The sequence below is a fragment of the Geotrypetes seraphini genome, chromosome 17, assembly GCF_902459505.1.
Source record: "Geotrypetes seraphini chromosome 17, aGeoSer1.1, whole genome shotgun sequence".
Classification (NCBI taxonomy): Eukaryota; Metazoa; Chordata; class Amphibia; order Gymnophiona; family Dermophiidae; genus Geotrypetes; species Geotrypetes seraphini.
Window position 1 is genome coordinate 26,163,931 of NC_047100.1, and position 1,153,433 is coordinate 27,317,363.

At 42.4% G+C, this 1,153,433-nt stretch overlaps 5 protein-coding genes and 1 non-coding gene across 20 annotated transcripts; 1 reads left to right on the forward strand and 5 right to left on the reverse strand.

Annotated features, from left to right (window-relative positions):
• Window positions 1-3,980: 3,980 nt before the first annotated feature.
• On the reverse strand, window positions 3,981-4,724 carry LOC117351059 (60S ribosomal protein L15). The gene has a single exon (XM_033925758.1). It carries the CDS (start codon window positions 4,693-4,695, stop codon window positions 4,081-4,083), a length of 615 nt encoding a protein of 204 aa, XP_033781649.1. The 5' UTR covers window positions 4,696-4,724; the 3' UTR covers window positions 3,981-4,080.
• A 103,042-nt stretch (window positions 4,725-107,766) lies between these two features.
• Window positions 107,767-933,649, reverse strand: FOXP1 (forkhead box P1). 13 transcript variants are annotated; one of them, XM_033926373.1, is made up of 20 exons: window positions 933,367-933,649; window positions 923,616-923,881; window positions 816,136-816,262; window positions 728,527-728,643; window positions 463,631-463,812; window positions 359,016-359,108; window positions 294,697-294,834; window positions 292,311-292,397; window positions 276,923-277,070; window positions 268,015-268,219; window positions 245,507-245,611; window positions 217,730-217,817; window positions 206,883-206,966; window positions 157,827-158,028; window positions 153,271-153,347; window positions 149,710-149,811; window positions 135,507-135,628; window positions 133,247-133,316; window positions 118,704-118,870; window positions 107,767-112,681 (listed from the first exon to the last, which is right to left on the reverse strand). In XM_033926373.1, exons 5-20 carry the CDS (start codon window positions 463,799-463,801, stop codon window positions 112,537-112,539), a joined length of 2,004 nt encoding a protein of 667 aa, XP_033782264.1. In that variant the 5' UTR covers window positions 463,802-463,812; window positions 728,527-728,643; window positions 816,136-816,262; window positions 923,616-923,881; window positions 933,367-933,649; the 3' UTR covers window positions 107,767-112,536. The 13 variants fall into 13 exon arrangements, with proteins under 13 accessions (XP_033782264.1, XP_033782263.1, XP_033782257.1 ...); XM_033926372.1 differs by having other exon boundaries at window positions 292,311-292,400; XM_033926366.1 differs by having other exon boundaries at window positions 276,923-277,073; window positions 292,311-292,400; window positions 923,688-923,881; window positions 933,367-933,648.
• Window positions 933,650-959,591: 25,942 nt separating this feature from the next.
• TRNAF-GAA lies at window positions 959,592-959,664 on the forward strand. The gene has a single exon. It is a non-coding gene; the product is annotated as a tRNA-Phe (tRNA).
• Window positions 959,665-978,463: 18,799 nt separating this feature from the next.
• On the reverse strand, window positions 978,464-1,002,002 carry EIF4E3 (eukaryotic translation initiation factor 4E family member 3). Its single transcript, XM_033926659.1, has 7 exons — window positions 1,001,716-1,002,002; window positions 995,672-995,744; window positions 990,487-990,581; window positions 989,090-989,150; window positions 986,059-986,125; window positions 984,214-984,369; window positions 978,464-980,274 (listed from the first exon to the last, which is right to left on the reverse strand). The coding sequence occupies exons 1-7, from the start codon at window positions 1,001,913-1,001,915 to the stop codon at window positions 980,228-980,230; spliced, it is 699 nt and encodes a 232-aa protein (XP_033782550.1). The 5' UTR covers window positions 1,001,916-1,002,002; the 3' UTR covers window positions 978,464-980,227.
• A 12,270-nt stretch (window positions 1,002,003-1,014,272) lies between these two features.
• PROK2 (prokineticin 2) lies at window positions 1,014,273-1,093,577 on the reverse strand. Of its 2 annotated transcripts, none has more exons than XR_004537321.1 (3): window positions 1,071,332-1,071,438; window positions 1,020,691-1,020,816; window positions 1,014,273-1,016,620 (listed from the first exon to the last, which is right to left on the reverse strand). XR_004537321.1 is itself a non-coding variant. In XM_033925799.1 (3 exons), the coding sequence occupies exons 1-3, from the start codon at window positions 1,093,544-1,093,546 to the stop codon at window positions 1,016,519-1,016,521; spliced, it is 246 nt and encodes an 81-aa protein (XP_033781690.1). In that variant the 5' UTR covers window positions 1,093,547-1,093,577; the 3' UTR covers window positions 1,014,273-1,016,518. The 2 variants fall into 2 exon arrangements, 1 of the variants encoding a protein (XP_033781690.1); XM_033925799.1 differs by lacking the exon at window positions 1,071,332-1,071,438 and adding an exon at window positions 1,093,529-1,093,577.
• Window positions 1,093,578-1,096,287: 2,710 nt separating this feature from the next.
• On the reverse strand, window positions 1,096,288-1,134,129 carry RYBP (RING1 and YY1 binding protein). 2 transcript variants are annotated; one of them, XM_033926145.1, is made up of 6 exons: window positions 1,133,514-1,134,129; window positions 1,132,683-1,132,808; window positions 1,110,164-1,110,208; window positions 1,109,135-1,109,545; window positions 1,107,871-1,107,969; window positions 1,096,288-1,106,758 (listed from the first exon to the last, which is right to left on the reverse strand). In XM_033926145.1, the coding sequence occupies exons 1-6, from the start codon at window positions 1,133,537-1,133,539 to the stop codon at window positions 1,106,506-1,106,508; spliced, it is 960 nt and encodes a 319-aa protein (XP_033782036.1). In that variant the 5' UTR covers window positions 1,133,540-1,134,129; the 3' UTR covers window positions 1,096,288-1,106,505. The 2 variants fall into 2 exon arrangements, with proteins under 2 accessions (XP_033782036.1, XP_033782037.1); XM_033926146.1 differs by lacking the exon at window positions 1,110,164-1,110,208 and having other exon boundaries at window positions 1,133,514-1,134,122.
• Window positions 1,134,130-1,153,433: the final 19,304 nt, after the last annotated feature.

A 1,153,433-nucleotide genomic window follows, 5' to 3' on the forward strand; every position in this document is an offset into this window, starting at 1 on the left:
ATTTCAAAGGTGACATCCAAAGTGGTGGGCACCGGAGGATTGAGTGACTTGCCCAAGGTCAGAAGGAGCAGCACTGGGATTTCATCTCACAACCTCTGGAAGCCACGCCTTCCCAGTTGTAACGAACCACTTTTCTTCAAGTGGTCTGCTTCTTGTCTTCTGTACTGAGGCTTCATCCAGTTGACGACTCCTGCTGTAAAAGCCTGATTTTTGCTACACCTTAATAAGTACGTTGTTCAGTTGGCAGAATGAACTGTTCCTTGTTGCATTTACTGTGATAAGTGTTATCCTGTTCATTGAATTTCCTGGGGAGTGGGTGACTGATTAGCAGAAGGGACAAGTTGTGTGCCAACTCTTCAGTCTGTGTCTCTGTGAAAGAAAGATCATTACTCTACTTGCTAAACTAGACAGCAAAATTGATAAGCCATTCTTTCTGGTCTTCTAATGCTAACACTAGTGTGCAGTTCAGCTCGATGAACCTACCGCTGTTGTTTCTCAAGCACTGACATTAATAAAAACAACATTTTGTTTCTAGGTCAAGAAATTCCTTACTGAATGGGGCTTGGAAATGTTTACACATTTTTCTTATAGCCAGAGTAGACACTTAAGAATGTTTCATTCTCAGGATTTTTTATTTTTTTTCAGATTATATAATAAAACTCTTTCTTTGTATTGATCATAGAGATGGCTGTAATATATGTGACACAAGGTATCTTCTTTATACAATGATGAATCCTGGTGCAGGAAGCTTTAGCTCTTCCAAATTCCTGAGCTGCCATAATATGAAGCCTGTGGTATTTTTTTGTTTGCTTGTAGAACAGGGAGAATATTTGTCTTTCTTCTGTGGACAATTGCTCCCGTGTATAACGTTTAGGGATGGGCCGTCATTTAAAACAAATATTGTTCACGGTTAAGAGTGTAAACCACATGTACAGGTCTTCCCAGATGTGGCACGTTTCACCCAGCTAAGGAGGAAACAGTTTCTGGCCTTAAAATCTAGGGCTCTTGAAAAGGGGGTGACCTTCTTTTTAAAATTCCCATGCAAATGCTTAATTGGCTTGCAAGGAAAGAATCATATTTTTCTGACCCAATGCGTTTGGAAAAGTTTCTTCAAGCTTCATGCTTTATAGGGTGTAGGAGAGAATTTAGGGCTCCTATGAACTATTGGATCCTGTATTTCTTATTTTTCTTGTTCAGATTTATTGCCTTCATATTTTCTAAGTAGTTTTTTCCTTTGATGTGGGCTATACACCTTTGATTTCTATTCTGTTATTGTCAGAATTGTTTAGATTGTGAATCTTCCTTTTTTGTCTTTTAAAAATATAAGGTTTATTGCTTTATCTATTATATGTAAAATATTTTGGGAGGAAAAAAAAGCATACTATGTGCACATAGGGGTAGAATCAAGAAAGAGCACTAAACGTTAGTTGACAGGATGAGGCGTGTTACATGTGAATTCTATAATGGCAGTTCCATATGGAACAGCAGTTATGGAGCATTAACACAAGTCTGCAATTTCAAGCCTATTTTCAGCCACAAGCATGCCATGTCAAGAGCTGGAAAAAGAGCTCATGTCTAATTGTTGGCAATTAGGTGTGTAACTAAGGGCGATATTGGACAAACCTGCACGGTCTGTGTTCCATATATGGTGATTCGGTGTAGGATGGGCTGGGGAGGGCATCAATGGGAACTCCACTGATATGGAACATGAGGATGTTACTGGCCAGACTTTATGGTAGATGTCCTGCAAACAATGGGATGGCTGGAAAGGCTGAAGTGAGCTTGGACGGCGACTTCAGCATTTGGAACCTAGGACAATGCCAGGAGGACTTTACAGTCTACGGTCCAGAAATATCAAAAAAGAGACAAGTTAATTTAATCATGTATTTTTTAATGGGTATAACTAATGGGTAGACTGGATGGACCATTCAGGTCTTTAATTGCCGTCATTTACTATGTTACCTGGTTGAAACCCAACGAGTAGTAGCAACATTCCAGAGCTGAGATTGTGATGTCATAATGCCTCATTCCACCAATGCCTAAGAGCCAACCTCAGCAGTGATGTCACAATGGCTTGATTAGATGGCAACTTCAGCATTTGGAACCTAGGACAATGCCAGGAGGACTTTACAGTCTACGGTCCAGAAATATCAAAAAAGAGACAAGTTAATTTAATCATGTATTTTTAAATGGGTATAACTTATGGGCAGACTGGATAAGAACATAAGAACATAAGAACATAAGCAATGCCTCTGCTGGGTCAGACCTGAGGTCCATCATGCCCAGCAGTCCGCTCACGCGGCGGCCCAACAGGTCCAGGACCTGTGCAGTAATCCTCTATTTATACCCCTCTATCCCCTTTTCCAGCAGGAAATTGTCCAATCCTTTCTTAAACCCCTGTACTGTACTCTGCCCTATTACTCCCTCTGGAAGCGCATTCCAGGTGTCCACCACTCGTTGGGTAAAGAAGAACTTCCTAGCATTCGTTTTAAATCTGTCCCCTTTCAACTTTTCCAAGTGTCCTCTTGTTCTTTTATTTTTCGAAAGTTTGAAGAATCTGTCCTTCTCTACTCTCTCTATGCCCTTCATGATCTTATAAGTCTCTATCATATCCCCTCTAAGTCTCCTCTTCTCCAGGGAAAAGAGACCCAGTTTCTCCAATCTCTCAGCGTATGAGAGGTTTTCCATCCCTTTTATCAAGCGTGTCGCTCTCCTCTGAACCCTCTCGAGTAACGCCATATCCTTCCTAAGGTACGGAGACCAATATTGGACGCAGTATTCCAGATGCGGGCGCACCATCGCCCGATACAATGGCAGGATAACTTCTTTTGTCCTTGTTGTAATACCCTTCTTGATTATGCCTAGCATTCTATTTGCTTTCTTAGCGGCTGTTGCGCACTGTGCCGTCGGCTTCATTGTCATGTCCACCATTACCCCCAAGTCCCTTTCTTGGTTGCTCTCATTCAATAATATCCCTCCCATCGTATAGTTGTACCTTGGGTTTCTGTTTCCAACATGCAATACTTTACATTTCTCAACGTTGAACTTCATCTGCCATCTCGCCGCCCATTCCCCCAATTTGTTCAAGTCCCTTTGCAATTCTTCGCATTCCTCTTTAGTCCCAGCTCCACTAAATAGTTTTGTATCGTCCGCAAATTTTATTATCTCACACTTCGTGCCTGTTTCTAGATCATTTATGAATATATTAAATAGCAGCGGCCCGAGCACTGAGCCCTGCGGAACACCACTCGTGACCCCCATCCAGTCCGAGTAGTGGCCCTTCACCCCTACCCTCTGTTTCCTACCCGCCAACCAGTTTCTGATCCATCTATGTACGTCTCCGTCCACTCCATGGTTCTTCAGTTTCCGGAGTAGACGTTCGTGAGGCAGGTCTTTATCTGCCATCATTTACTATGTTACTATGCCTAACTCGGTGACCCATCAAAAGTGCACCGGACTTTGGCGTGCCGACAATCCTACGGTGACATTTGAACGCAGGAGATATGCACGCCAGCGCTTCCGCAGCTTTTAAGCCTTTCCATTAGCGCTGTGAGGAGTGTTGGGGGGGGGGGAATCCCCCATTACATTTACAAGTTTTCACGCTCCCGTTTGGGGGAGGGGGGGACCCCTCCACTACATTGAAAACTCCCAAACAGCAAAAAAAACGTCAGTTTTCAGTCTATTTGGGGGGGTTTCCCCCAACCTCCCAACAGGAGCGCGAGGACTTGTAAATGTAGTTCACCCACCCACACCCCTCACAGCGCTAATGGAAAGGCTTAAAAGCTGCGGAAGCGGTGGCATGCATATGTCCTGCACACAAATGTTTAGCTGAAGAAGCCTATATTGAAAAGTTTTTGTGATCTTCTTTTTTTTTTTTTTTTTTTTTAGGTTCAAGACCAAGGGTCTTTTATTACTTGTGATTACACATTGACTCTCTCTCTTTGTTTGGGAGACATTACATATTTGTGAGTTTTTTTTTCTCTTTTTTTGATATGTTTAATAAATGCAACTAAAAATATTTAAATAACCTGACAATCCCCAGACTTTATTAGTAAATGAAATTTACAAACAACATAAGATTTAGCGATAACGGTGGAGTTGCAGGGTATTGCGTCTTCTCCAGGCTGCACGCCGTGAACCACCAATGGTGAGATGGAACTTGTGGCCCTTGCCAAGGCCACGGCTCTTCTTGCCAGCTGATGTTAGCCCACGCATCTCTCTGTGTTTGTGGACTGGCTTTGTGATCCACTGGGTGTCAGGGTTGCGCCTGATGGCTTTGTGGAATGGGTCAATAAGGATAACCTCAAAGAACTTGTATGTGGAATCTTCACCAACCCAGTATGAATTCAGTACTCTCAAACCCCCACAGTGCCGACCAGCACGCTCCTCAGCAACTGACTGCAGGCTGCGTGCAAATTTGATCTGGTTGACACCATGATGGACGGGTTTACCATAGGTAGCTCCCTTGGGGACAGGGCGTTTGCGGCCACCTCGGCGAACACGAATACGGTAGATAACATAACCTTGTTTAGCCTTGTACCCCAGCCTTCGAGCCTTGTCTGGCCTAGTGGGACGAGGTGCCCGGTGGAGGGAAGACAGCTGGCGATACTGCCAGCATCGGACACGCAACAAGAAACGCATCACATCCGACTGCTTCTTCCTCCATAGCTCTTGCATATATTTGTATGCACCCATCTTGACCTATCTGATGGCGCCCTCTCCGAAAAGGATTCTTTATTTGTGGTTTGCTGTATGTTTTACCGCAGGATTGTCGGCACACCAAAGTTTGGCGCGCTTTTGATGGTGTACCAGCTAACTCCTAGGCATGCTCCTGACCCACCCATGCCTCTCCCATATTTGCACGCCCCTAGAAGTTGTGCATGATAGAATTTACATTCACAGCTCCTAGAATAGCAGCTAAGGGCTTTTACATGCACAACTACTAATTAATGCTAATTAGCACAAATTAAAGTCAATAATTGTCTCTCAACTCTAATTAATAGCCAGTTATTAAATTATGTTCTGTACACAACTGACTTTGGGCTAGATTCACAAAGCAAACCGATCGTGTACCGATCAGTTTGCGACCAGATTTCCCTCCTGCACTATTCACTAACCTCTCCTGCAAATCCACTTCGAATCCATGCATGCAAATGAGGAAAAACGCATGCAAAGTGGACAGGGACGCGATTCATCAACCCATATTTTAAAACCGACTGGGCTGGCCGATCAACCCAAGAAGCGACTCCTGGGGACCAGTCGAAAACGTCTTTCCAACTCTCCAGCTCCAAAGAAGCCCTGCTCTCTGCCCCGATCTGTCTCCTGTCTGTTCGCCCTGAATGCCGCCCTGCTCTGCCTTGACCTGCATAAACTGCTGCTGCTGCTTTTGGCTCTCCAACAGGGCTGGAGTAGTTTCTCCATGTTTCACTGGCAGCCTCTAAGCATTCTGAGTACCAGAAAAAAAAATTTCTGCCTATTTGGCACTGCCCCGATCTGTCTCCTGCCTGCTCGCCCCGAATGCCGCCCTACTCTGCCCTGCATTGCGAGCCCGTGGTTTTAAAGCAGGCTAAAAGCATGGGCTCGCTGGGCTACAAAAGTTTTTTAAAAAATTTAAAACAAAAAAAATGTAAAAAAACTTGCGGCTCACAGTGGTCTTGACGCATGCGCAGGATCACACAGTAGTGATCCGTGTGGGCCAGATGAGGGCGTTCCTCTGAACGCCCTCATTTGAATGTTTTCAAGTTGTGAATCCGTTGAGCAAGATAGGATCAGCCACGGATCGCCCAGGAAAAACAGGTTAGTGAATCTAGCCATTTATTCTACAAATTGTGCATATAAATTTGCGTGCTACGCCTAAACTGACTTAGCCAATTAGCGCTAAGTGAGCGCTAATAATCAATTACTGTCAATACTTGGTGACGGTTTGGATTTGTACCCACATCTTGCTATGCACTGCTCTATAAAGATCTGCACGCAAACCTTATAGCGTAGAATTCTAAAGGGGGGGGGGGGGTGACACAGCATTCCTGAATACCGGGGATCCGCTCCTAACTAATGCTCCAGGATTTACACCAGGTTTCAGATGGCGGAAATCTCCATGAACAAAGTTGAACATGGAGCCTGACATTTTTATGCTAATCTACAAAAGCATGCCAATCTTGGAATGCCCAACTTTTTTCAGTGCCAAACTTCCAGTCCCAATTACTGAATCCAGTCTTTAATGCAAGGACAGTTTCTGCATGAAACTGCTCAACCACGGTAGATGCCACAACAGAGTTAATGCCATCTGAGGAGTAATCTGTGGACTTTCAACTAAAGGACCCCGGTTCAAATCACACTTTAACTCTTTGCTTCCCAGTGCAGGTGGAGAAAACAAGAGCTGTGTCTGAATTGAAGAAAACATGGGACAGGCAAGCAGGATCTCTTAGGGAGAGCAGGTGATTGTGGATGCTGTGGATGGACCATTTGGCCTTTATCTGCCATCATGTTTGTATAACCATAAAGCTCTATGACCTCACAATGCAAATGTTAAGAGCCTTAGCTTATAGGAAGAGGAGATGCAAATGTTAAGAGCCTTAGCCAATAGGGAGAGGAGGAGATAGTGAATGCTGTGGATGGGCAGACTGGATGGGCCATTGTGGCCTTTATCTGCTCTCATGTTTCTATCTGAATAGGTGCAATTATCTGCATCACAGTATCCCTGTATTCATTGAATGGCAAACTGCTAAAAATGACCTAACAGTTAACGCAGTGTTTTTTAACGTTACCATATGTTAATATGGGCAATTAACTTTACTCCAACTTAGCAAATTGGGCCCTCTAAGTTTGTGAAAAACAACCAGGCCAGTAACCCATCCTTGGCACAGCTGGAATTAATGTGGAAACAAAGTTCAAAAAGCCAAAGAATACAAGGTGACACCCTTTCACTGGAGTAACTTAATACATTTCCTGACTAAACTTTCTGGAGTGACTCTCCCTCTGTAGAACCAAACAGACTGAGCAGGTATAAACAGAGGGTTTCAGATGTCTGGGATTTATTGAAAGGAGAGGGACTCCTATAAGCTAATCAAGAACCCATGTTTTAAGCAGGTCTGATCCTTCATTTCCACTGTCATGGGAGCTAACACAAAAGTCACACAACTTTCTCGCTGATGAAGAAAGAAGTGACAGTCAAATGAATGGAGCATTTGGGAAATTGCAATGAGTTTATTTCTTCATAGTATTGGCAGGTGCAAAAAAAATTGCCTGTTTTTTTTAAACTTGCGGCTACAGCTTCATTATTTGTAGCGGTTCCACCACTAACAGAAGAACATACCAGGGAATCATGACACGTCTGACATCGCATTATCAATATGTAGAAATAATTGTCATCTCCAAGATTGAATTACATTCTTGTGTATCTTTTTCATGCTTAATAAATAATGATGGATGGTTTTTATTTTCATCACCACCTGCAACCATTTAGTCAACCCCTTAATTGCTGAAGATGAAAAAAATAAGAGACAAGTGTAACGTCGCAGGCTGAAGTGTGTAGCCAAAACTGTTTTACGTTTCTCAGTTCTGTCTGCATTGTTTTAATCCCTGCAGAGTTCTTTGTGGTGGTCCTACTCCAAGGTGAAGGCAGTGGCCTGTGAAATGAAAAGCAATCAGAAAAAAAAGGGAACAACAGGGGGAAAAAAAAAAAGAAAATATTCTATTTCCAACAGCAGATCCCAATTCATAATTTGGTCTCTCTACATTTTTTCTTTTCTTTTTTTTGTTCTCCTTTGCATGTCATTTAAGGAACTTACAGAAATGTGTTTTACTATTCAGCCTTTTAAAACAGAATTGAGAACTGTTTGTAGCTTGTATGAAAGATTAAAGTGTATGCGTGGTGGCTATTTGCAATTCAAAGTCATGTATTATACAATAACTGTACCAGACCTTGGTATTTTGGGGATTAGAATTTATGAGCTTTGATTTCAAAATCAGAAACTTCATGCTTTGAATTTACCACATGTATTATAAGTGAGTTTTCTTTTTAAACAAGGTTTATCTTTTCAAAGAACATGCATACCACTGAAAGTGCTCACCAAAACTCTATTCTTTTCTGATCAAAATACTAATAATGTTGAAATGAAGTACTGGCATTAGGATGCAGCCTATTTTACTGACAAAATGCTGAAATTTCCATACCTTCGCCATGTTCCATCAAAATATCAGTGTGAACTTCCATTCAAATGAATTAGTTCCATTGCTGCTAAGAAAATCCGTAATTTAATTCACCAAACAGGACTAAATCAATTATTTGGGTGGTCTCAGGATCTGCCAGTAAGCATAAGCCATATTCATGGCCACATGGTAACCAATCCAAATGCTCAAATCTGTCCTTGGATGTCAGCTTAGAACAGAAGGATAGCCTTACTGGGTCAGACCAATGGTCCATTTAGCCCAATAGCACGTCTTCATAGTGGCCAATCCAGGTCACTAGTACCTGGCCAAAACCCAAACAGTAGCAATATTCCATGCTACTGATCACAAGACAAACAGTGGCTTCCCCCATGTCTGTCTCAATAGCAGATCATGGGACTTTTCTTCCAGGAACTTGTCCAATTTTTTTTTTAAACCAGCTACATTAACCGCTCTTACACAACTTCTGGCACCATGTTCCAGAACTTAACTATTCTCTGAATTAAAAAAAATATTTCCTCCTATTGGTTTTAAAAGTACTGTATTTCCCTGTAACTTCATTGAGTGTCCCCTAGTGTTTGTAATTTTTGACAGAGTAAAAAATCAGTCCAGTTGTACCCATTCTACTCCACTCAGGATTTTGTAGACTTCAATCATATCTCCCCTCAGCCTTCTCTTTTCCAAGCTGAAGAGCCCTAACCTTTTTAGTCTTTCCTCATCCTAGAGGAATTCCATCTCCTTCATCATCTTGGTCGCTCTTCTTTGAACCTTTTCTAGCGCTGCTTTATCTTTCATGAGATAAGGAGACCAGAATTGAACGCAATACTCCAGGTGAGATTGCACCATGGAACGATACATAGATTTCTTTTGTTTAGTTTTATGCTTTATATTAAGAACATCAAATGTTAAAAATCTAAAATAATCTAATCTCAGATTTATAAACACTTGTCTTAGACCAATTGGACTGTACTGAGCAAGTATTTAATGGATGAGATGTTTTGGGGGGTTTGGGGTTGTTGGTTTTTTTTTTATGTTGCAGCATATAACACTTAATACATACAGGGTAATACAGTACCTAACGTATAAACATACATCGATTCATAATGTAAAATAAAAATAATAAAACAATATTAACAAAAACATTGACTCCCAACTAATTTACATGCCCTACTTTCTCTAGGAACTGGACCAATCTAGAACCCTCTTTTACAATGCCGCAGTCGAGGTTTCTACCGTGGGCTGGCGAGGTAAATGCTTTGACAACGATAGGAATTCTACGAGCATAGGAACATTTACCTCACTGGCCCACAATAAAAACCTCTACTATGGCCTTCTTACAGCCAGCATGAACACTCAGGGGCAAAATCTATAGAGTCCACCTAAAGTTATTTATTAAAAAAATGTATATACCACATATAACCTACACATGGTGCAGTGGTTAAAGCTATAGCCTCAGCATCCCGAGGGTGTGGGTTCAAACCCAGGTTGCTCCTTGTGATCCTGGACAAGTTACTTAATCCTCCCATTGTCCCAGGTACATTAGATAGAGTGTGAGTCCACTGGGACAGACAGGGAAAAATGCTTGAGTAGCTGAATAAATTCATGTACACTTCCCCCTTGGTATTCGTGGTTTTGATTATTCACGGTTTTACATTCTCTGGCTCCGCCCCCATATTTACATCACAGGAAATCGCTGCTCCCGGCGTTGTACGGAGGCAATTGCTGCTCCTGGAGCAAATCAGGTTAGGTTATTCGCGTTTTAAGATCTTTTTTAGGGGTTTGTTACCGAAAAACCGCGAATAACATGGAAAAAGTTATTTGTAGTTTTTCGGTATTTGCTGCCATGCTTTTCCCCTATCACCGCGAATGTGGAGGGGGAAGTATAAACCATTTTGAGAGCCCCTGGGAGAAAGGTATAGAAAGTTGAATAAATAAATAAAATGTGCCTATATCAGCGCACCTAGCCAATGTAGGCTGCTAACTTAATTGATTAATAGACTTAATCAATGCAGATAATTGGCCCAGTGGTTAGGCAGCTGCCTCGTTGCTGTGAGGTTGAGTTCAATTCCCACTGCAGCTCCTGACTGGGCAAGTCACGTAAAACTTCATCACCCTACGTACAAAATAAGTACCTGTCTAAAAAAAATATGTAAACCACACAGAAAAAGCTGTAAATATGTACCATCCCCATCCCATATTTGATGTTAAATAGAATTAATTGGCACGTGCTTAATTTGGTAAGTGTGATTCCCTAAAAGTTAGGCACCTTGTCCAAAGTGCCTACCCAAAAAATGGTTATGAGCAGATCTTGGATGTGTTTTGGAATTAGGATGCCTGGCAGCACTAACGGTCGGATTCTGTAACCAGCACCCAAGTCGGTGGCCGCCTTAAAAGTGACTGCTGATCACCTGTCAAACATTCAAGGGCACTGGTTACAGAATCGCACCTGGTTACAGAATCGCTCCTGTCAAGATAGGCAGCTGAAATGTAGGCCAAGGCCTACATTTCAGCTGCTTATCTTTACCACTAGACCACAGCAGCCGAATGTGGCAGGGGAATCCTCCCCCCCCCATCAGCTGAGCTGCAGGGACTCCCCAAAGCTGCAATTCTGTAACCGGCACCCATGTCGGATTGCCTGTCAATAATTCAAGGGCGCCCGGTTACAGATTTGTGGCTTTGGGGAGTTCCTGCCATTCAGCTGATGAGGGAGGGGGAAATTCCCCTGCCGTGAGCTAGCTGACGTAGACAGAGACTTCCCCCCAACTGGCAGGAAGGTTGCCCACTCCCTCCTGCCAGAACCCCTGAAACAGCCCCTGGCAAGAAGGATGCCCAATTAATTCTGCTGAAAGAAAACAATGAAGGTGACTGATTGATGTTCAGTCTCGTTTATTGAATATAAAGGCTCGACACAATCGTGTTTCGACTCTAAGCGGGGCTGCCTCAGGAGTCTGAATGTATGGCGAGATGATATTTGTGTGGGTACTCAGACTTCAATTGTTAATTCTGTGTTTCCATATGTATACAAATGAACGGCAACCAATAATGCTGCTCTGTCGCTGCCTTCGATATGCGCCGCTCTTAGTGTAACAAACCCACCCTGCTCCTTGTGACCCTGGGCAAGTCACTTAATCCCCCCACTGCCCCAGGTACATTAGATAGCTTATAAGCCCACCCAGACAGACAGGGAAAAATGCTCGAGTACCTAAATAAATTCATGTAAACAGTTCTGAGCTCCCCTGGGAGAACAGTATAGAAAATTAAATAAATATACAAGGGAATCAAGGCCTCATTGCATAATTAATCATGACAACACACTGTATATATAGGGCAATTTTCAAATGATCATCCTATGCATTTATTTTCTTTTTGAAAATTTCAAAGGAAAACAATGTCTAAACAATGCAATCTATCTGAATTATTTTTCTCCCATGACCTAAAGATGTCTGACTAAGATATAATCACTCTTCAGAAGATCAACCATGTATTTTTAGCCTCATTAAACAGGGACAGTTTTAAGATAGCCAATATACTGAGGTGAAAGATTTTGACATAAGAGAATTGGAAAAAATACATATTGTTTATTGATTTAAAAAAAACACATTATATTCTGCATTATCTCAAAAAGTGTGCAAATTTACTATAAATAGAGCATTGTCCCGGGTCACTTCAATTTTATGGGTCTGATTCTATAAATGGTGACTACGTTAGATGCCGCAAGGCGTCCTAATCACATAACTAACCCCCACTTTTACAAAACTGTAGCGCAGTTTTTAGTGACGACCGCAGTGGTAACAGCTTCGACACTCATAGAAATTCTTTGCCTACATTTCGGCACACTGATGTCGGGTTTATACTCATGTTCCATAAGGATACTTGAGCATTCAGTATAGAATAAGACCACTACTCACATTATTAGACTGCCTAAAAGACTGAATTACTCTTCTCCAGAAAGAATAAAACCCAGGCCACTTGGGATAATAATTTGGGGGGGGGGATACAGTGTTCCCCCGCGAATGTGTGGCTCGCAAATTGCGGACTCAGTAATTCACGGTATGCTCCAACCACCTCTTCCTGTACTAAAGTCAGGCTACGCCAATCAGGAGCTGCTCCTGATTGGCGTAGCCTGACTTTAATAAGAGGAAGAGGCGGTCGGAGCATACCGAGAATGATTTTCTTCACCCGCCGGCACCCCAACTGCCCTCTCCTGCCGTTTGACAGATGCAAAACCGCATTCACATTTTTTCAAAATTTGTGGGTGTTCCTGGAACGGAACCCCCATGAATTTCGGGGGAGTACTGTAATAGAAAAGCTGGAAATTGGGGGTTTTCTGACTAAAAGCATCTTGGATAATGAGAGTCTTTCTAGATTATGGATCTAGGCTAGGGTTACCAGTTGCCCGGGAAAAATCAGACATGTCCTCTTTTTAGATGGACTTTCCAAAACCCGACATTTGTCCGTATCTGGAAGGCCTATGGACATTTGCAGATGATGTCACACATATCCGTGCATGCTTCAAGCCCTCCAAACTTGGCCGGAGCTCATCGCAAAGAAAGGAGGCTTTTGGGGGGTTGGGGCTGGAGAGAATGGGGCGTGACTAGAGGTAGAACTAGGTGGGGCTGGGGCAGAACAGAGCGGGGCTGGTAGTGAAACAGGATGGGGTCATGTGTCCGGAGTTTTCTTTTCTTAAAAATGGTAACCTTAATCTAGGCAGTAGGGCAGGGGTCTCAAAGTCCCTCCTCGAGGGCCGCAATCCAGTCGGGTTTTCAGGATTTCCCCAATGAATATGCATGAGATCTATGTGCATGCACTGCTTTCAATGCATATTCATTGGGGAAATCCTGAAAACCCGACTGGATTGCGGCCCTCGAGGACCGGAGTTGCCCACCCCTGCCCTAAACTGTAGCATAAAGTAGGGGTCTCAAAGTTCCTCCTTGAGGGCTGCAATCCAGTCGGGTTTTCAGGATTTCCCCAATGAATATGCATGAGATCTATGTGCATGCACTGCTTTCAATGCATATTCATTGGGGAAATCCTGAAAACCCGACTGGATTGCGGCCCTCGAGGACCGGAGTTGCCCACCCCTGCCCTAAACTGTAGCATATATAGCTTAAAGTAGGGGTCTCAAAGTCCATCCTTGAGGGCTGCAATCCAGTCGGGTTTATAGGATTTCCCCAATGAATATGCATGAGATCTATGTGCATGCACTGCTTTCAATGCACATTCATTGGGGAAATTCTGAAAACCCGACTGGATTGCGGCCTTCAAGGAGGGACTTTGAGATCCCTGCAGTAGGGCATGACTTGAGTTGATTATCCTGGGCCCAATGATGTCGCAATAACCCACTGCTCAATATTCAGCATTTGTAGCAGTTCAGAAACAGCAGAAGCCCATTCAGTAGAAATATTAAAATGGAAGTTATAATTATTGGGACCTTTTTAGCTAACGTATTGGTGGATATTAACACAAGGCCAAGAGAAATAATTCCCCCCCCCCTTCAAAAATATTTTGAGGATTAGGAGTCTAGGTTCTTCCCTTCATTCCCCACTCTGTGGATCACTCCTGAATGAATCCCAACCAATTTTCAGATTTCAGAAATAAGGGGGGATAATGGATCAGGGTCCGGTTAATGGATCTTTGCATAAACAATGCTTAATGTATTTGCATTTAGTTGTATTATCTTGACATCAGAAGGTGGCAGCTTTCACAGAAATACTAAAAAGTATAATAAAATCCAAAGCAGACCTTGGGGAGAGAAAACCCTTCATATAAGTTGTGTTGTTTTGGCTGTTGGTTTCAGGTCAGGTCAGGAAAGAGGAGACTTCACTGTTTCATAGCGTTACTTCTTTCTGTTGGGTATTACTATGCAACTCTGGGATGAAAAATGAAATTTAACATGGGATTTTGAGCCATTTCTTCGATTTTTGTTATTTTAAGGACCCCTGTAAGGGTCTAATCAGATGCTAACACAAGAGATGTTATTTCTAATCAGACTTTCTGTATAGAAATGGCAAAGGTCAGACCACCCAGGGGCGAGAGAAAAAAAAATTGCTTGGACAAGAGAGGGGACAACTGAGAGGGGATATGATAGAGGTTTATAAGATCATGAGTAGCGTGAATCAGTCTCATGCAGAATGGTTATTTGCCCTCTCAAATAATTCAAGGATAACAGGACACTCCATGAAGCTAAGTGGTATCACATTTAAATCAAATATAAGAAAGCATTTCTTCAGTCAATGCACAATTAAGATGTGAAATTTATTGCCAGACCGTATGGTGGAGGCAAGCATCATAGTTTAACAAAGGTTTGGACAAGTTCCTGGAGGACAAGTCCATTAACAAGTATTAGCTGTGGAGAAATCTGTTAGGTAGTTTCATATGACCCCGAATGTCCACTCTCAGAGACAGGATGATGGGCTCAGTGGACCTTTGGCACGACCCAGTATGGCACTTCTTATGTTCTCATGTTCTTAGATCATTGATGACAGATAAAATATTTGTAACTTCCACTCTTCCTAAGTGGTGAGCACGACCTAAACATGATATACCCAAAACAGCCAAAGTTCTGCTCAATCAAAAAAACATTCTCTGCAGCTTTATAAAGAACTGCTGATATAAGGCTGGAAAAACATTTCAGTAATAATTAATTAGTAAGCTTAAAATCAATACGTAATATTTCTTACCATAAAAATGGATAAAATGTGTTTCAAGGAAAATCAGGGACGCTTTTAAACAGCTTTAGTAAGCAATAGCATGAGCTTACTGCAGCAAAAAATGGCAAAAGCCATTGGATTGTACTGAGGCATCCCATGGTAATTTTGGGATATATGCATGCATACCCCACACACAAAACCATTAATTTGGGGGGGGGGGGGGGGAGATCGTGTGATGGTGTAGCGTGGATATGCTACATTGATGTGCCCTAACCAATTATCGCATGCTTAGCAATTGAGCCCTTAGGGGCAAATTCTATAAACGGGTGTCTTGATTGTAGGCAGCGGTAGGCATCTTACCGCTGTCTAGCAGCCAATCAGGACATACATTTTGTAAAAAATAACAACCCGAGGCAGATGCATCGGGACACTTAGGATGGCATGGGCATGGTTTTTGCCATAGGAGGGGCTTGCTTCCTGGGATGCAAAGGGAGTGGCCTAAGACTCCGATTGGCCAGATACCTAAGGCCTGTCCATGACTGCCTACATAATGGGTGCAGGTAATGGGTGCTCATGCACGAATATTTTTTAATGGCCAAATTAGTGCATATAAAAAAAGAAACCCCCCCAAAAGCAGGGGTGGTGGAAGCACAATAATCTCCTCCCCCACATTGTTCGTCATTCTTGCAGAGCCTATCAGCAGGCAGAACTGTAAGCATCGATCCTAGTGGTAAGTCAGTCAGAGAGTCCACACAGCAGTTGGATTTGTGCATTCCACTGTGAAACACAGTGGTAAAAAAAAAAAAAAAAGGCTACCTTTGGGTTCCTTTTATTAAGGTGCACTAACCGAATGAGCACGCACTAAATGCTAAGACATCCATTATATTCCTAGCATTTAACGCACCTTACTAAAAGGATCCCTTTATTTCCCAAGAGAGCATAGATGTACCTAACTGCATTTTGAAAGGGGTGTATAATTCCACTTCTACGGCTTTTATAAAGCATCTTAAGTGCAGCTATCTCGGATGTCTGAACTGCTGCTTTAAAAACAACACTCAACCGTATCCAGGGCCTTGTCCAGAAATGATTTAGTTAACACCATTTTTGGTTTCCACTAACTTGATTTAATGAAATTATTCATAGGGAACACTGTTATTCCAAGTCAGTTTAATTATCTGATGGATACAAAAAGACTTCACTACAGAGCTTGATTAAATTGCCCAAGTTGCCATCCGGAAGATATGGCAAAATGAGTTTCAAAACTCATTCTTTACCACGAACAAGGGATGGGGAGTGTTAAGTATTACATTTCATTATTTTGCTTCCTTTTGTTTTTATGTTAAATGAAGGAATCAGTTACATGAAGCCTGGGGATCCTAAGATTAAAGCGTTTAGAATATGAATTCTGAACTGAATGTTTACATTGTATTGTGTTACCGAGGCTCTGAAAACTGGGATGATGTGACACTTTGCCAGGGCTTCTGTGATCCTTTGGCAGCTATTTCACATGCTTGGGTGTTTTCTTTCCTTTCTCTGATCATACTATTTCAATATCCTTCTCACACATTCTTGAAATGTCACTGGAAAGTCACGGAGACTACAAATATGCTTTACTTCATCCAGATGTAGAGGGAGGCCCCAGAACCAAGAGATGAAGTAACATGTTTAAATGTTTTCTGTGGTCTTTTGATGGGAGACTAAGGGAGCCTGATCTCCAAACCAATGGTTACCAGAGTTTCCATGCAAAGCAACAGAAACTCTCCTTAATCCTGCCCAGAGGAATGGCAAAAGAATGCTGTTATCTTGCCTTTAGTCAAATAATTCCCAAACATGCAGAGGACCGCTTCTGGTGCCTGAACTTTGGGATAACTTGAAAAGGTGAGAAAGGCACTAGAAATGTGTTAGTATTATCACTCAATTACAGAAGGATAAACTGAGGCCCTGGGAAGTGAGGTCACTCGTTCAAAGTCACACAGAGAGTCAGCGGAATAATAAAATGTGTGTCCCCAAATCTCAGGAGTTGTCTTGTGTTGGTCACTACTGTATAGATCAGGGACCCAATTTTTTAAAGTCTGACTGAGATAAAGTACGTTGGGACCTAATAGTCAAAACAAGCTGAGCTCCTAAATTTGTGGTCTATTTCCAGCCAAACAAGAGAATAAGGGGGAAATTATCAATGTGGGCTACGTTGAATTATTTCACACAAGTCATGCTATTTTTGTACAGCGTCTCAAAGAAACAAAAGAGGAAATAATGTTCCCTAATCCGTGGGAAATAGGAGATGCTGAACCCTATGTCCTGACCTTTTCTTTGCATCCAGTGGCATAGCGAGGGTGAGAGGCATCCCTCCCCTGCCCTCTTCTCCATCCCCACCCCCTCCTGCCTCCTGCCCTTCCCTTCCTTGAATCTCTTTAACGTTCGTGGCGTGAGCAGCAACCCCAGCCTGCTGATCACACCAGAGTTGGCTCTTCCTCTGACATCACTTCTTAGAATCCAGGAAGTGATATCAGAGGAAGAGCTGACGCTGGTGCGAGCAGCAGCCGGCACCCCCATCAAGTCGGTGCCCAGGGCAGACCGTCCTCCCGCATTACTAGGCCATTGTTTGCTTCTAGTTATTGCAGCTGAAGCTCTGGTTTAAGCTTCAAGGATATCTTTTTAAAAACAAGTCCCCCCCCAAAAAAAAAGAAAAGCATGAACTGGAAAAGAGTTTTCTATTCCCCATTCTCCCAGTCTGTTATGTTATGCAAAATTAGGAAGCTTCTGTGTTATCTAGTTGTGCTCAGGGCAAGCAAGCGGGCGTGATTAAACAGAAGATTTCACACACATTGAGACTGATCTATAGTATTCTGATAAAATAGAAGACATTTAATTTAAATCCATAAATGCATTATCAACCAAAGGGTTAACTCTTTCAGTCAGGTTTGTTTAGAGATGGCCCTGTGCAATATTTCTTTTCGCCTTCCGAGCCCTGGTGGTTACAGAGCTCACGGGTAGGATTTTCTCTGTCAGAAAGACGGCACAGTTTTTAATGAAACAAATCAGACTACCTTTATTATATTAATTATAAATAAAAACTATGTATTACCTCTGGCGTTTCCGAGCAAAGGTCCCATGTGGTCGGTGCCCAGCTTGTCCAAGGCCAGGTATTAATAGCATTTTTTTTTTAATTTTCCTGACATTTTTTATTCTCTGAATTGATAGTTTGACATTCTAGGCATGTGCAGATGCAACCATTTAAAACCTCAATTAATCGAGGCCACCAGATTTCAGACCAGTGTGAATCTGCAAGTGATTACATGTTTATAGTGGGCCATTAATACAGCCGTTTGGCAATTAGTCAACAATTGGACTTCGAAGGCATCGTCTTCTCTTAACTTTGTCATATGATTTTATAACATATGTGCCTGTTTAGCAGAGTCTTGTGTCTCATTGAACAGTGACCTGTGGCAAAAAAATAATGCCCCTGATGCTTCACCAGCCATGCACTTGGTCATTTATGGCTTTATTTTCAAAACTATGCAGGTAGGTAGGTACAAACTCCGTGGACTTTGCACCAACTCTTAAGAAGAAAATACACCAATGCATTCCCCTTTGAAACTTGCCCGAGGATCCACGTACATGCTGAGATTTATTGATTCATTTTTATAGCAAATCCTCCCCAGGAGCCCAGAACGGGTAACATCTAGGTGCTTAAAACTTCAAAAAGGCTCACAATCTAACTAAAGCACTATATTAAAAGAGAAATACAAATACAAAATCAAAACCTCTGTGCCTTTATATAATAGGCTAGAAATAAGAGCCTGCTAGACTTTCAAACCAGTGTAACCTGTTATAAACCAACCCTCTATCTGAGCATTCAAAACCAACCCTAGAAACTTCTTTCAAATTGCAGAAAATTCACATGTGCAAAGGCCATTCAATCTATCCATATAACTCCGGGTTGTTGTTTTTTTCTACTGTATAGATTCCAACTCAGCCTTGGAAAATTTACCCATGATGCATAAAGATGGATATGAAATAGATTCTTTGATTCTCCATGGCAGGTATTTCCCACTTACTTTTAATTTATTCATTACAATAAATGCTATATACATCTTATTCATCTTGACTGGAACTTAATTAGGCAATGACAAAGAGAAAACAATGTATGTGCTCATGGGATTGTAGATTATCGACATTCCCTACTGCTCTTTGTAATACTAAGCTCAGTGCCATTAGGCTGCTAAACACATCTGTTTTCTCCCCAACGTACATGTGTGGTAGAGACATAAACAGTTCAGTCAAAATTAGAAAATAGTGAAGAGCCAAACTTCAGCTGCAGGATTTGGAGGCATCAGGAAGGGATAATCACATCTGTTGACATCAAGCTATGTGAGAGCATAGTAGGGGGAGTCCACAGACTTCAGATCCTCAAGAAGAGGTTTAACTAGCAATAAAAAATGGTGATACAATTATACTAATTACTAATGAAAATCAGAGAAGGGGGAGCAATGTAAACATATGCTTTTTTTTTTTTTTAACACGAATACTTTGAAGCTAATTTTCAATGAGAAAGTACCTGCATGCTTCTCTTTGAAAACTAGCTGAGGATGGCAGGTAATCAAATAAAGCTTTTACATATGGAGAAAATGACCATATGCAAACATAAAAGTATGTGTGGTGAAAAAAAAGCATATATGTTTACACAATAAAAGGATAAATGTGAGAGTCACGCGATGCAGCCTACCTGAGTAGACGTGGGAGAAAGGAGCTCCGCACTCACCCCGGAAAAATTAGCAAAATTTACTTTATTCCCTCTGTATTCCATCCAGCATTTCTACCTGTGCAAAGTGGAAGGAACCCCAGACTTGATAAGTGTAGTTTCAGGGGCGGAGAAACTACTAGCATGCCCATAAAAGCCGCAAAAACTTCCAGAGACAAACACCCAACGACACCAGAGAATGGATCCAAGAAATCACAAGATCAGTGTCTGCAGTACTGGCGGACCGCGTAAACAAGCTTCAGTCAGCTGTTAATGAAATGCATGTAAAATTTGACTGTCACACTCAGCGGCTTACGAATGTGGAGCACAGAGTGTCAACACAGGAAGACACATGCAACAGCCTGGAGACAGAACTTACAGCGCTGCGGAAAAACAATGAGGAGTTGCAGATCAGGTTGGAGGAATATGAAAACAGAAGCCAGCGCAACAATCTTCGGCTCATAGGGCTGCCAGAGTCGGTTAAGGACAGCGACTTGGCCCATATAGTGTTGATATCTAAGCCAGGAAAGGATCCTGAGTTAGTAAGCTCTTTTAGACCTATTTCCCTACTGGATTAGGATATTAAATTGTTGGTGGATGGGATGTGGGCCAACCTAGACTTAGTCATCTGGCAGCCATAATCAAAAAGTTTAACAGGTTGCCTGGACGGAACTTATACATTTTGACTTAGACCAAGTCAAAACAGGTATAAGTTTTGAATCGGGCCGCTGAGCTGATCGCGATGGCCATGATCAGTTCAGCAGCCCAGGAAACCCATCCTCCCCACAGCAATCACCGGCAGGAGGGATACCCAGTCCCTCCTTCTTGAACCTGCCACAATCCCCCGCAATGTTTCCCTGCAGGAGGGATGCCAAGTCCCACTTGCCAGACACCCCGAACCCCCCGCCAAGGAAGGCTGCCTGACTCCACTCCTAGTCCAGCTGGACCCCTCCCTATATAGCCCACCCAAATCTTCCCTCCCTTATGTAGTTGGCCAGAGCCATCTCTGGCCACAAAGGTCTGTTTGTTCTCCCTAACCCCACCCCCCCCCGCGCATTGTTCTTCCATCAGCAAGCAGCGCATACCTGCGCCTCCTTCCTCTGCTGCTTTCCCTCTGTAGTCTGAACCATACATGATTCTGTTTGAGAACGTTTTGAAATATATTATGATGGGAGACCTAATGAGTTTGATTGCCCAGAGCCCTCCTAAGAGTTAATCCTGCCCTGCTTAGAGATATATACGGCATACAACTGGCACCCATAAGAAGGGGTCACAATGTATGGATAGAAGGCTATGAGCTCTAGAAGATTATAAGGAAACAGACCTTCAGAACAACACCTTAATCAGCTGGAAGCGGAGATTAGATTATGCCGCATTGAAAAAAAAAAAGGATGGCACTAATGCAAAGAATGTGAAGCAGTAAGGGTAAAGCTGAATATTATTAAAATCTGGAGTAGTTAGAGACATGGGCCATCACATTCCAGGATACTGGGGTCAGAGGACTGGATTTCAAAGTATTTCTTCCATGTGGATTCAAATCACAGGTCTGCCAGTAATTCTGTGAACCTTTAGGCGCTGCTCTTATCTGCATATTAAAAAAAAACAAAAAAAACCCATAAACACTTTTGGCAAATAGATAAATGAACCACTTGGCAAGGAAATTATCTCAGTAGTTTAGGGGCTTTCAATCCAGTCCTGGAGAAACACCCGGCCAGTCAGGTTTTCAGGATATCCATAATGAATATGCATGAAATAGTTTTGCAAACAGTGGAGGTAATGCATGCAAATATATCTCCTGAAAACCTGTTTGGCTGGGTCTGCTCTGAGGATTATAATCATTTACACGGCCATATTGTATAAGTGTATATGTGCCAGCTACACTGGTTAATATATAAATCTGAGATTCAAATGATTTTCCTATCTCCTCAGCTATGTTTTTTTTTTCAACTTAGGCATCTAGGTAACCTAGACGTCACTTGATAATACCCCACCCCTGCTCTGGATTAAAGAGTTGCACAAAGGGCCAGTTTCTATAAACGGCGCCGTAAGTCAGGCAGCACTAGGTATCGTACTGCCACCAAACTTAATTTGTTTTAACCAGCACGGTAATTGAGCACGCCGTTAAAAACTGATTAAAAAACATTTAAGGTGTGCTTTTGAAAAAAAAAAACCAACAACAAAAAACTTATTTAAAAAAGGTAGGTGCCATAATCGCGTCTAATTTATTTATTTATTTAAATAGCTTTCTATCCCGTTTTCCCCACAGAGCTCAGAACGAGGTTAACATACATAATATAAAGTTAACAGGTTACAATTTGCCATGGTTACAGTTCAGGATTTTCCAATTCAAGTTTTTTCCTATTGTGACACATAGTGAGGATCTTGTACCAATATACATTTCTTTGTAATCCCTCGGTTGTGATGGGGGAGTTAAGTGAAGAGGTATGTTTTTATTGCTTTCCTAAAGTTGAGAAGTCCTTCAATGGATCTGTGGCTCGGTATGAAGTGGGAGGAGGAACGACATTTGATGGATTGTAATTGAACGGCATGACTATGGGATGCTTTGAGGCGCATTTCATCCCTGGAGCGGAGGGACCTATTCTGCATGTACTGAGGAATCTTGGCTGCTTGGCATCGTGTCATGCAAGGACGTCACGCTAGCATCAGGCCCTTGACATTGCAACATTTGGCTATGGCCAGTCAGTGAACCGATGATAGAGCCTGGGAGACAGGGTTGCAGGCATAGAGGTATTTTTTAGAAGACCGATTGCCGCCTTTTGTACACATTGGAGACGTCATATGGAGGTGTCTAACGGTGCCTAAGGTCAAAAAAGGCGTGGTTAATAAAGGAGATGACCTACGGCACCGTTAGACAATATTCTCAAAAGAACTTAGGCATCTGCAATGTAGGCCAGTAAAACCACCTAACTTTTGTGGTAGGCACCGTTAACTGCAGTTCTTTAGTGGGTGTAAGCGTGATTGACGGGTAAGCGACCCAATTTTTGTAGGCAGCTGGCAATTTAGGTGTCGTTTCTAAAATCTGGCCCCTAATGTCTTTATTCTTCATTCTGTATGAGTGCTTATTCTTTTCTACACTGTTTCCAATGGAGTTTTATTCTTATGTGTGAATATATTTATTCTGAAGTACACCGACCCACCCAAGTGGTATATCTTATTAGAGAATGATACTGGGACAAATTTGTCCACGTCCTGCAGGAACTCAATTTCCCTGTCCCATCCCCCATGAGTTTTGTCACTGTCCCATTCCTGTAAGTCTTGAACACTTATGATTTTAAAGTGTTTGAGGCTTGTGCAGATGAGGACAGAGCTTGCAGGAATGGGGCAGGGACAGGAATAGAACTCACGGGGACAGGACGGGAAAATGTGTTTCCGCGGGGACGGGGAAAAATTTGTCCTTGTGTCATTCTCTATTTGGGAGATCAGTATAGAAAACTGAATTAAATAAATAGTGTGAAGAGTTTCCTGATAACCAGAGCTGGTACTGTGACATCATAATGCCTCATTCCACCAATAAGAGCCAACCTCATCAGTGATGTCACAATGGCTTCATTGTCCTTTACTTGGCTCACTTTTACTACATTTTGATTTCTAGAGTGGTGCAGTTTAGAGAATGATAAAATATGGGGATAAATTTGTCCCCATCCCCACAGGAACTCAATTTCCCTGTCCCATTCCCGCAAGTTTTGTCACTGTCCCTGTCCTATTCCTATAAGCTCTGCCTTAACCACACAAGCCTCGAACACATGATTTTAAAGTATTTGAGGTTTGTGCAGATGAGGACAGAGCTTGCAGGATTGGGGCTGAGACAGGATCATGGCTTTACTCTTTCTACCGTGCCACGGTATACAGTATCTCATCCTATTTCTTGAATGGATATTCAATTGATCATGGTACGACTTCACTAAATACCTGAAGCAATCTTTAAATATAAATTAATTGTTTTGTGGAACCATCAAAGGTGAGCTTCTCAATTATTTCAATGAGAATGCTTTCCATTTTTAACATCTCTACAGGACAAATAGTCCCCATTCCCTTCCCAGATAAGTTCTGGTAAATATTCAGCTGAAGTTATCTTTCTGGTTTTATCTGGACAATCTTCCCACTCTATGCCTGACTGAATACTAACTTCTGTGTTACAATGAGGTATGTACAAAGCAACCAACACATCAAATTTTGTTTCTGCAAATTGGCACTTAATGAAATAAGATCACATACTTTTCAGCTACGGTGGCAAAATAAGGCTCAGAATTTAGGAAGTTGGTTGGTTGGACTGACAACTTTTCAGCACCCCCTTGTATGTAATAAAAGTGAGCCAAGTATAGGACAGTCAAACCCATTGTGACATCACTGATGAGGTTGGTTTTTATTGGTGGAATCGGGAGTCCGAGAGCCCGTATCAAGGGTGAGGGTAACGTGGGGATGGGAAGTGAGCACGCATGGCTAGCAGGGTGCAGGTTTAAAGGCAATGGGTTGGGGATTGGCTGGTGGCATCTTCCCGCCAAAGATTTGGAAGGCCATTGGAGGGCCGCAGCCACAGGAGACATTGGGAGGGAGGGATTAAAAAGCCAGGACATCAGAGGACTAGGGGCATTCCTGTTTCTCTAAAGCAGCTTTTCCACCCACTGTCCCTTGTGGGTGTTTTGAGGTTTGTTCACAGGTTGTACTCGGGTATGGTATCATCAGGAGGATGAGCTGTGCGTCAGTGGGGGAGCTGTGCCCAAGGGTCGGTGACCCTGGTGAATAGGGCATGTGGGGGACATGCCACCCCACCCCTCAGATCCTTGCTGATATGGCAGGGTGGGGGGGCTATAGTTTGATATTTTGTAGCTCGGGACAATTGTTCTGTTGGTTGGTTTTTAAAATGTTAATTACCAATAAACAGGGCTGCGGCTATGTTACCACCAATATGCATCTGTGTAGTGATATTTTATGAGTTGGGAGGCATTTGTGCTTTAGGGGGTGGAAGGGGATAAGTGAGCCTATCCAGATCCCGCAGTTATGAGGGATTGTCAGGGCAGGATTAATTCATCGAGGGCCCCTAGGCACACAAGTACACTGGGCCCCTTGCCCCACCCCACCCCACCATGCGCCCAGGCGGAAACAGGAAGCTGCGTCAGAGAGAAGCTTTGGGCAAGCAGCACTACTTGCACAATTACAGTTCCTGTTGCCTTTCTTACCCACTTTGCTTGCTTGTCTTACTTTCCATTGATGGGGGGGAGGCCGTGTTGCCGATCGGGGGGAGGGGCCCGCGTTGCCAATCGATGCTGGAGGGGCCCATCGCCGTTTAGAAAAAAAAATGTTGATGCCCTCCTTCATCGGGCCTCCCTGACCATGTCAGGCCCTAGGCACGTGCCTACTTGGCCTATCGGTTAATCCTGCTCTGGGGATTATGACAACACAATCTCAGCTCTGGTACTAGAGACTGAAACTCTTCACACTATGAGGGGGTGCTGATAAGTTCTCAGCCCAACCAAGAAGAGAATGACGTGGATATGGTTCAATCAATGACCTGAAACAATGTCAAAAAATATAGATTTTCGTTTCGGCAAAATGGCACTTAATGAAATAAGATAACACTCTTTTCAGCTAGGGTGGCAAAATAAGGCTCAGGATTTAGGCAGTTGGTTGGATGGGTGGATAACTTTTCAGCACCCCCTGTACTGGTAAAAGATCATATTCCATCCACGTTTTTACCTACCTATAAGTGTCACTTCTCTGCATCAAGCTAAATAACCAGTGTACAGCTGTGTATTAAACCTGTCCTCCTAATTATGTAACTTTTATTGCTTTTGTTTTCTTTTAGGGGCCTATCTGGAGGACTGAAAAACAACATTTTGCATATAACTTGGTCTGTCTTTCGGTAATTATTTCAATGATATGTGCTAATTTAAAGATTTGTCTAACTTTGTGTACTCATTACAATTAAAATAATTACGCACTACAGCATCGCAGATATGATAAGCAATATTTATGTGTCAGCATAAAACATTTTATAACTTTTTTTTAATTGCCTTTGCTGTCTTTAAAACCGTAGCTGAGCTCTAGGATAATAAGAGTATTAATTTGTTTAACGTTTAAGTTCTTACAAAGAAAGAGACAAGCATTAATTTTGTTTAGTTAAAACAAGCTTTGCTTTTGAACAGCAGGTGGTAATTGAAAGAAAACAAAAGACTCATTAGAGAAGCGTCTGGCGGCTCACGATACAAACAGAGCACACTAGAAACCCCAAACACAAGAGCCTTGAAATAAAGTGGTCATCATCTAATTAACAGAACATGTTTTAATTACCGAGTAAACCATGCAGCGCCGCGTGTCAATTTAACTGATGTGCTAAGTGCCAGTTTACAATATCAGAAAGAGACAAATAATTGGAATCTAATTATACCCAGGTCTATTGCACACCAGTGCCTCAAGCCCATCTTAATAAACAAGTTTTTACATCAAACCATGAATAGCGAATACAGCCGTGCTGTTAATTGCTACATTGTGATATTGGGACTTTGCCAGCTTTGACTATTAAGATCAGCTCTTATGTGGATTGCAGTTGCTCTGATACGCTTTAATTAGAATCAAATGAGAGGCAGAGATCGGGCTGTATTACTGCAATTCAATATATGTAAATAAGATAACTGGGTAATCTTTTTATTCTATTTCACAGCTTCCATGCAATGGGCGGTTTAGTTATGGAAATAGGTTCTCTTTCTGCAAATGGAGTCGACCCGTGCAGTGAGTTGAATCATGACGCATGTAATGTTTAGGAAGCTTTGACGCTTGTAGGTTGTCAAAAACTTTTGCAGGAATGATCGGTAAGTGGGCGTTCAGGGCTAATGTCTTAGGCCTAAACTCACCGATCTGGATCGTTGTTGGGCAATTCTTGGCCGAGTTTTCCGAGCGACTGATTCACAACAGATTCTGCATGCAAATGATCTGATTGGATGCACGCCCTACAGCGATCCCACGGATTGCTGGAGAGCAATCGAGACGCATGCGCAGATTATCTTTGTTGGTTGTAGATGTAATTTGCGCATGCGCTTGCTCTTCACACATGCGAGCTCAAAATAAATGGGGAGGGGTGTCTGCAGTTTACTTGCTGGCCATACGAGTGGACATTTTAAAAGGAATGATTTCAATTTTTGTGCAGCCAGATTATGGAACAGAACACGCTTTAAACCCTTGGGTTAAAACCAGGCTTGCACTGCACTTTTTGAAGAATATATAAAAAGGGAATTCTTATGTATATGTATAGATATTTTACAGTTTTACAGTTTTATTTTGATGGTTGTTTTATATGGGGTTGTAACCTTGAAACTGAGATTTCAGGACAGAAGAGGGCCGCAGAGTCAGCAAGGACAGTAAGCGACTGGTCCTCAGCAGTTGCTTCATTTCGGATCGGCAAACCCAATCGGTTCTTCTTCTGCTTAGTGAATCAATGGCTTCCTACTTATGCATGCCATTTCCCCTCATTTGCATGGAGGGTGTTTTCCCCTATAACAGCCTCTGGAAGAGCGTTCCAGTTTTCTACCACTCTCTGGGTGAAAAACTTCTTTATGTTTGTACGGAATCTATCCCCTTTTAACTTTAGAGTGCCCTCTCGTTCTCTCTACCTTGGAGAGGGTGAACAACCTGTCTTTATCTACTGTCTATTCCCTTCAGTATCTTGAATGTATTGATCCTGTCCCCTCTCAATCTCCTCTTTTCAAGGGAGAAGAGGCCCAGTTTCTCTAATCTCTCACTGTACGGCAACTCCTCCACCCCTTAACCATTTTAGTCGCTTTTCTCTGGACCCTTTTGAGTAGTACTGTGTTCTTCTTCATGTACGGCGACCAGTGCTGGACGCAGTATTCCAGGTGAGGGCGTACCATGGCCCGGTACAGTGGCATGATAACCTTCTTCAGTCTGTTTGTGATCCCCTTCTTAATAATTCCTAGCATTCTGTAGGCCCTTTTTGCCGCCACCGTACATTGTGCGAATGGCTTCAATGACTTGTCGACCAGTACTCCAAGTCTCTTTCCTGGGGGGGCTGCATGTTTGGGGGGGTGCTTATGGGTTCTGCTGCACAAGGGATGGGAGAGAAGGATAGAAGCTGGGCACGGGTTCTGCTGCACGAGGAATGGGAGGGAGGGAAGCATAGAAGCTGGGCAAGGGTTCTGCTGCACAGGGGGATGGGAGGGAGGGAAGGTTAGAAAGATGCTGCAGAGTGAAGACACAAGGGGATGGGTGAGAGGGGAAGAAAGATGCTGCACATGTGCAGAAGAGAAAAGAAAGAGGAAGAATTGGGGTAAAGGAAAGGAAGGGAGAGATGATCCTATACATGAAAAAAATAAGCCATACCCTGAAAATAAGATCTAGTGCATTTTTTGGGCCCAAAATTAATATAACACTCGCAAACCGCATTACTCGCAAATCGTGGTTTGACTGTATATTGACCTGAAGAAGGAGGCTATGGCCTCTGAAAGTTAATTGAAAAATGTATTAGTCCAATAAAATGACATCAATTTTTGTTTTATTTCTATTTGTTAATTTGTTAATTGGTGATTTGTTAATTTGTAAAGTGGTGATTGTCAGTATTTTCTAATTTACATTTGCTATATTTATATTTTGCAGAGTTTTAGGGGGGTTATGTGTCATTGTTTCTGTGGTGTGTTTCACTATATGTAGTTTTTGGCTTCTTGATGGTTCAATTTAACCTTTATCTACATATTTCTATTTTAGTTTGTGATTACTTATTCCGTACTGGGTGAGGGTGTATCTGTGTTCTGTGTGTATGAAATACATGGTTTTCTGTTAGCAGTGACTAGTCTTGTTTGGCGAAATGAAATGTTCATGGTTCTCCTTATTTTCTGCCGATCTTCTTTTGTTTCATGTTGGATTCTTTGGTGGACTGCTTGCCTTGTTGTTTCATTACACGTTAACTTACATGGAGTGGAACGTACTAGTGGAGTTACAGATTTGGTTGTTTATACATATATATGGGTTACAGTTGGTTGACGTAGAGTGAAGCAGTTGAGAGGCGTTGTAAACTTGGTTATTCATATAGACTTATATTTCAGGTAGTATTACTGCTTTACAATATATTTGAACACGTTTATATATGTACTAGTCTTTAAGCCCGTTACATTAACGGGTGCTAGAATAGATGTGTGTGTGTGTCTTTCTTTCTTTCTCTCTCTCTCCTTGGCCGCTTTCTGTCTGTCTTTCTTTCCTCAGCTGTCCACCACCACCCCTTGCCTGCTCCCCCTGTCCAGCAGCAGCCCTTCTCCCTTTGTTTTACCTCTCCCGTGTACAGCAGCACCCCTTCCCTGCTCCCCCTGTCCAGCAGCAGCCCTTTGTTTTACCTCCCCCCTGTTCAGCAGCACCCCTTTCCTGCTTCCTCTGTCCAGCAGCAGCCCTTCTCTTTCATTTTACCTCCCCCTGTCGAGCAGTAGGCCTTCTCCCTTCCTTTACCTCCCCCTGTCCAGCAGCACCCCTTCCCCTTCATTTTACCTCCCCCCTGTCCAGCAGCACCCCTTCCCTGCTTCCCCTGTCCAGCAGCAGCCCCTCTCCCTTCGTTTTATCTCCTCCCTGTCCAGCAGCACCTCTTCACTGATCCCCTTGTCCAGCAGTAGACCTTCTCCCTTCCTTTTACCTCCCCCCCCCCGTCCAGCAGCACCCCTTACCTGATCCTCCTGTCCCTTCTCCTTTCCCTGCTCCCCCTGTCCAGCATCCTTGGGGCTTTTGCTAGGCTGGCCCACCTCGCATTATCAAAGTGGGCCGGCCTAGCAAATGCCCCGTGGCTGCTGCGTTTGCTGGTCCGGGGGTGAGAAGAAGCATCCCGGCAGCAGCAGTGCAGGAGTCAAACTGCCACTGCCGCTTAAATCTCTGCATGCGCTGCAAGCTGTCGCGAGCCACCCCACGCGCCGCAAATCGAATTTGGCACGGAGGCACACATCATGGCGGCAGGGATCACGACCTCCTAAGTGCGCATGTGCGCTTAGGGTTTTATTATAGAGGGTGGAAAGAGTTCAGAGTTAAAGTCCTGGGGAAGCAGGTGGGAAGGGAAGGAAGGGGGATGTGTTCAGAGATGTTTTGGGATTGCATAGAAGAAAAACTATGCACTGGTATGCTAATCTTTGGTTTTGAATTTTCAAAAAGAAATAGAAGTGAATAAGCAAACAGATAAATAGGGGTGGGGTATGGGCAGGGCCAGAGGGCCCCCAGTATACTTGTGTGCCTAGGGGCCCTCGAAGAATTAATCCTGCCCTGCCTATATACCTGGAGAATTAAAAGCTTGCTTGTTTATTTATTTATTTGAATTTAGATCACACCTTTTCCAGTGCTAGCTCAAAGTGAGTTATTTCCCCGAGCCTAAAGGGCTCACCAAAGGTGTGTGTAAGGGGAGGGGCCGCAGGGGTCGTGGCCTCCCCAAAAGTTCGCACTGCCTCTGTAGGAGCTTGCTCACCCCCCCCCCCTCTCCGCATGGCTAGGTGGTAGGTTCCTTTCGGGACAGCCTTGGCATAGGAGCTCCGCCCCTTTTCTGCAGGCTTGTCGCTGAAGAGTTTGTTGCGGGCACGTGGAGGTGTGTTAGGGATGCTGCGTTCTGCGCCGCGGAACCTTTCGTGCGGGGACAGCGGGCGCCTCGTCTCTGCCCAGCGAGCTCATGTGCACATCTTCTCCTTCTCCCAGACCGGCTGCGGGCCTCAGCCACCTGCGAGCGCCGGCGCGAGCTCCTGTTCTACCCGGCGCGAGCGCCTTTTCTATTTGGCGCGAGCGCCTCTTCCACTTGGCGTTCTGGCGCTAGCTGGGGCTCGAAGTGCGCGTGCCGTTCCCGCCTCGATTTCCTCACGCGATAGGGCGAGCCTGCGGGTCGAGTTCGTCGCCGAGAACTACCTAAGCGCGAAGAGGCGGCGACCGCGGGGACAGGAGGCGACGCGGGGCCCCAGGCGGGTGACCTACGCGCTTCCCCGGAGCCGGTGTGCTGAGCAGCCTCAAGAATAAAAGGTAAATAGGGCGCCAAATTAATTGCCCCGAGGTGGGGTTCGTTGTCTAATGGGCTTTTCAGTTACACAAAAGAGTGTACTATTTTACTGTATTATATTATGTATTTATTGCATTTGTTCAATAAAATGTTATAAATAAAAAAAAAATAAGTTGCTTATGCTGAGCAGCCTCGAGAATAACAGGTGTGGAGGGCGCCAAATTAATTGCCCCGGGTGGGGTTAGAGGAAGTGTTACGTGTGCTGATCAGCCTCATCAATAACGGGTGTGGAGGGCGCCAAATTAATTGCCCCGGGTGGGGTTAGAGGAAGTGTTACGTGTGCTGATCAGCCTCATCAATAACGGGTGTGGAGGGCGCCAAATTAACTGCCCCAGGTGGGGTTAGAGGAAGTGCTATGTGTGCTGATCAGCCTTATGAATAACAGGTGTGGAGGGCGCCAAATTAATTGCCCTGGGTGGGGTTCGTTGCACAAAAGAGTGCAGTAAAAAGTGTGCATGCACTTAAATAGTATTAAACCAATTACAATATTCTTCTCACAAACAAATGCAAACTGTTAATATGATACCTGCCTGCCAGCCATATTGAAAGTTTGCATTTGTTTGTGAGAAGAATATTGTAATTGGTTTAATACTATTTAAGTGCATGCACATTTTTTTTACTGCAAAAACAGACTGTGTTGAAGCTGTGTAACAGCCCTATCTTGTACAGCCATCCTAATGATATCAACTTGCAGGTAAAAATGCAAAACAAAAAACATTTTTTTTTTTTTTTTAAAATTTTTATTAAATCCGTACATGGTGTCAGCCCTGCTAAAGAATTTATGAGCACATTTTTTAAATATTGAACGTGTAACTTATATGGTTAATAAATGTTTTCTGAAAACAAGCCTGGGAGTGCAACAGGGATTGTTGTTTTTTTTTTTTAATTGTTCTTTATTGAAGTTTTGCCCAATTTAAATATTGAATGTGTAACTTATATGGTTGATAAGCGTTTTCTGAAAAAAAGCCTGGGTTTTTTTCTATGGTTCTTTATTGAAGTTTTGCCTTGCCTTTAAAACTGGATTGCAATTAAAATTCCCTGATCTTTTTGGATAAAGATGGATGTATAGTAGAAATTGAAGGAGAGAAAAACAACAAATGGATAAGGTGGCCCTGGATACACAGTTAACACAGTAACATAGTAGATGACGGCAGATAAAGACCTGAATGGTCCATCCAGTCTGCCCAACCTGATTCAATTTAAATTTTTTCTTCTTAGCTATTTCTGGGCTAGAATCCAAAGGTCTACCCGGTACTGTGCTTGGGTTCCAACTGCTGAAATCTCCATCAAACCCTACTCCAGCCCATCTATACCCTCCCAGCCACTGAAGCCCTCTCCAGCCCACCAGACAGAAGGAAGTGCAGCCAAAGACTGGGCAAAGACAACCAAGGTCACAAAATCACCAGACAAGAAAGGTAGGGGGAATGATTTTATTTTTATTTTCAATTTAGTGATTGAATTGTGTCAATTTTGAGAATTTACATTTGCTGTCTATATTTTGCACTGTTCAGGAAGAAATGCATTTGTTTCCAGACATACAAGAGGCTACTGAAAACTTCTTAGCCCAACCAGCAAAGTTGGGACAGTCTCCATCAAGGGCTATACAGTAGAGAATGACATTGGGACAAATTTTTCCCCGTCCCCATGGGAACTCATTTTCCCATCTCATCCCTGCGAGCTCTGTCTCTGTCCCTGTCCCTGCCCCATCCCTGCAAGCTGTATCCTCATCTGCACAAGCCTCAAACACTTTAAAATTATAAGTGTTTGAGGCTTATGCAATTAAGGCAGAGCTTACAGGAATGGGACAGGGACCGGGACAGCAAGAAAACTCACGAGGATGGGACGGGGAAATTGAGTTCCTGCAGGGACAGAGACAAATTTGTCCTCGTGTTATTCTCTACACCAGTGTTCTTCAACCTTTTTACACCCGTGGACCGGCAGAAAAAAAAGAATTATTTTGCGGACCGGCAAACTACTAGGACTAAAATTTAAAAACCCCGTTTCCGCCCCATCTCTGCGAGCTCGGTCCCACACAAATCATCTGATCCCATCCACACAAGCCTCAGTTATGATTTTATATTGAATGTATTTTATTAAAGTATAAAAAGAAACAATATTCTGTAGAATTGTCATTTTATAAATACAAATAATTCAGAGCAAGGATCAACAAAACCCCTGTCTCCCCTCCCCTTCACATATATCCCCTCTACTATCAAGAAAACTGAACAAGCCAAATTATTACAGAATGCTACACAGAAATATCATGCTAACAGAATACTGAAGTCACACATGACAGGAATAGTTTTAGGGGAGTGCAACTAGGGCAACTGCCCTCTGGTCAGAGAGCGCCCTAAGCCAGCTGGAAGTTAAAGAAGCACTGCCTGGGTTTTGCAGTCCCCAGTTATGTCTAACACCAGCTCTAGCAGAATATATATTTCAAATCTGATATATTCTAAATACAAAATAGAAATAAAATTATTTTTTTCTACCTTTTGTCGTCTCTGGTTTCTGCTTTCAATCTTCTTTTCACTCTCTTCCTTCCAGCGTCTGCCCTCTCTGTCTCTTCAATCCAGCATCTGCCCCTTCCATCCACTCTCTGTCCTCTCCCCCTTCCATATGGTATCTGTCTTCTTTCTATGCCCCTCTCCCCTTTCCATCCAACTTGTGCCCTCTCTCTCCTTTTTACATGATTCATTACAGCTTCACTGCTCTCTTCATTTTTATCTCTCCTACACCAGATCTATCATCGTCGTCCCTCTCTGCTATTTTTCTGCTGACCCCTTCCTATCATCAATCTCTATACTTTCTCATGCCTGTGTCTCCCCATCCCCTCCTCTAATCTCTCTGCCATCTGTTTCCTTCCTTTTTTCATTCTCCCTTCCCTCCTCCTCCTGTCCAGCAGTAACTCTCTTCCCTTCCTCCCCTCCCAGCAGCATCTCTCCTTCTCCCTCTCCAGTAGCAGCTGTCTCTTTTTTTTCCTTGCACCACCAGCAGCTTCCCAGATTCCTCTCCCTCCTCCCCTCCCAGATGCATCTCTCCTTCTCCTTCTCCCTCTCCAGTAGCAGCTGTCCCTTTTTTTCCTTGCCCAGCAGCTTCCCAGATTCCTTTCTCTCCTCCCCTCCTAGAAGCATCTCTCCTTCTCCTTCTCCCTCTCCAGTAGCAGCTGTCCCTTTTTTTCCGTGCCCAGCAGCTTCCCTGATTCCTTTCCCTCCTCCCCTCCCAGATGCATCTCTCCTTCTCCCTCTCCAGTAGCAGCTGTCTCTTTTTTTCCTTGCCCAGCAGTTTCCCAGATTCCTTTCCCTCCTCCCCTCCCAGAAGCATCTCTCCTTCTCCCTCTCCAGTAGCAGCTGTCCCTTTTTTTTCCTTGCCCAGCAGCTTCCCAGATTCCTTTCCCTCCTCCCCTCCCAGAAGCATCTCTCCTTCTCCTTCTCCCTCTCCAGTAGCAGCTGTCCCTTTTTTTCCTTGCCCAGCAGCTTCCCAGATTCCTTTCCCTCCTCCCCTCCCAGAAGCATCTCTCCTTCTCCTTCTCCCTCTCCAGTAGCAGCTGTCCCTTTTTTCCTTGCCCAGCAGCTTCCCAGATTCCTTTCCCTCCTCCCCTCCCAGAAGCATCTCTCCTTATCCTTTTCCCTCTCCAGTAGCAGCTGTCCCTTTTTTTCCTTGCCCAGCAGCTTCCCAAATTCTTTTCCCTCCTCCCCTCCCAGAAGCATCTCTCCTTCTCCTTCTCCCTCTCCAGTAGCAGCTGTCCCTTTTTTTTCCTTGCCCAGCAGTTTCCCAGATTCCTTTCCCTCCTCCCCTCCCAGAAGCATCTCTCCTTCTCCCTCTCCAGTAGCAGCTGTCCATTTTTTTCCTTGCCCAGCAGCTTCCCAGATTCCTTTCCCTCCTCCCCTCCCAGAAGCATCTCTCCTTCTCCTTCTCCCTCTCCAGTAGCAGCTGTCCCTTTTTTTCCTTGCCCAGCAGCTTCCCAGATTCCTTTCCCTCCTCCCCTCCCAGAAACATCTCTCCTTCTCCAGTAGCAGCTGTCCCTTTTTTTCCTTGCCCAGCAGCTTCCCAGATTCCTTTCCCTCCTCCCCTCCCAGAAGCATCTCTCCTTCTCCTCCCTCTCCAGTAGCAGCTGTCCCTTTTTTCCTTGCCCAGCAGCTTCCCAGATTCCTTTCCCTCCTCCCCTCCCAGAAGCATCTCTCCTTCTCCTCCCTCTCCAGTAGCAGCTGTCCCTTTTTTTCCTTGCCCAGCAGCTTCCCAGATTCCTTTCCCTCCTCCCCTCCCAGAAGCACCTTCCTTCTCCCTCTCCCTGTCCAGTAGCAGCTGTCCCTTTTTTTCCCTTGCCCAGCAGCTTCTGATTGTGGCTTTCTCCCCTGCCAGCAGCTCTTCTTACTTCTCAGCACAGCGATTCACGAAGGCAGCCTCGAGTCCTTTGTTGGGTCGCGCCGCCTCTGAGGAAAGAGGAAGTTGCATCATCAGAGGCAGTCGCGACTCAGCAAAAGCCCCGAGGCTGCCTTCGTGAATCGCTGCGCTGGGAAGTAAAGGAGAGCTGCAGAGAGGGGAGAATGTCACTGTCGGAGGCTCCCCAAGATCTCTCCGGCCCAGCGCACGCTTCAGATGTTGATCTTGCCGGCCCTGCGCGGACCGGCAGGAAGTTGAAGTGAGTCAATCTTGCCGACCCTGTGCGGACCGGCAAAAATTTCCTGCAGACCGACACCGGTCCGCTGACCAGCAGTTGAAGAACTGTGCTCTACACTGCATCACTCTAGAAATCAAAATGTAGTAAAAGTGAGCCAAGTCTAGGAATGAGGTTGGTGGAATGAGGTTGGTGGAATGAGGCATTATGATGTCACAGTACCAGCTCTGGTTATCAGAGACTGAAACTTTTCACACTATTTATTTATTCAATTTTCTATACTGTTCTCCCAAGTAGAGAATGATACTCCTCAGGAACTCATCTTCCCATCCAATCCCCGCAAGCTCTGTCCTCATAAGTGTTTGAGGCTTGTGCGGTTAAGGCAGAGCTTACAGGAATGGAGCAGGGGCAGCGACAAAACTTGGGATGGGACAGGGATAATGAGTTCCTGCAGGGATGGGGACAAATGTATCCCTGTGTCATGCTCTACTGTACACTCAGTCCAGCGATTTTCCACTTTTTTCATTTTGTCAGAAAAATATGGAAAGGAAAAAAATGGGAAATCGCTGGACTGAGGCCCTCTTTTACAAAGGTGTGCTAAGCATTTTACCGCTTGTTTAGCGCCCGCTAAATCAACGCCGTGCACTAACCGCTAACGCGTCCATAGGATAACATGCACACGTTAGCATTTAGCGCGTGCTGATATTTGGCGTGCGCTAAAAAGCATAGCGCACCTTTGCAAAAGAGGGGGTAAATGTAAATGTAAATGTCTCCCTCGATGGAGACTATCCCAGCGTCGTTGGTTGGGCTGAGAACTTTTCAGCGGCAGAGAATGAACACCTCACTGTGCTGGGTTCAATCACAGGATGGCAGAAGCCTTCAATGTCAAAATATATGTATATCCACTTTTGGCTCTCTTCATAGCCTCCTGATGCTATATTGCGTATTTAATTACTGTTACTTAGCTTTCTAGCATTCTTATAAAATATAAGTAAAGAATATACAACAAAAGTGAGCCAAAAGTGGATGTACACCTATTTTGACATTGAAGGCTTCTGCCATCCTGTGATTGAACCCAGAATAGTGAGGTGTTCATTCTCTGTGATTGTTTCCAATTTGCCTCACTACTTCATCTTCAACATCTTTTTAGTATTAACTTTTCAGCGGCCCCTCGTACTTATCAGGATTTAGTTGCTGCTTTTTTGAAGAAACTTACCCAGCGGTAAACATAGAAACATAGAAATAGACGGCAGATAAGGGCCAAGGCCCATCTAGTCTGCCCACCCTAATGTCCCTCCCCTCTGCCCACCCTAATGTCCCTCCCCTATGCAGCCAAAAACAATTGCAATTTCAGCAGAAAACAATATTCAAATAACAGTACTTGTTATGGTACAGTATGACATTAAACTGAGCATTGATCTTTAAAATTTTAAGAAAAGGTAACAACACAAAAAAGAAGCATCCAGACGTCTTTGCCTGTTATTGAACACATAAGGACCCCATAATACAATAGGACATTTTATAATATGTTGTTTTTTTCATTTTGTCTCGTTAGCACCTTTTTTAAAATTGTGCTTGAGTATGAAAACAAACTCCCACATTACTGATGTCAATAGACCTCTTTCAGTATGTTCTAGAATATGCTAAAAACCCATAGTTCTGTTGTTGACGATTATTAAGTAAAAAATCTCCAGGGATGCAGTCCTTCTGTCTCATCTGATTAGCAGCACCTTCTTTGAGAAGTATGAATTGCATTTTTTTTCATTATACAATCTCTTCTTGATGCTTACTGCATTAAAACAACAAAATGTAACAGAAATCAGTATAAATATATTAATAATGTATATGATTGGTGAGAAAAAAAATGTAAACGTGGAAGTCCAACAATGATTGTTGTCATTGCAGTTGTACCTGCTGCATATGAATACAAATTTACAGAGTTTGGAAAGTTTACCACCATAAAACTGAATTTGTTCTATTACTGGTATTGTTATTGCAATGTATGTGGGATAATAGAACATTAACATAAATTGTTTCCTTTGAATCCTTTAAAATGCCAGTTTTTCTTGCATTAATGAGCTTGTTGGAAATTTCTCACCCTCTGCGTAGCTAAAATGCTGAGTGTTGTCCATAACACACTGATCTTTAGAGAATTTGAAAAAGCAAAATTCTTGTGTATATGTTTAGGTCATGGGATAAAGAGTACGAGGGGGTGCTGAAAACCTAACCAGCCAACTTCTAAATTCTGAGCGTTATTTTGCCACTGTAGCTGAAAAGAGTGTTATCTTATTTCATTATGTGCCAATTTGCAGAAACAAAGGGCAGGATTCACTAAACCTCCAAACCGTGCACGATCCGTTTCCTTTTGCAAGCCGGCCGACTGATTCAGTAAAGGCCTGCATGCAAATGGAGACGATCGTTAACATGCACCCCTACCCATGGCCAGAGCAATCCCCACTCATGCGCATACCCTGACAGTAGTGACAGGAGAAGCAGCATCCTGTCACTGCTGTCAGGGCTCAGCCCAGCCCAGCCCAGATCTCTCTTGCCTGCTCCCGGACTCTCCTGCTCTCTGCAGTGCAAGCCCGTGGTTTTAAAGTGGGCCTGCACTGCGGAGAACGGCGGCAGAGAGCAGGAGAGTCCGGGAGCAGGCAAGAGAGATCTGCCCGACACCCCCCCAGGCCCCGATCTCTCCTGCCTGCCCTGCTCTGCCACGCTGTGCCACCCCCCCCCCTCCTCCGGAGAAAAAAGCAGCAGGGATGCCAATTCCCTCCTGCCATCAGTGTTTAAAAAAAAAAAAATGCTGCATGTGCCCCCCCCCCCCGACCGGCACGGCCCACCCCCGGCAGTAAAAAGTTGTGAGCAGGAGGGGTGCTCAGTTCCTCCTGCTCTTAGGCCTCACTCCCCCATGGTCGGCCCAGGCGGTTGGGCCTGGCCCACCCACCCTGGTACCTTTACAATTGTTGGGAGCAGGAGGGGTACCCAGTCCCTCCTACTCCTTGGAGGCTCCAAACATCATCTTCGGAGCATGAGAGGTGCCTGGACCCTCCTCCTGCTCCTATGCCACTCAAAATCTTCAGGAGCAGGAGGAAAGTCCAGGCACCCCTCCTGCTCCCGAAGTTTGGAGCCTCCAAGGAGCAGGAGGGACCGGGCACCCCTCCTGTTCCCAAGAATTGTAAAGGTACCGGGGTGGGTGGTCCGGGCCCGACCGCCTGGGCTGACCAGAGGTGGGTGGCCTAGGAGCAGGAGGGACTGAGCACCCCTCCTGCTCCCAACTTTTTACTGCCCGGGGTGGGCCGTGCCGGTCGGCAGGAGGGAGGGCGAGGGCTGTGCCGGTTGGGGGAGGGGCCATGCTGCATGCATGCAGCATTTTTTTTTTTTAAACACTGATGGCAGGAGGGAATTGGCATCCCTCCTGCTTTTTTTCCAGTCGGGGGTGTGGGGTGGCCATGCTTTGGGGACGGGTTTTAGTGAGGGGGTATATATTTTTTCACAGGCCTGCCTATCTTTTTATTCATTTTTTTTTAATGGGGCAGATAACAAAATATCTGTGCCATGGAAAAAATGAATAAAAAAGACAGGCAGGCCTGTCAAAAAGCTTGCAGACCTGACGGTAACTCAGTTACGACAGGTCTGCAGCAGTCGGGTTTGGCAATATTAAAACCCGACTCAAAATAGCCAAGCAATTGTTAGTGAATCAATCGCTTGGCTATTTTGCATGGGGTTTTACTAATTTGCATGGGACGATCGGGATCGGATCGCTATAGGCGTTAGTGAATAGTGCAGGAGGGAAATCTGGTTGTAAAGGGCTCGCAAACCGATAGGTACATGATCGGTTCGCTTAGTGAATCTAGCCCATGGGACTTTCCCACAGCTCAGCCCAGATTTACCATTACATAAAAGTCAGGCATTTCTTTAATTTAAATTTTTTTCAGATTATGGGCTAAAGTTTGCATTTGTGTATGGTACTTATATAAATTTAATGCAGGAGCTTAGGGGGAGGGCTTCCCTTTAATCCCCAACTTCTTTAGGTTGCTCTCTGAGAACACTGAGTCATGTGTTAATGGAAATTATTTTATTGATTTTGTATAATAATGAGCTGCTTTATATGCACTCACAACTCATTATTGTTTTAGCATGTGTTGTGATTGAAAATCCAACATTAAGCTGCATTATAGCCTTAAGGCAGCTTAGTACATTTGGGTCTAAAGTTTAGTATGCAACCCATAAATGATGTTTAAGTATGCACATTACAATTTTTGGTAAGAAAAAAATTGCTTAAAGCAGGTTTTAGTGCATGGAGTGACTGCAGAAATCCACAATATCCATTTCTGATAGCAATGCAAAATCATGACAAAGCCTTCACTAGTTTCAAAATTTACTACAACGTTCCAAATTCTTTAAACCTGTGAACAGTTGATGCAGATACGTTTCTGGGCTACATGGAAAATATTTTTATTGCAAATGAAAAAATATTGCATTATGATCTGCCAACAGTTATTATTCACAAAGACAACATCTATTTCAAAGCTCTATTTAATGAATCCCAATGATGTGTTCATTTGCCACACTAACCCTTGTGGATTCTATCGGATTACATTTTGAAGGTAACCAGTGTAAAAAAAAAAATCTGCAGCCTCTTTAAGGGGCTCGTTTTATAAACTACGCTGCCGATTAACAGTATGCTGATACACGAGATGAGTATTAACTTAATTTAAACATAATTTATTGAAGATGGTAATTTATTAAAGTATAACTAAGATAATATGAAAAAATAAGACCAGTGACGATTTGGGTACCAAAGTCTGTGCATACAAAACTTGCATTTTGCACATTGATACCGCCGAGGTCTTGAAGGATATACAGGGTAACTGTTTGTAAAGTTATATGAATACATAGAAAACCATGAATGGGCTTCTTTGCATTAATCACACCGCTAATCAGTAGTGCAGCTTTGTAATAGAAGTCCTTTTTATGGCTTAACTTTGCACTACCACTGTATCCCTGAAAATAAGACCTACCCTGAAAATAAGCCCTAGCATGATTTTCAGGGTAGGTCTTAATATAATCCCTACCCCAAAAATAAGCCCTAAGCGCTTCCCCCCACATCCCCCCTCCCGCCGCGCCCCCCCTCCCGCTGACCCTTCCATCCGAACCCCGCCGACAGTGAGACCGATGTACCTTCTTCCAAATGGCAGCGTCGGCAGCAATCTAATCAGGCTGCTTCGCGGCCTTCTCCCACCGGGGCGTTCCATGTGCAGCGTTGCTGATGATGACATCAGTAATGCGGCAGAGGAATGGCCCTGGTGGGAGAAGACCACGAAGCACCCTGATTAGATTGCTGCTGACGCTGCTGTTTGGAAGAAGGCATATCGGTCTCGCGGGGGGATGGGAGGGAGGAATAGAAAGATGCTGCACAGGGGGGATTGGAGGAAGGGAGGGATAGAAGCTGTGCAAGGGTTCTGCTGCACAAGGGATGGGAGGGATAGAAAGATGCTGTGCAAAGGTTCTGCTGCACGGGAGGGAGGGAGGGAAGGACAGAAAGATGCAGTAGAGGGAAGGCACAAAGGGATGGTTGAGAGGGGAGGAAAGATGTTGCACATGTGAGGGAAAGGAAAGAGGAAGAATTGGGGTGGAGGAGAAAAAGGGAGAGATGATCATGTACATGAAAAAAATAAGCCCTACCCGAAAATAAGACCTACGGCCTCTTTTACAAACCCACGCTAATGGCCCCAAAGCCCAAAGAGATTTAAAGGGCTTCAGGGCTGTTGCCGCGCTGCAGCCGCTAGTGCGTTTTTTGGGCCCAAAATTAATATGAGACAGTGTCTTATTTTCGGGGAAACATGGTAGTTTGTTTTCCCCCCAACCAGTTTTTGGTTCTCCTTTCTTGGTTACTCATGTAATGAATGTATAGGTAATACGGTTTCTCATTTGTTGCTTCTTGAAGCCCTATGCAATATTCTCAAAATAACATGAATGTAAAAATTCTAAATTGCTATGGAAACAAGGACCTACCCTTATGCTTTTCTCTGTAGCCTTTATCAAATAAAATTTTCTGTAAAACAAAGAGAAACCTGTGAAATGTTTATGCCCAGGAATGATTTTGAACCTGTAGCGAAGTGGAAATAAATCTACAAAGCTTTACTGAATTAATGACTGAAGCAGTGGCGTAGTAAGGGGGAGCGGTCCTTCCCCTCCCCCCGTAGCTCTGTATCATTCCTGGCGCGAGCAGCAACCCCCCACCTACTGGTCATGCCAGTGTCGGCTCTTCCTCTAATGTCACATCCTTGACCTGCGCCTAGGAAGTGATATCGGAGGAAGAGCCGATGGCGTGACCAGCAAGTTGAGGGTTGCTGCTCGCGCCAGGAATGTTACAGAGCGACGGGGGGGGGAAGGGAAGCGGCACAGGCGGGCCGGATTCAGAGAGACACATGTGCCTTAGGGCTAGATTCACTAAGGACTTGAATCCGATCCGTGTCCGAGGGGCTGATTCACGAATTGCCCTCATGCAAATGAGGGCAATCGTAGTCACTCCCCCAACCGCCTGTCCGGATCGCTCAATAGCAGGGATCTCAAAGTCCCTCCTTGAGGGCCGCAATCCTGTCGGAAGGGCCGCAATCCTGTCGGAATTTCCCCAATGAATATGCATGAGATCTATGTGCATGCACTGCTTTCATTGTATGCTAATAGATTTCATGCATATTCATTGGGGAAATTCTGAAAACCTGACTGGATTGCGGCCCTCAAGGAGGAACTTTGAGACCCCTGCTCTTTAGCGATCCCAACACATGCGCAGACCATCTGTAGAGGGAGGAGTCTGAGGCGCCTCAGACAATCAGTGCCTTAGGCCTCTCCCCGTGCATTGGAGCGGCGGCTGGCCAGAGAACAGGAGGAAGAGGACTTTTCTCCTCCTCCCGAAGATTTTGCCAGTGCGTAGGAGCAGGAGGAGGGTCCGGGCACCCCTCCTGCTCCCGAAGATGTTGGGGAGCCTTGCCCAAGGAGCAGGTACCGGGCCGGGCCAGACAGCTTGGCCTGACCTGGGGTGGGCCGGGCTGGTTGGGAGGCCTAGGAGCAGGAGGGACCGAGCACCCCTCCTGCTCCCAACCTGGGGTTGGGTTGGGCATTCCGTGTCGGGGGGGGGGGGGGGGCCGTGCTAGGTTTTTTTTTTCTGTTTTAACATTTTTGATGGCAGGAGGGAGTTTGTATCCCTCCTGTTTTTTTCTCTGGGCGTGGGGGGGGGGCACGGGAGAGCAGAGCAGGCAAGAGAGATCGCGGCCTGGGGGGGTGTTGGGCAGATCTCTCTTGCCTGTTCCCGGACTTTCCTGCTCTCTGCTGCCTTTTCCGCAGTGCAGGCCCGCTTTTAAACCACGGGCTTGCACTGCAGGGAACAGCGGCAGAGAGCAGGAGAGTCCAGGAGCAGGCAAAAGAGAGCTGTGATGTGCTGAGCCCTGACAGCAGTGATAGGAGGCTGCTTTTCCTGTCACTACTGTCAGAGTGTGCGCATGAGAGGGGATCACTCTGGCCGTGGGTAGGGGGCGTATAGGGGGCATGCTAACGATCGTCTCCATTTGCATGCAGGCCTTTACTGAATCAGTCCGCCGGCATGCAATAGGAAACGGATCGTGCACGATTTGGAGGTTTAGTGAACCTGGCCTAAGTTGTGCCCACGCATCAGCTACATGCACAGATGTATTTGCACAACTGTAATCACCACATACAGAATTTGGGAGTAAATGCTAAGAAGCCCATAGGCATAAGACAGGCTTCGTAGCATAGCATGTGCTAATTCTGTTAACATATGCCTAAGCTTTAGTAAAGAGGCCCTGAAATAAATTACATGTGTGTATACAGCCATGCGATTTAAAGAAAAAAAACCAAAACAACTTTTCCCACATGTTTAAAAAAAAAAAAAAAAGACTATACCTGGAACAAAACTTTCTAAAACAACTTCCCATAGATTGGCATTATCTGCATATTTCGCACCTGGTCTTATAACTGCATTGGCAGTCATATATATCTTTTATTACTATGCTTAAGGAAGTGAATTGTTTCCCATGCTTAAAAAGTCCTCGAGGGCAATAGGTAGGTACAAATAGATTTCATTAAAAAATACAAGGCCTTGGCATCCTGCTTTCAAGAACTATCCAAAAGATGCACCAAAAATATTCATTAAAAGTGAATTAATTGACTCAAACATGGAAATGAATTGTTGTTCTCCCTGTACCATCAACAGGAGTATTTGGAAAGCAATCAAGCTTAGGGAAATAACAAAAACTTGTTCTTGAATCAGAGTATAAAAGGCATTGTTGCCAATTCAAGTCAGCACACCTGTCTTAACCCCCCCCCGCCCCTCTTTTACAAAGTCATGCTAGCGTTTTTAGTGTAGGCCGCGGCGGTAGCGGCTCCGACGCGCATAGAATGCCTAGCGCAGCTTTGTAAAGGAGGGGGGATAAATCAAGTGAAGACGCAAGCATCTTAAATTGAATAGAAAATTCTGATGGCAAATTCAAGATCAAATGAGTGAACCTAAAACAAACAATAGACTGTTGGCTGCTCAGTAGTTCATAGCAAAAGCCATGGTTACGGGATGGGAAGACCAGTTCCTGCGGGGATGGGGAACTATTTGTCCCTATGTCATTCTCTAATTTGATCCACCCTCTCAAAAAAGTGTTTGAGGAGCCGCCATGTTTAAAGTCGGAGCTCTGGTCATCGTCGATGTGTGGTGTGCTTTTGTTTTTCATCTCAGATGAGTATTGTTCCACTGTGATCAATAGAGCACTAGTTGCTAATTGATATTTATTTTCCTGGTAAATTGATGGTTTGCATTGCACAAGGCTTTTTCGTAGTGAAATATTAAATGAGGAGGGGTTTTTTTTATGCCAGTGATTTAATCCTAACCCCGCTTAGCCTCCACTTTTTCACGACTTCCATCTGTCGGTTTGGTGAAGGAGGGGATCTGAGGCTTTTTCCTACCTCGTGGTAATTTTTACAGTAAAAGCCTTTGAGGTGTTTAACCGGAGGTCTCTATTTATATTCCCAGTGAAAATATAAGTATTTTCTAAACAGCTCCGTTTATTTTGCATGATTTATATGTTTACTGTGCTGTGAACTTTTTTGAGAGTGTGGTTTGATATTATTTTTTTCTCAAGTAGGCTTGTGTAAGTTGGGCTAGTAGTAGTGTTCTCTAATTTGAACCACCCATGGCTCTAACCACTGGGCTAGCTGACTTTGAAGAGCACTCCTTGTCCATGCTTGGAGCATTCATTTTGTAACAGCTACGGGGGGGGGGGGGGGGGGGAGGGGGGGAGGGATGCGCAGTTTGACCCATGATGGGATGGGGTTTGCTAACATAGTTCTGCAACTCTGGTGTAAATAACACTCTCCCAAGGTAGCAGAGAATAATAATAATAATAATAATAATAATTTATTTCTTATATACCGCCAAAGCCATAAACCTTTTCAAAGAAAGCCAGGTCATGACATGCTAGGGTTACAGTATCATAAAATTCTGGGATAATTCAAGCTGGTCGTTTTCCTTTGGGTGGACAAATGTACGAGGGGGCTGCTGAAAAGTTCTCAGCCCAACCAGCAAAGTTGGGACCGTTTCCATCGAGGGCTATACACTAGAGAATGACACGGGAACAAATTTTTCTCATTTTCCCATCAAGCATCAAATTTCCTTATCAAGAATTTTATACAGTGCTAGTCATTAAGCCCGTTACATTAACGGGTGCTAGAATACTGTTCACCCTCTATGTTGGCCCTTCCATTCACTGCCCTCTCTTCTCTTTCCATCCAGTGTCCGCCCTCTCTCTCTCTGTCCCATATGGCCTCTCTCCATCTCCTCTTTCCTTTTCCCTTGGTCTGGCATACCTTCTTCCTTCCCTCCATGCCCTGCCATGTGTTCTTCCCTCCAAGCCATTCTCTCCCCCTCTGCTCACTTTCCTCCTTCAACTACTTAATCGGGCAACAGCAGCATTCACAATTCATTGCTGTTGCTGGCTTCAGGTATTCCTCTCTGGCGGGTCCTGTGTTCATGAAAACAGGAAGTAGGCAGGACCCGCCAGAGAGGAAGGCCTGAAGCCGCAACAGCAGCGAATTGTAAACGCTGCTGCTGCCTGAAGCACCCGAGGCAGACGCTTCTCTCCCCTCCCAGCCCAACCCCCGCTGACTCTGCGACCCTCCCCTCCCAGCCCAACCCCCGCTGACTCTGCGACCCTGCCGGCGAGATGACTTTAATAACAAACCTCCCTCCAGCGTTGGCAGCCGCAGCACGCTAAACAGGCTGGTTCACGGCTTTCTTCTGCCGTTGAGTCTCTCTGTTGCGTCATTGATGACATCATTAGTGATGCGGCAGAGGGACTCAACTGCAGGAGAAAGTCGCGAAGCAGCCTGTTTAACGTGCTGCGGCTGCCAACACTGGAGGGAGGTTTGTACCGGTATGTGCAGAAGCGATATGTCTCTCCCCCTCCAGTACCTGTGCAGCACTTTGCTGCGGCGCATCCTCCCATCCTGAGTCGGCCACAGCGCTCGAGTCTGTTTCTCCCGCTTTGTCTAGCCGCCGCATACGCACTCTGGCCACGGACCTACAGATCACGGATCAGGGATTACAGATCATGCAGGTCTGAGTGTGCATGCGCGGCTAGCGTTTTATTATATAGGATGGTGATATAAATACAGGCTACCAATTCGTCCCAATAGTAAAAAAAAAAAAAATTAAATTTCTATACCTTTCTCCCAGGAGAGCTCAGAATGGTTTACATTAATTTGTTAAGATGCTGAAGTATTTTCCCCTGTCTATCCCAGCGGGCTCACAGTCTATTTAATGTACTTGGGGCAAAAAGAAATCACCCCACTTCAGAGTGTCCAATATAGGAAAGGAGGGTAAAGGGTCTCAAAAAACCCGCTTGATTAAACACATTAATGTATAATATCAAGACTTCATGGGTTAGAATATGAATCATTGGCCCTTGTTACCACCTCCTCCTAAATGTGCGCATAACATTTATAGAATTGTACTTAGCGCCACACTGACCAGTGACAATGTTTTAGGTTACAGATATAAAGTGTGGCCTAGGCTCTTCCCTTGGCCCATAAATGTAGGCAAATTAATATCAGTCCTAAATTTATAAGCGTGATAACTTTTAAGCTTCTAGGTTAAAATGAAGTTTCAGCTGAAAGCGTATGCTGCTAAGTGTAGCTGAAATTAGGGTATACGTTTATGAGCCTAACTTAGGAACCTAAATTTATGAGCTTGACTTTTTTTTTTTTTGAACATTAGGCCCCAGTTGACTAAAATCATTCTTATAAATGGCCAGAACAGGAAGTAATACTGCAGAGAGGAAGTAAAGACACCTGCTAAGATTGATGGATCTATTTGATTCAGTTTATTAATTTGATATACAGCTAACAATCCAAAGACATATTGCACTTCATATCATTGCACAATAAAATCCATAACAAGGTCACTGAGCAGGGACATCAAAGGACATTTCTAAACAATGTAGGTTATAGCTTGAGCTATACTGCAGCATTGGTCTGGATGACCCTCTGATGTTGAATGCAAAAGTCCTTGACCAGTCTAAAAACCATTTAGGAGAACCCAAAATCCCTGTAAAAGATTGAAACTAGGTGGGCAAAGAGCAGGATCTAAGATTAAGGGTTAGCAGTTTCCACATGATGGTTATATTTACCAAGCCCCTCAAACACAGTTATTACATCATGGCATGATGGAGGTAGACACATGGGGCCAGATTCTGTAAACGGTGACCAAACCAGCAGCCACCTACATAACCACATGTCAATTACACTTTGGCACTGTTTAAAGCTAACAGCGCCTACCAGAAAATGTAGGTGTCTGCAATGTAGGCCAGGGTTTTACTGGCCTACATTGCAGACGCCTAAGTTTTTTAGTAACTTGCGCCTAAGTCCCACACGTCCCCATACCATGCCCACTTAGGTGTTCTGCTGTAGATATGGTTCCAGTACCAGAGTTTTTAATTAATTTTAAGCGATGGGGTCAATTACCGACTAAAGCCAATTAAAACAATTAAGTTAGGCAGCAGTAGGCTCTAATGGCGCCGTTTATAGAATATAGCCCACGGAATGTCGCAGTGGAAGATGTACCATTGAGGAATTAAACGGAATCAGAAGAATGAAGGAAGACTTGCACATGAGTAGGCCTACGCCAACAGATTCCCCGTTTCAGTCGCCCTTCGGATGCACGGGGACAGCGTTACTCAGTACTGGGTGCTAAGAGAGATTTGTTGATTGGAAAGTGTCAGTTATAATGTACATTGGGAAATTAAGTTGACAATTTCAGTGTTGACTGACTGATACCATTCAAGCATCCAGGGGCATAGATAATTTCACTTGTCTTTTTCAGCAAGTTGGCATTGATTCCGTCGATTCTTGTATTCATTGCAGCAGCGTAAGTAGAGAAGTCCTAACGCATAAGAAAATAATGAAGAATAAAGTGCTGTCATTTCATTTCATAGTCCTTTTCACTTGCTAACAAATGTGTTTCCTTTGACAAATAAGCCTACTCAAATGTTTATATCAGCATTCATTTAACAGAAATAACAAGTGGTTGAAGATAATATGTTATTGCCGTCAGGTCTTAAGATGTTTTGATTATGCAGTAATAACATTCTACTGACTATAATGCATACCAATCACACTACTTCCACCAAAATTTAAAGAGAAATGTCTTTAGATTGTGGGCCGCTTATGTCAAAACTGCAGTCATTCAGCGAGGAAAAAAAAAGGCTTGTATTTTTGAGAGGGAGGGAGCAGAGGTTGGGCTTCTTCCTGGATTGGCAAAATAGTTGACTCTCTATATTGTATCACGCTCGTATAATAGCTCAATCTGTTGAAGGGTCGAATCTATAATGTGAAAACATGGACATACTTGGAATTAGGTAAAGGGAGTCAGGGTGGGACAAGAAAATTCATGATTCATTCATTTTTGCCTGGTTATATAATGTAGCTCAGTGGTTCTTAATCCTGTCCTGGGATACCCCCCAGCCAGTTGGGTTTTCAAGATATCCCTAATGAATATGCATGAGCAAGATTTGCCTATAAAGTAGGTAGGAGGCATGCAAATTTCTCTCATGCATATTCATTAGGGATATCTTGAAAACCCAACTGGCTGGTGGTCTCCCAGGACAGGTTTAAGAACCACTGATGTAAATCACCTACTAAATTCAGGGTTTCAAGAAGGCAACAGGTTGAAGACTCGGTGAGAGACAACCAAGACAGCTAGCTCTGTGGTCAAAATTAGCATACAGGGCCAAATTCAGTACATGGTGTCCAAAGTTAGGCACCGTTAATATTCACGCTAAGCTAGTATTCCTTAAAAAGCGCTCTGCACAGACTGCCCTTTACACAATATTAGCTTAACAGGCTTCTCACGCCTAATTTTGGGCACATGGACTTATGTCTGCTAAAAGCTGGTGTAAATGCTGGCCCCCATTTGATGCTTAAAAAAGTCACTGCAGCACCATCAAACGATGTAAATTCAGAAATAACTTGTTTACAATTCTCTTCTTAGAACTCTGCTCAGAGACATGAAGGCTGATTACTCCGCCTCACCACCCAATCATTGCAGTGTTCAAAAATTGAATTGACTCTGAGGATATAAACTTTCAATAAATCAAGTGCTAGCCCAAACAGCTATGCTAATACTGTCATTGTTTCAATGATTTTAGTATCTTTAAGAAATAACTTAACTTTGAAAGTAGTGACTGGTTCCGACGTGCCATGTTTCGTTGCTGCGTCAGGGAACCGACAAAACAGCTAGACTTAAAGCTGGAGGTGAAGTCACATTAGATTGAAACGCTGGTTCACTTAGCTGGTTCACATTTAAGAAGAAGTACATGCTAAGTGAACCAGCGTTTCAATCTAATGTGACTTCACCTCCAGCTTTAAGTCTAGCTGTTTTGTCGGTTCCCTGACGCAGCAACGAAACGTGGCACGTCGGAACCAGTCACTACTTTCAAAGTTAAGTTATTTCTTAAAGATACTAAAATCATTGAAACAATGACAGTGTTAGCATAGCTGTTTGGGCTAGCACTTGATTTATTGAAAGTTTATATCCTCCGAGTCAATTCAATTTTTGAACACTGCAATGATTGGGTGGTGAGGCGGAGTAATCAGCCTTCATGTCTCTGAGCAGAGTTCTAAGAAGAGAATTGTAAACAAGTTATTTCTGAATTTACATCGTTTGATGGTGCTGCAGTGACTTTTTTAAGTATCACTGATATCTCTTGAGTCACTCTACAATACCAACATAGTATCTGAATTGTTTACCCCTGTTATATATTTTTTGTGACTTGGCCCCCATTTGATGGCAGTTAGGTACAGAAACAGGGGTGTCAAATGTCGGTCCTCGAGGGCCGCAATCCAGTCAGGTTTTCAGGATTTCCCCAAAGATCTATTTGCATGCACAGCTTTCATTGTATGCTAATAGATCTCATGCATATTCATTGGGGAATTTCTGAAACCCAACTGGATAGCGGCCCACGAGGACCGACATTTGACACCCCTGGAATAGGGCATAGGGTAGATTTGTACATAGCTCCTAATTACTGCCAATTGATTGTTAGTAGATGACGGCAGATAAAGACCTGAATGGTCCATCCAGCCTGCCCAACCTGATTCAATTTAAGTTTTTAAAATTTTTTATCTTAGCTCTACCCGGTACCCCTAATTGATTTTTAGCACTTGCGTGACTAATTAGTCTTCGTGCAGATCTGAGATCCATGCCCAGAGTTGGGTGACCTATACAGAATGCTGGGTTCTGCGATAGGAGTCACTGCCCAGGAAAAGGATCTAGGCATCATTGTTGAGGATATGTTGAAACCCTCAGCTCGATGTGCGGTGTCAATGGCTAAGAAAGCAAATAGAATGTTAGGAATTATCAGGAATGGAATGGAAAACAAAGATGAAAATGTTATAATTCTCTTGTATTGCTCTATGGTTCGGCTGCGTCTTGAGTACTGTGTGCAGTTCTGGTTGCTGTATCTCAAAAAAGATACAGTGGAATTAGAAAAGATACAGAGGAGGGTGACGAAAATGATAAAGGGGTAGATGTGAATTGCTTGTTCACTCTTTCCAAAAATACTTGGACTAGGGGGCATGTCATGAAGCTACTAAGTAGTAGATTTAAAACAAACTGGAGAAAATATTTCTCCACACAGCGGGCAATTAAACTCTAGAATAAGTTGCCGGAGAATGTAATAAAATCAGTTAGCTTAGCGGAGTTTAAAAGGGGCTTGGATAATTTCCTAAAAGAGAAGTCCATAGGCCATTATTGAGATGGCTCGAGGAAATCCACTGCTTATTCTTAAAATAAGCAGCATAAAATCTGTTTTACTACTTGGGATAAAGCTGGGTACTTAGGACCTGGGCTGGCTACTTTTGGAAAGAGGATACTGGGCTTAATGGACTTTCGGTCTGTCCCAGTATGGCAGTTCTTAATGTGGATCATAGTGTATTAATTTCTAACTTGAGTACTAAATCTACTTTCACTGCTACTACTAACTGAGGTGCTATGAATGCTTATGGATGTTATTTTCTTTAAAAATAATTTATAATAATGCAAAATAGATTATCAAGTGACTTCATACAACTTCAGATCATAAAACTATCAGACACCAGTTTGAAGACTTCTTTCTTCCGGCTTCATTCACTAGTGGTTGGCATAATGTTTCTCAGATGAGACATTGGTAAAGGCAATTCATTGTGGTGGAGGATTTTTCTAAATAACAAACTAGAGCCAAGTTTGGAATTTGCAGAAAGTGATACAGGGGCATGAGGGAGAAGACAGAATGCAAGCCCTTTTAATGAATTTGGCTCCCTTTCACCATAAACCTGAAAACGGGATCCCTTCTAAATCTTTCCTAACTCTCACAATGCATAAGTCATACATTACAGTTACTTTATGGAGTCTCTCCAAAATCCATTTGAAGCTGACAACATTTTTATTTAGATTTGGCTCACACCCTTTCTTTTAGTTGAAGTGTAAGGTGAGTTACATTCAGGCAGTTTGTCCCTGAGGGTTAAGTGACTTACCCAAGGTCGCAAGGATCAATAGTGACATTTGAACTGAGCTTCCTTGATTTTCAGACCACTGCACAAACTATTAAGTTTCTCCTCCACTCCATTGGTTTAAGGATGGGAATTCATTCTTTGCTTGTGAATGTGAGGTTTAGAAATAGTCGTGGCATAAACTCTGTGAATAACTTGGAAATGTTTCAAGTTGTTGAAGCTACTAAGTGCCAGAGAGTCCAATTGTGAAGGAAGTATATGTATTATAAATGCCTGGCCTATTATTAGAAACATCGGGTTTTCTGAAGTCTAGGGTCGGAGATTAATAAAGGCATTATTTATCTCCTCCAGCCTTCCCATTCTGCCCTCCCTCTCCCTTTGATAATCACCATTTCTGTCTTCCATTCTACCTCCTGCAGTAATTGGCATTGCTTTCTTCCTCCACCACCTTCTTTTTAAAAAAAAAAATTCTTTATTAATTTTTCATAAACAAAACAGCCAATACAAACTGAATACCTTTCCCCAATACTCCACCACCTTCTTAACCCCCCCTCCACCAACAACTGGATCTCTCTTGTCACATCTGGAAGCTATGGTTCTGGGCTGGTGTAGGGCCTTGAGCATCTGCACATGAAGAGGTCCATAAGGTCCTGTACCAGTCCAGAACCATAACCTTGAGATAACATAAGAAGAGAGATCTGGTCATCTTGGAGGTGGGGAAGATGAAGGGTGGAGGAAAGCAAATCAAGGGGGGATAGGTGGTTATTGGGGGAAACTTGATTTAGTTTTAAAACCAAATTTTCCTGTGGGATTTGGGTTCTGAAGCAAGGGGTGGGGGTGGGGGGGGCGATTATTGGAAGTGGGCAATTATTACAGAGAATATGGTACCTGTATGCTAGGGATACAGTGGCAAAAAAAATGTGTTTTGGTTTTCATCTTATTTTAAACACTTTGCAGCATGTGCTAACATCACTTAGGGGTCCTTTTATTAAGCTGTATTAGATGTCAATGCATGCCTAACATGGGATGTATTCATATGTTCTGCATTACTTTTGCCATGTGCACACACTATTCGTGCACTAAATATTTATTTGTATTTTTTTAGGAGGGGTGGGGCATGTCAGAGGCAGAGAGTGGAAATTCCTGCACTAACCAGGTAGTGCATCAACTTTACCCCTGGCTAACTGGTTACCATATGGATAATACACGACCCCTTATACCCTACAAAATAAGCGTTCCTGCGGTAATTTTTTTTTTTTTAATGGTCTCATGCTTAATGTTAGCACATGAGAAAAATATAAAATCAGGGTTTTTATGGCCCCTGATGAAAATGGCCTTGGTGCACAAGAATAGAAACAGAGAAATATGACGGCAGATAAAGGCTAAATGGTCCATCCAGCCTGCCCATCCAAAGTATCCACTATCTCCTCCTCTAAGAGATTTCACGTGCCTGTCCCACGCTTTCTTGAATTCAGACAGTCTTTGTCTCTACCACCTCTACCGGGAGACTATTCCACACATCTAGTACCCTTTCTGTAAAAAGTATTTCCTTAGATTACACCTCTTAACTTCATCCTATGCCCTCTCATTCTGGAGCTATCCTTTCATGATTATACACCCAATATCTTCTCTGAATATCTTTAGTGTATCTGCAATTGTTTTAGCTGATCATTGGTCATTTTTATTATGTGTGTTGGAATTGTTACCTGCATAGAATTGTTGGATATGCATTTATGCTACATCGGTATTTAAACGTCTCTATCATATCTCCCCTCTCCCGTCCTTCCTCCAAAGTATACGTATTAAGATCTGAGTCTGTCCCCGTACGCCTTATGACGTAGATCAGTGGTTCTTAAACCATGACCCACATGAGAGCTCACTAAGGCCACTCTTTACCACAGCTTAGTAAAAGGACCCTTAAGTGTGAGCCATTTTGCATACCTTGTGTCATTCTTAAACAATTAATGTCATTGTTTTTGTGTTATCTTTAAATGACAATGCATCCACATTGCAAACATAACAGGATCCTAAATACAGCCAGATGCTCCTCCTACGTATGGAGGCATAGTTTCAAAGCACTTAAACATACAAAGTTCCATAAGTTACTATGGTACTTTCTGCATCTAAGTGCTTTGGAAATGAGTCCCAAGGCCAGACACTCTGTGATGATATATGACAAAACAAATGAAACAATGCCAGAGAAGTGTTAGGAGCCCCAAAACAGAACCTTCATCAAGGCGTGAACATTTTATTTGTGGGAGTGGGACTGATGCTTTTGCAGGGGAGGCCCAGTTGCTGTAGTCCGTGTGCAGAATGCAAGATCATTTGGGTTACCAGAGCCCCTCATCTCGTTCCACATTTATAAAAAAAAGACTGGTTCATAACATCTTGGATTCCTGAGGAAGGCATGTTTGGCTGTGTTGTGTCCATTCATGATAAATGTGGATAGTATCTATATTGTATTTTTATTGTTCTTATCAATAATAATTTGAATAAACTACAACTGAAGGTCCGAGGACAATGAGTTTCCACAGTCTTGTTTGTTTGGAACTGTCTTTCTTGTCTTGTGGAAATTTGGGTCATCTTGTTTTTGCCGTGCCTTTGTAGGGGAGGCCTCAGAACTCTGTCCACAAAGAGAAACCTTCTGGAATCCCGGCTCCTAAGTTCAACCCTTGTTGCAATATGATGTAATGGCAGCTGGACTTTTCTGTCACTCACAGGGCAAAAGTCCTCCCTCCAAATAAAAGGGGCAGGCGAGCCAGAGCCTGTGTCGTTCTTCCATAAGGAGATAGGGAAGTAAGGAGGAACTGTCTGAGCCTAGGAAGATAGCCAACAAGGCATGCCCAGCAGCACTCTGCAACAACAGAGAAAGAAAATCCCTAGACAGAGGAAGTCTGCGCAGCTGAGAAAGATCAAGAGATATTCCTAATCTCCCAGTCAAAGTCATTTAATATATTTGCTGTATTGTTTTTCACTTTCACTCTTACAAAAGAGAATTAGCGATCTCCTAAAAATAATCTCCTTGCTAGGTACCAGACGCCACACCAGGCCTACCAGCATCCCAGGAGGTGGGGCTGGCAGCAAGGGAACATCGATTAATGCATTGATTAATGAAAGCAGCAGACCTCTCAACTTCTCCCGCTGTTACAGCACGACCTAGACAGTTACCATTCTTACTCAGCACTTCTGACAGCCCTGCTGTCTACCAAGATCATTTTGCTATCCTTCCAAATACCGCCTTTTCTTTTCTTTATTTTTTAGACTCTGCCAATTCTTTCTGTTCCTCTGGGACTCTGGTGCAGTTGGAACCAAGACAAGGATTTAGTATCGCGAGCCTTCGTTCACAACTACTGGGTGTGCTGAAAAGTTCTTGGCCCAGCCGAGAAGGGAATGACGTGAAATCATGAAACTTACGAGTTATTCCATACAGTCTCCCCCTAAGTTCAACACACTTGGCACATTGTGTCTGAAGTTTCTGTTACCCTTCTGATACCTGGTCACTGAAATACTGTAGTCACCTCCAAATCACTCGAAAATTGTCACCTTTTCATACTGTTTTAACGGTTTGGAAACAGAAAATAGTCAGAGCCCGATCTGGTGAATAGGGTGGATGGTCTATGCACTAAAACTCCAACTGTGTCAAAACATCCATTGCTTTGCCAGCCTTGTGAGCAGCTGAATTGTCTTGAAAAAGAGAACTCCTTTCCATTTCCTTTTTATCTTTCAATGCCTCCTTTAATTGGCACAGCAAGTTATAGTAGTATTCTGCATTAACTGTTTGGCCCTTTGAAAGATAGTCATTACAACACATTTCTGATCCCAAAACACTGTGGCTATGACCTTTCCTGTTGACTTTTGGGTCTTGAATTTCCTTGGCCTTGGAGAACCTGATTGCCGCCATTATATAGACTTTTTTTTTTGTCTCAGGATCATAGTGATGTAACCATGTTTCATCAACAGTAACTAGTTGTTCCAAAAAGTTGGCACCAGCTCACTGAAATGCTGCAAAATCAATGTGGAAGTGTCCACTCGAAGCCGTTTCTCATCAGCATTCAAACATTTGGGCACCCATCTGGCTGATCTCTTCTACATACCCAGCTGCTCATGATCATACACCCAATATCTTCTCTGGATATCTGTAGTGTATCTGCAATTGTTTTAGCTGATCATTGGCCATTTTTATTATGTGTGTTGAATTGTTACCTGCATAGAATTGTTGGCTATGCGGGATATACATTTTTAAAATAAATAAATAAATCTACCAAAATCAGGTCATGGACATGGTTAACAATTTCAGGAGTTGACACCGTTTGAGGCCTCCCAGACCTTGCTGCCTCTTCGGTCTCGTAATCTCCGTGCTGAAAGTTTGCACACCGTGTCTTCACTGTGGAGTATGAAGGGCATTTATCACTCAAAATTTGCATCATATATTCATGGATTTCCTGTGGAGTTTTCATATATTCATGGATTTCCTTTGGAGTTTTCTTCTGCAGTAATAGAAACTTCATGATGGCTTGGCGTTCCACACTTGAAAATCCCACACTTTTCATTGACATGGTCCAATCGATGATCTGAAACAATGTCAAAATACAGCATTACGATTCTGCAAATTTGTACTTTGAAAAACAAAATAACACTCTTTTCAACTACAGTGGCAAAATAACACTCAGAATTTAAGAAGTTGGGTAGGCTGAGAACTTTACATATATTCTCATCCACAGTTTCCTCATGCAAGGATCTTTGGGTAGAGTACAGGTCCTGGACCTGTTGGGCCGCCGCGTGAGCGGACTGCTAGGCACGATGGACCTCGGGTCTGACCCAGCAGAGGCATTTCTTATGTTCTTATGTTCTTATGTAAGGTTCCTCTTGGAACCTCACCATCTTAGTTCTAAATCCAGCCATTAGGTGTCACCTTGTAGTGACCATAACTTTCCTTCCCCCAAAGCTGTGAGCTGAGCACCATCTCCAGCATTATCCCCTGATGGGCCACAGAGAAGACAAACCATTCAGGAATCAAACGAGGGACTTTGTGTGTGGGGGTATGGGACAGCTCTTATCACCTGATCCACCAAGCCCACATAACCACTGTCTTTCTTAGGAAATGGGATGAATTCACAACAAAATTCTAATGCCACAATATAATGGCACATTGGATTCACAATACAGTATAATCTCGTTATAATGGACTCGCTTATAACGGAACCTTGTCTATAGTGGACGAGTTCTGCTGATCCCAGCCATGCGCCTTTATAAACTTGCAGAAAATCATCGCATATAGCGGACTCGCATTTAACGGACTTTCAGATATAACGGACAACCAATTTGGTCCCCAGAGCCGCTTTTAGCTGTAGTTTCGTTCGGCTATAACGGACATGCATGCTCCGCCTACAAGACACATGGCGTGCTGGTGATATAGTATCATAAGGCAGCCCATAAGAAAATGACAGAGTATTTTTCTTTCCAGTACAGTACGTCATAATGCTTTAGAACAACTTTTAGTGTTCTGGTTTTGCAATCATTTCGTGCCATACCAATGTTTTACTGAGTTTTGTTATTGATGTTGCTGATATGCTTGTGCAGTGACTGTTGTTCATTGATTGTACGTTGTTTCACGTTGACCTAAATAAAGTTTAAAAAAAAAAATGCAACTCTGGATATAATGGAGTGTTTTTCCAGGTCCCTTGAAGTCCATTATAATGAGATTATACTGTATACTGCAACAGGACATGGGTTTTTCCACTGCACATACCCTATTATGAAACCAGTTTCCAAGTATATTCAGCAATTGGGGGCGTATTTTCATAACAGGGTACCTAAAATAGCTTTAAAAAGTGCATTTATTATGTCTAAAGATATAGCAACATAGAAATATGATGGCAGATAAAAGCAATGGCTCATCCAGTTTGCCTATCTGCAACATCCACTACCTTCTCTCCCTATTTTCTCCCTCCCCACCCAGAACCCTTTGCAGCTGCTCCCCCTCTGCCACTCACTTTGAATTCCCTTGGCAAGAATTGCCGCCATCCAATCACCTCTCCTAGACCTTCCCAGTAAGGTCTCGACAGGCGACAATGCGGGCCTACTAGCCCCTTGTTATGGTCGCTCGTTGAGACCAGCTCTCGGGCTCTTATTACTACTATTTATTATTTCTATAGTGCTGAAAGGCATACGAAATGCTGTACATTTTAACATACAATAGACAATACATACAATAGTCCCTGCTCAGAAGAGCGTATAATCTAAATTTAGACAGGACATTTTAGGGTTGGGGAGATTATAGTGGGTATAGGTAACTGACAGCAGTGAGGGGGAGTTGAAGAGTTGAAAACAGTTTCAAAAAAGTGGGCCTTTAGCCAGTGGTGTACCTAGGGTATGTGGCACCCGGGGCCCATCATTTTTTGACACCCCCCCCCCCTCATGGAAAAATTTTTTTTTTTTTTTTTTTTGCAATAACCATGAAATGGAATAAATGGTCAGAATAGAAACAGGCAGTGAAAATTTTCTTTTATTGAACCTCATTTATGTAACCATTATTCCAAACATAACATAACATAAATTATGTCGGAATTGTCATGACATCAGAAGTACATATGGAGTAGTTGCAGGTGATGCTTGGGACAGTTCTGATTATGTTAGTTTGGTTTTATGTGTTTTTTGAATAGAAGGGTTTTTATTTCTTTTTTTAAGGTTTTGTAGTTTGTGGTCGAGGTCAATAGGTTGTAGAGTTGGGGGTCAAGTGTTGCAGCTCGAATGGCTAGGAGGTTGTCGAACAGTTTTTTTCTTTTGACGTTTTTGGTTGGAGGGTGTGTGAATGGTGCGTGAGTTCTCCTATGTCTGTTTGAAGTGGATTGAATTATTTAGCTGAAGAAATTAGTTACCCCCCCATTCCACACACATTAATTCTCTTCCATTTTTGTTCCCATTATAAAAAAACACTGATAAGTTCCCAGGAAAAAAATACATTAAAATAAGAAGTGAAAACAAAGGCCCCTACAGATGAGAACATAACATAAGAATAGCCTAACTGGGTCACACCAATGGTCCATCATGCCCAGTAGCCCATTCTCATGGTAGCCAATAGTGCTGCCCGATTCAGAGAAAAATATTTCATTCGATTCGATTCACCCTGTTGAATCGATTTTTCGATTAGATTCACTGTTAATGACACCGCTTTTTAAGTTTAAACAAAGTATAACAATAAATTTCACAACAACAATAAATTTCACAAAGTACTTAAAAAAAAAATATCACATTTTTCCATTAAAGCAGTTCTGGAGACATTTGCTTGAACAGTCTTTTTTCCCAGTCCATAAGCAAGCAATATGAAAAAGATTTCCTTAATTATCTACTCAAACATTTTTGCTATTTACTTTCATTGTACCTAGACTATTATTCAGTAGAAAAAATTTAGTTTGTTCAATCAAGCAGAACATTCACTCATAGAAGTCCAATGTCCACACAGGATTTGATTGAACAAACCATATTTTTTCTACTGAATAATAGTTTAGGTATACTGAATAGCAAAAATGTTAAAGCCACACAGAAAAGCAGTAAAAGTCAATAGGTTCTCCAAGTGGGAACAACCTGATGTCTCAGCACTTGAGGAAAAGACCACGTAATAATGTTTATAAGATAAATCATATAAATGATTATACTGAAGCAGGGTGTCCTCAGCGTGAGAGGTAAGCGAGAGGAGAGAATTCTCCAGTGCTTTACACAATAAGGCTCCTCTGCCTGCAGTGCACACCATCATAGGACACCTCAGGTGTGCTCAAATTAATCAATGTGATAAATTAAACAGTGATAAACAATTGGTCAATCACAAGAGTGCAAGATCAAACAGGTTGTTCCCACTCAGAGAACCTATTGACTTTACTGCTTTTCTGTGTGAGTAGATAATTAAGCAAATTTCTGATAGCCTACAGAACTGATTCTCACCTTCCATCCCCAGCCCCCAAGACTTACCAGACCCCCCCTGCCGATGCATTTACTTACTGCCTGAACTGGATATTAAATCGTGGGGAAGAGAGGAGAAATGCGGGGAAAGAGCCAGCCAAAACTAGTATTTGTTGCTGCTGAGTGCACCAATCCAGGGCAAGCAGACGCTTCCCCCATGTCTTAATAACAGACAATGGACTTTTCCTCCAGGAATTTGTCCAAACCTTTCTTAAAACCAGCTACGCTATCTACTTTTAACATAACTTCTGGCCACTTCATTTTTAAGCTTAGATCTTTCCTTCCAAACAGAGACCTTGCTAGATGTCAAATACAGCACAAGGTAACTTCACATGGACTTAACTGTGCAGGAAATGAATCTCCTCATACACCCACCATATAGTGCAAAAATGTGCAAAGGTCTGTTTTTTTTCTTTCGATCACTACATAGCCTAATGCCACACAAGCAGCGCTGTTACAAACATATTCTGAAGGTCAATGCTAAGGTTGACAAAGTTTCCTTCCTTGGACCAGAAGGAGATACTGACAAACCACTGGAAGAGATTCTAAAACAACTACCCAGAAATAACACCCAAAGACCCACTCAGTGTGTGAACCAGTTGAGTGGAGTGGACTAACTGGGGGTGGAAATGGGCCCAGAGTTTGCTCAGCAGAATTTCCCAGACTACCTCTTCCTCTCAACACACTGACATGCTACCACCACCACCAACACTAGGAACACCTCACCGAGTATGCCAGCAATGCTTATAAACTTTATAAAACACATTATTATATTTTCTTATAAAGCATATATTTTAACTGAACTCAGCCTTGCCATTCACAAAAATAGAAAAGTTCCCATTTCAAGCTGTCTCATGTACACTTTTCAAATCTAACATATTGTAATCACAAAACAGAAAATAAAATTATTTTTTCTACCTTTTGTTCTCTGATCAATATTCAAATCTTGTTGGTCCCAGGCTCTTGTTGTCTTGCTTGCCAGGGTCTCCTTTCTCCGTGCTAACCATCCGTCTGCCATCTCTGTTCTCCCCTTCCGTTTCCCTTCCCTCTCCCGGAGATCTGGCATCTTTCCTTTTTTTTTTCTCCATCCACACATTCACCTTTTCTCAACTCCCCACCACCCCAGGATCCACCATCTCTCCCTTTCTGTTCCCAACTATCCTCCTATCCAGTATCTCTATCCCCCCTCCACACCATCCCCTGTTTCCAAGTTCTCTCCCTTTCTGTTCCTTCCCTCCCTAAATCCCATTATGCACCATCTCTCTCCCACTCCTCTGTTTTTAGACCCATTATTTCTAACCCCCAAAGTCTGGCATATGCATGTATCTTTGAACCCCCCCTTCCCTCTCTCCCTCTGTGTACTTTTACACCAGGACCCCCCTCCCCCGAAGGCCTGACCCCCCCTTGAAGGCCTGCCTGCTTGTCCCCCCTTGAAGGCCTATCCCCCCTTAAAGGTCTGCCTGTCCCACCCCCTTGTAGGCCTGTCCCCCCTTAAAGGTCTGCCTGTCCCACCCCCTTGTAGGCCTGTCCCCCCCTTGAAGGCCTGACCCCCCTTGAAGGCCTGCCTGCTTGTCCCCCCTTGAAGGCCTGTCCCCCCCTTGAAGGTTGGCACCCCCCCAAAGGCCTGCACCCCCTTGAAGGCTTGTCCCACCCCCTTGTAGGCCTGTCCCCCCCTTGAAGGCCTGCCTGCTTGTCCCCCCTTGAAGGCCTGTCCCCCCCCTTGAAGGCCTGCACCCCCCCTTGAAGGTTGGCACCCCCCCAAAGGCCTGCACCCCCTTGAAGGCCTGTCCCACCCCCTTGTAGGCCTGTCCCCCCCTTGAAGGCCTGCCTGCCTGTCCCCCCCTTGAAGGCCTGCACCCCCTTGAAGGTCTGCACCCCCCCCCCCCGAAGACCTGCACCCCCCCTTGAAGGCCTGCCTGCCTGCCTGTCACCCCCCTCCCCCTTGAAAGTCTGCCTGCCCGCCCGCCCGCCCGCCCCACCCTGAAGGCCTGATGCCCCGACCCACCCCGAAGGACCATTCGCCCCCCTGGCCTCCCCGCACTACCTATGAAGCAGCCGCAGCAGGATCGCGACGTCAGCTATCTTTGCGCTGCTTAGGAGCTGCTTCCTGCGCCGGGCTACCTTAAGCTACTGCCCCCCCCCACGCCCGAAGGACCGCTCGCCCCACTGACCTTCCAGCACACCTATGAAGCAGCCCCAGCAGGATCGCGACGTCAGCAATCCCTCAGCTGCTTGGGCGCTGCTTCCTGCGCCGCAGTCCCGCCCCCTCCTCTGACGTCAGAGGAGGGACGGGACCGCGGCGCAGGAAGCAGCGCCCAAGCAGCTGAGGGATTGCTGACGTCGCGATCCTGCTGCGGGCTGCTTCATAGGTGTGCTGGAAGGTCAGTGGGGCAAGCGGTCCTTCGGGCGTGGGGGGGGACTGAGCGGCAAGGCCGGGAACACCCCCTCAGGGCTGGTACCCGGGGCGGCCCGCCCCCCCCCCCCCCGCCCCCCCCCCCTAGGTACGCCACTGCCTTTAGCTTGGATTTGAACACTGCCAGGGATGGAGCACAACGTACTGATTCAGGCAACCTGTTCCAGGCATACGGTGCCGCAAGAAAGAAGGGACGGAGTCTGGGGTTGGCAGTGGAAGAGAAGGGCTTGCCTGACGAGCGGAGATCACGGGGGAACATAGGGGGAGATGAGCAAGGAGAGATATCGGGGGGCTTCAGAGCGAACGCACTTGTAGGTCAGTGAGAGGAGTTTAAATTGTATTCGGAAATGGACGGGGGAGCCAATGAAGTGACTTGAGGAGAGGGGATAATGTGAGAATAACGGCTCAAGGAATATGAGTCGCGCAGCAGCATTTTGAACGGATTGAAGAGGCGAGAGATGGGCGTGCGGGAGGCCCGAGAGAAGTACGTTGCAGTAGTCTAAGCGTGAGGTGACGAGAGCGTGGACAAGGGTTTTGGTCGTGTGTTCAGAGAGAAGAGGACGGATTTTGGTAATGTGTGCTAATTTGCTCACTGAGGTTAAATCTGGGTGCCTGTGAAAATGCCGTGATGGTTCTAGCAACTTATTCGTATAAGTGGCGAATAAACACAGGTGCCACCAATAGACTTAGGCCCTCTTTTACAAAGGTGCACTGAGCATTTTAGCTAAATCAACGACCGCTAATGCGTCCATAGGATAACGCTAATGCATCCGTAGGATAACATGCGTGCACTAATATTTAGTGCACGCTAAAAAGCTTAGTGCACCTTTATAAAAGAGGGTGTTACCCTTTATACGTGCAACTCTCCTTCTTTATAGAACTCAAAATTCCTGGACCCATGTCAAATGCTCATCAACGGCACGTCTACCATACAAGACACAAGCAAGATGTCCTGTGCACCGTGATATATTTTTGTAATGTAAACCTTTGATTAAATAAAATAATAGCTCAATTTACATTAACTCACAATCATAGTCTAAACAATGAAAGTTAAACCTTTCTAATGGCTGAGGTCTTTAAAATAGGAATGTACAAATCTCTGTAGGGAATCTCACAGTAACCAGATGACAGATTTATGATATCTGAAGGTGGATTATAAAAGAAGATATTTTTAATTACTGGATGAGGTTCAAACTTGCAGTGGGTTTTCTTCTCCTTTTATATTTATTTTATTTTTCTGAAAAAAAAAATATATATAAGTCTTCCAACAAAATGTAAACTCTTCATTTGATCTATGCACATACCAGAGGACTCTCAAACAGCCCATAAATAATAAAACAGCACGCTCAAAGTCAAATGTGACCCTAATCTATTACTGGTGGAGCTGACACCTTATACCACCATATTTGATTATAGTGACTAGCCTTCAAATTGTCTTTTATCTTGACCTATTATTACAGGCTTTAAAACTGCATTTCAACATAGTAGACCTAGGAGAGAATAAACTGTTTTAAGACATGATTTAATGTATGGAATTGATTCTTCACCTCCAAGTGCAGCAGAACAAGAGTTCAGTGTAAGTGGAAACTAACTATGTGTTGCCTATTGGCTGACTTCTATCTCATTTTGAAAATTTAAGAGACAGTTTAAAGCTACAAGTTGGAACATTTGGAACAAGAAGGTCAGCCAGGTACATTGGCAACAATCCGTTCAAACAGCGTTTGCCAAGACGATCTTGGAGCATGCTTGGCCAGTGTTGTTTGCAGGATTTCCACTATCAATATACATGAGGAATTTACATGCCCAGCCTCCATTGCAGACTAGGTCAAAAATAATAGGAAGTGAGGAAAATGCTCTCAAAAATATACAGAGGTGAGAGGTCAAAATCAGTGACAAAAATATAACTGGGAACAAGACTTCTCAATATGTAAATCAAATAGTAAGGCTTGAATATAGATGTTGAGAATATAAAGTAATACAATTTTTCACATACACTCAGATTTGTGTAATCCGACCAAGAGCCATAGCTCCTATAGTCGAACCCACCATCCCATCACTGTGTATGACTTTGATGTGAGAAATAATAAGTGAGGCTACGTGCTCTATTGATTAATAACTTTGTTCTCAATGGCAATGAGAGGAAAAACCACTCCACTTAGCTTTAAGATGTGTTAGCAGGTCCCATGTTTCGAGGGTCTGTTTCAAGGAACCCAAAAGAGAAATACAAAACTTTGAATGCCAGAGAAATAGTTGCTATGTGAATCGGACAACAACTTGTATAGAAGAGACCGTTTCAACTTATGAACACAAGTTGTTGTCCGATTCACATAGCAACTATTTCTCTGGCATTCAAAGTTTTGTATTTCTCTTTTGGGTTCCTTGAAACAGACCCTCGAAACAAGGGACCTGCTAACACATCTTAAAGCTAAGTGGAGTGGTTTTTCCTCTCATTGCCGTTGAGAACAAAGTTATTAATCAATAGAGCACGTAGCCTCACTTACTATTTCTCACATCAAAGTCATACACAGTGATGGGACGGTGGGTTCGACTATAGGAGCTATGGCTCTTGGTCAGATTACACAAATCTGAGTGTATGTGAAAAATTGTATTACTTTATATTCTCAACATCTATATTCAAGCCTTACTATTTGATTTTCATAATGAGAAGTCTTGTTCCCAGTTATATTTTCAGCCTCCATTGCAGACACATTTATCTCATGCATATTCATTTTAGGTACCCTGAAAACGAGACTGTCAAAGGATACTTTAGGGTTGGCTTGGAACACAGTGCTAAGGCTTAATACTACACAGCACTGGACATTGAAGGCCAGATTCTATATAGGACGCTCAGACTCAGCCGCTGCCTAAGCGACTTTTGAGAATCGCACATGGGCGTCTTATATAGAATCGCATCTGTCCTGATGGACAGATGTCTAACCACCCTGATTCTCTAACTGGCGTCCATGTCACAGGTGCTGGTTGGAGAATTGCATTGCCGCTGAGCTGATCGCGGCAAGAGAATCTCCCTGCCATGATCAGTTTAGTGGCTACAGCAGGGAACTTGTCCGTCCCCCCTGCGAAGATGACCAGCAAGAGGGATACCCACTCCCAACCCCCGAAGGCTCCCCACACTCAAATGTCTGCAGCAGAAGGCATGCTGAATTCCTCCTGCTGCCACCACCCTGATATATCCCTCCTGCCATCACCTCCCAGAGACATCCCCTGGCAGGAGGGATGCCCACTTCCTCTTGCTGGAAACCCCCTACTCCCCAAGACATCCCTGAAAGGAGGGATGCCTAATCCTTCCTGCTGAAACCCCCCTACCCCCCTAAGATCATCGGCATGAGAGATGCCCAGTCCCTCCTGCTAGAACCCCCCCCCCCCGAAGGCATGCCCCAACCCCGACACCCCCCAAGCCCACTCAGACCCCACCAGTATCTATTTTTTATTGGCCGACTGGAGGGATGCTTACTTCATGTGGCCGGCAGGCCAGCTTCCACAGAATGGCAGGCCTTTCCCTTCCCAGTGCATGTGGGATGCACTGGGGAGGAGTCTTTTGGGAGGGGCCTTAGGCGCCTGGACCAGCCAGAATCTTAGACCTCTCTTCCAATGCATTCTGGGATGCACTGAGAGTGGCCTTCTGATTGGCCAGATCCATTAGGCCACTCTCATGGGGAGTGACCTAAGGGATCTGACCAATCGGAATCTTAGACCACTCCCAGTACATCCCAGAATACATTGGGAGAGAGGCCTAGGCTTTTGCTTGGCCCAGGCCACAATACACCAGCAAGGGAAAGGCCCACCATTCTGTGGAGGCGGGCCTGCCAGCTGGAGGGAGTAAGCATCCATCTGGCTGGCCAGTGAAAAATAGGTACTGGTGGGGTTTGGGTGGGCCTGGGAGGGGTCGGGGTGGGGGCATGTCTTCAAGGGGGGGTTCTGATAGGAGAGACTGGGCATCCCTTTTGCTGGAGGATGTCTCGAGGTAGAGGTGGGGTTTCTGGCAGGAGGTAGTGGGCATCCTCCTGCCAAGGGATGTATCGGGGTGGTGGTGGCAGGAAGAATTCGGCACTCTTCCTGCCGCAGACATTCAGGGGTGGTGGTGGAGGCTTTGGGGGTTCTAGCAGGAGGGAGTAAGCATCCGTCCTCCTGGTCGTCTTCGTGGGGAGGATGGATGGGTTCCCTGCCACGGCTGCAAAACTGATCCCTTGCCGCTAAACTGATTCCTTGTCGTTAAACTGATCCCTTGTCATGATTGGCTCAGCTTCCACATCTATTGAAATGTAGAAACATAGAAACATAGAATATGACGGCAGAAAAGGGCCGATGGCCCAACAAGTCTGCCCACTCGAGAACCCTCCCTCCAATTAGTCTGCCGGATCAAGGTCCCTTCTCCCATGGAGTATCTATCAATTTAGCATAACTCCGCAGTACTCCCACCTGTTTGTCCAGCACTTTGCTGGCTTACATTTCAGGTGCCTATTGCAGCCCTAGGGAGACACCTGGGGCTGCCTAAGCTCGGTTAAGGTCACTTCCTGGGCAGCCCTATGCATCTCCCTAGGCTCGCAAAAAACACCTACAATGTAGGCTGCCTCCCTTGGGGTGGTGTTTTTTTTTTTTTTTTTTTTTTTTTTTAAACGTGCATCCCAATTGACTGGTTAGACAGCGGTAGGATGCCTACCGCTGCCTACAATCGGGATACCATTTTTAGAATTTCCCCCTAAGAATCTGGAAACCAGTCAACATGATTAACTGAAGATTTTGGTAGTGGAAAGAGCCTAGCTTTCTAGTGGTCTACTCCAAGGAAGTACATTGAACAAGTGTGACATGACACCAAAGGGGTAGTTATCAAGCTGCATTAGGGCACTTACCCACTTTATTTGCCCCTTAACATGTATTAAAGGGTTCTAACGCTGGTTGCAGTGCACTAACTGATTATTTAGGTCACTCTGCATTACATAGTAATGAGATGCAAACAGGGAATTCATATAAAGTAGTTTATTGCTATGTAGATACTATGCTGGGAGCTCCCCATGAGCCCCAAAATAGCCAGTAAAATAGCCACAACTAAAAGAAGGGGTTATTTCACTGGCTGGAAGCATTGGGCCACCAAGCCATGGCCCGATGCCTCTGGGCTTCATGTTAAAGGGGCAGGCATCCATGAGTAAGAAAGGTGGCCAAAGCATGCAGAAAGCCCCTCTTGGGCACCCCATATCAAGCCTCTCCCCTAGTCGCAACCCAGTTTGATTCCTCAACCTGAAATCTCCCCCCCTCTTAGTGGTCACCTCCCTGGAAGTTGTCCCTCCTCAACTGAGGGCCTTCTACTCCAGGCCTAGTCAAAATCCCCGGTGTTTGATTTTGGAAGCAGAAGTGATCCCCAGTTGCTTCCACCCTCACTGATGCCTTCATCTGAAATACCACCCATGAAACATTAGCAATGGTCTTGCAGTACGACTGCCAGGGTTCTCGTTTCTGCATAAAGGTAATAGATGCCCCTGTATTGGCACATGACCTCTAGGGGTAGAAACAGCAGGCTTTTGAGAAAGTGGGACGGGCAGGGGAGATTGCTGACTTTTAATTATCTCATTATTTGTCCCTTCACATAATCCCCCAGTGCCTGATGTAAGAAATGTTTGCAGATCTAATCATAAATCCTCTCTTCAGAGTTCAAAATATTCGGCAATAAAAAATAATTAGTTCGGTTTAAAACATAGCCACGGACCCCCAACCCTAGTGTTTTGGCAGTCCTGTGAGGATGCAGGGCTGGTGCTAGACTTATAGGGACCCAGGACAGAAACTGGGGAGGGAACCCCAAAGCCTCCTTAGCCTGAGGCTCCCTGTGGCATGCTTGCCCAGAACAGTTACCCTTGTTGCCACTTGCTAATGATGACCCTGTGCAATTGGGTTCTTTTTTGGGGGGCACACATAATTGTATGCTTATACAGTATATTCCTGTACAATTTTAAAAGAACCATTTCCACTTGTAAAACTTGCTGTAGAAACTTACCTCCATAAAGATGATTCTAGAAAGATCTTTTACCTAGCAACAATAGTATTCCTGTTCCACCCATTTTTCTAATATAAAATTAGAACGGTTTGAAGTTATTATTAAAATTCAGTGCATCATTCCTCTGTAATTTCTGTCTTCTCTGGAAGCAGCAACAGTGAAAAACTGTCATACGTGATACCACAATGCACCACGGCCAAGTAATCCCAGAATAATCTATGTAAGCACGCGCAACACTGCCAAAAGGCTTCTATTGCCAGCATGCTCGCTCTGAAGACAGAATGGAACACACTAACACTTTCAAGGCTAAAATAGAGCAAATGCACAATTTCCATATTTCTGGCTTCTGATCCGATGACATATTTCCGTTGCCTCCTCAGTTCTTGTTCTCTATCTTCACAGACTCTGCTTTTCATATCCCACTGTGTCTAGAACAGTGTATCGCAAACTGTGCTGTGGTGAGATTCCCAGTGTGCTGCAAGACGCTGGCGAGGAGGAGAGGTGCTGGCGCCAGCAGAATGCTTAATGGACATGCCTCTCGCAGCGCTGGCAGCTCTCCTCCTTGCCGGCACCTCTGCTCCTATATGCACCTCCCCCCTGGCGGCTCAGGCCATGCAAGTGATATCATTGTGTTGATATCTGCACATTTCCAGATGCCCTCCAGGCGCGGCACAGGGTTTAGTGTGCCGCATTGTCCAGAAGTTTGCGAGACACTGGTCTAGAACCACAATCAAATTTCTTCTTGCTAAAAGTTATGGGAATAGATATCGCTCCTGGGAGAGCTTCCTCCAGATAGTTGCTTCTTTGTAGAATTACCTGCTACATCAGTGGTCTCAGACTCGTGGCCTGCCAGGTACTATTTTGAGGCCCTCAGCACGTTACCATTGTTCTGGAACGTTGCCCGCCTCACTTCTGTAACCTCACGCAAGTGCTTTCCTGCGTCTGTATGCAATTGTGAGGTGGAGAGGACAATCGCGTACAGACGCAGGAAAGTGCTTGTGTGAGGTTACGGCAGTGAGGCGGGCAACGTTCCTGAATGTAAGGTAACCATTGGAGGCAGTGCCGCTTGTGCGTGTGTATGTAATCTGGTGAACTCTCGTGAAATTCAGTTGCTCTCCTGGCATTGACTGCTTAATGCAAGATGGCGGCTGTGTCCGGTGCTATTCTGCAGTTGATACTTTAGAATCTAAATTACAATTTTGCATGAGGTAAAACTCGTTATAGTTTATAAATCTTTCCTTAATTGCTTCTGATCATTTCAGCTATACACAGCTGAAAGCAATGTAAGTAACATGCAGAAAGTGAAGTTTATATAGTTTTTCACTTTCTGTATGTTGCACTGCTTTCAGCTGTGTATAGCTGAAATGATCAGAAGCAATTAAGGAACGATTTATAAACTATAACGAGTTTTACCTCATGCAAAGTTGTCATTTCTTTAATAAGACATGAACTATTTTTTTATGTGGCCCTCCAAGTACTTACAAATCCAAAATGTGGTGTTGCAAAGGGTTTGAGTTTGAGACCACCGATCTACATGCTTTTCTGTGCACACAGGCAGGACAGTAACAACAAAAGGGTAATAACTTCCCTACTGGCGCTTTATTGACCACTTGCACAGCATTTTGCTTATGTACGTGGGTTCTTCAAAAAGTTTTTCTACTTTCATATACAGTACTCCCCCGATATTTGCGGGTGTTCCGTTCCAGGAACCCCCGCGAATGCTGAAAAACCGCGAATATGGTTTTAAGCGCGGGAGATGGGAGAGGGCACCCGGAGAGGCAGGAGAGGGCAGCTGGAGCACCAGCGAGTGAAGGAAATCACTTTCGGTATGCTCTGCCTGCCTCTTCCTGCACTAAAGTTGGGCCTCACCAACTTTGACACGCAGCTCCTGATTGTGAGGCCCAACTTACAGCGGATGGCCACCAGGATGGTCTCGGGGCTTAAAGATCTATCATACGAAGAAAGACTGAACGAATTGCAGCTATACTTTCTCGAAGAACGCAGGGAGAGAGGAGACATGATTGAGATGTTTAAGTATGTCACTGGTCGTATCGAGGGAGAAGATGATATTTTCCTTCTTAAAGGACCCTCCGCCACAAGAGGACACCCGCTGAAAATAAAGGGCGGGAAGTTTCATGGCGACACCAGGAAATACTTCTTCACCGAAAGAGTGGTTGACAGCTGGAATAAGCTCCCAGTGCAGGTGATCGAGGCCAGCAGTGTGCCGGATTTTAAGAACAGATGGGATGCTCATGTTGGATCTCTACGAGGGAAAGGTCATCAGAGAGTGATTAAATAGGGGGGGTGGGTCAGCGGTGTGGGCAGACTCGATGGGCCTCGGCCTTTTTCTGCCATCACTTTCTATGTTTCTATGTTTCTATGGAAGAGGCGGTTGGAGCAGGCTGGAAATGAGCGAAACCGCAAACTCGTGGGGGAATACTGTAATTTACTTTTGAGATATTTCATAAATGATGTTAAAAAAACCCCAAAATAAAAGTGCGGGAACTTTTTGAATATCCCTCATACAACTGGGGCCACCAGCTGTAACTTTTGTGAGCCTGACTGATGGTTTTCTTGCCCTTCCAACTCTTGCTTCCCATTTGAATTAGCTCACTGTATTTTTACTCTTTCCAATTTGCTCCACAGTATCACTCCTCATCTGGGTACTCTGTTGTACAGTACCTTTAATTATGACTAAACCATTTGGGATATATTTATCTACAATACATTAGGTTATTATAAACTTGACTGAATCATGAACAAAGCAGCAAAAAGTTTTGATTGACTGTTGTACAAGACATAAATTCCATAGAAATGTCCATCAGAACTTTTATTAAATTCTTCCCTTCCATTCAACCAGATTCTTTAATTTTCTGACAAGTGAACCACTCTTATCGTTTTGCAACTGTCAAGCAAGCAAAGAAAGCAAGCAGATGTGTTCTTAATAAGCTTTCCCCCCCCCCCCACTTCAAAATGAAAATAATAAAGTGGGATACAAATAACACCATTGAAATGTGTTATTTATCATAGCAATAAGAACCTTGTTCAGGATTAGCTGGGAAATTAATGACCAGACGAAGCCAATAGCCTTTTTGGTATCTTGGGTCATCAAATCTTCTGATTATTAATCCCCAGTAAGGTCTCCTTTCACGAAGGCGCGTTAGGGCCTTAACGTGTGGAATAGCGTGCGCTAAAATGCCGCGTGCGCTAGCCGTTACTGCCTCCTCTCGAGCAGGCGGTAGTTTTTCGGGCTAGTGCGCGCTAAAACCGCTGGCGCACCTTCATAAAAGGCGCCCTAAATGTCCTGGACCTCGACTGTTAAGTGCCTCACTATTTGTGGTCTTCACGTGTGAATGTTAATTTGATGAGGAATTGTTAAGAACAAAAAGACTTGTGGAGAGTTCATGTCCAAGATGAAGGACCATATGTTTCCAGGGGTTCAGGCCCTAGACTTTTTTTTTAATGCGGATTATTTATTTGTTTTAATAAAGCCTTCATCTTGGACATCAATTCTCCACTAGACAGTTGCACGGGGATAGAAATCCCGCCCGTCCCCGCCAGGATCCTCTCCGTCCCCGCAAGGAATTACTTCCATCCCAGCCCATCCTCATAAAAAGCAGCAATTACTTCTGATATGATCATCAATTACAGTTTCTTTTGTGTTTGTGTGCTGTTTTCCTTGTGGAATCTCTTTGGTGGAACCCTTTTTTTGTTTTCTGTTCAGGTAATTAACTTATAAACTCCCTCTTTTACTAAGGCTTACTTGTCCATTATATTATATGGATGAACCCAGCTTCCAAAACCTTCCATCCCCATGGGAGTCCCATTGACTAGAGGGAGGTCCCTGTGGGAGTCCCGTGGGTTAGGGGGGGATTCCCGCGATTTCTGTGCAGACCTCTACTCTCCACAAGCCTTTTTGTTTTTAGTTGCACCCTTTTTTGTGAAGGGATCAGGGTAAACTTTCTTGTTGTATTGAGGAATTGTTGGAAAAACATCTCGGTGGCATGTTACCACCCATCACAGAAGCATGATCAAGCAGACACTGTTTACATCTCATGCAAGAAGGGCCTCCCATTTGTAAAAGACTGCCAGATAATGTATTTGGAATATTGAAATCTTGGTTTTGGGTTGGTGTTATAATTACCTTTATATCATTTAACCCCCCACCACCCTTTTTTACAAAACCGTAGCATGATTTTTAGTGCTGGTCACGACAGCAACAGCTTCAAAGCTCATAAGAATTCTAGGAGCGTTGGAGCTGTTACCACTGTGATCGGTGCTAAAAACTGCATATAGTTTGTAAAGGGTGGGGGGGTTAATTAAGAAGAATAACATAATTCTGGTTGCCCCAGGTGCCTAAGGCCCCTCCTGTGGGCGGGGCTTGAGGTGCCTGGGCCAATCAGGCCCTAAAGCCCACCATTTTGCAGATGGCGGGCCTTCCGGATAGATGGGCTTGGGACCTGTTCGTCCATCCAACTTTTTTAAGGTACGGGGAGGGGATGGTGTCACAGGGTCTGTGGGGCGGAGGGGGGGGTTTCTTGCGGGTGGGGGGGAGTGTTTGGCGGGCCGATCTGGGGTTTGGGGGGCGATCGTGGAGGGCTGTGATCGAGTTAGGCGGGGGGTTGGGGGGTCATTGGGGCAGGAGGGGTTGGGCTCCCTCCTGCCTGGATCAAGTTGGGAGGGATGGGGGTCGTCGGGGCAGGAAGGTTTGGGCTCCCTCCTGCCCGGATCGAGTGGGGAGGGTCGCCGGGGCAGGAATGGTTGGGCTCCCTCCTGCCCATGTCGAGTTGAGGGGTAGGGTAGTTGCTGGGGCAGGAGATGTTGGGCTCCCTCCTGCCTGGATCGAGTCGGGGGGGGGGGGGGTAGGGCAGACACTGGGGCATGAGGGGTTAGGCTCCCTTCTGTCCAATCGATGGTGGGAGTTGAGGATCGCGGCAGGAGAGATTGGCTATCTCTCTTGCTGCGATAGCAATCCCAAGTGCCGCGGTTGGCGGCACTTCAGGATTGTTATTGTGGCAGGTTACCGGGGCCGCTGAGCTGATTGCAGCATCCGCGATGAGCTCAGCGGCCCCTTTTTCAGAACTTATACCTGTTTTGACTTGGTCTAAGTCAAAATGTATAAGTACCGACTAGGCAACCTGTCACAAGTTTTGGTTATACCTGCTGTACGACTAAGTGTAGGTCGGCCTACCTCCTGCCTTTCCCCTCCTCTAAAAACACCTCTTTTCGCTCTTTGCGTTTAGAGGCAGGGGAAAGGTATAAGCTGTTTTTAGATACATCTAAAACCAGCTTTGGTTATGGGTACTTGGACGATCAGGCTTTTTGATCATCTAAATACCCATTTAGGCCACTTTGTAGACTTTTTAAAAAAAAATTATTATGAGCCCTTTAGCCAATAAGGAGCGGAGGAGATAGTGGATGCTGCAGATGGGCAGATTGAATGGGCCATTTGGCCTTTATCTGCCATCATGTTTCTATGTTTTTAATACCCCCAACAGTTATCATGGAGGTTTTGCATGTGTATTTTTGCAATTAATGCAAAACCTATGTGTGGTTTAGTGAATAGGCCCTTATGACAGGCAACATTTTCCATCTATTAGAAGACCATGGCTCAATAGGGTTGATAAAATGCAGGTTGGCTGGATCCTTTTCAAATACAAGAAATTGCACTGTGAAGCTGAGGGGAGGAGTGAAGCATCCCATGAAAGTTCTGCACCAGGAGCAAATAAGAGCCCTAAATTGACTCTGCGCTGGTTAAACTGCCCAGAGATGCACAGCGAAGCGATGGAGATTTGCAAAACGAGTGCCGTTTTTCCTAATAATAAAACCCAAATCGGCTGTAATCGCCCTGCAACTGTCGTAAAAGTTAGGAACCAGTAAAAATGTCTTAAGAAAGTATGTTTCAGTATTTTATGCACTTTGTGCAGACAATTTAGTTTCAAGCATAGCACTGGTTTTATGGCAAAAACTATGCTCAGAGCTTGTGATTGAATTCTGAAGCCATATCTTAGTCTGAGGCAGTGAATACAGGAGTTGTGCTTACTGATGCCAGGTTGATTATTCTGTACTGAAAAGCAATTGCAATCCGTCAAGCTGCTACTATTGGTATATCATTTTGCCTTGATAGGTACAACGGAGTATATGTACATCCCAGAGGGAAGACAGGTCAGTTGGGCAGAGATCCTTGTCAATAGGGATAAAGATTATGTTCCCAGGAAGATAGGGTATGTGCAGAAAAAAAACCTAATCAGGAGAGAGAGTGTGTGTGAGATAGAGAGAGAGAGAGAGAGTGTGTGTGTGTTTGAGAGAGAGAGAGAGAGAGAGTGTGTGTGTTTGAGAGAGAGAGTGTGTGTTTTTGAGAGAGAGAGAGAGAGAGAGAGAGAGAGAGTGTGTGTGTTTGAGAGAGAGAGAGAGAGAGAGAGTGTGTGATTGAGAGAGAGAGAGTGTGTGATTGAGAGAGAGAGAGAGAGAGAGTGTATGTTTGTGGTTGAGAGAGAGAGAGTGTGGAGAGAGTGTATGTTTGTGGTTGAGAGAGAGAGAGAGTATGTGTGTTTGAGAGAGAAAGAGAGAGTGAGTGAGAGTGTGATTGAGAGAGAGAGAGGGTGTGTGTGGTTGAGAGAGAAAGAGAGAGTGTGTGGGTGTGGTTGAGAGAGAGAGTGTATGTGTTTGAGAGAGAAAGAGAGAGTGAGTGAGAGTGTGTGTGTTTAAGTGAGAGTGTGTGGTTGAGTGTGTGTGTGTGTGTGTGTGCGAGAGAGAGGAGAAGGGTGACTCTGGGGGTGGAACATTGGAAGGAGGAGGGAGGAAGCTACACCCAAACCAGCCGAGCCCTGCAACGACAAGAAAAATACAGGAAAAGCTGGAGAAAAGGACAGCAAGAAAGAAGAAGGGGACTGGTTGATAGAGATATTCACTGGCAGCAAATTTGCACTTATTTTCAGATTTGTGGGTTTTTCTTCTGTGTTTCTATATTTATAAAGCTCTATGATATCACAATGCAGGTGTAGAAAGCCTTAGACAAAATGAAGAGGAGGAGACAGTTGATGCTGCAGATGGGCCATTTGGCCATTATCTGCCATCATGTTTCTTCTATAGAATAAACAAAATCCCATACAAATTTTTATAAGAACAATTTTCTAAAATTTTTGTGTGACGTGCTCAGACCCACAACCCTGTGATTTAGTATAAAACTGAACCATGCTGTGTTGCATTTGCCATGTGGGAATTAACATAAGAACATAAGAATTGCTATACTGGGACCGACTGAAGGTCCATCAAGTCCAGGATCCTGTTTCTAATAGTGGCCAACCTAGGTTCCAAGTACCTGGCAGAAAACCAAAGAGTAGCAACATTCCAGAGCTGAGATTGTGTTGTCATAATGCCTCATTCCACCAATGCCTAAGAGCCAAACTCATCAGTGATTGTCCTATACTTGGCTCATATAAGAACATAAGAATTGCCATACTGGGACAGACTGAATGTCCATCAAGCCCAGTATCCTGTTTTCAACAGTAGCCAACCCAAATTCTAAGTACCTAGCTAGATCCCAAGTAGTAAAACAGATTTTATTGTAGGACTAAGCAGTGGATTTCCTTAAGCCATCTCAATAATGGCCTATAGACTTCTCTTTCAGGAAGTTATCCAAGCCATTTTTAAACCCCGCTAAGCTATCTGATTTCACCACATTCTCCGGCAATGAATTCCAGAGTGTGTTAAGAAATATTTTTCCTGTTTATTTTAAATCTACTACTTAGTACACAGGTGTCAAAATCGGTCCTCGAGGGCCAGAATCCAGTCGGGTTTTCAGGATTTCCCCAATGAATCTGCATGAGATCTATTTGCATGCACTGCTTTCAATGCATATTCATTGGGGAAATCCAGAAAACCCGACTGGATTCCGGCCCTCAAGGAGGGACTTTGACACCCCTGACTTAGTAGTTTCTACACATGCTCCCTAGTCCTAGTATTTTTTGGAAAGAGTGAACAAGCGATTCACATCTACCCTTTCCACTCCACTCAGTGTTTTATAGACCTATACCCTGGCTTTGTGAAAGGGGCCCTAAGTATATAGACAGTGCAACAGTGAATTCAAAATAGAGATGCAAATGTGGATCCCAGCCTTGATTCCAATTGTCCTGGAAGTACAAAGCAGGAGGTAATTTCCATGTTAAAAAAAAGTGATAAGCAGATGTATAAATAATAGTAACACAAATGCCTTTAGGCTCAGATAATAATTATAGAATTGTTATAACAATTCAGGGTTGATTTACATAATTTTCTATCTCCTAAATGAGCAGCATTTCAATGCAGTAAGAGAACAAACTGATTACAGTTAGCATGTACCACATACCTACAATCCAAATTACCGTATTTTTTGCTCCATAAGACGCACCTGACCATAAGACGCACTCTAGATTTAGAGGAGGACACAAGAAAAAAACATTCTGAACCAAATTCTCCCTGCCAGGCTCTGCACCCAACCCCACACTCCTTGCCAAGCTTTGCACCCTGTCCCCCTTCTCTGCCAGGCTCTGTACCCTGTTCCCCCTCTGGTGGTCTAGTGATAGGCCAGGACATAGGGCAGGCAGGGACAAGGCACAGATGTCAAGGCAGATGACTTTTTAAAATATGCAATGTCACCTCAGTAACAACTATAGAAAAATAGACAAATATAGACAGCAGATATAAATTCTTAAAACTGACACATTTTGATCACTAAATTGAAAATGAAATAATTTTTCTTTATTCCGCTTATTGGTTCAATCTTCCATCTTAAGCATGCTCGATTATTGCAACTTCATTTACTTGGGATCCTTCAAAAAAACCATTCTAAGACTCAGTTATTCAAAATTCGGCAGTTCGACTGATTTTTGGGCTGAAGAAATGGGAACATATTAGCCCCTACTACCAAAAACTTCACTGGCTGCCCCTGGAAGCACGAGTTTTGTTCAAATTTTTTTGCCTTTGTTATAAATCAATTTTTGGCCTGGCCCCTACGTACCTGGTTTCTCAATTTAATCTGGACAGTCCTATTAGGCCCACACGCAGAATTCACATGTTCACCTTTCCATCCTTAAAGGACTGCTGCTACAAAAGATTCCTGGACAGAACTCTTGCCTCCCAGGCAGGTAAATGGAACGACTGGCTGGGTAACATTATCATGCATTCCTCATCCTACTTCAATTTTAGAAAAGCAATAAAAACAAATTTGTTCAATCAATTGTAAAATCTTATAATGTATCACTACTCCCAACCTGTACCTTATATACGATGACTTTGTATTGTACCACTTCACTGATTGTCCAGCACCTCTTATTGTAAACAGCCTCGAACTATCATGGCTTCGGCGGTATATAAAAAAAATAAATTATTATTATTATCTGGTGGGTTTCCACTCTACATTATTATTATTACGCACTCAGGAAGATCCTGTGATGGTGTGTTGCACTGAGCCTTGTGCTCTTGCATGAGATAAGTATTGAACGCTGCGCGTTTTTCTGACTTATGCAACTCACACTGAGGACTTCCAAATCACTAAATTATAATTTATAGTGATATAATTCTGTGAGTGGATTCTGTATCTCCTTCAGTGCTCACTTGAACTATTGTTAAAGTCAGCATTAAATATTTAATAAGCCCAATTGGCACTTAGTGAGAGTGAGAGATTAGAGAAACTGGGCCTCTTCTCCCTTGAAAAGAGGAGACTGAGAGGGGACATGATCGAAACATTCAAGATAATGAAGGGAATAGACTTAATAGATAGAGACAGGTTGTTCACCCTCTCCAAGGTAGAGAAAACGAGAGGGTACTCTCTAAAGTTAAAAGGAGACAGATTCCGTACAAACGTACGGAAGTTCTTCACTCAGAGAGTGGTAGAAAACTGGAACGCTCTTCCGGAGGCTGTTAGAGGGGAAAACACCCTCCAGGGATTCAAGACAAAGTTAAACAAGTTCCTGCTAAACCTGAACATACACAGGTGAGGCTAGACTCAAATAGGACACTGGTCTTTGACCTAAGGGCCGCCGCGAGAATGGATTGGTGGGCACGATGGACCACTGGTTTGACCCAACAGCGGCAATTCTTATGTTCTTATAATTGGCAAAACTTAAAATGAATTGGGTGGTAGGTGGCTACCAGAAAGTAGGTGTAGTTAAGAGAGGACATTGGTCATGTTTTGCATCTAAGCGCCTAAATTGGACTTAGGTGCCAGTATTTAAGCCATAAAAATCCTGGTATAAATAAGGGGGCACCTAAGTCCAATTTATATTCTGTAAACGAGGCCCTAACTTAAGATTGACAAGCGGTATGTGCTGTGTTCCTTGGTTCACATGTTTTAGGCACTGTTCATAGAATTGGGGCCTTAATGTTTAACGCATGCTAATTCCCCCCTTAGGCTTCCATTATGTACTTTGCAGCCACATCATTTCCAGCTATTGGAGCAACTGGGTTGCTTTCCTTTTACCTCAGTGCTCAGCTATAATACGCTAATTGGCACTGGAAAAAAGTGAACTCTCTTGGTAGGTTATGACATATTCTATTGGATCAAAATAAGAAGCATTCAAACTTGATTTGGCACGTGAGCTCTCATGACCAACACCAAAGTTACCTTCTTAAGTTACCATTTAATGGAAGGATGTTAGGCTCTCTCTTTGCTTTAAAGATTCTTTTCCCTCTGCCCCCAGTAATCACAAATAAATTATTTTGCTTTTGTTAATGGGTAATAACACAGGGGGTGTATAATGCCAATTATTGAATTTGCCTTGCACTAATAACATAAAAGCTCTAATGTATTAAAGATTATCACTTAGCTAAATGGTTGATTCAGCTAACTAAAACCAAAGGAGTTTTGTAGAATCTTTACCCTGTCATTAATGAGTTTTTAACCCTGACCTTCTTGGATCAATGCACCCTCTCTTTGGATTTTACCTTTCAGAAATGAGTTCCCATTCCAAGCAGTAAGGCGTATTTTCCACTTCTTATAATCTAATGATTCGTTTCATCAATACTGGAAACACGAGTCCCGACAAAGCATTAGAAATAAAATTTATTATTGTAAAGTATTCATGGCAACTTTTTCTTTCAAGTCAATAAAAAAAAGAAAGAAACAATACGTAAATGGAGTTTGGCTCATTATAGGATATCACTAGATTGCTGAATTTTCCTTCACTTTCTGAAGTATTAAGAAGTTAGCATTAGAACAGTTACCGAATGATTAAACTATATTTATATAGTGTATAAAAATTAATCAAGTACTACAATGACTTGCTTTATTCATAATACTTAATGGTCATGTAATAGGAGTTTTTTATTCCGCAGTTAAAGTTCATAAGTGCAGGTTTTACGTGTAGATAGGTATTATGCTGATAGTTTAATTACACACCTTTGTGCACACAAAAGGAAATGGGTTATATGGTTTTCAGATTAATTAAAGGAGGACTTTTGAGGGAAAATTAACTTTGCAGTCAGCAATACAGTGCCTGATTTTTATTTTTTTTTCAAAAATATTTTCATTTTAACTCTATTCTTTGGTGTAAAAGCGATAAAACTGAACAGTTATGTGGAATCTAGTTAAGACTTTATCGTGGAGTTCAAGTTTTCTCCAACATAAAACTATTAAATGGATGGTAAATAAGTTGTCCGGGATTGATATTTCAAGATCCTGTTCCATACAGGAGTTCAAACGTTGCCGGGACTGTATGTGATCTGAGCAGTAACCCCCAACGCGTGCACTAACTTCTGTCGCGTCCATAGGATAACATGCACGCGCTAACACATGTTTAGCAAAAAGAGGGGATAAATGAGGGAAGTCAGTGATATTTCCTGCTTTGAAAATTCTAGAGAAGGCATTAAACAGGTACCCTTTTATGGGGACAATTTTCAATCTGTCTCCATTAAGGCAAAGCCCATGGGGGAACTTTTCCTGCAGATTTGCACCAGTTTTTGAATAGAACATGTGCAAGTACCTTCACTTTGAAACCTTTAGGAGACAGAAATTACACCCTAGACTTTTGCATTTTTCATTCGTATGGATATATTTGCTATGGAAAATAATATAGGCATACCTGAAAATATAATCTATGTACATTATTTTCTTTTTTTTTTCATGTAAAAACTTTTTTTGCTTGCAGTTTCTACAGTGCATTTTAATAAAATATTGATCCCCAAGACAGGAACATAAAAACATTTGGGGTCAAATAAATAGAATACTGGAAGTTCCTTTGGCATTGATGTATGACGTAGTGCTGTTTGGTATGTTATTGATGGCTTAGAGTCCAATAACTTCATATAACAATAGATTACTTTTCATCATGACGGGAGTTGCCATACAGCTTATTTTGAAAAATTGGGACAGGTTAAACTATAGTTTTGGGGGGAATCCTTGTGCCAAACTTATAAATTTGAACGTATGAGTGCAATACAATGCGGCATTATAAGAAATTCAAGGAGGTTTGGGACCCATTGACAAAATTTTGTAAAGATTGATTACTAGTTTTACCCATTGATTATACATATCCAGGAAGGGTGGGAGGGAGGGTGGATATGTATTTAATTAATTATTTGTTGTAATTTTGTTTACCTTGATCATTTGTATTGTTCTTGATTGTTTTTATACTGTATGAAAGGGTGGGGGGTGAGGGATATGTACTTATTATATCATTTGATGGAATTAAGTGCTGTCTATATTGTTAACTGTTGATGATATGATGCACTTTGTGTTGGTTTATAAAATGAATAAAGATTTAAAAAAAAAAAAAAAAAAATTGCCATACTGGGACAGACCAAAGGTCCACAAGCCCAGTATCCTGTTTCCAACAGTGGCCAACCCAGGTCCCAAGTACTTGGCAGAAACTAGAGAATGACAAGGAAAAAATTTGTCTCCGTCACCGCCCTTAGCTGTAGCGTCCACCCACTGGTCTCTGGATTCATCTGCTGCTACTAAAGGAAAGAAAATTAACAGGTAAGAACATAATTTTTCCATTTAGCTTATTCCTTCCTTATGAATCAAAGTTCTGGCTGCTGAACTAGAGAAAGAGATGTTCAGCTGGCAGGGCTTTGTTTATAAATTTTTATCAACACAACTAATATACTATTTTATCCTAAAGCAAAAATATAAAATAAATAGAAATTTTTTTTCTACCTTTGTTGTCTAGTTTCTGCTTTCCTCATCTTCTCATTCAATGCCTTCCATCCACTGTATGCCTTCTCTCTGCGTCTTCCATTTTCTCTGTTACTGTGCCTCTCCCTTCACCCCCCTCAATTGCTCTGGCACCCATCTTCTTCTCTCCATTCCCCCCATAGTCTGACATCTCTGTCTTCTTCCCTTCCAGCGTCTTCTCCCCACTCTCTGTTCGTGGATGAGTGTGGAGGCCAGAGGAGGAAGAGGAATGGTGGGCCCACCGGAGGAGGAGTGGTAGGCCCACTGGAGGAGTGGATGAGCAGTGTGGAGACCAGAGGAGGAAGAGTAGTGGTTATGAAAAAATCAGGGGGGTTATGCTTTTCTAACCCATCTCATCTCAGAGCTCAAATCCAAGTTGTTGACACAAAATGACTGAGGAGGTTGGAAAAGCATAACCCCATGGTTTTTCCTTAACCGCAGCCTCCACACTACTCCTCGGGCCTCCACACTGCTCATCCACTCCTCCAGTGGACCCACCTCTCCACTCTGCCTCTGGCCTCCACACTGCTCATCCATTCCTCCTCATCTGACTTCTACCCCACCCCTTACTTGGGAGCAGTACCCTTATGGGGTCTTCTTACTCCTCCTCTGGCCTCTCCCTCCACTACTCTGGCCTCACCTCCACTCTCTCTGATGTCCTCCTGCTCTGGCTCCACCCACTATCTGCACCCCCCTCTCCTTACTTGGGAGCAGTAACAACCCTTAGGGGGTCTTGTTACTAACCTGCCCCTAGCTGAGGCTTGAATCCTTAGGGGTTCTTGTTATTAACCTGGCACTCAACCCTTGAGCCATTAACAGCCCCTAGCTGAGGCTTAAAACCCTTAGGGGGTCTTGCTGCTAACCCAGCACTCAACCGTTGAACCAGATGGCTTTCACAGCGCAAGAGCTTTTCTGAACTTCTATTTCTCCATCTCTGAGCGCAAATCCTAGTCATTGACACAAAATGCATCACTTAAGACCTACTTCTTAGCTGATACTTGAACCCTCAGCCTCCTGTTACTAAGCCAGCACTCATCCCTTGAGCCAGCCAAGCTTTCACATCAAGAGTTTTTCGGAACTTCTATTTCTCCATCTGTGAACTTAAATCCTAGTTGTTGACTCAAAAAGCATCAGAAAAGAGGCTACTCTTCTCTCTTAGGTCCTTCTTCTTAGCTGAGGCTTGAACCTTCAACCTCATGTTACTAACCAAGCACTCATCCCTTGAGCCAGCCAGTCTTTCACAGTAAGAGTTTTTCGTAACTTCTCTTTTTCCTTCTCTGAGCTCAAATCCTAGTCGTTGACACAAAATGCATCACTAAAGACCTACTCCTTAGCTGAGATTTGAACCCTTAGCCTCCTGTTACTAACCCAGCACTCATCCCTTGAATCAGCCAGGCTTTCACATCAAGAGTCTTTCGGAACTCTACCCTCCTTTCCTCACTTAGCCCGTACTCCTTAGCTGAGACTTGAATCCTCAACCTCTTGTTACTACCCCAGCACTCAACCCCCTGAGCCAGCCAGTTTTTCACAGTAAGAACTTTTCGGAACTTCTATTTCACTGTGTCTAGGTGCAAATTCCTTTTGCAGGAAGAAATGTGGTTGAGAAACTATCACCCTCAAGGCCTTTATCTGCCATCATGTTTCCATATTTGTTTACTCTTTCCAAAAATACTAGGACTAGGGGAGCATGCAATGAAGCTACTACATAGTAGATTTAAAATAAAGAGGAGAAAATATTTCTTCACACAAAGTGTAATTAATCTTTGGAATTCATTGCTGGAGAATGTGATGAAATCTGTTCGCTTAGCAGAGTTTAAAAAAGGTTTGGATTATTTCCTAAAAGAGAAGTCTATAGGCTTGGGAAATCCTAGGAAAAGCAGCATAAAATCAGTTTTTCTCCTTGGGATCTAGCTAGGTACTTGGGACCTGGGTAGGCCACTGGTGGAAACAGGAGTCTGTTCTTATATTAAGCAACACTGCAAAGAAACCCAAATAACTAAACTATGCCATAACCTGCAACTCTGCAAACTAAAAATAATCATAAATGTAATCAAAAGCATAATTACACAAAACAATCTGTTCTACATCAGACTTAGAGTACAAGTTTACAACCAAGCACTGAACTTATGATGGGAGCAGGGCTGGATTAAAGGCACGTGCCTAGGGCCCAAAATTGTTAGGGGCAAAGGGAGAGCCTTTTTTTTTTTTCTTCAAACGGCAATGGGCGGTATCGGCATCGCTCTCCCTCCGCAATGCAACTCAAGATCGGCAACGGACCCCGGCATTCAAGATCGACAATGGGCCTCCTCCTCCCCGGGCATCAACAGCACTTCAGATCGTCAACGCATTACTCAGCCCAAAGCTTCTCCTCTGACGCAGAGCTTCCTGTTTCCGCCCAGGCAGTTTTAAAAATGAATAAAGAAGTTAAAAAAAAAAATTTAATTTTTTTTTTCTTAGCTATTTCTTTTTTTTTAATCTTTATTAATTTCAAAACTAATACAAAGTGCCAGGAATTATACAGACATTAATAATCAACATAAGCACTTAAATTCCATCAATAACCATGCAGAAGAAAAATATTCCTCTCCTACCCTCCAACAATTTAATCAAGAAATAAACCAAAAAGATTCCCCCCCCACCAACCCCGTCCTGGATATGTATATAAATAAACAAAATAAAATAAAAGACAACTATATTGAAGTAACAAAGGATGTCAACGGGCCCCAAACCAAATTTAAAAAGTTGCTATGCCTCAACATATCAGCATTCATCTTTTCATATTTGTAACCTAAACATAAACTGGCCCACCAAAAAGGAAAGTTGAGGCGGTTGTAATTTTTCCAATTGCGGGTTATCATTTGCATAGCTATCCCTGTCATAATTAGGAAAAGCCTGCATTTGTAGCGATCCATGGTAGGCTTGATATGCAGCAATGTTCCACATATAATTGCCTCATACGTCAAAGGGATTGTTGATTTAGCAAAGGCACTTGGCAGATTTTCAGCCCAGGTCTTCGCCTCCGCTCGAGCCTCTGCCTCATCCTTTTCTCATTTCTCCTTCTCACGGACGTGCAGCTGATGAAGGGCCTCTTCTATTTCCTTTATTATTGACTTGTGATCATTTTGCAAGCAAACGATGCTATGCCTGGCAGTAGGAACTCGATATAGAACAATATCTGCACGTGGATATCCTTCAATATCAACCAATGGCCCATCCTTTCCAACTCCTTTTTGATCCTCCAGCACATCATAGTAAGCTTTAATTTGCGCCTTCAGCTCGTCCTTCTGCACCTCGCTCAAGGTCACAGCCGCCCTCGGACATCTTCCTCCGGCCACCAGTTTCTTGACATTGAAGTCCATAATGTTCATAGCTGGCGGAAAGCGCTTTCTGAAGTCAGCAAGACGGCGCTGTCTGGCTTCCAGTCCCAGCCAACTGCCCATCTCCCACAGCATCCTAGTGCCGCTCTCAAGACTCCCCCTTGCATGCAACGTTTGTTGAAGTTTTCGTTGTTGTTAGCGGACGAAGAGAAGGCAGCGGCTTATTTCCAACTTGAGCCAAATGGGTTCATCAATCCCAGCCTTTCATTACTACAGCATTTTGTCCCACCTGGTTATTATTGCTGAAAGAAGGCTGCTGCATAATATGCTGCATGGATAAGAGTTCACCCAGGCTTGCACATGCTCTGTCCCTGGCAGTGTTCAAATTCAAACTAAAAGCCCACTTTTTTGAAACTGCTTTCAACTCTTAATTTCCCCTCACTGCTGTCAGATACCTTTACCCGCTGTATCATTCCTTCTACTTGAAACTCCCCAACCCTGAGATATCCCATCTCTCTAATTAGATTTATTAGCTCTTCTGAGCAGGGACTGGCTATTGTATGTTAAAATGCTCAGCACCGAGTATGCCTTTCAGTGCAACAGAAATGATAAATATTAGCAGTAGACTTTAGGAGAGGGGTAACATGAGTATAGCGGTTCTCATGCAATGTGAGACATGTATTCCATTTGTATTTCTTTGAAATGTATTTTGCTGTTTTTATGACATGACCTTTTTGAGATGCATTTGAGATGATTTTTATTTGCTCACATACAGTTTGAGCATTATGATAGAAAAGTGTGAAATACTTCCAATACTAAACTAAGATTACCAGACTGAAAATCTATTGCGGTCTCATTGGTTCCTTCCAGTGCATTTCAGCAAAGTAAATATCTCCTGCGCTCGGTTGGGCATTCTGCCTTGCAGCCAACTACATTGGCCATTTTCCTTCGCGGCTGTATTCCGGTTCCTGTTTTCCTGCTGTAGCCGTTGCCTGCTGATCGTTCTGTGGAAAGCCCGTCCTTACAGCAGCGGAGGAGAGCGGCACATTTCAATCAGAGGCAGAGGCCTGCGCTAGCCTGTATTTCAGAGCAGTGGTAGAAGAGGCACCTGTGGCGTTACTCATTTCACGAGACAAGGCCATAATGACAAGGGGCCGACATAAATGTGTGTCTTTCTGTTCATTTTCTCTCATTGTTACTTGCTCTGTAGTAATTGCAGTTCATACTGGCTAGGTAATGACATGGTATGTGATGATATTTGCTCTCTTTCCCCCCCTAATTGTGTATTCTTTACTTTCAATTGAATTCCACTACAATTGAGATTTCCTTTTTCATGTATATAATATATATATTGTCAAATCAGTAATTTAATTCACCTTGCACTAACTTGCCTACTTCTCCTGCAATGGATGAGTAACTGATGTGTATAAATGTGCACCCAACATTTCAAAGCAGAATATACGAAGTAGACATATTGGGCCTGATTCTCCAAAGTGCGTCCCGATTTTAGGCAGCTGTAGGCGTCCTACAGCTGTCTAATCAGCCAATCGGGATGCACGTTTTTTAAAAAAATGCTCCCCAGGCAGGCCGCCTATATTGAAGGCGCCTCCGGGAGCCTAGGGAGACCCGCAAGATGCCTAAGCTCGCCTAAGGGCCTTAGGTGAACCTAGGCGGCCCTACGCGTCTCCCTAGTAGAGGAAGAAATGCTTAAAATGTAGGCCAGCAAAATGCTGGTCTACATTGTAAGTAGACGCGGCTGCTATACTTATTGCGGTAAGGGATCTCTGGCCTGTCCGATCGCTGGCAGGAGGGTGCCCATACCCTCCTGCCAGAAGATGCCCCCCCGACACTACCAACCGCCCCCCCGACACTACCAACCGCCCCCCCCCCCCCGACATTACCGATCTCCCTCCCACCCCGACACTACCGATCGCTGGCAGGTGGGTGCCCAATCCCTCCTGCCCAAAGACGCAACCTCTCCCCCCTGACAATATCGATCGCTGGCAGGAGGGTGCCCAATCCCTCCTGTCCGAAGATGCACCCTCCCCCCCCGACAATATCGATCTCTGGCAGGAGTTTGCCCAATCCCTCCTGCCCGAAGACGCACCCTCCCCCCCCCGGCGCTAACAACCCCCAAACCTCCACCCCACCAAACTAACCTTTTCTTAAGGCCAGATGGTTCTTGCCTGTCCAGCCGGCAGGCCCGCCTCGTCGAAATGAGGCGGGCCCGCCCCTTCCCGGCCCATCCCGCCGAAGCCTAAGGCCTGATTGGCCCAGGCTCTAGAAGCCTGGACCAATCAGGCCTTAGGCATAGCGGGTCCGCTCATCCCCATTAAGTCTAAGGCCTGATTGTTGCGATTGAATTAAGCAGAAAACAGTTACACTTATCTTTGGAGTTTTTTGACCGAGGATGTGTCTTCCAGTCTGAATGAGTATATATTGAGGCTGGTTTGTCTATGTGGAAGCTGCATGTTTTTGAGAACAACCCTATTAGACACTGAGGTCTTGTCTCCAATTTTGAGTATAATTGGGGTTTGTAGTCATTGTTGTTTGTAGTGCTGGGTTATAATGGATGGATATTTTTTGAAATGATACCATTGCATGATTGACACATGAGCGGCAGCCATTTTTTAGGCATCCGCCGACAACAGAACTATTTATAGAATCCAGCCAACCATGTTTATGCCAAGTTTTCTTGTCCTAAATGAGTGCACCTAAGTTGGGCACTTATTGGCATCTAAATCCAAAATGGTGCCTTCATGATAAACATGCCCATGATCCACCCCTAATCACACCTACTTTCTGGCAGGCGCCAGATCAATTATAAGGTGCTAATTTTTAATTATTGATGCCAATTAAGCCTATTAAATTAAGTTAGGTACCTAGATCTGCTAGGCACACTAATTGAGATCAGTGTTTCTCAAGTCGGTCCTGGAGTACCCTCTTGCCAGTCAGGTTTTTCTGGATATCCAGAATGAATATGCATGCAAAAGATTTGCATACAATGGAGGCAATCTATGCAAACAAATCTCATGCCTATTCATTGTGGGTAGCCTGAAAACCTGACTGGCAAGAGGGTACTCCAGGACCGACTTGAGAAACATTGATCTCGATGTCCTCTTTTTGTCCTTGCAGATTGTCCCCATCACACTTCCCTCTGCTTCCTTTAAGCATATAACTCGGAGAAATTCCAGAGACTTCCAGGATAGGAAACAACAAAAAAGCAACAGCTTGTCACAGTTCCTGTTTTTATTATTAACAATGTTCAATTAAAGCATTCTAGAAGACCATCTGTTTCTGGGTGGTAGATTAAGGTTCATGCTGATTTTATTTTCAAAAAGAAATAAACTTTTTTCTTTAAACAAAATATTAAATGTATGGTGTTGTTTTTTTTTTTTTGTTTTTTTTACAAAACCTCTATCATTACTTTGGTCCTTGAAAACTCTTTTATTCGGTCAGTAGCAATTGTAGTGGTCGATGTATTCTTTAAAGGAACTGCTTCAGGGTACCTCTAGCATAAGCTCAAATAGCTAAGATACAGTTATTCCTTAAGATTGTGTTAAGAAGTCAATCCCAGTTCTCTCAAATGGAGTTCTTTTATTTAAAAAAAACCCCAAAAAAGGTGTAATGGAGCTTACAATGGCTTTCAAGAAATGTTACCCCATGTATGAATTTCAGTAATCTATATTTTCCTTGCCTGTCCTTGATCAGTAAAAATATTCAACTAGGATATGGGTTTTCCTGCCCCGATAAGTTGAACCAGGATAATCACACCGGGCAGCATTTCAGAAATTACATCTAAATCTGAATTTAGATGTCCAAGACAGGATAGCTGAAGATCTACTGTTATCTGAGGACAGGATGTTCTGATTTAGAGCCTGTTCATGGTGAAATGGATGCTCAACGCTCTTGTGTTGGTGGCGTGTAGCGTGAACATCCATTTAAGAAAAATACTAGTAGATATCTAAAATATCATTAAGGCAACACATGAACATTACATTACATTAGTGACTTTTATTCTGCCATTGCCTTGCGGTTCAAGGCGGATTACATTAGAGGTTATCTGGACAATTCCAGAAGAGATTACATAATAATTATAATTTAATAATTATAATTTATTTTTATATATTGCCAAAGCCATAAAAGTTCGAGGCGGTTTACAACAAAAAGTGCTGTACAGTCAGGGAATAAAACACAATATAAAATCATCAGTACATATATACAGTGTAAAAGTAAACAGTAACTTACAAATCAATTAAATAATTTTGTTTTTACTAATTTTCTAAAACTAAAGTAACATGAGTAATGCATAATGATGTTACCCAACCATTCATTTAATTTACCTGCCTGGAAAGCAATAAATGTCTCTAGGGCAGTATATGAATGTCTATTTTCTAAAATGGCAACTTTAGTCATGTGGTTGAAGATTAAGGTCACGTCAGTCATTTTAGAAACCTGAACATCTATTTCTCCTGAAGCTGTCACAGAGTCCAGGATCCCTTGCCAGTTTTGCTTTCCACCAACCCCTGGCAGATGACAAATGTGACCTCCCCTAATCCATCCACTGGAGTGCTGCTCAGTGGCAAGATTTTGCTGAAACCTTGACATCTTGGCTACTAGGTCTGTCTCCTGACACAGACACAGAGATTGTTGCAGTTGTCCGGGTCTTGCCGCATCTGGGTAGGTAGAACTGTATGCTGTGAGGTCTGCAATATGTCTTTATATATTGGCTGGGGCTTGAGGTGATTGAGGCAGAAAAGCCCGTTGATTCTGAATTTGAATTTTGGTGGGAAAGTTTGTTGGTCACCAGTTTGAATTCAAATTGGTGACCAACAAACTTTCCCGCCAAAATTCAAATTCGGGACAAATGGACTTTCCTGCCTCAGTCACCTCAAGACCCAGCCGATATACAAAGACAAACTACAGACTTCACTGCACACCCTGAAGAAATCCACAGTAAGATGGCCTACCCAGACGCGGCAAGACCCGGATAACTGCAACAATCATGATACCAGCCGCGGAAGCCTAAGAGAGCATAAACATAGATAGCTATTCTATCCCCTTTGTCATTTTGATGCTCTTATTGGTACCTTTTCTATTCTGCTCTTTTGTGAGATGGGGGTATGAAAGCTCATAGCCCTTAGAATTCAAATCACAAAAGCTACTCAGTTTTTGGTTGCTGCAGGTCTTAACTTGAATGGAGAAAGAGCGGAGAGTTTGCGATTGCTTACATCAGCACAAGATACTTCTCTTATCTTTCCCAGTCTCTCCTTAGTTTCTCCTATAGTCAGTGGCGGGGTTGAGAGACACCTGGGGTAGTGGTGCCCCACCCCACTTCCCTGCCCCTTCCTGATGCACGCATGCTGCTTCCCTTCCCCCGAACCTCTGTAACATTTCCTGGCGCGAGCAGCAACCCCCAAGCTGCTGTTGCGTCAGCATCAGCTCTTCCTCTGACATGACTTCCTAAGCGCGGGTCCAGGAAATGACATCAGAGGAAGAGCCGACGCTGCTTGGGGATTGCCGCTCACGCCAGGAATATTAGAAGTACAGGGGAAGGGAAGCGGCGTGGTAGCAGAGAGGCGGATAGGTGCCTGCACCCTCACCAAGAAAGCATCTGGTGCGGACCGCCCCCGACACCCCCTGTTACTACACCACAGCCTGTAGTTTCTGTTGTGAGTGGTAACAGTAATATATATTTCAGGAGACCCTGAGCCAAAAACATGCGCTGTGCAGCTTACCTCCAAGCACTCCAGTCCTGTCCACTGTGTCACAGCCAAACGTGCATTATATTTTAGTAAAAGGACCTCAATGTTTCCTATCCCCACTTCCCTTGCACCCTCTGCACCTTGCTGCAGCCCTGGAACACTTACAGATTCAAAAGCGTGTTCCTCATGGTATGGTCACACTGCAACAAACAAAGAGTAGTATCACGATAGCCACAATTTGGGGTTTTAGTCTTTTCTAAATCATGCCTAACATTTTGGGGGGCAATTTGCAGACTCGCTGTTTGCAGGTTCACGTGCATTTCGCATCTGTGGACGTGGAAGCGTGTTTAGGACGGGAACTCCCCGATGCATTTCCCTTTGAAAAAATGTGCAGGTATGTCATTTTGGATGGGAAGCAACATCAAACAATGCACCTAGTCTCTTTTATGCTTGCAAGTCATTTTAAAATGACAGCACACCGCCTCTATTCATTACCACAATTGCGGATCATAACGAGTTCACTCATCTCCATTTTCAGACAAGTGTTTTATATCCCTCTGTTAGCTTGCCAAACAGCTGAAATACCTCAGTTAGCAATGAAACCTTCATGTTAAAAACCAAACATTTTTATTTATGCAGTGTAGCATAGCAGCAACAAGACAAAAGGATTTAAAATATAAATCTTTTCATCTGATTCCTTCCCCCTGCAGTAATGTCTTCTGCCTCACTGTACCATCAACTTCACATTTGTCATTAACAGTGTGAAACGCTTTTCCAGTGGTGATTTTTAAGAATTTCATGCCAGACCTTTTTTTTTTTTTAATTGCGCTCTTTCCAGTCTTTTCTAACTAGACAGAAACCCCCTGAATGCAAACTTTTTTTGCAAGAATGTAAAGTCATTAAAGTTATATAAAGTTATATATATATATTTGTAATGTTGATGAAGGCCAGCATTTTTTTTTTTTAATACCAGCGACTGTGGGGTTGTCATGTGCAGATCTTCAGTGCTGATTATTTAAAGCAGCCGCTGACACTTCTTCGGGTTCTGCCGATATTCTAACTGGTACCTGAATAACGCTACGACAATCTTTTGCTGTTCTACCTTTATCATTGTCACCCCTATCCTAAAAGACTCTAAAGGAGTAACGGATCAACCTTCCAACTACAGACCCATAGCATCAATACCACTTTACGTCAAAATAATGGAAGGCCTAGTAGCCAAATTCCTCACTGACTATCTAGAAGATCACAACATACTCCACCATACACAATCTGGCTTCAGAACCAATTATAGCACTGAAACACTATTAGGATCTATCCTGGACACAGCTAGACAACATCTCCACGCAGGAAAAAAAATATTCCTCATACAACTAGATCTATCCGCGGCGTTTGATCTGGTTGACCATAACATTCTTCTACAAATTCTGGATGCAATTGGTATCACAGATAAAGTGCACACATGGTTCCAAGGATTCTTAAAGACCAGATCCTACAGAGTAAAATCAAGTAACGAAAAGTCTGAACCCTGGTCCAATCCCTGTGGTGTACCTCAGGGATCCCCTTTATCCCCCACACTCTTCAGTCTCTACATCGCGTCCATCGGCACCTGTCTAGATAAATCAAACATAATCTCCTACAGCTATGCAGACGACATCACCATTCTTCTCCCTTTTGATCAAAACCCTCAATGACAGACACTGTACATAAAACATTAGAAACAATAACATCTTGGATGAAAGACCACAAACTGAAACTAAACTCAGAAAAAAACAAAATTCATTCTCCTAGAAAATGATAGGACACCATTCATTACAAACCTAGTAATCAACTCAACCACATTCCCCATGCAAACCACTCTAAAACTACTGGGAGTGACAATTGACAGGTGCTGCACCATGCAACCACAAATCAACAAAATAATACAGAAATCCTTTGCAATCATGAGAAACCTAAGACAAGTGTGAAAATTCTTCGACAAAACTCAATTCTGGATCCTAGTTCAAGCCCTAATGCTGGATCTATTAGACTATTGTAACATTCTCTATCTACCCTGCCCTGCGACCATGATTAAACAACTGCAAACAATCCAGAACACAGCCCTGAGACTCATCTACCCTCTGAGAAAACATGACCACATCACCGAGGCGTACCTCCACTCACACTGGCTACCAATCCAAGCAAGAATACAATTCAAGTTCCACTGTCTTCTATTTAAAACCATGAACGGAAACAGCCCAATATACCTAAACAATCGTCTAATCCGAACCACCTCAACCAGACAAAGGAGAACCCACGCTCCATTCATATACCCCCCCAATCAGAGAAGTCAAATGGAAAAAACGATATAATGGCCTCCTGGCCACATAAACAGCGAGATTAAACCGCCAACTCTCTACTTTGCTGATAACGACCCTTGACTACAGAACATTTAGAAAAGAAATAAAAACCATACTATTAAAAAAATCCCTGATACCCAACAATCGAAACCAACCTAACGCCACAAGAACCACCTTATCTCTATGAACCAAGTTGACTACTCTCTAACTATTCTATAATTCCTCTGGAAATGGCCAGATAGATCCTTTTTGTAATTCGCCTTGAACCGCAAGGTAACGGCGGAATAGAAATCACTAATGTAATGTAATCTAGGCAGTTACCTGGTTAGTAGACTGAATATTACATAGTTATATAGTAGATGAGAGTTGATAAAGATCTGAATGGACCATTCAGTCTGCTATACTGTTTTCCCAAGGGAGCTTAGAACAGTTTACATGAATTTATTCAGGTACTCAAGTATTTTTCCCTGTCTGTCCTGGCAGGCTCACAATCTTTCTAATGTTCCTGGGGCAATTGGGGTATTAAGTGACTTGCCAAGGGTCACAAGGAGCAGCATGGGTTTAAACCCACAACCTTAGGGAGCTGAGGCTGTAGCTTTAACCACTGCGTCACTCTAGAAATCAAAATGTAGCAGAAGTGTGCTAAATATAGGACAATGAAGCTATTGTGATATCACTGATGAGTTTGGCTCTTAGGAATTGGTGGAATGAGGCCTTATGACATCATAATCTCAGCTTTGAAATGTTGCTATTTGGATTTCTGCCAGGTACTTGGAACCTAGGTTGGCCACTGTTGGAAACAGGATACTGGGCTTTTAATGGACCTTCGTCTGTCCCAGTATGGCAATTCTTATGTTCTTAGATCATGGACATTTCTAAAATTTATGCACACAGGTTTTTAGGCCTGGTTTTCCTTGGCCTAAAATGGATATGCCTAAAAGTTATTACGCACGTTGGTGTTCAGCATGATTCTATAAGGTATGTGTACCTTTTATAAAATCGCACTAAGCTCCGTTTTAGTCAGCCCTGATTTTTGGGGCACCATTTATACAATGTGGCCCCATGTGAACAATATAAACTATCGGCCAGCATAAAGGTAATTAAATCATTTGCATGTACTGTTAGCCTCTACGACTAGGTGCCCCCTTACAGAATTACCCCTTCTATGTATTTTATTGAAAGCTCAGCCTTTACCAAGCCTTTTATAAAATATTGTCCTAGCTTTTGCTACCTAGATGCCTTATTCAAAATTATCTTCCCTATTGTTTTACAGTTAAAATATGTAGGTTTCTATATTTTGTCTGTCATTTAACTATATCTAAGTCAACGGTCAATTGAAAAACAACATACTGGGTCTGATACCTTGGGTATATATTTTAAAAATGACTTTTGCTGCACTCTATAGCTGCATTTTAAAGTCTTGTGTAGAGACCTAGGTTAAAAAAAGACTCTTTGTTCTCTGTCAATATAAGAATTATAAACATTTTATTGCTGAGGGAAGCAACATTGATGCTGAAATTTAAAATGTAGACCTAACAATGATATACAAGTAGAAAGTACTGGACGAATAATTTATTAAAAATCATGAGATTATATTAGTATTGTTAAAGCAGCAACTGCACATTTTACAATGCTATTTCAGCTTTCGTCTTTGGTCATTGTGAAAAAAATTACAACTGCAGAGATTTAGAACATGGAGCCCTGATAAAGCTTTTGTTCCTCCTCCATAGTGCTTATGAGAGGAGCGACATCTCCTTGATTGTAAGCTCTACTGGGTGACCCTTGTTGTTCCATGACCTTAATTAATATTAGACTTGGTGACATTTATGTATCAGAGCAAAAGAGCTAAACAGGAAACAATTTATGTCACCTAAAGCTTTTTAACAAATCGATGCGACTATTTGTAATTGCTTGTTTCACAAGATTAAAAGTGCTCAGGCTTGAACTACACCCACGGCTTGTGGCCAACACGACCTCTGCTTCCTTAGTAAAAAAAAAAAAATGCGTTGGTGATCAGCCCCTATTTCCATCAAGTAATCCATATTGCTAATATTTCTGGAATTTTAATGTAGTTACAATTTATAGCTGATCAAATGTGGCTACCGAAATTGCTGTTGCTGGTAGACAGCTTAACTGTCCTTATTAATTATGGTATAATTTAATGTTTGAGTACAGACACTTGTGTTGGTCATTTTTACTGCAAAAGCAGTCATCTGCCTTATGACAAACCATTTCAGCATTTTCAGTGGAAATTTGTTAATATGATGAGTGATAAAAATGTCAAACTCCGGTAAATAATGGTTATTGGTTTGGCTGAAATTAATCCTTGAAAGACCAGTTACCATCAAATTAGCAATGGAACTCGCAGAGAACAAAATGGTTTGTCCTGTTCCCTGCTTGCTGCACGTATATATTCAATTTTTTTACATATACAAGTTTAATTGAGACAATGCAAGAAAAGCATTTTCCCCCTTACTTGTCTAATCAGAGATAAGTGATGATTCATTATTGACATCACTGAAATAAATTTACTTACATGTTCCCATCCTTATTTGATATAAGCCGTGATATAAAGATTAGCACTGCAAGTCACCATTTTACTAATCTAATTTTTTGACTCTGAAAAGTTTACAAAATAGAATGATGTATATATTTATAAATATCCCAGGGGTATTACTGCACTTAAACCAGCTTTCCCTGATAATTGTCATTACAGCCTCTGAAATACATCTCCCCTTTAGCCTACTATTGATTTTGAATTATATTTTCATGAAATAAAAGAGCGAGGAGAGCCTTCCCAGCCCCTCAAAGGAGAAAACCGAACTAAAGAAACAAACAATGAACTCCTGCAGTCTGGTCAAGCCTTACTAGACTAGAGGATAGGTTTACTAAAGTGTGATACTGCACTAATGAGCTCTGCCACATTTAAACCTGCATTATTTACTGCAAGCGGTCAGAGCAAACAGCGAGTGATTTCCTTCACTCGCCAGCGCTCTGGCTGCCCTCTCCAGCTTCCCTGTCATTCGTGGTCGGAAAACACCGTGAATGACTGGGACCGCGAACCGCCAACCGCGAATTTGCGGGGGAGCACTGTAATCTATTTAAGAAAAGTAGATGCCTATATCGCTGTCTTAGGATAGGCCCCTACCAGGTGTATGGATTTGCTCTCCCTTTACTACAAGTTTCCCTCTTTTTATCATTATATAATTGCATTGTTAATGGGTGCCTTAACTTTGGGGTGTTAGCAGCTGATTTCACTATACTGGCAGAAAACATTTTAAACCAGGCTTGTCCAGCCCTTTTCTATCAGGGGCCACATTTTATATTTTGTAACATTCAGAGGGCCAAAACAGACATCATTGTATTTTGGCATATGCTCTGTCAAATAGTGGCAAAATACAAGTGTGTTGGTCCCTCCCAGCCAGTCTCTCTCTCTTTTTCTGTGCCTCATCTACCCGCAGCCTTCATCCAGCCTACTTGCTCTCTCTCTTGCAGTGGCGTATCTAGCATGTATCCATAATTTTTGACACCCCCATGACTTTTAGTAACAATCCACACCATCGCACAAGAGTGTACCTAGGAAAACACAGCATCTTACATACTGCAGTGAGCAGTAGAACATCAGTACACCCATTGTAAAACTAAACAAGCCAGACTAATACGATCCTGCACAGTCAATGCTAACAGAGAACCATGTATTTTGTACACACAGAATACACCTTTGCCCATTATGGAATATGTAATCACAAACTAACCCCCTCCCCCCCTTTTTTTACAAAACCATAACGCGGTTTTAGCACTTGCCACAGTGGTAACAGCTCTGACGCTCATAGAATTCCTATGAGCATCGGAGCTGTTATTGCCGTGGCTGGCGCTAAAATCCATGCTACGGTTTTGTAAAAGGGAGGGGGGAATAAAATAGAAATATGTAGACAAAAATTAAACTGAACCACCATGAAGCTGGACTCTGCATACAATGCAACACCACAGAAATAGTGATGCATGTCTCCTAATGTGCACATCCTCATCATTTCCCAAGTATAACCCGTTCTCAAACACAACTTTGTCAGAGCTTTTTTTCGGGCCTCAGTACCACCACTCCACCGCTGTCAAAATTTCTTTAGCGGGAAGAATTACGTGAGAGATCCTCACTGGCCCATATTATTCATTTAAATATTTTCACTATTTGTAATACTTGAACTTTCTTTCTTAAATATAAAGTGCAAAGTGCTTTATTATTTCATAACTTATCTTTTTAGTTGCTTTTTATATTCAGACCTGAGAGAGACAGACACAACGTGTTTTACATCAGAATCCTGTTTCAAGGGTCTCTCGTGGCCGATTTTGTCATCTGACTCCTACTGATCAGTAATCCTACTAAAGGTGCAATAAGATGCAATTGTTGAAGCTGCATTAGGGTTTTTTAAAAAAATTGTAGCTCATGGAGGTAAAAGCTCCAACACTCATGAATTCTCTGAGCATCGGAGCTTTTACAAGTTTCAAATTTAATAAAATTTGTTAACCCGCTTATCAAATTTCTAAGTGGCATACATAGAATGAAATTAAAATAATGGGAGTACAAATTTTTAGATGAGGACAGATGTACGTTAAGATACAAAGGGTAAGGGATGGAACTATAAAACATTCATAGGATAGAGACATTGACACCATGTTTGTGACAGCTCTTATGCACATTTTAAAAAATTGGAAATCATCTACATTACTAGACTACACCTTTTGGTGGAACTCTTTGAGCATGTACCATAAATTCGAATCATATGCATATGAAAAAAACATGATATCTTGTTTCTCTACAAAATTGATGCGAAATAAATCACCTTGGTCGTTCTTGGATTCATATGTTCATTCTGCCTCGTAGACACTTCTACCCCTCTCTTTTTCTCCCTCTTTCTCTTTCTCCTTCTTTACCTTTCTTTTTTCTTTTACTTCATCCTCACTTTCTTTTTTCTTTTACTTCATCCTCTCTGCTTATCTACCCTTTCTATTTCTTTTCTTAGCAGTTTCAAATACTCTGAATGCTTCTTAATAATTTGTTATATGCAAATGAATGCAATTACGGTTTCTTTTGTTTCTACATCAATATTTCTTATTCAATTTTCATGTACTTGAACTGCTTTCTGTATATTATTTATAATATTCAATAAAATTATTGAACTCAAAAAAAAAAAAAAAAAAAAAAAAAAGGATAGAGACATATCGGGGGAAAAACAGTGGGGTGGGAACCTGTTTGCGAAAAAGAGAAGAAAAGATTGAAAAAGGTTATAGGTCATAAGCATCTTTGAACACTAACGTTTTGAGTCTCGACTTAAATCGGTCTAGTGACATTTCTTCCCGTAGGTGTGTTGGCATAGAGTTCCATAGCTGAGGGGCTGTTACTGAGTATATTCATGTACGGATGATATTTATTTGACGTATGGAGGGTATCAGAAGCAAATGCTGGTTGTTTGATTGAAGGGATCTCGATGGGGCATATGGAATTAAAAGCCTGTCTATTAATTCTGGGGAATAGGATAATTGAGTTTTAAATGTTAATAGCAATATTTTATGTGTGATCCTATGAGAGACCAGAAGCCAATGATCATTGATCAGTAATGGTGTCACATGATCATACTTTTTTGTGTTGTTTATGAATTTATTCACTTTATTTTGAATGAGTTGCAGACATCTGAGTTCATTTTGTGTTATTCCTTTGTATAATGCATTGCAGTAATCGATCCTTGAGATAACCAATGAGTATATTAGAATATTTAGAGATGCTGGTTCAAGAAGGTTGGAAAGTGAGCGGATCATCCGTAGTCGATGAGAGCACTTCTGTACTATGGACCTGATGTGCTGGCGATAAGTTAGTTTGTAATCACTATGATACCAAGAAGCTTTATAGAAGTTACAATCTGTAATATAATAATAACTTTATTTTTGTATACCGCCATACCCCGAAGAGTTACAAATGGTTCACATCGATTAAACAGAATAACAGTGGTTCAAGACCAACTTGATCAGAGTTGCAAGGGGGGAGGGGGAGGAGGTGAGGGGGGAGGTTTATTTAGTTAGCAAGGGGTATTAAGGATCCTGGTCTTGGAAGAGGTGGGTTTTGAGCATTTTTCTGAAGCCGTGGTAGTTGGGGGCCTTGAGGGCCATTTGGGTTAGCCATGGGTTTAGCTTGTCAGCTTGGAAGGCGAAGGTTTTGTCAAGGAATTTTTTAGAGTGGCATAGTTTTAGGGAGGGGTAGGCGAAGAGTTGAATTCTGCGGGTAATGGAGTTGATTCGAGACAAACGGGTGGTGTTAATGATAGATCTTCCTTATGGGGAAAAAACATTGTTTTAGTTTTAGCAACATTGAGTGCAAGTATATTATCCGTAAGCTATGTACAGATCTTTTCTATTTTTTGATTAACCACTGCGATGGTGATAAAAAAAAAAAAAAAAACCCATAAAAGGGGGGGGGGGGGGTGAATATAACAAAATTGGAAAATAAAATAGTACCATTTTATTGGACTAATACATTTTTCAATTAGCTTTCAGAGGCCAAAACTTCTTTTCTCAGGTCAGTAAAGTATACTGCTGTTATGATATCCTGTCTTGACCTGAGGAAGGGGGTTTTGGTCTCTGAATTTATCAAAAATGTATTACAATTAGTCCAATAAAAAGATTACCTTATTTCCATTTTCTGTTTATAAATATTTATCAACACAGCTACAATTCTACTTTATCTTAAAGCAAAAAAATAAAAATATTTTTTTTCTACCTTTGTCTTCTCTGGTTTCTGCTTTCCTCATCTTCTCATCACTCTCTTCCTTCCAACCACTGTCTGCCCTCTCTCTGCCCCTTCTAAATGGCATATTCTCTCCTTCTATGCCCCTTCCAGAAACTGTCTGCCTCCCACTTCCATCTCTCCCTCCTTCCCCATTGGTCTCACATCCATCTTCTTCCTTTCAATCCCCCAATAGTCTGGCATCTCTCTCCTCTCCTCTCCTTCCCTCTCTCACATCCCCATGGTCTGACATTTCCTTCTCTCTGTATAAATTCTTACTATCCAGTCCTCAATTTCCCTTTTCACTGTGTCTACCTTCAGCTTGCCACCTTTTTTCCTCACCCCCCTCCAGTATTACACTAACTCTATCCTCTTCCCCCATCCAGCATCTTCTCTTTTCTGTCGACTTTCTTCCAGCATCTGCCCCTTCTCCACTTCCATTCAGTGTCTGCTCTCCTCTTTCTCTCCTCCCCACTTCTTTCCTGCATCTGCTCCCTTCTTTCTCTCTCCTCCCCACTTCCATCCATCATCTGTTCCCTTCTCTATCCCATCCAGCATAGGCTTCTCCCTATCCCCTCCCCATTAACATCCAATGTCTGTCCTTTCTCTCTCTCCATCCTCCCCTTTTCCATCAGCATTGTCCCCTTCTCTTTCACCCCACTTCCATCAGCATCATCCCCTTTTCTGTCCCTCCAACCCAATTCCATCCAGTATCCTTCCTCTTTCAGTCTCTCCCTGCACATCAATTCCACCAGCATCTGCTCCCTTTCTCTCCCTCCACCACCCTTGCATACCAGTATCCTGCTTCTTTCTCTCTCACTCCACCCTAATTCCATCCAATATCTTGCCCCCTCAACTCCCCACTATTGCTGCATGCTTCTCCAAACAGCAGCAGCAGCTGTAAACTTAAATGCAGTCATCATGGGACCTTGCTGCAGCTCCCTGCAGCTTCTGGCTCTGCTCCGGATCAATGAAGTGACGTTGGAAGGGGTGGACTAGCAGCCACGGGGAGGTGCAGGAAGGTCCTGCGATGACTGAATTTAAAGTTTACTTCCACTGGTGCTGGTTCAGGAAAGCAGCAGCAGCAGAGTAGGGCGGGAGGTTCCAGACCCGGTGTGCCAGCTGTGCACCCCCTTAGAGCATGCACCCAGGGTGATCCGCCCCTCCCTTGGTATGCTATTGCTCTGTGTAAGCCCCCCCATGTTATCTAGTCTATTTCCCCTCACCTGGCTTCAGCTACAGAATGGGTTTCCTGCTTGCCCCAAAATGACTTGGCTCTGCAAGTCTGATCTGTATGGTTCAAGAAGTTCAGGTTAGTCTTCCTGTTTTAGGTCCTTAAAGAGGAGAAGAACTGAGGGAGGCTCTGGGAAAGGAATGAGGAAGCAAAGGGTAGCACAGGCATTGAGAGCTAGAAGAGATGGGTTGTGAGGGGAAGAGAGGCTGAGGGAAGACACATGGACTATGAAAGGGAGAACAGAGCTGAAGTGAAAGCAAGCTGGGGGGGGGGCATGGGCTATGATGCAATGATAAGTGGGAGAGAGATGGGCTAAAGAAAGTAAAAAAGATAAGAACAAAGAGAGGAATTGTGTGGGGTTCAAAGGGCAGGGGCTGAGAAAAGGGTTCTGAGAAGATCAGGTTGGAAGGATGGAAGTGGCAGAAGAGGTGAAACTAGGGGGGGAAAAAAATAAAGAACAAGGAAAGATTTTTGCAAGCATGGTTCGAATGTATCAGCTGCTCCCCCGCAACTGAATAAGCCCAAGAATCACTGGGTAGGAATGTATTTTATTGCTAATTGAGTTGGAGCAGTTTTGGATATATGCTCTTTTCTTCCAACCTTGCAGTTACAGGGATAAATAAGGTATTTCATTAGAAGGATGGGGAAAGGAAGCATGGAATTCTATGAACTGGAAATCTCCCTTTTAAAACTTTACTTTCTCTTGGCAGCTCAGGTATTGAGAGGGGCTATAGTCAGGAATTGAACTGAAGGAGAATGGAGTACTGTTCCAATTTCTCACAAAATATTATTTTCCCCATTATATCACACGGGACGTGTGAGTCTAAAAAAGTAGCACAGCAACAGCAGTAGGAAAAGGTGGTAGGAGATCACTGGCAAAGTTGGAGGGAGGGGGGAGAAAGGACATATTGTCTCACAAACTCTGTATGTTTCTTGGTTTGGCTCCCTGGCGTTCTTTATGTTTTAATTGCTAAATCCTTGTTCTTGGCTCTTAGTGAAACTCTGCAGCCATCTCCCAGATCTCAGCTCGGCTCCCTGAGCTGGATGATTGTTCCTTGGCCATGTATACAGCTGAAACATAGTGGCTTAGTATGAGTGCATACTTGTATGCCCTGAACTGCTGGAATATGCTTTCCCACTCAACATGTAATTGCTAAGGTTTCAAACTGTGATCCTTGCTGGGCTTCTAGAGTTCAGGATGAGTATGTGGTATAGAATCTCAAGTAGACTCTACAGGCAGAGAGAGGGTGGTCATTGGCCTGGAATCTGTGAGTAATAGGGAAGTGATACAGTGCAAAAGAGACTGGAGAAGCAATCCCATAAATGTGTAGAAAACATAAGAAAAGCCTTACTGGGTCAGACCAATGGTCCATCTAGCCCAGTATCCCATCTTCACAGAGGCCAATCCAAGTCACAAGTACCTGGCAAAAGCCCAAATAGTAGCAGGATTCCATGCTACTGTCCTATGTCTGTCTCAACAGCAAACTATGGACTTTTCCTTCAGGAATTTGTCCAAACCTTTTTAAAAAACCAGCTAATTTAACTGCTCTTACCACATCCTCTGGCAAGGTGTTCCAGAGCTTAACTATTCTCTTAGTGACACTTAACTATTCTCTGAGTGAAAAAAATATTTCCTCCTATTGATTTTAAAAGTATTACTCTGTAACTAGCATTGAGTGTCCTTTAGCCTTTGTAAATCTTGACGTAGTAAAAAAATCGATCCACTTGTGCCCATTCTATACCACTGAGGATTTTGTAGACTTCAATCATATCTCCCCTTAGCCGTCTCTTTTCCAAGCTGAAGAGCCCTAACCTTTTTAGTCTTTCCTCATTTCGAGAGGAGTTCCATCCCCTTTATCATCCTGGTTATTCTTCTTTGAACTTTTTCTAGGATTGAGAAGTGGGAAGCAGTGAAGGGATGAATGAGCTAAACCTACATCGAACAGCAACTGGTTAAAGAAAAGTGCATTGGAGCTTGCTGGGGAGTGTAGAGAAATAGAAGTCTAGGTCAAGAAGAAATGAGAAGCAGAACAGGCTAAAAAAGATTTAGAGAGTAGAGCAGGAATGGGCCTGCCCCTTCCCGGTGCATTGTGAGATGCACAGGGAGGGGCCTAAGGCCTGATTGGCCCAGGCGCCTAAGGCCCATCCATAGGAGGAATTGGGCCAGTTGCCTAAGGCCCCTCCTATGGGCGGGGCCATAGGCACATGGGCCAACCAAGGATTTGGTTGGCCCATGTGCCTAAGGCCCTGCCCAATTCCGGTTGGCCCAGGTGCCTAAGGTCTCTCCTATGGGCGGACCTTAGGCACCTGGGCCAATCAGGTCCTAAGCCCCCTCCCCGGTGCATCCCACAGTGCACCAGGAAGGGGCAGACCATCCTGAGGATGGCGGGCTTGCCGGCTGGATGGATGGGAGATCCATCCGTCCATCCAACTTACAGGTTAGTGGGGGTGTGTGTCCGTGGTAGGGGTGTGTGTGTGGGGGGGGTGTTTGCAGGGGGGTGCGCCTTTGGCAGGAGGGCTTGGGATTCTTCCTGCTGGTATTTGGGGGTGGGGGGTAGGGGTGTGTCTTTGGCAGGAGGACTTGGGGTCCCTCCTGCCGGTGTTTGGGGTGGGGGTAGGGCTTGGGATCCCTCCTAACGGTATTCAGGGTAGGGGATGATTTCCTTCCGGCAGGAGGGCTTGGGATCCCTCCTATCGGTTCACACCAGTTCGGCGGGGGAGATCACGGCAGGCGACATTAAGCATCTCTTTTGCTGTGATTGTTGGGGGGAGGACAATTACAAGATGTTTAACTGGCTTTGTTTTTTGACAGGCGCCAGTTACAGAATCCTGCTTTTAGGCGAAGGACTAACCCCTCCTTCGCCTAAAAGGTCTGGTTTGGGACTTGGGCAATTTATTTTGGTCAGGAATGTGTTGTAGGGATAGATGTAGTGGCTGTCTGGGCGAATAGATTGTGGAGGTAGGCCATTCTCAAAACCCCCCCTCATTTTGGACTTTTGTTTTGAGAATGGACATTTCCCTGCTGCCAACTTCAGCATCTAGTGATTTAGGCCAAAAGGGGACTTTAGACGGTTTCTTTGTTTATGCCCCTCTGTATGTTTTTGTGTCATTGTATATTTTATCTTATTTTCTACCCTTGTTCAAATAAAAGTTTTTATCAAGATCATCGGTTCCACAGTTTTTTGCTTTTTGCTGTGCATGCATTGGTGCATATGCAATCTGGTCTCATGCATTCATGAAGACTATTCTGAGAACAATCAGACCATATTTTAATTTCTCAGCTGTCAGACTTCTTGTACAATCATTGATTCTCACGTCTTTTAGATTACTGTAATATTATCTACTTAGCTTCTTATAAAAATAATATTAACAGACTGCAGCTCATTCAGAATACAGCAGTTCAATGAATTTTCAATCTGAAAAAAATCCAATCATGTGATGAAATATTATCGGATGTTACACTGGCTTCCAGTTGAAGTAAGAATACTTTTTTAAATGGGCTGTATTTGTTATAAGACCTTGTTATATGGTCTTATATCAATTTATCTTGTTGAACATTTTAAATTTGCAGATAGAAAGCTGATATCACGCAAACATACCCCCCCCCACTGTGCTATCCTTGTCTCTTTCTCTCCTATAAATGATTGTAGTCATACCTCTTTCCCCTTATGTTTCAGTTTGTAACGTTTCATCTAAAGAATCCGCTATAATAAAACCCTTAGCGCGCATGCACAGTTGAAACTTCTTGCAGCCGTGATCACTGATCCGTGCTTCCATGTCGCCGCATGCGCAGTAGGAGCCTTCGGCGGTTTCCGATACCTGTGGCAGTTCCCCCAGCAACATTCCTGCCCCAATCTCCGACGCCGGATGACTTCTGACGACGCCTCTCCTTCTCACCCTTAGACCAGTAGCGGCTGCAGCCGTGGGGCATTTGCTAGGCTGGCACACTTCGATAATACTGCCCGGCCTAGCGGATGCTGGATAGTGAGCAGTTAAGGGAGAAGGGGTACTACTGGACAGGGGGGAGGTAAAAGGAATGGAGAAGGGCTACTGCTGGACAGGGGGGCAGGGAAGGGGTAGAAGGAATGGAGAAAGGCTACTGCTGGACATGGGGAGCAGGCAAGGGGTGCTTCTGGACAGGGGGGAGGTAAAAGTAAGGGAGAAGGGAAAACAGACGGGGCAGAGAGAAAGAAAAAAAGACAGACAGGGGGCAGAGAGAAAGAAAAAGAAAGAAACGCCTAAGTCTACACATCTATTCTAGCACCCATTATTGTAACGGGCTGAAAAACTAGTTAGTTATATTTCCCAATTTTATATTTTTTAATGTAATGTACACTGCTTTGACCATTTTTTAAAATCGGCATTATCAAATTTTAATAAACTTATTTATGTTTCCTACAGTAAAGGGCTGAATTTACAAGTGATTTTTCCATAGAACATTAGAGGTTGGTTCTTGGGACAAGAGTTTCAGTAATTTGATATTAAGCTCCAGTTCTTATCGAGCTTTTAGAAAGACGTTGAAGACGTACTTATTTGACAGATTTTATAAATGAGTTTATAATTCACTGTGTATGTACAGTATTTTCATTTGTTAACCACATAGAACTGAAAGGTATTACGGTTTATAAATTGATTTTTATGTTGTTGTTTTTTAAAGTGTAATACTCTTATGTTAAAATTTGTGTTAAAATTTTCTAGGATGGCCAGCTGCTAAAAACGCTCTCAGCCAAAAGCATGTCTTGGTTAGCTTGGCACTACCCTGAGGATATCTCACAGATTGCTTTTACTCCTGTTTCCAAATCTGCAGTTCTAGATCTTACAAAAGTTGATAGTCAAAAGCCTATAGCCAGTATTCCTTCATTTGCTAAGCTATTGGAGTTGATGTTTGTGAACAACTAAGTATGTAATGAATTATAATGTCCTGCAACCTAGCCAGCATGGCTTTCATGCTCTCCATAGTACAGAAACACTATTTGTTAACTTTGGTTGCAGCGATTAGAAAAAAAAACAGGATTTGGTTCTTTTAGTTTGGCATTTCTGCTGCTTTTGATCACCATGTCATGATTTTCAGGCTGAATGAGTTAAGTATTACAGGAACTGTCTTGGTTGGCATGGTTGACTGAATTTCTAAGCAAATGATCATACAGAGTATGGAAGGTAAATTTTCTGATCTTTGGCAACCAGAATGTGGAGTTCTACAGGGCTCGCCTCTCTCCTTTACTATTCAATATTTACCTAAGATCATTAATAGCTTTTAATAATAATAATAATAATAATAATAATAATAGCTTTATTTATATCCCATCATACCTTTTCAGTTCAAGACGGTATACAACAAGAGATGTTGTAAGAATAGTGAGGTTACATCAGATCAGAAAGGATTGGGAAGGAGTGGGAGACAATTGAGAGAAAAGGGTGGTAGGGTGGGAACAGGTAGAGTAAGAAGAGGTGAGAGAAGAGTGGAATTGAAGGATCAGATAAATTTGTCGAATAAGTGAGTTTTTGGTGTTTTTCTGACAGAGTGGTATGTGGGCGCCTTCAGGATTAGGTCGCTTAAGATGTTGTTCCAGATCCCTGCTTGGAAGGAAAGTGACCTGTTGAGGAATCTTTTCAATTTGTTTGTTTTTTATAATTATAAATCTTTATTGATTTTCCATAACTTAACAAAAAGTGCAATACAATATTCATCAGTAATATAATCTTTTGAGAGAAGGAAATGTGAACAGTAAAGTACTGAAAGAGAGGCAGAGTTTGTCCTGTAGGGTGAGGTGTTTCAGGAGGTAGGTGAGTGCGGTGCCGAGGAGGGTCTTGAAGCAAAGGCAGCCAAATTTGAAGATTATTCTGGCCTCGAAAGGTAGCAAGTGGAGTTCCTTGTAGTATGGGGTGATGTGGTCGGATTAGGAGACTTCCTAACTTCATAAGGCCTATATAAATTGTCATATGCTGACGACATCTTCCTTCTATGCCCAGCATTGGACTCATATACCATGACATTGGAATCTCTATCTAAGGCTACTGGAGTGGTAGACACCTGGGCACGTTTTCAAATAAGAAAAAAACTAAAAGCATCTGGTTTGGCGATTACGAGGTCCTCCCTAATAAATGTTTTTAAGCTGTCTACAGGTGAATCTCTCCAAATTGAAAATAAATCCAAAGAATTAGGCTTTATACTGACTCAGGACTAACTATGAAGAATCAGGCACATTTCCTTGACAGGGAGGTTTCCCATAAGTCATGCTTGTTAAGAAGTTATTAAAACATCTTTAGATCACTTTAGCTTTCACACAATAACTCAAGCTATATTGTTGCCTCTGATTCACTACTGCTGGGTTTTACAAAATGGTGGTAGAGGTTTCTACTGCAGGCCAGCGAGGTAAATGCTCCGACGCTCAAAGAATTGCTATGAACATCGGGGCATTTACTTCACCAGCCTGCGGTAGAAACGTCTACCATTTAGTAAAAGGAGCCCTATATGAGGGCATCACAAAAAAAGCTTCAATATAGAATTCAGCTCTTGCAAAATTTGGCAGCCAGACTACGGTAAATAGTTGGCTAAAGTGATTTCATAGAATAACTCCTGCATTACATGAACTGCACTGGTTAGCAGTACCATATAGGATCAAATTCAGATTTGCTTGCATTATTTTTAAGGCACTGGCTAGCCAAAGTTCATCATCGTTAAGTGTCTTTTGCTTCATAATGTAGGCACCATGAGACTTCACAAGAGCAGAGTCTTACTATATCCATCATTAAAATCTGTCAAATATAAAAGACATCATGAACGCACCTTTCAATACCTGGGTGCCAAAATCTGGAATGATCTTCCAATGGTAATTAGAATATAGTTAACCTACTGCATATTTCGTAAATTACTGAAAACCTCTCTCTTTGAACATCGGGCTTCACTCAAACTATGATGTTTAACAATATTATTTATAATTTTCATTGTTTTTGTAAAATTTTGTAATCTTTTGTAAACCGCTTTGAATCCAGTAGGAGTTATAAGACACCATTAGCATTAGCTGTCTCTTGTAATCTGCACAGAACTCTTTGGCTTGTAGTGCAATATAAGCCTCTGATATTGTATGATAGTATAGTATTAAACGTGACCTACTCTTGCTCAAACACCCAACATTTTGCTCACAGTGCTGCGATGCAAGCTATATGAAGGCAGCTTTATAAGTGTGCCTGATCAGAGCATAGTCTATAAAGAAAAGTGGGTGCCTACTTTCCTTTATATAATACAAGAATAACAGGTTAGATATGTGTATATACTTGAGACACGAGCACTCACGCCAGCCATAGATCAGAGGTACGTGCTCACACCTAAATAGATATGCACATAATTTATAGCATTATATAAAAGTCAATTATTTTTGCCAAGGCTCTCTACCTGTGTGCACACCCACCTGTGAAAAACAAACTATGAAATACATACATGTGTTTACAGAATAGGGTAGAATTTTGGCTTTTGTGCGCTTAATATGGAGCCTGATGTGCATAACCAGCATGTAAATATTAGTACCCATTTATAAAATTAAGAAATAACTTCCATATGACAATGCAGAAGAAGCAACCAGTGCAAGAAAAATTTAGGCCATGGCAACTTGAACTACCAGTGTGAACAACCAGCATTTTTATTGCATTTGAGAATGCTATAATGTCAGTAATTAGTACTGACTACACAACATTTTTATTGTCTGTATCAACAGACATGGAATGATGGAATTACAATTGATGTAAGGAATGAGTTTCTTGTATGCCTTATTAAAAAATATCTCATTACTGGCAGCACACACACACACATGAAGCACCATGCTAACAGTCTGGACTGTACCATTTTCATCAAGGCTTACGAGTAGCAAAGATTTTAAACTCCACTGGGCCCCGTTAGTCAAGCAGGCAGGCATGATGGTAACATTTGACTTTAGAGTTGGATGCCCGAGTTTTAAAATATCCTGAAGTGAATATGGCATTTGAGAGACCTGAACACGTCCTTCATACTACCTGGACAGCATATACCTGCAATGGCTAGAAGATAACTCAATTGAAATACAGAAAATGATGTAAAATGGAATAAGGATGAATGTTGTCACCCTGTCTCTGGCTTATGATATGCAGGTCCAGTCTTTTTTTTAAATTTCCCTTTCTAATGGACTTCTTTTGGTTGATGTTGTAATAAATGCCTAGATTCTGAAACCTATTTAAGGGCCCTGATCCTGCATGCATGACTTTCTGATGCACATCTGCTTTCCTGAAATGGTTTCTTCCCATCCTTGTCTTCTTCTCGAGCTACAAACCATTAAATACAAAATCTGAACTAAGTATGATTCATAGGGCATCGCATTAGTGCAGACTTGCAACGACGCTAGGGTGGTTTTCCTAGGCGGGTCTTTAAGAAGGTAAACCCGAGCCCACGGTTAGGTGAATTCTCAGGACATCTGTAATGAATATGCTGGATTCGCCAGTGCCAGCGAATGTATATCATGTGTATTCAAGATGGATAACCAAAAAGCCTGGTTCTAGAAGCCCTGTTTTGCAGACAGTGTGGGGGAACCAGGGCTCTAGCTTTAGCTACAGCTGGAAAGAGGGACACTGTTATCAAAACAGGGGCTCGGCGTAAGCCTTGATAGTTTCATGCCACTGCTGGTTGAATGCAGAAACCTGGTAGGATTTACATTTACAAATTCTTTCCGCGAACATGGAAGGCTGGGACTCTCATTCCTGACAGCGGTTTTGCTTTCAGAATGTACACTTTTCTTTGAGAGGAAAAAAAAACCAAAACATGTAACAAATTATCTTTATATCTTGGCACCTTGTAAAGTTTTTTTGGGGGTTTTTTTTTGTTTGTTTATACAAAACTTGATAGTTTGACACTCCTCCATTTTTCATCACTACTTCACTGATAAATTTTGAATGTGTGACCTTGGAATTTATCATGCAAAATATTTACTGCAGTAGAACACATTTTAAACATACTTTTTCTATTTTTTTAAATGCATGAACCTTTTTTTTCTCAAGACAACTGGAAAAGGCAGTGGTAGGATAACATAAGGGGTGGGAAAGTATAAAAAGAAAAAAAAAATAAACAAAAACTGTACAAAATGCATTGACAGACAAAAAATATCTGCCTACTATTTTACAATTTAAAGGCAAAAAAAAGTATAAAATCAAAATGAAAAGAGTCGGGGATATTCTCCCACATGTCAGCAAATACCACCCATTATTCTTAACGCAAGGATAACTTAATAATATAGGTGGGCAGTTTAGTCTGCAATTCCATTACATTTAAAAGTGGGTTTTTTTTTTCTAAGCAATTTTTTTGTAAGTAAAGCTAATAAAAAGCAATTGCACAGAAAACATAGGGTGTTCAAGACAAACAAGTCTGCATTTATTCCTATTTTCAGGAATATATTTTTTAAAAAAAAGAAAGAAAAAGAACCCATCCTTTCCCAAAAGGCAAAGATTCGCACAGACACCTGGGATACATATTTACAAATGTGGGAAAGGCCACCCCTACACCCAAAGGCATAGAGATCACAATCAAAAAAATAAAACACCAAAAATAAACCTAATGGTGTTTGCTTGATGAAAGGCCTGAGATTTTCTGCTGATTCTTCTGCAAGGCTGGAACACTTGCAAGATAACATGAAATCTAAATCTTAATTTGAGTTGGTTTCGTTTATGCTACAGCCTTTAGACTACGCATGCAAGACATATAGCTAAGTGCAACTGAGTGAAATGTACTTTTTATCTATTCATCCACTAAAGGTTTGAACTGAGGTATGTGTACGAATAGTTTCTCATGCTGTCATCTTTACTCGTGTCTAACTGCACATGCTGACAATCAACTAATCTACCAGCTTTTTTTTTTTTTTTTTAAATTTTAAGTTTTGATATCCCCTTTTGAATACCAGCAAACCACTCAGTAAAGAAGCGCTGGGATCATTTTGCATGACCCCATTTGGCTACTGCGTGCACATCATGAATCTGTCTGGGTGGAATTAAAACAAAAAGGCTCAACCACAGGCTGCCCCTTGCCCCCCCCCCCAAAGAGAATCAAAATCAAGCTGAAAAGTTTACAAGAGAAATAGGAGTGTTATTTTTTTTTTTTAATGAAAGACATTGCTGACAATTGAACATCAGTGAGGGAATTGTGTCATCTAAAAAACTAAAAAGAATAGGTGATCCTAGAACAAATTCTCAAACAAAAGTGGCATTTAATCCTTAAAAACAAAGTACAGCATTATGTCCTTCAGTACAGCATTATGTTCTCTGTATCTGGACCGCTGCCTTTAATCAAAATATTAATTTTCAACGATGCACATTCATGTCCCCATGATGGAATGCTTGCTGTATGTGGCTCCCTTTAAGACTAGTCCCGAAATTTTAACCCAGATAGGTCCCATATTTTTCCTGTGCTATACCTAGTTTGGTCAATGTAGAGAAGTCAAACTGAAAAGCAACAGCTTTGGTTAAGACATCTACTGTCCTTCTAATGTGTTTGTAATAAAAGGAGCAGTGTCTCCCACCCCCCCTCCTGTCCTTCCACTTTGCAGGGTAATGATAAAACCACTTTTTTGTCACAACCCTCTAAAGTCTTTCACCTCCTTTGATCAACAATAAGAGGATATTTGGCTTTGTGTGATAAAGCATCTAACAGAGAACATAATTTACCTTTGTGTAATATCTTTGGTAATTTTAAGACACAAAAAAAAGTGTGAACGCAAATATAAATTAAACTGTAATAGGCTTTTGAACCAAAACAAGTTTTAAAAAAGCTACAGGTCCTACATAAATAAACAAGTGACTGAAGAGAGTGGTTGCCGTACAGTTTTATAGGTGTGGTGTGACTTGACGTGTAGAGACTGAAAATTAACAGCTGACGTGAAATTTGCCTCCATGAACACCGTGGACTCACAAAACAAGCTTCAGTTTCACACTTTCTTCTGTATTTTGCTCCCTTCTGCTCTTAGTTACAAACTGAATTGCAGTACAGCTGAATACTAGGCCCAATTCTGACCTAGCGTCCCCAAAACGAGTCCGTCCCGAAATCTAAATTGGCATCAATCTCTTCCAAGTAGTTTGAATATGCACATGATACATACCAAGACCATATACAGGAAGAGTACATTTATGAATAGCGGCTTTTTTTTTCCCTTTAAATCACCACTATCGCTTACAGACTTTCCGCTGATACCTGTGCCGGTAAGCTTACTGCAGAAACTAAGCTGCCAACCCATCAAAATTCTTGTCAACCTAGAGAGAGGCAGCTGCCGTAGCACTCAATATCTGTTGCATTATGGGTTCTTTGGAGGGAGGGGGTTTGTGTTGTAGATTTTGCTTTTCCTAGTTCAGTGTTCACCATTCCTGCCAAAGCCCCCCCAAAATACTGTTTAGTGAAATGAATCTGTGTTGTTCTATACAGTGATCCTATGTCCATTATTCACGCTCATCATGCTTGTGGATATTCCGCTGTTGTACACAGAGGATCGTCTTCATGCGTACTGCAGCTCTCGGGACTATTTAATAAAAATTAAAGAATTTTTTTTTAAAAAAATGGAAAGATTTCTATGCTTTGAAAGAAAACAAGGTGACTCCAGGTGACATCTGAAGGAAATCTGGAATGACTGACATATTACGAACAGGTAAATGACATTCAGTTTCATATAATAAAAACACCTATTAACATTCATCACAAAAGTACAGAAAACATATAGCCTCAAAGAGGCCTTGGGCCTGAGTGAAGGCCTGAGGTCAGAACTTAAAATGGTGTAGTAAAAGCAAAAAGCAATACATTAAAAATTTTGGGATAATTATTCTGCCTCCCTACCCTCCCAGCACACATACAAAGGCCTTTCCCCCATGCCCAATGGAAGCAAAATAATTCACTTAAAGGCAGTGATAACCAGGTTAACATGCAGTATTCTGCAAATACATTGTCCACTGGGATCCTTAAAGTCTGGGCGTAGGTCTGACCTGCAGCGTAGGTGGTACGAGCTCAGTCTGAGGTCCTCGGTTTTCACGCTGGCAGGACTACTGCTCAAAGTCTGCAGTGAAGTGTAGGAACAAGTGTATCAGTTCAGCAAATTTACAACACTGATGTTGACTGCAAGAGAGGAAAGTCTCCAAGTACCAAACAAGTCCATCCAATGCACATAAAGTACAAATTCCTTTTTTCAACAAAAAGTAGAAAAATCAAAAGTACTCCCAAACGGGATACTTGATGGCACAAAAAAGTTAACACGTTTCAGAGTCGTCAAAATGGACTGAGAATCCTCCAGACTGTACAACGGAGAGATTTCACAGCTACATTTCATTCTCTTTGTTGGGTTTTTTTTTTTTTTTTAAATCTTCATTTTCAGGATGATTACAAGGCATATTCATTCCATGTCCTCGTTTACAGGTTCGTCTTCATAATCTCTGTCGGGGTCAAAATCTGGACTGTGGTTGGCTGTTGTTACTAAGGAGAGAGGCCCTTCGTTCTCATCCGGATCTAACGGTTCCTCTTTAACATGCACATGGTGCCTGAAACAATATTTTTGGGGAAAAGAAAAAAAAAATACATAAGACTTTCCTGATCAATAAATGATTCTGTTTAAGACAAATGTCACATGTTTGGAGTACATGATAAAGTATTATATGCAAGAAAACCACCTTCACTGTTCTCTTTTTGCAGATGTTTACGTCAAAGCAATTGTTAGGTTTCAAAGAATGAAATGACTAGTAGAGATCACAAGTCAGTAAGTGAGATGGGAATCAGTAAAGTAAAACTGTGACTTGTCAGGCCACTATGCTTGAGGAGGCTGGACTAATAGTCATTGTTTGCTGTGTGCTGTTTCTCTCGTTAATATGCACAATCTGTGAGTTAACTCTCCAGAGGATGACCCCAAGTGAGGTTCTATCATTAATCAACTTCAAGCCAACACAGCAAAGAGGCACCATGATACATGCTTTAAACTCTAAATTAATGCATATTTTCACAAACTGTCAATAAGGGAAGAAAAGCCATGCCAGGAAACACAAACGGAGAGGAAAAAGCCTCGCTCAACGTAACAATATGATAAGAAAGCACAGCCCTAACTAGAATAATAACACTGTCAGCTGTAAACAAGGCATAACATGATCCTTAACTCACGGTGGGCAAAAGGACACACTAAAGAGATGAGATCTGCCAAATTTCTCATTACAGAATAGCGCGTGGATAACCTGCAGGGACGTGTGGGTCTGTCTTTAGAAGCTGCTATGACAACAATTGAAAAATGTTGTTCATAAATCATATTTATGGCAAACCCTTCACAGACATGAACAATTGTTTTGTTTTGGGGTTTGTTTTTTTTTTAGTGGCTTTAGACATGTAGAATACCCAAGTGAGTTTATATTATCTGCTTCTAGGCCTGGACAGAGAAAAGTATGGTTTCTGTGGACATTATCTGATATCGTTAATAGGAAACAACAATTCACGCCCTGTATGCCTCTGATACAGCTGAATTTCTATGCACTTCTTGTTCTCCAGTCCTAATAAATTAAAACTCCCACTCTCTCTCTTACTGAGTGGCATCTACCACCCACAGACTTGGTTATTTCTTCTGTCCCTCTCAGTTTTAACTCTTTCAAGTAATGATCTGTGAGAATGAATTCATTACCAATGGAATTTTAAAAAGGTGCAACATGCATGTTAATTACATCCAGGTCTGCATGACCTGGCAGATGGGAAGACTATTTAAAAGTGTCTTAAGGTTTTATTTTTGCATTGGATTAAAATATTTAATTAAAGCAGACCTTAAACTTATACATCTAGCACAGCATTCAGTGATTGTCAACAACAGCTAAATACAATTCTAAGTGATATCTTCACGTGTACTGCAGCTCTTGGAACCATTTAATAAAAATCAAAGAATTAAAAAAAAATAAAAAAAATGGAAATTATGGAAAGATTTTTGTATCAATGTATCAAGTTATCTTCTCTATAACAGATGAATAAACTGAAGTTTCTACCGAAGGCAAAAGAGTGTGAAAACCGTTTCTACTCACGTGTATTATAGGAAGAAGCAATATTCCATGTTTGTTAATTATTTATCTAGTATAAGTCAACAGAACGGCTGGCTAGGTAACATCAAGCACTCCTCATCCTACCTCAACTTCAGAAAACTAGTTAAAACCAACCTGTGTAACTGATTTGTAACCAAAAACTCATAATACCTTTTACCTGTACTCTACTCACATATATTCTAAGACTTCATTTTTTTTTTTTTCCTTCTCGCTGAAAGTCCAGTTCTTTTCATTGTAAACTTCCTCTGATCCCCCCTTCCTCCCTACAAATATTCATGTATTCTATGACTTCATTGTTTATTTTTTCGCTGAATGTCCAGCTCTTCTTATTGTAAACTGCCTCGAACTACTTTGGCTTTGGCGGTATATAAAAATAAAATTATTATTTACCTGTTTAACAACTGTTAGGACTCCTATTTATTTATTTTTAGCATGTAGCTCATGCCTTTCCAGTGGTAATTCAAAAGGAGTGACTGTACAAATCAAGATATGATTGATACTGTAGTACACTAGGTATTTCCCTGTTCCTAGAATTCTTACAATCTAAAAGGCCTTTTCATTAAAAGTGCACTCAAATTTGGGCTTAATAACGCAGGATTTTACTACATGCTAAGCCCAGATTTAACCTTTTGGGGACGTTCCCTCTTTTTTTTTTAAATTTTTATTGCAGGTCATGGGTTAACATAAATCATTAGCATGCAAAACCTGCAGGACGTTAATACAGGATCACTTACTGCCTTCTGTTTAAGAGGTGCTAAGTGCTCCCACATTAATTCTGTTCTATCCAGAGAGGGCCAGATTCAACAAATGGCGCCTAAGCATGCCTATATTGTAAGCGCTGCTTCATGTGGTTGTCAATCAACTGCTAGGCACCGCTTATAGCATCTAACAGCACGTAAGCAGACTTAGGCATCATTAGATGCCTTAGACGTAGGCACCAGTACATTAGGCCAGGTTTTACAGGGCTTAATGCACTGGTGCCGAACTCGGACTTGATGGACCGAAGGTCTGATCCGAAGATGGCAGTTCTTATGTTCTTATGCCTATTCTCCATTCCTAACCAAATCAGCTTTTTGGGTAGGTGTCTTGAGGCATCGGATGGCATCTTGACTTAGGTGTTGCTAGGTGCCGCTCTGAATTCCACAGGGAACTCTTAATTATTTTATTTTTAAACTTATTGATTAACTACTTATCAATTATCTTCAATGGTGTGGTCAATTTGGGATGTGTGCGGGTTATAGTTGGGCGTCGCTAGGCATCCGCAATTAAGAATGCCTAACTAGAGTGTTATTTATAGAATCTGGCCCTTAGCGTGCGCTAAATATAATGTGCTAGCTGGCTAACGCTTCAATACCAACTCTGCCCATGCTATGCCCTCTCAGAGGAAAATTCAGATTTAACACGCAAACCCTTTAATGCGTTACCGTACTTTATATTGCTCCTTTGACAAAGTCAAGTTTGGTTTACAATGTTTCAAGCATTTAGCCATGTGGTTGTAGGAAATTAGAAGTGAAAAGGTGGAGTTCAATGGTAGTTCCCATTGAAATCCCGAGGGCACACGAAGAGAAACTTGGAGGTTGAAAAGTGAGAATGGAAAAGAGGTAAGGAGGGGAAACATACCCACTTCTTTCCTCTCATGAAACAAAATTACATGTGCAAACTGATTTGGAAACTTCTGCAGCTTCTAATGTTATCAGCTATTTTGGAAATTGTCATCCCCACCCCAAGATTAAACATTTTACCTTTTTTGATGGGGATACCCAAGTCCTGCCAGTAATGCTATTCTTATGTTCTTACAATCTCTTATTGAGAAAGACATGGGGGAAGCCACTGCTTGCCCTGGATCGATAGCATGGAATATTGCTACTCCTTGGGTTTTGGCCAGGTACTAGTGACCTGGATTGGCCACCGTGAGAACGGGCTACTGGGCTTGATGGACCATTGGTCTGACCCAGTAAGGCTATTCTTATATTCTTATCTGCTGTCCAAACCATTCCCCCACTGCCCGGTACTGCTTTGAACTAAGCATGTGTGATGAGTGCTGGCATCAGAGGCTGAAAGCATGCCACCGATTTCCTCACTGCTGAGGCGGTACTGGGGGTTTCGGGCAGTGGATCTCTTCAGATGGTAGACTTGGACAATCCTGCTGCAGTTTTGGAGGGAGCCCCCGAGCTAAAAGTGGGGGAAGCCCAGGCCACCAAGTCCTCCCCCATGTGGCTAAGTCACTGACTTTAACAGATAGATAGATAAATACATAATGACTACCTTTTCATGATGAGATTCACCCAAAGTGGTTTACAACAGTGTTCTTCAACTGCCGGTCCATGGACTGGTGCTGGTCCACAAACAGTGCTCTTCAGCCGCCAGTCCACGGTGTGATTGATGTGGCGTTGTCTTTGGGCCGGCTCCCTCTTCCTCAGTGCTGCAGTGCACAAGCTGTGGGGAGAGGCTCCTATGTGCGTCCTGCGCCTGAACCGGAAGCCTTCTGACATCGCAACGTCAGAGGGAAGGCTTCCAGATGAGGCGCGGGACGCTGCCCACGGCTCTGTGCAATGCAACACTTAGGAAGAGGGAGCAAGCCCGAAGATAATACCAAGGGGGCAGGCCACAAGTCAAGGCACAGCACGGAGGGAGGGAGACAACAGTAGGGGGAATGATTTTATTTTTTAATTTAGTGATTGATTTACATCTGCTGTCTGTTCAGGAAGAAATGCATTTGTTTTGGTTACGTATTTGCATGGGGTTATCTGTGTTCTGGTAGGAATGAATGTTGAGAAGCATACAGTCTGCTTTGTGTAGTTTTATTTTGTGATTAACCATTATGTGTTGTTAATATGATTATATTGTGTGTGTATATATGAAAAATGAATGAAAAAAATGGTGTTACAATTAGTACTATTATGGGGGTGGGGTCTGGGGTGGAGATGGGCAGGGTCTGGCCCACGACTTAGCCCAGTATTCTTCAACTGCCAGTCCGCAGATCAGTGCCAGTTCACAAAATAATTATTTTATTTCCACCGGTCCATAGGTATCAAAAGGTTGAAGAACACTGGTTTACAATATACAGAATAGTAATCAGGTGCCCTTAAGTATTTTTTTGCTATAAATACATGGAAGGGAATATTTTTGTTATAAATACATGTTCTCAGTGCTAATAATTACATTATAATTAAAAAGAGTTCAAGTTAATTTATAAGGTTTTGTAAGTGAAAACCCCCCAAAACCTAAATGTAACCTAAAAATCGTTTGAAACTGGTTTATTATTGGAACCTTTTTTAAGATACCAATCTAAGTCAAATATAGACTAAAATAATCTATATTACCAATTCCCACACCTGCCCCTAGGCACCTTTAGCTAGTTGGGTTTGTAACAATGAACGTGCATGACAGATCTATATATGAGGAAGGCATTGTGCATAGATCTCTCTCATGTACATTCACTGAAGATATTTTGAAAACTCAATTTTTAGGATATCCTTCCAGAAAGGTTTGTCAGTTATTGTTCTATATAATAAAACCTGGCTTTATGAACCTAGGGCCATATGCACTAAAAGTTCTAATTATCTAAGGCCTCCTTTGCTAAAGCCTCTCTCTTAGCCTTTATCTATGGGGACAAAATAATTTAGCAAATCATTTCTTTGTGACTATGCAGAAAGTGTTCTGCATATTTCATAAATAGTTACCCAGGTGCTAACTTTACCTACAGTATAGATTCAACAGTTCCAGGGTAGTTTTCAAAAGCTTGAAAATGACAGACCCTGATACAATGTTGTATATTGGAGCTGATATGTTTTGGGCATTAGGACTTAAATAAAATTGCTCTGTAACTACCAAACACACCTACAGGGGGCAACCTACCTTTGCTGCCATACACTTTGTCTGCCTTCATGCCTTTTACATTTGGGCATGGACAGTGAATTCCTATTGCTTCACTCTGTTATGCATGCATTCATTATATTACCGTCTGCTTGCCGCTATAATGCTCCTATTAATTTCCCTTTTGATATTTTAAGAGCGACATATAAATCATGCAGCCTTTCAATGTGCCATCGTTAATGCCTACCACTAATGCAGTGTGCTGAATTTAATTTTAAGCCTCCTACCCAACAAAACAGATTCTTTTTTTTTTTTTTTGGTCTTTGCAGCTCTGTTTACTGCACAATTCAAAGTTGGTATAAAAAAAACCCACATGTTAAGAAACAGGTCTTTTCTACCGAGGCCCTGAACTGAACAGAGGGAAACAGACTCCAAAGAATTTCTAGCTTTTGTGTACTTGTTGGTCTGAATTGAATTGGTGCTTTTTTTATGTGGAAGCCAGATTAATGGCCTTTTTAATGTTGTTGTTTTTTTTTTTTTTTAATCTCTGCAAACACTTTTCAGAAGCACAGAAAGGATTTTTACATTTGCTATTTGGAAGAAAGAACATGATTAGTTAGCAACTGAAAAGAATTTCACAGGCGCTGAAATATGGCCAGCTGTTTCTGAAGAGCATACTCACAAAGCTTGCATAGGGGACCGTCCAGGACTGCTGTCACTCCCATTACTGTTTGCGTGCTCCATCACACCATTGAGTTCTTCCCTCATAGCGATGGCTAGGTTGCTTAGAGTGGGGTTTCCCATGGAAGCTGTAGTGTATAGAGGTATACTATTCTCAGCCATTGAAGCCTGTCAAACACACAGAATGAATGAGGTAAACGTCAGCTGTTCCAACTTAACATATCCAGCAACTCTCCTTCTGATACCCTTATGCAACTTAACTATGCTGTTACGAAACCCCCTTCGTTAAAAGGAACCTCCAAGGTTTTCCCAGTTTGAACCATTCGGGAGCTATAGTTTTGTACTGTTCCTATGCTTTGTCCTATTCTTTTCTTTCATTTTTTTTTAACCGCTATTGTACAGTCTGTTCTTAATGCATCTTTAGCATAAACAGCTATAAATTTAGAATTATCCAACAGTTCTGTCACCAGCGCTAAGGCTTCTCAGCACAAGTAACTCTCCAATCAACTATGTACCAGTAATCACAACTAAGTACCGCTTTAAAACTCACAGAAAATTGAGACAGTTTGCGATTTGCTAGAGCAATTTATCCAGTTGTTAGGGCTGAGCAATTTTCTCCACTGCAAATGTGGGTGTTCAGAATTAACTGAGATGTTTTGACCTTTGCCAAGCTATAGTTTCCAGAAATAAAACTGTCAACTTCTCTCCTGCTCGTGCCCTTCCTTGAAACCCTTCCAACGGAGTGTCCGAGAGCCATCCAATTGATATCATATGAGAGTTGGTAATGCATCGTGTGATAACATTTGTCACTGTGTGTATTTTATGCTGTGCATAGATATAGTCAACCTATTCCAGTGAAGTGCAAAGAGTTGCGTCAACGTAGGTTCTCGACAGGGTCAATTTGTAGTTCATATTATCAAGACAGAAAATATATACTAATGTTATTCAGGACAGTATATTCAATTTATTTGAAATACAAAATAAATGTGTCAGCAGATAAAGACCATAAAGACGCACATAGTTAATCCACTTTCCCATCCCTCTAAAAAAAAAAAAAAAATTACTACAATTTCTAAGCAGGTAAGCTAAACGTGCTTTCCTTCCAAATACAGTTGAGGAAAAAAAAAATCATCTCCCCAAGGAACGCATTATATACTCTTAAGAGGTCTTCCAAGGCTACAGTGGTGACCTGCTGCGAGACCTTGAAATGCCTGAAACCTGATTTATCTACTGCAATTAAAACATTCCCCAAGTTTTAATTAGTAATGTGCCAGCCAATACTGAAAGGCAGGTGATAACCCATTTGCCTTAGCACCAAAAGCACTCTCAAAGGAGAGATAGCTTTATGTGAAAAACATTTTTCAAGTGCCATATTATTTGATTTTTTTTTTTAATTGTTTATATGATCTATCTTTGGCTGTTTATTATTCTTGATGATCTGTTAGTATTTCGTATGCTGAACTCTGCCGATGTCCCAATTCATAGATGTTTTTCTGAAACCGGCAGTCAGGGAAGTCAAGTCATTTTTGCAAGATACAACCCACTTATTACAAATGATTGAAAACATGGATGCTTTTTTGGTATCATTTGCCATTGTCTCCTTATATACTATGATACCTAAGATATAGCATTAAATGTTATCCATAAAGTTTTGAGGGAAAGAGAAATGCCGCAACGTATCTCTACAGATTTTTTTGATGGATTTGGCATCATTAGTGATCAATAGGAACTATTTCTTTTTTCAGAAAAGAAATTCTTTCAGCAGACACAAGGAGTAGCGATGGGGGCTACCTTGGCTCCATCTGTAGCTACCCTGGTGGTGGCGGAATTTGAAGAGCAATTTTTGTATGCATTCACTCATTTTCAAAACATTGCGTTTTGGAAATGCTGTTTAGATGATATCATTTGTATTTGGGTAGGGACTCGAGAGGGTCTACAACAGTTTTTTTTTCATGGATGAACTCACTGACTGCCTATTTGAAATTTACTATCACATTTCATAATAACTGGTTAGATTCATCAGGGCACTAAACTGTGTATAACTTTATATGAAAAACCTACCACACAAAATTCGTACTTACACTATGAGAGTTTCCACCCTGAACATCTAAAACACAGCCTACCTATATGCCAGTTTTTAAGGCTTCATAGAATCTGTGCCTCTATGGACGATTTCAAACTTCAATCCTTCCAGATGATGCAACGTTTTAGAAATCGGGGTTATCTTGAACCGGTTATCAGACAAGCCTATTTGAGAGCCAAATTTGCCAATAGGGAGCTTTTGCTTCAATATAGTTCAACATCTCAGGAAGATAGAATGGTGGCTGTGTTCCCATTTTCCAATTACACCATAGAATGGAGGAATATCATCTATAAACACTGGTCTATTTTAGAAATTTATGATAAACTTACTGCTCCCCCTATGTTTGCTTACCGTAGAGGTAAAACCATTGGAGAAATGTTCTCTTAGAAAAGACTTAATTATGAAACCTCTGCTTTAAGCTTGGTGGGTCACACCAAATGCAGCAATTGCGAATGGTGCAAGTCCACAATAGAGGGATTATGTTGGACAGTTCCATCTCAACAACGATCTATTTCCTCTAGAACTAATGCGACCTGTTCTTCTAAAGCAGTAATTTATGTAATAATCATTTGTCCTTGTGACAAATTATATAGCGGTAAATCTATGAGAATGATAGAAACCAGACTGACAGAACACAAGTCTAGGTTAAAAAATAAAACTCCTTTAGCTCCATTAGTATCCTATTGGGAAGCAGCTCAACATCATCCTATGGAATTTAAATGGCAAATTCTTGAAGAGATTGTAGTAGGGTGGGAGGGTGGCGATACTAAGTCCTTGATCAACTACAGTATAAAGAGCAGAGGTGGATTTTTGAACTCCACACTCTGGAACCAAATGGGCTCAATGCAGAACTAGACTGGATGTCTTTAACTTGACTAGTCTAATTCTCCTGGTTTTTTTGGGCCTATCGCAATCGCTCCTTGTCTTTATGATGTGGGATGGGTGGAGCATCTCTTTAGACTTGTTCGCTGGATCAGGGTTGACGCCTGCCATGTTTAAAATTTTCTCTAACTGAAAGAAGTAAGTTTTCTATAAATCTATGCACTGTAAATGATTTTTGATTCATAGATTGAGTCTATAACATTGCTTTGTTTGTAATTTTGATTGTAGTATTGCCATGTCCTGAAGCAGTATTGTTGCACAAAACATGCATGTCGGCGTTGATGTTCTTCTCCTGGGTCAGCTAATGCCTGAACCAGGACTTCAAAGGTAAGTCTTGATTAAATTATCTATTCAAGTTTGAGCTGATTAGAGAAGTTGATAACATATACTGTATTTTTCGCTCTATAAGACACTTTTTCCACCCCCAAATAGGGGGTGGAAATGTAAGTACGTCTTATGAAGCGAAGATAAAATTTGTTAAGCCGCCTGCCGCCGCCGCATATTTTAACACCCCCTCAGCCGCCGCCACATATTTTTAAACCCGCTGCTGCCGCATATTTTTAAACCCCCGCTGCCGCATATTTAAAATCAAAACACACCACCGCTGCATCTTTAAAACCCACCCGCCCACCCACCATTCGCTGCCGTCGTACCTGGTGGTCGAGCGTATTTCTCGGCCAGCGGCACCACAGGCCAGAAGCGCAGAGATCAGGAGCAAGCCCTCTGCGCTCCCACCTAGGCCCGCGCCGATCTCCGAATGGCTGCAGTCAGCTCTTGCGGGACTTGTGAGAGCTGACTGCAGCCATTCAGAGATCGGCGCGGGCCCAGGCAGGAGTGCGGAGGGCTTGCTTCTGATCTCTGTGCTTCTGGCCTGTGGCGCTGCTGGCTGGGAAAGATGAGAGCTGTCTAAGGAGGGAGGAATTTAAAAAGGTACCGAGGAGTATGATTAAAAAAGGTATTGGGGGTACGTGGGGGTATGATTTAAGGTACTGGGGGGAGGTACATGGGGGGTATGGGGCCTGCCTGCCACTAGGCCTGCCTGCCTGCCTGTCAGTTGCTAGGCCACTAGGTATGCCTGTGCCTGCCTATTACTTAGCCACTAGGCCTGTGCCCTGTCCCGGTCTATCACTAGACCACCAGAGGGAGGGACAAGGTACAGAGCCTGGCAGGGAGAATTTGGTTCAGAATGGTTTTTTTCTTGTTTTCCTCCTCTAAATCTAGGGTGCGTCTTATGGAGCGAAAAATACGGTAAGTTACTCGTCTTATGGAGCGAAAAATACGGTAAGTTACTAATATGATTGTTACTTATGATTCAGTAGTGTATGAGTTTATGAGGAAGCGATAGCGGCAAAGAGCTCCATGAATTTGATATTATATATATCTGGAATGCCGCTTCTGAGGGCTCATTAAACACTTCTGATAAATCCTCAATGTCACTGAGAGCATTTCATTGCAAAGTTGTGGATATGAGAACATCTATTTAGTAACTGGAGTGATTTGCATATTATTGTGAAAATTGAAATTATAAATGGGCAGGCTTATTGTAAATAAATAAATCCCAGCTTCCAAGAATTGGGTTTTCAAAGTTTGATAGACACATGTAAATGCCAGGATTACCATTTGCCCCTCTCCCTTTTATAAAACGTGGCATGGTTTTTAGCGCTAGGCATGATGGCAACAGCTCTAACACTCATAGAATTCCTATGAGCATGGGAGCTGTTACCGCTGTGGCTGGCGCTAAAAACTGCGCTATAGTTTTGTAAAAGGGGAGGGGTTAAATCATAATAGGGGCTTCTGTAATCAGAGCCAGTGCCTAAGCCATGTGGCTAGTTAACTCACCCCACATCATTTTGACTTCTATAAGCCATGTTCTGTCTACATAGCAATGGTTATCCAAACATAGTCACTAGATATTTGTCCCACAATAACAAATATTTGGATTGACCTGAAAACAGTTTCCGGACAAGCAGGAAGAGTCACCGATGCCACACATAGATACCCACTCATCCCAAAAACACAAAATCAAGTGCCTCGAGAACTGGGACCCAAATATTTTCACTCCTGCTCCAGATGGGTGTATGTCCTCTCTAAGCATTGCTAAAGAACATCAATCAATTCCTACAGTTTCCTAGGCAGGCAATTTTGAAACGTCAGCATTTGTGGAAAAATATAAAATCTACCTGCAGCAATACTACTTTCCCCTCTGGTACTTGACACTACTCAGAAAGTATTATCACTTTTTCCCAATGATTGGCCGAAGCTCCATATGCTAAAGTTGCTTTCTAAGAGCTGGTGCCTCTTTTCTGCTGGATATTAGCAGATTTTGCCTTCCATAAAACAATAACAGTCTTATTTTTTTCATATACCGTATTTTCTCGCATATAACGCGGGTGTTATACGTGGTTTTTACGAACCGCGCATACCCTTGCGTGTTATACGCGTGAGCGCGTTGTACAAAATTTTTTTTACATAGTTTCCCCCCCCCCGACGCCCGATTCATCAACCGGAAGGAGCGCTCGCACTCCCACCCCAAAGGACCGCTCGCACCCCCACCCGAAGGACCTCTCGCACCTCCACAGCCTCCACCCCTCCCCCATGGAGAAGCTGTCTACCTTGTTTCCGGATGCCAGTCCAGCTGCTTCCTCTGCCGGCGGTCCTGCTCCTTCTCAGAGCCCTGTGCTGCGCTGCTTTCTCTTCCGGCGGTCCCGCCCTTTCTCTGACATCAGAGAAAGGGCGGGACCGCCGGAAGAGGAAGAGCGCAGCAGGGCTCAGAGAAGGGGCGGGACCGCCAGCAGAGGAAACAGCTGGGCTTGCTGGCATCCGAAAACAAGGTAGACAGCTTCTCCATGGGGGAGGGGGGAGGCTGTGGGGGTGCGAGCGGTCCTTCGGGTGGGGGTGCGAGCGGTCCTTCGGGTGGGGGTGCGAGCGTTCCTTCCGGGTGATGAATCGGGCTTCGGGGGGAGGCATCAGGCTTTCAGGATGGGGACAGGACTTAAAGGGGGGACAGGACTTCAAAGGGGATAGGCAGACCTTCAAGGGGGGACAGGACTTCAAGGGGGGACAGGACTTAAAGGGGGACAGGCAGACCTTCAAAGGGGGACAGGACTTCAAGGGGGGACAGGACTTCAAAGGGGGACAGGCAGACCTTCGTGGGGGGACAGGACTTCAAGGGGGCACAGGACTTAAAGGGGGACAGGCAGACCTTCAAGGGGGGACAGGCAGACCTTCAAGGGGGACAGGCAGACCGAAGGGGGTGAAAAAGCTATAAAATAAACCCACTAGCGTGTCAATGTGTTGAGAGGAAGAGGTGGTCTGGGAAATTCTGCTGAGAAAACTCCGGGTCCATTTCCACCCCCCAGTTACCCTAGTCCACTCCACTCAACTGGTTCACACACTGAGTGGGTCTTTGGGTGTTGTTCCTGGGATCTCTTTCAGTGGTTTGTCAGTATCTCCTTGTGGTCCAAGGAAGGAAACTTTGTTAACCTTAGCATTGACCTTCAGAATATATTTGTAACAGCGCTGCTTGTGTGGCATTACCGTAGGCTATGTAGTGATGGAAAGAAAAAAACAGACCTTTGCACATTTTTGCACTAGGTGTATGGTATAGGTATATAGGTATAGGTATTCCTGCACAGCTAAGTCCTTGTGAAGTTACGGTACCTTGTTCTTTCTGTATTTGACATCTAGTAAGGTCTCTGTTTGGAATGAAAGATTTATGTTATGGTAAAAGCAGATAGCGTTGCTGGTTTTAAAAAGGTTTGGACAAATTCCTGGAGGAAAAGTCCATAGTCTGTTATTAAGACATGGGGGAAGCGTCTGCTTGCCCTGGATCGGTAGCATGGAATGTTGTTATTCTTTGGGTTTTGACCAGGTATTTAGTGACCTGGATTGGCTACCATGAGAATGGGCTACTGGGCATGATGGACCATTGGACTGACCCAGTTAGGCTATTCTTATGTTCTCATCTTGTTTTCACTTCTTATTTTAATATATCTTTTTCTGGGAACTTATCAGTGTTTTTTAGAATGGGAACAAAAATGGACATAGGAGAACTCACGCACCATTCACACACCCTCCAACCAAAAACGTCAAAAGAAAAAAACTGTTCATTCTTATAAACAACCATATAACTTTTAATCTAGAGTTATTGAGTATGAATTCAGCAACAAGAACAGAAATCACATGTTCATTCTTATAAACTATAACATTAACCGGTAGATCAAACGAAGTATCGAGGACAAAATAATCTAAATACAGTTACCGTAGTTACGGTAAAGTTGTACGGTAAATAAACAAAGTTTACAGGTTTATTCAGTCATCATCATCACAGTCATCTGAATCCTTGAATCCATCAAAATCTGAATTGTCATCATCATCATTAAATAAGGTGAGCACAGCCTGCAGACGATCCTTGTTTATTTCTGAAGTGATATCGTCATCGTCGTCGTCGTCATCGCTGATATCCGTGTTGTTGCCTCCTTCCGCTGCACTGGTAGTAGCCGTAGTGTCATTGGTTTCATAAACAATGCCCGCTTTTCTAAATCCGTTTCGAATGGTATCTGGTGTTATTTTGTCCCATGCTGAAGCCACCCACTTGCAGACTTCTGTGAAAGTTGCCCGCTTCAGCCGCCCCGCAGGTGTGTACTCGTGCGTGCCGCTCTGCATCCACTGCTCCCACTCTTTTCTAACAAAAGTCTTGAATGGATGATTCACTGTGATGTCAAGTGGCTGCAGCTTACACGTCAGGCCTCCAGGTATCACAGCGATGTGGGCACGAGTAGAATTAATGTAGGCCTGAACATTTTTTTCTTTGTGGGCAGCCATGGCATCAAAAATTAACAAGGATTTTTTTGCAAAGAATCCACCCTGTCTTGCCCTAAAGCATTTATCTACCCACAATCTCATTACGTCGCAGTCCATCCATCCCTTTTTGTTGCAGTGCACAACCACACTGGTGGGCAGCTTTTCACGGGGCATAGTGACCCTTTTGAAAATGAGCATGGGCTTTAACTTAACCCTGCTAGCTGAGCAACCAAGAACTACTGTAAAACACGTTCTTTCATGCCCAGTTGTGGTGATGGCAACAGATTTAGTACCTGTGGGGGCTACGGTTCTTGTCGCTGGAATGTCGAATGCCATTGGAATTTCATCCATGTTGATGACGTCCTTTGCAGTGATGCCAAGTTCAGATATTTCTTTGGCGACAAAGTCACGGAAATCAATCAATTTTTGCTGCCAGTCATCCGGAAGTCGCTGGCCAACAGTTGTTCTCATTCGAACTGATAGTCCGTTCCTTTTCATAAATTTTGAGATCCATGTGAAGCCAGCTTTGAAGTCGGGTATTCCTCTTCTATTTGCAAGTAGTTTTGCCTTCATCTGAATCTCAACAGTAGAGACTGATTGATTTTGCTCCCTTCTCTCCAGAATCCACTGCTTCAAGTCATCCTCCAGCTGAGGCCATTTTGGTTTGGCCCCACGACGTGCCCGTTTTCGCGGATTGCATTTCTCCAGTTCCTTCTTATCTTTTCTCCATTCACGCACCGATGTTTCTCCAACATTTAACTCTCTCGCTGTGGCCCGGTTGCCTATTTCCTCAGCTTTCGCAACGACTTTAAGCTTAAAGTCCGCTGTATATGACTTTCGTCTCATTCCTTCCATTATGGCGGTAAATTTAAATTTAATTGATAAACTCTACTACCGGGTAGATAAATGCAGAATATCAATCTGAAGAGATCAAATTACTGAAATGTGGGCTCTACATGCAGCATTAATCTTTTATAGGCTTACCCAAAGGCTGAGATGCTGTTGTAAAGGCAAAATGGTATTTACTGGGCAAATTACAAGGCCAGATAGAGGGGGGAACAAAGCCACATTGTCAAAAGCACACCGTGACAAAGGCCCGCCTTGGTGACAGATCAAAAGCGCGCCCCGACAACCCGGCGCAGAAAACTGAGCGGCAAGCATGCTCAGACCATCTTCTTTGTCTGTAGATGGTTTGCGCATGCTTACAGAGCGGCAAGCAGGACAGGGCGGCGAAACGAGCAGGCGGGACCAGAGGAGACTCGGGGCAGGGCTGGAAACGAGCAGGCGGGACCAGAGGAGACTCGGGGCAGGGCTGGAAACGAGCAGGCGGGACCAGAGGAGACTCGGGGCAGGGCTGGAAACGAGCAGGCGGGACCAGAGGAGACTGGGGCAGGGCTGGAAACAAGCATTCGGGACCAGAGGAGACTCGGGGCGGGCTGGAAACGAGCAGGCGGGACCAGAGGACACTCGGGGCAGGGCTGGAAATGAGCAGGCGGGACCAGAGGAGACTCAGAGCAGGGCTGGAAACGAGCAGGCGGGACCAGAGGAGACTGGGGAAGGGCTGGAAACGAGCATTCGGGACCAGAGGAGACTCGGGGCAGGGCTGGAAACGAGCAGGCGGGACCAGAGGAGACTGGGGCAGGGCTGGAAACGAGCATTTGGGACCAGAGGAGACTCGGGGCAGGGCTGGAAACGAGCAGGCGGGACCAGAGGAGACTGGGGTAGGGCAGGAAACGAGCAGTTGGGACCAGAGGAGACTGGGGCAGGGCAGGAAATGAGTAGTCGGGACCAGAGGAGACTCGGGGCGGGCGAAAGGAGAGTCGGGCGGCGACGGGAGAGTCGGGGCGGCATGCGCGGTATACGGGTGTGCGCGGTATATAAAAATTTCTGTACATAATTTTGTGTTTTTCGCACGCTATACCCGTGTGCGCGTTTTACACGGTGCGCGTTATCTACGTGAAAATACGGTAAACTAAACTTAAACATTGGCAAATTAGGGAGGGAGGGAGGGAGGGATAGAAAGATGCTGTGCACAGTGCAAGTGTTCTGCTGCACAGGGGGTGGGAGGGAGGGATAGAAAGATGCTACAGAAGGAAGGCACAAGGGGATGGGTGAGAGGGGAGGAAAGATGCTGCACATGTGGGGAGAGAGAAAGGAAAGAGGAAGAATTGGGGTGGAGGAGAGGAAGGGAGAGATGATCATTGTACATGAAAAAAATAAGACCTAGTCTGTTTTTTGGGCCCAAAATTAATAAGACACTGTCTTATTTAGGGGGAAACACAGTACTTGAAAAGTCAATAACCATCAATGTGCTTTGATGACAACTCATGCCTTCAGTATGATACAAATTTGAAAACAGTTGAGATGTTCTAACCAGATGGTGACGCTTAACCACAAACACCTAATCCATCTGTTTGCAAAAGTTGTTCAGTACTAGATATCCCATGTGTTTGCACAGTATTTGCAAGAGGGAAGAATGGAGACTGAAGATTCCTAGTTCAGAAAACTCTGTTGGGTCTTCGGGAAGGGATTGCTCATCCTTGATAAACAATATTGATCATCACAAAGTGAAGACAATTCTTAGATTGCAATGGAGGTAACACCATTTGATTTTAGGACGGTGGTACAGGGTCTAATTATGCCTAAATTGGATAACTGTGATTCATTTTATCTTGGTTTGATACAAGTAAAGAACAAGGTTTTTGCAGTTGGTAATGAACTCAGTTGCTAGGCTGATTACTGACACACCTAGAATGAAGCATTTCTCGTCTGTTTTAAAACAACTTCATTGGCTACCAATAAAATGGAAGGTACAGGACAATGTTTTGTCCCTGGTCCACCGGGTATTATTTAGATCAGCCCCAGCATGTTTTGGGTTGTTGTGGGAGATCTATAGACCTGGAAGGACATTGAGATTTGAGGGAGGAATGAGATTAACAGCTCTTAAGGAAACAGGGGGGGTGCTATGTAATTTCAAAAACTAAAATGTTTTGTATTGCTGACATACACTTGTGGAATAATTTGCCAGGACACCTGAGATTATGCACGGACTGCGCTCAATTTAAGAAGTTTTTAAAAACACAACTGTTTGTAAATGCCTAAATGTAATGTGGAAAATTCCCATGCTGCCTTTGGTATATAGCCATTATATATGAATGAGAAGAGAGTGGTTGTTGATGTATGTTTTTGTGTTTTATGTCAGATTTTATGAATGTTTTATATTGGAAACCGCTTAGATATTAGGTGGTAATATAAATTTATTAAATAAATAAATAATATACCTTCTAGACCAGTGGTCTCAAACTCACGGCCCGGGGGCCACATGCAGCCCGCCAGGTACTATTTTGAGGCACTCGGTATGTTTATCATAATCACAAAAGTAAAATAAAACAGTTTCTTGATCATATGTCTCTAGCTATAAATTACAATATTATTATTAAGGCTTAGCCAAAAGGAAAGATTTAGAAACTGTATAGAGTTTTACATCATGCAAAATTGTCATTTCTTTAATAAGACATTAACTATTTTTTCTGAGGCCCTCCAAGTACCTACAAATCCCAAATGCGGCCCTGCAAAGGGTTTGAGTTTCAGACCACTGTTAGATCTGTCATATCATAAAAATGTTTTCCTAATCAATGTATGAAGATCTCAATCTTCATCATTTATTTTTCTCCCCTGAATCTCATAGGTTTAATGAATCAAAGCGATTGCTGAATGAGTTAGAAAAGTACGGCAGTCTGCCCCTTAGTATACTCCTAACAGTCAGTTCCAGAGATGGTGATACTGGGAAGACACACCATCCCCCCCCCCACCCTCCCCTTTTACAAAACCACGCAATATGCTTTTAGTGCCAGCCGGCATGCTGAATGCTCTGTGCTGAATAGTTATTTAAATTTGAATACGAATAATCTGAGGCTCTATTGTGCTAAATTCTACCGAAATAAACACTTGGGCAAATATTCTATAAATGGCGCCCTAAGTCAGGGGTGTCAAAGTCCCTCCTCGAGGGCTGCAATCCAATCGGATTTTAAGGATTTCTCAATGAATAGGCATGAGATCTATTAGCATACAATGAAAGCAGCGCATGCAAATAGATCTCATGCATATTCATTGGGGAAATACTGAAAACTCGACTGGATTGCGGCCCTCAGAGGGACTTTGACACCCATGGCCTAAGTGATTTAAATGATGTTTTAAACTGATTTTCAAGGCACCTAAAAAAAAAACGGCACCAGAATCGCGCCTCTGTAGGCACCTTATGGTACTTAATGTCATTGTGAGCGTGGCTAACTCCGGAAGTGGCATTAGGCGCCATAAAGCGCCTATGTAGGCATGATTCACGTCAAAGGTAAGCACCAGAAATGTAGGCCTTGAAAATCCTGGCCTGTATTTCTCGTGGCATGATTCTCTAAACAGAGCTATCGCCTAACTGACACCCGATCAGCAGCCATTTTTAAGGCGGCCACCGACAACACACCATTTAGAGAATCTGGACCTTAATGTCTGATTTCATGTGGTTTCTTTTATAATTTGTTACCTTAAAGCTCAATGCTCATTTATGTTTGGCCAAATAATATTTTATATTAATTGCATTCGGCCAAATAGTAAATCATGTTATTAGATACAGCTCTAACGTTAAGTCAGGTTGTTGAAAATGCCCAGTTGTAGTCGATGTCATTGTCTAGTTCTCCTTAGAATAGGTATTTTTTTCAAGCAAATGCAACAGACTAAAGAGAACTAAACATTGGTGCCATATGGTTATCTTTTTTTTTTTTATGTTTCAATATTTTTATTAAACTTTCTAACAACAAACATACAAAGTGGAATACACGTTTGATACAATAACCCTCATGGTGTACAATCCAGCTTTGATCACACAAATCAAGTGTACAAGCAACGCCTAGTTGGACTTCCCTAGATGCCACCATTGATAAGACAATGAGATTATCTGGGAGCCTAGCAGCAAGTTTCCAGTCCTTAGTGGCCATTCGCTGAGTCGGTCCAGTGAATGGCCACTAGGAAGGTCTCTGGACTCAAGGGTCTCTCATACGAGGAAAGACTGGGCAAATTGCAGCTGTACTCTCTAGAGGAGCGCAGGGAAAGGGGTGACATGATTGAGACTTTTAAGTACGTCACAGGTCGTGTCGAGGTGGAAAACGACATATTCCTTCCCAAGGGACCCTCAGTCACAAGGGGGCACCCGCTCAAACTCAGAGGAGGGAAATTTAGTGGTGACATCAGGAAGTATTTCTTCACAGAAAGTGTGGTAGATCACTGGAACAAACTTCCGACACAGGTAATCAAGGCCACCAGCGTGCTCGACTTTAAGAATAAATGGGACATCCACGTGGGATCCCTACGTGGGTCGAGCAGCACTCAGACTTAATGGGGTGGGTCAGTAGAGTGGGCAGACTTGATGGGCTGTAGCCCTTTTCTGCCGTCACCTTTCTATGTTTCTATGTTAGTCCATCAAGTGATGAGTTTCATTCTCAGGAAACCTTACACACAGGGATTCAGGACTGGATTCAGCAAATGGTGCCAAAATTTGGGTATCGAAGTCACTACTCTATAAAAGGTTATTGCGAGTTGGGTGCCTTGTACTCGTACAATAGTGTGCAGTGCCGGGATCCACACCTAAGGATTTAGACCAAATAAAATCTGATGTAAATCCTCGTGCATAAAATGGGTGCAGATCTCCCAAATTCAGTTAATACTGTGTGCATCTTTTCAGTTACGTGTTAAAAATTTGTGCACATGTCTTTATAGAACAGCGCAATGAATGCTGATAAATTGATTGAGAAACGAGTCAAATTTGGCGCACGCAATTTTGAAAGTCAGTTATAGATTCCAAGGGGTCAGAGTGCTACCTCTCCCCCAGAAATAATCACATTTAGTGCTTATTCTAAATAACGCTAATTGCAGAGGCATTATCTAGTTATACCAAGATTACTAGGCACACTATAACAGCATTAGTACAGTAGACGCTCAGATAACCAGCACCCATTGGGATTGATAGATGCCGGATAAATGTAGTTTCTGGTTGCTTGAGAGTTACTATTAAAAATAGGCCTAATACTATATATATCCCATGCCATAAACTATTCCAGACAAACTACTGGACATGTGGTAGGCAAAGCGTGGGCGTACTCAGGTGTGGCGTGCCAAGTTTACACTTAAATTTGCACCAGAAATTGATTTTATTTTTATTTAAAGTATTAGAGTATTTCTTAGATTTTTTTTTTGCTGGTTGCTTGCATTCCGGTTAACAGAGCGTCTCCTGTAGTTTGTGTCTACCCTGCTTAGAACGTACACAGAGGCATAAACACTGTATACGTGCATTTGCAGTTTTAAATGCGATTCTATCTGCAGAACAGGAATGTTACTTTCCCTTTAAACCATGAACAATAGAAGGTCATGTGACACAGCACCCTCTCATTCAGCACATTAATAGCTGTGCAGGAGTAATTACACTTGTGGTATTTTTGCCTCCAGTGAAATTCTGAAATAAGAGGATGGAAATTATGATACTGCTGATAAATATTAATAAGTGAACTTTTAATTTTTTTGCCACAATATTCAAAATGCTAAGCATCCTGCAAACGCTGAAGCAGCCTGATATGTGTTTGCCCCCGGGGAATATGATGCTTTATGCACTTAAGAAAAAAAGTTTAACAGAATTAAAATTTAATATCTAATTAGAGCCAGGCTAATATATTTTGCAGTGACTGGAGAAGAGACATACGCTGTTGCATGCTCTGTGTACTCATTAGTCTTACCTGTAAAGCAGCATTGAGAGGTGTGCAGTAGGCATGGCTGGTCTGAATGTTTTTAATAAGAGAAGGGTTACTGAATAAGAAAAACATAAAAAGAAATCCTGTGTTAAATCAACTCATTTGCAGACTGCTACAGCCAACTACGTTGCTAAGCTAGACACTAATGTATTTGATAGTTTTCCAACAAAAAATAGTTGTAACATCTCTATTTTTGCATTCGATGGCAACTTTACTGGAGTCAGATGCTAGCTCACATTATACTACTCTTATATAGCATCAGAGCTTAGACAGCATCTTTTCCTGGTTCCCAAAATGGCTTTATAGGGAGAGAGCAGTATATTTACATACAGCTCACTGGAACTCGTAATCAGAGGGTATGGTAACAGCAATTAGCATATCTGAGTTTAAAAATGGCTTGGACAAGTTCCTGGAGGAAAAGTCCATAGTCTGGTATTGAGACAGAAATGGGAGATATGTCACCACAGATGTCCCTGGGATTGGTATCATGGAATCTTGATTCTATTTGGGATTTTTCCAGGTACTTGTGACCTGGACTTTGCCACAGCTGAAAGCACGACACTGGGCTCGATGGACTATTGGTCTGACCCAGTATGGCTAATCTTTCGTTCTTAACTACTTAATTCTAAATGTAAGAAACCAAAATTATAACTCTTCACTTTCACAATTGTACTAGGTTTGATATAAATGCTATGTTTAAATTACGTACCAGTATCTGTCCTCTCTGTAGGCATTAAGCAGAATTTGACTACAGTTATTACTAAATTAAGACAACTTAAGTACATAATTCACAGTATCATAACGAGCCTCATTTATCATTTCTGGGAACAGTAAAAGCACTATTATGTGAAAGGACCGCCAAGACTATATCCAAGAAGCTGGACATAGAGTGAACAATTTGCCAAAGATACTGAATTCTCACTTTATCTCTCTTGACCAAATGAAGACGAGATGCTATGTATTAGAGAATGACACGGGGACAGATTTTTCCCCGTCCCTGTGAGTTCTTTTCCTGTCCCTGCCCCATTCCTGCAAGCTCTGTCTTCATCTGCACAAGCCTCAAACACTTTAAAATCAAAAGTGTTTGAGGCTTCTGTGGTTAAGGCAGAGCTTACAGGAATGGGGCAGGCACAGCAACAAAACTTGCGGGGACAGGGAAATTGGAATTTCTGCGGGGATGGGGAAAAATTTGTCCCCTTGTCATTCTCTACTATTCATTCTACCTCCCCAACTAGCAGCAAGGTGCATGCAGGTTGGAAGGCAGATGAAGGCAGGCCCTTGAATAAAGAGAGGAGACTTGGCAAACCAGATCCAGGCCAGAGCTCTGGTAAGGATCAGGAATTGCAAAGGAAAACCTACATTCAGCTTTGGCACGCAAGAGTCAAATATTTCTAATTTGAACATCTACTTTAATCTGTCTAGCAAATGGGAGAAATACATTGGTCATTTAAATACACAAATGTGAGCTACCGTACATTCTGCCAATTTGGCCAAAGAATCATGATTATGTTTGGGATACATTTTCTGCTTTGAAGCAGAAACAAGAGACATGCTTATGTAGTCACCACCTGTAGGTTCACAGCTGATTGGCGATCCCATAGTTTGGTGAAATGCAAGTCCATGAGGTGAGCAAACCATGCAAAGCAAAGCAAAGCAACACAACAGCAGGAAAAATTAAAAGCAAGTAAAGGCTCTTACTGTGCAACGAGCTCATCAAAGTGTTCATCAGGGCAGTATTTTCGAGGACGGCCTCGTTGAATATGGCGGCCACGTTTAAACTCTTCATCATCAACAGTCCAATAGGACCCAAACTCATCCTCTACTCTGATAAAGCACTTATGCAGGGAAAGGTTGGTGCGAATGGCACCCTGGGCACAACGAGGAGCAGCGGCAAAGGAGATGGAGGTGAAAACAAAAGGGTGGTGGGAATGGGAACGGAACAGACATCAAATACAGGGAAAGGGAAAAGAAAATAAAAGGCAATAAGCATAAGCAAATGGTTTGTGAGGGTTAATTGCCACCTACAAGCTAAAAAGCATGTGATGCAACACCAAGCAAGCAGGGGTAGGGGTGGGACAGGTGGGCATACAAACACTAGTGATGAAATGCTTCTGCGTTTTTCCTTTTGTTGAAGGAACGTGAAACCACTTGTATATCTTAACGCCAGCCAGCAGCCAAAAGCCTCTAGGTTAAACTGCAAGCAAGATCCAAGCTAGGCTAAGAAATTCAAACATGGCGGACATACCCACTGATCTTTTGTGGCCTTCGTTTTTGGAACTCTTGTTCATCTACTGTCCATACAGCCCCTTTAACGTTTTCTACTCGCACAAAACACTTGTGAAGACTAAGATTATGGCGCACTGCATTCTGCAGCAAGTATAAAAAAAAGAAAACATTCAAAATACGCTATAAGAAAGATGCTAGTCATTGGTCAACAACAAGTGCAAAGTCATCCCAACAGTTTCTTCTATAATACGCCCCCCCAACCCATTACGAATGAGCGTTCATAGAGCGCTAATTTTTAGGAAGATCATTGTATAGACATCAAACAATGCGCACACATTTGCAAATGGGATCTTTCTGTTCCACCTGAAAAAGAAACATTTTCGAAGGTGGCGGTAGAAAATAACCAAGGGCTGAACTGAGAAAAAGGGTCACTATCAACAGAACTGGTGACCCAGTGCAAAGGGGATGGAGGAAGATAACAGAAGCAAAAATCTTGAGGGCCTGCCCTGTGATGCAGAAACTCAGTTTGGGCAAATGGCTTCGTAATAATTGGCTGGCAGCGATCTGCATTTTGCTGACTGCCACTGGTGTTGCGTCCAGAAATTCAACGCCAGGCTAGGTCCTAGGCTCAAGCATTGAATTTCTGGGTTTACGGGGCCAGCAAAAACAGCCAGTTAAGTATGATATTCAATCAGCACTCAACCAGCTATATCACTGATTCTTATGTGGCCCTATTTAATGCAGTGATCTTGTACGGTTAAGAAGTGACTATGGCGCTTAACTGGCCAAGTGCCGACTCTACGCCGGAAGGTCCCCAATATAGCTGGCTTTGAGTTGGGCACTAAGTGGACATTTTCAACAACCCTATCTGGTTATTAGCTGTGGACAAGTGATTTAGCTGGCCAGGAGCCATTTCTTCAATTCTTTTTATTCCCTATATCCTTGTAGACCGCTTAGAACTGTAAGGCTTATGTAGTATAGAAATAAATAATTATGTTATGTTATGTACTGACCCCCAAGAGAACAATTCTAAACTTACCTACTGACATTTTCATCTGCGCAAAGTGGATTTCAGTGGCAGAAAATGTCAGACTGGCCAATCGGACTTACAAGGTCGGCCTTTTCTGCCATGTAAAGCCCCACTCCGTAGATATGCACCTGTTGAAATGGTTTCAGTTGCACCCAGGATTTTGTTTTGCAGTCTTATATCTTCAACAAGGACCTATTTCCATCAGAACTGGAAATCTAAGTGTAACTGATGAACCTCTTGTGACATGAGCATAAAAAGCTACAATCCTTTTGTGCCATAAGTACAAGGATTGACAGCGTAATTCATAAGTTTAGTCTGTAGGTTCACATTGCTGATCCTTTGGCCACTGTACTGGAAAGATCTGCTTTACAAGGTATGTAGGTCCAGTGGTGTAGCAAGGGTGAATGGCGCCTGGGGCGGTGATGCCCATTCCCCACCCATTCTTTCCCCGCCCCCTCCTGCCCATGCGTGTGCCTCTTCCCCCGTACCTCTAACATTACCTGCACGAAGAGCAACTCCAAACCTGCTGCTCGCCCCAGCGTCAGCTCTTCCTCTGATGTCACTTCCTAGGTGCAGGTCCAGAAAGTGAAGTCAGAGGAAGAACCGATGTTGGCGCAAGGAGCAGTTTAGGGTTGTTGCTTGCGCTGGGAATGTTAAAGAGGTATGTGGAAAGGTAAGGTTTGTGTGCACAAGGTAGTGGGGTGGGGTGGGGGGTGTCTGGGGGTGGACAGCCTCCCCCATTACTATGCCACTGTGTACAGTGAATATTGATGAGGCTCCAGGACCGGGTTGGTAAACACCAGCTTAGATCCTGTACCATGCCTGCAGACTTCCGCAACATCTCTGCTGCTTATGAAGACATCTCAACTACTTCAAAAACAAATATTGCATAAGGTTATACTGGAAAAGGAGAGAAAGTTAATATATTGTTGGTGTTATACAATTAAAGAACAAGGAACAAAGGACCTCAAACACCCAACCCTTACTCTCCAATGAGAGGCTTACTGGGGATACGATTTTTATCATCGGTCTAAAAAATCTTGTTAATTTTATTATTTTTACTATTTTATCAATTTAATTTATTAATTGCAAAAAAATCAAGTGAGTTTATCACCAAAATTTAAAACTGTATCCACATATTCATAGGCATCCAAAAGAGGCACTTAGCTTATGATGGTATGGGAAAAAAAAGCCCAAAGAGATCCTTGTTGGAATCAGCTGTGTAGTCCTTTTAGAAGTCCAGACTTAAAGGGAGGGACTTGGACTTAAAAATCAACAAGGTTTTTTTGGACCGATGATAAAAATCATACCCCCAGTAAGCCCCTCATTGGGATGGGTGTTTGATAATAATAATAACAACTTTATTCTTCTATACCACCATAGTCAGATGACTTCTAGGCAGTTCACATCAAAGAGGGCTGGACAATCAGTGAATTGCAGAATGCAAAAAGTGAGGGTACAACATATATCACAAGAAATACAGACGGAAAATATAAATTTAGTTTGGCTTCTGTTTAGGAGATGAATCTGTCAAACAGTACGGTTTTGATTACTCTCCGAAATGCGCTGTAGGTCAGCCTGGCTCCATTGATGTAGTTACCCAGCCAGGGCTGCTGTTTGCTTGCTTGAAACATGAAAGATCTGTCCAAAAAGAATTTGTATTTGCAGCCGGTGATCCTTGGGTATGCAAATATGTTACAGTTTCTGGTTGACCGTGTGGTGTTGTGTAGTACGAAATGTGGTAGAAGATAGGAAGGCGCTGATCCCCTATCTTCTACCACATTTCGTACTACACAACACCACACGGTCAACCAGAAACTGTCCATTGAGGTCCATTGTTCCTTGTTTTTGTAATTGTATAACACCAACAATATATTAACTTTCTCTCCTTTTCTGGGTGACATTTTTGTATATTTGAGAGTTTTTTCTCTTCTCTTAGTGTTGTCTTTAGGGTTAAACTAGTTCAGCCACCTTCCTCAGGATGGGCCAACATTTAATGCATTTTTTTTTCTTTTCACACGGCCACATAAAAAAAAAAAAATATCAGATTAGTGGGTTCCAACCCAATGGTGGAGACAGTCTGGTTTTCAGGCTACCCTTAATGAATAAGCATGAGATATTTATATACCTGGAAGACTAGTTTATGCAAATATCTCTCATTGCATATTCACCGGTTATGTGTGCTTCTAGCACTAGTTTGGAAAATACTGTGTTACATGGCAAAAACCTTAGAGTGTGAAAATCCAATGCCTGAATTATCATTGATCTTTCTGGGTGAATTTAGTTAACTGGACACAGTGCCAGACGGGATGTATCAGAAACAGGACAGGAGCAGCAAAAACAGCTGCAGTGTAAACTAACGCATATCCCCAGGCCCAGGTACCTCAGGGCCTGATGCAGTAAGCCACCGCGAGTCCAGCAGTATGGTTACCGCATGGTATAAGTGCAAGTTATTGGCTGAACAGTGCAGAAGGGGATTGAATGTCAGTTTAACAAGCGTGGGTTTAACTTGCATGGTATGCATGCTCCCAAATTACATCCAAAAGTATGGTAAAGAGGTCAGTATGCATTCTGAGGCCATGCAAGACAGGAAACAATGGCTTTTGATGAGTGTACAACGCTACAAATTTCTCGCCACATCCAGGATAGCATAGGAAATTGCAAGACATTTTATTTTGTGGGGATATATTTAGGCTCTGTTAATTATCAGCTGATTAACAGGGGCATCTGGTACAAAACATTTTTGTTAATGAACGGATCCGTCAAATCTTTTTATTGGCAAACATTTCACAACAAAAATAGATGAAAATAGCATGGAATGGCATCACTCCCCCCCCCCTTGAAATCCACAAATACAAGGCTGTGAAACCACAATTATATAGGGATTGATAAGAGTGCTTTTGTTACACACTGATTAATAAGCTACAATATATATTTTTTTTAATAAACACACCAGTCCACACATACAGTGACACAACAAATTTTTTTCATTGCCTACACAAATGGCTATCATTATCATGTAAACAAACGAACATGCATACAGTCTCCTCTTCCCTAGAACAGCATGATCTAATCAGACTTGGGGGAAGCCATTGCTTGCCCTGGATCGGTAGCATGTATTATTGCTACTATTTAGGATTTTGGAATTTTGCTAATTTTAGGGATTCCGCATGGAATTTTGCTACTATTTGGGGTTTCCAGGACTTTCTCCAATTAGGGATTCCGCATGGAATGTTGCTTCTATTTGGGTTTCTGCCAGGTACTAGTGACTTGGATTGGCCACTGTGAAGGATGGGATACTGGTCTGATCCAGTAAGGCTATTCTTATGTTCTTATGTGAACCTAGTATAGGACAATCAAGCCATTGTGACATCACTGATGAGGTTGGCTCTTAGGCATTGGTGGAATGAGGCATTATGACATCACAATCTTAGCTCTGGAATCTTGCTACTATTTGGGTTTCTGCTAGGTACTTGTGACCTGGATTGGCCACTGTTAGGAGAATACTGGGCTAGATGGACCATTGGTTTGACCCAGTATGACTATTCTTATACTTAAAATTTACATCTTATTAGTTTCCTGTAGGCCACAAAATGTTGCCTTAATCATACAATATAGTTGTAACCGCAAAGCTTTCTACATCAGGTCCTCACTGATAGTTTGGTGTCATCATTTGTACTTGATGGGGGCTTCAGGGGTTCTTTGCTCATTCATCCTTTGAATGCTCTATGAGAAATAATCATTGATACGCCAGACAATGACAATTTTGATGGTGGTTTTGGTGACGTATCTGCTGGATGCTAGACTCAGAACAAGTTGTTCATTTTGCATAGACTACTAGGACCATTGAGAATTTACTATTCCACCCATCGAACAAAGAACTAAACACAGAGAAAAAGAAGTGGTCAGGACAAGACATTATTAATAAAGTGGCCTGAACTAATAGCAGGGAATGATACAATGCCACAAAGCAGAAATAAGCTGAGCCTCTACCAATTTAACTCAAATTTTCACCACCACATAACATCTAGACATTAAATTATAGTCTTCAGCCTTGTCATGCTAATACCAGGATGCCAAACTATCCCTTATCACCCCTAAATGCTCACTCCTTGCTCATCACCATGCACAGTACATAATTGATCCTGCTGGCTGCATTTATTATCACTCACAAATATCATTGAATATTTTTGTTTAGTCAAATTTGATGAAAAATAGGGTGAGCAGCCTGAAAATTCTCATTTTGGTGGCGTTTCCGATAATTTTCAGTTTCTATTCAATTTGTCTAGTCATTTTAGCGGTTTGGCGTAAGCCATAAATGGTGTGCATGACTTCTGAAAAAAAAAAAAAAAAGCAAAGGGCAGATCACACAAAAAGTTTGGCTATGGAAAGCTGCATAAAGATAGGACTGACTTTTAAGTGGTTCTATTTATTTGGTGACCGTGGTCAATTAAGTACTGAATATTGAACTTAACTGGCTAAGTGCAGGCTCTGCCCCCTGGAATGCCTTCCCCTTGATTTGGGCATCATGTTTCACCACACAGGTGCTACATTAGGGGCATACAAGGACCAAATGGTGTGTTCAGGTAGCTTCACCTACTTGGTTAAAGCAACTCTTTCCAGAGTAATAGCTTACAATGGCAGTTTGTTGCAATGAATCCCAACGTTGGCCTACTTCAGAAAGAGAGCACCCTTTATTCCTGATAAGGCACACATACATTTGCAGGTGAGCACGAGTTTGTGCATGCATCATGGTTCCACTATTGGGAAGAGTGTGCCCTCTTTGCACACAGTGTACACCATTTCCAATGAGAGAACACTAAAATTGATGAACGCCAAAACACATAAAACATCAGTTTTTCTGCTTAAGAATTGCCATACTGGTCCATCAAGCCAAGTATCCTGTTTCCAATAGTGGTTAACCCAGGCCTAAGTACCTGGTAGAAACCCAAAAAGTAGCAACATTCCAGAGCAAACTGCAACACATCCAAAACACTGCCGTAAGACTTATCTTCAACCTGAGAAAATACGACTCAGTCAGAACCTTCATCAAACAAATGCACTGGCTACTCATCCCATCACGAATAACATTCAAAATATCTTGCATCATTCACCGCATACTTTATGGAAACTCTGCGGCCCCACTCATCCAACTCTTCTCAATAGCATGGTCTACTTCCCTCAACCAGATGCTACTCAATCTCCCATCCACTAAAGATCTTCACTATAAATGAGTTTTCCACTCCATTCTTACCTTCCTAGGAGTCAAAACTTGGAATGGCCTTACAGAAAAGACTAGAACTGAACCTTGCCACATCATCTTCCAAAGAAAACTCATCATGCCCAAACTACATGATAAAACAATTACAGACAGTTCAGAACACAGCCCTCAGAATCATCTACTCACTAGGCAAATATGACCACATCACCAAAGCATACCTAGACTCACACTGGCTACCAATAAAAGCAAGATCCCAGTTCAAATTCTACTGTCTACTATACAAAGTAATACATGGAACAGCACCCAGCTACCTAAACAACAGACTACACCGTAACCTCTCACACAGATTAAGGAGAACTCAGAGCCTATTCACTCACCCCCCTCTCAAAGGAACACGACAAAAGAAACTATATGACAGCCTTTTAGCGACACAGGCAGCAAAGATCGATACTACCATCACCAATCTACTGACCAAATCAATAGACACTAAAGTATTCCGAAAAGAAATCAAAACTCATCTCTTCAAAAAACACTTCCCATCATCATAACCTCACAAAAGTATTAGAAAATGCTCTCATGACCACCCTACCACCACCACCAGCAACACCTTGAATCCGGACAGTATTATCTCTATTCGTCTAAACAACAGAATCCGGACAATATTATCTCTATTCGTCTAAACAACCTATCACTATCTACTATCTGCTATCAATTTCTCCTGGAAAAGTCCAGAATAACAATTGTAACTTGACGCATTCTTGATTACATGTACTGCAATGCTACTGGAAATGTCCAGTCTTCTAACTTGTAATCCGCTTAGAACCGCAAGGCACAAGCGGAATAGAAATCACTAATGTAATGTAATGTAATGTAAAACTGAAAACCCATCTGTTCAATACTTAATCTCCTTTACCCTCTCTTCTCTCCCTTTCCCTTCCTCCTCTCTCCCCTCTTTTTCTCTTCCCTTCCTCTTCCCTATCCACCTCCTCTCTCTCCCTCTTCTTTCTCTCACCTCTCTTTACAATCGCCTTGAGCTTGTATAGGTATGAGCAATGCACAAATAGAAGATTAGATTAGATAAATCTTTCATTTTGGCTGAGTCTTAATAATATTGTCATTTATAACTAAAGAGACATATGATCAAGAAACTGTTTTATTTTACTTTTGTGATTATGATAAACATACCGAGAGCCTCAAAATAGTACCTAGCGGGCCGCATGTGGCTCTTGGGCCGCGAGTTTGAGATCACTGGACTATATTGAACCATTTATTAGACATTCAGTAAGACAGAATGCTGTAATGGAATAGTCACTTGTAGGTAACTTGGTGGATGGAGAGACAGAAGATTGAAGATTTAACTACAACACCTAATACCACATTATGAATCTATCAAGTGGATTTTTCGCTGACTGAAAGCACAACTTGTTATTATCAGCAGGTAAGGCTAGTCTTAGGGCACTGGTCTTTGACCTAAGGGCCGCCGCGTGAGCAGACTGCTGGGCATGATGGACCACTGGTCTGACCCAGTAGCGGCAATTCTTATGTTCTTAGATGTTTCTTGGGGATGGGAACTTGGCCAGGGGTAAAAACTGCACAAGTACACATAAGTTGCAAATATGTGGTCAGTTGTTGCACACTTTGTTTCCAGAGTGCACAACTCAGAAAGCAAATCTGAGATTGTATATAAGGACTGCAGATTGTTTATTGAAGGTTTCTATATCGCTGCTAATGACTGGGGAGTCATTGCAGAGTGGTTTACTAGAGCTTCTGCGAGGTGTTACAATACATGGGCTCTATAGTGAAATACATGGAGCCTTGTGGTGGTGTTATGTCATAATCAATCATTCTACTGAGACATCACTAATGAGTTTGGTTCTTAGGCATTGGTGGAATGAGGCATTATGACATCACAATCTCAGCTCTGCAATGTTGCTACTCTTTGGGTTTCTGCCAGGTTCTTGTGACCTGGGTTGGCCACTGTTGGAAACAGGATGCTGGTCTTGATGGACCTTTGGACTGTCCTAGTATGGCAGTTCTTATGTGAGCCAATTATAGGATAATGTTTATGTTTATTGAGAGTTTCTACCCAGCTACTAATGACTGGAAAGTCAATTCAGAGCGGTTTACATGAGCTTCTGTAAAGGTGTTACAATACATGAGCTCCATACTGAAATACACAGAGCTCTGTGGTGGTGTTACAATATAGAGATATTAATATTGGCATGATTATGCCATAATCAGTCATACTACTTATGTTATTGGCACATTGATCATCTTACTTATAAGCACACATTTACCAAATCAATCGTCCTACGTATATACACATATAAATCTAGGTTTACTATTGCAGCTAAATACACTATATTTATACACCTCCTAAGGAGGTTGACCATTTCAACTAAATATAATCTATTTACACGCATCCCTGAAAGTTCTCGTTTCCTCTCTTGTCAACTTCATAATTTCAGAAGTCTGAGAAAAGGACAGTCTATCCCTTTCTTGAATTTTCCCGTGTCCTTTTCTAGCTTTAATTTCTTCGGTAGGGCATTCCATCACGTTGGCGCCATTACTGAGAACATCGTTACTGGCCTGAAAATCCATTTTCAAACACAACCTCATGCAGGCTTTCCTTCTGGAAACGTGAATTCCTTCGGTAGGGCATTCCACCACGTTGGCGCCATTACCGAGAACATCGTTACTGGCCTGAAAATCCATTTTCAAACACAACCTCATGCAGGTTTTCCCTCTGGAAATGTGAATTCCTTCGGTCGGGCATTCCACCATGTTGGTGCTATTACCGAGAACATTGTTACTGGCCTGAAAATCCTTTTTCAAACAATCTCATGCAGGCTTTCCCTCTAGAAATGTGAATTCCTTCAGTAGGGCATTCCACCACGTTGGCGCCATTACCGAGAACATTGTTACTGGCCTGAAAATCCATTTTTCAAACACAACCTCATGCAGGCTTTCCCTCTGGAAATGTGACCACCAACAGATACATTCAAGGCTTTCTATCTGCACAATCACCCACTCGTCCAGCATAAACTGTATGGGTAATTAGTGTGTAGAAACTGGGTAGATTTCTGCAAGCTGAAAGCTAATGGCAGTTTTGTCAGTTTAGCAATTTAGTGAAAATTTGCATGGGCATGTTGCATTTGAGATCCATTCTGTACAGGGCATGTTATTGTGTTCTAAAAATTCAATTAGTAAGAAAAAAAAAAATACAGGAAAGAAGCTAATTTTCTTCGGAACAGTAAGCATGTTTTGGCCCATTCTCATGTTTTAGAGGCTGCAGTTAGAAGCGGGCCCAGAAGGCAGGAAGAAGCAGCGGCTTCCTGCCTCGCTCTCTGCTGAAGAGAAACGCCCTTATTTAACTAAGATCTTGTAAGTCACATTAAAGCCACACCCTGCAGCCATCACCAACACCCATCTGGGTGCATTCCAAGTCCCATTCATATCCCCAAAATATAAACAGACACTGCCTCTGACCTGTCAGAACCAGTTCAGAATTTTTTTTACTGCAATGCCTTCAAAGACATTACCAAAAGAATTTGTACTGTGGAGGAACAGTTTTGTGCAAATACATTAATCAAGATTGCACAGGTTAAAGGAAACATTTGCCTATTTTCTCAGGGTTCCAGGGCTGCCAGGCTGTACTGAACAAAGACATATATTTTGATTTTGATTTTTATGTTTCTAATTTCCTTTCTTTTTGTTCTCCAGTGGCACATTTCCAGTGCTACTTAGCAAAAAATGCCCTTTGCCAGCTTCTTCTGGCCCTCAATTATATACCCTAGGGATCCTACCAGCACCGATACCTGCATAAAATCATCAAACAGGAATACTGGGCAGTTCAGCTATATATTAGGGAAATTCTATGAAACACATTAACATGGACATGCTTATTAAGGCACAGAAATGTTTAGAATACTGGCTTATATGTGTGAATGTGCATACACATATGCAAATATTTTGCATGTGCTATTTCATAAATACCTGCCTCTCTTGCATAGTGTGCATTTCCAAGGGGGGAGTGTGCATAGGGACGGATCATGGACGGCACACAGTCGGGGGCTACCATATGTGCAACCCTGTTGTGTTTAAGCCCCCTTGATATCCAGTTACACCAGTATTCTATAATGGAATCTTAGTGTATAGGTTCCATTACAGAGTAGGTTTTTAGGCCATGATTCTGTAAAGTCTGTCTCAAGTTAAGTGTTGATATCGGCACCGATTCTATAAAACTTAGGTGCTCATTATAATAGTAATAATAATAGCTTTATTTATATCCCGTCATACCTTTCAGTTCAAGAGAGGCTGCAGGAATGCAGCGAAGTTACATCATGAGCATGCAGCATCCTAACATTTAAGTGTACCACAACCTAAAACTAGGCACTGATATCGGAGCCTAATGGAACCTAATTCACAAAGCAGTGCCTAACTCAAAACCTCACCCATGATCCCCCCCCCCAAACCATACCTATTTTTAATGTAGGCGCTTTGGGCTAGGTGCCTACTTTTAATAGAATTGAGCTTTTCAAAATAGGCACCCAACTTTCAATTGTCCAACTGAAGCTGATTGTGAGCTGTTGAGTGCTGATATCAGCACTGATTAAGCCTATTGATCAATTAAGATAGGCACCGATAACGGCACCTAACTTTAGGTGGATTTATAGAACAAGGGCCTTACCACACAACCTCCAGCTGCCTATCTGGAGACACTTGTAGAATCGTCCCTATAGCCATGAGGCTTCCTGTCTATACTTGTTCCAAAGCATCGCTTCCTTATCAGATTGTGGGACCAACAGAATGCTAGAAATTCTGCCCAATATTCAAAATGATTTAACTGGTCAGCATTAAAAACAAAACAACAAAAAAACACACCGACAACCATGGGCTGAATATTAAACAGAAAAAGTATCTTAAATGGGTTAAAACGTATACATTTGTTTTCACTTTTGAAAGAAGTTCAGTATGAAAAGCCTAGATATCTATCCATACACACACACATACACACATACATACATATACACTACAGTAGAGGAACTCTTCTGGGATCAATTTCATTTTTAAATGCCCCTCATAAGAGCAACTTTCAAACCAAGAAAATGTGTGTACAGTGTCACCGTGTATCACCTAGGCCGGGCCGCGCCCAAGCGGGAGTGACCGAAAGAGCCCAGGGCACACGGTGCTGACCAAGCGGATTATCAGTGCTGATTGGAGTTGGTGGATCAAATGGAAAACACCTAGTTCTGCTTCCAAAAACAAAATTCTTTATTCCATTAGGAACTTCAGCTTTCCAAAATCTACAATTTGCTTTCACAGTTCCAAAAGAAAAATAAACTTGTGTTTCTCAATAATAGTCCAAATTGACTCTTCATTACATCAAGGCAATAATAGTCCATGGATTCCAACTACTTTCAAAATACTCTCTCCTAGTTGGATACAGTCTCTGCTGGCAATCACTTCTGGCGGATTTAGACTGGACCCGCCTCTGAGCTCTCTGGATGCAGAGCTCAGGGCAGAAGGAACCTCCTCCCACAATGACCGTTGACTGTGGTCTCTCCCAACTAGGGCCCACAATCTAGTCTAAACCAAAACTTCAAAAAGGAAAAAGATCTCCCACTATTGCCAAGGCTGAGCAGTGCTAATTGCCTCAGCCTATAAACCCTGGGGTTCTTACTCAAAAGAATGCAAGGAACCCTCTCAAACTACTAAGGCTTTCAGTAACCTCTCTTAAAATGGTTAAAATGTAAAAAATGGTGGTACAGTATAATCTCGTTATAACGGACTCGCTTATAATGGAATATCGTCTATAGCGGACGAGATCCGCTGGTCCCGGCCGTGTGCCTTTATGAACATGCAGAAAAGTACCGCGTATAGCGGACTCGCATAACATGAAATTTGATCCTCAGAGCCGCTTTTAGCTGTAGCTTTGTTCGGCTATAACAGACATGCAGGCTCCGCCTATAAGGCATGTGGCGTGCCAGTGATACAGTATCAAAATGCGTACATCACTAAAACATATGAAAGAAATGTAGCCCAGAAGAAAATGAGAGATTATTTCTATTTCCAGTACAGTGCGACATAATGCTTTAGAACATCTTTTCGTGTTCTGGTTTTGCAATCATTTCGTGCCATACCAGTGTTTTGCTGAGTTTTGTTATTGATGTTGCTGATATGCTTGTGCAGTGACTGTTGTTCATTGATTGAATGTTGTTTCAAGTTGACCTAAATAAAGTTTTTAAAAAAAATGCAACTCTGGATATAACGGATTCTGGATATAATGGACCGTTTTTCCAGGGCCCTTGAAGTCCGTTATAACGAGATTATACTGTATACCAATTTAAATAACTGTAACTGTATCCTGCCCTCAGTTAAAGCCGGCGAAAAAAAAATCCCTTGCCGAAATGAATTTTCAACATAAAACGAGTCACATATCATCCCTTTGAAATTCACCACAACAATGCAGAGGTACAAAAGTATCTTCTCTGCGACAAGGAACCCCAGTGTATCTTTGGGGAAGACTGCAGCTCTGTGCAGGCAGCCCATATACTCAGCCTATTAATCTACTCTACACCTTCACTGATTTAAAAGTTCATTTTGGTTTATTATTTTGTCTGCCTAACTATAGAGACCATCATAATGCATCCATTGAAAAACTTTCCAAAATATTGCCTTTTCATTTAGGGCCCCTTTTACGAAGCCATGTTAGGCTTTTTTTTATCGCCGGCCACGACAGTATAAGCTTCGTCGCTTATAGGAATTCTATGATCATTGGAGCGAAGACCGCTGCAGCCGGCAATAAAAAAGCCCTTAAGCAGCTTCGTAAGAAAAGGGGTGCAATCAGCTGAAATCTAGGGACGTGCACAGTCAAAACCAAGTTTGGCTAATCTGTTTTAAACAAAGATTTTTGCAATAATTCATGTTTCTCCACACACTGTTGATGTTTGCATCCCTTGTACGCATGCACACGCAAATTGACCGCAGGCGCACGACTGGGTTTTGTATAAATGGTGCCGTTAGGTGCCCTAATTGCCACTGCTTAGCAACACCCATGTTCAGGATAGGTGCATAACTTTTTTTTATTTTTAATTGCCTTGATCAACGTGGTAATTGACCGTGCAGGTTTTCAGCCAATTTAAAAAAAAAAAAGAATTTTAAGAGTTTGGCGCCGAACTGTTAGGTAGCGACACCTAAGTGGAGGCGCCTTCTTACGTTTAATGATGCCTATGTTAAAAAGTAGGTGTGGTCATGGGCAGAGAATAAGGCGTGATTGAACTAGGCATCCGACATAGGTGCTGTCAAATTAGACGCGTGAAAAGCTGGCCTAATGAAGTGGTATCTATGCCTAGGATGCCTAGCAAACCTAAGTCCGCTAGGCACCACTAGGCGTGATTTTATAAATGGCACCGTTTTTTTTTATTGACAACTGCACCGAGCTGCGCCTACAATATAGGCACCATTTATTGAATCTGGCATGTTAATGCTGTCATGTAAGAGCGCATGAGGGATATCAAGTGTACTTTAACTTTTCTAAGCACCCAAATGTGTGGTCATGAATCTACACTCCTATCAACTTGCTCAGGAACAGGTCAACCAGGAATCTCTGGACATGGCAGCTATGGTCGAAGATCTATTCTAAAAGAACAAAGTCTGTGCGTGACAAATTAGAAAAGCTATACATCCTGTAGGGATGTATCTGTCCTCCTTACTATGTATCTTCCAGCTGTGATCTAAGGATTTAGTTCTAGGAGGAGCTGCAAATGAATGGGGGAGGGGAGGGGGGACATCAGCAGGGAGCCGCAAGTCGGGATCAAGGCCTCAGACTGTTATTTAAAAGTCAAAACATTTTCTTCCTGCCAAATATTAAACTATTTTGATCAATAAAGACACTTTGTAAAGAAACTACCGGTGCAGTTTTATGAATGCATACTGTTACAAGCCTGTATAGTTGACATAAAAACCTACCTTCCATGTTGCCGCATTGCGTCTGAAGTAGGCAAACATCCGTGTGAACCAATTATAAATTTCATTTAGTGTTAGCTGCTTTTCTGGCGATTCAAGAATAGCCTATAAAAGAGCAATGCAAAAATTATTTGAAGCTAGAACTCGTACTCCTAGTAGACTTTTAAGTTGGGTTTCCAAAAACCTCTAAACAATATTGAACAATTCCAATGTCTATTTGTGCTTGCAATAGCTGAAGCATTTTAACAAGGATTTGGAAGAGAGAAGAACATGAGGTGGAGAACATGACAAATGTCAGTATTTGTGGTCCAAATGAGCTAGAGGAAGCCAGATAATCGGTCCGTAGACAGTGGCAAACAAAATAATAAAGCAAACGCGGACAGATCAAAATAGCAGTTTAATCAAGACTAAGGGCTCCTTTTACTAAGCTGCGATAGAGATTTTAGCACGTGCTGAATTGCCACACGCGCTAGACACTAATGCCAGCATTGAGTTCTAGCTGCATAGCGCGGGTTTAGCGCGTGCTAAAATTCTGCATGCTAAATTATACCGTCATCGCAGTATGTCATACTCAGTAAGGAACGTACCTCAAACACCCGTACTACGGGTCACACCCCGAGTTTTTCTGGGCTCATGAGTAATATCATTGATACTTGATCCTTAAAAAATTTTAATAATAAATTTTAATAATCAACTCAACCACATTCCCCATGCACACCACTCTAAAATACTGGGAATGACGATTGACAGGTGCTGTACCATGCAACCACAAATCAACAAAATAATACAGAAATCCTTTGCAATCATGAGAAACCTAAGACAAGTGCCAAAATTCTTTGACAAAACTCAATTCCGGATCCTAGTTCAAGCCCTAATGCTGGATCTACTAGACTATTGTAACATTCTCTATCTACCCTGCCCTGCGACCATGATTAAACAACTGCAAACAATCCAGAACACAGCCCTGAGACTCATCTACCCTCTGAGAAAACATGACCACATCACCGAGGCGTACCTCCACTCACACTGGCTACCAATCCAAGCAAGAATACAATTCAAGTTCTACTGTCTTCTATTTAAAACCATGAACGGAAACAGCCCAATATACCTAAACAACCGTCTAATTCGAACCACCTCAACCAGATAAAGGAGAACCCACGCTCCATTCACATACCCCCCAATCAGAGAAGACAAACGGAAAAAAACGGTATAATGGCCTCCTGGCCACACAGGCAGCGAGATTAAACCGCCAATTCTCTACTTTGCTGACTACAGAACATTTAGAAAAGAAATAAAACCATACTATTAAAAAAATCCCTGATACCCAACAATCGAAACCAACCTAATGCCTCCCCACTCTCTAAAACAAGCTAACGCCACAAGAACCACCTCATCTCTATGAACCAAGTTGACTACTCCCTAACTATTCTATAATTCCTCTGGAAATGGCCAGATAGATCCTTTTTGTAATCCGCCTTGAACCGCAAAGTTACGGTGGAATAGAAAATCACTAATGTAATGTAATGTAATATTTTTAACTTTTCAATTTAAGCGTATTAAGAACTATAATGAAGCGTTTCAAAAAAAGAAACACTTAGCTTAAGAGGACCTGATGGAGAGTCTGCCATTTTCACCAAGGCGGCCTCATACATCGTTATAGAATAGTGACTAAAGATACTTGTGTGAATTCCAATTATTGCCAGTTACTACTACTAGTACTACACTTCTCCCTCCGAATCTGCAGTTTCAGTATCTGCGGATTTGGTTATTCACAATTTTTTATTAAAAAAAAAAAGCTAATTCCGGACCTTTCCCATCTGCCTCCCTCCTGGCATCCCAGACCTTACCTAGTGGTCTAGTGGGCTTTTGGGGCAGGAGCGATCTTCCTACGCTCCCGCCCCATGCAGATCACTCATAGGAAATGGCTGTAGTGAGTTCCCGTTGAGGTCTCGAGAGATTATGGGAACTCACAGCAGCCATTTGCTATGAATAATCCGCATAGGGCAGGAGCGTAGGAAGATCGCTCCTGCCCCGAAAGCCCGCTAGACCACCAGGTAAGGTCTGGGATACCGGGAGGGAGGTGCGAAGTCTGGAATGAGGCGGGGGTGGGTCAGAACTGGCCGAAAACCTATTTGCGATTTTTCACACTTCGCGGTCCAGCTCTGCACCCAACCCCCGTGAATTTCGAGGGAGAAGTGTATTAATTATTTCTTTACTGCTACCAGACATATGCAGCGCTGTACAGAGTCACAAAGAAGAAAACAGTCCCTGCTCGAAAGAGCTTACAATCTAAACAGCCAAGACAGACAAACAGGATGTCATGGATACAGTTAAGGGGAGCGGTTAATCAGCTGGCTGGGTTGATGGGCAGAGAAGTAGGGTTAAGTGTTTAAGGCTATATTGAAAAGGTGGGTTTTCAGTCTGCTTTTAAACAAGGGAAGGGAAGGGGCTTGGCTGGCAAACTCGGGTAATTTATTCCAGGCATAGGGGGCAGCTAGATGAAAGGAACAAAGCCTGGAATTGGCAGTGGAGGAGATGGGTAACGCTAAGAGTGACTTATCTGAGGAATGGAGTTCTCTGGGAGGTGTATAAGGAGAGAGAAGAGAGGAGAGAGATCAGATTCATTAAGTAATTAACTTCTGCACACAAATTAGGTACGCACCCAAATTTTTGTGCAAGCAGTTTTCAACACTACGGAATTAGGGGGATGGTGTATATAATACCATAAACGACATGTCACTTAGCGTTCTTATTAACTTTGACGTCATGTCACTAAGAGGCGTGAGAGCATGCTTACCCATAGGCAGGCACACTAATGCCGGCCTTATGCTAGCATTCTATAAGAGAACCATGGCGCCAAGATGCCGTTATTGAACTAGAGCTAAGTGCCTGGCATTGGGGCACCTAGTCTGAGGCACTGATTTATAAAATTGGCCTTCATGGCTTTTACCAGCCTGACAATATTTACAAGAGCAAGGATTTCTAGGACAATCCAAGAGGAGGACTTCAGAACAACAAGAGCCGGTCTTCAAGCTTCTTGTTACACAGTTCAGTGGCTAAAATTCAAACTGGAATTAGCTGTTTTGAGGTTTTATTTCTGTTTCCTCACAGAAGTATTAATTTATCAGCCATTCATAAAAGAGAATCAAAGAGAAATGCAAAACACTCCACCAGCTGATTAAAGCTCAGTAATTATTTAGTGCTCAGATTAATTCCAGGGATCAGAGATTACTGTAGCTTGTGATAATTGACTTGCCATCTTTAAACAGGCCCGTTTTCACTGTTGTGTGAAATGAATTTCCCAATAATCGCACTGCATTGTAATGCGTAATCAAAAGCAATTATATACTGCTGCTTTAAAAATTCTTACGGCAAAAGGTTTGCGTTTGCTTAAGAACTGATTGTAAGCATCAATTATAAACACACAACAGATTTCTATAGCTCAAATTTATGAGCATCAATGCTTCTAGCAACCAAGTTTCAGTTTAATAGACAGAGAAGAACATGCTAAACATTTTAATAGCAGCTAACAAGCTACGGACTGATTTTAGGGGTTTTACTCACCTGCCTAATTAAGGATGCATATGTAAATGGTGGTCTGACTTCAGCATTCTTGTAAAACTCTTGATTTTGGGCAATATCTGTTAAACAAGGTTTTTAAAGAATTACTTCCATTGCCTTTGAAAATAAGCATCGCCCCCCCCCCCTACTCCCAACCTTTCCTCCACACAAAACTGAATATAGGCACAATAGAAAATGTAGCATTTGACTGGCACGGCCCATGATACGATTATCTAGAATATGTATTTTACAGGAATCTTTTTTGGTATGCTGTCATAGGGTAAGAAATGCACAAGGAACTGAGGGCCCCTTTTGCAAAACCGTGGTAGCGATGTTCCTGCGGCAAATGTACTGAAGCCCATTCCGTTCCTATGGGCTTCAGTGCCGCAGGAGAAATGCTATAGCGGCTTTGTCAAAGAGGCCCTAAACTTCAAAACATACAGTATATAGCAGTGGGGAGCCACCAGCCAGTTGGAGGTTTTCGGGATAGCCCTAATGCATGTGCATGAGAGAGATTTGCATATAATGGAGGTGACAGACATGCAAATCTGTCCCATTCATATCCTCAAAACCCGACTGGCTGGTGGTTCCCCCCAGGACAGGGTTACGAACCACCGCTATATGAGAACTAGGGTGTCCAAATTCAGACCTTGATGGCTGCTAACAGGTTGGGTTTTGGGGCTAATAATAACACTAATAATAAATTTATTTATATACCTCAATACCTTACTTTGCAATAAAAGGTAAGAACTGTAAAAACTCAGCGAAATTTACACCACAAAACACAGTACATCCGGCAGCTTTTTTTTTTTTTTACGACACAACACGTAAAACCATCTACTCAGTAGTTACATAGAAACATAGAAATAGATGGCAGATAAGGGCCACGGCCCATCTAGTCTGCCCACCCCAATGACCCTCCCTATCTATCTCTGCGAATAGATCCCACATGTCTATCCCATTTGGCCTTAAAATCAGGCACGCTGCTGGCCTCAATGACCTGAAGTAGAAGACTATTCCAGCGATCACCCTTTCAGTGAAGAAGAACTTCCTAGTGTCACCGTGCAGTTTCCCGCCCCTGATTTTCCACGGATGCCCCCTTGTTGCCGAGGGACCCTTGAAAAAGAAGATATCTTCTTCCACCTCGATGCGGCCCGTGAGATACTTGAATGTCTCGATCATGTCTCCCCTCTCTCTGCGTTCCTCAAGTGAGTAGAGCTGTAACTTCCCTAGCCGCTCCTCGTATGGGAGATCCTTGAGTCCCGAGACCATCCGGGTGGCTGCCTTAGTTGCGCCAACTCTTTGGAACGCACTTCCCCTTACCATACGGCGAGAAACTAATTAAAATAACTTTAAAATGAATCTTAAAACTTTTCTCTTTAAAGATGCTTATGAGATCTACGATTGATAATATGGGGGGGGGGATCACTATTAAATCAGTAAAGCTGCTTGCTCCAGTCAACCCCTTCCCCTCTTCCTTTTATTTTTTATATTGTATCCTTACCCTTTCTCCCCTCGTTTTATTTTTGTCTCAATAGTTACTTTTAGTTTTGTTTGTCATTCCCCTGATTTTTCACTATTTTTTTTTTTTACATTGTAAAAATGTTAACCGCTTTGGTTTGTAAAAGCAGTACCAATATCAATTCTTAGGCCCTGTTTTACTAAGGTGCTTTAACCTATTAGCGCGCGCTAATCAATTTAGTGCACGCTAAACACTAACGCGTATATGTTAGTCTATGGATGCTTTAGCATTTAGCGTGCACTAAATCAATTAGCGCACCTTAGTAAAAGAGGGTGTTAATAAACTTGAAACTACATTACCGTATATATAAAATATAACATTAAGAAATATACAGGAAATAAATCTGCATAAAGTGTTGACACGCATGCAAATTTCCCAGGCATTTTCATTAAGAACTTCCTAAACATCCAGCCTGTTTGCTGCCCTCAAGGAGTAGCTTCAGCAACCCTATACCATAGGAAACCTAGATATATGTAACATTCCCCCCAATACACACACTTTTACAAAACCGTAGCGCGATTTATAGCGCCATCTGTGACGGTAACAGCTAGGATGCTCATAGAATTCCTTTGAGCTTTGGAGCCACAGCCGACGTTAAAAACTGCGCTATGGTTTTGTAAAAAGGGGGGGGGGGAGGAGAGTTTTTTAAATTTACATTTATAACCTGCTTTAACAAACAGATGATTGAAGCAGTATCAACAAAAGAAATAAAAATCTACAAAATTCTGAGTGGAGTAGAACGGGTACCAGTAAATCGATTTTTTGCTCCCTCAAAAATTACAAAGACTAGGGGACACTCAATGAAGTTACAGGGAAATACTTTTAAAACCAATAGGAGGAAATATTTTTTCACTCAGAGAATAGTTAAGCTCTGGAATGCGTTGCCAGAGAATGTGGTAAGAGTGGATAGCTTAGCTGGTTTTAAAAAAGGTTTGGACACCGAAAATCTCCACGACTGAGTAGGGAAATACGTAGCTTTATTTGGCACCGAAAATCTCCACGACTCTCCCAAACTTTATTGTGGGCAGCCAGGGAGGTAGGGGGGAGAGGGTTACCTAATTTGGTGTGGTATTATCAAGCGGCACAAATAAAATTAGTGCTAGACTGGGAAATAGGGGAATATAAAAGTGGGATACGCCTGGAACAACTAAATAGTAAAGAGGAACCCTTGAAAGATAAGTTATGGTCCTCTGGATCGCTGAGCGGATGGGTTCAGAGCATATCAAATCCTTATGTGCAACACTTGGCACGACTATGGAATCAAATGCGAAAACAGATGGGAAGTGGGGCAATGGTCTCATCATTGGCCTGTATAACTGCTGAATCTTTATTTCCAGCGGGCCGAGATAATCGAATTTTTCAAAGCTGGTTTCGAAAAGGGATCAGAGTATTTCGAGATCTGTTGGGGGTTGATGGCATTATGTCCTTTCCTACAATTCAGCAGAAATATAAATTAAAAGATGATGACTATTTTGCATACTTACAAATTAGACATTTTATGATGGCCCAGGGTTGGGGGTCAGGGCGGCACACTGAAAAGGAACCACTGGAAAATCTTTGGCTGGTGTTGCAGAGAGTTCCGAAACCTTTATCAGTGATATACCAATATAGGCGGGGATATCTACCTAATGCTTACTCTTTTCGGAAACGATGGGAGAAGGACTTAGAGATTAGGATGTCGACTAAAGATTGGGAGACGGTCTGTAGGGAGACCTATAAAGCCTCTTCCTGTGCATTGATACAGGAGAATGCTTATAAGGTATTAACAAGATGGTACTATACACCAGACCGTTTACACAAAATGTATCCAGGTACATCTGAACTGTGTTGGAGATGTGGGTTGCAAGAGGGAACCTTTATGCATATTTGGTGGGAATGTGGGATCATTCAAGCCTTTTGGAAATATGTGTCTGGTCGTCTATCTGAATGTCTGGGTGAACGGGTGGAGGTGTCTCCTCAGACCTGCCTCTTGGGCTTATATAATGATAGGGGAACATTTTGGCAAACAAAAATTTTGAGATGGGGTTTGGCAGCAGCGAAATGTCTTATTGCCAATCATTGGAAGAATGCTGAAGCTCCTTCTCATACTGTATGGGTAAATAGATTGGTTTCGATAGGCAAGATGGAAATAGCCCTGGCCAAGAGGCGACATGTATATATTCCTTACTTGTCTACTTGGAATAAACTGGAGAACATCCTGGAGACCTTATAAGGGTTCTCCTAATGTTATTTGCATTACTGCCTGCCAGAAGAGTGTGGGGATCAAGAAGGGGGGGAATGGGGGACAATGATGATGAGACATTCGATTTTGTGGGAACAGTGGGGGTTCTTTACTGGGGTTGCTATGTGATAATACACAATGTTGTGTGTAGTAGGATTGACTGGTTATTTCACAGACATAGTTCAAATATTGAGTATACTTGATTTTCATAGCTTACGCTGTATAGTTGTTATTGTATCATTTCTACTACGTGTAAAACACAAAAGTTTTTTCAATAAAAATTTAAATATCAAAAAAAAAAAAAAAAAAAAAAAAAAAAAAAAGGTTTGGACAAGTTCCTGGAGGAAAAGTCCATAGTCTGTTATTGAGAAAGACATGGGGGAGGCCACTGCGTGCCCTGTATCGGTAGCATGGAATGTTGCTACTCCTTGGGTTTTGACCTGGATTGGCCACCCTGAGAATGGGCTACTGGGCTTGATGGTCCATTGGTCTGACCCAGTAAGGCTATTCTTATGTTCTTATTCTGGTACTTCTTCCGCCTTTCTTTGCCCATCTCTGCCCCCCCCTTAACAAAAGCATGTAGAAGTGTTTCAAAAAAGGTCTATAGTCTCTGATCTCGATCCCTGCTTACAGCCTAGGTAGATCCTCACGGGCTGAGTTACACCGTTCCTATTAAATAAGGAACTAGGAAGACTAGGGAACGTCCAATGAAGTCACCAGCCTAACACTGCCCTTAATTTTAGTCCAGATCCAATAAAAATGACCGCACTGTATGGGAGGGTGCTTGCAACTCTCGCTCTACTAATGGCTGCCTACCTGAGGAGATAGGCACGTTGTATTTGTCCGAGTACCGCCTCCTGATGGGCCCCACATTGTGGATGCTGGTAGTAGTGATGACAGAGGGTCCGTGCGTGACAGGAGTGATGGGTGTCGTCGGCGTAGTTGGCGTATGAGGTAAACTCTGTGGAGAAGCCTCGGATGCGGTCTTTGAAAGTGTGACATTCGATACCAGGTTCAGCTATTTAAAGGCAAAAAAAAATGAGGACAGATTACTTCAAATTGTTTAGAAAAATGACATTATTGTAGATAATTTTATGAAGGTTTTCCACGCATATAAACCACACATGCACATTAAAAACACACATGGAAATTGTACATTACTTTTCTGTAATCAGCCAATAATCATTCCCAAGGGGTCAATTTAGGCAGTCCAGAGGCGGAGTTTCAGTGTACATTTCTATTTCGTAAAATGAATGGGTACAAACCATAGAGCGACCAAAACGGAGTTTTTCAGTCTCGGTTAAAACCAAATCTGCTGAAACTGAAGCCAAAATTGGCCATTAGCATCGGGTTGGGCCTGGCCTGACCCCCGAATAGGACAGCCCTCGCTTCCTGGGTCTACTGTACAGCTGGTGCTCATGTGCCTAGTTGAGATGGGGAGAGGAGGAGTGGGTGCTCTTTCTGTTCAGGGTGGGAGAGAAGGAAGAAGTAGAAGCTTCTGTAAAGTTTCAATTTCAGCTGAAAATGCACAGGTAAGAGTAAATTTGTGCAAGGGGAACTTGTGTACCATTGGGCCTGTTCAGAAGACACACAGGCACCTCTGTTGCTTTTATACAGTGGTTACATTTTTTTTCTCTTCTCACGTAAGTGGCTTGTTATAAAATCAGGTTCAGAGATGATGCACCTAGTGTACTGCATGTGAGTCTGTGAAGCTCTGGGGCACCCACATTTTATCATCAGCTGTACTCGGTGCATAGAAAGATCTATGTGGACAGGTACTTAGAGAGAAATGACAAAGAAATGACTAGTAAAGGCCAGAAAAAAGGAGAAAGATGAATATCATGGGGGGGGGGAGGGGTGAAATGATAAGATGGCTGATCCATTGTCATGAATGCTGGTAATGTTGACTGTTTTCCAATCCCAGCAACTCACCACTGCGGTAACGAGCGCTCGAGACCCACGATTGACAAAATTTTGTTGTGTGGTCTTATATCCTGCCAAATTTTCAGTAAATGCAATTCAAGGCGGGTTACAATCTGAACGAATTACTAACCTGGAAGGTCCAGAATTGGTGAGCATGAGTGTCAGCTGTCTGACTTAGGAGACACGGTGCATGCAATCTCACCAAACATTTGGAGCATCAAAGCACAACTTCATTATGCTGCCCAGCTCAAAGACTTAAAAGAACAGACCTCGTCTATGTAATCTGTGGCTAGTGGGCTTGCTGGAAAGCACCCTTGAACAGAAATTGCCTTCATTGCTGGGGCATTGATTATAGCAGCAGAATTTCAGCTCACTACAAACGCAAGGCAGCTTTGTCTTAAGCACACGCACCACGTGGGATGGCAGCAGGGTGGCCGAGTAAAGCCGTGGTCATTTGTAATCAAGATCCATAACTAAATACATAAAGTGGAAATTTTGAAGGGCTTCAGATTAAAACGTGATTCTCTTCACTACGGCAGTCATCCAGTAAAAATCTTCCAGGATTTCTTGGCTGCTTTGCAATAGTGAAGTCAACACTTTCATCCTACTTGTATGTCTCAAGCAGATAGTAAGACTCACTTTATGCAATTGTACCCTACTATTTTGAAAGCTTATATAAACGGCACATGGTCTACATTTGAACTGGCAGATGAAGCCCAAAGATTTCTTAATACAATTAGTACAATGACTCAGGATTCTACCTGATTTTAATGATTTCAGAATAGTAACTGCTATTATGCCTTTTTCTCTCACATTGATATACATTTAAAAATGTTGAAATGTTCTTGGCTCTGTGACCCTGCCTCATTATGTAAGGTAACAGTTAAGACTCAAATTTCTTCTCATAATGTTATTTTTTTGCATACATTATTACATTTTGGATGCTTTCCTTGTGCTTGTTGTTGTATGGGACCGATGGGAAGTGGGGCCTTTTGCATCTTATCCTGATTTTTATCTTCCTGGTGATATGCTCAAGAAAGATATGAGGGTTCTGTTTCTTGGAATCAGTGGGTGGGAAGATGGTTTAGGTTGGAGGGGAAGGGCAGGAGAGGTCCTAGGATTTTGTGGGTTACCGTATTTTTCGGACCATAAGACGTACTTTTTCCAACCTCAGGCTGCCAGGTGATGATGGTCTGGAGGCTGAATTTTAAAGGTGTGATTATGATTTTTATGGGGTTGGGGGGGGGGCGGGCGGTGATCACTGGGGTAGTGTGTAGGGGTCTGTATTATGTGTTTGCAGTGCTTATCTGGTCACTTTAGGTGGGTTTTTGTGACTTAGAGAAACCAAAAAAGCACTGTAGAGAGATGATGATCCTGAAATAGACTTTAATTGAAGTTCCAAATGTACATAAAAAAAGCCAAGTTCCAAATAAACAATCCACATAAAAGGTATAAGCTCACATAAAAATCAAAAGGACCTAATAGGCTAGTGGCGCAGGATTCAACACGGTTCGCGTTTCGACAAGGTGTCTTCCTCAGGGGTCCTATGGATAATAAATTGTAATGGAGTGATATGTAAACAATGCAAGAAATACTGTGATGGTGAATGTGAAGATGTGTGACATGCACAGAAGATCTAATGTGAAAAAAAACTAGTGAACAGAAAAAAAGTTAGCGGCAGCTGGAAAAAATACTGTGAGAGAGTAGGTTTAATCAAAACAAACCATAGAATAAAGATTAAGAACGTCAGATAATATAAAGCAAGTGACCATATTGTGGAGCATGTGCAAAAATTATTAAGTGTATACAAAATCTATGTGGTGAACTAGATATGCAGTACATAAAAATGAAAAGGACAGGATAAAAGAATAGAAAAGAAAAGAAATAATATACGTGGAGAAACTAATTAATCCAAGGGAAACAAATTCAAAACATAAGCTACGCAAACTTATATATAAAGATTAGTGCTATAAAAGAGCCCTATATGATCTAAAAAACATTGTTATAATTAAAAACGTATTTATTTAATAAAATGTTTAAAATTAAACATATCGTTTCTAAAAAACAAAAAAAAAAGACATATGCTAAACACATCAATAAGATCAGAAATATACTGAACATTAAAAGTAAAGTTAAATCCTAAAATTATATAGATAAACTTGATGCATGTAAAACAAAAAAAACGTTCTAAATCCATACCATTTAAAAGAGATTGTTTTAAAAAACGGGAGATAAAGAAGCGCTAAACGGAGACATGGAAAGTGATAAGTGGAAGAGGTTCAGTATAAAAAAACCTACTCTCTCACAGTATTTTTTCCAGCTGTCGCTAACTTTTTTTCTGTTCACTAGTTTTTTTCACATTAGATCTTCTGTGCATGTCACACATCTTCACATTCACCATCACAGTATTTCTTGCATTGTTTACATATCACTCCATTACAATTTATTATCCATAGGACCCCTGAGGAAGACACCTTGTCGAAACACGGACCGTGTTGGGTCCTGCGCCATTAGCCTATTAGGTCCTATTTTTTCTTTTATGTGGACATACCTTTTATGTGGATTGTTTATTTGGAACTTGGCTTTTTTATGTACATTTGGAACTTCAATTAAAGTCCATTTCAGGATCATCGTCTCTCCACAGTGCTTTTTTGGTTTCTCTTGGACTTTTCTCTCTGTGGATTCCTTGGGGGTCAATTTTCTTTGGTTTGTGCTTTTTGTGACTTAGACCATGTTTTAAATGGTCTAAGTCTCAACGTCCAAGTTCCGTCTAGGCTCTGTTGTAAAACTTTCGGTTATACATGCTGTACAACTAAGTCTAAGCCTGCCCACATCCCCCCCAAATCCCGCCCTCGACACTCCTTCTGAAATGCTCCATTTAGTTATGGTCGTTCAGCGGCACTATGAAGACCTAGGTCGTTTAGAAATACATCCAAAACCCAGTTTGATTATCAGCACTTGGGAGTATTTCGTTTATGATTGTCCAAGTGCTGACTTAGGCCGGTTTTTGGACGTTTTTCTCTTTCGATTATGAGCCCCATAGTCCAATTAGAAAAAAGCTTACATAAATGCCCAGTGCCACAGACCAAAAAGACCTTTTGGGCCACTCAAACAGCTTTGATACATTATTGCATGAAAACACATCTAGGCAATTATATCAGAAATATAAATTTCACTGATATGGGAATAAACCTGGGAAGTTACATTTTTTCCCCAAAATATTGGCTGATCATTTGGGAGATTATCTGCCTGCGCTGGTGGAAGAAAATTAAACTGGATTTCTTAAGGAGTGACAATCTGTCAAATATTTGTAAATTTCTTTTGGCAATGTGTTATTGTTCCTCATTGGCAGAACCAACCTTAGTGGTCAGTTCAGATGTTAAAAAAGCCTTTGAAAGTGAATGGGGCCTTTTTATTTAGGATTCTCTGTGGTAGACTAGCCTGGCTTGCTAGAAGCAATTGGCACACAAACACCTTTCATAGACACAAAAAACACTTTTCCTTATTGTTTGCCTCACACCAACCACATAGCCGTGGCTTACCTCAGCCAGCTGCTAAAGACCTGCCTCTGTCCATGTCTAGGGAAAACTTGAGAGTTCCTTTCTCTCTTGGGGACCTCTCCTTTCTCTCTCGGGGACCTCTCTAGGATGAACCCAGTCTGGGTAGAAATACCTCTCTCCTGTGACTCCCGCCCCTGTGACTCAGCACTGAGCCCCAAAGTTCAGGGTATTCTGGGACATGTAGTCCATTCTCTTTCTGATTAGCATCCTCTGCTGCCCGGGGGTAAAATATTTGCATGGGGGAGGGAAATCCTCTTAATCTGTCACACTCTCTCTTATCATGGGCTTTGGAGGATAGTTTTTTTAAATGCCATAATGTTATATGCTAATCCTGCAACTTAGGTACTGGTAAATGGAGTATGGACAATGGAGTTTGGGGTGAGTATTTGTATGAGACAGGGCTGCCCTCTCTCACCTCTGTTGTTCATTTTATCCTTGGAGCCATTAATCTGGTTGATCCAGAGGAGCGATGAGATAGGGAGCTTGGCCCTTCACGAGAAGCTTATTAAGATCTTAGCACATGATGAAAACAGGTCCTTTTACGAGATCCAGTTTTGTCCCTGGGTGGCTTGTTAATAATGATCGCAGATTTTGCCTTAATCTCACAAAAATCTAAAGCACTTTCAATACCATCAGTACAGGAGAATTGGGTGGGTAATTTTCCTTTAACCTGGGAAGAAAAAGTCTTTGGTGTATTCCTGCAGATTTATCTACCCTCTCTAAAGTGCAACTTTTCTTGAAAGACGATGTTTTGAAGCTCAACCTTTGGAAGGCCTACCCATCATCACTCTGGGGTAGACAACATTTAACATGATACAATACCTCGGCGTGGGTCAACGATTGGCTGAGTGGAAGACTTCAGAAAGTGGTGGTCAATGGCACCCTCTCTGAGACATCGGAGGTGACTAGCGGTGTGCCGCAGGGCTCAGTCCTGGGACCATCCCTTTTTAACATATTCATAAGGGACTTGACCCGAGGGCTTCAGGGTAAAGTAGTGCTGTTCGCCGCCGCCGCCAAACTGTGTAATATAGTGGGTGGAAGCAATCCCACGGATGGTATGACGCAGGATCTGATCAAGTTGGAAAAATGGTCCACGACATGGCAGCTGAGCTTCAACGCTAAAAAGTGTAAGGTCATGCATCTCGGCAGCAGAAATCCATGCAGAACATACACCTTGAATGGAGAAACACTAGCTAAGACTTCAGAGGAACGGGACTTGGGAGTGATCATCAGTGCAGACATGAAGGCTGCCAAACAGGTGGAGAAGGCCTCATCCAAGGCGAGGCAAATGATGGGATGTATCAATAGAAGCTTCGTCAGCCGCAAACCTGAAGTCATAATGCCACTGTATAGAACCATGGTGAGACCTCATCTGGAGTACTGTGTGCAATTCTGGAGGCCACATTACCGTAAAGATGTGCTTCGAGCTGAGTCGGTCCAGCGAATGGCCACTAGGAAGGTCTCTGGACTCAAGGGTCTCTCATACGAGGAAAGACTGGGCAAATTGCAGCTGTACTCTCTAGAAGAGCTCAGGGAAAGGGGTGACATGATTGAGACTTTTAAGTACGTCACAGGTCGTGTCGAGGTAGAAAACGATATATTCCTTCCCAAGGGACCCTCGGTCACAAGGGGGCACCCGCTCAAACTCAGGGGAGGGAAATTTAGAGGTGACATCAGGAAGTATTTCTTCACAGAAAGAGTGGTGGATCACTGGAACAAACTTCCGACGCAGGTAATCAAGGCCACAAGCGTGCTCGACTTTAAGAATAAATGGGACATCCACGTGGGATCCCTACATGGGTCGAGCAGCACTCAGACTTAATGGGGTGGGTCAGTAGAGTGGGCAGACTTGATGGGCTGTAGCCCTTTTCTGCCGTCACCTTTCTATGTTTCTATGTTTCTATTTTATTTTTATTTCTTCCATTTGTGCGTCACACATACCTCTACAAGCTCTAGGCGACATACAGAGGAAGGGGTTAGAAGAGGGTAGGGAGGACTTTAGATGGCAGGAAGGAGAGGAGAGAAGTATGTAGAATATTTCAAAGAAATTCCTAACTTTACAGTTAGGAGCATCATCGATGTAAATGATATCTAAATGAATTAAAGTAATAAATATGTAAAAAGGAATAGAAGGGAGGAACCGTTAAATAATAGAATTCAGTTAATAAAATAAGAATAGGGGTAAAAACAATGGAATAAAATTTAAAATAATTCATAAACTAAAAGAAAAAATTGAAAACCAAAATCAAATAAGTCTGGCAGAAGTCCAATTTCCTGAAGCAGCTCAGTTGCCTCAGCATATTTTAAATAATCCCAACGGCAAAAGTCCAGACGGGACAGATATCAGCTCGGTTTTCCAAATGCTCTGTCAACTCGAGATGAAAAAAACTTCATAAGATTTTATTTATTTTGTTTCATATCTCGTCCTCCCCAAAGAGCTCAAAATGGGTTACCAAGGTAACAAAAATATCCAAAAATCAAGAAAAGGATGCCCAAAATAAATCACAAAAAATTGCACCCTCCAAAATACAGGACAAAAAAGTCACCTTTCTTTACAAAAAGGGAGAAAAGACAGTGTCTAATAGGGGCTCTTTAAGCTTCCCATGTAGACAGGCTAGTTTTAAACAGAATTTAATCCTAGCAGACACATCCTTGGTCAGAAAAACTCCCAATTAGTAAGTGAACCTCTATTCTAATTTTCTAATAGTTTTATATATTTGGTTTGGATATTTTGGAAGAATGTTTTGACTGATAGCTTTTTTCCATAGAGCAGTTTTTCCTGCTTGCTTTACTCCAGGACTACACCTGAATATCGAAGTGCTTAGATAAGTGACTTCTATTTTTGACAATTGTTGTTTGAAGAAAAGTTTAAAAAAACTATAAGAAAATATATAAAACTATATATTCTCCCTTTTTGTAAAGAAAGGTGACTTTTTTGTCCTGTATTTTGGAGGGTGCAATTTTTTGTGATTTACCAAGGTAACAAACATACATAATAATTAAACAAACGAGATACAGACAATTAAGGCAATATGGGCTACAAAGTCTACTATTGTCTGCCTAACTTTAGTTGTGAACACTTACACCTTCGGAATGGCTGCTATAAACTCTTAAGCCTAATGTAGGGAATTAAGGACATAACTGTTAGTATTGTATAACCCATGTGTGTAAGTGCTGGACCTACCCATAACCTCCTAGGTCCATGCCCCTTACAGTTGGGTGCTTTGGATTTTGCGATCAATTTGCAGATTCCCAACTAAGAGCCACTATACATGTACTTAATTAGTGCCAATGGCCAGTTGCCAGGTTTTGTGGAATGGCTTGCCTGGGATTTTACGTTTCTGTGAAAATATGTTGGGGCTCAGGAAGCTGTTAAAAACCCACTTTTATTGTACAGGCATTCCACCGAAAGCATGTTTGGATTCAGGACTTGTAACACGACTTGTGGGGTGGAAAGAAAGCTAGGCTATCTATTAAAGTTTTGCAGACACAGAGGTCACATGGTGGCATGGGTTTATTAAACATAAGATATTTAACAATAGCATGTGGCCCAAAACATATTAACGACTGGTACCATTTTTCAGAGGCCAATGTGAAGACTCACTTAGCTCCTGTAATTCATTTCAGCATTATGTTGCATTTGTCAGGTGGATTTCCTTCATCAATCTTTGAAACTTATCCAAGTTGGCATGGAAATGGCTGTGTAAAAGATACCAATTTTCTGCAAAAAAACTCTCCGTGTCTATCTATACAAGGGAACCCTGCATTTCCTCCTGGCAAACTTCAGGAACTTTTCTGAAATGGAGCCAACTTGGAATTAAGTAACTGTTCATGTAATGATAAACGAAGGACACATTAAACCCTTTACAGATCTGAAACAGGAATATGCACTCTCTGATACCGATATCTTTGCTTATATGCAATTATGATATCATCTGTCTAGTTTGCAGTGGAGATCTTACTGAAGATGTGCAAGACATTTTAACTGCAGTTTATACCATGGGCTCCTAATTAAAAGTTCCTTTATATTTTCATCATAGATTATTTACAGGAGATGGCAGAAGAGGTAAATTATGCAGCATTCACTTCCTCCTGGAATACAGATCTGCCTATGACTTTGTTGGATTCTCAACTTCAGAACTTTGTGAAATCCATAGCTATGATAACAGACTTTATACCACATTGGGTAACATTGTTTAAATTTGTGTTTCACTTGCATATTTTGTCCAAGCAAGCGTACCAGGCACAACTGTCAGACACCGGATATTATTCTAAATGTCATTCGCCCACTGCCACGTTCAAAAATGTTTTGGTTATGTCCTACAAGTCAACAATTTTGGCCTAAAGTTTTAAATACCATATCTTTTCTGTGGAACTGCAGTGTCTTTCAAAGTTCCACAATTACCTTTTGGGGTTTTCACATTAGAATCACCAGTGCCGAAAGGAATGGTGTGGTTTCTGAAACGAGTGCTGCTATTGGCTCTTAAATCAATCTCGACAATCTGGCTTTCTCGATGCCTTCTGAACAAAACTAGAGAACGTCCATAATGCAAATGAGAAATGGAATGACTTACAAAACTAGAGAACGTCCATAATAGCGCAAATGAGAAATGGAATGGTTTACAATTCAGGATATGAGGTCAAGCCTTGGACAAATTTTTCAAAACACCAGGTCAAATTTTGGGGATACATTGACTTCCAAAGCAAGGAGTCATATCTTGAACATTTAATTCTTTAAAGGTTTTTTCCTAATTGAAAAGGGTAGCGTGGAGGAAAGGAATTCAGATGAGGAGGATATTAAGTTACTCAAATCTTTTCATTATACTATGATGTTCATGTACAATCTTGAATTGTATTTAGTTTAATTCTTTGTATAGGCTTTGACTAAAAAAGATTGCACTATAAAATCTGATTCTATAGGAGCCAGTTCTGGTATGTTAGACAACATTCTGGTATTTAAATATAGAATAATTTTCACAGAAATATTAAATTCTACTATTATAACTATGATTACTACTTTTTTCCTATGGTGCTACCAGGCAGTACTGTACCAGGCAGTACTGTATAGACACAAATAAGAAAATATTCTCTGCCAGTGGCATAGCGAGGGTGAGAGGCTCCTCCCCTGCTCTAATCTCTCCTAGTTGCTCCTTCCCCATTCCCCCATGCCATGCGTGTCTCCTTTCCCCATACCTCAAGTTGTTCACTGCCATGAGCAACAAGAACTTAAAAAAGCTCCTTGCAACCGTGTTGGCTCTCCCTTCGACATCACTTCCTATGCGCAGCATCTGGAAGTGTTGTTAGCGGGAGAAACGATGCGGTCGCAAGGCGCATAGAAGTTGTTGCTCGCAGCGGTGAACAACTAGAAGTATAGGAGAAGGGAAGGGGGCGCATGCATGGCGAGGGGAAGAGGCGGGGGTGCGGAGAGGAGAAGGGCTGCCGGCGCCCCCACCAATATGGCGCCCAGGGCAGATTGCCCCCCCTCGTCTCCCCTTACTACGCCACTGGTCTCTGCAATGCAGAGCTCACAGTCTAGTTAAGAGAAACATACATAACAATTAAGGACGTCCAGAAGAATAAAAAAGGTCCATTTTTCTTTGTTTAATAATGGCTAAGTAAACACTTGCTGACCATTGTTGATTTTATAATAGAAAAGAAGCAAAATTATCCCTACCACATTTACATGGACAAAAAAAAGAAGAAAAAAAACCTTTTGATAGTCTTCAATTTAAATACAGTGTTTGCAATTTTCATGTGTGTCATTCATACTTTTCCCCCCACAAACATCAAATGTACACTAGAAATTTCTAGCATATTCAATTATACTTGTTAATTCATAGTATTCGTGCACACATACCCGTATGAACTAAATGCACACTCATGAAGCCACATCCCTAATTTACAATACACAACTTCCTTTTGTATTGCAAATACATTTTAAAAAGGTTTTTCAAATTAAGGCCCCGTTTTATCAAGCTGCGTTAGGGCTTTTAATCACAGATTGCTGTGGTAAAAACTCCAAAACCCATAGGAATTCTATGAGTATTGAAGCTTTTTACCGTAGTGGCCTGCAATAAAAAAACCTTACTAAAGAAAAGGAGGCCTAACGTTTTTTGTTTTTTTTTTTCAATTATTCATTATCACAGCTGTTACTCAAAAATCTCTCATCTGTGAGCTGTATTGGGGAAACAGAAGGGTAATTATTTTGTGAATTTAGCACTTGTTTATTTGGATTTATTTACCATCTTTTTGAAGAAATTCACTCAAGGTAATATACAGCACAAATAACTTGAACATAAGCAACAATTACACCAGTACATAATATGGTATTCTGTGCTACTTACAATGTCAACCATCTATCTATCTATCTATCTATCAAATCGGATGAATCTGTGTGTGTGTGTATGTATGTATGTGTGTTCCAGCATAACTCTGAAATGCATGGAGAGATTTCAACCAAACTTAGTATACATATGACTTACTATCTGAGAAAAAATACTGTGGGGTGAGAAGAGGGTGATGTGTTTTATATAGAATGGAGCTGCTTTGACCAATTTTGTGAAGCTTGGGGAATGATGTCACATAGTCATTTAACAGTATATAAGGAAGTGCAGCTGTGGTGTGGTGTGAAGTAGTGCTGCCCGATTCACAATTCGAATCGGTTCACTGATTCACTTCAGGTGAATCGTTCAAATTGATTTAAAACAACAACAACAAAAAAAAAATCGGCCTCCCGATTCGGTAACTGACTCTCCCCCCTCGCCCCCTTATGCAGGAGCGGCAGCGCTGCCTCTTGCTGGCTGGCTGCTGCCGCATATGCTTTAGAGGGGAAGGGTCAGTTGGGAAGTGGTGGTGTCCGGCTTTTCCCCTGGCCTCCCGCTGGTGTCTGGCTTCCCCCCCCCTGCCCTCCCGCACATCCATTTACCTAATAGCAGCAGCCTTCAGAGAAGATCACCGGTGCTAGCAATCTTTGTAAGCTGCCATAGGCCTTCGGAGCTGTTTCCTCTGCCGCGATCCTGCCTCTGACTTCACTAGCGATCTTCTCTGCAGGCTGCTGATATTAAGTAAATGGATGTGTGGGAGGCCAGGGGGATGCAGTCCTTCAGGGGGGACAGGCCTTTAGGGGTGGTGGTACAGTCCTTCGGGGGGACAGGTAGGCCTTCAGGGGTGAAATGCAGGCCTTCAGGAGGGACAGGCCTTTAAAGGGGGGGCACAGATCTTCAGGAATGGTGGCACAGGCCTTCAGGGGGGACAGGCAAGCGTTCAGGGGGGGACAGACCTTCAGGAGAGGGGGTCCCTGGTGTAGAAGTACATGGAGGGAGGGAGGGAAGGGGGGGTTCAAAGAGACGTGCATATGCCGGACTTTGGGGAGGAAGAAATAATGGGTCTAAAAATAGAGGAGAGGGAATGAGATGGTGGACAATGGGATTTAGGGAGGGAAGGAACAGAAAGGGAGAGAAGTTGGACATAAGGGATGGTGTGGAGGGGGGATAGAGATACTGGATAGGAAGGTAGTTGGGAAAAGAAAGGGGGAGATGGTGAACCCTGGGTGGTGGGGAAGAAGGGAGAGATGCTGGATGAAAGGGTAGTTGAGAAAAAATGGATCTGTGGATGGAGACAAAAAAAGGAAAGATGCCAGACCTCAGGGGGAGGGAAGGGAAATGGAAGGGGAGGACAGAGATAGAATATGGATGGTTAGCACAGAGAAAGAAGAAAGAAGGAGATCCTGGTAAGCAAGTTATCAGAAGACAACCAGAGCCTGGGACCAACAAGATTTGAATAATGACCAGACAACAAAAGGTAGAAAAATAATTTTATTTTCTGTTTTGTGATTACAATGTCAGATTTGAAATGTGTATCCTGCTAGAGCTGGTGTTAAGACCGCAAACGTGAGCTAGGATTTAACAGAGAGAGGAAAAGTCTTTTTGTTTGTTTTGTTTACACCACAGTGCCAGTGTGGTTAGAAGAAAGCAATTATTTTTTTAATATCTTTTTTATATTAAATTACATATCATTTAATTATTCAAAAGGTGTTCAATTTTTAAGAAATCATTGTAAAGTGAACTTAGCTTTGATTTGTGGTCATTGTAGGGACTTCTTTTGCTGACATGTTTCGCGATGAAACGCTTTCTCAAGGCTGGGTCCCTAACAAGAAACACAGCCTAATATTAGGGCACACATCCTAAAATCCTTAAAACACTCCTTAAATATCATAAATATGTGCAATTTATAACTTACCTAATTTTATCAACACCATCCGTATTGACCACTAGTTTTTTTACCAAATGAAGATGGCGGCAGTTTGTTCCACTCCCTATTTAACTATCTCTAGCGAGCCAGCTGAGAGGGACGTGATGACATCATCCCTCACGTGCTAACGCCAGCTCGAAAGAAATATAATTTACATAAGGCTAACCCCTACTAACTGAGACAAAATGTCCTGTCTAAATAAATAGTATTATATTCAACTGTGAGTCATTTCTATATGTAATGACTATATTTAAGAACCCCATTCCAACTCCACATTCAGACCATACGGAGCCACTGTATTTAGGTTATATATCCACCGTTGTTCTCTGAAATTTAGTATCTGTTCATAATTTCCACCCTCCCTCCTCTCTAGGCTATTATTTGTCATTGAATGCCAGAGATCTTATGTTTCTTTACGAGCCAATGTTGTACAATTGGAGCCTGTACATTTTCGGTGGTAATTCTAGACTTATGCTCGTTAAGCCTAACATGTATTTGGTGCTTTGTATGTCCAACATAAACTAACCCACAGGGGCAAATCAAAAGGTGCGCCCTCACCTGGAGTACCGCGTCCAGCAATGGTCGCCATACATGAAGGAGGACACGGTACTACTCGAAAGGTTCCAGAGAAGAGCGACTAAAATGATTAAGGGGCTGGAGGAGTTGCCGTGCAGTGAAAAATTAGAGAAACTGGGCCTTTTCTCCCTCGAACAGAGGAGATTGAGAGGGGACATGATCAAAACATTCAAGGTACTGAAGGGAATAGACTCAATTGATAAGGATAGGTTGTTCACCCTCTCCAAGGTAGGGAGAACAAGAGGGCACTCTCTAAATTTGAAAGGGGGATAGATTCCGTACGAAGGTAAGGAAGTTCTTCTTCACTCAGAGAGTGGTAGAAAACTGGAATGCTCTTCCGGAGTCTGTCATAGGGGAAAACACCCTCCAGGGATTCAAGACAAAGTTAGACAATTTCCTGCGGAACCAGAACGTGCTCAGGTAGGGCTAGTCTCAGGGCACTGATCTTTGATCAGAGGGCCGCAGCATGAGCGGACTCCTGGGCACGATGGACCACTGGTCTAACCCAGAGGCGGCAGTTCTTATGTTCTTATGTATACAACCCCTGCCACTTCTGCTATCTACTGAGATCTATTTTGGAGGGCCATAGCTCCTCCTTTATCAGCTTTCGATATGGACAGATCTTTTTATTTTTCAGTTGCTGTATTGTTTGAAATTGAGACCGAGTTTCATCTTTTATATTTATTCAATTGCTTTTCAACATTGGTCAATTTCGCCATAACTAAATTTTTAAATGTCATCAGAACAGGATCCATGGGACTTGGTGGACTCCATTTCGAGGGCTTTTTATAGATGGAGTCATCTTTGGGGTAATGGTCCTTCAATGAAGGTTCTGCCTCTATTTCTTTATCAAAGAAGATTCAGGAGTTTATGAAACACTATTTTTAATCTAAAGAAGTCAGGTTTTTGTTTTAAAACAAAGCCTAGTCCTAACTGTAACACCTCTTCTTGATCTTTGGTGAGGTTGACATTTGATATATTATGACTAGGGAATTTGTTTGTCCCTGTTGATTGATCGAGGTTTTGCTCGGCCTTTGGATGTCATTCGGCCGCGTCCTCTGGGGCGTCCTCTCTGTATACTTTGTTCGTCCCCTGACGATTTAATAGAAATGGTCTTTTCTGATTTATCACTTGTAACATCTGATTCATCTGAGAGCACCCCAAAAGCTACTTTCTTCTTTGTTGGGGCCACCATCGATTTCCTATTATTCTGTGAATTTACTTTATCCATTTGGTAATTTCGTTCGTCACGCTTTAGTTTTCGAATTTTAGTCTGCTTTATAGATTCACAAAATTGAAGAAGCGTATCTTCCAATTCATCTCGCTTTTTATCAAATTCGTCTTTATTAATCTTTTCTTGCATTTCCACTTCCATAATTGAATTCTTAATTTTCAATTATTTCTCAATTTCTGACGTTGTTTCCACCAGTAAGATCATTAGATCTCTTGAGCATCTATTTAATATCGCTGTCCATTTGTCTTGGAAGGTTTTATACATTGTGGTCAATCTAGGCTCTTTTAATATTCTCAAGCCCCATGGATCCTGTTCTGATGACGTTTAAAAATTTAGTTATGGTGAAATTAACCAATGTTGAAAAGCAATTTAATAAATATAAAAGACGATATAATTTAACTCAGACTCAATTTCAAGTGATACAGCAACTGAAAAATAACAAAGATCTGTCCATATCGAAAGCTGATAAAGGAGGAACTACGGTCCTCCAAAACAGATCTCAGTATGTAGCAGAAGCGGCAAGGGTTTATACATAAGAACATAAGAATTGCCGCCGCTGGGTCAGACCAGTGGTCCATTATGCCCAGCAGTCCGCTCACGCGGCTGCCCTCTGATCAAAGATCAGTGCCCTGAAACTAGCCCTACCTGAGCACGTTCTGGTTCCGCAGGAACTTGTCTAACTTTGTCTTGAATCCCTGGAGGGTGTTTTCCCCTATGACAGACTCCGGAAGAGCATTCCAGTTTTCTACCACTCTCTGGGTGAAGAAGAACTTCCTTACGTTCATACGGAATCTATCCCCCTTTCAATTGTAGAGAGTGCCTTCTCGTTCTCTCTACCTTGGAGAGGGTGAACAACCTATCCTTATCAATTGAGTCTATTCCCTTCAGTACCTTGAATGTTTTGATCATGTCCCCTCTCAATCTCCTCTGTTCGAGGGAGAAAAGGCCCAGTTTCTCTAATCTTTCACTGCACGGCAACTCCTCCAGCCCCTTAATCATCTTAGTCGCTCTTCTCTGGAACCTTTCGAGTAGTACCGTGTCCTCCTTCATGTATGGTGACCAGTGCTGGACGCGGTACTCCAGGTGAGGGCGCACCTTTTGATTTGCCCCTGTGGGTTAGTTTATGTTGGACGTACAAAGCACCAAATACATGTTAGGCTTAACGAGCATAAGTCTAGAATTACCACCGAAAATGTACAGGCTCCAATTGTACAACATTGGCTCGTAAAGAAACATAAGATCTCTGGCATTCAATGGCAAATAATAGCCTAGAGAGGAGGGAGGGTGGAAATTATGAACAGATAACTAAATTTCAGAGAACAACGGTGGATATATAACCTAAATACAGTGGCTCCATATGGTCTGAATGTGGAGTTGGAATGGGGTTCTTAAATATAGTCATTACATTTAGAAATGACTCACAGTTGAATATAATACTATTTATTTAGACAGGAGAGGATACTTTATGTTCATTTTGTCTCAGTTAGTAGGGGTTAGCCTTATGTAAATTATATTTCTTTCGAGCTGGCGTTAGCACGTGAGGGATGATGTCATCACGTCCCTCTCAGCTGGCTCGCTAGAGATAGTTAAATAGGGAGTGGAACAAACTGCCGCCATCTTCATTTGGTAAAAAAACTAGTGGTCAATACGGATGGCGTTGATGAAATTAGGTAAGTAATAAATTGCACATATTTATGATATTTAAGGAGTGTTTTAAGGATTTTAGGATGTGTGCCCTAATATTAGGCTGTGTTTCTTGTTAGGGACCCAGCCTTGAGAAAGCGTTTCATCGCGAAACATGTCAGCAAAAGAAGTCCCTACAATGACCACAAATCAAAGCTAAGTTCACTTTACAATGATTTCTTAAAAATTGAACACTTTTTGAATAATTAAATGATATGTAATTTAATATAAAAAAAGATATTTTTAAAAATAACTGCTGTCTCCTAACCACACTGGCACTGTGGTGTAAACAAAACAAACAAAAAGACTTTTCCTCTCTCTGTTAAATCCTAGCTCACGTTTGCGGTCTTAACACCAGCTCTAGCAGGATACACATTTCAAATCTGACATTGTAATCACAAAACAGAAAATAAAATTATTTTTTCTACCTTTTGTTGTCTGGTCATTATTCAAATCTTGTTGGTCCCAGGCTCTGGTTGTCTTCTGATAACTTGCTTACCAGGGTCTCCTTCTTTCTCTGTGCTAACCATCCATATTCTATCTCTGTCCTCCCCTTCCATTTCCCTTCCTTCCCCCAGAGGTCTGGCATCTTTCCTTTTTTTGTTTCCATCCACAGATCCACTTTTTCTCAACTACCCTTTCATCCAGCATCTCTCCCTCCTTCCCCACCACCCCAGGGTCCACCATCTCCCTCTTTCTTTTCCCAACTACCCTCCTATCCATTATCTATATCCCCCCTCTATACCATCCCTTATGTCCAACTTCTCTCCCTTTCTGTTCCTTCCCTCCCTAAATCCCATTGTCCACCATTTTACTCCCTCTCCTCTGTTTTTAGACCCATTATTTCTTCCTCCCCAAAGTCTGGCATATGCATGTCTCTTTGAACCCCCCTTCCCTCCCTCCCTCTGTGTACTTCTACACCAGGGCCCCATTCTCCTGATGATCTGTCCTCCACTGAATGCTTGCCTGTCCCCCCTGAAGGCCTGTGCCACCATCCCTGAAGGCCTGTGTCCCCCCTTTGAAGGCCTACACCCCCCTCCCGAAGCCCTGCCCCCCTGAAGGCCTGCACTCCACCCCTAAAGGCCTGCCTGTCCCCACTGAAGGCCTGTACCACCACCCCTAAAGGCCTGTCCTCTCTGAAGGATTGCACCCCCCCCCCCCCGGAAGACCTGCATATTCCCCCTTGCCTCCTGCGCATCTATTTACTTAATAGCAGCCTGCAGAGAAGATCACTGGTGCTAGCAATCATTGCAAGCTGCAATAGGTCTTCGGAGCTGTTTCCTATGCAGCTAATACGGCAGCCTGCAGGATCACTGGTGCTATAGCGATCCCTGCAGTTGCCCGTCGTCCTCAGCGGCATGTTCTTTCTGCCGTGATCCTGCCCCTGACGTCAGAGCTAAGAATCTAAACCAGAAATTTAACTAGCTAAACACGAGTCATTTTAACCACAAGGTTTGTTCTGGTGTATATCTTCCATGTTCTAGATTGGAAGAAGTTCTCTGGATTTAAATATTCACCTTTCTGAATTCAAAAACAAGTTGATTTACATCCAGGTTTTTTAATGCCCCAAAGGTCTTACAGTTTAAATTTCTAGCTGATACAGTGGAGGATGAAGTGTGACTGGGGGAAGTGCAATCTGAACCCTGGATTTTCCTGTTTTCAGCCTACTGCTCTGATCAGTAAAATGTTCTTCTGCTCATTAATCACACTCATTTGGCTTTGAGCTTTCAATGCCTTTGATGCTCTTCAAGCTCTCACAATAGACGAAGAAAAATATTGAGCTATATGGCTTAAAATAAAGCTGATTTTGGCACTGTTAGAAATAACACAATGGTTGACATTTACTTTACCATAAGTGCAACTGACAGTAACAAGGACACTTGTTTTGTGTGCACACCCACATAGAAAACAGATCTGTGCATTCATAAGAATTCTAAAAAATTGCACTGTGAGAAAGTGTGCAATCATTATCTCTTGCAGCCGTATCAGGATGTATAACAATTTCTAATGTATTAGTGGTGGCTAATTAAGCTCTTATGTATGCACCAAGAGAACTGCCGTAAACTGCAAGAGAGAAAATCTGCTCTGAGGGGTCACGGGAGGAAAGGGAATCTCTTGGGTTTTCCCATGTGAGTAGGGATGGGAGAAGCCAATGCTTTATTTTGGCCAAAGTATGGAACCTATCTATTATAACCTTTGGGAGCTTGAGACTTGCCAAAGCTATTTATTTTGTTATTTTTGTTTTGCATATCTTTTCCTTTTGTTGTAATTAATGCTGACAAGAGAGGATAAGCAACCAACAGAAAATTTCTTGGGTTTCTGTTCTGCCTTCCACAGTCACACACTGGACAAAAGTTTTCCTTGTACCTCCTGCAACAACCCCAGAACCAAGCATGTGCAGGGAGTTAGCATCCAGAGTCCATATCTCTCCCACCCCAAAGAACACCCCTCGGCAGCAGGAAACATGCCCAATCTCTCCTGCTGCCATGCAACACCCCCCCTCCCCCCGGTGCCTCCGACAACCCGCACCCTCTCCTCCTTACCTTGATTTTAAATTGCTGACTGGAGGGATGCCTACTCCCTCTGGTCAGCTGCCCGCCTCTTCAAAATGGGCCTTCCATATACCGGGGAATGGCCTGAGGCTCTGATTGGCCGAAGTTATTTAAGGCCCCACTCATAGGAAGGGCCTTAAACAACCTGGCCCAATCAGAGCCATGATGCACTGGGGAGGGAAAGTCCAATTTTTAAGAGGCGGGCCCTATCTTTTAGGTCGTCCAAGTGCCGATTTGGGTGGGTTTTTAGACGTATTTCTGTTTTGATTGAGTCCCTATATGTCTAATATCTGATGGATATTATCTTCTAGAGAACTTATCTGCATGTGCAAGTCTTCAGGCTCTTTGCAACCATGTGCAATATTTCATAAGGGAAAGTCAATGCTGAAGCCGTCTTTTCACGCTGCTACACTCAAAACACCGTCTCTGATTGGTGCAGTCTCCAGTCAATTAAACATGTGGATAAAGGCTAGCTGGTTGATGTAGTGTATCTAGATTTTCAGAAAGCTTTTGACAAAGATCTTCATGAGATACTCCTGAAGAAATTAGAGCGCCATGGGGAATGGAGGAATGTTCTGTTGTGGATTAGGAATTGGTTACTGAGCAGAAAATAGAGGGTAGGGTTAAATGGCTATTTTTCTCAATGGAGGAGAGTAAACAGTGGAGTGCTGCAGGGATCTATACTGGGACTGGTACTATTTAACATATTTATAAAATATCTGGGAATTGGAACAAGTGAGGTGATTAAATTTGCAGATGCCACAAAGCTATTCAAAGATGTCAAAACACATGAGGGCTGTGAAAAATAGCAGGAAGACCTTAATTAGAAGACTGGGCATCCAAATGGCAGATGAAATTTAAATGTGGTCAAATGCAAAGTGACACACATTGAGAAGAAGAATAATCCAAATCACAGTTACCTTATATGTTAAGGTTCACCTTGGGAGTTGGCACCCAAGAAAAAGATCTGGCTTTCTCTTACACTGAAATCTTCTGCCCAGTGTGCAGCGGTGGCAATAAAAAGCAAACAGGAGGCTAGGAATTATTAGAAAAGGGATGGGCAAGTCACTTAATCCTTCACTGTGAGCCCACCGGGACTGATAGAGAAAATGCTTGAGTACTTGTATGTAAGCCGCTTTGAATGTGGTTGTAAAACTACAAGAAGATAGTATACAAATCTCTACCCCTTATATAAGACCAAATATATTTTAATGCCTCTGTATAACTGCATGGTGGGTCCTCACCTTGAATACTGCGCATAGTTCTGTCAGAAAACAAAGGAACAAATCCAAGAGAAACTGCAGTGGAAATGAGTCAACAAACAAACAAACAAAAAAAAAAAGACTGCAGACAGAATGTACAAGATGCAGGCTATGTTTATTATATCAAATATAAATGTGGTTAATGTTACCACCCTTCAGACAAACCTAAGGAACTGACACGGTCTGTGTTTCAGTAAACATGCCTTCTTCAGGGGTCCAGGGTGGATAAGGTTTGAATTAAACTGCAATATGAAATGACAGTAAACATAGGCCTGTGAAAATTCTGGAATAATTGCGCACCGACACACTCGGCAGAAAACTTCCACCGAGTGTGTCAGTGTGCAATTATGCGGGGAACAAGTTCAAGACTTTATTATGTGAGTGATTGAAGAGACTATGGCAAATCCAAATATCACTCCTATATATTCAATAATCTCTCTGAAAACATATATCAACTTATACTGAAACCAGTGCTCAGAGACATGGAGGTGAAAATAGGGGCGAGCCCCAAGGCTATCACCTCATCACCCAATCATCGCAAATTCAATATATATTTAGTTGATATTTGAAAGTTATCATGCAGCTGTGTACCCACAGGTCATTATTTATCATATATTTAATAATTCAAAAAGTTGTTCAAAACAACAAACTTATCTTGAATGAAGGTTCCGACATGGCACGTTTCGATCTGCTGTTAGGGAACCAAAAGCTTAATTCAAAGCAATACTTTAAAAGGGTGGCCTGTTTCAGAATACTTAAATGCATTTGAAGCTATAGTTAGCTGAATGTCTCTCCCACCTCCGATTTTACTGGATTGGCCACTGTTGGGAACAAGAAACTGGGCTAAATGGACCATTGGTCTGACCCAGGATTCAAGTGCAAATTGGATGTACACTTTCTTGCAAATCACATCGAGGGATACGGGAAATCAGGGTCTCCAAAAGGGAGCACCTAGCTTGGCCTCCGCATGTGCGGGTCACCGGACTAGATGGACCAAGGGTCTGATCCGGTGAAGGCGTTTCTTATGTTCTTATATCCCAGTATGTTCTTAACCTTCTCAGGGAAAGTCATGTAGTCTCCCTTTGAAAAATTCACTACAAGGTTTGCAGGTCCCTCTTAGCATTATATCTGGAAGAATTGATAAAAAGCCGAATGTTATGTCAATCAAGGACACACTTTCTTATGACTTTGGCATGTCACAAACAAAATACTGCCCTGCGGCTTCTGATTGCCCCAGACACACATGCTTTGCCGGGATCTGCTAAAAATGCTCACAGCAATTTTGATGCTAGACAGAATTTAGCAGACATCACTAAATCTACCCAGAAGTGAAATCTTCTCAGTTTTAAATTAGTTTCTGAGTAGCAAGAGCCATTGTCAAATTAATAATTTTAAGACCTGATTTAACATTAGCAGCATGTGTGAGCTGCAATTAGGTATTATGAAAAAGGTTTGCTTTGCCACTTTTCCTGTTGCGCATTTAATCTTTTTCCCGTCGTAAATCTGTGAAAACAATTCATAAAGGTCAGGGATTTACACTAGAAGAATTTGAATGAAAATAGGTAGCAATGAGCACAAGACACAAGAGGCAGGATGACGTACGGGGAGATAGGGAGAAATGCTGCAGGCATTAAAAAAAACAAAACAAAACCGGGAGAAAAGGAGGGGAGAGACCCTAACAGGCTTGAAAAATGACACACTGACTCATACCCACTGCTGGGTAGCCACTAATAAGCTACAAAGGAAGTAGCCAATCTCCGCTAATGACAAGATAAAATTGTATTGTAAGGACTCTAATTAGGAAATACTTATGGAGGTGATCTAATGATAAAACGCTGTATTCAAATGACCCCACTAGCTCTGAGAGGTGGTGCAAGATGCTACTGGAATATTTTGTAGAAAGTCATTTTATTTCAAGGGGGGAGGTAAGCATATTCATAATAATGGCTCTGAGGTAAACTAATTAAAAGTCAGTTCCTGGAGGATGGCCGTGGCTTTGAGCAGCTGTGGTCGTTCCAAAACAAAGTGCCAAATCTCAACAGAGGAGCTGCAGTCGAGTGGAAAATTCCCGCCTGACCTCTGCTCCCGCTATTAATTTGCAGGAAAACTAATGACACATATACATATTCCCACAAAATTGCTCTAATTGCTAATTTGCCAAAGGAGTCCAGTTTCCAAATGAAACATGACTGCAGACTCTGAGGGAAGAAAGAATAAAAAGCTGGAACGGCAGAGCATGGGGTGTTTTCATCTTGAACAACCCTTTGCAGTTTCAACTAGCAAGTTAATGAAATGTCAGCCCTGCCCACTGCTATAGAAATCTCTTCTTAACTTTTTGTCTTATGGCAGTATTCATCATTCATTCAGAGGCTCCGTCTTGGCTGGTGAGAATACTGCATAAAGCCTGGGATGCTCGTATGACCATAACATCTGTTTTAAGGCTCAACACACTGCCGTCATTAACAGTCTGATTTTGTCTGCCACTTCAGGGTGGCAGGATAGACCGTGATCATGATAAAAGCCACTCGAGAGCGGAGTATTTCTTGCATTCTTAAAGAGGATCATTTTCAGTGGGGGCCTGTGAGCAAACCTCAAAGGGAAACTCCCTCCCGCAGAGTTCCATCTTTGAAAATTCAGCAGCCCGCAGCGCTACCAGGTTTTTTTTTTCTTTTTCCTAACCTGCACGTTTTATGAGTGCAAAGCATATGGCTTACATTTGAGGAAAAATAAAACGTGAGGTTTTCAAAACGAGAGCCTGCGCTTGCTTTTCTAGGCCAACTCTTTTAGTTTTGCAGGGGCCCAGGGCAACTTATAAAGACACTCTCCTGCAGATAAAACCCGTAAGACCAAAGCTCTTTCAAGCCCAGCATCCTGTTTCCAGCAGTGCCCAATCCAGGTCACAAGTACCTGGAAAGATCCCAAAAGAGTAATACATGTTTTATGATGCTTATCCCAGAAATAAGTAATGGATTTTCCCAAGTCCATTTTAATAATCGCTTATGGACTTTTCTTTCAGGAACTTAGCCAAACCTTTTATAAATCCTGCTGCTAAATTAACTGCTTTTACTTCCAGAGTTTAATTATACATTGAGTGAAGATATATTTTCTCTGACTTGTTTTAAATTTACTACTGATTAGCTTCATTGTATGGCCCCGAGTCCATGCTTGTTTGGAAAGTGTAAGCAAGCAATTCACATCAGTAGTGGAAGTGAACGCTGATTGGTCGAGCCTTATCTAGACAGCTGTCAATCATTTTGATATGAGGTGTCCCCATTATACTACTCACGTCTACCTGCTCTTCTGTAGAACTCCCTTTGTAAACTGCCCTCAGAATGAGTGAGTGCTCACTCGATTCTCACTCTTAACCTTTTCCTATCGTGTGTCCCGGGTGACGGGACATTCCAAAAATGACATAGACAGTGGATAAACAGTCTGTATGGACTAATAAAGAGCCAGGAACACAAAATATTTGAATTTACAGACTTATGACTTATTTACATTATGTTTACAATAGCCGTAAATGATAACGGTGATTAATACAAAATTTGGCTAAAATAATTACGATTGGAACCAGCGTAACGTAAAATTTATTACGATAGGAAAAGGTTAATAAGTTTCTCTCACTCCTGGTGTTCAGTGGCCAGCATAAAACTGAGATCATATCAAGGTATTGTCAATTAAGTTGATTAAGGGATCCCATATTATTTGTCACAGGCTATGGCACTTTATAGGCCACTCAGAGCATTACGATCTGAGGTGGCAGTACGATTGTTGCTGACAGGTTTCTCAGCAGCGCACCATGAGAGAACTAGGCCCTCCGCTATCTCTTTCATAGGAGTAACACTGTGGAATAAGTTGACTGGACCACTAAGAGCTCTTGTAGTTTTTCAGAAGTTTAAGAAACTTCTGAAAACTACGTTATTTGTAGAAGCATTTCAATAAATGCTTTTTTCCAGGACTACGAATTTCTCTGTATTGATACGCTGTCGAGTGCTGTAAAATAAGGCTGATACGTCACTGAATGTACAGTCTTCTTCATGGAAACCACTCAGAACTTATGGCAGGGCGGTATATAAGAATAAAGTTTATTCTTATTATATGAAGGACCTGTTATTTGTATAATACAGTACTCCCCTGAAATTCGTGGGCGCAAATTTTGAAAAACCACAAATACGGTTTTTTGCCTGTCAAAAGGCAGGGGAGGCAGGAGAGGGCAGCTGGAGCGCCGGCGGGTGAAAAAAATCACTTGCGGTCTGCTCCAACCGCCTCTTCCTGTAGTAAAGTCGGGCTACACCAATCAGGAGCTGCTTTGACACCTTTTCTTTTGGCCAGACGGGTCTTGCCCGTCCAGCCGGCAGGCCCGCCTCGTCGAAATGAGGCGAGCCCGCCCCTTCCCGGCCCATCCTGCCGTAGCCTAAGGCCTGATTGTCCCAGGCTCTAGAAGCCTGGACCAATCAGGTCTAAGGCATAGCGGGTCCGCCCATCCCCACTAAGTCTAAGGTCTGATTGGCCCAGGCTTCTAGAGGAAATAACGGTCCTGGGGGGTGAATATTTATTTTAATTTTTTAAATCTGTACTCTTCTTAAAACTAAGGGACTGATTCTGGAAGTGCACCATTCCTGGAAATACTGCAAAACCAGGTTGATGCATGGAGTGGATAAACATAACTATACCGCATACTATACTATACTATACTTCTATACCGCATAACCATGAGTTTAATGCGGTTTACAAAAGTTACATAATTAACAAGGAAAAGATCGAGAACAACTAGTCAACCAGATATTTAGAGAAAAGAAAGGACTTAAGTTGCTTTCTGAAATGAACCAACTGTTTTCAAGTCCCAGCAATGACTGTAAAATAAATCCAATCCGCTACTTCAGTTATGGTTTTAAAAGCTTATTCAGACCACAGGAACCTTACAGTCAAGGAGACATTTTCTGTGCTGCAAAAATACTTTCAACAAACTTAAATTACAACCTTGGCAGCATCATTTCCGGGTAGAGCTGAACCAATGTATAATTCAAACACCTCTGTGTTGCATTTTTGCTTTTCGTGAGCTGACGGGCCATCTTTTAAATTAGGAAATCCCAGAAAAGAACAGGCAGTTCAGCTATAGGGTCCAGATTCCTTTTCAGAACCTAATCTAATCTAAATCTTGGATTTATATACCGTGTCATCTCCCCACAAGGAGCTTGACTTGGTTCACATAAAAATCGATAATCGATGTGAAAGTAGTTAGATCAGAGAGAAAATAACATATTAATGAAGACCCTCATTTAACATCTGAGGGAGAAGATAAATTTTCCTTAAAACAATTTTCTAAGAACTGTTGGAATAACAGTGTTTTCATAGATTCACGGAAAATCTGGAAGGAGAGAAGAGTTCTAACACAAGAACCTACCTGGTAAAAGAATCTCTTACTGGTACTTTGGAGGTGGAATTACAATCTAAACGTGTGTTGGCGTTTACAAGCTCTTGGGAAAGATTTTGGTGCCTATGCTGCCTTTAGAAAACAGGTGCGGTAGATCAAATCAGTGGTACATCCAGCCTAGCACTGTGCCACCAACTGTGGCCTGAGCTAACTGCACATCCTAATGGGGAGGGACCCATTCCCCGCTGCTTACCCCAAGAAGTGGCCAAACCCTGGGCCTACCTAATAACGAATGCATCTGTCCAGTAACCTCTCCAAACCTTTATCAAGCTCACAACTGATACTAGTGTCAGGTACTGCAAAAACAGATCGAATATGTATGTGCACAGAAAAGATCTTTTTATGTGGATCTCTCCATGTGTTCAATGAAGAACTTGGAATGCAGTTGACAGTCAGAGACTCAATGTCACAGACCTAAGTTCATTATAACCAGACTCAATTGTTGTTCTACCACTGTAGGGTGGGGGGCACTCTCAGATCTTTTAGCAGAATAATGACTGCCAAATATCCCGCTCCAATGAGTCAGTTCAGGAGAAAATGTGCTTGCTTGCTTTCTCTCTGTGACTCAAGCAGAATTGTACAAGAGAGGAGTGTTCTTGGGAGCATAAGAGAATAAATTCCCTTTTTTTTTTTTTAAGATAAAGAGTGTGCTATCATGGGCTGTTATCAACAAGCAGTGATGTAAACCGCTAGTCAAAATGGGTCACGATTAAGTGTTCCCTTTTTGAACCTTATTTCATCTCATCGTACTTACAAATATATCACATGAAAACCACTACATGCAGCTGAAAATACTGCCTTCTTTGCAAATGCCGCTGACATCCTGATCCTTCGTCTTGTGCTTTAGGGCACTGATTTCTCTCATTAATGCCGACAGCCCGATCAGGCCTCGTCCCATGATGTAATTGTACAGTATTTCTGAACTTTAATCAGACATTGGCTCAGAAAGAATCACTCTAGAAAAGTGAAGTTATTTCAGTGTTACTAATTACATCCCATGTCACCAGGCAATTACGATTCAGGCTGGGTATTCTTGCAAACTTAAATTTTATTTGTGTTTCCCACTGCCGACAGAGCAACTGCAAATACACTGACAATGATGGTGAGAACTAGCTTCCCATGCGGTGGTGCATCTCAGTATAATCATCAATTACAATAAAGATCAAAAGCCACCAACAAATGGGAATCCAGACCACAGAGAAATATGGAGCTGTGATTGGCAGTGCATGGCATCTTTAAAGTAGACAAAAAGCAAAACTCTTATCTAGCTAAGAGAAAGCCAAGTGTATATGGCAGAGCAGCCTGTAAACTGCAATCTTTTTTGTGGTTCCGCATTTAAAGCGGTGTATGTATATATATATATATATATATATATATATATATATATATATATATATATATATATTTATGCTTTTTATACCCAGGGCAATGGAAGATTAACAGCGCTGATTGAACCAATTAAAAAAATTAATTTAGGCCCGTAGACCAGCTAGGCACATCAATCTAGGAAGCTAACTGAAAGCATCTTTTATAGAATCAGGCCCTAAGGCCTGGATTTTCAGCAGGACGCCGAAAGTTAGGTGGTGGTAGGTTGTAATTGGTGCTAAACGATGCTGTAGTTGACTCTATCGTTAAAACCAATATAAAAGGCGATGATACGTGGCCTCCGGGACCAGCGCCTAGTGACGTCGAAGTCCTGAAGTGGGTATGGTTAGGGGGTGGTGCTGGACTTCGGCATCACTATGCGCTGTTAGCCACGATTCTGATGGGATCCTAGGTGCCAGAAATGTCGGCCTCTGAAACCTAGCCTACATTTCTGGTGCCTAGGGTCCTGTCAAGTCACAAATTCTGGAAGCTGTGTCTGTCTGTGATTGACTAGTCGCTCCTCTGCAAAGGATTCAAAAAAATATATTTTACATAGGCTTAATACTTTTTTTTTTTTTTTGTATAAGGTATGTTTCAGAGACTTGAAGGGAAAAACAAGGGGCGAATCCCAAGAATATTGCCTCACTACTCAGTCATCGCATATGTTTGAATAGCATAAAAAACTTTTCTTTGCTGTGTCCCACAGTTGACATATTTTATACTGTTCATATGCTTGAGTGGGAAAACACTTATCTTTGATAAGAGAAGATCTTGATGGACCGAAGGTCTGATCCGGAGATGGCGCTTCTTATGTTCTTATGTTCTTATGACTGGGTAGTGAGGCGATATTCTTGGGGTTTGCCCCTTGTATTTGCCTTCAAGTCTCTAAGCATACAGTGTTCCTCTGCGAATTCGCAGACTCAATCATTCAAATTTTCTCACTGCCTTTTCCTGTCAGAAAATACAGGGAATGAGTCCACGAATCAGCCTTCTGCACAGCCGATCCAACTCCTCCCCCCCCCCAGTCAGCCAGTCAGCCTTCTGTATAGCCGATTGCTTCTCCTCTCTCCCTCCCCCTCGGTCAGCCAATCAGCCTTCTGCACAGCCGATTCCTCCTCCTCCCTGGAATGGAACCCCCGAATTTCGGGGGAGTACTGTATATATTTTGAAACATACCTTATACAAAAAAAAAGTATTAAGCCTATGTAAAATATGTTTTTGAATATTTTTTTGAATCCTTTGCAGAGAAGCGACTTTATTGACATATTAGTGTTTTTGTTCACCCTCAATCATATATATTTTATCATTGATTTGGTTTCCCCCATAATGGATTGTGATTGACTAGTGGCAGGTGCCCGTGTATCGAATCAGCCCCCAAGTGATTATACTTGCTCAGATTTGTTTTAAAAGTGCTTCTTATTACTTTCATAGCCTCCTCCTTGGTTTTGGTCCTATTTAAAAATGTAAACAAGCATTCCCTCTTTGCCCATGGTTTTACAGACTTTTAGCATATTTCCTCTTAACTATCTCTTCTCCAAGCTGAAGAACCCTAATCTCTTTAGACTTTCTTCATAGGGAAGCTGTGCCATTTCCTTTCATTTTGGTTGTCTCTCTTTGTACCTTTCCTAGTTTTATCTTTTCTTGTGATGCAACAATGAGAAATACACATTCCCCCCAATATTCAGCAGGAGTAAGTCAGCTGGGAATGGCATTGAATATCAGGTATCATTGCCATTTATGTGATAAATATCAGGTCTATTGCACTTGTGATAGGGTGAAGTTCCTCTCCCAGGCCAGTTGAGAGAGTCTGAATAGTTGAAAGAAAAAGCTAATCTACATATCATCCTGCAAAGGGTTGCTGGTAGCTGCCTGTTCACCCTGAGGAACAGTGGTTCTGAAAAGGACAGGTCCCATGCAGAGAGCAGAGAAAACCGAGAGCTCTTTCAGGTGACCCTTGGGAGGAGGAATGCTGATTTCAGCCTAACTCCCAGTAAGCCCAGTACTGGCTGGTGCTGACAGGGGGCACAGTAGAGCAGAAAGAGAGACCCTGCCCTGTATCGCCTACCGAGTAGAGCTTGGAGGGACTAGAACTGAGCGCTCAAGCTTGACAACCAGTAGAGGGCCCAGTGAGAGATCATCTGAGAGACCTGGAGAGTCCTCAGAGAGAGGGCACTGAGAGTCTGGCAACCAGAGAGACCAGTAGTATCAGGTTTATTTTATTTAAAATTCGATTAATCGCTTAATCATACTTCTAAACCCAAAGCAAGAGTCTACCTGGTAGAGCTTGGAGGGACTGGAGAGCCCTCCAGCTTGACGACCAGGGGAGGGCCAGTGAAGGGCATCTGAGTGACCTGGAGGGTACCAGAGAGTGCCTGAGGGACCAGGGAGAGTCCTCATTGGAGTGCCTGAAGGACCGGGGAAGTCCACAGGGTCAGTGACCAGTGTACAGGGGAAATCAGGTTGACAGTAGCTGGTGGAGAGACCGGTGTGAGAGACTGGTGGTGACCAGTGGAGGAATTTGAGGGACCGGCTGGAGTCTAGAGGCTGGCAACCAGGGGGGACCCGAAAGGTAGGGCCCAGAGTGAGTGACCGGTGGTGACCAGAGGGACTGGCTACCAGAATGTCCAGAGGTGAATGGAGTGACTGGAGTGAATAACCAGTAACAACCAGAGGGACCGGCAATGGCTGGAACGATTTTCGGTGGTCCAAGATACCAGGAAGGTCATGTGATGAAAATCAGAGGTGTAACAGTGCCTGGAAGACCAGAAGAGCCTGGGAGTAGAGAGGTGAAGGGCAGTGACTGCTCGGCCTGTTTGCAGTACTCCACGATTCAATAAAGAGGTGTTTTAATATTGCACATTTTATTCTTCATTCCTTTGCAAAACCATTCCCAACATTCTATTTGTTCTTGTTATTGGGATTGGGTATTTCAATTTACTTTCCACAATAAATCTTAAGACTGTATCTATTTAATCAAAAAGAAAAAAATTAGTTTGGGGGCTTTTTAGGAAGAGTAGAGAGAACACAGTAGGTCAAAGCCCAACATGAGGAAAATGATGACATTAGGGTGCGGTACATTACCAGACAACAAAAGGCCTGCACTTTGACCAAATGTCTGAAAGAACTCCTCCACAGATAAGAACAAGGACATCTGAACGTGATTCCTTGCAATTTGGCATGATTAGTAAACAGAGAGGGAATAGGATTTGATATACTGCCCTCTGTGGTTACAATCAAAACAGTTTACATATTATATACGGGTGCTTATTTTGAAAACGGATTATAAAGACTCTTATACTGCCTCAAATGGACCATTAGCAATAAACAAATGTCTAGTAGTTTCCTCATGTGTTTGAGGTATAGACTAGGAGCATGATCTCAGAAATTCAACATTCCCTTTTGTTTTTCCCATCCCACAGATTTATTGTTTTATTGAACATTGTAATCCTACCTGCTTCCTTTTGTATCATGTAAAGTTTCCCCTGTTGTCATTTTATATTTTGATTGTATTGTCAGATCCCTCCCCTCCCTTTTTTAATCTATAATAATAAAATGCTAAGCGCGCATGCGCTTTCTTATCGCCGTGTTCCCTGATCCCTGATCTGTAGGGCTATGGTTGGCGGGAGTGTGCAAGCGCGACACCAGGACTCCTCCTCCCGAGCCCCAGACATGCTGACCGGTGGGCCTCTCAAGCAGCGGCAGTGGCAGGGATGGTGGAATTGCTACCGAGGCAGCTGTCGGCGGCTTGAGGCGCCAGCAGGCTGTGTCGGCTTCAGGTGGCTGTCGGCGGAGGGCAGACGCGAACGGAGGTAAGGGGTGCTGCTGGACAGGGGAAGAGGTGCTGATGGACAAGGGGGGCAGAAAAAGGAAGGGAGGCGTACTGCTGGACAGAGGGAGCAGGGAAGAGGTGCTGATGGACAGGGGGGGCAGAAAAAGGAAGGGAGGTGTACTGCTGGACAGGGGGAGCAGAAAGAGGTGCTGATGGACAGGGGGGCAGAAAAAGGAAGGGAGGCGTACTGGACAGGGGGAGCAGGAAATAGGTGCTGATGGACAGGGGGGGGAGATAAAGGAAGGGTGGCCTACTGCTGGACAGAGGGAGCAGGAAAGAGGTGCTGATGGACGGGGGGAAAAAAAGGAAGGGAGGCCTACAGCTGGTCAGGGGGAGCAGGAAAGAGGTGCTGATGGACAGGGGAAGAGGTGCTGATGAACAGGGGGGAAGAAAAAGAAGAGAGGCCTACTGATGGACGGGGGGAGGTAAAACAAAGGGAGAAGGGCTGCTGCTGGATAAGGGGAGCAGTGAAGGGTTGGTGGTGGACACAAGGGAGGTAAAAGGAAGGGAGAATGGACAGTGGGAGCAGGTAAGGGGTGGTGGTAGACAGCCAAGGAAAAACAAAGAAAGAAAGAAAGACAGAAATACAGAAAGCGGCTAAGGAGAGAGAGAGAGAAAGAAATAAAGACAGACACACACACATATATTCTAGCACCCGTTAATGTAAAGGGCTATAAGACTAGTTTTGATATAAACCGCTTAGGATGGTTAAGCGGTATATCAAGCTTGAATAAAACTTGACCTTGAAACTTGATTTAGGTCAGGGGCAGATCAAATGTATATTCTCAGCAAAAGCTATGTCGAAACTTGAAAATATAAATAGGAGCCTTTGAGGCAAATAATCTGAACAGCCAGGAGCCACTTTGGGCCAAATTCTACTAACAGAATTTACTGGCAGAATGCCGCCATTAAAATAATTCACAATGCAAAAAAATTTGACCACGTCACACCCTTACTTAAAGAATCTCATTGGCTTCCTGTAGCACACCGTATTTTATTTAAGATATGCTTACTCACGTTTAAAACTCTTATTTCTCAAACTCCTGCTTTTATCCATAGAGTCTTAATTCCTTATACCACTTCTAGAACATTGAGATCACAGGATCAACATCTATTAACCATTCCCTCGTTAAAAATCATTAATACAAGACGTCTCACTATTTTTTCGGTGACAGCCCCTCAGTCCTGGAATGATCTCCCAATATATAAAAGAGAAGAAAAGAACCTCGAAAAATTTAAGATTAAGCTCAAAAGTTTCCTTTTTAACGATGCTTTTAGTGAATAATAATCTTTTATTATTTTTATCTATCTTTTTTTATTGTCTTTTTCCCCCCCCTATGTTTTTACCTTTGTTTTTTGAATTTAACATAGAATGTAACCATTAATTAATTTTCCCATTGTTTCGATATAATAAGTAACAACTTAATTTTTTTTCTTTTTAAATTGTGTTTGTTTTTTGTAATTTTGTCCATTTATATAATATTTTACCTATGTTTATAATTATTAGTATTATCTTGTACATCGCCTTGAATGTAGAGTAGGCGATTAATCAAATTATTTAATAAACTTGGAAACTTGGAACAGTGCCGTTATCGGCCAGTGCCTCCAACAGTGGCGCTGGTCGCACGTCAATCACTCAACAAAACCGTTCGTAGAAATCGTGGCCACCCTTCAAACACAGGCATGGAAATGTAGGCTAGAGTTTTTCAAGGCCTTCATTTCCAGCACATGTGTTTGCCCTGAATCGTGTCTACGGAAATGTTCTAAGTTTCCAAGTTTATTAAAAATTTCTTATACCGCCTATTCAGACTTAGGCGGAATACACCAAATAAAATGGGTATTATATAAAATTCAAATATTAGTACAAGACTTCTTGAGACAATCAGCCCTACAAATAATTAGAGACAGAAACAATCGAAATGAAACGTAGGTAAAGGGCAGGAACTACATTATAAATAGGAAAGAGCCATGGAAGGAAAGCATGAGAGGGTCATTTCTGGCATTAATCACACTTTCTTTGTCCTTAGGCACCTCCGTACATGCAATCATGACGCCGTTTTTGGAAGCGCCGGTGGGCACCTACATTTTTTTTTTTTGATAATTACTTTTTTATTGTTTTTAAATAGAAACATAGAAAATGACGGCAGAAAAGGGCCATAGCCCATCAAGTCTGCCCACTTTAATGACCCACCCCCTCGACTTTACCCCCCTAGAGATCCCACATGCTTATCCCATTTACTTTTAAAATCTTGCACGTTGCTGGCCACAATCACCTGCAGTGGAAGTTCGTTCCAATGATCAACCACCCTTTCGGTGAAGAAATACTTCCTGGTGTCGCCATGAAATTTCCGTCCTATGATTTTTAGCGGATGACCTCTTGTGGCCGAGGGCCCCTTAAGAAAGAAGATATCATTTTCCACCTCGATACGGCCTGTGATATATTTAAAAGTCTCAATCATGTCTCCTGACCAGGGCAGGATTAATTTGTCAAGGGCCTGTAGGCACATAAGTACACTGGGCCCCCTGCCCCGCCCCACCCCACTATTTGCCCAGGCGGAAACAGGAAGCTGCGTCAGAGGGAAACTTTGGACAAGCAGCACCGCTTGCACAATTCCAGTTCCCATTGCCTTTCTTACCCGTGTTGCTTGCTTGTCTTACTTTCCGTTGATGGGGGGGTGGGGGGAGGGCCGCATTGCCGAACGATGCTGGAGGGACTCATCGCCGTTGGGAAAAAACAATGTTGATGCCTTCCTTCATTGGGCCCCCCTGACCATTTCGGGCCCTAGGCACATGCCTACTTGGCCTATTGGTTAATCCTGCCCTGGTTCTGACTAAAAACAATTAAACCAATTAAGTTAGACGGTGATAGGGCTCCAACCACCACCTCTGACTTACAGCATACTAAAGAGAATTTGGGCCTTTGGGAGTAATTTTAAAAAGGCATTTTCTTCCATATGCGATTTATATGCATGTAAAATGGTGCTTATGGAAGTATATGTAGAGGAACTGTAATTCTATAAAGGACACTAAAATTAGATGATAAAGACTGTGCGCCAAGCATGCAGCAATTGTATGTTCAAGTGAGAGGGTTCTGTGATGTCCACGCCAACATCATAAGAATGCCCATGATCCGCCTACATCGACACCCCCGTTTCAGATGTGCGCTACAGAAATTATGTGCTAAGTTTCTGGAACAGGAGCCTAATCCACTTAGGCGCACAACTAATAAGTGATGGCTAGTGGCGTTAATGCCACTCATTTGTCCTCAACACTAGCTAAGTATCATAAAAGTGCTGATCTGGTCCAGCTCCTCATCCATCGACCTGCTGGTTCTTATCGCCTTGAAGAGTTTGAAGAGGGTGACGGCATAAAGGCAGAACTTGATCTCGCTTTTACTGGTAAAGCTGGTCAGGCCACTTTGACCCAAAAATTCTTCCCATGAGCACAGCGCTGAGACTAAGTATTGGAAGTCTGAGAAATCAACGTACTATTGCGTTATATTATGAAGAGAACTGCATACAAATGGAATACTCATCTAAGTGATGCCTAAGTCTTTCAGCAGGGGTGAAGGAAGGTACACCAAAGTTAAAGGAGCTCTCTCCGAGCGAGTACTGCCTTGTAAGGCTACATCTTAGTAACTGAGTAGCGTTGGGCCTGTTCCAGAGCTGCACACGGTGTTTTGCTATTTCAGCCGGAACACATTAGCAGGGATAAGGTACAAGTTCCAGCAGGTAGCAAAGCTGGAGCCAGCACTGCTGCTGGCAGAGGTGCCCTGTAAGTTAAAAACTGGGATATCACGAAACAAAAACAGCTAGACACAGAAAAACAGCTTTGTGTGTGCGATTTGACTTTTATTAGATTATTATTTCCACGTTTGCCTCAAAGCAAGCACTGCCCAGGTGGCTAAAATATTCAGTCACTTGTCAGACAGTTAAAAAAGGCTTATCCTTGGGATACTTTTGTTTTAATAGTTGCCAAAATGCATTTTAAGACAACTCTTAACAACCGCAGTTTGGAGTTCAGAAAAGCCACAGAAACTGAATCTTGATTTCACCGTCAGTGAAACTTTAAGCTTCATGACAGCAATTTCCGAAAGTCATTTACCGGTGTAGATGGACTATTTGTGAAATGACTCCCCCTGGATTGGGGGTCAAGCTGTGTACCTTTGCCTGCATTTCTGTGCAGGTATACCTGGGCAGATTTAGGTGGAGTGCATTTTCACCGGGAGTTTAAAGCTTTCACCAATTGTTTTTTGGTGGATATTTTGGTTTTTTGAAGCCAGACATAAGTCAGGCACACAGCATTGCATTTTAGGCGTTATTTGGCATATTTATTCATTTTTTAAAATATCTTTGCTTTTATTTCTTAAGTGTTGTTATGGGTTGATTTTTATGTATATTTTTCTGTACTCTGCTTAGATATTTGGAATGTGTTTTAAATCAATACATTTTCAAAACTACATGTGCTGAAGAATGTGCTAGGGCAGACTTGTAAAGATTTTTTTTCTGTGCATGAGGCTCATTTTACTTGCAGAAAAGGGCTTTTACACAACTACACCACTGCATTCTGTATAAGCGTAAAAAGCTGCACACTGCAAGAATGCCCCTATTTTCACATGATCTGCGCATATGCATTTTTAGACACGCATAGTGCAGAAGCAGTGCTGCATTAAATGCACACGGGTAGGCTATATGAGAAGGGTAACAAAAGTGATAAAGGGGATAGGATGACTTTCCTATAAGGAATGGCTAGAGAGACTAGGAATTGTCAGCCTGGAGAAGAGACAGCTGATGAGAGATCATTGCACAGATCGCTATCGTTTTACGCCGATTGTCTTCTTTATAATTTATAATTGAGACCGTTAAGTGAGCGGGATGTACCCACCATTTAAACGACTCTTTTCTCAATCATTGCACAGATCGCTATCGTTTACGCCGATTGTCTTCTTTATAATTTATAATTGAGACCGTTAAGTGAGCGGGATGTACCCACCATTTAAACGACTCTTTTCTCAATCATTGCACAGATCGCTTTTGTTTTACGCCGACTGTCTTCTTTATAATTTATAATTGAGACCGTTAAGTGAGCGGGATGTACCCACCATTTAAACGACTCTTTTCTCAATCATTGCACAGATCGCTATCGTTTTACGCCGATTGTCTTCTTTATAATTTATAATTGAGACCGTTAAGTGAGCGGGATGTACCCACCATTTAAACGACTCTTTTCTCAATCATTGCACAGATCGCTTTTGTTTTACGCCGATTGTCTTCTTTATAATTTATAATTGAGACCGTTAAGTGAGCAGGACGTAGCCACCATTTAAACAACTCTTTTCTCAATCATTGCACAGATCGCTTCGTTTTACGTTGATTGTCTTATAAATTATAATCATTGTTTTCTGCTAATTATAAGAAGACAACGTAAAACGAAATGATCTGTGCAATGAATGAGAAAAGAGTCGTTTAAATGGTAGGTACGTCCCGCTCACTTAACGGTCTCAATTACAATAGTTCTCTGAGCACAGAAAGTGACTTAATTTTTTTAATTTAATTTATTCAATTTTCTATATCGTTCTCCCAGGGGCGCTCAGAACGGTTTACATGAATTTATTCAGGTACTCAAGCATTTTTCTCTATCTGTCCTGGCAGGCTCACAATCTATCTAATGTACCTGGGGCAATGGGGGATTAAGTGACTTGCCCAGAGTCACAAGGAGCAGCGTGGGTTTGAACCCACAACCTCAGGGGGCTGAGGCTGCAGCTTTAACCACTGCACCACACTCTCCCCTCACTCTCTGACCTCTGTTTTAAGTGTCAACGCAAATTAACGGTGCCTGCTGTATTCAGTGTGGTGTTTATTCAAGTTAAAGTGGGTATTCTAAGGTAGACACCTGGCAGAGTCTTACTCTATCCATGCCCAAACTGCGCCCATAACCATGCTTACTTTTTGGGTAGGCGCCTTCCTGAAAAAAATTTTTTTTTCCAAAAGTAATTTTTAATTGGTTTTTAATGATGCTGTTCAATGAACAGTGCCGACTAAACCAATTAAAACAAATTAAGTTAGGCACCTGCTTTGGTTGGCGCCTACCAGTAGGCGCCTTTTGTAGAACATGGGCCTTTCACTCTTGAGAAACTGCAGCAAAGGCTGAGGTTATTTAAGTCTGCGCATTTTGCGACAACGTGGGTGGTTTTGAAAAATCACCTTCTGCAAACTGGACTTCATCGAGATAGATATCAGCTGAATATAATTAAGGCAGAGCCACTGTAAAAGAATGAGTGGCAGCTCTTTGACATTTACCTATCTATGAAAGGTAATTATATTGTGGGTGCTTCCTTAATTATATAAATATTGCTTTATAGACATCTAATATGAAAAGTCTGAGGCAGAAGGAAAAAGCATTTAACATGAATTAAAGATCATTGCAGATCACATTTATCATTCATTTAAAATATCACAATGGAAGCTAAAAGCAGCCCTGTACCATCTGATGGGAAAACCACAGGAAGAACCTAAGGAGATATAAATTTCCAATAATGTACCTTGAAGCTAATTTTATAAAGTGCTTAGAAGATACCTTAACTCAGTGTATCACAAACTGTGTGCCTCCTGAAATTTCAGGTGTGCCGCGAGACGCTGGGGAAGAAGGGGAGGTGCCGGCGCCAGATGACTGCCTACAGGACATGCCTGTTGCGGCAAAAGGCACATCCTGTAGGCCAGACATGTCAAACTCTGGCCTGCCATGTAGTAAAATTTGGCTCGCCACACAATTAAAAAGTTTAACTTAAGTTGGCCCACCAGCAGACAGAATGCGATTCGGGAAGTGCTGCAGTGCCTCCAGCTCTTACCTTCTGCTAATTTCGTCAGACTGCAGAGAGGATCGCCGATCCTTGCAAGCTGCCGTTGTCCTGAGCACCATGTTCCCTCTGCTGCAATCCTGCCCCTGACGTCAGAGGAGGGGTGGGATTGCTGCAGAGGGAGCGTGGTGCACAGGACGATGGCAGCCTGCAAGGATTGCTACAGCTATGGTGATCCTCACTGCAGGCTGCTGAATTTAGCGGAAGGTAAGAACTTGCCTTAAGCCGGAATCAATGGTGGTATCTTTTCCCTGCAATTTAGTTGTACAGGAAAAATTTTCATAAACTTGACTGTCCACCAGACAGGTTTCCTTTCCCTTTTCTACCTCTTGAACTATGTTTCTTTCCTCTAATTTTAAATTAAAGACCTAGGTTTTCCATTTCCAGGGAAGCCTGCATGGAGGCCACCAGTTTGTTTGTTTTTTAAACTCCTGCAGATGAAGGGCATGAGGAAATTCTCTAGCTGAAAATCCTCTCTCCACTGCTTCTGCCTCAGGTAACTGTTTTCCACCAACTTCTTTCCCCAGTGGCTCAGGGAGATGATCTGAAATTTAGAGGGTTGGAGCAGTTGCAACCCTATACTTCAAAGACTAAAGGGTCCTTTTTATTAAGGTGCACATTTAGCGCGTTCTAAATCGGTTAGCGTACCTTAATGAAAGGACCCCTAAGTATCTTAATAAAAAATTCAGCCTGCGACTTACCCTATGTTTTAGATTTCGGCCCCTTATGTGACACCCCTGCTGTAGGCAATCAGCCGGCACCAGTGGCTCTCCTTCTCTCTTCCCTGCCAGCACCCACCGCTGGCGGCTCAGGGCCCGTCTGGAGAGCCTTCGCACATGTGCAGACATGATGATGTCACGCATTCGCATGATGTCACTGACGTCTGCACACTTCTGGATGCCTCGAGCCGTGGCCACTACGTTTAGTGTACCGCAGGACACTGCCTTAACTGGATTCTATTCTATGGAGGAAAGCCGATACTTACATTCCTTATGGAATGCTAGCATATATCTAGGTATACAGTATATGCACTTTGGTGAAGTTAGAGTGGGAGGCTTGGAGCAGGAATTAAAGACATGAAGAAAGTCCAAGCTAATTTAAAGCCCCTCCCCCTGCAGTAGAGGTATCTACCGCGGTCCGGAGCGCTAAATGCTCCGACGCTCATAGACTTCCTATGAGCATCAGAGCAGCGTAGGAGCAATTAGTGCTCTGGGCCACAGGAGAAACCTCTACTGCACCTTAGTAGGGGCTAGTCTGGTGATATGTTCAATAAATGGCACCTGAAGACAGGCACCAAGATACAAGGGATTAAATGCAAATTTTGTAACGACGGCTCTGCCTGGAACTGACATTATAGAACGCTTGCGTAAGTCTGCATTCTTGCACCTAAATTCAGTTGGAGCAATTAATGTCAGCCAAACACTTATTAGATCTAAGACTTCTGCATCGGTTCCATCTGCATAAATTGCAATGGCCGAGATGCAGGATATAGACTTGATATTATCCCAGGAGAACATTAAGATCAACGCAAGATGGCAGACTAGTACTCCCGTCAGCAAAGAGTGGCAAATGGGAATTTACTAGAAAGAAAGCTTTTTATTTCATTGGGCCCCCAATTATGGAATCATCTACCACTGGACATTAGATTTGAAGTAACCGCAAAATCATTCAAGACTAGACTGAAGACCTTCTATTTTGAGGGATCATTTGGGAAGGGCAGTTTGTCTTCTGAAACCCCTCATATCTATTGAAGAAAATTGGTTCAGCGCAATTATTTTTATTTATCGATTCTCTATCTAGTACTTTCTATCTAGTGCTTTCCTATCTTTAATGGAGTTCCTTTTATATATTATATATTAGGTCTGTAATATGCTGATGCGGTATAACAAATGCTAATTAAACAAACATATTGTCTGTTCTCACTCTCAAATTACTGTTTTTTGATTTCCTCTCTGGAGATTTTTTTGGGTTTTTCCACAATTATGGTGTAAGTTTTCCTTTTCTTTGTTACATTTTTATATTTCTTACTTAGGGGTCCTTTCATTAAGGCGTGCTAACCGATTTATCACGCACTAAATGCTAATGCATCCATTATATTCTATGGGCGCCTTAGCATTTAGCGTGCGCTAAATCGGTTAGCGCACCTTAATATAAGTCTTGTTAATTTTGAAAAACTTTTCTGGGGAAGATGATTGTTTTATTTAAAGCATGTACAAATTCCAATACATAAAAAGTTAGAAATAAAAATGATCCCAGGAGAAGCACCCGTACATTTCCACTTGCCAATTTGTGTGCCGATACCATTTTTCCAAATAAAAATATGCAGCCCTTTTTCAAATTCCTCCTGGTGCTTGTAAAAGTGTGCATGAAATGGCACACCCTGCCTTTACTTTAGATCTGCAGAAGTGTTTGGCAATTTCCATGGGTAAAGCACATGGTTCTGAAAATTATCAAATCATTCCATTTTGTTCCATTTTCAAATCAATGGAACAAAAATACTGAAAAGCAGGAGAAGAAAGCAGAAATTTGCCTCAAAGTACACAAATGCAAACAGACAAAACGAGGCAAATGAGATGTCGTAAATCAACCCAACAGCTACTTTATTAATACAAATCTTAAAAAGACATAAAAAGTCTATGGTTGACCAGTCTTTCTGTGAAAGTTACAAGTCTGTAATTGAGGACCTGTCTTTATAAGACCTTTCTTACAAAGACAGGTCCTCAATTACAGACTTGTCAACCATAGACTTTTATGTCTTTTTAAGATTTGTATTAATAAGGTAACTGTTGGGTTGATTTACGGCATCTCATTTGCCTCGTTTTATTTACAAAAATGCTTAAAGAATGTTTACTGAGATAGCTATCCTCCCCCTCCTCCCACAGAAATGCTTTTCCCCTCTTTTCAGTTTCTAGTGCAGGGAGCCACGCTACTCCCGATGCTCATAAGAACTCAATGAGCTTCGGGAGCAGTGTGGGCCATTCAGCGTGGCTCCCCCGCGCTAGAAACTGCTATTGCAGTTTCGTAAAAGGAGGCCTTGATCTTCAGGCAAGGGAGAAGGATGAAAGGAGGAATCATATATTCGGTGAGTGTATAATTTTCTCCAGGAAACACTATGGCATCTAAAATAGTGCTTCTCAAACCTGTCTTGCAGGCCCCCCAACCAGTAAGGTTTTCAGGATAACCTTAATAATCTAATATAATAAAACCCTTACCCCGCATGCACAGTGCAAACGGTGTGATCCCTGCCGCCGTGATTTGTGCTTCCGTGCCATGTTCCATTTGCGGCGCATGCGCGGTGGTGGAGCATGTGGCGGTTTGATTTGCGGCAGTAAGAAGAGCATTGCCATTGCCGATGTCACTTCCAGCCTAGGGCAGGGAGGGAGGTTTCAACTCACTGCTCCTGCTTGCTTCGGGCCTTCCTCGCTGCGGGTCCTGCTCCTGCCTTCTCGCAAAAAGAAAGTAGGTGGGAACCGACAGCGACGAATGACTGAAGCAAGCAGGAGAAGCGAGTTGTGAATGCTGCACTGATGACGGCTGTGTGAAACCCAGGAAGAGAAGGGAGTGGGGGGGGATGAGAAACGCTACTGATGGCTGGCCTACTACAGGATAGGGAAGGGGTGCTGCTGGACAGAGGGGAGGTAAAACAAGGGAAAAGGGCCCCTGCAGAACGGGGAGAACAGAATGGGTACTGCTGGACAGGGGGGAGGTAAAAGGAAGGGAGAACGGCTACTGCAGGACAGGGGGAGCAGGCAAGGGGTGCTGCTGCACAGGCCCCTGCACAGGGAATGATGGGAGTGAAATGCTGCTGCTGCTGCACAGGGAAGTGGGGTGTGTGTGCTGGGAGGAAGGCAGCAATCTTGGTTTGCTCTGGGGGGAGACAGAAGGGGGCCACGGAGAGAGACAGAAAGACAGGCAGGCAGCGCACAAGAACGAAAGACAAACGCATACAGAAAGACAGTGGACAGGGGGCCAGGGAGAGAGACAAACAGAAAGAATGACAGACAGACAAGGGGGCCAGACAGACAGACAGACAGACAGCTTGCGGCCAAGGAGAAAGAGACAAAGAAAAAAAATAGACAGACAGCAGCTAAGGAGAGAGAGAGAAAGAAAAAAAGCCAGACAGACAGTGACCAAGGAGAAAGAGAGAGAGAAAGAAAAAAAGACAGACAACTCACACGGTAAGTTTTCATTAAATTTTGTGATAAGTCTACACATCTATTCTAGCACTCGTTAATCTAACGGGCTTAAACACTAGTAATAATAATAATAATAACTTTATTCTTTTATACTGCCATAACCAAAAGTTCTAGGCAGTTTATACTAAAAAGAGCTGGACAATCAGCGAAATACAGTCATGTAATAAAAATACAAGCATTCAATAAAAATACAATTTCAAACAATAAAAAGCTCTATTGGGTAATGAATTTATCGAACAAAGTGGTCTTGATTAATTTCCAAAAAGAGCAATAAGACATAGCTTGATGAATACATTTACCTTGCCAGGATTGTAGTTTACCTGCTTGAAATGCTAGGGTCTTATATCTACAACCATTAATTTTTGGATAAGCAAATAAGTGAGAACTTCTAGTTTCCATTAATGGTCTGTACAACACAAAGTGGGGAAAAAGATGTAAGAAAGCAAATTCTAAGAAGTCAAAATCCAGACTGCAAGGACCAGAGACTCTTCATGGTTCTTCGAATGAACATTCTAGAAGAGGGAACCAGATAGATGTTTTGCGGTATATCAAATGTAGAATAAACTTGGATGTGCCTGGGCCAATACGACACAATGAAAATCATGGTTTCCCAGTCTTGCTTAATGAATATGCATCTCAACTACCACTCTCTTAGGATTTAACAACACAATTTCAGCTTCCAATACCAATACACCTTCTATAAAGAAGCTGTTATAAACAATCCCTGAAACAACGACGATCACATGGAATATCAAGATATAAAAATTCTATATATTATTATTGCACTGCTTATCTTTTAGTAAATGCATCCATTTTTTAACATATATTTGATATATTACATAGTTCTTGAAACAACTCCCGTAGTTCTAAAACATTCTTCATATCATTGTTCAAATATATTTTTTGTTCTTAAGAACATAAGAACATAAGCAGTGCCTCTGCCGGGTCAGACCACAGGTCCATCCTGCCCAGCAGTCCGCTCTCGCGGTGGCCCAAAAACAGGTCAAGACTTGTCTGAATCATCAGAAGGGGCTCCCTTGCCACCTTGGTTTCTCATTTAAGTCCTGCCTTCCTATCAAAGTCCTAGCCCTCCGGTCTTGCACATGCACGACCAGGTTGGTTTATACTCATTACCTGGTTAACTTCCTATACTTGTGTTACATCCCAGCTCCTCCCTCAGTATCCCACGATCCCTTTATCCCTCAGGAATCCATCCAATCCCTGTTTGAATCCTTGTACCGTACTCTGCCTGATCACTTCCTCCGGTAGCGCATTCCAAGTGTCCACGACCCTTTGGGTGAAAAAAAACTTCCTTGCATTTGTTTTGAACCTGTCTCCCTTCAGTTTCTCAGAATGCCCCCTCGTATTTGCTGTCCCCTTCAGTCTGAAGAATCTGTCCCTATCCACCCTCTCTATGCCCCTCATGATCTTGAAGGTCTCTATCATATCTCCCCTAAGCCTCCTTTTCTCCAGAGAGAAGAGCCCCAGCCTATCCAGCCTCTCAGCGTATGAGCAGTGTTCCAGCCCTCTTACCATTTTCGTTGCTCTCCTTTGGACTCTCTCAAGTACCGCCATGTCCTTCTTGAGGTGCGGCGACCAATACTGAACGCAGTATTCCAGATGTGGACGCACCATCGCTCGATACAATGGCATGATGACTTCCCGTGTTCTGTTTGCTATGCCCTTCTTTATGATGCCCAGCATCCTGTTGGCTTTTTTCGAGGCTGCTGCGCACTGTGCAGATGGCTTCAGTGATGCATCCACCAGCACACCCAAGTCTCTCTCGAGTCTGCTGTCTCCCAACAATACCCCCCCTAATTTGTAACTGAACAACGGGTTCTTTTTCCCTATATGCATGACCTTACATTTGTCCACGTTGAAGCGCATTTGCCATTTGTTTGCCCAGTCTTCCAGCTTGTCCAGGTCCCTTTGTAGGTCCTCACACTCCTCCCTGGTCCTAACTCTGCCGCACAGTTTGGTATCGTCTGCGAATTTTATAACCTCACACTTTGCCTCCTTTTCCAGGTCATTGATGAATATGTTAAAGAGTAAAGGCCCCAGCACCGATCCCTGTGGCACACCGCTCGTGACTCCCCGCCAGTCAGAATACTGACCCTTTACTCCAACCCTCTGCTGTCTACCCGTCTTAAAGTGAAGAAATCCAAAGTCCAAAAACGATGTTATTTCCAACCTTCACACCAAAAATAATTTAGTTGACGTCATATCCAATTTCATGCGGCACATGTGTGAATACGTCTTGCTCAACACCAGACGGTTTCGCTGAAAGGCGTCATCAGGAGCTAAGACCATCACGGGAGGTCCTCAAATTAAACATTACTACTCATTCCATTAAATTTTCACCAATATGTTTTCTATAGCAGCCGTCAAAATTGGGTTACATTCCCGGGCTATAATCATGTATCCTTTCACAATCTTATCGTTAGGTTAAATATGCAACATACTAATGATTCACTGTCCCATACTGCTTACTGATTGGTCAGTTAATTAAATCTGAATTGTATTCCATACCATTTCCTTATTCAAACCCTTTGGTTCAACTGTGTCCCATTGATGAATATGCATGAGATAGATTTGCATGCCAGTCACCTCCAGTATATTAAGAATAACCTGACACGTCACCCAACGGGCTGGTGATCCCCAATGTAGGTTCAAGAACCACTGTTCCAGAAGACTGTCACGCTATAGTTAATACTCAAGTGCCTGTATCTATGCTTTTTTTTTTTTTTTTTTTTAATAATATATGATTTATTAAATTGTATCTGTAATAATAAAAACATTCCTTTTCTTAAGCTGCACTTTCAGTCCAACAACCGAGCCTTGCCACATAATGGAAGTCTGTCAGACACTATGTTTCTTTACACTTTCAACTCCTAAGTTAAAGGATAAGGAATTTATAATGTTCTCTGCAAATGAAACCACTTTTCATACACAAATGTGATCTTTATTTCCAAAGGGTAATACAACAGTACATTTACATAAACTAATCCAAACAATCTCTGTATTTGACAATGGAAAACCTCACAGACTGCCTATTGTTGGTTTATATCGCGGCGCTCTTCATGATGACTTGTAGAGAACTGCTCTGACTGTCCAAGGCTTGCCTTGACTCTAAACAAATGGTTATAGAAGAGCCATGTTACAATATTGAGCTTCTCTGCAGAAGAAAACCTGCTGTGTATAAATTCAAAAGCTATTAAATTTTCAGTCAAAAATATTCATGCCTATTTCATTTAATAAAGAAACACTCTGCAGAGCACTGGAGAGAGATAGTTATTGACCAGTGGTACAGGATTTCCAATAGAACCGTTAAAATTAAATGTCGCGGAAGGTCTCCATCCAAGCTAAGATTTTCCAGGATGTAAAGCTTGTTTTTTCCCTAATGCATGAAGAAGACAAAGACTTTTCTTCCCTCATTCTTCGCTGCTGCCCAATTCACTTGCCAGCATGGGGCAAGCTCTGACTGGTATTTTCTTTGCCTACCTCTCAAGTAAGGTCTTCTTAATTGGGTAGCCCTTGCAAATATGCTCAACCCAATAATCACAGTGCTGACCTTCTTACCGCGACTACCACTCTCAATTTACTAATCTTTTCTCCAGAGGGAGATGGCTCTTGTGAAAAGCCCCTAAAATATAGAGCTTAGATGTGAAACAACTAATTGTTAGCTTTAAGATAGCAAGAGGAGCCGGAAAGCATTCATTTTCCCAGTGCTACTGCGTCTACCCACTGCCAGCCCTCCTCCTCTCACACACACTGCCTTTAAGCTAAGGGAGTCCTAACGTGGGTTTCACCTTTGTCATGTTTTATATCCGGGACTAAAGGTCAACTAAGGAATTCCAAATAGTGGGTTATTTTTCACCGTGGCCCATCAATTCACTTCCACAGTCACTTAATTTAAATTGCATTGAAACTAGGAAATTCCTTTCTAGCAAAAACGGATATGCAAAGTGTTTAATGATTTTATGTTCTTTATCTCCATAATGTGCTTGGTTTCAAACATTAATTTTGTCTACCAACTGCATCTTGGCAGACTACCATATTTGCTGGGTTAATAGTCTGACTCCTTTTCTCATCATTATTTCTATCAGTATAAATCACATAGAATATCGGTGCACATTTTGCTTTATTTATATGAAGTGGAATCTGCATAAACAGATAAACCAAAACTTTGTCATTAAGCTTCACCACTGCATATTGATTAAAATTGCTGATACAAGCTATAGATCGTCAACGCTCAATTAATTTGCACAGCGTATCTGAAAGAGGAGATGAAATAAAAGCAGTGTACCTTTAAATTTGACAAATCTTAAAACCAGGAAGCAGAGCCCTATTTCCCTCTTTCTTCTGAATAATCAGCTGAAGCAAACCAGGAAAATTTCAAGCTTTATAATGAAATTATAAGGCAAGAGGAATAATTAAGCGATATACCCTCCACTCCTGGATAATTTTGCTATCGGAATTATCCATCCCCGAGCAGGATGCAGGTCATGGGCAATTTCTGCTTATCAGACCGCTGCGGAAGAGGAGAGCTGCTTTTAGTTGAGAGAGGAGACAAAACCAGATAAAGAAAAAAAAAAGAAAAGTAGTATCTGGTGGCCATGTCAACGGGATTTGCCCAGCCTATGAAAACTGCAGCTCTCTTTCTCACAGAGGTACTTCCTTTATTTCCAAGCACCTTTATGATTCCTTACTTCTGCTTAATATAGGGAAATTCATATATTCATATATATATATATATATATATATATATATATATATAAGGTAATCCTATAACAAGGTGCTCAATTTAGAAGTTACAATGGGGCATGCTTAGTGAATTAAGGAGAAGCAACTTCAAGCCAAGCCATGCTGGACTTATGCCAAAGATAAAAACAAAAGGACTCAGCAGTCCTTCAGATAAGTACATCGAATATGATCTTTAGCTACGCTTTGGACACTAGTTTTCATTTTGCTTCGATCGACACCCTTGCAAGCACGTCTACCAGAGTGCACCTATGCACAGAGCCATCTTCAAGCCAGACTCTTGATAAAGGCACAAACGCCGAAACACTGCCAATGTCGAGTCTATTGAGCCATTCGGCATATTCATGAATAAAGTGGTTACTTTGAACAATACTCCCTTGGCTGATATATTGACATTCTGCCCTCACGACTCCCTCGGTGTGTACTTTTGTTCCGTCGTCGAGGCCTGTCCTTGGCTTCCGATCCAGTATATTCTTTCCAATACCAGCATAAATTGCAGCTTCTGCAGCAAAGTTTTGCCATTTATGATTATATCCACACTTGCTTTCTCTGATCTTACACGTGTGTCGAAACACGGGCAGTACTGGGTCCTCATTTTATGCATATGTGGATTTTTATTGGATTTGGACTTTTATTGCATCTCTTAATTGATTGACTAAAGGACCTGCATCAGGAACATCTTGTCCACAGTTTTCTTTGGTTTCTCCATTTACTGTGGAACTGTTGGGGTTTTTTTCCCCCCTTCTGTAGGTGTTAGTACTAATTCTATAACAGCACTTAGGTACACCTAATTTGTTATATTATGTCAGCTTAAACCAGCATTTTAACACTGTTCCTTCTAAGCTAAGTGGTAGTCTTCCACCTACAGTCCTGCCAGTGGGGGATGCTGTTTAATTGTCACATTTTTAATAGCAAGAGATAAGCAAGCTCTGCAGGAATCCAGAGGTCTTGCCTGCTCCTAGTGATTGAAAACACAATATTGAAACACTACCTCCTACTGAAAACAATGCAATTGGTCAGCTTAGAGCAGGGGTGTCAAATGTCGGTCCTCGAGGGCCCCAATCCAGTCGGGTTTTCAGGATTTCCCCAATGAATATGCATGAAATCTATTTGAATGCACTGCTTTTATTGTATGCTAATAGATCTCATGCATATTCATTTGGGAAATCCTGAAAACCCGACTGGATTGCGGCCCTTGAGGACCAACATTTGACACCCTTGGCTTTACACTATTGTCAATGGCAGGTATAAATGGTCACACCTAAGTGTGCTAAGGGATGTATGCAATTGACTGTATTCTATAAGTAATGGACATTACTTGATGCCACATCCATGGACCACCCATGTTCTCCTCTTATGTTTAAACCACCCCCCACCTTGAGGTTGGGTGCTACTTTATAGAATAAAGTCTAGTGTTACTTATGCATGAAAATGCCAACTAAAGGTGCCTTTGACGTAACAAGTGGTGAGTGGCTCTAGGTGTCAGCTTATACAATTTCCACCAAATGCTCCTGTTTGTGTGAAAAACCATTCCAAAACTGAGCAAACCAATTATCTGGCTTTTCCATAATAACACGGAAGATGCAAACCCTAGCAGACAGGCTATGAGAAGCCTGTTCATCACGCTGCCTCTGCTAAGTCCGGTCACCGCCACTGTTACTTTAGGAAGGGGAGGGAGGGTTGATCAGGAGGTGCTGCACAGGGAAATGGGAGGGAGGGATGAAAAGCTGCTGCACAGGGGGATTAGAGGGATGGGAAGTTGTTGCACATGGAGAGAGAGAGAGAGAGGAAGAATTGGAGGAGAGGAAGGGAGAGATGCAACAAAGTTAGAAAGGGGTAAGAGGGAGGTATCCTGCATATTGTGGAGGGGAGGGAGACATGCATGGACATGCAAGGACCTGTTGTGAAGGCAAACATGCAATCAGGTAAAAAACTTAACAGAAATACTAAGTGGCCACAAATTTCAAAGCCTGTCTCTATAAACCTGAGCTGCTAAAAGGGCAATGTTTTGAAGCCATTCAAAGGGAGAGCCCATATTATGTTATTCCTATTACTATAAATCAGTCTACCCTCTCTGCTTTTCCTTCATTGACTGTATTTATGTTTATATTTGGTCATTTTGCTATTGTCATGCTGTTAACAAAATTATGTTTTATGCAAAGCTATATCTGATGCACGTTGCCCTGGAAGATCTCTTCATAAAGCCAGTTCATAAATTCCAATAACTAAATGAACAATTAAAGAGGACTTAATACATCCCCCAAAAGCAAAACCAGTGTTTGTATTGAAGCAATGTTTGAATTTGACATTAGTACTCATGCACAAAAGGAAGGGGAACCGGCGTGGAGGATTCTGCGCACCTATGTGCTCTCTCCATGGACTGGTACTTACGGGCTGTGGGGTGGCTTTGGGTTCGGTTGATTTCACATGCAGGTGCGTCATCATAGCTTGCAGGCGTTCTTTGTCTTTTGAAAGCTGGAGAAAAATGTACAATTTGTTACAGGATTCGTTAAGGAAGAAACTCTCCACGGCATTCACAGATTTATACCCATTCCAAAATTGCCAAGGACAATGCACAACAAATAATTAAGTTTTACCACATAGAGACACTTAGCCCTTCCCGAGGCCTTTATCAGAGTGATTATGCTGAGGACCTTTCCCCATGAAAGACAATGCCACACAAAGAACTTTCATTATCTTTGAACTTTTTTTAGGTTACAGGTCCTAAGAAATCTCTGAACAAGGGAGGTGGACATTTCAACGTTTGCTTCCTAGGTAGGCTACTACTGCAAGGCTACCCAAACCGAGCCATGACCCCGAATGAGACTGCGCGTGATACGTTTGGAGTTCGTTAATTTGGCCCATCATGATGTACCTTTAGAAAAGGGATGCTGGATGCCTAGAAAGCCTTTCCAGAAAAAGTGGAAATGAAGCACATGGGAAGAAATGTGATTGGAATGGTAGTTACAACCCAAATTGGCAGTGGCATGATAGTGTCAGGAAAGCACAGGGTAATTTGGATGGAGTAGAAGTTACAACCCAAATTAGCAGTGGAATAAATATGGTTTGATTATTGACTTCATATACTACTTAACAAAGCAATGTTCTAAAGCCATTTACAAAATAAGGTATCATAATACAATCGAAATAACAAATTATAAAAATCAATACAAAAATATATTAAAAAATGTAGATGATCCAGTTCATAGCTCTACGACACAGAGATCTTAGTATTCAATACATATTGTCCATAACTCTTAAATAACCAGGTTTTCAAAGCTTTCCAAAATAACAAATATCAAGGAATAATACTTAAATCAGATGGTAATGAGTTCCATACTAATGCTCCAGCAACATAAAATAGTTTGCTTCTTGTAGATGTCAGCTTGATTGTACTCAAGGAAGCCAACTAAATCAAATGTCTTTGGGAAGACAATTAACCCCAAACAGCAGCTACATCAGGGTGGTGGGACAGATAGATAGGAAAGACGTTTGAGAGATCAGGTGGAAGAGCGGAGTTGGTATTGGATTACATTTGAAAATGTACTATGCACATGTATTGAAAGGATGAATCTCATTGGAATCACTGGATAGACCATTTTGGTCTTTACTTGACATTATTTGTAAACTGTATTACTATGTATGTAATCTAGAAGGGTTAATTTTCTCCTTCCAGAATAATTTATACAACAGACTTTTTCCACTCAAGCTTTACCATCCTTGAAGGTCAAATTTCAAGTCTACCAAGTTGACTACATGATTTAAGGGAAGAGCTGCGAGTCTTCTTCTGTTGCAATCACCTGTTGAAATCCTCACCATTCTATGTGTAGTAGATCCAGAAATATTCTCAGAAGACTGTGTTTGTGAAGAGCTAGCTAAATTAAAAATATACAAAGCGATGGGGCCAGATGGGATACTTCCCAGGGTACTCAAGGAACTCATAAAAAGTTCTGGGGACTCTTGTTTCATCTTTTCAATGCTTTCTTATAATCTGGCGTGATCCTGGAGGACTGGCTCTGTACAAGAACGGAAGTAAGGAGGAGGCTGGGAATTACAGGCCAGTTAGTTTGACCACAGTAGTGAGTAAACTAATGGAAATACTTCTTAAGCAGAGGATAGTGAGACGTCTAGAATTGAATAGTCTGCAGGACCTGAGGTTGCATGGTTTTACAAGAGGCAGATCTTGTCAGACAAATTTGATTGATTTCTTTGATTGAGTGACTAAACAGTTGGATATGGGAAGGGCACTAGATGTACTTTGACTTTAGCAATGCTTTCAACATGGTGCCGCACAGGAGACTGATAAACTGAGTGCATGCGGTATGGATCTTAAAGTGACAACTGGATTAAAAGCTGGTAAAATGCAAGGAGACAAAGGGTAGTGATAAATGAAGTTTGCTCGTAGGAAAAGGATGTTGTTAGTGGAGTGCTGCAGGGATCTGTCCTTGGGCCGGCTTTATTTAACATCTTTATGAGTGATATTGCAGAAGGACTGCCAGGTCAAGTTTATCTTTTTGTGGATGATACCAAGCTCTGTAATAGGCTAGACATTCCAGAGAGTGTGGATAACATGAGGTGGGATCTGGCGAAGCTTGAAGAACGAGCAGGCAATTGGCAATTAAGATTTAATGTTAAAAAATGCAGGGTCATGCATTTGGGACTGCAAAAATTCAGGATAATGGTATAGTATAGGAGGCAAGGAACTTCTGCGAGTGTGTCTGAAGATCTCAAGGTGGCAAAACAGGTAGAAAAGGTGACAGTCAAAGCCAGGAAGATGCTTGGGTGCATAAGAGGAGGAATAGCCAGTAGGAAAAGGGAGGTGATAATGCCGTTATATAAGTCTCTGGTGAGGCCCCATTTGGAATATTGTGTGCATTTTTAGAGATCACACCTTCAAAAAGATATAAATAGGATGGAGTTGGTCCAGAGGGCTGCTACAAAATTGGTTACTGGTCTTTGTCATAAATCTTATGGAGACAGACTTAGAGACCTTAATATGTACAGTATACGCTGGAAGAAAGACAGGAAAGAGGGGCTATGATAGACGTTTAAATATCTCCAAGGCGTTACTGTACAGGAGGAGAGTGTTTTTCAAATGAAGCAAAACTCTGGAAGGAGAGGACATAGCATGAAGTTAAGAGGCGATAGGCTCAGGAGTAATGTAGGAACATACTTCTTTACAGAAAGGGTGGTAGTCTCCCAGTGGAGGTGGTAAAGATGAAGACTGTTCTGACATGTGGGAACTCTTAAGGAGAGGAGGAGATAGTGGATGGTGTGAAAGGGCAGATTGGCTGGGCCATTTGCCATCATGTTTCTATGTTTCTAAGCCACCCTTTTGATTCTGCTCAACTATCTTTGAAAGGAATAATGAAAGTTGGAAAAAGCTGAAAGTCCCATAAGTCTGTAATCATCTGTGGTATTACTTCTGTCCTGATTCATTCAGTGGGCAGGTGTTAGCAGCCTGCCTGCTTGCTTGAAGTTGGAAAATTGAGAGTTCATTTTCCAAATCCCCTGAATATCCAAGGAAAGGCCACCCTACCAGTTAATTACATCCTCCCTGCACAGTGGTGAAACTGGGCTGTGTGCTCATAGAATATGCTGTATAAACTGTTAACTGTCCCTTCTTTTGCTCTAGAGCCTGTGGTTTGCATCTGTCCCATGTGATTTCCAAATGCATATACCTCATACCGTAACCAAGTTCTTAGTAGCAAAAATTCTGAGTTTAAGAACTTAGGTCCTATCATTTTAACAGTAGTTTAGGATTTTAAGATCTACCACAGTGATTTGGTGCAGGAGGTAATGATGCTGGACCACTTGATAACAGTGATCATAACATGATCCACTTTGATATAATCTCTGGAGTACACACAGGAAATCCAATACATTAGCATTTAACTTTCAAAAAGGACACTATGATAAAATGAAGAGAATGGTTAAAAAACCAAAACAAAACCCTAAGAGGAGCAGTTGCAAAGGTCAAAAGTTTACATGAGGCATGACTATTATTCAAGAATACCATCCTGGAAGCCCACACTAGATATATTCCATGTATTAAAATAGGAGGAAGGAAGATCAAACAGCCGGCATGGTTAAAAAGTGAGGTGAAGGAACCTATTAGAGCTAAAAGAAGATCCTTCAGAAAGCAGAAGGATCTGAATAAAAATAATAGGAAACAGCATAAGGAATGGCAAGTCAAATGCAAGGAGCTGATTAGGAAAGCAAAGAGACCTTGAAATGAAGATTGCATTGGAGGCAAAAAAAACACATCGTAAAATTTTTTTCATCTTGGTCGCTTTTCTTTGAACCTTTTCTAGCGCCACTATATCTTTCTTGAGATAAGGAGACCAGAATTGAACGCAATACTCCAGATAAGGTGGCACCATGGAGTTGATACAGTGGTATTATAACATTTTTAGTCTTGTTAACCATTCCTTTTTTAATAATTCCTAGCATCCTGTTTGCTTTTTTGGCTGCCGCAGCACATTGGGCAGAAGGCATTGTCTATGATGACACCCAGATCCTTTTCTTGGGCGCTAACCCCCAAGGTGGATCCTAGCATCCAGTAACTGATTTGGATGCTCAGTCTTCCAATTTCCTACGGTCATAAGAACAAGAATATCCATACTGGAACAGACCGAAAATCCATCAAGACCAGAATCCTGTTTCCAACAGTGGCCAATCCATATTACAAGTACCTGGCAGAAACCAAAATAGTAGCAATATTCCATATGAGTAGTAAGATTCTGGAATCCCAAAGAGTAGCAAGATTCTGGAATCCCAAAGAATACCAAGATCTGGAATTCCAAAGAGTAGCAAGATTCTGGAATCCCCAATTAGTAGCAGCATTCCATGCTACCAATCCCAGGGCAAGCAGTGACTTCCCCTATGGGAACTGGTTCCTGCAGTTTTCACAGTTTGTACATGCTGAACAAACTGGGGTCACAGACTGAAAACAAGAAATGGAAACAGACTAGAGATAGTGCAGCAGTACCTCCCCCCTCCCCGCCCACACACTATAATGTACTTGTCTATATGCTTCTAAACAATCTATTTTATGAATGAAGATGCTTACCAAAAAAGGCAATGAGTCATAAAATTTCTATTGCTATTACACTTTCAAGGAATCTTTTCAGCATAACCATGCAACTGCAAACATGGTAGTAAATGTATGTGACCCTTTATCATTATCTGAATTGCTCTTTTAAAAATTTACTTTATTATAATGCTCTCATACTTTGTCAGATCAGGGCTGGCACTGCCCAACACAGATGCCATTCCTACTAAATACCTACAATCTTTAAGACGGTGGTTCTCAATCCAATCCTCAGGACATAACTAGCCAGTCTGATTTTCAAGATACCCACAATGAATATGCATGACAGATTTGCATATAGTAGAAGTAATACGTGCAAATCTATCTCACTGTGGATATCCTAAAAACTTGACTGGGTGTTCCAAGAACTGGAGTGAGAAGTCCTGCTTTAGAAGAACTGAAATTTGGCTACACTGAAAAACAATGTTTTAAAAAGAATTAACGAGTAGCTCTTATGGTTCCTGCTTGTGTGTATGTAGGTTGATAGTAGCAATGGTGTGTCATTTGCAATGACACTGGAAATGTTAATGACATATTTTATGTTGCTAAATGAAAAAAACCCAACCCAAAACCTGACCCCTCCCCCAACATTTTGTGTTTTGAGAATACGCAGAACATTCTAAGACTGCATGGCTCCTTTAAGGGGCACATCACACAGAATTACTTTGTATATACTGGTCAATAGACACAACCCACTTGGTTCTGGACTGGTCTGGTAGGGAAACCTAAGGAAACACATTTTTTTTTTTGTTTGCTGACACGACACATTCTTTGCAGAGGTGCCATTTCTAGAACATATAGAAGTATACACAAGAAAGTAATTCTGTAACTGTGCATGTAGGACAGGGGTAGGCAATTCCAGTCCTTGAGAGCCACAAGGCAGGTCAGGTTTTCAGGATATCCACAATAAATACGCATGAGATAGATTTGCATCTCAAGGAGGCAGTGCATGCAAATCCATCTCATACAAATTCATTGTGGATATCCTGAAAAACTGACCTGCCTTGTGGCTCTCGAGGACCGGAATTGCCTACTGCTGATCTAGGGTAAAGGAGTAAGCAGGTGCCTACTCTTCCTCATAGAATATTACTGCAAATGGCAGAAAACAGACCTTCATTTAGTTCTAGCAGTTGTATGATCTTGCACTAAATGCTAGCCAGAATGTGCATAAGTTACAGACTCCTATAATTTGCATGTGCATTTTTGGACTCAGCCCAAACTTCACCAATGTGCATGCCCATCATGGTATTCTAAATGATGTGATTTATGCATCTAAGTAGCAGAATGTCGATATTTATGCTCATTCCTGCCACCTGAAATTAGCCAGCTCTTTACAGAATTACCTCCAAAGCCCCTCTACTATCCTGTATGCCCAACTGTCCCATGATCTCCAAAGCCAAGCTATGTTCTTCAGACAATAGGCCTGCAACAGATCTGTAAACTACTGAAGCTGAAATTGGCACTCTTAGTCCATCATTACTTAACCCTGAGATTCAAGCGACACGCACTTAACATTTGTGTCATTCAAGCTCTCATATCTTCTTTTATTTTGAAGAAAGGAACTGCTTCTACAGACCTATTTCAGTAGTATTATGTCTGGGAAAATGACATTGTCTTAATTAGCACAGCTGATTTAAAACCTAAGGAAAAAAAAAATTATTCATGTAATTTATTTACAAACCTCATAGCCCACAAATTCAAAAATGTATTGGTTTCGTGTGGATTTCACTAAACATTAACAATAATATCATACAAACACTCAAATAAAGAGCATATCCACATATCATTCAGGGCAGGCTAATTGAAAAACAAAGTTCTTTACCCTGTTGCCAAAAAAAAGAGAATCCACTTCCAACTTTTTCTCTGCAAGGCAACGTATTCCAAAGGCAAGACCTCACAATTGACAAAGCACAATCATGTGTAATAGTTAGGGTAAACTTGGCAAATCTAAACCAGTATTTAGTGCCTAATATCACTGGAATGCAAAAAGCTGCCCTTGAGATTTGAAACGAAACCAAAGGTTTCATACAATCCATTGCCTGGAGACAAAGTACCGAACAAAAGGATCAATACTTTAAAACTACACTAGATCCAGAAAAACAGCAAGTAAGACAATACGAGGCTTCCACTGAATTTCTACAAAACCTTTTGTTATTTGCAAGGTTTAGCACTTCGATACCACAAAAGCAAGTCTTCAGTTCTCCACTTTATAGCCAATGAGAAACGGGGCCATGAAAATCCATATTACCAGAAGGCTAATTTCTAGCTAATAAAAAGTTATCTAATTAAAACTACTCTTTTATCTAAAAAAAAAAAAAAAAAAAAATCACAACAAAAAAAGTTTAAGTGTGTTTTTGCAGATTTTCTCTGTGACCATTTGAAGCTGCAGATGACTTAACTCAGTAAAATTCCAAATGTAATTATCTTCTCTCCTTAGCCCAGGGCATTCCATATATCTCTATGCTGCTGTCTTGCATACAAAATAGCCCATTTCAGGACTGTTAAGTATATAATGTTCAACAATGGTTTTCATATCCCCTCCACTACTAACCTTTGGCTGCTTACATGCGCTCACTTGTACAAGACACCGATGGGCACTTTGGAACCCAGTTCCATGAGCGTGCTGAGTGGAACCAAGTCTAATTTGCATGCCAAACAATGGACTATCAGATTTTACACATAGATACAAAAGCCCAAATTCTATAAATGCCGCTGCTAGTTAGGCGCTGGTTTTAAGTGGTTTAATTGTCGCTATAATTGATTGGGTCATTTAAAAACAAAATGATACCTCTACAAATGGCGCCAGAACTGAGACTATGGAGGTGCTTACTGGCACTAAAGGGTAAAATAGGCGAGGTTAACTCGGGAAGTACCCTTAGGCATCAGTAAGCGCCTCTATAGTTGCGATTCTCGTCACAAATAGGCGCTGGAAATAGGCCTTGAAAACTCTGGCTTACATTTCCGCCACCTGTGATGTAGCTGCGATTCTATAAATGGCGCCGTCACATGATTGACATGCAATCGGCACTGCTTTTGTGGGTGGCTGCCAATCACGGCGCTCTTTATAGAATCCAGACTAAAACGCATGGAATAAATTATCAAATGTCAGGATTCTGAGTCCGCAACAAACTGATACGCAAAAATACGAGTGTCCAAAATTTAGGTGCCAAAATTAATTTAGACTGGGGGCTCATTTTCATCCAAACTTAAATTTTTATGTTTTTGAGCTGAAAAATAAGTGCCTAACTTAATTGAAGTGGCCTTAATTTGAAGCCTCTATCATTGTAGGCCCAATATTCACGAACCTAATTTTAGGCACCTAGTGCTGGAAATAGGCATTGACTAGGCAGTTCTATGATTTAGAGCAGCATTTCCCAAGTCAGTCCTGGAGAACCCCCTTTTTAAGTCAGGTTTTCAGGATATCCACAATGAATATCCATAAGATTGATTTGCATACACTGCCCCAACTCAATGGCGTACCTAGTATATTTGACACCCAGGGCTAAAGAACATCAATACATTGAAAAACTAAAGCCAGATTAATACTGACCCTGCATAATCAATGCTAACAGAAAAAAACATGTCCTTTTCCTACACTTAGAACCCAGCTACACCCTTGCCCAGTATAGATTAAGTAATCACAAACTGAAAACAGAAATATGTAGACAAAAGTTAAACTGAACCACCAAGAAGTCAATTCTGCATACAATGCAACATCATAGAAACAGTGACACGTCCCCTAATACTGTGCAACATATGAGAATAGCAGATGTAAATTTGATAAAACTGAAAAACAGCAATCACCACTTTACAAATTATCAAATAGAAATAAAACAAAGAATGGAAAATAAGAAAATACCCTTTTATTGAACAAATCCATATTTCAGTTAGCTTTCAGAGGCCAAAACCTCCTTCCTCAGGTCAGTACAGTATACTGCTGTTACGATATCCTGTCCTGTCATGAGGAAAGAGGTTTTGGTCTCTGAAAGTTAGTAGTCCAATAAAAAGATTGCCTTATTTCAATTTTCTATTTATAAAAGATTTATCAAAACAGCTACAACACTACTTCATGCTAAAGGAAAAAAAAAAACCCCCAAACATTTTTTTCTACCTTTTGTCATCTCTAGTTTCTGCTTTCTTCATCTTCTCTTCACTCTCTTCTTTTCAACTAGCATCTGTCCTCTCTGTCCCTTCTATGCAGCATCTGCCCTCTTTCTCTGCCCCTTTTTCTATTACCCACTCTCTCCCCCTCCCCCTTCTATCTGGTGTCTGCCCTCTCTTCCTTCCATATGGTATCTTCCCTCTTTCTATGCCCCTTCCATAATCTGTCTATCCTGTGCTCCTTCTCTCCTTTATACATGATTCATTTCAGCTTCACCCCTCTCCATTTTTCTGTCTCCACCCCTTTCCCCACGCTCTGGCATCTCTCTCTTGTCTTTTCCTTCGTTCCTTCCTTAACACCCCACAGTCTGGCGTTTTTGTCTCCTTCCCTTCCCTCCCCCCATTCCCTTCTCCTTCCCTTACATCTCTCCCTCCCCCTTTATGCTCTGGTATCTTCTCACCTTCCTGCCCCCTCCCTTCCTCATGGGCTGACATTCTCTTCCCTGGTCTTCCTTCTCCCTCTCTCCCAAATGGATGGCTTTCTTCATTTCCCCTCCTTCCCTTCCCCAGTAAGGTGCAGCATTTCTTCCCCTCTCCCCCAGATGGGTACCTCTCTTTCTCTTATTGTCGACAGCAACAGTCTTCACAAGTCACTGCTCTTGCCAGCTTCAGGCCTTCCTTTCTGCTGGTCCTTTCTACTTCCGTGAAGGCAGGACTTAGCAGAGAGGAAGGCTTGACGCTGCCAGAAGGGGAAGAAGTTTCCAGACCAAGAAGCCACCCCCTGGGAGCACCCTTTTATGGGCTGCACCTGAGACAGACTGCCCCCCACCCCCTTGGTACATCATTGCCTCCACTGTATGCAAAATTCTTTCATGTATATTCTTTGTGGATTATCCTGAAAACCTGACTGGCAAGGAGGGTAACTCCAGGACTGACTTGGGAAACACTGATCTAGAATATATGTAAGACAGATTTGCATACCAAGGAGGCAGTGTATAAAAATCTCTCTCATGAATATTCATTGTGGATATCCTGAAAACCTGACTGGATGGGCTTCCTCCAGGACTGGTTTCGAAACCACTGATGTAGGCCTTAACATTTATATGTTGTGTGTGTGTGTTAATGTTTTAAAATACTAGGATTTATACACGCAAGTGCATACCTTAAATAAACGTGTAATCAATGGCATGCCACCTAAATGCTATGCTACAAGTATCTGGTTAACTTACACAGTGCATCTTTGCAAGTGGGGGGAGGTGGAACATAGACAGGATATAGGTGGGGCTTCCACTTACATGTGTAGGCTACAGATCACTCCAAGTTATGCGGGTTGCTGCTGGTGCATAAATACTTGACTACACTAGTATGTTATAAAAGAACATAGGTACCTATGATCCTGGGTACTATAGGTTCCTAATGCAAATCCTATTACAGAATTACCTCCTGCATCAAATTTCATTCTCTTGACTAGACCCAGGGCAGGATCCAGGGTGAAACCATTAGGGTATTGCCCTATGCGCCATATATCCATATGTCCTGGCACCAACTTGACCCCTTCCTCTACTCTTGTCCAACTTTCTGGTACACGAAATGTGAGATTTCAGTCAGGGAGAAATTTTTATCTAGGTAGGTACCTCTTGAAAAATGGCCTCTAGAGAATGCCCCATAACAAAGCGATACTCTCAGATACAGAAAGATCATATCTGTTCCTCAAACATGCTTACGTGGTTACAGTAAATTAAACCAGTGGGAAAATGTCATGCTTACAAGACAGCTTGCAGGACTGAAGGAGAAAAAAAAAATATGGCCTTTACATCCAGTATAACTTTAGATCTGGGTTAAACAGCAATTTGAACTTGTACTCTAAGGATACTATGAAGCTGCAAGAGTGAATATTCTGAAAATATTTGCAAAATACAGTATTTAAAATTGCCCCAAACTCTGGCAAACTCTGGATAAAATGCATTGGTGGGCTGGATTCAGCCTGCTGGCCCACAGGTTGCCCACTCTACAAAAAGTCTTTAGAAAAACCCTTGCATCTTACCTGTAGCTCTAACTGTTGTACAACTTGCATCTGTACTCTGCACTGGGCTGTACTTCGGTCATCCAGTGCGTGCTCATTATTGAGATGTCTGGAATAATATACAGATTATTACTACGGGAACCATAGAAACAAATGTCATGGTTAAAACAGGGCAAGTAAATGTTCATGTGGTAGATCTATATCTGAGCAGCCCATCTTCTACTGGGCGAAACCCAGTGTTTAGTCTACTTTGTTCTAGGTATAACTCAGACCCCCTCATCCCCCTTGCCTGCCCTTTTCATTGTTCTACCTCCTTCATGTTTGTGATTTGTGAAGGCGGAAAGGAAAGGGAAGTAATGTAGGCATATCTCCTTCTATCTTTGCAAGTTTGTTTTTATATGAACACAAGGACAATTAGATAGATATGAAAACATTAACTATCAGATTTAGAGGCTGATTCTATAAAGGGCCTCAATAATTGGAAAAAATAATTAAAAATTAGGCAATAGGCACCTATTGCATGGTGCTCAGCAGCGCCTAATGCCTAAGTGGGCGTTTCTATGGATGGAGCATGACTTAGGCGCCGCCAAGTGCGATTCTTCAAAAACTTAGGGCCTGTTATACAGAGCCGCGCTAGCCCTTAGAGATTTAAAGGGCTTCGGGGCTGTTGCTGCATGGCAGCAAGCTAGCGCGGCTTTGTAAAACAGGCTTAGTTGCCTGAAATGTAGGCCTTTAAAACCCTGGCCTATATTTCAGGTGCCTAAGCTCTTGAAGAATCATACACTGCAACTTTCAGTGTGTCAAATTAGGCTAAAACTTCTACTGAAAGCCTTGCACCGTGGGGATAACTGTGGCAAGTTGTGACCAATAGACTGTTATATTGTGTATATTGATATTGGACCCTAGTATGTATCAAGCTGGGATGGAAACTCGTAAACTCGTATGGAAATTATGTATGTTTAAACCTGTAACCTGACGTGAAATCTTTGGGATAGAAAACAAATTAATTCAATAAATACATAAATCAATAAACAAAAAACTGGCTTCTATGTTTTTTAATGAGTGTTCTTCCACCAATCATTCAACACAATAATGCCCTGTGGAGAAAAAAATACCTCAGTCTTACAATATACCTCTCCTATTTGTCAGGGGTTAGAACTCCTCCATTACTGGTCAAAAAAATAATCTCCACTTATTTAAATTACTAATATGTGCAAAACACTCGAAAACCAAGCAGAGTACTAAAAAAACAAAAATGAAAGAGCAGGGGCAATGCCCTCAAAAGTTATAGCGAAAACGGCATGCTTCTATAAAACTGTAAACAGTCAAACAGTCTTGCTCTTGAAACTGTCTTCATCCCAAAACCACCCTGTATTTCCAAACCAGACCCACTGTTTTGCCCTACCAATGTCAACACCCCCCTTGAATTTATGTGCTAAGGTAGTTGTGTGCATACAGTTCACAGTTCCATACATATGTATACATATGTGGACTGGAGGGAGTAGCTTAGTGGTCAGAGCACTGGGCTCAACATCCAGGAGGTGCCTGGTTTAAATCCCACTGTGCTTCTTGTGATCTTAGGCAAATACTTAACCTGCAGGTACAAAATTTGATTTTGAGGCCTCCAGGGAAATACCTAGTGTACCCAATTGTCATTCACTATGAGCCACAATAAAAATATGTGATGGTATTCTGTAATTCACACCAAAATGGTTCCTAATTGCAGATGCCATGTTACAGAATGAGTGGGGAAAATTGGAAAAAAGCTTTTAATATCCAGACACCTAATTATGTACAAGGGTAAATCAAAAAGTAATGGCAAAATACATTTACCAGCTTTAATAGAAGTAACTGTGAGCAACTGAACAGATAACTTTTCCATATAGTCCCCATGCAAGATGATGCATTTGTTCTATCGTTCAACTAGCTTCTGCATTTATGGAGAGAAGTTTTTCAGCTGCTCCCGAAGCCAGGGGAGCACCACTTCCTTTACTTCATCATGCTTTGTCTTTTGTGCTCCAGGTCTCAGTGGTGCACCCATGTCTCGTCGCCGATGATAATTCTATTCAGATCTTCTTCATATTTTCTCAGAAACTGGGATGCAACCTTCTTATGTTGTTGCTTGTGCAGATCAGTAAGCTGTTTGGGAACCCATCGTGTGCAGACTTTCCTGTATTCCAAGTCATCATGCATTATGGCAAATGCAGATCCATAACCGATATCCAAATTTGCAGCCAATTGAAACACTGTCACCTGTTGGTCTTCTCTAATCAATGCATCCACCCTGTCAATGTGCTCTTGTGTACACAATGTTGATGGGTGACCAGAACAATCTTGGTTGGTTATACCTGTTCTTCCTGCTTTAAATCTTTTTACACACTCATAAACCTTTTGTTGATTCATGGTGCTATGTCCATACTGAGTCAATATCTGACGGTGAATTTCCACAGGTTTCACGCCCTCTGCCCAAAGAAATTGCACTACTGCACTTTGTTTTTAGATGGTGCAATCTTGCAATGGAGCATCCATGTTTCTGACTTCGTGGCTGCCACACGACTAAAGGCCAAATGTGCGTGGACGAACCATCCAACAGGCAATTTACAAATACATATGTCGCATTTCACTTACTCTATTCTGGTTATCGTGTAATTTAACAATTGCCTTTAATTTTTGATTCGCCCTCGTATTAAATCTAATGAACACCTGCTTAAACAGAACAGACATATATAGCATGACAACGGTAATGGTTGAGCAGTACTGAACACATCACATGTAAAGGAATACACAGAATGACAAACCTCCTTTCCCCCATTGATGCAGTCTCCTTCCCCTCCCAAATAATTTCAGCACTGTCAAACGGCCATGTTGTAGCGTTATACAGCATTGTTCACCCTCTCCATGAAGACAATACAGAGCTAATCACGGGTAACTAAATGGCCATGACCCTTGGCAACTCTTAGATGATGCAGACCAGCTGGAACCAATGAGAGAGCAACTCACTAAGTGCTTACTCATTTACTGGACCATACTGAGCATCAGAGAAGCCCCAGAGACTTCACAACGGTGGGCCACGGAGAGCTGGAAGGTTCTGTAAGCACATGATTATTTAGAGGGAGGAGCCATTTGATTTATTGCGCATGTTCCGGTGTTGTATGAGCTCAGTGCTACTTGACCATGAAGGGGAGAACCCCCTGCACTGCAGCCAGCGGACATTAAATTAAATATGAATACAGCCCGATCTCTTGAAGCAGCTGCAAGCAAAACAGAGGATCATGTCGAGACTGGACTGTTGATTATTGGACTATTTTGGGAACATCATACCGAGAAAACTTGAAGGAAACACTTGGACATTTTGGGCTCACCGTAGGACAATCGAGGAGAAGCTTCATGGAATACACCTCGCCACTCCACTTCCAGTCAGCTAAGAGGCATTTTGATTGCTACTGAATTTTAAAAAATGGTCTTTATAAATGGCCATGGAACGATAGAAACTTTGGTCTCGGTGTGGTTTGTCCAGTGGTTGAAGTCTATTTTGAATGTGAACCCCATCACTATAACCATTCAGATATTTAGTGCTCCTTTTACTAAGGTGTGCTAGCATTTTTAGCACACACAACAGATTAGTGCATGCTAAACCCGCGCTACACGGCTAGAACTAATGCCAGCTCAATGCTGGCATTAGCATCTAGCGCGCGCATTGTAGCGTGTGCTATTCTGCGCTTTAATGCCTTAACGCAGCTTAGTAAAAGGAGCCCTTAATGTGGAATCATCTTCATAATTTGATCACTTCTTTCCTGCCAAAAGGCATGTTGTGCTGCCCCAAAAAAACTGAGCTGACAGCAAACTGCCATATGAGATAGATGAGAGCCAACTCTTTCCGTCTCTGCACAGGACAAGAACAGCCTGAACACACCTGCAAATACCTTGCTTCAAAAAAATAAACACAAGGATATTATTAGTAAGTATATGAACACTTCGACGCACACAGTTAAGGGAGGGGCAAATATCGGAGAAAGTAGCAGAAACACGACGTTCTTTCATGTTTATTTTAAGATGAGCGTGTTACTTGTGGATGGGTGTAGGATTTCAGTGCACATCTAGAGTGCAAATTCCCTGTTTGGTTCCTTAAGTCTCTCTTTTTCTTCCCCCCCCCCCTAAAGCTTCACCAGTTAATTATATCATCAAGATAAGAGAAATCAAATGAAGCCAGAAGGAAGGCAAAGGACAACAAGAAAGAGAAAGATGGAATCTGTCACAAGCTTGAATTATGAATATAATTATGCGTGATTATTTTATACTGCAAAGATGTTCCTTTTTTCTGCACATTTATAACTAATCTAAATAAGTAGCTTGCCGGCAGACAGCGAATTTCATGATTTATATAAAATGGTCGAGATAAGGTTCACGACTGAAGGGAATATGATTGGAGGATTTTTATCAGCTCCTGCATGAATTACTGTTTGAAAATGCTTATGCAGGAGCATTTCATTAATCATTTAATCATAATCCTAGCAGGATGTTTGAACTGATTTCACAAATACCCTTTCATTTCACTACTTCATTATGCTCGCTAATGGATCCAATACATTATATATATCATAAATTATATCACATCTTCAGTGACCATGTAGGTCACTGTCACTAAGCGTGCTTCATACTTCCCTCGCTGCACTAGTTTAGCAGATGCTGTTTGTGGTGGCATTCGCCATTGCCCATTTTCTAAATTTAAAGAGGGATTTTAAAAAAGGGAATTTCCCCCCCCCCCAACCATTTCTGCTTTGAATCTTCCCACCAAGGGCAATTGGTGGGTTGGCTCGTTTAAAAATATTTCCCATCTTGAGAGATATCGAAAGCTGATAATTCCAGTCTCGATATTCCATACCTGAGTTTTCTGATCATGGTGGTGGCTGGAGTATGATCTCAAGAGGCTAGTAAGATCGGATAACAACTTATTAAAGAGTTTTCCTTCTTCCTAATGTCTGCTGGAGATACAAGGTTAAATCTCTTAGCACCCTGCACCAGGCCAAGATTTACTTATAAGTTAGCCAAGCTACAGTTTAGACCTCATACTGTAAAAGACCTCATACTTTACAAAAAAATATATTAAATGTACTTCTAAATTGTGAAAATTACAAAATAGAAGAATTATAATCATCATTAACTACTAATGATTGTTTTAAAGATTTTTATTTGTCTATTAAACCTAAAATGTACTTCCTACTTAATTGAAGCGGGGGTCTCAAATTTTACAGCTTAGGGACCCCAATACACATAAATCCAGCCCTGATTAATGCCTAAATTATTCTTCCATCACAGCAATGAAAGGGGGAGGGGGTATGAGAGTTAATAGCTAAGGCTCCTTGGCTAACAATTAATAGCTATTAACCTTATATCTGAAGTGGATAGCTCGTTAACAGCAATACTTTTTAACTGGATTTAAGGCAAAATGCAAGCAAAAAAAATAAATAAATAGAGATAACTGGATCAAAGGTATACATATAAGGAGAAAATTTTCTTCACCAAGATTTAATTTTGACTAGATCATCCAGTCTCCTAAAATATGCAAAGGAAAAAAAAAAGGTAAAGGTAGAGAATTCCTAAGCTTTAATATAAGATGAATGCAATGAGTTCCAAATTAGAGCTGTTAAGCCAGTCATACGTGACAAGCTTCCGAATATTTTCTTTGGCCACACTGCTTGATGGTTCTTTTCATCCTTTGTTACATTCGAGCTCCTTTTTTTTTTTTTTATAATGACACTCAGAGTCACAGTGCATAATTAATAGGAAATGAAATATTCAAATGGCCTCTAATGCAGCCCACTGAAATAAAAAGAGTAGGAGAAAAAATGTGGCATCAGAATAGCTTTGAACATTGGCATGTGTCATTTCGTGCATGGGAAGGATTACTGCTTGACTGGCAGGGCACTTGGTTAGACTTGAGATTTGAGTACATAGGCTTGTTTGTTTTGCAGTATTTTTAAAATGAATCCACCCGCACACACAATTTCTGAATTCAGGAGTCATGTTGAGCTCCTCTTAGCTTTGTGACCATTATGAGCTGAGATATAACCCTCTTTCTCCTTTTCTACTTCCTCAGTACCAAGTGGCAGCATCTTCTCAATGTCTAAACCTGTCTAGAAGAGCAATTCTGGGGTGAATGGCATTTTATTATGGAAGACATATGGAATCATAGCTAGGAAGGAAGGACTGTCCTTTTCCATAAGAAACTGTTTCCACTTTTTATTTCAACCTTGACTTAACTTGCTTGCTTCATCTACAATTTGTAAGCATGGAAAAAGACAGATTTTGCAGAAATCTGTACTATTAAAAATAATTTTAAAAAGGAAACTCATTTAATTCAGGCCACAGTTAAGACTGGGACACCTTTTCAGCTATCCAACGCATCGCATGCAACTCAAAGGATTCTGCTGTGTCTGTATTGTGTTCAGGCTTACAATACACATTGGCACACAATACCGCTGCACTAGTCTTGTTGATCAGCATATGGAACTTAACACACAGGAGCCTCTGAAAGTTCTAAAGCACAGACAAAAGGCGAGCCAAGAGCCTTCCTCTTTAAGACAAGGAGTCTATTATAATCCTGGTCTCCACTGTACAAAGTCAACAGCCATCTCAGAAATTAACAAATCACATCTGTCTGATGGTTCCTGGGCTGAGGATGGAAAAACAAGATCATTCTGGATTGATGTCTGCAAGTATGGGATTTCCTGGACAGTTAATATCCACAAACAAACACAGAAAGATCATGAGAAGAGGAAAAAGAAAAACGCATTCTTTAAAACTTGAGCTAACAGTTAAGATGTTGGAAGAGCTGAGCAGGAACTGGAACTGAAATCCGAGGCAAGTAAATTCCTTTCCTAGGCACCAATGGACGCTTGCTGTGTTTATTTTGGCTTGGGGAGAGTTTTTAGGTCATTGAGTTTTGGATGGTACAGCATATGAAAATCTGAAACCTGAAAAAATGCCATGTGAATTCAAAATATTTATAACGAATGAAATCCAAACAACAGCCTATTCCTCCCAAACCAAACTTAACGATAGATCCCAAACTTATGTGATTTAATCTTTTGCCTCGGCTAAATTCCAATACATCATGTCATTAAACCAGGTACTGAAGGTAATAAGGCATTTTTCCCCTTAAACATACCAGTTATACATTTATGAAATTTGATAATCAAAATTAAGGATTCTGTAAAAGATTTTAGCCGAGCTGAGAAGGGAATGCAAGAACCCAAACACCATAGTTATGGGAGATTTCAACTATCCTGGGATAGACTGGTGTCTCGGAAACTCAAAATGTGCAAGGGAAACGGAGTTCCTGGAAGTAGTATAGGACTGCTTCATGGAACAACTAGTCGAGGCACCAACGAGAGGATCAGCGACTCTGGATCTGATCCTCAATGGGCTGAAAGGCCCCGCGAAGGATGTGGAGATCATAGGACCACTAGGAACCAGTGACCACAACATGATTCAGTTCAAAGTGCAAGTAGGACTACCTATGGGAAAGAGAACCAAGGCAACAACATTTAACTTCAAGAAAGGGAACTATGATGCCATGAGACAAATGGTGAGAAAAAAGCTCAGAAACAGCTCCAAGGAAACGCGGACTGTGGAGCAAGCCTGGTCCCTATTCAAGGACACAGTAAACAAGGCACAAAACCTATATATATCAAGATTTAGGAAAGGTTCCAAGAATAATCAGACAAAGGACCCTGCATGGATAACCAGTGAAGTAAAGAAAGTGATAGGAGACAAGAAAAAATCATTTCGGAAGTGGAAAAAGGACAAAACTGAAGGAAACTGGAGAGAGCACAGGAAGCAACAAAAAGAATGTCACCGAGTAGTCAGGAAAGCCAAGAAAGAGTATGAGGAGAGACTAGCCAAGGAAGCAAAAAATTTCAAACCATTTTTCCGATATGTGAAAGGGAAACAGCCAGCGAGGGAGGAGGTGGGGCCCCTGGACGAGGGTGACCGGAAGGGAGTGGTGAAAGAGGAAAAAGAGGTGGCTGGTAGGCTAAACAAGTTCTTCTCGTCGGTCTTTACAATAGAGGACACATCTAGTGTGCCAGAACCGGAAAAAATCTTCAGGGGAGATCAAGAAGGGAAACTATCATGCATGGAGGTAAGCCTCGAAGACGTTCTCAGGCAGATAGATAGATTAAGAACGGACAAAGCTCCGGGCCCAGACGGGATCCACCCGAGAATACTGAAAGAGCTTAGAGACGAAACAGCAGAATTACTGCAGCATATTTGCAACCTGTCCTTGAGAACAGGGGTAATCCCGGAGGACTGGAGGATAGCGAATGTTACACCGATCTTCAAAAAAGGATCGAGAGGCGACCCGGGAAACTACAGACCGGTGAGTTTAACCTCTGTTCCGGGGAAGATGGTCGAATCAATGATCAGGGAAGGTATCAACGAACATATAGAAAAAAATAATCTGATGAGATCGAGCCAGCATGGTTTCTGTAAAGGCCGATCATGCCAGACAAATCTACTGCATTTCTTTGAGGGGATAAGTAAGAAATTGGACCAAGGTGACCCAGTAGACATTATATATCTGGATTTCCAAAAAGCCTTTGACAAGGTGCCCCATAAACGCTTACTGAAGAAGCTGTGGAGTCACGGGGTGGAAGGGAACGTGTACAGATGGATCAAAAATTGGCTGGCGGACAGGAAACAGAGGGTAGGAGTAAAGGGGCACTACTCTGACTGGATAGGGGTCACAAGTGGTGTTCCGCAAGGGTCAGTGCTGGGACCATTGCTGTTCAATATATTTATTAATGATCTAGAAACGGGGACAAAGTGCGAAGTTATCAAATTCGCGGATGACACAAAACTCTCCAGCAGGGCCGGAACTGTTGAAGAATGCAAAGAACTGCAGAGCGACCTGAACAAACTGAGTGAGTGGGCAAAAAAATGGCAGATGAGCTTCAATGTGGAGAAATGTAAGGTCTTGCACATAGGGAAGGGGAACTACATGTACAGCTATACGATGGGAGGGAGGGTACTCGGGGAAGGAAGCCAAGAAAAAGATCTGGGGGTATTGGTGGATAACACAATGAAGCAGGCGGCACAATGTGCAGCGGCCTCTAAAAAAGCGAACAGAATGCTGGGCATTATCAAAAAAGGTATCACTACCAGAACAAAAGAAGTTATCCTGCCACTGTATCGAGCAATGGTGCGCCCATATCTGGAATACTGCGTCCAATACTGGTCACCATACCTCAAGAAGGACATGGCAATACTCGAGAGGGTCCAGAGGAGGGCAACGAGGATGATAAAGGGTATGGAGAACCTTTCATATGCCGAACGGTTGGACAGGCTGGGGCTCTTTACCCTGGAGAAGCGGAGACTGAGAGGGGACATGATAGAAACCTATAAAATCATGAAAGGCATAGAGAAGGTGGAGAGGGACAGATTTTTTAGACTAGCAGGGACAACTAAAACAAGAGGTCATTCAGAAAAACTGAGAGGAGACAGATTCATAACAAATGCAAGGAGGTTCTTCTTCACTCAGAGGGTGGTGGACACCTGGAACACGCTTCCCGGAGAGGTGATAGGACAGAGTACAATTCTGGGGTTCAAAAAGGGACTGGATGACTTCCTGGAAGCGAAAGGGATAACAGGGTACAGATAGAGATTTACCTTACAGGACATTGAGTGAACAGGGTATGGGTATTTTAAGTTAGGTAGGGAACACTTTCAGGTCATGGACCTGGGGGGCCGCCGCGGGAGCGGACTGCCGGGCACGATGGACCCCTGGTCTGACCCGGCAGAGGCAACGCTTATGTTCTTATGTTCTTATGATGAAAGCAAACTTGCTGCCTTAAAGTTTTGCGATGTTATAATACATAACAAATTTCATTGGTTTAAGTGGCCATATGGCCAGTGTTGGAACCAAGATTATCACACACATACACTACGAAATGCTTTGGCGCTTTAACTTGGGCGCCTAATTTGAAGTTGAAACACCATTAAAAACAACTTAAAACAAAAAATATAGGCGTCTACCGGGGTCTTAAAAAACAGCATCTGCATTGCACCTATGGAGGTGCTTTACAACATCTACCACCACTGTAGATGTGGCTGAAGCCGGAAGTGGCGTTAGGCATCACAGAGAGCTTCCGTAGGTGTGATTCAAGTGAAAGACAGGCGCCAGAAATGTAGGCCTTAAAAACCCTGGCTTTCATTTCTGGTGCCTACCTTTCCCAAAACCAAGAATCTATAAACGGCACTGTCATGTGACTGATATGCGATCGGCGGCTGTTTTTAAGGTGGCAGCAGCCGGCGCCATTTATAGAATCTGGGCCTTTGTGAATACAATTCCTTTATTTTGTTGGAGTAGACTAGGGGTTTCCAACCAGGGAAGCCTTGTTCAAATCCCAGCTCTACTTCTCGTGATCTTAGGTAAATCTGTTATTAATTTCTATAGCATTACTAGATGTATACAATGCTATACACATCATATGCAGGTACTTTTTGCTGACCGTAATAGGCTCACTTAATTTTAATTGCCTCAGGTTCTTTACATTACGAGCCCTCCAAAGATGGGGAAATACCTGGTGTACCCGAATATAACGCACTTTGGGCTACTACTGAGATATATTCAAACAAATAATTAAATACAAGTACAGAAAGAGAGGTCATATTCCCAAATCTTAAGTATCTTGTACGGCCACTTTGGCCTGTCCAAGAACCAAGACCTACTCAAGTGGGGCAATTCTATAACTTGGCGTCAAGATGTAAATCAGGGGTGTCCAATCTTTTGGCTTCCCTGGGCCGCATTGGCCGAAAAAAATATTTCTGGGGCCGCACAAACGCGCAAACTGTGCAGCAAGACAGAGGAGGGAGCTGGCAAGACGGTAAACACCCAGGGGCAGCAGAGGAGAACACTGCATTGCCTTCGACCGGGGCCGCAGAAAATACTTCACGGGGCCACAGGTTGGACACCCCTGCTCTAGGATATACATATTCAGGGCTTCCAGTCTCTCTTCATACATCTTCTGGCACAAACCTCCTACCATTTTCGTCACCCTCCTCTGGACCGCTTCAAGTCTTTTTATGTCCTTTGCCAGATACGGTCTCCAAAACTGAACACAATTCTCCAAATGGGGCCTCACCAATGACCTATACAGGGGCATCAACACCTTCCTTCTACTGGCTACGCCTCTCTTTATACAGCCCAGTATCCTTCTGGCAGCAGCCACTGCCTTGTCACACTGTTTTTTCGCCTTTAGATCTTTGGACACTATCACCCCATATGTCTAGTAGCACTATAAAAATGATTAGTAGTAGTGGATTTCTTAAAAAGCCATGCTTTCAGGATTTTTTTTGAAACAGCGTATGTAGTAGCAGTACAAATCTCTGCAGGTAGAAGATTCCAGACTTTTGTAGTTTGATAGTTAAATGAATTACAATGAATCGTCTTATATTTTACACTTTTCAGAGACGGAAGAGATCATATCAAGTAATCAGTGTTACCATGTTCAACAGATCTGCCTAGTAATTCAGTGAATCTAGGGAAACTATCAGGAGTCTCTCCATACAAGATCTTAAATGCTAAACAGAATAACTTAAATTCAACTCCCCCCCCCCCCCCCCCCCCGCTTTTATTTTTTCCGGGAACTAATGTAACTCAATCAGTGGAGTAATGTGATCAAATCTTGATTTGTAGACTATGAGTCTCACTGCAGTGGTTTCAAACTTAAATTAATAACACCATAACAACAACAAAACCCATGACCAAAAAAAAAAATAATAATTCCATTTTATTTAGAAGAGTCAACATGTTTAAACAATGCACTGATTTCATTGTGCAACAAGCCGTCGGCTTCCATTATAGTTGCAGTAATGGATTAACAGCATGGATCACCTTCCCAGTGCTTTTATATCCCCCTTCCAAAATGCCTAGTTTGTCAACTAGATCTCAAACAGAAAAAAAAAAAAATCAACGGCCTTCGGTCTGTTTATGCCAGCTATTATTTTCCAGGGCACTGCTAACAGTGGGTAATTTTGCTCCTGAAAACACTTGAAATTTAAATGATAGCAATTAATGTGTTTGAAACAATTTATGATTTCCGGCCTCCTTCAACATGTATTAACATATACCTGATCTCTTTAGCATATACTTTGTTTTTCCACAACCACAAACACAGTTGCAGGAATTCCATGTGGAAGTGCTTAAGGGGTTGAAAGTTAACACCTTTATGAGCTGTGCAGCCTTCACAGTTGCTGCTAAACAAAAGCCTCTTTGTAGACGCTTTCATGAAATGTTTTCTTAACAAGTTTAAAGTAGTTTTAGGCAGTCAACTAAAGTAAACAAGATGTTACCATGATAAAAACACTTGTGAAAACATTGCAGAGAGCACTTTGGAAGTTCTTCTTGTAGCAGAAAAAGCACTACTTTGTTTCTTGGGGGGGGGGGGAGAGAATTCATAAGCAGTTTATTTTTCAGTGTTTTCACAGGTTTGCTGTTCATCTACTGCTGTCTTGAAAATGTGAGAATCTGGCTCCTTTTATTTCAGATGATGTCGGCGCTTTACAAACATCTTTCTTTCTACATATCCCAGACTCCTTTGCTTTATTCCTGGGGTCCTCACATTCTTAATGCTGGCAACAGCAAGCAGTTGTTTGTGTGTACCTTCACCCAGTTCACCCAGTATGCTGGAGAATTTCTATGTTTTGTTACTGCTGAGATTTGGGGGTGGGGGGTGGGGAGAGAAACTCTCATTCAGCATTTTCTGGTATCATATGATGGTACCAAAGGCGGGTGTGGTAGGCATCAGTGGTCTCTAACAGCTGGCAGATGCCAAGAGGATGAAGGGGACAATTTTATACTTCTACATACAGAACAACAGTGTTTTCCTGTTCAAACAGGCGTTTATAAAACTGCCTAAGGGACCTCAACTTTGCAATTCAATTCCTGCCCAGATATCATTTTGATTCTTTCTATTCTAGATTTAAAGAAAGCAATTAAGGGCTAGATTCACTTACCTTCCAGATCGTGTCCGATCCGTGGCAGGCCGACGAATTCTCAACGCATTCTCTTTCAAATGGGGGCGATCATAGGCCCGCCCCCCCCCCCCCCCCGATCGCACGTTAGCCAAAGTTCCACTCCCTTCCACCATGACTTGCACCATGACTATCATGAAAACTAAAGTGTAGGCCAAGAGGTAGCACTCCTACTTCCTGCCTTGCCATGCTGAAACAGAACATGGCATCATGTACATGTATGCCCCACATGTTTTAATGCTCTTTAGAAAATTGCTACCAATGTTGGCAGCAGTCTTCAGCTTTTCTTTCTCACAGCACCCTAGCTGCCAATAAGAGGCCTCGATGTGACATCATATCTTCTAGCGTAATCAAGTGGACCATATGATTCTGAATTACTTTTACCTCCTCATTCCCCTGCCTGTGTAAGGTTGCCAACTGGATCTAGATTCACCCCAGATTAGAGTTGATCCAGTTCTGGATTCCCCACACACCATGCAGGAACTTAAAAGAGTTCTGATTTTCCCACTGCATTTCCTACATGCAATGAGGGTTGATCAAATTCTGGGTTTATGCATCCGGCAGATCTGGATCCACTTGGTCATCTTAAGTCTGGTGATTCCTCCCTCTATCTTCTCCCATTTCTTCTGTAAATGGATTTGCACATTTTCAGCAAAGAACCCTTATACATTCCACAAAGAACTCCAAGAGCTTCTGGCACCCAACTTTAGAAATCTCTAAAATAGCTTCCTTTGATGTGACAATTATTTCTAGGGAAATTTTGCGCAAAATAAAAACATAAGAAATGCTTCACACAGTATTTTAAAATTCTTCAGGCTATATCAATCAAAATACAAAATAACCATTGTCTTTGAGTAGTAATACAATTCTGTAGAGAAAGATGCAAAATTTCAGAGATTTTGGTGCAAATTCCCTCAGGAAAACATAACTAGTTAATCATCACAAAGGCTTCTAATGTTGCTGGTTTTACTTTAGCAGTTGATGGAGTTCCATGGGAGTTCCAAGAATAGACCCTATATGGGTCTATTCCTTTGTGTTTTCAAACTCTTTTAAAAAATCTATCATCCAAGTAGAAAGTTGAGATCTGAGGGAGTGATGAAGCTGATTTCTGAGAAGGATGATATAATTCACTATGCAAGATCGAGAGCACCTTTTCTTTCTACAGCTGGAGTTTGGAATTCCCTCCCTGCAGTCTTTAGGCTTTGTATAGGGGAAAACACCCTCCAGGGATTCAAGACAAAGTTAGACAAGTTCCTGCTGAACCAGAACGTACGCAGGTAAGGCTAGTCTCAGTTAGGGCACTGGTCTTTGACCTAAGGGCTGCCGCATGAGCGGATTGCTGAGCATGATGGACCACTGGTCTGACCCAGCAGTGGCAATTCTTATATTCTTATGTATGGATCGTTTGAACTTTAAGAAAATGTTGAAAACACAGTTATTTGTGGGTGCTTTCATGTGATATATGAAGGGAGGAAACTGATGTCATTTCATCAAGTTGGGAAGAATATCATGTGAAATGGGAAAGAAAGTAAGAATCATATTTTTAAAATATTATGTTCTTATGACATGCATTGTTCCATTGGTATGGTTATAGCAAGAGCCATGTGATTGTGTGAAAGATAAGGCGTGCGGGGCTGACTTTATGATGGTGATATATTACTAGTTTAGAATAGTAAAAGGTTAATTTTTGGTGTAATCGTCATAATCTATGATATGTGCTTTTTGTTTGAATACTATGTATGTTTTTATGGAAACCGCTTAGATGCAAGTGGTCTATAAATTTTAAAAATAAATAAATAGTTGTGTGTGGCAAGTGGTGCTAACTTCTTGTAGCTGTCAATCGTGGGTGTTATTACAAATTTCAGAACTTGAAAACAGTGCTCCCTGGAACTACTCTGATTTCATAGACTGACAAATGGAAATCTCTGAAATCAAAGGCCCTAATCATTCATTCTCTACACCCCTCCCTCACCATAACCGCCACATAAATACAGCAGCTCCATCTCCCAGTTCACCATCCTATCAACAATCTCCCAACTTCTCCACCACCAAACTTACATCCCTTTACCATCTGCACCCCCCAACACCACCTCTCTTTATCTCATTTCCTCCCTAAGTCATTCTCCCCAAACATATCCTCTTACTTCCTGTCTCATTCCCCCAAATGCCATCATATTCTGTGTCTCCACGCCACATATAGTCCCTTAATTCATAATTTCTCCCAGTTCATCTCCCCCTCACCCTTGCTCATTTGTCCTCACCCCACTCATCTCCTTCCTTCTGTGTACCCCAGCTCTTTCTCCCCTAAACATCCTCTTGTCTCCTCTCTCCCTTAGCTCATTCCCCCAGGAGTAGAAACTATAACAAAGCCATTATGTACCACAGTTGGGAACTCTGTCAACCTCCAAAGGCAAAAAAAACCCCAAACAGTGTTCCCAATTCTGGTTGGTCTTGCCTAGGTTTTGAGAAGGTTCCTAAAGAAAAGTCCATAAGCAACTATTAAGATGGATTTGGGAAAATCCACTGCATTTTTACTCTTTTAGAGATCTTAGGAGGTTGTCGTGACCTGGATTGGTGACTGTTGGAAACAGGATACTGGGCTTGATGGCCTCTTGCTTTGTTCCAGTATAGCCATGCATATGTATTTTATGTAACTGCAAATGTTCGTTCTGCAGCCAGCAGCAGAGTGTGAAGCCTTGCAAAATATATTCTCGTTACAATGTTGAAAGACAGCAAATAGAAGAAAAACAAAAGTGTAGATGCAACACTCTTGACTAGCTCTGACCATGTAACACGTCAATCCCTCCTACACACAACTGGAAGATGAACTCATATCTTTCATTCTTTTCCAAGTAGAAAAAAAATGCAGCTATAAAGCTACAAAAAAAACAAACAAAACGGGCTTCTCTGGATTTTTTTTTTTGTTTATTATACTACTTTAAAACTAGCAGTTATTTCTTTATTTTTCTCCCCAAAAGTTGCTGTTTTTAGAATCTCTTTGCAAAATCTATTATTAATCCCCCCTCCCCTTTTACTAAACTGCGGCAGATGTTTCTAAATGCTCCAGCATTATTACTCTGATACTCATAGAATTCCTACGAGCATCGGAGCATTTAGCATTCCAGGCCGTGGTAGAAACTTCTACCCTGCCGTAGTAAAAGAGGGCCTATAGGCGCTCTCATGGACCGTTGCACTAGAAGCCAATGAATGCAAGCAGGTGTTTCTGCTAAGTTTCATGAAACAGTGACCACCCCATCCTCACCACCACCACCTTTTCACCATTCAAATTTCTCACACAACATCAAAACTACCCGACCTGAATTGCACGGTGGTGGTGCCGTGCTCTGATGCTCATCCTAAGAAAACAGAAAATCCCGTTTTGTTACTTCTCTTTAAAAAAACAAAATATATACTCTCCACCTGTAACCAGGAGGAGTGTGAAAGCACTGAACCGTCACCATTTATGAGGTTTTACCGTCTTTTTGAAGAAATTCCAAGTTTCCGAGTTTATTAAAAATTTGTCATACCGCCTTCTCAGAAATTCAAGGTGTTTTTACATTAAAAATACTGGAATACAGATTATTAAACAAAAACAAAGAAGTAATATGACATTAAACCGGTCGACAAGACTTACGAAACAGACCTAAACAAACTGGCACAGGAGGAAAGGGGAGAGCTACAATATAATAAAGGAAAGTGATGTACAGTAAACCCTCCCCCCCCCCGGTCGAGGTTCGCAAATCGCGGACTCAGTAATTCACGGTATTTTCCAACCGCCTCTTCCTGGTACTAAAATCATGGTACACTAAAACAGGGGAAACAAATCCACAAAAATCAAACAAGCAAGAGCAAACGTGGAAATGTCCAATCAAAATGGTGCACAAAAAGTGTCTTTCAACTCATCTGATGAATCCAAATGTCTTTATTCATCCAAAATAACTCATTCATCCAAAGTAACTCAATGACTCGACATGATCATGTTTCGGCCAACCAGCCTGCATCAGGAGTCTATAAATTATATACATAAATAATAATTATTAAATAAACATAATCATGTATAAAAACAAAAACAACAAATGTTAAAAATATGAATGATATTATATAGAAAATGTTATGTGTAAAATATATTGTAAAAGAACAGCAAAGAATACCAAACAACGAACATGTATAAAGACCAGCATGGTTAAAAATAAAGACCTATCTTTCCAAATCTGCACAGATTATAAAAAAACATAAAAGGCTTTATACAAAATATAAATTAACCAAATATATAATAACTCTATATAAATAATACGCTAAAAAGATATAACTAATCATGCTTAAATAAAAATTGCATTGAAACTATTGATTATCAACCAATAAAAGGTAACAATGAAAATATAATAAATAACCTATGGATTCAATAAGATAGAGAGTATGTGCCACAAAACAACTGAGAATATGTTAAAAATATGAGCCAAAATATAAAACAACAATGAATAAACGAACATATAAAAAAGAATAAAACTATTTACAATATTATGAGATAAATGAACACCAGTGTTGATACACATAATGGATGGAAAGAATAATATATGTATGAAAAGGCCTGTTGGCCGAAACATGATCATGTCGAGTCATTGAGTTACTTTGGATGAATGAGTTATTTTGGATGAATAAAGACATTTGGATTCATCAGATGAGTTGAAAGACACTTTTTGTGCACCATTTTGATTGGACATTTCCACTTTTGCTCTTTACTAAAAAGCACAGTTACTTACCGTAACAGGTGTTATCCAGGGACAGCAGGCAGATATTCTTGACTGATGGGTGACGGCACCGACGGAGCCCCGGTACGGACAATTTTAGAGTGATCTCACTCTAAGAACTTTTAGAAAGTTCTAGCTCGGCCGCACCGCGCACGCGCGAGTGCCTTCCCGCCCGACAGAGGCGCGCGGTCCCTCAGTTAGTATAAGCCAGCTAAGAAGCCAACCCGGGGAGGTGGGTGGGACGCAAGAATATCTGCCTGCTGTCCCTGGATAACACCTGTTACGGTAAGTAACTGTGCTTTATCCCAGGACAAGCAGGCAGCTATTCTTGACTGATGGGTGACCTCCAAGCTAACAAAAAGAGGGATGGAGGGAAGGTTGGCCATTAGGAAAACAAATTTTGCAAAACAGATTGGCCGAAGTGACCATCCCTTCTGGAGAATGTATCCAGACAATAATGAGATGTAAAAGTGTGAACTGAGGACCAAGTAGCAGCCTTGCAGATTTCCTCAATAGGAGTGGAACGGAGGAAAGCTACAGATGCTGCCATTGCTCTGACTTTATGGGCTGTGACAGAACCTTCCAGTGTCAGTCCGGTCTGAGCATAACAGAATGAAATGCACGCTGCAAGCCAATTAGACAACGTACGTTTAGAAACAGGACGTCCCAATTTATTCGGATCAAAGGACAGAAAGAGTTGGGGAACTGATCTGTGGGGTTTCGTACGCTCCAGATAGTAAGCAAGAGCCCTTTTACAATCCAAAGTATGCAGAGCTTGTTCCCCAGAATGAGAATGAGGTTTTGGAAAGAAAACAGGTAAAACAATGGATTGGTTGAGATGAAATTCAGAAACAACCTTGGGGAGAAACTTTGGATGTGTACGCAGAACCACCTTGTCATGGTGAAAAACCGTAAAAGGTGGATCTGCAACCAGTGCATGAAGCTCACTGACCCTCCTGGCAGAGGTAATGGCAATAAGAAAAAGCACCTTCCAAGTGAGAAATTTGAAAGGAGAGGTAGCTAAAGGTTCAAATGGAGGTTTCATTAAAGCGGAAAGAACCACATTGAGATCCCAGATAACCGGAGGGGCTTTAAGAGGTGGTTTCACATTGAAAAGCCCACGTATGAACCTGGATACCAGGGGATGAGCTGAAAGAAGTTTTCCATGGACTGGCTCATGAAAAGCTGCAATGGCACTGAGGTGGACCCTGATGGAAGAGGACTTCAGGCCAGAATCAGACAAAGAAAGAAGATAATCCAACAACGTCTCCACCGCTAGGGAAGTGGGATCAAGATGATGAAGAAGACACCAGGAAGAAAACCTCGTCCACTTTTGATGGTAACATTGTAGAGTGGCTGGTTTCCTGGAGGCATCCAGAATGGAACGAACGGGCTGAGACAAAAGAGTATCAGTCGAGTTCAGCCCGAGAGATACCAAGCCATCAGGTGTAGAGACTGGAGGTTGGGATGCAGAAGGGTTCCCTGCTGTTGCGTAAGCAGAGAAGGAAACAGAGGAAGAAGAAAAGGTTCCCTGGAACTGAGTTGAAGTAGAAGGGAGAACCAATGTTGCCTGGGCCACCTCGGAGCAATCAGAATCATGGTGGCTCGTTCCCTCTTGAGCTTGAACAAGGTTCTCAACATGAGAGGTAGAGGAGGGAAGGCGTACAGGAACAGATTCGACCAGTCGAGGAGAAAAGCATCTGCTGTGAGACGGTGTGGAGAGTAAAGTCTTGAGCAGAAACGGGGCAGCTGGTGATTGTGAGGAGCTGCAAAGAGGTCTATCTGAGGAGTGCCCCATTGAGTGAAGATAGACTGTAGAGTTACAGGGTCGAGTGTCCACTCGTGAGGCTGGAGAATTCTGCTGAGTTTGTCCGCTAATGAATTCTGTTTCCCCTGAATGTAAATAGCTTTCAGGAAGAGATGATGATCTATGGCCCAATTCCAGATCTTCTGGGCTTCCTGGCATAACAGGCGAGAGCCTGTCCCACCCTGTTTGTTGATGTAGTACATCGCAACCTGATTGTCTGTGCACAACAGAAGGACCTGAGGAAAGAGAAGGTGTTGAAAGGCCTTGAGGGCGTAAAACATCGCTCTGAGTTCCAGGAAATTGATTTGATGCTTCTTTTCCTGGGCTGACCAAAGACCCTGAGTCTGGAACTCGTTCAAGTGAGCTCCCCATGCGTACAGAGAGGCGTCGGTGGTGATGACTAGTTGATGAGGAGGCTGATGGAACAGAAGACCTCTGGATAGATTTGAGGATACCAACCACCATTGCAGAGACTGACGAAGAGATGATGTCACAGATATGTGTCGTGAGCAAGAGTCCGACGCTTGGGACCACTGGGTCGCAAGGGTCCATTGAGGAGTGCGCAGGTGAAGACGGGCATGAGGTGTGACATGAACTGTGGATGCCATGTGTCCCAAGAGCACCATCATTTGTCTTGCTGAGATGGACGGCAGAGGAAGTACCTGGTGACATAGAGACTGAAGGGTCTGAAGCCGATTGGATGGCAGGAAAGCTCTCATGAGGAGTGTGTCCAGGATCGCTCCAATGAATTGAAGTCTCTGAGTGGGAATGATATGAGATTTGGGTAGATTGATCTCGAATCCCAGAAGTTGCAGAAACTGGATGGTTTGGTTGGTGGCCAGAAGGACCGCTTGGGCAGAAGTGTCTTTGATCAACCAATCGTCCAGGTAAGGAAATACCTGCAGGTGGTGAGAGCGCAGAAAAGCCGCCACCACAATGAGACATTTGGTGAATACCCTTGGAGATGAGGCAAGACCGAAGGGCAGCACCTTGTACTGGTAATGACAATGATTGATCATGAATCGGAGATATGGTCTTGAGGTTACATTGATCGGTATGTGAGTGTAAGCCTCTTTGAGATCGAGGGAGCATAGCCAGTCGTTTTGATTTAGAAGGGGATAAAGTATGGCTAAAGAAAGCATCTTGAATTTTTCTTTTACTAGATGAATGTTGAGATCGCGAAGGTCCAGGATGGGTCTGAGATCTCCTGTCTTTTTGGGAACTAGAAAGTAACGGGAGTAGAATCCCTGCCCCTTTTGATCTAGAGGAACTTCCTCTATAGCGTTCAGAAGGAGGAGGGATTGGACCTCCTGAATAAGGAGGGCTGATTGAGGACTGTTCAAAGCAGACTCTTTTGGCAGGCTTTGAGGTGGGAGAGTCTGAAAGTTGAGAGAGTAGCCGTGGCGGATGATGTTGAGGACCCATTGGTCCGAAGTGATTACTTCCCACCGGCTGAAGAACAGAGAAAGTCGACCTCCTATTGGTTGAGGCAGGAGAACAGGAACAGGGATACTGGCTATACTGCGGAGAAAGAAGTCAAAAGGGCTGTGACTTCTGCTGAGGAGGTTGTTTCGCAGGTTGCTGCTGTTGCTGCTGTCGGGGAGGCTGACGTTGCTGTTGCCTCTGACGTCGAGGTTGTTGAGCAGTGGTAGGCAATGGACGGGCTGTGAAACGGCGTTGATAAGCCGATTGCTGCCTGTATGGTCTCGGTGGAGGAGGCTTCTTTTTATTCTTGAGCAGGGTATCCCAGCGCGTCTCATGAGCCGAGAGCTTTTGGGTGGTAGAGTCCATGGAATCCCCAAAGAGCTCATCCCCTAGGCATGGGGCGTTGGCTAACCGATCTTGATGGTTAACATCAAGCTCGGATACCCGAAGCCAGGCCAAACGGCGCATAGCCACCGACATAGCTGTCGCTCTGGATGTAAGTTCAAAGGTGTCATATATGGACCTAACCATAAACTTACGAAGTTGGAATAGAGACGACAAGCAGGAGTGAAAAGATGGATGTTTTCTTGAAGGAAGATACTTCTCGAAGGAAGCCATGGTGGTAAGGAGATGCTTTAAATAAAAAGAAAAATGAAAAGCATAATTACTAGCTCTATTTGCTAACATAGCGTTTTGGTAGAGCCTCTTACCGAATTTATCCATGGCCCTTCCTTCTCTGCCAGGAGGGACAGATGCATATACACTGGCTCCTGAAGTCTTTTTAAGGGTGGATTCGACAAATAAGGATTCGTGTGGAAGTTGAGGCTTGTCGAACCCAGGAATGGGAATTACCTTGTATAGAGAATCCAGTTTACGTGGGGCCCCTGGAACAGTTAAAGGAGTCTCTAAATTTTTATAGAAAGTTTCCCTCAAGATGTCATGAAGGGGAAGCTTCAAAAATTCCTTTGGAGGCTGATCAAAATCAAGGGCATCCAAAAAAGCTTTAGACTTTTTGGATTCAGCCTCCAAAGGAATGGACAAAGACTCACACATCTCTTTCAAGAAATTGGAGAAAGAGGAAGTGGTCTGCTTGGAGGATGGGTCAGGGAGAGCCGAATCCTCCTCCTCTGAGGAACATTCTCCTTCAGAAAGAAAGGGTTCCTCTGAGTCCCCCCACAGATCAGGGTCTCTGACATGGGAAGAATGGTCCCGAGACTCAGGTGTCGATGTTTGCATGTGTCGGGTTTTGCGTACCGACTTACCCGACCTCATCGATACCGAGTCAGGCGATGTTATCGGTCGCACCGGTGCCGAAGTCTGTACCGATTGATGGTGAGCTGTCGGCTCCGGTGCAAGGACTGGCATCGATACCGATGAAGTTAGGTGAAGCGGTACCGAGACAGTAGAAGCAGGTAAAACAGGTTCGACAACCGGTACCGACACGGGTTGATGTACAACCGGTACCGATGGCTCGGTGCGGACTGGCACCGGAAGGTTCGGTGTCATTATAGCAGGAAGGAGTCGTTCTAATTGCTCCTTAAGCTGCACATGAAGGATGGCCGTAATGCGGTCATCGAGGGATGGCACCGGTACCGCTTTTTTCTTCTGCGGTACCTGCGGTGCCGCTCTACGCCCCGGAGATGAGGAGCCCGATGTCGAGGGACTCACCTCAATAGGGGCGGAGCGCTTCCGCTGGCGTCTAACCGGCGGCAGGACTGGGCTCACTGCACTCGAGGCCGGAAGACGTTCCAGCGGGGAAGGCTTCTTAGCCGGCTTACCTGACTGTTGGGATGCCGGTGTGGAATCACGCGGCGTCGAAGACGAGGGTGCCGACTGAAGCGGTGCCGAAGCCGGAGTCGAAGGAACGGGGTCGGACATCTCGGCACCGAATAACAAACGCTGTTGAATTAAGCGATTTTTTAATGTTCTTTTCTTTAAAGTAGCACAGCGGGTGCAAGAAGAGGCCTGATGCTCAGGACCCAAACACTGCAAGCACCAGTTGTGTGGGTCCGTGAGAGATATAGGCCTAGCACACCGCTGGCACTTTTTAAAACCCGGTTGAGGGGGCATGAAAGGGAAAACGGCTTCCGCCAAATCGAAGGCCGAGGCTTCGATGGTGGCAGAAGGCCCCGCCGGGGAAAAACCGAAATTGAAGAAAAAAGAAGTTTTTTTTTTTTTTTTTTTTTACCAAAATAAAAGTAAAGTAATAAAAGAAAGTAATAAAGTCAAAAGTTTACGCGAGCGGGAAGGCAAGTTATAAAAAAATTTCAACAGCCGTTGAAAACGCGTCTTCTTAGCTCCGCGGAAACTAAGAAACTGAGGGACCGCGCGCCTCTGTCGGGCGGGAAGGCACTCGCGCGTGCGCGGTGCGGCCGAGCTAGAACTTTCTAAAAGTTCTTAGAGTGAGATCACTCTAAAATTGTCCGTACCGGGGCTCCGTCGGTGCCGTCACCCATCAGTCAAGAATAGCTGCCTGCTTGTCCTGGGATAATCATGGTTACATCAATCGGGAGCTGCTTTGATATGCCAGTTGCGTGTCAAAGAAGCTCCTGATTGGTGTAACCATGACTTTAGTACCATGAAGAGGCGGTCGGAAAATGTGCCCGCCTTCGTAAATACAATTTAAGCACCCGCCAGCCCCCTAGCTGCCCTCTCCTGCCTTCGATCAGCTGAAAAACCGTATTTGCGGTTTTTCGAAATTCACAGGTGTTTCTGGAACGGAACCTCTGTGAATTTCAGGGGAGTACTGTTCAACAATTTCAATCTGAACAGAAGCAGTAGACAATATCAACAGGAAAAACGTTCATACAATAAAACATCTTATGGCATAGAATGCAAATTACAATGCCAAAACAATACACAATACATCTTAACAGACAGCATAGGGTGTATGTGAAGGTGGAGCATATAAATAGATAAGATAGAGTGACAGGAGTTAGAGTATAAAGGGTCAACTTTAATGAAAATTGCAACAATATTCATGTCATCTAGTTTTGATGATATGCAAGCCGTCTCAGCTATAAAGTTGTGGTGGTCACTGTGAAATACCTGCTGCCATCGGTTTGCCTCTAACTGATACAAATATCCGTGACAGCACCTGGTTGATAATTTAGGGACACCTACGGTTACCAGCTTTTTTCTTTTTAAAAAAAAAAAAAAGATATCTGGCCCGCCCCATTCTAGCCACAGCCCTGTACCCACACAAACCTCATCTCTTCGGGGCCACATCTGGAGGGCATCTAGGCATACGACACGATGTCATCGCGTCACATCCGAGCGTACACAGATGTCCTCCAGACGTGGCCCTGAGCTTAATGGTTTTCAAAATCCGGATGAACTGCTGGATTTTCAAAACCCATCTGGATGCCTGGACAGTCCTCTAAAAAGAGCACATGTCTGGGTGAATCTAGACATCTGGTAACCCTAACCTAAAAATAGAGGAGTATAGGGCGAAGTTGCGGGGTGGGGGAAAAAGCTGTGCGCTAAGCACTTTCAGCACTATGCACTAAACTCAGATTCCTAAGTCTCGGTAAATTTATTTATTTACTTGCAGCGCTTGCATCCCGCACCATCCAAAGATCTGGCTGCCAAAAAAGCAAATAGGATGCTAGGAATTATTAAAAAGGGATAGTTAACAAGACTAAGAACATTATAATGCCCCTGTATCGCTCCAAGATGCGACCTCATCTGGAGCATTGCGTTCAATTCTGGTCTCCTTATCTCAAGAAAGATATAGTAGCGTTAGAAAAGGTTTAAAGAAGAGAGACCAAGATGATAAACTCCTTTCGTATGAGGAAAGACTAAAATGGTTAGGGCTCTTCAGCTTGGAAAAGAGACGGCTGAGGGGAGATAGGATTAAAGTCTACAGAATCCTGAGTGGATAGAACGGGTACAAGTAGATCGACTTTTTACTCCAAAAATTACAAAGACTAGGGGACACCCGATGAAGTTACAGGGAAATACTTTTAAAACCAACAGGAGGAAACTTTTCTCACTCAGAGAATAGTTAATCTCTGGAATGAATTGCCAGAGGTTGTGGTAAGAGCGGATAGCGTAGCTGGTCTTAAGAAAGGTTTGGATAAGTTCCTGGAATAAAAGTCCATAGTCTGTTATTGAGAAAGACATGGGTGAAATCACTACTTAGCCACCGTGAAAACGGGCTACTGGGCTTGATGGACCCAGTAAGGCTATTCTTATGTTCTTATGTAATCTGATTAAAAAACAGAACAAATCATAAAAGATGTTAAAAATTACAAAAATATTAGCTATAAAACAGATCCATACTGGATAAAAAACTTGAACAAAACTCCTCAAGAAGTACAAAAGCAATGCATAAATAAGAGAATTTTGATTTCCCTTTTGAATGGCTGAAAACTGGTCGAAGCACAAGGTTCATGAGACAAAGTAATCCAAAATTCAGGGCCTCTAACCCTGAAAAGGGATTTTCTATAACAGTCTAACCTGATGACAAGAAAAGAAAGGATTCTCCAGCGAATGAGCATCAGAAGGAAGAAGAGACCCAACTGGTAAAGCTTCAACGCAGAAGTTAAAATCGGAGATGCCAATCCTTTCAGAGATTTCAAAACCCAGACAAGAGCAATTTAAAAATGATCCTAAACTGAATAAGAAGCCAGTGTAACAGAGTCAAAATTGGTGTAATGTGCTCAAACTTCATCGTCTTATATTTGCATATTCCGTGCCACCATTCAAATATACAAGCTAACACTATCTATTTAGTTCAGGCCTGGTAGTTGGGAGGCAAAAACTAAAAGGGAAAGGTACTAAGTTGTGGGTAAATAAATTTATTTATTTAATATGATTTATATCTAATCCTCCCCAGAACAGGTTATAAGGTAACATACATAATAATTAAAGAAACGATATACAGACAAATAGCCTGGGAATAGTGAGCTTGTGATATAAGCAGAGTCCGTAGGTTAAGGGAAATTATGACACCGTCTTTTTGGCAAGCCCCAACAACAAAATAATGAAAACATCCTTGCTTAATCAGATGACCTCGCTCAGGTATTCTTTCCCCTTTCTACCCCAATGTATTATGTAACATCTTTCTTCTCTCATATATTCATGCTTTTCCAATTTACTATGTAACATCCTTCTTGCATTTTGCAATTCGCTGATTGTCCAGCCTTCTTTCTACGTGAACCGCCTAGAAGTCAGTTTGACTATGGCGGTATAGAAAAATAAAGTTATTATTATTATTATTATCATATATGGCCTCTTTTACAGAGCAGCGCTAGCGGCTGCTGCGCGGCAACAGCCCCGAAGCCCTTTAAATCTCTGTGGGCTTCGGGACCGTTAGCGTAGCACAGCCACTAGCGCGGCTTTGTAAAAGAGGCCGATAGTATTTTAATCAAAACTTAGTTCACTGCAGAAGTTGCTTATCTGCAGAATTCAGTAAAGCAGGTTAGTGGCTCCCCTGGCAAATGAGTAACACAACTTGTGATCAATCCTGCAGACTGTGTTATGTGGTTTTCTAGGAGCATGGAACCACTAGTGATAGAGCTACACCAATAATAAAAAAAAGAGCCCTCTGATGTCTTCCTTCCTCATCCCCCTGTATAAAGTTTCCCCTAAATATCCCCTGATGACACAGAGCATATCTACACTGTCCCCCCCCCACCCACCCGTAAGCCTCCCTGGACCCCTTCCCCCACCAAGACTTCCACCACCCGCTTTGAAAATGCTATAGCTGTGAGAAAAGATGGCACAATGAATGGCCGTTAAAAAAAAAAAATCTTTAATACATTATAAAACGAATTACTGCGCGAAAAACTCCTGTTACAGAATGTTATTCAAATGCTGGGAAGGGAGTGGAAAAGGAACAGAAAAGGCAGCGCAGAGGTTAATGCGCAGACTTTGTCTCTGGGGAAACCTGAGATGCTTCCCATGCTGGCCGTCTTCGCTTAAAATATGCACTAGGGTGCATTAAGATGGACGTTATTTCTCCACACGTTCTGGACACACCTCCCTTTTACCCCAAACCATTACCACAGAGTTCTCGCCTCTTACCTGCATTAATATGAAAACCTTTCCTTTGATGGTAAGGGACACCCATAAAATAGCTGCCTGTCAGCCTTTGTCTTATCCAAGCAGTTATTTTGGGATGACCCATAACTCTGGCAAGTAACGATAGCTATCGGACCCTATCCTGGCCCTCCTGCTGCCTGAAAAGATGATGAAAACGGACAATTTTGCCAACTAATGAACAGTTCTACTCAAACTTACTAAATTGATCAAATCATGTGTCTTTCGCAATTCCTCTCCCTTATAAGAAAATACTTCTTGCAGAGATTGTAGAAAGTTTCGTATTTGTCACCTACTCTGTGCCCTGCACTCACTTAGGAAGAATGCATTCAGCAACTAAAATATCAATATCTTATCAGCTATTATCAAGGGAGGGGACTCTGCTAAGCTGAGATGCAAAGAGACTGTTGCCAAAAAAAAATACAAGATATACATTAACAGAATCCTCCAGGGAGATCCCTGCAACATGCAAAACATGGTATCAAGCAAGGATCAGACGTCTAAACATTTGGTAGGGCAGCAATGAAAAGAAAAAAAAACCCAAAAACAAAATCCCCTTCTTATTGTTGCCCATGCAGAAAACATACATCAAAGAGTTTGGTTTTGTATATTAATAGAAACAAATGTTTCCAGAGCAGCCCCCCCCTCTTTATCATGGTAAAGTCAACAACTGTACCGACTGCTGTGGACATTAGTGTGCGTAGGGCACTCGGACTGCAAAGCAGGTATAGTACTCACTTTAGAAACGAATGGAAGTCTTCACAGATGGCTTCACAGCCTGGCCATTTGCACACACCGTGACCGTAGAGCGGATGGCTATGCGTCTGCTCTTCATGGGACAAACTGAACAAGGAAAGAAAATATAGATGAGTGGATAAGGCCCAAAATATTTAGTTGAGTTACTAAGACATGCAGTTGTCAAAAGATGCATGCAGGATCAAATCTATGGGGTTGACATTCAGCCGGCAGTGCCTGGAAATTCAACGCAAGGCCATTGCCCAGTTTGGCACTGAATTTCTGGGCTTGTGGAGCTTAGGCAGTTAAGTGCAATATTCAGCCCTTAAATTGCTATGGGGTGCTGTATAAAGACAGAACCACTTAAAAATCAGTCCTATTTATGTGGTTTCCTTGGCCAGTTAAGGCCTAAACATTGGCATTTCTCCCCAGTTGCATTAATTATAACTCAATACCTTTTAAATTAATTTAAAACAATTTATACATTGACTTTTTTAATTAATGAAAATGACTCAGAAAGTCCTAAAATAGTGTCTCGCAAACTTCTGGAGGTCATCTGGAAATGCGTGGACGTTGACGCCATGTGTGATGTCGTCATGTTGACAGCTGCGCATGCACAGCAGCCCCCCAGTGGGGGGGGGGGGATGCTGCAAGAGGAGAGGCGTCAGCACCAGCTGACTGCCTACAGAACGTGCCTGTCGCTGCGAGAGGCACGTCCTGTAAGCAGTCAGCCAGTGCCTCTCCTCACCTTCTCACAGCACACCCAGAATCTCGCCGCCGCACACAGTTTTCGATACACCGCCCTAAAATAATCCACAACACACTTAGAACTCAACTAGATTGACAACAAATTAAGCTTGAGATTGTAAACTGCAGAGCTTCAAGCATTGTTTTTTAAATTCCAACACACAACTTACCAGAGTGATATTACCAAATCTTATCAAGCACAAGAATGTCAAAAAAATATTCTGGAAAAAAAAAGGTCTAAGCTAAGTTGCAAGTGATCCCTTTTTATTGGGCTAACTTAAGACATCCGTGACTACGTCTAAAGAGCTGTGCTCGAGTCAGTGCAAAATCTTTTAGACATGCAGAAGCTTAGCAGATGAGAACATGTTAAAATGCTGCGGCATGCAGTCTGCGATAGCAGCGATGACATTTTAATTCCACATCAGTCTGTGCTCTCACTTCTTCTACGGGTCCAGATTTCAGTGTGACATTATCAAGTTGCCAGTGTTTTCCAATGGGGGGGAATCTCCTCTCCCCACAAAGTGCCAAAGTGTCAGAATAAGAGGAACATCCTCTGCAGACCTGTCCTGAACCAGAATTGTGCCCTGTGCACAGTACCCCCGGGTCCATGCACTGTGGCCACTGTAAGGGAAGCAATGGATGGAGAGCAATTTCTGCACCCGTCTCTGGTGCCATATATGGCCACACCACCCACACAGCCCTCAGGATGTGCCTGCTTCCCAGCCACAACTATCTGGTTGCAGTGGAAGACACCATCAATCTTTCAAAGTTCTGCCATTAAGTCACTGTACAAAAATTACACACCTCGACTAAGAATGGGCTTCAGGGACGTTGGGACACTAACAATTTACCATTGTGGGAACAAACCTTCCTTTCCCCTAAGAAGGGAGAAGCTGAATTTTGTTCCTTTATAAAACAGGGGCAGAGCCAGACACCCAATTTAGAATGGGACTGGACTCCAGTTGGGTGGGCAGATCATTCCCTCTCCCGCCTGGGCAATCCGGTCTCCCTCTCCCCCTCCCCCCACCCCAAACTCTAGTGTTTGGTGTCTCAAGCCCCCTACCACCGCTGCATACCTTTTAGAGAGCGGATCTTTGTCGGCAGCGGTGCTCACGCCAACCCCCACAGCTTTCCTTCTGTCACAATGTCCTGTTTCCGCTTAGGCGGAGGATGTCAGAAGGGAAGGCTGTGAAGATGGTGCGAGCAGGGTGAATCAGTCATGCTGCTCACACCAGCACGAGAGGCTTCGGAACATTTTAGCTAAGTGAACCCGAAGCCAACAAATCAAAACTACAAGACCAACGTACAATATTGCGCTTAAAGTCACAAATGTAAGAAAGCACAATAAAAAGATGTCTGTCACAGTATGCCTACGTATACAAGGGATCTTCAAAAAGTGTCTGCACTTTTATTATTTTTTTAAACACTATTTATTAAATATCTCAAAAGCAAATTACATCACTTTTCCATATAATCACCCTGTTTTGCGATACATTTTTCATAAGAACATAAGAACATAAGCAATGCCTCTGCTGGGTCAGACCAGAGGTCCATCGTGCCCAGCAGTCCGCACACGCGGTGGCCCAACAGGTCCAGGACCTGTGCAGTAATCCTCTATCTATACCCTTCTATCCCCTTTTCCAGCAGGAAATTGTCCAATCCTTTCTTAAACCCCTGTACTGTACTCTGCCCTATTACGCCCTCTGGAAGCGCATTCCAGGTGTCCACCACTCGTTGGGTAAAGAAGAACTTCCTAGCATTCGTTTTAAATCTGTCCCCTTTCAACTTTTCCAAGTGTCCTCTTGTTCTTTTATTTTTCGAAAGTTTGAAGAATCTGTCCTTCTCTACTCTCTCTATGCCCTTCATGATCTTATAAGTCTCTATCATATCCCCTCTAAGCCTCCTCTTCTCCAGGGAAAAGAGACCCAGTTTCTCCAATCTCTCAGCGTATGAGAGGTTTTCCATCCCTTTTATCAAGCGTGTCGCTCTCCTCTGAACATAAGAACATAAGAACATAAGCAGTGCCTCCGCCGGGTCAGACCACAGGTCCATCCTGCCCAGCAGTCCGCTCCCGCGGCGGCCCAAACAGGTCACGACCTGTCAGAATCATCAGAAGGGGCTCCCTTGCCACCTTGGCTTCCCATTTAAGTCCTGCCTTCCTATCGAAGCCCTAGCCCTCCGGTCTTTCACATGCACGACCTGGTTGGTTTTTACTCATTACCTGGTTAACTTTCTATACTTGTGTTACATCCCAGCTCCTCCTTCAGTATCCCATGATCCCTTTATCCCTCAGGAATCCGTCCAATCCCTGTTTGAATCCCTGGACCGTACTCTGCCTGATCACTTCCTCCGGTAATGCATTCCAAGTGTCCACGACCCTCTGGGTGAAAAAAAACTTCCTTGCGTTTGTTTTGAACCTATCTCCCTTCAGTTTCTCAGAATGCCCCCTCGTATTAGCTGTCCCCTTCAGTCTGAAGAATCTGTCCCTATCCACCCTCTCTATGCCCCTCATGATCTTGAAGGTTTCTATCATATCTCCCCTGAGCCTCCTTTTCTCCAGAGAGAAGAGCCCCAGCCTATCCAGCCTCTCGGCGTTTGGGCAGTGTTCCAGCCCTCTTACCATTCTCGTTGCTCTCCTTTGGACTCTTTCAAGTACCGCCATGTCCTTCTTGAGGTGCGGCGACCAATACTGAACGCAGTATTCCAGATGTGGGCGCACCATCGCTCGATACAGTGGCATGATGACTTCCTGTGTTCTGGTTGTTATGCCCTTCTTTATGATGCCCAGCATCCTGTTGGCTTTTTTCGAGGCTGCCGCGCACTGTGCAGATGGCTTCAGTGATGCATCCACCAGCACACCCAAGTCTCTCTCGAGTAACGCCATATCCTTCCTAAGGTACGGAGACCAATATTGGACGCAGTATTCCAGATGCGGGCGCACCATCGCCCGATACAATGGCAGGATAACTTCTTTTGTCCTTGTTGTAATACCCTTCTTGATTATGCCTAGCATTCTATTTGCTTTCTTAGCGGCTGTTGCGCACTGTGCCGTCGGCTTCATTGTCATGTCCACCATTACCCCCAAGTCCCTTTCTTGGTTACTCTCATTCAATAATATCCCTCCCATCGTATAGTTGTACCTCGGGTTTCTGTTTCCAACATGCAATGCTTTACATTTCTCAACGTTGAACTTCATCTGCCATCTCGCCGCCCATTCCCCCAATTTGTTCAAGTCCCTTTGCAATTCTTCACATTCCTCTTTAGTCCCAGCTCCACTAAATAGTTTTGTATCGTCCTCAAATTTTATTATCTCACACTTCGTGCCTGTTTCTAGATCATTTATGAATATATTAAATAGCAGCGGCCCGAGCACTGAGCCCTGCGGAACACCACTCGTGACCTTCATCCAGTCCGAGTAGTGGCCTTTCACCCCTACCCTCTGTTTCCTACCCGCCAACCAGTTTTTGATCCATCTATGTACGTCTCCGTCCACTCCATGGTTCTTCAGTTTCCGGAGTAGACGTTTGTGAGGCACCTTGTCAAAGGCTTTTTGGAAATCAAGGTATATGATGTCGTGCAAAATAACTTATATCTACTACAAAATCTGATCTTTGATTTCAGTTCCTCTTCTGAAAATCCTTTAATTCTGGGCGATTTCAATTTTCATTTTGATGAACTCACTAATCCTTTCATCAAGGAACTCCTAACCTACACTGACGCTCTTAACTTCTTACCTCTTATCCATGAGGCTTCACACTTGGCAGGTCATATCTTGGATATGATTTTTATTGCAAAAACGGAATTTCTTTCTTACTCTAATATTCTTAATACTTCAGTCCCCTGGACCGACCATCATCTTATCTCATTTAATCTATTGTTAAAAAAGAGAATACCTCCGATCTTTTTACCCAAACAAATAACATATCGCGATTACACACATTTAGAACTATCGTCAGTTGCTTCTTTCCTTCTCTCAAGGCCTTCAATCCTTGAGACAGATCCTCTTGAAGATCAACTTAACTCATGGAATGACACAATTCACACCCTTCTTGACAAAGAAGTCCCCCTCATCACTAAAACACTATCTAATAAAAAAGTCCAAAACCCTTGGCATACACCAGAACTTACATTTATTAAAAGGCAACTTAGATCCCTAGAAAGAAAATGGCGTAAAAATAAAACCGTTAACAATATGAAAACTTTCAAAGAATTTTCTCAATTTTACAAAATCAAAATAAATGAAGCTAAATGCAACTATTATACCAATAAAATTAAGACAGCTAAAAACTCATCCATTCTATTTTCTATTATAAAATCCTTTAACCCAACCTCAAAACAAGAAAATAAAAATTCAATCCTTTCAGCTCAACTTCTTGCAGATACTTTCTGCAATAAAATTACTAAAATACGTACCAAATTTGCAACCACTTCAACTATTGCCCCTACTGAAACAAACAATAACTATATCCTTCCCTGCTCCAAATGTTCCAATTTTAAAATTCCTACTCTAACAGAAATCAAATCAATCATTCTAAAAACAAATCTAAAGAGCTCCCCTTCAGAGATTATCCCTCCAGTTATCTTAAAGAAATATTTTTCCTGCTTTGGACCACTCATACAAACTCTTATCAAAACAAGTCTCTCTACCGGGACTATACCTAAGACCTGGAAAACATCTATAATTTCTCCTATATTAAAGGATCATAAAATCAGCCCTGATGACCCAACCAATTACCGTCCCATTGCCAACATACCGTTCTTAGCAAAAATCACTGAGAAGGTGATATTCAACCAGTTAGTAGATTTTGTCCAATCCACTAACATACTTCACCCTAACCAAACGGGTTTTAGGAAACACCACAGTACCGAATATTCCTTAATCGGACTAACAACAAATATCATCTATAATCTAGACCACCATAACTCAGTTATCCTTTTTTCCCTTGACCTCTCAGCGGCATTCGACACCATAGATCACTTCCTCCTCTTAGATAGGCTGCAATCAATAGGTGTTAGTGACTCAGCACTACACTGGTTCTCTTCCTTTCTAACTGACTGGACCTCGACGGTACGTTTTAATAATTCATCCTCTACACCATTCTCACATAACTATGGAATCCCTCAGGGTTCAATCTTGTCTCCATTGCTGTTTAATATTTTCTTATCTCCACTACTCAGCCTTAGTCAATCTATAGGCTTCACGACGTACGCCTATGCGGATGATATTCAATTGATTCATCCAGTCAATCCGGAAAACTCCAATGAAATAATACAAATCAATCAAAAATTAGAAAAAATCAAAAATTGGCTTACTCAGAATAAGCTTGCGTTAAACATATCAAAAACAAAGGCGTTGTTCTTTCCGTTTAAACAAGGCTTAAATCTTTCTATGCCTTTTTCAATTGACAATACAGCAATTGAACTCGTCAAATCCCTCAAGATATTAGGAGAAATAATCGACGACAAATTCTCTTATCATGAGCATATCAATAACACAGTTAAAAGCTGTTTTTACCGTTTACGTTTAATCCGCTCAATGTCGAAATATCTGGAACCAAAATCCCTAAATATCTTAATACACTCCCTTATAATATCCAGACTCGATTATTGTAATTCACTTTTCATGAACATCACCCAGAAGGATCAAAGACGATTACAAATAATACAAAATATCGCCATCAAAATAATCCATCATGGGAAAAAATATGATCACGTAACTCCCTATCTCATAGAATCTCATTGGTTGCCCATCAACCAACGTACAACATATAAAATAGCATTACTGGTATTTAAAACACTAGATACTAATGAGCCACAGTTTATAGATCGGCTCCTAATTCCTCATACTTCAAAACGTTCACTTCGGTCCAATACTCAAGGTCTATTAATGGTCCCCTCATTGAAAATAATAGGAACTAGACGCCATGATATCTTCTCAGTTATGGCTCCTCTCACCTGGAATACCCTCCCCCTTTATATCAGAAACATCAAAGATCTTAATTTATTTAAAACTAATCTAAAAACATATCTCTTCAAATCTTCATTTAACCTTTAGAACAACTTTTCCGCGTACAGCTAAACAATTAATACTTCTTCACACACTTTCCCCAACCTAATCGTTTGGTCCTACCCATATTATACCCCTTTCTTCCCTTGAGGAAACAACAATTTGTAACTTTTATTCCCTAATGTCCTTTCCTAATGTTTCTTAGTTCGTCTGTATTGTCAATCTGTCATAGCCCTTTGAAAATTGTTAATGTAAAATAACTTGTTTTACTGTTTTATACTATTATCCTTTTTATTATGTAATTCGCTTAGATTTAATAGGCGAACCATCAAATTTTATTAAACTCGAAACTTGAAACTCTATGGGGTCTCCTCTGTCCATCCGTTTGTTAATTCCTTCGAAGAAGTGCAATAAGTTCGTTAGGCACGATCTCCCCCTGCAGAAACCATGTTGGGTTGATTTCAAAAGTTCGTTTCTTTCCAGATGTTCATCACAGCTAACACACCTGTCTTACTACTTCTCCCGCTCCAACCATTTCCCACAAAAATATGAAAAGTGCAGAGACTTTTTGAAGAACCCTCGTAGCTGTACAGAGGGCTATAAAGGAAAGGGTAGCTGCCTAGCGCACCTGGGTAGATGTGCACGTATGCACTTAAGTACCCCCTAATTCTATAGCAAAGTTGCATGCATAAGTTAAAGAACACTGCCAGTTATGCATATAATTGGTAAATTAATTGCAAATTGGCATTAACCACCAATTAACTGCCTTTAATTGGTATTATACAAACTGAGCGCACAAAATCCATAGCACACGATTAGAAAGGGGCATGCTGCGCATGTATGCGCTACAGTTATAGAATATTGTCAGTTACGCGCCTGAATATTGTCAGAACGTTTACACCAGCCATTCAGCTAGCATTAAGGGTCAGATTCTAGAAACGGTGCCTAACTGCACTTAAATTTTAGGCGTTGGTCCATGCGGTTGTCAATCAACCACTAGGTGTCATTTATAGAATCATGCCTAGCGGTGCCTATCTCGGACGCCTAAGGACACCCAAGACCAACCACTTCTATTCTCTGCTCCCTAGCCATGCCTACTTAGCACACACATTTTAGCCACCTGACGTTTCGACACCTTTTGAGAATTACCCTAATAATCTAATCTAAATCTAATCTAATCTAAATCTAATCTAAATCATCTCCCCAAAAGGAACTCGACTCAGTTCACATAAAAATTGATAATCTTTCGATTAACTTATTAATAAAGACCCTCATCCAACACCCTAGAGAGAAGACAACTAACTTTCCTTAGAACAATTTTCTAAGAACTGTTGAAATAACAACGTTTTCATAGATTTATGGAAAATCTGGAAAGAGAGAAGAGTTCTAACACAAGAGGGAATCCCATTCCAATCGCTGTAAAAGTAGATGAGAAGGATCGAGTAATAATGCCAATAGATTTTATTCCTTTTTTAAAAAATTTCTTTATTCATTTTAAAGCCATATGTAAGTGCAAAATAAAATACAATCATATAATTCTATAAAAGCACTTAAATACAATTACAATTATAATCTATGACAAAAAGATCATCACCCCCTCCCCCCATAATTATATCTAAGAACTACACTCAAATTGAGAATTGAAAAATACATTCCAACCCACCGAGGACGTGTATTCCTTTTAAAGATGGAAAGGACATTTTTCATTAGGACATCTGGCAATGTACATAAGGACCATGTTTGTACACATGGACCACAGCTCTGTGCCTGCTTTGCATCCATTATGGGAGTGTGTGGCACAGTGGTTAGAGCTACAGCCTCAGCACCCTGAGGTTGTGGGTTCAAATCCCATGCTGCTCCTTGTGACCCTAGGAAAGTCACTTAATCCCCCCATTGCCCCAGGTACATTAGTTAGAGTGTGAGCCTGCTTGAGTACCTGAATGTAAACCACTTAGGCTATAAGTGATATATAAATACTAAAAAAAAAAAAAATTAAATAAATGGGGCAATTCCATAAAATACAAGCTACCATTATCAGCCAATTGCATGCATAAATCTTTACAATAATGCAAGGTTATGGAGTCAGAAGCAATTTTGAGGTTACTGAAGTTGGAGTCGGTGAAAATGTGCCGACTTCAACTCCTAATAGAGTTAAATTGTTATGTTATGCCAGTATTACAATGCTTAAATTTCTTATTTTACAGATAAATTTGATTAACCCATTTTTTAAGGATATGTTTTACTTTTAGAATATATTTTGATATCAAATTCTTTGATGATTACAACATTTTATGATATTTATATTAGTGAAAGTGGCAGCTAGAGAATAATATGGGGACTAAGTTTGTCCCTTGTCCCATCCCCAGGAACACTTTCTGGTCCCATCCGCACAAGCCTCAAAGAGTTATGATTTTATATTGAAATCATTTTATTCAAGAATAGAAAGAAACAATATTCTGTAGAACCATCATTTTGTAAATCATAAATACAGAACAAGGATCAGCAAAGCCCGTCTCCCCTCTACTCCCCCTCACAAATATCCCCTTCATTACTGAGACAATTGAATAAGCCAAATTACTACACAATGCTGCATAAAAAAATCATTCTAACAGAATACCTCGGTCATACAAACAGAACATAAATGCCAAATCCATAACAGCTGACCAAAAATGATAAACATAAATTAACCCCAAATCACTTGATTTGCCTAGATAACTTCATGCTCCCACAATGCCCAGTTGCAAGAGCGTCAATTTAAGATGCTTCACAGGGCTTACTTTATTAAACGTAGGGGGTGGCCAGGCAGGACTAGTCCGGGGAGGAGTGTGAAAAATGCAAAGCTGTACTAGGTACTTCCAATTCACATGCTGGATGAATGTTTGTCTTTGGGTCCTTAACTGGAATAGGGTTCTAGATATTATAGTTGCTACTTTAGGACGACCGATACAATGGTCTTATGAGATTCTGATTAGGGGTAACCCCACTACAATGGAACATCAAGGGCTGTCTGTAATGCAGTGTAAATTATTTCAGTTGCATTAATGCTAGTGAAGAGAAGAGTTGTATGCCAGTGGATGAATGAATCACCTCCTCCTTTGGTGGCCTGGAAGTCCAGTATGAAAGAAATGGCTCATTGGGAATTAGATGATTACATTAAAGCTTATAAGTGGAACAAGAGTGTATACAGTAAACCCCCGCAAATTTGCGGTTCACAAATTCACGGTATTTTCCGACCGCCTCTTCCTGGTACTAAAGTCATGGTTACACCAATCAGGAGCTACTTTGACACGCTGTCCTGCCCATTTGTTTTCTTGTATCTTATAGTACTCTATACCACCAGCATTTAGGTGAGAGCAATTATGCCAGCTCTAAGGCTGATAAAAGTGCTTGTGTCTAAATTATAGGCACATCATTTTTGCTGTCACACTAGTATTCTACAAAGGAAAGTAGGCGCTTACAGTCCTTTATAGTATAGGCTCATAACAAACACCCCCCCACTAGGAGCCTATTTATAGACTCAGAGTTATCAAATTATCTCTTATTTGTGCAGGCAGCAGAAAGCGTACAACACAGCCAAAATAAAACGTGTGCATCCTGTTTTCTTCTCCTGAACTAACACCCCTAAGGGAGCACCTCTTTTTTTTTTCCTCCGCACTGTGGAAGGTGGTGTATACTTCTACTTGATCAGGGGCAATTTTTAGCTTCATCATTTTACCTGGCCAAGTTGCTGGTCACCCGCGTGAATGGCCTTGAACAATTCAACCCCTGAAAACGTACCTCACTATATTTTCCCGAGCGCTAGCATAATTGGTCAAAATATTAGCAGTGTGCTGGCAAGTGAAGGAGTTTTATCGTTACGCTCTTTCTGGTTCAGTTTTTGAAGATTTATTGAATACAGCTGCAAAGTCCCTGTCTCGCCAGATTCTTCAGCAGCTGTGCATCCCTGTGGAGCGGGGAAGGTAGGTAAGTTACTGCAAAATGTTTGGCTACCCACAAAAGAGAAGAGAATTGATTAGAAAGTCTGCTATAAAAAAAAAAGAGGTTTTAGATCTTTGCTTTTTGCACACGGCAAATCTAAGAGCCTAATTTACTAAGCTGTCTGCATGCACACAGCATGGGGAAAAAGTCTTGGTGATATCAAGTACTGGAACAGTGCTTCTCCAGTGGCTTGACTAAGTAGGAGGAGATGATCTTGGATCCTTTCTAACTAATCGGAGATAAGACTAATAATTAACTAAAGGGCATTTTATACAAGAAACTGATAGCGTTTTGCTTTTAATGCAATGTAAACAGACAGGACATATTTTTGCCTGGCAAGACGTGTTGCAAGCAAAATCGAACTGCACCTACTAGGTTAAGCTCGTGCTGCTTCAGGGGGAATAATTATAAACCAGCAAGACTTGTGGTTTGCGCTCAAAGCCCAATTCTTTCAACATTCTGATTTGTCTTCCGGAATGAAATAACCTGTGTTAAGTAGGCTATTGAGAAATAAATAAATAGACTTTTTTCCCCCCCAGTATCCTCAACAGCACCCACCGGCACACTGACAATGTCTTTCTATGAATGGGACAGATGGCCATATGGATGCAGACACTGAACAAGCTGTACAACTCTTGGCGACATGAGCCTAGGGGACTGTCCTATATTAGCACCAGCTGTGCTTCAGATATTATACTCCTTATTTGAAATGGCATTTAAGGACCCGTCAAGATGTGATTTAAAAAACAAAAACACACACACACACAAACAAGTGAAATTACAGTTGGGGGAATTATCTGGTTAATATTTCTGGTTCTCTGTTCCTGAAATAGTTTCCCAAAGGAATATTTATCTTCTTCAGTCATACAGCCTCCAATGACAAGCCGGAGAGTACCTATTAACCATTCCCTTTGTAGGTCTATTTTTAGTTCAAATCTATTTTATTAAGCAACAGTAAATACAACGGCAATAACAACCATGGGATACATTTTCATCAAACACCCGTGGAGGACTGGACTCTTATGTCCTCCCCGGACCCACCATACCCCCACCCCCAACAAAGAAGCCCCTACCCCCCACCCACCCCTCCCCATCCCCCCACAGATACAGATAAACTCGTAAGCAGGGAACAGCATAGACACCGCGAAACACAGGTTCAGAGGTGGAGTCTATTCAAGACCCGACTACGACTCTCAGGAGTCAAAATGTTCAAATATGGAGTCCAAGTGTGAACAAAATCTCTGCTCCGGCGTCGAGAAGGACGAGCCAAACGGGCCTCCCAAACCTAAAGTTCATGAAGGCGATTCCTCCAGTACCAGAATGAAGGTGGTTCAGATGACAGCCAGCAACACAAAATACATTTCTTCCCCAAAATAAAACATTTACTAAGAAATAATTTTTCATAAGAATTGTACATATACAAGAATGAGAAATGGGCAAACAGCATAGACTGCACGGATACTGGCACAGGGGTCTGCAACAAGCCCTGTAAAAAGGAGGCCATTTCCATCCAGAAGGTCTGAATCCCCTCACAACTCCAAATACCATGAAAATAAGAATTTACCTCCACCGTACAGCGGATGCATAACTGAGTATCAACGCAACCCATATGGTAAGCCTGACTCTGGGAAGCATAGGCCCTCAGGACAGTTCGAAAGTGACATTCACGTAACTCAGCACTATGTACCAAACCCGCAGTTCGGTTCAGGGTTTTTAACAAGAAATTGTCCCCCAATTCCCTACCCAAGTCCCGCTGCCATGCCTCCAAAATACCAGGGAAAACCCTAGGCGGGCAAAGGGCCAGAATCCGGCCATGCAAAGCAGATATAGAGACCCTAGTATCAGGATCTGCAGCCAAAAAAGTACAGAGCTGGGTCCCAAAATCCCCCTGCAAGGAAGTCCCCTGAAGGGAAGCCACATAGTGACTAAGTTGACAATAGGCAAATGGAAGGCCTATCTCAGGGACCCCCCTCCCCGCCAACTCAGCAGAAGGTAAGAGAGACCCATCATCCCGCAGAACATGCCGCAACTGTTCCACCCCCCGCGCCCTCCAACGACCGAACACGGAGGGTCCAACCCCCGGAGGGAAAGCTAAATTCCCCGCCAACGGTAGAAATACACTAGAATGAGCGTCCTGATTCCACAACCGAAGGATTTGATGCCACACTGTCCACAAGGACTGAAACAAAATACTACGCTTACAGGGTCGCGGTAGTTTAGACAACGGGGCATGGAGGAGATACAAGAGATGAAGAGGATAGAAATGATCCCGCTCCAGAGAGAGATCCGTATAAAAAGAGGTACCTAACACCCAATCACTAAGATGACGAAGCAAACAAGCCTGGTTATAAACCCTGATATCAGGCACCCCCAAACCACCCCCGTGGGCAGGCCCCACCAACAGGGACCATTTCAGTTTAGGTCTACGTCCACCCCAACAAAACCGGATCAATAGGGAGGTAAGGGAATGAATATCCCTCTGCAACAAAGAAAGGGGAAGAGTCTAAAGAACGTAAAGCCACCTCGGGAAAACAACCATACGAAATAAATGAATTCTCCCCAACAGAGACAACGGCAACGCCTGCCATTTGGCTAGCAACAGTTTAGTATCCGCCTGTTAATGAAGAGAAATCACTTTACAACATACATGTGCCTCTATTGATTACACAGAAGGAAAATGTACAAAAAAACCCAACAACCCCACACAAGCTACCCAGACCTTTTAAATTCCATGCACAAGAAGGAAGAAGTGTTGATGTTTGTTCATTAATATTAAACAGTGCGTTGCAAACTTTTTGAAGCTGCAGCACACTGAACTCGGGGTCGCGGCTGGAGGGCCTCAGGACATGTGCGGACCTCAATGTGATGACATCGCATGATGAGCGGAGGCCCTCCAGAAAGGGCCCTGAGCTTGCTAACCCTGCGAGGAGAGGTGTGGAGAGGCGCCGGCTGACTACCCTTAGGACTACCTAGAGCAGGGGTCCCCAAAGTCCCTCCTTGAAGGCCGAATCCAGTCGGATTTTCAGGATTTCCCCAATGAATATGCATGAGATCTATGTGCATGCACTGCTTTCAATGCATATTCATTGGGGAAATCCTGAAAATCCGACTGGATTCGGCCTTCAAGGAGGCCTGCTCTAGGTCGGCCAGTGCCTCCCCTCCTCGCCGGCACAAACTGAATCTCAGCACACAGTTTGCCATATACTGGTATAAAAGCACACTGGAAGGCATTTAGGGCCAGATTCTGTTAATAGCACCTACAAAGTCGGCATCTAGATGTGTCAATCATGCATTAGGCGTCTCTAACAGAATCACGCCTACATTCTAGGCGTCTCTAATGTAGGCTAGGATTTACCTAGCCTGACATGGTGGCTGAACACTGACCCCTGATAACAATACAATAAGTCATACATCATAAAAATACAATATTACAGGCAAACTGAAAAATACAAATTCATAAAAAATATACACCACCATTACTATTACAAATAAAATATGTAAAAAATAAAACAACAACCCTGACTCTCATATATATCATCATAAATAAAACTACTATATTTCATGACACTCAAGAAGTGTGCATTTACCACTCCCCCCTAAAAAAAAAGACTATAATTTACATGAATCATATAATTTTAATTTTGTTTCATTAGCCACAGTCAAAATACAAGCTACGCGATGCACTTTTAACAATGCTGGCACTGTTACGGCACCCTCGGACAAGTTGCTTACTTTTGTCTCCAAAAGCCAATGCCGCTCTTGGAGAATGACTTGGTGATGTTTAGGAATCCACTAGAGTGCTCGTTTCAATATTCAAGAGCCCATTTGCATGGCAGTATCGGAGACTGCTAGAAAGCTCGCTAAAGACCGCGATAAGCCGCATTGATAAAATTAAACCTTAAGTTTATATACTGCATCCTCTCCCTAATTTTCCTGCACAGATGATGCCTTTTAACAAGGGGAAAGATAATTTAAGTTTTTGGGTGGATCTGGTAGTGTCAGGTCTCGAAGAATTCCAAGATACTGGAATTAGGGGAGGAAGAATACCATGCAGAATCTTGAATGTTAGGCAGGCACATTTAAAGAGAACCCTAGAAATTACTGGAAGACAGTGAAGTTTTGACAAAAGCGGGGAGACATGATCAAATTTACTTTTTGCGAAGATCAACCTAGCCGCAGTATTCTGGATCTGCTGAAGTCTTTGAAGATTTTTCTTGGTTAGACTTAGATAGACGGAGTTACAATAGTCCAGTCTGGAAAGAATGATTGATTGTACAAGGACAGCAAAATGTTGTTGGTGGAAGCAGGATCTCACTTTTCTCAACATGTGAAGACTAAAAAAAACATTTTTTTTACCAGAGAGTTGAGATGGTCATTTAATGAAAATGTTGTTTTGGACTTATTCAGCTTCATTTGTACAGTGAGGGCCCAGGATTGGAGTTTCGTTATGCATGCTATTATATTCTCAGTGAGGTTAGTAAGGTTCGAATCTATTTCAAGAAGGACAAGGATGTCATCTGCATATGTATATAATGTTTCAAAGGGAGATAGATGGAAGAGTTTCAAAGTAGACATATAGATGTTGAAAAGGAGAAGACATGGTGCCATTCATGTTAACAGTGTAAGAGCGGGATCGTAAGAATTTCGAGAACCAGTCTTAAGACTGGAATCAATGCCTGTCTTGGAAAGTTGGTAAATTAGAATATCGTGGTGGACAACATCAAAGGCCGCAGATAGATCGAATTGTAATAGGACTGCAAACTTATTACAAGAGTGTAGTTGTTGAACCTTTGAAATTAATGAGGCTAGTAGGGATTCGGTAATCAAATTTGGTCTGTAGCCATATTGGCAAGGTAAGAGAATGGAGAATCTCTAAATAAAATGAGAGCTGAGTGGATATTATAGCCTCTAAAATTTTGATCAGGAGAGGAATATTCACTATAGGATGATAGCTAGATGATGAGGATGGGTCTAGATCTGCTTTTTTCAGTAATGGGCTCAGGCCGATGTGTCCCATTTCCACGGAAAATAGGCCTGATAGTAAGGCACAGTTTATAAGTCTGGTGAGAGATGAAATAGCCTGCCCGGGAATTTTCTCTTATAGGTAAGAAGGAAACGGGTCCAGGGCACATTTACAGGATCTTAATTTGTGGCACAATTTAGAAACCTGGCTTCGGATACATGTTCAAAGACTGTCCAGGATCTGTCTACTGGGATAGGGTTGGTGTCACTGGGCACCAGAGAGTTGTAAGTGACTGCTGATGGAAAAGAGCTTCTTATAGTAGCAACCTTTTCATTGAAAAATTTTGCTAGGTCGTCCGCATGCAGGCTAAACTGGCTGGAACCAGCTTAGCGACCGTGTTAAAGACAACCTTAAGTTTTGAGAATCTGGCCCTTAGTGTCCCTCCAGCCCAGCCCAAAGAAACTGTTGGGAAGTAACAAAGTAGTACTGTTTAGGGAAAATAACACACTGCTCAAAAACTACATCCTGTTTAGCTTGAACATCTACCCTGTAATGACAAACAAAAGAATGCAAAGAAGACCAAACTGGCGCTTAACAAATGTCTAATGGAGATATGAGTGAACACTCATTCCAGGAAGAAGCCTGACCCTCGTGGAATGTGTTCGAATTCCCTCCAAAACCGAACAACCACCGAGAATGTAAGCAGAAGAAATTGCTTCTTTTATCCAGCTTTAGATGCCACCAGACCTTTACAACCACCTCCTAAAAAGAACAAAAAGGCAGTCTGAATACTGAAACTCTTCTGTCCGATGAATATACTCCTTTGGGATCCTCCTAACATCCAACTTACACAAGCTACATTGATCCTCTGAACTCCTGGAGGAGCCTAAGGTGGGTAAGACCACTGGCTTGTTTAAATGAAATGACGTCAACACTTTAGGCACAAAGGAAGGAACTGTACCCAAGACCACCTTTTCTTTAGAAAACTATAGAAAAGGCTCTCTACATGAAAGAGCCTGCAATTCTGCAAAATGTCTAATTGAGGAAACTGTGATCAAGAACACTGACTTCAGCGTAAGATCTTTAAGTGAACAGGAGGAAAGAGGCTCAAAGAGCAGACACACCAATGATGAAAGAACCAGATTAAGATTCCAAGCGGGAAAAAGTGTATGCCTTAATGAACAAAGGTGGTTAACCCCCCTGAGAAAACAGACAACATCTGAATGGGCAGCTAAAGACTTACCCTTAATTCTGCCTCTGAAACAAGCCAGGGCTGCCATCTGAACCTTAAGAGATGACAAAGTCAATCCCTTTGCAAAACCATCCTAAAGGAAGTCCAAGATCTGGTTTACTGAAGCATGCAAGGCTAAAATTCCAAGTGTCTCACAACAGTCCTCAAAAATTTCCATGTCTGCACATAGGCCAGAGAGGTAGAATGATGCCGAGAATGAAGCATAGTATAGTAATAACGACCTTTCTTACTTAACCTGGCCCTTTCAAGAGCCAAGCCATAAGACAAAATTGATCCAGATCTGGCATGGATCAACAGTTCCTGGGTCAACAGTTCCTCCGAGATAGGAAACTTCAGTGGTGGACCAAGTACGAGGTGCAGCAGATTCGCATATCAAGGTCTCCTCGGCCAATCTGGAATCACCAAGATCACCAGACCATTGTGTGCCTCTCTTCTTTGGATAATGTGTCCTAACAGAGACCATGGGGGGAAAACGTACAACAGGTCTGTTGACCAAGGTTGAAAGAGAACATCGAGTCCCTCGGAGCTCTTTTCTGTGACTGAAGAAACAAGGGACTTTGGCGTTTTTGGGAGTTGCCATGAGATTTATCACTGGAACTCCCTCACCAGTGGAATATGATATCAAATGCAGTGCAACTGAGGGCCCACTCTCTCTTGGCTCTAAAATGTGTTAGCTGAGAAAATCTGCCTGTGCATTTTGCTTTCCTGCCACATGAGCAGCTGACAGAACTGACAGATGTCTCTCTGCCCACTGCATGAGCCGAGTTGTCTTATCTGCCAACACATGATTCTTCGTCCTCCCTTGGCAACTGACATAGGCCATCGCTGTGGACTTGTCCAACACCACACTGTAGTTTTGCTCTAGAACAGGGGCGTCAAAGTCCCTCCTCAAGGGCCACAATTCAGTCGGATTTTCAGGATTAGCATACAATGAACGCAGTACATGCAAATAGATCTCATGTATATTCATTGGGGAAAATCCTGAAAACTGAACTGCATTGCGGCTCTTGAGGAGGGACTTTGACACCCCTGCTGTAGAAGGTCCTGAAACTCCAGAAGAGTCACATGTATTGCTCTAGTTTCCAATAGATTGATGGAGTAATGCCTCTCCTCCTGGGTCCAGAGACCCTTAGCTAGATGTATAACACAAGGAGCTCCCCAGCCTATTAGGCTGGCATTGGTAGCCACCACAGCCCACGTTGGGGAGTTCAACAGACCCCTCTTCGAAAGGTTTGGAGAGTGAAGCCACCACTGCAGACTCTGATGCTCCATTGCCTGAAATCTCATCTCCAGTAAATTATTTAGGCAAAAGCATTTACACCAACCTTTGACAAGACATAAAAACTTGCACATAAAGTCAGGTGCTAGAATACCGATTTAGCTTTGGCGTCCAACTTTCCCGTTATTAAATACTTAATGTTTAATGTTTCTGTACCTAACTTTTGATGCTTTTTCTTGAATCTATCACTTAATGACTAAAAATCAAGACTGGTTGAACTCTTTGAGAATGGGATGGTGAAGGCTGCTTTCCTTCCAGAAATACATCTCAAGAGTTAAGGACTGTAAATGCCTTGTCTTTTCCCTAGCACCCAGACTCCACTAATTGCAGACATGCACTCCCCTTGTGTAATGATAATGAAGGCAATACATCTGAATAGGATGTGTTTGTGAGTGTCATCTGAAATTCAGGAAGGCTCCATTGTGCCTGCCAAGACTGCAACTAAGACCTTAAGTGCATCAGCATGCATTCCTCCTCTTCCAGCACCCTCCCCCTCCCCCCCCGGCAAATCCTCCTTATGCCTAAAGATGTAATTCAATCACTGTGTAGCAAATGGATGACATACACCTATAGGATGCGGAGGAAAGGCAAACACATCGACTGCAACCCTTTCACTTGAACTTCTAGTCTTTGCTGTGTGCCTTTTTTCTACTGTTATAGTACAATAGAACGACAGAGCTAATTAAATTGTATGCAGAATTACAGGCAAGACAGACATCCACTTTCAAATACTATGGCCATAGCCCAATTTTAATATACTAGTGGTAAAATCTTTCTGAATAAGTTAAAAAAAAAAAAAAATCAGCAGAGAGGTTGCACGAGATCTGAAATATTAAAATACATTAATAATCTTAGAGAGAATCCACACTGCTTGAAAACTGATACATTCCCATGAGGAAAGTTAACATAAGGATCCAGTTTCCAACTGTGGCCAACCCAGGTCCCAAGTACCTAAGCTAGATCCTAAGTAGTAAAACAGATTTTATCTTGCTTATCCTAGGAATAAGCAGTGGATTTTCCCAAGCCATCTCAATAATGGTCTATGGACCTTTCTTTTAGGAAGTTCTCCAATCCTTTTTTAAACCCTGCTAAGCTTATCGATTTCATCACATTCTCCAGCAATGAAGTACAGAGTTTTATTACATGTTGAGTGAAGAAATATTTTCTCCGATCTGCTTAAAGACCTACTATTTAATAGTCCTAGTATTTTTGGAAAGAGTGAACAAGCGATTCACATATAATAATAATAATTTATTTATATGCCGCCATACCGGGAAGGTTCTAAGTGGCTCACAACATGAGAAAAACAATTCCCTTTCCACTTCATTCAGTATTTTATAGAATTCTATCATATCACCCCTGAGCCATCTCTTCTCCAAACTGAAGAGCTCTAGCCGCTTTAGCATTTACTCATAGGAAGTCATCTCATCCCTTGTATCAATTTGGTCACCCTTCTCTGTACATAAGAAGAAACATAAGAAGTTGCCTCCACTGGGTCAGACCAGAGGTCTATCTCACCCAGCGGTCCACTCCCGTGGTGGCCCATCAGGTCCGCGACCTGTGAAGTGGTTTCTGACCACTTCTATAACCTACCTCAAGTTCTATCTGTACCCCTCTATCCCCTTATCCTCCAGGAACCTATCCAAACCTTCCTTGAACCCCTGTACAGAGTTCTGGCCTATCACATCCTCCGGAAGCATGTTCCATGTGTCCACCACCCTCTGGGTAAAAAAGAACTTCCTAGCATTTGTACCTTTTCTAATTCCTTTTTATCTTTTTTGAGATAATGCCACCAGAATAGCACAGAGTATTTGAGGTGCAGTCATACCACAGAGTGATACAAGGACATTATAATATTTTCATCTTTGTTTTCCATTCCTTTCCTGATAATTCTTAAGATTCTTATTGCTTTCTTAGGCACCGACAAATCCTCAATGATGACATCTAGATCCTTTTCCTAGACAGCGACTCCTAACGTGAAACCCTACATCAAATAACTAGAGTTCAGGTTCCTCTTTCCCACGTGCATCACTTTGCACTTGCTCACATTAAACATCATCTGCCATTTTGACGCCCAGTCTTCCAGTCTCACAAGGTCCTCTTGCAATTTCTCACAATCCTCTTGTGCTTTAACAACTTTGTATCATCAGCAAATTTAATTATTTCACTAGTTATTCCCATCTCTAGATCATTGATAAATATGTTAAAAAGCAGCTTTCATAGCACAGATTCCCTGGGGAACCCCACTATTTACCCTTCTCCAATGAAAATATGGACTATTTAAACCTACTCTCAGTTTTCGGTCTTTCAACCAGTTCTTAATCCATAATAGGACATTACCGAGAAGTCTTTCATGAGGTACCTTGAAAATCCAAATACACAATATCAACCGGCTCACTTTTATCCACGTGTTCATTCACCCCTTCAAAGAAATACAGTAGATTGATGAGGCAAAATTTCCCTTGACCATATCCATGGTATAAACATATTTATATCTAGTCAGTTGCAGATAAATTTGTGAAGAATTATTTTCATCTGAAGAATTATTTTGCATCTCATAATTAACTGTGCAGAAGATATAATTGTGTTTACAAAACTGTATTTCAAATGCATTCTAAGGAATATGATAAAAATGCAAAAAAACATCCTAGATATCAATTTTCCAAAACATCCATATGAGTAAAAAGTTAGGGTCCAAAATGATGTTCACTTAATCGGGGATTGCCACAGCACTATCCAGGTTAGTGCTGAATAGACCGTGGGCAGAGCTGATCCTTAACGCGATAGCGATGGATGAAGTTAGGACAGAAAAGAGGCTGCCCTAACTTTATTCACCAGGCTAACCAGTCTGAATGTTGGAGGTACATGGTTAGGGTTCGGGTGGGCGCTGTAACTCAGATATTAAATGACTGCACAGTCTGGAATGAGATGCAATTGAGCAAAAAGTAAAGGAATTAAAATTTTAAGTATTTGCATTTTATTTTTAAAGCTGCGTCAGTCCACTGATAGTCAAAGGCACATGGGGGATGGGGGAGAGAGACAACATTATCAATGTGACCTACCATTAAGACTTGTTATTTTCCTGCTAACCCCAGTTATTGGATCTCGTTGCATAAAACAGAACCTATGCTAAAATAGCCAAGTCAGTGATAAAATAATACATCTTAATCATGGTCCACGTTTATAACTTCCCTCCAAGATGGTTAGGGTGACACTGCCAACTAGAAAAGTGCCGGTGAGAGACATATTTAGCAGCCATAGCCAGACAGTGCCTCTGAATGTGTCTTTTCGGACTACTTTGGCGATATCCAGACAGTGCCGGACAGTCCAATTCGGTCAGAGCAATTTGTAAAAAACAGCCTAAACCCCATCCTTTCATCTTAAAAATAGAAATGTTACAGAAGATCCAACATGTAACTTTTTCAGACTGTTTATTGACCCATAAACAGGCTTTCTGAACATTTTGGACCTGCTACTTTAGCCACCTTTTTCCCAGAGATGATCACATATCTGGAGTTAATGGGAAGCTATTTAAATAATTTCATCAAGACACATTTTTGCATTTATACTAAACAAAAAACCTGTTTTCAGATTAATAAGATCATACAGTGCAACAAAATGAATATGAATTCACCTATTGACTACCAAGGATTATTATACGAGAGATACTCTACATCAGTGTTTCTCAACTCGGTCTTGGATTATCCCCTTACCAGTCAGGTTTTCAGGATATCCACAATGAATATGCATGAAATAAATGTGCATATAACGGAGGCAGGGTATGCAAATCGAGTTCATGCATATTCATTGTGGATGTCTGGAAAACCTGACTGACAAGGGGGTACTCCAGGACCGAGTTGAGAAACACTGCTCTACATCACCCTGTAGTTCATGCAAACACATATATGTAACTGTATAGACAAAAGCACATAAGACCTCTCAGTTCTGGAACGCTAAGTTGGTACAACAATGAATGGCAAAAAGAAGAAAAATAAAAAAAAATTCAACCAACATCATCTGCAGAAGAAACTAGGTGATGGCAACGAGGTGAACCTTAACATTATGCCTCGATTATTTAAGTATTGGGTTTTCAAAACATACATGAAAGGAGCACGCACCATACTCAAACGTGCCCGTATAGCAGTGACACAAATGCAATCACTAAGCGTTCAAACACCACACAGAGCAGGCATCTCTTCTTTTCCAAATGTTACGTGCAACATCACAACCTCCCTCCCCCTCCCCACGACACAGTGAATTTGCCTAGCTCTTCAGTCCCACTCACCTCTCCCGTTTCAGAGTGCCGATCGACAGCTGCCCATTGGTTGAAGCGTGTGCATTTATTAACAGAGAGGTTTTGGAAGGGGCTGAAGAGGTGACACAAGTGGTGGACAGGTCCAAAGTGCTGTGGTTATTGTTCGCCGTCTCCTCCGCGGTGTGGGCGCCCGTTACTTCTTTCCAGAGCTGTTGCAGTTCCGCTGGAATCATGCCTGAAACAAACAAATTGGATAATTAAATCAATTAACAGCTAATTCGTCCCTCTTCAAACAGTAATTAAATCAAAGAGTCAGTAAACAAAGCCTAGTGTTAGACGGTTGCTTTTTTTTTTTCTTCTTCTTTATATCAAGGGTTCAGGCAGTGTAACACTTGATTATTTCTGTGAAATGAGTCTGCAACAGAAGAGTTTTTTAACAGCAATTTTCCAGCAAAACACATGGAACAAAACAAAAAAATAAATTCAAGAATTAATATTTTCTATTATACACTATAAATTGATACTTATCCATCTATAATGCATCTTTTTAAAACCAAAATTCTAAAAAAAAAAAAAAAAAAAAAAAAAAGACTCTTCTGTTCACAGCGTCTTCCTATAGCTATTCAACTGGGTCATTATGACAGCATATTCCATGCAGAATGACTAATTTTTATGCTTAAGTTTTTAAATGATGACAAATAGCTATGTTATTAAATACGGTTTTTATTAATCACTTTTAGACATAAATTATGAATTCATATTGTCTCCTTGAAATGCTTTTCAAAATTTTAACAGTCAAATTGATTATACTATGATTATTTCATTAACACACCTATCTTTCTCATTAATTTTGGTTTCTAGTACTACTCCCTTAATTGATGGATGTGTCTGCTGAACAAAAAAGTATAAGTTTCTATAAAAGTTGCACCATTATCCCTGTCATTCCTTAGATCAATGGTAACGAGCTATTCCAAAGTGAAATGAAATATAAAATAAGGTCTGAGCTCTGGAGAGATGACGTTTCTTGTTGACATCTGGACACCAGACCTTAGGGCACGTTTAAATTTGAAAGAAATTTCCAAGCAGTGATATTATGTACATTGGCCATAGTGGTCACATTCTTCCCATTTGTCAATATTTCCATGGAGAATCCCATTTTTAAAAATTATACATGAGCATTCAAAACCAAGAATACTCTTTAACCTCACCGTCACACAACCCAGGGGCAAAAGGAGGCGAAAATTAAAGGAGGGCCTTCAGTGGGGAACGACGACTAGTGGAATAGTCTGCCATGTGGCTACAAAATCCAGAATGTTTTCGGTGGCTGGTGTTGTTTATGTGGAATGCCTTGTTGGGACAATTAAGATTATGTACCGACAGCTTTAATTTTAAGAAATTATTAAAACCCCAGTTGTATGTTGATGCCTATATGTAGAGGTTGCAGAGAATATTTTAAGCTTTAATTTTAAGAAATTATTACTAACCCTGTTGTCTATAACGGCCTTCATGGAGGTCATAGAGAAAGACCTATGTTACTTTTACGAATGCGCAGCACAGGTTTTAGTGCCAGGAGCGGCGGTAACCGCTCCGACGCTCATAGGAATTCTATGAGCGCCGGAGTGGTTACTGCCGCTGCCAGCGCAAAAAACCACGCTATGTGTTCGTAAAAGAAGGGGGTTTGTTTAGTATGATTGAAACAGTGGTTAGGATTTTATGTTGATAATGTAATTTTATGAATGTTTCATATTTGGAAACTACTTGGAGTTTAGGTGGCATATAAAATTTTTAATAAGTAAAATAAATAGTGCTTACACTTTTTTGCAATGATAAAAATCTGACTCTGGACTTTAAAAGCCACAATCTAGATTCTAGACCAGGGGTGGGCCACTCCAGTCCTCAAGGGCCGGAATCCAGTCGGGTTTTCAGTATTTCCCCAATGAATATGCATTGAAAGCAGTGCATGCAAATAGATCTCATGCATATTCATTGGGGAAAACCTGAAAACCCGGCCCTCGAGGACCGGAGTTGCCCACTCCTGGTCTAGACAGTGCCTTGGTTTACGCACGTAATACCATCACCACTGCTGATACACTGTTTTCTTGGGTACATAGACGAAACCGCGCGAGACAATCCCTGCCCAGACTATCGCGTGCAGGACGTCAACCCGCTGGATTTAAACACTATTTTAAAGCGCTCCAAGGGGGAGTGGGGGGGGGGATCCCCATTACAGAGGAAACAGCCTTTCTCCCTGTTTTTTTTTAGGGAAAAATGACTTTCTTCTGTAATGGTGGGGTTCTACTCCCCCCAACAGGAGCGTCAACATTTCTAGGTAAAGTGTGGGGGGTCCCCCCCTCTACACTCTCCCTCGGAGCACTTTAAGACAGTGTTTAACTCCAGCGCACTGACGTCCTGTGCATGATTGGGCGGGTTTATCCGCGTACTTTTAACTGGATATGGTTTTCCTGACCACAGAATAGGACTGCCACTAAACTCCTGGTATGGAATCTGAAACCAGCAGACTCTGGATGCTGTCGTCTGAAGCTCTTGTAGAGAAGCTTGAAAATAAATCTCCCGGAAACGTTGAGCTTTTTTTGTGTGCAAGTATTCGCAGTGACCTCAGAAGAACTGCATGTGCATGTACATTTGATGAGCTTTCATCGTTTCAATTTATCCCAGCCAATTTACCATTTTCAGACTACATAACAGGAGGTATAATGGACTAATACGTAAGCTGAAACCTCGAGTATTGAATTAAAAAAAAAAAAAGGCAGTGTACACTTATATTCATTGGAAATACATAATAAAAAAAAAACCCACCCCGCCAAGGTCTAAATTTAATTTATTTTTGTCATTTAGACTACAATAGACAGATAATCATCTCAATGTGATCAGCCAAACATCTTTACTTTGCTAACTGTTAAAGATTTTAATTATGCTAGCTTTGGAGAGCAGTACTCCTAATGAGGAAATGGACTCCAGAGAATCTAAGTGGCTAAGAACTGTGAAATGAGCTTGATAGGGCTTTTTTTTATATTCACCTGCGGATCGTTTGCATATGAAAGAGGAGTAAATTATTGCAGGGCAGACCAAATAACCTTCCCTGCCTCGCCGAGGGTTGTGGTAACAAAACAGTTGTTCCCTACCAACACTTCTCTCTCAAAAAAAATATATCTATATCTATTTCTTTTCTTTTTTTTTTTTTTTTTTTTTTTTTTGAAAGGCACTGAAAAATTTAAGTATTTGCAATTAACAGATATTATGGTGTGGAATTCAATTTACATCTCAAGCAATCAGACGTGCAGATCTGCTCTAAAGCCAACTCGTGTTTTTCTTTTAAAAATTAAATAATAATAATAAAAAAAAATAATCTCATGCCGTTTTATTATTTCATTGGATTTTGTCCCAAATGAATATTTAATTCTTAGGGATATTCAATTCCTGCTTGCCTCCTGAAATTAAACCTTTGAGGCAAATTAAAGAGAAAAGGTCATTCCCCAAGCCCAGAGCCGGCTATTTCGTTGCATCTGGATTCCTCTTTCTGAACACCTTGCAAAGTGACAGTGTGGTATGTATTTTCAGCCGCCGGGCCTGACAGCACAGCCTGTATGTTAACAATTACCTGTGAATAGGGCTGACCCCCCCCCCCCCCCCATACCACTGTTTACCCAGTTAAAACAATAGTGAATAGACATATCTGTTGACGATAACAGATTGGCATGAGGCCATAAAAGTCAACACCTATTTTTATTTGCACTGGATAAACAAGAAAAAGAAAACCAATATCTTTAGCATCCATCATCCATCTCTTCCCCCTCTCTAGGTTGTACTTAAATTAAACCAGTGAACACATTTACAGTTAGAAAGGTGTTAGTCATCTCCTTCTGAAATTTCACATGCAATGCCAGTTTTTCTGGGGACACAGTCCTTAAAAACTCATCAGAGAAATACCAAAGGCATGATACCTCACTTGCAATGCATGTAATTTCCAAGCAGTCTGTTGGAATGCTGGGACTCAATTTTTTTTTTTTTTTCCCAATCCAATGGGCAACATCTGTAAAGCTTCCAGTTCAAAAAAAAGCTCAGATTCACAAACCTCATCCGGAACATTCATAGGAAAGAAAATGTTTGTTGCATTTTTCGACACTGTGTTTGCAAGTTTACTTTGCTTATTAAAAATTAAGGCCCTTATTTACAAAAGTGTGTTAGGTTTTGCAATTACCATGAGGCAATAGCTACAATAAACACACAGCAACTGCAAAACATCTGTGGCAACTCCTGGCGGTGTTCGCAGCATTGTAGGGGAGAGTTGCTATGGCAGTTAACATAGGGGCTGTTCTACTGATTATCTGTTAAGTTTGGGGCTTACCAGTTATAAAAGCAAAATTTTAGCATGCAGCAAGCATAAAAACATTGTTTTTTCATTGCAAGGCATGTGTTATCATTCAGATGAACCTATTGAAGAGGTGATAAGTGGTTCCATATTAACTCTGTGTTAGCCAATTAACATGCAGTAAGTGTTTTAGGCTAGCTCAGTGGTTCTTAAACCTGTCCTGGGGGACCGCCAGCCAGTTGGGTTTTCAAGATATCCCTAATGAATATGCATGAGGCAGATTTGCATACAATAGAGATGGGCTAACTATTGCTTTTGCATCCACTCTCCATCCATTGCCCCCCCCCCGAGAAAAACATTATGAAAAAATTCAGTAACAAGCAGTTTAACATATGGAAACAGGCAAACTATGGCAAAACCCCATAACATGGTCATGCAATAGCCTGTTTCTGCATGTTGCCTTTGGATTCTATAAATGGCACCTGAATCTGGGCACCTAGAATTGTATACAGTCTTGAGATCCATGTTTGCATAATCAGTTATTTAATGAGCAATGATCAATAATTGGCTGTTAATTATTGAGGTCAATTGGCTCTAATTTGGATTTGCATACGGCTCTGGCTGTGCAAGATTCTATAAAGATCCATGTCCAAATTCTCTAAGTGCAACCTAAAAGAGGACATAGATGGGTCAAGTATGTTTGAAAGAATTATGCACAGTGGTACAGAATTTGGGGGAGCTGCATGTCCAAGTTGAATGCCAGGATTTACACTAGATTTTAGTTGGTGTAAGTGGTCACACTCAAAGTTGGGCTTCAGAATATGCGCTATGATGCACTATTCCATACAGAGCACTCAGCCTGATGCACCCTTTAAAGAATAACGCTGAGGTTGAATTTTTCCTAGCACCTACTTTTCAGCACCATTTAGGCCCATGTTCTATAAATCAGTGGTTCCCAACCCTATCCTGGAGGACCACCAGCCAGTCAGGTTTTCAGGACAGTCCTAATGAATATGCATGGAGCAAATTTGCATGCCTGTCTCCTCCATTATATGCAAATCTCTCTCATGCATATTCATTAGGGTTGTCCCAAAAACCTGACTGACTGGTGGTCCTCTAGGACAGGGTTGGGAACCAGCGCTATAAATGGTGCCTTATTTAATTGATAAAAGCTATTTTAGAACATTTTTAACATTGCTTAAAAAAAATTGAAGGCGCCCAGAAAAATAGAACTTTCATCCCATCTACAGAGGTGCCTCAGAATGCCTACGGACAAAGTAAGCGTGGTTAATGCCAGAAATAACCTTAGGTGTCCTACGACGCTTCCATGGATGCGATTCTCATCAAAAGGTAGATGCTGGAAATGTATGCCTTTAAAACCCTACATTACCAGCGCTTACCTTTGACAAAAGATGTGATTCTGTAAACAGCGCCGTTGTGTGATTGACATGATTGGCGGCCATTTAAAAAAAAAAAAAAAATGGCCGCCATTAACGCCGCCATTCACAGAATCCATCCCTTACTGAATCTAGCAAGTGCTTAATGCTCTTTAGTAAAGCCGATAACCCACAATGCAGTTTGAGGTATCTCCTGAGGTGCTATTAAGGGCTCTGTTTTCTGTCAAATTAACAGTTAACAAGTGAGCACGGCCACAGCAATAACGGTAAAATTCAGTCCCTACCCATTCCGCATGCCAGAATACCATGTTCCATGTTAGCTGCTTAATGCAGCAAACAAACCTAAAAGGGGATGGGATTTCTATGGTTACAGTCAAAGCCGTTTATACAGGTACTGATTTTGTACCTAGAGCAACAAATGGTTAAGTGACTTGCCCAGAGTCACCAGAAGCTACAGTGGGAATCAAACCCAATTCCCCAGGTTCTCAGGTCACTGTCCTAAATCATCATGGTACACTGTTAGCATGAAAGCTAACGTGGCTTAGTAAATAGACGCCTAAAAGATCAAATAGTTACACCATCAAGTAGGTGGAGGCGGTTAAAAGGAAATTGCTGCTCTGTTATCTTAGGACATGACAATCAAATTATGGATGTGCCAACTTGACAAATAGAAAAGATTATGAAATTACGACATTAGAGGATGTGCTAGTAATTATGCATGTTAAAATATACACCTTAGCTCACTTCTTAAACTGAAAAAGACTTAAAACCAAACAAATGCACACACATGCTCCGATTTCTTTGTACAATCGCAACAGTAATTCATCAGAGCTCCCCTCTAAATTTTTCGCAGGTTCTCCCACACTTGCTGCAGAAAAGCATATTAGTCCGATGCAAGTACAATGTTAACAGCGCCAAAGATCGTTAAGATACTGGGCTAGTGCCTTCTTGCATTTTTCATAACAGGTCCCTTTCACGACGAGCAAATGCGCAAGCTTAGAAAATGTATGCTGTGCGGACAGTTGACAGATGGCTCTCTGTGGAACTCAATTTCAGAGTCCCAGGTATCGCTGACTCAATGACAAGGCTTCTCAACCTCTCTTTGCCCTTGTGAGTCCATACGCAGATGACCCAACTTCAACTGGGCAGAAAGCTGATTTGAAGCACATAATGACATCTGTTTTAAAGCTTCTCCGTTGTACCAAATAAATAAATATAAAACCAGCTCTTATATTCTAAGCAGCTGAAATTCAAAAGTGGCACGGAGTGGTTAGTACAGCAGCCTAAGAACCAGGGATCTGGGTTCAATTTCCACTGCAGCTCCTTGTGACTCCAGGCAGGTCACTAAACCTTCCACTGCCCCAAGTCAAAATAAGTACCTGTATATAATATGTAACCTAGTCTGTTATTGAGAAAGACATGGGGGAAGCCACTGCATGCCCTGGATCGGCGCATGGAATGTTGTTACTCTTTGGGGATTCCACATGGAATGTTGCTACTATTTGTGGTTCTGGAATGTTGCTACTCTTTGGGTTTTTACCAGGTACTGGTGACCTGGATTGGCTACTGTGAGGAAGGGCTACCGGGCTTGATGGACCATTGGTATGACCCAGTAAGGTTATTCTTATGTTCTAATATTTGTCAACATTTGGTCACTTCTGATCTGAAGAACAAGGGTTACCCTCGAAAGCTCATCAAAAAATGTATTAAGTTAGTTCAATAAAAAAAGGTATCATCTTATTTTATTTTGTTGTGTTTCGTTTTATTTCTGTGTATTACCTTTAAAAATGGATTAACATGGCTACCACCCCACTGCAACCTCAAAAAGGCAGTATATCAAATCCCATCCCTTTTCTTTTTATGACACATGGTCACTTGGTTTCAGAATGAATGACCACGTTCCTACCCACTAGGCCAGAACTTAGAAATATCTTGGTCTACTGGCCTCTCAACAATGGCGTTAGAATTCAAGAGTAACCAGTAGTAGAATTCAAAAGAACAATTGGGAAAAGCGTAGAGGTTCACTAGAAGCAAAAAGGTTAACTGGCGTCTACGGTACCTCAACACGCTTGAAATTGAGCAGATGAGATTACATTACATTGGGGATTTCTAGTCCGTCATTACCTTGCGTTTCAAGGCGGATTACAAATGGATTGTCTGGAGATTAGAAGTATTTAGGGAGTAGTTTGTACATTTCTTCGAGTTGTTAAGGATTACATCTGAGTTGTCATGATATTGGAAGTTCATATGTAGTAGTTGCAGGTGATGCAGGTGATGCTTGGGACATTTCTGATTGTGTTAGTTCGGTTTTATGTGTTTTATGAAGGTTTTTTTGAGATAAGCCTCATGATACTTAGTCATCGACAAAGTCCATGCATAGGAAATCTTGACCGCAAAGATTGACTCCCTTGAAACTGAGCAGATGAGATAAGCCTCATGGTACTTAGCTGTCGACAAAGTCCATGCATAGGAAACCTTAGCCACAAAGATAAGACTCCCTTTTAGTTTTGCACATGCTCCCTCCTAATGTTGAGGCTCAGTCACGCTGCACAGCTGAGCCTATCAGTCAATGCCATGACGGCTGAATTACCTACTGGTGCCTCCGACGTGCACAGATTACACTTCACGCATCACCACGTTTATTTCTTTCACATTACACACGAGTGTGTCCTGTCACTGCCCGATTGCCCTCTTTTTGGACAGCTTAACCGATACACTCTGACAAGGAATCTCAGTGAGCAAACCAAATCGGAAAGGACTGTGGGAGAACTCCCCCCCCCCCCCCCGGAAAAGTTGAAGCTTGAGTCCAGTGGGTAGGACTGGAAAGCAGCCTGTGACATTTCTAGCAATGCACTAATTTATGCATTTTACAATTTAAAAAGGAAAAAAAAACACAAATCAAGAGTTGCCCCCAAGTTCATGTTGTTTTCTAAATTACTTTCTGGTGTTTATTTTGACAATAAAACATCTGGAAGTGATTAAATATGAGAGTTCAGCTCAACAGTGTGCCCTACTGTTATTTTCCCATTATTTTCTATGGAAAACAGCCATGTATAAAGTCAGTAAAACATGATGAAACGGAGCAAAGTGAGGTTTCTACCATCGACTTTAAAAAACAAATTGGGTTGATTCGTTCTGTAGTCGTGAAGCTAAAGATACGATTGAGTGTGAAAGCCCAGGCTTAAGGGTTCACCGCAGAGATTCCACGTACCTTGGGGGAGAGGCTGCAGGGGGAGGGTGGGCTGTCCTGGCTGGATGCTCAGCAGGCCCTGGCGTTGAAGGTTCAGGAGGTGCTGCTGCTGGAGCTGCTGCATCTGAAGGAGCTGCTGCTGGAAGGCCAGCTGCTGCGTCACCACCTGCTGCTGTAAGAAAACCCCCCCAAACAAAGCAAAAGAGAATAAACCACTACCAAAGAGACACCTTTGTGAACACTACTCATTTCATCCACAGTTTTTTTTTTGTTTTAAAGACTCGTTTCCCAAACCAGATTTCATTTCCCAGTATGCAGTCATAGTGGGAGAAAGGGGAATTGGGGTAGTTAAGAACAGCAGAATACGCAGCTCTAAAGCAGTGGTTCCCAACCCTGTCCCGGGGGACCCCCAGCCTGTCGGGTTATCAAGATATGCATGAGAGAGATTTCAAGTTTATTAAAATTTTGATAAAACACTAATAAACTCCACGCGTTTAACAATACCTGCCACTTCCATTATATGTAAATCTCTCTCGTGCATATTCATTAGGGATATCTTGAAAAGCCGACTGGCTGGGGGGTTCCCTAGGACAGGGTTGGGAACCACTGGTCTAAAGCAATGTCTCAAATCTTTTAAGTGTGGCACACTAAATGGAGCAAATGTTTCTCGCGGCACATTATGAGTGAAATTATATAAATTGCAAAACCAACAAAAAATTTAATTTGAGAGTTATATTTTTAAAGTTCTTTAAGCTATGTATGGGTAATTGTAACAATAGTGAAACTAAAGTAGATAGAATAGAATTGCTAATCAATGCGATGGATGTGCTTGTTTTTGAGGGCAAATTAACTCAAAATGTGGCTCAGTAGTCAACAAGCAAACACGCATTTCATCATCCACTATCTTCAGCTGTTCTCTTCTCTTTGATTTAATTTCTGTCAAAGCTGAAAATCAGTGTTCGCAAAGATAAGAAGATCCAAACGGTAGCAAAGTCTTGATTGCTTTGCTGCTCAGATTAGGATAACTACTGCATAAAGAATAAAAATAAAACCACTTGCCATTAGTTTTTTCAAGGACAATCACGTCAAAGAATGATGCTTGTCTGGGCGGTTGTATCCTTACGCACAGACGCACATAACATTGATAAGACTCTTGTGTACTTGTTGTACATGCCATCTATTTTAGTTTATACTTAGGAAGTTAATTTTTAAAAATAAAGTTCTGGAATCTCTCAGGACACACCCAGAATCTCTTCGGGGCACACCACTATGCCATGGCACACAGTTTGAGAGACACTGGTCTAAAGCTTTGCAGGAACAATCGGGACCAAAGGCCTTAAATGCAGCTCCCTCACCTCTTTTCGGACTTGAATCAGCAGGTGTGTCTTGTTTTAATTCCTCCCCTCCTGGCAGTCTGCAGGAAGAGGAAGGGAAGAGCAAGCCTGGAGCAGAGTGCAGTGTCTCTACTCACTAATCCAGCCACTTTCTTCTGTTCCCTTATTCCTGGCTCATCCATTCGCCATCCCCTTCTCACTCCTAATACCACAGTTCCACCTCGTTTTGTTAGAAATTTAACTTTATCACTTTGCCTTTCTTTCAGACGTCAATATAAGGTAAACAATAAATTTAAAAAAAAAAAAAAACAAAGTATAGAATTAATGTCAATAAATACACACAGCAAATCCCTATTTTAATAAGGGTAGGCAAACTTGTAACAGCATCTGTATTCATAATTGTATTGTATTTTATTAACTGTTTTGAGGTCAATCATGTGGTCCATGGTTTCATGTGTGTACCATTCTCTTGAGCTGATTACTAATATGATTAGCTAGTTTTTAGAAGTCTTACTATGGGTTCTAATATTTCTATCATTATTCATACCTTATTATCGTATACTGATACAGTTTTATTAAACCTTCCTTATACCACTGCAGATTTTTGGCACAATGGTGATTTGCACTTATTAACACCTGTTTGGTAGGTTATAGTGTTACATTATCTGCCCTTTATTTAATCCTGACATACGTTATCTCAAGCTTTTGTCTTTTGTTTAGAATGATAAAGCATTATGAAAATTACAACTCATAAAACAACAATTAAAAGATTAAAAAAACATTACAACAGACAGAAAAATGGCTAGAGCAAGAGGAAGACAAAACTTGTATAAGATGTGTGTGATATATCTGAAAGATTTAAATATATGATATTCCAGGATTATGGCCATCTCTACCAGTACATCACAATCAGCCTTTGTGTGGTTGTTTCATTGTGGGAAGAAACATCAGGATTTCAGCACTCACAAAATGCTTCTCCAAGTTCTCACACCATCTACATGGATGAATATATGGACATATTAGAGTAAATTCTATAAATGGCGCCAAAATTTAGGCACTGGGATGATGTGCATCCAGAGAATGAGATGGTGACAAAATTCATCACCGTCCCCGCGGATAACCGCAGGAAACCATCCCGTGTCATTCTTTAGTGTCTATCTCAACCTCAGTCCTTCTACACCAGCGTTCTTCAATGCAGGGCTTGAGGGTCAGTGGCTGGGCCCATTCGTACTCTGATTCTTATGTGAGCCAGATATAGGATAATGAAGCCACTGTGACATCACTGATGAGTTTGGCTCTTAGGCATTAGTGGAATGAGGCATTATGACATCACAGTATCTGCTCTGGATACCAGAGACCGTCATTCTTTAGTGTCTTTCTCAAGCTCAGTCCTTCTACACTAGCATTCTTCAATGGAAGGCTTGAGGGTCAGTGGCTGTGAGCATTCATTCTCCGATTCTTCCCTCTCTCTTTAAAGAATGACATGGAGATGGTTTCCCATGGTTATCCGCAGGGATGGCAATGGTCATGAATTTTCTCACCGTGCCATTCTCTATGTGCACCGAGCATGAATTCCATCAGAACAGCCTTTATGGAATACTAGTATACATTTGCATCTAAAGTGGTGTAAGAGGGCTAAAAGCAGTGTTCCCGCTAAGCTGCGCTGGGGTGCGCTGGCGCACAAAATATTACCTCGCAGCGCACAAGTTTCTCGTCACAGCGCACACAGTGTAGAGCACAGTTCTTCAACCGCCGGTCCGCAAACAAAATCTTGCCGGTCCGCGAAGGATTCGGTCCCCGCCGCAACGAAAGGCCGGCGTCAGCTGACTTGCAACTTCCTGTTGTAGTCGCTGTGCCGGGACTCCTGCCTTCGCCGGGACTCCTGCCTTCCACCGCGTTTGCCTCCTGCCTTGTCTCCGCACCTCCAGACCAGCAGCGGCAGCTGTGTATGCTTTTAACTTCGGCACAGAGCTGCCCCTAATCAATAGTTTAGCGCGGTTTCATAAGGCAGCCTCGGGGCCTTTGCTAGGCCGGCCCACATCGCATCATCGAAGCGGGCCGGCTATCAAAGGCCCCGAGGCTGCCTCATGAAACCGCGCTAAACTATTGATTAGGGGCAGCTCTGTGCCGAAGTTAAAAGCATACAGAGCTGCCGCTGCTGGTCTGAACTCTTGGGCCGCTGAAGGAGGGCAAAAAGCAGCTGTCCTGGAGGTTTCCCTTCCTCTCGCCTTTACAGGTTCCTTTTTTCCACCTTTTTTTTTTTCCTTCAAACGGCAACGGGCCCCAGCATCGACATCAATCAAGTAAGTTCCACTGTCAATCAAGCGGTTCTGCTCGGCCAAAGCTTCCCCTGTGACATGAGCCACCTCAGGGGAAGAAAGTGACCCACAAAGGTGAGGGGAAGGGGGGCAGATGATGGAAGTTGGGGGGGGGGGAGAGAGAGAGAGAGAGAGAAGGGGCAGATGATGGAAATGGAGGAGATGAGAGAGAGAGAGAAGGGGACAGATGATGGAAGTGAGAAGAAGGGAGAGAGAGCAGAAGGCAGATGGATGTCAGTTGAGAAGGGAGAGCAGATGCTGAATGGAAGTGGGGAAAGAACACATACTGGATGGAAGGAGGGAGATAAATAAAGGGGGAAGAAAATAGTAAGATAATGGAGGGGTGAGGGAAAGGGGTTGACTGACAAGCTGTGTGTAGACACAGTGAAAAGAGGGAAACGGGAACTAAATAGTAAGAAAGAATTTAATTTAGATGGAGGCAGAAAATAGAGAAGGAAGACCAGAGAAGAAAAGGGAAGAGAGAGCAGAGAATGATCAGATCTGAGTGGAGGAAATGAGAAGAGAGATATGCTAAAAACCACAGGGGGGAGGGAAGGATAGAGATGCAGTTATTTTGAAGCTACACTGTTAAGTTAATATGCTGTTGGTAGAGTTGCAGTGGCATCCTAAACATAATTTCTGGCAAGCCAACTGTATATGGTGACATTATTAGAAGATGACTGTGTGTAAACTTTAGGGAACTTGGATGCCAATCAGTTTTTGGAAGCCAAAGGAAAACATACATTTTTTGTATGCTATACTGTATGTTTGGCTCGTTTCTACTTCAGTTTTGTTCTTGCCTTTTCGTTTTGTCTTCCTTCCACCCATCTCTTATCTGCCTTCCTTATCATCCTTTTCAATGTGATTTGGCAGCTCCTGTCAATCATAGGCTGGCTGTGCAAGATTGCTAATTCTAGATGCCTGGGTGACCTAATGCCTGTGCATGTGATTTTCTGTTTTTGTGTTTAAAACATTTTGCTGAAAGCACAACAGTGCAAAAGAGTAAAACAGATTTATGCTGTTTATTCTAGGAATAAGCAGTGGGCTTTCCTAAGGCCATCTTAATAATGTCATGCAGATTTTTTAAGGAAAATTATCCAAATCTTTTTTTAATTACATGTTGAATGAAAAATATTTTCCAGGTTTGTTTTAAATCTACTACTTAAAAGCTTTATTGCATGCCCCTTTACTCCTAGTATATATTTATTTTTATTTTTTTATTTTTTAGTATATATATATTTATCTTTTGGCATGGCCCATCAGTTATAGCATTTGCTACATGATGGGCCATGCCAAAAGATAAATGTAGCATTTGCTACATGAATTGATTTTTTGTCACGTATGGTTAAGGGGCTGGAGGAGTTGCCGTACAGCGAAAGATTAGAGAAACTGGGCCTCTTCTCCCTTGAGCAGAGGAGATTGAGAGGGGACATGATAGAAACATTCAAGGTACTGAAGGGAATAGACTTAGTAGCTAAGGCAGGGAGAACGAGAGGGCACTCTCTAAAGTTGAAAGGGGATAGATTCCATACAAACGTAAGGAAGTTCTGTGGTAGAAAGCAACATATTTATTTGGCTCATAACTTGCTGGCGCCCGATATTTTTAGCTCACAGTGAAAAAAGTTTGCTCACAACACCCGCCCGCTTAGAGGGAACACTGGGTGTTTTTTTCTTCATTACAAAACAAATCCTTAGTGAATCTGATGATAGCGGACAAAACAGATAGTGAGTACCATGTGTAGTAAGCGTATCTCTTACAGCAAGATATCCCCAGCACCAGGGTCTGACCAGACAAGCCACCAAAGAAAAAGTCCAACCAAGGAAAACCCATGAAAAAGAAAGCAAGTTCAGCTGTGGAGGGTATTTTTAAATTTTATTTCTTACTCAAACTTTCTTTTTCAAATATTTATTTTTAGAAGCATTCAATTAACAGGTAACAGGATTGGATCAGGGTCTCTGTACCCATCAATACTTAACGACTAATGCACTTTTCTTAAAGCTTCACTATTTCCCTTCCCCCCTTTTATAAAGCCACGTTAAGGGGTCTTTTTTCCCCGACACTTTTACCGCTGCGGCCGGCAATAAAAAATCCTAAGGTGTTCGCATAAAAAGTGTGTGTGTGTCTGGGGTGGGGTGGTTATTTATCTAGAACTTTGTCTCAGAGGCCTTTGAAATATTTTAATTATTCCCACCTTACATATGAGAAAATTAATTGCTGTCCAGAGGAATTTGAACCCTGAACCTTGGATGTATTAAAAGAACTTCAACACTGAAGCTTCTGAATGTTCTGTCTATTACTTCTGACATAAATAAATGAGGGGGGAAAAAAAAATCAGACCTTTGAAGAAGAAAAACTTCATCTAATATTGTTAATTAGCCATGACAAACGATGAAATAACACTGTAAATCTTTCACAGAAACAGCCACTGGATTTTAATTACACACATTCATAATTTAGCAAACAACATCTTAGTTGAATGCTGGGGTTTAATATGAACAGCACTTCAGGCTTCTGACTAGTCACTTGGCTCAAGTCAAGGAAAAGCCTCCCGGTTTTTTGCTGCTTCTTGTTCTGTATTTTATTACCTTTGTTCTATTAAAACCCCATGGCTGGTTTGATTCATCTACCTCTCTACAGCAAGAGAAAAGCTTTTGTTGTGTAAAACGTCAACACATCGTGTCAGCAACTTTGGCACGTTAGCCAAAAAACTACTCATGTAGATTTCCTCAGTAATTATCTGGGCGATAGAAAGATAATAACCGCACAGCAGTAACCATAAATAGAAGGAAATTATCTAATATCCCTAATCTGCCAGGAACCCTATCAAGTTGGAGATCTTATCTCACCCTATTCCACATTATGTCTACCAATGGTGCAAAGGAAATTAACCTCTTGAAAACCACTGGAATATATCAACGAGGAAGCAGGAAGGAAAGGAGAATCCAGATTATCAGAACATGAACATCACAGACCACAGTATTGTCTTCCTCAGAGGTGACCTAAATGATCTGTATTGTACAGGAAGCTTGTGTCTATTAATCTTTGGCTAATCCTCACATTGGTCCATTGGAAGGCATTCCAAACTGCAAAGAATTCTACTTTTCTCAAGACTTATAGGACATTAGAATGCTTTTTGTCATACAAAAAAATATGCCACCAACAACTACATCTATATATTACTATATCTTCAAGGGCCTGAATGCTAGAGTTTAAAACCTTACATAACATAGTGCTGGGCTACCTGACAACTCAGCTTCCTCTGTATGTGTCAAACAGGTCCCTTCGCTCCCAGGATGAAATACGCCTCAAAAAGCCCCCTGTTTGTGCCCTTTCAACTGCAAACCGCCAAACGATGTTCCTACTCCCAGTTCATACCAAGCCACAGATCCCTTAAAGGTCTCCTGTTTAGGAAAGCAATAATAACATACCTCTTGACCTAACTTTGCTGCCTAAGGCCGATAGATTTCAAAGAAATATTAAGGTACTGTATATTGGTACTAGATCCTTGGTATGTGACACATTAGGATAAAAATTTATATTGATAGATCTTACAGTATAACTGTCAAATTTATCCTGTAAACTGTGTATATTGGTATTAGATCCCTAGTATGTCGAATTAAGATAAAACTTGTAATCAAAAAAGTCTACTGTAACTTTGGCAAATTGTAACCTGTTAACTGCAATATTATATACGTTAACCCCGTTCTTAGCTCTTTGGGGAGAAGGGGATAGAAAACGAAATGAATAAATACTGCTAAATTAACCATAACTATTTGGAATTCTATTACACTGAGTAACAAAAGCAACGACAAAACAGAGAAAATGGAGGCAGTGCATTCAAATCTATGCACTCACAGTAGCTCTCATACGCGTTCATTCTGGAGATCCACACCAGGCTGGACTGCAGCCCTCGAAGATCCCACAACTAAAGTGCAAGAGTAGCCCAATGGCTAAAGAAGCAGGCTTAGAACCAGGGAAAGCCCAGTTCAAATTCCACTGCTGCTCCCTTGTGGTCCTGGGAAGGTCCCTTAACCCTTTTCTTTACCTCAAGTACAAACTTAGGTTGGGAGCTCACTGGGGACAGTGTGCCTGAATGAACTCCAGTCATGGTGCATGGGCTTGTCGTGCCACTGGAGCTTGTGTGCATCTGAGAAGCTGAAAGCTATACCGTCGGGAGTTTTGCCACCAGCAGGGCCTCCCAAGGTGGACAGGTTTCAGCGGAGATGTCAGAGTTATGATGTACCACACATCTGGGCAGCTGAAGATGGGTGGTGTTGGAGGCGGAAGATTGCATTTGATGCGACAACGGCGGCGACATCGAATTTATAATGTGCAGAAGAAAGGCCCAGCAATCTACTTGAAAACCTGATGATGTGCGTCAAGTTGCTAGGACTTTAACACAAGTCAACGGCATCTAACAACCTGAATGAAACTCGCCTTGAGCAACAACTGAAAAAAAACCCCCAAATCCAAAATCCCTTCCCCTGGCTTCTAAAATCATTTGGAAATCTTGTACATTTACTGACTCCTCCGATTCTTTCCCAGTTTTTATCCTAAATGCCTCTCTATCCAGCTGACTCCATTCTTCTCTCTTCTTGCCTTACTTAGGTCGACTCGGTACCTTTGCGCCTCGAATTTCTCTTGTTCAGTTGGCCTGAGGTTTCATTCAGCAACAGCCCATATATGAAGTGCCCATAGCTCACAGCAAAGGGCCTACTAGCACTGGGAGACCATACAGTACCAGCCCTGCGGGACATAAACCAGTACAGTTTTTAAGGTGTCCACCACAAATACTCATGGGATCTATTTTCATATATTTGGGTGTAGCAACTTAACTAATTTGCACATTGTGGTTATCAGAAAACCTGGACTGGAGTTGTGCATGTACTGCTCTTTTGGTTTAAACTAGTGTCTCTCAAAATGTGTGCCATGGCACAGCGGTGTGCCCTGAAGAGATTCTGGGTGTACCACGAGAGATTCCAGAAATACTAAGGCGCCCATAGAATATAATGGATGCCTTAGCATTTAGCGCGCCTTAATAAAAGAACCTCTGTATTATTAAAACTTCCCTTCATAAGGTTACACTTGACTATATGACATAGCGTATGCACGAGTCTTGTCAAAATTATAAGCATTTGTGTGCCCAAGGATACAACCGCCCTGAGAAGCATCATTCTTTGACGTGATTGGTCCTTGAAAACTAACGGCAAGAAATTTTATTTTTATTTTTTAAGCAGCAGTTATTCTAACTTGAGCAACAGAACAATCAAGGCTTTGCTACCTTTTGGATCTTTTTATCTTTGTGAACTTGGATTTTCAGCTCTGATAGAAATTAAATTGAAAAAAAAAAAGAAGCTCTGTTCTCATCTGCACAAGTGGTCCACCCAGGCACCTTCAACATTCCTCCTCCTCCCTTCCCCTCTACCTCGTTGAAGATGTTTTTCGCAGTGGTGAACAACGTGCGCTTCGCGACCCTGTCGGCTCTCCCGCTGTCACTTCAGGTGCCACGCTTAGGAAGTGACGTCAAAGAGAAAGCTGACGTTGTTGACAGCCGCGGGCGGCAACTTCAACTAGAGGTTTGGAGGAAGGGAGGAGGGCGCGTGGGGCAGGCAGGATTGTGCTAGCACACTTAAAGATCACCTACCTAACTATCCTTAAGGATTTTTTTAAATTGCATTATGGTGGGTGAGAGGGGATATGAGTGGTATTGCTTCTACGGTAGCATTTCCAATAGGAGTTTATTTTAAATGCTTTGCCTTCAAAGAACAAAATTCTGTACAATGATCTCACTTGAAAGCCAACTTGCGTAACTTGTGGTGGTGGTGGTGGGGGGGGGGGGAGGGAGGAGGAAGAGACGAGACATTTGAAAAGCTGGTGAATAAAATTTAAACCAACCAAACATATCATTGTTTTCCAGATCACCACACAAATTGTCGTCTCTAGTTTGAAATATCTTGTTTGCATCATACACATGCTCACTTCCGTTATATATTTAAAATAAAAAAAAATCTTAAATCAATGCTGACAGTTTCAGATCAAACTTTCCCACCTTCCTTCTGTGTTGGACAAATTTATTTTATGTTGAATATTAACGGCCAAAACACAGCTGCATTAGGATAAAATGGCTCGATACATTCCAGTTGTGCCTAGAAAAGTTTGTTATTAGCATTCTGCATTTAGAAAGTCAGGATATATAAGTATACAGGGGCCCATTGTCCAAGAAAGAATTTAAAAGCAAAGCAAGTTGCCAAAGTGTGCTCTCCACCCAGTTACCAAACACAGGATACAAATCGGCTTGTTTACTTCTCACAATTGAATGCACACAAAAAAGGTCTCAGCGCAGTGCTGTTGTCAGGTCAGTAGTCAGCCTTAAAATGCTGAAATATCCTGATAAAACTTGCATTTCTGATCCCCTCCCTAAAGCCTCTGTCAAAGGTCTGTTTTCCTTTCTGGGGCTACTCCCTACCGCCTAGAATAAACTGTCAGAATAGCTGGAGGACAAACGGCCTTTTGAAGCAGCGCAACTCGCATTTAAGAACATGGGAACGTTCAGCTGCCATTTTTTTTCTCTCCCTTTAATTTCAACAGCCTTCAGATTTTAACATCTGCTTAGTCGGGGTGGGGGGGGGGGGTGGGGAGGACACTTTGCATGTGCTGCGTCATACCGGGAGGGGGGATTTAAGTCTGTATTAGAGAGAAAAAGGGAGATGGTTCTCATGATCAAGGCAGAAACTGTGGAATAGTTTGTGAGTTGTGACACTGGGCTTCTGGTCTTGACCTATGAAATGCAAGATATACGTTTGGTACTGGCTGCTTTCTGCTGGTCAACTCTGAAAGGCTGGCACCATAACGACACACAAATTATGGAGCAGCTGTTGACAAAGTACACTTCTCCTTCCGTATTCACTGTGATAGGGAATTAACAGACCCACAAATACAGAAAAAACATGAAATAATTTTTTTCATATGTTATTCGCTGTTTTGTATTAAAAAACCATCGTAAATATGGTGAAACCGCGAGTAACATGGTGGCAGACCGGGCCTGTTCCTGAGAGGCAAAACACGGTGAAGAAAATGCCGAGAATCAGCAATTTTCTCTGTAAACGCTTGGAATCAGCAATTTCTTTATGCATGCTGATGTAATTTGGGGGGGAGGAGCCAGCCAGCTAAAAACTGCAAATAATTGAAACCGCGATTGCTGAAACCATGAATACGGAGGGAGAAGTATAGATGAAATAAGAGGCTCTACCCATCATTGATTTAAACTTTCTCTTCCTTCTAGGAAAGGAATTCAAGGAGTTAAGAATTTGGCGTTTAAATTTCCCCAACTATGGAATGAACTTCCCCTAATTTTGAGGTGTCCCAGTTCCTTCCAACTCTTCCGTAAACTTCTAAAAACTTTTTTATTCGCTAAACATTTTGAAAACTAACCCTCTTGTATTTCAATTCCCTTTATTTTATTAAATTTATTGTTAACCGCGTCGAGCTTCCTTTGGTTGAAGACCCGGTATATAAGGTTAAGTTTTAGTTTAGTTGAGTTCTTCCTAGCTCAAAACTACTACCCTTACAAGTTTTGCACATGAGACCACTGAATTACTATGCCACTGTTGGCAGACAACTGTAGTGCCAGACTCTCAAACAGTAAAGGGAGGTAGACTAAGTCAGGGGTCCCCATAGATGCACATAGATCTCATGCATATTCATTGGGGAAATCCTGAAAACCCGACTGGATTCGGCCCTCGAGGAGGGACTTTGGGGACCTCTGGCCTAAGTAAAGGAGCTTAGAAATAATGGAACTATGTGGTCTTCAACGCAAGGCCCAGCGGTGGCCCTCATTATCACTGTAGCTTTTTTTTCTGCCACTCTTTAGCCTCTCTCATGGAGAAAAAGTGGCCTGCTTGAAGGACAAGGCATTTCTCAATAGATCAGGGGTGTCAAAGTCCCTTCTTGAGGGCCGCAGTCCAGTCGGGTTTTCAGGATTTCCCCAATGAATATGCATGAGATGTATTTGCATGCACTACATTCATTGTATGCTAATAGATCTCATGCATAGTCATTGGGGAAATCCTGAAAACCTGACTGGATTGCGGCCCTCCAGGAGGGACTTTGACACCCCTGCAATAGATGAAGAGAATGCATTTTAAAATGCCTACTTTCTTGAGGATACCCTCGATACAAAGTTTGAAGGCAGGCTAGGGGGAAAATGTTATTGACACACACTGGTCAGCAATGTCACAGCCTTGAATGGGAAGATATCTGGCAGTTGTCCTTCAGTTCATTTGGGTCCAAAGTGTCCCTGACTTAAAAATTAGTGGAGACCACTGGATTAGTCAATATGTCAGGACACTCCAACAGGCATCTCCTTAATCTGCATTAGTGCTGCCCAATTCAGGGAAAATATTTTTGATTCGATTCAGCCTATTGATTCGATTTTCCTGCCCAATTGGCAGGTTCATTTTGTAGCCTCTTCACCCAACCTTTGCCTTTCTCCTCTGTTAGGTCCTAGCTCACGCTCACTGTCTAACACCAACTCTGGCAGGATACACATTTAAAATCTGACATATTGTAATCACAAAATAGAAAATAAAATTATTATTTTTTTCTACCTGTTGTCTAATCATTTTTAGAGAATGACACGGGGACACATTTTCCTCTCCTGTTCCATTTCTTCTCCTGTCTTTGCCCCATTCCTGCAAGCTCTGTCCTCATCTGCACAAGCTTCAAACACTTTAAAATCATAAGTAGCAACATTCTAGAGCTCAGATTGTGATGCCATAATGCCTCATTCCACCAGTGCCTAAGCTCCGTCCTCATCTGCACAAGCCTCAAACATGTTCAAATCATAAGTGTTCGAGACTTGTGTGGTTAAGGCAGAGCGTACAGCAGTGTATCTCGAACTGTGTGCCTCCTGAGATTTCAGGTATGCTGTGACACACTGGGGAGGAGAGGCACCGGTTGACTGAATACAGGACATGCCTTTTGCGGTGAGATAGGCAATCAGCCAGCGCCTCTCCAGCCCTCTTCCCTGCTGGCACCCCCCACTGGCTTCTCGGGGCCTGTCTGAAGAGCCTTCACGCATGCTCAGACGTCGACATGATGATGTCATGTATGTGTGTGACATCAACACGGTGATGCCCGTGCACTTCCGTGTGCCTCGAGCTGCTGTCACTACCTTTAGTGTGCCGCAGCTCGAGAAAGTTTGCAGAACACTGGCATACAGGAATGGGGTAGGGACAGCGACAAAAGTGGTGGGGACAGGATGGGGAAATTGACTTCCTGCAGGGATGGGGAAAAATTTGTACCTTTGTCATTCTCTAGTCATTTTATTATTCAAATCATGTTGGTCCCAGACTCTGATTTCTGTTCATTTTCTGTTAACTCGTTCACCAAGGTCTCCTACCCAGGGGTTGAAGGCAGGAGTGGAGGGTGTTGTGATGGGTATCTCTCCTTCTGCTGGGATGGGGGGGGTGTTCACTTGGCACCAGGAGAGAGTGGGCATCTCTCCCATTGTGTTTTGGGTTTCTGTTTGCATTTTTTTCTGCGCATGTGCCCATCGCTATCACTGATGGGCACATTCAAATTTAGTGAGTGTTCGTTACTCTCCGCCAACCTCATTTACATGAGCGTTTTTGGGAGAATGACTCATTTTAAATTCACACCCTGTGATCACAGCCTGTTGGTTTTTTTAACGCATTTTTTTTTTTAGAATCTAGGCCTGAGTGGAGAAAGGATAAAATAAAATATAATTTTGACTTGGGTAAACACAGTTTATTGTTGAAAATAGGCTGTCAGTGCTGAGTTGGAATATAATGCTCATAAACTTTCAATAAAAATGAGTTTAAAAAAAAAGTGAAAGTGCAAAAATGTAATTTTTAGATTGAATCAGGTTGGGCAGACTTGATGGACCATTTGGGTCTTTATCTGCCGTCATCTAGTATGTTATGTTACTATGTAGCACCACAACAACTTAGGCCCTGTTTTAGTAAAATGCACTAACCGATTAGCGCGTGCATGTTAGTCTATGGACGCATTAGCGTTTAGCATGCTCTAATTTGATTAGCGCAAATCAGTTGGCGCACCTTAGTGAAAAAGGGGATAAGTGCATCTAATTGTCACTACCCTGTATTCATTTGCTTGCTGCTTTTTCAAGGTCTTCCATAACTGGAAGTTAGACGAGGAAAAATATTTAGAATTCATTCAGCCACTTAACTATCCGCCAATCCTTAACACCTTCTGTGAAATATTTCCTCTGTGCCTCCCTCACCTGGATGAGCTTATCTAAAATGTCTTGCTCTCTCAGCATGGAGAGTCACAGTCAAAACTGTCTAGCAGATTAAAAAAAAAAAAAAAAAAAAAAAAGAGAGAGGTTAATAAGATGTGGCAAAGGAAAGAAGACTAGTGATTCCCAGTAATGGGTAAAAGTGACAATGGTGGACCCTTTAATGTCTTGTCTTCAACCACAGAGTTCAAGATCCTTTAAAAAAAAACAAAAAAACCCACACACAACCTAAATTTTGATGGCTTTGAAAAGAATGAGATACAAAACAACAACAGGGGGTTATTGCCCACCAGCCACAGGGGAGAAACTCCACCGATTCTTGTTCTCTCTTTTGAAGGTTGTTCGAAATCCCGCTCAGAAAAGCAAGAGCAACAGCGGAGAGCCTCTGGAGGCTGGAGCCACTTCCTCTGATCATGTGTAATACACTTCAAGAGTTGTCTTTTACCAATTCTGTGGATCAGGTGAACCATCCTTTCTTATCTATGCCCCCCCCCCACCACTGCATCTTTTTTTTTTTTTTTTAGTGCTGTGTTTACATCTGACGTGACTCCATGACAAGCACTGTCTGAGGCTAGGAAGCAGACCTGTCATGTTGATTTATGGGCCCATCAAACCACAACTTGTCCAAACTGAAGCTCGCAGTTCATTAATTAGAGCTGTGACTTTGAAGTCAGCTCTCAGACTGGTTTTTAACATTTGGCTTAATTTATATGCTCTTGAATGTAGATCTCTGAGGGGGGGGGAAAAAAGCCCCGAAATTCCCTTCTTGTCTTTGAACTTCTTTTGACCGCACAATAATAATTTCTTTGTCCAGAGTGATGCCTGCATCCCAGAGTCATTAACGCTCATTGAACTGCCACTGATGAGTAAGCCCTACTGAATTAGAAAAAAACAGCCAGCAAAACAAAGCTGAGAGCATTCGGTACAGTGATATCTCACAATTACATGCCTTCCCTCCTCCCCGCTATTTCCATTTTAATTACAGCTAGCCCTTTAGATTTACATTTTGGACACTTTTTAATCTGTTCTCTTTTTATAGGGCTACTTCTAATAAAGAAACGGGGATGCAAAATAATAATGCACAATGCGTTGCTTCCGTCTCGACGTGGCCTTCGAACGGGGGGCTTCCCAGTTATTGTCTGTAGCCTTCCATGTAGCTTCTCTCTCTCCTCTCCCCTCCGCCCCTGCGTGTAAGGTGCTGACGTTTCAAAAACAAACAAAAAAATTAATAAAAGGTTTCTTGCAACTGCTATTTGCAACCGCTGTGTTTGGTACCAGTGCGGGGACCCAGCAAGCAAATGTGACAAGGTATGTTAGAAACCACCAAGGACCCTCTGAACACAAGAGACTTCCCTGCAGATTAGATAGATGAATGGTTACTTAAAAGCAACCAACTAGCCCTCCCCCTGGGAGCAGTGGCTCTAAAACTTGAAATAATAAACAAATAAATGAATTGAAAATACAATTCCGCCTGTACCTCTTTAGGCTGTTTCCCAGCATGCTGCTGTTGGAGAAGCTGAAGTTGCAACTGTTCCTGCTGTTTCTTGTAAAACTCTTGAAGCTGCTGCTGCAAAGAAGAAAAAAAATGGTGAGGGGCAAAGTGCTGATTAAAAAAGGAAAAAAAATCTGTGATGATCTAACATTCAGTTTGGAACATTTTGAGCGCACCGCCGATTCTTGGTGATCGTCATTTGCAAGATAATCCCTCCCCCAAATAAGCTCAGAGTGGTACTATTTTCTACATAAACTAATGTGAGGCGAGGAGTGACCCCTTTGATCGCAACCACAAAGCCAAAATGTTGGCGCTCTCTCTCTCTTGTTCTGTACTAGGAGCGGAGGAGTCGTTTAATGGTTAAGTGTAGCGGCCCGAGAACCAGAACTGGGTTCGAATCCAATGGCAGCTTCTTAGAAATGTGAGCAAGTCACTTAACCCTCTGTTGCCCCTGGTATATAATAAGAAGTACCTGTACATTGTATGCAAAACCACTTTGATTGTATATCAAACCCCCCCATCCTCTTTCCCTTCTGAGTGATGGAGTATGGGGCTCTGTTTAGCATACATTATGGGGCTCATAATTTAAGTCGGTACTTGGACGATCAAAAAGACAGGTCGTCCAAGTACCGATAATCAAAACTGGTTTTAGATGTATCTAAAACCAGCTTAGGCCTTTTCAGTGCTGCTGTACGCCCAGAGTGAAAGGGGGCGTTTTTGGAGGAGTGGATAGGGCGGCATGTGGGCCGACCTAGACTTAGTCGCCCGGCAGCCATAACCAAAAAAACTTTGACAGGTTACCAGATGAAACTTATATGTTTTGACTTAGACGAAGTCAAAACAGGTATAAGTTCCAAATCGTGCCGCTGAGCTGATCGTGCCGCCCCCCCACCCCCGCGCAATCACGCTCTTCACCGGCAGGAGAGATGCCCAATCCTTCCTTTCCGGCAACCCTCCCGAACTCCCTCTGTGATCGCAACTTCACCGGCAGGAGGGAAGCCCTGCCAGCCAACTCCCCCCCCTCCCCCCCGGAACCCATGCCGGACTGCCCAGCCCATCCACCGGATCCCTCCGCCATCTCCACCAGGATTCCTTCCCCCCCAAAACCCCTAATCCCCCCGGACCTTCCTTTAACCTTTTTTGATGACTGGCCTTCGTCTGAATGGCAGGCCTGCCCCTACCTGGTGCATTGTGGGCTGCACTGGGGAGGGGCCACCTCAACACTCTGTAAGCCCAGATTCTAGTGAACTTTAGTAGAAGGACCCCTTGGATTACAAACCCTGTGGGAACAAGGAAGGTAATTTGCCTGGAAAGGAATGAGCTAAATACTTAAATAAACTTTATGCGTGCAACTGGCTTGTCAATGTAGAATTACCTCCATAATGTAGAAGAGCACTGCCTCTTCATGCATGGTATCCCTTTCCAGCTGCACAGATGGCAACTCCCCTCCCCCCCAAAAAATTAGACTCAATTAAGTTACATGCTGAAGATAATACAGTGAGCAGTTGATAAGGACATTTAACAGGGATCCCCAATACTTAAAGAGTCATGATTGCGATTCGAACCCTTTAGCTCCTGAACCTCTGAAGATTTCAAACTAATACATGCTAATTGATTTAGCGCGTGTTAAACGCTAACGCGTCCACAGACTAACATGCACGTGTTAGCGTTTAGCGCGCTCTAAATCGATTAACGCATCTTAGTAAAAGAGGGTCTAAGTCAGGGGTAGGAAACTCCGTTCCTTGAGGGCCGGAATCCAATGGGGTTTTCAGGATTTCCCCAATGAATATGCATGAGATCTATTTGCATGCACTGCTTTCAATGCATATTCATTGAGGAAGTCCTGAAAACCCGACTGGAATACAGCTCTTGAGGACCGGAGTTCCCTACCCCTGGTCTAAGTATTTTACAGTGTCCCAGCACATGACTAAGCAGCAAACTGATGAAAGCATGTTCCATACTCCAAGGGGCCCCTATCCAATTTTCGGATTTTAACACGTCTGGTGCTTGCAGTGACCATAATTTCACTGGAAATATTCAAACCTCACATCCACTCCATCAGGATGACTGTGATTGCTACATCAATTTTTGCTGCAGTGGCAGTCTGGACATCTGCTCAACTCTCGCCTCATGCATCTGACAGGTCAAGTGAGCACTTAGTAATCTGGGAAACACAGATAGGTTTTTTTTTTTTTTTTTTATTACCGGCACTTATGGCCCTGGTAATGGTCTCTGATGGAAAAGATCAGCCTGGAAGGGATGGCATGGGATCCTGCCAACACATCCACATCGCTTCTGTAGCGGAGACATTTAAGGTGCGCTGCTTCCGCTCTGTGCGGGCTGCATTCTGCGCCGCAGAAGAATCAATTACCTGTTGAAGCATGAGTGCCTGCTGCTGCTGAAGCAGGACCTGGAGCTGCTGAGGTGTCAGCACCTGTTGCTGCAAAATTTGTTGCATTTGCTGGGGAGTGATAACTTGAGGTGACATCATAGCCACTGACACCGGAGCCTGTAAAAGGAAGCAAGCAGATGGTAAACCAGGCTGGCAGAAAACACTTCGGGTGCCAGATAAGGCCTTTCACAAACAAAACGCGCCAATTTTTTTCATGCCTCCTATTAAGTAGATTGCATGCACTAAGGCCAATGTTCAAATGCACTGATGTGGTCGCCACTAGCTGCTGGCTTTGCTTTAACATTTTGCTACCGGCAAAAAAAAAATTAATGTTGTCCATTTCAGTTAATAATACAGTCAGAATTTGTTTGTATAAACTGAGGAGGGACCAGCTTAAATAAAAGCAGGGGGAAGTGGAGAGGGTAACCTGCATGGAGCAGCAGTTAGAACCCTAATGGCCCTATAGGCAGATCAGATGGTCTTTATTTGTTGTTTTGGGTTAGACCCCAGGGACTGAGTCAAAGGTTATGCAGATAGTGACAATATTCAGCTGCCATCCCTATAAAGTGGACCATATAAACAGCAACCCTAACTTAGCGGTATAAGTTCTGAGCCCATATTTAGGGTCACAGTTATCAACGCTGGCTAACAATTAAGAGGTGTTATTTAATAATAATAAACTTTATTCTTATATACCACCCTACCACAGTAAAGAGAACTGAATAATCAGTAAAAATACATACAATTTGTAGAAAGATGCTGAAGGAACTATATCAGGCAATAAATTTATCAAACAAGTAAGTTTTTGTTAATTTTCTAAAAGAACAGTAGGCCAATTCTGGATTTCTCACAACCTTGTCCTGGTGCATTTAACCACTAACCCATGCTTTTTTTTAGCACAGGTTTTGTTTTAATGCAAAGAGACCTAGTTAACTAATAACTGGGATTAACAGTAAAATAACGCTTCTTAATGTCAGACCATGTTGATTCCCCCTTTAATGAAAGAAAAAAAAAGAAATCTCTCTAGAAATTGAAATCACTGCCGTGTGTAATAGAATTCAGCCAGGTATAAGGCAATCAAGCTACTGTGACATCATTGCAGCATTGGTGGAATGAGACTATGACATCACAATACCAGTTCTGGTTTCCAGAGACTAACTCTTCATGCTAAATGGGGGGGGGGGGGGAGAAGTTATCAATGTGCACAATTGTTAAAGACATTATTTTACCACTAACTCATGTTGTTTTAGCAAAGGTCTTATTTTATGCAATGAGACGTAGTTACTAATAACTGGGGTTAGCAGTAAAGTAGCATGTCTTAACAGTAGATAGCTTGGTCCTAGGATAAGCAGCATAAAATCTGTTTTACTATTTGGGACCTTGGCTGGCTACTATTGGAAACAGGATACTGGGCTTTATGGACCTTTGGTCTGTCCCAGTATGGCAGCTCTTATGTGATCCAAGTACAGAACAATCAAGCCATTGTGACATCACTGATGAGGTTGGCTCTTAGGCATTGGTGGAATGAGGCATTATGACGTCACAATAGGAGCTCCGGAATGTTGCTACTATTTGGGCTTTTGCCAGGTTCTTGGGACCTGGGTTGGCCACTTTTGGAAACAGGATGCTGGGCTTGATGGACCTTCAGTTTGTCCCAGTATGGCAGCTCTTATGTTCTTCTGATAATTTCTACCATAAGACATCTTAATTTATATAGATATTTTAACTGGGAATCAGCAGAAAGATATCTGGTTATCTTTATGCAGTGGGCGCCTTGCTGAATATCGACTTTATTGTTCTTAATAGACTGTTATGCAAGCTGGCACACCAAGGATAACTGAAGGCCACCACAGTGAAAACCAAGGTGTACTGCCCTAGTGATGCTCCTTTTGACCCTGGGCAAGTCACTTAACCACTCCATGGCCCCCGGGTATGTTAGCCACCGGGACAGATAGGGAGAAATACCGGAGTACCTGAATATATACCACTCAGGCTATAGCGGTGTATAAATACTAAAATAAATAAAAAAAAACAGAGCTGAGAGAAAACATAAATGAACAAACACTTGTTTTAAAATTTAAAAAGCCAAAACAACCCTCAATAATAAAACAGTACAAGCCTTCTAAAGTCAGCTGATCTACAATCTAAAAAACCATTTCTTTTAAGAAAACTAAATGAAAGGAAAAGAAAAAAAAAAAAAAGCTCTATCGTGACAATAACTTCCCCCTTCCTCCCCCTTCCTCCTACAGTTTTCAAGAGAAAGCCACTGATACAGCGTATTTATCCTTTCACATCCACCCGGCATAACAACGTCTTCAGTTCTTTCACATCGTGTGAGATACCATTAAAAAAGACGCCGCCTGTGACATTTCAGTGACAAACAGCTGCAGTGATGAACTTGATAGCATTTCATATTTTGCAACTGTTAACACGTTTCCACGCGGGCATCTCTGTAAGGAACCTGTACCACTGTATCTGCAAGAATGATGTCTTGTTCAGATAAAACACTGACATTAAAATGACAGCCTGTCGTGGCCAAGGTTACACAAATTGTATTCAGCCGGGTACCTAATGACAATCCTATGAGTTTCTCAGGCTTTCTACAATGCAATTTAGCTATTCAAAACAATCAGGGTGCTTCTGTTTAATTTGCAGGTTCTGTAAGAGCCATTTTGCCAGCCATAGCTTTGAGGAGAAAACGGAGGAGGAAAGAAAGGAGACCAGCACATGTAGGCCTTAAAGCAGCTTTTAATTACCTTTTTATTTATTTCTAATTATTTTTTGGCCTTTATTCAGCTATAGATGGCCACATGTGACAGCCAGCAACGGGCATACTGTATTTTAAAAAGACCTGCTGTCATCTTCTCCATCAGAAGCAAAGGAAATAACAGGTTTAATGTGGTTTCTTTTGGTTCGCCCCTTTCTAAGTGTCCAGGCATCAGCTGATCAGAAGATCAAGAAATTAAGAATCTTGTAGAGTAGCGGTAAGCAAGAGGCAGAAATGCGCTATTAATTTTAGGTAACATAATGTCTTAATATGCAGTTTATCTTGACTTTTTTTTCTCTCACATGATTTGCCCTGTCATTTGCATAGTGAGCTCTCATTCCTAATTTCACAGTCATTATGCACTGATGTCCTGATTTCTCAGCATCACTAATTTTGATGAACTAAAAATGATTCTTGAAGGTCAGACTCGTCTGCAGGGAACAGCCCCCCCTCTTCCGTTGTTGTATATATGTTGTTTCAGAAAGAGATTAACGCAAGAAATGTTTTAATTTGAAAAGTCCAAAGAAACTGTTTACTGCTAATTTTTTTTTATTTGCATGAATTCGGGAAGGTCATTGGTGAGGTCCTGATTCCTTGGCATGCTTTGGAACTGCAGCTGTGTATACGCCCTTGTCATTCACAGCTAACAACCTAAACCCTGTTCACTTTGTCAAGGAATTGGTACAAATCAGCTAATATATCCTATGGTGCACAAGACTTCTCTCTCTGACCATGACAACTAATTGACTACGTCATCAATCAGAATCCCGAAACTCCAATCTTGGTGTTATTTCCGACTATTAAAAAGAAGGGCTTTATTTAATTAATTAAATGCTAAAGGTCTGTCAAAAATTTCAAAATACAGTTCTATGATTAAAATTAGCACTCAGAAAGAGGCCTTTCTGATTTAAAGTTTATAAGAACATTTTTACTGTGTGTGGCAGAAAGGAAACGTATCTTGAAGATCTTTTTTTTTCTGTGCAGCTCAGAAATATTCATGTGTTGGTTTAAATATGGTGTGGCTCAAATTTCATAAGATTTACCTGGCTAATTTAGAAATTAATTGGTTTAAAGTACCTCTTCCCCAACTGATTAATTCATCCACCTAAAACAGCAAGGTGCAAATGTACCAAAGAAACACAAGGGTGGCTTTGGAGGCGTTCCAAGGGCAAATTTTAATCTACCCAGTCAGTGTGAATTTTCAGTGCTACCAAACACTTTTAACTGGACGATTCCACTCACGAAAACAGTTGGTCTGAATCTAGACAGATAAAATTTTGCAGGCTCAATTTAGGGAAATTTTAGTCGCAAGCCTATTTGGTTCAGTGCGGCTGAGAAATGGGCAGAAGTTAACAGGGGGAAATTACATTCCATTCCATTAGGGATTTCTATTCCACCATTACCTTGCAGTTCAAGGCAGATAAAAATATCTTACCAAAAAGAAATTTGGTCATTTTCAAAGAGAGTAAGAAATGAGTATGGCTATTTGTTTAGGGTAGTTGGCTTTAGTGAAAGGTGGTGTTTGATACTTGCGGTGTTATTTCTTTTTCAGGGATTTCTTGAAGAGTATGGTCTTTATTTCTTTTCTAAAAGTTTTGTAGTCTAGGGATGCCATCAGTAGATTGGCGATTTGGTTGTCTAGTTTGGCCGCTCGAGTGACTAATAGGCCATCAGTGACAATAGCGACTCCAACTGAACTGATGTTGTACGTTCACAGCAACGATAATGCTGAGTTGATGGATTCCATGTTTAATGCATGTCAACGTATAAAACAAAGACTCTTTGGATCTAACCATGAGGCTGTGGCCTCAGGACTTTACAATTAATGAAAGGAGTTGGCTTAAGCAGGGAATTTCTACCTTCTTTAACCTGCCTGTTTTGTCCCTTTTATCCTCTCTAGCTTGTTAACCCCCTCCCCGAAAATGTTTGTGCATAAACGTAAAACAGCACGGTCAAGTTCAGCCTAAGACAAAAACGTTTAACTCTCTCCTTATCTTCAGATTTGATACTTTTGGACATAAACTGCAACTGAAAAACAAGTCACATTCTAGGGGATTCCATAAAGGGTGCCCAAATTTGAGTATGATCCTGAGATGCACACCCAACTAAACAGGGTAACGAGCCAATTAACACCAATATTTGGGCGCCTGCAATTATGACGTTAACTGGCACCAATTCGGATTCATGCACCGCTCTATTTAACTGTGCATCCAGAACCCATGGTACTCGATCCAAAATGAGGCGGGTCTATGGGCGTTCTAGATATTTGCATACAGTTATAAAATACCATGAATGCATGCCCAAATTTGGGCACAGGAATCAGCAGGGTATTTACATTTTAAAAAATACTTTAATAAATAAATATTCTATGAAGGGTGCTCAAACCCGAGGGCCCTTTATGGAATAGCACTGGGCTCCATTGACCTGGTCCATTAACAGCAATTCTGTAAACTGGGTGTCTATATTTACGTGTGCATTATGCTGCATTTATGCATGTCACACATTTACTACCACCATCTGTCATGGCTGTCACAAATCTGGACAACAGTGGAGCCCTCGGAGAGTGTGGGATGATAAACAGTTTTACGGTATTATTCAGTTGAACTCATGATTCAGCACCAAAGTGGATGAGTGGCCTAGTGGTTAGAACTGCTGCCTCAGCACAACTGAGGTTATGGGTTTGATCCCAGCTCCATTCCTTGTGATGCTGGGAAAGTCACTTAACCCTCCATTACCCCAGGTACCATAGTTAGATTGTGAGCTCGCCAGGAAAGATATGGAAAATATTTAGGCCCTCTTTTAAACTGAAGGATATTGTTTTCATCTAATCCAAGCTAAGTTTGAGTTCATTTTGGAAATTGGCTGGGGGGTTCTCAGAGTGGTTTTCTGGTTTGATTACACATGTGTGAACATTATAATTATTTATAACACTATTTATCACAATTTCTGTTCAGGCACACGTGAGATATCCGATGATGGTGTGCTGGTAGGGGTTTGTTTAGCCTTTGCCTTGCTGTGTAAAGCGCTGGAGGTTCTCCTCCCTTCGCTGATCTTTTACACTGAGGATATGCCGTTTCACAAAATTTTATATATATAAAAAATATTTTATTTATTGTCTTATGTTCACACTTTTTTATAATCTTCAGAAAACCACTCTCAGAACCTATTGACTATCACTGCCTTTACATCTGTGTCTTTTGCAAGTTGCTCTGGCAGCTTTTTTTGGAGTCTTATTTGTGTTGCCTCTTTTACTAAGCCATGGTAGAGGGTTCTACCGCAGCCCGGAGCGCTTAAAGCTCTGACGTCCAAAGGAATTCTACTATGGTTCCTCAGGGGAGGAGGACGGGTCAGAGTACCTGATTGGATCAATAGATTGTGAACCATGTCAAAATGAACATGCACTCACTTGTCTACACACTATGGCTGTATTAAAAATCAACACAGCGAACTACCTATGGGCACGAACCCTACTGAGTGAGCCACTTGCTTACAGCATTAGATGTGGCACCAAACCATCATAACGAAGGACGAAAGTTGGTGAACCATATGCCTAATGGCTGCCAGCAAAATAAATCCACCAGAGTGTACGTGCATGTATGTGTGTATATATGAGGCCAATTTTCAAATTTATTTACTTATTTATTCAATTTTCTATGCCATTCTCCCAGGGGTGCTCAGAACAGTTTACATGAATTTATTCAGATACTTGAGCATTTTTCCCTGTCTGTCCCAGTGGGCTCACAATCTTATCTAATGTACCTGGGGAAATGGGGGGGGGACTGAGTGACTTGCACAGGGTCACAAGGAGTAGAATGGAGTTGAACCCACAACCTCAGGGTGCTGAGGCTGTAGCTTTAACCACTGAGACACACACTTCCCTTCACTTACTCGGGAAAAATAGCTATCTACTCGAGCAATGCTGCTATCCTGAAAACTGGCCTTCTGGACTCTGCTAAAGAAACGTGTGGGCATTGAAAGAGCAGGAGAGCAAAATAGTAATGGTATTTTCAATTTTCTTATGGAGACGCAGTATTTGACACCCACTCGGTCATTCTCGTAATCTGGAGGTGCAAATGTGCATGCGGTCTTCACATGGAAACAAAATGCAAGATTTTCTTTTTTTTTAAAACTGAATGCAATGCCAATAGATTAAAACTGCCCCTGCGCATCGCAAGTAATGGGCAGTATTCAACAGAAGCACATTTCATTGACACCCCCTAAAAAGTTCAGTACACAGTAATCGGGGTAGTTGGGGGAGGGGGGGAGTTATCAGCGTGGGATACCATTAAGATGGTGTATTTAACCATAAGTTGTACTATTTTAGCACAGGGTCTTATTGCATAAAATGTGACCTGTGGTAAAATAATTTCTTAATGGTAGCCCCCCTCCCCCTTTGTGCCTTTTAAATCAATTTTTGTATGCACTAAAAATTCCTGTTAAAATAAAGGTGGGAAACAGAAAAAGACACTATGGGGGGGTCTTTTGCTAAGGCGTGCTAGCTGATTTAATGCGTGTGAAATGCGCGTTAGCATTTAGACAGGCTAAGTGCACCTCAGTAAAAGACCCCCTATGAAATCAAGAGGGGGGAATAAAAATCACATTTTTTTCCCCTCCTCTGCTATCCCTTGTCCCCTATACTGATAAATGGTCCTTCTATTGTCTTATAAATGTAATTGACTTTCACCAAGATTTTACTATATCTATATTTTACACACACAGATATCTACATCTATATATGAATCAGAACCTGTTTATAAAACAATTTAGTGAGAAAATCCTCAAGCATAACTTAATGCTTGAAATAGTAATGTGCTCTCGCCTCGTCCTCTCCTCTCCGTGTCTAACTTTTTCATGTACTTAGTCCCCGGTAATAGTGAGAATCAAAGGGCATGCAGCTCCAGCAATAGGCTATTATAGCCACACGTTATTACCCATTACTAGAGAGGTCATTAGCGGTAAGAGTGATGGTACTGGTCTTAACCTATTGATCAAAGTAACTACTATCATTTACTCCTGTGTTGAATGTCTGGAAAGCTGCTGAAGGCATACCAGAGAAGTGCTTTAGAGCCGAGAAATACAGCCAGGGTTCAGAAATTACACGTTAATTCATAAAACCTAGCCGGTGGTTTAAATCAATAGTATTTAAAACAGTCATGTTAAGACCGTAACTATAGTCTCTAATATTTATAGGTCTCTCTTTTTGAGTGTGCTCCGTCAAAACTCAAGTTTAGGTACTGTCATACGATTGGGAGACAAAACGCATTTCTCGCTGATATTTCTGCATTGGAAATCTAAGACCGCTACGACTAAAGGCAGCTGAGACATTCTCCACCGAAGACAATTAAAAGAGAGAGAGAGGCAATGGGAACTAATATACGATTCCTACCCTTGCGCACAGCTCCCTGGTTTCAGCATATAAAAACGAGTTATGTTTTATGAGTTAAGAATGAATCATATCAGGCACCGGTTTATGAAGAACTCGGATAATTCTTTTTGCTTAGCTGCCTACAGGGATCTGCAATTCAAATTAAACTGTTGGCAGACAAATTAAGGGGAATGATAAAATAGAAAACAGCACAACCCTAAACACCGCCATTTATTTCAATTTTCATAACAACACACGACTTCCCATTATTTTTTTTTTCTCTCTCCTATCCAGTGTTACGTGCATAATGGATTGCAACATTTTAGAGTGCACGGATAGGGGTGTGGTAAGACACCGAAGTGTATTCAACTCCATCACTCCAGCTAAAAATACAGCTGTGATTTGGTTAGGGGAACTCTGCTAGTTTCAACCTGCCACCATCCTAATACCAGCTACTCAAAACAAACAATTCTTAATGCCAGCATTACTTTCCATAATGGCAGAGTCTTCAGGCTTGGAGCCTTTTGTTAGTTACCTGTTGGCACAAATAAATTAAAAAAAAAAAAACAAACCCACCAAAAAAGGCTTTTGAAAAATCTGTCTGACGTATTAGGACACAAGGACAGCTTATCTGTAGCATGGACTGGAAACTCACTACCATGGCTCTATCCAATATTAAGTACGGTAATTATTTCAAATTAATGACTCAATCCTCCCATTTAATTATCTCCCATTTTGCATTCGTCTAGCCTGCTGTACTAAATATTTATTGAAACGCGCATATACTTGTGGGTGTGTTACAAGCATATTTCCTTAAAAAATACACACACACCAAAAAAACTGTTCAGCTAAAATGTCTGGCTTTTTCCATGCATAAACATTTGCAATGGGTCTGTTTTTGTGCATTTTTATACTCTGAATTGCCGTCTTCCCTACTGATTATTATGTTTATAAAACATGATATAACTAGCACCCCCCCAAAAAAAAAAATATTATTATTCTGGCATAATGTAAACATTTGTTCCAGAGGTGGTAAATCTGTTACTGTTATTAAAAATGCATGGGGACAAAAAGCTATTTATTAGAGTTGGGTGTATGGTACAAATTAGCCTGTACAAGCGGAAACAACTGGAGTCCAAATTAAAAAAAAAATAATAATGCAAATGAAAGTGTTTAAAAATGCCTTAATTTATTATTAAAAGAGTGACATCCTAGAAGAGATATTTTAGGAGCAGACACTCTGTCTCAACGGGACACGCCAAGTAATAGATAAAATGGACATATTGAACAGAATGGCAGATCTCAACCCACTGAAAAATAAAGAAAATTTAGGAACACTGGTACCAGAAGAGCCACAGCTGACAGCCAGACCCATTCAGGCGGCAGCCAGTCATCTACCTCAGCAGGAGACGAGCAATTCGCTTTAACTGCACCGCCCCTCTGGAGACACAGCTCGTTCGCCAAACCATATCCAGTTAAGACAGATAACGGTTACCAGGTCACCGGAGATCCTCTCAAGATCAAGGCATCAACTCAGAAGCCTAATGGGTTAGAGCAGCGAGCTAAGAACCAGGGAAGCCAGGACTCGGTTCTCACTTGTGACCTTGGCAAGTCACTTAACTCTCCGTTGCTTCAGGTATAGCCGGAGCTGCTAACATGTACTACTGCCAATTAAATCCTGCTGTAATACACCCGGTAGCACAAATTATTAACTTTAGCTGACACTTGGTAAGCTCTCTTGGGATAGGGAAACGCCTACTGTTCCTGTATTTAGCTCACCTTGTGCCACCATTGGGAAGGCCTCAGCTAACACTTAACTATGAATATAAAAAGTGAATTAGGATCTGATATAAAACACAGCAGATCTAGATATGCTCCTTAAGTTGAATAACTCCTGATGACTACACAGTGAGGGTTCCTGTCTCCCTCGTCGTTTCCCAGGCATTGATACAGCAGTGTGAATAGCCATGATGTCACTGCCGCCCCACTCTAGGAGGGCCTGACCTGGACAGGCATTGCTGCTGGTATCTTCTCCAGCCCCAAACCCAAGGCAACAAGGAGCTGCGGTGAGATTCTACCCTTCAGTTCCCAGCCTCTGCTCCAACCGCTGAGCTATAAACACACGCAAACATTTCTCCTGGCGTATGTAGAAATAAGGGTCAATAAACAAGCTGAGACCTTTTTATTGGATCACTGGAAAGCATGCCATAAAAAAAGGTCTCGCTGACAGCTTGTTTGTTAACCTTTATTTCCCACAGAGGACTAACAAAGGCAACAAAGGGTTCTTGGTATATGGATATCTATCTATCTATTGTTCACATTATTCATTCCTTTTTTAGGCAACTAACTGGCATGGACATTGTAATGAACCATATAGATCATTATGGTATTATTTCTATTTGGTTATCTAATTTCTTCTCTTAGTTGTAATTTTAGACCGCATAGAACTTTACGGCCCTGCGGTATATAAATTGATTATTGTTATTATTATTATTTGTGTTGGGCACTTCACTAATCCTAACACTGTAACTCTTTAACATCTAAAACTTTATTTGTATTCTTTTATTAAGCTAAATACCCCTTGTTTGCTTACAAAATGTGATATCTAGCTAGCAGAAGTTGACCGCCTCCTCTCCGGAGGGCTGCTTGAGATTTCTAATCACTCACAAGGTTAACTGGCTCGATTGCAATAGAACAGCCATATAAATTTCATCCCAACCCCCCCTCCCCCCGAATTTTGCACTAATTAAATCTTTAGCATGAAAGTAAAGCTAAATACATGACTTTTCAGCCATGCAATTTTTTAATTTATTTTTTGTCAAGTCCAGGGACTTATTTTCCTAGATGTATTTGGAAAAGGAAAACAATGCGATTTTATATTAAGTGCATGATTAAAACTATGATGTTCTTTTGCAAGAACCACCAGAAAATCAGAGAGGAGAAAGTTCCCTCTATGGATCGAGAAAGTAAAGAAGATACACAAGAAAAGAAAAACAAATTTCTGTTTACATTTAGCTGAAGAGGTAAAAGGTCCTACAGACAGGAACTCCTTTTATTAGAGGGTGTACTAAGGGATTTAGCACATGCTAATAATTAGTGCATGCTAAATGCTAAGATGCTCATAGGAATAAAATGGACTTCTTAGCGCTTAGCACGCTCTAATTCCTAATGCGTGCTAAATCCATTAACACACTTTAGTAAAAAGATTCCATTGTTAATTATCTTTCGACAGCCCCCCTCCCCCAAAGAGCTAAACAAAAACAAACTAAAATGAACTAAAAAAAAAAACACCCAAAACAAACAGAACCTTTTCCCCTCATTCTTAAGATTTACATCTGTGGCAATTCATTACCAGAGTTTGGTTTAATTAAGTCATAAAATGTGGCAACTGCCTTAGCATCATTTAATACTTGCTTTTATCTGTGAAACGACAGACTATTAAAGTCGGGAGTATTTTAAAAGGTGGCAAGATCTAAGGAGCCAGCAATATTAATAGAAATGACAATTACCGTGCTTCCAGGTTAAATTTCTTGCTGCCTTTTTTTTTTTTTTTTTGCAGGTGCAATTTGGTGGCTGACTGCTTTAAATACTTAAGACGTGAAGCAGTAAGTTGCAAGCACTGACCACCTTAGCTCATAGTATCTCAGCTGTAGATCAACTTCTTGTTCGGTTGTCTTCTTAAATGTTAATTTTGGCTTTCGCACTTTATTTCGGAATTACAATCTTAAAAAATACTTGCAAACTTTATTTGCTTAAAATGTGCAGCTTTTTGCACCTATGCCAGACACCTTCATCTGTACATCACAGCTAAGCACGGGGGTGCAAATTAGATTCTAATGAGAAACCATCAGGTTCTTCTTTGACAATCTCTCTATTCACTGGTTTATTCCTAATGAAGAAACACTCCAACCAGTGAGCTCTCAGTGTGTTAAAGGTCAAAACACGTTCAGAAATGCCTAGCAAAATCAAGGCAAATGGGAAGCCCATAAAGAAACCTTCTCGTAAAGTGGCGTGGCAATTAAAGTAATTGTACAAAGAGCCATCCTCAGTAGAAAAAGAGAAGAAATTAAGCTGCCACCAGTGTAACAGGTTAGATGAAAATCAAAATTTAATGTATTCTCCCTCGTGTCATCTTGTTTTGTCAAGACATCAAATAGAATTGGGAAGTACAAAATAACAAGCCCTTGAGAAATCACAGAGTCGACCTTTTTGATGTTCTTGCTTTACCTTGTTCTCGGTTATCTGGAGAATGATGGTTCAAATTTAAAGGCAAGATAGATTTGGAGAATAATGTTCGTATCAGGGCTTGTAAAAGATGCTGCCCTAAGCGCCTTGCCTAATCAATGAGAATGCCCATTGCCAATTTCAACCCACGGTACAAAAAAAAAAAAAAAGCACATTTGCAGTTATGCTGGAAGCTCGCTGTTCTTTTTTTGCGAGAGCAGTCACTGTCCGTGAGAAACAATGGCTGGAAAGGTATACTTGTTGGAGGGAAGACCAGGCACCCCATAAAAGATGCAGCCTGGCAGATGTCTGAATGAGATCTACCCTCCTCTGTTACATGCCTTGAGTGTGGTCCAAAGTCTCAGCTAACCCGTTAGACCAGATTTATGTGCTAGCCCCATCCTTTTCCCATGCACAGTGATAATAAATAAGTTTGCGTGCAGACACAATGAAAAAGTGTATTTCAATTTAACTAAACTCTAAAACTACAGTAACACTGTTTTCCAGTAACTCACGTCTGCTTTCGACAAAATGTAACAGCACAGAAACTAGCTGGGCTTTGCCCAAACAATAACAACTTTAGCTGATGGTGTCAGGACTTTCCCACAATCGGCGATTTGCAGGTGCTGAGAATTTCTGCCCCCCCCCCCCCGCCTTCTTCTCAGCCATTTTATTTTCCAAAACAAACTAGCCGAAAGTCAACAGCCTTCTCTCGCACACCAGAATGTCTAAATGCAACTGTCACAGCGCCTCAAAATAAACACATTTCAAGAACAAGTAAAAAAATAAAAAAAGACTATTATAAACATACTTTTTACTAGCCTACCACAGCCAAAAATCTTTTTTTTGTGTGTTTGCTAGCTCTGAAAACTTTGGAATGCAAGTTTCCCTGTTTTGACACTGGTGTATACAGTAAAAACAGAACAGTGCGTATCAAAATGAATCGAGACATGCATTTGACTATCCCGCAATCTCCAATACAGGATGTCTCTTTCCCCAGCAATAAATTCTAGAATTGCAGATGCCTTAGAGATACTGGACAATAGGACTTTAAAAAAAAAAAACCCAACCCACAACTTTTTCTATCTTGTCTTTGTTGCTACCAATTAACTATGACATAGTCAGATAAACACTGAATTGAATATGGCCCATCCCAAAAAACAGTGTTTCAGAGGTACAAAGCATTGAGGGGCCACAGGCTTATTTAATAGTAACTTTAGTGCAATATCAATGACTTGAATTGAATTGAATTAATACAGATAGAGTGGGGATTATTTTATCTACATATTTTAAAATAAATTAAACTTGTATCAAAAGCTCCACTCTTAACAGGGTTTCTTTTCAGGTAAACTGGAGTTTCTCTCTTTCAATGGAATATTAATGTTTGTTTTGTAAATGAAAGCCGCATCTCAATTATTAGAGCAGATTGCTGAAAGGTGGATAAATAAAAACAACTATAAGCCAAAAATTCAGCCTAACCCCTTCTTGCGATAAGCTTTTCATGATTTATGGTTTACAGCTCAGTGAGGTTACGCAACACTGCATACCTTCAGATGTGTTATTTGAGCCGCAGGAGATTTAATTAAAGATCACTACCTCTGAAATCCCTGTCAAATAAAAATCCGCGGAAGACAATGCACAATGCACCCTCGTGCAGCCTGTTTTCATTCTCTGATTTGGGATAACACATGTTAATAATCTGGCTTTTCCATGATGGCAGATGCCAGGTTCACAAACTGTGGTGTTTTCTCTGTATGAGGGTATGAACTCCCCATGGCCTAGAAAGCAGGGGAAGGGGGAGGGAGAAGGGGAGGAGTTTCAGGGTGCAAAGCAGCAAGGGGGGGTGGGGGTGGAGGTAAGGGTCCTGGTCTCCAATTTCAAACCTGATGTCACATTCTTGAATAAACTACCAGCCTGTACTGGGAGAGAGATTTCTGCCACTCCTGTAGCCCCCTTCCCCAGACACACAACTCCAATTAAGAGAAATGGAAATAAATTTCTAAGTGCGCATATAATAACCAAAACCTGAGTTTATAGAATTGTAGCGAATCAAGATATAAAGGCATGGCTTACAAAGATCCAGGACTGACAAACTGTCCTGAACTGAGGCAGCGGCTTTGGCTTCTGAAACCTAGTTAAAAAAAAAAAAAAAAAGTATGACCTTATTCTCTTTTCTTGTTTTTTATTTTTATTGGCTAATAAAAAATTAGGAGGCATCTTAAAAGTTGCCTTTTATATAAAGTAAACATGCTCTTTCTAGTTTGGTGTATGCTTTATCTGTCCTGAGAGGGTTAAATCGCAACCACTGAAGAAAAGTTGCAAACCCTTTTTTCAGCCCGGGACGTTCCATTTCTTTACACCACCGTGATGTCTGGACGATCACCTTGGTGGTTTGGGAAGGACCGTGCGAGTAGTCTGGGGCCTTACAGGCCACTTCCACAAATAACTAACTGCCTTGGCCTTAAAAGGCCTAATGCACTTCCTAATGAGGAGCACATTAACTGGAATCGAAGTGCCACAGCAGTTTTCAGTTGGCCGCTAACACTTTGAGGCCACCCCAGCAGCAATGTGTTGGGGCTTTGTAAAAAAGAAATTAAAATCACAGTGGAGGTTATGTTTTTTCACTTTCCCCCCCTGAAATTAAAAATAAACTACTTTTCATACAAGTCCAAAACATTAGCCAGGGAGGAAATTTTGCAGTCACTACAGAAATGTAAGAGTCACTGTATGCCAGCTAGGTTTATACCATGGAACAGAAAAGTTCACATGAATCACGAGTTCTTTGGAAAAAAAATAAAATTTCTTCTGCATACCAAAACCTATATCGGTAGGAAATTCAATGGTGATTTTTATACACAAAACTCCTGTCACGGTTTTCATTTCCAATAAGACACTGTAACAAGTTTATTAATATAAGTATCATATTGTTTTCCGAATGTCAATGGCCAATATAAAAAAATAAAAAAATTATACTGAAAAATAAATTTCAATATTTCTACTAATCTGTTTCAGAAAAAAAGTCAATCGTACAAGAGAGTTAATTTTAAAAGAGGAGAAAAAAAATAGTTTCTAATGTCGGTTTACCTCCTACTTCCTAGAGGTTTCTTGCCCTTCCAAAAAGAGTAAAAAAAAACCCCCTTTCATTAGGAAAACAATAAAAAGGCTAGTTCTCTCACTTGCACTGAACAGTGCGAGGTTGGCAGTCAAATTAGTTACATTCAGATCCTGTTACACCTACCATAACACAATTCAATGTCAAAGGCAAAATCCGTTGGCTGAATGTCACATGGCAGGCAAATAAATTTAACAACTGCACCGCCCTGACATTTTAACCTAGCAGAAAAGTATACCTGCCTGTGTTTCTTCAGAACACACAAAACCCAGAAGGTTAAAAGCTGCAAATGAGTCCCAGCACGAGTGAAATGCAAAGAAGCACAAGCCAGATCAGGGGTAGAGTCATTGAACATTTTGCCAGCTGGTTGCAAGGGATCCCACAAGCATCTCTCACTCCTCTAAAATATGTGGGGAGAAAGTATTAAAGTGCACTAACAACAAAAGCCACAATAACAATAATACACCTTTGGAATTTCCCTTTACAGCTGAGGGAGGACAGTAGGCCCCTAAAATGCCTTTCCCCTTTAACCCTCCTGGTGCCGTTACCGTTCAAATAGTTTGGTAAACAAAGATGATTTAATATTACATTTTACACAACTAGCCCCCGTTTTCTCTCACTTGCACAAAATTAAGCTGTCAAAGTCGCACAGAAGGACGATAGCAAAAAAAAAAAAAGATCACAAAATCAATCTTATTGACAAACCTGACAAACTCCATTTAGCTGCCACCGCAAACCGAGCGCTGGGCCATGAAGCTCTCTTAAGCTCTTGTACAGTCTTTAGGGTTCTCAGGTTACAGACAGATTGCACATGGAAGGGTGTTCCTGGACTGACAAGAAGCAAAACTACCCAGTCAGCCACGCCCTTCTCCACCAATCACAACCCGCCTCTAAACATAATCATTCCAAACACCCCTACACAATGGGCCCCCTCCTCCTCCTCCTCCCCGTCCTCCTACTGTCAGCAGGTGAAATAAAGCATTTGTGAAATAATGCATGTGTCTCTAAAGCAACTACAGTTAATTGCTGTTAACCCTTTGACCTGCCTCTGCTTAGGACTGCTCTTTGCAAAGAATGGTGAATGACACTCTTCTTACCTTTAATCAAACAGCTGTTAAGCGCTAGCCCCCTTATCCCAGTAACAAACAAATAGCTTAGCACTCTGCGACCTTTGGAATACAAGGGAAGAGAGGGTTTTTTTAATTGTATTTAAGAAAAAAATATGTATAGACTGTGCTATTCTGTAGTTCAATCAATATAGTATTTCAAAATAATCCTTACAAATTACATCTTCCAGATAAAGCACGCAGATACATAAAAAGAAGTGAGACAGCATAACCTAAGCAATGGAGACTCCTCATTCTTGAGACCTGACCTTTGCGATTAGCCGACTAGGATCTAGACAGCCAGCTTAAAAACATTGCCCCAGTCAACACATTAGTAATCCTATATACTGTAAACGATTTCAAAAAGCCTCATACACAGTAAACAATAACAGAACAGTATTGACAGTAAACACTTTCCGTAAGCTCATACACAGTAAACAATATCAGAAAAAGTATATACTGCAAACAATTTCTGCGCAGTCCTCACCTTCTCCAGCAAAAGCAACAGCAGCCCATAAACGAATCGTACACATCCAGGCAGGATTGCTAACAAACACACTTAATACTTCATAAAACACATTAATTTGCAACCCGTCATGCTGCTGTTTTCAACACAAAATTTGCTATGTAGTATTTTTTTTTGGGGGGGAGGGGAGGCAAAGTACTGCATTATGTGCAATTCCCAATATTTTGAGGGTGAGGGGAAACAAAAAAAGGTTATTCGGCAGAAAAGTGCACCAGCAAATCCCAGAATCTTTCAAGTGGGTTATCTGTCAACACTAGCGCTGACAGATTGTTCAGAAAGCACTTTTATGCCCTTGAAGATTTTTTTTTTTAAATCTGTTTTTAAAATCTCTTTAATCTTAGATTAATCTTTGATGCTTCATCTCAATCAATAATGGACATCAAAATACCAGAGATATATTTATTCTCATCTCTCTCTCTCTAATATGTATATAAAGAAGTTGAGTTGGTACCGCTCCTAAGACAACACTATTTTATCTTGTACCCGGTCAATAAACATCACTGTCCAGTTTGTGATCTAGCTTCCAGTTCTCCAGTGAAGTGTTTCTCTCCAGGTAAATATTAATTAATTGTGGCCTCATTTAACAAAGCAGTAAATGCACCAAAGCCCACAGGAATTGAATAGGCTTTGGTGCATTTCCTGCGGCAGCATTGCTACCTCAGCTTTGCAAAAGAGGCCCTGTATTTCTCAAGACTGCAGAAGAGGCTTTTTCCTCCCCCCCTCCCCCCCAATATATTAGTCCTGGCCTATGTATAAGCACTGGTTTTTACCTTGCACTATCCTTCTGAAAGAGTAATTAACTGTATCCTTAACATATAGCGTAAAATCCTTCCAAACTTCCAGAACTATATAAGCAAACCTTCCCATCAGGCCTGTGCAATAGGGGACTAGGAGCATCTTTTCACAAGATGCTGGGGCTGAACGTCAACCAGGCAGATTCCCTCCCTACTTAAAGCGACCAAAGCCCCTGTAAAATTCACAGCATACAAAAGCAGATCAGTGTTTCCCCAACTTTTGCAAGTCCAATGCACAGAGCGGGCAGTGTGGACATGGGAGAAAAATAATATGACTTGAGAGAGACGTAGCTAAAGCTGTGTGTAATGTGTGCTCTATACAAAGCAGGGCTGGCTCTCCAGCTAATCATGCCCTATATCAGTGGTGTCAAACTCACGGCCCGCCAGGTACTCTTTTGAGGCCCTCAGTATTATAAAGAATGATTCTTTAGGGAAAACTTGTGCCTTAAGTGTCCGGCGGTCGCATTCTGGAACGTTGCCCGCCTCACTGCTGTAACCTCACGCAAGCGCTTTCCTGCATCTGTACGCGATTGTCCTTTCTGGCGGAAATGTATGTGTAAATTTGGCATGCCACACCTGAGTATGCCCATTCTTTGCCTACCACTTGTCCAGTAGTTTGTCTAGAACAGTTTGATATGGCATAATAGTATTAGTTGGGCCTGCTTTTAATAGTAACTCTCAAGCAACCGCTTCATTTATCTGGCATCTATCAAACCCCATGGGTGCTGGTTAACTGAGAGTCTACTGTACTCTCTGTAGAATTTCCACTGGTATCTTTTCTTCCTTTGAGGTGTTGAGCAGAGTCTGTGCGTTGGCCTTCAGAATGTGACCTTTTCATAAGAACATAAGAATAGCCTTACTGGGTCAGACCAATGGTCCATCATGCCCAGTAGCCCATTCTCATGCTGGCCAATCCAGTTCCCTAGTACCTGGCCAAAACCCAAAGAGTAGCAACATTCCAGAATCCCAAAGAGTAACAAAAGATTCTAGAATCCGAAAGAGTATCAAGATTCCAGGCAGAATCTCAGAGAATGGGCAAGATTTCGGAACCCCAAAAACTAGCAACATTCCAGAATCCCAAAGAGTAACAAAAGATTCTAGAACCCCAAAGAGTATCAAGATTCCATGCAGAATCTCAAAGAGTAGCAAGATTCCGGAATGCCACATAGTAGCAGCATTTCATGCCACCGATATAGGGCAAGCAGTGGTTTCTCCCATGCCTGGGATGCCAGACATGCAAATGTATGTGAATACTACAACAACAGCTTTTGGTGTGTGCACTCTTATATGGAAACATGGCTGCCAGCAGTAGTACCACAAGACTACTGGTAGGGTTGTATTATGGAGTCTGCAAGGGCAGGAGCGACTGGAGATCGCTCCTATCTTAACCACTAGACATCAAGGATTTTTAGAGCAAGGTAGGTGTGTGTGGAGGGAACTGTAGGTGTGTGTGGAGGGAACTTGGAGGATAGCTATCGCCACTGGATGCTCCCCCCCCACCCCTCCCCCCGGTTCCTTTTTCTGCTGGAAGCAGGATGGAAGCATGGTCCCTCCACCTTCAAAGCCTGCTGATTCAAAATGGCATGCCTTCCCTCCTCGTTGCATCATGTGATGAATGGGGAGAGGTCCAAGGCCCTGATTGGCTCTGACACAAGGCCCTTCCCCTTGCTTCCCTTCTGCTTCCCATGGAAAAAGATACTGGGGGAGGAAGGTTTGGGGGTACCTCTGTTGGCAGGTGGGAGTGGGCTTCCTTCCTGCCAATTATCTCTTGGGAGGGAGTCACCATGGCAGGAGGGAGTGGGCGTCTCTTCTGCCATTTTTACTCGCATAGGAGTGGGGGTCAGCATGGGAGGAAGGAGTGGCCATTCTTCCTGCCGTTTTTGCTGCTGCGGGGGTCAGATGCTAGTGCATCAGGGAGAGCAGGGGGAGGGGATGCTTTTTTCTTTTTAATGGGGTTTTCATGCTAGCCCTAATGAATATGCATGAGAGAGTTTTGCATATAATAGAAGTGACAGGCATGCACTGAAAACCCGATTGGCCTGGTGGTCCTCCAGGACAGGGTTGGGAACCACTGCATTAGAGCATTAAAGTTTGTCTGTATTAACAAAAATAACATGTAAACTTAAAACTTAGTTCTTTAAAACATTAGTAAAGGGTTTTGGGTCTTTTTACATACTTCCTTACTCTACTCTAAAGGTTTCCATGGTTGTTTGCTCACTGCTATTTATTTGGTAATCTGTACACTGCCCAGGGTAAGTTAATTATTGACATATTGTTTGCTGTTTTTGCCTTGTTGTTCAGTAACTGATGATCCTCGGCACTCCCATGTTTTTCATCATTTTTTTCCCCCCAACCGGAAATTTCTTTGATAGAATATGCCACATTTTGAGGCCTTTCTAACGACAGAAGTAGGTTCCCGACACCCGCTCTCACGCTTCAGCGCTTTTGGCGTGTTCGGATCTGTCGATGCTGTTAAATAGGCCTATTCCTCCTTCAGCCCCAAGACTAATGTTGAGTGCTGCTGTGTACGACAACACTAGGAGTTATATTTAAGGTCATTGTTAAACTTGTATAATGTTTCAGTGTTTTTAAATTTATGGCATTGTTGTAACTTGGGGGGGGGGCGGGGAATTCAACAGAGAGCACTAACTGATTCGCATGTGCCAAATGGGTGACGGGACTAAATTGCGCGAGACAACGGCGTGCCGACAACTGAGCGCAAGGTTGATGGCGCGCCGAAGAAAAGCACTATTTTAAAGGGCTCCGATGGGGGGTGTGGGGGGGAACCCCCCCACTTTACTTAACAGACATTGCGCTGCCGTTGTGGGGGGTTTGGAGGGTTGTAACCCCCCACATTATACTTAAAACTGAACTTTTTCCCTAAAAAACAGGAAAAAAGTTCGATTTCAAGTATAATGAGGGGGGTTACAACCCCCAAACCCCCCACAACGCCAGCGCGATGTCTGTTAAGTAAAATAGGGGGGTTCCCCACCAACACCCCCCCGTCGGAACCCTTTAAAATAGTGCTTTTCTTCGGCGCGCCGTCAACCTTGCGCTCAGTTGTTGGCGCACCGTTGTCTCGCGCGATTTTGTCTATGAACCGCCAACTGTTAACACTCTCTCTATATTCTTATGGGTGTCTTAGCATTTAGTGCCCCAACCTAGGGGTACCAGATTTTTCGTCTGGAAAATCCGGACCCCCCTAGACCCGCCCAGTCCCACCCATTACTGCCACACCCGCCCCAGTTCTCATCGGGCAGCACATCTCATTGCATCGTATCCTCGCATGTGCGGATGCCCTCCTGCGTGAAGGAAAGCTTTTCAAAACCCATAGTGCCGGGTTTTGAAAAGCCGTCTGGACCACCGGATATGTCTTCAAAAGGGAAATCCGGAGGTCTGGTAACTAGCCCCAACCATTAGCTCCCCTTCATGAACTCTCCCCTTAAAGGTCCTTTTATAATACTAAAATCTGTAGTTACTGCAGCTAAACATGGGAATATACTACACAGTAGCTGCAAATTTTATGTGGCAACCAGTTGGGGTGGAACTAGTCATTTCTAATGCTGGCCCTGTGTTACAGTGGCAATTAGCATGTGGTATCTGGTCACAGGAGCACTCAGGTCCTGATTCTATAAATGGCGTCTAACTCCTAGGCACTGTTTGGCGCGGTTGACAATCAACCGCTAGGCGCCATTTATAGAATTACACCTAGCGGCACCTAAGCATTCTTAGATACCAGTGGATTGATTTAGGAGCACTGCTATTTAGGCCAGGGTTTTCTTGGTCTAAATGAGTGCGCCTAAGTAAATCTACACCCAAATTCCATCCTGAATCTGCCCCATAGTATGCCTACCAGCAACATAGTTTTTAAATCATTTTTACTTGGTTTTCAATGGCACTTCAATTATCAGTGCCAATTTAAAAATATGAATTAGCCGCTTGTATACATAGAATTTATCTAGTCTGGGCTTCCAGGATGGTATTTTTGAATAGCGTTCACACCTTATCTAAATTTTTGACCTTTGAAGCTGTTCCTCTAAGTTTCTTTTTTACCGTTCTCCTTATGTTATCATAGTCTTCTTTTTTGTAAATTAAATGCTATTGTATTGGATTTCCTCTGTGAATTTACTCCAGGGATTATCTAAAGAGCAAAGCTATTATACAGAGAAATACCTTATCAATCCGTTTTCTGTGGCACTATCCGGGCAGTGCCAGGAAGGAGCGTGCACACCTAAGAGTACAAATTGACAGCGATATTCAGCTATTAAAACTATATCTATGGGGATAATTTTGGGCTGCCCTAACTTAAATCGTACAACTATACAGGTAGTAATTGAGTGCCATTGCTACCCATATAGCCAACAGCAATCGGCATTGCATGTATGCTATTGGAAGAGCGTCACTGAACATAGGAAATAGATTTAAATGCTACTGTCAAAGCTTAAAAAGAATGTCGATTGCGGCATTTGGGTCCTGACCTGATGATTTTTAAAAGTTCTTATAATGTATGAACAGATACCATATCTGTCAAACCCTGAAGAGAATGGTCTGAGAAAGAATGCCGTGTGACCCAGAATAGAGGGGCAAAGAGCCAGACAGTAGATTTATCTATACCGCCATTTCATCAGAAGTTTTATTTTTTTTTTTTTTTCGGGCAATGCTTTTATCCTCACTGAGTTTTAAAAGAACATAAGAGAAATCAAAAGAGCGTTAAAAAAAAAAAGAAAGGTTAAACATGAAAATGGAACAGACCCCCCAACAAGCACGATGCACCATCATTTGCAGAAATGGCGACATGATTAGAAGGACTGCATAGGAAAGGAAGGACCCCACAGCTAACACAGCAGATCCCCGGTAGGACAGTGCCAGCATGAATGAATGTGAAGAACTAATGAAGATTTGGAAGCTGAAGCAGGCAAAATTCAGTCAGATTTGTGTGTGCAAGATTTGAGAGGAAAATCATGGCATCAATTTAGCCACAGGTCTAAGAGCTTTTCTGGAATCTGCAGCTCCACGGTGGATTTGGGGAGAATCCAATAGCAGACATCAAAAGATTCAGTTAGCAGCTCCTGAATTTTTGAAAGAGGCCAAAAAATTTTTTCTTTTTTTTTTTTCACCTGGTATAACCTTAACATAAAGAAAAAATAACACAGATATAGTTAAAATCCAATAGTATCAGTTAATCACTCTTTCACAAGGACAGTGCAAGGTAAAAAAAACAATGCTTATACACAGGCCAGGACTAATATATATCAGGGGAGGAAAAGCCTCAGACAACAGGACCTTCCCACCATCCACAGATAGGATTTAAGGTGTTCAGGCTATACCTCATAGGCATAAAAAAACCCACCCCTGAAATTTCAAAACTGTGCGGTGCAAAATAGAGTTAAAGCATTAAAGATAGATGAAAAAAAATCAACTTATCTTACAAAACCGACCGGTACACCAACGATGGCCAGCGTTTCACATTACTGCTGCCTCAGGGTGTAACAATTCCGATCGATTACTTTAGAACGGGACTCTTCAAAGTGTCTCCATGCATTAAAAAAACCACTATGAAGAGTCCCGTTCTAAAATAATCGATCGGAACTTAAATTCTATCTGTGGATGGTGGGAGAGTCTGTCGTCTGAGGCTTTTTCCTCCCCCCGATATATTAGTCCTGGCCTATGTATAAGCACTGGTTTTTACCTTGCACTATCCTTCTGAAAGAGTAATTAACTGTATCCTTAACTTATAGCATAAAATCCTTCCAAACTTCCAGAACTATATAAGCAAACCTTCCCATCAGGCCTGTGCAAGGGTTCAGGAGCCCTAGGGGAACTTCCATCCTTAGCCTACCTTCCCCCCTGCCCCTAATCAGACTCCCAAGGCATCGTGCTTTTAAATAGTAAACACAAATACTGAGGGCAATTTCCCAAAACTCATTTACCCAGATAAATGTGAATTTGAAAATTAATCATCTTTCCTGAAGGCAAAGGGATGTGATGTTGGTTCTTAGAATTTGTGTGACTGTCAACCTATTGTTTTACTGTGACTGCAACTGTTCTTTGCCTCTGCCCACCCCCCAAAGCTTGATGACCTAAGCAAGTGCCTAGTCTAGCCTGATGGTAGGGCCAACCCCAACTTCCATCAAAGTTGGGTAACAACTAGTATGACTGCAGCACTATTTTGGGTTTTGACGACAAAAGCTGCAGAGTAACAGGCAGAGCCAGTGGAGTAGAGAATGGACTGACACAACTCACAAACGCAAGGCCCGTCTCTTCCTGGGGCCTCCCTTAAGGGTGTAACATCCTCCCTCTTCCCCTCCACCCACAAACAAAACATCTGCTTAGATTTATTTTAACATACAAATGAACAGAGATTGAGCAGGGGCGAAGTGCCAGGCTACAGAGCACTGCCCACAGATAAAAACTACAGCAGAGATTATTATAGCTCAGCAAATTTGAGAATCTGGCAACCAATCTGAGATTTTTGGATCCTGTCGCAGCTGCGTCCCTTTCACCAAATACAACATGCAGCCGTTATGTAATCACTGCAAACAAATCCCACAACCCAGTCAAAGGACAGTAGCCTCACTTCTTACTAAAAACATTAAAATGCTGGTAATTCATCATTTGAGGGTTCCTCTTTTTCTTTTTTTGTTGAAAAGTGATGCATTTTTCCTTAGGTGTCTGCTTCAGATTAATTATTAAAATTTGGTAGGAATCATGATAATTTGTGATAATTACAAACTAGAAAGGTGCTGATCATGATTCAGATAATTAATCAGAGGCAACCCTTGCAGAAAGTGGCATTAAGAGAGTAAGTTATATGAAGTAGCATACGAAAGGCCTAACAAGTGCAGAGGTAATGAATAATAAGCCTAATTATTCATTTCTGCTGCTTAATACCTAAAAAGCATACTGACATTATTAAAAAATATATGCAAATATTGATATTAAGTTGATGTCAATATTTTCTCTGGTGCTACTGTATATCTTATTTAACCAAAACCAGAATAAATGAGGACCAAAAAAAATAATTTTCTTCAAACAAATAGATTCCCATTGTTATGATGGGTTTCAGTACTGATATTCATGCTACAGAATGATATGGGGACAAATTTTTCCTGTCCCGTCCCTGCAAGTTCTTTTCCTGTCCCTGCCCCATTCCTGCAAGCTCCATCCTCATCTGCCTAAGCCTCAAACACTTTCAAATCATAAGTAGCAACATTGTAGAGCTCAGATTATGATGTCATAAGGCTTCATTCCACCAATGCCTAAGCTCTGTCCTCATCTGCACAAGCCTCAAATGCTTTAAAACCATAAGTAGTAACATTGTAGAAAGATTGTGATGTCATCATGTCTCATTCCACCAATGCCTAAGCTCTGTCCTCATGTGCCCAAGCCTCAAACACTTTAAAATTATAAGTGTTCAAGGCTTATGCAGTTAAGGCAGAGCTTACAGGAATGGGGCAGAGACAGTGACAAAACTCACGGGAATGGGGGGGGGGGGGGGGGGGAAATTGAGTTCCTGCAGGGACGGGGAAACATTTGTCCCTGTGTCATTCTCTAATTCACACCCTCATGTGCCATACTCTAATTTTAAACAAAGTTCATGCTACTGCTTCTTCTGTGCACCTAAGGCTGGACAAACCAGTATGCAAAAGAGATACAACTGTGTTATCAGTTACAGCAAACAGTAAAATCACAATGCCTTGTTGATCTATGAAAATATAATTCAAACTCTGAGGGAACCTGGGTCTTCTTTACCACAGCAGCAATCAAATATATTTTGATATATTTTTTTTTTTCCATTTGTATATTGGGGACCTCTTGTGTTGATAAACCTAGGGTTACCACATGGTTCCAGAAAAAGGAGGACGAATTGAGATGTCTGGGTTTTACTTCCATTGAAAGCAATGGAAGCAAGGAGGAGAGATTGAAACATCTGGGTTTTACTACGATTGAAAGCAATAGAAGCAAAACCCAGACAAAAAACGAAAACAAACTTCCACAGGCCATTCAGAAGTTTCCATTTCTAAACCGCTCAGAATTTTTAGATAATACGAGATACATTTTTTAAGTAAATCAAATCAGCCTTGAAGTATATGCGATACTTGGAAGTTTTTTCACAAAGCTGCTGCTAGAGGTTGTGGCAGCCATTTTGAAGAGGCTTCCAATGTAGGCAGGAGCAAGTAGGCATTGCTCCTGCTCATTTACCACTTAATTGCCAGGAATTCATAAAGGTAGGCCCAAGGGAGAAGGGGGGTGGCATGGACCCAGGCCTACCTTTTGGTGTCTTTGAGGGATAGGGATTATGTTTTCTGTTGTGGGGGTGGGCAATAATTTTTTATGTAGGCCTTGGCCAATACTCAATCAGAACATGTATAAGTTTTCCACGGAAGAAGCTGAAAACTCTTCTCTTCGACAATTGATGCTATTAACTTCTTTCCATCTCTCCTCCCACTATTTGAGGTCTCTCCCTTCCTTTCCTTCCCCTGTCCCTTCCTTTCCTTCCCCGACCCCTCCTCCCTCTCTCTTTTCTTTCCACTGTAAGTTGCCTAGAGCCTGCATAGGTTTGTGTAACACACAAATGGAAGATTACATTAGAAGTCCTCCTTTTGAGGACATATCCGGAGGTCCGGATGGCTTTTCAAAACCCGGCACTTTGGGTTTGGAAAAGCTTCTAACAAATCACCACGGCTGAATTCTGCTGACTTGTACATTTTTGTACTGGTCCCTGATCTGCTTGTAAACCTGTCTCTTGACACACCCACGTTTTATTCATATAGCCCAGTGGTCTCAAACTCGCGGCCCGGGGGTCACATGTGGCCCGCCAGGTACTATTTTGAGGCCCTTGGTATGTTTATCCTAATCAAAAAATAAAATTAAAACAGTTTCTTGATCGTATGTCTCTTTAGCTATAAATAACAATATTATTATTAAGACTTAGCCAAAAGGAAAGATTTACAAACTATAAAGAGTTTTACCTCATGCAAAATTGTCATTTCTTTAATAAGACATTAACTCTTTTTTCTGAGGCCCTCCAAGTACCTACAAATCCCAAATGTGGCCCTGCAAAGGGTTTGAGTTTGAGACCACTGATATAGCCTGCAATGGGCAGTCGGCAGTCACGTCAACCATATTTCTATTTAAATATCAAGCAAAAGTTTGGAGTCAAAGAGGTCCTATAACTAAGCTGCAGCAAAAATACGCCTTAGCAAGCCCTTAAGCGGGTCTTCCCCATGTACTAAACCCACTGATATCACAGCTATAAAAACAGAATTTTCTGTTTATTTTAGATTAATGGCCATGAGCTAATGTTCACTTAGCATAACACTAAAAAAAACCTTTCAAAATGCAAGAGGGAGCAGCCTAATTTTCAAACATTCCAAAATATGGTGCAGAAAATGACCTCAGAAAAAACTTTCTCCACCATATTTTGGAATTTTTGAAAATTAGGCTGCTCCTTCTTGTGTTTTGAAGGTTTTTATTTTTTGAGTGCTATGCTAAGTGAACTTGATTGAATCACTCAAAATTATCCTGTGCAATAATAGCTGGTATCACATCACGAGTTAATGTTGCAATTAGTGTGTGGCAAATTTTTTTAAATTACTGTAGTAGCACTTTTATAAATGGTAAGGGCTTCTGAATACCTGATTGTAAAACCGCTTAGATAACCTTGATAGGCGGTATATAAAAACCTAAGAAACTTGAAACATTATCCATGTGCTAACCAGTTAGAATGCAATAATATAGATGCGCTAAGTGGTTAGTGTAGGAAAGACCACTCTCAACCCAATATGCCCCCTAAAAACAAACAAAAAATCCCCCTAAAAACATTTCACAAGGGCATTTGAAAATGCATGATGCTGTAGAAGGTCCCTTGGCATTCCGTATATTGCTACATTAGGGGCTTCTTTTACAAAGGTGCGTTCTGATGGGAGACTTTAACATGCCTGATGTAGACTGGAACACACTCTCAACGAAAACTTGTGATAGCATGAGGATATTAACATCCATGAAGGGAGCACGGCTCAAACAAATGGTACTAGAGCCCACTAGGGCCCAGGCCATCCTGGACCTGGTACTTACGAACGGGGAAAGCGTCTCGGAGGTCTCGGTGGGAGAAACGCTAGCCACCAGTGACCATAACATGGTATGGTTTAACCTTAAGAAAGGCTTTCCCAGGTCACAAACAAAAACAAGGGTACTCAATTTCCGAGGCACCGACTTCGCACGCATGGGTGATTTCGTCCATTAGACGTTGCAGGTTCAAGAAGTAACTGATAATGTGGAAGCTATGTGGTCAACCTTGAAGTTGACCCTTCATGAGGCAACTGAACGCTACATAAAATCGGTAACCAAACAGCAAAGAAAAAAGAAACCCCAATGGTTCACTAAAGAGGTCTCTTACCTCGTCAAAGAAAAGAAAAAAGCATTTCTCTCATACAAACGCACGGGGAAAAAAGAAGCAAACATTGAATACAGGACAAGGTCTGCAGCGGTCAAAACAGCAGTCAGAGAGGCCAAACTTCGAATGGAAGAAACTCTAGCGAAGAACATTAAAAAAGGGGACAAATCCTTCTTCAGGTACATTAGCGACAGGAAAAAGAACACAAACGGGATAGTACGCCTTAGAACGCCAGAAGGTAACTATGTGGATACAGATTCTGATAAGGCCAAACTACTGAATGATTACTTCTGTTCAGTCTTCACCTGCGAGGCATCAGGGCACGGGCCACGGCTGGAAGCAAAGCAAAGCATGGAAGACCCATTTCAGAATTTTGAGTTCACACCAACTGATGTTTACAGAGAACTGTCAAGACTTAAGGTGAACAAAGCTATGGGACCGGATAATTTGCACCAAGAGTGCTCAGAGAGCTATGCGATGTTCTGGCGAAACCGTTAGCCACGCTCTTCAATCTCTCCCTAGGTACGGGAAGAGTCCCCCTAGACTGGAAAACAGCCAACGTTGTTCCTCTGCACAAAAAGGGCTGCAAAGCAGAGGCTGCGAATTACAGGCCAGTGAGTCTCACATCAATAGTGTGTAAACTCATGGAAACCCTGCTTAAAGGTAAATTAGACACAATATTGGATGAGGGAAATCTGAGGGATCCCTGTCAACATGGATTCACTAGGGGCAGGTCATGCCAATCCAATCTTATCAGCTTCTTTAACTGGGTGACAGGAAAGCTGGACTCGGGAGAGTCTCTAGACATAGTGTACTTGGATTTCAGTAAAGCTTTTGACAGTGTCCCGCACCGCAGATTATTAAACAAGATGAAATCGATGGGGTTGGGTGAGAAACTAACTGCATGGGTCACTGATTGGCTGAGTGGAAGACTTCAGAGAGTGGTGGTCAACGGCACCCTCTCTGAGACATCGGAGGTGACTAGCGGAGTGCCGCAGGGATCAGTCCTGGGACCATCCCTTTTCAACATATTCATAGGGGACTTGACCCGGGGGCTTCAGGGTAAAGTAACACTGTTCGCTGACGACGCCAAACTGTGTAATATAGTAAGTGAAAGCAATCTCGTGGATAGTATGACGCAAGATCTGATCACATTAGAAAACTGGTCCTCGACATGGCAGCTGGGCTTCAACGCTAAGAAGTGTAAGGTCATGCATCTTGGCAGTAGAAATCCATGCAGAACATACACCTTGAATGGAGAAGCACTAGCTAGGACTTCAGAAGAACGGGACTTGGGAGTTATCATCAGTGCAGACATGAAGGCTGCCAAACAAGTAGAGAAGGCCTCATCCAGGGCAAGGCAAATGATGGGATGTATCAAGAGAAGCTTCGTCAGCCGCAAACCTGAAGTCATCATGCCACTTTACAGATCATTGGTGAGACCTCATCTGGAATACTGTGTGCAATTCTGGAGGCCGCATTACCGTAAAGATGTGCTTCGAGCCGAGTCGGTCCAGCGTATGGCCACTAGAATGGTCTCCGGACTCAAGGGTCTCTCATACGAAGAAAGACTGGGCAAATTGCAGCTCTATACTCTAGAGGAGCGCAGGGAAAGGGGTGACATGATTGAGACATTTAAATACGTCACAGGTCGTGTCGAGATGGAAAATGACATATTCTTTCCCATGGGACCCTCGGTCACAAGGGGGCACCCGCTTAAACTCAGAGGAGGGAAATTTAGTGGTGACGCCAGGAAGTACTTCTTCACGGAAAGGGTGGTGGATCATTGGAACAAACTTCCGATGCAGGTGGTCAAGGCCGCCAACGTGCTCGACTTTAAGAATAGATGGGATATCCACGTGGGATCCCTACGAGGGTCGAGCTAAGGAACTAAGTCATCAGCACTCAGACTTAATGGGGTGGGTCAGTAGAGTGGGCAGACTTGATGGGCTGAGGCCCTTTTCTGCCGTCACCTTTCTATGTTTCTATGTTTCTATGTTCTATACAGCTGCGCGCACTAGCCACTACTGCCTTCTTTTAAGCATGCGGTAGTTTTTTGACTAGCGCTTGCTATAGCACGCACTAATCTTGTGCGCGTGCTAAAAACGCTAGCGCACCTTCGTAAAAGGAGCCCTAGGTGTGCATTACTGCCTTACACACTTTAGTAAAAGGTTCCATAAATTAGGAAGACCGTCATTCTAATTTATTTTTATTACTAGGCTTATTGTAATGATTCTGTTCTCTCTCAAGTAGTAACCTGTTTTTCCTGTAATAAAATTTTCTTGTAATTTATACTAAAATTTTCTTGTAATTTATACTAAAATTAAAAAATTATTTTTTCCCAGAGATCTGCTATTTATTGCCTGAATCTGCCCCACTTTTTTTTCTGTTCCTGTCTAGGTATCTACAGTATCCTTAAATGTTCTTTACTCTTCTTTACATTTGGAGAGCCTCAAAAATGATTGCTTAAAGTATTTAAAAATTTTTCTTAAAACTGAGAAAATGCAGTGATAAAACTGGTTGGCTAATTAGCCCCAGGGCAGAAGATCAATCCATGCCTTGCTTAGAGCTGATGCTTGAAGTGAAAAGATTATTTTTATATTGGGTACAGAAAACCATGAAATACAGATCTTTTATGAAATACAGATCCTTTAAAAAATAACAACAATAATAATATTAATAATACAAGCAAGAAAGATCTTCTTGTTGGTGAGAGATGGACAGTTACCTCCTGCTGCCTTTCGGCTTCCCATTCAATCAAAACTGGAGCAGGATCCGGTGCCAAAAGTTTTCATTAACAGCTACCTGGGAATTTTTCTCCTATATCTTTTTTTTAATTATCTTTTTATTATAGAATTTTAATTTAACAAACCAAGCAATTAACACTTCTACAGAAGATAAAAAATAATATCAGGTCCACAATATTGGTAGAACAAAAGGAAAATTCAAAATTCTTAAACAGCCATAAATAAAATGAAATAAGACTTGTGAATTAGATCCCACAATATCAGTCACAATTCAGAAATCAATCTCTTGCTTTTGAAGAATGTGGTCAGCTGAGACAGCTTTAAAAAACCCAACACAAAACCATGTATTTCATAGTAGTATATTAAAGACCATATTTACAGGAATATTTTAAAAAGAAAATAATTCTAGGTTGGAGCACACCTGATCTCAGAAGCACAAAACGCAGGGGTAGACCAATAGACACAACATGGGGGAAACCTAATTTAAAAAATAACAGAGATCAATTTCTCCTCTAAAGAGTTTATCATCACAGATAAAAATGGAACCTTAGGGACCTATGCTACAAGCTTCCACTGAACAAAATACTCAAAAACAGGACTCGATATGGTGCAGAATTTGGCATCGACGCTTGCATCAGGAAAGTAGAGAATGACACGGCGACAAATTTGTCCCCGTGAGATCTCAATAGCCCCATCCCATTCCTCAAGCAGATGCCTCGAACACATTATTTTAAAGTGTTCGAGGCTTTTGCAGATGACGGAACTTGCAGGAATGGGACAGGGACATAGAAAAACATTTGCTCTTAGAGTGCCAGAGCAAAAAAAAGTTTGCAGGACACTGCGCTACACCTTAGCTGGTCAGCCGAAGAAACCCTGGGTTGGCTGCCAAACACGGGAGATAGCTATGCTGCCTCCTATGGTATGAATATTGGCCCCATTATATCTTTGTGGCATAAAAAGTCACAAACTGAGAAGTCAAAACCTTACCAAGTTCTAAAATTGCTTGTCGGATTGATTCGAGGATGAAAATAGCAGGGTGGACCGAAGAAAATTCAGTCGCTGAAGAAGAGAAATAAGGGAAACCTTCACCAGCTTTTACTGTTACTGCCTCCACTGCAACAAGACATTCTGCCATTCCAGATTTTTGAATTTTAACTCCTTCATGGTCGTTCATACTCTCGGTATGACCTGCAGCCAAGATACCAGCTTTGCATTTCAAACCGGAAACCTCCCTTCTATCTTCGCCTGTCTGAAGCTGTCCACGCTGCGCTGATGTCATAAGGAGCTCACTGCAGATGGTTGGCAAGGAGGACATCACATATTGGAGCTTAAAGATAATTCAGTCCCAAAGTCCAACACTGAACCACCTGGGGTCAACACAACTGTAGTTACCCCAAATTCAGCTAAGGACCCTGTGTGCAGGAAAAATTAGTCCACTAGACTGGTTACAGGATGTTGTTGGGGTTTCTGAAGGGTAAATCATCAACTTCCTCTTCTTTTTGGCCATTTACAAGAGGAAAAAAATGAAATAGAGTGCAAAGAAATGCTGCAGCTATTTGACAGTCCTTGACTGGGAGTCATGCATCAGAGCTATTTCCTCAAACCTGTAGTCTCCAGCCTCTAGGTGTCACCATAACTAAGATGCGCTCCCTTAACAAGTGTTCACAATACCTTTTGCCCTAGCCTTGCCAGTCAGTGTAAGATGTGAGCCCCTGGAATAGTCCCATCTAGACCCCCTTCAACTGTAATTTGGACATAATATCAAAGATGGATCAATGCCATGTCTCAAGCAGAGAATGCAACTGGCCAAGATGCAAGACTGGTTGCGACTAGAACTGCAAAGGACATGGAAAAGACAACCTAAGGCAGCCCACTTAAATAAATAGGTGCTCTTTTTCCATTTGTTTAGCCAGAAACCATGAAATAGTATCACTCTTCTTCCTCACTTTCCAGGCCTCCAATCAGATGTGTTTCACTGGTGTCATGATGCGACAGGAATAAAGGCACAGGGTCATCCTCCCCTCTCCCCATGTATCATGTTCTCATTCCCAAGACTGCTAAATGGAAACCGCACTTCAAAATGTTCTTTTAAAAACAGGGACTATTTTACAAACATGTGCTGTTTCTCTTCTAAATCAGAAGTCTGCAAATTATGCCCTGTGGGCCACATGTAGCTCTTGGAGCAAGTTTTCCAGCTCTCTGTGACTTTCTTGTCTCACATGTGAAACAATTATTTGCCTTTTCTTTTTGACTATGTGCTCCATCCTGCCTCTCTCCCTCTCCCTTCCTCCCTCCTGCAGCTTGTAGATTTCATTCAGCAGATTTTGAGCAGCCCGTCTGAACTCTCTACAGTCCTCCTCTAACCCCTCTCTGCCAAAATTTTCTGCTGTTCACAAATCCTGCTCTTCCTTCCCTCTGCCAGGAAAGTGGCTATGGTTCCAGGAATACTGTGAGAGAGCAACAGGGTGGGAGTGCCCACTGCCTTTGCATCCCAGACTGCTGGCTCTGCCAAAAACTAAGTCCATCCCGGTGCTTTCAATCTTGGGTCTGCACCAGGCTCAGACTGGGTACCACTGCTACTGGAGGATGCTGGGAGTGTATGTACATATGCATCAACATTTCCTAACGACTGGAAGAGTCAAACACAAAATAAATGGATACAAGGAAAAACCTTGCTCAATACTGACAGGCGGTGTGTGTGTAGAAGAGCAACCACTGCACTCACAAGGGGGCTCCTATGTATGTGTCTCCCTGCAACTGAGCTTCTGGACTTCAGGGGCTGTGAGAGTCGGAGATAGTCTGGAACACACACACACATCACCCGATTAGCCACCCAGCCCGCACTGGAGAAGGGAAAGAAGGTTAGGGTTATCTGCCACATGCACCCTACTCCGCCCTTCCTTCCCCAGCATTTGAAGTCACAGAAATGGTTAGAAATTGCCCTTTTTCTCACCCTCCCCTCTGCCTGCTTAGCAAATTCTTCTTTGAGAGGGATCTGTCCCCATCTGAGCTGCTCGGTGATTTGAAATGTCATATGTGAACCTTCAGGTCTGAGAAACCCTCTTCTAAACATTACTTAAGGCTAATTAGTTGAAAGCAAGATGCTGTAACCACTTCAAGGAAATAATACATTCACCCACCAGTTACCTGAAAAGCAAAAACTACAATACTTTTAAATCAAAAAGATAACAAGCTAAAGCTTAGTAAAATACGGTGCCTTTAATTTTACATATATCTATAAATACATTTATCCTTTATATAACTTGCTTGCACTGTGTGCAATTGATAAAATGTGTCCAGTATTTCAGCTCTCCTACATAAATAACCTCTGTTACCACTGGGCAACTTGCCTTCTCCCGGCAGAGGATATCGGCACATTTTCAATAAAGCACCTCCTTAGCAGAAATAATGAGCAACTGTTTTTTATTTGAATGGTCCCTCAGCTCTATGATCTATTTAGCTAGCTCACAGTTCAGGATTTCCTGAAGCACTAAGCAAAAAGAAAAACCGTAACAATTCAGGATGAGGGCAAGAAAAAACACCCTGCCCCTCTCCCTTTCACAGGTGGTTCTTTACAGGAAGTGCTATTCAACCTTTTGACACCTATGGACTGGCGGAAATAAAATAATTATTTTGTGGACCGGCACCGGTCCGCAGACCGGCAGTTGAAGAACACTGGGCTAAGGCGTGGGCCAGACCACGCCCATCTCCACCCAATCTCCGCCCCCATAATAGTACTAATTGTAACACCATTTTTTCCATTCATTTTTCATATAGACACACACACAATATAATCGTATTAACACATAGGGCTCCTTTTACTAAGCTGCGATAGCATTGAGCTGGCGTTAGTTCTAGCTGCGTAGCACGGGTTTAGCGCGTGGGGCAATTCTGCGCACGCTAAAAACGCTATCACAGCTTAGTAAAATGAGCCCATAATGGTTAACCACAAAATTAAACTAGACAAAGCAGACTGTATGCTTCTCAATATTCATTCCTACCAGAACACAGATAACCACTATGCAAATATGGGACCAAAAACAAAAACTACTAATATTCTTGACAAAGTTGATGAACTATCTGTGATCTTTTTAGCCACATTATTGTATCTTTTTGAAGATTGTTTTTATGTTTATTTTACTATATGTTTTTTAACTTTGCATTTGTTTTTATTATGTGTTCATTTTAAATACTGTGTATGTAAATTTTGTAATCCGTTTAGTTTTAAACGGTATATAAATTTTTAAAATAAATATACAAACAGATCCTAAGATGCAAGACTCTGCATGCAGTACAATCCCAGAGGAAAAGAAACAAATGCATTTCTTCCTGAACAGACAACAGATGTAAATCAATTACTAAATTAAAAAATAAAATCATTCCCCCTACCGTTGTCTCCCTCCCTCCGTGCTGTGCCTTGACTTCTGGTCTTCCCCCCCCCCACCAGTGTTATCTTCAGGCTGGCTCCCTCTTCCTCAGTGCTACAGTGCACAAAGCCATGGGCAGCGGCTCCTCGCACGTCTCTTCTGGAAGCCTTCCCTCTGACATTGCAACGTCAGAGAGAAGGCCGGTTCAAGCGCAGGACGCTTGGAATCGGCGATTTCTCTATGCAAGCTGATATAATTTAGGGGGGAGGAGCCAGCAAGCTAAAAACTGTGAATAATCGAAACCGCGATTGCTGAAACCATGAAAACAAAGGGAGAAGTGTATTCTTTATGTACCTAAGTTCTGTGGTACTGGAAAATAGGACCATATGAATGTTTATATTCTTTTGTTTTATATTTTGTATGTAATGCAGTTTTTTTCTTGTGTGTGTGCTTTTTAACCATATTTTGTATGCTTAGATTTGTGGATAGGTGGGTTATACACAATTTTAAATAAATAAATATGAACTTTAAGATCAGAGGACAAAATTTTCTTTCTATTCCATCTTTGAGAATCGTTTATACACAACGGGATACTATTTTTTCGGTCACAGCACCACAAATATGGAATTCATTACCAGGTAATATTAGAGAAGAAAGGATCCTTAAATTCAAGGGAGCACAAAAATGTTGGCTCTATAATAGATGCATTCAAAACTTCAATTTTTTATGAGGCTAGCTTAATTTTAATAGATAAAGTTACCCCTTCCCTTCTTATTTTAACTTTTTTTTCTCTCTTTCTTTTCTTTAAATTAGTTTGTAATTCCACCCTTTTTCCCTTTTGTACTTGTCTGGTCCACGTCTTATAATAAATACAGTCCGTTTCCCCTATTTTTTATACTGTATGTACATTGCTTTGAGATATGAAACTGCGATTTAATCAAACTTTTAGTTGAACTTGAAACTTCTCATCCTCCATCCAAGTCCACCTAAACAGCAGGTTTTTCCTACTCCATACGACTTACACATAGAGGGGCAATTTCGACAGTGGGTCTAAGTCCGACTTTGGATATTTCCTGCTAGTTGTCCAAAGGTTAGGGGTGGGGAAACACCCATTTTCAAAAAACATCCAAATGTTTTTGGGGGGGGGGGGAAAATGACCTATTTGGTCCTTAGGATGTCCAACTTTTTTTAGCCATTTTCAAATTCAAACACATTCATGTTCAAAACGTCCAAATCAAGCCCATTTGGACATGAGAAGGACCAGCACCATATAGGGCATTGGTGTGACCTTCACTTAAAGTGTGTCAGGTATATATTTCACCAGAACCCCCTTTTAGTGAATGGTGAGCCCTCCTAAACTCCCTCAAAACCTATAGCATCCAGCTGTCCACCACCCCAATAGCCCTTATGACTGCAGGCATCATCTATATGGCAGTACAGTAGGTTTTGAGTGTGTTTTGGTGGGATCACACTTTCCACCATAAATGTAGTGGTTAGAGTGGCTTACAAGACTTGCTACTCCTCTCTATGGTCCACTAGCCCACTTAAGACACCTGTGTGTAGGTCTACTAGGCTTTGCTATACTAGGTACTGCTGTTCTGGATAAAGGTATGTACGTTTGCATTCAGATCTTTGTGGAGCATGATGGGGGGTGGTCAGTGAGCTTTAGGGGAGTGAGTTGGGGTCTTTACTTTATCTCTGCAGTGGTTATGTGGCCATTTTTAAACACTTTATACCCTTTTAAAACAGGTCTAATTCAACATTCGATTATATCCCTGTGGGACATCCAAGTCTAAGCCTGCCCAGAGCCCGCCCAAACGCTGTCCATAACATTCCTCCCCAAACACCCCATTGAGCTCTGGACGCACAGCGGCTTAGAAGTCCCTACTGGACGTCCAGAAAGTTGGTTTCAAAAATTGGTACTTGTCCGTCCAGTCGATTAGGATGTCCAACTGCCGACTTAGGTGGATTTTTAGACATCTGGATGTTTTGATTATGAGCCCCATAGGGAGGGTAATTTTATAAAAGGATGACCAGGCAGGGTTGGTATGTAGATGTATATAGCTGTCCCAACTTTTTTGTGCTCAGTTGGTCTGAAAACTGGCCAGTACATGGTTAACTTCCACGTCGGCAGACATACCCGGATTGTCAACGTGATCAGCCTGCAGTTAGAAGTTTCCTACCAGCTACTTACCACCATTAGCCCTTTATGTCTTCTAATCAAATGTCACGCACTTTGGGCTCATCCCGTAAAACGACATGTCTTTTGGAGAGTTAAGCTGTTTTCCTTATTGTTCTTCCAACATTTGCTGTGGTACGTAAACAGATTTACAGAGCATCACTTTTGATTCAAATGAGAGTACAAATAATATTATTATTACGATAATTCTGATTCACTTCCTCAGGGAACTTGTTCTGCTAGTGTTCCAATCAAGCCATCTGTGATTCACCGCTAAACCATTTCTATAACCGCTGTCTTTTTGTATCTCTTTCTACACATCCAGCACGGTGTGCTCTCCAAGTCACAGACCCCCTCTTTCCCTTTCCCCATTCCTGTACTGCTCATCACACGCACTCGGGCTATCCCTATAGTTGCACATTAATTCATACCTTGTAGAACACCGCATGCACCATCAGCGCTTCAGAAAATTAATCGTAATGTTAACAACAAAGGAGCCCGGCCTTCATTTAGCCAAGGATACAGTTATTACTTTCTAAGCTGTAATTTCTCTTCCCCTTCAACTTCCCAGTAGAGTTATTGCTCAATTCATTTTACAGGTAGTTGTTCACAGTGCAAATAACTTTCCAAAGCCTGCAGCTCTGTTTCAATTACAGTTTACATAGATTCCGTCGGGGGCTTGCTGCTTTAAGGCGACATATAGCCTCCCGAGTGTAAAAGTGTGCGCTTACAAAGGCCTGGGGGAACCAAAATAATAAATGCAATGAAAGAAACAATGCCTCTTCTGTCTAGAAGACTTTGCAGTCCAACGTATTCATGTAAACACACATTCCTCATAGGCGTCCCTCACTATTTTGATCACTGCCCGGACCTTACGAATAAGGTCACAAATTCCTCGTCACCGAATCTGTCAAGAGGACACCGTGCGTCACCTAGGGTGCCCAAACCTTCCTGCCTGCAGCTATTAATGTGGGGGATTTTGTACTTTTCGTTCAAAACTATGGTTAAGGAGTTAGTCAAAACAGAAACACAACTTGAATTTAACATATGCGACCAGAGCATATAAAAACCATACTGACTTCCTATGGGTGGGTGGGGAAACTTAGGAATCTGTTTTTTTGGCGCTGTTCACAGGTCTGGGCAGGAGCTAAATTTAGATCTGTCACAGAACCACTGTCTAAAGCAAGATGACTATCACTTTCTATGAATTAGTCTACCAGCAGATTTTACTAACTCAACTTAAATTTCAACTCGCAAACATAAACCATTTGCTGCAAACACAAACGTTTCTTCATCCTTAAGATTACGCAGCCAGCCAAGCAAAAGAAGCAGTTCTGCAAGGATGCACAACCAGAGCCCGCATTTGCAACAACTGTGCAAAACAATGCATATCTGTTATTTACAACGCAACAGGCCACGTCTGCACGTTGCATCTGAAGGTATTGAACCAAACAGGTCAGAGGTGTAATTTACAGGTGTTTGTGTAACGCAAGATCAATTTCTTTGATTTAAACTACAGAATTGTATTTGTACTTCCATTCATTTTCTAAAGACCTGAGGAGAGACCGATCAATACTTGCTATGTTGCAAAATAGAACACTGACAGGGCCTTCTATGACATAACAGAAATACCGGAGTGCTGGAATGTATGAAATAAGAATGTTGTGATAATGCACAACCCTGTGTGTTATTAAACATTACTCCAGTTCCAACCTCTGAAGTCTACAAATATGGGTAAAAGATAGAGATCTTCTTTAGGCAACTAAGAGGCCCAATGGAAGTTACAAATGGCCCTGTAATGCAGCTGAGGAGGAAGGACCTGGTTAAGGGAAGCTGCTGCATTTGTTCACTAGCCTAGAGACCAGGAAAGCAAGAGTGCCAGAAATGAAGGGACCCACAAAAAGCACATTTCATTCAAGCACCAGGCCCTACTCTCTCCTATAAGTAATCCTGGTACTAGGGCTTATGGCCTGACCAACCATTTGGTTGGACAGTGAGCTTTTGGATTTAAGAGATTCTTAGGATAAATTTAAGAGCAAACTTTAAACATTTTTATTCTGAGATGCATATCAAATATGAGATAGGATGATATTTCCTGCCAACTCCACCTAAGATCAATGATGAAAGAGAACTGCTTTTAAGAAGTGACTCCCCCCTCCCTTGTTTTTTCTCCCTTCTCCCTCTTAAAAATTTTTTTACTTCAATGTATTTTTCATTCCCCCAACCCCAGTACCTCATGTACCAAATTTGTCTATGTCTCATCAGTCACTTATATTTATAAAATGACCCTTTTCTTTTAAAATTGTACCTTAATTTTAGTACTGTAAACCGACCAGATACTTGTTGATGGTCGATATATCAAATCTAGTATAAACTTGGCCACTTAGTCACTAGTTGCATCATAAGACTGAAGAGTACTGAGTGGGGTTAAAGTGTCTCTTTCCTTTCACCAGGGATAAGATGAACTAAATCCATAAGTCTGTTGCCACTTAAGGTACATGGATACTCCTAGCAGCAACAGAACCCTTTTCATCAAAATGAGTTGGTTGAACAATGACTAGAATCGAAACATCAGTGTCCCATCCATGCAGGCACTTTCCACTGTTGACCAAAAAGAACTGGAAGAGGTATTTTTAAGGGGAACTCAAAGAAGAAAACAACAATTTTATGAGAATAAACTTTGTGTGACTCATCAGCTGGATGACTCTGAAAACAGATGGAAGAGCTGGGTGTGCTCAGTGGAGGCAGACTGTCTCTCATAACAGTTGATGACATCATCTGATTCTGTACTCACAATATCAAAGATAACCTACGATAAACTTCAACTGGCAGTCTATAGCTCAAACTGACCATGAACTTATGATAGAACTGTATTCGCCTTTGTGGCTCTGCCAGCTGTTTGGGGAGGCTAAAGCAGGTGAGGCAGGGATGAGTTAAAACCCTTGGCTTGATGGAGGTTTACTTCTTGTTCTGAGCTCATAGCTGTCTGATACTGAGAAGAAAGCAATGCCTGCAGCCTTGTATTATATTTCAATTATTACATATCTACTAAATATCAACACGGCAACAAAATTAAAATCACAGTAGATCTATATACGTAGGTAGGGCCGCCAACTTTTTGGAAGAGAAAAACCTACCACTTGCTGCTTCCCATGCTCCACCTTGCCCCCAACAAATAACTGCACTGAAGGCAGTCATAAAGGCTTTCGCACCTGCAGGCAAGCAGTGTAGCCAGCCAATTTTGGGCGGCCTGATCCCAGAGTGAGCGAGCGGGCATCTCTTTCCCTCCCTACCCACCCCCAGCCCATGCAGCATTTCTATTTCTTTTTCAGGTCACTAGCAGCAGTTCCTGCATGCTTCCGGTGGCTGACCCGGAACCCTTCCCTTTGATGCATCAGAGGGAAGGCTTCCAGGTTAGTCACCGACAGTGTGTAGAAACCGATTCTGTTGGGGGTGGGCTGAACCCAAACTGAGAGGGCATTACCATGTGCCATGGTTATGCTCCTGCTGCAAGTTACATCAGACTGGAGGAAGAATATACCAGGTTAGAACCCACTGAGCTATAGTCTTTTCCTCTGTTCCCAAACATCATATGCTCCTCCCAATTAAAACCAGACATATAATCTGCATCCAGAGAACCTCACCCTGGCTCCTCCCCACCCAAAAAGAATGCAGAGCAAAGCTGAGACATTTTTCTACAGAACGTACCATGCGGAAAAAAGAAAAGGTTCTAGTGAAACACAATATAAAACCTCTCAGTTTCAGAAATACAAAAACTCAACAAAAAAAAGTCACTCAGTATCTAGAGCAAATTGCCATGCTGGCACTAACTCCCCCAAATCACAAAAGTACCAAGTAAAAGGTACTACCACAGATATTCACTACACCTATAAGAAAAACTGATTACTATAGATCACTATGTACAAAACTCATTTTAACAGAATACCAGGCCTTGGTCATACACATGGAATATAGATCCTCATCATAGTGATTTGAAGGCATGCAACCAGAGCAATTGCTCTGGGCCAGAGAGGGCACTAAGCCTGTCTGAAGCTAAAAGTGGCACTGGCACAGCCTAATGGGCTTTGGTGCCTCCTTCCATCTGTCCTGGACTGGGGGGCCCCAATACAGGGAGAGTGTAAAAGGGCAATAAAGCAGAAGACACTTGGCTAGGGAGACACTCGGATATTGGAAGACCTGATTCGGCAAATGCCTGCATCAGGGGGTCGTAAACTTACAAATCCTCTTAACAGAGAATATCAAATTCATACAGTCACAACCATGAGTTTTGCCACCAAACAAAAAAACCTAGCTCCTCATGACCTCAAATCAATTACACGCCTGTCAATTCATTGGTATACACGCATGTCTATTAATTTATAGGTATTCACGTGTACAGTTGATTAAACCACACTAAAACTCTAGGTGCCCACAGAAACCCCTACTGAATGCTCATCCATAGGGTGTACCCTTTCGAGGCACTCTCCCGCTACCACGACTGTCATAAGGGAAATATGAAATGCCCTTCATTAGGGAAACCTTACATTTTTTATTTCTACGTGTCGAGAACCTCCTGGAACTTGTTCATCTCCAATATGTTTCTACAACTGGTCACAATATATTACTTCTATCTTTTTTTTTTGGCTTATAATTTTGACTTTCTCACTAGACAGTTTAAATCCAGGATGTAGATTTTTCAATTACTCTCTATATAAACATCTGCTGGTAGACTGCATTTAACATTAGTTATATGAGAAAAGAACAGTTTGATTAGGGCTGTCTGAAACACAGCCAAAGTCTGCAAAATAAAAGAACCATTACATTTTGTTTTGCTTTCATTTGTCTTAAGACTTTCCCGTGTGCGATACAGTTCCTTATACCCAAGTAAACTAACGCCCATAAATTTCAGAGACACAGGTATACTTTCCAGACTTCTTGAAATGTATTTAATAATCTGTTCCATCTCCGATGTTATGCCAGCCCTAGAAGCTGAAATTAAATACAGAGTTTTATTTTACCTTCAGGCCACTTTAATTTTTTTTACACTTTCACTGAACAAAGAATGTGCCCCATTAGTGCCACATCTTAAACTCATTAGCCACGTAAACATGGCAGCCAACATATATTCTCAGAATAGGAAACACTGCAACAGTGCATCTGCTTTTCTATACAGTTTCTTAAACATTTTACTGGACTTGTTACGGTTGTTTGCCAAGAGTTTAATCCACGTAGGGCGATGGATAAAGTGAAGTTTGTCTGTTATGCTAACATCTGCATTCTGTCTGACATCTGAAGAGAGAACCTATGAGGTTCCAAAACCTCGTTAGGTTTTACGGGCCTGATGTTCAGCCGGTGATCAGCATTTTGCTGACCGCCGTCGGCATTATCCCCAGAAATTCGATGCCGGGCCATGTCCAGGCTCCAGCATGAAAATTCCAGGTTTATGGAGCTGGCAAAAACATAGCTGTTAAGTGTGGTGTTCAGCACTTAACCAGCTATGGGAAACTGCATAAAGTTAAGATTGACTTTTGGGTATTCCTAATTAAGTGGTTACCATGGCCAGTTAAACGTTGAATATTGGCACTTAACCAACCAAGCGCTGACTCTGCCCCCGGTTAGTTAGGTGCCATCGATTTGTGCTCGAGTCCTAGCAACTTGATGAATTACAGATTTAAAACGAAATCGGCTTTGTGCAAGTCCGGTAAGGTCCAGAATCATCCCCATGGCTGTCTTCAACATGTGCAGCCATCTGATTGCAAGTCACCCTCTTTGCCTGGTTCCTTTGATTCTTCCCAAACATGATATCCTCCTCCAATGATCTCTCTTCTGATGGTATGACCAAAATAAGACAGTCGTAACTTCATCATTTGGGCTTCGAATGACATAGCTGGTTTGATCTCTTCCAGAATCAATTTGTTAGTCCTTCTGGGGGTCCACAGCCGCATAAAAAATCCTTCTCCAACACCAAAGCTCAGATGAGCTAATCTTCTTTCTGTCTTGTTTCCGTAGCGTCCAGCTTTCGCATGTATAATTGACCTCTGAGAAAATGAGTGCTTGGACAAGTCTGATCTTCGTTTGGAATGTTATTTCTTTGCTTTTGAATACTTTGTCGAGCCTTCATTGAAGAGTGACCGAGTGCTAATCTGCGTAGTATTTTTTCCCTGCTAGTTGCTTTGTTTACAAAGCAGACCAGGAGATTGAAATCCTTTACAACTTCTATCACCTTCAAGTTCAAAATCGTCACCATTTTCCGTTTTCATGATCTTCTTCTTGTTTATGTTCAGTTCTAATCTCACGTTATGACTTTTGGCTTTGACTTTTCTCAGTAGATAGAGCATCTCTTCTTTGCTGTTGGAGATGAGCGTTATCATCTGCATAGCGCAGGCTGTTTATAATTCGGCCATCAACTTTGAAGCAAAACGCTCTCTTCTTGCTTGTATTGTACCTAAACAAACTGGAGGAGTGGGCGAATAAATGGCAGATGGACTTCAATGTAGGGAAATGCAAGGTCATGCATATAGGGAAAAAGAACCCGATGTTCAGCTACCAAATGGGGGGATTAGTATTAGAGGGAAGTAACCTTGAAAGAGACTTGGGTGTACTGGTGGACACAACAATGAAGTAAACGGCACAATGCGCAGCAGCCTCGAAGAAGGCAAACAGAATGTTGGGTATTATTAAGAAGGGTATTATGACCAGAACGAAGGAAGTGATCATGCCGCTGTACTGCGCCATGGTACGACCACAACTGGAGTACTGTGTTCAATATTGGTCAGAGAAGAGCGACAAAAAATGATAAAAGGTATGGAAACCTTTCATACGCAGAGAGGCTAGAAAGGCTGGAGCTCTTCACCCTGAGCGAAGACTCAGAGGAGACATGATAGAGACATACAAGATCATGAAAGGCATAGAGAAGGAGGAAAGGGACAGATTCTTCATCCTATTGGGAACTAAAAGAACGAGGGGGCACTCGGAGAAACTGAAAGGGGACAGGTTTAGAACCAATGCTAGGAAATTTTTCTTCACTCAGAGGGTGGTGGACACCTGGAATGCACTTCTGGAGGATGTGATAGGACAGAGTACATTAAGGGGATTCAAAGAGGGATTGGACAAGTTCCTGAAGGATACGGGGATCGAGGGATATAGATAGAGGTAGAGATAGGATCATGAAGGGTATAGACAGAAGAAACATGGGGATTAAAGGGTCTTAGACAAAGGATCACTTACAGGTCATGGACCTGATGGGCTGCCGTGGGAGCGGACTGCTGGGCGTGATAGACCCCTGGTCTGACCCAGCGGAGGCAACTTCTTATGTTCTTATGTACTCACTGCCATACTGGGAGATCGCAGGTCCATCAAGCCCAGTATCCTGTTTCCAACACTGGCCAACCTAGGTCACGAGTACCTGGCAATATCCCAGAGTAAAATATATTTTATGATGCATATGCTAGGAATAAGCCACGGATTTCCTCACATCCATCTTAATAATGACTTATGGATTTTTCTTTTAGGACGTTATTGAAACCTTTTTAAATTCTGCTAAGCTAACTGCTTTCACCACATTCTCCAGCAACGAATTCCAGATGTCACCCCTGCCACTGATATCAAAACCTGGAAGCTGTTCTGAGTTTCTGTTTTCTGTGGATTATTTTTAAAATCCTCCAAACTATCTCTAGGAAACAAAACTAGTGAGCAAACGAATGTTCAAAATAAGATATGCCATCTTAAAAAAAAAGAAAAAAGAAGAAGAAACTGATAAATACATCTATCCGGTATATAAAAATTATTCAAAAGCAAAGAGAGGCAGTTTGCAAATAGCAGGGCTGGCTTCGTTTACATATTATCCAAATCTGTTTCTAATATCCACTGTACACATAATAAATTTTTACAATATGACAAGAAAAATAAACTCAATGAAAATTCCCAATCTTCTGTTACACGAGCACACTATTGGCATGAAGTGTTTATCATTTTTGAGCTGTGACATCACAGCTAAGTAACAAATGCCCAGCAACACAAATACAGTTACTAAGAACTACATCACCTCAAAGGGTCATGATTACAATTATACAGTTCTAAACAGCACATTTTCCAAACATCTCAGTTTCAACCAGTGTGTTTAAAAGTTTATTTAACATGATCAGGACCAATAGCTGGGTGATGCCTTGCTTCTCCAGTTATCTTTTCAGTATGTACTATTAAAGTTTCAAAAGCACAACTTTAAAAACAGAACTTACTCTGCCTAATTTCATTCCTGGCTCAATTACATAGACCCCGGCTGATCTTAAAGGTGCTTACAAATTGCCTCGTTTCGATTCCTAACTCAGCTTCTGCTCTTCAAGTTGCTAGGGACAGGTGGCGCTGTGGAGTTCCAGAGCAAGACATTCTCTGGGGGCGCATGGCTACTCCAGTCTAGCCTAGGCCATTTGGAAGGGGAGACAGTTAAAAATGGGGACCTCTCTCCTCACAGCAGCTGAGAACAAAGACACACAGTCACAACTTCCTTACCGCCTAGTTCCATTTTTAGCCAGAAACCAGAAAGGGGAGCAGAAAACGGCTGGTCCAAATAGAAAAAAATTTTTTCACATCTTCTCAAGTTTATTTTTCATAAAAAAAAAAGTACACCTAGTTCAATACAACCATGAAGGTATTCAACATAGCTGACTTTCTGGTTGATTATTTTGATCTGTTGCTGTAAATTATTGCTCAAATGTTCACATTTAGTGCTCAAACTGTCCAAATCCCCGTAAACATACAAGGGTAATGCTGTGATTATAAAACTGACCTCTCTTCCCCCCCCCACCCCACCCACCGTATCTCTTTCATTCTCAGTTACACAGCAAGCACTTGAAAATCTGCCTAAATAATACTAGAGGGGAAAACAGAGCTTATGATCACAGAAGGCAATTTCTTCAAGGAATAGAGTCACTAGGTATTATCCCCATATGTCCAGCTGCAATTGTTCTAGTTTTAACTCAGCTGGCTCTCCTGTCTGGGCGTCGTGCCAAGTGGACTGGTCTGTCTCATCACTGTCACTTCTGTGGTATGGCGCTTACACCCAACTGCCATTATTCTGGGCTTCGGGACATTTTCTAAGCAAAGAACCAGCCTGTTGTTGTGTGCTACAAATTTGCAGAGCACACTGTGTGGTGTGGAGATGTCACAAGAGCGTGTGGCTAGCAGCAGTGAAGGAGGGGAGGGGGGGGGGAGAAAAGAAAGGGAATAAAAGAACCCAGTAGTTCAAAAAATGCTTCATCTACTCGAATTGACAGAAAAGCGACCTCTGCACTTCATCAGAAATTCCTGCAGACTTACAAAATAACGGCGTTGCTTTTATCACCCACACTGAGCCTCATATGGAAAAATGGAAAACACTACATCACTTGACCTTTGCATGCCCTCTTCTCAACCACAGATGAATATTATGTATAAAAATTGTAAATCAACTGAAAATGTAAAAAAAAAGACAACCCATTGTAAACATTACACATGATATACATTTTCTTATATGAAAATGGGTCTATAGAATTCTTTCACAATGCGATCACATAGAAAAATATTAATTTCTGCAGGCAGGGCTGTATGATTCCTAAGGCTGGTCGCACATCGGCTTCCTTGCTACGGGGTTCACACTGCCTACATTTTACACTTAGCAATCAGGAAATGAGCAAGCAACTGCAGGTCAAACTGCAAAAAAATATTTGTTTATCTTACGAGAATAGTGAGCTTCAGGTCCCAACAGTTCACTGGAATGGTAACTCTGGAAGCTGAGAGTTTCCATTTCTCTCAAGTCAAAAAAGGTATGCCTTGGATACATCAGAACACAGCAAAAAGCATATGGCTCCGTATTAAACAGTTTACACATCATATTATTGTGTGTGTAATAACATGCTAATTGAACTTCTTTTTAATCAGAAAGCTAAAAAAGTTTTACATGTGCATAAACTGATCCACTTTTTCTTTAACTGTTGATAAAATTGATTACTTGTACTATTTAATCGAGATGGTGGATTGTTAAGAAAGAAACTTCTTAACAATCTTATATCCTTAAGCAGTGTGGACAGAAACTCCTCCCCCCCAAAAAAAACCCAAAAAACTAGGCAGACTGGATGGATTGGTTGGTCTCGGGCCGCTGCTATTTAATATATTCATAAATGATCTAGAAACAGGGACGAAGTGTGAGATAATAAAATTTGCAGACGACACCAAACTATTTAGTGGAGCTTGGACTAAAGAGGACTGCGAAGAACTGCAAAGGGACTTGAACAAACTAGGGGAATGGGCGACGAGATGGCAGATGAAGTTCAGCGTTGAGAAATGTAAAGTATTGCATGTGGGAAGCAGAAACCCGAGGTACAACTATACGATGGGAGGGATGTTATTGAATGAGAGTACCCAAGAAAGGGACTTGGGAGTAATGGTGGACATGACAATGAAGCCGACGGCACAGTGCGCAGCGACCACTAAAAGAGCGAATAGAATGCTAGGTATAATCAAGAAGGGTATTACAACCAGAACGAAAGAAGTTATCCTGCCGTTGTATCAGGCGATGGTGCGCCCGCATCTGGAATACTGCGTCCAATATTGGTCACCGTACCTTAAGAAGGACATGGCTTTACTTGAGAGGGTTCAGAGGAGAGCGACACGTCTGATAAAGGGATGGAAAACCTTTCATATGCTGAGAGATTAGAGAAACTGGGTCTCTTTTCCCTGGAGAAGAGGAGGCTCAGAGGGGATATGATAGAGACTTACAAGATCATGAGGGGCATATTGAGAGTAGAGATGGACAGATTCTTCTAACTTTCAAAAAAATAAGAGAACAAGAGGGCATTCGGAAAAGTTGAAAGGGGACAGATTCAAAATAAATGCTAGGAAGTTCTTCTTTACCCAGCGTGTGGTGGACACCTGAAATGTGCTTCCAGAGGACGTAATAGGGCAGAGTACGGTAGTCGGGTTTAAGAAAGGATTGGACAATTTCCTGCTGGAAAAGGGGATAGAAGGGTATAAATAGAGGATTACTGCACAGGTCCTGGACCTGTTGGGCCGCCGCGTGAGCGGACTGCTGGGCACGATGGACCTCAGGTCTGACCCAGCGGAGGCATTTCTTATGTTCTTATGTCTTGAGGAAGAGTGTGGTGTACACTGCTCCTTGTGAGTGACCCTGGGCAAGCCACTCAATTCTCCATCGCCACAGGTACATTAAATAGATTGTGATCCCACCGGGATAGATAGGGAACTTGTATGTAAACCGCTTTGAGTGTGATTGCAAAACTACGAAAAGGCAGTATACAAGTCCCAATCCCTGGCAGAAACCCAAATAGTAGCAACATTCCAGAGCTCCTATTGTGATGTCATAATGCCTCATTCCACCAATGTCTTAGGGCCAGCCTCATCAGTGATGTCACAATGACTTTGTTGTTCTATACTTGGCTCACTTCTGATATTGTATTGGAGGAGAACGTGGTGCAGTGGTCAGAGCTCCAGCCTTCAGGTTGTGGGTTCAGACCCTGCTCTTTTCCTTGTGATCCTGAGCAAGTCACTTAATAGGGAAAACGCTTGAAGTACCTGTATGTAAACTTTGAATGTGGTTGTAAAACTACAAAAAGGTGCTACATACATCCCAATCCCTTTCCCTTTCCTCCCCATACGCTATAAATGTTATAACTTTGTACCATCTGAGAAATCTGTTTTCCAAAATCACAACAAAATTCCAACATTCTTCAAAATATTTGGAAGCAACTCATACACTGAACACACCAACTTACGCAACTTCCAAGTTGGAGATTAATGTTTTTGGAACATTTAATATCTCCGGTAAATTCTAAGTCATTATATTTGAGGCATAGCTCCCTCAATTCAAAATCTTCCTGATAATTCCGATGCAATCATGTAGATGAAGAATCTTCACAGAAGCACTTGTTGAAGTGCTGCAAACCGTCATCCCATCTGTTACTTTCTTGAGTTTAATCTTAAGTATTAATGAGTCACTTGTGGTCTCATGTTGATACAACATCTTCAACACAGCTGCATGCCACATGAACCCTATAGGTACTGGCAGTTTCCAACAATGCCTTGCAAAACTGCATACCTTTAACTACTTAATCTAGAATACTACAAAATACTTTGTGGGGTTTTTTTTTCTCTCTCTCTCAAAGCACAAATGCCCTATCAGTGAGAGTCCGACAGTATTATTCCTAATTACCTTATTTTTTCACTTTTGATCCTGTGGCTCTCATAATTAGTTACCTGGGGCTGCATTCCAATTTGAAGCGATGACAAGAAAGTGATCCATGAAAAAGTAATAAGTTAAATCCAATTTCAGCCTTCCTCTAATTAAATGCACATGGAACTAATGACTCAAACCCAACCATTTCAGTGATAATGGTAATTAGCGAGGTGGGAGTCGCTCTCTCTCTCTCTCAACACTGTAGGTGTAAACCACAAGGTAAAATGGTAAGAACGCTCTTAATTACATGTGTCATTTTGTCAGCAATTGCACATTTTTGACCAGTGAAGTCTGTTTCATTAGTGTTATAATTGTCATAAGAAATTTTTAAAAAAGCCAATCTCCAAACCTTACTAAACCCATATTAAGCCTTATGACCTCTCCTGAAACTCAAAACAAGGATGTGTCATTGGAAGAAGATCATTTTGCATAACTGATATCACACTTCAGTTACATAATTAGCTTTGATTACTGAAGTGCTACATTAATACATTTTAATTAAGTCTTATGGGGAATGGATAGGTAACAGAAACCAGATTTCTGCCAAATTTTATAACCAATTGGCTGATAACCACCACAGGATGAAATTCTCTAGAAGCTGCTCAGTTGCCCAGGAAACTTGTCACTTGTGTAATTCGCGCCTAGTTTCAGATCTTAGGGTCTTTTCAACATTTTTGTACCACGTCTATGAAAAATACCAAGGCCAACAGTGATTGGAAGTAGAGAAAGACACGGCGACAGAATTCATCACTATTCCCATCCCCGCGGATAACTGGGAAACCATCCCCATGTCATTCTTTAAGGAGAGAAGGAAGAATCAGAGTATGAATGGGCTGATGTAGAAGGACTGAGGTTGAGATAGACATTTAAGAATGACACAGGATGGATTCCCGCTGTTATCCATGGGGATGGGAACAGTAATGCATTCTGTTGCTGTGTCATTCTCTAGTTGGAAGTCAAGAACAGAAACCAAATCTTTTACCACAACTTAAAATTAAGGCATCAGGTTTAAAAAGAAAAAGTGCCTAAATTTCAATATTTTTCACCCAATTAAAACTTTATTTCGCCATACTCAATTCAAAAGCACATGAAAGGGGAGGACTTAACTTTTAAGCAAAGTCAGTTCTGGTCTAAAAACTCATCTATTCTAGGATGCATTTGGTTAGCAAGCCTTGGGACTGGGCTCATGACCTTCACTTGGGATCTGATATTCAGCTGGCAAGGATCAGTGTTTTTCCTGAACGCTGCTGGCATGATCCCCAGAAATTCAATGCCGGGCTATGTCCAGGCTCCAGCATCAAATTCCCGGGTATATAGAGATAGTAAGAACATAGCTTTGGTGAACTGCATAAAGAAACAGGAATGACTTTCCCCCCTGTTTTACTAAGGTGTGCTAGCCGATTTAGCGCACGTGCTAAAACGCCAACGCGTTCATAGAATATAATGGACGCATTAGCATTTAGCGTGCGCTAAATCTTGCCTTAGTAAAAGGACCCCTTTATATGGCCCTATTTCTACAATTAATGTGGCCTATTAATTGTTGACCCTGCCCCCGAAACACCTCCAAAATAGCCAGACACTTTCAGTGGCACTAGCTCATTAAGCCCCGAACAAGTGATTTAACCTGCCTGGAGCCATTTCTGGCCACTTAAATCACTTTGAATATCAACCTCTTGATAACCCTGGTCTTCTGTTTCTCTAAACCAGTCCATTCTCCTGTCCTGTCTATTGATACATTCATTTCTCCATAAACTGGTTCTTTTTCTTAGGAGTATGGGCATATAGGTGCCATTTATAGAATCAGGCGCTGTTGAGCGCAACTGGCAATCATCCACTAGGCGCCATTTATAGAATTACGCCTATTGGTGCCTAAGCAGTAGGTGCGGAATCCTTAAAAAACACTGCCAGGTTATCTTGGCCTAAATGAGTGCACCAAGTAAAACCATGGCCAAAATCTGCACAAATCCGCCCCTAACCATACCTACTTGCTGGAAGGAACCTCAGAGTAGATACCTACTTTGAAGTGGTAGGTGCCTACCGAGTTAGGTGTCCACTGGCTAATTAATTTTTTTAATGGATTTTATTAATTTTTTAATTATGCCTTCAATTAATGGTGATGATTAAGCCAATTAAAAAAATTACCACCCCCCCTATGAGCGTCAGGGCAGCGTCGGAGCATTTAGCGCCCCAAGCCGCAGTAGAAACCTCTACCATGGCTTAGTAAATTAGGTGCCTGAATTGGCTAGGATGCTTAACTTCAGGTGCCGTTTATAGACTCTGCAAATAATGAATAGTACTTGTGAAAGGATAAGAGTCACTAGAGACAACACTCCTATATCCAATGAATAAATACTTGTCTATTCTTAATATTAATAATGAGTGTATGTGTAGACTCAGTGTGATTGTTAAGCTATAGGGATTCTGCCACTGCGAAATCTCAGTTTAAATAAATCGGCAGGCTCTATTGCAAGCCGCACCCACACCATCATTGGCATACACGTGTGATATAACACAAAAGTGCTTCGAGTGATAAGTCATTAAAAAGTCTCTCTAATGAATCTAATCCAAAGTTAATAAATTACTAAATGTCTCCTCGACGTTCATATTCAATAGTACTTAGCTCAACAATGGCGTTCAAATTTCATCTAAAATTCATTCAGTCAATATGTCAATGTATCCAATCCTTGACTTTTCTTCTTCAATTGAACAATCCTCACTGGTAAAGTTTATAGAATCTGGGCAATAGCACCTGCTTGCCCTCTAGTTCCACCCTAAATCTATCGGAAATATGTCAGGCCCACACAACTATCTTCTAGCCTCATAACAAAAGTACGGGTGATCATCTCATAATATGTCTTGTACTGCACTCAATGAGAAAAATAGCTTCTTTTTAAATTAAAAATCTGTGTTCCTTGTTGGAGGCATATAAGTGCTGTGCTTTAGCAGAGGACACCTCTGGGAGGCCATTTCAATGTAAACTAAATTGCCTCTCACCAATCAGGAACATTAATTGAAATTACAGATGGTTCTTGTCAGAACCAATTTTCTAGGAAAGGACTAAAAAGGATCTGAAGTGGCATCAGCATTGGTGCTGCCTGATTCATCAATTTAAATCGATTCACTGATTCACATCGGCGAATCGATTCAAATCGATTCACTTTCTTAAAAAAATCGGACTCACTGATTCATTGAGTCCTGAGCATGTCTCCGATAGCAAAGCAGCAGTGGCGGTGGCTGGCGGGAGGAGGCAGCAATCGGAATAGGCTGCTCCTGTGCCAATCTGCCGGGGCCTTCCTTCACTGATGACATGGCAGAGGGAAGCCCTGGTGGGGCAGGCCAGAAACAACCTGTTCCAAGCACTGTCTCTTCTTGCCAGCCACTGCTGCTTTGGGAGGCCTGTATGTCAGATTACATGGCAGGGGGCAGTCGGGAGGTGCTGCTCAGGGAGATGGGAGGAATGGAAAGCCACTGAACAGATGGATGGGAGAGAAGGATGGAAAGCTACTGCATGGGGAGGAGAGAGAAACAATTGTTGGACATGGGGTGGGGGAGAGGAAGGGAGAGATGTAACAAAGAGGTAGAAAGGGGTGAAAAGTAGAAATCCTGTATATGGTGGCAGGGAGGGAGACATGTTGGACACAGGGTGGAGGGCAGGGAGAGATAGTCCATGTGGACAGAGAAAGAAATGGTGCACATGATGATGCAGGGAAGGAAGGGAGAGATGCTGCATGAAGGAGAATAGAGAGGTTTGGCCCAGGGCACAAGGCAGGGGGAGAGAGAGAAAGAAGAGAGATGGTAGACAGTGGGAAAGAGATGTTGACTATGGCAGTGAAAGGGAAGACACAGAGATAGAAGATGGATGGCAAGGAAAAAGAAGAAAATGTCAAATGAGCAGGAGACCCTGGTGAATGAGTTAACTCAAGCCAAACAAACCAGAGCCTGGGACCAACATGATTTGAATAATAAAATGAACAGACAACAAAAAGGTAGAAAAAATAATTTTATTTTCTATTTTGTGATTACAATATGTCAGATTTGTAATGTGTATCCTGCCAGAGCTGGTGTTAGGTCCTAGCTCATGCTCTCTGTCTAACAGAGAGAGGAAAAGTATTTTTTTGTTTATTTTGTTTATACCACAGCGCTGGCATGGGTTTTGGAGAGGGTAAAGGAGGGTGGGTGAAAAGGCTACAAAATAAACCCGTCAGGACTTTTGAAAAAAACAACACCCAATTGGGCGAGAAAAATGAATTGAATCGAAAAATCAATTCAATGGGCCAAATCGAATCGAATAATTTTTCCTTGAGTCAGGCAGCACTGATCAGCATAGGACTGTGACAATGCAACACCTTCTTTTGCTGCTAAACTGTGTCCAATATATGAGCATGTGGAACAGATAGATGTATGAATGACGAATGCTATAAAATTTGATTTATTTACCATGCAAAGCATCCTAGCATACTCTGTCAGTATCAGTGACTTTGGTGATCAGGGTTCTACTATTTGACTCTGTGGTCAGCCAGGTATTCTGTTCAGGTACCCACTGTATGCAAAAATTAACTCTTTTTCACTTTATTACCACTGGAATAGAGCTGCACGGTACTTTCTCTTATGAGAAAATGTGTCACCTCATTTGTTTCTAATTAATGTATTCATGCTGGCGACAAAAATGCCCAAAGATCTAAAATGAATTACCACCGAGAAACAATGGTCAAAGCTGCAAAATAATGATCAATAAAACTCTTAATGTACAAATAAATGAATCGGAACTTGTAAAGAAAGGACATTCAGGGCTGTAAACACACCTACACTGCTACAAACTCCTTTCACATTAATTTAAGGCAACTTTTAAAGCTATACATACATATGGTAAATATTTGTTAAACCAGTCATCATCTAAACTCATGACTTTGATTGCACTTTTATGGTTTCTTTCTAGAAGCTATTAATCCACTGTCATGTTAAATTATGTCTCTTGGCAAGTTTGCGTCATCAGGCTGTGAAGTGGTCAAGCAAGATTTAAAATGAGATAACGTGTGCAGTTAAGTACAGTTGAAATACAGAAAGACACTTTCTGCCACCGCACTGCAGTCTTCTGAGCTAAGATCTCACATTTCACTACTTAAAAAAATATAGGACTTGCCACTCTAAACAGTCATGTATTATTTTACTACTTATAGCCTAAGTGGTTTATATTCAGGTACTCAAGCATTTTTCCCTATCTGTCCCGGTGGGCTCACACTTCATCTAATGTACCTGGGGGAATGGGGGATTAACCCCCTCTTCTATTAAACTGTGCTAGCAGTTTTTAGCGCAGTGAGCTGCGCTGAATGGCTCGTGCTGCTCTCGACGCTCATAGAGTTCCTCTGAGCGTTGGGAGCAGCGCGGGCCATTCAGCTTGGCACTCTGCGCTAAAAACTGCTAGCGCAGTTTAATAGAAGAGGGGCTAAGTGACTTGCTAAGGGTCACAAGGAGCAGCATGGGATTTGAACCCACAACCTCAGGGTACTGAGGCTGTAGCTCTAACCACTGTGCCCCACACTCCCCTAACAGATAGCACATACTGGGCCCATAGAAATGAAAAGTTCTGGGAGAGGAGGCATGCTCTTAGTATATGATCTCCCCGCTCCTTTTTTTATATATTTCAAACTAAAACAGCATAGGAGTGGCCTAGTGGTTGGAACTGCTGCCTCTGCACCCTGAGGTTGTAGGTTTTATCCCAGAACTACTCTTTGTGTCACCTAATCCTCCAATATCCCAGGTACCACAGTTAGATTGTGAGCTCACCGGGACAGATAAGGAAAATACCTAGAGTATCTGATTAGATTGCTTGTGAACTACTCAGATGGCTACCACTAATGGCGAAATTCTGCACAAAAAAAAAAATTCAATATGCTGTGCAAAAACATTCATGCACAAAATTAGCAAATTTTGCAAGTTTGTCAAAATTTCAACAATATTTTGCTAATTACTATCCATATTCCATTTAAAATGTTTTTCTTCTACCTTTATTGTCTGAATGTTTTATTTTTCCATCGTGTTGGTTTCAGTTTCTTTTTTCTGCTTTCCTGTTGCCTACTAATTCTCCTTCAAGTGGTTGCTATCCATTTGTCTTCTCTCTCCTATCTATTCCCTCACACCTGCTTCTGACATAGTGATCATTAATTTTTATCTCTTTTCTGCCTCTCTTACCATTCTCCTCTTTTTCACTTTTCAGTTACCTATCAAATTTTCATCTTTTCTCCTATTCCTCATCTCATTCCTTCCTCAGCCCCTCTATTCCTTTTCATCTTCATTGTACCCCCATTACCTTATTTTTACCCTCTGTTATATCTATCCTCTGTTTCCTTGCTACCCTCTCCAGGTTCTACCCTTATAAGCATCTTCCCTCCTCCACCCTTATAGCCCAGCATCTGCTCTCTCTTCCTTACCTCCCTACGCTCATAGCCTGACATCTCCCTATCTCTTCTCTGCTTCACTCTCCCCCATGGTCCAGCATTTCTCCCACTCTTCCCTCACTCCCATTTCCAACACCTCCCTCCTTCTCCCCCTCCACTTCCTGTGTATCTCTTCTACCCTCTCATCTACCTCTATTTACAACACCTCTCTCACTCCCTTCCTTGTGCCATGTCAAATCTCTCTATCCCCCTTCATGCACCATTCTCTCCCTTCCATTATGTGCAATTTCTTCCTCTCTCCTCACCATGCATGTCTCCCTCTCTTCCCCCTGTGCCAATATCTTTCCTTCCTCTCACCCCTTCCCTCCCCCTGTGCCACCAACTTTCCTTCCTCTTAACCCCTGTACTCTAAGGCTTGCTTCTTCGGGTCACGATATTGGCGACTCTCACATGGTGCCTGCTGATAACCCAGAAGTCTCCCCTCTGCTTAATCCCATTGGGTTAAGAATGGAAGGCATTTGCCACTTCCAAGACTTTCTTTAAGGCAAGATTCAGTTGTTGAGATACCCACTGTTGTGCCTTAAAGAAAGTCTTGGAAGTGGCCGATGCCTTCCATTCTTAACCCAGTGGGTACCAGGAAACAAGAGGGATGGGACCCAGACACTGATCCAAGCAGCTTGCTCAGACCTTTGAGAAAGGATGGTTTATGCCTCTCCATCAGCTGCAGAATTTGGAAGCCTTGGTATGCTTCGACTGTGGAGAAGTAGGCCAATTTGCCAAGGAGTGCAGAGAATCAGAAGAAGATATCCTGGAAAACAACTAGGTGGCACCCCATACTTATAATTTTGTGGTTACTCCCTGCTCAGAAGACTGCAATTTTGGCGATACCCGAAGGAACTGAAAAAATTCTGGCAGCTCCGCTGTCTGACCCTTTCAATGTGCATTTGGAATCAGAAGTGGTCCCGGAGGTCTTGCAAACAATGAAGTGGAAATAGGGAGGAGGCTGGGAGCTACAGGCCCGTTAGTCTGTCCTCTGAGGTAGCTAAATTAATGAAAATACTCTTAAAAACAGAGGACAGTGTGGTTTCTGAAACCCAATAGATTGCAGGACCCGAGGCAGCATGATTTTACTAGAGATAGATATTATCAGAGAAATTGGATTAATTTCTTTGAGTGGGTGACCAGCAGGGGTGGGCTGCAAACAGTGGGGTGCAAACAGGGGAGTTGCCCTGGACCCCAAGGCTCTAGGGGGCCTCCGGTCCACAGAACAAACAATTCACTCTTCTTTAGCACATTCCATGTATGCTCAGCAATCTGGTAAAATAAAATTCACCACAGAGTTAACCAACAATTGCTCCGACAGATAAAACTTTCCTTCTCAAACCTATTTAGATAGTGATGTTCTACAGAGGAGGACATGAGATAACAGGATACATTTAAAGCCTATGGTTATTGCACCAGTGAGTCATAAAGAGAGCTAATGGAGAAAGGTGGCGAGAGAATATTCTTCATGGGACTTCACCAGGCTAGTTCTGTATGTGTTTGTGCCAATACCGTGTAATCTGAAACAAGCTTGCCAGCTAATATTTTCAGTGACTCTATGCAGGAACCACAAATTGTACATAAAAGGCATCATTTTGGTGGTTGTTTCACAAGTCAATTTGGTAAATCCAAAGTCCCCTATAGCAGTGTTCTTCAACCTTTTGACACCTATGGACTGGCGTAAATAAAATTATTATTTTGTGGACCAGCACCGGGATAAGTCGTGCCCATCTCCACCCAATCTCCACCCCAGAACCCACCCCCATAATAGTACTAATTATAACACCATTTTTTCCATTCATTTTTCATATATACACACACAACATTCATTCCTACCAGAAAACAGATAACCCCATGCAAATATGGGACCAAAAACTAAAAGTACTAATATTTACAAACAAACCCTAAGATGCAAGACTCTGCAAGCAGTACAACCCCAGAGGAAAAGAAACAAATGCTTTCATTCCCCATACCGTTGTTGTCTCTCTCCCTCCATGCTTTGACTTGCCTTCTGGCCTACCCCCAGTGTTATCTTTGGGCCGGTCCACGGTGCGATCAATGCGGCGTCTTTGGGCCAGCTCCCTGAGTGCTGCAGTGCACAAAACTGTGGACAGTGGCTCCTCGCGCGCATCCCGTGCCTCATCTGGAAGCCTTCCCTCTTGACGTTGCGACATCAGAGAGAAGGCTTCCGGTTCAGGTGTAGTATGCGCGTAGGAGCCTTTTCCCATGGCTTTGTGCACTGAAGCCAGCCCAAAGATGCCACATTGATCGCACCATGGACCAGCGGCTGAAGAACACTGTCTTGGGCCCTCTGGACGTACCAGCCCTGCGGACTGGCAGAAAATTTCTGTGGACCGGCACCGGTCCACGGACCTGCAGTTGAAGAACACTACCCTAGAGTAACATGTCTGTTCTCAGCTGTGGAGCTCTTTAGTGGGATAAGCGTCAAAGGGCCCCTTTTTAAAGCTGCAGTAGCATGCCCCGGTGCAACAAATGTGATGCAGCCCATAGGAATTAAATGGGCTCTGTTGCATTTGCCACACAGAAATTGCTACCACAGCTTTGTAAAAGAGGCCCAAAGTGTCTTAACGGTAGAACCAACAGCCTGGGCCAGTTTCCATGCAAAATTTCAGGCAATTCACCACCCTAAACCATTCTTCAATAAATCCAATAAAAAAATGGAAACGTCACAAATTTCACCTATAAAGAACACCATCACTGCTAAAGTCACAAAGTAAATGCACCCAGCAAAGAGCTGTTAACTTTTGAAAATGGCTAAATGACCTCACTGCTAGGTATGAATCCTGGAATGACTTTTCTGTGGTAGAATACGTATTACTATCAAACAGGCATAACCTCAAAGGGTGAGGTCGCATTATGCAAGATTAATGCCAGACTCTACAGCAAACAGTGTCAAGAAAAAAATATAGTGTTACTATGACTCGTAATAACCTGAAAATGAAAACTAGCCTCTTACCTGAATGGCATTTAGGGCCCGATTCTAGAAACAATGCCATACAACTAACTTAATTGCTTTAATTAGTTTTGATCACTGCTGTAATTGATCGCGCTGTTAAAAACCGATTAAAAACTCGTAAAAAAACAAAGTATGCGCCAGTAGAGAGCTACGAAGGTGGGCATCATAATCGCATCTAAGAAATGTCCAATGGCGCCTAAGGTCAAAGTGGACATGGTTAGGGGGCGGAGTTGACCTTAGGCACTGTTAGGTTCGTTTCTCCAAAGAAAGAACTTACGTGTCTGCAACATAGGCCAGTAAAACCCCAGCCTACACTGTAGACACCTAAGTTCTGTGGTAGGCGCCGTTAGCCACGATTCTTTGAACATCGCCTAAGCGTAATTGACACGCAGCCGGCGCCATTTTTTTTTTTGTAGGCGGCTGCCAATTTAGGTCCCTTAGAATTTAAGCGAAGCAGTCACACTTTGTTCTTTGTTTTCTTTAACCAAGACACTAAATCCTCCTGTTTTTAAAAAAAAAAAAAACTAAAACATTGCCATTTTGCCAATGCACTTGGGGGTCTGTTATTTCTAAGAGGACCTGCATCGTTTTCAAAGCTGTAAGAGCACCAGGAGTGAAGGGGTTGAGGGGGTGGGGGTGGGGGGGAAGGAAAAGAATGGGCAACCATTTGAATCACTGAGTGACAGACTGGGCTAGCTCTCTGTATACATTAATAAATTAGAATTTTAATTGTGTCTCTGACTGCAGGAGATGCTCCCAGCACTTTAATACCTACCAACAATTGGCAATGTTAGAGAATCGGCAATGTGGCCTCCTTTGTTGACCTCTGCAACACAATTCCCAGTCTGACTTCAGAAACTGTTTAGTTTGATCCTTTCAACTTATTTGAATCGTGACAAATAAGCTCACAGCTGAAAGGTCAACACAGTCATATTTCATCCTCTAGAGCTATTCTTAAGACACCAGCACAACAAAGCACTCCTTTTAGTACCTGACACTGGACCTGGCTAGCAGAACACCTCATTAAAAATGTCCCCAGTGGTACAGTCTATTATAAGACATATGGATCACTCATGGATTTACCAAATAAGATATTTTTCAGAACTATTAATATACACGTAAGGACACCACTCACTGCCTTTCATAAAACAAACTATTTACACAACGGCCGGGATGGCTCTTGGTTTCCCCCAAGTTAAAAGTTTGAATGTACACTTTAATTTTCTTAATGATATTTGCATTTTCTTCCTTGCAATATTACAGTGCCTTCTCGTATGAATAGATTTTAAAATGTCTTATCCATCCTGAACTGTGGGAGGGAAGGAGAGCGGGGTACAGAAGACTGAACCACAAGCACAGAATTACAGACCACCTTTGTCGCTCCACGCTCAGTCCCTATAACCACCATTGGATGCATAATGAGAACAAGAGAAATTGGCAGACTGATTTTGATTTTCTTTATTTAGGAGAGAGGGAAGGGAAGTTATCAAGCTGAGTTAGGACGCTAACTCTTTGTTATTTGCTCCTTAACAAAGTCGTACCGTGCTAAATAGTAGCGAGATCCAAAGCTTACAAATGACTTCTGTGCTAAACCAAGCCCACATTTTACTCTCCCTTAATAACTTTCCCCCTTAGTTTAAACACCAGATCAAGAGGGTTTATATAAAATCTTTCAGCTTGAAAGTACTCTGCAGTTACACTAGTCTCAAGCCACTTTAATACTTGAGATATGGTTGAGCTTAACATGGTAGTTCCTGAATTCAGCCCGTCATAAATGTTAAAGAAATCTCCATGAATATTTGTAGCGCACACATAACCCATTTAATGCATTGCACAGAGAACTCAAGTTTTAGCAACAGTGCCACTCATTTCACTTTTCCCACATATGCATTTTGAAACCAGTTTCCGAAGAATTCTAAGGTAGCTGAATTACCTTGCATAGCTCAGTTTTACAATGACTGCACAAACTTAAATGAGTAATATCATGCAAAACTAATTCTGGTTTTCAAAACAAGACACACACAAGTATGTTATTACAGAGATTGCTTACAGAACTTTATAAATACGTATGTGGCCAAACATGTCCAGGTTAAAAGTACAGAGAGAGCAAGAGTCCTATTCAAGGAGCCCTCGATGGTGAGGAACACAGAATGGCAGTACAAGCATCCATGTTCCCAAGAGTTTGCGTTAATGGTTGAAAAAGAACAGTTGTAGGCATTTATAATCAAGGGGAAACCAGTCTCTGGACAGTCAGGCCCTGATTCTCAAAAAGTGCGTCCCGATTTTAGGCAGCTGTAGGCGTCTTACAGCTGTCTAATCAGCCAATCGGGATGCACGTTTTAAAAAAAAAAATGCTCCCCAGGCAGGCCTGAAGGCACCTCCGGGAGCCTAGGGAGACCCGCAAGACGCCTAAGCTCGCCTAAGGGCCTTAGGCGAACCTAGGTGGCCCTACGCGTCTCCCTAGTAGAGGAAGAAACCTTAAAAATGTAGGCCAGCAAAATGCTGGTCTACATTGTAAGTAGACGCAGCTGCTATACTTATCGCGGCAAGGGATCTCTCTGCCGCTATAAGTATAGCGGGCCACGGCCTGTCCGATCGGATGCCCCCCCCCCCCGACATTACCGATCTCCCTCCCACCCCGACACTACCGATGCTGGCAGGAGAGTGCCCAATCCCTCCTGCCCGAAGACAGCGCACCCCCCTCCTGCCCGAAGACGGCGCACCCCTCCTGCCCGAAGACGGCGCACCCCTCCTGCCCGAAGACTGCACACCACCCCCCCGGCGCTAACAACCCCCAAACTAACCTGTTCTTCAGGCCAGACGGTTCTTTCCCGTCTAGCCGGTAAGCCCGCCTCGTCGAAATGAGGCGGGCTCGCCCCTTCCCGGCCCATCCCGCCGAAGCCTAAGGCCTGATTGGCCCAGGTTCTAGAAGCCTGGACCAATCAGGCCTTAGGCATAGCGGGTCCGCCCATCCCCACTTGGCCAATCAGACCTTAGACTTAGTGGGGATGGGCGGACCCGCTATGCCTAAGGCCTGATTGGTCCAGGCTTCTAGAGCCTGGGCCAATCAGGCCTTAGGCTTCGGTGGGATGGGCCGGGAAGGGGCGAGCCCGCCTCATTTCGACGAGGCGGGCTTACCGGCTAGACGGGAAAGAACCGTCTGGCCTGAAGAACAGGTTAGTTTGGGGGTTGTTAGCGCCGGGGGGGTGGTGTGCAGTCTTCGGGCAGGAGGGGTGCGCCGTCTTCGGGCAGGAGGGGGGTGCGCTGTCTTCGGGCAGGAGGGATTGGGCACTCTCCTGCCAGCATCGGTAGTGTCGGGGTGGGAGGGAGATCGGTAATGTCGGGGGGGGGGGCGGTTGGTAGTGTCGGGGGGGGCGGTCGGTATTGTCGGGGGGGGGGGCATCCGATCGTACAGGCCGCGGCCCGCTATACTTATAGCGGCAGAGAGATCCCTTGCCGCGATAAGTGTAGCGGGCCGTGTCTAATCTAACCCGATTCTCTAACCCGCGTCTGTAACATGGACGCCGGTTACAGAATCGGGGTTTAGTTTAGGCCGATTCTGAATAGGACGCCTCTCCCGGGCGTCCTATACAGAATCAGGGCCCCGATCGGACAGGCCGCGGCCCGCTATACTTATAGCGGCAGAGAGATCCCTTGCCGCGATAAGTGTAGTGGGCCGTGTCTAATCTAACCCGATTCTCTAACCCGCGTCTGTAACATGGACGCCGGTTACAGAATCGGGGTTTAGTTTAGGCCGATTCTGAATAGGACGCCTCTCCCGGGCGTCCTATACAGAATCAGGGCCTATCGCCTTCAATATAGGCGGCCTGCCTGGGGAGCATTTTTTTTTTTTAAAAACGTGCATCCCGATTGGCTGATTAGACAGCTGTAGGACGCCTACAGCTGCCTAAAATCGGGACGCACTTTTAGAGAATCTGGGCCTCACTGTCTATCCCAGCTGATTAGATATCTCGTCTCTCCCAAAGTGGCTTCTTGCCAAGCGCTCTAAACTGAGCCTTCAAAGCCGCAAAGGAAGTGCTTTGGTTTAGGACCCTAAAGATTCCATTTCTGCCCTGCCCGTGCCAAAAATCCAAATGTGTCCTATTGTCTGGGCACTTTGTCAAAACTCTAGGGCTGCTTTCCTTGCCCTACAAGAGAAGGTGCACTGGAACTCACTTCTGCCAGTTCTCAAGATGCCTTTTTATCTTAGAATCCTGGTGGAACGATGGCATAACAGCGGTGTTGGTTTCACGCTCTCTAAATAACCAACTCATTCCTCAGACATCATCACTCCTGGTCGCTAAAGTCTTAGAAAATGTCCTCTCTTGGATCTTATCAGATAAGCCAGTGTCTGCACAAGCGCAGGGGCCCATCTGGCCGCAACCCTGAACCTGTCACTTCGGTGGGGGATCTTGAAGGAGGGGAGGTGCAGGGAGAGGAGGAGAGATGCTGGCAAGGGAAGAGTCGTCGTCGTCGGCTGACTGCCTTGTAGGACGTGCCTCTTACTGCGAGAAGCATGTCCTATAAGCAGTCAGCCCGTGCCTGCGCCTCTCCTCCCTTCTGGCGTCTCGTTGGGGCACACAATTTGCGATACACAGCTTAGGGTAATGATTAATTACATTAAGGCCTTACAAATCTGTAGGTGATGAGATTCATCAGTGCATGTGCCTAGTAGGTATCTCTTTACATTCAGAGGTACATATAAGTCATTCATACATTGGGTTTTGGCCAGGTACTAGTGACCTGGATTGGCCACCGTGAGAATGGGCTACTGGGCTTGATGGACCTTTGGTCTGACCCCCAGTAAGGCTATTCTTATGTTCTTATGGCGTTAAGAAAACTCATACACGACCCATCAAAGTGGCATCTAACTCTTATTTCACACAGATGAAAGATGAAGACCTAATGAGAAAGCAAATACATATTTGCATCCTTTAATAAATATGCATATCCTTCAAAAATATTATGGGCACATATGGAAGCTTTTTGATTTTGTTTTTTTCACTGCTATTTAATTAATTTTGTTTATTTCCTTAGATAGATATTTGGAATCAAGGCATATAATTTTTCCGTACCTGGAGAGCTGCTGGTTTGTCATTCCTCTTGGGTGACTTTAATCCACTAGCCTGTTGCTGTTGATATAGAAGCTGTCGTGCAACCTGGAAAGCCTGGGAAGACAATGAGAAAGAATCATTTGCTTTTGACTTGCATATCAAAATATTTTTTGAAGCACAATACATGGCAAATTAGCAATGAGAACGTGACTCCCAGCACTTCATTTTACAGTACAAATAATAACATATTCACCAAGCAAACCTCCAATAAGGCTGGTTCTTGTTGTGATTTTCTCTATAAGCCTATCCTGTTTTGTACCAAATAAAACAAGGTTTGAACGTTGCTAGCACGTTGGTTTGACCATTGCAAGACCTACAAGATTTGAAGGCAGACTCAAGTTTCCTAGCCTACATTCTGTGGACTCTATATAGTAACATAGTACATTAATGATGATCCATCAGGTCTGTTCAACAAGGCAACTGAAATCGTTATCTGGCCCTTCATGAAGATTACAGTTCTTCGTTATTAAACGCTGGCATCATAAAGACGACAGTCAGCAATTCTCCACCAAGCAAAAAGCATACAGTTTCCAAGTTTATTCATTATTTGATTGATATACCGACCATCAACAAATATCTGGTCAGTTTACAATATTATAAATAACATTAAGGGACAGTTCTAAAAGAATGGGGACATTACTTAATTAAGACATGAGTGGAAGATGAGGCACAGACACTTGATACAGGAGGAACTAAGGTTAGGGAAGTCAAAACATCGAAGTAAAGAAAAAAATTGAAAGGAGGGAAGAGTGGGGAAGGAGGAGACAAGAAGGGAGGGGGGCTTTCTTCTTAAGAGCTTGTCTCTTTCATCTTTGATCTTATTTGGTATTGGGGGGAGGAAAGAACTTCTCATATTTGATAAGCATCCTTGAACAGGAATGTTTTGAGATTGTCCTTGAATTTGTCAAGGCGGTTACTTAAGATGTCCTCTTTGAACATAATACCGCAATACTAAACTAATAATCCATAAAGTGGTTTTATTATTATGAACGGTACAATAGCTGAATCATGCCTCTTGCATGTTTACATAGCGCAGTTCCCGTCTGGCAGTGCTATAGAGACGATACGTGGTACTAGAAGCTGAAAGGAAGGGTCATGTGGCTCTGTATAAAGCCCCATCCTACAACTGGTCACACACACGCTATCAACACATGATTAATGCAACATTTTACCCACTAAATTCTGTCTTAAAACTTTTCCACTCTTCCCTTGAGATGCACAGGATTTACAAACACCACAACTAGCCTCGCATGTCAAACACACTCAGACAGATATTCAGCAGGATTTGATAGGAATCGCTCCTACCAGGATTAAGTCCCAAGTCACTGAAGCAAGCTCTCAGTGATATACTTTGACTACTGTAACATTTTATAAATCGGTTGCTTAATTAATTAGAAAGAAAAGCTACCAACTTCACAGAATTCAGCTGCATGTTTGATCTGTAAGAGCACAGAAATGATACAGTATCCCCATTTTTTTTATTTGTTTGCACTGACTACCTGTGGGAGGGCCCATTACATTTCAAGCTATATATTTTGTTTTTAAAAATTCTTCCTGGTTTGGCTCCTGTATATATGCAGGATTTACAAGATGATAAAGGAGATAGAACTCTTCTTGCATGAGGAAAGACTGAAAAGGTTAGGGCTCTTCAGCTTGGAAAAGAGGCGGATGAAGAGAGATATGATTGAAGTCTATGAAATCCTGAGTGGAGTAGATCGGGTACAAGTGGATTGATTTTTCACTCTGTCAAAAATTACAAAGACTGGGGGACACTCGATGAAGTTACAGGGAAATACATTTAAAACTAATAGTAGGAAATAGTTTTTCATTCAGAGAATAGTTAAGCTCTGGAACGCCCTGCCAGAGGTTGTGGTAAAAGCAGATAGCGTAGCTGGTTTTAAGAAAGGTTTGGATAAATTCCTGGAGGAAAAGTCCATAGATGTTATTAAGACATGGGGGAAGCTACTGCTTGCCTTGGATCAGTAGCATGGAATGTTGCTACTCCTTGGGTGACCTGGATTGGCCACCGTGAGAACGGGCTACTGGGCTTCATGAACCATTGGTCTGACCTAGAATGGCTTTTCTTATGTTCTTATTCATCCACGATGGACCTCAGGACTTGTTTTCGCTATTGTTTTGAGCGTGCTTATTCATTATTAATTATTATGTATCTATTACGTGAATTGCTATGGAATAAAGCAGGTTACAATATTTTTAAATAAATGAAAACGTCTGGAAACCAGAAAACAATTGCTCTCTCTCACGTTGTCAGGCTGGCAGAAGTGGGGTTTGATGCCTTCAGTTTCTGTATCCAGGTCATGGAATAATTTGCCTATAGACTTGAGAAAAGAAGAATCGTATATAAACTTTAAAAGACATCTAAACGCACATGTTTTTTCAATTGGCTTTTTCAAATTGAAGAAACGAATTTGGGATTGCAATCTGTTCTTGTAGTTATTGATTTTTTAAAGAATATTTTTCAGTTTGTATTAATTAGTTTTTATTAATGATATTTGATTGTTATAGAATTTTATATATTTAAAAAAAAAAATAGTTCTTTTTTTCTCTTTTCTTTTCTATTCTTGGACTTCTTTTCTAAATTGTTTTGAAATATAAATTGTAAACCGCTTGGCTATTATTACATTACATTAGTGATTTCTATTCCGCCGTTACCTTATGGTTGAAGGCGGATCACACAAGAATTGTCATGATGTTACGAAATATTCGGTGGATTACAAGAGAATTGTCAAGATACTAGCAAATGTCTAAGGAGTGCTTTGAATAAATTGGTTGCGGTATATAAAGTTTTTAATAAGCATAATCATGATGCAGGAGCTGTAAAGAAGGGTCACGTGGCTCTGTATAAAGCTGCATCCTTTGGTCACAGAAGCAACTTGGCAATACATGAAAGGGGGAGCAGAAAACGTAGGCAATTTTTCTTTGAAACATATCTGGTTGAAAGAAAAACCCCAACCCCAAAAAGCATGTGCTGAAAGTGACCACAGGTTACACCTGCGCGAGCAGTGGGGGTGATGGAGAAACCAGTGCGCACACTTATGAAAACGAGACTGCCTGGGCTTTTCCCTCCCCTTACCTAAGAAAGCCCTGGCAGTGCCTCTTTGTACCTGGCCACAGTCCGCACGCTGTGGACAATTATGCCTAGTTTTCACTGGGAAGAGCAAAGCAATTTTCAGATGGGCCGCTTTGCTTAGGTAAATGGCTACTTACCCTGGTAAATGGCTTTGAAAATCGCCCCCAAATAGGACCAGGCGTACCTGACAACACATCAGTTATTTCAAACTGCTATTAATGACCTTTCATAAGCCACTAGAGGCTTCCGTTCACTCTTCCTCTGTGATTTAACACATCATCAGTATCTCATGGTGGAGATTGCATCTTCAGTCAGGCTATTTGATATCCAACATTTGTAAACTGGATTACAAACACAGAGCCAAGCAATGAAACATTATTTTAAATGCAGGTGGTGCTGCTTTTGTATACTCGTATATGGGAAAAAAAAATACAGGGGCTCATTTTCAAAGCACTTAGACATACAAAGTATCATAGGTTACTATGGTACTTTACGTGTCTAAGAACTTTAAAAATGAGCTCCATATTCATTTCTCTAAATGCTTAGATTTTGAAAAGGTGTTTGAAACTGACAGATTGTTTACTCTGGCAAAAGATCTCAATTAGAAAATGACACGGGGACAAATTTTTCCCTGTCTCTGCAGGAACTCATTTTCCTGTCCCGCTGAGTTCTTTTTTTGTTCCTTACCCATCTGCACAAGCCTCAAACACTTTAAAATCCTAAGTACCAACATTCTAGAGCTCAGATTGTGATGTCATAATGCCTCATTCCACCAATGCCTAAGCTCCGTCCTCATCTGCACTAGTGTTATCATAAGTGTTCGAGGATTAAAGCAATAGTTTCTGTGCGAGACCAACTCCCTCAAAATGAAATAAAATTGCACTCCAAGGTCAACAGGCGCAATTTTCTGTCTGTCTGAGCACGTCGGTCTCGTGCAGAAACTGTTGTTTTAATCTACAAGTTCATTTTTAGGACCAGTAGGGGGACCCCCTGAAGAAGACAATTTTGTCGAAACAGGGACTGTGCTGGGTCCAAATGTTTCTAGAGGTTCTGGCCCTAGATGCATTTATGTGGATTAATTATTTGTTTTTAATACAGCCATCAACTTGGACATCAATTCTCCAAAAGTGTTTTTGTTTGTGGTTTTTTTGTGGAGTAAATAGTGTCAATTCCTTTTGCTGTTTTGTGGATTTTCTCAAGCCATCTCAATAATGAGCTATGGACTTCTCTTTTAGAAAATTATCCAAGCCTTTTCTAAACCCTACCAAGCTAACTGATTTCACCACATTCTCTGGCAACGAATTTTGGAAAGAGTGAACAAGCATCTACCCTTTCCACTCCACTCTGTATTTTTTAGACCTCTATCATATCCCCCACTGAGCCGTCTCTTCTCCAAGCTGAAGAGCCCTAGCTGCTTTAGCCTCTCCTAATAGGAAAGGCGTCCCAAACCTTTTATCATTTTCATCACCCTTCTCCATACCTTTTCTAATTCCGCTATATCTGTTTTGAGAGATGGCGACCAGAATTGCACACACAATATCTGAGGTACAGCTGTACCATAGAGCAATACGAGGGCATTATGACATTTTCATGCACAGTGCCATATAAGGGCAGTTAAGCATGTTAATTGCCAAGTAATGCCAATTAACACCAATTATAGCCAATTAACTGATTAAAGCCCAATTAGCAGCTAATTCCAAGCTATGTGCACAAGTGATCTTATTCTAGAAGTTGTGTGCACAAATTTGCATGGTAGCTGAAAATTTGGGCACACAACATTCTAGAATTAGGGGCGGTAGTGAGGGGGGGGATGGGATTTGGTGGTTACAAAGTGTTTTACATATTTTAGACAGGTTCTTATTTCAATGGAGTGTTAAGTGATTTGCCCAGTCACCAGAAGCAGCTGGGGCTTGAACCTGCAACCTCAGGCTCTAACCACTGTCTAACAGACCCTTATTTATTTTTGCTTCACGTTTCACAACTTTCTGTACGTCCATCATATCTCAGCTATCATCCTTTTCTAAGATGAAGAGTCTATTTGGAGATTCTACTTAAACTGTAAATTCTCCTTGAATGCGCCTTTCCTAGACGTCATATGTCCTTTTTCAAATGGGATAACCAGACCCACGAGAAGGGCTCAAGTGGGCACAGCATGCCTTTAAATAGTAGCATGATCACAATTTCTGTTTAGTTTCCAAATCCTCTTTTAATAATCCCCAACACTCTGTATTAGCCTATTTGGTGAATCATTGTGCTACGGGGCTTTTGCTTTGCAGAGAACACAGCAAGTCAAAGATCTTTTACTTGAGTTATTTCTGCGCGTTCTTCACAGTCCTTACAAAAAACAAATACTTAAAACTAATTTAAAACTTCCCCTGACTTCTGAACCAATAGAGTGGTGTTAAGATGTAGATCTGGAGTGCATACCTCCGGCCCTTGAGGGCCGAATCCAGTCAGGTTTTCAGGATTTCCCCAGTGAATTTGCATGAGATCTATTTGCCTGCACTGCTTCCATTGTATGCATATTGATTCTCATGCATATTCATTTGGGAAATCCTGCAAACCTGGCCTGGCAAGGGCCGAAGTTGTGCACCCCTAATGTAGGTGGTACTGGAAAGTGTTAATGGTTTATTTATTTATATCCCATCTTTTCCCAAAGTGGTTACAAAATTACATCCGTATACACATCATTACTCCAAATCTAACAATGCATCACAAATGACAAACAGTAAAATGAAATGGGCTACCAGCACCCCTCAATCTTCTGTCAAGCTCCATATTTCATCTGAGAAAAGAGGTGCCTTTTTAATAGTCGTTTAAAATTCCACAAATTTTGCTGCTGGCATATGAATTCCACTCTCTAGGGCCCGTATAAAAGAAACGACCTGTCCCTGGGCCCTTTCAATCTAAGATCCTTAACCGACAGAATTTGTAGTTCTGCAAGCTCTGAAGAACTAGAAATTATTAATAAACTTAATGGTCTTTGTTAGCTGCTCTACGTTCAACCACCTTGACTTCAGGGTCTCTCTTAGGCCAGGACCACCTCATACACACCCCTCACCTGCCCACGGGATAAAGAATCACTCATAGATAGATACCCAATAGATATCCGGCTGTAGTAAAGAAGCCATCTCCATCCTGTCTTGCAAGGTTTGTGGAATTTTTGGTTTTGGTTGTTGAAGATACTATTAAACATCCCTCCCCCCGAAAAAAAAATCAAATGACTTAGAAGCATGAGATTTAGTGCCGCCTTCTTCTAATTTGAATAATCTGTGCATTCTGAAAGAATTTGGAGATTTGAAAGCTCCTAAATAGACCCCGTACTACTCAAGTTTTAAGCTGATTCTCACCGGTATTGAGTCAGTGGCTTAAAATCATGTATCTACGATGCACAACTCGCACACAAATTACCGCCAAACTTAGCATCTTCCTAAGAGATGCATTCGCAATCTCTGTTTGGCCAACATATCCACAATTTAAGAGAGCTAGGCCGAGTATCAGTTTATGCCGAAGCAATATTATTGTCATTAAAAACAGGGTTGTTGGGTTTGTTTTTTTTCTTTGCTAATGCGGGTATTGAAGGCATTCAGTGTTATGACTGCAGCAATCCCAAAGAAAAACAACCCCATTAGTACCTGAAGGCATTTCCCCTCCACCTCCTCGTCCCATCTTCTTCCATAAGTTGACTACAGTGATGTATTGTAAAAAAAAAAAATACCACCAACAGGACATTGGCTGTACCTGAAAATTACTACCACTCCACAGTGGTATGATGACTTGATAAAGGGCACTTAGCTCTCAAAAGCTAGCCAAAAATGCATCTGGTAAGTCCAATAAAAAGGCATGACCAATAATCTACTTATCCAAGTTTACTAATACAGCAGCCACACTACTTGATACCCTGAAAGGATCACGTCAAGTGTATTATATAATAACTGTGTTGGTGAAACTAACAGAGTAAAGCCATAGAGATCTATATAAAGCCACAAGGAAGAACTGTGTCAGAAAGAGTAACTAGTTGAACATATTGCTTCATATTTATGGGAAGAAGTTGAACCGCTTGGTGTAAACCCACAGAGGTGTGATTTCTATTTTTCCTTGGGGAACAGAATAGGGGAATATGAACTGCATCTCCCTGCATGCAATGGACTAAATCCACCATTGGTTTGGCATTTACATTTGCCTTAGTAAGAGGAACCCCCCTACAGCAAACGAGAACAAAGATAATACAAGTGAAATGGAGGCAAATTGTTATTATGCTGCTTATATTACACTGCACAACAATTTTTTGGTTAAGTCTTGATTCCTGAAAAGTTTTTGGTGATTATGACAGGTACCAACTTGGTATGCTCAAATATGGTTTTGGTTTTACTGCATCACGTAAGAACTATGAGAAATAGACATTTTTATGTTTACTGACAATAAAATATATAGTCAAGTTTACGTTTCGCACAAGCGACTAAATGAAACAGAATTAAAAGTGTTTTGCTCCCGAGTTTCTTTTATATTCAGTGTCTGGTGCATCACGTTGTAGCATCCAACAATAGTCGGCAAGCATTGACGGATTCCAATTGCCCTGGTATCGTTTCTCCATCGTAGCTATGTCTTGATGAAACCTTTCACCGTGCTCGTCACTCACAGCACCGAGATTTGCGGGGAAGAAGTCCAAGTGTGAATGGAGGAAATGAATCTTGAGTGACATATTGCACTTCATTCTCTTGTATGCTTTGAGAAGTTTGTCTACCAGCTGAATGTAGTTTGGGGCTCTGTAATTGCCCAGAAAATTGTCAACAACGTCTTTCAAGGCTTTCCAGCCAATTTTTTCCGGCCCAACTAACAGATCTTCAAATCGCTTGTCACTCATAACATGTCTGATCTGGGGGCCAACAAAAATACCCTCTTTGATCTTGGCATCAGTTATTCTTGGGAACATCTGTCTTAAATAACGAAAACCTTCCCCTTCCTTGTTCATTGCTTTCACAAAATTCTTCATGAGTCCCAGTTTAATGTGAAGAGGAGGCAAAAATATCTTTGTCGGGTCAACAAGCGATTCATGTGCTACATTTTTCTGTCCTGGAACTAACTTTTTACGGAGTGGCCAGTTCTTTCTAGAATAGTGCGACTCTCTGTCTCGGCTGTCCCATTCGCAGATGAAACAGCAGTACTTTGTATAGCCAAGCTGCAGTCCTAGTAACAGAGCAACGACTTTGAGGTCTCCACAGATATTCCAGTTATACCTGGTATACTGGACATACTTTAGTAACATTTCCATATTCTCATATGTTTCTTTCATATGTGCTGCATAGCCAACAGGTACTGAAGGATAAACGTTGCCATTGTGCAACAGAACAGCTTTCAGGCTTAACATTGACGAATCAATGAAAAGACGCCACTCTTCCGGGTTGTGATCACAACCAAAGACCGAGAACAATCCTTCAATGTCACAACAGAAACAGAGACTGTCGACTTGTGCAAAAAATTTGGTTATATCATGATGCCGGTCTCGAAACACAGAAATTTTCGTACCTGGTGATAGCAAACACCATTCCTGCAGTCTCGAACCTAGCAGCTCAGCTTTTGCTTTTGACAGACCCAAATCTCTGACCAAATCGTTCAATTCGGACTGTGTTATCAGATGTGGATCGCCTGATGAGGATGGTTCAAAATCCGGGTCAATGTCACTGTTAGAACCCTGCACTGCAGTTTCTTCATCTGGTTCGTCTAAGGTCCAATCCTCTGGTGGTTTCGGAACTGGAAGACTGTCATCATGTGGCATGGGTCTCATTGCTGAAGGCAGATTAGGATATTCAATTGACTTCTTGTTTTTGGCAGAGAAACCAGACACATTAGTCAAACAGAAATAACAGTCCGTCACATGGTCTTTCTGTTCTCGCCATATCATCGGAACAGCAAATGGCATCGTCTTTCGAGTACCTCTGAGCCAGGCTCTCAGACTAACAGCACATGTCGCACAGCAAATGTGAGGCGCCCATTGCTTGTCTTGATCACCTATTTTGCAGCCAAAATACAGATGATAGGCTTTCTTTACAAGGGCAGTCATCGAACGTCTCTGAGGCGTAAGTGTATATTCCCCACAGATATAGCAGAATGTGTCGCGGCTGTTACGACACCGACGAGACATATTGCCCGACACCAAAACGTCTATAGCATCAAGCTTACTTACTGTTATATTGCTACAGCTACTATACTACTATACTTTACTATACTGATACTATATACACACACGGACTATCTATATTAACCAAATGAGCAGGATCGGTGTATGGAAGCCACCATTATAGCATGGTGAGACAGCGCAAGCTCGTTCAGACCTGCCCAGACATGCCCAGGATGTCATCTTCCATAAAACAGCTTCCAACCTGGCTAGATTTTATGCATGGACATACCCAGGCGGCACAAACCGTTGTTGATAAGACACTTATGGGAGAAAAAATTGTTTGCATCCAAATATAAGAAAAAATCACGACAAAATTGAAGATTTCTCTGAAATGGTACGTGATGGGTAATTTTTGATGTAATATTCATGATCAGCACCCAAAATTCTATAAGAAACACCCAGCAGTGTTCAGGAAGCAAAAACTTTGTTGTGCAGTGTTATCAGTTAAAGAAATCAATGCCAACCTGTGTTGGGCTTATTCCATGACCTCTTAAACCCAAGGCAAGTGTCTTTCAGAAGGAACCCAACACAGACATTCAGTAACTGTGGAAGCCCCTTTCTCTGGGAGAATAAATATATAACACATCAGATTAATCCCCACCAGCTTTCAAAGGATTTCACATGAAGCAAAGAACTGCAGACTTAAGAGTTAATGTACTGGTATCGCACTAAAGAAAACAACCTCACATTTAATTTCCTTTCATCATAAAACAATGCATTTATTATTTCTGTGTGTATCTGTTAAAAGGGCACGGCCTACGAAGTGGAAAACAAAACAGAGCCAGTTCACGTGTTTATGTCTTTCAGCTACTCCCTTCCCCTTCAGATAAATAATCAAAGACAACATCCAGAAAAAACAAAACCCAGTGAGCTGGGAAATCCGATGGCCATCAACGGCACCAAGAAAAGCAGCCCACTGTTCCCACACTGAGTTTTCGGCCCCACACCTACACCAACATCTGAGTAAATAGCTTCAGTCATTCTTTCCAGCTTGCCTGTGCAATTACTCCTACTGTTAAACAAATTGTCGTGAAGGCAGTCAAACACTGTTTCTTGTTTCCCCCCTCTCCCCCTCCCCTCTGCAGCAGAACAATTTCAGAGCCTCTTGCCAGAGCTGCCTCTCTTTCCATCGTGGGTGGACACATGTGTGTACGACACTGTGTCAGGGTATATGCAAGACTACATGTGAATGCACAAACACTTTATCATAATCCCCCCAACCCTGTAATGTGCTGCCTAAATTAGATTGTAAGCTCTTCTGAGCAGGGACTGTCTATTGTATGTTAAAATGTACAGCGCTGCGTATTCCTTTTCAGCGCTATAGAAATAATAAATAGTAGTAGCAACTAAGGGAATTCACTCTCTGACCCCGCTCCTAAGATGAAGGTCTGAATTCTATATGCAATGGAACATCAGATAAATAAGATTAAACCTCCCCCAAATCTTCAACCTCTCTCTCTCTATTTCTCTTGGTAAGCAACTTTTGAGAATTTTATTTTCCCTAGCACACACAGATATGCATAACTCCTCCTCTGCGGCCTTAAAAAAAAAAGTAACGAAATGTTGTTTCTATTTTGTTATGATTTTGTGGGTTTTCATATAATTTCCAAACTACTTATTAAATGTAGCCTTTAAATGATAAAAGCGCATTTATCACCACATCAGACAGACAAATGCAGATTATTGTTTTGAATAAAGCAATCTACCTCAAGCACACCGACACCACTTATTAAGCAATGATTTTTGCATGGCAGAAATTTCTCTTTAACATGAAGCCAGCATTCAAAAGAAATGAAAAGGCGCAGGAAAATCCAAAACTCTCTCCGCCTGGGATTTCCCGACAGCATGAAACTCTTACTGATCAAAAAGCTCAATGATAGAGGCAAGAATTGGTCCTCTTTAAGTTGTGAAACTTCAGATTGCAAATGCCAAGGAGGCTTACAAAAAAACAACACAGAAAGTCAAAGAACTCTGGCTCGACTCCACTTTACCTACAGACTAAAGCAGTCAGAGATGCCTCCAGATTAACGCCAGGCAAGTTCCCCAAAGAAACTTTCGCAGCTAAAGAATCTGAGGAGCCGCAGATCGGAACGTCTCAGGGCAGAAACCATAAGTGAGTGAAGCTGGTTTCGGTGCTTCTCTGCCGAAATTCTAGTGTCACGCTGAAAGTTCGGTTCCCTTGAACACACTTACTGACAAAAGCTCGCCGGCTTCTCTCTCTCTTTACATTTCCGTCTCTCTGCTGCTCTTCTGCTCTGGCTGTTTCTGCGAAGCGGGGGTTGGAGAATGGCAAGGAAAAAAAGAAAGATGTTGCAATCAACAGGAAGTGCTGTGCGGCAGTGAACACACACTGGCAAAAAGCAGGAGACCTGCTGCACGGTAGCAGCAAGGTCTGCGATCACTGAACAAGGAATCGCCCAAGAAAGCACTGGCAGGTCGTGATCGGTGCTGTGCACCCCCCAAAATAGCAGGCTCAACTAATGACAGCTCCTAAACGTGCAGGAGCAACCACTCAATGCTGTGTTCCAGCAAACCTTTGCTTTTCCATAGCATAGAAAGAAAAACAAAACTTCTCTTCTTTTGGAAGTCGATATGGGGGCCAAATTAATGTTGTACTTGGGTCATCGATACCATTGACTTATGAAGACATAATTTGTGGTACTTTACTACATGTTAAACCTTCTTTGGATCGTTATAAAAGCCGGCTTTTCTTAATAATGATGGGAATAGCAATGCAGATGATTACATGCAATTGGAAGAGTTATGATAGATTTAATTATACTTTTTGGTGGGCAAACTTTTGTTGCAGTTACAAATATGAAAGAATGAACGCTGAATTTTTGGGATATAGCCCGTTGACATCATTTGTTGAATCACATTAGTTGTCATGTACCTTTTTTTTAGTTAATTTCCTTACACATCCAGGGTGGGAGAGAGGGAGGCGGGAAGGCATCATTATTTCTTGTATTTAGTTTATTGAAATTCTATATGTGGTTATACTTTTATGGATGAATAGGAGGAAAGGGGGGAAAAATGATTGTTTTCAGAATGTTTGTATATTTGAAATTTTTGCAATGCACTGTTAATATTTGAAAATTAATAATTAATTATTAAAGATTTTTTAAAAATAAATAAATAAAAACTTCTCTTCCACACATTAAAGGAAACAAAGGAAGTGCCTTGGATTTTCACTATTTTACATATTTCTGTTATGTCCTTCTCTATCATTTACACTTCTTTTTTTTTTTTTTTTTTGGGGGGGGGAGTTGCTGTTAAGGGAGACAAAGGAGGATGGTGTACTTTTTTCCCTCCTCCTCCCTCAAAAAAAATTGTATCTGCAATCTTGAAAAAAGAACAACTCCCTGAACTGGAGAGGATGTGCCCCTCTTGCCCCACTCATCAGGGTCCTGTCTGGTTCAGGCACCATTCTATGTGACGGGCCTTAGGCGCCTGGGCCAATCAGAGTCTTAGGTTCCATTCCAGTGCATCACAGGATGCACCAGGAAGGGGAAGGCCCACCAGTTTGAAATGGACATCCCTCCTGACGGATTTTCATTAAAAAAATAACAGGGTTGTAGGAGTGTTGTCAGGGGTTTGCGGGGGGCGGGGGGGCCGGCAGCAGAGAGAGTGGGCATCATTCTTGCGCTTCCATTTAAAGTGGGGGGCTTTGGGGGAGGGGCCCTAACAGCAAGAGGCAGTAGGCTTCCCTCCTGCCAGATTTTCATCAAAAAGGTATGGAGTTGGGGGGCAATAGCAGGAGAGAGTGAGCATCCCTCCTGACAATCTTCCATTTAAAGGTGGGGGTGGGGGCATGGGGGTAGGGGGCCTGCAACGGCAGTAGGAGGGCATGGGTATTCCTCCTACCTATCTTCAGTTCAAAGGTGGGGGGGTCAGAAGTGTGGGGAGTCCGTGAGGCCGAGGCAGGAGGGAGTGGCCTTCCCTCCTGCCGATAGATACATATATTTTTTAAAGTTCAAGGATGTGGGTCATTTTTTTTTTTTTAATAAACGGGCACAGATGTGCGTGTGTAACATGCATATCTGTGACCATTAAACAAAAACCCTACTCTTCCTGCCTCGAACAGTTGAGTGGCAGGTGCTTCTTCAGGGCTTCCCCCACCGGCTCTGCGCACGTGTTAGTTGCTTTCTCCGGCTGATCAGATGGGATCATGGCAAACCGCTGGGAAACACTGATTGCCGTTTTCAAATCGGACCATTTACCGGCACCACAGCGGCCTACAGGATTTTAACAACGATTTTAGAGCTTCCAGCCCACGATCTGTCTCCACCACTTCTACTGGAAGACTATTCCACACATCTACGACCCTTTATTTAATATTGAAATTTAGACTAGGAGTTTCTGGCCGCCTGTCATCCTGGGTGCTAATACTCTGTTAGAATATCTCATTGGGAGCTGTCAGTGGGAAGTTTGCATAGGCCCCAATCTTTTTCTTCATACAAGGGTTTGTGGGGTTTTTTTTTTTTTTTTCTAACTGGAATTCATCTCCTTTTCATCTGGCATTCAAAGCAACAGCAGCTTGATAGACGTGCAAGACTTAAAGCGAAATCCAGACGCTGACGATAACCCGCCACAGTGTGACAGGCAGAACCATCTAAAGCTTATAAGAGCGAATTGAACAGCATGTCGTCTGAGTATTACAATAGCTGAAATCAAGAGACATATTAGGTGGAACTGATCAGTCACCAAAAAAAAAAAAAAAAAAAGGGCAGATCATAGAAACAGATGACTGGGCTGGAAAAATATTCTTTGCTTTAGAGAGAATTGGCTGCTGTCTGAGACCACAGTGCTTAGGCTCTGGGATGCCTAAATAAAGCACCAAGACGCTCTTTGGTAACCGTCCTGTTCACTAAGGGGAAAGGACTTGTTTTATTGCCTGTGGCAAAAGCCCTTGGCAAATAGGGCTCCTAATGATGAAACGGTAGGCCAGACTTTCCGATTAATTCCTGCTCCTGTTACGTCCAAACTCCTGTGTTTGCAAGCTGTTATAAGAGACCCAGCTTGCTATGAAGGCACCCCCTGGTGGTAGAAACTGCTTTCTTTGGGGGTACACTTATGTGATAAACACATCATTAGTTAGGCTACTTTACAGCTTACTTTGTCTTCTAGTCCATATTTCGTATAGAGAGAAGCATCTTTATTCTAAGCAGTAATAAAAGATTTATACAGTATTGTAAGCAGGCTACTGACAGCCACAGTTCTTGTGAAGGGGAGCGTGCGTTGCAGTGGTTAAAGTTACAGCACCCTAAGGTTGTGGGTTCAAACCCACGCTGCTCCTTGTGACCCTGGGCAAGTCACTTAATCCCCCCTATGGTTCCAGGTACAGTAGATAGATTGTGAGCCCATAGGGACAGACAGGGAAGAATGCTTGAGTACTTGAATAAATTCATGTAAAACCGCTCTGAGCTCTCTGGAGAGAACGGTACTGAAAACTGCAGAAAAACAGTACCAACCTGCGTTTCTACTTCCTCATCACCGGCATTCAGAGGCTTGGCACGGGCTTCAATCCTTTTTGAAATAAAATCAGAACCACCAGATTTTAAAAGGAAAATTGTGAGAAATCCTCTTTGAACCCCCTCAACGCAACCTTGGAGTTGGTTGTGGTTTCCGGCATTAGGGCGTGGGGTTCTTGTGTGGTTTCTCCGAACATTTGGAGGGAACAGCTAACGACCTCATCTACATCCGTTTGCCTACATCTAAATGCCATTTGCGCTCATCCTGTTTCCTGTACTAGAGCCTTCTGCATGCATTAATGCCAATGCTAGTCCGACGCGAATCGCCTCTCGCACCTATGATAAGTTTTGAGCTTCAGCCCATAAAAGGTTCTAGTTGGTTCGTAAAACGTTTATCTGCATCTATATGCCACAGTTTGAACATTTTTCTTTTTGGAAAATGAGCCCAAAAGTGATCTTATTTTTTCCACCTTCTAACATTAACGGGTCCTTTTAGTGCGTCTTAGCGCATGGTAAAAATTATCGCGTACTAAGACGCACTAGTGCACCTTAGAAGGATCTATAAATGATAATAACATATTCTGCTACTAACTTATATAGCATCTTTCTTTTTCATTTCAACATTTTATTTGAAGGCAGGGATAAATAAACATATTCATTTTTATACATCATTTTGTTGTACAATTATATTATAATTTTATAAAATTCAAGAAAAAGATTTGAACTGTAACTAATTTAAGCATGCATATCGCTTGGCGTAAGCAACGCAATGGGTGTTCATGGGGAGAGGCATGGATGAGCCATATAATTTATAGAAAATGTTAAGCTGTGCATATAAGGTGCTCATTTTCAAAACAGACAGACATCTGTCAGTGCCTAAAAAACCCCATCCAAATCGCGTTTTTGGAAAGACTGAATTTGGACATTTCATACTGCAGTTTGCCAAATAGCAAAGGGGAATGTCTGGCCATGTTTTGGGCAGAACTAGGGACGACCTAAAACTAGGACGTCCACAGCGATTTTTGAACGGAAAGACATGTCCGTGCTTAAAAAACAAGGACTTTTTACCTAGACCTGTTTCAATTACATACAAGTCACAAAAAGGTGCTCTGATTTAGCAGCTGTCCACTGGAAGGATTAAGGCATGACCCCTCCTTAATTCCTCAGGGTTTCTCTTCCCCTCCCTTGAAAAAGTGAAACCAGAAAGGAAAACTGGGCTGTATTATGGCCATTCTGAACAAAGGTCAGAGAAGTAGCCTAGTGGTTAATGCAATGGACTATAAACCAAGGGATACAGGTTCAAATTCCACCTTATCTCTCTTATGGTTTTTGGGTTTTCCCCCCTCCCTGGGGCTCCCTCCGGGAACACAAAATACTTTCTGTACCTAAAGATATAAACACCTGCAAGCCTGAAGTGTTGTACATCCAGGTACAGTATTTTTTGTTCCTAGAGGGATCACTTGTGCAAAAAAAAGATTTGAACCTATGTCCTTTGGTTTGCAATCCAGTGCATTAACTACTAGGCTGGTCCCCTGTTCAGCAAGGACATCTATGGTTGTTTTCATAAGAATGCTGCCAAACAAGACATCCCCAAGCCTTGTTGTCAAGTGTAATTTTTGATCTATGAGCACAGCATCTTGGCATTCTGGCAACCTATTAATGGTAATATTCAGTCTGCTAACTGGAGAACCACCTGGGTAAAGTTAGGATAGCAAAAATATTCCCAGTACTCAGACAAGTGCCGGCAGCTGTGAATAAGTATTTACAGTTAAGAAGATTTTGAAAAGAATTCCTTCTTCCATACATCATAATCATAATAGGAGGGTTATTGGTCTTTGACTTATTATTTTGAGGACTAGCTATGAACATCTGGACATCCAATGCCAGTATCTACTACATCTACTACTATCAATTATTTCTGAAGCACTGCCAAACATATGCAGTGCTGTACAGAGTTATGACGGACACAGTCCCTGCTCAAGTGAGCTTACAATCTAAAAAATCAAGACAGAGAAACAGGATGCCAGGGTAAGGGTTACAGTTAGCTAGGGGCAGGGGTTAAACTGCTGGCTAGGGTGGTGAACAGAGCACAGAGGGGAGTAGGGTTAAGAGTTGAAGGCTGTCTCAAAAAGGTGAGTTTTCTGTCTACTTTTGAATAAGGGAAGGGGTGGATAGATTTAGGTACTGTATTCCAGGCATATGGTGCAGTAAGCAGTAAGTCTGGAATTGGAAGTAGAGGAGACGGGTACAGATAAAAGCAACTGATCTGAGAAACGGAGTTCTCTAGGAGGCGTATAAGGAGAGACAAGAGAGGAAAGATATTGAGGGGCAGCAGAATAAGCACACTTGTAGGTTAGTAGAAGGAGTTTGAACTGTTTGCATAGGCGAATAGGAAGCCAGTGAAGTGATTTGAGGAGATAAGTTGTGCAGCAGAGTTTTGTACAGATTGCAGGAGGGGGGAGAGGCAGTTTGGCGGAAGACCTGTTAGAAGTACATTGCAGTAGCCTCAGCGAGAGGTTACGAGAGTGTGGACAAGGGTCCAGGTAGTGTGCTCAGAGAGGAAGGGGTGAATTTTGATGATGTTGTAGAGATAGAAATGACAGGTCGAAGTTGAAGATGACACCAAGGTTACGAGCAGAGGAAATGGGAGCAGTAACAGTATTATGTACAGAGATGAAAACTGGAGGAGATAAGCAGCTCAGTCTTGGACATGTTTAGTTTCAGGTGGTGGCAGGGTGTCCAGGCAGCAATGCCAGCCAAGCGAGTTGAGACTTTTTCTTGGATTTTAGGTGAAGTTTCAGGTGCAGAGTGGTAGATCGGAGAATCATCAGCATATAGGTGATATAGGAAGCTGTGGGAGGAGATCAGGGCACCAAGGGAAGAGATATAGAAAAAGAAAAGAAGAGGTCCTAAGACAGAGCCCTGGGGTCCGCCAACCACTAGTAGGATAGCAGCAGAGAAGGATCCACCAGCGCATACACTAAAGGTGCGATGGGGAGAGATAGGAGGCAAACCAGGAGACGACAGATTTGTGAAATCAAAGCAAGGACAGCGTGTTAAGGAGCAAGCAGTGATTAACAGTATCAAAGGCAGCAGGCAGGCCAAGAAGGATGAGGATCGAGTAAAGGCCCTTAAATCTGGCCAGGAACAGGTCACGGCTGACATTGGCAAGAGCATTCTCTGTGAAATGCAGAGGGCAAAAGCCAGATTGCAGAGGATCAAGAGCCTGTTGAGATGAAAGGAAGTCAAGACAGTGACAGGGGACAATATGCTCGAGTAGCTTGGATAGGAACAGAAGGGAGACAGGGCGATACTTGGGGAGGGGGTGCATATGGAGTCCAGCGAGGGATTTTGAGAAGCAATTTCACCACCACATGTTTGAAGGCATTGGGAACAGTTACAGTGGAAATGGATATGTTGAGGATATGACAGATACCAGGGATAACAGTATTGAGATGGGGTTAAGTAGAGGGGCAGGACTAGGGTCAGAGGGGCATGCAGTAGGCTTGGCAGAGGACAGAAGTTGTGCATGATTTCAGAGAAGGCAGAAGAGTCGGCGGAAGTTGAAGAAGGGGTGAGAAAGGGTGGAACTGGGCAAGAGGAGGTGGTCAGGAGGGGGATAATGTGTGGGTCCCTCCTAAGTTGATTGGGCAAAGGAAGAAGGGATGGTGGGGGGCAGGAAGGTCAGGAGAATGGATAGGGGAAAGGGGAGAAGGACGTTGACTTTGCAGTGAATTTGAGGGTAATCTCGTGAATCTTGTCATAGAAGTATGAAGTATTCAGCCATTTGTCTGGGAAGAGAGAGAAGGGGGGGTTCGGAGGAGGGGCTGGGGTTGGCAGAAATGGAGTTCGTTAACTGGATGCAGTAGTCTTGCTTGACCAACGTAAGAGCAAAATTAAAGGAGGTCAGCATAAATTTAAAGTGAAATAAGTCAGCATGTGTGTGAGATTTAAGCCAAAGGTCGTCGGCAGAGTGGGTACAGGAATGTAAGTAGGAATGAGTAATGGGAGTGAGCCAAAGTTGAGGTTTGGTATACCTGGCAAAAAGTGGAGAACAGGGGGAGCAAAGGTGTCCAGTGCAGAGGAGAGAATAGAGTTGTACAGTGAGGAAGGGCTGTGGCTCGCTAGTTGAGCTGCTGCCTCTGTACGCAGAGGATGTGATATCAAATTCCAATGCTGCTCCTTGTGACCCTGGGCAAGTCACTTAATGCTCCAGTGCCCACCACTTTGAATTGCCAAAGCCACAAAAAGGCGGTATACAAGTCCTCATTCCCTTCCCCCTCATGGACAGACTTTGATAACTTGTGGTGGAGGCGAGACAGCAGTGGAAAGTGTGGAAGGATCAAGGGTTTGAAGATTTTGAAACCTGTTGGTGACGACTGGGCGTGGCCAAGGGGAAGTGAATAATTGTGAAGAGTATCAGATGGCGATCAGAGATGGGGGGGAGCAGTGAGGTGGAGAAGTTGGAGAGGGAGCAGTTAGACGACAAGATCAAGGGAGTGGCCGGGCTGGTGAGTAGGGAGCAAAATTGAAGCTCAAATGAGGTTAAGGCAAGAAACTTAGAGGCATAAATGTTAAAAGGGATCATCAGCATGAATATTAAAATCCACGAGAAGGAGGGAGGGAAAAAATGAATTAAGGAAGACAGGAGGAAGGGGTACGATAAATGACTGCTATCTGGAGAGGTAGAGGAGTGAATAGGAGGACAGAATGGACTTCAAATGAAGAAAAGCGGTGCAATTGGGGAGGGGGAAGAGGTTGAAATCTGCAAGAAAGAGAAAGAAGAAGCCAGACACCTTCACCTCAACCAGTGGGGCAAGGTGTACAGGAAAAGTGGTAGCCACCAAAATTTATAGCAGAGAATATGATAAATCATTGAATAATTAATCACTATAACTGCACACACTCGTATATTCACTGGAACCCCACTCTCCCAAGCACATCCTGCAGGGACAGAAAGACAAAACCCAAGCAAAAATACCAAAGTGGAGCTAAAAAACCTCAGTTAATCTTCATGGGTTAAAAAAAACCCTCCACTTTTGTCGCATATCAAATAATTCAAAAGAAACTTAGAAGTCCCAGGATCTCAGCCTTCAAGGAGAGAATAGGTCCCACTTTGATATTCCTGCACAGTTCTATTCAACAACACATGGAGGGGCATAATCAAAACAAACGTCTAAGTCCGTTTTGGGCCTAGGATGCTAGTCGTCCAAAGTCCATGCTCGAAAAATACATCCAAATTTCTTTTTTCCCGAAAATCGTCTACTTCTACGTCCAGCAATTTGATCGTCCAGAGCACTAATGTCTATATTTATATTACATTGTCATTCGAAAAAATCGTCCCAAGTCCCATATGCCTAGAACAAGACCTTTTGGACATGGGAGGGGCCAGCAAAGTGATGGGCTGGCCGCCCAGACATGGCAACAGAGTAATGGGGCACCTTACAGGGCACTGCTGTGAACTTCACAAAAAGGGTACCACATAAACTTCTCACAACTGCCTTGCAGGTCATGGTGAGCCCCCCCAAACACCCCCCAAACCCACTATACCCACTTGTCTACAACCCCAATAGCACTTATGGCTGCAGGTACCACCTATATAGCAGTAGAGTAGGGTTTTGGAGCTTTTTGGTGGACTCACATTTTTTACCATGAATGTACTGGTTAGAGTAATGGGCTGGGTCCTCCTCTCTATGGTTCACTAGCCCACCCCCCAGACTACTTAAGCCACCACTGTGCAGCTCTACTAGGCTTTCCTAAGCCAGGTGCTGATGTTCTGGAGGCAGGTATGTACGTTTTTATTCTGATTTTTATGGTGAGGGGCAGTGGTCACTAGGGGAGGCAGCAAGAGGTAGGCATTGGAGAGGATCATTTGCAGCTATATCTAAGTATAAAAAGCCAAAAATAGCCAGTGTATAAATAAATAAATAACACTGACCACCATGGGCTGAATATCACCATCTAATATTTTAACCGCTACAGAGCTATGCATTTTGAAAATGCATGAACTGTTGGCACAACCCACAATTTCATTGGCGATGATCAATACCTAATCTTGCCTCGGCTTAGAGCGGATGGCAATGAACGCCTGTTTGCTTCCAGTTCCCTAACTGTATTCACAATTATGCAGTCGAACTGTGGCATAATTAGAAAACAGAACGCTGAAAAACAGGTCACAAAAATAGACTCCATAATGACCTGTAATTGAAATTACTCATAATTCCTGTTTAAGCATATGAAGTGTTGAGGTGTGGACCGTACTTGTTGGCCATGTTATGTTTAAAGGGTGGTAAATAAATCCTAATAAATAAACTAAAATAATGTTATTGTCTATTTTTCAAAGTTTTTTTTTAAATAGAAACACAGAAACATGATGATAGATAAAGGCCAAATGGCCCATCCAGTCTGCAACATCCACTATCTCCTCCTCTCCCTATTGGCTAAAGCTCTTTAACATTTGCATCTCCTCTTCCTGTAAGCTAAGGCTCTTTACACCTGCATTGTGATGTCATAGAACTTTATAGTTATAGAAACATTGTAATGTGATGGCAGATAAAGGCCAAATGGCCCATCCAGTCTACCCATCCGCAGTATCCATTGTCTCCACCTCTCCCTATTGGCTAAGGCTCTTTACATCTGCATTGTGATGTCATAGAATTTTATGGTTATTGAAACATAGTAACATGATGGCAGATAAAGGCCAAATGGCTCATCCAGTTTGCCCATCTGCACTAACTATTATCTCTTCCTCTCTCTAAGAGATCCCACGTGCCTGTCCCAGGCTTTCTTGAAATCAGACAGTCTCTGTCTCCACCACTTCTTCTGGGAGACTGTTCCACGCATCTACCACCCTTTCTGTAAAAAAGTATTTCCTTAGATTACTCCAGAGCTTCCTTTCAAATGAAAGACTCAACTCATGAGCATTTACATCATGTAGATATTTAAATGTCTCTATCATATCTCTTGCCTTTCCTCCAATGTATACAGCTTGAGATCTTTAAGTCTGTCCCCATACGCCTTATGACGAAGATCACGCACCATTTTAGTAGCCTTTTTGTCTTCACTTTTATAGCACTGTCGAATAACTTGACTGTTCATTCGATGATACGTTTGCTCTCTTGTTCCCGTTTTCTCAGTTAAGGACATACTATAAAGTGAGTGAAAATGATATCCCATGAAAAGGTATCTCTGTTTGCTGCTTCTCCCACGGACTACCACCACGTGCTTCAAAACATTACCACCACAGTAATGTTGCTTAAGCATAAATAGATGTTATGGACATGCACACCAAGAATTGTCAGTAACTTTTTTTATTTTTATTCATTAGTACAAGTAAAATTTGATGATCATGTGTAAAATTAAAGGTACATGCGTTCATCAACTTTACTTTACTAATTCACAGATTTTACATAAAGTCAATTTAATGCACCTCAAGAATGTAGAATTAACTAATCAAATTTATCCTAACAAATGCACACGTCTAATAGCCATAGAGCTGCTTGATGCTTCCAGTTTGGTTGCAAGTACATTGTCTTGTGTTTCACTCCTAGTTTAATCTCCTTTCTAGCCTACATTGCACAGGAAGAAGAAAATTCCCTAATAACTTTTGTGTTAGAGACAAGTAATACCAGATCTCAGTACATGTCGGGAGGTTCAAGGGGATCCAGACACAGGGGTATATTAATTTTTTTGAACCATCTATTAGTTCAATGTGTTCAAGTTGTTCAGTTTCTTGAAGGACTTGCCAAATCTTTCCTTAGAAAGCCCGCCATATCTCAAAAAAGATATAGCGGAATTAGAACATAAGAATAGCCTTACTGGGATAGACCAATGGTCCATCAAGCCCAGTAGCCTATTCTCACAGTGGCCAATCCAGGTCACTAGTACTTGGCCAAAACCCAAGGAGTAGCAATATTCCATGCTACCGATCCAAGGAAAGCAGTGGCTCCCCCCCATCCTTGTCAATAACAGACTATGGCCTTTTCCTCCAGGAACTTGTCCAAACCTTTCTTAAAACCAGCTACGCTATCCTCTCTTACCACGACCTCTGGCAATGCGTAGCAAAGCTGAACTATGAGTGAAAAAAGATTTCCACCTATTGGTTTTAAAAGTATTTCCCTGTAACTTCATCAAGTGTTCCCTAGTCTTTGTATTTTTTGACAGAGTGAAAAATCGATCCACTTGTATCTGTTCTACTTCACTCAGGATTTTGTAAACTTCAATGCTATCTCCCCTTAACCGTCTCTTTTATTATCAAGTCATCCTGCATCTAGGAATGCTTTTACGTTTCCATGTTTCTTGGTTAATCTCATTGTAAAGTTGAACTGCACGTTTTGCAGAAACTGCAGGGTTGGAAATACCACCTGTACAAGGAGTTGAAAGAAACCCCCAGAAGTTGTTGTACAATACCTTGTTTTTAAGATTAAGGTCCTTATTTCATCTGACGTAAGGCAGGTAATTTGCTTAAACAATTTTCTACTTACAGCTGTTTGTTAACAAACACAAAATGAACCAACAGCGCTAGGTTAAAGTGTAGCAGAATTCCACATTATAATTTAGCCTGTGGTTATTTTTGATTAAGGACACCCTCTGGGACACAAAAAAGCAAGATCTTCTTTAGCGGCAGGCTTGGCTTTTAAAATTAGCCTTTTCTGCATAATAAATCAACAGGAAAATGTGGATTTAGAAATAATTTTAATCAATTTATCCTAGCATGATTGTGCTTTCTGTAAGACAATAAAATGCAAAATAGAAGCTAAGATGGCTGGTGTGTAAAAATGTTTTAGACAGTCACTTTTTAAAAAAAATAATTTTACACCTATTTAATGCTATTAAAACTGTAGGAAAAAAAAACCCAAACCTGTGCTAGTTTATTCTGTTAAGATCACAACTAAAACACCTCAACTTTTTAAATACACAATAGTTTTTTGAAACTACTGGCAAGATCGTATAAACCAGTGGTCTCAAACTCCAACCCTTTGCAGGGCCACATTTTGGATTTGTCAATACTTGAAGGGCCTCAGAAAAAAGAGTTAATGTCTTAAAATAATGACAATTTTGCATGAGGTAAAACTCTATAATTTGTAAATTTTTCCTTTTGGCTAAGTGTTAATAATAATAATATTGTCATTTATAGCTAAAGAGACATATGATCGTGAAACTTTTTTATTTTACTTTTGTGATTATGATAAACATACTGAGGGCCTCAAAATAGTACCTGGCGGGCCGCGAGTTTGAAACAATTGATATAAACCATAGATGAAAGCCTCTTTAACCACTACACTTACCCAACGTTAAAACCGAATATAAAACTCACAAGCATTAAGGGCTCCTTTTACTAAGGTGTGCTAGGGATTTAACGCGCGGAATAACGCACGCTACTTTGCCGCGCGTGCTAGACCTTAACGCCAGCATTGAGCCGGCGTTAGTTCTAGAAGCGTAGCGCGCGGTAATTTCCTGCGTGCGCTAAAAACGCTGGCGCTCCTTAGTAAAAGGAGCCCTAAGGATGGGCAGCCAAAACATTTTTTTGTTTGTTCGCTTTCTTTCTAGGGTATTTTGTTTTGTATTTTTGTTCTGGAATGAGAGTCGGCAAAAGAGTGCACTCTCTAAGAATCTCCACTATTATTGGCAAGACGTTTCAGCATGAATGCCAGCCCATCCCTAACAAATACTGCATTAAGACAAATAAAACTCAATCCCATTTAAGAAGAAACAAAACTCCATGGGCACCGTGTCACAGACATGGGGGCAACATGGATATTTAAGCTCAGGAGAACATAAGAACATAAGAAGTTGCCTCCGCTGAGGCAGACCAGAGGTCCATCTCGCCCAGCGGTCCACTCCCGCGGTGGCCCATCAGGCCCACTGCCTGAATAGTGGTCAAAACCTATCTATACCCCTCAATCCCTTTGTCTTCTAGGAATCTATCCAAACCTTCTTTGAAGCCAGTTAACGTCATGGGCCTCGTGGGAACCAGGAAATTAGCGAACTTAAAATCTTGCTTCTCCCGCGTTGACCTTGGCCAAGTCACTTCGAGGCAGGGTTTCTTGCATCTCTTCGTGATTTGATAGACAGAGCTACATAAAATGCCAAAACGCAAACAAGCAATAACAGTGACTAAAGGCAGATAAAGACCAACCGGCCCGTCCGGACTGCTCAGTTAAAGGACTCCTCTTTCAATCAGAAATAGAGGTTCCTTATTTACACCAAAATGATACTCTTATCCATATCCCGGTCTATTTGCTCTCTTGCAGTTTCTGACACTGGCTGTTCCATATTCTTCTTTGCAGGCTTGATGTAGACTTGAATGTCACACTAGACCTTGAATGTGAAATGTCTTCCAGCTAACGGCCTTAATTGCTTGAAGATGTGAAGGCAGGTGAAACCTGATCCCCTTGGCCATTGTAGAGACCAGGAACAACACAGGAATGTTTACACAGTGCCTCCACTTTAATAGAGAGTAGAGCTGAGTTTCAGACAGCTAGCAAAAACATCTCCTAATAGGTGACCTCTTAATGTAGTCCTCCTTTTTAAAACAAAATGCAATTTTGAGAACTGAAAGGCAGGACCTTGAATGACAAGGTTATCAGGCTGACTTTGGGAGCGAGTACACAATGCACCTGACATTTGCACCAGAAATTCTATATCCACTGCATTTTTTTTTTTTAAACTCTAAAACAAAAAAGCATTTCAAGTGTCAAGGCACCTTATAAACAGATCACTCACGCACAGCATTTTCTAACAAGAACCGCTGTTTTCCATCTTAAACAGATTATTATGCCGTTTAGCCGTTTAACCCTATACAGCAGAATTGCCCCAAGTATCAGAAGGCAAACGATAGCTTTTTCACATACTTTACACTCTACATCCCATGGAGTACATTTACTAAAGTGTGCTTAACGCTTTTTAGTAAACAGTCCCATTGCATAAATAAAAAAACATTAGCATGACCTTTTAGTAAATCTAGCTCTAAGTTGGAAAATCATGCCATATACACACACACAAAAAATGAAGTTTACACTGTTTAAGGTTAAAAATCAGATAGATTACCTAGTTCCATGCAATGCATTTATATTCAAACTTAATCCTGGAGTAGGCCTTCCAAATTACATTGACACACATTAATTTGCCACTATTTATTTATTGAATTTTCTATAGTGTTGTCCCACGGGAGCTCAGAACAGTTTTACATTAATTTATTCAGGTAATGAAACATTTTCCCCTGTCTATCCCAATGGACTCACAATCTATCTAGTGTACCTGGGGCAATTTGGGGGATTAAGTGACTTGCCCAGGGCCACAAGGAGCAGTGTGGGGTTTGAACCCACAACCTCAGGGTGCTGAAGCAGTAGATTTAACCACTGCACCACACTCATTCAGTGGTAAAATGATCTCTCTGGTTAAGACTAGCTAGTTCAGAATATTTGTGGCTGGCTTTGCACACATGCTATTGCGTGCTGAACACTTTAGTTTCAGTGTGGGCGTTGAAATCATTAGCATGCACCACATTTAAATGCAGACAATTACCCCGCACCAATGTGCATTTAAAAAAAAAAAAAAAAAGGTTTCTCTGGTGTGTTTTACGACAAACTTTCCTCCAATGCAGTGTTAGAAGAGTGGTTTGAGAGAATAGGTGTCTAGTGGTACCCCTTCTCTCTCCCTCCAATCTGACTACCCAGTTCCTCACAGGCTTTCCCTAAAAAATGCCTAGTGGTATAATAAGCCCACCTCCCAAGCAGAAACGTTGCTCCTACAATCCTTAAATAAACACCCCAGTGGTCAAGAGGCCCCCTCCCCCTTCCAAAATAGTCTAATGGTCCAGTGCCCCCCTCTCCTCCATGCCACTCCTTGGTGTTCTAGTGGAGACCCACCCCAATCCTATGTAACTCTTATAGGTGCCCTGCTCCACAAAGTGCATCCTGGGATGCATTAATAATAATAACAGTTTATATACCGCAGGACCGTGAAGTTCTATGCGGTTTACAATGATTAAAAAGTTAGAGATTTAGTAGTACTAACAGAGTTAAGATTTAGCGGTCAGTTATTGGAAAAGATTGTTCAGTGTAGCTGCCTAAGTACTTTAGGAACAAATATGTTTTTAGGTGTTTCCTAAATTCCCCATATGTATTCGCAAGCATGAGTAATTGTTTCAGGTCTTTACCCCATAAAGCTGCCTGATAAGAGAAGAGATGTTGATGATGTCTTTTAAATTTACATCCTTTAACCGGTGGAGAAACAAAATTCAAGTTTGAGCTTCTCTTAAGTCGATTGGTTGAGAAAGAGAAAAGGTCAGTTATATATCTGGGGACTAGGCCGAAAAGTACCTTAAAGCAGAAACATTCAAATTTAAACTTCACACATGCCTCCATCGGCAGCCAATGCAGGAGTCAATAGGAAGGAGTTACATGGTCGAACTTCTTCAGACCCAAAATCATCCTGATCGTCGCATTCTGCACAGTTGTAATCGTTGCAAGTTCTTCTGGGAAATTGCCAGTTAGGCTATATTATAATAGTCAAGTTGGCTCAGTATAAGGGATTGTACCAGAATTCTGAATGATGAAGCATCAAAATATGCTCTAATGGACCAAAGCTTCCAGAGAGTAAAAAAACCCTTTCTGACCAAAGAGTCCACCTGGTCTTTCATGGTTAGACCCTGGTCTAGTATTACACCCAGTACTTTAATAGTAGATTGGATAGGGTAACTGAAGTTGTTGATACGCAGCGATGTTTTAGTGTCAACTGGGTGTGGTGAGGCTACGAAGAATTTTTTTTTTTCTGAGTTTAGTTTCAATGTAAATTCAGTCATCCATTGTTCCATCACATTTAGTACTTCTGTTGCCATAGGAGTGACTTCCGAGAGAGAGGTCGTGAATGGGATAATGATCGTAAGTCATCTGCGTAACTAAATAATTTTATCCCCAGTTGGGGCAATTGCGCACCTAGTGAAGACATGTAAACATTGAAAAGCAGTGTGGATGTTTACATGTCATCGCTAGGTGCACAATTGTCCCAACTGGGGATAAAATTATTTAGTTACGCATTAGGCAGGGCCTAGCTAACATATAAGGGAGCCGAGGTCATTTGGGGTAATGGGGGCTGGTTTGCCATGCCATGCTTTCCATTACAAATGGGGATGTTATGATATACAACACCTTGACTGAAACAAGGCTCCAGGATGAAGATTTAAAGCTAAGTGTCGAGTCGCTTCTGTTTTGGGTACGGTTGGGGGGTTCTCTTAGCAGGTTTCTCTGCTTTCTTTAATGCACTACAGTGTTTTGGGTTTTTTTCAAGATTAAAAACTATTGAATATCACGCTTGAGTTTAACACTGCTCACTAATTATTTTGATGCACACTTGGGGTGCCCGGTTACAGTGTGAAGGTGCAGTGAGTCATTTGTGCTCACTTCCCAGTTCAGTTAAGCGCTGGGGAATTTTCTCCATATTGCTAACTCCTCACACTGAGGGCACTGCGCTCACATTATAAATTTAATTAAAGGTTAAATTTTGGTAATGTTTATTGCCCTGAGTGCAAGCAGAGTGCCTACCAGGAGAACCTATTGACCATCCCTGCTTATTTAGTGCCGTTTGAAGTTCCTATAGCAGTTTATTTTGGGAGATTTTCTAGTGTCTATGCTTTCCTTTTATGGCAACTTTCCTCTCAGTGCCATAATATAAACCATTTTGATGGCTCTGCCCTAGGCAGTCAGTCAATTCAATAAACCTTGAACTTTGCCTGAGCCAATCACCGCTCAGACACCGACAGAAAAGTTGACATATTTTGCACTGCCGCAATTTTAATATGGCATGAATTTGCATGCTTAATATTTTGAGTACTGTGAACTCTTGAACATTAGCCTCCTAAAGGTCTCCTAGCAGAATGGAGTCTGTACAGAGGCCTACAGTATTTACTATCAGGGGCATGCTGTATATACTCGAATATAAACAGATTTTTAGGCCAAAAAAATTTTTAGGCTCGGTTTAGATTTGAGCCTCCTTTCAGTGACTGTTTTTTTTCCTCCCCCCCCCACCCGATGACCAATGCTGCTATTTTCCATCCCTCCCAATGTCCAGCACTGCTATCCTCCACCCCCTCCGATGACCAATAGAATTTAAATCTTTTAATCCCTTATTTGTCCCATTTAACTGTCTTGAATAGATTGTAAGCTCTGTAGAGCAGGGACTCTTAAATGTTTGTGTACAGCACTGTGTACATCTAGCCCTGCTACAGAAATAGCTAGTATTATAAGTCAAGAAGTCAATATGAAGGAAGAAGCACATTTCAATATATCTTAACATTTGTTCATTCATTATCAAAGTGTTTTATTTATTTTTTACATACAAACCTTTTAAAGTTGGGCTTAATTTCCAAAAGCAGCACTTTTTTTTTTTTTTTTTTTTAATAAAGTCGTGTCAATTTGAAGATTTAGTGTAAACTAGTTCAAGCCAGCGGGAGGAACAGCCAGGGGAAAAGTAAACACTGTCCACCAAGTTGTTCCCTTATTATGCTTTCTACACAGTCTGTGCCTGGCACCACACGCTGCCCCACAAGTTGGGGAGGTCAGCGAAGCTATGCTAAATTGACAGGTTGGGTTTACAGCAGGCCAGCACTTTGTTTGGATTTTCTGGCCTTGCCCACCACTGGCTTAACAACAGATGGCACGAAAACTTCCAATATGTTGCACAGAGTGAACTGCAAACAATCTCAAGCAACCATGAGAACTTAACCCCCTCATGGCCAGAGAGAGAGAGAAAAAGTGGTGTTCAACAAAGAGCGAGCGCTGGGGATGTGGAACAGAGCTCGTCAGTGACCGGCAACCTAGCTGTGATGATCAATCAGATTTAGGAGCCTATGATGTGTGAAAAGGGGGAAGCAAATGCCTGGGAAAGTCAGGTCAATAAAGGTATCATTTCGGAAACAAAACAGATGAATGCGATTCCGATTCCATTTTAATAGATTTTCTTACCCTGGGAGTTTCATCCGCTCCAAGGCTCGAGCTCTCAGGAACGGCCAAACATTAAACAAAACGAGACAGTTGCTAAGGGCAGAAGATCTCCGGGGGGGGGGGGGTAGAGGGCAGGGGACAGAGAAGAGCAGATGAAGCCAAAATAAAAGCTTGAAGAAGCTTCGATAGATATTTTTGCCTGCAGCAAGTGTGAGCAATTTTCTAAAAAAAAAAAAGCTCATTTACCTGCATACGTACTTGGAACGTGCCCTCATTATGGGGGGGGGGGGGGGGAAGGGTGTTGTGTTTATATTGAGTGCCTAAAATTATCCTTGAGCCTTATGCCCCTTTTAAATTTTCCTTCTGGACCCTAATGTGCTCCTCCCCCCAATCATATGCATTTGTGTGTACCCGCACGAGGGTAAATCAAAAAGTAAAGGCAAAATACATTTATCGGCTTTAATAGAAGTAACTGAGTAATTGAATATAGTCCTCATGCAAGATGACATATTTGTTGTATCATTCAACTAGTTTCTGCATTCCTGTAGAGAAGTTTTTCAGCTATTCCCGAAGCCAGCTTTGTCTTTTGCTCTCTGGGTGGCAGTGATGCAGCCACGTCTCGTCACCGGTGACGATTCTCTCCAAAATACTCGGATCTCCTTCATACCTTCTCAGGAACTGGGTGGCAACTTCCACATGCTGCTGTTTGTGCAGATCAGTAAGCTGTTTGGGAGCCCATCGTGCATCCCAAGTCATCATGCATTATGGCAAATGCAGATCCATAGCTGATATCCAAATCTGCAGCCAATTGAGACGCTGTTATCCATCGGTCTTCTCTAATCAAGGCATACGCCCTGTCAGTGTGCTCTTGTGTGTGCGATGTTGATGGGTGATCAGAACGACCGTCTGTCATTCCCGCTTTAAACCTTTTTAACTACTCAAACTTTTCATTGATTTGTGGTGCTATGGATATTGGATATACTGAGTCAGTATCCAATGGTGAATTTCCACAGGTTTCATTTCTCTGCCCAAAGAAATTGCACTACTGCATGTTCTTTGATTGTGCAATGGGCATCCATGTTTCTGACCTCTTGGCTGCCACAAGACTATAGGCTGAACACTGCACTGTGTATGGATGAACCATCCAACAAGCAATGTATGAGTACATATGCTGCATTTTGTTCCAGTTGACGCATTAACACTTGCCTTTAATTTTTGATTCGGATGGATAGATAGTTAAGATAGACAGGATATGATTATAGTAGATTGATATACATTGGGGGGAACAGATTAGAATCTGGAAGGAAAATTGAGAAAGGGCGTAAGACTCAAAGTTCATGTTCGACGCTTAATGGCCCTGCACTGACCTTGTGGGCTTTATTCACTCTTAGCCAGTCCAAAAATATTGTAGCACCTAAATATTCCAGGACTGGGGTAAACATAACTCATGTAAATTACATAATCATTCAACTAATTAGGACCCTTTAGAACCTCTCTCTCCAACCCTTTGCTCTGTTCTACGGTGGGTGAGAAATGAACTAGGATGCCCTTTGAATCCAGCTGGAAAAGCCACATATATCCCATCACCGGCAGCACATTATTTCAAATTACCGAAAAAAAGATGATCTGTTTTTTTTTTCACAATTGTGTTGCAGAAGCTGCACTTCCCTGTTATTGAAAGAAAATTGTGTTTATTACTCCTTTAGCATAGTGTAAACTCATAAACGTCAACAGAGAGTACAAGGAAAACTGTCAACTGTGTATTGTTTCTTTCATGTGCTTCTCTTCCAAGTCAATTACACCTTTCAAGTTCTGGGGCATTGTATGATAAACTGGCAGTAAAAATCATTCACATTAATATACCATGGAGCCCAGCCTGCAAAAGGTAATTAAAGAAGTAAATGACTCATAAGAATAGACATATTAGCTGCAAAATCAAAGGCAACTGAGCTGCCACATGAAAATATGTACCATTAAGATACTGCATTTTCATATTCCTGTAATCAGCTTCAGTAGACTAATGCTTATTTAATCCAGTTCTGTGCTAAGTCCATCACAACTGTTTTTTGCTGTTTTCTCCTTCACTGAACATTATGTGCGCAGGTTTGGAATAAATACCGCAATAAGATTTTTTGCATATACAACTGAGAAATGTCTTCTTACATTTTACAAACAACTCATCCTTCCTTGAGAACAAGGAAGGGGCCAGATGATTCAGGCTATATTTCCCGGCAAGATTAGGATTTTCAAAACACAATGGAGCTGATAACCTAGCAGAACAGCCAGGGAATCATTTAAAATGTCTCAAATTATTCATATACGCAGCGGCACTATACATGTTAGTAAAGTGCCACTGAATACAGCAGCCTACGCAGTTACAATCCTAACCCTCCTTACCGGGCGGACTAGATGAGCCATGCTGGCTTTCTCTGGCGTCATTTACCACATTCCAATGTATTATGTGGATGTACCAAGCTATGGAGCCCCAGTTTTACTCTGCCTTTTCAGCAGCTTAGCTAAATGCATGAACTGTACAGATAATGGCCAAATATCATTTATACAGATAAATTATTGGGTCAATATTAAAAGTGATTTAAACAGGCCTGAAAGGCTCTTGGTCAGATAAATTAGCTACGCAGGATCATCTGCGTATAGTCAGTGGCTCTTAACTGGTTAATGCTGCTGAATATCAGCAGGAACACCTAAAGAAAGCCTGCAATTTTGTAAGCAGGTCAGGGGGCATAAGAACATAAGAGTTGCCATACTGGATCAGATTGAAGGTCCATCAAGTCCAGCATCCTGTTTCCAACATTGGCCAACCCAGGTCACAAGTACCTAGCAATAACCCAAAGAGCAGCAACTTTCCAGAGCTGATATTGTGATGTCATAATGCCTCATTGATTCCACCAATGCCTAGAGCCACACTGTCAGTGATGTCACAATGGCTTAATTATCCTAAACTTGGGCTCACATAAAAGAGTTGCCATACTGGAACAGATTGAAGGTCCATCAAGTCCAGCATCCTGTTTCCAACAGTGACCAACCCAGGTCATAAGTACCTGGCAAGATCCCAAAGAGGAAAACATTTTATACTGCTTATCCTAGGAATAAGATGTGGATTTTCCCAATAGCTTATGGATTTTTCTTTTAGGAAACTATCCAAACCTTTCTGAAACCCTGCTAAGCTAAGTGCTACATTCTCTGGCAACAAATTTCAGAATTTAATTACATCTCATCCCTTTTAATCACTTTCGCCCTTCTCTGTACATCTTCTAATCCCGCTATATCTTTTTTGAGATGTGATGACCAGAGTTGCTCACAGTACTTGAGGTTTAGCCATACCATGGAGCGATACAAGGGAACTTATGCAGTTAAGAGCCAAAATTCAGCACCTACCTAAGTTAAGAAGACAAACCAGATCACAGAAAACTCAATCCTGTCTTTATCCAGTTTTGCTTAGGCAGTTAAGTGCTGAATATCGCACTTAACTGCAGAAGAGAAAGCCGGCTGCACAAACCTAGATATTCAATGGCCTGGAATTGAATATCAGGGCAAAAAGCCGCTGGCAGCTAAAAAACGATCACCATCGTCAGCTGAATATTGACTCCTAAGCTCAAGTTTTATCTTTATTTGATATACTGCTGAAGGAACATACCATCTCGGTGGTGTGCAATAATTCAATAACCAAAGCGAGAAAAGAATTACAAATCTGATAGTATAGCAGAAAAGTGAACAAACAGTACAGTTCTAATGTAGGGGGAACAGGGGCAAAAGAGAGATTACAACAGGGAACACAGAGGGTAGGCTCAGTGCCCTAACATGGACCCCAGTAGCAGAAACTGGAGTAGTGTCAACTAGACTGCGCATATGTCTACCTCAACAGGTGAGTCTTGAGTGCTGCCTTAAATTCTTGATGCCATGATCACATAAGCAGACTAACTGGGAGGGCATTCCCTAAGGTATTGAATGCAGACGACCTTAAAACATTCAAAGAAGTCTGGCGAAATGAAGGAATTGTCAACCCGTTTTGTTAAGAATGAAAAGCACGTCTACTGACGGACAGAATCAGGAAAGAATCTTGGTTTGGCCCGACGTACAGATCTTATGAGCTAAGGTTAAAACTTTATAAACTATACGTACCCTCCAAGGGGAGCTGGTGCTCAGATATAATCAGTGGCACCCCTGGAATGCTGTTTGCATACTCTTTTGACTCTGTATAGTGCCGCTAATAAGTGGATTTAAACATCGAGCCCGTCATTTTCAGAAGTAGAATGTACAATCACCATATTCCGCTGCACAACTTATATTCTGCGAGAGCCACCATACTCACATGACCCCTCTCCTCAAATCACTTCTTTGGCTACCCATCCCATTTCTGAATGCAGTTCAAACTTCTCTTACTGACCTAACAAGTGCATTCACTCGGTAGCCCCTCAAGATCTCTCACCCAAGCAAGCTCCATTCCTTGGGTAAGTCTCTCCTATCCATACCCTTCTCCCCCACTGCCAACTCCAGACTCCGTCCCTTCTATCTTGCTGTAGTGTATGCCTGGAACAGACTGCCTGAGTCATTACGTCAAGCTCCATCTCTAGCAGTATTCAAATCCAAGCTAAAAGCTCACTTTCATGAGGTTGCTTTTAACTCCTAACTCCCACCCACTGTAAAATTACTTATGTCCATCTTACCATTCTCTGTGTGAGAAACTCTCCAACTCCTAAATGTCCTATTTGTCTTTCTAAATTAGATTGTAAGCTCTTCTAAGCAAGGACCATCTATTACTTGTTAAATGCACATGTACAGCGCTGCGTACGCCTTGCAGTGCTTTAGAAATTATGAACAGTAGCAGTAGTAGGTATAAGGCAGGGGTACCCAAAAGGTCAATCATGATCGACCAGTAGATTGTGAAGGCAACACGAGTCAATCGCAGAACTCATCCCGGGCTCTGTGATAGACTCGTGTTGCCCTCATGTTTTACCTGCTTCCCGACGCGGTAAAGAGGATGCAGAAGCGCCGAGCCGAGTAGCCTTCCTCACCCGACGTCAATTCTGACATCGGAGAGGAAGTTCCGGGCCAACCAATCGCTGCTGGCTGGCCTGAAACTTCCTCTCTGATGTTAGAATAATTCACATGTTTTGGCATTTTGACGTTCACAGGCCATCATTTTGAAATACTTTTCCCCACAAGCAGCCAAACAGAGAAGCTCAACTTGAAGACTTCACTGGATGCTAAATTACTGCTGTGTGTGGCTGTACCTTTTTAAAAAACCAACAATTTAACACCTGATCCCAAAGCTTTACCATGTCTTCTCTGAGTATAGTAATGCTTTTATTGCTTTTCTCTTCCGTCTGAAATATCCCAGCAAAACAGGGTACTTTACAATTTTTTATTTTTTTACATGCAGTTCAAAAATTCCATTTGTAATCAGAACAAATTCACATCTCATAAACACATCAGTATATCAGGTTGTTATATTTGATTAGATCCCTTGGAGACGACAAGGAGCTCAATTCATACAGGAAAAATGTTCAACCAATCTGATCATTCCATTTATTGAATAAGCTTGATTATTTTTATAGGAGGCTTAATTCTCTCCAGTTTGGCCAGGTTCCAGAATGTTTTTTTTTTGTTCTCAGTGGCATGGTGTAAACCACCTTCCATGTTATGTGAACTCTCATTCTTAGCCAAAGAATCGAGAAGAGTGTCCTCACCTCAGACATTTCATCTTAGCCCAAAAGGCCAAGAACAGCCTATGCTAATGTCAGCGACAGGAGAAGCAGAATGTTTTACGTATGAACGTAAGTACATAAGCAGTGCCATTTTGGGAAACACCAAAGGCCCATCAAGCCCAGTATCCTGTTTCCAACAGTGGACAATCCAGGGCATAAGCACCTGGCAACATTCCAAAAGAGTAAAACAAATTTTATGGTGTTTATCCCATGAATAAACAGGGGATTTCCCCAAATCCATCTTAATGGCTTGTGGACTTTTCTTTTAGGAAATTATCCAAACCTTTTTTAAACCCTGCTATGCTACCCTTTTTTTCTGTTGTTTTTTTTACCGCATTCTCTGGCAACAAATTCCAGAGTTTAATCATAGATTTGTCAGTTCCTATTCCTCAAGAGCAATCCTGATAAATCAGTCTCATCCATGTTGGATTCTATCATACATTGTAATGGAGACATTTTCATTTTGAATTTCATAGAAGTCTTCGTAGGTTTTCTGTTGCATTTTAAAGGACCAAACAAATAAATATTGCACTGTCTAAGCTTTCAAGACTTTACTGGTCTTTTCTTTATGCAATTACAGTTTTTTGATATATCACGATTATTAACAAAAAAAAAAAAAGTCAAATCAAAGAGGTTAACAATAGATAAAAAAATCAAAGGGAAATAATTTTTAAACAATAAAATGATAGGCACAAAGTGACAATCAAGGGCAGGAAAAGTTTACAATATCAAGAGGTAAGTACAAATAGGGTGAGAACAGGAGGATAGGGGGAAAAAAAAGAATGCAAGAAGAAATGAAGGGTTATCATGTCCTACAAAGAGTCTTGTTTTCTCCAGAGCCTATTCATTTTCCTTTTTTTTTTTTTTTAATAGATGTTTATTCAGTTCCTTCAAAACAAGTACAACCAGAGAAAAGTACTCTGTAAAGAAGAGCCATTCCAAGATCACATAACAGCCAGAAAAAAAAAAAAATTGAGAACAATGTCAACAGGAGGAACTTTTCACATAATACCCTCCATTTTTAATATTCCACACTGTGTCAAACCACAGGGGCTAGTTTAGCACGCACACACGAGTCAAGGGCCACCTAACACCGTGGCAGTTCCCAAAGGTAAGCAACCCACACTGGCTCAACTTGAACCGTATCCCGTGTATCCAAGAAACGTAACAAGTTGTGTTGTTAAAAAGGTGATGTGAAAAAGGCGACTAGAGCCAAAAACATGTTTTCAAAACAAGGAAGGAGGATGTGAATGATGAAAACAGGAAATGGCATAAGCACTGGCAGGTTACGTGGTTCCCGGGACCATTTTCGTTCCACGTTTCCACGTCAGAATCCAGAATGACACGGATCTAAGCAGTTTCTCTCTTCTAGCCAATCACTGTGCTGACTGCAGAGTGTTCTATGAGTTTACCTAAGACATGGGGTGTTCAATGCTGGCTGGTAACTTCTTGTAGCCTTCCCCACTTTCTATTTTTCAATAGCTTCACAATGGAGTTCTCTGGGCAGCTCCGTTTTCAGCATGTTTAGAAATTTGTTTCAAATTCACTTCATACAACAAAAACAGCTTAATATTGACTTGCGGAGGTAATATTTTTTAGAAACAGCTAATTTTGATTCACTGTGACAAAAGGACTTGTGCAATCAGGACTTTGAGGTTTCTTATTCTCCATCATATTTTGAAGTCTCTATAATTGTTCTTTAACACTGAAAGTATACAGTGTATTGGGTATGCAGTACTCTCCTGAAATTCGGGGGGGGGGGGAACGTTCATGGAGTGACCGCGAATGTTGAAAAACCGTGAATATCGGAAGAGTACTGTAATCTTCCCTCCTCTCTTGCTTCGTCCCCAATTTAAAAAAAATAAAAAAAATTGCCTTCTACCTCCCTTCTCATGCGCCTTATCAGGCCACAGAAGACACCACAGTTTGCGCTTGAGCATGGTGCTGAGGGCTGACCCTCGAGGTTTCCCCGCAACCAGCCCCAGCCAAGATACCCCAGTTGCCTTAATCGGCGGCGCCTTCCGGAGATTGGCGGTGGTGCTTTTTCTGCTCTACGTGTTGTGCCAACTACTTCCACACAGCTCTGCAGCTGCTTTTATAAGATGCATTTTTTTCCATCAAAACAATGCATAATCTTTCTAAAATGCAAAACTCGGCACCTGGTCCCCAGAGTGCTTTTGCGGAATGTCGGTTACAGTATGTGTGCTGTGATAAATCACACAAGAGAAAAAAAGAAGACCCCAAAATCCACAGAAGAATCAATCCAACAACAAAAAAACAGAAAAAGTCCAACTGGAGCCAACACAGTCCGTGTTTCGGTGAACATGCCTTCCTCAGGGGTCCAATTGATTTCAAATGCACAAATAGATTTGCATATCAAGAAGGCAGTGCAGGCAAATCTCTCTCATGCATATTCATTGTGGATATCCTGAAAACCTGGGCTGCCAGTAGATCTCAAGGACTGGACTTGGGCAGCCCTGAATTCATCAATGTATTGTAAAATGTATTCTCTTTTTTTTTTAAGATAGCAACAATACTTACAAATTGCCATGCCTAGTAACTACTCATGTTGAAAAAAAAATTTTGTTGTAAAGCCTCTACACAACCCTCTTCAGCAGAAAAACCCCTTAAAGGTACAATGTGGGTGCAAAGTTATGATACTGGAGGTATCCGTTGGCTACTGCCTTTATGTTTCACACAAAAAAGTGGCATCTTTTCTATAAGGAGGAAAATTAGATGGCATCTACTGTATTATATGTTACTAAATAGACTTATGGTTAAATCCAGCATGAAATATTTTAGAAAATGGAAGATTAGGATTCCAACATGCAATTAAGCAGATCAGTATGATAACTTCACTCTATACAGTAATTAGTGCTTTTAGAAATAAGATACTTTCACTCAGAAGTGCCACAAATACACCACACTGCACTAAGAAGCTGCTCTGCTGGGAAAGACGATTTGCTATCAAGGGCAAAGCTGCTATACAGTGAGGTAGCAGTGAATGACAGCCTGCTGCTGTTCGAGTCCATTAGCTGCAACGTGACAGAGAAGCACATTCACTACGGCACACGACCTGTGAAAAATCCAAGATCTTCTTAAATCTCTGAATTGGATTGCTGCATTAATTCTTAAGAACTGCAATCCTTCGAGCAAGTCAAATTACCCCCATTAACAGGGGAAAAAACAGCCTCTGCGATAATCAAAAAAAAAAAAAAAGTTATTTATTACTTAGGGAGGTGGATTTTAGAAAGCACGTACAAATCAGAACTGCGACGTCCATGTCGGAATGACTCAAACTCTGCTAATATTTTAGAACACGGATCTGTTGAACTAGACCTTGTTCCAAAACACATTGGGGAACGGACATTTATGTGCCAGTTACATGCATGAATGCACCAGTAACACGCAGTGAGCGCACATACACATGAATGTTCTGAAACAGCAGCACACACATGCAATTGCTGAAATCTACAAATTTATGTCTGCCAATTTGGAAACATATCTACGTATTTTTTCCCATGCCTGCTATCCCATTGTGCGTAAACTGGGCTATTTTTCCACACACATGGTTCTTTTTTAATTTGATCTATTAGCATAACACAAATTAATTATGACACAGGAAAATGTAAGTCAGAAACTCTCTAACTTTCTTTCAAAGATTTTTCCCCCCACTCAAAAATATTCAGGATAAACAGAGAACCTGACAATATTTTTGCACTAATCAATTACAAGTAAGAAGGGTACCAGAAAAACTGCAGGATGAATCAGGATATAAAAAGAATAAACTGAGCAGACAAGCAAAGTACAGACTATAAAAATAAAGTACATAGATCAGTGGTCTCAAACTTGCGGCCCGCATGTGGCTCTCAATATGTTACCATTGTTCTGGAACATTGCCCGCCTCACTGCTGTAACCTCACGCAAGCACTTTCCTGCATCTGTACGCAATTGTGAGGTGGAGTAGAGAGGACAATCGAGTACAGACGCAGGAAAGTGCTTGCGGGAGGTACAGTGAAGTGGGCAACGTTCCAGAACATTACATTACATTACATTACATTACAGATTTCTATTCCGCTTGTGCCTTGCGGTTCTAAGCGGATTACAAATTAAGAGACTGTATAATTTCTGGAATAATACAGTATATAGAATCAGGAAAGTATCAAGTTACAATTGATTAGTCTGGACGTTTCCAGGAAGCATTTAGAGCATATAGTAGATAGATAGTAGGTTGTTGAAGTGAGTTGTACAATGTTTAGGTATAGTTATGGTGGTGGTGTTCGTGTGTGTATTTTCTAGTGCTATGTAGAGGTTAAGATGAAGGAAAGTATTTTTTGAAGAGATGAGTTTTGATTTCTTTTCGGAATTCCTTTATGTCTATTGAATTGATCAGTAGATTGGAGATGGTTGTGTCAATTTTTGCTGCCTGTGTAGCTAAAAGGCTGTCATATATTTTCTTGCGTCTTATACCTTTGAGAGGAGGGTAAGCGAATAGTTTTTGAGTTCTCCTTATTCTGTGTGAGAGATTACGGTGTAGACTTTTGTTTAGGTAGCTGGGTGCTGTTCCGTGTGTTACTTTGTATAGTAGACAGTAGAATTTGAACTGGGATCTTGCTTTTATTGGTAGCCAGTGTGATTCAAGGTAAGCGTTGGTGATGTGGTCAAATTTGCTGAGGGAGTAGATGAGTCTGAGGGCCGTGTTCTGAACAGTTTGTAATTGTTTTATCATGTAGTTTGGGCATGATAGGTATAGGCTGTTGCAGTAGTCTACTATGCTTAGTACTAGGGATTGTACTACTATCTTGTATTGATCTTTGATGAAGAATTTTCTTATTTTTCTTAGGTTACGCATTGTGAAAAATGCTCTTTGGATGATTTTGTGGATTTGGGACTGCATTGTGCAATTTCTGTCTAGTTGAATTCCTAGGATCTTGAGTGTGCTTTGCATTGGGTACTTGATTGTGTTTAATTCCAGTTCTGTGCATGATGGTTTTTTTTCCTTCTCTAATAGTAGGAATTTAGTTTTTTCCGAGTTCAGTTTCAGTTTATGACTTGACATCCATTTTTCTACCGTTTCCATTATTATATTCAGGTGGTTTGTGGATAGGGGGTCTTGTATGTTGAAGGGGATGAGGATTGTTATATCATCCGCATAGCTAAATGATATTGTGTTTAGGGCATCTAGGGTGTTGCCGAGGGATGCTATGAAGAGGTTGAATAATATAGGAGATAATGGTGATCCTTGTGGTACTCCGCATGGGTTTGACCATGGGTCGGATAGATGCTCTTTTGACTTGACTCTGTATGTTCGTGTTTTGAGGAAGCCTTGGAACCAGTTGTAAACATTACCCGAGATTCCAATTGCATCTAGTGTCTGGAGTAGTGTGGGGTGGTCAACTAGGTCAAATGCAGCAGAGAGATCGAGTTGAATGAGAAGTAGTTTGTTTCCTTTGCTAAGGTGTTGTCGGGCTGTGTCTAGTAGTGATATCAGTAGGGTTTCTGTGCTATGGTTAGATCTGAATCCAGATTGGGATGGATGTAGTATATGATGGTTTTCAAGGAAATTGGAGAGATATTGTGCGACTAGGCCTTCTGTTAGTTTGATATATAGAGGGATTGAGGCGATTGGTCTGTAGTTTGTGGGATTGTCTATAGGACCTTTGGGATCTTTTAGGATAGGAGTAATTATGATTTCTCCTAGTTCCGGTGGGTAATGACCTTCCCTTAGTGTAGTTTGAAGCCATAGTGTGAGGATGGCTTTAAATTTGGTGGAGGCTGTAGTTAGTAAGTATGGGGGACAATTGTTCAGGTCACATGATGATTTGCTGTATTTTTTGTAAAGTCTGTCTACGTCTGACCATTGTATCTTTGGGAAGGTTGTCCAGATCCTGTCTGCTGGGATTGCTTCATCTATTGTGGGGTTGAATTGTATTTCTTCTAAGTTGATTCGTGAATTGTTGAATGTGGATCTTGTTGTGATGATTTTGTGTTTGAAATGGTCCGCTAATTGGGTGGCTGTGGGAGTTTGGTTTCCTTGGGTGGCGAGACATGGTTTGGTGTCGGTGAGGTTTCTTACGATGTCGAAAAGTTTTTTAGTGTCTGGTTTTTCGGTGCCGATGAGTTATAAGGTAACCATTGGAGGCAGGGCAGCTTGTGCGTGTGTACGGAATCTTGTGAACTCTCGTGAAATTTAGCACCTCTCCTGGCGGTGACTGCTTGATGCAAGATGGCAGCTGTGTCCGGTGGTGAAGGCGGTTGCGGACGCGACCACCAGACACTTAAGGCACAAGTTTTCCAGGCACAAGTCAGATATTGATTCTCCCTTAGAGGACTACACCCAAATCTAGTCTCTTGCAGTTGATACTTTGCATGAGGTAAAACTCGTTATAATTTATAAATCTTTCCTTAATTGCTTCTGATCATTTCTGCTTTACACAGCTGAAAGCAGTACAACATGCAGAAAGTGAAAAACTATCTAAACTTCACTTTCTGCATGTTACATTGTATAGTAATCCTCTATCTATACCCTTCTATCCCCTTTTCCTTCAGGAAATTATCCAATCCCTTCTTGAACCCCAATACCGTACTCTGTCCTATCACGCCCTCTCGAAGCGTATTCCAGGTCTCCACCACCCTTTGGGTGAAGAAGAACTTCCTAGCATTGGTTCTGAATCTGTCCCCTTTTAATTTTGCCGAATGCCTTCTCATTATTGTAGTTTTCGAAACTTTGAAGAATCTGTCCCTCTCCACTTAATCTATGCCCTTCATGATTTTGTAAGTCTCTATTATATCCCCTCTAAGTCTCCGCTTCTCCATGGAAAAGAGCCCCAGTTTCTCTAATCTTTCAGCATATGAAAGGTTTTCCATATCTTTTATCAATCGTGTCACTCTTTTCTGAACCCTCTCAAGTATCGCCATATCCTTCTTAAGGTACAGCGACCAATATTGGACACAGTACTCCAGATGCGGGCGCACCATCGTCCGATACAACGGCAGGATAACTTCTTTCGTTCTGGTTGTAATACCTTTCTTGATAATACCTAGTATTCTGACTCAATCATTCTTGCACAGAAAAACTCCCAAGAATTTTCTTCTTTGTAGTCTATTTTTAAGAATGAAACCCATTTGATCAATAATTGTTTTCCTCTGGAATTTTAGAGCCAAATATTTAATTCCCCCCAAAAGTTGCACGATATAATTAACTTCAAATGGAATGGCTGAGTAGTACAGATAAAGAAACCCAGAGATCAAGGCCACAGCTAAAAAAAAAAAAAAAAAGATAGTCTCTAGAATATTCCATCCTCACTGGCAACTGCACCATTAATGGTGACTTGACAAGAAAGAGACAGCAGGTCCATACTAGCAGGGTGAGTGAACAGCATGGTCGATTTGCTACAGCTTTCCTCCGTGGGAGGCTGCCATTAATCCATGCTCCTGAATCAGATTCAATACGGTTCTAGAGAGCTGAAGATGCCTATTTAGACTTCTTGGATGAGTAATCTTGAATAACTCTTTCCTGCAGAGCTTCTTAGCTGGTTAGGGTGAAAGACGACCAAAGGTCTATGGAGTGCAACCTTCTTCTGACTAACTCACAGACCTGGAAGTATTAATAGAAATGCTAAGATAATACATCACTGAGCTCTGTAAGCTGCAAAGATCACCAAGAAAGCCCAATTCAGTGGATGCAAGGTTTACGAAACAATAAAAAAAATAAATCCTCTGCATGGGCAAAGGTACTGTCTGGAATTCAAAATCTGCATTACATTTTTATATGGTAATAAAACAAGCACCATTTTAACCTAAGCTACTATATTTTTATCTCTGACCTTGGAAATTAATCTAGTGATACATTCGCTTGCTGAAAATACCCGAGTTTTTCAGGGACCCAGATGTAAAATGGAATGCTATTAGAACTAGTGACTTAGTTTCTACTATTTGGGTTTCTGCCAGGTGCTTGTGGAATCAGGATACTGGGCAAGATGGACCATTGGTCTGACCCAGTATGGCTATTCTTATGTGAGAGCCAAGTCTAGGACAATCAAGTCATTGCGACTTCACAGCTGAGTTTGGCTCTTAGGCATTGGTGGAATGAGGCATTATGACATCACAATAGGAGCTCTGGAATGTTGCTACTTTTTGGGTTTCTGCCAGGTACTTGGGACCTGGGTTGGTCACTGTTGGAAACTGAGCTAGATGGACCATTAGTCTGACCCACTTATATTCTTATTTACTTGGCTTTCTGAGGAGGTTAAGCATTTGGGTGTGCTGGTGGACTCGAGATTGACACTTAAAGGCCATGTTCAGGAGCAGATACTAACAACTTTTTTCAGGTTGCGCCTCTTGAATAAACTTAGACCATATTTGCGAGATGGTACATTCTACAGTCTACGGTGTTAGCATGCCTTGACTACTGCAATCTTGTTCTCTTGGCCTTGCCAGCAGCCACGTTGAGTGCGTTGCAGGTTACGCAAAATTCGGTTGTCAGGACGCTATTTCAGTTAGGGAGGACTGAACATGTGACAGTAAAGTTATGCTGCTTAAAATTGAAAGATCGTTTACACTATAGATTGTTGGTGGTGGTTTATTTGTGTGTGCTTGGTCTGGCACTGGAAGGTCTGATGGGTACTATTTTGCCTTATGTCCCATTACCGAAGCTGTGTTCTGTCCATTGAGCAGATTTGTTTGTTCTTATATGGGGGAAGAGGAGTTATTTTCCTCTACAGAGGGTCACAGACCACAACTGGACTTTACCCTTCAGAAATTCTGAGTAAAACCCATATTTTATATCCAATTTTAATGATCAATTTAACTCACTATGCTGTACATATGTAGCAGAAAGAACGCTAAGAAACGGTTATTTTAAAAAAAATCTGTATTCAACTACAAGTGTTGATACAAGGTATGTACAATTACCGGAATTCATTTTAGGTTTCCTGCTCAATTTTCTCTTGTTACAGCAAACACAGTGACAGAAAACAATTAACACAGGTTTTGTTTCTCAGGGAGGAGAGAATCGTATCACAGACAGCCTCTAGCTAAAATGTCTTCTGCTGAATAACATAATCACTTGAGTAATCAGCCACAAACTTCAGATGAAAACTGGCATTCTCTTAATTTCTTTCTAAAAGGGCTGTCCATAGACGCGGAATGGAATAGATGCAAAAAAATAAATAAATAAAATAAGTGGCAGAGAACATTTTAGGAAAACATCAGCTGCAACTGTGAAAGTGTATGGATGTGAATCATTTCTTGTGGAGAGTTATTCTATGCTTATATAATAATGTATGGGCCTGATTCTATAAATGGTGCCTAACATTTTATGTTGGTAAGTTCATTTTGTGTTGTAATTGTCAGCTGATTGTGTGTGATATGTTACAGGATTGAACTGGAACAAGGTTTACATAATGAGACAAGGGCATGAATGCCGTCTCCCATGTACTCTTTTGCTTTCTGATCTCCTGAAGAAGCCTGGGGTGAAAAGGGTCCCGTTGGGATCAGAATTTCATTGATTAAGCTAAGTTTCTGTTATTTTATTTTTGTTTTGATTTTTAAAAGCACTTTCATAATATTTACAGGGGCAATTCAGACCGATGATTGAAGGGACAGCCCACTCAGTTGATCAGCCCATGCTGTTGAAATGGGTTGAGGGGAGTCGGATGCCTTCTCTCCTTTTTTTAATGTTTCACCATCAGCTCATGCTGTATGCATTTTCATGAAATATTTATAAAATGTTTAAAAAATATAATTTGGGGATCGAGAAAATTTTGAAGAATAATTGTGTATTCGCTTCACTTTTTGGATGTTCACCCTTTGGATCACAGTTAGTGGAGTTTGTCATTTTTGGTTACGAACATAAGAATTACCGCTGATGGGTCAGACCAGTGGTCCATTGTGCCCAGTAGTCCGCTCCCGCGGCAGCCCTTAGGTCAAAGACCAGTGCCCTGAGTCTAGCATTACCTGCGTACATTCTGGTTCAGCAGAAACTTGCCTAACTTGTAGGCTCCATTCCATGCAGGTGTCAATCAACCGCTAGGTGTCCTTTACAGAATTATGCTTGTACGTTGCTAGACATCCATGTGGTAAGTTCCAGGCCTAACTACAATGCCTAGCGATGCCTAAGTCACCCACGTCTATTCTCCACCCCTAACCAAGCCTAATTTTCAGGTAGGCATTATTAGGTGTCAGAGGGCACCTTGACTTAGACGTCGCTAGGTGCTGCACCGATATCCGTGCACAACCTACATTGACAATTAAAATAATTTTTTTTTTTAAATCGGCTTTTAACGTCATGGTCAATTACCTTGCCATTTAAACCAATTAAAAACAATTAAGTGGCACGCAGAACTACCCCCCCCCCCTTTACAAAACCATAGCATGGTTTTTAGTGCCGGCCTTGGTGGTAACAGCTCCAACGCTCATAGCAATTCTATGGACGGGAGTAAGTAAGGCATTGCTAGGCATCCGTGATTAAGGCACCTAGTATCACCTATCCTAGGTACCATTTATAGAAACAGCACCGTTATCAGCGGCTGCCTAATAAATGGCTGCCGATCACGTATCACCCAACGACGCCATTTACAGAATCACAGCTTTAGTGAAAAGTAGGCACCAGAAACGTAGGCCAGGGTTTTAAAGGCCTACATTTCCGGTGCCTACCTTTGATGAGAATCACGTCTATGGAGGCGGCCTTGGAATGTCTTAAGGTTATAATTTTAAATCATCTTTAAATGGCTTTATAGATGTCATTTGTAGAGTATGGGCCAATGTGTCTCTGACTTTATATAATACTTGTTTATGTGCAGAAGAGCTAATGCAAATGCTAGCATGTATTTCCTACAAGTTCATGTGCAAATTAAGAAATATTGGGGCTCTTATTAAACCGCGCTAGATTCAGCACGCCATAATTGCAGCCATTTTAATATTTTCTTTTCCGGTCTTGTGCCAATGGTCGCATTAATGCACAGTACTGGCAAACAGTTAACACGGGAGACCTTAGGCCCCGATTCTATAAATGGTGCATAAAACATAAGCGCTGAGGAACCCTTGGGACACCCTCAGATTTTCGGGCTACTCACAAAGAGCATGCAAAATCCACCTCATAGCAACTCATTTCATTGTGGATAGCCTGAAAACCTGACTGGCCGGATGTGTCCTGAGGATTGGGTTGAGAACCCTTGCTCTATTCTGATCGGTAGACATGAATAGTGCATCAATCAGGCTATCATACAGTTTAAAATATCATATGAAATCTATATCTTGTACCAAGAGATATGAGTAAATGAGCTCAATAAAACAGAACAAGAAAATTTTTTGTGTCTCATGTTGCAAATAACAGCTCTACAGTGGTGCCTCACACAACGAACTTAATCCGTTCCAGGAGCAAGTTTGTTATGTGAAACGTTCGTTGTGTGAAACGCGTTTTCCCATAAGAATACATGTAAAACAAAATAATTCGTTCTGTAGCATAAAATATGCTAAGGTGACATAAAAAAAGATAAATTTTTGGTTACTATTTTTATTTAGATACATCTAAAAACATAATTGTTTTTTAAAACAACACACATTTTTTAAATTTAAAGACAGACTAAGTAGAGTCTAATTTTACAGTGAGAGAGGGCAGAGTCTCAGCGGCAAAAACTGGGACTTAACTGTTCATTTTTTTTTTTTTCTACCGTGTTTCCCCGATGATAAGGCAGGGCCATCAAATAAGACAGCCCCCCCTTTTTAGAAAAAAATGTAAAATAAGGCACCCCCCCCCGTAAATAAGCCACCCACCGATACCTGCGCTTACCCGAATCGGGTGGTACGGTGGGTGACTCCGTGTGGTCCCTGGCACCCCCGACACGATCGGGGCAAGAGGGAGCTCAAGCCCTCTTGCCCCCCCGACTCCCCGACACGATCGGGGCAAGAGGGAGCTCAAGCCCTCTTGCCCCCCTGACTCCCCGACACGATCGGGGCAAAAGGGAGCTCAAGCCCTCTTGCCCCCCCGACTCCCCGACACGATCGGGGCAAAAGGGAGCCCAAGCCCTCTTGCCCCGCCGATTCCCCAACTCCCCGACAATATCGGGCCAGGAGGGAGCCCAAGTCCTCCTGGCCACGGCGACCCCCTAACCCCACCCTGCACTACATTACGGGCAGGAGGGATCCCAGGCCCTCCTGCCCTCGACGCAAACCCCCCCTCCCCCCAACGACAGCCCCCCCCCCAAGAACCTCCGACCGCCCCCCCAGCCGACCCGCGACCCCCCTGGCCGACCCCCACGACACCCCCAACCCCCTTCCCCGTACCTTTCTGTAGTTGGCCGGACAGACGGGAGCCAAACCCGCCTGTCCGGCAGGCAGCCAACGACGGAATGAGGCCGGATTGGCCCATCCGTCCCAAAGCTCCGCCTACTGGTGGGGCCTAAGGCGCCTGGGCCAATCAGAATAGGCCCGGGAGCCTTAGGTCCCTCCTGGGGGCAGGGCCTGAGGCACATGGTCGGGTTGGGCCCATGTGCCTCAGGCCCTGCCCCCAGGAGGGACCTAAGGCTCCCGGGCCTATTCTGATTGGCCCAGGCGCCTTAGGCCCCACCAGTAGGCGGAGCTTTGGGACGGATGGGCCAATCCGGCCTCATTCCGTCGTTGGCTGCCTGCCGGACAGGCGGGTTTGGCTCCCGTCTGTCCGGCCAACTACAGAAAGGTACGGGGAAGGGGGTTGGGGGTGTCGTGGGGGTCGGCCAGGGGGGTCGCGGGTCGGCTGGGGGGGCGGTCGGAGGTTCTTGGGGGGGGGGCGGTCGTTGGGGGGAGGGGGGGTTTGCGTCGAGGGCAGGAGGGCCTGGGATCCCTCCTGCCCGTAATGTAGTGCAGGGTGGGGTTAGGGGGTCGCCGTGGCCAGGAGGACTTGGGCTCCCTCCTGGCCCGATATTGTCGGGGAGTTGGGGAATCGGCGGGGCAAGAGGGCTTGGGCTCCTTTTTGCCCCGATCGTGTCGGGGAGTCGGGGGGGCAAGAGGGAGCCAGGCGGAGAGAGGGCAGTTAAGCGCAGTGCCTGCGCGGAAGGATGCAGCTCGGGCGACTTCGTTGTGTGAAACGAAGTTTGTTGTAGGGAGCAAGACATAAAGTTCGTTGTGCGCAGCGTTCGCTGTGCGAGGCGTTCGTTATGCGAGGCACCACTGTAATTAGGAAAGCAATAGACCACTAAAATTTCCAATTGCTTAAATTTTTTTCAAGTATAATAACCACCCCCTCTTTTACTAAGGCACGCTAACTAGCGGGCGCTCAAAGGACACTTTAGCATTTAGCACATGCTAAATCGTCTAGCGCGCCTTAGTAAAAGGACCCCCATGTGCAGCAAGTCAACAACATCAATAACAAAGGTACCCCATGCGTTGGCCATGGAAACTGTGGCCAAAGGATATCCCTTTGGAAAGGGGACCAGTTGTACAAAACATCTGTTCAAGACACTCATAAGCTGCGCAGAGAAAAGCCTCGCACTGCCATTATGGCCATTGCCATAAGACGAGAAGCTTTGAATAACGCTCCCCACTGCAAAATCCAACCATCAAAAATGTCCAGGAAATTAAGAGAGCTGAACTGAAGATGTTATGGCTGTCAAAAGGACAGGGACAGAACATGAAGCAAGCTGGGAACGTCGGGAAGGATGAAACATTAATAAAAAAAAAGAAAAACAGTCAACATCTCTGATAATTACTATAAGCACAAACATGAAAAACCTGCTTTGTTGGGTGGACACCTTATATTGTAAACATATGCTTGTGTACAAGAATAGGCGTGAGCCTTTCCAAGGGAATGGCTGCTGAATGAGTCGCCTTGCTAAAGCAATCAAGTTATTTATGTTTTGTTTCTTAATATATATATACATTTTTTTTATTTTAAAAATTTCTATTCCACTTTAAATCAAAATGGATTACAATAAAACATATAAATTCAAGTGTAACACACATCACAGAAAGCACCTGAGCATCTAGTAAACAGACTTTACATTATCAATATCCTTTTCTACAAAACTTCATCAAACGTCTAAAAATATAATCTAATTAATAAAGGCCTGAATAACAAGGTGTGTCTTTAACATCTTCTTAAAATTCATCTTAAACTATGGAACACTCTACCGGCGGACTTCTTCCTTTGAGAGGGTTTGTGTAGCACAAGTCCACAATAACTTGAGGCACAAGTACTTACGTTAGCGCAACGTCTGGCATAAATGCTCACGTCTAAGTAGGCAGCTGGGCATGTAACTGCCCGTATTCTATAAGATACGCTCGTTAAGTGCTAGGTACACTTTGACCCAGTTCCACCCCCTCTTGCAATTGTGCGCTATGGATTTTGCACGTGCAATATGCAGAATACCGACTAAGTGCAGTCATGCATATAACTGCTAATTAGTGCCAAATAGCTCCGTCCCCAATCATAGCCAATTGGTCAGTATTACCATTACACATGTAACCGGCACTGTTCTATAATTTGCGCTTGCAACATTGAAAAATAAGACCCAGATTCTCTACACAGCGCCTAGATTAACGCACCTAGCCAATGTAGGTGCCTAATTCCTCAATGGCAATGTAGGTGCCATTAAAAACCAATTTTTAAAAATTTGCTGGTAGGCCTCTAACTCAGTAGACACCTACCGCTTTGTGGTAGGCGTCCACTCTGAGGCTCCTAGTAGAAAGTAGGCGTGTCTAGGGGCAGATTTTTGAGGTATGGCGCACTCATTTAGGCCAAGAAAACCCTAGCCTAAACGGCAGTGCACCTAAGGTTTCAGCGCCTACCGATGTCTTAGCTTGCTTAGACGCCACTAAGTTTGACTCCATAAATAATAATAATAACAACTTTGTTTTGTATATCGCCATACCCAGAGAGTTCTAGGTGGTTCACAGCAATTAATTAAGATTAGAAACGAAGATAACATTGGAATTAACAATTTTTGGAGTGTACAAGTCATTGAAGTTGACAGGAATATACAAGAGTGTGCAATAGGAAGGTAAAATTTTATTTACAGGGGAAAATACCGGTCATTGAAGTTGATTGGTTTGGTGGGTACAATAAGAGGGGAAGGTGGCCGCCTAGTGGGGGAAATTGCGCTCCTTGGCTCCTAGAAGTTAGGCCTAAATTGGGGCCTAAGTGTAAAAATGGGCACATAAGTTTATAGAATAAAAGGTCGAGTGTTTCAAAGTCTACAGAAAGGGAAGTTATATTTTTACCAGCAGCCAGTAATCGCATAACTTCGAGCACTGGTCCCTGCTACATGCACTGATCAAGGAAAAAAAATTGACGGATAATGATTTCATCACCTAAATTAGTGTTAAATACTTCATTCGAAAGCACTGAATAGGTGAATAGCAACATTTTTACTGGCTTTGCTTCAATGTCTTATTACTCCAAACTCTACTCGCCGATGTTACCCCTCATGTATGAAATATGCAGTAGACAATTGCTTTCTTGGCTCTGATTCTGGTGTTTGAAATATAGGACAAATACCCCACTGTATATAAAACTTCAGAAAAAAACAACGTTGTATTAACTCTGTTCAGTCGTCTCTGTTGCCCGGCTTCTAATTCCCATAGAACCATTAGAGAAACTAGGATATTTATGAATTCAAGTGGCCAAGCTGAGACTTGTCTGCAATATGTAACCTCACATTTCAAAGAGCTATCGAGGGCAGGAAAACATAAAACAAGCTCTGTTTAACTCATTACTTGTATGTGTAAAAGTCTGAGCTAAATACCAGCTTTATACAAAAACATGTCAGTCTTGATGAAAGGATTCTGCAAGGAAAACATTTCTCTCCCATCACGCTCCACCCAGTGAGGGGCACACAACTATTAATAAGCAAAAACTTCTTATTTCTTTAACTCATAAGAACATAAGACTAGTTTTACTGGGTCAGACCAAAGGTCCATCAAGCCCGGTAGCCCGTTCTCACAGTGGCCAATCCAGGTCACTAGTACCAAGCAAAAACACAAAGAGTAGCAACAATCCATGCTACCGATCTAGGGCAATAACAGACTATGGACTTTTCCTCCAGGAACTTGTCCAAAACCTTCTTAAAACCAGCTACGCTATCCAATCTTACCACAACCTCTGGCAATGCGTTCCAGAGCTTGACTGTTCTCAGAGTGAAAAAATATTTCCAGCAAATTGGTTTTAAAAGTATTTCCCTGTAACTTCATTGAGTGTCCCGTAGTCTTTGTAATTTCTGACAGAGTGAAAAATCGATCCACTTGTACCTATTCTACTCCACTCAGGATTTTGTAGACTTTAATCATATCTCCCCTCAGCCGTCTCTTTTCCAAGCTGAAGAGCCCTAACCTTTTTAGTCTATCATCATATGAGAGGAGTTCCATCCCCATTATCATCTTGGTTGCTCTTCTTTGAACCTTTCCTGGTGCTGCTATATCTTTCTTGAGATAAGGAGACCAGAATTGATTGCAATACTCCAGGTGAGGTTACACCATGGAGCAATACAGAGGCATTATAACATCCTTAGTCTTGTTAACCATCCCCTTTTAAAAATAATTCCTAGCATCTTGCTTGCTTGTTTGGCTGCCGCTGCACATTGGACAGAAGGTTTCATCGTATTGTCTACAATGACACCCGGGTCTATTTTTTTTTTTTTTGAGGGGGGGGGGCGCTAACCCCCAAGGGCAAACCAGAAAGTCATCACTGGAGAGAGCAGTGTGTCACTGTGAAGGGGATCTTTCCTGCTCCCAAGACTCTATCCTTGCTAGCAAATGGGGTAGATGGTATGGGATAGACCTGGAAATGCAGTCCTCAAGGATGACAAAGAAATAGGGGGAGAGACATTAAGGCTTGGAGGACATCAGGCTATGGAGAGTTCATCTGCTGAAGTTAAGGGGAATCAGGCTGGCATTACTGTGATGCAAAATACACATATGTTACTGCTGTTGGCAACATGTGTGTTATCTTCAGCCTTCTTCAGGAATTCCAGACTTGTGGAGTCTGTGGACTCTGCACACCCGCCCCCTTTCTTAAGCAGGCACATAGTAATAGTACTCTTGTGCAGACCAGACCTGTGCCCTTATGCTTACTTACCTGGAGTACTCTACTCTTACATGACCTTCCGAGCTTCTTGCAGCTTCTGCCTTCCAGGGTATATCTTGAATTGGTTTGACAAGATGATTCAGTCTCTGGAAAAGGAATTCAAGAAGGACCACACTGCTGCTCTACATACATTAATGGCAGTCCACAAAGCTGCCTGTACTCTAACTGAATGTGCCCAAATCCTTCCAGCTCCTGTTACCCATTTCCAAGATAAGCTGTGGCAATAGCCTGTCTACCCATCTAGAAATAATTGGTTTGGAGGATGCCCCTCATGAGAGCCAGTGAACAAGACAAAAACTATCTGACTTCCAGAATAGATACCTTCAGGTACCATCCCACCCCTCTGTGGACATTGGGTTCTTGCCAGGACCACTAAGCACTTCTTCATCAACCATTCCTCCATGGCCCTTAAATCCTCACTCAACCTAGTCAGGTTGAGGGGAGAAGTGGCCTAGTGGATAAAGCTGCTGCCTCAGCACCCTGAGGTTGTGAATTTGATCCCAGCCTGCTCCTTGTGACTCTGGGCAAGTCACTTAACACTTCATTGCCCCAGGTACCAAGGCCAGGACAGATAGAGAAAATACTTAAGAGTACCTGATTACTATACAATGCTTTGGGTGAATCTCTTCATGAAAAAGTAGAGACATCCTCATCCCAACCCGTAGGAACGAGCAATTGAACACCATCTGCATAGAGAAATCCCTGCATGCGCAAACTCATGCTGAACTCCCACAAAGGTCACAAGAAATTGTTATATAGCAGGGGAGATAAATCAGACTGCTGAAGAATCCCACAGAATGTCAGAAAACACAAAAACAGGGCACTCTACCACAAAACAAAATGATACGATACAACAATGCACCTCTCTCAAAGTACCGATTCATTTTTTTTTAGATTTCAAGTGTTTTAATCTGACTGTATACACACACACACACACACAATATCTCTACAAATGTACCGAATCCTCTTTTGGCACCAGTTCCAAAAAGGAATCTAAAGCCAAGACAGCTCTAGAGAAGAGAAAACGTGCAGCTTAAAAGAGTAGCAGCCAAATAATTAGTTACCAAAGAATTGTTGGTTGGGTCTTCCAAGACATAAAACCATAGACAAAAGAATTTATAGGCTTTGAAAGGGTTTTCGATTTTTTGCATTCTAGGCTAACACTCTGACAAACGTGCCGTCCCCATCATTCCTCACCGCTTCCCGGCTATACAATGCCCTCACTTTTGATTCTGTAGGTGACGTTGAAGTGCAAGGAGTATTTACTGATCCAGTTATCTTGTTCGGTGACAGGCAGAATCAATCAAGGAGGCCAGTCACACACTTCTGTATTCTAGGCATGGTTCTGCACTTCAGGATACGAGATCACAGTGTTATCCAGCCAAATTTGATCAACAAATGCAGTTCCCCTGTGCCACTGCAATCTCGGATGAAGATGTTATTATGTGGAACTGAGCAAAGTGATAAAGACAGTACAGAAAAGGATAAGTCCACCTGAACACTTCTGACAGCTTGAATAGACTAGCGATGCAATACTGCTTTTTAAAAGGTTGGTAAAATGCTAGGTGTAGTTTATAAAAAGAAGAGAGAGAGAAATATATCAGAATTAATTACAAATATATACACATGCACATACAAATACATATGTGTATGAAACACACACATGCACAATTATATATTATTAACTTATGCACTAAACAATGTAGATCTATAGTTCTCTTAGGCTTCCGTGGCTGGTGGAATATATACAGTAACTCAGCTTTACGGGAGAACATCCTTAAATTCAGCAGAGAATTCTCCACCCTATGGGAAAAGAAACCAACCGATTTTCTCACCAAAATTTCAAATTTGTTGACCAATGAGCTTTCCTGCCTCGCTCACCTCAAGTCCCAGCCAATCAGATTTGAGGACCCACTATATATAAGGACAAACTGTAGACCCTCACAGCATAGCGCATGAAGGCTGAAACGTCGGTTCTACCTACCCCATGTGTCTTGATTATTTGCTGGCTAAGACTTCCCTTCCTTCAACACCTTCAGAAGTAGAGGCATAGACTAGTGTGCAGCAGCTCAAGAACCTGGGAAACAGGGGTTGATTTCCTTGTGACCCTGGGCAAGTCATTTTACCCTCCATTGCTCCAACTACAAACAAAAATAAAATATTAGATTGTGAGCCCATTAGGGCCTAACCTCCAGCGCCATTTAAGAATCTGGACTAGAGAATGACACAGGGAAAAATTTTCTCCCATCCCCGCAGAAACTCATTTTCCCGTCCCATCCCGAGTTCTTTTCCTGTCACTGCCACGTTCCTGCAAGCTCCTGCACAAGCCTCAAACACTTTCAAATCCTAAATAGCAACATTCTAGAGCTCAGATTGTGATGTCATAATGCCTAAGCTCCGTCCTCATCTGCACAAGCCTCAGACACTTTAAAATCCTAAGTAGCAACATTCTAGAGCTCAGATTGTGATGTCATAATGCTTCATTCCACCAATGCCTAAGCTCCGTCCTCATCTGCACAAACCTCAAAGTGTTCGAGGCTTGTGCGGTTAAGGCAGAGCTTACAGGAATGGGTCAGGGACAGTGACGAAACTCTCAAGGACGGGACGGGGAAATTAAGTTCCTGTGGGGATGGGGAGAAATTTGTTCCCGTGTCATTCTCTAATCTGGACCTTAGGATCTGATAAGACAATTTAATTGGGCAGGAAAGACTCAAACCCTGTTCAATTGCAAAGTGCCACCGACTGCCGTGGCACAGTCTGGCAGTACCAGGTCAATTTCAGAACCTATGCCAGCAAAATTCAATGCCAGTGACTGCTTATAATAGAGGTAACGTTGCCGAAAACCCGAGTGGTGCAGGGGCCGCCTGGGGACGGAACCAGATTTGATCCAATATTGTTCGTATCCAGCCGGAAGTCTCTATATCTGGATTTTCAGTTCAGATAATGGCCGGCACTATCAATCTAGCTCTCTCTTTAAATGCCAGGGCTGCTGTTTAAGAGACACAACGGTCGTGGGATTTAAATATCAAGGGAGCAATTTTTAGCCATAAGGAAGCAGAACAAAAATAAATCCCTTTGGGCTTCCTTTTGCAAAGCCGCAGCAGTGAGTCCCGATGCGGCAAATGCGACCCAGTCCAAATGAACTGAATGGGCTGTGCCATATTTGCCGCAGAAGAATTGCTACTGTGGCTTTGTAAAAGTGGCTCTTTATTTCTACACTGCCCAAAAGGGAGGCAGCTTTGAATTCTGTGCAACTTCAATGTGGTTGCCTAACATGGTGACGCTTAAGCATGAATTATGGCACACCATGCATTTAAATTTGCCAAGTAGAACTCTGAATGCCGTATTCTATTTTCAAGACCAAAAAAATGTATTTTAAATCATTTTTTTAATTAAGAGACATTTAATGGTTGGGCTTGTGCGCTGCACTGCTTTGAACGCCAGGGTTTAAGCACTATAAACCATGCATTTCAGTGATATTAAAATTGTTTATTACCATTCTATGAATTTTACTTCTTAAATTACAGGTTTTCACAACTGTATGGAAAATGTGTAAGTTAATGCTTGTTTAGTTTATTACAGAAAGCGATCTAAGCATTAATCTGACTTTTGTAACAGTTCTATGCCCACTAGGGGGAAAAAAAACCCCTACAATCACCCGTCAAAATGCCTACTTTCAACCCAGTTTGTTTTCTTTTTCATTATTATTGAATTGGAATGCACAGTAAAGAAAAGTCAGCTGGAAAAAACTGGGTCGTTTTGGTTTCCCCGTCGTCATGCAAAAAGAATTGAGGAAAAAAAAATATACATATATCTGCAATAACCAAATGGCCAGTAGACAAAACACCCACCCCATGTGACATATTGTTTTCCATACCATCTAGACAAAATCAAAACAAGAGAAATGTTGCAAACAAAATAACATTTTATCATAGGAATTCCAGAGAAACCTTTTTATTTCCCGTCTCAGGGAAAACTAGTCAGTCAATAAGCATGACGGCAGATAAAGGCCAAATGGCCCATCTAGTCTGCCCATCCGCAGTAACCATTATCGCTTTATCTCCGAGCAGTATTCTCTTCCTTCTACCACTATTAAAATGTTGGACGTCATATAGCAAAATACATCCGACATGAACTTGCTCTGTATTTTCTGCCTGTCTTAGAGGTCACATGTTTTTGCTTTATGGCAGATGAAGAATACAGTCCTTTGTAACTTAGCAAGGAGCGGGCAAGGAAACACTGTTATCTCAAAGAGAAGCTTGGATAGAGGTTGACAAAAAGACCCTTTCCATCAGATATCGCAACTATAACAACGGGAGAAAAGAATTTATGCCAAACTTGTACCCTGCCATGAGTCTGCATCATTCATTTGGAGTGTTCTCAAGAGGGTAAAATTATAACAGGGTGTCCAGGCTGTCACGGAACACACCTAGAACCTATTTTCTTAGAACTTGGTGTAATGTCTTGTCCTGAACTCTTCCACTAATAGAGGGATGAGACCTCTCGCAGTCCCAGTGGTCTCAGATACTATGGCAGGCCCCGTATTAGGGCCAGCTAGAGGTATGAGCACAACAAAAGTGAGGATCGGATCTGGTAGGCCTACACCAAGGGTGGGGAGGAATTCTGGAAAAGGAATAGCAATATCACTTTTAGCAGGATGATGGCATGCCAATGGATGTTACTAAAGACAATTCCCACTGGATATTTATTTTCAAATTGCTGAATAGTAGGAATTTTGGCCGTTTCTGAGTGGTCAAATTTTATCAGGGGTAGGGTTACCATTTGGCTCCAGAAAAAGGAGGACGGATTGAGACATCCGGGGCCTCAATCTGTCCCACTTACTTCCCGAAGAGCAAAAAAATGAGAAGGAGAACGGCAGTTTTCAGTGTACTGGGGGGGGGGTTCACCCACACACCCTCAGAGCGTAAAACAGAAGCCCTCAAAGCGGCAGCACACATTTATCCTGCGCTCAAATGTTGGCATGGGATTGTCAGCGTCCCGGTGTCCCTCCGCGCTTTTGATGGTGTACCGATGAGCACAGAACACATCCACTTTCCATCCCCAGATCTGCCTCTAGTGCTGGTAGCGCACACACATCCCACAGTTATCGCGGGATGCCACAGTACGCACCTTGGTAAGCAATTTTTGGCTGCAATAAGCAAGCTTCTGTAAAGGAGTCCCTGTTCCTAGTGCTTTTAAATTGTTCATGTTCTACACTGTATGTCATAATAAAGCGATGAGTCCAAATGTCATGCTTCTTCCTTTTCGCCTACCAGAGACCGCTGCACTCATCTCATCGGGTTGCAACTTTAAGAAGAACAGTCACACACTTTCAAACGTATATATTAGATTTCCAGTGTTGACGCATTTTCAAGAGAAAAAAAATGAGTTGCAATGACTTATGCATCAGCCCTTGGTATGTCTCATAACCTGCCTAAAATGACAGAATAATGTAGACTATAATTTTTAAAAAACCCATATTTTGTCCACTCTCCTCCACACATGGAAATGCCTTACATATATGACATTAAATGTATTATATGTTTCTATGCACCAAGGGCCTGATTCTAAAAATGTTGTCCCGACTGTAGGTGGCGATAGGCAACCTACCGCTGTCTAATGGACCAATCAATGGGGCGAAGGACGCCTACAATGTAGATGTTGTTTGCGTGCATACAGAGATGTCTAGGTACACCTATGGATGCCTAAGGCCGGCGCAGTTTACACCGCCTTGGGCGTCAGATGCCTTAAATGTAGGCCTGTAAAAAGCTAGCCTATATTTAAGGCATTTGTAGATGAGCATAGGCATGATTCTGGACACGGTGCTCCCAGTGTGACACGCAGTAGGTGTCCGTTTTTCAGACATCTGCCTTGGCAGGCACCGTTTTCAGAATCAGGCCCCAACTTTGCATACATATATATCCTGGAGCAATTGTAACAGTTATATGTGCTCAAATTCCTTATCGAGACCTGCAGTGATGGTGTACAGGATGCCAAGTCTTTAATAAACAAGCATAAAAATAAAATCACAAAAAAAGGACAGATAAGGCCGGACCCAAATTCCTTATAAAATCTCCCCAAAAATAATTGATTTTTGCATTGCTTTACTTCCCTCTCCCCTCCTTGTTTTGTGATGGGGTGTGTGGGTTGTTTTTTTTTTTTCGGGGGGGTTAACAGGTTGAAATTGTTCTTGCTCAGACAGCTCTTTACCTGGGGTTTACTCTTCTCCTTCCTCTATCCTGGAATGTTTATAGATTTTCTTTTGCAAGAGCTGATCAACAATTCAAATTATCTCTTCCTTCCAAAAAAGGGATTAAGGGAGTTAAATTTTTCAGTCACTCTGATTTTTAAGCTATCTCAACTGTGAAATGACCTTCCACTTCTTTTAAGGAGTTCCGGCTCACTTCAACCTTTTCGCAAATCCTTAAAAACTTACTTTACTTGCTAAACACTTTGAAAATTAACTTTACCAAACTTAGTCTTATTCTTTTCTGGTTTTTTATTCAATAACTTAACTATTGTAAACCGAGTTGAGCTTTCCTTGAATGATGACTCGGTATATAAAGTCAAGCATTAGATTAGATTGTTTTGTATTTTCTGTTTGACTAACAAAAGAGATTTGAAATAAAATCTCCCAAACAAGTATCAGGAGGGGTTGTCACTGGATACAGCCCAAGAATAGTTTTTCTTAAAGCTGAACCTCTGTCATTGTAATGGATCTGGAAGATCAGATATCAGACCGTAAAGCAGTTCTTTTTCTCTCCGCTGTCTTCATGCCTTCCCATAGACAAGGATGTTAACAACCTCGGCCCTCTCATTTTGGGTGGGCAAGTGGTATTGGGGGGGGGGGGGGGTCTGCGTATAATTTCCAACCACAGCAGAAAGCTAAGAAAGCTGAAATGGATTTCCAACCAAGTTTTACCAAACCAATAAAATTAGAAGAAAGATTTCTTTCTTCTATAGTTTCTGACGACAAGCAACACTGAAAATACGTCCAAGCTCATTTCACGCTGACATGCAACCATAAACCAACTGAAGCTGTCCCCCTCCCCTTTTTATAACAGAACTATATTGCATTTTAATTTAATGCCCTTTTTCCTTGAATGTTAACAGTATCTGAGTTTATCCTCAATACCTGATCATAAATTGACGCCGTACGCCCAACAAGTAACAGCTGCATTTCACTATCTAGACCAGCCACTTTACACAGACTCCATCACAGCGAATTCTTGTCAGCTGCGCTTTCACTAACACAATTCCGATGTTTTCGCCCGGCAGTAAGTGGACACTCCTGCCCCAGCCCCATCTAAGCAATTCTGTTAACATTTGCCACCGAGCGTCTCTTTTCCTGTCCAGTCCCTGGTCCTCTAACAGATGTCGTCCACGTCTAATCAAGCATAAAATGATCATAAATATTTTTTTCTGGTAGATTTCACATTCACATTTCATGTGGGGACGTGATTTTTTTCTCTGATACCTCCAGGGAGTACCTAATGCAAGAAACGGTTTCTCAGACTCAAGGCTCAGGTTGCTTTGGTAAAAAAAATGCAGCCCGTGTTCTCGAGTTCAGAATGCCGGAAAGACAGCAGAGTTTCTTGTTCTTAACCTGGCCTTCTCCTGCCCCTTTTATGTCAAACTTCTACCTCAGCTTATATACCCTAGTACTGAATTCAGCATTCTCCATCACTTTCCCCACACTATTGTCTACTTATCCTCATGCGGTAGCCAGCATTTTCTGTTCTTGTTTCTAGAAAAAGAGAGTTAAAGGGATTCATAATTCTGTCTTGTGTTCTGAAAGACTTTTTTTCTCTGTCACCAAATGAAAGGAATTGAAATACCACAACCCTCCCTCTTGTTGGGATTACTACATTTTATTAATATTTTCAACCTATTTGCTTTTTGACCCATTCATAACATAAATTCTTATATACTGCAGCTACCAGTGCAGTCAACAGCTAAGAGATACTAACCATAAGTAGTATGATCATAATAAATTCATCAAAATATTTACCAAACAAGTGGGTTTTCAACGATGTTCTAAAGCAGGGGTGTCCAACCTGCGGCCCTGTGAAGTATTTTGTGCGGCCTTGGTTGAGGGCGATGCATTGTTTTCCTCTGTTCCCCCGGGTGTTTACTGTCTTGCTGGCTCCCTCCTCTGTCTTGCTGCAGTGTTTGTGCATTTGTGTGGCCCCAGAAACATTTTTTTCTGCCAATGTGGCCCAGGGAAGCCAAAAGGTTGGACACTCCTGTTCTAAAGATTAGGTAAGAGGTTGAGATTGATATACACTTCCTCCTCCCCATTTGCGGTTTCGGCAATCACGATTTCACATATTCGCAATTTTTTGGAGAGGAGGAAAAAAAAAGAAAAAAACCATAGTTTAGCCATCCCCCCGGCGTCCTGGCCTTACTTGGTGGTCTAGCGGGCAGGAGTGATCTTACTACGCTCCTGCCCCGTGTAGATCACCAATAGGAAATGGCTGTGGGGAGTTCCCATCGTAGTCTCGAGAGCCATTTCCTATTGGCGATCTGCACGGGGCTGGAGCATAGGAAGTTCGCTCCTGCTCCGAAAGCCCACTAGATCACCAGGTAAGGCTGGGATGCCGGGGGGAAGGCAGGAGGGAGGCACGGGTGGGTCAGAGCCGGATCAGAAGATATTCGCGGTATTTCACCATTCGTGGTCCGGCTCTGCCCCTATCCCCCGCAAATCCGGAGGGAGAATTGTATAAGTAGTAACTTGTTAGTCCCACATAGCTGCCCAATATGCCAAGACATCGTTTGAAAGCACATCTCTTTACAGAAGGAAAATCAAAAAGTTGTAAAATTGAGGCAATCTAAAAGATAGCTGGGTAAAAGTCCATTCAAGGCCTTAAAACATACACAACCAAATTTGAAAACTATTCTAGCTTCTATTGTCAACCAATGAAGTCTATATTAATACTGTGACACGTGATCTGATCTTTTCAATCCGAAAATCAGTTGTACTGCAGCATTTTGAATGATCTGTAGCCTTTTAAAATTTTTCTTAGAAAATTGACAGATAGAGAATATTACAATAATCCAATGAACTGAGAATGAGGGAATATACCAGCAATCTGAATGAGAGAAAATCAAAGTATGTCTTAATTGTTCTTAATTTGCATAATACGGAAGTGAGATTTTTTTAAACAGAGAAGTAATATGGAAATCGAAAGACAATTTACGATCAAGGTAGACTCCCATGATTTTTATAGTCAGCAAGATGGAATAAATAGTGTCGTTTAAATTTATTGAGTCCTCCTTGATCATATCAGATGGGGATGCAAGAAAAAATTTTGTATTATCTGGGTTAAATTTCAACCTAAAGTCATTCACCCATTCTTCTACAACTGCAAGGATCGAAAATCAAAATGTCATTAGTAAAATCTGTCAAAGTTTTCAGAAGATGTTTCTCGGCTTCAAAGAGGTCAGACAGAAAACAAATTGTCATCGATTGTGCCATTCGATAAATGCAGAATTAAGATTAAGAAGCATGGATAAAGAAGCACTTCCCCCGAGGAAACCGAAACGGTTCAGTCACCGTCGGGCAAAGAAGTTAAGTGCTTCGCTCTCTTTTCATTTAATTTATAACATTTTATCGAAGGAGATAATTAAATATAATATACTTTAGATTCACAACTATTATATTTTCATACATCTTTTTATCATTCCTTCAAAATATATTTTCAAATGACCCATTGCAAAACCTATTATACTCCCCCACTTCCCTCCCCTTCCCCCCTCTGAATGGAAGATGACACATATTACTAGGTATTGTGATGCAATGAATGTATACAAAAGCTTCAATGTAGAATAGTAATAATCATATTTCATGCTCTGAATGAAAGATTTTGAATATAGGGATCCCAAATTTTCAAAAAGAATTGTGTTCCTCTAGGAAACTTACACACCTTCCTAACCTTAAACAAAATTAAACTATGGAGTTGATTCCTCCAATGCCAAAAACTAGGAGGAACCAATATTGCAAAATACATTTGTGACCAATCATGCATGCCTTTTGAAATAAAAGGCAGCTTCCTTGTCCATATACCCCACAAGCAGCAGCTTTACCAAATAACCACCCCCCTTGGGGATTCCACTAATGGACTATTCCATAATGAACCCAAATATAATAGGATGGCAGACCAGAATGACTTAATAAGAGCACATTGCCACAAAGCATGAGAAAGTGTATTTATTGGTTATATTGATAATAGCAATTAAAAGTGATTTAATTAAAATAAAAAGTACAGATAAGCTTTTGAAGGTTCAATGATTGAAAGCACAACCCCAGTAAGGACATGAAAAAAATTTTTGTCTGGGTGTATGAGTCCTTTTATCTGTACATAATTCAGTCAAAACATGTTGTATTGAATTTACTCTTCTCGTATGTGCCTTTTGATTATTTAGAGTAAAATTTAGTTTCCCCCCCTTTTTAAAATTTTTCAACGATCTTTTATGCCATATTTTATGATCCAATCTAATTTACCAGTCAAGTTGAGGCAGCAAGTCTCCTCGGCAGCAGACCATGCACATGGTGTCTTTCTGGAATGATGCAATCTTATGTACTAACAATAGGCGGTGCTGTTGGCATGACATGACTCCTCCCCCTCAAGGACCAGAATGGAGTCTCTGCAGCGCTCTCATTCCTGGCCAACCTAGCAAACAGAAATCAGATTCAGGTCCCTGAACATGAAAATCTGTAGCACTGCCACTAAACCAAATAGGCTGGACCCTGCCACCTCAACCTATTGCATCAGTTGGAATAAGAAGAATAATTTAGGAGGCTGATTTCTCATTTGTACCCAGAGGCAAAAATTTAAACCCTGATAAAATGCTAGACTCAGGCTGCGCACACCAAGTTCAGGTCTGTAAGCCTCTAACCCATTTGTTCATTGTTACTGGGGCATTTTCCCCCTCTTTTTTTTTTTTTTTTAACCTATCACCAACTTTGTCATTGTGGTGATAAGTCTTCAGTTAGATCAGGGGTGGGCAACTCTGGTCCTTGAGGGCCGGAATCCAGTCGGGTTTTCAGGATTTCCACCATGAATATGCATGAGATCTATTTGCATGCACTGCTTTCAATGCATATTCATGGGGGAAACCCCCCCCCCGACCATGGTAAAAAGAATTTCTATGAATGTCAGAACTTTTACAGCCATGATCAGCAATAAAAAACGCTAACACAGCTTCATAAAAGGGGGGGGGGTATTAGAGAATAAGAACCTAAGAATAGCCTTACTGGGTCAGACCAATGGTCCATTTAGCCCAGTATTCCGTCTTCACGGTGGCCAATCTAGGTCACAAGTACCTGGCAAAACCCCAAATAGTAGCATTATTCCATGCTGCTGATCCAGGGCAAGCAGTGGCTTTCCCCCTTTTTCCTCCAGGTATTTGTCCAAACCTTACTACGCTAACTGCTCTTACCACAACCTCTGGCAAGTGCGTTCCAGAGCTGAACTATTCTACGAGTGGAAAAAATATTTCCTCCTACTTGTTTTAAAAGCATCTCCCTGTTAACTGCAAATTTGAGAAGAAAGAAATTCAAGGAGGACACCTTAATGTCACTATAATGCATTGAAAAGGGCCAATTTTTGAAAGTGAAATAAAAACCATACATCCCCTCCACTCTGACACAGAATGTAACAGTGAAAGGTAATAACTACTTTATGATCTAAACCAGTGTTCTTCAACCACCGGTCCATGGACCAGTGCTGGTCCACAGAAATTTCCTGCCGGTCCACAGGGCCAGCACGTGCATCAGGCCCAAAACAGTGTTCTTCAACCGCCAGTCCACGGTGCGATCGATGCAGCGTTATCTTTGCGCCAGCTCCCTCTTCCTCACTGAGTCAGTGCACAAAGCCATGGGCAGTGGCTCCTATGGGCATCCTGCGCCTGAACCGGAAGCCTTCTCTCTGACGTTGCAGCGTCAGAGGGAAGGCTTCCAGATGAGGCACGGGACATGCAAGGTGCAATTAGTACTATTATGGGGGCGGTGTCTGGGGTGGAGATTGGGTAGAGATGGGCGGGGTCTGGCTCACGACTTAGCCCCGTGTTCTTCAACCGCCGGTACACGGGCCGATGCCGGTCCACAGAATAATTCTTTTATTTCTGCCGGTCCATAGGTGTAAAAAGGTTGAAAAACACTGATCTAAACAAACATGTCATTTTCTTTTCCGAAGTTCAAACATCTTCCTTTATATATATATATATATATATACAACAAATTCTAAGATATGCCTTCCTATAAGAAAAAAAAAAAGCCTTCATGGAGGATAAAAAAAGAAGAAGTGACAACTAGAGCCTAGTTAAGGGGTTAAACATGCAATTACAGCTGGCCAAACCAGAGAGACCACGAGATAAAGAGAAAAAATGAAGTCCCTAGATTCCGTTCAGAGCCTTTCATCATATCGCTACCAGACGGCAAAGTCTTTAAGTACCATTTTCAGATGTTAAATCATTGTTCGCGTAGCACATATTCCCACTGCTCCTGGGGGAACAATATCAGAAGACAGCGAGTTAACAAATGCAAGCCGGTAAACACGCATTTCTTCCTCTTGTTGTGAGTGCTTTTGTGTCCCAGCTCCCAGCTCTGTCATCCATGCCTGAGCTCGGCTTTGAAGTCAAAGCACTGAATGAGCATTGTCATCTCTTACCTAGAGTCTGCACGTCGATTATAAATAAGAAATTAAAAAAAAGTGGCTGCCAGTAAACTGCTTTTGCTTTAGCAAAACTTGCCTTCTGCTACTGCCGCGGTCCGTGGTACTTCGATACATACGTCATATTAAAAAGCGAAGTTCATGGGATCCACAGGAGGTAAGTGGCGTTGAACAAACATTTTACTGGAGCAAATGAGTCAGATATTTCTCAATTTATAAATGCATTTTCTCTGCCATCCAAAAGCTGTGCTAGTTGATTAATATAAATTAGCCCATTAGAAAAAAAGTGGTGCTTGAGATTTTAGAAAATCAATTTCATCGCTAGTAGCACCCCCTCCCCCACCACCTTTTTTTTTTTTTTTTTTTAAGAAAACCGTAGTGCGGCCACGGTGGTAACAGCTCCGACGCTCACAACTGTACTGCAGTTATGTAAAAGGTTAAGGGCCCACATTTCCAAATTTTGTTATCAAAACAAGAAAGTCTGTATACTATTGCTGAAAGTGCCATTTTGATTAGGGTTAGCATATGGCTCCAGAAAAAAGACAGATTGAGACATCCGGGTTTAACTTCTACTGAAAGCGATGGAAGTAAAACCCGGATGTCTCAAATCTGTCCTCCTTTTTCTGGAGCCTTATGCTAACCCTAACTTTGAGGTCATGATTTCTCGTCTTTTTGAATAATTCACTTAATTCAGTAAGTACAATCCAAACATGGATAATAAACAACTTACAATGGCAAAATAATCAGATACATATAAACATGTATTCCGAATGAGAGAAAGTGTTATTTATATTTTGAGTTTATTGCAGTTTATTTTTATCCCACCAAATCGGTCAAACCATCTAAGAGGTTCACATTCTAAAATGGGGAATGAGGAAGTGCAATAAGATAATGCATGACAGTGAGAAATTGGGATAGAACTACATTTGCCATAGAAAAGCAGATAATGAGGAAACCACATGTGGTTTTCGTTTGCCTGTCCAGCACTCACTTTCAGCCGTGCAAAAAAACAAGAGGCATAATTAGTTAAAGACTATTCAACATGTATAGAAAGTGTCTGTAAAGAGAAATGTTTTTAATTCAGAGAATAGTTAAGTTCTGGAATGCGTTGCCAGAGGATGTGCAAGGTTAGGACTGTAAACCAGGCATGGATGTTATTTAAAAATACCGTCATGAAAGCCCAGACCAGATGTATTCCACGTATCAGCAAAAGTGGAAAGAAGAGGAAATGAGAGCCGGTGTGGTTAAAAGGTGAAGTGAAAGGCTATTAGAGCCCAAAAAACATCCTTTAAAGAATGGAAAAAGGATCCAAATGAAGAAAATAAGATTGGCCCCCGTGAGAATGGGCTACTGGGCTTGATGGACCATTGGTCTGACCCAGTAAGGCTATTCTTATGTTCTTATGTGGCAAGAGCGATTAACGTAGCTGGTTTTAAGAAAGGGTTGGACAAGTTCAAGTTTCAGGTTTATTAAAAAAATTTTTTAGACCGCTTATTCAGATTTCTAAGCGGTTTACAATATAAAAGCACATAAAAACAAGGGATACTAGATAAGTGGTTTACAATATAAAATTACATAAAAGCACATAAAAACAAGAGATACTAGATAACGTCCAAACATAACAGAAGGTTTTGTTGTAACGTATGGAACAACTTCAAACATTAGGGTAGTGGGGAAGAACTACAATTATTTATAGAAAAGGAGCAACATAAAAGGGAAAGACAATAGGTTAGGGTAAAAAAGCAGTTATTTTAAATTTTGCCCTTAAGAGGACAGTTGTTATCTAAAAGCGTCTTGGAACAAGAATGCTTTTAGTTTTGCTTTAAATTGTTTTGAATCAGATTCACAGCCTAAGTGGTTAGGCAGCGAATTCCATAGGGTAGGGGCGATAACCTCGAGGAAAAGTCCATAGTCTGCTGTTGAGACAGACATGGGAGAAGCCACGGTTTGCCCTGGATCGGTAGCATGGAATGCTACTACTATTTGGGTTTTCCCCAGGTACTTGTGACTTGGATTGTCCGTGAAGAAAGGATACTGGGCTAGATGGACCATTGGTCTGATCCAGTAAAACTATTCTTACACTGGGTTCTTAAGCAGACGAGCAATGAATTCCAAAATTCTGGTTCTTGCACCAAGAAGATGGCATGTCTGGTATTGCTGCCACCATTACAAAATTGGAATCATTCAAATTATAATATGGAGTAGATGCAACAGCATTCGTGACATGACATGATTGGAAGTGAGGGAGGATGGCGAAGCAGAAGGTACTATTCAAAACCGGCTAGTGGGGGAGTCCAGGGATGGAGTCAGTGCTTGGCCGATTAAGTGCCGATATCCAGGTTAACCGCACAAATAGGACTGCATGAAAATCAGTCCTATCTTTATGCAATAACACATAGCCAGTTAAATGCTAGATATTGACTTAAATGGCCCTGTGTTAGCTATCGCTCAGAAAACCAGATAACCACTGCCAAAGCTTGGACATCGGCCAATATTGAATATCTAGGAATAATGCCGGCAGCGGTCATTAAAAAAACACCTGCTGAATATTTACCCAGATGTCGGTGTGTCTTCACTAGTTCTTCTCCTATGACAAATTTAGGCCTTGTTCATTAAACATTCAGTTATTAAGCTCACAGATGGGAAGATAAGACACATTCTTGCACCCTGATGGATAATTTATTTCCAACATTCATAGGGCAGGAAAGAATAAACTACCTGGATGGTTTTTCATTTTTAAAAAATTAGCTATAAGTTATGCATCTAATAAAAGTTGTCCTTGTAATTTGCAGCAAATACTTCTGTGACTTCTGTGACTGACAGGAACAGAAAGCAGGAAATCTTATCAGCTATACCTCTTTTTCCTTAAAATTCTTAGGTGTTGTGTTTGTTTGGGGTTGGTTTTTTGTTTTGTTTTTTTTTGGGGGGAAGGACTAGCTCCTTTAAGTCCCTTCTATTGTCTTAACATATTGCTTTCTTAGTTTTGAACTCAGACATACATGGAGGATGTATAATTTCTTATAATGATGATTTCCTGTTGAGATTGATTAATGTAATTGTCTTCAAGCAGGTATGTACCTGAGTATTTTCTTTTGGAAATTTGCAAAAAAAGAAAACAGGAAATCAGATTTGAACATCAACTCTCCAAACATATTTTTCCTCCTCCATCCTAATCCTTCCTCTCAAATGCCCTTTTATGGGCAACTAAGGCCTAGAAGGTGTTGATGCTCCTGTACAGGTCATTGGTTAGGCCCCACTTGGAACATTGTGTTCAGTTTTGGAGACCGTATATGGCGAAGGACGTAAGAAAACTTGAAGCTGTCGAGAGGAGGGCGACGAAAATGATAGGAGGGTTGCGCCAGAAGACGTATGAGGAGAAACTGGAAGCCCTGAATATGTATACCCTAGAGGAAAGGAGGGACAGGGGAGATATGATTCAGACGTTCAAATACTTGAAGGGTATTAACGTAGAACAAAATCTTTTTTACAGAAAGGAAAATGGTAAAACCAAAGGACATAATTTGAGGTTGAGGGGTGGTAGATTCAAAAGCCATGTTAGGAAATTCTACTTTACGGAGAGGGTGGTGGATGCCTGGAATGCGCTCCCGAGAGAGATGGTGGAGAGGAAAACAGTGACTGAGTTCAAAGAAGCGTGGGATGAACACAGAGGATCTAGAATCAGAAAATAATATTAAATATTGAACTAAGGCCAATACTGGGCAGACTTGCACGGTCTGTGTCTGTATATGGCCGTTTGGGGGAGGATGGGCTGGATAGGGCTTCAATGGCTGGGAGGGTGTAGATGGGCTGGAGTAGGTTTTGATGGAGATTTCGGCAGTTGGAACCCAAGCACAGTACTAGATAGATAGCTAAGAAGAAAAAAAATTTTAAAAATTTAAATTGAATCAGGTTGGGCAGACAGGATGGACCATTCGGGTCTTTATGTGCTGTCATCTACTATGTTACTATGCACTAATGTCGCAATTGTCGCTAAACCAGTTTTGACTGCATTTGCTGACTTGATGCACTAAATAGCTCACTGCGTGTTTTTCCCCTCAATCACCCATTTTCCGATCTGGCTGTACAAATTAGCTATTTAATATTAAAACACCATGCAAACTACTTGAGCGATTGATGCACTAGCATTGTTAGCGATGCATAAAAATAGCGATCAAAAAAAGACTGGCCAAGACCAGTTGCTTACCTGTCTTACCGGCATATTTTTTAATGGGCATAGATGGTGTGCATGTGTTACACATGCACAATACCTGCCCCCTATAAAAAAAAGCACCCCCCCTGCCAATGACAGCCCTCCCTGACATCTCCCAGACAAACCAGCACCGGGGACCGACCCACCCCCTCCCAAACATCAGTGAAAATCAACGGGAGAGATGCCCATTCCTTCTTGCCTTGCCGACCCCCCCCAACCATCCACTACCTTCCCCCCCAAAAAAGCAGGAGGGATGCATACTCCTTCCACCGGATGCTTCCCCAAACCTCCTCCCAGTACCTTAGTGTGAAGAGAGCGGGAGGAAGGCCCGGTTCCTCCAGCTCTGAGGCCCACCGATCCAAAATGGTGGGCCTTCCCCTCCTCGGTGCATCATGTGATGTACAGGAAGGGACCTAATGCCCTGATTGGCTCAAACACCTAAGGGGCGTGGACTTAGGCATCTGAGCTAATCAGGACCTTAGGCTCCTCTCTCTGTGTTTTGTGTGGGGCTGTCAGCAAGGCAGGAGGGGTGGGTATCCCTCCTGCCGATTTTCGCTGGTGCAAGGGGTAGGGGTGGGGTTGGTCCCTGGTGCCGGTTCATCAGGGAGACATCGGGAAGAGCCATCATCGGGGGTGGGAGAGGAGCTTTTCTTCAATGAGGCAGATATTGTGCACGTGTAACACATGACAGCATTAAAAAAAGTGCCTTTAAGACAGGTAAGCAACTGGTCTTTACCAGTCTCTTTTTTTTTATTTCTGTTTTTGTGTATCGCCAAGCGATGCTAGTGCATCAATCACTCAGGTAGTTTGCATGGTGTTTTAATATTAAATAGCTAATTTGTACAGCCATATCGGAAAATGGGCGATCGAGGGGAAAAACACGCGGTGAGCCATAGTAACATAGTAGATGACAGCAGATAAAGACCCAAATGGTCCATCCAGTCTGCCCAACCTGATTCAATTTAAATTTTTTTTTTTTTTTAATTTTTTCTTCTTAGCTATTTCTGGGCAAGAATCCAAAGCTTTACCCGGTGCTGTGCTTGGGTTCCAACTGCCGAAATCTCTGTTAAAACTTACTCCAGCCCATCTACACCCTCCCAGCCATTGAAGCCCTCCCCTGCCCATCCTCCACTAAATGGCCATACACAGACACAGACCGTGCAAGTCTGCCCAGTAACTGGCCTAGCAGATATGTACATGTATGTATGTAAAAATATACAGCAGTTATCACAAGTCATTAAATCAGAGTCCAACCAAGTGACACTAAAGGTGTTAAAAGATGAGTGTCATGCAGAAAATTCTGTGGTAACCATGTGATGGAAGACTGTGAGCAAAGTGCTGAAAGAAAAACATGCAAATATACAAATATATGCAAGCCATAATGAAAGAGATATATAAGCTGAAGATATGTGTAATGCCAACCTACCCAGGTGGATAAGGTATCAGATAAAACTGCAGACAAAAACTGTAAAATTGAAGCTTAATTAATAATAACTCAAAAAACAGAAAAACAAAAATGAACATAAAGACATATTTGTCGGTCCTAGAACTAAAACCATCAGATAAAATCTAAAATGTAAAAGCAACACGAAAACTAACAGAAGTGTAAAATAAACAGGACATAAATAGATTTAATACTTCTAAGAAACCAAAAACATAAATGATAAAAACATAAAACATCAAGTAGATCTAAAATGAAAGAGCAACACGGAGGCACGACGCTATAAAAGGGGGGGTGAGTGAGAGGGGGAAGACCTAAACAGGTACAGACCAGCTGTGGGGACAGGCAAAACAAAAAACAGGGAATTTTCATAAGCGCTTAAATAACTTTATGGAATTTAAAACACATGAATCTTACACAAGGGAAAAAGAAAAGTACATGTAATTAGCTAAAAAGTACATTTGCTATGCGTTATGAAGTGCATGTTCTGTTATATATCTCTTTCATTATGGCTTGCATATATTTGTATATTTGCATGTTTTTCTTTCAGCACTTTGCTCACAGTCTTCCATCACATGGTTACCACAGAATTTTCTGCATGACACTCGTCTTTTAATACCTTTAGTGTCACTTGGTTGGACTCTGATTTAATGACTTGTGATAGCTGCTGTATATTTTTACATACATACATGTACATATCTGCTATATATTTTATCTTTTATGTACAATTTAAGTTGTTTTATTCTGGTTCATTAGGACCCCTGATGAAGGGTGTTTACCGAAACACGGACTGTGTCGGGTCCTCTGGTTTGGTTCATGATTTTGGTTTAATAAATTTAGCCCGCTTCTTTGTACAGCTGTCTGCAGTTTTCTTGGGTTTTGGTATATACTGAAAGCTTACAGCTGTGGATTACCTGTCGCATCTCCAGTTATGTTTAGGGAATTCGTTTTAATTAGTTTAAGGAGAATATAGTAAATGGCAGAAGATAAAGACCTGAATGGTCCATTCAGTCCGGCCAATAGTCACACTCATTATACAATATATTCATGGTTAAATTCTTTTCTTTAATATTTCTGGGCACTAGACGATAGAAGTCCGCCCAGTACTCTCCCACTTCTGGATTTGCCACTGAAGTCCACTCCAGCCTATCCTAACCAACCTGTCACTGGAACTTCTATCAAAGCCCTCCCCAGATCATCCTAAACCAAATCGCCATATATGGGACACAGACCGTGCAGGATTGTCCAATACCGACCTTAGTTTGTTTTATACAATTTATTTTGTAACTAGAGATCCTCTGTGTTCGTCCCGCACTTTTTTTTTTTTTTTTTTTTTGGAAAGGGTAGATGTGAATCTTTCCAAAAATACTAGGACTAGGGGGCATGCGATGAAGCTACTAAGTAGTAGATTTAAAACAAACCAGAGAAAATATTGCTTCACACAGCGTGTAATTGAACTCTGGAATTCGTTACCAGAGAATGTGGTGACATCAGTAGACGTGGCCTACTTGGAGTAGGAGTTGAGACGACTTACACAGCTTGCCTAGATGACTACTTTGGACGCTGCTAACAAAATTTCAACACCGACTTCCCTTTCTTGGTTTATTCACTACGTTGTTTCACAAAGTGACTATATTTAGAGCTAGATGCACTAAACAGGATTGGTAAGAGTGCGTGGGTCTGCTCCGATCCAAATTTTTTACTGATTCTAAAAGAGCTATTGATGCACTAAAAATTTTGCATACAAATGATTCGTGGAGAGGTTCGTCGTAATCCCCGTCTCTCCCATCCGATTGGCTGGCAGGGGAAGCCCCAAAGCAGCCTTCCTGCCACTCAGCTTTTTGAAGCAGGAAACTTAATTTTTTCTTAATGGGTATTAGATTTGCTGACTCAATGCACAAAATGGCTCACCGGGTGTTTTTCCCCTCGATCGCCCATTTTTCGATCTGGCCGTGCAAATTAGCTATTTAATATTAAAACACCATGCAAACTACCTGAGCGATTGATGCACTAGCATCGCTTGGCGATACAAAAATAGAAATCAAAAAAAGAGATTGGCCAAGACCAGTTGCTTACCTGTCTTAAAGGCACTTTTTTTAATGGGAACAGATGCTGTCATGTGTTACACATGCACAATATCTGCCTCATTAAAGAAAAGCTCCTCTCCCACCCCCAATGATAGCCCTTCCCGATGTCTCCCCGATGAACCGGCACCAGGGACCAACCCCACCCCCACCCCTTGCACCAGCGAAAATCGGCAGAAGGGATACCCACCCCTCCTGCCTTGCTGACAGCCCCACACACACCACAGAGAGAGGAGCCTAAGGTCCTGATTAGCTCAGATGCCTAAGTCCACGCCCCTTAGGTGTCTGAGCCAATCAGGGTCTTAGGTCCCTTCCTGTACATCACATGATGCACCGAGGAGGGGAAGGCCCATCATTTTGGATCGGTGGGCCTCAGAGCTGGAGGAACCGAGCCTTCCTCCCGCTCTCTTCACACTAAGGTACTGGGAGGAGGTTTGGGGAAGCATCCGGTGGAAGGAGTATGCATCCCTCCTGCTTTTTTTGGGGGGAAGGTAGTGGATGGTTGGGGGGGTCGGCAAGGCAAGAGGGAATGGGCATCCCTCCTGTTGATTTTCACTGACATGGGGAGGGGGTGGGTCGGTCCCCGGTGCTGGTATGTCTGGGAGATGTCGGGGAGGGCTGTCATTGGCAGGGGGGGTGCTTTTTTTTATAGGGGGCAGGTATTGTGCATGTGTAACACATGCACAGCATCTATGCCCATTAAAAAATTTGCCGGTAAGACAGGTAAGCAACTAGTCTTGGCCAGTCTTTTTTTTGATCGCTATTTTTATACATCGCTAACGATGCTAGTGCATCAATCGCTCAGGTAGTTTGCATGGTGTTTTAATATTAAATAGCTAATTTGTACAGCCAGATCGGAAAATGGGTGATTGAGGGGGAAAAAACGCAGTGAGCCATTTTGTGCATCGAGTCAGCAAATGCAGTCAAAACTGGTTTAGTGACAATTGCGACATTAGTGCCTAATAACATAATAGATGACAGCAGATAAAGACCCGAATGGTCCATTCAGTCTGCCCAACCTGATTCAATTTAAATTTTTTCTTCTTAGCTATTTCTGGGTAAGAATCCAAAGCTCTACCCGGTACTGTGCTTGGGTTCCAACTGCCGAAATCTCTGTTAAGACTTACTCCAGCCCATCTACACCCTCCCAGCCATTGAAGCCCTCCCCAGCCCATCTTCCACCAAACGGCCATACACAGACACAGACCGTGCAAGTCTGCCCAGTACTGGCCTAGTTCAATATTTAATATTATTTTCTGATTCTAAATCCTTTGTGTTCATCCCACGCTTTTTTGAAGTCAGTCACAGTTTTACTCTCCACCACCTCTCTCAGTAGCGCATTCCAGGCACCTAACTTAATTAGTAAATTGGCTTCAATTATGATCTTTTATGAGAATAAAATAAAAATTAATTAGGTGATAGGCACCTGTTTTCTTAGGCATGATTCTATAACAGATAAGCGTCTATCGTTTGGCACCTATCAGCTCCTAACTCTAAAGTAGACATGTTTAGGGGCAGAGAAGGACTTAGGCCCCTATGAAGTAGACCTATAAAACCCTGGTCTATATTACATGCACCTAAGTTTTAAGTTATTTAAATAACACCAAAAATGAAAGAGTTATAGAGAAGAACCGTAAAAAGCAATTTATTAAACATCATTTTTTCATTAATTTAATATAAAAAATCCTTTTACGCAAACTACATTTTATATTCATCAATAATTTAACATTCAAAATCATATCTCATTCACACACCATACACCCTCTCAAGTTTCAAGTTAGGCGTGATTCTGTAATAGGCGCCAAACTGTGATTGGTAAGAAATAGGCACCTTTGTTAATGGCTTTTTCAGATGCCTTTTACTGAATTTCCCCCTCGTAGCGCAAGTTTCTTGATACAGCTTGAATGCCATGGTAGCCTTTATTTATTGCACCCTGTGATTGCTCCTTGTTGCAAGAACTCTCTCATAATATATATATATTAAAAAAGGCCAGCCTTCATGCCCATCAAAAGAAATAACTCTTATACCTTTGGAAAATATGGCAAACAGCAACAATTATTGCTGAGTATCCATAACAGAAGAGTGGCTTAGATGTCTGTGATGATCTTGTGGTATAAGATGATGATTGATGATGGAGAAACAAGTATGAAAGGACAGTTCAAAAATGTCCTGCTCAGTGGAGCTAAGTAAACACATTCCCTAGGAAAAATTATTAAGCCGAAGTATTTTACCCAACATAAGTCTCGCTAGGAACAACACTGAAAGATGCCACTGAGAAACCAACCAAGGCATTCTCGGAGCCCGTCTGTGATGGCTTTTCAGGACACCTGGAAAAAGTGTAGGGTTTAAGTCTTCACGCTCTGTGTGCCTGAAAGACAAATCTGTCGAACAGAAAATAGCCGGTCTTTAACTTGCCTTGGCTACCAGCATTTCTCATAGTTAAATAACAGTGTTCGTCATATTAACAAAGTCAGCCCCTGTTTGCCGAACGTTGAAAGCTAACAGCTCACTGCCAGCACTAATTACAGTGAAAAGATGCTGCAAAGAAGCCACACTTTAGATTTTGTAAATATGGAAGCATACCTAGATTTAGGGGGTCTTTTACTAAGGCGTGCTAGGCGATTTATGCTAATGCATCCACAGAATATATTAGCGCACACTAAATCGGCCAGCACGCCTTAGTAAAAGACCCTTAGTTTGGAAATGAAAAATCTTCAAGGTAAACTTCGGTATAGAAAACCCCAATGCAAAACATCAAGATGACAGAGACCACAAAGGATTCCAGTGACAAAGCGTCATTCTGTGACATGTTGAGCAATACCCTTGATGATGTTTCTGATAGGAGGTTTGTGAATACACTGAGTGGGCTAGGGATGGATTTCAAGGTGGTGAACTGGATCAGAAATTGGATGGCACACAGCATGGACTTCACTCTCAGAAGAAAGGTAGGCGAGTAGTAGGATGAGTTCAGGGGCCGATTTGTTCACAGTTACAAAATCGTTAATACCATTAACAGTCCTACATTAAAATAGATAAAAATAACTTCAGTTTAAACCACACGTAACCTCAACCACCCCACTTCAACTCTCTCTAAAACAGAAAGAATTCCCATCTCTGCCAATCCTATCCCAGAAAGCAAAAGGCATAAGCAAAGGCCTTCATTCTCTTCCTCCGTCCTGGATCTAGACTGTTGCAATGATCGGGTACATTAGATAGGTTGTGAGCCCACCAGTACAGATAGGGAAAATGCTTGAAGTACCCGATTGTAAACCACTTAGATAACCTTGATAGGCGGTATATAAATACCCAAAATAAGAATCAGACTATGCTGTGCTGAAGAGAAAATACGTGAAAAAAAAAATCTCCAGATAGTTCTGTATGAATGCTCAGAAGAACACAGATCTAGCAAAGAAGCCTAAAACCAGGGAGGAATGGTTACCACTTAAGTATCAACGTGGAAGAGAGAACCATCTGATTATATTGCAGTCTAACCTGGTATTACCCTTACTATGTGGCAAGAGCATATATGTCTGCCAATGGCTGGCATAAATGCTCGCATTTAACTGATGGTAGGCACACAGATATGCACACTGATGCCCCTCCCATATACCACACCTCTTTTGGCTTCGCATACTATGAAATTTAAGTGCATATTATAGAACAGGGCATAGAGCAAATCTAATTAGAGTAGAACGCTGATTATCCTAACCTCGGCAGAGAGCAGTCCAAATAATTGAACATTAATTATTTGATTGTTTTTAATAATAATTGTTAAAAAAAATACCATCAGCGCTTCCCCCCTCCCCTCCCGACAAGAAAAGGCAGCATTCCCCTTTCCCTCCTGGACCCAGAGGGAAAGGCCCCAGGCCGACCTTGTTTCCCTGGTGGTCTAGCGGCGTGCTAGGGAAGACCGATTCCCACTCGCTCCTGCCCATGCTCTTTCAGTGATGAAAACAGCTACCAAGACTTCCAGAAGCAGTCTTGTGAGGATATGAGAAAAAAGGATGGAGTTGGTCCAGAGAAAGGCTACTAGAATGGTGCGTGGTCTTCATCATAAGGCGTATGGGGACAGACTTAAAGATCTCAATATGTATACTTTAGAGGAAAGGCAGGAGGGGAGATATGATAGAGATGTTTAAATACCTATGTGGCGTAAATGCACATGAGGCGAGTCTCTTTCATTTGAAAGGAAGCTTTGGAATGAGAAGGCATAGGATGAAGTTAAGAGGTGATAGGCTCCGGAGTAATCTAAGGAAATACTTTACAGAAAGGGTAGTAGATGTGTGGAACAGTCTCCCAGAAGAGGTTGTGGAGACAGAGATTGTGTCTGAATTCAAGAAGGTGTGGGATAGGCACGTGAGAAGAGATAATGGTTACTGTGGATGGGTAGACTAGATGGACCATTTGGCCTTTATCTTCCATCATGTTTCTTTGTTTAAAGTAGACCTGGTGTTCTCCTGGGTCCTGGAGGAAGTTGATGGTGTCTCTTCAGGAATGGAGGCGAAATGCTTTCTTTTCTTGTAGGGGGTGCGCTGACGGTGGGGGAAAGTCTCCTGGTTCAGGGAAGGGGGGGCTGGGCTGATGGCAGCAGTGGCAGAAGCAGAGAAGGAGCAGGGTTATAGGAATGGTACTTCGGGGGGAACTCATATATAAACTGAGACCCCCGATGCAATCTGGATAATCATCATTCGGATAATTGGCGTTCTACTGTACTCCCAATTAAAGGCTTGTTACCATCAATAATTGGCTAATTAGTTTGCATGCGCTCAACACCCAAAATTACGTACCCAACTCTTGGCAACATATACTAAATTGGGTGGGATGTATATTACCGGTACTTGTCACACTTTGGTGCACCAACTTAAACCTGTTATTGACATGGCATAAAAGGATGCGCCGAAATATGGGCACATCAATTCCAACTTGTGATAGTATTCCATAATTGAACCCAGCGCTGGGTGTACGGCATCATGGAACGTAAATTGAGCTGCCAATTTATGGACTTGTCAACTACCTATATTAAAGATCTAGCTAGCAATAAATTCATTAGGTATTACAACTCCTAAGACTCCCATGCTAAAGTGTATTTGTGTTAAAAAAAAAAAGAAAAGTTTTGGCGTGTAATAAGAGTTCTTTGTTTGCAGATATTGGATACTCTTTCATGACTTGCCCTTGAACACAGAACCTGTGATAGATTTTCTATTTAAATATTTGATTTCTGCTTTAGTATTTGCACATTCCACTATGGATACTTAATGCTGGTCTTTGAACTCGATGATTTAGTTGTCTCCTAATAGTTTTCAGCTTGCTCTTCGGTGTGATTTGATTAGATCATTGCTTCACACAGCTACAGCAGCAGCACTTTGTGAAGACAAATTAGGAAACATATGACAGGTTATCACCTGTAACACAGATTTTTTTTCTCGTTTTTCTTTCCACATATACAGTGGTATTGTGAATTTTTGCAATTGTATAAATGGTAATTTATTTTGTTTTGAACTTTTCTATGTGATCTCTGCATGCTTCTTGGGAGAGATGAAACAAATACACTTCCCCCTACGTATTCGCGGGGGTTAGGGGCAAAGCCGGCCCGCGAATATGGAAAAACCACGAATAATATTTGGGCTGGTTCTGCCTTTATCCCCCGCTTCCCTCAGCTATTTTTAGCCCTGTAAGCCCCCCCCCCCTTAAGCCTTACCTGGTGGTCTAGTGGGTTTTCGGGGCAGGAGTGATCTTCCTACGCTCCTGCCCCGTGCATATCGCTCACAGGAAATGGCTCGAGAGACTACGGGAGCTCAGGGCAACCATTTCTTGTGAGTGACCTGCACAGGGCAGGAGCGTGGGAAGATCGCTCCTGCTTGAAAACCCGCTAGACCACCAGGTAAGGCTTAAGAGGGGGGGGGGGGGAGCTTACAGGGCTAAAAATAGCCCGAAAAATGGAAAAAATATTTTCTGGTCAAAAATTGCAAATAACCGAATGCGTAGATACGGAATTCGTGAATACGGAGGGGGAAGTATATAGTACATGCAAAGATATCCAGTATAAAGGAAAACCAGTTACATCTGGCAAAACACAGGGGTAACAACAAATAAAACTGTGTTTAAAAAAAAAATAAAAAATGGCTTTTAACATTTGTCACAATTATGTGCTTTCTGCTTGATGAACTGTGGTGGCCCTCGGTACAAACATTTGAATCAGTAATTGCTATTTGTTTCACACTGTATCTGGCATGCAGTACACATTTGCTGATCTATAACACATATTCAAGGAATAGCTTCTTTTGAACGATTACTCTGCTCTAAACATTGCCTCAGGCAATCATTTTACCCCCAAGATGCTTATTTTCAGTTGTTAAAACTGTGATAACATTTTAAAAAGAAAAAGAAAACATTAAAAATGAATTCTAACACGTTCGCAGAACCTGATCTTGAAGAAATAAAGTATGGTGGCAGGTAAGTAGGTGGATAGAAAGATGTACTTAAGTTGGCCAAGTCAGAAGCTGGCATCGGAAATGCTAAAAATTGCTACTAGTACACCTTCAATAGCAGAAAAGAACTTTTCATGTTTAAAATATCCCACTTTCTGCCATTTTAGGCTTTATTTTAGTTACAGGGGCTCATGGTTATCCCCTAATACTTTCCAGGCTCAACCAAACCTTTCCGAGAAGAAGCAGGAATGCCTGGCAGACACCAATCACCAAATCATGACGGTAATCACTCTTTATGAAAATATACTCTCCCTTTCATGGGTAACTGCACCATATCAGAGCATTACCACTTAAAGGAAGAAGCATTTCAATTCAGTGACGTTTCTGAACCGGACGGATTAACAAGAATTGTCGCAGAAGAGACACACCGCAAAAGCACCACACATATTTTTTTAAATGGAAATGATTTGATGGCTTTTAAAACATTTTAGAGAAGGGGATAAAGAGGCTAGCAGAGCAGAGTTCCTCATCCTCTTTCAAATTAAACCCCTGGATAAAAAAACTCAAGAGTGTCTCAAACTGAGTTTACTGTTTCACTGCTTCTAGTTCCTTAGTGGCTGCTTCAAGTTGTACGAGAAGGCAGCTTTAGGGCTGACAAATTGTAATTCAAGTTACAGCCCGTGCAACATGGAAAGAGTTCAGCTATGAAACTGAGAAAGTGACACCTTGGGTGGTAAATGCTTTTCAAACTATTATTAATGTGCTGTAGCACAGAACTGAACTGAGAGATGATCAGAAAGGCCCATTCAACAAGCACTCACACACAAAACGACATCCCTACCACATACTTCATGTCGCATCCATGTGTGCATGCGATGCTGAAGGGCAAAAGGTGAACACATCAGTTCAGTAAAAAGAAAATACAAATTAAAAGGCAGTTCATGATAGGGATTAAATAAACTAGTATATTGAGGGGTTTATGTACTAAAGGTTTTCCAATTAGCGTGTGGTAAATTGCCACTTTAATGTGTGGTATCTGCAAAACCTTTTTCATAAAATATTGCGGGTATTCCCAGTATGTCCCTAACACAGAGGACGTTTTTCACTAGGTGTTAACTGTAGGGCAGAAACATGATGCAGCCAGTTACATAAAAACATAAGAATTTGCCATACTGGGGCTGACCAAAGGTCCATCAAGCCCATTATCCTGTTTCCAACAGTGGCCAACCCAGGTCCCAAATACCCAGCTAGATCCCAAGTAGCAAAACAGATTCTATGCTGCTTATCCTAGGAATAAGCAGAGGATTTCCCCAAGCCATCTCAAAAATGGCCTATGGACTTCTCGTTTAGGAAAGTATCCATACCTTTTTTAAACCCCGCTAAGCTAATTGATGTCACCACATTCTCCGGCAATGAATTCCAGAGTTTAATGACATGTTGTGTGAAGAAATATTTTCTCTGGTTTGTTTTAAATCTACTACTTAGCTTCATCGCATGCCCCCTAGTCCTAGTATTTTTGGAAAGAGTGAACAAGCGATTCACATCTACCCTTTCTATACTCAGTATTTTATAGAGCTCTATCATATCACACCTGAGCCATGTCTTTGCCAAGCTGAAGAGCCCTAGCCACTTTAGCTTCTCCTCATAGGTAAGTAGACCCATCCCTTTTAGCATTTTTGTTGCCTTGTTACACCTTTGCCAAGTGATGTTAACTGCTCCACATTATCTGCAAAATTATACATCTGTATCAACTACTTGGCAGAGAGCATAGTCTCAGCCCACTCCTCATCCCCTCCTGCATTAGCATGTAATAATTCCCACAAAATACAGCCAAGGGTCATTAAGGCTGCTACCTTGGACACCACGCTCTTAGTGCATGGTAATTCTCATTTTAAACAGCTTTGTAAACAGGCCCCTTCATGCTTTCTGATTCTAGTTAATATTAAATCTGTTTTCTCTCAACAGTACACAAAAACAGACAAACTCATTTGAGGCACTCAAAGATTAGACATGATTCCTCATTTGATTTTGATTTATTAATTTTTTAATTCTGCTAATTGCAAAGCATCCAAGTGTGTCACAATTCCCCACAATAATGTTCTCAACCAGAATTTAAAAAAAAAAAAAAAAAAGCTTCACGTTAACTTGTTTTGTTTCCTCCAAATACAATCATTAAATATTATTTTCATTTCTTTCAACTGACTAATTTAACCATTAATTTTTGCAAGAAAGGATATGAATAAAAATACAGAAATTATCAGTATGACCAAAAGAATCCTGTAATAGTTTGCCTAATATCTGAGTCAGTGGCTTAACTTTCTGTAGTATGCCACCATTTTCATTTCTTCCACAGGTCGCTTCTTGTTTAATTCTTAAACATGTGGGAAATACACAGACTTGCACGGTCTGTGTCTGTGTATGGCCGTTTGGTGGAGGATGGGCAGGGGAGGGCTTCAATGGCTGGGAGGGTGTAAGTGGGCTGGAGTAAGTCTTAACAGAGATTTCGGCAGTTGGAACCCAAGCACAGTACCGGGTAAAGCTTTGGATTCTTGCCCAGAAATAGCTAAGAAGAAAAAATAAAAAATAAATTTAAATTGAATCAGGTTGGGCAGACTGGATGGACCATTCGGGTCTTTATTTGCCGTCATCTACTATGTTATTATGTAAATCTGGGCACCCAGCTTGCAAGAAATTTGGCACACAGTGCTTTGGGCACCCCTGCAGTCGCCATCATACCTGTCTAATATGCAGGTCAGAGAAAATAGCCCCCACATCTAGAACTTGCATAGTTTTAGAAAGACATGGTTTTCCCACTTTTTGAAACACATTCAGAATTGGAGGCACGAGGTTAACGAGGATCGAAGCACATTGAGGATTCATCCCTGCAGTTAACAGACATGAAAGCCTCCTGTAATGCAGATCTGCTAACTTACTGCTCAGTGATCAGCAAAGCAGCTCTGTGAGAAAGTGAACAGATTAGCGGCTCAGAAAATGAGAGGCATTCTTGGCGCACAAAGGTTTAAGGGCAGCATTCCGTGAAGTCACCGCCGTTTTATTTAGACACCAGAGTACAAAGCAACAGGCAACAAGCTCCAAAAGGCTCTCCCATAGTGGGGGTCCAGTTTTCACTACAATGCGTTGAATTCTCCAAGAATGTAAGCCTAAGAACATCAACTGGTCTTTCATCGAACAGATTTACATTAGCACTATAATACACTGTACCAAAAAGATTTTCTTACAGGGAGCTCAGGATATGACAATACCTGATGCGGTGCTCAAGATTGGTTCCATTCCCAGGCTCAGGAAGCATTACCAAAACTGTTCAGAGTTTCTGGAAGGAAGACTCCTAGCCACCTTATGGTACTGAGATAAGGGTCAATGTTATCAGGTATGCAAGAGCCCAGGGCAGATGAGGAGGAGTGGGGTGCATTCATATACCAAAGTGACACGGGACAGTGTTTTGTGATGTCTTCTTCAGCGAAGCTTCTCACTCAGTGACTCCTGACGCAGGCGAATTGGTTCGCTGAAACACAGCAACTGTGTCGGGTTTTCGCAATATCACATCTTGGGTTGAAATAAACAATCGCCGCTTTTATCCTGCTGGCTCTGGTGGATTGCTTATTGTCCGTTCCCCACTGCTTTCTCCATATCTATCTGTGCACATTTCATAACCGTCTGTGTAGGAATTGCGTAATAGGAAACTCAGCGCTATGAAAGAATAGGCAGGAGTGGTTCGCACTTTTAAACAATGTTACAGAATCAGGCCGTTAGTGTTTAATGAGCGCTGTTTCCCTTAACACACATTATAGAAACACGATGGCAGATAAAGGCCTAATGGCTCATCCACAGCATCCACTATCTCCTCCTCTTCCTATTGGCTAAGGTTCTTAACACTTGCATTGTGATGTCATAGAGTTTTATGGTTATAGATACATAGTCACAATGACAAAAATAAATCTAGACAAGCTAAATATCCAAAAAAATGTATATATCCACCAAAAGATATTCTTATAGTAGACCCAAACCCCAGAGACTTCTGTAAGGTAAGTTTCCAAATTACTACGGACCTCATTGTTTCCCAGGGGTACACCCGGGAAACTTCTATGACAAGTATACAGTTGGTCATAACAGTCATAACAGTCGACATTTTTTGGAAGAGGATCTTGGAAGCGGTAGCTCTCTCTTTAATAAATTCCCCTGATGCAGCGTTATTGCGAAACAAGGCCTATCGGGAATTCTAAGCTTGTCTCCCGTGAGCTATGAAATAAACCAGTCCCGAGAGCATACTTTCAACCGCAAAGATTTTTCCAACAGTAGAGGACATATAGCTATCAATAAGATAAGTGTTGGTTTCCTATCTATGTAAGAAAATTTGATATAAAAATTTTTTCTGAACTGTTATTTATTTAACTTATGTAACTTTAAAACAGAAGTGTCTAGGGTTTGGGTCTACTATAAGAATATCTTTTAGTGGATATATAGATACATAGTAAGATGATGGCAGATAAAGGTCAATTGACCTATCTGAAGTAACCATTATATCCTCCTCTCTCTAAGAGATCCCACATACCTATCCTAGGCTTTCTTGAATTCAGACACAGTCTCTGTCTCCACCACCTCTTCCGGGAGACTGTTATATGCATCTACCACCCTTTCTGTAAAAAAAAATATTTCCTTAGATTACTCCTGAGCATGAAACTAATGTGCTTGATGAGTTTCCCCCTCAGTGTGCTAAGGGCTAGATTCACTAAGGACCCCGATCGTGTCCCGACCACTTTGCGATCACTTGGCGACCCCAACCCCATTCACTAACCTTACTCCCAATCCGATCTGCGTCCGATCCAATCCACGCATGCAAATGAGAGGGAACGACATGCAAATACAGGCAGGAAGCGATTCACCAAAAAAAAAGAGAGTCACCGACTGGGCTGGCCAATCAAAAAATAAGTGACTGCTGAGGACCAGTCGCTCAGGTCCTTTCTGACTGCTCTGCTCTCTACCCTGACTCTCCACCCTGCTCTCTGCCCGAACTCTCCTGCCCTATCCCGCAGTGCAAGCCCACAGGCTCATGAAGTAAAAAAAAAAAGTTTCCAGCTCTGCTGGGCATGGAGAGCCATTACATGCACAGACCATCTACAGGCAAAGAAGATGGTCTATGCATGCATTGGGATCGCTAGAGAGTGATCCGTACAGTCGGTTGGGGGCGTGATTCTGATCACCCTCATTTGCATGAGGACGTTTTGTGAATCAGCCACCACGGATCGGATCGCTCACGGATCGAATCCGATCCGTGGCCTTAGTGAATCTAGCCCTTAGGGCAAGAACAAACAAAGCTTACCATATTTTAGTAAATGAGCCCTAATTAATTGTGGCGAGAGACTGGGCACATTTTTTGCTGCTTTTTTTTTTCTATTGGTTTTCTGATTGTATTGTCCCGTTTTATTTATTGTGGACTTCTGGATGTAGAACCAGTAATAAATTTGTCTGCTTATTACTTCTTTCTGATCATCTATTTACTTTTCTTAATTCTGCAAAAATTATAACTAAAGAAATTCTTTAAAAAAATCTTAATCTGTGCCTGCTCTTGAATGCTTACACCATTCTTGAGTTAACTTGAAAATGAAGTAAAGTCCATGGCTTAGTGATTTGACATCATTTAAAATAATGAGGCTGTATTGATTACTGTAGGTTACCTGCTTTGGTTTAGCCTGGGTTCTTGTAGTTTTGTAAATAGGTTAATTAGATTTAGTGCGCACCTTTTTCAATGGAAATTTTAAAAGTGAATTACACTAATTTAATGGCTGATGTAAATGCTCACGCCTTACTTCCTACAGTTAAATGCATAAAGGTTAATATTCTATAGCCTGTGAACAGAACGGCCTTGAAGCAACCCCGGCTGGTCCATGCCCTCCTCCTTGCAGTTGTACAATCCAGAATTTAAGCGCACAATTTACAGAATTCTGACCGAATGCAGTTATACATATAACTTGCCAATTAGTGTTAATTAACATCAATTATAACCAATAATTGACTGTTAAGGCCAATTATCAGCTAATTAAGCTATGCATGTGACTGGTCTTATTTTATAATCTGCCTGCGCAAATTCGCATTAAGTGACTTTCAAGAATTAGGGGAAAAGGTGTGTTATCCACGTCACTGTTACTGAAAAGGCTGGATGTACCCTATGGTCCTTATCTGCTACCATATTTAGTGGTTGTAAGACACTTCAGGATCACTGATAAGTATTAAAAGGACTGTCATTGTTAATAAGGGGTCAAGTCAAGAGCCTCTGCCCAGTAAAACACCTCACTACAATCCTCCCTCAGGTTAATAAAAACACAAGAGATGAAAGTCAGGCAAACAGCTCTGCCACATTAAATCACCTTAAAATCCTACTGGGTTTTTTTTTTTTTTTTTTAATTTGGTCTGCCTTGCCACCGCTTCTCTGTAGAAAAGTCAAACGACATTTTACGCACAATTTTCTTCCTGCTGGATAGAGTTCTGCGCCCTTCGGTGAACATAAAATTGATACTATTATCTTTTAGTTTATGCCGTCCTACTTAACCTTCAGATTAAAAGTTATTTGAAAAGAAAGACTGAAAAAGACAATCCTGTCACTTTCCGCAGAAGATTTGCAGAGGGAGCCTTCTCAAGCTTGCAGCACTTCGGACTCTACCTTGACACAGCGACAAGGCCAGTCTACTGAGCTGTGCTGAAAATCATGAAGATGAGTTTGCGTGTTAAAGCCGTTGTCAGCGCACACTATGGGGAATACTTTAATGGCTGCATGCATCTTTCACAAATTATCAAAGTGAAAGAACGCACATAGTTCCAGTCTGAAAATTACTCCAAGGAAACCGTGCACTCATGTTCATGCATTTTATCCAGACAGCTACCCTTGGGAATAATTCTTTGAACAGCAGATAGATCTATGCATGCAAACTGGGCAGCAATTTATTAATTTTATTTATCTACCACTGATATTCTAAGTGGTTTTACATTCAGGTACTTTATCATTTTTCCCTATCTGTCCCAGCGGGCTCAAGCTAGTGTAGCTGGGGCAATGGGGGGATTAAGTGACTTGCCCAGGGCCACAAGGAGAAGCGAGGGATTTGAACCCACAACCTCAGGGTGCCGAGGCTGTAGCTCTAACCACTGTGCCACACACTCCCCATAATACTTAGAATGCTAGCACTGATGCCCCTATGTTGCCAACATAGTCAAATACCCAACCATCTTCTATCCATTCCTTCTGTGTGTCTCATTAGCACGATCCGTTCTACCATCTTTTCAATTACCACTATGGAATTCAATGCCCATAGAATTACATGAACAAATGATATTGGACTGCTTTAAAATAAAACTAAAAACATTCCTATTCAAAGACGCATTTGATGTTTAATTAAATCTTTCTCTAAACCTTGATCTATGGACGGGTCCCCTCCTACTGTACTACCCTTAATGGCTTTCTGTCCTATTTTGACATGTAGTTCTCCCCCTTTCTCCTTCCTGTACCAGTACGTCTGTATGTCATAATCTGTCACCCCAATTTTATATTTTAACTGTATACCGCTTAGAAGCTTGATAAGTGGAATATCAATTTTAATAAAACTTGGTTTCTAGAACTGCAGCTTCACTAAAGGTAGGCGCTGGACATGTAGGCCAGGGTTTTCAAGGCCTACATTTCTGGTGCTTTCCTTTCATGTGAATCGCGCCTATGGAGGCGCTTTACAACGCCTAATGCCACTTCTGGCGTTAGCCACCCCTTACAGCGGCGTTAGGCATCTTAGAGTGCCTCTGTGGATGTGATGCAGTTGCCGTTTTTAAGGCACTGGTCGGCGCCTACATAGTTTGATTTAAAATGCTTTTTACTTTTTATAAATGGTGTTTTCAACTTAAGTTAGGCGTCTTCAGTTAGGGTCTAAATGCCAACGCCCACTTAACTTACACAGCACGTACTTGCAAGGTGGTGGAGGGAGGCACACAAAAATGGCAGGACATGGGTGGCACAAAGCCAGGGCTCCCACTTGTGCACATTACTTCCAGAATACTGAAAGTTATATGGTCCTGTTCTGCATTTAGGAGTCTACGCTTACGCCAGCTCTAGGGATGGCGTATAGTAGTTACCATAGTATTCTATAAAAGAACCTAATCTCCTTTCTGCCATTTTAAATGGGATCATACTACGTAGCCTCGAAGCACCTAAATGAACATATCCAGTTATAGAATAGATTTCAAATAAGCTACATATGCCTAGATTGAGGTGCCTACTTTCATTTATAGAACACTACCATAATCAGATATGTACGTATGTACATGTTTACTTGTGAGCACTTATGCCAGCAGTGGGACTGGGGTAAACGCTTGTGCCTGGGGTCAGACCAATGGTCCATCTAGCCCAGTATCCTGTTTCCACAGAGGCCAAACCAGGTCACAAGTACCTGGCAGAAGCCCAGAGTAGCAACAGTCCAGAGCTGAGATTGTGATGTCATAATGCCTCATTCTACCAATGCCTAAGAGTCAACATCATCAGTGATGTCACAATGGCTTCATTATCCTATACTTGGCTCACATAAGAACGTAAGAGTTGCTATACTGTTTCCACAGATACTGTTGTCACAAGTACGTGGCAAAAATCCAATAGCAACATTTCATGCTACTGATCCCAGGGCAAGCATGGCTTCCCCCAAGTCTGTCTCAATAGCAGACTATGGACTTTTCCTCCTATTGGTTTTAAAAATATCTCCTTGTAACTTTGATTCCCTCTTAGCCTTTGTAAGTTTTGATGTAGAAAAAAATAAATAAAAATCAAGCCACTTGTACCCGTTCTACTCCACTCAGGATTTTGTAGACTTCAATCTTATCTCCCCTCAGCCGTCTCTTTTCCAAGCTGAAGAGCCCTAACCTCTTTAGTGTTTCCTCATACGAGAGGAGCTCCATCCCCTTCATCATCTTGGTCGCTCTTCGTTGAACCTTTTCTTGTTTAGCTATCCTCTTCATAACCTCTAATTTCTTATTATGTCCTTCCCTCATTTATTGAATTACCTGTAAGCCGTGTCGAGCTCTATGTTTATGGAGATGATTCAGTATACAAACTTAAGGTTTAGTTTAGTTCCGCTATATCTTTTTTGACATTAGGTTACCAGAATTGAATGAGGTGAGGTCGCACCATGGAACGATACAAAAGCATTATAATATTCTCCGTCTTATGTTCGCAAGTGTGAGTCCTTCACATTCTCTGTCCCCATAGAGGTACAGCCTATTGGGACCTCTTTTATAAAGAGGCTTGCATTCCTTTATAGACTCATAGTGCAAATATACACAAATACATCATTTATATCAGCTGTAGAGCTAGTATAAGTGGCTCATACCTAGATTGTTAAATCCTGTGTAGCATCCCATCCGGATTCTACTTGCATGCTGAACCACACATCATGTTGCTGAATAGACGGAATACTGGCATTTAGGTGCACATGTGCACACGTATATGTGCATGCACCAGCACTTTGGTCATTTACGAGTGTTCTTGACACCTACACATTGGCGCTCCTCCTTACAGAATTACTCTCATAATAGACAGACAATACTAGGCGTTGCTCTGCTTTCAGAAATGGCTTTGGAAATTACCCTAGCTACGAGTTCATGTATTGTACTTTTCCTTCTGCCATCAAGATTTTATATTACTTTTCCTTTTTTCAAGTTTTCACACACAAAAAAAATCAATGCTAATGAGTGACTGTGATGCAAAACGATACAAAGCAATTCATTAACTATGAGCAATATGAAATGCTCTGAGCTAAAAGCCTCACAAAAAGCAATGCCATAAAAAAAAAAAGTAAGTGTACTTCAGATCTATCTACTGGGCTCATTTACATATAATTCCAGGGCACATATTAGCATACATTAAAAAAACTAAATAACGTGTACACCTTTGCAGACTGGGCAAATGGGCCCGAAAGCATGGAAAGTCTTGTGCAAGGAGAAAAGCAGGGGCCATAAATTATAACGCATTCAGAGATTAAATCTTGATCATTCTAATTCAAGAATTACTAATGGGGTGAAAACCCCCAGTCGACAGAAAACCGAAGCAAACACAAACATAATATAGACCTTCAAGGTTTAAAATCTCTCGCTAAACAGTAAACTGGTTCAATAATTGCAGATTTTATAGTGACAACAAAAGAGCTCGGCATGCATTCTCCTTAACAACTGAAGTTCAACCCAGTTGTGTCAACATGGAACAAAGACTTTATCAAGGATCTAATGCTGTAGCTTTCTTCTGCAAAAGAGATAAGAGCATTTCATGACCAACAGAATTATAAAGTGCAGTCATATATGGTTTATAACCCCATTCTCCATATGTTTTCCTAAGGCTTGTAAGTAAATAGGTGTGGCTCTCCCAACACATAGAATTTACCCCACCCCCTCTTTAACTTTATAGCACCAACACTTCAGAGGAGTTGGAAAGGTTTTCTCGGCTAAGAGAAACTCGGCCAACAGCAGGGTTACACAAATACAAATACAAAAATATGCTTTTGTGAAAGAAAACAAATTGCCCCAACAACCCCTTGTGGATTATCTAGTGTTTCTTTGCGTCCATCCATTTTGTCACTTGTCCCACACAGAATGCAAGAGGAAGATAACGAAAGGGTTTATTGGGCACTGGCTTCTCAGTTTAGCAGCAAAAAGCTCCTGATTACCTCTTCACAACCACCGCCAGAGTTTCCCTTGGGTGAGCTACAGTTTACTCAGGCATACCTGCTGCTTTTCCATCCGTGAGGAACATCACACGTACTCTCTACCCTGCAAGGTTCTCCTTCCCACAGGGAAAAGGATTAGGGCCAAAGCTGGAGCAGGCCAGGGAAAAGAAGTCAAGGTGAAGACTCACCATAGCACCAGCCTGCCAATGAATTTTCACAGGAAAGAACCCATCAGGAATTTCACTTTGGAAGCTGGCATGTAGTCAATTGGGAACTTTGTCAGCAAGCATCATGGAGAGGCCAGAAATTGGCCTCCCCAACCAATGTTCAATTGGCATCACATTCAAAGTTGAAATCTGTTCATATACTTCTAAGCTGCTTCTCATGGTCTTTCCTAGGATTCCTCCTGCATTCCCCAGTCTGTACAGAAAACTAAATTAAACAATGATTTCTTCAATCTAGTTTTCTGCACAGAGTGGGAAATGCAGGATGGTTCCAGTATTTTAGCCATGTTAAGAATATGAAGGATCAGGTGTAATTTCACATATATAACCTCACCCTCGACCTTCTTTAGATGACCATTTGTGATGATCGTTGAATTTAATACACACACACAATGAGCATTTTAGGACAACGTATTTGTGGATCTGGTCCTGGCCAAGTTCCTTTTTTGTTTTGGCAAAAGAATTTTCATTTCATGCACTCGATTGTCCCAAAACACACAAAAAAAACAAGACGATGAAGGCTTTAACACAGCTTCCTTTGATACGGATTCTGTTGCCACATAAGTTTTAACAGACTGGTTCGATACGTATATTGTTGGCATATTTAAGGCAAAATATACAGCAAGCGGTGTTGTAAAAATCTTCATTCCACTCGCCTCAAGAATGACCTAAAGAAGACGAAAAACAATTCAAGCTGGATCTGTTCAGGAATTGGCAATCCTAAGACACAACCCAGGGTTTGGTGTAGTCTTTATAGAAACATGATGGCAGATAAAGGCCAAATGGCCTATATAGGCTGCCAATCTACAGCATCCACTATCACCTTCTCTCTATAACAGATCCCACATGCCTGTCCAACACTTTCTTAAATTCAGAATGTCTCCACAACCTCTTCCAGAAGATTATTCCACACATCTATCACCCTTTCTGTAAAAAAGTATTTCCTTAGATTACTCAAAAGCCTATCACCTCTCAACTTGATCAAAACGTTTGATAATGTACCACATAAAAGGCAACAATTGTGCTGCAAAGGGTTTCAGCCATAGAGAACAGGACTTTCAGCTATCCAGATGACTGATCCTATTGGCTGAGAGAGAGGTTTAAAGCGGTGCTTAGCTTGGGGAAAGCATTTAGGGAACGTACTACAGGGAAGGTAGCATTTCTCAAGGTAATAAATAGAAATAAAACAAAGAAAAGGAAAATAAGGTGGTATTTTCTGTCAAACTTTTGAAAGCACAGTCTTCTTCAGGTCTGAAGGCAGTGACTGCACTTTCAAAGGTTTGCCAAAAATGTATTGTTAGTCCAATAAAAAAGGTATCAGCTTATTTTTCTTTATTTCTATTTTATGAAGGCAATTGTTAATCATTCGATAACCAGAACAGAGCTAGCGAAATACAACATATGTACTTGTAAATTGCCTGTTTGGATAGTTCATCCATGCACAGTGCAGCGCTCGGCCTTTAGTCATGCGACAGCGGCAAGGTCAGAAACATGGACGCTCCATTGCAAGATTGCACCATTGAAGAACATGCAGTAGTGTGCTTTCATTGGGCAAAGGGAATGAAACCTGTGGAAATTCACTGTCGGATATTGACTCAATATGGACATAGCACCATGAATCAATGAGTGGGTAAAAAAGGATTAAAGTAGGAAGAATAGGTGTAACCAAAGAAGATCGTTCTGGTCACCCATCAACATCGCACACACAAGAGTTCATTGACAGGATGGATACTTTGATTAGAGAAGACCGATGGATGACGGCGTCTCAATTGGCTGCAAATTTGGATATCGGTAATGGATCTGCATGGATCATACAGGAAGCTCTGCGCATGATGGCTCCCAAATAGCTTACTGATCTGCACAAGCAACAGAGTGTGGAGGCTGCGACCCAGTTCCTGAGATGGTATGAAGAAGATCCGAGTATCCTGGAGAGAACTGTCACTGGTGATGAGACATGGGTGCCTCACTGTGACCAGGAGAGCAAAGGACAAAACACGATGAAATAAAGGAAGCGGTGCTCACCTGGCATCGGGAACAGCTGAAAAACTCCTTCTCTGCAGGAATGCAGAAGCTAGTTGAACGATACAGCAAATACGTCGTCTTGCATGGGGAGGGACTATGTGGAAAAGTGATATGTTCAATTGCTCACAGTTGCTTCTATTAAAACCATTAAATGTATTTTGCCTTTACTTTTTGATTTACCCTCATATTTACTACCTTTACTTTAAAGTAGATGAACATGGAGGTCACACTATGTTATCCAAGTATTTGTCAAGCATGGTTTGCTAAAATTGTAATCAATGATTTGCTGATTCATTGGCCACTTATGTACAGTGTTCTACGTTGTATGAAAGTCCCTGTGCTTCACCAATGAAAATTGGCTGAAAGGAAGCACGCATACATTGTAAACAATAAAATCCATGCTTTCTGCAAGGTGTGCCTGAATGTACAACTGCTCATAGTTTCATTAAACAGTTCCTTTCTCTCCAAGCATCGCATTCCAGTTTAAAGTCCATCCTAAGACTCATTTATCCCTGATGCTACTCTTAATCCATTACTCCTCAAGATACCCTGGAGACCTGTTAGTTCAATTTCTTATTGATAAAGGCCGGCAATAGCCCATAGATTTCCTGTCTCAGTGCACAAGAGGTCCTATTGGACAGATTTCATATACAGAAGTGACATGCTTTTAAACACAATATGCTCCATGGGGCCCATTCAGCTGCTGCGTTGAAGTGAGTTAAATGGCAGTCACTGTTTCCATGGGGAACGACAATGTTTGGTCATTGTAAACTCTATTTCCCCTGCACTAACATTTATTTATAAATGTCATGACTAGGAAATCCAGATGAAGATTTTAAAAAAAACCTTGCTTTTGACTGGGACATAGGGAACGCAAAATGAGGAGTGGGGGTAGATTTATAAAAGATGTTTGTGTGTGTAAATCCTAATTTTACATGTAGAAAATGCCTTATATACAAAACTGCAACTGGTAAGAACATAAGAATAGCCTTACTGGGTCAGACCAATGGTCCATCACACCCAGCAGCCCATCCTCACGATGGGCAATCCAGGTCACTAGTAACTGCCCAAAACCCAAAGAGCAGCAACATTCCAGAATCCCAAGAGTAACAAAAGATTCTAGAACCCCAACGAGTATCAAGATTCCAGGCAGAATCTCAAAGAACAGCAAGATTCCGTAACCCCAACAGTAGCAACATTCCATGCCACCGATCCAGGGCAAGCAGTGGCTTCTGCCATGCACACAAATACGTGTGGTCACAAGAAAGCACCTACTTACATGTGTACTACATGTAGGTGTTTCCAGGGGCATAGTTTACAGAAGTGGAGTTTGCCCACTCCTCACCAAACTAAGCAAAAAAGCTACACCTAAAGGGTGGTCACATTCCAACTACAACAAAAAGGAGGAAGAGAGACAAGCAATCCAGATATACTGGGAGATAGAGGTGGCCAATTAAAGTTGGTCAAAAGATCATCGTAAAAATCAAAGACAGCCCACAGTATAATAAGGAGTCCTTGGGTTGAGTCCAGAAAGAGGGAAGGAATAAGTTTCACCCCTAAAAATCATGCTAATGGGATTAAAAAAAACTAGGAGCTTATAAACTGGAAGAAGACTGGAAGAAAAACTGGAAGTGGAAAGAAAATGAGTCAAATTACAGCAAAATGTAAAGTTAAAGTTCTGTCCTCAACTGCCTAAGCCTCAAATGCTTTAAAATCCTAAGTAGCAACATTCTAGAGCTCAGATTGTGATGTCATAATGCCTCATTCCACCAATGCCTAAGCTCCGTCCTCATCTGCACAAGCCTCAAACACTTTCAAATCATAAGTCGCAACGTTCTAGAGCTCAGATTGTGATGTCATAATGCCTCATTCCACCAATGCCTAAGCTCCGTCCTCCTCTGCGCAAGCCTCAAACGCTTTAAAATCATAAGTAGCAACATTCTAGAGCTCAGATTGTGATATCATAATGCCTCATTCTGCCAATGCCTAAGCTCCGTCCTCATCTGCAGAGGTCTCAAACACTTTAAAATCATAAGCATTTGAGGCTTGTGCAAATAAGAACAGAGCCTGCAGGGATGGAGCAGGGACAGGGACGGAACTTGTGGATACAGGACAGGGATGGAGATAGATCTCACAGGGACAAGTTTGACGCTGTGTCATTCTCTAGTTGAAGGACCAAGGTAGCCTCAAACAGAGAAGGAAGAGGAGACCTCAGGGAGAAAGCCCACCTGAGCTGAATAGAACCCACAGAACCAAAGGGCAACAAGTCAGTTTTGGCCTTAAAATGCTACTACAAAAATGATTGGCCAAGGACAACAATGAGCCACTAGGAATGCAATGAGTGACAATGTTATCACTTATTAATGGATTCCCTATGGTTCATCATTGTCCATGGCCAACTCCTTGTTCTTTCTGAGTGTTCATCTCTCTCTATTGTGCCTAAAAATGTTACTGACTGAGAGAGGCTGAAGCAGTAAGTTTAGAAGGACTCTTGAGGTGGTCAAAAGAGGTACCTTGTCTTGGGGTGATTTTCCAAATACTTTCTATTTCCTTTCATATCCATGCACTTGGACAGTTGTAAAATTTGTAATTCAAACTTTAAGAAAAATGTGACTTGGCTATAATATGGAATTTTGTGGAACCCATGTGATCGAAGAGAGAGACCAATACAACGGCAGGCAATGGCATGCCCAGCAAGGACAATCAGGAACCAAAGCACTGAATCAATAGACAATCTCCGCTCAACTTTCCTCAGGTTCGCCCCCATAGAAAAAGGCTTCAGTTGTCTTGTTTGGCTTCAAGTCAAAGACATTATTTGGCAAAAGTCTTGAAGGGACTTGCAAATGACAACGCATGATTACCAAACAGCCCAGATCAAAGCCATTCTGAGCAATGAAAAGAAACTTTCTTATATTAAGTACAATTCACTATATAAACTTCCTCTCCTAGTGTTCATGTCGCTATTCAACTTTACCATAAAAGCAATCACATTATAAACCTTTATTTTTTTTTTTAAATCAAATAATCTGCACACAACCTACAAGAACCAAAAAGTACACTTGGCTCCATCAAACAAAATTTAAGTTTACATTATACAAACATTCCAATGCTACTTCCTCAGAACAGTATATCAATAAATGCTAGCCACTGCAAACTGACAATGACTTTTTTCTTCCCTGTAAGAAAAAACACTCTCAGTGGCCTGCTAGGTTTTTTTTTTTTTTCCAATCCATGTGGTGAATCTGTCAACAATTTATTAACCTGAAAAGTCAGAAGCAGGAAGAAGTTTGGTCAAGACCAAGGAATGGTGTTTGTCTTGGAAGGAAGTGCACGAAAGTACAGTCTCCCGAGTGCAGCCCCCTTAGTGAGGCTGCACAGTTTGTATTCCCAGTATCATGTAATCAAGTCCATCAACTTTGATTCTGGAAAGACCTTCTGGTATTTTTCATGTTTGGCACTTTTGTTTTCATAGTTTCTATTTAAATAAAACATATTGAGGGGTCAATACACAGACAGCAGTTCCACTCTCTGAGCCGCCATGACAAATGATTTTTTTTGTCCAATTAAGGGGCTCTCTCTCTCTCTCTCTCTCTCTCTCTATATATATATATATATGTGTGTGTGTGTGTGTGTATGACAGTTCTATAAGTGGGTGCCAACTATGAATGTCTAAATGTGTCTTGTGTGAAAGTAATGTACAGTATTCTATAACATACATGTTATCTAGCCAGTAAGGGGAGGATTCAACAAATGACGCTAAGCGCATTAGGACATGCTAACTGCTCAAGACACCCATGGGAATATAATGGGCATCTTTAGTGCTCTTTAATCCAACTCCCCCCCACCCCCCCCACTCACACACTAAATTCCTTATGTTGGGACTGTTTGAAATCTACCAGATTCTGAGAAGATAACTATACTTTACCTAAAATGGTACTTAAGAAAAAAAGTTATTATTCTTATTGATTGATAGCTCTGAAAGACAGAGAAGAGGTAGATTTGATTTATCTGTGCAAAGAGGTTAGTTAGACTGACAATACACAAATTTACTCCATCTTCAACCATCTCGTGGATTTTCATGACTAGATATACTCATGGTCCTAATTTATTCGAGTTGGACTTTATCTTTATATTGAAAGGGTTTCTTTATTTGGGGGAGGGGAGGGGTCAAATCACATGCCTTTATAGGCCATTAGTTTGCTACAGCCCTGTGTACAGTTCGGAGAGTACATTTATAGAAGCCATAGAGCTGTTGTAAACGTTTACACCTATATTTTATTTATTTGGTTTTATGTCCCGTCCTCCGGCACTCTAAAGCCGTGCTTACACTACTAGTATTCTATAAGGACACTTGTGTGCACAAACCTTATAGAATAAGCTCACTACTAGTAATATTAGGCTGTCTAAATGGAGGCGCACTACTATAAGATTGTCCCAGTAACCCTTTATGACGACACCCTTGATGTTTTAAGTTCATCTTTATTTGATATACCGTCAAGGGATGTGCCATCTCGGTTGTTTACAATAATTAAATATTCATAGAAGCATTGCAAGAAAAGGTCTACAAATTTCAATAGTAAAGAAGGAAAAGAAAATGGTCAACACAATAATCACACTGGAGAGGAAAAGCAAGATAAAACTACAACAGATGGTGCAGACTTGGTGCTCAAACATAGGCCCCTCAAACCGGGCAAAGAAACAAAGGAGAAATGTCAATTGGACGACTCATACTCTTGTCGTAAACTCTTGGTTCTTTGTTTGTATCATAAATAAGATATAAACAAAGAACCAGCAATAGCTTTTTATATACTGCACTTATAATGTTCAAAAATGCTCGGAGACGTAGACTGGAGACCAAAAATGGAGTCTCGACTTCTTCAATCATAGCACTTGTGAAGACGCCCAAGTCAAAAGGTCCTGGGTATATCTTTTTTTGCCCTGGTAATATCTTTTGGATATCATAAATAAGCCAGCAGGGAGGGCATGCCACAAAGATGGACCCAAAATATTAAAACAGAGACAACTGAAAAATATTCAAACAAATTTGGCGGAATGAGGGAATCCGCAACGATTTTTGTTGTTAATATTTTATTCTGAGGCAGATTGTCTTAGATACAATACTTTCTTCTGCCTCTTTCAAGACCCGCTACACTCCCTCAGCTCCCACTACTTGAGAGAATTGTGGTATCTTTTTACTACTAAAACACACAAAAAAGATATATATATTACTCACCAGAGTTGGGCTAAACACCCCCGATAAACATTTCATCAAAAAGTGGAGAAAAAGCCTAAAAATTCATGTGTGTCAGCAGCCAACAATAAAAAATGATATACTATCATAGGTAAAAAAAACTCCACCACCACTGAAATGTAATTATCAAAAGGGTAAAAAACCCATCACTGTGCACAGGAAAAGAAAACCCAAAAAGTTTTACTTAGCTTAGGATCCATGGTCCAAACAACGCCGTGGATGAAGAAGTCTGGCCAGACAAGATGACAACAACGGCGCTCGCATGATGAACAATCCAAAGACCATGTCCATCCAATTCGAATTCCAACAAGTGCCTTGATTCGCCTTCCAAGGGGCATCTTCAAGGAATGTAATTCAGCTGAAAACTCTGCTCCCGTTCCGTGCACGTCAGGACAAGAAATAGCCGTTGATTAAAAAGAACACGAAAATTCCACTTCCGGAGGCACTCCGGGTCATGGCAACCGCATCTGATCCAGATGAAACGGAACCGCTGATGACGTAAACATACTCCATACTGTCAATCATCCAAAGAACGCGACCCATTCTACCTGCTGGTTAAGTCCGTTGGGCCATAAAGTGTCCAGATAAAAAATCCAGCGCTGTTCATGCTGATATAAAAGACGCTTCACAATGCCCCTGCGCAATGTAACAGGGACATGCTCCAAAACAAAACAGTTAAACTCTTCAAAACTGTGCCGTTCTTTGACACAATGTCGGGTAAGGATGTCAATTTCTTTTTTGTGTACTATATTAGACTGGTGTTCAAACAACCGTGTCTTAAAACTTCTAGCAGTATGGCCAATGTAAGAAAGCCCACAAGGGCACGTCATCCCATAGACCCTTCCTATCTTTTCACACGTGGTCCAAGAACGTAACTTCACTGCACTTCTGCCAGGAATCAGTGCCATGTTGCCCTCCTGCATGACATTACAAGCCGCACAAGTGCCATATTGCAAATGTGCGGCTTGTAATGTCACAATAGCTTGATTGTCCTATACTTAAGAAGATAAGAATAGTCTTTCTGGGTCAGACCAATGATTCATCTAGCCCAGTAGCCCATCTTCACGGTGGCCAATCCAGGTCACAAGAAACCGGCAATAATCCAAATAGTAGCAACATTCCAGAATCTCAAAGAGTAAATAAGATTCTGGAACCCCAAAGAATATCAACATTCCATGCTACCAATCCAGAGCTAGCAATGCCTTCCCCCATGTCTGTCTCAATAGCAGACTATGGACCTTTCCTCCAGGAACTTGTCCAAATCTTTTTTTTTTAAATTGGCTACTTTAACCACTGTTACCATATTATCTGGCAACGAATTCCAGAGCTTAACTATTCTTTGAGTGAAAAAAATATTTTCTTCTATTTGTTTTAAAGGTATTTCCATATAATTTCATTGAGTGTCCCCTGGTCTTTCTACCCAAGGACCAGATTGAGAACCACTGCTGTAGAGACAGCACTCACAGCCCCCGGGGAAGATGACAGGGATGCAGACAGGCCTCAAGTGTTGCAATTGTTTTCAGGCTATCCCTACTATACAGTATGTGCATACAATGGAGATAGTATGTACGCAGATCTCACGCATGCATTTTCTCTAGGGATATCTTGAAAACATGGCATTTGCAGCACTCAGGGCCTGAACTTTTACCTCCCTGCAACAGGAAGTCCTCACTGGCCAGATAGGTACAAGAATACTTGGTTCTGAAGATCACTTGATCTGCAGCCCCCCCCCCTGCTGAAGACTGTCACTGACATAACTGAGCTAAAGCAGTAATGGGTGCTGAAAATAAATTGGGTAGTTGTGAAGACTGGTGGTTCCAGAGGCCCAGTGAAAGTCAGTCTCAACCGAGTTTGAAATGTAAAAGTGGAACCTGCTAAGTTAAAAAAAAAAAAATTCAAATTTGGTTAAAAGTGTGCTGTGTTTCTAAAAGTGCAATGCTCTTGAGGCAATTATCTGATGAACTAGAATTAAAGTAAAAAAAATGTCTTTACTAAGTTCGTAGCAAAATTTGCTGACACAAAAACCATTTTCCCACCTCCTCCATCCAAAACAAATTTGCTAAACATTAGAAGGGCAATTAAAGCCTTTCTCGCAGTAGTCAGAGAAATAAGCAAAGCTGAAAGAAAGCCAGAATAATCTGGTTCTAAAACACAGCTAAATTCAGTAATATTTACTTTTCTCAGTTTTTGAACTGCAACTTTTAATTCTATGTTGGGAATATTCCTCTGGAGGAATGTCACCAGCCTCGCATCAAAACACAGCGTAAATTAACTCATTTTGATGTGCATCCTTTTCAAAAGCAAAAGTTCTTCTCGAGACCCACATACCCCTGACAGATCTTATGGCGGATCTTATTGTCTTGCACTCCCCTACATTAATCAAAGCTGCAACCCCCTGTTGTCTCTGCACTGTGAATCAGTATGTGCCCCCTGGCAAAGAATGAGCAAAAAAGTCAACAGGAATTAAGTTTCAGTGCAACTGTTTACTCAACTGTGGCCTGCAGTTATTGAAATGTTATCCGTGGTTTTGTGTGACTACTGCAGTAATGAATTCAGCGTGGCTCTGATCCTTTCGCCAGCGATGTTCCCACTTCAAGTAAAGACCTGTAGGAAGAAGGAAAACCAGGCAACCTGAAGCCAGTTGCACTTAGTAACTCAGGCATTTCCTTTCAGCTGTTTAACTGTGTCAGTTAAGCATTACTGGGGGAGGAGAAAAGAAAATACCGATCCACGCTGCATCTTGCTTCTTTTTTTTCTCAATGCCACCGCTGGCTGGGCCTGTCTGAAAAGGATTTGCATTCAGCCCACTGGCCTGTCCCAATAAAGAGGCAAGAAATCTTTGAAACTGAGAGCAGGCTCGGATCTTTCTCGCAAACATTTAGGGTTCTAGGCCCTCACCTCGCAAGCAGATTGTCTGAAAGAAAACATTCAGGCTTCTCCTGAATTCCACTCTCCTTTCTTTCAAAAACACAGCTGCGCTAAAAACCAGCCGTGCTATCAGCAAGAGCCCTATTCCATGACTACAGAATCTCTGGAATTCTAATCTAACACAGACCCGCGGTTTTAGCGTACACCCCTCTCCACAGGTGAAAGCTCCAAAGCTTGCTGCCAAACGACATGCACCATGAGAATTGAGGTCGATTTGCCAATGCCGATAAAGTGATGCGATCTAGGGATACAGTGATTTTCTTCCTAGTGCTGGAAAGATCACAGGCTCTGTGCAACGAGGAGAAAACTCACAAATGAAACACTGCAAAGAAACCTTCTATTATCCTGCCCATTCCTGTGCCTTCGTTTGGACACGGAGCGGCTATTATTTATTTATTGGGGAGTGTGTGGTGCAGCAGTTGGAGCTACAGCCCTAGCACCCTGAGGTTGTGGGTTCAAATCCCGCACTGCTCCTTGTGACCCTGGGCAAGTCACTTAATCCCCCAGTGCCCCAGGTACATTAGAAAGAGTGTGAGACCGCTGGGACAGATAGGGAAAAATGCTTGAGTACCTGAATAATTTGTAATCTGCATAGAATTGTAGGATATGCAGAATATAAATAAATAAATATTGAGATTTATTAACCGCATTTATGAAGAGATTCACCTAAGCAGGTATAATTCAACATAAAGCTTACAATTTTGTTAACAGCAAATCAGTAGTAAAACGACCAAATATAAACATAAATAGAGCGAACGAGAGACAGAGTTAAATTCAGTAAATTGAAACTTAATAATAGGACTTAATAGGGCACAGGCTGTTTCTAAATTTAAAATTGGGAGCGCTGCATAGAAGTAAACAAAGCTACGAGCAAGAAACAGCGTTATATATAGCCTTGATTGGAGTCTCAATCCATTTCCTGTTGCAAAAATTCCCAAATTAGCCATCTCCCATGCCCCTGAAAGTCCTGTACAAATTTGCAAAGTTCCACAGCACGTTTAGATGATGTTCAGCTACAGGGCGACACAACACACAAAAACAACAATCCAAACAGATATCGCAACCATCTAACAGGCCTTTCCTCCTCCTACTGAGCCACAGTTAAAAATTGCAAAAATTAAACGCTTGCCTCATACGGGTTTCTTTTGTGTCAGACCAATGGTCCATCTAGCCAAATGGTCTCTAATTCGCGGCCCGCCAGGTACTATTATGAGCCCCTCAGAATTATAAAGAACAATTCTTTACGGAAAATTTGTGCCTTAAGTATCTGGCGGTTGCGTCTGCAACTGCCTTCAGCTCTCACCTCCTCCAGCACTGGACACACGCACAAGCTGCACGGCCTCCAGTGGTTACCTTACGTTCTGGAACGTTGCCCGCCTCACTGCTGTGACCTCACGCAAGTGCTTTCCTGCGTCTGTACGCGATTGTGAGGTGGAGCGACGACTCTGCCCAGGAGGACAAAACACCTCTGGTTGAATGAGCCCGCACCGCACGGCGGGCACCATTTCAGGCAGGGTTCAAGGCCAGTTTAAAAGCCCACCTCTTTGAGAGTGCTTTCGACTCCTAACTCCTCTCACCTTGGGTTCTGCATCCCCAATCCTATATGTCATATCTGCCTGTCCAAGTTAGATTGTAAGCTCTTCTGAGCAGAGACTTTCAGCGCTCTATAAGTGATAAGTAGTAGCAGTCAAGAAGCCTCTGAAGACTTCTTTCTTTCTGATGGCACATTCGCTGGTGTAATGGTAGTAAAGGCAAAGTGCAGATAGGTTTTCACCGAAATAGTTGACAGTTGAGATGAGCTTCCGGTACAGGTGATCGAGGCCAGCAGCGTGCCAGATTTTAAGAACAGATGGGATGCTCATGTCGGATCTCTAAGAGGGGATGGGTCATCAGAGTGCGATCTCTCAAAGGGTAGCTAGGAGGGTGGGTCAATAGAGTGGGCAGACTTGATGGGCCTTGGCCCTTTTCTGCCGTCACTTTCTATGTTTCTATGTTTTCCTGCTTATTTTTATGGCAGATGTTGATGTCACATTTGTATAAATTTTTACGGATGTTTTATTGCAATCCTAGTGTTTAGGCAGAGTGTAAATTAAATAAAATAAATGCATAAAAATGAAACATTATGACCTGGATTCTATAAGCGGAGCTGTCGTCGTTGTCCAGCTAAAAACGGCCTGCAGTCACGTGTCAATCACGCATCGGCACCGTTTATAGAACCGTGGCTTTATTTAATGTAGGCCAGGGTTTTCAAGGCCTGAACTTCTGGCACCTGCATTTCATGTGCATCGCGGCTACGGAGGTGCTTTAAGATGCTTAACGCCACTTTCAGTGTTAGGCATCGTAAAGCGCCTTCATAACCGCGATGCAGGTGGTTGGGTTTTTTAGGTGCCAGTAGGCACTACATTTAAAAAAAAACCCCACAACAATGCTATTACTCATTTTTAAATGGCATTTTCCGCCAAGATGACTACTGGTACCTAACTCACGGTGCCGTTTGTAGAATATGGGCCTCTGTGCTCCCCAGCATCCACTGCAAGCCATAGAAATGATATTGAACTTGGACCACAGTATTAAAAAAACCAAAACCCAACCAAACGCTCCCAAAATTAGGTTTAGTGAAGTATGTTAACTATGCACTAACACCGTTAACGCACTATTACTAAATGGGACGTTGCTAAATAACACACAATTAACATGGCAGTTGATTTTGCCAATCTAACCCCGAATGCAATGTCTTTAAAACACAACCAGGGGATTGAGGGATACGGATAGAAGTAAGAATAGGTTTTTTTAGGGCAGGGAACACTTGACAGGTCATGGACCTGATGGGCCGCCGCAGGTGCGGACCGCTGGGCGTGATGGACCTCTGGTCTGATCCCGGTGGAGGCAACTTCTTATGTTCTTATGTATAATTTTCTGAGTTAACATGGGTTCAATGGGTTTCAGTAGTGTGCATCTCAAAAATGCTATCGTCACCTCGTTTCCTGCATCATTTACAGGGATACTTGTTTTGTCTGGGGTTGTTTTTTTTTTTATATATATATATTTCTCATACAAGGGTAATGCCACTAAGTTTCAAGTTTATTTTGAATTGATATACTGCCTAATGTACAATCTAAGCCATTCACATAAAATTACACTAAAATGTAGATATAAAGGGGTATTAACACAAACAATCAAAAAAAATGCATGCCTTTTCAATGCATGCCTAAGAATGCATAAACACATGCCTAGGAATGCATGCCTTTTGGAAAGAGTGTGTGCTCCTTGAAAAGTGACTCTGCTTTGCAAATGGTGCTTACTTTTAATAGCATACAAAATAAGATGTTAACAAATTATACGAGGACGCACAACATATAATATGTTCATATAATGATTCAAAATGTTGTGTGATCGTGGCATCGAGGTACCCCCCTCTTCAAACCCAGCATGCACCCAAAAAGAGGAAGAAAAGGCTTCAAACTAATGTAGCAGTATATAACCAAAAGGTGCAAATCAAAACGGCTTTTGATACTTTCACTGGCAAAAAAACTCCCTCACAGGACAGCTGGTCTCAGCGTGGCTGTATTGTTTGTTCCCCTGATGAGCCAAACATTGGTGAAACAAGGCCACTTGTTGGGAAGATTGGAGAAGACGTGACAGCGTTGGAGCTCAAGTCGTCTTTTGTTAGCTAAGTCCTTGAACGTGCCTCCGGGTGGCTTTGCCCTTTTCTAAACCTGAGCCGTTCTGTGAGGGAGTTTTTTTGCCAATGAAAGTATCAAAAGCAGTTTTAATTTGCATCTTTTGGTTCTATACTGCTACATTAGTCTCGGGCTTTTTCTCCCTCTTTTTGGGTGCATGCTGGGTTTGAAGAGGGGGGTACCTCAATACCACGATCACACAACATTTTGTGGCAAATCTCATGTTTTGTTTAGTTTCTCCTTTTTCATTTGAAAATGCCATGCAATGCCACTAACATTTCCAGGTTTTTTTTTTTCCAAATGAATGCACAGAGCGCACAGAGTCGACGAGTGAACTTCTGCCTTGTCTCTTCTGATGAACCGCTGAGGAAAAGAAACCTAATCTCCACACTCCACCGCGGCTACTTAAAACCATTTCAGTTTCTTTTGTCTGATTTTACTGCATGTTTGCAGGGTTCGGGTCACAGTACCTGCTGTTGCTGGAGATGCGTTAAATCAGCAGCACTGACTTCGACTGAAGGTGTTTCGCCGTTAGATCTCACTTCCCGCAAGCTGCACTCTAGCAAATGATTGGCGCTACTCGCTCCATTCTGAATGGCTGAACCGTTGCTTTTTGTCTCAGTTCCAGATTCTTGCATCATGACTCAAAACCCTAAAATGCAAAATGAGAGAAAGCAGCTGTTAAAACAGTTGTTCTTTGCGAATATACATGCCCCGCTTTAAATTCTGCACAAAATGTAAACATTCAGAATTCACTCTCATACAATTTAGCTAATTTATATACATTTGCTTAATTTGCTATGAAGTCAGTATTCAACAGGAGAGGCATTATATAATTTTAAACAGGTAAATTATCCATTTGAAGTTATGTGGATTTTCAACAGTTCCAAATGCGCAATATAAACAGTGTCACTGAAAATCCACTTATATCTAACGAATCCATTTACCGTATTTTCGCGGATATAACGCGCACCATTGTAAAACGCGCACAGGGGTATAGCGCGCAGAAATCACGATGATATGTACAAAAACTTTTCTATACCGCGCTCAGGCATATAACGCGCATGCTGCCCGACTCTCCTCTGGCCACCCCGACTCTCCTTTCGCTCTCCCCGACTCTCCTCTGGCCACCCCGACTCTCCTTTCGCCCTCCCCGACTCTCCTCTGGTTGCCCCGACTCACCCTGACTTTCGGTGCACTGCCCCGACTCTCCTCTGGTTGCCCCGACTCACCGTTCACCCGCCCTGACTTTCGGTGCACTGCCCCGCCTCTCCGTGCCTGTCCCCCTTGAAGTCCTGTCCCCCCTTGAAGGTCTGCCTGTCCCCCCTTGAAGGTCTGCCTGTCCCCCCTTGAAGTCCTGTCCCCCTTGAAGGTCTGCCTGTCCCCCCTTGAAGTCCTGTCCCCATCCTGAAAGCCTGATGCCCCCCCTCGACGTCCGATTCTTCTCCCCCCTCGGCAGGACCACTCGCACCCCCACCCCGAAGGACCGCCGACTCCCCGACAATATTGGGCCAGGAGGGAGCCCAAATCCTCCTGGCCACGGCGACCCCCTAACCCCACCCCGCACTACATTACGGGCAGGAGGGATCCCAGGCCCTCCTGCCCTCGACGCAAACCCCCCTCCCCCCCAGCCGACCCGCGACCCCCCTGGCCGACCCCCACGACCCCCCCACCCCCCTTCCCCGTACCTTTGGAAGTTGGCCGGACAGACGGGAGCCAAACCCGCCTGTCCGGCAGGCAGCCAACGAAGGAATGAGGCCGGATTGGCCCATCCGTCCTAAAGCTCCGCCTACTGGTGGGGCCTAAGGCGCGTGGGCCAATCAGAATAGGCCCTGGAGCCTTAGGTCCCACCTGGGGGCGCGGCCTGAGACACATGGTCGGGTTTGGCCCATGTGCCTCAGGCCGCGCCCCCAGGTGGGACCTAAGGCTCCAGGGCCTATTCTGATTGGCCCACGCGCCTTAGGCCCCACCAGTAGGCGGAGCTTTAGGACGGATGGGCCAATCCGGCCTCATTCCTTCGTTGGCTGCCTGCCGGACAGGCGGGTTTGGCTCCCGTCTGTCCGGCCAACTTCCAAAGGTACGGGGAAGGGGGGTGGGGGGGTCGTGGGGGTCGGCCAGGGGGGTCGCGGGTCGGCTGGGGGGGCGGTCGGAGGTTCTTGGGGGGGGCGGTCGTTGGAGGGAGGGGGGTTTGCGTCGAGGGCAGGAGGGCCTGGGATCCCTCCTGCCCATAATGTAGTGCGGGGTGGGGTTAGGGGGTCGCCGTGGCCAGGAGGGTTTGGGCTCCCTTCTGGCCCAACTACACAAAGTACGGGGAAGGCGGGTGGGGGTGTCGTGGGGGTCGGCCAGGGGGGTCGCGGGTCGGCTGGGGGACGGGCGGAGGTTCTTGGGGGGGGGGCGGTCGTTGGGGGGAGGGGGTTTGCGTCGAGGGCAGGAGGGCCTGGGATCCCTCCTGCCCGTAATGTAGTGCGGGGTGGGGTTAGGGGGTCGCCGTGGCCAGGAGGGTTTGGGCTCCCTCCTGGCCCGATATTGTTGGGGAGTCGGCGGTCCTTCGGGGTGAGGGTGCGAGTGGTCCTGCCGGGGGGGGGATGTATCGGACGTCGGGGAGTCGGCCGGGCAAGAGGGCTTGGGCTCCCTCTTGCTCCGATCGTGGATGCGGGTGCGGGTGGGAGCGCGTGCGAGCGGTCGTTCGGGGTGGGGGTGCGAGCGGTCCTGCTGGGGGGGTGAATCGGGCGTCGGGCGGGGTGGGAACTATGTTTAAAAACTTTTCTATACCGCGCTCAGGCATATAACGCGCGAGGGGTATGCGCGGTACGTAAAATCACGTATAACGCACGCGTTATATCCGCGAAAATACGGTAAATGGTTAGATCTGCTATTAGGTATTTTATTAAAGTGCATTAAACACTTAAGGCCTGATTCTATAAACAAAGCCTAAACGCGTCTACATTTTAGGCGTCGCTTTGTGCGATTCTCAATCAACTGCTAGACGCCACTTGTAGAGGTTGCGTTAGGCGTCGATCCATTAGACCAGGCCTAATTTACTATCTTGCATGCCTAGCGAAGCCTAAGTTTACCACGCCTATTTTCAGATAAGCATCGTTAGGTGTCGGAAGGTGCCTTACCTTAGGAGTTGCAGAACTCTTAATTCATTTTTTTTAAAGCTATGCCAGTTAACTTCAATGGAACGGTCAACTACCAAGCCATTTAAGCTAATTCACATAATTTGGGTTGTGTGCGGATTTTAGTTAGGTTTCGCTAGGTGTCCGCGATCAGGGCACCTATCGACGGCTAACAAAGGCTGAGTTTATAGAATCTGGCCCTTAGAAGGGGGAAATTCTATAACTGGCGCTAAAAAAATGGGCACAAAAAATATCAAATCTGCAACCACAGGGTGCAGAGGTTGCAGCCCTAACTACTAGGCCACTCCTCTTGTCCTTATTGATTGGTTTTCTAAATCTTGGTCATATTTAAAACCAGTAACTGTGGCTGTTTAGAAACTTGATTAGCCAGATTTGTGTTTATATTCTAAAAATTTTTTTTTTTAACCCAAATTAGTCATCTGCATCACTGCCAACAGCGTGAGTGCTTTTAAGCAACGACCTTCACAGTTCTGCAAACAACTTTCAGTTCCATACATCGCTCATTATTTCCTCGTTTCCTCCGTCCTGAAGCAAATACCTTTCAAGGATCACAGAAACCATGATTATATATTGCTTTAATTGTGCCTGATTGCGTCTATATGCTTTGAGATGCAGGAAATCCCCAACATGCAGTAAAGGAGTGGTGTGCGATTTTCCCCAATTTATGTGCATTAAATGACAGCATTCTGCATTGTTCCGCATGCAGAGCGTGCAAAATCCATACAAATGATCTCTATTATGCAAACTGAACACAACCTCCACTACTCGTGGAAATATAATGCTAGTTTAACATTGGTGCTATTTTTCTTGCCTGTGAGATTCAAGCCACTTAGACACAGCCCAGAGCGCATGGGCGCAATCTTACAGGAGCCAGAGCTTTTCAAAATGAATGTGTCCCTCCTCAGAAATCCTCTATAGGCCCCCCCAGGGCAACCCTTATCAATCCCGAGCGGTCTAGGAGATGTGGAGCAGGAGTGGTTCTGCGTCACCAGGTTCATAATGTTACAGCAACCACTAGTCCTTTTACTAGGGCATGCTAGCTGTTTTAGCGTATGCTAAACACTACCACGTCTATAGAATATATAACTTTTCTAAAGCCTTAGTAAAAAGACGCCAAAGTTCTGATTTTGAGTCACAGAATACCAAATGATTGTGACATCACTAATGAGGTTGGCTCTTAGGCATTGGTGGAATGAGCCATTGTGACATCACTGATGAGGTTGGCTCTTATTGGTGGAATGAGGCATTATGACATCACAATACCAGCTCTGGTTATCAGAGGTTGAAACTTTTCACACTATTTATTTAATCAATTTTCTATACTGCTCTCCCAAGGGAGCTAGTAATGGTTTGCATGAATTTATTCAGGTACTCAAGCATTTTTCCCTATCTGTCCCGGTGGGCTCACAATCTGTCTAATGTTCCTGAGGCAACAGGGGGATTAAGTGACTTGCCCAGGGTCTTAATGTATATTTTCTGTAAACCGCTTAGAACCTAACGGATGTAGCGGTATATAAGAAATAAATTACATTACATTACATTACATTACAAGAAGCAGCATGGGTTTGAACCCACAACCTCACTAGATTGCAACATGCTGCTGATCATTTGCAAACTGCTGTAGGCCAATGGCAAACTGCCCAAAGTTATGTGCCAGGATGATGCATACAACTTCTGTTAAAGAATACTAGATTTAGGCCAGCGTACATGTTTACGCCTAAATGTATGAAGTTAGATACATAAAGGCAACCCGCACATGCCCCTACCAGGGGCACTTCCCTTGGAGCTGCACACACTGGAATTTGAACACACAACATAGAATATAGTCTAAGAGCAGTTATGTATGAAACTGCCAATTAGCATCAATTAACGCCAATTAAGGCCAATTACATCTAATTAATCTATTAAGTTACACACACAATTGACCAAGTATTCTGTATGCTATGTGTGCAACTTTTCACATTAGTCAGTAATTTGAGCACACAATATTTTAGAATTAGGGGGATGGCTTTTAACTACCCAAATCTGATTTCAGTAAATTATTTGGGAATTAGTTTTATGCTTTGTCCAGGCTGACTGTTTAACGAATGCAATCGCTTTCTACGCACTTATGACTGCTGGGTGTCAGGCCAATGGGAATAAAAACTGAAAGCAAAATGTACAGTATATTTTTCTCTCTCACGCTCGGTGATGGTGAAAACATTGCATGAAATAAAACAGTGTGTCTGCCTTCATACTTCCAGGATTTTTTTAAGATAACAGAAAGTTCACTCCTAACTCCAAGGCACTTAATGAAGGTTTACCAAGCCAGGCAGAAGTAAATTAACTTGGCTGATCAATTATTTACATGAAGCAGAAGAAATGCCCTTAAAGAACTTGGTCCCATCATGAAAGGATGTGTAAATTAAAGTAAACGCAGATTGAGAAAATGTATTTCTACTTCTGTGGGGGGGGGGAGAGGGAGGGAAGAGGAAAGACAACGAGAGAGAAGAAGGAGTAAATGGTAAAATCAATTGTCGTAAGTGAACTGCTTATATGTTTATTACCCTCCCAGTCCCGAGATGATTTGTGCGCATCAACACTGCCATTTCTTTGGCACAAGTTTTTTTAATCTGAAATTCAGAATGCAGCTGAAAGCGTGTCCACCGCAGAGATTTGACAAGAGGGTCTCTGATAATTTTCACCAGTTGGATTTTTGTCTATCGGTTTCCAATATATGTATACTTTTTGGGGGGGGGGGTTCTTTTGTTTTTAAACACATCAGTTTGTGCATAAAATCCCAACCTGGTCTGCCTGGAATATATAGTTCTAATTAAATGAACTAGAAAAAGAAGCAAATCAACACAATTATCAATATTAGTGTTTGCAGGAATTCAGAGGCATTTGTTAGAGCACCTTAAAAAAGTTAGGGGCCCTAAAAAGGCTTATGTGCATACTAATTGAGCATTCCTCTTTTTTTTTTTGCGCTGTTCATTGGGGAGGGGGCATGGAAGCATTATCCAGCTAGTGCATTTGGAATAGCATGCAATACGGGTTACATTCTATAAACATTAGATGACACTAGGTGCTGTCACCTAGCAACACCTAAGTTTGGGATCCGCACCTAACTTTTATTTTTTAATTGGCTTAATTAGTGTAATTGATTACACCGGTTTTCAGCCAATCAAAAAATACCCATTAAACAATTTAAGAATCTGGCGTCAAAGTTAGGATGCCTAGCGACGCCTAAGTGGAGGTGCCCTCCTACGCCTAAGGATGCCTATCTGAAAAAGTAGGCGTGGTTACAGGCGGAGACTAGGCGTGGTTGAGTTAGGCATCCGACAAAGGTGCCAACAAATTTAGGCGAGTGAAAAGTTGGCCTAATGGAGCAGCGCCCAAGTCAAGGATGCCTAGCGATGCCTAAGTCCGCTTAGGTACCACTAGGCTTGATTCTATAAATGGCACTGTTTTTTTTTTTTATTGAGAACTGAACCAAGTGGCGCCTTCAGTGTAGACACCATTTACAGAATCCGACCATAAGGGCCTGAATCTTTAGGGTGTAACCAAAGTTGTGTGAACAAATCTTAATTGTTTAACAAGCCAACCAGCACCAATAATTGGCAATTAACAAGTACTAATTGGTGCCAATTATAGAATATGCTTAGAAAGCTGTGTATGTAGACTTCTCCCTCCAAATTCGTGGGTTTAGAACTTGCAACTTTGGTTATTCATGAGTTTCTAAACCCTGACCCACCCCCACCTCTCGGACCTCTTCACACTGTACTTGGTGGCCTAATGGTGATGCGGGGCAGGAGCGATTTTCCTATACTCTTGCCCCATGCAGAGCCGTCAACAAAAATGGCTGCCATGAGTTCCCACTGTAGTCTCATGAGACCATGAGAACTCATAGCAGCCATTTTTGCTGACGGCGCTACACAGGGCAGGAGCATAGGAAGATTGCTCCTGCCCCGCTTCACTGCTAGACCACCAAATAAGGTGTGGAAAGGTCCGGGAGGCAGGAGGGTGGCAGGGGTGGATCAGAGTCGGCCTTCAAAGTTATTCATGATTTTTCCATATACACGGGCTGGCTCTGCCCCTAACCCCCGCGAATATGGAGGGAGAAGTGCAAATTGTAGTGTGTGGATCTCAAAAGGGGGGCAAGCAGTCACTTCCTTCCCCTGGGAACACTTACCTTTGACATGGCTAAAAGAGCATGTGGTAATGATTCTTGCACATGCTTTGGGCCAGACAGTTTTCACATAAACAGGTTTCTCTGCCAAACTGGTATTCACTATTTACCCAGGTAAACGGCTTTGAAGAAGTTCCACAAATAAATCAAAACAAATATTTACTAGGGAGATCATGGAAATCGCCAACTGTCGAGTAGCCTCCTCCCTACACATCCAGGACTGGAGCTGAAAGTCCCTGCCCTAGTGCCCTAATCCCACCTTCCCTTTTCAAATGTGAACAAAAGAGTTTGTTCCGACATTCAAAGGATGTTTTGGTTGTTGCAAGGTCCGGCACCATCTTACACAGTACAATGTGAACCTATCAGTCACATGCACAAAAGCTTTTATTTATCCCAGATATGTTATTTTGACAAATATTTGTTGGCAAATATATTTTAAAGTGAGTTAATGCAAGCAACTGACTATATAAATATCTGCCTCTATACATATTTACCTATATCTGTTTACACATGCAGACAGATTATAAATGCACAGCAAGACCGAGCTGTTCCTGTCGTAATACAAATGTGTCTGCATTAGATCCTGTTACAGATATAACAGGGCAAGTGTAGAAGTGTTGATTCTAACTGGATGTGTATTACACTTCAGTTAAAATGTAGGTGCTTATCAGGTCCTAACTTAAGCCACCTAGCTATATGGATACCAGCTACATATCGCCGCCCTATGTATAGCAAAGTGGAATGCCCTCACTTTTTACATGACCATTCAATTATAATATATTTTTGAATCCATGGGCTATTCTAAGTGATAAGTGTTGTTTACTTGCAGGTAAACAACAAAAGTTTTCCTTGATTTACTCTTGAAGCAAAAGATATCCACAAAAATGTGTCCTAATTTTTTCACATGACTGTACCTCCACCACAATCACTGAAGCACTGCTCCATGAATCCACCACCCCTGCTGGGAAAGTTGCTGCCCATTCTAATCATGTGAAGAACTTCATGAGATCTTCTAGAAACTCCTTCCACTAAAACAAGGTTTCCTTCAGTGCAAGATACATCTGTCTTTATGGTATATGATTTTTCCCTTTAGGGGACCACAAAAAGTCTAAGGGCTCCTTTTACAAAGGTGCGTTAGGGCCTTAACGCACGGAATAGCGCGTGTTTCTCAAGTAGCGCGCGCTAATCTAGTGCGTGCACTAAAAACGCTAGCGCACCTTTGTGTGTTCATGGATGTCAGTTCATGGACTACAATTAAATGTTAACAAGACAAAGATTATGATTGTGGGACAAAGCGCTGAGAAAAATCTAGTAAGGAAGCCGCTCACAATCTATGTAATGTACCTGGGGCAATGGGGGGTTTAAGTGACTTGCCCAGGGTCACAAGGAGCAGTGTGGGTTTAAACCCATAACCTCAGGGTGCTGAGGCTGTGGCTCTAACCACTGCACCATACTCTCCCCTCTAGCGACTAGCAACTTAGAGCCAAAACGGGTTTAGACGTATTTGTTTATTATGCCCCTCCACGTCTTGTATAAGAAGAGAATATTTGTCAAGACTTATATGTTATGGTTTTGTTTTATGAATGTTTTGATATTTGGAAACCGCTTAGAGCTTATTAAGAGCACAGAAATATTCTAGTGTCTCAAAATCCTCCAACACATCCCCCTTTCTCCACTTCTCTAAGGTAGTGGTTTTCAATCCAGTCAAGCCAACTAGATTTTCAGGATATCCACAATGAATATGTATAAGATAGGATTTGCATGCACTGCCTTTTTCATATGCAAATCCTCTCTCATACATCAATGTGTCTACCCTGAAAACCAGAGGACTGGGTTGACAATCACTGTTCTAGGGCTACATAAATCCTCAACGCTTGTCATCATAGGGCTTCTGCTGCCCTCAGTTTTTGCAGCTGTTGCTAGACTGTCTTTACAGGCACATTCTGAGGCAAGATTTAAGAAATGCAGTAGCGTCTATGTAATTCTGGGACGATTGGGTGACATTTTCATATATTTGCAAAAATTAAGTTGTTCTCAGATATTTGTTGTATGATGTTGGCTATCAAGATGGAGAGAGGATCTCGGGGTGGGGGCAGGGGGAGAGGATGAAGGCAAGTTTTGGGGGTTGGGATTAAAGACTGGGGGCTCAGCTAGCAGAAGGCAGAATGGCATGCAGAGGGATAGAGAAAGACAGTGAATTCTGGACCAGAAGAGGTACGTTTCACAATAGGTATGAATCAGGGAGGAAGTGCCCGTTCTCTTTGCCTCTTTTCAAAACACCAAACCCTTCTCTCACTAACTCATACTCAATAGCCACTCCAATATATGCACACACACACACACAAAACCCTCTTCCCTCTCCCTCCCCATTATTTCAATCCTCTCCGATAACACAGGATTGGTAATAGTAGAACCGTAGCAACGTGGTGCCTTGGGCTACAACTTTCTCCTCTGCTATTTCGAGTGAAGGAATAGCCTACAGGTTAGAGCAAGTGCCTCAGCACCCTGAGGTTGTGAGTTCAATTCCCACTGAAGCTCCTTTGTGATTCTGGGCAAGTCACTTAACGCTTTCATTGCCCCAGGTACAAAATAAGTTTCTGCCTAAATATGTAAACTGCTTTGATTGTAACCACACAGAAAAGCAGTATCTCAAGGTCCTTTACCCTTTACAATCAAGCTATTGTGACCTCATTGATGAGGTTGACTCTTATTGGTGGAATGAGGCGTTATGACATCACAATCTCAGCTCTGGTTACCAGAGACTGAAACTCTTCACACTAAGGGGGGAACTTAACAACTTAAGACCACTGGAAATGGAGGAGTGGCCCAGTGGTCAGAGCAGCTCCTTGTGACTCTGGGCAAGTCACCTAACACTTCACTCTTCACTGCCCCAGGTACAAAATAAGTATTTGTCTAAATATGTAAACTGCTTTGATTGTAACCACACAAATAAAAGCGGTATATCAAGTCCCATCCCCTTTACTTGGGGATAATGTCAGTTTGACCTTCAAAGGCAACTCTGCAATTTGGTGCCCACATTTATGTGCCCTGTCTGCATGCAAAATTACAGATTACAAGCACTTATGCATGTACACATATACTTATTGCAAAACAAAGAGATTCACCCAAAGCGCTTTACAATACATTGAATCAGGCTCCAGTATTTACCCTAAGTGTCCCGGCAGGCTCACAACCTAACTGCGATACCCGAGGCAATGGAAAGTTAAGTGACTTGCCCAGAGTCACAGGGAGCAGGCTGGGATTGAAGCCACAACCTCAGGGTGCGGAGCCAGCAGCTCTAACCACGAGGCCAACCTTACAGAATATTGTAAGTTATCTGCTGCATTTTGGAGGCTGCGGTTACACCAGGTCTATGGCTGACACAACACCTGCAGCACGAGGTTTCCAAGTTTATTTAAATATCCCACACCAAGAGCAAAGCCTTCTGGGTGGCTTACAATCTAAAAAGGGTTATTGGGGTGGTAGAGAGGTGGGTATAGAAGGTTTTGGGGATGTTTTGGAGGGCTCACCATACAATATAAGGTTATGGAGAAGTGCACAGTTCACAATGCCCCCTAAAGCGTCCCACTGGTCAGTCCATTGAAATGCTGGCCCCTTCCACATCCAAATGGAATTGTTTTGGACATTTTGATTTTCGAAAATAGCCAGAAAAGATAGTTGTCCTCAGGGCCAGGATGTCTAGATAGATCGTTTTTGAGGGGAAAACAAAAAAGTTGGATGTTTTGCAGTTTTGAAAATGGTTCCTTTTGCCACCCCCAATTTTTGGACGTCTTGCAAGAGATCTCCAAAGTCAGACTTAGACGTCCTATTGAAAATGGCCCCCCCTGAGCCACTAAGCTGGCCCAGGAATACATTTTTGAATCCTGTAATTACACCAAATGGGTGCCCTGGGCTTAAGACTCAGTAATTGCTGAAGTCTCTCTTCAAATTTTATTTTGAATTGCAAAAGGATCTCGCAAAGTAAGACAATGCTAATAAATGTTTATGTTTAAGTTTATTAAAAACTTTATCTACCGCATAATAGCCAAAAGAAAGATCCAAGGGGTTTACAATATATATTACAAAACAATTTAGAAAAGAACTCCATTCAAGAACAGAAAAGGAAGGAAATACATAAAATTCTATGACAATCAAATATCAAATAATAAAAATTAACTAATTAATACAAATCATAAATTGGTAGAGCATCACTGGTTAGTTTTACACGCTTCTCTCTGAAAGGCAACCACAATGTAGAGTGAAGGGGAGTGTGTGGTGCAGTGGTTAAAGCCACAGCCTTGGCACCCTGAGGTTAAGAACATAAGCAGTGCCTCCGCCGGGTCAGACCATAGGTCCATCCCGCCCAGCAGTCCGCTCCCTCGGCAGCCCGAACAGGTCACGGCCTGTCTGAGTCACCAGAAGGGGCCCCCTTGCCACCTTGGTTTCCCATTGAGTCCTATCTTCCCATCGAAGTCCTAACCCTCCGGTCTTGCACATGCACGACCTGGTTGGATTTCTATACTTATTACCTGGTTAGCTTTCTATACCTGTGTTACATCCCAGCACCTCTCTCAGTATCCCACGATCCCCCTATCCCTCAGGAATCCGTCCAATCCCTGTTTGAATCCTTGTACCGTACTCTGCCTGATCACTTCCTCCGGTAGCGCATTACAAGTGTCCACGACCCTTTGGGTGAAAAAAAACTTCCTTGCATTTGTTCTGAACCTATCTCCCTTCAGTTTCTCCGAATACCCCTCGTGCCTGTTGACCCCTTCAGCCTGAAGAATCTGTCCCTATCCACCCTCTCTATGCCCCTCATGATCTTGAAGGTCTCTATCATATCTCCCCTGAGCCTCCTTTTTTCCAGAGAGAAGAGCCCCAGCCTATCCAACCTCTCGGCGTATGGGCAGTGTTCCAGCCCTCTTACCAGTTTCGTTGCTCTCCTTTGGACTCTCTCAAGTACCGCCATGTCCTTCTTGAGGTACGGCGACCAATATTGAACGCAGTATTCCAGATGTGGACGCACCATCGCTCGATACAATGGCATGATGACTTCCCGCGTCCTGGTTGTTATGCCCCTCTTTATGATGCCCAGCATCCTGTTGCCTTTTTTCGAGGCTGCTGCGCACTGTGCAGATGGCTTCAGTGATGCATCCACCAGCACACCCAAGTCTCTCTCAAGACTGCTGTCTCCCAACAATGCCCCCCCCAATTTGTAGTTGAACAACGGGTTCTTTTTCCCTATATGCATGATCTTGCATTTTTCCACATTAAAGCGCATTTGCCATTTGTTTGCCCAGTCTTCCAGCTTGTCCAGGTCCCTTTGCAGGTCCTCACACTCCTCCCTGGACCTAACTCTGCCGCACAGTTTGGTATCGTCTGCAAATTTTATAACCTCACACTTTGCCTCCTTTTCCAGGTCATTGATAAATATGTTGAAGAGTAACGGCCCCAGCACCGATCCCTGTGGCACACCGCTCGTGACTCCCCGCCAGTCAGAGTATTGTCCCTTTTACTCCGACCCTCTGCAGTCTACCCGACAACCAGTGCTCGATCCATCTGTGCACATCCCCTCCCACCCCGTGGTTCCACAGCTTCCTAAGCAGCCTTTCATGTGGCACCTTGTCGAAAGCCTTTTGAAAATCAAGGTAAATGATGTCTATAGGTTCCCCATTGTCCACCCGACTGCTTATTCCCTCAAAGAAGTACAGAAGGTTCGTTAAGCATGACCTTCCCTTACAGAATCCATGCTGGCTTGTTCTCAGTAGGCCATATCTCTCGATGTGCTCGCAAATACCATCCTTGATCATAGCTTCCACCATCTTCCCTATAATTGAAGTCAGGCTCACCGGCCTGTAGTTCCCGGGGTCACCCCTTGATCCCTTCTTGAAGATAGGTGTGACATTCGCCGATTTCCAGTCCTTTGGTTCCTCTCCAGTTTTCAAGGATAGGTTGCAAACATGCTGGATTGTGCCCGCTATTTCTTGTCTTAGTTCTTAGGTTGTGGGTTCAAATCCCACACTGCTCCTACTGGGCCCCATTGCCCCAGGCACATTAGATAAGAGTGTGAGCCTGCCAGGACAGATAGGGAAAAATGCCTGAGTACCTGAATGTAAACCACTTTAGGTACAAGTGGTATATAAGGGTAATTTCAGAAAACTATTAAAACACACAGTTATTTGTTAATGCATTTTTCTAGGAACTGAGCTCTGCGGTGGTTCTTTTGATGGGCACTTCACGTGATTTTCTGATGATTATATGTTAATGTTTGATTTTATTTGTTTTATTGAATTATGTATATAACGATATGTAAACCGTTTAGGTTTAAACGGTATATAAATTGTTAAAATAAAAAAAGCTGATGTCCTTGTGTAAGCGTGCAACGGATTCCAAGTATTTTATTGCTTCTGCATGGAAGTGGAATTCAAAGGATGCACACACAATACTGATGGACCTAGCAAGACGCTCATTTTTCTCCTTAATATGCAATCTGAATTGCAACTGAGCATGTGCGGAACCAGATTTATGAGTTACCCACTGAAGAATAATTGACACTGAAGGTAAATATATAACGCTGGTAGAATATTACAGATCTATAGATGTACAAACAATAAAACACAAAGCACGCTCACCACATCGACAAACACACAGGGCTGGTTACGGACAAGTCCTTGCATCAGCCTAAAGGCAGCTTTTTTGCATTCCTGGCCCAAGTGCAGACAAAGCCATATTCACTGCTGAACTCTCCAAGGAATGGTAGGTATGGAAAGAGAAGATAATTGCAGACTTTACAGAAGCAACCTAACAAACCTCCTGGATCCTGGGCACCGAGGAGGTAGCAGGGACCTAACACAGAAGTTAAGAGGAACTGGGTGAGATACAAGGACAAATCAACCGTCCAGAAATTTCCTAAGAGACTAACCAGAGGCCAAGACAATCTTCTTATTAAATCAGAGATATGAAATACCACTTACTTATAAGAATACGTGCCATGACCCAAATTTTATTCTTCCCAACTTCTTCCCTCCAGTTCTCCATTAATAATTAGCACTTCAAGATGCCTTTCTTTAAAACATTTCTTCATGGAGCACTTCTTGGCCTTATTTTGACTGAGTCAATGCAAGAACAAAGAGCAGGATCTTTTTCGACTCTTCACTTAGCAATATGGTACACAAGGAGACCTTCTCTTGCTATCCAACCCCACTGGGGCACCTGTTTGAACTCTGACAAAACCAAGACTAAACCGCCTGAAAATATTCACAGTCAAATCAAATGTACATACATGAAGGAGGACCACAGCTAAGCTGCCAAGTTACTCTGTTCCAGGAGGGAGAATTTAGGCCCGTGCCAGATTTCTGACAACTCTCTCTTGGTGCCTTCTGGGATCTACAGCATTGACTTCAGTAGGTGGAATCAGAGACTATAGATACCATAATGCTTTAGGATGCACATTCAAAAAGTCAAAAGACAGGCCAAAAGTCTCTCTCTGGGAACTTAGACTACTTTGCCACAATGATGGCTCCTAGAGGAACCAGCATGCTCATTCCCAAGCAGGACTACACTCCAAGAGGCCAGCAAAGCGCAAATAGCTTTCACCTACCTCCCTGAGTTCAGATGGATGACACAGGGATAAATTTTTCTCCATCCCCACATGAACTCAATTTCCCTGTCCCGTCCCCACGGGTTTTGTCGCTGTTCCTGCCCCATTCCTGTAAGCTCTGCCTTAACTACAAAAGCTTTTAACACTTTGATTTTAAAATGTTTGAAGCTTGTACATACGAGGACAGAGCTTGCAGGAATGGGGCAGGGACGAGATGGGAAAATGAGTTCCCGCAGGGATGGGGAAAAATTTGTTTCTTTATCATTCTCTAGTAGGAACCTCATACATCAGTGGTTCTTAAACCTGCATGCCTGTCACCTCTATTGTATGCAAATCTGCCTCATACATATTCATTAGGGATATCTTGAAAACTCAACTGGCTGGGAGTCTCCCAGGACGAGTTTACATAATCAGCAAGCCTCAGTTAGCTTTAAATATAGAATTTTTTCCAAATACAAACATTAAAAAATCTACTAATAATTTTGCTAGCCATTCCCACAGAGTTTAAAAGGGATGGATACAAAGATGCAGCAAGCTCTTACTTTTAAATTAATAATTAATATTTCAAGGGGCAGGATGGAACACAAAGAATGCTGATGGTGTTATTTGGTGTAATAAAGGTGGAAACATTTATTGAGAACACATCTTACAAGCAGTGACAAAAATATGCACCTGGTGCTTTGCACCATCTTCTAGTACCAAATTTTCATAATTATAACAGAAAGGCGTAAATTTTCTAATACATGGCAGTTCAAAAAGTAATCAACAGAACGAGCCTGAGGGCTATTTTAATGTATGCAAAGCTAGTGACCCACAGCAAATGGGAGCTAGGCTTCAATGAATGCAAAGTACTGCATGCACGCTAAAGACCTGGTCTGATGAGGGACAGCTAAAATTAACACCCAATTAATTTCCGAATTGACAAACAAATGAAACCCATAAATCTACTTTCTCATTAATTTTCTTGTGGTATAATTTAAAGCAGTAATATGAGGGCAAAAACTGAGCATTATCCATCATAAATATCTGAAAAGATAGCACTGTAACACCATAAATTATGCATATTACCTGTTGTTAAGAATGATTAATGTATTATCAACTTTATTGCGCAAAGTATATGTCTTGCCACATCTAAAATCTGAAATTTTATTCAGTGCTTCAGAATAAAAGCTCGAGAGGGATCAGCAGTCCAGTTTTCAAGCTGGCCTGCTGTCCAAAGCCCATCCCGTATTCTGCCGAACCAGACTTGGACTTGCTCTAAAGTTGTGGGCAAGCAGAAGTTAAGCATCTCGTGGAAGCAGCATGCACCGACGTCCCTGGGGAATCAGAAAATAGCTCAGTCTCTTCTATTGAACATACTAGTTAGCTGATCCATGCGATGGCATTTGGATCTGCTAGGAAAATTACTCACCCCTATAGCCATCTCCCCCTTCCCCCGCCCTCTTTCTCCTACACCCCCCTCATCCATCCTAGCTATAGAATAAAAGAGCACATACGCATCTGAAACAGTGGGAAAGTGAGACCACACGCAAGGTGACAGAGCACAGAGACAAGTTTTATTAAAATTTCATTTGATCGCTTATCTAGTGTTACTAAGTGAAATACAATTAAAAAAGAGCATAAAGTCATACAAATTATGATCTATTAACAGTAAATAACATACACCATCACATATAGTCTGTTTTTAGAAGAATGATAGGTAACATATATAGCAAGCATAATTAGGAAGGGGGAAAAACAAAGAAAGCAGCTGGAAGGAGTTATAGGTTATAGGCATCTTTAAATAAAAAAACTTTTCAAGTCACTTTTGAAATGTGCCAAATTTTCCTCCTCTCTTAAGTACGTTGGCATGACGTTCCAGAGCCGAGGTGGTTCTTTTGAGGATCGGGTTTTAAATAATAGAAGTAAAATTTTCAACATGATTCTATGAGTGACAGGGAGCCAGTGAGATTTCTCTAATAAAGGTGTTACGTGATCGTGAGTTTTTTTGTTGGGTTTTTTTTTGTTTGGTTTTTTTTTTGCATTATAGATAAGTTTCACGGCTGTATTTTGTATAATTTGTAGGCGCTTTTTTTCTTTTTTCGTTAATTCCCATGAACAAGAAGGCATTACAATAATCAAGTTTTGCAATAATTAGTGAATGGATTAATATGTTTAATGATTTGGGATTGAGGAATTTTAATATCAAATGAATCATTCGTAATCTATAGAAGCAACATCTTATGACACTACTTATGGGGACAGTTCCAAAAAGGGAACATGATGGGTGATATAAGGGCATAAGACTTTCATGTGTTAGCATTTTAAATAAAATCTGACCAATTATATGCACAAAGGACCTGATTCTATAAAGGGAGCAACTGTTGAAAACGGCTCTTACCTAGAGTTATCGGAAGTCTGGATTTCCCCGGTCATGTCCTCCTTTTGAGGACATCGGAGGTCCGTATGGGTTTTGAAAAGCTTGGGACAAATCACAGTCGGGCAGGAGGGCATCCGCACATGTGTGGATGCTGTGCGCGTGATGTCATCGCTTTGCATCTGCGTGCACACACAATTGCTCTCCTGCCCAATGAGAGCAGACAGCGGGGGACGGGACTGGGGTGTAATGAGGGTGGGGATAGGTGGAACTGGGCTGGTCTGGGCGGCGGGTCTAGGGGTCCGGATTTTCCAAACAAAAAATCTGGTAACCCTACACCTACCGCATGTCATTCAAAGTTAGGCCAACCACAACAAAATAGGGAGAGATATATACTAATAACATAGGGATACACAATCTATCACAATATAAGAGAATCCCAACCAATTAATATAATCACAAAATTGAATATTAAATGTTTGCATTAAAAATGAAGGTATTATCATGAAATTCATAATATCAGCAATATATCAAATAAATAACATACAATTCATGTATTTATAACAAAATAGTGAACAATAAAGCAGGACAAGTGTTCTCAATCCCATGTCGTGAACAACTAGTCCATGAAGTGCAGGTGCAAGTATTTCATAAGTGCTTCACAAGGTGACTGATTAAAAATCCACATAGAAAATCCAGCTCCGAATATGAGCAAATACTCCGATACAAATACAGCTCCCTCAACACGAGCCGTGTTTCGATAATATATTTTTCAAGAGGAAGAGCAGCACTGAGAGGGAGAGAAGCATAAGGACAAAACGACACAATAAAATGCATGTCACAAACCAACTTAACTAAAGAACATGAAAAGCAAAATCATCAATTAATTAAAGGCACGCTTACCAGGGAAGGAGAAAAACTGGGTTAACCATGAGCAGAGTTGCAGACCAACCAAACAGAATGAACAAATCACTGAGATGCACGTTAAAAAGCATACAGCGAAATGACGTAACAAAACGTAACTAAGCAAGCTAAACAAGAAGTAAAGATAACACAGCTGAAATAGAAGAAAAATAAATGAATAAAACCGGAAGCCCTCATTAATTCAAAAGCCAAATATTCAAAAGGCCCACAGGAGCCTCAACGTACAACCAACCATTCAGTCTTTCTGTTAAGGCCCATGCAAAAATGAAACACTGCTCATGGTAAGTTAAAAGTTGAGAAACATCCCCACCATTCTGACATATCAGACGTTTCAAAACACAAAACTTCAGATCAGTCAAAGAGTGATGGGTTTGAGCCCAGTTTTCAACGAGTGGGGAGTCCATTTTACTCATCCTGATACAGCTAAGGTGTTCAGCTATCCGTAATTTAATGGCTCTCTTTGACCAACATATAATTTCTGACAAGGACAGAATATATTACATGAGTAGTTACAATTCGTGCTACCATGGAGTTTGAAATCAATATTGACATTAGAGATCATCACATGATTCGTGTTGAGAGAGCATTGAGAGTGTCCTAACTGTAAGTCAGTAGGAATGTGGCCGGAACGATTTTTAAGACGTTCCCCTAGTTCCTGCCTCGTTTAAAGGCAAATCTGGGTATATTTTTGAATTCTGAATGAAAGCTTAGTAGATGTCAGTGATGCCTGATGATATTTTGTAATTGAACAGAAAGAGGGGCGAAAGGCAATATACAAGTGACCCTTTGGTAGGAAGATAAAGCCATTCACGATTAGCAGATGTAGCACTTTTAGCAGCGTGTTTAATAATGCTGTTCAGATAACCACGTTCTTTAAATCGAAGGATCATGTTCTGAGCCTGGATTTTAAAATCTGTCTTAGAAGAATACAAAAGTTTCAGCCGGAGCATCTGGCCTGTGGGAATACTATTCCGCAGACTTCAAGGATGGTAACTGTTATCGTGTATTCGTGGGTTTACGAAAAATAGATGTTTCTGATAACAGTTACCACCTCCTGCCCGACTGTGATTTGTCCCAAGCTTTTCAAAACCCATACGGACCTCCGATGTCCTCAACAGGAGGACATGACCAGGGAAATCCAGACTTCCGGTAACCCTAGGTAAGAGCCGTTTTCAACAGTTGCTCCCAATTCAGGTGCCCTTTATAAAATCAGGCCCTTTGTGCGTATAATTGGTCAGATTTTATTTAAAATTCTAACACATGAAAGTCTTATGCCCTTATATCACCCATCATGTTCCCTTTTTGAAACTGTCCCTATAAGTAGCGTAGTAAGATGTTGCTTCTATAGATTACGAATGATTCGTTTGATATCAAAATTCCTCGACCCCAAATCATTAAACATATTAATCCATTCACTAATTATTGCAAAACTTGATTATTGTAATGCCTTGTTCATGGGAATTAACGAAAAAAAGAAAAAAAAAGTGCCTACAAATTATACAAAATACAGCCGTGAAACCTCCCCAAATGACAAGCTTTAAACTGTGTTTCGGTGGACATCTCTCATTAGGCTAACAAATGATAAAACAATCACAGCAATAAAGTCCTTTCTTCTGGTACATCTTACATTTTCTTTGCCTAATAAGTGATGGGCAAAAGGTTGATTCCTTTAAGTTGAAATACCAAGCTCTAAGGAAAAATTTTGGAGAGGGTCCTCTTCAAATTGCTCTTTCTCAGAAATGGATCGGTCCTTTCCAATAGTTCCAGTTCCTACTTTCAATGTGAGATACCTGCTCGTGAACACCAGGTCTCTAAAGTCAGAGGGAGACATCCAAATACTTTTAACATTGGCCCAACCAGAAAGATGTTGTAGCATGTGACCTTTCATGAACACACAGGTCCTGTCTTCATTTTGCAATCTTGAAGGTTTGTTCTCTCTAGTTCTTCAATTTAAGGCCCGGGGGCAAATGGTGGTCCCTGGAGATCTCCTGGGCAGCCCTCATTGTCATTTTGGCTTTTTTCTGCCATGTTCTGTCTCTTTACCCAAGCTCACGACAGAAAGGGGGAAGTGGATAGGAGGAAGAGCCACATGGTTGAAGGACAAGGCTCCCTCAATATCTTGGGATGGACAGAGCCCGTCTGGTCCCATGGCTTTGTCTACTTTCAATTTTTGAAGTGGTTCATAAACACTTTCTTCTGTGAATGGTGCAGTGTCCGCTCCCTTCTCATGTGTAATTTTGCCAGCCAATCGTAGTCCTTCTCTAGGATTTTCTTTCGTGAATGCAGAAGTATTTGTTTTAGCACATTTGCTTTTTCCTCATCACTCTCCACATAGCTTTTTTCAGTCTCACAATTCCATTTTTCATCTTCCTTCTTTCAGTAATATACCAGAAAAAATTTTGTCTCGCTTTTTTAATATTTCTAGTCTTTCTGCCAGATGTATCTCTTTTTCATTTGCATCCACTATTCCTTTCTGTGCTCCTCTTCTTAAGTATTTTTATATTTCATGAATGTCATCTCTTTCAACTATTTTCTCCGCCACTAGTTTGGAGAACCACATCCGTTTCCTTTTTCTCTTGTTTTTATTTATTTTCCTCACATAAAGGTCGGTAGTCATTTTTATTGCTCCTTTCAGCTTAGACCACTGTTTTCCCATTTCTCTTTTGTCTTCCCATCCTTTTATCGCCTTCTTCAGATACGCCTCCATTTTACTAAAGTCCACACGCTTGAAATCCACGACTTTCGAGTTTTTTTGTGGCTGCCTTCCACTTTAGTTGTTATATCAAACCAAACAGTTTGATTATCACTACAGCCCAGGTGGGCATCTACTTGGACGTTAGAGACACTTTCCCAATTTGTGAGTGCCAGATTCAGTATCGCTTTTTCCCTCGTTGGCTCCGTCACCATTTGTCTGAGCAGAGCCCCAGACATCCACTATTTCTCTACTTCTTTCCGATTCCGCAGACGGATCTTTCCAATCCACACCCAGCAGGTTGAAATCACCCAGCAACAGCACTTCTTTCTTTCCAAACTTTTGCATTAACCCCCCTTAATTTGAAAAAAAAAAGGTATGGGAAGCACAATTAGGCCAGAATTTTAAATGCAAAGAAGGGTTCATTTATTCATTTGCAAGATTTCTAAAAACAAGATCTCTCTACAGATATACATATACACAGAGACCTGCTCCCAGTATGCCAAAAAATGATCCACATCTGGGTATGGAATAAGAACCAATACCATACAAGAAGGCTGCATAAGAGCCTTGAAGAAGAGATGAATACCTCACAATAAATAGAAAGTGTGGTGTCATATGAGTTAGTACACACTGTGGCGTGGCGTGTTGCACCTATATAGTAGAAGAAAAATTTTAAAAACATAAGTACAAAGCATATTTTAATGCTTAAACATCATGCTACTAATTATTCTACTGAAAGGTCAAAAGCAATCGATCAATAAGAACATAAGAATAGCCTTACTGGGTCAGACCAATTGTCCATCAAGTGGTAGCCCATTCTCATGGTGGCCAATCCAGGTCACTAGTACCTAGCCATAACCCAAGGAATAGCAACATTCCAGAATCCCAAAGAATAACAAACTATTCTAAAAATCCCGAGAGTATCAAGAGTCCAAGCAGAATCTCAAAGAATAGCAAGATTCCGGAACCCCAAATATAGTAGCAACATTCCATGCTACTGATCCAGGGCAAGCAATGGTGCATTTTTTTTTGGGGGGGGGGGACAGGAGGGAAGTAGGAAAATAGAGGGTCCACTTCTTGTGATTAAACCTAATAAATGCTCATGTAGTTTAAAAGTAATAATTTGCATTTTAAACTGTAGAGCTGAACCAGAAAACGAGGTCTGTAAGCTTTATTCACAGCAGGCAGGCAGCTCTGTGACCTCCAGGAAATGAAGGTCCAGAGAGGAAAGAAATACTCCTAGCACGTGTGGTTTGTTCCACTATCTACACTGCCTACTCCCATCACAATCCTTAACAGGATCATTTCTCTGGGTTCGTTTGACACAAACTTCTATGGTTGGAAGTCTGTGAAGATCAGCTTTCTTATTACAACTGTTTGCACGACCAGCGGTTCTTGTGGTAGCATCAATTACAGATGTCTTAGCATAGTAGAAAAGAATCTTAAACTGAACGTTCATAGTAGAGGAGACTCAGCTGCTTCAAACAACCCCCAGATGCCTTCCCAAAAGGAAAATTTAAAATAGATCTAAGAAAAATGTAAATCAATGGAAAAAAAGTATTTCCCTTCACCCCCCCCCCCAACCCGGATCACTGGTTTTCCAAGATGGCTGCTGAAAATTCTGCTAAGGGGCACTGTCCATATTGATTGACAAGTGCTTAGACCAATAAGGTTATCATTTTTACTGGATACAAAACTTTATAGGGCAGTAACAACATAAAATAAGACGCAAACAGAGTAGCATAGTATAAAGCAGGGGTCTCAAAGTCCCTCCTTGAGGGCCGCAATCCAGTCGAATTTTCAGGATTTCCGCAATGAATATGCATGAGATCTATGTGTATGCACTGCTTTCAATGCATATTCATTGGGGAAATCCTGAAAACCCGACTGGATTGCGGCCCTCAAGGAGGGACTTTGAGATCCCTGGTATAAAGTATATAGTATAATGGTTTTATGATCTTGGGTGACCAATTAGGATGCTCTGTTCACTGTACAATGGGTTACCATATGGCTCCAGAAAAAGGAGGACGGATTGAGACATTGGGTTTTACTTCCATTCAATGGAAGCCATATGGTAACTCTAAGTGTACACATACATAGGATGATTGATTATGGTATAAATGTGTGTACTGGAAACCATCTCAAAAAACGCTAACTCTGTATTGTAACGCCTTTGCAGAAGCTCATGTAAATTGCTCTAAATTGACATCCCAGTCATCAGTAGCACTATGAAGCTTTCAATAAATACAAAATATAAATCTAATTCTCTCTGTATTAACTGAAGTCTAAAGGTGCAGTGATTTAATAAACTTTGTGGAAAGTACAAACTTTCTATAATTGCTGTATTTATTAAACTACTTACCCACGTCTCTCAAAACAGCATAGAACTGCAACCCTGTTTGTTCAATCATTTAATACACCCCACTAGTTCCTGCTTTTACTTCTTCTAATCTAATCTTCCATTTGTGTGTCGCTCATACCTATTCAGGCTCTAGGCGACTTACAGAGTGGGGTTTGAATGGGGAACTTAAAAGGAGGGCCTTAATTGAGAGGGAGGAGAAGAAGGGAGCGAGAAAACTCAGTTCTCGGGGAGAAGTTATCAGCTTCGTTCAGAATAAGATGTGGATAGGTTCTTTTCCGAGAGAGGCGTGTTGGTTCAGCTGTCAAAGAGGAAGGTTATCAACTTCTTCCAGAATGACGTGTGGTTAGTTTCTGGTAGGTCATTCCAAGCTTTTACGCCCTTGAAGGTAAACATGGAGTAGAACATTCGCCTGCAGTGGAGATTTTTTTGTAGAAAGCAGATTTAGTTGTATTCTGTTTATGATTTTCCTAGAGGTGGACCAGGCCGTTGAGAATAGTTGAGTGAGGGGGGGGCGTGACTGAGTTTCCATGGATTATGTAGTGTACCTCATTCTATAAATGCACTGGTGGTCACAATGACTGACATCTTCACCACAGTCAGCAGAACGGGATGGGCCACTGAGATCATGATGGCCTAGTCAACTTTTTTGCTTCACATAACACGTTATTACAGAGCTTTGTAGGCAGACTGGAGTTTGGTTAGTCAGACCCTCCCAACTGAAAAGATATTCTACTCTTTATGATGCTCTCTACCATTATTCCAGGTGGGTGAACACTTTCAGCGAGTATATTTCCATTTTCTAGCCTTTTTCCCTCAAAAGCGGTAAAAGGAACAATTAATTTATTCAGTCTTTCCGAAAAAAAAAACCCCCAATATCTGGGTTGCTTCCACTCTAGAAATAGCCAGGTTTCGTTGTAAGACTACAAGATTACACGTCATAAAAGATTTTAAAGTGGCTTCTCAAGGTCACGATTGCTGAATTTAAACACTCTTGCCTGGCTGTGTCCTGGCAGTATTCTGCAGGTCCTGCCTGATGCTCAAACATGAGATTGGTTCAGAAACCACAACAAAGATGGTGTGGGCCTAATTATGTTCTTGCTTGTTTGCTAAACAACCCAAAGGATGAACTGTAGGTTCTACACGTCTGTAAGCAAGCACAAGAGGGTGAAAAGAGAACAGGCACCACAGTACCTGTGCTGTCCTCTCTGCAGCCTTCAATGTTCTGTATGCAGATCTCACTGTTTTATGATCTGCTTCCATGAGAAGCAAATTGTGTTTTGTGGACAATAGGAGGAATCGAACACCAAACACAGTGTGGTCAATTTTCAAATGGCACTCTGCTGGACAGGTTATGTGTCGATGGCGTTTCGTACTCAGAAAGGATATAAAATGTGCAGAAAATGAGAGAATCCACTATCCCCCCCCCCCAATTCTATGAAGGGCGCTTTGAGTTGCATGCGCAAATTTGGGCATACGCCCAATCTGTGCATTCAGCTGTGGGGGGATGCAGTTTGAGGATTTAATATTTATATAACGCACGCTACAGGGAGACGACAATTACCAACGTAAGCATCCTTCATATCAGGAGAAGAAAGCCTTTAAGATAAGTTCACATCATTTGAAAGTGAAAACCGTTTTGCTAAATATGCAGGAAATATCTTGGTGGACATAAGTGTTTGCAATACTAGCCCTAAGCCCACACGCCACAGAGCCCCAGCTTGCCGAAAAATGAAGGTGGCCCAGCCTACACACTTGTTTTGGAGCCCCCTTCTAGAACATCTAACAGCCCTGGGTGCTAGAACCTCTCTGCTGTTAAGCCTTTTTAGCAAGAAATTGTCCCCTGAACGCATTTCTTTCCAAACTCTTAGCTCTCTAGGCACTGGCTACCCTTGTGCTACTCCAAGGGCCTTGAACAAGTTTGAAATAAAAGAAACAGTCTGGCCGTGGCAAAGTTAAGGAAGTGTTCTGGAAAAACCCAACCACTCGTTAATCTTTGAAGCCCCTTCGTCCAAGCTCGAAGATAAGAAAAGCAAATCGCAGTCTCTTTCAACACAAGTTTGCCCTGCTCTCCTCTTTCAGCAAACCGCTGGCATTGTAGTTTCTCGCAGACCAGACTGCAGCTCCCCCCTGGCAAACAAAGGAATATTTGTATAATAAGTGATTGCTGCCATGGGCACGGTAAACAAGGGGCCCGGCATTTGTGTTTATGAGCAAACACATCATCTCGCAAGTGCAATTTAACATTAACCAGGTGGAATAATCAACAGATTTCGTAGGTGACACTCGGGGCAGGACTAAAGTCAACAGAAACAGGGAGGAGAAAGGGGCCGCTCGGGGGAGAATCAAGGTCAAAGAAAATGTTTTGCAGAGTAAACAGCGAGACAAACAAACAGTCATTCTTCGGAGGAGGTTGGAGGTTACACGTATCAGCTGCTGACCACCGTGAAATCAAACCAGCACACATCTTGTTTACCCGATGCCATGTTTGCTTATAAACAACAATTTGCTTTACCAACTCTGCATTACTCATCTTCATAGAAACCAGTAGATCAAGTGAAATCCTGTTAACTCTTTCCTGGGCTGGGCTCGCACTACACAGCAACGCGTGGGAACCTGGAGCTGGGACAGAGTCGTCAGAAAGGCAAGCCAACTGCATGGGAATGGCAGGCTGGCGAATAAATCCCAACGCATGTGCCTGCCTGAAGGGAATGTTACTCTTACGGCCCACAGCAACTGTCTTCCCTCGTCATGATGAGATTTTTTTTTAAAAATACCTCTCTTTTCTGCCTAAATATACAAACCGGTGTCACGTTGCTTCTGTATTGCCCCAAACCTGTCCTTAGGGGGGGGGATGGGGGACATCCTGCTAGTTCAGTTTTCAGAATATCCACGATAAAGATGCATGATATAAATCCAGATGCAACGAAAGGCAGAGCAGGCAAAGCTCTCTTGTGCACGTTCGCTGTGGATATCCTGAAAATCTAAGCAGTTGGGGATCCTCCAGGATTGGTTTAGAAGCCACTAGGCTACGAACATCCATCTCCAGGGCCAGACCAGCTACTAGACGGACTAGATGTCTGCTTCGGGTTGCTAGTAGTGGCAAGGCAGCTATGGTGTATGTGGTCTCCCCCCCCACACACACACACCTGCTCCTTAGAGGGTGAAGAGGAGATGTTCAACTATTGGGAGGGGTGAAGGTGGCACAGCTGAAGATTTGCCTAGGGCAGTAGTCTCCAGCCTTTTTTTGTGTAAAGGGCTACAGTGCAATTATGAGAAAGCTCCGAGGGCCACCAAAAGATTTCAGACTTCATGAGGTCAGGAGTGGCCCAGGGGTTGGGATGAATCCCAGCACAGCTCAAGTCACTTAATCCTCCATTAAAGGTGGTATACAAATCCCACCCTCTTTCCTCCACTACTAATTTTGTAAACTGACTTGACCTGCTCGTTGAGACTGGGTATTAAACATTAAAAATTAATACCAATATTGATTCTACAAAATCTTCAAGTATATATTTCAAAAACTCATTTTATTTTGGATTGTCAACAGTAGCAAATTCTATAAATGAGACGCCCGAGTAAGACACTTAAGAAAGATTGTTTGCAGTTACTATATCAAGCGAGCAAAATTGAAATGAACACATTTACAGGATTTGAAGAGCCTTTCAGACGACACTTTGAGGGTTACAATGGGGGACTGAGGGTTGCACCTTGGAGACCACTGGCCTAGAGCAGTGTTGGAGTACCCCCTTGCCAGTCAGGTTTCCAAGATATCCACAATGAATATGCATGAAAGAAATTTGCATAGAATGGAGGCAGCGTATGCAAATCAAGTTTCTGCAACTTCATTGTAGATATCTTGAAAACCTGACTGGCAAGGGGTTACTCCAGGACCGAGTTGAGAAACACTGGCCTGGAGTGTCCAATACCCTTGGGTTGGCCCTGTCTACCTCTGTTGTGCCAAGTTACCAGCCAGCTTCACATTTTTACAGGACAAGTCAATACAGTCCTGGTTTGCCCTCACTTTGTGTGGGCACTTGTACTTCTGCTTTTCTTACAAGTTGCTGGTGCAAATATGCAAAAGCTAGGACAGGATCGAGCCGTCCAGAAAGCAGGGCGCTCTTCCATCTGCTTTTGAGAGGTCAAAGGCTCTGGTTCTGTTTCAGCAATTGCTGTGATTTAAGAATGCAAAAGCAAACCTGCCCAGAATTACTTTACCCAGGTTCTCATGAAGCAGAACCATTTTTCTTTTCCGCCTGAATAAATTTGGTTTGGTTTTTGTTTATTTCATCAAACTGCTCCATGCAAAGCAGGGCTCCAGCGTGAACAGTTAAAGAAAGCGCTCGGGGAAATAGATTTGTAAGGGGGGGTATTGCCATTAAAAAAGTATGTCTTACATATCTAAAAAAATAAAAAAGCTGGTGTGGACGATGATGTGTCCGTTGTTTTGTTTTGGGGAGGGTGGGGGGGAGAGGGTTTGTTTTGTTTGGGGTTTGCATTACTGATGTGGGGGGTGCGGAAATAGTCCTTGTTAAGTGCTAGTTGGAAAGTATAAGAAAACAGCTTTCTAACATCTGCTTCGTCTTTGTATTCTGCTGGGAGGGGTGTAGGGGTACGTTGGTTGGGGGGGAGAAAATTGAAAATGTTGCACTTGCTGATCCTTCAAGTCTGATTTCGATATTTGTTCCTTGTTGTTCAACAATAAAAAAACAACATATGCAGGGTCAAAGAAAAATACATGAAAAGGTAGGATTAGATCAAATGATGTAAGAGATACTGACAAATCAATATTTTGAAGAGCCTAATTCCCACTGCTGCTTCCAGAACACAGGCTGTAAGGAAGGCACCTAGATGTGGAGGTTTATAAGACAGAACCTAAATTAGATGTGGAGCAGAGCTGGAAGGCAGTGAAGAACAATGGTCAGAACCACAAACCCGAGGGGTGTCAATGTCGGTCCTCGAGGGCCACAATCCAGTCGGGTTTCCAGTATTTCCCCAATGAATATGCATGAGATATATTTGCATGCACTGCTTTCATTGTATGCTAATAAATCTCATGCATATTCATTGGGGAAATCCCAAAAACCCGAAAGGAATGCAGCCCTCGAGGACCGACATTTGACATCCCTTACCTAGTGGTTGGAGTTGCTGCCTGATCACCCTGAGGTTGCAAGTTCGATCCCAGCTTTCTCCCTGCAACTCTAGGAATTAGATTGTGAGTCTGAGGGACAAATGGGAAAATACTTAGAGTACCTGATTACTATTCAATGTTTGGGTGAATAAACCTGTTTGGGTGAATCTCTTCTTGGAAAGGTAGTGAATAAACCTCAATAAATAAATGAGCCATTGGGGGCGAGAGGCTGGCTGGTACCTAGGTGTTCACCCCTTATCACAGAGAGGAAGAGGGCTGCCAAGTGACCTCATGAAGGAGTGATCACCAAAGGTCCCATCCCATCCACAGTCTTTATTGCTCATTTCTAGACTCCGGTGTTTGCCATCTGCTCTCTGGAGCTGGAGATAGATCCAAATAGTGTGAGGCCATTTTACAGCTACTTTAAAAGTGACCTCGGAGCAGGGAAAAGCCCCGCGCTGGGGGAAAGCACTGGCCAATTTTTGTGCAGATTAGTAAAAGGGTCCCGACGCGAGCTGCCCAGGCGTTGTACTTGGGCTTTGAATCCTGGTTTCCCTAAAACTCTGAAGGAGAAGAAGAGGTGGCCTAATATTTAGGGCAATAGGGCAGACATTTTATTTTGGTCAGGCTTTCAGCCACTGATTAATGTCATGTTCCTGGAGAATGAAACATTTTAAATTTGTTTTGTTCTCATTTTAGTATTTCAGAATTTTTTTTTTTTTGTGGAAACCAGCGGAGATAAGTGGTTTATAAATATTTCACGTAAATAAATCAAATTTACAAATTATTTGCAGAAAATCACTGCTCACGGTGGATATCTTTAGAAACTGGAATGTTTAGAGCTCATAAGGACCCAACACAGAGTCGGTGTCCTAAATTCTCTGTAAGAAAGGCATGCTACAGATCCCAGAATGAAAAAAACCCCCGTGAAAATTCCACACTTATAGTGCGAGAAAATGGAGCATTTCCCCTTCCTGTCCGTCTACAAACTCATTTGGTTAAAACACGATCATAAAACAGGTCTAAGCACTCATGAGAGATGACTGGCAGCTCTCAAAGATTAAAAAAAAAGGTCTCCCTAATGTCAACAGCTACGTCAGCTACGTTTACATTAGGATAATATTGAATATTCTTAATATATTTTCCTGCAAACTTCCTGTTTCCCATCTCCTTCCCTTTTTACAGTGATCTAACCACAAAAAAAGAATCAAGAAAACTGTTTCAGTCATATAAGCAATTTCATATTACCTCATCCTCCTTTTCTCTCTCCCTTTCTCTGCTTTTGTCCATTCGGATGTTTCTAGAGCAGAACTAAAAACCAAAGCATGGACTGTGTGTGACTCCACTCCTTCAGAGAACACTTCCCAACAACAACCCCGCCCGTCTCTCCCACAAACAAACAAGACCTTTGCTGGTTTCTCTTGCAGTTAAAATCTGGCAGCCTTGAAGCTGCACATCTGAGAAAAAAAAAACAAAGAACCTCCTGGAGAGATTATCTGCCAGTCTTTTCCAGATCTTTTATTATTATTTTTGGTAGCAGTTTCTTTCATCTTTCCTGTAAACATTTTTCCATGGTGAAGCAGAACTCTCAAAGCTTTGTGGACACACCTAGTTTTTGAACTTCCAGGCCTAGATACACTAAGGCAGGGGTGTCAAAAGCAGTCACATTAAGGGACTTAAATCCAAAACACAGGCTAAGTCGTGAGCCAGACCCCACCCCCATAATAGTACTAATTGTAACACTATTTTTTCCATTCATTTTTCATATGTATATAATCTTATTAACAACACATAATGGCTAACCACAAAATTAAACTAACCAAAGCACACTGTATGCTTCTCAACATTCATTCCTACCAGAACACAGCTAACTCCTATGCAAATACGGGACCAAAAACTAAAAGTACTAATATATATATGAACAAAATCCTAAGATTCAAGACTCTGCATGCAGTACAACCCCCAGAGAAATAGAAACAAATGCATTTCTTCCTGAACTGTGTAAAATATACTCAGCAGATATCATTTCTCAAAACTGACACAATTCAATCACTAAATTCAAAATAAAATCATTCCCCCTATCTCCCTCCTGTGCCTCAACTAGGTGCCTCCTTCCGGCGGGTGTCTTACTTTCTGGCCAGCTCCCGCCTGGCCATTTTATGCGGCCTGCGGTGCGATGCCAAAGGTGTTATCGTCTGGCTGGCTCCCTCATCCTCACTGCTGCGAGCAGCGGCTCCTCACACATCCTGCGTTTGAACCAGAAGCCTTCTCTCTGACGTCGCAATGTCAGAGGGAATGCTTCCGGACGAGGCGCAGGACGCACGAGGAGCCACTGCCCGTGGCTTTGTGCACATTGCAGCAAAGAGGAGGAGGGAACCAGCCAGAAGATAACACCGAGGGCATAGCACCATGGGCCGCATAAAACAGCCAGGCGGGCCGTATTCGACCCACGGGTCTTGAGTTTGACACCTAAGACTAAGAGGATTGGTAAGACTATGTGGGGGTCTGCGCTGATCCGATTTTTCTGCCGATTGAGAAAGAGCTGTTGATACACTAAAAAGTTTGCATGCAAATGATTCCCGCGGATGTTTGTTGTAATCCTAGACTGCCATTTGATGATCACAGTGAGAGCGACTCACACATGCGCAGAGCAGGCAGGGAAAGCCTAGAAAGTAGTCTCCGGCCACTCAACTGTTTGGGGCAGGAAACCTTTTATTTTTTTTAATGGGCAAAGATGCTATGCATGTTATATACGCACAATATCTGCCCCATTAAAGAAAAGAAAGCACCCTCCACTGATGATCAATGAACTGGCAAAACAAACCACTCCCCCAGGTGCCAGTGAAAACAGCAGGAGGAATCCCCACTTATTCCTACCATACTGAAACCTCCCCCTACAACTCCCCCCCCCTCCCCCTGTGGCAGCAAAACAGCAGGAGTGATGCCTACTCCCTCCTACCAACAAAGGCCCACTTTTTTGAAAGAGAAAGCCCATGAAATGATGTGGCAAACAGAGTAGGCAGAAGTAGTCGTAGGGCTAACAGAGGAATAGCAATGTGATACAATAAAACACAATATTATGTTGTTTACATATAAAATGGCCCTAACATTCCAATTCTAATGCACAACATAAATCGGAATTAAAGTACACGTTGACCAACTAATCCAACACATTATGGCTGGGACTACTTACATTTATTTTCCGTTCTGTTTCCATAAACTAAATGTAATCTAGCTCCAACATCTAAGACACAATAAATATTCACCAACAATGAAGAAAGTTGGCCTAGACCAGAGAACATCAATCAAATCTTCAAATTCAATTCAATGCCTTGAAGACATATCTTAAAGAAATTCAGCCCTAGTGTCCCTCCAGGACCATAAATAGGTCTGTTTTCCAGGATATCCACACTGAATATATTTGGTCTTGGAACAAAGCAGATTAGCATAGCTTGGTTAAATTCCAAACTAAATGGGCTGAACCTCTTGATGAGCAGAGTTGACAGTCTATGATCTTCTCTAATGGTCCATGACTAAGGGCTCCTTTTACTAAGCTGCGATAGCGTTTTTAGCGCGCGCTAACCCCGCGCTACGTGGCTAGAACTAACACCAGCTCAATGCCGGCATTAGCGTCTAGCGTGCATTAATGCCCTAATGCAGCTTAGTAAAAGCAGCCCTAAGATTTTGGAACTTCTTGTACCTATCTTGTGTACTAGACTTTCAGTCCTATAAACAGTACCTACAAAACAGACAAACAGAAAATTAATCCTTTTCACTCTAGCTCCATCTTCAACCTTCTCAGGCACAACAAAGAGCTCTGCAGTGTTTGTTTTCGGCACACCTTAGCTTTAGGTTTCACAATATAGCAGTGTTGTGGTACAATCCCACAACACCTAACTTCTTGCATCTTATTACTGAATGCTTCCTTGTATAGATGTCCAAAAGGAAGTAACAGTATCCTTGTTTAATATTTTCATTTCTTATATCTTTGCATTAAGTAACACTTTAAAAAATGTTTTTAATGCACTCTGACAACTTAAGAGGTTAATTTTCAAAAAGCTCTGCTCCTAAATTTAGGTAAATTTTCAGTTGAACTTAAGATCATATATAAACCTTGCCATATTCTCTATTATTTTATTAGCTCCATTAAAATCAGAAAATTATTATGCATAAAATCTGCAGAAAGACGTATAAAAGCTCTTTCACCTTCTCTTCAATTAGAGTTTCAATGACAAACAATTTGACAAGGGTTACCTAAAATTTGCAAACAACTGTATTTGATGACCCTATTAAGAACAAATTTGTCCATTTAGATAAATATGGGGTAAATATAAAGAAAAACAAAGAAAAATCCAAGGTGTCTGCAGTGAAAGGCAAAGACCAAAAAGACTGTAGATTGGAATGTACAAGGTGCAGGAATCTTTATTAAAAATCTATACAAAATTGTAATCGATAAAGATGGCTCTCAAATACATGGAGTATGGACCCAACATGGTCGGTGTTTCGGAGAAACACTCCTTCCTCAGGGGTCTGGGATATCCGATGCATCACATATAGAGAGTCATGCGGAAAACAACGTTGTGACATAAAACCATCAAAATTTTTTTATCGGAGTCAACACACAGGGTGAGTGCTCCTACCGAAAGTAAAGTGGGTCCGTATTCCAAGTATTTGAGAGCCATCTTTATGGATTACAATTTTGTATAGATTTTTAATAAAGATTCCTGCACCTTGTACATTCCAATCTGCAGTCTTTTTCCTGAAAATACAAATAAAACACTACAAATATGATTATTTCTGTACTTCTAGCATATGGTAAAGGAGACCACTGTTTCAGCATTATGTTTGAATTAAATATATACATATATCTATAGCACTGTAAAAGAAATGTGTCCAAAATATAAGGTTCATTATTATTATTTACAAATTTGTACTGATAACAAAAAGGTCAAAATACAAATTTTATGATACACTCCTTTGTTTCCTGGACCCATATTCATACCTATATCAGTCAGTACACCAACCTGTAAAGCAATGGCAGAAAGAGCCTAGTTTGCCCAGTGAAGTTCTGGCTATCGGGAGGAGGGAGGGGCAAATTATTGACTTCTAGATACATATTCAAAAGATAAGCATCAAAGGTGGTGGAAAGTCAGATAAAATAGAAGCCATATTTGTGATGTCACACAAAGAAGGGCATAATCAAAACACCTGGACATACTGCAGAGATAATCAAAGCTTTCCTAAAGGGAACTTAGATGCTGGCAGTTAGACCTGTTTTGAGCCAATCAGGGCCTTAGGCTCCTCCCACTGCATCCCAAGATGAAGTGAAAGAAGGAAGGCCCGTCATTCTTATCACGAGGAAGTGGAAGTGGAAGGTACAGGGGTGTTGGGTTATATGGGTGGGGGTTCCATGATGTTAGGTGGGGGGGGGGCAGAAATGCTGCGGGATGTCAGGGGGAGTGTAGGGCTCCGTGGCTCAGCTGACCCTGGCAGGGGAATCCCCTATCAGATGAGCTGCCACAATCAGACACGGTAGTTGGGTACATCTACAAAACTTGCTTTAATGCGTTTTTCATGGGGACGTTTTTATTTTTGAAAATGGCCAAAAAGATAGACGATCTAAGGACCAAAACTTATACCTAGGTCATTTTCAAAAATAAAAGATAGTAACACAGTAAATGACACCAGATAAAAGATCTGAACGGTCCATCCAGTCTGTCCATTACTTATTCTCATTAAAAATACATGATTAAATAATCTCTTCTTTGATATTTCTGGGCCACCTGACATTGTCCTAAGTTCTAACTGCTGAAGTTGCCATCTAAGCTCATAGACGTCTGGCAGCTTTGAAAATAATTCTTCACATTCAGTCACTGTTTAATATTTATGATAGTATTACCAAGGGATATCAGAATTTGGGAGTGAAAGAGTGCACAGTGCACCTTCCAAAGACGTCGGCAACAAACACCTCAAATCAATAGTGACTGATACATTGAGATATGTAACTTGGAGTTTCTGGAAAATGACTGTTCATGCATTTGATTAAATAAATAGTAACTATTGTAAATCCTGTAAAAAAAAAAAAATCATGCCAGAGTAAGGCCTTTGGACTATGTGAAGAAAGTCCGTTTATTGCTATGTACCTAAATAACATTGCAGTACAGAAAAGGTAGATGTGTTTGACAATGGGAGGGTAACTCGAAAATATAACAACAATGTTTGATTGTTCTGTTCATGAAGGCTGGAGCTCTCTGTGAATAAAGAGACTGAAAACAGGAGGTTCCTGAAAAATTACAAGGTTATATTGATTCTCTTTTAGAAAAAGGTGCTTCATACATGCAGAAGAAAGAGGTAGAGAATATCAAGGTGAGCGACTGTACTGTAATTCTTGTGAATGGGCTACATGGTGATTTTTTATTAGCTCTATAATCACAAACATGAGCGCATATGAGTTTGTGTTATTAAAGTATGATTTTTCTGTAACTGGACTACTTGTGTAAAATCTGTAAGTACTTGAGAAACTTGGGGCAAATAACCGAGTTTATTACAAAGTCTATCGTTTCAGAATTGTAATTTCTAATTTGTCCTAAACAGACTGTAAATTCTGACGAGCAGGGATTGTCTCGTACATGTTTGAATAGCGTTACAAAAATGGTTATGGATGACTTGAGCCTGACTGTTCAAAAAAAAAAATATATATATATATTTATACACGCACAAAGACCAAGGACCACATTCAGTAAATGATGCTCAAATTAGAGAATGAAACGGGATCAAATTTTACCCCATCCCCGCAGGAACTCAATTTCCCCATCCTGTCCCTGCCCCATTCCTGTAAGCTCTGCCTTAACTGCAGAAGCCTCAAACACTTATGATTTTAAAGTGTTTGAGGCTTGTGCAGATGAGGACGGAGCTTGCAGGAATGGGGCAGGGACAGGAAAAGAACTTGCGGGGACGGGACGGAAAATGAGTTCCGTGTGGACGGGGGAAAATTTATCCCCATGTCATTCTCTACTTGGGAGAACAGTATAGGAAATTGAATAAATAAATAGTGTGAAAAGTTTCAGCCTCTGATAACCACAGCTGGTATTGTGACATCATAATGCCTCATTCCACCAATAAGAGCCAACCTCATCAGTGATGTCACAATGGCTTCATTGTCCTTTACTTGGCTCACTTTTACTATGTAGAGAATGACATGAGGACAAATTTTTCCCCAACACTGCAAGGAACTAAATTTTCCCTTCCCGTCCCCTTGAGTTTTGTCGCTGCCCCTGCCCCATTCCTGTAAACTCTGCCTTAACCACCGCACAAACCTCAAACTCTTATAATTTTAAAGTGTTTGCGGCTTGTGCAGATGAGGATAGAGCTTGCAGGAATGGGACAGGAAAAGAATTTGTGGGGTAGGACGGGAAAGTGACATCGGAGGAAGAGCTGACGGTGTGACAGGAGGTCGCCGCTTACACTGGGAACATTACAGAGATGCGGGGGGAACGGAAGGGGGGATGGGGAAGGAGCTGGGACCGGAAAGGAGGACAGGTTCCTGCGCCCTCACCAAGATGACACCCGGGGCAGACTGTCCTCCCCTTACTGGCTACAAAGCTACTGCCTTCCCCACTGGCTACAAGGCACCCTCTGGAATTGCCTCCAAATCGTGTACAGGTCATTTGCACACCTGCTTTTAGTACAGGTAGATTTGTGCTGGAAAAGAACATGCAAGTATCTGAAAAGGCCACTTACCTACATACTTTCCTACCCCCCTTCCCCCCCCCCCAATGCACCAGGCACTTTAAAGACACCGTACAGCACATTAAGGGAGGGCAATTTTTAGAGAGCTAATTTGCACTGATAAAATGTTTTCCCTTTGCAAAAGTCACTTAGAAAATTGTCCACTTAAAAAAAAATCATTTCCACTTTGCTGAATGTGTTGAAAAACTTTTGTAATGGGACAAGAATTAGAACCAAGAGACTGAAAAATATGGTTATCACAAGTAGTGCATTTCCCTAAATAGTGACGTGATGATAGTACATGATGGACCAGGTAAATGAGGACTTGAAGAGGAGCTTCCTTGTTCTTTCGGGCAGGCTGTTTAACGCATCAGACAGCCACAAAAGAGAAGGTTTCCAGAGTTGGTTTTATGTCCCCCCCCCCCCCCCCCCCCCGGTTAAAGAAGGTGATTTCAGGTCAGACACAAGAGAGAGGGTACCCTTTAGTGAAACCTACCGAAATTCAGGGTGTTTGAGATCCCTTGCAATTCCTTGATGTGTGGCAAATGCTCCACTGCAAAATCTATCTAGGGTAAATAGCTTTTCTTTAAGAGTGTGGTAGCAGAGATTGGACCCTCCCATATGGACTGAGAGTGGCCTGCTTCTGTTTGACACTACCAGAGCTCTGATTACCTTGAACCCAAAACCGGGCAAAGATCCTTTTAGGCCTGATTCTGGCTCCTGCTGCTTAAAAATAATGGTGGCTAGATTGGCCCATTCATAACTGCCAGGTTAGCTTGGCATGAGGTAGGCACTCCATTACAAATGTTTGGAGGATCCTCTTTCATGGAGCCACATCCCTTCTTTAGTCAATTTCAACATGGATAAAGCCTTTGATTGATAGGCTGGTCCTATCTGTTCAACATGCTGAAGGGGTTTGTGCCACTCTATGGTACGGCCGCACCTCGAATACTGTGTGCAATTCTGGTCACCATATCTCAAAAAAAGCAGATAGCAGAATTAGAAAAGGGTGACAAAAATGATAAAAGGGATGGGACAACTTCCTTATGAGGAAAGGCTAAAGCGGCTAATGCTCTTCAGCTTGGAGAAGAGATGACTCAGGGGTGATAGATATTGGTCTATAAACTACTGAGTGGAGTGAAAAGGGTAGATGTGAATCGCTTGTTCATTTTTTCTAAAAATAGTAGGACTGGGGAGGGGGGGGCATGCGATGAAGCTACTAAGTAATAGATTTAAAACAGACCAGAGAAAATATTTCTTCACACGTGTAATTAAACTCTGGAATTTATTGCCGGAGAATGTGGTGAAATCAGTTAGCTTAGCGGGGTTTAAAAAAGGTTTGGATAAATTCCCAAAGGAGAAGTCCAAGAGGGCTTGGGGAAATCCACTACTTATTCCTTATTCCTGTTTTACTGCTTGGGATCTAGATAGGTGCTTGGAACCTAGGTTGGCCACTGTTGGAAGCAGGATCCTGGGCTTGATAGATCGTCGGTCTGACCCAGTATGGAATTCTTATGTTCTTATTTTTGTGGTTACCATAGGTGTTGCATTCCTCTCCTAGAGTCACAGGATGGGTGAATGGGTGCAAGGCATTGTTTTTTCACTAATTCAGGGTACCCATCAAAGACGTTTTCTGTCATCGACATTCTTCCTTCTCTCACTCCTGAGTTTTGCTTATGCTTCATGGATTTCTAGGTATATCTGCAGGTACATCACTGTTTTCAATACTGGGGAACAGGCAGGTAACCATCTTCATCTTTCAGAAATCATTTGTGCAAGCTAAATCAAGGTCCAGAATGAGCGGATCACACTCAGGCACGGAGCAGAGAGTTAAGTCTGAAGCTGTCTGCAAAACCTACTCATGTCTCAAGTCTTAGCCCTAATTCTCAGTTCTGAGAAATAGAGCTCAAAACTGTTGTAAAAGGCCTATTTTTTTGTCAGAAAGAACAGCTTGCAGCTGGCTCAGACTTATATTGGAAATGTTACCAGCAACTGGAACTTTAGGGCATATGTTTTGTAATTGTCTTGTGAATCAATTTGGGGGGAGGGGTAAACTAGTGCTGTTACTGGAGCAATCAGTGGTGTTGGAACCAAAGATAGTGACTTATCTACCTATCGGTGAATATCAGGGGACGACAACTGTAGGTTCAGAAAATCTGGCATAGGGGGAAAGAAATGTAATTTTACGCAGCTGGAGGGATCAGGACTCACCTTCTTATTAGCACTGGAGGATTCTGTTATACACGAGTGGAGCATATGGTGGTCATAATTGCCTTCAAGTGTAACCTGGAATTTATGCAGATTTGACTCCCCTCGAGCCTGAAGATGTTAAGCATATGTGAGGGATTTTGGGCACGGAGGGTGTGGTAGTTTCTTCAGAGATATGGGATGGGAACGAGGTAGGGTTCTAAGCAAAGAGAAAGTATGGTGAGAACGGTGTGGAGTCTCTGCCCCGATGTGAGATGGTGTGTAACCTGAATATGGCTGGAGGTCAGGATGTTCAAACTGAGGGAGAAAGAATAAAAAACAAGCGTGTCATGAGTGTGATGGTGGAGCAATGAGTCAGATGGCTTGTGGATGAGAAGTATATCATTTTCTAGTGGAGTACATAAGAACATAAGAATTGCCATCTCCGGATCAGACCCTGGGTCCATCAAGTCCGGTGATCCTCACACACGGAGGCCCCGCCAGGTGTATCCTGGCCTAGTTTTAGTCCCCATATCACTGTATGCTTCTCAAGGGAGATGTGCATCTAATTTACCCTTCCCCGTATCACTCTATGCCACTCTTAACACATCGTTCTTTCATCATGCTTGGCGTACCTTCACCTTGTCTCGTTGTTCTTTGTTGGATTATTTCAATAAATTTAAACTTTAAAAATGAAAACTTCACTTTGTACACTGCTTTGAGTGGGCCGCGTTAATTCAGTCATTTTTGAAATGCTTAAATTAAAATTAATATGGATTATCGGTAAAAATCAGGTGAAATAGCTGCCCAGTACCCAAATCTATAGCCAAAACGGTGCCGACACGATCTCTTTCGTCCATTAGTGATCTGTTTCCACTTATCTGCCAAGGTCGATGAAGTCCATTTCATACATGCATTTACTGGTGTCCCAGTCCAGAATTCAATCTGGAGACTAGGTAAAGTCCCACCGTTTCTTGCTTTTTTATTTTTACGTTGCCTCTCTGGGCAACAGGAGAAACCGTATGGCATGGCAGTCTCTTCAATCTCAAGTACACCCATTATGGGTGTACTTGTCATCTACAGCAATTATGGGTCTTGTCATCATTATGGGTCTTGTCATCTACAGCAATTTTAGCATACAAGAATGCTTCTAATATACCAGAGCTCCCAGCAAAACTGGGCAGTTTTCTAGCAAGGTGTGGTTCACTCCTGCCTCTGCCCAGAGGTTGTGAGATCAAATCCCGGTGCTGCTCCTTGTGACCCTGGGCAAGTCACTCAATCCTCCAGTGCCCACAGCTTTGAATGTCAGCTTTGAATGCCAAAGGCATGAAAAGGCAGTATACAAGTCCCCATTTCCTCCCCTTTCCCTTGAAATGTACAAAGAATGATTAGCCTACCTCTAAAGAAGTCAACTAAAAGAGATGACAGAGAAATGCAACAATAATGCAAGATTTGGGGCACTTGGTGTGCTATATGAATAGGCAGCCCGAGAGCACGTCTCGACGGGCAAACCTAACGCGGAGCTGGGAGGCCCGTGTGGTAGCCCCTGACGGTGGGGGGAGCAGGAGACAGGAGATTGGCTGGCAGGTCTTTAGAGGAAGACCTGCCATTGGGTAGTCGCAGCCGCGAAGGGCGTTGGGAGGGGGGAGGGTTTATAAGCCGGGCTTGGGAGGACTAAGGGCATTCCTGGTCCTCTGAAGCGGCTTTCCCGCCCACCCACTCTTTGGCTTCATGGTAGGGGGAGTAGAGTTGGGATGATTTGGCGGTATCCCGAGCTACTGGCTGGGCTCATCAGGGGATGAGCGGTGGGCCGGCTGGGAGCCATGCCTGGTGGGTCAGGTGACCCGGGTTAATGGGGCATGTGGGGGACATGCCACCCCTCAGATCCTTGCTTTCATGGCGGGGTCGGGGGCCATAACTTGGTTTACAGTAGCTCGTGAATTTTGTGTTATAATGTATACGCTGTTTATACGTTTATATGTTATTCAATAATCTGTTATTACCAATAAACAGGGCTGCGGCTATTTTTTCACCATAATTGGTGTTGTGTTTTTGTGGGAAAGTTTAGGGGAGGGTTTGGGTTAGAAGGTATATAGGGAGCGGGCCTATCCGGATTCCGCTGTTATAGATGAACAGCTCTCAAGTATGTAATTTTGGGCCTGATGTTGCAACAAGGTGCCGACATGAGAAGCCCCCCCAAAATGACTATTTTAAGCCTCTTTTATAAAGGAAATAGGCATATATGAGCATTTATAAAACTCTTAGGACAAGCTCCAGAAAGATGCAAATGTCAATATGTACATTTACACCTGCTCTGAAGCTGTTATAAGTGAATATATGTACATATACCTGTGAAATACACAAGTCCATCGCTCCTCACTTCATTCAAATCACCCCCCCCCCCCAGAATGCCCACACATAGATTACATACAGATTACATGCACTTTAAATGTGTACTTTTTATGCACGTATGTGGTAGTGCAAAACAATCCCTTTTCTGCATGTAAAACAGATTCTGCATGTAAAACAGATTTTTTTAATTACCCTTTTCATGTAGTGGGAACGTAAGACTATTATTCCTGTTTTCCTTGTTCCTATTCTTTCTTGAGCATATGCAAAGTGGACAATGCAAGAAGATCAAACCAGCTAATATTCAGTACAGTATTCCAACACCAGTTAACTCGCTTAACGGCGGCTATTGCTGCTGAAAATGCCCGTTCAGTGCTGAAAAATAAGTAGGCGTAGTTGGGCATTCCAGCAGGCAACTTCGCCCGTTAAGCTGAAGAACCTAAATATTCAATGCAAGTCACCAGAAACAGCCTGCCATTGAATATTTGGGTTTAATGCCAGAGGCGGACAGTCAAAGCACTGCCCACTGCCAGGTGAATGTTGGGGGAGGGGGATTGTGTCCATTTAAGAGTATCCTCTGTGCGTATCTTATATTTTGAGGCAGAGAAGCTTATAATTAGTTAAGCTGTGCCTGCAATTTTGGTCACGTACCCAACTCGTCTGCGCATTTTAATTGAACAAGCTGATTAGTGCCAATAATCGCTATTTTAACATATCCACGCCTAAATTTTACGTGAGTCAACAAAGAGGGCATGGAAATGGGTGGATTGGGGCATTCCCTTAAAATATGTGCATAATCACAGAATTAGGGCCTCCTCACCTACATTTAGGCGTGGGTATTCACGTCACGTTTTCATTGGTGCAAGTGGCCTCCCCTAAATTTAGTTAACTTTCCTAGGCAAAAGCACTGTTCTATAAACTGCGCCTAACTCTTAAGCTTGGCTTATAGAATAGTGCAGTGTTCAGCACCGAATTTTTGGACACCATACATAGAAGTGTACGGTGGTACTACATAAGAGTATGGCTCGTTTTGAAACCTTTAAAAGCAGGGATTAGTTTTTCTGACACTTGGCTTGCCATAGAGCTGACATTTTGGAAGCTCAAGCCACGGTTTTACTATCCTATCAGCTTAGCTCTTGAGCTAATTAGTGATGTGGCATTCATATGGCCAGCAGTTCTTTTGCACGACTACTACTAATACACTGCCTTCAGATTTACAAATTCAATAGAGCTACCAAAAAGCATTATTCAAACTAGGCCTCTGCATTTCTTCGAGTGTTCTTACTGCATTGAACATTTCATTTTTACTCCTGGAAGTCTAAGAGATAGCTAGCTTTATGAACTATACGATCGTGCAGAAAAACTGACCATTTCTCCCTTAAAGTGGAGGTTAACTGAAAATTATTATAAGGTTCGACTTGTGCTGGAAATTATCTAATTGTCTATTGAGTTCTCAGCAAGTCTTGTGAAAGGAAGTCCACCGATAACAATTTCTGCGTCTTCTGGATGCCTGATTAAAAAGCTATAAATCTTAAGTCTAAGTTGCCACAAGGAGTGCGAGATTACACCCAACGCTGTCAAGATTAAGTAAACATGTCTTGTTCTGTTACAGGCCTTCCTGAGCCTTGCACCACAGATTAAAGATTTTCTTTAAAGATAAAAAGAAATTGTTACCATCACATTCTGTGAAAAAAATGAAAAAAAAAAAAAAAAATTGAACCAAAGACATTTTTATCTTCTCGTCTTGAAGTGTTTACCATCTTCTGATCAAAAACTACAAACAAAACCAACATATGACTTGGCCTGGTTAAAAAAAGAAAGAATGTTTTTCTCACTCTGATGGAAATACCAGTCTGTAATGAGTGTTTGATCAGCACCGACCAAATGAATAATCCATTTAAAATCAAGGACAGCATTTTTTTTTGCAGCTGTGAAATGGTTTAATGAATCAACACTTCTTTACATATCTTTTTAAAGCAATTGTGATTTAAAAAATTGCCAGTTATTCCATTGCTTTCTCCCCCCCCCCCAATATTTACACGATATGATGTTTCACTACCAGTATAAGAAAAGACTTGGGGGGCGGGGAGTACACTTGTAAAAGCAACGCCACTCTCGGCCTTCTATGCAAACAGACTAGACCAGTGGTCTCAAACACGCGGCCCGGGGGCCACATGCGGCCCGCCAGGTACTATTTTGAGGCCCTCGGAATGTTTATCATAATCACAAAAGTAAAATAAAACAGTTTCTTGATCATAAATCTCTTTAGCTATAAATGACAATATTATTATTAAGACTTAGCCAAAAGGAAAGATTTATAAACTAAAAAGAGTTTTACCTCATGCAAAATTGTCATTTTTTAAATAAGACATTAACTATTTTTTCTGCGGCCTTCCAAGTACCTACAAATCCAAAATGTGGCCCTGCAAAGGGTTTGAGTTTGAGACCACTGGACTAGATTATTCCACTGCTTCGCAGGAGATTTGCAGTCTACATGGACAACTTGCTGTTGACTTCACCATGATCGCTGAAATTATTGGGTTAAATAAGGACAAGACAGGCTATAAATCAAGCTAGATTTTCTGGCGAGGTTGCTTTCCCTTTTTTTTTTTTTTTTTTCCATAAAAACTCAGGTGTATTCTAAACGAGTAAAACTGCGGCTCCATTAAGCAGTTACAGAGGAGGTAAAGCAGGGCGAGGGCTAAAACACTGCAGGACCTTGTGTGGATGGCGTAGCTTTTAATGGAATCGGGGGTTTTTAACAACTCTTTTTCGTTAAATACAGTCGGTGTCAGGGGGATGCGTCCCACTCATAAACCAGCGCAGTGACAATGTACAGTGGCAGCAATACAAGGACATAGCTCATGGTGACATTTCCAGCAATCCCCAGCTGATTAGGGTCATTATGTTGGAGGTCTGATTTATGTTGTCATTTCCTCTCACCCATCCTGCATCAATGAATCTTAATGAATTGGTAAATAAGGGTGAAGATTACAGTCTATGACACTGAAACATTCCTCATTCTCAACACCCGAGATTTATGTGCCCAATTAGTGACTAAGAGAGAAAATTGGCTGGCAGAAAAATAATATTCTTTATGGTACAAAATGGAAAAAAAAAAAGAAAGAAGAAGCTTTCCCTGGTTGAAGGGCACTGCTGAGACACGCATCCATAAAAGAGTTTGATATGTGGATTCACAAAGAGATGTTAAAAATGTGATTTAAGAAGATATTCCTGTAAAACGGTTTTTAGTGTCCAATTTTTTTTTTTTTTTTGATGTTTCCAATCATAAAAGTTATTGGTCTAATAAGCATGGCAGTATGTGGAAAAGGGGGCAAAGTTTGACTTTATTTGGGAGAGGAGAGAGCTAAAAATCTCTTAAGTGCATCGCTAAGTCTCTACCACGGCGGGATCCCGAACCCGATACAAGACGCTCGTTTCCAACAGTCCAACAATTTTTATTTGCATTTTTGCATTCTAGAGAGACTTATCTGCAGGTAAAGCAATGATCGTACACCTTTTTTTTTTTTTTTTTAAACGAATTGGCAGCTCTCTCATGAAGTTTCAATACGAGAACTTTTTTTACTCTTCAGAAATAGTCTAACCTTGGACACTGGAAGCAACCTGCTTAATAAGATTATTCACCTGCTCAGAGGTCTCCTTGGAAATGTAGCTAAAAGCTTGCTCAGAGACACCGGGGAGGGGGGGGGGAGAGAGGCAAAAATTCCCCAACGCATAAAATCTTGGCTTCACCTTGTAATGAAGTGGTAACCACTGTCGGGACTGTAAACGCAGCATCCAGAGCCAGCGCTGTATTCAAGATAAGAAATTCAACCTCATCCCCCCCTAGTTTTCAGATTCTATGGTACAGTTTTCCTTCCCCCACCCCTCATTAACACAAGCAGTCTGTGCTACAACATCAGCTTCGATATCCAAATTTATGATTATCCTAATAAAAAGTCTGGGTCTTCTAAGTTTCATTCCAGACCCCTATAGCAGGATAACAGAACTGTGGATGCAGCGGAATAGAAATATTTTCATAAACCAACAATATTGCATGCAGTCACTATTGGCAGTGTTGTTCCGTCGGATCGAGGATGGCGCACTGAAACTGCTCAAGCTTTACACTCAAGGCTAATTGCGTCGTCAGGGTCCCCTGATTAATAACACCCTCCCTGTCAACTCCAGATCACCATCTAGTCTCTGTACAGTGTATAAGAAGGACGAAATAGCTGCTCTTATGCCCCACTTTGCAGGATTGAGTTTTCAACTAGTGCCTTATTCATGATGGACTTGTTCCTATTCTGTGACTAACGAAACCACTTGTGCATAAATTTTAAAAAAGCACCTTTCCTCTTCCTCCCCTACCCCCCACCCCCAGACATGGTGATATCAGAAGCTCTTTTTCCTTCCAAACGTAGACCAAAACGTCTTTATGAAATAAGACCCAACATCTCTGTCCATTTAAGTGGACCGAAGGCCACCAGCAACAGCAAACGGCAGCCCTGGTCAAATCGAGCTGCCGGAAACACAAAATGTGCTTTGTGGTAGTAGGTTAGCAGGATGCTGTGTGGCCCCAAGGGGCAAGAAAAGCAGCCAGTGGCTAAAATGGGTTGTGTTTCTGTGCTCTCAAAAGAAAGGGCATCAAACCACCTGCTGTAATCCTGAGAAACAGGACCCGTGTTCGAACAGTTCAGGTGCCATCTGTGTGCCGGAATGTCACAGACTGCATGTACTAATTCTTTACAGTCCCACACAAATATGCTTCTACCACAGGGCAAATATACGCATTTTACACTTGTGCTTTCAGGGAATAAATTTTAGGTGCCCACATTCGTAAAAAGCAGACGCACACTTTTCTCTAAGTGAACTTTGTTAGATTGGATCTGATCGTGACACATACACAGTGTCTTTCTATGGAAAAGTAGTGTAGGAGGGAGGCGTGGCCTAGTGATTAGAGCACTGTCCCGCAAACTTTCTCAAGCCGCGGCACATTAGAGGTAGTGGCCTTGGCTCGAGGCACTTGGAAGTGCGTGGATATCGCAATGATGCCATCACAAGCATGCGTGATATCATCATGTTGATGTCCGCGGGTGTATGTGAAGGCCCTGCGACGCCAGTGAGGGATGCCAGAAAGGAAGAGGGCCAGAGAGATTGATAGGTGCTGGCGCCCACTGATTGCCTACATGATGTGCCTCTCGCCACGAGAGGCACATCCTGTAGGCAGTCAACTGGCTCCAGCGCCTCTCCTCCTCCCCAGTGAAACCGCGGCACACCTGAAATCTCAGGAGGCACACCAGGGTGGCCTTGGCACAAAGGGTGCTGAGGCTGTAGCTCTAACCCAGTGTATCTCAAACTGAGGTTGTGGCTTCAAATCCAGAGCTGCTCCTTGTGACCTGGGCAAGTCACTCAATCTTCCATTGCCCCATATATATTAAGATAGATTGTGAGCCCACCAGGGCAGATAGGTACTCAAGCATTTTTCCCCCCGACTGTAAACCACTTAGATAACTTTGATAGGCGTTAAATAAATACCTACAATAAATAAATAAATGAAAAGTGGGCTGAAAACCAGGGAAGACAGGGTTCAAATCCCACCGCTGCCCCTTGTGATCTTGGGCAAGTCATCTAGGACCAGATTCAGTGCACGGTGCCCATAAATAAGTACCAAAAAATAGGCAGTAAAGCAGGATTCTGTATAGGACGCTTACATTTGGCGTCGCTAAATCAAGAACACCTCGAGACACCTAACTTTGGAATCCACGTGTAACTTTTTTTTTTTTTAATAGCATGGTAACTGGCCATGCCAGTTTTCAGCCAATCCCCCCCCCAAAAAAAAACAAGAAATTAACCCCTTCCCCCCTTTACAAACCCATAAAGCGGTTTTTAGCGCAGGCCACGGCGGTAACAGCTCCAAACTCATAGAATTCTTATGAGCGTTGGAGCTGTAACCGCTGTGGCCAGTGCTAAAAAATACGCTACAGTTTTGTAAAAAAGAGAGTGGGGGGGTAAATTGCCAATTAAGAGTTCTGTGCAGAACTCTTAGGATGCCCGAGGCGCCCTCTGACATCTACCTGACACATAGGCATGGTTAAGGGCGGAGAATAGGCACGTTGACTTAGGTGTCCGAGTTGGGAGCCGGCAAATCAGGCCAAGTAAAATCTGGTCTAATGTGCTGAAGCTGACCTCTAGGACACCTAGCAATGCTGCTATAAAGGATGCCTAGTGGTTGATTGACAACCACGCAGACCACTATTCATAGAATCAGGCCCTAAGCGCTATTCTATAAAGAATGCACTAGGCACCAATTGCTGCACCTAACACCTGTTAAAACAGTGCAAATGCCTGCAGAACTCCCCAGCCCCCTACTTGCCATGTTTGCTTGTTAAGTAGATTATAAGCTCTTCTGAGCAGGGACCGTGTCTTCAATGTTCTAATGTAGCAGCACTGTAGAAATGAGAAGCAGTAGACGTAGTAAACCAGGGTTCTCAAAGTCCCTCCTTGAGGGCCGCAATCCAGTCGGGTTTTCAGGATTTCCCCAATGAATCTGCACGAGATCTATGTGCATGCACTGCTTTCAATGCACATTCATTGGGGAAATCCTGAAAACCCGACTGGATTGCGGCCCTCAAGGAGGGACTTTGAGATCCCTGCAGTAAATGCTGGCGACTACCTGTGCAATTTTTTGGAATGTCCCTGGCCACACCCCCTAGTCATTCGTTATTAGAATGAGGCGCTAAGCCATACAGAATAGCAGGCAGCAAATTTTAACGAGTAGCAATTAACATCATTAATTGGTTGTTAAGCCAATTGCTGGTTAAAAACTCATGAACCAATCAATTTGTGTGCACATCTCGGCAGCACGCCCAACTTGGATGCCCTATAGAGAATACGGGGGTTAACCCTTCACCACTTCAATGACAATGTTAGACGGTGAGACCTCTGGGGACAGGAAAAAAAACCTACTTTTCCGGAATGTAATTTTCCTTGAGCTACTACTGGGAAAGGCAAGATCTCGTTCCACAAGATTCTCTCTTCCCTTCCAAAATTATTTCAGGAAGAACTACTGTATGTATTTATTATATCTACTTGAATAAACCTAGAATTTTTGAGCCATAAAAACGGGGGCCTTGGTTTATATTTGAGTCTACCCCCTCCCAGACCCATTGCAGGCCTACCTTAAGCCCTGCTGGTCCAGTGGTGAGCCAGGGCAAGAGCGACCGTCCTATGCTCCCGCCCCATACGTTCTCACTATTCAAAATGGCTGCTGTGAGCTCCCATAGCGGTTGCTATGTGTATTTACCGCCTTTTCATGAAGAGATTCATCCAAAGCGGTTATAATACACTGAATAGTAATCAGGTACTCTTAAGTATTTTATCTATCTGTCCCTGCAAGCTCTCAATCTAAGTGTAGTATCTAGTGCAATGGAGAGATTATCCCCCTGTTTTACTAAGGTGCGCTAGCCGATTCTATGGATGCATTAGCATTTAGCGCGTGCTAATTGCTAGCGCAAGCTAAATCATTTAGCGCGCCTTATTAAAAGTACCCTTAAGCGACTTGCCCAGAATCACAAGGTGCAGGCTGGAGTTGAACCACTAGGCCTTGCAAGACTGACGGTGAGTTGGGCTTATATTCGAGTACATATGGTAGATTCACATCAACTTGAGACACACAAATATTATGGATTAAATATGTGCATATGCTCAAATTTTGGAAAAAAAAGTATGCACACAAGTGAAATCCCCTCCCCCACCCCTGCCCTTGGGAATATTTTCTCAAACAGCAAGTAAACTCGGGAATCTGCGAGCTGCGCATCGGACACTCACTTTTGTAACAGGCTCTTTCTATGCATAAAGACCTGCTTTATCCTAGTTTTGAGAATCATCCTACTTAGGGGTTTTCAAATGTTATTTTTGCTATATTTAGATCAGTTCTTCATAGCTCCAAGTACTTTTTTTAATGTTTTCTACTGAAGAATGAGTAAAGAAACCCAAATATATTTTATGTAAAGAAAATGAAAAATTGCAACAACAATTAAAAATTTTGCCTCCATTGGTGACAGTACATTACTAAAAATATATGCATATATCATCAGTATATCTTCTGTGGACAGAAGTCTAGCAATACCTCGTCTATAGGTGTATCATTTCAGCTCCATTCTTGAAATTATGCACTCAGTTCGTTTGACTCATGCCGTGCGATTCTATTTCTCCTTCCCTCTTCTGTCCTACTGGGGTGTTTTTCAGCAATTTTCTCTTGTCCCCTTGAGCTAGAATTTCAGTAACTTTAACAGTGGCCTGAGATTCCACCCCCCCCCCCCCTTCCCCTTAGTGAGGAACTGCGCAGACTTTGGCTCCAGAACACAGCATTCTGGAATCTGAGTCAAGTCAATAGATGTCACTGTTCATTAGTGGCTGAGACTCTCCAACTCTCCCGCTTACCCTTCTCCCTCCAAAACTTTGAGCACTTCCTCTCTACCGTTGCAGCATCTCTAACCCTGGCCAACCGAAGATGCAGAAGCCAGGCCTGGGAACCGAATCCTATTCTCTGCATGGCGACACAGAGAGCGCTGTCAGAGCTAACCTTTGACCTATATCTTTTATGCCTTCCGTGAAACACTTCCTGAAATGCAACATATTTACTGTTTGGTTGTTTTTTTCAATTAAGGTGGTATCTACAGGAAATAAAAACCCTTCCCTGTATATCAGTCCAAATCACATCATCATCGCAGGCCTCTCCCCAGGCCTACCTTAAGCGTTTCTGGTCCAGGGGTGAGGCAGGGCATAAGAAGTCTCCTATGCAGTCTTACTACTCAACATGGCGGACATGGGTTCCCACAGCAATCTTGCAAAACTGCCATGAGTTCATTTTATACTCAAATCAACACTGGTCAGAAGCAAACAAATGATTTTCTTTTTGAGTCATCCATCCATCCGAACCCTGAATGATAAGTGTCACACTTATATTTAAAAAAAAAACAACCAAACACGCACAACCATGTTGATGTACCTATAAATATGGAACTCTTCTCAACTGAAATCTACCACGTGAAACATAAGAAACAGCTGCTATCATATTTATGGTGTCCTTTTTACATATTAATAACTAGTTTAATGATTCATTTAATACTTGGCTACTTAATCACCTTTTGGGGGGGAGGGGACGGCTATCACGGTTTATATTTGGATATTCAAGTATATTTGGTATGTATAAATTAAAAGAAAAGGGGGTATTTAGGACGTTCTTTACTTTGCAATGCAATTGATTGGTCTAAACATAGCTAGCTGGCAGTTTTCCTGTTGGTAAATGAATTTATTACAGACAAAATGTCTGGCCCTGTGATTCTCCTCAGTTATCTAGCTCTAATATGAGTGAAAGCTCTCACACTTGCCACCTACTGCGGTGTTGAACCCCCCAAAAGAAAGCATTTGCTGGTTTTTATTCAGATTGGCAGAAGTTAAAGATACGACCTCCAAGATATTAAAGGACCAATATGGCTTCTAGGATGCTAAAACACTTAAAAATGGAGGGAGGGTGTAAAAAATGCACAGCTTTCCCTTTTTTGCTAATTTATCCGAGTCATTGAAATCATTTTAAACTCTGCTTCCTGCAAGTTTGACCTTATATTAGGTCTGCCAAAATAGGCAGCTTCTCAAAATATAACATAACTCTTAAGATTAGTCTGAATCCACTCCACACACCCACCACCCCCATTCACGTATGCTAGTTGTCTAAGCCAGCTTTTGGTCAGTAGCTGTTTTGGGGAGCAAGACATTGTTTCAGTTGACAGTGGAAGGGGGGACCCCCGCCCCCCCCCACAAAATAAAAAGAAAACAAACCTTTTCTGCACAATAACAATGCACTTTCTGCGTTTCTGCAGAGAGGCATAAATCAATTTCCACACATCCAGACGATAAGTCTGGATGAAGACATCAGCTTAGAAATACGGATTACTAAACTGAAGTATCATTACGATTAGAGATTATAGACCTGGATGCTCACCGTTCTTAACTTCTATAGCCTGAATCAAATTCAGTGGGAATAAAGGGATAGTGGTCCAAGGTCAGTGGTTTGTTTTCAGACAAAAAAACCAACCCAAAACAAAACAAAAAAGCCCTAAAGTCTCTTGTACAATATAGAGAAACATAGACAATATTCCAGTGCTTATCTTTTTCATTAGCATGGAGCTTCCAGGTGTAATACATTTTTTTAACACTGGTCAACGGCAATCAAATGGTTTTCTTTTTAAGTGAGGCATCTCTCTGGACCCTGAACAACAAGCGTCACTTTTATATAAAAAAAAATAAAAACACACAACATGTTGATCTACCTATAAATATAGAACTCTTCTCAACTGAAACAGAAAGTTAAACAGCTGGACTCATCTAGTTTAACGATACATGTACTAGTTCACCACTTAATCGCCTTAGAGGCGGGAAGAACACGCAGTAGTTAATTTAAGACGGACCTTATCAAAACACGCAGCTCAAAAAACGTTCCTGCTCAATTTCTATAACCTCCGACGAGGACTGAAAAAGTAACCTTGCTTAGCATTAAGTGATAACTCATAAATTAGGAAGCTATTTATCTTTCACCTCCCCGTTATGTTTTTAAGGTCAACTGTTAAGACGCTCAAGCACATAGGTTATAGGTGAGTTTAGAAACAGGAAACTATATCTGTGTCATTCCCTCTATCCGCCTCATCAATCCCCCTTGTAAATCCCTACCTGAGCATTATGTAAATTCACCTTTTTGTCCTGGGTACCTGTCAAAGATATTGTTAGTTCTTTTAAGCAGGGACTGTATTTAATGTACAGTGCTGTGTACTATAATTATCTTTTATTATGCTGGCATCTAACTGTTGCTTTGCTGTACCACGTAAGGTGTCAGAGCTCAGCTCTGTATTAATTATAACCAGCACTCTTGTGTATTTTTTTTTTTTAAATAATTCTCAAGAATATTTACACACATCCACCGACCCCTTGGCAAAAAAAAAAAAAAAAAAACCATCCAGTTTAGTTCTCCAAGAGGCATATTGTCTAGAACAGTTGGGGGGGGGGGGGTAATCTTCTTCCAACCTCCCTGGAATTAAGAGAAATATAATAGATCCTTTAAAGGCCTGATGAAGGAACTGAAAAGGGGTTGCGCTCATTCTGTAGCCTTCCTTTTAAATGTGATTTCTTGTACCTTGAATCACTTGGGGTGGGGGGGGGGGGGCAACCTCATCTAGATCAGCCATCAGAACCTCTATAAAGAGGGCTTATATGAGAGAGAGTGGCCGAACAGGCACAGTGTGAAAAGAAGTGGAAAATTAAAACTGAAGCAGTTGACGAAAGGGCTTAATTTACTGGCATGTACAGTATGCAAATGAGATTACTCTCAGCTTAACTGCATCATTTATGTCCATAATAACGGCATCATCATTACAGGGCTCAAATTAAATTACACCATAATTAGCATATCAAAGTGATTGGTTAAAGTTTAAAACAAATACCCAATTTTGTTAATGAACAGCTGTAATTGTCACGCACACTTCGATGAAAACTCTCTAAACAAATATATGTTTTAGAAGAGAGAAAAGATTTGGAAGGCACGGGTCTAGGCAAGGGAAGTGAATGACCTTGAAGAATGGCACGGGCTGCTCGACGAATGTTAAATCTGGGCCGCTTATAATCGGGGGACTAAAATGCTCTGTCCATTTTTAATTTTCAAGCAAGAGTGTCGAAAAATACAAAAGGAAGCGTGTGAAACCGCTGTGAGCTCTCCTCAGCAACACCAGGGTGAACCACGCCCTCACCCCCGTGCCCCCCAGCTTCACGCCCCTTTCTGTATGACCTAGAAGACACGTTCCATCCTATACCACCGCATAAAACTCCCTTCACATTATGGTGAAGCCTTCAGCAATGGGAGCCTGCCAGGTGCGAACTCCCAGACTGCCTTTTCTCCTGTAAAACAGAAGAAGGGAAAAAAAAAAAAAAAAAAGGGCCATTTCTAAGTTCACAATGTTACACCAGTTTTCCAGCAAAGTTGATGACATGATAACATATTAGACAGCCTGCAATTCAATTTACTTTAACCTAATCATAGCTATAAAGCAGATCTCAAGGTGGAACTGGACTGTTTCTTTTTTTTTTTTTTTTTCTTCCAAGACTCTGCCTAAGAAAATAAAGTTAGGAAAAAATTTTAAATCAATTACTGCAGCTATGTACTCTAAACGCGAAGTGAAACAAGTTCCGCTGAAACTGAATCCTAATTGACAAAATAATAATAATTAGGGTTACTAGAGGTGTTTGAGGTGCTCAAAGAGGAATAGGGCGAGCTCTAAAGGTAGTGATATCACGATGGCATCTAAAGCAAAATCCATCTACAGCATTTCTGCTTTTCTTCCCCTCACAGATTCCCATGTTTATAGTTTACTCCCTGTTACTTCTCAACATTTATCAAATCAGAGTGTTTTAAATTTTTCAGAAAAATAAGATTTTTTGTTGTATTCAAGGAATCCATTAAAGCCCCGGCTCTGAAGCACTATGCGAATGTCAATGCATTTCAAGGTACAGCCAGGGCAAATTCACTCCATCAAGCAATGATAAACCCTCATTATCTTGCAGGGAGGATTCGTGATCGGCAACCCGCCATGCCAGGTTCTAATAAATCCCTGCAAAATGAAAATACTTCCACGTCTAATTAGAGGCTATCAACTCTCAGCACCCCCTACTTCAATGGTAAAGAGTTGAAAGAAGATCTCTAAAATTTAAATACATTTTTCTGCGTGCATTTTTTTTTTTTTTTAAATCAGACACTTATTTTGAATTAACTAGCAGCTCTCACCAATTGCTCAAAAGGTTTTTGAGACATTTGCAAACTAAATTTGATATCAACATACTATTAAACATGCATAAATCATATGCTAAACATATATTCATGTATACATGCAAATGCTTCTAGTTGTCATCATGTAAGTTACTTATTACAGCTCTGTTAAAATGAGTTGAATAGGAAGTCTCTGAATCTGTGCAATAAATGAAGGACAAAAATAACCCAGGACTATCCCAGAGCTCCCAGGGTCTTTCAAACTGAAATAAAATTCAGAAGCAAGAATTTTCAGCTTTCGCTCAGTCCTACTGCAGGTAAGGAAAGTCTGGAAGTGAAACTCCAGAAGCTGTCCCCCCACCCCCACACAGTACACAACCATCTGTATTTCTGTTTGCAAATACAGTTTCTGTTTCAGCTTGAAAAAAAAATGTCTTTCTGGTACCTAAACTTTTAGCCTCTTATACAAATTATCTACTACAGTCAGGTCTAAAACCAAACGGGAAATATACACATAGACAAAACGCAGCCCAATGTTCTGTCCAAGATTTCTAAGGTGCAAGAAATTGCCACTACGGTACAAAGCAAATCCTACTTCAAACAAATCTCAGAACTAACAGGTCCCAGGACTAAACAAAAGCCCCCAAAGCCAGCTTAGGACAGAGACGGGCGCTTTGCAAAGCCCAGCCACGGCACTAACAGCTGAACGGAGAGGCGGCCGCTTCTGGAAGTTGAACCACAGGACGGAGAGGGGACACTAGGAAGACGTCCCTCCCCCGGAGCACACACAGTGTTTTTTTTCCAACAACCTACCTTTGTTCTGGTGCGGCAGATAATAACTGCAAGCTCGGAGACCATGAGGATTTTTTTTTTTTTTTTTTTGGGGGGGGGGGGAGAAATCAACCAAGAAAACCCACAAGTATACAAGAAGGGGGGGGGGGGCGTTCTGGCTGAGAACTGAGTTGAACGCAAGTCCCGGCTGCCACTAGCCAGAGCGCGCGCACCTCTGCTCGATCAACATCTGCAACTGCACATCTGGCCCCGGGCAAAGAAAGCGAGAGAGCGCGCGCGAGCCAAAGGGGGCCGAAGCGCGTCTTTCTGTGCGGCGCTGCGCGTTCAGTTTTGAAAGTGGCGAAGGGCCCGGGCCAAGGCGACGCTCTTACCTTAATGCTCCTAATACAGGGCTCCTCGGCAAACATAACGCGCGCAAGCCGAAGGCTCTGAAGTCAGGAACGGCGGGGAGGGTGCAGCAGACACAACCCCACACCCATGCACATGCAGACAGAACCGTGCCTTGCCATTTGCAAACAGATGCAGCTTTGTCTGGGCTGCCTGGCATCAAAGCGGGTTTACATCTAGGGACTGATCTGACACTTTTTTTCCCTCCCCGAGCCAGCCTTTTGTGGAGTTGGGCCGCTGCTTCCTTATTGTCTGAGCAGCAGCTCCGGAGCTTCTCCCCGAGGGGGCCTCCCAGCCCCTGGCTCGGCTTCTTTGCACTGGGAGGTAACCATATTAGGATGTGGATGGCAAAGTCAACAATAACACTTGCTCAGATATGGAATTTTCTTCCCTCTCTCTCTCCTCGGCTAATGCTCTTGGTGTCAGCCTCTTTCCAGCCTTTCCCACTACTTTTGTTTTCTCACTAAAGCCAGCCTTGTTTAGACAAGGGGGGAGGGGAGGGGCAGGGATTCAGATCATCCTGTCCATGGTTCCAAATTTCTCACTTCCAACCTTTCAAAGAAGATTCCCAGAGTTAAAGGGCCTGCAGACCATAGGAGAAATAAGCTAGTGCCTGAAGAGTGTTTTAACATTTGAAAAATCCGGACTGGATTTGAAGTAGAAACGATTAGATACTTTTGCAAAGGTGCATGAAATGGCCCTGAAACAGAATTTCACGGAGGACCCTCTGGGATGTGTCCACCCTTTGGAGATTCCCGCATCCAGTTTGGGGGCAAATCCTGACACGCAAGCTGGATGTGGATTCCTGGAATTCTGCAACACTGCGCACATCCGAGAATGCCCCCGACCCGCTCAGGCTCCCTTTTTGGGTTGCCTGCTATGAAATTTACATGCACAAGCTTAGCACAAGCTTACGGAATAACATGAAACCAAGTGCGCATGTGCCTAGTTGGGCCAATTCATCTCTGGATTGTGCCCAAATTGGACGCCCTTTATAGAATCCGGGGATTAACATGCAAATTAGCACACATTAACCACTACCATTTTGCATGTGCAACTTAATTGAAAAAGTTAATTGCTGCTAATTGGCAATTAACAACGCACTAATTTGCATGGATTTGAATGTCCATGCACAAATTTCTAAGCGCATTCTATAAAGTGGCGCACAGAGATTCTAGTGTGTGAATCTCAAATGGGGCATGGGCGTTCCTAAAGGTTAGGCGCACTGTTGCAGAGCGCCCCCGGTCTGCGCACACATCAGGGGCAGGTATTTAAGGCCTGGTTTTCATTGGCTTAAATGGGCACTAAGCGTGATTCTATAAACTGCGCATAATTTCAGAGGGGCTGTCCTTTTTGACACCGATCCTTTATGTCTCATAGAAACAGTAGATTACGGCTCCCAAGTGCTTTTGGGGTTTGAGGAAGACCTAGGCAGGGCGTATCATAACATCATAGTACATTTCTCCCTCATCATTCGCGGGGGATACGGGCAGAGCCGGAATGCCGAAAAACCGCGATTATCCGGCTCTGACCCACCCCCACCTCCCTGCTGCTTTCCCGGCTTTACCTGGTGGTCTAGAGGGCTTTCGGGGCAGGAGCGATCTTCCTACGCTCCTGCCCCGTGCAGATCACCATCAGGAAATGGCTGTAGGGAGTTCCCGACGTAATCTCGAGAGACTACGGGAACTCCCAGCAGCCATGGAAAAAAAGATGGATTTTTTTTACATTAAGACTGTTTTTTTAATTTTCCCCCTCCCCAGAAAAAAAATTGCGATTATATGAAACCGCGAGTGCAGGAACAGCGAATGGGGAGGGTGAAGTGTAAAAGCCCTTAAATCATAGCTCATGTATTAACATAACTCATGTATAGCAACGCTATTAAAAAGGGTTGTTTTTTTTTTACCGTACTTCATTTTAGCATCAGCATGGTTTACAAATATTAAAAGGAAAAGAACGCGACCACATGATATTGTATTGTGACTTTGTCAAACATTATTGGATGCAAATGTGGGACATCAAATGCGCTGTTACGGATATTAAGGAAGATTTAACATTGGCTATTATTATATATGGGAGATATGGCATGAAAAGCTATATCACTCACTGATGCTACCGCCAAATTACTCAAAAGTCTGACACTTATAGCCATTAAAACTACTCTTACCAACTGGAAAAACACTTTGGTTCTATCTTATAATGTATGCATGATTGCAAAATAAGAAAAAACTTTTGCTGAAAGACACGGCCATATCTATACCCACAATAAGCTCTGGCTACCTATACTTAAACGCTGTGAATACAGATATAATTCATGTACTTGTCGAGTTTCTGTGATATTATACTGTTTTATTTTTAGTGGACTGTCATCTGTTTTGCTCTACTTTAACTATTAATAGTTTCACTTTGATTGTAAATTTTCTATTACTTTGTAATTTTTCTTTTCTATGCATTGAATAAAAATATTCAAATCAAAAAAAGAAAAAGAATGCCATTAAAAACAAAGAAAACCAAAAGAGAATTAAATAAAATTAAAGTTTAACAGTTGCCTAAGAAAGGACTCCACGCTAAACCGAAAAGATACGTCTTCACAAGTGACCTAAATTTTGGATAGGAAAGTTCAGAACGAATCTCAGAAGAGAATGCAAAAAAAAGCAAAATTACAAGCCAAACTAAGGCCCTCTTTTACAAATGTGCACCAAGCGTTTTAGCGTGCGCTAAATCAATGCACGCGCTAATGCGTCCATAGGCTAACATACACGCATTATCGTTTAGTGCATGCTAAAAAGCATAGCGCACCTTTGTAAAATAGAGGGTAAATGAACCGAAGGTAAACTTAATTGGTGAGCAGATACAGAACACAAGTTACTGAATCTCGTATATTGTATCACCATTACTGAAGCTCAGGTATTGTAACATCATTATAGAAACTCAAACTATACCCCAGGTACAGTAACACCATTACTGAAGCTCATATTATCACAACACCGTAACTGAAGTTAACATAAACCGCTCTGAATTGACTGCAGAGTCATTATTAGCAGTATTGAAGCTTTCAATAAACAATAATCACAAAATGGGCCCAGAGACCACATTGAAGTTGGCACGGAAAATATAGTTCAAGAGCATATTAGGGCAGCTACTTTTCCTGTAATGGTTCCACAACTTTGGAATTCTATACCATTAACACTCCGATTAATAGGAATGCTTCCTAAGTTTAAAACCAAATTTAAAAAACATTTCTTTTTTTCTGACACCTATGAAAATAAATAGTTAATAGTTCAGCATTGAAAGAATCCTGTAAAGGCACAAGAAGATTTGCTTTTATAAGGTTGGGGGGGGGAACTGAACTGTATTTTAATTTATATATTTATTTTTTATTAGTGATTTTTACCTAACTAAATTTTGGATATTTGGATTTTAGATTGTAAGCCACCCAGAAGGTTTTTGACCCAAGCTTGGACTGGGATAGTAAGATCTGAATAAACTTGGAAACTTAGGCCTAGAGCCTGAGCCAATCGGGGCCTTAGGCCCCTCCCCATGCATCACATGATGCACTGGGGTGGGGCCTAAGGCTCGCAGTGCACTGGAAGAGCCGGAGGAGCAGGAGGCCCCCCTCCTGCTCCTAACGTAAAGGTATGGGAGGGGGAGGCTGATGGCAGGAGGGAGTGGGCCTGCTGTTTTGTTTTAGGTTTTTCCTGCTTTGGGGGCAGTGACTGAATCTTTAGTGAATCTGGGCCTTAGTATACGTTGTCAATTGTGCACTTAGCATCTCTTCAATAGGTGGCAGAAGGTACCTGTGCTTATTACAACCAGTGTTAATGGTACGATAAAGCTCTTTTTACAAAGCAGTGGTAAATGCTAACGCATACTTACCACAACTTAAAATGGCATAGCAGAGTGCGCCAAGGCTAGTTTTTCAACATGCAAACCGTGCACTAAAATATTTTTTAAATATTTTGTGGAGGGAGCAAGTTTGGGGGTTAGAGAGTGGGTGTGTCTATACAAATCGATTGGCACGTCAGCATTGTCAAGCGGTAACAGATCAGTGCAGGTTTAGCGCTCAAGTCCCTACCACCTACAAAATAGATGACTTTATGGGCTTATGCAGTAATGGGAAAATTAGCCTCTGGCCATTAATGGGAAACAGGAAATGTGGCCATTTTCCTCCATGGTAATGACTTTCAGTCACATAAGGGGGCGCTAAGGTCACTTTTTCTCCCACAGTTCGGTAAAAGGGCCTCATGATGTCGAGGTGCATTTAAGTGCAAAATCTTAGTGCATGTGTAAAAAAGAGCCCCTTAATTGGGACTTCAGCAACTGGAAACTGGAGATTTTTGTTCAAAAATAATTTAAGCCGTTTCAGAGCCTTTAAAGTGAAGGTGGTTTTGTTGTCTGAGTGCATGGCACAGCTTATGGCTTTCCATGCATTTTAATCAATCACAAGAGAGTTACCACAAAAAGAAAAAAAAAGCATTTTCAGTACTGTGACCGGCGCCCCCAAGAAGCGAGGGGGAGGGGATGGGGGAAAAGTCTGCATGAAGACTCAAGGCAGCGTCTGATCACACTCAAGGGATTAGCGCATGGAGCCAGCTGTTAATGCACTCTGGCCATTCATTTCTAACAGTGAAAGGTCAGCGTGGGAATCGAGCTGTAACATGGCCCTGAACACCAGGTAAGAAACTGCCTGCTTGCTGAGACACCTGTCCTTTTGGTCCCCCTTCACTCCCTATCAAGCCAAAGGCAATCTGATAAGCAACAGCCCATATGTACTAAGCATGTGCCCCACAGATATGAGATAGGGCAAAATCCTTTGTACATCTGGTTTAGTGGAAAGAAATGCAGTGGAATCTCTTAGAGAGAGGAAGAGATAATGGTTACTGCGGACGGGCAGACTGGATGGGCCATTTGGCCTTTATCTGCCATCATGTTACAATGTTTCTATAAGACACACACCAAAAAGTATTCCAATAAATGCTCACTACTATGGAGAAGAATAGTCTAGAGATAAGACAAAGTAGTTATTTGGAGAAAAGACCTCAGTTTCCTCATCAAGAGGTCTCTATGTCTGCCGTATACAACTTAAAGCAGCATAGGAGAAAACATCCCAGGTCAGAAAAACTCCACTACATGCTACTAGTTTAATAACTATTAATCGAAATCAAAAAAGAACTAGTAGTAAGAAAAAACTTATCTCTCAACGTCTCAATTCTCCAGGTGAGACAAGAATCCAGTTGGATTATATAGAAATGTCACAGTAATCTTCGTCCATTAAGACCCCCGACAGGCCCTGTTTCGCTGTCGCTGCATCAGGGGAAGTCTCTAGAACTGAAGATCAAATGAACATGTAGGTATAATACCATTCATCTCTATATTATTATAAGAAGGAATAACATCTCGTTACTTACATGTGACACAAAACGTTGCTCTATAGATTCTATGAAAAAGAATGGCGGCTCGGCGTTGTGGGCAGGGTTTAAAAAGAAGGTATAAACTCAGAGTTAACCAATCAAGTTAAAGGGGGCGGAGCAAGTTCAAAAAAAGGCGCGCCATTCAATTTTGGCATTTAACCCTGTGGGGATAGTAGATTTTAATCTGAACACCCATTTTTGTTCCCGCTGTCGTAACAGTGTCTTAAAATCACCCCCTTTGCTGGATGGGACCAGTTGTTCAATAACCCAGCATCGCATATCCATAAAGGAATGATTGGTATCTAGGCAATGTTGCACCATCGGAGCTTCTAGTTTCTTATTATTTAGGCAAGATCTATGCTCAATTATTCTTGTTTTGAACAATCGGGACGTTTGTCCTATATAGAGTTTTTGGCAAGGACACTGGATTGCATAGATAACCCCCTTAGATTCGCAAGAAGTAGAAGTCTTTAGTTGATACATTCTCTGATCCACCGGATTAATGAAATTATCACAGTTTAACGATATAGGGCATATAGTACAATGCCCACATTGTGAGTGTCCGGGTCTACCCCCACCAAGTGAAGTGATGGTAGGATAGACTGCACAAGTACTGGTAGGACAGATGGTTTCTAGTAAATTTCTATTCCTGGAATAAGCAGTCAAAACCTTCCTCTCTTTAAAACATGAATGTATAGATAAACAATTCCAGTGTTTTTTAATGACATTTGCAAAGCGTCCCGCCTGTTGTGAGTAACGTAATACACAAACTAGTTGATCCTGCTCTGATGTAGATGAAGCATACTGTAATAGATGTTCTCTATGATTGTGTAGAGCCCTTTTATAGGACGTAGTAATACATTTCTCAGGATAGCCTCGGTCCGTTAGTCTCCTACTTAAAATTTGCGCTTGAATTTTAAATTCATGTTTGTTTGAACATAATCTCCTGTAGCGCAAAAATTGCGAGGTAGGTAGACTTTCCTTCAAGTGACGGGGATGCGAGCTGGAAAAATCTAGGAAGGTGTTACGATCAGTTGTTTTCCGATACACTGAAGTGTGGAAAATGTTGTCCTTAATATTTATACTAACATCTAAAAAAGAGATGGTTTGATTTTCACAAGTTGACGTGAACTTAATAGTGGGAAGGCAGGTGTTCAAGAAAGTAACAAACTTCTGCAATTCCAACACAGAGTCCTCCCAGATGATAAAGATGTCGTCTATGTACCGGCACCACAAAGCTACTTTGGAAAAAAAGAAAGAATTGTATACATATTTTTCTTCAAAATCAGACATAAAAAGATTAGCCAGGGAGGGAGCACATGTAGCACCCATGGCAGTGCCATGCAATTGTTGATAAAAAATGTCTTGGAACATGAAGTAATTCTTCTCAAGAGAAATCGACAGTAGCTTGATTAGAAATTCAGTAGGTACTTGATGGGGGCGTTCACGATAGTTCAGACAACCCTCTATAATTTGCAATACTCGTTTCTGCGGGATATTCGTATACAAAGATTGGATATCTAAAGTTACCAGAACAGTAGTTGCAGTGGGTTGATGCTGAGCAAGAATATTCAAAAAATGCGTTGTATCTTGAATGAAAGATGTAATACGTGGAACCAATGGTTGCAGAAAAAAATCAATGTACTGGTTTACCCTCTCTAATAAAGAACCACAAGCTGAAACTATTGGACGTCCCGGCGGAGATGACAAGCTCTTGTGAATCTTCGGTAGAGCGTAAAAGAAAGGTACATTAGGGTGTAATGGAGTCAGAAAATTAAATTCATTTTGAGTTATAAACCCCTGTTTCAGACCTTGAGATGCAATATCCAATATTTCTTTCCTCAAAGCTACTGTAGGATCATCTTGTAAAGGGAAATAAATTAGTTTATCAGACAGTTGACTCAATATTTCAGCTATATAAGCTTCACGATCCAAAATAACTACCGCTCCTCCCTTGTCTGCACGCCTGATGATGATCTGCTTATTCATTTGTAATGAAGTGATAGCCCCTCGCTCTCCTTTGGTGGTATTCCACATATATATAAATCTTTCCGATTCTATACTTTCTATATCATGCATCACCAATTCTTTATATAGTTGTATAGCTGGGTCAAAAAAACCGGTAGGGACCCACGTAGACTTTTGCCGTACTATAGAACGATCATAATGTTCATTCTGTTCCTGGGCAAAATACAGACACAAATGTAATTTACGGAAAAATTTTTCTAAGTCTACCCTTAATTGGAAAGGGTCAGATTTTGATTCTGGGACAAAGGTTAAACCTTTCGATAGAATATTATATTCATCAGGAGAAAGAGTATAACTGGACAGATTCACCACTACAGATTGTTCTATTGTTGGGATCTCGTGTTGGGACGAGTACCGCTTAAGTATCGACCTCTTGTTCTTCTTTGACCTCTGCGCTTGCCCTGTTGTCCTCTCCCTAAAAAATGACCACCATCACTAGATGAAGAGGAATTAGAAGAAAGATGAAAGCGTACTTGGGTTTTAGTGGAATCTTCTAGTCCTTCTGCAGTAGTTCTCATCCATCCATAAACGTAACCCTCTGAGTAATCCCTTTCGTCTCGCTTAAATTTTTTAATTTTCTGTAATTTTAGATCCGCTTTTACTTTATCTAATTTAGAGTCAATTAAAGATTTTTGTACCTCAAAGTCTACTTCAGATTGCATGTTAGTTATTAATGAATCGATCTTATTTTTCTCTTCACTTATCTTAACTTGAGCAGTGCGAATGATCAGAACCATTAAATCCAAGGAACAACGGTTTAAAATCCTGTTCCATTGTGATACGAAATTTTCATCTTCATTATATAATCGGGGAGCTTTCTGCATTCTTAATCCTCTAGGTATTATTTCCCTCTTGCAATAATCAACTAAGGAGGCACTATGCAGTTCTTGTTTAATAAGTCCTTTCTGGAGATTAAATAAATTGTCCCATAAGGAGATATTAGGTGTAACAGAGTCTCCTGAAAAAAGACTAGGTGCTTGTAAAGTAGTTTGCCATTCATTTTCAGTAAATCCTAGACCAGTTTGCCAGCCAGTAGCCATTGAATTAATACTTGCCAAAGTTTTGACAAAAAAATATATAATAGCAAATGGAATATAAATAAGACACACACCAAAAAGTATTCCAATAAATGCTCACTACTATGGAGAAGAATAGTCTAGAGATAAGACAAAGTAGTTATTTGGAGAAAAGACCTCAGTTTCCTCATCAAGAGGTCTCTATGTCTGCCGTATACAACTTAAAGCAGCATAGGAGAAAACTGAGGTCTTTTCTCCAAATAACTACTTTGTCTTATCTCTAGACTATTCTTCTCCATAGTAGTGAGCATTTATTGGAATACTTTTTGGTGTGTGTCTTATTTATATTCCATTTGCTATTATATATTTTTTTGTCAAAACTTTGGCAAGTATTAATTCAATGGCTACTGGCTGGCAAACTGGTCTAGGATTTACTGAAAATGAATGGCAAACTACTTTACAAGCACCTAGTCTTTTTTCAGGAGACTCTGTTACACCTAATATCTCCTTATGGGACAATTTATTTAATCTCCAGAAAGGACTTATTAAACAAGAACTGCATAGTGCCTCCTTAGTTGATTATTGCAAGAGGGAAATAATACCTAGAGGATTAAGAATGCAGAAAGCTCCCCGATTATATAATGAAGATGAAAATTTCGTATCACAATGGAACAGGATTTTAAACCGTTGTTCCTTGGATTTAATGGTTCTGATCATTCGCACTGCTCAAGTTAAGATAAGTGAAGAGAAAAATAAGATCGATTCATTAATAACTAACATGCAATCTGAAGTAGACTTTGAGGTACAAAAATCTTTAATTGACTCTAAATTAGATAAAGTAAAAGCGGATCTAAAATTACAGAAAATTAAAAAATTTAAGCGAGACGAAAGGGATTACTCAGAGGGTTACGTTTATGGATGGATGAGAACTACTGCAGAAGGACTAGAAGATTCCACTAAAACCCAAGTACGCTTTCATCTTTCTTCTAATTCCTCTTCATCTAGTGATGGTGGTCATTTTTTAGGGAGAGGACAACAGGGCAAGCGCAGAGGTCAAAGAAGAACAAGAGGTCGATACTTAAGCGGTACTCGTCCCAACACGAGATCCCAACAATAGAACAATCTGTAGTGGTGAATCTGTCCAGTTATACTCTTTCTCCTGATGAATATAATATTCTATCGAAAGGTTTAACCTTTGTCCCAGAATCAAAATCTGACCCTTTCCAATTAAGGGTAGACTTAGAAAAATTTTTCCGTAAATTACATTTGTGTCTGTATTTTGCCCAGGAACAGAATGAACATTATGATCGTTCTATAGTACGGCAAAAGTCTACGTGGGTCCCTACCGGTTTTTTTGACCCAGCTATACAACTATATAAAGAATTGGTGATGCATGATATAGAAAGTATAGAATCGGAAAGATTTATATATATGTGGAATACCACCAAAGGAGAGCGAGGGGCTATCACTTCATTACAAATGAATAAGCAGATCATCATCAGGCGTGCAGACAAGGGAGGAGCGGTAGTTATTTTGGATCGTGAAGCTTATATAGCTGAAATATTGAGTCAACTGTCTGATAAACTAATTTATTTCCCTTTACAAGATGATCCTACAGTAGCTTTGAGGAAAGAAATATTGGATATTGCATCTCAAGGTCTGAAACAGGGGTTTATAACTCAAAATGAATTTAATTTTCTGACTCCATTACACCCTAATGTACCTTTCTTTTACGCTCTACCGAAGATTCACAAGAGCTTGTCATCTCCGCCGGGACGTCCAATAGTTTCAGCTTGTGGTTCTTTATTAGAGAGGGTAAACCAGTACATTGATTTTTTTCTGCAACCATTGGTTCCACGTATTACATCTTTCATTCAAGATACAACGCATTTTTTGAATATTCTTGCTCAGCATCAACCCACTGCAACTACTGTTCTGGTAACTTTAGATATCCAATCTTTGTATACGAATATCCCGCAGAAACGAGTATTGCAAATTATAGAGGGTTGTCTGAACTATCGTGAACGCCCCCATCAAGTACCTACTGAATTTCTAATCAAGCTACTGTCGATTTCTCTTGAGAAGAATTACTTCATGTTCCAAGACATTTTTTATCAACAATTGCATGGCACTGCCATGGGTGCTACATGTGCTCCCTCCCTGGCTAATCTTTTTATGTCTGATTTTGAAGAAAAATATGTATACAATTCTTTCTTTTTTTCCAAAGTAGCTTTGTGGTGCCGGTACATAGACGACATCTTTATCATCTGGGAGGACTCTGTGTTGGAATTGCAGAAGTTTGTTACTTTCTTGAACACCTGCCTTCCCACTATTAAGTTCACGTCAACTTGTGAAAATCAAACCATCTCTTTTTTAGATGTTAGTATAAATATTAAGGACAACATTTTCCACACTTCAGTGTATCGGAAAACAACTGATCGTAACACCTTCCTAGATTTTTCCAGCTCGCATCCCCGTCACTTGAAGGAAAGTCTACCTACCTCGCAATTTTTGCGCTACAGGAGATTATGTTCAAACAAACATGAATTTAAAGTTCAAGCGCAAATTTTAAGTAGGAGACTAACGGACCGAGGCTATCCTGAGAAATGTATTACTACGTCCTATAAAAGGGCTCTACACAATCATAGAGAACATCTATTACAGTATGCTTCATCTACATCAGAGCAGGATCAACTAGTTTGTGTATTACGTTACTCACAACAGGCGGGACGCTTTGCAAATGTCATTAAAAAACACTGGAATTGTTTATCTATACATTCATGTTTTAAAGAGAGGAAGGTTTTGACTGCTTATTCCAGGAATAGAAATTTACTAGAAACCATCTGTCCTACCAGTACTTGTGCAGTCTATCCTACCATCACTTCACTTGGTGGGGGTAGACCCGGACACTCACAATGTGGGCATTGTACTATATGCCCTATATCGTTAAACTGTGATAATTTCATTAATCCGGTGGATCAGAGAATGTATCAACTAAAGACTTCTACTTCTTGCGAATCTAAGGGGGTTATCTATGCAATCCAGTGTCCTTGCCAAAAACTCTATATAGGACAAACGTCCCGATTGTTCAAAACAAGAATAATTGAGCATAGATCTTGCCTAAATAATAAGAAACTAGAAGCTCCGATGGTGCAACATTGCCTAGATACCAATCATTCCTTTATGGATATGCGATGCTGGGTTATTGAACAACTGGTCCCATCCAGCAAAGGGGGTGATTTTAAGACACTGTTACGACAGCGGGAACAAAAATGGGTGTTCAGATTAAAATCTACTATCCCCACAGGGTTAAATGCCAAAATTGAATGGCGCGCCTTTTTTTGAACTTGCTCCGCCCCCTTTAACTTGATTGGTTAACTCTGAGTTTATACCTTCTTTTTAAACCCTGCCCACAACGCCGAGCCGCCATTCTTTTTCATAGAATCTATAGAGCAACGTTTTGTGTCACATGTAAGTAACGAGATGTTATTCCTTCTTATAATAATATAGAGATGAATGGTATTATACCTACATGTTCATTTGATCTTCAGTTCTAGAGACTTCCCCTGATGCAGCGACAGCGAAACAGGGCCTGTCGGGGGTCTTAATGGACGAAGATTACTGTGACATTTCTATATAATCCAACTGGATTCTTGTCTCACCTGGAGAATTGAGACGTTGAGAGATAAGTTTTTTCTTACTACTAGTTCTTTTTTGATTTCGATTAATAGTTATTAAACTAGTAGCATGTAGTGGAGTTTTTCTGACCTGGGATGTTTTCTCCTATGCTGCTTTAAGTTGTATACGGCAGACATAGAGACCTCTTGATGAGGAAACTGAGGTCTTTTCTCCAAATAACTACTTTGTCTTATCTCTAGACTATTCTTCTCCATAGTAGTGAGCATTTATTGGAATACTTTTTGGTGTGTGTCTTATTTATATTCCATTTGCTATTATATATTTTTTTGACAATGTTTCTATAACCATAAAGTTCTATGACATCACAATGCAGCTGTAAAGAGCCTTAGCCAATAGGGAGAGGAGATGCAAATGTTAAGAGCCTTAGCCAATAGGGAGAGGAGGAGATAGTGGATGCTGCAGATGGGCCATTTGGCCTTTATCTGCCATCATGTTTCTAAGTTCCTATGTTTGGGTGCAAGCAGTCAATAACACTTAAGCCAGCTGTCCTGGACCCAGGGTTACACGTATTGACTGGAACAGAAGATGGTTGGTACTGAAATGCTATCAACAAAGTAATTTCATAACAGAGTACCAACAAAAAAATTTTAAGCACTGATTTTATGCACACTTTATAAAGGCTGTTTCTTTCCTTTGGATAAAGGAGTGCAGAGGATTTAAAGCAATGTCTCACAAACTCTTTTTTTTTAGCTCTGGCACACTAAGGGTTCCTTTTATTAAGGCCCACTAACAGATTTAGCGTGCACTAAAGATTAGTGCGCTCTAAATGCTAAGCTAAGGCATCCATTATATTTTGTGGGCACTTTAGCATTTAGCACACCCTAATTAAAGGACCCCTAAGCAAAGCAATTTCTTTTTTTGTGTTTTTGCAGCACACTTTAATTCAAATTATATCTCTGTAAATGTTTGCCGGCGGGAGCAGCATCTTCCACCTGCTGCTCGCGCCGCTCTCGGCTCCTTTCCGATATCACGTCCTGGTCCCGTGACAGGAAGTGACATCAGAAGTGAACCCCGGGTGGTGTGAGCAGCAGGTGAAAGATACTGCTCGCGCTGGCGAATATTTACAGAAGTACGCCAGGCGGCGGGGAGGAGCAGAGGCACCGGCGGCGACAGACGCTTGCATACACGTCATCTATTCTTGTGTATATTTATTTCATGATCTATTTCTTATGAAGGGAATTTTAAAAACTAAATTCTGGAATCTCTCGAGGTCCACCCGGAATCTCTTCATGGCACACAGTTTGTGAGACACCGATTGAAAGGGTGTTTTTTTCTATGATACTTTTATAAAGATTGCCTATATGTATGTCTTTATTAAACAGGCTTCCAAATTGTGTGTTCACGAGCTCCCTGCACGTATGCGTATATTTTACATAGCATAGCCATACATCACAACTATGCCCAAATTTCACCCCCTAAATACGGTTCATAGTCTAAAGCGCACGAGGACAAAGGCGCGCCGACAACCGAGCGCAGACAACTGAGCGCAGGGCTTAATCGCGCCAAAGAAAAACCATAAAGGGCTCCAACGGGGGGGGGGGTGTTGTTGGGGAACCCCCCCACTTTACTTAATAGAGATCGCACTGGCGTTGTGTGGGGTTTGGGGGGTTGTAACCCCCCTCATTAAACTGGAAACTTAACTTTTTCCCTGTTTTTTAGGGAGAAAGTTAAGTTTTCAGTATAATATGGGGGTTACACCCCCCCCAACATGGCAGCGTGAGGCAGCGCGATCCCTATTAAGTAGAGTGGGGGGTTCCTCACCCCCATCAGAGCCCTTTAAAATACGGTTTTTCTTCGGCGCTGCGCTCAGTTGCCTGCGCTGTGTTGTCGGCGCGCCTTTGTCCTCGCACGCTTTTGATCCGTCACCCATAATACACCTAACAGGTTAAGGAGTCCTTTTACTAGCTCTAATGGATTTTGGCGCATGCCAATGATTAACATGCACTGAATGCCATGCAGACCATAGATATACAGTGGGGCTGCCTGGCACAAAATTATGCGCTAAAGTCGGGCTAAGCAGCGCACGAAGCCTAACGCACTTTGAAGTACGTCTCCTCTCTCTCTTTTAGGTTGCGTGCTAATGTTCGCATTAGTGTACGTAACTTGAGAAAAGTTGACGGGGGGGTGGGGGAGTACTTTCCTCCTGTTTAGAAAGCACTAAGGATTCCTGTGCCATGGATGTGTTAACCAGTTAGCACCATATTCGTTGATAGCACGTCTACGCCTGTTCTCTGCCCTTGACACAATCCATCCAGAAAATTTTTTAAAAATGTGCGCTTAGAATTATTCTTTGTCCGTAAGTGATCATCTGTTGAATCACATTAGTTGTCATGTACCTTTTCTTTTTAGTTAATTTCCTTACACATCCAGGGTGGGAGGGAGGGAGGGAGGCGGGAAGGCATCATTATTTCTTGTATTCCTGATTTGTTTATGTTAAAATTTTTTGCAATTCACTATTAATATTTGAAAATTAATAAAGATTTTTTTTTTTTAAAGTGCGCTTAGCGCGCAAACAGCTTACTTACCACAAAATGCTTTAACGATTTTTGCAGTATGTTTGTGTACGTCAGTGGTCTCCAACTCAAACCCTTTGCAGGACCACATTTTGGACTTGTAGGTACTTGGAGGGCTTCAGAAAAAATAGTTAATTTCTTATTAAAGAAATGACAATTTTGCATGAGGTAAAACTCTTTATAGTTCATAAATCTTTCCTTTTGGCTAAGTCTTAATAATAATATTGTAATTTATAGCTAAAGAGACTGTTTTAATTTACTTTTGTGATTATGATAAACATACCGAGGGCCTCAAAATAGTACCTGGCGGGCCGCATGTGGCCGTTACGTTAACATGGTGTACGTTAACATAGTGTTGCAAACATACCTCTTTAGTTACAAGCTCATTCATTTACAAAAGGCAGAATTGTACTCGAGTGCACCAAAGAACATATTTACGATTGCATCAGAGCGTCTGTGTTATTCCTCTGCACCGCTGTGTTAGAAATGCGGTTGAACTTGGCAGACAGATATCAAAATCAATACATCACACCAACAAGTCAAAAGTTCAAAAGTTCAAAGGCACGATGGCCACTTCACGACGACTTAGCACTCAACCAATAATAACGTGACTCCATCACTCCTCATCCCGTAGACAATTTCATGGTATCATTTTCATTAGACTGACTCAGGGAAAATTGCTAGTTATTTATGTATACGCTACAATAAATTAGGCGTTTTATCGAGCAGTGCGATTCTTACAAAACACATTAACACAATACTCGATTTTCTAGTAGAGGTAAATACAATAAATTCAATAGAGGGGGGGATTGCGGGACTGTGGAGCGAGAGCTCTCAGCCTAAGTGTGTTTTATTGAGTTTTATCTTTCTCAATAAAAACTGCAGTGTGCCAGTGATTTTAATGCTAGGAACTGCAAAAAAAAAATCCCAACGATCTGTTTAATATTTGGCTCTTTAAACCCAACTTATCATAAAATGTTGCTTACAATAAACATGCTATCTCCAGCCTTGCACAAATGATAACCCTTTTTCATAAATATTAATCGAAAGTCATAAATCCAATCAGAAAATGAGGCATTCTGGGCTGGCCAGGTTGCTCAGTGGCAATGCATGTAGTCGGTCTCTGGTCCGACCTGCACATTGGGGCTTTTACTCCCCAGGACAGCTGGGGATCCCGGCTAGGAAGACAAAGTCTCGGCCATTGCTCCAGGGCGATATCTAGTGGCCGGATTCAGGGCTCACGATTGCAAAGTTCTGAGAGCATCCCTGGTGCATGCTGCAATTACCAAAACGGGTACATTAGAGGGGTGGAGGGGGGCTGGGGATATAAGAGAGAGCAGTGGCTCCCAACCCTGGTCCTGGAGGCACCCCATCCAGTCAGGTTTTCAGGATACCTACAATGAATAGTCATGACAGATATTTGCATGCACTGCCTCCAGGAGGGCATTCCAAATGCAGCCTGGGCTTGGTTCTAATTGAGCTGAAAGCACAAAAGAGGAAACTTACACCCGACAGTCTACAAGGGACTTTCCCAGGCAGTTGACTACATTCACATAACCATCTGTGGCATGTACAGCTGTAAAGTATACCACCCAATAGATAAAAGTGTAGTTGGTTATGAAACACCCACAGACAAGCTCCAGATTTGCTAATAAAACCATTTTGAAATTTTTTTCATCTTTTTGAGAATGTATTTTAGTATCTTTCAACCTTAGGTAACCAATTAGCCTCGGTTGTCTATTTTTTAAAAAATTTTTTTAACACTGCAGTGACAATAGTTCCATGAACTTTGACTTGCAGCAGTAGGGGGATCTTACCATATTTGTAACTGCTCTGACCTACCCAAGACATTTCAATGACAGTTTTCTGACCAAACATATAAAATGCAGTTCCCTCTGAAATCAGCACAAGTGCACCATCAGCCAGTAGGTGTCACTATTGCTTGATGGTTCAAACTTTCTTCAAGGGCGGTGAACTTCTGTGTCCTGTTTAGTAACTGAGAGGCCAACATAATAGCATGAAGGAGGCTCAGGGCAAAAACGTAGCAAGTGTTCAGCGCTATTATGAATGCCCTACGCAGAAAGGAGTTCAAGGCACAAGAAAACTGTGTGCAAAGTCTTGCATAGATGCCAGTGTAGTGCACATTTAAATCCAATGCTAATTAATAGTTATTAAACTCGCATGCAAAGAAGCATGCAGAATACCTAAAGGCCAAGCACATGGTCTTCTAAAGCAGGGGGGGCTTTAATGCATGATCTGAGGAGTAAAGAGTCAGCCCATTTGTCTGTAGCTAGCATTAGTGAGAATTAAATGTTCTCTTTTGTATGAGCATGAAGAACATAGAAACATAGAAATAGACGGCAGATAAGGGCCACAGCCCATCTAGTCTGCCCACCTGCAACTTTTTTGTTGTTGTTGTTGATGGAGATGGGATAATGAAAAAAACAGCATTGGATGAGAAGCTAAGGTGATCATTTGCTGAACGAAGGGTAAAGCACACAACTGCAGAAATGGAAATGAAACATAGATATAGATAGCAAACAATGTTTATGCAAAGAATAGTATTAGTCATGCAGGTGCCAATACAGTTTTTTCTGGGCTGAAAATACTGGTTTTGCTACTAAAGCGCAAACACTTGGACAGTGAACACTCAAAAAGCAAAAATTGCAAAAACAATCTTGTTTATTCCAAAACAAAAGGACGCACATCAACTCTTGGAGTGTTCACTGTCCGATCCCACTTTGCTTTGCTTGTTCTTGAACCCGTGGGTTCTGCTCCTGTTGGACTTCTGGTGTTTGTCCACTCTATAGAGGAGCCAGATCATGCATACTCTTTTGATATGTAACATGAGTTCCCATACAGCGTCAGACCAAGGGTCCACATAACCCAGTATCCTGCTTCTAACAATGGTAGAATCTAAAGAAGAGCGAGAATCTAAGTCCAGGATGAGCAGTGGCTTTTCCCAGGTCTACCTTAATAATGGTTTATTGACTTTACCTCCAAGAATTTATTCAAATCTTTTTAAACCCAGCTATGCTAACTGCTTTTACCACACCCTTTGGAAATGAGTTCCAGAGCTTAACTATAGGAAGGGATAGAATTTGATATACTGCCTTTCTGTGGTTACAATGAAAACGGTTTAGATATTATTACATTAGTGATTTCTATTCCGCTTGTACCTTGCGATTCTAAGCGGATTACAAAATAGTAGTCTGGACATTTCCAGGAGCGTTACAATACTAAGAGTCATGTATATAGCAAGTTACAATTGATAGTCTGCACATTTCCAGGAGAAGTACAAAGCAGTAAGTATACAAATTAGAAGTCTGGACTTTTCTAGGAGGGTTATCAATACAATACTAAGAGTCATGTGTATAGCAAGTTACATTGAAAGTCTGGACATTTCCTGGAGAATTACAAAGCAAAGAGTAGGTATATAATAGGTTACTGTGATGATGAATAATAATAATAATACATTCGGGATACAGTAGTGAGTTATACTATGTTGAAGAAGTTGCTGTGGTGGTGGAGGTGGTATTCATGAGAGTATATTCTAGTGCTATAGTGAGGTTAGGATGATGGGAAGTGTTTTTTGAAAAGATGAGTTTTGATTTCTTTTCAGAATACTTTAATGTCTGTTGATTTGATCAGTAGATTGGAGATGGTAGGGTCAATCTTCGCTGCCTGTGTCGCCAAAAGGTTGTCGTATATTTTCTTGCGTCTGGTACCATTGAGAGGGGGATAGGTGAATAGGCTCTGAGTTCTCCTTATTCTGGGTGAGAGGTTACGGTATAGTCGGTTGTTTAGGTAGCTGGGTGCAATAACATGGGTTACTTTATATAGTAGACAGTAGAATTTGAATTGGGTTATTGCTTTTATCGGTAGCCAGTGTGAGTCTAGGTATGCATTGATGATGTGGTCGTATTTGCCGAGGGAGTAGATGAGTCTGAGGGCTGTATTCTGAACGGTCTGTAGTTGTTTTATCATGTAGTTTGGGCATGGTAGGTAGAGGCTGTTGCAGTAATCAACAATGCTTAGTACAAGGGATAGTACTAAGATCTTGTATTGATCTTTGTTGAAGAATTTTCTTATTTTTCTTAGGTTTCGAATGGTGAAGAATGCTTTTTGGATGACTTTGTGGATTTGAGTCTGCATTGTACAGTTTCTGTCTAGTTGTATTCCCAGAATCTTGAGTGTGCTCTGCATTGGGTACTTGATTGTGTTTAATTCTAGTTCTATTAAAGATGGTTTTTTTTCCTTCTCTAGTAGTAGGAATTTGGTTTTATCTGAGTTCAGTTTCAACTTATGGTTTGACATCCATTTTTCTACCGTTTCCATTGTTAATTTCAGGCGTTCTGTGGATAATGGGTCTTGAATGTCAAAGGGGAGGAGGATAGTTATATCATCCGCGTAGCTGAATGATACTGTGTTTAGAGCGTCTAGGGTTGTGCCAAGGGATGCTATGAAGAGGTTGAATAGTATGGGCGATAGTGGTGATCCTTGTGGTACTCCACATGGGTTTGACCAAGGGTCGGATAGATGATCTTTTGACTTGACTCTGTATGTTCGTGTTTTAAGGAATCCTTGGAACCAGTTGTGTACGTTACCTGAGATTCCTATTGCGTCTAGTATCTGGAGTAGTGTAGGATGGTCTACTAGGTCGAATGCAGCAGAAAGATCGAGTTGGATGAGAAGCAGCTTGTTTCCTTTGCTGAGGTGTTGTCGGACTATGTCTAATAGTGAAACCAGTAGAGTTTCTGTGCTATGGTTAGTTCTGAATCCAGATTGTGATGGATGCAGTATGTGGTGGTATTCAAGGTAGTTGGAGAGATGTTGTGCGACAAGACCTTCTGTTAGTTTGATGTATAGTGGGATAGAGGCGATTGGTTTGTAGGATTGTCTATAGGGCCTTTAGGATCTTTCAGTATGGGAGTAATTATGATTTCGCCTAGTTCCGGTGGGAAATGTCCTTCTCTTAGTGTAGTTTGTAGCCGTAGTGTGAGGCTAGCTTTAAATTTAGTATATACAGGTACAGTAGAATCCCAGTTAACCAGCACTCAACTAACCAGCAAAAAGTAAATTTAAAAAAATTGGCTCCCGCACTCCTGACCCGACAGCCTCCAAAACCGTCTCCATGCTCCTGACCCGACAATCCCCCTCCCTCCCTCTAGCCCCAGCAAAGCTTTTCCTCTGCCGTGTCACTTCTGGTGTGGCAGAGGAAAGGCCCTACCAGGGTTGGATGCAAGCAGTCTGTTTATAGTGCTGGCTCTGCTGCTTTGGGAGAGCCACAGGTAAGAGATATGGGCTCTACAAATTAAGGAGTGTCTATTGGATTCCAGACCCACATGGAGGGAGGGAGGGCAGACTGGGGGGGGGGGGAGGTGGACCAAAAATTTGTGTGGGAGGGGGGAAGGGAAGGAACATGGATGCTGGACTTGAGGGTGAAGGACAGGAAAGGGGAGATGGATGGATGGGGGCAGGGCGGGGTGAGAGAAAATAACCAGACCAGAAAGGAGGGTGGGAAGGGAGGAAGAGATGCTGGACCTAGAAGTGGAGGTAGGGAGATGATGCAGAGAGGAAGAGAGTGTGACTCAGACCAGTATGTATTAGTGTGGTTTTTTTCTAAGTTACTTAAAATTTTTTTTTATAAAAGTTCACTATGGCCCTCGTTTACTAAGGTGCGCTAATCAATTTAGTGCACGCTAATCAGTTAGCGCACCTTAGTAAAAGAGGGGGTAAGTTGAAAAGTTTGATTGCCATTTAACTAAAATTGGACACTCCATTCACAAAGCTGTTTTTTGTCTTTGTCTTAATTTGCTTTTATTTACTATATTTCAATACTAATATCAAGTATCATAGTACATAAAATACGTGAGTAAATTAACTTGTCTCTGTTTTGATATTTCTGGGTCATAGGCTGTAAAGTCCACCTGAGATTGTCCTAGGTCAATACAGAGTTTATGGTATGTTATGGGGTGCCATCGACTTGTGCTCACGTCCTAGCGACTTGATGAATTGCGGATCTAAAAAGAAATCGGTTTTCTGCTGATCCAGATTTTAATAGCATAAGAACATAAGCAATGCCTCTGCTGGGTCAGACCTGAGGTCCATCTTGCCCAGCAGTCCGCTCACGCGGCGGCCCAACAGGTCCAGGACCTGAGTAGTAATCCTCTATTTATACCCTTCTATTCCCTTTTCCAGCAGGAAAATGTCCAATCCTCTCTTAAATCCCAGAACTGTATTCTGCCCTATAACGTCCTCCGGAAGCGCATTCCAAGTGTCCACCACACGTTGGGTAAAGAAGAACTTCCTGGCATTTGTATTGAATCTGTCCCCTTTCAACTTTTCCGAATGGCCTCTTGTTCTTTTATTTTTTGAAAGTTTGAAGAATCTGTCCCTCTCTACTCTCTCTATGCCCCTCATGATCTTATAAGTCTCTATCATATCCCCTCTAAGTCTCCTCTTCTCCAGGGAAAAGAGACCCAGTTTCTCCAATCTCTCAGCGTATGAAAGGTTTTCCATCCCTTTTATCAGACGTGTCGCTCTTCTCTGAACTCTCTCGAGTAACGCCATATCCTTCTTAAGGTATGGCGACCAAAACTGGACACAGTATTCCAGGTGTGGGCGCACCATCGCCCGATACAGCGGCAGGATAACTTCTTTTGTCCTGGTTGTAATACCCTTCTTGATTATACCTAGCATTCTATTCGCTCTCTTAGCAGCTGCTGCGCACTGTGCCGTCGGCTTCATTGACCTGTCCACCATTATCCCCAAGTCCCTCTCTTGGGTACTCTCATTCAATAACATCCCTCCCATCGTATAGTTGTACCTCGGGTTTCTGCTTCCCACATGCAATACTTTACATTTCTCAACATTGAACTTCATTTGCCATTTTGTCGCCCATTCCCCTAGTTTGTTCAAGTCTCTTTGCAATTCCTCACAGTCCTCTTTAGTCCGAGCTCCCCTAAATAGTTTGATGTCATCTGCAAATTTTATTATCTCACACTTTGTCCCTGTTTCTAGATCATTTATGAATATATTAAATAACAGCGGCCCGAGCACCGAGCCCTGCGGAACACCACTCGTGACCCTCCTCCAGTCAGAGTAGAATAGCAACTCTCAAGCAACCAGAAACTGCATTTATCCGCCATCTAGCAATCCCTATGGGTGCTGGATAACTGAGAGTCTACTTGTACTTATTTTGTATCTGGGGCAGTGGGGCTTGAACTCGGTCCCCGCCTACTTCTCAGGCCACTGCGCTGACCATTAGGCTAGTTCTCCATACTTACTTACCTACAGTGGTTAGACACTTCCAAAACAGATCTAGCCAAAAACGTCCACGTTCCATAGCCTTGCAAAAGGTTTGATTATCGCCACAAGATGTCCAACTTTAAGCACGCCTAAAACCCACTTATAACACGCCCCCTGAGAGCTCTGGATACACAGCAGGAAAACCGTCCCACTAGATGTCCAGAAAAACGGTTTTATTAGCACATGGACATCCCGGCGATTAAGACATCTAATTGCCAGCTTTGGCATTTTCTTGGATGTTTAGGTGGGGTGTTTTTTTTTTTTAATTATTATTATGCCCCAGATAGAATCCTAGTTTCTACAGTGCAGTCAAGATTTGCCAAATGCCAAAATTATTAAGCAGTAACTGCAAAACCACAGCCTCGGCTGTTGGAGGCATTCCCAGAATCGTCTCATGCAGTTAATAAAATCCTTATCACCTGTTTATTGCATTTCAAAGCCCTTACAGTGTAGTTCCACCTAGTTAGGTGATGTCAACAGTAAACAAGGCAGATAACGCAGTGCAGATACCTCTCTGTTACCTGTAAGGTGCATTTCCTACCCAGTCTCCACCTATTCTCTCCCATGTCAGCAGTTCCCACGAAACGATGGATTGGGTCCTCCTTAACTGCAAAGGCCGCGAGTTAACTGCCACATTAGCAGCTAACACAGTTTATTAAATAGTGTAGTGTGGAATAGTTCCTAATGCCACAGTCTGAAGGCTTATGCCACCCCAAGCACACGGTTCATAGACAACCCCGCGAAAGACAAAGGCGCGCGCTGACAACTGAGCGCAAGACGGAGGTGCGCGCTGAAGAAAATTACAGTTTTTAGGGGCTCCGACGGGGGGGGGTTTGTTGGGGAGCCCCCCCAGTTTACTTAATAGAGATCGCATCGGCGTTGGGGGGGGGCTTGGGGGGGTTGTAACCCTTCACATTTTACTGTAAACTTAACTTTTTCCCTAAAAACAGGGAAAAAGTGAAGTTTTCAGTAAAATGTGGGGGGTTAAAACCCCCCCCAACGCGGCGCGATCTCTATTAAGTAAAGTGGGGGGTTTCCCCCCCACGCCCCCCCCCCCCCGTCGGAGCCCTACAAACAGTAATTTTCTGCGGTGCGCACCTCCACACTGCGCTCAATTGTCTGCGCGCGCCTTTGTCCCGGCGCACTTTTGACCTGACACCCAAGCTCACATGCAAGACCATCTCTGAATAGCCCTTAGGCCAGTCGAATGCAAGTTAACACACAGCTTTTGCAGAGAATCCAGGAACTCCTTGAGAAAATACCGTTCTCAGCATCAAATTCTCATTTCTCTAGACTTAGACTGCTTTCTCTCAAAGCACAAATCTATCAAAGAAGGGTGAAAGTTTATCCAGCACAATATCTGTCTTTCAAGGCAGGAGCTTTCCTCCTTATCTAGCGCACGAACACAGCAGCAGCGGCATCGCCACAGCAAAACGGTTTCCCAGGATAGAGATACAGGAGATGCCTGGCAAGAACTTTCCGACTCATGGTGCCAGGATCTAAGTCCTGGTTCTGAATGAGCTGGAGATTCAAAGGAAGAGGAGAAAGACTGCTGCTAGGTCAAATTCTCTCCTCCCCTTTGCAATATCTTTGTGCTATAGATTATTTAAAACATCCTCAGAAATCAGCACTACCAGAATTATACTATTAAGTCATTATTTTTGAAAGCAGGAAGGGGAAAATTACGCTAGCCTAGGGGGAAAAAGCATTTAACAAGCAAGTAAAGAAGTATATTTTGAGAAATTATACCTTTATTTAGCTACAAACATTTTGATTAAGTTCAAAGATATTACAAGAATAAAAACTTTAGTAGCAGGCTCAAAAATTTGCATCTGCTCATTAAAATAGAGGTCTGATTTTTGCTTGTTGGATAAATACCTTTCATTTTGCTGACCAAAAATAATGTTGTCCAAGAGTGTAAGAATTGACATAGTGCAGCGGTTCCCAAACCTGTTCCTAGAGGCACCTCACCCAGTCAGATTGTCAGGATATCCACAATGAATATTCACAAGAGATTTGCTCGCAGTAGAGGCAGTGCATGCAAATTACTTTCATGAATATTCATTCTGGATATCATGAAACCTGACTGGCTGGGGTTGCCTCCGGGACCAGGTTTGGTGGTTCCTGCCATAGCGAGTCAAACCATCCCAGTAGTGGCTAATACAGGCAGGATCTCCAAGACTAGATAAATTATTTATTTAAAAATATTTATAACCTGCACATCCACAGATCTAGGCAAGGTACAGGAGCAACATACATGACTGGACCGCAAAGTAGCTGCGATATATAAGAATTTATGTAATGTAATACATAATATCAACAAATACTGTGACATAGTCACTGTGTAAGTCAATTGCAGTGAAGGGAATCAAGTGTACATCAACTGCTGATAGAACTATGCTCAGAGACATGAAGGCAGATACCACTGTCTCACCACCCAATCATCGCATTGTTCAATACCGTTTCAGATGGGTAGCGATAGTAAATATTGAACTTTCTAAAGCCACACAGGCTATAAGCTCTACATCTTGTGTTAATGACTTGAAAATTGCAAAAACACATCAATTTTTAGATACTACAAAATAATCATAGCTAAAAAAGGGCCTCACTCACTTTTTTATAGCCATTCATTAATGTATCAGTGTTTTCTATTTGGAGTTCTTTTTAGTTTGATGCAGTAATTCTGGTTTGAAAAGGCTTCTTTATGGGTCTGTAAATTTTCCTCTGGAAGTATTCGTGATTCCCTTTGTTCAGCGTAGTGGCGCCGATGACGCACCCACGTGACTGTTTACGTGGAGGCGTTAAAGTTTTTAAAACAGCTTATCGGCGTTCTATCAGCCGTTGTAATGCTAGGAAGAAGTGAATTTAATGGCGAGAATGGTAGATTTTTGACATTTTGTGGCAAGTCTGGCCCTTTTTAGCTATGATTATTTTGTAGTATATAAACATTGATGTGTTTTTATACTTTTCATAAATAAAGTATTCATCTTTTTAAATGTTTATTTCAGAGACTACATTACCCAAATTCTGAAACTTTGTTGAAGTGCATTGTCGGTTCCCTGAAGCAGCACCGAAACGTGTCATGTCGGAACCAGCGAGCTTTAAGTTAAGTTTTGCAATTTTCAATGCATTAACACAAGATGTAGAGCTTATAGCCTGTGTGGCTTTAGAAAGTTCAATATTTACTATCGCTACCCATCTGAAACGGTATTGAACAATGCGATGATTGGGTGGTGAGGCGGTGGTATCTGCCTTCATGTCTCTGAGCATAGTTCTATCAGCAGTTGATGTACACTTGATTTCCTTCACTGCAATTGACTTACATCCATTTTTAGTCACTCAACACTTATACATTGGTTGAGTTTCTTGCCCTTCTTTTGATTTTTTCATAGAGAAACAGTGGCTTTCCCCAAGTCTTAGGGGTCCTTTTACAAAAGCGCACTAGCAGTTTTAGCGCATACAAAATATTAGCGTGCGCTAAACGCCATCACGTCCATAGGATATAATGGACACGTTAACGTGCGCTATTTTGCTAGTGCGGCTTCTTAAAAGGACCCCTTACACCCCCTTTTTACCAAACCGCGATCGCGTTTTTTAGCGCAGGGAGCCGCGCTGAATGCTGTGCGCGGCTCCTGACGATCATAGGAACTCACGGAGCATTCAGCGCGGCTCCCTGGGCTAAAAACCGCAATCGCGGTTTAGTAAAAGGGGGATTAGAAAGGTGCCATCGACTCCAGAACTGAATTGATCACTGAGTGGCAATTTATTCTGTTTTGCTTTGGATGGACTTTTTAGTAACTTCACAGAGTGTCCCCTAGTCTTTACACAATTTGCATTTATCCATTTCATTTAAAATGTTTATATCTGAAATTTATGTAGGTTACAATAACGCATACATAATAGCCCCTCCCCCAATATAACACGCACCCACAGACAAAAACAACATATATTTTTTAAAACTCCACTCCTGCACCCCACCCACCCCCAGTTTAAGGAAAGGCCCTTTGAAGCAAATATACAAGAATCTTTAAAGATCTTCAAACTGCACAATGGCAATGGGATTTATATAGGGATGTCTGCAATAAAAATGAAAACCATACAGGTTGCGCACATTTATTGGTGGGAAATCACAGTTTTGAACACGTAACACCAATACTTAAGAACCTCCATTGGTTATCAATACACAGTTGTGTAGAGTATAAAATTTTAAAATTAGTTCACCAAGCAGTTTACGGTCAGTTACCTAGTTATTTGCTCAGATGCCTGGGATGGTATAAAGCTAAAAAGGGCATCAAGATCTGAAAACCTTGCATTGTTAGAAATGAGGAAGGGTCAGGAAGTGAGATACGGGCATATTGCAGAAGCTGCGTTTTCTGCTATTGGACCTGTATTACGGAATACCATCCCAGAATCAAAATGTTTATGCAAAAATACGTTGCAATTTAGAAAGCTGTTGAGTTGTACTTAATATTATATCCGAATGTGTTTTCTAAAGAAGTACGACATAATATGTTGTTAGAACTGGGATTATAGACAGCGAAAGGAGGGTCAAAACTGAGAGGCAATTTTGAGGTTTGTCAATTTCATGTATGTTTTATTGTAATCCGCTTAGGCTTTTTTTTTATGCGGATAATAAATAGAACAAATAAATTCCATATCTGTGGTCCTGTGACCAGAACAACCACATTCTCGAGCATAAAATTAATCCAAGTCCCAAATGTCCAGTACAAGACCTTTTGGATGTGGGGCCAGCATTGTGATGGACTGGCCACCCAAACATGGCAACAGAGAAGAGGGGCACCTTATAGGGCCCTGCTGTGAACTTCACAAACATCTCACCAGAACTCCCTTATAGGTTATGGTGAGCCCCCAAAACCCAATATACCTACCTGTCTAGAACCCCAATAGCCCTTATGGCTGCAAGTGGCACCTATATGGCAGTACAGTAGGGTTTTGGTTTTCTTTTGGTGAGCTCACATTTTTCCGCCAATAGTGTAGTGGTTAGAATGGCCTATGGGCCTGGGTCCTCCTCTCTAGGGTTCAGTAGCCCACCCACCAGGCAACTTAAGCCACCTCTGTGCAGCTCTACTAGGCTTTTCCTATACCAGGTGCTGATGTTCTGGAGACAGGTATGTACATATTTATTCTGAACTTTGTGGGAGTGCAATGGGGGGTCAGTGAACACGAGGGGAGTGTGTAGGGGGTCTTTACTTTGTCCCCGCTGTAGTTATCTAGTCACTTTGGATATCTTTTTGGCACTTATACCTGCTTTTACATAATCTAACTCACAATGTATAAGTTTCACCTAGGAAGTCTCGTCAAACATTCAGTTATCCCTGCAGGACGACTAAGTTTAGGTCGGCCCACATCCCGCCCTAACCACTCCTCCAGAAATGCCCCTTTCAGCTCAGGGCACAGAGCGGGATTCAGAGGCCTAAAAATTCCCTGAATATGTCCAAAAAGCTGTTTCGATTATCGGCACTTGGACGAACTGTCTTTTAGAATGACCAAGTGCCGACTTGGGCAGGTTTTTAGACATGTTTAAGTTTTGATTATGAACCCCTTCATGCAGAATGTTCTACAAGATTTATTTTAAGTGTATCTGGACTCAGACACATTATCCCAAGTTTAATGAGGTTCCATTGGATGCCATTCGGATTCTGTATTATATTCTGTACAAGATCTTGATGATTTTTAAGTTCTCTCCACAACTATACCCTATTATTTCTCCTCCCTCTCGACTGTGCATGTTTCTCATGCACAAAATACTTTGTACTGCCATCCTTTATAACAGGGGTCTCAAAGTCCCTCCTTGAGGGCCGCAATCCAGTCGGGTTTTCAGGATTTCCCCAATGAATATGCATGAGATCTATGTGCATGCACTGCTTTCAATGCATATTCACTGGGGAAATCCTGAAAACCCGACTGGATTGCGGCCCTCGAGGAGGGACTTTGAGACCCCTGCTTTATAAGTATTAGAACCCAGGTAATGAGGGGAAAGACATTTTCCTGCTCCACAGCTGTGGGATGCCCTGTCTGATCAGTTTTTAACATGTTGACCTTGTCAAAAATCAGGCAACATTCTCTATCACTTAATTTACTAATTTTACCAGAGTACGGCATGGGAGGGGACAGGGATGGGGTGCCATCAATGAAGAAGCTGGGGGAAGCAAGTATACACATCCCCCACCCCACCCAAAAAAAAAGACGCCCCACTGTTCCTGCCAAAATGGATACCCGTGCTATTTGACTTCTTGTGGAACCTATACTCTCTATTCAGGGGATATGCACAGAGCCCAAGGTCCACATCCAGCCTCACCAATTACCAGCTCAATACGTTTCTTCCTTAACAATTTCACTTGGTGTGCAGAGAAAGAATTCTGATGTCAAAGTGTCTCGTACACTCAGATTCTGTCTTACAATAGATGTTATTTCTAGTCAGTAAATCCAGATTCTGTCTCTTGCACAGGTGACTGCACAGTAGAATTTTTAAAAAAAAAACCCTTGTGGCTCTTCTGAGATACTGAAAGTCATATTAATTTTCATTTCTAGTGCCTGCTTCCATTTTGACATGCGAAGCGCTAATATGTGACTTTTGTGAACAGGTGTCCATGATGCCAGCGTTTTTCATCCTCCTCGTTCTCTTCCAAATACAGACTGGTTACAGTTATGTCCATCAAGAAGCTAAGCAGACAAAAGCGTTAATCTGGTCATGTGAAATGTGGCTGCGAGGCATAAAACCAGTGGAAGCAGTAGCTGTTTTTTCACGTTTATGATGTGCTTTGAAAATTCAGGTCAAATAAGAAGTTACTTTGCAGCTTTGGACATGTCACTATCATCCATTTGGAAGCTGGAATGCAGCGGTAGAACTATACAGGGCTGCTGAAAAGTTCTCAGCCCAACCAAGAAGGGAATGACGTGGATATGGTTCAATCAATGATCTGAAAACTTCGTCAAAACATACAGTTTTGTTTCTGCAAAGTGGCACTTAACAAAATAAGATAGCACTCTTTTCAGCTACATTTAATAACTCTCAGAATTTAGGGAGTTGGTTGGTTGGCCCGAGATTTTTTTCAGCAGCCCCTCGTAACTAGGACTATTTTACTGAGGGTTTCAAACAGGGCTGTGGAGTCAGAGTCGAGGAGTCGGAGACAATTTTGGGTACCTGGAGTCAGAGTCAAAGTTATGGGTACCAGAAACTGAGGAGTGGGAGTCGAAGGCTTTATCTACCGACTCCACAGCCCTGGTTTCAGAGCACATTGCTAACTCAAGCTGATATTGTTTATAAAACTAAGGGACCGGTATTCAAAGCAATTTAACTGGATAGAAATGGCTCCTGGCTTGTTCAGGGCTCTCCGCTGATGTTTAAGCTGCACAACTGGTTACTGTCACTGAATATCACTACACCGCTAAACTCTGGCTATTTTATGAGCAGTCCAGGGGCAGAGTTAGCACTCGTGTGATTAAGTGACAACATTCAGCACTTTAACTGCCTAAGTTTGGCAGTCAAATCGAACCGGTGCAGTAAGGGGGGAGGGGGCGGGGGGAGAGCAGACCACCCTGAGTGTCATCTTGGTGGGGGTGCTAGCATCCCTAAGCGCTCTTCCTAGCTCCCCTCTGAAATCACTTCCTGGTTGAAGGACCAGGAAGTGACATCAGAGGGAAAGCCACTGCCAAGCGCGAGCAACAGTTTGGAGAAGCTGCTAGTGGTAGTGAAAATTTAAAGAGGGATGGGAGGGTACGGGGGGGGGGGTGCCACCATCCTCAGCACCTCCTACCCTCATTATGACGCTGGTCAGTCCTACTGTTATATGATGTCATTTATGTGGTTAAATGCAAAATATTACACTTAAATGCTTAAGACATTGCTGGCTGCGTAAACCCAGATATTAAATGCTGGACCTTTTAAGTGTATATTTTTCTACATTTGGACAAGTAGTAATTTTATTTGGCCCTTAACATGTTCATTACAGCTTTTAAAAGAAGAAACAAACAACAGTTTTGGAGACGGCAGATAGAGTATCTGAAAAGTCTCACGGAAAGGCACAAGCTTAAAGACGCTTTAAGAATGGAAGCTGGTTTTATCAATTGAAAAGGATTGCTGCCTCAGACAGTGGGACAAGTCACCACAGTATTTCATTAAGCATATTTTTTCTACAGAATAAAACAGGTAGATGGTAGGCAAGTGTGACATATATAACAGTTAGTTAGGACATTGTTCCCCTGTTCTTGAAAACCGGGATACATGCACCAGAAACATCCAAATAATTTCTTGTGCACTTCTATGTGAACATGCAAATCACTCCCTTCCTTCTCTGCTAACTACTTAGAGAAGTAATGCAGAAAACCTGAGCCCAAGACAGGGGCTTCTTATCTGCATTTTCCACACTGGATAATTTACAGGACGACTGTGTATCTCAAACTGAACACCCGAGAGCCAATGGACATTTTAAATGGAGAGCTGGCAGGCGTCAGACAAAATGCAAGGTTGACAATCCAGGGGTAAAGTGAACCTTTAGCATTCTTCCTGCAGCGTTCTGCTAGAGAAAACAGGCGGCAGCAAGAAATCCTGCAATGTAACTTATCCACTCTTCTAAATAGGTGTGGGGTAGAGAATGACACCGGGACTTAAGTGTTCGAGGCTTGTGCAGATGAGGACAGAGCTTGCAGGGACTGGGACTAGAGAATGACATAGGGACAAAATTTGTCCCTGTCCCTGCCGGAACTCAATTTCCCCATCCCGTCCCTGTGAGTTTTGTCGCTGGCCCTGGCCCATTCCTGCAAGCTCTGCCTTAACCGCACAAGCCTCGAACATTTATGTGTTTGAGGCTTCTGCAGATGAGGACAGATCTTTCAGGAATGGGGCAGGGACAGGAAAAGAATTCGCGGGGATGGGACGGGAAAATGCATTTCCGCGGGAACGAGCAAAATTTGTCCCCCTGTCATTCTCTACCAGGGACAGGGGCAGAACTCGTGAAGATGGATAGAGATCCCCCAGAGGCACAGGTCTGCTATTTTTTGCCATTTAAAACTTGTAGAAGTCAAGTGGGACAGCCAGGTAAATTATCCCAGTATCTTTATCTTTTCATCCAACCTATCTGTATACATTTGACCACTGAATTTGCAGTCTCAGCGAACTCATAAATTTACGTGACTCATTATCTGTATAACTTAGGCTTGCTAGCGATATGGTCCACTTATTCAAATAAAGTTATCTAAATAGTGGCTAATATTACTGCTGCCGGCATAACTATAAAGCCCCATCCCTCGGATACAGACTAAATGCATCAGTTCCCTGGCAGCTAATTTTTAAAGCAAAGAACTTATATATTCTGCACCCAAAGCTGACTGCATGGTGGTATTTGAATATTAATTTGCTAAGGCCTGTCACTTCTCTCTCTACAACGAAATTCACCCCTTCTTCTCTGAGCATACTACCCCGCACCCTTGTCCACACTCTCCCAACCTCACGCTTAGATTACTGCAATCTACTTCCACTCTGGGGAGTGAGCTGAGAGCTGAGCCACTACCCTGTTGTGTTTCTCGAAAAAAAAAAAAAAAAAATCAAGGCTGTCAATGCCACTTATGTCTTCACCCTCGGACTTCTACTGTGCACACTGATTCTAAACCTTTTTTCAGGATGCACCTGAAGGATTGTGCTTGCATATGTGACATACTACACACATGATCTCATGAACCTTTTAGTCTGAAACAGTACAGCAAATCCTTAAAAAAATATCCACACTTAATATATCTGTAGCAAACTTGCCGTTCTCTAGAGGCCCAAATTCCAATAATAGAAACAGCAGGAACCCTACCTCTGAATAGGCAGCACTACAAATGCTTTAGAATTAACACATGAACTGGTTCAGCTTGTCCCCAATGACATAGAGGTTTATGGTCTACCTAAGAATCTGGTCTGGGAAAGATTCAAAGCCTTGTTTGATCTGGGGAGGCATATTTAGAAAGAGGTATTTATGTCAGAGTGCCCAAATAAAAGAAACCAGACAAGTGTCAGAAGCACATAATGAATTCTTTGCCTATTTCCATTCAATGTTATAATCAAAATAGCAGTCGTATGCAGAATAAAACTTGACATTTGCACAACACAAATTGTTTATTAGGTTGTTTTATTGTTGGTTTTTTTATTTACCACACAAATAGGACAGCAAATTTCAAAAACAGTATGTAGGCCTTCCCCTGGACTTTGAATTTCAGTATCTGGAACTTGTTTCTGTGTGTGAAGGCCTGACAAATAACTTGGACAGAAAGGAGAAGCCATTCAGAGCATGAAAGGGTTATTTCCTTGCTCACAAATAATTTTCAATTGACAGATTAATTTCTTTCATGTACTGAAGACTTTGGGATATGCATGCATGCTTCAATGATGGGATATTTTATTGTAGCCAAGTAAATAAAATTGGATGTATCTGTGTGTGTGTGTGTGTGTATTTATGTTCCAGCATAACTCTGACACGTATGGCGAGATTTCAACCAAACTTGGTATACATATCACTTACTATCTGGGGAAAAAATACTGTGGGGGTGGGAAGGGGGTGACATGTGTGTTATATAGATGGAGCTGCTTTGACCAATTGTGTGAAGCTTGGGGAATGATGTCACACAGTCATTCAACAGTATATAAGGAAGTGCAGCTGTGCTTTGGTGAAGCCTGAACAGAAAGTGAAAACTGAAAATTTGTGTGATAATCCTCAAGTGAATGTAAACCAAAACCCAAGGGAATTTGAAAGTAAACGTAATTGTCAAATACTTCCCATTTTACCAAGCGTAATCACTGAATACAAGTCTATCGATACCAGAAGATTGGGATAAATAAATATTCAGGCAACGTCAGGTGATCAGCTAGTATAAAATATAAAATAAGAAGTTCTTTCCTGGCGTAGCTTGGATTGGATGGATCCCAACAACACCCTACTGCCCAAAGTACTGAAGCTCCTCCTCTGAGTTCTAGTCAGGAAGTTAAAAGTGGGTATGGAGCTGTACGTGTATATTGAGGAGTATCCAGAACAGTGTGTGTTGGGATAGATAGCAAGAGTAGGAGTATAGGTGGGGGTAGGACTATGGTATGTTGGGCAGGAGGGTACTGAGGATCACTCCTGCCCATGCCATTTGCAATCTCAAAATGGCTGCCACGACCTCCAGTGGCACAGGAGTTTGTGGCAGCCATTTTGAATGTGGAGCCAACGTCGGCAGTTTCTGGCTTTGATTTTGGCTGCTGATGTGTTTGTTCTTTTCTGTACACAGCAGGAACACTACCTTCCTGGCTCTCTGAAAGTTGCCTGAAATGCTGAGGAAACCACTGCATGCAGGAAGGGCTGCTAATGCTCAGAACTTTCCACTATGTTCTGAGCTCTAGAGCAATTTCGTCCAGGCACTGTCAGAGGACTTTGTGCTTGATCAATTCATGGTTACAGGCTAGCAACACTGCTTTATAACTAACCCCTCCAGCCAATTCTCTAGATTTATTTTGAGGCATAATAGCAGGAGTGGTAAATGCAAGGAGCCTTCAAAGACCTCAGACATGAAGAATAAAATGTTGACAATGCCCAAATGAGACTGTGACAGTCTACGAGGATTTTCTTTCACAGGGAAAAAGGTGAATTTTGCTAGTCTTGCACATTTCACCTGGTTTCCAAATGAACAGATAGTAACCAAAAATGTACATAAAGAACTATTTCAAAATATGAGTTGAACCAAAATGAAAGTGACCAGGAGCTGCAGAATTATCCCAGCTCCTTGACTACTGTTTTCCTGCTGCGCATGCAATTTCCAGGTCCCAAACTCTCCATGAACTAATACTGTATATCTAGCAAGAAAGAAGTGGAACAATGTCCCAGGTAAGTCCAAGATTTGCCAAATTGTTTAAGCATTTATGTTTTCATATCTTGATAGCTGGCTTCCATACTTTGCTTTGATTTCCATGAGTTCAATAAGCCATCTGGAGTTCCGAGAGGCATGCAATTGCATGATCAGTGAGCGTTTGGCTGCAGCTGTTCACGTCAATGCACTTTACTGTACATTTTTCTACAAATTCTCTGGCAATTACATTTAGTATTTGGGAACAAGGGATTTGGCCAGGGTACATTTACTCTGGGCTCTCTTTATACAGGTGGACCACATTAAGTTCTGTGACTGGAGCAGCTCTTCAAAAGTTACAACCACAGAAACCTGAACCTTGCAGAATGGACCAATGCAAGGAGGAGGGGAGCAAGGTCAGCAGGTAGAATCTACCACTTCCACACACTAGCTCTTTCCCATAGTATGAGAAGCCACCGAGACAATTCAATGGCTCAATTACTGGGGAAAGCAAAATGAGTATAGTTAATGAGTGTAGGGTCTATGTAGAGTTATGCTTTTCATTATTGTCTAGGGCTCAGACTAAAGATGGACCTGGATGGTCATTCCACTGGATGGGAAGCACGATGCTGAAGTCTGTAATGACTGCAATATATCATCATGATCAGTAACCCCCTCAAAAAAATGATTTCTTGGGCCAGTCCAGTGGCTCAGATGTGTCCCCGATTCAATTCTCAAACCAGGACTTTCAACTTCCTGGGCTGGGCTGCAGCCGGGGATATGGCAAAGGCGATTTTCACAGCTCTGGTGCAAGCTGTGGTCATGGTATAGGTGGGGACAGTTCTGTAGAAAGGGGGGGGGGTCCACCCTGGGCCTGGTTTTGGTAGGGGTGTTGGCATCCCCCCATGTGTGCATCCCCTTCCCTCATAGTTCTTTAATTTTCCCTGTGTGAGCAGCATTACGAACTTGCTGCCCGCATTGGCGTCACCTCTCTCTGACATCACTTCCAGGCCCCGCTTACGTCAAGTACTTTTATGTTATTTTAACTTGTTTAATATTAAGTTCTTTTAGTTTGTATGTTTACCCTAATTAGATGTACATCGCTTAGAACATGGAATAGGCGATTTATCAAATCTTATAATAAACTTGGAAGTGATGTCGGACGTGAGCAGCAGGTTTGTGAGTTTGCTCATGCCTGGAAAAAGGTACCGGGGAAGGGAAGGGGGGCATGTGGCAGGGAGGGACGGGAAAGAGCAGGGGGGGAGAACGCCACTCACCCTCGCTAGGCCACTGGGTGGGGATGCCTAGATGATCAAAATCGGAGCCTATGACTGCAAGGGTCCAAAAGAAGCCAGGCTCCAGAGCAGGGGGTTGTTAACCAAGTCCTTGGGACACACCTAGCCAAGTAAGGTTTTCAGGATACCCAAAATAAATTTGCATGAGATAAATTTTCATGCACTACCCCCCACTAAATGAAAATCTATGTCATGCATATTCTTTGTGGGCATTCTGAATGCCTGACTGGGTAGGCCTGTCCTGAGGCCTGGGTTGAGAAACAAGTGCTATAAAGGCAGGGGGGTTAACCTACAGACAACCGTTACAGTGATAAACAAATATATGGAGGTATGTCGCAGGTAAAAGCGGTTGCAACAGTGGTTATGTTGATGGTGGAGGAGGGGTGGAAATAAGGGGAAAATCTCCATTTGAATGAATACTCATGGTGCTGGACCCCAGCCTGCATCCTTGCCCTAAAAAAGGAACAGGAGAAAACTACTAGGTCAGAAAAACAATTAAGATTTAGGGGTATAGTTAATGCTTAAGATGTGTTATTTTACCACTGAACTCATTATATTTTAGCACAGATCCATTTTTATGGGGTTAAACAGTAAAACAAGTCTTAACAGTAGCCAGGTTGATCATTTCACCTATTTTTTTAAATTTATTTATTTATAAGATTTTAAATTTTACTTACAAGCATTTCACTACTTGATACAGATGAAAGAAATATATACTGTAACAAAGAAAAAATATTTAACTCTTATTTAGCCCATAACATAATTATTAAAGATGAAGAATTAAGCATCCAATCTTGGAGGAAAATTAAATTTACAAATAGAGTAACGGTAATAATGGACAACCTAACCCTACAGCTGTATCATTTGGATGGTTACCAACTTTTCCTTTGATTCAATAAGTTCTACCAGTTGCTTAGGCTCAAAAAAACAGAAAATTCTTATTAAAGTAAGATACATAACATTTTGCAGGACATTTAACAAGAAATGTCTCAAGGCCAAGAATTTCTTCCTACGTCTCTTGAGTTTTCTGAGCTAAGTCTGGAAACATCCGTACATTAGAGCCTAAAAACTGATCATTAAGATGCCGAAAATACAAAACGAAGACTAAATTCCCTATCACTTTCTAAGGCAAGAGTAAGCAACATGGTTGTTCTATCCAGGGAGCATTCCATTTCACCTCTTAATGTTGTAACTTGGGTTGTCAGTATGACATTATCCACGCTGGTTAAAATACGTGTGGGTGTACCATCTGATCAATTGGACCAATGGCTATCTCCTCAGACAGGACTGATGCGCCCTGAGGAGGCAATTCTATCACTCTTTTTTTCTTTCCGTAAAGCCTATTTGATAGACTGGATAAAGATTTCATAAAATTGCATGGCCACATTTGCATGTACAATGTGGGGGCAACTGGAAAGAGTATGTCTATTTATTTCATTGCTTTATTAACACCCTCCCCCCAACATAGGCATTCCCAGGGGTGTAGCTTGGGCGCAGTAGACATAATGTACAAGCATATTTTATAAAATAGACAGGAACTGTACATGCACACATTCACACCCTTTTCAAACTGGATGTAAACTTGTGCGTGGGTATTTGCAAGCTACTGGAGCTGATTCCGGAGGCCTATTTTATATACACACAGGTGCCTATGTTGCATTTATAAAAACAGGCGCATTTTGGACTTCTCATACAAGCATTCTAGCTTAAAATTACCCCTGAAAGACCAAGATCAGGGCCTTACACTCACTATTCCATCTAAACTGAGTGGCAGTCCTCCAACTACTTTGCTGCCAGAGTGTGTGTGTGGAGGGGGGGGGAATGCTTCAATTTTCTGCTTTTAATCACTAGGGAGAGGCAGATTCTCTGGAGTCTTGCAGAGCTCATCTATCCCTTACTACTGAAAAAAAAGATGGGGAAACAGCACCTCACACTGGCAAGGCTGTAGGTGGAGGACTCCCCGCTCAGCTTAGAGCAGGGGTCTCAAAGTCCCTCCTCGAGGGCCGCAATCCAGTCGGGGTTTCAGGATTTCCCCAATGAATATGCATGAGATCTATTTGCATGCACTGCTTTTATTGTATGCTAATAGATATCATGCACATTCATTGGGGAAATCCTGAAAACCAAACTGGATTGCGGCCCTCGAGGAGGGACTTTGAGACCCCTGGCTTAGAGGGAACAGCGCTTACAGAGACAATGATCTAATGCAGACTAGCTGTAGTGCAAGTTAGTTAATAAAACCCTGGGTCAACATCTTATCTAGATGAGCATGCAACTGGAAAATTAATATGATTAATTAATATATCAACATGAAAAATTATCTACAATAGAGCTGAAACCTTATTCTACCTGCCTGAAGCCATTAGAGTAATGAGACTTCCATCAAACCACCTGTCAATAAAGAACACCTGGCCTCAAAGACTACACATTGAACATGCCAACCCATGCCAAATTTTGTATCAGCTGACATAATGTGGATTTGTAGAACAAAGATATAAAAGATGAAGGCCATATATATACATAGACTAAATTAAATTCCAGACTGTCTTCATACTTACAAATCTCTTTACTAGACTGCAGACATTCATACAAACACAATACATAATCACATTAATTACATCAAAACTTGTTGAGCTTGTTACAAAATAAAAATAGCAACTACAGATGCTTCAGGATTTTATAAGAACATAAGAATTGCCGCTGCTGGGTCAGACCAGTGGTCCATCGTGCCCAGCAGTCCGCTCACAAGGCAGCCCTCCTGTCAAAGACCGGCACCCTAACTAAGACTAGCCCTACCTGCGTATGCTCTTGTTCACCAGGAACTTGTCTAACTTTGTCTTGAATCCCTGGAGGGTGTTTTCCCCTATGACAGACTCCGGAAGAGCGTTCCAGTTTTCTACCACTCTCTGGGTGAAGAAGAACTTCCTTATGTTTGTACGGAATCTATCCCCTTTTAATTTTAGAGAGTGCCCTCTCGTTCTCTCTACCTTGGAGAGGGTAAACAACCTATCTCTATCTACTAAGTCTATTCCCTTCATTATTAACTTCTCTTTTGCTCCACTTCCCCCAGCCAACATATCATACACCCCAGATAACCAGTGAACCTTGACATCTAAAGCCCATTCAGCCTCAGAATCTTAGGCTTCTTACTGACCCTCTACCTTAAGAACATAAGAATTGCCATAGCTCCATCAAGCCCAGTAGCCTGTTTCCAACAGTGGCCAACCCAGGCCCCAAGTACCTAACAAGATCCCAAGTAGTAAAACTGATTTTATGCTGCTTATCCTAAGAATAAGCAGTGGATTTCCTCAAGCCATCTCAATAATGGCCTATGGGCTTCTCTTTTAGGAAATTATCCAAGTCTATTTTTAAACCCCGCCAAGCTAACTGATTCACCATATTCGCCGGCAACGAATTCCAGAGTTTAATTACACGTTATGTGAAAAAATATTTTCTCCAGTTTGTTTTAAATTTACTACTTAGTAGCTTCATCGCATTACCCCCCTAGTCCTAGTATTTTTGGAAAGCATGAACAAGCATTTCACATCTATCCTTTCCACTCCACTCCTTCACGTTTAGCACTTGCATTATTAAATGGCCGCCTGCCATCTATGCTCAGAACTGCACACCATAAAAAAAAGTTTAAGAATTTTGCAGACCAGTTGCCTTCACCACCATTAATACAAAATGCACATCCATACTCAGGCATTCCCACCTCTTTCCCATCACACTTATTTCTTACATCCCTCTCCCTAGAACAACCATCATCAAAACACTCAGGAGCGAGAAAACCTAATCACAAAAAGTTCAGAATATAATTCCAAACGCTCAGCAAGTGAAAAATTATATACTTCCCTTCTACCCACAGAGAGATCCCTGAGGCTATTCTCTCTATCTTCATGAAGTTGTGAAATGTATTTCTCCACTGCCAATATTTATTTAAAACATTTATGCCCCACTTATACCAAAGCATATACAGATAAAACATACATAATCAATGACAAACACCCTATCTGAAAGCTTTGCAAGAAGATTCTAATCTTACTACATACTGTAATTTATGGTGACCCATCAAATGTGTGCTCCTGTGCAGTTTTTAAGTCGTATATATGGGGACTCTGGGGTGGATGTGTACAATAGGATAGTGTAGGAGTTGTGCATTCAATATGGGTGATGAGGGTAAAGGTTGTGTATGGGGGGAAACTTTGGGAAATATGTGAAATAGAAAATTCTGGGGAATAATTGTGTGTTTTGGGCTGGGGTGGGCGTGTCGTACACAGATGCAGGGGTACTAGGGTGTGTGTTGGGAAGGATTTTCGTAGATGTGTCCATGCATGTTTGGGGAAAGAATGAAGGGGCATCTCTTTCCCCCTTCCACTCTCCACGTTCAATTGGCCCCTTTTCCCTGCTTTCCCTTATTTTATTCCTCCTACTTACCACCTTTTCTTCCTCTCCTCCACTCTGAGTAACACATACCATCCAAAACACAGACAAATGTATGAGGAAAGACTGAAAAGATTAGGGCTCTTCAGCTTGGAAAAAAGCCGGCTGAGGGGAGATACGATTGAAGTCTACAAAATCCTGAGTGGAGTAGAATGAGGACAAGTGGATCGATTTTTCGCTCCGTCAAAAATGACAAAGACTAGAGGACACTTGATGAAGTTACAGGGAAATACTTTTAAAACTAATAAGAGGAAATCTTTTTTGAATAGTTAACATAAGCCGTACCTCTGCTGGGTCAGACCAGAGGTCCATCTTGCCCAGCAGTCTGCTCACGCAGTGGCCCATCAGGTCCAGGACCTGTCTAGTAACCCTCTATCTATACCCTTCAGAAAATTGTCCAATCCCTTCTTGAACTCCAATACCGTACCCTGTCCTATCATGCCCTCTGGAACGCGTTGCCAGAGGAAGTGGTAAGAGCGGATAGCGTAGCTGGTTTTAAGAAAGGTTTGGACAAGTTCCTGGAGGAAAAGTCCATAGTCTGTTATTCAGAAAGACATGGAGGAAGCCACTGCTTGCCCTGGATCGGTAGCATGGAATATTGCTATTCCTTGGGTTTTGGCCAGGTACTAGTGACCTGGATTGGCCACCACGAGAATGGGCTAGTGGGCTTGATGGACCCAGTAAGGCTATTCTTATGTTCTTATGATACATCCTTTCTAGGAAAACGTGTCTTCAAATGGACCCCTATGTCTATCCAAAGGCAGGAGGAAAACAGCAGCTCCTAGAATTCCAGAACATTAGTGAGCTTTAACGAACCAGGGAAAAGACATTGAAACAGTGGCACTCCCAAAGCCCCAACCGAACCTGGGAAAACCTCAGCCAACAAGCTGAAATAAAAGGAGCTGTCGGAGAAGTTTTAAATCTCACAAAATGGGTTTTTTTTTTCTCCTGTTTTTAATACACCGCTCTCTAGTTATAAATTGGACCTTTTTTTAACATATTGGCTGTTGCTTAAGAGTCTGAAGAAAAGTGTCATTTTGTTTACATTTCTGGCACTCTGTTTACATTTTCTACTCCTGGTCTCATCAAAATGGAGCCTTGTGTTTTTGTTTCTTGCTCGGTAATCTTTTATTGTAACTGAAATTGTAGAGAGCAAAACGAGAGGGGGGGGGGAACCCCTGGGAACAACGGGAACAATTGACATTAAAAAAAAGTTGCAATATATGGAAAGAAAACTGGGTCAACAGGAACCACTGAACAAATATTTTAAAACATTTCCACATATGCTTAATTTGTTATCAGAAAGAGTAACCCAATGCTAAAAAAAAGGCTGAGCTCTAGAGAACCTTAAGGGAATGGTGACACCGCCAAGCGTCGGAAGCAGCACGGGTCATTCAGCGCGGCTCCCCGCGCTAGAAACTATCACAGTTTCATAAAAGGAGACCTAACAGTCTTACAAAATCAAACCAGGCTTATTTGATAAAACAATAAGATGAATTGCCACGGAGCCGTGTTTCAGCACCTGCCTCAGAAGTCAAAGTATCCCAATGAGTAAAATACGACAGTAATCAAGAATGACGCTAAAAACAGCGGTGCTTGGGACTGTATCGTAGCCACCACTATATATATTAGGAGATCCAAGAATCTACCTGCGTCAGCCATCATTCACCGGGGTTCAAAATCCCACTCTCTGTGACCTTGGCCAAGTTACTTCAACGTCCCCTTCCTAAATACTAACCTCTGTTAGGGCAATAATATAATTTGTCAATAACTGAAGTTTAGCAGAAAATAATCTCAGCTTATTGCTCATTTAATAAGGAGAGGCAAAGCGGATAATTCAGCTAAATCTACGAATTTTAGAGATAGGGCAACTGCTAGCTCAAACAGAAGAGTCCAAGGAAACATTCTTCAAGACTGGATGAATAATAGATTGCTTCCAAAGGTGAGGAATGTGACCCAAAGATTCATTGATGATAGAATATTTTGATGTAACTGCAACTTAGTAGAAGGAGGAGGAATAATAGCAGAAGATAGAGAAGGTAAGCACTTACAAAATGGGAAAGAGTAAAATGTCACTGAATGACGAACTGTTAAAAGCAAGTGTGGATACTTGTCCATTATCAATACTGAATGGACCAAATGGAATAGGAGGAATCAAAGTTATTCAACAGCCTAATTGATGAAAACTAGAGAAACAAGGATAGTTCTTGGCAACCATAATAGAGCAAAACGTGGGTCCCTGGACAGTGTTATATAAAGTAACAGCAGATTGGACAATACTCAAGCAAAATAGAAATTTTTTCTATAAAGCATTTTGCTATGATTTAAGATAAGGGATGTACAGCAGAAGGTGAGCATACCAAAGCGCCAAATCAGAGACTATAGAAAATAATTTCTTGCAAGACTTAGCAAGAAAAGCCAGTATTACTATAATTTGGTTAGCTAAAACTAGTGTCTCGCAAACTTCTGGAAGCCATGGCACACTAAACTCTGTGCCTTGGCTGGAGGGCATCTGGAAATGCATGAACGTCAATGCGATGGCATCACGCACGTGCTTCAAGAGGTGCATAGAGGAGAAGTGCCAGCTGACTGCCTACAGAATGTGTTTCTCGTCACGAGAGGCACATGCTGTAGGCAGTCAGCTGGCACCAGTGTCTCTCCTCCTCGCTGGCTTAAACGCTCTGGGTCAGATTCTACAAAACGGTGCCGTAATCAGTGACCGCCTAAAAAAAAAACCCACCCCACTGCCGATTGTGCGTCAATCACACTATGGTGCCGTTTGCAGAATCGTGGCTAACGTCAAAGGAAGGCACCAGAAATGTAGCCTATGTTTCCAAGACCTACCTTTGACGAGAATCGTGTCTACAGAGATGCCTAATGGAGCCTAAGATTATTTCCAGTGTAAACCATGCCTACTTTTAGCCTCATCCGCCCTTTGGTGTCTCTGTGGATGCAATTGCAGTGTCCTCTTTTGTAGGCGCCTACGTTTTTTTAAATCACTTTTTAATTGGTTTTAAACAATGCAGTCAATGAACATTTTTAGCATGCTCAAAAGGTCAACCTAGGACATGTATTCCTGGCCAGACGCCCAAGAGGTTCCTTTACTTCCCAAAAAATACATTTTCCCCATTTTCCAAAGCTCTCCATCTACTCCTATCGCATTTTTTTTATTTGATCAAGAAAACATTTTAGCTTCAATAAACATTTTTTTTTTTCAAATAGATTTTGGTAGCTGAAAGTATCCATCATTTTGAAAATCCAAGTAATGTAAGACCCTAAATTATATGGTGTCAGTTTTGTTTTTAATGTTTCGTGTAATGTGTTTAAGACATCTTGAGGTATTTTTCTTTTTCAATGACAAAAATTTAGAACGTAACAGAAATATTTGTGCTAAAAAAAGAATGGATCAGTGGCTATTCAAATTCATAAAAGCCACTGCTTGTCTTTCCATTTCATTCAAAATATGACAACAGATCGTGTAATGGAAGAAAGAAACTTAATATTTGCAGAAAGAAATCTTGTCTGTGCTAATGACAGACCTTAAGAACATGTTATCAACAGCATCACATCAAACCACCTCAAAAGAAAAGCTATGTAGAAACATGCTCTACAGCAGGGGTGCCCACACTTTTTGGGCTTGCGAGCTACTTTTTAAATGACCAAGTCAAAATGATCTACCAACAATAAAATTAAAAAAAAAAACACAAAGCACACTGTATGCATAGAAAATGTTAATCATCATTCCTATTCCAGGGTTTTTCAAAGAGGTCAAAGCAGATGACTCTAAGCACTATCACCTCAGTAACAACCATACAAAAATAGACAAATATACCCCCTCCCTTTTTACTAAACCACGATAGCAGTTTTTAGCGCAGGGAGCTGCGCTGAATACCCAGCGCTGCTCTCGACACTCATAGGCTCCCTGCACTAAAAACCTCTATTGCGGTTTAGTAAAAGGGGACCTTAGTGTAAAATATAGACAGCAGATATAAATTCAGACACATTCTGATCACTAAATTTAAAATAAAATCATTTTCCCTACCTTGTCTGGTGATTTCATGAGTCTCTGGTTGCACTTTCTTCTTCTGACTGTGCATACAATCTTTCTTCCCTTCTTTTAGCCTGTATGCTTCTTCTCCTCCAGACCTCATTCCTTCCCCCCAACTTTTCCTTCCTCTTCCCTGCCCTTTCTTTCTCTCTGCCTCCTTTTCATTTTTTTCTGTTTCTCTTCTTTCCTTCTGTCTCCCTGCCTGCCCTTTTTCTTTCTTTCTCCCTGCCCTCCCCCAAGCCACTGCCACTGCCATTACCATCGGGGACCAGGACCCAAACGCCACCAATAACAGGCCCCAAGCTCTCCCTGCTTCGGCCAACCAGCATTCCTCTCCCCGACGTCAATTCTGCCGTCGGGAAGAGGAAGGCTGATCAGCCCAAGATCGTGATCAACCTATTGGGGGAAATGCTGCCGGGTCCTGCCTTCGCGGAAACAGAAAGTAGGCAGGACCCGGCAGGAACAAGAACAAATGCTTCACTAACCTGTCTCCCACATTAGCCCGTAGCGAACGCTTGCTTCAGGGCTCTCAACATGTGCGTGCCGGCTTCTCTTCTCCCCTCCCCTCCTCCCCGGACATAACTTCCGGTTTCGGAGGGAAGAGAAGAGAAGCCTGCACGCACACGTTAGAGCCCGGAGCATAAGTTTGCTACGGGCTGAAATCTCCAAGCCGGTTTTTTGGGTATTTTTTTTAAATGTTCAGCAGCGGCAGATGACAGCTGGGTGGACCACCCAGCTAAAAGGCCCTAGGGAGAATACTGGAGAGGAAGGCTGATCGGCCCGTAGATCAGGACGGCAACACGAGTGCGATCGACTCGAGTTGCCTTCCTGAGCTACTGGTCGATCGCGATCGACGCGTTGGGCACCCCTGCTCTACAGGAACCAAACCAAAGCAAAATGCTAACAACTTTTATGCCGATCCTTTACCATCACTGATTGATCATTTTGGCCTGTCCAGGTTTCTAAGCCTTGTAATTATTAGTGGTACCTGTATTATGGTTCAGAGGCCCATAGACGCGGCCCCGATTTATAATTCACAGAAAAGGTTGCTATAGGCCAGGATTGGGAAACAAGTAGCCCACAACACCATATACGAGGGCTGTTCAAAAAGTATCAGACCTTTATTCATAAAAAATCATCGTATTCACATGCAACAATCTTAGACCGATCTCCTTCACATTAGTCCCCTTGGGCTGCCACACACTTCTTCCAACGGTTCTGCCACTGTCGGAAGCAGCGCTGGAATGCCTCTTTTGAGATTGCTCGCAACTGGTCTGTCGCATTCTGCATGATCTCTTGACTGAAATCTGGTCCCTTTCAGGGGCATTTTCAGCTTGGGGAAAAGCCAGAAGTCACACAGAGCCAAGTTGGAAGAGTAGGGAGCCTGAGGAATCACAGGTGTGTTGTGTTTGGCCAGGAAACTCCGTATCAAATGTGAAGAATGGACAGGTGCGTTATCGTGATGGAGCTGCCAATTGCCCGCTGCCCACAAGTCTGGCCGTTTGCGTCTCACAGACTACGAAGGCGACGCAGAACCTCTTGGTGTTTCGACGATCCTGCATCACCAGGGCCCTCACTTGGTCAATGATGATCTCATTTCTGGATGCTGTGTTTCATTCTCCACTGAAGTGTGGCCATCTCTGAAGCGGTTGTACCACTCTATCTGTGTGGTGCCCATTGCTTTGTCCCCGAAGGCCTGTTGAATCTTGCGGATCGTTTCCATTTGGGAGTCACCATGCTTTACACAAAATTTAATGCAGTAGCTTTGTTCAACTTTTTCTATCATTTTGTCAAAAATGAAAATTGGACGGCGCTCACTTACACTTCCTCACTCATCGGCGGTCTGCCAGCAACTGACAGCTTCTGTAGACAGGAAAAAATTCAAGCATGCGCATTAGGGTCGCTTACATACGTGCACCAAACCACGCCTCCCTAGCTATTTGTTTACGCAAGAAAAATTAAGGTCTGATACTTTTTGAATAGCCCTCGTATATATAAGGTGAAGTTTTACTGTTTTGAAGCAATACTTAAATTAACCTTAATGTGCATATATGTGTGTGTGGTTAATTCAGTGTGAGAGGGAGGTTTTTCTGGCTCAATTGCGCAGGGATTTAACCTTATGGATAAAAGTTCCGTGCATTTACCAATCTGGAAGCCTCCAAGGTCACTTTTAGCCGGCTCAGTTCTGTTTAAGGAGGTCCCAGCCTACCTGCTTTATCACACATTAATAAGAGGCAGTTCAATATCCAATCCCTTAGTACATGTTTAGGACTAGATTGAGTAAATGACTCCCAAATTAAGCACTTTTAATTTCTATGCTAACCCAGTATTTCTGTAAAGGGCAGAGCACCCGTTACAGAATACTAGAAATGCATGCTTCTATGGCCTAATTTTGGGCACGGGGACTTATGCCTGCCAAAAGCTGTAAATTGCAGTGCCCAACTGATGACAGCTGGACATGTAAGCCAAGTATTCACGAAGAGGCCTGCGGGATTAAGAGTAGGCTGACACACAAACAGGGTGACAGCGCCAAGCATAAAAAGTGAATAATTAGGTAAGAAACAAACAGGGATGAGGGAGGAAAGGAAAAAAGGGGCTGGGGGGGAGAATAGACCCATATAGGTAAAACAAAAAAGTCGGAAAGGTCAGTGTTACCCAGTTGAAGGGAAGGAGGAGAGGCAGAGTAGCAGCAATAAACCACAAAAACATGGCAGGATTACCCCCCACCCCTCCCTTTGGTTCTGCTTTGTTTCTGTCAATTGTCACCCGGGGCTCTGCGTGCACCCCAAGAAATTACAATGACAACAAATAAAGAATAGTCAACCTAGTGGATAATGGGCAGGAATGCTGCGCTAAGATGAGTTTATTTTAGCTGTGGCTCTGTATGAAAAAGAGCACCCGAGGGCTGTTCAGGACTCACTCTCTTTAACCACTACTCTAAAGCTAGCGAAGTACATTACTGTTAGAAACAGCTCATGAAAAATACAGCAAAGAAACTGCTCGTGGCAGAAGCATTTAAACTTTCTCGTTTGCAGCCTCCCCCGTGTGGCACTTTAGCAAACGAAAGTTGTTTATTATGTCCTCTGCCAGGCAAAACTGATTAAACGAGGCTCTTAAGAGGCAAAGCGTTATCAATTAATGGAAATACAGCGAGCAATAAATTCTGTGGAATTAAAAGCTTACTAGTGCTATTAGCGTTTCGGGGCGTTTGCATGCCTAATACCGATGCACAACCTAGAGTTCACCGTGGAAGGGGAGGCAAAGCCTTGTGACACAGTCGCTAACTAGAATTCTTAAAAAAAAAAAAAAAAGGCTGCGTTAGGAGGAGGTAGAAAAGAAACTTAGTTTTTCAGCGCATGAAAATGTGACCTGCTGTAAGATCTTATTGCTAAAAGTCATTTAATAAACAACATTATACAATTATTTCTAGCTCTTGATTATGTTTGAGCATGCACATCTTGATATGAAAAGATTTGAATCATAAATTTTAGAAATAAAAAAAAAACCACCTGTTTGCCAGATCCCTCCCTCTGCATAAAATGCTACTGCAGATATTCACAGCAGTTGGTTTTGACTCTTTTGGTACCTCCTACGACGAGGGACAGATGACAAAAACTGGGTCACTGACCACTGGCAGCATGACCATAACTGCCCAAGTTATGCTATTTTAGGACTTTCACTGGAGATTACCCTGGACCAACTGTTCATTGCTAACCTGAATACTAATTTTGCAATGTCTTTCCTCTTCCCAACACAACCATCAGGTAAATTATTGTTGCTTTTTTGGCATCTACACACACGTATGAACATTACGAGTTGCCTTACTGGGACAGGCTGAAGGTCCATCAAGCCCAGTACCCTGTTTCCAAAAGTGGCCAACCCAGGTCACAAGTGCCTGGCAGAAACCCAAAGAGCAGCAACATTCCAGAGATGAGCTTGTGATGTCATAATGCCTCATTCCACCAATGCCTAAGAGTCAAACTCCTCAGTGATGTCCTATTATTTGGCTCATTATAAGAACATAAGAATTGGCATACTGGGACAGACCAAAGGTTCACGAAGCCCAATATCTTGTTCCCAACAGTGGCTAACTCTGGTCACAAGTACTTGGTTTATGTTTATTAAAATCTTTAAATACTGCCTATATAGCCAAAGAGGATCAAAGCGGTTTACAGCACAACTCAATAAAATTTGTGAAATCTGGGGAACAGCTACTCTATTATCATTCGAAGAGCTCAATAAACACCTAGGTGCATAAAACAACACCATGTTAGAAAGATATGATGGTTATAACTCAAGCAATGCCCTATGTGTTAACATCAAAATCTTAAATTTCATTCTAAATTCCATTGGTAACGAATGGAATTTCAAATATAAAGGAGTTACATGATCATAGATATGTGCACGGCCTAACCGAATCGCGGCATTTTGTACTGTTAGTAAGCACTTTAAATACCCTGCTCTTAATCCTGCATATACCAAATTACCATAATCCAATTTAGATAGAACAAAGCATGAATTAAAGCATGTAACGATTTCTCATCCCAAAAATTTCAAATAGCTCTAAGTTGTCTTAATGCCCCAAATCCTTTCGCAACTATAGATGGCAATCAATTTTAACTCCCAAATACATAAAACTATCTTACCATCTTTATCTGATGGTGATGTAATGAGATCGAATTGGCAAGATCCCAAAGAATAAAACAGATGCTGCTTATCCTAGGAATAAGCAATGGATTTCCCAATGACTTGTGGACTTTTGTTTTGGGAAATTATCCAGATCTTTTTTCAAACGCTCATGGCAGCTGATGTGTTATGATGGGCAGATGTGGTTATCAGAAGGCAAGAGGAGTGGTAAGACAGCAACTTCAGTAGCTGAGAAGGTCAGTATCAGGTAGACTTCTTTGGTCTGTGCCCCCAAAATGTCAAAGACAGATCAAGATGGGCTGAGGGTAGGCCTTGATGGTAACCCCAGAAGTTGACCAGTAAGGCTAAGGGCTTAATTTCTGTCAAGTAGGGGTATTTTATTCCACATTGTTGCGCAGAACTGGACGGACCAACCAGGTCTTCAACTGCCATATTTATTATGTTACTATCAACTCTATTAGAAATTTATAATATTAAGTAAAGTGCTCAGACCCTTCAACCAAAATTTGTTTAGTGGTGTCACCAAACTATGGCTGCCATTGGGACCATCATCGCCTTTACTGTCCCATTGCCTTCCTTCATGACCAGAAAATCTTATATCATGATCGTAAAAATCTAATAAAATGAAAAACAGACTTATCTGTTGGATGTTGTCAGGGGGGCCTTTTGATTTAAGTGGAATATGCTGCATTTTACTTTATTTTGAGCACCGGCATGAATATTGAAGTCAATCTATGGCCTCCAAGACATTTCCTGACAACATCCAACAGATAAGTCTGTTTTCCCTTTATTAGATTTTTACAATCATTATATAAGATTTTCTGGTCATGAAGGAAGGCAATGGGACAGTAAAGGCGATGATGGTCCCAACGGCAGCCATAGTTTGGTGACACCACTAAACAAATTTTGGTTGAAGGGTCTGAGCACTTTACTTAATATTATACATTTCTAATAGAGCTGTGATATCAGTGTGACACAATATAAACATCACAGAACTTATGTAATATATCCCTAGGAGAGTGAGTGACTATCATTTTATCACCAGCCATGACTTGGGGTATACAATTTCTATTTCGTTTACATTATCTACAGCTGGCAGCAGAAGTTCATTTAACTTGGAAAAAGAAAACCAGCAAGTATATTGCTGCTTTAAGCTGTTACACTATCCCTTGATTCAACTGAATGCAGAGCTACTATCTGTGTTTCTTTAACGCTAGGGTGCCTACTAGAATCCAGTGTCACGTATGAGCAGCCCATGCCATAAACACATGTGTAGCACCTGACTCACGGATGCTGACAGACTTGAACAAAGCTACTACGTATCTCTAGTTTTGGAATCATGAAATCTTGCTACTCTTTGGGATTCTGCCAGGTACTTGATCCTGGATTGGCTACTGTTAGAGGAAGGATACTGGGCAAGATGGACCATTGGCCTGACCCAATATGGCTGTTATGTTATATAAAATATTCATCAAAGGGAACACAAAATAATAATTATTAGTCCTGTGACTACAATATTTACTATAATTGTAAGACTTTACCAATTGAATAAAACAATAAATATGTTTGTAAATATAAGTACTTAAGTGCCAAGACACTAACAAGTGTTTAGTGAAAGAAGTGCTCAGTGCCATAAAATTCTCCAATATGGGAGTGGTCTAAGAGATCTGGCCAATCAGAAACTTAGACCACTCCCAATTCATCCCAGAATGCACTGTACGAGGGGCCTAAGATTCCGGTTGGCCAAGGTGCCTAAGGCCCTGCCTATGGGAGGGGCCTTAAGCGCCTGGGACAATCAGGGCCTAAAGCCCCTACCCAGTGCATCCCATGATGCACCAGGAAGTGGCAGGCCCGCCATTCGAGTGAAGACGGGTCAGCTGGCTGAAGGCAGGAAGGATGCCTCTGGCCAGCCATCAACATAAGTTGTTTTTTTTTGGGGGGGAGGTCCTGGGTGGGCTGCCTCAGGCTGCTTTTTTTTTTTAACGTACTTCCCGATTGGAAGGTTAGGCAGCTGTAGGCTGCCTACAATCGTTATGCCATTTATAGAATTTGCCCCAAAAGGACTACTATTAAAAGTGTAACATCCAGCAAGATTTCTGCTTATTCGCTGTCCCAAAGCTCCTGTCACACAGCGTCCAACAATAAAACCATGATATAAAAACTTATTTAGAAATGCTTTATACTCTCCAAAATGAAACTTGCAGCTTCATTACATAAGTGGCAGCAGTTGCACATTTAGGCTTACATAAAAAGACAAGGGGGGAGATGGGGATAGGACTTGATACACCACCTTTCAGTGCAGTTACATATTTTAGACAGGTACTTAATAATAATAATAATAATTTTATTTTTTATATATCGCCAAAGCTAAAGTAGTTCAAGGCGGTTTATTTTGCACCTGGGGAACAAAGTGTTAAATGACTTGCCAGAGTCACAAGGAGCTGCAGTGGGAATTGAACTCACAACCTCAGGGTGTTGAGTTGCTCTAACCACAGGGCCACTCCTCCAGTCCAAATGACCTAAGTTGCTGACTTCCCCCCTTAATGTGAAGAGTTTCAGTCTCTGGTAACCAGAGCTGAGATTGTGATGTCATAATGTTTCATTCCACCAATAAGAGTCAACCTCATCATTGATGTCACAATGGCTTGATTGTAAAGGGTAAAGAACTTGATATACTGCTTTTCTGTATGGTTACAATCAAAGCGGTTTACGTATTTAGGCAGATACTTATTTTGTACCTGGGGCAGTGAAGTGTTAAGTGACTTGTCCCAGATTGGGAATTGAGCTCACAACCTCAGGGTACTGAGGTCACTGCTCTAACCACTAGGCCACTCCTCCACTCCTGTGCAAACGTCATCATTTGTATGTGGAAGCTGCCAGGTTCAGTCATTTTTTTTTTTTAATCTTTATTCATATTTTTAAAACTCACAATAAGTATAACACAAAGACAATCATTAAGTTAAGATGATGATTCTGCCTGTAGTCTGTTACCAAATGGGTATGTTGCCAGTGTTTTTCCAGGGGTCTTTTTACAAGAAATTAAATTGTATTCTGACTTATTTGGCTGGGGAAAGCAGCAAGAATTGCCATGGTATCTTTACAAAAACCAATTGCGGAGGGTGGGGTAAATTTTCCCAACTTTTATAGGTACCATCAAGCCTATATTATGCATCAGAGTATGTACTGGATCCTCCCTGAGCTCATGGAAGAATTCCCAGATTGGTTGACATTGGAATGGCAACTCATGTTCTCAGTATCAAAATGCCTAGGTTATATAAAGAAAATAGAATATTAGTAGATACATGGAAAACCTTAAAATATGTTAATAACTTAACACCTATTTCAATACTTAAATCAACGTATCAGACCCTATGGCTAAACTCCAAGATTCAAATTGGCGGATTTAAGGTCATCTGGAAATTTTGGATGAAGACAGGTATGCATACGTTAGATGATGTTATTTCTAATGGTAAGCTGCTTGACTTTTCACAATTGCAACACAAATATGGTCTTAATAAATCACAAAGTTATAAATGGTTGCAATTGAAGCAGGCCATTCAGGTAGGGTTCCCTGAATGGAAAAATCTTAGCGATAAGTATAGTTTGCCTTTCTTGTGTTTTCGGGTGGACTTTCTGGGACACCAGGCCGCTCAGTGGTACAAATTGATATCTGGATTTATGAATAAAAAACCAAGGAGTGGTCTTAGGGACATTTGGAGCATTGAGATTAAGCACCAAATTACTACGTCTCAATGGCCACGAATTTGGGCTTAGAGGATGAGATGTACAGTGTCTGCATCTATGAGACAAACCTGTTTTTCTCTGTTACATAGAGCATTTTGGACCCCGGTTCGTTTACAGAAGTTAGATAGCTCTAAATCGAATAGATGCTGGCACTGTCATCTCGAAGCTGAGACATTAGATTATTTGTTATTCTATTGTCCATTCATTCTTGCTTTTTGGAAATCAATATGGGGTCAAATTAATAATTTGTTAGAAAATCCAGTGGCATTATCCTATGACACCATATTCTTTGGCATGTCAATGAGGGCTAAAAGCCAAATATCCTCTAATAATAATAGGCTTCTACTCATTATGACAGGGGTTGCCATACAACAGATTACGAATAACCGGAAAAATTGGAAGAGGCTGAATTACAGCTTTTGGTGGAACTCTTTATGCCACATATTCAAAATGGAAAGGATAATTGCTATAAAGCAGGGAAAGTTTTAAAAATTTCAGGTTATTTGGGAGCCATTAACAAGATACTGTAAAGATAGAAATTATTGCATAGAATAAATATTAATTCTCTTTTGTTCATACATGTCCAGGGTGGGGTGGGGGGTAGAAATATTTTATGACTTCTTTTGTTTATGATTAATTGTTGGATATAAGGGAGCGGGGATATTTGATGAAAGCTATAATTTGATTACATAATAAGTAATGTTTAATTTTCAATAAATATCTTTGTAAAATGGTTGCCCCTGCATTGTGTATTTTAAAAAGAGCTCTAGCGGGTAGAGAGCTCCTGAAATACAACCAGAGCTGGGCATATCCCAGCCTGGATACGTGACAGTTTCTGGGGAAAATGTGGCTGAAGTAGCAGATCCAAAATGTTAAGAATGGCCAAAAGCAGGTCCAAAAGCAGTCTTTAAAGTTATGGATTTAAACTTCTGTAATTCTTTTATTTGCTCACATAAAAGGATGGGGTTTGAACTGTTGTACTTGTATTTTTGGTTTCCAGAGACTCTAAGTCACATATCTCAGTTCCAATTTCTATATTCTATATACAACATGGCTTTTTATTATCACTTAGAACTCAGTAGATACATATAAAATAGTATAAATTTACTCATTTGAAAGTCAGCATTTTGGAGAGAGTGTTCTGTAATTTCTTGTTGCTTTGAGCTTTAGCAGAACTGAAGCTGGAATCTAGTGCTTTGAGTGTTCATTTAGTAGCACTTATAGGGAAGAAGGGTTCCACTAATTTTATAAGCCCCTCTCAACTTACTTAGCCCACTCATTACTTTGCTCACTCCAAAATCCTGAATGGTGTAGAACGGGTACAAGTTCCTGGGGGAAGCCACTTCTTGCCCTGTATTGGTAGCATGGAATGTTGCTACACCTTGGGTTTTGGCCAGATACTAGTGACCTGGATTGGCCACCGCGAGAATGGGCTACTAGGGTTCATGGAGCATTGGTCTGACCCAGTAAAGCTATTCTTATGTTCTTACTGCAACAAGATTTTCAAAGACTAGGGGACACTCAAAGAAGTTACAGAGTAATACTTTTAAAACCGATAGGAGGAAATATTTTTTCACTCAGAGAATAGTTAAGCTCTGGAACGCATTGCCAGAGGATGTGGTAAGAATGGTTAAGGTAGCTGGTTTTTTTAAAGAAAGGTTTGGACGAGTTCCTGGAGGAAAAGTCCAAGTCTGCTGCTGAGACAGACATGGGACGGCAGCATGGAATGCTGCTATTTGGGTTTTTGCCAGGTATTTGTGACTTGGATTGGCCTCCGTAAAGACGGGATACTGGGCTAGATGGACCATTAGTCTGACCCAGTAAGGCAATTCTTATGTTCTTTTGTCTTTATGGGCTTTAAATTGTCTGTGACTACCTCCTTCAGGGACTAATACAGTGCTTCTGCCACAGACCCCATATCCCAACTGGCCGAGAAAGGAAATCCTTGGCCTAGGAACTAAAACCCAGGTCCACCATAGGCCAGTTCATTGCATGACCACAAAGCCAGCTTGATGCATACTGGTTTGATATAAGCTAAGACACACAGAGAAATATATATTGCATAAAGCCTCAATCTCTCCAATATGAACCAGTATTTCAGACATCAGCAAAACCTGGAATGTAAAAATTCCAGATATTGTTCCTTTCACGATAAGCACATTGTGCACCCCAACAGCTATCGTATAAACTTGGCCTTTAACAAATATTTTCAATTAATTTGATTGTGCCTGAATACTCAATGTCACAGCTTTTTGGGTGTTTTTTTTTTAAACTATGAGTTTTGTTTCTGTGACACCCTTGTAGCCCAAACACTACGAATGTACGTATATTTCTCCAAGGTCAAGAAAAGAAGTTTCAAGAGCGCCGACGCCACAGAGCTCAACAGTAACTGCCTGACGCTCCTATCACTGTTGCCATGGCGCTGAGCTGACTATTAATTTCTGAAAAAAAGGTGATTACAAAGCACCAAGATGAACATCAATCGGATGACACCGCTTCACTATAGAACATTGACATGTGTTCCTCTTGTTTTCAGCAAGGTCTTTTTTTTTTATTATTATTAAATCACCACTTTTGTGATGTTAATAGTCACTGCTAACTTTAAACTTGGAGAAGTTAACAAAAGAAAAATTCAAGAGTAGGAAAACTGTAAAGCAGCCAAACAGTTTTAAGAAAGGTGGCTGGTTACAAAGCTACATCGTAGACCAGTGGCCCCCAACCCAGTCCTGGAGGACCACCAGGCCAGTCGGGTTTTCGGGCTAGCCCTAATGAATATGCATGGAGCAGATTTGCATGCTTGTCACTTCCATTCTATGCAAATCGAGCTCATGCATATTCATTAGGGTTAGCTTAAAAACCCGATCGGCCTGGTGGTCCTCCAGGACAGGGTTGGGAAGCACTGTCGTAGACTCATACATTTACCTACACCCAACAGAGAGAGAAGGGGAAAAATAAAGATTTCAATTAATAATTTGGCGTGGCATCTGTTTCAAGTACAGAAACAAATCAGAACAAAGCTTTAGTAAATTCAGCCATTTGATTGTGCGAAACAAACCCATACCGTTCGAGCTTTGGTTTAAGAATATTAATAAAATTACATAAGTTTGTAAGCAAGCCAGTCAGATTCTACCAAATGAAATGCAATATCTTTTTTCTTTATTTAGGTACAGTAAAACCTTGGTTTGCGAGCATAATTTATCCCGGAAACATGCTTGTAATTCAAAGCACTCATATATCAAAGCGAATTTCCCCATAAGAAATAATGGAAACTCAGACGATTCGTTCCACAACCCAAAAACTTTAATACAAAATACTATACGTACTTGTATTGCAAGACCTGGCTCATTTAGAACAGTCACTACACTCCCGCAGCGTCAGAGAGAAGAACCATCGGCTCAGTTAAAATGTGTGTATACTGTATGTACTCGTATTGCAAGACAATGCTTGTATATTAAATTAAAATTTAATAAAATGTTTTGCTTGTCCTGCAAAACACTTGCAAACCAAGTTACTTGCAATCCAAGGTTTTACTGTATTTGATTCTGTAAAGAAACCTTCAGCTACAGTCACCCGAAAAGGTCACTGTTCTTACCCTGAAGACACAAAGAATAACCGAACCGTGATTGGCCGTTCAGTCTTCGCAAACTGGGATGTCTGGAGCTCTCTCCCTGGCACCACACGGGCAAATATAAATACACAAACATATGAGGCCAAGTTTTTTTAATGGTGAATGACTTTCAGAGACTCCATCAAACCAATCAAAGTCACAGCACTGCAGCTTATCAGTACCAGCCAGTGTAAGGCTCCGCGGCTCAAGAACAGCTTCAGCTCTGGAAAGGAGTAAGATCAGACCTCTTTGTCCTCCTGCAAACACTTTTATAATCCTGATGTTTATATAGTCTTTCAGTATCAACAATATGATGCAAAACTTCTCTTTTAATTTTTGGTTCATGTCCAGTTTTCTTTTAATCTACATATTAGTCAAACCACGACTGTGTGATTTGTTGTTTTTTTTGAGGTTCTATTAAAGTTTGTTTCTTGCTGGGAAAAAAAAAAAAACAGCCATTTTTCATTCTTGGCAGTTAAGAGCTATCCTGCCACGTAAACACACCAGGAAATTCTTTCCATTGTTTTGACATTTCCAAACTTGGGACTATTAGAGTTGGAGATAACAGCGCCACGATTTGAAACCAAGACAGGGGCAAGACATAGGAGGGGACTTGGACACTTTATTACATTTGGGACTGGAAGAACCAAAGATTATAATGCAGAGGTAGTGAAGGTCAGCATTGAACATATACATTATAAAGAGGAGAGGTTAGAACAGGTAGAGACTGGGTAAAAGACTATCAGGGCACAGGGGGATGCTGGTGTTGGCTTAAATATGGCAATTTTCATGCTTATCCACTCAAAGCAGTAGAGAAGCAGGGTGGCAATAACTGGAGAAACAGGATTCACCAGTTGATCCTTAACTGCCATCATTAATTGGTTTTAGTTCACATCTTTTTCAGTAGTTACTTCGAAGATACATTCATGTAAAGCGGTGGTCCCCAACCCTGTCCTGGAGGACCACCAGGCCAATCGGGTTTTCAGGCTAGTCCTAATGAATATGCATGAGAGACATTTGCATATAATGAAAGTGACAGGCATGCAAATCTACTCCATGCATATTCATTAGGGCTAGCCTGAAAACCCAATTGGCCTGGAGGTTTATCTAGGACAGGGTTGCGGACCACTGATGTAAAGGGTCATGGATCTGATGTATCGCATTTGTGTGGGCACACAAAAAGCAGTTTACATATATTATATGCAGGTACTTAGCTTAGCCGGGTTTAAAAAAGACTTGGATAATTTCCTAAAACAGGAGTCCATAGGCCATTATTGAGATGGCTTGGGGAAACCCACTGCTTAATCCATCTGTTTTACTACATGGGATCTTGTTAGGTACTTAGCCACTGTTGGAAACAGGATATTGGGCTTGATGGATCTTCGGTCTGTCCCAGTATGGCAATTCTTATGTTCTTACTTTCTCTGTCCCTAGTGGGCTCAGTTTTGTACCTCAGGCAACGAAGGGTTAAGTGACTTGCCCAGGGTCACAAAGAACTGCAGTGGGCATCGAACCCAGCTCACTGCACGAACCATTCAGCTACTCTTGCATTATCTTCTGTGTTCCTCTGACAATGAATAATAATAATAATAACTTTATTCTTCTATACCGCCATAGTTGGATGACTTCTAGGCGGTTCACACTGAAGAGAGCTGGACAATCAGCGAGTTACAAAATGCAAATGGAGAAAGTGAAAAACTATCAAAGTATCAAGTGCAAGAGACAAGACCAAACATTTTTGAGGCTCTCAGTGTTATAAAGAATGATTCTTTATGGAAAACTTGTGCCTTAAGTGTCCGCAACCGCCTTCAGCTCTCACCTCCTCCAGCACCGGAATCACGCACAAGCTGCACTGCCGCCAATGGTTACCTTACGTTCTGGAACGCTGCCCACCTCGCGGCTGTAACCTCACCCAAGCGCTTTCTTGCATCCGCATGCGATTGGACTTGTTTCACAATCGCGGGCAGACGCAGGAAAGCGCTTGCATGAGGTTACAGCAACCGCCGGGCGTGACCACCGGACACTTAAGGCACAAGTTTTCCATAAAGAATCATTCTTTATAAGACCGAGGGCCTCAAAATAGTACCTGGCGGCCCATGGGCCGCAAGTTTAAGACCATTGCTGTAGAGTGTAGAGGACCAGTTTTGGGGATGGAACCATCTGCAGGGAGTAATTTGTAGGGATTAGTTTTTTTGGGGGGTATGAGAGCAATTTGCAGTGGTTTTTATTGGAGAGGGGCAGTTCACTTCAAGTTTCTATTACAAAAGTTGAAACTACTTATAATATTTTTTTTTGTGTGTGTGTGTGTGTGGTGGGGTGGGGGTTAGTTAATTTCACTGTAACCTCTAGTCTGATTTTGCGCATTTTAAAATTTAGGGCTCCTTTTACGAAGGCGTGTTAGGACCTTAACGAGCGGAATAGCGCACGCTAAAATGCCGCGCGCTAGCTGCTACCACCTCCTCTTGAGCAGGTGGTAGTCTTTGGGCTAGCGCGCACTATAGTACGCGCTAATCCAGTGCGTGCGTTAAAAACCCTAGCGCACCTTCGTAAAAGGAGCCCTTAATATCATACCATACATTTTTCTTCTATAGCACAAATTTTTCAGCTATGATTCAACGCGGTTTACAAAAAAGATTTAAGAACAGGACATGCACATTGAATGAAGAGTAGGGGGTAGGCTCCTGGGATTTTGTTATAGGCCCAAGGAGAAAAGGTGGGTCTCAAGATTATTTCTGAAGATATAATACGGGCATAGTTGTCGCAGGTGGAGGGAGACCAGTCCATATCTTGGGTCCCTGGTATGCGAACGTTGATTCATGCAGCTTCTTCTATGTACGTCTGAAGGGAGGGGGGGGAGGGGGAGACTAGTTTGTACCATTGGTGCGTTCTTGCATTGAGGAAGGAGTGTTTAACTGTGATGCCCGCGCTAAATCCTGTAGAGTTCTCCCCGTAGGTGGCTTTGTGGACCATGCAGGCTGTCTTGGACTGGTTTTGTCTTTTTACTGCTTCCCCACCCCCCAACATGTTAATTTTTGGGAGAATTATTTTGCTCCCAGACACCTATTCATCATCTTTTGCATAATTCTTTCCAACTTTCATTGGGTTGAAAAGAATAAATATAAGAACAGGGTGAAAAAGAAAAAAATATTCTTTCAAACCCCTTCCCAGTCTACAGTCTAGAATAGCCAGTCAGCTAGCCCTAAAAAAGTAAAAACCAACAAAAACCTCGTCACTGAGCATTACATTTACCCAGGAGGAAATGGCAGTCCCATACGAACAGGGTGTTTCATACACACTACTGCACCTTGTGTGTATGCAAAGTAAAGGATTATTCTTTCAGAAACCTAACAATTTGTCACTTTCTGTTCACGTAACTGCGATCAGCATATGATCTAAGTATAAGGACAAGGGGAAAACCACCGCATAGTTATTCATTTAAAGAGAACTGCAATTTACAAATAAGACAGAAGTTTCACGGTTTGATAATCGGTTATCTTTGGTCCCTACATTGATTACATTGGAATCTGCAGCTTCTATTAAATTTGAAAAAATAACCAAAGTATTAGGGGTTATTTTGGACCCAAACAAATCTAGAGAAAGGACATATATAATCCACTTTAAATTCAAATGTAGGTCCTATTGGAAACACCCGGGGAACACACCGAGACACTACAAGGTACACTCACAGCACTCATACACAGACCCACTCGCTCAAACACCAACCAAAAAACCCCCAAAAAATTTGTGGAGAAAAAGCCTCAGTTCGACTTCATCTGGCAAAAAACTCCACTTAAAGACCATAAGCAAGTAAGGTCCAAATTGTATCAGTCAAAACAGCAGTGAGAGACATGTTAGTAGCTCTCGTAGGAACCACCACAAAACTTCAGCACGCCAAAAATACAAAACATTCAAAGGTGTGAGCACAGTATATACCACACATCAAAGTCTCGAACACAGTCAATGGCAAGCAGGATAGACAAAGTCACTTAGCTGCAGACGCCAAGCTGTCATCCAAGCACCTAGATGGTACCAGCCCGCTCGGCCTCGCAGCCACTCCTGCCCGACGGGGAAATGTCCGTTCCGCTGAGCTGCGTCAGGGGACAATTTCAGCCTACTACACCAGCGACCGATGAGGCTTTCCAGGTGCTCAAATTGCACACGTCCAAAACACATGAAGACTCAGGCGTGGGATTGCACTACAACGGACATCTTCAAAAAGGAATCCAGACTCCGCACCAGAGTCAGCTTCAACCAAAGAACGCCGCACACTCAATCCGGCCATTCAGCCCAGCTGGGTGAACGGTGCGAAGATTGTAGACCCACCTCTGTTCCTTCTGACGTAACTGACGTCTCCACTTGCCACGCCTCACTGAACAGGGGAGGTGTTCAATCACCACACAGCACAGCATATGAAAGTATGTAGGGCTTCAAGGCAGTACACCACAAGGGGTTCCTCCACTCTCCCAGTGTGTATGCATGACTTGGGCTCCAGAAATCTGATCTTTAATTTCCTTGAGGTCTGTCCCACATATAACATAGAGCAAGGGCAAATGATGATATACATACCCCCCTCTGTAATACAGGATGTCTTACTCCTCAGATTGTATTTTTGCCCAGAGGTTGGATGCACAAACTCCATGGTGTTTAACATTAGGGAGCACACAGAATAACCTCCACAACATTGGTGACCCCTCTCCTCATTCTGAACACCCTCCGCACACGCTGGGACTCAAAATGTCACACAAATTTCTATTCCTCCCATACGCGAAAAGAATCCTCATCTCCTGGAAACAGGGGAGAACCCTTAGGAGCCCAGCAAGTGTCTGTATGACCCGTTTCACTCGAGGGGACATTTGATTATATTTCTAAACAAAAGAGATCACCCTCCCATGAGACTGTTCCCTCCGGTATTCCAGCAAGGACTCCCTATGGTTGTAAAAAGCCTTTCTGGCTGATCTCGACACAATAGTTTCTGGGTATCCTCTCTGACGAAACTTCTCCATCAAGGTACTTGACTGGGGCTGATATTCAGCATTGGAGCTGCAAATCCGATGGTATCTTAAGAAACTGGGCTAATGGAATGCTTGTCTTAGAAGGGAAAGAGTGCAAGCTGCTGAATTCAAGAAGAGAATTACGGTCAGTCTCTTTCACAAAAATCGTGGTGTTGAAATGACCATCCTGGATTTCCAATCTAACATCCAGGAATGAAATCTGTGTCTGATGATATGACATCTCAAAGTGCAAAGCGGTGTGACAGGAGTTAATAAAATCTCTGAAACGGAACAACTCCTCCAGGGACCCAGTCCGAAGACAAAAAATGTCGTCAATGAAGCGGGTCCACCCCAGAATCTCTCTATAGAACATAGAGGGATAGATAAACTGCTCCTCAGACTGTCCCATGAATAAATTAGCAACTGTCGGGGCGAAGGTCGCACCCATAGCCACCCCCAGATAGTTGCATAAAGAATTGATTCTCAAACAAAAAATAATTCTTCTTCATGGCTAGAGCACACAAGTCAATCAGGAAATCAGGTGGAATCAGCCAAGGGCGTGGAAGTTGACATAATGCTTGAAATAAACCCTCAAGCGCCACTTCCTGAGGAATTGAGGTACACAGGGCAGCGATATCAAAGGTCACTAAAAAAGTAATCCCTGATACCCTACAGTCCCACTCCTCCAACAGTTTCAAAAAAATGGTGGTGTCCTTTAACAAAGAAACTGTTGGAAGAGTGGGACTGTAGGGTATCAGGGATTACTTTTTTAGTGTCCTTTGATATCGCTGCCCTGTATACCTCAATTCCTCAGAATGTGGCGCTTGAGCATTATGTCAACTTCCACGCACTTGGCTTCCACCTGATTGACTTGTGTGCTCTAGCCATGAAGAAATTTGAGTCGCAGCTCTGTTTATTATAGCAACAAATAACAAATTATACAACCATCAAGCTACCACACAGTAACAAAAAACAGCTTTTTTGACCTCGTGACCCCACCCCCATCAGCAAGGGTCTGGGGGGTGGCAGGTGCCACCCTACCCCTTCGGCCGGGATACCAGCCCACCTGGGACCCGCTTCCGAACCAGCTGCCTTTCAGCCGCTCGTCTCCAGATGAGCCCCGGCTTTTGGTAGCTCTAACCTCGCCTGCAACTCGAGCTCCCAACCCAGGAACCAACCTCAGCTCAAAAGAGGGAGGGGAAAAACCGCCGCTGAAGACCAGCCGAGATCCGACCTCTGCAGCTGTCCACTCTCCAACAAAAGAAAAACCCCGCCCGCATGCTGCCCCAACCAATCCCCGACTCACAAACACGGAAGGCAGCACTTACCCCAATCCCGAGCCTGCCCTATTTGCCTCGCCCCTCCTTCCTGCCCATCAAGAGCCAATCCCGATGGGTCGACACAAGGGCCATCCAGCCCCGTGTTACATACGCCCATCGAGACTCGCTCGCGGGCTAACTTATATTATCACAACTTGATTATTGTAATTCTTTGTATTTTAAACTTAAACTCAAAAATGTTTTAAAAAAATAAATAATATTTGCAGCTGATTGAAAATACTGCCTGTGAGACTGATATATGGTCTTAAGTGATACGATAGTGTTTCTATATTTTATAAGAAACCTCGTTGGCTGCCTATAGAGAAACATAGATTTTAAAACCGTATCTGATTCATCATATTATACAGGCTCTTTTCACATTTGCATTATTTATCTAATAGACTGAGTAATATATTTTTATTGCAGTTCCCCCTTGGCATACGTTTTAAATGTCAATTAAATTCTTCTTTTACATATGCTACTATTGTTATTTGCAATGATTTACCTATACGAATAAGGACAGAAATTAGTTATTGGAAATTCTGTAGAATGTTGAAAACATTTTTAAATGATAGATTATATTAGGCTGCATAAAGGGGTAAACAAGTTAGTTTGTATCTTTCTCTCTCTACTTCTTATCTGACATGTATGTATACCCTAGAGGAAAGGAGAGACAGGGGAGATATGATTCAGACGTTCAAATACTTGAAGAGTATTAACGTAGAACAAAATCTTTTCCAGAGAAAGGAAAATGGTAAAACCAGAGGACATAATTTGAGGTTGAGGGGTGGTAGATTCAGGGGCAATGTTAGGAAATTCTACTTTACGGAGAGGGTGGTGGATGCCTGGAATGCGCCCCGAGAAAGGTGGTGGAGAGTAAAACTGTGACTGAGTTCAGAGAAGCGTGGGATGAACACAGAGGATTTAGAATCAGAAAATAATATTAAAGATTGAACTAGGCCAGTTACTGGGCAGACTTGTACGGTCTGTGTCTGTGCATGGCCATTTGGAGGAGGATGGGCAGGGGAGGGCTTCAATGGCTGGGAGGGTGTAGATGGGCTGGAGTAAGTCTTAACAGAGATTTTGGCAGTTGGAACTCAAGCACAGTACCGGGTAAAGCTTTGGATTCTCGCCCAGAAATAGCTAAATAGAAAAAATTAAAAAAAATAAAATAAAATTTTAAATTGAATCAGGTTGGGCAGACTGGATGGACCATTCGGGTCTTTATCTGCCGTCATCTACTATGTTACTATGACATTTAGAAAATCTATGAAGATTGATCTATTTGGCAAATATTTTGATTAATTAACTGCGCTTATACTGTGTACACTTGTATCTTAATTTTTGTTAAGCGCACAGAACCGCGAGATAGCTGCTTAAAAGTGATAGGGGCCCTTTTACGAAAATGCGCTAAAAAAAATGGCCAGCGCCAAGGCTTCTTTTTAGCCTAGCTCCAAATTGGCCGACATTGCTGTTTTCCTACTGATTGCCATGCGCTAATTGTGAAATTAGCGCCTGACCACTAGCATGTGAGCCCTGAGTGTCACCTGTGCTAATTATCTTCTCATCAGGCTGTTCAGATGTAGAAAAGTCTTCCATCAGAAATAAGAATCTTAGGGCCTCTTTTACAAAGGCGCGCTAAGCGTTTTAGCGCGAATTTAGCACACACTGAATCAACGTGTGCGCTAACCGCTAATGCATCCATAGGATAACATGCACGCATTAGCGTTTAGCGTTGATATTTAACGCGTGCTAAAAAGCATAGCGTAACTTTGTGAAAGAGGGGGTTAGATTCATATATTATTTTTGTAAAGTTTTAAAGACCTACTTTTTGAAAAATGTTACTCTTGATTTTAACTGTTTTGTGTAATACTTTTTCTTTTTTTCTTAGGTATATGTTCTCCCTTAATGTAGGGTGTCTCTTGTTGTAATCCACTCTGAATCTGAATCTGAATTGAAAAGCAGCGGAATATAACTGATTAGATCATGTAAACCACTTAGAATATAATGAATGAATAAAAATACTTTGAATATGATATTACTAGCTGTTTTTATTAAAGATATTTCACTTTATTGAGTTTAGTATTATTTGCACTTTGAAGATTGGCAAAATTGTTTGGTAAAGTGTCACTGTTATTTTTATTTTGTATATGTTACAGTATAATCTCGTTATAACGGAACCTCGCCTAAAAGAGAGCTTGGGACCGAGTGGGATCTTTTGGACAAAGGGACCGAGAGAAAATTCTTGGGCAAAGGGACTATGAGAGGCTTCTTGGATAAAGGGACTGAGGGGACACTTTTGGGCAAAGGGACCGAGTGGGAACTCTTGGACAAAGGGGCTGAGAGGGACTTTTTGGACAAAGGGACTGAGGAGACACTTTTGGACAAAGGGACCGAGTGGGAACTCTTGGACAAAGGGGCTGAGAGGGACTTTTTGGACAAAGGGACTGGGAGGGAACTTTTAAACAAAAGGGTTGAGTGGAAATCTTCAGAAAAAAGGCCCACAGATGCAATGCAGGGGCCCAGTGCACAAACGAGCCTAACAGGCATGGTTGAAAGAGAACAATGGGAGCAAGAGGACCATCCAAAAAAGGAGATACTGGATGGGGGCAAAACGGACACGCCACGGGAGGTGGATGACCGAGTAAAGGCAAGCCAGGTGGGAGCGCCGAGCCATGGAAAGAAAACAGCAGGGCGGGCGACAAATCAGGACCTATATTGCCTCTACACAAATGCGAGGAGCCTCAGGGCCAAAATGGGAGAGCTGGAAATTATAGCCAGTCAAAAAGCCCTGGACATAATTGGAATCACAGAAACGTGGTGGGCTGATGATAATAAATGGGATGTGGTCATACCAGGGTACAAACTTTACAGGAGAGACAGGACACACAAGAAGGGTGGAGGAATAGCGCTATACATAAAAGACTCCATACCCTCAACCAAAATGGAAACAGCAGTAAGGTCGGAAGGCTTGGAATCAATATGGGTTAAGCTACCAGGAGGATCTGGAGCAGACATCAAATTGGGTCTATACTATCGTCCGCCTGGCCAATCGGAAGAAATCGACCGGGACCTGGAGACGGAACTGCGGCAGGTATGCAAGAATGGAAGTGTGGTGGTGATGGGAGACTTCAACTACCCTGGGATAGACTGGAGTATCGGGCACTCAAGTTGCGAGAGAGAGACCAAATTCCTGGAAGCCACGAGGGACTGCTTCCTGGAACAGCTGGTCATGGAACCTACACGAGGAGAAGCTACTCTTGATCTAATCTTCAGTGGACTGGGGGGACCTGCAAAGGATGTAGCGGTATTAGACCCACTGGGAAACAGCGATCACAACATGATCCAGTGCAGACTAGAACTAGGATCATCCAGGGTGAAAAAAACCACAACAACAGCGCTCAACTTCAGAAAAGGGAATTATGATGCAATGAGGAAAATGGTGGGGAAGAAACTCAACGGCAGCACAAGGAAGGTAGAGTCCGTAGAAAGCGCCTGGACCCTGCTCAAGCGTACGGTGCACGAAGCACAGAACCTGTACGTCCCCAGGTTCAGAAAAGAGTGCAAGAAAAATCGAATAAAGAACCCAGCATGGATAACGGCAGCTGTAAAAAAGGCGATCAGTAACAAGAAAGCATCGTTCAAAAAATGGAAACAGGATCAAACGCAGGCCAACCAAAAGGAACACAAGGAAAGCCAGAAGGAGTGCCACCGAGTGGTTAGGAGAGCAAAGAAGGAATATGAAGAGAGACTAGCGGGAGAGGCAAAAAATTTCAAATCATTCTTCAGGTACGTAAAGGGGAAGCAACCAGCGAGGGAGGAAGTGGGGCCCTTGGATGATGGGGATAGAAAGGGAGTAGTGAGGGAGGAAAAAGAAATAGCTGACAAGTTAAATGACTTCTTTACGTCGGTCTTCACGAGGGAGGACACATCCAACATTCCGGAACCAGAGGAAATAGAAAATGGAGATCAAGATAACAAGCTGGTCAAATTAGAGGTGAGCCAGGAGGATGTCCTCAGGCAGATAGACAAGCTAAAGAGCGACAAGTCGCCAGGTCCGGATAGCATTCACCCAAGGGTGCTCAAGGAATTAAGGAATGAAATAGCAGAGACACTTCAGCAAATATGCAACCTATCCCTAAAAACTGGAGAGATCCCGGAGGACTGGAAAATAGCTAATGTCACGCCCATCTTCAAGAAGGGTTCGAGGGGCGACCCGGGAAACTATAGGCCGGTAAGCCTCACATCGGTCCCGGGAAAGATGATGGAGGCACTGATTAAGGACAGCATCTGTGACCATATCGAAAAAAATGGACAGCTAAGGTCGAGCCAGCAAGGGTAGGTCGTGCCTCACAAACTTGTTGTACTTCTTTGAGGGGGTAAACAACCAGGTGGACAAAGGAGAACCCATAGACATAATTTACCTAGACTTCCAGAAAGCCTTCGATAAGGTACCACATGAGCGGTTGCTCAGGAAGCTATGGAACCATGGGGTGCACGGGGAGGTCCACCGATGGATCAAAAACTGGCTGGCAGACAGGAAGCAGAGGGTTGGTGTAAAGGGCCATTACTCGGACTGGCAAGGGGTCACGAGCGGGGTTCCTCAAGGATCGGTGCTGGGACCGCTCCTGTTTAACATATTCATTGACGACCTGGAGGCGGGAACAAAATGCGAAGTCATCAAATTTGCAGATGACACCAAACTATTCAACAAGGTTGAAACCACGGTTGACTGCGAGAATCTCCAAAGGGATCTTACGACATTGGAAGAATGGGCGAAAAAGTGGCAAATGAGCTTCAATGTAGGGAAATGCAAGGTCATGCATATAGGGAGAAGGAACCCGATGTTCACTTACAAAATGGGGGGATCAATGCTAGGGGTCAGTAATCTGGAAAGAGACTTGGGAGTGATGGTAGACACGACATTGAAGGCGTCGGCACAATGCGCCACAGCCTCGAGGAAAGCAAACCAAATGTTAGGTATCATTAAGAAGGGTATCTCGACCAGAACGAAGGAAGTCATCCTGCCACTGTACCGGGCTATGGTGCGCCCGCATCTGGAATACTGTGTACAGTACTGGTCACCGTACCTCAAAAAGGACATGGCAATGCTTGAGGGAGTCCAGAGAAGAGCAACTAAACTGATTAAGGGTATGGAAAACCTTACATACACTGACAGACTGAAGAAGCTGGGGCTGTTCTCCCTGGAAAAGCGGAGACTCAGAGGAGATATGATAGAGACCTTCAAGATCCTGAGGGGCATCGAAAAGGTTGACAAAGACAGATTTTTCAATTTGAAAGAAACCACAAGAACAAGGGGTCACTCGATGAAATTGAAGGGGGACAGGTTTAAAACAAACGCAAGGAAGTACTTTTTCACACAGAGGGTGGTGGACACATGGAACACCCTTCCGGAGGCCGTGATAAGAAATAGCACAGTACAGGGTTTCAAGGATGACCTGGATAGGTTCCTGGAAGACAAAGGGATTGAGGGGTACAGATAAGAGCAGTGGAAGGTTTAGAGATAACTGTAGAGGTAGGCAATAAAATTAGTCAGGGACCGCTGACCAGGCAATATGCCTGATGGGCCGCCGCGTGAGCGGACCGCTGGGCTGGATGGACCTCTGGTCTGCCCCGGCGGAGGCGACTACTTATGTGGCTGCTTTACAAATGTCCTCGATTGGAGTGAAATGTAGATGAGCTACTGAAGTCACCATTGCTTGAACTTTATGTTCAGTGACATGGCCTTCAAGCATCAGCCCATCCAAAGCATATCAAAAGGAGATACAGTCCGTCAGCCATGTGGAAATGGTTCTCTTGGTGACAGAAACTCCAAGTCTGTTTGGATCAAAAAGCGGATGAGGTCCGCTGGTCCCGGCCGTGCGCCATTATAAACATACATAAAATCATCGCATATAGTGAACTCTCAGATATAACGGACAACCAATTTGGTCCCCAAATCCGCTTTTAGCTGTGGTTTTCTTCGGCTATAACAGACATGCAGGCTCCGCCTACAAGGCGCATGGCGTGCCGGTGATATAGTATCAAAATGCAGCCCAGAAGACAATGATAGATTATTTTTCCTTCCAGTACAGTACGACATAAGGCTTTAGAACATCTTTTAGTGTTCTGGTTTTGCAATCATTTCGTGCCATACCAATGTTTTGCTGAGTTTTGTTCTTCATGTTGCTGATATGCTGTTGTTCATTGATTGTACGTTGTTTCAAGTTGACCTAAATAAAGTTTTAAAAAATGCAACTCTGGATATAACGGTCTCTGGATATAACGGACCGTTTTTCCAGGTCCCTTGAAGTCCATTATAAAGAGATTATACTGTTTTATTATGTGCATTTTAAATTTGTGACCCACCTAGGTTACAGGTGGGATAGAAACTTTTCAAATAAATAAAAGCCAGTTGTTCAAATTATTAGCCTAACAATATACAGTATTTGTAAAAAAAGTAGAGGTGTTTTTTTTTTAATTGCCTGTAATGTTTTTTCTCTCCTGTAAATGTTGACCAATCATTACAATTGTTTGGAGTTTTGGGTTGGTTTTTTTTTTTAAACCCTGGTGGTTGCTATGCAGAGGTGGTAGAGCACAGAGGTCCTTTTGTCTTGTGATATTTTTATTTTTTGTTTGAACGATACCAGTTATTTGTTTGCTTGGCTGATAAATCCTCTGTATTTATCCAATGGCTTAAGCAATATACTTTCAACACTCCTTGTAAATGTACAACAGGTAGGTCCTGAAAACAAGACTGTCTTTGTTTTAAATTTATGAATCATTAAGAAGAAAAGTTAAAAAAAAAAGAGTTAAAAACAAAGAAATCCCATGCTCCTTCACTTATCTACAAAATGACAGTCGGCTGTTGTTTGTGGCTGTTTGCTGTATGACTATCACAGCACTCAATCCTCAAGTCATCTCGATAAGGAACAACTACAGAAAGCAGCTGACCCCCCCCCCCCCCTCCTAGTCATTGCAAAATGAGGTCACTTACAAAATAAACATCAAAACTAAGCAATTCAAAATCCCCTCCCTCAGCATGTACACACATTGTGCCTGGTGGGGCTGCTTACTGAGAGTCCTCAAAATCTATTCTAGAAGCTGTTAATTGAAGCCCCCACCCCACGTTTTATGTCATAATGCAAATCTTGCTACTTAAGACTTCATACAACACGCTTCTGCCCTCCTAAATAAAGTTTTAATCTGAGTGGGGAGGGAGTAGGGTCTGGGGGGCACATTTACTTAAGCTTTATTTCTCCTGATTTTGCCTAGGTTCCAAAATGGCTTCCTGTTCCCAACTGGGCTGGAAGGCAAGACATTGGGGTGTTATCTCTCCCATTGCTAAAATGCAAGATGGAGTCATCCTCAGGGTGCGGCTCAAAAATGATCGTGTTTGATCTTTTGCGGTTTCAAGTTGTATTAAGATATCCATCAAGAACCAAGGCGTCAAGTTTTGCTTCGATCCCTGCACTGGCATCTCACTGTTGACTGGGCTGGGTCTAAGCTTTTCACTTCAGTGTTTCACGCTTTTGAGAGATTGGCCCATCTTGCTTTTCTAACTGTGATTTTAGCCGGAGCTTTTGCATATTCATTCATGAAGGAGACGGAGACATGCTTTATGGTGCAATGTTCAAGAACCGTCTGAGAAGGTACGCCGACAAATGTGCCCCGTCAATCGCACCCCGTCAAATGCGCGCAGACAACTGCGTGGACAATGGCGCCCCGTCAATCACACTAGTGTTAGGGTACGGTTTAGATGAGGACTATGTAACACTAGATACATGTACTAGCCTTGGTGTAGTGAGGGGGGTTCCCCCCACCCCTCAAAAAAGAGGGTTATTTCATAGCCCTCAAAAAAGACAAAATAGTGAGCACGATTGATGGGGTACCACTGTCTTGTGCGCACTTGTCAGTGCGCACATTTGACGTCGCGCAATTGACGTGCATGCATTTGATGGGTCACGGTCTGAGAAAAGAAGCTCCATGGCCCTCAACATCAAGATCTGTGTCAGTGGCTTGTGGTAAAGGCTACCAAAGGATTATACTTGAACATAACTATTGTGTTTCCCTGAAAATAAGATCTAACCCCAAAATAAGCCCTAGTTGAGATCAACCCCTGACACTCCCAGACTCCATTCCTAGTTCAAAAAATATATATATCCAGGCTTCCAATATTTCTGGGCTCCCATCCCTCTGTGCAGTAGAATCCCACCGCCCCCCCTTCCCCCCACCGTGAAACTGACCTACTTTTGAGGCATCCAAAAATGGCAGCAGCGCTCTGAACGGGCAGCTTTGCGACCTTCCCAGCCCCAACATCAGTGACGCGACAGAGAGAAGGCCCCCAGCGGGGAAGGCCGCAAAGTGGCCCACTCAGAGCGCTGCTGCCGCCACTGCTGTTTTTGGATGCCTCTGAGGTATGTCAGTCTCATGGCAGGAGGGTCGGTGGGGTTCTGCTGCACAGGGGGATGGGAGGGAGGGATAGAAAGATGCTGCACAAGGAGGATGTGGAGAAAGAGGAAGAATTGGGCTGGAGGAGAGAAAGGGAGAGATGATTGTTGTACATGAAAAAAAATAAATAAGACATCCCCGAAAATAAGCCCTAGTATGTTTTTTGGACCCAAAATATGGCACTGTCTTATTTTTGGGTTAACACGGTATCTTGCCTTTCAAAGAAAGTAAATATGTGTTTTTTGCAGGTAACTGATATCTCTCTTATGTTTGAAAGCAGAACACTTCAGTTTCCGAGTGTTTTCTTTCTGTTCTCAGTGTTGGTTTATGGAGGGGCTTTGTTTGAATTATCTCTGACTTCAAAGGTATTGGTTGAAATGGGCCTTAACCGAGTTCTCTTATGTTTTCTGGTTTATCGCACTGATATGTTGATGCATTGAGGAATTTGGGGACCCTTTTCTTAAATGGACTAAGCATCCAAAAGGCCTACCACAAAGCATGCCACAGTGTTTCATGGTAATTTGTCTCTCAAGACGTTTGTTTTATTTTTTTATAATATTTCGGGAGGGGGGGGGAGAATCATTCAGGGAATGGGGGTGTGGAAATATTATCCAGCTAATGCATTCGCGTCAATGCGTACTAACTGGGATAGCACAGAATTGACATGGGAGACACTTAGGACTCCTTTTACAAAGCTGCGCAAGCATTTTTAGTGTGCGGTTGCCGAAAAACTACCGCCTGCTCAAGAGGAGGCGGCAGCGGCTAGCAAGCGTGGCATTTTAGCAGGCGCTATAAGGAACCCTAGATTTACTTTTGCCTGTCATTTCAGATGTTTAGATTTTCTTAAAAATTTTCTTTAGCCCTTTAAGTAACAAGACGCCCTCAATAAGAGAGAGATCAATGGAGAAGGACGTCATGTTTGGGAAGATCGAAGGAACCGAGGAACCGATCAGATGGCTGGACATGTTGAAAAACCACTGTGGGGGATGACGCTGGAGCACCTTTCCAGACTAGCATAGAACTGATTTCTTTTTAGATCCGCAATTCATCACGTCTCTAGGACTCGAACACAAGTCGATCACACCGAACAACATACTACTATTCTATAAGGGAAAATAGGTTCCTACTTTTTTTTGTTTGTTTGTTTATAGAAAAAGCATCACATAGGCACTAGAACCTAAATATAAGTACACTATTATGGGAGTGGCTCAGGCGTTCTTACAGATAATATTTGGGCTTTTGCAGCATACCCACGGAGGATTTGGGAAATGGCATTTCAGTGTCCAGAATTATAACCATTACCCCAGAGTGGCTACCAGAGCGCATAGAAACCATACGGCGCAGTAAAAACACGCAATAGTCAGAAATAGTCATGCTGAATAGGCTGATCTAAAAGATTTTATAGCAAAAAGGAAAGAAATGACCGCTAAAAATCACTCATCTGAGAAAATGGATGTCACGTCAAAGTGACTAAATTATACTCATATATGCTTTCCTGGCACGGGTTGTTTTCTGCGAGCTGATCACTGTATCCTGGGAATGGCCAAACAGAGCATGCTGGGAATCTTACATTCTGAACGGCTAGGTCCGAAAATGTTGTCCATTATATAACCAATACAGACCACTGAGGTTAACAGATTGTTCGCTCAGGTCGTCTGAAAGCAGATTGATATTTTGTGTGTTATTTTAGATCCCAAAGGGAGGTTTATAACAGACACGCTGACATCTGGGGTCAGACATTTGCCATTAAGGTTCTGCTGCGTCAACAGGCCTGAGGCAAAGAATATGGCAACAGAGTCAGCGGGGAGCCTTGCTTGTCCTTCCAACCCTACTTCAATTTATTTGATGATAATGTCTCATAAAAAAAGTTCAAGGTGAGTTACAACAAACCTATCCATACATAAAAATGCATTGCATATAGCATTCAAAAATAAAATGTAAAAAAATCAAGACATTTCATCAATACTCAATAGAACAAAATTCATATAATTGTTAACATTAGGAGTCAGTAAAAACCTGAAGACCCACCTCTTTGACAATTAACACTCTTAGTTTCTGTATAACTCCCCCCCTACTTCTGGGTCCCCTATCTTATCTTCTTCACACCCCCTCCCCTACTACTGTCCCGCTTCCTCCTTGATCTGTCGCCTTGAGCCTGTATAGGTATGTGCGACACACAAATGGAAGATTAGATTAGATAACATTTCTGGAAGCACCAGGCTTTCAGCAGTTTCTTAAAAGAAATAAAAAAGATACTTTCTTTAATTCCACAAGAATCTCATTCCATAATTTAGGGTCCATATAACATATGTGACGATGTGCCTGAAGCATAGCATTCAAGCATAGTCTCAGGAAGAAACCTAAATGGCCCTCAAAACTTTGGGCAGAACCTTTAAAGCCAACGCACCCAGTGCTTACAAATTATTTTTTTACTTAGCCACAAAGAAAAAAAATAGCAAGTGAATCAGTTACTAAACCCTCCCTGTTCCCTTTTTTTAGCGCTGGCCATGGCAGGAACAGGTATGGCGCTCATAGAATTCCTATGAACGGTAAAGTAAGGAATGACAAGGAAACAAATTTGTCCCTGTCCCCGCAGGAACTCAATTTCCCCATTCCATCCCTGTGAGTTTTGTCGCTGTCGCTGCCCCATTCCTGTAAGCTCTGCCTTTTAACCACACAAGCCTCAAACACATGATTTTAAAGTGTTTGAGGCTTCCGTAGACGAGGACGGAGCTTAGGCATTGGTGGAATGAGGCATTATGACATCACAATCTGAGCTCTAGAATGATGCTACTTAGGATTTTAAAGTCAGATGAGGACGGAGCTTAGCCATTGGTGGAATGAGGCATTATGACATCACAATCTGAGCTCTAGAAGATGCTACTTATGATTTTAAAGTGTTTGAGGCTTGTGCAGTTGAAGACGGAGTTTGCAGGAATGGGGCAGGGACAGGAAAATTAGTTCCTTCAGGGCCAGGGAAAAAAATCTGTCCCCGTGTCATTCTCTACGTCAGAGCTGTTACCGCTGCGGCCAGTGCTAGAAACCGCACTATGGTTTTGCAAAGGAGGGAGGGGGAGGGTAAACACTCTGCTTATCCATCTCATCTTCAACACAGTGCAACTCTGTTTTCAAATCGAGTGCTCTCCAAGCATCTGCTCAGCGTGCAACTGTCAACTCTCCAACCAGAACCTGGGCTAGTTTCGCAGGGAAAGCACCCGTTTCTTACCTGAACCAAACCACCAGGAGCCTTGGTCACTGTCACATGGAAATATCCTCTCACTGCTTTTCTATGTTTAAACCCGAAACCAATATTTGGTGTTTTATCTTTGAAGGTTTGACAAAAGCTTTGTTTTACTCATTTGCCAGGAGTGTGCTATAAGAGTTAAGAGTTAATGATCAAATCCATCCCAACCCCCACAAATGTTAAACAAAAAGATAAAAGAAATGCAAATAGCTATTGTCATGGAAAGTTAAAGTGCCTGTCTGTATTTTTAAGTGAAAACTGTTATCTCTATCAATCAAAATTTACCAGTACAATAGCACAAATCAGCCATGGGGCTCTTGAGTGAGTTGCTTCAAATAGAAAGAATATTTAAAAAATCAGTACAAAATTTGTATGCTTATAATTAAGTAAAGTAGACAATTTCATTATTTAAAAAACTTGAGCCACCTCCTTGCTGAACGTTTTCTCCGTTCCTTTAGAAAGACCAACAACATCACTGCATATTTTAACAAGATTTTTTGGCAGTTCTGCTCCAACGCTGAGAAGCTTTTCTATGGGCAATAAAGGGTTAAGCCAGTAACAGGATCAGCTCTGCAAGGCCCGTCTTGGAATATTTTTATATTCAGTATGCAGGTACGGTCATATGCTGCAGGCCAGATTTATTCAAGGTACACACTTCAGACTCCAATTATGTCTTATTTCACACAAAAAAAAACCAACAACCCCCCCCCCCTAAAATCTAGCATACTTGATAAGAATTATCATACAGAGCACAGGGCTTTTCAAGAAAGTCACACTGTCAGGCATTTCGCTTGGATGGAAATGAAAAAGGTTGGAGTTAGGGGGGCAGCAGGAAGAGGGAAGAGTTTGGTGGGAGGGCTGAGATAGAGTCAAGATTAAACACAAACAGTTAGCCCAGTTTATCGATTAATACCTAGTCGGATCTCATGGCTAAATGGCTTGCACACAGAGCCAGTAGAAGACCGTCATTTCTTTCAGCGCAGTATCACGTTTCCCATTCAATAGTCCTGGTACCTTCTGCCGGGGCTCAATATCCCTAGTGTGCTATTAATATCAATGAACAGACGATTCAATTCCCACATAAGAAAAATCTCCCTATTACAGCACAGACATTCTGTGGATGACCCTGGCTAAAGAAGAGAAAGCCCAGGATAGCTTGCCTCTGTACAGTGCTTGAAAGCTCTTTGCCAAACAATGGGCATATTATCCACCAGTCAAGTTACACAACAGGATTTGCTAAGACAAAGAACAACAAAGCTGTGATCATTTATTTCCAAAAAAGCAAATCTTTTCACAGCATCCTTCTCGGTTAAGTTGCAATGCACACCTGTGTGCATGAATGTGCACAGGGGGGTTTTACACAACCCCAATACAGCAACAAAACATCTTGTGGGTCAGGAAATTGTACTACAGTGGCAATGTAGGGAGGGAGCCAAACCTTTGGAGGGGGCCAGCAAATTCCCAACGGGGCTGTAGAAAGTTACAAACTTGAAGGGCACCAGGAAAGACGCTGTCCCACTTCTCTGCAGCAGCGTCGAGGAAGGATTGACGGTAAGGAATCTTAAAACAGAACTAAGGCCGCGCTGTCATAGCCTAGATCAAGGGTGGGCAATTCCGTTCCTTGAGAGCCGGAGCCAGGTCAGGTTTTCAGGATCTCCACCATGAATATGTATGAGATGGATTTGCGTGCACTGCCTCCTTGAGATGCAAATCTATCTCATGCGTATTTATTGTGGATATCCTGAAAACCTGGCCTGGCTCCGGCTCTCGAGGAACGGAATTGCCTACCCCTGGCCTAGATTAAAGATGCAGGAAAAGGGCCTTTCTTTGCATTAACACAAGCACTTCACCCAATGAGCGACTGGCTCAAATCTGACTCCCTCGCCTTGCATCTTACCTGGTCTAGAGGTCTCCAACTACCATCTAAGGCAGGGGTGTCCAATGTCGGTCCTTGAGGGCCGCAATCCAGTCGGGTTTTTAGGATTTCCCCAATGAATATGCATGAGATCTTTTAGCATACAATGAAACCAGTGCATGTATATAGATCTCATGCATATTTATTAGGGAAATCCTGAAAACCCGACTGGATTGCGGCCCTCGAGGACCGACATTGGACACCCCTGATCTAAGGAGATACTGTACAGACCAGATTGAAACAGCAATAAAAAGGCAGCAGACAATCCACACCATGAGATCATAATTACAGAATGTGGTAGGCACAATAGATTCCGTTATCTGCGTGACTCATCTTCTGCTCTTAACTACCCCCAACCACAAGAAATGCATAAATGAAAAAGAGAAAAATAAGTAAACTTCTATTTTTGGGGGCTTTGTTCAGGGGCAATTTCTCCAATTTTGCACATTCTTTCTAAACTTGCAGATGCAAAATAAATGGATTAAAATTTGCATCTGCGGGTGGTGAGAGATGCAATGTATTTCACATCAGTTTGAAAATCTAATCTACGCTCGCCATTTTCCCCCCCTAACATGAACACACGCGCAAAAGACCGTCTCCTTCTAATACTGATAAAAGCAAGTCTATTACGGAAACCCGTATGTACGCATCGAACTTGGGAGGGAAATTTTCAGCCAGGCCAATCTACCCAAGAAAAAAAGAATTGATCTGGATAAAATGAGTTGAAAGTTATCCTTAAGGCCGACATTGACTGGAAGTGGCACACTGTTTCAAAGGGGAAAAAAAACAATATTTTATAAAACATTAGTTTAAGGCAGGGGTTCTTAATCTAGTCCTCGGGACACACTCCGCCAACCAGGTTTTCTGAATCTGGACACCCGTGCCATAAATGCAGTTTGGTCTGTAAGCAGTTTTTTCCAAGACAAACCTCCCTCGTGGAATCCCCATTAAAATTTGGGAGCTGGCAGGCACAGAGGGCAGACTATGAACCCACAGACTAAGCCACCTGAAACAAAGACGATGTCAATAGTCAGCTGATATTTATATTACCTCAGACTGTATGTATAATTTGATAACAATTTGTTAACTGTATGTAACATATTTAACTTTATACGAAATGCTATGTAATAGTACGCTGCCTGTAATCCACCTAGAATTCTAATTAGGATTCAGTGAAACATAAGATTGCACACACCATAACACTTTGCATCAAGCACACCATTACCACCAAAGATGACCTAGGGGAATCCCTGCATTTTGCTAGCCAGCCCTTTTCCTCCGCAGCAGAAATAAAAGCACATTAAAACTGGATATAGCACAGTTAAGTGCCATGCATACATTATCAGTGGTGATAACACATCTATTTCTTTCTACCTATATAACGCATAAATGTTAGCAGATGTAATAAACCTAACACCAGTACAGATATCAATATTCACCCCTTCCCCACCCCCATCTTCAGCAGACGTGCAGGCCCTTAGCATGTACTCAGCTCAGTCGGTGGTCTTCATCGCAAGGTATACAGGGACAGACTCGGAGCTCAATATGTATACTTTGGAGGAATGTTGGGAGAAGGGAGGCCTGCTAGAGAGGTTTAAATACCTATTTAGCATAAATGTGCATGAGTTAAGTATCTTTCATTTGAAAGGAAGCTCCAGAATGATAGGGCATAGGATGAAGTTAAGAGGTGAGTAATCAAAGGAAATACACTTCTCCCTCCGAATCCGCGGTTTCAGCATCCGAGGATTCAGTTATTCGCGATTTTAGGGGGGGGTGATTTTAATTTTTTCGTCTATTTTTAAGCCTTACCTGATGGTCTAGCGGGTTTTCGGGGCAGGAGCGATCTTCTCACGCTCCTGCCCCGTGCAGGTCACTTATAGGAAATGGTTGCTATGAGCTCTCGTAGTCTCTCGAGAGGAGCGTAGGAAGACTGCTCCTGCCCCGAAAGCCCGCTAGACCACGAGGTAAGGTCCGGGATGCTGGTGGGAAGGCGGGGGTGGGTCAAAGCCGGCCGAGAAGTTATTCGCAGTTTTTCACACTTCGCGGTCCGACTCTGCGCCTAACTCCCGTGGATACGGAGGGAGAAGTGTACTATTTTTTATTTTACAGAAAAAGTGGTAGATGCATGGAAGAGTCTCCAGATAGAGGTGGTGGAGACAAAGATGGGCAATCTGGAAGGGCCATTTGGCCTCATCTAAGATCATTTTTCTATGCTCCTCATCCCTTCTTTGGTACTTTCATGCTTAGATTACTGTAACGCACTAATTCAGGATCCAAAACTCTCCCCTTTCAAAAAGCTCCAACTAATTCAGAAAAAGAAATCAAACTGCCTTTTGAAGCCACAAAACATGGTCCTATCCAGTCTTGTTGACCAGCATTGGCTCCCGATTTCTTTACAAAATCCTTATCATTACCCATCAGGTTTTCTACTTTTTGTTCAGTCTTGCTTATCCCATATTCATCCAGTCACTCTGTCCTTCACCGTATAATCTTCTGGTTATTCTATCTCACTCAGACACATTTAGACAGCACAAAGAGCACTTGCTTTATAAGAACATAAACCTTGCCATACTGGGAAAGACCTAAAGTTCATTAAGCCTAATATTCTGCCAATCCAGGTCACAAGTACCTGGCAAAATAAAAGTAAAACAGATTTTATGCTGCTTATTAGAGAATTGTATAGTTGGCTTAGCTGGTAAATAGTAGAAGGCTAGAATGTAGACTATAAGTGGGGGTGGTATTCTAGACCTCCCTTGAGTGCCTTCTATTAATTATTTGCTTTTTTCTTTTTCTTCACGGCCCTCAGAGATGCCACCAAGGGTTCAATACATGATCATGACCCCTGGATTTATGCACCCAATCGTCACCGGGTCGATATTGGTGTAAAACTAGTTAAGTCTTGTGTGGTTTTTTTATGTTTTCTTATATTATTTTCTTCAAAAATTTGCAACTTAAGTTTAATATAATAAATATTTTATAAGAAGTATTTGAATCAATACTTAGCTTAACCGGGATGGTGGTTGACAAGGGATAAATAAGCAAACATGTTTCACCCGTAGAGGGGGTTTCCTCAGGGCTACAATCCCTACAACATAAGACTAACTTTAGTGTCAGGAACGTTAAGCATAATATTGAGAAACATATACTAATAAGTACCCACTAGTGATGCAAGTCCAAACTCTTACCTTACTAATACTGGCTTCTCACGACGTGACCACCCGATCTGAGTTCTCAAGATGGCCGCGGCGTGGTATAGTGATCTTTAAATATCCCCGACCCGGAAGTGGGAGGTGATTGGGGAGGGGATATTTAAAGAAGCCAGTATTTTGCGATTTAATATCCCTGTCCACTTGTCCATAAAAGATTTATTCGAGGACATAACTTTGGGTTCCTTAACAACCCGTTAGGCCCCGGGGAATCATAGATTTCTTTAAATACTGTACAAGTGTACTGCTGTGTAACTCAGCTCTGAGATGTCATGGACGGAATGGGAAGCCACAACCAAACGCCTGATCAGAGCTGAGTTACACAGTAGTACACTTGTACAGTATTTAAAGAAATCTATGATTCCCCGGGGCCTACGGGTTGTTAAGGAACCCAAAGTTATGTCCTCGAATAAATCTTTTATGTACAAGTGGACAGGGATATTAAATCGCTGCTCATGGGACCTCATGATCCTGTTAGTTGAAAGCACGACTGAGATTGAACAAGATTTCAAGGTCAAAATAGTTGAGATTCAGCAAGAACTACAGATCAAATATTCCACTGAAGAATATGATAAGAAGAAGAAAGAACTAGAAGAATCAATGGACAAGGTCAGGGAATCTATAAAACAGACAAAAATTAAAAAAACTTAGAAGGGATGAGAGGGACTATCAGATGGATAGGGTCTACTCTTGGAACAAGAAGAATACTGTGCCAGCCACGACGTGACCACCCGATCTGAGTTCTCAAGATGGCCGCGGCGTGGTATAGTGATCTTTAAATATCCCCGACCCGGAAGTGGGAGGTGATTGGGGAGGGGCAAATGCCGCTACCTACTACGTTGGTGTGAGGTCACAAATCACCCCTGACAACAAAATTTAATTTTTAATTTTTATCCTCCCAACCTATTCTTAGAAAAGGGAATACTGTCCCAGAGAGATATCATAAAAGGGATGACCATTCTAATTCGAGATTTAGACCATAGGGGATGACCGTATTTAAGCGTTAAATCCACCTTTGCTCTAAATAATTCAACTTAGCTTCCAGGTCTCCTTCTACCCCTTATGTGATCAAAGTATCAATAATCCTCCACCTAATCTGGTCCACCGAATGGTGCTTGGAAAGCCAATGTTGTACTAGGGGGGCTGACTGGTTCCCCATGACTATTCTGGACTTATGTTCATTAAGTCTCAACTGAACGGCACGTTTAGTACAGCCAACGTAAACCCAGGGACAAGGACAAATGATGGCATAAATCACCCATCCCGATTTAAATGTGGTATTTTGCTTGGCCTGAATAGTTTGCCCTGTACATGAGTCACTCCAAACACTGCCCACAATGGTTTTATCACACCATTGGCACTGAGAACAAGGAGAATGGGACCCAACTTCCATATGGGGAGATGCACGTCGTTTTAGCATCTGGCCAATCGTAATCCCCTTGGTATAAGCTATCAGAGGGTACTCATCCAAACCCCTCAGAGTCTTCAAAATAGGCCAGTGTTGTCTAATGTATCCAACCATGGACCTCACCACATCCGAGTAGGGAAGCACACACACCAAGCTCGCTTCCTCCATGGCTAAACGGGCATCCCTACCAGAGTCCTGTAAAAGTAGATCACGGTGGGCATAGCGAGCCCTCACATAGGCTTGATGTATACATTTATCTGGATACCCACGGACGCAAAATCTATGGCTGATGTCTTTTGCCACCCTCTGAAATTCACTCAGCTCCGAGCATGCCCTTCTGGCTCTCAGAAATTGACTGATGGGGAGGTTACTTTTAAATCTATAAGGGTGGAAACTTGAAAAATGCAATAAGGTGTTCCTCGCCACTGGTTTCCTGTATAAGGTTGTCTCAAGTAGGTCACCTACCCTATAGATTGTAATGTCTAAAAATTCAATATTAGAAGTACTGAAAGTGGCTGTAAACTGTAAATTATGATCCATAGTGTTAATCCACTGAATGAATTCTTGCAATTCAGCCTGGGTTCCAGTCCAAAGGAAAAATATATCATCCAAGAACCTAAGCCACAACTTAATGCTAGTGCTGTAGAATGTCGATGGATACACTATCTGCTCCTCAAAGCGACCCACATATAGGGTAGCCACCGAAGGGGCAAAAGTAGCCCCCATAGCGACTCCCTGCACTTGTTTGTAGTGTGTATCCTCATGTTGGAAATAGTTCTCCTCGATCACCCATTTAGCCAGGGGCATAAGAAACCCCGTAGTAATCCTCTGTGGACCTTGTCTAGCTTCCAAGGTTTCCCTTATAATGTCCATGGCCCCGCTTTGGGGGAATCTTCGTATATAAGGACACTATGTCTAAGGTGACCATCCAACATTGGGTGGGGAGATTGGTAACTTCCCCAAGCTTCCTGAGGAAATGTGAAGAGTCTTTTAAATAGGAGCGTACCTGCAGAGCAGCTTGTTTCAAGAAAATGTCCAAAAATTTTGAAAGGGGTTCTAAAATACTATCCCTTGTGTTTACTATGGGTCTACCCGATGGATGTTCAAAATTTTTGTGAATTTTAGGCACAAATTGTATCCTAGGTGTCCTCGGAAATTTCTCTAGCAAAAACTTGTATTCATTCTTGGTGATTTGTCCCCCCTCATAAGCTGTAGTAATGTAGTCAAATATTTCTTTGGCTAACTTATCCCCTGGGTCACTAGACATGGGGATGTATGCTGTCGTATCTCCCAGTTGCCTCATTGCTTCTGCATTATAGCTACGACGGTCCTGAATAACAATAGCACCTCCCTTATCAGCTTGTTTAATGGTAATATCATCCCTCATCGCCAACTCCTTAATTGCTAAATATTGAGGGTGCGTTAGATTATATCTGAGGAATTTGAACTTATAACTTCTCTCATATCTAGTGCTGTCATTTAAAACTAAGTCCCGAAACGTAGCTATTGCCGGATCGACTGGGGGGGAGGACACCAAGTAGATTTTACTCTGCATATAGACTCATCATTTGGAGCATAAACCTCCGTATCTTCTGGATCCCGTTGAAAAAATATTTTTATCTGAATTTTACGAATAAACCTGTGGAATGCGATCTTTAATTTGAAAAAATCAGGCTTTTCTTTCACCACAAACCCCAATCTGAGTTGCAACACTTGTTCTTGAATGGGTGTCAATGGGAAGGGTGAGATGTTAACTATCAGAGATGTCATTTGGGTCTGGACGTCCCTCCTGTCTTGTTGGACCCCTGACCGCGGGTCCTGGATCGCAAGTTTTGTGGACCTGGGTTGGCGTCCACATTAGTTCTGACACGGGAACTGTCCGTGGACTCCCCACTAGTTCCCTCCGATTCATCAGATGTGGCCTCAAACGCTACCCTCCTTTTTGTGGCTGGCACAGTATTCTTCTTGTTCCAAGAGTAGACCCTACCCATCTGATAGTCCCTCTCATCCCTTCTAAGTTTTTTTAATTTTTGTCTGTTTTATAGATTCCCTGACCTTGTCCATTGATTCTTCTAGTTCTTTCTTCTTCTTATCATATTCTTCAGTGGAATATTTGATCTGTAGTTCTTGCTGAATCTCAACTATTTTGACCTTGAGATCTTGTTCAATCTCAGTCGTGCTTTCAACTAACAGGATCATGAGGTCCCATGAGCAGCGATTTAATATCCCTGTCCACTTGTCCATAAAAGATTTATTCGAGGACAAAACTTTGGGTTCCTTAACAACCCGTAGGCCCCGGGGAATCATAGATTTCTTTAAATACTGTACAAGTGTACTGCTGTGTAACTCAGCTCTGATCAGGCGTTTGGTTGTGGCTTCCCATTCCGTCCATGACATCTCAGAGCTGAGTTACACAGCAGTACACTTGTACAGTATTTAAAGAAATCTATGATTCCCCGGGGCCTAACGGGTTGTTAAGGAACCCAAAGTTATGTCCTCGAATAAATCTTTTATGGACAAGTGGACAGGGATATTAAATCGCAAAATACTGGCTTCTTTAAATATCCCCTCCCCAATCACCTCCCACTTCCGGGTCGGGGATATTTAAAGATCACTATACCACGCCGCGGCCATCTTGAGAACTCAGATCGGGTGGTCACGTCGTGAGAAGCCAGTATTAGTAAGGTAAGAGTTTGGACTTGCATCACTAGTGGGTACTTATTAGTATATGTTTCTCAATATTATGCTTAACGTTCCTGACACTAAAGTTAGTCTTATGTTGTAGGGATTGTAGCCCTGAGGAAACCCCCTCTACGGGTGAAACATGTTTGCTTATTTATCCCTTGTCAACCACCATCCCGGTTAAGCTAAGTATTGATTCAAATACTTCTTATAAAATATTTATTATATTAAACTTAAGTTGCAAATTTTTGAAGAAAATAATATAAGAAAACATAAAAAAACCACACAAGACTTAACTAGTTTTACACCAATATCGACCCGGTGACGATTGGGTGCATAAATCCAGGGGTCATGATCATGTATTGAACCCTTGGTGGCATCTCTGAGGGCCGTGAAGAAAAATAAAAATGCAAATAATTAATAGAAGGCACTCAAGGGAGGTCTAGAATACCACCCCCACTTATAGTCTACATTCTAGCCTTCTACTATTTACCAGCTAAGCCAACTATACAATTCTCTAATAAGCAGCATAAAATCTGTTTTACTTTTATTTTGCCAGGTACTTGTGACCTGGATTGGCAGAATATTAGGCTTAATGAACTTTAGGTCTTTCCCAGTATGGCAAGGTTTATGTTCTTATAAAGCAAGTGCTCTTTGTGCTGTCTAAATGTGTCTGAGTGAGATAGAATAACCAGAAGATTATACGGTGAAGGACAGAGTGACTGGATGAATATGGGATAAGCAAGACTGAACAAAAAGTAGAAAACCTGATGGGTAATGATAAGGATTTTGTAAAGAAATCGGGAGCCAATGCTGGTCAACAAGACTGGATAGGACCATGTTTTGTGGCTTCAAAAGGCAGTTTGATTTCTTTTTCTGAATTAGTTGGAGCTTTTTGAAAGGGGAGAGTTTTGGATCCTGAATTAGTGCGTTACAGTAATCTAAGCATGAAAGTACCAAAGAAGGGATGAGGAGCATAGAAAAATGATCTTAGATGAGGCCAAATGGCCCTTCCAGATTGCCCATCTTTGTCTCCACCACCTCTATCTGGAGACTCTTCCATGCATCTACCACTTTTTCTGTAAAATAAAAAATAGTACACTTCTCCCTCCGTATCCACGGGAGTTAGGCGCAGAGTCGGACCGCGAAGTGTGAAAAACTGCGAATAACTTCTCGGCCGGCTTTGACCCACCCCCGCCTTCCCACCAGCATCCCGGACCTTACCTCGTGGTCTAGCGGGCTTTCGGGGCAGGAGCAGTCTTCCTACGCTCCTCTCGAGAGACTACGAGAGCTCATAGCAACCATTTTCTATGAGTGACCTGCACGGGGCAGGAGCGTGGGAAGATCGCTCCTGCCCCGAAAACCCGCTAGACCATCAGGTAAGGCTTAAAAATAGACGAAAAAATTAAAATCACCCCCCCCTAAAATCGTGAATAACTGAATCCTCGGATGCTGAAACCGCAGATTCGGAGGGAGAAGTGTATTTCCTTTGATTACTCACCTCTTAACTTCATCCTATGCCCTATCATTCTGGAGCTTCCTTTCAAATGAAAGATACTTAACTCATGCACATTTATGCTAAATAGGTATTTAAACCTCTCTAGCAGGCCTCCCTTCTCCCAACATTCCTCCAAAGTATACATATTGAGCTCCGAGTCTGTCCCCGTATACCTTGCGATGAAAGCCACCGACTGAGCTGAGTACATGCTAAGGGCCTGCACGTCTGCTGAAGATGGGGGTGGGGAAGGCTACTGTATCACAATGGCTTATACCGTATATATACCATCATTAAAATGAGGATGAGGTGAAAAAAGCCAGAGTTAAAATCCAGGAAAAGAGAGAGCAGATTTCCCAGGCAACCCAAGAGGCAGGGCCAGGAAATGTAGAGCTTGCCACAATATAAAAGACCAAAAGCAGGAGAAGAGAACAGTCTCATGAAGAGACTGAAGGACCTGCTGGATTGCTAGCTTGTCTTAAGCTTTCCTAAAAAGGTAAAACCTTGATTCGCTTGTAAAAGAAGTTTTGGGTTTTTTTTTTAAATTCTTTTATTTATTTTTTGCTGATCCTGACAGTGGGCGGGGCTGGCATGTTTCAGAAGCAAAATAAAAAACAGGTCTGAATCTGAAACCCACAGGGGCGGTGTCAGGAGGGATAAATTTGCAGCCAAACTGAGACTGTGATTTAAACTTTGTTTAAAGGAGCAGAACAAGTTTTTCTTCCATTGAGGCAGGAATCCTAATCCTCTGTAGGGGACTCCATCAAGATGACAAAAAAATTGCCCTTAGGGTAGATAATGAGGCTAGCTGAGAAAAATTATTAGCTGAAATTCTGAACCAATAGGCTACTCTAGTTGGGATCTGTTGGAAACAAGATCCTGGGCTTGATGGACCTGTCTGTCCTAGTATGGCAACTCTTACATTCTTATGTTCACTTGTACCCGCTCTACACCTAAGTGGAGGAGAACAGGTACAAGTGGATTGAGTTTTCATGCTGTCAAAAACTGCAATGACTTGGGGACACGTGAACTTACAGGGAAATACTTTTAAAACCAATAGGAGAAAAAAAAATTCACTCAGAGAATAGTTAAGCTCTGGAATACATTGCCAGAGGTTGTGGTAAGAGCAGCTAGTGTAGCTGGTTTTAAGAAAGGTTTGGACAAGTTCCTGGAGGAAAAGTCCATAGTCTGTTATTGAAAAAGACATGGGGGAAGCCACTGCTTGCCCTGGATCGGTAGCATGGAATATTGCTACTCCTTGGGTTTTGGCCAGGTACTAGGGACCTGTATTGGCCTCTATGAGGACAGGCTACTGGTCTTGATGGACCATTGGACTGACCCAGTAAGGCTATTCTTATGTTCTGAATCTGTTCCAGGAATGTAGACTGTCTTTTCTCCCAGTAACTGTTTTAAGGTGGATGGACAACAAGCCAAGCTACAGCTAGAAGAGACAGAAAGAAAAATTGAGGGGATTGTGCTCAATGATACACCGCCCAAGGACTTGAGATGAGACAGCCATATAAAATTTTCCTTTAGGTTCTAAGCCATAGTCTACTGAATGTATCGTCAGCATTACAAACCACATTTCTCAATATCCCTCTACTGTTCGACATGCCAGGTGATAAAACAAAAATATTAATATTATCCTAAAAATATTAGGATCAATTATGAATGCAGTTGTGTGATGAGCTCTTGACCCACACAGCTTTCGGAAGATCCTTATGAATAACTACATAAGATAAGATATAGACCTTCATGTCCTTCACTGAATGTGATTTTGATATTTGATATGTGTGATCATCTGCTTTGATCTGCCTTAAAATTTATAGTGAGGTGATAAAACAAACCACCAGATTATGTGCATCAGTGGGTCTTAACCATGTTTACTTCCCATATACCTTTACTTGATTAATAAGTCATCTATCAGACCCATATAATATTACAAATACTGTACTATTGGTAGATTTTACAATAGATGCAATTGGAAACAATAAGAGGTGAAATGGGGAGAAGTTTTGGTATAATATATTATTGTAAAATATTAACATTTTAGATGCTTATTGGATGGTATTCCTTTATTTGGTTAATATATGGTATAAGTTATTGCTTTGCGGTAGGAGAAAAGGAATATGTAAAATATAAAAATATGGCTGTCTATATACTTTGATTGTTCAATAAAAGGGGAAAGGAAATGGTACTTGTAAACAGTCTTTTTATTCAAATTGGTTTACAAATATACATACAAATCATGGGGCGTGTGTGGCGCAGTGGTTAGAGCTACAGCCTCAGCACCCTGAGGTTGTGGGTTCAAATCCCTGGGCAAGTCACTTAATCCCCCATTGCTCCAGGTATATTAGGTAGAGTGTAAGCCCACCAGGACAGAGAGGGAACATGCTTGAAGTACCTGTATGGAAACCACTTAGGCTATAAGTGGTAGATAAATACTAAAAAAAAATTGGTTTACAAATATACAGGTACTTATTTACCCAGGGCAGTAGAGGATTAAGTGACTTGCCCACATCGTAACACAACAAACAATGGCAGAACAAGACCCTCCTGGGTCCATCCAACCTGCCCAGAAGGGTGGCCAGAGACATACCCTCAATCTGCGCAAGCCCCTGTCACCTGTGCTCAAACAGGGTTGTCAAGTCTCCACCATGCCAACTATTTATGCAGCCAAACACGACGGAGTCCTGGTCATAACCACATATCACTCCCAAGTAGTCAACTTACTCGTCTTCCCCTCCCACCCTGAACTGCAAGCACCCTCATGAAGTGGTCTAGGACACTGGACTTGCTGAAGCTTCACCTGTCTTTTGCCATTTGCAGGACACAGACTCTAGAACAGGGGTGGGCAAACTTTTTGACTCGGGGGGCCACAATGGGTTCTTAAATTTGGACAGAGGGGCGGCCCAAGAGCATCTTTCTATCCCTCCATCCCTCGTGCAGCAGAACCCTTGAGCATCCGCCCCCACCACCAGCCGAACCCCTGCTAACCCTCCATCCTTCCCTCCCATCCAAACCCTGCCGTAAGCCCTACATACATCCCTCCAGAGCAGCGTCAGGCCGGCAGCACTCTAAACAGGCTGCTTCGCGGCCTTCTCTCATCGGGGAATGCCCTCTACCGCCCATGTCTGCTCTAGAACGTGGCCTCAATTCCCCAATACTGGAGTTTAATCTTCTTTCAGTCATTTGCCAATTGCAGGACACAGACCACAGAAGTCTGTCTGGCACCGGCCACAGTTTCCACTACTCTTGCCCAAAATAACACTTCAATATCCATGTTGTATTTCTCGTTCTCTTTAGGCACCCCCTGTGTCCATCTCATGCATTTTTTTTAATTCATTCGCCATTTTTTTACTACTTTCTCTTCTGGAAGGGCATTCCAGGTATCCACTAACCTCTCTGTCAAAAAGTATTTCCTGACATTACTCCTAAGTCTACCTCCCTGCAACCTCCACTCATGTCCTCTAGTTCTGCCACCTCACATCTCTGGAAAAGGCTTGTCGGTAAATTAATGCATTTCAAGTACTTAAATATCTGTATCATATTGTTTCTCTTGCGTATATATATTCAAGTCCTCCAGTCTCTTCTCATTGTTTGACCATATAGCTACTGCTAATACGTCACTAAAATTACAGAACAGAACAAGTTATACATAGAAACATAGAAAAAGACGGCAGATAAGGGCCGCGGCCCATCTAGTCTGCCCACCCCAATGACCCTCCCCTATTTATCTCTGTGCAGAGATCCCACGTGACGATCCCATCTCTTCTTAAAATCAGGCATGCTGCTTGCCTCGATCACCTGAAGTGGAAGTCTAACTGTCCTAAAACTGTCCAGTAACTGTCCTAATAACTTCCTTCACTCTGTCTAGAAAGTTTCAATATATTGCCTCAGTTTTGAAAACCCTTCTCTACACCCCATTTGTAATAGTTTCTTACTTATATAAAACCTTAAGATTTCTTCAGACAAATCTCCCCGTTATGAATGTGAAGCCCTACAGCTGAGAACAAGTTGCAGCTCCTTTCAGGGATACATTTGCTGCTATTCTTTCACTGGACTGCAGGTGTCACCCTAAGCACAATATGCAGCTTCACGTTTCCTACGGCAACCCTCATATCTCCGGTCCAAGCTGTGAGTGCCTGAGCCAGGAATAAGAATTGGGTCTCCTCTTTGGCAATGCTGTGCACTCATCCCCGGTGCTGTCAAGAGTCCTGAATAACTTAAAGAGGCACCATATGTTAGTTGGAATTGTGTATCACTAACCAAGATATTGCTGAATTTGTGAAGTAGTAACTAGAAAAATATTCTTAACATAAGAACATAATTGCCATACTGAGAGACTAAAGGTCCATCAAGCCCAGTATCCTGTTTCCAACAGTGGCCAACCCAGGTTCCAACCCAAATAGCAGCAACATTCCAGACCTGAGTTTGGCCTAAGAGCCAAACTCATCAGTGATGTCACAATGGCTTGATTGTTCTATACTTGGCTAACATAAAAGTTGCCATACTGGGACAGACCGAAGGTCCATCAAGCCCAGTATCCTGTTTCCAATGGCCAACCCAGGTCCCAAGTACCTGGCAGAAACTCAAATAATAACATTCCAGAGCTGAGATTGTGATGTCATAATGCCTCATTCCACCAATGCCTAAGAGCGAAACTCATTAATGATGTCACAATGGCTTGATTGTTCTATACTTGGCTAACATAAAAGTTGCCATACTGGGACAGACCGAAGGTCCATCAAGCCCAGTATCCTGTTTCCAATGGCCAACCCAGGTCCCAAGTACCTGGCAGAAACTCAAATAATAACATTCCAGAGCTGAGATTGTGATGTCATAATGCCTCATTCCACCAATGCCTAAGAGCCAAACTCATTAATGATGTCACAATGGCTTGATTGTTCTATACTTGGCTAACATAAAAGTTGCCATACTGGGACAGACCGAAGGTCCATCAAGCCCAATATCCTGTTTCCAACAGTGGCCAACCCAGGTCCCAAGTACCTGGCAGAAACTCAAATAATAACATTCCAGAGCTGAGATTGTGATGTCATAATGCCTCATTCCACCAATGCCTAAGAGCCAAACTCATTAATGATGTCACAATGGCTTGATTGTTCTATACTTGGCTAACATAAAAGTTGCCATACTGGGACAGACCGAAGGTCCATCAAGCCCAATATCCTGTTTCCAACAGTGGCCAACTCAGGTCCCAAGTACCTGGCAGAAACTCAAATAATAACATTCCAGAGCTGAGATTTGATGTCATAATGCCTCATTCCACCAATGCCTAAGAGCCAAACTCATTAATGATGTCACAATGGCTTGATTGTTCTATACTTGGCTAACATAAAAGTTGCCATACTGGGACAGACCGAAGGTCCATCAAGCCCAATATCCTGTTTCCAACAGTGGCCAACCCAGGTCCCAAGTACCTGGCAGAAACTCAAATAATAACATTCCAGAGCTGAGATTGTGATGTCATAATGCCTCATTCCACCAATGCCTAAGAGCCAAACTCATTAATGATGTCACAATGGCTTGATTGTTCTATACTTGGCTAACATAAAAGTTGCCATACTGGGACAGACCGAAGGTCCATCAAGCCCAATATCCTGTTTCCAACAGTGGCCAACCCAGGTCCCAAGTACCTGGCAGAAACTCAAATAATAACATTCCAGAGCTGAGATTGTGATGTCATAATGCCTCATTCCACCAATGCCTAAGAGCCAAACTCATTAATGATGTCACAATGGCTTGATTGTTCTATACTTGGCTAACATAAAAGTTGCCATACTGGGACAGACCGAAGGTCCATCAAGCCCAATATCCTGTTTCCAACAGAGGCCAACCCAGGTCCCAAGTACCTGGCAGAAACTCAAATAATAACATTCCAGAGCTGAGATTGTGATGTCATAATGCCTCATTCCACCAATGCCTAAGAGCCAAACTCATTAGTGATGTCACAATGGCTTGATTGTTCTATACTTGGCTAACATAAAAGTTGCCATACTGGGACAGTCCGAAGGTCCATCAAGCCCAATATCCTGTTTCCAACAGTGGCCAACCAAGGTCACAAGTACCAGCTAATGTGTGTATGTATACATACTAGGGTTACCAGAGGTCTGGATTTCCCTGGACATGTCCTCTTTTTCAAGGACATGTCTGTGGGTCCAGACGGCTTTTCAAAACCCGGCACTTTGTGTTTTGAAAAGCTTCCTGACAAAATCGTGTCAGGATGGGGCATCCGCGCACGCACTGACACAACACGGTAGCACATCCACACATGCGCGGATGCCATCTGGGAGCAGTGTTGAGGGCAGGCCTGTGGGAGTCCAGATTTTCCTTCGGGAAAATCTCATAACCCTGTACATAGCAAACTAAATTAAAACTTAGCTTTGTATATCAGGTCATCAACCAAATAAGGAGCTCGACTGTTAACAATAATATTTCAAAAGATTAAAAAAAAAAAAACTGCTTAGATTTTAGGCGGTATATAAATGTGTTAAACAGTTTACCCTTATCTGATCATTTTATTTCCTTAAGTTCTGCTAGACCAGTCCAGACTAACAGGTTATGTTCCATCTATCAATAGATCCCAGCAAAGATAAAGATTGTGCGACACCATCAGTCTAACAGGTGGTGCAACCAGCAATATTTCCAGTAAGCACTATCAGGACTACATCTTCTCCCTGGACAGGTCCTCGACTGCTCTAGCAGGACTCAAGGAAAGGAAGCTATCAGGTAAGGGTAAATTTCTCCTTGGTCCTCATGACATTCTTTTGTGAAAACTTTATAAGGCTGATGTTCAGATCAGAGCTGTATTGCAGAGTGTCTTAATCCAGTGGGATAAAACTTTGGCGCATCTCAGTTTTAACTGGTCTAGCGGGATGATAAGGAAGGAGAAATTTACCCTTACCAGATAACTTCTTTTCCTTGACTTTCTAGAGCAGATGAGAATGATTATTACAGATTAAATGAAGATTCGCCTCCTAAATTAATGAAAAAGATAGAAGAATTAACGAAGGAAGGATTGAAGAATGGGTATTTAACGGAAGCGGAGTTTAAATATTTAAATCTGAAAACACCAAAATGTCCAATACTTTATATCCTTCCAAAAATACATAAGTGCCTTGATCAGCCACCAGGTCGACCGATTGTATCAAGCCGAAGTTCATTATTAGAACCTTTATCGAACTTTATTGATTATTTCTTGCAACCACATGTGAAAAAGTTTTCTCATATATTCAAGACTCTGTAGATTTTCTCAAAAAGATATCCAACCTAGTTTACAGAAACAGATGAGTCGTGGTTAGTAATCCTTGACGTACAGTTATTGTACACTGTGATCCCTCAACAAGAAGCACTGCAAGTTTTACGGAAATATCTATACCAGCGCACTGACAATCATAAAGTTCCTACTGATTTTCTAATAGAAATAGCTAAGATTGCGATGTGTGAGAATTTTTTAATGTTTGATGGAGACTACTATCAACAACAGATGAGAGTTGCGATGGGAACCACAATGGCACCTTCAATCGCCAATCTGTTCATGTCAGATTTTGAAATGAAGTGGATTCTAGCAAACCCTTAAACAGATAGGTTCTCACATTGGTCTAGGTACGTAGACGCTGTGTTTTTCGTATGGAAAGGAGATCAAGTGCACCTTGAAGAGTTTGTAGATTGGCTTAATAATTGCCATCCGAATATTAAGTTTGTCATGCAGAGCGATAAGAATAACGTCTTTAGGCATCAAGATCACACAACGGGACATGGAATTATTCACCACAATACATAGCAAAGAAACAGACAGAAATACTTTTCTACATTACGATAGTTTTCACCCACATTTAAAAAATAATTTACCCATTTCACAATTTTTAAGATACCGACGAATATGCAGTACGGTACTAGAGTTTAAATTACAGTCCAAAACATTAAAGAAAAAACTACAACGAGGTTATCCTGCTCATGTTATACATAACACAACAAGTGTGCTCCAAAAACTGCCAATAATCTAAACCAGAAATAACAAAAAGACAGATATAGTCTAATCAAGGTTCATTGAGGGGGCGCTCAGGGTCACAAATAGTACACCACACAAAGCGCGTACAGCCTATCATGAATAATAATATCAGGATCAAGGGTGCTCTCAGTGTGGACAGGCAGCGATAGGAGTCCAGCTCCAACACTTCACAAGTTAGATAGAGGTAATATACCCCCACCCGCACACCATCATTGAGCATCCTAAATGTGCTGAAAATCAAAGTGAAAATATCCACCAATCAAAAACCCACTAATCAAAACAGGTGAGTTAACAAATGAAACCTGAGCGACCCCTAAATGAACCCTGCCAGCCAAAACCCCAAAACAATAATCAACCAAATATTCAAAAAGCAATGTACTTATCTGAAAAATCACGAAGAAACACGCCAGGCAAACAGGTTCAACCATGCTGGTTTCGGGGAGGAGCCCTTCTTCAGGAACCCATACACCAGACTGAAAAAACTAGGGTCGGCTGGAGGGCGGGGTGCCCGAGAGGACTCACACTCGCGCTAAAAAGCAGACAGACAAGCAACGTCATGCACACAACAACCAATCACACGAGACCACAAACATCATCCACACTAGGGCCCAGAGAACCCACAAGAACTATACAGGGAATCCAGAACAGAATAGAACAGCAGGAAAAAAGGCTAAATAATGGTGTGCCATTCTACACTCTCATTAAGCCTGTTAGGACAAACGGACTGTAATTGGAAAATCCAAAACTGCTCACGTAGATTCAGATGAGTCTGTCACCCCTGAAGTCCCGAGGGACTTGCTCGAGAACAAACCAAGAAAGATCAGTGAACTGGTGGCCAAGTTCCACACAATGAGGCACAAGGGGGGCAGAATGAGTGACAGTACGAATACGGTTCTTGTGTTCCTGGAGTCTAGTTCTGATCCTTCTGCTGGTACGGCCAACGTAAAATAATGCACAAGGGCAGATGATAACATAAATAACCCATTCAGAGTCACATGAGGTATGATCCCTTAGTTGGTATATACATTAGGTGCGAGGATGTTGCCAGCAGGAAATAGACAACGATAAAGCACACATTTCACAGTGACCATACGGCTTGTGATTAACCCCAGAATGTTCCCGACTTCTGGTAGACAGTAAGTCCTTTAAATTTTTGGGCCAGGAGAAAGCTATGCAGGGAGCTTCCTTGAACACATCATGATGGTCCAACATGTGCCAGTGTTTTCTGACAATACCGGCTATCTGATGACCTTGACTAGAGAACGAAATCACACACACTTGTTGATCCATTGGAGCCCTAGTTACCGGGGACCGCAAGAGCTCAGGGTTGGCATAACGTGCTCTGCGGTATGCCCGTTTGATAGTCCACTCAGGATAGCCGCGAGCCTTGAAACATTGGAACAATAACTTGGCTTGGATCTTAAACTCAGACAGCGTAGAGCAGATGCGGCGAATCCTGAGTAATTGCCCCACAGGAAGAGATTGTCTCAACCTGGCCTGGTGACAGCTGGTATAATGTAAATAAGAAGTCCGGTCGGTAGATTTCCTGAAAACCGTGGTGACCAGTTGATCATCAGATTTGGTAACCATAGTATCCAAATAGGTAACGCTAGCAGAGCTGACAGTCGCTGTAAACTTCAAATGCCGGTCAAGGGCATTAAGCCAAATCAAAAATTCATCAAAACTGGCAACAGTGTCGGTCCATATTAAGAAAACGTCATCAATGTAACGTAGCCAAATGGCAATATGTGACATCCAAGATGACAAATACAGTATTTTAATGGCTATTTTAATGGTTATTATTTTACCAGGATCAAATATCAGTATGTCATATAGTAGTAAAAGAAACCGGTATATGTGAAATCAGTTGTTTTAGTAAGTATGAGTATGCCTCAGCCCCACCACTCCACCGCTGTGCTATCTCTTGACTGTAGAGAGAATTATGTGGCACCTCATCATTGGCTGCTCATAACCATATTTTATATGCTACTATTCATTTCAAATATTTTTAGATATTTTTAATTTTAATATAGTGAGTGTACTTAGCTTATATGTTTAGCTGTTGTCAGCCAACGCCTGGGAGTTTAACCCAACATGTTTCGCACCAACAGGCGCTGTATCAAGGGTCTCCCTATGAAAAATCAATAAAAAAGAGAACCGTTAGTGTTATTCTATCCCTAACCGTCCCTCCTATTAAAATATTCAATCTTATTAGTCTAGAAATATAAACGCTTACCGAGGTCTTGTGTGTCATCCGACTCAAATAGTATCCAGAGTAAGATGGCGATGGCGTTCGACCTCAGCATTTAAATATTATTACTACATCATACAAAACCCGCCCCCCGGAGGATCATTGGTCTAACCTCTAGCCAATCACCGACATCCACTCTATCTCTCCATTCAATCCATACGATTCCACAGTGTTCAGTGAAAAGATCTGTCTCTGCTCATTTAGGTTAAGTTTCTTATGGTCTTTCCCACCATCCCTCCCTGTCACTTTACAAATGACCCGCCATCTCATATCCTCAACCTTGTGGCCACACGCCTTCCAATGGGCCACTAAGGGGGCCTGAATTACATTGTGCAGAATCCGTGATTTATGTTCTGTAAGTCTCACACGGATCATCCTTGACGTGCGCCCCACATATAACAAGTCGCAGGGGCAAACAATCACGTATACCACATCTTGGGAGGTGCAGTCCGTGTCAGAGTACAAAATCACGTCCCTCCCTGGAACCTTCCAAGATTCTCCCTCAATGGTAGATGAACACCATTGGTATTTCTTACATGCTTTATGCTGTCCTTCCTCCCTCCTAGATATCGTCCCATATTTTTGGAAATTACATTTCTGTGCTAATGTGGTGCCCCTAGTATATGCTATCCTAGGGAAATGTTGTAAAACTTGGTGGGTCTGGACAATGTACCAGTGTCTTCTCATCATTGCCACCACCTTCTTAACCGCCCTAGAGTACGGGAGCACACAAGTGAGGACCTCACTTTCAGTATCTTGAGGTGTATTAGATTCCTGAAGGAGGAGTTCACGTTGGGCAAATCTAGCCCTCAAATAGGCCTGCCTAATTGCTTTTTCTGGGTACCCCCTCTGCCTAAATCTTTCAGACAGAAATTTGGCTTGATTCTTAAATTCTCCTAGGGAGGAACATATACGGAGAATCCGTAAAAATTGAGCTATAGGCAGGTTAAAGCGCAATTTGAACGGGTGCAAGCTATCGAAGTGGAGGACAGTGTTTTTCATAATGGAATTCCTATACAGGGAAGTGTATATATGCCCCTCCTTGACCAAAATCGTGATATCTAAAAACTCTATATATGTGTTGTGGCATGTCATTGTAAACTAAATGTTAACATCTACTGAATTCAGGTGGGTCAAAAAACTGGTCCAAGCTTGCTCTAGTGTCTTGCCATATACAAAATATATTGTCTAAAAAATGTCCCCAAAACAAAATCTGGAAGTACCATGGAGATGCATAGACAAACTTCTCTTCAAATCTAGACATATAAAGGGAGGCAACTGAGGGGGCCAAAGTGGCCCCCATGGCCACCCCCTGAATTTGCTGGTAAAACGGGTCATGATGTTGAAAATAGTTATCCCGAATTACCCAGCAGGCCAGTTGGTTTAAAAATTCCGTTGATATACGTTGGGTCCCTTGCCTTAGTTGGAGAGTCTTACTAATTACTGCCAGAGCTTCATCCTGGGGAATCTGGGTATATAAAGATGTGACATCTAAGGTCACCATCCATTTGTCTTGCATGTTGATAGCCAGCCCCTCCACCTGCCTCACTGGGAGGAATCCTTAATATACGATTTATTCTTAGGAACCTCATCTCTCAAAAAGTAATCTACAAATTTGAAAGGGGTTAAAGGATGGATTGACGAGTGTTGACTATGGGCCGATCGGGCGGATTATTCAAAGTTTTGTGCACCTTGGGAAAAAAAGATATTTTTGGGATTCTAGGATCTTTTTCAAATAAAAAAAGTGTATTCTTTTTTAGTTAACATCCCATTTTCAGAGTGTATATTAAGGTAATTTAATATCTCTGTACCCAACCGCCCCGTAGGATCTAAATCCAAGCTGAAATAAGCCTGGGTGTCATTCAGTTGTCGTCTAGCTTCAGTATATATGCCCGTCTGTTCATCACCACTGTAGCCCCACCTTTGTCCGCCTTAATAATAATAATATCATCCCTCTTACAAGAACTACTTAAGAGGGATGATATTATTATTATTAAGGCGGACAAAGGTGGGGCTACAGTGGTGATGAACAGACGGGCATATGATACTGAAGCTAGATGACAACTGAATGATACCCAGGCTTATTTCAGCTTGGATTTAGATCCTACGGGACGGTTGGGTACAGAGATATTGAATTACCTTAATATACACCGTGAAAATGGGATGTTAACTAAAAAAGAATACACTTTTTTATTTGAAAAAGATCCTAGAATCCCAAAAATATCTTTTGTTCCCAAGGTGCACAAAACTTTGAATAACCCGTCCGGTCGGCCCATAGTCAACACTCATCAATCCATCCTTGAACTCCTTTCAAAATTTGTAGATTACTTTTTGAGAGATGAGGTTCCTAAAATTAAATCTTATATTAAGGATTCCTCCCAGTTTCTAAGGCAGGTGAAGGGGCTGGCTATCAACATGCAAGACAAATGGATGGTGACCTTAGATGTCACATCTTTATATACCCAGATTCCCCAGGATGAAGCTCTGGCAGTAATTAGTGAGACTCTTCAACTAAGGCAAGTGCCCCAACGTATATCAACGGAATTTTTAAATCAACTGGCCTGCTGGGTAATTCGGGATAACTATTTTCAACATCATGACCCATTTTACCAGCAAATTCATGGGGTGGCCATGGGGGCCACTTTGGCCCCCTCAGTTGCCTCCCTTTATATGTCTAGATTTGAAGAGAAGTTTGTCTATGCATTTCAATGGTACTCCCAGATTTTGTTTTGGGGACATTTTTTAGACAATATATTTTGTATATGGCAAGACACTAGAGCAAGCTTGGACCAATTTTTGACCCACCTGAATTCAGTAGATGTTAACATTTAGTTTACAATGACATGCCACAACACATATATAGAGTTTTTAGATATTGCGATTTTGGTCAAGGAGGGGCATATATACACTTCCCTGTATAGGAAATCCATTATGAAAAACACTGTCCTCCACTTCGATAGCTTGCACCCGTTCAAATTGCGCTTTAACCTGCCTATAGCTCAATTTTTACGGATTCTCCATATATGTTCCTCCCTAGGAGAATTTAAGAATCAAGCCAAATTTCTGTCTGAAAGATTTAGGCAGAGGGGGTACCCAGAAAAAGCAATTAGGCAGGCCTATTTGAGGGCTAGATTTGCCCAACGTGAACTCCTCCTTCAGGAATCTAATACACCTCAAGATACTGAAAGTGAGGTCCTCACTTGTGTGCTCCCGTACTCTAGGGCGGTTAAGAAGGTGGTGGCAATGATGAGAAGACACTGGTACATTGTCCAGACCCACCAAGTTTTACAACATTTCCCTAGGATAGCATATACTAGGGGCACCACATTAGCACAGAAATGTAATTTCCAAAAATATGGGACGATATCTAGGAGGGTGGAAGGACAGCATAAAGCATGTAAGAAATGCCAATGGTGTTCATCTACCATTGAGGGAGAATCTTGGAAGGTTCCAGGGAGGGACGTGATTTTGTACTCTAAGACTGACACGGACTGCACCTCCCAAGATGTGGTATACGTGATTGTTTGCCTCTGCGACTTGTTATATGTGGGGCGCACGTCAAGGATGATCCGTGTGAGACTTACAGAACATAAATCACGGATTCTGCACGATGTAATTCAGGCCCCCTTAGTGGCCCATTGGAAGGCGCGTGGCCACAAGGTTGAGGATATGAGATGGAGGGTCATTTGTAAAATGACAGGGAGGGATGGTGGGAAAGACCATAAGAAACTTAACCTAAATGAGCAGAGACAGATCTTTTCACTGAAGACTGTGGAACCGTATGGACTGAATGGAGAGATAGAGTGGATGTCGGTGATTGGCTAGAGGTTAGACCAATGATCCTCTGGGGGGCAGGTTTTGTATGATGTAGTAATAATATTTAAATGCTGAGGTCGAACGCCATCGCCATCTTACTCTGGATACTATTTGAGTCGGATAACACGCACGACCTTGGTAAGCATTTAAATTTCTAGACTAATAAGATTGAATATTTTAATAGGAGGGACGGTTAGGGATAGAATAACACTAACGGTTCTCTTTTTTATTGATTTTTCATAGGGAGACCCTTGATACAGCGCCTGTTGGTGCGAAACATGTTGGGTTAAACTCCCAGGCGTTGGCTGACAACAGCTAAACATATAAGCTAAGTACACTCACTATATTAAAATTAAAAATATCTAAAAATATTTGAAATGAATAGTAGCATATAAAATATGGTTATGAGCAGCCAATGATGAGGTGCCACATAATTCTCTCTACAGTCAAGAGATAGCACAGCGGTGGAGTGGTGGGGCTGAGGCATACTCATACTTACTAAAACAACTGATTTCACATATACCGGTTTCTTTTGATAGTGTTGCAACAATCTCCCTGGATTTTCAGTGGGGTTTCTAGTTATGTGTCCCTGAAAATCTGGGAATCACCAAATCAGCATGATTTATTATTTATTCATTTTATTTATTCATTTTTCTATACTATTCTCCTCCAGGGGATCTCGGAATGCTTTACATGAATTTATGCATATGGAAAGGGAGAGCAAAGAATAAAAAACACAGAGGACTTTAATATCAAAGCCTGGTGTCATCAAGAAGACTTTAGGTACATAGGAGGATGGGGAAATACATGGAAGGACAAGAAGCTATATTGCACTGATGGGCTACATATTACTTCAGCAGGAAAAAGAAACCTTGCGGAGAATGTAGACAGTCACGTTTCTAGGCATTTAAACTAGAAGGTGGGGGTGGTGTATGTATGAAGGACAATTATAGAGACACTCCCAACCAAGAAAGGATGTCCAAAAAATTGTTATATATCCCCAAGCAAATCCAATGTTATCCAGCACTACAAACATCCATACATCAATAATACATCAAAAATGGAGAAAAGACCTCAGTGTCTAATAGGGGTAAAAAAAACTTCCCATATACACAAGCAGGGTCTCAAAATACCAACTTTGAGACCAGCAGACACATCCTTGGTCAAAACCTCCAAGAGAAGTGGAAATACACTATAGATTATCACAGTCCTTAATAATAAATCCAAATATCATCACATCTGAAAATTGTTGTATTCAAAATGATCTTTGTAGTAGTGTTAAGATGTGGAAGCAGTAAAAACCCGCAAAGTGGACCATGAGAATTAAGCACAGCGGCTAAACATTCCTCACCGCTTGCACTATATCTCCACAGTATCCAACAGGGCTCCTTATTTCGCAACCAAGCTTCTTCAGGGAACTACTGCAAAAAAAAAAAAAAAAACGGTTTGTATTAGAAAACAGTAATATCAAACAAAAAACAAAATACCAGACCGCAGCCCAGCTCACGGCGTCAGTTAACCCTCTTCATCTCCTGTTATAAAATGGCCTCCCGGCATTCTCCTTGACTTAAAACTCCTGGCGTCAACACATTCCAAACGCGATGACATCATTACATTTCAAGAACGCCAAAGGATTATGCTGTCAAAAAAAAAAAACCACTTGCAAAAATTCAAAAACGAAAATCAAAAACACGCTCTCCATTCCACACAGCTATTTAATCCAATGGGCACACAAGTTTGTAGAAAAAAGATCCAGCGCTGTTCTCTACGCAGCAACATTTGTTTAAAATCACCACCTCGGGCTGAAGGAAGCACCCTCTCCAGAACCCAGCAACGCAAATCTTCAAAGCTATGATGCTGATCCATACAGTGCTGCACCATTGGGACTTCCACTCGCTCTCTTGCAATACATGATCGGTGTTCTATAAGTCTAGTCTTGAAAGCCCGAGATGTTTGTCCCACATAAAGTTTTTGACAGAGGCATTTAATGATGTATACTACCCCACAACTTTCACAGTCTGTAGCATTTCTGATCTGCTGGATTCACAAAAGATGAACAGTCTTCCATCACATTACACACAGAACAGTGCTTGCATTTAGTATGACCCATCCTCCCACTACCATCATCCCGCACTGCTGAAGGTTCAATCGCTACTCTACTAATTGGACACAGCAGATCTTGAATAGTTTTATTGCGAGAAAATGCAAATATCACAGTACATTTTCTAAAACAGGAATGCACTGACAGGCAGTTCCAAATTCTATGATCATCAGATTCAGGTTTAGAATAATCCAAAAGTCGATCTCTATGGTTATAAAGCGCTCTAGTATAAGCTCGCTTCACACATTGTTCTGGATAACCTCTATTACATAGTTTATGTTTCAATGATGTTGCTTGAGATTTAAACTTGTCTTTAGTTGAACAAATTCTTCAATATCTCAAAAATTGAGAAGTAGGTAAACTTTCTTTTAAATGTATTGGATGAGAACTTTGAAAGTGCAAGAATGTATTTCGATCTGTTCTTACAATATACGGTAGTAAAAAAAGTTAAATTTCTAATCTCAGTAGAGACATCCAAAAACACAATCTTCTTCAAATCAAACGTGCAAGTAAATTTGATGGTCTAGGTACATAAATTCAGCTCATCTACAAAAGATAAAATCTTCAGATGTTCCTTCCCATAACACATAAATGTCGTCTATATAACGGCACCATAACTTAATTGTGGGAACCATCTAGATGGATAAACATATGCATCTTCAAAACGTGCCATAAACAGGTTAGCTAAAGAAGGAGCACACGATGCCCCCATTGCCTTACCACTACATTGCTGGTAAAACACCAAAAAATTCTGTTTCAATGAAATGGATAAAAGTTCAATGATAAAATATGAAGGTACCAAATGTGGACGAGGACGGGATTCTAACATCAAACTGAGAACTATGAGAGCTTCTTCCTGAGGTATATTCGTATACAGCGACTGCACGTCTAAGGAAACAAGAACTGTATTATTAGTTGGATGATGTTGTAAAATTTTCAAAAAATGGGTGGTGTCTTGTACAAAAGATTTACCGTATTTTCACGTAGATAACGCGCACCCGTGTAAAACGCGCACCCGGGTATAGCGCGCAAAAAACACAAATTTATGTACAGAAATTTTTATATACCGCACACACCCATATACCGCGCTTGCTGCCCGACTCTCCCGTCGCTGCCCGACTCTCCTTTCGCCCGCCCCGACTCTCCTCTGGCCACCCCGACTCTCCTCTCCCCCTTGAAGTCCTGTCCCCACCCTGAAAACCTGATGCCCCCCCCCGACATCCGATTCACCCCAACGCAGGACCGCTCGCACCCCCACCCCGAAGGACCGCTCGCACGCACTTCCACCCGCACCCGCACCCCCACCCTGAAGGACCGCTCACACCCCCACAGCCTCCCGACCCCCCCCCCCCATCATGTAGAAGCTCCTACCGGTGTCCTGCTGCTTTCTCTTGGCGGTCCCGGCCCTTCCGTGAGCCCTGCGCCTGCGCTGCTTCCTCTTCTAGCGGTCGCCCTTTTTCTAACGTCAAGCACTCTTGCCCCGCCGACTCCCCGACACGATTGGGGCAAGAGGGAGCTCAAGCCCTCTTGCCCCAGCCAACCGCGGCACACCCGACACGATCGGGGCAAGAGGGAGCTCAAGCCCTCTTGCCCCCCCCCGACACGATCGGGCAAAAGGGAGCCCAAGCCCTCTTACCCCACCGACTCCCCAACTCCCCGACAATATTGGGCCAGGAGGGAGCCCAAACCCTCCTGGCCACGGCGACCCCCTACCCCCACCCCGCACTACATTACGGGCAGGAGGGATCCCAGGCCCTCCAGCCCTCGACGCAAACCCCCCTCCCCCCAACGATTGCCCCCCTCAAGAACCTCCGACCACCCCCCAGCCGACCCGTGACCCCCCTGGCTGACCCCCACGACACCCCCACCCCCCTTCCCCGTACCTTTGTGTAGTTGGCCGGACAGACGGGAGCCAAACCCGCCTGTCCGGCAGGCAGCCGACGACGGAAGGAGGCCGGATGGGCCCATCCGTCCCAAAGCTCCGCCTACTGGTGGGGCCTAAGGCACCTGGGCCAATCAGAATAGGCCCGGAGCCTTAGGTCCCTCCTGGGGGCGGGGCCTGAGGCACATGGGCCCAACCCGACCATGTGCCCAAGGTTCCGCCCCCAGGAGGGACCTAAGGCTCCCGGGCCTATTCTGATTGGCCCAGGCGCCTTAGACCCCACCAGTAGGCGGAGCTTTGGGACTGATGGGCCAATCCGGCCTCATTCCGTCGTTGGCTGCCTGCCGGACAAGCAAGTTTGGCTCCCGTCTGTCCGGCCAACTACACAAAGGTACGGGGAAGGGGGGTGGGGGGCGGCCAGGGGGGGTCGCGGGTTGGCTGGGGGGGGCGGTCGGAGGGTCTTGGGGGGGGCGGTCGTTGGGGGGAGGGGGTTTGCGTCGAGGGCAGGAGGGCCTGGGATCCCTCCTGCCCGTAATGTAGTGCGGGGTGGGGGTAGGGGATCGCAGTGGCCAGGAGGGTTTGGGCTCCCTCCTGGCCCGATATTGTCGGGGAGTTGGGGAGTCGGCGGGGCAAGAGGGCTTGGGCTCCCTTTTGCCCCGATCGTGTCGGGGGAGGGCAAGAGGGCTTGAGCTCCCTCTTGCCCCGATCGTGTCGGGGGTGCCGCGGTTGGCTGGGGCAAGAGGGCGGGAGTGCGTGTGAGCGGTCCTTCAGGGTGGGGGTACGGGTGCGGGTGGGAGTGGGAGTGCGTGCAAGCGGCCCTTCAGGGTGGGGATGCGGGTACGGGTGGGAGCGCGTGCGAGCGGTCCTTCGGGGTGGGGGTGCGGGTGCGTGCGAGCAGTCCTTCGGGGTGGGGGTGCGAGCGGTCCTGCGGGGGGAAGGTGAATCGGACGTCGGGGGGGACTATGTAAAAAAATTTTGTACAACGCGCTCACGCGTATACCGCGCAAGGTTATGCACGGTTTGTAAAAACACGTATAACGCGCGCGTTATATGCGTGAAAATACGGTAATCAAAGGAACTAAAGGATTAAAAAATAAGTCCACATATTGATTAATTCGTTCTAATGGACCCTTTAGCTGATACAATAGGTCTCCCAGGCGGACAAGAGAGATTTTTATGAATCTTCAGAAGGGTATATAGAAAAGGAATCCGAGAACATTTAGGTATCAAAAACATAAACTCATGTTGTGTGAGGAAACCTTGTTGTAACCCTCTCCCTACAACTTCTAAAATCTGTTCTCGAATACAGACAGTAGGATCCTCTTGCAAAGGACTATACACAGTTGTATCTTGAAGCTGGCGTACATTCTCACCTATGTATTGTACTTTATCCTGCACAACTGCTCCACCTTTAACCGCCCTAGGATCACCAATTCTTCATTATTCTGCAGTCTCTGTAAGGCTTCTTTTTCTAATTTGGACAAATTCCAAACAGGAAAAAAGTTTGTTTATATTTACGTTCAATATCTTGCAAGACCAAGTTCTTATAAGACTGCAAAACTGGATCTAAGGGTCCTGGCGGAATCCATGTGGATTTATTCCTAACCACTGACCTGTCTTGTCCTATACCTACTTCCTTATCAGAAAAAAATAATCTTAATTGTAATTTTCTGAAAAATCTGTCTAAATCCACTTTAAACTCAAACGGGTCTATCTTCTTTTCAGGCACAAACGTCAGACCCTTAGCTAATACATCCATCTCTATTTCAGACAATAGCACCTTGGAAATATTCACTACTACATTGTGGTCTGCTGCTGAGATCTTGTCATGGGTCAATTGTTGTTCAAAAATCTCCCTCTGTTTCTTTTGCCTCTTCGTTGGCCTCCTCTCCCTAGAAGAAACAGAGAGAGATTTTTGAACAACAATTGACCCATGACAAGATCTCAGCAGCAGACCACAATGTAGTAGTGAATATTTCCAAGGTGCAATTGTCTGAAATAGAGATGGATGTATTAGCTAAGGGTCTGACGTTTGTGCCTGAAAAGAAGATAGACCCGTTTGAGTTTAGAGTGGATTTAGAAAGATTTTTCAGAAAACTACAATTAAGATTATTTTTTTCTGATAAGGAAGTAGGTATAGGACAAGACAGGTCAATGGTTAGGAATAAATCCACATGGATTCCGCCAGGACCCTTAGATCCAGTTTTGCAGTCTTATAAGAACTTGGTCTTGCAAGATATTGAACGTAAATATAAACAAACTTTTTTCCTGTTTGGAATTTGTCCAAATTAGAAAAAGAAGCCTTACAGAGACTGCAGAATAATGAAGAATTGGTGATCCTAGGGCGGTTAAAGGTGGAGCAGTTGTGCAGGATAAAGTACAATACATAGGTGAGAATGTACGCCAGCTTCAAGATACAACTGTGTATAGTCCTTTGCAAGAGGATCCTACTGTCTGTATTCGAGAACAGATTTTAGAAGTTGTAGGGAGAGGGTTACAACAAGGTTTCCTCACACAACATGAGTTTATGTTTTTGATACCTAAATGTTCTCGGATTCCTTTTCTATATACCCTTCTGAAGATTCATAAAAATCTCTCTTGTCCGCCTGGGAGACCTATTGTATCAGCTAAAGGGTCCATTAGAACGAATTAATCAATATGTGGACTTATTTTTGAATCCTTTAGTTCCTTTGATTAAATCTTTTGTACAAGACACCACCCATTTTTTGAAAATTTTACAACATCATCAGTTCTTGTTTCCTTAGACGTGCAGTCGCTGTATACGAATATACCTCAGGAAATAGCTCTCGTAGTTCTCAGTTTGATGTTAGAATCCCGTCCTCATCCACATTTGGTACCTTCATATTTTATCATTGAACTTTTATCCATTTCATTGAAACAGAATTTTTTGGTGTTTTACCAGCAATGTAGTGGTAAGGCAATGGGGGCATCGTGTGCTCCTTCTTTAGCTAACCTGTTTATGGCACATTTTGAAGATGCATATGTTTATCCATCTAGATGGTTCCCACAAATTAAGTTATGGTGCCGTTATATAGACGACATTTTTGTGTTATGGGAAGGAACATCTGAAGATCTTTTATCTTTTGTAGATGAGCTGAATTTATGTACCCAGACCATCAAATTTACTTGCACATTTGATTTGAAGAAGATTGTGTTTTTGGATGTCTCTACTGAGATTAGAAATTTAACTTTTTTTTACTACTGTATATTGTAAGAACAGATCGAAATACATTCTTGCACTTTCAAAGTTCTCATCCAATACATTTAAAAGAAAATTTACCTACTTCTCAATTTTTGAGATATTGAAGAATTTGTTCAACTAAAGACAAGTTTAAATCTCAAGCAACATCATTGAAACATAAACTATGTAATAGAGGTTATCCAGAACAATGTGTGAAGCGAGCTTATACTAGAGCGCTTTATAACCATAGAGATCGACTATTGGATTATTCTAAACCTGAATCTGATGATCATAGAATTACATGAATACTCTCATACTCTCAGCAGGCGAGTATGTATGGTTATAGTTTAAAGAAGTTTTGGAACTGCCTGTCAGTGCATTCCTGTTTTAGAGAATGTACTGTGATATTTGCATTTTCTCGCAATAAAACTATTCAAGATCTGCTGTGTCCAATTAGTAGAGTAGCGATTGAACCTTCAGCAGTGCGGGATGATGGTAGTGGGAGGATGGGTCATACTAAATGCAAGCACTGTTCTGTGTGTAATGTGATGGAAGACTGTTCATCTTTTGTGAATCCAGCAGATCAGAAATGCTGTAGTTTATATGACGCTACAGACTGTGAAAGTTGTGGGGTAGTATACATCATTAAATGCCTCTGTCAAAAACTTTATGTGGGACAAACATCTCGGGCTTTCAAGACTAGACTTATAGAACACCGATCATGTATTGCAAGAGAGCGAGTGGAAGTCCCAATGGTGCAGCACTGTATGGATCAGCATCATAGCTTTGAAGATTTGCGTTGCTGGGTTCTGGAGAGGGTGCTTCCTTCAGCCCGAGGTGGTGATTTTAAACAACTGTTGCTGCGTAGAGAACAGTGCTGGATCTTTTTTCTACAAACTTGTGTGCCCATTAGATTAAATAGCTGTGTGGAATGGAGAGCGTGTTTTTGATTTTCATTTTTGCAAGTGATTTTTTTTGACAGCATAATCCATTGGCGTACTTGAAATGTAATGACGTCATCGCGTTTGGAATGTGTTGACGCCAGGAGTTTTAAGTCAAGGAGAACGCCGGGAGGCCATTTTATAACAGGAGATGAAGCAGGTTAATTGAAGCCGTGAGCTGGGCTGCGGTCTGGTATTTTGTTTTTTGTTTGATATTACTGTTTTCTAATACAAACCGTTTTTTGTTGGTTTTTTTTGCAGTAGTTCCCTGAAGAAGCTTGGTTGCGAAACAAGGAGCCCTGTTGGATACTGTGGAGATATAGTGCAAGCGGTGAGGAATGTTTAGCCGCTGTGCTTAATTCTCATGCTCCACTGTGCGGGTTTTTACTGCTTCCACATCTCAGCACTACTACAAAGATAATTTTGAATACTATGTTTTTCAGATGTGATGATATTTGGATTTATTATTAAGGACTGTGATAATCTATAGTGTATTTCCACTTCTCTTGGAGGTTTTGACCAAGGATGTGTCTGCTGGTCTCAAAGTTGGTATTTTGAGACCCTGCTTGTGTATATGGGAAGTTTTTTTTACCCCTATTAGACACTGAGGTCTTTTCTCCATTTTTGATGTATTATTGATGTATGGATGTTTGTAGTGCTGGATAATATTGGATGTTGCTTGGGGATATATAACAATTTTTTGGACATCCTTTCTTGGTTGGGAGTGTCTCTATAATTGTCCTTCATACATACACCCCCCCCCCCTTCTAGTTTAAATGCCTAGAAACGTGACTGTCTACATTCTCCGCAAGGTTTCTTTTTCCTGCTGAAGTAATATGTAGCCCATCAGTGCAATATAGCTTCTTGTCCTTCCATGTATTTCCCCATCCTCCTATGTACCTAAAGCCTTCTTGATGACACTAGGCTTTGAGCCACCTATTAAAGTCCTCTGTGTTTTTTATTCTTTGCTCTCCCTTTCCATATGCATAAATTCATGTAAAGCATTCCGAGATCCCCTGGGGGAGAATAGTATAGAAAAATGAATAAATAAAATGAATAAATATTAAATCATGCTGATTGGGTGATTCCCAGATTTTCAGGGACACATAACTAGAAACCCCACTGAAAATCCAGGGAGACTGTTGCAACACTATCAAAGGCAGAGTCACGATTTATCTGGATTTTCAGTCCAGTAACTGGGCAAGTCCTGTCCTGCCTTTATCCAGGTACTGGTCTGAACATTGGCCAGACAAAAGCCAGATTATTTAGTGCCAGTGACTGGAATCTGCCCACAGAGGTCAGCAATTAAATGCAATTGAACATGAAACTTGTGCTCCCTTGCACATCGCTACACTGTAGGGTGCCATGTTCAGTGGAACACCATTGTTGGAGACGGGGCTGGAATCTGGTATTGTGAGCCCACATTCACGCTACTGAGATACTCTCGCCACTTATTTTATGTACTCTTCCAAGTCGCCCAATCCATTGATTGCAATGACACACAACAGAGCTCCCTCTAGAACCCTGCAAACATGCCCAAATCACTAGGTGTCACTGTTGTAGAATGAGTGAGACTCCTTTCACCCAAGGGCTATGAACCGAGACTCCTCCACCGCAGTACCTCCAGTCCTGGCTCGCCTGAGCAACAGAAAACTGAGCCAGGCGTCAAACTCAACTCCTTTGCTTGACGATGAGCTGTATTTGGCACTGAGCCACCGCAACACTTCTGACATGTAATTTATAGCTCAACCCATTCCTCTCTCATAACATAAGAATTGCCGCTGCTGGGTCAGACCAGTGGTCCATCGTGCCCAGCAGTCCGCTCCCGCGGCGGCCCTTAGGTCAAAGACCAGTGCCCTAACTGAGACTAGCCTTACCTGCGTACGTTCTGGTTCAGAAGGAACTTAGCTGGCCCAAGCCGTTGTATCCACCAATACCCCCAAGTCTTTTTCAAGTTTGCCTTCCCCCAATACCCTCCCTCCCATCGTATAGCTGTACATTGGGTTCCCTTTCCCTATGTGCAAGACTTTACATTTTTCTACATTGTAGCTCATCTGTCATCTTTTTGCCCACTCACCCAGCTTGTTCAGGTCACTTTGTAGATCTTTGCATTCCTCAACAGTTCTGACCCTACTGGAGAGTTTTGTGTCGTCCGCAAATTTTATAACTTCACACTTCGTCCCTGTTTCCAGGTCATTAATGAATATATTGAACAGCAACGGTCCCAGCACTGTGACACCACTTGTGACTTTTTTAAAGTCAGAGTAGTGTCCCTTTACTCCTACCCTCTGCTTCCTGTCCGCCAGCCAATTTTTGATCCATCTGTGCACGTCCCCTTCCACCCCGTGGCTCCACAGCTTCTTTAGTAGGCGCTCGTGGGGTACCTTGTCAAAAGCTTTTTGGAAATCCAGATATACGATGTCTATAGGGTCATCTTTGTCCAGTTGTTTGCTTATCCCCTCAAAGAAATGCAGTAGGTTCGTCTGGCATGATCTTCCTTTACAGAAACCATGCTGGCTTGTTCTCAACAGATTATTTTTTTCTATGTGCTCATTGATACTTTCCTTGATCAATGATTCGGCCATCTTCCCTGGAACTGAGGTTAAGCTCACCGGTCTGTAGTTACCCGGGTCGCCTCTCCATCCTTTTTTGAAGATAGGCGTAACATTTGCTATCTTCCAGTCCTCCGGGATTACCCCTATTCTCAAGGATAGATTACAGATCTGTTGCAGTAACTCTGTTGTTTCGTCTCTGAGCTCTTTCAGTATTCTTGGGTGGATTCCGTCTGGGCCTGGAGATTTGTCAGTTTTTAATCTATCTATTTGCTTGAGCACGTCTTCGAGGCTTACCTCCAAGTATGATAGTTTTCCCTCTTGATCCCCCTTGAAGATTTTTTCCGGTTCAAGTTGTTTCTCTTTAAAAAACAAATGTCAGTAAATAAGATAATTTATTTAAAAAAATTTTTAAAAATTAAAAATATAAACACAAGATAATTGAAAATAAGTAATTTAAAAAGATTTTTTGAGTAGTAATTACTAAATTTTGAAGAAAAGTGTTACACACAGTTACTTTCAATATATGAAGGTTTTGGATTGAAGAAAGATACCCATGCAACAATTCCTTTTATGGATAATAATATTATGATCCTTGGAGTGGCAATTCTAAGATTCTTTCCTTCATTTAATTAATTCAATCTCCTGGTTGATTAACCTTTTGTGTATCTGATTGTTTTTGGTTAATCTTTTTCATTTTTGTATTATTTGGATTAAGTGCCCAGGGTCACAAGGAGCAATGTGGGATTTGAACCCACAACCCCAGGGTGCTGAGGCTGTGGCTCTAACCACTGCGCCACGCACTCCCTCTACACTCTAGGGAGGGGTGGCTGGGGGAGTCTGCCCCAGGTGCCATCTTAGTGAAGGTGCCAGCATCCCTCTCCCCCTACCCCCCACTCTTCCCCTCGCTGTGAGTGCGCCTCCAACCTTCTTGCTCATGCCAGTGGGGCTCTCCCTCTGACATCACTTCCGGGTCCTACACCTAGGAAGTGACGTCGGAGGGAGAGCTGCCGTGGACAGCGAGTTGGGTGATGCTGCTCGCAACGGGGAAGTTAAAAGAGGTACGGAAGGGGTGCATGCTGGCGGCGGGGGGTGGGTGGGCGAGCAAGGAAGGAGTGGGGGGTGGATAAGAGGGCAGGGGAGGGGACGCCACAGCCCCGGCCGCCTTTCACCCTCATTATGCCACTGCTTAAGAGTGGCTTGTCCAAGATGACAAGGAGAAACAGGATTTGCACTGTGCTTCCCTGGTTATTGCTCTAACCGCTAAGCTACTCCTCCACTCTACTTTAATATCTAATAGAAAACTTTGGTAACCTTTTCTGTTCATTTAAAAAAAAAAAGAAAAATCTATCTTTGTTCCAACCTTTGCTGATAATTTATTTAATCTTCTGTCTTACCCTTCAACTGCTTAAAACTTAGAACCCTTAATTTTTCCTTTAATATGCCCTACTTATACCATACTGGCATGGACTTCCTTAAAACATTTGGGAGGGTCATAGCAATGGAGTGGCCACAGCCCTCTATTGCCTCAGTGTAAGGAGTACCCAGTTACAAACAGATATTTCACAAAAGCCGAGCTCTGCCAGTTCTCCTGTTAAAGGGCTACCAAAGCAACCACAGGACTTCACAGACAAATGTTGAGCTGCTGAGTGACACCGAATCAGATGTCATCCTCTGAGCAAACCTCACCCAAAGCTAAAAGTTGCAGAGCAAAGGATGCAAGGCAGTGTTGGTGTTGGTGGGGGAGGGAGAAGGAGAGAGTGGAATGAGACCTCCGGAAAATAAACAGGGTGTACGGTTTCAAAGGCTACAGACACAGACATTTCATTGTTCAAGCCAATTATCAGTGGAAAATAATAACAACAGATGGATACAGAGTCACTGACTTTTCATATGCACTTCATCACTGCACAACAGATGATGAAATGCGAGAACTCTCTCAAAATGGCAAAACATCTCTTAGCAAGAGAGCTCCATGCTCCAGATGGGGACCTTCTAAGGCAGCTGATTAGCTTCTCAGAACGTTGCATGAAAGACTTACTAAACACTGCTAAAAGTGATCAAATGTGACGAGCACAATAGCATAATTATTAAAGTAGCTGCTGTTTGGAACTAAATCAGCCAGAGATTTCACAAAGTTTAGCCAGCCATAACCGAATTATTTTCCTTTAGTAAGAGAAAATGCGCTTCCATGCCTTCTTACCGAGGTAGACACTGAAGAGAAAGCCCCAAAAGGCCTCAATGACGACCGAAGCATGGCACAACGGAGGAGTCGTGAGGATAAGATGTCAATAATTCAGCCACAGGTATACAGTTCAAAGTAGACTTTATTGGTAGTAGCACTATGAAGACTCGAAGCTGACAGTGTTTCGGAATTACTACCTCTGTCAAGAGTCTCGAAAGATGATTTCTCGATCACATGAATAGTGCACTAAGCACAGGCAAATGTTTGAAACGAGCAGAGCCCTGAGTCCACTTGACTAAGGTTAACAATGTACTTTTAAGCTCTTTATTTATCAGTTGGAGCTCTCGTAGGCTTCTCAGTTTACTCCAAGTTGTAACAGCAGGAGTAGCTACGGGAGATAACATTTTATGACAACATCTCCTCAGAAACACAGAAATTTTAAAAAAAGGGAATCTAAATTTCATTTAACTGCCAAAGTGAAATGATCAACATTTTTCCAAGCACCAATTTTGTTTTTCCTCTCAAGCACTGTTGTTCTGCACTAGAAAATACGACCCAAGAAAAACAGTAACTGAGCAGGTGTATTTTGGCAAACATGAAGGTTGAAACTTTGGTGCTTACTCCATTCCTATTTGGGTAAACTTATAATTTTCAGAGAGTCAGAAAAACAATAGGTTACAGCATTCGTACATGTCAAAAGAGTTTAAATTTGGATCTAAAAGAGAGAGAGTGTGAGAGAGAAAAAGAGAGTGTGTGAGAAAGAGAGTAAGTGAAAGTGTGAGAGAGAAAAAGGAAAAATTATGTTCTTACCTGTTAATTTTCTTTCCCTTAGACGCAGCAGATGAATCCAGAGACCAATGGGATAGCCCACATCTACCAGCAGGCGGAGATAGAGAAACTGATTAACAGGTGGTCCTATTGGCTGGCACTCCTCCTGTTTATCCAGTATAGCTCCTTGCCCAAGCATCCGTAAACATCAATAGGCATAGCATGTAAAAAACGTCTTTCCCATAACAAATCTCAAAATGCAATAATACAGAAAACAACCTGCCATAATAACAAACTGCGAAAGTTGCAAAAGAAAAAACCGAGAGACAATATCCAGAAAGGGTGGGGCTCTGGATTCATCTGCTGCGTCTAAGGGAAATAAAATTAACAGGTAAGAACATAATTTTTCCTTCCCTAGCAACAGCAGCAGATGAATCCAGAGACCAATGGGATGTAGTAAAGCAATCCTCAATCTGGGTGGGAAGCAAACGCCGCCTCCGCAACAACCGAAGCACAAAACGCCCCTACCGCATGCGCCCCCACATCCAAGCAGAAATGCAGAGAGAAAGCACTCTTGGAAGACCAATTAGCCGTGAGACAAATCTCCTCCAAGGAAAAAACCTCTGGGCTGAGCCCAAGAAGTAGCCATCGCTCCGGCGGAATGGTCATGAAGTTCTTTCGCCAACTGCTTCCCTGCCAGCAAGCAAGCATTATCCATGCCTTAAATGTACGTTGACCGAACCCACATTACTAAGACTCCCAAACAGAACCTGAAGTTCAAACAGACATACTCACAAGCTTGTTGTTAGGGCCGGTTGAAGCCAGTTAAAGCTGGTTGATCAGCAGTAACCGAGCAGAATAGAGGAACTGTGGTCTCTGTTTTTGTTTTTTTTTTTACAGAGAAGGGAAAGAAGAAAAAAACTGAGACCCAGTCAGATCCTCTATCACTGGAGGGAGGGTGAGGCAGGGACCTGGGGGGGCCCAGGTGTAACCCCTAAAGCTGGCACCGTTCAGCTGGACACCCATGTATCACTGAAGAGAAAATCTCAACAGGAGAAATAGCATTGCCAGCTCACTGAAGAGAAACCTCAACAGGAGAAACAGAATGGCAGTCTCACTGAAGAGAAACCTCAACAGGAGAAAATAAAGTTCCAGTCACAGCCAGAATTCAGGAGCTAGTTGAATAGCAACCTTTTCCTGCTGGGAGATAGAGAATACTGGATAAACAGGAGGAGTGCCAACCAATAGGACCACCTGTTAATCAGTTTCTCTATCTCCGCCTGCTGGTAGATGTGGGCTATCCCATTGGTCTCTGGATTCATCTGCTGCTGTTGCTAAGGAAGAATGAGTGAGAAAGTGAGAGAGAAAAAGAGAGTGGGTGAGAATGAGAGAGTAAGTGAAAGTGTGAGAGAAAAAGAGACAGAGTGAGAAAAAGTGAGAGAGAAAAAGAGAGAGTAAGTGAAAGTGAGAGAAAAAGAGAGTGAGAGTGAGTGAAAGTGTGAGAGAAAAAGAGAGTGAGTGAGTGAAAGTGTGAGAGAGAAAAAGAGAGAGGGAGAGAGAGTGAGTGAAAATGTGAGAGAGAATTGTTTTCTACGGGAAGCAGACAACCCATGTAAATTTGGGTGATATTGCAGATAAGCAGCTACAGCAAAATGTCACATAAACATCCAGTCTTGAACCACCAACCTGGTAAAGGCTTCTCCCACTCAGGCTACACATGTTGCAACAAGTGAACTAGAATTTCAAAAGCACATATAAGTCATGGAAAAAACTGGCCTATGAATCAGACAGAAAAAAAAATAATAATAAAGAAAACCTCTTATTTCTGGAATTCCATTGTTTCACATTTTGGTTGCCTTTTCTCCCTGGCTTTTGTGTTCATCCGACATGTAGGAAAACAAAATGTAGTATTTTTTTTACTGGTTTTGTTTTTTTGCTTTCAGGAGTCTGTGAAACAGAGCAACAGCCTTGAGCTGCCAATACTCAGCAAAGAGAGAACAGCGAGATATTTTTTCAAGCAAGCACTAGCTGTGTGGCTTCATGACTTTATCAACATGCTCTTCAGGCGTCTTATACACTAAAGTGGTGCTAAAAAGACCAGGAAAAAAAAATTTACATCCCCAACTGTTAACTTTCGTTACCAGACTAGAGGACCAGATGATGCTACAATCTCAGGCTTAGGCCGTCTGTTGTGCCTGGACATTTCTGGCTGACTTAGGTCACATCCGCATATAAAACACCCTGTCTGGTAAACCTGTATTCAGCAGATTCTAACACATCGCCCAGATTTAATTTTAAAGCCACCGCATTTTATAAGAGATGTATAAAGAAAAGACATTTTTAGAATCGCACGAGATTTTTCAAAATACAATCATCTAAATTGCCCTGTTTCTCGCCTCAGTCACATCAGCTTTAATGATATTCATAATCTTTCCTTTTTGTCCTAATATATTTTATTTATCTATTCTCCTGGAAAGAGTTGTATGGTTGTTGTGGTAATCCACTTGAATCTAGTAGGGCAACTCTTATGTTCTTATATATAAGGTAATATGATTTGTGATATGACCTTTTCACTGGAGTAACATTTCTTCATTAGCCTTTGGAAGTGGGCATGCCCTTCCTCAGGTCACAATAGAAGGAGCAAAGCTTAGCATTCATATAGACACAAGAAATACCACACCAAAGAGAAGACCGAGGTAACACCTACATAAAGGAGCACATTTTGGGATCAAGTCACTTTACGATCAGGGTACTTCAAGGGAAATTCAAAAATAGTCCAGGAACATAAGACTTGGAATTCAGAAATCTGGGTTTCTTAATACAATAAATTTGCTTTGATCAATCTAATGCATCAGCTCGCTTTTCTCCTTTCCCACTATCATTATAATGCTTTTTAATTCACAATAGTTTTGGGCAATGGCACTTTTTCTCATCTTGTATTCACCTGAGAAAGGGAGCCATAGCTCACCAAAGTTAGCCATCAAATTTAGGCTGCTATAATGGCTTATAGTTCTCCACACTGGGTTCCTGACAGCCACAATGCCATACAGTTTCTTATATACCACAGTTCTCTACAAGGAATCTATGCGGTTTACAAAAAGAGTTATAGTTCTTGAAGTTACGAAAGTACATAAGCTGAAGATACATAAGTGGTTGTTCGAGGGAAAGAGGTGAGGGTAGGAGTATAGATATGTTTTAAATTTTTCCCAGAAGTCAAGATGCATGGTGGGTTGTCTTATCTACACAATAAAACAGGGGAAACAATTCCACAGAAATTGAGCAAGCAAGAGCAAAGTGGAAATGTCCAATCAGAATGGTGCACATTAAAGTGTCTTTCAACTCATCTGATAAATCCAATGGTCTTTATTCATCCAAAACAATTCATACATCCAAAGCAACTCAATGACTCGACATGATCATGTTTCGGCCATCCGGCCTGCAACAGGAGTCTACAAATTATATATATAAACAATAATAAGTAAATAGACATAATTATACATAAAAACATAAACAGCAAATATTAAAAATATAAAAATATGTTAAAAAACAGCAAAGAATAAAACCAATAACATATCAAAAGTACAGCATTGTTTTGTTTTGTTTTGTTTTTTTTTTAATTTCAAATTTTCTTTTTATTAAGAAAAGAAGTATACAAAGAAGTAAACCACAATCCGAATACAAAGAACCAGGAACAAAGTGAAACACCAGACTAGAGGGTCTACCGCGTGGTTTCTGCGCGGAGACAAAAGATACTCAGCAAAAGCCAAGAAGAACCCACCCCCCAAACCTCCCCCCCAACCCCACCCCACACCCCCCAAGCACTCCAGTGTCAGAAATTCAGAAGGGCACTTCGGGCACCCGGAGACAAATTGTCCCAAACCGGAGCCCAAACCGCTCGGAATTCAGCATTGTTTAAAACAAAGACCTTTTATGTCTGCACTAAATTATAAACAACCATAAAAAAGCTTTATATCAAAACGAAAATTAAAATTAACCAAACATAGGTTTTTTATACTATTGTTTTAAGTTTTGTTTATCTGTTTATATATATTTATATCTGTTTATATTTCTTTCATATACATACCATTTTTTCCATCCATAATGACCACTTGTGCTATAAACCGTTTGTCATTTATTTCATTACATTGAAACTAGCTCTATTCAATTTCATATAATTGTGTATTCATTGAGTTTTATATTTTGGCTCATATTTTTAACATTTTTAATAGTTTCTTTATGACCTGTACTTTTTATTCTATTGGACTCATAGGTCATTTATAATGTTTTCATTATACATTTTTGTATTGGTTGATTATCATTGAATAATTTATGGTTATTAGTTTTACTGTATTTTTTCTTGCCATACGTGTATTTATGATTAGCCATTTTTTAATGCATTATTTATGTAGAGCTTTTTTGATTTTTGGTTAATTTTAATTTTCGTTTTGATATAAAGCTTTTTTATGGTTGTTTATATTTATATTTTAGTGCAGACATATGTTATTTGGTTTTATTCTTTGCTGTTTAACATATTTTTATATTTTTAATATTTGCTGTTTATGTTTTTATGTATAATTATGTCTATTTACTTATTATTGTTTATATATATAATTTGTAGACTCCTGATGCAGGCCGGATGGCCGAAACATGATCATGTCGAGTCATTGAGTTGCCTTGGATGTATGAATTGTTTTGGATGAATAAAGACCATTGGATTTATCAGATGAGTTGAAAGACACTTTTTTGTGCACCATTCTGATTGGACATTTCCACTTTGCTCTTGCTTGGGTTGTCTTATCTGGCAGTTTTTTGTTTTTTTTTCCAGATAAGAGGTCCTAGGTCCTTGGTATTCAAAGGTAGCCTCAAACATCTTCTTTCACTGAACTTATTGAGGTGATGGGAAGGATAGCTTGGAGTGGTGTGATACTCGTGAATTGAAGGAGTATGGGACTTTCATGTCTTCTGCAGGACCTAGAAAGCCTCATGCTTATGACGCTCAGATCAAACAATCAAATGAAGACAGTAGCAAAGAAAGGCAACTGAAGCTGGATTTATCACATGTAAGGAACCCCCGACCCTGAAGAAAGGAAATGAAACATGGTCATGTCGGAAGGGGAAATCCTTGCAAAGCCTTGACACTACAGATAAGTGTCCTTCACTATTTATAAGTTGTGTATCAATTTAAAAAATATATGAACACTATTAAATATAAAATTTGCATAAAATGAAGGGACCTATGAAGAACTGAGCTGTTGAAATGGGCTATCAAGCACTTTTTTGGCTTATCGCCGGTAGCAGCCGTCTGAGGATCCCAAAAAATTAATTTTTGCATGTTCTGATATAAGGACAGATCGTTCATTGACAAGAACTGTTGCAGTTTCAGATCTCCCTAATATATAGTAGCCACCTTTGAGTAGGATTGTCGTGCTTATGAATAACATTTCCATCTTGTGAGTTAGTAAATTGTATTCTTTGGAGTTGCCATCAAGTCCCGCTTACCTTTTGCTGTTAAGATTCTTTGTACTTTGCCGCATAGGTTCCTAAATTTTGCTCACACTTCTAGGGACCTTTTACTAACCCCCTCTTTTACTAAGGCGTGCTAACCGATTGGCTAATGCGTCCATAGACTAACCTGCACGCGTTAGCGTTTAGCGTGCGCTAATCGGTTAGCGCACCTTAGTAAAAGAGGGCCTAAGATGTGCTAAGAAATGGGCTTCCCATGCGCTTAAACCATTTATAGCATCTCTTTAAAATAGGGCTCTTTTTTTTTTTTTATGCAGCTCCCATGCTAAATTTTCCATTGGCATACAGAATCTGGGGAAAAAAAAATAATAATGCAGAAGTACTTATTACCTCCGATTTAGGATGCACTAAGGAGAGAATTCATCAAAGGACGCTAACCAATTTAGGCCGCTAAATGCTAAGGCACATATAGGAATATAATGAGCATCTTAGCATTTACCACATACTAAATTAGTTGGTGCCCCTTAATGAATTCCATCCACCCTAAGGCCTTCTTTTACAAAGGGGCGCTAAAGTGTTATAGCGTGGATTTAGCGTGTACTGACGCGTCCATAGGATAACATGCATGCGTTAGCGTTTAGTGTGCACTAAAATACTTAGCGCACCTTTGTAAAAGAGGGGAAAATTGATCTCATGTTAACTCTGTGTTAGCCAGTTAGTGAACAACAATGTGAACACTCTAGCTCGGGGGTAGGGAACTCCGGTCCTCGAGAGCCGTATTCCAGTCGGGTTTTCAGGATTTCCCCAATGAATATGCATTGAAAGCAGTGCATGCAAATAGATCTCATGCATATTCATTGGGGAAATCCTGAAAACCCGACTGGAATACGGTCCTCGAGGACCGGAGTTCCCTACCCCTGCTCTAGCTGGTTAATGTTTCCCACGCCCATTTTCAACCCATAGCACTTTCCCTCCAGATATAAATACAAAAAAAAACCCTCCCACAAATGTGTTTACCGCATACAAACGGACAAATTACTGCAAAACACTAAGCATTTTGTGATAAGTCCTTTTGAGCATGACAACTGTGCATTTGGCCTTTCAGTAAAATGGCCCGTTGGTGGCTCATGTTTTGTCCATTTTGCATGTCTATTCATGTGATTCATGTATAGAATTAGGATGAGGATCCGCTCAGGACCCTCCATCATCTATAGATTTGTACCGAAGAAGGGAAGAGTTAAGTAAAAGAAATTTGCAAAAACAGGAAGCATCTCTCTCAACTGGGGAAGAAATTAATCAGTGAAAGCCTTTTTTGATATTTTCCCCAAAATAACAACTCCGTCATTAAGGATGTGCGTTCATTTCTGCTCACTCATTTCATTAGTCTCCCTTAAAAATTCTAGTCTGTACTAACCAGTGCGAGTTAAAAAGCTATAGTGTGCGTTTAAAAATGCCCATTAAGTGAATGTGCAAAACAAACCAACTACCACCCATCACCCCCAATACTGACATTAGAAATAAAAGCACCAATGAATTGAAAATGAACCTTTTTTGGCCTTTTCACATTCCTAATAGCCCTTTGAAAATTTTCATTGGAGGCAGCAGAAATCTGGGGTATCCTGATTCCGTTAAACTCTACAGCAGGGCTGTGGAGTCGGAGTCAATTTTGGGTACCTGGAGTTGGAGCCGTGGGTACCAGAAACTGAGGAGTCTGAGTCGAAGGATTTATCTACCGACTCCACAGCCCTGCTCTACAGAGTTAACACTGAATCTTGTGGGGCTTTACTGATGATGTGAGAAACCTGCAAAAAAATAACAGGAATGCAACAATCCAGCACCATCCAAAACTTCAGAAAGGTTTCAGAGACTCCATATGTACCTGTCTAAAAAAACAAAAAAATATGTAAACCGCTTTGATTGTAACCAGGGCTGTGGAGTTGGTACACAAAACCTTCTGACTCGGACTCCTTTTTTGAAAATTTATCTATATAGAAGTTTGGGGGGGGGGGGGGCAGGGACAGCGCTCGCGGGGACAGAGTGGCGATGGGGACAAACTTTGTTCCTTTGTGATTCTCCAGGTGCCACTTTCACTCCTATAAATATAATAAAATGTGTTACATTTTGTGTAATCAAAGAACTTGACATCAAATATATTCTAAAAGTAAAACGTATCCTGAAATAAATGGGTTAATCAATCAAATTATAAGCTGTGAAATAAGAAAGTTAAGCATTATAATATTTGCATGACATATAATTTAGCCCTATTAGGAGTCAGAGTTGGTACATTTTCACTGACTCCACAACCCAAAAATTGCTTCCAACTCCGACTCCACATAACCACATAGAAAAAGCAGTGTATCACGTCACATCCCTTTTACCTTTAAAGGCTGAGGCAAAAAACAAAGAAAAAGTAAAACATCAGAAATAAATGAGGTGTTGGGGTTTTTTTTTGCTCTGGGTGAAAGAAACAAACAGCAGCACAAAGATATGCAAGAAAACCATCTGTCTCGCCTCACCCCCCACCCCCTTACCCAACCCACACCTATGTCACAAAATTTAACAGAAGCGTGTGTGCTTCGTGCCCATTTCTGAATAACGATTTCATTTACTTGTAAAATAGAAACTTGGTTTGCAAGTGTTTTGCAAGACAAGCAAAACATTTGATTAAATTTTAACTTGATATACAAGCAAGGTCTTGCAATACGAGTACATACAGTATACACGCGTCACATCATCACAACTGAGCCGATGGTTCTTCTCTCTCTGACGCTGCGGGAGTGTAGTGACTGTTCTAAACGAACAAAGTCTTGCAATACGAGTACGTACAGTATACACGCATCACATCATCACTGAGCCGATAGTTCTTCTCTCTCTGATGCTTCAGGAATGTTGTGACTGTTCTAAATGATCGTGGTCTTGCAATAGTATTTTGTATTAAAGTTTTTGGGTTGTGGAACGAATCATCTGGGTTTTCATTATTTCTTTTTTTTTTTTTAATAAATCTTTATTCATATTTTTAAAACTCACAATAAGTATAACACAAATACAATCATTTTAAACTTTAACATTACTTATTATATCATCAAATTATAGCTTTCATCAAATATCCCCACTCCCTTATATCCAACAGTTAATCATAAACAAAAGAAATCATAAAATATTTCTACCCCCCACCCCACCCTGGACATGTATGAACAAAAGAGAATTAATATTTATTCTATGCAATAATTTCTATCTTTACAGTATCTTGTTAATGACTCCCAAATAACCTGAAATTTTTAAAACTTTCCCTGCTTTATAGCAATTATCCTTTCCATTTTGAATATGTGGCATAAAGAGTTCCACCAAAAGCTGTAATTCAGCCTCTTCCAATTTTTCCGGTTATTCGTAATCTGTTGTATGGCAACCCCTGTCATAATGAGTAGAAGCCTGTTATTATTAGAGGATATTTGGCTTTTAGCCCTCATTGACATGCCAAAGAATATGGTGTCATAGGATAATGCCACTGGATTTTCTAACAAATTATTAATTTGACCCCATATTGATTTCCAAAAAGCAAGAATGAATGGACAATAGAATAACAAATAATCTAATGTCTCAGCTTCGAGATGGCAGTGCCAGCATCTATTCGATTTAGAGCTATCTAACTTCTGTAAACGAACCGGGGTCCAAAATGCTCTATGTAACAGAGAAAAACAGGTTTGTCTCATAGATGCAGACGTTGTACATCTCATCCTCCAAGCCCAAATTTGTGGCCATTGAGACGTAGTAATCTCAATGCTCCAAATGTTTTTTATTCATAAATCCAGATATCAATTTGTACCACTGAGCGGCCTGGTGTCCCAGAAAGTCCACCTGAAAACACAAGAAAGGCAAACTATACTTATCGCTAAGATTTTTCCATTCAGGGAACCCTACCTGAATGGCCTGCTTCAATTGCAACCACTTATTTCTTATGGGGAAATTTGCTTCTGGAACAAATTATGCTCGCAAACCAAGGTTTTACTGTATTGTGAAAACATTTAAGTACCCTAGTAATATAATTTCTTAATGGTAGTGTCTTACAGCATGTATTGTATTTAGGTTAACTCATTGTATTAGTTTGATTAACTATGAATATAATTGTTTGTGTTTATATACATAAAATTAATAAAGAAAATTGAAGAAAAAAAAAAAAAAAGAACACACATTGAGGGCAAATCTATAACGAGGTATCTAAAAGCATGCTTTTGTAGAGAGTATTTTACACAGGAAAGTGGACACCTAACATCCTTTATAGAATATTATCATACCTGCAACAGAACTTATATAAAGCCTCACACTTATGTTACATAGTACACGATAGCAGATAAAGATCTGAACGGTCCACTCTGGTCTGCCCAAACAGTCACACTCATTAATTCATAATTAAACCAAAACTTAATGTGGTCTAAAATACTTGATCCTGCTCTTTCTTTGCCGTTTCTAGGACACATAGACAGTAGAAGTCTGCGCAGCACTGGGAATAGACTACTGTAATTATGCACATTTGCAACACGTTGGGACCTGTGAGATCCTATAAGCTAAGTTACAAGCATTTTTCAACTTTTTGCAACTGTTTATTTATTTATAGACTGAGATATTTTCAAACAATGCAAAGAATTTACAAAAACTTCCATACACAGGGACTGGGTGGTGGGTTCGGCTGTTGGGACTTCGGTCCTAGGCTGAATTACACAATTCTGAGTGTATGAGAATTCGAGATGAAATTTAATTTTTAGTTCATCATATATTTATTTGGAGACCATCTGGTATGGAATTAGTAATTCTTTGATCTCCACATTCTCATACGTTACCTTACTTAAAATATTTCCCTACTTTTTTCATTTTTTTTTAAAAAATCTTTATTCATTTTTAAACTTATAATAAGTGTGATAACATATCCATACAAATAACCATAAATATATCACTTAATAATCAACAATGATACATATAATATTCTCTTATCTCCCCTCCTCCCCACCCTTATCTATCATATAATCAATACTTATACAACATGTAACAATAAATATACCCTCCCTCCCACCCCATAATTGAACTTGTAAATTTAAGGGAAACAAGATTTTTCTAATCGTTACAATACTTTGTTAATGGCTCCCAAATATCTTGAAAGTTCCTGAAACAACCCTGTTGTATTGCAATAAGTCTCTCCATTTTATAAATATGACATAAGGAGTTCCACCAAAAATTATAATTTAATCTATTCCAATTTTTCCAATTATATGTAATTTGTTGAATGGCAACCCCAGTCATTATAAGTAATAATTTGTTATTATTTGTAGATATCTGACTTTTTGCTCTCATTGCCATAACAAACAGCACAGTATCATATGATAATGCCACAGGGCAACAATAGCCATCTATAATTTACTGTCACAGACAACCTAGTGTGGCAGGCTTTCTTGGCTTTCCAGGAGAGACCAGCAGTCAGAGAACTAATACACAATTGCATATTATTCAGGGCCGTTTGCCTCACACAATACAAATAAGGTTTGGCTTACCTCAGCCAAATGCTGTGTCTTAACTCTCAATCCCTGCCGCAAGACATCTCCTTTCCTCTGGAACCTCTCCCTAAGTGAATCCAGCCTGGGCAAAAATACTCTTCTCTACTTAACACTGAGCGCAGGGCAATATGGGACACTTAGTTTTGTTTGTTTCCCCTAATGGCTCCATGCCCTCTGAAGCCCAGTGCTATAGTAACATCTCTGCGAAGGGGAAACCCCTCACTCGGTCACATTTACGTAAATTAATTGTGTGCCCCACCCTTGTCCAGACTCCACCCATGTGCACACCTATCACATTTTAGTAACAGAATGATGTATAGCCAAAATATTAACACCCAGTTTATATAAACTTATCAACCCAGCGATTGTGTCTCTGCTTTTTTATAACCACAAAAAATAGATAACCATATGGTTCAAAGTATCATGTACTACACCAAAAAACCCACTGGTAAAGAAATAAAAATGTAAGGATTTTATGTTTTCTATATAGGGGATAAACAGCCTCAGAATATGGAGCTTATGTATCCAATTCGGGTTACATCATGAACAGATTCACTGGCTTCTGCTCACTTCCCAGGCTGAAACCCCTTTATTTCCTATAATTTTTTTTCTTTTACTTTTTATTTAATTATTAATTCCTTAAAATTTGTCTTTTCTTTATAAAAACCTATTATATGGTCATATTCTATCATTTACATCTACCCACGAACTGATTCTTCTAGTGGTATATTGTAATGATCTGTCTTACAAGTTATTTCAGTCCAGAAACAGCAAATGAATTTTCAAAACTTATAACATACACTCCATTCTTTCTAAATAAATGAACATAAGAATTACCGCTGCTGGGTCAGACCCAGTGGTCCATCGTGCCCAGCAGTCCGCTCCTGCGGTGGCTCCCAGGTCAAAGACCAGTGCCCTAACCGAGACCAGCCCTACCTGCATACGGTCCAGTTCAGCAGGAACTTGTCTAACTTTGGCTTGAATCCCTGGAGGGTGTTTTCCCCTATAACAGACTCCGGAAGAGCGTTCCAGTTTTCTACCACTCTCTGGGTGAAGAAGAACTTCCTTATGTTCGCACGGAATCTATTCCCTTTCAACTTTAGAGAGTGCTCTCTCGTTCTCTCTACCTTGGAGAGGGTGAACAACCTGTCCTTATCTACTAAGTCTATTCCCTTCAGTACCTTGAATGTTTCAATCATGTCCTCTCTCAGTCTCCTCTTTTCAAGGGAGAAGAGGCCCAGCTAATCTCTCACTCTACGACAACTCCTCCAGCCCCTTAACCATTTTAGTTACTCTTCTTTGGACCCTTTCGAGTAGTACTGTGTCTTTCTTCATGTACGGCAACCAGTGCTGGATGCAGTATTCCAGGTGAGGGCGCACCATGGCCCGGTTCAGCGGCATGATAACCTTCTCCAATCTGTTTGTGATCCCCTTCTTAATCATTCCTAGCATTCTGTTCGCCCTTTTCGCCGCACATTACGCAGACAGCTTCATTGATTTGACATCCAGTACTCCCAAGTCTCTTTCCTGAATCAGTACTTATCTTGAGAAAACTCTCATTCTTTGGCATATTGATTTCATGAAGTGAATCCCATGCTTCTTAAACTAAAGCCATTGCTTATATTACTTATTCCAGCCGTTGCTCCTTTTTTTAACTTGTTCCGACGCAGCCTGCGTTTTGCGGGGCCTTTTCTGCTCCCGCTGCGTCAGGGAACTTCCAGGAATGGTATCTCACACTGGCTATGCTAGTTTTACATGCCGATTCTAGAATGTAAAACCAATATACCATTAGAAGAATCAGCTCGTGGATAGATATAAATGATAGAATATGACCATATAATAGGTTTTTATACAGAAAAGACAAATTTTAAGGAATTAATAATTTAATAAAAAGAAAAGAAAAGAAAAAATTATAGGAAATAAAGGGGTTTCAGCCTGTGAAGTGAGCAGGAGCCGGTGAATCTGTTCACGCTATAACCCGAATTGGGCACATAAGCTCCATACTCTGAGGCTCCTTATCCCCTATAGAGAAAACAAAATCCTTACATTTTTATTTCTTTATCAGTGGGTTTTTCGTCTTTTTCATATGGATAAACTTTGCATAGGGCTTGGTATGTCTTAATATTTTATGTTAAAAAAAATAATACATACGTTCCAACAGATTTTGGCTGTTCATACAAACAATTTGATTTTTAAATAAGTGTGCCAAAAGTTTTCTTGAAAAGGCGAATAGCGGTGCTTTCTCGTGAGGTTATTTGCAAAACAAATTCAGCCCTTCATGAATACAAATCAGAATGACTTATCCGAGTCTGTTTTCCCTGAATGCTGTTATTTTAATCTGATGAAACCTGCATGGAATGTATTGTTTTTAAAAAAGTGTCTATTTAGTTAACAGCGGTATTGTTTCCCAAATTGTTTGCAGATCATGATACCGTGGTGTGTAGACCATCAAATTAAATTATCTGAAGAGAGTGGCCTACTGGTAGTTAATGACAGGAATTGTTAAAATTATGAAATGTTTTATTTAGCATGGAATCTGCTCTGAAACTTCTATCACACTCATCACGTAATGTGAACCATGAATCAACAAAAGACCTCTGGTCCAGTGAGAAAGGAAGACAACTATGAAAAATGAGAATGAGTCAAACCAGTTATCTTGCGCTGAGGTCACCCCTACTGGTGGCTTAATATTTCCCTATTATCACCACAAAACCTTATGAAATCCACTACAAATCTTTTTTGATAAGGGTGACATCCTGACCAATTGGAGATGCTAAGCTCTTTTCAATGATTGCACATCACTGAAGCAAAGAGGTTTCTGCACACAAGACCATTCTGAAGACTGACATGAGGTGACACTACGCACCTGATCAACATCATCTTATTTTGGGGAACGTAAAAAAAGATTTGGTGCTCCTTGAGGTACAGCATTTCAGTTTGGTTTGTTCCTCTTTTCTAATCACCCCTGCTAGTAAAACTGTATAATGCACAATAGCAGTTTAATAGATAATTTTATTTTGTTGTATCTTAGGCTGCTACATAATTCATGAAAGAGTGAGGTATAAGTCAAAGCCATACTTTATGCAATGTGAGTATAATATTCTAAAAGCAATAGAATAAGGTCACACTTAAAGAACTGAGGTTCAATATTTCTCAACCAGATTGCTATAAGAAATATGCATGAGGTAGATTTGCATAGATGCAAACACTTATCTAGTGGTTAGAGCAGCAAGCTCAAAACAAGAAATTAGGATTATCACGCTTCTCCAACTGGGCACACTGCACTGCCTCAGGTGCAAACATGAGAATACAAGAGTTGCCGTACTGGGAGAGACCAAAAGGTTTATCAATCCCGGTACCTATTTCCAACAGAAGCCAATCCAGGTCACAAGTACCTGGCAAAATCCCAAAAGAGTAAAACTTAGGGCTAGATTTATTAAGATGCAGGTCATTGTGCATTAATAGAAATCGCACACATTATTACAAATTAGGTAACATTTAAATAGTTGGCCCTATATTTACACACGCTAAATCACAATAAGGTTTATTGATGTGCAACAATATGTGAACAGCCTGGTTAAATCTACACCAAAGCAGTAAGCCCTCTTGAACAGGGACCAGCCAACTCTATTTGAATTTGTATCTTCCCTTAAACACACATTTGGAAGTCAGGTCCTATCCAAATACAAACAGAGAACATTTCCAACATCCCCACCCCCCACCTCACATTTTAGGGAAAAAATGTTAACTCGAATATAAACCAATGGTTTATATTCTCAAGTACCGGGGCAGAAGTGCCCCCTCCTCCCTTCCCTGCAGCCAAACAGTCAGTTCGCCCGCCCCCCCCCTTTTCCCCCCTAAACTGCCAATCAAAATTTTTCTCAGCAGTGTACAATTTTGACTACATTCATTAAGATTCAGAGGAAATAAATTATTTTATTTTATCAAGAGAGAAAGAAAAGCAATTTCATTAATGATAGGCTTAACAAAATTAAAAAATCATCCTACTGATGGGGTTTCCAGGCTTGTCTCTGGTCCCTGGCCCTGTTACTCTTTCAGAAAAGGATTACTGTCGAACTAACTCGAATAGTCATCTCTACATAAGAATATTTTTAGACCAGTTTGGAAGCTTTTTAAGCTAATTTCAGATCTTAACTCAATAGGGAAGAGCGTTATATATCCTGAGGGCAACTACATGAAAACCTAATGCAAATATAGTCATATCTGCCTGGGGACGGTTCATAGTCATTCGCACGTGAGACTTCAGCGCACCGACATTACAGCGCAGACAATTCGGCGCACGACCCCAGCGCACCACCTAAAAAGTTACTTTTAAAGAGCTCCAATGCGGGGTGTGAGTGGGGAACACCCCCCCCCCAGTTTACTTCATATTCTTCGCGCTGCCGTTGGGGGGGGTTGGAACCCTCCATTATAGAGTAAACTTAACTTTTTCCTGATTTTTTAGGGAAAAGTTAAGTTTTCTCTATAATGTGGGGGGTTGCACCCCCCACACACACCCCCAACGGCAGCATGAAGAGTATGAAGTAAAGTGGGGGGGTTCCTCCCCACCCCCCCGTCAGAGCTCTTTAAAAGTAACATTTTCGGCGGCACGCTGGGGCCTTGTGTCAAACTGTCGGTGCAGCAATGTTGGCACGCTGAAGTCTCGTGCACTTTTGTCACATCACCCTGGGGACTAGGGTAACAGAAGGTGTGATAGAGTGGATATCCAGGTGTGCTGTATATAAATAATATATAGGTACATGAATTGTTAGCAATCTGGAGATCCCAAGTTTATAATTGTGCTAGAAATATTAGTACTACAAGAGAATGACATAACAGAATTTGTCACCATTCCTGTCCCCGCGGATAACCACAGGAAACCATCCAGTGTCATTCTTTAGCGTCTATCTCAACCTCAGTCCTTCTACACCAGCATTCTTCAATGCAAGGCTTGAGGGTCAGTGGCTGGGCCCATTCATACTCTGATTCTTATGTGAGCCAGAAAAAGGATAATGAAGCCATTGTGACATCACTGCCGAGGTTGGCTCTTAGGCATTGGTGGAATGAGCCTTTATGACCTCACAATCTCAGCTCTGGAATGTTGCTACTCTTCGGGTTTCTGGCAGGTACTTGTGACTTGAATTGGCCTCTGTTGGGAACTGGGCTTGATGGACCTTGGGTCTGTCCCAGTATGGCAATACTTATGGTCTTAGTTCTAACTATCCCGTGTCATTCTTCAGCGTCTATCTCAACCTCGGTCCTTCTACACCAGCATTCTTCAATGGAAGGCTTGAGGGTCAGTGGCTGGGCCCATTCATACTCTGATTCTTCCCTCTCTCCTTAAAGAAAGACATGGGAATTTTTTTCCACAGCAAGATTTTATATGTAGCATGATGGTAGCCAATGCTCATGTCTGAGCAAGCACGTTACATGGTCATATTTTCTAGCCCCCTAGATAAGCTTGACTGTGGAATTCTAGTCTTTCTGGCTATGCTGACTATCTGAGAGTGTGGGTCCTTGTTAAAAGGTATTACAACAATTTGTGGTGCTGATGAGCACAGGATGCACTAGAATTCAAAGAGCATTTGGAAAGAGTAATGGAAAAATAGAGCAAATTATTTTTTGTCTGCAGAAACAAAGTTGTACTACCCAAGATATGTGCAAAGAAATCCAGTTTCTTCCAGAACTCTTTCAACGATCAGGACTTTGCAGACAGCCCCAACTCTGGTGCTCAGACATCCCCGACGCTACAAAGATGAGAGATCATACTCCACGTGCCCTGGCTTAAGAGTGAAGTTCATTAACACCCCCTCTTTTTACTAAAGCCGGCCATGCAGGCCAGTGCGGTAAATGCTTCGATGCCCTATAGGAATCGAATGGGCATAGAGCATTTTCCACGCAGCTCTCGGCTGCACGGCTTTGTAAAAAGGGACCTAACTACTATGCGCAAAAATAACCCATCGGGGAGACACTGCCCACAAGATTATGAAACAGAATAGAACTGAATAACCAATACAGCATACCATCAGCCATTTCTAGATTGTAATGTCCCGTATTTAGAGCTCTTTATTTTCTGCTTTTTTATCTTATTTCTCCCTCAGACCTTATGAGAATTTTTATTACGTCAAAGAGAGGAGAAATCGGTGGATAAAAATGTTACAGATTTTTCTGGGTAAATATTTGGAGCTTATTCTAGTGGACAGATTGCAGTAGTATAAGATGTGAAAACAGACAGACAGGATCCTAGATCAAGGATTCCCAAAATTTACGTTAGATAATTAGGAATCCTAGATCAAGGGTTATCAAAATTTACATAAAGGGTCACATAACTTTGAGCACCAAGAAGGATTTGCAGCTGTGTGTTTGGTGAAAATATCTGTTAACTGATTTGTCATGCTGATATATATATATAATTTATTATTATTATTATTTTTTTTGCAAAGATGAATGTTTAAACTGATGAACAGCCATGCCCACGTTCTTTATCGCTTGATTAAAAGGAACAGAATCTCTGTGCTTATTCATAAGCCAAGAAGTTAAGAGTATATAAATTATTCTGCACAGGGAAACGTTAACACCACGACAGATATTTTCAGGGGACAGCGAAAGGCAGATGGAGAGAGACTGGGAGAAAGAGGATAAAGTGCTGAAATCTTTGAAGTTCAAGGCAAGTTACTTGAATGTAGCTACCTTGAACGTCTGAGAACGACATGAGCTAAATGCAATTCCCTTTCTTTTAATATTTAATCAGATGCTAAGGACATCTTACTAAGGTCTCTGAAGCATCTCTGTGTTTAATATTGTGCTGGCAGAGAAAATGGCTCATATCATGTACAAAAAAGCAATCAATTAATGTATCACATTACTGAACACTGAACAAAAGTCTTATTTAATTATAAAAATATTTGCACACTGCAACCATTAAGGTTGCCTTTGAGGTTTCATATGCACACTTAGAGGGGCATAATCAAAAGAAATATCTAAGTCCCCTTTTGGTCTAAGTCTCTAGACGCAGAAAGCAGGCAAATGTCCATTCTCAAAAAAAAGTCTTCCTCTATGTTGAGCAGTTTAATTGCCCAGACCACTACTACGTCTATCCTTAGCACACATTCCTGACCCCAAAAAATCGCCCAAGTCCCAAACGCCCAAAACAAGGCCTTTTAGGCGAAGGATAGGCTTGTTTATGCAGTGGTATAGCACGGGGCAGTTGTGCCCAGGGCAGAAGTGCTCAGCATCAACTGCTGTGAGAGGTTTCAATAAAATGTATTCTACTCCTTCCCCCAGTATCTCTTCTAGTTCTTATTAGCGGTGATCAAGGTCTCCTACTCCTTGCTCATACCAGCTGAGCCTGCACTCTGACATCAGTTCCTGGTCCTGTCAACAGGAAGTGATGTCAGAGGTTGGGCTGAGGCTGGCACGAGCAGAGGGGGAAGACCCTGCTCACTGCCAAGTAACAACTACAAGAGGCATGCTCTCAGAATGCATTTTTAAGAGACACCACCCCCTCCTGCCCCCCGCTTAGAAGGGGGAGGAGAGATGCCGGCCAAGTCAGTGCCTGGTGCACTGCATCGCCACCCCCACCCCTTACTATGCCAGTGGGTTTATGCATAAACATTTCCTCTGCTTCTGAGCAGGTATAAATATCTGTCGTTTTACATTAGGCACAATTTCCAAAGGTTCTGTACTGTTAGTTTATAAAGGCACACAAGTACATCTGTTTCTTACAAACTATGTGCCCTTCTGACCTCTCAGTCTAGGGAACCTAGTACAAAATTACCCTCCATATGGTCTTTAACATTGCTCACGTTATTTTATTGCATTTTGGAATAAAATGGCTAGGCTATTCCCACAACGAAGGTATGCATGGTGGCTACAAATCTGCTATAATCCCCAAATGCATAAATGGACAAAAATCTAGAGTGATGTAGCTTGGCAGCACTTTTTTCCCATGCTGCATCAAATACTATTAAGACTGGCTGAGGGGGGGGGAAGGAATTTCCAGGACAGTAGTTCTGAGGACTTAATCCTTGGGCGTAACTTTTTGCACACCTCTAAAGCATGCAGAAAAGGCAGTTAGGAATATGCAACCAAGTCTTTAGATTAGCAAGACTAGAAGACGTCAGTCAGGATGAACTATATTTTTCATACTATCGAGACCTTCCAAGAGCACAAAGTATATGTTGTGATATCTCTTCTTTGTTTATCTCCTGCATTCTTACATTAGTTTAGAACCTCCTGAGAATATCCTCATATGGGACAAGGGGGTGGGGGATAGAAGGATAAAAGAGAAGGGATCTGCAAAAAAAAAATCCAAATATGCACGCAGAAAGGGAAAGAAGGGGAGGCAAGACAAAATTCAAGTTGATGCAACAAACTTTGCTTCCTGCATTTTCAGTCCAAATGTTCTCGCTTACCAATCGTGTCACACAGAACATCACTTTCAATACATTTGCTAACCACCTGGAAGAGAAAGATTGTTTTTATCAAGCTAGTTTTTGTTTAAGTACAAAGCTAACAACAGTGGTCTCATAGGGTAGGTTTTGACATAAGACATAAGAATAGCCTTACTGGGTCATACCAGTGGTCCATCTAACCCAGCGTCCTGTCTTCACGATGGCCAATCCAGGTCACTAGTACCTGGCCAAAACCCAAATAGTAACAAAATTCCATGCTAATGATCCAGGGCAAGCAATGGCTTCCCCCCGCCCCCATGTCAGCCTCAATAGCAGACTATGGACTTTTCTTCCAGAAACTTGTCCAAACCTTTTTTAAAACCAACTACATTAACCATTTTGTTGTATATCCCTTAAAACTTCAGTTTTAAAGCTTAGACAAATATTTTTATGACCTTTGTCAACCAACCTCCTCTTCTCATAAGAGCACAAGAATAATTATACCTATGGGTCTATCTAGCTTATTATCCTGTTTGTAGCAATGACCAATCCAATTCTCCACTTCGACTTCCATCTCCTACCCAAAACTCAAGCTTTATATTAAACCAATTAAAACGACAGCAAAACAATTGTCTCCTCAAGGTTGGGTATCTTCATTAGTAATTTATTAGTCCTCAAGACTAGATTAATTCTAGGTCCTTGCAGTTCATCTTGCAGTATACTTAAATTTAAGCTACTTTATATTGCTTAAGTATTCTTACTCTTAGCCAAAATATAAACCTGCGCTATTCAATTGATACAATGCTCACCACCAGCAGCAAAGAAGACACTATACTGAGAAATGTCAAAGCTGAAAATCATAACATGGGATTAGAACTGACATAAACAAGACGAAGATCATGAACACAAAAAATAACTATAAATAGCATAAAATTAGTACAGTAAATCATTATGGAAATTCATGAAAAAAAATGTAGAAAATTATTATTTTTTCTTAAAAATGTGTTTAAAAAGAGGGTGCATCTTATACGCCAGCAAATAAGGTATCTATAACAAAAGCCTTTCGGTTCAAGGCGGTTTACCAAAAAGGCAGGCTGAGTAGTGTCGGCGATTACATGAGTATGCAGACAGATGAAAGTTTCACAATGAGGTAAGAAAAACAATCTTTTCAAGAGGGAGATAGACAAAGAGGAAGGACAGTCATGGTTTGAGAGCTTACAACATGGGACTGAATGAATGGAGGTGGCAGAAGACTTATCCTGAGCGAGTTTGGAGAAGAGGTGCGTTTTTTTAGCAGCTTTCTGAGGTGCATGTAGGAGACTACAGCGGGAACTCACGGCGGTCATTTTTGTTGAAGGCTCTGCACGGGGCAGGAGCATAGAAAGGTCTCTCCTGCTCCGCTTCACCACTAGACCACCAGGTAAGGTCTGGGGAGGTCCAGGACGCGGGAGGGAGGCGGGGATGGAACAGAGGCTGCCTTTAAAAATTACTATCGTTTGGGAGGCAAAAACTCACGACTAACCTAAGTCGCGAGTGCTAAACCCGCGAATACAGAGGGAGAAGGGTAGATGCTCTGACCAGTGGGTTCCATTCAGGGCCTTTGGTGGCAGCTCGGTAGGGCAGGAGTCTGTTGATGACTCTTTTTTGAGTGCATCCTATGAATGAAGGGAAGGCGTAGGATGACTGATGTCGTGTAATCACTACCTAAAACAGACTCGGGAAAAGCACTACTTATTCCTGGGAGTAAGAAATATGGAATCTTGATACTTTCTGGGATTCTGCCAGGTACAGCGTCAAAATGAGGAAAGGCTTTTCTTATTTTGAATCTCCAACGCTGCAAGAAAGACATCTCTAGTCAATTCCTAGTGGTTGTTTTACAATGGATAGTGCTACAATTGCACTGCTCACACTCATTTATACAGTATATCTAACAGAATATTGTTCGACCCCTGAGGCAGGCAGTAACCCCGCCGAAACACAGCCCTTGTAGGATCTTTGTAGAATTGGTGCTTTGTTATTAAAAATCAGGGTTTTTTTATCCCACGGTCTCTGGAATTTCTCTGGTCTGCCCTTACTTTTTAGGGGATGCAGTCTCTGCAAAAAGATAGGTTGTAGGCCAGGGGTGGGCAACTCTGGTCCTCGAGGGCCGAAATCCAGTCGGGTTTTCAGGATTTCCCCAATGAATATTCATTGAAAGCAGTGCATGCAAATAGATCTCATGAATATTCATTGGGGAAAACCTGAAAAGATTCTGGCCCTTGAGGACCGGAGTTGCCCACCCCTGTTTTAGGCTGTGATGCATGTCGGTATCAAAAATCTCAAGCACGAGTACAGGATGTCTGGGGCGATACTTGGAGAGACCTCCCAGGAAAGGAAATTGGGAGTTCTGATAGATAAATCGATGAAGCCGTCTGCACAATGTGCAGCGGCGGCGAAAAGGGCGAACAGAATGCTAGGAATGGATAGGAAGGGGATCACGAACAGATCGGAGAAGGTTATCATGCCGCTGTACCGGGCCATGGTGCGTCCTCACCTGGAGTACTGTGTACAGCACTGGTCGCCGTACATGAAGAAAGACACAGTACTACTCGAGAGGGTCCAGAGAAGAGCGACTAAGATGGTTATGGGATTGGAGGAGTTGACGTACAGCAAAAGATTAGAGAAACTGGGCCTCTTCTCCCTCGAACAGAGAAAATTGAGAGGGGACATGATCGAAACATTCAAGGTACTGAAGGGGATAGACTTAGTAGATAAGGACAGGTTGTTCACCCTCTCCAATGTAGGGAGAATGAGAGGGCACTCTTTAAAGTTGAAAGGGGATAGATTCCGTACAAACGTAAGGAAGTTCTTCTTCACCCAGAGAGTAGTGGAAAACTGGAATGCTCTCCCGGAGGCTCTTATAAGGGAAAATACCCTCCAGGGATTCAAGACTAAGTTAGACAAGTTCCTACTGAACAAGGAAGTACACTGGTAGGGCTAGTCTCAGTTAAGGCCCTGGTCTTTGACCAAAAGGGCCGCCACGTGAGCAGACTTCTGGGCATGATTGACCACTGGTCTGACCCAGCAGCGGCAACTCTTATGTTCTAAAAGAGAAGGAGCGATTTCCAGAAACTTCAGGATCCATTTCTCAATTTTATTTCCCCTTTTTGAGGGGGAGGGAAGGGGGAGAGGAGATGTTTTTGTTTTAAAACAAATGTGCACTTGTGTTCCACTTATTTGACATTTGAAAACTCAGTGTGGTTTTCACAACAAAAACAGGAAACAGAATGTTTACGGCTGCTGTTCAAAAGAAGCGTTCTTTTCCTTGTATCACCGATTGCTTTGGTGGGGTTTTTTGTTTTATTTAAGATTCAAGCTCCGCTTCATACCTGTTTAGAAGTGCATCACTGTTTGATACTAAACATTTTAACATTATAAATGGATCTACCAGAACTATATGGGTGGTGGGGGAGAAAATAACTATGCTTCATGCTTCCTTAGAGAGAGCTCTGATGAAATGCCAGAACTGTGAACTATAACTTAATTCAGTGCTGCAGTGCTTCACAGAACTCACAGTAGTGCATGTCTTGAAGTCCTGTGAAATGCCTTTTTTTTTTTTCTTACCGTAGAAAGTCGTTTTCTGAAGAATTTTTGCATCACCACTCAAAATTGGTATCGCTTGCAGACCTAAATTCAAATGAAGCTATTTTAATCTTAAACATTTTATCCCTAAATATATTCTGTCCTAATGAAACGATTCCTTCTCATTATCTTTAGAACTCTCTTCTGAAACAAAAGTAGTTATCAGTTTTGTACTGGTAATTCTATTTAACTTTTGTGTGTGTGTTTTTTTTTTTCAGACTCAAAATATAATTTAAGCAGGGGAAGCATTACTGCTCATGTGCATGGAAGATACAGGAATTTCTCTTGGGGAAAAAAACCAAAAGGAATTGACCCCAAAATATCCACAAAGAAGAAAATCCAGAGAAAACCAAAAAAACTCTGTGGAGTGAAGATGTTCCTAAATGGACTTTATTTGAAAGTGTCAAAGTTCCAAAGGTACACTGAAATCATCCACATAAAATAATTCCATAAAATAAATCATCCACATAAGAGCCTTAAAGGACCTAGTCCGCTAGGGATACAGGACCCAACACGGTCCGTGTTTCGACAAAAAGTCTTCTTCAGGGGTCCCTGGGGGTCCTATAAAGGTGAGTACGTGGGAAACAATTGTGTGGTGAGCTGAAAGTGAGACATCGCTTGCATTTGAAATGGAAAGGGGAAAAACCCAAGGACTACCCTCATACATTTTCAAAAATGTGTTGGCTTAAAGCTGCCCACCTCTCAGTTTTTGCTTCTCATATAAAAATCTACACTGTGTTTCAAAAAATAAAATAAAAATTATACAAAACTTATTTTCTGCATAAGTCTGTCAAAACTTGACCAGTTTCAGTAAAATTTGGGATACATCATCCTGAATAAGATTGCAATAAACCTACATTCATGCCGGCCAGCTCATCTAAATGACGTCACTACCAGCTAAGGATTATCGTCAAGATCCATGCAGGCACCATTTTGCCACAGGGAACGCCTACATGCAGATCACAAAAAAATACCTAGCACCAATTCTATAGGGGTGTACCTCTACTCTATGCATGTACACCCCTGTAGAATTGTGTGTGTGTAATCATAGCCATAACATGTAGAAAATTCTTCACAAAATTATTCCCACAATGAAAATTTGCATTTTGACCTAATAGCAGACCTTTGCCTTGAATCAAAAAGTTACTTTTTTCACGCCACGTTCTGCTTTTTTGGAGCTCAAGCTCATTCTTACCGTCATTGGTTACTGCTCCATGTTTGGTTGCCCCACATTCATCCCAAGCAGATCTGTTGATTTTGGTCTTCCCAGAATACATTGCAAAGCGTTAGAAAACCAGGACTTGATTGTCTTACTCTCCTGGTGATAGAGTTTAACTGGAAAAGATGCAAATTTCTTGGCCTAAATATTAGAACCTCAAAGTGGACTTGATTACTGACAATGCTCTATGGGTTAAAGGGAGATCGACCTAATATCCAGCAAACCATGGTAATTGGAGTTAGCCAAAAAGAAAAAAAATGTTGGTGCCTTCGAAATTTTTTTTTTTTTTTTTAAACTAAGTATAACCAATGCCGTTTAGTAGTGGCAGTAAAGCATGTCAGACTGCTTTTAATTCTAAAAGAAAAACATTAATAAAGTGTGCTTTTACACTGTGCTCATGATTGAATTGCATGAATTTGTATGTTTATGGTCTGAAAGACTTAAACATGATTGGGAACCATGAGTCACACCAATCACTGCACAGTTTGTGTGAAATTACAGTAAATTACCTACAATGGATATATTAATAAAACAGGCCAAAATGCTAGCAAACTGAGATTAAAATTGCAAGCTGAAAGACAAGAACAGTAGCAAGAATGACTGCCATTATTACTGACATCGGCATTACTCCTCTCATTAATTTTCCACTGTAATGCTCCAGACTGTTGACTTTCTCAGCTCTAAACACCATCTCACCATGGCACAGGAAATAAAAAGCCAACACGTATTATGGAAATGAATATTAAAGATAACAATCTGAAAAGCACTAGAAGATAACTGTTGTATCTGGCCTCAAGACATCTTTGTTCACCGTCATCTGTGGAAAGTTTCGCCATAATGCGCCATGGCTTCCCACGCCTACAGAATTCTGCTGCCACTGTGGTGTAATTTAATGCAATTATAAAAACTTCAGAAAGGGCAGCCTGCGGTGATTGGATAAAAATATTGTGTTCATACTGATTTAAGCCCACCACCTCTTTAAGTAAACAAAATGCTTATCGTGACAGTTTTTAAACAGCTTTTAAACTGAAATAATGGCTTGTTCAGCTTTATATTTTAACCTTACAAATTATGGTAGGTCAGTTGCAATAGATATCAGTCAGCCCCAGAGCTGAATGCTTCTCTTTCTCGGTGCTCAAATGGACAAAGGAATCCTGTTTACCATCTTGTACCCTTTCCAAATCCATGGTCTTGCACAGACACTAAAGGCCTCGATTCTATAAATGATGCCTAAGTCAGGTGCTGCTACTTATAATTGAAAATGCTATTAAAAGCCAATTTCAGTTCTGTGTGGAAATCAGCACGGCGCCTGCTTGAAAAGTGGGCATAGTTAGGAGCAAAGTTTGGGTGCTGAATGACTAAGGTGTCGTTAGGCGTCTGTGTTAGGCACCAGTAAATTAGGACAGGAAAAACCTAGCCTAACTCAGTAACATGCAGGGCCTAGGCAGTACCGATGCGGTGGTCTTGGTGAGAGCACAGCACGCATTGCTCGATTTCAAGTCATACGCACATTCGACAACGGAATACGTGAAGAAAACATTCACGAAAAAATAAAACGTTTTTCCAAAGTCAACTTACATCTTCACTGCACACATGTCCAACCGCCCTGCATCTAATTTCCATGCAGTGAGCGAGACAAGAGAACATTTTTAAATTTAGAATAGAATCTATTAATTTATTGTTGACAAACCAAGGAAAGATTAGGTTCTTACCTTTGCTAACCTTCTTTCTTGTAAATCCACACTCTATTCCTGGTCAAGTAGGTCATGCATCCCATCTCACAAGATCTCTTGTAGGAAGTCTCATTTACATATTTCGATCCTCCCCTCTTACATCAGGACTGCTCTCTGACTTTCAATTGGTATAAAAGCAGACAGCCATACCTGTATAGGACACAGAAAGGGGAGGAGTACAGGGATACTCCCCAAGAAACAAGTCTAATCATCTCATAATAACATCAATAAACATCAGAAATTTTAAAACATTGTAAACAAGAAAGATTAGCAAAGGCAAGAATCTAATCTTTCATTCTTGTACAATCCCACTCCATTCCAGAACTAGTGGGATGTAAGAGAGCAGTCCTGAAAATTCAGAGTGGGACTGATGAGCCTGTTGCCAGAACAGAGAACCCAAATGCAGAATCCTTCCTGGCTGCCACATCAATTCTATAAAACTTCGTACAGGTATGCAAAGAACAAGCAGCCACTCCACAAATATCTGCCGGGGAGACCGCTGAAGATTCTGCCATTGAAGATGCCACTTCTCACGTGGAGAGCACCTTCACTGACACAGGAGAACACTTACCAGCGCCAATATAGGCCGATGAAATCACCATCCGAATCCATCTAGAAATGGTAACCTTCAAAGCTGGCTTGCCCTTACGAGCTGCTCCAACCAGCATAAACGGGCAATCTGACAAACAAAATTTGTTTGCACTTCCAAGTACTGCAATAAGATTCTATGCACGTCCAACAATTTCAATACCCTGTCATGTGCTTTCCAACCTGAGGGCAAAAACACTGGCAACCACACTTCTTGGTTGATGTGAAAGCTAGATACTACTTTCAGTTAAGAGGAAGGAACATACTTCCTCTTTCTCTCGTAATCTAAATAACATAACTCTCTCCGCCATACAACCCTCTTTTACTCTAAATCTCACAGATTTCTCTTCCCTTCCAATCACAGAACAATTTTCTAATTGGGAAACAGCTACAAAAACCCTATTAGACTCATTAGCTCCCTCATCTGTCAAACAAAATAAACCCACTCTCAACACTTCCTCAAGAAAACAACAACCCTGGTTTAACGAAAACTTGATCCTTCTACGTCGACAGGTCCGAACGGCAGAAAATAAATGGCGTAAATCTCGTTATAACAGTCATCTTCTTTCTTATAAAGAAAAAGCTTCTCATTATAAAAAGACCATTCAACAGACTAAAAAGGACTACTATTCAAAACTTATCTCTACCTCTAGTAATTCATCCACTCTTTTCAGTATTGCCCAATCTCTCTCAAAGTATTCTAAAAAAAACCTCCCTCCTCCTGCTTCAAACATACCATCTGCTAATGAACTTTCCCTATTCTTTGACAACAAAGTCACTACTATTCGTACCCATCTTGGACCTTCTCTTCCTGCTTTTACAGTTCCTACTAATAATGATATAACTTTCCTACCTCTTAGTTCTTTCTCTAATTTCAAAGTACCTTCACTAACACAACTATCCACTGTTTTACAATCCATAAATTTACCAAATAACATTACTGAAAGTTTCCCTCCTCACCTTATCAAAAGATTCTTTTTTTTCTTTGGACCTTATATAAGGGAAATGATCTCTAAATCCTTTTCTGACTGTTGTGTCCCTACCGCATGGAAATCAGCTCTAGTTTTTCCAAAACTGAAACAATACAACACTGATCCTTCTTTACCTAACAACTATCGTCCCATTGCCAATCTGCCTTTAATTTCTAAACTTATCGAAAAAGTGATTCATTCTCAATTATCAGATTTCTTTGATCAAACACATGCCTTACATCCTTATCAGACTGGCTTTCGAACTTCTCATTCTACTGAATTATCATTACTAGGTCTCATCTCTACTATACAATACTCACGATCATCTAAAATCGGTTATACTAATCTCCCTTGACTTATCTGCAGCTTTTGACACCATTGACCATTCTTTACTCCTATCTAGATTAGCAGACTGTAACATCACAGGTCCCGCTCTCAACTGGTTTATATCTTACTTTCATCAACGCAACTTTAAAGTTCATATAAATAACCAAACTTCTCCTCCAGTAACTCAAACTTTTGGAGTTCCTCAGGGCTCTATCTTATCTCCACTTCTATTTAACATTTTTCTATCCCCTCTTCTTTCTTTGGCACAATCGCTAGGATTCTCAATATTTCGCCTACGCCGACGATATTCAGCTACTCTACCCCATCAATACTTCAAATTCTTCTGATATTAATGATCTTAACACTAAACTAGATATCATAAGTGATTGGTTGTTCTCTAATAAGCTTTCACTCAATGTTGCCAAATCTTGTGGCTTACTCCTTCCCATTAAAAAAATCCAGAATCCTTACCAGGAACAATCTACATTAAATCCACACCCCTACTTATGGATACTAAAATAAAATTACTGGGCGTTACTCTAGATAGAGATCTCACTTTCCATGATCACATAAGTACAGTTGTTAAAACTTGCTTCTTTAAACTTCGTATCATTCGCTCACTCATTTCCACCCTAAATACCGACTCGATCAATATCCTTATTCATTCTTTAGTTATCTCTCACCTAGACTACTGCAATTCATTATTAAATGGACTACCCCAAAAAGAACTCCGCCGTTTGCAGATTATACAAAATACCGCAATCAAACTCATTTACAAAACAGGTAAATTCGAACACGTTACCCCGCTTCTTAAGGAGGCTCATTGGCTCCCTATTACACACCGTATAACTTATAAAATTTTACTGCTCTCTTTTAAAATCAAACTATCCCATCTGCCCTTATTTCTGGACAAATTACTAATACCTCAAAGTTCTCCCCGTACCTTACGATCTACTGACCAAAAACTCCTTTTCATTCCCTCCCTAAAAGAATCTTACTATACAAGGAAATTTAATTTTGCTATAACAGCCCCTACATTATGGAATTCTCTCCCTCAATTTCTTCGGGATGAAATTCATTTATCTAAATTTAAAACTAATCTTAAAACTTTCCTATTCAAGGATGCCTTTAACAAATCCTAATCTTTTATATCTATTTACTTACTCATCCTTGTCCCAAAAGATCTCCTTCATTTCTGCGCATATCTTTCATACCATGCACCCTTGTCCTTCATGTCCTATTCCTTCCCTCTATCTCATTTCCACTAATATTATATAACTTTTTCCTTCCTTCCCTTTTCTCCTCACGGTCATGTTTGTCAGTATATGTCTAATATGTTTTCATTAATTTTTCTAACACACCAATAACTAGTTCTTACTCTCCTATTTTAAATTTTTTAATTGTAAACCGGTCAGATATTTGTTTTATGGTCGGGATATCAAAAATCAATAAACTTGAAACTTGAACTGTGTTGTGTGTAGGATAACACTAGAGTCCATTAACTGAAGAAAGCCCCAGTTATCTGAACTCTTAGAGAGCCAACTGCAAGACCTATCACCAAACCTTACCATCTTGCTGGTAGGAAGACAACTGGAAGCCAGAGAGCAGTCCTGAGGTAAGAGAGGAGGATCACTTCCTACAAGAGATCTCACAAGATGGGATACATGAACCACTTGTCCAGAAATAGAGTAGAATTGTACAAGAAACATTTTTATTTAGGCATGAAGAGGTTGGGTTGCTTTCTCAGTCAGCCTTCTAGACACACCATTTTTTCATTCCTCTCCGTTTGGTTTCTCAGAGATATGATTATGCCTCTCTCAGCACTACCATAAGTATGCTATCAGAGAAACATACAAAGATGAAGGCAGATAAAGACCATATGGCCTATCTAATCTGCCTATCCATGTCATCCACTCCCAATTACTATGTCCAATCTCATAAAACAGAAGTTCTCTTAAAATGCAAAAATCAGCCACATTTCCCTACTGAAATATTTTTACAATTTAGATTAATTTATGAAAGATCAAAGTGCTCTAAGTTGCTGTGGCCTAGTTCCGCACCATTGACATCAAACTCTGTGGAGTGACACAGTTTACCTACCATTCAGCAACAAACACATTTTTCACATCCTATTGCAATGTTTCTCAACTCAGTCCTGGAGTCTCTCCTTGCCAGTCAGGTTTTCAGGATATCCACATTGAATCTGCATAAACTTGATTTGCATACGTGCCTCCATTCTATGCAAATGTCTTTCCTGCATATTCATTGTGGATATCTTAAAAACCTTACTGGAAAGGAGCTAATCTAGGAACGAGTTGAGAAACACTGTCCCTGTCGGACCCAGGATGGCAGAGGACAACAATGCAGCCTTCGATGAACCAACTCAGTTCCTGCTTTTGCTCTGATTAGAGTGCAAAGGAGATCCAAGAAAGAGGCTGCCACTACTATTTCCACAGGAAGGGGACGAACGAGCATCCATCCATCTATTCAGAGAACAAGAAGCAAGTTCCAGGTACATGGGGCAATTTTAAAACCAGCCGGGCACTGGCTGTCTGTATATAAAAGCTTATTTTCAAGTAAAACTCTCATGCAGGATTTCCATTTCAGGGACTGGCAAAAAGCATGTACACTTTCCTTTCAAGAAGGTGCGAACATAACACCCAAGATCCCCTAATTCTATTTATTTATTGAGATTTATAATCCTGCAAGCCCAATTTTACACTTAGCTCATTCAACTGTACACGCCTGTTATGGAATACTGCCAGTCACATGTACCTTAATTGTTCAATTAGGCAATAATTGGCAATTGGCTATAATTAGAATTAATTGGCATTAATCAGCCCTAATTTGCAGTTACGCTTGTTCTATAATCTTAGGGTCAGGTTCTATAAACAGTGCTGTACGTTAGGCAGTGGAAGGCACCATACCACTGCCTAAATTAACTGCTTTGATAGGTTTTAATCGTCATGGTAATTGATCTCACCATTAAAAAAAAAAAAGACACTGGTAGGCGGACGCCTATGAAGGTAGGTGTCTTAATAAAGTCTAAGGAGGCATGTAATGGTGCCTAGGGTCAAGGTAGACATGGTAAGGGGCAGATATGACCTTAGCTGCTGTCAGCAAAACAAAAGAAAGGCAAAGCCAATGTCTCAATACAACACGAGGGATTTTATTGAAAGTTCTTATGAGACGTCCCAACTCGGATCCTGGTTTCGGCAGAACACTGCCTTCCTCAGGGGACATAACAAACTGATAACAGGATATTACAGCGGTATCTCTAGTTCAGGTAGTCATAAGAACATAAGAATAGCCTTACTGGGTCAGACCAATGGTCCATCAAGCCCAGTAGCCCGTTCTCAGCGTGGCCAATCTAGGTCCCTAGTACCTAGCCAAAACTCAAGGTGTAGCAACATTCCAGAATCCCAAAGAGTAAAAAAAGATTCTAGAACCCCAAAGAGTTCCATTCCATACAGAATCTCAAATAGCAAGAATCTGGAATCCCAAAGAGCAACAAGATTCTAGAACTCCAAATAGTAGCTATATTCCATGCTACCGATCCAGGGCAAGTAGTCGCTTGCCCCATGGCTTTCTCAAAAAAAAAAGACTATGGACTTTTCCTCCAGGAACTTGTCCAAACCCTTCTTAAAACCAGCTATGCTATCCGCTCTTACCACAACCTCTGGCAATGCGTTCTTTCAGTGAAAATTTTTTTCCTCCTATTGATTTTAAAACTATTTCCCTGTAACTTCATCAAGTGTCCCTTAGTCTTTGTAATTTTTGACCTTTAGGAACGTACTGACAGCCAAACTGAGTTCTTCGACAAGTTTCTTTAGAAGTTTGGCTGTCAGTACTTCTTTCAGTACGTTCCTAAAGGTCTTTTCCAAGACTACCTGAAATAGAGATGCCACTGTAATATTCTGTTATCAGTTTGTTATGTCCCCTGAGGAAGGCAGTGTTCTGCCGAAACCAGGATCCTAGTTGGGACTTCCCATACAAACTTTCAATAAAATCCCTCGTGTTGTATTGTGACATCGGTTTTGTCTTTCTTTTGTTTTGCTTCTCGCTGTGCTGGGCAAAGGAAGACTTCTCTTTTTCCGTCTTAGCTGCCGTTAGTCAGATTCTCGAAAGAACTTAGGCATAACATAACATAAAATTTTATTTATATACCGCAATACACCGTGAAGTTTGATGGGGTTAACAGGGGTAAGATAGAGGATCATACATTTATAGGGGAGGGCACAACGACAAGTAACACAGGAACGTAAATAACAAAGGATCGTGGCATGTCAGAGTCAAATACAATACAGGTGAGGCAATAAATGAAGAACTCAAGAAATAAACAGATTAGATCTCGGGACAAATTCAGGGAGGAATGAGTCTGTACTTAGAGCCTACTTCGTTTTGAGGAGCATGAGAAATGTATAAAGAGGGCACAGGGTTTAGTGCTCTACAAGGAATTTATTGAACAGATCTCTTTTTAAATTTTCGCCTGAAAAGCATGTATGACGAGGACGACCCAATAATGGGGAAGTAGTCCTGGCTGTAGTGAACTGCTTGATATGATAGTAGTTTGATCACATAGGCATATGCCGTGTGGGCCAGTAAAACCCGGGCCTATATTGCAGAAGCCTAAGTTTTCTGGTAAGCGTCAATGGGCTAAGCATGACTGACACACAGCTGGCGCCATGTTTGTAAGTGGCTGTTGATTTCAGCGCCGTTTAAAGAATCTGGCCCTAAGTGCATAATTTCTTTAGTGTACAGCTGCCCGGAAGTGTGAACATGGGAGGGGCCTGGGCGTGCCTAGCCCCTTATGCACTAAGGACCAGATTCTGTATACTGCAACCAAAGTTGTGTGCATAAATCTGTGCACATTGACAATTTGCACATGGAACTTAAATAATGGCGGTCATTATTTGTCAGCAGTCATGCAAAAGATGGCATTTTTTAAAATCCTCTAAGAGTATTTTAAAGTTCATAAAAAAGTTCTTAAATATACATAAGTGGACTCTCTCCTCTGCAATTGACTGCAATGATAAAGGCAGACTGAGATAGTTCCGGTTTTTGCCTTTTGGATTGATTCTCTGAAGCTTGGCGAAACGGGCCCGTAAGAATCACCAGTATAAGATAAGTGGCCTTGGCAGCTGACAAGGATTATAATTTTTTTATAATATATATTTTTTTTAAAGTATTCAAAAAGCATATAGAAAAATAAAAAAAATTATTCAACAGATTACTTAATTAATTTTGCACATTTAAAGATTTGCGATTTTGCACACTCAAAGATTTACGGAGGTGGTGGAAGATCAATGATTAGAACATGGTTGCTCTGGCTGAACAGCTATTCCAGCTGACTTGTATGTACTAGCAACCTATTTGAGATCCCTTCTCCAAAATCCTTGGGGCTGATTAATATATATATTTTTTATCATTATTATTTTTATTGATATTCCTTCTGAAAGTCAATAACATCCACTTTTGGTTCTATATTTATATCTTGGATTGTGGTATCTAAAATCTTTTTGTTTTTTTTGTTGTGATGCCTAATCTTGACATCATTGTGATATCATCAATATGCACCTAGATGGTAGATTATCACTAAAAAAAATAGGAATAACTGCTGGAGTTCCTGACCATACTAGGTATTTGAACCTACCACCTTGGAAAGACGGAAAAAGTGCCTTTAACCATTGAGCCACGAGAGGTTTCTTTTAGGCAGGGGTTCCTGACATGTGAGATGATACCTTAGGAAATCATAACCATCTCAGGGTAAAAATGTTTCCCTCTGGACCCTGGAAATGCAGAGTGCAAATGTAAATGTCAAAGTCCACAATCCATACTCTCTTATGAGACCAAAAAGAAGCTGTTAAGGTAACAGGGGGAAAAGGGGGTTGTGGGGATTTGAACCTATGACCTGTGGAAGATGGAAGAAGTGACTTTAACCACTGAGCCACAGGAGCTTTCATTTAAGCAGGGGTTATTATTTTTAGTGACATTCTGCCATCTAGGTGCATATTGATGATGTCAAAATGATGTCAAGATTGTGCATTCAACATGTTCACTTGCTTTGAACCACAGCCGTTGTGAGTAGGAATTCTCTTCTTATTTCCTTAGCCTTTTGGGAATGAGGTTTAGAATGCAATATTTTTTTTTTCATGTGCTTTGCTTAAGTAATGCATTATTAAACATCTTTTTCTATTATCGTCAAAAAGGAGTCCTCTTTACTCCCAAAAACAAAAGGTTTAGAATGCAATATATTTTTTTTCATGTGCTTTGCTTAAGTAAAACAACAATAAACTATAAAAACCCAGGTGGTTACCTAATAATTAGATTCAAAAATGTATAAACCACCAGTAATGAATTAAATGAATGAATTAAAGTTTTGTAGTTTAAAAGGTAGGGAGGATGGGCTCAAGCCGGTGATGTAAGCAGTAGCAAGAGAACAGTGTGGCTTGTCTCTCTGAGAAAAAACGAAATGGGTGTAGCTCCGTAATCTGAGGCTTGTTCCCTTATTTACAAAATCCTTTCAGTATCATTTTGGCAACTGGTGGTTTATACATTTTTAAATCTTTGCTTAAGTAATGCATTATTAAACATCTTTTCACCATAATATCAAACTGGAGTCCTCTTTATCCCAAAAAATAAAGCCCCATTCATCTATATGCAGACGCCTCTGGCATGCCTAAGTGACGCCTAAGTTGTATCCACATAGCTCGCACCTGCCTAGCGCCCAACTCACGCTCAAAAGTAGACCTGCTTTTGCAACGCCTATATTTTAGGCTTTAGGTAGACACGTTAGGATGCTGAACGGCATGCAAACCTGTACATGGATGTCAATCTCAAAGCCACGCCCACATCTACCCCTTTAGGCGCAGCTTTTACCGATGGGCGTCCACGAAATTGTGGATGCCTATTTTGTGAGTCGCGCACAGCCTTTGGATGTCTAACTTCCAATTATTGCTTGTTAAAGTCGTTATTTGGATGCCTAAGTCGGTGGACGTTCACACTGTGGGCGCCTAAAGTTAGATGTCCTTTACAGAATCTGGCCCAAAGTGTACACACGGTGTTCTTTTGAGAACTACCCAAGAAAGTCTGCAAGGACCATCCATCCTCTGAATGCTCTCTGACCAAACTCTGCCTTTGTTTTGACACAGGTAAAAGCATCCATACTAGTTCGTGCACAGTGACGGAGGACCCAAGGAAGAAGCTTTGAAAATGACAGTAAAATGGTCATTTACATTATTTGCTAAGTTAGTTACTTAAAACATTCCAACATTGTACCATCACTAAGATAGATGGCCTCATGGCATATTTTCAGATCCATAGGGTGAATGAGATTCTCCAAAAGAGAAATGAGAAAATCAAACAATCAAATCGCCTGGTCTGGTCTTCTACCCAGGTCATGTGGGGCTTGAGATACTACAGGGAACTATAATCATTGCTTATGGGTCCTGGTGGCCTAATTCAGATTGCAGCGTTCTAGAAAAATGTTCTGGTGCATAACCCCTATTTCCTGGCCCAAAACCAGGGTGGCCATATCCAGGCAAAGAAGATGAGGAGCAGGAGAACACAACATGGGACAAAATATGAAAGCTCATTGAGCCTGATGCCGGCCCTGATTCCAAAGGAGTAGGAGGAAAAAAAAACCCCAAAACCTGCCAGATCAAAAAAAGGAGCAATATATTTATTCAGCTTCAGTTCACTCAAGTGAGTCACAGGGAGCTAAAATGATTGCTGCAAGGTCACATAGGGAGATAGTGGAAGCAAAATAGAGAACAGAATAGGCTACATGTCATGAATTCTCTGCAATTCACCTCCTCATCACAGCTGTTAGGACAGCGCTCATGTTAAGATTTTAATTTATAGCTACTGATCCAGGGATTTACTCTGATCATCTGTTGTGGCAAGGAAGACTTTCCTTTACCTGGCTAACATACTTGGCTTAATTTCCACAAGGTGTCTGCCTTTCTCTAGTCTAGATGAACACAAATTGGCCAAATGTTGAACTAAGGATAGTTGAACTAAGGCTGGTGTCTTGTTTTAAGCAAAATAAAATACTCATGTAAGCCTTTAAAGAACACTCTCTGCTAAAATATTTTTCTAAATATATAATATATATACTTCTTGACGTTCTTAAACGCAAATACTCATTAATATGTGTTTTAGAAGTCTACACATCTTATTAAAGGATTTAATATGTAGTCTTATACCTCTTTAACAAAAAAGGCTTACACTATAAAAGAATGTCTCGGAAAAAGCGTAACGCTTTTAACAGATAAATCCTCTTGGCAAAGGCTGTAATCTTTCAAACTTAATTGGTGAACTCTTCAATGAACTAGTGCCACTAGAGAAGAAAGTCTATTGTCAGCAACTTAATAGGCATCGTGATAACAAAGTTAATTATATTGTTTGTCCTGGATTTGCATTCACTTCTTTTAGGGTTTCCAGATTTTCTAAAGCATCTGATCCAAGGCTTCAGAGTCCCTTTAATCTACAGTAAACCAAATATGAACTGAAAAGAGAGTCTGCATAAGCATGAACCAAACTCTGGCCTGGCACGCCACAAACGCTTCAAAAATGTGCCCTCTCACGACAGCTCACGCAATATTATGTGTCGGCTAAGTATTTATCTTAGCTCTCCGTTCACATTTGATCGGATCTTCTAATTTGCAAGTGCAGCTTGGGTGTTTACACGGATGCCAACTAATTTAGCAAGGATGGGAGTTTCAAGCTAGTGGGGATGCTGCAAGGAGCATCTTGTATGATTCAGCTGCTTTAGTAAGAAACAAGTTTGTTTTAAAATTTTATTGCCAAAGAGTATGAGGTAGGTCAACTACTCATGCACAGGAGGGGACGACCTCACAGCAAATAAGGAAGACAAGGCAGGAAGGGACAACTCAGACACAGGAGGGGATGATCGTACAGCAAACAAGGGAGACAACACTGGAGCGGTTAAGGATACCGTGAAAGAAACAGTAGAGACAGTAAAAAGTAGAAAGTCCAAAAAGGTAACACGAAGAGAACTCAAATGTATGTATACGAATGCTAGAAGTCTAGGAAACAAAATGGGGGAACTAGAGACAATAGCAAGACATGATAAGTTGGAAATCATTTGCATAACAGAAACATGGTGGAATGAAGAAAACAAATGGGACACAGTACTACAGGGATACAAACTATATAGAAGAGATCGAGTAGGGCAGAAAGGTGGAGGTATTGCCCTATATGTTCAGGAAGGAGTAGAATCTGTTGAAGTGGCTACGACGGAAACGAAAGAAAAGCTAGAGTCCCTCTGGATCAAGATTCCTGGCCAAAACAGCGCAGACACGAAAATTGGCCTTTACTGTCGTCCCCCAGGACAGGCGGAGGAAACTGACTCGGAAATGATAGAAGAAATCAAACAAGAATGCAAGATGGGCAATGTAATAATATTGGGAGACTTCAATTTCCCGAGGATAGACTGGAAGCTAGGAACCTCCAACTGCAGCAAGGAGGCCAAGTTCCTGGAGGCGCTAGGGGATTGCTTCCTGGAACAAATGGTAAAAGAGCCGACAAGAGGCAACGCCACCCTGGACTTGGTACTAAATGGCCTCACGGGTCCGACAAAAGAAGTAGAAGTTACGGTACCGCTGGGGACGAGCGATCACAATGTGATAAACTTTAAGCTTGACATCGGGAATAGAAAACGTGCCAGAACCTTAACCAAAACCTTAAACTTTTAAAAGGGCAAATACGATCGCATGAGAGCCATGGTGAAACAACGACTCAAGAAAAAGGTAGACAAACTTGAAACGGTAGACCAGGCATGGTCCCTACTGAAAAATACTATCACAGAAGCACAAAATCTCCACATTCCGAGGATCTCCAAAGAGGGGAGAACAAAAGATAAGGGAGAACCGGCATGGCTTACCAGACAGGTGAGGGAAGCCATAAAAGAAAAGAAGGACTCTTTCAAAAAATGGAAACACATGAAAACAACCGAAGCATGGAAAAAACATAAAGATGATCAGAAGAAATGTCACAAGGCGGTGAGGGATGCCAAAAAGGACTATGAGGAAAAAATAGCGCAAGAGGCCAAAAACTTCAAACCCTTCTTTAGATACGTGAAAGGGAAAAAACCCGCAAAAGAGGCGGTGGGACCCCTGGACGACCAGGGAAGAAAAGGGTACATCAAGGAAGATAAACAAATTGCAGACAAACTAAATTCCTTCTTTGCGTCCGTCTTTACGGAGGAGGATACCACTAAAATACCAGAAGCAGTGAAAGTGTTTAGTGGAGTAATAGAAGACAGCCTCACCACAGTTGAAGTGGAGTTGGACCAGATATACTACCAGATCGACAAACTTAAAAGTGACAAATCCCCTGGACTGGATGGAATTCACCCGAGAGTTTTAAAGGAATTGAAGGTTGAAATCGGAGAGCTATTGCAAAAACTTGCCAATCTGACAATCAGAACTGGACAGATACCAGAGGACTGGAAGATAGCAAATGTCACGCCAATTTTCAAAAAAGGATCGAGAGGGGAACTGGGCAACTACAGACCTGTGAGCCTTACGTCTGTCCCTGGAAAGATGGTTGAAGCACTGATCAAGGATAGCATAGTCCGGCACCTAGATACACACGACTTGATGAAACCCAGTCAACATGGGTTCAGGAAAGGGAAATCATGTTTAACGAATTTACTTCAATTTTTTGAGACCGTGAACAAGCAAATTGATAGTGGAATGCCGGTGGACATAATATATTTGGACTTCCAGAAAGCATTCGACAAAGTTCCACATGAGAGACTTCTCAGGAAACTACAAAGCCATGGAATAGAGGGAGATATACAAAGGTGGATAGGCAAATGGCTGGAAAACAGAAAGCAGAGAGTGGGCATAAACTGGGAGAAAGTGACTAGTGGTGTGCCCCAGGGCTCGGTACTTGGGCCGATCCTATTTAATATTTATATCAATGATCTTGAAGACGGAATATCCAGTGAGATCATTAAGTTTGCAGACGACACAAAGCTATGCCGGGCAATCAGATCGCAGGAGGATAGCGAGGAACTCCAGAGCGACTTGTATCAGTTAGAGAAATGGGCAGAGCAATGGCAGATGAAGTTCAACGTGGAGAAATGCAAAGTAATGCATTTAGGTAGTAAGAATAAGGAACACGAGTATAGAATGTCAGGCGCAACTCTGGGTAAGAGCGAACAAGAAAAGGACCTGGGTGTACTGATAGATAGGACCCTGAAGCCGTCGGCACAATGCGCGGCAGCGGCAAAGAAAGCAAACAGAATGTTAGGCATGATAAAGAAAGGAATCACGAGTAGATCGGAGAAAGTCATAATGCTGCTTTATAGAGCAATGGTCAGACCACACTTGGAATACTGTGTCCAACATTGGTCTCCCAACCTAAAGAAGGATATAAAACTGCTGGAGAGGGTGCAGAGACGAGCAACGAAGCTAATAAGAGGTATGGAGAACTTGGAATATGAGGAACGACTCAAGAAACTGGGACTGTTCTCCCTTGAGAAGAGGAGGCTGAGAGGGGTCATGATCGAGACGTTCAAAATGCTGAAAGGCATCGATAAAATAGAGCAGGAAAATAAATTATTTACATTGTCCAACGCGACACGGACAAGAGGACATGGTTTGAAGCTAAGGGGGGACAAGTCCAGGACAAATGTCAGGAAGTTCTGCTTTACGCAGCGAGTGGTAGACGCCTGGAATGCTCTCCCAAAGGAGGTTATTGAGGAATCCACTGTGCTAGGATTCAAAGGCAAATTAGATGCACATCTCCTTACGAGAGGCATAGAGGGATATGGGTGACTAAAACTACATCAGGTGTATACCTGACTGGGCCTCCGCGTGTGCGGATCGCCGGACTCGATGGACCATGGGTCTGATCCGGAGATGGCAGTTCTTATGTTCTTAACTAATTATTTAGACAGCAAATATAATTATAACCAGGGTGCTTACGTCCGTCATGCTAGGCACCGGATAAGTTCCTATTTATTTGCATTGATGCTGATTAAAATGTACTTCCTAAAGAGTAGCTCACAGCTGAAAGGTAAGAAGAAAGAAACAACCTTCGCTCCAATAGAGAAAAACCCCTAAAGAGATTATTTAATTCCAGCTGGGTTTAATATTTGATTTTTTTTTTTATCAGTCCACCACTAAAATAGCCCAGTGAATCTGTTACTCATCATTTTCTACCCAAGATATCTGCCTCCGAGTAGCTGGGTTGTTGGGTTTTTTTTTTAACCCTCAAAATAAAATATTTTCGAGTTGCAAATTCCATATAGCCGTGCAATAGCAGGAATATTTATTACTCTGGAAAAAAAAAAATATCAGAGATTTCCTGAAAAAGTCACTAAATAAACATGAAGTGCTTTACCAGGTAGTGTTTAGAAGTTTAAGGAAGAAACAAAGTTGATGTTAATACTAACATTGGTTTACTTTAGACTAGATGTGAATTCTGAGACAAATCACAGACCCACAGAGTTCCTGTAGGGGACAAACACAGATCAACCAGGGAGAAGGAAGAACCAAAGGAATGCAATGGAACAAAAGGAATACTAATATTCTCCAGAACACCCATTTGATACTCAAGACAGAGCCCCAGCTTTCAGAAGCCTGAATGTTCAGTTTATACTCGAACAGATTCTATCAATGGAGCCGAGCGGTGGTATAGCGTGGTTGTCAATTTAAAAAAAAAAACTGTGCCAAAACTATATAATACGAAAAAGGATAAAATGAAAAATAAGATCATAAACTAATAATTCCTTATCTGAAGTTACTGAAATCTCGACATACTCGTGATAAACTTCTATTGTCTGTTTATAACATATGCCTGTCTGGGAATACGTGAAAAAAAATTTTTTATGTTTTTTTTTCCTTTTTTTCCACAGTGAATTTGTCTTTCAATTGTGAAATTAATTTAAAAAAAAAAACAAAAACCTGCGCCATTTGTAGAATCACACCTAGCGCTGACTAAGCAGACTTCGGCGTCTCTAGGTGTCTTAGACACAGGCGCCATTCCATTAGACCAGCTTTTTACTCGTCTAATTTGGAGGTGCCTATTTCGGACGCATAACGATATCTAAGTCAACCGCACCTATTCTCTGCACACAACACTTACTTTTTAACACAGGCATCCCACGTGTTTGGCGCCACATTCTTAACATTGTTTAATTTATGTTTTGGGCTTTTTGATTGGTTGAAAACCGGCATGGTCAATTACCCTGCCAATTAAAAATAAAAATTAGGCAAGGATTCCAAACTTAGGTGTCACCAGGCGGCTGCAATTAAGGCGCCATTTATATAGTAAAATCTGGCTGAAACAGATTAGAACGCTGAGCCTTTGTGGTGCATGTTAATTTATTAGATTCCGATGGAAGTGGCCTATTCCAAGACTGGACAAAGATTCTGCACATACTCAATAACAGAGTTCCAGCTCCAATGTCTCATCGCTTCAAACTTAATGGAGAAAAAAAATCTATGTTTTTTCTATTGTTACCAGAAATATAGATAACACACTATTAGTCCAGAGAGGTATTTATGTTAATATTGAGAACTGTGCTCCCTTCATCATACTTGATAGTCCTTCTTTTCACCAATATTAGAGTGTCAGAATATCGTTCTGAGGGGGTAAAACAATGGGATTCCCTTCAGTTTGCAAAGCATTACTTCATTTCTTGAATTCCGTAAGCACTTCAAAGCTTATTTTTCTAAATCAAGCTTTTACTGTTACATGGAATCATCTCTATAATCATGCTGGAGTTGGCTGTTTGATCACTGTACTTTGATGGACCCAAGTTCAAGACTCCAGTTTGTCTGTCCCATTTTTGTTCTTATGGTATGCGACGCTGTGACCTGTCTAGTTTTAAACAAATATTGCACTGCATCCCCCCCCCCCCCCAATGAAAGACGCAGAGCTCATGAAAGCTAGCCCTACATCAAATTATTACGGGCTATGTTTTGAGGGAATATATCTATAAAATGTTACATAGGGCGTACTTTTCACAGGTCTAAGCTTTTCATGCGGGCTTAGTAAATTCTCCCAATTGTATTAAATGTGATAAATCTCTTAATACGTTATCTCATGCATTATGGCAATGTCCTCTTATTAAATCATTCTGCTCTGCCATATTTGGGTTCATTATGGGATAGTTCATTAGTGGAATCCCCAAAGGGGGTGTTATTTGGTAAAGCTGTTGATTGTGGGGTATATGAACAAGGGAGATATATTTTATTTCAAAAAGCATGTATGATTGGTCATAAATGTATGTTGCAATATTGGTTACAGAAAGATCTTCCTAGTTTTTGGCATTGGAGGAATCAATTCCATTGTTTACTGTTGTTTGAGGTTTGGGAGGTTTGTAGATTTCCTAGACGAACTCGTCTCTTTTTGAAAATTTGGGACCCCTATATTCAAAATCTTTCACCTAGAGCACGAAGTATGATTATTAATATTTTACACTGAAGCTATGGAAACATTCATTGCATCCCACTACCTGGTATTTTGTGTCATCTTCCATTCAGGGGAGAGAATTGGGGGGTGTAGGAGTAGGATGGAATAGGTCATATGGAAATGTATTTTGGAGGAATGATAGAAATATGTATGCAACTATCATAATTTATTATAATTTACTTAATTCTTTTAATACAATGTTATAAATTGAAAATAAAAGAAGGGGAAAGTGAATAGGGGGGTGTATGGGGGGTTGAAATAGGTCATATGGAAACTTATTGTGGAGGGATGATAGAAACATGTATGGAAATATTATAATTGTAAATTTAATTGTATTATATTATTGTATATTTACTTGTTTCCTTCAATAAAATGTTAAAAAGTAAACAACTGCTTCTACATATCCAGGTGGATTAACTAAACAATCACAATATTATAAATTACTGGTAATTAAAAAGAAATATCAGAAAGGGTGAGCCAATGCTGCCTACTGTGTAACAGTGATACCAACCAAATGCATGCTCCAGAACCACTCATACTACGTACATTAACAGGGTCCTTGTGCCCAGCCTGCACTTTCACATTGCCAACCTTATTAACCAATACAGTGGAGCACTCAATAGTTACATATAATGTAAATTAAAACAGAGGAAAAAGGACCTCAAAAAAACCCTGGACTAAAATCAAAAAGATCTTAACCAATTGGGGTTGGTTTTCATCACCGGTCCAAAACCCCTGTAAATGTAATAAATTTTTTGTGTGGATTTAATTTTCCAAAATTCAGTATGTGTTGATACTAGTGAATAAATATTCATAAATACAAATCTCTCTGAATTCTTTGAGCATGATATGATCAACAGCTAAAGTTTGAAAATCTCCTTGAACAATGGATATAGCCTTATATTATCAAGCACTTATCTCAGTGACCCAACGGAGGCCCAATCGTTTTGCTCCAAACGGGCTTCTTCAGGGGTATTGACAAGGCTTATAGTTATACGATTGAAAATATTGCTCAAAATTTCTTAAACTGCAAAGAGATAAAATAAAATGAAACATTATATCAATGTTTTAAAGAAACAAATCAAGACCTGATAATTTTAAATAAATGACATGTAAACACTATGACTGTTTGGTTCCAACTTTAAATTATGAAACATGGTATAGTATATGTAAGATGAAGGTCATTAGATATATTGATAATAAAGTATTCATTCTTATCTGTGTTACCTCAGAGTCAACGTTAATCAAAAAATGTATTGCACAATGTAAACATACTCTATGACTGACTATTCATACATTGATTTAGAGCAAAAATTCTAAAAACAACATGTCTATGAAAAAAAGGGGTTCAAGACCCAGAGAAACATAACTAAACAGTTATGGACATTTTAATCTCACTTACCTGTGATATAGCTCAGAATGTTGAACCTATCAAATCTCTGTCAATGTCGATGAAAGATGACGTGATTTGAACATGTGATCCCCAGCTACCTACTACCTGGCCCCCAGCTACCTACTACCTCACTTTGAATTCCACTCCTCTATTAGGCCTACCAGAAACCGTAACCTCTTTACCTACCCAAACATCATAGGCTGTAGATATCGCACCTTCTTTGATATTATTATCATATCAAAAATATTTCAAAATCTTTAAGGTTCCAAATAGAGCCAAAATTGAACACAACGCTGCGATCCCTTCGATCCTCACTCATAGCCATGTTATGAAAAGTGCCCACAATGGTTGTTTAACTACGTTAGTGTGCTAGAAGAGGATCCCTGTTCAAACGGGGAACAAAGTCCCATCGTATCTAAAGGATTCTTCCCATTTTCTTAGGGACATGTTGTATCTGCCCTAACTCTCTAAGAAAATGGGAAGAATCCTTTAGATATGATGGGACTTTGAACGCTGCCTCCCATCGTATCTAAAGGATTCTTCCCATTTTCTTAGGGACATGTTGTATCTGCCCTAACTCCCTAAGAAAATGGGAAGAATCCTTTAGATACGATGGGACTTTGAATGCTGCCTCCCATCGTATCTAAAGGATTCTTCCCATTTTCTTAGGGACATGTTGTATCTGCCCTAACTCCCTAAGAAAATGGGCAGATTTCGGTGCTCTTAGTTTCCCGTTTGAACAGGGATCCTCTTCTAGCACACTAACGTAGTTAAACAACCATTGTGGGCACTTTTCATAACATGGCTATGAGTGAGGATCGAGGGATCGCAGCGTTGTGTTCAATTTTGGCTCTATTTGGAACCTTAAAGATTTTGAAACATTTTTGATATGATCACATGTTCAAATCACGTCATCTTTCATCGACAGTGATTTGATAGGTTCAACATTCTGAGCGTCCTGTTTAAATACGGGCGTCATTTTGTTTTCAAATTTATGAGAGCATCAAACACGCAGCTATATCACAGGCAAATGAGATTAAAATGTCCATAACTGTTTAGTTATGTTTCTCTGGGTCTTGAACCCCTTTTTTCCATAGACATGTTGTTTTTAGAATTTTTGCTTTAAATCAATGTATGAATAGTCAGTCATAGAGTATGTTTACATTGTGCAATACATTTTTTGATTAACGTTGACTCTGAGGTAACACAGATAAGAATGAATACTTTATTATCAATATATCTAATGACCTTCATCTTATAAATACTATACCATGTTTCATAATTTAAAGTTGGAACCAAACAGTCATAGTGTTTACATGTCATTTATTTAAAACTATCAGGTCTTGATTTGTTTCTTTAAAACATTGATATAATGTTTCATTTTATTTTATCTCTTTGCAGTTTAAGAAATTTTGAGCAATATTTTCAATCGTATAACTATAAGCCTTGTCATTACCCCTGAAGAAGCCCGTTTGGAGCGAAACGATTGGGCCTCCGTTGGGTCACTGAGATAAGTGCTTGATAATATAAGGCTATATCCATTGTTCAAGGAGATTGTCAAACTTTAGCTGTTGATCATATCATGCTCAAAGAATTCAGAGAGATTTGTATTTATGAATATTTATTCACTAGTATCAACACATATTGAATTTTGGAAAATTAAATCCACACTAAAAATTTAAAAATTTATTACATTTACAGGGGTTTTGGACCGGTGATGAAAACCAACCCCAATTGGTTAAGATCTTTTTGATTTTAGCCCAGGGGTTTTTTGAGGTCCTTTTTTCTCTGTTTTAATTTACATTATATGTAACTATTGAGTGCTCCACTGTATTTGCTAATCTTAGGATTTTTCCATTTTGGACACTCAACAGTTTCCAACCTTATTAACCAACATTATTAATGGAAGGGTTGATTCAGCTTTCTCCCCCTAGCCCAGGGGTGGGCAACTCCGGTCCTTGAGGGCCGGAATCCAGTACGGTTTTCAGGATTTCCCCAATGAATATGCATTGAAAGCAGTGCGTGCAAATAGATCTCATGCATATTCATTGGGAAAATCCTGAAAACCCGACTGGATTCCGGCCCTCGGGGACCGGAGTTGCCCACCCCTGCCCTAGCCTATGTGTGCTTTAGAAGGAGATTATCTTGGAATACAATGTGTGCCCCAGAACTCTTTCATTTTGCATTAACTTGTTTGGCAATGATAAAGTTACTACATTTGCAGTAATTTTTCTCAATATGCCGCCATTTTTAACAAAAAAAAAGAGTCAAATCAAAGCAGTGTACAATAAATAAAAACAGTGGGCAATATTTAAAATAAAAACATAACAAGGGGATACCACAGGAAAGCAGAGCCTCCAGTGCAGTGATTCCCAAATATGTCTTGGAATCCTAGCCAGTCAGATTTTCAGGAAATCCACAAAGAATGTGCATGAAGATAAATTTACTCATTATGACAGGAGTTGCCATACCGTAACACCGTTGGGGGGTAGGATATAGTATAAAACCTCCCCTCAATACCTTCTATACCACAAGTGCTTGTGCAATAAAGTCTTCAGGCCCTCAGAGGTGCCACCAGAAGCTCAATATATCTTCATAGCAACTGGCTTTATGCCCCCTATCGTCATCAGGTCTATTTGATATGTTATGTGTTATGCTTAATGAACTTTTTTTGTTTTCAATAAATAATTATAAATAGTTATAAATAAAGTATTTAACTTAATTTGGGTGGTTTAGCCAAGAGGGACAGAGTACGCCAACATGTTTCACCCTGTTCAGGTTTCCTCAGGGCACAATCCCTACAACAAAAAATTAACTTAGATATTTAATATTCTATAAAATCGCATGGCATCAACTATAGTAGCAAATATTAATAGCTTACCTCAGAACTATGTTGCTCTTCACGACGTGGCCACCCGGGAATTGTGATCTAAGATGGTCGCGGCGTGTACTATGGCTCATTAAATATTCTACAACCCAGCTGGGACTGACGTCATCGAGCCAACCCGGAAATGCGGGAATAACCGCAGAACCGATGGAACCCTGAGCTGGGAACACTTTAGATAGAAATAAACACTCCTGTAAATTTTGATACTTTAAAGAATACAGAGATGGTGATACAGTGAGACCTCACCAGAGGGATTGCCATTCAAGCTCCAAATTGAGCCCATGAGGTACTACTGTGTCCAGTTGATAAATCCACCTCTGTTCTAAAAATTTAAGCTTCGCTTCCAAATTACCCTCGGCTTCCTGGCTATCAATAGTATCGATGATACGCCATCTGATTTGATCAGTGGTATGTTTTTTGGCCAGCCAGTGTGGAACTAACGGAGCTGTAAGAGTCCCAGTAGATATCCGGGACTTATGTTCATTTAGTCTTAAATGAACCGGCCGTTTAGTACGTCCCACATAAACCTGGGGGCACGGGCACATGATTATATATACCACCCAACTAGATTTGCAAGTGGTATGCATTCTGGCACGGATGGTGCGTCCAGTGTGAGGATCTTGCCAGGTGCTACCTTCCAAGGTTTTATCACACCACTGGCAATGGGAACATTCAGAGTGAGCTGCCTGATCTACAATTGGATGTGCTTTACGATTTAACAACTGTCCTATCATGGTACTCTTGGTGTACGATATCAAGGGGAATTCATCCAAACCCTTAAGGGCCCTAAGGATAGGCCAGTGGGCTCTAATGGATCCTACTACACTCCTAAGAGCATCGGAAAAAGGGAGCACACACACTAGTCTAGTGGTTTCTATACCCTGAGCCCTATTTTTAGGGGTGTCCTGAAACAACAGTTCCCGATGGGCGTAACGTGCCCGTAAATATGCCTTGTGAATAGCCTTGTCTGGATACCCCCGTGCCCGAAATCTATGAGTGATATCCATAGCCACCCTTTGAAAGTGGGTCAAATCTGAGCATACCCTCCTAGCCCTAAGAAATTGACTAACCAGGAGGCTATACTTGAGCTTATAGGGGTGGAAGCTTGAAAAGTGAAATAGGGTGTTCCTGGCTACTAATTTCCTATACAGGGTGGTAGAAAACGTATCACCCTCCTTATAAATGAGGATGTCCAAAAATTCAATTTTTGTCAAGCTGTATGTTACAGTAAATTGGATGTTCAGATCAATGGTGTTAATCCAATGAACAAATTGTTGGAGTTCAGTTTCCGTTCCTGTCCATAATAAAAATACATCATCTAAAAAGCGTTTCCATAAAATGACATTATTTTGATATTGCATAGATGGATATATGGCCTACTCTTCAAATTTGCCTACATAAAGGGTGGCCACAGAGGGAATAAAAGTCGCCCCCATGGCCACCCCCTGTATTTGTTTGTAATAAGTGTCCTCGTATTTAAAGTGACTGTCCTGGATCACCCATTTAGCTAATGTCATAAGAAAATCCGTGGATATTCTTTGGGGACCCTGCCTGGCCTCCAAAGTATCTCTAATGACCTCCAATGCCCCTGATTGGGGAATTTTTGTGTATAAGGATAATATGTCTAAGGTGACCATATAGCTTTGGATAGGGACATGTTGTATCTGCCCTAACTCCCTAAGAAAATGGGAAGAATCTTTTAGATACGATGGGACTTTGAACGCTGCCTCCCATCGTATTTAAAGGATTCTTCCCATACTATGTCTATGGTGACCATATAGCTTTGGATAGGGACATGTTGTATCTGCCCTAACTCCCTAAGAAAATGGGAAGAATCCTTTAGATACGATGGGAGGCAGCGTTCAAAGTCCCATCGTATCTAAAGGATTCTTCCCATTTTCTTAGGGAGTTAGGGCAGATACAACATGTCCCTATCCAAAGCTATATGGTCACCTTAGACATAGTATGGGAAGAATCCTTTAGATACGATGGGACTTTGAACGCTGCCTCCCATCGTATCTAAAGGATTCTTCCCATACTATGTCTATGGTGACCATATAGCTTTGGATAGGGACATGTTGTATCTGCCCTAACTCCTTAAGAAAATGGGAAGAATCCTTTAGATACGATGGGAGGCAGCGTTCAAAGTCCCATCGTATCTAAAGGATTCTTCCCATTTTCTTAGGGAGTTAGGGCAGATACAACATGTCCCTATCCAAAGCTATAAGGTCACCTTAGACATAGTATCCTTATACACAAAAATTCCCCAATCAGGGGCATTGGAGGTCATTAGAGATACTTTGGAGGCCAGGCAGGGTCCCCAAAGAATATCCATGGATTTTCTTATGACATTAGCTAAATGGGTGATCCAAGACAGTCACTTTAAATACGAGGACACTTATTACAAACAAATACAGGGGGTGGCCATGGGGGCGACTTTTGCTCCCTCTGTGGCCACCCTTTATGTAGGCAAATTTGAAGAGCAGGCCATATATCCATCTATGCAATATCAAAATAATGTCATTTTATGGAAACGCTTTTTAGATGATGTATTTTTATTATGGACAGGAACGGAAACTGAACTCCAACAATTTGTTCATTGGATTAACACCATTGATCTGAACATCCAATTTACTGTAACATACAGCTTGACAAAAATTGAATTTTTGGACATCCTCATTTATAAGGAGGGTGATATGTTTTCTACCACCTTGTATAGGAAATTAGTAGCCAGGAACACCCTATTACACTTTTCAAGCTTCCACCCCTATAAGCTCAAGTATAGCCTCCCGGTTAGTCAATTTCTTAGGGCTAGGAGGGTATGCTCAGATTTGACCCACTTTCAAAGGGTGGCTATGGATACGGGGGTATCCAGACAAGGCTATTCACAAGGCATATTTACGGGCACGTTACGCCCATCGGGAACTGTTGTTGCAGAACACCCCTAAAAATAGGGCTCAATGTATAGAAACCACTAGACTAGTGTGTGTGCTCCCTTTTTCCGATGCTCTTAGGAGTGTAGTAGGATCCATTAGAGCCCACTGGCCTATCCTTAGAGCCCTTAGGGGTTTGGATGAATTCCCCTTGATAGCGTACACCAAGGGCACCATGATAGGACAGCTGTTAAATCGTAAAGCACATCCAATTGTAGATCAGGCAGCTCACTCCGAACGTTCCCATTGCCAGTGGTGTGATAAAACCTTGGAAGGTAGCACCTGGCAAGATCCTCACACTGGACGCACCATCCGTGCCAGAATGCATACCACTTGCAAATCTAGTTGGGTGGTATATATAATCGTTTGCCCGTGCCCCCAGGTTTATGTGGGATGTACTAAACGGCCGGTTCATTTAAGACTAAATGAACATAAGTCCCGGATATCTACTGGGACTCTTACAGCTCCGTTAGTTCCACACTGGCTGGCCAAAAAACATACCACCGATCAAATCAGATGGCGTATCATCAAATCAGATGGCGTATTGATAGCCAGGAAGCCGAGGGTAATTTGGAAGCAAAGCTTAATTTCCTAGAACAGAGGTGGATTTATCAACTGGACACAGTAGTACCTCATGGGCTCAATTTGGAGCTTGAATGGCAATCCCTCTGGTGAGGTCTCACTGTATCACCATCTCTGTATTCTTTAAAGTATCAAAATTTACAGGAGTGTTTATTTCTATCTAAAGTGTTCCCAGCTCAGGGTTCCATCGGTTCTGCGGTTATTCCCGCATTTCCGGGTTGGCTCGATGACGTCAGTCCCAGCTGGGTTGTAGAATATTTAATGAGCCATAGTACACGCCGCGGCCATCTTAGATCACAATTCGGGTGGCCACGTCGTGAAGAGCAACATAGTTTTGAGGTAAGCTATTAATATTTGCTACTATAATTGATGCCATGCGATTTTATAGAATATTAAATATCTAAGTTAATTTTTTGTTGTAGGGATTGTGCCCTGAGGAAACCTGAACAGGGTGAAACATGTTGGCGTACTCTGTCCCTCTTGGCTAAACCACCCAAGTTAAGTTAAATACTTTATTTATAACTATTTATAATTATTTATTGAAAACAAAAAAAGTTCATTAAGCATAGCACATAACATATCAAATAGACCTGATGACGATAGGGGGCATAAAGCCAGTTGCTATGAAGATATATTGAGCTTCTGGTGGCACCTCTGAGGGCCTGAAGACTTTATTGCACAAGCACTTGTGGTATAGAAGGTATTGAGGGGAGGTTTTATACTATATCCTACCCCCAACGGTGTTGCAGCATATATTCTTCTATTAAATATTTTTGACTTATAAGCCTTACATACATATTCATTAGGAGTTGCCATACAGCATATTACGAAAAATCGGGACCGGCTGAGTTATAATTTTTGGTGGAATTCTTTATGTCATATCTTTAAAATGGAGCGTGTAATAGCTATACAGAAGGGGCATTTTAAGAAATTTAGGGATGTTTGGGAGCCATTAACAAAGTATTGTAAAAAATGAATATTATTTTTTCCCTTTGAATATGCACGTCCAAGGTGGGGGGGGGGGATACTTTTTTGTTTTTTTTTTTATGATTACAGATAATTGTTGGGTAGGGAGGGGGAGGGGTATTTGATTTGATTGTGTCTTGCGAGAATATTAAGTGATGTTTAAAGTGTAAAATGATTTTATCCTGTATTGCACTTATTGAAAGTTTTAAAAATGAATAAAGAATTATAAAAAAAAGAGATAGATTTGCATACCAAGGAGGCATTCATTTGTGCTAATATTCTATAGGGAAAAGTACGGGCCTACTTTACTCTATAGACTAGGCTTTAAATAGATGCTATGTCCAGCACCTATAGTATGCACTCTGTTATACATTACAACTGCCCTCATAGTATATAAGATCTTTATCAACATGAAGAAGAATTCAAAAGGAGAGTCCACCAGCACACAATTTGCAAAACAAGAAAAAAAAGTCAATTAGAAAGTAAATGAGGAAGACATCTTAAAGTTACGTTAAAAAAAAATTAAATAAAATTACAAGGATATCAACACTGGAATGGTTCAAGATGGGAAACTGATCATTGCAGCACAGGATAAAGGAATACAGATAAGATGGTTCACAGCCAGCACAGAAAAATAACTGGCAAAGTAGACAAATGAAGATTTCAAAGCACTGAACTGGAAATGATCACACATCTGGTCACCAAAAGCGGAGGAACAGCAGTCTGAAACCCAGGAAAGCCGGAAATTAAATCTTGCTTCTGATCTTGGGTAAATCATTTAACTCTCCACTGCCTTAGGTATAAGGTAGAACTGAAAAGAAAGAAGTGGTGATGGACCTCTGCCTCGGCCATTACAGATGCTACTCAAGCTCCGGGGAAAGGTTTGTCAATTTCTTTTTCTCTGATGGGGAAATTCAACCACCAACCACCTCAAAATGTGCCCTAAATGGAACGACCGAGGGTCTTTGGGACACTGCAAGGCCACTCATATACCACTCACTCAAACACAAACTGAAAAGGAAAGAGAGACAGAAAAAAAGTGGAGAAAAAGCCTCAGTTAATCTTCATATGGCAAAAAACTGAGGCTTTTTCTCCACTTTTTTTCTGTTTCTTTCCTTTTCAGACTGTAGTTGAGTGAGTGGTGTATGAGTGGCCTTGCAGTGTTCCAAAGACCCCCGGTCGTTCCATTTAGGGCACATTTTGAGGTGGTTGTTGATTGTTTCTGTCCTTTTCCTGAGGTAGTTTGAAATTCAACCAGGAAGGGAATGTGACTGAAGGAGTTTTGATATATTAGCAGCTGAAAACGCTGTGGTCATCTTGAAGATGCCGATGACTATGGTGTGCATATAGATTTGAAGTAAGAGGATATGAAGATGTGCATTGTGTTGTGAGACTTTCTTTTTTGATTTGGTCGTGCACTGCATAATTTTAATATGTTTCATTTTTTTAATCGGACTGCTTCCCTGAAGCATCAAAATACTGGCCATGTTGGCAATGGGACTGTGCCTCCATTGGTAGCCAGTGAAGCAGTCTGTAGTCGGGACTAACATGGTCGCTCTTTTTTAATCCAAATATCAAGCAGACCGCTGTTTTGGACAATCCTAAGTTTCCTTACAGTTTTTTTGGGCATACCCATATAAACAATATTGCAGTAGTCCAGTGTTGAAAGTACTAGTGATTGCACTAGTAGTCTAAATGATAGAGGGTCGAAATATTTTTTGATGGACCTTAATTTCCACAGTGTCAGGAAACATTTTTTTACTACTGTGTTCGTGTGTTCCACCATTGTCAAGTGTGTGTCTAGTGTGACTCCCAATATTTTTATTGTTTTAGTAATCGGGTATGCATGATCTTTTATATGCAACGTTGTATTGGTAATTTTGTCTGTTGGGCTTGCAAGGAAGACTTTTGTTTTTTCTGTGTTTAGTTTCAGTTTGAAGTTTATTGTCCAGTGTTCTATTTTGGTCATAATTTGAGAAATGTATTCTGAGGTCTCGTTCGTTATGCTATTTACTGGGATTAAAATGGAAATGTCATCTGCATATATGTAGTGGATTAGGTTTAGCTTTTTTAGGAAGTGTCCTAGGGATGATATGTAGATGTTGAATAGCGTAGGTGACAGCGGTGAACCTTGTGGTACTCCTGAGTGGTTTTTCCAGGTGTTTGAGTACGTCCCTCCACTAATCACCCGGTAAGATCTCTTTGTTAGGAAACCCTGTAGCCAGTTTCTTACTCTTCCCGTAATTTCTATTCCGGGAAGACTCATTGGAGACTAAACGACCAGAAAGACATCTAGAAAGTCAGTTTCAAAAATGGCCACTTGGATGTTTTGACCAACAAGATGTCCAAGTGTTAGTTTATATCGTCTTTTGGACGTCTATCTATCTGTTTTGAAAATAAGCCCCATAATCACATAAGAGACAACTACTACTACTGCTATTAACACTTATATAGCGCTGAAAGGTGTACAAAGCGCTATACATTTTGACATTTATAGACAGTCCCTGCTCAGAAAAGCTTACAATCTAACTTGGATAGACAGATATGACATTTAGGATTGGGGATGCAGAGCCCAAGGTGAGATGAGTTAGAAGTCGAAAACACTCTCAAAGAAGCGGGCTTTTAACTGGGCCTTGAACACTGCCAGAGATGGAGCCCACCTTAGGGATTCGGGCAGCTTGTTCCAAGCATACGGCGCAGCAAGGCAGAAGGGACGGAGTCTGGAGTTGGCAGCTGAAGAGAAGGGCGCAGAAAGGAGGGACTTTCCAGCTGAGCGGAGCTCAAGGGGAGGGGGGATCATAGGGGGAGATAAGCCGAGAGAGATAGTGAGGGGCAGCTGAGTGAGGGCATTTGTAGGTCCGTAAGAGGAGTTTGAATTGTGTTCGGAAACGGATGGGAAGCCAATGAATTGACTTTAGGAGAAGGGGAACACGAGTAAAGCGGCTCTCCCGGAATACGAGTCGTACAGACGAATTCTGGACGGATTGGAAGAGAGTGAGATGGCTAAGGGGAAGGCCTGAGAGTCTAATCAATGCTGAACATGGCCTGGCACTGAATATCTGGAAATAATATCAGCTGCAGTCTCACTATCACAGCGTACACCAGGTCCATCAATAATGTGTGAGAATTCAACATACCCAATGATATGGGAAAACAACTGTATAATTACGCATTACAGTACTAAAACTAGCAGGAAGAAACTCTGGAACTAATCATTGGGATTCCAGTATAAGTCCAGGCCAGCTACATCCAGTTGCATTTATGATAGAAAATTTTCCAAATCCAAGGAAGAGTTAATTATGAAGAAGGAATGAAGAGGTTAGGGCTCTTCATCTTGAAGAAGAGACAACTGAGGGAACGTTTGACAAACTTTTATGAAATTCTGACTATAGCAGAACAGAAAAATGGAAATTGTTTACTGTTTCAAAAACTAGGGACCAGACCATGACGTTACATATAAAATAAACCAGAATAAATATTTTTCACTCAACACATTAACCCCCCACCCCCCTTTTTAAAAATCACACTAGTGTTTTTAATGCTGGCCACAGTGGTAACAGCTCCGACGCTCTTAGAATTTCTAGGAGCGTCGGAGCCGTTACCGACACGACCAGCACTAAAAACACTAGTGGGGTTTTTAAAAGGGGGGGGATAGTTACGTTCTGGAGGTCACTGCCAAAGGATGTGGTAAAAGCAGCTAATGTAGCAAAGTTTTAGAATGGTTTGGTCAAATTCCTGGAAGTAAAATCCATAAATTATTATTGAAAGCCACTTCTTAGAGTTTAGTAGTATGGAATCTTGCTACTTTTTAGGATTCTGCCAGGTGACCTGGATTGGCCATGGTGGGAAACAGCATATAATGGCCTAGATCAGGGATCTCAAAGTCCCTCCTTGAGGGCCGCAATCCAGTCGGGTTTTCAGGATTTCTCCAATGAATATGCATTGAAAGCAGTGCATGCACACAGATCTCATGCCTATTCATTGGGGAAATCCTGAAAACCCGACTGGATTGCGGCCCTCGAGGAGAGACTTTGAGACCCCCTGACCTAGATGGACCTTTGGTGTGACCCAGTATGCCAATTCTTATGAACCTCAGAGTTCTCAATTCATTAACCAAGCAACGCAGAAGAAACCAAAGATCAACTAGAAAGGCCACGTCTTACGACAACAGTAAAAATAAAACTCATTTTCTGTGCAAATCCGCCTTAAGAAAATAAAGCGGAAAAATGTTCCTATCTCAAGTACTGAAGAAATGAAATGCTTCTCCTCTTGTTGCTTACAAAAAAAAAAAAAAATCTATATTTTATAAAGAGGGAATTGGAGAAAACGGGTCAATATCCTTTGTGGTAAACACATGTCAATGCAATAGAGGGAATTCCAATCAGTTCAAGACAACATCTTTTCCTCTGAACAGAATACGACGTTACAAATTTCATCAAGTTTGCTCATGTCATGAGCCTTCTAAATACCAACTTAAGAATCAACAAACCTTACCACTCAACCAGCTCTGGACATTATCCAAAATGTCACTATAGAAAAGAAAAAAAAAAAAAACACGCCATGCAGGAAGGAAGTATGAAATAAACGAAAAAGACACACCCAATCACTAAACACTTGTACGCCATGAAGAGGTCTGACACAACACCATGGTCACTCTTCAGGCAGGAGCTCCAATTGAATTATAATGTTGTTACCAAAATTATAAGTTTTTTTTTGTCAAACTGTATCTGGAGTGAAATGTCTTCATAGAGGCAGTTGCCGAATCCTAATGAATGAAAACAATATCGCATCTCACTTCCTTGTTTCAAGAAAACATCATAATCCTAGTGAAGAGCTGTAAGTTGGTTTTTTTTTTTAAGAGTCTTCAATGAGGAAAATCCTACAGTAAATTAAACAAAATTACATGTCGACAATCACTGCTAGGAAATGGGATTCTTTGCAAGCTGTAAAGCCTTTTATTGCATCAACTAAAGAATTACCCAAAGATGTGGAGAGTGATGTAGGTACCATCCCTTTAATGTTAATTCCAATTCTGTTTTAATTTTTTTTGTGTGTGTGTGTGTGTTTATTTATATGCTACAATAAATCCACACACCACTGCTCTTCTTCCCCATGAACATAACTGCTTTTAAAACCTGTATCACAAAAACACATCTGATAAACAAGTTTGCTCATTCAGGGGTGTAATTCCAGCACCAGCTGCAAAATACAATGACCTTCCATTTTAACACATGAAAAGACACCACGAGTCTACCAGTAGCTTGTTTAATAGTCTAGAATACCGATGTGGTCATTCCTACCTAGTTTGCAGAAAACAAAGTCTTCTAATTTTGCTCTTTCCTTTTCCAGTTAATTTCTAGGAGCGATTCCAATAATAGCATTTTAGAACTGTTGTTTGAATCAATTGGACACCGTGTTATATTTTATCAACTCTTTTTTCCCCCCCTGAGGCAGTAGGTTTTAAGAAAACAAATTCCCCGTGGAATTTAAGCCTTACCAAATAGAGGTCTGCCTTTCAAATGGTTTGCTACACGATAAATTGCTGTTCTCTGTAATGGACTTCTCCTGTATTTTCCCCTTAGCTTATCTGCAGTTAATCCAGGCAGCAGAGGAGTGATAACTGTGAAAGCTACAAAGATTAGTTGTCCTTTACAAGTTCCTAGGGTACCGGCATCTCAGAATTGCTCTGACACGGCACTACTTCATAAGTTGTTAACAACACAGGGACCGGGAAATAAAGGTACAAACGTCCTCCGTGGAGCCAATCACAAAGGCTGCTGTCGCAAAAACGTGGTAGTGATGTCCTAAAAGCTTAGAATCAAGATCACTGTTGATTTAAGTTTGCCGAGCCACATTCTTTCATTTCAAGAGTTATTTGGCAAGAATGTGGCAGCAGTTCCAACACATTAACAACAGATAATAAATGTGACAAAACACACAGCTAACACATGAACTAATCGGGCCTACGGGTCTCCTGGCTTAAAGAATAATCTTCCAAAGAATTCACAATTAAGAGCAAAGGATTTTCATACAAAGGAGTGAAGTGTTGTTTCACATCCGTGACAGGTATTTTTCATAGACAACAAATGGCATAGCTACAGTAGTTTTGGGGCCTGAAGACACCTGAATGTGGTTGTTTCTTGCTGTGGCAGAGGACCTTACAGGCCACCCTCAGGATGGAAAGATTGTTTAATAAATTTTTATAAAATCAGTCCTGGAACTTTTGAACAGACCTCGTATATTTTTTTCGAAAAACGTATACTTAGACATCTTGGCCACCGGGATGTCTAACTTTATACCCAATTTTTGATCTGAAAAACATCCCGGTTGAAAACGTCCTAATCCTGACATTTGGATGTGGGTGGGGCCGGCATAGGAATGGACTGGTCAGAGACATCACGAAAGAACACCTTAGAGGGCACTGCTGTGAACTTCACAAAAAGGATACCAGCTGTATATCTCCCCATAACCCCCTTATAATTTAGGATGAGCCCCCTGGGGCAGGCTAGTGATTCTGCACATTAAAAGATAAGTGAAAATACTTTCTGTTGTAATGTTTTATTTGAAATGGTTTATTTAACTATTAAACAGTATGTGATAAGCAATACATCAAGGAGAAGGTGATAATAAGAGCCAAGGATTGATATCATTACCCATTAAGCGTTGGAACTACACAATCTGTGTTTAATTAAGTGGGTGTTGGAGATCTGTCCCAGCACCACTGGATGCTGCCACCCAACTGTATGTTTTTGGCAAAATGTTTAACCCCTTGAGGAAATAACCATGGGTCATAGTCCAAGCACATGTTTTATGGACCGATATTTTTACATTTTAGTAAATGCGATTAAAACAATGCTTACCTTGCTCTTTATAACCAATGTCTACAAAATTCAAATGAATTATTCCACAACAATTCAAACGTTTTCCAAAATGAAGAAGACTGGAGAAGACATGGCTCAAGGGAGATATGATAAAGAACTGTTACTGGTAGATATGAATCACTTGTTTACTCTTTCCAAAAATACTAGGACTAAGGACATGCGATGAAGCTACTAAGTAGTAGATTTAAAACAAACCAGAGAAAACATTTCTTCATTTAATATGTAATTACACTCAAATTCGTTGTTGGAGAATATGGTGAAAGAAGTTAGCTTAGCAAGGTTTAAAAAATGTTTGAATAATTTCCTAAAATAAAAGTCCATAAGCCATTACAGTAAACTTGGGGAAAACCACTGCTTATTCCTAAAATAAGCAGCATAAAATCTATTTTACTCCTTGGTATTTTCCCCTTTGGGATTTTGCCAAGGACTTGGCCACTGTTGGGGATACTGGGCTTGATTGATCTTTGATTTGTCCCTGTATGGCAACTCTTACGTTCTCAATGGACACCATGACATATCCTCAGGTCTGGGTTAAGGCAGGCATAGATGCCTTTAAAGCCTGTGTAAACTACATCTGCTCTTGTTTCAGCATAGCTTGGATCTCCTCCTGGAATGTTGGCATCTGCACCAAAAGAGACATCAGCTTGGAAGCAATCTGTGGTGCATGTTGTCTAGGTGTGGGAGACCTCAATGTCAAGGCACACCTAGGTGAAGACATGATCTTCAGAAACAGAGAGTGGTCTATGGTGCACCGACACTTACTAAGTATTGAGGAGGTGGACATCTGTGACAATGCCATACCATACCTAAAAGGGGGGGAATGTTTGTGCTTCTTAGCTTTCATATGTGATGCGTCCTCTGATGAATGAGACATGGAGGAAGATGATGTTGGGTCCTGTCTGTGAAGAGAGTATGATGGTCGATCTCTACTCAAGTGTCAGTTCATGTGGTATCGATAGCAATGCCAATATCAATGCAGGCTGTGAACTGGGTTCCGAATCTCCTGCCATGCTCAATATCAACGCTGAACCTAAACATATTTCATACTTAAGTTGTTGGGCTTTCAGTGTACTCCTTTGCTTACAGAGACAGAGGGTACAGCAAATGGCCAGATGGTCAGGAGCTAGACAATGAACACACCAATTATGAGGATCAGTCCCTGAAATGGTCTGATTGCATCAAGTGCATTTAAGTCGCTTGGCACATTTCTTTGACATGCAAGAAAAAATGACCAATGTGAAGTCAAAGAGCTTGATGGACCAGGGAGCTCAAGTAAAAAGTATACCAAGAAATGTCAACTCTTCCTGGGGTGAAAAAGGCCTTGAAGTGGCCCAAAGGCCAAAAACTGACTGAATTGAACCAAACTCAAGGGAAATGCAAAGAAAAACAACAAAGGTGAAGAATTATGAGGAAAAATACAAATCTAATATTGGGAAGACATAATAAATTACTTTGAAGTTTGATACACTGAGGAGGAACCAAAAAGACACAGCTTCACAGAAAACTAAGAACAGATGGTCTTGCAAGTTGATGTCAGGCGGGAGGGCATCGACACACATACAGTATGGGCACTGCCTAGGGATTTAAACTGACTGCATATTACATTGTCCATACCGGGTCCCGTGAATGGTGTCGCTCTCATGTGAGAATATTATATCTTCTTGTCCTCAGAGAAATCACCTTTACACTGACATGTCACAAGTGAAATTCTTCTGAACTTAAGGGTTTCTTAGTGAATCAGCCAACTGCATTAATTTTCCATTACGTTCCCTGGATCTAGTGCTTTTAGAGGTTCCCCCCAATCTGCCATGTGCATATTTCCAATTTTTCCCTTTCACCCACAAAAGGGAATTGCAGAACAAAGGACTCAAAATCCAGTTTCAAATTCATTTTAAACTACTTTCCCATCTGACAGTCATCCGACACAACCTGGTTGGGAAGACCAGATGGACCGTGCAGGTTTTTATCTACCATCATTTACTATATTACTATGTAATTGGTTCTCAACCCAGATAAGACAGTTGCCTGTTGGATAACCGTCTCAGCTATATCTCATTCCTCTCCTTTGTGATCTCCTAATTCCTACTGTTTCATCTTTCTATTATCTAGGAGTCACCACTGACAGTAAGCTTTGTTTCCAGAATCAAGCCTCAAGAGGTAGTTAAATCCAGTTTCCTCATTAGGCTGAGATTATGTCACCCACCAGTTACCTTGTCTTTTTCATTACTGGTTTCATGCCTAGATTATATTTATACAGGTATTTCTAGTCAAACGTTTTGACATCTTCCAACCCTACAGAATACAGCTGCTCTCTCAAGTTTGTAAATAAGGCCATCGTACATTTCTGTTTCTTCGTCTACACTGATTACCAATCTGTGTTCTTGTTTGTTTGTTTTTTTATTCTTTGCTTGAGTCGCAAAGCATACTATTTGGGCTCGCCCTCCTACTTAGCTTCTCTGACACTTCCTTGAACCCTTTCCGTACCCTAAGGTCTCTGGATTCACACTGTCTAGTTCTGCCGAGTGCCAAACCCGACTAGACATTTAGCTTCCTATTTTTATCCTCTAATCTTTGGAACAACTTCAACTGTTATATTTGCTTGGAGTAATGTTTTTAGAAATGTAAATCAACTCTTAAAGACGTATTTTTTTCTATGAAGTTTTAGAAACCATATTGGAAAGCATGGCATCTGATCGACTCAGTTGCCACAAAGCATCTAAGATTATGTTTGTTAGCGTCTTAAATGTATGATTGTCTTTTCTTTTTATTACCAGCATTATTTTCTATTGCGATTTAACAGCTTTCATATTTCTACACGGCCTTGACCTGTTCATCAGATTAGGCAGTATAATAAAGCCAAAAATAAGCCGAAAGCCATAATTTTCTGCTTACACGTATCTTGAAATGCTAAACGTCCTATGGAGGGGCCACATTAAAAATACCGCACAAGGTTGTTTGGCTTTGCATCACCCAATTGGAAGAAAAGACAGGACAATGCACGTTCCACATCAACAGTGCCGATCCTGTAACCTAAAAACTGAACATTATGTTGGCATTTAAGACAGATGCATTTTATGATATGAATGTAATTTGCATATGGCACAATTATTTCTCATCAATTACAAAATTAGTAATTACTATGAATTTATTTATTTTTTTTTTTCTAAGAGGTTAAGAGGACCATTTTTGATATGTCGTCAAAATCCGAGTTGTGGAAGACACAAAAGTCCAGTAGCGTAACATGTTAATTTTCAAAAATGGACATTTTTCAGATGCACATTTATCTTTTTGAACCATTAAAAAACAAAACAAAACACGTCCATAAGAAAAACACACAAAACAAAGCCTTTGGGATGTAGGAGGGAGCAGGCATTTGTAGCAGAGTGGCCACACAGACATCCCAGCAGAGAAGTGGGGCACCTTAGGGGCCCCGCAGAGAACTTCACATAAAAAGGCCCAGGTACACATCTCACCATAATCCCGTGAGCCTTCCGAAACCTACCAAATACCTACTGTGCTCAACTGTACACCACACCAGTAGCCCATATGGTTACAGATGTCACTTATATGTAGGTACAGTAGGTGTTTGGTAAGCTTTGGTGGGCTCACACCTTCTACCACAAGTGTAGTAGTTCGAGTGGGATACAGGCCTAGGTCCCTTTCTCTGCAGTCTACTGTACTGACCACCAGCCTACTCTAGACACCTGCTTGTTGCTTTCCTAGGACTGACCCCAACATCTGCAGCTGGCATACAGGTAGGAATGTACCGTTTCTTTCACATCTTTGGTGGGGGGAGGGGGACAGTGACCACTGGAGGGTATATGAGGGGGTCATCTAGTCACCTTTTTGGCACTTTTTGGTTATTAAAACAAGTCTAGCCCCAAATGTACAAATTGTGCCCTGGATGTATTGCTAAAATGTTCGATGATAACAAAAAAAAGTCTAAGTCATAAGCCCGTCCTAGTCCCACCCCCCACCCAGACCCCACCCACCCCAAACCAGGTCTCTAACATGCCCACTTTAGATTTAGACAAACAGCATAGATCTCCGTCTCAGGTTTCAAAAATAGTGAACTGGAAAAGTTTGGCAAGAAATCGTCCAATCTGCCCTTTCAGGCCACTTTTTGGATATCTTTCTTTTTGGAAAATGAGCTTCTAAATACTATACAGCCAACGACATAATTGTCTCAGATTAGACATGGAAAGTGTATGAGGACCTGCACAATATTGTATACTTGGTTTAAATGCTGTTGGGAAACCAGTATCTGAGATAATGCACATATAAGTTCCCTAGAATGTGAATTTCATAAGCTCTCTTAACCAAAAGAAAAAAAAAACCTAAGATTATCCTCCTACCTAATACACAAAAGGGGAAAAAAAAACCAACAAAGGGTTTATAACATCTCCCATATGAATACAAGTAACAATTAAAATCCATTAAAGGTAGAATAATTGACAATGAATATTTATATAACAATGGGTTGTTTGAAACTCTCAAAACAGAAGCTCTATTTTTTAATCACTCTCTTTGCATTAACTTGCATCTTTTAAGAATAATTGCCGAATTTTAATTTTTTTTACCTCCGAAAGAGCATAAAAGTGAAAACCGTAAATTATATGCTAACTCCAGCTGTTAAATGTTGGCATTCTGTCTTTCAAAAAATAAAAAAAAAGTTCAAAATCTGTTTCCTTAAAGCAAGGAAATGTGGAAAAAAAACTATCCTGCCAGTGGAAACATTCAGCACCAGAAAAGCTCAAACTGTGGTTTCTTGCCGAGGCAGCAAAGTTCTCTAAAAGGGAAGTCACTGCCAATTCAAACACTGTTTGCTTTCACACCCAAGAACAAACTGTGTGCGTGGTAAAGTCTTCCTGAGGGCTCACTGCAGCTGGAGCATGCCGAAAAAAAGGTAAACTGCAATGTCAAAGCTACTGTGAGACCGCTCGTGTCCCCTCAACAAGCAATCCTTAGAGAGACAATAAAGACATTTCTTTCTAATCCCAAGATCCTACCTATTAAAAGCTAAACCTTACAAAGGAAGCTGGCGCAGGAGACTTATGCTGACGGCATGTCTGGGCGAGGGTCATGCTCAGCTCTGTCTCATTACAGCTGAAATTTCATACAACTCTACATGAAAACTGGGATTGTCACCTAGCAGTAGCTTGCTTCAGCCTTGCAATATCAAGCTATCAGGAGGTGCCTAGAGCAAGTTCATTACAGACAGCTCTAAAAGGAAGCCTGCCAGTTCCTCGGTATTCCCTTCTTACAGGTGGGTATTCCAACGAGCCTAGCAGAAACCGCACAATCTCTCACCACCACCAGTAACAGTTACAACAGCCACTGGAGACGCATTTTTTATCTCACCAGCGTCCTATTGCCGTCAACCTGGACCACAGCTGCACAGGAGAAAGTTATTCAATACGAAGGCATTTTCCAAAAATGTTGATCAACATGAGAAAAAGATGGGCGTCTTCCACCACCGTCACAAATGAAACTTCCGATGAGTAGCAAAGCTACAATATCATCATTCTGAAAGTAATCGTTTACTACCACCTGGGTTTCGTGATGAGCCTTAAAGGAAGCCCCACTGGTTTATTCATGTCCCATTACCACAAATGGCTAAAGCACCCCCCATCATTAACAAAAGAGTAATACTATGGATACTAGAAAACACATTTATGAGGAAGAGAAAACATATGCAAGACAATATCAAAATAGCACAGCCAGCATTTTTAAAAAAATCCCATTACACATATTTAATGTGTACAGAGACTGATACTGGATATATGTGAAGATAAGTGACCGGCACTAGCTCTATGAATAGCTGTGATTCTCAGTTGCTATCTAGGGTCTCAACGGGAACATCATCGCTGGCTTTTTCACAAAGCTGTGGTAGACGTTTCTACCAAGGGTCAGAGAGGTAAATGCTTTGGCACTCGTTTAATTCCTTTAAGCACTGGGGCATTTACCTCACCGGCCCGCGGAAGACACGTTTACCCCAGTTTTGTAAAAAGGAGCCCCCAAGTTACGATTCTGAAAAACACCACATTGGTTGCCAATAGAACAACGAATTCAATTTAATCTACCTTTGGTTTGGTTTTTAAAGTACTGAACAGCATGATTTCTTCTGTCATTGCTGCTAATTTGAAGATCTATCAACCTGTTAAAGTGCTGCATTCTTCCGATTACAAAATATTTTTATTATTACTCCCTTCATGTAGAATGATTAGATTGGAGATTTACAGCGGTTCAACATCAACAAGTTTTTATGCCTTGAAAATGAACTAAAAGCAATATTTTTTTCTCCAAATTTATGGATCAGGGGTAGAGATATGTGTCCTCTAGAAGTACTTGCCAAATTATGACTGTTCTCTCGCTCAACAAGAAATGATGATTGACTGTATTTATTCTCGGATGTAATTTAACATTTTATTAGTATGTTTTCTGCTATTGTATTTTTTTTTTTCCACTTAGAATTTGCAGATTTGTGTACTATAAATTCTGATATAAATAAATCTATATAAGTTAGGTGGTTTAGGGACCCTTTTACTAGGCACTAACATACATTTAACTCGGGACACACTAAAGCGTTCTGCACTAGCTTTTTGTCATCTGTGTGCGCGGTACTTTATGGGGGGAGGGGGCATGTCAGTGGCAGAGACTGGGCATGGAAGTGCTATACAACCAGCATGCTGACATCTAATCTAATCTTTGATTTTTTTTATACCGATTCATCCCAACAGGGGAGCTCGACTCGGTTAACAAAATATTAATAAAATTATACGGAAGATTAGAACAGAAACTTCGGTATATCTTTTAGGCCAGAATTTTATCTTTTATATGTCTTCAGTACTTTACGAAAAATGGGTAGATGAGAAAGAAGGTCATTCCAAACTTTTACGAATAAAAAAGAAAATGATTGACAAAAATTGGCCATAGTTTCTATTCTTTTAACAGTACACAAACTGGTTAGCTTATTCATAACCTGGAAGCCCTTAGTGCACTATCTCTCAAACTGTGTGCCAAGGCACAGTGGTGTGCCCCAAAGAGATTCTGGGTGTGCCATGAGAGATTCCAGAATTTTATTTTATTTTTTAAAATTCCATTCATAAGTATACACTAGAATAGACGACATGTACATTGCGTATGCAAGATTCATCGATGCAATAAGCGTCTGTGTGCATGAGGATACCACCACCCAGGCAAGCATCATTATTTGGCATGACTTGGTCTTGAAAACTAATGGCAACTAATTTTTTATTTAATGCTGTAGTTATCTTATCTTGAGCAAGAAAGCAATCAAGGCTTTGTTACTGTTTGGATCTTCTTATCTTTGTGAACTTGGATTTTCAGCTCTGACAAATTAAAAAAGAGAACGACTGCAGATGGTGGATGATTGATGTCCTCGAAAAGGAGGCCAATGTCCGGGGAAATCGGTAACCCTACTCTGAGTTTGCTAACCTAAACGAAGCCATGTAGATTTAAATGGATAGTGACTGCCTGCTCTCTGTAGAGTTAGGCAGATTGCTTGTGTGATATCCCTCGCTCCATTCCAGCATTAGTCAGGTACTTCACATATACAGTCTGCAATGAAACAGTTCACACAGCAAATGACGGCAGAGAAAGACCCTCACAGTCCATTCAGTCTGTCAAACAAGGTGGTCAGAGCCGCTCCCACCACACTGTGCCGGCCCCAGTCACCCATGTTCAAATGCCAGCCATGCCAACCATATAGGCATCCAAACCTGATGGGGGATGATACGTGGTTATAACCAAGTATTGCTGATAGCATTCACTTTACCAGTCAAGATGCCTCTTCCCCTCCCCCTAAATTGCACAGCACCCCCACTCAATAGTATGCGACAATAAAACGACCTCATACACTGGAACTGTTGAAACTTCACCCATCTTGCCATTTGTGGGCCAATGCCTAGCATTGGCCTTGGTTCTCACCACTTTTGCCCAAGATAGCACCTCAACAGCAATGCTGGGTTTCCATCCTCTTTCTATTCAGGCATCCCCTGTGTCTATTCCATGCATGTTTGATTTCACTCAACATTTTTGGCTACTGCCTCTCTCAGAAGGGCGTTCCAGGCATCTACCACCCTTTCCGTGAAAAAGTATTTGCTAACATTACTCCCAAGTCTACCTCCCTGCAACCTCAATTCGTGCCCGTTAGTTCTACCACCTCTTAAGTCCCTGGAAGAGGTTTGTTTGAATATTAACACCTTTCAGGTATTTAAAGGTCTGTATAGAGTTGGGTTGCCAGATTTCCTCTTTGAAAAAAAAAAGAGGACGCCTGGCCCTGCTCCATTCCGCACAAATTCAGGCCTCCGGCTCTTCTCCCACTCAAACCTCCCTGAGCTCGAAGGCCACATTTGGAAGCCTTCGCGCAGGCGTTGATGTAATGACGTCACACACATGGGCACGTAGGACGTCATCGAGGTTGCCGGCTGCGTATGCGCAAAGGCTTCCAGACATGGCCTCCAAGCTCGGGACTTCCAAAACATGGACAAACTGCCGGGTTTTGGAAACCCCTCCGAGCGCCCGGACAGCCCTCTAAAAAGAGGACATGTCCAAGTTTTCACAGATGTCTGGTAACCCTATTTGTACATCTCCTCTCTCCCTTTTCTCCTGCATTCATGTCCTCCAGTCTCTTCTTACACACAAACCCTATACCATTTCTGTGGCATTTGGCTGAACCACCAAGTTTTTTTTTCCTTGTAGAGAGATAAGAACATAAGAAGTTGCCTCCACTGGGTCAGACCAGAGGTCCATCGCGCCCAGCGGTCCGCTCCCGTGGCGGCCCATCAGATCCATGACATGTGAAGTAGTTCCTGACCATTTTTATAACCTACCTCTACTTCTATCTGTACCCCTCAATCCCCTTAACCTTTCGGAACCTATCCAAACCTTCCTTGAACCCCTGTAGTGTGTTCTGGCCTATCACAACCTCCGGAAGCGCATTCCATGTGTCCGCCACCCTCTGGGTAAAAAAGAACTTCCTAGCATTTGTTTTAAACTTGTCCCCTTTCAGTTTCTCTGAGTAACCCTAGTACCTGTGGTTCCCCACAGTCTGAAGAATCTGTCCCTGTCCACCTTCTCTATGCCCTTCAGGATCTTGAAGGTTTCTATCATGTCTCCTCTAAGTCTCCGCTTTTCCAGGGAGATGGTCTCTGAAACTGGACACAGTACTCCAGTACTCTGTAAACACTTCTTTTTTTTTTTAAATATCAGGGAAATAGATTTTCAAAACTGTATCTTTCGCAAATAAATCGTTCTATTTCAATATGAAATGTAAAACCGACAAAGAAACTCAACAAAAATTAATTGTTTCATTGCTGAGTACACACGAAATCTAGACAAATGATACGTGGACTAACAAGCACCAGAAGTTTCAATTCCCTTTTTAACTTTCAGATCAACAGTTATTTCTTAGTTAATTATTGTGCAATAAAATGGAAAGCATATATACATTACAGAACAAAAGGTCGCCAGTGAAGCAGTCTATGAAAATAAATAAATAAAATCTGCCTTCACATTTTCCTACCAGCTGGCAGACCCCCCCCCAAAAAAAAAAATCTGCTTCCCTTTTGTTTCATCCTGTTGAAAATAGAAAATCACACTGCTTATTCAAAACCTCTTATTTAAATCGCATTTCTCCCTCTGCATCAGTGCTGAAACCAGCACATTAGCACACTGCAGCCACGAAAGAAAAATTCATTTAAAAAAAAATTTTCCTGAGAACTCAGAGACCCCACTGTTTCAGTCACAGCTACTACTGAACACCCCCCCCACCCCCCCCCCCCCCCGTCCTCAGATTGCCAGCACATGTAGCACACCATATACACTTCCCCCTCCCCATTCGTGGTTTCGGTAATCATGATTTCACATATTCGTGATTTTTTGGGGAGGGGGAAAAAAGAAAAAAAAAACATTGTTAAGTCTTCCCCCCGGCATCCCGGCCTTACCTGGTGGTCTAGCGGGCTTTCGGGACAGGAGCGATCTTCCTACGCTCCTGCCCCGTGCAGATCACCGTTAGGAAATAGCTGTGGGGAGTTCCTGTCATAGTCTCGAGAGACTATGGGAACTCACAGCAGCCATTTCCTAATGGCAATCTGCACGGGGCAGGAGCGTAGGAAGATTGCTCCTGCCCCGAAAGCCCGCTAGACCACCAGGTAAGGCCGGGAAGGCGGGGGTGGGTCAGAGCCGGATATTCGCAGTTTTTCACCATTCGCGGTCCAGCTCTGCCCCTATCCCCCACGAATCCGGAGGGAGAAGTGTAAGCCGGTAGCAACATCAAGAGTACAGCATACTTGCAAAGGTGGACCAAAAACCAATGGCACCTCCTTCTCCCCAAGCAGTGGTACAGTCCAGCACATACGAGACGGATGCACTTGAACTGGCTAGGATGTTTCTACTCCTTGCATACCCTCCTAGCTAGATATAGGGCTCCTTTTACAAAGCCGCGCGGAATAGCGCATGCTAAATTGTCGCTACCGCCTCCTTTTGAGCAGGCAGTAGATTTTTAGCTAGCGCGCGCTCATCCAGAGTGGCACCTTCATAAAAGGAGCACATAGGGTATGAGTCGGTCAACCTGGGTTGTGCGGCTCAGCCTCCAGCCCGGCGTCAATGACTCTCTACGTCAACTCTGCTGTCTGAGTTCCGAATCGTGCCATTTAGGTCCGCACTTTCCTCTCTCTGAAGTTTCAATCTCTTTTTTTACCTCTCCTCCAGGCCCCATCAACAGTCAGCCTCTTATTTCATTTCAGTTATTTATTAGAATTTATCAAACTACCTTAATGAACGGATTCACACAAGGCGGTGCACGGCAGGTACAATTTAACATAGCACTTACAATTTTGTTAGCAGTAAAATGGCCAAAACATAAACACAAGGAAAGAAAATTATCAATAAATAACCTCGAAATAATGGCCATGTATCTCTCCTTTTCTTAGATTTCCTTACACATCCAGGGTGGGTGGGTGGGGGGAGGGATTTAAATTACTTAATTATAATATTGTAATCACATCATATGTCTTATTGTATTAATAATTGGGAGGAGGGTGGGAGAAAATGATTGTTTTATGTATTACGTGTGTAATTAATAGTGCGTTTTATGCAGTGTTTTATGTTCAATTAATTGTATTGCACTGTCAAAGTTTGAAAATCAATAAAGATTAAAAACAAAACAAAACCAAATACAATAAATGAGGTGAACTTAGGAACAGCAAATTGAAAACTAATAATACGTAACAGGACTACTTTCATATATTGTAGCTGTGCAGAAAACAGAACAATGGGGGGGAAAGGATAAGTTTAGCAAACGTGTTATCGTGCGTCATGTTTCCACTCTACTTACCCCCTCGTCTACGAAACCGCGCTAGCGGTTTTTAGCGCAGAGAGCTGCACTGAATGGCCTATGAGCGTCGGGAGCATTCAGCGTGGCTCCCCACGCTAGAAACTGCTAGCGCAGTTTCGTAGACGACGGGGTTAGCATTCCACAGCCAAAAAAAGAATGCAGAAAGCACAACCGCACGTATAGCGATGCAAGACAACACCACACGTGAGCCTCGAGGACAATCAATTTATTGAAAACATATAAATTTATTTTTTTTTTAAATATATAAATAACAAAAACATAAGGAAAGTTTTACAAACAGTCTTTAGTACTTTTTGTACTGGATCCCAAGGAATAAAGATTCTCTGTACAGCTTCCTTATCTTTTAGCTATTTATATATTTACATGGGTTTTTTAAAAAATAATTTATATGTTTTCAATAAATTGATTGTCCTTGAGGCTCATCTGTGGTGTCCTTTTCATCCTCTTTTTGTCTTCCAGCTAGCATTCTGCACGTTAAGTACCAGTTTTAGCGAGAGCTTTAGTGCAAAGATGGTTTAGTGCAAAGATGGTTTACAATCATTGTATCATATTGTAGCCTCGATCTTTTCACGTAGGTACACACGCATACAGAAACCAAAAAAAAAAAACAACCTTTGGTTACTTAGCTAAGACCTTTGCAGTAATATCTCTATTTATCTTTTCCTCTTTTTTAAAACCAGACAGAAATAGATTTACTCAAAGTATTCAGGACTAAAACACGTTAAACCAAACATTTTTTAAAAAATAAGTCCCGATGTTCCCCCAAGATTCAAGGCGTCATGTGTGATCGATGCTGTGTTCGGTTCTTTCAACACTCCCTACCTTGTCTGGTTGCTGGAGCAAACCAGGAAGCCACAGAGGTGCGGCTCCAGCCCTTCGCTCTTCAGGCCACAAACTCTCTGCTGCCAGGTGGCTGCCAGTGCCCTCGCAGCCAATGCTAAAGAGGCCACAAAGTTCAAATGAAGTGCTTCGCCTTACTATCCTGAACATCTGGTCATGAACGAACGGAATTGCCCACCAACTCTCAGAGCTGGGCAGCTGATGAAAAATTCAACATTCTCCTTGTTGGCACGGCGGTTTTGAGGAATTCTCCAGAGCTCCCTGAATTATATTAAGAAATTTTCACTGCAGTAATCTATATCTGTGAGAACAGCTGGTGCTGAAAGGGATCTGTCGCTCTCTGCGCTGGGGGACCTCGTGTTGGAATCACAGTGCCTCTCCTGCATTTGTCCTTGAAAAACTTTGAACCATCTCCGAGGAACTCATAAAACAAATGGCAGGCATGTTATTTTATAGTTATTCAATTCCACAGAGCAGATGACACAGCTGAATTAGCAATAAAGCTATTATCCCAGCTGACGGACAGTAAAGAGCCGTAAGAACCACCCCTGTACCTGTTCGCGATTCCTTCCTCCTCCCCTCCCCACCCCAATATCTAATTTAAAAAGCTTTGGTGAACGGCTGCATCGGGATTCTGCTCTTGTAAAGCAATCTTATGGTTTTCCTTCAAAAAATAAAAGATCCTTCTAAATATATTTCAGTGAATCATTATGAACGGCCATGGACTGCCATTTCGGCAGGTCTCTTGTAGGCTCTGCCGCATCGGTAACCGCCAGACCACTACGAAGGCATGCCAACGGGATAGGCTGCAATTGTCCAATGGCTGCAGCAGGTCAGGTTTATCATACAGTATGGGGCAAGAGAGAAATAAAAAGCCAATATGCTTTCAGATTTCCTAAAACTATTTTAACACAGAGAGATGCTTCAGGTAGACACTGGCACAGTGTTATTACTCACTCTCTCTAGCTTTCTTTTTATTATTATTATTATTAGAGGAAGTGGTAATCTTAAGTCATGTGCTAAATTTAGGAGATTATCTGTGCGGCATAAATTTCACTTCTGTGTATGAATGCCAACGTGCACATTTCTCCATGGTAACTGAACTATGATTAAAGCAACAGCAAAAGCCAGCCTTTAAAGCCACCTGTTTCACTACGAGCGGGCTACGTTTCCAGAAATACAGCACCTAGGCAAGAAAAAAAAAAATTGGGAAGACAATTTTTTTTCCCAGCACGAGGCTGGCATTTCCGTTTGTTTACAGTCCCCACGCTGACCACTGACTAAAAACCAGTTTAATTTTCACCTTGCACCATCCAGTCTGCCACAACTTGTTAACGCAAAATCTTGAAAAGTGACTCTCTCTTAATAACCTGCTCCCCAAAATTATCCTATTTCGCACCCGCCACAAACACTGGGGTCCTTTTAAGGTGCACCGATGGATTTAGCAAGCGCCCACTGCTAAAGCGATCATTTTACAACTATGGGCTTCTTGGCATGTTGCCCACACTAATCGTTAGCGGTGGCTCTAGCAAAGGTAGGAGACGCCCAGGGAAGTGGCGCCCCCATGCCCTCCTCTCCACCCCTATGCCACACTTGCACCCTCCCTCCCCCCCTGTACCTCTTTAAATTTTCGCCAGCGCGAGCAGCTTCTCCTGCCTGCTGCTTGCACCTGCGTTGGCTTTCCCTCTGACATCACTTCCTGGCCCTGCGACCAGGAAGTGATTTCAGAGGGGAGCCAGGCTGGCGCGAGCAGCAGACCTGAGAAGCTGCTCGCGCTGGAGAAGATTTAAAGTAGTACCGGGGGAGCGTGAACATGGCGTGCTGGGCAGAGAGGTATCGGCGCCCCTACCAATATGGCACCCAGGGTGGTCCGCCTCCCCACCCCCCTTTACCACACCACTGATCGTTAGCATACACTGAATCTGTTTGTATACAGCACAATGGCTTACGTACTGTAGGAGCTATAAGGTCAACTTTTCACCTATCCTCAGCTTGTCTTAATCTTTTGTTCCCTATCACCCTGCAAGGCAAAGCACTTGGAAATAGACCTTATGGGATTACAGCATTATATATTTTGCCTATTAATCTATCTATCCTCACTCTCTCTCTCTCTACTACCACTATTTATTATTTTTATAATGCAGTGCTGCACATTAAACACGCATTAAACGGTCCCTGCTCAAAAGAGCTTACAATCTAATTATGACAAACACAGTGGTCAAAATGGTGAATCAATATAAGCTGCTCAGGTAGGGAAATACAAAGGGATGAAGGGGTAGAGAGGGTCGATGACTACAGAGGAAATAATAAAGAAATATGGTGCTTTACTAGTTGGTAGGGTTAGGGATTAAACGCTTCGAAAAAGTAGGTTTTCAGCCTGGATTTTAATACTGCCAGATGGAACTCGATGCGCCAATTCAGGCAGGTTGCTCCAGGCATGCGGTGCGGCAAGGCAGAAGGGCCGCAGAGGAGAGGGGTATAGACAAGAGAGTCTTGCCCAACGAACATGTTGCACAAAAAGATAAATAAAAGGATCAAGACAATCCGAAACAGAAATTTCTGCTACCTATTTTAATCACCACACACACACAAAAAAGCAGCAATTCTAATCAGGACCAGAACAGTGAAATATTTTGCCTACATGCATTTTAAGTATAATGTAAACGTAGATTTGAATATGAATCATTCCGATGCATAGATTATGTGTTTAATGTTTAAATTCTGAAAACCCCTCTAAGTAGACAGATATTCATAAGAGATTGGGCTTGGTGTGAAAACATATGACTCATACATAGAATAAGACATTCCAAAATGTCTCATATTAAGGTTTTATAATCAGCAGAAGTTTATCACAATATTTGTTGACCGGTTTCCATGTGATGTGATGTCTCAGATAAGGTCTCTGGAGGTCACCGTGCTTACAACTTAGCAAAACAGTGTCTAGAATTCTCAATTTCACCTCCACGTGCTCATCTCAGGATCATAATGACACCAATGTGTAAAAACAGATTCAGATTTATACTTTTAGGTTTACTCCTCTGGCTCAAAATCACTTAACTCGCTTTGGAGAAGGCTGGAAAGCAGATTGCTGTGTGCCTGGTATTTCCCAGGGATGATGGTAACAATCTGGAAGGAATATATCTAATATATTATATGATGACCCTCAGCTAAATACGAGTGTGTCAGTCATAACCCATAGCAAGCTACATCAGAGGTTCCCAGCTATTGGCCACAAGATGACCTCACGTGTGCATGAAAATTTGCACTGCTTGAAGAGACAAAGCAGCTGTAAAGTCTTAAGCTCTCTTTTCTGCCACCTCAATGTTAACGGCCTCCAGCAGAGGGAGACAGTGAGCAACACTATCCAATAACCTCCCCCTCTCTGAAGTTGGAATCATGCAGATTTGGGGGAGTGGCTAACAAAACATAGGCCTTGCATGATTGGAACTTCAAAGAGAAACCAACAGAAGCAGCCGCAGAAGTACTAAAAAGCATTGCTTTCCAATTCCTCTCACCAGTAGGAAGCAATCCAGTAGGAAGAAAGCAAGTGGTATGATGATTCTAGTAGGATGGGGAGAGAATGGTGATAATGTTGGGGGGATGGAGAGAGAGAGAAGGGAAGTAATGACATGGGGGGGAGAAGAGGATAGTAATGATGCCATGAGTAGGAGAGAGAGAAAATAACTAAAAATATTAAGGACCCTGTGGTGGGAATACTTGTGCTAGATCTCTATTGGGAAGTCAGATTGAACATATGACAGCTTGGTAGCCATTTAAAAGGGTCCACCATGTCTGTTTGGGTTCGTTTTGGAGACTGAAACACCTTCTCCCTTTTTTTAAGAATCATTAACCTTTTGAAGAGATGTAGAACCAGAGAGGGAAGCATTCGACATTCAGTGTGCAGATATATCCCCTGGCGTATAGATAGCAGGTTTATTTTCAAGACTGATCCTGGTACAGAGCGGGACTTTCAGCTGGTGATAGAAGCTTTCAATAGGCCTCAGTTACTTAGTTCACAGGGATTATGAATGAGATGAGCAAGATTCCAAGCTTATAGTAAGATTGGTAGAGATGAAAGCAACAAAGCCATCTCTATGCTGTAGTAGAGCTTCATTTCCTCACTGCACCCATCTCTCTTCCTGTGCTCATTTCCTTCCCCCCCCATTTCCTTCCCCCCTCTGTCTCCCCTGCCCCATTTGCTTTCTCCTCAGAACCAGCAGTTTTCAACCTCGTAGCGGTGATAGAAGTGGTGATGTGCTTCCGACCAAACTGATGTTTTCCCCCATCTCCCAGAGCAACTAAGCACAATCGACTACAGCGAACAGGACAGCAGTACAATGCCTAGAAATGCTCTCTACTAGCCCTTCGCTATCACGTAGGCTGCGCTGGGGCAGAGAAGCAGCCAGCTTGCGGGTGAGGGGATCAGAAAACCAAACTGTTTTCTACTGCCACTGGCAGCCCTATGGAACCGGGCCTGTCTTTTCTCTTCCCCGATGCTGGCAGCCCTGTGCTAGCTGAGCCACCTATTTGCACAGAGCCCTCTGCGGTTCTGGCATTCTCACCAGTCTAGATAAATCCCCTGGCGTATAGACAAATATGTGTAGTTTACTGTTTGCATGTAAACACAGACTAATTTTATGTATGTATTTTGTTGCTTGCCTAGTTAATTAGGCGGGATATAAATTTTAGAAATAAATAAATAAGTGGCCCCAGAAAATACGGCCTATTTTATGAATAATTGATGGGGACGCCCTACCATGAGACCCAGAGTATGGAAAAGGGGAACCAAATCCACAAACTCAAACTAAAGAGTGGAATTGTCCAAAACAAGACTGGTGGACACAATTTTATTACATAAATGTCCTTTTATTCATCCAATGACTCAATGGTTTTTACTATTCATCCAATAACTCAATGACTCGACATGTACATGTTTTGGCCAAAACATCAGGAGTCGTGAGAATCTTCAAGGCAATGTCAAATGTTGGAGGTAATGTACGCATGTCACTAATGTGATATGGAGTCTTCTGAGAGAGTAATGGGAGCCAAAAGGTATCCTGGCATTCATTAAGAAATAAATAAGTGGCCCCAGAAAATACGGCCTATTTTATGAATAATTGATGGGGACGCCCTACCATGAGACCCTGAGTATGGAACAGGGGAACCAAATCCACAAACTCAAACACAAAATAAAGAGTGGAATTGTCCAAAACAAGACTGGTGGACACAATTTTATTGCATAAATGTCCTTTTATTCATCCAATGACTCAATGGTTTTTATTATTCATCCAATAACTCAATGACTCGACATGTACATGTTTTGGCCAAAACATCAGGAGTCGTGAGAATCTTCAAGGCAATGTCAAATGTTGGAGGTAATGTACGCATGTCACTAATGTGATATGAAGTCTTCTGAGAGAGTAATGGGAGCCAAAAAATAAGTGGCCCCAGAAAAGACAGCCTATTTTATGAATAATTGATGGAGACGCCCTACTACGAGACCCACCACCCAGTGCCACTAGCGATGCTTTTCCGTGTTAAGGTGCTGTAGAGCATTGTGGGGTATAGGACTATGACAGCAATGAAGGAGTATGTAGTGAATATTGTATGAAAGTGCAAGTTATACATGGGTAGGGTTACCAGATTTCCCCGGACATCTGGGCAGCTTTTCGAACCCCGGCACTTTGTCTGGGTTTTGAAAAGCTTCTGGCAACGAGTGACATCGGGATGGCATTCGCACATGCGTGTGACATCATCGCATCAAGCCAGCGAATGCGCGATCGCCGTCTGATGTCGCTAGTGCAGGTTGAGAGTGGCAGAACGGGGCGTAGCCGGCCGGAATGGGGTGGGCCTGGGATTTTCCATTTGGGAAAGCTATACTTGGGAAGGATGCTACCAGCAGAAGAAAGGTGGTGTAGATGCCCTTCTACAGATCGTTGGCGAGGCCCCACTTGGGAATATCGTGTTCAGTTTTGGAGGCCGAATCTGGCCAAGGATATAAAGACGACTTGAAGCAGTCCAGAGGACAATGACAAAAATGATAGGGGGGGGTCTGAGCCAAAAGAAGCATGAGAAGAGACTAGAGGACCTCAACATGTATACTCTGGAGGAGAAGAAGGACAGGGGTGACATGATACAGACATTTAATAATAATAATAATAACAACTTTATTTTTGTATACCACAAAACAGTTCAGAGCGGTTTACAGGAGAAGAGACTGTACATTTAAAGCGAAGATGCAGAGTCTGATTAACCACGGTAAAGTAACCAGTAACAGTAACAGTTAAAATTAAAAAGTAAGATAGGTACTTAGAAATTCCCTTACTGTCCCGAAGGCTCACAATTTAACCAAAGTACCTGGAGAATAACAAAGAAGTGAAAAATAGAGATAGAGGAAAAATAAGAAATAAACATTCTAACAAGACTACATTGATCTAAAATACTTTGGAAGGATGAAGAGAGGAGAGAAAGGAATATATACAGTTACAAGGGAGTGCAGGATGAGGATAGTAAGATCTGGGGAAGAAGAGGTATAAAGGTGAGGAAGGAGAGGAAAGGAAGGAAGGATGGGGTTAGAGAAATTTATCAGAGGTAAGCTTTGAGAGATTTTCTGAAGGATAGGTAGGATGGGGCAAGAGAGATGAGGGTGGTAAGGCAATCATTCCATTTGCCAGCTTGAAAAGAGAGGGTTTAAGTATTTGAAAGATATGATCATAGGACCAAATCTTTTCTGGAGAAGGGATATTGGTAAAACTAGATGACATGAATTGAGGTTGTGGGTTGGCAGACTTAGGAGTAATGTTAGGAAATTATTTTTAACAGAAAGGGTGGTGGATGTCTGGAATGCCCTCCCCAGGGAGGTGGTGGAGAGGAAAATGGTGACAGAATTAAAAAAAACCAAAAAGCACGGGATGAACGCAGAGGGTCTCCAACTAGAATATAAACGGGCAAACTTTCACGGTCCGAATCCAGCAAAGGAGACGGTTTGGATAGGCTGGAGTGAGCTTCAACCTAAGGACAGTACCAGGTGGCCTTCTAAGGTCTGTGGCCCAGAAGAAACAAAGAAAAGAAAAAAAGACAATTTAATCATGACATTGTAATGCATGTAATTGCAGTGCAGACTGGATGGACCGTTCAGGTCTTTATCTACTGTCATTTACTATGTTACTATGTGACCACTGCTGTATTACTGAGAAAAGGGGCTTGCTATTTCTTTTTCACACTGTGATTCTGCATTTCAGCTGATGCTTTATGGATGGCTATGGCAAACTTAGTTGTCTTTTGCCATTAGAAAAGAGCTTTTTAGATACATGTCAAAGGTTATAACAGCAGGGAAAGCTGCAATCAGGCTGAATAATGTTCAACAGGCTTGCAACCGAAGTGTGGGCAGGCATTTCATACTGACATTTTGTTCTCTTCCTGTGCCACTTTTATAGGTGACCGTCATCAGTAAAGAAACTTTAAAGAGGCCAAAAAGGCACAATGAGGCCTGCGTATAAATGAAGCTAAGAACTCAATGCACAGATCTAACAGGTATCACCCCCCAAACCTCCTCATTATAAATTTAATCATGGCCCATTTGACACTCTTCATCTTCTTAGATGATGAAAGAATATGTTACACGCCAGTCTAAACACTCTTGAATAGCCGAGTGGCCTAGTGGTTAGAGCTCTTGTCTCAGCACCCCGAGGTTGCGAGTTCGTTCCCAGCCTGCTCCTTGTGACTTTGAGCAAGTCATTTAACCCTCTATTGCTTCCCAGCCCTCCAGCAAACAGCCTCCGCCGGGAGACAGTCCGAAAGAGATCCATATTCCTGTAGCATACCTAAATTATGGAATTAACTCCCTCCTGCCATTAGGGCAATTAATAACCTACTGATCTTCCGGAAAGCAGTAAAGACGCTTCTTTTCATGGACTGGATCAATTCTGGCCTCAAACTTTGACAGACCTCGCTTCAACGTACCTTCCCTCGGAACAACTGAGCCCGCCAACCAGTTCTTCTGCCGTTCGCTGCAGTTATGCTAATACCCATTCGTGACTATGATTTATTTTCTTACATTCTGCAAAGCGTGTGTTCTTAGTCACCTTCACTATAAGTTGTAAGTTATTGATCCTATAGTTTTATGTTTTGATCCTGTAGCATGTTATTGACTCTGTAATGTGCATATCTCTATTCCTGAAAACTTTGTGTATGTATCCTTGTAACCTGTTCTGGGCTCCTAGGGAAGGTTGGGGTATAAAAATGAATATATAAAATCGCCCCAGGTACCGCAGATTATAAGTCTGCCAGGACAGGTAGGGAAAATAGTCAAGTACATTATTATTGTTCAATGTATTGCAAGTACACTTCTCCCTCCGTAATTGCGGTTTCAAGTATTCACGGTTTTTAGCTTGCTGGATCCTCCCCCAAAATGACATCAGCTTGCATAGAGAAATCGCTGATTCCAAGTGTTTACAGAGAAAAATCGCCGATTCCCAGCACTTTCTTCACCGTGTTTTGCCTCTTCTTCAGGAACAGACCAGGTCTCCCACCATGTTATTCGCGGTTTCACTATATTCATGATGGTTTATAATAGAAAACAGCAAATAACACATGAAGAAGTTATTCATGGTTTTTCTGTGAATTCAGCGAATACGGAGGGAGAAGTATAGCTCAGAATGCTGCGGCAAGGGTGACTGGAAGTACCTCAATTAGGGAACATGTTTCCCCTTTATTGGCTGAACAACACTGGCTGCCAGTGTCTTGAAGGGTCCAGTTTAAAATTTTGGTGTTCATGTACAAGGCCCCGCACCATGCTTTACCGAACGTAGTGGCTACTTGCTTTATATGTGCCATCTCAATCCTTGTGTTCGCAATCTCAGCAACTGTTGATGGAACATCTATATCAGGGGTCTCAAAGTCCCTCCCTTGAGGGCCGCAATCCAGTTGGGTTTTCAGGATTTCCCCAATGAATATGCATGAGATCTATTTGCATGCACTGCTTTCAATGCATATTCATTGGGAAAAATCCTGAAAACCCAACTGGATTGCGGCCCTCAAGGAGAGACTTTGAGATCCCTGATCTATATGGACCATAGTTAAGGCAACTATTCATTCCAGGGTTTTTGCTGCGGTGGGTCTCCGGCTATGGAAAGCCCTTCCAGAAACTGCCAAATCCCTTCTTTTTTACTTTTCCGTAAATGTTTGAAGGCTTACTTCTTTCAGAAGGCCTTTTTAAATCTGTGAGGGGTTTTAATATTTATTATTCTTGTTTTATCTATATGTTTTGAAGAATTTGATTATTATTTAGGTTTATTTTAGCATGTAAGATTGTATATTTTGAGAAAGCTTAAGTGTGGTGTGTTTAGTATTTTAATGTTAGGGTGTGTTTGTTTATTTTATGTGTGTGTGGGGGGGGGGGGGTCCCTCCATAAGCCACACAGATTTTTGGATATGCAGGATATAAACATTTTAAATAAATGAATTGTAAACCACTCTGGATGAATCTGTTCATGAAAAGGCAGTTAATACATCCAAATAAATAAATATTTCTTTTATTAGTCTCCAAGTAGATGAATCCAGTGGCGTAGTAAGGGGTTGGGTGAGGGGGGTGGTCCTCTTCAGGCGCCATGTTGGTGAGGACGCTAGCACCCCTCATTCTCTCCGCCTCCTCCTCTCTGACCCTGCCTCTTCACTCCTACCCTCGCCAAGTATGTGCCCCCTTCCCTCTAGTTGAAATTGTTGCTTGCGGCGGTCAACAATGTGCTCATGGCCTCATCGACTAAACTAAACCTTAAGCTTGTATACCGCATCTTCTCTATAAATATAGAGCTCGACACGGTTTACAAAAATTAAAAGGGAAGTACAGTGGGAGTTGGTGGTGGGGGGAAGCAGAAATTTATGTTTTTGAAAATAGCCAAGTTTTCTCACGGTCATCACTTCTGGGTGCCGCGCATAAGAGGTGAAGTCAGGAGGGAGAGCTGACGGGGTCGCGAGGAGCACATTGTTGACTGCCACGAGAAACAACTTCAACTAGAAGTACGGGGAAGGGAAGGGGGCGCTTACAGCAGGGGGGATCGGGGAAGGAACAGGGGGCGAAGATGAGGGCGGTGGAGTGGCAACACCCGATCCAGGTGCTTCTCACCCTCACTACGCCACTGGATCATATCCTAAAACACGCTTCCTAAGCATCTAGTTCTAAGCACTTGCACCTCCCTCTGCTTCAGTTTGCGTAAAATTTCAAGTCTACATTATGTCTTGCATTTAAGTCTACATTATGCCTTATTCGTTTTATCGTTGCCAGTCTCCCCTTTTTTACGTTGATGCTGTTTTTTTAACTGATGTTATATTTAATGCTCTGTGTGTTTTGGAAATTGTATTTTTTAACTGAAATGTTCCAGTTTTCTGTTGTGAGCCACCCAGAACTGTTGGTAGGGCGGTATATAAGAAAATAAATTATTATTATTATTATTATTATTGCAAAACATTTTGAATATATGATAAGCGTTTTATCAAATTTTAATAACTATGATATTATGTTAAGCAGGCGACTGAATTCATGTCCATTTTGCTTCTTATTAATTTGAGCTAGTATGTTAACTTTTCCTCTCTACCATGCTGGCATTTCCCGCCACTTGGAACTATATATATTCCCCCGAGTTATTTTTATTTGCACTGAAATCCAGCGTTACAGGGATTGCTATGCAAGCCATTATTTTATTCAGAACATCTACCAAGCTGGTAAAAAGGTCATTTGAACTCTTTTTTTTTTTTTTTTTTAATCCCCTCTGCTGCTTAAATTCAAACAAATTTGTACACAACAATAAGGCATGCAGTTAATTTGCCATGCTCTTATGAGCAACTGTGTCACTCACACCAAGACCCGCCGACCGTGGTGTACGAGGCATTTCGGTCCCATTTCACATCACTCAATTGAGCCTTCTGCAGAAAAGCTTTTAACAACCACATCTGGTCTTTAATAAATCACTGCACTTTGTCTTCCTGCCAAAACTCCTCCTTTATCTAAGTTACATCTTCATGATGAGATAGGAAATCACACATTACGATGGTGACAAACAATTGTAATTATGTCATTAGTAGCCATTTAGTCTCGAAAGGTTCTCAAAAAGGAAATATAATGCGAAGAGAAATATAGGATAATGCATTGATCGTACTTCTAATCCGCTTTTCTTTCACAAGTGTAAAGAGCTGGCATAATTCACAAGCTCAGCAGGCAGTAATAGCAAACCACTCTTGAACTATGTACCCATTCTGTTCCCCTATCTACTAGAAAAAATAAAAAAGCATTTAATAGACTGATTTAGTTATGTGGCTTGCCTTTCTAATTAAAATATTAGCTTTGGACTTCTGTTCAAAGTGATATATCATGTAGAAACAAGCTTCACTTCTATGCTACAAGAGCCACAAGCTCTCCCGTTCTAGACTACCCTGAACCACCAGATCCCACTACAGAGCCCGATTCGTTCTTGCTTTTGCACAAATTTGCATTTTTGATTTTCATACCAAGTTCCTCTAAGAATCCTAGAACTTCAAAATTCACGGCCGGCTCACTAGCTCATACTGCCGTTTGGAGGCGGAAATATTTTAATTCCGCATGATGGTCCAATGCCAAGGATTTTGGAGAGACGGTATTCACAGTCCCAGGGGGTAGAGCTCTCAGTCACTGTGCAACGGCGATATCTAGTGGCCAGATTAAATCTCTGTAATCGCAAGATTTGGGGAGAAGCCCTGGTGAACTGAGGACCGACATTGTTAATTAATGGACTAGGTGAGCTGGGTAAAAAAGTAACATAGTAAATGACGGCAGATAAAGACCTGAACGGTCCATCCAGTCTGCCCATTAGTTATACCCATTAAAAATACATGATTTGATTAACTTGTCTCTTATTTGATACTTCTGGGCCGTAGACTGTAAAGTCTGGTATTGTCCTAGGTTTCAAATGCTGAAGTTGCCGTCCAGGCTCACTCCAACCAGTTGTTTGCAGGATATCTACTGTAAAGTCTGACCAGTAACATCCTCATGGTCCATATTAGTGGAGTTCCCATTGATGCCCATCCTACATCGAATCACCATATATGGGACACAGACCATGTAGGTCTGTCCAATACCAGCCTTAGCTCTTTACTTTACATCCTTCGCTTTCTAATTAGAGATCCTCTATTTTTATCCCACCCTTTTTTGAGTTCCTTCACCGTTTTCCTCTCCACCACTTCCCTTGGGAGGTCATTCCAGGCATATACCACACTCTCCGTGAAGATTTTCCTAACATTGCTGGATTGGCCACCGTGAGAACGGGCTACTGGGCTTGATAGACCATTGGTCTGACCCAGACCCAGCTATTCTTATGTTCTAAGGGTCCATGAACGATATAACAAGAGCCATCTACAGTGTGTCAGTTTTCCTGTTTCCAGATCTTGACCATTTTTTTATTGTCATCATCCCAGACTGCTCTCCGATTTCTTCTTTCACTTTTGCCCTCTATCACACGCTCCTTGCTTTAAGAGTTCATGCTCACCAAGACCAAGGCAGGTGCAAAAGCAAAACTGAGACAAGAGACTTCTGTAAGAGAAGTACTAAGATTTATTTACTTGTATTTATTTATCCACTGTGTTTTTGAACAAATCCACTCAAGGCAGTGTACCTCAAGATTAAGTCAAGCATAGGCAATAGATAAATTACAGCAGTAAAAATATTCAAACAATACAAGGTATGGCATAGGAGGCTACATTACAAGTCAACCCAATATGCAATAGGACATTTTAACAGACAGCATATGGTGTAAGCAAAGATGAGACCTATAGACAAATAAGACAGAGTAACAGGCGTTAGGAAAATAAGAGACCAATTTAAAAAGTTGCACCTAAAGTCAGAAAGGGTTGAGCGGATAAGCACGGTTGGTTATCGACTTCTTTGGTCATGTGTATGCAAATATAGATGAAGACAACCGAGCATTCCACTAACCCAAACTCACTTCCTGGGTAAGTTTCTCATGCTGCGATTCTTCTCAAAATGGTTTTCAACATAAACCAGAGGTGCCAGTTATATTCTCGGCTGCACCCTCTCCTGCCTTTCAAGAAAAATGTTTTCACCCCCCCTAGGCTTATGCATGCACCGTAAGTACAAAGTGCCCACAAGCTCAGCACCTGCACTGAAGCAGCTGCAAAATGCATGCTGGAAAGTACACAGTGATTTCAAAAAAGAAAAATCAGAGGAATTTAAGCAAGAGGTTATCTTTTTCTGAGGCAAGCTAAGACTCCATAAACTCCAGGCATAGTGCGCACTCTCGGATGCTAGTTGTCAGCCGTTCTAGCTCATGCCAACCGCTCCGAATTGACATCCCAGTCATTAGTAGCGGTGTAGAAGCTCACGATAATAAACAATAAATTCTGGCAATATGATGGGCATCATTTATAGAATCAGGCCCTTGTAGGCGCTGGTTGGTGCAGTTGTCAATCAACTGTGTGGCGCCATTTATAGAATCATGCCCAGTGGCACCTAAGCAGGTTTGGGCAATGCTGGGCATCCTAGTTGTAGCCGCCGTTATATTAGGCCACGGTTTTCCTGGCCTAATTTACTGGTGCCTAACACGAACACTTAGCCATGCCTAAGTCAACTACGTCTATTCTCCACCCCTAACCATGCCTACTTTACAGATATTTAAGAGGAAATTCTATAAGAAGCGCCCAAAAGATAGGCGCCTACTTAGGCACTGTTCAGCGCAATTCAAGTAAAACTGGGTGCTGTTTAGTGAATCGAGCTGAGCGGCACCTATTTTGGAGGCGCCCAATAAATAGGCCAGCTCTAGGCACAACTAAAAGTTAGGTGCCCATGCGAACACTTAAGCACACTTAAGAGCAGTGATTCTGTAAGAAGGCACCTAACATGGAGCCATGCCCACGCCTAACATGCATAGCGCCCAGTTTTTTGAAGGCCACCTAAATTTTTAGAGGCGCCTTGTTATAGATTTGCGCTTTCTTGATAGGCGCCTATGTTTCAATCAGTGCTGATTAAAAAGCCTAATTGAGCTTGTTATTCAATTTAGATAGGCGCCTATCTAGTTGGGCGACTCCGAAATAGATGCCTAACTTAGGCGTTGGTTACAGAGTTTGGGCCTTAGTTAGTTATTAAAAAATTTAGACACCGCATACAACTATGCGGTTTCCATATCACATACATAAAATCCTGTTTCCCTACGATTATCACATATAACATAGACATGTCTAACTAACATCATTAATTGTCCCTGTTATATCAGCGATAGAGCGTAAATTCAATCAATTCAGAAATACAAGCAAGCTTTAAATCATACATTGCTGTCAAAAAAATTCTAAAAGGCCAACAAACATAGGAGAAGCACACACTTGAACTTCGTTTCCCCTCCAGTTAGAGGATGTAAGCTCAAAAGACACCACCAATACCTTCTCTCACACCAAGCAGCATTATGGGGTGAAGATCTAGAACAATTGCTCACACCTTCCACTTATGGGGAATTTAGGAAACGCCTAAAAACATATCTGTTCCTGAAATATCTAGACAACTGACCCGTACAATCTTTCTCTTCAACACCCTTGAATTGTTAACTTCTATCTTTCACCTCTGTTAAGTTCATTCAATTTGTGCCATCTTTAATCTTTGTAAACTGCATAGAACTTCACGGTCCTGCGGTATATAAGCTGTTATTATTATTATTATTATTATTGATTATCAACTGAAATATACCTTAGCATAAGAAGGCATTGGCAAATAATTGAGTTTTCAGCATTTCACCCACCCTTATCCAGGGCGAATTACATATTAACATACAAAATAAAAGATTTACATTTATCGTACAAAACACTTCAAAGACACATTAGAACAAATTACATACTTACATATCACATCAAATTACATATAACATACATGTCGCATCAACGACGGATATCTTTACATCAAAATATAAAATTCCATAAGTCATACAAGATGCCGTAATAACAGACATCAATAAACCAAATAAAACAAACCAGACCATCGAACACCTCCGTGACCAGCACTCAAGAGTCATCACTCCTTCTCCCTCAGCCAAACTCTGACCCTATATTTCATTTTACAGAACAGATATCTTTTCAGCAGTTTCCCTAAAGTTCTGAACATTTTGCTGCAGGTGAATGTATCCTGGAAGATTATTCCACTCCCAGGGGCTGATGCAGTGAAAGCCACTGTTTCTGGAAGAGGAAAGCGTTAACTCCCGCACAGATGGTACAGACAGATAGTTAGATTTCTATCCCTTCTTCCCCAAACAGCTCAGAACAGGGTACAGGATAACATACATAATTAAAATTTTAAAAAAATGTGTGGTTCTCTAGTGTAAGAACCACACATTTTTTAAAATTTTTATGTTTTTATATTTTCATTTTCATTTTTTGAATGCTACATTGTTTTTCAATAAAGATTAATTCATCACATCTGCAGCTCTTTCTTTAGTTTGTCTTCCGACTGTGTGCTGCACATTGGTTGGATATTGTTTTTTTGCTTAACATACATAATATACAGTTAATAGGTTGCAATTTGCCATAGTTTCATTATAAGTTTTTATCCTAACGCGACATATATTGAGGATCTTGCATCAATATACATTTCTTTGTAATCTATCCGTCGTGGATGGGGGAGTTAAGTGAACAAGTATTTTTTTGTTATTGCTTTCCTAAGTTGAGGAGTCCTTCAAGGAATATAATCCATGGGGGCAGAATTTCAGTGAGTTGGTATGAAGTGGGAGTAGGAACGTCGTTTGGTGGTTTGTAGGTGAAGGGCACAACCAGAGGGCATTTTGAGGCGTATTTCATCCTAGGAGTGGAGGAACCTGTTAGGCACTTATGGAGCAAACTTGGTCGTCATGTAACCCGGTGCCATGTCATGTAAGGATCTGAACGCTAGCATCAGGCCCTTGAAGATACAACATTTGGCTACAGGCAGCCAGTGAAACGACGATAGAATGCTGGGGACAAGGTTGCGGGCAAGGAGATTTTTTTTTTTGAAGTCCGATTGCCACATTTTGTACATGCTGGAGACATTGTATGTTCTTTGCCATGAGACTGTTGAATAACGCATTGCAGTAGTCCATGCAGGAGAGGACTAAGGCATAGAGTACCTGGGTGAAGTCAGATTCGGAAAAGTAGTTCATTATTATAGATATCAGGCGCTGCAAAATATTCCTTGTGAAACAGAAATTGTGTTTTTCTTTTAAATGTGGTCAATTACCACACCAATTAAAAGCAATTAAGTTTCGTGCGGAATTCAGTTAGGCGTCACTAGGCATTCTTATTTATTTTTCAATTTTCTATACCGTTCTCCCAGGGGAGCTCAGAATGGTTTACGTGAATTTATTCAGGTACTCAAGCATTTTTCCCCGTCTGCCCAAGTTTCCAAGTTTATTTACATTTTAATAGACCGACTATCAACATATAGCTGGCTGGCTTACAAAGCTAAAAGCATAGTAGTAAATTAAAAACAAACGAAAAAAAAACAGGGTAAAAAAGAAATAGGTAAAACATGAAGTAGACGAAGACAATTACATATGTGGACTTAGAGGAGAGTGGGAGGGGAAAGTTTATAATTACATCATAAAAATAAAAGTAATTGAAGTTATGAGGGGAGGAGAGAAAAACATGAGGGAAGGGTGTTGCTTCATAGAAGCGGTTCTTTTTGTGGAGTGAGTTACTGTTGAGTATTGTTAAGTGCTATGGAATGTGTCTTGAAATAAGAGTTTTGAGTTTGGTTTTGAATTTATCCAGAGAATTCTCTTGGCGAAGGTGAAATGGCATGGCATTCCTTAGAGTTGGGGCTGTAACGGCAAAGTTTGTATTTCTAATGTAATAAAGTTCATTGGAGGGACAGTCAATAAATTCTGGTCTACTGATCTAAGGGTCCGTGATGAGGAGTAGGAAATAATGAGTTTATCGAGAAAAGCTGGTGAGCGCGTATGTTTCATTTTAAAAACGAGCAAAATAATTTTATATGTAGTCCAATGTGCGATGGTTAACCAGTGTGCTTCTCGTAGAAGAGGTGGGTTCACAATCTTATCTAATGTCCTAACCTAGAAATCAGGCCCCACAAGGAGATAACTGGTTTGAGGGTCTCATGCCTTGCAGACTCTTGCATAGTTCTTCATGTTCAAATAATCATCCACCCTATCCCTGTGAAGCCGATTGATCCTGCTTTCCAAAAAAGACACTTCCCCTCTGACCACCTGGTCTTTGATTTGCTATGAGCAATCATGCACGGAGACAAACGTCTCCTCCTCCACCCACTTGATGCTAGAAAAACAGAAAGCTCATGCGCCCCACAAAAAGAGAACATTGCTCGATGCCTCCCCCTCCCACCACCCACATACTAAACGCTGACTTAGTTCATGCAGACTATGGAGGCAGCCACACGTATTGAAGCTGAAATAGCAGGCATTGGGTATGAACTTCCCATTCTCCTGCACATCTGGGTGAGTGGGTGCGAACCTTTTTCTCCAAATTTAAAAGATAACCAGGTCTATGTGACTTGGGAAGTGGGCTCAGTCCTATCTCAAGGTTCGAAGTTCACCAGTGATTAGCAACTGGTTCTCAAAAGCCACTTTGCAAGAAGCACTTCACCTGACTTGTTGAGGAACAGTAAGAAACATCACTTTTCAAGCAGTATTGAAAAGAGATATTTAAGAGCAGAATCATTTTGCCTTCAACAATGGAGAGAAAAAAAAAAAAAAGGAATCGTGTGGGTAGGATAACAGATTTTTATAAAGAGAGGAAGGAGAGAAGGAGAAAACCAAGCCGAGGAAGAATGACAACGGCAGTCCTGCAATGAAGGAACAAACAAAAAATCCCCTCTGGAATTGCCATTTTCTGTGTAGGCAGATAGAGAATGACACGGGGACAGGAACTCAATTTCCCCAACCCGTCCCCGCGAGTTTTGGCTCTCTCCCTGTCCCATTCCTGTAATCTCTGCCTTACTGCACAAGCCCTCGAAACACTTATGATTTTAAAGCATTTTTGAGGCTTGTGCAGATGAGGACAGAGCTTGCAGGAATGGGGCAGGGACAGGAAAATAACTCATGGGGATGGGAAAATGAGCTTCCGTGGAGATGGGGAAAAATTTGTCCCCGTGTCATTCTCTACTTGGGAGAACAGTATAGAAAATTGAATAACTAAATAGTGTGAAAAGTTTCAGCCTCTGATAACCAGAGCTGGTATTGTGATATCATAATGCCTCATTCCACCAATGCCTAAGAGCCAACTTCATCAGTGATGTCACAACGGCTCGATTGTCCTTTACTTGGCTCACTTTCACTACATTATGATTTCTAGAGTGGTACAGTGTAGAGAATAGGATGGGAAAATGAGTTTCCGTGGAGATGGGGAAAATTTGTCCCCGTGTCATTCTCTTTAGGCAGAGTCCAGAATGTGAGGTTAGATTAAGTCTCAGCAAAAGAAGATGACCCGAATTTCCACAGGAGAAGGACAGTCCAAGCAAATGAGACTTGTGAAAATACAAATGTTCTTGACGCTGCTTTTATTCAACAAATCCTTTAAAAGTGCAATAAAAATACAAAATCCACATTTGTGCCGGAGGGTCCCTCTATCACAGTGGTCTCAAACTCAAACCCTTTTCAGGGCCACATTTTGAATTTGTAGGTCCTTGGAGGGCCGCAGAAAAAAAATAGTTAATGTCTTATTAAACAAATGACAATTTTGCATGAGGTAAAACTCTTTATAGTTTATAAATCTTCCCTTTTAGCTAAGTATTAATAATAATATTGTCATTTATAGCTAAAGAGACATATGATCAAGAACTGTTTTATTTTACTTTTCTGATTATGATAAACATACCGAGGGCCTCAAAATAGTATCTGGCGGGCCGCATGTGGCCCCCGGGCCACACGTTTGAGACCACTGCTCTATCACAAATGTGGATTTTGCATTTTTATTGCAATTTTAAAGGATTTGTTGAATAAAAGCAGGACACTGTATTTCCACAGTCTCGTTTGTTAAGTAATGTCTGCTATAAACTACATGAAATAACCAAGCAAAAAGTTCATACATTTGATCACACTTTCTCTCTCTCTCATTCTGAGGTACTTTTATTAACAAAGTGAGTGGGATGGGGGATGAAAGAGGGGGAGACGCGAGCGATCTGCACCAATCAAATTCTTCCCTGTTCCATTCACTTATTCTCCACGTCTCAAACGACAACAACAAAAAAAAGTCTACCCGAGTTACTAATGCCTCTAAAATGAAAGTATCCTCTAGAAACACAGAGCAGATATATCACTGCCCCTGCGCCATGCTGTGCCAGATTTTGTATATTATCTTTCTGTCAGGATCACCTTGGAAATGAGATGTGATTTATGGTGCATTTGCTCTACCCGGAGTAAACATGCACACAAACAATCATTCAGCATTTTATGGCGGCATCAAAACCAGGCTGACAGCCGGCCGGCAGAAATGAGATGTTTTCACAAGCATACGCAGCTCTAGAAACCCATAAATGGCAAAAAAAAAGTAAAAATTTGCCTGTGGAATTATGGGGCAGAGTGTCCCCCCCTCCCCCTTCCCTAATGAAAGTGCATTTTTCTTGACATGGTGTTGAGGAAACTTTGGGTTTGCCTAGTGAGGGGGGAGTCTATCTATTGCTGGTTTTAGTCTGTGTTTAGTAACAATGCAAAAGATTGGTTTTGGTCTTCCTTAGTGGATTTAACTTTTTGTGCCCTTCCAAAGGTGACTCACATTTCGTGCAAAATAGTTGTACGAGAAACAAGACAGAACACGGTTCTCAGAAAACCATGTCAGAAATCCAACATGCAAGGTCAACCCTTGCTGCCGAGATATGCACTAGTCTGTAATTAAGGACAACACACAAGTTTTGACGTGCCAAGAGCATTCAGCTTTACAAAACAACTCACAGTAACAAACACTGGATTGTGTTGTATTACTAACAGGCGATAACAGCAAATTAGTTCTCATTCATTAGTCACTGATCTGAATGGACTTGCACTGTTCAACAGAGACCAGCCCAAGATCTCCATCTCCTGTGGAATTGCTGTGGTGCATTTGTGGAATGGCTTATGGGGAATTTAGGAAAAACCTTAAAACTTATCTGTTCCTGAAGTATTTAGGTAACTGACTTATACAATCTTAGTCCACAATATCTGATCTCTAAAGCTGTTTATCACTAGCCCTTAGCTTTGTTAATTCTACTCAATCTGTAGCATCTTTTAATCATTGTAAACCGCATAGAACTTCACGGTCCTATAAACTTATTATTATTATTTTTTTTAGAAAGATGGCTAAATCCATTCTCTTTGAGGAATATTTATGCTGAAGATCGGAGAAGGTTATCATGCCGCTGTACCCGGCCATGGTACACCCTCACCTGGAATACTGCATCCAGCACTGGTCACCATACATGAAGAAGGACACAGTACTACTCGAAAGGGTCCAGAGAAGTGCGACTAAAATGGTTAAGGGGCTGGAGGAGTTGCCGTACAGTGAGAAATTAGAGAAACTGGGCCTCTTCTCCCTTGACAAGAGGAGATTGAGAGGAGACATGATCGAAACATTCAAGATAATGAAGGGAATAGACTTAGTAGATAAAGAGAGGTTGTTCACCCTCTCCAAGGTAGAGAGAACGAGAGGGCACTCTCTAAAGTTAAAACGTAAAGCAGTTCTTCTTCACCCAGAGAGTGGTAGAAAACTGGAACGCTCTTCCGGAGGCTGTTATAGGGGAAAACATCCTCCAGGGATTCAAAACAAAGTTAGACAAGTTCCTGCTGAACCAGAACGTACGCAGGTAAGGCTAGTCTCAGTTACAGCACTGGTCTTTGACCTAAGGGCCACTGCGGGAGTGAACTGCTGGGCACGATGGACCACTGGTCTGACCCAGCAGCGGCAATTCTTATGTTCTTATGTTTAGTAGGCTATGTCTAGCTCTGAATTAGGCCAACTTAAATTTTGTAATAATCCTGATCTCCTTGTACAGTCTCTTAGAATTTGTTATCTGCATAAAGAACATAAGTCAAGTATCCAGTCTTCACGGTGGCCAATCCAGGTCACAAGTACCTGGCAAAAAAACAAATAGTAGCAACACTCCATGCTACCAATCCAGGGCAAGCAGTGGCTTCCGCCATGTTTCTCTGCCTCAATAGAAGACTATGGACTTTTCCTCCAGGAACATGTCCAAACCTATTTTAAAACCAGCTACATTTAAAACCGGCTACATCCTCTGTCAATGTGTTGGTTTTAAAATTATCTCCCTGTAACTTCATCAAGTGTCACCTAGTCTTTGTAATTTTTAATGCAGTAAAAAAAAAAAAAAATTGCTCCACTTGTACTAGTTCTACATCACTCAGAATTTTGTAGACTTCAATCAGATCTTCCCTCAGCTGTTTCTTTTTCAAGCTAAATAGCCCTAGCCTCTTTAGCCTTTCCTCGTATGAGAGGTGTTTCATCCCTTTTATCATCTTGGTTGCTCTTTTTTGAACCTTTTCTAGTTCTGACCAGAATTGAACGCAATACTCAAGGTAAGGTTGCATCATGGAGCGATACAGAGGCATTATAATATTCTTAGTCTTGTTTACCATCACTTTTCTAATAATTTCTAGCATCTTGTTTGCTTTTTTGGCTGCCACTGAACATTGGGTGGAAGGTTTCAGCATATTGCCTACAAAGACACCCAGATCTTTTTCTCGGGTGCTGACCCCCCCAAGTGGACCCTAGCATCTGGTAACTAAAATTTGGGTTATTCTTCCCAATGTGATTAATTTGCATTTGTCCACATTAAATTTCATCTGCCACTTGGACGTCTAGTCTTCCAATTTCCTAAGGTCTGTCTGCAATTTTTCACAGTATGCATGCATTTTAACACTTTGAACAGTTTAGTGTCATCTGCAAACATAATCACCTCAGTCATCTTTCCAATTTCCAAAATCATTTATAAATAATTTAAATAGCACTGGTCCTAAACAGATCCCTGTGGCACTCCACTATTTACCCTCCATTTAACCCTACCCTCTGTTTTCTGACGATTAACCAATTCATAAGTCACAACTGAACACTGCCTCCTATCCCGTGACTCTAATTTTCTCAGGAGCCTCTCATGAAGAACTTTGTCAAAAGCTTTCTAAAAATCTAGATACACAACATCAATTGCCTCATCTTTATCCAAATGTTTATTAATAACTTTAAAGAAGTCAAGCAAATTGGTGAGGAAAGACCCCTCTTGCCTAAACCCTTGCTGGCTCTCTCCCATTAAATCATGTTTGTCTATTTGTTCCACAATTTATTTATTTATTTATTTTTATAATCAAATCTTTTCCACTATTTTGCCCAGCATTGAAGTCAGGTTTACCCGTCTGTAATTTCCCAGATCTCACCTGGGACCCTTTTTAAAAATTGACGTAACATTGGGCATCCTCCAATCCTTATGTACTATAGATAATTTTATCAACAGGTTACAGATCACTAACAGCAGATCAGCAATTTCATATTTGAATTTTTTCAGTACCCCAAAGTGTATACCATCTGGTCCTTATGATTTATCATTCTAAATTGTCAATTTGGCTTAGTATGTCTTCCTGGTTCACCGAGATTTCTTTCAGTTCCTTGAAAACTATTTCTGGTTCAGGTAGATCTCTTATATATTCTTCCATAAAGACCAAAGCAAAGAATTCAGTCTCTCCGCTATGGCCTTATCCACCCTGAGCACCCCTTTTGCTCCAGAGTGCACTTGGAGATCGTTAACAGGCACTCCCGTGGCCAGCTATTGTGACCGGTGCCGAGAGGAGAGGTCTTTCTTGGCCTCTTAAAAGACCTACAAGCCATGGCATATGGCCCGCGGACTTGAGCCCATTGGCGCTAGTTCAAAGGGGCATGGCCAAAGGGGCAGGACACACCCCTTTTGAGCAGGGAGCAGAGGAAACTGAAACCGCCCGCAAACGCTCCTACTCACATTTCATACCCAAACTTTGGCACACAATCCCTCCATCTGTCAGATCACTAGATGGACTCTGGAACTTCAGGAAGGCCGTGAAAACCTTCTTCTTTACTAACCCAGCGCCTTAAAGTCATTCAACCTGAAATGCCACCCAGTCAATGCACCTGTCACTTAATTTCACCAGATGCTACTTAGTACGTATGTTTTATTGTCATGTCTATTTTGTAATTTATGTAAACTGTCATCTCTGCTCTGTCTGGATTATTATGGATGTACTTTGTAACCCGTTCTGGGCTCCTTTGGGAGGACGGGCTAAAAATCGAATAAATAAATAGATTATTGGTGTTTAACAGCATGGGAAAAAGAAAAGCGAAGATAATTCCATCTTCTTCTGCTACCATTACCATCCCTGGATAATAAAGTAAACTTATCTTCTCAGTCAGTCTCCCTGTCCTCAGGGGAACCGTCACCACCTCTTCAACCAGTTTTAAACTCTGAAGGGAGAATAGATTCGGTCTCCTATGATGGGAAAGTTTCTTCTCCCTTACAATTACTTGATTTCGACTCAAGTATAGATTCTTCTAAACAATGCACAGAAACAACAGGTGCATAATGTTTGACTCCAGTTCAAATGTTACTGGAGTCAAATACAAATCTTCCTAAAGATAAAACAATTACCTTATAAGATGTCTGGCTAGTGGTTAATTGGATTGTAACCTTATTACAAGGTACTGTCTCTAAACATTGTCAATTTTCATCGGAGATAACTTCAAAAGTAACTGAACATGAGACCCAATTGACTTTATTTGGAAGTAAATTGGATAAATTAGACTCTTCAGTAAACACACTGCAAAAGACAGCTATATCCAATATTAAAGACAGTATATCATTGCATGCTCAGTTGGAGAAAATGGAAAACTCAATGAGAGCTAAAAATCTTAGGTTCTTGAATTTTCCAATTTCCTATTATCTAGCTCCGTTGGAGCTCTTGAGATTGTATATGAGAGATGTTCTTCAATATGCTCAGGTGGAATTGTTTACACTTGATAATCTGTATTATTTCCCCAGCAGCTCCAAGAGTATCGCTGATGAAGGAGAAATTGATCATTTAGTATATCCTGATAGTTTAAATATTTCTCAATTTTTAGAATCATCTAAAGATAGTAGAACTAAGCGTGCAACTTTCTTTGTTATATTTAAGACAGAATTAGAAAAGCAAGCTATTCTTAAATTGTATTTTGTTAAAAATCAGGGCTTGTTTTGCAGTCAGCAATTAAGAGTTTTTCCTGATGTTGCCAGATAGACGCAATTTCGGAGGAAACAGTTCCTACAGCTTAAGCGTAAGGTTTTGGAAATAGGAGCTACTTTCTTCCTTAAATTTCCAAATAAATGTTTAGTATCTTATGGAAATAATTATATATATATTTGTGGATCCATTAATTAAGAGAATTCCCTAAAAGATAAATTTTTACTTGAGAAAATTTCAGACTAATACAGTGGCTGACGTTAAAATGTGACATTTAATAGTTAGGGCCTTTTTTCTCTGCCTGTTGCGATAATATTATGTATAATTTCCTGGAATTTTTTGGTTTTCTCTCACATTAAGGTGCAAGACAGCCTCAATTATGTTGACTAGATCAGTGGTAAAGTTTTTGTTTCAGTTTATTTATGCAATATTGTGATGTAACCTATATTTAGTCATGTATGTAACAAATGGAAATAACGAATAAATAAATATTCTTCCACAAAGCCCCTAATCTGTGAAGCTAAGCCTGGGTCTGCTAACAATCATTCAAGCGCCAATAGCGAATCCTCAGATCCACACACCGTCTCCGTAAGGTTACCCACACTGCAGCATGATCAGACCAAGTTATAGACTCTATCCCTGAATCCCCAATGGAAAACAACAACTTTTTCTCCAAGAAAATATAATCAGTTCAGGAGTAAGAATGATGTACGGGCAAATAGAACGTATAGTCATTTCCCAAAGGATTAAGCCACTGTCAAACATCGACAGCATTAAGCTCCTCTAAAAATTTCCTCAAAGCCTTCAGTGGGACCAGAATTATCCAAATAAGAAGAGTTAAGGCCCCTCATATTATAAGACACCACCTTTAAATGCCAACTGATTCAGCAAAACCCTCTACTCTCCTGAAAGAACTCTTACCCAATCCGAAACCCATGTCAGCTAAACTCCGCAATTACACCCCCACTTTTCCCAAAGTCCAGCCCATCATCCCAGAAACCCCCACCCCTCACTGCAGTCATTCCCCCACCACACCAGCCACAACACTCACTCTATAGTCCCAAGACCCACAAAAGCATTCAACCACCCCCAGAAACGGAGAATATATAAACTCCATTCACTGTGAGTACTAATCCAAAAGGAAAAGTCCAACATTATTTCAAATTGGTGTGGGTCATGGCTCGAATCACCTCTCTGAAGGCCCATCTACTTTGCAAAGTACCAGTCGTCAAATCCTGGTTCAATATGGACCCCATTCCAAATCCCAAGGTATATGCCCTCTGTAGCATCCGTTCTTTCAATGCAAAGCTTTGGAAACAGACAACTATGTCTCTGGGCCAGTCCTGCAAGTGAGGGCCCAGTGCCCGATGAGCTTTCTCGATTTGGGGGTCCAGAGTATTATCTTGTAGCAACCACCGGGCTAGCCTAGTCATCACTTCCTTCGCATCAAAATAATCAGCCGATTCTGGTAGGCACCGCACCCACAAGTTGTTACAACAGATGGGGATCTCCGGGTCCTCAATTTAATCCATAAACATCTCCAAATCCAATTGTGCCTCCTCTAGTCCTTTCTGCGTCGCCACCTCCTCCACTGCATCCATTTGAGTCTCGACCCCCTCCATTCGGGTACCCATATCCTGGAGATTCATTCTATAAGTCCTGGATCGTGTCACTACTCTGCAGCTTAACCAAGGCGATTTCCGATGTCACTTCTTCCACATAAGCGCGAAGATCAGCTTTTGTGACAAGCTCCTGCTGCACCATACCCTCTGAGTCGGGATCCATTAGGATAAGAGCCAAATGCCCAACACCATCTTCTTCCATCAGGCTGACACCATGTGGCCCTGGTGCTCCTGATTTCGCTGTCCCCTGGTATATCTCTACTTTTCTTTTCAATGTCATCGAACCCTGCAGGACACCAGCAAGATGTAGCTAACTGATGACAGAGACTGGAACTGCCACAAACTAGCACAATTATAGGGGTTTGCTACGGCCAGAGACAGAGCATAAAGACTACGCTGCCATCTTCCCCGATGACGTCACTTCCTTCCATCGAAAATAAATGCATACTTTTCAATCCTGATCAATTTTGCAATGGCAAAACACAGGAGAAACCACCCCCCCCCAAAAAAAAAAAACCCCTAAAAAAAACCGGCATCAGCATTTACATCTGTTCTGAAACTGGCGTAATGGTACCTTTGGACCAGAGGTTAGATCAAGCAGTTGAGGGTACTGTTTTGCTTACCTCTAGTTTTTAAAGCCACCCAAAAATTTTGGAGAGCTTTAGCTTGGTTCCTTAATTGGTAATTGGTTTTCTGGGCATTACAATTTTGATTGAGCGGTATAAAAATTTTTAATACATTTGAAAATCCTGAATTTATACTAGCAGGCTATAAAATCAGTACTTACATGCAGTGGCATAGTAAGAGAGAAGAGGGATGTGGACCATCCCGGGCGTCATCTTGGTGGGGGCACCTCTCCATCCTTCAACTCCTTCCCCACCCCTTCCTCACCATGCATGTGCCTTCTTTCTTCCCCCTCCCCTGTATCTCTCTTTGCCGACATAAGCAGCATCTACAACCTGCAGCTCACGCCAGCCTCAGCTCTCCCTCTGAAGTTCCGGGACCAGGAAATGACATCAGAAGCTGAAGCCGGTGCAGGCAGCAGGTTGGTGATGCTGCTCATGCCGGTGAAGTTAAAGAGGTAAGTGGAAAGGGAAGGGGTGCATATGTGTAGTGGGGGAGACAGGGAAGGAGTGGGGACGGAGAAGAAGAAAGGGGGTACCACCCCCTATGCACCTCCCCCCTCGTTATGTCACTGCTTACATGTGGGAATAGCGCCAGCAGAGCAGCAGTATTGAGTCAAGTACATAATAAATCGGTCAGAATAAAGCAGCAACAGCAGTTATTAATCGATTTATAGAGACCCAGAACTTCCACTGAAAAAGCCATCCCAGATCGAAACGGACTGGCCTGAGTTCCGTTGGGAGCAACTTAAGTGCTTTGCTATATTTTAAGATGAATAATGGCTAAATCTGTCCATTGAAACAACATCGATATATTCACACACTGCTCATATACAGACTGTATTAGTTACCGCTTGCACGTGCACATGAAATAAATTTAAATATAAAAAACTCCCAAACAAGAAAGGATGTCCAAAAATTAAATGCTCTTAAACTACATCCAAATATTTACCCAGCTCCACAGATTTACATGCATAAAAAAATGGAGAAAAGACCTCAGTGTCTAATACGGCTGCAAAAACTCACTGCCCATATAGACAAGCCGCTCTCAAAATACCAATTTTGAGGCAGGTAGACGCATCCTTGGTCAAAAACTCCAAGATAAGTGGAAAAATATTATTAAACATCAATTACTTCTGTAATGTATCACAATAACATCACACTTATCTTTGCAAATGTAGTGTTCAATCTTCATCATAATATTGGGGTGTAGAAGCAAGAAAAAACCCGCACAGTGGAGCCTGAGCCACAGGCACAGCGACTAAAAATTCCTCACCGCTTGCTGTGTATCTCCACAATCTCCAACAGGGCTCCCTGTTTCGCAACCAAGCTTCATCAGGGAATTGAGCGTAAGTTAACCAGCTTCACCTCCTATTGGTATTTTGAGAGTGGCTTGTCTAGATGGGCAGTGAGTTTTTGTACCCGTATTAGACACGGAGGTCTTTTCTCCATTTTTTTATGAATCTGTGGTGCTGGGTAAATATTTGGATGTGGTTTAAGAGCCTAAATTTAAATATCACACATAAAGAAGAAGAAAAAAAAAAAGATAGACTGGTTTTTTGACCAGTAATATTCAAGCCTCTTTAAAGTGGGGTTTTTTTTCCCAAAAGTAGACTTTTCAAAAAATACTTGGGCGTTTGAGGTCTTTTCCCAGTACAGGCTTTGATATAAAATCAGATGCCAAACAAGATTGACAACACTTCCACCATATTATTATTATTATTATTAGGTTCTTATATCCCGCCATACCCAAAGAGTTCTAGGCGGTTTACATCCGTTACATTAGGATCCGGTCTGAACCCGGATTTACAAAAATTTTGTCGGAATTGCAGGTAGCGTGGAAGGAGGCAAAGTAGTTTTAGCACCATATATTTATCTTTCCATTTGTGTGCATTCCTTTTAAAATAACAGTTACGGCTTTACATTCTGCAAACTACATTTTCCTTATACATATTTTACAAAAGCTATCACGCTCAGTTAGCTATTTGGCAAAATATTCAGGAGACTTCATATGTGCAGACTTAATTGCCCCTTTCTCTACCTGGATTATCCATTCGCGTGTAGAAGTATCATCATTCTAATATATATTTAGAATTATTACGCACTTACCTCAACTGTGGCTTTTATACTTGGCTTTCAACGTCAAGGGAATGCCACAGTAAAAAGGGTAGGTCTAAAGAGACTTTATAAAATGCACTTCATTGTAATGCATGGATTCACAAGTCCCTAGAAAGGAAAGCAAATTAAAGATGGGATTTTATATACTATTTACAAGTCAAATTTGCCCACTTTGAATACAATAAAACAAACAAAAGCATAACACATCTGTTTGTATATGTAACATTTGGGATTCCTACAGAAGCTTATACAATTCAATTCCATGGATCCTTATTTGCATAGAAGCATATTAAGCTGTGGGCATTGTACACCGTAGACCAAACAGCATTACACCACGTAACAAAAAAAAAATTTTTTTGTTTTGTTCCTGGGTAATAAGTGTTTTTTAATTGCCTATGCCACAAAGTATACAAAACGGTCATCATTCCCCTCAAACCTTGCTTTGATATTTTGAAACATAACTTTTCTGCAGAACATTCCAAATTGATTCCAAGCCGATTAGGCTTAGGGGCCCCTATTTCTAAAGCGCAAACATCCGGCAGATGCATTTTGCTACCTATGCGGCCAATTTATAAAGACGAGGGAAAACCACTCCACAGAAGCATCTACTGAGATGTGTGATGTCTACAAGGCATATTTAAGCATGCCTGCTGGGGATCAAGAGAAATCCTGGGCACCTCACTTCACATGCGAGCACAGCCCAAAAACTCGGGAAGGAAAGATAATTTTGTGTTTCACTAGGATGGTGGAAATTTCTGCTATAAGATTTCTTAGAATATTAAACTTTTTTAAAATTTAAAATTAAAAATTTTCAATGTTATTTGAAAATATATTATATATGAAATATTTTGCAAGAGTACACATTAGTCGTAGGTGAAATAAATTTAGTTGCTTTCATTACCCCAATTTCATTTTCTTCTGCTACAAGATGGTACAGAGAGGAAAAGAATCATGAGCTATGCTATCCCAAAAATTTGATGGGAACCCCACCAATCACTCAAGCAACTGCTACTTCTGCATGGTGGACTCTTGCAAATGTCGAACTGGCAAGCATGCATCTGCAATCGCATATCCAGACATTCCTTCATCCATCACCCTGGAGCCATAGTGTCCTGAGCTCCCCATACCCCCTCCCCCAGAGAGAGAGAGAGAGAGAGCAGCTGTCTTTAGAAGAGAGCAAGTCAGAAAGTGAGGGAGATGTTGTAGATCGAGTTTACAATATCAGTGATGCAGCTGATGAGAGAAACCCATATCATCCAAACCAAAAAGACCTCAACAACTTAAACACAGAAACATGATGGCAGATAAAAGCCAAATAGCTCATCCAGTCTGCCCATCCACAGTAACCATTATCTCTTCCTCTCTTTAAGAGACCCATGTGCCTAACCCATGCCTTCTTGAATTCAAACACAGTCTCTTGTCTCCACCACCTCTTCTGGGAGACAGGGGCATCTACCACCCTTTCTGTAAAAAAGTATTTCCTTAGGTTACTCAGGAGTCTATCACCTCTTAACTTCATCCTATGCCCTCTCATTCCAGAGCTTCCTTTCAATTGAAAGAGACTCGACTCATGCACATTTTTGCCATGTAGGGTATTTAAACATCTCCATCATATCTCCCCTCTCCTGCCTTTCCTTCAAAGTATACATATTGAGATCTTTAAGTCTGTTCCCATACGCCATTTTATTAGTCTTCCTCTTAACTGACTCCATCGTGTGAGGTCTCCAAAATTGTACACCAGAGTCTTATACAGGAGTTTCAATGCCTCCTTTTTCCTGCTGGCCATACCTCCTCCTATGTACTCTAGCAACCTTCTAGCTTTCACCGTCATATTTTCAACCTGTTCGTGCACCCCCTAAACTGTACCGTTCCTTCAGGTTTTTATGCAGCCCAAATGCATGACCTTGCATTTTTTTTGTATTAAGTTATAGTTGCTAAATTTCAGACCATTCTTCAAGCTTCACTAGGTCTCTCGTCATTTTATTCATTACCTTCAATTTCCATGCTGGACCAGGGGTGATGCCCCATCATTACTAGCCACTCTGGTGCTGCTGACAAAATAGTGCCCCTAGCGGCAGTCTTGCAAGACTACAGGTAGGTGTCATATTTCCATATATGGAAAACACTGGTCGCCACCGGGTGAACATTGTGCTTTCTGTGTTTGGAAGCATGGCCTACTAGTTTGACTAAAATGAGAGCCATTCTAGAGACACTGAGAACACATTTTAAAAACTAGCCAAACAGTTCCCACCAATTAGAAGAAGATTTATGTATCACTGCCAAGATGGCAACACACAGCATCCAATGACTGCTTATTTCTAGGATAAGCAGCATAAAATCTGTTTTACATTCTGGGATCTTGCTAGGTATTTGTGACCTGGTTTGGCCACTGTTGGAAACAGGATGAGGGACCTTTGGTCTGTCCCAGTATGGCAATTCTTATGTTTATATCCTTATGTGAGCCAAGTATAGGACAATCAAGCCATTGTGACATCACTGATGAGTTTGGCTCTTAGGCATTGGCGGAATGAGGCATTATGACATCACAGTATCAGCTCTGAAATGTTACTGTTATACTGGGCTTGATGGACCTTCGGTCTGTCCCAGTTTGACAACTCTTATATTCAGGTACAGACTTGTGGTCCTTTTACTAAGCTGCAGCTAAAAATGCCTTACCACTCGGGTATCTCTATGGCCAAATGCAGACTCTGTCCATTCTACTTTGCAGCATCATATGCCTGGAACAAAATGCCTGACTTGGTGTGTCAAGCTCCATCCTGGCAGTATTCAAAGTCAGACTCAAAGCCCACTTCTTTGAAGCTGCTTTCAATTTCAATCTCTAACCCACCGGGCTAAGCACCAATGTCTGTCTTATTTCCTCTGTAATTGCCCCACCTGAGAACTGTGTATAGATGCACCTTTTTATCTGGTTTATCTGTCTTAACTAGACTGTAAGCTCGTTCAAGCAGGGACTCTCTTTTCCATGTTTTGGTGCACAGCACTGCATATGCCTGATAGTGCTATACAAGTGATTAGAAGTAGTAGGAATAGTCAGTATATAAATTTAGCATAGTTAGCAAAGGCTTTCACAGTATTCTGTGATTAATCAAGCTTCAGTGGAGTAAGCTGAAAATTATTAGTATGTTAATTGCTATTTCTATATATGTTAAAAGAGAAACTACTGCAAATATCTTCTTCCAGATAATATGCTATTTAATAATGATACGGTGGATTTTTTTTTTTTCAAAAAATCTGTAAAAATGAATGCAAATTTTAATCGGCATCAGTTCCAGCTTACTATTTATATAGCAGACAGCAGCTTTTCAAGTTGCTTTTTAAAAACATGAGATCACCTTACACAGAATAAAAATTAATAGATAAATTATGTTGCATTTTATGCCCCATTAAACAGTTAAAGAAGCAGATGTACAAAATTTCTAAAGTAAACATCTACCAGGTGTTTTGCAAAGATGTTACTAAAATTATACAATCAAGATCTAGTTAAGCTATAACATATTTATGTTGGTATCTAGGTCTAGGTAGCTTAACAAGCAAATAATATTTTTAAGGGGGAACACTTCATACCAGTGGTCTCAAACTTGCGGCCCGGGGGCCACATGCGGCCCGCCAGGTCCTATTTTGAGGCCCTCGGTATGTTTATCATAATCACAAAAGTAAAATAAAACAGTTTCTTGATCATATGTCTCTTTAGCTACAAATGACAATATTATTATTAAGACTTGGCCAATAGGAAAGATTTATAAACTATGAAGAGTTTTACCTCATGCAAAATTGTATTTCTTTAATAAGACATTAACTATTTTTTTCTGCGGCCCTCCAAGTACCTACAAATTCAAAATGTGGCCCTACAAAGGGTTTGAGTTTGAGATCACTGCTTCATACTGAAATGGATCTCTTCAGAAAAATAAAAATTAATATTTGGAAAACGGAAGGGGGAAGGGAAAGGATTTTGGATTTAGCAAGTTACAATCAGGTATAAGAGGTGTTTCTTATCCCTCAAGGACTTACAATCTAAAAGGCCTTTCAACAAAATGACCTTAGCATGTCCTTTCAGGGTCTTTCCTGCACGCTAAGGTCATTTTTCCACCAGGGTGGATGTACTTAGAGTAAGTGCTGAAAATCAGAATTTAACCAGCTAGGTACCGATGGCCTTGAAACACCCACAAAATAGCTGGTTTCAACCTAGGTGGCATCTTCATTGGTACCATTGGCCTCCGTAGCCTTGGACAGGTTATTTGAAAAAGCAAGAACCTTTTCTGGCTGTTTAAATCATTTTGAATATCAGACCCATTATTTACAGAGCCACACCTGGCTAGAACTGGCAAACAAAATAACTTTTTCAAGAAGCTTTTTTTAGGATCTTCTATTAATTTCCTTTCTCCCAAGCTATGCCACTTTCTTCTCAAACTGAAGGTTACCGATACTCAGGGTGGATAAAAATCAATGATTTTTTTTTTTAATGGTTTTACTTAAATTAGATTTTTTTAAAAATTTAAATTGGATTGTTTTCTATTTAAGACACATTATAGGCCAAAAACTATTCACTATGAAATAAGGATTCGTTTTTAATTATATAGTATGAGGCTGTATAAATAAAAAACCCAAATTCTGCAGGAATGGTGTACAAGACGCCAAGTCTTTAATAAACAAACATGTGAACATGAAACCAGTTTGTATCCAAGAAGGTTGGTGAACCCGGACCAGACATGGTCCATGTTTCAAGGAAACACTTCTTCATCAAGGGTCCAAAAAAGTATCATATACTGGGGAACCTTATGGATGGACAACTAGAAAGAGCGATGTTGTAGACAACTTAGCAGGCTGGGTAAGCTCCTTCTAAGTTGTCTACAACATCGCTATTTCCAGTTGCCATTCATAGGTTCCCCAGTATATGATACTTTTTTGGACCCTGAGGAAGGAGTGTTTCTTCGAAGCACGGACTGTGTCGGGTCCGGATTGACCAACCTTCTTGGATACAAACTGTTTCATGTTCACATTTATGTTTTTTTTATTAAAGACTTGGTGTCTTGTACACCATTCCTGCAGGTTTTGGTTTTTTTGCTTTTGTTCCTTGTTCAACATATCACTGCAGTTCTGTTGAATTTTTTTTGTTTCTGAATGAGGTTGCAAATTCATGGAATATTTAGATTTTTTGGTAAATAAATTCTATTAATCCTTTCACGAAGTCACTGTCAATTTTTCTAACTAGAACGTATGATCACAGATGCTTGGTCTTGCATTTCTCAAAACTGTGAATTTGTGTCTGCAGAGATAACTTGCTTCTTCACAGCAAAAATCTCTCTGTAGAAAACCATTCAAGTCTTTCTGACTAGTGATTTAAATCGATTTGATTTAAATCAAATCCACCCTTCTGATGCATGTATGTTAGGTGACATCAACTCGTGTTCAAGTCTTAGCAACTTGATGAAAATCATCAAGTTTTTGTTGCAGAATACAGAAGTAGATTGCTGGGCCTTTTTTCTGTGCAGTATAAATTCGATGTCACTGTTGTTGCATCAAACCCGATCCTCCACCTCCAACACTGCCCATCTGCTCTTGCCCAGATGGGTTGTACATCACTAGTCAGACATCTCCACTGAAACCTGTCCACCTTGGGAGGCCCTGCTGGTAGTGAAACTACCGATGGCATAGCTTTCAGCTTCATAGATGCATGCAAGCTCATGTACCCTGCTGATACTAAATTAAAAACAAAAGGGGAAAGGGAGGGAGTTAATTTAATATAGGAAACAACTGATTTTTTTCCCCATTAATTGCAAGAGAAAATGAAGGTCTATGCCCCCGGCTGCTGGTACCACTGGCCCAAAAAATGCTACATAAGTCACAACCGCATTTTCACAGCACTCATACCATTTCACAAGAAGAAAATGGGCATATCGCAGACGGATAAACTCTTTGATCAAAGCCCTCAGATTGATCCTAGACACCGTCCTTTTTCCCTTACACTTTTACAAGTCTAATCCAAAGAGAGCAGACACCAAGTGCTTCGGATAAATGCTCTCTCTCATTACAGCTCAAGTGCTACGCTATACAGCTTCCTTAGCGGCCCGAATCTCTCTCAATTTTCACATTAGCTGATGATTTAAGGGCCTCCTGTGCAAAGCGCAGCTCCATCAATGTCCTTCCCTTTCTGTCATGAAGAGAACCAGTTAAGAATGAAGATCGGAATCAGAAAGCAAGAGCCTAAGCCCTCCTTGGTGCTTCATGAGTCTTTCAGAGCAGACATTAGCAAAGGCATCGGAAATTATTAACATTCCAGAAAAGTCACCTGAAGAAGGGACTTCTGTAGCCTTGAAAGCACACGTTACAAGGATGTAGACATTGTTTTCAAATATTAAACTGTTCTGAAATTTAAAGCATCAATCATTTAAATGATGTGCACCTGGATGAGCTACCTGCAGCTATAAGGGGAGGGGGAAAAGCATATCTGTCAACATGCCGCTGTGTGCTTCTCACCCCTTTCCCGACCTACAAAACCATGCCAACGTCAGGAAAGGGAAACCCAAAAGTCAGCCATGGGCTAATTTCAGTAGCTTCCTGGGATCAAACATAAGACTTTACTTACAATTTAATCAATTAAACTTTTAATATCTCCATCATGTATTGCATTTTTTTTAATTTTAAGGATGGTTCAATAAAACAGCACATTGAAGGTGCAAAAATTCCAGAACAAAAAAAACCTATTAGAACTACGTGCTGCAAAGTTTAGGAGATCTTCTGAACAATTAGCTATTTTTAAGTTCTTGTAAACCGTGTCGAGCTCCATTCTCATGGAGATGATGCGGTATATAAACTTAAGGTTTAGATTAGATTAGATTAGCTTGTCTTCTTCGTACTTCATGTCAGTATAAAATGCTAGAAAATCAACAGATCTGGGACTGGCAATGCAGGGAAGACAATGTCCACAACCCCAGAAGGCCGGGGGAGGAGGGGAGGGAGAAGTCTAGCAACAGACACCCCTAGGGGGTAGTTCTATAAGAGGCGTCTAAATAAGAAGCTCATAATTGAAAAAAAAAATTAATTGGGAGATAGGCCCCCATCTTCTTAGGCTCTATTCTACAAAAGATATGCTCCTATCACATGATGCCTAACATTGGAGAATGACACAGGGACAAATCTGTCCCCGTCCCCGCAAGTTTTGTCATTGTCCTTGGCCCTGCCCCCTTCCTGTAAGCTCTGGAGAGTACGGAATAATAACTCGGTCTAGGAATAGCGGCACGTTGAATTGTAAAACTTTGAACGTAATGAGTGCCTGTTTATAAGTTATTTTGTGGTTGACAGGAAGCCAATGTGCATTCTTTAGTAAAAAAAAAAAAAAAAAATCTCAGCAAAACTAGTCAAATTCTAGATTTATGCTCCTAGCTTAGAGCTGTGCTCCTAAATTGACCTCTGAAAATTTAACTAGGGCTGAGTGCCTACTTTATACTCCCCTCCTTACGCGTGTTTAAGCAGTTCAGTCCCATGAATTAAGGCTAATTTTTCCTCATGGGTTAAATGGCCAATTTTTCTATTTTTTTTATCTAGTTAACAGCACACACTAGTTTTCCTGTTAGTGCGTGGTCATTAGCACATGAGCCCCCACACCACCTATTTTGTAGGATACAAAGGCTCATGTGCTAACCGTGTCTACTCTCCACTTCTGACCCACCCCAGCACTAAAAAATACAATTATTTTTTTGCACATGGGATGCATGAGCGCACTCCACGGTAAGGCATTTTAAGCTATGGGAAGCAGGTTAGTGCTTACCTCAGCTTAGTAAAAAGACCCCTAAATTTGTACCCGAGGCAACAAAGGGTTAAGGAGCTGCAGTGGCATTTGAACCAGGCTCTCAGCAAGCTGCTCTAACCATTAAGCTCATTTCCTTGGATTTGGAACCAAATGGCATCCCTAACCAAGACATCAATCCTCTGGGACCATCATCTGTGGTTCCCTCTAGCCCGCCCGCGAGAAGAAAGCCATTTTTATGCAGAACTCATACTGGGTGATACAGTTTTCTATCTGTCAGGGTGAATGAATGACTTGCTGCAGCTTTTAGACAGTACAGGCACATTTACAACCACAGAAACAAACCTGTCACTGACACTTTAGGATCACAGAATTTACACACCTCACAACCGAGTGCTTTGCAGCGGCCGTTTTCCATAAACGCCAGTGCATAACACTCTCACCGGGCAAAGATGCACGTTTTTGCACTGCTTCCTCTGTCCGCTTCCCAGAATTATACCAATTTCTCCCAATGTTGTCCTGTAGTCTCCCATAGATATGCTCTTTTTCTCTCGGGGGGCTGCGTACAGGGCTGGTTCCATCACTAGGTGAACCGAGTGTCCAGCTAGGATGGCACAAAATCTGGAAGCAGCAGAAGTGACCAGCGTGCAGGAACAGAGAATGACATGGGGACAAATTTGTCCCTGTTCCCACAGGAACTCAATTTTCCCATCCCTTCCCCGTGAGTTTTCTCACTGTTCCTGTCCCTGCCCCATTCCTGTAAGCTCTGCCTTAACTGCACAAGGCCTATGATTTTAAAGTGTTTGAGGCTTGTACAGATGAGGACGGAGCTTGCAGGAATAGGTCAGGGACAGGAAAATAACTCGCCAGGATGGAACAATGAGTTACCGTGGGGACGGGAGAAAAATTTGTCCCCGTGTCATTCTCTATGCAGCAGGATACGGCAGGCCTTGAGCTGGCCTGGTGGAGAGACGTAGCAACGGTGAGGAAAGCTGCAGCAGTGAAATAGGCATGGCTGGACATCCCAGAAAGGAGGAAGTAGGAAAGGAGATACTGGACATGAGGGGGGGAGGGTCCAACCACCCCGGGGAGAGGGCGGTATAGTGAAAGGTTTGCCTAGGACATCAGATACCCTTGAACCAGCCCTGGCTGCCTACAGCTGTCTCTTCCAGCACACTGCCCAATGGTGCTTTTACTAGTCTCTCTCTCTCTCTCTATCTCCTGCTCTCCATTCACAAACTTGTTCTTGCCTGGGTTACTACAAGGACAAAATATCCCTCCATGACACACACAATCACTTTTTCCAGTGATAGCAGTGTATTTAGGGCAGAAAACAAAACACTATCATTCAGAGTAGGTGAAACCAAATACAGTGTAGACAGCCATCATGGGGGGGGGGGGGGGGGTCAAAGTGCATGCTGGATTTCCATGACCTAGAAAGCCAAGAAAAGCTCTCTCCGTTGGCATTCATTACACAGTCCCTTTTCATAGGAAACCCCCCAAAAGGGAAACTGTACCCATTCACGACAATGGACTGTGCTACTGACTTGCACAATGAACAGCCGGGGAAGAGCCAACCTCCCACCGACCCTGCAGCCCCATTTCCTTTCCTCAAGATGATTCTGAAGCCGATCAGCAGACGCTGGTATCTGTTACTAAATTTGTTAACCGTGCCAACTTTTCAGAAAATTATGCTGGCATTTCGACACAAAGAACGTTAAGTTCTTCCTTCGGCATCTGTTTCAGCTGGCATCAGATTCAACCTTGCTAATCATGTACTGCCTTCAAATTTCAGATGGGCTCCATCTCCCCCCCCCTCCCCCTTATAAAAACAAAACAGTACCGTTGTAAAGATTGACTGCTAATTTAAGAGTATTTAAAATACAGTACTACTGGCATATTTCAAATCGAAGAATGTTTTCCCACAACTGTGGGCTTAAACTAGAAGAAAAAAAAAGGACAGGTATATTTACTGTTAATGGATGGCCAAAAGGCATAGATGGAAAAAATTCCAATTCTGAGTTCCCCCGCCTCATTTCACACATTCATTTTAATAAAATAAATTAATGCGCATTAGAATATTTTAACTTGCAACAACTGATGTAGTGCATGTTAATTCACAGAGTTGACATGTAACTTAGTGAAAGCCATCAAAAAACCTGCACGATCCATCTGGCCTGCCCAACAAGGAGTCCAGAGTTGAATCTGACATACTTTCCCGGTTCCACTTCTTTATGATTAAAACGTTGGTAGACAATCTCTGTCTCTCCCTACCATCGACTTGTGCTCCCTGCTAGCGACCTAATGAATTGCGGATCTAAAAAGAAATCATTTTTATTCTAGTCCGGAAAGGTCCTCTAGCATCATCCCCATGGCTGTTTTCCAACGTGTCCAGCCATCTGATTGCAGGTTGCCCTCTTCGCCTGGTTCCTTTGATCTTCCCAAACATGATACCCTTCTCCAGTGATCTCTCTCTCTCTCTCTTCTGAAGGTGTGACCAAAATAAGACGGTCATAACTTCTTCATTTGGGCTTTGAGTGACATAGCCGGTTTGGTCTCTTCCAGAATCGATTTGTTTAGTTCTTCTGGCAGTTCAGGGCACGCCTAAAATCCTTCTCCAGCACCAAAGCTCAAATGAGTCAATCTTCTTTCTGTATATGATAAGAAAAAAGGTGTACCCCTGGAAGAAGACACCAGCCCTTACAAAGGGGGAATTCCGCACAATTACAAATAAGGCATGCCGAATTTTCAATGTTTTTGCACAGAATTCCTCCAGGAGTAAATCAGCTGCCAATTATTGCCTGGATTCTACAAATTTTACCATACCTTAGTTAAGGGCCCTTTAGATACTTAGAATTTTTATTTACCCCCCACCCCTTACAAAGGTGTGGTAGCGGCTGCCACATGGCATATGCTCCGAATGTCACTGAATCCCTATGGGAGTCAGAGCGATTACCGCAGGCTGCCACGATAATCACATTTGTAAAAGGAGGCCTTCATTTCTTATATACTGCTTGCAAGCCTGAAAACTAACAGAAGCAAGTACCGTATATATTTTCCCGTCCCTGGAGAGCTCACAATTTAAGTTTGGACCTGAGGCAACATATATGATATACATAAAATACTCTTTCAAAACTGAACATTGAACAAAATAGAAATTGGTCCATCCAATCCCCACAGTCAGATATATCCCAAGTGCCGCCTGAAACCTGTTTATAGGATATCTCATCTATGTGAATTTTGTTTCATTTCATGGTTATCTGTCTCTTGAATAGATGGAAATATGAGACTAATTCCTTGAGGAATAAAAAGGATTCTTTTTTCCACCACTGGTTGCTGAATGCAACAAAACCCGAATCTCCAGGATTTATCTTCTTTAAAAATCACCTCTGAAGTTTTTGGGGGTTTTTGGGTTGTTTTTTTTTTTTGCAAACAATACTGTCCATCTTTATACTGCTATCAATCTAACTCCTCACCCCCTCCTTTTATCAAGCCACGCTAAAGGTTTTTAAGCGCAGGCCGGCGAGGTAAGTACTCCAAAGCTCATAGGAAGTCAATGTGCATTGGAGCATTTACCGCACCGGCTCGCACTAAAAACCTCTTACCATAGCTTGATAAAAAGGGGCCCCAAAAATATTTCACCTATTCCATAGACACTTTCCACGCTCTTTTCACCTAAAATCAAGTCACCTAAAAAAATGCACAATAATGTTATAAAAAAAAAAATAGAGAGGCTCGTTTTCAAAGCACTTAGGGGTCCTTTTACTAAGGGCTCATTTTACGAAGGTGCGCTAGCGTTTTTAGCGCACGCGGGAAATTACCGCACGCTACGATTCTAGAACAAAGGTCTAGCGCACGTGGCCCTAACACGGCTTAGTAAAAGGAGCCCCAAGGTGTGCTAACTGATTAGTACGCGTTAAATACTAACATATCCATAGAATATAATGGGCACGTTGGCATTTAGCGCATGCCTTGGTAAAAGAGGGGGTTAATATATATAAAGTGCCACAGAATCCTTAGCAACATAGTAGATGACAGCAGATGTAATGTAATGTAATTTATTTCTTATATACTGCTAAACTCCGTTAGGATTCTAAGCGGTTTACAGAAAAATAGACAATAGGGTGCATTAAAATTATAAGTAAAATAGGTACTTAGAAATTCCCTTACTGTCCCGAAGGCTCACAATCTAACTAAAGTACCTGGAAAAATGACAATTAGTAGAGTAATGAAGAAATAAAATAGAGAATAGATGAGAAAAATAAGAAAATAAACATTCTAATAAGACTACAATGATCTAAAGGACTTTGAAAGGTTGAAAAAAGAGGGGAGATAAGAAGAGATGCAGAGGGAGAACCGTTGAAGCAATAGAATTCTGGGGAAATTTAAATGAAATTTGAATGATAAAATAAAACAAAATAAGTGGTAAAACAATAAGTGAGATTAAAAAATATATCATAAACTAAAAAGAATTGAAAATAAAATCAAAACAGTCAAAACTGAAGTCCAGCTTGAACGGGCCCCCGAGCCAACCGTTGGTCCGATGACCGGACTGCAGCCCTCCTCCGTCGGCTCTCCCCTGCTGGAATGGGGGAGGAGCGAAGACAGTGTCGGGTGCCCCGCTGGAATGGGCCCCCGAGCCGACTGTTAGTCCGATGACCGGACTGCAGCCCTCCTCCGTCGGCTCTCCCCTGCTGGAATGGGGGAGGAGCGAAGACAGTGTCAGGTGCCCCTTATGGTCCATCCCGTCTGCCCATCAAGATAGACTCATAGCATATGGTATGATGTGCTATAACATATGAATACTTTATCTTGATATGTCCTTATTTTCAGGGTAGAGATCATAAAAGTCTGCTCAGCGCTGGCCTTGTTCTCCAACTACTCAAGCTGAATCTGTCCAGCTGTGATCAGGGAATGGCTGATCTTGGCTGGACAGATTCCACAATACCAACCCAGTGACTTAAAAAAAATATATAATTATATTTAATCAAATACGAGACATGTGCACACATAAAAGCGCCACCCAAATTATTCCAGTTACTATTAAGACAGGAATTTGCCAAAAAGCAAGGGGACTAATTTAAGAACTGGACAAGAGTCAAACAATGTTTGTGCACAAGTTTTTCTTGGCAGGGTAATTTTCCCCCTTTTGGAAGATTTTTCCTTTCCTCAGGCAGAAGATGTGCTATTTCAGGACATGAACAGGACCCTGCAGGACCTTTTTTGTCTAATTTTTGGCCAGTTCTTAAATCTGACCCTTTGCCCCCCGAATGTTCATTTTCTAGTATAGGGAAGTGCAGGTTTCTTGCTGGGAAGGAAATATTTAGAACTATATTTTCATCTCACTAATCCAATGGCTCCCAAGCCTGTCCCAGGGGGAACCCCAGCCAATCAGGCTTTCTGGATATCCGCAATAAATATTTATGAGATCGATTTGCATGCTCCGCTTCCACTGCATGCAAAATTTCTCTCATGCACATTCACTGCGTTTATCCAGAAAACCCAACTAGCTGAGGTTCCCCCCAGGATACGTTTGGGAACCACTGTGCAAATTCCTAAGTTACTGATGTCACCACTGCCACAGTCTGTCCTGGATTCTTCACAGAACCGGAATATCACCAAGAAAAAATGAGGGTGAATACCACTTTACCAAAAAAAAAAAAAAAAAGATATTCTCTCTTTCTTAGGATACACAATGCAATGCTTTAGTGCCAGACCTGTGAAAGGGCTAATCTCTGGAATTCACAGCCCAATTCCAATAATAATAATTTTATGTGATGTGAACCCTCAGTGTGAGGTTTATGAGCTCTGAAGAGCAGGAAACCGCTCTATTGCTCCATTAAACCAAATCTATACCTGCCAATAGAGCCTCTTCATAGGTATTAACCACACACCTTCATCAAGTTCACACAAGTGTGTATCAGTGAAATAGTGACAAAGTGATAATATAATGAACTACAAAAAAAAAAAAAAGAATATCACCAATAATTAGGTAGAATTTCCAGTGATAGCCCCCCCAGCCAGGACAAAGTTGCAATAGAGGCGTATTCAGCAAATCATACTTAGCTTTGAAAAGTAGACTTTCTTTTAAAATCCAACGGCATAAAGAGCGTCAAATTTTATCAAATGAAGGTGTTTATTCCTATTTAACATGTCGCCACATTCAGTTCGAGCCAGCTTGGTTTCAGGGCGTCACGAACTGTGAATTTAATAATTTGGGGGGGGTTATTTCGTGTGAGACCGGTGAAAGGGAGAATGCCAGCTGATCCTCACTTAACTGCCAATCTCTACCACGTTAGGTAATCCATTGGAAACAGGAATATCAGATTTTCTCCAAGCTCTCTCCAAGCTTTCCGCAAACATCTGAAAACCTGGCTTTGAAAACCTCAAAAATTGTAAGCCTCTCTCCCACTTAGGAATCAAGAAATCTCTTATATCTGGCATCCCAAGTCCTCTAAATAGTCTTCACACTTCTAACTCTAACCCTCTGTTGTCGTTCCTTCCTATTTCATCTACTGTAAACCGTGCCGAGCTCTACGAACGTGGAGATGATGCGGTATATAAACCTAACTGTGTCCAGCTTCCGAGCTGACGAGGCTGAAACACTGCTTTAATGTCTGGAAAATAAACACAGATCTAGAAGCAAAGCTCTGAAGTCGGTCCTCCGATGTATGAAGAGCCTTCAAGTCTCTGGTATTGCTCTTGGGTTTGATTCCTAAAGTTTTATTTACTCATTTGAAATAACTTGGTATACTGCCTTAGCAAATAAGAGAAGGGTACATTCACCCCCCTAATTCTATACATCACGCCATAGACCGCGTGCACATATCATTTAACAAAAGCAACTGGTATCTATAATTGGCAATTAACAACTAATAATTGATACGAATTGGCATTAATTAGAAGTTACGCACACAACTTTGTAGACGCATTCTAGAATGTGAATCTGAAAGGGGGAGCCATGGGCAGATCGTGCTATTTCCTAAAGGTTAAGTGTGCAGTTACAGAATACGTCTGATCTGCGCACAACTTAGCTGCAGGTATTTCAGCCTGATTTTATGGGTACACCTAAATGTTACAACTAAGCGCAATTCTATATATGGTGCATGCCTTTTATAGAATCACACTAAGCGTCGTCATGATCAATGCTGATTTCAGCTCCGACCAGAGTGCCTCTACCTTGTCCTTCGTGCTTCGGTTTTGCAGCGCCTTGTAGACATAGTCCCCCATGTCCTGAAAATTTGTTCCTTTAAAATTTAGGACCTTAGTTGATGTATTTGACCTAGCGGTTTCTTTCTTGTGGTGGAACCACACCATGTTGTGGTCACTGGAGGCCAAAATATCTCCCACCGATACCTCTGTGACACTGTCTCCGTTGGTGAGTAACAGGTCCAGGATTGCCTGGTTCCTGGTGGGTTCTAATGCCATCTGCTTGAGGCGTGCTCCACGCATGGTGGCTAGTAGCCTCTTGCTGCCGCTGGCTGTAGCAGAAGGTATGTTCCAGTCCACATCGGGCATATTGAAGTCTCCCATCAATATACATTGCATATTTTATACCACTTGAGACGAACAAAGAGCCCTTATAGGCTGTTATGGACAAAGGAGAAGGCAAATAATCTGAAATTCCCATACAACGGGGCTGATGAGCCAGTGCTATCTTATGCTCAAATAAATGTTGAAGCCAGTAGCCAATGTTGATCTTAACGAAGTGGAGTGACATGGTCATGAAACTTAGCATTATACAGCATTCTTATGGCTGTACACCTAACACACATAAAGAGAGAACCATAACGACAGAATTGCTAAGTGATTGAAAGTGGTGGTTGCCCTAGGACAAGCCACGACAGGAATCAAAATAAAATGGATAAAATGGAGGAAAAGGACCTTTGTGGCAGTATATAGCATCCAAATATTGGAGATAAAGCAGACCTTGCTGTTTATTTATTTCTTCTTATTACTGTGATCATGGTTGAATACTAAAGGTGAAGATCTTGATTTATGTTTGATCCGATTGATATGAATTTACTAATGGAGTCTTTGTTCCATCACAATTTGATTTCAGTAAATATGAACTAGCCATGAGGATCATAAGAAAACAACTGACCTAGGACAAAAAGTGGCAATCAACATGAAATAAAATTCAATCCTTCCTGAAAGCTAAACAGCCTCAGAAAATATGCTGTACTGTTGAGGAAAAAAAAAAGTGATTACCTTATGCTTAAGTGCTATGAAATCAGCAAAAATGCACAGGGATGTAGGAGATGTTGGCCAACAGGGACCCTTTGGATCACCCTGTTACCCGTTTTTTAGTATACCGGCTGGAAACCTTCATGTCCATGATGACAGAGAGAACTGCCCTGCCGTGCAAACTTATTCGTTTTGAAAGCATTAGCTCACCGTGTTAGTCATATCATTTCTTAAACAGTGGGAAGTCCTATTACAAATTTCAAGCTTTTATAAATATACATTGCATATTTGTATGCCAACTTCTTTCTTATACAGTATATATCCTAGACTCCAGGAGCTATATAATTATTCTTTTCTATGGCAGGAAACCAAGTACTATTGAAGAACGTTTTCATGGTATTCTAACGTCTCATCTATTTCATATTTTGCATTCACTGACAACGTTAAAAGAAGTGGCCTTTGTCCTTAAACAAATTAAATCTCTGTTTTGAAGCCTTTATTACCAGTTTGGTTTCCCTTACAAAACAAACCAAAATTAATTATGCCAATCACATGTTGAATATATAGGACTGATCAAAATATTTCAGCAAAAATTGTATTTCACTTTTTGCAATAGCGTTCTGTGACCGATGCAGTAAAAAGATTCCACAAACACTTGAAAGCTTCTTGTGTTATCTGACCGCTTGGGACGCAGTCAGGGCACCACCCGGCCACAGACAGCAAATCCCAGGGGCAAGTTACTAGAAAGTTACTAGAAACCTATTTCTAGTAACTATTTCTACCTAACAAATTCTTCCAAAACGGTGAGGCGCTAGGGAATGAACTGGCCATTCAGACGGCTGAAAATGGTTGACACACCCCTGCCTCTAATTTTATCGCAGTATAGTACAAGTCAGGGAATGGTAGCTGGACTGTCCCTCCATTCCACTTTAAATATAATTATTATGAACCTCTCTAGAGGTTAGACTTGATCTGGTTTATGCAAGAATCACTGTCAACACATCTCAAATGCATCAGTACTTTTCTGTCCTCTTTCTTGATGATCCATAAAGAAAAAATAACAGACCCAAAGATCCAAATTGTACGTACCAAGGCAAGAGTTCTCGACCCAGTCTTTAGGACAGATCAATCCAGTTTCTTGATGGTCCATAAAGAAAAAATAACAGACACGAAGATCCAAATTGTATGTACCAAGGCAAGAGTTATCGACCCAGTCTTCAGGACAGATCAATCCAGTTTCTTGATGGTCCATAAAGAAAAAATAACAGACACCAAGATCCAAATTGTATGTACCGAGGCAAGAGTTCTCGACCCAGTCTTTAGGACAGATCAATCCAGTCTGGTTTTCAAGATCTCATGCATAATTATTTTGGATAAACTTACATGCAACATACACTGTATGCAAATGCATTTCATATATATTCATTGTGGGTATCTGAAAACCTGACTGACTAGGTATCCAGAAGATTGGGTTGAGAACCCCTATTCTAAAGACACATCCTTGCACTTAGAAATTTTCTCTAAATCCTTCATTGCAGCTCTGTTAAGTGCCAGTCACTGTGTTATTTCGTGACTGCTGGAGCCCTTCTCATTGATCTCAGGAGGCAGAAACTCCACAATTTCTGTCTTTGTTATCAACTCTGAAGTTACAGGTACCTATTGTCAAAACTTGTCTTTTTTTTTTTTTTTTTTTACATAATAGAATATTTTATTTGGGCTTCCAAAATTTTTCTAGTAATGTCTATGCCCACAGAAATTTTTCAACCTGGCAACCATTCTTTTTATTTATATTCCGATTGCCTCATTTTGTCAAAACAGAATTTTTTTTAAATTAAGTGCTACATCATCAGTTTTCTTTAGCATCCTCCTGCCAGTGACTGAGAAATCTGATGGCAACAGTGATCCCAAAGATGAAGCATCCCCACTACGGTTATCCATTCATCAGGTCCTACATTCCAGTAATTAAATCTTATTTTGATTTTCCATCCTTGAGACTGATAAGTCTAAAGTGTTCAAAACCAAAGACTGCACTATTGTAACATCATTTATCTAGGCTCTTATCAAAAAATCATTAGGAGGATGCAAATTCTTCAAAATACGGCAGTGCGTCTAATTTTCAATCCGAAAAAAAATCAGAGCATGTGACACCGTATTATCGAAAATTACACTGGCCTCCTGTCAAAGCGAGAGTGATTTTTAAATTTGCCTCTATTTCCTACAAAACACTACATGGTTTTATTCCAAGTTATCTTCTAGATCACTTTGAATTAGTAGAAAATAGACGCTTCCCACGTAATATAACTATTCTTTCCCTTCAATAAAAGGTTGTGTATACAAAAGGTTTTTTTGTTTTGGGTTGGGTTTTTTTTAATAGAACCTTACCATTCCAGGCAGATATATGGAACAAAAGTTTTAGTATTTCCTGACAACCCGACTGGAATATGGCTCTCGAGGAGGACCGGAGTTCCCTCCCCCTGGTGTAGTGGATGAACAGGAAAATAAGTGTCTACTAAATACTATTAGTATTAGACCCCTAGTATATGTCTAGTTAGGATAAAAACTTGTATTGTAAACTTGTACTGAAATTGTCCTGAAACCTGTTAACCATATACACTATGTATGTTTTAACCTGTAACCCATTCTGAGCTCTTTGGGGACAACGGAATAAAAAATTAATTAAATAAATACACACACACACACACACAAATAAATGTTGGAAATGTTCTTTGATGCCAGAAACGATGGATGAATCAGTTGCAGTAACAGTAAGATGCTTGAGCAGCTGAGCACATGACGGAAGGACATTGCAGGTGGCAGACAAGACACAAATGACATCATTTAACAGTAAATTCCTTGAATTCCAAAAGCAGCTTATGCAGGGTTTGTTTGTTTTTTTTAATCAATGAATTCAGTTGCCAAAGGTCTAAGATGTGTTCAGTTTTTAAAATATTGATACTAGTCTCAAGATTTTAGAGAATGACACATGGGCAAAGTTTGTCCCTGTCCCCACGGGCTCTGTCCCCATCCCTATAGGCTCTGACCCTGTGTCCGCCCCACAGGTGCCTGTCCCCATGTGATTCTCTAATTGTGAGCCCACTAGGGACAACAGAAGTGCCTATATCTAACATGGCCCATTTTGATTTTTGCCACAGAAAGGCAGTAGAGTATTATCAAATGCAAGACCCATAAATCAGTTACTCCATATAACAGCTCCTGAGAATCTTCACCTGCTTAGCATATCGCAATAAGATGATTACCCCTGTAATAAATCTCCATTCAAATACTCATTTTGCAGTTTTATGCCTCTTTATCCTAAATAGCACGAGCATGAAGACAACACACAAATTTGGGGGATTTGGCTATGCGAAGCGTTAACTTTCACAATCAGTATATGTATAATACACATCACTTATTCCAACAGATGCAGGCCATGAAGCAATTATTATCCACAACAGTTGAGAACCTGTAGCAGTGTAATATGGCTCAGCAAACACTTGCCATGCCCCATTTTTCAACCTTTTGACTGCTTCAGTGAAAGTGCTGCTTTAAGACTACTTCCTAGTCAACATCAACAAATAGCTATGAAGAGAGTTGATGTGTTTCCAGGTTTCATTTTAAAAACAATGACTTCCTGCCCCCCTACCTTCCTTGATCCTTTCCTGCCTCTCTAGACATTCATCCCCTTTTCCACATTTATCAGCTTCATCTTAATTGGAGATCCACAGCCTAGGAATGACTTAGCCTCACTAGAAAATCCACTGCTTTACACTTTGGTTTGTAACAATTTAATAATAATTAATAATAATAATAATTTATTTTCTTATATACCGCTCAACCAGAAGTTCTGGGCGGTTCACAGCAAGAGAACTGATACATATCAGCGAAGATTCAGTGGAATGCAATATAATATAATGTAAAATCATCGCTTAAATTTACCAAACAAATAGGTTTTCATCGATTTTCTGAACTCATAGTAAGATTGGGATTGGGTGATTAAACACATCCAAGAGTTCATTTTCCCTGCTTGAAAAGCCAGAGTTTTATCTAGAAAACTTTTAAGATAACAGGTTTTCAGAGCGGGGTACATAAACATGCCCGAGTTTCTTGTGTTCTTATTTGATATGAATAATTTTAGTTGGGTGGGTAAGTATGATGGTAATAGCCCAAGAGTGCTTTATAACAAAAGCAGCCAAATTTAAAAATAACTCTAGCTTTGAAAGGGAGCCGATAAAGGTCAAATTTAAACATGTAGGGAATGCATGCAAACACATGACTTTAGACAGTGGCATACTAAGGACAGGGTGTTGGGGGAGGTCAACCTTGGGTGCAGCTAGTAAAGGGATGAAGGGAGAAGCTGAGGGGCCATGATCTGGTGTGCACGGCTGTCAACTCCACCTGCACCCGTCCCTTCCGACATCAACTTCCTGTTCCATGGCAAGGGACCAGAAGAGCCAAAAGTCACACATACCAGACTGTGGCCCCCACAACTGCTCCATGCGCTCCCCCACTGCCTGTAGGGGGAGTGCTCAGTCCTAAGTGGCAACCACGCAAATATGTCACTTACTTTGGGAATGCTTTCCAACCTACAACTGTAGAAGCAGTGTGTGGATGTATTTGTGATGGTGTGCTGGGTGAACTGGAAGGGATGAATTTCTGTGGAAGTTGTAAGTGAGGCATGTGGGCTGGTGAGGTGAAGCGTGAGATCAGTGGGGATTATCGAGAAGTGGGGGTTGTTGGTATACAGGGGTGTGGGTAGGGAGGAGAGTTAACAGGTGGTAAAGGTATGTTAGAATACTCAGATGGCAGGTAACAGGCAGGTGAACACATGTGAAGCTGCACTAGGTGTGTAGCTGTATTTATGGAGATGATTGGGACATGGGTTGGAAACAGGGTGCTGGGCTTGATGGACCTTCAGTCCGTCCTAGTGTGGCAATTTTTATGTTCTTATGTGAGCCAAGTACAGGACAATCAAGCCATTGTGACATCACTGATGATGTTGGCTCTTAGGCATTGGTGGAATGAGGCATTATGACATCACAATCTCAACTCTGGAATGTTGCTGCTCTTTGGGTTTCTGCCAGGTACTTGGGACCTGGATGGGTCTGTCCCAGTATGGCAATTCTTATGTTCGGGTCAGGGCCTTTTAAGGAGGAGGATTATAAACTGGTTAGAGCAGTAGGCTGAGAACCAGGGAAGCTAGATGCGATGTTTGGTAGAGGGACAGATGCTACAGACAAGAATCAGCTCATACAAATACCAAAGACACCACAGAGCAAACCAAGGTGCACCACTGTGGATAAGCATTTTTGGGGACCAGAAAACTGCATTAGTGGGTTTTTTTTGTTGTTTTATTTCTATTATCTGAAAATACTGAAACTGAACCAGCACACGATGATCATATTTTGTTCTTGCATGCCAAATTTTGTGATTTTCCATCCCCTTTTTTGGAGGATTGTTACCTATATAGACACTGAATTCTTATTATATAGTTCTGAGGTTCCTTAAGCCAAAAAGTTCCACTCAGACCTTTTCCCTCTTTTACTAAGCCGCGGTAAGGGTTTCTACCGAGGCCCGGAGCGCTAAATGCTGCAACGCTGCTCCGATGAACAGCGTTGGAGCAGCGTCGGAGCAGCAGAAAGCTCTACTGCAGTTCAGTACAAGAGGGCTTATAGGAACATACTATTTGGGACACGAGCATGGTCCACAGATATACTGTAGATTAATTTTTTTTTAAATAAATTAAGCCCTGGTCCAGAAAGTATTTGTGTAAATTTAAGCATGGAATTCGGCAGGCCTAAAAAGTTAAAACAGGATAACTTATCCAATTAGTGGCTAAATACTGCCTCTGTCCCTTCCCCCGCCACAGGTCATTTAATACATATACACGGGCGAATTATAAAGCTTGATGCTATTTATATAGAATCTTTTTTTAAATACTCCCAATAGGTGAGTTATGCATTCACCACTTACTAGCAAACATACTGTACAATGTACCTTGAAAATGGACCCTGGCAACCTCATAAGCCTTCTCTCCGTTTGAAAATAAGCCAAAACCCACAAATTTATTTTAAAACACACAAGGGGAACTGGTGGTGCTTTACGGCAGAAAACCATAGTGAAAGACACGTAGGCACACTGGATGGCCCAACTAGTCCTCCCACCATTTACAATGTTGAAATGCTGTTCTGTCAATTGCCACCAGCAATCTGCTACTAAATGCATCCGTTTAGTTCATTCAGAGGAGAGCATTAGAGCAGCCCAGCCCACTGGAGCTGGTCATAGGAGTGGAAGAGGAGGAAATGGTGTGGAGAATCCTAGGGATGCACGTCAACCAAAGACTATAAGCAAAGTTCAGCAGAATGTGACAGAAAGGCCGAAGGCTTCAGCTACAGCAGGCACTTCAACTCAATGGCGAAACAGCCTGGACATTAGAGGCTGGGGTGTTGGGGGAAGTGGAGTGCCTGCAATAATTTCTACTTGCTCATTACTCGAACACTTGTACTGCAGCTCACGATATAATGATGTAACCACGCTGAGAGCAGACAGCAGGGCTAACCTGGTGCATAAGGCAGCTCCCAACGCAGGCTGTAAAGCTGGCCAGGCACTTGCCTCAGTTGCCTGAGTGCTGACTATATCTGGCCTCTAGAAGAAAATTACTACCGACTTTTATAGGTTCTTGAAAATATTTCTCTATGTTCTATGCACAATGTGAGACGCGTGGAAAGGACCCAGGAATATGAATGACATATAATTAACAGCTATGAAATGGGAAAAAATACAATTACTGAATATGGGTTGTTTTTTTTTGCCTAATTATAAAACCAGTGAGAAATTAATTTTAAGGAAGGTACTGGAGGGAAAAAAAAACATTGTTTATCTTTGTAGCTTTCAAAAGGGAAACTTCCTATTTCTTACTCCAATTCATTCTAGAAGTTCTCTCGGTTCGTTCTAGAAGTTCTCTCGGTTGTAGAACTCTCCCAGTCCAGCTACATCTGCAAGCATACTGTAAAGAACGCAATTCTGTGTCTTTCCCCTCATATATTTCAAACTACTCAGATAGTCATTGTGGACAGAGAGTCATTGTGAGTTTTCAGCCTTCTCCCAACGCAACACCTTGTGCGAAACAAAGCCGTGCATGGTCTCTTGTTGAGAAGAGACGGTTGTTTTTTGGTGAAAAATGAGGACCACAGTTTTGGATTACAAACTTCCCAGTTAACCAGTTTCTACCTCAGTCACTTTAAAAGGCCCAAACTTTAAAGGCATTCAGCAATTGCCTATACAAAGCCACGCCAAAACTCTTGCAAAGAATCCAGGTACACCTGTTCCAGTGCTTTTCCCAATCCAAAACTCTGCTTTTCCCAGTCAAAGAAATTAAACAGGTGTATCAGATATCTACTTCTGGTAAGATCTTGCTGCCTTGGATCCTGCAATCCAATGGATTCCAGAAACAGCAATATCTTCACTTTTAGCAATGATTCCATTAAATTTACTCGATACTGAGATCAGACTAACCAGCCTGTAGTGTCCAGCCTCCTCCTCATTTTCATTTTTGTGAAAGTTCCAGGTCTGTTGTGTGTCTATGACTCACTGCCTCTCACACAGGCATTTCAAACGTCCCACTAAAGATGGTGATTCAAAAATTCCTCCAGTACTTATTCATCGTGCGCCTTTTCCCCATCAAACAACATTTTCTCCTCTCTCCTTCCCCATGAATTTTTCCCCACTCTCACTCATGAAGCCTTCTTACTCTCATCTACCCCTTCCCTCTCCCCTTTTACTTTTCTTCCTACTCCACTCCCCTCATCTCAGACAGCTCATTCCTTCTCCATTAACCTTTTCCCTCCCTAACTGGTGCAGCCCTCTTACACATTTCCTCTTCTGCCCCACAACCTCAGTCTGCCATACAGCCCTCAGTCTTCTCCTCCATCCCATTCCCATCCTACACAGACCTCTCTCTCCTTCTACACTCCCCAACCTTCTGGTTATCAGATTCTTATCTTCTGCTACAACTCTCATTCTCTTCCACTGTTCCACTACTCCCACTATCATACTAAATGCAACTTTCATTCACCTTTTCCATTGCCCAACTTTCCACAGCCCTTTCATTCTTCTCCCCATGGCTCAGGTACTTTCTCTCAGATCTTAATTGGACCAGAATCTGCTACTCCAGCTCTAATGAACCACAAGTCTAGCAGCTTTCAACACATACCCCTACCCAAGCCTTTCTGCCAGTCATTAAAACCCATTCACCCCAGAGAAGTAAATTTTCAAAAATACCAACAAAGCTTCTACTCAGTAACTCAGTGCACAAAGCCTTTCTAGTCTTCCTATTCCTTATGCAAAGCCTGACCCCCATCACAGATTTTGCCTCATATCTAAGAGATGGTGTCTGTGCTTATTCCAGGCTTCTTAGAATTCCGTTACCAATTCGTTCCCCACCACTTCCAGTTGAGAAGCCATGACATACATTCACTAGCCTTTGTGTAAAGAAATATTTTCTAATGTTACTTCTTTGAGCTATATATCATTCATTATTCCTTGTTCGAAAACTTCTTCCCACTGATCTATGAGCAAGGCACTCATAGTAACATAGTAGATGACAACAGATAAAGACACGAATGGTCCATCCAGTCTGCCCAATTTTTTAAACGAGACAAAGAAGTAGGTACCAATAAACAATTGTTTGTAGAACACAGAGAAATAGCTCGAGACCCACTTCCATCAGTTACCTTTGTGCAGGGCTGAGAGAGAATTGGTGCTTCTTAGAGCAAGACAAACTGATTTATTTCAAAAAAATGTTTAATGGTAGTTTCTTTTTTTTTCCCCCCCAAACTGAAAAGGGCCACCTGAACTGAAGCAACATTTCTACTAAGTAGAACATTTAACACCAATGGAAAACAATATTTTTCTAACTTACCCCCCCCCCCCCCGCCACACACACACTTTTTATAAAACCGTAGAAGCGTTTTTTAGCGCAGGCTGGCGAACTGAGTGCTCTGCGCTGCTCCTGACCCTCTGAGTTCCTATGAACATAAGGAGCAGCAAAGAGCATTCAGAACGCCAGCCTACGCTAAAAAACGCTTCTACGGTTTTGTAAAAATGGGGTGTGGGGGGGTTAATGGTTAATTTGGCACTGGAACTGTTTCTGGAGCACTTAATGAAGTCGGTGCACCTATTAGAAACTGGGTTTTGGGACTGATGGACCTTTTGTCTGACTCGGTATTACAGTATTATGTAGGGATGCATCAAAAACAGTTTTGCATTTACTCTCGAGGGCTGCAAGCTGAAGACTATGGACTCCTTTGGCAAAGCCACAGTAATGATTCCCGTGCGGCAAATGCGATGAAGCCCATTCAATTCCTATGGGCTTCGTTGCTTTCTCCGTACTGAGGAATCGCAACCACAGCTTCGTAAAAGAAGCCTACGATCTTTATTAAAATGGATATTTTTGTTCTGCAAAAAAAAAAAAATAAAAAGTTCTCTTTGAGACTTTTCTACCAAATACCTTTCACCAAACAAGCTTTCAAAACCATATTTGTTCCTTGCTCAAGAGTAAAGCGTTATACTCCAAACACTGATATATGGCATCAAGATACGCAAAGATGAGTGAACGAGTGTGAATGGAAGAGGACAATTTTCAAAGCTATTACATGAATAAAGTAAGGCTGTGTTTCAATTGAACTTTTTAAAATCGCACAATTAAAGGGATGTTATTTTTTCCCCCCAACTGATGTTGGGGCAACTAGAATTACAGGAAGCTGCAGTGGGGAAAAAAGTGAACATACCTTTAGTCAAGCAGTTCATTGCGATTATAAATTTTAATCAAAATGCAGCCCTAAGAAAGTAAAAGAATAAAAAGTAATGAAAAGATATGAAGTACAAAATAAAAACTGAAACATTACAAATCAAAGAATCTAAAGCGACATTCAAGAATAGCTTATAAACAGCCTTACAGTTCTGACGGCCTACTTTAGAAAAGCAAGCCTGGAATAAAGATGTACCCAGGCAAAACTAGTTTGGCTGAAAAATGCCCCCTTTTTATTTTATTTTTTTTAATTGGGTAGAATCATCAGTTAATACAGCACAATTATTTTTAGCCAGATTCCAAAGGCACGCTTACAACCCCGTTTAAGAAAGCAGCACATGTACATGGAATTTTCAAATGCGCAGAAGCCATTTTGTCTCCCTGCTCAGCTGCACAAACATTCATGTAATTTTCAAAAGATTAGGATTACCATATGGCTCCATAAAATTAAAAGAGGAGGATGGATCGAGATATCCAGGTTTTACTTCTATTGAAAGAAATGGAAGGAGGATGGATAAGAACTTAAGAATAGCCATACCGGGTCATACCAATGGTCCATCTAGCCTAGTAACTTCTCATGGTGGCCAATCAAGGTCCCTAGTACCTGGCCAAAACCCAAAGAGTAGCAACATTCCATGCTACCGATCCAGGACAAGCAGTGGCTTCCTCCATGTCTTTCTCAATAACAAACTATGGACTTTTCCTCCAGAAACCTTTCTTAAAACCAGCTACGCTATCCGCTCTTACCACTTTCCTCTGGCAACACGGAGAAGTAAAACCCGGATGTCTCAATCTGTCCTCCTTTTTCTGGAGATATATGGTAACCTTACTAAAGATTTTAGAAATTAGTGGTTATGTGGATTGGCAGACTAGATCTATCTATCATTTTCTGTGTTTCTAAGGCATAAGTCAACACTACATGCTCTCCTTTTATCAAAGGGCTGCAGTCTACATAGACTAGAAGTGCCCATATGCATTACAAATAAGCCAATTCAACAATTCCCGCTTTCTTATGAACACAAACAATAATTTTTTTCATTGGAGAGTGTGTCAAAATAATTGGCAAGAAGGAAGACATCAAAGAAGAAAAAGAGAAGTCGCATATAAAACTTTCCTATGGATTGCAGGTGCTGGATGCCACGCTACGACTAAAAGCAGAAAAGGGCCCGCAGGCAAGCCAACAGACTTTGAAGAAAAGCAAACACGGATGCTTGGCCAAAGAGGAGGCATTTTTCAAAACAGGCTTCTGACCTTGTACCAAGTTTTCAATGCAAAAAGTATACTCACACGTTGCTTTGAAAGTTGCCCACAGGTGCAAAGGAACCATGGGTGCTGCAATTGTTTTTTTATTTTGTGAGGACATATATTTGCCGGAAAATAGTGCAGACACATTTGAAACTCTAGACATTCCACTTTCTACATGACCCGGGAAATACCTTCCTTCATTCTGGCTAGAACCATGTGAGCTGTGAAACCCTTTCAAGTTTCAAGTTTATTAGTGTTTTTGATTAATCGCTTAATCACAATTCAAAGCGATGAACATAGATGATAAACAATAAAATTACAGTATTAAGGAATAATACAATACTTAACATAAACTTAAAAACAAACAGGACTATTAACAAACTTTACAGACAAGAAAAAAGGGGAAAAGGGAATTGAACTACAAAATATTAAAAATAGAATAGTCAGGGAAAAAACACAAGGTAGGGGATGTAAAATTCAATAATCATAATCAACTCAATAACTAAATCCAAGAGGGAAAACTATCAATCAAAAGCATCTTTAAAAAGAAAAGTTTTTAAATTAGTCTTAAATTTATCAAGGTTGTGTTCTTCTCTCAAATAGATAGGGAGAGAATTCCAGCCTTGAGGAGCCGTAACGGAAAAAATAAATTGTCGTCTAGTATTGATGATCTTGAGAGAAGGAATTGTTAATAGATGTTGTTCGTTTGACCGTAATGTTCTATTCTAGGAGTAAGGAATTAATAATTTGAAAATAAATGCAGGAGTTTTATAGAGTAAGGATTTGAAAGTAAGTAAGCATAATTTATAAGTTATTCTATGAGATACCGGAAGCCAATGTGCATTCTTAAGAAGTGGTGTTACATGATCGAGCTAATGAGGGCAGGTTTCAAACAGCCCATTTTATCCTGGCTACATGGTTTTCGACATGACTGCTTGTCCTGGGGTTGGTAGCATGGAATGCTGTCACTATTTGGGTTTCTGACAGGTAATTGTGACCCGGATTGGCCGCTGTTGGGGACAAGAGTCTGGGCTAGATGGAACATTGGTCTGACCCAGTATGGCGATTCTGTTTTTAACTATCCTCAAATTTTTCAGCCCCAATTTAGGTTACAATAAAACATCTTATACATAAGATGCAGCCCTGTTCTTATACCCCCCCACTCTTTACCCAACAACTTAACTAATACATTTAAAACTAACCATATTGTTCAGATGCCCATTCAAAAAAAATATCCAGACCTTTGCTATATTACAAAACTATAAACGTCAACCTAACTTCTACAGAATACTTATAAGTGATGTAGCTGTAAACAAAAGGAAGTACCTTTTTTTTAATAACCAAAAAAAAACCTTGCTGAGCAACAAATAGCTTTATTCGGAGCATGGAGGTCTTCGGGAGCACTTTTGGGTATCTGGTATAAATGTTACCAGAGCAATTCAGAGTTTATGTACCAGGAAGTTGGGAAAAGTAGGAGCACGTATTAAAGTTACAAATAAACCTACTAGAGACAGGACGATAGGATAACGATGAGTTCCAAGTTGAGGGCAACAATAAATTTCGCCAATAGAAGGGATCTATAAATTCCAGTTTATGACTTGTTTGCTTATAAAACATGTGTCTTAAGACCTATAGGTCAAAAAATGGTTATGTTACAGTTAATTGTAAAACTACAGGCTAGTCTCATGCTCTGGAATTCCCTGCTACATGATCTCAAGATGTACTAACACCAGCTAAAATACTAATATTGATTCATATTTATTGCAATAATTTAAGATGACTTCAAAAGGCGGTCCATAAACTCTTTATATTTATTGCAAACCAATCACTAATATTTAAGGGGTGAGATAAATCTTACCCTCACTAGTGGGAAGCCGGTGGACATAATATACTTGGACTTCCAGAAAGCGTTCGACAAAGTTCCACACGAAAGACTTCTCAGGAAACTACAAAGCCATGGCATAGAGGGGGATATACAAAGATGGATAGGCAAATGGCTGGAAAACCGAAAGCAGAGAGTGGGCATAAATGGGAAGTTCTCCGACTGGGAGAAAGTGACTAGTGGTGTACCCCAGGGCTCGGTACTTGGGCCGATCCTTTTTAATATTTATATCAATGACCTGGAGGAAGGAACATCCAGTGAGATCATCAAGTTTGCAGACGATACAAAACTATGCCGGGCAATCAGATCGCAGGAGGATAGAGAGAAACTCCAGAGCGACTTGTGTCGGTTAGAAACATGGGCGGAGAAATGGCAGATGAAGTTCAATGTGGAGAAATGCAAGGTATGCATTTAGGCAATAAGAATAAGGAATACGAGTATACAATGTCAGGTGCAACTCTGGGGAAGAGTGAACAAGAAAAGGACCTGGGTGTACTGATAGATAGGAGCCTGAAGCCGTCGGCACAATGCGCGGCAGCGGCAAAGAAGGCAAATAGAATGTTGGGCATGATAAAGAAAGGAATCTCGAGTAGATCGGAGAAAGTTATAATGCCGCTTTATAGGGCAATGGTCAGACCACACTTGGAATACTGCGTCCAACATTGGTCTCCCTACCTAAAGAAGGATATAAAACTGCTGGAGAGGGTGCAGAGACGAGCAACAAAACTGGTGAAGGTATGGAGAAACTGGAATACGAGGACAGACTTATAACACTAGGATTGTTCTCCCTTGAGAAAAGGAGACTGCGTGGGGATATGATCGAGACCTTCAAAATACTGAAAGGAATCGACAAAATAGAGCAGAGAAGATTATTTACATTGTCCAATTTGACACGGACTAGAGGACATGTAATGAAGCTAAGGGGGGACAGGTTCAGGATTAATGTCAGGAAGTTCTGTTTCACTCAGAGAGTGGTTGACACCTGGAATGCCCTCCCAGAGGAGATTATTGCGGAATCGACCGTCCTAGGCTTCAAGAGCAAACTAGATGCATATCTCCTTAAGAGAGGCATATAAGGATATGGTGGACTATAAATTAAGCCAGGTGTACACCTGGCAGGGCCTCCGCGTGTGCGGATCGCCGGACTTGATGGACCGAAGGTCTGATCCGGAGATGGCAGTTCTTATGTTCTTATGTTCTTATAATTTGGAACACATATACCCCACCAGCCACTGTTCCCTCTAGGCGGAGTGGACTCTTCCACCTATAGCCCCGCCAGTGGGGGTGGGGGGGGTGCTGTTTCACATTTTCAACAGCAAGGGACAGGCAAGACTGAAAACACAGTATTGAATCAGCCCCCACCTCCAACACCCACTCACTGCCAACAATGCAGTTGGAGGACTCCTGCTCAGTGGTCTCAAACTCATGGCCCAGGGGCCACATGCGGCCCACCAGGTATTATTATGAGGCCTTCGGTATGTTTATCATAATCACAAAAGTAAAATAAAACCGTTTCTTGATCCTATGTCTCTTTAGTTATAAATGACAATATTATTATTAAAGCTTAGTCAAAAGGAAAGATTTATAAACTATAAAGAGTTTTACCCTATGCAAAATTGTCATTTCTTTAATAAGACATGAACTATTTTTTCTGAGTCCCTCCAAGTACCTCCAAATCCAAAATGTGGCCCTGCAAAGGGTTGGAGTTTGAGATCACTGGCTTAGAGAGAACAGTGCCGGCATGTTAATGCAGAAATATTACATATCTGGTCTGCAAACTAATCTTGTACATATCTTTATGCTCAATACAAGAACTTATGATGCATGAGCAAAGCATTCCAAGTACAGGCATGTTATCCTGTGTTCTCTCCAAGCCCAAGCTGTTGTCTCAAACAATCAACTTGCTTTTTTTTTTTTTCCTTTGGAGAAATGATCAAACCAGGGGGTGGGGACAGCACATCCTGCGTGAAACCGCATCCTGAACAAGCATCGCCATGATTCACTGTAAATAAATACTCTCCCCTTGCAGAACTTCCGTCAACTGTCACTGCCCTGGCTCCAATCACCTTTTCAAGTCCAAACAGGAAAGCAGAAAAAAAAGCAAGTGAGATGGCAGATATGAGGTTTAATTTGCTTCTCGCTGCACTTTTCACTGGTGGTACGTTTCCGATTCTCCAAGATTGCCAGTTGCCTGGAATCACTCCTGGACTGAGTGTTTTCCTGTTAACCTTCATAATTGTATTATTACAGACAAGCCCACAAACTATGGAAGGGAAAGATGTAAAAAAAAAAAAAAAAAAAGACAACACTTTTCTCCTAATCAGAGTTAGCAGCCAAATGTTGCTGGAGACAGAATGGTAGGCCAGGCTTCTTATGTAGTGACTAGGAAAGAGTGAGATAGTCTGCCTTGGGTCCACCTGCAAAATGTTGCCTTTTTGTTTTGTTTTATTTTTCCTAAGGCATCTCACAATGCAAACATATATAATATAAAATACTAGCTGATGACCCGGCGTTGCACGGGTATTTAATTATAGCAATAACACAGTAAATGGATTGAAATAAAGATACTTTATAGTGGTGAATGAAATTATTTTTTTACAGCTTTATAAAAAGTACAATAATCAAATTATAATGTGAAATATTTGACAAAATGAATACAATACAACTAACACAAAACTTGATTATAAACAACAATTTTAGTTTCACCTCCAGGAGCAAGAACATATAAATTCTTGGGTGAACCCACCCTTGATCAAGCAACATAGAGTTGTCCATGGGAAAAACAGGGGGATCTTAAATCCACTCCACAGTATGTAATAGTCTGTCCCTGTGATTTGTTGATTGTGATAGAGAATGCAAGTCTCACTGGAATTTGCAATCTCTTAAACTGAAAAGGAAGATCTGTTGGAATAAGTGGCATCCAAAAGTTTCAGTATTGATTTAAACAACTCAATATGTGGAAACTCAGGTTGAAAAGAAACTCCATGTAGTTTGTTCCCGGTTCAGAATGGAACCTGTGTTCCTAGTTCAGGATATGTGAGTACTCATGTAATGTAATAACATTATGAACTGGGGTGCATGAAGGAAACAGTTACAAACACAGTTAGAACATACAAACTCTATATGTATGGTGTCCGTGGTAGAATAGAAACGATGTCCCTAGTGGTTATAGTGTCATAGAAAGTGTTTTATAGTTGGAATTACAGTGAGAATGGCAGCTTTTTACATTTTTTCCATTGACATGAATGGGTGAAATAAGATTTTCTGTTTGTAGCTCCGCCCACGTGTGCAGGTGGGCCGCGAGACCCCCAGAACATATCACCCCAGGTAGTGAGGGATCTGCATACCAAGTTTCGTTCAAATCGGTCAAGCCGTTTTTGAATTACTGTGAGAATGGCAGCTTTTTACATTTTTTCCATTGACATGAATGGGTGAAATCTGATTTTGTTTGTAGCTCCGCCCACGTGTGCAGGTGGGCCGCAAGACCCCCAGAACATATCATCCCAGGTAGTGAGGGATCAGCATACCAAGTTTCGTTCAAATCGGTCAAGCCGTTTTTGCGTGATCGCGGCACATACACACACACACATACATACACACATACATACCTCCGATTTTATATATATAGAATATATAAAATACACATAAAAACACACACACAAAATAAGCAACCAGTGCTTACACAAGTGCACATGCCTTAATGCCCATATTTCATATTACAAAATAAATGTCTCTTCAATAACTTCTTAAAACTTCCACCTAGAGTAAGAAGTCTGATTCTTAATGAATTATATTGAAGCTTCTGAAACCTTTGTTGTATCCCAAGACCTGGCAATCTATGTCACCTTCCATCCTGGGGGTGAGGGGGAAAGGGGAGGGGGTGAAAGGGTGGGATAGGGTAGGTCATATGGAAAAATTTTTGGAGGAATGATAAGAATATATTCTATAAACACCTCAAGTCAGACACCGGTAGGCAACCTATCAGCACCTAACAAGTTGAAAAAGGTGGTAGACACATGGAGTAGTCTCCCGGTAGAGGTGGTGGAGACACTGTCTGAATTCAAGAAAGTGTGGGACAGACACTTGGGATCTCTTAGTCATCTAAAGCAGTGTTTTTCAACCGCTGTTCCGCGGCACACTAGTGTGCCGCGAGATGTTGCCTGGTGTGCCGCAGGGCCGCCGGGCCCGGAGCTTACAGGGGGCCCGAGGCAGGGGCGCCAGTAGCTCGCCAAGGCAAAGTGAGTCGATCACCCAGGACTCACTTTGTCTTGGCGATCTAATCCACAGTTCTTCAACCGCCGGTCCGCAGGAAATTTTTGCCGGTCCGCGCAGGACCGGCAAGATTGACTCATTTGAACTTCCTGCCGGTCCGCGCAGGACCGGCAAGATCAGCATCGGAAGCGTGCGCTGGGCCGGAGAGATCTTGGGGAGCCTCCGACAGTGGCTTTCTCCCCTCTCTGCAGCTCTCCTTTACTTCCCAGCGCAGCGATTCACGAAGGCAGCCTCGGGGCTTTTGCTGAGTCACGGCTGCCTCTGATGATGCAACTTCCTCTTTCCTCAGAGGCGGCGCGACCCAACAAAGGACCCGAGGCTGCCTTCGTGAATCGCTGCGCTGGGAAGTAAGAAGAGCTGCTGGGAGGGGAGAAAACCACTATCAGTCTGGGAAGCTGCTGGGCAGGGGAAAAAAGGGACAGCTGCTACTGGAGAGGGAGAAGGAGAAGGAGAGATGCATCTGGGAGGGGAGGAGGGAAAGGAATCTGGGAAGCTGCTGGGCCAGGAAAAAAAGGACAGCTGCTACTGGAGAGGGAGAAGAAGGAGAGATGCTTCTGGGAGGGGAGGAGGGAAAGGAATCTGGGAAGCTGCTGGGCCAGGAAAAAAAAAGGGACAGCTGCTACTGGAGAGGGAGAAGGAGAAGGAGAGATGCATCTGGGAGGGGAGGAGGGAAAGGAATCTGGGAAGCTGCTGGGCCAGGAAAAAAAAGGACAGCTGCTACTGGAGAGGGAGACGGAGAGATGCTGCTGGGAGGGGAGGAAGGGAAGAGAGTTACTGCTGGACAGGAGGCTGGGAGAAAGAAAGAAAGGGGGCAGGCAGGGAAACAGAAGGAAAGAAGAGAAACAGAAAAAAAGAAAGAAAGGTCAGGGAGAGAGGAAGAAAAAGTTGGGGGAGGGAATGAGGTGTGGAGGAGAGAAAGCATACAGGCTGATAGAAGGGAAGAAAGATTGGATGCACAGTCAGAAGAAGAAAGTGCAACCAGAAATCACCAGCCTGGCTGGGCGGAACTTCCTCTCCGATTGCAGAATTGACGTCAGGGAGAGCATGCGTCGGCTTTGGGGCCTGTTATCCATTGGTGGGTCCTGTTCCCCGATGGCAGCGGCAGTGGCAGTGGCTTGGGGAACGGCAGGGAGAAAGAAAGAAAGGGGGCAGGCAGGGAAACAGAAGGAAAGAAGAGAAACAGAAAAAAAGAAAGAAAGGTCAGGGAGAGAGGAAGAAAAAGTTGGGGGAGGGAATGAGGTGTGGAGGAGAGAAAGCATACAGGCTGATAGAAGGGAAGAAAGATTGGATGCACAGTCAGAAGAAGAAAGTGCAACCAGAAATCACCAGACAAGGTAGGAAAAATGATTTTATTTTAAATTTAGCAAAGTGGAGGCAGTATTACCACAGTTTTCAAAGGAATTTGCCCAAATAACTTAATAGTTAACTGGGTAAATTCCCAGAGATGAAAACTTCCCTTCACTTACTATGCACAGTTCTGAATTTATATCTGCTGTCTATATTTTACAATATGGTCACCTTTTACTAAACCGCAATAGTGGTTTTTAGCGCAGGGAGCCTATGAGCGTCAAGAGCAGTGCTGGGCATTCAGCGCAGCTCCCTGCGCTAAAAAGCACAGTTACTTACCGTAACAGGTGTTATCCAGGGACAGCAGGCAGATATTCTTAACACATGGGTGACGTCACCGACGGAGCCCTCGGTACGGACCTTTTAACTAGAAGTTTCTAGTTGGCCGCACCGCGCGTGCGCGAGTGCCTTCCCGCCCGACGGAGGAGTGCGTGGTCCCCAGTTAGGATAAGCCAGCTAAGAAGCCAACCCGGGGAGGTGGGTGGGACTTAAGAATATCTGCCTGCTGTCCCTGGATAACACCTGTTACGGTAAGTAACTGTGCTTTATCCCAGGACAAGCAGGCAGCATATTCTTAACACATGGGTGACCTCCAAGCTAACAAAGAGGGAGGAGGGATGGTTGGCCATTAGGAAAATAAATTTTGTAACACAGATTGGCCGAAGTGTCCATCCCGTCTGGAGAACGCATCCAGACAGTAGTGAGTAGTGAACGTGTGAACTGAGGACCAAGTGGCCGCCTTGCAGATTTCCTCGATGGGCGTGGAACGGAGGAAAGCCACAGAAGCAGCCATAGCTCGGACTCTGTGGGCCGTGACAGATCCTTCCAGAGAGAGACCGGCCCGAGCATAACAGAAGGCAATACAGGCAGCAAGCCAATTTGAAAGTGTCCGTTTGGAGACAGGACGGCCCAAACGGTTGGGATCGAAAGACAAAAAGAGCTGAGGGGATGTTCGGTGAGCTCTGGTACGATCAAGGTAGTAAGCAAGGGCACGCTTACAATCCAGCGTGTGCAACGCCTGTTCTCCAGGATGCGAGTGAGGCTTAGGGAAGAAGACGGGAAGCACAATGGACTGGTTGAGGTGAAAAGCTGAGACCACCTTGGGAAGGAATTTAGGGTGGGTACGCAGAACAACCTTGTCATGGTGAAAAACAGTGAACGGTGGGTCGGCAACCAGTGCATGCAGTTCGCTAACCCTCCTGGCAGAGGTGATGGCAATTAGGAAAAGCACCTTCCAGGTAAGAAGCCTGAATGAAGCTGTGGCAAGAGGCTCAAACGGAGGTTTCATGAGAGCAGAGAGAACCACATTCAGGTCCCAGACGACGGGAGGAGGCTTGAGAGGCGGTTTGATGTTGAAGAGCCCTCTCATAAATCTTGAAACCAGAGGATGAGCCGTGAGGGGTTTTCCGAGAATAGGCTCGTGAAACGCAGTGATGGCACTGAGGTGGACTCTGATGGAGGTGGTTTTGAGGCCAGCGTTGGACAGCGAGAGCAAATATTCCAAGACAGTTTCCACCGCCAAAGAGGTGGGTTCTTGCTGATGCCGGAGACACCACGAGGAGAATCTGGTCCACTTCTGATGGTAACATTGGAGAGTGGCCGGTTTCCTGGAGGCGTCCAAAATGAGGCGGACCGGTTGAGATAGATTCTCCGGAGAGGTCAGCCCGAGAGAAACCAAGCTGTCAGGTGGAGGGAAGACAGGTTGGGATGTAGTAGAGACTGATTCTGCTGTGTAAGTAGAGTAGGAAACACAGGAAGAGGAATGGGCTCCCTGGAGCTGAGTTGAAGCAGAAGGGAGAACCAGTGTTGACGAGGCCACCGAGGGGCGATGAGGATCATGGTGGCATTGTCCTTGCGGAGTTTGGACAAGGTCCGCAACATCAAAGGAAGTGGAGGGAAGGCATAGAGGAACCGATCCCTCCAGTTGAGCAGGAATGCATCCGGGGCCAGACGGTGAGGAGAGAAGAGTCTGGAACAGAATTGGGGCAGCTGATGGTTGTGAGGTGCTGCAAAGAGGTCCACCTGCGGAGTGCCCCATCGAGCAAAGATGGAGAGTAGAGTCGGAGGGTCCAACGTCCACTCGTGAGGTTGAAGGATGCGGCTGAGATTGTCGGCCAGAGAGTTCTGTTCGCCCTGGATATAGACCGCCCTGAGAAAGAGATTGCGGTCCGTGGCCCAGGTCCAGATGCGCAGAGCCTCCAGACAAAGGGGGCGAGATCCGGTGCCGCCTTGCTTGTTTATGTAGTACATGGCGACTTGATTGTCTGTGCATAGGAGGAGGACTTGAGGACAGAGAAGATGTTGGAAAGCCTTGAGGGCGTAGAACATGGCTCTGAGTTCCAGGAAATTGATGTGATGACGACGCTCCTGTGGGGTCCAAAGTCCCTGGGTGCGTAGATCTCCCAGGTGAGCTCCCCACGCGTAGGGGGACGCATCTGTGGTGATGATCATAGAGTGGGGGGGCAGATGGAAAAGAAGACCCCTGGAAAGATTTGAGGAGTTCAACCACCATTGGAGAGATTGCTGAAGAGATGATGTCACAGAGATGGGATGAGAAAGAAGATCCGTAGTCTGTGACCACTGGTTGGCGAGCGTCCACTGAGGTGTACGAAGGTGGAGACGAGCCAGAGGAAGGACATGCACTGTCGAGGCCATGTGACCCAGGAGGACCATCATCTGTCGAGCAGGAATGGAGGGATGCATGAGTACCTGACGGCAGAGATGGAGCAGGGTCTGCTTGCGATCGGAGGGGAGAAAAGCCCTCATTAGCGTGGTGTCCAGAACTGCTCCAATGAATTGAAGTCGCTGGGTGGGAAGCAGATGCGACTTGGGGTAGTTGATCTCGAACCCCAGGAGGTGGAGGAGAGAGATGGTGTGATGAGTAGCCTGTAGCACAAGTGGAGACGTAGGTGCTTTCACCAACCAATCGTCCAAATAGGGGAACACCTGGAGGTTGTGAGACCTGAGGAAGGCCGCTACCACTATAAGGCACTTGGTGAAGACCCTGGGTGAGGAGGCGAGGCCGAACGGTAGCACCTTGTACTGATAGTGGTGGGGCAGTACCTGGAACCGCAGGTAGCGGCGAGAATGTTGATTGATGGAGATGTGAGTGTAGGCCTCTTTGAGGTCCAGGGAACATAGCCAGTCGTGTTGAGAAAGAAGAGGGTAGAGCGTGGCAAGGGAGAGCATTCTGAACTTCTCCTTGACCAGACACTTGTTGAGGTCCCTGAGATCGAGAATGGGACGGAGGTCTCCCGTCTTTTTGGGTACCAGGAAGTAGCGGGAGTAGAATCCCTGCCCCCTTTGATCTGGAGGTACTTCTTCGATGGCATTGAGAAGGAGGAGGGATTGAACCTCCCTCAGGAGGAGGGGGGTTTGAGATGAGTTTGAAGCAGACTCTACGGGAAGGTTGTCCGGAGGCAGAGTCTGGAAGTTGAGAGAGTAGCCGTGGCGGATGATGTTGAGGACCCACTGGTCCGACGTGATGACTTCCCAACGGCTTGAGAAAATGGTGAGACGACCCCCGATAGGCTGTGGAAGAGGCAGCGAGGGTGGATGACTGGCTATGCCCTGGAGAGAAGAGTCAAAAGGGCTGAGATTGTTTAGCAGGCTGAGGAGGCTTGGAGGGTTGAGTGGCCTGAGACCGAGCCTGGGCATGGTGCTGCTGTTGACGGGGTCGCCGAGATTGTTGGGGAGGCGGATTGAGTGGCCTGGCTGAGAACCTCCGCTGGTAAGATGATTGAGGCCGATAGGGTCGAGCAGGCGGAGCCTTCTTTTTCGGCTTGATCAGGGTGTCCCACCTGGTCTCATGGGCAGAGAGTTTCTGAGTGGTGGAATCCAGTGACTCTCCAAAAAGCTCATCCCCGAGACAGGGGGCGTTGGCCAGGCGGTCCTGGTGGTTGATGTCCAGGTCGGAGACTCTGAGCCAGGCCAAGCGACGCATGGCTACAGCCATGGCAGAGGCCCGAGAGGTGAGCTCGAAGGAGTCGTATATCGAGCGGACCATATACTTGCGCATTTGGAGAAGGCCAGATATGTGCTGCTGGAATAGCGGGACCTTGCGCTCAGGTAGGTACTTCTGGAGGGCAGACAGCTGTTGGACCAAGTGTTTGAGATAAAAGGAAAAATGGAAGGAATAGTTGTTTGCCCTGTTGGCAAGCATGGCATTTTGGTAAAGTCTCTTGCCAAACTTGTCCATGGTCTTACCTTCTCTGCCAGGAGGGGTAGAGGCATAGACACTGGAGCCCTGAGTCTTTTTTAAGGTGGATTCCACCAGAAGGGACTCATGGGGCAATTGAGATTTGTCGAATCCTGGAATAGGGATGACACGGTAAAGGTTGTCCAGTTTACGGGGAGCTCCCGGTACCGTGAGGGGATTTTCCAAGTTTTTGTAGAATGTCTCCCGTAAGATGTCATGTACGGGAAGCTTGAGGAACTCTTTAGGAGGTTGCTCAAAGTCTAAGGCTTCTAAAAAGGCTTGGGACTTTTTGGAGTCAGATTCAAGGGGAAGTGACAGAGCAGCAGACATTTCCCTCAGAAATTTAGAAAAAGAGGATTGCTCAGGTTTAGAGGTGGCATCAGGTGCCGATGGTTCCTCATCAGATGAGGAGGGATCCTCCTCGGTACCGAGAGGAGTCTCCTCCCATAAATCAGGATCCCTGACCTCTGGTGCGTGTCGGGACACCGGGGTGGAGGGTGCGGTGTGGCGAGTCTTGGACAAAGATTTACCAGAGCGCACCGAAACGGTACCAGGGGAGGACGATCGGCGTCGTTCTCGGTCCCGAGAAGAGTGCCGTACCGCCAGGTGCCGAGTAGGATCCACTGTGGGTTGAGAATGAACCACAGGATCATCAGGAAGTTGTTGGGCCGAAAGGATCGGCATCGAGGTGTTTACCGGTACCGAAGGAGTGGACACCGGGGGCTCGGTGCGGGGCTCGGGCCGGTCTGGTACCGGAAGGAGCGGTGCCAGGATAGAGGGTAGCAGTTGTTCAAGCTGTTTCTTCAACTGCTCCTGAAGCTGAGTTTGTAGAATGGCCGAAATACGGTCATCTAGGGGTGGCATCGGAACCGCTTTCTTTTTCTTCGGTTCCTTGGATGCCGCTCCACGCCCCGGCGATGAGGAGGCCGATGACGAGGCACTCACCGTTATCGGGGCGGAGCGTTTACGGGACCGGTGCGATGCCGGTATGGACGGTGTCGTCACCGTAGCTGGAGGGCGCTCGAGGGAAGAGGAAGGCTTCTTAGCCGGCTTACCTGGCGCCAGTGGCGCCGATGCGGGATCGGTCGGTGTCGAGCTTGACGGTGCCGATTTCTGCGGTACCGCCGTTGAAGGTGATGAATCCATCGCCGACTCGGAGCCGAAGAGCAGGGTTTGCTGGATTCTTCGGTTTTTAAGAGTACGTTTTTGTAAAGTGGCACAGCGGGTGCAGGAATCTGCCCGATGCTCCGGACCCAGGCACTGCAAACACCAATTGTGTGGGTCAGAAACGGAGATCGGGCGTGCACACCGCTGGCACTTCTTAAAACCGACCTGCGGGGGCATGAAGGGGAAGATAGCCTCCGCAAAATCGAAGTCCGAGGCCTGTATAATGGCAACAGGCCCCGCCGGGGCAAAAACGAAAGAAACAAGAAAAATCAAAGTTTTTTTTTTTTTTTTTTTGCAATTCAAAGAAAAAGGAAACCCGAAGGTAGAGGAAGAAAAATTTAGAACAAAAGCGCGAGCGGGAAGGCAAAAAGTGATTTCAACGGCCGTTGAAAAAATACACGCGTCTTCTTCGCTCCGCGGAAACGAAGAAACTGGGGACCACGCACTCCTCCGTCGGGCGGGAAGGCACTCGCGCACGCGCGGTGCGGCCAACTAGAAACTTCTAGTTAAAAGGTCCGTACCGAGGGCTCCGTCGGTGACGTCACCCATGTGTTAAGAATATGCTGCCTGCTTGTCCTGGGATAAACTGCTATTGTGGTTTAATAAAAAGGATGGAGGGTATATTTGTCTATTTTTGTATGCTATAAAAACCAAATACAGAGAGAGACTGAGAGCTGTTGACGAAGAGGTACGTGTGTGTCTTTCTTCCATTCCATATATTCCTATAATCACAGCTATGTTCAAATAGAATTATTCTTCATTAACTATACTTTTATTTGAATTATTGTTGATTATTTTATAAATTGTTTGTGAAGTGCTCAGACCAAGAAACCCATACAATAGTGATGTCACTACAATGAGGTTTTCAAGGGGACCATCATAGCCTTCACAAGTCCCCGGCCCTCCCTATACTATTCCATTCCAGCCAGAATATCAGCTTTGTGTTCAGCCAAACAGGCCCAGGTTTCGCACTGAATAAAGTATTTTATAATTTTTATAATTTTTATTTCATAATAAAGTAATTATAAAATACTTTCTTTGTGTTTATTTGATTCCTATTCAAGAGAATTACTTTATATATAGTCAATATAGGCAGAGAGTTAAATTTTTTAACATTTTCTAATGGTGGTGTGCCTCGTGATTTTTTTCATGAAACAAGTGTGCCTTTGCCCAAAAAAGGTTGAAAAACACTGATCTAAAGTATACAGATTGAGATCTTTAAGTCTGTCCCCATACGCCTTATCACGAAGACCACGCACCATTTTAGTAGCCTTCCTTTGGACCGACTCCATCCTTTTTATATCTTTTTGAAGGTGCGGCCTCCAGAACTGTACACAATATTCTAAATGAGGTCTTACCAGAGTCTTATACAGAGGCATCAATACCTCCTTTTTCCTACTGGCCATACCTCTCCCTATGCAACCTGGCATCCTTCTAGCTTTCACCGACACCTTTTCAACCTGTTTGGCCACCTTAAGATCATCACATTTTATCACACCCAAGTCCTGCTCCTCGTTCGTGCACAAAAGTTCTTCCAACCTTAAATTGAACAGGTAAAGGCAGAACAGAAAACCCAAGTAACATATCTGGAAATCAATTTGGGACCAAATTAACTGTTTATTAGATAACCCTGTGGCATTATCATATGATACTGTGCTGTTTGGTATGGCAATGAGAGCAAAAAGTCAGATATCTACAAATAATAACAAATTATTACTTATAATGACTGGGGTTGCCATTCAACAAATTACATATAATTGGAAAAATTGGAATAGATTAAATTATAATTTTTGGTGGAACTCCTTATGTCATATTTATAAAATGGAGAGACTTATTGCAATACAACAGGGTTGTTTCAGGAAATTTCAAGATATTTGGGATCCATTAACAAAGTATTGTAACGATTAGAAAAATCTTGTTTCCCTTAAATTTACAAGTTCAATTATGGGGTGGGAGGGAGGGTATTTTTATTGTTACATGTTGTATAAGTATTGATTATATGATAGATAAGGGTGGGGAGGGGGAGATAAGAGAATATTATATGTATCATTGTTGATTATTAAGTGATATATTTATGGTTATTTGTATGGATATGTTATCACACTTATTATAAGTTTAAAAATGAATAAAGATTAAAAAAAAAAAAAAAGGTCATGCATTTGTTAACATTACTTCTTAGCTGCTAAATTTCAGACCATTCCTCAAGCGTCACAAAGTCCTTCCTCATGTTTACCACACCTTCAGGGTGTCTACTGTACAGCAGATTTTGGTATCATCTGCAAAGAGGCAAGTCTTACCCGACAGCCCTTCAGCAATATCGCTTACAAAAATGTTAAAAAGAACAGGCCCAAAAACTGAACCCTGAGGCCCACTGCTGATTGACAACCCTTTCCTCAAGAGGAATTTCAATTGACCACTACCCTCTGTTGCCTTCCACTCAACCAGTTCCTGATCTGGTCTGCCACTTTCAGGCCCATATAGCGGGCACTCAGTTTATTAGATTCCTGTATGGAACACAGTCAGAACCTTTGCTAAATACACCACACCTAGTGCACTCCCTCTATCCAATTATCTGGTCACCCAGTCAAAGATATTAATCAGATTTGTCTGACAAGACCTGCCTCTAGTGAATCCACATCTGGCTGCGTGCCATAAGGCTCAGTGCCTAACTTTTAAAGCGTGTATCTGAAAAAGGGATATGTTCCAAAAAGTTACAAATGGATTTAAAGAATATGGCCTAAGCACACCCAATTTTGGCGACGGCATTTACATCTGGCTATATCATGCATAAGTCCAGCACCTAAACGCTTGGCGTATGCACCCTTTATAGCAGGGGGTCTATAAACGTTTCGCCACGAGGGACACATTGGGTACTCCAGCACATTTCAGCGGTCCACAGTAAAAAAAAAAAAAAAAGGTAAATAACTCTAGATATGGGTTTTATCACGAGAACTCCGTACAAGCAAATGTGTGAATAAGTGAAATCGCACCATTAAATATAAATTTATTCAATTACAAATTGAGTATTACACTACACCACTGCAAATATTCTTATGAACAGTTAACCATAACGACTAGTAACGAACTTCCAGATTCAATTTAAAGATTCGTCACAGCGCCAGCGCTACCTACAACGCTGCGAATTGACACTGTCGATCGAGGCTGAACAAGTACGAAGAAATACCGCAAAGTATACAATTACAATTCAGTATGAAATAAAGTTGTGAATAATATTAACATAATATGGAATATCAATATATTTTTAACACAATTTTATTAATGAATTTGATTTTTTTTTGCGGATTCTCATTGGAAAATTGTCCAAATGACACATTTCTGCATGATTCTTCCGCGGGCTGGATAAAATCATATCGCGGGCCTTACTTTGGACACCCCTGCTTTACAGGATCGTACTTGGTACCCATGTTTTGGGGTTTGAATTTTGTCCCCGAGATACTGAATCCGGTCCTCAATGTGCATCAATTGCCATGACGTCAACACTTTTTAGAAGACAACTGACCTCTTAGGGTTACTGCATGAAAAGCACAAAGTTAGGTTTGCAACTTTCAGAGCTATGCACATAATTTTGAAAGTTATGTGCATTAAATTGAAAAAGAAATGTAGACACAAACCTTTGATAATCTGCACGCCATGCAAATACCTTTGGAATTTTGTGTATTCCTCAGAGCACATGTTTCCAGTTCTATTTTAAGCAACTCCCAAGTCCCATGGTTTTCATTGGTACCAGGTACAATTCAAAAAGATGAAATACCATTAGCGAGAGAAAAAATAACCACCATGAATCCCCCAGAAATCATGCAATTAAAAAGTATGACTGCATCAATTAGGCAGGCAAAATTGCACATCCCACAATGAGTTAATGCATTTCCTTTTTCAGGTTCTTTGTTTGCCTTTCTGCAAGGCAGTTTGTGAATGATGTAGGTTCAAGAAAGGTCAACCGAGTAAGGTAAATAATGGCACAGAGAAATGCTGAACTGCTCAGTCTATGTGGAAAGCAGTCTGCCATTTTTTTTTTTTGTTTGTTTGTTTCACTCACATGACAAGTTTCCAGCGCCCCCCTCCCCCTCCCGTCCCAGACATTTCAATAAAACAAAATGGAGCGGCCTTTTTCTCACCAAAATGGCGAAGTCAGTTGTGCAAAGAGAAGAGAACTTGGACATAAAAATGTTTCTCATATTAGTTGGAGACTTTAAGTTATTGTTTTTCATGATCTGAGAATTTATCTTGTTTGTTTCCTATTCAAGGTAGAATTAGTTGCATCCACTTCTTGATTAACTACAGTTAAGTAGATAAACCAGGCAGAGAAAGCACAGATTTTGCAGCACTTTTTCATATTCTATTTTTGTCTTGTACACAATACAGGAGGGGGAAAAAAAAAAAAAATCACATGCTGAATATTTTGCGATGGCTTCCGATCAGGTTCTGGTGCATTTCGGTAGGGTAAATTCCAGCACTGCATTTCATCTTTCACACACAGGCTGAACTATATCAATCTGCTTTAACAAAAGTTAACGTGCCTCTGGTTGGACAGATGGACGGATTGAACTGCCACATAAGCTATTTTTGGCTGTGTTGAAAAACACTGAGAGGCTAATTCTATACAAAGCTTTTGCATGCTGATAGTTATATGTTGCACAGGATTGTATTTTATTTTAAAAAGGGGTATAATATGTGCAAAGATCCTAATACAGAAATGTGCCTTTTTATCTTCCTCTTTATTCTGAGACTCCTTTTTTTACCCCGTCCCTTCTTTCTCAGTATCTCTATCTAGTTACCGTTTCCGTCTCCCTCGTGCCTTGCCTGTCCTCTCAGACTCTGTCTCTCTCTGTATGATGGAGGTGCATAGTCTACGGCTTTTAACCATGAGTTGTACAGGGCACCTCCTATGTATTTCAGCTCTGGAGGAGGGAGAGGAAGCAGGAGAAGAAAGAGGACTTCCAAGCCTAGGCACCAGTCCCTAGATTTGACTATGGCGCAACGCATACTCCGATTTAGGTCTGATAAGAAAACCATTCTGCACCCTTGCTGCCAGCTAAAGGCTCGGCTCCAGCCTGCTTCAAGAAGGGGGCATCCCATGCCAGCACTACGAGAGCCACGATGAGCATATGCCAGTTGGCCGCCTAGTAGGGTTTTGCTCAGTTTCTGCCTCGCCTATGAAAAACGATATGTATTACTTTCTCTAATGAACAGCAGAAGTACATCAATTTTGAGTTGACTGATTGGACGTAGAGAATGACACGGTGACAAAATTCATCACTGTTCCCGTCCCCGCGGATAACCGCGGGAAATAATCCCATGTCATTTTCTAGTGTCTATTTCAACCTCGGTCCTTCTACACCAGCATTCTTCAAAGCAAAGCTTGTGGGTCAGTGGTTGTGGCCATTCATGCTCTGATTCTTATGTGAGCCAAGGATAATGAAGCCATTGTGACATCACTGATGTGATTGGCTCTTAGGCACTGGTGGAATGAGGCATTATGACATCACAATAGCTGCTCTGGATACCAGAGACTGTCATTCTGTAGTGTCTATCTCAACCTCAGTCCTTCTACACCGGCATTCTTCAAAGCAAAGCTTGCCGGTCAGTGGTTGTCGCCATTCATACTCTGATTCTTATGGGAGCCAAGGATAATGAAGCCATTGTGACATCAATGATGTGATTGGCTCTTAGGCACTGGTGGAATGAGGCATTATGACATCACAATATCTGCTCTGGATACCAGAGACTGTCATTTTGTAGTGTCTGTTTCAACCTCGGTCCTTCTACACCAGCATTCTTCAATGCCAGGCTTGAGAGTCAGTGGTTGTGGCCATTCATACTCTGATTCTTCCCTCTCTCCTTAAAGAATGACATGAAGATAGTTTCCCGTGGTTATCCGCGGGGATGGGAATGGTGATGAATTTTTGTCACTGTGTCATTCTCTAATTGGACGCACATTGCGGCCAGGTCAACTGCACAGAGTGACGGTAGATGCCAAAAAAGCAAGGCTTTTCAGTCTCTCAACATAAAGACTGTCTGCAATGCCACAGGTCTCATTTGCTGATTTACGCACGTGCTTCCTCGTCTCTTGCCATGATGCCTTCAGTCTGGTAGCCAGGCGTAGCACGCGCACAGGAAGTGACGTTGGAGGGAGAGCCGACGGGATTGCGAGGAGCAGGTGGTTGACCGCCGTGAGCAACAACTTCAACTAGAGGTATGGGGGGGAAGGGAAGGGGGCATGCATGCGCAGCAGGGGGGAATAGAAATGAGAACGGGAGAGGGGTATCACCGTCCCAGACGCCTCTCACCCTCGCTACGTCACTGTCTTCATAGCGCCCGAGTGGTATGTGGACAAAGGCAAATGGGAAAGCTTGATGCTGTCTCTTCGCTCTTGAACAATGCTCTTTTTGTGTTGTCTATAGGGTCTTCTTTGGTTTGGGTAAAAGGATATATTTCAAAGTTGCCTAAAGGACTGGATATCGCACCATGCTTGTACGGTCAGTGCTGCAAAAGTCTTATTTAACTCTTGTTTGTGAAGAGTCTAGAACGCATTTATTTATTTTATTTTTATGCATTTATATTTCACTTTAAATCCAAAGTGGATTACAATACAAAATGACACGTGAACTAATTTGACCCCCCGTCCCCGCAGGAACTCAATTTCCTTTTTTTCACTGTCTCTGCCCCATTCCTGTAAGCTCTGCCTTAACCGCACAAGCCTCCACAACTTATGATGTTAAGGTGTTTGAGGCTTGCGCAGATGAGGATGGAGCTTAGGCATTGGTGGAATGAGGCATTATGACATCACAATCTGAGCTCTAGAATGTTGCTACTTTTGATTTTAAAGTCAGATGAGGACGGAGCTTAGGCATTGATGGAATGAGGCATTATGGCATCACAATCTGAGCTCTAGAATGTTGCTACTTATGATTTTAAAGTCAAATGAGGACAGAGCTTAGGCATTGGTGGAATGAGGCATTATGACATCACAATCTGAGCTCTAGAATGCTGCTACTTATGATTTTAAAGTGTTTGAGCCTTGTGCAGATGAGTACGGAGCTTGCAAGAATGGGGCAGGACAGGAAAAGAACTTGCGGGAACGGAACAGAAAAATGAGTTCACGCAGGGACGGGGAAAAATTTGTCCCCATGTCATTTTCTATTTGAGTTATGCTGTCTTAAACAGAAGAGGCAGATGGGGCTTACAGTTTTATCCTGCCTTTGTATTTGATTCCTAAGTATTGTACAGTAAAAATTAACAACAATTTAAAAAAAGAGAACATTAGGATCACAAGAGGGTGGAGAAATGAAAAAGTCAGGATTTTTGAAGCATACAGGAAACACCTGATGCCTGTTTGCTGAATCATCTTTCACAAAGAAATAAATTTTTCTTAATGTCTTTTACCATGTAAAGAAGTGCAGGTGATACAGTATCGTGCCATTCACTGGTTGGCTTAAACATACATTCTCACGTATTTGGCACATGCAGGACTATGGCTGGGAATCTTGACGTTCTGGGACAGGACGGCTGTTCGTGCTTCCCCCTTCTTCATGGTTATACGACTCCTGCCGCCAAAAGAAAGAGGCACTGGAGATGTCAAAACCAACTAATGGTTAAGAGTCTTTTATTGAAAGTCAAACATCTATAAAATGAAACAAAGTCCCGACTAGGATCCAAGTTTCGGCAACAGATTTCGCCTTCCTCAGAGGACAATAATAAACTAGAAGAATACATAAAAAGATATGCATATTAATGAATACATATATATATAAATATTGTAAACAATTGACTGTTATACATTTGAAGAAGTGTGCAAAATGTATAAAAGCGTCAATTGTTTACAATATTTATATATATATATATATATATATATGTATTCATTAATATGCATATCTTTTTATGTATTCTTCTAGTTTATTATTGTCCTCTGAGGAAGGCGAAATCTGTCGCCGAAACTTGGATCCTAGTCGGGACTTAGTTTGTTTCATTTTTTAGATGTTTGACTTTCAATAAAAGACTGGTAACCATTAGTTAGTTTTGACATCTCTAGTGCCTTTTTCTGTTGGTTGGTTTCTTCTTTCCTTTTCGCGTATATGGCTCCTGCCCCCATGCCCTACAAGCACTGGCTCCTAACCAGGGTGGGTGGGTGCATCTCTAAGAAAAGAAACATTATATGGAAGGACCGGAGCGAGAGTTTAGTTCGGCTTTCTTCTGGAACCCCCTTGATTTTGGGATCTCAGGCAGGTGTCTGCCCTTACCAATGGCTAGGTGTCCTTCAAATGCCCTAAGGTTTCTTAAAAGTTAGCCAACCCAGCACTGTGCTCTGCTGAGCTGTCAGTACATGCTACCCTAGGAAGATGGTAATGGAAAATGAAGCTTCATCATTGGTGGACTTTACGGTCTATGACCCAGAAATATCAACGAAAAGACAAGTTAATTTAATCATGTATTTTTAATGGGTATAACTAATAGGCAGACTGGATGGACAGTTCAGGTTTTTATCTGCCATCATTTACTACGTTACTTTGTGTATGGACTGGTTCTTTGTGATGCGCAGGGGAGGAAAAGACGGAGGATGTCGACCGTCATATTCTATGTTTCTCAGCACTGCTCATAATACAGTGAAGGCACCTCGAATACTGTGCGCAATTCTGGTTGCTGCATCTCATTAAAAAAAGATGTGGAGAGCCATTTTCGAAAGGATGTCTAAGTCTGACTTTGGATATTTCCTGCAAGATGTCCAAAGTTGGAGGCGGACAAATGGCCATAATTGAATGGGACTTCCAAATTTTTATTATTATTATTATTATTTTTTCATAAATCCCTTACTTGAATGTCTTGGCCGCCAGAACGTCTAGGCCTGGGGTGCCAAATACGTCGATCGCGATCGACTGGTAGATCGGGAAGGCAATGCAAGTCGATCGCAGAGCCCATCCTGGGCTCAGTGATAGACTTGTGTTGCCATCCCGATCTACCAGGCCGATCAGCCTTCCTCTCACCGCCGCCCAAGCTCTCCCTGCAGAAATGTCGCACTAACCAGCATTCCTCTCCCTGTCAATTCTGATATCGGAGAGGAAGTTCTGGGCCAGCCAATCGCTGCCTGGCTGGCCCGGAACTTCCTCTCTGACGTCAGAATTGACGTTGGGGAGCGAAATGCTGATCAGCGCAAAGCTTTTGCAGGGAGAGCTTGGGGCGGCAATGGCTTGGGGGTCTGTTTCTCGATGGCAGCAGCGGCAAATCTAGTGGCTTGGGGGAGGGCAGGGAGACAGAAAGAGGGCATGGAGAGAGAGAGCGAAAGAAAGAAAGGGAGGCAGGGAGACAGAAAGAAAGAAGGGGCAGAGAGAAAAAAAGAAAAAGTTGGGGGAGAGAATGAGGTCTGAAGGAGAGGAAGCATACAGGAGGCTGAAAGAAAGGAAGAAATATTGGAAGCACAGTCAGAAGAAAGTGCAACCAGAGACTCATGAAATCACCAGACAACAAAGGTAGGCAAAATGATTTTGTTTTCAATTTAGTGATCAAAATGTGTCCATTTTGAGAATTTATATCTGCTGTCTATATTTTGTACAATGGCTCCCTTTTACTAAACTGCAATAGCGGGTTTTAACGCAGGGAGCCTATGAGCAGTGAGAGCAGTGTGGGGCATTCAACACAGCTCCCTGCGCTAAAAACTGCTATTGTGGTTTAGTAAAAAGGGAGGGGGTATATTTGTCTATTTTTGTATGGTTGTTACTGAGGTGACATTGCACAGAGTCATCTGCCATGACCTCTTTGAAAAAAAACCAAAATATGAATGATAGTTAACATTTTCTCTGCTTTGTGGTGTGTTTGTTTTTTTAAAATTTTTATTGTTGGTAGATCATTTTGACTTGGTCATTTTAAAAGTAGCTCGCAAGCCCAAAAAGTGTGGGCAACCCTGGTCTAGCCCTCCAGGATGTCCAATTTTGTTTGCCACTTTCAACCACAAAAAAATATCCGTTAGAAATGTCCAAATTGTCACCATAGATATGCCAACGGAGCAGTGGGACATCTTAGGAGGTCACTGCTGTGAACTCCACATAAAGGGTGCCAGATGTACATCTCACCATAACCCTCTTATAATAATATATAGTGAGCCTAATGAGCCCGCCAAAACTCCCCCAAAACCTACTATACCCACCTACCGCCCCAAACGTCCTTTTGGCTGCAGGTGGCACCTATATGGCAGTATAGTAGGATTTTGGTGGGCTCACACTTTCCACCATAAATACAATGGTTCGCGTGGCTTATGGGCCTGGCTCCTCCTCTCATGGTTCAGTAGCCCACTCACCTGGCTACTTAAAACACCTGTGTGGAGTTCTACTAGGCCTTCTCATGCCAAATGCTGCTGTTCTAGACAAAAGGTACGTACTGTTTCATTCGGATATTTGGGGGTGGGCGGGAGTCAGTGACCACTGAGGGAGTGGGGGGGTCATACCTTCATGCATTCAGCATTTAACTGGTCAGTTTGGGTACCTTTTTTGGCACTTAAGACACTTCTAAAACAGGTCTAGCTCAGAATGTCTATGTTCCATCCAGAATGTCTTACAATAGGTCTGAATTTATAAACAGATGGAAAGAACAACGGATGAGTAAAGGTGGAGAAAGGTACTGGGTGACGGAAGGCCACAAGGACACAATATTTCTTTTCCAACACTTACCTTTTGACCCAGTAAAGTGCTGATTAAGGGCTCCTTTTACTACGGGGCGCTAGTGGTTTTAGCACGTGCTAGACGCTAACGCCTCCATAGAGCTTGTGTCAGTATTTCTTCAACGTTTGCTAAAAACGCCAACGCACCTTAAAAGGAGGCCTAAGTTTTCTGAATGCCAGAGGTCACTTCAGTTGTGAAAACATACCGAGCCAGGTGAACACACCGAGCCCATTTTGATACTGGGTAACCTAGGCAACCTGGATCATAAGCATGCATGCCTCCAAGCTACCAAGTAAAAATCAGAAAGCAATGCAACACTCTTTTTATGTTTTGCTGCATCTGCAAAATTCTTGGATTGTTTTAAGCTTTTTCTCATCTCAAAAATTGCAATCAGAATTAAAATATATATATATATATATATATATCCTGTATATATACACTCACACACATACACAAAAAGTTCTATATTTCTACAACTTTGCTTTGAGGGGGAAAAAAGCTAGCAAAAGTGATTGATTTTCATTAACAAATGAGTTTCAACATTTTGGACAATAAACAAATCACCTGAAATTGTCATCAGTGAGCGATGCATTAAAAACAGAACTGATTCTACACTTTATGAAGTGGTTACTTTCACCTCAGGTCTCTTGACACCTTTTCCCCCAATAATCCCTCCACTTTGTACCAGAAAGCTTCGCATGAATAGGATTTCAGGACACTAAGGCATTTTAGCCTTCCACCGACCTTCCCAGCCTGTTCAATTCTGCACTTCAATCAGAACGAAATCTCAAAATCCCGCTTCTCAGCCAGTTCTGCTTTTATACGTCCCAAGCCTTCTGCGAGGAGAGCGGCAGGCAAGCATTCTCGCACAAATCTCCCTTCTCTATCCCTTTAAGGCAGTGCTTATTATTGTTTTAAGAGTCCAACGAGAGCAGATCAAAACTGCAAGCCGCCCACTTCTAACCTCTCTGGGTAGCACATGGACACAAGTATGGCCCACTGGGTTTTGAAAACATTCACTTACTGGTCTGGGGAGAAAGGCTGCGAGCACTCCTTTGTATGAAAGCATCCTGCCTGCTAGATCTAAAGAGGGCCATGTTAACAGATCAGGTCCTTTTGTTAAAGGATCCCGAAAGCCCTACGGAATGAGTCTCAACTGGGCTCCGTGTGAAGCATATGTGTGGCTCCCTCCCCCCCCCCCCCCCCACAGAGAAAAAAAAAGCAGCAAAGTAAAGATAAACTTGCTCATTCTCAGGGAGCTTGTGAAGGAAGATAAAAGGGGATGTCTGTAGCATAATAGGCACCTCACGGAGGGGTTTTATTTACATGTGTTTTAAATGAACATTCTCTTCAATCATTTTTGAAGCAGGGGAAAGAAATTTGGCTCCGAAAACACCTGTTACACTGGATACAATTTTTTTTTAAATCTAAAGTTGTGAAGGGCAATTTTGTACGCCAGTCGCTCACACTTACATATTCCTGGTGAAACTGATGCACAAAAGTGTACAGTTACCCATGGAAGTGCAAGCATGAAGGTGCTATTTTATTTATTTTTTTTAAATATGTGAGGGTAGCCATGGGCACCTGGGGTCCGTGCTCTGAACCAGGCTTAGAATGTTCATTACCCCCCAGGCGCCAGCCCAAACGAGTGACGGAAGAAGTGAAGGAGTATAGTGCAGATTTTCTTTTCCCCACCCTTCTCCTTTAATCTTTGAACCTTGCTTGCAAAAGGCGCGGCGTTTAATAGCGTCGGGCCGGCAGCACTCTAAACCGGCTGCTTCGCGGCTTTCTCCTGCCGGGGCCTTCCCTGTGTCGTGTCACTAATGACATCATCAGCGATGCGACAGAGGGAATTCCCTGACAAGAGAAGGCCGCGAAGCAGCCCGTTTAGAGTGCTGCCGGCCCGACGCTGCTCTGGAGGGAGGTATGTAGGGCTCGCGGTCGGCGGGGGTCGGATTAAAAAAACTGAACCGGTCGCAAATGGCCTGCGGGCTGTTCTTTGCCTATGTCTGACCTAGAGACTGGCCCTGTGCGACACAGACTACCACACTATCAAGTACCTTTCCTCCTGCTGGCAGACAGCGGTGCATGCCTGTTCTGCCACCAATAAGCACCCGAGACCCTGGCCTGCTTAAGTGTCCAGCCATGTAAAGCCTTTAGAAGTAACTCTAGCTGTTCTGCAGATCAGTATCACGGCTCCTTTACTCTAACATTGCCAGCATCTGCAGCCATAGCCAAGAAAGGGACTGCACCCTATCTCCTGTTCTCTCAATGCAGAGACTCCCCCCCTCCTCCAATGGAAAGTAGATGGTGCAACCATTCAAGGCAGTCTTCATCACTGAACCTGAAGCTTTATCCTTTTCCTTAGCCCCCTACCAATGCTAATGCTGGCCCTCCGAACCTGAGAGGCGATACACAAAATCTTGGATCTAATGAGCAACTGGGAAGCAGCTAAAGAAGGTGGTGTTTATATTAGAGGAGGTAACAAGAGCAGAGGAACTCCGATGGGGAAGAAATTGATTGGGAAATTAAGAGGCACAGCCACTATTTGATTTTTAAAAGCAGGTTCTTTTCCTGGAAAGGTACTATACTTCCAGGTTCAGCTGCAACAGATACTTTTAGGGGTGCTTTTTACTAAGGCGTGCTAACCGATTTAGCTCACACTAAAGATTAGAATATAGCATTTTATTAGTGCACCTTAGTAAAAGAACCCCTTAGTTATGCATAAATTTATGTAATAAATGTAGCAAACACAGCAATAGCCTTAGGTGTGTTGTTTCAGAAATACAACTTGGCTGGTAATATTTTGTTGTATTTATATAAATGGTATATTGACCTGTTTCCAGGCACTATAATTGCCAAACTCACAGTTCCAATTTGGGAAAGTGGCAGCTTTGAACAGGCCATCGTGAACAGCACCCGTGAGCAAGTTCAACAAAGACCAAACTGCAACACCAATTGAGGGGGGAGGGGGGAAAGTGTGCCGGCGGTGTCTCGCTATCCAGTTCAACACCATGGGACGGATTCCTTTTAAATGCTCTCTCATTAACTCACTGGCACTCCGCAGTATTAATCAAAGGGAAACTGCTGCCAAAAAAAGCCTGGCATAAGGATGCCGTAATTTATCAAAGGCCGTCCGTGAACAGATTCTTGTTCCCTCTACCCCCCTCCCTTCACCCTCCAGAGAAAGGTGTCCATGATAGAGGCGCGTCAGCTGGCAGCAGACCCGAGGCGCGCCACGGAGCACACCAGCAGGAAGATCAAATGAACAAGTCGGAGTGATGTTCCCAATACAATCGGTTATGCGCTATATTATATATCGGCTATGTGATATATTATATATCGGCTATGCGATATATAATGCTACAACCCTAGCGATCTTTATAACCACAGGGTGATAAATTCTACGATAGACAAAGTTTTACCATGGAAAAAAAAAAATCTCTCTCTCTCTCAATAAACCCACATTCTAAACTGCTGTTACACCACTGAACACAAAACCGTTTTCATGTCATCTGTTATCAAAAGGGGGCAGATTTCAGGGTACTAATTATCCTTTGTTTGCTGCCACCACTTATGTATGTCAACCCGAAGTTATGAGATACAGTAAAGATATATTTAGGAAACCACTGAACCTTAATTATAGTGCAGGTTCCTTAAAAGACAAAACATCATAGTACTTTAAAAATACAATGTACTTAATAGGTGTGAGAATTCCATTCCATCATATAAGCTACATTCTTTGACTATTCAACATATATTTCAATTTCAAAGTAAGGCCTAACTAAATAATAGTTTCTAAACATATCTCCATTGCACAAAGCTGCATTCTGAATGTGATTTATTAAACCAGCATCTCTTTGTATTGTCAGACCTGAATAAAAGAACAGGTGTTGACTTCAATGACCGAGTACACGTTCATTGTTTAAGATAATAGGCTCTCATTCCGTTAATGCCGACGTGCGGAAGAGGGAAACCAAAAGTCCCAAAGAGAGACTGGGATCATATAGCCTGCCCTTTATCCTCCTATTAACAGTGGGGTGGAGTTTCCTTCATCAGCTTCTCCAACTGCAGAACTGCTAAGAAATCAAAAGGGGGGGGGGGAGCGGGAGGGGGGTATATCTTTTGTTTTGGTATTATTCCTGATGGTAATGATGGATGGGGGAGGGAATTTTTATCTTTTGTATAGATACTGATTGATTATAAGTGCTTGGTTGATTATAATTATTTGTATATAAATTGTATTGTACTTTTTGTTGGCATTAAAAACTAAATAAAGTTTAAAAAAAAAAAAAAGGAAAGGAAAGCCTAATACTCGAAAGTCCACACACACCATCCACGCAACACACTGAAAAGTGCACAAAATATGCATTTGATTATACACCCAGAAAGCGACAGAGCTCTTGTGGTTAAAGCAGCTGGGCTAAGAAAGAGGGCGATCAGGGTTCAAATCCTGCCTCTCCCACAGATGCTCTTTGTGACTGTACACAGGCCACTTAACCCCTCTGTTGCCTCCAGGCATCCAGGGAAGGGGGCTACCTAATGATGCAACTTACCCGAGCTTGGGTTTAGAAAGGCAGACAATCAAATCTGAAATCCCAATCACCCAAAGAGGATGATTTTCACTACCATACTCCGAAGCAAGCTAGGCAAATTTCCAGATTCGTGAAAAGCAATGCCATAAATAAGCGCCAAGATGTTACATAATAGTCAAGCCCTCAAATATCGAGAGACTCTTCAAGACACAAAAAGATGTTCAATGCGACAGATCAGTTGAACAACTAAGAGTCGTTCTGGTTAAGAAGCAACTGTGAGTAACTAAAGAGAGACAAGTCTGAATTTTCACCGCCTCTTGCTTTTATTGTAAAAGCGTTCAAATCCCGTGCTTTGAGGGGAATTGTTATTGGCTTGGAAATCCAGTCAGTGGGGTTCCTTGAAGCAGTTTGCGAAACACGGGCCATGTCGGGACCCTTCCATATTTTTCCAGTTAAGGTTTTCTATGATGTGATAAGTTTATGATGTCATGTCATTCTTTGCGATACTCAATACGAAGCACACGCTAGATTTTTACTTGTTCAAAGGTTTGCAGTGATTGGATGGTGAGACCTTGCAGGTGGGACTCCCACATGGTCTCCGCGTCTCTGAGCATTAACTTTTTGAAGAAGTTCATAGAGCCACATATTGAGTAGTATAGAAGAATTTGTGATAAAGAGTTCTGGTCTTTTTGTTTTTGCTTTGAGATTTTCAATTTGCCCAGACTCTACAGAGAGAACATTGGAGTCCTTTTGCTAAGGAGCGCTAGATGTTTCAGCATGCGCTAAATGCTAATGCGTCCATAGACTATAATGGACACGTTAGCACGCCTAAGTAAAAGGACCCTATTGTGCTTTACTATACCCTCTCTACTCTATAGACTGAAGGCAGTAATTGAAAGCACCATTAAAAATGATTTTTTTTTTCTAAAAAAAACAATTTATAAAATTAATTTTTGGATAGGCGCCTAACTCGCACCTACCTAAAAAGTGGGCGTGGTTAGTGGACAGAGATTGGGCGTGGGATGAGTTAAGTGTCAGTATTTTAGGCCTAATATGCCAGCGCCTAACTTGGTGCCCAAATTTGACTGGCATGCGGTAAGGCGCCATTTTTCTAGGCACCGCATATAGAAACAGTCCCTCTGCGCTCCCTTTGCCATCTGCGCAGTTGGGGCAGAGAATGGGCGTGGAAGCGTCAACCAGCTAGCACATTAATGGAAACATTAATGTGATCAGGATTTCTGAATCGTTCTTTGCCAGAACTGGTTCAAGGCGATTTACAGGTTAAGACGTCCGTGCAAAGTCATGGGGGAAATATACAATATTAAAATAAGAGGCTACAATGTTTCGAGAGGGAGGTTACATAGTTGCAGGGTGTTGACATTGTAGCAGAGTACCGCGTGGAGGAGGCGACATTAATGCAGGAGACTTAGGGCTAGATGCACAAAACAGACCATGTGGGTCGCTGTTGGCCGACTCTGGAACAGCGACTGATGTTCCAAGAAGTCTGCATGCAAATTATTTGCCCGGATGTCCCGTCTGATCGGTCACTGAAAGTGACTGACACATACACAGAGCTGATTTGGGGAAGCCCCAAAGTAGCCTCTTGCTACTGGGGCTTTTTTTGTATGTTTGGTTTTTTTTTTGGGGGGGGGGGGGTTTTAAACACATGGCCAGAAATTAAATAAATAGGAAAAAAAGGGCCCCACTAAGCGTTTTAGCGCAAATTTAGCATGCGTTAAATCAATGCGTGTGCTAACCTCTAACGCCTCCATAGGATAGCATGTTAGCGTTTGGTGCGTGTTTAGCTTAGCGCACCTTTGTAAGAGAGGGGGTAAGCCAATTTACTAGTGCAGCTTAGTAAAAAAAAAATTTTTTAAAGCCCCATGACAACAATAAGTTGGTTGCGGCATTCATGCTGCACCGTCCCCCCCCCCCCTCAGATATTAATAAAATAAGTTTTGTTGCTTTGTCAACTCTCTTCAGGTGAATCGAAAGTATTAGCCATTAAATCAAACAATTTTGCTCAAATCTAGAATTAAAGTTTTCATCCTTCCGTTTACAATCCCATCCCATGATCTTCAAGCGCTTCTTAATCACAGTTGAACATAAAAGCGTTTTTTTACTATCAATTGGTATTTGAAACTGCTCATGTACACTGTTTATTCTATTGCCGTACATTTGTCTAAACCTATTTCCCCGAAAGCGCAGCAGAAATTGAAAAGATGGTGACTAGTTGAGCAGATACCCTTTGTCCCATCCCCCTATCCATGAAAATAACGGTGACGACAAAGATTTAGCTCTACGCTATATAGAACATAAGACTAGCCTTACTGAGTTAGACCAAAGGTGTATCTAGCCCGTCCTCAAGGTGGCCAATCTAGATCGCTAGTACCAGGCCAAAACCCAAAGAGTAACAAAGATTCTAAAACCCCAAAGAGTAGCAACATTCCAGAATCCCAAAGAGTAACAAAGATTCTGGAACCCCAAAGAGTAGCAACATTCTATGCTACCGATGCAGGGCAAGCAGTGGCTTCCTTCCATGTCTTTCTCAAAAACAGACTACGGACTTTTCCTCCAGGAAACTGTCCAAACCTTTCTTAAAATCAGCTACGCTAACCTCTCTTACCACAACCTCCGGCAACGCGTTTACGTACGCAAAAAAACTTGAATTGACATGACTTTGATGTCAAGATGCATATAAGTGGTCCATGATTGAGGTTTGGGTCAGACTCCAAGCAATTGCCAAAATTAACTTGTATGGGTTTCAAATCACGGCTATACATTGTTGACAAAAGTTGTGTTCTAATTTACCAACTCTAATTTTAGTTCAAGGTTTGGTCCTTTGCTGTGAAAGCAGGGGGAGGGGGGTTTCCCCTTATTTCGTTGCGCTTGGGAATCTGAAATCTCAGAGTTTAGTGCTCTTGTCCCCAATCTGTCTTTCTCACTGTTTAAAACGATGAAATGAGATATCGCTGGCTGTGAAGGAATCAAGTGATAGACGAGCAATAATTCTAGTCACTGACTCACTTTCAGTCAACTCTCAGCTCTGGCTCACTTAGCCACTTCAGACAGAGGCACTAGGGAAAAAAAAAAAAAAAGAAAGAAGAAAAGACATTTGAGGAAAAGAAATATTAGCAAAGACAACAAAATAGGAGATAAATGACAATAGTAGAACAATGGAAAAAAATAAATTCTAAGAAAGTTGGCGTTCATGCAGGAAAAAAACAAAGCTTTGAAATATGAAATAAAAACAGGTGTGGGGATACTGACAAAAAAGAAAAAAATATAAAAATGGATCAACAAAAAAGGTAGAAAAGGAAAGGGTGCAGAAGGATGAACGGAAAAGAGAGAAAAAGTGACAAATAAAAAAATTAAAGGACATAAGGGTATATAGAAAAAGAGATAACTGAAAATCTACTGCTGGTAGAAGAGACGTAACACGAAGCACTGCCAGACTATAGAAATCTATGCTAAATTATTTTTAAAACACATGTGTTACTTGTTCTATCTACGATCCTAGGTGCTGCTGATTCAGTAAAATTTAGTCTAAATACTAGAACACAAAAATTGGAAACAGAAGACAGGAAATCGAGGGACAAACATTTGGAATATTCTGTACAATTCTGGAGTCCGCACCTTCAAAAAGATATAAACAGGATGGTCCAGAGGAATGCTACTAAAATGGTCAGTGGTCTACGTCATAAGTTGTATGGGAACAGACTTAATGATCTCAATATTTATACTTTGGAGGAAATGTGGGAGAGAGACGTTTAAGTATCTATGTGGCATAAATGCGCATGAGGTGAGTCTCTCATTTGAAAGGAAGCTCTGGAATGAGAGGACATAGGATGAAGTTAAGAGGTGACAGCGCTCAGGAGTAATCTAAGGAAATACTTTTTTTACAGAAAGGGTGGTAGATGCGTGGACTAGTCTCCTGGTAGAAGTAATGGTGACAAAGAGCGTCTGAATTCATGAAAGCATGGGACAGATGCGTGGGACCTCATAGGGAGAGGAGGAGATAGTGAATGCTGCGGATGGGCAGACTGGATGGGCCATTTGGCCTTTATCTGCCGATTTTGTTTCTATAACCATAATGCTCCATGACCTCACAATGCAAGTGTTAAGAGCCTTAGCTTATAACAATAATTGCTCTATGATGGTGGTCTTCGTTGCAAGACCTGCGAGCCAGTGGTGGCCCTCCGAGATCTCTGCGGTTGGCCCGTGGAGCCTGTGAAGAATATCATCCCCCCCTCAGTTGGGATCCAGCACCTTTTGTTTCCAGCGCTGCTGTCCTGCACTCTTTGGGCCGCAGGCAGCATGAATGACATAAAACACGCTGCCTTCGGCACCAGAAACCTTTCCTCTGCTACAGCTTCTTGTCCCTACAGTCGGAAGCAGTAGAAGAGGGAAAGCTTCTGGGGGGGGGGGGGGAGCGCCAAAGAAAGTGTGGAACTGCAGTGATGGAAACAAAAAGTGTCGGATCCCGACAAGGGGGAGGGCAGAGAGAGGGAGGAGAAGGTGCACATGGATGGAAAGCAGGGGATTTGAACCCCAGATCCACAATTTATAGGCTACAACCCAAGTGTTAACAGCTGCCAATTCCAAACTTGTTCCAAAATTGTTCAAAGAGCTACAAGAACTTTGGATTCCAACGGAGGAAAGGCAGAAAGAGTCAAATGAAATATACATATATCTTTTTATGCACCTCTGAATGCCTTCTCCATTCTCCTTCTAGAATCCAATATAAATATTTTAAATAACTGTCCAGGTAAATGTATTTATATTAAGAAATATAAAAATAAAGCTAGATATTCAGACAGAAAAATATTGTTCTGAAAGCTTTTCTACAGCAAATTAACACCAGCCAAGGCAATCAATCCTAGCCCTGAGAGTTCATTTTCAGATGACGAGAACACAACTCGCTTTTATCTATATATCTGTATCTATATAACTTTATAATCTCTTCCAGGGATAGCTATTCCAGAAGGCAGCTCCCCCACTGGTCCGATATTTACACTAAAGCCTTGCTAAAGGGCTTTCTATTATAGGTCTATCTCACAGACACAAGATTACTTGAACATCAAATTAGATATTACTGCAATGCAGGCATACTGGAGACTATTACACACGAGCATTTTTTATTTACAGTGATGAAAAATCAAATGCAAAAACAAAATGCCAGTTTTCCCTCAGGTAGCTTAGTGTGTCTACATGTATCTTTAAAAATATAGGAACAAAATGCAAGAAAACCACTAAAGAGGAGGGTACTGTGTCTGTATTCATGTATACAATGACAGGCATGAAAAGGGAGCTATGGGGAATGCCGGACGGTGTTGCACGACCTTGCAAATAATCCAGGAGATGAGCCGACTTTTCCTTCCTGCATCTGATTCTGTCAATTAACTTTTCGATTTATAACAACAATGATCAATTTAAGGTTTCTTTAAAGTGGTCAAATTGAACTATTGCACGAGGGTTTGAAAAGATCAGTCAACAAACAGTTAGTCGAAAGCTTTATGAATTCTAGGTTCAAGTGAACAAAAAGCTGAAATAGTGAAATCGGACCGCAAAAGTTTCTAAACCCCTGAGGAAGCTTTAATTAGCGAAACGGCTGAGCTCCCGTTGGAACAAGCTAACTACTTTTGCCATTTTAAAATCTGAGTATATGTATTTTCAACATTTTTTTTTCAGCAAAACACCCTGTTAGGAGTTTTCTGTGAACTTGTAATGATATTCATACCCCATTAAGCATCGATTGGTCTTGGGCATTTGAAGTTCAGTCTTATTCATTAGTGATATCTGTATACAGCTCTCCCTTCCCTATTCGCGGGCCGGCTCTGCACCTAAGCCCCACGAATGCGGAGAAAGAGCTGTATCAAGTTTCAAGTCTATTAAAAAAAAACTTTTTAGACCGCTTAATCAGGTTTCTAAGCGGTGTACAATATAAAATTTACATAGAAACAGTTTAAAAATCAGGGATACTAGACAAAATCAAAGTGGCTTAATAAAACACATGATAAGGCAGGAATCTCAAAGTCCCTCCTTGAGGGATCGCAATCGTCGGGTTTTCAGGATTTCCCCAATGAATATGCATTGAAAGCAGTGCATGCACATAGATCTCATGCAGATTCATTGGGGAAATCCTGAAAACTCGACTGGATTGCAGCCCTCAAGGAGGAGCTTTGAGATTCATATGGTCTAGATCAGGGGTGTCAAAGTCCCTCCTTGAGGGCCGCAATCCAGTCGGGTTTTCAGGATTTCCCCAATGAATATGCATTGAAAGCAGTGCGTGCACATAGATCTCATGCATTTTCATTGGGGAAATCCTGAAAACCCGACTGGATTGTGGCCCTCGAGGAGGGACTCTGAGATCCCTGATCTAATGGCACCTAAAGATATAACAATCAGTTTGAGATATAGGGGCACTCCTAGAACCTCAAGAAAGCAATGCAATTTGTCCTAATAACTCACTACAACTCTTTGCACTCTTATCCATGCTATAAAAAAAGGCATTCCAGAGGAGAAGAACGGATGATTCACATCTACTTTTGCTGTGTACGCATGTTGGCTTGCCCCCCCACCCACCACACATACACACACACATATAAGAGGTGCTAAGTACATGAATCTTTCACAAGCACCCACTTTTGTATGCGATGGCTCATTTTCAACAAGAAACAACCCTGTTAATTTCTCTTTGAAAATGAGTTGAACGTAGATGCATACAGATGTCTTTATGCACCTGGCAACTAGGTGGGTTACAGAGAAAATTACACCCCCCCCCCCCACAAACACGTTTCCATTTTAAACAATATGCATATTATGCCATGACCTCATTAAACACACCTATGATGTCAAGAGATATATTTCTGTCTAGGTTTTCACCTATTTATAAAAAAACTAGGGCACACTCAAAGTTACAGGGAAATACTTTTAAAATCAATAGGAGGGAAATGTATTTTTCACTCAGGGAATAGTTAAGCTCTGGAACGCATTGCCAGAGGTTGTGGAAAGAGCGGATAGCGTAGCTGGTGTTATGAAAGGCTTAGACAATTTCCTGGAGGAAAAGTCCATAGTCTGCTTACCCTGGATCGGTAGCACAGAATGTTGTTACTATTTGGGGTGCCGGAATTTCGATACTCTTTGGGTTTTGGCCAGGTACTAATGACCTGGATTGGCCACCATGAGAATGGCCTACTGGGCCTCCATTCATTTGAAACTCCCTTCATTGAAACTGCAGCAGTACTGTTCACTTTTTTGCAACATTTATTATATTGTTTTGGTGAAAGTGTACAATTTAAAACTACTGGGCTTAATGGACCATTGGTCTGACCCAGGAAGGCTATTCTTATGTTCTTATATATGCATGCATGTGTCTACAAATATATGCATACGTATATCTTTAAGAAATGACCTACTTGCTTTATCAATTATGAAAACTGCCACATAACACAAATAATGTTGATAGAATTCCCCCACCCTGCAGAACACACAGAATTCTGCAATTATTGTGCAAAATTCTTCTCAGTGCCGGCAACAGGTCTCTCCCCTTCCTGAATAGAAATTATGGGGAGGAGGAGGAAGTGAACCACTGCACATCGGGTCACTTCCTCCTCTTCCTACCATGCAATCTCCGCGGGGGAGAAAGAGAGCCAATTCCAGGAGCACAGTGAAGCGGGTGGGGCAGAGAATTGTGAACGTACCATTGGTGAGGGGGAAACTGGAGCTTAAAGACGGAAACGGGAGAAAATTTTAGACCTTAGGATGTGCAAAAACACTACAAACAGAGCAGAATTTTGCAGAATTTTTAAAACTTTTGCACATAATTCCCCCAGGCGTGCTATACGTGGAAACATTCTAGTCTCTATATACATCAGACACACAGGTACAGAGGGGGAGATTTCTATATGTCTTGTCAAAGCATCGATATTCTTTTATTGTGGTATTCTCAAAGGCAGTCACCAATCGCACTCTATATTAAGACTAACCACTTCCTAATGGTTCCTGATTCTTTACATACAAGACACAGTCAGGGGCTCCTGACAGAATACAACCTGATACTTATGGCTAAAAGTAAAACCGATACCTATTACGGCAGAAGGGCTTGCTCTCGTGAAATAGGTGTGGGCAGAAGGGTGATGATCGCGATACTGCAGAGTCGTACTTTTGTTATTTACTAATAACACAAAAAAGAGCAACCAGGCATCCCTTTTATAGAAAGCTATAAATGACTCACTCTTTGTATCGTTTTTCCTCAGGTTTCACAAAACCAGCCCGATGAATACAAGCTCGCGGCAATCTCCAGCAATGGACTAGTTTATTTATTCTGCAACGCCTTCCCCAAATTACACGGGGTATAATTATTTTGACAATATAATGAAAAAAAATGGGATTTTGGCACTGTGGGATTTATCTAATAATACTATTTCTTAGCCAGACTTCACAGCGCTGACAGTCACAAAAGAGCCTTGTCCGCTCCAACAGGAAATATTTGATTTTACTGTAGAAACATTATTTATTTTTCACCAAGTTGCTATTATCGGAACGGATATGATAGCTGAATAATAAAAATGAAAATCAAGAAATTCTGGTGTTTCAAGGCTTTTAATTTTTTCAGCTCTCACTTTTGACATTTTCTTTCCCTGGAGAGACAAGATAAAGTGCTGTCATAAATGGGTGACTTCTCTCGTCAAATGACAGATTTGATTCTCCATGGCAACCACAAATCAAGGTGCTAGTCTGAATTAAAGCTTCTCTTAAAAGGCTTCTTTATGTTTATAAAAGGAATTTAGATTAAATGGGTATTAGGTACAGTTTTGCCTTCCGTTTATTTGTTGACTAAGGAACTCTGCGATGCATGTAACATACGGAGCATATTTGCATTTGCGGGGGGAGGGGGGGAGAGGGAACATATTGCTCTGACAGATGTACAAACAAAGCAGGCCACAAGGTCATGCTCTGTGGACTAGGTTTACAGTATTGGGACTAGTACACAGATGGAAAACCAGCAGTTAAGAAGCACTTAAATACTAGGGAAGGGCTTAGGCATTACCTATGGGGTATGAAATAATGAAGCCCCTCTCCTCACTGGACTACTGATTCCTTCCAGACATAAACAGAATGCTGGGGAAAAAAAATGTCAATATATTTTCCTTTCTGTACTGCCCCTCTTCCACCAAAAAGCAACCTTGTGCTACACCGGGGGGGGGGGAAGGGGGGGGCCTCAGCACCCTGGGGTTGCGGGTTCAAACCCAGGCTCCTCCCTGTGACCCTGGGCAAGTCACTTAATTCCCCCCCTCCCTCAGGTACACTAGATAGATTGTGAGCCTGCCAGGACAGACAGGGAAAAATGCTTGAGCACCTGAAAAAATTCATGTAAACCGTTCTGAGTTCCCCTAGGAGAGCAATATAGAAAATTTAACAAATAGTGTGTAAAGTTTCTGTCTCTGGTAACCATCGCTGAAGCCCAAGACACAAAAAAACTATTCCAATTACTAAAAGGGTGTCAGGTCAAAAGCGCGCCGGGACAAAGGCGCGCGCAGACAACTGAGCGCAACGCGGAGGCGCACGCCTAAGAAAATGACGGTTTTAAAGGGCTCCGACGGGGGTGGGGTGGGGGAACCCCCCACTTTATTTTATACAGATTGTGCCGCGTTGGGGGGCATTGGGGGGGGTTGGGGGGTTGTAACCCCCCACATTTTACTGAAAACTTCACTTTTCCCCTAAAAAACAGGGAAACAGTAAAGTTTCCAGTATAATGAGGGCGGTTACAACCTCCCAAACCCCCCACAATGCCGCCGCAATCTGTATTAAGTAAAGTGGGGGGGGTTCCCCAACAAACACCCCCCCTTGGAGTCCCTTAAAAACACTCTTTTTCTTCAGCACGCACTTCCATCTTGCGCTCAGTTGTCGGCGCGTGCCTTTGTCTTCGGCGGTTTTGTCTATGAACCACTAAAAGAACAGACACCAAATCCTACCTAGCCAAAAACAACAACCCCTCCCCCTTCAGCCACCCTTTTAGCTGAATACTTTAAAAACAAAATTACAACTGCCAGGACAAACTTCGCAGGAACCCCAACCCACCTAAAAGAGATCACAATGCCCCCCACAGAAAAATATGCAGCTGCAGCATAGAAACTGGTCCCACTTCTCCACAATACAACGGTCCGACCTCAACAAACTCTATAAAAAAATACAGCCACGCAGTTTGCGACCTCAACCAATGCCCTCCATACCTGTTAAAACCTCCAGCCTAAAATTCCACACTCTCCACATTCAATGGATGCAAACCATGGTCACAGATGGCCTTTTCCCACAACACCTCTCCGAAATCATCGTCACCCTGATCTTAAAAGGTCCGAAAGGAGCAACAGATCAACCATCCAACTACAGACCCATAGCTTCAATTCCACTATATGTCAAGCTAATGGAAGGCCTCGTAGATAAACTCCTCACCAACTTATTCCATTTAGATGCTACACCTTTGAGAGGGGTAATGGTAAAACTTTGAACATAAGAATTGCTGCTGCTGGGTCAGACTAGTGGTCCATCGTGCCCAGCAGTCCGCTCACGCGACGGCCCTCTGGTCAAAGACCAGTGCCCTAACTGAGACTGGCCCTACCTGCATATGCTCTTGTTCACCAGGAACTTGTCTAACTTTGTCTTGAATCCCTGGAGGGTGTTTTCCCCTATGACAAACTCCGGAAGAGCGTTCCAGTTTTCTACCACTCTCTGGGTGAAGAAGAACTTCCTTACGTTCGTACGGAATCTGTCCCCTTTTAACTTCAGAGAGTGCCCTCTTATTCTCCCTACCTTGGAGAGGGTGAACAACCTGTCCTTATCTACTTAGTCTTGAATCCCTGGAGGGTGTTTTCCCCTATGACAAACTCCGGAAGAGCGTTCCAGTTTTCTACCACTCTCTGGGTGAAGAAGAACTTTCTCACATTCGTACAGAATCTATCCCCTTTCAACTTTAGAGAGTGCCCTCTCGTTCTCCCTACCTTGGAGAGGGTGAAGAACCTGTCCTTATCTACTAAGTCTATTCCCTTCAGTACCTTGAATGTTTCGATCATGTCCCCTCTCAATCTCCTCAGTTCGAGGGAGAAGAGGCCCAGTTTCTCTAATCTTTCGCTGTACGGCAGCTCCTCCAGCCCCTTAACCATCTTAGTCGCTGCATTAATACATCGTTTTAACTGCAACCATTTACAATATTTGTCATCCGGTTCTGCATATTTCTTCAAAAGCCATCCAATTGTTGTGGTGAAGAAGGTGTTGTAAAGTGCAGATCTCACACTTTTTGCCATATAGGCCAGTTCAAAGCAGTGTTATGAATTTTTAATCTTTGTATAATGATTGAAATGGTGTTTGTGCAGCTATATTGTGTGTGTGTGTGATGATGTGCTCCGTTTTGTGAAAGGCAGACTATAAATTTTAAAAAAAAACATAATCCATATATAAAATGGGCACTTTTTGAAATTTTCACATAGGTGCCTTCTTATAAAAATGTACCTTCCACATACAGAAAACAGAAAGTCACTGGTACGCACTGGTTTTGTCTCCATGTAATTCTGCTACAATAAACATCTGCCATTCTTAGCTAATCTGCCTCTCGCTAAAACGCTCTTTAAAAATCCGAGTGATCCCCAGCTGAAATGGGCATTAGCGAACTTCAGAATATCCTTTTGCAGTTGGAAAAAAAAAAAAGGGCATACATATATTTTGCTGGTGGTGTAACCTGATCGTATTTATACACACCCTCCGATGTAACTATGTGAAATAATCCTGCTTCAAACAATAATGAAAGCATGGTTAATGTCAGGCAACACCTTCAGCTTAGCTCTTCGAAATCCTTGGATGTTCCATAGCTGTTGACTTGGCAAAGGAGACTGGGGATTAAGTTTATGCCGCTGTAGTCTTTCCTTGCTAAAAATCCCAATATTTTTAACTTCAAATGGCACAGCGATCGCGGTAGGAGGTTTTAATTGGGTGAAAAACTATAGTCGTACTGCAGACAAGAATTTTAAAAAAAACAAACAAACCAAAAGAGAGAGAAAACACGGCCCACTGTAGTAATTCTTCCAGCTGGGCTCACAAATCCTTCAGCACAAAAACGCCCTTCTCTCCAGTTCATCCTTCCAAATTCAACCCATGAAGCCTAACACAGAAGCCCTTCCACAAAGCACCGCCTAATTTTTTTGTTTTTATTTCAAACTTGACGTCGCTTCATCTGTTCCACATTAAAGATCACTCTCTCTCTGCCCCCTCCCCCACCCCTGTAAATATCTCCCTCGCTTTGTAGTTTGGCTGTAAAAAGTAGGAAAAGCTGTTTTATCTCTGTAAACTTACATCTCCAATCACACTTGGACACTTTAACTGGGTCTACTGTTTGCACGCCGTCCCTTTCAAACCGAAATGAGTTTGTGGCGGTGTACGTGTTCTCGCGTTTAAAAATATTCCAGGCAATTTAAGTAACGTGGCGTATAATGTGTGCCTTATCTTTTAAGGCAGGAGCTCACTTTGCCGTAGCCTTTCAATTACTGCCAGTGCTCCTTAGTTGGACCTCAGTGGAGGAGGGTTGGGGGGAGGTCAAAGGGCGCCTGGAGGCCCCAAAAGCCATATGGAAACAATTATTTTTCATACTGCCGAAAAATTGTAATAAAAGAAGTGCACCGGCTGCGAGAGCTTTTTGTGACCAACATTTTAGGTCAACGCAGGCATCTCCTTTGAAGTCCTCCTGTAACCGTTAGGCTTGGTATACATGCAAAGACCAGCCCCCCACCCCCCCCCTAGCTGTTTGCACTTATTCAAAAACTTGCATCCCTCTTGCAGGAAACTAGACTAAGTTTGGAAATGAAATTGGCAACAGCTTGAAAACACAACTGGAAGCAAAATAAACAAAAAACACTATGTAGACCAGGGATCTCAAAGTCCCTCCTTGAGGGCCACAATCCAGTCGGGTTTTCAGGATTTCCCCAATGCATATGCATTGAAAACAGTGCATACACATAGATCTCGTGCATATGCACTGGGGAAATCCTGAAAACCCAACTGGATTGTGGCCCTCAAGGAGGGACTCTGAGACCCCTGATGTAGACTCATTTTAGGAGCTGCATATTTGTTATTGCTGATATCATATTCTATCATTGGGGGGGGGAAGGGAAGGGGGAAATTCTATAGGGTGGGCCACGGAAAAGTGACCCGCCTCTAATACCGTTGCCACGTTCTTGGGAGGAGGCCGTAGCCCCTTGCTCTCTGTCTGGCGACGTGGTGTTGCCCTGTGTTCAATGTTCCGGCTTTAATTTTGCCTCCCTACCACACTTTCACCATCTGTTGTAACTTGTGGGTGAGTGAATAGAAACAATCCACTTGCTCGTTCATCGCCTGGAGGCGGGCTGCTTTTCCCTGGCCCACCCTGTATAAGCGGGCCCCCCTTTTTAAGTGCCCTGAAGTTACATGGGTGCCGAGATGCCATTACAGGATACTAATGTAACCCAGCGTCGCCGCACCTTACTTTTCCATGCCCCCAATTACAGCAGCCACGTAAATGTGGCAAATGCGTGTGCAACATGCACCATTTTCCAAGTTGATCGTGTGACGGCACTCCGATGACCCTCCCATGCATATGTCTCCTTGCACTGAACACCATGCCAGTTCCAATAGCATCTACAGAATAGCATTTAACTGCTTTAACATAGTACTGATACGAATATTATTTCAAGAGCACTACACAGCATTGTACAGAGTCACAAAGGAGATGGTCTGTGCGCGAGTGAGCTTACAATCTAAGTGATCAAGGCAGACAAACAGAATGCCAGGGTAAGGGGGGGGGTTACAATTAGAAGGGATGATTAAACTGCTGGCGAGAGGGGTGAGCAAAGGGCAGAGGGGAGTAGGGATACGAGATGAAGGCTATCTCAAAAAGGTGGTCTTTTCAAACTAGCATGTTGGACAGACTCAGTTTATTCCAGGCATATGGAGCGGCAAGTTGAAAGGAACGAAGTCTGGCACTGGAAGTGGAGGAGAAGAGAACAGATAAAAGCAATTTGCCTGAGGAACGGAGTTCTCGGGGAGGTGTATTAAGAGAGAGAAGAGAGGAGAGATAATGAGGGGCTTTGTAGGTTAGTAATAGGAGTCTGAGCTGCAGGTAAAGGCGTATAGGAAGCCAGGGAAGTGATTTGAGAAGATGGGCGAGGCGAGTGTAGTGAGGTTGGCAAAAGATAACATAGAGAATGACCTGGGAACAAAGTGTGTCCCTGTCAGTTCTGACCCCCATTCCCGTGGGCTCTGTCCTCATTTGCACAAGCTTTGAACACTTATGATTTTATATTTAAATCGTTTTATTATAAGTATAAAAAGGGACAATATTCTGTACAACTGCTTATAAATCGCAAACGGAGCATTCCATTTCAATATGGTTTTGGTACAACCTTTCCAAAGATTCAGTTGCCTATGTTTTCACATCATCTGGGAAGGTAACTGGTTTGCCTTTCAGACATAGGTGTAGAAGAGATCTTAAACTGTGTAGTGGAAAGTGTATTACATGTTAGAAATGTTCCTTGATGCCAGCAACAGTGGACGAATCTGTTGCAGTAACAGTAAGATGCTTGCACAGCTGGGCACATGATGGAAAAACATTGCAGAGAGTAGGAGTCTGATCAGCATCCAGGGTTCTTGTTGCCACATCACAAAGGCAGTCAAGACAAATGATGTCACTTAACAGCAATTCATTTAAATCCAAAGCAGTTCCTGCACGTTTTGTTGGGTTTTTTTTACTTTTAAATCATTAAATTCAGTTGCCAATTGTCTTGAGATGTGTTATCCTCTTTCTTGCCGCCACAGTTTGGCGAACGTAGTAAGCCGAGTTTGCTGAGGCTGCCAGGTAAATGGCAAAAGGCTCTTCCATAACTTAAGAGTACTGGGATGCACTCATTCGCCTTCATGATGATGACACAGTAGAGAGAAGCTTAAAAGTTGACCAGTGGTCTTTAATGGCATCCATCTTACCTTATCCAAAAAGGGAGTCTCCAATACAAAGAGCATCTGCCAGCCTCATAAGAACATCCTCACGCAGGCTAGATGCACAAAAACACATGACATCTGGCAGCAATACAGTAAGCTGAAATTCTAGAAGACATATTCAATGTGTCACAATCTGTGCACATAAGATGGATTCCACAAGCATCTGCTTCAGCTAGAAAACACCTGATAGCTCAGATTGTGCCTACAGGGAAAGGCTGAATGAGCAACTTGTACCTTTTGGAAAATAGTGGACATATAAAGCTCCCTTTTAGGTAAGGGATAGAAAAAAGTAATTGCAATGTCCAGGTCGAGATGTGCCAATTTCTGCTACTCTTTTAGAAAAGAAATCTGCCAGAAGACCAGGTCTTCCAAATTGAAATTATGGACAAGAGAATCCGAGATGAAACTGGACTGCAGCAGGCTCATAAAAGTTCACCTAGAGAAAGCACAGCAGAATAATGTCGCACACTACTTCTATTTATTATTTCTATAGCACTGAAAGGCATATGCAGCATTGTAAATTTAACATGTAATAGACGGTCCCTGCTCAGAAGAGCTTACAATCTAATTTGGACAGACAGGACATATAGGGGTTGTGGCGTTTCTTGCAGAGAGAATAATAGAATGGACATTTTACAATGAATAGGAGTTAGGCGTTGAAAGCAGCCTCAAAAAAGGGGACTTTTGGCTTGGATTTGAATGCTGCTAGAGACATATGACTCAGGCAGTCTGTTCCAGGCACATGGTGCAGCAAGATAGAAGGGGAGGAGTCTGGACTGGGCAGTGGAGGAGAAGGGTACGGATAGGAGGGACTTACCTGTTGAATGGAATTCACGAGGGAGGGGGAGGACAGGGGGAGATAAGTGAGGAGAGATATTGAGGAGCTGCAGATTGAATGCACTTGTAGGTCAGTAAGAGAAGTTTGAATTGTATTGGGAAATGGATAGGGAGCCAATGAAGGGACTTGAGGAGAGGGGTAATACGAGTGTGGCGGCTCTCGTGGAATATAAGTTGTGCACCAGAATTTTTCATGGACTGGAGAGAAGAGATGGTTGGGCAGAAGACCTGCAAGAAGCAAGTTGCAGTAATCTAAACATTGGTGATGAGTGTGCTCAAAAAGGAAAGGTTGGATTTTGGTGATATTATAGAGGAAGAAGCGACAGGCTTTAGTGGTTCGTTGGATTTGAGCGAAGAAGTAGAAAGAAGAGTCAAAGGTGGCCCTGAGGTTGCAAGCTGACAACAGAGGGAGGAGGAGAGCGTTGTCCATATAAATAGAGAATTGGGGGAGAGGGCTCAGAAAATTAGGTGGAAAGATAAGGAGCTTGGTCTTAGCCATAATCAGTTTTAGATGCCTGTTGAGACATTTGTAAACGAAGCACGTAATTTGCTGGTTATATCCACCGAGGATCCATCTCTGAGTACAGCTGCTAGCGTGTCATGGTTAAACACTTCTTCGGGGAGCTGGACCAAAAGCCACCCCATTTTATACTCCAACACTGGCCTGAAGCTTAAACAAGATTGAATGCTGCTTGGACCCCCATGAGCACAGGCCCACACTCGCACGCTGCCTTCTCCTACCCTCTCTGATGCAGACTTCCGGTTGGAAAGGAGGACACTGCCGCACTTCAGGGCGCAATCTTCTTTAAAACCTTGGTGCAGCACGGGAGGTGGTAGGAGTAAAGTGTCAGCTCTACCCTAGAAGTGGATCGGAAAGAGGTGGGGAGACGCTGGCCTTGGGGCGGAGACAGGAAATGGGAAATAAGATGTTGGCCACTCGAAGGATGGAGGGGAGAGAGAGAGGGGAAGGGGAAATGCTGAATGATGGTAGGACAATGAGCCATTTGGTAGGGGGAGGGGGGAGGAGAACAGCTGAAGATTACCTAGGTCAGGGGTGGGCAACTCCGGTCCTCGAGGGCCGGAATCCAGTCGGGTTTTCAGGATTTCCCCAATTAATATGCATGAGATTCATTTGCATATTCATTGGGGCAATCCTGAAAACCTGACTGGATTCCGGCCTTCGAGGACCGGAGTTGCCCACCCCTGACCTAGGGCCTCCAATACCATTCAGCCGGTCTCAGGATCAGGCAAAGGGTTCTGCCACCAAAGGTGCTGTTCTAGGAGGCTGTCATCACTTTCTGTAGGAGACTCTCATGTCTCTTCAAGTGAGAAGGGAACCTCTTGCCAAGCACCGTACCCACTCCTAAAACAAAACGTTTGCCCACCCCTCGGCTAGAAGGATCCGATTTGGTTGAAATCAATCCTAGGTTTAAACCAGAACTACTCAATACAGAAAACACCGTCCTGATTTAGAGTGAAAGTATATTTATGTGAAGACATGCGATGCTGGTGTGAAATATCGTGGCAAGGTTTCCATTTTCAGACCTGTGAAGAGTTAACACGCTGGCTGCCTCCAATCCCATGGGCCTAAAACCCGGCATTTATAATTCAGCCTATTGGCAATTACTTTTTTTAAAGTGCAAAACAAACCCATTCTGAAATATAGGGTGGCCCAGCTGTCCCATAATTGATGGCTGGCCCTCAGCTGTGTATTGATTGCCTCAAAAAATTCACTGTAGCTTAATTACAAAACAGGAAACCTCAATAGCAGGTTATAGTATCGGGTCACAGTGCACCTGGACAGCCTTGGAAGAAAAAAAAAAAAGATTTTGCTCACACTAAGGATTTGTAACTCCAGGAAATGGCCATTACCTTCCAGGATACACTGTATTGTAGACGATATGGATAAAGCATCTCATGCCTGTACTACTTTCTATAAATGTGCCATAGGTAACGATTGACAGGCATCATTCAAAAGAACCTATAATTTACAAATGGGTTTTTATACAAATTAGACAAAATCACCTATGTATCTATCTAGGCACAGTACCGTGTTTCCCCGAAAATAAGACAGTGTCTTATATTAATTTGGGGCCCAAAAAACACACTAGGTCTTATTTTCGAGGTACGTACATGATCATCTCTCCCTTCCTCTCCTTCATCCCAATTCTTCCTCTTTCCTTTCTCTCCCACACATGTGCAACATCTTTCCTCCTCTCCCTCCCATCCCCGTGCAGCAAAACCCTTGCCCAGCTTCTATCCTTCCCTCCCTCCCATCCCTTGAGCACCCCCCCGCCACGCAGCCAAACCCCCCGCTGACCCTCCATCCTTCCCTCCCTCCCATCCGAACCCCGCCGACCGCGAGCGAGCCCTACACACCGGTACTTCCCTCCAAATCAGTGATTTCCCTCTGCCGTGATGATGTAATCAGTAACGCAGCAGAGAGAATTCACCGGCGGACAAGGCTGAAGCAGCCTGTTTAGAGTGCTGCCAGCCTGACGCTGATTTGGAAGGAAGTACCGGTATGTAGGACTTGCTCGCGGTCAGCGGGTCAGATGGGAGGGAAGGATGGCTGCATGACGGTGGGCTGCGGTGGCGGGGGAAAGCATGCAGGCGAATCCCGACTAGGGCTAATTTTTGAACTAAAAAGATAGATGCTTTTCTGGTTCGAAAATGACCATGTTTTTACATAAAAACTATCCAAAAATAAAAAATGCCCCTCTATGTCATATTACTATGTTAAAAGAGGCGAGCATTTAAGATGTTTACATTTTTAACGCATTGTCATGGATGGGTTTGAGAACCCCCCACTGCCAATCCGGGCACTTACCCTCCCACTCTCCCCTTCCCCTGGCCACTTGGATACTGAAGCCCTGCCAGCCAAATAAATAAAGTGCCCAAGTCACCCCCCCTCCTCCTTGCACTGCTTCCTTAACGCAGAAGTGGTGTCCCTTCAGCCATCAATACTGTGATGTCTCGCACACATAGAGTTCTTGAACAAACTCAGCATCTCCGCCAGCAAAGGTATATTTAGAGTGGGAAGGGGAACAAAACAGGAGGAAAGAATGTTTTGTCCCCCACCAGTCCACCCCTAGGTGCCCCCAAAAATGGAGGGCTATGCCCTTGTTCTGGTAATACTGTTCCATGGCCTTAGATAAGCTGAGTCCAGAGGAATGAGACTCCTTAGTATCTGAGGGAAGGCGAACAGATGGAGGAAAATGTGGACCCCGAAATATGTTCCATTTTCTATCTGCGCTGTTCAAATTCTGGTTTCCTAAAACTTAAGAGTCTTATACTAGCATTAGCTCATGTTATCTGCTACAAGACCTAATTTATTCCTATGCACTAATCATTAGCAAAAGTCCCCCTTGATTAGTAAGAGTAAAAACACCAGTGCCTCATGGAATAGACATCTCTCTCACAATGCTCCTCTAAGGTCCAAATGAATACGCATGCCTTCTACTCCGTGTCCTCCACATTTCATGATTGCCCAGAAAATCCCTTACCGTCTCTAACATGGGAGTACCATCCCCTCTAATGCAATTTCTTAGTCGCAACACTAAGATCGTTGATAACTTGCTCATGGAGCCAATGCTTGCCGATTTAATATGCATTGCTCATTTTATTATAAACACGCCATCTCAGTGAATTGTTACATATGCGCAGACTGATTAATTATGATAGGATTCTTCCTAAGTAGACAGAAGATGAGGTTTGCTTATTTTTCAAAGCACAGATTTCTAAAAGCTTTTGCACTGGGTGATACGCAGGGGGAAAAAAAAAAAGTCTGAACTTCGAACAGACAAGTTCCCTATTATTGAAATACCAAGATCTGGGGTATTATCTACTAAACATTTTTTGCCTATGCAATTTCCCTTTAAAACTAACCCTTCATGCTCTACACACACACTTCCTAGTCCCTTCAACTGATTAGAGGTCTGCACGGGAACGGGGATCGCGGGAATCCCCCCTAACCCACAGAACTCCCATGGGGACCCCCCTCTGGCCAATGGGACTCCCACGGGGATGGAAGGCTTAGGAAGCAGGGTTCGTCCATAGAATATAATGAACACGTCAGCCTTAGTAAAAGAGGGGGTTTATAAGTTAATTACTTGAACAGAAAACAAAAAAAGGGTTCCACCAAAGAGATTCCACAAGGAAAACAGCAGCGCAAACACAAAAGAAACTGTGGAATTGATGATCCTGTCAGAAGTAATTGCAGTTTTTTATGGGGACGGGCGGGGATGGAGGTAATTCCTTGCGGGGATGGGTGGGGACAGAGAGGATCCTGGCGGGGACGGGCGGGGATGGGTGGGGTTTCTGTCCCAGCGCAACTCTCTACAACTGATCTGATGGCTGGATATCCAAAACTCTGCTCTACAACAACAATGCTCTCTTGACTGGGAAACTTCCTGAAATCTGCCTCTGTGTACCGTAAATCAGGACAGTAACAGCATGCCTGTGACTTATAAGACATTTCACATCATTTCTGTGATTTAAAGGATGTTGGTTTTTGGCTGTTTTTTTGTTTTTTTTTGCTGTGCTGGGTGGGAGACAATTGTAGGAACAATCCAGACATTGTGTGCTGGTTTCTTCAGTTGAAGAAAGCTACTATAATTTAACATGTTGGTCAACACAAATCTACTTTTGATTACTGTTAGAACAGCTATGTCTGCGCTTCTGCTTTCTCACATCAAATAGTTTATATTGAGGCGCCCGGGGTAGAAGTGCTCCTCCCCCGCCCTTATTCTCCCCCCCGCTCCTTCTCTGATCCCCCACCCCCACCCCTAGTTGTTCACCACGACTAATGACTTCAACGTGTTCCTCATGCAAAAATTAGACAGTTCTAAATCTAATAGATGCTGGCATTGTCATATATTCACAAAAGAATATGAGACGTCTCCAAATAATGCAAAATGCTGCGGTCAGACTTATCTTCGGGCTGAAGAAATTCGACCACGTGACACCCTACTATCGGCAGCTGCACTGGCTACCAACGGAAGCCCGAGTAAGGTTTAAATTTGCCTGCCTCTGCTTCAAAGTACTATACGGCCTGACCCCCAAGTACATAACGGACCTTTTCGTATTTTCTAATAACAAACTCAAGAGAAACACACACCCAAAACTAATTTCCCCTCCAGTTAGAGGCTGCAAAATGAAAAAACACCACAAACACCTTCTCTCTCACCAAGCAGTCCTAGACCAACTGCTTTCGCCCACTACATACGGGGAATTCAGGAAACGCCTAAAAACATACCTGTTCCAGAAATACCTAAACAATTGACCCGCTCTCCCTCTCCCTCCCCCCTCCCTATTCCACCTGAAATTATAACACTGTTATAAATATAATCTGTTATCTTCATCTTATCGTAACTTTACGTTGCTATTTATCCCCAACAGGTCCTGTCGGACATTACCTACTAAAATGTACATATTACATTTTAGCTCAGCAAATTGTATTTCTATACTATTGCCTCCTGAGGTCTCTGATCTCTGTATTTCCTCTGAATATCTACTTATTATATTTCGCTGAATGTCCAGCTCTCTTGATTGTAAACCGCCTAGAAGTCGCAAGATTGTGGCGGTATAGAAGAATAAAATTATTATTATTATTATTATTATGTTGGGACACTGGATCATCTGCTTTTCTTTTGTCCCCTGATACTCAGCTTCTGGAAGTCGATTTGGGGGACACATTAATGAAATACTCGCTTCGTCGTTTCCTCGGACATATGAGTTGGTCATATGTGCCACCTTATTGCATGTAAAGCCCCCAATGGATAGCTATAAATGTCGACTTTTCTTGATCATGACAGGGATAGCCTTTCAAATGATAACAAGAAATTGGAAGTGCGCTGACCGTCTCAACTTCCCTTTCTGATGGGCAAACTTATGCGCTAGTTACAAATACGAAAAAATGAATGCGGAATTACTAGGGAATAATGAGGCGTTCATGTCAGTGTGGAGCCCGTTGGCAGCTTTTATTGCATCTATATGATTGATATCTCTCTTTAATATAGGTTTGTTTTCCATACACATCCATATCAAGGATGGGGGGAGAATTCATAGTACTAAGAGAAACTATGTTTACATTATTGTTTGGTAAGGGGATGGGGGAAATGAGGACTTTAAATTCTGTAAGTTAGAAGGTGCTTTTTTCTGTTCTGATGTGTATTAGAGAGATATATGTATTGCTCTGTTCATACTTGAAAATTAATAAAGACATATATAAAAAACCCCAAAAAACGTGTTCCTCGTGACCCCAGTGGCTCTCCCTCTGATATTACTTCCTATGCGCAGCACACGGACGCGACATCAGCGGGAGAGCCGACGCAGTTACGAGGAACACGTTGACCTTGTCACTCGTAGCAGTGAACAACTAGAGGTAAGGGAGAAGGGAAGGAGGGGGCAGAGAGGAGCAGGAGTGCTGGGGGCCCCCCTAACTAGGCGCCCGGGGCGGACCGCCCCCCCCCCTCGCCTCTCCCCCTTACTACGCCACTGATTGTCTTTAGCCGTCTTATGTTTTGTCTCCCTGTCATCTTATTCCCAATATTTGTAAACCATTTTGCTGCACCAACTCAAAAGGTAGCCTAGCGTATAACATAATACAATTAGGCCAATATTCTATAAAGGAAACCTAAAGTTAGGCACTTAACTCAATTAAAAGGCTTAATCAACACTGATAATTAACAACTGGTACCTTGCAATTGATGTAAATTGCAACTAACTGGATGGTATATACAGTATATTATTTAATATCACAAGTTTAGGCTTTGTGTAGTTTTAATCAATACAGGAAACATTGGTCCACTATGTAAATAAGTTATGATAATGGATCAATGGGAAAATCCCCTTCTTTGCTATTCTTTATTCATAAAACAAGGCAAACACCACCACGACAAATATACAAAAGAAAGTGGGGAAGGAACCTTACACATTAACCCGAGATAAAGCAGTTTATTAAGTACAATCTGGTTAAAAACCAAACATGTCATATAGGACAATATTTCACAGCCAATCTTTCTCGCAGATCCTTGTGGACCCGACAAGGTCCATGTTTCGGCTTCTTAGTGAAAGCCTGCCTCAGGGATACAGATGGTGACCCGATAGATGGCACACAAGCACTTCAAAATCAAATATCAATCAGGATAATAAGTCGATATATGAAATATGTGTTTTTGAGTAGAAATCTGGCGTATCGCTAAAGAGCTTCGTGGCTGCGCGTCCACAAACAGCAAAAAAATGATATGATATTTTGAAGTACTTGTGTGCTATCGGGTCACCATCTGTACCCCTGAGGCAGGCTTTCATTTTGAAGCTGAAACACGGACTGTGTCGGGTCCACAAGGATCTGCAAGATAGATTGGTGATGAACTATTGTCCGATATGACATGTGTGTTTTTTAACCGTTGATTGTACTTAATAAACTCTGCTTTATGTTAGGTTGATGTGTACGGTTCCTTCCCCACTTTCACTATTCTTTAAAAAAGTCCTAATGTTGCCTCCTCGAGGATACTGGGTGTTCTGGAAATGGATTTCCTCCCCCGTAATGAGCATTATTATATAGAACTCACTTTTCATTAGTTCAAGTTATCTCTACCTACATTACAGAAAAGCATCTTTATTAACCGTCACCTTCAAACCGATTCATTAGAACAAATGTTGCCTTCTATGCTTAATGTAATTCCTTTAATTGAAGCTTAATCTCACAGAATATTTAGTAGACTTTTAATTGACATTTGTCGTAATTAATTGGTAACCATTACAGTTTTGTTTGAAGAATTTAAAAGTACATTTGATGTAGAGATTGGTCCAGCGCTGCTGTAAGGGGCCTGCCTGCCTCTCCTGCCCCTCCGTGATTTGGGGGGGGGGGAATGATGGACTCAATTCTTACTTTCAAGAACTGCATTTCTAATGTATTCCATTAACACCACGCAAATGTCATGTTAATTTCTGATCATCATCTTGTTCAGACAACTGTTTCCACGCTGGCAGCTAGCCAATTAGCTGTGCAGAAAAATATTCTGCCAATTATAAAACCTGAGCTAGGTTGAGAACTCCAGGGGAAGCAAAATAAATGCTTTCAAAATACTTCAGAGATAAAAATGTAAGCCGACACCAGCTTCATAAGCTAGCCTAGATGTTAGGCTATCTGATAGGCAGCTGCCAGCATTCGTAACTGTTTATTAAATCTACACTTTCTTCTGAGGTGGCAGCCAAGGTCCATATTTTTACCAATACAGAGTCCACTGTGTTATGAAAGACCAAAACACTTACAATAATTCACTCCGACACATGAAATGCATTAGTTTATTAAATTGTTAAAATGACTTTTTTTTTGTATAAAAAAAAAATAAAATAAAGACGAGACAAGACTATGAAAGTATGAAAGAACCATATTCTTCTCGAGTTACAGATGATTTATGGCTGTGGATGGTAAATCATCCGTTAGTTTTCCACTGAAAAGTTTGGATCAGACAACTGTCCAATGCACATGCATTTGCGTGGATGCAGAACTCAAAAGTCCCTCCCAGCAACCCTAAGTAAACTTGTAGAGTATGTATTACAAGCTTCAGTGCAGACGCAGACTTTAAATACTGAGGAATAATTTTGACTTCTTCGGTCTTTCAGTCCATTTATTGTGCAGGCACTGTTATCTCTAATTTAAAAACATACACACTGCCAATTTCCTGACTAAAATTTCCGACAATGAGCAATTTGTTCGCTGCTTTAATCTCCTTGTCTCATCTCATTATATCGTAGCATGCCGTAGTCAGGTACTCACTACACAAGCTCTGCATCCCAGTTAACCTTTGCTTGTTGTAAAGAGTTACATACATGAATGCTGTGTCTTTTTTTTTTTTTTTTTTTTGCTCTGAAATACAATTTACCTCTTTTCCTAAGTTCAGAGAAAGCAATTAATGCCGAGCTAGAAAGTTATGAAGACAGCAAGATTCCCGATGAGTTTCCAACTCTTGCTTACACAACGGAGAATCAAGGGTGCCACGAGGCACGACTGAACTTCCCGCACGGAATGAGAACCATCACCTTTGAGGACAGGGATACGAATGGATAGCAAATTGGAAAATGCAGTTATAAAAGCCTCATTTGAACATCACCCAAAACGCTGTGAACCGCTCAACAAATGGTTGCAGACCATTTCATCTTCCCAGTCTTTGCGCCGTTGGTTTCATGGTGGATACAACAATGAAACCAATGGTGCAATGCGCGGCAGCCTCAAAGAAAGCAAACAGAATGTTGGGTATTATCAAGAAGGGTATTACAACAAGAACGAAGGAAGTCATCCTGCCTCTGTATTGGGCGATGGTGCGCCCGCACCTAGAGTACTTTGTCCAATATTGGTCACCGTACCTTAAGAAGGATATGGCGATACTTGAGATGGTCCAGAGGAGAGCGACATAAATGATTAAGGGTATGGAGAACCTTTCATACACTGAAAGGTTATAGAAACTGGGCTCTTCCCCCTGGAAAAACGGAGACTCAGAGGTGACATGATAGAGACTTACAAGATTGTGAAACGCATAGAGAGGGTGGAGAGGAACAGGTTCTTCAGCGTACTAGGAACTACAAAAACAAGAGGGCACTCAGAGAAATTGAAAGGGGACAGGTTTAGAACCAATGCTAGAAAGTTCTTCTTCACTCAGAGGGTGGTGGATACCTGGAATGCGCTTCCGGAAGATGTAATAGGACAGACTACATTAAGGGGTTTCAAAGAGGGACTAGATAAATTCCTGAAGGATAAAGGGATTGAAGGCTACAGATAAAGGAGGACACAGGAGCAAAAAAGGGCATAGATAAAAGGGGAAAAGGGGTTTTTCAGGATATAAGGGAGTAGGAATCAACGGGTTAGACAAAAGATCACTCTACAGGTCATGGACCTGATGGGCCGCCACGGGAGTAGACCGCTGGACTCGATGGACCCTTGGTCTGACCCAGCGGAGGCAAATTCTTATGTTCTTATGTTCCCCCCCCTCACTGGGCTAGTAGAAGCGAGCGATAACGATATCTGGAGTATATTCTGATTTTAGTTTTCAACCCTGAAGAGTCTTCTTTTAAGGACCTGTCTGTGAGTTCATTTGGCCTAATTCATTGACAGAATGAAATGGTTTGGACCCCCTGACGCAGGTAATCTATGCCAAAACACAGACCGTGTTGGGTCTTTCAATAAATTAAATCTCATCTTCCAAATCTCCGAGGCCCTTGGGGCTGGGTTTTTCCTCACACTCAGTAGTGTAGACAGGATTGAATGGGCCCCTCTAATACCATGTTTTCCAAGATAGGCTCCTTTTCAGTGCTCTCTCTTTTTCCGATTATCCTTTCCTACTGAAAATTGTTAAGGTCCACAATCCTCTTTTCTGTATTATATATACACATTTAGCAGTTTGCAAGCCACTCAAAAAAGTCTCTTATAACGAGTGTGATATCAAATGCTTAATAAACCTGGAAACCTAGATATCTGTCTGCTATAAATAAGTTAACTGCTACCTTGTTTCTGGCTCTTCCTGTCTTTTACAATTTCTGTAAAAGTCACTTTAGGCTGCAGTTTATAGCAAAGGTACTCTTAAAAATTCAATTGCTTTTTTACTATTCTTTTCTTTAACCCATCTTGAATGGAGTGGAATAGTAGCCCAAGCGTTGGCGGGTCAGGACTGCTGCTCCTTGTGGTCTTGGGCAAGTCACTTAACCCTTCAATTACCTCATATGCATAAATTTACCTCTTCTTTTTTGCTAAGCCCGACCAACACAGGCCGGCGCACTAAATGCACTGACTTCAATAGGAACTGTATGGGAGTCAGAGCATTTATCGCATGGCACTCGGCTGTATGGCTTAGTCAAGGGCAGCCTTAGATTGCAAGCCCTCCAGGGACAAGGAAATATCTACTGTACCAAAGTCTCTGTCTAAAAGGCACCGAAAAAAAGGTGAATTCTCCAAACATCAGTGGGCAGAGGATGCAGTGGCAAAGACCAACCTGAACGATTTGACTCTTGTTTTGAATATCTGTCTGCAAACTTCTCCCAATTAACACTTTTTCCAGAAATCTTAGCTTTCCTGTACATTTTTTCTACAAGAGTGTAATTTGTACTAATATAATGATTAATTTTTGATATGGATAAATTTTTTAATTGTATGTATTATAGTTTATTAAGATTTACTGTTTTTATTAGAATTGTTATGAGGAGTTGTTGATTGCTTGCCATTTAAAAAAAAACACACACACACTGTTTTTTACTTTTGCTTTTTTCTATCCTATTTTTAAATGGAGTTCCTTTCTTATTGAATATGTCCCCCTGTCCCCCACCTTATTTAATGTCTACCTTACCTCCCTAGGAAACCTCCTGCAAAGCCTCAAACTCAAATTCTTTATCTACGCGGATGACATCACAATAGTCATCCCACTAACCAATTTCACACCAGAGTTTCTTACCTCACTCTCAAATATACTCACTCAGATTGAACGCTGGATGTTATCCTACAAACTAAAACTAAACCCCGACAAAACAAAATTCTTACTAGCCACCCCCAACGACAAAATCAAAGACACCACAATTCAAGTGAAAGGATCTACTTTCCCCCTCGAACAAACCTTAAAAATACTGGGAGTCACACTAGATAAACATTTATCCCTGGAGAAACACACAGACATCACAGTTAGGAAATGCATCGCGGTGCTATGGAAACTCCGCACCATTAAAAAATACTTTGACGAGACCTCATTCCGCCTGCTAGTACAATCCTCCATCCTTAGCATACTAGATTACTGCAATATTATTTACTTGAGCTCCACGAAGAAAACCATTAGAAGACTCAAAATGATCCAGAACACTGCGGTCCGCCTCATATTCGGCCTGAAAAAATGGGAACATGTCACCCCTTTCTACCACAAACTTCACTGGCTACCCTTTGAATCCAGAGTCCTATTCAAATTTGCCTGCTTCTGCTATAAAACAGTATTTGGCCTATCCCCAAGCTACTTAAACCCTCACTTCTATCTGAATCACATAAACAAGTACTCCCGCAGAATTCAACTCTTCGCCTTCCCCTCCCTGAAACTATGTCACTACAAAAGATTCCTTGATAAAACTTTTGCCTTCCAGGCTGCCAAACTGAACCCATGGCTAGCCCAAATTGTCCTTGAGGCCCCCACCTACCTTGGGTTTAGAAAATCTCTCAAAACTCACCTATTCCATGGACAAGACACCTAACACCCCTCTCCAATGAACAACAATCTCCTCCTCCCCTCTTCCACCTCCTTTCCCAACCTACCCACCCCCTCCCCCCCCTAACCTACCCCCCTCTCTTCTCCTAACTTCATTCTACCTCCTTGCTCCAAATATTGTTCAATTGTTTTCGAACCACGTATTATTTATTGCTTGCCTCTAATATTGTTCAATTGTTTTTAAACCACTTGTAATTTTTTGTTAATCTAATGTAAACCGCCTAGAACTCCTTGGGTATGGCGGTATACAAAAATAAAGTTATTATTATTATTATTATTATTATTATTATATTGTACACTGTTTGGATCCTTTTTTTGGCTGTTATGTGGTATAGAAAGTTTTTAATAAACATGAACATCCAGGCTGAGCTTCCTACTTGGAGTTACATACAGACTATGCCATGTTCAATGATTCCTGCAATATTAAGGGCTCGCATAGCAGGAATCTAGTGTTACACTAGTGTTCCCATTTCTGATTTTTATAAATGCGTTCAGTAAATGCATAAAAGTGGTCTCACTAATACGACCAACTTTCACATGACCATGTCAATCTGTTCCAGCTACATTTTATTAGTAATAAAAGCTATTAGTTATATAATGGCATAACTCATGAATCTTATATATTTTTTCTGGTGTTGCTAGTTTTCTAAATGTAGAATTAAATTTCCTAATGGAAGTGCTACTGAAAGAAAGGATAGCGTACTTCCTTGAATCTAATGGGTTACAGGATCCGAGGCAACATGGCTTTGCAAAAGGTAAATCGTACCAAACAAACCTGATTGAATTTCTTGATTGGGTGACTGGAGAGCTGGATCGAGGACATAGGCTAGATGTAATTTACTTAGATTTCAGCAAAGCCTTTGACACAGTTCCTCATAGGAGGCTCTTGAACAATCTTGAAGGGCTGAAGTTAGGACCCAAAGTGGTGAACTGGGTTAGAAACTGACTGTCTGACAGACGCCAGAGGGTGGTGGTTAATGGAAGTTGCTCGGAGGAAGGAAAGGTGAGTAGTGGAGTCCCTCAGGGTTCGGTGCTGGTGCCGATCCTATTCAAAATGTTTGTGAGTGACATTGCTGAAGGGTTAGAAGGAAAAGTTTGCCTTTTTGTGGATGATAGCAAGATTTGTAACAGAGTAGGCACTGAAGAAGGAGTGGAAAATATGAAAAAGGATCTGCAAAAGTTAGAGGAATGTTCTAATGTCTGGCAACTAAAATTCAATGCAAACAAATGCAGAGTAATGCATTTGGGAATTAATAATCGGAAGGAACCATATACGCTAGGAGGTGAGAGGCTGATATGCACGGACGGGGAGAGGGACCTTGAGATGACAGTGTCTGAAGATCTAAAGGCGAAAAAACAGTGTGACAAGGCAGTGGCTGCTGCCAGAAGGATGCTGGGCTGTATAAAAAGAGGCGAAGTCAGTAGAAGGAAGAAGGTGTTGATGCCCCTGTACAGGTCATTGGTAAGGCCCCACTTGGAGTATTGTGTTCAGTTTTGGAGACCGAATCTGGAAAAGGACATAAGAAGACTTGAAGCGGTCCAGAGGAGGGTGACAAAAATGACAGGAGGTTTGCGCCAGAAGACGTATGAGGAAAGACTGGAAGCCCTGAATATGTATAACCTAGAGGAAAGGAGGGACAGGGGAGATATGATTCAGACTTAAAGGAAATTAATGTAGAACAAAATCTTTTCCAGCGAAAGGAAAATGGTAAAACCAGAGGACATAATTTGAGGTTGAGGGGTGGCAGATTCAACAGCAATGTTAGAAAATTCTACTTTACAGAGAGGATGATGGATGCCTGGAATGCGCTCCCGAAAGAGGTGGTGGAGAGGAAAACGGTAACGGAGTTCAAAGAAGCATAGAATGAACACAGAGGATCTAGAATCAGAAAATAATAGTAAATATTGAAGAACTAAGGCCAGTACTGGGCAGACTTGTACGGTATGTGTCTGTATATGGCCTTTTGGTTGAGGATGGGCTGGGGAGGTATTCAATGACTGGGAGGGTGTAGATGGGCTGGAGTGAGTTTTGATGGAGGCTTTGGCAGTTAGAACCCAAGCACAGTACCGGGTAGAGCTTTGGATTCTTGCCCAGAAATAGCTAAGAAGAAAAAATTTAAAAAATTTAAATTGAATCAGGTTGGGCAGACTGGTTGGACCATTCAGGTCTTTCAAAATGATTCTTGTTTTTGCTCCATTCTTTTCTCCAACCATGGTACCTCTACAGGAAAGTAAAATCCCACCATTTCATTTTTGTGGGCTTCCCACAGAATGCTGGGCTACGCACAAACCAGGTAAACAACCTTTTCTAGCCAGGAAAGAGTAGGCGTGTGCCAACAGAAATGGCACAAACTGAAACAAAATGAAAACTGGATGTTTCCTGATGGCTCCAGAGCCATGACAAAGGAACCTTTGGATGGACCTGAAGTTGGGATGGACCTGGAAGTCTGGATGGACCTGAAGTTGATATCTAACAGAGAATGGGTACACACACACACACACACACACACATACATACCAAAAACTTCTAGTTATTCCCTCCTTGAAATTTATTGGAACCCGTCGTCAGGATATGTTTTCAGTAATAGCACCACAACTCTGGAATTCTTTACCTCTACAATTAAGAGATGAATATAATCTAAGCCATTTTAAAAAGAACTTAAAAAGCTTCTTATTTAAGGATGCTTTCAACTTGTAAATTGCTTTTTTAGACTCTCTTCCTTCCTCTGCATATTTCTTCAACCTTCTCCCTTTTAATGTTTATCTTTCTCTTACCTAGTGTATCAGTCCGTAAACTTGCCAGTTGTATTCCTTCTTTAAACATTTTTCAAAACATATTTATTGTTTAAACTATTTTTGCTATTTTGTTTTCTGTTTTGTTTTTTTTTGTTTGTTTGTTTGTTTTTGTTTTTTTGTTTTTAATACAATGTTAAATTATATGTTGTTTTTACATATTGTAACTCGCTTAGAAAAATTTTAATTAAGCGACTAATCAAATATGAATAAAACTTGAAACTTGAAACATACATACATACGGTGGTACCTTGATTTGCGAGCATAATTCACATAATTCATTCCAGAAGCATGCTCGTAATCTAAAGCGCTCGTATATCAAAGCGAATTTCCCCATAGGAAATAATGGAAACTCGGACGATTCGTTCCACATCCCAAGAACTTTAAAAGAAAACACAGTACTGTACGTACTTATATTGCAAGATTTCACTCATTTCGAACAGTCACTACACTGTGGGTGAATTGGGCGTGATGCTTTTATTACGTTCAGCCGCGCTCAGCGTGAGCTGTGCGTATGTTGTGCACACTTGAACTGCGGGTGTATGTATTATGCTCAGACGCGATCAGTGATGCGACGCGCATATATTGTGTGTATTTGACGTGACATGTATATGTGCTCGTACTGCATGACAACGCTCGTTTATAGAGTTAGCACCACCAAGAAGCCCAAGTCATTTGAAAATATCTCCTTAGGCTGCAAATGGCTCCATTTCCCACCTTCCCCAACACACTAGACTATTTGTTAGGAAAGCTAAGAGCCCAGATGGAAGAGATAAGAAAAGTAGCAGGTAGTCATAAGAACATAAGAATTGCCGCTGCTGGGTCAGACCAGTGGTCCATCGTGCCCAGCAGTCCGCTCAAGCGGTGGCCCTCTGGTCAAAGACCAGCACGCTAACTGAGACTAGCTCTACCACCGAACGTTCTTGTTCAGCAGGAACTTGTCTAACTTTGTCTTGAATCCCTGGAGGGTGTTTTCCCCTATAATAGCCTCCGGAAGAGCGTTCCAGTTTTCTACCACTCTCTGGGAGAAGAAGAAATTCCTTATGTTTGTACGGAATCGATCCCCTTTTAACTTTAGAGAGTGCCCTCTTGTTCTCTCTACCTTGGGGAGGGTGAACAACCTGTCTTTATCTACTAAGTCTATTCCCTTCATTATCTTGAACGTTTCGATCATGTCCCCTCTCAGTCTCCTCTTTTCAAGGGAGAAGAGGCCCAGTTTCTCCAATCTCTCACTGAGTTAATCAGGTTGTTTAACATTGTATCATTCAGCTCTACTGGCCAGACAGGTGCTGGACAGAAAACTGCTCTTTGTAAGTGAGGCCACCACCTTATTACACCAACACAACAACAAAATGACCAGATGAAGGGGCCTACTTGGGCCTCAAAGGCAACTTCAAATTATTATTGTGCTGAAATCAGAACAATGTATTAAAGTGCAAAGAATTTGCTATCAAATTTATTGATGCAGTCAAGTCATGAAGAGGACGCCAACAGAAGCCCACAAATATTTTTCAGTAAGGTCTAAATCCTGCAGGCAAGGTTATCCTGTAAGTCAATTAACTTCTATAGGCAGGGTTATCTCAAGTTTAATGTAGATGAAACACTTTTTTAAAAAGAATATTAGAAAATGCTTTCTAACTTACCGTTTTTAGTTGTAAACAACACATCTATTTACTCATGGTGCAGGTGCAGCTCTGAAGCGAGACCAAAATCTTAACCATCACAAGATTGCCAACAGGTTTAAAAGCCCCAGAAAGAGCATTCAGAATTCTAAAACGAAAACAAGAAGTTGGGTGTTTTTTTGTGTTTTTTTTCATCTTTTAGCTGAAATGTGAACAAGTCCAATACCCCACCACTTCCTTGAAAACAACAAGGCATGAGACACATTCAAGAGGTGGGGAAAATACCTTTGCACTACAGCATCTCATTATCCTGCATGTTAATGTGTCAAACAAGGTATTTTTTTTTTTTGCTCTTAAATGCAAGATGGATGGTTTACAAACATTTCACCTCTTTCTGAGTATAACGTGTAGTGAATTGAGTAGATTATATATGCACTACAATATCTGACTAAGGATTGAACATAGCCATTCATGTTAGTGGCCAACTTTTATTCCCTTAGAGCAGATTTTATTTTAAAAAATGTAAAAAAAAAACCCCATCATTATCAAGTACAAAAAACAAAATAAGATTCAAGAACAAAGTCCACAGAGAATAAACAAAGTGGACATCATGCTGTTAATCTGTGTACTTCGTTCTAAAGAGAGAAATGGCCCCTTGCCTTTATGGAATCTTTTTCTCTATTGGTTTGTTATTCTGGGGGCCAATATTCAAAAAGATTTATGCTCTCAAGAGAATTTTGTTCATAAACTGACCTTTTTGAAACTTTTCTAGGGCTGGGTGCTGAAATATTTGCCCAAAATTTCGCTAAAAGTGGGTAGCAACAGGGGTGAATTTAAAGCAAGGAAAGAAGTTAGAAGCTGAGCACTGAATTTTCATACTAGGCTCAAATCTAGGCAAACGAATGGCAGGCCTAACTTTATGAGTCTAACCTAAGCTCCTAGATTAAGATGGATTTTCAGCTGAAAATAGGGCACAAATTTAGGCCCCCTTTTACTAAGGAGTGGTAGCGAGTGCCACACGGCAACCGCACTTAAGTCTATAGGGGATTTAAAGGGCTTTGGTACAGTTACTTTGCTGGCCTGCATTAATTCGCTTTAGTAGAAGGAGAGCCTTAGGAAGCTAAGTTGGGAGCTCAACATTTTTTTAAAATATTAGACCTGATAATTTTAAAATCCCCAGTTATTAATAATCAGATATTTCACATTTGAAATGAACAGTAACTAAAGAGAAAAAGCACACCATCCTACCACAGTCCAAAGAAACAGAAAGCAGCAATGGATCTTTATTTGTCTCCCTTTACCCCCAATTTACTTCGGTGAAGCGTTTTCATGCTGGGTGGGAGCTAAGCCAGGGACATGAACACCAACCAGAGATCCCTATCATCTGCTAGAGCAGCGTATCGCAAAAACTGTGTGCCGAGACAGTGAAAATGTTTCTATAGGTTACGCATGATCCGATCAATCTCTAGTCTTTTAGAACCTTCATCCTTAAACATTCTACTGCGTTCCTTAGTAATTTTAATTTAATTCTTATATACCGCTAATAACCGTGAGGTTTCCAAGCGGTTTACAAAAATGATGCATTAAAGATACAATAAATAAAAACTAAATAAATAAGATAGGTACTTGGAAATTCCCTAACTGTCCCAAAGGCTCACAATCTAACTAAAGTACCTGAAGAAACAGTATGAAAAATAAAATAAAAAGACAGAGGTAGAGATAGAGATAGAAATGAAATATTCCAACAAGTAATGAATAAATAATTTAAAGATAGAATTAAAATAATAATTAAAGTAAACAAAATAGAGATAAAAATAAGCATAGAGAGAAACAGAAACATACTCCAAAAAAGCATCAAGATCTTTGACTTGCAATTATTATGATCATTTAACACCAGATCTTAAATGCCTTTCTGGAATACATCATATCCCTATCTCTCAACTCGATCATTTAATTCACTATGTCAAGGATTAGATCAGAAAAAACCGAAGACAACTTCAGATTAGCCAAAATACACCCATTAAACTAATATATAAGCAAAAAAAAAATTGATCGCGTAACTCTTCTTCTGATAAAATCCCACTGGTTGTCACTTACCCACAGGATTACCTAAAAAATCTTACATCTCACGTTCAAAATAAAAAACCTTTCTCTCCCCAGGACTCATGGACAGGCTCCTCAAGAACACTCACGGATCTAGTAATCAAACATCTCTTAACCATTCCCTCCTTACGTCACTTATTTTATGATACCACACACAAGAAGATCTTATCAGGGACGGAACCCACTCTATATGAACGCATTACCATCGAACCTCCAGGAAGAATCCTCCTTAGATAAATTCAAATCCAATTTTAAAGCGTTTCTATTCAAAGATGCCTACAATTTGTAATACCCAGAATTCTAACCTATGACTTCAAATGAAGAGCACACTCCCTTCCTCTTGTACTTGCCTTTTCTTGCACATCTATCCCATCATTAATTGTATTTCACATGTGTTTGAATATTCTGTCTCGGTGTTTTAATGTATAGCCCCAAATTTTACATTTTTTTAAAAATTTCTGTACACTGCTTAGATATTTATTATGCAGTATATCAAATTTTAAATAAACTTGGTAAACGTGAAAACTTGGGAAGAGAGAGGTGCCAACGCTGGTTTTCTACAGGACGTGCCTCCAGTGGTGAGAGGCACATCCTTCACTTCCAGCACCCCACACTGGCAGCTCAGGGCCCATCTGGAGGGTCTTCGCACACTTGCGGACGTTGATGTGATGGCATCACGTCAACATACGCACTTCCAGATGCCTCGAGCCGCAGCCACCACGTTTAGTGTGCCACGGCTTGACAAAGTTTGGGAGACACTGTGCTAAAGGTACAGGTTTCTTCTTAGCGCCAGACCTTATACCGAGATCACTGGGAAGAACTACGTTTTTTTTTCTCTCTGTCTTCATCTGTTGGTAATAGGAGATAACCATTTGCTCAGAATGGGACAGCTGATACTAAAGAAATATACACTTCCCCCTCCCCATTCGCGGTTTCTGCACTCGCGATTTCACATAATCGCGATTTTTTTCTGGGGAGGTGAGGAAAATTTTAAAAAAACATATTTTTTACCTCCCTGCCACCTTCCCGGCCTTACCTGGTGGTCTAGCGGGCTTTCGGGGCAGGAGCGATCTTCCTACGCTCCTGCCCCGTGCAGATCGCCATGAGGAAATGGCTGTAGGGAGTTCCCGTCGTAGTCTCAAGAGACTATGGGAACTCACAGCAGCCATTTCCTCATGGCGATCTGCACGGGACAGGAACGTAGGAAGATCGCTCCTGCCCCGAAAGCCCTCTAGACCACCAGGTAAGGCCGGGAAGGCGGCAGGGTCAGAGCCAGATAATCGTGGTTTTTTGCCATTCGCAGTCCGGCTCTGCCCGTACCCCCCGCGAATAACGAGGGAGAAGTGTACTGTATTTCTTTATCTAGAATATTACCTTGGCCATGCTCTTCCAACACTATGCTGGTAGGATGATCACAACTAGCCACAAAGCCTTTCTTCTTCATTACCACCACACATGTGCACACAAGGTAGGTCTAAATGGACTTGATCATTTCAGTCTGTCGTTTTCAATAATTTATCACGGTCTGCCACTCTTTACTATCTTCTATGGGTTCTAGCAGATATCCATATCTGTTGAAATCATTCCCACTCTATGTAATCCCCTAATCAGTTCTTTGTCTGGTTTGTCTGTCTCAAATAGATTGTAAGCTCTGTCACGTAGAGACTGTCTCATATGTGTTTTGTGTACAGCAATGCATATGTCTAGTACAGTGGGCTCAAACTCGCGGCCCGGCAGGTACTATGTTTACCATAGGTACTATATTTACCATAATCACAAAAGTAAATAAATCAGGTTATTGATCCTATGTCTCTTTAGCTATAAATGACAATATTATTATTAAGACTTAGCCAAAAGGAAAGAGTTATAAACTATAAAAAGTTTTATCTCATGCAAAATTGTCATTTTTTAAATAAGACATTAACTACTTTTTCTGAGGCCCTCCAAGTACCTACAAATCCAAAATGTGGCCCTGCAAAGGGTTTGAGTTTGAGACCATTGTAGTAAAGTCTTTCTAGTAATTTAACGAACTGATATAAATAGTGGGGAAAACCCTAAAAGAATGGCTGCTCATGACCAGATAATGCAAGTTAGTTTGCTACTGTTACAAGTGGAAAACAGTTCTGAAAGCCACACTGAACCTAGAGGAAAACTGGACTCTTTTACTGGTTATGATGAATTCTTGTTTTGGTGCAATGGAATGCATCATAAATGTTGAGACAAATGAGCTTTGGAGATCACACCGGTCTTTTGTCCAGATGACACTGGAAAGCTCAAGTACATCATTCTTGGTCCTTGTTACACGTCATTACACAGACACATTTATGGTAGGTTCTGAAGACAGTAGGTCATTTTTGTCAGGTGTCAAAATAGTCTTACTAGGCAGCATAACAAAGCACTCTAGAGGCTGCCTCGATAATTAACCTTCAGCCTCCAAAGATAAAGAAGAATCCAAACGAGTCAGTCTCTGCCTACCAAGGGAAAAGAGAAGGCCTACAGTAGGAAACCAATGAAATTGAAAAAGAAATAATAATGAACAATAAGCAAGGAAAATCTACGCTGTCCATCCTTTAGTCACAGAAAAAACAAACAAACCAGAGAATACTGTACACTATGCATTCTTTGGCTACCAAGCAGAAAGGAGGATCCTCAATAGAGAATGATACAGGGACAAATTTTTCCTCATCCCCCGGGAACTCATTTTCTCCGTCCCATCCCCACAAGTTTTGTCACTGTCCCTGTCCCATTCCTGTAAGCTCAGCCTTAACCGCACAAGCCTCGAACACTTATGATTTTAAAGTGTTTGAGGCTTGTGCAGATGAGGACGCAGCTTGCAGAAATGGGGCAGGGACAGGAAAATAACTTGCGGGGACGGGACGGAAAATGAGTTCCGTGGGGACGGGGGAAAATTTATTCCCTTGTCATTCTCTAATCCTCAACTGAGCATCCTATGATAATAAAAGGTAGAAGTCGCAAAACAGTGATGAATCTTAAAATGGTCACCCTACAGAAACTGGGGGAAGGGAATTAAAGAAGTCCTAATGTCCACAATCTATGATCTCTCCACAGCAAACAAAAATATTATGTCTTATGCCTATCAATGAAGGAAGACACCAACTAGAAATGGGATTTGTACAAGACGGAAATCTCAGTTTAAACATCCAGAACAGATTTCAGTGCAAACAGAAGACTACTTGTCAAAATCAATACTTGAGTGGTGCAAACAAAGATCCCTAAAGAGAAAACTATTGTCACCCTAGCAATATGTTAACAAAACCTTCAGCTTTGCTGCCTAAGTCTACAGCTGTGTACAACTTAAGAAGCAAAATATATAGTTATATCAACATATATTTAAAAAAAAAAAAGTAATTGTTTAAATTCCTCAATGTATAGGATATAGGAGAAATCTATAATCGCTGTGTTACCCCATTTTAAATTTAGAAATTGTTTTCAATCATATTTAGACATGCAACATAATATCTATACGTTTAACTTGCTTTTCCAAAGAAATATTTAAAGGACATCTTGTAGAACTCTTAGTATTCAGGAATTGTACGTTCTTTGGGACAAAGACCTGTGAATCGAAGTAGGTACCCAACACAAAAAAGGATAATGTAGCCCATCTAAGATAACAAGAACAGTCAGTACAGGAAGTGCTACTTGGATTTTAGCCCACTGCTCCAGTCACTAGGCCACTTCTCTTCTAAATCTATCCACTCTCTAAAAAAAAAAGAATCTTGTTTGACCCTATAGAAAGATTGCATGTGTTAGGTGCCCATTGATTCATATTCAAGTCCTAGCAACTTGATGAATCATAGACCCAAAAAGAAGTCAAGTTGTGTGCTAGTCTAACAAAGTCCTTCGGTGTCATCTCCATAGTTGTCTTCAATGTATGCAGACACCCTCTTTGCCTGTTTCCTTCAATCTTTCCAAACATGATGTCTTTCTCCAATAATCTCTCCTTTCTAATGGTGTGACCAAAATAAGACAGTCGTAACTTCATCCTGTGGGCTTCAAGTGACAGTCAGTGTAATCTCTCCCAAAATTGGTTTATTAGTTCTTCTGGCAGTCCACGGAAAGCATAAAATCCTTCTCCAGCACCAAAGTTCAAATAAATCAATCACATCTTCTTTCTGTCTTGCTTCCGTAATGCCCTTTCACGTCCGTAATGCCCTTTCATATCCATAATTGACCACCATGAAAATAAATGCGTGGACAAGTCTGATCTTCATTTTGAGTGTTTTTTGCTTGCCTTTAAATACTTTGTCAAGAGCCTTCCTTAGCAACCAAGTACCATTCTACAGTACATTTCTTCACAACTAGTTACTTCTTGTTGCTTCCTTGTTTACAAAAGAACCCAAGAAATTAAAACTCTTTACAACTTCTATTCTATCACCTTCAAGTTCAAAATCTTCATCATGTTAATGATCTTCATCTTATTTATGTTCAGTTCTAATCCCATTTTATGACTTTCAGTTTTGGCTTTCTTCGGGAGTTACAACGTATCGTCTTTACTGCTGGCAAGCAGTGTTGTGTCATCTGCACAATGAAGGTTATGTTCCAACCACCAACTTTGAAACCGACACTCTTCTTCCAAATTTTCTTTTCTAAAAATGACTTTGCCGTTTTATTGGAAAACAATCAGTTTTGCCATATTCAGTTCTCACTGCAGCTTCTTGATTTTCATAGAGGCTCTTTATAAGCAAATTTATGTATTTTGGTATTCCAATTTGTACTAGGGTTCTCCATAATTTATCATGATCCACACAATCAAAAGCTTTGCTATAATCAATGAAGCAAAAATACAGAGGATTTTGATATTCCCTACTCTTTTCCAGTATCCACCTAGCATTGGCAATATCATCTCTGGTTCCTTGACCTTTTCTAAAACCAGCCTGAGGTAATTCTTGCTCCATATATGGTTATATGTATTATTTTTAATAATATTTTGCTGGTGTGTGGAATTAATGCAAATGTTCTATAGTTGTTACAGTCTTTGGTGTAACTTTTCTAGGGACAGGTATAAACAACGGTCAGTTGGCTGTGTTTTTGTCTCCCAAATCTGTTGACACAGTTGAGTGAGAGCCATAATAGCACCTTCTGAGCCTTTAATTCATTCAATTGGAATACCATTAAGGCTTGTTTGAAAAAGCCTTAATTACTTCTCTAACTCCCTCCCTTAAAATACCTGTTCTTCTTCAGTGTCAATGTCCAAGTCAATTTCCCCAATTTTTCTACATTGCTTTCTTTTTATATAGATTTTCTGTATATTCTTTCCATCTCTTTTTAATGCCATCTGGGTCATTCAGTATCATTCTACTGGCATCTTTAAGCATCCCCAATCAAAACTAAAATTTCTGCTGTCGTCTCTTAATATCCTGATAAGATAAATCTGGTTTTACCATAAATCTGGTTTTACGATTCAATTCTCTGACATATATCCTGAAAATGTGTTTCCATGTCTTGCCAAACTTGTCGTTGAAATGCTCAGTTCATTTGTAATATTTTCTCTATCACCAGAAAGTTCTGCTTGTCTTTTTTGTTCTGCTACTTTTCTAGTTTCTTCCGAGATCCAAGGCAATTTTTTTTTTGTTTTTGTTTTCTTTATCCTCTGAAATGTTTTTGCAGCTTCATCACTAATTACAATTTTGATGTCATTCCATAACTCTTCAGGTTCTCTCTCTATCACTTATAATCAAGAGCAGCAAATCTATTATTTAGCTTCATACAATAGTCTTCTGGAAGTGACCATGAGCTTTTGACACGTCTACAATCTGCTCCTGGTTTAGTCCGTGCCATCAAAATCCATCAAAATTGCAAATTTTCATCTCCGACCAATACAAATATAATCTATTTTATTTTGATACATGCCATTCGGAGAGGTCCATGTGCACTGGTGAAGTTTATGATGCTGAAAAGCCCTGAATGGCGCTATCCCTACCTACGTGAACGATCGCCTTATCAACCAGGCCAAGGGAGAACTCAAGACTCCATTTACTCACCCCCCCTCCCCAAAAGGCACACAGTGCAAAAAGATGTACGACGGACTACTAGCAACTCATGCAGTGAAATTAGACCACCTCCTCGCTCACTTACCAATAACGCCCAATTACAAAACCCTCCGAAGGGAAATAAAGACTCTTCTATTCAAGAATTTGGTCAAGACAAACTAATGCCGTAACTTAAGTATCCCTTATTTTGGACTCACAGTCTTGTAATTAGTACCTGATCCCGTAATTGTCCTGCAAATGTCCAGCTTACTTCTTTTCTAATCCGCCTAGAATTGCGAGGATAAGGCAGACTAAAAGTCACTAATGTAATGTAACATTTGATTAGTTTTACAAAACTGTACTAAGTTACCACCTGCTTCATTTCCTTTCTTTCTCCTATACTGCACTTTCCAACCACTGCGCCTTCAGAGAGACTTACTCCTTTGGCATTAAAATCCCCCCATAACGATTACACATCTTTTAAAAATGAAATCCTCACGCAGAGCCTGCCCAAACACTGTGGGCAAAAAGCCATTAGTCAAAGTGTTGTTCTAATGACAATAAGGCTGCCTTTCTCTGATTAGGCTGTAAATACGTCCCTATGCCATTCACAATATTAAGCGAGGAGCATCGTAAATTAAACCATTAAAATATTTCCGAGAAAAATCTGGAAAGTCACATTAATTGCTCCCGTATACAATCTGTTTACACGTGGATTTCAAAGGCAATATTATTAACCTGGGCGCTAGCAAAAGGAATGAAGCCATCACCCCTTCCTATTTACATTTTGAAATGTATATGCATCCCAGTTAGAAAATGCTCCCTGTGCTAATTTGTGATCCTGGTTAACACAAAGCTAAGCCCAAACACAAAACCTGTCGAACCACTATGTTTGCAATGGGGCAGCAAAGGCTCAAGAGAGGAGAAGGCTTACAAACAACCTACACTTGTAAACAGGCACTTGGCTGCAGGAAGGTTTGCTCCCGTTATCAAACATTTCTATTTTTCTCTCTTCTGTTCCTTTTTTTTTTCCCTTTAGCACGCTTTGCTCCGTAGAAACGTCAGCTGGGAACAGGGATGGAGCAGCTGCAGGTTCCCCGGGGCCAGTGCCTAGCAAGTAATCAGCTTGTTTACACAACACTGCCATATACAAAACAAGAGGCATAGCAGCCGCATTTAAAACAAAAGTGCTTTAAAAAAAAAAAAAAGAGCCGAAATTACAGCACTGGTAACAAGTTGACAGGAGACGCAGCGCAGTTAGCCCAACGTATTATAGCAGAGATAGCCTGAGAAGGGCAAATAAAAAGTGGGCATACACCCTAAAGCAGTGTTCTTCAACCACCGGTCCACGGACTAGTGCCGGTCCACAGAAATTTCCTACCGGTCCACAGGGCCAGCACGTGCATCAGGCCCAAAACAGTGTTCTTCAACCGCCGGTCCACGGTGCGATTGATGCGGCGTTATCTTCGAGCCAGCTCCCTCTTCCTAACTGATTCAGTACACAAAGCCACGGGCAGTGGCTCCTACGGGCATCCTGCGCCTGAACCGGAAGCCTTCTCTCTGACGTCGCAATGTCAGAGGGAAGGCTTCCAGATGAGGCACGGGAAGTACAAGATGCAATTAGTACTATTATGGGGGCGGGGGCTGGAGTGGAGATTGGGTAGAGATGGGCGGGGTCTGGCCCACGACTTAGCCCCGTGTTCTTCAACTGCCTGTCCACAGACCAATGCCGGTCCACAGAATAATTCTTTTATTTCTGCCGGTCCATAGGTGTAAAAAGGTTGAAAAACACTGCCCTAAAGCAGCAATTTGGGAAAACCTGCTGCCTAGAGGTGCACATCTGCAGCACAAGTACAAGGGGGCACTCGGAGAAACTGAAAGAGGACAGGTTTAGAACAAACGTTAGGAAGTTCTTCTTCACTCAGAGGGTGGTGGATACATGGAACGCGCTTCCAGAGGCTGTGGTAGACAGGAACACATTAAATGGTTTCAAAGAAGGTTTGGATAGATTCCTAGAAGAAAAAGGGATTGAAGGGTATAGATATATACCACTGCTCAGGCAATGGGCTTGATGGGCCACCGCGGGAGCGGACCGCTGAGCAGGATGGACCTCTGGTCTGCCTCAGCGGAGGCAACTTCTTATGTTCTTATGTACATACAGGTTTTAAGGAGGCAAGTTCTATGCGTGACCTGGGTGAACTTTTAAAATGTATGTAACACTCTCCACTTTAGAAAGCAAAAATACCTGTGTGCTTCAAAAAATCTCCCAGACAGCATTTACACCTCCTCTGCATCATGGGTCAGCAAATGGTTTGAGCTTCTGAGCAGTGAGGAAGGAAGCAACGGAGAGAGCTTGGTTCCAAAGACGATTAAGTACCAGAAGCAGACTGCCTTCACAGAAGAGCCATATGCCCCCAAATTCTACAAATGTAAAATGGGGTGTCAGGTCAAAAGCGCGCCGGGACAAAGGCGCGCCCAGACAATTGAGCGCAGCGCGGAGGCGCGCACCGCTCTAAATTACTGTTTTTAGGGCTCCGACGGGGGGGGGTGTGGGGGGGAACCCCCCCACTTTACTTAATAGACATCGCGCCGCGTTGTGGGGGTGTTGTGGGGGGTTTGGGGGGTTGTAACCCCCCACATTTTACTGAAAACTTCACTTTTTCCCTGTTTTTAGGGAAAAAGTTAAGTTTACAGTAAAATGTGGAGGGTTACAACCCCCCAAACCCCCCATAACGCCGGCGTGATGTCTATTAAGTAAAGTGGGGGGTTCCCCCCACACACACACCCCCGTCGGAGCCCTAAAAACAGTAATTTAGAGCGGCGCGCGCCTCCGCGCTGCGCTCAATTGTCCGGGCGCGCCTTTGTCTTTCACGCCGTTGTCTATGAACCGTAAAATGGTGCACCCAAATTTGGTTGCGTGTTCAATCTGAATACAAAATTTAATTGAATAACGGAGTCAACTAGTACCTTCAATTTACATGCGCATCTTGGTAGGTGGTATTCTATAAAGATGCACGGGTAAACTTAAGGGCGTGGCTATGGGAGGGACATGGTCGGGTCAGAGGCATTCACTAAAACAGTGTTTCTCAACTCGGTCCTGGAGTAAGCCCTTGCCAGTCAGGTTTTCAGGACATCCACACTGAATTTGCATAAACTTGATTTGCATACATTGCCTCCATTACATGCCAGTGTCTTTCATGCATATTTATTGTGGATATCTTGAAAACCTGACTGGCAAGGGGTTGCTCCAGGACAGAGTTGAGAAACACTGCTGTGTTCATTATTATAGAATCTAGGGGATCCATGCCTAATTTATGCAGAGAATTTACACTACGTCCGGATTTCCCCCGGATTTTGAAAAGAAATCACGTCGGGAGCATCCATGCATGCATGGACGCCTTCCTGCCCGATGAACAGGTAGCGGGGGGGTGGGGCTGGGGATGGAGCAGGCCAGGGGGAGGGTCTAAAATCTAGTAACCCTAATTTACACCAGTGTTCCATTACTGTAAAACCCAGCTCTAGGCGTTATTCTATTAACGATGCCCAACTTGGTGTGTCATTTGTAGAATAGTAACCAGTGCTGATCTTTTTTTGGTGCCCAACTTTGAGCACTGTTTATACTAAAAGTAGTCCAAGACGTGTGAAATTTCCACTAAAAGGTATAAGTTATTCAGTGGAAAAAAATGGTCGACGTCAAACTAGAATTCCTGAAACTAAAAACCTTCATTTATCCGGGGAACAGCTTTTTTTGTACCCAAGTTTTAGAACTAAGCTCATTACTTGCACCGTGTGCAATTCTGGTCACCGTATCTCAAAAAAGATATAACAAAATTAGAAAATGTACAAAGAAGGGCAATGCAAATGATCAAAGGGGTGGGATGACTTCCCTATGAGGAAAGGCTAAAGCGGCTGGGGTCTTCAGCTTGGAGAACAGACAGCTCAGGTGCATTATAATAGGAGGTCTATAAAATACTGAGTGGAGTGGAAAGGGTAGATGTAAATCGCTTGTTCACTCTTTCCAAAAATACTAGGACTAGGGGGCGCATGCATTGAAACTACTAAGTAGTAGATTTAAAACAAACCAGAGAAAATATTTCTTCACCCAACGTGTAATTAAACTCTTGAATTTGTTGCTGGAGGTTGTGGTGAAATCAGTTAGCTTAGCAGGGTTTTAAAAAGGCTTGGATAATTTTCTAAAAGAGAAGTCCATAGGCCATTATTGAAATGGCTTGGGGAAATCCACTGCTTATTCCTAGGATAACCAGCATAAAATCTATTTTTACTACTTGGGATCTAGCTAGGTACTTGGGACCTGGGTTGGCCACCGTTGGGATACAAGATACTGAGCTTGATGGACCTTCAGTCTGTCCCAGTATGTCAATTCTTATGTGAGCCAAGTATAGAACAATCAAGCCATTGTGACATCACTGATGAGGTTGGCTCTTAGGCATTGGTGGAATGAGGCATTATGACAACACAATCTCAGCTCTAGAATGTTGCCGCTATTTGGGTTTCTGCCAGATACTAGGGACCTGAGTTGACCACAGTTGGAAACAGGATACTGGGGTTGATGGACCTTTGGTCTGTCCCAGTATGTCAATTCTTATGTTCTTATGTGAGCCAACTATAGAACATTCAAGCCACTGTGACATCACTGATGAGGTTGGCTCTTAGGCATTGGTGGAATGAGGCATTATGTCACAATGGCTCAATTATCCTATTACTTGGTCACATAAGAACAGAAGAATTGCCATACTGGGATAGATCGAAGGTCCATCAAGCCCAATATTCCATTTCCAACAATGGCCAGCCCAGGTCCCAAGTACATAGCAAGACCCCAAAAGGGTAAAGCAGATTTTATGCTGCTTATCTTTAAGACTAAGCAGTGGATTTTTCCCAAGTCCACTCGAATAATGGCTTATGGACTTTTCTTTTAGGAAATTATCCAAACCTAGTGATGGCTGGGTCTCCAATCTCCATGCACATTACATCCCATTTACTGTATTTTTTTTTACAGCCATCCTGTTATCTAACATGCTCAACTTATGCAGTCAGCAAGTTCACAAGCCAAGGTGTCATGAGTGATGCAAAAAGACTGCAAACTCATTGCTGTTGAATTCTTGAGATTTAAGGTTAATGTTTCATATTCCCCTGCAGTGCACGGGGATCCTGCTGGTTTTGGCCAGACTGTGAAAACAAGCTTCAAGTGACCAAACGCAACATTAAAAAGTAGGAATCAAACCAGACACAACAAACCACAGCAGAGTCAGCCTAACTTGTCATAATTCATGTGCGAGGAATGCAGCTGTAACGGCACATACTGAGTGCTAAATTTCTGCCACTGGCACATTTCGTGCACAATGTCAAATTCTGAAAAACTGCTGATAAGATTCTCCCGATTATCAGCCCATAAGTTATTCATCTGTCTCAACACGCACACATAAGCAGCACGACCTGTACCTACAAGTGTGTCTGCAGCTAATACGAGCAGCAAAACTGCAAACTATCAGGATTTTAAACACAATGAACTGCTGGCTGGCTGGCTGGCTGTCTACAAAAGAACAGAAGGAATGACAGACTGGGACAGACCGGAGGCCCATCAAGCCCAGTATCCCGTTTCCAACAGTGGCTAATCCAGGTCCCTAGTATCTGGCCAAAACACAAAGAGTAGCAACATTCCAGAATCCCAAAGAGTAACAAAAGATCCCAGACCCCCAAAGAGTATCGAGATTCCAGGCAGAACCTCAAAGAATAGCAAGATTCCAGAACTCCAAAGAGTAGCGACATCCGTGCTACCGATCCAGGGCAAGCAGTGGCTTCCCCCGTGTCTTTCTCAATAACAGACCATGGACTTTTCCTCCAGGAAATTATCCAAACCTTTCTTAAAACCAGCTGCGCTATCCGCTCTTACCACCACCTTTGGCAATGCGTTCCAGGGTTTAAGTATTCTCAGAGTGAAAAAATATATCCTCCTATTGGTTTTAAAAATATTTCCCTGTAACTTCATTGAGTGTCCCCTAGTCTTTGTAATTTCTGACGGAGTGAAAAATCGATCCACTTGTACCCGTTCTACTCCACTCAGGATTTTGTAGACTTCAATCGTATCTCCCCTCAGCCGTCTCTTTTCCAAGCTGTAGAGCCCTAACCTTTTTAGTCTTTTCTCATACGAGAGAAGTTCAATCTACTTTATCATCTTGGTCACTCTTTGAACCTTTTCTAGTGTCGCTATGTTTTTTCTTGAGATAAGGAGACCAGAATTGAACGCAATACTCTAGGTGAGGTCACACCATGGAGCAATACAGAGGCATTATAACTTTCTTAGTCTTGTTAATCATCCCTTTTTTATTAATTCCTAGCATCTTGTTTGATTTTCGGGCCGCGACTGCACTTTGGGTAGGTTTCATCGTATTGTCTACGATGATACCCAGATCCTTATCTTGGGCGCTAATCCCCCGAGGTGGACCCTGGTAACTGTGATTTGGGTTATTCTTCCCAATGTGCATCACTTTGCATTTGTTCATATTAAATTTCATCTGCCACTTGGACGTCCAAGTCCTCCAATTTCCTAAGGTCTGCCAGCAATTTTTCACAATCTGCATGTGTTTTAACAACTTTAAACAGTTTAGCGTCATCTACAAATTTAATCACCTCACTTGTCGTTCCAATTTCCAGATCGTTTATAAATAAGTTAAATAGCACCGCGGTCCCAGCACAGATCCCTGTGGCACTCCACTGTTTACTCTCTTCCATTGAGAAAAATAACCATTTAATCATACCCTCTGAAACTTTTAGGTTCACGTTGAAAAGCACAATGTGATACAAATGAATGCATGATCTCATATAAATCATCAATGTACGTGCTAAGAACGCATCTAGTAAGCACATGCTATTCTCAAACTTTATCATCCAGGGTTCAATACCAATTGCACCATACAAGAAATGCTTATTAGTGGGGAAGCAGTTAGTGAAAATAGAAGCAGCGACAATAAAGATGACAGCATGAACAGAGGACAAGAGCAAGAGATTCAGGCGAAGAGGAACACGAGGACAGGGAATGAAGGCAAGAAGGGAAAGAAGAGGAAACCAGAAGAGAAGAAATAGAAAAAAAAATGGTTGTCTAACTGGCATGCAACAAATTTGACTGGCTAAATGTGTGTTCCCTCCCCTTCTTTCCTTCTGCCCACCCACCACGATCTGGTATCTCCCCTCTCAACTTTGCCTCAGCTCCTCCCCCCCCCCGCCCACATCTACCTTCAAAATTTGTTTTTACTTCTAAAGCAGAGCTTCCCAAAATGGGGTCCCAAAACCTGCTTTTGAAGTCACCACAAACACATCATTATTCAACACCTAGGGGAGGAGGGAAAGTCACACAATTGTACTAGTATTTGGCTGCAATCAAGAGATCACAGGAACAACAAAAAAAAGGATTAAGAAGCATGGTTCTAAAGTTTGCTAGCAGTTCCAGATTTTCACACCTGCTACCTGTGGCTAGTCCCAAAGTCTTCCCTCTGATGCAACTTCCTGTTTGAAGGTAGGGGGAATGAAGAGTAGAATGAGGGGAGAGTAGCAAAGAGGAAAGATGTTAGGGGGACTCAGAGATCCTGAACATGGAGGGGAACAGAGTGTAGAGATGGAGAAGGGGAGAGAGAAAGAGGGGCAGATGCTGACTATGGGAAGTGGGGGAAAGGAAGATGCTAGGCAGCAAGTGTGAGACGAGAGAGAGAAAGAGGAAAGATGTTGATAAAGACTGAAACATGTTTGTGGTGTTGTCTATTCTAGGTTTTATTCACTTCCCTTTGTTACAGTAAAATTAGAACATTTTACAAACAGAATTGGTGAGATGACTTGTCAATCTCATGTGAAGTGGAAAGTAAACATATATACTAGGCAGTGTGTCTGTCTTAGCATTTTACGCTGTGAAACCTAAGCAAGTTTAACATGAGTTGTGATATTGTCATTAGATATCACTAAACTTTACATAACTAGATGGTAAATTAAATATATATTTTCAGTTTAGATATTCTTTAGATAAATACTTGTATTCCAGGTTTTTTAAGTATCTGATTGCATTGTTGGGTTTCTTTTGTTTTGTTTATTTTTATGGATCACAACAATTTCATATTTTAGTGGAATATGGTCTTATGTTTTATTCATACACAAATATATTCCCTTTTTTATTTTTCTTCTGGTTAAGAACATAAGAACATAAGAAGTTGCCTCCGCTGAGGCAGACCATAGGTCCATCCTGCTCAGCGGTCCGCTCCCGCGGCGGCCCATCAGGCCCATTGCCTGAGCAATGGTCTACACCTATCTATACCCCCCAAACCCTTTTTCTTCCAGGAATCTATCCAAACCTTCTTTGAAACCATTTAGTGTTTTCTTGTCTACAACAGCCTCTGGAAGCGCGTTCCATGTATCCACCACCCTCTGAGTGAAAAAGTACTTCCTAGCGTTTGTTCTAAACCTGTCCCCTTTCAATTTCCCCCAATGCCCCCTTGTGCTTGTGGTGCCCCTTAATTTGAAAAATCTGTCCCTGTCTACTTTTTCTATGCCCTTCAGGATCTTGAAGGTTTCTATCATGTCTCCTCTAAGTCTTCGCTTCTCCAGGGAGAAAAGTCCCAACTGCTTCAATCTGTCGGTATATGGGAGATTTTCCATTCCCTTTATCAGTTTGGTTGCTCTTCTTTGTACTCCCTCAAGTACCGCCATGTCTTTCTTGAGGTACGGTGACCAGTACTGGACACAGTACTCCAGATGCGGCCGTACCATTGCACGATACAGCGGCATGATAACTTCCTTCGTCCTGGTCGTAATACCCTTCTTAATGATACCCAGCATTCTGTTTGCTTTCCTAGAGGCTGTGGCGCATTGCGCCGATGCCTTCAGTGTTGCGTCTACCATCACTCCCAGGTCTCTCTCCAGGTTACTAACCCCTAGTGGTGTTCCCCCCATTTTGTATGTGAACATCGGGTTCTTTTTCCCCACGTGCATGACCTTGCATTTCCCCACGTTGAAGCTCATCTGCCATTTTTCGGCCCACTTTTCCAGCTGCGTTAGATCCTTTTGGAGATCCTCGCAGTCTTCCTTGGTTTGAGCCCTGCTGTATAGTTTGGTGTCATCTGCAAATTTAATGACTTCACACTTAGTTCCCGCCTCTAGGTCATTTATGTAGATATTGAACAAGAGCGGTCCCAGCACCGACCCCTGCGGAACTCCGCTCGTGACCCCTTTCCAGTCTGAGTAGTGGCCCTTTACGCCAACCCTCTGCTTCCTGTTTGCCAGCCAGTTTTTGATCCATCGGTGGACCTCCCCTTGTACCCCGTGGTTCCATATCTTTTTAAGCAGTCTCTCGTGTGGCACCTTGTTATATATGTTAATATATGTTTTTGTCCAAAGAAAAACAAAGCACTCAAAAGGAATACCAAATGGAAGAATGAGTTGGAATGATCGAACAGATAATTCAGGTGCAATGATAAAATATTTAGGCCTTCTTTTACTAATCCACGGTAGAGGTTTCTACCATGACCAGGAGCGCTAAATGCTCCAACGCTCATAAGAATTCTATGCACATCGGAGCAACATTGGAGCATTTAGCACAGGATGTTATTTTAGGAATTTTTACCCCTTCAAAATTGTGATGGGGTAGGGTCGATATCACCCCAATCACCACCATGAGAAAGCTGCATGGAGAAGACCTATGCTAAAACCTGTTAGGTATAGGCTCGTCCCAGCAGGCCAAGTGAAGCAAGCTCATTTGCATGTTGAGTCAAGTTGGAACAGATCTCATCCTGAGAGAAACAGGAGCTTGCAGACAAGACCCGGAGCCCAGAAAGATAAGAGGAAGAGTTCCTGGCAACAGGAACTCTTAAAAGCGCCAGGAGGGGGGGGGGGGTACATGCTGGCACTCGCCTAATCCCCAGTAAGCTCAAACCCGAACTGGCCTGTGACCCGTGGGTTCACGGGGACCAAAGTAACAGGAGAGCCAAATTTACCAGTAGTAACCAGAAGAGATCCAAGTGACCAGGAGTGACTGGAAGAGACCAGAGATGCCCGAGTGACCAGTTAGCAGTCTCTGCCAACAGGAATAAAGTGACTTCCGAACACCAGTGAATATATATTGTCACAAACTGTTAGCAAAGGATTTTGTTTTAGTTTTTGCTTGAAATTTTACATAATCAGCAACAGCAAATACATGTCATTATGCCACATCAGCCTTACCTTAGGTTGTTTTTTTCAGTTGTTGCAAGACTATTTGATGTCCCATGCAATGTATCGTATGCTTCTACTAGAATAGTGGTCTTGATTAATTTTTAAGTTGAGGTCACTATAGATCCAAACAAGCTGAAGGACAGCTGGCAAATATGCAGAGCCATGATACTGTTGATCAGCACATGTCAATGATAATTTAGTCCACCTTCAAATGTTTCATTGGGGGTATCCTTAAGGGGTTTTTCCAAATGCATTATCTTCTTCATGCATTGTCCTTCTAGCATACAGCTTTTGCTCCAATCCATTTCCCCTTTTATGTCACAAGCTTGGATAGAGAGGCAAAGTAACAAAAAAAAAAAAAAAAAAATTGACAATGGGGGGCCACCCCAGAGTTCTCCAAGGGCCACCACTGGCCCCTAGGCCTTGCATTTAAGAACACTGCACTAGAGGTTTATTTGTTTGAAGTCATCCATTTAATAGGGGGAAAAAATAGACATTTTATGTAGCATCCCATGAAATGAATAGGAACTGGGTCATAAATGGTCGATATGAACATGGTAGAAATGGCAAGAGGCTTGTTCATAAAAATGTGACAGGAACTCTATTAGTGTTCGAATGGACACAGCTATTAATCTGTCTATGAATCAGTGCACCCAGACTATTCATTCACCACTTTCATCATATTACCTGCAGATTTCAATGCCATATACTATATACCTGATATCTGAAAACAAATCTCATTTCCCAGAGCCTTGAAGCCTCTGCAGACTGCACTGTCCAGGTGCTTTACTCCCAGCATTCTTCAGTGGCCACAGAGGAGGTGGTGTCATCCTCCAAAATCATGCAGGGTGATTTGCCCAGGTGCCGATGAAGTTAGCTGTAGGAGACTGGCAGCACAAACTCTGTGGGGCAATTCCATGTCAACTAACCCAATTTCAAGGAAAGTCCCCCACTTGACATCTTACGCAGATACCAAAAAAAAAAAAATGTGGTTGATATAAAGGGGCCCCTAAAACTAGACCAGGGGTCTCCAAACTTTTCACCACGAGGGCCAGATTGGGTACTTCAGCACTTTTCAGCAGGCCGTAGTAAAAAAAAAAAAAAAAAAAAGTTAAAGAATTCTAGATATGAGTTTTATTGAAAGAAGAAAATTTTATAAACTAATTACAGAGTATGTGAGATTAAATTATTACATATTAATGACGATAAACGCTACCAGCAAATTCTCATATTTTCATCACAAATTATAATAAAACCATTACTGTGAATGATGGAACTGTTTCTGTGTTTTTAAAATTTTATTAAGCTGAGGTTCAAATTTTGAAAGGCTAATTACAAATAGCGACTTCAAATGTTCATCAGATAAATTTGCCCTGTATTTTGACTTGATATATTTCATTCAGGAAAAAAAGTTTGTTCGCAAAGATACGTTGTCCCAAAAATGGAGATAAATTTACAAGCAAATTTCTTCAAATTTGGAAACTGCTCAGAATTCAATTATTTTTTTAAATAAATTTTTGATCAAGTTTCCTTCCTCGAATTTATCTTTAATATGTTCATTTGCCTGAATGTCAATCTTTTTTCTCATTGGAAAATTAGTCCAACTGGTGCATTTCTGCACAATTCTTCCGCGGGCTGGATAAAATCATATTACGGGCCACATGTGGTCCGCGGGCCATACTTTGGAAGCCCCTGCTCTAGACCATGCCCGAAAACTCTGGATATTTTCATTAGAGGTCTGAAATGCTCGCGTAGGGAGCTCTGAACCAGTTGACATGGAATGACCCTATGTCAAAAGCTACGTAGAGTTACCATCTGTGGAGTGCAAAGTACAGAGCTCTGTGGTGCAGATTCAAAGCACAGAGGCTGTTTGAAATACCTATGGAAGCATTTGGCTCCCCCTACACTTGTGGGATGGAGGACTTTAGGCCTGTATGTGTTCTGCCTCCAAGTAGTACCAGTTAATAAAAGGCACTAATAATACTCCATGTTAAATTATACACATCTCACCTGTTCCAATCAAACCTGCCATCCTCTTTCCAAGACTGTCCCTTTCAAGGGAATGAAGTCACCCATACCTACCCAACAAGTGTGCACTGAGCATCCAAATCTAACCACCTTGTTTCAATGTTTAGCCTTGTTTTGGAATCCTAAGCTACTTACCTGCTGTCTTGTTGTGCATTTCAGTACCCATGAAATACCAAAAGATAGCCTCTGAGTCCCATGAGAGTGTGGAACAGTGGTTAAAGCTACAGCCTCAGCACCCTGGGGTTGTGGGTTCAAACCTACGCTACTCCCTGTGACCTTGGGTAAGTCACTCGATCCCCCCCATTGATTGTGAGCCCACCGGGACAGACAGGGAAAATTGCTTAAGTACCTGATTGTAAAAACCGCTTAGATAACCTTGATAAGCGGTATATCAAATCCTAATAAACTTGAAACTTGAAACATGAATAATTTGTGCCGGACTAAGGAACGGGGTGAGGGAAGGAAAGTAGACAGGAACGCGTGCTCACACTTTTCTACTGGTTGGGTCATTTGGTATTTCATCTTAAGGCTTGCATTTCATGAAAGCAGTGATAAGGATCAGTGCACTGGCACTGAGCCTCTAATGAGTAAGAGAAAGAGCTCAAGGAGTGTGAGAGAGCTTTCTAATGAGTGTAACAAACTGCTAATGAGACTTTGCATCTCTTTGTACAATAGGTTAAATTCAGAAAGCTAACAAAAAAAAATAAATAGTCTTATGTACTGCTATCAGAAAGAACATTCTGGAAGAAGGATACTAGCATGTCACTGATGTGCTGAATCTCAGACATTCATACCTAATGATAGCGTCTGGGGTATTTGTTTTTCAAGTCTGCCCTAGCAATTTTGAATTTGTTTACTCTGCATTAAGCTTTAATAGAATGGACTTTGTTTAGTTTTATTTTGTGTGTTTGTTCAAATGGAAAGGACGTCGAAGGGGGCTTGGGAGCATTAATGAAATTTGCAGGGTCTGCACAAATAAACAAACCCCAAAAGTTAACTGCAGAAAGGAATGAGGAGGAAGAAATCCAGAAGGAAAACAAAACAGTGGTGCGTTCAGGAAACTCAAATCACATTTATGCGATGCCCGGTTCATTTTTGCTTTGTGGTTAAATTCAACGTGCTTTGAGGGGAGGAATGCCAAGACAGACTGGAGCAGAAATAGGTATTGTCCAATGTCACTTTTTTACTCTACAGTTCTATCATATTTGGAATATATTCAGAAAGTTTCATAAAAGTATCCAAAAAAATATTGACAGAAAACTTGCAAAACCAAACATTTTTCTCTTAGCTCTACTATGTCCAATGAAGTCCTGGCCATCGAAACAGAAAACATTCCTGTACCCCTTCTCTACAAATTTGGATTTTACCACCTAGAAAGAAACATAGAAAGATGACGGCAGAAAAGGGCCACAGCCCATCAAGTCTGCCCACTCTACTGACCCACCCCATTAAGTCTGAGAGCTGATGACCTAGTTCCTTAGCTCGACCCTCGTAGGGATCCCACGTGGATGTCCCATTTATTCTTAAAGTCTAGCACGCTGGTGGCCTTGATCACCTGTACCTACTTTGCTAAAGTTCTGCTGAATGGTGGAAAAAAAAAAAAAGTGCATGTAGTGGCATGATTTGCTCCACATATGACAGCGGGAATAGGGTGATGATTATACGATCCGTCAGCAATGCACGCGAGATACCGGTCACAGCGTGCATCAAAAGTTCTTTATACTGGGGATGTTAACGTATATACAAGAGGGCATCTCCACCCCAAGACTGCACAGTTTATTATCGGGCCAAACAGTATCTACTTTTACGCTTTGCAAAGGGAAGGATTGCTTTCCGAATTCTTAAGTCACATTATATGATCTTTTCCGCCACAGCTCCACAAATTTGGAATTCACTTCCACTCAATATAAGAGAAGAAAAATCACTTAGCAAGTTTAAAAGTCTCCTATTCAAGGACGCTTTCCAATAAATCTGTCATAACCTATAATGGTTTCAGGAAGACGATCTAATAGAATCAAGCAGGTATTTGTTCCCCTACCTTCTGTGGCTTAATCCTCCCCTGTTTTTTTTTTTACTTTTAGTTTTTTTTTTTAGAATTGTATTTATGTTAATTGTTGTTTACCGCTCCCCTCCTTATATGTACTATTGTATTAGGAATGAATGTTATGTTTGTTGGTTTTTAATATTTTACATAACTTTGGAACTTATGTAAATCGCATTGGATTTGGACTATGCGAGGTAATCAAAGAAACTAAATAAACTTGAAACCTGAGACATTAAATAGAAAATTCATTTAATTTTTAACGTGGCTACTTTAGTTCAGCATTAGCAAATTAGCGCATGAAAACTACCGCCTTCAGTCTAAAATTTATAACTGTTCAAATCCTCTGCTGGCTGAACTATGCAATCTTCACTTACATTGGTGCAAGAACACCAGAGAGGGGTTGTCTTGACAAAATATCCCAATTGGAGCTCATCAAGAATTTACAAAAGTTACCATGTATTTATAGTTCTTTAGAATAAACACTTCCCAACATTAAAGTTAAGGATTTTTTTTTTTTTTATTCCAGCTATTTCAATAGCTTTACAATGTAAATGTTACAGCAACACAGTTATTACAATCAATGTCCTTATTGTGTAGATTAAAACTTGTTGGAAACCAAAATTATAGTAATCTTTCTTACTTGCTCCAATTGCATTGCCCACTAATTGATGGTGCTGTAGGGAAAAAAATAATAAGAGAGGCCTACAAAGGTGTAAAAATACAATAGGCAAACAAGATGTCTACATATCTTTGTATATCACAGACGAGCAATGCTGTGAGATAAAGGTAAAGCCTCAGGGTGATGGGAACGCAACTTAATCCCTAGGCATCACTTTGTCTATCAGCGACCCACTGATATGCAGCTCTTCAAGGTATCCCTGTTTTACAATGAGGTTCGGATTTATAGAACGTTATTAACATAGTAACATAGTAGATGACGGCAGATAAAGACCCGAATGGTCCATCCAGTCTGCCCAACCTGATTCAATTTAAATTTTTTTTCTTCTTAGCTATTTCTGGGCAAGAATCCAAAAGCTCTACCCGGTACTATGCTTGCGTTCCTACTGTAGAAATCTCCATTAAAACCTACTCCAGCCCATCTACACCCTCCCAGCCATTGAAGCCCTCAACCAAAGGCCATATACAGACACAGACCGTGCAAGTCTGCCCAGTACTGGCCTTAGTTCAATATTTTATCTTATTTTCTAATTCTAAATCCACTGTGTTCATCCCACGCTTCTTTGAACTCAGTCACAGTTTTACTCTCCACCACCTCTCTCGGGAGTGCATTCCAGGCATCCACTACCCTCTCCGTAAAATAGAATTTCCTAACATTGCCTTTGAATCTACCACCCCTCAACCTCAAATTATGTCCTCTGGTTTTACCATTTTCCTTTCTCTAGAAAAGATGTCGTCCTACGTTAATACCCTTCAAGTATTTGAGCATCTGAATCATATCCCCCCTGTTATTGTGGCCCATAAAGGATTTCTTCAGACCCCCTAAGGAAGATGTGTTAATCAAAACACGGACCGCGTTGGGTCCTTGTTCCTTTCACATTAAAACAACGTTCATTGATTGAAATAAAGACTTGGCATCTAGTACATCGCTTCTGCGGTTTTTTTGTTTGTTTGTTTTTCTTCACCACTGAAAATAAAGCAAAAGTGCAAGGCACATCTTTTCCCCAGTCATGGCTACCAATTAGAAGACAGAATCCCACATCAGTCTGTCTGCTTTCATGGTTTGGAAAACCCCCATGAGCCAAGTCACCAAAAATTTGGCAGCCAAGGCCTAAAAAGAAAAAAAAATGTTGGATGAGTGCACTGGACGTGCGACTCCATTGCAACTCCTCTGCTTTCTGATCCTCTCTTTGGATTATAGTCTCAGGCAGCAAAGACCTGACAGCCACCAGTTCTGAAAGGGCTCAGAAGGGAAAGCAAAAACCTCACCCTCTCTTCCCCATGACTTGGAATGCCACGTGCTGTGGGAAATATGTTCACGAACTTAACCCGCTCACCGCTTCTAGGATTCTTCTACTGCTGAGAACCCTCGCAAATTACTGCAGGAGTTGCAGAGACTTCGGTTGGCTCAAGACACAGCTGCAAGATTTCGCAATCTAGGAACCATGTTATTCCAGGCTTCCAATCTGAGGAAGGCGTCGGTTCAAGGCTTTTATGCAAATCATTAAAGGTTCTTATGGTAATGGCATTCTACTTACAGGCGGCCATGTTTGTTAATCGAGCCACAGCTTTCTTTTTTGGTGCGTGAAAAAATTTTGCCTTTTTTTTCCGCTTCCCCTGATGTAGCGCCTTCGCGCTGCGAAACAGGAGCACCCTCTGTCGGGATTTGCTTACTTTGATAGCATAAGGACTACGTTCCTGAGACTGCTATGGACATACAAGATAAGCGAATGTTTATTTTCACGTCAGCTTTCTTGGTCTCTGGACTCGATTATAACGATTCCCCCAGTTGTAGCCAACTGTACTCAAGTTTGTTGGCGTGGAGCCAGAGAATTCGTCAATTATATTTATTAAAAATCTGAAGTATAAGTTTATTTATACGACTATGAGAATGCATGATTAATTATTTTTCATTTGTGGAGTTTTTTCACGGACTAGTGATCATACAGACTGTTTTGGGTATTAAGGTCAGTTTTCCTCCACTGTTTATATATTTATGATTTCAATGTTAGAAGTCATGTTTGAATGATTGTGGTTCCCCCCACTCCCCAATACTTATATAACAGTGCGTTTTCACTTGTGAAACTATTTTTTGCTATTCTACTTACAGGAACAGATAGACTTGTACTCCCCAGTCCGGGCTGTAGATAGGAATTACCCTTTACATGCTCTGAGCTTCTTTTGCTTGCCTAGAGAGGCTCATCTTTATTTTGGGAGGGGGAGGCATTTTTGAAATTGCCTGGGGAGCATGTGGATTCAAGGGCACAAAACAAATTTTCAAAAAGGGGAAACCCCAGTTGTACTTTACCTTGACTTGAAGGGAGGGGGGGATTTTAAATGGCGATCTCTGGTCACACTAGTCATTACTGAGGTGGCTAGGAGCCTTTGAAAACTGTTCTCCCCAGGGATCCCAGACGGTTTAAAAATTAGCCTTCTAGACTGAATGAAAATACATTTAAAAAAAAATATATACAAGTGTGTCAAAGACGAGTGTTAATTACAAATGTATTACTCACGCCTAATTAACTAGATGAAGTCATTTTTAGCATTTTAAAATTAAAGTGTTTACAGGCAACAGAGTTCACTTCATGCTACTTTAATTCTGCTACTAAGAAACAACTAATATTTAGCATGAAAGGCTTCTGCCGAACGAGGTCCTTCCACCTCCACTTTCATCCCCTCATTCGTTCTTACTCTACTTTTCTAACCATGAGAAATCTCCGTAAAATCAGAAAATTCTTTGACCAAGCACAATTTAGACTAATCGTCCAATCCCTAGTCTTAGGTCTGCTGGATTATTGCAACTCCCTATATCTTCCTTGTCCAGCCACTATGATAAAACAACTCCAGACCATACAAAACACCGCCCTCAGATTGATCTACTCACTCAAAAAATATGATCACATAACAACTGCCTTCTTAGACTCTCACTGGTAATCCAATTCAAATTCCACTGCCTGATATTCAAAGCATTACACGGCTCTTCCCCCTCCTATCCAAACAACCGCTTAAACCAAATCTCCACCTCAAGACACAGAAGAACCTCAAACCCTTTCGCCTTCCCCCCACTCAAAGGCACACAACGCAAGAAAATGTTTGACAACCTTCTGGCAACACAAGCAGCAAAAATCAACCATTCCATCTCCAATCTTATGACAATATCAGACAACATCAAAACATTCAGAAAAGAAATCAAAACCCTGCTTTTCAAAAAATTCATCCAAATATCTTAACCCCTCCTCTTTTACCTCCAGAAGATTCACCTACCTTCAGATAACCTTCCCCCAAATTACCCACCTTAACACCTTCCAATTAAACAAATACCATAAATAGATTGTAACCTACCCTCTCTAACTGCATTCCATATGTATTTTTCATACAGTTCTTCACTGTCAGTTTAATTTCCATCCTATAAGTTCACATAGAATTTTTCTTTTTTCAACCATCTTTATTTTCTCTTCTTTATTAATTTCCAGGTACTTTAGTTAGATTGTGAGCCTTCGGGACAGTAAGGGAATTTTTTAAGTACCTTCTTACTTCTCATTTATAATCTTAATGTATATTTTCTTCAAACCGCTTAGAACCTAACGGATGTAGCGGTATATAAGAAATAAATTACATTACATTACTAGCACCCTTGCTCCCTTTTCTTCAGTTCTATCTTCTCTCCTCTTCCAAATGCACAACTAGCTGGCTGGGCTTAGGTTCAGAGGAACATCGCTGTTCTCCCCCCCACCCCAACAATCTTTCCCTTCAGTCTAGCATGTTCCACTACACTTGGTTTCCACAGCATGGTTCTAAAGTTTGCTAGCAGTTCCAGATTTTCACACCTGCTACCTGTGGCTAGTCCCAAAGTCTTCCCTCTGAGGATGTGTCCCATCCCCTCTGATGCAACTTCCTGTTTGAAGGTAGGGGGAATGAAGAGTAGAATGAGGGGAGAGTAGCATGAAAGACTACCTTGTTCCACTACACTTGGTTCCCACAGCATGGTTCTAAAGTTTGCTAGCAGTTCCATGTTGTGACTATACCAGACATGGGCAAACTACGGCCCACGGGCCACAGCCGGCCAGTTTAGTTTTTTAATCCTGCCCAAGGCATCAGAGGCGGCCGTAATTTGCCTAGGTCTGGAGCCCTCTCTCTTACCATCATCGTGCGCAGCCACTGCTGCAAAGCGCCGAGTGGCCCCGTTCTAGCAATAACACCGGTAGAATAATTGCATATTCTACCAGCGTAAGGGACCTCTGAATGCCTACTGTAAACTTTTAGCTGTTGCGCGGGGATAAGCGATAAACGAAGGACGGTGGGGGGGGCGAGGAAAAAGCGCCGGGGGCACCGTTGGCGGGATCGGTAGCGGGGCCACTGATAAAGCGGCCACCGAGGAGAGTTCAGCCCTGTGACGTTCATTGTTTTTATTCTCCAGTTGGAGGCATATTTTGTTTGTTTGTTTGGAAGTCGGCGCAGCATTTGGCTCTTTCCGTTTCCATTCGTTCCGCAGCTGGCAGCCGTGGGAGTGCTGTTTCCTCCTGCAAAATCAGACCTCTCCCCCACCACCACCCCTGGTCGCCCGGCCTCTGTCAAATTTAAGAACCCATAGTGGCCCACGAGTGAAAAAGACTGCCCACCCCTGGACTACCAACAGCCCTTGCGGGAACCTGCCTGTACTGCAATCATGCTTTCTCCCCTTGCCTTTCACTTTCAGACTACTGAAACATGGCATTTGCCTGTACTACCTTAGCCGTCTTATATCTAAAAATATTCTTGACCTTCCCATTCTGGCTTCTGCCCAATAATGCACTACGTTAGCCTTTGCCAAAGACTCAAGCTACCTTCTCATGGCCCAGATCCGATCCTCATCCTCTTCAACCTGTCTGCTTCTTCCAGTACCTTTGGATTATCTATCATCTGCTCTTGGGAACAGTGATCTCATTTGAATACTGGAACCTGGTGTTATCTTGGTTTTCCTCTTATTCCCATCATAATGTAGTATAACCTTTAGTGGATCCACCTCCACTGCTCTCCCATTTTCAATTAGTGTGCCTTAAAGCTTTGTCCGGCTCCTTCCTAAACTAAAGTAAAGCTTAACTTTGTATACTGAGTCATTGTTCTGAGCAAGCTCGACTCGGTTTACAGCAATTAAATAAACAAGGAATGATTTACAAATGATAAATAAAAGATAATAGCAAAATTTCAAAAGAATTCATTTTCAAATGTGTTATAAGAACTTTTTAAATTAGGGCTATCCCAAAAACTCGACTGGCCTGGTGGTCCTCCAGGACAGGATTGGAAACCATTGCTCTAGAAGATGATTCTATATGCAAAATATCACCAGAATTAAGGATAACTGAAGATGGCAAGTTTAAAAGTCTCCTAAAAAGTTGGCTTTTAACCGATTCATTTAAATTTTATTATTTTACAATGGACTATTTTTTTTTTTTTTATTTATGCAATTTTCTATACCGTTCTCCCAGGGGAGCTCAGAACGGTTTACATTAATTTATTCAGGTACTCAAGCATTTTTCCCTCTCTGTCCAGGCAGGCTCACAATCTAGCTAATGTATGGATTAAGTGACTTGCCCAGGGTCACAAGGAGCAGCGAGGGTTTGAACCACTGCGCCACACTCTCCCTAGGAGTACTACTAAGTGGGAGTACTACTAAGTGGAAATTAAGTGGGTAACCTTCCCCAACCTCTTGTTTCATTACCTATCTCTTTTTATTTATTTATAAATTGTATTTAATCCTTTTTTTCCTCCCTTTTTAAAATATAAATGTAAATCGCATTGGATTTGGATTTTGCGATCAAATCAAATATTTTAAATAAACTTGAAAACTAAAACATAATAACTTTGTCTTTGTTGCGTTTAAGTCCAACACCCAAAGGTAGGCATGGGAATTGACACTAGCATGTGCCCTTTACATAAAGCTACATAGGATCATTTTTATTTTTTTTTCCGGAACCAAACTTTGAGCACTATTTACAGTATTCCCTCCAGGGTGAACGTAACTGCATGCATTCAGTGACAGAACTTCCTTTCTTATTCGGGACAGACTTCCCGAGTTAGTGCTTCATCTAGTTATGTTTATTCAGACTTACTATACCACCTTTTACAGCAAACATATCAAAGTGGTTTACACTGTTATTAAAAAAAAAAAAAATGGAAAAGAACGCCACTTGACAGATAGGTCCTCACATCTTTTAAAAAGTTGCTTTTAAATCTGTCTCTCTTGATCATGGTCTTGTTCATTTTAAGCATATTTACTGTAAAAAGAAGTTTCAGGAAGTGGGTTTTATCTATATGTTTTGAGTAAATTGTAACCTCCAGGGAGCAGGGACTCTTCTCTGTTATCTCTACAGCACTCTGCATGTCTTGTACTGCCACAGAAATAAAGCAATAGTATTTACTGCTGTTGCAATATGAAAATATTTGTCCTCCGATATCCACTTGACCCCCAGAAATGCAATCATGCATTCTATAAAATCCTGAACAATAGGGCAGGAGAGGTTATGAGGTCAAATCAAGGAATAGGAAGGTCACTGTCAGCACACTTGGGCACAATTGCTTCTGGTTACGGCTAAGTGGACACTTGATTGATACTACCAAGATAGCCCACAACCCACCGATAACAATTCACAGAGCAATTAAGAATTAAAGGCCATATGATTTAGCCTCCATTACTTAAATGAACCTCACTATTCCATTTTAAAAATGTCCCTTCTTCGTATCTGCCCGCTATAAGGTGTAAATTGAAATGCCACCCCATTAAACAATAATATCTAATTTTACCTGAAATAAATTTCCATACAAGCAAGCCACAGTGTGCAAGATATTTAACGATTTAATCACAAAGAATGCATAATTTCTCCAAAACTGATGCATGAATTTAACCAAACCTTATCTTTGTATCTTTAGGAGATGAAATAAAAATATCAATGTGGTATTTCTCTCCGACAAAACACAGGGTTGCAGAGGGCGAAAATACATACAAGAATTACATCTGTGAGAAAGGAAGAAGCCTGTGCCAGAGCAGGTAATTTTTTTCACCCTTTGCCGACAGAAAGCAACCATTTAAAAAAAAAAAAAATGCATAGAATACAGGCACAAAAATAGTTTGTTTGAAAAGCTGAAAACAGGAATAAACCAGAATCGCAGTGGTGAAGTGTTTCTGATTTCTGAAGACGCCCTGCTGCTTTTGAATTTGTTTTATTGACATCAAAAGCAGAGAGAAATTACTCATAGGCATTTAAGAAGTTAGAGTTATTAGCGTGCATGGAAATAGTGGTTGGAAGTTCTGCTATGGTTTCCTCACGTTCCCTCTTCATCATAAGAACATAGAAACATGATAGCAGATAAAGACCAAATGGCCCATCCAGTCTGCCCATCTGCAACAGCCACTATCTCTCCTCTCTCCCTATTGGCTAAGGCTCTTAACATTTGCATCTCCTCCTCCTATTGGCTAAGGCTCTTTATACCTGCATGGTGATGTCATAGAACTTTATGGTTATAGAAACATGATGGCAGATAAAAGCCAAATGGCCCATCTAGTCTGCCCATCCACAGTAACCATTATCTTTCTCTCTCCGAGAGATCCCATGTGCCTATCCCAGGCCCTTTTGAATTCAGGCACAGTCTCTGTCTCCACCACCTCTTCTGGGAGACTGTTCCATGCATCTACCACTCTTTCTACTCCGGAAACTGAAGAACCATGGAGTGGACGGAGACATACATAGATGGATCAGAAACTGATTGGCGGGTAGGAAACAGAGTAGGGGTGAAGGGCCATTACTCGGACTGGAGGACGGTCACGAGTGGTGTTCCGCAGGGCTCGGTGCTCGGGCCGCTGCTATTTTGCTATTTAATATATTCATAAATGATCTAGAATCAGGGACGAAGTGTGAGATAATAAAATTCACGGACGACACCAAACTATTTAGTGGAGCTCGGACTAAGGAAGACTGCGAAGAATTGCAGAGGGACTTGAACAAACTAGGGGAATGGGCGACGAGATGGCAGATGAAGTTCAATGTTGAAAAATGTAAAGTATTACATGTGGGAAGCAGAAACCCGAGATACAACTATACGATGGGAGGGATGTTATTGAATGAGAGTACCCAAGAAAGGGACTTGGGGTAATGGTGGACATGACAATGAAGCCAACGGCACAGTGCACAGCGGCCGCTAAGAAGACAAATAGAATGCTAGGCATAATCAAGAAGGGTATTACAACCAGAACGAAAGAAGTTATCCTGCCGTTGTATCGGGTGATGGTGCGTCCGCATCTGGAGTACTGCGTCCAATATTGGTCACCGTACCTTAAGAAGGATATGGCGTTACTCGAAAGGACTCAGAGGATAGCGATGCGTCTGATAAAAGGGATGGAAAACCTTTCATACGCTGAGAGATTGGAGAAACTGGGTCTCTTTTCCCTGGAGAAGAGGAGACTTAGAGGGGATATGATAGAGACTTACAAGATCATGAAGGGCATAGAGAGAGTAGAGAAGGACCAATTCTTCAAACTTTCAAAGAACAAGAGGGCATTTGGAAAAGTTGAAAGGGGACAGATTCAAAACAAATGCCAGGAAGTTCTTCTTTACCCAACGTGTGGTGGACACCTGGAATGCGCTTCCAGAGGTCGTAATAGGGCAGAGCACGGTACTGGGGTTTAAGAAAGGATTGGACAACTTCCTGATGGAAAAGGGGATAGAGGGGTATAGATAGAGGATTACTGCACAGGTCCTGGACCTGTTGGGCCGCCGCGTGCGCGGACTCCTGGGCAGGATGGACCTCGGGTCTGACCAAGCGGAGGCATTGCTTATGTTCTGTAAAAAAAAGTGTTTCCTTAGATTACTCATGAACAGTGAATGTGTGCTGCTGGTGTTCCTGGACCAACCAAGCATGGGCTGCTGCCATCTAATTAGCAGACTTGCTACCTGACGTAGCTCAAAAGAGTTCAACGTCCAGGTATCTTATTTGTGAATCTCCAGATTCTCAACCAAATATACCACGTTTTTCCTCATAGGTCAACTGTGGCAGCCATAAAGAAATTGGTTTTGCGACTGTGAAATTTACAGAACAAAAGGTTGTGCTACAAAATTTTTACACAATATAAATCAGATGATAGTTGAGCTCCCATTTCCTAGGTCAACTTTTTTGCTTACAAAAACACATTCTCCTAGTTTCTGTGCATGCTGCCCACATTTGGACAAGCTGCCAAAATGTGTGCCCATCAGTAACCAATTTCTGATGTTACTTGGCACTCATTAAAATTTGCACTTACATCTGGCCTCATGCTATTCTATCAAGCAGGTGCCTAACTCCCATAGCAAGTATCCCAAAAGGAGGCGTGGCCATAGGAGGGGCATAAACATGTCGGAGCCATTCTGAAAAGTTAAAAAGCATAGTTACAGAATACTGGATAAGTGTACCTCACTCAGGCACAAGCATTTACACCAGTTTCAGCAGGCATAATTATGTCTGGCCAAAGCTAGGTGCATAAAAACATAAGCTTGATTCAACATCCTACATCTATGGGAAATAGTCCTGAATAAATCAGAAGACATGTCTTAAAATCTGCGTAGTTGGTTTTAAGAAATTTCCTGGAGAATAGTCCATAGTTATTAAGACATGGGAGAAGCCACTGCTTGCCCTGGATCGGTAGCATAGAATGTTGCTACTCGTTGGGTTTTCTCTTTTAAATGATAGTTGGTATGTTAAAATGTAAATAAACTTGAAAGATGATTATAAAAAACAACAAATCTAAATCCAGGATAAACTCTGGAATTCAGAAGAGACTTATCTAGTAAAACTGTTTGTGAAAATGTGTTTCAGCAGAACACACACAAGATTAAAGTCGGTAATATTCCAGGACAAAACCACTTGTAGATCTGGAAGAGGGTTCCGACATCCTAAGTGATGACTGCTTTGGATTTTCTTCATAGTTTGCCCTTAACAGACACATTTAAAAGAGAAAAAAAAAGATACCCCACTTTACAACTGGCATAATGAAAGAAATTGAGTTTTGTGCCCAGGAACTTCTGTTCCATCAGCAGCAGAAACAAATGAGAACACAATACTTCCTATTTGATAAGATAGAGTCAAAGCATTTTCTTCAGGCAGCCTTCAATGGGATAAACTGTAGAAATAATTTCCATGTCTTTTTTTTAAAAAACTCAACCGGTTGTCAAAACTGGATCTTGCAATTGAAACAGCTAAGAAGCCCTCTTTTAACCAAAAACATAAGCCTCGGCTGTTTTATTTTTAATAAGATTTGACAAGGAAGTCACTATATGGTTCCGACTGTGGCTCAGATGGATTCGTCTTGGCTAGGATTTTTATCCGGCTATCCAAGTCCGCTGTAATACAGTTTGGATTCAAGTCTGAGCTGGCACGGTGGTCTTGGACTGATCAGCTCTTAAGACTGCAATTTTTCAACCCAGAGATATTACCATTAACTCTTTTGAAAATGTAATTTCCTTAATTCGCCAAGTGGGGAATAGGCAGATAAAATTTTTCTGTGATCTGTACAGCTGTCTCGGATAACATGCAACTTCTGGAAGCACTCAGAGAGAAAGCGAGTCTCCAGCTACACAATTACTGTCAAAAACGAGGACCTTGACCCACTTAGTCTGCCCAGTCAAACCAATGTCTAAAATTTTTGGCCTGGGTTAGTTGCAGGAATATGGAACAGAAGCTGAACAAATCCTAAAGGGTAATACTTATTTCAGACAGCATTCTCCCATAATACTTCCAGGATGTGGGTAACGTCTCACTGTCTAAGCGGCAGCCATTATTTTGGCTAAATAGAAGCTCATTAAATGCATTAGATTCTCTCTGACTGTTGGTTTAAACCTCACCAGAGGCCAGAAGGGAGTTGACTGATTAATCAACCCTTTGGCACAAAAAGCTGAGGTGCTGGAGGGAAAGAAAACTAGGAACAATAACCCCCCCGCCCCAAAGAACTGACTGGCCTTGAAAAAGGCTTTGCTGGCAACACAAAAACTGAAGCTTTCCTAGCCACATTACAGAACACCGGGCTTTCCCTTGCACTGGAGCTGTTTGACCTGTTTTCCAATACACTGACCCACTGAACCCTGTTGCCACTTCTAAACCAGTACCCAGGCTGGTCCAGAATCTGAGACTCTGCTCTACTCCATGTTCTGGGAGGGGCCTGAACGCCTAGGGTCGCCAGATTTTACAATGGGAAAATCCAGACCCATGGTCCCGCCACGGACCTACCTGGTTCTACCTAGCCCCGCTCTGTTCCACCCAAGTCACGCCCCACTCCACCCCAGTCCCCGCCCCCTCAACCTGCTCTCATGCTCAGAGCCGCATCGGGAGGTCATCGGCTCACAACGATGACGACACAATGACGTCACATGCACGCGCGTGATGTCGCCTCGTTGCATCCCCAGATGCCCTCCAGACGTGGTCCCGAGCTGGAGTGCCTGTTGCCGAGAGCCTTTAAGAGCCCTAAGCGGCGCTCGTAAACGGGTTTAGCACGTCCTAACTCAGGCCTCTCCATTTCTAGCATGGTCATAAAATAGAACATGCAATAATTTTTTAAACAGCTGCACACTATTGCAGGAATATTTATTTAACTCACTTTACATCAAGTCCTCCCCAGAGAGCTCAGGACAGGTTACAGGGTAACATATAGAATTAGATAAAACGAGTTCCATAATTAGTCAAAACAGTTTACAGTGACATTCATATAATACAGTTTGTTCATCCTAAATTAACTTTCACAGGACACTCTCCGTTCAAGCAGGGATCTCTGGAACAATACCTTAAGCGACCTAACCCTGAATGCACCAACATACCATTCATTCAGAAAATCACTAAAAACCCACTTATTCGACAAATTTATCTGATCCTTCACATCTTCCCGTCACCTATCTGATCCTTCAATTCTGCTCATCTTACACTTTCCTTCCCCCTACCCCATACCAACTCGTTTACTCAACTGTCTTCTACCCCTCCCCAAATATCTAACCTTGCTGTCCTTACAGCACCTCTTGTTGTACACCGTCTTGAACTGAAAAGGTATGATGGGATATAAATAAAGCTATTATTATTATATATCTGGTATACATTTGTTTGGGAATTACAGACTGGATGGTCATTTAAACTGGAGGAAGATTGGTGGGTTAGATCTTCTGTTACTCTATATAATAATGTTACTCTATGTAATAATGTTAAGGTGCAGAGGGTGCTGGGTAAAGAGGTAATTTTTTTTCTTATTGCTTTCCTAAAGCGCAAAATCCCTTTGATGGATCCGATACGTTAAGGCACTTGATTCCAGTCGCTTGGTAAGAAGTGGAAGTAGGATCAGCGTCTGGCACTTTGTGGAGTTGGAGGCCATGTTTCCTCCTGGGAGTAGCGTAGTCTCTTCAGGATGTAAGGTGCCTACTTAGGGTGCACGAAGGGCTCCCACGTTATGGACATTTTAACTAGCTAGCATGCCGGCGACATCTGCATGTTAGCTGAATAGCATTTCCATGCTGCTTTTCTGCCCTGACATGACACCTCCCAAAAATTTTAGAAGAATAAAAATACAACGCATTTATCATGCATGGATGCAGACATGTACAACTTTTTAATGCGCCCTGCATAAGGTCATTTCTCTGGTGTTAACGAAGTGTAGTGAAAAGGCCCCATGAAGTGTGTGCTCCCCTTAAAGAGTGCACGCTTTTACACAATAGTGTGTGCTCTTGCCCCATGCACTCGTGAGCTTGCACCTGTGCATGCTATCAAGGAAGAAAAAGTGTACACTATGTGCAAATAATCCCTCTTGTTCTATCAACTTAACAATTTTGCGACGAGCGTGCAAAATTTGTGCATGCAAGTTATAGAATAGCACCTAATTTAAATAGTTTAAGTGAGTACTAAGGCCTGGTTTCTCAAAATGGCGTCGTTGTCGGCCGCCAATCACAAGTCAATCGTGTGGCGGCGCCGTTAAGAGCATCGCGCCTCCGGGAAAGGTAGGCATTGGCAATGGAGGCCAAGCTTTTCAAGGCCTACAATTCAAGCACCTATTTTTTGATGTGAATCACGCCCACATAGGTGCTTTAGGGCATCTAATACTACATCCGGCGTTAGTCACGCCTACAGTGGTAATAGGCGCCGTGAAGCACTTACGTAGGCGCGATTCTGGTGGTTTTAGGCACACGCAGACATCTTGAATTTTCTTTTTAAAGTCCTGTTTTAAATTTTGGACTTAACTTAGGTGCCGGTAGGGTATTGAACAGCACCTAAGTTAAGGTGCCGTTTTTAGAATACGGGCCTAATTGGCTTCCATTACCAATGATGACTTAAGTGGCATTAATTGACACCAATATGAAATTATGTGCATAAACTGTCCTTAGACACCATTCTATAAACGGCGCTTTAAATTGTGAATGCCTAACGATGCCCAACTAAAATCTGCACATGACCCAAATTGTTAGCTGAAATGGTGTGGTAATCGATCATGACACTGAAGTTAATTGACAAATTAAAAAAAAAAATAAAAAATTAAGCATTCCACGCAGAACTCAGCGACACCTAAATCGAAGTGCCAGTGGCCTACCTGAAAAGTAGACATGGTTTACTTAGGCTAGGCGTGCAAGTTAAGCACTGGTAAATTAGGCCCAGTAAAACCTGGCCTAATGTGCCAGAGTCTACTACTACGATGCCTAGAAACACCTAAGTCTGCTTAGGAACTACTAGACACGATTCTAGAAGTGGTGCCTAGCACTGATTGACAACCACATGGAGTGGAGCCTACAATGTGCTTAGGTGCCGTTTATAGAATCTGGCTCTAAGGGCTGGTTTCTCAAAAAAGCTGCCAAAAGTTAGGTTTCGGCATGTGCCTAGCTTAAGTGTTTTAATTGCGTTTAAGTGAGGCGATAATTGGTCACACCATTAAAAAAAACAATTAAAAACTCATCGAAAAAATTAGGCGCCCTCCGAGACCAGCGCCTGGATCCATGGCACCTAGCGACGTCAAAGCCCAGAAGTGAGTGTATTTAGGGGCAGCAGCAGACTTCGGCGTCACTAGGCACCACTGGACGCAATTCACTAGGTGCCAGAATCGTAGGCCTGCAAAACCCTGGCCTATACTTCCAGTGCCAAGGGTCCTTGCTAGACATCAGTATTCCCGATTCTGGAAGCAGGGCCTGACTTTTTAGAGATCATCTGAGCATTGTGCAAGAAAAGTTCATTCAGGGATAATGATGCAAAGAGCTGCTAAAGTTAGAGATCGTTTTTTTGTCGTGCTGGGCTATCCGAGCTACTGTCTTGACTGACTTCTGGCCCAAGAAAAATAGTGACAAGAGAAGGTTTGACGTCAAGACCAAGAACTGCTTTCGATCTACTGTTTAGCAAAGCAGACTTTAGACATCCGTACTGGCTCCAATTTGATGAGGTTTAACTCACTAGAGCTTGAGGAGCACCAGTCTTGTTCACAACAGGATGCAAGCCAGTTGGCATTGATGTAGCCAACTGAACCTTGGCCAAGACTGTTGGGGTCAAATGAAACAAATAATTTCAGTTGACTGACAGATTCCACTTGTTATAGATTGTGAAATCCATTTTAAAGTCCAATTTATGCAGGAACTCCTCTCACATGGTGCTTGTGCGGTTTAGGATACAAATATAACACACACTATTTCCTCACAGATGTAGAATAGGAATTTACAATGAACCAGCAGGAAGCAGCTTTTTCATGGTCAAATAGGCTACTTTAGTATGATGAAACCGACTGTATGGGTCATAGGTAACCGACACTTGAGTTTCACCAATACTTCTAGCTTAAGAAATAGTAATTACATGGGTTCAAAATAGCAATTTCATGAGGGATGTAAGAACAAGATCCCATGGCATAGGAGGCATTTATATGGGAGGTTTAAGGATTTGGACTGAAGGAGGAAGCCTTTCTTTGTGGACATGAGAGGCTGAGATTGCACGGACATCTACTCTGATGGAAGACAGTTCAGATGATAATTTTGTGAAGGATTTTTCATGCATAAAAAGACCTCTCATAAAAATTTACCTTCTGGTTACACATGTAGCCAGTGCCAAAAAAAAAGACACATGTAGGATTATTCAGGAGCATATGTTGGAGAGAACTGATAAATGATGAGAGAGACAACGGAAATGATACTATCAAGTTCACAGCAGCATCCGTCCACATTTGTACTCAATCCGATCCATGATCTAAGACAAAACCAGCAAAGCTTGAGTCAAAGTTTTAGATCCGTCCACAACATTTACACTCAACCCGGTCCATGATCTAAGAGAAAACCAGCAAAGCGCGAGTCAAAGTTTTAGATCCGTCCACAACATTTACACTCAACCCGGTCCATGATCTAAGAGAAAACCAGCAAAGCGCGAGTCAAAGTTTTAGATTCGTCCACAACATTTACACTCAACCCGGTCCATGATCTAAGCGAAAACCAGCAAAGTGCGAGTCAAAGTTTTAGATCCGTTCACAACATTTACACTCAACCCGGTCCATGATCTAAGAGAAAACCAGCAAAGTGCGAGTCAAAGTTTTAGATCCGTCCACAACATTTACACTCAACCCAGTCCATGATCTAAGCGAAAACCAGCAAAGTTTGAGTCAAAGTTTTAGATCCGTCCACAACATTTACACTCAACCCGGTCCATGATCTAAGAGAAAACCAGCAAAGTGCGAGTCAAAGTTTTAGATCCGTCCACAACATTTACACTCAACCCAGTCCATGATCTAAGCGAAAACCAGCAAAGTTTGAGTCAAAGTTTTAGATCCGTCCACAACATTTACACTCAACCCGGTCCATGATCTAAGAGAAAACCAGCAAAGCGCGAGTCAAAGCTTTAGATCCGTCCACAACATTTACACTCAACCCGGTCCATGATCTAAGAGAAAACCAGCAAAGCGCGAGCCAAAGCTTTAGATCCGTCCACAACATTTACACTCAACCCGGTCCATGATCTAAGAGAAAACCAGCAAAGCGCGAGTCAAAGCTTTAGATCCGTCCACAACATTTACACTCAACCCGGTCCATGATCTAAGAGAAAACCAGCAAAGCGCGAGCCAAAGCTTTAGATCCGTCCACAACATTTACACTCAACCCGGTCCATGATCTAAGAGAAAACCAGCAAAGCGCGAGTCAAAGTTTTAGATCCGTCCACAACATTTACACTCAACCCGGTCCATGATCTAAGAGAAAACCAGCAAAGCGCGAGTCAAAGTTTTAGATCCGTCCACAACATTTACACTCAACCCGGTCCATGATCTAAGAGAAAACCAGCAAAGTGCGAGTCAAAGTTTTAGATCCGTCCACAACATTTACACTCAACCCGGTCCATGATCTAAGCGAAAACCAGCAAAGTGCGAGTCAAAGCTTTAGATCCGTCCACAGCACTAACGGCAGAATCAGAACCCTGACTTCATCCACAAAATCTTTCTGCAGAAAGTGAAAAGGACCAGAAAATGAAAAAAAAAAAAAAAAAAAGACCTTTCACAAGTCTGTTTTTCATGATTATAAACACTGGAAGACAAATTAAAGGAGAAACCCACTAAGAGTTTTGTTTTCATGTGTGCTCAGAGCAGAGAACATACAAAACTCAAAACAAGAAGACCACTTTGCAAAGAAAGCAGATGCACTTTACTTCTGAGCTCTGGGAGAGCTGTTCTGTCCATGGGCTTCACAATTTCACCCATTAGTGTGCCTTACTCAACTTTGCTTGTCAATGGAAAATATTCTAATGTAATTGAAGAGCTACCAGTTTACAGTTTAAAAGAGCTATAAAAAAGGTACTATTAACTACCAATTTCTATAGCGCTACTAGACATACGCAGCACTGCACATTAAAACATAGAAAAGACCGTCCCCGCTCAAAAGAGCTTACAATCTAGTCAAGACAGACAAACTGGATAAGAAGATGCATCCATACACAGTGCTCAGGTGGGGGAATGATAAAACAGATATTGGTGCTTAGCAGGTGGGTCAGAGTTTGGAATTGAAAGGAGCTTTGAGTCTGGACTTGAACACTGTCAGAGACAAGAGCTTGACGTACCGAGTCGGGCAGTTTGTTCAGCCCATTTTCCCCAGGCGAAACTCAGTCTTCCAGGTACTCTGTTAGAAAGCATCAATTCCAGTACAGTTCACCTCCTCCCATGGAGAGAACTGGCCGTTTAACCGTACCCTCTGTTTTCTGTCTTTTAAGGAATCCTGACAGAAAAAGCTATTTCAGTAAATTTGGTTAATTCAGAAGACCACCCTTTGGAAAAAGAAACAAACAGTTTATGTAGGATAACTCCTCTGTCAAAGTTTTCTTTTTTTGCTGGCAGCTGACTAGCTCGTGCTGTGGTCTACAAACAGCTAGAAAAAAAAAAAAATCATACCTAGAGAATTTGGGCTACTGCCAAACAGTTTAGAAGTCAAGAGAAGATTTTTTTTTTTTAAATTCACCTTTAATTATACAATTTGATTAATTTTGCTCTTTTGCTTTCTTCTTTGTCTTTCTTCATGCCCTTCCTACCTCCTGTGCCCCTTTTCCAGGCAGTCCTCCCCTTCCATAACGTCTTCTCCTTCCTTCTCTATGGCACAGCAACAGGGCTATGCCACTGGCAGCAGGAACCACTGCGGCATCCTCTTCTCTCCTACGGTCTCAACTTGGTCCTCTGCCCAGGCCCCACTTGCATCTCCTCCTTCAGGTGCCAAGCCCTGAACTTCTGAAAGACGCCCGTGATTTTTCCAGCATCGGTTAGAGACGCTGTGGGATGGTTCCAGGAAAACCTTTCAAGGAATTAAATCAGTCTTGAAAAGCCATCTGGTGGGATAACCAAAGTGAAACAAATGGGAAGAGCTCAAACTTTGGTCAGTACAAAATCACTTTAATGTTACGATTTCTCTGTCTCGCTTCCTTGCGCTCCACTGCTGTCTTTGGAAATATGCACAGGTTTGTTCCACCCCCCCTAGGAAATGTGCAAATGCTGGTTTGTCTTTAGACAGAGAAGAGGAAGACTGCTACTGGAGAGAAGTGTTCTCTTATGTACTTTTCTTTCTGTAAACAGTATTTGCGCTATGCTCAAGATTTCCAGATGCTATGAAGAATGCAGCATGAATACACCCGGGGGAATCGCAGGAGAGATCACAACGCTGATGAGAGCGGACAGAGGTAACCAAGGGAGTGCCAAGGGAAGAAAAGAGGAGACTGTACTGTCTTTGGGAGGAGAAAGAAAGAAAAAGCGAGAGCATCCAAGGGGACAGAGAAGATTTTAATACATGGGGAGTATTTTATTTTAAACATTGTGAACCCCGCTCCATCTACAGTTGTAGGAAGTATACAAAAAAGGGGAATATGTGTGCAAGAAAGTTGGGGGGGGGAGGCAGGATATATGTGAGAGGGGGGTGTAATGATGGGTGTAAGGAGTCAAAGAAGTGTGAAATTTCGTGAAAGGGGTATGAGCTCAAGGGAGTGTATCAGGGTGCACTCACCCCCCCCCCCTATTGTCCTTCATCTCCCTTCTCTACACATCTCTTTAAACCACAGTATAGCTGCTAAATTTTCCCTCCTTTCTGCTCCCTTCCCCCTATAATTCTCATTTTTAAAAGGTTTTTATTGAATTTTTTTTTTTTACAAAGAAAGGTACACTGGTATGCTCGCTTCCTTCAAAATTATTCTGCCATCTCACTTTTTTATTTTTTACATTGTAGTTACCTTCCAGAGAAGAAAGAGGAACTGGCTCAGGCTTCCCACCATCCTAATTTTTTTTTTTTTATGGCTCCACCAGCATCTTTCTTATCCATGGCAAGGCCTGGGGTACCTCACTGATGAGCCACTGGTATTCCAGCCATCACCAACTCTTACCACTGTTTCAATGCACTTGATGGTAGCTGCAGCCCATGTGGCAGGGCACGGTGTCCCCTCTACCTATAACTCGCTGTGTCTTTCTAACTTCAGGCATTTTCCACATGTACCAGTTTATGTAAACGGAAGAGTACAGAGAGATGAACAAAAATATAAAAAACTTAACAAAAGGTACTCTTGCTTTTCAGTAAACTGTGCCTAAAAGTGTTAAGATGAGAAAAGATGATTACCTCTAGTTTCCAAGGATTTCCCTATCTCTGATCTTTTTCAAGTGAGGTCACGTTACATTATTCTTTTCTATCCCGCAGTTCTAGGCGGTTTACAAAAAAAGAACTGATCTGGGCAATCCCAGGGAGCTTAAAAAGTTGATAGATAGAATGATCTTACAAGAGCTGATGGATAGCGTGAGCGATGGGATCTGGGGAAGGGTTTCTAAGGTTTTAGTTAGATCATTTGACAAATGTTTTTGAAGAGAATAGTCTTCAGTTCTTTCCTGAATGTTTTGTAGTTGGTCGTCTTGGCCAGTAGCTCGGAGAGGTGGAGGTCTATTTTCGCTGCTCTTGTGGCTAGAAGTTCGTCATATAGTTTTTTTTTTTTGCTTTGTATGCCTTTTGCTGGGGGATGAGTGAAGAGAGCCTGTGCTCTCCTTGGTCGTGATGGGTTATTTCTGATTAGGTGGTTGTTTAGATAGCCAAGACCAGTTCCATTTAGGGCATCAAACTGGAAGAAGCACAACAGAGCCAAGAACACTGACTAAGATGGGAATTTTCATATACAGGAAAGTTGCAAACCTACGGACACATGTGCTTTAGGATCTGGAAGCTATTTTTAAGAGAAACGTGCTCACAGAGTTTCCTTTTAAAAATTTGATAGGTCAATACCAGAAAATCCACTTTGATATAGCCTTCAATCCATAAGCCCACCAACCCAGCCAGCTGATTAACCATTCCCCTTAACTGTATCTATGACATCCTGTTTGTCTGTCTTGTCTGTTTAGATTGTAAGCTCTTTCGAGTAGGGACTGTCTTCTTTGCGACTGTACAGCGCTGTGTATGCCTGGTAGCGTTATAGAAATAATTCATAGTAGTAGAAAGAAGACAGATTTATTGAGTGTACCTTAAGGAAATATTTCTTCACGGAAAGGTTAGTGAATTCATGGCAGACTTCCAGTAGAGGTGGTTGAGATGAAAGCTGCCTGAATTCATGAAATCTTGGGACAAGTAGATAGGATCACTAAGAGAGAGGATGAGAGTAGATAACATGGATGTATAGGCCAAATATTCTTTATCTGCCTTCATTTTTCCATCTTTTTATGTTTCTAGAGCTCAATATGTGCTTTCACTAACATTGTTCTCTTTCTCATTGGAAAAAAGCATCACTGTTGACAGCAAGCATGGGTCTTTTTTACCCATAGAGGAAACAGAGCAATATTTTTAAGTGACTTGTCATCCACATGTAAACATTCATTTAGCCGCAAAGAACTCAGAAAACTGGCACCTAATTACTTTGGAATAAACTAAAATCCATAAGTGAAAAATTACTACCACTTACAGAGGTAGTGTCTACAACAGAGGTTCTCAACTAGAGAATGACACGGGGACAAATTTTTCCCCAGCCCCATTCCTGTAAGCTCTGCCTTAACTGCACAAGCCTCAAACTCGTATTATTTTAAAGTGTTTGAGGCTTGTGCCGATGAAGACAGAGCTTGAAGGAATGGGGCAGGGAAAGGGGGGGGGGAAAAACCTCTCTAGGGGTGAACAGGAAAATCAGTTCCCGCAGGGAGAGGGAAAAATTTGTCCCCGTGTCATTCTCTATTCTCAACCCAGTCCAAGACAAACCAAGCCAGTCTGGCTTTCAAGATATCCAAATTGAATATCCACAAGCAGAGAGATGCATATAATGGAGGCAGTGCATGCAAATGTATCCCATGCATATTGAACTATGAGCTCCTGAGAACCTGACTGAGTTGAGAAACCCTGGTCTACAAAGACGAGCACAGCTAATCATCTGGTAGCTGGCTGTGTAACTGTAAAATAGGATAAAAATGTCTCCACAGAAAAAGGAAAAAAAAAGGAAATGGGGAAAGAACACAAGTCAAGCCACTGTGTAGACAAACACATTTATTTAAAATATTAAATTTCAAGTAAAATTTGCACAATAATATACATAAATAAAACAAAACATGGCAGGCATGTAAAGTCCTTGGTAATAGAGCATATACTAGGCCCCAACACGGTCTGTGTTTCAGCCACAAGGGCCTTCCTCAGGGGTACAAAAGTAGCCCAGTAGATGGCGCCAATTGACGTAAAATCAAACCAAACTGAGGTTACTTGCAGAAGGACTCGCAAGGTTCCTGCCGCCTAGTACAATGTGGGTAAACAAATGCAGTCAAAGAAAAAACGCTGTGATAGACTGGAAACCGCACATAAGAAAGAAAAAAAATGTGTGCCATGTTTCATCCAATGGAAAGTTTTATAAGAACAAGCTATGAGCTCCCTACATGAAAATCAGACTCAATTGTAAAGGAGACAAAAAAAAAAAAAAAATCTTAACTGAGAATGGAGGAACTACCAGGACAAAAAGGAAAAAATACTGAATATACCTGACCTCAGCAGTGTCCGAAATCTCGTACTCTGCTCTTGACTACCTTGAAATACTGTAAAAAGAAACCACCGTGGTAATGCAATTTTTGTTTACAAGATAGTGGTGAGTTGGCGATGGGTGTCAGAAGACGTATGAGGAGAGACTGGAAGCCCTGAATATGTATACCCTAGAGGAAAGGAGGGACAGGGGAGATACGATTCAGACGTTCAAATACTTGGAGGGTATTAACGTAGAACAAAATCTTTCCCAGAGAAAGGAAAATGGTAAAACCAGAGGACATAATTTGAGGTTGAGGGGTGGTAGATTCAGGGGCAATGTTAGGAAATTCTATTTTATGGAGAGGGTGGTGGATGCCTGGCATGCGCTCCCGAGAGAGGTGGTGGAGAGTAAAACTGTGACTGAGTTCAGAGAAGCGTGGGATGAACACAGAGGATTTAGAATCAGAAAATAATATTAAATATTAAGTACATAAGTACATAAGTAGTCGCCTCCGCTGGGGCAGACCAGAGGTCCATCCTACCCAGCGGTCCGCTCACGCGGCGGCCCATCAGGCATATTGCCTGAGCAGCGGTCCCTGACTAATTTTATACCTACCTCTACACTTATCTCTAAACCTTCCACTGCTCTTATCTGTACCCCTCAATCCCTTTGTCCTCCAGGAACCTATCCAGGTCTTCCTTGAAACCCTGTACTGTGCTATTTCCTATCACGGCCTCCGGAAGGGTGTTCCATGTGTCCACCACCCTCTGTGTGAAAAAGAATTTCCTTGCGTTTGTTCTAAACCTGTCCCCCTTCAATTTCATCAAGTGACCCCTTGTTCTTGTGGTTTCTTTCAAATTGAAAAATCTGTCCTTGTCAACCTTTTCAATGCCCCTCAGGATCTTGAAGGTCTCTATCATATCTCCTCTGAGTCTCCGCTTTTCCAGGGAGAACAGCCCCAGCTTCTTCAGTCTGTCAGTGTATGTAAGGTTTTCCATACCCTTAATCAGTTTAGTTGCTCTTCTCTGGACTCCCTCAAGCATTGCCATGTCCTTTTTGAGGTACGGTGACCAGTACTGTACACAGTATTCCAGATGCGGGCGCACCATAGCCCGGTACAGTGGCAGGATGACTTCCTTCGTTCTGGTCGAGATACCCTTCTTAATGATACCCAACATTTGGTTTGCTTTCCTCGAGGCTGTGGCGCACTGTGCCGACGCCTTCAATGTCGTGTCTACCATCACTCCCAGGTCTCTTTCCAGCTTACTGACCCCTAGCATTGATCCCCCCATTTTGTAAGTGAACATAGGGTTCCTTCTCCCTATATGCATGACCTTGCATTTCCCTACGTTGAAGCTCATTTGCCACTTTTTCGCCCATTCTTCCAGTGTCGTAAGATCCCTTTGGAGATCCTCGCAATCTACCGTGGTTTCAACCTTGCTGAATAGTTTGGTGTCATCTGCAAATTTGATGACCTCACATTTTGTTCCCGCCTCCAGGTCGTCAATGAATATGTTAAACAGGAGCGGTCCCAGCACTGACCCTTGAGGAACCCCGCTCGTGACCCCTTGTCAGTCTGAGTAGTGGCCCTTTACACCAACCCTCTGCTTCCTGTCTGCCAGCCAGTTTTTGATCCATCGGTGGACCTCCCCTCGCACCCCGTGATTCCATAGCTTCCTGAGCAACCGCTCATGTGGTACCTTATCGAAGGCTTTCTGGAAGTCTAGGTAAATTATGTCTATGGGTTCACCTTTGTCCACCTGGCTATTTACCCCCTCAAAGAAGTACAACAAGTTTGTGAGGCACGACCTACCCTTGCAGAACCCATGCTGGCTCAACCTTAGCTGACAATTTTTTTCGATATGATCACAGATGCTGTCCTTAATCAGCGCCTCCATATTGAACTAAGGCCAGTACTGGGCAGACTTGCATGGTCTGTGTCTGTGTATGGCCGTTTGGTGGAGGATGGGCTGGGGAGGGCTTCAATGGCTGGGAGGGTGTAGATGGGCTGGAGTAAGTCTTAACAGAGATTTTGGCAGTTGGAGCCCAAGCACAGTACCGGGTAAAGCTTTGGATTCTTGCCCAGAAATAGCTAAGAAGAAAAAAATAAAAAATTTAAATTGAATCAGGTTGGGCAGACTGGATGGACCATTCGGGTCTTTATCTGCCGTCATCTACTATGTTACTATGTGTCAAAAGGTGCTCCAATAACACAAGCGACGATCACCACACAGCAACAACCAAAATATTGTATGCGGGGCTAACACTACAATCTAACTGGTATGTACCTCCGACATCACAAGGAAAATAGAGTCCTCATTGTTAAGACACAACAACCGCTCTCTAACTTAGGGAGGGGAAGGGAAAAGAATTGTTTTATGTAGTTTTCGCTTTTTTTTTGGTCATTAAAAGTTTTGTTTTGGGGGCAATCGTTATTAATACTGTTTTGGGCTAAAAAAACATGGTGAATGTTATTCGGAATGAATGCAAAGAGATAATTCAATACATACTGAAATATATATTGCAAGCACAAAATGAATGCATATCCCTAAAGTCAGTCTAACCAGGTAGGTTCCAGCTCTGTATGAGTAATGACACAAGTATGTAAGATGAAAAAAAAAAAAAGAAAAAAGCCCAACACAAAATTATAACAGCAGCCAAACACAGCTTTGTTTTAAGCACTGGTTTTGTCACTACAGACTTCCAGCATTTCCTAAAAAGTGAAAGTGTATAATTAGGCTCTTTCCTTGCAGCCTTTCATCAGATTTGTAAATGTGACAAAGATTCCCCAACATGCTTCAACGATACTGTCCTACGAGCAGCCTTAACGTTTAGTTTGCCTGACATGAGCCGTCTTAAAAAGGGATTCTAATATTGTACCATGGCGGTATTTTCACCTCATTTCACACAGCGAACTTTTTTTTCTTTTTTTTTAAGTCAATAAAGAGAGAGAATCTTCATGACGACAAAATCAATGCTGATCCCCTAAAAAGTATTATTCGTTATTTGTTACAGTTCAAAGGGTGCATTTAAAAAATAAAAGCCTCTTTAGAGCAAACACACACATCTGCTGGTTCCCCAGACAGTTTATTTAACATCCGAGTACGTTTTGGTGTAAAATTTTAAAAATAAAAAGAGATCTCAGCTTGGTGATTTCCAGTGAAAAGGCAGAATATGAGAACAGTTTTCAACTGGAAGATACATTCATGTGAACAGCTTCCCTGAAAACTCTCATTGCTAACCATAGTATCTACCAGTCAAGTAAGTAGTAGCAATCCTCGTAAAAGCTTTGTGCTCCTGAGCCAACCTATTTTTCACACTTTAATCTTGGTCCTCTGGCATGGGATGTTCCTTGTACCTGCTATAAGAGCAATTCAAGATGGTCTGCTGAAAAGGGTGGTGCGGTGGTTGAAGCTACAGCCTCAGAGCACCCTGAGGTTGTGGGTTCAAACCTACACTGCTCCTTGTGACCCTGGGCAAGTCACTTAAAACCCCCCCTTGCCCCAGGTACATTAAATAGATTGCGAGCCCACCAGGACAGGGAAAAATGCTCGAGTAACTGAATTAATCCATGTAACCCGTTCTGAGCTCCCCTGGGAGAACGGTATAGAAGATTAAATAAATAAATAGTGTGAAAAGTTACAGCCTCTGATAACCAGAGCTTGTATTGTGATGTCATAATGCCTCATTCCACCAATAACAGCCAACCTCATCAGTGATGTCACAATGGCTTGGTTGTCCTATACTTAGCTCACTTTTATTACATTATGATTTCTAGAGTGGTGCAGTGGTTAAAGCTACAGCCTAAGCTCCCTGAGGTTGTGGGTTCAAACCCACACTGCTCCTTGTGACCCTGGGCAAGTCACTTAATCCCCCCCATTGCCCCAGGTACATTAGGTAGACTGAGCCCACCTGGAAACACAGGGAAAAATGCTTACATATCTGAATAAATTCATGCAAACCTTTCTGAGCTCCCCTAGGAGAACGGTATAGAAAACTGAATGAATAAATAACAGTCCCTTTAGAGTTTGTAATACACATTCTTCTTTCATTGGTCCACAACAGCCTGAGGGGCGAAGGACACACATACACACAATTCTGAAGGGATTAGCTAGGGGAAATTCAATTATCCACATTCTGATTCCTCCTAAACTCAACCAGAAGCTTTTGCTGTAGACCCAACTTTTGCTTTTAATAGTGTACCTTCAGGGGGATCCTTGAACACTTCTGGTGTCTTTCCAGATTTTCCCCCTCCCCCCCCCCAAGGACAAAGCAGCAGCTTGGGAGAGAGGTCGCCACCCTCCTTGATGGTCTTGGTCATGCCATCTGTGAATTAGCCACTTGGAAAATTTTTACATTTGATTGGTAGAGAAGCCCAATAGACACGTTTGGTTGCAAACACAGTGGAGCCTGATATTCAACCAGGATGGCCACGTCATATAAAGTGAAGCACTAGCTGTGTGCTCCGATTTACATATACACCTGGCACGCTATCCATTTATTCAGTGCCACTGAAAATGCATCTAACACTAGATACCGACAATTCTTTAGTTTGAATCTGTTGTTTCGAAGGCCTAAGAATATAATAGTCTTACCGGGTCAGAATAATGATCTATCTAGGCTAATATCCCACTGCCAACAATGGCCAATCCAAGTCATAAGTATATGGCGAAATCCCCTAATTTATCCATTTATGGCTAGATTCAGTAAATGGCACCCAAATTTGATTAATGAAAAAAAAAGAGTGCCAAGTGCTACATTATAAAATGTTGCTCCAAGCAGGGCATCAGTTATAGAACAGCGCTAAGTACCGGGATCCATTTTACCAACTGAAACCTAGTATAAATTCACATACCTAAATTAAGCATAAATTTAATTAATTCATCTGCTATCCTGTTCTCCCCCAATGAGCTCAGAACGGGTTACAGATTAACATACGTAGAATACACTCAAGACAGGTTACAGCTGATGTATTTACAAACAATATGTTCATCTGAATTTGCTCTATACGTGGTATCTAGTTCCAATATACATTTCTATTTGATTCTACTTAATATGTATGAGACGCATTTGCATGCACTGCCTCCTTGAGATGCAAATCTGTCTCATGCATATTTACTGTGGATATCCTGAAAACCTGACCTGCCTGTGGCTCTCGAGGAGCAGAATTGCCTAGCTCTGGCCCAGGAAGTGACGTTACCCAGCAGATAAAAATGCCACACTGAATAATTTCTGGATCAAATATATTTTACATCAGAACAAAGGTGGTTCTGCACAGTAACGAGATATTATTGTTCATAAGAGAAGATTTCAAATACAATTAAAATCTGGATTTGTCACTTGATGGGGGGGGAAAAAACCCCACACATTTAATGCCTTTCATATGCATGCAAAAAAAAAAAGAACAATAATTTCAGGAACATTTTTCCTTGGTTACAGCAATGCTAAAGGGTCTCTAATCTTCAAGAGCACAAAAGCCCTTGACGTTAAAAACAATTTTGTCTTTTTTATTTACGTATTTTTTTTTTCTTTTAACTCTTGCTAAGAGCATGAAGCACTCAAATTGCTACTTTCAAACTAAATTTGAAAGCCGTAGAGACCACTTTTTACAGATTTTTTTATCTTGATGCAATTAATACAAAATAATTGTCCGTGGAGACCAGATTAAAGAAGCGTGCATCGAGCCAGTTTATCGCTTTCCTTAAAAAAAAAAAAAAAAATCGTTTCCATCAGGGCTGCTGCAACAGATGTTGGCTGTTAAAACTGTACAGACAACACAGTTCATGACTTTTTTCCCCGAGACGGCTGCATGCCACATCTGTAGCTGATGAAACAAGAGTGCAGAAAGTGTGGCAGATTTGGGGGGGGGAGGGAAGAGAGAGTGAGACAGACGGACCGGTGGAGACGCAGTCAAATGAGTGGTCTCTGGCGCTAAGCTAAAAATAGCATTTTGCACCCGCTGATTTAGCCTTATAAAAAGCCTGTTTATCCTATTACAGAATCAGCCTATTGGAGAAACTTCCTGAATATGATTTCAGCTGTGGAGAAAATGAGGGCATGGAGGAAGCAATGTGTTCACACTGAGGAAGCAAGCTGTGGTATCCTTCTCCAACTGAGGCATCTCACTTAGATCCTCATTAACTGGGCTGCCATCCAAGTTCATCTGGGCCCCTGGAGAAAGCCAATGCCTTGTGTTCAGACCACACAACACTAACATAACATTAACAGATTTGCATATGCGTGAAGCAACAGGCATTCCCCCCCCCCCCCTCAATTGACCCACAGCTTGTAGTGGCTGCTGAGTTATTCCCTGCTTAGATTCTGTAACCAAGTGGGCGTCGTGCGCGTACCATCTGGGCAGCGCTCTCTTAAACCTGGCAAGCTTTTTCCCCGTTAATAGGCAAGCTGGCACCCAGGGAAGACGGGGAATGAACGGCATCATCTTGTTAATATCCACTTGCTCTGCGGCTGTTAAAAACCCATGACTGAATAATAATTTGGTGACTTCTTTTGCCAGAAATCGCTGCCAGACACATTGTACTGTATGCGCTGCAGAAAAAAAAAAAAAGGCATCTTAAAAAAAAAAAAAAAATCCCCCACTTAAGAAGGTAACGCATACCATAAGTTTTTGGATGTTGGTAAAAGCTTTAAATATTTACATACAATGTTCTCAAGCTCTTTTTCTTGAGACAGTCAGGTAAAGGAGTCTCCTCTTCCTCCATTACTCAATCTGGCTTATTTGGTGCAATGAACGGGTAACTACTAAGTTGCAAAGCTCTGTCTGCTGTCACAGGGATGTTCTATATAGCCGAGGGACCTATGCAGAAAGCTCAAGTTTGAGCCATGTGCCAATAGCCAAATACACAGCTCCTAATGCAAATTTAATGAAACAAAAGCTTAGCCCACCAATGCAGTAAGCTAATCATATGCAAATCTGAACCACACAGAACTCGTGCGCTAATCCGGGTGAAATCTACCAGAGCCTACAAACAAGGTTCCGAGCATGTATGCACAGAGCTTTTCCATGTGCTTATGCAATATATAGTTTTTTCTGCTTGGCCTTCTACTCTGTCTTAAATGTTAGAACATAAGAATTGCCACTGCTGGGTCCATCCTGCCCAGCAGTCCGTTCACGCGGCGAACCCCCCCCCCCCCAGGTCAAAGACCAGTGCTCTAAATGAGTCCAGCTTCACCTGCGTACGTTCCGGTTTAGCAGGAACTTGTCCAGCTTAGTCTTGAAACCCTGGAGGGTGTTACATTACATTACATTACGGATTTCTATTCCGCCTATACCTTGCAGTTCAAGGCGGATTACAAAAGATTTGACTGAACATTTTCCAGTGAAGTTACAATTTTTTTTTTTTTTTACAAAAGAGGAGAGATAGCTGGATAGATTCCGAGGGGAACTTACAAGTTGGATAGTAAATTGACAGTGCAGAACTGTGTGATATAAACAAATAGACTACGGTTAGAGTAGGTAAGATTACAATACATTTCAGGGATCTGTTTACTTGGTAGGTGTTTTGGGGAGGATTTTTTAGGGGAGAATTATCTGGAGGTAAGGTGAAGAGGGGTTAAGATATTTGGATGAATTTTTTGAAAAGCGGGGTTTCGATTTCTTTTCGGAATGTTTGAGGTCGTCCGTTGTCGTCAGCAGATTGGAGATGGAATGGTTGAGTTTTGCTGCTTGTGTTGCCAGAAGGTTGTCAAACATTTTCCTGCGCTGTGTGCCTTTGAGTGGGGGGAAGGCAAAAGGGTTCGGGGTTCTTCTGTGTCTTGAGGTGAAGATCTGGTTTAAGCGGTTGTTTAGGTAGGAGGGGGAAGAACCGTTTACCGCTCTGAATAATAGGCAGTAGAATTTGAATTGAATTCGTGCTTGTATGGGTAGCCAGTGTTTTTCCCTAAGACAGATTCCGGAAGAGCGTTCCAGTTTTCTACCACTCTCTGGGTGAAGAAGAACTTCCCTACATTTGTACAGAATCTATCCCCTTTCAAGTTTAGAGAGTGCTTTCTTGTTCTCCCTACCTTGGAGAGGGTGAACAACCTGTCCTTATCTCCTTTGTCTTGAATCCTTGAAGGGTGTTTTCCCCTATAACAGACTCCGGAAGAGCATTCCAGTTTTCCACCACTCTCTGGGTGAAGAAGAACTTCCTTACGTTCGTACGGAATCTATCCCCTTTAAACTTTAGAGAGTGCCCTTTCGTTCTCCCTACCTTGGAGAGGGTGAACAATCTCTCCTTATCTACTAAGTCTATTCCCTTCAGTATTTTGAACGTTTCGATCATGTCTCCTCTCATTCTCCTCTTTTCAAGGGAGAAGAGACCCAGTACTGTATACTGGTGTACTGTTATGATCATAGCAAAAAGAAGAAACTGGCATTACTCTATACCAGTGTATCGCAAGCTGTGTGCTGCGGCAGATTCCGGATGTGCCGCAAGACACCGGCGAGGCAAGGTGCCTATGTTAGCTGACTGCTTACAGGATATTTCCCTCGCGATGAGAGGCACGTCCTGTAGGCTTTAAGTCGGCGCCAGCACCTCTCCTCCATCAGTAACCCCAACTGGCGTAGAAATAGGCTCAAGGCCACAGCTGGAGGGCCTCTGCGCATGCACGGACGTCAACATGAGGTCATTGCTTCAACATCCGTGCACTTCTGGATGCCCTCCAGCCACGGCACCGAGTTTAATGTGCCACGGGTCTACACCCTCACAGACAATGCTACTAACCCTTCTATGCTGCCGGCTCAGACCTGGTATTTGCATTGCGCTCACCTTAAATTCTTCTACATACTTCTGTGCATCGCGGTGAAATAGCCAATAGCCTCATTACCCTTCATGTTAGTATGCTGTGTGTCAGTGTCCTATGCACGGATTCATAAGAGTCGCCGCACTGGGGCAGACTAAAGGTCCATCAAGCCCAGTATCCTGTTTCCCCATAGTGGCCAACGCAGGTCACAAGCATCTGGCAGAAACCCAGTAGCAAGTGCTAATCAAATTACTGATTTTTGGTTGGGATGGAGGTGTGTATAGATGATTAAAGGACCACACAAGCCAAGAAAGGTAGCTTATTACTTAAGCGAAAGAAAAGCCTCAGACAAACGGAGAGGCGGACCCACACTCTTCCACCCAAGCATCGTAGGCAAAAAAACTTTCGCACAAGTTTAAAGTTAGCAGGTGGGAGCAAATAAAAAAAATAGCCGAGAATGATTAATGGTAAAAACCACTGAAATACAAACAGGCCAGGCCGACGATCGTTTCGTGGTCAGTAACCACTGCTTCAGGGCCTTAGCGCTAAATCCAGGCTATCAGTATGCAGATCCTAACTGCTGCTTTCAGAAGATCAGTGGTAGCATGCATTCAGAAGAACACTGAAAGCAGGATGGTTGCGAGGCACAGAGGAGGGGGACGCACCCCATGACGACAACGTCAAGGGGTCCTTTTACAAAGGTGAATTAGCCGTTTTAGCACACGCTAAATATACATGCGCGCTAAACGCTAACGTGCCCATTATAAAAGTCTATGGATGCGTTTAGCGCGCCCTAAAACAGCTAACACACCTTTGTAAAAGGACCCCCAAATGAAGCAAAATGCTTCCGTTTCCATGAAAAGTCACAATAAGATTTTTTTGAGAAAGGACAATGAGGAACAGAAATAATTTTCTAAATCATTACAAACATACACTTTCACTGTCCAGTTATTTCCTGTTTAAGCAATCACTGAAATGCTCTTGGTGAAGGCTGGATCATCACCCACACACCATTTATTTTAAACGATTACCGAAAAGGCAGCAAAAAAAAAAGAAGAAACAGAATCACCATTTAATAATGAAAGCCTTAATCAAATCCTATGCAATATGATGACTCAGCCCTACTAGTGATTCCAGGAAATTCTGCTCTTCACTTCTTAAGTCTAATGACAAATCTTGCAGATAAAGAAAGAGAATGAGAATTACTTAGAGCAGTGATCTTCACATAGTGGACCTCTCATGTAACGAGGCTAAGAGTCACCCCAGACGCAGGGACTTGAACACCAAGTGATATCTGTGGCCAAAATTTACACTTCTACACCCCTACTTTTCTGTCTCACAGCACAGAAATTGTAAAGTGTTCCTCTCCAGTGAGCTTAAACTCTTATATAAAAAAAAGTTATTAAGCAAAATAAAGAAACAGGCAAAAAAAAGAAAGTGCTTTAATGAGAACTCAAGTAGTGAAATTGTAGTATTTTTTTTTGTACATACTAAGACAGTGGACTCAAACTCGCGGCCCACCAGGTTCTATTTTGAGGCCTTCGGTATGTTTATCATAATCACAAAAGTAAAATAAAACAGTTTCTTGATCCTATGTCTCTTTAGCTAGAAATGACAATATTATTATTAAGACTTAGCCAAAAGGAAAGAGTTATAAACTAGAAAGAGTTTTACCTCATGCAAAACTGTCATCTAATCTAATCCTTAGGTTTGTATACCGCATCATCTCCACGTTCGTAGAGCTCGGCGCGGTTTACAGTAGATGAAATAGGAAGGAACGACAACAAAGGGTTAGAGGTAAAAGCATGAAGAATATTTAGAGGACTTGGGATGCCAGATATAAGAGTTTTTGATACCAAAGTTGGAGAGAGGTTTACATTTTTATGTATGTCTTTAATAAGACATACATAATGTCTTAATAAATGTCTTTAATAAGACATTAATAAGACATCAACTCTTTTTTCTGAGGCCCTCCAAATACCTACAAATCCAAAATGTGGCCCTGCAAAGGGTTTGACTTTGAGACCACTGTACTAAGACGACCAACAGTCCATAAAAATGAAACCAGGAAGAAAGTGTTGGCTACAGTAGGATAAACAAAAAAAACAAAGTACTGTAGTTATGAATGAAGCAGTCGACTCAAATGTATTAAAAACTGTGGGCATAAAAAATACAGGTGACCAGGTCACGTTCAGAGCTTCCAAGTTAAACGAAACAAAAATAAAAAAAACAATCCGATTTACAGTACAAAGTCAAACGACCAACACAAGCACCCCACACACACACACACACACACACACACACCGCATCCCTCTTGAAATGTTTGCTGGCACGAGCAGCGTTTTCCACCTCCTGCTTGCGCTAGCCTCGGCTGCCTTTTGGACGTCACGGCTCTTTAAAAAAGGAAAAAAAAAAAAAACACTTATGGCAGCAGGCCATAAAAAAAAGAGACCAAATCCGAGAAAGTATAAAAACCTTCCTGATTTCAGATTTAAATAAAGTCCACCCTGGTCAATTGTCTCTCATCTAATGACCACGGAGCCTACTTAGGAACCTGTGGTCTAATTAATCTCATTGGATAACTTGGCCCATAGCCATGCAACACCTTCAATGTCAAAGAACTTTAAAAAGTGAAACTGAACATTTTATTTGAAGCAGATACAAAAAAAAAAACCCAAAAAACTGTACCAGTATTGAGTTATATAAATTCCTTGCATTGCAGATCACCACAAGTTGGGCTGCCACATTTTAAAGGACCTGTAATCTCTGCAGACTCCTGCCGGGTAAACCAAGTTTAAGAAAAAAAAAAGTATTTCAATAATCCTTACTAACTAAAAACAATGCATGACATATTTTTAGGTCACTTTCAGATATAACTGTAGTTGTCATACCAATCAAAGTTTAAATAGAGCTTTGTAGACCAGTGCTCAACCTTTTTACACCTATGAACTGGCGGAAATAAAAGAATTATTTTGTGGAACGGCGGTTGAAGAACACTGATATAATCTTATTAACAACACATAATGGTTAACCACAAAATTAAACTACACAAAGCACACTGTATGCTTCTCAACATTCATTCCTACCAGAACACAGATAACCACTATGCAAATATGGGACCAAAAACTAAAAGTACTAATATATACAAACGAAACTTTAAGATTCAAGACTTTGCATGCAGTACAACCCCAGAGGAAAAGAAACAAATGCATTTCTTCCTGAACAGTGCAAAATAATAATAATAACAGTTTATATACCGCAGGACCGTGAAGTTCTATGCGGTTTACAATGATTAAAAGATGGTACAAACTGAGTGGACTTAACAGAGTTAAAAGCTAGTGATTATATAGACAGCAGATGAAAATTCTCATAATTGACAAATCAAAAGATGTACAAATCAGTCCCATTGCAGACGTACAGGAGACCAGTTAAAGCTGATATGAGGAAATAAACCTTACGACAAATTAGCATCAGAAATGCTTTTCCCTCCCATTATTGTTCTTCCTGAAAATAGCTGGTTGGCCATCGGGTAACAGGCACAGTTGCCAAACACAGGGTCCCTTTTACAAAGCCGCAGTAGTAACTTGGTGCTCTTGGGATATTTACATTTTTTCATAGTTCAATAAAAATAAAGTACACTTCTCCCTCCGTATTCCCTGTGATAGGGGATTAACAGAACCGCAAATACAGAAAAACCGCAAATAACTTTTTCATATGTTATTCGCTGTTTTCTATTAAAAACCATTATAAATAGGGTGAAACCACAAATAACATGGTGGGAGACTTGGCCTGTCCTAAAGGAGAGGCAAAACATGGTGAAGAAAGTGCTGGGAATCGGCAATTTTTCTCTGTAAACGCTTGGAATCGGCAATTTTTCTATGCAAGCTGATGTAATTTGGGGGGAGGAGCCAGCAAGCTAAAAACCGTGAATAATCAAAACCGCAAATGCTGAAACCGCAAATATGGAGGGAGAAGTGTACATTTCTAGCAACAAGGTACTTAAGGTGGGACTAGTAATGAGATGGATGATAAAATACCAAATAAACAAGGGCTGATTGAAACGGCTGTTTTTCTTTCCAAGTAGACGTGGCAAAGCTGTGCTGGTTTTTCTGAAGCTCCTACATTGAATGTTTCTAAACCTCCAGTTGGAATGCCGCATTCTTCGTTGTTGGGTCACAGGTGTGCGATTTAATTTTTTGATTAAACTTGGAAAGAGCAATAAAGAAACTCTTGAAATGTTACATCATTACAATTTTTATTTGTATACCGCCAACATCTCTTCGAAGTTCGCAGCAGTTCACAAACCACGAAGTATCTAAATACCATGTTTTCCCCGAAAATAAGACAGTGTCTTATATTAATTTTGGGTACAAAAAATGAATTAGGGCATGTCTATATTTTTAATTCTATGAATTAGGGGATGTCTATTTTTTTTTCATGTACAACAACCATCTCTCCCTTCCTCTATTCCACCCCAATTCTTCCTCTTTCCTTTATCCTCCCCCCCCCCCCATGTATAACGTCTTTCCTCCTCTCTCACCCATTCCCTTGTGCAGCAAGGAACTGTGTGGAAAATTAAAGGAAAAAAAAAAACCCCACTTCAGATGAAGTGAAAAACACCACGGCCGCAGCGCTTAAACTGATATCACAAAACCGTCTACTGCGTGTCTGAATCATTTTTGAAACGCTGCAGAATAAAAAAAAAAGTATGAATGTGAAGGACGCTACTTTGAAAGAGAAAAATGTTCAGATCCTGTGGAGCCATCTTATTCCGACAAAAAAAAAAAAACCCAACAAAAAACAGGCTCATTATTTTTCAATCAACCCTCGTAGTTAAAAAAAGGTAAGAAAATAAAAATGACAGATAATTAGTAAATGACAGAGTGAACATAAAGTCAGCGCTATTGCAGTATTTTCTTTGGCAAAGTGATGATTAGAATCTAAAAACCTTCAGAAATAAAGAGTTTAACACAATTATGGTTGCAATGAGCTACTTTAACACTTAGGTGACAAGGGCAAATTGTGAGGCATTCAATCAATTACTTTGTTAAATTTTGAGGGTGATCAATTAAACAAATGCATTTCTGTTACATGTCCAAAAGTAAAGATCCAGGAAAAAAATAATGTAAAACTTGAAAATCCTGTATCATATTAAAAAAAGTCACAACCCCACGTGCGGGATATAAAATCAAAAAAAGAGTGGGGAAGGGACACAAAGTCAAACTACTGTGAGGACAATCAATTTATTAAAACATCATATATCAACATAAGAACATAAGAATAGCCTTACTGGGTCAGACCAATGGTCCATCAAGCCCAGTAGCCCATTCTCACGGTGGCCAATCCAGGTCACTAGTGCCTGGCCAAAACCCAAAGAGTAGCAACATTCCATGCTACCGATCAAAGGGCAAGCAGTGCCTTCCCCCGTGTCTTTCTCCATAAAAGACTATGGACTTTTCCTCCAGGAACTTGTCCAAACCTTTCTTAAAACCAGCTACGCTATCCGCTCTTACCACAACCTCTGGCAATGCGTTCCAGAGCTTAGCTATTCTCCAAGCAAAACAAAAATTTCCTCCTATTGGTTTTAAAAGTATTTGCCTGTAACTTCATCGAGTGTCCCTTAGTCTTTGTAATTTCTGACGGAGTGAAAAATCGATCCACATAATATTATATCATGTACATAAAATGAGGCAGGCATATAAATTCTTTTTAAAACAAACTGGATTATTTTTATGCCTAACTCATTTTATGTACATGATATATTTATTTATTTAATTCGATTTCTATGCCGTTGTCCCCAAAGAGCACAGAGTGGGTTGAAACGGAGCCCCGTTGGACTCGCATTCATACAGCACGCGCACTATCTGGACTTGATTTTTTATATTCTCCAACATCACCAACCGAGAGGTACTGTGCTTCATTTTCCAGCATATTTGTGATTATTATTTATTTATTTTTATTTGTGCTTTCTTGGCATAGGCTAAATTTTTTACAAACTGTGGTTGCTGAACTACCCTTTGCTTGATGGGACGGGAGCAGCGGAACAAACTCTTACGCTAAATAGCACGCCGTTTTAGTGCACTATTATTACACTTTCACTTACTCACTGGGCAAGGTCCAGGGATGATTCAAAGGTGATACCCTTTTGGGTGTACTATTGTGAGAGCAGTGCTTTGAGGGAAGTTCCCCAAACAGCTGTGAAAACTGAGGACCTGCCCATCATTATTATATTAGATAGATAGATATATTCAATATTTTTTGCTGAAAGTTTATTTTTTTTTATTATTGTAGGTTCGTTCCACTCTTGTGCCGTCTAGATTTGGGTTGGGAAGATTTTTTGATTTTGAGTACTGGAAATGCTTCTCTTTTTGGGGGGGTTTTCTCCATTAGGATTTGACCAGCCTTTACCACCTTTCTCGGAAGCAGACAAAACATTGCCGGGTACCTGTGACCTGGAAACAGGATACCGGGCTAGATTGGTCTGACCCAGTATGGCTATTCTTATGTTTCCATAACGGTGACCCAACTTGCAGCTCTCTTTGGACAGCTTTCAAGGGCTAAGAACATAGGAAGTTGCCTCCGCTGAGGCAGACCAGAGGTCCATCTTGCCCAGCGGTCTGCACCCGCGGCGGTCCATCAGGCCTAATTGCCTGAACAGTGCCCCTGTCTAATTTTTCTACTGCCTCTAATCTTATCCCTATAACCTACCTCTACTCTTATCTGTACCCCTCAATCCCTTTGTCCTCCAAGTACCTATCCAAACCTTCTTTGAAGCCCTGTAGCATGCTCCTACTTATCACATCCTCCGGAAGTGCGTTCCATGTATCCACCACCCTCTGGGTGAAAAAGAACTTCCTGGCGTTTGTTCTAAACCTTCCCCCTTTCAATTTCTCTGAGTGTCCCCTTGGACTTGTGGTTCCTCATAATTTAAAAAATCTGTCCCTGTCTACTCTTTCTATGCCCTTCATGATCTTGAAGGTTTCTATCATGTCTCCTCTAAGTCTCCGCTTTTCCAGGGAGAAAAGCCCCAGCTTCTTCAGTCTGTCAGTATATGAGAGGTCCTCCATACCCTGCTGCTTTTGCTTATTGAAAAGACTCACTAAAAAAAAAAGAATTTCTCAAAAAAATTGCTTAATGCTTTAGGATAGTATAAAAATAGGAAAAAAAAAAGCTAGGACCTGATAAAGTTAAAAAAAAAAAAAAGTCCTTTTCCTTACTAAATGAAAGTGACTGACAAAACTATGACATCTTTATTCAGGGCTTATTCAGATGCACATCTGGACAGTCAAGAACCACTTGTGTAAACTTATTAAACTGTTAGAACCTGCAGTAGACAACAGACTTATTATGCTTAATTCCAGTCACATGCTGGACGATAACAGCATCAGCAGCGCTCGAGCCCCATTAATATCTCAGAAAATATTGCCATCGACTCTCGCTTATCTAGTAAACTTCCACAGAGAGATAAATGCAAAGAAGCAGTTGGAGTTATCACAACATGTTCAGTTCTGATGAGAAATAGCTTTAACTAAATCCCTTATTTTACGGGGTTGGTTTTGTTTTTTGTTTTTTTGTTTTTGCTGGTGTCTAGTCTTCCCAGACAGCCACTCGCTTTCTTCTCGCTGAAGCTGTGCCTCGGGATGACCGGCCAGCGGGTGAAAAGGTCACAGGACTTCCAACATACTTTTTCGACACTGGTGAATATTGTTTAACCCTTTCGTTCCCACATCGCACACTAGGAGCCCTTTCACTAAGCTGCATTAGACACGGGCATGCACTCAAAACAGCAAAAACAGTCCGACTTAAGATACACTAGCATTCTACATTAGTCTTGCAGTCTGTTTATTTTTAGTTATCTAATTACATCCTAATTATGATCCGTACTGATTTTTTAATTTCAGTCATTTACTTTATTTATATAAATAAATAAATATTTTTTTTAATATTATTTTATTGACTTTTTAAAATACAGAAATGTATAGATAAACATAACAGAAATACAGAAATGCACATAAAACATATCAAGAATACAATAGAATAAGCTGCGTATTCTCAAAGCATAACAGGGTCAATTCACGTTATCATGGATTCACACCGAGACAGGTAGACATGGGTGCTCGGGCTGGAGAATCCCTGTCATCTGGCCCATTGCGGCTTGTTTAAAAGAAACGAGAAACTGTTTCTTTTCTAAATGGGGTTCTTTTCATCTGACAGGGTCTTATTTTTTTAAGTAAAACTTTAATTATCTTTTGTTTTATTTGAATTCTATTGTGTTCTTTGTTTTCCCTTTGGTCTTCTTTTTTGTATCCTTAGTATGTAAGCATTTGTCATACAGATTTTGAGCTTATTGGACAGTTAGGCATGTTTTTTAAGCACCTAATACCCTGCTTCCCCAAAATTAAGCTCTAGCGTGATTTTTAAAGATGCTCCTAATATAAGCCCTACCCCACAAATAAGCCCTAGTTAAGATCAACCCTCGCAAGCCCCCCCCACCCCCGAATGTTCCAGACACTCCCTGATTCCATCCCTGACACTAGTTTTGCTCAATTTACCGAAAAAACTGGACTCGTCAATTCAGCGACCCTCCACCCCGGTGAGACCTGACATACCTCCGCTCCGAGGCCTCCTAAAGCGGCAGTTGCTCTGAACAGGCTGCTTTGTGGTCTTCCCTAGTGGGGCTTTCCCTCAGCCGCATCACAGCACGAGGGTCAGTAGGGTTCTGCTGCACAAGGGAATGGGTGAGAGAGGAGGAAAGATGTTATACATGGGGGGGGGAGGATAAAGGAAAGAGGAAGAATTGGAGTGGAAAAGATGAAGGGAGAGATGGTTGTTGTACATGAAAAAAAAAAAAATAGACATCCCCTAATTCATAGAATTAAAAAAATAGACATGCCCCTAATTCATTTTTGTACCCAAAATTATTATGACACTGTCTTATTTTCAGGGAAAACATGGTATTTAGATACTTCATGGTTTGTGAACCGCTGCGAACTTCGAAGAGATGTCAGCGGTATACAAATAAAAATTGTATTCTGTTCTGTGAAGGTCAACAAGCACCAAGCGCTTTGAATGGATTCCTGCACCCAACTGATATCGGTTAGGATCAAAAACCCAAGTATTATAACGTTGCACCTAACTTCTGGGACTGCCCCGACCCGTGATCACTCCTTTCAAGTTGCACACTATGTAATTTAGGCACAGATGCTAAAGAATAGCAACTAGGCCAGACACACACACACACACACAAATCTAGATTTGTGCTCATTAAATGCTAATTAACCCCAATAATTGGTTGTTGGCACCTAACTGGCTAATTAGTTTACGGCATACTATATAGAATCTGGAAGATAATATATCCCTTAATCACCTTGTTTACCAAGGAGGACATTCAAAGCCAAGATGAGGACAGTAAGAACCCAAGCGATAGTCTTCCTTAGGAAGATAAAGTAGTACAGGCACTCGAGATTCATTCCATTCATTGATTTCCCCCTCAAGGTAAGCAGGCAGTGATCTCTAACAGCTCAAACCCTTAGGCATCTTGACCTGCTAAAATAGCTCTGTCCCGATAGGAAGGGGGCAATAGTGAACCCAAGTCTTGCCTTCCCAAGCCGAACGTCACTGGTGCAGAACCATACACAGATGCAATAAGCAGAATGTTTATCACTAGGGCCCGGCTTATGGCTTCCAGATGTGCAATGTATCATTCTGTCACACACAAAAAGCCTAAAACCAGCAACCTACAGCTCCCGGCACAGCCCTGGCTTATGAATATTCTAAAGAGTGAAAGGCATTCGCTTGTTCCTCTGCCGACGAGAGCCTGGCTCGTCACCAGGTTGACTCTGGCGGGCAATGCATCAAAAGATTGACAGGATTTGGCACAATTATTTGATACATACTGGAGGTACTACCATTTTTAGAAAGGCCATCCCACAAAACAATATGAATGTCTTAACAGAAAAGATAAAATTAATTAAATCTCCCATTGAAGTCCGAGAAAGATGGCTGGCCTATTGTTCAGGATGAGTCAATTTATAGAATGCAAGTTACATGTCCAAGAATGCATATATTATTTTTTTATGTCCTATCCACAATTTGCCCAAATTATGGGGGTCTTTTATTAAGGTGCACTAGCCGATTTAGCACACGCTAAATGCTAACATGCCCGTTATATCCTAAGGACGCGTTAACGTTTAGCGTGTACTAAATTGACTAGCGCACCTTAAGTAAAAGACCCCCTATGTTTATTACCAGACTTTATACTGTCCTTCACAGGATGCAGTAGTGCAGTTAACCACCCTGTCTGTGAAGGAACCACTCCCCCCCCGCTCCCCCTCCCGCCCAAGAACCTCACACTATGACTTGCTCTAGAGCAGCTCTTCCACTGGATGGTAAATAAGGAAAGTCTTGTGCGTAATTTATGTCCAGTTTGTTTGAACTGTCCACACCCTACTCCTGTCCATCCTCTGTTCGCCATGGTAGGCTAGGAAACGTGGACCAGGACAAGACAACCTTTGTATGTTCCCTTTGCAATTGTTAATAAAGACAATTAAAAAAAAAAAAAAGGACGAGACAACCTAGCATGCTGGCCGTTAAACTGAAAGTGGGTGCAGGTGATATTGTAGAAGCAGTGAAGGCTGAATAGCACAGCATTATTTCCACCCACTGCTTCATGCAGAAATTTCAGCTTCTTGCCGGTCAGCTTATATCCAAAGCAAACCTAAATACTATTTTTAAGAATATTTTTTTAAAAAAATCAAGAGATCAAATGAGAGAGAAGCTGTTTTATGCATGAGGGGGGAAACATTGTCCTTATTGAGGTTATTTACATTATCAAGAAAAAATTTTTAAATTACCCCGCATAGACATAGTAATGGGCCGTATAGGGATCTTTTAGCTAGAACATCTTCTTGGGTTGCAGAAAGCAAATTTCACCATCATCAAAAGGGGACTCTTCAGTGCAAGAGGGTGATGCTATAAAACAGTGTCCCACAAACTTTTCGGCACGGCGGCACACTAATCCTGGTGCCCCCGGGCCAGAAGGCCTCCGGAAATGTGATGATGTCACATGTGTGACATCTTGTTGACATCCATGCGGAGGCCCTCTGGCTGCAACCCTGAACCTATCACTTCGCCGGTGGGGGATCCTGGAGGGGAGGTGCAAGAAGAGGAGACACACTGCTGAGGAGGCGAGTCGTCAGCGACTCTCCTCCTTACCGGTGTCTCGGGGCACACCTAGAATCTGCTGCGGCAGAAACACACAGTTGCCAACAAATAGAGTCATGGTAGCACAACTTCTTGGGCTTTCCACATAGGCACCCTATTATAAAAAATGATTCCCCTTCAGGCCCAATGGGAATATACCCCATATAAAAGACAAATCAGACAGATAAGAACTAAATCAATTATAGTATAATCTGTAAATTAGGATTCAAATCAAAATCAATCCAGATAGAACAGTCCAGTATGACAAAGACTACGCAGCGCATCACCATAATGCCGCTTTGAAATGTAGAACAGAATTCAAACTAAACTAAACTAAACCTTAAGTTTGTATACCGCATCATCTCCACAGAAGTAGAGCTCGGCACGGTTTACAGGAATTGGTATAGAAAGGAACTACAATGAAAGTAGAAAGACTAAGAAGAGAAGTTTAGAGGGACTTCGTATATCGATGAGGGAGGGGTCATTGCATTTTGGAGAAAAGCCAAGTTTTCAAATGTTTTCGGAAGAGTTGGAGGGAGGTCAGGCTCCGAAGCGGGGTAGTAAAACTGTTCCAGAGTTCGGTGATCCTGAAGACTAGTGGCCCCTTATTACAGATTTGTTGGAGGCGGGAACCTGATACAAATCTGTTTCTTAAGATAGAAAAAGATGCCCAAGACCCTCCCTCATTCATTAGATTAATATTTCAGTCAAATCTACTGATCCTGAAGGGGTCTGTCCAGACAGATTAGAAACCGTGCCAATTTATTCACAAAGGACTTGCGATGTTCTTCCTAGTCTGGAGGTCCTGCAATTCAGTATGCGATTTGCATGGAGACCTCCCTGCTCTATTTCTTTAAAAAGATAAAAACAACATTTTAAAAGACGCCCACAACCTTTCTGAAACCATGAGGCTACATCTGGTCTCCCTTCTTTGGTTCCAAAATTCAGGTAACGGAACATTACGAGTTGGGACAGCTGTAGTGGTCATATTAATCTGGGCAGTGGTTCCCAACCCTGTCCTGGGGGGACCAGCAGCTAGTCGGGGTTTCAAGATATCTCTAATGAATATGCATGAGAGAGATTTGCATATAATGGAAGTGACAGGTATGCAAATCTATCTCATGCATATTCATTAGGGATATCCTGAAAACCCGACTGGCTGATAGTCCCCCAGGACAGGGTTAGAAACCACTGATCTAGGGAGTCTCTAGGGGTTGTGACACCCTTTGATTAACCAATAAAAAGTACAGTATTTAAGCTACTGTAGCCAGTAAGGAACCTACTTCAGGTGTCAAAGAGATCTTAAAACTCAGGTCCCATATTGTCTGATACGGGTTTTTGAAAGGAATGTAGCACAACCTATTGAAATGTACAAAGTAAATTATATTTATCCTTACAATAATATCTTTTCCCTGTGTGGAAAACATACCTGTGATGTATTGTGCCTATTTAACCCCTTGGGAGGGGACCAGGTTAACTTGAAATAAAAGGCGTTCACCTTTGCCTTGGCACAGTTGAGAGAATTGACAAAAGCATTTTTATAATTTGACCCAAAGGATTTGCACTGATGCAAGGTCACCATCCCATGAGCACTGCCAAGCTTCACATTCATACAAACCTTTATTATTCAACAGGAGTTTGTAATAGTGTTAAAATTCCAAAGATGGGTACAGAGCTCAGCCAACACCTGCGGTGCGTTCCTTTTACTTCCCCCCCCCCAAAAAAAAACAAAAAGAAAAATACCTAATTTTGACTATAGAGCTCAAGACCACCAGAATTATTACCCAACCCAAAGGAAGATACTTTTGAAACCAATTGGAGGAAATTTTTTTTCACTCAGAGAATAGTTAAGCTCTGGAACGCGTTGCCAGAGGATGTGGTAAGAGCGGATAGTGTAGCTGGATTTAAAAAAGGTTTGGACAAGTTCCTGGAGGAAAAGTCCATAGTCTGTTATTGAGAAAGACACGACGGAAGCCACTGCTTTCCCTGGATCGGTAGCATGGAATATTGCTACACCTTGGGTTTTGGCCAGGTACTAGTAACCTGGATTGGCCACCGTGAGAACGGGCTACTGGTCTTGATGGACTATGGGTCTGACCCAGTAAGGCTGCTCTTATGTTCTTAAGATACCAAAACAGTGTTCAAGAATAGAGCCACTGAATCCAGTTTTTGGGGGTTTTTTTCAATACTTACAAAAAAAGTATTTTTATATGTAATCTTGCAATAATTTGCAGACTCTTGGTTGTTTGCAACATGTTCACACTAAATGACTGACCTTTGCAGTCAAAATATCCGATTCCCTTTCTTCTTCGTACAGTTTTGATTTGTGCCAAAATGTCAGTATGAGAACATAAGAATAGCCTTACTGGGTCAGACCAATGGTCCAACCAGCCCAGCAGCCCATCTTCACGGTGGCCAATCCAGGTCACTAGTACCTGGCCAAAAACCCAAAGAGTAGCAACATTCCAGAATCTCAAAGAGTAAGCAAGATTTTGGAACCCCAAAGAGAAGCAAAATTCCATGCAGAATCCCCAGAGAGTAACAACATTCCTTGCTACTGATCCAGGACAAGCAGTGGTTTCCCCCATGCCTTTCTCAATAACAAGACTTTTCTTCCAGGAAATTGTCCAAACCTTTTTTAAAACCAGCTACGCTATCTGCTCTTTCCACAACCTCTGGCAACGCGTTCCAGAGCTTAACTATTCTCTGAGGGAAAAAAATATTTCTTCCTATTGGTTTTAGAAGTATCTCCCTGTAACTTCGAGTGTCCCCCCAGTCTTTGCAATTTTTGACAGAGTGAAAAATCAATCCACTTGTACCCATTCTGCTCCACTCAGGATTTTGTAGACTTCAATAATATCTTCCCTCAGACAAGCATCCCACCCACATGGAACAAGCAAGCATTGCCAGTATGTCAGCATATCAGTAAGGTGATAACTTCTCTGTTTGGCATGATTTGAACAACAATTTTCGTACACTTAGGATTTCATTTTCTATAGTATGTTCAATTTAATACAGAACATACAGTATTATGTAACACCTTCACTAATGCTCCAGACAGAAAGCCTATTTCTTAAGATATATGTATGCTAGTATGTTTCTTCACTGATGAAAACTTATGTTTACTCTACAGCAAACATCCATAGTGCTCACTTTGAATTTAAATCAACCCCGCTCTTCTATTAAACTGCGCAGAGAACCGCGCTCAATGGCCCACGCTGCTCCCCGATACTCACAGCAACTCAGTGAGCGTTTGGAGCAGAGCGGGCCATTCAGCGCAGCTCTCTGTGCTAGAAACTATTTCATTGAAGAGGGGGTAAATTTTTCCAAGCAAACCTTTGCTGGTATTTCATATCTTAGAAATATTTCAGAAAAAGTATAGAAAATATGTCCTCTTATTTAAAAAAATATATATTCTGCTAGGTAGGTCAAATGCTTTAAAAATGAAACTATACATATCAGACTAGGGAAAACCTCTATTTCTAGACATTTTAACGTTCTGGGCCACCTACAAAATTAGCTGTCACATTCCTACGATACATATGGCAAGACACATGTGAGAAAAATTATACACAGGAGGTAATCTAGACAGGATGGAGAGTCACATCCTCCAGTCAACCAGAATATTGCGCTTTGCTGCCTAAAAGAAAATGCTGGGGGGAGGAGGGGAAGAGCCATTGAGTCAGACACTTATGAAAATTAATTTCCAGAAGAGGGCGTCCATTGTTAGTCTAGAACAGGGGTAGGCAATTTCGGTCCTCAAGAGCCACATGCAGGTCAGGTTTTCAGGATATCCACAATGAATATGCATGAGATAGAGTTGCATCTCAAGGAAGCAGTACATGCAAATCCATCTCATGCACATTTATTGTGGATATTGTGGCTCTTGAGGACCGGAATTGGCTAACCCTGTTCTAGACTAACAATGGACACCCTCTTCTGGAAATTTTCATAAATGTCCAACTCCATGGGGATGAGAGAGGGAGAAATGTTAGATGTGGCAGTAGAGGGGGTGGGAGAGATGCCTGGTTCTTTCAAGACAGATGGACCGTCATTCGCGGTATTTTCCGACCACGAAGGGGAAGGAGAGGGCAGCTGGAGCGCTGGTGACTGAAGGAAATCACTCGCGGTATGCTCCAACCACCTCTTCCTGTACTAAAGTCGGGCCTCACCAATCAGGACCACCTCACGGTCACCCCCATCTCCAGATTATTAATTTATACATAACAGTACAGGCCCCAACAGGGGCTCTTGGGACACAGCACTATTGACCTTTTTCCATGTGAAAAACTGACCATTAAATCCATCCCAAGGCTAATTTCCTAAGGAGATTCTCATTTGAAAAAAAAAAACTTTCACCAAATGCGTTGTTAAAGATTTAACTATACACTGAGGCCCTCGATATGAGCCCCAAAGTGACAGACTTGGTCAAGAACTGGGTAGCGGTCAATGGAGATCGCTATGAGGAAACGGATGGTACCAGTGGTGTGCTTCAAGGTTCGGTTCTTGGGCCTGTTCTTTTTAACATTTTTGCAAGATTTGCCTCTGCAGATGATAAGAACATAAGCAATGCCTCCGCTGGGTCAGACTTGAGGTCCTTCATGCCCAGCAGTCCCCTCACGCGGTGGCCCAACAGCAATCCTCTATCTATACCCCTCTATCCCCTTTTTCAGCAGGAAATTGTCCAATCCTTTCTTTAACCCCAGTACCGTACTCTGCCCTATTACACCCTCTGGAAGCGCATTCCAGATGTCCACCAAACGTTGGGTAAAGAAGAACTTCCTAGCATTCGTTTTGAATCTGTCCCCTTTCAACTTTTCCGAATGCCCTCTTGTTCTTTTATTTTTTGAAAGTTTGAAGAATCTGTCCCTCTCTATGCCCTTCATGATCTTGTAAGTCTCTACCATATCCCCTCTAAGTCTCCTCTTCTCCAGGGAAAAGAGTCCCAGTATTTCCAATCTCTCAGCATATGAAAGTTTTTCCAAACCTTTTATCAGACGTGTCGCTCTCCTCTGAACTGCGATAGAGTAGACACCCCTGATGGTGTGGATAACATGAAGAAGGACCTAGTAAAGCTTGAGGAATGGTCTGAAATTTGGCAGCTAAAATTTAATGCTCAGAAATGAAAGGCCATGCATTTGGCTACCAAAACCCAAGGGAATGGCACAGTTTATTGAGAGCTTCTATACCGTTACTAATGACTGGGGAGTCAATTCAGAGTGGTTTACATGAGCTTCTGTAATGGTGTAGCAATGAGTTAGCATTTTCTGAGATGGGTTTCAATACAGACATTTATACCATAATCATACTACATATATGTACACATTTATACCATAGTTGGTCAATCATCGTACGTATATATTACATTACATTAGGGATTTCTATTCCGCCATTACCTCGCGGTTCAAGGCGGATTACAAAAGAGTTATAGAAGGTGGGTTTACACAAGATATCTGGTCATTTTCAAGAGTAGAGTAGGTTGTTTCGGTGGATTGGGGAATAAGTGGAGGGAAAGAAGGAGACTTATGGTGCTGGGTCTTTTTCAGGAATTTCTTGAACAGTATAATCTTTATTTTTTTTCTGAATGTTTTGTAGTCTGGGGTCGCTATCAGTAGATTGGAGATTTGGTTGTCAAGTTTTGCTGCTTGAGTGGCCAGGAGGCCATCATATAGTTTTTTCCTTTTAACTTCTTTGATTGGTGGGTGTGTGAATGGGGTGAGAGTTTTCCTGTGCCTGGTTGAGGTGGCTTGGATAAGGCGGTAGTTCAGGTAGGTTGGGCTATCTCCGTTTATAGTTTTAAATAGTAGACAATAGAATTTGAATAGTATTTTTACTGGAATTGGAAGCCAGTGTGAATTGAGGTAAGCCTCTGTAATGTGGTCATGTTTCCTCAATGAGTAGATGAGTCTCAGTGCTGTGTTTTGAATTATTCTGTTATTGTTGCAGGGCAGGGGAGATAGAGGATGTTGCAATAGTCTAGCACAGGGGTAGGCAATTCCGGTCATCGAGAGCCGGAGCCAGGTCAGGTTTTCAGGATGTCCACAATAAATATTCAGGAGATAGATTTGCATCTCAAGGAGGCAGTGCATGCAAATCCATCTCATATATATTCATAGTGGATATCTTGAAAACCTAACCTGGCTCCAGCTCTCGAGGACCGGAATTGCCTACCCCTGATCTAGCAGACCTAGTATTAGGGATTGTACTATGAGCTAGAATTGTGTAATCTCGAATAATTTCCGAACTTGTCTTAGGTTTCTCATGACTGCAAAAGATTTCTGTATAGTTTTATTGATTTGCGGTTGCATGGTGCAGCACCTGTCTATTGTCATTCTGAGTAGTTTTAGGGTGGGTTGTATGGGGTAGTTAATTGCGTTGATTTCTATGTTGGTTATGATTGGAATTTTGTTGTTTTCGAGGAGGATGAATTTTGTTTTGTCTGGGTTCAATTTCAGTTTGTGGTCTTTCATCCAAGTCGCCACTGTTTCAAGTGTTCGATGTAGTGTTGCTGTCATGGAGGGCTGTGGTTGATCGAAAGGTATGAGAATTGTAATGTCATCTGCATAGCTATAGGACATGATGCCTTGTTTGTTCAGGTGGGTACCGAGGGAGGCAATATAGAGGTTGAAGAGGATAGTGGGGATCCTTGGGGTACGCCGCAGAGGTTGGCCCAAGGATCTGATTTTTCTTTATCCAATTTTACTCTGTAGGTTCTGGATTTCAGGAATCCTTCAAACCATGAGTACACTTTATCTGTGAGACTTATTTTGTCCAAAATTTGAAGTAGGATGGTATGGTCCACCAGGTCGAATGCTGCGGTCAGGTCCAGTTGAATGAGCATCATTTTTTTTTTGGGGGGGGCTCAGGTGTTGTCTTGCTGTGTCCATGAGGGATCCTAGTAATGTCTCTGTGCTGAAGTTGGATCTGAAGCCAGATTGCGTGGGGTGAAGTATGTTGTGGTCTTCTAGATAATTGGTGAGGAGTTTAGTTACTAGCCCTTCTATTATTTTGACATAGAGCGGTATAGAGGCAATGGGTCTGTAGTTGGATGGTTGGTCTGTTGGTCCTTTTAGGATCGGGGTGATGATGATTTCGCTGAGTTCAGTTGAGAAGACCATAAGAACATAAGAATTGCCGCTGCTGGGTCAGACCAGTGATCCATCATGCCCAGCAGTCCGCTCACAAGGCGGCCCTCTTGTCAAAGACCGGCACCCTAACTAAGTCTAGCCCTACCTGCGTATGCTCTTGTTCACCAGGAACTTGTCTAACTTTGTCTTGAATCCTTGGAGGATGTTTTCCCCTATGACAGACTCCGGAAGAGCATTCCAGTTTTCTACCACTCTCTGGGTGAAGAAGAACTTCCTTACGTTCGTACGGAATCTATCCCCTTTTAACTTTAGAGAGTGCCCTCTCGTTCTCTTTACCTTGGAGAGGGTGAACAACTTGTCCTTATCTATCAAGTCTATCCCCTTCAGTACCTTGAATGTTTCAATCATGTCCCCTCTCAATCTCCTCTGTTCGAGAGAGAAGAGGCCCAGCTTCTCCAATCTTTCGCTGTACGGCAGCTCCTCCAACCCCTTAACCATCTTAAGTCGGGGAAGAGGCCATTAGTAAGTGTGGTTTGTATCCATTGTAGGAGAAGAGCTCGGTATTTTGTGCTGGAGGTTTTTAGGAGATAAGGTGGACAGCGGTTGAGGTCGCAGACTGCGTGGCTGTACACATATACACACATATAATGCTAGTATCATGTACTATGTTCGTACTAAATACTACTTATTTGCACAAATACCTGTATCTTTTTCTATGTAGTGTTCCTAATGGGCACTAGCCAGCTATCTCCTCTGTGTTGCTTAAAGTATCCTTTTCTAGTTTTAAATTCCTTCTGAAAGGAGTTACATCACTTTGGAGCCATCACCAAGAACATTCTTGTACAAACATTTTTGTATTTGATATCACTGAAGGAGGGCATTTCCCAAAGCCAAAAGTCCTCCCTTCAAAGATTGCCCTGGAGCTCTCATTTCCAAGAACTCAACTATGGTCCTTTCTGCTGGGAGTCCATTAATCGATCCCCCTTTTCAGTTCAGGGTGAGGTCCCTCTTGACCCCCCTCCCTCAAAATGTCCCCTAAGGATTGAGGGGGGTCCAAGCTAAAGCTCCTCTCCCTATCAGGAGTCCAGTTTATGGCTTTAGGAGTCTCTTTTCTTTATAAATCACCCCTTTTTGCTGCAATTCACTTCATATGCAAATTAGTTATTCAAGTCCCATGGCAAGGTCATTCAATCTGTACTATTGGGCAACACAATACTACAGAGCAATAGGGGTAGCTTGTTCCTAACACCACCCACCTAGTCTTTCACTATGACTAGAACCATCCCATTAGGAACTAGTTGAACCCAGCTATTCCCTATTGCCCATGGGGAGGGTTAGATTCCGGTGTAGCCCTCCCTCGGGAAAGTACTCTTTCACGCGATGGGATATACACCCCATCACACCAGTGTTATTATTACATTGGCTATCGCTTGATGGGTGAGGTAGGGTTTAAGTCCTCTAACCCAGTAAAGTTTACCATAAGCATTTTTCACGATGCGTTTGATCTGCAATATCCTGTCTAAGTTTGGGTTCTTGTACAGAATGGCATCACATGATTTAACATTCCCTCGGATAATAATGTGATGTGATGTCTGCATGTAATGTTGATTGACAGCGAGGTGGCTGAAAGTGAGGCTGGAAGAAAGGCTTATGTAAATGGGCAGGGTTTTTCTGAATTCTGTGTCTGGGTGGCAGCAAGATGAGCAGCAGAACATCTGGAGACTTGCATAATAACGTTGAAAATATATTGTGGTATCCACTGTTTCAATGTTTGAACTGATGAGGAGTGAGGAGTATACAGTGGTACCTCGGAATCCGAACGCCCCAGAACTCGAACGATTTTGATTCAAAAAAATTTTTTTCTTCATTTTTGCCCCAGAATCCGAACGCTGCTTTGGAATCTGAACTGCAAGCAGTGCTTAGCCCAAAGCTTCCCCTCTGACGCAGCTTCCTGTTTCCGCCTGGGAGAGAAGCTTTGGGCTGAACACCACTTGCAGATGCTGTTGCTGATCTTGCTGTCTTGCCGCTGGGGAACCCAATCTTGCTGCCTCTGCTGCTGGGGGTCCCAATCTTGCTGCCTCTGCTGCTGGGGATCCCAATCTTGCTGCCTCTGCTGCTGGGGGTCCCGATCTTGCTGCCGCTGCTGCTGGGGATCCCAATCTTGCTGCCTCTGCTGCTGGAGGTCCCGATCTTGCTGCCTCTGCTGCTGGGGGTCCCAATCTTGCTGCCTCTGCTGCTGGGGGTCCCGATCTTGCTGCCTCTGCTGCTGGGGGTCCCGAACTTGCTGCCTCTGCTGCTGGGGGTCCCGATCTTGCTGCCTCTGCTGCTGGAGGTCCCGATCTTGCTGTTTATGCCAGGTAGGCCCGATCTTGCAGAGTTTGTGGAACCAAGAAAAGGAGTGTGTGGCGCAGTGGTTGGATCCACAGCCTCAGCACCCTGGGGTTGTGGGTTCAAACCCCGCGCTGCTCCTTGTGACCCTGGGCAAGTCACTTAATCCTCCATAGCCCCAGGTACGTTAGATAGATTGTGAGCCCACCGGGACAGAGAGGGAAAATACTTGAGTACCTGATTGTAAAAACCGCTTAGATAACCTTGATAGGCGGTATATAAAATCCTAATAAACTTGAAACTTGAAACTTCAAAGGGAAAAATTGTCTTCGAACTCGAACGTTTTGGAACTCGAACGGAGTTCTGGAATGGATTAATTTCGGATTCCAAGGTACCACTGTATACTGATTTGTGTTTTCCAGGGAAGATAACACCTTCACATCCTGAGGCAGCTTGAATTTAGCGAAACGCTGGCCATCGTCAATGTGTGGTAGATCTGACTCCAGATAAGTACACCATCACTGATATACTTTTTAGTGGTGGCTTGATTCTAAACCAGAGGTTCTGCATTGCGCAAGACTTTTCTGTTTAAAATTATCTATTTGAGGAATTTTTTTATGCCAATGCCAGTTATCCGACCCTGTTGAGTTCTCCATTTAATATAACCGCACTGTGGAGGAGGGGCTCTGAGGCTGTTTGTATGTGCTAGATCAGTGTATCTCAAACTGTGTGCCTCCTGTGTGCCAAGGCATGCTGAGAAAGAGAGGCGACTGCCAGCTGACTTCCCTACGCAGTACAGCGCCAGCACTGCCCAATTTGCTGAAGGCCTGCACGTTTCCCCCTTCTCTCTAGAGTCCTCCAGCTTCCCCCCCGGCCTCCCGGGCTCTCCTTTAAAGCTAATTACAGCAGCCTGCAGAGGATCGCCAGTAGGTAAAATGATTTTTATTTTCAATATAGCGATTGAAATGTGTCAGTTTTGAGAATTTATATCTGCTATGTATATGAAAAATGAATGGAAAAAATTGCATTACAATTAATAAAGGGGATGGGATCTGGGGCAGAGCTTGGGTGGGCCTAGGAAGGTTTTGTGGTTGGGGTACTCAGTTGATATATGTTAGACTTAAGGGGTACTTAAGCTTGAAGTAGTTGAGAAATAAAGCTGTAGGCCATCAGCTGGCATCAGTGCCTCTCCTTCTCTCCGGCCTTCTTCCCTGCTGGCACACCCTACTGGCGTCTCAGGGCCCATCTGTAGGGCCTCTGCACATGTGTGGACCTCAACGTGATGATGTCACACATATATGTGATGTCATCCCAGCACTTCTGGGTGCCTAAATCCGTGGCCACTACCTTTAGTATGCCCCGGCTCGAGAAAGTTTGAAAGACACTGTGCTAGACCCTGTTTTTTGAATAATCCCACAGTTACCATGCTTCTCATTGGCGGGGCTCAGCATTGCTTATCATGACTTTGTGTTTTGCTGTGATAATATTTTGAGAGCGTTGGTGTGTTTTGAATATATTTTCTCATACATTCGAGTTGGTTGCACTAGATTTGGGTTCAGCCATACTCCTAGATTCCTCACCTCTTCCGTGGATGATTTTATGCTATTGCCATACAAAGTTAATTGGTATCTCAGGCTATTTCCTCCCCATTTGTTAATTAAAAGTTCTATTTTATCCTTGTTAGCTACTAGTCCAGTTGTTTGGAACCATGCAAAGTTTTTCTCTAGGCCCATCTTAATCCACAGTTTAATCTTCGCATCCTGTTTCTTCAGCAGGATGATCAGCTGGACATTGTCCCTGTAGATGCAGCATTCCCATCCCGGTTTTCTGATGAATGTCCCCAGTGATTGGAGGAAAACTAACAGTATGGGTGACTTAGCGGAGCCCTGTGGTAACCCCTACATCTGTTTCTTTCCAGTTGCTTGTGTTCCCCTGCCGTTCTACCCTCATAAGTCTTTTTGGGGTGAAGAACTTTTGTGCACAAAAGAGGAGTAGGACTTGAGTGTGAAAGTCTGCAAAGATCTTAAGGTGGCCAAACAGGTTGAAAATGTGACCGCAAAAGCTAGACAGATGCTTGGGTGCATAGGTAGTAGAATGGCCAGCAAGGTCAAAAAAGTTATAAACAGGATGTAGTTGGTACAGAAGGTGGCTCTTAAAAATGATCGGTAAGTCTATGACCTAAGGCCTACGGAGACATTTAAATATCTCAATACTGTATATATATAGTATGGTAGATTCTCCTGGTAGAGGAGACAAGACCGTGTCTGAATTCAAGAAAGCGAGAACAGGCATGTGGGATTTTTAAGGGAGAGGAGGTGATGGCGGATGCTGTGGATGGACCATTTGGCCTATATCTGTCATCTGGGGAGATTGACGAGGAACAAGCAAATGTGCTAAACAAATATTTCTGTTCTGTGTTCACAGAAGAAAATCCTGGAGAAGGACCAAGATTGTCTGGCAAAGTTACACGAGAAAATGGAGTAGATTCTGCGCTGGTCACAGAGAAGAGTGTTTATGAGCAACTTGAAAAACTGAAGGTGGACAAAGCGATGAGACCAGACGGAATCTATCCCAGGATACTAAGGGAGCTCAGAGAAGTTCCAACGAGTCCTATTAAAGACTTGTTCAACAAATCTCTGGCACCGGGAGTGGTTCCTAGAGATTGGAGGATAGCAGATGTGGTCCCTATTGACAAAAGTGGTCACAGGGATGAAGCAGGAAACTACAGGCCGGTGAGCCTCACTTCGGTTGTTGGAAAAATAATGGAAGTGTTGCTGAAAGAAAGGATAGTGCAGTGGTTCCCAACCCTGTCCTGGAGGAACACCAGGCCAATCGGGTTTCCAGGCTAGCCCTAATAAATATGCATGGAGCAGATTTGCCTGCCTTTCACTTCCATTCTATGCAAATCTCTCTCATGCATATTCATTAGGGCTAGCCTGAAAACCCGATTGGCCTGGTGGTCCTCCAGGACAGGGTTGGGAACCACTGGGATAGTGTACTTCCTTGAAGCTGATGGGTTACAGCAGTGGTTCTGAACCCTGTCCAGGAGGACCACCAGGACAGTCGGGTTTTCAGGATAGCCCTAATGAATATGCATGAGAGGGATCTGCATATAATGGAGGTGCCAAGTATGCAAATCTGCTGCATGCATATTCATTAGGGCTATCCTGAAAACCCAACTCGCCTGGTGGTCCTGCAGGACGGGGTTGGGAACCACTGGGTTACAAGATCCAAGGCAACATAGCTTTTTACAAAAGGTAAATCGTGTGAAACGAACCTGATTGAATTTTTTGATTGGGTGACCAGAGAGCTGGATCGAGGACATATGCTAGATGTAATTTACTTAGATTTCAGCAAAGCCTTTGATACGGTTCATCATAGGAGGCTGTTGAATAAACTTGAATGGCTGAAGTTAGGACCCAAAGTGGTGAACTAGGTTAGAAACTGGCTGTCGGACAGATGCCAGAGGGTGGTGGTCAATGGACGTCGCTCGGAGGAAGGAAAGGTGAGCAAGTCAATTAATTTGTACCTTTGCTTAATCTTTGTAAACCGCATCAAACTTCACGGTATTGCGGTATATAAGCTGTTATTATTATTATTACTTGAGTCCCTCAGAGTTTGGTGCTGGTGCCGATCCTGTTCAATATGTTTGTGAGTGACATTGCTGAAGGGTTAGAAGGAAAAGCGTGCCTTTTTGCAGATGATACCAAGATTTGTAACAGAGTAGACACCACAGAGGAAGTGGAAAATATGAAAAAAGGATCTGCAAAAGTTAGAGGAATGGTCTAATGCCTGGCAACTAAAATTCAATGCAAAGAAATACAGAGTAATGCATTTGGGGATTAATAATCGGCAGGAACCGTATATGCTGGGAGGTGAGAAACTTATATGCACAGACGGGAGAGGGAACCTTGGGGTGATAGTGTCTGAAGATCTAAAGGCGAAAAAAGTGTGTCAAGGTGGTAGCTGCTGCCAGAAGGATGCTGGGATGTATAAAGAGAAGCATAGCCAGTAGAAGGAAGAAAGTGTTGATGCCTCTGTACAGGTCATTGGTAAGACCCCACTTGGAGTATTGTGTTCAGTTTTGAAGGACATAAGAAGACTTGAAGTGGCCAGAGGAGGGCAACAAAAATGATAGGAGGCTTGCACCAGAAGACATATCAGGAGAGTCTGGAAGCCCTGAATATGTATACCCTAGAGGAAAGGAGGAACAGGGGAGATATGATTCAGACGTTCAAATACTTGAAGGGTATCAACATAGAACAAAATCTTTTCCAGAGAAAGGAAAATGGTAAAACCAGAGGACATAATTTGAGGTTGAGGGGTGGTAAATTCAAGAGCAATGTTAGGAAATTCTACTTTACAGAGAGGGTGGTGGAGGCCTGGAATGCGCTCCCGAGAGAGGTGGTGGAGAGGAAAACAGTGACTGAGTTCAAAGAAGCGTGGGATGAACACAGAGGATCTAGAATCAGACAACAATATTAAATATTGAACTAAGGCCAGTACTGGGCAGACTTGCATGGTCTGTATATGGCCATTTGGGGGAGGATGGGCTGGAGTAGGTTTCAACGGAGATTTCGGCAGTTGGAACCCAAGCACAGTAGCAGGTAGAGCTTTGGATTCTTGCCCAGAAATAGCTAAGAAGAAAAAATTTAAAAAATTTAAATTGAATCAGGTTGGACAGACTGGATGGACCATTTGGGTCTTTATCTGCCATCATCTACTATGTTATTATTTAACACGTTTCTATCAAAGCCACATCTTACCTTTTCTTAACCCCATCCCCCCCAACCAAAAAAAAAAACAACTGAGTCTGGCTCAATCTTGAGCGAGGTGGTGCCAGTAGAAGAGGAGAAAACTCAACCTCTTATACCACTTTTTTAAATACTTGTTATTTACAAGGGTGACTAAGCGCGCTCTTTTAACCCACCTGAAACAGCTCTTCCTCCACTAGCGCAATTAAAGAGAAATAATGTGTGGGTGAAGCAGTACAAAGTAGATACGAGGACTCACTGAACAAGACTTACTAGGGAAAACAAGCATTTATTTTCTGGCTCTTCTTCCTGCCAACTGTTGCTGCTAAAAAGAAATACCAAGAAACATGTGTCTGTGAAAGATCTCATGTACCAATGCCTTTGTGGGAAAAATGCATAGAAAAGGCCCAAATACTCAATCCTTAAATGTTAAAGGAACACAAGAATTGCCACTGCTGGGTCAGACCAGTGGTCCATCCCGCCCAGCAGTCCGCTCATCCAGTGCTCCAAATGAATCCAGTTTCAGCAGTTTGCATGAAGTTGTCCAACTTTGTCTTGAATCCCTGGAGGGTGTTTTCCCCTTTAACAGCCTTCAGAAGAGCGTTCCAGTTTACCACCACTCTCTGGGTGAAGAAGCACTTCCTTACGTTTGTACAGAATCTATCCTCTTTCAACTTTAGAGATTGCCCTCTCGTTCTCTCTACCTTGGAGAGGGTGAACAACCTGTCCTTATCTACTTTGTCTTGAATCCCTGAATGGTGTTTTCCCCTATAACAGACTCCAGAAGAGCATTCCAGTTTTCTACCACTCTCTGGGTGAAGAAGAACTTCCTTACGTTTGTACAGAATCTATCCTCTTTCAACTTTAGAAAGCATCCTCCTGTTCTCCCTACCTTGGAGAGTGTGAACAGTCTTGTCTTTATCTACTAAGTCTATTCCCTTCAGTATCTTAAACGTTTCAATCATGTCCCCTCGCAGTCTCCTCTTTTCAAGGGAGAAGAGGCCCACTTTCTCCAATCTGGTCACTGTACGGCAACTCCTCCATCTCCTTAATCATTTTTGTCGCTCTTCTCTGGACCCTTTCGAGTAGTACCGTGTTCTTCTTCATGTACAGCAACCAGTGCTGGACGCAGTACTCCAGGTGAGGGCACACCATGGCCCTGGACAGCAGCATGATAACCTTTTCTGACGAGTGTGTTAAGTAGCACTTTCATGGTCAGTGTGTCTTTCATAATTAATTCTTTCGAGAAGGGACAGTCTCTTGTGTGTTTCACATACAGAACTGCACGAGTCTGGTAGCGCTATAGAACTAATAAATAGTAGTAGCAACTGGTGATAGGGGCAACTCCAGTCCTCAAGGGCCAGAATCCAATCGGGTTTTCAGGATTTCCTCCATAAAGATGCATGAGATCTACTTGTATGCACTGCTTTCAATGCAGAAATCCTGCAAAACGGAGTTGCCCATGTCTGAACTAGTGCCATACTGAGTAACATTTTGCTATTTCAGTCAAAGACTGAAAAGAAACACTATTTGTTATGGTGAAGCTCAATGCCCATTATTTGTATCTGGTATTCATATTCTGCTGAATAAATAGAAGCAAAGCGAAGTCGGAGATCAAGTGTTTATTTCAGTAAAATTTAGTGCAGTAGAGCCCTGGCTGATTCAGTTAGGTCCTGCCACAGCATCTGCATGGAGTTCGAGTCGGGGCTTGACTAGACTTAAAATCGAAAATTGCTTGTGTGTTTTGGATCACCAGCTTGCTGCCTAACCCAATTATGCTTCAGGTAACAGACAATTCTTAAGAATTTTCTGCTGGAATGAAGAATTCATGGTTCCTTCAATAAATGCAACATATACACAATATGGGGAAATAGGGAGAGGGGATTTTTTCCCCCCCACATCATTTTACACACAAAAAAATAGGCTTTAACTGGTTCCCTTTTCTCAGGCCAAGTTCATCCAGTAAAAAGGGGAGGGACCTTAGCCACCATGACCAATCAGGGCCTGATGAAAGGGAAGCCCCCCCCCCCCCCCATTCTCATCACTCCTGTGAGGAATGTTGGTGAGGGTGCCAGCAGGAGGGAGTGGGCACCCCCTCCTGCCAGGGACTGTTTCGGGGTTGGCAGCAGGAAGGAATGAGCATCCCTCCTGCCGACCAACTTGCAATGACCGCTTAGTTGAACATGGCAGGGATATTTCCTTGCTGCGATCAGTTTAGCGGCCATCTATTTGAAATATAAAAAAAAACAAAGACTGTGGCTGTAAATGTTCTAAAAGATGATTTATTATTCACTCTAAACAATAAAAACATAAAAATACAAATAAAAATCTGAGTACACATGCAATTGACCAAACAGACCCTACACAGTCTGTTTCAGCGAACCTGCCTTCCTCAGGGTCTGACTGATATAGAATACACAAGCCATTTTTTTTTTTCTGTTCAAATACACCCACACTGTTTAGTCCATGCTTTTATCTGTGTACCCTATCATCCAACTCCTGAGGAAGGCAGGTTTACCAAAACACGGACCGTATAGGATGTGCACATGTACTATACATTTCAGGCACCGATCATGGCCCTAGGGAAACGCCTAGGGCCGCTTAAGCTTGCCTAAGGCCACTTCTGGGCAAAAACACACCCACCCTGGGGGGAGCTTAAGCGTCCCTAAGCATGTTCCGGCACCCGCAACAGACACATAAGTGTAGGTGGCCTGCCTCGGGTTGTTTTTTTGGTTTTTTTTTAGAGAAAGTGTGTCCCGATTGGCTGATTAAATAGTGGTAGAATGCCTATCGCCTCCTCCAATTGGGGACACCCTTAAAGAATTTGGTCCCGAGTGTCTAAGGGCTCCCTCGACAAAGGTGCGCTAGTGGTTTAAAATGTGTAATACCACATGCTAAACCGCCAGCTGTCCTAGCCACTACCGCCTCCTCTTGAGAAGGCGGTAGTTTTTAGGCCAGCACCGAGGTTAGCATGTGATCAAACTCACGCGCGTTAACGCCACTAGCGCACCTTAATAAAAGGAGAACTAAGTGTTTTGAAAAATGAGCCTCAATGAGTGTAAAGTCATTGCTTTTCACTGACCAGGTAGCCAAAGATTGGAACAATGTGCATTATGAGTTTAGCATGATGAATGCTTATATACATATACACTGGCTTTATTAGAAAGGAGGCCAAAGTGGTGTACATAAGAAAGGAAAGAAAAAGTTCAAAAAAAAAGGAGCATCATTAAAACAAGAGAGCCATCACTCGAAGGAATACAAATCACAAACTTTAACATGAACAAGGTAAGATAAAAGGCTCAGTTCCTGAGAAACTGACAATTGTGACATTTTGGAATAGTTTGAAAACTATTTTATTCAAAAAGAATGTTAGATCACTGGATAAGCATTATTATTTTAAATACTTTACGTAATTCCACGTATTATATTGATAATTTGGAACGAGTTGCTTCAACCTTCACACTACTTCAAGCGTCATCTCTTTGTAAGTTCCTTGAAGCAGGGAGCTAAAACTAGCTCGACTTAACCAGTTTCAAATTCAAGGCAAGTAATTTGACTAAATCCTAAATGTAAGCAAAGAAAAATGAAATTTATAAACAAAACACAAGGACTGCCAATTCCTCCATGCAGTAGGATTAAAAAAAAAAAAAAATTAGGAGCAGACACTACCCTGAAAATTAAGGACCTGACTGACAATGTGCAATATGAAAGCTGGAACCAATCACAAGCTTTAAAAAAAAAAAAAAAAAAAAAAAACACACCAAAGTTTTATTGCAATTGGTGGCCAATAAACTTGAGCCCTTCTGAGCAGCCAAAATTAGTATATGCCACACTGGCAAAAAAAGGCACTCATCATACCTTTTAAAATTAAAAAACATCATTCCCAAGAGTGGCTCTTATTGAGATCTAACTATATCTCAGAATCAAATTTCTATTTATTTTTATTAGGATTTTATATACCGCCTATCAAGGTTATCTAAGCGGTTTTACAATCAGGTACTCAAGCATTTCCCCTCTCTGTCCCGGTGGGCTCACAATCTATCTAACGTACCTGGGGCTACCTTTACCAAATTGCAATAAGCTCTAGTGGGTGCTTAGCAAATATTAAAGTCTTACTGCAGGATGTGCCCTGGCATCCCTGCAGTAACTTTGCCATTTTGAATATGCACATGACGCACTAAAAATTTGTTGTTTTTGTTGTTTTCCTTCAAGGTGGCATGTTAAGGGGTGTGGAGGGAGGCGGTCTTCCCCGGGTGCCATCTGTGTAAAGGGCACGGGCACCAGTTCTCCTCTCCCCCCCCCCCTTCCCTCGCGCCTCTTTCAATTTTTCCTGCACGAGCAGCATTGTTAACTCACTGCCTGTGTCGGCATCGCCTCTGACGTCACTTCCGGATCTTGCGCCTAGAAGCGACATCAGAAGGTTAGCCAGTACAATGTGGGCAGCAAGTTCGTGGTGTTGATCTCACCTGGAAAATTTTTTTTTAAAAAATAAAAGATACGGAAGAAAGGGGAAGGGGCACTACCATCCAGACGCCACTTAACTCTTTGCTATACCACTGCCATATGCTAATTAGCATGGGGAGTACTTTTATCACCTACAAAGATGGTGGTAGGGGACTAATGTGTTAAGTGGCTCATAGACAACAACGCGGAAGACAAAGGCACGCGCCAACACCTGAGCGCAAGACGGAGGCGCGCACCGACAACTGAGCGCAAGACGGAGGCGCGTGCCGAAGAAAATTACTGTTTTTAGGGGCTCTGACGGGGGGTTTGTTGGGGAGCACCCCCAGTTTACTTACTACAAGTCACGCCGGCGTTGTGGGGGGGTTTGAGGGGTTGTAACCCCCCACATTTTACTGTAAACTTAACTTTTTCCCTAAAAACAGGGAAAAAGTGAAGTTTTCAGTAAAATTTGGGGGGTTACAACCCCCCAAACCCCCCACAACGCCCCCACAATGCTGCGCGATTTGTATTAAGTAAAGTGGGGTGGTTCCCCCCCAAGCCCCCCCCCCCCCGTCGGAGCCCTAAAAACAGTAATTTTCTTCGGCGCGCGCCTCAGCACTGCGCTCAATTGTCTGCTCGCGCCTTTGTCCCGGCGCGTTTTTGACCTGACACCGTGTTAAGTTTTTAAAAAAATGCTCTAATGAAATATTAGGTTTCTTACCCCTGCTAATCTTCTTTCTTGTATATCTTCTCTGGAAGCTGAATAGATCTTTTATCTCTATTAGCTTCGGCTGCAGGGCAACTAAAAGATGATCCCTCCCCTTTGGGCTACCTGCCCGGGAGTTTCCTGTCTTGCTCAGTTAGTAGAAAAGCCATGTAGACCTATGACAACAGGAAACAGAAGAAAAGAGAGGGCGCGGGACTCCCGCTACCAGTCAATTCTGCTCACTATAATATTAAAAACAATGGCCAAAAAATGGCCAACTGGAATCAAACAGGTAATGCAAACATCATAAACTGCAAACCCCAGGAAAATCCTGGAACATGGACACAGCCTGAAGATCAGGTTTGTCCAGAGGGCTTACTGCAGTTTCAGGCTTACAGAGCACCCTCCGGAAGCAGACAAAATGTAAAATGTCTGCGATCTCCCACCAAAAGGATCACTCACACAGAGTTGATATGCAGCATGTGGGCAAACCCGCAAGGGGGGGGAGGAAGAGGAGAAAAAAAAAGGACTAGGAAGTGGAAACAAATCACAAGCAGAATTAGCCGAGATGAACCATGCAGTGAAGCTGTAGGAACAAACTGAGCAAGACAGGAAGCCCAAAGGGGAGGGATATCTTTTAGTTGCCCTGCAGCTGAAGCTTAGAGAGATACAAGATCCCATCCATTCAGCTTCCAGAGAGATTGTACAAGAATAGAAAATTAGTGTGGTCATTAATCTGGAAAACAGTAAAGTGTGCCATTTTCTGGCCACAGCACAAGTAGCCTTAGCGTGCAGGAAAGACCCATGTAAGGGGCACGCTAAGGCCACTTGTACTGTGGCTTTAGTAAAAAAAAAAAGGACCCCTTAATTTCCAATGAAAAAAAAAAGGAAGGAGAGACAGATAAATGATGCCCCCAAGTGACAAATCGGGGGTAAATTTGGAGAAACATTTTGGTGGTAATGCTGCAAGTTTAAAAATCAAGCATGGTACAGTCGCCTCAGCTGACATAAAATCTGGACCCCCAGGCCCACCCAGTTCCATCCATCCCTGCCCCATTATGCCACAGCTCCACCCTCCCAGCCCCTCACTGCCCCCACCCAACACGATATCTTTTCAAAACCCAGACAAAAAAGTGCTGGATTTTGAAAAGCTGAACGGACCCCCGGACATGTCCTCAAAAGGAGGACATGTCCAGGGATAGTCGACATCTGGTAACCTTACCTATGCAGAGGGGAAGTTTTTACTCTCCTTCTGATTTCTCCTGTTATTGCATCTATTTCTTTTTTTTAATAAATCTTTATTCATTTTTAAACTCACAATAAGTATAACACAAAATACATCTATTTCAAACCAAACAGTTTGTGATCTTTAAAAAAACTGAAATATTAAGAGAGAGAACCTGAATAAATATACAGATTTTAAAATTACATCATATACTGAAAGAACTCGGAATACTTTTTCCTAAAGTTAAGTGCCATGTAGTCCACAGGTATAAAATAGGATTCTAGTACATGCTAAGCTTTAGTAAAAAAAAAGGACCCCAAATTTATCCAGCATCCTTAACACTCAAGTGAAATGTAACTGCTTAACTGGAAAACTGACCAAAAGTAATTGATAATTAGATTCAGCAGATCGAACACGGCCAGGCTTGTTGGCAGCCAGTCCTGTTGAATCTAAACCTCATGACATTTACTGGCCTGACAAATATTTCAACAAGAGCACTAACCCCCACCCCACCCCACCCCCTCCTCATTTTACTAAGCCGTGGTAGAGGTTTCTACTGCGGCCCAAGGTACTAAATTCTTAGAGGCTGCTTCAACCTTCATAAGCTTTCTCCTCTTCAGAAGAAAAAAAAAACAAAAAAGCAAGCGTCCTTTTTGCAGACAAGTTGTTTAAATGGCCAAATTTATGAGGCTACAACCAAGATCTCCCTGCCTCCCAACCAGAGAGGTTCCTAAGTGCAAGTTTATTGTTTTTGCAGATTAGAAAACCTTATCTCTCGTTCACTGAGAAAAGTGGCTTTGTTGAAATTCTCCTCCACAGATGTATACAATTAGAGTTCACAGAATAGATCATTTTTTTTTCTCCTTAAATTTTAAACAAAAGGTTATTCGTTCCATACTTCTGTGGCTCGACTCACGCTAGGACCTCGGTGGCTGTTGCACTCTCGTGGCGTTTCAACAACTCTTTGCCTGCTGAGGCCCTAGCTTTCTGCCCCTTTTGAAGAATTTACCTTTGAGGATTGAATGAACGGTATTTTCTCTCTCACTTTCCCACACTGCCGCTGTTCCCCCAGGGAGCAGCTGTTCATCCCATCCTTCAGCCTACACACATTTCCTTGTCTACCTTTCAGATTGGGTATCACCTGCAGCCAAATTAAATACCCACATTTTTTTTTTTTTTCAAGGCTCCTAAAAGCGTCTGCGTACAACACAAATTTTTCTAATGTGTTAAGAAAAAGGCGATCCAAAACGCAAGCCCGTTTCACTCCCGAGACATTTTTATTTCTATAGGTTCTAAAACAGTGCAGTTATTTTTAAACAAAATGAGAAACGATACACACACACACAGCTATCATGGGAAGACAGAAGGAGACACAAGCCAAGGTGATATCTGTGGAAAGAGGAGGGTGGAAAAAAAAAAAAAAAGAAAAAAGCAAAAGCAGAGTTCTGTAAGACCATTGTCTGAATCGCTTTACAAAAACATAATGTATGCTTATTATCGCTCACAATAAGAACTCATTTTACCTATCTGAGGAGGAAGGAAAGGCAGAGCCTCACATGCTGTGATTTTAACCTCTGAATCACTTAAAAAAAAAAGATCTTGCTCCGAAGGATAAAAGAGAGAGAGTAAAGCGGGCTCCAAGAATAGAGAGCCAGCACCTAGGGAATGGGCTCACCTCTACGACTGCCAAAAATAATCTAAGAAAAAAAACAAAACCCAAACACCCCACACTTAACAAAAGGGAATGGGAGTCTTCTTTTAATTATTTACCACACCAAAAAAGTAACATCTATAGTTGATCCGTGTTCCCAATTTGATCAATATGTGCTCAACTCCAGGTAGCAATCTTGCCAAAAAGCACAATAAAAATTAAATTTGATCCCCTCCACGCAGTAAAGCTAGAAGAGAGACTTGCATCACTGAATCAGCTTTGTACACTACTTTTCCACTAGGCACCTAGAGCCATTCATTTGCAACATTTCACAAATTTCCATCTTAATCAATGTGCCAATTAAAAGGTGCACATCGGTGCTATTTCTGGCACGGTTAGAACCAGAGTTCCTATGTGCCAAGAGGCAAATTTTTGCACTTACTGAATGATATACCCAGATCAGACGCACATTAATTGGACAAAGAATAATGTCATGCGCACACTTTAAAAGGAGCTGGACGCAAGGTCGGCTCCAGAAAACAGCATTCCTTCACGACCCTGCAGATTAAAGATCTCTAACCAGACAAGAAGTCCACAAAATTGCACCACTGGAGGATGGTTTAGACAGGCACCCTTCAAATGCTAATAAAGGAAGTTTTTAATGGTTTTTCCTCATAGTTCAGAAGAATGTCCACACAATGTTACCAAGGGGCCCTTTTACTAAGCTGCGGTAAGCACCGAGGGCTTTAAAATCACCGGCGAGCACCTAGATCAGGGGTGGGCAACTGCGGTCCTTGAGGGCTGGAATCCAGTTGGGTTTTCAGAATTTCCCCAATGAATATGGATGAGATCTATTTGCACGCACTGCTTTCAACGCATATTCATTGGGGAAATCCTGAAAACCCAACTGGATTCCAGCCCTCGAGGACTGCAGTTGCCCACCCCTGGCCTAGATAGTGCTTCCTGACGCCTAACTTAAGGGTTTTAACTGGTTCTAAGTGGCGAGATAATTGGTCGTGACATTACAAACCAAATAAGCACACCTAGAATCTCAGACGGCGCACTAGCGCGCTGCGGCACACAGTTTGCTATACACCACAGTTATCGGCACTCAACTCCTTAGAATAGGCTTTAATTGGTCTTAATTGAAAGCTAGGCACCCAACAGGAAAGGTTCCATTCTATAAAAAGTAAGCACCTAACCCAAAGTGACTACTCTAAAAAGTGGGCGTGGTTAGGGGGTGGCTCATGGGCATCTTTGAGCTAGGCGCCTCTTTGTGACTCAGTTGCCGTTAGGCTCAGAAGATGCCGGCATAAATTGGGCACACCTAAATATTAGGATGTTGAGCACGATTCTATAATGGACGCCTAAATTTTATGGAATCTGTGCCAATATCAGCCCCTAATTTTAGGCAGACTTTGGAGAAATCAGGACCTTAATGCCTACAAAATAGGTGTCAGTAAAGTGCTCACAACTGATAACCCCCCCCCAAAAAAAAAAAAAACACAAACACACCCCAATTAATATCCAAAAGTACTTATCTGCAGAATGTGACTGTTCCAACGCACTCAAGGAACTCCTTACTCCTGTGCATTATCTAATCTAATCTTCCATACCTATACAGGCTCAAGGTGACAGATCAAAGAGGAAGGGGAAAGAAAAGGGGAGGGGCATGGAGAAGTGATGGGGTATTTTGAGGATGCCAGGTTTAGTAGGAGAAGTAAGAAGGAGGACCTAGAAGTAGGGGGTGCTGTATATAAACTAAGACAGTTAATTGTCAAAGAGGCGAGTCTTCAGGATTTTTCTGAATATGGCGTAGTTTGTCTCTTTCCTGAAAGTGTCTGGTAGGTCATTCCAGGTTTTTTACACCTAGGTAAATTTAACAGAGTGGAAAATTCGCTTGTAATGGAAGTATTTTGTGGATGGCCAGTTTAGTTGGATTCTATTAAGAATTCTTTTTGATGTTGGCCAAACGTTAGAGAATAATTGGATGAGAGGGGCTGCTGAGCTTCTATATAGAATCTAGGGTAGGATACATGACAATTTTGAAAATTATTTGTGATGATATTGGGAGCCAATGCAGCTGCCTGATAAATTGAGATAGACTAATCTACAAATTAAAGAAATATGATTCAAACGGCAGTGTTCTGGATGAGTTGTAATTTGTGGATAAGAGTGGTGTTGATGCCAAGGTAGGCAGAGTTGCAATAGTCCAGTTGAGGTAGAACCATCATCTGAACGATCAGAGCAAAGTGGTGCTGGTGGTAGAAGTATGATCTCGCAAGATGCAGTTGACGCATAGTGCAGATGGTCTTTTCCCAAGATTAGATATTTGTGGTTCCATTACAAGAGTGTCATCTACGATGCAGCCTAGTATCTTGGTGGATTTTTCCATTATGAGAGTGATGCCTAATGAGTGAGGTTTGATATGGCGTTCTGTTGTGAGGTGCGGAAACCAATGGCTTTGGTCTTAGTGGCATTCAGTTTCAACTTGTATTGCCCAGGTTTGAATTTTATCAATATTGTTAGATTTTTTCAGCAGTATTAGGATGGTTAGTGGTTATGAGGATAAGGAGGATGTCGTCGGCAAAAGATAGTATAGTTTCGTCTTCCATTTTGATGTGTCCCAGAGAGCTCATGAATAAATTGAATAGAATTGGATTGAGGATAGTGAGGAGTCTTGTGGGAAGCCACAGAATGCCTTCCAAGGTTTAGATTCTTGCCTTTTGACCATGTATTCGCGATTTTGCACGAAGTCGGTGAACCATTTCAGTACAGTTCCTGTTATTCCAATTTCCGAAAGTTTGGTTAGGAGTAATTGATGGTCCACCGAGTTGAAGGCTGCGGAGATATCAAATTGGAGTAATATTGCCTGATGACCTGAGCTTAGTAACTGTTTGATTTTAGTGATTAGAGTGATGATGAGCAGTTCAGTTCAGATGATGAGCTTTTTTTAGAAGCTGTATTGGGATGAATGAAGGCAGAAGTGTAGCTCTATGTATGAGGCTAGCTGCTTGCTGATATGGGACTTGAGGATTTTAGTGAGGATCGGAATGCCAGCAATCAGTCTGTAGTTAGATGTAATGGAGAGGTCTGCTTGGGCTGTTTTCGGTATAGCGGTTAAGGCTATTTTACCCATTTCTTTGGGTAGGAGCCCTTGGTTTAGGGAACTATTTAGCAGGTTGGAAAGCCAGTTAATGATATGATGCGGAGCTGCTGAAAAAAGGTAAGGAGGGCAGTTGTCTAGGGCAAGGGTGGGCAACTCTGGTCCTCAAGGGCCAGAATCCAGTCGGGTTTTCAGGATTTCCCCAATGAATATGCATTGAAAGCAGTGCATGCAAATAGATCTCGTGCATATTCATTGGGGAAATCCTGAAAACCCGACTGGATTCTGGCCTTTGAGGACCAGAGTTGCCCACCCCTGGTCTAGGGGACTACCTCGTAAGGCTAGTTTTGATATTAGCTTATTGGTATCGGGGATGGAAAGGTTAGTGAAAGAAGACCATATCGGGTCTGCTTTTATGGGTTCAGTGTATTCCCTATAGTTGTGTTGGGAAGTGTTTGTTGCGGCTGTCTTAGCAACTTCCGATTGAACCAACTTGACTTTGAGGAAGAAGTCTGCTAGTTCTTGGGCTGAGATTTTATTAGAGAAGGTTGCAGATTCTTGGTTTGGGGGGGGTGTCAGTTGTTGTATTAGGCGAAACAGAATTACTCATACATAAAACACCTCAAGGACTCCCCCTTCCTTGAGTGTGGTGGAACTGTGTCACATTGTGCAGATAAGTACTTTTGGATATTAACTGATTTTTAGAGCAGTTAATTTTCCACATTGTGGGCGGTTCAGGGGCTCTGATGTGAGTGATGGTTCCATGGTAACCTTGTCTGTGGCATTATGGTTATGGGTCAGAGCACACCACATATTACAAAAAAAATTTTGGGATTTAAAAAAAAAAAATTATGTTTTGAACTTGTGTTTTTTGCAGCTATGCATATTCATAAAGGATATTATGAAAACCTGACTGGTCCCTCAAGGTAAACAAGCAATAAACAGAGGGAACAGACTGACAGGATTCAAAGGCTAAAACAAAGATGGCGAACAGGGACATAGGGATCGTTCTGAGAAGAGATATGCAGGAGTGATGGCAAATAATTTTGTGAGTTAAAAGTTAAAAAGGAATGAATCATAAATTTGGGATGGTTTATTCTACCAGGGAACTCAGTATTACAGATATTATTCCTACTGGAATCTATAACATTAGCAGCTAAAACAGAAATCCCTAATGCATTCAGAGTGAAGCTCCATTAAGAGAGCTAATGTTAAAGTCTTAAGTTGTCTAATGTGGGAGGTTTAAACACCTCTTTGAAGGTGAGATCCCAACTTCAATAATATTTGGCACAGTTCAGAATGTTACACCTAGATTTCACTTTTTGAGAAAAAATAAATAATCTTGCATTTTCGGGGGGGGGGGGTATCAATTAGTGCAGCTGAAAATGAGGGTCCCCCACCAAAAGGGTAAACAAAGAAAAAACCTATATCTATGGGCACATGGACTCAATGAACTTTACGAAACATTAAGCTCCACAGGTTCTCCTGTCAACATTACACTGATAGAAACATAGAAATTGACGGCAGATAAGGGCCAAAGCCCATCTAATCTGCCCACCTCAATGACCCTCCCCTACCTTTCTCTATGAATAGATCCCACGTGTCTATCCCATTTGGCCTTAAAATCAGGCACGCTGCTGGCCTCAATAACCTGAAGTGGAAGACTATTCCAGCGATCAACCACCCTTTCAGTGAAAAAGAATTTCCTGGTGTCCCCGTGCAGTTTCCCGCCCCTGATTTTCCACGGATGGTCATTATTAAAAAGGTCAGACAGGATACCTTAAACTTTGGTCTTCACTATTTTTCAACTTTGGCAAAGAAAGTCAACCTAAAAGCCCAAGCCACCGCCACATAAAAAAGGGGTCCATGTTTGTTAATGCAACCAGCTTGTCTGCTCAGAACATACTCGGTGCAACTAAGCGATTCCCCAGATGGATTGTTCCTCCCTCCCTATCTACCCATCCTCGCCATGTTGCTCCCACATACACTGGCTTCCTCCTTAAGCCATTCTCCTTCCACTTCAATTCACTTGCCCAGCTGCCACCATCCTGACCTCATTTAGCCCCTCCAAGTAGCTTCCCCCCCCCCATACTGTCTGTTAACCTCCTCTCATTTCCTTCAGAGGTTTGTTGAGGCACTGCCTCTGAAGCAGGAGTCCAGCTTTATTCTGGCATCACTCATCCTTCAGCGAGTTTTAGACCACCACAGACATGGTTTAAAAACACAATGAAAGCCAGACAGCTACTCTACAGGTAGCATTGGGAACAAACTTCTGGAGAAGAATATTTATGTACTTTGGGGGCGGGGGTGCTTTATTCAGAAATATTTAGATTTGGTGGAAGCCACTATTAGCCCTTACAACTAATGCTGACCCAAAAGGTATCAGATGCCTAGCATCTGCCCCCCCCACCACTCCATATTGCCCAACCCTGCTACAGCAACTCCCAATAGCAAGGATCGCAAATAAAATACAGGTTTCCATGGAGAGGGGAGGAAGGCAACACATGCAGAAAGGCCCACTGGATGATGGCGGTTCTCTTTTTCCTGCCAAATTCTACATTTTTTCCCTATAAAAAAGGCTTTGGGGGGTCAACAGTCCTGCTATTGGAATCTATAAGTGTGTGTGTCCAATCATAAAAACCAGTTGTTTTACAAACCTCCTTAGTGCATGTATGTGCTAATGTGCTGAAACCACTAATTTAAATGGATATACATCTTCAATTAATAAGCTAAGAGGGGAAGTGTGTTAAGTGCACAAGAAAAAATAAAAATGAAATGCAGAACCTTTGACTCCAATAGTCAACACAGAATATGTGTTCAATGAGAAAAGAGGGAAAATACAGAATATGAAAAACCATCTTTAAATTTAAAACTAGAAAACATATCTATCCTCCCAGAGTCTTGTATGGAAATCAAACCTCGAGTCTTTCATTTGAAAGGAAGCTCTGGAATGAGAAGGCATAGGATGAAGTTCACAGGTGATAGATTACACCTGAGCCTAAGGAAATCCTTTACAGAAAGAGTGGTAGATGCATGGAACAGTCTCCCGGAACAAGTGGTGGAGACAGACTGTCTGATTTCAAGAAAGCCTGGGATAGGCACGTGGGATCTCTTAAGAGAGAGGAAGGAATAATGGTTACTGTGGATGGGCAGACTGGATGGGCCCTTTGGCCATCCTGTTAAAATGTTTCTAAAACCATTCTATGACATCACAATGCCCCTGAAAAAGAGCCTTAGCCAATAGGAAGAGGAGGAGATAGTGGATGCTGCACATGGGCTTATTTGGCCTTTATCTGCCATCATGTTTCTATATGTCTGTTTCTCCAACCCAATGGATTTATTTTGGGCCCCCACACTCAAGACGAAGATATGGACATCATGGGAAAATGGAAGCATAGCAAGAAGAAATCCGCAGGAAAAGCATATGTTGGAGAATGCAATGTACCACACTATTCCAGTGATACACACTAGGAGCCAGATTCTGTAAATGATGTCTAACTTTAGGTGTCCAAATAAGGTGGATAACAAAGCCCAATTAACAAGTTTAAAAAGCAATTGAAACATCCAAAGGATGTTCACAATTCACAAAATAGGCATCCACAATTTCATGGGGCGCCCATCGGAAAAAGCTGCACTTAACAGGTTAAGCATGGACGTGGCTTCAATATAGACATCCATTTACAGAATTGCATGCCATTCGGCACCCTAATGCCTAAATTGTAGGCATTGCAAAAGCAGGTCTACTTTTGAGCGTGAGTTAGGCATGCCAGAGGCAACTGCATATAGGTGAATGAAGCTTTATTTTGGGTGTTAAAAGGACTCCAGTTAGATATTAAGGTCAAAAGATGTTTGACAACATAAGAATAGCCTTACTGGGTCCATCAAGGTCTGTAGCCCGTTCTCTCGGTGGCTTCCCCTATGTATCTCTCAACAACAGACTATGGACTTTTCCTCCAGGAATTTGTCCAATCCTTTCTTAAAATCAACTACGCTATCCACTCTTACCACACCTTCTGGCACTGCGTTCCAGAGCTTAATCTATTCTCCGAGTGAAAAAAATTTTTCCTCCTGTTGGTTTTAAGAGCACTTCCCTGTAACTTTGAATGTCCCCTAGTCTTTGTAATTTCTGACAAAAGTGAAAAATCGATCCACTTGAACCCGTTCTACTCCGCTCAGGATTTTGTAGACTTCAATCCTATCTCCCCTCAGCCGTCTCTTTTCCAAGCTGAAGAGCCCTAACCGTTTTAATCTTTCCTCATACGAGAGGAGTCCCATCCCCTTTACCATCTTGGTCGCTTCCCCCCATGTCTGTCCCAATAGCAGACATGGGTATCTGAGCACTTACTTTACTGGCCTGTGCTTAAAACCTCTAGCGCAGATTGATAAACAGGGAAGGGATAGGCAGCGATTCAGTCAGTTAAGGTTTTAAATAATTGCATTGGGGAAGAAGAAAAGTTAGTGTGCATTAAATGCAAAAACCCCTTTTAAAGTTCTGTAGTATCATTGTTAACTCTATGTGCTTTGAAAATGAGCCTCTGTAGCATTTAGCATGCCCTATTTCCCTTAACACTGCTTGAATTCCCCCTTTAAACAGCTATGCGTTAACCAGCTCTGGGAATTTCTGGGTTTAGCACCAGAAGCCATCAATTTAAAAAAATTATTTTCTTTGAAGGGCTAGTCTTATGGGGTTCATAGACAACGCCGTGAAAGACAAAGGCGCGCGCTGACAACTGAGCGCAAGACGGAGGCGTGCGCCAAAGAAAATTACAGTTTTTAGGGGCTCCGACAGGGGGTTTTGTTGGGGAGCCCCCCCAGTTTACTTAATAGAGATTGCGCCGGCGTTGTAACCCTCCACATTTTACTGTAAACTTAACTTTTTCCCTAAAAACAGGGAAAAAGTGAAGTTTTCAGTAACATGTGGGGGGTTACAACCCCCCAAAACGCCCCCACAACGCGGCGCGATCTCTATTAAGTAAAGTGGGGGGTTCCCCCACACACACACCCCCCCCCGTCGGAGCCCTAAAAACAGTAATTTTCTGCGGCGTGCACGTCTGCGCGTGCCTTTGATCCGGCGCGCTTTTGACCTGACACCGTCTTATGGTCCCCACTGAAGTCACAAAAAATGCATCAGACCAGATTGTTGCTTTTCCAACGGTTTGGCAGTTTGCAATTGGACTAAACCAGACCGGACCACGCTTCTATAGTAGTTTGCGGACACCACTGTTTTTATACATATATTAAAGCAACATTTAGCACCAAGAATGCGCCGATTTGCCTCCATGCGAGGGAGGTTTTTACGAGACAAGTCATACTGTAGTATTCCTCCCCCACACACAAAAATGTATGAACTAAGGCTTTTCCTCCTTCAGATGACATTACAAAAAAAACATATACTATTTCACAATTTTCTAACATTAGCCCTGGCATTAATTCAGAAAATCAGAATTTACAAAGCCTCAATAAAAACCAACAAAAAACCAAAACCCAGCATGGCTTTCGTGTGCTTACAGGTAAGCCAAGGCCTATATTTGGCACAAATTACTTCCCTTATTTTCTCCAACTACAAGACTTATGAAAGGGGGGGCGGGGGGGTGGTACGCCTTGGATGCCATTTTGGTGGGGGCGTCAGAACCCCTCCTCCTCTTTTCCATCCCCCCTGCCTTTCCCCATTCCTCCCCTTGCATGCCCTTCCCCCATATCTCTAGTGGCGGTCAATGACGGGCTCTTCACAGCACTGATGTCACTTCTGGGTGCCACACATAGAACATCAGAGGGAGAGCCAACCGGGGGGGGGGGGGGGTCACAAGTAGCACTTTGTTGACTGCTGTGAGCAACAACTTCAGCTAGAGGTACATGGGAAGGGGGTGGGTCGTGTGGGGGGCCTCTCACCCTCGCTAAGCCACCGACAGGGAGTTTTGATTTTTCAACGTGCTCAAAAAGGAAACAACTGTATCTCTAAAACAAACTAGATGCACAATCAAAATTTCACCCATTGTCTGGCATAACATTTGCTGGATAGTCTTGATAAATTTATACCTTCTGAGCACTTTGAAGTATCAATTCATTGGCATACACTTCTCCCTTCCGTATTTGCTGCGATAGGGGATCAACAGACCCGCAAATACAGAAAAACTGTAAATTAACTTCCATATGTTATTTGCGGTTTTCTACTAAAAACCATCGTGAATATGGTGAAACCACAAACATGGTGGGAGACCTGACCTGTTCCTGAAGGAGAGGCAAAACACAGTGAAGAAAGTGCTGGGAATCTGTGATTTTCTCAGCAAATGCTTGGAATCAGCGATTTCTCTTTGCAAGCTGATGTTATTTGGGGGGGGGGGGGGAAACCAACAAGCTAAAAAAACTGCAAATAAATTGAAACCGCAATTGCTGAAAGGTTTGGAGTTGTTTTTTTTTTGTTTAAGTCTCTCTACACTCTAAAACATTCTTACTAGATAAGAATCACCTAATGTACTTTACTCAGCTTCGGTATCATTTCTTTCCTTCTTAGGATTCTTTCCCTAAATTCTGCATCCAAATTTGATTAGGATATATACAATAATGTTCTTTTACCAAACCCTCACTGGACTCTACCTGCCCTACCTCCCTTTCTTATCGAAGCTAAGTGAACATGCTGTTCCACCATGATTGTCTCGACTTTCCTTTCATCAAGCTACTCTTGACCCACTTCAAGTCAGGCTTTTCGCCCTCTGCATTGCCAGGTCCAGGACAGACGCAAGAAAATGCCAGGCAAACAATTGAAAAATAGTGGTGCCTGACTTGCACTGCCACCCCGAGAATGACCCAAGCAGGATGGAATTTTGCCCTATAAAAAGGACTTTTCTAATTCCCTTATTTGTGACCGTGACCCTGCTCGGTGTATCCCAACATGCAATGCACTGGCAGGTGTGCCACCATTTTTCAATATCAATCAATTCCACTAGCTGAGATTTTGTTAATAGATTTGCAATCAAACCAAGAAACATCCAAAGTGCAAATCTTCCCAATATGTTAGGAAGATTTTTAAGAAATGTTTCTACAGTGATATCTTAGTGCTGCCCAATTCAGGAAAAAAAAAAATTTCGATTCGATTTTCCTGCCCAATTGGGTGATTTTTTTTTAACATCCTGATGGGTTTATTTTTATAACCTCTTCACCCCCTTTGCCTTCTCCTAACCACACTGGGGCTATGGTGTAAACAAACAAAAATAAGACTTTTCCTCTCTGTTAAATCCTAGCTCACATTTGCGGTCTAACACCAGCTGTCAGGATACATGTTTCAAATCTGACTTATTGTAATCACAGAACAGAAAATAAAATGAATTTTCTACCTTTTGTTGGTCCCAAATTCTAGTTGTCTTCTCATAACTTGCTTGGCAGGGTCTCCATCTTTCTCTGTGCTAACCATCCATCTGCCATCTCTGTCCTCCCCTTCCGTTTCCCTTCCCTCCCCTGGAGGTCTGGCATCTTTCCTTTTTTTTTCATCTCCATCCAGATATACCTTTTCTCAACTACCCTTTCATCCAGCATCTCTCCCTCCTTCCCCACCACCCCAGGGTCCACCATCTCTCCCTTTCTATTCCCAACTACCCTCCTATCCAGTATCTCTATCCCCCCTCCACACCATCTCTTGTGTCCAACTTCTCTCCGTTTCTGTTCCTTCCCTCCCTAAATCCCATTGCCCATCATCTTTCACCCTCTCCTCGATTTCTTCCCCCAAAGTCCAGCATATGCACGTCTCTTTGAACCCCTCCCCTTCCCTCCCTCCATGTACTTCTACACCAGGGCCCATTCCCCTGAAGGTTTGTCCCCCACCGAACGCCTACACCCCACCCCTGCGTGTTCCTCCTGGCCTCCCGGCATCAGTTTACCTAATTTCAGTTGCCTGGATAAGATCGCTAGTGCTAGAGAGCTTTGCAAGCTGCCATCGGGTCTTCCAAGCTGCCTTCTCTCTGCCGCGGTCCCGAGAAGGCAGCTTGGAAGACCCGATGGCAGCTTGCAAAGCTCGCTAGCACTAGAGATCTTATCCAGGCTGCTGAAATTAGGTAAATTGATGCCGGGAGGCCAGGGGGGAAGCTGTACAGAAGCACTTCACGACTATACTCCCCACTTGCCCTGTAAAGCAGGAGCGGCCAGCCAGCAAGAGGCAGCGTTGCCGATCCTGCTTTAGGGGGCAAGGGGGGGTACAGTCGCCAAATTGGAAGGTCGATTTATTTTTGTTTCTGAATCGATTCGAATCATGCAGCACTAGTATATCGTGAGCCATCAGAAGCGGCACCCCAAATACATCAAGTATTCATTCAAGGGGATAAAATGGCGGTAATGCTTCCTCATCGGCTCCTGTACCACTATAGTATTTTATAAAGTTTTTATAATTTAGTCATTATACTTTTTCTCTCCTGTTTCATCAATAAATAGTATTAAATATTTCAGTTTAAAACAGGGGTCTCAAAGTCCCTCCTCGAGGGCTGCAATCCAGTCGGGTTTTCAGGATTTCCCCAATGAATCTGCACGAGATCTATGTGCATGCACTGCTTTCAATTCATATTCATTAGGGAAATCCTGAAAACCCGACTGGATTGCGGCCCTCAAGGATCCCTGGTTTAGAATGAACTTAGCTTTTTAAGCAGTCCTGGTTCTTGAAGAAACTAACACCAGGACAAGCAAGCCGCCAAGGCCGACATGCATGTTTTGTGCATTACTACTGCTTCAGGGCGTGGCAAAAGATTAGTAGTTAAAACAACTTTCTAAACATGGTGGGCATCCACACTGCTCCAACGAACAGGCTGTGCTGGAGGCTGGAGTCAGTAGTCATCATTAGTATAGTAAATGATGGCAGATAAAGACCTGAACAGTCCATCCAGTCTGCCCACCAATCGTACCCCTCAAAAATTCATGATTAAGTTAACTTGTCTTCTTTGATACGCCTGGAAAACAGACTGCAAATAATAAAAAATATCTTTAAGCGGTTTACAGAAGTAGTAAAATGGAAGTGGGAGAAGGAATTGGAAGGAAAAAATAGGTAAAATTGAGTTCTTTCCTTTTAAGATATAACTTTGGGGGGGGTGCATTAAAGGGAAGGGTTTTTTGTTTTCTTTTTAATATCCGGGGAAAGGAAGTAGTCAGGTTGAGTTGGGGGGGAGGGGGGGCAGTGCAAAAAGCTTTTTCACCCACAACTTTGTTTTTGTGTTATCACAATCATGAGGGAGTCTGCCAATAACAGCTCACACACTAACAAGAAGGGTGACATTTTGCAACGAGCTGTGAACTACTAATGCAATTTTAAACTCAGCAGTAATCTGTATGGCCATTAATGGCCAAAAATACCGTATCATGGTGTAAGCAATTTTGCAGTAGAGGCTGCATGCTGAGTAAGTTCTACCACGAGGCTTTCTTCCATCGGTCCCTGTGTCTTATAGAAAAGCTGGCATCCAGAAGCAGCCCCAATAGCACAGAAATGCCCATATACAAAATTTACAACTATTTATTTGAATATTTAATTTTCCATACCGTTCTCCCAGGGGAATTCAGACTGATTTACGTGAATTTATTCACGTACTCAAGCTCATTTTTCCCTGTCTGTCCCAGCAGGCTCACAATGTAATGTATCTGGGGCAATGGGGGGAATTACATAACTTGTTCAGGGTCACAAAGAACAGCACTCTAGAAATTAAGTGTAGTAAAAGTGAGCCAAGTATAGGTCAATGAAGCCATTGTGACATCACTGATGAGGCTGGCTCTTAGGCATTGGTGGAAAGACGCACTATGACATCACAACAGCAGCTCTGGTTATCAGAGGCTGAAACTTTTCACACTATTTATTCAATTTTCTAAACTAAACCTTAAGTTTGTATACCGCATCCTCTCCACAATCGTAGAGCTCAGCACGGTTTACAGGAACTGGTATAGAGAAGGAACTCCAATGAAGGAGTTCTCCCTGGGGGGCTCAGAATGGTTTACATGACTATTCAGGTACTCAAAGCTTTTTTCCTCGTCTGTCCTGGTGGTCTCACAAGGGGATTAAGTGACTTGTGCAGGGGTCACAAGGGGATTAAGTGGCTTGTGCAGGGGTCACAACGAGCAGTGTGGGCTTAAACCCACAACCTCAGGGTGCTGAAGCTGTGGCTTTAACCACTGCGCCACTCCCCTTTATGAAGATTCCAACTCAAGACTAACAGAGTTAAATAGTATGTCATGCAAATATTATACTGCTTAAATTACTTATTTCACAGATAATTTGATTAACCCATTTACTTTTAGAATGCAAGCTCTTTAATAATTGCAAAAATGTAATAATTTATGATATTTATATTAGTGAAAGCAGCACCTAGAGAATGACATGAGGACAAAGTTTGTCCCCGACCCATCCCCTTAAGCTCCTATATAGATATATAAGAAAAGGAACCAAGAGTCAGAAGGTTTTGTGTGCCAACTCTACAGCCCTGCTATATAAGGCTAATATTATTCAAGGCATTTTTATGCATGTGCATCAGTATATATGCATAAAGCCCCAGATTCTGTAAAATAGTGCCCAACTTCATTCTCTTTGGGCTAGATTCACAAAGCAAACCGATCATGTACCGATCGATTTGCAACCAGATTTCCCTCGGGACCCATTCACTAACCTCTCCTGTGATCCTCTTCGAATCCATGCAAATGAGGTGATCTGTGCATGCAAATGAGGTGAAGCGCATGCAAAGTAGGCAAGGACGCGATTCACAACACAAAATTTCACATCCGACTGGGCTGCTTGATCAACTGAAGAAGCGACTGCTTGGGACCAGATAAAGACGTCTTTCCGACTCTGGAAGCTGTGCTCTCTGCTCACCACCCTAAATTGCCTCATCGCCACCCCAGTTTTTTCCTGATCTTCCCTGCCCTGCGAGCCCGTGGTTTTAATCTGCGGGTTTAAAGCGGGTTAAAACCACAGCCTTGCAGGGCTAAAAAATAATAAAAAGTTAAAGTTTAAAAAAAAAAAAAGATTGCGGCTCCGACGGGCATGCGCAGACCATCTACAGCTGGTCTGCACATGCGTGGGGATCTCAGAAAAGCGATCCATGCCAGCAGATGGGTGTGTTCCTCTGATCGCTCCCATCTGCATATTTTAGGTTCGTCGGTCCTGCAGGTTGGTGAATCTGGCCCTTAATTGGCTTAAATCAGCACCAATATGGAAAGCACCATTTAAAAATCTATTAAAAAGTTAACTGGTAGGTGTCTACAACCAAGGTGCCTACAAGCAAGTAGGCTTGGTTAGGGGCAGATTTGGGGCGTGTTCCAACTTCCGCGCCTAACTCAGGTGCAAACATTCAGGCCGAGAAAACCCTGCTCCGCTTGCTGGTTCAGGAAGGGAGAGCAGGAGCTGCTTTTTTTTCTTTTTAATGGGTGCAGCAGTTTCCCACAGCCCCCCCCCCCATCATGCAAGCCTGGTGATCTAGTGGGCCATTTCTCCCCCCCCAGCCCCCCTTAATTACTCACTCCTGCCGGCAGGCCCACCTCTTCAAAATGGTGGGCCTTCCCCTTCCTGGGATGCACCAGGGAGGAGCCTAAGGCCCTGACATCTAAAACCCCTCTTATGGGAGGGGCCTTAGGCACCTGGGCCAATTGGTGTGTTAGGCCCCTCCCTTCCAGTGCACCGGGAAGGGGCCTATGGCCCTGATTGACCATTTTGAAGAGGTGAGCCTGCCAGTGGAAGGGAGGGAGTTCCCCTCCTGCTGGTCTTCTAAAAAAAGGTAGAAGGGGAGTTCAGAGGGTGGACACAGCCTACTAGACCATCAGGCTTGTATGGTGGGGGGCTGTCAGGGGGGGGAGGGAGGTTGCGTGTGCTGTGCACCCTTAAAAAAAAAAAATAAAGCCTGCTGCTGGAGGGAGTGGACATCCCTCCTGTCAAATCTTCCACTTGGGGTGGTGGTGGGGGCATCAGCGGAGACGGTAATGGTGCTGGGAGTACTAGACTACCAGGTTTTTTTAGAGCTACGAGGAAAATCAGGGCTGGTGTCAGGTCTGAGCTGCTTATTTTCCCGTCAGTGTCCGAGCCAATCAGCGCTCAGGCATCGAGAGGAAAGTAAGGCTACGACAGGTCAGACGCTACCCATAAATGTCAGCCCCAATTCTCTGTAAATGGAGGGGCATTCCTTTTAAAAGAAATCGCCTGGAGAGATATCATTAGACTACAGTTTTAATATTAATGACCTCATTGTACTACATTTGCAAAGTACAATTGGAGGCTGCTAGAAAGCACGGAAACCCCCCCTCCACACACACAAAGTGACGGGATAATCGCGCGCCAGGGGCCAGCGCGCCAATAATTTGGCGCAAGACAGAAGCGCGCAAGGGGAAAAATAATTTTTAAAGAGCTCCGACTGGGGGTTTGGGGTGGCAACTTTATTGGTTAGTGTTTGCGCTGCCATTGCAGGGGGTGTGGGGGGGTGAAACCCCCCACATTACAGAAGAAACTGAAGTTTTCCTGAAAAAAATCAGAAAAAGTTCTGTTTTCGCTATAATGGAGGGTTTCCAACCCCCCGAACTCCCCTCCAACAGCAGCGCGAACTCTAACCAATAAAGTGGGGGTGTTGCCACCCCAAACCCCCCCCCCATCTGAGCTCTTTAAAAATTATTTTCTCCCGTGCGCTTCTGTCTTGCGCCGAATTGTCGGCACACTGGCGTCTTGCGCGCCACTGACTATGAACCCACACACACACATAGCGAGCTGTTTTGAGGTGGTAAAATTTGTGCATTTTAACCATGGTTGAGCGCGGCGATTTTAGAGAATCTGCTTTTCAATTGCCCTGGATTACCTTGCTGAATTATTTTCCCATAACAAAATTGTGACATCCATTGGAGATGAGCTGGAAATATAAACTGGCAGAACATGTCGCTGAATGTTGTAAAACTGTTATCCAAAAAGCTTAGGCATCATTGCCTAAGCAACAGGAATAAAAATGATTTAAATACACAAAGCCTTAATTACTGCAATATAATTGTCATACAGCACAATATGGGGATGCAACATGAGGTAGCCTAGTTAACTCGGCTTCTCCCTCTTTGTTAATTATTTAGCTACAATAACTCAAAGAGTTTAAACGCATAAAGCGTACAACTTGGAACTTACAACGGCGATTCTGGAAAAAAAAAAAAAAAAAAAAAAAAGTGACAGGCAAAAATTTCCAAATCCGGCATGAGTTACCCAGGAATTTTGGCCTTCAAACAAGAAAAGTGGTAGCCAACATATGATATGAGCTGACGTGCCAATGAGAGCTTTTTTTTTTTCCTAATCCTAGAAAAACACAATGACAAGCAGCCTATTCAAAATTCAGATCTCTTCTGTTATTTACTAGCGAGAAAACCACCATACCAAAAAAAAAAAAAAAAAAAAAACCCAACTTTAAGTCATAGGGACCAACCCAATTAATCTCTTCAAAGTAACAATGTGGCTGGTCAATGATTAATAATATCAACAAGAAAGACTTGTAATGTAGCAAGGTTTATGATAGTTAGCAGTACCCTCAGATACCTGAGCCATTAAACCATCAAAGATTCTTATAACAGCCTATACAGGTAAAAAGTATCATTCATCGGGTTCTGCTATTTTAAAGTGCTTAATTTTTGATTTTTACTGCACATCCATTAGATAAAGTGCTCTAAGTGCATAAATAAATAACAAACAGCACTTATCTGAAAGCGCTGTCCAAGCCCAACGGGACCCGTTTCGCCGAACTTTCGGCTTCTTCAGGGGTCGTGATAATTAACTACAAGCAAATCAAGCAAATCAAAAAAACAAATCATTGCAAAGTTTATATTATAGTTTTCAACAATTCTATTTTCATTTCACTGTATTTTTTTGATTTGCTTGTAGTTAATTATCACGACCCCTGAAGAAGCCGAAAGTTCGGCAAAACGGGTCCCGTTGGGCTTGGACAGCGCTTTCAGATAAGTGCTGTTTGTTATTTATTTATGCACTTAGGCCCAGATTCTCTAAAAGTGCGTCCCGATTTTAGGCAGCTGTAGGCGTCCTACAGCTGTCTAATCAGCCAATCGGGATGCACGTTTTTAAAAAAAAAAAATGCTCCCCAGGCAGGCCGCCTATATTGAAGGCGCTCGGCCCTGATTCTGTATAGGACGCCTGGGAGAGGCGTCCTATTCAGAATCGGCCTAAACTAAACCCCGATTCTGTAACCGGCGTCCATGTTACAGACGCGGGTTAGAGAATCGGGTTAGATTAGACACGGCCCGCTACACTTATCGCGGCAAGGGATCTCTCTGCCGCTATAAGTATAGCGGGCCGCGGCCTGTCCGATCGGATGCCCCCCCCCCGACACTACCGACCGACCGCCCCTCCCCCCGACACTACCAACCGCCCCCCCCCCCCCCGGCATTACCGATCTCCCTCCCACCCCGACACTACTGATGCTGGCAGGAGAGTGTCCAATCCCTCCTGCCCGAAGACGGCACATCCCCCCCCTCCTGCCCGAAGACGGCACACCACTCCCCGGCGCTAACAACCCCCAAACTAACCTGTTCTTCGGGCCAGACGGTTCTTTCCCGTCTAGCCGGTAAGCCCGCCTCGTCGAAATGAGGCGGGCTCGCCCCTTCCCGGCCCATCCCGCCGAAGCCTAAGGCCTGATTGGCCCAGGCTCTAGAAGCCTGGACCAATCAGGCCTTAGGCATAGCGGGTCCGCCCATCCCCACTAAGTCTAAGGTCTGATTGGCCAAGTGGGGATGGGCGGACCCGCTATGCCTAAGGCCTGATTGGTCCAGGCTTCTAGAGCCTGGGCCAATCAGGCCTTAGGCTTCGGCGGGATGGGCCGGGAAGGGGCGAGCCCGCCTCATTTCGACGAGGCGGGCTTACCGGCTAGACGGGAAAGAACCGTCTGGCCCGAAGAACAGGTTAGTTTGGGGGTTGTTAGGGCCGGGGGGTTGTGTGCAGTCTTCGGGCAGGAGGGGGGGGTGCGCCGTCTTCGGGCAGGAGGGATTGGGCACTCTCCTGCCAGCATCGGTAGTGTCGGGGTGGGAGGGAGATCGGTAATGTCGGGGGGGGGGGGACAGGCCGCGGCCCGCTATACTTATAGCGGCAGAGAGATCCCTTGCCGCGATAAGTATAGCAGCTGCGTCTACTTACAATGTAGACCAGCATTTTGCTGGCCTACATTTTTAAGGTTTCTTCCTTTACTAGGGAGACGCGTAGGGCCACCTAGGTTCGCCTAAGGCCCTTAGGCGAGCTTAGGCGTCTTGCAGGTCTCCCTAGGCTCCCGGAGGTGCCTTCAGGCCTGCCTGGGGAGCATTTTTTTTTTTTTAAACGTGCATCCCGATTGGCTGATTAGACAGCTGTAAGACGCCTACAGCTGCCTAAAATCGGGACGCACTTTTTGAGAATCAGGGCCTTAGAGCACTTTATCTAATGGATGTGCAGTAAAAATCAAAAATTAAGCACTTTAAAATAGCAGAACCCGATGAATGATACTTTTTACCTGTACAGGCTGTTATAAGAATCTTTGATGGTTTAATGGCTCAGGTATCTGAGGGTACTGCTAACTATCATAAACCTTGCTACATTACAAGTCTTTCTTGTTGATATTGTTGATTAACAGACTTGTCAACATTGCTAATATCTTCGAGAAGTCAATGATTAACACACATGCCTTCAGACACTTTTTTTAAAAAATTCCTTAAACCTATATGTGAAATATATTTCCCTTTAATCACTGCAGCAACAAACCAGACCTGTAGCAGTGCAACAGCAAAAAAAAAAAAAAAAAAAAAAAATGGATTAACGAAGAAGCCATCTATTACACATGATCAGACAGTCACAGAAGTTTCCGGTGCTTTATGTGGCTTTTATACCGTGGGCAAATTAAACCAGGGCTTATTCTGAGAGCCTGTAGCATGTCATGACTCACAGAATAGGTAAAAGGGATCACAATCCACGGTCTCGAAACCTACCATTTCGTTTCGGCTCAGCCACCTCCTTGTGGTTCATAGTTATAGCTATAAAAAGGTACAATGGTAAGAAAATGTTGAATGGATTATAGGCCACCACAAACGGGGAAAAATGGAAGCCACACAGTGTTTTGCTAAAGAGAGCAACAGTCATTAGGAAACCATGAACTTCAGCTCTGCGTAGCAGGATTTCCCATTTGTGGTTCTCTAGAGCCCAGTCCTTAAACTTACTTTGTTTTCATTCAGCAAAACTGGTGTATATATCAGGACATCGGGTTGTTCAGCCAGTACCACCATTCAATACACACACAGTGGTGGTTCAACCAAAATAAATTTCGGGAGGTCTCCGATTCAGCCTAGGAATGCAAGCTGCTGTTGCTATAAGACCAGGGAGATGCTAAAATACAGAGGAGAAATGTCTGTCTTGCAGCCCTGGGGATATGCATTACTATACTCTAAGCGCAGCTGATCTCTTCTAATCCCTTCTATAGCTGCCTGAGTGCACCTCAGTCCAGCACCTTCAAGCTGTGGTCATTCAAAATTATTGCAAGAGAGCACGAAATACGGCAGAAGGTCTTATAACGTCTCAGAGGTAATAAGTTTCTTCACTGCAAGCACTTACACCCTATAAATCAATGGTCTCAAACTCGCAGCCCGGGGGACCACATGTGGCCCACCAGGTACTATTTTGCGGCTGGCAGTCTGTACCAGTGCTGCACACTCTTTGCAGCGTCCTCTGGCTTCCTCCCTGCTCTTACCTTCAGATAATTACCGCTGCCTGCAGAGAGTATCACCAGTGCTGTAGCGATCCTTGCAGGCTGCCGTCATCCTCAGCAGCACATTCCCTCTGCTGCGATCCTGCCCCCGACATCAGGAGGGGCGGGGCCACAGCAGAGGGAACATGCTGCGGACACCGATGGCAGCCTGCAAGGAATGCTACAGCACCGGCGATCCTCTCTGCAGGCTGCGGTAATTAGCTGAAACTAAGACCAAGAGGCAAGCTGGATGAGGGGGGAGGAGGAGTATGCAGGCCTTCGGGTGGGAGGGAGATTTTTAAACTATAAAAGAGTTTTACCTCATGCAAAATTGCCATTTCTTTAATGAGACTATTTTTTTCTGCGGCTCTCCAAGTACCTACAAATCCAAAATGTGGCCCTGCAAAGGGTTTGAGTTTGAGACCACTGCTCTAAATCAAACTGTATGTGGTTTTATGGTCACTAATAAATTTGTTTTGAGTTCATTAACTGTACCTAAATTCAAAAATTAGGGCTGTTGCGCCCTATACTTGCAGGAGTTGAACCCAGTATGAGGAGACATGTGTGTGTCTAAGCTTCCAAAAAAAAAAAAAAAAATTTGCCCCACTCAAACCAGGAGTCTATTTGCTAAGCCATATTAAAAAAGTCAGGCCCCAAGTGTGTCTCAGTAACTATAGAAATGCAATACTGTATTTGCAAAATAATAATATGCAGAATGTGCTAGAGCATGCAAATTAACCCACATGTTTACATAAAAAAAAGTTTTATCTTTGAGGTATAGTGAACTGTTTCAGCATTAACAATCTGCATTATTTTGGTGTCTTTCACTCATTCTGCAATTTTAATCTTAGTTTTAAAGCAAGCGTGTTAATGTTTTTCTTACATTAATAAGGCAAGTGTTGTCACAGTTGTGCAGACTGGATTACTGAAATTCACTTTACACACTGCTCCGACTACAAAGGACAGCTCCAATTGATGCAGAATGCTGCAAGCAGGACCAACGGAAGGTTGTAAGCAATGTGACCACATCACTATTTTTGCAAAAACTTCATTGGCTAAATTAAAAAAAAAACAACAACAAACAAACACCTACCTCTGTCTGATCTTCAAGGCCCTTGAAGGAAATGGCCTAGAGTACTCAATGAACAGATCTCCCTCTACACACCTCCAATATCTCCAAAGTCCTCCTAAAGAGTATCATTAGTGAGGCCCCACTTGGAGTATAGCGTTCAGTTTTGCAGACCGTCTCTGGCGAAGGACGTAAGAAGACTTGAAGCGGTCCAGAGGAGGGCGATGAAAATAGGAGGCTTGCGCCAGAAGACATTCAGGGATTCCAGTCTCTCCTGATACATGTATACCCTAGAGGAAAGGAGGGACAGGGGAGATATGATTCAGACGTTCAAATACTTGAAGGGTATTAACATAGAACAAAATCTTTTCCAGAGAAAGGAAAATGGTAAAACCAGAGGACATAATTTGAGGTTGAAGGGTGGTAACATAACATAACATAGTAACATAACATAACATTAGTAGATGACGGCAGATAAAGACCCGAATGACCATCCAGTCTGCCCAACCTGATTCAATTTAATTTTTTTTTCTTTTCTTCTTAGCTATTTCTGGGCAAGAATCCAAAGCTTTACCCGGTACTGTGCTTGGGTTCCAACTGCCGAAATCTCTGTTAAGACTTACTCCAGCCCTTCTACACCCTCCCAGCCATTAGATTCAAGAGCAATGTTAGGAAATTCTACTTTACGGAGAGGGTGGTGGTGGATGCCTGGAATGTGCTCCCGAGAGAGGTGGTGGAGAGTAAAACTGACTGCGTGGGATGAACACAGAAGATTTAGAATCAGAAAATATTAAATATTGAACTAAGACCAGTACTGGGCAGACTTGCATGGTCTGTATATGGCCATTTGGTTGAGGATGGGCTGGAGAGGGCTTCAATGGCTGGGAGGGTGTAGATGGGCTGGAGTAGGTTTTGATGGAGATTTCGGTAGTTGGAACCCAAGCACAGTACCAGGTAGAGCTTTGGATTCTTGCCCAGAAATAGCTAAGAAGAAAAAAAAATGTAAAAATTTAAATTGAATCAGGTTGGGCAAACTGGATGGACCAGACTGGTCTTTATCTGCCGTCATCTACTATGTTACCCTCTCCAAAATGCATCATGAAATGAGATACCCACCAGCCAGCCTTCTCTGGAGCAGCCCCCACTCTCCGAAATGCACTCCTACACACACATAAGGATCAACAGTGGCTACATATACTATGGCAGGATATGTTTATCCCCTACTTGAGATAATATTCAAGTACCTTTCTGACTTAAGAAACTTTCTTTAAAATTAGTCACCATATTTTCAAACGTTGGTTACTCTCTCATCCTTCTATATGTTGTGGGGTTATTGTTTAATAACTTGTACGACTGTATATTTTGGGGAAATTTGAGAACTGCATGTTAGCATTTTAAGATCTACTTCTAACTGGTCTCCCGCAGTGCCTCTTCTCCCTCCTGCATGACTCATCTTCTACCAACCTCGCTACACTCATGTCACCCCTCTCCTTAAATCACATCACTGGCTCTCTATCCGCCTTCGCATACAGTTCAAGCTCCTATTGCTGACCTACAAGTGTATTCGTTCTGCTGCCCCTCAATATCTCTCCTTGCTTCTCTCTCCTTATATACCTCCCAGAGAACTCTGTTCCTCAGATAAGTCACTCTTAACGCTACCATTCTCCTCCACTGCCAATTTCAGACTTTGTGCCTTTCATCTAGCTGCTCCCTATGCCTGGACTAAATTATCCAAGTTAGCCAGCCAAGACCCTTCTCTTGTTTAAATGCAGACTAAAACCCTACCTTTTTTGATACAGCCTTCAATCCATAATAACCCTACCCCCTACCCCCAACTTAGCCAACATATTAGCCATTCCTCTTAACTGTATCAATGACATCCCGTTTGTCCGTCTTGTCTGTTTAGGTTGTAAGCTCTTTCAAGCAGGGACTGTCTTCTTTGTGACTCTGTACAGTGCTGTGTACATCTAATAGCGCTATAGAAAATTAGTAAGATCAGGGTGTGTTTGTGTGTTTTCTTTTGTATCCTACATAGGTTTTTGGTTACGAGGAATATGGATGTTTTAATTAATGACTTAGGACAGTGGCGTACCAAAGGGGGGGGGAGAGAAGGTCTGATCCAACGGCACCTCAGCACAGCTGCCGTACTTATAACAAAGCAGTCGGCAGCCGCACTGCAGTGAACGAAAAGTCCCATGATGACTGCGCCATCTACCACCTCTGTTCCGGAAGAGGTAAGTGACGTCGGGGAGGGGGGGGGGGGAGTGTACAGACAGCTGCAGTCATCGTGGGATCTTGCCACAACTCCCTGCGTCCGACGGCCCAGCCAACTCCGACGTCACTTACCTCTTCCATACAGAGCAGAAGCAATCATCGCGGGACCTTGCTGATTTGGGATGGAGAAAGAAAGTAGCATAGTAGGGGGGGTCAGGGTGGTATGGAAGGTTGTGAAGGGTAAGAAAGGAGGGGGGGTCAGGGTGGTATGGAATCATAGTGAAGGGTAAGAAAGGAGGGGGGTCAGGGTGTTATGGAATCATGGTGAAGGGTGAGAAAGGAGGGGGGTCAGGGTGGTATGGAATCATGGTGAAGGGTGAGAAAGGAGGGGGGTCAGGGTGGTATGGAATCATGGTGAAGGGTGAGAAAGGAGGGGGGTCAGGGTGGTATGGAATCATGGTGAAGGGTGAGAAAGGGGAGGGGTCAGGGTGGTATGGAATCATGGTGAAGGGTGAGAAAGGGGAGGGGTCAGGGTGGTATGGAAGGTTTGGGAGAAGGGAATGCGAACAGCAGTGTTCTGCGTGAGAAGCGGGGTTTGTCCTACAGGGTGAGGTGTTTCAGGAGGTAGGTGGGTGCGGTGCCGAAGAGAGTCTTGAAGCAGAGGCAGCCGAATTTACAAGGGATAAGGGCCAAAAAGGTAAGCAAACTGACCAGATAACCCCTGGAGGGAAGAAAATGCGGCCCCCATGCAGTCCCCCCCCAGTGGTCACTGACCCCCCCCCTCCCACCAGCCAAATATCTGCATGAAACAGTACATATCTGTCTGACAGCTGCAGATAAGGCCAGTCCAAGCAGAGTTGCAAGCAGGTCTCTGGAGTAGCCTGGTGGGCAGTGCAGTGGACTGCAGAGAAGGGGACCCAGGCCCATATGCCACCCTAACTAGTATACCGCTGGTGAAAAGTGTAAGTCCACTAAAACCTACTGTACTGCCATATAGGCGATACCTGCAGGCATAAGGACTACTGGGGTGGTAGACGGGTGGGAACAGTATTTTGGGAGTTTGAGGGCTCATTGGGTTATGGTGAGATGTGTACCCGCCCCCTAGGCAAAAAAATAATAATAATTTAACCCCCTCTTTTACTAAGGTACGCTAACAAATTAGCACGTGCTAAACGCTAGCACGTCCATAGACTAACATGCACGCATTAGCGTTTAGTGCATGATAAATCGATTAGCGCACCTTAGTAAAAAAAGGGTTTAAAACTTCTAGCTCAGCAAAAACATCTCTAGCTGGGCCATTAAAAATTAAAAAGAGTTGTGGGTTTGAAAATTGACATCTCTACCTAATTTTTCTCAAGACGTCCAAAGTTGGACACTCTATGCCAGGGATCTCAAAGTCCCTCCTTGAGGGCCGCAATCCAGTCGGGTCTTCAGGATTTCCCCAATGAATATGCATGAGATCTATGTGCATGCACTGCTTTCAATGCATATTCATTGGGGAAATCCTGAAAACCCGACTGGATTGCGGCCCTCAAGGAGGGACTTTGAGATCCCTGCTCTATGCTATTAAAAATTTTGGGGGGCATTTTGTGTTGTCTTATTTGAATATTTTTCCTGTCTACTACCTATATTCGACTTATTTTTGCTCTATGCCACACCTTGACTGAATTCCTTTAAAAAGGCAGTACATTAAAAAAAAAAAAAAAAATTGCAGGATTTTGCACACATTAACCCTTGCATCAGCGCTAGCATACTTCAGCCAAATCCCTGAATGTGCTCCTGAACACATCAGAAAAATACCATTGTTAAGTGAAATATTGAACTTTTTACTCTGACCTGCCTGAGGCAGAAAATCTTGTTGCAAGAAATATAATTCATCACCTTGCGGGAGATTCTGCACCTGGGTTTGCTCATTTTCAAGTTTAAGTCTTCTAATGAAAACTACATTTTTAAACTCTATCAAACTTAAGTACAAACAATAGCTTTCAAATACATTGTATTCATAGCTTTTAACATTGTTCTAATGCCTATACCAAGCACAAACCATTCTGCTTGCACTGTACGGATAAATTGTAACTGGTAAACTGTATATTATATATACAGTCAAACCTCGGTTTGCGAGTAACCCTGTTTGCGAGTGTTTTGCAAGATGAGCAAAACACTCAGCAAACTTTTGACTCGCAAACCGAGTGTTGACTCGATTTGCGAGCACCCCCCCCCCCCCGATAACCGGCATCGCTTCCCCCCCGCTCGCAAAGGCCCCTTCGCTCCAACTGGCACCCCCCCCCCCCACCGCGCGAACCGGCCCCCCCCCCGCCAGTACAACTTAAATTTACCCACCTCCCCATCTATCACCAGCACCGGCACGCAAGCACAGCTTGTGTGCCTAGAAGATCTTCCGGCTTCGGTTCACAGACAAAGCGCACCTTTGTCCCGGCACGCTTTTGACCCGACACCTCCGGCTTCTGCCTGCCTTGAGCATGCATTTGCGCATGCTCAATGACTTCTAATTCTCCCTCTCGCCGAGATTCTCGGCGAGAGGGAGAATAGAAGTCCTTGAGCATGCGCAGATACATGCTCAAGGCAGGCAGAAGCCGGAGGTGTCGGGTCAAAGGTGCGCTTTGTCTATGAACCAAAGCCGGAAGCCGGAAGATCTTCTATGCACACGAGCTGTGCCTGCGTGCTGGTGCTAGATGGGGAGGTGGGTAAATTTAAGTTGTACTTGCGGGGAGGCCGGTTCGCGCGGTGGGGGGATGCCGGTTGAAGCGAGGGGGCCTTTGCGAGCGGGGGGGGGGGAGCGATGCCGGTTATCGGGGATGGGAACGTATCAAAGCGAGTTTCCATTATTTCCTATGGGGAAACTCACTTTGATAAACGAGCATGCTCCTGGAACGGATTATGCTCGTAATCCAAGGTACCACTGTATTAGTATAAGACACTCTAGTACAGTGGGCTCAAACACGCAAGCCAAGGGCTGCATGCAGCCCGCCAGGTACTATTTTGAGGCCCTCGGTATTATAAAGAAGGATTCATTAGGGAAAAACTTGTGCCTTAAGTGTCCGGCGGTCGCATTCTGGAACGTGGCCGCCTCACTGCTGTAACCTCACGCAAGCGCTTTCCTGCGTCTGTACGCGATTGTCCTCTCCACCTCACAATCCCATACAGACGCAGGAAAGCGCTTGCGCAGCGAGACGGGCAATGTTCCGGAACTTAAGGTAACCATCGGAGTCATGTCAGCTTGTGCGTGTCCCCGGTGCTGGAGGCCGAAGGCAGTTGCGGACCCGACCGCCGGACACTTAAGGCACAAGTTTTCCATGAAGAATCACTCTTTGTAAGACCGAGGGCCTCAAAATAGTTGGTCCAAAATCTTGTCTCTTGCCGTCGATACTTTGATAGTTTTTCACCTTCTGCACGTCCCACTGCTTTCAGCTGCGTATAGCTGAAATTCTCAGAAGCAATTAAGGAATGATTTATAAACTATAGCCATGAAACCCACTCAAAGTTATTCTACACTTTTTGTTTCAATGATATGAAATGAAACAAAAAAAGCGTAGAGAAAAGTGTAGAATAACTCGTGTTAGGTTTCATGGCTCCACAGCATGCTTTTCTTGGCTGGGCTGAGAACTTTTCAGCGGCCCCTCGTATACTGGACGCAACGCCTTTTATGTTTGCATGAAGGAGGAGAAAGCGAGACATAATGAGAACACTTATGCACAAAATATATCTTATCAGATCTTACCACTTAAATCCATTATGCACTCGTGTTTCCTGCTTCCTTTTTTTTTAATCATCAATTATAACTGCATGTTTTTATTGACTTATTTTTATCATTTATAACCTATTAACTAGGAAAGTAACACAAGTACTGTACTATACATTGAAACAAGACATTTAGTATCAAACCACAATTGTGGCTGAGTGCTTAAAAAAAAGCAGAATATAGCATGAATGAACACATTTGGGGGGAAAAAAAGGCTTACAAATTGTCAAATTCATGGTGCTGAGATCCTCTATTGCCAGGAGGTGTTGAATTCTAACAATTGAGTATATGTTGGAACACCTCTAGCTACTGCATCTTGACCAAGAATTTAGTACTTTCAGAATACTGGAAAATCCACCTTTCCATGAAAATGTTACAACTGCACTTTAAAAATAGATTTATCCCCCCCCCCCTCTAATAAGCAACTTCCAAAGCATCCTGAACATCTTCTCTGCCTTACTGTAGGTGCAAAGTCATTCTGAAACGTTACCCCCAAGGTATCCTAAATTCCAGAATGTCATTAATCAAAAAGGACAATTGAACTATTGTTGTCCATAAGAGAACAGCTTATTCTCCCCACCCCCATCTCCCCCTGCATACCAACACCGTCTTCCAGACAACCCAGGGGATTTTGAAAGGCTTTCAGAAAGAAAAAAAAAAAAAAAAGCGCACTTCCTAAAATCTTTTCTTTCATAAATTTTATCCCAAACTTAAGACAGAAGCCATCGGTTTTTGTTGGGGAGGGCTAGCTTGCTGTGGGGAAAACAATGAAGTCTGCCTCATTTACTATTTAAATTACTTGTTTTAAAATCAACTGGATTTTTTTTTTCTCTCAATTTTAATCATTTTAAACATCAGGCATTTCAAATTTTGCCAAAAGGCCTAAGTTTCACGTCACTCTCTGTTTTTCTGTCCCTCAGGGGGCAATGGGGGGAGGGGGAGAAAAAATGATAACAGCTGCTGGTCCTTCACCTCCCAAAATATAAAAGCAACATCTTTTCTCCATCCCAAAATATAAAAAGCAGCATATGAACTTTTCCAGCACAGATCAGCATTCCTAATGGCTCTTTTCTGCCTAAGTGCTGCTTCGCTGAATGTTGTCAGGCTTGCAATGATGCAACGAACCCCCCCCCCCCCCCCATCGTTTGATCTCCACTGCCTTCTTTAATCTGGATTGTCAAGGTTCACTTGTTACAGGCTGTTTACTTTTCTTTTTTTTTTTTTTTAAAGAAGTGAATTCTCTCTCACACACACTACACAGTGTAACTAATCCAAAAACTTAACAAAAGCTGCCAGTATAAGATGCTCAAGCTACACTATTTCCTTTTTTTCTCTCTCTATCTTAGCAGTGAAGCTTTAATCAACAGGTCTGACTAGTTACAGCTGAGTGTGTTTAATTTTTATAGAGGTCAAAAGCAAAACTTGAATCCCATATTTAAGAGAGTACCTTGTCACCATTTGTTAGTATGATTTGTGAGATTATAAATGTCTTTTAAAGAAATTAAAATGCCTCCACAGAATTTTATATTATATATATATATATCTATATATAATATATTATAGATATAGATATAGAATATTATAGATATAGATATAATATATTAGATATAGATATAGATATATATAGATATATATATAGATAGATATATATTATATATATATATATAGATATATATATATAGATAGATATATATTATATATATATATATATATATAGATATATTATATATATAGATATATTATATATATAGATATAGATACACACACACACAGACAGTATAAGCAGCCTTTCAAAGAACTAAAGGAAACATACTGTATATTTTTATTTTCTTAAGAATAAAAGTGAATAAATGGAAGTTTTGGAGTCTTAGTAAGTTTAATGCTGGTTGTCTTATCAAACCCAAATTAGTTTTACACTGACTGGGGCTGGTGCTACTATAGATCTGTTTCATTTATAAAAGAGCAAGCTTCCTGCCACAAAATACCACACTTCTCAAAATTAATCCACCTCAAGGCCATATTTAAAATGTGTTAATCACAGTCAACACAAAGCCATTATAAAAAAATATATATATAAAGGTGACCCATATAGGGTTCGAAATAAGAAGCCTGAACACAATTTTCAGGTTTAAACTACAAAAGACTAAATAAAAAACCTTTTCGTGCAACACAAGTGATTTATTCCCTGTGAGCGGGTAGCTGAAATCTAAAATCTTAAGCTAAGCCGGTCTCTTAAGCCTGAGCGGCTCCCATTTGGGGCATTTGAATCTTTTTCACTTAAACCTTGGAACAAAAAGAAAAAACCCGACAAGCCCAGTCTAAAATCAATACTGTTTGTAACCAGCTGGAAATAATTAATCGTCACCAAAAAAAAAAAAAAAAAAGTGTCACCACATTTCACACCAGCACTTACGCTCCCAGATAAACTTTGATCCCAGCTTTTCTTAATTCAGTTGCATAATTCCATCTGCAGTGCTTTAAGTTAAAGAAAGGCAGGTATATCCCCCCCCCCACACACACAAAAAAAAACACCTTTTACTTTGCAATAAAAGAGAGAGAAGTGAAAATAGGCCAGAAGGGTTTCTAAACTGCCTCCCTAAGAAGAGATCTAACTACGCCTCAGTTGTTTGGGTATTTTCCCAAGTTTTGCAAAACAAAAGATGAAAATGTCACAAACAAGCTTAAAACGTGGCTGGTTTTGCAAACAAAAGATCAACATTTCACAAACGAGAAGAAACTGCTTTGCTTTTTTTTTTTTTTTTAAATCAGTCAACCAGCTGATCTGCATACGCTAATGAGGTCTTCGAGCGAGTTCCGCCGTGCACGAGGCTTCGCTGCACTAAACCGTCCCGGAACCAGTCGCCGCGCGCGCGCGCCACGAGCCCGTTCGCACAGTCGGCAACTTCAGCCGCGCTGCGGAGTCCCCAACAAGTGACTAAAACAACACCCCCCCCCCCCCAACCTCCAAATTATTAGCCGACGCTAAGTCTCTGCCCGTCGGCCGATAATAAACAAAAAAATAAAGGTCGCATTTTACGTCTAATGCTCAGAGGCGCAACAGGTGAGGGGGGGAGGGGATGGGCGACTATTCCATAGCGACAGGGCTTCAGGGTCGACTCATTGCAGGTGGCGAGCTCCGGGGGCGAGCAGAGAGGTGCGTGCCCGCACCCCACCCCACCCTTCTCCCGGACCTTCCACGGCAAAGTCAAGCTAAGAGAGAAAGCGCCTGAAAAGTTTGCAAAGTGGGAAAAGGGGGGGGGGGGAGGAGGATGCACTGGTTTGGCCGCCAGTGCTCCCAGTTCTTGGAGGCCACTGGGGTCGAGGTACCCTCTGCCCCAACTCTTGCAAGCCAAGTGGGTCAGACAAGTGCATCCTCGGCACCCCCAGCCCGCCGCTACTGAACTGGTACCGGTATAACACTGGGGGGGGGGAGGAGGAGGAACCCCGCAGCTATTCACCATAAACCGGGGGTGGAGGGGGTGAGGAGAAGCGGGACTGAAGTGACTTATGCAAATCGTGCCGGAGCAGCAGCACCGCAGCCGCCAGCACGTGGGCACTGAACGGGGGCGGGTGGGGGGGAGGGGAGGGAAGTTGGTGCTCTTTTGCTCTTCTCGTTCTCTTTGTTGTTGGGCTCTTTAGTAAATAAAAGTGGTAAGAGAGGGCGCGAGGGAAAGGGGGGGGGGCAAAAAAAACAACAAACAAAACAATACAAAATAAAGCCCAGAGCAAACAATTAGGAAGCGAGAAAGAGGCGGCGAAAGTGCGAGCCCAGGAGCCAAAGAGAACGAAAAGCCAACTCACCCGCTGCAAACGCTTTCCCGCTGCAAAATAAGGGGTTTTGTTTGTGTTTCTTTTCCCCCTTTAATGCTCTCAGGCACATGCGAGCTTGTGTGGCAAGTACAGCGTGCAACAGCCCCGCACAATAAATAACAACCAGATCCCTCCGCTCGGGACTAGATTCTTCGCTCGCTCGGATTAGGCGAAGTCCGGCGCGCGCGGGGGGCGGCCGAGGCAGGGCGCGAGCCGCCGCATCCCAGGCCCGGCGGCGCGGCTCGCCTCCTTCTCCACCTCGCTCGCGCCTCCTCACACCCTCCCGACTTTTGCCAGGCTCGTGGGGGGGGAGAGGGGAGGGTGGTTTCGGAGTGGGGGGGAGGCTATGAGGATTCTTTTCTCTCAGAAAAAAAAAAACGGAATAATAAATAAATAAATCGCGGATTTAGATGTTGTTATTTTTTGCTGTTCTGCGTCTCTGACGTCACATCCACCTGCTGGGTAAACAAGGCTCAGCTGCCGCGCGCGCTGGCTAAAGAGAAGAGAGGAGAGAAGAACAAGGAGGGGGGGGTGAGAGGCGAAAGGGGGCTGGATTTGGGCTGCCAGGGAGATAAGGAGGAGAAGGGGGCTCGGCTCAGAAAAGCACGGGCAGACAGGATGGGCTGGCAGATATTTGTAAAGGATTATGATTTGGGAGGGAAGGATTAGGCAGAGCTGCTTGCTTTTTTTTTTTTTTTTGCAAAAAGTGAAAGTGGCAGCCTGCAGTCCGGCTGGAGGCAGGAGGAGCTCTTGCCGTCTCCCCTCCCCCCCCCCCCCCTTCTGCACTTTGTCCAATGAAAGGAGGCGAGTTCGGGAGGTGAAAGTTCATGCGAAGGACAAACCCCCGTGCGAGGGAACGGCACAGTGCAAGAAAACGGGGCAGGGTGGCAAAGCGGGTGCCCTCTTGGACGCTTTGCAGTTTTGCATTTGCTTGCAGTTGAAACTGCAAATGAACGCCTAACGCTGCAGTTGCATCTTTAAAAAATAGGTTGTAGCTTAATCTGCAAATAAACACCTAACGCTGCAGTTGCATCTTTTGCATTTTCCCAAATGAAGGAGGAAAGAGGGATGGCCCCGAGCTCCTGGGCTTAAGTGTCTTTTGTATGTTTATTGCCTACCACGGGGGAGCGCAGAAAGAGAGAGAGAAAAAAAAGTAATTTTGGCAAAGGTTAGAAAGCAGAATGATGGCATTTTAATTAGGTACAATGATAGTGGCAGACTATTAACTGGAAAGTAAAGAGCCGGCACAGTTAGTTAAGCAGAAAACAGCAGGGAGGGAACTAGCCGGGAGGAAGAGTCCCTGGAGCATCTCTGGCGGGGGATGAGGGGCAGGGAGTCCCCGTCCCCCAGAGAAAACCTCCGGAGCTTATCTTGGCCAACTTTTCGCCCGTGCAATGCAAGAGAAAAAGCATGCACGGAGTCATTTCACCATAAAACAAACAACAAAATATGCATTGTCCTCAGGTGGGAGTTAGATGCCCTGGTGCAATCAAAGCGAATTTCTGCCCTGGCCTCTCCCCCTCTCAAATTCCCCGTTCCCTGCTAAGCTCTTGCTCTGCATCGTGCAAAAGGCTTCTTTCTTCGCTCCTTCCCTGCAAAATGGGGCTTTGTGTTTGCTGCTTAACACAAGTGTTGGTAAACAAGACGCATCGTGCTCATTGATCGTAGAACGGTCAGTGGACTACGACTTGTCACATTTCTGACATTTGTCACTTGGAACTTCTCGATCAAATAATCAAATGGAAATGTCTTCCCCACAAGTTAAAAATAAAAAAGTAGCAAGGGGTTTCCAGGATAACTAAGGGTCTGGGACGCCATCTTCTGGCACAACATATATATATATATAATATACATACAGACACGCAAAGTGATGAACTGATTCTTATAAAATTTAGTGCAGGGGTGCCAAGTCCGGTCCTCGAGATCTACTGGCAGGCCAGGTTTTCAGGATATCCACCATGAATATGCATGAGAGAGATTTGCCTGCACTGCCTTCTTGGTATGCAAATCTCTCTCTCATGCATATTCATGGTGGATATCCTGAAAACCTAGCCTGCCAGTAGATCTCGAGGACCAGACTTGGGCAGCCCTGCTAGTGTGTTGTGTCCTGAATGAAGTTGATGCAAAATGTAAATATTTCCCACCACAACTACCTTGTTTGTAAATAGTCTCAATCAAAATGGTTTTCATCGCAGCACACCAAATTCTGATAAAGAACTCGGGGGCAGATTCACTAACCTGCCCAATCCGTGTGCGATCCGTGGCAGACCGACTGATCCACAACAGGTCCTTATTCACGCAAGCACTTTACACGGATTTGTCCAGTGCAGTTCGTGGCATATGATAGTAAAACGCTGGATAGGAAAGCCACAATAAGAACAAGATTAGTACAGTTTTAAACATACATTTGATGTGATTCATATAAGAACTATATTGGTAACTTTATCTACAGCGATTTTTGAATAAAGTTCAAACCGTTGCACATAATATTTATGGAAGGAAGGGAACAGTAAAGTGCAATGATAGTTCCAAAATGGTCTGGACCGCATTAGCACTGAGCACTTTACGATTATTTATTTATATTTATTAAAGAAATCAATCATTTGGTCATAATAAAAGTAAATATTGAATGAAAGTGGCATTGGTAACATTTGAAATAGGATAATTCATGACAATCTAAAATGAAAATGTCTTAAAGCATCACAGAAACCTGAAACGGCGCGAGCAGCTTTTGATCAAGTGCCCAGAGCACAGCGTCAGCTTCATCTGGTGTACAGATGAAAAGGTATTTACAGTACAAGGGGTGTTCAATAATTTATCTGTGCGTGTTGTGACATGTCTCAAACATACAGTTGTGGATCAGTGTGAGTCTAACATTCCGAGAGACAGGATGTCAGTAGAGTCCTCATGCGAATCAAGGAAGAAACTGCTAGAGTTGAAACGCCATTCAGTGATAAAATTTCTCGCAGAAGGGAACGAGCCAAAGGAGGTCCATGAATGCATGACTGCAGTTTACGTTGAGTCTGTGCCATCATTCTGCAAAGTAAAAATGTTGGCGCAAGCAGTTTAAGTGGGGCAGAGAGTTCAGTGAAGATGTTCCTCACACTGGATGGCCTGTGGAAGCAATTTCCACAGAAATGTGCAAGAAAGTCAAGGATTAAGGTTTCCCGAATAGCTGAAGAAATGAGCATCTTGGGCAGGTACAGTTTGGAAAATAATTCCAAAGTTGGGCATATCATAAGAACATAAGTATTGCCTCTGCCGGGTCAGACCAGGGGTCCATCGTGCCCAGCAGCCCGTTCCCGTGACGGCCCTCGAGGTCCTTGACCTGTAAGTTCCCACCACCTGAATTGTTTATGCCCTAATCCTGAAGTACCCTGTATAGTACTCCTCTATCTATACCCTGTAATCCCCTTCTCCTTCAAGAAGTCATCCAGGCTACTGTATCAGGGGTATCAAACTCAGGCCCTTAGAGCTCTATGACCTCACAATGCAGGTGTAAAGAGCATTAGCCAATAGGGAGAGAAGATGTAAATGTTAAGAGCCTTAGCCGAGAGGAAGAGATAGTGGATGCTGTGGATGGACCAACTGGATGGGCCATTTGGCTTTTATCTATCATCATGTTTCTATAACCATAAAGCTCTATGACCTCACAATGCAGGTGCAAAGAGCATTAGCCAATAGGGAGAGAAGATGCAAATGTTAAGAGCCTTAGCCGAGAGGAAGAGATAGTGGATGCTGTGGATGGGCCATTTGGCTTTTATCTGTCATCATGTTTCTTTAACCATAAAGCTCTATGACCTCACAATGCAGGTTTAAAGAGCCTTAGCCTATAGAAAGAGGAGATGCAAATGTTAAGAGCCTAGGCCAATAGGGAGAGGAGGAGATAGTGGATGCTGCAGATGGGCCATTTGGCTTTTATCTGTCATCATGTTTCTATAACCATAAAGCTCTATGACCTCACAATGCAGGTGCAAAGAGCATTAGCCAATAGGGAGAGAAGATGCAAATGTTAAGAGCCTTAGCCGAGAGGAAGAGGAGATGCAAATGTTAAGAGCCTTAGCCAATAGGGAGAGGAGGAGATAGTGGATGCAGCGGATGGGTAGACTGAATGGACCATTTGGCCTTTTATCTGCCATCATGTTTCTAGGTAACAAATGTGATCTATGTACTGCTACTAACCATTTCTATATTGTCTTTATAAAGCTCATTTCCCATTAAAAATATTCATATTTAGCTGAATTATATTTTTCATTATATGTATTTGGCCAAATAATAAAACATGCTAATTTAGTACAGTTCTAAGACATATAAAGCTCACTGATTATTCCCCCTCCCCTTTTTACAAAACTGCGCAAGAGATTTTTAGCACTGGCCAGCACACTCTGTGCTGCTCCTATGAGCATCGGAATAGCGCAGAGCATTCAGCCTGCTGGCGCTAAAATCCTGTTGTGCAGTTTTGGGTTGGGGGGTGGGGATAATCAGCAGGACGCTCAGCCAATTTAATTATGCGTCCCGCCTTACTTAGGGCCAGTATAAACTCTATATGCCTGTCGTGAGCTACGGTCCCCAGATGCTTTGAAACTAGCAATTCCATCACTAGCAGCCGCAAATCCATGTTCTCTGTGCAATGCCCTATCTTTGACGTTGCGCCAATCGAACATTCTCTGGCGTTTTAGAAAGGGGGGTGAAAACTGTTGTTATTTGAGCGCTTTTTTTGGTGCCGGCCATGTGACGGTGTGAAGAAATAGAGCTGTTTTGTTTTTTGCCTTCTCTTGTTCTGTATTTCTCGGCACCTTTTATTAGGATTTTTTAATGCGGTTATTGTTCCCCGCTTAGATTTCTGGATAGGCAGGTTATAAATTTGAAATAAATAAATGCTTTTTAAATCTAAGTTGGGAAATGTTCATATGGGGGCTAAATCCACCAGCCTGAAGGCTTAATCTGAGTGAAATCTGGGGGTAGGTGAACACTAAGCTGACCTGCTAAAGCCAGATCACACTTTATAGGGCAAAAGCCAAACAGCCCTTGAAATCTGTGCAACCCCCTTTGTTTCTTCTGCTTTGTTTACCGAGTCTCTATTGTTTTAGGATTCAGATTTGTAGTTTGAGGAAGAACATTCCCAGCAGTCCCAGAAGTAGACACCCATGAGGAGGTTAAAAAAAAAAAAAAAAAAGCAGATCAAGGCAGATAAACATTAGTTTCCCTTCTTGGTGATAACAATGATATCACTTTAATTATAGGCGTTTCTCTTTCAAATTAAAAAATATTTTTCAACCTCTGGAGTGTCACACCTCCACCATCCCGAGGGTTTGTGCAGTTTTCGTTGTGCCTGGTTGGGTACCGGGATGACATTAAGACTCATTTTCACAGCACACAGATTTACAAAGTTGCCTTGAAAATGAGAAGCGTGGAGAATATGACGGCTAGAAAGAACACAAATACCTCACCATGACATTTGCACCGGCTTTCGAATCGGTTTGCGCTCGGCGGCAGAGCGAGGGGGGGCGGTGCCCCTCCCCCACCCTCCCACCCCCCCCCTTCTGCCTCGTGTGCGTACCCTTTCCCTTCCCCGTACCTCTCTAACATTCGTGACGTGAACAGCAACCCCAACCTGCGCTTCCTCTGATGTCATTTCGTAGACGTGGGTCCAGGAAGTGAAGTCAAAGTTAGAGCCAATGCTGGCGCGAGCAGGAGATTGGGGTTGCTTCTCACACCCAACATTAAAGAGGTACGAGAGAAGGGAAAGGGCACACGCATGTGGTAGTGGGGGGTGGAGGGGAGGACGGAGCCGGTGCCCACCCCCCTTACTTTTACGCTAACTGTATGCAAAAATATAAATATTTTGTTGCTCATGATGGTCCTGTTCTTCAGTTCCTAAAGCATTCAGCTCAACACAAGACTGTGTTTCGCCACCTGGCGTCTTCAGGAGTTTGATTTCCTGGTAGACGGTGTGCTTCCTGCTTGTCAGCTGATCCCGGCTTGTGCCGAACCCTGGGTCCCTGCTCGAGTCATGCTGAGTTTACTGGTGAAGCCTTGCAAACATAGCTCCTGAGGACGCCAGGTGGCGAAACATAGTCTTGTGTTGAGCTGAATGCTTTAGGAACTGAAGAACAGGACCATCATCAGGACAGAGAGGCCTGCCGGCTGTGTTTAAGAAACTGGGATTCTCATGTGCTCGACTGCTGTGCCTCTCTGACCAGCTGATCATGGACTAATGAACTCATGAACTAACCAAGATCCAATTTTGGCTAGAAGTAATCACAATGAGTGTAGTATGTGTGTGAAAGTTGGGAAGTGAGTGTGAGTGATGGGGATTAGGTTCACTGACTAAATTATTCTGATATTTATTAATAAATTAAGTATTGGTAAGTTGTAAAAGTATTGTAATGAAATTAATTGTAGGAGATAAGATTAAAATTGAATTGATTCAGATAATACTGGTTTTAAGAATCTGAGTTAATAAATATGCATAAGGCAAATTTGCATATAACAGAGGTGACGAGCATGCAGATCTGCCTCATGCATATTCATTAGGAATATCCTGAAAGCCCAACTGGCTGGAGATCCCCCAGGACAGGTTTAAGAACTACTGAGTCAGCGCATTTACATTACTGTACGTAAACCGCATAGAACTTCAAAGTCCTGCGGGATATAAACTGTTATTATTATTATTATCAACTGGTTAGCTCAGGATTACCGTGTAAGCCCTTATCACCTACAAAATAGGTGGCAATAACGGTAATTCTTTTTAATGGTCGCACACTAATGGCATCATCAGCGCACGGCCATTAATAGTCAAAATAGAAAATCAGCCATTTTTCAGCTACAGTAAAAATGGCCTCAGCGCACGGGTAAAACACGTGTAAGGTGCACCAGGCCTACATTTTACTGCAGCTTAAGAAAGGGTTTGAATTGTAAACATGATTAAATGACCCTGAAGTCCCCAACCCTGTCTTGTTTTCCATTTTACTGTTACATGATACTTTCTATTTTTTAAGTTGCACTGGAGGCAAAAATTTTCTTGGCTTTCCCCCCCCCCCCCCCTCAGTTTTGTGCAGTTTGGCTTTGAAAGAGGCAAAAAATCAAAGAAACAAAAAAAAAACCCAGGAATTTGCAACTCGCTGACATTTGCAATGGAAAGATAGAGATTTGCACAGTAAGTAGGCAGACAAATTTTCAGAAGGCATTGATTTGGATAAATAGGCCGCCCAGACGTTGCCATTCACTTCCCAGGGAAAATTTGTGCCTGGATCAACAACATACCTGTTGAAAAAGATGGCGATTCAGAGGGTAAAGTTGTGGGGAATCAGCAGAATTCATCTCTGTATCTCGGTGCTTACTTTTTCCTAGGGAACTGATAATGAAGAAAACAGGATTATATATATGTATTTATTAAAAAATGTATATACTGCCTAAAAACTATGTGGTTTACAAAATTACATGCAGTATATGGGGAAGCTTTTTAAGTTAGCAGACACCTGCATTTGAAAAGAAACCAAGGCAAATACATTTTAAGTTCATAAACAGTTTGCATATCTCGGGAGGGTCCCTAAAAAAAACAAAACCCTCTTCCTTTGCACATGTTAACAAGATTTACAGTGCATGAAGCTGCAGCATAAATTTGTTCTTTAAATCTTCTTTGAGAATGGTTTCCGTTAATGACGTATAGATTTTTTGGGTAGTATTAAATTAATGTAGCATCATATAACAAACAGAACTTGCTTTCAATTCATGAGCTGATAAGTTATATGTCAAAATTACACATAATTCTTTCAGGGTGGGTATTTGCTAGCACTTAGACGGGTATTCATCGCTGTGTGTTGCTGTTCAGATGAGTTATTTTTCCACAAGTCATGCTATTTTAGCATAAGGTCTCGTTCGGAAAATGGTCCCCTGTGCTGAAATAGCACGACTTGTGGTAAAATAACCCGTCTTACCAGTAGCACACATTGATGAATTCCCACCTTAATGTCTTATGAGAAGGAGCTAAAGATCTAAAGTGAATGTCTATCCAGTAGGGAATTTTGGTCATTATAATATTAATTTTCAAAGAACATAGAGGCCGATATTCACAGTTCACAATTCAGCTTTATTTCATACATAGTAGCATAGTAAATGACGGCAGATAAAGACCTGAACGGTCCATCCAGTCTGCCCACCAGTCATACCCCTCAAAAATTCATGATTAAATTAACTTGTCTCTTCTTTGATACGCCTGGAAAACAGACTGCAAATAATAAAAAAAAATATCTAAGCGGTTTACAGAAGTAGTAAAATGGAAGTGGGAGAAGGAATTGGAAGGAAAAAAATAGGTAAAATTGAGTTACATAGGGGTATAATAAAAATTCCGAGAGGAATAAAGCACAGTTACTTACCGTAACAGGTGTTATCCAGGGACAGCAGGCAGATATTCTTGACTGATGGGTGACGGCACCGACGGAGCCCCGGTACGGACAATTTTAGAGTGATTGCACTCTAAGAACTTGGAAAGTTCTAGCAGGCCGCACCGCGCACGCGCGAGTGCCTTCCCGCCCGACGGAGGTGCGCGGTCCCCAGTTAGGATAAGCCAGCTAAGAAGCCAACCCGGGGAGGTGGGTGGGACGCAAGAATATCTGCCTGCTGTCCCTGGATAACACCTGTTACGGTAAGTAACTGTGCTTTATCCCAGGACAAGCAGGCAGCATATTCTTGACTGATGGGTGACCTCCAAGCTAACGAAAAGAGGGATGGAGGGAAGGTTGGCCATTAGGAAAACAAATTTTGCAAAACAGATTGGCCGAAGTGACCATCCCGTCTGGAGAATGCGTCCAGACAATAGTGAGATGTAAAAGTATGAACTGAGGACCAAGTAGCAGCTTTGCAGATTTCCTCAATAGGAGTGGAACGGAGGAAAGCCACAGATGCTGCCATGGCTCGAACTCTATGGGCTGTGACAGAACCTTCCAGTGTCAGTCCGGTTTGAGCATAACAGAAAGAAATGCACGCTGCGAGCCAATTGGATAGCGTACGTTTAGAAACAGGATGTCCCAATTTATTCGGATCAAAGGACAGAAAGAGTTGAGGGAATGATCTGTGGGGCTTAGTACGGTCCAAATAGTAAGCTAAAGCCCGCTTACAGTCCAAAGTATGCAGAGCCTGTTCTCCAGAATGAGAGTGAGGTTTCGGAAAGAAGACAGGCAAAATAATGGATTGGTTGAGATGGAATTCAGAGACAACCTTAGGAAGAAACTTTGGATGTGTACGCAGAACCACCTTGTCATGATGAAAGACAGTAAAAGGTGGGTCTGCTACTAGTGCATGGAGCTCACTGACCCTCCTGGCAGAGGTGAGAGCAATCAGGAAGAGAACCTTCCAAGTGAGAAATTTGAAAGAAGCCGTGGCCAAAGGTTCAAGCGGAGGCTTCATTAAGGCTGAGAGAACCACATTAAGATCCCAGATCACAGGAGGTGCTTTAAGAGGTGGTTTCACATTGAAAAGACCTCGCATGAATCTGGAGACCAAGGGATGAGCTGAAAGGAGTTTCCCATGGACTGGCTCATGAAAAGCAGCAATAGCACTGAGGTGGACTCTGATGGAAGTAGACTTGAGACCAGAGTCAGACAAAGAAAGAAGATAATCCAACAAGGTCTCCACTAGCAGGGATGTAGGATCATGATGATGAAGAAGACACCAGGAAGAAAACCATGTCCACTTCTGATGGTAACATTGCAGAGTGGCAGGTTTCCTGGAGGCGTCCAGAATGGAACGAACAGGCTGAGACAGAAGAGTGGCATGTGCAGTCAGCCCGAGAGAAACCAAGCTGTCAGGTGCAGAGACTGAAGGTTGGGATGCAGAAGGAATTCCTGATATTGTGTAAGCAGAGAAGGAAACAGTGGAAGAAGAATAGGCTCCCTGGAACTGAGTTGAAGTAGAAGGGAGGACCAATGTTGCCTGGGCCACCGTGGAGCAATCAGAATCATGGTGGCTCGTTCCCTCTGAAGCTTGAACAAGGTTCGTAACATGAGAGGTAGAGGAGGGAAAGCATACAGGAGCAGATTGGACCAATCCAGAAGAAATGCATCCGCTGCCAGATGGTGAGGAGAATAGAGTCTGGAGCAAAAGTGGGGCAGCTGATGATTGTGAGGAGCTGCAAAGAGGTCTATCTGAGGAGTCCCCCACTGAGCGAAAATGGACTGTAGAGTTAAAGGATCGAGTGTCCACTCGTGAGGCTGGAGAATTCTGCTGAGATTGTCCGCTAAGGAATTCTGTTCTCCCTGAATGTAAATCGCTTTCAGGAATAAGTGGTGATCTGTGGCCCAAGCCCAAATCTTCTGGGCTTCCTGGCACAAAAGACGAGATCCTGTCCCACCCTGTTTGTTGATGTAGTACATCGCAACTTGATTGTCTGTGCACAGTAGGAGGACTTGAGGAAAGAGAAGATGTTGGAAGGCCTTGAGGGCATAAAACATCGCTCTGAGTTCCAGGAAATTGATGTGATGCTTCCTTTCTTGGGCTGTCCAAAGACCTTGAGTCTTGAAGTCGTTCAAATGAGCGCCCCATGCATAAGGGGAGGCATCGGTGGTGATGACAAGCTGATGAGGAAGTAGATGGAACAGAAGGCCTCTGGAGAGATTTGAGGATATCAACCACCATTGTAGAGATTGACGAAGAGATGATGTTACAGATATGTGTCGTGAGCAAGGATCTGTCGCTTGGGACCACTGGGTAGCTAGGGTCCATTGAGGAGTGCGCAGGTGAAGACGTGCGAAGGGTGTGACATGGACCGTGGAGGCCATGTGACCCAAGAGTATCATCATTTGCTTGGCAGAGATGGAACATTGAGGCAGCACCTGCTGACACAGAGACTGGAGAGTGTGAAGACGGTTGGACGGCAGAAAAGCTCTCATGAGGACAGTGTCCAGCAACGCTCCAATGAACTGAAGTCTTTGAGTGGGGATAAGGTGAGATTTGGGTAGATTGATCTCGAACCCCAGAATTTTCAGAAACAGGATGGTCTGGTTGGTGGCCTGGAGTACTGTCTGAGAGGAATTGGCCTTGATTAACCAATCGTCCAGGTAAGGAAAAACCTGAAGGTGGTGGGAGCGTAGAAAGGCCGCCACCACAATCAGACATTTGGTGAACACTCTTGGAGAGGAGGCAAGACCGAAGGGCAGTACCTTGTATTGGTAATGACAATGATTGATCATGAAGCGGAGGTACTGTCTGGAGGCCAGATTGACCGGTATGTGAGTGTATGCTTCTTTGAGATCGAGGGAACATAGCCAGTCGCCTTGATTGAGAAGAGGATAAAGAGTGGCCAGAGAAAGCATCTTGAACTTTTCTTTGTCCAAGCAATTGTTGAGATCGCGAAGATCTAGGATGGGTCTGAGATCTCCTGTTTTTTTGGGGACTAGAAAATAACGGGAGTAGAATCCCTGCCCCTTTTGATCTAGAGGAACTTCCTCTATGGCGTTCAGAAGGAGGAGGGAAGACCGAGGAGTGTTCAAAGCAGACTCTCTTGGCAGACTTTGGGTAGGAAGTGTCTGAAAGTTGAGAGAGTGGCCGTGGTGGATGATGTTGAGGACCCACTGATCCGAGGTGATGATTTCCCAACGGCTTATGAAATGAGTAAGGCGTCCTCCTATGGGCTGCGGAAGATGGGCAGAAGGAGGGAGACTGGCTATGTCCTGGAGAATCAAGTCAAAAGGGTTGAGTTGATTTCTGAGAAGGGGGAGGTTTCACTTGCTGTTGCTGCTGTGCTGGTCTAGCAGCTTGCCTCTGTTGTTGCCTCTGACGCCTGGGCTGTTGCTGGGCCTGAGGTAAAGGACGAGCCACAAATCTTCGTTGATAGGCCGATTGTTGGCGAAAAGGCCTGGTAGGTGGGGTCTTCTTCTTTGTCTTAAGGAAAGTGTCCCATCGAGTCTCATGAGCTGAGAGTTTCTGAGTAGTGGAGTCCATGGATTCTCCAAACAGCTCATCCCCCAAGCAAGGTGCATTGGCCAGTCGATCTTGGTGATTGACATCTAGTTCTGAAACTCTGAGCCAGGCCAGTCGCCGCATAGCCACCGACATAGCCGTGGCCCTAGAGGTCAGCTCAAAGGTGTCATAGATTGATTTGACCATGAACTTGCGCAGTTGTAAGAGCGATGAAGAAGTTTGGCGAAAGGCGGATCTTTTACGGTCAGGGAGGTATTTCTCGAAAGATGACAAAGTCTGAATGAGATGCTTAAGGTAAAAAGAAAAATGGAAAGCATAGTTCCCTGACCTATTTGCTAGCATCGCATTCTGATACAACCTCTTGCCAAACTTATCCATGGCCTTACCTTCTCTGCCAGGAGGGACAGAAGCGTATACACTAGCCCCCATGGATTTCTTTAGAGTAGATTCCACCAGTAAAGACTCATGGGGGAGTTGCGGCTTGTCAAAGCCTGGAATAGGTATGACCTTATATAAGGAGTCCAGTTTGCGGGGAGCTCCTGGGATGTTCAAGGGTGTCTCTAGATTTTTGTAAAATGTCTCTCTTAATATGTCATGGAGAGGCAGTTTGAGAAATTCCCTTGGAGGCTGGTTAAAGTCCAAAGCATCTAGAAATGCCTTGGATTTTTTGGATTCAGCCTCCAAGGGAATAGATAGAGAGTCACACATCTCTTTAAGAAAAGAGGTGAAAGAAGTTGCATCAGGTTTGGAGGACGGATCTAAACCAGAAGGATCCTCGTCCCCTGACGAACACTCTCCCTCAGAGAGGAAAGGCTCCTCTGAATCACCCCACAGATCAGGGTCCCTCACTTGAAAGCTACAGTCCCGTGACTCCGGTGTGGAGGGTTCTAGGTGTCGAGTTTTGTGAGTCGACTTACCAGACCTCTGTGACCCGGTACCGGGAGATGTTATAGGCTGTGTCGGCGCCGATGTTTGAACAGCCTGGTGTAAGGATCTCGGTTCCGGCGCTAAGACCGGCATTGATACCGAAGAAGTGATATGCCTCGGTACCGACAAAGTGGATGCCGATAAGGGGGGCTGCTCCACTGCCGGTACCGGCGGCTCAGACCGGACCGGGACTGGAAGGCTCGGTGTCAAAAGAGCAGGGAGCAGCTGTTGGAGTTGTTCCTTGAGCTGGACCTGCAGGACGGCGGCAATGCGCTCGTCCAATGAAGGCACCGGTACCGCTTTTTTCTTCTGCGGTACCTTGGGTGCCGCTCTACACTCCGAAGAGGAACCCGATGTCGAGGGGCTTACCTCAATCGGAGCGGAGTGCTTCCGTGGACGCCTCGAGGTCGGCAGGATTTGGCTCGCTGCCACTGAGACCGGAGGACGCTCCAGTGGGGAAGGCTTCTTAGCCGGCTTACCTGAAGGATGCGACGCCGGCGTGGTATCACGCGGTGTCGATGAAGTAGGTGCCGACTGCGTCAGGGCCGAAGCCGGAACCGGTGCCGCTGAATCCGACATCTCGGTACCAAATAGTAATCGCTGTTGGATTTGACGATTTTTTAAAGTTCTTTTTTTAAGAGTGGCACAGCGAGTGCAGGTGGACTCTCGATGGTCAGGACCAAGACACTGTAGACACCAGTTGTGCGGGTCTGTGAGTGAAATTGGTCGAGCGCACCGCTGGCACTTTTTAAACCCGGGTTGAGGGGGCATGAATGTAAAAACGGCTTCAGCCAAATCGAAGGCCGAGGCCTCGATGGTGGCAACAGGCCCCGCTGGGGCAAAACCGAAAAAATGAAAGAAAAAATTAAATTAGATTTTTTTTTTTTTTTTTAAACAAAGAAAATAAAATAAAATGAGGGAAACAATATTTTCCAACGAGTTTACGCGAGCGGGAAGGCGAAAATAGAAAAAAGTTTTCAACAGCTGTTGAAAAATGCGTCTTCTTAGCTCCGCGGAAACTAAGAAACTGGGGATCGCGCGCCTCCGTTGGGCGGGAAGGCACTCGCGCGTGCGCGGTGCGGCCTGCTAGAACTTTCCAAGTTCTTAGAGTGCAATCACTCTAAAATTGTCGGTGCCGTCACCCATCAGTCAAGAATATGCTGCCTGCTTGTCCTGGGATAACTGATGAAACTCTACTTATCTTAAAATAGAGGGGTGATCTTTCTCTAATGCTATCATTCCACCTCCATACAGCAGGAGCTGCCAGGCCAGCCCACGACTGAGCGGACTACATGTCCCAGACTGCACTGGGCTTTACAGCTCAGTGCTGAGCTACCTTAACAAGGTCATCCTGCTGAGTCAGGGGCGGGGTTTATCTGCCACAGAGGAGAACCATTGGAGAGAGGTCTCCAAGGAAGGAAGGAGCCCCAGGGGGGAGAGAGAGATTTCCCCTTTCCTAGTTGGAGCCTTGGAAAAGTTTGGGACATGGGCAAGAACCTCCGGGGGTAACTGGTCTCTACTGAAGCAGGGTAAGCCAGGCCCATAAGGAAAATAAATGTGAAGTGACTTAAGGCCAAGAAAACTAAGTAATTGTTGGGTCTTTCCTGAGTCTGTAAAGATACAAACTCAGGTCTCTAGGAAAATAAAAGCTCTCTCATTGTTGCAGCTTTTCACAGTGGTTGTTTGAGTCTGAACTGGGCTCTGCCACAAGGGGATAAATAAATGGGAGGGAGGGTAAGAGAATAAGAGACATAACACATAGGTGTAAGAGGGATACATTTGCTACACAGGGCGGAGAGAAGGTTGACACTGTGTTATTTAGAAGTATGGTAAATGCTTTGCTGAAAAGTGAGCTTTGAGGATGGCCTTTAATTTTTGAAATGAGAATTTAGTATGTAAGAATAAAGGGATATAGGATATCATTCCAGAGGGAGGGTGAAACAATCAAGAATGAGCATGGTATGAGCATGGTATGAGCAAACTTTTATTCGGCTTCATAAAAGAGGCCCTTAGAGATTCTGTATACTTGTCCCAGACTTTATTGAAATGAGATGCAGTCTTTGCCTCCGTCACTTCCCCCAGGAGGCCATTCCACAAATTCACCACCCTTTCCATAAAGAAGTATTTCCTTATGTTACTTCTGAGTCTGACTGGCAACAATTTGTAACTGCCAGATAAATGAGATCCTGGATTAGCCCCTGATGCAGTCCCAAGAGGGGAGAAACATGGCCATGTCAGACTAATGGAAGTGTTTTAATAAATATGGTTATGTTTTCATTGGTTCATGGAAAACGGCGCAAAAGACAAAGGCGCGCGCCGACAACTGAGTGCAAGACGGAGGCGCGTGCTGAAGACAATTACAGTTTTTAGGGGCTCCGACGGGGGGTTTTGTTGGGGAACCCCCCCACACTTTACTTAATAGACATTGCGCCGGCGTTATGGGGGGTTTGGGGGGTTGTAATCCTCCACATTTTACTATAAACTTAACTTTTTCCCTAAAAACAGGGAAAAGTTAAGTTTTCAGTACAATGTGGGGGGTTACAACCCCCCACACCCCCCATAACGCCCCCACAACGCGGCGCGATGTCTATTAAGTAAAGTGGGGGCACACACCCCCTCGTAGGAGCCCTAAAAACAGTAATTTTAAGTGGCGCACGCCTCCACACTACGCTCAATTGTCTGGGCGCGCCTTTGTCCAGGCGCGCTTTTGACCTGACATCGTTTTCATCAGGGTGATCTGCTGTGCTTTTGTTCAGACTGGATAATAATAATAACAGTTTATATACCGCAGTACCGTTAAGTTCTATGCGGTTTACAAAAGATTAATGAAGTACAAGTTGAGAGAACTTAAGGGATGGGAAAACAAGAGGGGGATAGGGTGGTACAGATTTTGCAGATCGATTGCCTGTTTGTTTTTGGCAAACCAAGGAAGGCAGGGTTCAAATGCTGCTTCTTCCAGTGATATTCCTTATGACCTTGGGCAAAGTCATCATCCTGCACTGAGATTATAAACCCTCTAGAGCAGCAAAACAATATAGTAGCCTGGATCTGGGCTCAGATTTGGAAAGATGAGTAAATCTAACATTCAAATGAATGAACCTAGGCTGCAGAAAGACATTGCGAAACTATGATCTGTCAAATATGAATATTAAAGACTGTATGGCAAATTTAAAAACAGAAACAGGCTTCTTCATTTTTGGAAACCTTGCCAAATTCCACCATACATTGTACAATCTGGTCTTCTAGCTAAAAAAAATAAATAAATATTAATGCTTCTGCGCCCTTCCCAGTAGCAGGGATTAGGAATCCTGAAAACGAGTCCTCATCATTAGGGGGGAGGGGGGGAATTTTTACTAAAGTGTTTTAAGTTATTAATGCATGAATTAAGGTGCATTAACCACTCCCACAGAAGCATAAAACCAGCTATTGCAGTGTGTGTTTTCTTATTCATGTATTAAGAGCCAGATTCTGTAACTGGTGTCCAAGGTGCCAGCCACGTGTCAATCGCACTTAGGCGCCTTTTAAAAGAATCGTGGCTCATGGCGCCGACCGCAAAACTTCAGGCATCTGCAATGAAGGCCAAGGTTTTGATGTCTAAGTTGTTTTGAGAATCGCACCTAACAGCAGCTGAGGTAATTTCTACCCCTGAACACATCTACTTTGACCTTAGGCCACCTTAGATGCAATTACAATGCCTAATTTCTTAGGCGTCTACTAGCACCTCATTTTTTTTAACGCGTTTTTAATTGATTTATAACAGTGCGGTCAATTACCGCATTGATTAAAACCAATTAAAGCAATTAAGGGCTAGATTCACTAAACAAACCGATCATGTACCGATCGGTTTGCGACCCGATTTTACTCTGGCCCGATTCACTTACCTCTCTGCCAATCCAATCCACGCATGCAAATGAGGGGAATGGTATGCAAAGTCGGCAGGGACACGATTCACAAAACTTTTGCAAACCAACTGGGCTGGCCAATCAACCCAAGAAGTGACTGCTGGGGACCAGTCGCAAACGCCCTTTTCCACTCTCCAGCTCCATTGCCGCCCCGACAATATTTAGGAGCAAGTTTCAAGTTTCTTAAAAAATTTGATGTACACGCAATGTCAGATACTTCAACGCGTATGACAATTTAAAATTAGGAGACTCGGGGCAAAGCATGATAGTCTGTTTAGTTCCCCATGATAAACTCTCTGCCCCCGAATCTCTCCTGCCCTTCCCCGCACTGCGAGCCCATGGTTTTAACCCGCAGGTTAAAACCACGGGCTTGCTGGGCTACTAAAACTAAAGTCAAAGTTGTTTGTTTTAAAGTCACGGCTCAGACAGGTCTTAGACGCATGCGCAAACCATCGGGATCGCACACTAGCAATCCATGTCGGTGGATGGGGGCGTTCCTCATATCGCCCACCATTAGAATAGTATTGGTTTCTAAATCCATCAGACCTGCCCGGATCGGACACGGATCAGTCACGATCGGGCAGGTTAGTGAATCTAGCCCTAACTGCAGGGATAATCGAATGTTTTACTAGACATCCTGGATGAAACTTAAACATTGTGAGTTAGACCAGTGGTTCTCAACCCTGTCCTGGGGGGACCCCCCAGCCAGTCGGCTTTTCAAGATATCCCTAATGAATATGCATGAGAAAGATTTGCATATAATGGAAGTGACAGGTAGTCCAATCTCTCTCATGCATATTCATTAGAGATATCTTGAAAAGCCGACTGGCTGGGGGTCCCCCCAGGACAGGGTTGGAAACCACTGAGTTAGATGATGTAAAAACTGGTATAAGTGCCCAAAAGGTATCCAAAGTGACCAGATAGCCACTGCAGAGACAAAGCAAGGACCCCCACACACTCCCCCAGTGTTCACTGACCCCCTCACACCCCCACAAAGATCAGAATTTAAAAAAAACTACATAACTCCATCCAGAACATCAGCACCTGGTAGAGGAAAGCCTAGTAGAGCTGCACCCAGGTGTCTTAAATAGCCTGGGGGATGGGCTAGTGAACCTTAGAGAGGAGGATCCAGACCTATAAGCCACTCTAACCACTACATTTATGGTGGAACATGTGCACCCTCCAAAACCCTACTCTACTGCCATACAGATACCACCTGTAGCCATAAGGGTTATTGGGGTTGTTGACAAGTAGGTATATTGGGTTTGGGGGGGCTCACCATAACCTATAAGGGAGTTTTGGTGAGATGTTTATTAGAGAATGACACGGTGACAAAATTCATCACCGTTCATGTCATTCTTTAAGGAGAGAGGGAAGAATCAGAGTATGAATGGCCACAATCACTGACCCACAAGCTTTGCTTTGAAGAATGCTGGTGTAGAAGGACCGAGGTTGAAACAGACACTACAGAATGACAGTCTCTGGTATCCAGAGCAAATATTGTGATGTCATAATGCCTCATTCCACCAGTGCCTAAGAGCCAATCCCATCAGTGATGTCACAATGGCTTCATTATCCTTGGCTCACATAAGAATCAGAGTATGAATGGCCACAACCACTGACCCGCAAGCTTTGCCTTGAAGAATGCTGGTGTAGAAAGACTGAGGCTGAAATAGACACTAGAAAATGACATGGCTATTCTTATGTAATGTAATTTATTTCTTATATACCGCTACATCCGTTAGGTTCTAAGCGGTTTGAAGAAAATATACATTAAGATTATAAATGAGAAGTAAGAAGGTACTTAAAAAATTCCCTTACTGTCCCGAAGGCTCACAATCTAACTAAAGTACCTGGAAATTAATAAAGAAGAGAAAATAAAGATGGTTGAAAAAAGAAAAATTCTATGTGAATTTATAGGATGGAAATTAAACTGACAGTGAAGAACTGTATGAAAAATACATATGGAATGCAGTTAGAGAGGGTAGGTTACAATCTATTGATGGTATTTGTTTAATTGTTGTGTTCTTATGACTTGCCGGGCATGTCCCCTAAAATCAGTACACAGCCTCTGCACTTTCTGCTGTTAGGGTACATTAAGTGCTAAAAAAATAATGCACTTTAGTAGAAGACCCTCATAGTGTATCCATGCTGTAAAATATTTTTCTAATAGCAATAATTCATAGGAGCATATATTTTGCATTGCATTTGCTATGGTATCAACACATTTTCTTAATAAGAGCATCCAGTTTAGCGACTCTTTCTGCCTGTGGAATCAGCCATCTGACAAATAAAGATGGGCTTTAAAGACTGTAGCATTTTTTCAGAACATATTTACAGCTAACAAATTAACCTGTCTGTACCGAGAGTTGTTTTTGAGCAAAGCAAATGTTTCTCTGATGCTCCTCACCAGTAAATGTGGTTATCTTCCAAGATATCATTAGAGGTATTAAGTTTCAAGCACCTCCATCACCCATAAAGCGCATTTTTTTCCCCAAATGTACTAAGTCATATATTACCACCAGTTGGTTTCTAACATTTGTTGCTGCAAGCACATTTTCTTCTGAATTTAAAGCCCGAGAGCTGGTCTTAATGGGCGACCTTAACATGAGGCTGGTTGGCCCATGTTGGTCGCCCATTGAGGCTAGAGAGGGCAGGGGAGGGGGAGGCCATAGGTTAGGCAGGAGCAAGTTTTAATAATTGTCCTGCAGTAGGGAGGTTAGGGGTTGGTGAAAGGTAGGAAGAGGCACCTGCCTCCATGTCACAGGTCTCTTCCTGTTCCTCGGAGGTGGAAATTTTCCCATCCACCCACCCCAAGGTGGGTTTGGTGGGTGGTGATCGGAACTGGGGCTTGGGATGGTCGCAGCAGCGGGAATCCTGAGCTACTGGGTTTTGGGGGCTCATCAGGTGATGAGCGGTGATGCAAGAAACAAGCTCTGTGAGCGATTTGGGTTGGGTGACCCGGAAAGGGGGCATGGAGGTCCATGCCTACTTCTAGGCCCTAGATGGCATGTCAAGGTCAGGGCTCCGTTCTAGTTTGTTCAGTTATACTTTTTCAGTAGCTCGGAATGTTGTTTAATAAACAAAGCTGCGGCCTGGTTTTCCTGCCAAAAGAGAATCTGGTGCATTATTATTATGACTAATGTTGTTACGGGAGAGTGTGTTAAGCGGGAAGGGTGGGGGCACAACAGGGTCGTTCCAAAAGTCCCAGTGTTAAAGTACACAATTGGTCTTCACACAGTCATAAAACCTACTATGTAACAGAGTTTTGGAGCACCTAGAGGTGATACAGTTAAACTCAATTATTCCCCCCACCTTCTCCCCCAACCCCCAGAAGATTTCAATCAGAGGGAATAAAACAGCTGGAATAAAATAAAAAAGGAGACGCATACACAAAAGTGCAAATCTGCGATAAATGGAATACCTGCCTGCGTATAGCACTCGGCTATTGGTCCTATTTTGAATGGGATGATTCATCGCGACCATTTCACCGCAGACGTTTCAGCGAGGCTACGATGGAACAGCTGCAATCAGTCGTCCCCTTCCGGTGGGAGTGCTTTAGGGAGATGTGCCAGACTGAATCATCCCCTTATCAGTGGAGAGAGCGACTTCTTCCGCCCCAGGTCAAGAATTCCCTCAATGCTTGATGCCAAAATCCAGGAGAAGGTCAAACATAGGCAAACCAAGGATGCAGGAGTGCAGGAATGGGCGGACTGGGACAATCTTCCCGGGTACCTGCAACGAGCAGCTGAGAGCTCCGGCCCGGGGCTCCCCGACAGCCACCAGTGCAGAGACGCCCCAGCTCCCTCCCCGATACCTGGGCTTCCCGTCAGCCACCGCCGCTTGCTTCTAATTTTGGGGAGGTGTGAGGCATTGCCCCTCACAAACGTTGAATTGGTCTAATTTGGGGGGGAGGGCTGAATCGGATTCATTGGGGCCAGTTTATCGTGCTGAAACGGCTGTAATGAACCGACAGCACAGAACGGCCGCAATAAATCATTCTAGACATGGCAGTATTGTAGAAGTCCTTTTCAGTTTGGTGTTTCTTCATTTACGATACCACATGGATCCCTCTCCCTGCTGTCAACATCTCTGATCTTTGGTTTCTCTTTACCTGTCATCTACCTTGGTCTTTACCTTCCTCTGCTCATTCTCATTGCTCTCATCTTCTCTACCCTACCCTTCTTAGGTACAGTTTTTAATGTATATATATCTCTGATCCCTTTCCAATTGAAAGATACTCAGTCTAGGCTCACTAATCTTTACCTAGAGCTATTCACAAGGCTCTGTGGAGACTCTTTGCAAGATAAATTTATTCACTTGGATTGATTTTTTGTTTGAATAAACCCATTTTAAGAGCATTTAAATAATATATTCAGTAGATAAGCTCATGTTGTCCTTCAGCTACCTTGCTCTAATTACATTTGAAAAAGCTAGACCTGGGCTTCCCAAACCTGTCATAGTGATCCCATTGCCAGTCAGGTTTTCAAGATATCCACAATGAATATTCATGAGCTATATTTCCATACAGCACCTCTCCTGCATGCAAATATATATTTGGTGGCCGTGATCGATATTTTGAAAGTCAGCTGGAAGTGAGATCACAAGACAGGTCTGAGACACCCTGAGCTACAGTTTAAAGTCACAGGTGGAAGATCACCTGTAGATTAGGATGGCTCCGAGTCCTGAACTAATCTGCATTCTTACAGCATGTTAAAGCTCTTCAAAGAACCTTAAAGCAGAGCTTTAAAGCCAGGCTTGAAAAAAATCACATCAGACTTGTACCTGTTCGGACTCTTTAGTGATTACATAAGAACGTAAGAATTGCAGCTGCTGGGTCAGACCAGTGGTCCATCGTGCCCAGAAGTCCGCTCCCACGGTGACCCCTAGGTCAAAGACCAGTGCCCTGAGACCAGCCCTACCTGCTTACATTCCAATTGAACAGGAACCCATCCAACTTTGTCTTGAATCCCTAGAGGGTGTTTTCCCCCATAACAGCCTCCGGAAGAGTTTTCTACCACTCTCTGGGTGAAGAAGAACTTCCTTACGTTTGTACGGAATCTGTCTTCTTTTTAACTTTAGAGAGTGTCCTCTCGTTCTCCCTACCTTGGAGAGGGTGAACAACCTGTCCTTATCTACTTTGTCTTGAATCCCTGAAGGGTGTTTTCCCCTATAACAGACTCCGGAAGAGCATTCCAGTTTTCTACCACTCTCTGGGTGAAGAAGAACTTCCTTACGTTTGTACGGAATCTGTCTTCTTTTTAACTTTAGAGAGTGCCCTCTCGTTCTCCCTACCTTGGAGAGGGTGAACAACCTGCCTTTATCTACTAAGTTTATTCCCTTCATTATCTTGAATGTTTCGATCATGTCCCCTCTCAGTCTCCTCTTTCCAAGGGAGAAGAGGCTCAGTTTCTCTAATCTCTTGCTGTACAGCAACTCCTCCAGCCCCTTAACCATTTTGGTCACTCTTCTCTGGACCCTTTTGAGTAGTAACGTGTCCTTCTTCAAGTATGAGGACCAGTGCTGGAAAAGATAAGAGCTGAGCCCTAAGTTGAAATTAGAATTATAGAGAGGCAGGTTTTTCTTCTTTTCATGTTACTTAATATCCTGGCTCTCCCTACGCGTGGCACCCCCGAAGTGACATCAGCGGGAGAGATGTGGTCGCGAGGTGCACGTGGCCGTTGTTGCTCGCAGCAGTGAACAACTAGAGGGGAGGAGTGGGAAGAGGTGGGGTGAAGAGGAGAAGGGATGTGGCGTTCCCATCAAAATGGCGCCAGGGCTGGACCTTCCTCCCTCCCAAGCCACTGTCTGCAGCACTTACCCACAGATAAGAGTCTTAAATATTGATCCATTGGTTGTGATGTTGTATCGGCTTTCTTGTGAATTATACTTTTCAGAGTTTTTGTGGACGATCGCTTGTTTGGCCTGCCATAATGACAACCCCTTCCTTTTAATTTCTGTTGCTGTATTCCACAAATGAACTGATTAATAAAACAAGTTTGCAGCAACTGAGAAATCTTACATATATCACCTGCCAGTAGCACAGTGAGGGTAAGTGGCACCCCTCCCACTCCCTCTTCTCTGCCCCCTCCCCCCTCCCCCCTCCCCACACGGCATGCCTTCCTTTCCCCCGTACTTTTTTAATTTTCTAGATGAGAGCAACAGCACAAACTTGCTGCCTGCGTCGTGCCTGCTATCCTAGGCAGAGGTCCAGGAAGTGATGTCAGAGAGAGGTCAAACCCAACGCGGACAGCAGGTTCATAATGCTGCTCGCGCAGGAAAAACGAAAGAGGTACGAGGGAAGGGGCGCACGGCAGGGGGGCAGAGAGAACTGGTGTCTGCGCACTTTACAAAGACCGCGTCCACCCTGCGCCCCCTTTACTATGCCAGCGTCACCTGCTCTTTCCTTTGCTCCCCGAAGAGCGAACCTGTAACGTCTGACCTTTGTTAGCTTGAAGTGTGGAAAATCGACTGCACTGGTCATCCTAAGTTTCTTTTTGGCAGCTCAAAACCTTGTTGCCGTCTCCCTGAACCAGCTAAGTTTATTTTTCTAGTGTAAACTGATACTGTATTTCTGAACATTTTTTTTTTTTCTGCAGACACAAAATGGTGGTGGGGGAGGGATGCGTGAACACTTTAGATAAGAGACGAGCCATCGGGGAAATCGGCTACATTTATAAATGTCTAGGGGTAGTCTGAAGCGATGTGCAATCATTTCCATCCCAGGCAAAAAGCTGTCCATAAATACAGAGGAGGGGGGGCTTTGCCTGGAACATCTCACCCTGCAGAGACATAACAAGAGTTAACCGGTCCCAAATAAATCTACAATAATGTTGAAGTGGGATGAAGGGGAAAGATGCCAGAGAGAGCAAGAAAAAAAATAAAAAGAAACAACAGAGGTACAAAATGCGGCGGTCAGGCTGATTTTTAGGTTGAAGAAACCTCCTATCGAGTAATGCATTGGCTGCCAATGGAGGAGCAGGTGAGGTTAAGTTTGGTTGCTTCTGTTTGTTTGGTTTAGCTCCCAAATCTAGAATTGAGCTTTTCTCTTTTGCAACCAACAGACACAAGAAAAACTCACATCTGAATTTTGTTTTTCCACCTGATAGAGGATGTAAACTTAAAAAAACATCATGAAAACCTTTTTTCATCTCAAGCAGCGTTATGGGGTCAGGATTTAGGACAATTGCTTTTGCTTACTGACACTTATGGGGAATTTAGGAGACATCGAAAAACATCTGTTTTCGAAGTATTTAGGCAGCTAATTCGTAAAAATTTTATTATGCACTATTTTGTTTCATTTTAATGTCTCTAATTATTGGCTTTTAACTTTTTTTTAGTTCTATTCAACTTCTTTTATTATTTTTTTTAACTATTGTAAACTGCATAGAACTTTGTGGCCTTGTGGTATAGAAATTGATTATTATTATTATACCAAAAAGTAGCCTTGAAGTAGTTTTTATTTTACAGAAGAAAAGCAGATGAGGGCGTGGGAATACTTATAGAATTTATTTTAGAAACCACTTTTAAATCATTTCCATCCCAAACCTTCTCAGCTATCAAAGGTGTCCTATTAAGTAAGATATAGTTACAAACCAGGATGGAGCCAATGTAACACGAATAAACACCATCCCCCAAGTCACGTCTCACTTTGTCAGCCGTGTGTTTGTAATACCGACTGCTGTGCTAAGTTCTGCCTTTCTCCGCTCACCGTGCTATGTCTCACCATACCGTGTTTTCTCATTTTATGTTTTTTACCATGCTTTGTTAACTATCCCACCCACCCTCCTTAAAAAGCCGTGCTAGTGTTTTCAGCATAGGCCGCGGCGGAAACAACTCCGAGGCTCATAGAATTCCTATGAGCATCTGAGCTGTTACCGCCCCAGCCGGCACTAAAAACGCTAGTGTGGCTTTGTAAAGAAGGGGATATGTTTGCCATGGTTGCCTTGCTATTTTCGACCTTGTGATGTCTGAGAGTGTGGTGCAGGGGTTATAACTACAGCCCTGGCACCCTGTGCTTGTGGGTTAAAGCCTACATTGTCCCCTGTGATCCTGAGCGGGCCACTTGGTTCCCTCACTGCTCCAGGTACATTAGATAGATTGTGAGCCCACCGGGACAGATAGAGAAAAATGCTTGAGTACCTGAATACAATCATGTAAACTAACTTAAATAAATAAATAAAAGTGTGAAAAGTTTCTGTCTGGTAACCAGAGCTGAGATTGTGATGTCATAATGCCTCATTCCACCAATAAGAGCCAACCTCATCAGTGATGTCACAATGACTTGATTGTCCTATACTTTTGCTACATTTTGATTTTCAGAGTGGCACAGTGGTTAAAGCTACAGCCTCAGCTCCCTGAGGTTATGGGTTCAACCCCAGACTGCTCCTTGTGACCCTGGGCAAGTCACTTAATCCCCCCCATTGCCCCAGGTACACTAGATAGATTGGGAGTCCACCGGGACACATAGAGAAAAATGCTTGAGTACCTGAATACAATCATGTAAACCGTTCTGAGTTCCTCTTGGAGTAGGTATCTTCCTGTCCCCAGGGGGCTTACAAATCCAAGGGGCCATTTTCATAAAAGGCATTAAGGATTGTTTTTTAAGTTATTTGGACGCTTATTAAACTACAAACTGGCGCGTCCAATCTTCTGTTTCGCAATCATTTGGTTGTTTTGCTGCTTTATTACCTTTGTGAAACCTTTTGGTGTTTTTTTGTGGATTTTGTTATTTTGTCTGCTAAAAATCTGGACATACCCATCCAAATACTGCCAGGCGCTCCAGAACAAGATCATTAACATTCAAACCTATTTAATTGGTAAAAAAAAATAAAAAAAAAATTGCATGCAATGGCATAGCGAGTGTGAGAGGCAATTGGGGTGGTGGCACCCCTTGCCCGCCTGCTTCTCCATCCCCTCCTCGTGCTCCTTCCCCGACCCTTCCTGCTGCACGCACACCGCTCCCCTTCCCACATACCTCTGTAACATTCCTGGCACGAGCAGCAGCCCCTAAGCTGCTGTCACGCCAGTGTTGACTATTCCTCCGACGTCACTTCCTGGGTGCGGGTCCAGGAAGTGATGTCGGAGGAAGAGCCGATGCTGGGGTGACAGCAGGTTGGGGGGTGGGGTTGATGCTCGCACCAGGAACGTTATGGAGGTATGGGGAAAGGGAAGCGGTGTAAATGCGTGGCAGTGTGGCAGAGAGGACGGATGCCTGTGTCCTTACCAAGAAGGCACCTTGATAAAGGGGGTGGGGTAATTAACTAACAAGGGCTTTTACAAAGCCGTGGTAGAGGTTTCTACAACAGGCTAGCGAGATAAATGACATGACGCAGTTTTGTAAAAGGAGCTCTAAATAAAAATAAAAAGCCACAAAAATTATTTTACTGAAGACTTTTCCATATTTCTTAAGATTGTGGAGTAATCACCTGAATTTGAAAAGCTAATTATCTGATTTATTTGTCTACTGCCGAAATAGCTCAGTTGGGAGAGCGTTAGACTGAAGATCTAAAGGTCCCTGGTTCGATCCTGGGTTTCGGCAAGGTGGTTGCTCTTTTCTCCTCTTGCATGAGGAAAGACTAAAACGATTAGGGCTCTTCAGCTTGGAAAAGAGATGGCTGAGGGGAGATAGGATTGAAGTCTACAAAATCCTGAGTGGAGTAGAACGGGTACAAGTGGATCGATTTTTCACTCCGTCAAAAATGACAAAGACTAGGGGACACTCGATGGAAGTTACAGGGACATACTTTTAAAACCAATTAGAGGAAATTTTTTTTCACTCAGAGAATAGTTAAGCTCTGGAACGCATTGCCAAAGGATGTGATAAGAGCAGATAGCGTAGCTAGTTTTAAGATAGGTTTGGACAAGTTCCTGGAGGAAAAGCCCACAGTCTGTTATTGAGAAAGACACGGGGGAAGTCACTGTTTGCCCTGGATCAGTAGCATGGAATATTGCTACACCTTGGGTTTTGGCCAGGTATAGTGACCTGGATTGGCCACCGTGAGAACGGGCTACTGGGCTTGATGGACCATTGCTCTGACCCTGTGAGGCTGTTCTTATGTCCAAAATGTATTGTTTCTAAGCTACAATGGATGTGGATAATATTGTGATTACCAGCTATACATCCAGGTTTTATTCCGTCATTACCATTGTTATCATATAATTTACAATTTACCTGCTTAAATTACTTTGAAAATCATTCAGAAAGTAAGAGACTCTGAAATGTCTTCACTCTTTAAGCTCTACAAATTTATCTAGCGGTTTGCTCCATTTCATATAGATTAAGGAGCGTAGGCCGGACTGTTTATCTTTCAGATAGTCCAGACTCTGAACGTGCAACACCGTGTAAACAAAGGAAACCGAGTCCACAGGTGGGATCATTAATTTCACTTGAATGCAAATTGACCCTTAGCCAAAAAAACACTTCAGCCTGATCAGAACCGGGGAGAGCTCGTGGCCCCGTGTCTTCAAAAGATCATGACTCCGCCGCCGTCATAATGCCTCATGCCACCAATGCCTAAGCTCCGTCCTCGTCTGCACAAGCCACAAACACTTTCAAATCATAAGTAGCAACATTCTAGAGCTCAGATTGTGATGTCATAATGCCTCATGCCACCAATGCCTAAGCTCCGTCCTCACCTGCACAAGCCACAAACACTTTCAAATCATAAGTAGCAACATTCTAGAGCTCAGATTGTGATGTCATAATGCCTCATTCCACCAATGCCTAAGCTCCGTCCTCACCTGCACAAGCCACAAACACTTTCAAATCATAAGTAGCAACATTCTAGAGCTCAGATTGTGATGTCATAATGCCTCATTCCACCAATGCCTAAGCTCCGTCCTCACCTGCACAAGCCACAAACACTTTCAAATCATAAGTAGCAACATTCTAGAGCTCAGATTGTGATGTCATAATGCCTCATTCCACCAATGCCTAAGCTCCGTCCTCACCTGCACAGCCTCAAACACTTTCAAATCCTAAGTAGCAACATTCTAGAGCTCAGATTGTGATGTCATAATGCCTCATTCCACCAATGCCTAAGCTCCATCCTCATCTGCACAAGCCACAAACACTTTCAAATCATAAGTAGCAACATTCTAAAGCTCAGATTGTGATGTCATAATGCCTCATTCCACCAATGCCTAAGCTCCGTCCTCACCTGCACAGCCTCAAACACTTTCAAATCATAAGTAGCAACATTCTAGAGCTCAGATTGTGATGTCATAATGCCTCATTCCATCAATGCCTAAGCTCCGTCCTCATCCTGATATTCGCTTGTAGTGGAGGTATTTTGTGGATGGCAGGTTTAGTTGGATTCTGTTGTTATGTTCCAAAGTACCATAAGATTTGGATTTTTTTTTTTTTCTTTCCATTTATGGTGGTTATACCTGTATTTGTTGATTCTAAAGATGTACTTCCAGTGGTGAGTTAAGGAAATCACTCGCGGTACGCTCCGACACAGAATTTGAAAATTAATGAAGTATCAAGCTCTGACAATAGAAATGGCAAGACTGTGAAGTAAGTCATGTTGAGTAATTCCAATTGCTGTAGGAACCTTAGGCAGTGCCAATGGCTGGACAAGTTTCTACAAAACCTTGAAATTTCAGATTTGACAACAGCAAACAGTTTTGCTGGATTCAAGCTTTATTTTGTGATGACGCTTAAATCCTATTTTCTGGGTGAAGCTAAACTAAACTAAACTAAACCTTAGGTTTGTATACCGCGCCATCTCCACAAGCGCAGAGCTCGGCACGGTTTACAGAATTAATAGGAAAGGAACTACAATGAAGGATAAAGGAAAGGGACTAAGAGGATAGAGAGGGACAGAATACTGGAGAATGGGAGGTGATTAGATTTTTTGCAAAGAGCCAAGTTTTCAAGTGTTTGCGGAAGGATTGGAAGGAGCTTGAGTTTCTGAGTGGGGATGAGAGGTTGTTCCAGAGTTCTGTGATTCTAAAGGGGAGAGATGATCCAAGTTTTCCTGCGCGGGATATACCTTTTATAGAGGGGAATGATAGCTCAAATTCTCCTATAATACCAGACAAATCTTTGCATTATGCACTTTGCAGAATAATAATAACAGTGACATTTGTAACCCGCTTTTACCCATTGGGCTCGAGGTGAGAAACAAATCTCCAGATCTCATAAGCCAGTGATTCCCAAACCTGTACTGGAGGACCCCCAGCCAGTGAGGTTTTCAGGATATCCACAATGACTATTCACGAGGTAGATCTGCATGCACTGCCTCCTTGGTATGCAAATCTATCTCATGCATATTCATTGTGGATACCTGACTGGCTGAGGTTGAGAAAACTTGACTGGCTGGGGTTCTCCCAGTACAGGTCTGGGAGAGGAAGAAGAATAAGAATATTAAGTAAAAATAATATCATCCAACCCAATAAGATCTTGTAATTAACATTATGCTAGAGAACAATTTTATCATCAAGCTCAGTAAAAACCATCATAATGCCTCCTACTCATCTCCTAATTTACATTTTCTGAGATCAAACGACTAGTAAAATTCTGTCTTATAAACCTTTAAAACCAATAAAATCCCCTGAGGCAACATTATACTCCTTGCTTAAAAAGCCAGGTTTTGAATTACATCCAGAAAGCCATTACCTCTTTCTCCAGCTCCGAGGCCATTGGCATAGAATTCCACAATTCGGCCTTTTGGCCTTTGTCTTTTCTGCCGCAATCACTAGGCCACAGATTTTTGAACTCGTGCAGTATAGTAACAACTGCCAGATAGAATCAACTTCGAGCCATGTTTTCACCTTACGAAACTGAAGAGTTCAAATCTAACACACCTTTATGGGTGCGGCAGCCTGCAAGGTAAACGCGTGTGTGTGTGTTTTTGTTACGGTGCAGAATCCAAAAAGCCTGCTGAAATCAGAGGTCACACTCAGGTTGCGTTTATGCCTTGGTAGTGGGCTCTAATGAGATTATTACCTTCCATTCCATTAGATTTTTGCTGAAAACTATCTGGCTGTGAGGCCAGCTATGTACTTTAGGGGCTGTTCCATAATTAATTCCTAACATGTCTCTTTTTTTATATATAGGTTTTTATACCTCTTTAAGGCAGTAGATTTTAAGCTATGCATCCATACGGTGACCCGTCAAAACCGCACACAATTGAACCCCGAAAATCGCACGTACGTCAAATGTGCTCCATACAGCGGATACTATTTTGTCTTTTTGAGGGTTACACAGTAAGGTTCATAGACAAAACCGCCGAAAACAAAGGCGCGCGCCGACAACTGAGCGCAAGACGGAAGTGCGTGCCGAAGAAAAAGAGTGTTTTTAGGGGCTCCAACGGGGGGTTTTGTTGGGAAACCCCCCACTTTACTTAATACAGATCGCGGCGGCATTGTGGGGGGTTTGGGGGGTTGTAACCGCCCTCATTATATTGGAAACTTAACTGTTTACCTGTTTTTTAGGGAAAAAGTAAAGTTTTCAGTAAAATGTGAGGGGTTACAACCCCCCAAACCCCCCACAACGCAGCGTGATCTGTATACAGTAAAGTGGGGGGGGGTTCCCCCCCACACCCCCAGTCGGAGCCCTTTAAAACAGTCATTTTCTTTGGCGCGCACCTCCGCGTTGTGCTCAGTTGTCTGCGCGCCTTTGTCCCGACGCATTTTTGACCCGACACCCAAAGGAACCCTCTTTTTTGAGGGGGCCCCCCCCACCTAAACTTAAAATATTCACTTGGTATCTAGTGGTTGGAGCCCTGATGAAGGTGTTCTAATCGAAACACGGACTGTGTCAGGGTCCCCGTTCCCACATTGAGGAAAATTACATTCATTAATAAAGGCTTGGCCATTTGTAATTCGCATCTGCAGTATTTTCCTTTGTTTTTGACTATGTAAGTGCCAGAGTATCTTTGTGGTCATAGTAAATTCAGCAGCTATACTTGTAATCATATATCTGATTGGTGAGAGAAAGGTCCTTTCATACTCCAGGAACTGAACTTTTTTTTAATAGCAACTCACATAGGTCTTTATGTTTGTTGAGATTTTTTACACCTCCTTTACTGGCTAAAAGATCGAAGCGATGAACAATCTAAATAAAAAAAATACTCCACTTGTGTAGCTGAGAGTCAGTTCTATCAGAAGAAAAAGCCTCAGGTCTTTTCTGGTAGAGCACAAGTTCAAACCACCTCCGCCCACATCAATGGCTCTAAAAAAAAAAACCTTCCTTTTAGAATGACAATTTGCCACTAAGGTTCTTTTTTATGGGACTGATATTTCAAACAACCTTGCTAACAACTGTGTTAGAAAAAAATTTTTTGGCATCCTATATGTAGCCAACGTTTTACAGGTATTAGCTTTTTCCTCGGGGCTCTTGAACTTCCACTCAGTCTGCACAGTTATGGTTGTTGCTGTCTCAGTCTCACCCTGATGAAACAGCTAATATCATTGGGAACAATTAGCTTAAGGAGGGAAAAGCCATGGTGAAAAACAACGGGTCTTCAATAAGGTTTTAAATCTGGGAAAGGATGTTTTCATTATGAACGGAAGGAAGAAGTTCATTCCAAAGCTTAGGTGAGAGGAAAAAGGCCGAGTGGTGGGTAAATTCATAATGTGCCAGTTTAGGATTGGGAAATACTAAGCAATTGGAGTCCTTGGGCTGCCAACAAAAACATTCAAGAAACAACAAAACAAGAAACATCACAACCCACACCACTAGAGGAAAGATAGACCCAGAGGAATTCTGGTCTCGCTATGACACCCACATAAAACAAGACGAAGAAATAGATCAACTCATGTCCGCCTGGATCATTGACAGCACTAACATTTTAAATGAAATAGCCCCTTCAAAAACCCGCCACATCAGAACCACAAATCAGGAGGGATGGTTCGACACAGAGCTGTTACTATTAAAGAGGGACCTCAGAAAGTCAGAAAGACTATGGATAAAGTCAGGAACCCAGGAACTCAGAACTGCCTGGAGACTCAAACTAAAAACCTACAAAAACCTTACCAAGGAAAAACGGAAAAAATTCTACTCACACTTAATTGGAAACATCACATCCAACAGCAGCAACCTCTTCAAACTCGTCAATAACCTTTACAACATTGAAACACTCACTAACAACCAGGAAGACTCAACACTAACCGCCAACACCCTAGCGGATTTCTTCAACTCCAAGATCCTAAAACTAAGATCAGCACTACCCACCAAGACCAATCCACTGGAGCTCTTTCCCATCCTCCCTGACATCGACATAGCTAAACCAGACCAAGGGTCTAGATCCGACCTAAACTGGAACCAATTTACCACAATCGACTGGAAAACCTTCAACAAATATTATAACAAATACACCAAATCCTTCTGCAAACTAGATACTTGCCCCCCAAATGTGATGAAAACGGCTCCGATCTACTTCAAAGCAAACATGCTACTATGGGTCAACTCCCTACTATCCGCAGGAAACTTCCCTCCAGAACAAGGACATATCTTAATAACCCCAATCATAAAAAGCATAAAGGACTCTTCCAACGCACCTTCCAATTACAGACCAATAGCTAACATACCACTATTCACCAAAATCGCGGAAGGGGCAGTAAAAGCAGAACTCTCCGCATACCTGGAAAAATTCAATATCCTAAGCGACAATCAATCGGGCTTCCGCACGGACCACAGCACAGAGACCATCATCGCCTCCTTACTAGACCACCTGCACATACTCTTCAGTCGGGGCTCCAGCGCCCTGATCTTACAATTTGATATAAGCAGTGCGTTTGACCTAGTTGACCACACTATTCTCCTGGAATGCCTGGCCCACATTGGAATCTCAGACCGGGTACTCAGCTGGTTCCAAGGGTTCCTACGAAACAGATCCTACAGGGTACACAAAAATGACAACTTCTCCTACAGCTGGGTGAACTCCTGCGGTGTACCACAAGGCTCCCCCTTATCCCCCACCCTGTTCAATATCTACCTCGCCTCCCTCAGTAACCTCCTTCACAAACTTAAGCTCAAATTCTTCATCTATGCAGATGACATCACAATTGTCATCCCTCTAACCAGTCTATCCCAGGATCTTCTCAACTACATAACTAGCATACTCAGCCAGATAGAACTCTGGATGCTCTCCTTCAAACTAAAGCTCAACCCAGACAAAACAAAATTCTTTCTAGCCACCCCCAAAGACAAAATCAAAGACACCACAATCCAGATGAAAGGATTGGTTTTCCCACTCGAACAAACATTAAAAATACTAGGAGTCACGCTTGACAAACATCTATCCCTAGAAAATCACACCGACCTCATTGTCAAGAAAGGCCTTTCAGCACTCTGGAAACTCCGTACCATAAAGAAATACTTCGATGACACTGCATTTCGACTATTAGTTCAATCCTCTATCCTCAGCATACTGGATTATTGCAATATCATTTACCTAAGCTCCACAAAGAAAATCACCAGAAGACTAAAACTGATTCAAAACACAGCTGTCCGCCTCATTTTCGGCCTGAACAAATGGGAACACATCACCCCCTTCTACCACCAACTGCACTGGCTACCCTTCGAATCCCGAGTCCTCTTCAAATTCGCCTGCATCTGTTACAAGACAGTATTTGGTCTCTCACCAAAATACCTCTCCCCACATTTCAATATGTATTGCACCAACAAGAAATCCCGCAGAATCCAGTTGTTTACCTTCCCCTCCATAAAATCATGCCAGCTCAAAAGATTCATCGACAAAACCTTCGCCTTCCAGGCGGCCAAGCTGAACCCTTGGCTAGCCCAAATGATGCTAGAGGCCCCGACCTACCTAGACTTCAGAAAACTTCTCAAAACACACCTCTTCCGCGAACAAGACCCTTAGTCCTTACTCCCCGCATACACTCCAACCCCCCCCACCCCCACCTCCTTCTCCCCCCCCCCTCTTCTGGTTTCCCACTCCCTCCATTTTATCTTCTAACCCAACTATGATAAACCTGTGCCTCCTTCCGCGCTACCTGCAATTCCGATAAAATTTTTGTAAATCCGGGTTCAGACCGGATCCTAATGTAACGAATGTAAACCGCCTAGAACTCTTTGGGTATGGCGGGATATAAGAACCTAATAATAATAATAATAATAAAAATCGAGTAGGGGTGTCGGGGACAGTTAAAGAAGATAAACTAATCTAAACCTTGGCACGGTTTACAAAAATTAGAAAAGAGAACAAGTACAATATGAATTTGGAATAGTATGGCGAGGAGCAGAATTTATAACTTTGAAAATAGCCAAGTTTTCAGATGTTTTCGAACTAGTTGGAAAGAGTCCAGATTGCGCAGTTGAACAGAAAAATTATTCCACAACTCACTAATTTTGAAAAGCAGAGATTTCTCTCGTTTGCCAATATAGATAATGCCTTTCGACGTTGGAAAGGACAATTTAAAATTTTGAGTACATCTGGCGATATCAGATTGATATCGGATCTTACAGAATTCCAAGATAGGGGAATTAAAGGGGGAAGGATGTCATGCAAGATCCTGAATGTTAAGCAGGCGTATTTAAAATAAACCCTGGAAATTATTGGAAGCCAATGAAGTTTTTGCTGTAGCGGAGAGACGTGATCAAATTTACTTTTTGCAAAGATCAGCCAGGCCGCAGTATTCTGGATCAATTGAAGTCTTTGAAGGCTCTTCTTCTTGGTCAGGCTTAAACAGACTGAATTACAATAGTCCAGCTTTCAAAAGAATGATTGATTGAACAAGGACAGCAAAATGTTGTTGATGGAAACAGGATCTCACTTTCCTCAATATATGGAGACTAAAAAAGCATTTTTTTTAACCAAAGAATTAAGATGGTCGTTGTATGAAAGTGTAGAATCTATGACGACACCCAAAACTTTACTTGAGAATTCAATTTCCAATGAGGACGCTGAGGGCAACAGAATGGACGAAGGTAGCTGCTCTAATTTTGGACCAAGGCAAAGTGAGTAGGGAGATTTCTCTAAGTAATAGGGCTTATGCATCAAAATGAATATTTTAAACAAATGTGGTACTGTACTAGCAGCCAATGAAGGTGCATAAACAGTGGAGTGGTACAGTCAAACTTCTTGATGTTGGAAATTAGCCTAGCAGCAGTGTTTTGCAAAGTTCGTAAGTGCTTAACCTGGGAGCTCTGGAATGTTGCTACTCCTTGGGTTTCTGCCAGGTACTTGGGATCTGGGTTGGCCACCTTGGTCTGTCCCAGTATGGCAATTCTTATGCTCTTAAGTAAGAGAGTACATGAATGCTTGCTCGGTGCCAGGAACACAGAGCAGAGTTTTATTTTAATCAGTATCTGCACTTATTTGCATATCACTTAGGCACTCTTAATCACTATAACGGAGGAGTGTGTGGCACAGTGGTTGAAACTACAGCTGCTCCTTGTGATCCTGGGCAAGTCACTTAATCCTCCAAAGCTCCAGGTATGGTAGATAAATTGTGAGCCCACCGGGACAGATAGGGAAAATGCTTGAGTACCTGATTGTAAAAACCGCTTAGATAACCTTGATAGGCGGTATATAAAATCCTAATAAACTTGAAACTTGAAAATGTTTCCAAGCCTTAGAAAAGAACAAATCCAAGGCAAAAAAGAACCCGATAATTGGATGCACATTGTTGCAAAGATCCAGAACAGAATATATTAATTTGATTCCGTTTCTTATTGTAAAAATGAAAGTGTAAAACTAGTACATGGTAAAAATTTTCTCCTTCATTCAATGTTTGTATGATTTTAGTGACTCTTTAAAACATTTTTTTTATTTATAAAAAGATAACTATTGTAACAGAAATGACAGGGTTATTACTTTAGAAATTATAAGAAACATAATATACCGTAGTTACACATATTCTGTAACTCTGTACACAAGTCCATAATCAGAGGGAGCAAATCACAATTCCATGCAATATTTTGCTTTTAAATAAGAGAAAAAAGAAAGGAAGCTAGACTCCAATATATACATATCGTGTTTCCCCCAAAATAAGACAGTGTCATATTAATTTAGGGTAAAAAAAAACAAAAAGCAATAACGCATTAGGGCTTATTTTCAGGAGATGTCTTATTTTTTCCTGCACAATAATAATCTCTCACTTCCTCTCCTCCACCCTATTTCTTCCTCTTTCTTTCTCCCCTCCCCTCATGCAGCATCTTTCCTCCCTTCTCACCCATCCCCTTGTACAGCATCTTTCTATCCCTCCCTCCCATCCCCCTGTGGAGCAGAACCCCATCGACCCTCCCACTATGAGACTGATATACCTTCACTCTAAAGCAGCAGGAGTGGCGGTTGCTGAATCGATGAGTCCAATTTTTTTAAATCAGGCAATACTGTCAGGGATGGAGTCAGGGAGTGTTAGGGACATTTGGGGAGGGGGTGCTTTGGGGGTCAATCTTAATTAGGGCTTATATTAGGAGCATCTTTAAAAATCATCCTAGAGATTATTTTCAGGATAGATCTTATTTTCATGGAAACAGGGGGAGGATGGGCTGGAGTAGGTTTTGACGGAGATTTCAGCAGTAGGAACCCAAGCACAGTACCGGGTAGAGCTTTGGATTCTTGCCCAGAAATAGCTAAGAAGAAAAAATTAAAAAAATTTAAATTGAATCAGGTTGGGCAGACTGGATGGACCATTTGCGTCTTTATCTGCTGTCATCTACTATGTTACTATGTTATATATACGGTATATATCATTTACAGAGTAGATGCTGATACTTGGGGAGCTGGTCTAGGTGGCATCACAGGCAACTTAGAATTCAAAAAGGTTTTTAAGTGGTCAGGACCTAGTGCCATAATTATTTTGTCTGTGATATTTTTATTTATTATTATGAGCAGCTAACTTAGAAAACAGTAAAACCTTGGTTTGCGAGCATAACTCATTCCAGAAGCATGCTTGTAATCCAAAACACCCGTATATCAAAGAGAATTTCCCCATAGGAAATAATGGAAATTCAGACGATTTGTTCCAGAACCCAAAAACTTTAATACAAAATGCTTTGGCTCATTTAGAAGTCACTACACTCCCGCAGTGTCAGAGAGAGAACCATCGGCTCAGTTGTGATGATGTGATGTGTGTATACTGTATGTACTTGTATTGCAAGACATTGCTTGTATATCGTTAAAAATTAATCAAATGTTTTGCTTGTCTTGCAAAATGCTTGCAAACCAAGTTACTTGCAATTTAAGGTTTTACTATACTACTTAAATTTTTCTCATTACCACAATGCAGCTTAAACTAAACCTTGGCTATGTACTTCTAGTCTTACCTTTCAGCACTAGATGGCAGCACATACAGCCACATCAGTGTTTCCTAGAGACCTCATCTTACTGTGGAAAGGCAATCTGTATTTCACCAATAGATAAGGAAGCAATTGCTCACCAGAGCAGTTAATGGCTCAGAGGCTGTCTTTCATTGCTGGGTTGTACATTTCTGCTTTATCTGTTCAGAGAAAAGAAATTCCTCTTATGACCAAATGAAATAATCACTGGCTGACATTCTGACAAGGTTAGCGCAGTCAGAACAAGATGCTTCCCTACTGGGATATTTTTCATGGTCTGTGACAAAGGGCACAGTGAAGGTGATAGCATTCGATGTTCCTTTTCACAGCGGCTTGCTTGTGTCTTAGGGAAACAGCACAAAGGTCTATAGAGGATAATATTGAACAACATGTACAGTCAGATAGGGTGAGCTATCAAGAGATGCAAATACCACACTTTATTTTATAATTTTAGATAGGTGAAGGGAGCACACGGCAGCAGAAATAACAGAGCAAGTGCACACAGTACCTGAGTAGTATTTATTTTACAAACATCGGGAGACTACGGACCCCTTTCCATACGATGCACTAAAACTTTAGTAGTTCCTGCACATTAGTTGCCAAAATTTCATGTATGATAACTTTAAAGCCTTTTCATTGGGTGCTGGGGACTTGCTCACCATCTTCCCATACAGTGAACAGAGAAATTATACTCATAATAATAATAATAACTTTATTTTTGTATACCGCCATACCCCGAAGAGTTCTAGGCAGTTCACATTAGTTAGACAGAGATTACAAGTGGTTACATATCAAATTGATCATAGAGTTGCAAACAGCAAGGCGAGAATAGTTACAAGTGGTTACATATCGAATTGATCATAGAGTTGCGAACAGCAAGGAGAGAAGTAGGGGGGAGAGGAGGGAAATGGGGGAGGGGAGTAGATCAGAACGGGGGGGGGGGAGGATTGAAAAGGGGCATTAAGGGTTTTGGTCTCGGAATAGGTGAGTTTTGAGTAATTTTCTAAAGTCGAGGTAGTTGTAGGCCTTGAGGACCATTTGGGCTAGCCAAGGGTTTAGTTTGGCGGTTTGGAAGGCATAGGTTTTGTCAAGGAATTTTTTTGAGTGGCATAGTTTTAGGGAGGGGAAGGCGAAGAGTTGAATTTTATGGATTATACTTAAACGTCATCTGCTGCTGGTATTTTACTTCAAATGAAACAGGGCTGTGGTAAGCCTCAAGATGACTGTAAGCAAACGTCACACAGAAACCCCCTTGAGCGATGTTTCACCTCAGCTCTACCACTATTTTTTCTTTGATCTGTTATGATGCAAAGACAGGGTTAACAGTGCATTACTTACAAAGTTGGGCAGGAATATAGTGAAGTGATATGACTGAAGCCTACAAAATCCTGAGTGGTGTAGAGCAGGTACAAGTGGATTGTTTTTTCACGCCGTCAAAATTGACAAAGACTAGGGGATGCTCGATGAAGTTACAGGGAGATACTTTTAAAACCAATAGGAGAAAATATTTTTTCACTCGGAGACTAGTTGAACTCTGGAACGCATTGCCATAGGATGTGGTAAGTGCAGTTAACATAGCTGGTTTTAAAAAAGGTTTGGACAAGTTCCTGGAGGAAAAGTCCATAGTCTGCTGTTGAGACAGACACGGGGGAGGCCGCTGCTTCTCTCTCTATGCCCAATTTTCCTTTTTCTTCCTTTCCCCATGTGCACCATCTCTTTCCCTCTCACTCATACACTTATGCCCAATTCTCCCTTTCTATTCCCTCCCTCCTAAATCCCAAGTTAGTGCCTCCTTCCTCCCTCCCTCCTTGTCCTGAGTTTATGCCCTCCCTTCCCTTGTCCCAAAATCATGCTCCTCCCATGAGTCAACACGCTCCTTCCTCCCTTTGTTCCAGATCATGTGGTTGACCCATGCAGACCATACAGTCAGGCATTCAGATGTTGTATGTGCCACTCCGTACAGCTGTTACACCCCCAGGACTTTCTTTATGGCTCTGTTCTGTGCAGGTTACCATTCATCCTATGCCATATAGGCATGTATGTAACATCTACTGTATATACCAGCATGCTGCCTTGCTGTTCCAGAAATATCTACGTGGATCTGCAAGGGAAAACAGACAGAAACATTGTGGAACTCCCTCCCTTCAAACAGGCGACAAGAAACTAACACTGCTAAATTTAAAGCAAGCCTCAAGGCCTCTTTTCAAAGATGCCTTTGGGGTGTAAATCTGGATCTGTTTTCAGCTCTCTGGCGCCCCCTTTTGTTTTTTTCCTTTTCCCCTTCTTTTTTTTATTTTATGAAATGATGTAATCCCTGCTGTTTTCCCTTTGCATCCAAGTGTTTTGCTCCCCTCGTTATTTTAAACGTCCATGTTGGTTCTCCCTGTTTTAGATTAATTTTTAGCCTAGATTAATTTTAAGCAGTATATCAAATCGAAATAAACCTTGAAACTTGACATAGGTGGAACTTATGTATGGTAGCTTAAGAACATAAGAGTTGCAAAACTTTTCTTTTGAATAAGTCTGTGAAATATCACAGAGATTATTTTCTTTTACAGGTTTATTGGGTACTATCTGTCTGTCTGTCTTTCACTCTCTCCTTGGCCGCTTTCAGTCTGTCTTTCTGTTTCTCTCTCTCCTTGGCCGCTGTCTTTTTTTTCTTTGTCTCTTTCTCCGCTGTCTTTCTGGCATTCTTTCTGTCTGTGTCTCTCCCTGGCCCCCTTTCTGTCTTTCTTTATTTCTCTCTTCTTGGCTGCTGTCTTTTTTTTCTTTGTCTGTCTCTCTCTTTGGTCACTGGCTGTCTCTCTCCCTGGCCCCCTGCCTGCCTGTCTCTCCATGGCCCCCTTCTGTCTCCCCCCCCCCCCGAGCAAACCAAGATTGCTGCCTGCCCCCCAGCACACCCCTTTCCCTCTCCCCCTCCACTTCCCTATGCAGCAGTAGCAGCCAGACACCTCACAGCACCCGCACTCTGTCCACTTCGTCCAGGCCGAAGGATACCCTCCTGCTATTGCTTTTGGCGCCGCTCAAATCGCCACATGCTCCGCAAGCTGCCACATGCCATGCAAATCGAACATAGCCACGGAAGCACACAGCACGGATTACGGCCTCATAAGTGCGCATGCACGCTTAGGGTTTTATTTTAGAGAATATACAGATGTTAGATTCTTTTCCATATTTTTTTCCTTTGCTTCTCATGATGTGGACTTGGTAGGATGATTGTATTATTTTGCATTTGTTTTTCATTTCTTGTAATTCCAATTACCTTAACGTTACTTTGTAATACATGAAGAAATCATGAACTTTTTTTTTTTTAAAGTTGCCCTATTGTTGTAGCCTCCAACATTTTTCACATAAAGGACCACAAAGTGAATACAAGAAAGCCCTGAGGGCCACTAAAAGATTTCAAACTTACACATTTAATCTATCCTACAGTAGTTAAATACGTTATTGAAAAATTCTGTTTTCAGCGTACACTCTTCTGTGTTTTAGGAAAACTTTGGGGTGGTTTCCACAATTCTCTGAACACAGCACTAGCGATCTTATGCAGGCTGATAGATTTAGGTAAATTGAGGCCAGAGGGAACATGCAGGCCTTATGGAGAAGTGAGTGCAGTCCTTCGTGGGGGGTGGTTGTACAGGCCTTCTTGGGGGGTGCAGTCCTTCGTGGGAGGGTTGAACAGGCCTTCAGGGGGGGACAGCAGGCCTTGGGTGCAAGCTTTCAGGGGGAACAGGCAGGCCTTGGGTGCAGGCCTTTAGGGGGGACAGGCAGGCTTTGGGTGCAGGCCTTCAGGGATGGGATGTAGGCCTTCAGTGGGGGACAGACCTTCAAGGGGGGGGGACAAACCTTCAGGGGAATGGGCCCTGGTGTAAAAGTACACGGGAGGGAAGGGGGGTTCAAAGAGATGTGCATATGCCGGACTTTGGGGGGAAGAAATAATGGGTCTAAAAATAGAGGAGAGAGAGATGATGGGCAATGGGATTTAGGGAGGGAAGGAACAGAAAGGGAGAGATGGTGTGGAGGGGGGATAGGGATACTGGATAGGAGGGTAGTTAGGAAGGAGGGAGAGATGCTGGATGAAAGGGTAGTTGAGAAAAGATGGATCTATGGATGGAGAAGAAAAAAAGGAAAGATGCCAGACCTCTAGGGAAGGGAAACGGAAGGGGAGGACAGAGATGGCAGATGGATGATTAGAACGGAGAAAGAAGAAAGGAGGAGACCCTGGCAAGCAAGTTATCAGAAGACAACCAGAGCCTGGGACCAACAAGATTTGAATAATGACCAGACAACATTCATCATTTTATTTTCTGTTTTGTGATTACAATATGTCAGATTTGAAACATGTATCCTGCCAGAGCTGGTGTTAGACCGCAAATGTGTGCTAGGATTTAACAGAGAGAGGAAAAGTCTTTCTTGTTTGTTTACACCACAGTGCCAGTGTGGTTAGGAGAAGGCAAAGGGGGTGAAGAGACTATAAAAGGGTGAAGAAGTTATAAAATAAACTCACCAGGATGTTTTTAAAAAAACACCCAATTGGGCAGGAAAATCGATTCAATAGGCTGAATCGAATCGAAATTTTTTTTCCTGAATCGGGCAGCACTGGTCCTAAGTGCACTAAGCCATCAATGCATAAAGCGAATGCACTAAAAGTCCTGCACTAATGGCTTAATATGGGTGGGATAAGGGCTGGTGGGTGGTGTGCATGAACTGCACATAACAGTTGGCACACAATAATTATTCTGAGCTGTCATTCGTATAGTTATGACTCATAAGTTTATTTACACAAACAGCCAATGACACTGAGCGAACTGATTATGTCTTATGTGCCGAGGGGTGTTAAGGTCTAGATCAGCGGTTCTCAACCCTGTCCTGGGGGACCCCCCCAGTCAGTCAGGTTTTGAAGATATCCCTAATGAATATGCATGAGAGATTTACATATCAGTCACACATCTTGCTAGGCACTATTCTGTAAGTGCGTGCCCAAATCCCAAAATGCCCAATTCGAAAGGGTGCATAGGCATTCTTACAATTTGTGCGCAGTGTTACAGAATACCGGTGATGGGCATCCAAATTGTTCACCAGGAATTGTACTTAGTTTTAGTAGGCATAAGTCTTGGCACCCAATGCTACTGTATAATGGGCACTCTTCATTAAGTGCCCATTAAAGAACAGCATAGAGTGCCAATTAGAGAGATTAGAGAAACTGGGCCTCTTCTCCCTTGAAAAGAGGAGACTAAGAGGGGACACGATTGAAACGTTCAAGATAATGAAGGGAATAGACTTAGCAGATAAAGACAGATTGTTCACCCTCTCCAAGGTAGGGAGAACGAGAGGGCACTCTCTAAAGTTGAAAGGGGAAGATTCTGTACAATCGTAAGAAGTTCTTCTTCACCTTGAGAGTGATGGAGAGATGGAACGTTCTTCTGGAGTCTGTTGTAGGAGAAAACACCCTCCAGGGTTTCAAGACTAAGCTGGACAAGTTCCTGCTAAACTGGGACCGTACGCAGGCGAGTCTAGATTCATTTAGAGCACTGGTCTTTGACCTGAGGGCCGCCACGTGAGCGGGTTGCTGGGCAGGATGGACCACCGGTCTGACCCAGCAGCAGCAACTCTTATGTTTTTATGTTAATTCTTAAGTGCCTTTTACCTGAATTTAGCCCTATAAGAACACAAGAACATAAGAAATGCCTACACCGGAACAGACCTGGGGTCCATCCAGTCTGGCGATCCGCACACGCGGCGGCTCAGCCAGGCGTACCCTGGCGAATACATTAGTCACTCATATCCCTCAATGTGTCCTGCGTCCAATTTTCCCTTAAATCCTAGAATGGTGGTTTCCTCCACCATCTCTTTCGGGAGAGAGTTCTGTGTGAAGCAGAACTTTCTGACGTTTGTCCTGGCCGTGTCCCCTCTCAGCTTCAGGCCATGACCTCTGGTCCGAGTCTGGGTCGCATTTGCCAATGTGAATAACGCTGATACTTGCTCGCCATCCTTTCCTATCTGCCAAGCAGTTCCCTGAATCCAAAACAGCAAAAGTCACTAAGCCGAGCACAACTTCGTATGACGCTGTAAAGAACTACACACAAAAGTGTACAGTGCTAAATACAGAATTTATTTAAATAAGACCTTTAAAATGAACATTTCAACCTAAAGTTACTCCTGGAAACACACAAGGCACAAGTCTGAGAGATTAATTTAAAAAAAAAAAAAATTGATCACTTTTCCTTATGCTATAACAGAACATCAGGAAAAAAAATGCATGTATCCTAATAACCTAAAATAAAACAGTATTTGTGTGTTCACAATTCAGAGTTTTATTTTTCTTTACGCCTCACGAATATCATGATAGATAAAAACCTTACTTAGACCATCAGGGGGAAATTCTATAAGAACTTAACTCTTCTTTTATCAAGCTGACCAAGTCAACCATTCTATTCCTATGGGTGGCCCGGCATTTAGCTCACGCTGTTCAGCAGTGCAGCTTGATAAAGGGGGTGGGGTTAATTAGTAAATTGGCTTCAATTGTGAGCTTTAAAAAAAAAGAAAATTAATCGGATTATAAACACCCGCAGGCGTGTTTAGGAGCAGAGGATTTAAGGGCTAGATTCACTAACCTGGCCGATCGTGATCCATCTGGGCAGGTCCAATGGATTCTACAACCAGTAATATTCTAATGGGGGCGCTAGTGTACGATCCTGACGCATGCGTAGACCATCTGCTTTCCCTGTAGATGGTCTGCACATGCATTTGGTGTTTGTTTTAGCTGGATTGGTTTTTTGTGGGGTTTTTTGCAAGCCTGTGGTTTTAACCTGTTTTAAGCCTGTGGGTTAAAACCACGGGCTTGCATTGCAGGGAAGGGCAGGAGAGTCGGGGCGGAGAGCAGGGGCGGCAGGCAGAGATCGGGGCAGAGAAGCAGGGCGGCAGGCAGGAGAATCGGGGCAGAGAGCAGGGGCGGCAGGCAGAGATCGGGGCAGAGAAGCAGGGCGGCAGGCAGGAGAATCGGGGCAGAGAGCAGGAGATCAGGGCTGAGAAGCAGGGCGGCAGGCAGGAGAATCGGGGCAGAGAGCAGGGGTGGCAGGCAGGATAATCGGGGCAGAGAGCAGGAGATCGGGGCAGAGAAGCAGGGGTGGCAGGCAGGAGAATCGGGGCAGAGAGCAGGGCGGCAGGCAGGAGAAGCAGGTCAGAGAACAGGAGATCAGGGCTGAGAAGCAGGGCGGCAGGCAGGAGAATCGGGGCAGAGAGCAGGAGATCGGGGCAGAGAAGCAGGGGCGGCAGGCAGGAGAATCGGGGCAGAGAGCAGGGCGGCAGGCAGGAGAAGCAGGGCAGAGAGCAGGAGATCAGGGCTGAGAAGCAGGGCGGCAGGCAGGAGAATCGGGGCAGAGAGCAGGGGTGGCAGGCAGGAGAATTGGGGCAGAGAGCAGGAGATCGGGGCAGAGAAGCAGGGGCGGCAGGCAGGAGAATCGGGGCAGAGAGCAGGGCGGCAGGCAGGAGAAGCAGGGCAGAGAACAGGAGATCGGGGCAGAGAGCAGGGGCGGCAGGCAGAGATCGGGGCAGAGAGCAGGAGATCAGGGCTGAGAAGCAGGGCGGCAGGCAGGAGAATCGGGGCAGAGAGCAGGGGTGGCAGGCAGGAGAATCAGGGCAGAGAGCAGGAGATCAGGGCTGAGAAGCAGGGCGGCAGGCAGGAGAATCGGGGCAGAGAGCAGGGGTGGCAGGCAGGAGAATCGGGGCAGAGAGCAGGAGAATCGGGGCAGAGAGCAGGGCGGCAGGCAGGAGAAGCAGGGCAGAGAACAGGAGATCGGGGCAGAGAAGCAGGGGCGGCAGGCAGGAGAATCGGGGCAGAGAGCAGGAGATCAGGGCTGAGAAGCAGGGCGGCAGGCAGGAGAATCGGGGCAGAGAGCAGGGGTGGCAGGCAGGAGAATCGGGGCAGAGAGCAGGAGATCGGGGCAGAGAAGCAGGGGCGGCAGGCAGGAGAATCGGGGCAGAGAGCAGGAGATCGGGGCAGAGAAGCAGGGCGGCAGGCAGGAGAATCGGGGCAGAGAGCAGGGCGGCAGGCAGGAGAATCGGGGCAGAGTACAGGAGATCGGGGCAGAGAAGCAGGGGCGGCAGGCAGGAGAATTGGGGCGGAGAGCAGGGTGGCAGGCAGGAAATCGGGACAGAGAGCAGGGTTTTAGCACAATCGACTGGTCCTCACCAGTCGCTTGTTTTTTGATCAGTCAGCCAGACGGAAAGTGTGGTGAATCGCGTCTTTCCTGCTTTGCATGCCAATTCCCCTCATTTGCATGCGCTGATCGGAGGATGATGGGGACACAGGTTAATAAATCGGGTCGCAAAGGGCTCACAAACCAATCGATTTGCTTCGTGAATCTAGCCCTAAGTGCCTATAACGTAGGCCTTTCAAACCTTGACCTACAATACAGGTGCCTAAGTGTGACTGACAAGAGAAAGGCGTCTATCTTTTAAAAACCATTTACAGAATTTCCCCCTCAGTGCATTTCCACATTAATATACCCTTGTCTGAGAAAGTAATGACTATTCAGAAACATTTTATTTTGCTACTGAAACAATGTAAGAGAGAGTCTGCAAAGAGGGTACAAGTCATTACTGAAGTTTTTTGTTGTGACAGGAAATACTTTATTCACAATGGAAGGGGTTACTTTATAAATATGGCTGTAAATATAAAAAAATAAAACCACAAAACTATAACTGTATTTGAGGCCGACGGCTCCCTGTTGCTACAAATAGTGTGGAAATCAGTGCAGTCCGACAATTTCCAAATGAAGTTAGCTTGGGGGGGGGGGGTGCACTCTGTGACATTTCTGCTAAAGGTGGCTAAATCAAAGATTTCTTTGGTTAGAACACTAAAATATGTTGGCAATTCCAGATGATTTCCACGGACAAAACGCACTCAAAAGTTTTAACATTGTGCATGTTCACAGTTGTGCTGTAAAGAATCGCAATCCTGTTGGTAACACAAGTGTGCTATTTTCAAATTGGACAATGCCGACTTATCAAGAAAGAGGAACATGTGTACAAAGAAGGGGAAATCATCTCCTTATCCGCTGCGAGGATTGCTAAATCTGTTGGCATACACAGAAGAAAATCAAACAGAGGCAAAACGGAAAATGAGATAAACTTCAATAACACATCTCTCCCCCCCCCCGCCCCTAAACACAGTAGAACACATCATGCAAAGTGTGGTTAAAAATGTGCTGCCTGCAATTTTGGAGAAATGTATAGTGGGAAAACTGGTTTGCAAGACGCCCAACAGCAATTAATATATCCAGAGTCTCCGTAAGTCTCCAAATGGGAAATCAGCATTGAACCCGGACGTCTGTACACTCTTTCTCTTTGACAGTATACGTGCCATCATCAGTGCAAGATCAGATGACTTGATTACTCAGGCAAGACAGTGCAATTCCTCTTCTGTTGGCAAAGATCATAAATTTCAACATGATAGGAATGTTTAAAAAATATATGTCTATATAATCTAACCTATATTACAACGTATCTTCTTCCACCGGCCAGTACGCCAAGACCGAGAGCAAGTCGCCATCATCGTATTTGTGCATATTGGCATCGAGCCATTTTGGACAGTACAGCTACTTAACAAGACAAGTTTTCTACCTTCATAAAAACAGAAATGAGCATAATAGTCTGAAACAAAACAGAATTGAGAATTTAGATCCAAGGGGTGGGGTGAAGAGACCACCATGATGTTTGATTTTTGAGAACTAGTTGCAAAATTTGAATGCGTTAAATAGCTAAAAGCAGCCACTGCAGTGCTTCTGTCCCCGCCGCTCAAACATCTCACGAGCCCAGGATGTAGCGAAATGAATCCTGTACAGTGCAATCAATGTCTCGCTCGTCCACCTTCAAAGGCATGATGCTCTTTGTGAGCTAAATGGGGAGGAGGGGAGAAAAAAAAAAAGAAAGAAGTTACATCAGAAAAGTTTCAGCAACCGCCGACAGCAGAAGTGGCTTTTCAGTTCTCTGTTGTGTTGCGCCCGTGAAAAGCGTATGGCTAAACAAAGTGGCCCTCGTGAGATTAATTATTCCTACATACACGATACACATTTGCCTTATAAGGAAAAACACAATAGTTACTTTACTTATATTATTTCATTATTTGCTTTTGTTATGTTCGTTATGTGAAATAGCTCGCACAAGATAAAGATGTATGCCTTCCCTTTCCAAAATGGCCCTATGCAAAAAAAAAAAAAAAAATTGTAAGCCTAAAATATTCACTCCCCCAATTCTTTTCTCATGTAACAACCTTCAGCAGATCCAGAATACTGCAGCTAGGCTGATCTTTGCAAAGAGCAAATTTGACCATGTTTCGCCGCTCTTGCTACAACTCCACTGGCTCCCAGTCATTTCCAGGGTCTACTTTAAATGTGCCTGCCTAACTTTCAAGATCCTCCATGCCATTCTTCCCCCTTTAATTCCTCTAACTTGGAATGCTGCGAGACCTGACATCACCAGATCGATCCAAAAGCTCAAATGATCTTTCCCCTCACTAAAAGGCGTTACCTACATCGGAAAACTAGGGAAATCTCTTCACTTCAAAACTACAGAGCTCTGGAATAATTTCCCTGCCCAGCTGCGCAACCTGGGCTCTTTCCAACTATTCCGTAGACACCTGAAAACATTTTCAAAAATGTAAATTTCTGCTTCCCACCACCACCAACTCCCACTGTACTTCCCTTTTAACTTTTGGAAATAAATAATAATAATAACAGTTTATATACCGCTGGACTGTGAAGTTCTATGCGGTTTATAATGATTAAAAGATGCTACAAATTGAGTGGATTTAACAAAGTTAAAAGCTAGTGATTAACAGCTCTAGGGGTCAGTTATTGTGGAATGAGATTGTGCAGGTTAGTTGCCTAAGTACTTCAGGAACAGATATGCTTTTAGGCGTTTCCTAAATTCCCCATAAGTAGTAGGCGTAAGCAATTGTTCTAGATCTTTACCCCATAATGCTGCTTGATGTGAGAGAAACCGTGTCGAGCTCTATATTTATAGAGAAGATGCGGTATATAAGCTTAAGGTTTAGTTTAATTATTAAAAAAACAGAAGTACAGATCCTCGTCGACTTACGACCGCAATTGGTTCCGACTGACAGGTCACAAGTCCATCTGGACGCAAGTCGGCCTCTACTAACTACAGAATTTTTTACCCCTCCCCACGTACCTTTTCCCTGGTGGTCCATTAAAAAATAGTTAGTATGGGCTGGGATGGGAGAAACGCGTCGTAAAGTCGAGCCGTCGTAAATTGCATCAGTTGTAAATCTACAAGGACCTGTATGTTAGTTCCAGAGAAACGATGAAAGATTGGAAGATTAAAGGGCCCTTCGATTCAAGCGAGGTGAGGGGGCTGTTAGGAGCGTTTCCGGCGTCTTCCCACACAATAAATGGCTCTAAGTGTAGCAACCTTGAAGAGGCCGCTCCACGCAGTTGTTAATCAACCTCTAGGCGCCACTTATATAAACACGCCTTGCGGCGCCTAGGCAGACTTAGGTGCCGGTATATCAGGCCAGATAAAGCACCTATTTTGCACATCTAGCAATGCCTAAGTTGACCATATTAGGCGCCTCAGCTTGATCTTTTTTTTTCTGATTGGCACGGTCAATTACACCACTTTTACCATTCTTGCCCTTTCCCTAATGTGCCTTACCCTCTGGCTTCTTTTCTATATTAGATTGCATTTCTTCCCTCCTTCCCTAATGTATCTATTGGTCTGGTTGTGATGTTCCCCGTATCATTCGATTTGTAAACCGCTTTGACTTTTCATAAGCGGTATATCAAGATTTAAGTAAACTTGAAACTAAGGTGCTTATGGGGGGGAGGGGGCAAAGAGGACTCTATATATGGCACTTAAAATTGGCTGCCAGAAAAGGTCAGTGCTAAGCAGTGCATGCAGCGACACAGCAGGGGTGTTGGCGCCCCTCTGCTCCTTCCCCGACCCCCCCTGCAGCGCACGCACCCCCCCTTCCCTTCCCCCCCATGCCCCTAGTTGTTCGCCGCTTCAGTGTGCTCCCCGTGATCATGTCGGCTCTCCCTCCGATGTCACTTCCTATGCGCAGAACCAGGAAGTGACATCAGTGGGAGCCAACGTGGTCGCAAGGAGCACGCTGAAATTGTTGCTTGCGGCAGTGAATAACTAGAGGTAGAGGGAAGGGGAGCACACGCACGGCAGGGGAGAGGAATGGGAAAAGGCGAAGGGTTGCCGGCGCCCACACCATGATGGCGCCCAGGGGGGGACCACTCCCGCACACCCGCCCCCTACTACGCCACCGAGTGCATGCCTTTTATAGAAAAGTGCTCAGTGCCAATTCTTTGGGCGCCGGACATCCGCCTGCTCAAACCTGGCATAAATCCTGGCACTCAAGTTGGACATGTTGACCCATTATTTTATGCCATATTCCCCCCCCCCAATTTTGGGTTGCACGCTATAGGAGTTAGATGCCCACAACTATAGAACAGTGCGCGTAGCCAACAGGTTTGCGCAGATCTTAACTGGTGCCAATTAACAGCAATAATTGGTTGTTGGCATTGTATTATTGGTTAAGAGCTCTTTAGCACAGCAGTTCCCAAACCTGGTCCTGGAGGCACCCCAGATAGCCATAATGAATATTCATGAGAGAGATTTGCATGCAGTGGAGGCAGTGCATGCAAATCACTCTTGTGAATGTTCATTGGTGATGTCCCGAAGAGCTGACTGGCTGGGGAGCCTCCAGAACCAGGTCTGGGCACCACTGCCTCAGCCAATTAAGTTGCGCAGTCAAATTTGGATGCCACATCTGGAATCCAGAGGCATGCGCATCTGGGCAATCTTCAACAGCGAAGTCGCATGGGTTAACTACACTTGGTTACTATGGGAATCAGCACATTAATTCAGATGTTAAAACTGCACAACTTGAATTAGTAAAATGGCCCCATTAGTTCTTCTAAAAAAAAGAAAATCCCACATTCAAGACCATACATCTGTTCTGCTGACCAGCGACACTTAAAACACATTTGCTCCCCAACAGAGTAAAATCACGGGGCGTGCTGCTACTTCACTGCAACATTGTATAACTGGCAGAAATGAGGCTCCGAGTCTGGGAAAGGTGCCAATCCCAATTATCTTTACAGTGGCTGGCTTAAACCTTTGGGACTTCTTACATTTCATCTGCAAGATTAGGGAAAACAAAAACCAAGGTACGTCTCTTGGATTGGATGCAGGACGTCACAACAATAACCAAAATTAAATCAATAAAAAAATGTATTAAAACCAAATATTCTCCCCCCCCCCTTTGGAATCCTAGAGCAGGTTTTATATTAAGTTCAGTGTCTATATGCTAGATTAATGATGTGCTCTTAATTACAAATTTAGCCCATCATATTTTTGGCAATTTCTATGTTCAAGCAGCAAGAAAAATTTTAGCATGGCCCAAAAAGACCAGGACATAACATAAGAAGTCTTACTGGGTCAGACCAATGATCCATCTAGCCCAGTAGTCCATCTTCATGGTGGCCAATCCAGGTCACAAATACCTGGCAAAAACCCAAATGGTAGCAACATTCCATGCTACCGATCCAGGGAAAGCAGTGGACTTTTCCTCCAGGAACTTGTCCAAATCCTTTTTTTAAAAAAAAAAACCCCAGCTATATTAACCGCTCTTAGCACATCCTCTGGCAATGTGTTCCAGAGCTTAACTATTCTGAGTGAAAAAATATTTCCTCCTATTGGTTCCAAAAGCATCTCCCCTGTAACTTCATTGAGTGTTCCCCCACTCTTTGTCATTTTTGATGGAATATAAAAACAAGGACAGAAAGGGATGACTCTACTTACGTTTATAAAATACTGCTTTGAAAGATATTTGTGGAAGAAGTTCATAGATCTTCTCTAAAACGGTTGCCTCGCTGGCTGCAGATGCATTTCCGTTCCACACCTGAACCACGTCTTCACGATCACGAACGCTGACACTCACGCCTATTACTTCATCATCTAGGATGGATGGGTAACACATGTCAAACAGAAAAAGACCATTAAGTAATAACATTTGGCAGACTCAACACTAGGTGGATTTTTTTTTTTTTTTGGGGGGGGAGGGATCTGTTGCCTTCAATCCCTTGGATTATGCATATGGTGCACAGATTTGGACGCAAGCCAAGGAGTGGAAATGTCCAAAACAGACTGGTGGACTCAGATGTATTTCACAAAGACCCTTTATTTCATTAAACAAGTAACTCAGTGACTTGACATGTACATGTTTTGGCCAAGATGGCCTGCCTCAGGAGTCTTGCATATCACGTGGCCTCTTCTCCCTTGAAAAGAGGAGACTGAGTGGAGACATGATCGAAACATTCAAAATACTGAAGGGAATAGACTTAGCAGATAAAGACAGACTGTTCACCCTCTCCAAGGTAGGGAGAACGAGAGGGCACTCTCTAAAGTTAAAAGGGGATAGATTCCGTACAAACGTAAGGAAGTTCTTCTTCACTCAAAGAGTGGTGAAAAACTGGAACGCTCTTCCGGAGGCTGTTATAGGGGAAAACACCCTCCAGGGATTCAAGACAAAGTAGATAAGGACAGATTGTTCACCCTCTTCAAGGTAAAGAGAACGAGAGGGCACTCTCTAAAGTTGAAAGGGGATAGATTCCGTACGAACGTAAGGAAGTTCTTCTTCACCCAGAGAGTGGTAGAAAATTGGAACGCTCTTCCAGAGTCTGTTATAGGGGAAAACACCCTTCAGGGTTTCAAGACAAAGTTGGATAAGTTCCTGCTAAACTGGGACGTACGCAGATGAGGCTGGACTCATTTAGAGCACTGGTCTTTGACCTGAGGGCCGCCGCGTGAGCGGATTGCTGGGCAGGATGGACCACTGGTCTGACCCAGCAGCGGCAATTCTTATGCTCTGCCATCTTGGCTGAAACATGTACATGGCAAGTCACTGAGTTACTTGTTTGATGAAATAAAGGATCTTTGTGAAATGCATCCGAGTCCACCAGTCTGTTTTGGACATTTCCACTCCTTGGCTTGCGATCTTGTGTTTGTGGATTTGACTCTCCTGTGTTATATACTTTACTGCACAGATTTGGACACAATGCCAGGATATGCCTACAACATAATTGGCTAATGAGCAATAATTAGCCGTTAACCACCAATAATTAATGTTAATTGGCACCAATTAAGATTTGCATGCACATCTGGCTGCTCGCTATTCTGCAACACTTGGCACCCAACTCCCATTAACTCAAAAGGGGTGTGGCCAGGGCCGTTCCAAAAAGTTGCATGCATCGTTACAGAAAACTGGTCAGCATGGCCAACTTGGGTGCCAGCATTTACATCAGGTTGTAAATCTAGACCCCCCCAAAGCCAGGGCACAGGAATCGGCTATATATACGGTGTGTGCCCTTTATAGAATCACGCTTAGCGACAATCTGTTTGAGCTCCCACTTTTAAGCGCCAGTTATAAAATCCGGTCCTGTGTGTTTTCTACGCTCTGGCTGAGCACTTTCTGTACCGATGGTTTCAACTTGCACCGAAGCATTCTAAGATTGACCAAGTCGTTCCTATCGATTACCCGTTAATATTTTCATTTTTGGGTTCCAGAATTACACATCATAATTCAAAGCAAGGACCGGGACACACAGAGGGGAGCAAAGCGCAAGGTCAACAACAGTGGTTTTTTACCTTGGGTACAGCAATCTGTAAACTGCTCCCCGATGGTTGCGAGCAACAATTCTTTCCACACTGCAGGCTGAACATTTAATAATAATAATAATAATAATAATAAAAAAAAAATCACATGGAATTAAACACATCTAAAATTGTCACTTACATGTTTTGCTAAGGTCCCTGGCCACATGAATCATTTTTCCAACTAAGCATCAAAGCCTGTTTTGTAAGAGGAGAAGCTGAAATAGCCAAGCTGAAATCTCACAAATTCACATGAGATTTCATTTGAATGAAGTGGATGAATCAGACTGAACTGGCTAAAAATCTTTAGCGCTATCGTCCACTTTTTACGCTTGTGCAGAATCTGCCACTTACAGGGCTGATATTCAAAGGCTCTGCTAACCGGATAAGCACCGGCAAGGCGGATTTTCAACAGCATTAGTCAGTAGTGCCACTGAATTATGTTCTCTGACCGCCGGGCAGTGCTGGGCAGTGTGTGGGCAAAGTCAGAAATTATCTTGTTAGCAACCATAGTTAGACTGCTAACAGATAAAGCTGGGATAGCAAAAAGGGGGCCCTAACATTATCCAGTTAGCTATGTGCTTCTGGGTTGGCACTGAAACTAAATATTTGATGCTGGCTGGTATCTGGGCATCACATGAATATCCGATGGCACATCAAAACCGCGCCGGGCAAAAACGTGCAGATCTTATGTGCTCCGCCTTAAAACAGTTCCTGTTAGCACTCTGAGGGCCCCCCCCCCACATAAACTTACAAGTGCTCGCGCTCCCGTTGGAAGGGGTGTGGGGGGAACCCCCCACTACACTGAAAACTGCCGAACACGCAAAAAAACAAAGGAAAACGGCAGTTTCCACTGTAATGGAACACTTCCCCCCCCTCAGAGGCACTAACAGGAACTGTTTTAAGGCTGCGTGCATCAGTCTTGCGTGGGATTGTCAGCGCGTTTTTGTCCGGCGCGCTTTAGTTACAGTACCGAATATCCGGTTTCATTTTAACTGCAGCAGTCCGTGCTTTGCTTAATCATCGACTGCTGCGATTAAATCCTGACCCCCCCCCCTACGTTTATGATAAATATTCAAAGCTACTTTTAACCAGGAGGGAACACCAAAATGTTGAAACTAAAGACAAAGGTAACGAAACATCGTTTTTACTAATATATAGAGTTTCTTTTGCCAACAAAAATCAAGTACAAATGAAGAGATTTGGGGATTAAAAGCAAACATTGTGTTTCTTCTGGTTATATGGCATCACCTTATGTCCTGCACATTTGTTACTTGATATCATAAGCTTAGGTTCAGGGAAAACCGATGCCTGTGACATATGTTTGAAACCTTAAATGCATATTTTTTTTCACGTAATTCTGAGAATATGTTCCTTTCTAAATATGCAGCTGGGAATGTGGGGTTATAAAGCATTTTTATTTCGGTGTAGCATCAAGGGTCAACCTTTTGTTTGTGCTATTGAGTATGCTATTAGTGAATAGGAACCAGTGCATAGACAGGGAACACCAACGTGGATTAATATGGAGGTGCTTGGCAGTAAATATAACTCTCAATCTGTAAACCATTTATGGATAGGGAAAAACCTACTGTAGCTGATGCTACCAAACAGAGAATGACATGGGGACAAAGTCCCCGTCTCATCCCTGCAAGCTCTGACTTAACCGTACAAGCCTCGAACACAGGAAGTTCTTTACCCAACGTATGGTGGACACCTGGAATGCACTTCCAGAGGATGTAATAGGGCAGAGTACGGTACTAGGGTTTAAGATAGGATTGGACAATTTCCTGCTGGAAAAGGGGATAGAGGGGTATAGATAGAGGATTACTGCACAGGTCTTGGACCTATTGGGCCGCCGCGTGAGCGGGCTGCTGGGCAGATGAGGACGGAGCTTGCAGGAATGGGGCAGGGACAGAGCTCGCGGGGACGGAGATAGAGAGATCCCATGGGGATGGGGAACATTTGCCCGCCCCTGCCCTCCCCGTCAAGAAAATGTGAGAACTAAATCTAAATGACAACGTCCCAGCAGTGCAGTACACTTCAAGTTTTGTCACAAGAAGCAAACACTCCTGAAAAGGGACATCATTAGTGGGAACTTATGATCACAGGATGACACTGAATGCAAGAAAAAAAGAGGCAGCAGATACTCCAGAATACGCTTTCCGATTCTTAGGAGAGAGCCTGTAAGTTTATTCAAGCATTCAGTGCCCTACATCAGAGGCATCCCAATTTTTTAATGAATGTGAATGCTAAGATCATTCAATGACAATCAGTCCTGACCTCCCCCCCCCATCAAGGGCATCACTTTTTTTCCTGCATCAATGCTCTAGGACAGTGGTCTCAAACTCACGACCCACATGCAGCCCGCCAAGTGCTATTTTGAGGTCCTCAGTATGTGCCTCAAAATAGTGAAAAACTATCTAAACTTCACTTTCTGCATGTTGCACTGCTTTCAGCTGAAATGATCAGAAGCAATAAAGTAAAGATTTATAAACTATAATGAGTTTAAAAGTTGTCATTTCTTTAATAAGACATTAACTATTTTTTTCTGCGGCCCTCCAAGTACCTACAAATCCAAAATGTGGCCCTGCAAAGGGTTTGAATTTGAGACCGCTGCTCTAGAATGATTTCCCTTTCCATTATATGCAGATTGTCTTCATCATATTTAAAACAGCTCTTAAAACATTTGGAGGGCCTAGTGGGTGGAATAAGTGGGTTAATTTGGCCTCTTGAATGTATCTTATCCTTTACCTATAGTTTGTTCTTAAACCTATTTAGGTCTGCTTGTTCTATTTGGTGCAATTGTGATTCTTGTCCCATTTAAATTTCGTGTGAACCAGTAAAGGTGGTAAGTCAAGTTTAAACAAATATACAACATCACATCCTCACAACTGCATTTAGTATAAAAAGTCATCGTCAAGGTAAAAATCCAATAGCAAACCACAAATGATGAAACACACCACCGCCTACTAAGCCAGAAGTGAAACCATGACTGACTCTCCAGGAATGAAAGCCTGAGCCGTACCGTGCTCTCTTTAGGGACCTTCATTTTCCACACACCTCCTTTTGCATTGCTTTCCTCTTCCCTGGTTATAGGGTTAAAAAAAAACAACAACAAAAAAAAACACACCCATCACGATCAATCTTTGAAGAATGAAAAAGATACAAAATGTATTCTTTGCTTAGATCTAAGTTTTCAGCATGAAGTTACTTGTCATGTAAACATCTAAAGCCTGGAATTGCTGGTGGCAGGCCTTGGATATTTGAGAGACACGTAGGAAAGGCAGCATTAAGAAACTGAACTGCAAAGAGTGGGTAAGAGACGTGGGGAGGTGGTGCTATTAGTTTAGGTAAGCATATAGCAAACGGACCTTTCTACATAAAATCCAACCCAATAAACGGATATTAACAAGCTAATAGGGTTATCCGATATTAAATAATTTATTTATATAATGAAAAATGGCCAGCATGTGTCTAACAATTAATAAATCAGTTTATTTAATCCTATCTTACCCCTTTTAAAGAAAAAAATCCTTACTATCTTAGGTGCTATCCTTGGAGGAGGGTATATCATATATTGATGGTTTTCAGTGCTTTAGTAAGAACATATGCTCCTCTGTCCAGAGATGAAGGACTTCAACTGGGCAGACTAAATAGGCCAACTGGTCTTTATGGTGTCGGGTTAAAAGCACGCCGGGACAAAGGCGTGCACAGACAACTGAGTGCAACGCGGAGGTGCGCGCCGAAGAAAATTACTGTTTTTAAAGGGCTCCGACGGGGGCTGTGGGGGGGGGAACCCCCCCACTTTACTTTATACAGATCACGTCGTGTTGTGGGGGGGTTTGGGGGGTTTTAATCCCCCACATTTTACTGAAAACTTCACTTTTTCCCTAAAAAACAGGGAAAGTTAAGTTTCCAGTATAATGAGGGCGGTTACAACCCCCCAAACGCCGCCGCGATCTGTATTAAGTAAAGGGGGGGTTTTCCCCAACAAAACCCCCCGTCGGAGCCCCTAAAAACACTCTTTTTCTTCAGCGCGCGCTTCCGTCTTGCGCTCAGTTGTCGGCGCGCGCCTTTGACTTCGGTGGTTTTGTCTATGAACTGGTCTTTATCCGCTTTCAAGTACTAATATTACTGCTGCGAGTTGGTCCATCCGAACATAAATATCATATGTCTCAGCAAGTGTAGGTCCATAAAACTGTATTGTGGAATTTAAAACCCAATTTTTGTAGGACGCTGCACACCCCTTCTTCAACATCACAGGCCTGAGAAACAATTCTACGTGAGCTGAATTTGGTCTTTGTAGCACAGTTTATGTTCATAAGCAATCAAATAGTCACCGTTGCTTAATGACAGGCCATCCACAAGTATTGATTTATCCATGGCCCAAATGATTTGATAATTACAGGATAAGATGCTTACCAAAGGGGTTTTCTTTCTCCTCGCATCAGGTGATAGCTGCATCTCAGAGGCAAATTTGACACCGGAGGGATATTGTTATAGACGCTCCAGAAGCTCTGGAAGAAAGAAACGGTTTAATTTTAGTCACTGATAGGCTGGTTTAACGTCTATGAAATGATCAAGCTATTATTCAAGCTGCCATGTAGATTGTCCCTGTTAATTGTATGCAACTCAAAATATATTTGCCTGTTCTTTTCTTCATCTCCGACAGTATGAAACATAAACCGAGTGTTATACAATACTGAATTTTTCTGTTACGCTACTAGTAGTTAACTGTCAGAAAAACATAGACAGATCTTCAGACAACAAAGGCCAACAGTTTTCTTCGCAAGTTTATCCACTGTACCAGATGTGCTGCCTTTACTAGAGAGACTAACTCTTCACCTATCAACACTTTAGATAAAACTATATATATAATCAACCTCTTCTCGGGTGCTATACATGTGATTCCACTTTGAATCTTTAATCATGGATGCAGGGCTCCAAATGGATTTTACTTCTCTCTCTGCTGAATGGCAACTTCCAGAAGCAGAAAACCAAACACTAGGCCACAGGAAACACCGATGTAGGTTTTAAAGCTGTTAGATAGGCCGCCCCTTTAGATAAACTGTGGTGCTGAAGTCCACCTGTACCTTTTTAAATAGCTCCCTCGCTGGAGCTCCAATGTCACGGCCAGCGGTGCAGGACAGGAGCGGGTCCCGCAAGAACTGACAGCAGCCATTCAAGAAGCGGCAGGGGCACGGGAAATATTCCGAAAAGATCGCTCCTGTCCTGCACCGCTGGCCGCAACGTTGGAGGAGGCAGCCGTCCAGCGAGGGAGCTATTTTAAAAGGCAGGGGGGAGTGTGTCTTTAGATAGGCCGCCCCATATAAGGAAGCCACACCCACTACTCATGTTAGTAAAATCTATGTATAAGCTGTGGCCTATACATGGAGATATACGGTACTGCATTTTAGCTGTAGATGGTTTCTCTCGACACAGAACAGCTGATAGTTATATGACAGAATTAGAATCAAACGCTAGAGGTAAACTACTATTTGCTTTAACCCATGCTTGATAAACTTAATTCCTTTCCTTGAAGCAGTTCCAGAAAATTACGTACTGACTAGCCTTTCGCATTTTCTCGTGTGTAGAACAGAGTTAGGGGAGCGTGCTCCAGCAGAAACAATGTTTTTTTCTAGCCAAGAGAAACCACGTCTAACTTGCTGACTTGTGCTGAACATGAAAACGAATGCTAGCTCTAGTAAACATGAGAAGACATGAAGCCGGGTGCCAAGGAAAACTCTAGCTCAATGGAAGCCCGGAAGCCGTTTGAGATCACAAACGAATTCTGCATGACTTTGCCATTTTGTAAAAGTATGTAGCTGAAATGAATAGACATTGCCTGTTCCGTCGACTCTCTGATCTGCTGGAGTCATTTTTTTTGGCAGGGCACAAATACGTCAGCGAGGAGGAGAGGCACCGGCGCACGGCGAGAGGCATGTCCTGTAGGCAGTCAGCCTGCACTGGTGCCTCTCCTCTCCCCAAACTTCTCCTCCGTCAGTAACCCCTACTGGTGTAGAAGTAGGTTCAAGGCCTCCACATACTTCCAGATGCTCTCTACCCGCGGCACTGATTATAATGTGCCGCGGCATCAAATGTTTGCGGGACACTGCACTAGACACATTAAGAACATAAGAATTGCCATACTGGGATGGGTTAAAGCAAATAGTAGTTTACCTCTAGCGTTTGATTCTAATTCTGTCATATAACTATCAGCTGTTCTGTGTTGAGAGAAACCATCTACAGCAAAGGTTCATCAAGCTCAGTATCCTGTTTCCAACAGTGGCCAACCCAGGTCCCAAGTACCTGGCAGAAACTCAAATAATAACATTCCAGAGCTGAGATTGTGATGTCATAATGGCTCATTCCACCAATGCCTAAGAACCAACCTCATCAGTGATGTCACAATGGCTCATTCCACCAATGCCTAAGAGCCAACCTCATCAGTGATGTCACAATGGCCGATTATTCTATCCTTGGCTCACATAAGAATTGCCAAACTGGGGCAACCTGGGCCAAACTGGGGCAACTTTTTCCAACAGTGGCCAACCCAGGTCCCGAGTACCCAGCTGGATCCCAAATAGCAAAATAGATTCTATGCTGCTTATCTTAGGAATAAGCAGTGGATTTCCCCAAGCAATCTGAATAATGGCCTATGGACTTCTCTTTTAGGAAATCATCCAAACCTTTTTTAAACCCTGCTAAACTAACTGATTTCACCTCACTCTTCGGCAATGAATTCCACACGTTGTGTGAAGAAATACTCAGTTTATTTTAAATCTACTACTTAGTAGCTTCATCGCATGTTCCCCTAGTCCAGTATGTTTGGAAAGAGTGAACAAGCGATTCACATCTACCCTTCCCACTCCACTCATTATTTTATAGACCTCTATCATATCACCTCTGAGCTGTCTCTTCTCCAAGCTGAAGAGACCCAGCCGCTTTAGCCTATCCTCATAGGGAGTCAACCCATCCCTTTTTTGTCACCCTTCTCTCTACCTTTTCTAATTCCACTATATCTTTTTTGAGATACGGCGAGCAGAATTGCACAGTATTTGAGGTGCATCTGTACCAAAGAGCGATCCAAGGGCATTATAACATTTCCATCTTTGCTTTCCATTCCTTTCCTGATAATTCCTAACATTCTATTTGCTTTCTTAGCCGCTGCCAGACATTGAGCTGAGGGTTTCAACGTATCCTCAACAATGACACCTAGATCCTTTTCCTGGGCTGTGACTCCTAACACAGAACCCGGTATCACATAGCTATAGTTCGGTTCCTCCTTCCCACATGCATCACTTTGCACTTGCTCACATTAAACGTCATCTGCCATTTTGATGCCCAGTCTTCCAGTCTCACAAGGTCCTCTTGCAAGTTTTCACAATCATCTTGCGATTGAACAACTTTGTGTCATCAGCAAATTTAACTCTCTCACTAGTTATTCCCATTTCTAGATCATTAATTAATATGTTAAAAAGTAGCAGTCTCAGCATAGACCCCTGGGAACCCCCAATATTTAATACTCCAAACACCCAGGATGGGATTTTTAAATAACATCCATTCTTGATGTATATTTTTGACCTTTGCAGCATCAACTTTAAGTTTCTTTTTTACCATACTCCTCATGTTAAACATCTAAGAGCTTACAATCTAATCAAACCAAGGGATTAGGGACTTCTTTATAGGGAGAATGATTATAACAGATACGGGTACTCTACAAAGATCTTTTTCCCATTCTACCCCACCCCCATCAAATATCTAGTCCACGATTGTGGCTTCTTCTGGAATCCAGAATGTCCCCACCTGAGCACGTGCTCCCTCCATGCTCAGTTGCTGGAAGAAGTAGAAGCCACCTCAGGAATGAAATTCAAGTTTCTTACACTGTCACTGGACAACTTCAGGCTACAGAATTTATACACATCAAAAACAGAAAGCCTTAAGATGTATCATTCATAGACCTCAGTAGTGCAGGCTACTATGAGTATCAAACTTTTTCCCCATACAGCACCTAAATCGTCACCGGTCTCACTTTTAATCTTTTAAAATATGATTTAAGTATATTTTCTTTAAAAAGTTAAAGTAAAAAAATACTTTTAGAGTAGAAAAATGCTCATCTTAGTCTACGCGGATAAGAACATAAGCAATGCCTCCACTGGGTCAGACCTGAGGTCCATCGTACCCAGCAGTCCGCTCATGCGGCGGCCCAACAGGTCCAGGACCTGTGCAGTGATCCTCTATTTATACCCTTCTATCCCCCTTTCCAGCAGGAAATTGTCCAATCCTTTCTTAAACCCCAGTACCGTACTCTGCCCTATTACGTCCTCTGGAAGCAAATTCCAGGTGTCCACCACACGCTGGGTAAAGAAGAACTTCCTAGCATTTGTTTTGAATCTGTCCCCTTTCAGTTTTTTCGAATGCCCTCTTGTTCTTATATTTTTGAAAGTTTGAAGAATCTGTCCCTCTCTACTCTCTCTATGCCCCTCATGATGGAGGTTAGTTCTCCGTCACATTTCAGAAATATGTGTCGCCTACACAAGGCTTTATCAAGGAAATCCCCCTTTACATTAGCAGACTCCTGTTCCCTGCATTAGGCAGCTTAGAGCATATTTTAAAAGATTAAAAGTGAGACCGGTGACGATTTAGATGCTGTATGAGAAAGAGTTTGATACTCATACTAGCCTGCACTACTGAGGTCTATGAATGATACATATTAAGGTTTTCTGTTTTTGATGTGACTGGACCATCAGGCCATCACGGCAGCCAATCAGCTATCAGCTCTGTGTGGGCAGGAGCGAAGGTCGCTCTTGCCAAGATTCACCGCTGAACCACCAGGGATACTAATGGTATACGAGGGAGGCAGGTAAAAATTCTTAGAATTGGCTGGGGTAGGAGGCGGGAGGGATCCCTCCTGTCCCAGCCACCACTGGACCACCAGGTCTCAAAGCAGGCCTGGCAGAGGGGCGGGTCAGCGCTGACCCGAACATAAAACAAACTCCCCCCCCCCCATTTTTGGGCAATTTTTTGGGCTCAAAAATCTCAGCTTATATTAGAGTATATATGGTAATTATAGTTTTACACTTTATCATAAAAGGATTATTGTATTTTCCCGTAGCTTTATTAGGCAATTCCCAGAGATTACTCTGGCTTTTTTTTTTTCCAGTTTCTGATCTGCTCACAACTGTTTTAAAGTGGTAGTGCAATACAAATTTCAATGTTATTTTCTAGAAAGTTCTAGAAGTAGTAATAAATATTAAACCACTGTGAAGCAAGAGCCAAAAAGGATAACACACGCCAATGCCAACATATGAACGCACATTTCGAGACCGTATACAGCACAGATTTTGCAAAAACCATCATAAAATGTTAACGTAGCAGCAAGCATACACAGAACCATTAAAATAAAGCACAAGCTTGAATGTTTTCATTAGAACTGAAAAGGAGAGCTCTGAATTTATTCTAAAAATGTGTCATTTAGTAACAATGATGTGGGTTCTCAGAAATGAGTTCTGAACATTTCTGTCTCGCACAATTCAAAATCGTGCACATTTTCATCGTACAAGCACAAAATTAAAAAGCAGAAATGATTACTGTTCTGTTCCTTTACCTGTATTGTTTGCACTGAGTAAATTCTTTTCAGATTGGATTCACATTCTGCTGCTGTGGTTCCAGGCAGTGACCTAAGAGAAAAACACACCGATGCCCATCAGCGTATTCAATGAATATGCACCTTTGGGATTTGTAAAGAACACAAAAATGTATGCCTCTGAAATTTAAGGGTTCTCTTCGAGTAAGAAAATGTTTGTAACCAAGGGCTCCTTTTAAAAAGGCGCGCTAGTGGTTTAACGTGCGTAATACCGCGTGATAAATCGCCGGCCGCGTTAGCTGCTACCGCCTCCTCTTGAGCAGCGCGGGGGTTAGCGCGTGATGAAAAGTCACGCACGTTAACCTCGCTAGCGCGGCTTAATAAAAGGAGCCCCAAGTTGTTGTTTTTAAAAAAAAAAAGGCTTGGACAAGTTCCTGGAGGAAAAGTCCATAGTCTGCCATTGAGACAACCATGGGGAAAGGCACTGTTTGCCTTGGGATCGGCAGCATGGAATCTTGCTACTATTTTTGGCCACTGTTGGAAACAGGAAAGCGGGCTAGATGGACCACTGAGCTGGCCCAGTATAGCTATTCTTATGTTTTGGGATTTAAAATGTAAATCTAAGCAGGATTCTGAATGCAAATTCAAACTACCACCACCAGATGGCAATGCTCTCCTATCTATAATAGACCATACTAGGGGATTGAGAGGTACAGATAGAAGTAGAGGTAGGTTATAGGAATAGTCAGAAACCACGTCGCAGGTCATGGACCTGATGGGCCGCCGCGGGAGCGGACTGCTGGGCACGATGGACCTTTGGTCTGACCCAGTGGAGGCAACTTCTTATGTTCTAGCAACTTTTATTCAGTATGACGAAATAAGGGTCAAAAATTAAGTTGCACGTGCTCTGTTAAGTGGCTGCAAAACTGACTATCCTTTAAGGAAATGAAGGAAAAGACATATAACCCAACTATGCATCTTGGGACAGATAACTATTACCAGTATGTTCATTTTAAATGTTACTTTACAAACAGCTACTGTACAGGCTTTGTGGATTCGCAAACCTGAAAAAATGTATGTACAGCAATAACAAATTGAAGGTGAATGCTCTGTACTCTAATTTGATCATTTGACACAAACAGCAATTATCAGGGTTCTGTACACAGACTTTGTCTACATGTGTTGCTGCAACCCAGTGGTGGTGGTGGAGGAGGAGAACTGTTTTTCCTAACAAGGAATATGGATTGCATAACCTATGTTCTGATTGGACAAGACAAATGTTTTATGTCTGGAACAAAGGACATGTGCCTTGGGTATGCCTAAGCTTTCAGCAGTAGAATGGGCTAGTGTCACGCCGGAGAAAGTCTGGATAAAAACAGAGCAACATCCAAAGGCCTGCTTTGGGTGTTTTAAAGGTGGAAGCAATACTTTTTCATCCACAGAACGAAGATGATGGGGAGGAATGTAAGGGATGATTAGCCTACTAAGATAAGATGAGGGTGAGAGCGAAAACCCATTATTAAGATTTTAAAGGTAATCCTTGTGGAGACTGGGATGTTGAGAATGACACGGTTACAGAATTTGTCACCTACTCCGTCCCTGTGGATAACCGTGGGAAGCCATCCCGTGTCACTCTCTAATGTCCGTCTCAACCTCAGTCCTTCTACATCAGCCTTCTTCAGTGCAAGGCTTGATGGTCAGTGGCTGGGCCCATTCATACTCTGATTCTTATGTGAGCCAAGTATAGGATAATTAAGCCATTGTGACATCACTGATGAGGTTGACTCATAGGCATTGGTGGAATGAGCCTTTATGACCTCACAATCTCAGCTCTGGAATGTTGCTACTCTTCGGGTTTCTGGCAGGTACTTGTGACCTGAATTGGCCTCTGTTGGGAACTGGGCTTGATGGACCTTCGGTCTGTCCCAGTATGGCAATACTTATGGTCTTAGTTCTAACTATCCCGTGTCATTCTTTAGCGTCTATCTCAACCTCGGTCCTTCTACACCAGCATTCTTCAATGCAAGGCTTGAGGGTCAGTGGTTATGCCCAGTCATTCTCTGATTCTTCCCTCTCTCCTTAAGGAATGACATGGGGGGGGGATTTCCTGCGGGGATGGAGATGGTGACAAATTCTGACACCATGTGGGAGCTGGTGTTCTTCTTTCAGGAGAGGAATGACTTGATCAAAATGGTGTGCAGAGTGAATCAATCTAACAGCTGTGGCTTCAACAAGTTGTAATTTTTTAAAAGACCAGCCATAAAGAGAATTACAATAGTCCAGGTGCGAGATATAAATTAAAGTACAAAGCAGTGAAAGAGAAAGAAAAGATTGAACTGACCTGATACATTGTAAAGCAAAGAATGAAGACTGGATAACCACATTGATTTGTGGTTTCAAGCTTAACGGTGAATCAAAAAACACCAACAATTTGCAATATCACTTACAAAAAATGTTTAAAACAACAGGCCCAAGACACGAACCTTGAGGCACACTAGTAACAAACATCCTTTTCCTCAGAGCGATCTCCACTGACCACATCCATTGACCATATCTTTCAAGCCTATTCTTCTTTTTGTAGGATAACTAGCTGAGCCAGTCCTACCTCAGAACATGCACAGAGATTTTGTCTTTTTCCTAGTAAATTCAGAACTATGACTCCTTGCTTACAATTATGTAAAACCACGCCTGTCTCACTTTGTTCTCCTTTACATGGAGCTATATGGTCACTCTAGTCCAGGGATTCTCAATAGAGAATGACACTGGGACAAATTTGTTCCTATCCCCGCGGGATCTATCTCCATCCCTGTCCCACACAGCATTTTGACATTTATTAAATGGTCCCTGCTCAGAAGAACTTACAGTCTAACTTGGAGAGACATGACTTATGTTTTAAATTATGAATGTTCTTTTGTAACTCGCTCAGAACTGTAGGATGTATCATATCTGAAATTATTTAATTCAAAAAAGCATACTAGGAATTCGGGCATGTTTATTTTCCCCACCCCTAGGGGTTTTCACTATAAAACATTATTTGATAGGACTTTAGAATATCAGGCGGGGAAAGCAGATTCCTGGATAAGCCCACTGATTGCTCAGGCGTATTTTTATCCTATATTTAGGAAATTATTAAAAACTCATCTGTTTGATAATCAAGAATGTTGATCTTCAAGCTCTTTAATGATTTTATCATGCCGTGTTTGTAAATTTTTATTTACAATTAGGTTGTATTTTAATCGAGATATTAATATTAGTATGTTTAAGTTGTATTTTAAAATTCATGAGTGGCCGCGTTGTGGGTAACCAATTCAAACTTAGAGGGATCGGAGCTCTGATGAAACCCAGTATAGGGTGAAACATGTTGGTGATAGATCCCTTTGAATGCACCACCTCAGCTAAGTATTAACTTTATAATAAGATTATTGGCAAAAGAGTCAGAGCAAAGTTCTTTCTTCACAATAGATTATAAGTGATTATAAGTGACCCGGTGAGGATATAATGTGTAAATCCAACCACTTTTGAAACTAAAATGGAGTGGATGGTGGCATTTCTGAGGGTCTGAAGACTAATTTATTTGAGTGGATTCACTGGTGTTGGTTTACAGTATACCATCTCCTTTGTGTATTGAACTGATATTATCCTCTCAAAAACATTTATTTACTATCCTTCCATCAACATATTTTAAGTTGTATTTTAACCATGATGTATAATTCTGCCCATAGAAATGTGTATACCATTGCATTTATCTACTGTTATGAACCACCTAGAACTAATGGCAGGGTGGTATACAATAAATAAAACTATTATTAAAATAAATATAGGGTTGGGGATGCAGTCTAACTTGGACAGACAGATATTATGGAGCAGAACATAAAGCCCAGTGAAGGCAATGTCTAATATTTGGCTTACTAGTGATTAAAAATAAAAAAAGAGGCGACAAAGGAAGAAGCAGTTCCAAGCTCAGGGTTGAGCAACTCGATAAAGACCAACAGTTGTGGGTGAGGTGGGGACAGGATGATTATAAATGTGAACAAAAATGTATTGTATCTTTGCACTCTATTCTATCTTCCCTTCTGGAATAACAGTCATCTACTTCTTTGTGTTGTAAAATTTTCCCCATGTTGCCTGTAAATCACCTTGAGCATCTATTGGAAAAATGTGATTAAGAAGTCCTGATTAGATTAGATTTAAGAACATTCATTTAAAACCTAAAAAAAACCAAACAAAAAAACCAAGCGAGACCTACACAAGCTGCAGGCACGAGTGTTACATTACGAAAATGCCTTTCAGAGCGCTGCGTTCCTCTAAAAGATAACAACATATGCTTTACTGTATCAGATTTTTGCTATAGTTACAAGGATATTATGGAGCAGAACATAAAGCCCAGTGAAGGCAATGTCTAATATTTGGCTTACTAGTGATTAAAAAAAATAAATAAAAAAGAGGCGACAAAGGAAGAAGCAGTTCCAAGCTCAGGGTCAAGCTCCTCAATAAAGACCAACAGTTGTGGGTGAGGTGGGGACAGGATGATTATAAATGTGAGCAAAAAGCATCCTTACATTATATGCAGCATGTGACTACTTCTGTCACTGCATGCGCTAGACTTCATTAGGGGCTGTCATGGAGGTTGGTGGGGAGGGGAGCAGGCAAGGGCCACCAAAATTCAAATTTGTGACAATGGATTTTCCTGCCTTATTCACCTCAAGTCCCAACCAATCAGGTTTGAGGACCTATTAAATAAAGACAAACTACAGCCCTTACAGAATAACCTGAAGAATGCCACAGTTTTCTACCTGACAAGATGCAGCCAGACCTGGAAACCTGCAACAAGCAAGGTCTGGGAGTGTCTTTAAATTTCCAAGTTAGGAACCTCCCAACATGTATTAAAAATCTAGCCGAGACTTGATAAATGACACTACCTTCCCGCAATATATATTTTCATAACCTACGGACATTTATATATTTGCAGTATGATGCATAAGAATTGTCTATCTGATTTGCATTATGCCCTTATGTACATGAAACTAGATACTCTGCATTTGTCAAGTTAAGATGAGTGGACTGTACTACAAATATGAAAAATTAAAAACCATTTTTACCATATACTATGTATGTTAACCTAGAACCCACTATGCATGTTAACCTGGAACCCGTTTTGACCGTACACTGTTAACCTGGAACCCACTATGCATGTTAACCTGGAACCCGTTTTGACCATACACTATGTATGTTAATCTGGAACCCTTTTTGACCGTACATTATGTATGTTAACCTGGAACCCGTTTTGCCCGTACACTATGTTAACCTGGAACCCACTATGCATATTAACCTGGAACCCTTTTTGACCGTACACTATGTATGTTAACCTGGAACCCGTTTTGACCGTAAACTATGTTAACCTGGAACCCACTATGCATATTAACCTGGAACCCGTTTTGACCGTACACTATGTATGTTAACCTGGAACCCGTTTTGACCGTACACTATGCATATTAACCTGGAACCCGTTTTGACCGTACACTATGTATGTTAATCTGGAACCCACTATGCATGTTAACCTGGAACCCATTTTGACCATACACTATGTATGTTAATCTGGAACCCTTTTTGACCGTACACTATGTATGTTAACCTGGAACCCGTTTTGACCGTACACTATGCATATTAACCTGGAACCCGTTTTGACCGTACACTATGTATGTTAACCTGGAACCCGTTTTGACCGTACACTATGTATGTTAATCTGGAACCCTTTTTGACCATACACTATGTATGTTAACCTGGAACCCATTTTGACCATACACTATGTATGTTAATCTGGAACCCTTTTTGACCGTACACTATGTATGTTAATCTGGAACCCACTATGCATGTTAACCTGTTACCCAATTTGATCTTATACTATGTTAACCTGGAACCCACTATGTATGTTATACATACATATGTTCATGTATATGTTCTCAGCTCATTGGGGAAAAGGGGATAGAAAAGGAATTCAATAACTATTTCTCTGCTGAGAGACTCCCCTTCCCCCACCGGCGGCGAGAGGAACCCCGGCCTTTTACCTATCGAGCCAGAAGGTCCAGGGCGAGTGGAGCGGGACGCCGGGCTCGGCGCTGTGGCTGGCGGCAATGCTGTGGTCCAGCTCCTGGTGGTTGATGTGGACCGGCCGCTCCTCGTCCCCCGACTCCCTCCTCCGGCTTTTGCCGGCCGGCTCCGCGTTCAACGGCGGCGGCAGCAGCTCGGGGTCGGCGGGCAGCGCCATCTTTCGCACTTCCGGCCCAGCGCTCCCCCCTCCCCTCGCCGCTGAGTCACCTGCGCGCGTCACACGGCGCCAAGACGTCAGACGCCCGAGCGGCGCCGCAAATAGACGTCACCGCCCAGACAGCCTTGGAGCGCGTGCGAGATCAGACGCCTGGAAGTGGCTGAGAGGCATCTGTGGGTTTTGGTTGAAAAGTCCAGGGATTCTCCTAGCCAGTAAGGGGGGGGGGGCAGGCAGGAGGGTCCACCATGAATTTACATATGATGGGTCTCTTATGCAGATTTATTACGGAGATCCTGAAAACCCAACTGGTTGTGGAGTCACCTAGACCAGTGGTTCCCAACCCTGCCCTGGAGGATCCCAAGGCCAGTCGGGTTTTCAGGATAGTCCTAATGAATATGCATGAGAGAGATATGCATATAATAGAGGTGCCAGGCATGCAGATCTGCTCCATGCATATTCATTAGGGCTAGCCTGAAACCCCAACTGGCTTGGTGGTCCTCCAGGACAGGGTTGGGAACCACTGACCTAGACTGTTACAGGACTACCAGATGTTCAGATTTCCTCAGACATGCCCTCATTTTCGAAGACATGTCCAGGAGTCCAGACGGGAAAACCCGGCACTTTGAAAAGCTTTCCAGGTAGCAGCGACATCAGCACGGCATCTTGCACATTCACGGATGCAACACAGTGATGTCACACGCATGCGCCACACCAGTGCATGCACAGATGCCATTCTGACAAGCGACCAGGTTGATGGGGCGGGGCCATGGGTCCAAATTTTCATTCCTGAAAATCTGTTAACCCTACCTAGGCAGGTTTAGGAAGCCCTGACATAGAGATTGAAACCAGATCTGACTCTCAGCAAAGCAACTCAGTAACTCACTTTTTCAAATTATAATAGACCAGAAATGGGCAACCACAGTCCTCAAGGACAACGACCCAGTCGGATTTTCAAGATTTCCACAATTAATATGCATGAGATTGATGTGCATGTACTGCTTTCATTCTATGCACATCAATCTCATGAGTATTCATTATGAAAATCTTGAAAATTCAATTGAATTGTGGCCCTTGAGGTTGAGGACTATAGTTGCCCACTCCTGCTCTACACCATGGGCAACCAGCCGCTCCAAAGTTGTACAGCTATTAGCATTGTTAGAGTTGTAGTAAACCCTCTTGTACAGTTAGATATTGCATCCCATAAATCTGTACACACAGAGCTCCAGAAGCACCAAAGAGAAGGAAAGAATAGCCTTACTGGATCAGACCAATTGTCCATTTAGCTCTACGAAATAAATATGCATATAATTGATTCCCATGCATTAAATATTGGATTATTTTAAAGCTCCCTTTGGGTATTCTCACCATAAAATCACTGGTGCAGTGGTCAGTTTTTCCAAAGTGTTGTCCAACAGAGGTGACATCCTGGTTGGTATTGCAATTCTTAATATGATATCTATGTAGGTTGATTCTGGTCTTTAATCAACCTACATAGATATCATATCCGTCAGACAACACTTTGGAAAAAACTGACCACTGCACCAATGATTTTATGGTGAAAATTCTAAAAGGGAACCTTAAGACAATCTAAGAAGGTAAAACCTTTGTAATCAAAATAAGGCATTTTGACACCTACCAGAAATCTGGACTTTCTTTCCCACTATAACGAAATTTAAAACTGCCTTGCCACCTTTCTGTCTCCTGCTCACCTACCCACCCCTCCCTCTTCCTATCCCTGAAATGCTTTCATGTGTCCCTTATATGTACTGTTATTTGTCAACATTTGCTTATCTGAAGAAGGGTTACCTTTGCAAGCTCATTATAAAATGCACTGAGTTAGTCTAATAAAAAAGGTATCACCTTATTTCCTTTGGGGTTTTTGTTTGTTTGTTTTATTTCTTTATATTACCTTGGAAAGTGAAATAACATGGCCACCACACTATGGAAAAACTGCACCCCACATTGCTCAGGTAGGATATCCAGTTAAGCTGCTTTCTATCGCTATTCTGGAAAGGAAGATTGTGTGCCAGAACACATCTTATTGCCATACCAACAAAATATATCCCCTCTTTTACAAAAGCTGGCAGTGCGTGACGACACTGTAAATGCTCTGATGCCCACAGGGTGTCGGAGCATTTGTCATGTGGCACTCAGCAATGTGGCTTTGTACAAGGGGGGGGCATAGTAAAATAGGAAACAATGATAGTCTGACCAATAGTCACATGCATTATTAATTCATGATTAACCCTCTTCCCCTTTTACAAAACCACAGAACCACTGTAGTTCCTCTCATCCTTCTTCCTGTAAACCGTGCCAAGCTCCGCATTCGTGGAGATGGTGGGGTATATAAACCCAAGGTTTAGTTTAGTTAGTTAGTTTAGTTTAGTTTTTAGTGTAGGCCGGCGCATTGAATGCTCTGTTCTACTCCCGATGCTCATAGGAGCTCTATGAGTGTCAGGATCAGCGCAGAGCTTTCAATGTGCCAGCCTGCACTAGAAAAACATTTCCGCGTTTTTGTAAAAGGGTGTGTGTGTGGGAGGGGGGGGGGTAAATTGTCTATCTTTCACACTTCTGGGACATAGACTTTAGAAATCCGCCTGGTACTGTCCTTAGGTTCCAACTACAGGAGTTGCCGTCGAAGCTTACTCCGGCCGATCCAAACCATCTTGCCTTTGTGGGATACAGACCATAAAAGTCTGCCCAGCACTGTCCTCACGTTTCAAATTACTGGAGATTTCACAGAAGCCTTCCCTAAATCGAATTGCCATATTCGGGACACAGATTGTCCAAGTCTGCCCAGTACTGGCCTCGGTTCTTCACAGCTGAGTCGCCATCTAAGCTCCATTTGACACATCAAACACGCATATAACCATTTAAATGTTGTTTTTTATTCTATTCATTTTCGAATTAGAGATCCTGTTTTTGAATTCCGTCACCGCTTTCATCTCCACCATCTCCCAATCAATAAAAAATGATCTAGCCATCTGATCTTGTTACTTTCTTCATGTCCTTTAAATGTTCCACTGTGTAGGATCAAACAAACAGCCGGTTCATATTATCACATTTCACAAGGCTATTACGTACTGCCCAAATGAATAATCCTATTAGGTTATCTGCATTTAATCAGTTTTTACAGTAGACAAAGCAGATGACTTTTTTCCCCCCCAAGATTATAAAATCATATGGGATCATACTGCTAAAGGATTTTTTTTTTTTATGATTAAAAAAAAAAAATAGCAAGGACTATCAAAGAACACTTCAAGGTAAGTGTGCATGCGCTGGCCCTCTGTGCTCAGCAGATCAGGAAATTTATTTTTTGTTTCTTCCCAAGCCCTTGGTTTTAACCCACTTTAAGCCCGCGGGTTAAAACCATGGGCTTGCACTATGGGGAAGGGTGAGAGAGTCGGAGCAGCAGGAGAGATTCGGGGCAGGCAGGAGATCGGGGCTGCAGGAGTTCAGGGCAGGCAGGAGATTGGGGCTGCAGGAGTTCGGGGCAAGTAGGAGATCAGAGCTGAGAGCAGGAATTCAGGGCAGAGAGCAGAAAAACAGGGCAGACAGCAGGGCAACAGAAGGCAGGGCAGTCAGAAAGGACCTGAGCGACTGGTCCTCAGCAGTCGCTTGTTTGTGATCGGCCAGCCCAGTCGGTGTTACAGGTTTTCTGTTAGTGAATCACTACCTGCCATCATTTGAATGCCATTCCCCCTCATTTGCATGCACGAATGGTCGGGACACAGGTTAGTGAAATAGGTTGGAGGGAAATCAGGTTGCAAAGGGGTCGCAAAGCGATTGGCACACGATTGGTTTGCTTAGTGAATCTAGCCCTTAGTGTGGATTAAAAAAAAAAGTAGCATAGGGTAATTCAAGAGCTATTACATTCCTGATTGTAGCTCTAGGAGAGTTACTGAAGAAGTGCTAACTCTTTCTCATGCTTGCTAAGCCTAAGAGCGCTGAGCAGTCTTGGAACGATAATGCTGCTAAGTCTGCTATGGAAAATCACAGGGGAACCAGTGCTAGTTGCATGCAGTCAAGCTTCAGTTGCTAAGTGATTCAATTACCAGCCTTTCCGCTGGCCAAGATTTGAATCCCTTAGAGTCGATTCTGACAAGTCCATTCTGGAAGGCGGCGGCTGGACGTATGATAAAAATGCTTGTACAGCCCAGATCATTTTCAACCTTTCTATAGAAGGGTATTCCCTCCGCTGCCCTCACGCTGATCTCTAAATTAAGTTTTGAGAAGATTCTGTCTCCTGTCTTCTGCTTGATTTCTGTGGCTGTGAACTTATTTTCCTGTGTGTTTGTGGAGAGACAACTGGGCGACCCCCCTCCCCTCCCCAGGGAGACCTTTCCAAATGGAAACTGCACACAAACGCTCCTACAGCCACTTTATCCCTCGTTTGTGTGGAACCAGCTGCCCCACACAAACCAGGACACTAGACTCACTGATGGCTTTCTGAAGAGCAGTGAAGACTCTCCCAGTGGCGAGGGGGCAGTCTGTCCCAGGCGCCAGGGGCGCTGGCACCCCTCCTCCATACGTGCCCCCCTTCCCTTCCCCCCAACTCGAATTGAAGTTGTTGTTCGCGGCGGTCATCAACGTGCTCTTTGCGACCCCCCCATCAGCTCTCCCGCTGACGTCACTTCAGAGCGCCACGCATAGGAAGAGACTTCGGAGGGAGAGCTGACGGGGTCATGAGGAGCACGTTGACCGCCACAAACAACAATTTAAACTTATTTGCAGTTTCGTTGTCCGCGGTTTCGGTTATTCGCAGTTTATCGTGCGCAGGCTCCGCTCCCAGCGATGCACAGAGAAAATCGCGGCACTTTCTTCACAGAAACAGGTAAGGTTATTCGCGGTTTTGTGGGGGTTTTTCAGGCTTTTTACAGAAAAACAGTGAATAACATATGAAAAGTTATTCACAGTTTTTCTGTATTCACGGCCATGCGGATCCCCTATCTCCGTGAATACAGAGGGGGAAGTGCAGAGGCATGGGAAGGAAGGGGGGCACACGTGGCAGGTGGGATGGGAGAAGAAGCAGGGGACGAAGGTAAGGGCGGGGAAGCTGTGCCACCACCCTGGGCGCCTTTCTCTCTCGCTATGCCACTGGACTCTCCTTTACGGTTAAAAATGACATCAGCAAACATACCTTGGACAGTTTATATAAAATGGTGCATGATTACGTGGTTTATATACACATTTTGCTTTTACGCTGCAATAATAAAGCACTTTGCAGACGTTTTATGTCGCATATGCACTCTCAAAGTTTATATTCAAAACACAGGCCATATGTTTACGTTATCAGTTTTTAACATGTACTTTTTTCATTCTTAATCATGGAATTTGGGTTATTACTATTTTTGTCGTGCGATTTTGTTGGTTTATTAAATATTTTTGATCTCTTATTAACTGTTGTTGGATGTGTATGAAAATCTTTTTTTATGGATATAGAGGTGTACTTTAATAATCACATGTTCATGTAATCATTTATACGTCCATGTTTTACACTCCTGAGGCAGGCCCCTTTGGGCCGAAACACGATCGTGTCGACTCATATTAAACAATAAAGGAAACTGAACACCGAATAGTCACCTTCGTTGCTTGTTTTCGGTCGTGAAGGTGGCATTTCCTGTTTCTTGGGACATCAACCAACAGACTCCTGCCCTATACGCCTCCTTCTATGTGCTCCCTGTTTGTATCTAGTCATGTCCTAGGATTTATTTTATGACTGTCTTCTTGTAACCCATTCTGAGCTTTTTGGGAGGACGGGATAAAAATCGAAATCAATCAAGAAATAAAACTTGTGACCAGTAGCGTTTGTGCCCAACAGGCCTTGATTTAGACGTAGACAACGTAGACAACTGCTGCCATGCTGCCATTCTGTGGCATAGTATGGGGTGCGGGGTGGGGACACTGGCACCCATCCTCCTCTCCACCCCCCTGCACTTCTTCCCCACCTCCCCACTACCGCATGCGTATGCCCCGCCCTTCCCTTCATACCTCTTTAATGTTCACGGCGCGAATAGCGACCTCCAACCTGCTGCTTTAGCCAGCATTGGCTCTTTCTCTGACATCACTTCCCGCACCCGCGCCTAGGATGAGACATCAGAGAAAGAACTGACACTGGCATGAGCAGCAGATTGGGGGCGCTATTCGCGCCACGAACATTAAAGAGGTACAAGGGAAGGGGCGTCGGAGCTTTTACCGCCATGGCTGGCAATATAAAAGCCTAACGCAGCTTCATAAAATGGGGGGGGGGGTAAATCGGTTAGCGCCCCTTGATGAATTCTCCCCTTAATGTACTATCCAAACAGGCAAGATTGAACTTAACAAATTTGCAGGACTTGAGGAACATTTCAGTCAGTTATTTGAGGGCCACAATGGAGGACTTCATGGGACGCACGCAGCCTTGGGACTGTGTATTGGAAACCGCTGGCTTACATTATGGGTATTTTAAATGGATTTCCTTAATTTTAGGGAGGAAAATCAAAACTGAACTTTTAATCTCAATCTGTTCTCAAACATGAACTAGCGTTTGAGGATTGGACAAGTTCCTGGAGGAAAAGTCCATAGTCTGTTATTGAGAAAGCCATGGGGGAAGCCACTGCTTTGCCTGGATCGGTAGCACAGAACGTTGCTACTCTTTGGGGTTCCAGAATCTTGATATTCTTTGAAATTCTACCTGGAATCTTGATACTCTTTGGGGTTCTAGAATCTTTTGTTACTCTTTGGGGTTCCGGAATCTTGCTACTCTTTGGGGTTCTGGAATCTTGCTATTCTTTGAGATTATACTTGGAATCGTGATACTCTTTGGGGTTCTAGAATCTTTTGTTACTCTTTGGGGTTCCGGAATCTTGCTACTCTTTGGGATTATGCCTGGAATCGTGATACTCTTTGGGGATTCTGGAAAGTTTCTACTCTTTGAGTTTTGGCCAGGTACTAGGGACTTGGACTGGCCACCATGAGAACGGGCTACTGGGTTTGATGGACCACTGGTCTGACCTAGTAAGGCTATTCTTATGTTCTTATGCTCAAACTGCTAAGTACTGCAATGCAAAAGTAAGCCTATATATGCCCTACAAACGTACCTGTAGGTTGCTAAGCACTCTTCTCTTACAAAAAGCAGAGTTTAAAACAGCAAATGGAATGCTATTGAAATATGTGAAGTTCCACATTCTAAATCCTTTAGCAGTGGAGCCTACAAATTAACATATCATTAACCCATCAACCATCTTATAGAAAATCATTTTTCTAAGAGAATTCATGATCCATTATTCACATTATTGGTTACAAGAATATTATGCTAAATGGAAAAATAGAATTTGGCCTGTATTATCTGTATACAGTAGTTCTTATAATTATCATACACTTCACCAGAAATGAAATATGTATAATCCGTATAAATTCTAAAAGGAATAGCCTGTGATTCATAAACATAATGCTTTTAGTCAGAGAAACGTCACGCTAAGTAGAAAGGCTTTGCCAAGATAAACAGCTCCTCCTTACAGCTTCGGGGTCAGTAATAAGGACGGTAGTTTTTAAAGACTGCGTGGTTTACTTTCATCAGTGATGCAATGTTTTGTTCTACCGCATTGATATTATTGTAATACCCTTTTTAGGTGGCCTTCCAAAGAAGTCTTTGCGGGCATTACAAGTAGCGCAGAACGCTGTGGCAAGAGTGATTGGTGGCATCTCATGTAGGGAACATGTTATCCGTTTGTTGGCCAAGTGACACTGGATGCCAGTGATTTGGAGGGTTCAGTTTAAAATTTTGGTGTTAAGTGTTTATGGCCTTGCATCAAGCTTTGCCGAAAGAAATGGCAGCTTCTCTTGCCTTATATGAGCCGTCTTGATCTTTGCCTTCACAATCGAAGAGCAACTGCTGTTTGTTCCATCTCTATGGATGCCCTCCCCAGCCCATCCTACACCAAATCACCACATATGGGACACAGACCGTACAAGTCTGTCCAGTACCGGCTTTAGTTCTTTAATTTACATCCTTCATTTTCTAATTAGAGATCCTCTATGTTTATCCCACGCTTTTTTGAATTCCATCATCGTTTTCCTCTCCACCACTTCCCTCGGGAGGGCATTCCAGGCATCTACCACCTTCTCCGTGAAAAAGAATTTCCTAAAATTGCTCCTGAGTCTTCCTCCCTGCAACCTCAGATTATGCCTTCTGTTTTACCATTTTCTCTTCTCTGAAAATATTTGGTTCTCCATTAATACCTTTCAAGTATTTAAACATCTGTATTATCTGTATCTCCCCTGTCCCTCCTTTCTTCCAGAGTATACGTATTTAGGTCTTCCAGTCCCTTCTCATATTTCTTTTGGTTCAAACCCACCATTTTCATCACCTTCCTCTGGACCGCTTCAAGTCTTTTTATATCCTTCACCAGATATGGCCTCCAAAACTGAACATATATACCAATGCATATAACTTATAGGAATGCCTACAATCCACCCATGCCTTTCCTTAGGCCATGCCCTTTTCATTGTTTGCCCTGTATCGGTAGCACAGAATTTTGATACTCTTTGGAGTTCCAGAATCTTTTGTTATTCTTTGGGATTCTGGAATGTTGCTACTCCTTGGGTTTTGGCCAGGTACTAGTGTTCTGGATTGGCCACCGTGAAGGCGGGTACTGGGCTAGATGGACCATTGGTCTGACCTAGTATGTCTATTCTTATGTTCTTTTATTCTGCATGCACTCATATATTGGACTTAGTGAGTAGGAGTTACCTGGGTACAGGGCATAGTAAGGTGGGGCAGTCCATCCGAGGCACCATCTTGGTGAGTGTGCAGGCACCTTTTCTCCTTTCCACCCCCCTCCCCGCTCCTTCCTTCCCCCCAATGCCTTGTGTATGCACCACTTCCCTTCCCCCGAATCTCTGTAATGTTGCTGGCATGAGCAGCAACCCCCAATCTGCTGTCACGCCAGCATCAGCTCTTCCTCCGACATCACTTCCTGGACCCGTGCCTAGGAAATGACATCAGAGGAAGAGCCGACGTTGGCACGACAGCAGCTTGGGGGGGGGGGGGGTTGCTGCTCGTGCCTGGAACATTGCAGAGGTATGGGGCAATCACATCTGGCTTCAGCAAATTTGAGTGCCGAAATTAGCGTTCAGTGGTATTCTATAATGGCTGCTCACCTTTGAGTGTCCAAATTACAATTTATTATTTAAAAGTAATGCATCCCAACAAGTTTCAGCATAAGACTATGCTCTCGTCAGGGGACACGGAGGGCCAGATTCCAAAAAGGACACCTATATAGATGCTTCTGGACTCGCTGAGCGGCGCTGAGCACGATGCTCCATAGTGCGTCTCTGCATTATAGAATCGCGCTCAGCCTAAATTTAGATGTCCTTTACAGAATTTACCCCCGAGTCTTAGGTGTAAAACGGCTGATACGTTCAGTCACCCTCGCCGAACGTATCTGGCTTTCTTACAGGTGCGGCAAGACTCAGGGTCCCCTGATGAAGGCCTAGCCTTATGCCAAAACTTGTCGTCATGAGGTGATCTCCATTTTAGAAGTGATTATTTCTTTTTTAATAAATCTTAAAACCATAAGCAACACAGAGTAGGTAAATGGATGTTTACCTTTTTAAATGGTACTTAAACTAACGGGCATACCTTGAAAGTAAAAGGTACCAACCACATTCAAAACAAGTTAGAGCAAACAATGTTTTTTCACTCTTTACTATTTCTTACATTGCATGCCTCTTTTCTTCTGACACTGAAGATTCTAAAATTACATTCTAAGGAAATAGCATCGATATTTGCTTTGAAAAGGATATCTGGTATCAAAAGTGCAAGTCTTGCATAAATTGGCCTTTTTTTCTAATTGTTTCTTTTGCTATATAATTGTATCATGTAAAATGACTGACATCTGTATACTAACCCCCTGCTTTACAAAGCTGCGCTGGAGTTATTTTGCGCCGGCCACAGCGGTTACAGCTCAGATGCTCATAGGAAATCCCCCCACCCACACCCGTTTTACAAAACCGTGAAAGTGATTTTTAGGACAGGCTGGCACACGGCGCTGCTCCCAACGCTTATTCAGCATGTCGGCCTGTGCTAAAAAAAACGCTTTTGTGGTTTTGTAAAAGGGGGGGTGGGTCTATGAGCGTTGGAGCTGTTACCGCGGCAGCCAGCGCTAAAAACGTTAGCACGGTTTCGTAAAGGAGGGGGGTAAGTTATTCACATATTTATTATCATATAAATACAATCATTTTAACTAACTGGAATCTACTGTCTTTGCATCCTTGCTTTCCAACGTGGTGTACGGTTTGCACATACAATGAATCGTAATACTTGCAATAAAGTTGTTTCCTTTACATCTATTGAAGCAGGGGTAGGGAACTCCGGTCCTCGAGAGCCGTATTCCAGTCGGGTTTTCAGGATTTCCCCAATGAATATGCAGGAGATCCATTTGCATGCACTGCTTTCAATGTCTATTCATTGGGGAAATCCTGAAAACCCGACTGGAATACGGCTCTCGAGGACCGGAGTTCCCTACCCCTGTTTAAATAATGTTAGCCTCTTTTGTGATTTTTGTTATTGTTTCTTTAAACACACTAACATCCACCTAATCTGAGGAACAATTCAGCATTTATTGTTGTAATTCATCATGCTTTCTACTTGGCCTTTCAGTAATAGCAATTTTAGAAGAAAATAAAGGGCAGGTAGGTACCTGATCAACATTTTCAATGCTATCGGACCCATCTAATATAATCTTAGGTCCAAGTCCAGTACGTAACATCCCTTAATTTAATTTAATTTTTGTATGTTTGCTGCAATAACACAAATTGAAAAAAAACAAAAACACTTTTCATAATAATGTTATCTTATCCTTAAAATATTTGGGGAAGGATTCAGTAAATGGTGCCTACTTATGGGTGCTGCAAAAAAAGGTTTTTCTTCTCTGATCCTTGATTGGCTAAGGTTTTGGTACCATAACTTGATCTACCAATCACGTTAAACAATGAAAAGCTACAAGCAAAAGCTGATCAGATTCACTTTAAAATCAGGAAGTACAGCCTTACATACTGAACATATGCAGACATGAGAGAGTCACAGTGAAAAAGTGTGCCATGTCCCGACAGTAACAAAGTCCCTTTGGCAAAACATACCAGTAAGCAAGAGGAAGATTTTAATAATGAAGGCACTTTCTTACACTAACTTCAACCACTGGTACAGTACTGGTGACACGATTACTCTGCACACATAGGGTCAAGACTTGTTTTCAGATAAATTCAAAATTTGAAAGTGTGAACACTTATTTATTGCGTTTTGCACATATGACACATCTTGACACAGGATTTGCATAGCATGAAAAAGGTTTTCCTATGGTGGATTTGTGTATGTGAGACATTGAAATCACTCTGGTCTCTCCTGTATTCTGAGGTTTTCCCATTCCACAATGTGCATGCTTTTTTAAAAACTTTTTTTTTTTTTTTTTACATATGACTGATTCTATACTAGGGTACCAATCTTTAAATGCCAAGAATGTAACTATTTGGAGGCTAGTCTATAAAGAAAAGTAGGAATCTACTTTTCTGTCTAGAACAGGGGTCTCAAAGTCCCTCCTTGAGGGCCGCAATCCAGGCGGGTTTTCAGGATTTCCCTAATTAATATGCATGAGATCTATGTGCATGCACTGCTTTCCATGCATATTCATTTGGGAAATCCTGAAAACCCGACTGGATTGCGGCCCTCAAGGAGGGACTTTGAGATCCCTGGCTTAGAGGGAACAGCGGTGAACATCAACCTGCAAAGACTGATGTGTGCTTACAGTATAGCGTATAGCTGATGTATAGTCCTTTTTGTGCATATGTGTCCACATACACATGGAATTAACTAGAACATGAGTATTTAAGCACATTCTTGCAATCCAGCTCTAGGTCGCTCCCTTACAGAATTACCCCCATCATGTGTTTCATTTATGGTGATGTTTCTCCTAATCTGGTTTTTTTTTTCTATATGCTGCTATAGGAAGATGATGCACTGAGCAGCTAAGTGATTGCTCTGCTGGAAGGTGAAGAGGCTATTGGGTTCCATATGTGAATCTAGGTTAACAGCTACTGAGCAGAGTCAGTGGACCATTCTGCTATTTATTTGCCATCATTTGCTTTGCATTGTGGGTATTATAAAGTTTGGCCGCAGACAGCCCCATACTTCTGCAGCCTGATAGCTCTTTGAAGTGGCGTGGTAAGTGGGAGAGGTCTGCCCTAGGCGGGGCTAGGGGGTCCAGATTTTCCGAAAGGAAAATGGCAACCCTATCCACGCACTGCTATGCCACCAATAGCAAGCAAGGAAGCCTGCCAATTGGAGACGTAGGAAACTTTAAAAATCATAATTTTTCCCCCCCCCCCCATTTACTCGTTGAAGACCAGATTGTATATATGGCACTGAAAAAATTGGCCTGGAAAATAAAATGCACTCAGGCCCAGATTCTGTAACCGGCAACCGTCGTCACCAGTCACCTTACAAGCGTCCGCCAATCGCATGTCAATCATGTGACATTGCCAGCTAGAGAATCGCGCCTCCGGCAAAGATAGGTGCTGGGAATGTAGGCCAGGGTTTTCCAGGCCTACATTTCCGGCGCCTATCACTGACATGAATTACGCCTCTGAAGGCGCCTACCGATGCCTAATGCCACTTCTGGCATGAGCAACGCCTATAGTGGGGTTAGGCGCGAGTCTGGTGCCCTTTGTTCAGGTGCCTTCAGATGCTTTAAATTTTATGTTAAATTGCCATTTCAAATGGCATTTTCTAATTAACATACGTGCCGGTAAGGCGTCTAAGTTTAGGCGCTGGTTAGAGAATTTCGCTCTTAGGGCCATATTCTATAAACTGCACCTACATTAGGTGCTGCTAAGCGCCCTAATTGTGGCCGCCTGGCGACGCATAAGTTCGGGATCCGTGCCAAATTTCAATTGGCTTAATCCGTGTGGGAACTGACCACACTGGTTTCCAGCCACCCAAAAAAATCTCCATAAATTGATCAATTCAAGAGCTCAGCGCCAAATTCTTAGGATGTCAAGCGACACCTAAATGGAGATGCCCTCCCATGCCTAAGGACGCCTAACTATGCCTATATGGAGAATAGGCATGGTTGAGTTAGGCGTCTGACAAAAGTGCCACCAAATTAGGCAAGTGGAAAGCTGGCCTAATGGAGCAGCGCCTGTGCCTAGGATGCCCAGCAATGCCTAAGTGGAGGTGCCCGCCCATGCCTAAGGATGCCTATGTTTAAAAGTAGGCCTGGTTATGCGCAGAGAATAGGCATGGTTGACTTAGGTATCATTAGGTGTCTGACACAGGCACCAGTAAATTAGGCGAGTGAAAAGCTGGCCTAATGGAACAGCGTCTATGTTTAGGATGCCTAGCGATGCCCTCCCATGCTTAAGGATGCCTAGCGATGCCTATCTAAAACAGTAGGCGTGGTTATGGGCGGAGAATAGACGTGGTTGTTAAGCGTCATTAGGTGTCTGACATAGGCACCGCTAAATTAGGCGAGTGAAAAGCTGGCCTAAGGGAACAGCGTCTATGTCTAGGATGCCTAGCGATGCCCTCCCATGCTTAAGGATGCATAGCGATGCCTATCTACAACAGTAGGCATGGTTATGGGCGGAGAATAGACGTGGTTGTTAAGCGTCATTAGGTGTCGCTAAATTAGGCGAGTGAAAAGCTGGCCTAATGGAACAGCATCTATGGCTATGCTTAGGCACCACTAGGCTCGATTCTATAAATGATGCCTAGCGATTGATTGACCACCGTGCCAAGCGGCATGCTGCTACGTGTCACTTATAGAATCCGTGCCTTAGTGCCATTGTATAAACTGTGCCTAAAATTAGGTGTGGTTTATAGAATACGCATAGCGGCAGGCCCCACAACTACAATGTAGGAATGACCATTTACGCCAACCACAGCCTGGCATAAAAACCCACGCCTACATTCAGCATGGATCGGGCTTGTTCTCCTCTGGCCACGCTCCCTTTTCAGATCTGTGCATTCAAATTTACATCCACCACTTTTTTTGAACGCGCTAAGAAACTTGCGCACATAAATTCTAATTAGGGCCAATTACTGCCGATAATTGCTTGTTAGTGGCCAATTATTGGCGCTCACCTGCTCATTAAGGCTCTCTTTCACTAAGCTGCAATAGCGGTTTCTACTGCAGCCCGTGATGCTAAAAGCTCCAACTCTCATTGGAATTCTATGAGTTTCAGGGCATTTAGCGCTCCGAGCCAGGGTATAAACCTCTACTGTAGCTTAGTAAAAGTAGGGGGGAGGGGACTATTAAGTGGTATGCGGAATTTGGGATCATGGCCAAATTTGTGCATACAAGTTTAGTCACCATATAAAGAATCTAGGGATGAGTGTGGCACAGCGGTAAGAGCTACAGCTTCGGTAGCCTGAGGTTGTGGGTTCAAATCCCCTGTGACCCCACAGGACAGATAGGGAAAATGCTTGGAGTACCTGTACGTAAACCACTCTGACTGTGGTTCTATAACTACAAAAAGGAAGAATACAAGTCCCAATCCTTTTGATCTAAGGAGAATGTGAACCCAATATAAGCAAGCAGAAAATATGAAGAAAAGCCTTAGCTAAATTAACGTGGTAAGCATTTATATCTGTTTTCTGTTGCCCTTACACACTTCAGGTGTGGCTGGCATGGACAGGTATGATGTATTCTCTTCCCAAAAAATGGAATCTAAAAAAAACAAAAACAGAACAAAACATATATTTTTAAAGTGTCGGGAACAGGCAACACAAAGAATAATAACAGAAACCATTTCATTTTCTATGCAAATTATTTCCAACAGGCTAAGCGTTTTAGAGAGTACCTCATATAAAGGTCTTTTTACTAAGGCGCAGTAACCGATTTAGCGCACGCTAATCAATTTTAGCAACCCCCCAAGGGTCCGGAACCCTCTCTCCCTTCCCTTCCAGCACCTCCTCCACCCAATGTTGCCAGTTCCCTCTCTCTCTTCCCTACAGCCCCTCACCCCCATCCCATGTGGCCAGCACCCTCTCTCTCTTCCCTACAGCCCCCACCCCATCCCATGTAGCCAGCACCCTCTCTCTCTTTTCTTTTCTTCTCTTCCTTCCAACCCCCTCCACCCCATGTGGCTAGCACCCTCTATTCTTTTTCCTCCAGTCCCTCTACACCATATGGCAAGTACTCTTTCTCTCTTCTCTTCCCTCCAGCCCCTCCACCCCATGTGGCTAGCAACCTCTCTCTCTTCTCTTCCCACTGGCTCCAGTCTCAGTCAGTCAAACTGACACCCATCGAAGGTCCATCATCTTCTCTCCCTTCCAGCTCCCCCCCTGGTCCATCAGTAGCAGAGGTGGAATGCAGCAACACTCCTACATGGTCCATTAGCAGCAGCGGTAGCAGAGAAAGCAGTGCAATGCAGCACAGAACCCCACCCCACTACCTTCTCAGCCCTTGCTGCTGATTCTCACAGGCCCGGTCATGGCCTTTCCCTCACTGGAGTCCTTCCTTCTGATGTAATTTCCTGTTTTGGAAGGACTCTAGCAGAAGGAAAGCCCAAGAGCAGGCCTGAATTGGTGAATTTTTTTCAAAGCAAATTGATTCCGCCAAACTCAATTGGTGAATCGATTTGACTTGTGAATCGGGCAGCACTAGTGCACACGTGCTTAGGGTATTTTATAAAGCCATAGTTTTTCTCTTTTGAACTGCATCAATTACTTCAAAATCATCTTTTTTTTCTCAATATAACTCTCAAGCAACATAAAAATTTATCTTTCAAAGAATTCCTACTTCTCAATGGGCTACTGTTAAAATGTATTATTTTACCATTCGCTCCTGTTATTATATTCCTAAGTTGTTTACATTCAGGTACTCAAGCATTTTTTCCCTCTTTATCCTGTACCTAGGGCGATGGGGGATTAAGTGACTTGCGAACCACTAGGTAAAACCAGGAAGATGGTATGTGGGATACCCACTGAAGGGTATTCAATAAAGATAATGGAGAGAAATGGTCCCAGAAACCTGCTTGGGTGAGGATATATTGATTGCCTCCACCTCCTTTTTTTTATGACCACTTAGGGCAGCAGAAAAAAACTGCCCTAAGTGAGAACCCTTGAAAAAGCCACATGAGTGGCGAAACGGGTCTCTGTCAGGCTTGTCAGCACTCCGCACACCTTAAGATAAGTGTTTTTCTTGCTGTCTATAAAAAAAGAAAAAGTAAAATAATTTATTTATGACACAATAGAAATTGGTCACAGAAAAAAGGAGGCGGAGGCAATTTGATCAGTGATGGAAACTACAAACCTTCAATGACTTGGTACTGGATTCAAAGCAAGTCTCTGAGATCATTTCTCTCCATTATCTTTACTGAATCCCCTTCGGTGGGATTTAGTGACTTGCCCAGGGTCACAAGTCTGGGATTTGAACCCGCAACCTCAGGCTACTGAGACTGTGGCTCTAACCACTGCACCACACATGGACTCGTCAGATAAAATCGAACCTGCACGAAAACAACATGAGTTAGCGGAAAAATAAGATATCTTAATGGTGGTCCACAATGATAACTACACCCCTTAATTTTTTCTTAATTAAAAAGGTGATAAGAACATAAGAAGTTGCCTCCGCTGGGGCAGACCATAGGTCCATCCTGCCCAGCGGTCCGCTCCCGCGGCGGCCCATCAGGCCCATTGCCTGAGCAATGGTCTATACCTATCTATACCCCCCAATCCCTTTTTCTTCTAGGAATCTATCCAAACCTTCTTTGAAACCATTTAATGTTTGCTTGTCTACAACAGCCTCCGGAAGCGCGTTCCATGTGTCCACCACCCTCTGAGTGAAAAAGAACTTCCTAGCGTTTGTTCTAAACCTGTCCCCTTTCAATTTCTCCCAATGCCCCCTTGTGCTTGTGGTGCCCCTTAATTTGAAAAATCTGTCCCTGTCTACTTTTTCTATGCCCTTCAGGATCTTGAAGGTTTCTATCATGTCTCCTCTCCTTAATCAATTTGATTATCTTCTCTGTATTTTTTTCTTGTCCTTATCTATCCAAGATGAGATGACCAGATTGCTGTAATTTTCAAAACCATTATGTTTCAAATATATTATATGGAAACCTATTTCTTTAGAGAATACTCACGCTGATGATGATGCTATACTATTTGATTTCTTAATACTGTGTTTCCCAGAAAATAAGACCTACTCCAAAAATAAGCCCTAGCATGATTTTCGGGGTAGGTCTTAATATAAACCCTAGCCCAAAAATAAGCCCTAGTTAGATCGACCCCTGAAGCCCCTCCCGAATGTCTCCGACACTCCCGGACTCCACCCTTGTATTCACCAGCAGCAGTGCTCCCCTCCCCCCCCCCCCCCGCCGTGCAGCCGAACCTCGCCGATCCTCCCATCTCCCTGCGTAGCATCTTTCCATCTCTCCCTCTTATCCGAACCCCGACTCTCCCACCGCAAGACCGACATACCTCCCTCCACACAGCAGCGTCGGCAGCACTCTAAAGAGGCTGCTTCACGGTCTTCTCCCGCTGGGTCCTTCCCTCTGCACATCACTGATGATGTCATCAGCGACACGGTACAGGGAAGGCTCCAGCAAGAGAAGGCCATGAAGCAGCTGGTTTAGTGCTGCCAACGCTGCTGTTTGGAGGGAGGTATGTCAGTCTTGCGGTGGGAGAGTCGGTGGGGTTCTGCTGTGCGGGGGAGATGGGAGGGAGGGATACAAAGATTCTGTGCAAGGGTTCTGCTGCACAGGGGGATGGGAGGGATGGAGATATAGAAAGATATTGCAGATGGAAGGCACAAGGGGATGGGTGAGAAGGGAAGAAAGATGCTGCACATGTGGGGGAGAGAAAGGAAAAAGGAAGAATTGGGGTGGAGGAGAGGAAGGGAGAGATGATCATTGTACATGAAAAAAATAAGACCTCCCCACAAAAAAGCCCTAATGCATTTTTTGGACCCCAGATTAATATGACACCGTCTTATTTTCGGGGAAACACAGTATATGTACCATTGAAACTGATAGTCCTCTGTTGGAAAGATAACTCACAACTATTGGTTTATATGTGGTCGAATACAGTTGTACTTTACAGGAAATATGAGGATATTGCTTTTAACTCTTTACCTTAACCGCAAGTGGAACAAAAATTAGATAATTACTTATTGAAGTCACCCTGTTTCATATTTCTGGGTGGTTACACAATCAAATCAGTTTACATATTTTAGACAGATACTTATTTTGTACCTGGGGCGATGATGTCTTAACTGACTGCCCAGCATCACAAGGAGCTTTAGTGGGTGTTGAGGTAATTGCTCTAACCACTAGGCCTCTCCTCAGGGCAGGATTAACCAATAGGCCCAGTAGGCACGTGCCTAGGGCCCGAAATGGTCAGGGGGGACCCGATGAAGGAGGGCATCAACATTTTTTTTTTCCAAACAGCGATGGCAACACGGCCCCCCCCCCAATCAGCAACGCGTGCCCCCCCCCATCAACGGAAAGACAAGCAAGCAACGCGGGTAAGAAAGGCAACGGGAACTGTAATTTTGCAAGCGGTGCTGCTTGCCCAAAGCTTCTCTCTGACGCAGCTTCCTGTTTCCGCCTGGGTACATGGTGGGATGGGGCGGGGCAGGAGGCCCTTGACGAAATAATCCTGCCCTGCCTCTCCTGATTTATTTTTCGCTTTTCTCACCACTACCTCTGTGCTATTTGAGTCAAGACAAAGCACATAATCTGATCTAGCTCTATCATGCCATTCTTGGTGTTGTTTAGAGTTAATGTAACCACTAACCTTGTGACTCAGAGGATGACACTCATCACCGTCTATTCCAATCGGCGTGCACAATCGCAGGCTCTGAATCCAGAGGCTCACAGCACAGCATGTGCCTTCTCCACACTGTGAATCCTGCTGACAAGCCTGAAATGGAACAAAAATCACGATTAGATATGGCGAGAACTAGCTATGGATACTGGGACAAAATACAGTACCTTTCAATTATGAGAGACGATTAACTAGGGAACACGCCCGAGACTGACTTTATTACTGCTGGTGTTGCTGTCAAAGTCCCCCCCCAGCCCGCATTTGTTTACCTTCACATGTATAAGCATGTTAGTGCACACGCATTTACCATGCCTGAGTATTTCTGAGGGTGTGTGCAAATATAATTCCAGAAATCTATACTTCAAGCTCATCGCCAGCTTAGATCTACCAGCCAACATCTATTCCTTCATTAAAGATTATCAGCACTCGTCAGGCAACGACTTTCTCGATAACTGCGCCCACGATCTGGAACTCGTTGCCAACTAATATTAGAGAAGAGCAAAATCTGGATAAATTCAAAGGTGCATTAAAATGTTTCCTTTTTAAAGATGCCTTCGAACACTGACCTTTTCCTTTCTGATTTTCAGGTACCCAACAGTAAATAAGTTACTCCGTGTGTTCCTTTTTTTTTTCATTCAATGTTTTCTTTTCTATAATTTATTGTACCGTGTTTCCCCGAAAATAAGCCCTAGTCGCTGGCAGGAGTGCTTCCCTGCACACCTGCTCCCTTGCCAAACTTCCCCCTTCGCTGACCCTTTCATCTCTCCTGCTGATTGCGAGACTGAAATACTGTCCCTTGTAACAAACGGCAGCGTTGCAGCAATCTAGACAGGCTGCTTCACGGCCTTCTCCTGCCCGGGTGTTCCTCTACAGCAGCACTGATGATGTCATCAGCAACTTGGCACACGCACCCGGGTAGGAGTAGGCCATGAAGCAGCCTGTCCAGATTGCTGCGATGCTGCTGTTTGTTAAAGGTACAGTATTTTCATTGGAGGGAGAGATGGCATGGTTGGCGGGGGTGGGGGAGGTGCACAACGGCGGCGGGGCAGGGGGAGGGATACAAACTGCAAGGGTTCTGCTGCACAAGGGATGGGAGGGAGGGATAGAAGCTGCAAAGGTTCTGCTACACAGAGGGATAGGAGGGAGGGAGGGATAGAAAGACACTGAACAAAGGGATGGGTGAGAGGGGAGGAAAAATGCTGAACATGTGGGGGAGAGAAAGGAAAGAGGAAGAATTGGGGTGAAGGAGAGGAAGGGAGAGATGATCATTGTACATGAAAAAAAGAAGACTTACCCCGAAAATAAGACCTAGTGCCTTTTTTGGGCCCAAAATTAATATAAGACAGTGTCTTATTTTCAGGGAAACACGGCAGTTCTCCCCTCTTACCTCTCGTTCAATTGTACATCAATTCTATGTCTTGATTGTATAAGTCCATTATTTTAGTTTTGTTCTCTCCTTTGATTATTGTAAAACGCCTTAGAATTTCGGATAGGCATTTAATCAAATTTTAAGTAAAACTTGTAAACTTGTACCTATAACAATTCTCTAAGTGAGAACATCTCTCAAACTATGAGACATAACATTCTGGAAGTTCCGCAAGAAGCTTCATTAAATTTTCAGCACGGAAATGACTGACTTATAAATGCTCCGGTGTAGGTCAGAGCTGGAAATCAAACAGAGCTGAAAATTGAATCCTGAGCAAGTGCAGAACAACTGCATATCCCAGCTGTTTTACTGACTGGCTTCCAGGTTTTGATTCCACTCATCTTTCATACCTGCGTCTGTGGTTTTCAATTCTCTTCGACTTTATGCAAGTAAAAGAATTCAGTTCTGGAGCGTGAAGATTCTGAATACGTGCTTTTAATATTTGTCTAAAAATTGCTTTTCTGGATGGAAAGGGCATGATTTTATAACATATACTGTATGTGAGAGGTCCAAAAAGGGACCTATTTGAAGTCTGCTTTACAAGGGCAACAGCAGATCTCAGAACCACTGTTACATCTATGAGAAGGAGTTTTCCACCTACAGTGCTGGCAATGAAGGTGGCAGTGTGTGTGTCTGGCGATGGTGGTGGTGGGGGCGGCTGCTTCACTATCACATTTCAATAATGAGGGACAGGCAAGCTGTACAGGACCCCCCCCCAGGGAACCTACCTGCCCTTAGAGATTGAAAACAATATTGAAACACTGCCCCCTGCAGTTGGAGGACTCCCAATCAGCTTAAAGGGAGATGTGCCCAGAACCAGCCCCAGCAGCATGCTCTGAAGCTGGTGTAAATGTTTGCAGGTACTCTGAGGCCCTCTATTACAAAGGCAAGCTAAGCGTTTTAGCGCAAATTTAGCGCCCGCTGAATCGACGCATGCGCCAACCACTAATGCGTCCACAGGATAGCATGCACACGTGTTTAGCATGCATTAAAAAGCATAGCGCACCTTTGTAAAAGAGGGGGTGAATATGTAGCCTTCTATTTAAAAAAAAAACACAACACACCATACATCACAGCTACGTCTCTGCTCTGCCAAAATTTCAATTTAATGGATTCAGTTTTTAGCCTAGGGGGGTCCTTTTACTAAGGTACGGTAGCATGGAAGCGTTAGAATTTAGCATGCGTTAAATCGGCTACCACACCTTAGTAAAAGGACCCCCTAGCGTTTCTGGCGACATTGAATTATTTAAATGCCCAAATTTAGGTGCCAGGACTTATGCCTGATGAAATCAGGTGTAATTCCCAGCACCCAATTTGGACGCACATCCCTGATATTCTGTCCCCAGGTTAAGAACGAGTTACGTTTTTAAAGCTGTTCTTAAGTCAGATTTGCATGTAACTCAGAACTTGTAGATTTTCAGATTCTTGTTGCTTATCTCTACTCCCAGCTGACAAAAGGGCCGACTGTCCCTACCGGTGTTCCCTCTAAGGTACAGCATGCACAACCACACACTGTTCTTAATATGGCCATCCATCATTCCTGAATCTGCTGCAGAAGAAGTGTAGGAGTTTGTGCCACTGGAAATACTGCTCAGTCCCCGTTTTTGTCTGCACTCGTCAGCATAAAAATTCACAGCTTTCTCGCAATAAATAAGATCGGTCTAAGGAAATACTTCCTGCAAGTCTAAGCTCACTTGCTATGCAGGCACACAGTGGAGAGGAGATGGCTGAGGGGGATATGATGCAGGTTTACAAAATACTGAGTGGCCTAGAGCGGGTAAACTATGGATAACATAAGTTTACCCATTAATTAGCTCTCAGCAGTGGCCAAGGCAACGGCAGCAACATTCCTCCAACATCATCTTCAGCCTGACTTCATTTCCGGAGCGCACCAGAATTGAAATCAAATGAAGCCGCGACCACGTTCTTAAGTGCGAGTCGTACTTAAGTCAAGCGTTTGTAACTCGGGGACTGCCTGTGAGTTCAGGGTCAGGGGAGTAGATTTATGGTGATATTAGTGTCGTGATATTATCAGTTGAGGTTTAAGGTCAGATTAAGAGTTTTTCTTGGATTGATGAAAGTTATGAACCTGGATAATGGGATCTGTCGAAAGAAAACGTTTTCAGGGTTGTTGTTTTTTTCAGAAACTGAGATAGACATTAACTGTTTGGATTGTAACACTCTTTACCTAGGAACCAGATTTAAAAATCAGCAACATCTCCAGTTAATCCAAAATACTGAGATAAAATTGATCACAGGCGCAAAAATGTTCGACCATGTCACTCTGCTCCTTAGGTCAGCCCATTGGCGTCCAATAGCCCATAGGCTCACTTATATTATGTTAATCAGATTTTCTATTCCGCCTTTGCCTACTCAGTGTATGCACTTTCGATATTGCTTTCCAGGCTTTGCTTTCCACCAAACACCATTTGAGGTTTTTTTTTCATCTCCTCCGCTGTGTTTTTTGTTGTTAGACTTTATATTGTTGCATGCTGGGAATTTTAAGTGGAAAAGATTTCTGGTGGAACATCTGTTGGAGGCATCTCGAAGTAGGATGGCCAATTCTGTTAGGTAGTTAAAGGAAGTGATGCCTAATATAAACTTGATCCTTGCGGTTATAGGCAGCCAATGTAATTAAAATCTTATTACTGGTCTTTAAAATTTGTAAGACTCACACTCCATCCTTCCTTAATTGCTTGCTGGTTCCATACACACCAACCCAGACTCTTGGTTCCCTGCAGCAGAGTTTATTAGTCATTCCAACATCTAGACACATCACCTATGATTTCTTTCGTCTTTCTGTTACACACTGCCTTCTTCACTTCAGTTAGACATCTGCTTAGATAAATTTAAAATTGCCCTGAAAACGTTCTTATTTAAAGACACCTGTCATTAAGCGCGTCCATTTCCTCAGCCTCAGATGGAAACACTCCGGCAACAGTCTTTGTCCTTTACCCCTTTTTTCCTATCAATTATAGCATTTCTGATTTCCTTCTCTTTCCCTCCTCTCTATCCCTCACTGGTATTGATTTTGTCTTTCTCTAATATTTGTAAACCACTTAGATGCCTTTGCAATTAAGTCTAGAGCCGTGGTCTCAAACACGCGGCCCGGGGGCCACATGCGGCCCGCCAGGTACTATTTTGAGGCCCTCGGCATGTTTATCATAATCACAAAAGTAAAATAAAAAACAGTTTCTTGATCATATGTCTCTTTAAAAATAAATGACAATTAAAGTTGGCAGTAAACTATCAGTACAAACCGGTTTGTCTATACGGTGGCGATCCTTTCTCTGAAGAAACCGATGCCTTTGTTGCGTGTTTGTACAAAATTATTGTATGTGCCTGCATTTTAGGACTGTATTTTGTAAACCGCCTAGGCATAGGTGGGGAAGAAATTTTTTAAATAAATAAATGATTACCACACTATAGAGATCCTTATTTTACCCAGATGCAAGGGCATGTTAGACGCGTACTGAAAATACACCATGCCTTACCGTCTGTAATTGGAATACATATTCGTTATCAAATCTGACTGGAGATTATTCGCCCTCCTCCCCTTTCCACCTAATGCGGCCAAGCGCATAAAACTCGACACTAGGAAGCTCCTAAAATCCAAACTTTCCCCGTCTTTTACAAAGCCGCGCTAGCAGCTGAGCTGCGATAATGGCCCCGAAGCGCACGGAGATTTAAAGGGCTTCGGGGCGGTTGCTGGGCGGCTTTGTAAAAGAAGGCCAATTTGTCTCTCTCTTTAAAAAGTGTATTCTTTCAGTCAGTGCTGAAGTCGATGGAGTCTGACAGCATGACGTTACATTAGTGATTCCTATTCCGCCATTACCTTACGGTTCAAGTCAGATTACGTAAGAAGTTATCTGGACATTTCCAGAGGTATTAGAGCAGTGGTTCTTAACCTTGTTGGAGGTACTGAACCCCACCAGTTTCATATGCGTGTTCACCGAACCCTTCTTTATTCCCTTAGTTTTGCCGGAGCTAGACTAGAATTACTCAACTTGGCATTGCAAATCATGCAATTAGGACGCTGACTCCCATCACGTTCCGTTATACATGTGAATCCAAATTGTACATATTCGTCCGACCACTTTCGTATTTTGCTCGACATAGTTAGTAAGGGATTAAAATATTAAGATAGGTATCACCCGACGTACCATCACAACAGTTACAATTCGACTACTGTGCGCATCAAATCCCCTGCAGCACAGATAGGCCAAGCGATGTTGCGTGATCACCTGCAGCCAATTATGGACAAGCGGGGCGTATCATCACGAATCATAAGCGCTTCGGTCACGTTCAATCATCTATCAGTTAAATCACAAATTTTGATCAGGAATTGATTGATGTATATAAGGCGTTAGTTGCAGATTGATAGATCAAGAAACCGAGTACACGATCAGTCTTGATCAAAATCACTGAATAACTGATAGATGATTGAACGTGACCAAAGCGCTATATGAGTCGGAGGTGTGTTTTGACCTCCGCCGACCCCGCGAGACTGACTCATTGAACCCCTGGGGTTCGGTTGAACCCAAGTTAAGAACCACTGTATTAGAGTGTCCGGTAGAGACAGATACCGGTGAAAACCGAATATCTAGGACACACATGCCTTGAGCCTACTCGATCCTTCTCTAAACTGTGCTATCGTCAGATTCAGTTGCAAAGAATTACATGAATGCAACTCAAATGCTTTATTAGTGGCCCTGAAGCTCAATGCTACAACTGAGGAAAAGGATTCTTTTTGTAAAAAGGTCTATTTTTGTTCCATTCAACACCTTTTCTCAAGTCTCTCCAACTGTTCTGGGGAATCGAAAGGGAGCCAGAAATCGTTCCACAAACGTTAGGGAAAATGTCCAGTCCATTTATAAAAATCAATTTAGGGAACAGGCGATTATCGTTCTCCACTTCGATTGAGGATCTCCTATCTGGAAGATTAGAAACATTATTACATGGAAATAGGAGCTATACCTGTTTTAATTCAATTTGGGGGCGGTGTAATATTAAAGCTTTAAATAAAGAAGAGCTTTTTAAACCATCATGCCCACATTTTTTGTATTCTGTCTTGTTAAGAATCTGGGCAAGAAAAAAGATGGGCGAATTTCAGGAGACAGAATTAGATAAGACTTGTAACTTTGTTCAGAGGGGACCACTTGTTCCCTTCCATCCCTTTTTGGAAAGCTAACACCTCTGATCGCAGCTTGCACTGCCCCTCCCGAAGTGGGGCACGCTTGACACTTTTCAGCCGTGCGGTTCTGAACCAGTTTTCTTTCTCCGGTGCGCAGACGCCTAAAAAGCTCCGGCTTAGAGTTTTGCTTAAGAGCATAAAGGCACCATTGAAGTTTCTCTTTTTTTAGTAAGGGCGCGCCCCGGGCTGCGCACTTACCCCTGTGATGATGGCGCTGTCCGCGGTCCTGAACAGCAGCAGCAGCAGCAGCGGGAGCGAGGCGGCGCTGGCCAGCAGGTGCAGTGCGGTGCTCATGGCAGCTGTGCGGTGACCACTCCGCCGGTCCCGGTGGCCTTATAAAAGCCGCGGGGAGCGGGGGAGGGGGGAAGACGGTGCCACCCCTAGCGCCTACCGGAGCCAGTCAGCGGCGGAGAGCTGAAGGCGCACAAGGTAAAGGAAACGCTCTGCGGCTGCCGCTCCCGGAACCCGGGGTGGTTCGGCTGGGGGGGGAGGAGCGGTCCGGCTGCCTGGGTCCAGTCAGCAGTAAAGAAGCCGGAGCCGACGGATCGAGCTCCTCGGTTCTTCCAGGTGAACCTCGGAACCTCCTTTCTTCCAGGTGAACCTCGGAACCTCCTTTCTGCCGTGCGAACACAGCACGGACAGGTGCACTGCAGCCTTTTCCATGGCATGGGAGCTAGAAAGAGGCATTAGAAACGTCAAAAAAGCTAACCAAAAGCAATGTTTGAGCAGGGTTAGGTTTCATAAATCCATATTAGAAGCACAAATGTGGTCCATCTCTTGGGGGGGGGGGGGAGGGAGGGAGGGAATAAAGTTATCAGACACATACACAAAAAATGAAGTTTTAATGAATTCTGTTGCAATATAACAGTCCAAAGCCTTTTAGGTGAAAATAAAAAAAGTTACAGAAGTTGACGTGTAACTTTTTCAACCTGCTTATGAAAAGTTGGGGATTCTTCTCAGCATTGATCACCTTTTCCCCCAGAAACAGTCCGAAATAGACAGTTCTGATCCCCAGGAAACAGCCATGTTGAAAACCTCCGTCACAAGTTTGGTCTCGCAGAGTGACATCTTGATCGGTTCATGCGCACTGTCGCTTCATTACTTCATGCGCTTTCGTGAACCAGTCAGGCGTGACGTTTAGCGGACGACCTGTGCCTATGTTCCCTATGGAGCGATTCTGTACTGTAGTTCTAGGGTAATTGGGTTCATAGACATAAGCGCGTGACGACAACCCAGCGCAGACAACTGAGCGCAAGGCGGAAGCACGCCGAAGAAAAACAGTATTTTAAGGGGGCTCCGACGGGGGGTATTGGTGGGGAACCCCCCACTTTACTTAATAGAGATTGCGCCGGCATTGTGGGGGGGGGGTTTGGAGGGTTGTAACCCCCCTCATTTACTGGAAACTTAACTTTTTCACTCTTTTTTAGGGAAAAAGTTAAGTTTTCAGTATAATGTGGGGGGTTACAACCCTCCAAACCCCCCACAACGCCGGCGCGATCTCTGTTAAGTAAAGTGGGGGGGGGGGTTTCCCCCCCACACACCCTGTCGGAGCCCTTTAAAATACTGTTTTTCTTCGGCGCGCTTCAGTCTTGCGCTCAGTTGTCTGCGCTGGGTTGTCGGCGCACCTTTGTCGTCGCGCGCTTTTGACCTGTCACCGATAATTGAGGTCTGAAGCCTTGTAACATCTAATACTTCTTTTGAAATGATTCCCCTCCTCATTTTTTTGCTACTTCCCATTTACCGTCCTTTATTTATTAATTTTACTTCGATATATTTTAATTAACCTTTCCCTCCCCTACTTTCCTTCTGGCTCATGTACGTTAACCCAAATTCATCTAGAATTTTTAATATTTGATAAAATATTGCTTTTATTTATCTATTTTAATTGTCCCTTACAATCATTTTATATTATACACCGTCTAGTCTAGACACTTGTTTTGATAGACGGTATATCAAAAACAAAAAAACTTAATAGAAGTAACTGTGAACAAGTGAACATATTTTTCCACATAGTCTCCATGCAAGATGATGCATTTGATGTATTGTTCAACGAGCTTCTGCATCCCTGCAGAGAAGAAGTTTTTCAGCTGCGCCCAAAGCCAAGTGAACACCACTTCCTTTATTTCATCATGCTTTGTCCTTTGCTTTCTGGGTCACAGTGATTCACTCATGTCTTGACGCTGGTGACATTCTCTCCAGAATGCTCGGATCTTCTTCATACCATCTCAGGAACTGGGTCTCAACCTCCACAGGCTGTTGCTTTTGAAGACCAGTGAGCTGTTTTGGGAAGCCATCGTGCGCAGACTTTCCTGTATCCCAAGTCATCGTGTGTTATGGCAAATGCAGATCCATAACCGATATCCAAATCTGCAGCCAACTGAGATGCCGTTATCCGTCGGTCTTCTCTAATCAAGGCATCCGCCCTGTCAATGTGCTCTTGTGTGGGCGATGTTGATGGGTGACCACAACGACCTTCATTGGCTACACCTGTTCTTCCCGCTGTACACCTCTTTACCCACTCATAAATCTTTCATCGATTCGTGGTGCTATGTCCATACTGAGTCAATATCTGATGGTGAATTTCCACAGGTTGCACTCTCTCTGTCCAAAGAAATCGCACAACTTTACATTGTTCTTTGATGGTGCAACCTTGCAATGGAGTGTCCATGTTTCTGTCTTTGTGGCTTCCACATGATGACTAAAGCCGAGTGCTGTTCTAGGCGTGGATGAACTATCCAACAGGCAATGTACACGTAAATATGTTGCATTTCGTTAGCTCTGTTCTGGTTATTGTGTACTTTAACAATTGCCTTTAATTTTGGATTCACCCTCACATATCATAAAAAGCAGCCGACCATTGGCATTGTCTTTGTTTTAGGTGACTTGTATTATTCGTCTGAGCCTCTTTGGTAGGGATTTCTTAAAAGCCACGTTTTTAGATTTTTGCAAAACAGTGGGTATACTGCGGTAGTGTGAATTTCGACGGGAAGCAAGTTCCACACTGGCTGTTTGGTAGCTGAATGATTTGCTGCGAGACGTCTTGTATTTTATAACTTTCAGAGTTGGGAATGATAGGGTCCAGTTGTTAGAGTTATGTTGGTCTTCAGATCTACCTAATAGTTCAGTAAATATGGGGAAGCTGTTATGGACATCACCGTATAGTGTTTTAAAATGCTTTGCAGCTTAGTTTGAATTTTATTCTGTTTTTTATCAGTAACAGTGTAGTTCTTTATTTATTTATTTATACAGTTTTTACAATATTACCAAGCTTGAACATCTTGTACAGAAAAGTACGATCAAAAATCAAATTAACTTAAATTTTTCTAAACTGAAAAACACAGCTAAGCTTAAAAATAAAAATACATAAAATAAACTCATTTGATCACACACTAGTCCTCAATAACTGGATCCAAGATTTAAAGAGTAGAGCAAAATAATTCATGAAAATTTGTCAAAGAAAGCCATATGTCTACTGCAGTACAAAGAGTTAAACTTCCTTAGGCGCAGCTATTCCATTCTCAAGACGTTTCATTGAGAGAAAACTTATCAAATGAGATGGCTCTGTAAAGATATACTTCAAAGAACAGTATCTAACTACACATTTACATGGATATCTCAGAAAAAAAATACCCCCTATTTGAGTCACTCCAGGTTTCAAGATTAAGAATTCTCTTCTTCTTTTTTGAGTCTCTCTAGAGACATCAGGAAATATCTGAATGTGATGTCCCAGGAAGTCCTTGGATCTATTTTTAAAGAAAAGTTTTAATATCCAATCCTTGTTTGGAGCCAAAGCCACAGACTAGACAACAAGAGAGTGTTCTCTATCCGATTGTTCCAATATTGCGGAAATGTCCAATGGTTTTTCCCAAGATTCCTCAACTTTTTCTTCTTTGACTTGGGATTTAACAGGAAGATAATATACCCTTGTAAGAGGAAGTAAAGAGCTTTCAGGAATTTCCAGTATTTCCATAAAGTAACGCGTCACCATTTCTCGAGGAGAAATTGATAAGATCTTAGGAAAATTTATAATAACAGTGTAGTTCTATAAGCAGTGGTGTGACATGGTCAACTCTTGATTTGGAGTATATGAGTTTTGCTGCAGTGTTTTGTATCAGTTGGAGTTTTTTCATTAATTTCACAGAGATACCTGAGAGTAGACCATTGCGATAGTCTAGTAGTGACAATATCGTTGACTGCACCAGTATCCTGTAGTGCTGTTGGAAGAAGTAGGGTCTTACTCTTCTTAGTTTTGGTAGTGTAAGAAAGGATTTTTAAACTAAGTTGTTTACATCACCTTTTACTATGGCACGCTAAATTCTAACACGTGCTAACGTGTCCGTAGGACATAGTGGACACTTGGGCACGCGTTAGCAGTTAGCGTGCGCTAATTGTTAGCATGCGCTGACGCACTAGCGCGCCTTTGTAAAAGGATCCATTAATGAGCTATCTAAAGTGATTCACAGTACTTTGGAAGTTTTCTCGTTAAAGCTAGTTCCAGTTGTCAGAGTAACAGCAGATGGGATTAGGTGTGTATGCCGCCCAACCCATAATAGTTCCGTTTGTAGCTTAGATGTAACTTTAAAGTTGCAAAAGAATTACAGTACTCCCCTGATGTTTGCGGGGGTTCCATTCCAGGAACCCCCGCGAATATCGAAAAACCGCAAATACGGTTTTTCACCTGGGGAGGCAGGATAGGGCAGCTGGAGCGTCAGCGAGTGAAGGAAATCGCTCATGGTATGCTCCAACCGCCGCTTCACCTATCGGGAGCTGCTTTGACATGGAGCTTCTGATTGGTGAAGCCCGACTTTAGCACAGGAAGTCCTGGTCCGAGAATGTTGCGAATGACCGGGGAAAGACTGTATATGGAGACTCGCAGGCTTCTAAAGTGTGGGCTAGTCACTGGGATTTGAACTTTGTCTCTGGACTTGTGTGAACCTCCGCAGTGGGTTCTCCTTCTACTTGGCTTCAGCATTGCCTTTTTTTTTCTGGCCGTCTCTTGTCTGGACTGTCCCCTGAAGCCTCCGCTATACACTTTTCCAGGCTGGAAGCACAGGCCGCTACTCTCTTTCTTTCTCTCCCCATCTCTGGTTATTTTGAGAAGGGAAGAGTGAAAAGTCTTATTTTCCCCCTGCTGCTCTGCTCCTCCTGACTCCAGGGGCTTTATATTCTTTCCAAATAGGGCTCTTTGATCTTCAGGCACATACTGTCCCTTTAGAAACATAACAGCAGATAAAGACCAAATACGCATCCAGTCTGACCACCCACAGTATCCACTATCTCCTCCTCTCCCTAAGAGATCCCACGTGCCTGTCCCATGCTTTCTTGAATTCAGACACAGTGTTTGTCTCCACCACCTCTACTGTATATTTGCATTGTATATATTGAATTGTAAGTACTGTGCTTGATTTGTGAACCACCTAGAACTTTCAGGTATAGCGGTATATAAAAATAAATAATAATAATTATTATTACTGGAAGACTTTTCCATGCATTTACCACCCTTTGGTATAAAAGTATTTCCTTAGATTACATAAGAATAGCCTTCCTGGGTCAGACCAATGGTCCATCAAGCCCAGTAGCCTATTCTCACGGTGGCCAATCCAGGTCCCTAGTACCAGGCCAAAACCCAAAGAGCAGCAACATTCCATGCTACTGATCCAGGGCAAGCAGTGGCTTCCCCCACGTCTTTCTCAATAACAGACTATGGGTTTTTCCTCCAGGAAATTTTCCAAACCCTTCTTAAAACCAGAGCGGATAGCGTAGCTGGTTTTAAGAAGGGTTTGGACAATTTCCTGGAGGAAAAATCCATAGTCTGTTATTGAGAAAGACGTGGGGGAAGCCACTGCTTGCCCTGGATCGGTAGCACGGAATGTTCTTACTATTTGGGGTTCCGGAATCTCTATACTCTTTGGGGGTTCTAGAATCTTTTGTTACTCTTTGGGATTCTGGAATGTTGCTACTCTTTGGGTTTTGGCCAGGTACTAGGGCCATGGATTGGCCACCGTGAGAATGGGCTACTGGGCCAGATAGACCTTTAGCCTGACCTAGTAAGGCTATTCTTATGTTCTTATGTACATAACGTGTCAACGTGAGTTAGCGTTCAGGAAATCTGGTAGTTGCCATTTTCCATATTCAGCTGCAATATTCTAATTGGAACATAGAAACATAGAAACATGGTGGCAGAAAAGGGCTATAGCCCACCAAGTCTGCCCATTCCAAAGTATTCGCTCCCGAATTTACTCCCTTAAAGATCCCACGTGAGCATCCCATTTACTCTTAAAATCCTTCACGCTGCTGGCTTCAACAACCTGCAGTGGGAGTTTGTTCCACTGATCCACCACTCTTTCGGTGAAGAAGTACTTTCTGGAGTCTCCTTGAAACTTCCCTCCTCTGATCTTCAGCGGATGCCCTCTGGTGGTCGAGGGACCCATAAGACAGAAGATATCATCTTCCGACTCAATGCGACCCGTGATGTACTTAAACGTTTCAATCATGTCTCCCCTTTCTCTTCGTTCCTCAAGTGAGTACAGTCGCAACTTCTTTAGTCTTTCTTCATACGTTAGATCCTTTAGCCCCGAGACCATCCTGGTGGCCATTCGCTGAACCGACTCGATCCTCAGCATGTCTTTACGGTAGTGTGGTCTCCAGAATTGAACAGTCATTAATAATAATGCTTTTAATTGTACTGTAATTTATTGTTAACCTACATCATGTAAATCCATTTTATAATATGGGTAAAACAGCTATTTTGTTTTTCCTGCATTTGGCTACTCTATTTTTATTAAGCTTCAACTTCAGTTTTATCAGAATCTAATTGTCCAATTGTAGTCACTAAAGCATTGTTTGGTCTATTCAAGTGTTAATGTACAATAAAGGTAACTTTTTTTTTTTTTTTTAAAGAGTATGAATTCTTCAAATAGCTTAAAAAGATCATCTTCCCATAAAAGATGGCAAATGAATTCTTATGCAGTAATATGTTGCAATTATCTTTTTTTGTTCGGAAATCTTTTTTTGTTGTTGCCTCCTAAAATAGCGACTATTTAGACATTTAAGCCTCTCATTCTGTAGCATATGGCCCAAGTTTTTTATCTTTTGTTTTTTATAAAGGTTAATCCAAGTATCATATCTGCTATTCATTAGAAAAGTGTCATGCAAATTGGAACCACATCTTGGTGATGAAACAATCCAAAAATGTAGAATTGTTCTTACAGTGCTATAGACAGCATCCGGGGTATTATGGCTGACTTTTTAACTTTCTAAACAGGATTTAAAATACTGTTTATACCCCTTAACTTGGTACATTTATGGTGAAAAGTGTAATCCCACCAAAACCCTACTAGAGTGCCATATAGATGCCACCTTCAGCCAGAAGGGCTATTGGGGTGGTAGACAGGTGGGCAGAGTAGGTTTTGGGGGAGTTTCCAAGGGCTCATTGTATATTATAAGGGGATTATAGTGAGATATACATCTGGCACCCTACATGTGTCTCACTGCTCTGACTTAATGGGGTGGGTCAGTGGAGTGGGCAGACTTGGTGGGCTATAGCCCTTTTCTGCCGTCATCTTTCTATGTTTCTATGTGAAGTGGAATGAATTCCTGGAGTCTCAAAGGGTGGATAATCAATTGTTTATTTTAAGAACAAATGTCCATATCAAGAACAAATATACCGTACATGTCATAGATGCTTGAAAAGCTTTGTTATTAAATAAACAATTGATTATCCACCCTTTGAGACTCCAGGAATTTGTACCACTTTATGTGGGTTTGGATATTCCTGTTTGGCTTTGTAGAACTTGGCCCTTTTCTGTTGGGTTTTGGGAGTTGCAGTCTGGGTTGCAGTCCATTCCAGCGGATTTTGGTTTGTGCTGTTTTTGGCATGTCTATGTGGCCGGTCCATTATAACGCTGGCCCCTCTTACATCCAAATGGTCGGCATTAGGATGTTTTGAACATGGACAGTTTTGTGGTCGAAAATGATGAATAAAGTTGGATGTCCTAAGGGTTGGAGATCCTGTTGGCCAAGATGTCTAAGTAGATGATTAAAAAAAAAAAAAAAATTGGATGTCTTGCAATGTTGCCGTTTTCGAAAATGGCTGTTTCTCTGCCTCCAACTTTGGACATCTTGCGGGAAACGTCCTATTGAAAATGGCCCTCCATGTGAATAGCAGGCATAAATGCACACATTTAAATGCAGTACTTTAATGCGTAACTTACAGTACTGAGGAAGTTACTTGTTGGACACGCCCATGTTTCTCCTCCCAGAAATGTCTCCTTGTATTCATGATTAAGGCTGAGTACACGGCTGGCACATAGGCAGAAAACGGGCACTTGCTAGGCTTCTTGTCCTGTCAGCCACCAGCCCTTCCCCTGGCAAAACTGACTAGGCTGGTCAAAAACCACCTGCCTATTACAGGATGTTTGGATTTATTAAAAACTTGATAGCCCGCCATTTTTGTGCACAGGCCATGGCAAAAAAAATTAAACAATATTAGGTTATAGACAAGAATGCCGGTTTCAAACAGGACAGAACAGACCAAATCACAGAAGGAATAATCATACAGGAAGTAAAGAAGGGATTGTTTCTTTAAGAAAGGTTTCACCCTGAGAGCTGCGGAACCGCACCCCCCCCCCTCCCCCATGCAACCAGTATATGTAGGAGTGGTACTAAAACAGTTATGTTGCCCGGGATTGATTGAGAGGGATACTAAAGGCTAATTCAAAGAAATAAGACTTTAATAGCGCCTTGAACTTAGCAAAGGACAACTCTGAATGAAGGCAGGAAGGAAGATTATTCCAGAGGAATGGAGATGTACAACAGAAGGCTGCAGAACGTGTAGACTCATGATGAGTTTGTTTAGGAGATAGAAGAGCTAGACAATTGGGATCAAGAGAGCACAATGACCTGGCGGATGCATATAGAATTGTAATGAAGGAGAAATACGGGGGAGCGCCAAGGTGAAGGGCTTTGTGGACGTGGCAAAGGAGTTTAAACCGACATCCGAGTTGGACAGGCGACTGGCGTAGACATATGAACAGAGGAGTAACATGGTCCCATTGCTTCGCCTTATACAGAAAATCTAGACTGCAAACAGAGACTTTCTGTGTTTCTATAACAGAGAATGTGTCCAAGAGGGCCTAGGATAGGCACGTGGGATCTCGGCGGAAGGGCAGACTAGATGAGCATGCATTCATGTTTCTAAACCCCGAGAGTGCAAACTCTGCATGCAGTCAAATGTCGGAAAAAGAAAAAACAAACAAACTTAAGTGCGTTTGTCCCTGTACTGATCAAAATGCAAAGATGTAAGAAATGAATATTCTCAAAGCCGACATTAAAAAAAATTGCAAATAAAGGGGTCCCTATTTACCCACCCAAGGTAAAGAAGCACATTGTGGCATTTTTTTAATGGCTGAAAATTAACTCCAGGTTAGAGAATGATGTGATCAGCTTATTTTTTTTAGATTGCTGCAGCTAGGAATATCATGACTTCATGGCTGCAGCAGAGCTAAGATAAGGGACCCCTAGTCAAGCCCACTATCTTTAATAGGGGTGTGTGATTTGTCAATATCTCAGCCCAGACCTAATTCTCTCTCCCTTCCACCCCTTTGCTGCATGTTAAAAAGTTCTGCATGCAGCCCTGGACTTAACCTTCCTCCCAAACCCTTGTCATAATAACATTCTGCTCTGGCCCCTTCACGCCTACCCACAAATTCCGACTCTCTCTGTAGCCTTTAAAGCCCCACACCTTCTTCTACCAGGTATCTGGGTGGAGTCACTGGCGGTTAGAAGTTAGGCATGATCTCTGGTCACTCCTGCCTTAGTGGAAAAGCATTAAAAAAAAAAACAGTCATATATGGCCACTAGTAATTGGTGGCTAAAGGAGCCATTTTACCCAGTGATCACTGGACGATGCGGTTCAATATTAGGACAAGCTTGGAGACGGTTCATTCAAAAGTCAGGATCTTGAGCTACAAGAAAACAAAATTTGTCAAGAATGGAGGAATACCTCAAGAAGTTATTAGCTACCTGGAAGTCTCTGGCTGGTGTGGGTAAAACTGAAAGGAGCAAGAAACCTTTATATTAGGAAAGTCAATAAAAGGAAGCAGAAAAGAAGGCTGCGCCTGCTACAGTTCTCAAAAGAAGTAGATGAAAAGCTAAGGAAAAAGATTAACCTTCATAAACTATATAAGGCTCAGCAGCGTGGCTTGATAAAGGGATGGTGGTAAATAATTTCAAAGTATTTTGAAACCAGGACAAAATGAAAATTTGAGGCTGCATGCCTCTAGATAGGTGCCATCAACTTGTGCTCGAGTCCTAGCGACTTCATGAATTACAGATCTAAAAAGAGATTGGTTTTGGGTTAGTCCGGTAGGGTCCTCCAATGTCCTCCCCGTGGTTGTTTTCAACATGTCCAGCCATCTGATTGCAGGCCGCCCTCTTCGCCTGGTTCCTTCGATCTTCCCAAACATAATGGCCTTCTCCAGCGATCTCTCTCTTCTGACAGTGTGACCAACATAAGAACATAAGAAACGCCTTCACCGAATCAGACCTTTTTGTCCATCCAGTCCGGTGACCCGCACACGCGGAGGCCAAGCCAGGTGTTCCCCGATGAAGACCTGTTTACCTGTATCCATCAATGTGATTTGCAAGAAGGTGTGCATCCAACTTGCCCTTGAAACCCAGAATGGTGGTCTCCGTCACAACCTCCTCCGAGAGAGCATTCCAAGCGTCCACCACTCGCTGCGTGAAACACAACTTCCTGATATTTGTCCTGAACCTGTCGCCTCTCAACTTCAGTCCATGACCTCTTGTCTGATTCACATTTGACAACGTGAATAACGATGATTCTCGCTCTATTTTGTCGAATCCTTTTATTATTTTATAAGTCTCTATCATATCCCCTCGCAGTCTTCTCTTCTCAAGGGTGAATAAGCCCAGTTTTCTGAGGCGTTCTTTGTAGCTCAAATTTTCCATACGTTCTACTAGCTTCGTAGCTCGCCTCTGCACCCTCTCCAGCAGGGTCACATCCTTCTTTAGGTAGGGAGACCAGTGCTAGACACAGTACTCCAGGTGTGGTCTGACCATTTCTCTGTAAAACGGCATTATGACGTCTGCTGATCTACTCGTGATTCCCTTCTTTATCATGCCCAACATCCTGTTTGCCTTCTTCGCCGCCGATGCACACTGCACCGACGGCTTCAGGGTCCTGTCAATCAGTATCCCCAGATCCCTTTCTTGTTCGCTCTTGCCCAATGTCACACCTAACATTTTATATTCATGTTATAAGACAGTTGTAACTTCATCACATGGGCTTCGAGTGACATTGCTGGTTTGATCTATTCCAGAATCGATTTGTTAGATCTTCTGGTGGTCCACGGCACGCATAAAATCCTTCTCCAGCACCAAAGCTCGCCTCTACTACAATAAATTATATATCAAAACAATATGAACACAATTCATCCTCCCTTATGTTAGTTTCTACATTTTCTGCATGGAAACGACGCTCTCTGGTGGTTACATACTGACTTCATATTTAGTGAGGCATTACTTAGATTGGTGGCCAAATGCTTTTTACAGATCTTTGATTCTTAGCAAAATGCTAGTCACAATGGTGCTGTAGTTTAGTTTCATCGCCATCTTATCTTCATTAATATGAAAATATGGCCTTTATGGGCTCTTACTGTCAAACTTTATTTAAAAAACAAAGTAAAGTCCAACACACTTTAGGAACGATAAAGCAATGGAGACAATAGTTTGTCAATGAGAAAAAACCCAAGAGGGCAAAGGGGTTACCCCTACGCAGAAACCAAGAATAAACAAAAAGCAGGAGGTCTGATACAATGTTTTCCAACCAACAGAAGACATTTATTCAATCAAAATGGATTGACTCTACATGGTGCCGTGTTTCAGCGAAAACCTGCCTGCCTCAGGAGTTACAATGTCTTATACAATATACAAACCCAAAATCTTGATAAAACTCCAAATAAGAAAACCCATTTTTCATGCATCTTCAGGCAGATATTTATGTTAGACATTTTGAGAAGCAAGTAAACTATTTTTTGTATTTGGAGTTTTATCAAGGTTTTGGGTTTGAGTAGAGTTGAACTTCTATAGTGTAGTTTTTCTCAAGTACCTAATTTCATTTTAGTTTGATACATTGTAAACCGCTTAGGTCAGTAAAATGCAGGAGCGGTATATCAAATCTTAAATAAACATAAACATATTCCATTCAATGTTCACATTCTCTGGTGTGAAAACTTGGAATGCCCTCCCAAGAACCATCAGATCTGAACCCAATTATACCGCATTTCACAAGAAACTAAAGACCATAAACTCTACTGGCAACTAAGTTCAACTTTCATCAATGCTGAAATCTTCATCCTCTTACCACCATGAAACCAAGTACTCAACTAAACACCAGTGAATGACTGTAACAGACTCCGTCTACCTCATGATATCTCATGGGCAGACTAGAAGGGCCATTTGGCCTTTATCTGCCATCATGTTTCTATGTCTATTTTACAAATATTTGTATTATTGTATTTCGCTGATTGTCCAGCTCTTTTTAGTGTAAACCGCCTAGAACTTTTGGTTATGGCGGTATAAAAGAATAAAGTTATTGTTATTATTATATATGGTAATCTACAGTGGTGGCACTAATTTCCTGAAGTGCGCAGTGGTTAAATTTACAGCCTCAGCACCCTGAGGTTGTGGGTTCAAATCCACGCTTCTCCTTGTGACCCTGGGCAAGTCACTTAATCCCCCCATTGCCCCAGGTATGCAACACAAAATGAGGGAAAAGGTAAGCTGAAGACAATCTGGAGAAATTCCTAAACTTAACTGCATGTACCTATGCTAACTCAAAGACTGGTGCAAGTACTCACACCTAACTGTTTTCAGGCACATAAATGAAAGTTTTTTATAACCCACTTGACCTTCACATGAGTAAATTCCTCTAAAACAGGGATCTCAAAGTCCCTCCTTGTGGGCCGCAATCCAGTCGGGTTTTCAGGATTTCCCCAATGAATATGCATGAGATCTATGTGCATGCACTGCTTTCAATGCATATTCATTGGGGAAATCCTGAAAACCTGACTGGATTGCGGCCCTCAAGGAAGGACTTTGAGACCCCCGCTCTAAAATGACCTCAGTGTGAACACAGCATTGCACCATGCCTTGTATGAGGGCAAGAACATAGCATTGAAAAGTAAATACCAAATTTTTAATCTGGTAAAGAATTGCATATATTCAAATAAATTGTTTTAATAAGACCTGAACATGCAACCAGGGCTGCCTAATTCCAGTCCTTGAGATCAGGCCAGGTTTTCAGGATATCCACAATGAATATGCATGAGACAGATTTGCCTGCACTGCCTTCTTGGTATGCAAATCTCTCGCATGCATGTTCGTTGTGGATATCCTGAAAACCGTCGACTATCCTTACTAGTTCATAGACCTTCTTTGCCACTGGAGGGCACTAGTGAATCCAAAACCTAATTCAGGACTGTTAAGCGAGGTTGAGAAAAGTCACCTAGTATCAAAAATATTTCTCGTCTTAGTAAAATGTTGTTTTCACATAAGCCGTCTGAAAAGTTGGCAATTACAAATCCATTTGATAACATGGTTCAGTGGAAAAGGCAGAATCAAAGTAGGCATGGAAAGTATAAAGGAAAAAAAATTATAGTAATTGTTCAGAATAAAAAAAAAATGCATATTTATATTCAGATTTTTCTTTTCCAACTATGGAGCTGATTCACTAAAAGCCACTAACAGCATGTATGCTGAATACTAAATGATTTCTTAAGTCTTACTGTTAACACGGTGTGTTTGCTTGCTAAAAATTGATATAGAGGCAGATACGCAACTATAAAAATAATAATAATATTACCATATACCATAAATTTAATAGAGCTATATTCACTTACTGATTTAGTCAATAATTTGGAAATTAAAAGAAGGAACAGACTCATAGAAGTGCTCATAGAAGCCGGGTTTAGAAAGTCTTCTTGCCCAGTTTCTTATACATGAACCATCACTGGTCACAAAAAACTAGAGAATGACACGGGGACAAATTTTTCCCCGTCCCCGCGGGAACTCATTTTCCCATCCCGTCCCCACAAGTTCTTTTCCTGTCCCTGCACCGTTCCTGCAAGCTCCGTCCTCATATGCTCAAGCCTCAAACGCTTTAAAATCATAAGTAGCAACATTCTAGAGCAGTGTTTTTCAACCTTTTTACACCCGTGGATCAGCAGAAATAAAATAATTATTTTGTGGACCGGCAAACTACTAAGACTGAAATAAGAAAAACACATTTCCGCCCCGTCTCCGCAAGTTCAGTCCCCGCAAACCATCTGATCCCATCCGCACAAGCCTCGGTTATGATTTTATATTGAACGTATTCCAGTACCTCCCTTCTTTTCCCCATCTTAATCCAGCAAGATACCTTCCATCACCCTACTCCCTCCATTCCTTATTCAGCATCTTCTCCTTGTCTCCCTAGTCCCCCTTAACCATGTCCAGCATATCTCCTCTGTCTCCCTACTCCCTCTACCCCATGTTCAACATCTTATTTCTGTCTTCATACTCCACCCTCCTCCTGTTCAGCATTTTCCATGTCTCTCTGTCCCCTGTAAGGTCCAGCGTCTGTCTTTGTGTCCCTATTCTTCCAACTCTCACCTAGTTCCAATAATTATCCTCCCCCATCTCCCTTCTGTCACACCAATCCCCTCCCCGAGTCTACCATCCCCTTCCCACAACACGTGGGAATCCAGCATCTCTTATTCTCTCTCTTGACTACTGGCCCCAGAATAACTCCAGTGTCACAATGGCTGGTCTCACCACTAAATCGGAAGCAGCCTGGTTCTTAACTCGCATCAGTTTACTTACAGTTCCCTTTCCCAGAAGTCTGGAAGCAACTTGAAAGGCTTGTTCATCATTCAGAGTTAAGCCCAATAATGCTGCTGTCTCCCTCCCTTGCTCGCTGGTACTTGCCTTAGACAAGCGCTGAACTGCAATGGCAGGGGAGCCACCCATTCCATGGGGCTTAGGGATGTCTCTCCCGAACTCGACTGCTATTAGCCCTGCCTTCAATTGTGGTCCCGCTAAATCAGATGGCTAGAACGAAGACAGAAGCCACGGGACCTTTCCTCTTGCCTGCATTGTTATTCGCTACAAGCTCTGCCAGTCTCAATCCTGCCCCTCAAACACAGGAAGTCACTTCAGAGGGGGGCGGGATCAGGATCGGCAGAGCCTATAGCGATGCAGGCAAGAGGAAAAGTCCCGCGGCTTCTGTGTTTCTTTTTGCTGTCCGTTGTAGCAGTACCGCAGCCGTTCCTAACGCCAGCCCTGGAAGGGAAAGGAGAAGAGATGCCCAACAGGAAATTTAACCGGGTCAATCTTGCTGGCCCTCCGCAGACCGGCAGAAATTTTCTGTGGACCGGCACCGGTCTGCGGACTGGCGGTTGAAGAACAGTGTTCTAGAGCTCAGATTGTGATGTCATAATGCCTCAGTCCACCAATGCCTAAGCTCTGTCCTCATCTTCACAAGCCTCAAAGTGTTCGAGGCTTATGCATTTAAAGCAGAGCTTACAGGAATGGGGCAGAGACAGCAACAAAATTTGTGGGGACGGGATGGGGAAATTGAATTCCTGCAGGGTCAGGGACAAATTTGTCCCTGTTTCATTCTCTAATAAAAACCTCTTTCGATGTTCCAGTTTAGCATTTTGTAATGATCATTTGTAACGTCCACAACTGGGCCTTCAAAAAAGGAAAATTGAAATCCAAGAATACGTAGCTGAATCTAGGCATTGCGCCTTATGCTCTACAGAGTTTCTCTGTTTCACTTTCACGCTTTGTCAGGAGCTGACCGCCCATAAATACAAAGATTGTACAAGGTTTAGACTTTTTTTTGCCCTTCTGCATAAATTGAAGCATGAAAGTGAAATTGTTTTGTTTTTTTATTGAAAATCAACTACTTGGACTTCTTGGCCGACAGGACATCTGAAGGACATTCAACCATATGTCCAGACTCTGGACATTCTGAGCCTCTGAATTTGGACGTCTTGTAGTAAATGCCAAATTGGACTTAGACGTCTTTTTAAAAATAGCCCTCTAATTGACTAATTAGTTTCCATGCACACTTAGGTACCCAAATTTTGGCAATCTAAATAGAATCCAGGACTAGTTGCATACCTGTATCTAACTAGACAGGAAGCCATTTTGAATTTTTGACATGGAATCCCCTATCAAATAAGCAACATTTTAAAATGTACTACCAAATCATTCCTAGCAATCCAATACTGCTCTAAAGATAAAAGACACAAAAAGGAACAACGAAAAACCAAATAAAGCCAAGTATTCTGCCATCGGTGTGTGAAAATTCAAGGTCGACAGGCAAATTGGAATTGAAGACGGAGAACAGGATTCTTGCTGCTTGAAAGAAAGCTGCTCAAATTACAGCAACACTGCAACAAAATTTACTGGGTTGTGGGTTTTTTTTTAACTTCTGACTCACTGATGTAATATAAAAAGGAAAACATATGTCTTCAATCGTGTTGATTGCTCAGTGAGTTCTTGGAGAATACCAGATTTTTTTTAATGTATATATATATTTATTGAATTTTCAATATAATCAAGCATAACTTGTACAGAAAGGAAATTCAGCAAGAAAATAAGTAAATAGACATTATAAAACATCAAAAACTGGTTGCTGAGACTTTTCTTTAAAAATAAACAAAAAGAATTTTTAGGTTGTAAAATACAGATGCTTCCAGATTTGGCCAAGGAGACCCAGCGAAGGAGACATGAATTTTTGTTAAGGAAACCTGGTGTTATAGCTCTAGGGGCTACATTTTATTTGCGACATCCATGTAAATGTGTAATTAATTATCGTTCACATAAATTTGTCTTCTTCGAGCCATCTCAACTGACAACCTTTCTCTCAACTTCATGTTTGGAGAAAGATGGAACATGAGTGCTTAGTTTAAGAAAGGGTGTACTACCTCAGTCTACTAGTATATTTTTCTAATTTAATTTTTCTTATTATTATTTGCCCATCATCTACCTTGGATCCCATTTGAGGACTTGAGTAGAGATTAAGCTCATATTTGATGTTTTTGAGAATACCAGATTTTATCAGATATGAAGCCCATTTTTGCCCAGAGCATTTTGGTGGGAAATGGGACGTCTACTGTAAGTTCAGGCAAACACACTTTCCCAAGTAATCTGATGAATGCAGAGCCCTTTGTAAAATCCATATAAGGGTGCACAAGCATTCCATTGGAACAGCCATTTTAGTAAGAAAGACATTCAAATGGGGCCTCACCAAAGACTTATACAATGGCACTATCACCTCATAAGAACATAATAGCCTCCCCTCCTATTGTACACTCTTGTATATTCCTATTGTACTCTATTGTATATTCTGTCAACTTCATTGACCTGTACACTCCAAAAATTGTTAATTCCTGTCAACTTCAATGACATGTACATTCCAAAAATTGTTAATTCCAATGTTATCTTCGTTTGTAATCTTATTAACTGTTGTGAACCACCTAGAACTCTCTGGGTATGGCGGTATACAAAATAAAGTTGTTATTATTATTATTATTATTACTGAGTCAGACCAATGGTCCATCAAGCCCAGTAGCCCGTTCTAACGATGGTCAATCCAGGTCCCTACGGGGCCAAGGGAAGAAACTGGAGACTAGTTAACGTGGAAGGTAATTATTGAACTTGAACTGCCAAGAAGGTTTAAGTGGGTAGAAGTCTCTCCACACTATATATACCATGCTGAATATCGACCCCTTAGTGTTTCGGTATTTCATATGAGTTGTAACCAGTCAATGAATTCAATTATTATGCCTATAGACTGTGTGTTTTTTGGGGGGGTTTTTTGCAGCATAGAAAATTTCCTTTCCGTAAAGACATGGAAATCTATAATGTGAATGTAATTATAGAATATTGATACAAGTCAACTAAAATGTGAATTGATTTGTTAATCTTTTTTTTTTTCTTTTTTCTAATCAATGGTGCCCTTGAGCTTTTCCTCTTAATTATGATTTTAGCAAAAATGACACTGAGATGAGAGAAGCAAAGATCTTAAAAAAAAAGATTGCCAACAGCTGGCAAAGCTCCACTGATTAATCAAACATAAAATACCCCCCCCCCCCCAACGCTCATGTTTGAACAGGTGAAACCTCACCGCCAGATCATAATTGCACTTCTCAAAGACAGTATTGGGTTCTGAGGATTTATTCCTCTTATCTCCGTTTGCTGTAAAAAGTAAGCCATGATCCCCTAGGATGCGAAAAACGCTATTTAATCTTGCTAATTCATTACTCCATATAAAATGTAATGCTAGACAATTGTTCCACGGAACCCTGGGAAGTTTCTATTGAAGGCCATTCTTTTAAATTCAATTTTAATTTTTTCCTTACTTCAAAATTTTTCCTAGCCACCCCCAAAGATAAAATCAAGGAAACTACAATTCAACTGAAAGGAATGACCTTCCCCCTCGAACCGACCTTAAAAATCCTGGGAGTCACGCTGGACAAAAATCTATCCTTAGAAAATCATACCGACCTCATTGTTAGGAAAAGCTTCTCTGTACTTTGGAAACTACACACCATAAAAAAATACTTCAATGACACTTCATTCCGCCTACTTGTACAATCCTCCATCCTCAGCATTCTAGACTACTGCAACATCATTTACCTTAACGCCACGAAGAAAACTACCAGGAGACTAAAAATAATCCAAAATACCGCCGTGCGCCTCATCTTTGGCCTAAAGAAATGGGAACACGTCACCCCTTTCTACCACCAACTACACTGGCTGCCCTTCGAATCTAGAGTTCTTTTTAAATTCGCATGCTTCTGCTACAAATCTATAAATGGTTCTTCACCAAGTTACATCAATCCCCACTTTAACCTTTATTGCACCAATAAGAAATCCCGTAGAATTCAGCTGTTCGCCTTCCCTTCGCTAAAACTTTGTCATCTCAAAAGATTCCTCGACAAAACTTTCGCCTTCCAAGCAGCCAAGCTGAACCCATGGCTAGCCCAAATGATACTCGAGGCCCCCACTTACCTTGACTTCAGAAAACTACTTAAAACTTACCTATTCAGCAAACAAGACCCTTAACTGTCCCCACATCCCACAATAACATTTCGCCCCCCCTGCTCCTCTCCTCCTTCACTAGACCTTCCCTTTTTTCCCTACTCTCTACTTCCTTTGTCAAGTTCGATCAAAGCTGTAATTCTGATAAATTGTTGTAAATCTGCTTGTCAATGCAGATCCTAATCTAATTGATGTAAACCGCCTAGAACTCACTGGGTATGGCGGTATATAAGAATAAAATTATTATTATTATTATTAAATTCTTAGGGGTCCTTTTACTAAAGCGCTCTAGCTGTTTTAGCCCTCGCTAAATATTAACGTGCGCTAAATGCTACGGCTACCATGCCTTAGTAAAAGGACCCCTTTTACGTCCTAAATATCTTTACCAGTGGCGCCTTAAGGGGTGGGCGGTCCGCCCCAGGCGCCAGGAACCCCTCTCTCCTTCATTGGAAGACGTCACATCATGTGAGAATCCTGCATTATTATTATTAGGAGTGCACATATTTTTAACCCTGAAAACGATCCGAGCGGTCATTTTGGGCACGGCAACGTTTCGTTGGGATGGATGGCTACATCTTTGTTGCAGAATAATTTATAATGTCCTTTACCACACACACGCGTGCACTTAAAAAACTGTTCCCCAGAGTTCTCTGTGTGAAGTGCAGTCTGATTTCCTTTTTGTCTTTATTAGTGCCTAAGGTTCTGTGCCAAGAAAGTTCTCTGCTCTACACAAACAGGAAACTCACTGTGCCTGATAAGTTAATACAAACGAGTGCCTCGAGTAAAGCTGGTCTTTTAAAAGTTATAAGTAACAGTAAATGAACTAGTCGGAGCATAATTATAAGCGCCCCGAAGAGTTCGCCGAGATCAGAATGGAGCTCAACAGGGGTGGCAGATTTTGTTCAGTCCAAAACGTGCAGGATTCCAAAACTGCAGCCTGAGTAATTTGTTCAAACCGTTTCAACGAAAGCCATTTCAACACGATTACATGCTAAAACTCTTATGCTGAAAACGTTACTTTTTTTTTTTTTTTTGCTCCCCTTTCCTTACGTGTCCACCTTACTTGTTTTTTCAATTTCTACACAAATTGTAACTTTTTCCCATTTTTTCCCTATGTTTCTAGTCTTGTTAAATTTGTCAATAGTCTTGTTAGTCTTATTTATTGTATTATCCCCCTTACATTGTAATTTTATTCAGCATGTACATCGCTTAGAATTTAGATTAAGCGATTAATCAAATTATTATTAAACTTGAAACTTTTCATTCAGCAACTCAGTACACTTTTTGCACACCGTCTTGGAGGCCACTCACTACTACATAAGAGAAATAATGTCTCTAGATTATACCAAGCCAAATGGAATTTAAAATTCTATTTTTGCGTGTGTGCGGTCAGGGAGCAGAATCTGGGCACAACCCGACCAGACATAACTTTAAATGCTGCAGCCATTGCTTTAAAGCGGTGTTTCTCAAGTCGGTCCTGGAGCAGCCCCTTGCCAGTCAGGTTTTCAGGATTTCCACGTTGAATTTGCATAAACTTGATTCGCATACCCTGCCTCCAGTCTATGCAAGTGTCTTTCATGCCTATTCATTGTGGATATCTTGAAAACCCGACTGGCAAAGGGGTACGCCAGGACCGAGTTAAGACACACTGTTTTAAAGCAATGCCGACTGAAATATCAGGAGGGAAGCGGTTTTCAGCTTCAGCATACCAATGTCTCATTAAACATGGACTGTCTTTTTTTTCCCGGGCACTTTCAGTCTTAGCCTTCTGTTGGACTTTGATAGACCTTTCCATATTTGCAATGCGTGCTGGTGTGGTTGCTGGACATCTTATCTGTCCTCCGCCAGCTTGTCCGGCCTATTGCTATAAGTTTCATTTGACCTTCTCAGTGATAGCTCTTAGCCGGTTGCTCTATCCATCATTTTTTTGTTTCTTATCATCTAACAGAATTCTCATTGTTGTCTCCTTGTGTAATGGATGTTTCCATTTCCTTAGTGTGCAAAAGCCAGTCTCTAACCTGTTTATTTATTTGCTCGAGTTTTTAGCCTATCCTCCCAAAGGAGCTCAGAATGGGTTACATTACATATCAGGTACTCAAGTATCTGTCCCGGTGGGCTCACAATCTATCTAATTTACCTGGGGCAATGGGGGGAGTAAGTGACTTGCCCAGGGTCACAAGGAGCAGCCTGGGTTTGAACCCACTCCTCCACTCTACCTTCACTCAGATCAGCATGGTGAAGGGTCGTCTTCTACAGCGTTTCCCAGCTCGGTCCTGGAGTACCTCCTTGCCAGTCAGGTTTTCAGGATATCCATAATGAATTTGCATAAACTTGATTTGCATACACTGCCTCCATTCTATGCAAATTTCTTTCATTAAAATTCATTGTGGATATCCTGAAAACCTGACTGGCAAGGGTGTACTCCAGGACCGAGCTGGGAAACACTATGCTAATACAGGTCTGTAGGTCCCACTCCCTCTAATAACTTCCCGTCAGAGGGAATGGGATGGCAGGACTGGAGCCTAGCTCTGGCTCTGCAATCATGTGAGGTAAGTATCATGGTTACCATATGGCTCCAGAAAAAGGAGGACGGATTGAGACATCCGGGTTTTGCTGCCACTGAAAGCAGCAGAAGTAAAACCTGGATGTCTCAATCCGTCCTCCTTTTTCTGGCGTCATATGGTAACCCTAGTACAGGGGTGTCAAATGTCGGTCCTCAAGGGCTGCGATCCAGTTGGGTTTTCAGGATTTCCCCAATGAATATGTATGGAGATCTATTTGCATGCACTGCTTTTGTTGAATGCTAATAGATCTCATGCATATTCATTGGGGAAATTCTGAAAACCCGACTGGATTGCGGCCCTCGAGGACTGACAGTTGACACCCCTGCCCTAGTAAGTATGGCGGTGGTAGTGTATGTGTATTGGGGGGTGGCAGGGAGGGATCTACTTCTGCCCGGCTTCTCCATAACATGCTTACCGTGTTGCACCAGCCCCTCTTGTAATAACGAATTAACATAACAGATCACATCCCACTCCCGTAGCCTCACATTTTCCCTGCCTTCAGTAGTTCTTTGCTCTTATGGTTATAAATGATGCCCTAATGAACTGGAAACGGAATCGCACCCGATATCATAAAATTAATGGCATCACTAATCCTTCTTCTTAATTAGATAGTTAGTATCCTGTCAGAGAATTAATTAAACTAGTACACAGTTTCCAGGTAACCAGCTCTCACTGTCCAAAACCAGACCTTTCAGACCGCAGAGCCGCAGGAATGCAGGCTGTGGATGCAGTTTATGAATTTTGAAGCTTACATAAATCTGACCATTCCCGCTGACCGAGGAAAATTAGTAAAGTGCAATGATTTTCTTTGGTTGCTAGGAAATAGAGCGAGCTCCCAGTTCCCTGTATGCTTCAGCGCACACGTGGGACAGATGATATATTCTGCATGTGTGGAGAGCGAGCTGCTGGCAATGCAAGGCGGCATGGACCTCACCTTTAAACATTCATTTTCCTCAACAAAATTCACTTAGTTTATGGATTTTTCAGATTTTTTTTCCCCCAGGTTGGGTTTTTAAAAAACATTTTTTCACTTTATTTCATACCTTCATTTTGATAACAAAAATCATTTTAACGCGCATGCAAATTATATAAATCAACTGGATATGAATTTTATACATGAGCTAAAGTGCATTAAAGCAATTTTGCATCCACTAAGGGTGAATTCCACTCGTGGGGCTCTGCATTTCTTTCTTGGGATTTATTAACCACTTTCTCATGAAGAAATTTACCCAATGCAGTTTGCAATACATTGAATAGTAATCCGGTACTCTAAGAAATTTTCCTCTGTGTCCTGGCGGGCTCACAACCTAAGGGGGTCTTTTATTAAGAATTGATTCACTTTTGAGCATTTGTAAGGAGTAAAGGCTTGTGTTTGACGGAGTGCAATTTTGCTTGTCGTTTTCAATCTTCTGCTTTGCTTTTGGAAAGTAAAAAGGGGGATCACAAGTTTGTGAGCAGTCTGGTTCTTGAAAAGGCAAAGGCAAACTAGAAGATATACTTTTACGCGTAATACACGTTATCGAATGTTCAATGTAATGTGAATATCACCAACCTTGCTGCAGTGTTTGTGACCATAGCAACTGAGAACAGGGCAGAATGCTTTTTAAGACGAGGAAGCAGGAGCTCCGATGCGGTGACATTTTGCAGATATGAAGCTGCAAGGGGTCAAATTTGAAAGGTATCTCTACCCTGTGTGCATTTTCAGGTGGATTAAGAAGCGTGGAGGGGCATAATAAAAAAAATACGCCTAAGTCCGATTTGGGTGTAGAGTGCTAATTGCCCAAAGTTGACAGGGCACAAACGTCCATTCTCGAAAAATACATCCAAAATTTATATTTTCAAAAGCCCTCTACTTCTACGTCCAGCTGTTTGATCACTAGTATGTCTGTGTTTATACCACATTCTCATCCCCAAAAATCGTACAAGTCCCAAATGCCTAGAGCAAGACCTTTTGGACATGGGAGGGGCCATCGAAGTGATGGACTGGTCACCCAGACATGGCAACACAGCAATGAGGCATCTTACAGGGCACTACTGTGAACTTCACAAAAAAAGGTGCCACATACCCATTTCACCACAACTCCCTTATAAGTAATGCGGAGCCCCCCAAAACCTACTATACCCACATATCTACCACCCCAATAGCCCTTTTGGCTGCAGGTGGCACCTATATGGTAGTACTATAGGGTTTGGGTTTTTTTGGTGGGCTCACATTTTTCACTACAAATGCAGTGGTTAGAGGTTAGAGTGCAGAGTAAAAGTAACCATGATCTTTGTAACCAGGAGGGCCTTTCAGAAAATTTCTCCAAAGCTGCTGGTAAGAATGCATTTTCTTTTTATAACGTAGAGCAGAGAATACCCTCCTGTCAGTAGCAACCCACCTTTTTGATATAGCCTTCAATCCTTAACCCTACTCCTCTGTCCTCCAACCCAGCCCACTGATTAACTGTATTCATGACATCCTGTCTGTCTGTTTAGATTGTAAGCTCTTTGGAGCAGGGACTGTCTTCTTCTTTGTGACTCTGTACAGTGCTGTGTACATCTGGCAGCGTTATAGAAATAATTCATAGTAGTAGTGTGAAGAGTTTCAGTCTTTGGGAAGCAGAGCTGAGCTTGTGATGTCATAGTGGCTCATTCCACCAATAAGAGCCAACCTCATCAGTGATGTCACAATGGCTTGATTGTCCTGTACTCCCCTCTGCCCTCCAACCCAGCCAGCAGATTAACTGTATTCATGACATCCTGTCTGTCTGTTTAGATTGTAAGTTCTTTGGAGCAGGGACTGTCTTCTTCTTTGTGACTCTGTACAGTGCTGTGTACATCGGGCAGCGTTATAGAAATAATTCATAGTAGTAGTGTGAAGAGTTTCAGTCTTTGGGAAGCAGAGCTGAGCTTGTGATGTCATAGTGGCTCATTCCACCAATAAGAGCCAACCTCATCAGTGATGTCACAATGGCTTGATTGTCCTGTACTCCCCTCTGCCCTCCAACCCAGCCAGCAGATTAACTGTATTCATGACATCCTGTCTGTCTGTTTAGATTGTAAGTTCTTTGGAGCAGGGACTGTCTTCTTCTTTGTGACTCTGTACAGTGCTGTGTACATCGGGCAGCGTTATAGAAATAATTCATAGTAGTAGTGTGAAGAGTTTCAGTCTTTGGGAAGCAGAGCTGAGCTTGTGATGTCATAGTGGCTCATTCCACCAATAAGAGCCAACCTCATCAGTGATGTCACAATGGCTTGATTGTCCTGTACTCCCCTCTGCCCTCCAACCCAGCCAACAGATTAACCGTTCCCCTTAACTATATCCACGACATCCTTTTTGTCTGTGTTGCCTGTTTAGATTGTAAGCTCTTTGGAGCAGGGGACCGTTTTCTTATTCTTTGTGACTCTGTGCAGCGCTGCGTGCATCTGGTAGCGCTATAGAAATAATTCATAGCAGTAGTAGCAGGTGACTAGCAAGAAGGGAACATGCTTGGGGGGGGGGGGGTAAAGAGAGATGGAGGGAAAAGGCTGCTAAACCACAGGCCAACAATAAAGCAAGGAACGAGTTTGCTATACTGACACACAGATTAGACTAAAGGAAGTTGATAAATTGCCGATCCATTCTAAGCATGGAGAGTAGGGTGATCCCTGTGTAGAGCAGCACTGTTTGAGGTAGGAGGGTATATATAAAAATATATACAGAGGAAGATGAGCACTCATCTTCCTTCAAATCGTGTAGGCTCAGATCCATATCAACAATTCTCTTTACCTTCCAAAAAATCCCAAGCCGGGTTTCTGCTCCTTGAACCATGCGGGGCTGGGCACACAGTGGAGGCAGCGTTCACAGCCACTGGGTGGAGCTCTAACCATTCCACAATGGTGGCGATTAATGGCCAGACTCGGGAAACAGAGGTTCTGAAGCAAGCTTTGAGTTCTGCCCACTGGCTGAGAAAAGTCTCCATCACGGCTGAATGGCTACACAGAAGAGAAGGTTGAAAACGAAAGAAGACTTGAGGCAGCTGTGGATGAAGGCTCGTGGCTCCATAGCCCTCGTGGAGGCCAATTCCAAAATCGAGCTCCCCCATCCCCTCTAACGGGAGCACAAGGACTTGTAAGTTTAGTGGGGGTTCCCCCCCACACACCCTCACAGCGCAAAAGGGAAGGCCAGAAATGCAGCGCGCATCTGTCCTGCACGCAAATGTCACCGCAGGATTGTTGGTGCATCAATGTACGTTGCGCTTTTGACGGGTCACCAGGGAGGTCGGGTCCTCAACGCAAGTCTGATGGCTGGGAAAGAGCCCAGCGGGAACCTAAGTCCTGTTGCTTGGAGAGAGTCTGGGCAGGTTACAATCTTCCGATGAGCTGGATGGATTGAACTGTTATAAATAGGGTTTATAGACACTTTCAAGCCTAGTCATCATATAGCTAGTTACCTTCAATCCACATCAACAATCAGGAAACCTTTTTTGTTCAAAGATGTTCTTTGTATTTTTTGCTATTGCAGAAGTTGTCGTTACAGTTTTCCAGTTTAAAGCATTCCTGGAGTCAGAGTGCTTATTTTGGGGGATAGGGTAGTTATCTTAAATCCCACGGCCTACCGAGATTTCATCAGGATCTGGCCTGTGCCCAGTTTTATAATCACCTGGTCCCGGGTACCCATCCCAAAGAGCTTAGCCAGTGCCCTGAATTTTAGTGAGCAAGATCAGGATTGCATATGTATGTTGCCAACCCTTCTATAGAATCTTTATTAATCTTTTTTTTTTTTTTGTAAGTACAGCTTATAAACTTCAGGTTCACCTGCATTTTTTAAAACTTGAATGAATGGAATTAAGAGCAAATTACACCTGCAACTAAGAAGAGAAATTGGTTTCTTTTTCCAGGTTCCAAGCTTATTCAGTCTTTTACTATCCCACACCAATGGCGAACCTTCTGGCGGCTTATAGTCTAAAATATATAAAAATTTTAAAGGTTAGGATAGTGACTAGAGAGAAACAATGACACGAAAGTGAGGATGGGAGGGTGAACTACAAATGATGAACGAGGGTGGGTAAACATATTAAGGGATAATTGTATCCTGTAAAACTCATCCACTGTTAATGGTTGGGTGTTTTCTCTGCAGAGAAATTATGCCAACATAACCAACACATTCTTAATAAGAAGTAGGAACGCAGGATCTCTAACAAATGCCAGATCCGGTTGGATACATCACATGCACCTTTCTGCTCTGCCACAGATGCATATTAAGAGATGTGATCAAGAAAGTGTTTAGAATTGTAATGCATTAGATAAGTTAAGAACATAAGAATTGCCGCTTCTGGGTCAGACCGGTGGTCCATCGTGCTCGGCAGTCAACTCACGCGGTGGCCCTTAGGTCAAAGACCAGTGCCCTGAATGAGTCTAGCCTTACCTGAGTACGTTCTGTTTCAGCAGGAACTTGTCCAACTTTGTCATGAATCCCTGGAGGATGTTTTCCCTTATGACAGACTCTGGAAGAGCATGCCAGTTCTCTACCACTCTCTGGGTTCTGTATCACTGATGGTTTTGTGTGTTTCTTCTACCTGTTCAATAAAAATTGTTTTATACTAGAAAGCTTTGCATGGCTTAATGCCAAAATATTTGGTTGATCAGTTTTTTGTTCACTTCTCGAGGTTGTTCTATGCACAACTTACCATTTTTTTTTATTTTTCTCTCCGCTAAAGGTTGCGCTCGAACAAGATTTATACATTTTCAATTCGCTTATCAGGCTGCACACTGGGATTCTGAATTTGGGCCAATGGTTGAAATATCCGCTGCTTACATGCATTCTAGGAAATGACTGAAAACTTATTTATTTTCTAAATATTTGTAATGTATTGTGTTTTGGCTGCACTTCGTTGAAAATGTTCAGTTTTTAAAAATCTTATGTGCACCGTATGGAACCGTAAGATAATTGCGATATAGAAATCAATTTTTATGTTATGTTTATGTAGAATATGCAATAAACGTGGGAAATGCCGTCTCTTTTTGAAAATTTATCTCCAGAATATTTCTTCTGCTTATTTACGGTTCATTCTTGTACCGTTCAGTAAATATAAGTGACCTTGTAGGAAGGAAGCTTAGAAAGCTCATTACGATACAAACATTTTTGACATGTAAAACGAAAATGCTCTTACTGGCCGTGAATTGCAAATCTCAAATAATTCCAGGAGAAAAGGAATATTAACAGAACAGGTAACCTCCGATGCTTGGTTCAAAAACATTAGTGTGATAAGACAAGCTCTGCCGTAGCTATAAATTTTGTATATCAACGTCTTATCTCATGGTATAATTCATGTGTGTAATCACCTCTAGCAGTAGCAGCTGAACTTTGAAAGAAATGTCTCCGCACCATAAATATATCAGCTGGGCCTTTGTGTTCTTTTCTCTTTGGCTTGGCTGCATCTTCCTGTACCTTTTGGGCTTCCAGGTCAGTCAGAACCAGCCTCTGCTGGGCTCGGTGTCGTGAACTGTCTTACATAACTTAGGACTATTTTTCATCTGTTTTGACTCCGTGCTTAGACATTGCTCCGACCCGCTTCAAACAGAGTTCAACAATCTATAATTCCCTCCAAAACTTGCCTAACCTGACAAAATTCATCACCGTTCCCGTCCCTGCGGATAACCGCGGGAAATAATCCCATGTCATTTTCTAGTGTCTATTTCAACCTCGGTCCTTCTACACCAGCAATCTTCAATGCAAGGCTTGAGGGTCAGTGGTTGTGGCCATTCATACTCTGATTCTTATGGGAGCCAAGGATAATGAAGCCATTGTGACATCACTGATGAGGTTGGCTCTTAGGCACTGGTGGAATGAGGCATTATGACATCACAATATCTGCTCTGGATACCAGAGACTGTCATTCTGTAGTGTCTATTTCAACCTCAGTCCTTCTACACCAGCATTCTTCAAAGCAAAGCTTGCGGGTCAGTGGTTGTGGCCATTCATACTCTGATTTTTCCCTCTCTCCTTAAACAATGACAGGAAGATGGTTTCCCGCGGTTATCCGCGAGGACGGGAACAGTGATGAATTCTGTCACCGTGTCATTCTCTACTCTGGGTACCCCCATGGCCCAGCATGTTCCCAGCCTTCTCGTCTGGTCTGATGTCCCATTACCTTCTATCAAGCTGAAAAAACTGCCGGCCTCGGCAGTGATTCAGCTACATCGCCCGCGGCTCCCCTTCTTGCTTTCCGCATCTGCGAATGGCGCAACTTCCTATTACCGCCCTGGTGGATCGCAGCAGAGGCAGACGGAAAGCAGGAAGGGGAGCCACAGGCAACGTAGCAGAATCACTGCCGAGGCTGGCAGTTTTTTCAGCTTGACAGAAGGTAAAGCATCGGACCGGCATGGGTTGCTACTAAAAATATTTTTTTACATGGGGGGGTGGTCAAAAAATGATGTTCTAGTGTACACTTTTGAAGGGAATTTTTTTAAAATAAAGTAAAATTCTGGAATCTCTTGTGGCACACACAAAATCTCTTTGGGGCACACAGTTTAAGAGACAATGTATTATTTCTTTAGTTCATCCATTTCAGCTTTTCCATTCTGTCTGGTTTTGGGGTTTTAATACCTTTTCCTTATTTTTTTGCCCCCTTTGCAGTGCTGCCATTAGAAGAATGCAACCAAAGCAATCACCTTTGACGGGCATGCCACATAGGGCCCCGAGCAGAGCTCATTTTTAGGCTAGACTAGGTGGTCACATCAGGGGAAGCCGAGAGCAACCACAGTCATAACAAAAAAAAGATTTTGACAGCTACGTGAACTCAAAGATCCAGCGGTGTCAAAGGTATCCAATAAGCAGCTGCGAAGCTAGGCGCCCCTTATGCTAAGCCTCCCCAGCCTCAACTGTGATCTTTCTCTCCCTCCCTGCCACCTCCACTGATCCACTGCCTTTCCAGGTCTGTGGTGGCAAGAAAAAAAAAAAGGGAAAAGATGCATGCTGCTGCTAGATCCACCAGCTCTGCCCCCCTCTCGTGTAAAATTCTCTTGGAGATGACAGAAAGATGGTAGACAGGAAGAGATGCTGGGTGGAAGGGGGAGAAACAGAAAGAGAGGGAATACCGGGTGATAGGGAGAGAGAGAGAGACAGATGCTGAGAGAAAGAGAGAAGAGATTTTGAATGGCAGGAGGAAGAGAGAAACAGAGAGGAGATGCTGGATGGCAGAGAAGAGAGAAAAGATGTACTGGATGGTGGAGAAAGAGAGACAGAGATGCTGAGAGAGAGAAGACATGGAGGGAGACAGATGCAGATGATGGGGAGGAGGGAGGGGAAGAGAGAGAGTAGAGATGCTGAATGGCATAGAGAAAGAGGGGGGAGGGAGGGAGGGAAAGGATGTATTGGATGGTAGAGAAAGGATGTACTGGATGGTGGAGGTGGCAAAGAGAAAGAGGGGGAGGGAGGGAAAGGATGTACTGGTTGAGAAAGAGACAGAGATGCTGAGAAAGAGAAGACATTGAGGGAGACAGATGCAGATGATGGGGAGGGAGGGAAAGAGAGAGAGTAGATTCTAGATAGCATAGAGAAAGAGCCAGGGTGGAGATGCTGAGTGGCAGAAGGAGAGAAAGACAAGCAACATAGGCTAAAGATGAGAATATATGAAAAATACATAAAACTGTTCTAAATCCTCTAGAATTAGCAACTGTAAAAAAAAGATTTTATATCCTCTTTCTAATCAATTTTGTGTAAGAGACCACTGGATTGCTCACATCCTTATAAAAATAAAAGCCAGATTAAAAAAAAAAAAAGAAAGAAAGAAAGAAAGATAAGCACTTGTTACATTATAGAGAGGAGCCTATCAACTGTCTATGATTTCATTTACCTTTCTCTCAGTAAATGGTATAAAACCTCATTTACTGTTGTTATGGCGACAAAATTGAGAGAAATTGTGATAGATGAAGCAGTGGCTTGGCAGTGGTTGGCAGTGAAAATCCCAAACGGTGTTGCAACAGCAGTCTCCAAACAGATCTCAAACGTGTTGGCATGGTACATGAATTTAAAAAATACAAAAAAAAAAAGTCGGTCAACACCATAGATTAATCAAGCGAGTAATGTTTTATTCTCCATTCATCTTAGGGAGTCTGATAAAAGACATGATTTTGTACATTCTTAGTTCCAAAGAATATAAGATTTCTCTTTGCATTTTGTTTTAAGATGTTATCATCTTTAACTATGTGTTGTATAAATCTAAAAAATAATTAAAAGTCCATCACACCTACCATCCTGCCTCTGATAATGTTTGTTCAGGTCATTACGGCATAACTTGAAGATTCCCACCTGAAATTACAGGTCTGGATTGCATCTTGGAGTGTATCTACTTTCTAATCGCTCAGGTCTTCCAATGTTGCAGTGGTAGAGTTGCCTGCTTGTTCTAGATTTGGACAGGGTTGATTTGGATTTGAATTTTCCATTTATTACTTATCTTTTTTCAAATCTGAGGTTAGGGCAAGTTACATTTAGCTTCACCAGGTTTTTTTTTTTCCTTTTCTAAGAAGGCTTTTAATCCAGTCCTGGGTTTACTCCCTTGAATGTGAAGAGAGAGAGAGAGAGAGAGAAAAAAAAATACAAGTCCCTGCATGCAATTGGGGGTAAACTTAAGACTGGATCAGCCAAGACAAGAAATGCAGGAGCCAATTGAACCCCCAAATACATAGATAGCAGCACTCAGGGCAAGATTCTCAAAACTAACGTGGTCGCTAAACTGTTTTCCGGCGGTTTAAGCCTGCACGCATTTTAGCGGCGGATTATCAAAATGGATTCTCTCTTTCTTTAGCGAGGTTTCTAGCACTCTCCGACAATGGCATGCAAATGTGCTGTTTAACGTTGAAATGAGCTCTCCGGTTGATTATTAAAAATCACAGAGGCATTTTCAAAGAGCGGCATCGGCTTTTGGCGACAAAAAGCAGCGAGTGAGTGCCAGCACTTGTATTTTGACTGTGGCTAATGAAAATGTGTAGGGTAGTAAAATCACGCTTCTTTTGAGTTTTTGGGAGAGACAGGCATGTTTCATGCGCATTTGTTAAAAGCCAACGTTTTTTTCTTGAACACATGTATGATACCCTTGTCTTGTGTGTTTCTGGCTGTGGGTCTTGATTAAATTTTACATTAAAAACAAATTACAAGATTTACCTGAATTATTTTTTTGGAGAGAAAGGCATGTTTTATGCGCAATTGATAAAAGGCGATGTTGCTTCTCCCCTCCTCTCCCTTCCATTCATTCAATAGTGCAGGAGGAACATGTGGGGGTTTTTTTTTGGGGGGAGGGGTTACGGCATTTTTCCGCCCATGTGCCCATTAGCAATGGACACATGCAAATGTAGGAAATCTTCGCTGCTGTCCGCCGATCTTATTTGCATGCACGATTTTTGAAGAATGTCTCAGGTTTGTAGATTCGGTATCAAAACGGCTGCAGTAACAGACTGTCGCTTTTTAACGCGGGTTTTTGAAAATCCTGGTCTCAGTCTACTCCTGATAGGGGAGAACCTGACCGTAGCAAAACATTGCCCCCTAGTGACCAGAGTTTGGCTGCATGCACCGTAAGTCCTTGATGAACACATTGTGGCTGAAAATTCGTTGTGATGGCTGGGCTAGATAAGGTGCCAAGTAAAGTTTTGTGGTTTTTTTAAAAAAAATTCATTCTTCTAAGCTGCAAATAATGGCTTGCGGTGCTGTAGCCCCAGTAGGGGCAAATTCTGGCTTGGAAGACCAAAGTAGCAGAAGGAATTGCTAAGCAAAAAAAAACCCCACAAAACAAAAGCAAATGCTAGAGAGAGATTTGTACTAAAGTAGCCTCTGTTCCATGTCCAGGCCCGACGCTACCGTTCATATGCTTATGTTAATTTCGAGTTTTGCAACAGACAATTGAGTACGATTGCACATCAAAATATAGCGGTCTTGTAGTTTTGGAAAATAAGAGATAAAAGAGAAAGTCTGTTTTGATTTAAATCATACCCTGAAATGACTTAGCACACTTTCTTTCCAAAGCTCAGAAGTTTCAGTCTCTGCAGGCAACGATCAATTATCACACACGTACCACGAAGATTTTTTGGCAGCCTTAGTTGTGCTGTCATAAGCTAGCGTTTGTAGCATGAACAATCCAAAATATATTGAAGTTTTGAGTTCTCTGAGCTGCCTTGCAACTGGTCTTTAAAAAAATATATATTTATTCAGATTTCTTCATATAACATAACATTCAGAAATGATAGGGAAATACAGATAATAAAACAAACTTGCCAAAACGGCACAAAATACAGTTTTAAGAAAATATTACATGATCCAAGCCCATTTCTTGGAGAGGAAGAAATACCATCTCTGCCGCAGGAAATAAATGTATACCCTCCGAACCCTAGAACTGAAATATTAAGAAGAAATAACATCAGAATTTAAGCCTTTGTCTTCTCAGTGAGAAGCATATTTTCCCCCCAAAAAGCAACGTTATTTATGATTGCACTGTATCGGTTTTCCAAGATGTATCAAGAGAAACTCAATATCGTCATAAAGCCTTTCCCCAGCTGAGACCAAAGGTCTTGGCAAGAGGTGGCACATTCTTCTTGAAATATCCTTGTAAATGTCTGGTCAACTGGGAAACCAAATCATATGTGTTTTTTAGAAGCTATGCATTTTATTTTATTTTAAATCTGCGAAACTCACCATTGCCTATTCTTTGAGAGAACAGCATAGTACCAGGTAGAACAGGGGTTGACATCTTTGACAAAAGTGCCAAGGACTTTCCCCCTGTACACAAAATCTTTTGAGGTGATGCCATGTCACATCAAAAATCAGGCCCTGGGGAGAAAGGGAGGGCCCACAAAGGACTTGTCCACTCATTGTTGACTTTTGAGTTCCAGCCCACAAACATTATTAAAACTTCTGTTGCAGTTGCCCTTCTTAACTACAGAGCCTCTGTGGTAACAGTGCCAAGTATCTTCTTATGCAGCTGGGTGTGAGGGGGGGGAAGGAGGGAGAATTTTAAAACTGTGCACTAGAGCCTGAATGAAACCAAGATCTTCGGTTCCAACTGAAACCGAATCTGCGACCAAAATTGGCCATCCAGTTTTGACAGAAACCTAAGCTATAACCAAAACTGCCCCCTGGACCCAGATCCCTTTCCTTCCCCATGACAGCCCCCTCAGAGACACCACTCAGGACTCGTAACGTTCATTGTCCTAAACTTTAAGTGCCGTCTCATGAATGGTTCAATCAAAATTTGCTACAATGTAAAACGTGCAACAATATTCCTAATGCCCTCATGCCCAGGGCTTTGTCCCCAGCTTGCAAGACCACAAAGCTCACGTACTCTGCGTTCATCTTCTTACGGTTCCATCTGTTCATCAGTTATTTTAGGACACAGCTCCCAAAACCATCTATTCCCTAGTCGCTCCCACTCTACGGAATGCCCTCCCCTTAGCGTTAAGGCTGGAAACCAACTCTAATCATTTCAAATCTAACCTTTCTCTTTAAGGATGCTTTTGAGATTTAGATAAAAGGATCACCTAAGTCTTCCCTTTCACCCTATTGTTCTTCACATTCCTTTTCAATTTTTTATTTTACAAGTTGTAATAAATTGTAAACCTTCCCCTTTTTTTCCTCTTGTGCCATGTCGTGACAATTCAAATTCACATATATATGTCCTTTCCCTTGTTTTTAATTAATTTTGATTGTTGTAAAATTGTTTTGTATTGTAAACTGCTTTGGTACTAAAGCTTTATCAAACCATAATAAACTTGAAACGCGGTTTGTTCTTAGTAAAAGCTCTAGAAGTTATAATAATAATAACAGCTTATATACCGCAATACCGTGAAGTTCTATGCGGTTTACAAAGATTAAGCAAAGGTACAAATTGATTGACTTTAAGAGGGGAGGAAGAAAGAGGGTTAATAGGACAGGAATAGCAAATTTAGATTGAACCAGTGAGAAGACGGCACATGAAGCTGGGAAAGGGTAAAACGCGGACCTCACGGATTTAAAACTGCACGTCCTTAAAAATCCGAGGTCCACGCCACTTTTGAGGTCCGTGCCACTTTTAGTCTCTGGCTCCGACAGAGCTCTATGACAATTTAACTCTGACGGACCCTAGCATAGGGAGGGAAAAGCATTAGGATCCGTCAGAGTTAAATTGTCATAGAGCTCTGTTGGAGCCAGAGACTAAAAGTGGCACGGACCTCAAAAGTGGCGCGGACCTCGGATTTTTAAGGATGCGACGTGCAGTTCAGATCCGTGAGGTCCGCGAGGGAGCCAGGGGCCTGAGCTGAGCTGCAGGGAAAGCGATGGCGGACTTGTCAATGCACGGACCTCGGATTTTTAAGGACGTGCGGTTTTAGATCCGTGAGGTCTGTAAGGTCTGCGTTTTACCCCTTCCCCATGAAGCTTAAGACAACGAACCTTACGAGTCCCGAGTGGTGTCTCTGAGGTTCTTGAGTCTACTTTGAAAGTCTGTACGGCTTGAGGCTGATGTTTGTATTTCAACTGGAAGATCTCCTCAAGACCAGTAAAACAGAGCCTAGTTGAAGGAAGTAGTTGAAACATTTACATGCAGGGGGGGGGGTTCATAAGTACTGGTGCCCAAATTATGTCATTGCCCCTTCACATGCAAAGAAAAAAAACTTGTAGGGCACCAAAAAGTGAGCGCTGGGCACCACTGATAGTGCCAAGATCCACGCCCAATTTCAGGCACGAGGAATTACACCAACTGAAACCTGGCATGAAACCCCATGCCTAAATTAGATAGGGACCCTACGAATTTCGGGGGAGGGGAGTACTGTATGGAATTGCACTCCACGTGTGAACAAAGCGGAAAGAAACAGGGGAAAAGCACATATGGAATTGAACTAGCCACCGCCCTTCAGGAAATACCTTTGGGATATGAATACAGACCGAACTTTAATTCGTGAGCACATGTCAGTCGGCTGGAACCCCCTAGAATGCCGTGCGCTAACCGGAACACAGGTGCTCGAGATGGGGGGAAGAATTCAGGTTACTGATCTGAGTGATGGAATCGATTCCATCTGAATTATTACGCAGCGTGCAGAACATTACAGAGCTCATGTGCCGGATGATTGCACTTCAAAGTCTGGGTCAGATCTAATTAGACGTTGCATTAAAATATCTTTTCAGATCCATTTATTCTGATTTAATTACTTAACACGATGTGTCATGAGTAATGCTTTCAAGGAAACAAAATTATTTTTCAGTGAGCCCTTTATGTTAAGAGAAAAGAACCATTTAAAGGTGTAAGGGGCATGTTTTATTTTTTTTCATTTTTTATTTTTAAGCCGTTTCAAAGTCAAAAGGGTTACTTAACAATTAATAAATAGGCAAAAGCTATGACGGGAAGTATCACAGACTGCAGAGCATGGATCCTAACACTTATCTTGTCTTCACTGATGCTCTACATACTTGAAATCATGCATAAGGATAGGTCGAAGCGATATCATCACACTGGGCTTCAAGGGCCACATAAAGTTCTGTTTTTCAGGAGAGCCGCAATGAATATTTATGATGTTCAGCTGCATAAGGTAGTTCAAACGTAAGAACACAAGAATAGCCTTACTGGATCAAACCAATGGTCTAGCCCAGTATCCCGTCTTCACGGAGGCCACGAATACGTGGCAAAAAAAACCAAATAGTAGTACATTCCAGAGTGGAGATTGTGATGTCATAATGCCTCATTCCACCGACCCGTAAGAGCCAGCCTCATCAGTGATGTCACAATGGCTTGATTGTTCGTTACTTAAGAATTGCTTTACTGGTCCATCTAGCCCAGCATCCCGTCTTCACAAAGGCCATTCCAAGTCACAAGTACCTGGCAGAAACTCAAATACAGTGGTGCCTCGCATAAAGAACGCCTCGCACAGCGAACGCTGCACACAACGAACTTCATTTCATGATTCCTACAACGAACTTCGTTTCACACAACGAAGTCGCCCGAGCTTCCACGATCGCTGCCGATGTATTGCATCCTTCCGCGCAGGCACTGCAGGCAGTCATTAGTCACTGCGCTTAACTTAAGCACATATCGCGGCAATCGTTCTTCATTACGAATTAAATCACGCACGCACGCACGTATCACGGCAGTCGTCCTTTTAAGATAAACTCAATATTTTTTATATATCATGGCTTCTAAAAAAAGCAGGAAGGTGATTTCTGTTGAAATGAAACGGGAAATAATTAGAAGGAGTGAATGTGGGGTAAAACAGTGTGACCTCGTCAAAGAGTTTGGCCTCAGCAAGACCACCATTTTCACCATTTTGACAAATTTATCTTTTTTTATGTCATCTTAGCATATTTTATGCTGCAGAACGAATTATTTTTTTTAACATGTATTGTTATGGGAAAACGCGTTTCACATAACGAACTTTTCGCATAACAAACTTGCTCCTGGAACGAATTAAGTTCGTTGTGTGAGGCACCACTGTAGTCTTAAATCAGAAAGAAAGGGGGGTATCGAGGATAATTTGCACAATACTTACTTAGAACAATGCCAGAAAGCTTGGTAAAATCTGGAAGGCTGATTAATAGCTAAAATGCTCTGAAGCAAGCCATTAAGATAAGTGTTGCTGTCCTTTAAAATACACAGTAAATGAATTGATCATAGGTTTTAATACCAATATTAAAATAAAGAGAAAAGCCTAAAAATCAAAGTTGAACCCTTCGTTGGTTTTTATACTAAATAAAGATTTTAAAAATTTTAATGTTATGGTAAGAAGGTTTTGAAGTAAATCATTACATCACATGCATTCAAGATGAAGACTTGAAATAACATCCATGTTATGAGGTCTCTTCACTGAGAATAGTGCATTTTTATGATACTTCAGCCTCCGAGTGTAGCTACATTGGGGCGAGTTTGTTGTTAAAATGGGCATCATTTGAATGATAAAAAGAAGTGATATATGAATTCTAAAATGGAAGTTGTACACTTGTGTAAAAAAGTTGTTCCAAGTAAGCATCATGCAAATTATCCTCGATACCCCCTTTCTTCCGATTTAAGACATTTCATTGTGGGTTGGATAACTTCTAAGGTGATCCGTCTGTGTTGTCAGAAACTCAAATACTGGCAGCGTTCCATGCCACCAATTCAGGTGAAGGTCATCCTGAAAACCAGGCCTATTTGGAGATATTGAAAATTGGAATTTGAGATTCTTTCACTCAGGGCTGGATCAACCATTAAACAGAGCTCAGCGGTCACAGCAAAATCAAAGATCCTGGCAACCACCCAATAACTAGTAGGGAGAAGGGACACTTTTCAAATAGCCAGTTTACCCAGATTATTCTAGGATGGATGGCATTGGGGTGATTGGGAGGGTCAAAGGGTGTGGACGTTAAATTAGGGAGGGAGGCACAAGGCTGAAGGTTTGCCAAGAGTGCCGATTACTCTGGCTCTGGCCCTGCTGTCATTTTCGGAGTGTCTCAAATCCAACTGGCTTCATTCTTCACGAACTATTGTCTGGCAATTCATCAAATGATTTGGTGGGCTTTCATCAGATCTTTAACGGCCAGATTTCCACATCACCTCACTAGCATTCAAGGAAAGCGTTTCAGAAAAGGAGGGGAGGGGGCCAAGGGATGAGACGGCACAGGAAGCAGCGATCTCTGCAGAACGGGATTTGAACACACGGCCATGGCCAGTGGTGTAGCAAGGGTGAGAGGCCCCCCTCCCCTCCTGCTCCATCCCCACTCCTCCTGCCGCACGTATGGCCCCTTCCCCGATTTGGTGGGCTTTCATCAGATCTTTAACGGCCAGATTTCCACATCACCTCACTAGCATTCAAGGAAAGCGTTTCAGAAAAGGAGGGGAGGGGGGCCAAGGGATGAGACGGCACAGGAAGCAGCGATCTCTGCAGAACGGGATTTGAACACACGGCCATGGCCAGTGGTGTAGCAAGGGTGAGAGGCCCCCCTCCCCTCCTGCTCCATCCCCACTCCTCCTGCCGCACGTATGGCCCCTTCCCCCACACCTCTAGCTGTTTGCCGCCGTGAGCAAAAAGAATCTCGTGACCCCATTGTCTCTCCTGCTGATGTCACTTCCTTTGCGGGGCACCCAAAAGTGACATCAGCAGGAGAGACGACGTGGTTGCGAGGAGCACGTTAAAGGGTTTTGCGATCCACACCAACCACAGCAAGGGAAACGGCTAATTTTGGGTTGACCCGGGCCTGGGATCCCTGCGTGTTCAGTACAGAAAGAAGTGCCTGTCTTTTTATTTATTTATTTTTCAATTTCTCCAGTGTTGTAATACTTGCCGAGTTTAATATCTTGGGGTTCCCAGTTCAGTTTCTATTTGTGATCCTATGATAAAGGCCTGTCTGTGTTCTGTATGTAAAGAAGTCATTTAAAGTTGTTTTATGTGTGGGGATTTGTGTGTGTGTAGGGTGCGGGGGGGGGGGGTATGTGTGGTAGTAATGGGAGGTGGGATATTGGTGGGGGATTGGGCTGAGAGGAGAGGGGATCAGGGGTCCCATCCTTAATTTCTGCCCTGGGCCCTGACTCTGTACTGTAACATCTTTACAGAAGCTCATATATTGTAACACCTACAGCAGCTCACGTAAACCACTCCGAATTGACTCCCCAGTCATTAGTAGCAGTATAGATGCTTTCAATAAGCATAAACATAAACGGTGCCTAGCGGATGATCGAGAAGTGTGCCAAACAACGCCTAGGACTTAAGACGCCGTTTACAGAATCAGGGCCTCAGTTCCAGGAGTTGCTCATGGCCCAGCCCTGAATAGCCACGATAAAGCCAAGAGCGGCCATAAAATCACTGACCACTGCCCCAGAATAAGCAAAACCAATTGTAAGAACATAATACAAAAATCTACAGTTCACTGCAATAAATAAACCATCCATTCTTTCCCACCCTCTATTGTCGACGGTGCATAATTTTTCATGCACATCAGAAAATCACAAATGTGAAAAATCCCTTTCAACTCTGTTAGTTTTGATTGACTTACTAAGAAGGGTAAGCCAGTTGAGTTTGAAGATTAGCTTTTGTACGAGCATATGGTTCCATTTGTCGTATTGTAATTATTGTGTTGTAATATTAAATGCAACATATGTAGACTTCTCTTTGGGATTTCTGTTCTTCAGGGGGTTTTCTAATCATCCGCTCCTATGTGTGACACAAGAAAGGGCTTAGGGGGCGCAGAAGAATTACAGAATCCTTTAGGAATGTATAGATTCATTCCACTTTGTTCTGTGCTCTTTAAATTGTTTCTGGCAGAAACCTACAGAAAAATGTGAAACAGATGTACAAGTTAAAGGCTGTCGCCGTCAGAACGACAGGGAAAAAAAAAAAGAAGAAAATACTCTTTATACCGCCAGAGGATTTCACTTTCTGTAAGGCTTTGATGTCAAAATCCACATTTACACCTCGGTACACTTAAGAAGCTTGAAGTCCTAATTTGCAGAACATGTAAGGAAAGAGAATGCAGAAGAAAAACGATGAGAAGAAGGGATGAATTAAATATTTTGTAGATTGCATTTGCCCTCTTTTTTTTTTAATCGTGTTCTTGTTGGCAGAAGGGATTCACATTTAAAGTAAAGCAAGCTGGATCCAGCAGGCATGGGTTCACTCTGGTGGCTAAAGGCTAAATTCTCAAAACTTCGCGGTAGAAGCCCATGGGCCGCTGTCGCAGCTGTTGCCTAGAAGCCTGATTAGCAGTATAACAAATTTTTAATAAACTTGGATTGTAGCAATTTCAAAAAGGCGAGCCGTTCTCAAAAAAAAAACCCCCCACAAAAAACCCCAAAACCCCACGCATGCGAATGAGGCCGGCGGACAGTAGCGAAGGTTCGCTAAATTTACATGAGACGAGTCACTGGTGATAGGGATCGACACATGCGCAGAATATACCACGAAAGAGGTGTATATGCGTGCATGTGCCGGGAGAAGCAACGCCGTAAGCAGTGTGTCATTCATAGGCATTCCAGAGCTATTGGATGAAGGGAAAGAAGATGCAACGTCGGCTTTTAACAAGCGCGCATAAGACATGCCTTTCCCCCCAAAAAAAAAATTGCTATAATTCATGTAAATCTTGTAATTTGTTTTTAATGTCAAATTTTAGCATGAACCACAGCTATAAACACATAAGACACAGCTATAATACAGATGCTCAAGAAGCATGCTTTTGTCCACCTCCCCCCCCCCCCCGACTATAATTTATGTGAATCATGTAGGGTTTTTTTTTTCATGAGCCACAGTCAAAACAGACACCAGAGAGGTGCTTTTCACAGAACTGGCACCCCTGGACTAGTCGCTGATTTTTGGTCACCCAAAGCCGCCGCTACGCTTGGAGAATCACTCGGCGATGATGAAGAATTACATTACATTAGGGATTTCTATTCCGCCATTACCTTGCAGTTCAAGGCGGATTACAAAAGAATTATCCAAGATGTATTACAACAAGAACTTACAAAAAAAAAAAAAAAAAAAATTGGTCATTTTCAAAAAGAGTGAGAAATGGGTAAGGTTATTTGTTTGGGGTAGTTGGCTTTAGTGAGAGGTGGAGTTTGAGACTTGCGGTATTATTTCTTTTTCAGAGTTTTCTTGAAGAATATGGTCTTTATTTGTTTTCTAAAAGTCTTGTAGTCGAGGGATGCCGTCAGTAGATTGGCGATTTGATTGTCTAGTTTGGCTGCTTGAGTGGCCAGGAGGCCATCATATAGTTTTTTCCGTTTGACCTCCTTAATTGGGGGGTATGAGAATGGGGTGTGATTTTTCTATGTCTGGTTGCGGTATTGTGGATGAGGCGGTTATTCAGGTAGTTTGGACTGTCTCCATATAAAGTCTTAAACAGTAGGCAGTAGAATTTAAATTGTATTCTTGCTGGGATCGGAAGCCAATGCAATTGGAGATATGCTCCTGTAATGTGATCATGTTTCTTTAATGAGTAGATGAGTCTTAGTGCTGTGTTTTGGATAGTTTGTAGTTGTTTTGTTATGGTTGTAGGGCATGGGAGGTAGAGGATATTACAGTAGTCAAGTAGGCCTAGTACTAAGGACTGAACTATGAGCTGGAATTGTGTTTTCTCAAAGAATTTCCAAACTTGTCTTAAGTTTCTCATTACTGAGAATGATTTTTGTATTGTTTTATTTATTTGCGGTTGCATGGTGCAGCATCTGTCAAGTGTTATTCCTAGTAATTTAAGAGTGGGTTGTATGGGGTAGTTGATTGCATTGCTTTCAATGTTGGTTATGGTTGGTATTTTGTTGTTTTCTAGGAGGATGAATTTCGTTTTATCTGGGTTCAATTTCAGTTTGTGATCTTTCAACCAGGTTGCTATTGATTTTAGTGTTTGGTATATTGTGTTCGTCATGGAGAGTTCAGGTTGATCGAAGGGTATGAGAATGGTAATGTCATCGGCATAGCTGTAGGAGGTTATGCCTTGTTTGTCCAGGTGAGAGCTGAGGGAGGCTGTATAGAGATTGAAGAGAGTCGGGGATAGAGGGGATCCTTGGGGAACTCCGCAGGGGTTTGACCAAGGTTCAGATTTTTGTTTGTCTGATTTTACTCTATAAGTTCTTGATTTAAGGGATCCTTCAAACCATGTGTATACTTTATCTGTGATACCTATTGTATCCAGGATTTGTAGTAGAATGTTATGGTCCACCAAGTCGAATGCAGCGGTAAGGTCTAGTTGTATGAGCATCATGTTTTTTTCCTGTGCTGAGATGTTGTCTGGCTGTGTCCAAGAGAGATCCTAGTAGTGTTTCCGTGCTGAAGTTGTTTCTGAAGCCGGATTGTGTGTGATGGAGTATGTTATGGTTTTCTAGGTAATTGGAAAGGAATTTGGCAACTAGTCCTTCTATTATTTTGATGTAGAGTGGAATAGAGGCAATGGGTTTGTAGTTGGCTGTTTGGTCTATCGGTCCTTTGGGGTCTTTGAGGATCGGGGTGATGATGATTTCGCTGAGGTTGGTAGGGTAGTGGCTGTTTATTAGCGAGATTTGTATCCAGTTTAGAAGAAGAGTGCGGAATTTTGTGCTGGATGTTTTTAGGAGATATGGTGGACAGTTGTTGAGGTCACAGGATGCATGGCTGTATTTTTTGTAGTATTTGTTGAATTCAGGCCATTGTATGTTGGGGAATTGAGACCATATTCTATCTGCTGCAGTAGAATCTCTATCTATGGGGAGAATTGTGAATTCGTTAGGATGGGTAGAGGTGTCATTGAGGGTAGCTCTTGCATTGGTAATTTTATTTTGGAAGTGTTCTGCTAATAGAGTGGCTGAGGGGGGGGTAGTATTGTTAGTGGTCAGGTAGGGTTTGGTGTCGGTTAGGGTTTTTAGAATTTGGAATAGTTTTTTGGTGTCTTGGGTTTCAGTGCATGGAGCAGGTTTGCATGCCTGTCAATTCCATTATATGCAAATCTCTCTCATGCATATTCATTAGGGCTAGCCTGAAAGCCCAATTGGCCTAGTGGTCCTCCAGGACAGGGTTGGGAACCACTGTACTAGAGCATCACACAGGTGTCTTAAGTAGCCTGGTGGGTAGGCTAGTGAACCATAGAGAAGAGGACCCAGGCCAAAGCCACTCTGACCACTACATTTATGGTGGAAAACATGAGGCCACGAAAACCTACCAAAACCTTACTATACTGCCATATAGGGGCCACCTGCAGCCATAAGGGTTATTGGAGTGGTAGACAAGTGGGTATAGCAGGATTGAGGTGGGGGGAGGTTTGGAGGGCTCACCATAAATTATAAGAGGGTTATGGCATCCTTTATGTGAAGTTCACAGCCCACTGCTCTGTTAGGATGTCTATTGTGACTGGGTAAGACCTGGACTGGAGTAGCCAGAGCCCTGACCTGGGTCATCCAAGCCTCAGCTGAGCGGTTGAATGAGGCATGGAGGGTAGAGGGGCGTCTGCATCAAAATAAAAAGGTCCAGTACAGGTGTTTAGTGTGAATTTTAAGATGACTTTATTTTCTGGCTTTATACTGTAGTGTAACTCTCATTGGTGAATAAACAGCCTGTTAACCCACTATGCTTATTCAAGAAAAAAATATGGCAACTTTAAACAGCTTGCCTCTGGAGCAATTCTCAGGGTATAATTAACCCTCTCACCCTAAGTATGGGTTTCTTAACTCTGCTACACTTGGTTAATCAGAAGCAGTAATTCTTAATTTATCTGTTACTTTGTTTTATGAGGCAACACCACATTATCAGAAACAGCTTTTACTTTCCTCAAACTTTACTCTGTGACCATGCCTTCAAACAACCTCAGGCTCCTTTTCAATATCCTCTACTGACATTTCCATCTCATATTCAGTACCTTCAGAAGATTAGAGGCTTCAGCTCTGAGGTTTTCTACCTGCTTACTTTGGGAAGTGCTGGTCTCTGCCTTCTGAATCCGGGCTTGCACAGGTCTACTTCTCAAGAATTCAGGAATGCTGTAAGTTTGTGGCTGCCTCCTTGGCCTAGAGACCACACCCTTTTCTCTAGCATGGGGCTGACTGCCTCTCAAAACACCTTTGGTTCTCTGGTGCTTTGCTAATGAGCCTGGATAGCTTCCCTGTGGACTCTGACTCACTGAGCCACACAGCGACTGAAGAAAAGAGACCAGCTGTTCTAGAAAGGCGGGGGGGGGGAGGGGGGAAAGAACGTGCATATTGGGAAAAGAATCAGAGGGCTGCACTTATGATAGATGAGAGCCACCACTGGTGCCTGAACCGTCTAATGAAAAACACTGGAGTATACGGTTCTCTGTGAACAAAAGACACCCTGCTTCCTAACATTGGCATTTCCAGATCAGTGAAGTGTATAGTACAGTTTATTGAGAGGGCAATTTCAAATTCATTCATTCCGTTTTCTATACTGCTCTCCCCAGGGAGCTCAAAACAGTTTATATGAATTTATTCAGGTGCTCAAGCATTTTCCCCCGGCTGTCCCGGTGGGCTCACAACCTGTCTAATGTACCTGGGGCAATGGGGGGGGATTAAGTGACTTGCCCAAGGTCGCAAGGAGCAGCCTGGGTTTGAACCCACAACCTCAGGGTGCTGAGGTTGGAGCTTTAACCACTGCACCACTCGAGAAATCAAAATGTAGTAGAAGTGAGCCAAGTCTAGGACAATCCAGCCACTGTGACATCACTGATGAGGTTGGCTCTTATTGGTGGAATGAGGCAGATGATGTCACAATACCAGCTCTGGTTATCAGAGGCTGAAACTCTTCACACTGTTTATTTATTCAATTTTCTATATCATTCTGCCAGGGGAGCTCAGAACGGTTTACATGAATTTTTTCAGGTACTGAAGCATTTTCTCCTGTCTGTCCGGGTCGTCTCATAATCTATCAAATGTACCTGGGTCAATGGGGGGATTAAGTGACTTGCCCAAGGTCACAAGGTGCAGCATGGGTTTGAACCCACAACCTCAGGGTGCTGAGGCTGGAGCTTTAACCACCGCACCACTCGAGAAATCAAAATGGAGTAGAAGTGAGCCAAGTCTAGGACAATCCAGCCACTGTGACATCACTGATGAGGTTGGCTCTTATTGGTGGAATGAGGCATGATGATGTCACAATCCCAGCTCTGGTTATCAGAGGCTGAAACTCTTCACACTATTTATTCATGCATAGGCACTTTGAACATATACTTACTGTCAGTGCACACAACACACGCAGTCATGCAACTGCACCTCCCTGGAAGCAGGAGCACAGTAAGTGCCAGTATGTCTACACAGTGATTTAAAAATGAAATTCCTCCTCCCTATTTCCCCCACGGGCAAAAGTCCAGCCACACTTGGGAAGGGGGCTGTAATCAAGCCATGTTCTTACAGAAATTAACGTGTGCTTATCTGCTTAAAATCTGCAGCTGTTCAACAGGCTGATAATGTCGACTCTGAAATCTTAGAAGGTAGCGTAAGCCCACTTTCAGGCGTCTATTTTCAATCAATTTTGTAAAGACAGTAGGCATCTTCTTGTCTACTACTACCATTTATCACCTATAGCGCTGAAAAGGTGTACAGTTTGAGATTTATAGACAGTTCCTGCTTGGAAGAGCTTACAATCTAACTTGGACAGACAGAGATGACATAAAAGGGTTGGGGGATGCAGAACCCACGGTGAAAGGAGTTGGGAGCTGAAAACACTTTCAAAGAGGTGGGCTTTTAACTGACTCTTGAATGCTGCCAGAGACGGAGCCCGCCATAGGGATTCAGACAGCTTGTTCCAAGCATACAGTGCAGCAAGGTAGAAGGGACGGAGTCTGGAGTTGGCAAAGGAAGAGAAGGGCACAGATAGGAGGGACTTACCAGCTGAGCGGAGCTTCGGGGGACGACGACATAGGGGACGATAAATGAAGAGCGATAATGAAGGGCAGCCGAGTGCATTTAAATCTGCCCTGGAGCCAGTGTAAATGCACATTCCTACAATTTTTACGTTTGAATGTTGATCAGTGGCGTAGCGAGAGTGACCAACGCCTGGGGCGCTGGTGCTTCTCTCCCTCCACCCCGTGCACCCTTTTCCTGCACCTTTTTAACTTCGGCGTGAGCAGCGAAGAACTTGCTGCCCGCATCAGCTTCAGAGCTCTCTCTCTCTCTCCGACGTCACTTCCTCCCGGAAGCGACATCAGAGAAAGCGCCGAAGCCAACGCGGGCAGCAAGTTCATCACTACTCGCGCTTAAGCTTAAAAGGTATGGGAAAGAGGCACAGGCGCAGGCGGGGGAGGAGCGGGAAAGGGGGGAGGCAGAGAGGAGGAGGGGTGCCAGCACCCCAAGGAAGATTGCGCCCAGGGTGGACTGCCCCCTCACACCCACCGATTTTATAATCTATACGCGACTTTGAGCACTTTGTCCACGCTCCGCCTCCATACACGTCAACTGGCAAATATATGTTACCCTGTCCTTGCACTTAGGGCTCCTTTTACTAAGGCGCGCTGGCGGTTTAACGTGTGTAATACAGTATGCTAAACCACTGGCCTCTTGAGCAGGCGGTAGTTTTTAGGCTGACGGGTTAACGCGTGATGAAATGTCGCACGTGTTAACCCCCCTAGCGAGGCTTCGTAAAATGAGCCCTTAGTTTATTCTGGTCAGAATTCCGTGGCCAGTGACATGTGAAAACGACTCTATTGTTTATTATTTCCACTGTATTTCAAGAGAGGTTCGAGGATTAGTTACCGAAGAAACGTCAAGACTTTGTGGGTAGGTGCCTTTTCCAGCCTACTCGCTGGGCCTGCTTCTGGTCTGCACAGCCACCTCCAATCCTACCCCCACGGCTACTCTCGCTGCTGCTACTGATCCCATACCTATGCCAGTCTCTGAATTCTGCTCGCATGGATTGCAGATGCATTAAATCCTTCCCCCCCCCCCCCTAATCTCTGTGTCTGGTGGGAGGTTTTAACACAACACAAAATTTTCTGACCCCTGAGGCAGACGCATGTGAGCTGAAACATGGACCGTGTCAGGTCTTAATGGATGCGTAACAATAAAGATTTGAAGAACCTAAAAAGATCTATGCAGAGCACTGTTTCCTGTATTTCCCTGGTTGGGTGATTTAGACTTATCCCTACGCTCTTGTTTTTGTGCCATTCTATGAAGGGCATGCACCATTTATCGAATACCTCAGCACAAAGGTGGTGAAATATTATCACACTTTGGAAATAGAAATGGAGACGCGAACAGCCGCAGCATAGGAAAAACAATTTAAACCAAGAGCTCAGCTTTAAATCCTGCCCCTATTTGAAAAGTTTATTTTTATACTCCTCAGTTGCTCAAAGGAAAGAAATTGATTTTGTTTCATCTGTAGATTCTGCTGGGATGAGTCGCATCAAATCCTGGAGTCAGCACTTCCCTCACCTTTTGTCGCCCTCAGTTATTACCGGTGTTCTGAGCTTCGGCCCTGCGACCTCCGGAAATAGAAAATGGATGGGATCCACTTAACAATCATGTCTTTCTTCTACAAAGTGGAGTCTTCTTAATTTGACTTACAAAGCTTAACATGTTTCAGTCTGGAAACACGGGTTCTCCAAGCTAAAACTTACATTTGCTTTAGCTCCTGCCTCCTGGATATCTTATATTTCAAGATGAAATGGAAGCTCTGAAATGTGTTTGAAATTTGCTGATGTTGCTGGGGGCGACGGCAGGTCAAATTGAGGAGACAGGGACCCAGGATCATGATGAATGTCTTCTGCAAATCTATAAGGTTAGTTTTCAGATTCTGTGTCTGGCGATTTACTGACTATAGAAGGAACTACTTTACCAGACCGAGAGTTGCTGTGTTGGGCAGACAAAGCAACTTGGCAAAGAATTATGTATAATTTGATTACCTACGAATTCTTTTAGTCTTAAAAGCAGGTCTGCCTGGTTTGTTTGGATTTTTTTTTTTTTGCAATGGCACAGATATTTTGCATGTATTAAACACACAAAATATCTACTCAATAAAACAAAAATGAAAAAAGCCTCCTGACAGCACCCCCCCCCAATCAAAGCGCTCCCTCCCTGAATCCAAAAAATAGCAGGAAGGATGCCCACTCCCTCCTGCCACCAGACACTCCCCTAATGCCTCCCCCCTCACATCAAACCTAAGTATGGCAGGAGGGATGCCCACTTCCTCCTGCCATCGGCTGCCTCCCCCCATACATTTAAGTTGGGAGCAGGAGGGGTGCTCAGTCAGTCCCTCCTGATCCTCCGCTGGCCGCCATCTGCAATGCACGCCTTAGGCCCCTCCCCAGTGCATCATCTGATGCATGGGGAGGAGCCTAAGGTCCTGATTAGCTCAGATGCCTCAAGCACCTCCCCTTGGATGGGGTCTTAGGCATCTGAGCCAATCAGGGACTCCCTTAGGCTCCCTCTTATCATGGATACGAGGAGGAGGGGCTTTGCAGATAGTGGCCAGCAGAGGAGCAGGAGGGACTGACTGTGAACCCCTCCTGCTCCCGACTTAAACGTACGGGGGGGAGGGTGGCCGATGGCAGGAGGGAGTGGGCATCCCTCCTGCCATTTTTAGGGTTGGCGTGGGGGGCGTGTCTGGTGGCAGGAATGAGTGGGCATCCCTCTTGCTATAACTAGGTTCAGTGGGTGGGGGAAGCGTCTGGTGGCAGGAAAGAGTGGTCATCCCTCTTGCCATACCTAGGTTCGAGGGGGGACATTGGGGGGAGCGTCTGGTGGCAGGAGGGAGTGGGTGCTTTGTCCGGGGGGGGGGGGGCACTGTCAGGAGGCTTTTAAAATTTTTTTTATTGGGCAGATATTTTGTGTGTGTAATACATTCAAAATATCTGTGCCATAAATAAAAAAAAGGGGAAAACCCCCCCCCCCCCAACAATCCGGCAGAAGCCCTGACAGCAGTGACAGGAGGCTGCTTCCCCTGTCACTAGTGTTAGGGCTCTGTGCGTGTCTCAATCACTCACTGAGCGACTGAGTCGGTGGGTTTGCATGCAAACTTAATAGTGAATCAATCACTGTTTGAAATTCGGCCAGAGAATCGGACAACGGGATTGAGTCACTATTGTTAGTGAATCTAGCCCTTTGCCACTGGCCATCACTGCAGACCCAGTTCTTTCATTTATTTCTATTTCTTATATACGGCTTCTATTCAGGTACTCTAAGTATTTCTCCCTACCTGTCCCTGTGGGCTTACAATCTATTTAATGTACCTGGGGCAATGGAGGATTAAGAAACTTTCCCAGTGTCATAAGGAGCAGCATGGGGATTGAACCCACGACTTCAGGCGCTGAGGCAGGGGTTCTAACCACTAGGCCACGCCTCCACGTCACACAGCTCAGCCGAGCGAAGTGTTAAACTGATAACTGACTTTGCCACTGGCATCGCCACAGAGCCGGTGCAGCCCGAGGCCTTGTTGCAAGGAGTTGAACAGCAACAGAGGCTTTATCCTGAGACTGTCTCATGAATATCCAATGTTAAGATATGAACACTTTCCCCCCCCCACCCCCCTTTATGAAGCCGTGTTTTTTCTCACCAGCCACAGCGGTAAAAGTTTCAGTGCTCATAGGAATTGTATGAGACGTTGGAGCTTTTACCGCCATGGCCGGCGATAAAAAACGCTAACATTGCTTCATAAAAGGGGGAAGGGGGGATGGTCTGTTTGCTGCTGTAATAGAAATCTATGCCTGTAAAATGGGGCCACGCAGAGTCCTTGGTGCGCGTCATACTCAACTCGACCCCAATATGGTGTGTCTTCACGCTATATGCTGTAGGGTAAACAAGCGCAGACACACTGACAATCAGTTTTAGACAGCCTGCGCTACGGTTTTTGACAGAGCTGTTAAACCTGTAGCAGGAAATGATGAATATTTGGCAGGGCCCTACACAATAGAACATTTGTCTCGCTCTTACGTTACAGCTGTCATCAAAATAATATGACAAGCTGTCAAAACACGAAAGAAGGTTTTGACTCAATATAGCATGTACAGGGCTATACAATATGTTGTTTTCTCATTTGGGATCATGGTTGCTTGTCTAGTAGGATGCATTATAGAAAGAATTTGTGTATCGCTTAAGAGCCTCTTGGCCGTATAAATAATGGTCTAGCTGCATTTTAATGGAGAAAGAGTTAAGGAGGGGGTGACTAGCCTTGCACCTCAGTTGACAGAGGTGTACAGGATTCCCTTCCCAAATCAAGCTTCTGTTTGCAGTGGCGTAGTAATGGTAGGGGGCGCCTGGGGCAGTTGTGCCCCCTGCACCCTCCTCTCCGTGCCCCCACTCCTTCCGCGACCCACCCATGACTTCCCACCCACCCCCATTCCACACTTGTGCTCTCCCTCCCCTCCGTGCCTCTTAATCTTCGCCAGCGCGAGTGGCCCATGCAAGCATGCTCCTCACAACAGCATTGAATTTCCCTCTGATGTCACTTCCTAGCCCCCGTGACCCGGAAGTGATTTAGAGGGGAACCAGGCAGAAGTTGCTCATGCTTGCAAAGATAATATGGAGGGATGGGATGGGATGGGGGAGAGACGGCACGAGGGTGGCGTGGTTTGTCAGGGTGGGGCGGAAGGCGCCAGTGCCCCCCCCCCCCCCCCGACTTGGCACCCGGGGCAATCCGCACCCCCGCCACTATCTGTTTGTTATATTAGGCAGTGCAGTAGCACAAGGCAAATGCAAGACTGGAGTGCCAAAATTATACCAAATCCATTGCCTCTCCTGCTTGGCTGCAATGCAGTAGGCAGGCACTAAATATCGTCTGGCAGCCCCACCAGCCAAAGAGTTTCCCCGCCGGAGCCAGCCTGCAGCGCTTGAGCAGCAGAAGTCAGCAGGCTGCTCCTGGCTTCCGACGCCAGCACTTCTGCTCCTACATAGTTCAACCACATGAACAACGCATGCATAGACATGCCACATCATGCTGCTCAGGCTACGGCAAGGAAATTGCCTGGTGGGACTTGACAGTCCATTTTGAGCAGGCCTGAGCCCAAAGTGGGTAGGGATGAAGTTTCTCTGCCCTAGGCAAAGAGAAGAAATTCACCAAATAGTTCCACAGTAGAAAAGAGACAACCAAAAGAACAAAACGGCACTGCGAAAGTAATTTTCTAGGCTGAGATGTCAAGCAGGTACTTAATTTTAAGCCTAATTTATAAAGGCACAGCGGTACCTACATGTCTTTCCAAAACTGCCTCGGACAAGCTGCAGAAGCCAAGTCCATTCACGCTACCTCAGGAGCCGATACAAATGTACGTGAACAGAGCGTGCGCAAATGCACTTCTGCGGGCCGCATTCAGTAAATGGCGTCCAAAGCTAGGCGCTGAAAAGATCTGTGCGGAGCAGCTCGGCGCAAATCTCGCAACTAATGTCAGGCGCTAGATTTACGCCGGCTGAAAGTCGGGCTGGTGCCGGCGCCCGATGTAGGCGCAGATATGACATTATCGTTTAACATACTGCCTAACTTCTGGGAGTGCTCCCTGATCCCCCCCCCAAACTCCTCCCCTAGCTATGCCCCTTTTGAGTCGCGTGCTATGAAATTTAGGTCGCGGATGTTATAGAAGAGCAAATCCAAATCGTTGCCAAATTTACTTAGTTATTATTATGGTTAATTAATTTACAGGTGCATCTGCCCTGGATGCCCAAATGTGGGCAACCATTATAGAAAGCCCCACTCCACCCCAAATGTGCTCAAACATGCCTACCTGTGTATACCTGAACATGGAGGAGTGGGGTACTTTTATAAGTAGTATATATGCACAAAAATACTCCCCTGTCCCCCCCCCCCCCCCCCAAGGAAGGCTCTGGCACAGGAGTCAAGGCTGCTGAGACACTGGCAGGACTCAGCTGGTGGCCATCTCCTTGGCTGGTAGCCAGCACAGATGCTCTGTTACATGAACGGTCCATCTCTGCCCTGCTATACCCTTCCCCGGGCTGCCTGGCACTGGTTAATTAGCTCTGCTGTTTTGCTGCGAGGAAGTGAACGGCAGGGCTCAGCTGCTGTCTGCAGTCGTTCCTCAGCGCACTCTGCTGCTCTCCACGGCAGAGTGTGGAAGGGGGTCAGTGGTGCCCCTGCAACTGTGACCTGCAAAATGAGTGGGAGAATGGAGCTGCAGGGCAAAGCACAACGAGCGTGGATTTAATAATCCTCTTAAATGGCAAATGGATTGATCTCGATTTGTCTCGGCAGGGTCTTCTTTTTTTTTTTTTTTTCCTTTTAATGAGAGAGTAAAGTAATGACGCGTGTCTATAACTTGGTATTTCTACATGGGCAATAAGAGTGGAGATATGAAGAGCTTGTCTCACAAAATCCCGAACTCGAAAGCATTTTTGCTCTCCGCATTTTTTAAGTGAAGAGTCTCCAGCAGAGTAACTGAAACAGGCAATGGCGTCTCTGATAGCTCCCACGTGAACCTGCCCAATTACTCATCTCTAATGCAATTAACTAATTGAGTGATATCTGTCCCTAGACCTCAAGGGCCATGGGAAGGTCGGGCTTTCATTATGAGACTAGTTTGCACATGTACTTTGGTTCATTTGCATACTAATTTGGCTTTGCTTATGCCCTGCTGGCCTGTCTGTGGCCCTGAAAGACCAGAGGCAAGTCGAAATGTGCTCATTGATCACTGTTTAAGTTTAGGAAATCCATATTTAAAAGTATCCTGCATCAGTTGCTGCAAGTGAATTAAACAGGAATTTAGAGAGTGGCAGGCCCTTTGGTTTCTTCTTCCAATACACTTCCAGGAATACTATAATGTAGGGTTTTACCATACGGCTTCCAGAAATACAACGCGTGAGAAATACAACCTAAGGACACTCATCAATCTTAATTTGAAAAATATCTTTCTGGTCATTCCTAACACATGTTCCCTGCTGCATTTACACCTGCTCTTAGCCGAACATATCAGAATCTGGAGCATTGAGCTCCACCTCGAATGTTTAATTAAAACCAACAAGTTTTTCATTTGTCTCTCCAACTGACTTCTTGTTTGGCTCTTGGTTTGTTTAGCCTCCGCGTGTGCGAGTCACCGGACTAGATGGACCTATGGTCTGATCCGGTGAAGGCATTTCTTATGTTCTTATTTATTTAGTTAACATATTTATATATCGCCTAGAATCTAGGCATTTTCCAAAATCAAAAGCATTCATAAATAATTTCATAAAATCATCGACCAAACAATATTCTTTATCTGCATATCTGTAAAAAACATAAATAGAGGCAATATTCAGGATTTACATGTATAGGACAGCCACATGTCCAACAGGGCATGAGAATTGTTTCTACTACCTACATATAGGCATCGACAAATCGTTGGGTCTTTAATAATTTCTTAAAGTTGACACATTCTGTACACAATCTCCGATGACCAGGTAGACTGTTCTACAGGTGCACACCAGCGATACACAGAGTTACCAAATTTTCCATCTGGAAAATCGGGACCCCACTAGACATGCCCCCAAGCTCACCCTCGCCCCGCCTCCAATCCCACCCCCGCTGCTGCCTGCTCTCGTCAGGAAGGACATCCGCCCGAAGGAAAGCTTTTCAAAATCCAGACATAAGAAGGACATCTCTGGTGAAATCCGGATGTCTGGTAACCCTAGCAATACAGAACATTCTCAGTTTAGAGGTCACATAACGCTCTCCCTTTTCCTTAACTGCTGTTAATTTCATCCCTCCTTCCGCTCTTTATTTGCCATTCTGCCTTTCAAAACAGTTTGTAATCTAACAATCTCGAGTAATGTACTCCATTAAATAAACGAACAACAGAATAAAATAAGAAAACAAATAGAATAAAGTCTTACCGTTGACCTCTCCTCTCTAGGTACCAAGTCACAACCGAGTTATGTGGGCCACCTCTTTTTTATGGTTTCTTGGTGGACAATTAGCAGGGTGATTTTCTCACTGCCTTCCCTAGTCATCTTCCCCCCCTCCCCTCCCCAGCTAAGGTTAGTACTCATTTACCAACCAAATGTGAACGGATGGCTAAGTTGGCTACCTGACAGAAATCCCAGCGTGCTGATAGCGTGACAAGGTCTCTGAAAAAGCCAGTGAGAACTAGCGTGTCTTTAGTTGAGCTCTAAACCATTTATGGGAAAGCTCGGCCCGAAGCGAAAGATGAGAAGGGGTGCACCAAAAAAAAAAAAATGGTGAAATAGGAAAACAATACACTTTGCCTTGTGAATTCCAGACAGGCAGGAGATGAAGTTGGCAGAATGAGATGGAAATCGTGCAGTGAACAAAAGAGTCTGGGCAGGAACCTGCAAAACAACTGCAGAGGACAAATAAGTAGGAACATTAGTATAGAGGACGATATGTTCCAGAAATAGTATCTTAAATTGTATTTGGTCCAGGAAGTCAATGAAAAATGAAACAATATGGGGGGGGGGTCACACGGTCATATTTACCAGCATGAGCTAGAATGCAAGCAGCTGTGTTGAGCAGCCTGAAGATGCTTGATCTTGGAAAAGTTAATAACTGCACATACAATATTACAATAATTGAACCAGGAGATGATACAGGTAAGGTACAGCACTGTCAAATCTAAGTGGTGACAAATACCCTGTTTCCCTGAAAATAAGAGCTATCCTGAAAATAAGCCCTAGTTAAGATCGACCCCCAAAGCTCCTCCCCCCCAAAAAATGTCCCCGACACTCGTGCTGCCTGATTCACCGAAAAAAATCAGACTTGTCAATTCAGCAACCCCCACCCTGGTGAGACCTGACATACCTCCACTCTGAGGCTTCCTAAAGCAGCACCGGCGACAGCGCTTTGAACGGGCTGCTTTGTGGCCTTCCCGGGGGCCTTCCCTCTGCCACGTCACTGATGAAGGCCTGCGAGAACTGACGCAGCCATTCAGAAAGCGGGGCGGGCCCAGTCAGCTGCGCAGACAGTGCACTCCTGCCGGCCCATACACCGCTGGACCACCAGGCTGCAGGGGGGCGTTTAAAAAGGTACTGTGGGGTGGGGGATGTTTTAAAATGAAGGGCGGGCAGTATTATTAAAGGTACCAGGAGGAGGGAGGGCGTCGTCTTTGCTCCATAAGACGCACTCACTTTAAAAAGTGTGTCTTATGGACCGAAAAATACAGTACACAATTAACAATTCTCCTGCCCTGGCCTAAAAACTGTACTGATTTTTTCCAACTTTGTTGTCCATTTGAAATTTAGTTGCTTTGTAGTTCACAGTATTTTTTAAACAATAATATAAAGAATTTGAATTTTAAAAGAAAGTGCAATCACTATGGATGGCTGGAGATGCTGGAGATATCACTGAAAATCCTGCACCGATGCCGTCACGCATATTCCAGTGAAATCATTCAGTCATCAGAGCATCAAGCAATCAAAATAGTTTAAAGACTATCACAGAACACTAGCTAGGCAGAACCAGGAATCTGATCGCTTATTAAAAAAAAGATAAGTTGATAAACTTAGCACAATTTGGTACACGGCAGAATTGATTTCTCCCATATGGAGTGGTGTTGTCTTGTCATGTTAAATTGTGGTATACCGTGACAGCCTTGTCACAGAACGTTATCATGCTTGTAAGCAGTCATGCGTCTGCTGTCAATCACACCGGTGCACAATGGAAATTAAGCTGAAATGAGACCGAAGCATCCTTCTCCCAGCAGACAGGAACATTTTTCCATGATTGCCATTGGAATATTGTACAAAAGTTAGGATCCACTGAGCATGCACGGCAGCACGGGGGGTTTCCTCTTGATCAGGGCTTTTCCGTATGTCCTTGTGGACAGCTAGTCATGGGGTCTATTTAGTCCGAGCATGCTTGAGATTTGAATTTGGATGCACTGGGTCTCCATGCAGATTCTTTTTGGATCTCTTGCCCAATTGCCTGTAGGATTAGCAGGACAAGTCTGGGAAGTCACTAGAGCACCAGGGAATGCAAGGGAGTCCTGGGGGACGGAAGGGTGGGGCCAGCTCTTAGTAATTTTGGGGGACTGGAATTTGCAAGTAATGCAATTATAATCTTGCACAACAGTTTATGTACTAAATACAGTGCTCCAAATACATAGAAACATAGTAGATGACGGCAGATAAAGACCCAAATGGTCCATCCAGTCTACCCAACCTGATTCAATTTAATTTCTTTTTTTTTTTTTTCTTCTTTGCTATTTCTGGGCAAGAATCTACAGCTCTGCCCGGTACTGTTCTTAGGTTCCAACTATTGAAGTCTCCGTCAAAGCTCACTCCAGTCCCTCTACACCCTCCCAGCCATTGAAGCCCTCCCTAGCCCATCCTCCACCAAACGGCCATATACAGACACAGACCATGCCAGTCTGCCCAGTACTGGCCTTAGTTCTTCACTGAGGATCCCTGAAGAAGTCATTATGCTTCATTACCACTGCTATGCCTACTATTGAAAGTTTTAATGCATAGCCACTGGCAATTTACACTTAAAACGACATGGATATTGTAACGACGAACTCTTGATTTATCCATGAAATCAGGGCGCATTAAATCGAACGTTCATAAGAACATAAGAATAGCCTCACTGGGTCAGACCAATGGTCCATCAAGCCCAGTTGCCCCATTCTCACGGTGACCAATCCAGGTCACTAGTATCTGAACAAAACCCAAAGTGTAGCAACATTCCAGAATCCCAAAGAGTAAGAAAAGATTCTAGAACCCCAAAGAGTATCAAGATTCCAGGAAGAATCTCAAAGAATAGCGAGATTCCGGAACCCCAAAGAGTAGCAACATTCCAGAATCCCAAAAAGTAACAAAAGATTCCGGAACCCCAAATAGTAGCAACATTCCACGCTACCGATCCAGGGCAAGCAGCGTCTCATCGACTACATAGTCTACACGGGTATCTAGAATCCTATATAGAATCAGGATGGGGATGGGGAGAGATGAGAATGTAGAAAGAGGGCACACTATCATCATGCCTCATTGCAAAGGCCAAGCCACCCCCTAGTGTCTTTGTCAATGACACAGAGTTCAAGAGGCTTTGTGCTAGCCCTGCTTTCTTTAAAGCAACATTCATTTAGGCTTACTCGAGTCTTCTTATCCAGAGTCTGAAGTGCTCACCACATGGGGAAAGACTTACAACATCTGTGCACAACACTAATTAGCTACTGAACCAAAAGGCTGAATTAGTGACAATCAGGAAAGAATATTGCTTAGTCCCCGGGGTGCCCGTTCCCTCTTCACCTACCAAATGCATACTAATCTGTGCTGCTGGCGCGAGTGTCGTGTCATCAGTCGCCTGGCGTGCAATGTTGTCACCGTGCTCTTGGGGGGTGGGGGGGAAGGATGCATTACTCATGATGACTAATGTCAGAAAGTCTCAAGCCAGCTGCTACAGATTCCAAAAAGCCTTTGGTGATCAAAAGTACAGTCATTTTTGGGGGGAACCTGGAATCATTTAAAAAGAACAAAGCATTTTTGAAGCTTGTTAATTTATCAGCAAGCAAGTGAGGCAGTAGTAGCATCAGCCGAAGTGACTACACCGGGTTTTGTTTTGGTTTTCTTTCGCCTTTCATTCAAAAATCAGCTGCCCTAGGTGTGAGCGAAGAATTCTGGAATATACAAATGTCTCTTACAAAGACTAGGGGACAGGCGATGAAGTTCCAGGGAAATACTTTTAAAACCAATAGGAAGAAATTTTTTTCACTCAGAGAATAGTTAAGCTCTGGAACGCGTTGCCAGAGGATGTGGTAAGAGCGGATACCGTAGATGGTTTTAAGAAAGGTTTGGACAAGTTCCTGGAGGAAAAGTCCATAGTCTGTTATTGAGAAAGACAAGAGGGAAGCCATTGCTTGCCCTGGATCGGTAGCATGGAATGTTACTACTCTTTGGGGTTCTAGAATCTTTTGATATTCTTTGGGATTCTGGAACCTTGATACTCTTTGGGGTTCTAGAATCTTTTGTTACTCATTGGGATTCTAGAATGTGGCTACTCTTTGGGGTTCCAGAATCTTGCTATTCTTTGAGATGCTGCCTGGAATCTTGATACTTTTTGGGTTTCTAGAATCTTTTGTTACTCTTTGGGATTCTGGAATGTCGCTACTCTTTGGGATTCCAGAATCTTGCTATTCTTTGAGATGCTGCCTGGAATCTTGATACTCTTTGGGGTTCTAGAATCTTTTGTTACTCTTTAGGGTTCTAGAATCGTTTGTTACTCTTTGGGGTTCTAGAATCTTGCTACTCCTTGGGTTTTGGCCAGGTATTAGTGACCCGGATTGGCCACCGTGAGAACGGGCCATTGGTCTGACCCAGTAAGGCTATTCTTATGTTCTGGAGGGTACAGAGACCTCAAATGATCTGATTCCTGATGCAGATTTCATTTCCCAGAACATAACAATACGCAGCGTGTACAAAACAGAGCAGCCGAGTATTCCACACTCAGGATTTAATAGCTATTGAGCACGTTGCAACTCGAAACGTCAGAAGCAGCCCTCGTGCCTATCCCAATTTGCATGAACATAATGGGCTTCAGATCAGAATGCATTTCTATTTCAAAAGGTTGATCAGAGCTTTTCAAATTCTCCCAGACGTCACAACACTTTTGCTCCAAAGATTTGCAGTATTACTTTAGCTCAGTTTTCTTCACTGTAAAGCCCGGGACTGACAGTTCCTGTCAATCCTGAATCCCCACCCTCCAATATTCACTTCTCCCCTTCTTCCCTACAGGCTTGCTGCTGCCTCCATGGTAAATTACTGCTGTTCTGGGGGGGGGGTTTCATCCATACCAAGCAATGCTCATTTATTTATTTTAAATCGTTTTCTATCCTGTTCCCCCGAACATGCTCAGAATGGGTTACATGCCATGTGGTCCCCAAACTCCGACACTTTTTTTAGTGATGCTAAGGGATTAAAAATGGGGACAAAAGCCCTCCACTACCAGGCACAAACAAATATGTACTTAGGGTTATCAGATGTTCGGATCCTTTTAGAGAACATGTCTGGGCGTCCGGACAGCTCTTCCAAAACCCAGCACTTTGTCTGAAGCTTCCAGCTAGGAGCGACGTCAGGACGGCATCTGCGCATGCATTGGTGTGACTTGATGATGTCACACACATGCACGTGATGTCACCGCATTGGATCTGCCCATGCGCAGATGCCCTCCCGACAAGGGAACAGGTTGGGGGGGGAACAGGGCGTGAATCGGGAGGAACTGAGTGGGCCTGGGGGGCGGGACCATGGCTCCGGATATTAGTTCTGGAAAATCTGGTATCCCTAAATGTACCGAATATATATAGTCAAATGTATTTTATTGAGCAAACAAAACCACCAACAGGATAACAATCAAAGTGCAGACAAGCTCAACATTTTCAAATTACAAAACCCAAACCCCACAGATCTGCCCCCCCGAACAACCCCGCCCCACCCCCAAATCAACCTTCCCAAAAACCCCATTCCCCCCGGGTCCTCCTTCCAGGTATAAGATTACCAATGAAAAACACAAAAATAGACAGGCATGCCAAGTACAACAAAATGGAATAGAGACAAAGATTCAACAGTTAAGCAAACGACTGCGAGCCAGTAGAGTCTTGGTTGTCCAAAACGGTTCCCAAGTGCGCTGAAAGTTGCGGCCTGAAAGAGAAGAAAGGTCTGTCACATCCCTCCTGTTCCCACATCAGGAGAGTAATCATCCTACAGCACCAAAGGGAATAGTCTGGAGCATCGGCTTCAAGCCATTGCAACAAAATGCATTTCAATGCAACGAGGACAGTCCACTTGAGGAAAGCTGCAACTCCCCTTGTACAAGGGAAATAGTGGGGAACAACTCCAAATAAGAGCAAAGGGGAGCTCCACAAAACCAGCATTAAAGCCCAGACTCCAATCAGCAGCAACCCTTATAAAAAAAAAGGCAATCCAAGCACTGCAGTGTGCCCTGATCAACACCTGCAGGGAGGCCCAGGTCTGAAAACAAAGTAAATTGGACTGGTACAGATCCCTGCACAAAAACTAAACAGACCCTCACAAATACAGAAGGAGTGCAACAGACTGGAAATAAAAAAAGATGCAGACAAAAACTGAAGTGGAAACACCAAGTGGCCAGACTATATGCGATAGAGAGAAAGGGGAATAGACATGGCTAGATTCTCAAAGCTTTAATGTCGTCGCTAAACTGTTTTCCGGCAGTTTAGCCTGTAAGCAGTTTAGCGATGGATTTAGCGAGGTTTCTAGCAGTCTCTGACACTGACATGCAAATGGGCTCTTCAACATTGAAATGAGCCCGCCGGTGGATTCTTAAAAAATGCTGAGCCATTTTTAAAAAGCGGCGTCAGCTTTTGGCGGCTAAAAAAAAGTGACTGGTGCCGGGCAGTGTCAAGACTGTTAGAAACCTCGCCAGCCACTAACCCGACCTCCCCTCCCCCACCTGCAGCAGGAGAGATGCCCACACACTCCCGCTGCACCAGTTCCTATTGCATAGGGGGAAAAAAGAGATCAGAGATTCACGTTTCCTGAAAACCACATACTTCCACTACGAGAAGGACCATGAAAGACTACATAATCCTGGGGAAAAATAGGAGAAACAGCAGCTAAAGCAGCAAAATAAGTTGTGTGCTACCAGGCAAGACAAGGACCAAAACCTGGGCATTGTTCTAATGACTGATTTCTTTGTAAATTATCTCCTTCTGTCTTTTTCTCTCTCTCTCTCTCTCTCTTTACCTTAATTGCAAAATGTATTACTTTGCCAACACATGTACAATTGTTATGCCATTAAAGTTATCTGAGTCTGAATCAGATGCAAGACTGTGGAGGAGGTGGGGGTTGGGATATTAGCAAACAGGGGAAGCTTGGAGGGGACAAGGATGGGGATATGATGGTGAAGACTGGGAGAAGTGGATAGGGGGGGTGGGGTGGGAAAGAGTGCACATTAGGGGAAGAGAGCATGTGGCATGCAGTGCATGAGGCTGAAAGGGGGTGTTTGCAGAGGATCCGCTGGACGTGATACTAGTCATTCGGTCACAGCTCCACAAATATGGAATTCTTCACCAGGTTACATTAGGGAAGAAAGGATCCTTAACAAATTTAAGAGAGCATTAAAGTGCTCTCGCTACAAAGATGCATTCAAAACTTGACTTTCTTCTGAGGCTATCTTAGTCTTAATTTTAAGTAACAAATTACTCCCTTCTTCTTGTTTTTCCCATTTGGGGGGGGCTCATTATCAGTCCTCAAGGTTCGCAATCCAGTTGGGTTGTATCAGGATTTCCCCAATAAATCTGGATGAGGTCTATTTGCATACACTGCCTGCATTGTATGCAAATAGATCTCATGCATATTCATTGGGGAAATGCTGAGAACCCAACTGGATTGCAGACTGACATTGAGCATCCCTAGCCTAGGTCATACTCGAGACACTAGAAACATGCAAACATTTATTCCTAAATACAATTAAAATTATTGTTTTATTATCAACCCTAACGATAACATTTTATCTGATATGGAAGTAATAATATTATGCAAATGACAGCTCAGAGTCCATGACTAGCTACGTTTATTTGAATCCTCTGTTTTGCAGTGGTCTTTGCATTTTTCTATTAAACCTATATTTTTATATATAAATGCTACCTAAAGATGGCTTGGAAAAAATATATAGCCATCCCTCTTTTCGTGACACTACAAGAAAAAGCCAGTGAAGCAGGACTTCATTCATGCTAGATCCTGGAATGCAGCGTCCTTAAGTCTTTCTAAAAGAAGCATTTCAGCAGGAAATCCAGTGAATAAAAGATGAAAACGACAAGCATCAGCCTAAGGTGATCATTATTATTCAACTTCAGATATTTTGGCTTGTATTACGGGCAATTACAGGAAATCCACGAAAGGAGACTCTGTTAACGTTTGTTCAATTTAATAAAGACCCATTTTGTTGACTGAGACATCCACCTTGTCTTTCTCCTGTTTGTGCAACTTTATCCTAACACCAGAGGCTCTTCTTTTTCTGCCTGCTCAATTACTGGAAATACAATTTCAGTGATGTGACAGGTCATATTGATCATAAGAACTAAGAATAACCTTACTGAGTCAGACCAATGGTTCATCGAGCCCAGTAGCCCATTCTCACAGTGGCCAATCCAGGTCACTAGTATCTGGCCAAAACCCAAGGTGTCGCAATATTCCATGCTACTAATCCAGAGCAAGCAATGGCTTCCCCCATGTCTTTCTCAATAACAGACTATGGACTTTTCCTCCAGGAATTTGTCCAAATCTTTCTTAATACCAGCTACACTATCCGCTCTTACCACATCCACTGGCAACGCGTTTCAGAGCTAAACTATTCCCTGAGTGAAAAAAATTTCCTCCTATTGGTTTTAAAAGTATGTCCCTGTAACTTCCATCGAGTGTCCCCTAGTCTTTGTCATTTTTGACAGAGTGAAAAATCGATCCACTTGTACCCGTTCTACTCCACTCGGGATTTTGTAGACTTCAATCCTATCTCCCCTCAGCCGTCTCTTTTTCAAGCTGAAGAGCCCTAACCTTTTTAGGCTTTCCTCATACGAGAAGAGTTCCATCCTCTTTACCATCTTGGTCGCTCTTCTTTGAACCTTTTCTAGCGCCACTATATCTTTTTTTAAGCAAAGTAAAAATTCAGCTGGTGACCCCTGAATCAGTGCTAATCAAGAGTCAGACCAAGTCTGAGTTTCAGAAACTTCACGCCAAGAGAAAAACCTCAGCTCTCAGCAACAGCAGTTAATAGTTACCTCAAAATACCTTTGATGTGGGATTACCGTTTGGCAGTAGCAATCGTCTTCAAGAGCCTGTTACATTTTTCTATTATTTTTTTTTTAAAGACTAGAACACTACATAAGCTAAACATATGTGTAATTGCAGTAAATATTTCCCACATTCATACCAAGAACAGATCATTTGCCGTCCCATCTTGGAAAATGATTAACAACAATTTGAGGCAAAATGAACTTGTTACCTCCGAATCCTGAATGTTTATATTTTATCTTTGAAAGTTCAGGAGAGCTTAAAGGTCTTGACAGCTTTTATTCAAACTTTGGCTGATTAGATTAAAATATTTGCTCAGGCTAACTTAATTGTAATCCAAACAAAGTTTTAATCTGATTTTGATTATTATAGTTCCACTCTGTTAGATAAGTCAGTCCGAGAGCTCGTCTGGACGGGCACAAGTAACACAGGGCTGGAAGGCCCGCGTGTTGGCCCGTCGGGATTGGCTCCCGGAGGGCTGCAGGGTAGGAAGTTGGGAGGGCGCATTGTGATTGGCTCGTTTTAGCTCCCGCCGTGAAGTGCAGTGGGGATAGGTCGCCATGAAATTTGCTACTTTGAGTTTTGACACAGCTGAGGTTGTTTTAAGTTTGGTTTCTAGGTACAACTCAGAAGAGCAAATCGCAACAGATTAGCTAGACAGGTAACTGAACTAGGGGTCCTGCAGTAACCACTAAGGGTGTAGGACTTGATACACTATTCCATACTCCACTATTAGAACATGACAAATGGTGCTGGAACTGTTCAAGAAAAAGGCTTTTAGCAAAAGCTTGCACAATAGGGATCTGTTTGCTAAAGTGCCCTAAAATAGCACGATTTCAGTACAGATTAATATGAAATGATGCAGCCTGACTAGCAGTACATACATTTGAAGAATGCTGCTACCAGGTTAAGAGCCTCCAGATTGCTCCTGTCCTTACTGAAGACCAGAAATCATTCAAGAAATAATTGAGTCAAGGAGCAACCCAGAGAGTAACAGCCATGATTTCATGCCTTGGTGACTGTGTGTAGGAGGGGGGGGAGGGGGGGCGGCGGCACTCATCTTCCTTAACACTAGCCCACCAGGGAGTTTTACAAGTAAACCTGAATGGGGGCCTTTTTAACTTCTGCTTACTACGCCGGCCCCTTTAAAAATGTTATTGAAACATATGTTTATCAACATTAATACATGCCCAATACAAGCAAACAGAACTACTTTATGTAACGTCCTGTCAGAGTTCTGAACCCAGTCCTGAGGATACACCATGCCAGGCTGGGTTAAGATATCCACTATGCATGACATAAAACTATTAGACCCCTTGCATTATATCAAGCATAGGAAAGAAATAAAAGTTGGATACTTACAACACCTCACTTTATGTCGACCAAGTATAACCCATATGTATTTATAAACAACAAAATCTGTAACTCCTCTAGTACGTTCCACTCCATGTACGTTAAGTTGTAACGAAACAACAAGGCAAGCAGTCCACCAAAGAATCCAACATGAAACAAAAGAAGATCGGCAGACAATAAGGAGATTCAAATCAGGTTTATTCAAGGTGCTCCCAAGAACCATGCCTGATGCATTCCGCCAAACAAGGCGAGTCAACGCTAACAGAAAACCATCGGCCTCTTTTACAAAGCCGCACTAGCGGCCCCGAAGCCCATAGAGATTTAAAGGGCTTCGGGGCCACTGCCGCACAGCTTTGTAAAAGAGGCAGCATGTCTTTCATACACACAGAACACAGATACACCCTCACCCAATACGGAATAAGTAATCACAAACTAAAAAATAGAAATATGTAGATAAAGTTTAAATTGAACCAGCAAGAAGCCAGAAACTGCATATAGTGAAACACACCACAGAAACAACCACACCTAACCCCTTAATACTCTGCAAAATATAAACATAGCAGATGTAAATTTGAGGAAATGCCACATTTTGCTCACTATTGAAAACAAAATCCTTTTTCCTACCTTTATTGGGTGACTGTGCATCCTTTCTTTCTTCCTCTCCTCCAGACCTCATCCCAACCAACATCTCTCTCTGTCCCTCCACCAGTCCAACTTTTTCTTCCTCTCTCCCTGCCCCCCTTTCTTTCTTTCTCTCTCTCCGCCCTCGATTTCTCCCTGCTTCTCACAAGCCTTCCTGCCCGACGTCAATTCTGACGTTCCGGGCCAGCCAATCGCTGCCTGGTTGACCCGGAACTTCCTCCCTCCACGACGTCAGAATCGACGTCGGGGAAGCCGGGAGAAAGCAGACGAGCGTCTGCGGCACGAGGCAGCTGCTCTCCCCTAACGGCCGAGGAGGGAGGCAGGAAAACGGCTGAATTTCGGGGGGCGGCGGCCAAAATTGTCCTTTCCAGAGGGGCCCCGAAGTTTTCCCGCCGCCGCAACTTCCCGTTTCCGAAAGGGCGGAGGACAATGTAGGACTTTAATCCGGAAGTTCGGCCCTGTTTGCTCCCGCCCCTAGGCACGTGCCTCCTGGGCCTACCTTTAATCGGGCCCTGACATTAGGAAAAACCTCCGATGTTAATTGCATTCTTTTTTTCTCTCTCTCTCATTGATACTCATACGTGCATCTGTCTTTATTGATCTGAAATTTTCTAGGCCGGGAATATGACCCCCCTCCAAAGAAATTCTTCTTCTGGTCTTTTTCCGATTTGACATGGCTCTGAGGAATCCTTAGGTGCAATCCAATACCTCTCTGCAGCTGGGACAAAATCCTCTCTCTTTGGGGGGCCATTTTCAGGCTTTGAAAAACTCCTCTGTATCCCCTTACCAAATAATAATAAAGGGCACAGATTAAGCACAGCAAGCTTGTATGTGCTGTCCACTGAGTTATCAAGCAGATCCAGTAAAGGACCAGGAAAATAATTATCTAAATATATAATAGGTTTACAATACATTTAAGCAGCTTGAAATTCCAGCATGAAAGTTTTTCCTCTTGAACAAGATCTGTGTTGAAAGTGCTAATAGCAATATTAGTCTTGCCAGAGCCTAGAAATTGCTACCTGCACAGGACGCTGGGCTAAAGGCAAAGCTATCGCTTAAAACATTGATAGAACAGACGAGGATGTGAATGCGGCCTTTGTGCTATAATCATAAAAGTTAAAAGAATGCTTCAAGTAATATCAACTTTTATGGTACTAATTCTCTCAAATATTTGCACTTGTGATATCTGACCCTCTCCACCTTCATTTTCAATCATCTTGAGCAGAGCAAAAATACTGTCATTTTCATCTTTCACACAATGTCAAGTGCCCCAATTGCTGCATTCATTCAGTGACTTTTCACTACATCTTCTCCAGTTCTACACATTTTTGCAATTCATGACCAAGACTGATTTTCCTATTAAAATGCAGTGTTACTGGCTACATAGAAACCTAGTACCTACATATGGAAGTACAACACAGCAAAAGAAAAACTTTGCAATCTATAAGTTGTAATATTCAACCTAACTAACCAGAACAATAAGCAGCATTCGTTCAGATTTTTAAAGCCATCAGTGTCTTCTGCATTTGCAGTGCCTTGCAAAGGTCCTCATGCTTTTGTACATTTTTCACATTACTTTTTGAATATATCTAATGAAAGATTAGGTTCTTACCTGGATAATCTTCTTTCTATTAATCTTCACAGGAGTCCTTAGGATAGGTGATCAATCCCTAGCCACAAACACAGCTTTGCAGAAGTGGGTGTCGCTCACAGCTTTCAGCACCTCCCTCTTCCCAGTGGAGTATAATGCCCCCTTCATTTCAAAGCAATCAATCTCCATTGGAAAAGAATACAAAAGAGAAACTGGTGGCTGCTTGCCACAGGCAACGTATGCTGACAAAATGGCCATGCAAATCCATCTGACTATAGCAGCCTTGGACATGGGCCATGGTGGGAATACATAAAGGAGACCCCATTGTGGGCCAGGGCTGAACACACATCCAACCTTAAGCTTCCTGATTCTTCTCTTCGCGTGAAACACCACCTCATTTTCAAGTTTTTGGCAGAAGCCATCAAATCCATTACTGGTCTGCCCCAGTGATGTACAAGTTTGTACGCCCTTTGGGAGACCATTCCCCTGGGATTAGAGACTGTCGACTGAGAAAGTCGGCCTGGACATTTTCCACCCCAGCTACAAGGGCTGTGGAAAGAGCTTCTAGATGGATTTCCGCCCATTGGAACAGCATTTGATACTCTGAGTCCAGATGGAAGGGAGCACTTCTGGTGTCTCCTCATCTGTTCACATATACTACTGCTGTGGCGTTGTCTGAGAACACTCTGACTGCTTTCCTCTCCAGGACCATTTCCAGAGTTCTCAACACTAGCCAAATGGCTGAGAACTTCAGATGGTTTATGGACCACCCTTCTGATGAGTCCACTAGTCCTAAACTGAATGGTCCCAGCAATGGGTTCCCCATCTGAACAGGCTAGCATCGGTCATGAGTTACCCATGACATGATTATGAGAGGCATTCCCTTTGACAAGGAATAAAGAATACTAGGCGGCAATAGGTGATTGGAATCTAGACAAAAGATGAAAGTTAAAAGTGTATTAATATTAGACAATACCAATAGAAATTATACCTACATTAAATAGATATGCATGCATAATTTCATAAAAGACATTTCAAAACGCAGATTCTCTTTAAAACAAGCTTATGTATTCTAAAAAGATGCTCCCACAACTTTCTTAGCGGGAGAATGCCGACTCTCAGCTGATGTTAAAGGAACTATGTGTCACCACGCGAGAGATACTATATCAGACGCCTAATGGCAACCAAATATAATTTTACTATCAAAAGGGAGCCCAGAATTATTCAAAAAAGCCCTTAAAAGAATGTTATAAAAATCTTTCAATAAGGCTTTGCCACGAACAAATTGCACTATAACTGAAAAGTGTAATGAACCACTGCATTGTTACTAGTTAAGACATATAAATCTGCACGAGAACACCTTCCAACTACAATACAAAAAGTCTAAAAAAAAGCTAACATTTCAAAATTGCTATTTAGTGCAGTAGGAATTTCTAACTCACTGATTACCTTTTAACAGCTTGTATGTTCAAAGGACGCTCCCACAACTTTCTTTACAGGAAAAACGCCGACTGTCAACTGATGGTAAAGAGCTGCTCATCACTACGTAAAAAATGTGATGACGTTCAGCTGAGAGTTGGCGTCCTCCCGCTAAGAAAGTTGTGGGAAGGTCTTTTTGGAATACATAAGTTGTTTTAAAGGGAATCAGCGTTTTGAAATGCCTTTTATGAAATTATGTATGCATATCTAATGTAGGTATAATTTCTATTGGTATTGTCTAATATTGATACACTTTTAACTTTTCATCTTTTTGTCTAGATTCCAATCACCTATTGCCGCCTAGTATTCTTTATTCAGTGCGGCTGGATTTTAGATTGTTTGGTTTCCTGAGGCAGGAGCACGAAACGTGTTCACGTTGGAATCAAGAAACCAAGCTTTAAATTAAGAAACTTTGAACTTTTTGATTGATTTATAGTTTATTTGGCACTAAGGGGTCCTTTTATCAAGCCGCGCTAACCCTCGCGGCAAGCAAAAAAACTAACGCCTGGTCAATGGAGGCATTAGCAACTAGCGTGGCAGGTGGTTTAACGTGCGGTATTCCGCACGTCAAACCCCCTACCGCGCCTTGATAAAAGGACCCCTAAGTTATGCTTAAAAGTATGAAAGATCTAGCACTGATTGGGTGGCTCAGAAAGAAAGATGCGGCCCTTAAGACACGTCAAAGTGAATCCCCAGATATTCTGGGTCAGTTCTAGGTGGCTCTTCCTGAAGTTGACTATCCAGCCCAACCGTTGTAGAAGATTCACAAGCTGCCACAATGCCTGCTTGCACTCCAGCTTTTGTATGTTTGCACTTTCCTTTTCATGTTATATACCGTGAGGTCTGCATCTCCAGTATGTGCATCTCCAATCTGGCAAAGCTGCAAACAGGAAGTTCCAGGGTATCCACAATGTGCAAATCCCTTTGCATACAGCAGTATAATTTAACACAAATGTGGATTTAATTAGCATATGTATTTCCTCTTCTGCAAAAGCAGCTGAAGATACATTTAAACCTATTAAAATAAACTTTTCAGATATAATTAAATTTTACTATTTTATTAGTGAAAAAAAAAACTACAAGCAGAATCCATAAATAGACATTTTAAAAGCAAGGAAATGATAATGTGGCTTCTAATAACATAGTCATGCACATGCCAGTAACAGGAATATATTAACATCTTTTATTTTGCAAGACAAAGAGCAGGTGTCCAATAAAATTTTCTCCAACACATTTAAGACCTGTGAATTTTGACCAGTTCACAAAACCACCATTGACACTTTAGCATGAAGAAAATAAAAGTTCTAACAGACTTTAAGTTCTAAAGACTTTACAGAGTTTTAAACTTCAAAAGCGTTATACAAGCTGTCTTTCTGGGCAAATGAAAAATATATCGCTCGTATAATACATTAACATTAAAAAAATCACAAGATAATGCTTCAACATACTTGAACAAGCGTTCTATATCTGTCTCCAACAAACAAAGCTAAGGAAATAATGTAACCATCTTTACACAGTAAATTAAGGTTACAGGTCATACACAAGGACAACTGCTTGCGCATTAAAAACTGTTCAGCTCCATTGTCATACTCTAAATGTTGGCTCTTAAACCATCTTCAGATACATACAAGCAAAGGCTATTATATAGTCAGCAATTATTAAATTTTCAATAATTTAAGATACAATAGCTTAAAAAAGTAGACAGAATGATCTTGATAAGGCAGGTGAAAAGTCTCAGTGGAGATAACTCATGGAAGCTACTGCCAAATTTCAAAACCTGTGCCAGACTTTTGCACAACTGTTTTCATTAAAATGAGAAGAAATATCAAGTGTTTTATGTTCCCCCAGCTTATCTTAACTCGGCCAAGTCAAGCAAGGTGTACAAGTCTCTAAAAACCTAGACAACAAAACACTGTGCTTTTCATACCTGCATTCTGTGCCACGATCATCAAGTATTTTACATCCCTTTATATATGCATTTATATATTTCTATGTAATATCATGTCTTACATGAAAACGTAGATACTTGAATTCTAATTTCCAGAATAGCTGCCTGATGGGTGCAATCAAAATGGAAAACCAGAAATATATGCTAACCTGTTGGGAACCGAAAACACAAGAAGTTGAAACCATGGCTATTCAACGGACTAAAAGCTGAATTGGTAACCTGTTCTTTAAATGTTCAGTTCTGACTGAATACTATGCTTGGTCGTTTTCATCAAAGGTTATTTCCCTCCTCATCCCCAAAGAGTCTTAATGGTCAATTAAGTTTCCTAATTAGGCATGTTTATTATCTATGACTACCTAATATATCTAAAGTAAATATTGTTAAGTCTTTCTGAACAGTTGTCCAATTAGTAGATATGAAAAGAAACAAGAGAACCATTAATTAGGAAGATTAGTAAGTTTATGCATCACCTAATTATATCACTATAAATTTACCAGGTATTAGTAAATTTTTTCTGTAAAGGAAACAAATTATATGAATGTTTAAACCAAAATTAATAGTAAGGAAGCAATGGAAAATCAGCACAGTACAATGGGATACTTTCTAGATGAATAGCTAAATTTGGAATGTGTGTCTTAAAAATGTGACCTGAAATCCCCACATTTAATGGTATATTGATACAGAAGCCTTTCATGTTCTAAACACAAATAAGCATATCTACAAAGACATTAAAAAAAAAACAACTTCTCACTTTATTTAATAGGAAGCTAGAATACATTAGGACAATGTGAAAAGCCAAATGCCCTTTTCAGATAAGGTCCATGCTTTGTTTCTTAAGGAAGTAGGAAAGATAAAACACCTTTAAACATGCATTTATGTATCTTAATTTAAAAAACAAATTGACATTTTCATTCCAGATCAAAACACATTCTCAGGATTATTACAAAAGTGTACCTCCTTAAATATTATTCAAACTAGCAAGAACTCTCCATAGTGACACCTAAAAGTTGGACACAAGTGACACTCAACTTTTAAACTGCAAGAAGTAGTGCAGTTTCAAAATCAATATGTTACACGAAAATAGTTGAGTCTATTCAAGTTTGGTTTTTTTTTTCTTTTTCTTTCTTGCCTTTCACAGGTGATTTGAAATTGTTATAATAAGTACATTGTAGTGAGATTTGATAGTATAAAAAGGTGTAAACTTTTAAACACTAATGACAATTCTGATCTGGAATTAAAACACCAGTTGTTAAAAAATATTAAAAATGATAAGTAACATATTGAAGGTGCTTATTCTTTTCCATTAGTTTGTACATTTATTAAATTTGAAGCACACCCATCTTTGAGTTGTTTTCCTTTGTTTTGGTTATTTAGGTGGCAGTCTTCTACTCAATTACTGATGAAGGAAAAATTCCCCAATTTACTGAGCTTTAACTGCAATTAACAACCATCAATAACTGGCTACTGTATAAATGAAAAATCATTGTGTGTTCATTCCCTGTTCTGGACATTACTTGTCAAGTACATGTTACTTTTGTGTACAGATCACTTACAAACCCAAATTGGCTTTTATATAAAAGCAAAACATATCTGTGTGGCATTTCTGAACCTTTGCACAAAATAAATGAGCAAGTATGTTTGACCAATTTATCCTCCTCAACAGCATTAAACAAAAAAGTGTTATATTCACCAAAGAACTCGCTGCACATGCCACATCCAAATAGTTGAAGTATGTAGTTACAAAGTACAAAGTTGCAATGATAAAGCTAACAGATGTACAGCACACATTAAAGTATACATTATACTCCTGAAATAGGTTCAATAAAATCAGCTAACCAGGTAATAAGTATAGAAACCCAACCAGGTCGTGCATGTGCAAGACTGATGGGTTGAAGCTAGGACTTAAATGGGAAACCAGGGTGGCAAGGGGACCCCCTCTGGGGATTCAGACAGGTCTTGACCTGTTTGGGCCGCCGCGGGAGCGGACTGCTGGGCAGGATGGACCTGTGGTCTGACCCAGCGGAGGCACTTCTTATGTTCTTATGTATCATGAGGACGTACTTTCCATGCATTCTTTACATTTTAAGATTATTGTAGGCTCATAAAAGCAAAAACTGTAGCATTCCTGTCCACTGTATACTTTAAAGAATTTGCTTCAAGTTCTCTGTACTAGCTTTAAAGAGTTAAAGCAAAGTAAGAACCAAATGGCTACTGAAAATTCAACTGGTAATATTTCCTTTATTGCCAACTTAAAGAAATGCCCATTTTAGCTGAAGGATTAAAACCTGCATGGAAGTCTCCCTCCCCTCAGCTCTAACCACTTAAGGGTGAAAGGGTATCACATATAATGAAAGCAAACCCAAAACATACATTGGTGCTCTCAAATAAAATCTGGGGAAAGTGGACAGAAAGGAGAAATTCGTTCTTACCTGCTAATTTTCTCTCTTTTAGTCCCTCTAGACTGGCAATGACAGATGGGTTTACATTCCTCTACCACCAGGTGGAGACTGAGAACAAAGTGAATTCAGACAATAGTACAAGTGGGCTATGCAGTCCCTCTGACACAATCCTCGAATAGCCAAGCAGGAAGCCTACCCACAGAGCTCCCAGTCCACCAACTAAACCAGAAATGAATGCTAGGAACCTCCCTCCCCAAATACTGTTCTATATTAAAATCTGACAAACTACTGCTGGGAGGATCCTTTGCCAGTCTGGAGGGACTAAAAGAAAATTAGCAGGTAAGAACTAATTTCTCCTCTATCGTCCCTCTAGACCAGCACCGTTGGATGGGAAGTACCAAAGTAGTGACCATCACGGGTGGGTTCCCAAAAGGCCAAACTGGAGCACACATTCCCCAAAAACCACATCCTGTTGCACTTGGACATCTACCCGAAAGTGACACACAAAGGTAAGAGCAATGACCAAACTGCCGCCCTGCAAATATCCACAGGAGACACCAAAGAACACTCTGCTTAAGAGGCTGCTTGCCCCCTCATGGAATGAGCTTTAAGAAAACTCTGGTACCAACTTTTTCTTGAATAGATATGCTGAAACAATTGCCTCCTTAATCCAGCGTGTGACTGTGGCCTTTGAAGCTGCTCCCCCCCCCCCTTCGACAGCCACCAAACAGAACAAAGAGATGATCTGAACACCGAAACTATGAGTCCATTTCACATACATCCAGAGAACTCTCTGGACATCCAACTTACGCAACTGTTTTTGTTCCAATACTGTTACGATCCCCCAACACAGGACGGGAAACAGCCTGATTAATGTGAAAAGAGGACACCACTTTGGGAAGGAAGTGGATGCAGCAATATATGCTCCCTAGAAAACTCCAGGAAGGGAGCTCAACAAGAAAACATCTGTAACTCCGAAATACGCCACACCACTGCAAAATTGCAAAGCAAAGGAATTGCTGGTGAGCCTCACGAATCTGAACATGGAAATACACCTCTGTCAGGTCGAGGAATGAGAGAAACTCCCCGGATGGAACTGTGAAGACCATGAACCACAAAGTCTTCATATGAAAAGAGGGAACCCGGAGTGCCCAATTGTCCCATCTGAGGTCTAAGAAGGGCTGGAAGGAGCTTCTTCAGAACCACAAAATAAATGGAATACTGGTGTGCACCTCGCTGAGGGGGGCACAAAATAAATGGAATACTGACCGGTGTGCATATCGCTGGGGGGGGCACTGGGACCACTGCCTTGAGCTGCAGTAGCCTCTGAAGAGTGACAAAAAGCCCACCACTTCTAGGCTGCCCAACAAGGAGACTGAATGAACACATCTGCCAGAGGCTGATTGAATTCTAGAGAATAATCATCTCAGATCACCTCTAGCGCCCACTGTTTCATGATCTGGGTCCACCCCTGGTAAAACTCTCTCAACCTTGCACCTACCGGCACCAGAGAGAGAACCTTCATTGAGCGAGGCAAGGAGGAGGAAAGGCCTCCTGTCTCTTGACCTCCCCGGCATGCATCTCAAAAAGACTGCATTCGCTGAAAATAGCGTCCTCTGGGAACTGAAGAGACCCTGCCAGGCCAACAATAGCAAAACTCTCTCAGATGCCCTCGGGTCAAACCGCCTTAGCTTAAGGGTCAAGGCCTATCTTCCGGTAGCCAAGGCACCTTGGAGTCGTCCAAGCTCTTTACCAACTTGTTATACTCTTCCCCAAATAAAAAGGAACCTCTGAAGGGAAAATGGATGAGTTTAGACTTGGAGGCCAAATCCGCAAAACAGCTGTGAAGCCATAGTCTTAGCTGAGGCTTGCAACAAGTCATATATGGTGTCCGAAAGATAAGATGTCCCCCATCTCTACCTTAGCCATCTCTACCTTACCTGATCAACTAGAGACCAAACGTCTGGCTCCCTATTCAAAACATGTTCAGCCCAATGAAAACAGGCTTAAGCCACCAAGCCACTACATATGGCTGCCTGCACTGCTAGGGCTGCTACATCAAAACTATTTTAAGTAGAGACCATCTGACGATTCTGCGGATTCTTGAGAGCAGAACCGCCATCAACAGGGACTGTATTCTTAGTGATGGCAGGAACCACTGCATCCACTACCAGCGGCCATAAAGATTCCTTGTTAACCTCGGAGTTAGGATACTGATGCACCATGGACCAGGCCATCTGAAAATGAGCATACAGTGCCTTCCATTGCATCTGCATCACATCCCAGATATCCTGATGCATAGGGAAGGACTTGGAAACAGCCTGAATCCCTTCTAAGAGTGAATCAACTACTGGTGGCACTTCTTTTTTCCCCTTCTTCAAAATGCAACACCAACATCACCTGGTCAATGAGCTCTTGCAGCTACTCTTTGTGCAAAATGCGGACAACTGAAGAGTCCTTCCCCACTAGCAACTCTGCCATCCAACTGTCAGCCTCCTGCCAGGAAGAAAGCTCCTCATCGGAGCCCAAGTCCTCATCCAACCACTCTTCCTCCTCCCAGGACAAGCGCTGGTGTTTAGGAGGGGGGAGAAGAGAAGACCCAGGCCCCAAGGGAGACTTAAGACACACCAGAAGCCCCTAAATCTAAAGTTGGAGGAATTCCAGCAGAGTGCATATAAAAAGCCCAAACATGGATAAAAAGAAGTCTGTGGAAAATGCTACAGAACTCACAGTTGGGAGAGAAGAGTGATCATCTTTTGCAGCAGCCCACACCAGATGGGGAGGAAGCTCAGAGATTGATTCCTCAGCGGCCAAAGACAACCCTATAGTCAATGGGGAATCTCTGTGAACTGATGTCGTAGCAGGAGAACCCTCACTGCCCAACACTGCGGTCGAAAGGGCATCCCCACGGTTCAAGGATTCCGTCACTGAAGAGGCAGCTTGCTGACTCACAGCCACTGAACAAAACTTGCAAATGCAGCTGCATCCATCCCGTGAAGTAAACAAACTACGCACTTCTTAGGATGATTCTCGCTCATCACCACACACTGGTGGTTCACAAGGTCCCAAAAAACCCCAACCCCTTGTAGGGAAAAACCTGGGCTACACAGCAAACCAAAATAAAAATCAAAAATCCGGCTGCTCTGCCTGCCTTAAATACACTTATCTTAGGCCCTTTTTTTTTTTTTTTATAACTTAGCTAGTTACTGAATGAAGAGCAGGCAACCACTGGCTCTCATGTGTCCATATCCAAAGGCAGCGAGCTAACAGCTGAGGCACCTCTAAAGTCAAGGGTGAGTGACTCAGCCACCCAAGTGCAACACCCCTGAGGCTATAGAGCCCCCATGTCCATCTGGCAAAAGCCTTCCTCCACCCAAAAAAAAAATGCTAATAAACAATTTCAACTAACCCAGACTGGGGCTGCGTAGACTTACTACCTCCACCTGCTGGAGACTGAGAACAGACAGATGTCAGAGGGACTTCACAGCTCACTTGTACTATTGTCTGAATATAGTTTGTTCTTAGTTTCTGCTAGCAGAGGAACATAAACCCATCTGGTCTGTGTCAGTCTGGAGGGATGCTAAAGAAGAAAATATATTGGCATCTTCAAAATAATTGAAAGTTAAAAGGAAAAGGACCAAATAGAACCTTATTCATTGATCAGTTACCATTATTGAGCATACCTTCATACCTTGCAGCAATAAATCCCAAAGATCAGTTATTTAGAAATGCACCGATGATGCCAACTAAACAGGCTCATAAGCAAGTGGAAGTGCATGACACAAAACCAAGCACTTTCATTCCTTGTTGCATCCTATTCTGAAGAACTACTATAATGCAACTATTCTAGCAAAATGAATACTATAATGACATATTCTAGAGACTGACTAAAAAAAAAAAAAAAGTGAATACCAATGGACCAATAATCCACAAAGACTCAGCATAGCTTTAGCACACTACAGTAGGGAAATGCATTTATTCTACCTTTACATAACCCATTCATAAATTTAACATTTCTTTGGTGTGCTCCAAATTACGTAGTAGTTATCCTGGCAAAACTCTCTAAATACACAAACTACGTGTGTTTTATTGAAGGGTTTCCTAAACTTTGTAAAATATTATTGGGATACATTTGTTGCGGCACAGATGAAACATTTTAATACAGCAGACACTTGTCACTTAGATTGCAATACTGTGAAAAGTAACTGGCTGGACCAGAGCAGCATTACGATGCAGCATGCTAGTGACTGGATACAGACAAATTTTTAGGTTCTACTGTTCCCCTAGGTGCTGTTGATGCCATACTGCCAGTCTTCCTACTCACACAATCTGACCCCAATTCCCACTACAGAACTCTGATCCCAGTCATTATCTTCCCCACAGGATCTTCGGTTCTATTTCAAACAATCTCAATCCTTGACCGCTGATCCCCTCCAACCACCATCCTTCCTCTCCTCCACAGGCCTCAGGGTTCTGGTAATGCTATTTACATAAAGCACTACACTAAGTCAGCATGCTCACAGATGCCACAAGTTTTTTGTTCAGGAGATTTAGCCTGTGACCATGTAGACAGAGCCCTCGTGCCATCTCCTAATGACAATGCTGCTGCTTATGAATTAAGGTGTGCAGATCAGAAGTCTTATCAGGGCAGAAGTGTGGGTACCAGATAAACTTGAAGTCCATAGTGCATGTACTTTGACATTACTAGACTTTTGATACTCTAGGCATAGGCCTAGCAGATCATGTCACAGATTCCAAGTCTAGCAGTACAGCAACAAACATACCATGCGTTAGTACGGTATTTCCCCACATATAGGCCACCCCTATGTATAGGCTGCAGGAAATGCCGATTTGGGTTTTAAAAACTCTTAGATAAGCTGCCCCATGTTACTAGCCATGGCTTATCTAAGAGCTTTAAAAACCTAAATCGGCCTATACAATGGGGCGGCCTATACCAGTACATAAAGGCAATGTCACATTGCTGGGCAGGAATGGAGTGGGACATGGGGGCGGCTTCAGCAGTGGGTCATTCCTTGGTGGAAAAGAAATGTGATGGGGAGAGTGGGAACCGCCCAGTACAGGAGCGTGAGTGGCCTGCGCTCTCTCGGAGCCCAGCCCGCTTGGGAAATCATCTCCTCTCCTCCCAGTGGCGCATGAGCGGCCTGTGTGCTGAGTCCAGCCCGCCCGGGGCATCATCTTCTCCCCCCCAATACCTTCTCTATGCTGGCTGCCTCCATCAAACACGCTGTACAGGGCGCGGGGCGAGCCTGAGATCGCAAACATCGTTCCAGCCCTGCACAGTGTGTTTGGCAGAGGCAGGCGTGGCGGTCCACAAGGTAATTTCCAGCGAGGGAGCTATTTATGGGGGGGGGGGGGGTGATGCTCTATTGCTCCAAGACTGCCCCATTTAAGCAAGCTGCGCCCACTAGGCCAGTTTGCAAAATCTATGTATCAGCTGCGGCCTATATATGGAGAAATATGGTACTATGGGTCAGTGATTAGGTATTACACTGAAAGACTATGGCTGCCATTATAAATTATTCTAAGAACACACAAACGTAGTAGACTAGAGACTCCTTCAGTGCTGAAGTCATATCCTCCATAAATATAAAAAGAATTGACAAAAATTATGTTGAAACAAAGCAGCCTTGCAATGATTTTACTTTCTTCTGATGTAGGTTATGAAGCACAGAAATTGCTGCACAGTGTGTGTTTTGTGTGCAGCTCTGGAAAATGGATTCACTCAGCAAACTGTAAAGTTGCATACCTGCAACTGACATTTCTAACGGATTGCAAGATATGTCAGTCACACACTGGAGAAGCTTCACAACCAGACTGGAAAAGTGAAAATAGAGAGCGCCAAGGGACATCCGATTTGCTGCATGGCTAAAGTGAGGCTGAGAAGGTCTTGTGATACAGGTATCTACACAGTACTGGCCATGCATGTTGAGAAAAGCCTTCTGAGCTTTTCCAACTTTAACTAGGCTTGTTTTATTTGTTAAATCTTATATTTATATTTTTATACTGCCACATATGAAAAAACCCCAAACAGAAATAGAAATATACATAGTCAATAACATTGACTACCTGTGGGATCGACTTAAATTTGCTTGTCCATGGAGAATAAAGTTATGTGAAATTGATCACAAACCATATCAATGTCAAAAGTGTAATCATGCCTTATTATGGATGTTTGAAATTCAAAACCATTGCAATTGCTTATGAAAGATCAACTACAAGTTCTTTCCCATTAATGATTGTTCAAAGTCAGACTGAATGGCTTTAAAACGAATGCATTATCAGTAGACACTGCCTTGGAACAAGCTTGTAATTTGATATCACATTTTGATCTTTAATATTCTCTAGTATATTAGCGAAAAGACAATAGAAAAACACAAGTACTCTGTACATCTTTGCCTGAAATATGTATTTCAGACAAGATTCTGTTTCAGTACTGCCATATAAGGGACTGATTTACATAAGGTATATGTTAAATGAAGGTTTCACTTCACAGTGTATCAAGCACCAGTGTGTTTCTTATGTATTGGTTTCAAATAACCCTCTCTCTATATTTATACAGATATATAAAAATTGATAGCATATAATATAGCTGCAAAAAAGAAGAAAAATTACAATTAGAAAAAAAGATGAAGTTTGTGAAGGCAATAAATAAAATTAAAAAGTAACAAAAACCAGTTATAATGTACATGGAAACTGTGCACAGCAAATCTGTATAAAAAGTAGATTCAGGCGAACATCCAAATATAAATGATTGTTAGGAAAATCATATAAAACAATGGAATACATAAAAGTGTCAGGAGTAATAGTCGGGGTGAGAAATTCCTTAGCGGCCAGATGCCCATGACAAAAGCAGAATGGTCCTGGATATCATCAGTAAGTAGTTGATGTCCAAGAAAATATATTTATGAGCACAAAAAAAAAAATCTCCAATAGAACAAGCAGCTTGGGCAGATGGGGAGTTTGAAATTTCAGACCCCGATTCATAGTTTCCATTATTCCATGTGCAATTTTCAGAAAGATTCATCATTTACTGCTGACATGTCGCCTTTTGGCGTTGAGGAACGGGACGAGCCCTTGTCTGTGCACTCAGATCCAGAGCTGCTCTGGTTCTGCTGTTCTGAACCCGTGCTGGAGGTCACTGTAGAAGATGATGTAGAAGAGGAACGAGTCTTTTCCTTAAAGTCTGTGATAATTACTGTGACATTCCCCACTGTTACTGCCAGCTGTTGTGCAGTACTTCTGTCCACATTTTTCAGTCGAGGTCTACAAAAAAGGAGAAACATGAAGCGAGATTGAGTAAAATATTAAATTTACTAATCAAATTCTACCTGGTGCTTTATATGTCTATATAGGGTGAATATAGTAAATACTGTATGCCCAGTCAAACAAGACTGAACGTAAAAGATAAGTAAATGTATTGTAACACTACAGAAGCTCATGTATGGAAAACCAATACAGAAACACTAACTCTGTATTGTAACACTGTTACAGAAGCTCAAGGATTGTAACATCATTATGGCTCATGTAAACTGCTTTGAATCGGCTCCCCCCGTCATTAGTAGCAGTATACACTTCTCCCTCCGTATCTATGGGGGTTAGGGGCAGAGCCGGCCCGCGAATATTAAAACTCCGCGAATAATATTCGGGCCGGTTCTGCCCCTAAGCCCCGCTTTCCTCCGGCTATTTTAAGCCCTGTAAGCCCCCACTTAAGCCTTACCTGGTGGTCTAGTGGGTTTTCAGGGCAGGAGCGATCTTCCCACGCTCCTGCCCCGTGCAGATCACTCATAGTAAATGGCTTACAGGGCTTAAAATAGCCCAAAAAATTAAAATGGGTTTTTTGTTTTAAAATTGCGAATAACCAAATCCACAGATGCTGAAACTGCAGATTCTGAGGGGGGAGTGTAGAAGCTTTCAATAAGCAACAATGGGGTCCTTTTATTAAGGTGCGCTAACTGATTTAGTGTGCGCTAAAGATTAGCGCACCTTAATAAAAAGGACCCCAATATCTTCTAAATATGGCAAATTTAGTTCTGCTGTGTTTAGAAGACCCTGCTATCTTAAATTAACTTGAATGATTATTTAAATCAATTTAAATAATCAATTTCAATCAGGTGATTGAGGCCAGCAGCGTGCCTGATTTTAAGGCCAAATGGGATAGACACGTGGGATCTATTCACAGGGTAAAGGTAGGGGAGGGTCATTAGGGTGGGCAGACTGGATGGGCCGTGGCCCTTATCTGCCATCTATTTCTATGTTTCTAACTTGTAAAAACACAGTTTTGTCTTGTTTATTAAGTTTTCTAGTTTCCAAACACTTCTTTATAACTAAATCTGACAACTGACAGAGCTTCTTAGAAGAGACAGACTAAAGCATACCTTGAAGTGTGATTTAAGTTGTTAATCTTCATTGTAGTGTTTCCTGACTGTATACTGTTTACTTCACTTGGAGGATCTTTCAGAATGTCAGACTTTGGCCTAAAGTTGAAAGAATGCAAGGTTTTAAAATACTGATCAATATAAAATATGCTGCAACAATATAATTATGTAAAAAAAAGCACTGCAGATCATGATCAAGAGAACAAAGATCAGTAAAGTACTCTTATTTACAACAAATACTTTGCTAGAGGGGGCTTAATACCATTACAGGATTCAAATTAGACTCATATTAAAAGGAATGTTCTAGATTTATTTAAAAAAAAGGGAAATTTATGTAAACCATTCTGAGCTCCATGGGGAGAACGGTATAATTTGATTAATCACTTAGGGGTGAGAACTACAATATAAGATGGGAAATAAAACAAATAGGGGGGAGAAACATAAGGAAGCGTTTGGAGAAAACGAGAGAATAAGGAACAGAGTGGGAATGAGATATTTGGATGCTTAACTTTGCAAAGGGAATCAGAGCTCGAAGGTTAAAGGCATTATCCTAAGTTGAAGATTTAGAGGTCAAAAGCATCCTTAAAAAAGAAAGCATTTTAACTTACTCTTGAACCTATCAAGAAAACGGTCTTCCCTTAAATAAATGAGAAGGTAGTTCCACGTTTGCGGTGCTGTGACTGAAAAAATGTATTGCCATCATGTGTTAATAATTTTAAGGGAAGGAACTGTTAGTAAATGTTGATCGTTTGACCTGAGCATTCTAGTGGGAGCATAGGGAATAAGAAGTCTGTCGAAGGCTGTGGCCTTGGAAAGAAGTGTTTTAAGAGTTAAAAAACATATAAATTTTGTAAGTTATTCAGTGAGTATAAGTCAATGGAAGAAAACTGAACAGCCAAACAAACAAATAGTCACTCCATTAAGCTCTGATTCTTTTGTCAACGGAAACAAGCTTAGCTATTATATAGAACAGGTTTGTCCAAGTTCAATCCTGGAGGGCTACTGAATATGCATGAGAAAGATTTGCATGTCCACTACATCCACTGTATGCAGATCTCTCTTATGCATATTCATTAGGGATATCCTGAAAACCTGGTCTGTTTGCAGCCTTTGAGGGCTGAACTTGAAGAAGTCCGGTATAGAAGCTAGTGGAGGGGTTAGTGGGTTTTTATTCTTGCAATAGTTCCATTTAAATATATTTTTCTTTACAGCTGAAAATCTGAATGCAATAAATCTTGCAAGCATGCACACCCTGGAATCCTACCTAGCCTTTTTGTTGGTGATCTTTTTCACAACTGATGGACTGATTTCTTTGTCTGGTTTCTCCTTTTCAATCTTTTCTCTTTCAGGCTTTTCTTTGTCAGTTTTTTCCTTTTCAAGCTTTTCTCTGTCCGTTTTTTCTTTTTCAAACTTTTCTCTGTCCGTTTTTTCCCTCTCAAGCATTTCCCTGTCCGATTTTTCCCTCTCAAGCTTTTCCCTTTCAGGCTTTTCTCTGTCAAATTTTTCCCTTTCAGGCTTTTCTCTGTCAAATTTTTCCCTTTCAGGCTTTTCTCTGTCTAGTTTTTCTCGCTCAGGTTTTTCAATCTTTTCTTTCTTTTCCTTTTTAGGTGGTGGTGGTGTGGCATACTGCTGTGCGACTTGCTGTGCAACCAACTGAGAGTTTATTCTAGGTTTTCTATAGGAGAGAAAAAAAAGATCTATTGGTCATTTATTTAAACAAGTACTGGATGTATCACCAAACTTCTTCATCCAGGACAAGAACACTTAAAAAACACTATGTTATGCAATCTAATCATTTTTTTTATTTTGCTCAACAGTTTTTCTATTATACCACTGTGATTTCATACAAGATCATCAACTTTAAGTGCCTCTAAAAAAATGATGAATTTGAAAACTTAAACCATATTTTTGTATTAATATGTAGATTCTCACAACTTAATCGTTCATATTACAACGTAGCATGACATCGTGAGGTTGAGAGCTGTGAAAAGATTGCCAGCCTATTTCATACACTATCAGATATAGCCAACATTTGGCCTGGTTCACTAAAACTTTCTCCCCTCTCGTGTCTTAGCTTAGTGAATCGGACTGTCGTCCTAGAGGTAAATATTTGCCACACTAATTCCATTTCAATGACCTGTACAATATCATTCAAATGATTTCTTTGCCTCAACAGTGTAGCCGATTCAAATTCATAATAAGCAAGGAAAGTACAAGGTGTATGGCTGGGGGGAGAAATAATGCACAGTAACATGGAAATGTCAAGTTTCTTTACTGTTTCGTTATATCTCACCTCAAAAGTAACTCTAGATGATTCATCTCATTTAATTGTTTCATTCTGTTGGTTTAGAAGTGAGATAATATATCTGTTAGCTGTCACTGTCAACAGATTTCAAAGAATGGATTTTACAGCTGAACCAGGCACCAGGTATTACTGGGCTTCTCCACCTCTAGCAAACTAAAGGTTCATTCTGTAGTATTCCTAAATAGAGCAACCATTAAGAAAGCTATAGGTTCGATCCACAAAGAGAATTTACCACTAAGAAAATTAAATGTAAATTCTAACCTCCTCTTTTACTAAGGAGCGCTAGCCGATTTAGAGCGCACTAAATGCTAATGCGTCCATAGCGCACCTTAGTAAAAGCACCATTAAATCTAAAAAGGGACCTTTTACTAAAGCTTAGCACATGCTAATGAAACCAGCCATGTGGCACATGGTACTAATTTGTGCTGCCATGTGCTCAGCTTTAGGAAAAAAAAGGGCCCCAAAGTGACAACCCAGCAATGACAACGGTCCTAAGAGCAAGGGAAAGCAAGCTTTGTGGAATTGTTTCCCAGGCCTCTCTACTTTTGCCAGAGAGTATGCACTTGTCTGGAAGAGCAGAGCAGGGAAAAAGGGAAGTTTGAAATCTATATATATATATTTTTTTTTAACAAGAATAGATATGGTCCGACATCAAGTGTTTTTATAATTACTCTTTCCAATACACCAGAATGTTGGAAGTTATACACAAGGGATCAAGAAATGTCCATCTAGAGGCAAACAAAACCGTCCTCAATTCAGAAACCAAAAGCACATTCCAAGGGTTTCAGAAAAAATAACCACACCCTCCTCCCTCCCCAAAAATCCCCACCCAATGTATTCTATGGAGGTGGCACTTCAGCACCTTTAGCATGAGCTCATTTGATTTCCTGAAACAAAATGGTTAGAAAATTGTTCCATTCAGCTATAGTACCTTTAGTGCATGTGTTGGTGGGTCCTCTTCTGCAGCTACCCCGCTAGTGGTTGGCGTACCCCAGGGTTGTGTCTTAGGACCTCTTCTCTTCTCTCTACACCTTTTCCTTTGGTGCCCTGATCTCCTCCCATGGCTTCCAGTATCACCTATATGCTGATAACTCCCAGATCTACCTCTCTACACCTGAAATTTCACCTCAAGTCCAAGAAAAAAAATCTCTGCCTGTTTGGATGACATTGCTGCCTGGATGTCCTGCCATCATATGAAATGAAATGAAATATGTCCAAGACTGAGCTACTCTTCTTTCCTCCTAAACCCTCTAATCCTCCTTTCTCCATCTCGGTAACAAATACTGTCATTGTTCCAGCCACCTCGGCTCACAACCTTAAAGTTGTCTTCGATTCCGACCTCTCATTTTCTACGCACATTCAACAAACGGCTAAGACCTGTGGCTTCTATCTCTTCAATATCACCAAAATTCGTCCCTTCCTCTCTGAGCACACTACCCAGACCCTTGTCCACACTCATAACCTCACATATAGTGAGAGCACAGTGTCACCTCGCCCCCTTGCAATCTGTGAAAACTCTGCTGCACGACTCATCTTCTACCAACCTCATTACACTCGTGTCACCCCTCTTCTTAAAACACTTCACTGGCTCCCTACGTGCCATTGCATAAAATTCAAGATCCTATTGTTGACCTACAAGTGTGTTCATTCGGCTGCCCCTCAATCGCTCTCCTCTCTCCTTTTACACCTCCCGGAGAACTCAATTCCTCAGATAAGAAAGATGCTCTTAGTTGTACCTTCTCCTCCACTACCAATTCCAGATTTTGTTCTTTTCATCTAGCTGCCCCCATGCCTGGAATAAAATTACCTGAGTTTGTTCGCCGAGTTTGTTTAAAAGCAGACTGAAAACCCACTTTTTTGATATAGCCTTCAATCCTTAACCCTACTCTTCTGCCCACCAACCCAGACAGCTGATTAACTGTTCCCCTTAACTGTATCCATTACATCCTGTTTGTTTTGTCTGTTTAGATTGTAAGCTCTTTCGAGCAGGGGCTATGTTCTTCTTCTTTGTGACTCTGTACAGTAGAGAAGATGCGGTATAGAAGCTTAAGGTTTAGTTTATATGTACATGTAAGAACACAAAAAATAACTTTAAAATAGGGAAAGCCCACTGGATCAAAATTATAACCAGGGCTGTGGAGTTGGTACATAAAACGTCCAACAACTCCAAAAATTGCTTTGACATATATATCTATATAGGAAATGAATTATATACTAATTACATATATTCTGTTTCGATTGCAAGCATACAACATACAAGGCATTTCATCACTGCCAACGTGAATCAAGCTACTGTTTAGAGCTCTAACCTGTTAAATCCGATATTGAAAGGCTATGGTTATGCCATTGTGGCTTATTTATTAAAGAAATTACAGATATTTGAAAAGACTGTAAAGTGTAATGATAAAAGGTATGGAAACAGGCGGAGCAAACAGGCAAGCAGATCAATGTTCCTCCGCCAACTAAGGAGGCATGCCAGACAGCCAGATAGAAGAACGGTGGCCAACCAAAGATGAAGCTGAGCCAAAAAAGAGCTGCACTTGATATCCAAAGCCAGATCTGTGGGTCAAACCCAACCTCCAAAGGAGTAGTAGTCATAGGAATGTAAATGGAGCAGAGCTCAACAACCAGAGATGGGTCAGAGCCTGAACAAGCATTGGAAGCTGCACTATACCTCCACAGATGGGGCCATGGACAGACTGGAAGATAAAGGCAACCTAGCAGAAGGTGCATTCACGCTTCATGGAGACACAATCAACAACCAAGGAGGGCGGTTCCAATCCAGGAAACAGGCCAACCAATCCTGCAGAGGACCGCCCAAGGCCAAGCTGTGCTCCAGAACGGGAGCATTTCACGCAAGACCAAGCTGTGCTCCAGAAGAGAGGCGCTCCAGTCCCTGTCTATGACACAGACAGCCACTATCAGCAAGAAAGCCAGGTCAAGGGAAAGCTATGAGAATATGACAGAGGACACAAGAGGAACCCGGCAGGCTAGTCCTGCACCCGGCAGACCAGCATAAGGCCGTGTAACCCCATAGCAAAGGAATGGCACAGGCCAAGCATTTGTGGGGCCACAGTGAAATGGATCCTCCTCAAGCCATGCCCCACTGGTTACCGCAGTTCCCAAACAGGCGACCAAAGTCAAGCCCTACATCCAAAGAAGGAGCAGTGCCAGATGAGCAGCTGAAGCTGTACTCTAGATCTAGAGATGGAACAGGGCCAGACAGGGAGCTGGAGCTGGTCCATGCATCTGGATATGGAGCAGTGCCTGTCAGCTCTGTACATCCCGAGATAACACAGTGTCACAAGAGCAGTACCCCTAGAGATGCCAAGTGCCAAACAGGCAGGCAAAACCACTCTGCATAGTCAGACGGATCAGTGCAGACAGGAAGCCTGAACTGCCTTCTACATGCAGAGATGGGGGAGAGCCCGATCTCCAGCCAAGTGCCAGACAGGCAGGTGAAGCCACTCAGTACAGTCAGAGATGGAGGAGTGCCAGACAGGCAGCCTAAGCTGCTTCGGACATAGAGAGATGGAGGAGTGCCAGACAGACCGCAAAGAAGACACTCTATACATTCAGAAATGGAGCATTGCCAGACAGGCAGCCAAAGCAGCCTCATACGGGCAGAGATAGAAAACAGCCAGACAGGCAGCCAAAGTCGCTTTGCGCAGAAAGAGATGAAACGGGGCCAGACAGGCAGCTGGAACTACTTTGCATAGCCAGTGACGTGCTAAAAAAAAATAATAATAATAACGGGACTTAACAGCAACTCTGTAGATCAAGCTGCGGTCCGCATTCAGAGATGGGAGTTTGAGCCGCATGCAGTCGGGACTGCTCCCGACATCCAACAATGTAACCACAGATGCAGCCACAACTGTGCTCTGGCACAGAGACAGCCGGAGTTGCACTCCACCAAAAGTGAAGGAGCCGAGGTTCACAAGCAGAAGGCACTGTACTTCACATCAAATGATGGAATCATGCACAGCTGCAGCCGGAGCTGTGCCCTACGTCCAATGAAGAACCAGTATCCCCTACCTTCAGAGCTGTGCTCTACCTTCAGGGAAGGGGATGTGGCCTTAACCTAGCCACAGCTGCAGCATACCACACACTAAGGGGCTGTGACAAACAAGTCGCAGGAGCTGTTGCTAACATGCAGGAGATATAACCTGAGAAAAGGCATGAGGCGCTACACCCTACTCCCAGAAATGGCAGGAACTGAGAAGACCTGGGACACCGGCTGCACCCCACTCCAGAAATAGCATTTATCCATAGATGGAACACAGTGCTGGAAGGGAGAAGGCGCAAGAAGAGTCGCTAAAAGCAAGGCCCAAGAGCAGTAAACAATGGACACCTACAGGAGCAGTGGCCTAGAATAGGCAAGGAATAGGTCACAAAGGGACTTAGGGATGCCTAGATCCATCAAACAGAGCAAGAAGAGAGGGAGCTCAATTGTGTAGGGACTGTCACCTCTGGGAAGGAACCCCACGACTAACACCACCAAGAAGCTGGAATTGACAGGAAAAAGTCCACCTGAGTGGGAATAGTACAGAATGGGGCTTAGAGTCAAGGTGGCCCACTAGTTCAGCAAGGACCTTCCATAGCCCCTATGGAGACATGAAAAAGGACTCCTAGGCATCAAAGCCAGTCCAGACAACAGCCACACAATTGCATCAGGCAAACATAACATGAGAACCTAAGAATTGCCATACTGGGACACACCGATGGTCCAACAAATCTAGTACCCTGTTTCAAACAGGAGCCAATCCAGAATCCAAGTACCTAGCTAGATCCCAAGTAAGAAAACAGTGCTTAGAAACAGGCCCAAGGAAGGCCAACTATGGGAACAAAATGCAGAAAATTGTGCCTGGGAATTCAGGGGCCCCAAGCCTGGCTCATTACAGACTAATAAACACCACCTATATCAACATATTCCAAAAAGCAGGGCAATCCCTTGCTGTGTTGTTCAGATGCTTCTCCAGACTTGGGGGTATTTGGGGTTTAAAATTTTTTTTTACATATAAAAGGTCCCCATATGGCAACGTTCAAAGAGAAAATAAAGAGTGCTTCGCGAAGTCCATGGCTCGAGGCAGCGCAGAACAGAATCCCCAAAAAGAGAGACACACAACTGAAGGGACTGAGGTGTGACAGACTGCCGGAAAATGAAGAACGGTGGCAGACTAAGGGAGATCACAGCAAGCAATTTGGCGGGAAGTAACCGACCGGCTCGATAAGGCTGCCAATCTGACAGAAAGGCCGGAACCTCCCTTTTTGCCTTAGAAGAGGCCCCCCCCCCCATCGCCAAAGATCACCTGGGCAAAGGCATTCTAGAATGCCAACAGTAGCGCCTCATAGCAGGACGGCCAGGAAATTCATGCACTGTGCATAAGCCGCCGCCCAAAATAAAAAAAAAAACAGGCGGGAAGAAAATGAGGTGACATTGGAAAGAACTGCCGCAGAACGTCCCAGAAAATGCTGGCACTGGTATGTTCCCAAACTCGGTAGCGGGGAGACCCCGCCCAAGACAGGCTCGCTGTGAGGAAATCCCACCATAGGACCATCCATCCAGTCAAACCCCAACAGCCGCCACGGGACAGGCCATGGGGGGGCGAGCACTCATCCCGTACACACAGAACCTCTGCAAAGCTCTGCATAAGAGTTACAGCTCTGACAAATAAAGAAAGTAAGGGACACAAATCACAGGTGAACCAAGGGACAAAGAAACCAAAAAGGAACAGCAAGTAAAATATACTTACTGAGAATAGCCATATGCCACACACACTGCGTATTTTTCCTCAAAGACTCGCCCCAGCACTCTCTCTGCAAGTCTAAGCAAAATGATGTTCAGAGAGATGGATAGGAAATGGCACCACCAACTATGTCTTTGAGTAGGCACCCTGATAGCCTAATCCCCATGTTCAACTGAGACAGCAAAGCTGCAACAGGAGCCAAGCTAGCCTGGACCAAGCAAGCACTCCCAATCCAGGCCTAGTAGATGAAATCAGAAACAGGAGACCATCCCTCTGCCTGCGGAGATAGAAAATACTGGAGTACCAGTGAGCAGACCATCGCATATATGCCAGAACTCAACTTTGTGTTCTCAAATCTCCGCCTGCTGGTAGGTGGACTTAAACCTACTAGTCTGGATTCATCTGCTGTTGATAAGGAAATGTCCATTTCAAAATCTATGCTGATCAGAGCTCAGGGATACTCGATTGAAATTTGTTCAACTTAAGGGCTACGTGATGACGTTGAGAAATATTGGGCTAAAATATGCTAAATTGATTTTGCACGCATTAAATATTTTAAAGCATACTAGTGAAACCAAAAAATGCACTAACAAATGCACATCCCTGGATGACATTAAAATTAGAGTTCTGTGCTGGGATTAAGATACCCAACTGGTGGTTAAATATCTTAATCGGATCTTGGAATTTTTGCTCATTTAATTCTGCATCCAGTTAACTTTCTTCTTTACTCCCATACTAGCTAACATATATACTTGAATATAAACAGATTTTGGGGCCCAAAAAAATGGCCCAAAATTAGGGGTCTCTGTTTATATTCAGGTCAGCATTGACCTACTCCCCTCCCAAACCTGTTTGCAGGCCTCTGCCAGGCCTGCCATAAGACCTGGTGGTCCAGTAAGAACTCACGGCAGCCAATTAGCTAGCTGTTCTGCACGGGCAGGAGCGAAGGAAGGTCGCTCCTGCCGCGATTCACTGCTGGATCACAAGGGACACTTAAGGTACGCAGGGGAGGTGGGAGGGAGATAAAATAATTAGAATCAACTGGGACAGGAGTCGGGAGGGATCCCTCCTGTCCTGGCCACCGCTGGACCATCAGGTCTCACGGCAGGCCCAGTGGAGGCCTGCAAGGCATCAGGAGGGAGGGGGGAAAGAGTACAGAACCTGGTAGGGAGGGAGGGGGGCTGAGTGCAGAGACTGGCAGGGCAGGGAGGGAGGGAGATGGATGCAGAGCCGTGAGGGAGAGGGAACAGGATTCAGAGCCTGGTAGGCCAAGGCAAGGCACTGTACTTGAATATTAAACCCCCACAGTTTATATTTGAGTCAACCTTTTTCCTCCTTTTTGGGTGGAAAAAGGTTACCGCCGTTTATATTCGCATTGGTTTATATTCGCGTATATACGCTATTTTATCAGGCTAATTTATCAGTCTCCTGGGTAGAAATGTGTATGTTGCTGAAACCCAGGTTACAATGTGCCTCCACAATTTGCTACTTTTGTCATTTTATCAAAGAATGCAATGAAGTATCTGTAGCACTAGTGCAGGGTTCAGCAACCTTTTTAAAGCAGAGCCATTTTATCCTAAATGTTTGACCCAACATTTACAAAGAGCCTCAATGGGTAGAGAAGGGGGTCTGAGATACTATTTTTAATGCAATAGGAGTATATATACACAAAAACAAAACCCTTATGTCAATTTCTCCCTCTCTCACCACTCTCAACCCTCTTGCTACATATTTCCTCCTCCCAACCCCACTCACAATATTATGCTCTTTCTTGCTTCAATGGGTCAGTGGCGATTCCTACAGCTGCCTGCCGCTCACCTGGATGCCTCTTTTCTGTCACATCCTACTCAGGCAGGACGTGGCGGAGAAGAGGCTTCTGGGTGAGTGGCAGGCAGCTATAGGAATCGCTGCCACTAACTTGTTGAAGCAAGAGAAGTGTGGGAGAGACAGCGACTGTGGGAGCTCAACGCAGGAGGTAAAATAATTGGCTGGGGCAATGGCACCTCCACGAATGAGCTGAATGCATCTATCATTCTGAGAAGAGCTGCAGCCATGTGGTCAAAGACCCGCGGGTTGCTGACCTCTGCTCTATGGAACAAAAACAAAACAAAGACCAGATGAGGTTTGTGTCACAAATGCAGTGTAAACTGTAATTAAGAAGTTTCATCATGATCAGAGTTCTCACTCAGTGATTTTATTTTTAAATTAAAACTGTTCTAGTATTTACATGCAACATGGGCTTTTATATTTCCAAAATCTGGCATCAGAATTTCTTAGTGTGCAAAGTACAAACTATTCATCAGCACAAAACTGGTTTGTTACACACAGAGGAAAAAAAATTAAGAAAATTACTGTCAACAGAAATAATTTTTACAGTTTTAATTGACAATCTGTGCACATCCAGGCACAATTCTTTCACTGCCAGCTCATGTTTCCTACAATTAAATGATGAACATCTGGCAAGGCTGGGATAAGAATAGACAGCAATTCACATTTTCTATATTTTCTTCAGTTGCACACACTGAACAAAACCTGTTGCTTTATATTAAAGAGAATTTTTTTAAAAACATGTCGCTGTGGGAGAGAGTAGGTAGCTTGTGTTCTCAATAATGACTAAACCTAAAAGGTATGGGTCAAGTTCTGCTTTTACCACCAACACTACTTCTGACCTTAGTCAAGTTACTTTATGGCCAAAATATTAAAGTGTGTTATCACTGGCTGCTAACGTGTATTACTAGTGATCTACTTTGAATAAAAGTTTGCAAATTAAATGGCCCAAATTAACGAGATGCATATGAAGCACATGTTACTACAGACGATAAAGCAATTATACCTCCCCAAGGCATTTGCTTTACATTTTGGCCATTTTTAAGGGGTGTCCTGGGACACAGATTCATGTATGTAAAATTAGTGGTAAACTGCCCGAGGTTTAACATATAAATACTAAAATAGTAATAAGGACACAATATCACAATTTTTTAAAAAAGACTTTAGAAGGAAAGAAATTTCTAGATGGAAGTGCTGAAAATTATATCAACCTTATGGGACTAGAAGAGCATTTACATACATGACATTTTTCTACCCTACCACAGAGCTGATAAATTACTATTAATGCTAATTGTGGGATTCTTCCAATAGATTAAATTTCATTGGTACTATAAACACACTAATTCTGATATTGAGGTTTGTGAGCTGAAGTCTGTCCTTACATCATTTGTCTACATCAGTGTGCCGCAAACTTTTTTGAAGTCACGGCACACTAAATGCTAAGAACGTAACGTATTTTTCGCTCTATAAGATGCACCTGACCATAAGATGCACCCTCCTGTAGAGGAGAAAAAACCAAGAAAAAATTTTTTGAACCAAATGGTCCCTGTCCCACTGTCCTTCTTAAACAAAGCCCAGAGAAGTCTGCAACACAATTGATAGCATGGAAAAAAACAAACAAACAACCCACCCAGCTTATCTAAGAGTTTTAAAACCACATGGGGACGGCCTATACATCCCTCCCTCCCACCCGGTAAATATCATACCTCCGCCGGCTGCCTCCTGCCATGTCATGGCCGCGGTGCAGGGCAGAAGCGATCTTTTCAGCATTCAGCAAGTCCCGCGAGAACTGACGCAGGCATTAAGGAAGCAGCGCGAAGCCAGCTGGAAACTGAAAAGATTGCTCCTGCCCTGCACCGTGGCCGCAACATGGCAGGAGGCCAGCGAGGAAACTACATTATTTTAAGAGGTACAGGGGGATAATGGGGCAGTTTATCTACGAAGTCATTAGATAGGCCACCCCATACACGGAAGCTGTACCCACTGTTTGGATTGCAAAACCCATATATAGGCCACGGCCTATATATGGGGAAATGCGGTAATACTGAGTTGACATTTCTTTCAGGTTTAACTCTTCTAACGTGGGAAATGATTTTCAAAAACTGATGTAAACATGAAATGGGAGTGCATGAATTGTTGATAGGTGAATTGTTTGTCACTGATTTAAGAATTACCAAGAACACACTGCAAAAGAAAACTGGCAACAGTATGCTAGCTTACTCAAAATAAATTGACAAAATTCTATTTCTATTTGATTTTTCATTACTGCTTTCAATACACCCGATCTACTGTAAGTCATATCAAAATATTATTGCCTTGTTTTAGTAACCTACTGACAAATCCACTGAAATTCTTTTAAGTCTTAAGCATTTGAATGCCCTGATGCTTGTACAAATGTTTTACATGGGTGGATTACATAAAACTAAAGCTCATTTCCTCAGAAGTCAGATATCATTTACCATTCCCCAGGGCCTCTGTGATATGCCAATGGTATTCATCATGCTCAATTAATCTTCTGAGTGACAGTCTGCACAAGGGAGACCGTAACAAGAATACTAGACCAAGAATGTTTGGGCTTTTATCCCTGGACCAGTGGTTCTTAAAACTGTGCTGGGGGACCCCCGGTCAGTCGGGCTATCAAGATAGCCCTATGAATATGCATGAGGCAGATATGCCTCATGCAAATTCATTAGGGATATCTTGAAGACTGACCGAGGGAGCCCCAGGACAGGTTTAAAAACCACTGCCCTGGACTACAGCTTCTCAGATTTCTTTGTATGTTGCATATTATAATTATTATGCTTTCAAGCACGCTATGCTGAGTCCAATAACACAAGTCAACAAAAAAAATTTTTTCGAGATCTGACAATACAGCATTTTTCAAAATCAGTTTTTCACGCTGATTTCAGATCTGTTATTAGTTTTTTTTCAGTCACGTAAACTTGTTAAAGTTATGACTAATGTTAGTTTATCAATGTTCAAAACCAAATCCCAAATATCAATGTTAGTTTATAGCATTTTAGCATATAGGATTTTAAGAATTGCAGCATCAACTTAAAGAAATGTTGCAGTATCTTAGGTCCAAAGTCAAATAAGAACACAGCATAGCATAATTACACTTCACTGTGTCAATTAGCAACCAGTATTTCTTCAAATATGCTTAGAATACGATTTCTTTTTGTGAGTTGTGTCTGGATTGTCACGGCACAAACATCCAGCAGTACGTAGTTGGGTACTCTCATTCCAGAAATTTGTTAGCGATGCTCCATTAACTGAATGTCCTGGTGAAAACGTTCTCCTTGCTCGTCACTCACCATACCAAGATTTTCCAGAAAAACGTCAAGATGTCATTAAAAATACACTTTTTGCATTCACATGCGACAGCCAAGTTTAAGGAGATTCTGAACTCCTTCCTTGTATGAAGGAGACTTATGGTTGCCCAGAAAGTTTTCCACCAACCACTTGAATGCCTCCCAAGCTTCAAACTCAGCTGCTGAGAGCAATTGCTTAAAATCTTCATCTTGCATAACAGACGATCTGTGGACCTATAAATATCCCTTCCTTCAGTTTTGCAGTGCTGATTTTTGAAAATTTCTTGACAAGATATTGAAAACCTGGCGAGTTTGCTTTACCCTTGGCCTTTACCAGGTTCTTCATCAACCCCAGCTTAATATGAAGAGATGGAAGAAATATTTTATGAGGATCCACCAATGGCATAAATTTCACACTGCTTGTCCCTGGGTTATAGGTATCCCTCAGCTGCCAGACACGTTTAACATAATGTTCAGCTGTAGATCTGTTATCCCACAAGCACAGGAAACAGCAGTATTTAGTGAATCCTCCTTGCATTCCCATTAGCATGCCAATGACCTTCAGATCACCACAGATATTCCACTGGTGTGTTTTATAACCGATTGCTTCTATTAAATTCTTCATATTCTCATAAGACTCCTTTAGATGAGCAGAATGGGCAATTGGTATACTTGGTTTGGAATTTCCGTTGTGCTTCAAGCTTCTCTGTGAAGAATCAATGAAGAGACACCATTCATCTGGACAATGTACTTGTGACAAACTGTTGAAGAGCCCATTGATGTCATGACAAAAGCACAATGAGCCATTTACAGTGCAGAATGTTAAGTTATGATTCCTTTTTCATCTACCACCCTTTCTGTAAAAAAGTATTTCCTTCTATTACTCCTGAGCCTATCACCTCTTAACTTCATCCTATGCTCTCTCATTCCAGAGCTTCCTTTCAAATGAAGAAACTCGACTCAAGCACACACCACATAGGTATTTAAACATCTTATCACATCTCCCCTTTCCTGCCTTTCCTCCAAAGTATACAGATTGAGAGTCTGTCCCAATATGCCTTATGATGAAGGCAACGCACCATTTTAGTAGCCTTCTTCTGAACCGACACCATCCTTTTTTTTAAATTTATTTAATTTAAACTTCAAACCAAGCGTAAATCTTGTACAGAAAGCAGTCTTGCCCATACATTTCCATAAATATTAAAGTACAAAACTTTAACAAATATAAACTATGAAATAATTTTTGGGGGGGCTTAGCTAGCTCAAGTCCTCTATAATTAGGATCCAAGAAGTAAGTAGTGAGAACAAAATAAATACAAAATCATGTAATAAAGGCATAATAATGGCTGAGTTGAGTTGAGAGAGTCATTTAAACCTGAGAGCTTACAGTTTTACTAGTTTTGCATCGCACAATCTAAGTGGAGAAGGATACCCCATACAGATGACTGTTTTATACCTTTTATTGCGGTTTATTTTATACCTTAGCAACTATGGACCTCTGAGGAAGGAGTGTTTTCCGAAACACGGACCGTGTCAGGTCCCTTGGTTTGTTATAAGGTGGTATTTTCAACTGCATAAAATTGGTATAATAAACATTGACTGCATCTGGTACATAGGAGTCTGTAGTTTGTTTTTGCTTTGACTGGTGATACTGCAGTTTTCGTTGGATTCCTTTGTGTTGTCCTATTAGTTTGCCCTCAATATATTTAAAATTGGGACTTATGGACTTCCTTAAGTTAGCCACAAGATCCAAAGTTTGGAAGGAAAAGCACAGTTACTTACCATAACAGGTGTTATCCAGGGACAGCAGGCATATATTCTCACATGTGGGTGACGTCATCTACGGAGCCCCAGCGCAGACAGCTTTTCAAGCAAACTTGATTGAAGTTTCAAGTTTGCTACACCGCACCACGCATGTGCATGCCTTCTTGCCCACTAGAGGGCGCATCCCCACCTCGTGGTCCTCAGTTCAGTTTTTTCCGCGGAGCCAGAAGCCCTGTGGAAATTGAGCTCTGTTAGCTTGCCTTCTGTCACCGCGTCTGGGTGTTTTCGCTCGGTCGCTGTGCTTTAATTACTTTACTTTACTTTAATTACTTCGTTTTTTGTTTCAAAAAAAAAAAGGAAAATTTTATTTTTCGGTTCGGCTCCGGGGGCCCCCGTGAGCCGCGGGCCGTTGTTGATCCGGCCTTCATGCCTGCTTGTCCTGGGATAAGAGGAGGTTCTGCTGTTGGGAGATTTCAACCTGCCAGATGCGGACTGGAATGAGCCGTCTGCGGAATCGGAAAGAAGTAGGGAGATTGTGGATGCCTTTCAAGAGGCTCTGCTCAGACAAATGGTGACGGAACCCACAAGGGAAAAAGCGATATTGGATCTGGTCTTCACAAATGGAGAGAGTATCTCTAATGTTCGAGTGGGTGCTCACCTGGGAAGTAGCGATCATCAAACGGTTTGGTTAGATATAACGGCTAAAGTGGAGAGCGGCCGCACGTTACTTAAAGTCCTAGATTTCAAATGCACGAACTTTAATGCAATGGGAGAGTACCTGAAGAAAGAGCTGTTAGGATGGGAGGACATAAGAGAAGTGAAAAGACAGTGGTCTAAGCTGAAAAGAGAGATAGAAAGGAAGCCGATATGGTTCTCCAAACTAGTGGTGGAGAAAATAGAGGCGAAACAGTTGGCGTTCATGAAATATAAAAAACCCCAAGAAGAGGAGTGCAGAAAGGACTACAGGGTGAAACTGAAAGAAGCCAAGAGAGATACGTCTGGCGAAAGCACAGGCGGAAGAACAAATGGCTAAAAATGTAAAAAAGGGAGACAAAAATTTTTCCAGATATATTAGTGAAAGGAGGAAGATGAAAAATAGAATTGCTAAACTAAAAGATGCTGGGAATCGATATGTGGAGAGTGATGAGGAAAAAGCAAATGTGCTAAACAAATACTTCTGTTCTATGTTCACAGAAGAAAATCCTGGAGAAGGACCAAGATTGTCTGGCAAAGTTACATGAGAAAATGGAGTAGATTCTGCACCGTTCACGGAGGAGAGTGTTTATGAGCAACTTGAAAAACTGAAGGTGAACAAAGCGATGGGACCAGACGGGATCCATCCCAGGATACTAAGGGAGCTCAGAGAGGTTCTGGCGAGTCTTATTAAAGACTTGTTCAACAAATCTCTGGAGACAGGAGTGATTCCTGGGGATTGGAGGAGAGCGGATGTGGTCCCTATTCATAAAAGCGGTCACAGGGATGAAGCAGGAAACTACAGGCCGGTGAGCCTCACTTCAGTTGTTGGAAAAATAATGGAAATGTTACTTCCTTGAATCTAATGGGTTACATGATCCGAGGCAACATGGCTTTACAAAAGGTAAATCGTGCCAAATGAACCTGATTGAATTTTTTGATTGGGTGAACAGAGAGCTGGATCGAGGACATATGCTAGATGTAATTTACTTAGATTTCAGCAAAGCCTTTGATTCAGTTCATCATAGGAGGCTGTTGAGCAAACTTGAAGGGCTGAAGTTAGGACCCAAAGTGGTGAACTGGGTTAGAAACTGGCTGTCGGACAGACGCCAAAGGGTGGTGGTTAATGGAAGTCACTCGGAGGAAGGAAAGGTGAGTAGTGGAGTCCCTCAGGGTTCGGTGCTGGTGCCAATCCTGTTCAATGTTTGTGAGTGACATTGCTGAAGGTTTAGAAGGAAAAGTGTGCCTTTTTGCAGATGATACCAAGATTTGTAACAGAGTAGACACCGAAGAGGGAGTGGAAAATATGAAAAAGGATCAGCAAAAAATTTAGAGGAATGGTCTAATGCCTGGCAACTAAAATTCAATGCAAAGAAATGCAGAGTAATGCATTTAGAGATTAATAATCGGAAGGAACCGTATATGCTGGGAGGAGAGAAGCTGATATGCACGAATGGGGAGAGGGACCTTGGGGTGATAGTGTCCGAAGATCTAAAGGCAAAAAACAGTGTGACAAGGCAGCGGCTGCTGCCAGAAGGATGCTGGGCTGTATAAAGAGAGGCGTAGCCAGTAGAAGGAAGAAGGTGTTGATGCCCCTGTACAGGTCATTGGTGAGGCCCCACTTGGAGTATTGTGTTCAGTTTTGGAGACCTTATCTGGCGAAGGACGTAAGAAGACTTGAAGCGGTCCAGAGGAGGGCGACGAAAATGATAGGAGGCTTGCGCCAGAAGACGTAAGAGGAGAGACTGGAAGCCCTGAATATGTATACCCTAGAGGAAAGGAGAGACAGGGGAGATATGATTCAGACGTTCAAATACTTGAAGGGTATTAACGTAGAACAAAATCTTTTCCAGAGAAAGGAAAATGGTAAAACCAAAGGACATAATTTGAGGTTGAGGGTAGAGAATGACACAGTGACAAAATTCATCACCGTTCCCGTCCCTGCGGATAACCGCAAGAAATAATCCCATGTCATTGTCTAGTGTTTATTTCAAGCACAGTCCTTCTACACCAGCATTCTTCAACAAAAAGCTTGTGGGTCAGTGGTTGTGGCCATTCATACTCTGATTCTTCCCTCTGACATGAAGATGGTTTCCCGCGGGGACGGGAACGGTGATGAATTTTGTCACCGTGTCATTCTCTAGTTGAGGGGTGGTAGATTCAGAGGTAATGTTAGGAAGTTCTACTTTACAGAGAGGGTGGTGAATGCCTGGAATGCGCTCCCGAGAGAGGTGGTGGAGAGTAAAACTGTGACTGAGTTCAAAGAAGCGTGGGATGAACACAGAGGATCTAGAATCAGAAAATAATATTAAAAATTGAACTAAGGCCAGTACTGGGCAGACTTGCACGGTCTGTGTCTGTATATGGCCATTTGGTGGAGGATGGGCTGGGGAGGGCTTAAATGGCTGGGAGGGTGTAGATGGGCTGGAGTAGGTTTTAACGGAGATTTTGGCAGTAGGAACCCAAGCACAGTATCAGGTAGAGCTTTGGATTCTTGCCCAGAAATAGCTAAGAAGAAAAAATTTAAAAAATTTAAATTGAATCAGGTTGGGCAGACTGGATGGACCATTCGGGTCTTTATCTGCCGTCATGTACTAAGTTACTATGCTCACCATCATAAGATTTCTTTTGGCATTGCTCCCTCTGTTCCAAACCGTTCTCAGAAGGTGATCCAGCTCCGGTATCTTCTGTGAGAGATCCCTGACTAGGGACACCCACCTCCAAACTCTCAGCTGGAAATACACTGGCTTCCGGGGTTTCCTTGCTCCGTGGAGAGCTTGTAATCCGGGGCTGCGGGAGCGGCATCTCACGTCGGGGCTAAGGATAGTATCAGGCCCTGGAGGAGTAGCTGGCGTCTCAGGAGTTCCCAGCGTCCTCAGCGGGCTAGCTTCTGATGGCATTGCGACTCCCTGCATCCGCCTAAGGAGCTCTTCAATGTTGCCGAATAAAGGCAACTTGGAGCACCGCAAGGCACTAGCAGCACTCCGACCTCTTCTCTTCGGCACATTCAAATAGGAAATCAATATCGCCAGCAAACAGTTCCTGGAAAAACACCACGGGGCTCAGTGGCGTGCTGCTCAGCTCATCAAACCTGTGGCCATCTTGGATCGTATGTCCAGTGGGAAGCCTCTTAAAAGGAAACCCCGACACCATCCTTTTTATATCTTTTTGAAGGTATGGTCTCCAGAATTGTACACAATATTGTAAATGAGGTCTCACCAGAGTCTTATACAAGGCCTTAATACTTCCTTTTTCCTAATGGCCATACCTGTTCCTATGCGGCCTAGCATCTTTCTAGCTTTTGCCGTCACCTTTTAAACCTGTTTGGCCACCTTAAGATCATCACATACAATCACACCCTTCTGTCGTGCACATAAGTTCTTCACCCCCTAAACCAGTGGTGTCAATCTTGCAGCCCGGGGGCCACATGCGGCCCACCAGGTACTATTTTGAGGCCCTCAGTATGTTAATCATAATCACAAAACAGTTTCTTGACCTTATGTCTCTTTAGCTATAAATTACAATACAGTTAAACCTCGGTTTGCGAGTGTTTTGTAAGATGAGCAAAACACTCGAGCAAACTTTAACTTGCAAATCGAGTTGACTCGATAAGCGAGCGCAGCCAATCCCCAAACCCTTACCTCTAGCATACACCCTCAATGAGCGCCTCCAGCAGACTCTACTCACGAGTGCGGCCCACCCTCAAACCCTTACCTCCAGCGGACACCACCGCATTGCTCATGCCGCATCCAGCTCCGCCAGAAACAGGAAGTGCAATCAAAAGGGGGTGGAGCTTGGACAACAGCATGGACGCAATGGCGGGCTGGGCTCTCGAAGTATGACCGAGGCTGGCGGGCTGTAGGCAGCTGGCGCAGAGGCCCCAGGGTCAGCATGGGAATCAGGGTGAGTCTGACAAGGGTGGGCCAGCACTTAGAGAGTAGCATCTGGAGGTTACATGCACATGAACTGGGCCAATGATGCTATCTGGGGTTGGCGGCTGCAGTCATGGCCATAATACAAAAAGCGCAGCCAGCACCACGGAGCCGGGGCACACCATCACCACCTGTATCACCATCACGACATGAGCACCCTGCAGTACAGCCCCCTCACCGGTTCCCAGAGTTACATGAGCAGCAGTGGAGGCGTTGCTAATGGTAAGTTTTTGGAATATGGAACGAATCGACCGCGTTTCCATTAATACCTATGGGAAAGTTGCTTTATATACGAGTGCTTTGGTTTACGAGCATGGTTCTGGAACAAATTATGCTCGCAAACCAAGGTTCCACTGTATTAAGACTTAGCTAAAAGGAAAGATTTATAAACTATAAAGAGTTTTACCTCATGCAAAATTGTCGTCCTATATAATAAAACCCTAAGCACGCATTCTACCACAGCTTAGTAAACAGAAGGGGGGGGGAGATCTTATCAAGACAAAGTTGTATACCATACGAGAATTTCAAATGGTAAAATTCAATTAAGATATTGCACAACTTTCTATACATATCAAAATTCAAAAACCTTACATTACAGTTGTAGTTTAACAAGATTTGTTACTGCATAATTTATGAAATAATACTTGTTTGTCAAAATCAACAAGTTAAAACTAAAATGTTTGCAAGAAATTTTTGACAGAAGAGAGGAATATAAATCACTCTTTACAAAGTTTCTCAGTCAGCAAGTTGCACATCATCAGTAAAACCACAATGAATAAAAGTTCTATCTTCTGACAGATTTCAGGTCAACATATTAGTCAACAACTACTGTTTTCTATCATATTTGCATCATTTATGAATAAACTAGTGATGCATTCCCCTGAACACCCAAACTAAATCATAATCCAACACCGTTTCTTATCATTTAACTAGCAGGAAAACTCATAACAGAGTACAATACAATCATCCCCCCCCACACCAAACTGTGCAAAACAGTGTTTCTCAACTCGGTCCGGAATACCCCTTTACCAGTCAGGTTTTCAGGATATCCACAATGAATATGCATGAAATAAAATTTGCATAATGGAGGCAGTGTATACTACTGAAGTTTATGCATACACTTGTCCCTCCGAATCCGCAGGTTTAGTACCCGCGAATTCAGTTATTTGCGATTTTTTGCCCCAGATCTCCCCCTAGTTTTTTTAAAGGCTGAATCACTGTATGCTGGACCTCCCTAGACCTTATCTGGTGGTCTAAAGATGACGCGGGGCAGGAGCAATCTTCCTACACTCCTGCCCCATGTACAGTCGTCATCAAAAATGGCTTCCATGAGTTCCCGTTGTAGTCCGAGACCACGAGAACTCACGGCAGCCATTTTTGATGATGGCTCTACACGGGGCAGGAGCGTAGGAAAATCTCCCCTGCCCCACGTCACCGCTAGACCACCAGGTAAGGTCTGGGGAGATCTGGGACGCAGGAGGGAGGCTGGATGAGTCAGAGTCGGCCCTAAAAGTTATCCGCGATTTTCCATATTTGCGTGCCGGCTCTGCCCCTAACCCTCATGGATTTGGAGAAGTGTATTCATAGTGGATATCCTGACAACCTGACTGGCAAGGGAGTACTCCAGGACCAAGTTGAAAAACATTGGTGTAGAACTGTACCCATGTCAGGAATCTTATTGAACAAAAAACTCAGGTATTCCTTATCATACTCCCAACAATCCAGGGCAAATCCTTGTCTCCAGGGACAGAAGCAATGCCCAATCACTCCTGCCACACCAGTTGTAGCATTTAAGTTGGTACCTACTGAACAAACACGCATTTTATACATGGCTATACTCGTACTAACCTTTGTACTTTGACTTCATATAAGTACTAAGCCAGAATGAATCTCTTCCTTTCCCTGATTTTGAACATTAAATAGAATCTCACAAAACACTTGGTGCCTTTTTACTAAACTGTGGTTAAGTGCTTGTGTGCGGCTCCCACATGTTAAAACAGTCTTACTGCAGGACATGCACTGCCATCCCATGGTAAAATTTGCCTATCTACATGCTAACATAATTTCTTCTAATTTCCTCTAAGTGGGTGTGTTCAGGGGCAGAGAGCAGGCTTAACAGCACTGAGGCATTGCCACACTGTAATTATTAGCACAGTGTTAACATGTGGGTCCTTACTGCGTACAAAATAGGTGTTGGTAAAGACTCCTGTGGTAACTTTGTTTAATGACTATATACCAATGGCGAAATTAGCGAATGGCCATTAATTGGAAAACATGGAAATGTCAACCATTTTCTGGCTGTACCACAAATGGCCTTAGCGCGTGGGAAAAATGTTCATAAGCAGCGCACTAAGGCCACTTTTGCCGCAGCTTTAGTAAAAGAACACCTTGGTCTTTTAAAACAATGCCAACATCCATTGTCCCTGGTACAAAATAAGTACCTGTATATATGTAAACCGCTTTGAATGCACAATCACAAAATAGCTGACTACAAGTCCCATTCCCTTTCACTCAGGAATGCTGAGGTACAATTCATAATGCTTTATGACACAGTTAAGAGTCATTTACTGAGAAGTAGGTTGAAAACTACTGCACAAAAAACAGGAATGATAAAAAAAAGGTCAGATTTTATACAACGTCAAGATTTAGCCACAGAAATTAAAAACTGGTAGACATTATAATACATATCAGTCAATGACCCACATTTGGCAGCAGTGGACCAAGATCCAGGTGCAAGACGTGTCCAAGACTTAAGTAGATCTTAAGAGAAAGCTCCACTAACACAATCAAAACAGAACAGCAGATGATATTTTGTTGATTATTTTAAGCCTGGAGGAGTGGGTTAGTCCTATTTGCTAGCCCCAGTGCACTGTGCCTTGAAGGCTGGCAGTTCAGTCCTAGCTAAGTTAGCAGAAACACTAAGGCCCCCATGCTCTAAAACTTACCATGCCTTTAATGTTCGTCGCTAAACCAGTTCTAATCGGTTTAGTGTACAAGCATTTTAGCCTCTGATGCACAATTTGTACGGTCTTTTCCATGCCCCGTAGCAACCTCTAAGAATAGTATAGAAATGAAGTACAAGAAGCTCATTAATATTAAAATGAGCACTCCAGGCGATGCCCAGACATTCATAGGTGATGTACAAAATGAAGTGCCAACCTTTAACGTTCCAAAATTACCAGCAGGTAGTGATGAACCGCTTGTGTTAAAAGCATATAGCTTGAGGTCTGGGGCTGACGACTGCATAAGAAGTGGAAGCTTAAAAAAAAGGGTACAGGATACTTTCATAGGGTTGGAGGGAGCACAAAACAAAAACCATATATATATATCTTGCTATACGCATGTGTTAAAAAGCGCATCACAGGCGCATGTATTAATGGTACATCTCAGGCGCATTTGTTAAAACCATATAGCAGCAGGACTGGGGCTGCTGACTATAAGCTGTAAGTTAAAAACAAAACCCCCACATTTGCATGGTTTGCTGGTAGTTCTCTGCCTCCCAATGACACTTATGACATGTGCTACAATAAGGAACTATGATATACATGCCTACGATGTAGCTTTTCCTGGCACATGCACACACATTTATGTCTCTTTCCATGAACTATTCTGCATGTGTCAGTCGCTTTCTCCAATGAGTGATCGGATGGTATGTCTGTAGACCTCATTTGCATGCAAAGTTTTTGAAGCATCGCTGCTCATTTACAAATCAAGAAAATTTATCGCCACAACCGCTCACAGGATTTTAATGGTGACTTTTGAGCATCAAGGCCTGAGGCACTGCAGATTACATTTATATCAGAACTTTGCCATGATATGTAATAGTTTCTTGATTTATGATGGTTACCATAACTATTTTTGGAACTTATATATAGGTTGCAAACTTAAGCTTGGCAATTAAAAGTCTGGTAGAATAGTGTACTATCTCCAGATGTAGTCCTGTTAGCAGGGAAAAAAAACCTGATCAAACAAAGCAAGCCTTACCAAAAACTGTCCTTGTTATCTCTTGGTGTTAAGCACTTAGGGGCCGATTCTATAAATGGCTACTAAATCGTCCGATAGATGATATAATACATAGAAAAATGGCATCAGCCATTCGCGTCAATCACACTTAGGTGCTGTTTACAGAATCGCAGCTAGTGGCGCCTGAAATATAAGCAAGGGTTTTTAAAGTCTATGTTTCAGGTGCTTATGTTTTTGGAGAATCGCAGTTTAGCGGCACCTAAGTCATGTCCCACTCACTTAGGCATTAGGTGCCTATTACCCAATTATTATTATTATTATTTTTTACCAATTACTGAGGCTAATAAAGGTATTATGCCAATTACGTTAGGCACCTTAAATTTATAGAATCGACACCTAATTGCATAAAATCAAGGGTAGTATATACTGTATATATATATAGCTTCCTTTTTCACCAAAAATGTTTTGATTGAAGAAAAAAATCTTGAGATTTTCCTTTATAGTTAAGAAATGCCAAGCAGCAAGGCATAAGAGTTTTTTTTAAATGATATGAAATCCAAAATACGTTATATTTGCAGGAAATAAATGAGGTCAAGTGCTTATAAATAAAAAGACAACAGCAATAGTCCAGAATCTCTCCAAGCCATATCATAAAAACAAACAAACAACTCGCAAGCAATCAAGTAAAATTTATTCCGATAAAAATATATGTATCTCTCAGCTCTGTAACTTAATAAGAAACAACTGTCAGCTAGCCATCAGAAATACCAAAGTATTTGTGTGCAAAAACCCCATGCCTTAAGAAACGAAAGACTGCGAACAGACATTCTCAGACCAGCGAAACTTGTTTCTATGGCATCATCATTTTATTAAAAAAAATATTCCCAGAAGGGTCTATTTTGACATCTCCAACAAGACAGAAATGTAAACAGTCAGTAAACAGCGTGAGAAGAACATACTCTCCTCTACAATGAAAAGCATTCTCCATCCAGATCCAAGCTTACAGGGAAAATATAATAAATAAATAAAAAAAGCACCCTAAATCATTCCTGCCAAGACTACAATACGTTTCTTTCCAGAGCATTCTCTGCCGGGTGGAAGGAAAGACGAACTTGGGGAAAAAATTCAGCAAAACCTACGATCGAAACCCTCTCCTGGGTGGCAAGAACAAAAACCATCGCCCGAGAAGCTTCAATCAACAAGTTACAGGGCTATTAATAGGGATGCGGGTGTTTAAATAGGTAGCTTGGGCTGGTGTTTTTAGCTGTACCTCGTAGACGTCCCTTTCCTCACATCACAAATGCTGCATTTGAAGGCTTCGGCGCTGTTCCTGAAGGTGCAGACGCTACAATCCCAAAAGCCTTCGTCTGCCGCAGGTTTAGCTTGTCTTTTTGGCCTTGAAGGGAATGGAAAAAAAAAAAAAGGAGGAGGAAGGGGGGGGGGGAAGAGAGAAAAGAAAATGAATACAGGCGATCAAAATCAATTCTCCGCACTCTTTAGCGAGAGAGCGCTGCCCACCCGATTTCCCCGAAACACCCCCCCCCTTAAAAAGTCTATGGAAAGGCGCAGACTTAAAAAAAAATCCTGAAGCTTGCGACCTCCCCCCCCCCCACCAAAAAAAAAAAAAAGAAACCGTCCCTGAACGCGGACCCCGCTCTCTCCGCGCAGTCCGGCCGCCTATTTCTGGCTTTATTCTCTTTTCCTTAATATATATATATATATTTTTTTTACTTTAAACAGTGTAGGCGTGCCCCTTGTAAATTTTCCCTTTGTCTGAAAGTGACTGGAGAGAGAGAGAGTGTGTGCGTGTGAGCGGAGAAGCCCGAGCCGCCATAGCTGCATCGCCCTGGCACACGGGGGAGACACCGTCGGTCTGTGAGGAACGACAACAAGAAAAAAAACAAAAAAAAAACCAGCCCCACACACGAAACGACCACCGTAGAGAAAATAATAATGAACAGAACCAAAAAATGATAAAAGAAAATGAAAAAAGAAGTCCTCCGAGCGGCGCGCTCGGACGGCTCCGGCTCGCGGACGGCTCTGCCCCCCCCCCCCCTTCCTCCCTCGACGGCGAAATTTAGGCCTCGCGCCGAGCCAGTACCTGGTCGGGCTCTTCTTGTCGCCCATGGTTCATGAATCGAATCCTCGGGTCTCCCACCAGCACCGCGCGCACACGCACGCGCGCGCTGTCCACACACACACACACGGACGCTCACTCGCTCGAACGCGCACAAACACCACACACACCAAATATTCAAACAAAACAAAAATAAATAAATAAACAAAAGGCTTCCGCACCGACTGCAAAACGGAAGACAGCGACGAATCCACTAGCGAGGAAGAGTGGGGGGGGGGAATTTAAAAAAAACACAAAAAAACCGGGGGTTTTCCCCGGGTGCGACGCCTCCTCTACCCCCCCGCTCCCCGCAGCCCCCCCCGGCGACTACGCCGCCGCCGCTAACTGTCTCCACACACGGTTCCAGTCGCCGAAGCGCCGAGCGACTGACGGGGGTGGGCGTGGCCGCGGCGGCGCGTCACCGCCGGCGCCAGCCATTCGCGGCCCTCGGAGGCTTTAAAAGTCTCGGGCGCTGGAGGGAGGGGGGGAGAGTGTGCTGCTAGAGGAGGAGGAGGAGGGGCGGGTTGAGAGGAAGGTGTGCCAGCTTCGTGCTGGCATGGGTGTCTGTCTGCGCGACAGCGAGAGGAGGAGAGTGGCTCGAGTCTGGCACGACGGGGGGGGGAGAGAGCGGGGGGGGTGGCGGCTCGAGGAAGCGTGCGAACGCACGCGACGAAACGAGTGCGAGGGTGTCCTCGCGGGATTAGCGCCCGATGCCCGTCGCGAGCGTGGTTCGAGAGAGAGAGAGCGAAAGGCGCGCAACGTGACGGAAATCGAGTTTAGGCTGCGGTTCGGTTCGGGGAAACGAAAAAAAAGTGTCGTTGGGAGGGGAGAGCAGAAACGAAATAAAGGGCTAGAAGTCGGAGCATTTGGGACCTGAAGAAGAACGTCGAGAACTGGTCAGAAACGATTAAGTTGCCCTTTTCAATGTCTTATTTCTCTTTATTACTGTTAAGTCATTTCTCTTCCCATGGTCAGGTCACTGGGGAAGGGGAAAATTCCCTTTAGTTTCCAAGTTTATTAATCTCTTGCTATACCGTCTATCACAAAAGAATATCTAGGCGGTTTACAATTTGTGAAGCAATTTCACATTGTATTGTATTGCTGTTTGTATTATCATAAAACCAATAAAACTTTGAACAAAAAAAAAAAAGGGAGACCCCCCCCCCCAGAAAAAAAAACAAACAAACAAAACAACAAAGCAAAACTGCAGTGGGATGTACAAAGATGTAAAATAATAATAACATGTATAATACCATACATCAAATCAATCTAGTAAATACAGTATATCCAAAAATTGGTCCTAGTGTTCATGGGGACCCGACACGGTCCGTGTTTCAAAAAAGCAAAATCGGACAGAACAAGTGTGAAATTCTGTAAAGGCGCTTTTGGTTTTTTCCCAATCTGGTGTTTTGATATTCTACATACCATCATCTAGGACCCCTGAGGAAGAAGTGTTTTTCGAAACACTTTCGGGTCCAGTCCGTATGAATACTAGGACCAGTTTTTGGATATATTTACTAGATTGATTTTATGTATGTTATACATGTGTTTATGATTTTTATTGAATAAATTCCTGCACCTTGTACATCCCACTGCAGTTTTGCTTTGGTTTTCTGCTTCGCCTTTGTTCTGCAGTTTCTGTTGGTTTATTTTGTTTTGAGAAAGAAAAACCTATCACCAAATTTAGACAAGGGGGTATTACATAATTTAAGACTAACATCATGGGGGAAGGTAAGTACCTAAGGTTTCAAAAAAATACATCGAGATAAAACAATATAAATGCAAGGAGAGGAAGGGTGCCTGATACTAGCACAATCTACTTGTAATGTCCTCTGGTGAAGTGTATAATCAGATCCAGTAAGGTACGAAAAGGAGCCTCTGGCTGATTTCAGGTGAATGCACCTTATGTATTAGAGCAGTGGTTAATAAACCTGTCCTGGGGGACCACCAGCCAGTCAGGTTTTCGGGATATCCCTAATGAGGCAGATCTGCCTCATGCATATTTATTAGGATATCCCGTAAACCTGACTGGCTGGTGCTACCCCAGGACAGGTTTATGAACCACTATATCGGAGATCTCCTGAACTTTCCTAATATGTACTGGCCGCGGACTCCTGTGATTCTCAGAAAGAGCCTGTAAAAACCTGAGCCATTGGCAAATTCCCCCCTCCCCATTAGATCAGAGAGATACCCACGAGAAAGTAAATTGCCTTGAGGTATTACTAGAGAGATCTACACTAAATCCCCTTAAATAGGAGAGTGATAGAGAAAACAAGACAGTAATAAAAGAAGCACGTAGTGATATTGCAGGATCTATGTGGGTAGGTGTAAATCGATATCAGTTATTTATTCTCCTTTGCTATACCGCTCTTAGGCCCAGGTTCTCAAAACTTTAACGCCGTCACTAAACTGTTTTCTGACAGTTTAGCCTGCACGCATTTTAGTGGCGGATTATCAAAACGGATTATCTCTGTCTTTAGCGAGATTTTTAGCAGTCTCCGATAATGACATGCAAATGGGCTCTTCAACATTGAAATGAGCCCTCCCGTGGATTCTTAAAAATTGCCGATCAATTTTCTAAAAGTGGCGTCGGCTTTTAGCTACAAAAATAAGCGAGTGGTCCAGGGGTGCCGGTACAATGACCACACTGTTTTAAACTCCGGCATGGCAGGGTCAGAGACTGCTAAAAAACTGTGTTATGATACACTGGGAGAGATGCTCATTCTCTCCCCTTGCATTGCAATACCCCTCCCCAACAGTGGTGGCGACACCCCACCCTACAGCGGGAGAGATGCCAATTCTTTCCTGCTGCCAACCAACAACCTCCCCTCTTCAGCGGGAGAGATGCCCAATGCTCTCTGGATCTCAAGGAGGCCTACAGTCACATTCCCATCCATCCAGCCTCCCGTCAGTACCTCAGATTTCGGGTGGGAAATCTGCACTTTCAATACAGGATTCTCCCTTTCGGCCTGGCCTCGTCACCCAGAGTCTTCACCAAGTGCCTGGTAGTGGTGGCCGCAGCACTCAGGAACCATGGTCTTCAGGTTTCCCTACCTGGACGACTGGCTCATCAAGGATTCCACATCTCAGGGAGTCACCCTGGCGATCCAGCGGACTATCTGGTTCCTGCAGAGTCTGGGATTCGAGATCAACTTTCCAAAATCCCATCTTCACCCTTCTCAGACTCTTCCATTCATCGAAACTGTTCTGGATACTATCCAACTCAGCAGCGTCTGGAAGCTCTTCTCCGCCTTTGTCATTTGGTGTCATCTCGGCGAGACACATGATGATTCTTCTGTGCCACATGGCCTCTACAGTACATGTGACACCTTTTGCCAGACTTCACCTCAGAATTCCTCAGTAGATCCTGGCATCTCAGTGGACGCAGGTTTCCGACCCTCTGTCTCGACACATCCAGGTCACTCCTGCTCTGACACAGTCTCTTCACTGGTGGATGCTCTCTTCCAATCTATCCAGAGGCTTACTGTTTCACACGCCCCCCCCATCAGAAGGTTCTCATGACCAACTCTTCGACTTACGCTTGGGGGGCTCATTTGGATGGTCTCTGCACTCAAGACTATTGGACCAGTACAGACCGCCAGTGCCACATCAATCTCCTGGAACTCAGGGCGATTTTCAATGCTCTCAATGCTTTTCAACATCTGCTTCACGACCGTGTAGTCCTCATTCGCACGGACAACCAAGTCGCCATGTATTATGTTAACAAACAGGGAGGCACGGGATCGGCCTTCCTCTGTCAGGAAGCTCTGAAAGTTTGGGATTGGGCAATTCGCCACAACACCTTCCTCAAAGCTGTCTACATTCAGGGAGCGGACAATGCCTTAGCGGACAACTTGAGTCGTCTTCTGCAGCCTCACGAATGGACTCTCCATTCCACGCCCCTTCATCACATTTTCGATCTGTGGGGCACGCCTCAGATAGACCTCTTTGCGGCTCCCCACAATTTCAAGCTGCCTCAATTTTGCTCCAGGATCTACGCTCCTCATCGCCTCGAGGCAGATGCTTTTCTGCTGGATTGGGGAATCGCTTTCTGTATGCGTTTCCTCCATTTCCTCTCATTCAAAAGACTCTGGTCAAGCTGAAGTCCGACCATGCCACCATGATTCTGATTGCTCCTCGGTGGCTCAGCAGCAGAGAACCTTACCTTCTACCAATTTTTCCCTCGCTGCTTACGCAGCATCAGGGATCTCTGCTTTATCCCAACCTGCAGTCTCTACACCTGACAGCTTCGTTCCTCTCAACATAGCTCCTCTCCAGTTTTCTCAAGCTGTGAGGGATGTTATGGAAGCTTCACGGAAGCCTGCTACTAGACAATGCTATCACCACAAATGGACTAGATTTTCTACTTGGTGTTTTTCTCATCATCAGGAGCCTCAACACTCCTCCTTATCTTCCATTTTGGACTATCTTTTGCACCTTTCTCATTCTGGCCTCAAGTCTACTTCAATACGAGTCCACCTTAGTGCAATTGCTGCTTTCCATCAGCCTCTTCAAGGATAACCTCTCTCTGCTCATCCGGTGGTTTCCAGATTCATGAAAGGACTTTTCCACGTCAATCCTCCTCTCAAACCGCCTCCGGTGGTTTGGGACCTCAATATTGTTCTTTCTCAGCTTATGAAACCTCCATTTGAACCCATTGACAAGGCTCATCTGAAGTATCTCACTTAGAAAGTGGTTTTTCTCATTGGCCTCACTTCTGCTCGTCGAGTCAGTGAGCTCCAGGCATTGGTTGCGGATCCACCTTTTACAGTGTTCCATCATGACAAGATGGTTCTTTGCACTCATCCAAAGTTCCTTCCTAAAGTTGTCTCGGAATTTCATCTCAACCAATCCATTGTTCTTCCAGTGTTCTTCCCAAAGCCTCATTCTCATCATGGAGAATCAGCTCGTCATACTCTGGACTGTAAACGTGCTTTGGCTTTCTATCTGGAACGCACCAAACCGCACAGAACTGCTCCTCAACTTTTTGTCTCCTTTGATCCAAACAGATTGGGACATCCTATCTCTAAGCGTACCATCTCCAACTGGATGGCGGCTTGCATCTCTTTGTGCTATGCCCAGGCTGGATTGCCCCTTCACAGTAAAGTCACAGCCCATAAGGTCAGAGCGATGGCAGCCTCTGTAGCTTTCCTCAGATCGACACCGATTGAGGAGATTTGTAAAGCTGCCACTTGGTCCTCGGTTCATACCTTCACTTCTCATTATTGTTTGGATACTTTCTCCAGACAGGATGGTCAGTTTGGCCAAACAGTATTGCAAAATTTATTCTCCTAAGTTGCCAACTCTCCCACCATCCCACTTGGGTTAGCTTGGAGGTCACCCACTTGTGAGAATACCTGCCTGCTTGTCCTGGGATAAAGCACAGTTACTTACCGTAACAGTTGTTATCCAGGAACAGCAGGCAGCTAGTCTCACGTCCCACCCGCCTCCCCTGGGTTGGCTTCTCTGCTAGCTATCTGAACTGAGGAGATGCGCTTTACGCTGGGCGGGAAGGCTCATGCGCGGTGCAGGCGACTCGAAACTTCGAGTTTCTTCAAGCAAGACTGCTTGTGAGACGTCCGCATCGGGGCTCCGTTGGATCACGTCACCCACTTGTGAGAATAGCTGCCTGCTGTCCCTGGATAACAACTGTTACGGTAAGTAACTGTGCTTTCTTGTCAGGAGGCGCACAGACAACAGGGTAAGTCTCCTGAGGGTTTTTTGTTGTTGTTTTTTTTTTTTTTGGGGGGGGGAAAGGCTGTTGGCAGCAGAGAAAGACCACTAGTGGGATGAAGGGTGGTAATAGAGAATGACACGGGCACAAATTTGTCCCAGTCCCTGCAGGAACTCAAATTTCCCCGTCCCCTCGAGTTTTGTCACTGTCCCTGGCCCCGCTCCATTCCTATAAGCTCCGCCTTAACCGCACAAGCCTCGGACACTTATGATTTTAAAGTGTTTGAGGTTTGTGCAGACGAGGACAGAGCTTGCAGGAACGGGGCAGGGACAGGAGAATAACTTGCGGGGATGGGACGGGAAAATGAGTTCCCATGGGGACGAGGAAAAATTTGTCCCCGTGTCATTCTCTACACAGAGGTTCTAGACATTCTTTCTGCTCAGTTTGCCAATGGTTGCATACGAGGCAAACGGACATGATTTCCTAATTGTGTTCCATCCCAATTACCAACAATGCAAGTGTCGCAAACAATTACTATAACAGTAATGAGCTAAGTGAGGCCAGTGGTGTTTTGGTTTAAAAAACAAAAAAAAAATCTGTGAGTCAATGATCTCTACAAAATTAACATAACAGCAATGCAATTTAATTTACTGTAGAACTTATTGCCTTTCCTCCCCCTGTAATACAGTAATACTCCAGTAAACATTGATAAAAGGGTGCATAATAACCTCACTCACCCCTGGATTCTTTATAGGTCACCCAGGACAGATGTGTGTTCAGATTACTTAGTTAAGGGCCCTTATATTAAGCTTCAGTAAACCCTACAAGTACTTACTACAGATTAAAAGTTGTATCACTGTGGGTTGCGCTCTATTGTAGTTCTGGTATTAACATAGAACAAAATCTTTTTCAGAGAAAGGAAAATGGTAAAACCAGAGGACATAATTTGAGGTTGAGAGGTGGTAGATTCAAAGGCAATGTTAGGAAATTCTACTTTACGGAGAGGGTGGTGGATGCCTGGAATGCGCTTCTGAGAGAGGTGGTGGAGAGTAAAACTGTGACTGAGTTCAAAGAAGCGTGGGATGAACACAGAAGATTTAGAATCAGAAAATAATATTAAAGATTGAACTAGGCCAGTACTGGGCAGACTTGCATGGTCTGTGTCTGTGTATGGCTGTTTGGTGGAGGATGGGCTTGGGAGGGCTTCAATGGCTGGGAGGGTGTAGATGGGCTGGAGTAAGTCTTAACAGAGATTTTGGCAGTTGGAACCCAAGCACAGTACAGGGTAAAGCTTTGGATTCTTGCCCAGAAATAGCTAAGAAGAAAAAATAAAAAAAATTTAAATTGAATCAGGTTGGGCAGACTGGATGGACCATTCGGGTCTTTATCTGACGTCATCTACTATGTTACTATGGTATTGGTGCATGCTACCCATGTGCTAAAAAAATAGATTTTGGTTAGTATGTGGGCATTGCTGTGCGCTGATTCACGCAGGATCCCTTACCACCTACAAAATAGGTGGCGGTACATCACTGGTCGCATAGAGGTGGAAGACGACATTTTCTTTCTCAAAGGTCCCTCGGCCACAAGAGAACATCCGCTGAAGATCAAGGGCGGGAAATTTCATGGGGATACCAGGAAGTACTTCTTCACAGAAAGGGTGGTAGACCATTGGAACGAACTCCCGGAGCAGGTGATCGTGGCCAGCAGCATACAAGATTTTAAGAAAAAATGGGATGCCCACGTCGAATCTCTACGAGGGTAGTGTAGAGGTGATGCCACCTGTGAGTGACCCCTTGGAGAATAGTTTGGGGTGGGTTAATAGAGTGGGCAGACTTGATGGGCTATGGCCCTTTTCTGCCGTCATCTTTCTAAGGGCTCATGTGCTAATGGTCATGCGCTAATTAGGAAATTAGCACATGGCCATTAATGGGAAAGCAGACGTCTCAGCCATTTTACAGCTGTGCTTCAAGTGGACTTGGTCCACGGGAAACCCACATGTGCTAAACAACGTAGGTCACGTTCCAGTACATCTTAGTAAAAGGACCCCTTAATGAGGTGTAAACAAACAATTGGAGTTAATTGGCAAAATTTAGGATTTGAGTGCATATCTGCCCAGTCCCTATCTTCTAATATTTGTGCCTAAATTTCATAGTGCACTACTCAAAAGGGAAAGGAGATAGGCGTAGATATGAGATTATTCTATAACTGCACGTCTTAGGTTGGAGGCCAGCATTACACCAGGTTTCAGCAGGCGTAAATTCAGCCCCCCCTCCCCCACATTAATTATGAGATCTGTGCTAAGTGCAATTTGCAAAATACGCATGGCGCTGTTTACTGAATCCGGCCCTCAGTGTGCGAGAAACGTTTCTTGCTTAGTTAATGGTTTTTTATTGGCAAAATGCTGGCAAAGCTGAAAGGATTTTTTCCTGGCACATCTTTACAACAGTAGATTAGTATGTGGGATTGCAGCAGATTAATATGCGGGGTTTGTTAAATAACCATTTCTCCGGTGCTACAACTAAAGAAGAGACTTTAAGTTAGTTGCTCTTAAGCCTGTTGTGGGGGGGAGGGAGATATGAACCTGCCAGTCAGTTGGGTTTTCAGGATATCCCTCAAGAAAAACACATGATAATTTGTACTCTTTTCAGCACCCCCAAATCATTTTGGAAATGTTGAAATCTAAGGTGGGGGTGAGGGCGGGGAATTTGGTGGAAGGGGGGTAGGCCACTCTGGCAGTTCAGAATAGATTGCATACGTGTAATGATTTTACAATGTCCATCCAATAGGCATTGCCCCAACCAATGTATCCAAAAAAAATCAACAGGACCCCAGGCAGGAATACATGTGCGTCCCTGTATTGACATCAATAGCAGAGAAATAAGCGATACGTAGCTACATCTAAGAGCCTGATTCACTAACCTGCCCAATCAGTGTCCAATCTGTGGCAGGCCGACCAATTCACGACAGGACAATATTCAAATGGGAGCGATCGGAGGAACGCCCCCACCGACCACTACTGAACGACACCCGACGCATGCACAGACCATCTTTCCTTGCCTGTAGATGGTCTGTGCATGCGTTTGCTGTCCGTGCTGTTTTATTTTTTTACTTTACTTTTTACTTGTGAGCCCGTGGTTTTAACCCCCGGGCTTTAAAGCGGGTTAAAACCACAGGCTCGCGCTGCAGAGAAGGGAGGCAGAGCAGGCGAGTATAGGGGCTGCAAAGGCAGGATAGTCAGGGCTGAGCAGGGTGGCAAAAAGGCAGGAGAATCGGGCCTGAGAGCAGGGTTTTTGCACAAGCGACTGGTCCTCACAGTCGCTTGTTTTTGGATCGGCCAGCCCAGTCGGTATGCCTGAATTTTGTTAGTGAATCGCGACCTTCCTACTTTGCAAGCCGTTTCCCCTCATTTGCATGCACAGATCGGAATCGTATCAGCACAGAGGTTAGTGAATCGGGTCGGAGGAAAATCGGGTCGCAAACTGATCGGTACATGATCGGTTTGCTTAGTGAATCTAGCCCTTAATTTTTGAGATATTGGAAAGGGTTAAAGAAAGAAGTCACGTTGCCTAACTGGATTCACTAACGGGCTAAGTCTAATTAAGTGAAATTGCTGTCAGCCATTTCACTAAATTAGATAATTAGATTAATTGTCTAATTAAGTGGCTTTGCTGTTTGACAAAGGCAAGTATCGCCTCGAACATGATGAGAAAGCTACAGCACCAAGACCAAAAGGCATCACTTAGAAATCAAGTTAAGAGGACAGCTAGGCGAAGATCCAACATTTTACCTGTACTTGAGCTCCTGTAAACTATTCTAAAATATGCTTAATTGAACAAAGCACTAGGGCAATGTGCCCCATAAAGGTTCCACACATAAATATATAGAGATAACAATATACAGTGGTGCCTCGCATAACGAACGCCTCGCACAGCGAACGCTGCGCACAACGAACTTCAGGTCTTGCTTCCTACAACGAACTTCGTTTCACACAACGAAGTCGCCCGAGCTGCATCCTTCCGCGCAGGCACTGCGCTTAACTGCCCTCTCTCCGCCTGGCTCCCTGTGCAGTGGCGGACCGTTGGCTCGCAGGGACCCGGCGCCTACTGCTGATGCGTTGGGGGGGGCGGAGCTACTCTCGCCGCTTCCCCGATGCTAGAAAAATAACAGCTTTGTTCTCTCTCACCATTGGCATTCTGTTTACATATTGAAAGAAACAGGAAAAAAAAAGCTTATCCATTAAGACCATTTTGTAATAAGTATAAACTAGTATTATAGACAGAATGATCTGCCCAAGGAAATGGACAACATTTTCAACCATGCAGGCATTTAAAAAACGAACAGTTAAGTCCCAGTTTTTGCCGCTGAGACTCTGCCCTCTCTCACTGTAAAATTAGACTCTACTTAGTCTGTCTTTAAATTTAAAAAATGTGTGTTGTTTTAAAAAACAATTATGTTTTTAGATGTATCTAAATAAAAATAATAACAAAAAATTTATCTTTTTTTATGTCATCTTAGCATATTTTATGCTACAGAACGAATTATTTTTTTTAACATGTATTGTTATGGGAAAACGCGTTTCACATAACGAACTTTTCGCATAACAAACTTGCTCCTGGAACGAATTAAGTTCGTTGTGTGAGGCACCACTGTACTAATTAAAGTGAAAGAAAGTATCAAATTGTTTTGAAGTGTCCACTGGAGGGACCCCACCAGAGACTATGCAGGTTAAGAAAATAGGTGGAGAAAAAAGCATCAAACAAAATCTAGCAGCCACTTACATCCAGTAATTCAAAGCCACTTCAAGTCACTTCATTGGGATAAAAATACTGCACCAATAAACCACATCTCAATCTCTAAAGGGAAAACCTTCCAAATGCACAAAAAACAGACTTATCTGCTCATTCAGGACACAGTCCATTAACTCTCTGCTGCCGTCGGTTTTCAATGTCAGTCTTCAACTTCAAACACAATCCAACAGAGTCCCATTAGAAATCCCCAATAAGGGCCCTCGTTTCACCAAAACTCTTGGCTGCCTTAAGAGTTAGTGTTCATTTCATCGCTTAGTGCACCGACACAGAAAAATGGAAGCATATTGGAGCACCATCTGCTACATTCTGATGCAAGTTTCTTCAAGTTGCATTTCTAGGGACTGCTTAAAAGTTCTCAGTACAATCAACAAAGTTGGGGCAAGAAACAGGGAAGTAAGGGTAATGCTGGACCAAGGGTGAATGAAACAGGAGTAGAACTAGATGTGAAGGAGGTGGGGAGTCAGGAAAGTTGTCAATGAAGGGAAAAGTCAGAGGGATTCTAAACATGAAGTGGAAAAGAAAGGAAGAGTTGCTCGAAATAGGGGAGATGCTGGACATGGATGGAGAAAGAGGGAGGGAAGAAATAAGGGAGATACTGCAAATGGATGGAGAGGAGAAATGCACATGGATGGAGGGGAAGGGAACAGAGGCAGGAGATTTTGAACATAAATGGAAGGGAGAAAAGGAGAGATGGAGGGGAGAAATTGAAAACTAGACAGATTTGAGAAGGCAGAAAATGGAAGAAAGCTGAACATGGAGGATCAGTGCCAAAGATGAATATAGAGTGAAGAAGAAAGGAGAAGAGAAAAAATAGCAAATGGACAGGAGGCCCTGACAGAGCAAAGATAGAAGCAAAATGAGAGACTGAAAATAAGATGATTGTAAAAATAAAATCACCAGTAACAAAGGTACAAAAAATGATTTTATTTTTCATTTAGGGAAAGGGATTGGGACTTGTATACCACCTTTTTGTAGTTATACAGCTACATGAAAGACAATTTACATGTAGGTACTTCAAGCATTTTTCCTGGTGGGCTCACAATCTATCTAATGTACCTGAGGCAGTGGAGCATTAAGTGACTTGCCCAGGGTCACAGGGAACAGTGTAGGGTTTGAACCCACCACCTCAGGGTGCTGAAGCTGCACCAGAATTTACATCTGCTGTCTTTTTTATTTTGCACTATATTACTCCTGGTGGAATTCTGTGCGACTGCACAATGCAGAATCACAGAGTCATGCAGAATTACCTTTTCCTGCATAGAATCTCTGATGGCGTCTGTTTCATTGGGTTGTGGTATCGGCAGCAATTCTCACACACTGCCTGTCGCTAACCCAGAAGTCTCTGTGGCAAAGGGGAGGCTTCCGGGTTAGTTGCAGGCAGCATGTGAGAATCACTGCCGATACTGCGACCTGATGAAGAAAGCCTTACTAGGGAGAAGAGAGTACAGGGGAGGGGAAGAAGAAAATATGTTGGCATGGGGAGGGGAGGGGAGGGGTGAGAGGAAGGAAAGTTGCTGGTTCAAGGGAAGGGGAGGGATGAGAGTAAAGAAAGATGCTGGCGGGAGGGGAGGGAAATATGCATGGTGAGGGGAAAGGGAGAAATGTTGCACATGATAATGGAGGGAAGGAAGAGAAAGATGGTGCATGGAGGGGAATAAAGAAATTTGACTCAGGGCACAAGGCAGGGGGAGAGAGAGATGATGGACAGTGAGAAAGAAACACGACATGTTGGATATGGTAGTGGAAGGGAAGAAGGTTGAGAATGATGCATGGTGGGAGAGATGGAGAGAGGTGTTGGACATGGGGGTAAGAAGGAGATTTTAGTTATGAGGGTGGGGAGGGTAGGAAGAGGGAGCAGATTCTGGGCTATAAGGATTGGAAGACTGAGAATTGTAGAACTCTGAGGGGGAGGAGAAGGTGGTAAGGAAATGGGTGTGAGGATAGTTATTACAGAGGGTAGAAATATGGTAAGGGGGGTACATTGACGATGAAAGGGAGCAGAGGACTGAGGAAGGAATGAACTGGGGAATAGGAGAGAAGATGGAAAATTGATAGGTAGCTGAAAAGTGAAAAAGAGGAGAAGGATAAGAGAGGCAGAAAAGAGAAAAAGGAATGATCTATATGTCAGAAGCAGGTGTAGTGAGGGAAAACCATTTCAGAACCCAACATGATGGAAAAATAGAAATCCAGACTAAAGGTAGAAGAAAACCATCTTATTTGAAATGTTTTAAATAGAATAATTAGTAAAAAAATATTGTCTAAATTTTGACAAATAAGCTTGCAGAATTTGCTAATTTTGTGCACAGAATTTTGAATTTTTTTGTGTGCAGAATTCTGCCAGGAGTAACTATCCCCCCCCCCCCCATTTTACTAAACTGCAATAGCGGTTATTAGCGCAGGGAGCTGCGCTGAATGCACCGTGCAGCTCCCGACGCTCATACGAACTCTATGAGCATCGGGAGCAGCATAGAGCATTCAGTGTGGTTCCCTGCACTAAAAAATGCTATCGAGGTTTAGTAAAAGGGGGGTATATATAGGAGGATATGAATCTTTTCCTATTTCTATGGTATTGATTCAGAGTCTGGCATCATAGGGTTTCAGTTTAATTTTTGTCTACATTACCTTGTGGTCATTTATCCCATGTTTGAAGAGGGGCTACCTGTGTTCTGCATGTGACCCAGCCAGATACTGGTTGGTATGCCTTTAGCCGCTTTGACCTGTTGCACTAGCGGATGTCAAGTATATAATAAACATAAACATTGTTCTTTTGGACCTAAAGAGGCCCAATATTAGAAAATTAGCAAAGACTCCTGCACTGTGGCAATATTTATGTTCTTATAAAAATAGCCTTACTTGGTCAGACCAGTGATCCATCAAGCCCGGTTCATAGACAACACCGCGAAAGACAAAGGCGCGCGCCGACAACTGAGCGCAAGATGGAGGTGCGCGCCAAAGAAAATTACTGTTTTTAGGGGCTCCGACGGGGGGTTTTGTTGGGGAGCCCCCCCGTTTACTTAATAGAGATCGCGCCGGCATTGTGGGAGGTTTGGGGGGTTGTAACCCCCCACATTTTACTGTAAACTTAACTTTTTCCCTACAAACAGGGAAAAGGTGAAGTTTTCAGGAAAATGTGGGGGGTTACAACCCCCCACAACACGGCGCAATCTCTATTAAGTAAAGTGGGGGGGTCCCCCCCCCACGCCCCCCTGTCGGAGCCCTAAAAACAGTAATTTTCTGTGGTGCGCGCCTCCGCGCTGTGCTCAATTGTCTGGGTGCGCCTTTGTCCCGGCCCAGTAGCCCATTCTCACGGTGGCCAATCCAGGTCACTAATACCTACCCAAAACCCAAGCAGCAACATTCCATGCAATCCAGGGCAAGCAGTGGCCTCCCCCATGTCTTAATAACAGACTATGGACTTTCCTTCAGGAATTTCTTCTGCTGCTTGTGGCCTTGACTTTCCCCAAGTCTACCTGGTTAATAACAAGTTTATGGACTTTCCCTCTAGGATCTTGTCCAAACCCCCTTTTTTAATAATCCATTTATGCTAACTGCTTTTACTTCATCCTCCAGCAATGATTTCCAGAAATTAATTGTGCACTAAATGAAAAAATAAAAAAGTGCTAGTTAATAATTTTATGACATATCCCCTAGGCTTTGTACTTTTTGAAAGAGTAAGCAACCATCAATTTGACTAAAGAGATTGAAGAGAAGAAGCCTTTCCATAAAGCAGGGGAACAGAGCCAATAGGAGACATGATTCACAGTTCAGAATCATTTTATACCACAGGTTGGGAATGAGCGAGTCAACTGTTTTTTTCACCCAGAGCCTCTCCATTGAGGTTGAGTTTCTGCCTGGGCAGATGGGTTGCAACCCTCTTTGGTTTCAAGTTCCAATCTTTGAACAAAAGAAAGGATGGGATAAGAGACCATACTTGGATAAACATGTTTTCTACAAAAAAAAGAGTCAGATATGACATATTGTAGGGAGGCCAGGGAAGTAACCTAATGATCTAGGGACAAATACTTTATCTTGAGCTGTGAAGCAGTGATGGATTCTTGAAGCCTTGGGGAGAACAGCTACAAACACTGAAAAGCAACTGACACCAGTGGATCAAAGTCACTTTCAAGTAATATAAGGATTCACATGACTTTTTTTCCACTTTATTTGATAGTTCATAGGAAGACATTTTACTTTTTTGAGTTTTCAGAGTCAGGAGAAGTAAAGGTTGCTACTTCATCTTAGGTCAAACCAAATAGGTTGCTCTGGTTCTTTATGGGGTCTGTAGTTCTGGGGTTTGTGTTTTAAGGAAAGTATCAGAACTGCACACAGGCGGTGAGGGAGGGGGACGGACAGACGAAGACTTTTTCCACTTTACCAGAAGAGAGCAGGCTGCCTGCCGAGAGGCAGAATATGTGCTCTGCAGATCTTCAGACCTTTTGCAGTGTCCTGCAAAGATTTGACTCTATTGTAGCTTCTTTTGGCAGCCTCACTCTCTTCTTTACCAAGAAAAACAGGTGGAAGAAAAGAGAGAGTGTGATAAACTAAAGGGGCTGCAAGGGTCCGCTTCTTTCAGAATTGCCTGGAAAGCAAACTTTTCATGACTGTTCTTAGGAGAAAAAGGCTCCTGCAATTCTAATGCAGCAAATATTAGAGTCGATGTTATAGTGTTATTTTTGGATGGCTTTATGAGGCTTCCTTGCCGTTCCACTGGGCCATTAGTGGCAAGAGAATGTTAGATTAAGCTGTCTTCACACCGCAGGAATTGGGTTACCCTGGAGGAAGCAGGTTGACCTGTGACTTCTCATCGATAGCGTATCCACAGGACTCCTCCTGTAAATAAATCACCTAGGCGATTTAGATTGCTTTGGTTTCCCCTCTGACTGTCAAATGTATGGCTCGTACTTAGAAGGAACCATCTTTCTCCATGAATCAAAGATTGAGCAGGTAGGGAGTGGGCAAAACTGCCCCCTGCCTCTTTCACTCCTGTTTCTCATTATATCATTCCCTGAATTTCAACACTCGGGTGGCCTCACAGTTCCTGAGCCACCCTCCTATAGAGCTCAGGCTGCTGCCTCCACCTTTCCCCTCATTTGTAGCCTAGTTCAGTGATTCCCAAACCTAACCTGGGCACTTCCCACCCAATCAGGCTTTCAGAATATCCTCTGATTTACTAGATTCTGGGTATGCTTTTAATTCGTGCTGGAACAAGGTAAAGGATGGATCCGGTGGCTCCAATGGATTCTCCTGAGATAAACAACAGATCCTGTTTTAAATAGTTTGTAGTTTATTATTTCAATTCCGCCTTACCTTCATTCCTCTAAATGTGGACTGCCATTAAGTTTTCACTGCTGTTGCTGTTCAGCATTGTGTCAGGAGACCCCCTGGACCCTCCTTGAACTCTCATACCACCATCGTCCTCCTCCAGCCGCACAGTCCGTAACTCTCAAACTAATGTCCTCCTCACATCTGTTGAACTAGACCCTCTCGGAGCATGCCTCAAATCGATCCAATTATATGCAAAGCTAACTTTCAATCATTCTGAGCTCTTTGGGGAGGATGGGATAGAAATTGAATTAAAAAAAAAATAAATACCATCCGAGTATGACCTTAACAGAGGATTTGTCCCACGCTGACAAATGCATCAGTGCATGGGCTTGCCACATTCCAAAAACAGCAGTAGTCGAAACTTGAGTAATATTGACTCATTTGTGTCTTGGACTTGGGAGCCAGTTGGATGCGTTTCCACCTGAAATCCTCTTTGGTGATGTTAAACTTCCTGTACTTTAGTCAGCGTAAATGCCTTGGCAGTGTATTTTATTCTGCTTTGTCTTTTAAGCCGAAGCTTAAGGTTGTGGTGTCGGAGGCATTTTTCAAGGTGTGCCTGTTGATAAGGTTGAAGGATTGCCTTTCTGCTGATAATTTTCGATCTGTTATTGCTGCTATACTGACTCTTGTGTTTGATTATTGTAACTCTCTTTATCTTGGCCTGCCTAAATGTGTGATTCAGGCATTAGAATTGGCTGCTACTTGGCTAATTGTGAACACATCTAAATTGGCACTATATCATGCCCGTTTTGCGCAATTTGCACTGGCTACCAATTCCAACACATATTGAGTTCAATTTGTTGTGTCTTTTATGTTCAAAACTGTTGAGGGATAATGGATCTGTTGCTCTGCTATCTTTGTTTCAGAGATACCATCTTTTACGTTTGTTATGTTCTGAGGAGCTACTTGAAATTCAGTATTTTAAATCTGTCGCTTATTAAATTATTTGGCTTTCTGTGTTATTGATACAGGGAACTTGTTTACAGTGGCGTGGTCCAACCCAGGCAAGGTCTTGGTAGGGGCACCAGCACCTGTCATCCTCTTTGTGCCTCCCCCCCAACCCTACTGCACACATGCATCCCTTCCCTTGTACCTCTTTAATTTTCCCTGCGTGAGCAGCATTATGAACTTGCTGCCTGCGTTGGCGCCACACTCTCTGATGTCACCTCTGGGCCCCACGCCTAGGAAGTGACATCAGAGGGATAGCTGGCACGATGTGGGCAGTGAGTTCGTAATGTTGCTTGCACCTGGAAAATTAAAAAGGTATGGGGGAAAAGAAAGGGGCGCGCTTGTGGCAGGGTGTTCAGGAGGGAGCGCCACTCACTCTTGTTTGTTTGTGGAATGCATTACCAGTTGAAGCCGGAAAATTGCAAAGTGTTTTGCAATTTAGAAAATGAGTAGACAATTTTGTTTGATCAAGTTTATTAATGAATCTTATTCTACTTTCTTATTACTGCTTTGTTTATTTATCGTGATTGTAGGTTTTGATTTTATATGTATGTTTTATTGTAACTTCGTAACCCGTGCAGAATTGTGGGATGCTGCAGGCAATACATTTTAAATATATAAAACAGAACCACAGTTTACTCTTAAGGTAGTACTCAGAAAATCCAGGCAGTGGCATAGTAAAGGGGAGGGGGCGAAGGACGGTCTGCCCCGAGTGCCATGTTGATGGGACACCGGCATACCTCCTCCTCTTCGCCCTTCTGCCTCTTTTCACTCCTCCCCTTGCCACACCCCATTCCCATTCCTCTAGTTGTTCACCTCTAGTTGAGCAACAACTTCAACGTGTTCCTCACGAATGCGTCAGCTGTCCCGCTGATGTCACTTCCTGGTGCCGTGCATAGGAAATGACATCAGAGGAAGAGCTGCTGGAGTCGCGTGTAGCATATTGAAATTGTTAACTCAAGGCAGTGAATAACTAGAGGTGCGGGGAAGGGGATGCGAGCATGGCGGGGGGGGGGAGTGGGGAAGGAGCGGGGGGCAGAGTTGAGGGCAGGAAAGGGGCGCCTCTCACCCTCGCTATGCCACTGAATCCGGGAAATCTGTAGAATCTGGGAGAATCATCTTCTGCACCCCTTCTTTCTAGGTTGACTCATCTTACTTGCAATGTTAAATCTGTGGGGAAAAACCTTCTTTTATATATAAAAAAATCTTTTTTTTTTAACCCAGGAGCCTCAAAAAGTAGCCCATTTTCTATGTTGTGATTCTATCTCAACTGTTATCTAAAACTGAGAAAACCACCAAAATTAGAGGGAGTCTTGGAGGTGAGGAGTGGCCTAGTGGTAGAGCTGCTGCCTCAGCAACCTGAGGTTGTGGGGGTCAATCCGAGCGCTACTCTTTAACCCTGGGCAAGTCACTTAATTCTCCCTTGTCCCAGGTACAAAAGTAAGTACCTGTATATATGTAAACCGCTTTGAATGCGTAACCACAAAAAGGCAGTAGACTCATTTATTTAAAACATTTTTAGCGCAGATAATTCCATCACATACATAATAAAACTAGACAAACTTAAACAAATCGAAATAAAACATCACCATACAATATACAATTCAAAAAACATCTACAAATAAATAAACTAAATAATAACAAAACTATAAAATACCCAAATCTGAAAATGCCAGTCGAAAAAAGTGAACAAAAATAAAGTCACTGCAATGATTGGTAGGTGAGGCCAAGTTTTCAGCCTTCATGTCTCTGAGCAGAGTTCTAAATAAAAAATAAGTTTCTTAAGTGTATTGATGAACTAGCAGTGACTTTATTTTTGTTCTATTGACCTCTTCAGTCACTTGACAGTAATTTTGATTTGAATGAGTTACCCCTGCATATCTTTTTTGACTTAGTCGAAAAAAGTGAGCTTTCAAACTTTTTCAAAAGGCCAAAAAAAAATCAGTGATCAAACGATGGCCCCGCTACTTGAAACACGCAAGCACAAGTCCTATCCCCTTTCCCTTTTAGTAAAGGTTAATGCATGTTTGCCACAGGATCCATTTTACAGATGCAGATTAAGGCCTCCTTTTATCAAGCTGCATTAGGGGTTTTCATCGCCGACTGCTTTGTTACCGCTCATACCTTAATGCTGCCATCTTGGAAAATGGTAGTCCAGGGTCTCCTGCGCTGAAGAAAACAATGTAAAAAAAATATGCATTTTTGGCTGCCCTTTAAGTAAATTACATGCATCCAACATTAACCCCCTTATTTCAAACACACGATTGAAACAGCCATATTATTAACTCTGGACAAAATAGGGCAGGCAAGAAAAGGAAACTAGCCAACTTGTGAGAGTAAAAATAGCATTTCTGTCTTATCAGGGTTCAGTTCTAATTTGTTGGACAACAGCCGGCAGGAAATAGCAGAAAGACATACATTAATCTTTTCAGAGAAATGTACACTTGTAAAACTTCCCTCACAGACACACACACTGCATAAAGCTGAATGTCCCTAGCAAGGAATTAGAAATTGACACCAAATTATGTAATAATATTAGCCAAAGGTCTAAGATAGAAATTGAGCATTTATAGTGACTAAATAACTCCTTGCAGTACTTTTTTAACTGAAAAAACATGTCTTTAGTCTAATTGTTAGACCAGTGGGCTGAGAATCGGGGAAGCCTTGTTCAATCCCAAAGTGCCTTCTTGGATTTGAGCAAATTGTCTCAGGTACAAACTCCCCCCCCCCCCTTATAAAGCCGCGTTAGTTTTTTTTATTGACAGTCGGGGTGGTATTAGCTCCGACACTCATATGAGAGTCAGAGCTAATACCACCACGGCTTGTAAAAGGGACCCCTAGATTTTGAGTCCTCTCATGACAATATCCGCAGTCCCTAAATGTAACTTGCTTTGAACCATTATTGGAAAAAAATCCCATTTTCCCAGAGCCACCTGCAAAGTCCTGTCATGCAGGAAAGATAGGATCTGTCGCCAGAACTGCTCCCCAAATCCAAACGTTTGATGAAAATATCACAGTAAACTGTAATAAACACCGAAGACAGATCTAACAAGACAAGATGAACAGCTTTATCTGCCTCTTAAGAGTAAATCATTTCCTGGTTCTACAGAGGGTTTCAGTCTCCTGGCTTTTTGGGGCTATTTTGAG

Excerpts from the sequence above, each read along its gene's own strand:
- LOC117351059 (XM_033925758.1), bottom strand. The coding sequence starts at position 4,695 with ATGGGTGCATACAAATATATGCAAGAGCTATGGAGGAAGAAGCAGTCG.
- FOXP1 (XM_033926366.1), bottom strand. The coding sequence starts at position 463,801 with ATGATGCAAGAATCTGGAACTGAGACAAAAAGCAACGGTTCAGCCATT. Across the intron at positions 217,818-245,506 it reads GACTTCCATTCGTTTCTAAA|ACATCTCAATAATGAGCACG; the intron begins GTGAGTACTATA and ends ATATTATTCCAG. Across the intron at positions 149,812-153,270 it reads ATGCATCCTTAATTAGGCAG|GCTATTCTTGAATCGCCAGA; the intron begins GTGAGTAAAACC and ends GCTCTTTTATAG.
- EIF4E3 (XM_033926659.1), bottom strand. The coding sequence starts at position 1,001,915 with ATGGCGCTGCCCGCCGACCCCGAGCTGCTGCCGCCGCCGTTGAACGCG. Across the intron at positions 995,745-1,001,715 it reads TGGACCTTCTGGCTCGATAG|GTCACTGCCTGGAACCACAG; the intron begins GTAAAAGGCCGG and ends TTTTTCTCTTAG. Across the intron at positions 990,582-995,671 it reads ACTCAGTGCAAACAATACAG|AGCTTCTGGAGCGTCTATAA; the intron begins GTAAAGGAACAG and ends TCTTTCTTCCAG.
- PROK2 (XM_033925799.1), bottom strand. Across the intron at positions 1,016,621-1,020,690 it reads GTCATCCTCTGAGTCACAAG|ATTCCATTTTTTGGGAAGAG; the intron begins GTTAGTGGTTAC and ends TGTTTTTTTTAG.
- RYBP (XM_033926145.1), bottom strand. The coding sequence starts at position 1,133,539 with ATGGGCGACAAGAAGAGCCCGACCAG. Across the intron at positions 1,109,546-1,110,163 it reads CATCTAGAGTTACTTTTGAG|AAAACCTAGAATAAACTCTC; the intron begins GTGAGATATAAC and ends TCTCTCCTATAG. Across the intron at positions 1,107,970-1,109,134 it reads ATCACCAACAAAAAGGCTAG|GCCAAAGTCTGACATTCTGA; the intron begins GTAGGATTCCAG and ends TTTCAACTTTAG.